The 818,321-nt window shown below is 40.1% G+C and overlaps 2 protein-coding genes, 3 long non-coding RNA genes, 2 other non-coding genes and 1 pseudogene across 12 annotated transcripts; 3 read left to right on the forward strand and 5 right to left on the reverse strand.

Moving 5' to 3' along the window:
* Nucleotides 1-1,143: 1,143 nt before the first annotated feature.
* TRNAY-GUA lies at nt 1,144-1,215 on the reverse strand. The gene has a single exon. It is a non-coding gene; the product is annotated as a tRNA-Tyr (tRNA).
* Nucleotides 1,216-81,091: 79,876 nt separating this feature from the next.
* On the forward strand, nt 81,092-124,094 carry LOC123332847. The gene is made up of 3 exons (XR_006549947.2): nt 81,092-81,280; nt 97,480-97,551; nt 123,836-124,094. It is a non-coding gene; the product is annotated as an uncharacterized LOC123332847 (long non-coding RNA).
* A 99,191-nt stretch (nt 124,095-223,285) lies between these two features.
* Nucleotides 223,286-737,543, forward strand: PCSK5 (proprotein convertase subtilisin/kexin type 5). Of its 6 annotated transcripts, none has more exons than XM_025281617.3 (38): nt 223,762-223,961; nt 268,677-268,781; nt 320,734-320,847; nt 364,211-364,354; nt 369,790-369,866; nt 407,774-407,862; nt 411,552-411,724; nt 443,803-444,015; nt 457,230-457,330; nt 499,073-499,176; nt 522,523-522,640; nt 530,101-530,289; nt 543,183-543,319; nt 555,019-555,162; nt 559,133-559,235; nt 561,003-561,196; nt 574,490-574,574; nt 578,355-578,452; nt 579,474-579,603; nt 580,026-580,141; nt 631,240-631,342; nt 640,650-640,786; nt 648,611-648,817; nt 650,134-650,202; nt 688,578-688,620; nt 692,202-692,338; nt 693,350-693,550; nt 698,527-698,607; nt 701,569-701,652; nt 703,520-703,715; nt 708,622-708,839; nt 710,144-710,380; nt 712,800-713,030; nt 715,346-715,523; nt 717,638-717,855; nt 727,701-727,801; nt 731,384-731,570; nt 736,891-737,543. In XM_025281617.3, exons 1-38 carry the CDS (start codon nt 223,770-223,772, stop codon nt 737,289-737,291), a joined length of 5,655 nt encoding a protein of 1,884 aa, XP_025137402.3. In that variant the 5' UTR covers nt 223,762-223,769; the 3' UTR covers nt 737,292-737,543. The 6 variants fall into 6 exon arrangements, with proteins under 6 accessions (XP_025137409.2, XP_044795893.1, XP_025137402.3 ...); XM_025281618.3 differs by having other exon boundaries at nt 579,507-579,603; XM_025281619.3 differs by lacking the exon at nt 698,527-698,607.
* LOC112584016 lies at nt 403,749-403,878 on the forward strand (annotated as a pseudogene).
* LOC123332848 lies at nt 498,212-499,188 on the reverse strand. Its single transcript, XR_006549948.1, has 2 exons — nt 499,058-499,188; nt 498,212-498,433 (listed from the first exon to the last, which is right to left on the reverse strand). It is a non-coding gene; the product is annotated as an uncharacterized LOC123332848 (long non-coding RNA).
* On the reverse strand, nt 548,002-548,073 carry TRNAS-GGA. The gene has a single exon. It is a non-coding gene; the product is annotated as a tRNA-Ser (tRNA).
* On the reverse strand, nt 557,474-561,066 carry LOC123332849. Its single transcript, XR_006549949.1, has 3 exons — nt 560,951-561,066; nt 559,829-559,910; nt 557,474-557,699 (listed from the first exon to the last, which is right to left on the reverse strand). It is a non-coding gene; the product is annotated as an uncharacterized LOC123332849 (long non-coding RNA).
* Nucleotides 737,544-760,938: 23,395 nt separating the features above from the next.
* Nucleotides 760,939-767,488, reverse strand: RFK (riboflavin kinase). Its single transcript, XM_025281625.3, has 4 exons — nt 767,046-767,488; nt 765,970-766,121; nt 763,796-763,898; nt 760,939-763,037 (listed from the first exon to the last, which is right to left on the reverse strand). The coding sequence occupies exons 1-4, from the start codon at nt 767,125-767,127 to the stop codon at nt 762,907-762,909; spliced, it is 468 nt and encodes a 155-aa protein (XP_025137410.2). The 5' UTR covers nt 767,128-767,488; the 3' UTR covers nt 760,939-762,906.
* Between the last annotated feature and the right edge of the window lie 50,833 nt (nt 767,489-818,321).

The following is an 818,321-nucleotide window of genomic DNA, read 5'->3' on the forward strand; positions in this document are numbered from 1 at the left end:
GCTTATTCTTTGATTCTTCTAGGTCTTTGTTAATTGATTTTTGCATTTACTTCGTTTTGTTTTCAAGATTTTTGATCATCTTTTCTATCATTATTCTGAATTCTTTTACAGGCAGTTTGCCTATTTCCTTTTCATTTATTTGGAGTTCTGTGTTTCTAGTTTGTTCCTTCATTTGTGTAGTATTTCTCTGCCTTTTTATTATTATTATTTTTTACTTATTTTGTTTGAGGCCCACTTTTCCCAGGCTTCAGTGTTGAATTCTTTCTTCCTTTTGATTTCTGCCCTGCTATGGTTTGTCCAGTGGTTTGTGTAAGCTTCATATAGTGTGAGATTTGTGCTGAGTTTTTGTTTGTTTGTTTTTTCTCTGATGGGCAAGGCTGAGTGAGGTGGTAATCCTGTCTGCTGATGATTGGGCTTGTATATTTGTTTTGTTTGTTGTTTAGATGAGGCGTCCTGCACAGGGTGCTACTGGTGGTTGGGTGATGCCGGGTCTTCTATTCTAGTGGTTTCCTTAGTGAGTTCTCACTATCTGATACTCCCTGGGTTAGTTCTCTGGTAGTCTAGGGTCTTGCAGTCAGTGCTCCCACTCCAAAGGCTCAGGGCTTGATCTCTGTTCAGGAATGAAGATTCCACAAATGGTTTGTTATGGCATTAAGTGAGATTAAAACAAATATCCGAAAATGACAAACCGAAGATGAACCCCAGGCAAATGGCCATACAAAATCAGGCAAATAATAATCAAAATAATGGAATATGCATATATACATATACACCCATGAACAAAGTCAAAGCAGTCCAACAAAAATAAATTACAACAGGTTGGCCAGGCTAACAAAGGAAATCAAAAATTATATTTACCTGTTAAGAGCAAAACTAACTAAAGCATAAACTAGAAAACAAAACTAAAGCAAAGTGCCAAGTGGGGAATAAAGCAATGAAAACATAACTAAAAAATATGTTGAGAGGAAAGGAAGGAAAGAAAAAAAAGAAAGAATAGATATGCAGAGTTAGTGAAAGTGAAGTTGCTCAGTTGTGTCCAACTCTTTGAGACCCCACAGACTGTAGCCTACCAGGCTCTGCCGTCCATGGGATTTTCCAGGCAAGAATACTGGAGTGGGCTGCCATTTCCTTCTCCAGCGGACCTTCCCAACCCAGGGATCAAACCTGGGTCTCCTGCATTACAGACAGACGCTTTACCATCTGAGCCACCAGGGAAGCCCATAATAGAGGTAAATGAAGATGATTTATATACATTAAAGATTAACTGCAAGGGCAAAAGAGCACTAAGAAAATAATAAATGTAGAAAAAATATAATAGATTTTAAAATTAAAAGTTAAAATTTTGAAACAAGAAAAAGTAGAAGAAAAAAGGAACAAAAACAAAAACTCCACAGAACTGCAAAAGCCCAACACAGATGCAGAGGTTTATAACAACAATAAAAAGTGTGACTGAATATGCACATATACATATACAACCATAAGCAAAATTAAATCAGTCCAACCAAAGTAAAGTACAATAGATTGACCCAGAGAACACACCAAAAACTATCTACCAGTGAAAACTAACTAAAACACAAACTGGAAAACAAAACTAAAGCAAGGTGCCAATTGGGGAATAAAGCAATTAAAATAAAACTAACAAATATGTTGAGAGGAAAGGAAATAAAGAAAAGAAAGAAAGAATAAATATACAAAGTTAAATAGAGGTAGATAAAGAAGATTTATATATATTAAAGATTAACTGCAAGGGGAAAAGAGTAGGAAAAGCAAGCAAAGGAATAAATGTAGAAAAATAATAATAGGTTTAAAAAATTAAAATTAAAATAAGAGAAAAGGAAAACTCCCCAGATTTGCAAAAGCCCAACACAGAGGCAGGGGTTTATAACAACAAAAAATATGACTGAGAAAAAAAAGAGAAAAAGCTCAAAAGCTTAATTAGATTTCATAGTATAAATAAAATTGACAACTAAAACAGAGGGGAGAGAAAAAGAAAAAAAAATCCAAAAGAATCTACAGAACAAGTCAAAATAAAAGAATAATTGTTTTTCTTGAGTCATTGCTGTCAGAGTCCTTTCCGTTGCTCAGAGTCACGGTTAACCTCACCTCCCTAAGATGCCACATAACACCCTGCTGATCTCTGGACCTGCTGTGGGGGCAGCTCGGATTCTAATCTGGTCCTACTCCTGTGTGTTCTTGCCTCCAATGTCCACAGCTATCACAACTAGTGTGTTTTCTTTTGTGGGAGCTCTCAGTGACCTTTTATATAGTCCATAGGCACAGAGTCTGCCTAGTTGATGATGTGGATTGAATCTGCTGCTTGTACAGCTGGTGGGAAGGTTTTGGGTCTTCTTCCTTAGCCACTCTGCCCCTGGGTTTCAATTGTGGTTTTAGTTCCACCTCTGCATGTGGGTCATCCACTGGGCTTTGCTCCTGAAGCTGCCCTGGAGAACTTGGGTTTGCCCCTGTGAGGGCCAGGTGTGGAGGTGGTGCAGCTGCTTGGGTCACAGGGCCTCTGGCAGCACCAGGTACTCAGGGGAGTTGGAAGCTAGGGCAGCAGGAAATATAGTGCTCTAGAAGGGTATGGCCAGAGAAGGCAATGGCACCCCACTCCAGTACTCTTGCCTGGAAAATCCCATGGACAGAGGAGCCTGGTGGGCTGCTGTCCGTGGGGTCACTAAGAGTTGGATACGATTGAGCGACTTCACTTTCACTTTTCACTTTCATGCATTGGAGAAGGAAATGGCAACCCACTCCAGTGTTCTTGCCTGGAGAATCCCAGGGACGGGGTAGCCTGGTGGGCTGCTGTCCATGGGGTCGCACAGAGTCGGACACGACTGAAGCGACTTAGCAGCAGTAGCAGCAGCAGAAGGGTATGGCAACCAGTATTGGCCAATATGCTCCAGTATTCTTGCCTGGAGAACCCAGCTCCCTGACAGAGAAGCCTGGCAGGCCACAGTCTACAGAGTCAGACGCTACAGAAGAGACCCTGCTCGCACAGGCCTAAGACTTTTTTGCCTGTGGCAGCTCTGCCCCAGTGAGAGTTGAGCATGAAGGTGGCACAGCTGCTTGGCTTGCAGGGACCCTGGTGGCACCAAGTGTGCAGGAACATGGACTGCCTCCACCCCAGGAGTTATTACCCTATCAGAGTCTCTTTTTGAGCCTCTTGTAGCCGGTGATCAGAATGCCTCTTTGGCCAGTCTTTCTCCGTAGCTCCACCCATTCAAACACTTAGAGGGCTCCCTTGCCTTGGATCCTTCTCTGTTGTTTGGCGCCTCAGGCACATAGAGGGGCTGCCCTGACTGGGGTCCTACTCTGCTGTTCAGTGCCTCGGGCGTTTGATGGGCCTATTGTTCCGCCGCCAATGCTGGCATGTGTGTGGAGGGGTGGGGGGCGGGGAGAGGCTATGGTGATGGCTCCACCCCCTACGCATGACTCAGCAGTATCACCTTGCTTCCATGGCTGCTTGGCTTTCCTCCACTGGCATTTCCCACCACAATCTCCTCCCTCACAGCCCCTCAATCCGTCTCTCCGCAGTCAACTGCAGCCCTCGCCAGGGGATTGCTCCACAATCCCTAAACTCCAGCTCCCAGCTGCTGCAGTCTGGGGTATGTATGGCTGCGGCAAGGACGTCTGAATCTCATTCTGTTTAGGCTGCCACAGATTAGCTGTTTCACTTTCATCCTTAAATGTCCTCTGACTCAGACAGTTGCCCCCATGTGGTGATCGGAACGCTGCTTCAGTTCCTCCACCTGCTGAGGGCAGGTCCAGTCGTACTAACAGTCCAGTTTTGCCCCCTAGTTCCTTCCTCCTACAAAGTTTTGCATGGGTCTATGTATTCTTTTCCACTGGTCAGGTACTCCTGTCTGCTCTCAGCTGGTGTTCTGCATGCACTTCTGTGTCTGAAGGTGTGTTCCTGATATATCCACGGAGAGAGATTTACTCCATGTCCACTTACTCTGCCATCTTGTTCTCTCCTCTATTTTCTTTTGCAAAGTTCCTATGCAGGTATTGGCCCATTTTTAAAAATTGGGTTTTTTAATTTTTCTTATTGACTTTTAGAAATTCTTTATAAATTCTAGATCCTGGCTTTTTTCAGGTATGTGTGTTGCAAATATTTTCTCCTAGTCTGTAGCTTGCCTTTTAAATTATTTATTTATCCTACGATTCTGCACTTGGTCAAATTGTCCACTGAATATGAGAGTAAAAATAAAGACTTTTTTTTAGGTATACATGTCCCAGGATCTCCTAATAGCCTTTCTTAGTAAGCTATTTTGGGATATCCTCTGAGAAGACAGGGGTGAAAAATAAAGAGGAATAGATAAGATCCAAGAAACAGTAGATCCAAGAAGAAATGAGAATAAAAGCTATACAATGGGCTTAAGCAGCAATACTCCTGAGTAGAGCAGGAGAATGCAGAGATGAGGGAGTTCTGGGGGAAAAGATGAGCTCCATACACTGAACAGCATGACTGATAGTCTAGATAATCCTGAGGATAAGGTGAAGGTGAATTATTCTTCTATGAATAAGAAAAGAGAAAGCAATTACAAACTTCAGGAAAAATAAAAATCTATGTAGGAAATTCTAGGTCAGATATTATGAAATGAAGTAAAATGTGATCAGATGTGGGATGCTTTAGCATTTAATTGATTTGTCATAAGAGTGGGAAATTTGATTTGAGTTATTAGGATATAAATATTTTCCTTTAAATTTCTCAGGGTTATGTCATTAGACCTTTTAGAAAAAATATATAATTCTAGCTTATTACTTGTCTTTGCAGTCATTCACATGTACATAGTTATGATAATATAAATCTGTTAATAGATTTTTGACTTTTAGAATCAACCTATTTATGTTTGAAAAACAGAATGGAAACATTAAAAATCCTGATAATGTGCAAAATATAAGTTCAGCTATAAAAGAATTGGGTACCATTAGCCTCATGTTAAAAATAAGGAGTTAGTTGAACAATGAAAAGCCTGTGCACTGTACTAGAGAGTAGCCCATGCTAGCCGCAACTAGAGGAAGTCCTCGAGGAGCAATGAAGACTCAGTGCAGCCAAAAATAAATAGATAATAAAATTTTTAAAAAGATAAAGAGTTAGTTGAGACACTAATTAGGTGATGGAGCAGAAGTAGGAGACATAATGCAAGAATGTGAGTTCTTTGTGGACAAAGTTTTTTTTTTTTTTTTTTTTTCAGTAGGAATATCTCTTTACTGTTGTATTTCTGGCACCTAGAACAATGATCAACACATAATTTTCCCTTAACATAAATTTGTTGAGTAAAACGCATATTCAATGTAACAATTAGAAGAACAAAATATAAGCAGCCTGCTACTTGATTTCCACCTCTTAAGTCTTTCCTTAAGAAGGCCAATTTTGTGGTTCCTGATCTTGGCCTCACCCCTGGAAAGAATATTTCACATGTCTCTTAGTTTCTGTCACTGCAGCCCACTGTCCTTTCTATCTTAGGTTCTCGTATACAGCCCAGTTCAATTCAGGGTGGTTGGTAAGCAAAAGCTGGACAGATGTCACTGGCCTACTCCAGTTCTGTTTCCAATGAGTTCAGGGGCAGGATCCAGGGGCTGGAAATGTGCCCAGTGGCCAGCACAGGAGAATAGGGGCCTGCCATGTGTATGCAGGATGGAACATACACTTCTAAGGCACTAATGTTGAAAGGGTTTATATGACTGAATGAAACAAAGAAAACATCAGTTAAACCCATATCTTTGAGGGGTCAAACTATTTGCTGTCTAGAGTTAGGAAATGTATTAAATTGGATTGCCTTCAGGTTAGTTGCTCAGTCGTGTCCGACTTTTTGCGACCCCATGGACTGCAGCATGCCAGGCTTCCCTGTCCATCAACAACTCCCAGAGCTTGCTCAAACTCATGTCCATCAAACTGCTGATGCCATCCAACCATCTTATCTTCTGTTATCCCCTTCTCCTGCCTTCAATCTTTCCCAATATCAGGGTTTTCCTAATGAGTCAGTTCTTCGCATCAGGTGGCCAAAGTTTCAACTTCAGCATCAGACCTTACAATGAATATTCAGAACTGACTTCCTTTAGGATCGACTAGTTTGATCTCCTTACAGTCCAAAGGACTCTCAAGAGTCTTCTCCAACACCACAGTTCAAAAGCATCAATTCTTCAGTGCTCAGCCATCTTTATGGTCCAGCTCTCACATACATACATGACTACTAGAAAAACCATAGCTTTGACTATACAAACCTTTGTTGGCAAGTAATGTCTCTGCTTTTTAATATGCTGTCTAGGTTGGTCATAGCTTTTCTTCCAAGGAGCAAGTGTCTTTTAATTTCATGGCTGCAGTCATCATCTGCAGTGATTTTGGAGCACAAGAAAATAAAGTCTCTCACTGTTTCCATTGTTTCCCCATCTATTTGCCATGAAGTGATGGGAACAGATGCCATGATCTTAGTTTTTTGAATGTTGAGTTTTAGACCAACTTTTTCACTCTCCTCGTTCATTTCATCAAGAGGCTCTTTAGTTCCTCTTTGCTTTCTGCCATAAGAGTGGTTTCATCTGCATGTTTGAGGTTATTGATGTTTCAAAATACAAATTTTTTATTTGTACACATTTTTGATTGCCTTAACAAAATACAATAGACTGAGTAGCTTAAACAGCAGCATTCTCTGTTAAAAGAGAGCTCTTCTTTTAAGGGGTACCTGAACTGAACTGAACTGAATCCCACCTTGGGGGTCCCACACTCATGACCTCATCTAAACCTCCCAAAGGCATCAGCTACAAATACTATCATCTTTGGAGATTAGGACTTAAACACAGGACTTTTTAGAGGGACACAGATATTCAAGCCATAACACCTAGTAAATTCAGTTTGATTTGGTTTTTGGTGCTCTCCATTTTCATTTTAACTTGAGAAAAGGAAGTTTGTTACACTGATCAATTTGGGACTTTAAGGACTAGATACATATGGACAAAACACTGCAAAGTGTCAGATGAGAAATACAGTGTTTTGACAGGAAATCTTTAATTGCGATTTCCCTTCATTTATAGAAGAAAAAAGAAATAGGATTTTTGAGCGGTTTTAAGAGTTGATTGAGATCTGGATGATAATATGGTTAGAGAGAAAAATCAGAATCCACTTAAATCTTAGCCAGTGTCTTCCTACAGTGTAACACTACTTCTCTCATTCTTGCCAGTGTTTGGCCATCTGTGGCCAGCAGTAAGGACTTTGATTTCTGTTGGCTAATTTTAAAAATCATGGCTTTTGCCATCTCTATCTAGAAAACCTTGAAAAATTATTTTTAGGAATAATTTTAAGGAATGGCTGAGATAAATGAGCATCAGTGAGAATGTTTAAAGATCATAATAAACTGGAATAAGAGGGAAACTTCCCTTGATGAAAGACACAATCCCATGAACAGTAAAAGGAACAAGAGAAAGTCTCCCATTGGAATTCATCTGGTGTGAATATTGGATACATACATTGTTTCTTAAATCATTTTTAGTTTGGGGAGTCATTTAATAACATGCTACTACTTTTTAAATGTCTGGTTGAATCTAGTAAAATAACCATTTCATCAAGTTGTGTAAAAATTATTCATGTCGACAAATGCATTATCTTTTTTAAATTTAACCTTTTTGGGTGAACCAAAAAACAGACCATATAAGAAGCAAAATAAAAGGTTTGTATAGGGTATGCTTGTATATGCCTTAGGATTCTGGAAGAGTCTACAAGAAAAAGGTAACAAGAACTGCCTCTAGGAGAGGGAGAAGACTGGAGAGAATGTTGGCGAGATCTACATTTCAGCACAAACTTTTTGCAGCTTTTGAATTTTGTACCATGTGCATAAATTACCATTTAAAAGCTTTAAGCATAAAATTTGCTTTTAAAAAATAAAGGCATTTGAGTTTTTAGAAGTTAAATTTGGAGAACACAAGGAGCTGTCTTGCTGCTGCTTGGAATACAATGTCCTGAAATATCCTGGCTGAATTTCTAGAGTCATTTTGTCTGAGTAGTTCAGAAGGAGGGCCATGGCCTCCATGGCCACTGTACTGTTTTGCTTTGTTGTTTACTGTAGCTGTGACGAGGTGGTGTGCAAAGCCCCAGAAGAGAAGCCTGCACCTTAGTCATTGGCAAAGTGCTGACTTGAGAAGTTTTGTTCTCTGTCATGTTTTTTCAATAAAAACTGGCTGCATGCTCCACTATCTTTTTTTTTTTTGTAAGTCCATACAAATGTCAAAATTGCATTCACATTTCCAGCTATAAAGTTAACATGACCAGCAAAAGGGAAACTGTCCGCTTCCAGGACTTGACTTTACTAGGGATTTTTCAAGCATGAAGTTTTTAATAAGCCCTCTGCATGCAGTATTTCATTTCCTTCAGACGAGACACTACCTCATGGCCTCTATACGGCCTCCCCTTGGCTCCCAGCAGCTGCTCTCTGTGTGTAACCTGCCCAGGGGGCTGTCCAGCCTCCTCCCATGGAACATGGCATGTTTCTAAAGAGATATGGTGGTTAAAATTTTTTTAAAGAGGTTTCTGTAGCTACTTCACTCTAAAATCATGAAGTTGCATGTTTATGCGGTTATGGAGAGTACTAGGGACCTGGGCAAAAGCCTCCAGTGCTCCAGGGACTACAGGTTTTTTGAAGAATGCTGCTGGAGGGTTGTGAAGCTTTGGGACTTGCCACTCCTGGGATATCAAATATTTTCTCTTTCTTGATTTCCTTTTTCTGGACCCCCAGAACGACATTTTTTTTTTTCTTCTTAGAACAAATATGGAATTTGGAGATGAACCTATAACCCTTTGGACATTAGTTTTTTATTAAGTGTTGGGTGGAGTAAGGTCAGCATTTCCAGAGACAACTTGCCAAGAAAGGTGGTAAATCAGCATTTTTACAATCTACCATGAGAGTTGAAAAAGCAAGAACTTAAATGACACTGCTGGGAATTACAGACTCTGCTATAATTGAACACTGGGGCACATGCATATGGGAGGGAAGTTTTTATTTATTCTTCTAGTCATCTTTCCTCTGGTTGGTTGCGCTGGAACTGGGCTGTGTGCTGCCTGTATAACATCCAGGACTGATGCTCTCAAATGTACCATCCATGGAGTGAGGTCAAAGGCTATCATTTATACCCCCACTGGTACTGCTTCTCACTGTTTGTTTGATGGGGAAGTGGAAGATGAGAAGAATTTAGAAGTCATGGAGAGATGGGCTCACTTGGGTGGGAACAATGAAGAAAATGTAGAGATGGTAGACCTAATATGGGTACTTTTACGTGTATTTTTGGCCTTTGCCAAAATATCAGGCTTGGTGTCCACTTGGGTGAGATCTAATTTTGGTTCCTTAAAATAAGCAACAAAATATCAAGTTCAGGACATGGAGAACCTTAACAGAGACCCTGTGACTATCCAGAGTTACCTACTTCTCTTTAATGGTTTATCTCTGCGCTCACAAGATTCTTTGCTTTGGTACTGTTATTTTCCTTTTATTTTTGATTGTCTAAGATGTGGGCCAACAACCTTCTTTAGAGGAAAGAGAGGATTTTTTTTTTTTTTTTTTCAGCAAACTCATGTTTGCTTCAAAGTGAGGGTGAGTAAGAACAGAGGCTTATATGCTTATATTTTATATGCTTATATCTTTCTGGGGTGGGGAATGTGGAAGGCGAAATTGATTGGCAGTGCTGTCCAAAGCATATTGACTCTTTTTAATGTGGCTTCCCTGGGTAACATTAAACAATAACAAAATCTTTATGTGAATAGAAAAACTTCTCTAGGGGAATTTGTAAGCATCATGTGTTCTGTTTATTGCAACAGTGTAAAATTTATCTTTCTGAGAAAGGTACATAGAGATCTCCATGTGCTTTTACTTTAGTAAAAGAGATAACAGTTACAATTTGCTAATCCCATTTGTTTCCCTAAAGAGGGAAAAAAGTCACTAATTTTACAGCAAGTATCCCATATTTCATGGAATATAATGTCACTGACTGCAAGAACCACCGTTATTTTACAGATTGCTGAAGAAAGAAAAAATACTATCAATTAAATTTACATAACATTTTTCTCTCAATTAGAGTTTTTATTTCCTTCTTATTGAATGAGCTGTTTAGGAGTTATTTAGACATAGATTATTATAATATAGAACTCTTAGGCTTTTCTTAAGAAAAACAAGCAAATTAAATTGGTTGAGATATTCCAAAAACTTCTTCACATTTAGATGTTGTCTCTTCTACAAACTTTTTCACTCAAAGCAGTAGATACTGTGATTTTCCACGTACTATTGCTACTGACCCGGGTCTTAGACTCTTTAATCAATAGAAATTGATAAGAGGTCAGATGAGAGATTCAGGCAAGGCTTTATTAGGATTGGGGCTGCAACACGGTGTGAAAACAAATGACAGGTGCCATTGCTCACCCCCTAAGCAGCGGTGAGCTTTTCCTTGAATGGGGTGAGTGTAGGGGTGAGTCTGTAGGTTGGGTGGAGGGGTGGCTCGGGTGGTCTTCCCACCCCCTTGGTGACGCTGCATGCAGGGATCATGTGCAGTACTCTGTTTTGCTCCCAACATATCAGAAGTGGCAGTTAGATTCTTGGTCTTTTTGCATCACATTGTTCATAATTTGCCCTAACTGTGCATGCGTGCATTTGTGTTTAGCCCCTGATATGTGTGTGTGTTAGTCACTCAGTCATGTCTGACTCTTTGTGACCCCATGGACTGTAGCCCTCCAGGCTCCTCTGTCCATGAAACTCTCCAGGCAAGAATACTGGAGTGGGTTGCCATTTCCTTCTCCAGGGGATCTTCCCAACCCAGGGATCAAATCCAGGTCTCCTGCATTGCAGGAAGATACTTTACCATCTGAGCTACAAGGGAAACCCTAGCCCCTGATAGCTTCTTTGTATTCTGTTGCTTGAGGAGATGTTTGTCCAGGTACAAGAACTGCAGCAAAGGGTTCCAGGTCCCAGGTCCCAGCCTGTCTCACTGTTATCTTCCGTGGTGTCAGGAGTGTTGGTGATGTCATATTTCTTTAAAACCATCCTTCGTCTTTTCCATGAACTCCTTCAAAACCACTGATACCCACCTTACTACTTTGATGTATTGTAACAATACATTGTGACAACCATATCCTGACTCTGTCCAAAGGGCTTAGGAGATGCCTCACTGTTGCAGAGAAGTAAAACGTGCAGGAAAAATATCTGTGATGTAGAAGTGACACCTCGCCCTACAAATTGGAGTTTGTTGGAGGTCTTCTGAGGACACATGATACTTTGGGATGGACATGTAATGATCTTTTACATTTATATGTCATGATACCCCAGTCCAGTTGTAGGAGTCATTCATTTATTCAACCATCCACTCATCCATCCATCCATCTATGTACTCAGTCATACAATAAATTTATTGAAGGCCCAGGCATAATGCTTGGTGCTGACAATACAATGATAATTAATATATAGTGTCCTGAACCTTAAGAAACTTACAGAAAAATTCAGAAATAGACTTAAATACAAAGCAATAGAAATACATGGCATCTGGTCCCATCATTCATGGGAAATAGATGGGGAAACAGTGGAAACAGTGTCAGACTTTATTTTGGGGGGGCTCCAAAAATCACTGCAGATGGTGATTGCAGCCATGAAATTAAAAGACGCTTACTCCTTGGAAGGAAAGTTATGACCAACCTAGATAGCATATTGAAAAGCAGAGACATTACTTGCCAACAAAGGTCCGTCTAGTCAAGGCTATGGTTTTTCCAGTAGTCATGTATGGATGACCAGTGCATTTTCTTGGCAAAACTCTATTAGTCTTTGCCCTGCTTCATTTTGTATTCCAAGGCCAAATTTGCCTGTTACTCCAGGTGTTTCTTGACTTCCTACTTTTGCATTCCAGTCCCCTATAATGAAAAGAACATCTTTTTTGGGTGTTAGTTCTAAAAGGTCTTGTAGGTCTTCATAGAACCGTTCAACTTCAGCTTCTTCAGCATTACTGGTTGGGGCATAGACTTGGATTACCGTGATATTGAATGGTTTGCCTTGGAAATGAACAGAGATCATACTGTCATTTGTGAGATTGCATCCAAGTACTGCATTTCGGACTCTTTTGTTGACCATGATGGCTACTCCATTTCTTCTGAGGGATTCCTGCCCGCAGTAGTAGATATAATGGTCATCTGAGTTAAAGTCACCCATTCCAGTCCATTTCAGTTCGCTGATTCCTAGAATGTCAACATTCACTCTTGCCATCTCTTGTTTGACCACTTCCAATTTGCCTTGATTCATGGACCTAACATTCCAGGTTCCTATGCAATATTGCTCTTTACAGCATCGGACCTTGCTTCTATCACCAGTCACATCCACAACTGGGTATTGTTTTTGCTTTGGCTCCATCCCTTCATTCTTTCTGGAGTTATTTGGAAGGAATGATGCTAAAGCTGAAACTCCGGTACTTTGGCCACCTCATGCGAAGAGTTGACTCATTGGAAAAGACTCTGATGCTGGGAGGGATTGGGGGCAAGAAGAGAAGGGGATGACAGAGGATGAGATGGCTGGATGGCATCACTGACTCAATGGACGTGAGTCTGAGTGAACTCCGGGAGTTGATGATGGACAGGGAGGCCTGGCTGCTATGATTCATGGGGTCGTGAAGAGTCGGACATGACTGAGCGACTGATCTGATCTGATCTGATCTGATGTATGGATGAGAGTTGGACGGTGAAGAAAGCTGAGGGCCAAAGAATTGATGCTTTTGAACTGTGGTGTTGGAGAAGACTGTTGATAGTCCCTTGGACAGCAAGAAGATCCAACCAGTCCATCCTAAAGGAAATCAGTCCTGGGTGTTCATTGGAGGGACAGATGTTGAAGCTGAAACTCCAATACTTTGGCCACCTCATGCGAAGAGTGAACTCATTGGAAAAGACCCTGATGGAGGAGAAGGGGCCGACAGAGGATAAGATGGTTGAATGGCATCACTGACTTGATGGACATGGGTTTGGTTAGACTCTGGGAGTTGGTGATGGACAGGGAGTCCTGGCATGCTGCAGTTCATGAGGTTGTAAAGAGTCAGACACGACTGAGCAACTGAACTGACTGCACTGTTACAAAAAAAATAAACAAACAAACTTCTTTTCTAGGGAAGGCTGAACAGACCTAGACCTGCTGTTTAGATGGAGCAGGGATATTTCTGGTCCCCAAAATAGCCTCACACATTTCTTAGCCATACTACACTCAAGCAGAGAGCGTTGTCAAATGAAAAGCACTGCTGTCCACCTCTGACTGCTGTTGGGTTGTTTATGGTGTAAATGCCTATCACTCCATGGGCCTCTGAGGATTGGAGAGCTGTAGTCTTAGACAGGAGGTGTGTAACTTCAGTAGCACACTACTAGAAATTGGAGAGGAGGTTGGAAACATGTGGGCCAGTGCCAACAGGGCTAACCCAGGTGTGCTGCTGGCCCCAGAGAAGCTAACCCATAGTACACATGACACTAAACCAGGACTGTGGTCAGCTTGGGGCTGACACTCAAGAGATGATCCTAACATTTCCTGGCAGGCAACACTGTTATGACTAGCCAGCTGGCAATGTAGTCTTTGCAGTAAGATCCAATCAACTACTGCAGTGGAAAAATAGGTTCTTCTGTTGAGCCAGGGAAGGAGTCACACTGCAGTTATAGAGGTCTCAACCTGGGAAAACTGGAACGTGCTTACGAGATCAGGGTAGAAGCCAGTCTTGGGAAATCACAGGAAGATTTAGAGAGAAATGTTGTTCAATGGGCCTCTGAACTCAATAGCTTACTCCAGGCACACAGACTTTATGCTGTAAGACTTATTCTACACTTTTTTCTTTGCATCCTTCCTCTTCCTTCCAGGAATAAGAGACCTCTAAGAGATTCCTCAACCTACTCAGGATTGGCTCAGAAAATTCCTTGGATAAAACAACAGGGAGAAGGCCTTTATCACAACTAGTGGGGTATGACACCCACATTTTTCAGAGGGAATTGAGATTTCTAGGTGATAAAGAACTGCCAACATTTATCCAGCTAGGGGTTGGTGAAGGTGACAGCTTTTGCCTTGAACACAAGCTTTCTGTTTCCAAAGTCCCTGAGGGGCATGTTGATAACCTAATAGGAACGAAGAGTCCTTCTCCCCTGGGCTTAGCCTCTGCACAAAGGAAAACGATTCTTGCCCATGCATCTTTTCCCCAGTTAGAGGACTCCAGAAGGAAATGTTAGTGGTTGCAACAGGATTTCCTTACCTGAGAGAAGGATATCCTCTTTTTGTCCAAGCCTGACTTTCATTTGGTCACAGTCCACTAACAGGTGGGATCATCACATTGAGAGCAGACAAGCATCTTCTGCTCACAGCGGCAGTTTTCTCAGAGCAGACCCTTAGCTCACACTTCTGCTTCCTGCATTCTTCCCTTGGGCCTTCTGTTCTCACACAGGAGGGCCACTTGGGCAGAACTCTTGACCCACCTTGCAGAGGCAGGCTCTACCTGGACCCTTTCTCCCCAGAAAGGCAAGGCCTCTTTTGTTTGCTCTCTTTCATATCATCTAACAGCTCTCTATCAGTTTGACAGCCCAGATAGTGCCTGGGGAGCCTAGGCAGCTCAACAGTATGCATTGGTGATAACTACATGATTATTTTTAAACTTCTTTCTTGTTTCCTTATTACTGGCACTGGTGAGTGTGTTTTGAATTGACTTTCCAATGTGGTGGAAGTTACTAGGTGTTAAGAGACTGAGACTTACTTAAACCTCTTGGTCTTAGCCATGCTATAGAGCCTTTTCTAGAGGGGTCTTGATTGTTGAGTATTTTCTAAGATATTTGACCTTTCTCACTTCTGTGTTCTGTGTTTAATACTTTTAGCATATAACCTGGAGAATAAAAGAAATGAGAAACAGGATTTGAGCCCTAAAACCCAAATTCCACCTTGAACCCACAACAGCTTTGATCCATGATAAGTGATAGATACCAGTCAGTGATAGGTGCTCAGTAAATGTTTAATTTTATAGAGAAATCAAGTGCCTGTGCATCATTAGTGTGCTTCATCACAGAAAATATTTTCACATTTTCTAATCAATTAGTCCAAGGACCTTTTCTACCTTATCCTAACAACTAAGAGCTGCCATTTAGCATATGCTAAATAAGTTTCCATATGAGGCAGTGACATTTCTAAATGAAGCCATAAACTATTATGAGTTATTTTCATTCACTAGCATCCAAGACAAACAGTGCATCTTATGCCTTTTGACAGCAATTGTTTGTTTGGAAGAATCTTTTCTAGGGTAATGCGGCATGAAAATAAAATTACTACGATCAGAAAGTTTTGCACACTAAAGAGGAGCAGACAATGTAGAATTGAAAGGAGGTAATGAGTCACACTGTAGGTTGGACAACAATTCCTAAAACACTTGTGAAATGCCAGCTAAAGAGACATTCAGCTAAGGGATAACAGTTTCATCTAATCAGAATTTTTGGCATGATATGAAATTATTTTCTATGATTAGTGCTTCCTACATGACAGAAGTATCCTTTATATCCAAAATTATATTAAAAATGATGCAAAGAGTCTACTCATTAGAAAAGGCCCTGATGCTGGGAAAGATTGAAGGCAGGAGGAGAAGGGGATGACAGAGGATGAGATGGTTAGATGGCATCATCGACTCAGTGGACACAGTTTGAGCAAGCTCCTGAAGGACAGGGAAGCCTGGCATGCTCCAGTCCACGGGGTTGCAAAGAGTCAGACACAACCGAGCCACTGAACAACAAATATCAAAAATAAAAGCATTTTAAAAAAGAAACAGAAATATTTCTTTCTGTGGCAGTGTCTTCCGAAGAGTGATAAAATATTTCTTTAATTTAAAATAATACTTTGAGTTAAAGTTTTAGAGCCAGAGAGAAAGATTTCTTCTGGTGATTTGCATTGTCTTCACAATGCAAAGTTGCTTAGCTAAATTTCTGTTTCTTAAGATTTGTGGATAGTTGAAATCTATGAAGAAATCACTTTTGGTTTTTGTCAAGGTGATAATCAGTAACTGATTCAACTCAATTCTTTTGGCCCATTATGTGATGTTGTATAAATCCAAAATTAAGAGAAAAGAGGTCAGGCCTGTGAAATGGCCACTGACTATTTAACTGGTTAATCTCCTTTATGGTTTCGGATAAGTGAATTAAATTTACTGAGCCTTAATTTTCTTATTTGTAGAATTAAGGGAGTAAGTTAGAAGACCCTGTTGGAGGTCTCTCTGTTTTATTTCTCTTTCCTTACCTTTCTTTCACCACTTATTTTACTTGGGAAAAGAAGTCTGTGTTTTATAATACTGCCAACCAGTTACAACTATTTCATTTACTCAGACATTTATTTCCAAACCTCTTATTTTATTGCTTCTATTTGTAGAAACAAAGAGATATAGACAAAATGCTTCACGTGTATGAAATAACTTCAGCTGGAGCCTTACTCATCTCTAACATGCTGTATGACTTTTAACAAGGAATCTGGCTTTAGCATTGTGTACAGGCTTCCCCGGTGGCTCAGTGGTAAAGAACCCGCCTGCCAATGCAGGAAACACAGATTTGATCCCTAGATTGGGAAGATCCCCTCGAGAAGGAAATGACAACACACTCTAATATTCTTGTCTGGAGAATCCCATGGACAGTAAAGCCTTGTGGACTACAGTCCTTAGAGTCTCAAAGACTTTGACATGACTGAAACAACTTAGCACATACAAGGGCTGATAACATGCCATTTGCACTACACCGTGGAGTAGAAAAAAGAAACCATGTATTATGGAAAATCCTGTTAATTTTATCAGACAATGTTGTGCCAACAAGAAAACAATACAAAACTGAGTTCTCAGACTGTTTGGCTGGGTTTGCTTATCTGAATGTATATACTTTGAAATATCATTTCCAGGTTTATAGTTACTGCTGGAAAGCCTTCTAAGCAAGATGTATTTCTAGTTTACACTAGAAATGTAGCCATCCTCTACACGGTCCCCCAGTGATCCTCGCCCACTCTGTTAAATAGGGTTGACCACTTATAACTAATAGGGTATTGTGTAAATGATGGCATGTGACTTCTGAAGGTAGATAATGAAAGACATATGGCTCCCACCTTGTATTCTTTGGAATTATTTTCTTGGAAGGAAGTCAGCCACTGTGTCATGAAAACACTCCAGCAACTTTATATAAAATTACACGTGGTGAGGAATTGCTGCTTCCTGCCAACAGCCAGCTCCAACTTGCCAGTGATTGAATGAGCCATCTTGGAATCAGATCCTCCAATTTCAGTCCATCCTTCATATGATTGCTCTCCCAATCATCATATTTACAGCAGCCATGAGAAACCCTGATCCAGAACCACCCAGGGCCAGCTAAGCCACTCTGGAATTCTTGAACCACAAGAACTATGTTAACTAAATATTTAGAGTTGTTTTAAGCTGCCACTTTTGGGGGCTTCCCTGGTGGCTCAGATGGTAAAGCTGCCTTATGAGGGTCACTTGTTACTCAGCAATAAATAACTAATATACAAATCAAAAGAAAAGTGTAATGGCTTCTTACTCATGTGTAGGAAAGAAAATGTTATTTATTTTCTGTAACTCAATGTAATCTCCATTTTAAACTTCATGATATCTGATTATGGGAAAAATAAACAACCCATTCTGAAGTAATTTAGTAACTTCAGATTTTAACACAGGTAATTCAGGATTTTTCCTCACTCCCCTTCTGGCTAGGAGTAGCACCTATGATCAGTGGAAAATAACTTACCTGGTGTCATAGTATTAGAAGTACGGATGGAGCTCTTATCCTTTGTCTTTGCAAATGTCCTCAGTGCTCTCCATTAGAATATTAATGGCCTAACAGGTGATATATTATAAAAGTGGACTTTTCAGTATTCTTTCTAGGTCAAATGCTTTTCCCTGTTTTATCATCTCTGATATTTCATTACAATCTGTATAAGATTCTGTATAAGATACAGAAAAAAATGATAAAGTCTCACCTTAAAATTCTATGGCTTATTGAGGTAGAAGGCCAATGTTAATTTGAATGTGTGAAAGTGAAAGTCGCTCAGTTGTGTCCAACTCTTTGCAACCCCATGGACTATACAGTCCATGGACTTCTCCAGGCCAGAATACTGGAGTGGGTAGTCTTTCCCTTCTCCAGGAGACCTTCCCAACCCAAGGATCGAACCCAAGTCTCCCACATTGCAAGCAGATTCTTTACCAGCTGAGCCACAAGTGAAGTCCAAGAATAACTGGAGTGGGTAGCCTAGCCTTTCTGCAAGGAATCTTCCTGACCCAGGAATCAAACTGGGGTCTCCTGCATTGCAGGTGGATTCTTTACCAGCTGAGCTACCAGGGAAGTCCTTTGAAAGTCCTTTCCTTTTCTCTGTGTCATGAGTTATCCATGTAGTTTTAATACTTGAAAGCTCTCCTGGAAGGGCAGAAAGTGAAAGAAGCTACTTCGACATTGCTTGATTCTTTAAAGTGAATGATCATTTGGGGAGCTTTATACTGGATGCCTCAAACTGTCTTCAATATTTTAAGATAATTTTTTTTTTACCTGCAACTCTTTGGAATAGCTGTCATGTCTCTCTCCTCCAGTCAGATAGAAGTGAGTGTGTTGAATAAATAACTAATAAAACATGTCAGTGATAGAATGTGGATTATTAGCATTCTGGACTGGAGTTGCCATCTAGTGAATCACATACTTAGGGGCAAGATTCTTTAAAAGAAATTACCTATGACAGTCCATCAGGACAGATACTGCAAGGTGGCATGTCCCGTCACATGGTATGTCTCAGAAATGAACAAAATCGACCCTTATGTTACCTTTCATTTGGTGTTTTTCCCTTTGTTTCTTAGCCTTTGTTTCAGTACTAGAATTTAAATGACTTTCACCATGTTCCGTGTTCAGTGGTATCTCCAGGTTTAGGCTACCTCGTCTAAGTAAAAGCCTAAGACACGTTCCTGCCATACAACTCTCCTTCTATTTTTATCATAGCAAAAGCAATCCTCTTGTTAGCCTCTATAATTCTCATATAAGCTGAAGGATAAAAATAATACATTGGGAGGCCACTAGTAAGAGAAATTCTCTTCTTTTAGGAGATACAATTTCAAGACCCAATGGTTCTTTTGATTTTTCTTGCCATTTCTTAATCCCAGGGTCAGCATTGCTTGTGAAATAACCTGAGTCCTTAGAATATATTACCATGCCATCAGTAGATGTGTATTTATTTTTCTACCTTACATATTTTATTTGTTTTTTGGTTGCTTATCTATTTTGGAGTTGCTTTATCATTTTATAGTATTGATTTTTGATTCATTGCATGTCTTTTGGTATATGAAAGCAAGTCATAAAGGAATATCATAACACAGTACAAAAACTGATAACAGAACAATAATATGGAGTTCTGAAATAATGATTAAATCAAAGAAAGAAGAAGAAAGACTGGTGTGATAGTAAGCACTATAACCAAGGTCTTAAAATGAGATGATTCCTGTTGTAGTCCATGTATAAAATCAGTTTGAGAAGCAAACATAAATTCTGATGTTTGAAGCAAGGTGAAAGGCAAGGTATATGAAGAGGACAGTGAGTGTAATTACTATAGTAACAAGTGACACACTGAATTGTAGGAACAGTCAATTACCTTGTCCCTTTGAATTTCCATTGCAGCATGAGGGACTCTCAGTGAAATGTATTCTTGGAGAGACAGGCTAGTTTATTTAAAGTCAAGAAATTCTACGCTGTGAATAAAAACATCTCATTCCCCAAAATAATTTTCACTTTTATACTTCAGAAGCTTAGAAATATTATCCTGCTTTGAAAATATTTTTATTCTCTCTTGGCCATTTCAGTATTATTTGGAGATCTGTGGACTTGCTGTGTTAGTGTCTATGATGGACTCTGTAATCAGAGACTTTCTTTATCTTCTAAACTATAGTCTTAAATGGACATCTTCCTAACATAGAAATGCACTTTGTTAACTCTCAGACAGGCAGTTTCTTAACATAGAAATGCACTCTGCCAACTCTTGTATGTTCATCATCAATATCAAAAGGATCTGCTAAGTGGCTATTAAGTGTTTGTCATTACCATTGCTGTAGTGAACCAACAATACATTCTAACTGAAAAATACAGCCTGGTACATTGTTGATAACCATATTACTTTTCTGTGTGAACATAGAAATAAAAAGCCTATGCAAAATACTATCAATCCAAAATCAGCAGCATATACAGAAGCAATTGCATCACAGATATAACTAAGTTTATCTCAGGGATGCCAAGAGTGGTTTCACATTGGAAAATTATAAATGTAATTCATTATATTAATGAATTTTTTAAAAGCCATATACCAATTCCATTTAAACAGAAAAATCATTTGATAAAAGACAACACCCATTCAAATTAAAAATAATGTAGTAATCTATGAGTAGAAGAAAATATTTTATCTTGATAAATATTATTTTAAAATATCTAGAGAAAACTTTATTCTTAATGGAAAACCATTGGAAGTATTCTCTTTAATGATAAAATTAAGATAAGGTGCTCACTGTACTGCATACAGTCAACTTTTATTGAAGGCTCTTGTCAATTCCATAAGACACACACACACACACACACACACACACAAACTAAAGGCATGGAGATTAGCAAGGGAGTAATAAAATGGTCATTATTTGAAGATTGCTGATTTATGTTATTTATTAGAATAAATAAGAGAATAAAGCAAATTGAACATAGATTAAATCAATATACCAACATTAATTTCATTTTAAAATACTAGCTAAACTTTGTTATTTTTAAAACTGCATGATATTTAAAATGACAATGAAAATATAAGAGCCTTGGAAGTAAATCTAACAAAAATTGTGCAGAACCTGTTTGGAGATATTATAAAACTTTATGGAGAAACATTAAAGAATACTTATATTGTGAAATTTATCAGGTATACATATAGGAAGATCCAATATCATAAAGATTTTAATTCTTCCCAATATGATCTATAAATGTAATGCATTCCAGTAAAAAAACAAAACAGCCTCGATAGAATTTTTAGAGACATTCGAAAAGTTGCTTCTGAAACATATCAAAGAACAAAATGCTAAGAATAGACAATAGATAGTAGGATATGTCCCACCCACATCAATGTTTATTAAAAAGCTTTACTCACTGTGACAGTGTGGTGTTGGTATGGTCTCTGTTAAAAACAGAAGAGGAAAGTCAATAAAATAGGCACATACATTTATCAATACATGATATATTACAGAGTTACTGTCTTATAATGTTGCTCAGACAATTAGTTATCTATGTGGGAAAAAATTAAATTATGTGCCTACCTCTTGCCATAATCATGGATTAAAGGCTTATATGTGAAAGGCAAAACTTTAGAGCATTTACAAGAAATGACAGAAGAATAACTTTTTGACAGTGAAATAAGGAAAAAATTTCTTCAATCAAGAGGCACTAAATATCAAAGAAAAGATTGATGTTTGCTTATATTAAAATTAAGAACTTCTGTGTTTCATATAGTACAATATAAAAAGTGAAAAAACTAACCACCCCTTCCCAAAAAAAAGGTGAGAAAATATTTGCAATAAATATAACAAGTATATAAGATCCATGTATTAAAAAATAAAGAAAAAGAACTAAATAGATAAAAGGATAAACGGTTTGAATAGGTATTTCCAAGAAGAAACCTGGGGCTTCCCTGGTAGCTCAGCTGGTAAAGAATCCGCTTGCAATATGGAAGACCTGGGTTTGATCCCTGGGTTGGGAAGATTGCCTGGAGGAGGTTGGACAACCCACTCTAGGATTCTTGCCTTGAGAATCCCCATGGACAAAGGAGCCTGGCGGGCTACAGTCCATGGGGTTGCAAAGAGTCGGACATGACTGAGTGACTAAGCACGCACACACACACAGAAGAAACCTGAATGGTCAATAAACATTTGAGAAGGTACCCAGCCTCATTAGCAACCAGGAAAATGTGAGTTGAGACCCCAGTCAAGTATTATTTTCCATCTATTAACTATCAAAAAGAAGTCCGAAATACCACGTGTTGACAAGAATATGGCTAAACAGATACTTTATATACTACTTCTTATGCATGTGTGCTCAGTCGTGTCCAGCTGTTTGCAGCCCCTGGGCTGTAGGCCACCAGGCTCCTCTATACATAGGATTTCCCCAGCAAGAATACTGGAGTGGGTTTCTATTTCCTTCTCCAGAGGATCTTCCCGGCCCAGGAATCCAACCCACTTCTCCTGAGTCTCCTGCATTGCAGGAGGATTCTTTATCACAGAGACATCAGGAAAGCCCCTTATGTATGCTAATAGAATGTAAACAAGCAAAAATTCTTTACAAAACAATGTGTCATTATCTTATAAAATAAATGTTTACAAGACCTGAAATCCAGCAATTCTACTTCTAGTTATATTCTCAGAGAAACTCTTGCATATGTGCACCATAATAGAAATAAAAGTGTGCTCATTGCAGCAGTCTGTAATAGGATAAACTGGAACCATCCCAAGTGCCTGTCTATGGGACAATGGAATTAGGTCATATTCACACAATGAAACGTTATGCAACAAAATGGATGAATCTTAAAAACCCAATAGTAAAAAGACAGGATGTATCTTTATAAACATTGGGGTACAAGTATCTCTCCAAATAGTTTTTGTTCTTTTCAGACATATACCTAGGAGTGGAATTGCTGGATCATATAGCAGTTTATAGGGGCTTCCCTGGTGACTCAGATGGTAAGGAATCTGCCTGAAATGTGGGAGACCCAGGTTCGATCCCAAGGTTGGGAAGATTCCCTGGAGAAATGAATGGCTACCCACTCCAGTATTCTTGCCTGGAGAATTCCATGGACAGAGGATCCTGGCGGGTATAGTCCATGGGGTTGCAAAGAGTTGGACACACTGAGTACTGAACACTTGAACAACACACACACATAGCAATTCTATTTTTAGGTCTTTTGAGAAACTTCCATACTGTTCTCCATTGTGGTTGCACCAATTTACATTCCCACCAACAGTGTACAGAACTTCCCTTTTCTCCATACCCTTTCTCAGACTTGTTATTTGTGTTCATTTTGATGCTAGCCATTCTGGCAGGTATCAGGTAATATCACATTGTTGTTTTTATTTGCATTTCCCTGATGACTAGTGATGTTGAGCACCTTTTCATGTGCCTATTACATCTGTATTTCCTCTTCAGAAAAATATCTGTTCAGATCTTCTGCCCATTTTTTAATCAGGTTTTTGTTGTTGTAATGTTGAGTTGTATGAGCTGTTCTGTATGTTTGATATTAACCCCATATTGGTCACATTATTTGCAAATATTTTCTCCGATTCAGTAGGTTGTTTTTTTATTTTGTCAATCCTTCCTTTTGCTGTGAAAAAGCTTTTAAGTTTAAGTAGGTCCCATTCATTTATTTTTGCTTTTATTTCCTTTATTTTAGGAGATAAATCCAAAAAAATATTGCTATGAGACATTGGTGACCTAAAGGAGCAAGGTATGTGGCTATTTTGGCAGGGATCCTTCTAGACAAAGGTTGATCAAGAACGGGGTACATGGATTGATCATAAGTGTTGGCCTGAGCAACAGAATGAATGGAGGTGACATTTAATAAGATGAAGACAGGTTTGGCCGGATGAGTGGGACAGGAGTCTATGGGAAATTAGCAGTTTGATTTTAGTTGTGTTTAGCTTGAGATGTTCTTTAAGCCTCCAAACTGAAGGGCTGAGTAAACAATTGGGTAGATGAGCCTAGAAGCCAAAGTGCATGTTGAGTTACATGGGACTGCAGGTCAAAGCACATATGCAATTATATTAAAAATAGGTAGCAATACAGGTTAAAATAATACTAAATATTCCTTCCTAACATAGTCCACTGATTTTGAAATGTAAAATAAATCACAAGAATAGTTTTATTCCTGAGCAATTTACTCTTTCAATTTGTGTCCAAGAAGAAAAGCTTCTGATTCAGAGCTGTGGTCTATCATCTTTCTACTGGTCATTTGAAACAGCAAAGCAGGATCTCGTCAATAAGTCTCAACTGAGCAGAGGCGAGGTCCTTTGTCTCACTAGTCTGGTGCTTGCTGGCCTGTTTGTGCGCAGCATCATGCTGCACCCAGCATTTTTCAGGCATGAAGGCCATGCAGGTTGAAGAGCCACAGCACCACTGAAGCCAGTGCTTTGACAAGCAGGTTTGCTCCTTCAGTGGGTTTTCAATGGAGGCAGTATAACAAGGAGGACATTCTACCAATTAGTGAATGACGATGGGCTGCAGGGCAAGCCATGCCAAGACTCAGCAGCAATTGTACCTAGAGACCAGAACATCCCATTTCCTCTTCCCCTTTGCCTCACATTCCTCAGATACCAATGTTTCATGTGGTTATAATTCCCCAGGAGCTCTCCCACAGCCCAGCAAGGCCTTCCTTCTTCCTCCTGTCTCTTGTGTCAACCATAGCTAACACTATGGTTGTGGGAGGGATCCACGGGTTTCAATTAGGCTCAGCATTGTGGTCTCTAGCCCAAATCTGCCCCCAAACAACAGTCAAAACTTGAGATCTTGGGACTCACTTAATTCAGAATATGAGATAGTCTAGTTCTTTGTATCTAGAAAGTGAGCATTATTTCTTCATGCCTCTTAAAGATCCAAAGATATATGTCTCAAATATTTGTAATCACAAGGATGTTTAAATATATGAGATCAATGATAATTATGCATGACTCCTTTGGAATCAGGAAGCTATACAGTCTGTCCAGTGTGCAGAATTTATAAATAAAACTCAGATGTAAACTGAGGTTTCCATGACCCTTGAAGATCGCAGAGTTGACTCAAACTCAAATCCTCCCATTCTATGACCAGTGACAGTCCAAAGTCTTCCTTCATGATTTCAGTTAGTCCTAAAAAATTAAAATGCTTCTTGATCCCCTCTATCCTTTATGGTGTTGTTCAGTCACTAAGTCGTGTCTGACTCTTTGTGACCCCATGGACTGCAGCATGCCATGCTTCCCTGTACTTCAATGTCTCCCAGAGTTTGCTCAAACTCGTGTCCATTGAGGCAATGATGCCATCCAACCATCTTGTTACTCCCTTCTCCTCTTGCCCTCAGTCTTTCCCAACATCAAGTTCTTTTCTAATGAGTCAGCTCGTCACATCAGGTGGCCAAAGTATTGGAGCTTCAGATTCAGCATCAGTCCTTCTGGTGAATACTCAGGGTTGGTTTCCTTTAGGATTGACTGGTTTGATCTCCTTATAGTCCAAGGGCCTCTCAAGAGTCTTCTCCAGCACCACAGTTTGAAAGCATCAATTCTTTCATTCTCTGCCTTCTTTATTGTTCAACTCTCACATCCATACATGACTATTATAACCCTTATATCTGTACCCATCTATGCTGTGTCTCCCTTCTCCCATATCCATCTATGCTCCAAACTAAAACCTTATACTGATTTTCACACACACAAAGACTCACTCCTGCATCTAGTGGGTTTGGTAACTTTCCTAGGAGTTTGAATGGGAACATGGAGGGGGTCCATGGTGCACTGTAGGACTTTGGTCGTCACTACAGCTTTATCCCTCTTCTCTTCTCCTTCTTCACCTCCAAGGTCACAGGCAGTGTTTACTATGTTCATAGCAAATTCTGGTTCTAACAAAAAGTATGGCCTCTCTGGACTCTCAGCACCTCCATTTACACAGTCCTTAATATAAATGCCTACCTTTTACTGACTTTGAGTCTCACTGAACTCATTCATGATAGGTTCCCCAGAATGCTATGTTGATATGTAATCATCAAATACAAACGGAGACCCAAAGAACACAGACACACATGTGTACATATCTCCTCTGCTCACACATGCTCCCTGTTTCATCGGACTTTACTTATAAAGCACAAGTTCAAAGATAACAGGTTATATAAGAATATCAAGATGGCAGCAGCAGTGCATTAAATAAAGTGTGTGAAACCCTTCCGAGCATGGTGCTTGTAAGACTGCACAAACTATATGCCCCCAAAGCAGACCTGAAAGTGGATCTTCCTGTTCAAGTCAAGTCTTCACATTTTTGCAGCCCTGACTGATATCTAATAGAACGTTATGTGATAACAAACCAGAAATGCTCAACTAAGCTTCTCCTGAATATCTGACCTGCAAGAACTGTGAGAGAGAATAAATATTTGTTACACAGGAGCAGATAATGGATATACAAGTCTCCGTAAAATGCATACTCATTGATTCTAATTCAGGGTCAGGTCATAAGCCAGGAATATGTATTTTAATAATAATCCCAACCATCAGGGAAGTGCAAATCAAAACCACAATGAGATACCAATTCACAGCCACTAAGCTGGCTGTATTCAAAAAGATAGATAAAAACAAGTGTTGGCAAGGATGCATAGGAATTAGAATCTTCACACACTGCTGGTGGGATGGAAAATGGTGTAGCCACTTTGGGAACAGTCTGGAAGTTCCTCAAGTGTTGACATAGACTTGCCAGATGAGCCAGCAATTCCATTCCTAGATGTGTACCAAGAGAACTGAAAACACATGTCTATAAAAAATATTGTGCACAAATGTTTATGGCAGCATTATTCATAATAGTTCCAACGTGAAAACAATCCAAATGTCTGTCAACTGATAAATGGATTTTTTTTTTAATGTGAAGCACAGTTCAGTTGTAAAAAGAAATGCAGTGCTGATACATGCTACAATGAGGATAAACCTTGAAAACATCTTGATAAATAAAAGAACTGAGTCACAAAAGGCCACATATTTTATAATACCATTTATATAAAATACACCAAATAAGCAAATCCATAGAGACAAAAGGTAGATTCGTTGTCGCCTAGAGATGAGGAGGCTGGAGGGAAAAGGAGAGTAACTCCTAATGGGTGTATGGTTTGTTCTGGAAATGATGGAAATCTCCACAATTGATTGTGTTGATGGTTGTGTAACTGTGAATATGGTAAGAATCATTGAATTGCACACTTTAAGCACGTGAAAAGTGAATTATTTCTCAATAAAGCTATTATACAAAATAATAATCCCCAGATGATTCTAATGCCAGCAGTCCAATTTTCATACTTTTGAAATGTAAGTCTAGTCTTTTAAAGTTGATATTCATTTAAAATAAAAGCCTAACTATAATAATTCTAATTCTTTTTTGTTGTGTTCACCACTTACACCTTCCTAGAGAGAAAATAGGACACAAGTGTAGAAAAACTGGGAATAAGACAGATCTTTAACTTCAGTCTGAAATTACTTTTAAACTACCTAGCTTTCTTGGCAAAGAACAAAAAGGACGACAGTAGCTGTAAGGATTGAAATGATCTCTTGAGAAGAGAACAAGTGTGTCAGTAAGACAAAAAAACATTAATAGTTTCTCTTTATAGGGTGTAAAGAGGAGCTTTAATTTCTCCACCAAGTGGCTTCTTTGCTTGTTCTCAAGACACTCTGGCTAGGCCTGGCCACCATGAGTGTCATTCATTTGGCTGTTTCTCTGAGGTTAGTTAGGATCTCTTCTCTCAGCTGGGATGAGATGACACGAAACAGGATGAACCTTATAATTTCAGTGGAAGCAGTTTTTAATTCTGATTTGGTGTCTATTGATGCCTAGCATTTTGCCTTTTCTCTATAGAGTTTACAGACACAGTAATTATTTAATTGCTCCAGCTCTATCTGTCATAGGCAGGGTTTGAGCTCTACTGAAGCCAGGGTTGAACTTGCAGAAAGGAAAGGAAGAGGCTCTCTGTGCTCCAGAGCTTCTCTCTGGCAGTGTGCACAGGCCTCTCGTTCTCTTACAAAATGGGAAAGGTCAAAAACTCCCTGATTTCCACCCTCTATTCCTTAACCATAAAATCTGAACTCTTTAAAAAAGTATGATCTTTTAAAAAATTTGGCTTCTATATAATGTATAGAAACACATGATAATAGATAGTAGATAAGTAGATAAATGTCTCATGTAACTCATTAACTGAGAGTCAGTTGTTAGGAATTCTAAATATCCAAGATGACCAATATCATTTGAAAGACTATGAAGTAGAGCAGTAACTAGGGAGAAAAGCTGATTCTCATGATTGTACTAGTTATATCAAAGATCGATTATGGATTTTCTAAGTTTATAATAAATGCTACTGTATTTATGATTGAAATTTCATCTGAGAAGAAAACAAAAAAAACAGAAAAAACCTTTGATTTCAGTCCTGAGCACCTCCCAGGGAGGGACTGTGCATTGTCTGTGTGTGTATGAAAGTCGCTCAGTTGTATCCGACTCTTTGAGACTCCATGGACTATACAGTCCATGGAAGTCTCCAGGCCAGAATACTGGAGTGAGTAGCCTTTCCCCTTTCCCGGGCATCTTCCCAAACCAGGGATCGAACCCTGGTCTCCCACATTGCAGGCAGTTTCTTTACCAGCTGAGCCACCAGGGAATTGTTTATGCTTCCACTAAGCCCAAAGTTCAGCACAATGCCTGGAATATAGCTGGTGCTCAGTAAATGCTGGAGTTTAGATTTACCTTGATAGCTTCCCTACTTCCCTCTGGGCACCTCCCTCTTGCTTCCATCCATCCCAAATCAGGATTCTCCAAGTGTTGCAAGTCTTGCCTTGTGTGGCCTTGTCTCTGCATAACCTCCTCCATGTCAGGATACCTTATAACAAGGCCTCACTGCATTTCATTCAGCACTGTGTGCTATGAATCGTGAGGCAGCAAAATCACTTTTTAGGAATGGCTAGAATTTACCAGTTTTTCAAACTCTCTTGCTGGGAGAGGGGTTATATCCATCCCCAAAGGGTTAAATCAGTTCCATCTAGCTGTAGAGCCATTAATTTGAGGAAAATTGTTCAGTCTTCCTAGTTCTGCTTCAGGAAGCAAACTCTAGAGCTCATGAAATAGTCTAGCGGGTTGAGGAGGGGAGGAATAGTGGGGCTACAGAAAGTAAAGAGCCCCCACAAGCAGCACACAAAACCCTGGAACATATCCTGTTCATTGGTAAGATCTGAGCCAAGAGCAATGCAGAGGACTATGGGATTACATATAGCCCAATATGGTGGACCTCCCAGTCAATCTATTAATTTTAGTTGCCTGCGAGCCTGCAGGATAAATTTTCTTCTTAAAGACCTCTTGTCCCTCACGAGGAGGATTCCACAAGTGGGCTTGTTATAGTTGAAAATTTACAAAGGTAATAGAGAGCGAGTAACAGTTAGAGGCTGAAATAGAATTTGACAGCTGCCACTTTTTCTCTCTGCATCAGTTTATTAATGAGATCCTCATTAGTCCTCATCAAATGGGAGAGACCTGGAGAGTGGCTGATTTTCTGGGATTCTCCTAAGTCTCCAAAATTGGAAAAATAAATCACCACTTCCTTAGTAGGAGAATCAAGTGGACTGATTGGAATGTTTAAAGTCATTTTTTTTTTTCTTTTCAGGAAAACATAGGGCAAATTTGCCACATAGTTCTAGAGATATCCTATTTAAATGAACAGGAAGAAATCAGCAGAGTTTAATAGAAAAAGATCAGCTTTGGTTTTAAAAACTTTTCAAAGAAATAAAAAACCACAACAAAATATGTTTTTAGTACCATTAGTTCCTACAGGTAAAAGATAACCCAGTCTTTGTACATTTGTACGGATTTCCATGTCATGCTTTGTACTGCATGAGGCTGGCTTCAGTGTATTCTTTGTTTATTTTCTCAGAAGCCCTTGTCTCTAGTCTTTTACCTGGAGACTTGAAGAATTTACCTGATGTTGACTGTGGGAGTGATTCTTTATGAAGCAAAACTGGAAATTTTAGACACAAAATGAATCTTGAAGGGCCAAGCTTCCCCTCCCTGAAGCTCGGTCTCCTCATTTATGAGACTGAAGAGCCATGCAGTATTACTAGGTGACCTTTATATTCTAAGCCTAATGATGATGATAGAACTACGCCTATTAGTTTAACTTTCCCAGTTCACCTTTAACTTCCATTTTATTCTTTCATTGGAGTACATTGTAAAGAATGTGGACTTCCAAGTCAGTAAACCAATGTTTAAATCCTCAGTTGGTTCTTTGCTAGCTGTATGACCACTAATGAGTTATATAATCTTTCTGAGATTCAAATTGCCTCTTCTGCAAAATAGCAATACTAATAGGGGGTGATGATTGAACAAAATGAGCTATATATGGTCATCTTATAGCATCCTCAGGGGATTAGTTCCAGACCTGCCTTGGATACCAAATTCCATGATGTTCAAATACCATATTTGTGATTCTGCATCCATGGATTCAACAAACCTCTGCTTGTGTAGTCATGCGGTACTTATTGAAGAATATCTGTGCATAAGTGGACCCGAGAGTTCCAACTCGTGTTTTTAAGAGCCAAGTATACTGTGTTGTGGACTGAATTCAACCTAAAATTCATATGTGAAAGTTCTAACCCCCTGCACCTCAGAATGTAACCATGCTTGGAGATAAAAAGAGGTTAACAAGTTCAAATAGGGGTCTTGTGGTAGGCCCTTAATCCTATATGACTAGTGTCCTTATACGAAGAGGAAGAAACACCAAGGAAAGGGCCATGCAGATACAGCAAGAAAACAGCCATCTGTCAGCCAAGGAGAGAGGCCCCAGAATGAAACAAATCTGTTAACACCTTGATCCTGGACTTCAAGGTCCAGAACTGTGAGGAAATACATTTCTGTAGTCCAAGCCACCCAGTCTGTGCTATTCTGTTATGGCAGCCATAGCAAACTAATACAGCTTTTACAGTAGCTATACCACGGTTCACTTTAAAACAAATAGTAGCAATTATTACTGTTCAACAAACCTCGGTTGAGTGCCTACACTGTGCTGGGCCCCTAAGAGAGGAGAGCTGGAGAAGTAATGGAAAACAAAGGCAGACTCTCAAGAAGCTCATAGTCTACAGAAAGATCATACATTAGCAATTCATACATGATAGTACGATTAATACTATAATGAAAGAATGTCCTTGCTTTCCAATTTTCCTCCTTTACTGTGCAACTTCAATGTCATCCTTAATTTTATTAGAATATCCAGCCAGTCCTAATTACTTTTTTCTCATTTCTTCTTTTGCTATTCAATTCTACATGTGCTTGAAGGGATTTTCTTGTTTTCTACTTGGGACCACCTGAATTCTCTATTCCGTAACTCCATCATTCCAATCCTATATTTGTCATTTTTAGACCCATCACTAACTCATTTACTGGTTTCTGAGAGTTATCTTCTCAGTCAATTCCAGTTGTTCTCAATAGCATCTGTACCTTTCAGTGTGATATAGCTACACAGTGGCTTTCCTGGCTCCTCAATTACATTAGGTTTCCATGACAACCTTAGCTTCCATTGATAGTTTTAACTTCTTTAGCTCTGAATTCCAAGTTGTTCCCTGCCCTGCTTTCCTCATTACTGTACTTGAGCACAATATTTTACTGTGGGTTGTTGTGTAATTCTTTTCTGCATGGTTTTCAGCCAAAGGTGTTTTGAATATGCAGGTGAGGTTCTTTTTAGACACAAAATTAATTTTATCTAGTGTGGATCATTTAGATCCTTGACAACTGTTGACAGATGTGCAGGATGTGCTGACTGAAATTGCCTACTCTTCAGCTTTCGTACCCTCACATGGTCACATTCGCATTCAAAGATAATTGATGGGTGTGTCACAATGTTTATTAAAATTATGACCCATCTTGTCACTTAGAAAGGGCCTGACACATATCTAGGAACAAACCTGTTTTGAGTACTTTATGACTTTTCTATAAGGGAATTATTGTGGATTGAGAAGCCCAGAAGGTCTCTCATCTCAGAAACATTTTTTCCCACTCTCTTTCTAAACTGTAGTATCAATTTTTAATTATTTCTCCTTCTGGGAAGTTGAGAATGATCTTTATTTAATGGTTTATTCAATAAGTCACATATGGATTCTGTAGCATTTTTGCCTCTTTGGAGTTTTCATGTGTACTTTGTAGAATTAGTACCTGAAGATGTGGTGCAAATTGAAAAATCAAAAGAGCAACTGTGTCAGTTTTAAGGATGCGTGGAGGAAAGCAACAACTGAAAAAACAACCAAGGGTCCTGAAGCATGTGCACATTGTCAAGAAATGCAAAAGGCTCAGCTGGATTCCATCCAACAGTCACACAAAAGGTGTGAACTGCTAGAGGGTAGAGGGAGCTGAAGAACTAAATCAAGGTTGACAAGAAAGGGGAATTGTCAGTGGAAAGTTCTCTTACAACTGCTGTTCATCACTTTTCATCTTAATAGAGGAATCATATGCTCTAGCCTTCTGGTGTCAACTACTGTGACCCTTTTCTCTCATTTGTCCTCATTCCAAGTGTCTACCATATTTCTCCATCTCTCTCTGTAGCCACCATGATACTCAGGCTTCTTATCTTCCCGTGACTGCCTTCCTCCCTTTGCCTCTCAGCTTTCCTTGCACTTCCTCTGTAGTATCATTAACTGAGATAATGCTTAGTGCACTTAGAACAGTGCCTGGTACATAGCAAGTGTCATTAAAGTTACTGTTAGTCATCATCTCCAGCCTAACCATCAAAAACATTTCTTCTTTTATATTTTCCACATGATTGTGAATCTCGGGTAGTCCATACTCCAAACCCAAACTCTTGAGCTGAATATCTGAGGCTTACTGTTAATAGGCCTCATTGCACATTTAGAAATGTTTTACACATCTTATAATTGTCACTACACATTTTGTCACAAAAAGTAAGACACGACTGGGTGACTGAACTGAACTGAACACATTTTTAAGGTCATCTTTCAGAGTTGTATCCCTTAACCCCATTAGATTAACATGTGGCTTCTGTTTAGGTCTTAACTACCCCTGCTCTGGTAACATTTATGTTATCCTAGCTTTCATGCATTGGAGAAGGAAATGGCAACCCACTCCAGTGTTCTTGCCTGGAGAATCCCAGGGATGGGGGAGCCTGGCGGGCTGCCGTCTATGGGGTTGCACAGAGTCGGACACGACTGAAGTGACTTAGCAGCGGCTAACATTTATGCATCATCATTTTATTCCTCTATTTTATTGCTCTGTGCACACTATGCAGTAGGTATAATCACCCTAATTTTAAGAAATTTAGCCTTAGAGAAGTTAAGCAATGTATTAAAAATGACATAGCTAAGACATGGTCTAACCAAAACTTGGATGCTGATCTATACAAACTGTTTGAACTTCCCCAGGTTTTCTTGACTAGTCTCAGTCTTCCTCTCTGCTAATCCTCTGAGGCCATAGTCTTATGTTGTCTTTTTTTTTTTTCCATGTTGGATGGTTTGCTATTCTTATAACCTCCTCAATCATGTAGTCCCTTATGTGGTGGAGACTGGTGTATCTTTCTTTTAATTGTCATAGTTGTCTGGATTAGCACTTGGGGTGGAGGGACATGACCCAATGATTAGTATTAGGCTTTCAGCTCTTTTTTTTTCTGAACTCTCAGCAAGAAGACTCCTGCTAAACTCAATGACTAAGTGTGGGGTGAAAATGCTTAAGTGCTGAACCAAATTTTCTGTCTGATGGAAATCACCTGTCATAGCTAAGTATGTTGCATTTTTACATAGCATATAAAAATATGCTATAATTCATCTAGCTTCCCTGAATTATAGAGCAACGTGGGACTGGAGACCCGAAGGAAGGTCTTTATAATGCATTACCTTCCCATGACTGTTACAGGGAACAGTCAACTTCTTTGCAGATCTTGGTGAGAATGCAACTGAGGCTTCAGTACTAACTGGAGACTGTGAATTAAATAGCAGACCACTCAGGCACGGGCTTTGTTTCCTGCCATAAATTGAGCTTCTCTAAAATCTTACTTCTATGTAAATGTCACTAATCTAAGATATGCCAAAAATGTAACCTATAAGATGGATATTCTCTGTAGAGTTTGACTTGCTGTGTTGTCAACACAAGAAAGCAAATGCAAATTTGTGGCGTGAAGGTAATACATGCGAGTGAATGTACTAAAGAGATTTTAGTTTCACACAAGGCTAAAGGGCAAACTTCACCCCTGCCACCTGAGTAAGGATTTCTAGCTTTGTTGATTTTGGTCCCCCCAGTATCCTATAGCAGGTCAGGAAAGACTGGCTGTGAGCTACTGGGAACAAGGCTCATTGCTCTGCTTCCTCCTCAAGGGACAGAAAGAATTCTCACCAGCTTTGCATCTACCAGGTATGTCCTTTAAAAGGAAGAAAGAAGAGGTCAAGAATAAGCATTAAATCATGTTAAAGTCACACCCCGTTCAAAGTGCAGGTTCTGACTTGTGATGATTAACTCCACTAGCGATCAATTTAAATGGACTCAACCAGACAGGAAAAGAGAATTTAGATGGAATCATTTAAACAGTAAAAATTTCAGGAGCTGCCATATGAATTTTAAAGGGAACTTGAATGCTTAATATCCTCAGAGCATTGCTTTGCTTTCTGCTGTTGTTGTCTTGGTCCTTTGGAAGATAAAGTGAATGCTTTGGTCAGGCTGCATGTGTTCTAGTTCCTTAAAAGTTGGGTTTTATCTTTGTATTGAATACTGCTGTGAATGAAAATAAGGAAATCTATCTTGCTTTTGTGACTACAAATCAAGAAAAATGTTGGACTATGCATCTCATCAAGAAATGTATATAATATATATTTATTATGCCAGCTGCTTCTAACCAGCTACCCTGGGTGCTTACCTCACTGTACTCTTATAATGCTTTCTGTTCTCAGCTTTTAATTTTTTCCTTTTGTAGGCTTATGTGGGATCTCTTGTGTTATTGGAATGTTTCTTTTTGTGTTTATTTCTAAAGGATTCATAAGTAGTGTGTGAGGTAAAATCAGAATACTAATGCTACTTATTCTATTTTTACTCACTCATAATTTTCTTCTGGGCTGAGCCTTTGTATTTTGATCAATTTTTGCTTTCAAATTCTCAGCTAAATCTATTCATCTCTTTTGTGCATGAATAGCTCTCTAGTGGGAGATGTAGCTACAATACTTGAGAAGGACGAAAGCTTTTAAACTTTCGGTACTTCATGGTTTCGTGACTACGAGTAGTCCTAGTGGATTTGTCAAATCCTAAGGAACTCTTGTAGGTTGTATATTGCATGTACAGTAGCTCACCACACTCGTCTGTCCATGGAATTCTCCAGGCAAAAATACTGGAGTGAATAGTCATTCCCTTCTCCAGGGAATTGTCCCAACCCAGTGATTAAACCTGGGTCTCCCACATTGCAGGCAGATTCTTCACCATCTCAGCCACCAGAGAAGCCCCATATTGTTTTCAGGACACTGATTTCAAGTGAAGATATACTTGATCATTTTAACTCACTGGCTTCAAACTGCACTATAAAAATTTCATCATGACCCACTTATGTTTGTAAAAGACCGTGACACGCCGCATTTGGGCTCTTAAATTGGCATCCTTGTGGCATTTTATATCATTATTGCCATACTCCTAATTATTCTCCAAAACTAGTTTCTGTCATTATTTGTTCTTTATTAAAGAAATACAGCAGAAAGTGAAGGAATTTTTATCAAACATCCCTCTGTTATTCAGCCAGCTTTTCCAAGGGTCATTTATCCCCCCTGTGCTTTTGGTTGCTCTTCACTTCAACTCTGAACAGTACCAAACTGAAACAAGGTTTTCCAGGCTAAGAACCCATAACTCACAACCAGTTGTACACATCTCCTAGTCAGGAGACAAATCTGTGAGAGATGAATGGTCCAGCAGAAGGACAATTACCATTGAACAAAGGGAAAAGGGAACTAAAGAGTTGCTATTATGGCGGCATTAGATATATTAAATGAAGCGAGCTGTCCTAGAAGCATAGATCTTCCCTGGCATTTCTCTTTGATGATTTATGGTATGGTTACATTGAGTGTCCTTGTGGCCTCATATGCAGCAGACTTGACTTTGATTTTCTTTTTTTTGAGCTTCATTTCATTCCACAGAGCACAATCAAAGAAAGCCAGAGAGGCATCTGTTCAATGCACTGTACTCCATTTAAGCTAGCTCCCTTCCTGTTGACAGAGAAGAGGGAATTAGACTGGCAAATTTTATCTGGTAGAACAATGATAAACAACACTAGACAGTTATTGTCTTTACTGGAATACTCCTTAACTCCCAATATCACATGATACTTTTTCTTTCACATGCTTTTTATCCACACTTACAGAAATCAGACAACTATAATTTTTTTTAATTTCTTTCTGTCTTCAACTGAGCTAGATATTTTCAAATACATCATTCAGTTCAGCTCAGTTCAGTCACTCAGTCGTGTCCGACTCTGCAACCCCATGAATCGCAGCACGCCAGGCCTCCCTGTCCATCACAAACTCCCGGAGTTCACTCAGACTCACATCCATCAAGTCAGTGATCCCATCCAGCCATCTCATCCTCTGTCGTCCCCTTCTCCTCCTGCCCCCAATCCCTCCCAGCATCAGGGTCTTTTCCAATGAGTCAACTCTTCGCATGAGGTGGCCAAAGTATTGGAGTTTCAGCTTCAGCAATCAGTCCTTCCAATGAACACCCAGGACTGATCTCCTTTAGGATGGACTGGTTGGATCTCCTTGCAATCCAAGGGACTCTCAAGAGTCTTCTCCAACACCACAGTTCAAAAGCATCAATTCTTCAGCACTCAGCTTTCTTCATAGTCCAACTCTCACATCCATACGTGACCACTGGAAAAACCATAGCCTTGACTAGATGGACTTTTGTTGGCAAAGTAATGTCTCTGCTTTTGAATATGCTATCTAGGTTGGTCATAACTTTCCTTCCAAGGAGTAAGTGTCTTTTAATTAGGTTATTTAAATTTCAATATTCCTAAGAGATAGATATAATCACTAAATTCACTACAGAAACTTACATATATCATATATGTAGTAAATGGTAAGATTAGAATTCAAGCTAGAGCTGTCAGGAATGAAACTCAAAAGTTATATACTTTCATTGCTGCTGCTAAGTCACTTCAGTCGTATCCGACTCTGTGTGACCCCATAGACAGCAGCCCACCAGGCTCCCCCGTCCCTGGGATTCTCCAGGCAAGAACACTGGAGTGGGTTGCTATTTCCTTCTCCAATGCATGAAAGTGAAAAGTGAAAGTGAAGTTGCTTAGTCGTGTCTGACTCTTAGCAACCCCATGGACTGCAGTCTACTAGGCTCCTCCATCCATTGGATTTTCCAGGCAAGAGTACTGGAGTGGGGTGCCATTGCATGATGCTAAAATCTTGCTGAGTTTTCCTATTTCATATACACCATTAATGAAAAAGAAGATATTTTCTATACCACTAACTCATCCTGGGCACTCTACCTTTAAAGCTCAAATCCAAATTATATTTTTGCATTCTGGTCCTTACACTCATTCTGTTCCCAACTGTAGGATTGTAGTCAAGCACTAGGATAAAGGAGGTCATCTTAGGACAAAAAGAAAAGGACTGTGTTTATTTTAACTGATGTAGAAACATTTCATGTCCAATTATAAGCCACTATTGAAGCCAAAGGGGAAAAATAGTTATTGTTTTGATGGCTTACTGTGACATTATAAAGGAAATCATCAAATCACATGACTCACAAAGAAAATGGCATTCTTTTACCAGATGGACGGTAGCAGCATATAATCAGAATTCTGAAATCAGATTTTTCTCTACTTTGGAATGAAATTATGGGTCTGAGTCACATTTGTTTTTAGTTTCATCTTTCAACTTCAAAGATTCTAGTCAGTGGTTTAACATTTAAAGTTTATGAGTTTCTTTTTCATTGAGTAAAAGAGAACATTTTAATTTGTTTATTGACAGTACTAACCCCTCCAATTAGTGTTGTATTTGATACTTTGGCTGGATTTCCTTGTGTCTTAGACTGGACTCTTCCAGAAGCAGACTGGAGGAAGCATTTGAGTTCAAGTAGTTTATTTGGGAGGTGATCCCAAAACACACCAATGGAGAGGTAGAGAAGTAAGACAGGGAAGGAAATAAAGCCAGTAAAGTGTATGCTTATGAAACCAGTTATTATAGTGAGCAACCTGCAGAACCCTTCATGAACTATTTGTTACCAGTTAACAATGAGATAAATCCAAAAGATATCAAACATTTATATACACTTAAGCAAGTTGACATTGTCATGAAATACACATTGATTTTTTATGATATGTTACAAAAATATTGGTGAGAGACAAAAACTGGTACCTCACAAATCTAAGAGAATTCATTGCCAACAGAACTTCAAGATAAGATGCTAAGAGAATTTCTTTAGTCTGAAGGGCAATGATATAAGAAAATGTGTATCTTTGAGAAGGAGTAAAGAATATCAGAGGGCTTCCCAGGTAGCTCAGTGGTAAAGAATTCACCTCCCAGTACAGGAGATGCAGGATCAATCCCTGAGTCAGGAAAATCTGCTGAAGAAAGAAATGGCAACAGACTCCAGTATTATTGCCTGGGAAATTCCCATAGACAAAGGAGCCTGGCAGGCTATGGCCCACGGGGTCACAAAGAGTCGGACCTGACTTAGGGACTGAACAACAACAATAAAGAAATGGTAAATATCTTGGTAAATGTAAAAGATTGTTTGTATTTAATTTTAAAAAACAAACGGATGATTTAAAACAAAATAGCAGAGCATTATCCTGTAATTTCAAAATGCATTTAATTTTAATATATATATATATCAATTATAGCACCAAGTTTGCCAAAATTGCCTATGTGATTTCAAAGTTTCTATGTATTAAGTAAAGTATTACAATGTTAACTTAATGTAGACTGTGAGAAGTTAAGGATGTATACTATTATTGCTGAAAAGACTACTAAAAAATACAGAGTTGCAACTCGGATAATAAGTACAATTTAAAGGATTTATTAATAATCTCATTTACTAATGTCCCCAAGGTCCATCCATGTTGTCACAAATAGCAGAATTTCCTTCTGTCTCATGGCTGATTTCCTCCTTTTTCATAAACCAGCTGTTGGTTTTAAAAGGAAAATTGGTGTTGAAACTTTCTAAAAATTGAGAGCACTATAGTAAAATGCCTAGAAAACCAGAGAAAAATATTCATTTAGTAATAATTTTGAAAGATTCTTTAATAGCAGGATACATGTAATTCTATTTTGTTTTAGATATTTGTTTTGTTTTAGATATTTAGATATTTGCCCCAGATCTATAAAGTTTATTTATGAAGTCTTGTGAAGTATCCCCCAGAGCAGAATTTTTTAGACATGGGACTAAAAGAATTTCATGTTATCTATACATTTTTAATTTTATTTGAGGAAAATGGAGTTGAATAAATAGCTAATATTTTGAGGTGATAAAGTGGTTTCGAGAGAGTTTTCCTGTCTTTGCATTCTGATTTAAAAGGTTCTAAATATAAATCTTAACAACACTCCTGGACATCAGCATAAGAAAGATAAAGTGAGTGTCTTTATTTAGTAACTGCAGACCCACACTTTGAGTTAGAAAAACATCCTGATATACTGTAATTTATTTTGTGATTTTAAATTTAATGTTAGATGCAAAATTAAAACCACATGTGCATAACATTCTGTTGTTCAGTTGTTCAGTTGTGTCCAACTCTTTGCGACCCCATGGACTGCAGCACACCAGGCTTCCCCATCTTTCACCATCTCCCAGAGCTTGCTCGATCTCGTGTCCATTGAATCAGTGATGCCATCCAACCGTCTCATTCTCTGTTGTCCCCTTCTCCTCCTGCCTTCAATCTTTCCCAACATCAGGGTCTTTTCTAATGAGTCAACTCTTTGCATCAGGTGTCCAAAGTATTGGAGCTTCAGCTTCAACATCAGTCCTTCTGATGAAAATTCAGGGTTGATTTCCTTTAGGGCTGACTAGTTTGATCTCCTCACAGTCCAACGGACTCTCAAGAGTCTTCTCCAACACCACAGTTCAAAAGCATCGATTCTTTAGCGCTCAGCCATCTTTATGGTCCAACTCTCACATCCATATGTGACTACTGGAAAAACCATAGCTTTGACTAGATGGACCTTTGTTGGCAAAATAATGTCTCCGCTTTTTAATATGCTGTCTAGGTTGGTCATAGCTTTTCTTCCAAGGAGCAAGCGTCTTTTAATTTCATGGCTGCAGTGACTCTGGAGCCCAAAAAAATAAAGTCTATCACTGTTTCCATTGTTTTCCCATCTATTTGCCATGAAGTGATGGAACTGGATGCCAGGATCTTTGTTTTTTGAATGTTGAGTTTTAAGCCAGCTTTTTAACCACATGTGCATCATATTATGTATGTTTACACAGTGGAAACATAAGAAAGAACTTTCTTACAATATGAAGTATCCAAATGTGGACATTGTTACGATTTACCAGCTGTTTAAGGGTATGAGAGAAGGTTGTAGGATTTTAGACCTCAGTATTTTGGGGGGCTCACTCAAGTTATAAAATTAAAAAACTAAATGACTGTTAATTCCAAGTTTGCCTGACTCCAACATGGACATTTTCACCATTACACTATGAATGTTTATTTCTCTGCTGCCTTCTATGTCCTCTGCCCCCAACACCTCTGTTGTTCATGTCTGGTTGTCTTTGTCGCTAGGAATATTTGATCATCTGTCCCTTGCTCTCCCTTTCATGTCTAGTGCTTTAAGTCTCCTGCTCAAGCCCCATGATGGACAAACAAATCCAGAAATGACCAGCAGAAGCAGCAGGAAGTAAGGGATGTAGGAGGGGAGCAGTAAATAGAAGTAGCCTCTTTTAACTTCAAAGGGTATTGGATTAATCAAATGAGATTAGACAGGCTCCGGATGGAGCCCCAGGATCTTGTAACTACCTATCAGTAGTTAGTGAAAAGGGAGGAGTCTGTCTCCCGCGTGAAAGTAGTTGACTTCTGCAAGGTTTCTTCTGACCTTCCATTTGCCACCTTTGTACACTGACAGCTCCCGTGCTGCTTCCTGGTTGTCCAGCTTTATTCACTGACAAAGTTTACATATCCTGTGTCCTGTTCCTTTATAATCCTTATGTCACATGTTAGCTATTTTGACAAACTGTCTTAGCAATGCATATGTATAGTTACCGTAGCATCCTTTCTCCGGAAACACGCTGGCCTCCCAGAAACAGGTCTTATTCTCTTCTCTCTGCTCTTTGGGGGTCAGGCCACTGAGGGAGGCATTTGGAAGCCCTCTGAGGAGCCTTGATTGCATTGCGTGGGCAGTTGCTGCTCCTGCCTACTTTTAGATAGCAATTTGAGGAGTGTACACCTTCTCTGCCCACCGCTGCTTCTTTTGAACTGTCCCAAATACCAGTGCTGCCCAGTGGATGGGTGAGGGAAGGATCTGACTTGCCAAGGATGTCCTCTTCTGAGCAGTGTTGACAGTGGGTGTGGTGGCAGAGGGGACCCATGAACCATGTGTGCTTCCTAAGAACTGCAAAACATGGCTCTAACATCAGAGCACAGGCTCTAAAGCTGGTTAAGACAAAGCCTAGATTGCAAACCAGACTTATCCACCTGGAGGTAGCAGCACATCTGGTTGCCCATACTATTGACTTATTTTCTCTATAACATTGGAAAAGCAGTAAGAGAAGGGTAGGAGGAGAGCAAAGGAGAATGAGTCTGGGAAGGGTCTTGGAAAAGCAAGAAAGGATCATAAAAGTAGAAGAGAGAAACTCTTGGATATTCAGATTTTTCAACAGATCAGTAACAAGCATTGTTTTAGACAGCAAATCTTGGCAATTAAATATCCTGCTAGTAAGTAATATTGATTTTCAGCTTTACCAAAGAAACGGCATGCCCTCCAGTCCTCATAGTGGTAAAGCCAGGAGCAGGTGAAGACCTCTGTCATCTTATCTACATGTGTGGGAGGTGGCAAAGCCACCAATGCAGGGCAGCAGTCCCCAGGACTTTGCAAGCATAGCCCCTCTGGTGTAAACAGGTTGGCTGTTTTCCCCTTATGTGCTAAGACAAAAATAAAACTGCCTAACTCCCTCCTAGAGCCCCATGACCAGCTGCCTGCCATTTATTAGTGGGAAAGACTGGGTAAGAAAAATGACTTGGGCTTCCTGTGTTTTGATCAAAATGGCCTGAATTTAGATTTTCAAGTTCAGTACTGTATAGTTACTTCCCTACAGAGAACTCTACTCCAGGCTCACTTCTCCCTCCCCTCCAGTCTGTCTTCTCTGTGTTTCAAATGAGGAGATAACACAGAAGCACAAGGAATGGATTTATGGGGCTGGCTATCACTATGACTTCAAGATGCAATTAATTTCTTGAAGCCCTGTGGTCGCCTGGGAGTGGGAAAGGCTGGTCAGTGCTGAAGAACCATAACAACCTTGTTTCCTTTTTTTTTTTAATGGGACTGATGGAAACCTACTTCCTTAGCTTGGCCGAGGAGAAAGTTGTTAATAACTAGGTTTCCCAATATGGATTCTGTCTGTATCAGGTCAATATTGTCCAAATATTGTTCAGGCCTCCAAACCTACTGACGGCCTTCAGTCTGACGATGAGACTGCTGGCAGAGTCAGCTTGTGACTTTCAACCCGTTCACGAGTTGTGTGGAATCTGATTTCTACCTGTTTTCCTGCCCTCTCTCCTAATCCCATCACCAACCCTCTTCTCCACTAATCTGTTCACCAACCCTTGGACATGTTGGAGGTAGTCCTGGCAGCAAACAGTTGTTCACGACGCCACTGCTATCTAGGCTGCCTTTTTCATTCTCTTCTGTCTGTCTTTCTGCTTCTCTGTCTCTGATGCTGTCTCTCTCCCCCTCCTCCCTTCTCTCTGTGTGTCCTCTGCTTCTTTCTGTTGTATTTACTCTTTAGGTCTTAGCTTGATTCTGTCTTTCCCTGTGAAGCCTTTCTTTCCCTCCCCCGCTTTACCTCTGCTTCCTCAGATGAGGCACACATGCTCATAGCATCACTATGGAAGCTTTGTTAGAAGGGCAGATTCTCTGGCCCCGCTCCAGATCTGCGGAATCATATGCTGCAGTCTGAAAGAACCCCAGGAAATTTGTATGAACATTAATTTTAAGAAACACCTATTGCCTAGTTCCGGTGGCATTTTATCAGCTGTTTCCCCTTCCCCAAATGGATCCCAAGGTCTTGAAGAGATGTGGGTTCTAGCAATTTGTATCTCCAGCCACGCTCACAATGGCTAATGGTTCACTGTCATATAGTCACTCAACAAACATGCAGTGAGGCACTGAGCTCGGCTTCAAGGATATTAATATAATAGGATAACATTCTTTTAAGTTTCCAGGTATATTTGTCCACCCAAGGTAAGTTGCCCTGGGGTCTCTACACCAGTTAAAACAGTCAGCTTTAGTGATATATAAGAAAAGTAGATTCCTCTTTTGCTAGAAAATTAGAATATTTTCTGTGAGCATTGCAAGATGACCAGTTGGATTTTCTAAATTCCTTTATGTTCTCATTAGCACCTGAGGCTGGCTTAATCATGGAGCCCTTTTATAAGCTATGTGCTTAGTCACTCAGTCATATTCGACTCTTTGCGGCCCTATGGACTGTAGCTTGCCAGGCTCCTCTGTCCATGGGGATTCTCCAAGCAAGAATACTGGAGTGGGTCGCCATGCCCTCCTCCAGGGGATCTTCCCAACCCAGGGATCAAACCCAGAAAATTCCAGGTATAAGGTAAGGTGAAAGGACACTTCTAGTTCCTACCAGTCTCAATGAATTATGGGAAGGAAAAATTGGAGGTAGTGAAACAGGTTGTGAGGCATGTTGGCCTCAGTTCTATAGCAGGGAGGTGGTATAGATAAATCCAGGGGAAATCCAAGATCAGAGAGGCTTTTGTTCACTTCTCACTTGTGACCAGGTAAGCAGAAGAAACCACAGTGTCACTTTGCCCTGCAGGATCAGGAACAAAATAGAAATCTTAGCCTTCCTTTAGGGAATCTACCAGTTCAGAGCTAAGGAGGGTTGCACTGAGCAAGTGGACATGAGGTCTAAAGGAAACAGGCCTTGAGGTACATGAGCAGTGGACACAAAGAGGACACCCAAGGCCAGGACTGAGGGATAAAAACCAATGAAAGATTTTAGTAGTCAAGAGTTGGTATATGTCTTAAAGTTAGACTAACTCTTTACCTAAAGTAGGAAGAATCCACAGGAAGTTTATAGGAGGAAACTCCCTGCTTTGTTGGTGGAGATTTTTATTCTGAACTTTGCCATCCTTGAGGAATAGAAACTGGCATTTCCAAATCCCTCCATTCGGGGTCATTGGTTTAGGCACTTGTCAATCATCTGAGGTGTGGGAATGGAAATTCAGTTACTATAATACCTCTCTAAGACCTTCCAGTGAAGAAGGTCTGATCTAGTAAGAACTTAACAAGCATGAAAAATATATTTAGTCATTTAATGAAATATTTTTCTTTGTCCTTTTAAAAGATACAGTTAGTAGACAGTAAGGTTTAACAATTAATATTCTGTTAAATTAAGAATGTCATAAACCAGAATAAATCTTATTTTAAAATGGATTATGGGCATATAGAAAAAAATGAAATGAGTAGGTATGGAATAAGAAAGGATGACATATTTTAAATGCAGCCCAAAATTTTGGTTTGTGGACAATAATTCAGATGTCTGAAATGTTTTATACAAACTTGCTTAGTTCCTAAGAGACACAGAAAATTCAGATAACTCATGTTTAGCTTCTGTAGTGTTTGGGGAGGAACAAAGTCAACAGCAGATGCCTCGATGGTGTGCATGTGATGAAAGCTGAGTTACATTTTCACAAGATGGCAGTCTGTATACCTGAAATTAAACTGCTGAACCACATCAAAGTCAAAAACCAATAATCCTACAAAACTGAAAATAAATTGCTGATCCTTTCTTATTTTCCCCTGAGAGACCCTATAACAAATCATTATTTTTTCCACCCATCTTCCCAATTTTTGCTCCTCTTATTTTCATAAATTAATAGAGGAACATCTCATTGGTGTCTAAACTAATTTGGTTTTGTGGTTGCATAGAAGATTAAATAGTCAACTAACATAAGAGTGATTTGAAGGCCATCCCATCCCCTTTTGTTTTCCTTGGTGAATCATTTGACAAGATGCCACCAAGGCAGCTCAGTTTAAAGAACAATATTAGTGTGGACACAAAACCAAGAAGCCCAGAGACCACTATCAGCCAAAGTGTGTCTACTTTTCAAACAGTGAACACATCCATTTCTAACAGTTCCTAATTGTGTGTGACATGCTGATATGAGATTTATTAATGGAAAAGGTGAATTTGACTGGCCTCGTAATATAATACACATAACCAATTATATAGAAATGTATTCAAACAACACTCCTGTTTTGTTGAGAATAGAAAAGGAAGAATGAAAATAATAACTGGGGGATAAAGTACAGTGGGATAGTGAATAAGACAATGTCCTGAAACTAAAGAAAAGCAAATGCAAATAAAGCAGTGACCGCCCCTCTTCCCCTCTCCTGCACTCCAAGCCATCAAGAAAGAATAGGGAAGATGGATAAGGGCTATTTCCACTCCAAGCCATCAAGAGAGAATAGAGAAGACAGATAAGGGCTATTTCCAATATCAGGATCTACTTGATGATTAAAAAAAAATAACAGCACCCAATAATTATATTAAAAGAAAAGAAAATCACAGAATGACACCAGTTAACAAATTAAAGATCAGTACTCTGACCCACTATCTTATGGGATGTGTTAAATTTCAAAAAAGTACCTGGCAATCTCTGATGTGGGTGGGGAGTGGATCTTCTTGCCAATAGACCTCAAGCATTTCAATGTGATGATTTAAACACCCTCAGTTTTGTTTATTTTATTCAGTTGGAGTATCAGAAACTCCAGCTCATCAATGCTGAAAACACAACTGGATGTAGCGATGCTGAGTCACACAAACTAAACTCACGGAGGCTTTTATAACATGTGCTGTGTTTTAGTCACTCAGTTATGTCACACTCTTTGCAACCCCATGGACTGTAGCCCACTAGGCTCCTCTGTCCATGGGTTTTTCCAGGCAAGAACACTGGAATGGGTTGCCATGCCCTCCTCCAGGGGATCTTCCCAACCCAGGGATCAAACCCAGATCTCCTGCATTGCAGGCAGATTCTTTACCATCTGAGCCACCAGGGAAGTCCTATTTATGACATAATGACAACTTAATATTTTACAAGGAACAACATAACTCGCATGAAGAGTAGATTATTCATCTTAACCTGGAGAGTCTATTTTCTTCCCATAGAAAAGTCATACAAAGAGGCAAATAAAATTCAAAAGGTTGCTTCACAAATATGGAATGAAAAAGTTTAATGTCACTAGAAATTTAGAGCCCAGTACATCTATATTCACAACAGGGATTAACTGCAAAGTGGATCTCTTCTTGCCAAGATGCTGTACTTTTTTAGACATTGCTATTCTGACTTTTTTCTTTTCTGAGTCTCTTTTGTCTCTATATTATTCCTGCTGACTTTCCTCCCTATCCTTCTGATTGATATATTCTTTCTTTAGATATGATAATAACATCAATGAAGGATTATTACTTTTGTTGTCATCATTGTTAGTCTGTTCTTTAGACTATTATTATTTTTTGAAGTATGCTGAAGGAACTCACCACTCAAAGTATGGTTTAGGGACCAGCAGCATGGGTGTCGCCTGGAAGCTTGTTCAGTTCGGTTCAGTTCAGTTCAGTCGCTCAGTCGTGTCTAGCTCTTTGCAACCCCATGGATGGTAGCATGCCAGGCTTCCCTGTCTATCATGAACTCCCTGAGCTTGCTCAAACTCATTTCCATCGAATTGGTGATGCCATCCAACCTTCTCATCCTCTGTCGTCCCCTTCTCCTTCTGCCCTCAATCTTTCCCAGCATCATGGTTTTTTCAAATGAGTTAGCTCTTTGCATCAGGTGGCCAAAGTATTGGAGCTTCAGCTTCAACATCTGTCCTTCCAATGAATATTCAGAACCGATTTCCTTTACACTTGTCTGGTTGGATCTCCTTGCAGTCCAAGGGACTCTCAACAGTCTTCTCCAACACCAATTCTTCAGTTCTCAGCTTTCTTTATGGTCCAACTCTCACATCCATACACAACTACCAGAAAAATCATAGCTTTGACTAGACAGACCTTTGTTGGCAAAGTATTGTCTCTGCTTTTTAATATGCTGTCTAGGTTGGTCATAGCTTTTCTTCCAAGGAACAAACATCTTTTAATTTCATGACTGCATTCATCATCTGCAGTGATTTTGGAGCCCCAGAAAATAAAGTCTGTCACTGTTTCCATTGTTCCCCCTCTATTTGCCATGAAGTGATGGGACTGGATGCCATGATCTTAGTTTTTTGAATGTTCAGTTTTAAGTCAGCTTTTTCACTTTCCTCTTTCATCTTCATCAGGAGGCTTTTTAGTTCCTCTTTGCTTTCTGCCATAAGGGTGGTATCATCTGCATATCTGAGGTTATTGATATTTCTCCCAGAAATCTTGAATCCAGCTTGTGCCTCATTCAGCCCAGGATTTTGTATGAAGTATTCTGCATATGGGAGAAGGCAATGGCAACCCACTCTAGTACTCTTGCCTGGAAAATCCCATGGACGGAGGAGCCTGGTAAGCTGCAGTCCAGGAGATCGCTAGGAGTCAGACATGACTGAGCGACTTCACTTTCACTTTCATGCATTGGAGAAGGAAATGGCAATCCACTCCAATATTCTTGCCTGGAGAATCCCAGGGATGGAGGAGTCTGGTGGACTACCATCTATGGGGTTGCACAGAGTCGGACACGACTGAGGCAACTTAGTAGCAGCAATAGCAGCAGCAAGTCTGCATATAAGTTAAATAAGCTGGGTGATAGTATACAGCCTTGACATACTCCTTTCTCAGTTTGGAACCAGTCTGTTGTTACATGTCCATTTCTAACTGATGCTTCTTGACCTGCATACATATTTCTCAGGAGGCAGGTAAGGTGGTCTGGTATTCCCATCTCTTTAAGAATTTTCCACAGTTTGTTGTGATCCACACAGTCAAAGGCTTTGGTATAGTCAATAAAGCAGAAGTAGATGTTTTTCTGGAACTCTCTTGCTTTTTCTATGATCCACTGGATGTTGGCAATTTGTCTTTTCTAAATCCAGATTGAACATCTGGAAATTTTTGGTTCATGTACTGTTGAAGCCTGGTTTGGAAAATGTTGAGCATTACTTTGCTAGCCTGTGAGATGAGTACAATTGTGTGGTAGTTTGAACATTCTTGGCATTGCCTTTCTTTGGGATTGGAATGAAAACTGACCTTTCCAGTCCTGTGGCTACTGCTGAGTTTCCCAAATTTGCTGGCATATTGAGTGCAGCACTTTCACAGCATCATCTTTTAGGTTTTGAAATAACTCAGCTGGAATTTTATCATCTCCACTAGCTTTGTAGTGATGCTTCCTAAGGCCCACTTGACTTCAGACTCCAGTACGTCTGGCTCTAGGTGAGTGATCACACCATTGTGATTATCCAGGTCATTGGGATCTTTTTTGTATAGTTCTTCTGTGTATTCTTGCTACTTTTTCTTAATATCTTCTGCTTCTGTTAGGTCCATACCATTTCTGTCCTTTGTTAGAAGCTTGTTAGAAATGCAAAATCTTGGGCCCTACCCCATACCCACTGAATCAGATTGGGTATTTTAATAAGATCATCAGGGATTTTGATGCACATCAAATTTAAGAATGCACTTCCCATCCCTACCTCTGCTTCCATCTCTGTCTTTCTGCTTTTGCCTTTACAGTTGGGTTAGCTCCAATTCAATATGGAAAATAATCTCAAATATAAACTCTTTTCTATGCTGGCCCAGTGTGTTTTGAGTTTATATCTTAGTCTCAAGGAATACCTTCATGTCAGATTTTGGGGACTACTTTACTATTGTACCCATAGAAAAAAGCTCTCTGAAAACAGGGCCTGACATTGAACCCAATAGCCTCAATGGTGTCCTTGGAAGAAGCAGGCACACTTGAGACATAGCTCTACCACTGAGTGAATAAGCTAATTTCCAACTAAAATCTCCTTTGAGATAGTCAGGATTCTACCACTTGGAAGTTACAGAAAAGTGACGACAGTGGCTTAGGTCAATAGGAGAATTGTTAGCTCTCAAAACGTCCAGGGTGGGGGTTTGTGTCATCAATGATGCAGGAACCCAGAGCATCATGTTGCCAGGCTCTCACTCCCCACCGCTCATGCCGGTCTTACTCCCTCTGAGGACGGTTGTCAGCACTTAGAGATTCAGCCCCAGGGTAGCTTACAGCCTGATTTGCAGGCTATCACAAGACAATTTCTGTTCCTACTACTTGAAAGGCTAGGGTTCAGATATATTCCTGATCAAAATTAACAAATTCATTTACTGCTAGAGCCAACTATGGAAAGCTGGGGAAGGCAATTATTAAGATGCTTAAGAAGGAGAAAAAGCAGAAGAAAGGTAGGCTCAGTGGGTTTGGGCTCCTTCCTCATCCTGTATTACCTCCAGCAACTGGAGGACCCATCTGGTACTGTCACAAGATTAGTGGCCGCCCAGAGAGACTGTCTCTTTTTCAATTAAGTGTTATCATCTTTACCTACTTCAGTTTATAATCTGTTCATTATTTAGGTTTCTTTTTCCAGTGAGAGTCAAAATGCATATAAGCTAATCTGCACTTCTAAATTGGTTACAGTATATTTACAATTGAAAGCGAAAAGAATTCTTAACTTTATTCTAATCATCACATCATGGAACTTGCTCTATTGATGTTTGTGTGTGATTCCCAAAACATAATTTTTACATCTGTATGAAAACAAGAACAAACCACTTTGGGGGAGAAGCTTGTCAAGTTTAATCTTGTTTCATATTTGGAGTGATGTCTCATTTAGGGACTATGAACTTTATAGTGCTATTTCTCCATTAAAAAAAGCTTCATAAGGAATCATAATAAAAGCCCAAACTTTATGAATAAAATTAAAATCAATCATCCTTGGAAGGAATTACTTGCACTGCTTACTAATACGAGCAAGTACAGAAAATGGATCCCACAGTGGCTAATGTTAATTTTTTTCTTCCTTTTTCTCCCCCTAATCAAATATAGCTTGCTTGTAAAAGTATTTGCCTAAGATTAAGACAGAAGTTTATACTCTGTGGTAGATTAAAAAAAAAACAACAACAACCTTGATTTGGGAAGACTGAACATTCCTTAATTTGCTGAACTGATGCTGTGCTTAGTCATTTTTATGATTGTCTGTCCTACAATAGGATATGAATTCTTTAGGACAGAACTTAGAGACAATACAAGCATCAGCCTTTCATGAAGGACAGCAGTAGTACATCTCAGTTGATCAAGACAGATGCTGGGAAAGGTCATCATTTGAATAGCACTTTTAAAAAATGATAGGAACACTGGGCCATTCATGGGGGCAGACTGTCCCATCAAAATAATACTGAAGATGACTTATTTCCATGGTGTGGGCAGAATGTCATGGAGATGAGAGAAAGCATGGTGCCTTGAAGCTGATGACACTGGAGCACCTTTACTACTGCTAGATATAAAAAGATGGGGCTCTAGAGACAGAGCTAAGTATGGCCAGAGTGAGGGTGGGGCAAGTGAGATGCTTCCCTTCTCTGGCTCTGCCCCTTCGCCCCTGCCATATTCCCACCCCAGTGGGCGAACATTAACCCTGGAGGTTTAATTTCCCTATAATTCTGGTTCTCTTACATCATTGCATATAGCCTTGAGGCAGAAAGTGGGAAGACTAGCAGAGGAAGCTTGTCATTTGTCACAGGATGCCACCACTGTAAGATGAGTCTGTGCCCGCTCACTAAAACAGCTCCTGCAGGTAAAGGTTAGCTGCAAGGACCTGACCCCAGGCCCCAAGGCTACACAGGACAAGTCCTAGGTGGAGGAGCACTGAGACACAGTCCCCAATGTCCTACTCCTTTGCTTTGCTTTTGACTCTCCCACCCCCATCCCATCAAGTCCAGACCTTTATCACCTTGGAGACAGGATTAGACACAATATTATGTCATGCATTTGAATATCTACTTTTCTAGTGGCAAAGATTAAAACCTTTTCTTTTAAGCTAATGTCTCTATCACAATTTATAACCTATATTTTGAAGCTCAAAAGCTGAGCATTGTGTATTTATTTCTCCTTGTATTTCTGCTAAGACAACTCTACCCTGAACTGGGGAATGTGGGGAAAAAAGAATTAGGGTAGCAGAATATGGCAGCAAAAAGTATAGGTTAAAATTTCAAAACATAATCTGCCTGCCACCTCCCCTGACAACCCAGTATTGACTGGTAAAAATTATTCACTTTTGGATATCCCAGTGTTACCACAAGGCATTGCTTACTCAAGAGGATGATGGCTTGACCTTCTCAATCTGTTCACTTGCCCTCCACCTCCTACCCCAGTGAAGGTCCTGATGTGATAAACTGATTCTGAAATTGTCCTAGTTGAGAATCTGGAGAAAGGAGAAAAGAGGAGCATGGAAAGAGGCATAGAAATGGAAGAATAGGAAGGGCTTGGGAGGAATCTCAAGTGAGGAAAGCCACTGTGGCACGTGAAGGCAGTGTTCAGAGCAGGAAAAAAAACATAGGCGATTTAAACAAGTATTACAGGTGTTATATATATGTATCTGTTGGTGTTCAAGAGATACATAATAGACTTGAGTTATTTTTAAATTGCTTCAGATTACAAGGACCATGTTCTTTTAACTGTTGACTTTTCTCTGGGACTGAAGCATGTGACTCACATTAAATATCATTCATATCGTTCCCTGAAAACACGTCCCTGCCGCTCTCTCCTTTCTCCATTCTTGATCCTCCTAACCTCTCCCCTTCTTTCTCTCTCCTTATCAGCTGTATAAAGTGGGTTTATAGATTTATGGGCTATAAGTGCTGAGATATTATCCTACCCACAAGTTTAGACCACCGTGGTGATAAAAAGAAAATCATGATCTCAGATACTTGATCTTCAGTTTTTGGCTTTTGAATAATATTATATGTCATTTATTCTGTGCTGTATGTTACAGTCCTGATGTGCTCAGTTGCTCAGTCATGTCCAAGTCTTTGTGATCTCATGGATTGTATCCTGCCTGGCTTCTCTGTCTATGGAATTTTCCAGGCAAGAATACTGGAGTGGGTTGCCATTTCCCACTCCAGGGGATCTTCCTGACCCAGAGATTGAACCCACATCTCCTGCATCTCCTACATTGGCAGGCGGATTCTTTCTCACTGCACCACCTGGAAATCCCACAGTCCTAATGAGTGTTGCTAAATCTTTCTTGATTCTACCTCATTCTCTCTGTCATGAGCCCATAAGCTCTAAGGGCCTGATTTTGTCCTGAACTTGTCTCCAGCCCAGTGTTGCAACTCTTCTCGTTTAGACTGCAGCCTTCATTTCTATTTGTATTCATTTCCTAGGTTGGCCTTAAAAGTCATTAAAAACTGGGTGATTTCAACAACAGAAACTTTTTCTTCCAAAGTTCTGGAGGCTAGAAATCTAAAATCAAGGTGCTAGCAGGGCTGTGCTCCCTCTGAAGGCTTTGGGGAAGAAACCTTCCTACCTCTTCCCAGCTTCTGGTCGGTGCCCGCAATCCTTGGTGTTCCCTGGCTTGTGGCTGCGTCACTCCATGCCTCCACCTGCACATGGCCTTCTCTCCTCTGTTGTGTCTCCTTTGTATGTCCATGTCTCTCCTGTTATAAGGACACCACTACAGTTGACCCTTGAACAATGTGGGGACTAGGAGCACCGACCTCTGTGCAGGTGAAAATCCACATATAACTTTACAGTCAACCTCTATATCCATGATTCTCCATTGATGTAACCTACAACAGATTGTGTAGTATTGTAGTATGTGTTTAGTGAAAGAAATCCATGTATAAGGGAACTCACAAAGTTCAAACCTGTGTTGTTCATCAACTATCATCGGATTTAGCATCCACCACAATCCAGTATGAGCTTCCCAGGTAGTAGGGTGGTAAAGAATCTGCCTGCCAATGAGGAGATGCAAGAGACTCAGGTTCAATCCCTGGGCTAGGAAGATTCTCAGAGAAGGAAATGGCAACCCACTCCAGTATTTTTGTCTGGAGAATCCCATGGACAGAGGAGCCTGCTGGGCTACAGGCTATAGGGTTGCAAAGAGGAAGACATGACTGAACAACTGAACATGCACAGATGCACACACATAAATCCAGTATGACTTCATTTTAACTTCACTCATCACATCCAGGTTTCCAGATGGATGTGAATTTGGGAGGGCACTATTCAAGCCAGTACACAATTGAATGCGGTGCAACAAGCACGTCCTCTCCACTTCTCCCAAGGCATCACACCAACCCAAGACTGCCCGTCGAGTCTGTGGCCAGGGCTAGACACTGGACTTAGATTTGCATGCCAACCCTGTGGGTTGCAGCTGTGAAAATGAAACCCCGGGCGTTCAGCTTGCTCTGACACTTCAGTTGTCCCTTTTCCAGAAACCAATTCACCCCATAGGCTGTGGGGACATGTTTTGGCATGGGAACAATTTGATTTGGTTGCAATGATGGGGTTTGAAGCTCACTGCGTGTAGTAGCTAGCTATCCAGACAAGGCACATCAATTCGAATGCACAATCCAGTTTATCCTTTCACAAAACACTTCAGAGAACAGGGACAGATTTTTTTTTTTTACAATGTTTAAACATTTCTCTAGTGCCAATAAAGGCAGAGCCTAGTTCTTGAGAGTCCCTTTGACTTATTGGCATCTGTCTGTGTTTATGGGCTGCCTTGTAATGCAGATTTATGGAACTAGAATGAACTCCAAGTCAAAGCCACAAAGAGGAGGCCAGCAAAGGGCACAAGAAATTACCTCTTGCAATATGAACTCCTGAATTGGGACGTGCAAGTAAAACCCAAGTTTTGAAAATTAATTTAAAAATTGAAAAAAATAGAACAATACCCTTCGCATTTATTTATTAATATATATAAAGATTCACATCCTGTATCTATGGACTGTGGTCAGAGAGGCCTTTAGTTGCTGTGAGACTCCTTGACCACTGAATATTATTATGGCCTGGCTTGGGACTTGAATTATTCATACTCTGTGTCTATGGCTGCCTTGCAAAACCGCTGGAAGATTGAGATGCCCAGTATAATCTGTGCTAGGTGATAACTAAAACCAGTCATTAGGAAGTAATTTTATAAAATTTAAGATATATATACACGTACATGCATGCAAAGTTACTTCAATCATGTCTGACTTTTTGTGACCCTATGGGCTGTAGCTCACCAGGTTCCTCTGTCCATGGGATCTCCAGGCAAGAATACTGGAGTGGGTTGGCATTTCTTACTCCAGGGGATCTTCCTCACCCAGGGATCAAACCCACATCTCCTGCATTGGCAAGTGTGTTCTTTACCAGGTGGGCCTACCACTTGGGAAGCCCATATATATAATTTCCTAAAGGCCAAGAAGCTGGGCGAGGGCTGCAACCACTCAAGAGTGAGGCCCCTGCTACTAGAAGAAGCAGATACTTCAGTGACTGTTGCTCCCTTATAAGGTGAATTTCAGTAACAATACATCCAGACATTATACAATTATTTAAGGAAAACAAAACATCCCAACTTTAATGTAAATTCCTACTTTTAAAAAATGTAGATGACTGGTTAAATTGTTTTGAAAACCCAATTCAAGTAAAATCATTGTTATCATCATCATCAACATGGTTAAATAAGCCTGGTTTCTGCAAGTATCCACTGATTTAAAGTTTCCACCACAAGATTAAAGAGGAAATACCTTTTTTTTAAGGGAAAAAGAGATGAGGAAATTTTTGTCCTCAGTCATATTTTTAACAATAGGTCTGCATTTTTACATAAGGAGACTTGGGTTGTATTCACAACTCTGCTACCAGTGAACTCAAAACCCTCCAGTAAGTTATTTTCTGGACATCAGTTTCCTAATGTAAGACCAGATGACTTCTGAGTATTTCTGTTGCTCTCATTTATTCTGTGATTTTTGTGATGAAGCACCTTGAAGGCAAACATTGTATTCGTTTTGTCCAGTGCACAGTGGCTGGCATGTGGTCAGCACTCAGTAAGTATTGTTCAGTGCAGGACTTAATGCACGAGTGAGTGAATCAGTGTTATCCCCATTCTCAAGATGAGTAAACTGAGTCCCAGAGAGGTTAATAAACTGTGGAAAATTCTGAAGGAGATGGGAATACCAGACCACCTGACCTGCCTCTTGAGAAATCTGTATGCAGGTCAGGAAGCAACAGTTAGAACTGGACATGGAACAACAGACAGGTTCCAATTAGGAAAAGGAGTACATCAAGGCTGTATATTGTCATCCTGCTTATTTAACTTATATGCAGAGTACATCATGAGAAACACTGGGCTGGAAGAACCACAAGCTGGAATCAAGATTCCCGGGAGAAATATCAATAACCTCACATATGCAGATGACACCACCCTTTATGGCAGAAAACGAAGAAGAACTAAAGAGCCTCTTGGTGAAAGTGAAAAAGGAGAGTGAAAAAGTTGGCTTAAAACTCAACATTCAGAAAACAAGGATCCTGGCATCTAGTCCCATCACTTCATGGCAAATAGATGGGGAAACAGTGGAAACAGTGGCAGACTTTATTTTTCTGGGCTCCAAAATCACTGCAGATGGTGACTGCAGCCATGAAATTAAAAGACTCTTACTCCTTAGAAGGAAAGTTATGACCAACCTAGATAGCATATTAAAAAGCAAAGACATTACTTTGCCAACCAAGTTCCATCTAGTCAAGGCTATGGTTTTTCCAGTAGTCATGTATGGATGTAAGAGATGGACTGTAAACAAAGCCGAGCACCGAAGAATTGATGCTTTTGAACTGTGGTGTTGGAGAAGACTCTTGAGAGTCCCTTGGACTGCAAGGAGATCCAACCAGTCCATCCTAAAGGAGATCAGTCCAGAGTGTTCCTTGGAAGGACTGATGTTGAAGCTGAAACTCCAATACTTTGGCCACCTAATACAAAGAGCTGACCCGTTTGAAAAGAGCCTGATGCTGGGAAAGATTGAAGGCCAGTTGAGAAGGGGACGACAGAGGATGAGATGGTTGGATTGCATCACTGACTCAATGGATGTGAGTTTGGATAAACTCTGGGAATTGGTGATGGACAGGGAGGCCTGGCGTCCTGCAGTCCATGGGGTCACAAAAAGTCGGACATGAATGAGCAACTCATCTGAACTGAAAGAGGTTAGGTGATGTATCTAAGTTTGTACTGTTAAAACAGGCAGAGCCAGTATAGGGAACTTTGGTCTTTCTGCCCTTGAGGTAGTGAAAGGTAAACTCTGAACACAAATGAGGACATACCAACTGCGAACTGTCCCTAGATTATGTTGCCAGTCCAGCTGGGTCCAGTTTCTTGCTACTGGTCACTTCTCCCTGCCCGTTGTTTTTTAAATTATCATTTACATTTCATAAAATCACCCTAATTTTAGTGTACAGTTGGCAAATTTTGAGAACACATAAAATCATATAACCACAACCAAAATCAAGATATAGAGAAGTTCCATCAAAATTACACATGTATTGGGTATACATAAAGTTGTCCTATGAGTGGTGTTTATTATTTTTCAGACATTTTCTTCTCTGTGTTTCATTTTGGACAGTTTCTATTCCTATATCTTTAAAATCACTGATATTTTCTTCTTCAGTACTTAGTGTATTTTAATTCCATCCTATATATTTTTCATCTCAGACTTCGTGTTGTTCATACCCAGAAGTTCAATCTGGGTCTTTAAAAAATATTTTCCATAACTCTCCTTACTGTGCTTATGTTTTTCTCTGCTGTCTTCAACCTATAAGTAACAGTCATAATAACTATTTTAATATACTTGGTCCTAATTCCATTGTCTTTGTTACTTAGGCGTCATTTTTGATAAGTTGATTTTTCTATTCATTGTGCATCATATTTTCCTGCTTCTTTTATGTCTGATAATTTTTGATTGGATGCCAGATGTCTTGAATTTTTCGTTGTTGGGTGCTGGCTTTTCTTTCAGTGAACTTTGTGCTGGGATCCAGGTAGGTTACTTGGAAATTCTAGGATCCTTTTAAGACCTTCTTTTTACTTTGTAAAGTGGGATTAGAGGGCCTTATTGTAGTGTTAACTTTGCCCCATGATGAAACTAACAGCCTGTTGAGTCCTTGGCCCAGCCCCCATGGGCCACATGTTTGCCTGCTTGTGGGCAGGAATAGGAACTATCCCAGGCCGGTGTGAGCCCTGGTGCTGTCTCCGCCTGCTCCTTTTCTGGTAGTTCACTCCCTGGCCTCGGCTAGTTTCTCCACACGTTTAAGAGGCAGTTAGTGTGCATATCTCTGGAGCTCCTGCTCTGTGTACTTCTCTTCTTTCTGCTGTAGCTGCCTGGGCCTTCAAAAGCTCCCATCTCAGTCTCCCAAACTCAGGGAGACCTGGAGGACTTGCCTGGGTTTCCCTTTCCATGATGAGGCCTGGAGCATTCTGCAAGCAGTAAGTGGGGTGACAGCTGACCTCTTCTTATTGTGTCCCCTCTCTCAAAGGCCATTACCCTGTATTGTTTGTCAACTGCCTGAAAAAAAAATTTTCATCACTTATTTTCTGGTTGCCTATTTCTTTAAGAATGTGTTTTGGGGGAATATAAGTCCAGTTCTCACTGTACCACCTTGGCAGGAAGCAAGCCATTGGTCTCTCTGATTTCCTCTTGTTCAGTCACTCGTGAGGTGGCTCTTTCAATGTCTTCTTCTTTAGTCCCTTAACAATGCCTGATTCAGATTTCCTTCCTTGTCACGTTGTCTCTAGTTTGTAAGTAAATAGGCAATGGGAATAACTTTATTATTTTATTTCTAGTCAATAACCATGGCTAACTCACTTTTTCAATCAATCTCTGTTGCTTACAAATTGCTGCATCAGCCACTGCTTCAGTTTAGTATTGATTCCTGGCACAAACACCCCACTCTTGAGCTGCCGACCTGTCTGAGCTGTGTTTCCAGCATTTGAATTCACTCTAGACACCACTGTTCCATTCACCTCCAAGGTTTTTATGATGCTCATATTCATTCGAAAATTGTTGTGGAGCATCCACTAGTCTAGTCCTGTGTTGGACTGGGAGAGCAGTGGTGAACAGAGAAGCCATGGCTCCAGCCTTGGTGAACTGATCACCTAATGGAGGGAATATATGTCAATCAAATATTCATATTTGTGAGAATACAACTCAGGAGCTATGAAAATGATGGATAAATTTGTTTTTTAGACATTCTTTAGAAAACCATAGCTGAGTAGCAGATATAGAGGGGAAGAAGTGATTGGTTTGATATAAAAATAGTAATTGCTTCAAAATAACCTAAAATGGACATCAAGGTCCATATCCATGGGGTCCTCAAGGCTTGTTTACAACAAGCTACGAGTGAGAGGAAGCAAGCCAGGAGCTACGGAAGAGAGATCAGGTCAGAAACCCTACTGAGGGCACACCCCAGGGAGTAATCATACGGTAGTGAGGCAGCCAAACTCCATCCCACAGATGAGTTCATTTCAGTCTCACCCTCATCTCTGGGTGGAGCAGAATGAAATAAAAGGAAAACAGGCTCCTCTGAGACTCCATTACTATAGCCTTCAATCACCTGATATTGAGGCTTGAATTTAAATGTGAAGACCAAAGAGCTTGAGGCCAAAATTGTAATTTAAGGTGTTTCCAATAGTTCATAGGGAAAATTAATGCAAATGACTATTTAGCATAGAGCAAGATGATAAACTTCAGTCATAATAAAAATACACTGAGATAATACTTTGCAGCCACCAAATTGGTAAAAAATACCAAAGTGTCTTATTTTCTATTGCTGGGAGGTTGCAGAGGAAGACATTTTCATTAACTACTGACGAGTCTTACAAAATGCTCCGACTTCCATGGAGGAGACTAGTAAAATCACATATACATCCACCCTTGTACACATGGGACCTGTTTCTAAGGATCTGTCCCAACTATCTGCCAAAAAAAATCACAAGTTGATATCAGCAAGTGGCTAAAAATTGCAGCTCTATTTGTAACAGCAAAAATCTCGGAATAATGCAAATGCTCATAGAGCAGGAGATGAATAAATTACTATAATAAACTAAGAAGTTGATTATCAATAAAATACTCTGTTGTATACTGTTGGTGAGACATATTTCAGAAATAAAGGAACTTAAAATGATTGAAAGTAAAATGACAGAAAAATATATATAAAGCAAATGTAAACCACAAGAAGTGGAGAGGGGTAAAAAAGTTTATTTTAGACAAAATAGAGTTTGACAAGTTATTATAAGAGAGAAAGAAGATCAAAGCATATTAGTAAGTGGTAATTTCATCAGAAAGATATATTTCTAACTTTGTCTATTCCTGTGCTATAGCTTAGAAATATATAAAGCAAAACTTAACAGAACCCAAGAAGATATTGACAAATCCACTAGCTTAATAGATTTTTAAGATTTGTGATTGCTAGTCAAGGAGAGAAAAATCATAAGGATTATAGCAGAGAGCTGCTGCTGCTGCTAAGTCACTTCAGTCGTGTCCAACTCTGTGCGATCCCATAGACGGCAGCCCACCAGGCTCCCCCGTCCCTGGGATTCTCCAGGCAGGAACACTGGAGTGGGTTGCTATTTCCTTTTCCAATGCATGAAAGTGAAAGTGAAAGTGAAGTCATCTCCAACTCTTCGCAACCCCATGGACTGCAGCCTACCAGGCTCCTCCGTCCTTGGGATTTTCCAGGCAAGAGCTACTTTCCTCCAATATCTGGGATTATTTCCCTTTTTTAAAAAAATGTACTTCACATCCAAAGACTATATTTCCCAACTTCCCTGACACCCAGGTATAGTTCTGTGACCAAGTTCTTGCTAAAGGAAAAAATATGAAAGTGACAAGCACACTGTTTGGATCATGCCTTTTTAAAGAAACTGGCTAGACTGGAAATATGAAGGTAAGAGCTAGAGATGGACCAGGAGATGGAGGTCATGTGTTGAGGAGGAAGAGCAACAGAACAAAAGGAGTGTGGGCCCTGGACACTATAAATGCTTGCATGGCTTATATCCTAACTGCCGTGTAAGAGGGAAGTAGACCCCTCTCTATCTTAAGCACAGTTTTTGTGGATCTTTGATACAATAGCTGCTGCTGCTAAGTCACTTCAGTCGTGTCCGACTCTGTGCGACCCCATAGATGGCAGCCCACCAGGCTCCCCTGTCCCTGGGATTCTCCAGGCAAGAACACTGGGGTGGGTTGCCATTTCCTTCTCCAGCTACATCACAACAAATACAAAGTTAGTCCCTGGAGATAGAGCTACAGGAACAGAATCTGGGTGACATTTGCTTGGAAGACACCCTACAGGCTCCAAGAATGCAGCCAGGGCAAGCTGAAAATCTGGAGGCCTGCACAAATCACGTGGTAAATCTGTCTCCTCTGATGCTTTGGCAGGTCTTTCACATGCTGACACAGCCTTCCTTCTCAACTTCTTTATTTTGAATGACTTCAAGGTAGCTGCCAATAAGTTGAAGCAGAATAGGATTGGCAGAGCATGGAGATCATTAATAAAACTCCAGAAGTGAAAAACTGCTGAGATTAGTGCTTTTCAACCTTGTTCACTCAAGCACTCAAAATATACTTTAATATTTATGTAGACCATAGGGATACATCAGTGAGGCTACTCATAGCTGGTGGTGACCAAGCTGCATGCTCCGGTCATCCCAAGTAGAGCCCAAAAGGAACAATATCCTGGATGTATTTGTGACCTATTTGTGGCTACATAGTATGCCCAGTGCACTGCTTGCAGAGTTCGGTTTTACATACTGTCTTAGGCTATGGCCACTCCAGCGTGGAACCGACCAGAAGCAAGCCTAAGAAGCCTAAGGAAGTTTCAAGTCTAACTTACAAGATCTGTCCTTGTTAACCTCTCAAAGTAGTTCTCAAGCCCCCAAGTCTGGAGAGGCTGGAAATGTCTGTAATATTAATACCATTGCCTGACAAAAGAGGTGCACCTTCTCACAGCCTCTTCAATGTGCCACAGGGCAGGTAAGGGGCAGGAAAACTCCTTCGAATGGCAAATCCAGAGGACAAAGGGATTCCTGCCAGACCTGAAATGACACTGCAACATGGGCTAAGCAAGAATTTGTCCCCACTGTCAGGACAGCAAATCTTCACATGCCAGTAGCATTGAAATTTTCCTGTGAAGGAGTGATTCCTGGGTGTTGCTAAAGTCCCCTTGTCTCAGTGAGGAGTTTTTATTGCCAAAATTCTATTCATACTCCACAACTGTGTAGGAGGCAGACAAGGGCGAGCATATAAACAGCCTACAGTCCTCTGTAGGACCCGACCCAGCTGGGTCAGGTCCTACAGAGGCAGGCCTGATGGACTGACTAGGGCCTCTCCCAGCAATTCTGCACTTCTGCAAGGGATTACAGGGACAGATTGTTATCTAGGGAGGAAAGGTTGCATTATGTGCAGTGAGAAGTATACATTGGCAAGGTGGATAGGCATAATAATTATCATAACAGCCCAGAATTGCTTATGCTCGAACTGCTTTGGGAGAAAAATATACTTCTCCCTCAAGTCACAGACTTGTTGGGCCTGTGCTATTAATATATCTTAACCACTGGCATATAGCTTAACTACTAGAGGGACAGAGTAGATTTGAAAGCACAACCAAAAAAGCCAAAGGAAACATGCATAAGCACAGTCCTAGAAGCTACTTTTAGAATTGTTAAAAAAGAAGAAAAACCGAAACAATTAAAATATCCATCAAGAACAGAAAGGATAAATGTAATTTGCCAGACAGTAGAATATAAAATAGTGGAGGAAAAAAAACAGGAATAAGCATGAGTCAACCATCATAAACATGATGTTTAATGAAAGAAAATCACAGAAAAATGCAGGCAGAATGATTCCATTTATGTAAAGTTTTAAATGATACAAAACTAGAGACTTATTGTTTAGATATACATTCATAGGTGGTATATTCAACTCTTTGCTACCCCATGGACTGTAGCCCTCCAGGCTCCTCCATCTATGGGATTTTCCAGGCAAGAATACTGGAGTGAGTTGCCATTTCTTTCTCCAGTCGATCTTCCCGACCCAGGGAATGAACCTGAGTCTCCCGCATTATAGGCAGACACTTTACGGTCTGAGCCACCAAGGAAGTTCATATTCATTATGGTGGCTAATTTTATATGTCAATATGACTGGCCACAAGATGCCCAGATTTTTGTTCAAATATTATTCTGGGTGTTTCAGTGACGGTGTTCTTGGATGAGATTAAACTTTGAATCAGTAAAGCAGATTTCTCTTCCTAATGTGTTTTCAGTTCAGTTCAGTTCAGTTGCTCAGTCGTGTCCGACTCTTTACGACCCCATGAATCGCAGCATGCCAGGCCTCCCTGTCCATCACCAACTCCCGGAGTTCACTCAGACTCACGTCCATCGAGTCAGTAATGCCATCCAGCTATCTCATCCTCTGCCGTCCCCTTCTCCTCCTGCCCCCAATCCCTCCCAGCATCAGAGTCTTTTCCAATGAGTCAACTCTTTGCATGAGGTGGCCAAAGTACTGGAGTTTCAGCTTCAGCATCATTCCCTCCAAAGAAATCCCAGGGCTGATCTCCTTCAAAATGGACTGGTTGGATCTCCTTGCAGTCCAAGGGACTCTCAAGAGTCTTCTGCAACACCACAGTTCAAAAGCATCAATTCTTCAGCACTCAGCCTTCTTCACAGTCCAACTCTCACATCCATACATGACCACAGGAAAAACCATAGCCTTGACTAGATGGACCTTTGTTGGCAAAGAAATGTCTTTGCTTTTGAATATGCTATCTAGGTTGGTCATAACTTTACTTCCAAGGAGTAAGCGTCTTTTAATTTCATGGCTGCAGTCACCATCTGCAGTGATTTTGGAGCCCAGAAAAATAAAGTCTGACACTGTTTCCCCATCTATTGCCCATGAAGTGATGGGACCAAATGCCATGATCTTCATTTTCTGAATGTTGAGCTTTAAGCCAACTTTTTCACTCTCCACTTTCACTTTCATCAAGAGGCTTTTGAGTTCCTCTTCACTTTCTGCCACAAGGGTGGTGTCATCTGCATATCTGAGGTTATTGATATTTCTCCCGGCAATCTTGATTCCAGCTTGTGTTTCTTCCAGTCCAGCATTTCTCATGATGTACTCTGCATATAAGTTAAATAAACAGGGTGACAATGTACAGCCTTGACGAACTCCTTTTCCTATTTGGAACCAGTCTGTTGTTCCATGTCCAGTTCTAACTGTTGCTTCCTGACCTGCATACAGGTTTCTCAAGAGGCAGATCAGGTGGTCTGGTATTCCCATCTCTTTCAGAATTTTCCACAGTTTATTGTGATCCACACAGTCAAAGGCTTTGGCATAGTCAATAAAGCAGAAATAGATGTTTTTCTGGAACTCTCTTGCTTTTTCCATGATCCATCGGATGTTGGCAATTTGATCTCTGGTTCCTCTGCTTTTTCTAAAACCAGCTTGAACATCAGGAAGTTCACAGTTCACGTATTATGAAGCCTGACCTGGAGAATTTTGAGCATTACTTTACTAGCACATGAGATGAGTGCAATTGTGCGATAGTTTGAGCAGTCTTTGGCATTGCCTTTCTTTGGGATTGGAATGAAAACTGACCTTTTCCAGTCCTGTGGCCACTGCTGAGTTTTCCAAATTTGCTGGCATATTGAGTGCTCTATGAAGACTGACAAGACCTTTTAGAACTAACACCCAAAAAAGATGTCCTTTTCATTATAGGGGACTGGAATGCAAAAGTAGGAAGTCAAGAAACACCTGGAGTAACAGGCAAATTTGGCCTTGGAATATGGAATGAAGCAGGGCAAAGACTAATAGAGTTTTGCCAGGAAAATGCACTGGTCATAGCAAACACCCTTTTCCAACAACACAAGAGAAGACTCTACACATGGACATCACCAGATGGTCAACACCAAAATCAGATTGATTATATTCTTTGCAGCCAAAGATGGAGAAGCTCTATACAGTCAACAAAAACAAGACCAGGAGCTGACTGTGGCTCAGACCATGAACTCTTTATTACCAAATTCAGACTTAAATTGAAGAAAGTAGGGAAAACCACTAGACCATTCAGGTATGACCTAAATCAAATCCCTTATGATTATACAGTGGAAGTGAGAAATAGATTTAAGGGCCTAGATCTGATAGATAGAGTGCCTGATGAACTATGGAATGAGGTTCATGACATTGTACAGGAGACAGGGATCAAGACTATCCCCAAGAAAAAGAAATGTATAAAAGCAAAATGGCTGTCTGGGGAGGCCTTACAAATAGCTGTGAAAAGAAGAGAAGCAAAAAGCAAAGGAGAAAAGGAAAGATATAAGCATTTGAATGCAGAGTTCCAAAGAATAGCAAGAAGAGATAAGAAAGCCTTCCTCAGTGATCAATGCAAAGAAATAGAGGAAGACAACAGAATGGGAAAGACTAGGGATCTCTTCAAGAAAATTAGAGATACCAAGGGGACATTTCATGCAAAGATGGGCTCGATAAAGGACAGAAATGGTATGGACCTAACAGAAGCAGAAGATATTAAGAAGAGATGGCAAGAATACACAGAAGAACTATACAAACAAGATCTTCATGACCCAGATAATCACGATGATGTGATCACTGACCTAGAGCCAGACATCCTGGAATGTGAAGTCAAGTGGGCCTTAGAAAGCATCACTATGAACAAAGCTAGTGGAGGTGATGGAATTCCAGTTGAGCTATTTCAAATTAATGTGTGTGGACCTCATCTAATCAGTTGAAGGCCTGAATAAAACAAAAAAGACTAACTCTCCCTCAGCATGCATGCTAAGTCACTTTAGTTGTGTCCAGCTGTTTGCAACCCTATGAACTGTAGCCTTCCAGGCTTATCTGTCCATGGGATCCTCCAGGCAAGAATACTGGAGTGGGTTGCCTTGCCCTCCTCCAGGGGATCTTCCCAACCCAGGGATTGAACGTGTCTCTCTCTGGTTTAGTGGGTGGGTTCTTTACCACTTGCACCACATAGGAAGCCCCAGCTCTGTCTCTAGTAAGAGGAAATTGTATCTGTGTGATGATGTTTGAACTGGGATATTTGCTTTTTTCCTGTCTTTAGACTCAAACTGGAACATTGGGTCTCAAACCTACTGGCCTTCAGGCAGGAACTACACCACTGGCCTTCAGCCTTGGACTAGAACTCCACCAAGCCTCTCCTGGGGCTTCAGGTCACGACTCAGCCTGTGGATCTTGTGACTTGCCAGTGTCCATAATCCCATGAGCCATTTTGTTATAATAAATAATTTTCCCAGGCTTCCCTGGTGGTTCAGTGGTGAGGAATCTATCTGCCAATGCAGGAGACACAGGTTCCATCCCTGATCTAGAAAGATCCTACATGCTGTGGAGCAACTGAGCCCATGTGCCACAATTATTGAGCCTGTGCTCTAGAGCCCAGGAACTGCAACCACTGAGCCCACGTGTCGCAACTACTGAAGCCTGCTCACCCTACAGCCTGTGCTTTACAAGAGAAGCCACTGAAATGAGAAGCCCACAGACCTCAACTAGAGGTAACCCCTGCTTGCCTCAACTAGAGAAAAGCCTGCACACAACAACAAAGACCCAGCGCAGTCAAAAATAAATAAGAATTTTTTAAATTCTTAAAATTTTAAAAAATTGTTTAAAATTTAAATGGTTTCTTATCCCTATAGAACCTTATACAGCTGTTTGAAAGAGTAAAGCAAGGATGATTAATAACAAATTGAAGGCAGTAGGCACATCTGTCAGGGACAGGGAGGAAAATCCATTCAGAAGGGGACATACAGGAGACTGTAGTGTTCATGACGATGCTCTTTTGCTTCATCCAGAGTGGTGAACTTCATGGATGTTCACCTTATTATTAGCCTTTCAAATGTATTTTAATCGTATATTCTTTTTATATGGCATGTTTCACTGAAAAAAAAATGACAACAAATTGTTTTTTATTAAAAAAAGTTGCAACTTTAAGAGTGCTGAGAAGGATGTGAAAATGTACACGGGTACCTATAGAAGGCTGGTCAGGGGAGGCGTTACTGATTGTTCCTGTCAGGACTTCTGGTCTATAACTAACATTCATTTACCGATCGCATGAAGGACTTCCAAGTAAATACTTCTTTCTCAATATGCAGTTGACAAAGGCAAGAAAAGGTCAGTCGCCTTTTAAAAGTGCCAGAGTCCAGAGCCCCTGGAAGCTCACTGGGACACCACTTTGTGCCCAGGCACACACTGAGATCATGTGACACCCACAAAGAGGCAGGTATTGGAAACACACCCCTCCCCTAATTTGGTTCTATGCTTCATTGGTTAATTCCACTGGGATTATCTCAAAGAAGAAAACTCTTATTCCCTGAAAAACACAAATGGTCAAAAGAAAGCACACAGGAGATCACTGAACTGAGTGTCAAGGGGAGAAAATTCAGTTCACTTGGTTTTGTTTTTTTTGTTGTTGTTGTTGTTGTTTTAAGTATAGTGATGCAAAGAGATCCACCCAGTCCATTCTGAAGGAGATCAGCCCTGGGATTTCTTTGGAAGGAATGATGTTGAAGCTGAAACTCCAGTACTTTGGCCACCTCATGAGAAGAGTTGACTCATTGGAAAAGATTCTGCTGCTGGGAGGGATTGGGGGCAGGAGGAGAAGGGGACGACAGAGGATGAGATGGCTGGATGGCATCACTGACTCGATGGATGTGAGTCTGAGTGAACTCCAGGAGTTGGTGATGGACAGGGAGGCCTGGTGTGCTGTGATTCATGTGGTCGCAAAGAGTCGGACATGACTGAGTGACTGAACTGAACTGAATGACTCATTCGTGGAAAAGTTTAAAATCCCAAAATCATTTGTCATGCCAGTGGGGAATGTGGAGCTGGATGCTCTAGTTTTAGCTGAATGCAAATTTTTCTTATACTTACCTTGGAGTGTGGAAACACCTACCCTTCATAGTGGAAGATGGTAGAAGGTGTATTTAACATGAAGAAATGTATTACGGACCAATCTATTTAAGTGAAAAGCATCTTAGTAAAACAATAAAGAAAACAAGAAAAAGGCAATTGTGCTTTATGTGGCAATTGGAGTGGTTGTGTATATATATGTTCAGGGTTTTGAGAGTTGCTGAGCTAGCAAAATAAGAGTATCTACTGTTTATTAAATGCCTACTGGGCATTTTAGACACAGTGTCTCTTTTTTGTTGAAGTATAGTTGATTTACAATGTTGTGTCAGTTTCTGACTCAGTTATGGCATGCCATAGCGCAGGCGGCTGTGACGGGCGCGCCATAACACAGGCACGCGGCCGAGAGGAGCCACCCCACGTCTGAGGTCAGGAGCAGAAGCCAGGAGGACTCCATGCCTGAAGGGCCGTGGCCAAGAGGAGGTACCCCACGTCCGAGGTCAGGGGCAGCGGCCAGGAGGAGCTACCCCACACCCCTAAGCCTGAGGCCAAGGGTGGCAGTGGGGAGGAGCAACCACATGTCCAAGGAGCTGTGGCTGCGCAGGCGCAGGAGGGCCTAGAGGAGCTATCACACAATGAAGGTCAGAAAGGGTGGCGGTGAGGAGATACCCCGCGTCCAAGGTAAGGAGCAATGGCTGCGCTTTGCTGGAACAGCCATGAAGAGATACCCCACGCCCAAGGTAAGAGAAACCTAAGTAAGACAGTAGCTGTTGCAAGAGGGCATCAGAGGGCAGACACAGTGAAACCATACTCACAGAAAACTAGTCAATCTAATCACACTAGGATCACAGCCTTGTCTAACTCAATGAAACTGAGCCATGCCCATGGGGCAACCCAAGATGGGCGGGTCATGGTGGAGAGATCTGACAGAATGTGGTCCACTGGAGAAGGGAATGGCAAACCACTTCAGTATTCTTGCCTTGAGAACCCCATGAACAGTATGAAAAGGCAAAATGATAGGATACTGAAAGAGAAACTCCCAAGGTCAGTAGGTGCCCTATATGCTACTGGAGATCAGTGGAGAAATAACTCCAGAAAGAATGAAGGGATGGAGCCAAAGCAAAAAGAATACCCAGCTGTGGATGTGACAAGAGTGAATGTCAACGTTCTAGGAATCAGCGAACTGAAATGGACTGGAATGGGTGAATTTAACTCAGATGACCATTATATCTACTACTGCAGGCAGGAATCCCTCAGAAGAAATGGAGTGGCCATCATGGTCAACAAAAGAGACCAAAATGCAGCACTTGGATACAATCTCAAAAATGACAGAATGATCTCTGTTCGTTTCCAAGGCAAACCATTCATATCACAGTAATCCAAGTCTATGCCCCAACCAGTAACGCTGAAGAAGCTGAAGTTGAACGGTTCTATGAAGACCTATAAGACCTTTCAGAACTAACACCCAAAAAAGATGTCCTTTTCATTATAAGGGACTGGAATGCAAAAGTAGGAAGTCAAGAAACACCTGGAGTAACAGGCAAATTTGGCCTTGGAATACAAAATGAAGCAGGGCAACGACTAATAGAGTTTTGCCAAGAAAATGCACTGGTCATAACAAACCCCCTCTTCCAACAACACAAGAGGAGATTCTACACATGGACATCACCAGATGGTCAACACTGAAATCAGGTTGATTATATTCTTTGCAGCCAAAGATGGAGAAGCTCTATACAGTCAGCAAAAACAAGACCAGGAGCTGACTGTGGCTCAGACCATGAACTCCTTATTGCCAAATTCAGACTTAAATTGAAGAAAGTAGGGAAAACCACTAGACCATTCAGGTATGACCTAAATCAAATCCCTTATGATTATACAGTGGAAGTGAGAAATAGATTTGAGGGCCTAGATCTGATAGATAGAGTGCCTGATGAACTACGGAATGAGGTTCGTGACATTGTACAAGAAACAGGGATCAAGACCATTCCCATAGAAAAGAAATGGAAAAAAGCAAAATGGCTGCCTGGGGAAGCCTTAAAAATAGCTGTGAAAAGAAGAGAAGTGAAAAGCAAAGGAGAAAAGGAAAGATATAAGCATCTGAGTTCCAAAGAATAGCAAGAAGAGATAAGAAAGCCTTCTTCAGCAATCAATGCAAAGAAATAGAGGAAAACAACAGAATGGGAAAGACTAGCGATCTCTTCAAGAAAATCAGAGATAGCAAAGGAACATTTCATGCAAAGATGAGCTCAATAAAGGACAGAAATGGTATGGACCTAACAGAAGCAGAAGATATTAAGAAGAGATGGCAAGAATACACAGAAGAACTATACAAACAAGATCTTCATGACCCAGATAATCACAATGGTGTGATCACTGACCTAGAGCCAGGCATCCTGGAATGTGAAGTCAAGTGGGCCTTAGAAAGCATCACTGCAAACAAAGCTAGTGGAGGTGATGGAATTCCAGTTGAGCTATTCCAAATCCTGAAAGATGATGCTGTGAAAGTGCTGCACTCAATATGCAAGCAAATTTGGAAAACTCAGCAGTGGCCACAGGACTGGAAAATGTCAGTTTTCATTCCAATCCCAAAGAAAGGCAATGCCAAAGAATGCTCAAACTACCACACAATTACACTCATCTCACACACTAGTAAAGTAATGCTCAAAATTCTCCAAGTCAGGCTTCAGCAATATGTGAACCGTGAACTTCCTGATGTTCAAGCTGGTTTTAGAAAAGGCAGAGGAACCAGAGATCAAATTGCCAACATCTGCTGGATCATTGAAAAAGCAAGAGAGTTCCAGAAAAACATCTATTTCTGCTTTATTGACTATGCCAAAGCCTTTGACTGTGTGGATCACAATAAACTTGGAAAATTCTGAAAGAGATGGGAATACCAGACCACCTGATCTGCCTCTTGAGAAATCTGTATGCAGGTCAGGAAGCAACAGTTAGAACTGGACATGGAACAACAGACTGGTTCCAAATAGGAAAAGGAGTTCGTCAAGGCTGTATATTGTCACCCTGTTTATTTAACTTATATGCAGAGTACATCATGAGAAACGCTGGATTGGAAGAAACACAAGCTGGAATCAAGATTGCCGGGAGAAATATCAATAACCTCAGATATGCAGATGACACCACCCTTGTGGCAGAAAGTGAAGAGGAACTCAAAAGCCTCTTGATGAAAGTGAAAGTGGAGAGTGAAAAAGTTGGCTTAAAGCTCAACATTCAGAAAACGAAGATCATGGCATCCAGTCCCATCACTTCATGGGAAATAGATGGGGAAACAGTGGAAACAGTGTCAGACTTTATTTTTCTGGGCTCAAAAATCATTGCAGATGGTGACTGCAGCCATGAAATTAAAAGACGCTTACTCCTTGGAAGGAAGGTTATGACCAACCTAGATAGCATGTTCAAAAGCAGAGACATTATTTTGCCAATAAAGGTTCATCTTGTCAAGGCTATTGTTTTTCCTGTGGTCATGTATGGATGTGAGAGTTGGACTGTGAAGAAGGCTGAGCGCCAAAGAATTGATGCTTTTGAACTGTGGTGTTGGAGAAGACTCTTGAGAGTCCCTTGGACTGCAAGGAGATCCAACCAGTCCATTCTGAAGGAGATCAGCCCTGGGATTTCTTTGGAAGGAATAATGCTAAAGCTGAAACTCCAGTACTTTGGCCACCTCATGCGAAGAGCTGACTCATTGGAAAATACTCTGCTTCTGGGAGGGATGGGGGGCAGGAGGAGAAGGGGACGACAGAGGATGAGACGGCTGGATGGCATCGCTGACTCGATGGACTCGATGAGTCTGAGTGAACTCTGGGAGTTGGTGATGGACAGGGAGGCCTGGCGTGCTGCTATTCATGGGGTCGGGAAGAGTCAGACATGACTGAGTGACTGATCTGATCTGATCTTATATATTCTTTTTCATATTCTTTTCCATTATAGTTTATTATAAAACATTGAATGTAGTTCCCTGTGCTCTACAGTAAGACCTTGTTACCTGTTTTATGTATAGCAGTGTGTATATGCTGATCCCAAACTCCTAGTTTATCTCCTGCCCCTTTTCCCCTTTGATAACTGTAAGTTTGTTTTCCATGTTTGCTAGTTGTTTTTGTTTTGTATATAAGTTCATTTGTATCATATTTTAGATTCCACACATAAGTGATGTCATATAGTATTTGTCTTTCTGCCTTTTGTCACTTAGTATGATAATTTCTAGATCCATCCATGTTACTGCAAATGGCATTATTTCATTCTTTTTTGTAACTGAGTAATATTCCATTGTATATATGTACCACATCTTCTTTATCCATTCACCAGTCAGTGGACATTTAGACTGCTTTCATGCCTTATTCCTTATTTTTAATGAATACTCTATGGTGTAAGCTTATTATCCCCACTTGACAAGTTCAGCGTCTCTCCTGGAGCTGAGAAACATCCTTGGATTGAAGCAGAAAGTACAGGAAGAGCTGCCAGCTCTTGCCCACCTTGGGGTGGAGCACTGAAGTGGTGTGATTCTGTCTTTCCTAACCTGGGTTAAAAAGGTAATGCCTGCTTATTCCTAAATAACTTGTCTAGCATCTTCAACAGTTTAAAGGGTGGGAACTCTCCTTGTTCTTCCCTACTCCTTGTCTGCAAGCCCTTTTGTTGCTTTCCCTCATATCCCTTCTTTCTGTGCTCCATCCTCCTCTGTTGGATCCTGTTTCTCCTTTGGGTCCCAATGTAGGTTTCTTGCTCTGGTTTCCATTTGTCATTTCTCTGGACCATCCTTTACCTTCCAAATGGAGTTTTCTGTAAGCCCTTATATATGACCCTGGAAAGGATGGTCTAGGGTCATCCTTTTTGCTCCTTCCTCTCATTTCATTTGACAGTTAACTATTGAGAATAGCCCTAGAGATAAAGTTCAAACTCCTTAACATGGTTTATATAGCACAAAAATTCATTTAGGTATCACTTTATTGTCTTATGTTAAGTCTACTGTAAGAAGCTCAAAGAATGAAAAACTAAACATTCTTTCCACTTGTATCCTGAAAAGACAGCCAAGCCTCTGTCTCCTGGACTCCTTGTCCTGGTATTGAGCCCGTGCTTAGTCTCTCCGTCATATCTGACTCTTTGTGATCCTTTAGACTGTAGACTGCCAGGCTCCTCTGTCCATGAGATTTTTCAGGAAGAATACCGGAATGGGTTGGTAGCCATTTTCCTCCTCCAGGGGATTTTCCTGACCCAGGGATCGAATCTGCATCTCCTGTGTCTTCTGCACTGCAGGTGGATTCTTTACCTGCTGAACCATTGGGTAATAGTGAGGATTAATAATTCCTTTGTTTTTCCATAATATCACTAATGAATGCCTTTGTTTAGAAGGCCTAAAAAGGATAGAAAAAGATACTTTGATAAGGAAAGTCATGTGACCCAGTCCTAGAGGGAGAACCAATTCTTCGTTCCTGTGAAACCAGAAATACAGGTGAGTTGTGGGTTTCATGAGTGGTGGGACCAGGACCCTGCTTATATTTTTGGCCATAGTAGGTAGCAGGACCTCAGATATACATACATTCTGGGATGCTAGGCCCTAAGGCCTACATTTTGGAATCCATGGAAAATGGATTTCTCTGCACTGTTCATCATGGATGGAGTGATGCTGCTGGCTTTCAGATCGGGGGAAACCCCAGCCAGGGTACACTGGAGCAGCAGATGGATAGAGGAAACATTTCTGGTTCTCATCAACTTTTCTGCAATATGAATACTCCATAATTCCCAGAGGAAATGGTCACAAAAAGGTAACTGAGAATAGATATCCCTCAATCCTCAGCAGACGAAGAAGGCAATAGCACCCCCACTCCAGTACTCTTGCCTGGAAAATCCCATGGACGGAGGAGCCTGGTGGGCTACAGTCCATGGGGTCACTAAGAGTCGGACACGACTGAGCGACTTCACTTTTACTTTTCATTTTCATGCATTGGAGAAGGAAATGGCAACCCACTCCAGTGTTTTTGCCTGGAGAATCCCAGGGATGGGGGAACCTGGTGGGCTGCCGTCTATGGGGTCGCACAGAGTCGGACACAACTGAAACGATTTAGCAGCAGCAGCAGCAATCCTCAGCAGAAGTAAATAGCCATTTGCTAAAATTAGAGATACATAACCTCTCCAGAGACTAGCACAAATTTATTTCTCCCAAGCGTTACTTTACCCCTTTAACAAATTGTGTTTCACCTTACTCTAGTTAAAAGTCTTTCAATTTTTAAAATACACCATTAGTTCCTTTGCATCCAAAACTTTGTATTTCTCATTATATCTGCCTGAAATACTTCCATCTCCTGTCTTCCCACCCCAATACATATACACAAGCTTAGGTGAACAGAAATTTGGAATGGGACCATGTGAACCTAGGGTTGATGGTAAGCCTGCCTGTTTTGATTCATTCATGTAGCTGACTGAGGATTTGTACTTGTTTAGTTTGGTCATTGCTAAATACACTACAGAAAATTCACACAGAAAAATGCAGTTTGTGTGTAGTCCTGATTTAGAAAGGAACACAAGTGCTAGCAGAGTTAAAAGAGTCCTGCACAGAAATATGTTTCCAATCATAGCTGAAAAATACGAGGAACCTGAAGACTGTCACTTGCCTTTTATTATAAATCTGATGCACTAGCAAAGGCCTTGAATTGTTGAGATCTGGTTACAAATCCATGAAATAGTCTTCTCTAAGGAGGTATTTACCTTTCTTTACATAACACTCATTATAAATTAATTCTCTCTGACAACTAACTAGGGAAATATTTGAATAGACAAAAATCATACTGTTCTAAGAAGTCACTGAAAGGTCTGTGTTCTGTTACTAAAAACAATTTTATTAAGGTTCAGGAGTGGTTTGCAAACTAATGTTGTTTTGATGTGTCTAATATACAATATAGTTGCTGAGTTTACCTACTGAATTAGTCCCTCTTGGTACACATTACATAGGGAGCAGTCTTGAAGAATGATAGTGAAATTGAACTTAGTTTCATGTTTTGATTGTCTGTATTATTATTACTTCCTCCCTTGAAAGACTTAAAAAAACAAAATTTGGGGGGCGTAGAATGAAAGCAAATATTAGTCTGCTGTGCAGACATACAAGTGTGAAAAGAACACAAATGGTTCAAAGAAACCAAAGACAACTCTGCCCAGGGCGAGGTTTGTCCTCTTGTCAGAAGCCTATAGACTAGGTTTGCTACATTAAAATCAAATAATACAAATTTCAGTCCAGGAGATATTGAAAGTAGAATTATATGTCTCTGTTCCACACATAAAACATCAGCAAATAATTCAGTGGTTGCAGAACAGTTGTTTCTTTGGGTCAGGATTTTGCCAGCATGTTTTGTAGCTTTGCAATTCTCTTGAGCAAAGTGATAAAGGTGATGAATGTCTATTTTGAATTAACTCCCGTTACAGTGAAGTGCCAGTTGATCCAAGGTCTTTCAGTCATGACAATTCAAATGTATCTCATTCTTTTTATAAAAATCTGAGCAATACCTTCTTGAAAAGCAAAAACAGACAAGAAGTACACCTCCCTGGAGATAAAGGATGGATGAGAATCATTGAATGGATTTGTGAAATGTCCCTGTCAGATTGCTCTGGGTGCTCTGCTATTGCTCAATTGCATAGTTGCTCCCCAGCCTTCCTCTGTGTTCTCAACACCGATTCTGTCCAAAGCTGAGTCTTTGGAACTCACCCAAAAAGAAAAGGCATGGCTTTTTATGTCTTCCTAAATCTATTTATGAAATAGCTGTGACCATTCTAAGTAGAATGTGAATATTACACTTTTGTGATAATACACTGAATTGGAAAATGATTCAAATGATGCCTGAAAGATCATCTTTACTGTAAGGAAATTCTGGCCATAGGAGGTGGCATAACCTGCCAGTTAGTCAGTAGAAGACCCTGAATTGCAACTTTGCATAATATATGATATAGAATAGCTACTCAATCAGTTTTAGCTGAATTTAATTGAATTGGAATATACTCTAGCTCATAATGCAACAAAGATGACATCACTTTACAGATGCTGAAGATAGCTCACAGTCGTCTCTGGTTGAGAAGGAGAGCTAACATTTCTTTAATTTATACTATGTGCCAAGCTTTATGCTAAGTGCTTTACATACATATTATTTTTACTGTTCAAACAGGTATATCTTTTGTCCTTTTTGCTTCACACAAAGAAGCCAAGGATCAGGGAGATTAAGTAACCCAGCCAAAATTATCAAGTTACTAAATAAAAGAATAAGAAGTCCAACTTGGGACAATCTAACTCCACACCTTGTTTTTTTTTAAACCATTGTGCTATAACCAAGTATTTTTATTGGCCAAGAAAAAGAATTGAAGTGTCCATGAAAGGGCTCCAAGTGATGCCTGTCATGAAATACAGACTGTTGATACTAAGGGAGTTGAACTGAAAAATGCAGACAATAGTCTAATTTGACTTCTAATTCTGGTAACTTGGCAAACTAAACTATTCAGAAACTCTCATGTAACAACTACTTGGAGAGCTGGATGAATTATTTTCAAAGTTATATCCTTGAGGCACTTAGCAGGAAATCATATATACACATGTATGCTCATGCACACACATATCACACACACATACACACACATAAGAAACATACAGCTACAAGCAAAGATGAAGGATTTGTATTAGGAAAAGGAACCTTGTTGAAATTTAATTCTCATTCAAAATTACAAAACATATTTGAAAAACTCCACTTGTGTCAGTCATCAAGCACAATAAATAGCAGTTTAATGGCTCCCCAAACTTGGGATAATTGAACAATATTTTTTAAACACACACACACACACACACGTTGTTGTTGTTGTTTAGTTGCTGAGTTGTGTCCAACTCTTTGTGATCCCATGGACTGTAGCCTGCCCAGCTCCTCTGTCCATAGGGTTTCCTAGCCAAGAATACTGGAGTAGGTTGCCATTTCCTTCTCCAGGGTATCTTCCCAACTCAGGGATCGAACATGAGTCTCCTGTATTGTCAGGTGGATTCTTTACCACTGAGCCACCTGGGAAGCCCCATATACATACATATATACACATAAATACATACATACATACATATATATATATATACACACACACATATACATACATATGTGTATAAGACACATATCTGAAATAATGTCAGAAATAGAACCCATTGGAAAATAACATGACACTGAAAAAAATAATAGGCAGATGTCAAGAAAAGAAAAATCAAACTTGAATTTATAAAAATTAAAAATATAGCAATTTAAATTAAAACCTCAATCTATAAGCTAATTAGCAGATCAGACCTGGTGGCAGAGAGAACCGGTATGAATAAAGAGAAATCTGAGCAATTTTCCAGACAGTAGCTCAGAGATCTGAAGAAATGAAACAAATAAAAGGAGAGTCTAAGCGCCATTGAGGACATGGTGAGAAGATTAAACATTATCTAATAGGAGTTCAGAAGGAGAGAAAATAAAATGGTTGTTGGCAGTGTTCAATATAATACAGTATTCAATGATCAATGCCATTTGTAGAACAAGCAAAAGACACATCTTTTCAGGTGGGATGCATGCAAGTCTCAGAGAGTTTATTTGGCCAAAGTTTTGACAGACTCTGTCTTCTATGCCAATATTCAAATCAATTGTAGAGTTATCTTTTGTAAGGCAATAAATAAAAAACGCAGAAATCCAAGAAAAAGTCATTAATAAAATGTTTTTTCAACAAGTCCATTTACCTCTACTCAAAATAACTAATCATCAGCTATTATTCTCATTGTTTCTAAATATTACTTCTATAGTTTCATAACCTTCTGTGGTTGACATCTGTATCTTTAAATTGTTTCCTACTTTCACCCATGCAGAACTGCCATCATAGCAGTGACAGATCAAAAGAAGTTTGTCTTCGGTAAAGCTTTGTGGACATAATCCAGCTAGTGCTTTTCCCAGAAAGACCACACATTTCCGAGAAAAACTAACAAAATTCATAAACATGTACAAGCTTTCTAACCCCTCAAGGAGCAGGTATAGATGGAAGGGAGGAAAACTCAAACCAAGAGAAAACAGGTAAAGAAACCTAAGAAAAAACATCATTCAAAGAAAATACAAAGTAATATGGAAGAAATAAATTCAAGTATACCATTAATCACAATAAATGCCAATGGGCTAAACTCACCAATTCAAAGATGGAGTCTCAGCTTGCTTTTTAAACAAGTACTGCTTTATTCTATTTAGAGAAGACTTCTAAAAATGTAAGATGACAAAAAGAAAAAACAAAAGGATGGAAAACATAAACCAGCCAAATACTAAGCAAATGTTATTATAGTGAGTAATGCTTAATCCTTTCAGTTGAACATGGCCTAAGGGCAAAGAGCATGTGGGCAGCAGCTAGCATACACTAAGCATCAGAATTATCACATCAGTTTTTCTGGGATGTGACTATTTCGTAATTCATGTACAATACGAGGAAGAAAAATAACCATTTTATTATTTTTTCAACTTATTTTTGAGTTGGAGCCTTATGTCATTTTTCAGTTTTCAAAATTTCTGTTTTCAAGTATACATATGTATATTATATGCTGTAAATTTCCTACGTATTGCTACATTCCATGAATATTAATATGCAGTGTTTTTATTGTTACTTCTAAAATTTCAAATTTCCATTATGATTTCTTCTTTTGAGAAATGAGAATTTCAATCTCCAAATATGTGAGTGTGGCTTTCTTTTCACTTTAAATCATGTTTTATGTTTAGGTATAAAGAACAGATAATGACAACAGGGAAAAGTCCTTACTTGTGAAAATAATAATTCTTGAGCAAAGTCTATTGGACTAGCTGAATCTTTTCTTAGAGTTACTATATAAATATTTAAAAGGACATGAAAAGATGTGCAGCTAAGCAACCTAGCTGTCATTTTTATATACTTCAAAATGATTTAACCAGATGTCTATTTATAATGTCTCACTAATTGCAGTGACATTATTGATGCCCTGCCCATGTCCCCTCAAAACACAAAAATTCTAGTATGGGCCCATAACTACAAGCAGTTAAGTGCTTTCGCTTGATCCATAGGTGAGAGGAAAGCTGGAAGTGCTAGGGATTTAAAGCCCTTGGGAGCAGCCCTTAATCACTGATGAATGAGAACCATAGTCTTCTTGCTCCCTGGGTGAAATAGCTTCTGAGTGGAAACCATGTTCTCTAGTATCTCTCAGAGTGCCCCAGTGGGACCAAGCTGCAGTAGCCCACCTGCTTTATAACACTTGAATTTCTTGACTTTCAATCTTTTCTTATCTCATTTCCCCACCCCTTGTTGCTGCTGCTGCTGCTGCTGCTGCTGCTAAGTCGCTTCAGTTGTGTCCAACTCTCTGCGACCCCATCGACGGTAGCTCACCAGGCTCCCCCGTCCCTGGGAGTCTCCAGGCAAGAACACTGGAGTGGGTTGCCATTTCCTCCTCCACCCCTACCCCTTACTGGTGCTCCTAAGAAGCCAACCCAAAACACCAATTGACAGCTTTAAAGAATCCAGTGTTTCTGGAAGGAACAGACTTTGAGGATAGAAGCTTTGATGCATTGGGTTACCATCAGTGTCATTATTTGCTTTTATCACAGATTAGAGGAACTTTTGGAGAAGGCAATGGCACCCCACTCCAGTATTCTTGCCTGGAGAATCCAATGGATGGAGGAGTGTGGTGGGCTACAGTCCATGGGGTCGCTAAGAGTCGGACATGACTGAGCAACTTCACTTTCACTTTTCACTTTCATGCATTGGAGAAGGCAATGGCAACCCACTCCAGTGTTCTTGCCTGGAGAATCCCAGGGACGGGGGAGCCTGGTGGACTGGCATCTATGGGGGTCACAGAGACTCAGACACGACTGAAGCGACTTAGCAGCAGCAGCAGCAGCAGAGGAACTTTTTAATATTTATGAAATAAAGAACTATAAGCAAATCAAGAAATGCATTTTATCCCAGCAGAGAGCTTATGATCCCTCATTCTACTTTTGGAAAACTTGAAACTCTTTTTAAAAATATATTTCTATTGTTTATAAGGACCCAGTATAAGGAATTCTGTTAGACAGCCAGGACAGAGTAAGACAAGGACTTTTTATCCTAGAAATCATGGGGGACCAAAGAGTTAGTGGTTAGAATTCAGAGAATTCAACTTGGCCATAGACAGACAGATCTAGATAGACACAGATATAGATCAATATCTAAAGACATATATATATATATATATATATTTTAATTTCAGTAACCTTTAACTGAAATTTAATACATCCTTCAATTGAGAATGTAAGTAACAAACCACACAGTAGAATTGGCAATACCTGTCATTTTATGACCTGTAAAAATTATTTTTTGTGTCACATTATAATAATTGTTGTAGACATCTTGAAATATTTACACTCATCACAACTTCAAAATTATGATAGTTATTACACCACTTAATGGAGAAGGAAATGGCAACCCACTCCAGTATTCTGGCCTGGAGAATCCCATGGACAGAGGAGCCTGGCAGGCTACAGTCTGTGGGGTCACAAGAGTCGGACACGACTGAGTGACTAAGCACAGCACAGCAGATGACACCACCCTTATGGCAGAAAGTGAAGAGGAACTCAAAAGCTTCTTGATGAAAGTGAAAGTGGAGAGTGAAAAAGTTGGCTTAAAGCTCAACATTCAGAAAACGAAGATCATGGCATCCGGTCCCATCACTTCATGGGAAATAGATGGGGAAGCAGTGGAAACAGTGTCAGACTTTATTTTTCTGGGCTCCAAAATCACTACAGATGGTGACTGCAGCCATGAAATTAAAAGACGCTTACTCCTTGGAAGGAAAGTTATGACCAACCTAGATAGCATATTCAAAAGCAGAGACATTACTTTGCCAACAAAGATCCGTCTAGTCAAGGCTATGGTTTTTCCTGTGGTCATGTATGGATGTGAGAGTTGGACTGTGAGGAAGGCCGAGTGCTGAAGAATTGATGCTTTTGAACTGTGGTGTTGGAGAAGACTCTTGAGAGTCCCTTGGACTGCAATGAGATCCAATCAGTCCATTCTGAAGGAGATCAGCGCTGGGATTTCTTTGGAAGGAATGATGCTAAAGCTGAAACTCCAGTACTTTGGCCACCTCATGAGAAGAGTTGACTCATTGGAAAAGACTCTGCTGCTGGGAGGGATTGGGCGCAGGAGGAGAAGGGGACGACAGAGGATGAGATGGCTGGATGGCATCACTGACTCGATGGACGTGAGTCTGAGTGAACTCCGGGAGTTGGTGATGGACAGGGAGGCCTGGCCTGCTGCGATTCATGGGGTCGCAAAGAGTCGGACACGACTGAGCGACTGATGTGATCTGATCTAATATACAAATACATATAACAACTATATCTTTTAAAATATAACTATTGAAAAATATATCACATCTTTTGGAATCCTGTTGTATTTTATTTTATTTTATTTTATTTGAGAAGGGATCCATAGGTTTAATCAGATTGCTAGGGATTCAAGGCATAGATAAGATTAAGAACACCTGATGGGCACTATTGGGCTTTCCAGGTGGTGCTAGTGGTAAAGAATCTGCCTGCCAATGCAGGAGATGCCAGAGAGGTAGGTTCAATCCTTGAGTGGGGAAGATTACGTGGAGGAGGAAATGGCAGACCACTCCAGTGTTCTTGCCTGGAGAATTCCATGGATAGAGGAGCCAGGTAGGCTTCAGCCAATGGGGTCACAAAGAGCTGGACACGACTGAGCACACAGCACACAACAGGCACTATTACCCATTTCATATATTGGGAGACTGAGACAAAGACAGCTAAGCAATTTGCTCAAGATCAGAGTTGATAAGGCACAATTCTAGGATAGGAACCCAGGTGATTTGGCTCCAGAGTTCACGCTTCTAACCAAGTCCCTGTAGCTGCCTCTCTCAGAGCCTATGAGAGCTCCTCCGCTAGACTACAGGCATGCCCCCATCCCCACCACTGTCATCTCAGCCACGCATGCGCGTTTCACCTAGCCTCTGCTGCTGCTTCTGCTGCTGCTAACTCACGTCAGTCGTGTCCGACTCTGTGCGACCCCATAGACGGCAGCCCACCAGGCTCCCCCGTCCCTGGGATTCTCCAGGCAAGAACACTGGAGTGGGTTGCCATTGCCTTCTCCAATGCATGAAAGTGAAAAAATAAGTGAAGTCGCTCAGTCGTGTCCGACTCCCAGCGACCCCATGGACTGCAGCCCACCAGGCCCCTCCGTCCATGGGATTTGCCAGGCAAGAGTACTGAAGTAGGTTGCCATTGCCTTCTCCGACCTAGCCGCTAGGTGCGCTCAATTAAACCCTCAATTGGCTTTTTTTTTCTACAGTCCTGCTGGTTCTAATCTTGGTCTACCTCTTCCAGGCTCTCTCCTGTGTTTTCCAGCCACACTGCTCTTTGAATTCTCTCTTCTTGCTAGAGTGCTTTTCCACCCTTCACTTCTTTTTCATCCTGTGACTTAGGCCTTCGTGTCTCTATCAAAGTAAGTTCTCTTCTTTGTTTACTTTGTATGTTAATCCTTTTTCAGTTCTGGATATTGCAAATATGTTCCCCAATTTGGGACTTATATTTTGGCTTCCTTAATAGAATCATTCAGTGAGGAATGTTCTTAATTTTAATCAGTCAAGTTGCGCAGTCTTTTCCTAGATAGTTTGTGCTTTTTGTTTCTGAAGCAGTCAGATTCTGTACCTCCCAGGTCATTGGGATATACTTTTGTATTTCTTTCTAAAAGCTTTAAAGTTTTGCCATTCATATTTAAGCTTTTGAACATTTACAATTGACTTAGTTGAGTATTTAGTTGTTTTTTTTTTCCATATGGAGCTGAAACAATTTTTTACAATCCTTTTGTTGTAGGATATTTTAATTACAGAATACTGTATTTCCTAATGATAGAATTTGGAGTACTTAACAAAAAGAGAAGATCCTGATGGTCTCTGTTGTAGAAGTTGCTAGGATTTGTGGTGTGAAGGAATGAAGAAAGCATTTTTCTAGTTTATGCAAAGTATTTTCTAAAGAAAATTAAAACTGGCCAATTTTGCTTAAGTATTCAAATTTTAAATTCCTTAAGAAGGAAGAAATGGGATTATAGAATTGTCAGTCATCTCTATGTGTTTCCAATGCTATTTCTTGAGGTAGTCCTACCTAGCACTAGGTCCAGCAACTTGGCCCTTAACATTCAGCAAGTGAAACTTCTAGAAAACATGAGATCAGGGGGAATGCTTATGCATACCTGTATGCATACTTAGGTGTCTTTGTGTGTTTGTGTTGGTATTTGCATGTTTGCATATGTATGAAGTAAGGGGAAAAGCACAGCAGTGGTAGTGTGGCATTTCATCCTGAATAATGTGCCCTCCCCCAAATGCAATGAAAGGTGACAGAGAGAGGAAGAGTCCTGGTAACAACATGGGCTGCAGTTGTTGCTTTTATAAACTCATTAGTTTAGCCAGTCACCTCTCTTACTCTTATCAGGTGTAGGAAAAAGAAGGGAAGCAGGAAGGAAGTGGGAAAATGGCAGAAACTTCTGCGGTGAGATTTGCATATACAGCCTTAAAAATTTGTGAGTAATTCTTGGCACACAGCAAGACATGTCAGGGCCTGGACTGTGGACTTGGAATCCCTAAAGATGAATGAAAGGTCACAGCTGAACATCTGGAAAGATAACTGGTTCCTAAGAGTACATGATTATGACTGTAACTTCCCTACGGAAAGAGCAACAGCTTAAATTTTTTTTTCCCCTTAATTGGGCTTTCATCTGAAGATGGCACAGCAAGACTTTATGTTTCAAAGGAAACACAGAGGGAAAAAAATCCTTTTCCAGACTTTTATAGAAGGACATTATATAAAATGAAACTGGATAATTGCCACTGATTCTCTTACTAGGGCACCCTAAGTACTGTGACTAGGTCTAATTCTCAATATATTTTTAGGACATAGTTAAGAGCTCAGATCCTGGAGCGAAATACCTAATCCTCCAGCCACAATTTATCACTTGTTTTTTCTTAAGTGACTGTATTTTTATGCCTAAATTCCTTTATCTGTACAAACGAGGAGAGAAAGTAAAAAAATAGTATCTGCCTCATGGATTTCTTCTAAGGGTTAAATGAATAAATATGTATTAAATGCTTGGTCAGAGCCTGCTTGATAATATTATAGAATTGATAGACCCCACTATCCCAAATTTCCTGTAGCATCTCTGTGTAACCACAGTGTGCTTGCCAACACAGCAAACTGAGTTAATAAGAAATAAAATGCTCACTGGTTTGATTTTCTCATTGCTACCTTACCTCCAGGGAAGAAACTTGACATTTTGTTTCTCTAAAATGCCCCAGGATCTAGAGTTCGGTAGTTTGTGTTATTGTTCCCAATTCTTCCATGTTTCTCCCTGTGAGTAGTTTACTTCCCTGCCCATCAGCTTGGCCATGTGATGTGTTTTGGATGATATATTTTGAGCAGAGTTGATATATGCCACTCCCAAACAGAAACCTAAGGAGCATTTCATAATATGGTCTTGCTTTCTTCCCATGAGGGCAGTTAAGGGCAGCTCCAACAACCTGAATCCACTAATGAAGAAGTTATGAATTAGAGTCATCTCCAGTTTGCAGCTGACATGAATATGGGCAGAAATAAACCTTTGTGTAAGGTTTAAATAAACCTTTATGAAAGTCTCTTAAGCGTTTATTTCTGCAGTATAACTTACATAAACGGATACAAGGGAGACAGAGAAGTGTTTTAGTTTGGGTAGAAGAGGCAAAAACTGTCAATCTGAGGGAGGGAGAAGTTGTCCAACACCAGAAAAGAGTATGTTTCCGGAGACCCACGCCTACTTTCCCTACCATGCTACTTTTCTGCCTAGAATAGAGGACTAATCTGAGAAAAACAAACAGCTTAATGCATTTAAGTGAGAAGAAATGTTAGTTATATGAGCTTCTAGCCTCCTCAAAAATGCTCTTGAATACACATCTTAAAGGGTTCAACCATGTTGACTTTTCTACATGAGCAATCATAAGGACCAGCATAAATTTAGGGGATTCCCTGGTGACTCAGATGGTAAAGGATCTGCCTCCAATGCAGGAGATCCAGGTTTGATCCCTGGGTTGGGAAGATCCTCTGGAGAAGGGAATGACTACCTACTCCAGTATTCTTGCCTGGATAATTCCATGGACAGAGGAGCCTGGTGGTCCATGGGGCCACAAAAAGTTGGACACTGAGCCACCTGAGAAACCCTCTTTTACTATTAAATAATCCCAAATTCTTTTATTCTGTATAAAGCATTAAACTATTTGCTGTGTAGATAAAGTTATTCCTGGTAAGACAGAATGTTAATAGCAGAGTGCCAATGCAGAATAAGCCCATTGGCAAAAGCCAGTTCCCATCAGCACAGAAACACACTACAATTTTTTCCAGCCTTTACTTCTCTGATCTTATTTTAAACTATGTTTGTGACCTTGTTTTGGCTAAAAGCCATAGTACCATTTCTCTAACTTTCCTTTCATTCAAATCTCCTTTAAAATTTTGTCTATTGTTATTTCCCATTCTTGTTTCTTTCTTAATTCCACTCCCATCTGGCTTTTACCTCTCACCTGACTCCACTCAAACTGTTCTTACCAAAAGTCACTGATGGTCTCCACATCCTTTAATGTCCTAAGGCAGGGGTCCTCAAACTCTGAATCATCCTAAAACCACGACCTCCCTGATTTGTGGGAAAAGTATCTTCTACAAAACCGGTCACTGGTGCCAAAAAGGTTGGGGACTGCTGTCTAAGGGACTCTCAGTCTTCATCTAATTTGATCATTAGATACATTTGGTATCTGATCACTCCTCCTGGAAACTCTGTTACTTGACTCTTTGATAGAACATTTCCTTGGTTTTCTTTGTGTGGGTTCCTCCTCTTCATCTCTTGCTATCGGAATTCTCCAAGCTTTAATCCTTAGATCTCTTCTCTCTCCTTTTGGTGATCTTATCTATAATAATTTCATATAACTTCTTTATGTTGATGTCCAAATATGTATATTCAACCTGGATTCTCCCCTGCCTCTAGACTCATATATTTAGTCACCTTCTGAAAGTGAAAGTTGCTCAGTCGTGTCTGACTCTTTGTGACCCCATGGACTATACAGTCCATGGAATTCTCCAGGCCAGAATACTGGAGTGGGTACCCTTTCCCTTCTCCAGGGGATCTTCCCAACCCAGGGATCGAACCCAGGTCTCCTGCATCGCAGGCAGATTCTTTACCAGATGAGCCACACGGGAAGCCCTCAGGATCTTCAATTAGAAGTCTTATACCATCTCACATTTATCCAAAATCAAAATTGGGGTCCTTATCCTAAAATTGCCCACATCTGTATTCATTCTCATCTCAGAAAATGGAAATGCCCACTTTCCATTCACTCAGACCAAATATCTTAAGGTTACTTCTGACTCCCCTCTATCTCACCCTGTATCCAAATCATCGGAAATTCTGGCGGCTACCTTTAAAATAGATTCAAGAATACAACCACTTTCCATCACCAGGGTGAGCCAGTCTGCTATCATCTTTGGCTTAGTGTGTTATGGTAGCCTAACTTGTCTCCCTGCTTTCACATTTGCTCCTTGCTATGGTTGCTTTCAACAAGACAGCCAGAGTAGTCGTGCTAAACCTGGCACAGATGACTTTGAAATTTCACAGTGGCTCCTTATTTCTTTCAGGATTTAATCCATGGTCCTTACAATGTACAGTAAGTCCCCTTGTACTCTCTCACCTCTCTGACTACATTTCCTTACCTATTTGCTGTTTTTTAAACACATTAGGCACATTCTTGTTCAGGGCCTTTGCACAGACTGTTCCTGATGTTCGGAATGCCTTCCCACCCAATATCTGCCTGGCTTACTCCACATGTACCTCAAGTAATTGCTTAGATGAGTTCTTGCTGATGTCCAATTGTTGTTTAGTCTCTCAGTCATGTCTGATTCTTTGTGATCCGCCAGGCTTCTCTGTCCATGAGATTTCCCAGGCAAGAATACTGGAGTGGGTTGCTGTTTGCTTCTCCAGGGGATCTTCCCAACCCAGGGTTCAAACCCAGGTCTCTTGCATTGGTAGGTGGATTCTGTACCACTGAACCACCTGGGAGGCCCATGTCCACGGATCCTCATAAATATAGAAACCTCCATCTAAAACTGTAGCTCTTTCTGGCACTCCTGGTTTCCCTTATCCTTTCGCTTTTTATTTAGCCAGAGTACTTAGCCGGTTCTGACATACCATTCTTTGTCTTATTTATTATGTTTGTTTTTTGTTGTTTGTGTTCCTTTCTGAGAATGTGAGTGCAGGAAATTTTGTTGATTTTGTTTATCGAACACCAAGAGTAGTACCTGGTACATATCAGATGCTCAATAAATATTTATTGAGTGAATAAATAGATAAAAGAATGAAGTGCAGTACAAAGTGCTAGTGGTCACAGGCCAGAGCGAAAGCTCCATTCCGGTTTCACTGAGCTGTACTGAAGTGAGGTGGGTCCCTGTGGTTGTGTCAAGCATTGCATGATTCTGAAAGGGAGAACCTCCTTAAATTTTGCACCCTACCAACTTCCCTACTCATCTCACATAGCACTGGCCCTGGCCAACCCTGACAACACCTGTTTCTTTTTTTCAATTAATTCATTTATTTTGGCTGCACTGGTTCTTCACTGCTGCATGTGGCCTTTCTGTAGTTGTGGCAAGTGGAGGCTACTCTCTAGCTGCAGTGCTCAGGCTTCTCATTGCAGAGGCTTCTCTTGTTGCGGATCATGGGCTCTGGAGTGCAGGCTCAGTACTCGCTGCTCACAGGCTTAGTTGTTCCACAGCATGTGGAATCTTCCCAGACCAGTGATCAAACCCATGTCCCCTGCATTGGCAGGCAAACTCCCAGCCACTGGACCACCAGGGAAGCCCAACATCTGTCTCCTAACTAAATATTTCTGAATAAAGAAGATGATAAGGCAACAACAAAGTATATCTGAGTGAAATTTTAAATTTTGTCCCCTATAAATCCAGGCACATTTTTTTCCTTTTTTTCATTGAGTGCCTTACTGATCACAACAGAAAAAAGGCGGGGGAGGAACCGTTTTCTTCTCAGGAATGCAGGTATCTTCAGGAAGAGAACTGTGATTACCATATATTTTAAAGGTTATTTGAGTCCACTACAAAAAAAGTTGTGAAATTAATCTTTGAAAAAACATTGTAATATAATCATTTACTGCTACCAGTTAGACTTAATATTTAACTCTAATTCAGTTCAGTTATTAGCATTTTCCTTCTCAAATATGCAAACATGGTTTAGTTATCTGGGACATTCTTCCTAGGCTTTAAGAGTTCATATTCAGAAGACTTGTTGAGAGGCAGGAAGCTGCTGGAATGTCATTCACACATTCAGAAACCCTATGCTCCAGCTCTAACTGGCATCAACTCTTTTGTATTCAGATCATAATATTGCTGTTTGTTTAGATTTTGATATTGAATTCACAAAAAAGCCCCCCAAAAGGATTCATTTTATAACCTAGTATCTCAAATGTATCCAAAATGCTACTCCTTACTTCTTGGTATAAAGATTTCCAAGGAGGAAAGGAACCATCCTAGATTTTTATTCATTCTTTTGCTTGTTTCCTGCTGTAGTAGCAATTGCAGAGATTTAGAACCTCAAAGAGAGGGCTTGCTCCTTAACCAAATTAGAAGTTGTTCTGACTGCTTTAATGTCGGGTTTTATAATTTTGCTTTTCTTTAAGTCACAGACTGAAATTGACATTTAAAGTGCCACAGCATTATAATTAACATTAATTGTAATGGCTATAGCCCAGGAGGCAGGAGGCGGTGTGGGGGGAAGCACAGTGGTCCCTCTTCAGGACACTCTTGTTAAAAGTAACCTGTTATACTCCTTCCTCGGAGAAGGCAATGGCACCCCACTCCAGTACTCTTGCCTGGCAAATCCCATGGACGGAGGAGCCTGGTGGGCTGTAGTCCATAGGGTCGCTAAGAGTTGGACACGACTGAGCGACTTCACTTTTACTTTTCACTTTCACTTTTCACTTTCATGCATTGGAAAAGGCAATGGCAACCCACTCCAGTGTTTTTGCCTGGAGAATCCCAGGGACGGGGGAGCCTGGTGGGCTGCTTGTCTCTGGGGTTGCACAGAGTCGGACACGACTGAAGCGACTTAGCAGCATACTCCTTCCTCCCTTGTGGCTACAGTTCAGTTTAATTCAACACTGAGCAGAAGGGGACACCTCTAATGTGAAAAGCTGTGAGTTCCTTTTTCGAACCGCAGTCCCTCGTTAATATGTAACCTAATCAGCTAAAAAATAAATCTTCCATGCTTTCTCTTGGCACTGCCTTTAACCACGCATGGAATATTTCTGTCCTTTGCAAGTGACACACCAGAGATGCAGGCTCTGAAAAGGACCGTGGGCAGTTGTTTTTGAAGTGTCTTTTTGGAGCAGGCCACAAAGAAAAATCCGGCAGGAGCATATGTTTGTAGATGCTTTTTATATCTCAAATGGAAAAAAAAAAGGACAAAGGCACTGTAGGGATTGCAATTTACATTTGGATTACTTATTTATATGTTAAACACAGACTCCCTGGGAGGTGTGTTGCTTTTAATGCAGGCCAAGATAGCCAACCATAACCTGGTATTCCTTCCTTCTGTGCAGGCTTGGCCACTCATTCAACCAACTATCAAGCAAGGGGTTTGCCTCCTACCTAACTGAGTATTCCCAGGCTCCCCCAGACTTCTTCACTTTCTTGAGTGCTAATCTTATGTATTTTCCTAAGATACAGGGTAAAATTTGCTTGGATATAAATTGCTCTGCCTCTTGCTAACGTCATAACTTCAGACACATAGTGTCATGACTCTAAATCTCAGTTTTGTCATCAGTAAAACAGAGGTAATGATAGCTCTTATCTCATATGGTTTGTCTTGGGACCAAATCTGTGTAAGGCATCTGACTCAGTGCTTGGTATAGAGTACTTGTTACAAATACTACCCATTATTATTATTATTATATTTCTTATTGGCACCATAAAATAGATACCTCTCAGGTAATTTTCATGAAGAAAAATATAAAATTCGAGTACATCCTAAAGACTTCCCGGGTTCTTCCCAGTTTGAGTTCACCTGAAAGTAGACACTGAAGCCAAGATGTAGGTGGTACATGATCATAATGATGATTTTTATTCTTCAGTGTGTTAATGTGGCGTATCACATTGATTTCTTTGTGGATGTTGAACCATTCCTGCGGCACTAGAATAAATTCCACTTGATCACAGTGTATGATCCTTTAAATGTATTGTTGAATTTGATTTGCTAATATTATGTTGAGGATGTTTATGTCTATGTTCATCAGTGAAACTAGACTGTAATATTCTTTTTTAAGGTGTCCTTGTTTGGCTTTGGTATCAGAATGAGCCTGGCCTTGTAGAATGAGCTTGGAAGCATTCCTTCTTTAATTTTTTGAAATAGTTTGAGAAGAATAGGTGATAATTCTTCTATAAAAGTTTGGTAGAATGCACTTGTGAAGCCTTTAGTCTGGAATTTTGTTTATTGAGAGTTTTTTGATGGCTGATTCAATTGATCTGTTCATATTTTCTATTTCTTCCTGATTCAGTCTTGGGAGATTGTATGCGTTTAGAAATTTATGGATTTCTGCTAGGTTGTCCAATTTATTTGTGTTTAATTATTTGTAGTAATCTGTTATGATCCTTTGGTTTTTTTTTTTTTTTTTTTTTTTGTGATGTCAGTTATAACATCTCTTTCATTTTTGGTTTTATTGTTTTAGGCCCTCTCTCTTTTTTTTTTTCTGATGGCCCTAGCAAAAAGTTCATTACTTTCATGTGTCTTTTCAAAGAGCTAGTTCTTAGTTTTATTGATCTTTCATATTGTTTTCTTAGTCTCTGTCCCATTTATTTCTGCTCTGATCTTTGTAATGTCTTTCCTTCTACCAGTCTAGGGTTTTGTGTGCTCTTCTTTCACTAGTTCTGTTAGGTGTCTGTTTGGTTTATTGTTGTTTAGTTGCTAAGTTCTGTCTGACTCTTTTTGCCACCCCATGGACTGCAGCCTGCCAGGCTCTTCTGGGATTTTCCAGGCAAGAATACTGGAGTGGGTTGCCATTTCCTTCTCCAGGGAATCTTCCTGGCCCATGGATCAAACCTGCATCTCCTGCATTAGCAGCCAGATTCTTTACCACTGAGCCACCAAGGAAGTTCTATATTTGGTTATTTATTTGCAGTTTTTCTTATTTCCTGAGGTAGACTTGTACTGCTATAAGATTCCCTCTTATAATAGTGTTTGCTGTGTCCCATAGATTTTTGATTGTTGTGTTTTCAATTGCATTTGTCTTCCAAGTATTCTTTGATTATTTCTTTGCTTACTTCAGTGACTCATTGGTTGTTTAGTAGCATACTGTCTAGACTCCACGTTTGTGTTTTTTTTTTTTTTCAGTTGTTTTTTCTTGTAGTTGATTTGTAGTCTCATAGTATTGTGGTCAGAAAAGATGCTTGACATGATTTTAATTTAAGTTTACCAAGGTTTATTTTGTGATGTCGTATATGATCTCTCCTGGAGAATATTCCATGTGCACTTGAAAAGAAAGTGTATTCTGCTGTTTTAGAGTGGAATATTTTCTCTGTCTCCATCTCCCCTGACTTACAGAAAGAGAGAGAGAGAGAGAGAGAGAGTTCATCTGCTTTAATGAGTCATTTAAGACCAGCATTTTGTTATTGGTTTTCAGTCTGGATGAAGCACTCACTGATGTAAGTGGGATGTTAAAGTCTCCTACTAGTATTGTATTACTGTGAATTTCTCCCTTTATGCTTGTTAATATTTGCTTTATATATTTAGATGCTCCTATGTTGGGTGCATATATTTGTATAATTGTACTTTTTGTTGGATCAATTCTTTCATCATTATATAATGTCCCTTTTTTGTATCTTGTTACAGTTATTGTTTTAGTCTGTTTTGTCTAAGTATTGCTATCACAGATTTCCTTTATTTCCACTTGAATGGAGTACATTTTTCCATTTTTCATTGTCAACTTCTTTAGATGTGAGGTGAATCTCTTGTGGCATCATATATACATTTTTAAATCCATTCAGCCATTCTATGTCTTTTGAGTTGAAGCATTTAGTCCTTTTTCACTTAAAATAATTACTGATGTGTATGTACCTATTTTTCAGTAGTCATGTATGGATGTGTAAGTTGGACTATAAAGAAAGCTGAGCACCAAAGAATTGATGCTTTTGAACTGTGATGTTGGAGAAGACTCTTGAGAGTCCCTTGGACTGCAAGGAGATCCAACAAGTCCATCCTAAAAGAGATCAGTCCTGAGTGTTCATTGGAAGGACTGATGTTGAAGCTGAAACTCCAACACTTTGGCCACCTGATGTGAAGAGCTGACTCATTTGAAAAGACCCTGATGCTGGGAAAGAGTGAAGGTGGGAGGAGAAGGGAATGACAGAGGATGAGATGGTTGGATGGCATCACTGACTCAATGAACATGAGTTTGGGTAAACTCTGGGAGTTGGTGATGGACAGAGAGGCCTGGCGTGCTGCAGTTCATGGGGTTGCAAAGAGTCAGACATGACTGAGCGACTGATCTGAACTGATGTACCTATTGCCATTTTGTTAACTGTTTTCTGGTTGTTTTGTAGTTCTTTTATTTTTTTCTCTTCTCTTGTAATTTGATGATTGTCTTTACTTTTCCTAACATTATACTTAGTCTCAGGAGCCTATTGCACATGTAGGCCTGTTTCATTTTTCAGCTATTAATAACCAATAATGCCATTTCAAACTCCTATGCAGCTCCTTCCCTAGAGACACACCCAGAGTGCCCTGGCAAATGGGACCAGGAGAGATCCAGACAATGTACTCAGGACCAGCTCTTCTTCCATCAGCATGGGCCTTGTGATTAAGTCTAGCTATTCAAATGAAACTTTCCCTTTCTAGATGATGAGTTAAATATGAGAGTGGGATGGCCTGTTTTTAGATGTAAAAACTATGCTGCTACTACAGCATCTTTCATTTGATTTTGCAGTTTTTTAAAAAGATGAAACATCTCTTATTAGTTGCAGCATAGAATTCTGGTGATGCCTCTTAAATGTATGGTCCCAGCTCAGAGACTCAGATATATACATGTATATATATACATATATATATAAAGGTACCTGTTGAATATTCTACTTGGATATAACTTGAGCCCCTCAAAATCACTGTCAACTTCCTAAAATATGCTTTTCTTCTATGTTTCCTACTCAAAAAATAGGAAATGCAATAATCACTTACTCAGTTCCTCAAGTCAGAAACTTTAACATTTTCCTTGGCGCTTCCCTTCCTCTTACTCCTATGTGTAATCACTCACCGAGTCAGGTGTTTCTATTGAATAAACTTACCTCTCTCCATCCCCACTGCTACTGTTCTATTCTAGTCCATATCTCATTTCAACTATGAAAAAAGCTTTCTAATAAAACTCTAGACGTTCCTTCTTTCAATCATTCTTCATGCTATAGCCACTACGATGCATCTCAAACACACAAACCTAATCATATCTCTCTATACTGCTTATAATACTTCCATGTCCAGAATGCTGATGATCTGGCATTGCTTATCTTTTAAGCCTCTTTTCATCCCACTTTCCCCCTGACAACCTGCTGTTTGTACACTAAATTTCTTTCAGTTCCATGAGTGATTCAGGCTCTGTTTCACTTACAGGATGTTGTACAAATATCTCCTCTACCTGGAGCATTCCCCCACCACTCTTCACCTGACCAACTTCTATTCATTTTTGCTTCCCAGTTTAAATGGTAGTTGGAGTCTGGCACTCAGATTTGAGTAATTTCCTTTCCTGTGTACTCATAGCTCTTTTATTTATAGTTATCAGTTTACTCTTCTTCAACTCCCAATAGATTATAAATCCTGGAAGAAAAGATCCTGAGTTTGCATCACCTTGTAAAACTAGCTTCTAGCACAGTACCTACTATGTGATCAGAGTTCAACAAATATTTGTTGAATGAATGAATAAATTAATTGTGGGAAGTCTTTATACACAGTTCATGACTCTCCTACTTCTATCATTATCAAATAAGCATCTAGGCAGTCAACAATAGAATCAAGTCAAGAGGTGCCCAGGATGGAAACTGAGTTTCTAAGTGTAGTTCTAGAAGAATTTACAGTTCTGTAGTTATCTTTTCTTTTTACTTTTTCTCTTTCTTGATGGTATTTAAAGATAACTCTATTTTTAATTATATGCATAATCACTGTACATAAAATATTCATCCATTCACCCAAAATAATACTTGTTTTGTTTCTATACCTATTGAAGTTGTGATCCCACTCTGTTGTTTTTAAAAATATTATTTGTAAACAACATTTTAATGAACCATGAAGTAACTCATATTTTGATTCAGTTGTTAAAATTATCTCTAAGAATATTAAAGAAATTTTAACTGCAATTAATATGAGCTTGAATTTCCAAAGAAAAGTATTTTGCAGTATGTTGCTTTCAGCTGGGATTTTTACCCAATGGCTAGTTTCCCAGATTTTCTGATCAGGAATGCCCTGGCACTTTTTAAGGCATCAGAGTCTCAGATCCCATCTCTGTTGCTGTAGAATCCTCACAGTGAAAGTGAAAGTCATTCAGTCGTGTCTGACTCTGCGACCCTATGGACTGTAGCTCACCAGGCTCCCCTGTTCATGGTATTCTCCAGACAAAAATACTGGAGTGGATTGCCATGCCCTCCTCCAGGGGATCTTCCTGCTCCAGGGATCAAACCTGCATCTCTTATGTCTCTCCTGCTTTGGCAAACAGGTTCTTTACCACTAGCGCCACCTGGGAGCCCATCAAGGGATGTGATATCTGTAGCCTTTGCTTGTGTCATGAGATGCTAGAGCAGTAGAACAAACATCAGGCTAGGAGTAACTGAGACAAGAAGTTTAGTCCTCACTAACTTTTCCCAAACTCTGAGACTGTAAGAAAGCTATTTAATGTCTCCAGACCTCAAGTTTTCTTAACATAATATGCTGATTCTTTTTCCTATGCTATTTACTCCAAAGGAATGTTGACCAAATTCAATGCCAAGATAAATATATATAACTGCTTTGAAATTTACACAGCCCTACACTGACATAGGCTTGATTAGTATCAGAGGAAGGGTGCAAATTTATCATTTCTATGTGTATGGTTTAATCAATAGCATCACACTTTTGCTTCTTTTCCAGTTACAAAGTTAAACCAATTCTAGGTGATTTTGAGTGAAATTTTAAATCAGACAGTGGCAAAGCTTTCTATTTAGATAAAGTCTCAGTTTTCTCTATCTTATGAAAATAACATTTTGGCTAATCACTGGAATCTGCAGGAGGAGCAGCTCATAAAGGCAGTGTTTAGAAGATGGTCAGAGACAGGCTTGCATGCAGTCAGGAAATAGTGTTTTTCACAGCTTTGATGTGGTTCTTTTCCTAACTCTCTCAAACAGCTTTTCCAGTTTTTTGAAAGATTAACCATTTTAACTTTAAGATAGTCTTTTAAAATACCAAAATTATTTAATTATTTGAGTAGTGTTTGCAATTGTTTTCATATTTTTTATTTAATATACCAACACATTGATGAATAGAGCCATTCTTATAGCTCTGTTTTACTCATGATTGTTTCTCAAGTTCTTATGCATGAAAACTTGTTCTGGGATCCTAAAGCTTGACTGACTCAATATCTATTCATGGTATTGAGTAAGTAAAAAAACATTTATCAAATATGTCATGTTGACCAAATATGACATCAAATATGTCATATTATATAACATATAGGTTGGGGCAGGGGAGAGAAAGATTGAGATAAAAATAATACCCTGATTAACTCTTAGTTCTTGTGGCTACAATACATCATAGTAGAAAGAACACAGGATTGAGAGTCAGATAGACAAGGTTTTGAAAGTGGAATCTGCCATTGCTAACTGCATTGATTTCAGGCAAGATGTCACATCTGTAAGTATCAGTATTCTCATCTGTAAAATACGAATAATAGTGCCTTGCTGGTAGAGTTTGGAGAGAGAACATAGAGAAAGTACTGGCGTGAAGCAGGTGTTCACCAGAAAACACCTGCTTTATTTCTCCTGTCACTGGAGCGATAGTTGATGTCTTTCATTTACCCTCCACATTCTTTTCCTGTCATCAAGTGGCAACTTTCATTCAATTTTGCTGATGTGTTGACAAGGTAGATTTTTTTTTTTCCTATTTCACATTTCAAACTTTTGTTTGGTATCCCAGCCCATTGCTCAGCTGTGATTGCATTGCCCTTCAGTTTATAGGAGAAAGGAGTTATAATACAGGTTAAAGAATTTTAAAAATAATAATAAAAGTGTCTGAAGCATGAGCAAGAAGCAAATATCAATTAATACGGCCCAGTAGAAGTGAAAGTGAGGCTGGTGCTGAGAAATAGTCATTACCTCACTTCACAACATCACGTTTGTTGAGGGTCTGTTAGGTGTGTGGTACTGTTGCAACTGTTTTCAATGCTCTATGTCATTTTTAACACTGCCCTCCTTCCATGTTCAGCACAACTGTCCCTTTAATTTTGCTTAGCTTGGTTCTTTCTATCTTCTACTTTCTTTCCTTGGTCTGAACATCCTTCTGTCTCTCCCCTCTTCCTACTCCATCTATTTAAATCCCATTCATCCTCCAAGGCTATGGCTTCACTAACATCCTCAATGAGAACGTTCTGTCTGCTTGAAACCCACCAAGGCATTCCTTCTTCTGCATGCCTCAGTTTCCATATTTGTGAAATGGAGGTATAATAGAACCCATCACATAGAAGTATCATGAAGACTCTACTACACTGTATATAAATTGCTTAGCAGAGTACCTGTCCTTTAAAAATGGAAGTGTTCTGTTATTGATATTTTATCATCACCTGTAGCATCATCATCATAATCATTATTGTTTCTGAGTGCCCATAGTATTTTGCCTATGCTTTATATTTGATGTACGTTTTATTCTGCCTGATACTGGTGGAAGCTCCAGTGTGTTTCCTCCGGAAGAATGTACATTGCTTGCAGAGAGCAAGGCTCTTCCCTAACTGTAACCCCAGAGCCTTGCCCCGTGCCTGGTGAAGAGTGCAAATTTATGCTTCCTGGGGAGAAGTGGACAAATCCCTTGTTTCCAGAAAGAAAAATTTTAAGACATCCTTCTCTGTGGTTTCAGTTTAGCATTTCTCATCATGAAAGCTGTCTCAAACATGCAGTGTGATTAAAAGAGGATTTTCTTTATTAAATGTTTAATGGTAAATTGGCATTTCCTTTTGCAAGGTAGTCCCCTGAAGCCAAGGGTTTAAGGGAAAAAATATGATTATGCAGATTTGGAGTAATGGGGCTCTTATACCCGGGGCCTGAGACTTGGGAGTTGGTAAGGCCCACTGGGAGGCTCAGTCAGGCATTGAGGTCCCTGGAAAGTCATGTAGCTCTGTACTGTCAGACTAGGAGCTTGATGCTGGGCTGAACAGTCTTGGAAAAAAAGGCTTGCCTCACCTCATTTCATTAAAACATCTCAGTCTTTGGAGTTTAAGTTATTTTTTAAAGTGATGGTGTTAGAGTAATATTTCTTACTAGATTGTATTTCTCTGTGCAAGCCTGGTTTACAGGGTTAGCAATTATAGTTTTATTACATTTAGGAGGAAGGGGCTGGATCATTGTATGCTGGCTACTTCTCTTAGGTTTGAAGATTGAAGGTGGCAGAAGAATCCATCTCTAGCTACAGGGATCTTGCTTCTATCGAGGCTACCAGTGGAGGACTCGTTCCCCTAGGGGTTTGCTGTGGAAGTGGAGGCTGATCTGCTGTCTGCGTCTTAGGACTGTGTTCTTACATTTGGGAAGCTTTCTGCTGGTAGAGACTTCTAAAGATAAGGGTTTTTAAAAAAATTGTACTTTTATGAATTGGAGTTTTGAAACCTTAATAGAAAAAAATGTAATCTCAAATTTTCAAGAAGTTGGGGGCTTGGATTTGCTCTTGAGGACAAATAGTTCTTTCTGAAAAGTCTATTTCTATTGACTTTTGGTGGTAAAAAGGAAAGCAAAGAAAAAAGAAAAGAATCAAATCCATTAAAATATCAAATTTATCTTATTTGTGGTAAGTTTGATCTCTAGATAGCACTTCTTTTAGGATTATTTTTTCCAAAATTGTAGATTAAGATTTCACTGCCTCTAAAAAATTGCTTTTAAAAATGTGTGTATGTGTATAATTTTCTCATTCAAGCAGTTATCCACACACAAATAGAATTAGAAACCAGAAAATGATAGGAAGAGTTCTGGGACATGATCTCATCTCATGCTGGTGAAAGATTTGATTACTGACACCCAACAAGAACCACGTCAAGGTTGTTAGTTGCAGCCATGGACTGAATCTCCTAGATATTGATGAAAATACTCTTAGTAGTTATTTGTGACTGACATAAAATCCTGAAGAAGATTGTAGGGCAATGCCAAGAGTAACTACCAAAGATAGCGAATGCTTTTTTTTTCAATGAAAGTATTGAGCATTGCAAAAGCCTATCATCTCAGAAGGTGAGGGATGTGGGATACAAAGTGAAGACTCTGGGAAGCAGACGTGGAGCAGGTGTCTGTGGCCTGTGATGCCACAGGGAGCAGGCATGGAGCTCATGTTCTCTTTTCTCTCTCTCTCTGCACCCTCACCCCTCTGTTCAGGGAGTATGGCAGACTTTCTCCATGTGGAAGCAGGCTCAGAACTAGACTGTGACACATCCAGGGGATCATAAGGTAAGGACTTGGGCCCTTGTGGCTATGAGATCAGTTATATCTAGTATTTGAGCTTGAGCATCTATGAAATGTAATTCCCTCTTGCTACACCCCAGTTTTCAGTAAAGTTCGCTAAAGGTTTTGGCCTGGTTTGGGCAGCATAGTATGGAACTAGCTGTGTCCGTGCTTAGCATGGTGATAAAGACAAAGCGGTTTTCTTACCCTCACTTCCATTTCTTAATTCCATCTTTTCTGAAACCATTATTGTGGCTTCTGTTCAAGGAAAAATTGACATCTTGAAAATTCCTGAGGTGACTGGGAGCAAAATAATTGGTCCAGGGCCAAGGAGTGAACAGTGATATGGAACCAATCATTGCTATGAAAACAACCTGTTTCCTAATCAAATGACAAGAAATCGTTACCAAATGGTTAAGAGAGAGATTTGCTCAGCTCAGTTTAGTCACTGAATTATATTATCTGAGATGTTTTAACTGGCTATCAAAGGACTCTGCCTTAATGCTTTGATTAGCGATTAACCAGACAACAGAGATAATTTCTATCATATGTGTTTTATACTAAAACCACCCTCAATAATTTTGATAGATTTATCACTATGTTTCTAGGAAAATGCTAGGCATTTTGTAAAGTAGGGTGATATGGTAGTAGATGAGAAAGAACATCCCTGTTGTTTTAGAAAATGACTCAGTCCTATAGCTGAAAACAAAGAGGACTGAACGCCTCATGATAATTCGAGATAATTCCTTAAGTTTTGGCAATGAGAGATCATTTCACAAGTTTTAGCAGGAGATGTCATTTCGCCAGAAAGAGCACTCCCACCACAACCACAGCCAACCCAGTCAGTATGCAGAATGGCTGGGGAGGTAAAACAGCTTTGGGAGAAAGTACAGTATCTCCTCTCTTCTTCTTCCCACAAGATGTGCAAGAATTCTCAGCAACCACTGCTCCCCACCCCCACCCCACATACATACACCATCTTGAAGATAAGGAAAAGGACATACAGGATAACTGAGTTTAAAGTTTGATAGTTGCTTCATGGAAGGAGTACATTCTTACTCCATGATGGTGTGACTTCCTTACTAGTAAGACTGGTAACCATTTCCAGAGCAGTGCAAAGACCACTGCGGGGTGTGGAATGGTAGTATGGACAGAAAATGAGGAAGCAATACTACCTGCCATAGTATTCTTGGGCTTCTATAACAAAATGCTGCCGACTGGTGACTTAAGCAACAAAAACATATTTTCTCACATTTCTGGAGTCCGAAAGTCCAAGGTCAGGGTATCAGCAAAGTTGGTTTCTCCTGAGGTCTCTCTCCGTGGCTTACAGAGGACTACCTTCTTTCTGTGTCCTCACGTGGCCTTTCCTCCATGTATGTGCATCCCTGCTGTCTCTTCCTCTTCATAAAGCCCCACTCTCATGACCTCATTTACTTACTTCTGTTTACTGTGCTCTGGAGGTTCTGAGTACCCTGTAGCCTCCAGGCTCATCAGCCCTCTATGGCTCCAATTCTGGAAGGAAAACAGATTTATCTTTTATACTTGTCAAGAACATAATTTTGGGAGGAGTGGTATGAAGGACTCGACTGTGTTCCCCACAACTCATACATTGAATCCTTAACCCTCACTGTAGCTGCATTTGGAGATACGACCTGCCTCAAAATTTTATACTCGTACATTACATTTGGAATTTTAAATATATTTTTCTGCAGTGAATCTTTGGATATCATCAAATGAAAGTGCTGTTCATTTTCATTAAAGAGGATCAAGTAAATGTTTCATTTGGCAAATCTTTAGCTTTCAGTTACAGGTGTCTTCTTGTAAGAGGGGAGGTTCTTGGGCCACCTGAATCTGTCATCTACTAATGATTTCATGACATTCATGCATCTGGGTTATAACTAGGGCTTGACGGAAGAAGAAGGACAGGGAGCAATGAAGTTACCTCACCCAGGTGCCGATATGGAACACTTCTCTGGCTAACATCAAATGGCAGATTATAAAGGGGGGTGCAGAACACTTATTTGGATTTGTCTGACCTCTCATATTCTTAAGAATCATAACCTCTAAGAAAAAAGACATCATAATAACAAAACCATAGTTTAAACAAAGTCATAGTAATAATTAGATTTTCAAGGTCATGCTGCCAGCCAAATGAAGAATTTGAAATGGATTTCAGACATCTGCCCAACTAGACTGATCATAATATCCTTGTTATTTACCTCTGAAAAATGTCCTGCTATGATGAATGAAGAAAGTGATAGAAACATGGGACGAATCATCAGAGGTTAAAAAAAAGGTTGGGGGGGGAACATACAAGATAAAAATCCTTCCAAATGCGACTGTGACAAAAAGACATCTCTGCAAGTCAATCTATAAAGCATCTGTGATAATTCAGAGAAATTATTTAGCACTCAGGAAAACATTACCATGGAATGATGGAGGGGTCTGGCAGGAGAAATTGTCAGAAGATGGGCATCAATCACAGTTAAGTGTGGCGTATCTGCTGATTACGTGTACCCTGCAGTGAGCCTGCCAAAACAGATCTCTGACACGGCGATGACACGCTGATAGGTGCCTGCGAGAGTGATTGATGCGGTGGCCGCTAGCATCTGGGACTAGAAGGAGCGGGTTGCCATCACTGAGTGTTTTGAATGCAGAGTAATGCTTTGTGATCCTGGCGTTACATCCTCAAAGCTCAGTGTACACAATGAGAAAGAAGTGACTCTCTGTGGATTGGCTTTCTATGTGTATGAGCCTATCCTCATTATTTGCTAGAGAAACCAAAGGTTTGAAATGGCCCAAGATTGGTCTGAAGTATCCCAAGAACTTGCAAAGAAACGCCTTTAGAATTTTTATCATCAAAGCTTGTGTTCATTGCATTTTCCTCATACTTTTTAATGAACCCAAGAATAACACCAACAGCAGCTACCACATTTTGAGGGTCATTTACACCCTGTATACTTTATGCATTATTTCAGCTCTAACACTTGCCCTCAGTTCAGTTCAGTTCAGTTGCTCAGTCATGTCCGACTCTTTGTGACCCCATGAATTGCAGCACTCCAGGCCTCCCTGTCCATCACCAATTCCTGGAGTTCACTCAAACCCACGTCCATCGAGTCGGTGATGCCATCCAGCCATCTCATCCTGTCGTCCCCTTCTCCTCCTGCCCCCAATCCCTCCCAGCATCAGACACTTGCCCTACCAGGTGAATATTGCAAAGCCCTCTATATAACTGTGGGACTTGAGGTCCAGAGAAGTTATGTCCTTGGACTGAAGCCACCCAGCCTGTAAGTCACGGACATCCTGCTTGAGTTCAGGAGTGTCGGGCTCCAATGACTATTCTCTGCTCATTCTGTCGTTATCAGTTCAGTTCAGTCGCTCAGTCGTGTCTGACTCTTTGCAACCCCATGGACTGAAGCACGATAGGCCTCCTGTCCATCACCAACTCCCAGAGTTTACTCAAACTCATGTCCACTGAGTTGGTGATGCCATCCAACCATCTCATCCTCTGTCATCCCCTTCTCCTCCCACCTTTAATCTTTCCCATCATCAGGGTCTTTTCAAATGAGTCAGCTTTTCACATCAGGTGGCCAAAGTGTTGGAGTTTCAGCTTCAACATCAGTCCTTCCAATGAACACTCAGGACTGATCTCTTTTAGGATGGATTGGTTGGATCTCCTTGAAGTCCAAGGGACTCTCAAGAGTCTTCTCCAACACCACAGTTCAAAAGCATCAATTCTTTGGCGCTCGAGAAGGCAATGGCACCCCACTCCAGTACTCGTGCCAGGAAAATCCCATGGGCGGAGGAGCCTGGTAGGCTGCAGTCCTTGGGGTCGCTAAGAGTCGGACACGACTGAGTGACTTCACTTTCACGCATTGGAGAAGGAAATGGCAACCCACTCCAGTGTTCTTGCCTGAAGAATCCCAGGGACGGGGGAGCCTGGTGGGCTGCTGTCTGTGGGGTTGCACAGAGTCAGACACAACTGAAGTGACTTAGCAGTAGCAGCTTTCTTTATAGTCCAGCTGTCACATCCATACATGACTACTGGAAAAACCATAGCCTTGACTAGACCTTTGTTGGCATCTGTCATATCACCATCTCCCCAAAAACTGCTTACATGGTATTAGACACTAGGTCTGTTAAGAGATTATATAACCACCAGATGAGCAGTGGTGCCTTAGTTTTGAACTCGTTGTTTAGAACAATTAGGTTTTCCATAGATAAGAAAACTCAGAAATAATAGTTCAATTATAATAGTTCAGTTATAACTTCAGCCCTTACATCATGAGGCCAAACTTAATCAGGCCCAGTCGAAGTCCTACATGTGTAAGAAAAGTAAGTAATTGATAGCTTGCATGCCTAGTAACTGCCTATCAGATTTATCATGATCTAGATCGCTGCTGCTGCTACTGCTGAGTTGCTTCAGTCGTGTCTGACTCTGTGCGATCCCAGAGATGGCAGCCCACCAGGCTCCCCCATCCCTGGGATTCTCCAGGCAAGGACACTAGAGTGGGTTGCCATTTCCTTCTCCAATGCATGAAAGTGAAAAGTGAAAGTGAAACTGCTCAGTTGTGTCCAACTCTTAGTGACCCCATGGACTGCAGCCTACGAGGCACCTCCATCCATGGGATTTTCCAAGCAAGAGTACTGGAGTGGGTTGCCATTGCCTTCTCCAGATCTAGATCACTACTGTCCAATAAAAATAGAATGCAAGTCACAAATGCTAGTCCCATAATATAATTTAAAATTTTCTAGTAGCCACATTTTAAGAAGAAACAGATGAAATTTAATAATAGATTTTATTTAACCCAATAATTCAGAGGTTATCATTTCAAAGTATGATCAATATATTAAGAAATGATATTATTTTTGGTACCATGTCTGAAATATGATATACAGAATGTCTCAGTTTGGACCAGAAATGTTTCAAATGATTGATAGACACATACTGAACAGTGTAGTTTTTGATAGTAAATGACTTGGCTTAACTGACCCAATGCCTTGAATTCAGACCAAATGTCTACTTTAGCTATTGATACATCTCTCTCACCTCTCTATCAACTGATTCATTTATACAATATTCATTTATACGAGAATGTGAGGAAGCTGACATTCCTCTTAATATCATCAACCTCACCTACTGGTCTGTAAGTTCTTATCATCTCAAACTTTGAAACCTTCACTTTGATCTGAAGTTCAGACCCCTTCCTCTTCTGTCTTCTGGAAATTCTGCATGGCCCTGAGAAATTTGTTCACTTGCTTTTCACTGAATTATCCTCTTCTGGTAATGTTCACAAATCATACATAGACAGCCTAATGGATTCTCACTCAGAATTCAGATCAGAAAATCCTGCTAAAATCCCAAAAGCCCTCTTTCACCTTCTTATAGTCATCACCCCCTTCAAGATAACTACTATACTAATTTCTAACACAAAGATTAATTTCACCCATATTTTTAAAAATTTATTTTATTTTTGGCAGCACTGGGTCTGCATTGCTATGTAAAGGCTTTCTCTAGGTGTGAGGAGTAGAGGTTACTCTCTAGTTACAGTGTGTGGGCTTCTCTTTGAGGTGGCTTCTCTTGTTGCAGAGCTTAGACTCGCATGCAGGCTTCAGTAATTGTGCATGGGCTTAATTACCCCCATGGAATCTGGAATCTTCCTGGACCAGGGCTTGAGCCTATGCCGCCTACCTTGGCAGGTAGATTCTTAACCACTGGACCACTAGGAAAGTACAGTCTTGGCATTTTTCGCATTACATAAGTAGACTCTTCTAGGGCTTACTCTTTTCTATCTGCTTTCTTTCAGCCCCGTTATATGTGCACGAGTCATTGTGCTGTTGCGTGTAGTGTATGTGATTTCATTCTCACTGATGTGAAGTATTCCACTGGATGACTGTATCACTGCCTATCCACCCACTCTACCCTTGATAGATATTTGGGTTGTTTTAGTTTCTGACCATTACACATCATGCTACTATGAACTTTTTTTTTTTTTAACATGTCTTCTGGTAGGAAAAAAAATGAGTGTATGTGTATGTAGAATTGCTGAGTCATAGTAGATTGTGCCTGTGTTAAGTAGAATAAAGCACCACCCCCCCTGCCCAAAGATATCAGGTCCTACATCCTGGAACCTCTGAATTTTACCTTATAAGAAAAAGGATCTTTGCTGATATGATTGTTAAGTATCTTGAGATGAGGGGGTGCGGCGGGGGTTATCCTGCAGGTCCTAAATATAATGACATGTTTCCTTACAAGAGGGAGGCAGAAGGAGATGTCACACACACACACAGGAAAAGGAGATGAGAAAACAGAAGCAGAGAACTGGCATGACGCCGCCACAAGGCAAAGAATGGGTTGGACGAGGGAAGGACTGTTCTCTCCCAGAGCCTCCAGAGGGAGCACAACCCTGCCAGCACCTTGCTCCCTGCCCAGTGGTCCTGATTTCAGACAGCTGGCCTTCAGAACTGCGAGAGAATTATTTGTGCTGTTTTAAGTCACCCAGTTTGTGATCATTTATTACAAGACATTAATAGTGCTAATTTGTTTTCCCAATTGACAGCTGTTTAAAAGAAAAATATCTTAGTTCTCAAATCACTAACAATATTAAAATGCAAAGTATAAACTCTAAAGAGCAAGTTTCAAAAAGAAAAGTCTACTCTTGCCATTACCATGTTTAAAAGAAAACATCACCATCCAGAGGGCTCAGAAGAAAAACATACTCTAAAAATAATTTCTGGAAAGACACAGATGAAAATTTTGGTAAATTGTCTAGCATCCTTTGTAAAATATGAATAGATATAAACTCTATTAAAATAAAAATAAACTAAACTAGGTAAAGAGAATCCAAATTGCCGCACGTTAAAGAAAATAGCACAGGGCTATGTGGGAACTCTCTGTACTATCTTCACATTTTTTCTGTAAATATAAAACTGTTCTAAAATAAAACATTTAGTTAAAAAATCAGAAGAATAGTAAACACAGAATTCAAGATCAGGCTAACCTCCACTGAAGCCACTTTGTGGCTTCTCTTTGGCATATTTGAATGACCAGCATCACTACTCTTGCACTTTGGGACTGTTATTAAGTAAAATAAGGGTGACTTGGACACAAGCACTGAGATGCTGAGATGGTTGATCTGATAGCCAAGTCAGCCACTAAGTGACTAACACACCAGATAGGCGGAGCAAAGCAATGATTTCATGTCTTCGGCAGGATGAAGCGGGATGGCATGAGGTTTCATCACGATACTGAAAATGATGCACAAGTTAAAAGTGATGAATTGTGTATATCTGGAATTTTCCATTTAATATTTTCAGGCTGCTCTTGGCCACAGGTAACTGAAACCGCAGAAAGTGAAACTGAGGGGGAAGGAAGGGCTACTGTAGAGAAATGAAGAGCATAGAGCCTGGAATGAAGGTACTAGCAGAAAATACTCTCTTGTATTGAGGGAGCAACTGTATATTGAACAAGCTCACTCTAGGCAAAACTAATTAAGAGACCTACTTCTAGATACAGACAGGAAAAGAGACACAGTATCTTACTGGTACTCAGACCAAATAAAAGAAACCATTTCTAACAAAGAAGCAGTAATCAATTTACCACTGAATTCTTTTCTGTAACATTACATTCCACACAAATCATGGAACAACACTTGGAGTTCTAGGAGAAATACTATGGCCCAATAATTATATAATTTAAAAATGCCATCCTTATACAAAGGTAATAGAAAGACATTCTAAGGTATTAAAAATCCCAGGAAATAGGCTGTCCACATCCCCATCTTGGAAAATATGTGTCTTACTTCAAGGAACTGAGATGAAGCAGTACTAAGTACTCCAGGACTTGGAAAATCATAAAAGGGCTGAGAAATATTCATATTTAAAATATTTCAATAGTATTTTAATGCTGTTTTAAAATGGATTGGGGAAACAGAAGATAATTATGAAAAGATATATAATTATAGAACTAATTTCACAAGTATTATCTAGATCTTAAAACTAACATATATACAAACACATACTTATCAGTGGCTCCTAGGAAGCCTCCCTTCTGCCCGCCTGATACCACCATTGACTAGAACCCTACTTGTCCCTCCCTGCCAGTACAGACAACCTCAGGAACATGACCTGCCTAAGAGACTGTAAGAAATGACCTTATTAAACTCCATTTTTTACCTGAGTCACTTTGAACAGAAGCTCAACACTTGGAGGTCGTCTTTCTTTACCTTGACCCTCATCTCCACCTGCAAATTCCTTGCTCTGATCCAATTTCCTGTTCTCCCCACCTTCACAAAACCTTGCACTGTCTGCCAGTCCCAATATATTCAGCTCTTTTCTGAATGATTCTTTTATCTTTTTAGTCTGAGACCTGATTCTCTCCTCTGCACGTTGTTTCCTCTCATCTGTCCCCAAAGTAACTGTCTTCTCTTCACCACCTGTCAGGGCCACTAGAGTTAGGGCAGATATCCTCATTAGTACTCATTCCTTGAAGATGCTAAAAGCTGGCTCCCTGTCACTTTTTCCAAAATTCAACCTGTCATGATCATTGGTGATATCGATAGCAATATCTGTATAAATCAAGCCAATAGACTGTTCTTCAGTAAATGTTCTATCTCTGCCTTAGCTCATATGGTAACCATGAGATACAAGTGCTATTAAGCATTTGAAGTATGACTAGTGCAACTGAGGAACTGAAGTTTTACATTCATTTAATTTTAATCCATTTAAATAACCACATGTGCTAGTGGCTACCATTGTGGGCAGCACAGACACCAGTGAAAATTTCAGTAGCCAGTACTCTCAGTTTTTCATCCTGTATTCTTCCAATTAGCTTATCCTCACTGCTACATCATATTTTACTAATAAGACAAAATACTGCCCTGATTTTCCACAGTTTATTGTGATCCAACAAGTCCATTCTGAAGGAGATCAGCCCTGGGATTTCTTTGGAAGGACTGATGCTAAAGCTGAAACTCCAGTACTTTGGGCACCTCATGCGAAGAGTTGACTCATTGGAAAACACTCTAATGCTGGGAGGGATTGGGGGCAGGAGGAGAAGGGGACGACAGAGGATGAGATGGCTGGATGGCATCACCGACTCGATGGACGTGAGTCTGAGTGAACTCCAGGAGTTGGTGATGGACAGGGAGGCCTGGCGTGCTGCAATTCATGGGGTCGCAAAGAGTCGGACACGACTGAACGACTGAACTGAACTGAACTGCCCTGATTAAATCAGCACTTAGGTGACTAAATGTAGCTGATGAAAAGCACACAATCATGCCAATCTGTCTCACTTTATATCCACCAGCTTCAAGAGGGCTTTTACCTCTTGCAGTTTTACTACATTTCTCTGGTCCATTCACTCTCACTCTCCTATACAAATGTGCTATGTCCAGTCAGACTCCTCTAACTCTGGACATCTCATCTCACTGTGTCTTCTCTGCCAAAGATTTGGTTCCCATTTCACTAAGAAAATAGAATTAATGAGCACAGAGTTTCTATAGTGCTTCCCCTGATGCATCTCCCAGCCCACCTGCACCTGTCCCCAAATATTCTGCTTCTGTTTGTGTAGAAAGTGCAGTGGGTTCCAGTCCCCTATAGCAATTAGGCCCCATATCTCCTGCATCATCAGTTTCTCCCTCTCTTCTACATATGCTCATCAGTATGCAAACAAGCTACAATACCTCCCCATTAAAAAATAAAAGCTTTCTTTAACTTATTTGACTGATATTCTCCTTTAACTATAATCTCATTTCTCTCTTCTCCCTTACAGCAAGACATGGTGAAAAACTCTCTTCCTCACTTAGCATGATTAATCATCAGTATTAGTATAGTTACGACTCCTTCATGCTGAACTTTTAAAAAAATCCATATTTATTGATGGCTTTCAATGTTAATGGACTGAATGTTCCAGTCAACAGACATAGGGTGGATAACTGGATTTAAAAAAAAAATAAGACACAACTATAGGTTGCTTACCAGAGACTCACTTAAGAGCTAATGACACATAAAGACTGAAAGTTAGGGGATAGAAAAGCTATTTCATGCAAATGGAAATGACAAGAAAGTGGAAGTAATAATACATCAGACAAAATAGTTTAATATTAATACAAAGTCTATTGTTGTTCAGTAGCTAAGTCATATCCAACTCTATGTGACCCCATGGACTGCAGCATGCCAGGCTCCTCTGTCCTCCACTATCTCCCCAAGCTTGCTCAAATTCATTTTCATTGAGTCAGTGATACTGTCTAACCGTCTCATCCTCTGCTATCCCCTATTCTTTTTGCCTTCAATCTTTCCTGGCACCAGAGTCATTTCCAATGAGTTGACTCTTTGCATCAGGTGGCCACAGTATTGGAGCTTCAGCTTCAGCATGAGCCCCTCCAGTGAATATGCAGGGTTGATTTCCTTTAGGATTGACTGGTTTGATCTCCTTGAAGCCCAAGGGACTCTCAAGAGTCTTCTTCAGCACCACAATTCAGTGGCATCAATGTTTTGGCACTCACCCTTCTTTATGGTCCACCTCTCATAGGCGTTCATGACTACTGGAAAAACCATAGTTTTGACTCTATGGCAAAGTGATGTCTCTGCTTTTTAATATGCTATCTAGTTTTGTCATAGTTTTTCTTCCAAGGAGCAAGCATCTTTTCATTTCATGGCTGCAGTCACTAACCAGTGATTTTGGAACCCAAGAAAAGAAAATCTGTCATTGCTTCCACTTTTTCCCCTTCTGTTTGCCATGAAGTGATGGGACTGGATGCATGATCTTCGTTTTTTGAATGTTGAGCTTTAAACTAGCTTTTTCACTCTCCTCTTTCACACTCATCAAGAGGCTCTTTAGTTTCTCTTCACTTTTGACCATTAGAGTGGTATCATCTGTATACCTGTAGATATTTCTCCTGCAATCTTGATTCCAGCTTGTGTTTCATCCAGCTTGGCATTTTGCATGATGTACTCTTATATACATTAAATAAACAAGGTGACAATATATAGCTTTGTTGTACTCCTTTCCCAATTTTGAACCAGTCCATTGTTTCAGGTCCAGTTCACCTGTTGCTTCTTGACCGGAATACAAGTTTCTCAGGAGGCAGGTAAGGTGACCTGGTATTCCCATCTCTTTAAGAATTTTCCACAGTTTGTTGTGATCCACAAAGTCAAAGACTTTAGGGTAGTCAATGAAGCAGAAGTAGAGGCTTTTCTGGAACTCCCTTGCTTTCTCCATGATCCAGTGAATGTTGGCAATTTGATCTCCAGTTCCTCTGCCTCTTCAAAATCCATGCTATTCTCTGGAAATACATCTGGAAGTTCTTGGTTTATGATCTGCTGAAGCCTAGCTTGAAGATTTTGGGCATTACCTTCTAGCATGTGAAATGAGCACAATTGTACAGTAGTTTGAACATTCTTTGGCATTGCTCTTCTTTGGGATTGGAATGATAACTGGCCTCTTTCAGTCCTGTGGCCACTGCTGAGTTTTCCAATTTGCTGACATATCAAGTGCAGCACTTTAACAGCATTATCTTTTAAGATTTGAAATAGCTCAGCTGGAATTCCATCACCTCCACTAACTTTGTTTGTACTAATGCTTCCTAGTTCAGTTCAGTCACTCAGTTGTGTCCGACACAAAGCGACTCCATGAATTGCAGCACACCAGGCCTCCCTGTCCATCACCAACTCCGGGAGTTCACTCAAACTCACGTCCATTGAGTCGGTGATGCCATCCAGCCATCTCACCCTCTGTCATCCCCTTCTCCTCCTGCCCCCAATCCCTCCCAGCATCAGAGTCTCTTCCAATGAGTCAACCCTTCACATGAGGTGGCCAAAGTACTGAAGTTTCAGCTTTAGCATCATTCCTTCTGAAGAACACCCAGGACTGATCTCCTTTAGAATGGACTGGTTGGATCTCCTTGCAGCCCAAGGGACTCTCAAGAGTCTTCTCCAACACCACAGTTCAAAAGCATCAATTCTTTGGTGCTCAGCTTTCTTCACAGTCCAACTCTCAAATCCATACATGACCACTGGAAAAACCATAGCCTTGACTAGACCCATTTAACACGCCAGGATGTCTGGATCTAAATAAGTGATCACACCATTGTGGTTATCTGTGTCGTTAAGACCTTTTTTGTATAGTTGTTCTGTGTTTTCTTGTCACTTCTTAATTTCTTCTGCTTCTGTTGGGTCCTTAGGATTTCTGTCCTTTATCATGCCCATCCTTGCATGAAATGTTCCTTGATATCTCCAGTTTTCTTGAAGAGATCTCTAGCTTTACCTGCTCTATTATTTTCCTCTATTTACTTGCATAGTTTATTTAGTAAGACCTTCTTATTTCTCCTTGCTATTCTCTGAAACCCTGCATTCAGTTGCGTATATCTTTCCCTTTCTCCCTTGCCTTTACTTTTCTTCTTTCCTCAGCTATTTATAAAGCCTTATCAGACAACCACTTTGCCTTCTTGCATTTCTTTTTCTTTGGGATGGTGTGGGTCACTACCTCCTGTATAGTGTTATAAACTTTCATCCATAGTTCTTCAGGCACTCTGTCTACCAGATCTAGTCCCTTGAATCTACTTGTCACCTCCACTGTATACCCATACGGGATTATAACAAAAGAGAGTATTATATAATGATAATGATAAAAGGATCAATATAAGAAGAGGCTGTAGTACCCATTAACATAGATGCACCTAACATAGGCAGACATTAATATACAAAGCAAATATTAACAGACAGGAAGGGAGAAACTGATAATAATAAAATAACAGCAGGGGACTTTAACACTTCACTTATACCAATGGACAGATCATCCAGACAGAAAATCAATAAGGAAACAGTAGTCTTAAATGATATATTAGACCAGTTAGGTTAATACATGTCTATTATATGACTTTGCTTCCAAAAACAGCAGAAAACACATCAAGGGCACATGAAACATTCTCTGGGATAGATCACACACTGGGCTACAGAATAAGTCTCAACAAATCTAAGAGGATAGAAATTATATGAAGCATTTTTTCTGACTACCACAGGATGAAACTAGAAATCAACTACAGGAAGAAAAATGGGGGAAAAAACAAATACATGGAGACTAAACAACATGCTACTAAAGAGCAAATGGGTTGATGAAAAATTAAAGAGGAGATCAAAAAATATGTTGAAACAAATGAAAATAAAAGCACAATTTTCCAAAAACTACGAGGCCTTTAATTAGCATAGAGAATGTAGCCAATATTTGATAATAACTTTAAATGAAGTATAATCTATAAAAAATTAATCATGGTATTGAATACCTGAAACCAATGTAACGTAAATCAACCATACTTCAATTTAAAAATTAAAAAGAAAGTTTATATGTGTTTATATATAGAATATTCAAAGAGAGAGAAGAAGTAGAAATTTTATGGTAAATTTTTTTACAACTAGAACATCTATAAATGAAGACCATGGGCTTTGAAAATTAAAAAAATAAACGAGGGGTTGAACAAAGAAGTCAGAAGAGATAAAGATATGGAAATTACAGAAGAGTATTGAGTAACTAATAACAAGCTTTAACATATATCTGAGTTTCCAAAGAGAAAATAACTGGAGAGGAACTAGTGAAGAGATAATATTATAACTGAAAGAAAGCTAGCTCAAAGAAGAACATAATTTTTAGATGGAAAGCTACAGCAGATCCATAAAGCCAAATCCAAATCATAACAAAAACTATAAAATATAAAAGGGAAGACTCATAATAGCTATCACAAGTAAAAGGCCCATTATCTGAACAAATACAATAATTAGAAGAACAGCAGTCTTTCCATCAGTATAAATAAAAGTCAGAAGTAAAAGACCATCTTCACCAGCAATGCACAGAAGGTTCCAGTTTCTCTATATACTTACCAACACCTATTTTGCTTTTTTATGTTATTAGTATAGCCATTCTAGTGGATGTAAAGTGATATCTCATTGTAGTTTTGATTCACATTTCCCTAATGACATGATGTTGAATACCTTTTTATGTGCTTATTAGGCCATTTTAATATCTTCTTTGGAAAACTATTTATTCAAATTATTGCCCACTTAAAAAAATTTTTTTGGTGTGAACCATTTTCAAATCTTTATTGAATTTGTTACAATATTGCTTCTGTTTTGGCTCTGATGCATGTGGGACCTTAGCTCCCCAACCAGGGATCCAACCCATACTTCCTGCATTGGAAGTCAAAGTCAACCACTGGAAAACCACTGGAAAGCCAGGGAAGTCCCTTTTGCCCACTTTAACTAAATTATTTGTCTGTTTATTATTTACTTCTAAAAGTTACATATACAAGTCTCTCACCAGACACATGGTTTGGTATGTTTGCTCCCATTCTGTGGGCTTTTCTTTTTACTTCTTCCTGATATCATTTGAAGCACAAAGATTTCTAATTATAGCTTTAGTGGATTCCCTAGGATTTTCTAAATGCAGTGGGAAAAAAAAAGTCATGTCACCTACAGATAGAGAGAATTTCATTCCTACCTTTCCAATCTGAAAGTTTTTATTTCTTTTAGTTGCTTAATTGTTCTTATTAGAACTTCTAATACTATACAGTGTCAAATAAAAGTGGTAAGAATGGATGTCCTTGTCTTGTTCTTCATTTTAGAGGGAACGCACTTAGTTTTTCACTATTAATTGTGATATTAGTTGTAATTTTCATATATGATCTTCATGGTATTTATTAGATTAAGGAAGTTCCTTTCTATTCCTAGTTTGTATTTTCTCAAATGCTTTTCTTGCTTCTGTTATTTTTTCCTTTATTCTAATAATATGGTTTATTACATTGATTAATTTTTGTACATTAAGCCAACCTTACATTCCTGGGGTAAAGCTCATCTGATAATGGTGTATGATCCTTTTTATATGTTGCTGGATTCTTACCAAGATTTTGTTGCTTTTGTTGAGTAACTATTTCCTCACTTGTTTTATGTACTAAGACAATTTCCAAGGACTTAAAATTTTTATATATTTAAACTTTCAATAGTTAAATTGTTATTTTGCCAAGGATATGGTCCACCAAACTCCTTATTCTGTCATTGTGAAAGATTTCATTTCATTCTTTCCTATTGTAATATAGTATTACATTGTATAAATGATATACTAAAACATTGTTTTCTACTCTGTATATATTTGGTTTGTTTCCAGTTGTCTTAGTTATTGTAAATTTTCTGTTCATTATCTATTGAAATAAATGTGTAAGAGTTCTTTTTCTTTAATTTATTTTTTTTTTGAAGGATCATTGCTTTACAGAATTTTGCTGTTTTCTGTCAAACCTCAACATGAATCAGCCATAGGTATACATATGTCCCCTCCCATCTCCCTCCGCATCCCAGCTCTCTAGGTTGATACAGAGCCCCTGTTTGAGTTTCCTGAGCCATACAGTAAAGTGAATCCCATTGGCTATCTATTTTACATATGGTAATGTAAGTTTCCATGTTACTCTTTGCATACATCTCACCCTCTCCTCCCCTCTCCCCATGTCCATAACTCTATTCTCTATGTCTGTTTCTCAACTGTTGCCCTATAAGTAAATTCTTCAGTACCATTTTTCTAGATTCCATATATATGTGTTAGAATACGATATTTATCTTTCTCTTTCTGACTCACTTCACTCTGTATAATAGATTCTAGGTTCATCCACCTCATTAGAACTGACTCAAATGTGTTCCTTTTTGTGGCTGAGTAAGATTCCATTGTGTATATGTACCACAGCTTTCTTATCCATTCATCTGCTGATGGACATCTAGGTTGCTTCCATGTCCTGGCTATTATAAACAGTGCTGTGATGAACATTGGGGCACAAGTGTCTCTTTCAATTATGGTTTCCTTGGTGTGTATGCCCAGCAGTGGGATTGCTGAGTCATATGGCGGTTCTATTTCCAGTTTTTTAAGGAATCTCCACACTGTTCTCCATAGTGGCTGTACTAGTTTGCATTCCCACCAACAGTGTAAGAGGGTTCCCTTTTCTCTACACCCTCTCCAGCATTTATCAGCATTTATTGTTTGTAGACTTTTTGATGAGGCCCATTCTGACTGGTGTGAGGTAATATCTCATAGTAGTTTTGATTTGCATTTCTGGCCTGGCGTGCTGTGATTCATGGGGTCACAAAGAGTCGGACACGACTAAGCGACTGAACTGAACTGAATAATGAGTGATGTTGAGCATGTTTTCATGTGTTTGTTGGCCATTTGTATGTCTTCTTTGGAGAAATGTCTGTTTAGGTCTTTTTCGCACTTTTTGATTGGGTTGTTTGTTTTTCTGGTATTGAGTTGTACGAGCTGCTTGTATATTTTGTAAATTAATCCTTTGTCATTTGTCTCATTTGCTATTAATTTCTCCCATTCTAAAGGTTGTCTTTTCACCTTGCTTATAGTTTCCTTTGCTGTGCAAAACTTTTAACTTCAATCAGGTCCCACTTGTTTATTTATGTTTTTATTTCCCTTACTGTAGGAGATGGGTCATAGAGGATCTTGCTTTGATTTAGATCATCGAGTGTTCTGCCTATGTTTTCCTATAAGAGTTTTATAATTTCTGGTCTTACATTTAGGTCTTTAATCCATTTTGAGTTTATCTTTCTGTGTGGTGTTAGGATGTGTTCTAATTTCATTCTTTTACATGTAGCTGTCCAGTTTTCCCAGCACCATTTGTTGAAGAGGCTGTCTTTGCCCCATTGTATATTCTTGCCTCCTTTGTCAAAAATAAGGTACCCATAGGTGCAAGGGTCTATTTCTGGGCTTTCTGTCTTTTTCCATTGGTCTGTATTTCTGTTTTTGTTCCAGTACCATACTGTCTTGATGACTGTAGCTTTGTAGTATAGTCTGAAGTCAGGAAGGTTGATTCCTCCAGCTCCATTCTTTTTTCTCAAGACTTCTTTGGCTATTCGGGGTCTTTTGTGTTTCCATATGAATTGTGAAATATTTTCTTCTAGTTCTGTGGAAAATGTCATTGGTAATTTGATAGGGATCGCATTGAATTTGTAGATTGCATTTGGTAGCATAGTCATTTTCACAATATTGATTCTTCCGACCCAGGAACATGGAATATCTCTCCATCTGTTTATGTGGTCTTTGATTTCTTTCATTAGTGTCCTATAATTTTCTGTGTACAGTTCTTTTGTCTCCTTAGGTAAGTTTATTCCTAGATATTTAATTCTTTTTGTCGCAATGGTGAATGGGATTGATTCCTTAATTTCTCTTTCTGACTTTTCATTTTTAGTATAGAGAAATGCAAGTGATTCCTGTGTATTGATTTTATATCCTGAAACTTCGCTAAATTCACTGATTAGCTCTAGTAATTTTCTTATACTATCTTTAGGGTTTCTATGTACAGTATCATGTCACCTGCAAACAGTGAGAGCTTTACTTCTTCTTTTCTTATCTGGATTCCTTTTATTTCTTTTTCTTCTCTAGCCAGGACTTCCAGAACTATGTTTGAATAGAGGTGAAAGTGGACACCCTTGTCTTGTTCCTGATCTTAGGGGGAATGCTTTCAATTTTTCACCATTGAGAATAATGTTTGCTGTAGGCTTATCATATATGGCCTTTACTATGTTGAGGTTGGTTCCTTCTATGCCTATTTTTGGAAGAGTTTTAATCATAAATGGGTGCCGAATTTTGTCAAAGGCTTTTTCTGCATCTATTTAGATGATCATATGATTTTTATCTTTCAATTTGTTAATATGGTGTATCACATTGATTGATTTGCCTATATTGAAGAATCCTTACATTCCAGGAATAAACCCAACTTGATCATGGTGTATGAACTTTTTGATGTGTTGCTGAATTCTGTTTGCTAACATCTATGTTCATCAGTGATATTGACCTACAGTTTTCTTTTTTAGTGTTGTCTTTGTCTGGTTTTGGTATCAGAGTGATGGTAGCCTCATAGGATGAGTTTGGAACTGTTTCTTCCTGTGCAGTTTTTTTAAAGAGTTTTAGAAACATAGGCATTAGCTCTTCTCTAAATGTTTGATAAAATTCCCCTGTGAAGCCATCTGGTCCTGGGCTTTTGTTTTGGAGGAGATTTTTTATCAAGTTTCAATTTCAGTGCTTGTAATTCAGTGCTTGCGTTGTTCATAATTTCTATTTCTTCCTGGTTCAGTCTTGGAAGATAAGAATCTGTCCATTTCTTCCAGGTTATCCATTTTATTGCCATATAGTTGTTTATAATAGTCTCTTTTTTTAAAATTTTATTTTATTTTAAACTTTACATAACTGTATTAGTTTTGCCAAATATCAAAATGAATCCGCCACAGGTATACATGTGTTTCCCCATCCCGAACCCCCCTCCCTCCTCCCTCCCCATTCCATCCCTCTGGGTTGTCCCAGTGCACCAGCCCCAAGCATCCAGTATTGTGCATTGAACCTGGACTGGCAACTCGTTTCATACATGATATTTTACATGTTTCAATGCCATTCTCCCAAATCTTCCCACCCTCTCCCTCTCTCACAGAGTCCATAAGACTGTTCTATACATCAGTGTCTCTTTTGCTGTCTCGTACACAGGGTTATTGTTACCATCTTTCTAAATTCCATATATATGTGTTAGTATACTGTATTGGTGTTTTTCTTTCTGGCTTACTTCACTCTGTATAATAGGCTCCAGTTTCATCCACCTCATTAGAACTGATTCAAATGTATTCTTTTTAATGGCTGAATAATACTCCATTGTGTATATGTACCACAGCTTTCTTATCCATTCATCTGCTGATGAACATCTAGGTTGCTTCCATGTCCTGGCTATTATAAACAGTGCTGCGATGAACATTGGGGTACACGTGTCTCTTTCCCTTCTGGTTTCCTCAGTGTGTATGCCCAGCAGTGGGATTGCTGGATCATAAGGCAGGTCTATTTCCAGTTTTTTAAGGAATCTCCACACTGTTCTCCATAGTGGCTGTACTAGTTTGCATTCCCACCAACAGTGTAAGAGGGTTCCCTTTTCTCCACACCCTCTCCAGCATTTATTACTTGTAGACTTTTGGATCGCAGCCACTTATAATCCTTTGTATTTCTACGTTGTCTGTTGTAACCTCTCCTTTTTCATTTCTATTTTGTTGATTTGATTATTCTCTCTCTTATTCTTGATGAGTCTGGCTAAAGGTTTGTCAATTTTGTTTATCTTCTCAAAGAAACTGCTTTTAGTTTTATTAGTCTTTACTATTGTTTCTTTCATTTATTTCTGCTTGGATCTGTATGATTTCTTTCCTTCTACTAATTTTGGGGTTCTTTTGTTCTTCTTTTTCCAGTTGTTTTAGGTGTAAAGTTAGGTTGTCTATTCAATGTTTTTCTTGTTTCTTGAGGTAGGATTGTATTGCTATAAACTTCCCTCTTAGGACTGCTTTTGCTGCATCTCACAGGTTTTGAGTTGTGTTTTCATTGTAATTTGTTCCTAGAAATTTTTTTATTTCCCTATTGATTTCTTTAGTAACCTGTTGGTTATTTAGATACCTGTAGTTTAACCTCTATATGTTTGTGTTTCTTACAGTATTTTTCTTGTAATTGATATCTAGTCTGATAACGTTGTGGTTGGAGAAGAAGCTTGATATGATTTCAATTTTTTAAAATTTACTGAGGTTTGATTTGTGACCCAAGATGTGGTCTATCCTGGAGAATGTTCCACATGAACTTAAGAAGGTGTATTCTTCTGCATTTGGATGGAATGTCCTGAAGATATCAATGAGATCCATCTCATCTAATGTATCACTTAAGACTTATGTTTCCTTATTAATTTACTGTTTTGATGGCTTGTCCATTGGTGTGAATGGAGTGTTAAAGTCTCCTATTAGTACTGTGTTACTGTCAATTTCTCCTTTTATGTCTGCTACTGTTTGTCCTATCTATTGAGGTGCCTTTGACTGTGTGGATCACAATAAACTGTGGAAAATTCTGAAAGAGATGGGAATACCAGACCACCTGACCTGCCTCTTGAGAAATATGTATGCAGGTCAGGAAGCAACAGTTAGAACTGGACATGGAACAACAAACTGGTTCCAAATAGGAAAAGGAGTTCGTCAAGGCTGTATATTGTCACCCTGTTTATTTAACTTATATGCAGAGTACATCATGAGAAACGCTGGACTGGAAGAAACACAAGCTGGAATCCAGATTACCAGGAGAAATATCAATAACCTCAGATATGCAGATGACACCACCCTTATGGCAGAAAGTGAAGAGGAACTCAAAAGCCTCTTGATGAAAGTGAAAGTGGAGAGTGAAAAAGTTGGCTTAAAGCTCAACATTCAGAAAACGAAGATCATGGCATCCAGTCCCATCACTTCATGGGAAATAGATGGGGAAACAGTGGAAACAGTGTCAGACTTTATTTTTCTGGGCTCTAAAATCACTGCAGATGGTGACTGCAGCCATGAAATTAAAAGATGCTTACTCCTTGGAAGGAAAGTTATGACCAACCTAGATAGCATATTCAAAAGCAGAGACATTACTTTGCCAACAAAGGTTCATCTCGTCAAGGCTATGGTTTTTCCAGTAGTCATGTATGGATGTGAGAGTTGGACTGTGAAGAAGGCTGAGCACCAAAGAATTGATGCTTTTGAACTGTGGTGTTGGAGAAGACTCTTGAGAGTCCCTTGGACTGCAAGGAGATCCAACCAGTCCATTCTGAAGGAGATCAGCCCTGGGATTTCTTTGGAAGGAATAATGCTAAAGCCAAAACTCCAGTACTTTGGCCACCTCATGTGAAGAGTTGACTCGTTGGAAAAGACTCGGATGCTGGGAGGGATTGGGGGCAAGAGGAGAAGGGGATGACAGAGGATGAGATGGCTGGATGGCATCACTGACTCTATGGACGTGAGTCTGAGTGAAGTCCGGGAGTTGGTGATGGACAGGGAGGCCTGGCGTGCTGCGATTCATGGGGTCGCAAAGAGTCAGACACGACTAAGCGACTGATCTGATCTGATCTGAGGGATAGAGTCTGTCATTATCACTGTGATTTTATAACTGCAGTAACAGAGACAAAGAAACTAAATCATTCAAGAAGAAACAGCTATTAAGTGGTGCCGTTGAGGTTTGGACCCAGGTAGGCTGATTCTGATAACCCTGCTCTCAAGTGCTACTTCACCATGCCCTTGCAAAGCCCTATCTTGCCAGTACTCAGAATTGTTCTCTTCCTTCCCTAAGCTCCCACTGAACCATCTTTGTCCTGTTACCATGGCGTGTAAAGGAGATTGACTTTCTTACATGTTAATTTAGTGTTTATCTCCTCCTCAAGGTTCTGTATTCCCCAGGGTAGAGAATGTTCTTGTTTTTTCCATTCGCAGAACTGACTACCAGGTTGTTCAGAGTAACCATTTAAAAAGTACTTATTGAATAAGGAAGGTCTTTAATCAAGAGACCACTCAGAATGCAGCAGTACAGGAGAAAGGGCAGAGAAACTTTGATCAGGAAAACTGAGTTAAAACTCTGGCTCTGGTGTTTGATGGCTATATGATCTTAGGCAAGTTACTTTGCTTTTTTGCCCTTGATTCTCTTAATAGAAATAGGAATAAAGTCATCTAATTCATATAACTTCAGTGTTTGATACAACATATATTTTACATGAATTATTATATTCTTCATCTCCTATTATTCCCTTTTATTTTTAAACTACAGGTCCACGAGTCTCTCCATCTTTCCCTGTTAATTCTATACAGCTCTGTCCTTTCACTTAGACTCACTTCTTCACCTTTTTCTCTTATAACCTCATTGTATGTATGTGCGTAAGTCCTTAAACTTTTGAGAAGCAGCAACTATTTCTGTATTGCTCATTGTGCTGGACTGTGCTATTGTCGCCTTGGTTAGGTGAGAAGCTAGATCTCTTCTGTCTTGGTAGCTGGTTAGAGTTGGTCAAAGCAGGAACCTGGATGAGATTTGGGCAGCAAATTGAAGCAGCAGTTATTATTCTCAATAAGTTTTTTCACGTCAGACACTGTTTTGGAAGGATGCAGTGAAGCCCAGCAGTCCTAGCCTGTCTCCAGTCTACTTTGTTCCACATGCAGTCATTTCCTGCCCATGCTGGGCAGGCTGCTGGACAGAACGGCCCCAGATGCTCCATACAGAGGTGATGATGCTCCCCTTTCTCAGTGTCTCTTCAGTAACAGCACGTGCTCAACTTCTTGGATTTCCTTGCAAGCTCCAGATTGTTCACACACGCCAATGTCTAGGTGAACTGATTAGTGAGGGACTCAGTGTCTAATATCCCAACTGCCCCTTTCCAGACCTTTGTTTCCCCAGTTCCCCTCACATTTTAACAAAGTCTAGATATACATGCACTATCTCCAGCTTCTCTTATGTGAGAGAGAGAGAGAAAAAAAGACAGAGGGAGAGAAAGACAGACCTGGCATAGAATAGGTACCCAATAAATGCTTGTTAAGTTAATAAATGAATAGAAATATATATACTTATTTAATTCCCCTATAAGATTGTTTGACCCCCTAAGATTGAGGAATAGATAAAAGCTAATGGCTCTTTAAATATCTTTTACAATTCTAAACTAGTATTTGTTAATTTTCGAAATAACTATGGAAGATCAGAAATAATGATGAACCCTGATAAAGAGATAGAAGGGACAGTTTGTAGACTTTTATGCCACATAGTTGAGTTGCAAGGGAATACAGCTAAATACTATAAATTTAAATAAAAGCACAGGGTGACTCAGACCTTAAAAAAATTTAAATAAAAGCACAGGGTGACTCAGACCTTACAAAGCTAATGTGGGATACGATTAAGCAAAACAATAATTATTATGAAAGATTTTCCTTTACATGCTTTTTCCAAATAATCTAGAAATAAACTTTATGTGTGTTTCATATATAGATAGATTTCATGTCTTAAGAGTCAAATCATGTCCCCTTTTTCTTGTATCTTTCTACTTCCAGTGAATAACCAAGAAGAATGAAATCTGTAATAGGAAAACATGGTACATTGATTGAATATTATACATGTTATAAATCTTTTGAAAATTCTACTCTAAGACTTCACTGTAGTCTTTCCTTTCCCTATTTTTTTCTTAACTGTAATCATACCCACCCAAACGTTTGATCCCTGAACAAGTGTGATATGTTCAAGAGGTATACTGTATTAAGTGGGGATTTAACAGGGGCAGTGGTGTGTAATTTTTCTTTTTGAACTACATAGAAAAGAGAAAGCCAAAACCTATGGTAATGTGACATTTAAGTTGCAAATTCAAACTGAAAAAAAAAAAAGAAAGAAATGCAAAAGTTATGGTTGTCATAGCAATTCTAGCTAAACCTCAGTATGCAAGTGTATTTCCTGAAACTCATTTACACTATAGAATCTTTTATGTTATATATTGTAGCATATATTTTAATGGTACATGGTTCACAATTCCTACTAGCATATGCATTTATATGAACACAAAACAAGCTCTTTTTTTGTTTATGTGTTTTGCTATAGTAGTTCACATAGTAAAAGCTGAATCTAAAAACTGTTCCTAAAGTCATTCTAAAATTTTAAATTCTGGGTAGAGGTTGTTTGCTATGTCTTCCTTTCTCATCACCAGAACCTGGTGTTCAGAGTAATGCATTCAACAATATATGAGATGATCTCATTTGGCTTCATCAGTATTCACATCAAAGTCCTCTTGACTTGGAAATGGAGCATTAAAAATTGTACAGAATGCTGGATTCTTTAGTCCCAGTTGACTTCTTCATCATTTCTACGTCCCGCGTTGCACATTGCATGCCAGGTGCCGTAAAGCTCTTTCAGCCTGGAAATCCTGATTTCTCCCAACTTAAAGACTTCTTTCTCAAAAAAAAAAAAAAAAGAAAGAAAGAAAAACACCCCGTCACTTCTCCAACCACTGTTCCACTATGCCCGAATTTGTACTTTTGAAATCTCATTTATTTTTGTAAGACAAGCAAAATTGAAGGATCCCTCAGGCAACGAATAATAGCATGTATATTGTATCTTTTTTTCCCCCACTAAAAGTTGTATTTTACTTAGGGCAAAACTTGATAGAAAAGCCAAGATTTTTATGAATAACTTGAAGGCAAATTATTATAGCTCATACTTTTAGAGCTTCCAACCATCTCATCCAAGAAAGTATATAAATATGCAATTTTGGGTATGTTGTATAAAACAAATCTAAAAAGGAAAGGATTTTTCAATTTCCCTGTTATTTTTAAGCATCATTCCAGTTAAACATTCCCATTTTCTAAAGGAAGACAGCAGGGCTGGGTGCTCTTAGCTTAAACCAAATCCAGCCAGCCTGTGGTTGACCTTGGCATCCTGTTTGTTCATATCACTTTTCTTTGTTACAGCGTTGTTGACTCATCTCTCTCCCAAGTAGAATTCAGGGTCCAGACCTCCTCCTGTTCCTCTGTTTTGCACACCATTACATTCCGCCACTTCCCAAAGTGAAGCACTGTACACAGAACATGCAGATACGTATCTGTGGAATGAGTTAATTAATGATTTATAGCCTACTAAGCCTCCGTCTCACTGCCATGGATGCTATTATTAAATTCAGGGTAGGCACTCAGTAAATTTTTGGTGAAGAAAAGGGGAAGGAAAGAGGGAAAGAACGCCTCTGGTAGAACTCTGAGGCAAGCTGAAAAGTTCTTTGAAGACATTGAGGAGAGGAATATTGCTCCAAAGGAAATCACAGACGTCAGCGACCACCAGCGTGTTTGTTATTTTAAGAATGTAATATATTTGGCATTGGATTCTGAGTCTCTGTTGCCTTATACCAAAATATTCACAGAAACGTCTAAATAAAATGTTTGCCTGTGGAGGGTTTTGCAAATCTCAACCCATATTTGGCTGTCAGAACCCACTCAGATATTGAGAAATGTCGTTCTCTTGCATCCAGGTGCTTGGCTGCGTCAGAGCCATTCTGTTTTCATTTGCCCTGTGTTCTCACCTGGTAACACAGTCCACAGACTGAAAAAAGCACACCAGGTGGAGATCATAACAATTTCCCATTGTTCGAAAGAGCCTTGGGCAAAAAGTCACCATTGTATAAATGCTCTGCAAGCATTTGAAAATCAGGAGATAAGGACATATTAGAAAAACAGTTTCACTTGGTATAGGACAGGGAGTCACGGTAGGACATGGAGATGGGGCGGGGGGGAGGTGAGTTTATTCTTCCTTTCAAAGGCATCCCTGTGTAGTTTTTGCTCCACTCCAAGTCTGTGATTAATACATTGGATACTTCCGATATTCCTCTGTGGTTCTTTGTTCTTTATAAGTATTAACTCATTTGATTCATACAACATTATTACAACTATCCCGTGATACTGTTATTTGCTTAGACAATATCCATTTCCTCCCTTTCTTCCATGTAAATAATACCATAATTTTGTTGGGGGGACAGTGTGGCCAGTTAAATTAGTAAAATCCCCAACCTTCCTTACATGGTAAATATGATGCAGTTCTGCCCAATGAGATAGAATTTTGAAATAGACTAGCATCATCAAATAATAAGATAGAACAAACCAAAACAAGACTCTTGCTTTTTGTCTTTCTGTTTTCCCGTCTTTCACATTCTGCCTAAAACATGAATATCTGTAGGTACGGAAACCATCCTGAGATCTTGAGAATAAAAGTTATGTATTTGTTCCATACATTAAGGATGATGACACAAAGCTAAAGAAAAAAGTTTGATGGCCTCTCGGAGCCATTGTTGCAGCCCTGGACTGCCTACTCCTGACTTTCGTTACCCTAGAAAAATAACTACTATTTGAATAGCCATTGAACTCACCTTTGTTTTGTGCAGCTGAATCCAGTCTCCACTAAGAGAGGTAGGGACTATTTAAATCCCTATGTTTTGTAAAATGTCATGTGTGAAACGAGCTGCCAGTCCAGGTTCGATGCACGATGCTGGATGCTTGGGGCTGGTGCACTGGGACGACCCAGAGGGATGGAATGGGGAGGGAGGAGGGAAGAGGGTTCAGGATGGGGAATGCATGTATACCTGTGGCAGATTCATTTTGATATTTGGCAAAACTAATACAATTATGTAAAGTTTAAAAATAAAATAAAATTTAAAAAAATGAGCAAAAAAAAATAATAAAGTCCTTTGCTGGCTAAAAAAAAATAAAAAAATAAATCTAGGTAAAAAAATAAATAAATAAAAAAATAAACCCCTATGTTTCTAGTGAGGAAACAGGCACAAAGAGATTTAGTACCTTGGCCATGTCTGCCAGGCAGGAAGGGGAGGGACTCAGATAAGTGCCCAAGCCAGTGGCTCCTGGACCTTTGCTTCCAGCATCCTTATCTGAATGTGCACCCTCTTTACCTCCCTCTCTCTCTGTTTGGTTCCTACAGATCCTCAGGACCTTTGTACATTCTTCAAACCCTGGACCAGTTGTCCTACTTCCCTGATTCCAACAAAGAAAAAGACAAAGTCAGTGTCTACGACAGGCTTCCCAGGTTTCAGGCTTAAAATAGAGCTAATATCTTCCAGAAAGAAATTACTCATATTTTTTTCTCTGAGAAACACATGAAAGTTTTAAACACAATCCTAAACGAATAGGCTGCAAATCTGTCTTGCAGTGGGCTCATGAGGAATAAACTGCAAAACTAATGAAAACCTCTTTCATTTCCATGGGTTAAATCACTGTCTATCATTAAGACAGTAGTTCCAAGACGGCGCCTGGAGAGCTATGGCTTAGTCATCAATCTTCAGCCATCATGCTCTCAATCTTTTCTCTCCTAGCAAAGTTTCAGTGGATGTGCATAGGCTTTGCTCTTGATATAAATTGTTTTAATTGCTTATTAAAATTGGAAATGTACAACCATGAGAAGAAAGAATACAAATGTTCTGTTAGGAGCCTCTCTTCTGGGAAATCGCCCAGCAAGTTCGTGCCCATGGAGATCAAACTTTATCGAACAGAACACAGAGGGAGAAATGGACAGTACATCTAAGATCTGGAAATAGGATAAATCCACCCACTGACCTTAAGAAATATTCCAGAGAATGGTCATTTGGCTGTAGGAACGACAGCCTTTACACTGCAAATTACTTTTCTATTCAAATAGAAATTTTCTGAGCACTAGGATTAAATTCTAGATGATTTTGTCAAAAAGACCTTAGAGCAGCATTTCCCGGAGGGTATAATGATCAAATTTAGGAAATACTATGCTTTGTAGACATTTACAATGTATATTAGCATATCAAAGAATTTGAAGGTTTCTGTAATACAGTGACAGGTTGGTTATCATTCAATATACTTAAATACATTTGAGGGAAATATTAACTTATGCAGAAATTCAGAACATCACATCTTTACCTTATCAGGTTAATGCTTACATGGACACTAATAATCCTCTTCCACCACCACCCCCCACCCCAGTCATAAAGCCCTTAGCTATGTGGGAAGTTTGAATTAATTATACATAGTTCTCTTTTTGCAGATCTGTATTCACAAATCTGCCTATTTGCCAAAATTTACTTGTAACTCCCAAATCGATACTCATGGTGCTTTTGTGATCATTTGCAGACATACGCAGAGAGGCAAAAAAATTGTCTGTCATTGCATGTGTTCACAACTGAGGGGAGAAAGGCAAGGCTCTGCCTTTTCGTTTCAGCTCTCATACTCGAAACAAGTGGCTTTTTCACAATACATTTAGTTCCACATTTTTTTTTTTTTTTGCTGAGTTGGCTGATTAAAATAGCCCCATGTGCAGTGCTGAAGTGTGGCCTAGTGTTCCTAAGACCAAGAAGGCTGTGATGTGCCTACAGAGAAAATGTGTGTCAGATACATTCAGACATGAGTTATAGTGCTGATGGCCAATATATAAGCTTGTGTATGTGTGTGTGTGTGTGTGTGTGTGTGTGTGTGTGTATAATATATATAATACAGTGGCAATGGATCAATGCTGCTGCTGCTAAGTCGCTTCAGTTGTGTCCGACTCTGTGCGACCCCATAGATGGCAGCCCACCAGGCTCTCCTGTCCCTGGGATTCTCCAGGCAAGAACACTGGAGTGGGTTGCCATTTCCTTCTCCAATGCATGAAAGTGAAAAGTGAAAGTGAAGTTGCTCAGTCGTGTCCGACTCCTAGAGACCCCATGGACTGCAGCCTACCAGGCTCCTCCGTCCATGGGATTTTCCAGGCAAAAGTACTGGAGTGGGGTGCCATTGCCTTCTCCAAATGGATCAATAATATATCTTAAATATGTGCATGCTAAGTCGCTTCAGTCATGTCCAACTCTTTGTGATTCCATGGACTGTAGCCTGCCAGGCTCTTCTGTCCTTGGGATTCTCCAGGATTGCCATTTCCTACTCTAGGCTATCTTCCCAACCAGGGATTGAACACCCGTCTCTTTTGTCTCCTGCATCAAAAGATGTATTCTTTACCACTAGCACCACCTGGGGAGCACATATCTTAAATAAGGTGTCCTTAAATAGCAACACACATAAAACAAGGCTAAGTGTTGATTGATTGACAAAAATGTGACCAGAGGCTCACACAGATCTAGCGCTGCCTTTCTCCTATGAGCAGTGTTTCGGTTTCTCAGTGTTCAGGACAACTTTATAGAACCTAACTACCACAAACAACAAGAATTGATTGTATTTTGTCAAATGTAATTTAAAAATTTTCTTCAATACATAAGAACAAGTAATTGATAAGGAAACTTTATATATGACGCTTCTCATCCTCAGGACATTTTTATATAAGATGAGCAGGATAGAAACAAAAAAATATAAAACATTTACTGAGTGTTTGCTCTGGTTCTAGGCACTGTTTTAAATCCTTTATATGAATTATTTCAAAAAATCCATAGAACAACCTGTGAAGCAGGAACAATTCCTTGTCCATATAGTACTGAGGAAACAGAGGGAAGCTTAGTGACCTGACCGCAGGCAGGCGGGACTCAGCAGAGTGGGGGACTCAGCAGAGTGGGGATTTAACCCGGGCTGCCTGCTGAGTCAGACTCCTCAACATGTGAACTCGGGCTGTGTGGAGAGGGGAAGGCAGCAAGATGCATTTTGATCCAGAACTCAGATGGAATGCATCCAAAACATTATGTTCAAAATGATACACGCCTGCTTGAGGGTGGTGAATAATACTGGAAATGTGTGAACTGAAGAGATTCCACTGGCAGCCATGGCATCAGATGCTGGAGGATACTCTGGTTAAAGGTGTGCTCGCTATGTTTGGGGCTCTGAAAGTTAAAGTACTTAGATTTGGGGAAGATTTAGATCAAACTAGCTCTGAAGCAATAGCAGGCCCTGTGGATGAAGGGCCACTGGCAAATTCTTCTTAATTGCTGCTACTGCTCTCCCTCAAACACTTGGCTGCAGGGAAGCTTGGTGGGGGACTCGTGGCAATCAGAGTGAGGGCGAGGGGTAAAGAGTTAGGAGCAGAAAGACATGTGCCTTGGAGTTGAGGATTGGGGAGAGGTGGATAAACATGAAGAAAGAAAAAACTTTCTGAAATACTGAAGCTTTTTATAGGTGATTTAGAATCCCTTTCTCTCCCACCCTAGCAACGTCTATCTCTTCTTCAAATTTTAACGAAAACCTTTGTGCGGATTGTCTTCAGGTGTCATCACCCGCCCAGCTCCATGGTTCTCCCTTCTCTGCTGGGCCTCTGCAGGCTGTGTTCACTTCCTGGCTGCTGCAGTTGCCCGTGACTGGGCTCAGTGAGTGCAGAGAGGGTGGGAGGAGAGAGGGCTCAGAGCAGTTCCTCTCTACCCCTAGGGTGACCAAGTCATCCCAATTTGCCTGGAACTTTATGGTTTTAGCAGAGTCCCCCATCCCAGGGAAACCTTCAGTTCCAGGCACACTGGTCCACCCAGCCACCCCACCTACTCCTCTCTGCTGGGGCACCATGTCTCTGAATGCCTGCATCCTTCCATGACCACAGCTTTTGTCAGGGGAACCCGCCTCCATGCTTCCCTGTATCATGTCTCTCTAGGTTCTAGTCATTGCATTTCCTCACCTCACCTTTTTGATCTGCAGCTGGAATCTAGGTGCCACACTCCCCTTTGTTCATTCCCTAAATCCTGCCCACACCCTCACCTTCCTTTCATGAACATTTCTATGTGAACTATCAAGAGTGAATTCTATTTCTGTCATCACAATAAATGAGGCTATTCTCATGACCCTATTCAGAAATCATATCCCATCTCCTTTCCATCCCCTCTCAGAGGCATCTCTCACACTGGATATGCCCCCTACCTTCTGCCTGGACATGGCAACACTTGTTTGCATGTTATCTCTTTGTGGGTAGAGACTGTGCCTGATACTCCTCTGTAGTCCTCCCGGCATTTAGCGCAGAGCTGGACACTATGTGCCCAGTCGCTGGTTGGTGAGTGGGTTTCTGCACTGCTGCTTTGACTCCTGCACCCCTCTTTATTTTGCAGATTTGACTTGGTTGAGATGTTTTCTTCCAAATCCCTAATGTGGCACCAAATAAAGATATGAATTAAATTTTAAAAGGCTCTACTGATTGTAGTGGAAAGAATAATGGTCCTCCAAAAGTGTCACATCCTAATCCCAACCTGTGAAAATGTTGGGCTTTGTGGCAGAGGAAAATTAAGGTTCTTAATTAGGTGACCTTGAGATGGAGAGAGTATTCTGGATAACACAGGTGGGCCTAATGAGATCACATGGTCCTTCACAGTGAAAGAGAAGAGAAGCAGGAGAGGCAGTGTCGGAGGCGGAGTGAGGTTTGAAGATGCCACACTGCTGGCTTTGAAGATGCAGGAAGGGACCATGAGGCAAGAGATGTGGATGGCTTCTGGAAACTGGGAATGCTAAGGAAACAGACTCCTCTCCTCTCGAGCCTCCAGAAAGAAACCTGACTAGCCAACACCTGGACTTCAGCCCACTGAGACCTGTTTCAGACTTCTGACCTCCAGAACTGTAAGGTAATTGGTATTATTTTAAGCCACTAAGTTTATGGTGATTTGTTACAGGATCAGTGGAAAACTAAGTGTCGGGAACCAAAAAGTAATTGTGTTCTTTTAATACAGATATTTGTTTGATTTCATAGCCAATTCTTGTAGAATTAAAAAAAAAAAAACACAAAACTTTGTCAGTCAATTCTTGTATTCAGCTCTACAGTGCGATTTTTAGAAGTATAAATTCATAGTCTTTTTTTTTGGTGGGGAGGGGGGAGTTTAGACACCTCTGATGAATGTCAGTGTTGGGTCATCACCTTCGTAGGAAGTTGTAAACTACCTGCTCCTGGTTTTTTGATCCACAGTGGCCACCTTGGATCTCTCTTGCAAACTTTTCCTCTTTGCCCTCTGTGGTTTGCCCTCCTGTAGCTCAGCCACAGTTAGTCAGTGAATTAATTCATTGGCTTACTCCATAAACCAGAGTTTCCAGACTGCGGGATGAAGTCCTGGTCATACTCAGTAAAGCTTAACAGCACACACGGTCCACTCATACTCACCTCCTCCATCCAAAGAAATTTTATCTTAGGCTTTCTGGCCAAAGATATTGTTAAACATCCTTCAAAAAACATTATCTGCCCAAAATATCAGTGGTACTGAAGTTGAGAAACCCTGGTCTACATGGTTTACTACTTCCTCTGTTACCTACTTCATTCATCATTTTTTAAAAACAAACATTTGCTAAATAGCTACTGCACTCCTAACCCTATACAAGATTTGATTTTAGAGAACTTAGAGCCTTGTTGGTAAGGCATTCACATTAACTATTGTAGTTAAGAGAGATGGTGTAATCACTAAAATATAAGCTCTATGAGGCCAGGGAGCTACTTTTTTTTGACATAGCCCTTGTGAATTATCAACAAATACTTGTTATTTGAATCAGGTACTTAATACGGAGAGAGACGCACAGGAGTCTAGGGAACTCAGAACAGGTTTGGGTTGTCTTGAACTAAGAGGATCAGAATAAGCATCCTGAAGAAGATTGTCCAGACAAAAGAGTGGGATGTGGTGGAGGAGGGGTAGGGATGGTCATGAGGGATAAAGAGAGGTGATTTCAGAGAGATCAGTTTGGGTGTCATGATAAGACAAGATGCAGTCTCATTGTTACTGACCTTTTCACATATGTGTTCATGTCATATCTCCCACTCCTGTTATAAGCACATTGAGAGTTGGGATTGTGTCCAATCCTTTAGCAGAGTATCTCCCTTCTGTTCATCTCCCTGCTAGGGCCAGAGCAATGTCTTTCAAATAGCGAGTGCTTAATAAGTGATTGTTTATTAACCAGTATAATTCACTATAGGAAAAGATAATAGCACCTCTGAATACATTATGGTACATGTATATTTGCATATATACGTGTACCATATAGCTTATTCTATGAAATAGGTGAGTTCTGAAAAAATGTACACTAAATTTTATAAATTCTAAGAAATAGCCTAAAAAGTAAAGAAATCATAATTTATCGGATAATGCACAATATTTTTGTGATGGTGAAATTTTTCCCAATGTCCTGGATCTGTTTTCAGTGTGTAATTTAGCTGTCTCGTGATTCCAGGACTATAAGCTTTAAGATGGAAAAGAAGCATGAGCAAAGCCTCAGTAGGCTGTGGGACAGTGTTCAGCAGCCCAATCCATACCTGTACCTTGAGTTGCAGAAGGAAAAAAGGAGGCAAAGTTGAGGAAATAATGGTTGACAGTTTCCCACATTTGAAGAAAACTAGCCCACCATTCCAAGAATCTCAATGAACCTAAGCAGCATAAGCACACACATACAAAACCTACCTACTATTAAAATCAAATTGTAGAAAGCCAGTAATAAAGAGTCTTGAGTATTCTGCTTTTAGCTGCTGGTCCTCCATTTTCTTTCATTTGTAAAATGGGTATAATATCTGTCTTGACTTTTTTTTTTTTAATAGCAGAGCAGGTGTGTAAAGAAAACAACATGTTTTTAAGACCCCCGTGACACAGTGATTTTTTTTTAAGTATTTATTTATTTATATATTTAACTGTGCCGGATCTTAGTTGTGGCCCACAGAATCTGCCATCGTTGCTGTGGCATCTCTGAGTTGTGGCACATGAACTCTGAGTTGTGGTGTGCAGGATCTAGTTCCCTGACCAGGAATCGAACCTAAGCCCCCTACATTGGGACTGCAGACTCTTAGCCACTGCACCACCTGAGAAGTCTCACCATGGTGATTCTTAACAAAGGCTCAGGAAGAGCCTGTATCTTAAGCTCAGCTTGGCCACTTAGGGAACCTCTAGCAGGTTACTTAAGCTCTTTATACCTTGGTTTTCTCGTTGGTAGGACAGGATTAAAACCGTCCTACCTATAGTGATGGCTCAGAGGGTAAAGCATCTGCCTGCAATGCGGGAGACCTGGGTTCGATCCCTGGGTCGGGAAGATCCCCTGGAGAAGGAAAAGGCAACCCACTCTGGTACTCTTGTCTGGAAAATCCCATGGACGGAGAAGCCTGGTAGGCTACAGTCCATAGGGTCGCAAAGAATCGGACACGATTAAGCGACTTCACTTTCACTTTCACCTATAGTGATATGAGGGCTAAATGAGGTGATGGCTATAAGATATAACAGTGCCTGAAAATGGCTTAGTGTGCTAGCACTAAAATGATGTCCTTATCCCCAAGTTACATTTGTAATTTCTCAACCTGCAAACCCTGTTCCAGGCTCCTTGGGTAGAGAAAGTGCTGTGTAAAGGATAGAATCAAGCATCTACTTGGGGAGGGAAACTGCAAAACCAGGAAGAATCTAGTTTGAGTTAGGATCTCCTAAAAAAAGTATCTATTTCTGCGGAGAAGGCAATGGCACCCCACTCCAGTACTCTTGCCTGGAAAATCCCATGGATGGAGGAACCTGGTAGGCTGCAGTTCATGGGGTCGCAAAGAGTCGGACAGGACTGCGACTTCACTTTCACTTTTCACTTTCATGCATCGGAGAAGGAAATGGCAACCCACTCCAGTGTTCTTGCCTGGAGAATCCCAGGGATGGGGGAGCCTGGTGAGCTGCAGTCTATGGGGTCACACAGAGTCGGACACGACTGATGCGACTTAGCAGCAGCAGCAACCACCATATGTTTAAAAATAGAAGAGCCTTTTAATAAAAAAGACTTCTCTTTTTCCCCTAAAGAGTAGAAAAAGTTTTTTAAACTATAATCGTAATGCCAAAATAAAGAATAAAACACTGTCCCTGGAACTTTTATAATCACTTTTGTCCCTGCCAGCTCTTGTGAGCTTCAGAATTGTAGGTTTGATTTGCGTTCTTAGTCAGTATTCATCCATTAGGGTAAAAAGTCCCACATAAACAAACACAGGGATAAAAGAGAATCAACATCGCTCTTTGCACAAGAAAAAATAATTGACAATTCACTTAAAGGAGATCTGTCCATCATTCTTTAACTAAGATCCGTCTTGCTTTGTTTGATTTGGCATCTTAATAAAGCCGTTTTATCTTTAAAAGACCAGGGTCTAATTCAGTAAGACCTTGGTTAGGGTGTCATTTTGAACTTGTGTCATTTCATATCGTCATGGGGCCAAGAGGTCTAGACCGACATCTTGCCTCCTGCTGATTTTACTTACAACATGGAGAAACTCTTCTTGGAGGAATGAAAGTAAGTGCATTATAGACAACATGTAAATGAGAGAGAATCAGTGCCTTCCCTGGTGAAATACAAATGACTTTACTTTCAAAAATGCCTGTTTGAAACTGACTGCTCATGACTGTATACAATTGACACTTGGAGTTATTCCATCTTCCCCTAAAGTATAGGCAAACTGTCTTAGTCAAGGTTCTTTTGGTTGCAAGTAATTGACAGCAACTGAAATTTACTTGAGGGGGGAAAATGCACTTTTTGGAACGTTCCTAAGTTCCCTTACAGAATTCAGGAGGAACTGGGCTTGCCAAGTACCTGCAGCCAGAACCTGAAAGGGAATAGGGATCCAGCCATCTCTCTCCCAGCTCTTTGTCTCTGCTTCTCTGTGCATCTCTGTTCTTCTCTCTCTACTGAGAAGTTTTGGAGTATTTTTTTATTATACTTAATTTTTTCATTGAACTAGAGTGGATTTATAATGTTGCATTAGTTTCAGGAGTACAGCAAAGTGATTCAACTGTGTGTGTATATATATATATATATATATAATTTTCAGGTTCTTTTCCATTATAGTTTGCTACAAAATATTGAGTATAGTTCTCTGTGCTATACAGTAGGTCCTTGTTGGTTATCTGTTTATTATAGTAGTGTGTATCTGCTAATCCCAAACTCCTAATTTATTCCTCGTTACCTTCTGCTTTGGTAACCATAAGTTTGTTTTCTATATCTGTGAATCTGTTTCTGTTTTTTAAGTAAGTTCATTTGTATCATATTTTAGATTTCACATATAAGTAGTATGATATTGAGGGCAGGAGGAGAAGGGGGCTACAGAGGATGAGATGGTTGGATGGTGTCACTGACTCAATAGACATAGATTTGAGCAAACTCTGGGAGATAGTGACGGGAAAGCCTGGCATGCTGCAGTCCATGGAGATCACAAAGAGTCAAACATGACTGAGTGACTGAACAACAAAAATATGATATTAATTTTTCTCTGACTTAATAATACACTTAGTATGATATTTTCTAAGTCCTTCTATGTTGCTGCAAATGCCATTATTTCATTCCTTTTTAAAGCTGATTAATACTCAATTGTATTTATGTACCACATTTTCTTTATCCATTCATCCATCGATGGACACTTAAGTTGCTTTCATGTCTTGGCTGTTGTAAATAGTGCTACTATGAACATTGAAGTGCATGTATCATTTCTAATTGGTTTTTGTCTTTTCTGGATATATGCCCAGGAATGGGCTTGCTGGATCACATGGTAACTCTGTTTTTAGTTTAATGAGCCTCTATACTGTTATTTACTGTGCAGTTTTTCACCATCTCCTTTCACAGGAGAAGGTGTCCAGCCTACAGCTCCCTCAGTTACATTCATTTAGTCATGTCCACAGGCTGAAATGAATGGGTTATCTGTGACTCCCAACTCTGAGTTCAGTTCAGTCACTCAGTTGTGTCCAACTCTTTGTGACCCCATGGATAGCAGCATGCCAGGCTTCCCTGTCCATCACCAACTCCCAGAGTTTGCTCAAACTCATGCCCATAGAGTCGGTAATGCCATCCAACCATCTCATCCTCTGTCGTCCCCTTCTCCTGCCTTCAGTTTTCCCCAGCATCAGGGTCTTTTCCAATGAATGGGCTCTTTGCATCAGGTGGCTAAAGGATTGGAGCTTCAGCTTCAACATCAGTCCTTCCAGTGAATATTCAGGAGTGATTTCCTTTAGGATGGACTGGTTGGATCTCCCTGTAGTCCAAGGGCCTTTCGAGAGTTACTCTGAGTTACTAGGAGCCAAAGTTTCTCAATGAGCTCAGATGGGATGTCCTCTGGTGGTCTAACAGGCACAGTCAGTGTGGGCACATAGTGTGGTAGATAGGACAACATGTGACACAGACACGGGTATCTGCCTTCCATTTCTGTGAGGAGTTAGGGGCCATTGACTGAAAAAAACAATACACAACCTAAAAGTTGAGAATTGTGTTTTATTTTGTGGACAAAACTGAGGACTTAAACCTCGGGCATGGCCTGTCAGATAACTCTGAGGGACTGCTCCGAAGAGGTAAGGGAGGAGCCAGGATGCACAGGAGGTTTCACCACAAGGACCAGGTAGTTGGAACTTCAAAAGATTACTACTAAAGAAAACCAAACATCTCAAGTTAGTACATTTAGCACTTTTCTGAGTATGGAAGACGCAAGAGTCTGGGCTCATTGAAATCATTCCCTTGGTTAGCACCTTGGCTGCCTGGGGCCCATGTCCTGTTCTCTCCCATCCTGAGTCCCCTCAGGGTGCACCTCTGGGGGCAGCCGCAGTGGCCATGGCGTGAAGGCAGGCAGCCTGTTTGTCTCCATCCTGAGTTCCCTCAGGGCTCACTGGGTTGGCTGCGGTGGCTTGATGGCTGCAACACCCTTTGTTTACTGATAGGGCAGCCAACATTTGTCACTCACAGGCAGTTTTCAGAGAGAAGGGGAATATTTAGCAAATATCTGCACAAACATTAAAAGACTTGCCTTTTTTTTTTAACATAATAATGGCTATAAAAGATAATGCCTACTCAGTGAAGAATTTAACTCTTTTATTCTACCAAAATGTATATAAGCAGATGGTCCCATGGTCAACACTGGTCCAGCCTGAGAGAGGCCTTGGTGTGGAGAAAGGTGACTTAAAAGAGGCCAGACCTACAATCATAAGGAAAACGCAGCTTGCTGTCTCAAGGTCTCCTGACACTCCTCTTCCATGACCTAACAACAGAGTTTTTATAGGATTCTTTCTGCAGTTAGTGGGAATTTGAGTTCAAACTTAAATATTAGCAAAGATAAAATTTTATCTAGAACTTTGCACTGTTTATTTTTTAAACCATTAAAATTTATAGCTGAGTTGAAGTTGGCTTAAAGTATAACAAAACATGGGTTATTCCCTTGAGATAGTACTTTGGAAATATACAAAGCAGTTGCTAAAGCCTGAAGGCATTTTCCATCTTGATGTGCTGACTTGATGATGAATTTAAACCTTCACCACAGTCTTTATCAGAATGTTGTTATATATTTTTTGAAATTATGTATCATCTGCCTCCCTCCGATTTTTATCCTCAACTCATTCAGAATAAACTGCCTTTTCAATTTGTTTGTAACTTCCCAGTTTCCTATGATGGACTCCAGGTCTCACAAAGTAGCTTTTAGAAATCATTTATGTTAAAAAATAATCCATTTGTTTTAGAGACATAGGCTGACTTATATTAGGATAAAATTACATGATATGTGAGATTTGCCTTAAATCCTTCAGTAGAGAATAAGGGTAAGGGTACTAATGAAGATAATGTGATAAGGTCTATGTAATCAGTATATAAAGATGTGCTGTACTGTTTTCTCTGATTTTGTGGATATTTAAAATTCTTAGCAATAGCAGCACATCTTAATAATACAAAACAATATAATCTAGTCCAGCCATTCTTCCGATGTTAGAATTTTCCCTTAATACTCCTGGCCATGTGTTTGTTGTTGCGCTTCTGCTTAAAAATCATAAGATCAGGACAGGGACTTAAGGTCCACAAGACTAGAATAGTTACAATCTGGTTAAGAAAAAGTTTGCAGACCTCCATTCTAAAGGATGCAAGATGACAGTAAGCAGATCTTCTAAGGCAGTCCATTCATCTTGGGAAAATTGTTGACTGTTTCACACTGTATTAACATTTATTTACCTGAATCAACTATTACATCACATTTCTATGACCAACACTGGCAAAAAAAAAAAATTGTCATATCAACATTTTCAGAACTCTAGAAATTAGCCAAAGTATTGTAACAATCCAGGGATAGTTTGAGAGAGACAGCCAAATATCAGTAAAAGCAACAAGCTTTGTGGCATTTTAACTTGCTCTATTCCCATTCACCACTCCATGGTTTCACAGCAGCCTTGAAAACCAGCATGTCCACAATCACATGAAAACCAGCAACTCAGCAGCCTCTGGAAATGACAGAAAGGGGATGAAGATCCTCCAAAGCCCTTCTTCCAGAGAACTGTCATTTGTTCTATCTAGCAGTTCCCTGGAAAACCTCACTTGAATGGCTTGTCTTTATTTCAGAGCTCTACTCAATAGCAGATTTTCCTCCAGTGGTATTTGCAGAAAAAAATGATATGTGTCAATAGTTTAATGATGAAACTGCCTGAGGTAGTGATAACAGTTGGGGCAAATGGTAAGCTGACAAAAATAGTTAAAAGCTGCAGGATGAGATATCTATAAAGAGGTTTTGAGAGCTCCCACATATTCTGGGGAATCTAGAAGACCACACATGTGTAGGGATGTGTGCATGCCCAGAGCTGTGTGTCTACTTAAGGAAAGACCTGAGAAAGCCTTAAGTACACATATATATGGCTGACCGTGAGACCATCTCAGTTATAAGTGAAGGAAAAGGCAGAGTGGCACTCTGAGCCCTGAAGGCACACAACACACACCCAGAACATCTCAGCAATGGCTGGAGACTTACTGGTTGCAGACATTTTAGGAAATCTCTGTCCACACATTAGCTGACCACTGAAGCAACCCAGTAGAGATTTTTGTGGCTGCAAAGGACAATAACTAGTCTAGAAAAGTCACTAAAAAGCAACATCAGCAACAACAATGGTAACAAACTCGGGGGAAGAAGAATTTCCAGAATTGCCACACTATGTTGTTAAAAATATCCATTTTCAACAATAAATTTTTAGACATACAAACTGTCAACTTAAAGGAAAAAAATGCACAATATGAGAGTGGTGGGTTTAACTTTTATTCTGGGGACCTTTCTAAGGACTACACCTTGGAAGACAGCCTTTCAGTAGCTTTGAGGGAACTGCTCCCAGAGTTAGGGGAGAAGGCAGTGTATGTATGATTTTTGGCTAGAGAATCCATGCTGACAAGCAAACATCTTGAATTAAAGATGGCTGCTAGTCACAAAGAATAGTTATCTCAAGTTAACGACTTTAGTTCTTGTGTATGTGTATATGTATGTGCTGCGACTGGACTGGCTTCTTCTAATGGGCCACTGCTACTCTTACTATTCTGCTGTGGTCCAGGAAGTGATTCTCCCTTGTTGTATCTTCTCATATCTAGAGTCATACTCATATAATCATTTAACTCTTATATAGAACAGTATATTTAGAGAATCTTTCAGGTCACTTAATCATCATTTTTTTTTAATCATCATTATTTTTGTTGAATGCTCAGTTACACATTAGGTAATATAAGAAACAACAATCTTGCAAAATAGGCAAAATACAAGTAATAGTTACATTAGTAAGGTCATAAGTAAGAATTTAAGTCAAGAACTTCAGAAACAAACCGTATCCTTAAAGGATCACTAAGGCTAGAAAGATTATCACTTAAGACAGAAACCTGATATTTTTAATGTGGGTCATTAAATGCATTATATTCCTTAGCATGACTTAATCGTTTCCAACATAAGGGGGCCTTTAAATTTAAATAACCTGTATAAATTCATCCCATAACTAAGGGAGAGTCCCTCCTGATAATTGGGAAGTTATGATTTTTGTTTTTACCAAAATTTAGCTTATTGCTCTGAATAAGCTTCAGTAACTTTTAAAGAAAATTTATTTTTATGGCCAGGGTCAGAGAAAATATGACTGGCTGGCCAAATGAGAGAATCTCACCTATTATATCAATAGTAGTTTGAACAGAACTGTAACTCCCCTTTTCTAAAATAAATTTTCTAACAGTCATCTAATCAGAGGTTTGGAGAAGAGAAATCCACCAAGGTAAACCAGAAGTACCGAATGTAGGTAATTGACCACAAACTAACAAATTGAGTTAATTTAAAAAACCTGTATAGGGTCATGCCTATGATAGAAAAATATATGCTTTGTATACAAAGTCCAAGAAATCAAGAAAACATAAATAATCATTCAGGTCAGGTCCAGCATCTTGGGATAGCTATCTATTAATATTTCTGTTGTCATTTTGTTCTGGTGTGAGTGTCGTTGGTCCTCTGAGCATTGTTTTAAAGTAAGTTTGAAGTCCACAATCCTCTCTGTAGATCAGTCAGGTGCAGGGGGCCTTTTAAGTTTGTTGTTCAGTTGCTCAGTCATGTCCAGCTCTTTGTAATCCCATGGACTGCAGCACGCCAGGATTTCCTGTCCTTCACTGTCTCCTGGAGTTTGCTCAAATTCATGTCCATTGAATCAGTGATGCCACCCAACCATCTCATCCTCTGTCATCCTCTTGTCCTCCTGCCTTCAATCTTTCCTGTGTCAGGGTCTTTTCCAATGAGCCAGCTCTTTGCATCAGGTGGCCACAAGTATTGGAGCTTTAGCATCAGGCCTTCCAGTGAATATTCAGTGTTGATTTCCTTTAGAATTGACTGGTTTTATCTCCTTGCTGTCCTAGGGACTCTCAAGAGTCTTCTCCAGCATCACAATTTGAAGGCATTAATTCTTTGGTGCTCAGCCTTCTTTATGATACAACTCTCACATTCGTACATGACTACTGGAAAAACCATAGCTTTGACTATATAGACCTTTGTATGAGCTAGTTAGGAGTACCCAGTAAGGGCCCTTGGGGCTTCACCAATGGCTCAGCAGTAAAGAATCCACCTGCAATACAGGAAACACAGGAGACACAGGTTCAGCCCCAGCATTCTTGCCTGGAGAATCCCTTGAACAGAGGAACCTGATGGGCTACAACCCACAGGATGGAAAATAGTCAGACATGACTGAATTGATGGAGCACACATGTGCAATAAGGGCCCTTCCATCTATGTAGGAGAGAATGCTTTATATGGGTCATTTTCAGCATATATAATCTCCTGGTTGTAGGTCATGGGGCATCTGATCTTCATCCAAAGATAGAATACTGTGATAAGCTTCAGAAACAAGCTTAGAATGTCCTTTTAATAATTTAATTAAACTTTTGCAGTATCAAGGCTATGGTTTTCCTATAGTCATATATGGATGTGAGAGTTGGACTGTGAAGAAGGCTGAGCGCCAAAGAATTGATGCTTTTGAACTGTGGTGCTGGAGAAGACTTTTGAGAGTCCCTTGGACTGCAAGGAGATCCAACCAGTCCATTCTGAAGGAGATCAGCCCTGGGATTTCTTTGGAAGGAATGATGCTGAGGCTGAAACTCCAGTACTTTGGCCACCTCATGCAAAGAGTTGACTCATTGGAAAGGACTCTGATGCTGGGAGGGATTAGGGGCAGGAGGAGAAGGGGATGACAGAGGATGAGATGGCTGGATGGCATCGCTGACTCGATGGACGTGAGTCTCAGTGAACTCTGGGAGTTGGTGATGGACAGGGAGGCCTGGCATGCTGCGATTCATGGGGTTGCAAAGAGTCCAACATGACTGAGCGACTGATCTGATCTGATCTGAACATAGCAAAAAAGAGCTATCTACGAAGTGAGTCTTAGGCAACAACTCAAAGACAATTAACAACACTATAACTTCATATTCACAAAAGTATATTATTCAAAGATAGTTTTTCTCTAAAAATCACTTCATTTTTAACAAAGATAGCCAAATTAAGATATTCTCAAAGCAAGTCCAAATGGTGGCCCATAAAACAAATCTTACTAAATTTTAAAGGATGGATAGCATAAAAAGCTTATTCTCCAATCACAGTAGAATAAAATTAGAAATCAAATAGAAGAATATTTGATATATTCACAAACATATGGACATTAAACAACACACTCCCAATAAGACATCAAAGAAATCACAAGGGGCATTTTGAAATATCTTTAGATGAATTAAACTAAAACTCAACAAAACTTACAGGATACTCTAAAATAGTGTTTAGAGAAAATTTTATACCTATAAACACCTATATATTTTTAAAAGATGTCAATAGCATTCTACCTGAAGAAACAAAGACTATTCTAAACACAAATTAACCAGAAGAAAGGAAATAATAGATTAGACTGGAAATTCATGAAACAGAATAGGAAAACGTTTAGTAGAGAATATTGACAAAGCAAAAATTTGTCTTCAAAAATATAAGCAAAATTAATATACCTTTAGTCTTATCAAGCAAAAAATTACACATTACTAAAACTAGAAGTGGTAGAAGGGACATCCCTATAACTTTACAGAAATAAGAATTATTATAAGGGAATGCTAGTATGTGTGTGTGTGTGTCTCACACAATCAGGCTGACAAGTCCCAAGATCTGTAGTCATAATCTAGAGACCAAGAGATCGAGTGATATAATTCCGGTCCAAGTCTGAAGGCTTAAGAACCAGGAAAAGCAATGGTGTCCAAATCTAGAATGTTCAAGACCCAGAAATAGCTATCGTTTCAGCGTGAGTCCAAAGGCAGGAAAGGATCAAAGCCATCAGGGAGGGTCAACCTTTCTGTTCTATTTTAAATTGGTTGATACTCAAAAAATGTTCTATAACAGCCTACACAATGGGAGAAAATGTTTGCAAATCATAAGAGGTTAATACTCAAAATATATAAGGAGCTCATACAACTGAATAGCAAAAAGACAAACAATCCAAATAAGAAATGGGCAGAAGAACTGAATAGACATTTCCCAAAGAAGACATGCAAATGGCCAACAGGTATTTGCAAAGGTCTTCAACATTACTAATCATCAGGGAACTGCAAATCAAAACCGGTTAGATATCACCTCACACCTGTTGGAATGGCTATCATCAAAAAGATGAATGATAACAAGTGTTGGCAAGGATGTGGAGAAAAGGAGACCCTTGAGCACTGTTGGTGGGAATGTAATTTAATAAAGTCACTATGGAAAACAGTATGGCAGTTCCTCAAAAGCTTAAAATGAAACTACCGTACAGTCAATCAATTCCATTTCTGTTATTTATCTGAAGGAAATGAAAGCACTAAAGTTGGATGCATCTCCATGTTCATTGTGCAATAATATAATAGCCCCAACATGGAAACAATCAAAGAGTCCATGTACACATACACATACACACCAGGGAATTTCACTCAGCTATGGGAAATAAGGGAACCCTGCCATTTGTGACACCATTGGATGGACCTTCAGGGCATTATGCTAAGTGAAATAAACCAAAGACAAATACTACATGTTATCACCTGTATATGAATGCTTAAAAAAAAAAAAGTCAAACTCATCAAAACAGAATAGGAAAGTGGTTGCTTGGGATGGAGGGGTAGGGGGAATAGGGAGAAGTTGATAAAAGAGTAAAAATTTATGAATAAATTCTAAGGATCTAATGTAAAATGTGGCTATTACTGATAACACTGTTACATAATTGTAGCTTGGTAGCAGTAGAATTTAAATGTTCCCATTAAAAAAAAAGTGAGACGATGGGTGTGTTAACCAACTAGATGTTGAGAATCCTTCCCCAGTATGTATCAAATCACCATGTATCAAATCACCACAGTGTACAATTTAAATATCTTATAATTGTATTTGCCATTTACACACCAAAGCTGAAAAAACATCTCTACAAAGAGTTCAGTCCCATATGACTTCACTTGTAAATTTATGTTTGAAAAGAATGAACACTCACTTCCTCAAAAATCTAAACACAGAATTATCATATGACTGAGGTTTTCCCATCCTATGTATATACTCATAGGAATTGAAGGGAAGAGCTCAAACAAATGCTTGTATGCCATTTGTTTATAGTGTTGTTTACAGTGGGCAAAAGGTAGGAATAACCCATGTCTCCATTGACAGATGAATACACAAAATGTGGTGGATGCATCCAAATGAAGCATTATTCAGCCTTTAAAGGAAATCATGTTCTGATACATGCTACAATATAAATGAATTGTGAAGATATTATCTATGTGAAATAAGCCATTCATAGTAATAAAATAATACAAGGAGGAAATATTTCCCAGCTCGTTCTACAAGGTGAGGGTTACCCTGGCACCCAAGCCAAAGAAATCACAAGAAAAGTACAGATCAATATTCCTTGCAAATATAGACATAAATCTCAGAAAAACATGAGCAAACCAAATCCAGCAACACTGAAAAAGAGATAATCATATGGTTTTTATCTTTCAATTTGTTAATGTGGTGTATCACATTGATTGATTTGCAAATATTGAAGAATCCTCGCATCCCTGGGATAAAGCCCACGTGGTCATGATGTATGATCTTTTTAATATGTTGTTGGATTCTGTTTGCTAGAATTTTGTTAAGGATTTTTGCATCTATGTTCATCAGTGTTATTGGCTTGTAATTTTGTGTGTGTGTGTGTGTGGAATCTTTGACCGGTTTTGGTATTAGGGTGATGGTGGCCTCATAGAATGAGTTTGGGTTTACCTTTCTCTGCAGTTTTCTGGAAGAGTTTGAGTAGGATAGGTATTAGCTCTGCTTTAAATTTTTGGTAGAATTCAGCTGTGAAGCCATCTGGTCCTGGGCTTTTGTTTGCTGGAAGATTTCTGATTACAGTTTTGATTTCTGTGCTTGTGATGGGTCTGTTAAGATTTTCTATTTCTTCCTGGTTCAGTTTTGGAAAGTTATACTTTTCTAAGAATTTGTCCATTTCTTCCAAGTTGTCCATTTTATTGGCATATAGTTGCTGATAGTAGTCTCTTAGGATCCTTTGTATTTCTGTGTTGTCTGTGATTTCTCCATTTTCATTTCTTATTTTGTTGATTTGATTCTTCTTTCCCTTTTTCTTGATGAGTCTGGCTAACGGTTTGTCTATTTTATTTATCTTCTCAAAGAACCAGCTTTTAGCTTTGTTGATTTTTGCTATAGTCTCCTTTGTTTTTTTTGCATTTATTTCTGCCCTAATTTTTATGATTTCTTTCCTTCTACTAACCCTAGGGTTCTTAATTTCTTCTTTTTCTAGTTGCTTTAGGTTAGGTTATTTATTTGATTTTTCTCCGTTTCTTGAGGTAAGCTTGTATTGCTCTGAACCTTCCCCTTAGCACTACTTTTACTGAATCCCATAGGTTTTGGGTTGTTGTGTTTTCATTTTAATTCATTTCTATGCATATTTTTATTTCTTTTTTGATTTCTTCTGTGATTTGTTGGTTATTCACAAGAGTGTTGTTTAGCCTCCATATGTTTGTATTTTTAATAGTTTTTTTCCTGTAGTTGACATCTAATCTTACCACACTGTGATCAGAAAAGATGATTGAGATGATTTCAAGTTTTTTGAATTTACCAAGGCTAGATTTATGGCCCAGGATGTGATCTATCCTGGAGAAGGTTCCATGTGCACTTGAGAAAAAGGTGAAATTCATTGTTTTGGGGTGAAATGTCAGAGGAGCCTGGTAGGCTGCAGTCTATGGGGTCGCTAAGAGTCGGACACGACTGAGTGACTTTACTTTCACTTTTCACTTTCATGCATTGGAGAAGGAAATGGCAACCCACTCCAGTGTTCTTGCCTGGAGAATCCCAGGGACGGGGGAGCCTGGTGGGCTGCCGTCTCTGGGGTCGCACAGAGTCAGACACGACTGAAGTGACTTAGCAGCAGCAGCAGTCCTATAGATATCAATTAGGTCTAACTGGTCCATTTTATCATTTAAAGTTTGTGTTTCCTTGCTAATTTTCTGTTTAGTTGATCTATCCATAGGTGTGAGTGGGGTATTACAGTCTCCTACTATTATTGTGTTACTCTTAATTTCCCCTTTCATATGTGTTAGCATTTGCCTTACATATTGCTGTGCTCCTATGTTGGGTGCATATATATTTATAACTGTTATATCTTCTTCTTGGATTGATCCTTTGATCATTATATAGTGTCCTTCTTTGTCTCTTTTCACAGCCTTTATTTCACAGTCTATTTTATCTGATATGAGTGTTGCTACTCCTGCTTTCTTTTGGTCTCCATTTGCGTGAAATATCTTTTTCCAGCCCTTCACTTTCAGTCTGTATGTGTCCCTTGTTTTGAGGTAGGTCTCTTGTGGACAATAATATACAATCTAGGTTTGTCATAGCTTTTCTTTCAATGACCAAGCATCTTTTAACTTCATGACTGCAGTCACTGTCTGCAGTGATTTTGGAGCCCAAGAAAATAAAGTCTGTCACTGTTTCCACTTTTTCCCCTTCTCTTTGCCATGAAATGATGGGATCAGATGCCATGATCTTTGTGTTTTGAATGTTGAGTTTTTAAGCCAACTTTTCCACTCTCCTGTTTCACCCTCATCAAGAGGCTCTTTAGATCTTCTTTGCTTTCTGCCATTAGAGTGGTATTATCTGCGTATCTGAGGCTATAGATATTTCTCTCAGCAATCTTGATCCCAGCTTGTGATTCATCCAGCCTGGCATTTCATATGATATATTCTGCATATAAGTTAAATAAGCAGGATAACAATATACAGACTTGATGTACTCCTTTCCCGATTTGAACCAGTCCTTTATTTCATGTTGGGTTCTGTTGCTTCTTGACCTGCATACAGGTTTCTCAGGAGACAGATACGGTGATCTGGGATTCCCATCTCTTTAAGACTTTTCCACAGTTTGTTCCACACGGTCAAAGGCTTTAGCGTAGTCAATGAAGCAGAAGTAGATGTTTTTCTAGAATTACCTTGCTTTCTCTATGATCCAACTAATGTTGGCAATTTGATCTCTGGTTCCTCTATTTTTTCTAAACCCAGCCTTTACCTCTGGGATTGCCTCACATACTATTGCAGCCGGGCTTGAAGGATTTTGAGCATACCTTGCTAGCATGTGGAATGGGCACAATTGTACAGTAGTTTGAACATTCTTTGGCATTGCTCTTCTTTGGGATTGGAATGAAAATTGACCTTTCCAGTCCTCTGGTCACTGCTGAGTTTTCCAAATTTGCTGACATATTGAGTGCAGTGCTTTAACAGCATCATCTTTTAGGATTTGAAATAACTCTGCTGGTATTCTATCACCTCCACTAACTTTGTTTGTAGTAATGCTTCCTAAGGCCCGCTTGACTTCACACTCCAGGGTATATGACTCTAGCTGAGTGACCACACGATTATGGTTATCTGGGTCATTAAGACCTTTTGGGTATAGTTCTTCTGTATATTCTTTCCACCTCTTCTTAATATCTTCTGCTTCTGTTAGGTCTGTACTTTACATATAAATCAACTTTTAATACCTGATGCTAAGTCAGAAAAGGCAGATGCAAAAGGTCACATATTGTATGACTCCATTTTTATGAAAAGTCCAAAGTAACCACATTCATAGACACAAAAAGTAAGCTAAAGGGTCAGGAGAGAGGAAGTTTGGGGCAAATGAGGAGACCATAAATCATTTTATTTTGGGGGTGATGCAAACATGCTAGAATTAGATGGTGCTAATGATTATACAACTTTCTGAACACACTAGAGACAAATATGCATTATTTACCATTCATTAAATTACAAACCCTGTCTCTCTACTGGGCATATCATTCTTCTCCCAGTAGGCAACTTTGTAGTTTAAGTGGCATATTTCAGTATTGGAAATTTGAGAACTCCTGGTCTGAATATACCCTCCAAGAAAAACACATTCCATAGGAGGTAGGAAAAAAGAATAGCACTCACTTGGAAAGAATATTTATACAAAGACTAAGAAATTTTCCCTTCTTTAAGTCTATGAGAACTATTACGGAACTAATTCTAAAGAGACACGTTAAGGTTCAGGGCACCTATGTACTGAGGCACATAGACATCATTCATAGTACTTGAGAATTCTCATTTCCATATATAGCAAGCCAGGGAAATAAACATAGCTTTGATTGATTTTTCTAGGAAAAGAATGCAATATGGTATAAGCACATTTCTTGTTTTCCTTTTCCTGAAGAGAATGGTTCTGAGAAAACTGCAATAAGTTAGAGAGAATCCTGGGAGCTGCTTTTCAACTTCTCCTATGGGGAGCCCCAGGGCTCATAGGAATGGAGGGATTCCTGCAGCTCCTACCTGTGCTCTTTGAGATATAAGCCATTTCTTTCAGTTTCTCTGGTAATTGCTTTTTCCACTACAAATTTAGCAGATAAGCCTTCTCCAGTGAATTGCCATGTAGCTCACTGAGATAAAAATTAAAAACTTTGGAAGCAGTATTAGATCTTGAATGTAATATACCCCAAACAGAATCATTGATTTCTAACCTTTCCAAACCTGTTCTTCCCCTAGTTCTCTTCATCTCAGTAAATGGCATCACAAACCATCTAATTACTTAAGCTCAAAACCCAGGAGACTTCCTTATTCCTCCCTTCTTTTCACCTTCATCATCCAACCCATTATCAAGTCTTATTGGCTCTGTAACTCCAAAACATTGCTTTAACTCATTTCCTTCTCTCTAAACCCACTGCTACTATCCAAGTCCAGCCATTATTTTCCGTAATGAGGACCACTGCATAGCCTCCTAACTGATCTTTTGTGCTCCACAGTCACCCTACTGCAAGCAACTCTCTCCTGAGCTACTAGATTGGTCTCAGCAGGAAATTCACTCTCCTATACAAACCCATCTCCTGACAAGTATCCCACTGGATGTAAAATAAAATCCAAGCCACTTACAAAGCCCTGTTCTCTCAGACCCCTACCTCCCCTACTGACTGCCTCCTATTCTTGCTTCACTCACTAGACCACAGTCTTCTTTTCCTCTAACAGGCCAAGTTCACCCCCACTTCAGACAGTTGCGTGTCTGAAACATTCTGGTCATTTAGGGACCCAGCTTAAGAATCACTGCTTCAGAGTATCTTGAGCGATGACTAATCTCATATATTTCCCCTTACACCATTGTGTTTTGATCATAGTGCTTTATCTATGATTATCTAATGTGTTCTTTATTTAAAATTTTTGTTCATATTTTTATCATCTCTGAAATATAAGCTCCACACAAGGTATATGCCCAGATGAGATTACTAAGGAGGATATTGAACATTTTGACAGTTTCTTCCGTCACCATGGAGACAGAGACTATTAATGTATTTAAAGCAGATTTGCCACTTAAAAGGTGTTGGGTCGCTAATAATAACATCCTAATATATTATTATAGTTGATATTATGATTAAGGAAATAGACTCAGCACATCCCTAAATTGCTGGCCACATGGTGAGCCTGCTATGACAAGAAAGCAGCTGGTACCTGACAGAAAGCCCCATTCACCTGGTTGGGCCAGTCTGTAGTAGCATTGACCCCAATGCAAAGGCTGAGTCCAGGATGAGCAGCATACTACTGGAGACCAAGCATCTCAAAGTTCTTGCCAGACTGGGCTGTGTCGGGCAAGTGTCTGTACCAGCTTGCAGACCATGGTGTGGAGTCAGAGCAGTTCATGAAGTATTGGCTGAGTACCTAGAGTGCACCAGATACTGTGCTACACATGGAAATACAGACCTAGCTAAGACATAAGGCTGGTGATGCTGAATTATGGTTCATTTATTAAAACCAGTGCTCATCTCATCATTTTTGAAGGTTAATTTCAAAACACTTTAATAATTTTACAAACACTAATTCATTTATTCTGTATGAAATTTCTGTGGTTATTAAATATTATCATCCCCATTTTTTTAAAAATTCAGCAAGTTATGCTACTGAGGGATTAAGTGACTGGACCAAGGGGACATACCTGGGAAGTGGTAAGCCTTGCTCAATACCACCAGCATCTGCAGCTGACTCAATGCCCTGACTCTGACCTGTGGACTCAAATTCTGCACCTCCCCATGGATCTGATCTTACTCCTCTTGAAGTTGATCTCCTTGACTTGATATACATCTAACTTCCTCCTCTGCTTGTTGCTTTTAACATCTCAACCCTCCCTTGATGGGAGTCTGAACCAACTCGTTCTCTGATTTATGAAATATCACCCCACACACACACAACTCCCAAGTCCAAATTGTACAACAGAAGCTACCTGTGGGCTATGAAGACTCTCCAGATGAGTTGGTTGTTTTGCATTTATCAGTTCAACAAAAAACAGGGACACTGTGATTCCCACACAGACATCTTGGGAAATGCATTCATATAGGAAACAAAGCCTCCACAACCACAGACAAGTATCTTGAGTCTCTACAAATAAGCTGCAATATAAATGCAAGACTGTTATATTTTCCAATGACTTAATTTGCCAAAGGGACACGAACAATGAACAACAGAGGCGAGAGCAGCACTGCAAATAGACAACACACTTTAAAATGTGGGCCTCTCGTGGGGAAGTTGTAATTGTCATTTTCAATTTTTTAATGCTCTTCCATCCTATTGCCCTCTAGTCTTTTTAATAAGGCATTTCTGTGTATGCATGGGTATGCATGTGTGTTTTCTTTTTACATCTGAAGGAATTGGCTATGTACAATTGTTTTTATTATAAATAGGAGACTCCATCCACTAGTGATTATGAGCTCCACAATGAGTCATAAATATTAAATTTTGCTTGGAGCTTTTGGCACTCTGCAATGTTGTTTCTCAGACAATGTGCATATAACCTGAGTTCTTACCAGTTTATGAACCAAAGGTTAGGACCACAGTGACAGTTCATCCCTAGGTGCTTCTGGATAATAACCTCTTACTTTCCAAGGGGCAAGCACTCAGAAAACTCCCTTTTCCCTTTATTATGTTTTGCTGAGAGGCCCAAAATAGGGGGGTTGTGGATTCACGTGTCATTTTCCCTGTTGCCTATCCCTCTGCTTTTCTTCATGTTCCAGCCAGACTCTTGCCGTCCCTCTCTTCTGTTTTCTGATCGCTTGACCTCAAGCACATCCTGCATTCTCCTAGGGCTCCGTATGAGGAGTCACTGACCTGACCTTTATTCCTGTGCCCTGGCATCCTGTACTGTCACTGCCACTGCTGCCACCGCCTGGAGCTCTGTAACTGTCTGACCATGAATCTCGATCACCACGTGTCACCTGCCATGATTCTCTCTGCTGCCCAGACTGTCAGACCACTCCTGTAGTGTTCCTGACTTGCTCTTCACCTCTGCACCTCATGTCTCCAGCGGACGGGGGAAACTGCTTGCTGCCTTATGTCTTGCTGTTTGGAAAGTAAGAGAAGGGGGTCTTTCAGTCATGTGAGCATCTGAATGCCAAGTTCTATTTGTGTTATTTTTCATCCTTCTCTTACCCTAAATACTTAGGTATCCCCAAGGTGCCTCGGGGTGGTTCAAATATAGCCTTACTTCATACCTTGAACCAGTGACCTCCTCAACTCACACCATACTGTTAAGTCTGGTGCAGCCTGTAATCTGTGCCACCCAGTCGTCCTCTGCAAGGCATCCAACATACCCGTCTATGTCTGAACTCTAATCCAAGTTTTTTCCTCAGCCCCAAGGAAATGTCACAGCATTTAGCACTGTGTCACTCCCATTGGCCAACTTGTGACTGAGTGAGTTGAAAATGCACAGGGTTAAGAAATGGTTTTGATGGCAGGGACAAGGAAAGCTGGATCTGGAGTGGAGTAGCCAGTGCTGAGAGGCCAGAAAACAAGGCAACTCAGTGCTTACTCCACCAGGCCATGGAGGATATTGGAGAAACAACTAGACTGGGTATCAAACAGAAAACTGAAGGGCCAGACCACAGTAGGCCAAAAGCTTGGAAAGCCAAGAGACTATAATGGCCCAAGTGCAAAGCCAGTTGGAGGTCTGAAGCCAACTCACGTGGTTGCACAGAGGATCTATCAAAAAAAGCAAGAAAATCCACACATGGGACTAGCATCAGGATAAGAACAGCAACAGCAGTATCAAGGCGGGTATCTGGAGACAGAGGCAGTCACCTTCAGACCGAACCATCTCCAGTCCCTTGCTCAGTTGAAAGCTGATTGCAAGTCAGCATGGCCCAAAGACCTGAGGGGAATGGTATCAGAAGATAGCAATGGGCAGGAGAAAGGCAGTCATTTAGTTTCTTTAGAATAACCATGACATCAAGGGGGATAGACAGCTCTGTGTGTGCATGTTACAGAAACTCCACAAGCTCATGAGCAGCTTAGGTTCTGGGAAGATCTTAAACCCCAGGGACTTCCTAAACTGTCCCAAAGTCCACTTGTCTACACATCCAAAGGCACTATGTCCATGGGACCGCTGATACCATCTGCTGGTGGTGAACAGGGTAGATAAAGTTTTTCCCTGGCTTGCCTCCTTAAAATTACAAAGTTGAAAATATCTAAATAGACATGCATCTTTATAACCAAAAGCAGAGAGTAGATGGACAAAAACCTTGCATGGAAAATGAGTAATTTGGGTCTTCTGTTCCTCCTAAAGCCCTCATCTGCCCGGATCACCATCGTTCAGTCCTCTGCATGCTGATTAAATTCAACAAGCATTTACCGAGGGCTCCTAGAGAGCCAGGGACAGTGTTAAGCATCAGGAGAGATAAAGAAGAATGTCAATGCCTACTTTTGAAGAGCTTTTAATTTAGTCAGGGAATCAGTCAACTAATGACAAATAATCATATCTTCCAGGTACCCCAGTAGGATATGAGTCTTGAAGGATGACTTGGTTTGTGAATTTGAGAAAAGGTCTGTCTGAGGAAGCAATTGAAACAATGCGTGAAAAATGCAAGGACAGAGGCTTTGGATAAAGGTGGCTGATTGCATGCATTTCATTTCACTCCCTTCTGAAGCCCTCTAAAATTTCACAGAGATTTTTAAGGCATATACTCACAAGAACAAAATAATATGGGCGAGGAGACAACAGTCACAAAACTTTGGAACCTGGGAAGCAAATAAGGAAAGTAAAGAATGCTAAATCCTAAGCTGGCAATGGGGAAGCCAAAAAGAAAACTGATTTATTCCACAGAATATACCAAAGTCTCCAAGACTAATTACCCCAGGTATCTCCAGCTGCTGCTGCTAAGTCGCTGCAGTCCTGTCCGACTCTGTGCGACCCCATAGATGGCCGCCCACCAGGCTCCTCTGTCCCTTGGATTCTCCAGGCAAGAATACTGGAATGGGTTGCCATTTCCTTCACCAATGAATACATGCATACTAAGTCACTTCTTTTGTGTCCAACTCTGTGCAACCCTATGGACAGCAGTCCACCAGGCTCCTCTGTCCATGGGATTCTCCAGGCAAGAATACTGGAGTGGGTTGCCATTTGCTTCTCCAGTATCTCCAGAAGTAGGCCTTATTGGTGGTGCTTAAAGCTAGAGATAAACCTGGTTAAGAAGGGTGAGGTCCTGACCCCTTTGCCCACTCTGTCCAGTTAAGGACTAACTCTTGCCCACCTTCTTCCTAGTAAACAGAAACCAGAGAATTTTTAACTAGAGGATACTAGAGATAGTCAAGGGTGAAAGTATGATATGTAAACAGGAGGAATGAACGAGTATTATGTTGAAAAATCAAGCCTTCTTCTCTCAGTTAATTTCTAAAACACTCTCAGAGGGAAGGTCACTGCAGGATAGTAGTGAGGCACTGGAGGGCTTTTCTGTGAAATCTTTCCAGTCCAAAGGAAATGAAGAGAGTGATATGGTACCCCTCTAGTCCTGTCCCAATGCAGGGAGAGTCACACTGTACCAACCTCATATCCATGCTCAGAGTCCAGCCAGGTTATAGTGCTTCATTCTGAAAAAATGAGCACTCCAAGGTCTCTGCCCAAAGAAAGAATAACACACGTCCTCACAAATATACTTGTGGGTATTCATAGCAACATTATTTACAGCAAAAGAAAAAGGGAAAACAACACAAATATCCATCAGTGAATGAATGGATAAATAAAATGTGGTATATCCATACAATGGAAGAGTATTCAGCAATAAACAGGAATGACGTACTGATACATGCCAATGTGGATGAACCTTGAAAACATTGTGCAAAGTGAGCGAAGCCAGTCACAGAAGGCCACATAATGTACAATTCCATTTATGTGAAATGTCCTGAATAGATAAATCCATAGGAACAAAGTAGATTAGAAGTTTTTAGGGACTGTAGGGACATGGGAATAAGAAGTGATTGATAATGGGTACAGGGTTTCTTCCTGGGATGATATAAATGTTCTATTATTTGATAGTGATGATGATTGTACAACTCTGTGAATAGACTAAAAACTACTGGATCATACCCTTTATAAGGGTACATTTATAGTACATGAATTATGTCTCCAAAAAAAACTGTTATAATAAACACATCTGCATATCACATACATGCACAAAACCAAAATTCACCAGATATCTGAGGAGGGATGTAACACAGAACTGTCCATTGGAAATATAATGCAGGCTACATATATACTTTTAAATTTTCTAGTAGCCACATTAAAATTAGTAAAAATTTAAAAATTAATTTTCATAATATATTTTATTTACCCCTAATATTATCATTTTAACATGTAACAAATATAAAAATATTAATAATATATATTAAATACATCCTTTCTTTCATTCCAATTTCTCAAAATCCAGAGTGTTTGTTATACTTATAATACATCTTAGTTTAAACTAACCAAATTTCAGTTACCCAATAATCCATATCGAAAATGAATGATCTGGACCAAAATAAACACAAAGGAAAACAAAAACCAATTTTTTTTTTTTTTAGAGAAAACAAACTACAGGGAGAAAAAAAATTTAGAAATAAGCTATCTGAGAATGCCCTGGTCATCCAGAGGTTAGGACTTGATGCTTTCACTGCAAGGGGGCCTGGGTTCAATCCCTGAGGGGGAACTAAGATTCTGCAAGATAATCTCCATGACATAGCCAAAAAAGAGAAAGAAATAAGCTATTATTAATGTGCTCAGGGAATAAGAAAAGATTTGGGCTCATTAACGAGAGCAGAATACTTAAAAGAAAAGAACAGAGGACAAAATAAAGACTATCAGAAATTAAAAGCATGACAACAGAAACTAAAAATTAAATAGAGGTGTTCAAAGATAAAATTAAAGAAATTTCCCTTGGAGTAGAGCGAAAGGACAAAGAACTAGAAAATTAGAAAACTAGTCACAGAGAAAGGAGAAAATAATCAAAGGAATAGTTAAGAAATATTTCCAGAACTAAAGAACTAGCTTCCTTATTGAAAAGATCCAGTGATTACCCAGAACAATAGATGAAAGGAGACTCACAATGAGACACATCAGCTGTGAAATTTTGGAACACTTGAAATTCAAAATGTTAGAGCTCTTTTTCTCTAGTGGCTCAGACAGTAAAGAATCTGCCTGAAATGCAGCAGACCTGGGTTCAATCCCTAGGTCAGAAAGATCCCCTGGCAAAGGGAATGATTATCCACTCCAGTATTCTTGCCTGAGAAATTCCATGGACAGAGGAGTCTGGCTGCTACAGAGTCAGACATGACTGAACAACTAACAACACTTTGAAATGAAAAGGAGATACTACAAGCTATCAAAAAGATAAAATAAAGGTCACAAATAAAAGACCAGGACTTCGGATGGTTTCGGGACTTCTCAACAGCAATGTTGGAAGCTAGAAGACAATGGATTGAGTTCAGTTCAGTCACTCAGTTATGTCCGACTCTTTGTGACCCCATGAACTGCAGCACGCTAGGCTTCCCTGTCCATCACCAAGTCCCAGAGTTTACCCAAACTCATGAGTCTGTGATGCCATCTAACCATATCATCCTCTGTCGTCCCCTTCTCCTCTGGCCTTCAATCTAACCCAACATCAGGGTCTTTTCAAATGAGTCAGCTCTTCACATCAGGTGGCCAAAATATTGGAGTTTCAGCTTCAACATCAGTCCTTCCAATGAACACCCAGGACCAATTTCCTTTAGGATGGACTGGTTGGACTCCTTGCAGTCCAAGGGACTCTCAAGACCTTCTCCAACACCACAGTTCAAAAGCATCAATTCTTCTGCACTCAGCTTTCTTTATAGACCAACTGTCACATCCATACATGACCACTGGAAAAACCATAGCCTTGACTAGACAGACTTTGTTGACAAAGTAATGTCTCTGCTTTTTAATATGCTGTCTAGGTTGGTCATAACTTTCCTTCCAAGGAGTAAGCATTTTTTTAATTTCATGGCTGCAGACACCATCTGCAGTGATTTCAGAGCCCAAAAAAAGATTTGGGGAATGATTTCCACCCCCGAATTCTATATATGTATATTTAATCATTCTATTTATTACTTGTGTGTGTGTTGCACTCGGTTGTGTCCAACTCTTTAAAACCCCATTGACTGTAGCCCACCAGGCTCCTCTGTCCATGGAAATTTCCAGGCAAGAACACTGGAGTGAGTTGCCATTTCCTCCTCCAGGGTATGTTCCTGACCCAAGGATTGAACCCACATCTCTTGAGTTCTTCTTCATTGGCAGGCAGATTCTTTACCACTGTGCCACCTGGAAAGCCATTTATTGGTTGAGATTTAACCCTCAATTTATTAGTTGTCATTTAACCTTTTATTTTTGAGATTGAGGGTTAAATGACATTGCAAGTACACAGTGCCTCAAAAAACTTAACATACCTGCCTCTTTTTCCATCAGGCATCTGAAAGATGAGTGCTATCAAAATTAATTGGAAAATAAAATTTATGCATACTCATATATACATTAAAAATGAAGCCAAAATTCAGAGAGCAAGGTAAGGAGAAGTTTAAGAAAGACCCCAGAATAGCAAATGTATACCAGACAGAGAGAGAAATCTGTCCAGATTAGAGCACGTGAAAAGTTCCCATGAAAGTCATCTTTAACACGAAACTGGTAGAATAAGCAGTATATCTGAATGTCTTGAGAAGGAATTTGAAGTACTAGTAGAGAGTTTGGGATGAATTAATGAAAAACAATAAAAAAATTAACAGAACACAATTACCAGTCCAAAACTTGGCCCCTCACCACCAAAAAAAATATATGAAGTGGAACATAGATAAAATAAGAATGGACATGAGATTGTGATTGTTGTAGTTGGGCACTGGGTGCCTAGAAGTGTATCATTTATGTCTGAGGTTTTTTTGTTTTTAATATTAGAGCAGACAAATTTGGCCTTGGAGTACAAAATGAAGTGGGGAAAAGGCTAACAGAGTTTTGCCAAGAGAACTCACCGGTCATAGCAAACACCCTTTGGCAACAACATAAGAGAAGACTCTACACATGGACATCACCAGATGGTCAATAGTAAAATCAGATTGATTATTCTTTGCTTCTTCTTGCAGAAGCTCTATGCAGTCAGCAAAAACAAGACCAGGAAATGATTGTGACTCAGATCATGAACTCCTTATTGCCAAATTCAGACTTAAATTGAAGAAAGCAGGGAAGCCACTAGACCATCCAGGTACAAGCTAAATCAAATCCCCTATACAGTAGAAGTGACAAATAAATTCAAGGGATTAGATCTGACAGACAGAGTGCCTGAAGAACTATGGATGGAGGTTCTTGACATAGTACAGGAGGCAGTGATCAAGACCATTCCCAAGAAAAAGAAATGCAAAAAGGCAAAATGGTTGACTGAGGAGGCCTTACAAATAGCTGAGAAAAGAAGAGAAGTGAAAGGCAAGGAGAAAAGGAAAGATATACCCATTTGAATGCAGAGTTCCAAAGAATAGCACAGAGAGATAAGAAAGCCTTCCTCAGTGACCAGTGCAAAAAAATAGAGGAAAACAATAGAATGGGAAAGACTAGAGATCTCTTCAAGAAAACTAGAGATATCAAGTTAACATTTCATGCAAAAATGGGCAGAATAAAGGACAGAAATGTCATGGACTTAACCAAACCAGAAGATATTATGAAGAAGTGGCAAGAATACAAAGAACTATAGAAAAAAGGTCTTCATGACCCAGATAACCATGATGTTGTGATCACTCACCTAGAACCAGACATCCTGGAATGGGAAGTCAAGTGGGCCTTAGGAAGCGTCACTATGAACAAAGCTAGTGGAGGTGATGGAATTACAGTTGAGCTATTTTAAATCCTAAAAAATGATGCTGAGAAAGTGCTGCACTCAATATGCCAGCAAATTTGGAAAACTCAGCAGTGGCCACAGGACTGGAAAAGGTCAGTTTTCATCCCAATCCCAAAGAAAGGCAATGCCAAAGAATGCTCAAACTACCACACAATTGCACTCATCTCACACGCTAGCAAAATAATGCTCAAAATTCTTCAAGCCAGGCTTCAATAGTACATGAACCATGAACTTCCAGATGTTTAAGCTGGATTTAGAAAAGGCAGAAGAACCAGAGATCAAATTGCCAACATCTGTTGGATCATCGAAGAACCAAGAAAGTTCCAGAAAAACATCTACTTCTGCTTTATTGACTACACCAAAGCCTTTGACTGTGTGGATCATAACAAATACCAGACCACATTACCCACCTCCTGAGAAATATGTATACAGGTCAAGAAGCAACAGTTAGAACTGGACATGGAACAACAGACTTGTTCCAGATAGGGAAAGGAGTACATCAAGGTTGTATATTGTCACCCTGCTTATTTAACTTATTTGCAGAGAATATCAAGTGAAATGCTGGGCTGGATGAAGCACAAGCTGGAATCAAGATTTCTGGGAGAAATATCAATAACCTCAGATACACAGAAGACACCACCCTTATGGCAGAAGGTGAAGAGGAACTAAAGAGCTTCTCAATGAAAGTGAAAGAGGAGAGTGAAAAAGTTGGCTTAAAACTCAACATTCAGAAAACTAAGATCATGACATCCAGTCCCATTGCTTCATGGCAAATAGATGGGGAAACAATGGAAACAGTGAAAGACTATTTTCTTGGGCTCCAAAATCACTGCAGATGGTAACTGCTGCCATGAGATTAAAAGATGCTTGCTGCTTGGAAGAAAAGCTATGACTAACCAAGACCGAATATTAAAAAGCAGAGACATTACTTTGCCAACAAAAGTCCATAGTCAAAGCTATGGTTTTCCCAATAGTCATGTATGGATGTGAGAGTTGATCTATAAAGAAAGCTGAGTGTCAAAAAAGTGATGCTTTTGAACTGAGGTGTTGGAGAAGACTCTTGAGAGTCCCTTGGACTGCAAGGAGATCCAACCAGTCTATCCTAAAGGAAATCAGTCCTGAATATTCATTTGAAGGACTGATGCTAAAGCAGAAACTCCAATACTTTGGCCACCTGATGTCAAGAACTGACTCATTGGAAAAGACCCTGATGCTGGGAAAGATTGAAGGCAGGAGGAGAAGGGGACAACAGAGAATGAGATAGTTGGATGGCATTACTGACTCTATGGACATGAGTTTGAGCAAGCTCTGGGAGTTGGTTATGGACAGGGATGCCTGGCATGTTGCAGGCCATGGGGTCTCAAAGAGTTGGACACGACTGAGTGACTGAACCGAACTGAACTGAACTAATACTGTGTTCAGTAAACTGCGTGGCTCAGGTGTAAAACATTTATTAAACATAGTAATGTTGGTGTTGACTATTGATAGGATCAAAATTATATAACCTTATTGGGAAGGGAAGAAAATGAAAAGCAGAAAGAGTGACTCATAAAAAGGAGCTAATTCTTAATCTTCACGGTGGGGGTGGGGATAGGGTTCAATCAGTTGTCTTTAAACTTTAACTTGTTTAATGTCATTTGCTTGTTGTTCAGTTGCCCAGTCTCGTCCAACTCTTTGAGAACCCTGTCTCTCACCATCTCCCGTGAGAATTCTATCCCTCACCATCTCCCGAAGTTTGCCCAAGTTTATGTCCATTGCATCAGTGATGTCTTCCAGCCATCTCATCCTTTGACGCCCTCTTCTCCTTCTGCCCTCAGTCTTTCCCAGCATCAGGGATTTTCACAAAGAGACAACTGTTCATATCAGATGACCAAAATCCTGGAGTTTCATCATCAGCATCAGTACTTCTAATGAGTATTCAGGGTTGATTTCCCTTAAGATTGACTGGTTTGATCTCTTTGCTGTCCAAAGGACTTTCAAGAATCTTTTCTAGCACCACAGTTTGGTGCTCCACCTGCTTTACAGTCCAGCTCTCACAACTGTATGTGACCATAACCTTGACTATACAGAACTTTGTTGGCAGAGTAATGTCTCTGCTTTTCAACACGTTGTCTAGGTTTATCATAGCCTTCCAAGAAGGTTCCAAGAAGCAACCATCTTCTGATTTCATGGCTGCAGTCACCATCCTCAGTGATTTTAGAGCCCAAGAAGGGGAAGTCTGACACTACTCCACCTTTTCCCCTCTATTTGCCTTGAAATAATGGGGCCGAATGCCATAATCTTAGGTTTTTTGGTGTTTAGTTTTAAGCTGGTTCTTCACTCTCCTTCACCATCATCAAGAGGCTGTTTAGGTTCCTCTTCATTTTATGCCATTAGAGTGGTATCATCTGCGTGTCTGAGGTTGTTGTTCTCCCTTCTATCCTGATTCCAGCTTGTAACTCATCCAGCCTGGCATTTCTCATGATGTGCTCAGTGTATAGATTAAACAAATAGAGTGACAGCAGACAGCCCTGTCGTACTCCTTTTTCAGTCTTGAACCAATCAGTTGTTCCATACAGGGTTCTGACTGTTGCTTCTTGATCTGCATACATGTTTCTCAGGAGAAAGGTAAGATGCTCTGGTATTCTCATCACTTTAAGAGCTTTCCACAGTTCATTATAATCCACATAGTCAAAGGCTTTGGCACAGTCAGTGAAACAGAGGTATATGTTTTTCTGGAATTCCCTGGCTTTCTCTGTGATCCAGTGAATGTTGGCAATTTGATCTCTGGTTCCTCTTCCTTTTCTAAAACGCAGCTTGGACATCTGGAAGTCCTTGGTTCACATAATGCTGAAAACTAACATGCCAGATTTTGCTTGTTGCTCTTGATCTATTCAGTGCCATTCCTTGCAAACTAAATTTCTCAAACTCCCTTTCCAGTTAGCTCAGGGCTAGACTCAGTCAATGAAAGGCAGCAGGATCAAGAAAGAAGCTAGGGCGTCCCTCCTCCAATTTTCCTGTGCAGCTAGAAAGATCTCTGACAGTGGCTGCCTCTTCTCCATGGTTTCTCTCTCCCAAGCCAGACTAACACCTCTTTCTATGGCCCTAGCTCTAATATTGGGATTCAAAATCAGTAACAAATGATTTTGCCAATCATCCTTTTTAAAAGAATACATGAAAAAGCTTTACTTTACAAACTGAAAAATTTAATCATTGCTTTCTTTTCCCTTTGGGTTTTTCAAATTTTTATTCTACTTCCTTGACATGCTTTCATATAAGTGTAATGTTGAGAGTCCTTTACTAATCATTGTACCAAAAAAATGTAAATCAAAATCTATATACAAAATTTTCAAATTAGTTTAATTTCCTATGACCTTAAGTCTTAATGTGATCAAATTATTTCTGGAGTAAGTTGTCATTGCAATTATTATTGGTAAATATTTGATCTTAACTATTTTATAAAATTTAAAATAAAGTAATTAAAGTAATAATTAAATATATAATAAAGTAATAAGTATGTACTTATTATATTATACTTATATTATAATATATAATAAAGTAATTAAAATACAGGAAGTAGAATTTTAGTGCAAGTGCCTTTCAATGAGATAGTTTTTTTTTTCAATTAGTACCTGCATCTATGGGTGAAAATGGCTTATTGCCAAAATCAAATAAGGGTCATCACTGATTATCCATTAATTCTATAACTGTAAGCCCTGAGAAACCATGTGCACATAGTATGGTATGAATATTATATTTTCTTTTAAAAATAAATGTCACTTGATGTTTTAAAATTCCTTCCTGGTTATAAACTGAAATCCACATAGTGCTCTATCATCTACTTTTTTTTTAAGATAATATATATGATGTATCAGTTGACAACTTAATTGGATTCTTCTTTGATTTTGTGGAATGTGAAGAATTGGAAGACAACTTGAATCACAAAAATTTTTTATGAGTTAGACATTTGAGTCATTAACTTTTTATATTTTAGGAAATATAGAAAGCTTAGAAAGTTGTTATTAATTATACTTGCTACTGTTCAATTTAAAGGCATCATGCTTAGCATAAGAAAAAATTGAGGAAGAGCATAGTATTGTGAACCATAGTATACTTTGCAGTTGTATTATTTTCTGATAAAATACTATTATTTAATCATAATTAAATATACATTCATCAAAACCCTAGATCTACAGATTTTGCTTTTTCAGGTTACCAGAATTCTCTACCATATAACTTAGTTAGGAAAGCTGATTCTTATTTTCTACCCATCAGCCATATAAATCTATTTTCCATCAAAAAAAGTCTGATTCTATTTTTTACTTGAAATAGCATATTATTATATACTTCAGAGAATATTTTTCTAGTACATGTAAAATAATAGACCACATCTTGCAAAATACATTATTAAAAATATTCAGGATTAAATTATTATAAATCTAATATAATTAATACATCTATTCTACAATATGTTTTTAAGATAATAAATCAATACCCTGTTACTCATTTTCTACCTAATGAAAATGTAAAATGTTTCTAAGATTGTGTTTTTATGAAGCAAGAAGTATGATTAAAAAGAAATGAAATTTAGTAAATATATTTTGATGCTTGGCTTTTAGGAGTAATAATTACATTTTAAATATCAGAAATAACTCTACATATTCATGAAACATTATGGTCAAACTTTACTTAGGTACTTAATGAAAAAGCATATTCTGCTAAAAATTGAATAATTGGCTAGCATTTTTTGTTAATCCAAAATGAAAATACTAAATATTTTATAAGACAAAATATTTATTGTTCTTGAAATAATTATTTTGAAACATATTTTTGATAAAATAGTAATTACTTTTAAATGATACATCAAAATTTTAAAGTGATCACACACAAATTTCATCCACGGGTTTTACCCACTGTGTCTGAAACATTCGGATAGTACTGATAAATATCCTAGTTTTATTTATTTATTTATTAAAAATTTTTTTGATCGTACCACATGACATGCAGAATCTTAGTTCCCCAACCAGGGATCCAACCCATGCTCCCTGCATTGGAAACATGAGTCTTAACCACTAGACTGCCAGGCAAGGCCTTATGTTATACTTAAAAGGATCTACCACACCAATCTATACCCAATATGCCAGCAAATTTGAAAACTCAACAGTGACCTCAGGACTGGAAAAGGTCAGTTTTCATTCCAATCCCAAAGAAGGGCAATGCCAAAGAATGTTCAAACTACAGTACAATTGCTCTCATTTCACATGCTAGCAAGGCAATGCTCAAAATCCTTCAATCTAAGCTTCAACAGTAGGTGAACTCAGAAATTCCATATATACAAGTGGGATTTAGAAAAGGCAGAGGAGCCAGAGATGAAGTTGCCACGTCTGCTGGATCATAGAAAAAAGCAAGAGATTTCCAGAAAAACATATACTTCTGATTCATTGATGATGCTAAAACCTTTGTGTGGATCACAATAAGCTGTGGAAAATTCTTAGAGATGGGAATACCAGATCACCTTACCTGCCTCCTGAGAAACCTGTATGCTGGTCAAGAAGCAACAGTTAGTACAGGACATGGAACAACAGACTTGTTCCAAATAGGGAAAGAAGTATATCAAGGCTGTATATTGTCACCTTGCTTATTTAACTCATATGCAGAGTATATCATGTGAAATATCAGGCTGGATGAAGCACAAGCTGCAATCTAGATTGTAGGGAGAAATATCAATAACTTCAGATATGCACATGACATCACCCCTATGGCAGAAAGCAAAGAACTAAAGAGCCTCTTGATGAAAGTGAAAGAGGAGAGTGAAAAAGCTGGCTTAAAACTCAGCATTCAAAAAACTAAGATCATGGCATCTGTCCCATCACTTCATGGCAAATAGATGGTGAAACCATGGAAACAGTGACAGAGTTTAATTTCTTGGGCTCCAAAATCACTGCAGATGGTGACTGCAGCCATGAAATTAAAAGACGCTTGCTCCTTGGAAGAAAAGCTACGACAAACCTAGACAGTGTATTAAAAATATAAAACGCAGAGACATTACTTTGCCAACAAAGATCCATATAGTCAAAACTATGGCTTTTCTAGTAGTTTTGTATGGATATGAGAGTTAGACCATAAAGAAGGCTGAGCGCTAAAGAATTAATGCTTTCTGGACTGTGGTGCTAGAGAAGACTCTTGAAAGTCCCTTGGACTGCAAGGAGATCAAACCAGTCTATCCTAAAGGGAATCAGTCCTGAATACTCATTGGAAAGACTGATGCTGAAGCTGGAGCTCCAATACTTTGGCCACCTGAAGTGAAGAGCGGACTCATTGGAAAAGACCCTGACGCTGGGAAAGATTGAGGGCAGGATGAGAAGGGGACGACAGAACCTGAGATGGTCAAATGGCACCACCAACTCAATGGATGTGAGTTTGAGCAAGCTCCAGGAAATGGTGAAGGACAGGGAAGCTGGTGTGCTGCAGTCCATGGGGTCACAAAGAGAGAGGCACAACTTAGCAACTAAACAACACCACCTCTTTATACTGCTTCAGTTGTTGAAAGATGCTTTTTGTTCTCAGCTAGTTGTAGGTGAGAATAAGTTTGCTGAGTAGCTGAAATGAATTTGCATTTTGATAATTTTTGAAACTGTTTCTGTTTTCAGTATTTTCTACTTTGCTTTGCTCTTGTGGGAACTTCTCTCAGTGTTATGAAGCCTCCATAGTCAGGGACTTAAATAAATCTGTCATTACTGACATACTCTATCACATATCTGAATTCTGAATATGCCAGCAAGAACAAACGTACCCACTTTCCAAGAATAAGCTTCACCCCAAACAGCAGTTCAGTATGTATAAGAAAGGCTGTCCTACCAGGTAATGGGGGCTCGATCCATCATTAACAAGCCTTCTCCTTTAGATGGCACTGTTGAGATTTCTACCTACCAGGAAAGATTTTTCAATGAATGAAAAGAAACACTTTTGTTTTGTCAGCTGAGAGAAAAACTATTGTGACCTTAGACTGAGTTTCAGCTACTAAATTTTCAGGAAGGTGCGTATATGAATGTTGAAAATCTAAAATTGAATATCTAAATCTGTGCCTAAAAAACCCTTGGAAAATCTTTGTTTGGCCCAATTTGAGGAATGCTGCTGTTGCTGCTAAGTCGCTTCAGTCGTGTCTGACTGTGTGCAACCCCATAGATGGCAGCCCACCAGGCTCCTCCATCCCTGGGATTTCCAGGCAAGAATACTGGAGCGGGTTGCCATTTCCTTCTCCAATACATGCATGCTGGCCTAATCCATTTTCTCCTTGCAGTGTTTAGATTCAGCTAATGGTCGTCTGTGTGACTTTTGCGGTTTGTACGGGTATGATATACTTATTAACTTGCCCAAGGATTCCTCTATAAGATCTCTATCCCAGAGGAACCTGAGAAGGTTTGAATCCAGAAATGACAGTGAATAGCTAGGTTTTCAGACTTGATCTAATCTCTCTTCAAAGACCTGCTCCAGTCTCTACAGTGGTACAGGAAAGGGTGGGCCTTTTAAGGTCCTTTGGTCATAGCCACTTCCTGATTAGTGCATGAGCTGAAAAATTGACCATTGTGAAGTGCCAGGATAACACTTCCTGTGTAACACAATTAGCAAACCCTCAGGGGAGATCATTGCAATGTTTTAACCACATCTTATTCACTATTCTGTGGATTTCATTTATATAATCAAAAAACATTATGTTTAACAGTGTTAGTGTAAGTTGTTTCAATTATTTTGTAATCTTGATAATAATTTTCAAACAATCAGAATTTCATTAATGAAATATCCTATATTTTATGTCTTCAATATTAAACAGGAATATTTAACATGTTTCCATTCATTCATTCAGCAAATATCTATTCAAAACTTGTGTGCCAGGCAATTATAGTAGGTGAAGTGGATGCAAAGATGAAAAGACAGGATTGTAAACTATAGAGGTGGAGAATAGATTAGTGGTTGCCAGGGGACACAGACAAGGGCAAGGAGGTGCATGCCACTAAAAAGGGGTAACGCAAGAGAGTTCCTCTGTGGTAATGGAACAGTTCTGAGGCCAAAGGTAGATGAAAAAAAGACATTGACAAATTTTTTCTTAAAGGGCCAGAGAGTCAATATTTTAAGAAGTTATGCTTGGAGAAACAATGAATATTAGCAAGAAAAAGTGTTTGTCTTGTAGATTGTTCACTTTGAAAAACTTGAAGGACTACTTTTACAGCTATGACAGAACCCTCGGATCTGAATCTACTATTTTAGGATGAAACTGGAAGCCCTAGCAACAGAGCAAAGGGATATACAAGTTTATGAGGAATATGGAGGAGAAAGAAAAGAAGGGAGAACAGAAAGAGGGTGATTCCCACATGCTCAGCAGAAGTGGACTCTGAAAAGACTGACACAGTAGGAAAAGCAATGATTTTACATTAGAGTTGGCAAAATATGACTCAGGGGCAAATCTGACCCACTGCTTGCTTTTGTAAGTAAAGTTTTTTTTGAACACAGCCCCATCTGTTCATTTATGTATCATCTATGCCTGTATTAGCACCACCACAGATGAGTTAAGTACAGTTGGCTCTCAGGTATCTTAGGTATCCATAGGTTTGAATCCATATCCTTGGATTCAAAAAACCTTGAATTGAAAGTATCTTTTTTAAAAAATCCAGAAAGCTCTGAGAAGCAAAACTTGAATCTGATGTGTACCAACAACTATGTAGATGCATCGCATCTACATTTATTCAGTTCAGTTCAGTTGCTTGGTCATGTCCAACTTTTTGCAACCCCATGAGCTACAGCATGCCAGGCCTCCCTGTCCAACACCAATTCCCTGAGCCTACCCAAACTCACGTGCATTGAGTTGGTGATGCCATCCAACCATGTCATCCTCTGTCATCCCCTTCTCCTCCTGCCTTCAATCTTTCCCAGCATCAGGGTCTTTTCAAATGAGTCTGTTCTTCACATCAGGTGGCTAAAGTATTAGAGTTTCACCTTCAACATCAGACCTTCCAATGAACACCCAGGACTGATCTCCTTTAGGATGGATTGGTTGGATCTCCTTGCAGTCCAAGGGACTCTCAAGAGTCTTCAACACCACAGTTCAAAAGCATCAATTCTTCGGCACAGCTTTCTTTATAGTCCAACTGTCACATCCATACATGACTACTGGAAAAACTATAGCCTTGACTAGACGGATCTTTGTTGGCAAAGTAATGTCTCTGCTTTTTAATATGTGGTCTAGGTTGGTCACTACTTTCCTTCCAAGGAGTAAGCGTCGTTTAATTTCATGGCTGCAGTCACCATCTGCAGTGATTTTGGAGCCCAAAAAAATAAAGTCAGCCACTGTTTCTACTGTTTCCCCATCTATTTGCCATGAAGTGATGGGACCAGATGCCATGATCTTAGTTTTCTGAATGTTGAGCTTTAAGCCAACTTTTTCACTCTCCTCTTTCACTTTCATCAAGAGGCTCTTTAGTTCTTCTTCACTTTCTGCCATAAGGGTGGTGTCATCTGCATATCTGAGGTTATTGGTATTTCTCCCGGCAATCTTGATTCCAGCCTGTGCTTCATCCAGCCCAGCATTTCTCATAAAGTACTCTGCATATAAGTTAAATAAACAGGGTGACAATATACAGCCTTGATGTACTCCTTTTCCTATTTGGAATAAGTCTGTTGTTCCATGTCCAGTTCTAACTTTTGCTTGCTGACCTGCATACAGGTTTCTCAAGAGGCAGGTCAGGTGGTCTGGTATTCCCATCTCTTTCAGAATTTTCCACAGTTTATTGTGATTCACACAGTCAAAGGCTTTGGCATAGTCAGTAAAGCAGAAATAGATGTTTTTCTGGAACTCTCTTGCTTTTTCCATGATCCAGTGGATGTTGGCAATTTGATCTCTGGTTCCTCTGCCTTTTCTAAAACCAGCTTGAACATCTGGATGTTCACGGTTCATGTATTGCTGAAGCCTGGCTTGGAGAATTTTGAGCATTACTTTACTAGCATGTGAGATGAGTGCAATTGTGTAATCATTTGAGCATTCTTTGGCATTGCCTTTCTTTGGGATTGGAATGAGAAATGACCTTTTCCAGTCCTGTGGCCACTGCTGAGTTTTCCACATTTGCTGACATATTGAGTCATCATCTTTTAGGATTTGAAATAGCTCAACTGGAATTCCATCACCTCCACTAGCTTTGTTCATAGTGATGCTTCCTAAGGCCCACTTGACTTTATGTTCCAGGATGTCTGGCTCTGGGTCATGAAGATCTTTTGTGTACAGTTCTTCTGTATATTCTTGTCACCTCTTCTTAATATCTTCTGCTTCTGTCAGGTCCATACCATTTCTGTTCTTTATTGAGCCCATCTTTGTATGAAATGTTCCCTTGGTATCTCTAATTTTCTTGAAGAGATCTCTAGTCTTTCCAATTCTATTGTTTTATTAGACATTATAAGTAATCCAGAGATGCTAAAGGATATAGAGGATGTGCTTAGATTACATGCAAATACCAAAGTATCTTATATAAGGGACTTGAACATCCAAGAATTTTATTATCTGCACGGTTTCCTGGAACTAATCCACCTAGGATACCAAGGGACCATTAATTGTAACTGAGACAATATGGTCCACAAAGCCTAAAATATTTACTGGGCTTTACAACAGTTTCCTGATCCCTGTTTTACATTGACTTTGGACTCTGTGGCTTTCTTTCTGTCACTGTGTCAATATTCCCTCTCAGGTATCATAAGCATAACTTAGGAGTTATTAATACATTGAGTTCATCATGCAGCAGAGTTCTCTACAGATGTTAACAAAATTTTGTGTAACTTCTATATGAAATAGAGAATGAAAAAATAAATCTATGATTCAATAGAAAAAAAGTAAGTTTTGGAAGAGAAAATGTAGCCTAAAGTCATATAAAATATAAATACACTCACAAAATAAAATACATATTTTTGTATACTTATAGAACAGTGGTTATGATGGTGAGGGTATAGGGCATTATCACTTTCTGATTTTCACATTTCTGTATTTATTTGGATTTTGTGTAAAGGATGTTATTTAGTAATCAGAGGGGAAGAAAAGCTCCTGAGAAAATAAACAAGTAAGAACATAAAATATTGCCAGTCCAGTTAGATTCAAAAAAGAGGAGATTACTTCCAGTTAGTCAGAAGGAAGCAAACACCATAATAAGATAATGTGAAATCCTAGAAGCAGTGTATTGGCAACAAGGCAACTGTGTGTGTTAGAATGGAAGGAGAAGGGTTGAGTGGGCAGAGATTCTATGCTGTCAGGCTAGAGGGGAGGGAATATCACTATAAAGTCACCCAAGGAAAACTAAAGAAAAATAAATTTCAATATATGAGATTTTAAAATATTTTGAAGTATCAGCCAATTGTTATACAATATTGAACATGAGTAAAATTTGATAACTTTATTTAATCATTAATTTCTGAAATAAAGATGGCAGCTTGTTCATTTTAATGAACTGACCTGGCTCCCATGACAATATGTACAACATTTAATGTAAGTGGTGACTTATTATTCTCTTGACTATATTGTCCTCCTCAATACCTCTCTGAGTAGAGTTTCTTACAATGCCCATAACAGATTATGATTAAAGCCAAGAGACTTGTTTCTTAAACCACTATTAATTTTTGTGTATGCTGCATTCACTTTTGTTGCCAATCTTACCAAGCATTTTTTTCTATAAGAAAAACTTGTTCTTCTCTTTTATTAACCTATGAGATTGGCTTTGAGATCAAAATTAGTTACTAAATTACTGTCATAAATCAAAATTTCAGTTAGTTACATTGATTACAATTGTCTTCAATGGGGAACTCTCCAGGTAACAACTGTCAGTCAGTCAGTTCAGTTGCTCAGTCGTGTCCGACTGTTTGTGACCCCATGAATCGCAGCAGGCCAGGCCTCCCTGTCCGTTACCAACTCCCAGAGTTCACTCAACCTCATATCCATCGAGTCAGTGATGCCATCCAGCCATCTCATCCTCTGTCATCCCCTTCTCCTCCTGCCCCTAATCCCTCCCAGTGCCAGGGTCTTTTCCAATGAGTCAACTCTTAGCATGAGGTGGCCAAAGTACTGGAGTTTCAGTTTTAGCATCAGTCCTTCCAATGAACACCCAGGATGGATCTCCTTTAGGATGGACTTGGATCTCCTTGCAGTCCAAGGGACTTTCAAGAGTCTTCTCTAACACCAAAGTTCAAAAGCATCAATTCTTCGGCACTCGGCTTTCTTCACAGTCCAACTCTTACATTCAGACATGACCACTGGAAAAACCATAGCCTTGACTAGATGGACCTTTGTTGGCAAACTAATATCTCTGCTTTTTAATATGCTATCTAGGTTGGTCATAACTTTCCTTCCAAGGAGTAAGCATCTTTTAATTTCATGGCTGCAGTCACCATCTGCAGATTTGGTCATAAAAGGTTGTAACCTTGCACATATTTCCATGGCAATAAATTAACAGACTGAAAGTACCAAACTGATTAATAATGTATGTAGAAAGAGACTATTCTATAAAATAAATAGTTAATCTAGATGAATTTCTTGATTTTAGGTAATAATGATTTTTTTTTTAACCACACTCCAATATAGCTTCAAGACTGGTAAGCTATGAGCTTTGGAAATATATACAAATATATACATGTCAAACAGAATTTCTTAAATTTAAAGCAAGACTGACTAAAATTTAATATTACACTATATATATGAGAAACAGTAGTAGAAGAGAGAGAAAATTAATTGGCCAATAAATCAGAAAATCTCTCCTAGTTACATAATCTTAGGCAAAACACTTAATTTTCTGAACTTAAGTTTCTTACTGGAAAATAACTGAAAGATCGAGTCCTCATGCTTCCTCACATGTGTGAGGGCCAAGACAATAGTATATGTGGAAGTGCTATGCAAATGTCAAACTACTGACGTCACATGTCAAGTTGTTTCTTTCTGTTACATTCACGGTGCTGAGTGATATTCAAAACAACTGTAGCAAAGAAAATTTCATACTGTTTTGTAAAATACAGAAGCATAAAATTTCAGAGCTAGAAACCATCTTTGATATCATAGAGTTTGCTATCTTAACTATTTGAAAATATTCCCCCACTCTTTGCCTCTAAGACACCCTGTCTTGATGTTCTTCCTCCTGTTCTGACCGTTTTTCCTCAGGCTTCATTGCCTGCACATCCTCCAAGTTCAAGCTCTTTAATATTAGAGTTCCTCCAGGCTCATCTCTAGCCCCTCTTTTCTTATGTTATATTCTTTCCCTGAGCCCTCCCACCTACTTCCAGGGTTTCTATCTCCACCAATATGTAACTGTCCTCTAAGATTCTATTTCAAGTCACATCTCTCCCCAGTTCTACCAACTAGCCAGTTGTCTCCTTGACACTTCTGTTGGAGGTTTCAATAAAATCTTTCTAAAACTGACCTCCTATTCTGTATTCTTTCCTGCCCCCCCCAAACTTGGCCCTCTTCCAATGTGCTTACCTCAGCACATTTCATGCCCATGTAACCAGTTCCACAGATGAGAACCTTGGGTATCATTGTTGTCATTTCTCTTTCTGTCACTTCCCATATCCAAGAATGTACTTCAGTCCTATAGATTTTGCCTTTAAAAAATATCTTAGGTCTATCTACATCTCTCCATCTAAATAACTAAATAACTTTGGGAAATACTGAGTTCAACAAAATCTATAGACAAAAATCTCTTACTTGTGAATGCCCCAGAGACTCTATTCAGTTAATATCTATTAAAAATCTCTTCACTTATCTGCTTTCCCCTGTTTTAGAAACTGGCATTTTGGGCCCCAAAGTGAGGGTATTTCCCTGGCATTTCCTTTAACAACTGTATGTAACTTTTAGCCTCTTACTCTGACTATATACATAGATGACTATCTCTGGTCCAGGCCACCAACCACAGGGCCTTGGCTGGGACCCACTCAGTCCACATTGATGAGCCACCATAATTCCAAGTATCAGAGAGAAGGTATGGGAAGGGAGCCTACTATTTGTATCTTCCTCCTCAGAAGAACTTGGAACTTCTCATGTGAATTGGGCCATCTCTTCCTAGGACCAGCTTTGCATCCCAAGGACCAAGAAGAGTGGGAATATTGATCAAGTAAAAACAGTTTTAACACTGTAGTTTGTAAAATTGAGTGGGTACTTTGGTTCTGTTCTGAATAGTGAGGTCTGTCCCTGTGACCTGCTGTTTCCACCCTTCAACACGGGAGAGGCTGGCATTCTGTGTCTTCTTAAATCCTATTTAATCTCTGCTTTAACAGCTGTCTGGTTATTTGCCTCCAGGATTGTGAGGAGCCTTAAGTGAAATAGAGGAGTTTGCATAGTTTGTGAGATGGAATAAGTGCTCCATAAAGAGGGGCTATTATTATGACTGATTATTTTAATCTCCCTAATTACCTTTAAGCACCGTAAGGACAGGGACCAAGTCTTATGTTTCTTTGTATCCTCCTAGCAATTAGCATAGCGTCTGGCTCATAGTTGGCTTAATAAATATTTATTGAAGAAATGAGGTTGCTTACTTCATAGGTTTTTTTTTGCCAATCGATGGCCTTATGTTCCTTGGATCCCATTCAGCTAAAGAAATCATTGTAATATGAAGTAAACATTTGTTATTCTTAATACAAATTCCTCTGAAAAACCACCCTAAAGGATGCAGAAGAAGCAGAGTTTGAAAATTCCTCAAGGTCCATCTAGTCAAGGCTATAGTTTTTCCAGTAGTCATGTATGGATGTTGAGAGTTGGACTGTGAAGAAAGCTGAGCGCCAAAGAATTGATGCTTTTGAACTGTGGTGTTGGAGAAGACTCTTGAGAGTTCCATGGACTGCAAGGAGATCCAACCAGTCCATTCTAAAGGAGATTGGTCCTGGATATTCTTTGGAAGGAATGATGCTAAAGCTGAAACTCCAGTACTTTGGCCACCTAATGCGAAGAGTTGACTCATTGGAAAAGACTCTGATGCTGGGGGGGATTGGGGTCAGGAGGAGAAGGGGACGACAGAGGATGAGATGGCTGGATGGCATCACCAACTCGATGGACGTGAGTTTGAGTGAACTCCGGGAGTTGGTGATGGACAGGGAGGCTTGGCGTTCTGCAATTCATGGGGTCACAAAGAGGCGGACACGACTGAGCGACTGAACTGAACTGATGGCTACTATCTTGGAAAAGCAATTCCAAAACTGAATCAGACAGCTCCTTAGAAAGCAACCTATTTGTCTACATTGTAACATAAACTTGAAGTTAGTGCCTGGATGGAGTTTCAGTGAAACAGTTTCAACTCCAGCATCATCCAAAATGGACTGGTACTTCTCCAGGCTACTTTTCCTCCCTAATGAGTGATGCCTTGACAATAATATGTCATCTGATTGGCATGAAAATCACAGTACAACTGTGGAGCCCAGGGCAAGCCTACTGTCAGCTAGTTCAGTTGTAAAGCTGGGAGTACAGGGACTGGGATGGCACAAGATTTCAGAGTTCAAAGTCTGATCCTTTGAAATAGGTTAGGACTAGGAAACTCTCCTTAACTCTTTAAACCAGCACTATCCAGTAGAATATTTTACAATGATAGAAATGCTGTACATCTATGCTGTATCTACACTATCTACATGTGAGTATTACAACTGAAGAACTGAACTTTTCATTTTATTTCATATTAATTAACTTTATTTATTAAAAAATTTTTTTGAAGTATAGGTGATTTGCGATATTGTGTTGATTTCTTCCATAAAGCAAAATTATTCAGTTATACAGACATTTTTCATATTCTTTTCCATTATGGTTTATCACAGAATATTAAATATAGTTGTCTCTGATTTATCATAGGACCTTGTGGTTTATATATTCTATATGTGATAGTTTGTATCTGCTAATTCCAAACTCCCAGTCCTTCCTTTCTCACTGCCCCCAATGTGGCAACCACAAATCTGTACTCTGTATCTATGAATGTTTCTGTTTTGTAGATGTGTTCATTTGTCTCATATTTTAGATTCTACATATAAGTGATACCATATGGTATTTGATATATGGTATATATGGTATTTGTCTTTCTTTCTCTGGCTTACTTTGCTTAATATAATAATCTCTAGGTCCAACCATGTTGTTACAAATGGCCTTATTTCATTATTTTTTATGGCTGAGTAATATTACACTGGGGAATATTCCATGGGACTTCCCAGGTGGTGCTATTGGTAAAGAACCTGCCTGCCAATGCAGGAGACTTAAGAGACACATGTTTGATCTCTGGGTTTGGAAGGTCCCCTGGAGCAGGGCTTGGCAACCCACTCCAGTATTCTTGCCTGGAGAATTCCACAGATGGAGGAGCCTGGCAGGCTGCAGTCCATTGGGTTGCAAAGAATCGGACACAACTGAAGTGGCATACAAATATTCCATTGTGCATATATACTGCATCTTTAGTCATTCATCTGTTGATGGATATTTAGGTTAGCTCAGTATCCTGGCTTATGTGCAGAGTACATCATGAGAAATGCCAGGCTGGATGAAGCATAAGCTGGAATCAAGATTGCTGGGAGAAATATCAAAAACCTCAGATACGCAGATGACACCACCCTTATGGCAAAAAGTGAAGAGAAACTAAACAGCCTCTTGACGAAGGTGAAAGAGGAGAGTAAGAAAGCTGGCTTAAAGCTCAACATTCAAAAAACTAAGATCATGGCATCCAATCCCATCACTTCATGGCAAATAAATAGGGAAGCAATGGAAACAGTGACAGAATTTACTTTTCTTGGGCTCCAAAGTCACTGCAGATGGTGACTGCAGCCATGAAATTGAAAGACGCTTGCTCCTTGGAAGAAAAGCTATGACAAACCTGACAGCATATTAAAAAGCAGAGACCTCACTTTGCCAACAAGGTCTGTATAGTCAAGGCTATGGTTTTTGCAGTAGTCATGTTTGGATGCAAGAGTTGGACGATAAAGAAGGCTGAGCACCAAAGAATTGACTTTTGAACTGTGGTGTTGGAGAAGACGCTTGAGAGTCTCTCAGACTGCAGAGAGATCAAACCAGTCAATCCTAAAGGAAACCAATCCTGAATATTCATTGGAAGAATGGATGCTGAAGCTAAAGTTGCAATACTTTGGCCACCCGATGCAAAGAGCCAATTCATTAGAAAAGACCCTGATGCTGGGAAAGATTGAAGGCAGGAGGAGAAGGGGACAACAGAGGACAAGATGGTTGTATGGCATCACCAACCAAGTAGACATGAGTTTGAGCAAGCTCTGGGAGATGGTGAAGGACATCTGGGAAGCCTGGCGAGCTGCAGTCCATGGGGTCACAAAGACTGAGACACAACTGAGTGACTGAATAGCAACAAATGTCGTGGCTATTATAAATAGTGCTGCTATGAACATTGGGGTGCATTTTTTTTAACTATAGTTTAGTTCCAGGAGTGGCCTTGCTGGACCATATGGCAACTCTATTTTTAGTATTTTGCAGAACTTCCATGATGTTCTCCATAGTGACTGCACCCATTTACATTCCCACCAACAATGCAAGAGAGTTCCCTTTTCTCTACACTTTCTCCAGTATTTGTTATTTGTAGAGTTTTTAATCATGGCTATTCTGACTAGTAGGCAGAGGTACCTCACTCTAATTTTGATTTTCATTTCTCTAATATTAATTAACTTTAAACAGTCACATGAGGGGTAGTAGCTATCACTTTGGACAGTGCAATCCTGAGCTATGGAAGGCAGTCCTAGAATGGATACTTAAACCAGTGATGTTTCTTTCTCTTATGCAAGGACTTCAGTTTTATAACCTGAAAAATGAAAGAAAACTAATCTGTTAAGTCACAAGATTTTTATGAGGATCAAAAGAGATAAGAAATGTGAAAGTACACAGTGATGATAAAAACAGAATCCTCTACCAATGCAAGACATTCCAATACGGTAAGTACTACATGCTATGATAGATAATAGATAGACAGATAGATAGATAGGCAGACAAGCACATATGTAGGAAGAGAGGGCAAAAGGATGGTTGCCATTTTATAAATTCTGTCTTTCCTACAAGATGACTTTTGCTTCCTGGAATCCTTCTTTTAAACACGGGAAGGGAAGGAATGAGTTCAGATTCTTCTGAACTGGTAAACCTCTCAGCATATTTTGAGAAGGGAGCTGACCCTGCAGCTGGAAATTCTCTAAAATTCTAACAAGAGGTATTCTGTGCCCTATGGTTAGCTATGGGATCTGATTGCCAATTTCTGGGAATAGAGAAGGACCCCTTCAGAAACCTCACAACAGCATTTTACACAAGGAAGGGGAAGAGGAAAAGGAGTGTGGGGTGGAAAGAACCTGGGCTGGGGCTTGTGTGATAGTTACAAGAGGTGGAGCAGCAGTGAAGGAAATTTGGTGGAGCCAAGTGGCAAAACAGAGGCGGAGTGGGTACGTGGAAGGTTAGTGACAATGTTAGAAACCTGGAATACCCAGAAACTAAAGCAGGAGCTCTCACACCTGAAAAAATGTGCTCTTTCATTTCAGTGAGTACTTACTGTGCACTTGAACTGCGTGGATCGATAAAACAAAGATCTGCGTCCTACTCATACCCCAATAATCCAGTAAGGAAAAATCTTACAGCATTTTATCCAGAGAAGTTGCCCAATATGGAAGGGTGGCTGCTGAACTGAAATGTGGCTACCGACCTTCTGAAATGCAGCTAAAGTATAAGACACATACCCAGTTTCAAAGACTTAGTACAAAAGATCATGTAATATACCTCCTTAATATTTTTTAATATTGATTTCATGGTAAAGTAACATTTTCAATATACTGCATTAATTATATTACCAAAATTAATTCCACCTGTTTCTTTTTACCTTTTTAGCCATGTGCTATGGAAAAATTACAATTATATATAATATATATACTATATATATATATATATATAGCTTACATTATATTTCTATTGAGTAGTATTGATTTTGAGTCAACCCAGCTGAAAGTGGTCTAAGGCTCGCCTGAACTCATACTGTGAATATTTGCACATAGCGTTGGGTACCAATATACCTGTGAGAAGGATGAGCCCTGAAAAATGTCTGCAGCAGGAGTTGTCAAGTGGAGACTCTCTGAGAAAGAGATTTAATAAATGCCATCAAAAGACCCACATTTCATGAAGAAGTATATTCTTGCTGCAAAAGAACCCTCTCAGTCAAGTCTTTCCAGCTTGACTGGATTCCCTATAATCTCTGAAATGGACTCTTTCCTAATATCCCTTCCCCTAAGGCTAGACAGTTTCTTTGAGCCATTGAAACATATATATATATACACACACATACATATTATGTTTATACTTGAAATATATGTATTCACACATGCAACTCACACAGATTGCATAGCCTTAATTTATAGACTATTTGGGAAAAAGCAAGCCTTAGGGAATACTTGACACTTCTTTCTTGCTTGCTTGTTCCTGTAAGAATCTACATACAATTTTGTCTTCTCTCAGGAGGTTTCAACTCCAATGAAAGGTCTTGTGACTGGAGATTATTAGATAAAAGAAAGGATCTCTGGGACTCCTGGTTTTTGAAGACAGCTTCATGTGTTACTCTCATTTGACAACATTGTATATTCATATATGTCTATAAACTGACTGGAGATACTACTAACAATGACCACTGTGCAGGAAGCAATGATCCAAGCCTTCTTACCACTTTAATCATGCGCTTATGGGATAGATGATTCTTTTACCAGGAGCTACTAACATAATCTTTTCTTTAACCATGGGATTCTTGAGGTCTAAAGAACTACTTCAGTGACCAAGTTAATCATTTTGGAACATAGCACTCTATGAACATTTTCACATTTATGTGTTATGTCCAAAGAAGAACATATGCATTTACAGAAGGCAGTCACCAAACCAATTTCATTTACAAAGAGAGGTTAAGCATTCACACTCCTAACATGTTGATGTTAAGTGGACAAGGGCTGTGGGTCAAGTAGTGCTGTATCTCTAAATACACTGTCTAAATACAAAGAAATATTTTCCATTTTTCATCTTTGGAGGGAAGACTTCTCAAACTCAGATGCCAGTATAAACTACATAATATTTTCCAGTCCACATTATAAACATTTCCAAAAAGAGAGGATTTTCATAGTTATTACACTTATCTGTTGCTACAGATTGAATTGTGAGCACCTACTCCTAAATTCATATGTTGAAGCCCTAACAGCAATGCAGTGGTATTTGTAGATGGGATCTTTGGAAAGTAATTAGGGTTAGATAACATCATAAGGGTGGGATTCTTCACATGGCATGAGTGTCCATTTAAGAAAAGACCCAGAGAGAGTGTCACTCCCTATATTCATAAAGACCAGGTCATGGAAACATACAGAAAGATGGCAGCCAACTACAAGCCAGGAAGAGTCCTCCCCAGGAATTGAATTGGTCAGACCCCTGATACTGGACTTCCTAGCCTTAAAAACTGGAGAAAAAAAGTTTCTGTTGTTTAAGCCACTCAGCCAATGGAATCTTGTTGGTCTCTCCATCCTCTTCTTCTTGTTTCTATGAGTGGGTAATCGAGAGTTGGACTGTGAAGAAAGCTGAGCGCCAAAGAGTTGATGCTTTTGAACTGTGGTGTTGGAGAAGACTCTTGAGAGTCCCTTGGACTGCAAGGAGATCCAACCAGTCCATTCTGAAGGAGATCAGCACTGGGTGTTCATTGAAAGGATTTATGCTGAAGCTGAAACTCCAATACTTTGGCTACCTCATGCGAAGAGTTGACTCATTGGAAAAGACCCTGATGCTGGGAGGGATTGGGGGCAGGGGGAGAAGGGGACGACAGAGGATGAGATGGCTGGATGGCATCACCAACTCAATGGACATGAGTTTGGGTGAACTCCGGGAGTTGGTGATGGACAGGGAGACCTGGCATGCCGTGATTCATGGGGTCGCAAAGAGTCGGACACAACTGAGCGACTGAAGTGAACTGAACTGAATCATCATCTGTGTTTCCTTCTGCACTGTATCAGAAAGGGATTTCCATGACAAACCTTGCCAACCAAAGGAATTCCGAGAATATTCAGGCAAATAGCTACTTTTGCTCCTAAAGATTCTTGTCACTCTTTCTCCTGAAATCAAACTGTTAAGTAAATAAGAAAGCCTGAAAAAGAATCTATTTGTTGTTTTTTCTGCTGTAACAAACTACCACAAACTAAGTACTTAAAACAACACAAATTTATTCTTACATGTCAGATGTCTAAAATTAGTTTTATAGGATTAAAATCAAGGTGCTGGCACAGTTGGTTCCTTCTGGAGTCTGTTCCTTACCTATGTCAGCTTCTGGAGGTTGCCTGCATTCCTTGGTATTACTTATCTTTCCTGGGCTTGCAGCCACATAACTCTAACCTCTCCCTGCCATCATTACACCTCCTACTTCCTTCTCCTCCGCCCACCTTTTATAAGGACACTTGTGACTACCTGGATCATTCAGGACAATCTCGCCATCACAAGATTAATCACATCTGCAAAATACCATTTGCCATATAAGGTAACATTCACAGATTCTGGGGACTAGGATCTGGATACTCTAGGCTTTCCTGGGGGCTCAGAGGTAAAAGACACACCCTCCAATGCATGAAACACAGGTTCAGTCCCTGGGTCAGGAATATCCCCTGGAGAAGGAAATGGCAACCCACCCTATAATCTTGCCTGGGAAAGCCCGTGGACAGAGGAGCCTGGTGAGCTACAGTCTATGGGGTCACAAAAGAATACGTCAGTCATATGTTAGAAACTAAACAACAACTCTCTGGGAGCCATTTTTCAGCTTGCCACAAATAAATACCACCCCAAAAATGTCACCAATTTAATGGATATTATTACATAGCTTCTAACTTCCCATTTGATGATACAATTGTTGATCCATTTCTCTCTGTGCTATATAGAGAAGGTGGCAATTTGACAGAATTTGAAGCTAGTGGCATGGACAGTTTCCAGAGCAAATGATATTTTTCCCAGGAGTAATCTAATTTTCTCATGTACTGGGGTTTAATTTTTCAACAACCAGGCAAGGTGGCAAAAGCTGTCATTCTTTCTCTTGCAAAATGTAACCAATTTTCCTCATTTGTGGGTGAAATGACTTTTTGTTAGTAAAAAGGTGCAAATTATCTTAATAAATTGGATAATTTTGCAGGTTGAGAAATGTCATGCCATTTGAGATGTTTTAGATATTCATATGAGAATAACATTGACTCAGGCAAACTTTAGCAGATGACTAGGAAAGAAGCCTGAGACTGCCTGAATATAAAGTATACCCATGGCTTTGAACGTAACAGGCAAGCAATAAATATTTGCTTCATATAAAATGGAAGAAGTGTGTGACTCAGAAGTTTTCTAATGAATCTAGTCCTCTCATTTTATAGATGAAAAAAACCAAAATGCAGAAAGTAGTCTAAGATCACAGACCTATAAAGGCCCCTTGGGTATTTTTAAACTTCTGGAAATGTGATATATGGTTAGATGTGCAACTATAGGAATGAGCAGGTTATTTTGCTGTTTGGAGATTTTGCCTGTAACAACCATCCCCCTTAGGTGCCTCCAATGTAAGCTCTCTCACACACTTCCACCATGTTATCACCTGCACTGTCCTCCTTCACGTGTACCCTGACTCCTGCAGAGGACAGGAGGGCAGGCAGCAGACAGACCATGGGGAGTGGAGGGAAGAGCAGCCTGGCCACGGAGAGAGGCAGCCTGGTCAGGTCTGTCACAGGTCCTGGCCAGTACTTTCGATCAAGTGTGAACTTTGCCAATCAGCCACCTCCTTCTAAAAACAAGATCAGAGACATTTCTCTCTGTGATGGGCCCAGGTCTCATTTGCTAGTCTATAGCATCACTAACAAAAGCAGAGCCACAGACTGCTTCCCAAACCAGTGCTTTGCAGAGGCAATCTGCATTTCTTGAAGCTCCTGGTTTACTAATAAATGAAGAGCTCTGAAAGCAGAATCACGAAAATTATAGGATATCCTATAGGCTGACATCAAAGTAATGGCTTAATATTTTTAAAAGGGTTATAATATTCTTATTTTCATGGGATAACTATGGGATATATCTTATCTATACATATGTAATTAAAATACATAAGATATAATTGTAAGATTCTTAACTTCACAAGGTAACTATAGCATATATTATATAGGATATAATATTACATTACATGTAATATAATATAACGTTATAGTGAAATTTTTGTTGACTTCAGGCAGTGTATTCTGGAAGAGAGACATTTATTTTATTTTACTTCATTTTATTGTTGTTCATTCTAATATTATTTTTATTTCTTTTAAAATTTTATTGGAGTATAGTTGATTTATAATGTATTAGCTTCAGGTGTACAACAAAGTGATTCAGTATATTCATTCTTTTCTAGATTCTTTTCTCATATAGGTTATCACAGAATATTGAGTAGAGTTCCCTGTACTGCACAGAGGTCCTTGTTGGTTACCTATCTTATATATAGTAGTGTGTGTGCATTCATACCCAGCTCCTGATTTATCCTACTCTCCCCCCCCATCCCCACCTTCCCCCTTTGGTAACTGTAAGTTTGTTTTTGACATCTGTAAGTGTGTTTCTGTTTTGTAAGTAAATTCATTTGTTTCTTTTCCTTTCCTTTTATTTATTTATTTATTTTTGCTTAGACTCCATATATGAGTGATATCATATGATATTTGTCTTTCTCTGTCTGACTTATGTCACTTGGTGTGATAGTCTCCAGGTCCATCTATGTTGCTGAAAATGGCATTATTTCATTTTTTTTAATGGCTTAGTAATATTGTATATATGTACCACATCTTCTTTATCCATTTCTCTGGTAATGGACATTTCGGTTGCTTCCATGTCTTGGCTATTGTAAATAGTGCCTCAGTGAACATTGGGGTACATGTATCCTTTCTGATTATGGTTTTCTCCAGATATATGCCCATGGGAGTGGGTTTGCGAGATCATATGGTGGTTCTATTTTTAGTTTTTAAGGAACCTCTGTACTGTTCCCCATAGTAGTCATACCAATTTATATTCCCACCAACAGGGAAGAAGGGTTCCTTTTTCTCCACACCCTCTTCAGCATTTATTGTTTGTAGACTTTTTGATAATGGTCATTCTGGCTGGTATGAGGTGATATCTCATTGTAGTTTTGACTTGCATTTCTCTGATAATTAATGATGTTGAGGATCTTTTCATGTGCTTCTTGGCCATCTGTATGTCTTCTCTGAATAAATGTCTATTTATATATTCTGCCCATTAAAATTTTTTTTATTTATTTTTAATTGGAGGATAATTGCTTTACAATATTATGTTAGCTTCTTTCATACATCAACAGGAATCAATCATAGATATACTTCTGTCCCCTCCCTTCTTGAACCTACCTCCAACCTCCTAACCCTTCTGCCCATTTTTTTATTTATTTGTTGTGTTTTTTGTTTTTTTTTTGTTGTTGTTTAACATGGAGCTGCATGAACTGTTTGTATATTTTGGAGATGAATCCCTTGTTAGTCATTTGCAAATATTTCCTCCAATTCTGTGGGTTATCTTTTCATTTGTTTATAGTTTCCTTTGCTGTGCAGAAGCTTTTAAATTTAATAAGGGCCCATTTTTTCAGTTTTGTTTTTATTTTCATTAGGAGGTGGATCAAAAACATATTGCTGTGGTTTATGTCAAAGAGTGTTCTGCCAATGTCTTCCTCTGAAAGTTTTATAGTGTCCAGTCTTACACTTATGTTTTTGATCCATTTTGAGTTAATTTTTGTGTGTGGTGTTAAAGAGTATTCTAATTTCATTCTTTTACATGTTGCTGTTTAGTTTTCCTAGCACCACTTATTGAAGAAACTGTATTTTCCCTGTTGTACATTCTTGCCTCCTTTATTTTAGATTAAGTGACCAGAAGTGCATGAGTTTACTTCTGGGCTTTCTGTCCTGTTCCATTGACCTGTATTTCTATTTTTATGCCAGCTGTTTTGGTACCACACTGACAGAGCATTAAAAAGTAGAGACTTTACTTTGCCAACAAAGGTCTGTATAATTAAATCTATAGTTCTTCCAGTAGTCATGTAGGAGTGTGACAGTTGGACCATAAAGAGGTTGAGTGCAGAAGAACTGATGCTTTTGAGCTGTGGTCTTGGAGAAGACTCTTGAGAGTCCCTTGGACTGCAAAGAGATCAAAGCAGTCAATCCTAAAGGAAATCAGCCCCGAATATTCATTGTAAGGACTGATGCTGAAGCTGAAACTCCAATACTTTGGCACAAAGTATTTGGATGCAAAGAGCTGACTCATTGGAAAAGACCCTGATACTGGGAAAGATCAAAGGTGGAAGGAGAAGGGTATGACAGAAGATGAGATGGTTGAATGGCATTACTGACTCAATGGACATGGGTTTGAGCAAGCTCCAGGAGTTGGTGATGGACAGGGAAGTCTGGTGTGCTGCTGTCCATGAGGTCACAAAGAGTCACGACACAACTGAGTGACCCAACTGAACTGAACTGTTACTGTTTTGATGACTGTAATTTTGTAGTATAGTCTGAAGTCAGGGAACCTGATTACACCAGCTCCAGTGTTCTTTCTCAGGATTTGAGAATCCCATGGACAGAGGAGCCTGGTGGGCTGCAGTTCATGGGGTTGCAAAGAGTTGGACACAACTGAGCGACTTCACTTGGCTATTTGGGATCTTTTTTGTTTCCATGTAAGATCTGGGATTTGTTTTTTTCTAGTTCTGTGAAAAATGCCATTGGTAATTTGAGAGGGATTGCATTGAATCTGTAGATTGCTTTGGGCAGTTTAGTCATTTCAACAATATTGATTCTTCTAATCCAAGAACATGGTATATCCTTCTGTCTATTTATGTCATGAATTTCTTTCATCGGTATCTTATAGTTTTCAGATTAGAGATCCATAGGTAGGTTTTAATGCTCAAAATTCTCCAAGCCAGGCTTCAACAATACATGAACTGTAAACTTCCAGATGTTCAAGCTGGTTTTAGAAAAGGCAGAGGAACCAGAGATCAAATGGCCAACATCCGTTGGATTATTGAAAAAGCAAGAGAGTGCCAGAAAAATATCCATTTCTGCTTTATTGACTATGCCAAAACCTTTCACTGTGTGGATCACAACAAACTGTGGAAAATTCTTAAAGAGAAGGGAATATCAGACCACCTGACCTGCCTCTTGAGAAATCTGTATGCAGGTCAGGAAGCAACAGTTGGAAGTGGACATGGAACAACAGATTGGTTCCAAATAGGAAACAGAGCACATCAAGGCTGTATATTGTCACCCTGATTATTTAACTTATATGCAGAGTACACCATGAGAAACGCTGGGCTGGATGAAGCACAAGCTGGTGTCAACTGCATATCTGAGGTTGTTGATATTACTCTTGGCAGTCTTGATTCCAGCTAGTCAAAGGCTATGGTTTTTGCAGTAGTCTTGTATGGATGTGAGAGTTGGATTGTGAAGAAAGCTGAGCGCTGAAGAATTGATGCTTTTGAACTGTGGTGTTGGAGAAGACTCTTAAGAGTCACTTGGACTGCAAGGAGATCCAATCAGTCCATTCTAAAGGAAATCAGTCCTGAATACTCATTGGAAGGACTGATGTTGAAGCTTAAACTCCAATACTTTGGCCACCTGATGCGAAGAGTTGACTTATTAGAAAAAACTGTGATGTTGGGAAAGATTGAAGGCAGGAGGATAAGGGGACAACAGAGAATGAGATGGTTGGATGGCATCACCGACTCAATAAACATGAATTTGAGTAAACTCCTAGAGTTGGTGATAGACAGGGAGGCCTGTCATGCTGCAGTCCATGGGGTCACAAAGAGTCAGACATGACTGAGCAACTGAACTGAACTGAGGTAGGTTTATTCCATTCAAGAGACTGATATGTTGTGTCCACCAAAAAAGGAAATAAAAGGTCAGCATTGACCCCTACAAAATCAAAAGCAATGCAAGAACTACAACTTACCTTCTAACGTCAATGCCGTCAATTCATGTTGGAATACAGTCAGTTTATAGTCAACTTACAGATCATAATCATTCTAATAAGAAAAGTATGGGGGTGAGGTCAGAAAACCTGGGAGGGATGAGATGGAGGTGGAGTGAGAGATTGCTTAGCTCCACTAAGCTTTGTGAATTTAGACCAAACCGGTCTACCTCTCCTTCTTTCCTTACACATCTGTTAAAGGGAAATGAATAGGATCAAGTTGCTGAGTCATGCTGCACATACTGAAGAATTCTGTAATGTGTTAAAAATGAATGTTAACCTCATTTTCCACTCACTGTAGTTGTAATTGTTTTAAATGTTGTTATTCTCTATGGAACTTTGTAACCTAAGCCTGATATTCATATGATTTTTTTTTGGAATAAGATAAAATAAAGTTTAAAAATGTTTGAAGATATTACTTTTTATCCCGTAAGGTTAAGGGACCGACAATATAGGCCGCTATCCAGTGCAGTAGGAAGAGAGTGCAATTTGGGAGCTGAAAGGCTTTGGATTGCTTGGGGCTGGTGCACTGGGACGACCCAGAGGGATGGAATGGGGAGGGAGGAGGGAGGAGGGTTCAGGATGGGGAACACATGTATACCTGTGCCGGATTCATTTTGATATTTGGCAAAACTAATACAATTATGTAAAGTTTAAAAAATAAAATTAAATTAAAAAAAAAAAAAACAAAAAAACAAATCCTTGTTTTGTCTGGTTAGGTAGCTCTAGACAACTCACCTTGAATCCCAGCACCCATATTAGAGTGGCATTTTAAAGATTCATGAGGCAAGAAAGTATAAAATGCAGTCAGAACCTAGAAAATGTTTCTTTCCTTCCCTGCTTAAGAATTTGATCTCACCCTCAAAAAAGTACAAATGACTTAGGGAGCTTCTTAAAACAATCATAGGAAAACAAACATGTGTTGCAACAGTGGCCTCAGAGCAGCATTCAGTGTGCTGAATGCAAGCTAGAATGATGAAGGACGAGAGAGGTTATGGAGAACAGCATTAACAGCTTTCAAGAAGGCTTTTCCCTTTTGGACAAAGCACTCTATCTCCCTTAGTTTAATTATGTGCAACTGTGACTCTCCTTTAAAATATGCAGTAAACAAATACCGGGTCCATTCTTTTAGAAGAAAAAGCTATACATCTCCAATATGGGGACTAAGAAAGATTTTTAAAGAAGTAGAAATACATTAAAAAAAAAAAAAGGAATTAGGAGCTTTCCCTCTTCCCACACCAAATCATATCAAACAGTATTTGTTAAATGTAGAATGAATGAGCCTAGCAGGCATTGCCAGCTAGTATGTATATTTCTTCTCAGATCTTTCAGATGGTTCAAGGAAACATTGTTGTTATTGTTCAGTCGCTCATTTGTGTCCGATTCTGCCACCTCATGGACTGCAGCATGCCAGGCTTCTCTGTCCTTTACGATCTCCTGGAGCTTGCTGAAACTCATGTCTATTGAGTCGGTGATGCCATCCAACCATCTTGTCCTCTGTTGTCCCCTTCTCCTCCTGCCTTCAATCTTTCCCAACATCAGGGTCTTTTCTAATGAGTCAGCTCTTCGAATTCAGTTCAGTTCAGTTCAGTTCAATCACTCAGTCGTGTCTGACTCTTTGCAACCCCATGGACCACAGCATGACAGGCCTCCCTGTCCATCACCAACTCCTGGAGTTTACTCACTCATGTCCATTGAGTCAGTGATGCCATCCAACCACCTCATCCTCTGTTTTCCCCTTTTCCTCCTACCCTCAGTCTTTCCCAGCATCAGGGTCTTTTCAAATGAATCAGCTCTTCTCATCAGGTGGCCAAAGTATTGGAGTTTCAGCTTCAATACTAGTCCTTCCAATGAACACCCAGGACGTATCTCCTTTAGGGTGGACTGGTTTGATCACCTTGCAGTCCAAGGGACTCTCAAGAGTCTTCTCCAACACCACAGTTCAAAAGCATCAATTCTTCTGCACTCAGCTTGCTTTATAGTCCAACTAACACATCCACACATGACTACTGGAAAAACCATAGCCTTGACTAGACAGACCTTTGTTGGCAAAGTAAAGTCTCTGCTTTTTAATGAGCTGTCTAGGTTAGTCATAGCTTTTTTCCCAAGGAGGAAGCATCTTTTAATTTCATGGCTGCAGTCACCATCTGCAATGATTTTGGAGCCCAAGAAAATAAAGTCTGTCACTGTTTCCATCTTTTCCCCATCTATTTGCCATGAGGTGATGGGACCAGATGCCATGATCTTAGTTTTTTGAATGTTGAGCTTTAAGTCAGCGTTTTCAGTCTCTTCTTTCACCTTCATCAAGAGGCTCTTTAGTTCCTCTTGGCTTTCTGCCATAAGGGTGGTGTCATCTGCATATCTAAGGTTATTGATATTTCTCCCAGCAATCTTTAATTCCAGCTTGTGCTTCATCCAGCCTGGAATTTCACATGATGTACTCTTCATATAAGGTAAATAAGCAGGGTGACAAGATACAGCCTTTTCATACTCCTTTCCCAATTTTGAACCAGTCTGTTGTTCCGTGTCCTGTTATAACAGTTGCTTCTTGACCTGCATACAGGTTTCACAGGAGGCAGGTAAGGTGGTCTAGAATTCCCATCATTTTAAGAATTTTCCACAGTTTGTTGTGATCCACACAGCCAAAGGCTTTAGAGTAGTCAATTAAGGAAATGTGAAACCAGGAAATGGGGTCAGGAGACCCAGGTGGTGGACATTGACATGTTATGTTTCACTGGGCCACAATTTTCTTAACCAGCCATGACAATAAGGACTCTCCAACTTGTAGATTCAAAGATAGGTAGATCCTGTTTTCATCATTCCCTTTAAAAATTCTCTCTTTGGAGGGACCTTCTCATATCTTCCCTTGATTACACCCAAGGAAGTCTTATTCTATGATTTAAACTTTGGCTTGGAAAGGAATTACCATCTGGGAGACCTTGGAAAATTATGTAGTCCTTCTTAGTCTGTTTTATCACCTCTAATACAGCAAGAATAATATCACCTCTAATATAGGATCATAGAGTTCACAGAGGAAGTATAAGGTTTAATAAGTTAGTTAATATAAAGCCCTACCTGTATTGTGCTTAGTCACTTAGTCATGTCTGGTCACTATATGCAACCCCATGGACTGGCCCACCAGGCTCCTCTGTCTATGGGGCTTCTCCAGTCAAGAATACTGGAGTGGGTTGCCATGCTCTCCTCCAGGGGATCTTCCCAACCCATGGATTCAACCCAGGTCTCCCACATTGCAGGCAGATTCTTTACTGTCTGAGCCACCAGGGAAGCCCAAGCCCTACCTGATGCATGGCAAATAGTAAATAAATATTAGCTATTGTTAGTCGGGCACGACTGAGTGACTGATCTGATCTGATCTGATAATTAATATTGAGTTAGTTAAATTTGGCCTTGGAATACGGAATGAAACAGGGAAAAGGCTAATAGAGTTTTGCCAAGAGAATGCACTGGTCATAGCAAATACCCTCTTCCAACAACACAAGAGAAGATTCTACTCATGGACATCACCAGATGGTCAATACCGAAATCAGATTGATTATATTCTTTACAGCCAAAGATGAAGAAGCTCTATACAGTCAGCAAAAACAAGACTGGGAGCTGACTGTGGCTCAGATCATGAACACCTGATTGCCAAATTCAGACTGAAATTGAAGAAAGTAGGGAAAACCACTAGACCATTCAGGTATGACCTAAATCAAATCCCTTATGATTATACAGTGGAAGTGAGAAATAGATTTAAGGGACTAGATCTGATAGATAGAGTGCCTGATGAACTATGGATGGAGGTTCGTGACATTGTACAGGAGACAGGGATCAAGACCATCCCCATGGAAAAGAAATGCAAAAAAGCAAGATGGCTGTCTGGGGAGGCCTTACAAATAGCTGTGAAAAGAAAAAAGTGAAAAGCAAAGGAGAAAAGGAAAGATATAAGCATCTGAATGCAGAGTTCCAAAGAATAGCAAGAAGAGCTAAGAAAGCCTTCCTCAGCAATCAATGCAAAGAAATAGAGGAAAACAACAGAAAGGGAAAGACTAGAGATCTCTTCAAGAAAATTAGAGATACCAAAGGAACATTTCATGCAAAGATGGGCTCGATAAAGGACAGAAATGGTATGGACCTGACAGAAGCAGAAGATATTAAGAAGAGGTGGCAGGAATACACAGAAGAACTGTACAAAAAAGATCTTCACAACCCAGATAATCATGATGGTGTGATCACTGACCTAGAGCCAGACATCCTGGAATGTGAAGTCAAGTGGGCCTTAGAAAGCATCACTACGAACAAAGCTAGTGGAGGTGATGGAATTCCAGTTGAGCTCTTTCAAATCCTGAAAGATGATGCTGTGAAAGTGGTGCACTCAATATGCCAGCAAATTTGGAAAACTCAGCAGTGGCCACAGGACTGGAAAAGGTCAGTTTTCATTCCAATCCCAAAGAAAGGCAATGCCAAAGAATGCTCAAACTATTGCACAATTGCTCATCTCACACGCTAGTAAAGTAATGCTCAAAATTCTCCATGCCAGGCTTCAGCAATATGTGAACCGTGAACTTCCAGATGTTCAAGCTGGTTTTAGAAAAGGCAGAGGAACCAGAGATCAAATTGACAACATCTGCTGGATCATGGAAAAAGCAAGAGAGTTCCAGAAAAACATCTATTTCTGCTTTATTGACTATGCCAAAGCCTTTGACTGTATGGATCACAATAAACTGTGGAAAATTCTTCAAGAGATGGGAATACCAGACCACCTGACCTGCCTCTTGAGAAACCTGTATGCAGGTCAGGAAGCAACAGTTAGAACTGGACATGGAACAACAGACTGGTTCCAAATAGGAAAAGGAGTACGTCAAGGCTGTATATTGTCACCCTGCTTATTTAACTTATATGCAGAGTACATCATGAGAAACGTTGGGCTGGAAGAAGCACAAGCTGGAATCAAGATTGCCAGGAGAAATATCAATAACCTCAGATATGCAGGTGACACCACCCTTATGGCAGAAAGTGAAGAGGAACTAAAAAGCCTCTTGATGAAAGTGAAAGTGGAGAGTGGAAAAGTTGGCTTAAAGCTCAACATTCAGGAAACTAAGATCATGGCATCCGGTCCCATCACTTCATGGGAAATAGATGGGGAAACAGTGGAAACAGTGGCAGACTTTATTTTTCTGGGCTCCAAAATCACTACAGATGGTGACTGCAGCCATGAAATTAAAAGTCGCTTACTCCTTGGAAGGAAAGTTATGACCAACCTAGATAGCATATTCAAAAGCAGAGACATTACTTTGCCAACAAAGGTTCATCTAGTCAAGGCTATAGTTTTTCCAGTGGTCATGTATGGATGTGAGAGTTGGACTGCGAAGAAAGCTGAGCACCGAAGAATTGATGCTTTTGAACTGTGGTGTTGGAGAAGACTCTTGAGAGTCCCTTGGACTGAAAGGAGATCCAACCTGTCCATTCTAAAGGAGATCAGTCCTTTAGAATCAGTCTGGGTGTTCTTTGGAAGGAATGATGCTTAAGCTGAAACTCCAGTACTTTGGCCACTTCATGCGAAGAGTTGACTCATTGGAAAAGACTCTGATGCTGGGAAGGACTGGGGGCAGGAGGAGAAGGGGACGACAGAGGATGAGATGGCTGGATGGTATTACCGACTCAATGAACTCCAGGAGTTGGTGATGGACAGGGAGGTTTGGCATACTGCAATTCATGGGGTTGCAAAGAGTCAGACACAACTGAGTGACTGAACTGAACTGATGATTAATATTATTTTCCAAAGTATTTCTTGTAATTTCTCTTTTTTTATGACTTTATTAATACTCTCACAGCTTGACCAATGTGTTAGGAATATGAGGTAACATTTTTGTTTCTAACTTGAAAATAAAATATTTAAGTGTGTATTTGTTGAGCAAGGTTTCAGGAAATGTGTCTGTTACTTGTTGCATTTGCCACCTTGATAGTTGAATTGGACCACATAAGAATGTATTTTATACTACAGAGCACAGATGGGTGATCAGTTCTTTAGTATGTCAAGGTTCTATTTCTAACCTTAGTTTTTTCAGTGGTATCACAGGCATCTGAAGAAAGGCTATTGTTTCTCCCACAAAGTCAGGTGGCCCAGCACCATCTGTCAATGACTTTAGCTTTCCAGCTATAAGAAATCTGGTTTTACTGTTGCTATAATAGACTTAAGGCAATGTGAAGTTGGCTTTGTCTTGAGTCTCAAAATGGTTCGAATGGATTTTTCTTTTGTCCCCAAAAAATTGCCAAACCAGAAAGTTTTCAACAATTCCCAGATTACTCTTTGTGGGGGCGGCAAGGGAAGGTAGTATTCAGTCTATCTTTCTTTGGGAAAATTGGCAGATCAAAAAGGAGGTACATGGTTTCTCTCTGCTTATTGGCCAAGAACTCTGATACTAGGTGGAATTGGATGTGCTGCATGATCCATTCTGCTTCCAAACTGCCAACCTTCAGAGGAAGGTCAACCTGAGCCTTTCCCAGACCCTCGAAGTTAGTCCCTCCTCCTTGATGAAGCCTCCTCTGTCTCATACTCAGTCTAGTCCTTACTTATTGTCTTTAATATTTGGTCTGCATTGCTTATTAATTCCAACAACTAGTAAGCTGTAGATTGTGGGCTGTGTTGATCACCATGGGTAACACGATCATGTCTCTCCCTATGGTGACCAGCACAGCCCTGAACCTATAGTAAGTGCTCAAGCTGATCTATTCTGACATCTCAGCTTACTGTTCAAAACTGTGCCCTTTCTCAGCCCAACCCACATGTCTCCACCTGTGGAATCTCTGCTATTGTCTAGATGACAAACACTGTGAGGGAGTCAGGAGACACAAGAGACTCGAGTCAAGAAGATCCCCTGGAAGAGGGCATGGCAACTCACTCCAGTATTCAGTTCTTGCCTGGAGAATCCCATGGACAGAGGAGCCTGGAGGGCTACAGTCCCCAGGGTCACAAAGAGTCAGACATGACTGAAGTGATTTAGCACACAAGTGAGGGGGTTAGGGGCAGGCTTATTCAACATTACAATCCCATAGCCCAGGACAGTGGTCGCTACAGCAGACATGCAATAAATAATTGTTAATTTGAATAGAATTCTCACCATTACCTTTACTTAAAGCTTGCCTTTCTCCTTCCAAAACCCCACATTGAAAGGAAGTTTCAATCAAAAGTAAAGGAACTTTACTTTTTCTTTCATTTGTTTCTGGACTTCCAAGTGTGACAGAAATTTATCAGAATGTTAAGACTCAAGCCAACACTCTAGGTGAGGAGTAGGCAGACTATAGTGTCAAATTCCACCTGCCACTTGTCTTTTTAAATAAAGTTTTACAGAAACACAGCCATGCCCATGAGCGTGTACCTATAGCTACTCTTCTCCAGCGACTATGATGCAGTTGCAATCATATGGCCTATAAAGCCAAAAACCTTTCCTATCTGGCAATTCAGAGGAAAAGCTTGCCTTTTCCTTGCTTGCCTTGCTCATTTAAACTACAAAACTATAGTATCTCTTCTTGTGTATTAGTTATGAACAGGAAAAGAAGCCTTGAAAATTCCCCAGTAAAGAAAATAATAATATTTAATGATAGTTTTATGATAATGGCTATACATTACATACCTACATATAAAAAACACATTTATAAATTCTTTTATATATGTAGTCTCATTTGATTCTATTAACATTTAGAAGAGGTAGACAGGGAAATTATATCCTTGTTTTACAAATGAGGAAATAAACTACTTGCTGTGGGGGATAAACTGTTTTTAAAAATTTGATTTCCAGTTGGGTCTTTCCCTAATACCCAGTCGTTAAACAAAAACAAAATAATAATAATTTCACCTTATAACCTTATTCCTCTTTTACCACTAAGCTGGTGCCTGAAAATGTCCAGCGTTGAGCTTTGAAGAATGTTGCTTCATATAACTCCCCATGCTGGAGGCACCATGGTTCTATTGCAGAAATAAGGTTTTACTGCATTTAAATTTTTCTGAGCCCCATAGTCTGAAAGAGCACTGCCTTTGCTGCAGAAAATACTTGTAGCATAAAAACAGGGTTGTGAAGACCTTTGTTTCCCGGAGTAACATCTGCATCTCAATATTCTTCTATAGGGAGAATAAGTAGTGCTGTGTTCTTTCATGTGCTTCTATAAATGCACCCCAATTCAATATTTTGTTACAGAAGGTTTCTGACTTTTGGTCACTTCATAGGTTCCTGAAGGGAATCCAAAAGTCCCCATGCGATCATCCCTGTGGACTGGGGCCAGAGCAAAGTAATGACAAGTTTCATCACAATCTCCTCTTCAGTAAATCCTGAAAGTTTGAATGTTCCCATTTCAGGCACTGTCATTCTGCCTAACTAGTTAATGGCTCCTACTGGTACCTTAACCAGGAAATTAGTTACTTAGCAGCAATTATATAGATCTGCAGGTGTGTGTGTGTGTATGTGTGTGCGTGCATGCATAATTTAAGCCAACAAACAGAAGCTAAGCCATTTATTTGAGTAGGACTGTTATAAAGCACTCAGGCTGAAGGGAGGAAAATGAGAGATGGTATCTGGATAAAAAACAATGTAGACCAAGTCCAACAGTTGTAGTTACAGAGATGGAGGACTTTTGAGGGCAAAGGAGTCAGAAAGTTCAGAGCAGGGCTTCTCAAATTTCATCATGCATCTGAATCACCGGGAGGGCCTGTAATAAACAGATTGCTGGGCTCCGCCCAGTTTTTGATTTAGTTGGTGACGCTGATGCCGCTGGTCCAGTAATCACACTTGAGAACCATGCTCAACTCTGAGCCAGTATTTCTCCAACTTTGATGTGACTGTGAATCTCTTGGGGATCTTGTAAAATACAGATTCTGATTCAGCAATTCTGGAGGAAAGAGGGCTGAAGCCCTGTGTATCCAACAAGCTCCCAGGGCTTGCCAGTTCAGTATATCTGGCCTGTGTACGTTTGATGTTGTACATCAAACATCTAGATGTTGTACATCTAGAACAGGAGACCTGTTTTACAAATGGAAGTAAGCTTCTGAAGTTGCTGTGAAGTTACAGCTTGCTTAAAGACTTTAAGTTTGCATCAAATATTTTTTCCTGAGTCTGATATCTATTTTTCTTGCTTTTCTTCCTCTTTTCTTTCTTTCTACCTTTCCTCTTTCAAACTCAAGTGTACTCTTTCATCTTTACCTGTCAGCTGTGAATGTGTTACAGAGCTAAGGAGAGCTTAGTATAGTGAAGACAGGTCTAAGGTTGGGTAACTTGCATTCTAGTTTGGGGTATGGTTCTGAAAGTTGTGCGGTGTTGAGCAGGTCATAGAATCTTTTTCAGCCTCAGGTTCCTCTACTTCAAAATGATGGGACTGTTCTAGATGATCTTTAAGGTCCTTGATGCTCACAAAGACTTTGCTGTGTTAAATGCAGTCAAAAGCACACCAAAGAGCTACAGTACATGTGCTGCCACCTTTGGGTGGAAAACATAACTTTAACTGGACCAGACAAAACTTTAAAATGAAAGATATTGTACTGAGACTCATGGCCTGCAGCCCCAATACCAATGAATGTTTCTTCCATATGATTGCAATTCATACTGACTTCCTTTTAATATAGAATTTCAGGCACAAACCAATATAAATTTGATTTTGATGTCTTTTGCCTTTTATATATATTGAAACTTCACAGCCTGATCAGTGTTCTGTGAATTTTTTTTCATGTTATGAAATTAACATGGTTATAGAAAGTTTGAATTATGCTGGTTTATAATACATTCTAATTAAAATATTGATTATTAAGTAACTGACAAACCCCAGAAGTGCACAGTAGAGGAACAGAACAAAAATGTTAGCTTTAGAGTACAATTAACCTGGATTTAAGTTTTTGACTATTCTATTCTCTAACTGTGTTTTTTGGCAAGTCATTTAACTTCTCTGTTTGTTGTTGAGCGATTAAAATTTTTACCTTGTAAAGTCTATGGCAAAGTTGCTGACACTTGTGAGTGTTTAGTATACTGGAGACATTAGCAAATGACCGCTGCAAGCTAGCCTGTGACGCTGAAAACCAAATGAGCTTTAAACCAGAACAATGTTTCATTCTTATCTGTTCCACTTACCAGTTTCATGACCTGGCACAATTCACTGAACCTTTTTGAGCCAGTTTCCCCATCTGTATAATGGAAACCAAGACCTTCTGGAACTGATTGAGGATTACATGATATTGCTCTGGACCAAATTTTGTCTGCCTCCACCCACTCCCTACCTCTAGTTCCTGTGTTTAAGCCCTTACCCCTGAGATGACTGTGCTTGGAGGTAGAGTCTTTTTAAAACAATATTTATTTATTCATTTATTTATTTGGCTGCCCTGGGTTTCAGTTGCAGCAGGCAGAATCTTTGATCTTCTTTATGATATGTGGGATCTTTAGTTGTGGGATGTGGAATCTTGTTCCCTGATCGAGGCTGGAACTCAGGCCCCCTGCATTGGGAGCATGCAGTCTGAGGCACTGGACCACCAGGGAACTCCCTGGAGTAAAGTTAAATTTTTAGTAGGTAAAGTTAAGTGAGGTCATAAAGTTGGGGCCCTGACCCAATAGGATTAGTGTCATTATAAGAAAAAATAATAGAAAGCATGTTGTCTCTCTCTTGCTCTCTCTTTCCCTCACTTTCCTCTGTGCATTTGCACCAAGGAAAAACCCCTATGAGCAGACAGGAGGCAGCCATATGCAACCCAAGTGGAAAGCTTTCACCAGACATCAACCCTGCTCATGCATTGATTTTTTTATTTCCAGTCTCCAGAACAATGAGAAAATAAACTTCTGTTGCTTAAGCTAGCCAGTCTTTGGTATTCTGTTATGGTGGCCCAACATATCAGACTAATACAATATCATAATGAAATGTGTGCAAAACCCCACTAGGGCTTTAAAAACATTCTCTTTCTCCTTTACTTTTCTCCCCTACTCAAATAAAGAGAACATTAAAATGATTAGGAATTTAGCTCACTTCTGGACTAGCTTAGAATTAGCCCAAAGTGTTTTCCTCACCACTAGAAACATACTTCTGCTAGCATACTTTCTTCCAAGTGCCACAGTGACATATAACTAGGTCCATTTTTCTGGCTTTCCCATTTGGAGGCAACTGTGAAAGATAACAAGATCTGTGCAAGGCAAATGAAGTTGTACATCTTCACCACTGACACCTGCAGATGGCACCCCGGAAACAGGTGACAGCTAATAACGGGGATCCTGCCACGAGAGCAAGTGTGAGTAATAAACTGTTCTTTGTTCCTCACCCCCAGAGTCTCATGTCTTCTACCGGAATCTATACTAGAACAGGTTAACTTGTTAGCTTGCATGTAGGGAAAATCTCAGACCCTAACAGTTCTTCGTACTTTTTTATCCCTAAGAAACCAAGATCTTGTTTATCTTTAAGTATACTTCAAATATCTCTTCTTCATAAAGATGTCCTGGTTAGTTTTTGCTTGTATCTGTAAAACAGGAATAATAATCATATTTACCTATTTGGTTGTTGTGCAGCTTAAATGAGCTGATGTATATAAGCATAAGTTACTTTCTACTTTGTATGCTTCTAATTTATTTTTGTATATTGTTCCTTCTTTTTACCTGTAGCTTCATTGGAAATAAATACTCTGGTGGGTTAATTTCAATGGTCCTCAAACGCCTAGCACAAAGAAGACATCAACTGCAATTCATTCATTCGTGCAAAAACATATATTGATCACCTGCTTTGATCACCAAGTACTGTTCTATCATGAGTGATATTCCACGGACTGTTGACACTAAATAGGAACAGGGGAAAAATACTAACCTTAAATTTATTTTTTCTCTTTTTAGAGATATAAAAAGCAGGATTTGGGAATTAGAATTTGAGAAAAGCACTTACTTATGGAATTTGAGCCAGAATAGGAAATTGCTCTATCAGATAATGCTCAAGATTATTGCATGTAATGCTTCCTTAAAACAATCTAATTTTCACCATTGTGGAGTATGGGTGGGGAAACAAAGGTGATGTAATTTCAAAGGTTTTTTCCACTGGTACACAATTTGGTTGATTTAGGTGATCCCTGATTTTCTCAATTATTTGAAAATTCTATGTATCTGCAGTTTCCCTTATCCAAGCCTGTCTCCTACATACTGTCTTTAGTTCTTTGCATGTGGAGCATGAAATCAGCTTTCTCCAGAAGACAAGTCTCCCGGTTCAATTTGGTTGGGAGACTCCACCCATTGCCAGCTTTTGGCATCTGACACTGGTAGAAAAGGTCTCAGCATTGTAAGTGTAGGAAGGGTGGGGACATCTCAATGACCTCACTCTTTCATCGAATGAATGGGTTTCTCCCAATAATAACCAGTCTGAAACATGCCAGCTGGAAGGGTAGGGCCAACTTCTAAAAATCAGTAGCCCCACTGCCATCCATTCAATCATGCCCTCAGTCCCCTGAGAAAATCATTTTCCTAAACCATGGCTCAGCTGCTCTAAAACTACGCAAAATACATTGTCATCTCCTTGAGAGATGTCTGAAAAGATAGAAACATGTCATAATTATAATCATATTTGCCACAGTAAAAATAAGCATAGATACATGTCAGAGGAGATAGTTTTTCTTCATCCTTGACATAGCTCTGTATTAAAGAGACAACAGCAGATATTGCCTTTGCATCCTCTTGCTGGGATCCCTTTGCCAAATATAATTTTCTTCCTGTGTTTATTTTTTACTGACTCAAACAGTACAAAACATAAGCAGCAGAAAACTCAACATTTTACAAGTGAAAAGTAGTATAACAGCTACCCAGGGAGCCATGCGCCTTCTCATATCATGTGACCAAAGAAAAGCAAAGATGGCCTGAGTGTCGAGATCCTCATCTATTTTCTCATCCTGAGAATCGTGCTCACAAAAACTTCCAGGATTACGTTTCCAAACAAAGCCAACTTTTCCAACATGCCTGACATGTAGAGATACTATTACCTGAATCAAGCTGAAATGTATTTGTTACATTGGCAGGAAATAGAGTTTATTGGTATTATAGCACATCTGGTTCTGGACTTCAGACAGACTTTGGGGGTCAGAAGGTGTCACCTTTAAACTCAATAACTCTGCTGTCTTGTTAAACCAAAGAAGTACAAGGGGCCAGCAGAGTTCCCGTGTCAGCATTTTCAAGGAGTTGCATTATCTACCTCAGTGAACAGTTGGGCACACACACAAATTAGTCAGTAGCAAGGAGCTTCCCCGCAGTCCCCAAGCTCTATTTGTTTTCCAAAAATAAAGGGGTAACTTTCTGTTAACAAAAAGGATGTGCTCTAGTGAAACACATTTTTATTGACAGAAACCTGACAAATGAGTGCAAAAATAACACAGCATAGGGTTGCATCCTAAAGCAAAATGATTTTTAGGTTATTAAAATCATCCCTTTATTTAGCTGGTTAATGAATATTCATCTACCGATTAACCCTTTCTGAAGGGTAATACAGGCTCTTCCAAATCTAGAAATTTCAGAATCAAACGGGAGCCCTTTTAAGGGGGCTTCCCAAGGTAGGGAAGGAGCTTCCCAAGGTAGGGAAGGAGCTTGGGGATGTAGAGTGAGAAGCCCACCTATGCATCTCTCTGGGCCACCCCACCCCTGAGAATGTACTTGGGAGTGTTCCTCTAGGCTCAGAGGCCAAGTTTGTGGCCACCCTGTCTTTACCTGCTTTTCATTCCTACAGCTCCTTTCATTGTGAGCAAAGTCCTTATCAGTTTGGAAAAAATGCAAATAGTTGTTTGATGGTTGCATGGGTGTTACTTTAAATGCAATCAGTTTGTCAGCCCACAAGTGATCAAGACATCTCCTTGGGTTGTCTTGGGTTAAGATTTTTCTTGGGTTAAGAGTGTTTCTAAAGCCAAGTTCCAGAGTTTAATCACTAGATACCCTGGCCACATGATGTTGCATGCTCTGAACTTCGTTTTCCTTTCTACCAAAACATCTGCCCTCCCTCTAATGTGAAGAATGAAATAACGAGTGAGAGAACACTTTGGGGGCTGTCAAGTGTGCTGCACACACAGGGATGAGGACAACGATAGTGATTACTACTAGCGTGTGGCTCCAGACGCTTTAACCCCTTGGAGCTCGGCACCCTCTTACAAGCTGTGTTTGTTTCCCCAACTCCTCACTCCATCAGAATGTAAGTTCCAGAAAAGCAAGCTCTTTATTTTGCTGTAGTATCACCAGGTACCCAAGGAGTATTTGTTTAATAAACAGAAGAATGAATTAATGGTTCGTGTATGCTGCCAAGTATTTTGTGTGTGTTTGCTTATTATTAGATAACAATAGCATAAAGGAATTTCATTAGCCAAAATCCTAATGAATACAGTTGAAAATTCAGTTGAAAGACCTTGTGTGTGTGTGTGTGTGTGTGCGCGCGTGCATGCTAAGTCACTTCAATCATGTCCAACTCTGCAACCCTATGGATTATAGCCCGCCAGGCTCTTCTGTCCATGGGATTCCCCAGGCAGTGTGTAACTCAATTTCTTTGAGTGCACTTTCCAAAAATTACTGTTTGTCATATTCTGTTTTTATTGGAGTAGAGATATTATGTAATATCTTAGAAACTACATAAAACTAGAAATGGTGAACAAAGACAAATACTGTGTTCCCATCTATGGGGGAGAAGTCAGAGGCAAGAGGTGTGAAGTTTCTTGCTTCTGAGGTGCAATGGCAGCAGCCGTGGGCTGACGACTGTGTGCTTTGCCTCCAGGAAACACTACCTCCCTCTTCTCTCAGCAGACAAGTTGGGTGCTGGGTGTCCCGTGCCATTCTAACTTTTGCTGGATGAGGAGGGCTGTCTCTGTCAAGCTACTCAAGTGGGTGTTGTCACATGACCAAGAATAAAGAGGAAAAGGAAATAAATGGGGGTTGGGGTCATATAGATGGGACATCAGCTAGTGAGAAGAAAGAGATCAAAATGGGAAAAACTTAAGTAACCTAGGAAACTAACAGAGTGGTCATGCATTCATTTAGGATATACTGAGCCCCTACTATCTACATGACTCTGGGGGAGCAAAGGTGATCGCCCAAGTTGATGTTTTGGTGGAGACTTCATGTTGTCAAAGGAACAAACTGAATTGAAAGATAAGAACTTACTTTAGCTTGGTTTTCTCATATCAAACAAAGTTGCAACTCTAACTGGATATGGAAGGTTTAAACTATTATATATATTATATAAAAAACTATTATATAATAAATTACTAATTTTATCACTATAATTAGCCATATGTATGTGTGTATGCTCAGTCCCTCAGTCATGTCTGACTCTTTGCTACCTCATGGACTATAGCCTGCAAGGCTCCTCTGTCCATGGAATTTTTCAGGCAAAAATACTGGAGCAAGTTGCCATTCCCAACAGGGATTGAACCCGTTTATCTTGTGCTTCTTGCATTGACAGGCAGATTCTTTACCACTGAGCCACCTGGGAAGCCCAGCTACATGTATATATATACATTTTTTTGTTGTTCAGTTGCTTAGTTGTGTTCAACTCTTTCCAACCTGATGGACTGCAGCATGCCAAGCTTCCTTGTCCTCTTCGATTTCCCAGAGTTTGATCAAACTAATGTTCCTTGAGTTGATGATGCCATCCAACCATCTCATCCTCTGTTGCCCCCTTCTCTTCCTGCCTTCAATCTTTCCCAACATCAGGGTCTTTTCCAATGAGTTGGCTCTTCATGTCAGGTGGCCAAAGTATTGGAGATTCAGCTTCAGCATCAGTTCTTCCAATGAATATTCAGGGCTGATTTCTTTTAGGATTAACTGGTTTGATCTCCTTGCTGTCATATGTGTGTGTGTGTGTGTATCTTTATATAGTCAACTGGATAATTCCACCTTATTTTAATGTATTTAAGACTAAATTTCCTCCCAGATCTCCACCTCTCATCTCTCGACCTTTGGATCTCTTTCTCACTCCGTCTTCCACAATGCTGTCAGAGCAATCATTCTAAAATGCAGATATTACTACATATTACTTACTTCTCTGCTCAAAGCCCCGAGTGGCTCACCTTGAATTTTAACTTTCAATGGTAGTAGCAAGCAGGACCTTTCATTATATGGCCCCTGACAGCCTGTTGTAACTTTAAAAAAAAAAATTGTGGTTTTTTTTTTAATTATTTTTAATTTAACTGGGGGAAATCAGTATACAATGTGTTGGTTTCTACCATACAACACTGCAAATCAGGCATAATTATATAACCTCCTGCTTGAGCCTGCCTCGCCTTATCTGCTGTCCTTTTTTCCCCTTCCCCTCCTCCTCTTCCCCAAAGCACGCACATGCTCTTTGCTCTTTGATCCTTCCAAACTGATTTAGTTTGGTTCTCTGGAGGAGTCCTGCTATCTTATATTGGTGGGACTGAGCATATGCAGTTCCTGGGCCTGAAATATTCTCTGGTCTTTTTGTGTAACTCAGGTCAACTCAGGCTTGTCTTCAAGGAGTCTGTGTGGTCACAGAGTCTTTGGAGATGTCCTCCAGTTTCTGGTAGAACTGTGTCCTAGAACTTACATGGCACCCTCGTCTGTTTTCCCCACCAGATAATGAATTCCTTGAGGGAATGAACCACGTTTCAGTCAAATTTCAATCACTAAGCCTGGGAAATTAATGCATTTAGAAATGAACAAATGTACCATAAAGAAACTTTTCTCGTTTATAAAGTTACCTATTAAAATCTAAGGAAAACTGGTTTTGACAGTTTTGTATAGTTGTGTACATAATGTAATTGGGGAAGCTGGGTGAAGGGTATTTGGGAATCCTTTGTACTATTTTTGCAGCATCCTGTGAGTCTTAAACTATTTGAAATATAAAGTATTTTTTTAATCTAAGGAAAAGAACACTCCATGTAGCAATTAATTTCCTATAAATTATTCAAAAATCAACATGCTTCTAAAAAATTGAAATCAGTTGTTCTATTTTCTCCTAAAGAAGAATGGATGGAGTCTTCCAAGAATTTCTTAGGAAAACGCAGAAGGCATATTTTGGTTATGTCTCCTTCTCCTCCCCTCCCCACTACCAGTGTTTTGTTCAAAGACAGCCTGTGATACAAAAAGACTTCTCTCCCTTTTCATCTGAGAATAAGAACCAGGTTTAAAAAGTATGTGAACTCTAAACACTGATCATTGCAAAGTGCTGTGCAAACAGTTGACAGCAGCATGAATTCTGATGCTATCTAGAGGAGGGGAGTATTTGCAATTTTTCTTTGTATCACTCGGTGTCTGGCCCAAGCACTGCATCAGGGTCCCTGGCCAGACTTCACTTTGGGTTTGAAAAGGTTTTATTGGGATAACAGAGAAGGCACTCTGACTCTTTTAGGCTGGAAGCAGCAGGTCAGATTATGCTTACGTAGTAATGGGCTGAAGTTCATCGTCATTGTCTTAGCTTGGGCTGCTACAACAAATACCATAGAATGGGTAGTTGAAATCGCAGACATTCCTTTCTCATAGTTCTGGAGGCTGGGAAATCCAAGATAAAGGTGCCTGCAGCTTCAATGTCTTGTAAAGGCCTGCTTCTTAGTTTGCAGATGGCTGCCTTCTTGCTATCAGTCCTGAATATACATTGGAAGGAATGATGCTGAAGCTGAAACTCCAATACTTTGGCCACCTGATGCAAAGAACTGACTCCTTGGAAAAGACTCTGATGCTGGGAAAGATTGAAGGTGGGAGGAGAAGGGCACGACAGAGGATGAGATGGTGGGATGGCATCACCAACTCAATAGAAATGAGTTTGGGTAAGCTCAAGGAGTTGGTGATGGACAGGGAGGCCTGGTGTGCTGCAGTCCCTGGGGTCACAAAGAGTCAGACATGACTGAGCGACTGAACTGAACTGAACTGGCTAAGCACTGGTACTTAGGTTATTAGTATCATCCCAAAGGCTCCTACTGGCCCCCACTCTGCACATAGAGATGGGGTACATGCCTCTCCCACATGCTCCAACAGGACCAGGTACTTTCTCCTCTTATAGGATCTATAGCACATATGAATTGTGGTTACTGGCTTGCCTGTCTGTCTTCACACAGCTGTGATTACATTTCTTGCGAGAAGGGCCTACACACTGTATCACTGATGCTCTCCAATTTGGAAATAAACACCTGTTGAGAAAACAAAATGTTGTGACAACAGGTAGGATTCAAGGGATCAGTCTCTTCTAAACCAATAATTCTGTGATCCTGAAATTTCCTGTTGATTTTATATTTCCCACTGAATTAAAGGAAACTATTTTTGTTGGCAGTATGAAATCCAAAGTATATGTGAAACCAACAGAATGTTTAGCTAAAACAAAATCAAAGCCCAAATCAAAATAACCTCAGAAGACTATGTAAATCTGTATTCTTTCTCAAGAAGTACCCTTTGCTGTTGGCAGTGTACAATGAGTGGTCAACCAGTCTGCTTCCCTGATGGCCTTGGATAATCACTTGTCGTTTCCCCATCTAGGATGATTCCACTCTTCAATATGATGAATAATCTCTGGCACTTTTTGAAAGAGGTAATTTCCCAAGCTGAGTATACCCTGCATTGCTAGTATCTTTCTTTATCTCCCTCTTGAAGACGAAAGCTGCTTATGTGACATGCATCTCTACTGAACAGATGTTCCAGTTGGCTTTACATAAATGAGTCATTCCCCCAAATCAAGACTTGTTCCCACCAGTGCAGTTAATGAATCTACCAGTTAATCAACAAATGTTTATTGAAGAGCAGGCACTGTTCCAAGCACTGAGAATACAGCAGGGAACAACACAGAGAGCCCTGCCTTCAAGGAGCTCACACAGGTCAAGTGTGATTGTAGCGATTGGCGGTAAACATACAAATAAAATTATAATTTATAAAATATATCCGAGGTAATAGCAAAAGGATTTCCTGCCTAAAGGAAATAACAGGGTTTTGCTTTGTTGAGTCACTGGCTCAGGGCCAGAAAAAGCGCTATTTGTAAGGATTATTATTGGAAAGAATTTGTTGTAATTAGGTAAAGCAAGTACTATTAACTCTGAGCTGCAGGGATATGGAAATAGAGAACTTCCTTTGAAATGGCATTGGCAGCTCTGGGATTTTGCCTATGGGCCATGGTGGGATTTCACATAGAACTGTATTATGTGGCACAAAAGGAATTTTCCTCTTTCTCCTGTTTGTCTCCAAGGAACAATATGAGGTATTTAATGTATGTAATAAAGTAAAAACTTGACTAGTTGCAGGAAAATTGGGGCACGTTTGTTTTTCTGTCACTCATTAGTGGTCAATTCCATCATAGAACCAGAGGCACAACATGTGTGAGAATTTATCCCAGAATCAGAAGATAGAACTGGTGTCTATTGTCAAGTCACTCTACTTCCTGCCACCCTCTGCACAGTCTTTGACTTACCTGTGTGCCCCCTGTACCGTTACTTACACACTGCTCTACTTTATGTTGATTCATTCTTTTACTTCAAAAACAAATTTGATGTAATCTGGATAGAAGAACCAGTATAATTGCCGTAAATAGAACACAGCCCTGAAAATCAATACAATAAATCAAGCAATACTATTGTATTAGAGCTAGATAATGCTGTCTGCTAAAGGCTCTGGTTTTTGAGGTCTTCTCTCTTTTTGTTAAAAAGAGAAATTGACAACTGTTAGAGGGGTTTTAGAGACATTCCAGAATGAGAATGAGGCATCTCCTTGAGACTGTGAGGAGGGATGGCCGAGAACTGAAAAGGGAATAATATTTCTCAGTGTGTGATCTAACACTATTATCATGCCCATGCATAAGTGAAAGTCACATACTGTTCTAGGGACGGAAGACTCTCTACACTTTGGGAAACACTGGACTAGATGGCTGATGCTGAATGGCACCACACTCTGAGACACACGCTTGGTCGGGGCATAAGGAGAGATGCCATTTGAAGCCCACCAAGAGTCAGCTAGTGCTTCCCCTTCTCCCAGGCCTAGCCAAAATATCACGTCCCATTTTCTGCCCTCCACCTGTTGGAGGCAAGTCAAATGACTTCAGCCTGGAAATCTCTCTTTAACGACACAGCAAAATAGAGGAAAGAAAAAAAGGTAGATCAGTTACAGAACTTTGAGAAGGCGATGGCACCCCACTCCAGTACTCTTGCCTGGAAAATCCCATGGATGGAGGAGCCTGGTGGGCTGCAGTCCATGGGGTCGCGAATAGTCGGACACGACTGAGCGACTTCACTTTCACTTTTCACTTTCATGCATTGGAGAAGGAAATGGCAACCCACTCCAGTGTTCTTGCCTGGAGAATCCCAGGGACGGGGGAGCCTGGTGGGGTGCCATCTATGGGGTCGCACAGAGTCAGACACAACTGAAGCGACTTAGCAGCAGCAGCAGTTACAGAACTAGGCATCAGGGTGATCCAGGAGGAATGGAGGAAACTCTTAGCTCCTCAACCAAATGTGTACCCACATGTCACCTGCTGTGCTGTGCTAAGTCACTTCAGTCATGTCCCACTCTTTGTGACCCTATGGACCATAGCCCTCCAGGCTCCTCTGTCCATGGGTTTCTCTAGGCAAGAGTAGTGGAGGGGGCTGCTGTGCCCTCCTCCAGGGGATCTTCCCAACCCAGGGATCAAACCCTTGTCTCTTAGGTCTCCTGCACTGGCAGGCAGATTCTTTACAACTAGTGCCATCTGGGAATCCCCAGATCACCTGACATCAGGGTATTTGAAAACATCTCTTAGGGAGACAGTATGTTGAATCTTGATGGAATATGTCTCTTTTCATGCAGATATTTGGAATCCTATAAACAGCTCCTCTTATCACCCTCTGTGCCAGTCTATTCCCTGCCAGAATTATTTGTTGTCATTTACACACCTTGAATCCCGTATTTAATACGCAGACACACAAAATTCTAATATAGGGTCAGGACACTCCCAAGATTTGCTGATTTGTGAAGAAGGAGAAAAGCACTAAATGGGCCTAAAATTCTTAACAAAGCTGAGGAGGAAAGTTAGAACCATTCACCTTCATTAAATTTATAAATTCTCAATCTTTGTTTTTGTTTACTGTCCCCCATCAGTCTAACTAATCTACTTTTCTGCTTTGTTCAAGCAAGGAATTAGTCACAATTTAATCTAAGTTTTAAAATGTTAATGAGCCTTTGAACTTGTTTTAACTATTTACGAAAGACTTTTTAGTTCTGGATGCTCAAATGTTATGGTTTACCCAAGTCTTTTCATTAAGACAATGCACAGAATTTCTATGATTTCAGAAAGAGAACTCCCTCTTGTGGCAAGAGCAGTTTTTGCAGCTAATTCTAGAGAATCTGAGTTCCTGATACTAAAGAGCTGGGTAAGATCTTAGAAATCCCATTGTTTTACAGAGGAGGTAACTGAAACCCAAAGAGGACAAGAAGTAAGTTTTCAGTGTTTATATCTGGTTGGTGACTGAGCCAGATTCAGTACCCAGGTTTGCTGTCTACTAATCAAGTGCTATTTCACTGTATTTCAGAAATCTCACTGATGTGATTTTTGCCCCCAAGGTCCTGCTTTCTGCTGCCACTGAAAGCAGAGCTGATAGAGATGTCCTCACGCTGAATAGGCAATGTTCTTTCCCACATGAAAGCTGATTCTGGGTGAGCTTTCCCTATGACACAATTAACCATTTCTCAACACTGGGCTGTAAGCTACATGCCTTACACCTGAGAGCAGTTTGGCCCAGAAGACAAGGATTCTGTTCATCTCTTTGGGGACAGCTGCCATCTAGCATCACTTAGATGCTGCTTCCTGTCTAATTCTCTTTCATGGGTTTTGGCTTATTGGGGCAATGCTGTGCTGTGCTTGGTCTCTCAGTTGTGTCTGACTCTTTGTGACCCCATGGACAGTAGCCCTCCAGGCTCCTCGGTCCATGGGAATTCTCCAGGCAAGAAAACTGGAGTGGGTTGCCATGCCCTCCTCCAGGGGATCTTCCCAACCGGGGATCAAACCCAAATGGGTAGGGCCACAGTACTGAGATATAGAAGGACACACTGATAACTGGCTTCCTATAAAGAGTAAGAATTTTAAGTACTAGGAATATGATGGAACTCTCTAAAGCCTTGCTCCTCAAAATGTGTTCTGTGATCCAGTAGCAGCAACAATTTCACCTTCCAAAAATACAGAATTGTGTTGTTAAAAAGCATAATCTGATTTAGTAGATCTAGGGGCTGAAATTCTGCATTTCTCACAAGCTTTCAGGTGATGTCAGTACTGCTGGTTCATAAACCACACATTGACAGGCAACGGTAAATTTAAGTTACCAATTTGCACAGTTCTATTTGTTCTGTAACTGTTTATAACTTGAAAGTTACTTATCAAAGTGAAGATAATTACAAGCTCTTAATCTCATAAGCTTGTGAAGGGAGCGACCACTGACACAGCCTAACAAATTGTGCTTCACTCCACATCAAGTTTAATCACCAGAGAGTAGAAAGAAAGACATTCATTCTTGGATTGCCAGAACACTTAGACTGTTCAGGCTTCTTACTTCTAAGTCTATCATAGAACTTCAAATAGAGAGTTTCTGTTTAGAATATCACCCAAGTCCAGCAGATCCACATACTGAGCCTCTGCTATCTGTGAATAACTCAGTGGATTTCTATGAACCAAAAGATCTATTCCTAAAAAACTTTCCCATAGAAGCATACATCTGTCTTTGGCTACTTTGACCGCGAGGCAAGGAAAAGCCAGGAAGTGAGGGCATTTGGAAAAATAACAAAGCAGCATCAGAGAGCCTTAAGGGATGCCTGGTTGGTGGGGCGGAGGGGGAGAGGGGGAGTATTAAAAAACAGAGACGTTATCTTGCCAACAAAGGTCTGTCTAGTCAAAGCTATGGTTTTTCCAGTAGTCGTTTATGGACGTGAAAGTTGGACCATAAAGAAAGCTGACAGCCAAAGAACCGATGCTTGTGAACTGTGGTGTTGGAGAAGACTCTTGAGCATCCCTTGGACTGCAAGGCGATCAAACCAGTCAACCCTAAAAGAAATCAACCTGAATGTTCATTAGAAGGACTGATGCTGAAGCTGAAACTCCAATACTTTGGCCACCTGATGCAAAGAACTGACTCCTTGGAAAAGACCCTGATGCTGGGAAAGATTGAGGGCAGGAGGAGAAGGGCACGACAGAGGATGAGATGGTTGGATGGCATCACTGACTCAATGGACATGAGTTTGGGTAGACTCCAGGAGTTGGTGATGGACCGGGAGGCCTGGCAGCGCTGCAGTCCCTGGGGTCGCAAACAGTCGGACACAACTGAGCAACTGAATCGAACTGAACTGAACTGGGGAACGAAGAAGCTGAACAGTCTAAAAAAATACCCCAATCGCCCAGTGATTCTGGTGACATCTGAGAAAAATAACACTGAGGGTTGTTCATGATTGCTTTGACTGATTTGTAGCATATAGATAAATGTTTCTCATAGTTGTAATATTTTGGGTACATTAATTATGCATCATAGCCTCAAGTTTCTCATCTGTTATGGCTAGTAGAAATGATGAGACTTTTGGAAAAGCAGCTCTGGTCCAGTTTGGAATTGATTTTATAAATAATCACTCTTAGCAAAGCAAATATGAAGATTTCATGTCCCCGCTTGATACAGATAGGTAAGTACTGAGCCCAAGCAGCATTCTAGTGAGCCTCCAATGTTAGTTTGATCAGAAGCCCTGAGAAACAGCCTCTGAATTGGAGATTTCCAGGAAGCTGGTTTACTGGGAAGTATGATGCAGAACCATAGCTGTGAGGAAGCTGGTTTTTCCAGAAAGGATTGGCTAGAGGGAGAATTGATCTACAGTGCTCAGCAGATCCCATGGGGAACTCTGAAGTAAGGACACCATTCAGATAGGCCCCAGGTTGAAGCTGGGGGCCATGCATCTTTACCTGTGCAGTCATTGGATAGGGACAGCTCCTGGGAGGAGTGCAAGCTTGGATGAGGTGCTTCTTTGGGTTGAGGCAAGTCCCAGGCAGGAATCAGGTATGAAGGGCACCTACAGCTGTCAACAGTTTCAGAAAGAACACTCAGGGAATGAGAGCCTTTGTCTCTCCCCTCTTATAGAGGGGAACTATCTGGGTACCAAACCATAGCAGCCACTTCAGTGACCAATTGCACAATTTTCTCTTCTTGCTCCTCTATACCATTGACGTCTTGGGGCTGCTGGCTTTCAGTTTGGGAGTATTTGTCTAACAAAGTAGAATCATCTGGGGCAACTTTTAAAAGTATGAACACCCAATATCTGCTCTCTGATTGAATTGATCTCAGTGTGAAGCCAGGCTTGCTATCTATCTAATAGATCAGATAGTTATTCTTGAATCTGAAAGACGATAGTATCTCTTACCATGTACGTGCAGCATCTCAGGATTCCATTTGGTGGGCATGAGCCAAGGTTCTGAGCTGAGAATTCCAGCAGCCACTGCTCCAAAGGGATTAATTAGAGATGTCAGATGCATTTAGGGGAATGAAACAGCCAACATAAACATATATACCACCACCTCAGTCATGCTGCTGCCTCCCGGGACTTTGCAGATGAGTTTTATTGGCTAGATTTTCAATGTTTAGAGCTTATAGTTTGTTTCTTTTTCTAGCTTGTAGTTTGTTTCTCTTTCTTCTTATTTTTGGTTCAATGTCTGTCTTTGGGTCTTTGTATAAAAGAGACTTTATAGCTCTTACAGTCCCACCAGTTTGGGCTGAGGTACAGTAGTAGTTGCCTTTCAGAGAAGACCAAACTATCCATGAGCCTCGTTCAAATCATGTCCCCTAAAACATAATAGACATGTGATGTAAAATCAGAAGTTCCATCAAAGAGGCCCTTCTCTAAGATGCTGTCATTATAAAGTCACTCTTCTGATGTTGTGCTTTTATATGTTATGTTTTGTGTTTGTGTTGTGTGTATATATACATTTATTTGTATTATGGGAATTTTCAAATAACAATGGAAATTTTCAAATAGAAATGTAGGAAGTATGACATATTTGATTCCTCTTTATTTATTACCTAGCTTCAACAGTTATTAGTATTGTGGCCAATTTTTCCACTAATACCTGTAATTTCTGCCACCCCCTTCTCCACTCCCACTCTAATAAAACCTGATTTGTTTTAGGCAAACCCCAGATATATCATTCCATTCACAGATACTTCAGAAGAGACATACTCTTTAGTCCCTATCAATATTACTAATTTATCAGCACATCTCCCGGTATTGATGTGAGCCATCAGTCTAGATCAAAGATGGAAGACTCCGGAATTATTCATTCAACAGACAGATTAAGCATCCCTATTATATGCTTGTTACTTGGAACAGAAAATAGTACTGGAAACGGTATTTGCCTTCAGGAGTTTTAAGTTCTTTGTGTGTGGTGCATATGTAGAGGAGTGTGTGGGGGGTGCGGGTAGGTAGGTATTTGGAGGGGGAGGCAGGAAAGAAATGCATAAAGTTGGCAACGGTGCAATTTGTGATTGTTGTAGACAGAGAGGCACAAGCTTTGGGAAGTGTTCTTTGCCAATATCTTGAGTGAATTTTTGAACATTCATCACCAAATGATGACATGAAGGTTAAAAGATGTTCTGTGCAGTGGAAAAAACCATCTGAAACTCCCCACCTCTGCTGTCTGTTAAATGCCTATCTGCCCAGCATTGAAATTACTCTGTCCAGTTTTCCCAGAGGAGTCATTTAGCAGCACTTAGACACTTGCTCACGGTCAGATTCTTATTCTAGACAGAACCTCCAAAATGAATCTAGTCACTAAGAGAGAACAGGTCTATTCATCTATGACTGCTTTTACAGCTTTTACCAGCATTTTTGCCTTGGATTTCCTGTTGTTTAGTCGCTAAATCATGTCCTGCTAGGCTACTCTGTCCATGGGATTCTCCAGGCAAGAATACTGTAGTGAGCTGCCATTCCCTTCTCCAGGGGATCTTCCTGACCCAGGTATCAGACCTGCATCTCCTGCATTGGCAGGTGGATTCTTTACCACCGAGTCACCAGGGAAGTCCCTGCATCCCCTGACCCACCTGGAGAAGTTCAGTCCATCATGGAAGGAGATGTATATGGATCTGGGGGAATCAGAAGGCACCATCTACGGAGAGGCACCATCTATGGAGAGTGACTTTGTGCCATCCTTTCTCTGTGCTACCCACAAGGCTGTTGGATTTGAGTGTTTGCAGCATAAAATGAAGAAGTAGATAAATGATATAGCCAGGATGCTAACAAAATCAATGAAATCAACTCTGAAGGTTGAGTTGTTCTTTTCTCACATGTGTGCCATTGAAAAACTGTTAAAATGTTTGCAAGGAGAAATTGAAATACCACTTTAGAGCATTCAGAAGTATTTTGTAATACATAGTTCATAGACTGTTTATAATATTCACTGCCAGTTCTTAGTAAGAAACTACTATGTGAAGTAACATATTAAATCTCTTTTCAGAAATTATTTTATTGAATCTTCACTACAGATTCATGAAATAGGCCCTAGAATTATACCCTTTACAGATAAAGATACACATGCACACACACACCAAAAAAACGGTTTAAGGAACTTTCCTAACATCCTGCTGCTGCTAGGTCGCTTCAGTCGTGTCCGATTCTGTGCGACCCCATAGACGGCAGCCCACCAGGCTTCCTGTGCCTGGGATTCTCCAGGCAAGAACACTGGAGTGGGTTGCCATTTCCTTCTCCAATGCATGGAAGTGAAAAGTGAAAGTGAAGTCGCTCAGTCGTGTCTGACTCTAGCGACCCCATGGACTGCAGCCTACCAGGCTCCTCTGTCCATGGGATTTTCTAGGCAAGAGTACTGGAGTGGGGTGCCATTGCCTTCTCTGTCCTAATATCCTACGAGTGCTAAATCTGGTGTTTAAACCCAGGTCATCTGTAGTATTTACACCATGTAGTACAGCTTCATTTATAGAGTTTTTGATATTTTGTGACTTCTATGTATAGTCAAGCTATATCGTATGTTATTTTGAGACTATGAACCTTGCTTTGTGAAAATCATTGAACCAAGAAAATATGCCTCTATGCAGATGTCAGTACAGTATTATCTATAATCTATAACATACTCCCCCCAAGTCGGAAATTGCTTGTATTGTCCACAGTAGAATAATGGTTATATGTGTATGGGCTTCCCTGGTGGCTCAGATGGTAAAGAATCTGCCTGCAATGCAGGAGACCCTGGTTCAATCCCTGAGTTGGGTAGATCACCCTGGAGAAGGGAATGGCTACCCACTTCAGTTTTCTTGCCTGGAAAATTCCAGGGATAGAGGAGCCTGGTGGGCTACAGTACATGGGATCACAAAGAGTTGGACACAACTGAGCAACTAACACGTCTATACAATGTGTGTGTGTGCAGTATATTCATCTGATACACTCTTTTGCAGCCATGAAAAGATATATTTAAAAAATAAATAGGGAAATGGAGTCTATTTGGAATATATAAATGAAAATGAAACATTAAATTAGGATAAAAAGTATATATGTATATGTACATATATTACTCATATACACGTTTAATTTGCTTGCTGCTAAGTCACTTCAGTCGTGTCCGACTCTGTGTGACCCCATAGACCGCAGCCGACTAGGCTCCCCTATCCCTGGGATTCTCCAGGCAAGAACACTGGAGTGGGTTGCCATTTCCTTCTCCAATGCATGAAAGTGAAAAGTGAAAGTGAAGTCGCTCAAGTCATGTCCAACCCTCAGCGACCCCATGGACTGCAGCCTACCAGGCTCCTCCATCCATGGGATTTTCCAGGCAGGAGTACTGGAGTGGGGTGCCATTGCCTTAATTTGCTTAATGTATAATAAAAGAGAGAGAATAGAGGGGATTAAAAACAAAAGCCCAGATAATGATTAGAGGTTAAAAGTATTAGGGGAAATTATGAAATATTTTTATCTATTTTATTGTTTTCTGCCGTCATTTATACTCATCCAATCAAAAAAGAACTTTTTGTTTGTTTTTAAAGTACAGCTATCTTGAGCTTTGAGGAAATTAAACTTTTAGTTAAAGAATGCATAAGCTAACCATGCAGTTTTACAATTGTACTTGTTTCCAATGCTACTGCTATCCCATTTTATGTTGGGAGAAAGATTCAATGAAAACTATAGTTAAATACTGTGATGAATATTTCTAGTCTTATCTTTGAAAGTGAAAGTGAAAGTCGCTCAGTCATGTCCAACCCTTTGTGACCCCATGGACTATACAGTCCATGGAATTCTCCAGGCCAGAATACTGGAGTGGGTAGCCATTCCCTTCTTCAGGGGATCTTCCCAACCCGGAGATCGAACCCAAGTCTCCCACATTGCAGGCGGATTCTTTACCAGATCTTTATCTCGACCCATTTCTAAATGCTTTTAACAGAAAAGAGGGATATACCTTTACTTATATCACCTTTCTTCAAGCCCCTGAAAATCTTTTTCTTCACTGGTATTTATCTGACACAGTAAGCAAAATGGTCATTTAGTCCACATTTGCAAGAGGATACATTAAGGAAAAAGATACTTAGAGCTTGCAAAATATTCTGCACTAAATAACCTACTGCAGTGTGGTGTTGCATAATTTTCTTCGATTTTACATGGAGTCATACTTCTTTCATGAATACTGCATGCTCAGAGTTGTCTTTTCTTTAAATAATGGAGTAAAGAAATTAAATAATTAAAAATAAGTATTAAAGACTTTAAGCCCAAAAGGGGAGAAGAGTGAAAGGAAAAACATGAACGTTTTTAGAGAAAATACTTGAACTCTTACTATATCTGATATTTAATGAGAAAACACATGATTGAGACCTGGAGGGAGAGGGGAAATGGCCATTCATTCTTTGTTAGAACAGGAAATTGGTGATTTTTGTTGATGGTCTCATTTGAGTAAGGCCTCTGGTGTTATCGATTAGATTGCAGAGTTTCAGGTAAATTTTAAATTACTTTATAGACCCATCAAGCATCCTTCACAATGGTTGAACTTATTGGAAACAAGCCTCTGTGCCCTGGTTACTGGAGAAGTCAAAAGCTGCATTTTGTGGATCATGTTAGCAGACTGACAACCTTTATGGGGAAGGTTAATGATATTCCACTTTCCTGCCCCTGCCTGGTTTTCTCCATATGTTGAAGGCTAGGAGATTATTTTGAATGGATTTTAAATATCTCAGAGAACAGAGCACTTTCCCCTAATCTAATCAAGAGCTCAAATCCTCCTACTTTGCTCAGAAATTGACTTTAAATCTTAAGGGAAAACAGAGAGTCATAAAGATTTTCACTGGTTGAAGAGGAATTCCTTCATATTTTTCATCCTGAAGAGTTAGAGAACTTTGATTAAAAGCATTAAAAAACAAATTCTTAAAATTTTAAGGTCCCTAAGATTTGCACTGAGACGTGTACCAAATATTAAAATCATATGATATTTTCATTCTATTTAAATTCAACCCCTAACTCTTCTTTAAAAATTCATCCCAAGCTCTATTTTCTCCATGAAAATTGTTGCCTAGACCACGTCAGCACATCTTCATCCCCTCACCTTCTTTCTTAGTGTCATCACTTAGCATTACAATTAGACACACTAAATAACAATCTAACAATTCAAGAGTTTCACCAGATGGCTTTTTAGTCATTGATCATGGCCCTTAGTCCAGGGTTAATAAATAATAATTTTAAAGAGCTTGTTGACTATTCAACAATTAATGAATTAGGAAGCATCCAATCTAGCAGATTAAAAGGAGCTTTGAGGAGCTGTACAAAATGAAAGATATTTATAGGCAAAAATGAGCAAGTAAAAGGAAGTTATATTAGACCAAAAAAAAAAAAAAAGCAGATTGATTATTGCAGTTACTTTACAATAGGGAATGGGAGGGGCTTATCAGGTAGATTGCCTAACTGCTGTGATTAGGTGATTCCTGATTGACTGCTTTAAGAGTCCATTTCTGGGAAAGTCAAAACTGTGAAAGTGAAGTTTCAATCTGTTGATGTGGGGCTTGGCATAAGGGACTCCATTTTGGGCCTGTTGTCTTTAATACTGCTTTTGATTGACGGATGGATGGATATAGTAATACTGGTAGTCAGAGAAGTAGATTTGGGGAATGCTATCAGAGTTGAGATAAGAGCTGATTCATTACCATATTTACTGTCCCACTTCTCTTATTTAAATTACACATCCTAATCCCTGTAAAGTCTCTCTAATTCTTGGAGTCTGAGAGATCCAAAAGGATCTAAAGAAAACGCATTAATGCATCTAAGGAAAAAAATCTAAAATACATACAACTTTTATCCATGAAGATATTCTCTGTGGTATTATTTACAATGATGAAAAAATTGGAAACAATTTAAATGTCTTACAGTAGAGCTTAGTAAATTATGATACATCAACCCAATAGAATATGGTCATTAAAATGATAATTACAAAGACCACACAGACATTTTTATAGTATATATTATGTAAAAAATGCAGAATATAAAAGTGTATGTGTGTTGTGTTTATAACTTAATAAATATATAGTTGATTTCATACCAGTACTAGGAGAGAGTACATAAATATGAAAATAGCTATGTTTCAGTAGTGGACATATTATTAGATATTTTCTTTTTTTTTATAAAATGTTCTAAACATATTCTCTTATTTATTATTATTTATGAAGATCAGGGTGATGAAGGACAACATGTGATAAATAGACAAATTGACAGAAAACTTGGAACAAGGAAGAAAATGGGGATATAAGGTAAAGGAGTTAAATTTACTATAAAGGGAAGGAGATTTAGTTAATGCTGCCTCGCTCCTGATAAAGCTTACTGTGACATCTGCTACTTACCTATATACTTTTGTGTGAAACTTTCTGTTGTTCTCCAAGTTCTACTGATAATTATGTGGAGTGTGTGTGTGTGTGTGTGTGTGTGTGTGTTATGGGAGAACACAGTTTTTAAAATGGCTCTATTGAGGTATAATTGATATAAGGAGAAAGTCCAACTTTAGAAATGTACCTGGGCCATCAAGTAAGAACAGCTGTGATAATTGGAACACCTATAAAAGACGCCTGTAACTGAGAACCTTAAAACCATTCTTGATGGAGAGTGTCCATTGTAATGAATTTCAATGAGATTTCACAATCGCTTCTCCTAAAACTAGTGGAGTTTCATCATATGGGCACACTGCAACTAATCACATTTCGAGTTTGCAGGACCTGGAAACTTAGCAAATGAAAAGGAAAGCTCTGAATTCAATCAGAAAGGAGAAAAAGCACTTGAGGCACAATGAATCCCACATCTGCTTTCTTCCTAGAAACTTTTGAAAGGGTGTTGATTTGGATATTCATCTGGGGACAGAGCTGAGAAATGATTGGACTTTGAGGTGAAGAAAGATGAGGGGAGGGGTAGCTGCTACTTGATGACCGACTTGGAAACCCCTGAAGGAAGGCCCTTAGCTGTGAGTGCTCCAGTTTCTCTCCTCAACCAACAACACAAAAACTTTATAGTGAGTGACTTGGTAAATTCACAGGAATAGGATGGAAGTATATATTTTAGGGGGCTTATCTTTGTAGAGACTTTGTTGCAACTCTGGTATGGTGGAATTAGCACAAACACAGAATTCAGAAAACCTGAGTTCCAGGCCAAGTACTCTCACTCACTAGCTGTGTGCAGCTGAAAACATCATTTCAGCACCCTCTTTTCATATCTGTAAAGTAACTCTGATGGTTGTGACAGTGTTAAAGTAATGACGAAGTCTCCACTTATTTGGCATATCACTCCGAGGAGTAAATATAATAACCTAAAATTATGTTGAAAAGTCTAAAGAAATGCTCTCTCAGTGCTCTATCAGAAATAGTCCTCAAGAGCACTTGGGGTCATTATTTATCCAATCAAGGAGGCAGGATTGACTTTCACCTTGGCTATAGAGATTTCAGTTTCCTCTCTTTACTTTGATCCAGATGTTTTCAGGGAATTTTACTTTGAATTTGTAGAATGGAAAAGTCCTGTTCCCACCGAGATTCCATTTGGCAGAGAGTTTATCATTAAACATACAGAAGGCATGACTAACACAGGAGAAATTGCAGCATTCCAGGCCCAATGTAAGTCAAAAGGCTATTGGATAATAGAATATTGATTAGATCATTTGTTTCAGAGTCATTAGTTTCCACACATAAATGAACCACTTCTGGAGCCTCACATCTTTCAAATCGTGAGACTCCATCTGCTCAACCTAGAGCTCACCTCCACACAACACAAATGGGCAGAAAAAGCGTTTTCCAAAATGTCCAGGGTATTAAATGCAAAATCAATTCCACGTGCATCCAGTTCTTTCGTCTAGTCAAAGGTGTGGCCTTGAATATTTTGCTGACCTTTAGGTGATCAGCTTTATAGTTGTTAAGTTTTTCGTCTAACATCTAGCATCCAACTCCTTTGAGCCTAGAAATCTTAACTTCCACCATCCCTTGGGATTTTTTTTCCCCTAATAATGCTTAGCCCAGTTTTATAGAATGTCACTAAGTTTTGCATTGCAGACATTTTCTGCAAAATTCTTTTCATTTTTCATTTCACTGCCAAAATGTCAACATGCAAATATCCTATGAGTTTGCCAACTTGTATCTGTATGGACACACGCAAAAAATGTACAACAAAGACTAGAATAAGAAATGATTAATGATACCAACTATATTGCCTATTCTTTCTGCACAAGATTTAATCTATGTTCACCTCTCATGGCTCACTATGCCACCAGATCTCAAAACAATGCTCTAATTATTTTTTAAATAAATGAACAGCAGTACTAGAGAAGGATGTCCTCCTTATCCATACTCTGATTACAATGCACAGTATTTTCATAAAACTTAGTCTCATCTTCACTCACAGAAGGCAGTGTTTAGCATTTATAAGCCTATTTGTATTATAGCCTTATTTAGCACATCTATGAATCTGGTTCCCCTGTTCATATTTGGAGAAAATTGAAGAGAGAAGCCTTCCTCAGGGTCTCCAGTGGTTTATGGAACTCTCAGTCCTTGATATTCTGGGAGAGCCAACTAAGTCATGGGACTTAAAAGGGTGGCATTGCCAGAGTTCAAATCATAGTCAGTTTTCCTTTTTTCAGTCAGTATCTGGTTTTACGCCATCACAGGAAACCTGTAAATAAAAAGCCAGGGAAATATTATACTTTTTAAAAATTGGAAAGCCCCAAAAAAGCTTCCTGGTGAATTGTATTTTCACTGCCTTTAGACAAAATTTTGTCAATGAATTATTTGTAAGCATGGGATACCTTTTTGAAAACAGAACATTGCTGCCATTCTCTATACAGAACAGTAAAGAATAGTAGCTGCTTATTGTCATGTTTAAACATTTTTTCTTCCAGGCAAACTATTGCAGTGAGGTTCAGCTCTGGAGTACCTTACTGAGAAATACTGTTACCATGTGTTTAAAGTACAACAAAAGATGAACCTTTTTTTCATGCATTCCTAAAATCTGAAGCAGGTTTAGGGAAGGATGGTAGGGAGCAGAAGCTTTACAACTGTTATGTAATAACTACACCCAGAATACACTATCAGAAGAATGAAATGACATCATGCATGTGGGTGCTGAGTGATCTAGAGACACCATTTCTGGAAATGGTGAAATGTAACAAGCATAAAGGATATACTCACACCAGGTATCTGTGAAATAATTTTGTCTGAATTTAACATTTTTTCATTTATTTATTTATTTTTGGCTATGCTGGGTCTTCATTGCTATGTGTGGCCTTTCTCTAGCTGTGGCAAGCAGTGGCTTACTCTCTAGTTACAGTGCTAAGGCTTCTTGTTGCAAGTGGCTTCTTTTGTGGAACACAGGCTCTAGGTTATACGGGCTGGGCTTCAGAAGTTGTGGGGCCTGGGCTCAGTAGCTGTGACCCATGGGCTTGCTTGCCCCACAGCATGTGGATCTTCCCAGACCAGGTATCGAATTGGTGTCCCCTGCAATTGCAAGGTGGATTCTTAACCACTCTACCACCAGGGAAGCCTGTTTTCTCATAATTTATCTTGCTTCAGATAAACAAGTTAGTCTTCACAGATATATTTTGAATTACAATGCATCATTTGCCATTACTGAATCAGATCTACACAGCGTAAACTCAAAAAATATTTTAATTTCAAGTGTCAGTTCAACTTGGTCTTTCCAAGCAAGATTAAGTTGAGTCAGTAGTTATTAAACCCCCGATTCTCTGAGAGGCTTAAGAGTCTTGGAGAAAGGGTGCAGTGGCATTCCAAAATGTCTTGAAGCAAGGGTCCAATGCCATTACAAAAAGAGCAAGACTTGACTCCTGGGGAAGGGCTGCTGCCATTGTCATAGGATTCATTCCTTTTGGTGGGTGAGGCTCCAAGACCCAAGTGTATTGCTTTGATTTCTCCCACTTCTTCTCTACCTGCTTTTCCCTGAATTAGAGTCTAAGCTAGGGAGAGGAGAACATCACATCCATTCACCATATCTATCCTTATGGGTATACTGCTCTGAGATGAGGGATAGAACAGACAGTTGGTGTCACTTCACTTCACGGAAGGAGGTCACCCACAACCTTTGTACTTTGCTTCTGACTGGAAAGCTTTCTGAGAACTAGCCTGTCTGTGTAGGATTTGAATGTCCACCGATGAAGGCCCTATGTCAATCTAAGTCAACTTTAAGCACCTCAAAGAAGGAGCTAAAGCTTCCCGAATCTACAAGATATGTCACCTGTCTGTATCCCACTATTTAAATATTATAACAATAAAAGTAATATCAAGCCTTGAATTAACTTTTTTCCTGGGCTTATATGTGTCAAAGGTCATATTTTTAAATGGTGGTGGTTAAACATCCAAAGAATCTGAAATGTTAACTCAAGTTTCCATTCTTCTGATCGAATTTAACACAAATTTGCAAATTAGATTTGTGTTAATCCTAGGTTCATAGTGCACCTTGTAGCCCTTCCTTTATTTATATTATTTACCTATTTCTTAACTTATTTTTCCATGATAGGATTAATGTCTTCCAAATTAGTTTTTTAAACATGAAAGCCAATGTAATTAAAATTTTTTTTATTTTATATTGGAGTAGAGTTGATTATCCTGGCTTCCCAGGTGGTGGAGTGATAAAGAATCTGCCTGCCAATGCAGGAGACGTGGGTTTGATTCCTAGATCAAGAAGATCCCCTGGAGTAGGAAATGGCAACACACTCCAGTATTCTTGCCTGGAAAATTCCATGAACAGAGCAGCCTGGCAGGCTACAGTCCACGGGACTGCAAAGTATCAGACATGACTGAGCGACTGAGCAACACACAAAGACACAGCTGATTTACAGTGTTGTGTTAGTTCAGGTGTACAGCAGAGTGATTTAGTTACACATATTCATATCATCTATTCTTTTTCAGATTCTTTCCCCACATAGGCTAGAGTATTGGCCTCAGTTTTCTTCTCTATTATATAAAAAAGTTAGAGTCTACAATACCTAAGGTCTCTTTCAGTTTTGATATTCTGTGAATTAGATTAAGGCCTGAAATGTATTTGGCTCAGTGCCTGGCATATAACTAGTTCTTAATAAATGGTAGTAATAACTACCATTTATTATTATTATCATTATGAAATTTGACAAATTTTCACTGCCGATTCTGAATTTGATCGACTAGAAAAGTGATTAGAATCCCCATAAATTTACTGACTCCTCTACTGGACAGTGAAATTTCTAGGAACAGTTTTCCCTCTTGGCAGCTCCAAACTGCCCATTACCAATTTATCATTGATTCACAGAGTCTCAGGTTGGAAGAGATCTTAAAGGTCATTTTCCAACAAAAGAGGTAGCAGAGGAAGAAATGAGATGTCTCAAAAGGCAGACTCCTCTCAGAATAATTCCCATTTGTAGAGTTTTAAGATGAGTCCCATGGAGTACTTTTTCACTTCTCCTTGTGCTAAACTGCCTGGGTTTCTCTTCATCTCATTTCACTGAATTTTTCTGTTAAGAGCTGTGAAGGACCTTGGCAGAGAGGCCAAACACTAGTGGGGCCTCATTATCAAGTAATATGTTGCTAAGTATCAGGCAGAGTAGAACTTAAAACTGCCGGTTTCCTGCCATATGGCATGTTACAGAGGGAGAGAGGAGGGTCAGATCATGAGTGCTACTTTTAGCATACAAAAAGAAAGCATTTGGGGAAGACTTGGATTTCAGCTTTTTTTCCAGTGTTAGTGCTGGTTGTACTCTAACCACTACTATTTCGTTGGTACCTTGTTCTTTTGGCTACTGAGGCATTGAAAATAGGGCTGAGTTGGATAACCAGCAGAGCTGAAGGTCATCAAAGAAGGTGATTTTCTTTTTTTGCTGCAGCTATTGATCCTTATTTGGAAGCTTCATTCTGGCCAACTGGCTCTAATCAAGGAAGTTAATGAGTTCATTAAGGTAGATCCCAAAGCAGGAAGCGGTGTGTGCTTGTGCACCAGTAGGAGAGGGGCTTCTTAGGTATTATTTAGGTTTGAGAATCCTACTCTCTGAGAAAACGCACATAACTGAAGTGGAACATAACCATGAAAGCCATGGACAACAAGATAAATGAATCTACATTCATATGCTTGATTTGACAGATGAATGGGGGCTCCAAGTCTGTATTTTTTAAAAACAGAGCTCGAGTTTTCCCTTCTAAGTATATATGCATACAAATGGAAGAATATACCCTTTGAGTCAGCTAAATGCTGGCCCAGGGATTGGTTTACAAAGCAGAAAAGTGGTTTACCCGTTTCCTACCTGCCTTTCCAATTCTCTCTCATGCTTGGTGCAGTGAATGCTGTATGTGTGTGTGCCAGGCAGGGCACACTCACAGAAGGCAAGGGTGTTAGTGGAAAGAAAAAGAGAAACACAACATGGAGAAAAAAATGTCAATGAGTAATTTGCCCCTCTTAGGAAACACCCTCCAGGCCTCAGGAGACTTGGTGCAGAAGCAGCTCCCCATTATCTTCAGAAGGTGAAGCCCAGAGGCAACACAACTTACAAAGAGCAGCATTTGGAGGCTGCCTTTGCTGTTCTAAACAATAATGGCGCCAGAGTCCCAGAGAAACCTACAGCCCATGCTACAAACTCAAGTCCTGAAGTAGTTTATATTGTCCCCACAGTGGCCATCCTCCTCTGGGTCATCACCAGACAGGCTCTCAGTCCATCCAACAGCAAATGCCTTCCTTTCTGAAAGAAAGAAAGCAAGGCTGACTGGCATATATTGGATTTTGACTGAGGTCTTCCCATCCCATGTGAAACCCATCAGTTTTCTAGAGGAATAATCCAATGTCCTTATGAATAGATACAGGTGGTCTGGGTGGCAAATGGTATGGACCTAACAGAAGCAGAAGATATTAACAAGAGATGGCAAGAATACACAGAAGAACTGTACAAAAAAGATCTTCATGACCCAGATAATCACGATGGTGTGATCACTCACCTAGAGCCAGACATCCTGGAATGTGAAGTCAAGTGGGCCTTAGAAAGCATCACTACGAACAAAGCTAGTGGAGGTGATGGAATTCCAGTTGAGCTATTCCAAATCCTGAAAGATGATGCTGTGAAAGTGCTGCACTCAATATGCAAGCAAATTTGGGAAACTCAGCAGTGGCCACAGGACTGGAAAAGGTCAGTTTTCATTCCAATCCCAAAGAAAGGCAATGCCAAAGAATGCTCAAACTACCGCACAATTGCACTCATCTCACACGCTAGTAAAGTAATGCTCAAAATTCTCCAAGCCAGGCTTCAGCAATATGTGAACCGTGAACTTCCAGATGTTCAAGCTGGTTTTAGAAAAGGCAGAGGAACCAGAGATCAAATTGCCAACATCGGCTGGATCATGGAAAAAGCAAGAGAGTTCCAGAAAAGCATCTATTTCTGTTTTATTGACTATGCCAAAGCCTTTGACTGTGTGGATCACAATAAACTGGAAAATTCTGAAAGAGATGGGAATGCCAGACCACCTGACCTGCCTCTTGAGAAATTTGTATACAGGTCAGGAAGCAACAGTTAGAACTGGACATAGAACAACAGACTGGTTCCAAAAAGGAAAAGGAGTACGTCAAGGCTGTATATTGTCACCCTGCTTATTTAACTTATATGCAGAGTACATCATGAGAAACACTGGACTAGAAGAAGCACAAGCTGGAATCAAGATTGCCAGGAGAAATATCAATAACCTCAGATATGCAGATGACACCACCCTTATGGCAGAAAGTGAAGAGGAACTCAAAAGCCTCTTGATGAAAGTGAAAGTGAAGAGTGGAAAAGTTGGCTTAAAGCTCAACATTCAGAAAACTAAGATCATGGCATCTGGTCCCATCACTTCATGGGAAATAGATGGGGAAACAGTGGAAACAGTGTCAGACTTTATTTTGGGGGGCTCGAAAATCACTGCAGATGGTGACTGCAGCCATGAAATTAAAAGATGCTTACTCCTTGGAAGGAAAGTTATGACCAACCTAGATAGCATATTCAAAAGCAGAGACATTACTTTGCCAACAAAGGTCCATCTAGTCAAGTCTATGGTTTTTCCTGTGGTCATGTATGGATGTGAGAGTTGGACTGTGAAGAAGGCTGAGTGCCAAAGAATTGATGCTTTTGAACTGTGTGTGGTGTTGGAGAAGACTCTTGAGAGTCCCTTGGACTGCAAGGAGATCCAACCAGTCCATTCTGAAGGAGATCAGCCCTGGAATTTCTTTGGAAGGACTGATGCTAAAGCTGAAACTCCAGTACTTTGGCCACCTCATGCGAAGAGTTGACTCATTGGAAAAAACTCTGATGCTGGGAGGGATTGGGGGCAAGAGGAGAAGGGGACGACAGAGGATGAGATGGCTGGATGGCATCACTGACTTGATGGACGTGAGTCTGAGTGAACTCCTGGAGTTGGTGATGGACAGGGAGGCCTGGCGTGCTGCGATTCATGGGGTTGCAAAGAGTCGGACACGACTGAGCGACTGAACTGAACTAACAGTTTGTAAACTTTCTAGGCTCCAGGTTGAAGAGGGAACGTGCAAAGGGGCTAGCCAGTAAGGAGGCTATATCAAAACTCTAAAGCCCAAGCATAGTACTTATGCTTTACCACCTATAAACAACAGCAACAAACCACATTTACTCTAGAGTTAGTCAGAGTCTGAAATGCACTAGTCCTTGTTGCCCCCCCATCTTCCCCTTCCTCCTCTTTCGCAGGTATCCAGCACAATGCCTGGCACATTCTAGGTGTTGAAAAGATATGTGTCTAACCAGTCAAATAAGTAAATAACTAAAATACATGCCTTTCTGCAAATGATTTAGTTCTTCTGATCTTCCACTTCTTCAGTAGAGTGGGAATAAAGTCATTTGGTGGGTTTATTTTCAAGATTAAATATTTAATATGGCATACTTTATACAATATGTAAAATCATAAAATGATGATATTTTTATGATTTTAACTATGAGTTTTATAAAATTTGCATGTTTTGATTCTGCAGCTTTGGTTCCGCTGAGGGGAGGAGGAAGAAAAGTGAAGCCCTAGGCATATAAAAGAATCATTACCCAAGGTGTGATGTGTTAATTACCTTCAAATACAGTTAAGAAAGACAATGGGGGATGGGAAGAGGAGAGAGCAAGGGTGAAGGCGGGGGTGGGGGGGCGGGGAGCGGGTTAGAGGTATAGTGAATACTTTAAAGGTCAGTTGAATTATTTCATAAGGAGTATATTTTCTTTTCACAAGAAATCGTTCTGTGCCAGAAAAGGCGGGGAGGTTCTTCAGCAGAAGCGGGTAAATCGGAGCTTCTTCCTGCCTGCTGCAGTCACAGTGCAAGATACAGTGATGAAGGCGGCGCAGCCACACATTTATTTCATTCGAAATTCCTCTGTGGTCCTGTTTATATCGAACTCAACACTGTTACAGGGTCGTTCTTGGAAAAGTTGCAAAACTTTTCCCTTGGTGGAGAAAAAGAAGTTCTCATCAGACTCAGTGGAACGAATGAATGAAGTTATTCCCTTGGCCCATCCACTTTCATACCAAATAGTCACAGAAACATCTTTCCCCAATTCCGCGACTGAAATTTTACTCTCCCGTGGTGTTGCCTAGTATAGGAAGCACGGATTTCGAAAGTCAGCAGGCAACACACTCGGCTTTGGAATTGCCAGTAATTGGCTTTTGCAAGAGTCGATGCGCCTTACTGTCCTGTGTGGTAGCTTCTCCCGGGAGCAGATTTTGTGAAATAAACAGTTGTTGAAAAGGATGAAGAATTAATGAAGTGAAAATCTCGGGCTATTTGTTCGGCAATTGACACGCAAGTGACCTCCTTAAATACTTACTTGTTTAAGGAGGTTCAGAGCTAGGATGAATGAATCTTGGGGCCGCTTGACCAGAACCAGCTTGTAAATCTCTTTAGTCTTTCGGGAAGTGGCGGTAAATTAATACAAATCCAGAAGGGAGAGGAGAGAAGAGGGTAAAACCCCCACACCGGAGCTCTGCTCTCAGCCCTTTGGAAAGACTCGCTTTTGCGGCTCTGGACCCTATAGGTTACAGCCCGAAGAACCCAGCGGCGCTAGGACCTGGTTGGCGCCTCACCGTGGCCGCTTTCGGGCGGGCGGAGGAGGGAGAGGAGGAGGGAGATGTGGGGAAGGAGGGGTATAGAGGGGGGCGGGGGGAGTCATTTATGCAGAGCAGGCGCTGCTGCCATTGCAACTTACACTCCCAGCGCGCTGCTCAGAGCCGGAGGGAGCGCGGGGAGCGAGCTAGCGAGCGCTCGGAGCCCGGGCCAGCAGAGGGGGCGCCCAGCCGCTGCCTGCACCGCCGCCTCCGCCGCGCTCGGGGGCCCCGGGAGGAGCGAGGGCGAGTCGGAGAGTCCGGGAGCCGAGCCCGGCGAGACCCAACTGCGGGAGGGCGCCCGCCCCACTCAGCCGCCTCCTGCGCCGGAGCCGGGGAGCGCCGGCCGACCGCCCCGCGGGCCGTAGAGCTGGAAGCACAGGTCCCCGGAGCCCCAGGGATGGTCTAGGAGTGGGTGCGAGGCTCGCTGCTCAGCTCCCTGCCGGGGCTCGCCGCCTCCTGTCGATCTCCCAGGGCTGCGAGCCGCGGCGGCCGGGGGCTGCGCGCTCGGGCGGCCCAGGCCGAAGAAGTTAGTTGTGCGCTCAGCTTAGAGAGCGGAGCAAGCGAGCGATCGAAGCAGCAGCCAAGCGCCGGGGCCATGGGCTGGGGGAGCCGCTGCTGCTGCCCGGGACGGCTGGACCTGCTCTGTGTACTGGCGCTGCTCGGGGGTTGCCTGCTCCCCGTGTGCCGGACGCGCGTCTACACCAACCACTGGGCAGTCAAAATCTCCGGCGGCTTCCCGGAGGCCAACCGCATAGCCAGCAAGTACGGATTCATCAACATAGGACAGGTAACCACTAGCTGGCCGGGTTCTCGGCCCTGAAGCTGCGAGGGCGGGGGAATGGGGGGAGTCCCCCACGACCTCGCGCTTGTCCCTTCCTCGCCTGTCCCCTCCCCCTCTTCCAGATGTGTTCTTGCAGCTGTTGCCCTAACTCTTCTGCGATGCTCTCTCTCTCCTCTTTCGCACTCACACACACACACACACACACACACACACACTCGCTCTCCAAAGTTGCTACGATTTGTGTTTTGTTTACTTGTTTCTTGCAAATCAGGAGGGACAGGTAGGGTCTCTGGAAGGATCACGAGGGTACATAAGTAGTTTCAGACCCGACCGGACTTTTGCAGTGGAAAGTCGGGGAGCAGTGGACTCTTTTAGGGGTTAGAGGGTAAGCACGCCCCTGGTGCCGGCTCCCTGTGGTTTCTGAGAGCCGGGATAAGAGGGGAGGCAAAGAAGGGAAAGCCTTTCCTTCTCGGACCTGAATTTAGCCCTGAAAAGAAGTTTCCTCTTTTAGGAGCGAGAGAACCTCTGGTCACTCAGTGAAGGCGCCAGAGGAGTGGAGGGCTGGAGCTAGACTCGAGAAAGGAGAGAGAGGAGGCGGCCGGACCCGGCGTGAGCGAAGACTTGTGGGGAGACCTTCTGGCTTCCCCTCTCAAACTGGATAAGCGTGGGGGCTTCTAGATGGAGAGTCGAAGTGGGAGGTGTCAAACTTCCGAGACCACTGACCTGGTTCTGCTTTGGAAAACAGTGGGTCTTCCCTCTGGGAGTTACGTGCGGGACCCGGAGGCGGCGGTGGCGCGGGTTTTCGTGAGGTGCTTTGGAAGGAGTTGCCCCGCTGGGGACTCGGAATTGAGGGACGTTATGGGAATGATTGGAAGCACTACAGATTTGGAGGTACCTCCGGGCTTGGCTTCCTCGCTCTCTTTCCTGCAAGAAATGGGTGGAAGGGGCAGTGGAAGCAGGTCCCAGAAAGTGCTCCCCCAGCCTTACACCCCTCCCACTCGCTTCCCCTGGCCTGGCCCGAGGAGTGGCGCTGGTCTGACTCTGATGAGACTCTAATGGGGGAGGGAGGCGAGGGTGATAGAGGCGCCCTCACAGCACACGCGCTGCTGGGACTGCTCTGGCTGCACGCGCCCCGCGTGCTCTGCCTGGATGAGGGGAGAGGAAGATGCCGGCTGGGGCCACTGGAGCAGAAGAGCACAGACTGTTGGTTTCTGATGCTATGGAACTCCATGGCCAGGAACATGTCCTCCAGCATGGGTACTCTGGGCTGCCTGGGGGACGCAGCATCCAGAGCAGGCAAAGCTGCTGTTACTGCATCTAGCAGGAGCATTGGGGCTTCGGAGGAGCAGGAGGGGGCCAGGTGGGGGGATCTTGCTGCTGTTTGAGGGGCCAGAGAGTGGACATATTCTGGAGAAACCAGTCTGGTGGAGGGCTGAGACCAAGGCAAGGGGCATGGTCTGTATTTCTCGTCCCCCGGTCTAACACATACCGGAAAGGAAGCCACAGCCAGCCAGATATTTTTTGTCTGAGTGCTTGTCATTTTCAGGAGAGTTTCATCCTAATGGCTTGTTGGGATTCTACCTGCTTCTTCTATCTTCTTCTTATGGAAGAAAACATTAAGTCTATTCAAATCTTTTTTACATGAGCTTGAAGTTGGGGGGTGCTGCATGTAACCTGGGGAATTTAAAAGGAAAAGCTAATAATAAAAGTAGTCATGTTAATTATCTTTCCAGATGCATCTTTCAGGTTCCGCTAACACTGGGCATCTCCCATAAAAAAAAGGCATATTTGGAAGAATAGTTCTTGACCATACACTTACTTCATAATCCACAGAACAACCATTTTTGTTGGATATTACGTCACTTACAGCAACAGGGAAACCAATATTCTGGAGAAGTTACCCACACAGGTCACCTATCTAGACAGTACAAGGGTGTGAATCAGATCTAGGACTGTCTGGTCCAGGCCTACGCTTGCCTGTGAGGATGAAAGGAAGCGGAAGAAAGTAAAATCCCCATTTCCCTGAATTCTGATTTAGTGACCCAGTAGACGGAAAGCAAATGTCCAGGCTTAATACACAGATACTTAATTTCAACCGACCTGGACTTCTTGAACCTAAGCAGCTTCAGGAATTATGAAAGTGGAAAGATCTGTATCAAAATAAACTCATTCAGTAGAACTTACACATTTGGAACCTGGCAGAATGGGGGAGAAGAAATTGTCACAGAACTCATTTTTGAATAACCAAACATTGCAGTATCCTGCAACCTTGCCTGACTTTTTACAAAGGGCTTTATAGTGAAGATCTGTGGATTTTCATTTAAAAGGTAATACTAAGAAAATTTACATTCAAGTAACACCAAATGTGGTTTATTGTGGTTTTTACAATGCCAATGAGGAAATTGAGAGCTTACAGGGGTGACAGAGGACTCCTTGAACTGATGCCCTAACCAGTGTAAAAACAATTCTTACAGTGAAAAGCATTTCCTCTGTAGATCAAAGGTCTAAGTCTTGAAGGTGATAAATTGAGTTCACACAAGCAATATCATTGCACTGTAAGGGCCATCCTTTTGTTGTCCTTTCTTTATATCAGTAAGCCAGCTGTGGTTCAGTTGAGGGCAGTAACTAATCTGCAAATGTCTCTAGAATGTGCCCCTGTTTTTAAGCATTTGGGCTTGGGGTCCCACCTCGTGTCACAGATTGGAACTGAGGCCTTTTATTGTTTCTATAGATATTTAATATCCTGGTAGTATTTTTGAGGTCTTTCTGTGTAATATTTTAGGTGAATAAGGTAGTGACTTTGTACCACAGTAACAATCTGGTTTTGAATATCTGTTCAGTGTCATGTTTTGTGTAGCATCTTAGCATTTAAAAGCCACAAAAAGCCATAGGTAAATTTCTGGCCTGGAGATTTCTACAGAAAACCTGGCCTGTTGTGTTCAAGAAAGATAGTACGTGGAGAGTAACACAGGAGAAGTAAGCAAACAGGCAAAAAGAACACGCTTGACATCCTGGAAGGGAGCAATAATGAAGCTTTTCTTGGCTTTGGTTCTAGAGATAGCAGTTGTTTTGGTAGGTTTTCACATAATGTTTGTATTTTGTGAATGGTTATGTCTCGAAACTCTAAAATGATGCTGTAACTAGTGGTAGTTTTCATGTCATTATATATCATATTTTGCTTGGCATTACCATCAGCTCTAGAAAGTCCTGCATTTCTTCCCCTACAAGACCCAACGCCAAGCAGTCTCAATATTTATCATAATGAGCACTGCTAGGCTGGCTGAGGGTAGGTACATCTGTCTGTTGGCCCACACGGGGGTGGAAAAAAGAGGCCTAGTTTTTAGCTAGCAGTGTAGTGGTGAGAGGATGTAAAAGACATGAAGGAATAAGACCCAACATAATGTTAATTGTGAACCTTTGTTTGGCTGCAGTCTACAAACCTGGAGGAATTAACTTCTGTGTATTCAAACCCAGAGAGAAGGTCCTCTGTAAAGATTGTTTGCTCTGTGCACCAGCTGCATTTATCCTTCTGTGAGGTGCTTTTAATCCTTGATTCCAAACTGAGATTACCAGATTACCACCCCCCTGCCAAAAAAAAAAAAAAAAGTGTGACTTATCTTGAGCAAGATTCCAGAAAGATAAAGCCAGCTGAGAGTAATACTGGGGAGAATGTTTTACCTGGCAGTCCCATTGAGAGCAGAGACTTGGAAACTCTACAGATGCCACTTGCAAGGTCTAGGAAAGCAGGAAAGTCAGTGAACTTAACGGAGCCCCTGTTCCTTCATCTGTAAAAGAATAAATGAGATAATAGAGGGAGTCGGCTCTGTACTGCTCAGCACATAGTTAAGTAGCTTTGGAAGGTTTGTTGAATCCGGATCTGAAGTAAGTGAGATTCAGACTTTATTTAGGTATGATAAAAGGAAGACATTTTTATAATGGAAAATGCAACACACTGAAGATCAGGAAAATATGTTTGATGACTGAGTCAAAAAAGCTAAATCAGAGCTCTATAGACACGGAAATGGGTTTTCCATTTCAACTAACAATTTGAAATAGTTTAAAATAGTTTTCTGCTGGGTTCTAAACAATTCTGGCTGATTTCCCATGGCAGTGCTCCCCTCCCTGGTTGATCTTTGCTATAATCCATTAAATAATATAGGATAAGCTCACTGGACATGGAAAAAAGGGACAAAAAATAATCTGAAGACAGATTATTTTATAAAGCAACTTGCCTTGGTACATTATGAGAGATCATATATGAATTCCTATTTCACTTAATTCTGAATGTGGTTTGCATGAGAAAGGTGACAAGAACCATTTTCCAAATCAGCAGGACAGGATGCTTTAGCAGGAAGAACCTTGTTCAGCAATGTCCTGAAGGTCTCTCACTTTCTTGGTTAGTTTTGACCTGTGAATAATGTGGGATGCTAAACAGTGGAGGGTGAGTGCCCAGTGCTTATGGATGGCATCAGAAATAGGGGACAGGGATAGTCTGGTGGGTTGTATGGGAGTGCACTGTGCTCCCCTAGTTATATCCTTGCTGCTGCTGCTGCTAAGTCGCTTCAGTCGTGTCCAACTCTGTGCGACCCCATTGACGGAAGCCCACCAGGCTCCCCCGTCCCTGGGATTCTCCAGGCAAGAACACTAGAGTGGGTTGCCATTGCCTTCTCCAATGCATGAAATGAAAAGTGAAAGGGAAGTCGCTCAGTCTTGTCCGACTCTTAGCGACCCCATGGACTACAGCCTACCAGGCTCCTCCATCCATGGGATTTTCCAGGCAAGAGTACTGGAGTGGGGTGCCATTGCCGTCTCCGAGTTATATCCTTAGGCCTTTGTAAATGGATGTGGGAGTCCCAGAGTGATCCCTGTGTGATGGATGCATCTGGCTTTGCACCAGGCCAGGACCTCGGCTCTGATTTCCACACCCAAGAACCTTAGCTCTGACCTCTGCTATCCACCCTCACATGCGTCGTTCTCATGAGTGGGAGAACCTTTCAGAAGAAAAAGCAGTTCAGAGCGCTTGGCCTGCTGATGGTGGGTCTGTTGCTTTAACCTCATAGGCTAGGAATGGCTGTATGTGGCCATTGGGATTTTCGGGGTCTATTTGAAATGAAACACTGCATTTTTGTGAGCCCCAAGGCAGTTGAATTTGCCTTATGACTATCTTTAATGAGTTTATATCCAGAGGTCCTAACCTTAAAGGTCAGCCAGAGAAGCAGGGTAGTGCGCTGGGAAAGTGTCCAGCCATGTCTGACTCTTTGGTTAAGGGAGGGAGTCCTGACCCAGAAACATCCCCTGGGCAGGGAGGGGTATTTGTGTTGTCGGTTCAAGTTATGCGAAGCAGTGTCTGGGTTTTCCCCAAGGCTGAAGTATCTGCAGACATCTCTGTGCCTCGGGATTTGATCACTTGGCTAATTCAGGTTGGATTAAATGACAAAGAAGCTGACTTTGACTTCCTGGGTAGTAAAAATGAACACGTATAGATGCTCATGTTATGAATATGCTGTGTATATGAATTTTTATTTTTATCAGGATTAAATTTGCACGTAGTTTAGGGTTGCAAACAGTCAGACATGACTGAGCAACTGAACTGACTAGAGTGTAGTTGCGCGTGCAACATTCTCACTAGTTCAACAGATTACATCTCTCCACCTAAGTGTACCAAGAAGGAACTATCCAGGCCAATAAACTCTTCTATTTGAGTTAACCCTAGGAGGAAAAAGAGACTAGAAAGAAAACTAAACTAAGTCAGAAGGTTTGAGTGAAACTCTAGGGTTTTCCCGTTTATTTATCAACCTGACCCTCAAGTTGGGGACCTGAGCACCTGCCCCATCTACCTCTCAGGATTGCTGTGTTATCGAGTGCCCTAAGAACAAATATGAACATATAAATAAAGACAGACATAGGAAGTATTATATGATCTATAAGGGCTCCAAGGAGATGGAGGCTGCTCCAGAGGAAAAGTAAGAGAATGCAGGAGTTACTAGGAGTTTCTCAAGTGGAGCACTGGTGAATTTCCAGGTTCTCGTAATTGCCCCTGGGGATCTACTGGAAACAGAAATGGGGAGGAGTCAGTGTGGCATCTGACTCTCCCATTGTTGTTCAGTCTCTCAGTCATGTCCAACTCTTTGAGAGTGGACTGCAGCATGCTAAGCTTCCCTGTCCTCCACCATCTCCCGGAACTTGCTCAAACTCATGTCCATTGAGTCAGTGATGCCATCCAACTATCTCATCCTTTGTCATCCCCTTCTCCTCCTGCCCTCAATCTTTCCCAGCATCAGGGTCTTTTCTAATGAGTTGGCTCTTCGCAACAGTTGGCCAAAGTATTGGAGCTTCAGAATCAGTCCTTCCAATGAATATTCAGGATTGATTTCCTTTAGGATTGACTGGTTTGATCTCCTTGCAGTCCAGGGACTCTCAAGAGTCTTCTCTAACACCACAGTTCAAAAGCATCAATTCTTCAGTGCTCAGCCTTCTTTATGGTCCAGTTCTCACATCCACAGATGACTACTGGAAAAACCACAGCTTTGACTAGATGGGGCTTTGTTGGCAGTGTCTCTGCTTTTTAATACGCTGTCTAGGTTTATCATAGCTTTTCTTCCAAGGAACAAGTGTCTTTTAATTTCATGACAGCAGTCACCATCTACAGTGATTTTGGAGCCCAAGAAAATAAAGTCTCTCACTGTTTCAATTGTTTCCCCATCTATTTGCCATGAAGTGATGGGACCATATGCCATGATCTTCATTTTTTGAATGTTGAGTTTTAAGTCACCTTTTTCACTCTCCTCTTTCACCTTCAACAAGAGGCTCCTAATTCTTCTTTGCTTTCTGCCATAACAGTGGTGTTATCTGCATATCTGAGGTTATTGATATTTCTCTCGGCAATCTTGTTTCCAGCTTGTGCTTCATCCAGCCCAGCATTTTGCATGGAAAGTCTCACATTTCCCCTGAGAGCCTTGGAGGGTGGTGTAGGGCTGGGACAGCTGACCAGAGCATCAAGCAGCCAGGGCTCCCCATCTCTTGGTTGAACAGCTTTGGTTTATAAGGCATATGCAATGTGGAGGTTGCATGATATTTTATTTTTATATAGACAATCAAACATAGTCTTTTAAGATTGACTCAAATATGAGTTATGTGTAGGAGAGTAGTGGGAAATAAAACTGAAATACAGAGAGGCCCATAAAGAATACAGATGGGACTCTTTTGAGTACATGTGTGAAAAACCCAACTCATAGTGCTCAAATAAAACCGATAAACAGGCAGATAAGGGAGCAGGGAAATCTGTTGGTTTAAACAGATCCGCATGCCTTTATGTGAAGTTCTAAAGGCAGAAGCTGAAACTTTTTGCAGCCAAGCCTCATCTTATCTGTACTTTCTTCATGGCAAAAACCTACCCTGACCTAAACTGACATCAATTAGGACATTAATGTGTTTGATTGCAGAAATCTATGACTGAGTTTGATTTTGAGGATGTTGTCCTTGATCCACATAGAGTGTATATTACACTCCACTGTACTTTTCTCATCTGAAGAATTATGAATTTCTGAAACACATATAGATTCAAGTTTCAGAAAAGTGATTGTGGGTCTATCCAGCTGAAAAGTCAGAGGCAGTACTAACATTGGATTCTTATCTGTTTCCCTGTATTTGCTTCATTTTCAATTGGGCCCTTTCCATGAGCAGTAGAGCTCTTTTGATTCATAGTACCTCTCTCATGCAGTCTTGAAATTAACCCCTGAAAAAGATTTCAGTTCTTCCCCAATTGGGTCATATCCCTATTTTCAGGCCAGTCACTTTGTTTGTGGGGGTGGTGGTGTTTTGGTGAGTTAGCTTGGGTCACTTGTCCACCCTTGAAGTGAGGGAGATGTTGACATTGGGTGGGCACCCTACCAACTGAGGAAGGACAGTTTCCTAAAAGAAGAGAGGATGCCACCACTAATAAAGGCAAGGACATGTAGGACAAGAAAAATATCCACCACAAATCAGATTATATAAAGCCTTAAATGCCTAGGTTAGGGAGTTTCAACATGATCAAGGAAGATAAAGAATTACATTGAAGATCCCTGAGAAGGAAGCAACACCCTATTGATTCAAAACACATGAGAATCTACCATGTAATCCATACTATACTCTCTGCTGTCAGGGACCTAGGATGTTTTTATCCATAACCACTGCTAAGGAAGGCAAGTACTGATGCAGTCTCAGGCAGTGCAGTATGGTTCAGCCTTGCCTGGTGGGGAATTCGCTGGTAGCTGTGTGCATAATGAACTGGAGGAGGCAGAGAAGGTATTGTGTTGGGCAAAGTTATTGTTATAAACACAGAACTTGGGAAAACTGAAGGAATAGATTTGGAAGCTCTAGTATAGGTGGATTCAATGTGGCTCAGTAATCCAGTGGAAGGGAACGATGAGAAAGAGTGAGAAGATGAAGAGGAAAGAGTTGATAGCTTGGGACCAGGAACATGGGGGTCATCTGTGGCATGAGGACAGCCTGCAGGAGCCTTTCGGGGAACAACATGGGAGGTCCAGCTGTAGTGTTGTCAGTCAGAGAGTCATACAGATGGGAATGTACAGTAGCCAGGAGAGAATTTAGGGCAGGAGAGAGTGAGGACTGCCGCTCAGCCATCTCAGTATAAGTAAAGCTGTGAAAGGATGCAGGATGCTAAGATGTGAGGCAAACAAGATAGGAGGGCTGAGAATACAACCCGAAGGAATGTCTCCATGTAGAGGGCAAGGGATATAGGGAGTAGATGAAGAGGGTGGGGAGGCCCTGAAGACACAGTCATGAAGCCACGGAGGGCTACACTAGAGAGAATCTAGGTGATGAGAATTGAAACATGGTGCCCGTGCTCTTAACACCAGTGCCTGACCGAATAGTGAGGGGACGTTTCACTGCGCATCTGCCCTCCCTCCTACGTCATCTCCCCTCATCTCTTTCTTATCAATGTCCTGGAGTATTTAGGATCATAGGTATAGAACTAAAAGGGTTTGAATCCTAGTACTGCCACTTCCTAGCTGGGGCACCGTAGGCAAGCATCTTAAAGATGCTTAAAGAGGCACCCATCTGTCTTACTTTCTTCATGTGTGAAAAAGATCTAATAGTATTTCCCTCCTAGAATTGCTGTGAGGATTAGTTAAAAGTAGTTAGAATGGTGCCTGGCACATATTACATACCCAGTGAATCTCAATTGTTTTATCTTGTTTTTATAAGCCAAGTTATGCTCAGTTTCTATATACTTACATTATATCGTGAGGCTTTTCCAATGTTACTGAATACTTTTGCACACACTTTAATGGCTGCATAATTGAAGGTACCATACTAAGTTGCAGTTAGTGTGACCATACACCAGTCTGTCCTAAAGGAAATTGGTCCTGAATATTCATTGGAAGGACTGATGCTGAAGCTGAAACTCCAATACTTTGACCACCTGATTCAAAGAACTGACTCATTTGAAAAGACCCTGATGTTGGGAAAGATTGAGGCAGGAGCAGAAGGGGATGACAGAGGATGAGATGGTTGGATTGCATTACCAACTCGAGGGACATGAGTTTGAGTAAGCTCCGGGAGTTGGTGATGGATAGGGAAGCCTGGCGTGCTGCAGTCCATGGGGTCACAAAGAGTTGGATATGACTGAATGACTGGACTGAACTGAACTGATACCACAGTTTGCAAGGGAGAGCACTGGTTTATGCCTGTAGTAAATCAGTTTACCTCCATTCAGTATTTTTTTTTTTTAATATCCCCTTCACTTTCAAACATATCTGAGTTTGGCAGAGAAATGATATGGTCAGCCTGATTGAATGTGTGTGTTTGTGTGTGGGTGTGTAATTACATATCTGTTCTTCCACTAGCTGGGAAAGCTGGGCTGTGCCTCATTCCTATTTGTGTCCCCAGCACCAAGCACAGTGGGTGGCATAGAAGCACAGTGGGCACTTGGGGCAGCAAGCGTAATGGGTATACCTAGAGAGGAATGGATCTGGAAAGCAAGAGGAACATGGGTGCCTTGAGACTAAAGAGGAATGAGGGTGAATGGAAATATAGGGAGTTCATGTTGGGGAGGAAAGGAAGCGAGCGTGTGTGGACAATGGCCTGGATCTCATTATCAGTTCAGAGGTGAAGGCCACCGGCAGAGAGAGGGGGAACTGGGTGAAATTAGTGGCCCAGTGCTTCAGTGTTTGGGAACATTGTTAGGAAATTCTGATAAGAGATAATGACCAATGCCAGTTGCCAAATAGCGATGGCAATAGCTGCTTTTATGTAGTTATTGCTCAGTAAGTAGTGGTTAACAGAAAGGGTGAGAAAATGAACCAGCCTCCATTGTTTTGTGCTTTTGTCACTAATACTCAGGAACCTGAGGTTGCTGCTGCTGCTAAATCACTTCAGTCGTGTCTGACTCTGTGAGACCCCACAGACGGCAGCCCACCAGGCTCCCCTGTCCCTGGGATTCTCCAGGCAAGAACACTGAAGTGGGTTGCCATGTCCTTCTCCAATGCATGAAAGTGAAAAGTGAAAGTGAAGTTGCTCAGTCGTGTTCGACTCTTTGCGACCCCATGGAGTGCAGCCCACCAGACTCCTCCGTCCATGAGATTTTCCAGGCAAGAGTACTAGAGTGGGGTGCCAGTGCCTTCTCCGGAACCCGAGGTTAGTTAAGGACAAAACAGGGAGTTAGAATGTGTTAGGGTGAGAGAGAAAGGAACAAGAGACTGTGGGAAGCTGGGGGTGATGGGGATGAATGGTTCTTGAATGCAAAGGATTCCATCTTTGAAATGATAGACCACAGTGTCCAGGCAGGGCCAAAATAGGACTGGTGAACCAAAGGCATAGGGCAGTTATAAAGGCTGTAGTTCAAAATGAAAATGGAAAGCCAGTTTGGTAAGAGGAATAGAGATGGAAAGATGGAAGTCATCCCAGAGGGTAATTTTGTTTGTATAGACTAGAGCTATTCTGCATAAAGATAAGGTCCAAGGTGGGATGACCAGGTAGAGAACAGGTGAAGGCCAGTGACTTGGATGGAATCAGGAAACTGTGAGACTGATATTAGCAGGGTTATCAGCTTGGTTAAGATAAGGTTTCCAAGTATTTCGTGCTGGTGTACCCACTAGGCAGATAAACATGAAGTCTGCCCCATACTTCAGTTCTCCTTTGGTAAATTTAGGTATTATCTCTACTTTACACATCTGTGCATTACTATTTGCACTGCAGGTCCATGTCAACTTAAGGGATACAGACAGACACATGAGTGATTGCTTTCAACTCTCAAATGAACCTTTCCATATTTGATTTAAAAACTGAAGATTGTGTTGAGCACTGAATATGGAGGGAAGGTTGTAAACAAAGAATGTGAAGCCAGGAATAATATTTAAGGGTGATTTTAAAATGTTTTATACGATGCCACATTTTATGTTTGCCTTTACCTTTTAGTTGTCAGGTACACTACTTTCCATTATAATAAATAATTATACCTATAATTTATTCACATCATGTAGTCTGCCCTTTACATAATTATATAGTATAATGAAACTATGTATCTTTTATGTATTCCTAGTTTAACTTTACTGCCTTATAAGAATATGGATATATTTTGAAATGTGTTTTTAAACTTATTTATAATTTGCTCTCGGTATAATGTATAATATTTTTAGATTGCTCTCTACAATCTTAGATTAATCTTGTTTGCATTTATATGTGAATCAGATTGTCAGGTTAGGGTTAGCATCATACAAGAAGCATGAAGTTTCTAGTTGAATGTTCTGTGCATTATGCGTGCATGCTCAGTTGTGTCCGACTCTGTGACCCAAGGACTGTAGCCCATGAGGCTCCTCTGTCCATGGGATTATCCCAGCAAGAATACCTGAGTGGGTTGCCATTTCCTCCTCCAGGAGATATTCCTAACCCAGGGATTGAACCCATGTCTCCTGTGGCTTTTGCATTGGCAGGTGGATTCTTCACTGCTGAGCCACCTGGGAAGCCCTGTCTGTGCATCATCTAAGGGGTTAATTCTTTCCTGGGCAAATTGCTTTGTGGATACCCTGCCATCATTGAAACTGGTTAAGATTTATTAAAAACAAGTCCTTCCCTGATGCCTTTCCCAGTGTGCATGTATGTGTACACACACACAAATATATATCTCATATATATTTTCCCTGAGTACTTAAAGGCTGATATTTTTGTAATAAGTACTTAAGGCCTGGCATTTTTCTACTCTGAGAAGCTCTTACAGCTGTAAAAATATACCAGTTCTCTCCATATCAATGTTCCCAGGCTTGTACCTTGTTTTCACTAGTTGAAGTTTCTCAACCATAATAAAACTGGGCAGTGCTTACGAGTTTGAATGCAGTGCAGGCGGGGAAGACAGTTTCAGGACCTTTAATCTTGTAAGTGTATATCCATAACTACAAGTTTAGAAGTTTGCCGCTTACTCATCCTGGGCCTATTCTAGGTGCATTTAATGTTTTTTGTTTTTTTTTTTTCCCCTGTATGTGTGTGGAACCCATTCATCAATTTCAGTTTTTCAAGAGAAAACTAAATTGTAGGCCATTTAAGATTTATTATAGCCTAGTTTCCAGCAAAACCTTTTCTCTTTATTTTTTTTAACCTTGGGGTGTCTTTCCACTTGTTTGGTGCTCAGGAGCCAGTTTACTAAATGCTGCATTGTTTGACTCATGATAGGATAATGTCATTGCTTCTGGGCTGGTTGGACAATGCTGAGAATCAGTAAACAAAACTCAGGGATGAAAACAGGTGACTTGAATTCTCCTCTAGGTCCTGCCCTGCCACGAATTTTCCACATACTTATGCACTGGTCACAGGTTGTCGTTGTTTTTTTTTTTCTCCTGTCTTCTGCTGCTAAGTCACTTCAGTCATGTCCGACTCTGTGTGACCCCATAGATGGCAGCCCACCAGGCTCCCCCGTCCCTGGGATTCTCCAGGCAAGAACACTGGAGTGGGTTGCCATTTCCTTCTCCAATGCATGAAAGTGAAAAGTGAAAGTGAAGTCGCTCAGTTGTGTCCGACTCTTAGCGACCGCATGGACTGCAGCCCACCAGGCTTCTCCATCCATGGGATTCTCCAGGCAAGAGTACTAGAGTGGGGTGCCATTGCCTTCTCCTTTCCTGTCTTAAAGGGTTAGTTTTATTCATTGTTTTATTTTAAAAATAGTTATTGAAGGATATCATTAAGAAAATCAAAAGACAACCCACAGAATGGGAGAAAATATTTGCAAATCACATCTGATGAGAGACTTGTATCCAGAATATATAAGGAACACCTACACTCAATACTAAAAGACAAATAACCCAGTTAAAAATGGGCACAAAAGATGTGAATAGACACGTCTCCAATAAGCACATGAGAAGATGCTCAGCATCATTAGTCATTAGGGAAATGCAAATCAAAACCACAATGAGATACTAATTCACATCGTACTCAATTGGACTGCTATAATCAGAAAGACAGATAATCACAAGTGTTGGCAAGGATGTGGAAAAATTGGAATTCTCATATGCTATTGGTAGAAATGCAAAGTGTTGCAACCACTGTGGGAAGACAATCTAGCAGTTCCTTAAAAGGTTAAATGTATTAGTAGACGTACCATATGATCCAACAATTCCACCCCTAAGTATACATTCAGGGGAAATGAAACATTTGTTTACACAAAAACTTATAGACAAAAGTCCATGGCAGCATTATTCACTGGAGCCAGAAAAATGGAAACAACCCAAATGTCTATCAACTGATGAATGGACAAACAAAACATAGTGTTTCCTTACATGGAATATTCTGCAATAAAAATGAATGAAGTACTAATACAGCTTCCCTGTTGGCTCATTGGGTAAAGAATCCATCTGCAATATAGGAGACACAGGAGACGCAGGTTCGATCCCTGGACCTGGAAGATCCCCTGGAGTTGGAAATGGCAACCCACTCCAGTATTCTTGCCTGGGAAACCCCATGGACAGAGAAGCCTGGTGGGCTCCAGTCCATGGATTAGCAAGGAGTCTGATATGACTGGGTGACTAAGAACTAATACAGCTACAACGTGGATGAACCTTGAAAACATTTTCCCTGGCTAAGTGAAAAGAGCCAGTCACAAAAGTCCATGCGTGTAGGATTCTGTTTATACGAAATGTCCAGAGTAGACAAATCTACAGAGAAAGAAAGTAGATTAGTGGTCATCTAGGACTGGAGCAGTGAGGAATTGGTGGTGGTGGGGGGGGGTACTACTAATGGGTTTGGGGTTTCTTTGGGGGTGATGAAAATGTTCTAAAATTGAATGTGGTGATTTTTACACAGCTATGTAACTGTACTAAAAATCATTGAATAGTATACTTTGATGAATGTATGGTATTTGAATTTTATCCCAGTAAAGCTGCTAAAAAATAGTTATTGAGTACCTATTGTTTAACAGCCATTTTAATAGATCCAGTCCTACTATATCTGTCTTTAGTAAGATGTCTGCTCACATGGGAGACGGCAGTGGCACCCCACTCCAGTGCTCTTGCCTGGGAAATCCCATGGACGGAGGAGCCTGGTGGGCTACAGTCCATGGGGTTGCAAAGAGTCGGACACGACTAAGCGACTTCACTTTGACTTTTAACTTTCATGCACTGGAGAAGGAAATGGCAACCCACTCCAGTATTCTTGCCTGGAGAATCCCAGGGATGGGAGCCTGGTGGGCTGCTATCTATGGGGTTGCACAGAGTCGGACACGACTGACATGACTTAGCAGCAGCAGCTGCTCACATGGAGCTTATAGTTAGTGGAAGGAGCCAACCTATAAGGCAGTTATGACGTAAAATAATTTCAAATGATAAGTTGCTGTTGGAAAGCAGAATACATTGGTAGAGTCTCAAGTGCCTGAGGATGGGAGGACTCCTTTAGATAGGCTAGTTAGGGAGCCTCAAGTGCTTGAGGATGGGAGGACTCCTTTAGATAGGCTAGTTAGGGAGCTTCATTAAGTAGGGAGCACTTATGCAGAGATCTGAATAAGAAGCTGGCTACCCGGAGGTCTAGGCTGGGGTGAGGTCCACGCAGAGGCGACAACAATGCAAGGTCCCTAGAGGAACAGAAACCAGCTGGTGCAAATGAAGTCTAGTTACTAAGGATGAAGGGGTTGAGCTTGCGATCGAAGAGGATGGTCTTAAGGCTTAATTTTGATGATGCCATTTACCTGTTCAAAAGTCACCATTAGCCCCCATTTACCTTCTGCATTTAAACAGATTCTTCGTCTGGGCTTTTAAAGGCTGCTATCTACTTTTCTCAAAATACTTTTCCCGTCCCTTTTTTTTCCTTTGCTCTGTCCCTTAACAAAGCCAAACTGGACTTCCCATTATTCCCCAGATCCTATACGCAATCCTTTCCTGTTTCTGTGCCAGTCTTTCCACCTGGAATGTTCACCTGACTCCGTGTTCTTCTGGAAATTCTCTTCTTCAAGGTACATCTCAGATGTCACTTGCACAGTACCTCACTCTGGAAATACAGGTATAGGCATAGTCACTCTGATATTTCAGTTTGTTGACTCCAATTGTATTTTGCCCCACATCCTAAGAGGCTGAGTGTAGTTAAGTTTTTCCGTCTTTTTTCTCCTTGTAAAAGTCTTAATTATTCTGTAGCACATAACATGGTGTTGGCTCTATATAAATAATCATTAAATATTGATCAAATCCTGAAGTATATTATGAGCCAGCAATGTATATAAAATTAAATCTGAACGCTAGAGAAACATGACAAAAAATTCTACTACCCAGTCAAAAGGGAAGGCTAACAGTGCATAGTAAATTCTATAGGGGAATATATAAAGGATATAAAGGAGACATCCAGGATTGATGAGTCATATGTGTGTGTGTATTCTAAAGTCCATGGATTCCTGGGAAATAGCCTAATCCTTATCTTTGGCTATTTCAGATCTTGGCATCGTCAACAGGGTTGTTCTTCCTGGCTTTAACTTCATGAGAATTCTTAGTGGGAGAGTCAGAGTACACAGTGAGACATCTTCCACCCTGAGAGCCAAGTCCCAGATCATCCTAGCGCTGGGATGGCTTTTCCAAGGATCCCAGGGAACCCTGAGGGCTCTACTGTCTGTGCTCATCTCTCTGGGGGTAACAGTGCAAGCTTCGTATCTTTTGGACTGGGAGGAATAATAGCACAGAGGGACCCCCAGTGATGGAATTGGTCAGTAGTAAGAGGAGGTTTCAGATGGCAGGCAAATTTTAGTCTGTGTGGAATCGTGGGAGTAGCAAAAATAAGCATATTTGGTGCACGTGACAGATCTTAAAACTCTGTATAATATAAGTCAGAGAGTCTTGTGATAGTCAGAGGCCCATGGCTGGCCTACCTGGATCAGCCGTGGCAGAGCTTACCTGGATGGGCCATTTTGAAAGGCTGAAGTTCTCAAGTTAAATCTGCATGAGAGGAGGAATTAAGGCTCCAGGACAAACAGACATAAATTAAGCCCTGCAGCCAGTCCTTAAGGAGTAGCTTCAGAAATATCCTTGGAGATAGGAAATAAACTCAGGACAAATAGAGAAACTATCCATTGGGAGTTAGCTCCACTTAATTATGAATGGAATGCTCTCTTAGTTGGGTGACATGGCCAGAAGCCAGTCTCTCAATCAAGATGGGTGTCCCCATCCATCCTTTTCACTTTGATCAGATCTAAGCCTCAAATAACCAGTCCCTTCAGGTTCTGGCAGATAGAGGAAGGTGAGTTACATTTTCTGGGTCAGATGAAAGGGAGATGGGAAAGCTGAGTGTTCTTGTGCTGTATACGGTTCTGGAGCGGAGCTGTTCCTTTCTCTCCATTGCGATGGATCTGCTGTGCATGTGTGCATGTGTGCTAAGTCACTTCAGTCCTGTCTGACTCTTTGTGACCTTTTGGACTGTAGCCTGCCAGGATCCTCTGTCCATGGGATTCTTCAGGCAAGAATACTAGAGTGGGTTCCCATGCCCTCCTCCAGGGGATCTTCCTGACCCAGGGACCAAACCCACGTCTCTTATGTCTCTTGCATTGGGAGGTGGGGTCCTTACCAATAGTGCCACCTGAGAAGCCCCTGCTGTATGTTAGCCCCCTGTTACTTTTTGTGTGGACTGTCATACCAGTCCTGCCCTGTCCCTCTGTCTTCCTATGCAAAACATGTCATGTAAGGCAGTTTAGTTTTTTCAGCAACCACTCTGGTCAAAGAGACTTCCTCTTCCTCCTCTGCTCTTCATCCCTCTTCCCACCTCCACCTCCCCTTACCACTCCCCTGCCCCGCCCCCGCCATCTATTCTAGATATCATTCAGCCTAAACCTTTTGCCATTCTTTGTGCATGTACTGCCATGCCCTGCCTTCCTTCCCCTGATCATGTGGCTCCCACTGCATGGACAGCCTCATGTCCAGTTCTTACTTGTTCAGCAAAGCCCTTCTCAGATGTCATTTCCTCAGATGAGACTGCCTGTGGATAAAACTTTTTTTGTTTAAACTCTTATTGAACTTGTAAGCTTCTTTTTCCTGGCATTTGACGTTTTCAGTTTGTATTCCATTTATTTGTCTATCTTCTCTCCTTTAATAGATATTAATCCCCCTAAAGACAGGATTTTCTGTCTGGTTCATCTTTGTATCACATATGGTACCTAGAAGAGTGTGCTCTGCCATTCAGAGGGCCTCCGAAAAATATTCTGAAATGGAGAAATGGTTGTGAGTAAGTGAAGGTGAAAAGGAAACAGAAACCATAGCATCATTAGTACTGGCCCCTGAATATTTTTGGTTCTCCTCCTCGCCATGTGATAGGATTGTATTTCCCCATTTGGGGTGTGAGTGTGTGCCTCTGACTTCTGTGGGCCAATGAAATGTGAGCAGAAGTGACACATACCCCCTCTTTAATTGTCAGTGCTCTCCATCTGCCCCACTGTGATCTGCAGGCTCCAGATGCTGGGTGCTCCATTGGCCTGGGTCCTTGCGGGCCATGCTGAGCGGCGCTCCCAGCCAACGCACAATGGACATGTAACATGAGCTAGAAACACACTTTTGTTGTTTTCAGTCACTGAGATTCATGGGTTCATTTGTTTCTGCTGGGGAACCTGGCCAGTTCCCACTAATACAAAAGTACAATAGCTTTCGCCTTAGCCTTGCACACAGTATACATGGAGATCTGTTATTGAAGAGGGAGAAAGATTATGTGATATTCTGGATAAGAACCCTGTGACTTAATAGGAAGACCTCAGGGATCTCAGGTATGCATTTTGCTCATTATGCAAGTGATAATTATATGTGTTAAAAAAATCAGAAACCAGATATTAGGTATTTCCCAATGTGTGTATAGGATTCTATTCCTTAGAGATTTGCATTTCTTGAAAGAAACCGTGAAGATCCCAGAGCTTAATTGCACCTCAGTGCTTCTCTCCAGGCTTGCCAGCCGACTGGAGATTTGTTTTGTGAGTTCAGATGTACATTCAAAAAACCAGGGAAAATTGAGGATTATTTCCTTGTCCAAGGGGACAGAAACCATGTATTACAGTTTGTCTTATTTTTTTCCCATCAAATGAAGATAAATGTTAGCTTTATACCTCAATTAATTGTTTAATAGCGAACCTGCTTTCTGCTTGCCAACTGTACTTGTTTGTTTGTGCCTTGGCTAAGGACTGCACCATACTCTCAGATTATAACACCACTGCTACAGAATCCACTTAAATTTGCCGCTGCATTCCATGGGCCATCGTGTCTTCATTGTTAGTGAACTGGCCTCCCAAACATGTGGCTATCCATGTTCTTACTGATTTCTGTGAGGTGGACATAGTGGAGAACATCTGAGATTTAAAATGTTATGACCTGAATTTCCAACTGTTGACATGAATCCAAAGCAGCAGATTTTTCTTCTTTGGCAAGACAGAATTGAAGCAACATGCAGTGATTTGGTTCGCCAATTTGTGAGCTGTTAAAAATCGGAATAACTTAGAATGAGGAGAGTAAGCGCTGCATAATGTGAAAAATATTCTAAAGGTCACATGGCTGTGCAGCCTTAGACAAGTTAAGCACCATGAAACTAGAACTATTTTGAATAAATTTGAAACTGCATGTGAATGAACATGTGGATATTTTTTTCACTGCTAAAATATTGTTACCAAAGAAGTCAAAATCTTATTTAGTTCACCCTAAATCTGAAAATCTGAAGAGACAAAGGTTCTAATGAACCCAAGGAGGCCCTGATTCTGCCTTTTAGTCCTGCAGCAATGGAGCCATTTCTGGACTTTTCTTTTTTTTTTCCCACTGTGGCTTTTTTTTTTTCCTTTGCTATCACTCTGTCCTTCAACATACACTGCAAATATCTTAAAATATTTACCCAATGCTAAGTACACTACTAAACTCTGGAAATGCAGCAGAGCACAAAAATCTCTACCTTCTTTGAACTTACAAGGATTTACAAGCTTGCTTCAAAATAAATCACCCAAAACCCTATAGCTTAACCTGATAGTCGTTAACTACTATGAGGCTGTGAGTCGACTGTTAGATTCTTCAGCCATCTGTTGGGTCAAGTAGGGCTGGTCTGGGATGGCTTCACTCATGTTCCAGTGGTTGGTCCTGGCTGCTGGCTTAGATTATGGGGGTAACTGGCCATGGATCTCTCATCTTCCAGCAAGCTGGTTGGGCTTCTTCCCATAGTGACAAGAAGGTATCTCAGTGGCCAGAGAGAAATCCTCAATGTGCAAGCTGTTCTCAAATTTTTGCTTGTGTCCCATATATGAACCTAGACAGTGTATTAAAAACCAGAGACATTACTTTGCCAATGAAGGATCATCTAGTTAGAGCTGTGGTTTTTTCAGTACTCATGTATGGATATGAGAGTTGGACCATAAAGAAGGCTGAATGCTAAAGAATTGATGCTTTTGAGCTGTGGTGTTGGAGAAGACTTGAGAGTCCCTTGGACTTCAAGGAGATCAAACCAGTAAATCTTAAATTTTAGGAAATCAATCCTGAATATTCATTGGAAGGACTGATGCTGAAGCTCCAATACTTTGGCCACCTGTTGGGAAGAGATGCTGCTGCTTAGTCGCTTCAGTCGTGTCTGACTGTGCGACCCTATAGATGGCAGCCCACCAGGCTCTGGGATTCTCCAGCAAGAATACTGGAGTGGGTTGTCATTTCCTTCTCCAGTGTGTGCATGCATGCTAAGTCACTTCAGTCGTGTCCAGCTCTGTGTGACCCTATGGACAGCAGCCCACCAGGCTCCTCTGACCACAGGATCTCTAGGCAAGAATACTGGAGTGGGTTGCCAGTGGGAAGAGATGACTCATTAGCAAAGACCCTGATACTGGATCTTTGCACTGGTCATAGCAAACACCCACTTCCAACAACACAAGAGAAGACTCTACACAAGGACATCACCAGATGGTCAACACCAAAATATATTCTTTGCATTTATATTCTTTGCAGCCAAAGATTGAGAAGCTCTATACAGTCAGCAAAAACAAGACCGGGACCTGACTATGGCTCAGATCATTAACTCCTTATTGCCAAATTCAAACTGAAATTGAAGAAAGTAGGGAAAACCACTAGACCATTCAGGTATGACCTAAATCAAGTCCCTTACAGTTACACAGTGGAAGAGAGAAATAGATTTAAGGGACTAGATCTGATAGAGAGAGTGCCTGATGAACCATGGACAGAGGTTTGTGACATTGTATAGGAGATAGGAATCAAGACCATCCCCAAGAAAAAGAAATGTAAAAAAGCAAAATGGCTGTCTGAGGAGGCCTTAAAAAAGCTGTGAAAAGAGAAGCGAAAAACAAAGGAGAAAAGGAAAGATACAAGCATCTGAATGCAGAGTTCCAAAGAAAAGCAAGGAGAGATAAGAAATCCTTCCTCAGTGATCAGTGCAAGAAATAGAGGAAAGAATGGGAAAGAATAGAGATCTCTTCAAGAAAATTAGAGATAGCAAGGGAATATTCCATGCAAAGATGGGTTCAATAAAGGACAGAAATGGTATGGACCTAACAGAAGCAGAAGATATTAAGAAGATGTGGCAAGAATACACAGAAGAACTGTACAAAAAAGATCTTCACGACCCAGATAATCACGATGGTGTGATCACTCACCTAGAGCCAGACATCCTGGAATATAAAGTAAAGTGGGCCTTTGGAAGTATCACTACAAACAAAGCTAGTGGAGGTGATGGAATTCCAGTTGAGCTCTTTCAAATCCAGAAAGATGATGCTGTGAAAGTGCTGCACTCAATATGCCAGCAAATTTGGAAAACTCAGCAGTGGCCACAGGACTGGAAAAGGTCAGTTTTCATTCCAATCCCAAAGAAAGGCAATGCCAAAGAATGTTCTACCGTACAATTGCACTCATCTCACACGCTAGTAAAGTAATGCTCAAAATTCTCCAAGCCAGGCTTCAACAATACATGAACGGTGCACTTCCAGATGTTCAAGCTGGTTTTAGAAAAGGCAGAGGAACCAGAGATCGAATTGCCAACATCTGCTGGATCATGGAAAAAGCAAGAGAGTTCCAGAAAAACATCTATTTCTGCTTTATTGACTACGCCGAAGTCTTTGACTGTGTGGATCACAATAAACTGTGGAAAATTCTGAAAGAGATGGGAATACCAGACCACCTGACCTGTCTCTTGAGAAATCTGTATGCAGGTCAGGAAGCAACAGTTAGAAGTGGACATGGAACAACAGACTGGTTCCAAATTGGGAAAGGAGTACATCAAGGCTGTATATTGTCACCCTGCTTCTTTAACTTATATGCAGAGTACATCATGAGAAACACTGGGCTGGATGAAGCACAAGCTGGAAACAAGATTGCCAGGAGAAATATCAATCAGATATGCAGATGACACCACCCTTATGGCAGAAAGCGAAGAAGAACTAAAGAGCCTCTTGATGAAAGTGAAAGTGGAGAGTGAAAAAGTTGTCTTAAAACTCAACGTTCAGAAAACGAAGATCATGGCATCCAGTCCCATCACTTTGTGGCAAATAGATGAGGAAACAGTGGAAACAGTGTCAGACTTTATTTTTTTGCAGTCCAGAATCACTGCAGATGGTGATTGTAGCCATGAAATTAAAAGACACTTACTCCTTGGAAGGAAAGTTATGACCAACCTAGACAGCATATTAAAAAGCAGAGACATTACTTTGCCAGCCAAGATCTGTCTAGTCAAGGCTATGGTTTTTCCTGTGGTCATGTATGGATGTGAGAGTTGGACTATAAAGAAGGCTGAGCATCAAGGAATTGATGCTTTTGAACTGTGGTGTTGGAGAAGACTCTTGAGAGTCCCTTGGACTGCAAGGAGATCCAACCAGTCCATCCTAAAGGAGATCAGTCCTGAGTGTTCATTGTCTTGAGTGTTCATTGGGAGGACTGCTGTTGAAGCTGAAACTCCAATACTTTGGCCACCTGATGTGAAGAACTGACTCATTAGAAAAGACCATGATGCTGGGAAAGATTGAAGGTGGGAGGAGAAGGGCTCGACAGAGGATGAGATGGTTGTATGACATCACCGACTCAATGGACATGAGTTTGGGTGGACTCCAGGAGTTGGTGATGGACAGGGAGGCCTGGCGTGCTGCAGTCCATGGGGTCGCAAAGAGTCAGACACAACTGAGCAACTGAACTGAACTGGTACTGGGGAAGATTGAAAGCAGGACGTGAAGGGGATGAGAGGAGATGGTTGGATAGCATCACTGACTCAATGGACAGGAGTTTGAACAAGCTCTGCTAGATAGTGAAGGACAGGGAAGCCTGGTGTGCTGCAGTTCATGGGGTATCAAAGAGTCAGACAAGACTGAGTGACTGAGCAACAATAAAGTGTATGAACATCTCCTAAGTCAAAGCAAGTCACATGACCAAGCCCAGCTTCAAGAGGCAGTGACATAAACTTCACAGCTCCATAAGAAGAGAGGCAAAGAGTTTGTGGTCTATTTTGCAGTCTATCACAGGGAGACTGTTAATAAATAATTGAATGTTGAACCAAAAGTGTGTCAACTGGTGGTAGATCCAGTGGATAGAAAGCAGGGAAGGGGAAATGCCTGGAACAGTTTTTCAGTTGTAAACAGGACGACTGGAGAAGTTTTCATGGAGGAGGTGACATGGGTAAAGATCTGAAGAAAGTGAGCTAAAGAGATGGACCTTCCAGAAATGTTGAGGAGACACATTCTAGTAGCGGAAGCAGCCAGTGTTGAGGCCCTGAACAGGAGAGAGCTTGATAGAATGGAGCAATGGTAAGATGTTAAGGGAACAAGTCAGGTAACAGAGGGGCTGCAGAGGCAATGGGGATGGGAAAGAGAGGTGAGGGAGATTCTGTAGATCAGTGTTTCTCACATTTAAAAGAATATTTGAAGTAATTTGATTTATGGTGTTTCAGGTGTACATCAAAGTGATTCAGTTATGCATATGTATATTCTTTTTCAGATTCTTTTCACTGTAGGTTTTTACAAGGTATTGAATATACAGTTATCTGTGCTATATAACAGTAGGACCTTGTTGTTTATTTTATGACTTCTCACATTTTAATATGCACAGAGTCACTTGGGGAACTGTGTCAAAATGGAGATTCTGATTAGGTCAATGGGGCCAAAGTTTCTGTGGTTCTAACAAGCTCTCCAGCGACACCACGGCTACTGGTCCTGGGACCACACTTTGGCACAAGCCTTAGGTCTCTGTAGGTCGTGCCCAGTAAGGACTGGACTTGCTCTGAGGGAAGAGGAAGGCCATTTGATAGTTTTGAGCGGAGGTGTGACCTGGTCTCTGTTATGTGCTGAGATATTAATTGTTTAGAATGTTGACATCCACAAAGTACAGGAGGTGGAAACATCGTGCCATCTGATGTGGAGTGGAACTTGGTCTGGATTTAGCCTGCTGAGACTTTAATCATCTGAGTGTCCTTTCCTCTACAGGGCTGTTTTCTTCTTTGTTGGTGAACATGAAAGAGATCTGTCTCTGAACATCCTCTCCCCAACCCCACTTCCATATGGGATTTGCTCTATAGTAAACTGGCTCCATCTCCTTGCAGTCACCCAAGTCTTGGTTAATAGAGCTGGGCTGGACTCAGCCTTTTTCTTTCCCCCAGCTTCAGGGACCCTGACTAAGTGGCTGTCAGTCTCTGGCTCACATTCCAGCCACCTGGGAGCCTTTAACGATACCTTCAGTGCTTCTGATGAGCGGACCTTGAGTGGGGTCTGGGCATCAGTTGTCTTAAATGTGCAGCCAGGGTTGACAGCCACCACTGTGCTCAGTTCTTCCTCAGCACCTGATGGCCTGGCTGTGTCCCCAGCGCTCAGAGCTTCTCTCTCCCCAAGGAGGCCACCTGCTCTCTACTCCGGTCTCAGCCTTCTCTCTTTTCATTACCATCAAAACACAGGAATTATTAGCTTGTTTTCAACTCTGTTGCACTTTGACAATTTCAGCCTCAGTAGTCAAGTTTTGCTAAATTACAACCTGTTTGCTTTTGGAGTGGGGTGGGGGTTGTCTTTGGATAGCTACACGTATATAAATATTTGTTGATGTTGAGGTTCACAGATTTCTGCTTTTTGTGTGCAATTTCTGTTTAAAGGCCCTGGCCACACAATAAATTGTTAAGTGAACTCCAGGATCTTTACCCAGTGGATGGAATACCAGGAGCATGGGCTGAAAATCATTTGGCTCCTGGTTTCATGTTTATGAAATATCGCCCAAGTTGCTTATAGATGTAGTTTCATACCCTGAATACAATGTCTGCTTACTTTCATCTCATGTCTCATTACTACATTTCACTATTTATAATAAGAACACTAGAAATGAATATACATTGTGCATTCTGAAACACTGGTGGACAGCAGATATATTTTTGTATTACACATAAGCACTTAAATAAATATGCTGCTTACTTAAACATTTCTTTATTTTACAATCCACCAGGAAGTGCAAAATATAGAAGGGGCCTGGTGTCTGTCTCAACCTTTGAGAAGTCCTTCTGAAAAAATTCCTTAGGAAAGTGCTTTTATCTTTTTCCTTTTCATCTAGTCTGTAAGTATATAGGTCTTAATTGAAGGTCTTATTCTTTAATGCCTTTTTGTTTTCTAATCAGAGTAGGAAATAAAGAAAAATGAAAGGCCAGTGCAAAATATTATCTGAAACGTGTGTCACAAATTTGCTGTATCATCATGTACCCAAAATGACTTGTCTGTGCGTTATTAACTTGTAACAGATTTACACTAATTATTAACTCGACCAGATGGGTTTACTCAAGTGTTATCATCAAGGGCTTTGTGATGTGAGAGTATGATCAAGTTCCATAACATTTATTGCTTTGAGTTTTGCTGGATCCAGCATTCCATTTAGGCCCCACCTTGTGCATTATCTCATCAGATTTGGCTATTCCTTATTGGAAAGAAAGGGTGTGTGGGGGGGTGTTTTAATTAATGGTAATTTGTGTCGAAAGACAAATGCCACTTTCAACAATCTTTGGCTTTGGGAGATTCCTAATAATGTCTCCTAAAATGTAAATGCCCCATTAGGTAGCGAGACTTAGCGGGTTTCAGAGTTGCTAGCAATTGTGTCACCTAGATCTTCCTTATAAAGATGAAGAAATCTGAGGCCTCAAGAGAAGAGGTATAGTTAGAGCAATGAATGGGCATTTAGCAGACCTGAGTTATAGTATCTTTAAGCTCTGATTTTAAAAGTGTCTGCTGAGACCTGTCTTATTAATAATATAGAGAAGCTTTTCTGGCCATCTTAATCCTTTATAGGAAGGACATATATTTCTTTAATAAGTATTGCTAATAATTTTTGTATTTATCAAGACCTATGCTACTTTAGGAGATCTGTGAGTGGGGAAAATTTATCAAAGACATTTGCATGGATAGGTTTGTAGTGTATGAAAAAGTATCTCTATTTTGGAGGCAATATTCTTTTCCCTATTTCTGTGAAAAATCTCACATTTATACCTTTTGTTGTTAAACTACCTTGAAAAGAAATGTTTGTTTGTTTGTTTGTTTTTCCTGATTTTGGTACATCGAAAGGTCGTTTTTATGGCGGTGGCTGTTTAGTAATGAGGTAAATGATTGATCTAATGGCTGAAGCATGAACACCTTGCTTCATCTCTTGAACCAGAGAGCTGTTTTCTGGGGAAGATCACAAGGCCCATTTTGGGAAAGGAGGGAGTAGTGGTCACTTTTACAAATAGGAATATGACCATGTTGTAATGGGGGTGCTTGTTCCCATGACTATAACCTGAACTCTGTTTTCCTTGGATTTGTTAATCTGTATGATGAGGGGTAAATTGTTGTAGCCATTACATTGAGCGCATACACATTCCCTTTAAGGGTCTATGGAAGTTAGGCAGTAACTAAAATAACAAAATAGAGACATTTCAGCATATCACTGTAAGAATTCAAATTCATATGATACATTTGAGATACAGGAGTAAATGCTTGTGACTGTCCAAACCATTCTCCGCCCTGGATCTTTATCACTTTAGTTTATTGCAGCTTTAAACCTATTTCACAATTTAGCTACAAAATGTTGGCATGTTTGAACCAAGAGGGAGGAAAACTTGTGAAGCCCTGTTTTTCTGCTAAATTGCCTGCCTCTATCTGAGTGATGCAAACATCGCAATCAGGCAATATCCAGTGTTTGGAGTATTAAAATAATTCATTGGTTAATTTTTAGTCTTGTGAACACCTCACAAAATTAATATATATTAAATTCCCTTACTTTTTTTTTTTAATTTATTTATCCAGATATGAGGTATTTGTCCAGGTAAGTCTGTGTCTTCAGTTACTGCAAAAAAACTGTAAACATGGCAATGATTCTTTTGGTAAAACACTGTATTGGGTTTATCTTTTATGTCAACAGTAAGTACTTAGGACTGACAGAAGGGAAATACTTACCTCCCAAGAACATTTTCTTAAACATCACTTTTGACTTTCTATTTTATAGATACAAACATTTACTTGGTAGGCATAATGGTTATTTAAACCCTCATTTTGGGTTTATTTGACATGTATTTAAGATCAAACAAGCTGCTGAGATAAAGGTCAATGGACTTTTTATGTTAAGAAAAAAAAATTAAAACTTCAGCTGGCTCAGGAATTGCTGAGATAAAGATATTAATCCTACAGTTAATCAGGTAGGAGTTGAAGCTTTAAAAATAATTGAAAATAGGGCTCCAAGCACAGATTATGATTTTTTTTTAAAGTCTATTTAGGATTTATATTGAATAGTGAAACTACCCCTGAACTTAGTGTCAGAAAAATCTTGTTTCTGTTACCACTCATAGTATACAGTTGGGTGCATTGCTGGATTTAGCTGGGCTTCAGTTTTATTATTTGGAAAACTGGGGTAATAATCCTTCACTTATTTCACAGTACTCATTCATTTATTCATTTTATAAATGCTTAATGGGCAGCCACTCTATGCCAGGTGCAGCCAGTGGAGCAATATTTAAAAACAGTAAGAAAACAGTTTGATCAGATAGAGAGTAACTGAAGAAGATTAGAGAACACTTTTTCCGAGGAAGTGACATTTGAGTTAAGATGTAAAAGATGAGAAGGAATTAGGCAATGGGAAATTGGAAAAAGGGAATGCTAATTCAAATGGGACCACAAGTGCAAAGGTCCTGAGAAAGGTGGCCAGTGGGGTTGGAGCATAGTGAGGGAAAGGGAAAAGTGTTACAAGATGACGATAGAAAGATACATAGAGCCAGATCTGGTAAGCCAGATCTCCTTGTGGGCCAGATTACTAATTTTTAATTTTATTATAAAAGTAACAGGAAGTAGTTGGCTAGTTTTACAAAGGAGCATGGTATTATCTTAATTACTCATGTAGAACAATGTAAAGATGGAAATTAATATTGCCATTTTCTGGGATAAAACAAGACAAAAACCTGATGAATTATTAATCCTGTTTACAAAAGTGCAGAATTCTTAAATTGGGCAATGGTGCTAAAACATGCAGATCATCCAAAACCCTGGCATTTAAAAAAAATTTATATTGGAATATAGCTGATTAATAATGTTGTGATAGTTTCAGGTGAAGAACGAAGGGATTTAGCCATACATACATGCGTATCCATTCTTCCCCAGACTCCCCTTCCATCCGGGCTACCACATAACATTGACCAGAGTTCCCTGTGGTATACAATAGGTCCTTGTTGGTTATCCAGTTTAAATATAGCAGTGTGTACATATCGATCCCAAACTCCCTAACTATCTCTTTCTCCCGTTCTTCCCTCATGGCAACCATAAGTTTGTTCTCTAAGTCTGTGAACACTGGTATTTCTTGCAAGTATTTTGGGCCAAGTTTATGCATGGATATGAGGGGCAACAGATCTACCTTGTTGGTATTTTGCTTAAACTGATGTTCAGATGTTGTTGCCTCTGAGTATTTATCCACAGGAGCTTCCCTGGTGGCTCAGATAGTAAAGAATCTGCCTGTAATACAGGAGTCCTGGATTTGATCTCTGGGTTGGGAAGATCCCCTGGAGAAGGGAATTTATCCACAGAACTAGGTGTCACCTGGGAACTGGCATTGGATTAAATATGTGCCCCCCATGATTGAAAGAGTAGGTATTCCATTTGTGCTCAATCATGAAGTCCTAGCCCTTGGATATCATAGACTGATAGTGTCAATAAAGCAGGACTCCAGAGGAGATATTGATAATGCAAATAAAGCCTTGTATATCTGATGGTATAATTATGATGATATTTGGGGCAACTTTATACATCTTCTCAGTGCTTGATAAACTCTCAAATGGATGAAAATAACATTTTTCTACTAAGACATCTGTTGAAATATCAAAACAGTTTACTTGAAAAGAAGAAGAAAAACATGTTCTGATCTTTACAGCTTGAGATAGTTATTGAAAATTTAGAAATCATTATTGATCCTCTACACAGAAAGCAGAAACTAAGAAGATATAGTCCACATTAAGTAGAATATGGCAAGACCTAATGGTTATTGTGAGACAACTTTTAATTTTTAATAGTTTCAATTATTAGTACATATATCACTTGTGAAGTTTTAGTTCTGAAACTTTATTCACTTGGTTATGGAATGAACTGATCCATCACAGATAACTATACCTCTCTTAGTACTATGAACATTATTAATGTTTTTAATTATCTCCTAGAATTGAGTTTGCATAAAATTCTACTTGAAATCCAATTTTATTTTAAATATAGATTGGGCTCATAGCATTTTAAAAGGGCAAAGCCTATAATTAAAACCCTAAAACTATATAGATTGTATGGGAATATGGTGGGGGTAGGTTTGTACTTCACCTTGGCTGCACAGGTGAAGATAGCAACATACTCACGTCCTTTTCTGGATGTTTTTTTCATCAGTCATTCATGATGGCCGTGTCCTCACTTCTTGAACTTAGAGTTGGCCAAGAGGGAAATGACTAGATTCTGATTCAGGTTGGGGCTGGGCACGGGAGTGTGCACTTCTGCTAAGCTCCTGGGAGCTGTCAATACTGCTGGTCTGATGCCTCTAATCCTGGGGCCATACTTTGAGAACCACCAATTTATAGATTTTTGCTTATTTTCAAGGCAGTTATGTTAGATGTCGTTAACAACATTTAGGAGACCGAGTCATTTATGCTTTTTCATTTTTGTTTCAAAGTCACCAGCCATATTTTCATAGTTTACAGTAGCTTCATGTGACCTCATTCTTTAGCATAATCAGTTGTATTTTGTTGTGACTCAGGTGGTCGTGTTCGTGGAAAAGAGTCCTTTACTAAGAGATGTTGCAAGACCTCATTCTTTTGATAAAAAGAAAGCTTTACATATTGTGAATGGTTCTCAGGGTTTCTGTTTGTACTGTGTAATTCCAAATGTTGAAGTGGTTGCTATGGCTTTAGGGAAGCTCTTTAATTGAATAAAGCCAATTTGGTAATATATTTTAATCCAAACAACTCCTTAACTTTTTGCTTTTCCATTTACATCACCTTTCCAACTAATTCACTTTTATTCCCGGACCTTTCCCTATACACATTTTTGGGGATCAGGTTTATTTGAGGTATTATTTGCATACATTAAAAATCTCTATATAGTTCTGTAGGTTTTGACAAATGCGTATAGTCATGTGACCACCTTCAAAATAAAGGTACAGAACAATTCTGTCACCTGAAAAGGACTCTCTAGTGCTCCTTTGTAATCAGCCTCTTGCTGCTGCTGTGCTTAGTTGCTCAGTTCTATCAGACTCTTTGCAACCACATGGACTGCAGTCCACCAGGCTCCTCTGTCCATGGGGATTCTCCAGTCAAGAATACTGGAGTGGGTTGCCATGCCCTCCTCCAGGGGATCTTCCCAACCCAGGGATCAAACCCAGGTCTCGTGCATTGCAGGCGGATTCTTTACCATCTGAGCCACCAGGGAAGCCCAAGAATACTGGAGTGGGTATCCTGTCCCTTCTCCAGGGGATCCTCCTCCCAATCCAGGAATCGAACCAAAGTTTCCTGCATTGCAGACAGATTCTTTACCAGCGGAGCTACCAGGGAAGCCAATCAGTCTCTTGCTGCACCCCAATTCTTGGCAACCACTAATGTATTTTCTGGTCGATATTACCTCTTCCACAATGTTGTATTAGTGGAATATGCATTTTTATACAACATTTTGAACCTGGTTTCTTTCCCTTGTTATAATGCATGTGAGATTCATTCCTAATTAATTAATGAGTAAACGCATTCCTTTTAATCATTGAGTGGTATTCCATTGTGGGTATACCAGTTTGTGTATTCATTCACCAGTTGTAGGACAAAGGGTTGTTTCCACTTGTTGGTGATTATGAGTAAAGCTGCTGTAAATACTCATGTACAAGTTTTTGTATGAACGTAAATTCTTATTTTTCTTGGAGAACATATTTAGGAGGGGGATTTTTGGGTCATATCATACATGAATATTTATTTTTATAGGAAACTGCCAAACAATTTTCCAAATATTCCCAACACTGTGTGACCTTCCATTTACCTGCATCCTCACCATCATTTGGTTTTGCTGTTTTTCTTTTATTTAATCCATTCTAATAGGGCTTCCCTTATAGCTCAGTTGGGAAAGAATCTGCCTGCAATGCAGGAGACCCAGGTTTGATTCCTGAGTCAGGAAGATCTCCTGGAGAAGGAAATGGCAACCCACTCCAGTATTCTTGCCTGGAGAATGTTATGGACAGAGAAGCCTGGCGGGCTATAATCCATGGGGTCGCAAGAGTTGGACACGACTTAGCGATTAAACCACCACCACCAATAGGTATGCATCTGTGACATCTTTAATACAAGTGGCCAATAGCTGTATCCAGTGGCAGAGCTTCAGGAGCTATAAAAATGGGACCCAACCTCACATCTGCTTAGATGGAGAACTGAACACCTGACTGGACACCTCTCCCACCTCTCATACACACAGATGCTATTGCTTATCCCCTGCTCTGGGTTCTGTGTTTAAGGTCACTTTCCTGCAAGTGTTAACACGGCCAGTCTCCAGGAAGGACCAAGATAGGGACAAAAGAACAGGGCATCTCTGAACAGCCTTTAGAAAGAGACAGAGCTTCTCCTCCTAAGAAGGTTTTTTAACTGAGGGTGATGAGACCATCATCTGTCTTAAGCACACATTGTTTCTGTCACGTGTTCTTAATGCTCACAGCTTTTCCCTCAGAGTCTTCCCTTTTACGAATAAACTGTGTCATTTAAAATTCTGTAGAGCTCAACATAGCTTCTGTTTACCAGTATGATAAAATATAGGAAATTCTGAATCTGGTTATACTAAATATATTTTTCTAAAAATATTTTTTTTGGGTTTTGAATGGCTTTTGAAGCCATTCAAGATGGCTTTTGAAATAATTAAAAGGATGAATAAAAGAACAAAACATACCAGTTACATTAGTGCTGAAATCAAATTGATTAGATACTTTCTCATTTAAACTTACTTTAATTAATTAGATAGGAATAATTGAACAAAGATGATAGAATTCAGAGTAAATTGTCCTATTTCTGAAGAATTAGATGAATAGATTAGAACAGTGGTTGTTCACCTGTAGAATCATTTAGAATGCTTTTTCAAAGAAAATACTCATGCCCTGGCTTTAACTCATATCCTTACATCAGAATCTCTGGACTGGATGTAAAGGGAAACTAATATTTAGTATTTTTTTTAGCCTCCATATAATTCTAATGTATAGCAAGGGTTGAGAGTCATTGAATATAAAGAGAAAATTTAGTGTTCCTGGTGTAATTCTAGAAATGTGGCCACCTATCAGAATGTGTGTGTTTCCATGTAGTATGTGGAAATGCTTTCAAGTTGCAAAGGTGATCAGTAATGAAAAGAATAATGTAGGCTGTGTGTGCTCTTTCTCTCTCAGCATCTCTTGGACTCTCTACTTTGTGTGTATGTGTGTGTGTTTATTTGTGTGATATGTGTATTACAAACAGGTGGAATAGATTAAATATTAAACAATAATTTCTTGTAGTTTCTCCAGAAATTACTTACATATGGGTTTTTAAAAACTTTTTAAAAGAATAGCTAACTATAAACAGCAGTCATAAATGTTTTTATCTGAGGAATATAGTATGATTCCTCAGTAATAATGTAATATATTACATTAAGGGCATAATTATTCATTTTGGAAAAAAATGGATAGAAGAAAATAAAAGCCTAACACCATTTACAGTTCATTCTTACATAACTGTTACAAACATATTATACATTGAATGTGAAATCCCATTCTTTTGTATAATAGACTAATATAAAAAATTATTTCAGTGCTCTTGGGAGAAATATTCTGATTCAATAGAGAAGATGTAAATTTCAAACTTGCAATTGACACAATGCGGTTGTCTGAGTCAGGTCAGAACGTTACCTGCATCTTAACAGGGTCTTTGTTTTGTTCACTCTATCTTCAGTATCTTTGGATCAGTGCTTGACCTAGAGTGTGCTCTCAGTAAAGAACCAGATGTTTAGGCATGCTGTGAATATATAGAGCAAAATATAGAAAATGACATTCTATATTCAACAGAAATGTAAATTTCTATCATTTACATTTAAGAAGTTAAAATATAGACTGGAGGAGAACCAAATTAAAAAGGGCATCTGAGGATTTTTTAGTTGGCCAAGTGCATTCTGCTAAAAATATTTCAATTCTAAGCTACTCTAGTAGTAGGACATCACCCAGGGAGGTCATAGGATCATGATTCCATTCTGGCTCCACCATACCTAGAGTCGAGATGTGTTATGTTCTGGGCTCCAAGTTTTCTGGGGAAGCATAGCAGATGTTGGCATGTCTAGGGGAAGCAACTTTGCGACGGCTTGTCTCCTGAGGGAAAAAATGGAAAAACTCAGATGTTCAGCCAAGAACAAGGAAGACCCAGTCCGGACGTGTTGGTTGTCTTGCACACACAAGAAGGATGACCCTATGGGTTGCCATCACAAGCTAGAACCAGGAGTGAGGAGTGGATTTAGACTGATTATCTGGAATAACTTTGTAACAAATGTGCTGCCCCAGAAAATGCAGTGCTCTGTGTATAAAGGTTGAAGAATAGATTCCTGTACTCAATGGAGGAAAGGCAGATCAAAATTCTGTGTAAGTCTTTTCCAACTTTGTTACTCTCTGATTTGTTTTGAGGCAGATCTCCTGTCCTGTGTGAATAGTGGGGTAGATTGTAGTTTTCTCACTTGAACCTGGGAAAATCTGGTGCTTACTCTATATTCTCTGTCTTACATTTCCCTGGTGAAATTGTCATACCTGTTTCTTGCTTGCTTGGTATTTGTAGTCAAGACGTTTTTGATCACTCACTTTTATGATGAACTATAGGGACATAGATTCTGCTATGCTGTACTGATCAGATAGCTTTAGAATAAAATAATGAGGCCTCATCTTGGTGAGGGCAAAAGGGTAGGATGAGGAGTGGATATTTGAGTGTGCACATTGAATCCAATGTGGTGATAGAAAAAACCCTTTGAATAAATTTTAAATAAAAATCAAAGTGCTGTGACTAGAAAAAGCTTAGATTTTTTGAGATCAGACTCAGACATTTTCTCACTTGGGCTGTTTTCTTCTCCATAAAATTAGAATAATTCTCCTTCTTTTGCAGGGCTGTTGGAAAGATTGGATATTATGTAGGAAAGCATCAGCAAGTGGTAGCTATTGTTGTTAGTAGTATTAATTACATAATGGCTTTGAACAAACAAGTGACTTACTCCTCTTTTGCTGGGCAAGATGCTTTATCTTACTTTTCAGTTTGCTTTGAAGATTAAGCAAGAGAGTGCTAACAAAGGTGCTGAGCAGAGTACAGGGCTGATACTCATCACTATCTGGCTTCCCTGGTGGCTCAGATGGTAATTAAAGCATCTGCCTGCAATGCAGGAGACCAGCATTCGATCCCTGGGTCGGGAAGATCTCCTCGAGAAGGAAATGGCAACCCACTCCAGTACTCTTCCCTGGAAAATTCCATGGACAGATGAGCCTGGTAGGCTATAGTCCATGGGGTTGCAAAGAGTCGGACATGGCTAAGTGACTTCACTTTCACTTTCACAGCTACATAGAAATTGATAACTGAATACCCAGGGTCCTGAAAATTATGAAAAATAAACAAACTCCAAATACAAATAGTCTAGTTTCATTTTCTTTGCTTCTCATGCATGTCTACTGAGATACTAGTTATATATTGTATTAGTTTCTTATTGCTGCTGTATGTAACAAATGATCACAAACTTAATGGCTTAAAACAACATAAAATTATTACCTTTCAGTTCTTAAGGTCAGAGGTCCTAACCTAAAGTGAGGATGTCATCAGAGTTGTCTTCCTTCTGGAGATTCTAGACAAGATGAGATTCTAGACTCATCTCCTTGCCTTTTGCTTCTAGAAGCCACTTGAATTCCTTGACTCATCTGTCACCCCTTCCTTCATCATCAGAGCCAGCAACATAGCATCTTCAAATCTCTAGGTCTCTCTCTTTGACCTCTTTTTCTTTCTCCCTGTCTCCCCATCTCTGATCTCTGTTTCCATCTCTCTCTCTCTGACCTATGCTTCTGCCATAACTTCTCTCTGATTTTGCCACCTCCTTCTTATAAGAACCCTTGTGATCTCATTGGGCCTACCCAGATAATCCAGGATAATCTCCCCATCTCAAAACTCTTAATCACAGCTGCATTGTCCTTTTTCCCATAGAGGGTGACATAGCCACCGGTTCTGAGGATTAGGATATGAACATTCTTAGGGGACCATAATTGAGCCTGTCACATGTATGCATGTTTTAGAAAGTTTCTCTAAAATCATAGAGGTAATAGATTTTCACTTGAGTATCCTGATTTTTAAAAAATGCTTGTAATGCTTTTGCTCTGATTTCATGTATTCTAATATGGTTGGTTCTCTGAAGATCTGAGTGATTGACTTGAAACTTCAAGTCTAAGTAAGACATTTTTCATATCATTTTGTGGCATTTCATGGCCCAGTGAAATAGCATCCAAGGTGCTTGGTACCAGGTATTATACTAATTTAACTTAGAATGCCCCTTGAACTTCAAGGTGAAGGTGTGCCTTAAAGATACTTTCTCACCTATGTGAAGACACTGTTGTAAGTGTCTTGGGGTCAGTGGTAGAATAGGAAATAGAGACCAGGCTTCCTGTCTGCATAGAGGACAGGGATGGGCTACCATTACTCTCAGGGATGCTTTTCAACACTTTTTTTTCTGTATCTGCTCAAAGTAGACAGAAATGTCCCTAAAAACATCCCCTCTGCATACAACTCTTAGGAGCACCGTCTTATGGGTAATTGTTTTAAATTCACCCTTAGAAACCTTTTATTTTAAACATCTTTTAGAGTAGTTAACATTTGCCGTGGAGTTAGGCTATCTGGAGTCAACCTGAACTCGGCCCTTTCCTAACTGGCTCTAGGCAAGTTCTTAAATTTTGTGAGCTTCTGCTTTTGTGCATATGAAATGGAAACCGTGATACCTACCTCATACTGTTGTGAGGATACAGGGCAGTGATGCTGGGCAGTTCGTTTGTACTTCATAAATATTAGCAGTTCATCAGATTTCTGAAGTTACTTGCCTTCTAATTTAACATTTAATGAATTCAACAGCCTTGTTATACATACCACTTTGGTTCAGTGATTCTAAGAGGTTATTGATTATGATAAAATAAGAGAGGGAAGTATAAAGGCAGGTTTTGGTGATCATGCGGTTGTTCATAATAAATTATTAACTTCTGAACATGTTTGCATATGATAATGTCATTCATTCATTCAACATTTAATAAGAGTAAAGTCTGTGTTATGTTATGTGTTAATGTTATATCACAGAAAGGATTATAAAGAGATTTCCAAGAAGCCTTCCGTAAGGTTTAGAGACATGCTCACTGTTGCTTTGATTACCTCAAGAGCATGGACCATTCATTCATTCAATTATTTATTGGGATACCTGACACTGCTAATAAGAGCTAGGGCTGATCCAGCAGTGAGTAAAACAAAAATTCACATTCTCTGAAGCTAACATTCTGGTAGAGGAAGACCAACAATAAATGAGACAAATACAGAGAATATATAATGTTAAGAGGTGATAAGTGTGACGGGGAAAATTAAATCAGGGAAGGGGCAATGGAGTATGCTGAAGAGGGAGATGGTAATTTCAAGTGGGGTGGTCTTGGAAATCCTCCCTGTGAAGCGGGCATTTTAGCAAACACTTGAAAGAAGAGAAGATGTGAGTCATAGAGATTTCTAGAAGAGCATTTTTTGGCAGAGGAAAAGCAGGTGTAAAGGCTCTAAAGTTGGAGAGTTCTTGGTGACTTTGGAGAAAGCAATCATGGCCACCCTCTCTCTGAGTCTCCTTTGAATGTTACAAAGTCTGGAACACAGAAGGCAAATAATAACAATGGTTTGAATCCTTTCAGGGAAGTACAAAGGAGTCACCACAGTCAACATTTTAATGAAGGGAAATCAGTGTACCCTGGCACTGCTTCTGGAGCTTTCTGTCTGAATGGAATTTAGCAAGCAGGAGTTTCAAACGTTAATTGTGGGTATTAGAAAGATGTTGAGCTGCAAGAAGAATAATCTTACTGACTTGGTTTCTCCCCACCTCACCTGAGAGGATGGGAGAAAATCTGGACTGAAGAGCCCCATGTCACTGGGTTCTCGCATTTCCCAGTCTCTGAATCATTCTACAGATGGGGAGGAGAACCAGAAGTCATTAGAGGAGCTACAACTTTTGAATTCACCATTATTGAGGTATAATTTAAATATTCCCCAAGGCACCCATTTTTAGCTAAGATTAGATGAGCTTTGACAAACATACATACCCTGAGGTGTGCTGATAAACACTAAACAAGTGACTTTCAGAGAAAAAAAGAAACCTTAATTGTAACCTTTACCAATTTTTCCTGATGTGCTAAAAACTTCTGCCATTGTTGATGTCAGGTTATCAATGTGATGTCCCTGAAGAAAGTGTTGGAAAAAGATGCATTTGGATTTTGCAAACCTTCATTGAGCTAGTTCCAGCGTGCAGGAGCACTTATCACTGATGGAATTACTGCCACAGTTGTGATACAGAAATTCCCCAGACTCCGAAGTTTCTCTAGGCTTTCCCCAAGGTTATCACTGATCTGTTTGTTGTCGTGATAGAGTAACTGTCCTAGAATTTCTTATCAGTGGAATCATACAGTATGTGCTCTTGGTGTCAGCATGCTGTTTTGACCTTCATCCATGTTGCCGCATGCATCATCAGAGGTTTGCTCCTTCTTATTGCTGGGCATTCCATTCTATAGATATACCATAGTTTATTTATCCATTCACCTGTTGATGGATATTTGCATTGTTTCCAGTTTGGGGCTGTTATTAAGAAAGCTGCTGTAAACATCTGTGTGTGCTATAAACAACAAAAAAAACCACATTTTTTTTGTCTGAAAATAGGTCTTCATTTCTTTTGCGTAAATACTATAAATGAAATAGCTGGATCAATAGGATGATATATGTTTCCTAAGAAATTACCACATGATTTTCCAAAGATGTTGAACCATTTTCTCCTCTCACTAGCAATGTATAAGAATTCTGATCCTCTGCAATCTCATTAAAAATTGATATTGTCTGCCTTTTAAATTTTAGCCATTTTGGTATGTGTATAGTGCTGCTATTATTTTAATTTTCATTTGAGCATCTTTTCACATGCTTAGTGGTCATTTGTATATCTTTTGTGATATATCTGTTCAAACTTTTGCTCATTAAAAAAAAATCTAGTTGTCGACTGGTGGTGAAAAAAAAAAACTTATCAAAAAAGAGTACAGAATTTGGGGATATATGTAAGTTGGAGAGGATGGGAAGGAAAATAAGGCAGACAAGCAGCCAAGAGCTGCTGGTTCATTGAGGTGCCCGTGATCTCGGCACTTCATAACCAAGGTGACTGACTCTCCCAGTTTGCCGGGGCCTGATCCAATTTAAGCACTGAAGAATCCTGTGTCCCTAGAAACATGTCCGTACTGAGCAAACAGCATGATTGGGCACCCTATAGAACTGTCTAGAAGAAATTTGCAAACTCTATGTGTGTAATGACTATAAGTCATTAGGCTGGTGAGGGTTTTAGCTGCCAGCACAGGTAAGTCTGTTAGTAGTGAATGAATTCTGACCGGCCACAAGCTCCTCATCAGGGGTAAAGCCAGTGCATAATATGGGTCTTCTGGCTTCCAGCTCTCTGCTCAGAAGTTAACAGCTCACCTGTGACAGGAATTTAGGAACACTGGAAAAATTCTCTCCTACTGGCAGAAAAAGAGGGGAAAAAAGCCTCCAATGATTCTTTTTTATCATTTTTTTAATGATAAAAAAGTGATTTTTTTTTAATTGCAAGCACTATGAACTCAGTTATTTGGCTTATGTTTTAATTTTCTGATCAAATGCACTTGTCCATGGAAGAACCAGGACAGTGTCTTACTAGTCATTTACACCTTAGTAAAAAGAATTTATAAAAAGCCTTTCCTAAGAACATAATCTAGTTTGAGTAAAAGTAGTGATAGGAAAATTCTGAGTGCAAGGACGAAGGGCTCCGACTAAGGAAGAAAAAGCACAAATGCTTGACAGAATTGAGAATGAGAGATGAAACTCATCGACTTAGTGTTGTGTATACGAGTTGTGTTGCTAGGCAAGGAAGAGAGTAGCTATATAAAAGAGGAGTTTAAGAAGATCAAATGGGAAGGAATTATTCTCGTTCCTTTATGTGGTGTTAAGGAAAAGTGTGCGCTTTGATCTGCTATTGATCATATACTTCATCTACTCCTTTAGTTCTTGATTTATTTATAAGATGTCCCAGTGTTAGTTATGTATTGTTCCTTGTTTTAGCCCTTGTTGCTATTGCATAACATATAAACACAGTCATGTTTTCTTTTACATTACCCCAGAGGATCTAAATGAAATTCCTCCTTATAGACAATATTACTGCTGTGTTTTCATACACTGTCTTTCTTTTGAATCACTTCCAACATGTTATGACATTTTTCTTCTTAGTGTTTATTAAATGCCCTCCACATGCACAGTGCTGTTGAAAGAATGTAAAAGACACAATTCTTGCCAATAAGAGACATATTACTAGATGAGAGGCATAATGATGCTTTTAGATGTTTTTATATATAGATATTATTTTTATATTTATCTTAAACATATAAGAAAGATATGAAAATATTTAATACAGATTACTTTGTTTGGATGAGGTAGAATAATTGAACTAATGCACACTGTTCCTTAGCTCTTGGCTTGCCAAAAAATGTAGAGATGTCTCACCTACCACCTTCAGAACCATAATCCCAGCAGACTTGGGACTTCAGTTACGGTAGAAATAACCACCCCCCCCTTTTTTTTTCTTTTTTGGGGGCCTTAATTTAATAGCTCTGTGATTCTCATCCTGAAGATTTTGAATCAGATATAGCTCTAACATCTGTAGCTTTAGCAATATAAGTATTCTGATTTTCACATTGTTCATTCAAGAGGCTTTTCCCTCCTGAGAACACACTGTGTGTTGAGCCATGTACCAGGAACTGGGAACAAACAGAGGCACCTCTACCTCGTAGGAACTTACAGGCATGCAGGTGGGGACACAGCTATTCAAAGAATAATTGCACTAATCAGCTATGACTAAAGGTATATAATCTTAGGACTCTGTGAGATGATGTAATAAAGGAAGCTGACCAGGTCTGGGAGCTTGCAGGCTTCCTTCTTGTGGTGAGACCTAAAGGGTAAGGAAGAAAAAGCAAGGTGGGGGCTGCTGGTAGGGAAGGGTGCAACAGGGAGAGGGTGTATATCGGCATCACATGGTCCAGGAACTGAAGGAATTACCTGCAAATGTGACTTGACGTGAGGCAAGAGGGAGGCAGCACCCGATCCCACAGGCCCTGCAGGTCGAAGGTGGATCGTGCTCTTTACTCCATGAGTTTAGGTAAAGCACGTAGACTGCTTCCTGGTACAACACAAATGTTGATATGATATTATTATTATTTACTTTAAAAACTGTATTATTAAATAATATCAAATCTTACTATTTATTTTAAGAGCAAAGGGAAGCCATTCAAGGATTTGGAGCAGGGGTATGACATATGACATCCAAATGTACATTTTATACCTAACTCTGGCCACTGTATAGAAAGACTGGAGAGAGGAGTTTGGTGCAAGCAGCTGTGAGAAGCCTAGAAACCAGTGTAGCTATTTAACAGACAGGATATCAGAGCAGACACTGTGGCTCATCTGTAGCCTGGAGCTTGGTTTTGCCTGTAGCCCATGACTTCAGAGGTACATAACTTGGAGGGTCTCTAAGTCACGTGAGATTGTATACGCGTAAAATTACTTTTTCAGAAGTTGTCGTCTGTCCAATTTGGAATGTTCAGTGGAGCCAACTGCTGAATCCAGTGCTTGGTCTGTTTTGGAAGACATTCACTATTGACTATTAAATAGCTTGGAGAATTCATCAGGAAGGCCAAGTTTCAGAAAAGGGCCCCAAAGCCACTACAGAATGGGCCCCCACCAGAACAGCTGCTTCTGCTTCAGTGAGGCAGCTGAGGAGGGAGGAAGCTACCCTATGATACCCCTGTATTTCTTCTCAAATCTCTTTCCAACTGACTGACAAAACAGAATGTGCAAATCCATGCCCAGAAAGCTAGCAAGCAGGTACTAAGACCTCTACCACCACCATCGTTAAGAAACCTAAATGTCTCCAAGAGCATGCCTCACAATGCCATAGTCTGCCTTTTTTTGGTAGAACCTTAATCACATTCAGAACTCTGGTTGCATAGACTTTAGCTCTGCAGTATAGGAAGACTCACTAGAAGGATGTTGGAATGCTTCTTCTGAACCCATTCATGAGATGCACCATGAAACTTAACTAAATTCACCCCGACGTGAGACAGTCAATAAAGGTATACATTTTATCACCTCACAATACCAGCTGTGTGCCTTTGGACACTACTAGAGCCTCAACAGCCTCCTTTATCAAATTGGAGATAATGATATTTATCTTCAAAAGCTCTTGGGGAGATGAAGTTAAATAACATGACATGACAGGCGTTCAGTAATTGAAGCATCAGCCAATCACTGACCACCATTCTGCAACCTGTAGAGCAGTGGTCCCCAACCTTGATGGCAACAGGGCCTGTTTGGTGGGAAGACAATTTTTCCATGGACTAGGGGGTGGTGATGGTTTCAGAATGATTCAAGAGCATTGTATTTACCCTGCACTTTGTTTCTGTTATTGCATCGGCTCCCCCTCAGATCATCAGGCATTAGATCCCAGAGGTTGGGGACCCCTGCTATGGAGGAAATGGAATCCCTTAAAGATGGATATTAAATAAAGATTACTGCTAAAAAGACTTAATGGCCCCAATAGATGTGGCTCCCTGTATCAGTCCTATGGGATTGGATGAGCATATTTTCCCCTGGAAAAGTAGATAGGATTTGGTTGTGTACTGTTTCAGATATGTGTTTGTGTTAAGTTTAAAAAAATAATGCATCCACATAAATAATGAAAAGAAAATCCTTCTTCTTCAGTTTGTCAAGTTTCCTTCTTGAAATACCCCATGCATATAAACACACATGCCCTCTACATTCTTCCTTTTTCTCCTGAAAAAATTGGGTCATAATATATGCCTCTCTGCACCTATATTTATTTATTTAACCCCCTCCCTTGAAGATCAATCCATTTCAGTTCATGTAGAACCAATCACCCATTGATGGCAGCCAGTTTGGCTTCTTTTGCTTTTACAAAATTTGCTCTGCCAAACACCCATTCTTGTTCATAAGTGACTATTATATCTGTAGAATTAATTTGAAGATGTAGAAAGGCTAAGTCAAAGGTTAAGTACTGTGTATAATTTTACTGATATGACCAAATGACATTCCAAACACTTGTACCAGAGCTTTTCCGATCCTGTAGAAGCTGCATTTGTGCCTACATCTTGTCAACAGTGTATCATCAACCCTTTTGATTTTTGCCAGTGAAATAAGGGAGGTGATACCAGAGTAGATCAAGAGGAATCCTGACCAAGAGACAGAGGTGAGGGATTAATTCGAAGATAAGAGGTGAGAGAAGGTAGGATTTAAATATAAATTTAGAAAGGAAACTCATAACCTTCTGCCACTTACTGTGTGACAGGCAGTGACCTGACAAGGCAATGTACCTGCTGTTACATTCGATCTTTATAGCCATGTGAACTCATAAACACTGTCATCTCCCGTTTCACTCTGATGCCCAATTTCTGTGTACTACACTTCCTGTGTCCTTATTTCACAGTTGAGGAAACTAAGGCCCAAAGAGGTTAAGTGATGTATCCCAGATTTCAGCGAAGTTAAGTCAAGATAAGGGTTCCACTTTCCAGCTCTATGTACACACTGCATTAGGCCAGGATTCTGGCCTGTACCATTGAAGCCGCAAAGGATCTGAATATATTTTCAGGGTGTATTTCATCCATGGTTTAATAGTTGAGTTGAATTCAGTCATTTCCTATAGTAGGAGAAATTCTGTAATAGTTGAGTGGACATGATCTTAAACACACTAATATTTTTCATGTTAGTAATAAATTCTTCCTCAGAGATTCTCTGTTCCTTTTCACAAAAACTACTGTATTTACCCAAGGAGCATTCTTGACAGAAGCTCCATGAGATGAAAGCTCTAAGCTTCTTGGGATTTTAAGATTTTCTGATAAAGGATTAAGCAGCCCCTCCTGAATTCTACCCTTAGTCCTTTGGAATTTTAAAATTGGCCTGTAAATCCTTCTTAAAACACCCTTACAGACTGGGACTGGCAGCTGTGCCCTCTTCCTTATTGTTTTCTATTACTTCAGAGTTCAGGATCACTGAGATTAGAAGTTTTAGCTAGATTTCCTCATTTCCCACTTGTTTGCAGAGTCCAGGATCTCTTCTGTGTATATCTGGGCAGTTTCCACTTGAATCAGAAGTGGGAGACTCCAGACATTCATATTTAATGAAGATAAAAAACATTCAATTAAAGCATGAAGTCTCAGTGAGGAGATGACTCTTAAATGGCACAGAAATTTGGTTAATCATCCGTACTGGAAGGGTGGGACGATGTTTGAGAATGTGATGAAAAGATGGAAATAAAAATAAACCCTTTATCTGAAAAAAGTAAGCTGAGCCAATGACTTCTGTTTTTTTAAATTAAGAAGGCCTAACTTTGGAATTGTCCTAATTGGAAAATATCCTGATCATAGTCATTCTTTTACAGTAGAGCAGTGCTGTTCTAGCAGTGGAGAAATAGACCCTTAATATATTTGCCCAAAAGCAAGGAAATATAAGTGTTAACGAATGGAATCTGAGAGCTGTAGTGATCTTAGACATGAACTAGCCTGAAGTCCAGTTTTATAGACAATGATACTGAGGCATAGTAAGTATATGCAATTTATTCAAGAAGACATTTTTGGTGACTGTAAGCCAAATCTAGAACCAAGCTCTCCTGCATTAGCTCATTGCATGATTTAATGTCCATTATGTGATCCATATTTCATGATCTACTGAAAGAATATGCTTGTTTGGGATTGTGTTTTTTTTAGAATGTACAGGGATTTATTTTTACAGCTATCCTAAACCTAATTGTTTTTAACTAAAGAAAGGGGTACATAAATGAGAAGACTAATCTGTTAAAGAAATGGTTAAGATAAGGGCAATTAAGCTATTTTCACACAGGAAGCTTAGCTGATAAGACATACAATCTTTTGTTTTAGAAATTCTGCTTTTAGTTTTGCAACACATGAATAAAGGCTATGTATTTATACTGTCTACTGAAGTCAGGAAACAAACTAAGTAGTGTTTTCTTTGCAAATGATAAACTGCTTAGGACTTGTTTCAAATTAATGATATAAGTAATCTAACAAGGTCTTTCATTGTACATTTATCAGAGCAAACAAAATGCAATGTGTTTTTATAACCAGATAGCTATTCGATTTTTTTTTTTCTTTCCCACATTTGGATATAGATTGATATAGAATTACTTAAAATGCTGCATATAAATTAAACATTAAAAAGGAGATAGGGAGAGCCTAGGCTGCCCCATTATAATCTTTAGTTCTGCAGTCACTGCGTCAAGGACGCTCATCTCATATCACATGTCTTTCTTTTGAAAAGTGATCACCAAGGTTCAAGTAACATTGAAGCGCGGCCAGCAACTGCATAATTTATGGGTTTTTTGTGTGTTTTTTTTTTTGGTTTAGTGTTCTTATTTTAATGAAAAACCAGGAAAATGAAGATGTTTTAATACATGAACTCTCTTTTGTTCCTTCCCTCCTACCTTTACAGATCGGGGCCCTGAAGGATTACTACCACTTCTATCACAGCAGGACGATTAAAAGGTCAGTTCTCTCAAGCAGAGGAACCCACAGTTTCATTTCAATGGAACCAAAGGTAAGAAGAACCAGCTGGGTGGGGACCAAGAGATAGATCTTCTGCATTTTTCATTGGTAATCTCACACTAGGAGCTGGTAACTAGCACGAAGGCTTAAATTTCAAGAGTGATCATACTATCCAGTATCTTTGTTTCCTTTTCAGACCAAAAATAGGCGATGGTTTGATTTCTTATTGAAGTGCCTGTATCATCCTAGTTGTAGAACAGCCCAGGGCTATCAGAAGTAGGAGTTGTCATAGAGAAATGAAAAGGGTATATATGTGAGGGCAGATAGGGATGTATTCAGAAATAGTGAAGTGTTAAGGAGACCATACCTTCTGCGTATTTGCATACAAATCTGAAGTTCTATCTGAGCTCCATAGAGGGGTCTCTTCCAGAAGCTTCAGGTCACCGTGATCCTTGCAGTTTCAGTTGGCATTAATACAGCCAGTCCATTGGGAGCTCAAAGACCAGACCATGGCCTAGACCATGTCTGAGACAGGAGGAATTCTGAGCACAGAATAGATAGAAGCTGGCTACTTCTCTTGGGGGCTCATCAGAGATCTTTCTTACACGTTCTCTTGACCCCAATCCTTTTGGGCTGTACAGAAAGCATAATCCTGGGAGAAGCTAGGAGGACATCTGTTTCTATGTCTAGATTCACCCAGTCCATGTTGGTGGCAGTTCAGCTTTGAAATGAGAGATAGTAAGTGGTGGGGTTGTATTAGGGACAAACAGGCTCGTTAACTGGCACCTAAAGCTCTGGGGATGAGTTAACTGCCTGTCCTTACTAAGTTGGAGGAAGGGATTGTCTCTGACAGAGAACCACTTGGCCTCCCAGATATGGTAAGTAAGGATGAAGAGAGGACAGGGGTACCAACCTGGTCACCTGTGGGCTCATGTTTGTTGTTTACTTGTTAGGAAGCGTTGCTTTTTCCTCGTTATGATTAGGGTTTACTGTATGAGCTCATTTTCAAATAAATTGGTCAGCAAGTCCCTACCAGTGAGCATAACAATTTCACCTCAAGATTCCTCGAAAATTATATTCCTTATTAAAGCAACAAGGTCCCTATTTGAATTAATATGCAAATCAGGTTTGCAGTTTGGAGTCCTGCCCTCGGTTATGTGCCACAGTTTGCCTTGTTTAATTTTTTTCTGGAATATTATCACACAGTGTTCATGATTGTAAAATTATATCTTGGTGGTTAGAAAAAACGCTTTTGTCATAAGGCCCAATTTTCCATGGGTTAGAGGAACATCCCATGATACTTAATACTCTGGCAGCCTGTGGATTATATAAATATATATATTTCCCCTTCATCTCTATTCAGAATTAAATGTTACTGGAAAAGCAATCTGTTAGGACGTTCTTGAATTAGCAGAGTTTTTGAAGCGGAGTCACGTTTTTCATCTGTTAACTTTTCCAAAGCTTTCTTGAACTTCAGTAATTTAAATGATTTTAATTTCAGACCTCATGTGCATAGCCAATGTGAATTTGAAAATCCGAGTACTAATTGGTTTGGGAGGTTAGAACAGAAGAAAACATAGAGCTGTTTCAATCCTTAATGTTTTCTTGGGGACGCTGTCTCCCCTTCCTATCTCAATGTATCAGATTGCGCGTGCAGGACCCAACCGAGACCTCGGATGCTGGAACACACAGTGCTCGATGTGTTCATCCTTCCCCACCCAGCGCAGAGAAGCAGGGCTGGTTCATGCCAGCCTCAGGGTACACAACTCAGTTCCTCCTCCTCCTCAGCGCAAGGAACAGCCCAGGGTAGGACTGTACCTTCCTCCTCATTCTGACACGCCTGCCCTTCTTTCCCATCCAGCTGTTTATACAAGAGATGCCACAGCTCTACCAACTTTGCAGATGGAGGGCCCCAAATGGGCAATTGCCCACAGTTTTTTTCAGATATTTCTTAAAGTCCGATCATTCCTTCAACTGGTCATTTCTTGAGCCTCTGGGATATGCCAGCCCCTGTGTTAGGCTTTGAGGATTTGTGGGTAGGGTAGTCCTCTTAGCGAGCTTGCGGCAGCCTCCCACAGTAGCTTTCAGATATAGCTTTTTTTAATTACAAGATGTTACAGTGCTTCTCAGTGTTGGGGATGGAGGAGCGAAGGAGATGGGGTCTACTATATTCTTCTTCCTTCTCAGTTTCCTCCTCAAAAAGCTCAGGCCTGCGAGGTTAAGTTTCCTTTTTAATTAAAAAAAAAAAACAAACAAAAAACAACTTTATTACAGAGAAGTTGCAAAAGCATTATGAAGAATTCCTATGTTTGCTTTCCAGATTCCCCAAATGTTAACACTTTTTACATTTTATCATGTTTACTTGATCTTTTTCTCTCTCTCCTCTCTATACACATGCAGTTCCAGGTATGTATATGTTTCTTTTTGAAAATATGGGTGCGAATTGCAGACACAATGCCCCTTTAAATACTTCACTGTGTATTTACTAAAACCATGGACATTTTTGACACATAACCGGATATACATTGGCTCACATTTTGGTAAAATCTGGATATTAACATCGATTCAGTATTACTATCTGATTTACAGATTTTATTCATATCTTGCCAGTTCTCTCTTTTCAGAGCCAGGAGCACATCAGTTGTCATGTTCCCCAAGCCCCCTCGGTATAAACACTGTCACACTTCATCTTCATCTTCTTTTTGTTTTCTTTTTCCTTCCTTTCCCTTCTCTTCCCCTCTCTTTTCTTTCACGATCTAGAACTTTTGCAGAGTACTGACCAATTATTTTGGCGAATCTCTCAAGTTGGGCTTGTCTGATTGTTTGAGATTAGATTCAGGCTTGGTAAGAACCCGATAAGTGCTGTGTTCTTCCCAGAGGTACATGACATTGATGTGTTTCATTTTCCTTGATTTTAACTTCGGTTACTTGATGAAGGTGGTGTCTGCCAGTTTTTTTTTATTTTAAAAATAAAGTTTTCCTCCCACCTAATTAATAACTGTTTTGTGGGGAAAGACTTGGAGACTATGTAAATTTCTATTGGCTGACTTTATATTTTTTCACTCCCAGCAGACCTCATGGGGAGTATAAAGTGTCAGTGTGACTTGCTTTCTAGGCAGATCTCCTTTTCTTTAATCTTGGGTGTGTGTGTGGTGGGTGCTTTGTGTGCCAGAGTTGGAAGCACTTTTATGATTAGGGGATGGACCATGTGAAATGGCTTGGTGGAAAACATTGGTGATGCGTGAAGTTATTTTTGTTCATCATCGTCTCCAGAATAGGAAGACACACATGGGTGAATTGCAAGGAATACATACACTCAACAGATCCTAGCTTTTACTTGCTGGAGTAAATTGCATGGCTCCTTCTTCTCCCTGCTATCGTTTTTACTTAGAGGGTTCTAAAGAAGGATATGCAAAAGTAGCAATGTTGTAAGAATAACCCTCTTGGTGCTAAGAAAATGCTGTGGTCAGTTGGGGCACATGAGTGCAGAGAACAAGAATAGACTGGATTCCCATATGTTAACAGTATGTTATGATTAGCTTTCAAATGACAGGGATCCACAGACTTCTAAGATAGCATCGCTATACAGTAATAACACAGTTCCCCGAAAAGTGTTGGTACAGTGTTACAGCAGTTGGAAGGGTGAGTCTTATAATGTTCTTGACTCACCAACTTTTCTCCAAGAGACCTAGGTTAAATTTGAGAAACTGCAGTCTTGAGTTAAGATTCCCAGAAGCCTCTCATTAATCTGCTTAGAAATCTTTGCCAGCCCTTTGGCATTTTGGTCAAAGAGGGTGTAATCTACAGGAGCTCTTGGGAATAAAAGTTCTTTACAGCTCTTTAGCTGCCCATGCAGATACAGGCGGGGGCAGAGGAGATACTTTTCTTTCATTCTTCTCCTTCCCCAGAACAGAAAGTCAGAATCCTACATTTCCCTTAGAGCAGGCTTTTAAAAACAAAAAATATAAACTGTTACTCAGTGAGCCCCCATGACCTCTCCATGTATATTTAATATGCAAACACAACGACTGCCTTTGCCCATTAGATTTTATCTCGAAGATATTGGCCTTTCAATCTCTTATCTTTTCTGATCCCTTTTCTGTCTTCAGATATAAAGATCAATTTTTATCCAAATATAGGATAGTATTACCTTCTGCTCTGGTCTCAGGGATGAGCAATTTATCCTCTTATTTTTTCCTAAAGTTCATCTTATCAACCCATGGTGTTGTATGGGTGTTGTATAGCTGTGTATCTCAAATACGGAAAAACTATTAACATTGTTTTATTTACTGTGCAGTCATAGACTCCTTGGAGAAGGCAATGGCAGCCCACTCCAGTACTCTTGTCTGGAAAATCCCATGGATGGAGGAGCCTGGTAGGCTGTGTCCATGGGGTCACAAAGAGTCGGACATGACTGAACGACTTCACTTTCACTTTTCACTTTCATGCATTGGAGAAGGAAATGGCAACCCACTCCAGTGTTCTTGCCTGGAGAATCCCAGGGATGGGGCAACCTGGTGGGCTGCCGTCTATGGGGTCGCACAGAGTTGGATACGACTGAAGCGACCTAGCAGCAGCAGCAGCAGCATAGGCTCCTTAGAGTAAGACTTCTCTCTTTCTTATTTAATAGCTGGCATACCCTCCATCATATTCCTGTGAGGATCATTTTCAGATCTGTTAAACATGCCCAATGACAGAAAGCTGAGTAATGGACAAGGCAAACATTTCTAAAATTGAAGAGATTTAACGTGTTGAGCTAAAATCTGCTTGCCTGTAACTTCTACCTGTAGGATCTACTTTTACCTAGATTTATACATAACAGCTCTTTATATAGTTGGAGTGCATCACTTAGTCATACAGAACTGCAATTGGTCCTCTGTCAGTGTGGCCCAGAATTAAGTTCAAAGCTTTAGTTTACAGAGAAATTGCTCATTTGTTATATTTACACATAAGCCATTTCCTCTGAAGGGAATTTTAGAGCAGGGCATTCAAACTTTGTACAATGAGCTAAAGGAGTGTAGGAAAAAGACAAGAAGGGAGAATGAAGTAATTAGAGATAGTTGGCAAGATCAGATGAAATCAAACCTGTGAAGGAAGAAAGGTAAGTTCAAATTCCTTGCTAATCCCGGTTGGCACCTGTTGTATCCAGGATTTGATTTTCAGATGATAGGAATTTTTCTTTTTGCCTCAAGGGTGAAGACCACATGATGTCCCAGTTCATCTCACTGCCCTCTTCCCCTCTTAGTGTCTATATGCTTGTTCTCTGGGTCTGTGTCTCTATTTCTGTTTTGCAGACAAGATCATGTATACCATTTTTCTAGATTCCACATATATGCATTAATATATGATATTTGTTTTGCTCTTTCTGACTTATTTCACTCTGTATGACAGTTTCTAGGTCCATCCACATCTTTGCAAATGATCCAGTTTTATTCCTTCTTATGGCTGAGTAATATTCCATTGTATGTGTGTGTGTGTATACACACTCACTATTGATACCATGTATAAACTAGATAGCTAATGAAAACCTACTGTATAGCTCAGGGGGCTGTACACAGTGCTCTCTGGTGACCTAAATGGGAAGGAAATCCAGAAAAGAGGGGATGTATGTACACATGGCCTTCCCAGGTGGCACTAGAGGTAAAGAACCCATTTGCCAATGCAGGAGACATAAGAGATGCAGGTTTGATCCCTGGATTGGGAAGATCCCCTAGACGAGGGCATGGCAACCCCCTCCAGTATCCTTGCCTGGAGAATCCATGGATAGAGGAGCCTGGTGGTCTACAGTCCATGGGGTTGCAGAGTTGGATGCAGTTGAGCGACTTCGCACTTTTGCACATGTATACATGTAGCTGATGCACTTTGCTGTACAGCAGAAATGAATACAACATTGTAAAGCAATTGTGCATGTGTATGTGCTATATTCCAATAAAAACTAATTTTAAAAAGGCCATGTGATGGAGTAAAGTGAGAGTACAGGAGTACTTTGTTGTACGTAGTGGTCATGTTCCTGAAAAGTTGTATACATCTATTTATCAGGCAAACTCCATTTCCCATGGATTCACTTTATAATTTCAGAATCAGTTTATCTTCACTGTAGATTGATATATCACTGATCTATGGAGACAACCAGTGCATTAGTTTACTCTTTTTCTTAACTCTGAAGCAAACCATTTATAAGTTGTTGGCACACACCTGATCTGCCCAGGGGACCTTTGAAAGTAAAAAAACCTTATTCAGTTAGAAACAGATGCTCAGGAGTGTCTGCGCTCCATCTTGCCCTATTCCCAGGCATGAACCACAGCTTTGCCTCTTCCACATTCCTTCTACCCTGAGTACAAGTGCTTCCTGTTCCGGCTGCTGCCCCACTTCCTCTCACCTCACGTGCCCTCATTGCAATTGGGGCTCCCCTGGACTGCTTTCTCTGGTAGGTTAGTTTTCTGCTCTCTGGTCTGAAATTGATGCTAACTTCATGATTTCACTTTGTTCTGTGAAGTGCAGTTTTATAACAACATTCCTGGGCTTGTGCTCAGTGACTGTGTGGGCAGATTCTGGGTATGTTCATTTGGACGAGAGGGGCTGTCTCCTCTGGGGCAGGAACCTGAGGCTGTGTGTTTTCAGCATGTGTCATAACCCTGATGACTGCACGCTTGCCTCACAGGATCTCACCAGTGAATGAAAGTAGTTACCAGGTATCTTGAGAATGCCTTGTGTTCTTCTGGAAGGAGTGTAGACTTGAGTCTGATGATAAGCAGAGAGGATGTGGATGTAGTGCTCAACAGGCATGATGGGGGGCTCTCTTGTTCTGGATGACCTCCTTTAACCACCTTTCTCCAGTTATGAAATGTGACTGCTATAGCAAAGTCCTGGCTTCAACTTTTGATAGCATTTCTGTGCCTTTGCAAATCCCATTAGACTGTGTAGACTCCTGGGAGAAGCATTTCAGCTGTAAGTTTGCAACCTGTGATGCAGGTATAATGGCAGGATGGCTGGGAGTGTAGCAGAGACAGAGGAGTGTGTGGGTACAGATGCCACTAAGTCCTCCGCCTTCCCTTCTTTTCTGTCTTCTTTTCACATCTCCTAGATGTCAAAATGATCAGAAACCAGAGAGTCAGATTGTACACTGCTAGGTTCTCTGATGGGAAAGTTTGGGTCATGACCCAAATCCCTTATAGACAGGAGTGAATTCAAAAAGTAGTTTTTTAAGCTACTTTGGAAAAGTTGCCAAATCTTTATTAGAGAGCACTTGGCAGCATTTCATTTCCAAAGTTATAAACTCACATGCCCACAGTGGATTGGAGATAAGAAAAAAGTATGATGGGCCAGATGGAAAATCAGTGGGCATAGGACAGAGGGGAGAGCCCCTGCCATGCGTGCGGGAGTAGCCACTGCCCAGCAGCATCGTGTTGGCGAGCTGGCCTGGGTTTGCCACTTCAGAACCGGCAAGTCTGGACTTTCACAGGACCTTTCTCAATTTGAAATGTTGGCCAATGATTTAAAAGTTTAAACATATGCATGGGACCAACAAAAAAGCATCCGAAGGGCACCCCAGGTTGTCATCCCTGAGATGGGCAAGGTGGGAAAGCAGGCACCTTCATAATTTGGCCTCGGTCTTATCCTGACCTGAACGCTGGTTTCATTGTGTCAGTCACACTCCTCTGGGTGGATCAAGCATGATTTTTCTCTATGTCTTAGTCTCCAAACCAAAATATGAAGATTTTTAAGGATAAATAATAAGCTCAGGGCTCTTGAGTTTTGAGGAAGGGGCTGCTGCAGGTGAGGACACAGTGGTGGTGGTGTGGGGAATGTTCATTCCAGCTCTTCTTATGTTTTTGACCAGTTTTCCACTGACAACAGTCTCAACAGGAAATGAAACCTGGAAGAAACAGGATAAGTTGAAGAAAAGAACAAACAACAAATAAAGTAATGACCATGTAAAAAGAGGAAGAGGAATTAGATAGGACAGGCGTAGGGTAGATTATGGAGAAGGCAATGGCACCCCACTCCAGTACTCTTGCCTGGAAAATCCCATGGACAGAGGAGCCTGGTAGGCTGCAGTCCATGGGGTCGCTAAGAGTTGGACACAACTGAGCGACTTCACTTTCCCTTTTCACTTTCATGCATTGGAGAAGGAAATGGCAACCCGCTCCAGTGTTCTTGCCTGGAGAATCCCAGGGACGGGGGAGCCTGGTGGGCTGCCGTCTATGGGGTCACACAGAGTCAGACACAACTGAAGCAACTTAGCAGCAGCAGGGTAGATTATGGATTTTTGCCGCTTCAGTCACTTGAAGGAAATGTCAAATGTAAAATCTTTATTACTTTCTTATTTTATGTAGAATTTCTAAGGTATCAGCTTCTACAACAGGGGGTGATGAAATGAAAATGGAATGAAAACAACATTCTGAATTTCTAGATAGGTCTGTTCTTAGTTCAGGTTGCTTAGGACAAGATATCATAGACAAGGTAGCTTGTAAACAACAGAAGTTTATTTCTTCTTGTCTTAGAGGCTGGGAAGTTCAAGGTGATGAACTTGATCAAGTTCAAGATCAAGGTGCTGGCAGATTTCGTGTCTGGCGAGAGCCCACTTCCTGATTCATAGACAGTCATCCTCTTACTGTAATATCACCTGGCAGAAGAGGCAAGGGAGCACTCTGAGATCTCTTTTATAACAGCACTAATCCCATTTATAGGAGCTCCACCCTCATGACCTAATTACCTTCCAAAGGCCAGACCTCTAGATGGCATCACGTTGAGTATTAGGTTTCAACATATGAATTTTGCAGAAACACAAACATTTGGTCTGTAACATGTCTTAAGAAGGGAACTTTAGAGCCACAGATTCTGTTGAACTCTTGGGCAAGTTAGGATATAATAAGTAAGCAATAAGCGAAAACAGCAAAAAAACAACAAAAGCCAGCAACAACAACAAAGCTCAAAGCTGTTTTATTTGTCTGACTTTGAAGAGAAACGTACTGATTTATGTCTTTATTTTAATGAATGTGAGAGTAAATAAGAGATCCAACTAAAACATCACCATTGAAAAGGCATGATTTGTTAAAAAGCGCTTGTGAATTTTGTTTCTGTGCTCAATTCTACCAAATGTCAATCAATTCTATGACATAAAAAAGAGACAATATGGTACAGCATAAAGAACCTTTGGATCCTTATTCTTGCTCTGATCTCTGGGGAGTGAGCCCTTAGTTTCCTCTGAGCATTGATTCTCCCCTCATTTGAAGACTCATCATTGTTCATGCATGTACTCAGGGAAATATTGATGTATAGTACAGTATAACAATTTGTACATATAAGAAAAGATCAAAAGCATAGGTTAAATTCTTATAATAAAATAGTAAGTTCTCCATTAAAATGGTGTTATAAATCTATACATACTGGTAAGGAAAAATCTTGAAAATAATATGTAAAGTAAAAAAAAAAACAACAACAATGGTATAGAAGGGCCTATCCTGTTTACGTTTTATATTTAAAAACAAACAAATAAAAAGACCTGTGTATATGTGTGTGTAGTTATATGCAGTATAGGTTTGGAAGGAAATACAAACACATAAAAATAACTCTTAATAATTACCTTTCCACACTGTATGACTTTTAAAAAACTGTTTCTGCTGACCCTGTCTTTGTTGATATCAACAATGCTTTGATATTTCATGTCTGGTGAGTTAATTTCTTTTCTCATCTGCCTGTATCTTTCACTTGATATGGGGATTGATCATTTGCTCCTTCTTGAAAAACAACTCTTTCTGGGTGGTTCTCCACCACCTCACCTATAAATTTTAGGGAGCTCAGGGCTCAGCTTTATGCTGGTGTCCTTGCTTCTAATTTACATCTGCTTCTCTCACCTCCCTGACATCTCCAATTAGATATCTAGTAAGCATCAAAACCATTATATGACATATACAATACTTTAAATTTCCATCCATCACCGTGGCACTTTTCCTTTCAAGTAAATGGCACCGTAATTTATCTAGATATCCTAGCCAAAAATAGAGCAATCTATTCTTGATTCTCTCCCTTTTCCTCATTTCCCCTCTTGGAACCAGTAAGAGATCCTGCTGGCTCCACCACTGAAATTTTTCTTGAAGCTGTGAATCTGGGCTCTCCTCTCCTGCACTGCCACCAGCCTGGTTAGCCCACCCTTGTCCTTGACTTGGACCACAGCAATTGCTTCCACTTCCACTCTTGTTCTTCTGCAGTCTTTCTCCACAGAGAGTAAACTTCTTAAACTGTACAGAGATCAAGTCTTGTAAAGACTTTCCATGGACTTTGGAGTAAAATCCTTTTTCTTAATGACCTTTCAGGGCCATCATGATCTGGCCTCTTCCTACCTCCATGAGCTAGGCTTTGAAATGCCTCTTTCTCGTTTATCACTTGCAGTCACATTGACCTCTTTCTATAAACACCAAACTCTTTCCCTTTGGCTGGAACAAATTTCCTTTGGTCTTTGCATAAAGGTTTCTTCTCACCATTCACATATCAAAGCAAATGTCACCTATTTTGAAGGACCTTCAGGAGTCATCCTTGCTAATATACATCCTTAAGCTCATCTGCCCATCTCCTGTCTAGCTTTACATATTAATTTCCTCTTTGATACCTATCTGAATTTGAAACCATATTGTTTCTTTATTTGATTATTGTGGGTGTTCCCTTCCAGGATAAGACTCAGTAAGAGTAGGAGCACCATCTAATTAACTGTAGTATACCCTTGACCTGGAGTCATATCTGGCACATAAGGACCATCAATAGGAGAATAAATGAATGAATAAATGATATTTACAAATTAACTTTTATAGGAAAATAAATGATGGAGGAAATAATAAACATAGGGGCTATAACTGTCTCTCAATTTGCTTAGAAATCATCATTTTATGGTGACATACACAGTACTATCTCATTTTGGGGCAGCCAGTTGGAGAGACTGTTTCATAAAATGAAAGAAGTATTGAATCGAGTTGGGATATTTGGATTCTGGTCTTAGCAATTCTCCTAGCTCAACTTGCTATTAGCAGGTCACTCCTCACTGGGCTTGTTTCATTTGTAAAATCATGGAGCAGGTGATCTATTTTCTGACTTTCATTCTGAGCCATTAATTACCATCTTGAACCAATGTCACTTGTGATTTTGCTGTTGGTCCACTGCTGCTGCTGCTGCTAAGTCGCTTCAGTCATGTCCGACTCTGTGCGACCCCATAGATGGCAGCCCACCAGGCTCCCCCATCCCTGGGATTCTCCAGGCAAGAACACTGGAGTGGGTTGCCATTTCCTTCTCCAATGTTGGTCCACACTGCCCATCAAATGTTCCCTTTTCATATTCCTGTTCTAATGTCTTTCCAAACTTCCTCCTTCTCTTTCTCCCAGTACTTAGAATATTTCTTAGCACATTCAGCTCTCCCCCTGGACCCTGTTCTACCCGAAAGAGTGAATTTTGCAATTAGACTTGAGAATAATCTGGTTAGTCTTGAGACAGATACAGACCTTACCTATTCAGCAATGCGTATGATAAATGAGGAACAGGTAACATTGCTTCTTTGTTTTCACAGTACCTGTCTCTCACTGATACAAAAGTATGATAAAAAGAATGGTAGTTATTATTACTGATGCTCATGAATTCCAAAAGTCAGTTTTGTATAGCAAGACATAGTTAACACAAGTTCTTCTAAGGAATTTAATATTTTATGTGGTTTTTAGAGAAATAATACCTTCTGAACAGACAACAACAAGGGAACAAATTTTTAAAAGCTTGCCTTGGAAATTAGAAATATATTGGGAGGGTAGTGAGAATGGTAGGTAGGAAGTAGAAATAGAAGAGGCCAAAAATAAAATCAGATTGAATAAGGGTGGGCACAATTCATGGAAACTGTTGGTGGGATGTAGATTCTTCTTTAATCTGTTGACAAGGCTAAACAAGTGTTTTCAGGTTTGAGTTTTCAAGCCTAGGCAGTGATGCCACACCCCAGAAATAAAAAGGGCAAAAGGCGAGCAGAGTGAGCAGATGAAGGGCAGGACTGTGTCTTAGTGCAAATTTACTTGGCCCCAGATCAAGCTGTCAGCCTTTGCTCTAGAAAGAATGTTCCAGTAATGTCCCTGAATATATGGACAAGCTTTGCAGACTTACTCTTTGGACCAGCAGGAAGCCCCTTTTCAGATCCATCTATTCACGAGAAAATATAAGAAAGATGGAGACTCCATGGAGACTTGGGGGAAAAAATGGGGCCATTACCCAATACAGGGAAAACTGGATTCTCCCAGAAATGAGATAGCATGCGAGGACTATCTGGAGTTCAGCCCTTCTTTCATTTACTTTCTCCAGGTATAATTTTGAGAGCTTATCTTGTGCAAAATACTGGGCTAGACACCAGAGCTTTTCCCTGTGGGGCTTACCCATGGAGCTTACCACCTAGTAAACCTAAAGTCCAGGCTGGAAGCCAGAAAACCTAGTTCTTAGCATTAGTTCCTATCCTCAAATACAATTCCAACAACACTGGAAAACTGAGACTTTTGAAGCATCAATTAATACTTTTTGGGTTTTGGTTTTGGTTGTTTTGGCCACACTATGTGGCATGTCGGGTCCTAGTTCCATGCGGGACCCTTGTTACCTGACCAGGGTTCACACCTGTGCCCCCCTACATTGGAAGCACAATGCCTTCACCACTGGACCACCAGGGAAGTTCCCCTTAATAAAGTTTTAAAAGCTTTTCACGAACACTTTCAAGTTTTTATTTATATTTAGGCTTCCAAGTAACAGAATATATTCTTAATACCAGCATGTCCCAAATATTGTGTGGGCCATACTTCTATTAAAATAATATGTTTTCACCTGAAATGGAAAGTTAACTGAGCGTTCTCTGTTATTGTTTTGTATGTCTGACAATGCTAATTTATAGGCAAATTGTTTTGAGACTATAGTTATGAAAAAGCATACTGATACTGAGACATTAGTACATGTAACTACCGTAAGGCACAGCTAGGGGTAAAAATGGATCAAAACCACCTTCTACCATGACCACAGTAAATCAGGAGATTTCCCATGTTTCCTATGTCATGAAGTGTTCGTTACCATTATATAAGAACCTGCTTAGAGTAACCATTATTTATTTACCATATATGTATGTTGGGACATTTAGATTGATTCCCTAGCTTATAGTAATGCCATTAAAGTTCCCCTGTCCCCACCCATGATAATTGCTTCTTTGTTGTTTGGTAGAAAATCTCTTTCAGCCCCTAGTAAAACATTTTACAAACTGTTCTTCTTGATTCCAAGAGACAAAGCCAATTTTCTCTGTGGCTGAGCTCTGTATACCTGACTCTGTGTGTGGGGGGGGGGGGGGTCGGGGGGGGGTCACTACAGCTAACCTGAAAGCAGCCACAACAAGGGCATTTGAAATGAAAGCATCTATTTATCAGCCTTCTGATCAGCTGTGCAGATTTGTAGGTATTGTAGATTTTAAAGCAGTGTCATTGTAACGGTGCCCCTTCACAAGAGAAAGTTCCAACTCCTTAGACATGAGTTCTAACCAGTAGTTGTTATTAACTGATAGGAACAGGTTCGGAGAAGGCAGTGGCACCCCACTCCAGTGCTCTTGCCTGGAAAATCCCATGGATGGAGGAGCCTTGTGGGCTGCAGTCCATGGGGTCGCTAAGAGTCGGACACAACTGAGCGACTTCACTTTCACTTTTTACTTTCATGCATTGGAGAAGGAAATGGCAACCCACTCCAGTGTTCTTGCCTGGAGAATCCCAGGGATGGCAGAGCCTGGTGGGCTGCCGTCTATGGGGTCACACAGAGTCGGACACGACTGAAGCGACTTAGCAGCAGCAGCAGCAGTAGCAGCAGGAACAGGTTGGAAGTCCAGCCTGGAACAGAACCTGAGACTGCTAAATTACCCCCTGAGAGGGCAAAGGCTCCCGTGTGGCTCTAAAGGAAGATAACAAGATGAATCATTAGTACAGAGAGCTGGACTTTTCCAATTCCTTGACTCGCCAGCTCCACCTTTGAGGGGCATTGCGATTATCTCACTGGGAATAAAATTTAGAGTGTTTCTCCCTTTTGCATCAGTTCTAGCATCCTGCATATGACTTAATAACAGTGGTAGGGAAATTAGGAAGCCATTCTTTAAGAGTCAGTTTTCTCTTATCAGAAGTGTAAGTAGAGCCCATGTTTAGCCTTATGTGTCTAATTCAAATTTATAGTTGAGCAAACTGTGAAGTGACAAGCACAGCTCTCTGCATTTGTGGCATAATTTACAAGTTTTGAATCTGATATGTTACATGACTAGAAAGAATAGTCATGGGGAAAATGGTACCTAACAGCTTTTTAAGCTTGGATATGTTTTTATTAAATCCTTTAAAATCTTCACTGTGTTATGTATATATTTTAATTCTTTATAGTTGGTTTTCCCCATTTCATTATGATTTTCAGATATACAGCAAAATTAAAGAATTTAAAGTGATCACCATTATACTTGCTGTCTAGAGTCCATCTTTAGCATTTACATGCTTTTTTAATCTCCTATCTATGTACCTATCCATCTTTACTCATCTATTAGTCCATTTAATTTGCATATCTATGCACCTGTCTGTGATCATTTATCCATTTATCCGTCTGGTTTTTGATGTATTTAAAAATAAATTGCAAGCATCAGTCTATTCCCTTTCAAGTACTTCAGCATGCATGCCATTAATATATTTGCTTTCTGGTTGTTTTTTTTTTTTAATGTAAACTTCATATACAGTGAAACTCACAAATGTTAAATGTATAGTCTTGGAGATCTGACAAATGCATACATATGTGCAGCCTAAAACCCTTTCAGGATATAGATTGTTCCCATCACCCCCCAAGCCTCTTCCCCAGTCACTAGTCTCCCTCCCGAAGAAAATCACTGTTTAATTTTTTCCTACTGTAAATTGATTTTTTTAAATTAAGGTCTAATTTACAGAGTAAAATTTGTCCTTTTTAGTGTATAGTTCTGTTAATTTTGATAAATGTAGACAGCTGTGTAACCACCGCCACAATATATAGATCAGTCCCATCACCACTGGAAATTCTTCTGCATCGTTTGTAGTCATCCCCCTTCCTCCACACCCAGCTTCTGGCAACCACTGATCTGTTTTCCATCCCTATAGTTTGTAGCCTTTTGAGTCTGGATTCTTTCACCTAGTATAATGCATTTGAGATTTCATGCACAAGGTTGTATGTGTATCAGTGGTTTGTTCCTTTTTATTGCTGAAAGAAAAGTGTTAGTCACTCAGTCATGTCCAACTCTTTGGGATCCCACGGACTGTAGCCCACCAGGCTCCTCTGTCCATGTAGTTCTCAAAGCAAGAATACCGGAATGTGTTGCCATTTCCTTCCCAAGGGGATATTCGCAATGCTGGGCTCAAACCCAGGTCTCCTACATTGCAAGCAAATTCTTTACCATCTGAGCCACCAGGGAAGCTCTTTTATTGTTGAGTAGTGTTCTGTTGTGTGGCTAGACCACAGTTTATCCATTCACTTGTTGAAGGACATTTGGATCATATCAGATTTTGGCAAATATGTATAAAGCTGCTATACACCAAGTGTAATAGATTTTTAATTCTGCTATGAGGTGGATTTGCCCTACTCAGGTTTTGGTGTTTATTTGTAAATCCCCAGTCCTCTATCAGACATGGGACAAATGCATAGTCAGGAGTTGCTAGAGGTGTGAATTATATGATCTGGAAAAAAAGTGTTTAGTTATTTCACTCATATGAAATTTGCAGCTTGTAAATCCAAGATGTCAGTATGTGTTACATGACATTTTTCATTTTGACTTTGGAAGCCTGAAAAAAATATCATTAACTGTTTGAATTTCATAGTTTGAAGTGTCTGTCTTACGGGTGATTTTTTTCAATTGGATTTGGAGCATTTTTCTCTCCTTGGCAGGACAAATATTTTGATTTTCTAGTCTCATTTCAGAAGCAAGTATGTATAATTCACCCTGATGTACTGAGTACCAAGGGCAAAGATTTGATGGTAAAGGAGCAAGAAAAGTGAGATTGGGAAGAAAGGATATGGGAGAGGGGAGGGCTCCACAGAGCAGTAAGAACCACCAATAAATATTTCACTGGGTTGCTATGTGGCAGCGGTTACACCAGGTCAAGTTGCCTAACAGTAAGTCTGCTTGATGCCGGTTTTTAGTGAGCTGAGCGACTGATGAAGGGATGAATTTCACCAGAAGATTGTGCTTTTGTTTTGGTCAGACATCAGTGCCAAATGTGAGAAGCTGCCAGGTGCCTACTGGGATGAAACCTGCTTGTCTCTTCTTGCTTCTTGCATTTTCTGTGAAAGCAGAAACAATTTGGTCGTTTTACTTACATGCGTGTGTGTGTGCATTCATAATAGAGTTGGAAATAGCAAAACAAAGAGCTTGCTTTGTTCATTTGCTCAATATTCACTAGAAACGTATTAGGCAGCTATCAAATCCCCACACTTTTGAAATTTTAAGTCAGAATAACCAGACCTTAGTAAAAGAAAAAAGATTTCTATGTAGTTTTGTCATTATTGTAAGAATTAAAGCAGAAGTGAAATTAGGCTTATTTGCCTCAGTAAAATCCTGTGGGGATGATAAGCTTCCCTCTTTTCTCTGAGCTAAGAATCAAGAAGGAAACAGTGATACAGAAAACTTTGGACTTAGCATTGCACCAAAAGGTGCTAAACGGATAAACTTCAAATAGGAATAAAAGGACAGGAAGCCATCTGAATTAATAATTAATAAGATTAATAATTGGTAATTGTGTGACTAAACAGTACATGGAAACAGAGAAAACCAAGTGATTTTGAACATACTTGGAATTTTGTTTCTAGAAACAGGCATGTTCACCCCCCCACCACCCTGCCACCTGCCGCCTGTGTAGTTTGTCCATGATTTCTGAGACTGTCATCAGGGAAGCATTTTTTCTTTGTAGGTATATTATCGTTAAGATTAAGTTCATCAGTCATTTTAACACTCAAGGAACATCAATAATCTGTCTTTGTGTCTGTAGACCTGGATGCAGCTTATGAATTTACAAGTGTACAAGTTGGCTAATGATCCTCCCGGGAGGGAGGGGAAGCACATCCTTGTCTAGCTCCCTCTCCTTCTTCTCCTGCTCAAGAAAGCTGATGTCTCACCAGGAAGACTCTGTGGTACTTTATCCTTATTATAATGATAGCTGTGTTACAAAGTTATTGAGTTACAGTGCCATGGCTTCTTTCAAGATCAAATTTATTCATAATTGCAGCTGTTAACAATGGCAATTTGTTACACTTAAAATGCTTGGCTCTCCAAACATCACTATTAAGGCGAGTGAAGAGGGAGTTTGGCTGCCTGGATCAAGTGGATTTAGACCTGAGGAAAACCAAAGGGAAATAAACACATACATATCCCATGGAAGCCTCCAACCACTCAAGTCAGCCGACAGACAGGAGCGTGGCCTGAAAAACTGCCTTACTCTTTCGCTGTAGGGCTTTCTCAACAGGAGACCAAGTCTGTGCAGCGCTTGCCAGCGAGAAAGGAAAATGATAAAAACGCGTGCTAAGACCTTCCTTACTAGTAGTGGCCTACAGGCCTCTGTAACGCTGTCTGTTGACATTCTATCTAAACTATGAAACATCTTTCTTTTCTTGAATACACATCTTTCTCAAAAACGGTTTTGGAAATGTTTTCTGATTGACACTAAATATTGACTGCATCCTAATAAAAACTCCATTTGTGTGGATCACAGTCATTCAAAATAGATACTTTGAAAGAAAAATTAGCATTCATCAAGTCCCTACTATATGCTGAATCCCTGTGCTATGCAATTCATGAATGTTATCATTTAATGTTTTAGACAAACTTTGGAAGAAGGGGCATTTCTTTCCAGGAGAAAGACTCAGAGAGGTTAGGTGGTTTTGTCAAAGCATGGGCTGTTTTCACTCCACCATGCTTACTCCTGCCTTTGACCAAGATAAAAAGCAGGAGGGTAAGAAATAGCAGTTAAGAAAGTTTAACATTACTTAGGCTGAAAAATCAGCTTCCCTTCTCCCAGCTCTTTAAATCCCTTCTCACCAACACTCTAGTCATTTCTAATGATTTAAATAATTTTAAATAGCTTAAAACACTTGAACTTCAGTTTTAAACAGTTAACTTCCAGTTAATCCAGTTACACTTAACTGAAGTCGGGAAACTACTGTTATGTCTAAAAGTAAGAAAAAAAATCATCATCGTAAATCCTGATAGCCTGCTTATTATGTGTCAGGCTCTGTAGTAGTAGTTCTATATTAATATATCCTAACTTGGTGCTTTGCAACTTTTTTTTCTTGTTATTGTCCTCCTCAAGGGTGAAATTCAATTAACCTTATTAATTTGAAGTTGAATTAACTTCAATTTTACTATAATGAGAAACATTAAATAAGTTTTTTTTTAAACATTAAATAAGTAAGGAATAAGTTTTTGTCAGGCAGAATTGAGCTGAAAGCACCACAAACCATTCTAATGTCTAAGATCTTTTCACCCTCCAATGATAGTCCTCTTGGTGAGAATACGTATACTAACTCAAATCATTTGATGCTAACCCTAAGAGTGAGGTCAGCCCTAAGAGTGAGATCCTGTGATTAGTCTACCCACTTTACAGATGAGAAAACAAAGACCTTGAGAGGTTAAGTAAATTGTTTAAGTAGCTAAAGTTTCCAGGCTGTACCATCTTAACCGTTTTGTGCTGCATTGCTTCTGACTCTTTAGTCATTCATACCAGTGGATGCCTTTCTATAAATACATTTTACACTGTCTCAAACAGTAATCTTTGTTAGCAACGTGGTTGAGTCTGTCTGAGTCTGTCCTGTTTGTTACCTCCTAATTAACATACATTTGAGTTCTGGCCTTGGCATACTTTGTAAGTCTCAGCCTGAGCCCTTTACTCTGTCCCCTGTCTCAACACTTTACTATTTTATCAACTTTAATCCTTTAGATAACCTACTACTGAACTCAGCAAGCAATCCATATATTCCAAAGTGCGTGCATGTCCTGAGTCACTTCCCAGATAATCTCCATGGCAGCATAAATTCTGGGTGGGTGTTCAACATCTCATCACACTTTTGAAAATCTATTAATATCATTTAAATGTTTCTTTGAAATAATTCTAGATTCATGGACAAAACAGTGAGTCAGATGTACCACCTTCTGTGAAACCTAAGAGATTAATAGAATGATTTGTATGTAACTTAAGGTGCAAACTAGACAGAAATATTGAAATGATAGCTGGAAGGCACTGCTGCCTGAAGATCAATTAGAGACGAAGATAAAATATTTTGGAACCTGGGCAGGATTATAAAACAGATGCAGTTTTTCCTTGGTGACTTGCCTCTCACTGAAGTCTTCTCTCTCCCCTGTATCTTTACATTTTTTGTTCTCAGCATCCTCAATATTCTCTTCCTCAGCAGTTCTGAGACCGACTCTCAAAGCCTTTAATTCACAACAAGTTATAAAAGACTAATAATTGCTTCAAGTATTATTCCTTCCCAGAGGATTTGCAATTTGGCAGAAATTGAAGCTTAGACGTTAAGGGTGACAATTTCAATTCAGGGTGAGGAAATTCACAGGAGGGCTTTACTGATGCGCTCCTGGAAGCCTCCCCAGATGGCTGTAGACTGCAGACTCACCCATAGGCCTGTTTCTCAGGCTCCAAATTGAGTTGAGTGTTGGTTTCATGCGATTTCCTATGTATCCACCTTTTCCAAGATGTGAACTCCGTGCTAAGTGAAGCCCACCTTCTCCTGGCTATTGTGTCTTGTTATGAAACCATGTCTTGACTCGGTCCTGGGAGAAGGCTATGGGCCCAGTGATGAGTGAGATGGATTCGGCTCTTGGCTCCTCCCGGTGGCCGTGTGGGTGGTCTTGCTTGCCTTAGTTTCTCCATCTGTTTTAGTGGAAAGGATCTTAACATTGTAGGAGATCCCAGAACGGAATGTGCTGTGTAAACACAAGGCAATGTTGTTACAATAAATAGCAAATTAGTGACTCTAGCTTAAATTTCCTACACTTGAGGACTTGTGGGTGGACCAAAGAATCAGAAATTGTGACTAGGAAAAAAAAATTTCCTTCCTCCTATTTTCTGACAAAAACAGAATTTGAGGATTTTGGCTACCATCTGTTGAGAGACTCAATTCTGCCTCTCCCAGTGGAAGGCTGGAAGGGGGGCTGCAGTGGAGTCTGCTGCTGCTAAGTCGCTTCAGTCGTGTCTGACTCTGTGCGACCCCATAGACGGCAGCCCACCAAGGCTCCCCCGTCCCTGGGATTCTCCAGGCAAGAACACTGGAGTGGGTTGCCATTTCCTTCTCCAATGCATGAAAGTTAAAAGTCAAAGTGAAGTCGCTTAGTCGTGTCCAACTCTTTGCAACCCCATGGACTGCAGCCTACCAGGCTCCTCCGTCCATGGGATTTTCCAGGCAAGAGTACTGGAGTGGGTTGCCACTGCCTTCTCCAGCAGTGGAGTCTAGCATTCTCTTAATGAGCTGGCTTGTTGCGATCTGCCTCAAGTGTTCTAACCTGTGTCTCTAGCTTTTCAGTTTTCTAATTTTTACAAATCTCATTTTTTTTTTAATTTAAAATATCCTGTTGAAATATGTTGCTGTATTAAGATTGACATTTCCTGTTAGGCGCAAAGAGATGAGAATGTCTCGGTTGTGATAGTCTAGCTTCCTTATGGAGACAATCAGGCAGGTATAGAAAGTGGTGCTTGCTGGTGGTTGAATGGCATTATTGTTTTAGGTGATTCTGTTCTGAGAGATTCTGTGTCCATTTCACATCCCTCCCCCACCCCTCCAAGGATCCATAAGTGGGCAAACAGATCATCCTTTCTCACCTGAGAGTGATAGTTTAAGAAACAGAGAAAAGGACTGCAGCTTTCTGCCCTGAATCCAGATCTTGAGATTTGTCCCATGCAGTGTGCCTTCATTTACTGGGGGTAATGATATCTGTCTTGTCTATCTAACTAGTCGTCTTTAAGCTCCAATGACATTTGAAGATGCTTTGTAAACTTGAAAAGATCTGTAAAAGTGACACATTAGCCATAGCAAGTGTAAGATTGAAATTGGGGTAAAACTAGCTAACTATTTATGATGCCTGGGTGAGAACGGTCCCTGAGTTTATTGGGCCAAGAATAAACTCAGCCTTTGACCCAGTTCAGGCTCAACCATGGTCAGGACTTGACTTTTTGAGCTCCTGTCCCAGTTGGAATAGAGTGGAGTTCAAAAGTGGAGAATGAAGCAAGTTTATTAGGACATTCTGTGTATTCCACAGTGATTTGTCCAACCTGACTGTAAACAGCAGCTGGAAGACATTCTGCTGAGTCCCCATGTGTATCCATGGATTGTGCAGCTTGGAGTTCAGGGGAAAGGCTTGAACTGTAGAGGCTTAAAAAAAGCCAAAAAACTGTGTGCAGGAACAAGGCCACTACCTTTGCGAGATTCATGAACTTAGAGATTCATGAACTTAAAACACTTTGGGACTCAGTTTATTCTATGTGGCAGGGTTGTTTTAGAGATTAATTGAGATAATGCACATGGAATTTTCTTTCCATGGAAGGCTGGGCCCTTGATTTGAAGTCAGAAAAAACATTTCTGTTTTTATTCTTCATTGACAGTGAATATTTGGGCAAATGATTTTTAGCTCTATGAGCAAAGGTTTCCTTCTCTATGAAATGGAAATTATGATAAGAACTCATGTAAAGGTTACAGAGGTTGATTTATGCAGAAGACATGTTATAAAATTGAACACATTGTATTCATTCGTTTATTCATTCAGTCAACACTACACATCTACTTTGAATTTCTGCCCATAAAGCGTTAGCAATCTAGAGGCAGACAGACGAGAAACTGACAATCACAGCACAATGGAAGTGTGCCCGTGGTGGAAGTGTGCCCCTGACATGGAGGACACATTGAGGAAAAAAGTGTAATCATTTGAGGAATCTGCAATATCTTCCCAGAGGAGTGGTGACCCATAAACCAAACTTTATGGAATAGAAGTTGGACTGCAGGCAAGAAAACTGACATGGGACAAGAGTTTCTAAAGGAGAAGACTGGCGAGGCTTTCTGGTCTGTGACAGGAAATGATGGTACATTCATTTTGGCTGGAGCTTAGGGGTGTATGTGGGCCAGGAGGCAGGTAAGACGGGAGATACAGAGGAAGAGTCTGATAAGGAGGAACCCTAGGAACCGGGTCCTGATGTACTGCCTATGTCGTACCCAAGCATGTAGGCGTCCGCTTGCATATGTTGGAGTGTCATGTCCTACATGTGAGACTACAAAATAGCATGTACTTATTAAAAGAGGATGCTGCCCAGCTACCGTGAGCTGCACATGCAGTCTGATACTCCTCATCACTCCTTCCAAGATGAGAGAAGGATTTTCACTAACACAGTGAGCTTCTTACCTAAGCAGTCCACCACATCCCAGGGTGGCTGGGCTTGGGGCCAACTCTGAGGCTCTGGCAAAAGTAGAGATATTTGCCAGGTTAAGCTTAAGAAACCTTCTGAGGGTCAACTCACATTGGTCTCATCTGCAACAATAAACATTCAAGTTGAAAAAGCATTTACTGGGCACTACCGTGTACACGGCTCAACACTGTGCTAGGTGCAAAGGAGAAATAAAGACAAGTAATGACAGTAGCCGCCTCTCATCAAGGCCTCGGTGTGGCTTTGGCATGGTTGTATGTACTCTACTTGGGTTAACTCCTTTAAACACTCCTCTGAGATGGTGGTGTAATCCCTTTTCCTCATAGCTCAGAATGAGCAGTGTTGCATATACACCTAGTCTGTAGAGGAGCTGGGTTCTCAGACTCAGGTGCTCAGGACCAAGAATCCATGCTCCAGAGCCTGCTTGTGGCATGTGATGGAGACAGATGTATACATGACTAAATGAATGGAAGATGGAGACTTGAGAGTAAAGGAAATTGTAGGAAATAATGTAGACTAGAATTAGGTTCCATTTTCAACTGGGAAATGAAAATAAAATGTTTATTACAGGATACTAAATAAAACATTAAAAAAATCTTTCTTTTGCTTACATTTCTTGAATCATAAGTCAGAAGAATCAATCAGGGCAGATGTCAGATTTTAACAGGCTTATGAATTGAAGGAGAAATGAAAGAATGGGGAGGAATATTAGTTTGAAAGAACCAAAGATAAGGGAAACTCAACAGGCTAGACTTTGGAAGGAGTGAGAAGTCTGAGAAAGCTCTGTGGGCAGCTAATCATTGAAAGGAAGTGGGGGTGGGGGAAGCAAAGCCATAGAGAGAAACTGTCACAGAAAAAACTAATTTGTAATATTCAGGGAAGGCAAGGCATGTGATCATGGGGAAAAAGCATGATTAAGGAGAGAGCAAAAGGATATTTGAAATACTAAAGATGCAAATTCGATCTTGTTGGTCTAAAGTTGAGTTTATTCGTTTTATTTTTCACAAGTTTGCCTTTGTTTATTACTCCCCCAAATCATGTGCATGAAAGAGAGGAAGGACAGTGAGCATCGGGCATCCTCAGGACTCCCGCCATGCTGTTTGCTTATATCTAACAGCTGTTTGCCAAGTGCATACTAGCACCTCAGATCTCTGCAAGGTTCCATGATGAATTCTAATCTTCCAGAATTTTGAGAGTGAAAAGGGGTGCAGATGACACCAGGACAACAGGCTTGAACTGCAGATGTCCTGGTCCAACAGGGACATCTGATCCCTCTGTCCATGATGATTAAGGTGCTCCAGAGGCTTAAGTTATTGACTGCCTTATAGATCAAACTGCAATCTGCATCCAATCACAATGAAAAGTGGAATGGTAGAGTGCTGAAGGGCTGGGTCAGGCAGCAAGTACCAGCAAGGACAGTTTCTTGCTAATCTAAGAGAAGAGCTCTGTCTTAGTCTCTGATTCCACCAGTTACTGTCACCCCAGCTGAACTGAGTCTTATGTAATTGGACTGAGCTTGAAGTTCAGGTTTCTGTTACTATGTAGCCTTATGTCCCTGGCAAGGCACAGATGGTGGGGCTGATGTACAGCTGCAGGGAAATGATTCAGGCTTGCACTGACTTGATACAAAGTGACTTAGCTCCAGAGAACATCCAAGAGATTTAGAGCTTTTTAATCAACTAGTGACATTTTCTTAACAGTTTAATTGAGCAATTGGTTGATATTTTAGAATTCATTCTCTCATTAAATCATTTAAATGAGTCTCCAAAATGGCAGCCACAGGTGGCCATTGTGTACTTGGCGTGTAGCTAGTACAGTGGGGTGTGTGCTCAGTCCTGTCCAGCTCTGCAACTCCATGGACTATAGCCTGCCAGGCTTCTCTGTTCAAGGGATTCTCTAGGCAAGAATACTGGAGTAGGTTGCCAAGCCCCTCTCCAGAAGATCTTCCCAACTCAGGGATCTAACCCACATCTCAAGTCTCTTGCATTTGCAAGCAGCTTCTTTACCACTAGTACCTCTTGGGAAGCCCATAGCTACTATAGCTGTGGATCTCAATTTTTAAATGTACTTAATTAAATTTTAAAACTTATCCTCGATCCAGTTATTGGAAACTGGATTTAGGGATCTTTGATACAATTTGGGTATGTGAATCTACTATTTCTACTGCCAATTTTATGGCATCTAAGTACAGACCAAGTATTACCAATGAAAATTTGATGTCCTAATTGAGATTTGTTGTAAGGGTAAAGTACATACCTGATTTTAGAGACTTAGGACCAGAAAACAGAATGTATCTCATAAATATATTAAAATAGCTTGTTAATAATTTCTTATATGGCTTACATGATGAAATGATAATATTTTGGAGTAGTGTTAAAAATTATTAAAATTCATTTCACCTGTTTATTTTTGCTTTTTAATGGGTGGGGCCTCTAGCAAATTTAAAACGATGCACATGGTTGCTTTCTCCTTTTAATGGGTAGCTCTGATTCAGGTGTTGATTACCTGCAGTGTCTCCAGCTCTGAGCTTACCACAAACAGGCTTGGAAGCAGCGAGGTTCCTGCCCTGGTAGAGCCTAGGGTCCCTGTACGGAGGGTGGAAAATAAACAGATACACACAAATAAGCAGCATGATTCAGATTGTGGTGCTGCAAAGCAGTTATGCAGGATGATGCTGGACTGATTGGTGGAGGGAGGCCACGTTTAGAGAGAGTGGTCGGGGAAAGCCTCCTGGGATAAAGGGATGAATTGGCCTGAGACCTTGGAGGATGAGGAATTGCTGGGGGGATCATAGAAGGTTTCTTGGAAGAGAAGATCTTTGAGCTGAGCCCTGAAGGGTGGGTAAACTGTGCTTCTTTAGTTCATTCAGAAAGACTTCTTGGGCTACTGGGTCAAAAGGAGGATGTAGAGAAAGCGCCTGGCTTGAGACCAGGCTTGGCAACTCGGAAGGCTCAGCTCCAGCTGGGCCAGGGGCCAGGCCATCAGCCAGCACATGAGAGAGTCTGTTGGCAGATTCACCCTCCTGCAGCCAGCGGGATGTTCAAGCTAGGAATGTGACAGGGTGGCCCTTCCATAAGACTCCAGACGCTTTCAGTTTTGACAGCCGCGTATTCACAGCAGAATACGCAGTAGATTTTTAAACTGTGGTTTGTGTCTGGCTCGGTTGTTCTGCCTAACCTTGGAAAGGGGTGGAACGCACTGGGATTGATAGTTATTGTCCTCTGCTCTCTGAAGTCTCAGCAGAGATTGGGAAGTGGACTGAGAACCAGCATTTGTGATGGACACACATCATAGGCCCATCTGTAAAGAGTGGCTCTGTAAGCAGGTGCCGTGGAACTGGTAAGACATCACCCCCAACTGGGTAGATCAGACTGAAATGGAACAAACAAAAATGATGAGAGGTGGCAGAGTCCTTAAGGCCTCTCCAGGGACTCAGCACTGGTCCTGTCTTGCTTCTTAAGAAACGGTGTGTGTAATGATCAATCGCATGGGTTCTTGAGGCAGGTCTTAATCCTGCCTTGCCAGTTCCTAGCTGTGAGAACATGGGCAGAAAGCTAAACCTATCAGAGTCCCAGCTTCCTCTTTGCTGATCACACCCTTTACATAATGCTAACTGACCTCCTAGGACTGTTATGGGGATTAAGCAATAAGATATATACATAGAGTCTTGCTTATAGAAAGTGCTTAATACATTATAGCTATTATTATTATTGGTATCATTTTCATTATTCCCTTTTTCCTTTCTTTTATTCATTTTAAATACCATATAACAGCAGAGTTAAAGGATCAGCTCAGGCCCATGGCTCACTGGTTAGTCTTTTGGGGATACTTTTTCTGATAATCAAGAGATCACTACTAACACTACTCTGAGGGGAAATAACATAGTCTTGGCTCTCATGGGCTGCAGGCTCTGGCAAACCTATGGAAATCACAGCTTTCCTCTGACATTATTCTCACATTTCCAGTTCTCACAATTTACAGTGAAAATCTGAGGGGCTTTTGTGTCTAAAATAAGCAACTTGGAAGTAGAATTACAGGGAGGCATCTTCACCTGAATCATTTTGTTGGCAATGATTGCCCTGCTGCATTCTGACATTTAGTGTTCCCGAGGTTCTCAGCCAATTCAGAGAGTCGTGGACTCCGTGCCAGGCAAGGAAGTGCAGGTAGTATCAGAGTGTTTATTCAAGTTCATTTTAACTTTGGCTAAAGAATAATTGAATGATGGCTTACCATGTAGCGGAAAAGCGTGGACAGAGCAGTGGGTTTGCATCCCAGCTCTGCGTGGTCTCATGGGTAACCTTGAATTTTGCTTAGCTCTTTGAATCTCGGTTTCTTTATCTGGGAAATGGAGAGAACATCCAACCTTTTGTTGAAGGTTAGAGATGGTCTAGGTAGAGTACTCGGAACTGATAGTGTGGTTCTTGGTGAGCGGAGCCGTTGGCGCTGGTGGCTGAATTGTTCTGTCTCAAGAGAGCATGTTTACATGTGGAGGGTTGAGATGGCTCAGGCCAGGATACTGGGAAAATGTAAATTCCACGCTTAGGTAGGTCATATCGTAACAGGGTAAAAGTTCTTTGGCCAGAATACAAACAAGTGAGTGTTCCAAGAGTTTCTTATATCACCATTTTTTCTTTCTTCTTCTTTTTTTAATTTTTACCTCTAGACAGTGAATATTTACATTGCTTGACTAATATGTTTGGAACTTTGAGAGTACTCTCAGAACTCTCTTCCTGACATCTCAATGTACTTGAATACTTTTACACACATCTTGGCTTAGAATCAATGAAACAAAACTTGTGTTTACAACACAGTTGTAAAAAATGCCAACAGAGGGATGAGCTATGGGGTGGTCAGCTCAACCTCACCAGAGAGAGCTGCCTCCACCAAGCAAGGCTTCCTCCATACTGGGGTTGTTTGTCCGTCGTATTTGATGGTTACTAGGTGTGTGTCGTGCGTGTTTTACATATGACTGAGGGAATAAAGTCCACAAATGCCAATGCATGACTAATAACAGCATAATTTCAGTTTGATAAGTGCCATTATTAATTATTCATGGTTCATTTCCAATTCACATATTGACTCCTCCCTTCATATCTGCTCTATATGTTTACAAGGCTATTTCCTTGTAGGCTCACATTTTTTCTTCAAACTTTTGTTTTGTATTGGGTTATAGCTGATTAACAAACAATGTTGATAGTTTCAGGGGAACTGTGAGGGAACTCAGCTGCATACGAACATGTATCCATTCTCAAACTCCCCTCCTATCCAGGCTTAGGCTCACATTTTATTTGTTTTTTTATTTTATTTTATTTTTCCCTAGGCTCATATTTTAAGTCAGTTTATTTTCAAAATTTAGAAAGCCAAGTTTGTTCTAAATTACACCTTTGTCTCTTCCTGCCCATGTAGAGGGGTCATTATCTGTATTGATTCTGTTGCACGTAAAAGCCAAGTATCAAGTACTGGACTGTGTAATGGTGGTCAAAGGGCAGGCCTCAGAGGAGGAAGAAAGACCTTCCTTATCACAAATAAACTCTAACCTCACTTGGATTCAGGTTCCTCATTTGTAAAATGAAAGGTTTGAGCTAGATAATTTCTAAGATCCCTAGCCAAAAGGCAAAGGATCCATGGCCGAACATGAGTCTGCTAACTAATCATGCCGTGGGCCTGGATCCCATGTTCATTGGTGACTTTTTGTGGTAAGGGTGTGTCCCCCTTTCTTAGGTGTATGAAGCAAAGACTAATCGATGCAGAAAGCTAGCTAGTGTTTTGCTTGTTTAGTCACTGATTCCAGAATAGGAAGGGATTCTTGGGGAGAACAACATCCTGCGCTCTGCACCTGCCACCTGAGGACCACAGGTTCCCAGTCGGGAAGGAGACTCCAGCCTGTGAGCTGTGGTGAGCACATTAGCGAAAGGCAGCAGAACGTGGACGACATGCCTGGTACAGTGTGCAGATGCACAAACAAGGAGCCCGTCCCTGCCCACAGGGGGTTTGCCCTGTAATGCCATCTTGACTGCTTTTGCCTCTCAGCCCCTGTATCAGTAAGTGCGTCTAGAAGTTAACTCCAGGGTTAATGCCTCAGATGCATATCAGCTTGTACTGAGGCAGGGCTGGAAGGGGCCCTGGAGGTAGGTCAGAGAAAGGAGAAATCTCTGCAGAAGTCCTGACAAGAGTCAGTTTCAGTGGGCTGTTTATTGGCTAGGAACTGGCCAAAATGCTTCTCAGAGATTGCTTAGACTGGTGATAGGGAAATGAAAACTCTGACAGTTTCATCCTATTCTTGATGTGAGGTAGCTTGAGAGTGAAAAATGACTTCATGCTTGTCACCTGCAGTGCTTCCCTTGCCAATTTTTTTTTAGTAGCCACTTACAAATAGAGTGTTTATTGAATATTCCACCCCAAAAGAGACCAACTTACCACCCCAGCCTGTGGGAATGTGCTCTTGAAAAAAATCTCTCTTCTTGTTATATAGTCCTATGTACTTCAGTTAAATTCAGTAACTCCATGTTTGAACCCCCAGAGTGTCCGGCTAGTATGTCAATAAACATACTTGACAGTTTGGTCTCAAGATGGTGAGGGGATTGGAAAGGTAGAATTTTCTACAAATACATACTGCTATGTGCCTTGGCTCTCTGCAAGCCAAGGTAACCTAAATTAGATAGGTCAGCTCACTTGAGCAAGGATGTATAGGAAGTGTTGCTCTCTAGAATTAAATCTAGAGCCATTTAGTTTTGGAAAACTAGTTCTGCCTCTTCATGGCTTCTGGTTCTCTCCACGCAGGGCACAGCCAGCCTCAGTAAACAGAGCGTCTAGGGGGAAGGAGGTGATCCATTCCTCTGGAGCCTTGCTGCCAATACAATGTGATAGTTTTTAGCCAGGGCCTGGAAGGAGCCATAAAGTGCTTTAGATGTTAAGTTTTCACCACTCCTTTGGGTGAGGGTTCCTATTTTCTTTGTCATTGGTCCACTTCACAAGACCTATAGTGTAGCAGGAAGAGTGTACTGCAGCTTTCTAAAGGTGCCAACATAGAACATTTTAGAACAAGGGACCAAGGAGAATCCTCTTTTGCTAAGACATACATGCCTTGGTGTTGTAATAACTGCACCCCCTGGGCTGTAATCTCCTAGAGGGCAGACCAGCCTAATCCTTAATTGCCAGCAATTAACTAAATTGTCTTGCCTATTCTGGGAAGTCAGAGGCCTGTGGGTGGATTCACTGATGAAACACCAATGCCTGGCCTCTGGTAGGTGCTCAGAAAAGGGGTCTCTAATTGGGTTGATATGACAACTTATTAGCAAGGACCACCTGTGTCAAACAAACATGAGGTCAGTCTCAGGAACTAGGCCAGCTGAGTCAAGGCAAGTCTGTTAAAAGTTCTGTTCTATTCTTTCTGTGTTTACAGGCAAATTGATTCATTTAGCAATCACTTTCGGTAAGTCCTTTGTCAGCCATGTAATCTGCTAAATGCCAAGGACACTAACATGAGAAGTACAGTCTCTTCCTTCTAGGAATGTAAGCTTTCATTGGGAAACCCAGAAAATCAATAGTTCAAAGGTTTGTAATAATGGTTGTAGTAGAGATAAACGTAGGTTTCTCAGAATACACCAGAGGAGGAAAGACACCTTCACCAAGATGTTAGGATAAAAGAATTTATCCACTGGAGTCCTCTGCCAAGAGTTTGGAAGAGGAAAGAAATGAGGACCAAACATTATAGAAATCCAACCAGGAAATTATTAGGGAGCTCAGTGAGAAAGATATGAGAGAATGAGGATCTGAGCTAGGGTGATGGCTGTGGAAATGCTGATAAGTGGTCAGATCTGATCCATCAATGATGAGGAACATTTGATACAGTTTGTGAGATCTTTTTGTGACCTTCTTTATCGTGAGCTTATTTAATCATTTATATTATCTTAGAAGTCATCATATACCTTACTTCTTTTCTAAACTTGGCTTTGGTAAACGCTAAGACATATACGTTCATTAGAATTGTTCCTTGGAAGGTCTGGAAACCCTCTTGAATGGGGAAACATCATGACTGCCCTCAGTGGAATTCTGGCATCAATGTAGCTTTCCTTGGTTCTAGTCTTCAATCCCAGGCTACTGCTGATTAGTCCATAAGGAAAAAACAGTTGGAAAGTTTGTGTGCACGCACAGACAAAAAAAGAATAAAAAATCTTAATTCTCAGAGGTTAATGCAGATTGTCCTCACACTAGACAAAAAGCAGGTCTAAAAATTTTAGAGGTTCAGTGGAATTTTACTCACCAGGTGATATCTCGGAACCAGTGAGGGTCTCTTTTCTGGTGTGAAATAAATACTTTATTCAAGAAACGGCCTACTGGGGAGGGTGGGGAGGAAGGGATATCCATTGGCCCTACCGTTTAACCCCACCTCCTTGGCCTTTGAGGTTACTCTCTGAACCCCTAAGGCCGGCTCACTCTTCTGGCCTAACCCCTTGAGCTTGTAGAGAGAGAAACTGAAACCAAAGAGGTAACAAGGCTGGACTACAGATCTCCTGATTTCCAGTCCAGTGTGCCTGTGTAAAACTTTGGCCTTCAGTGTCGCATTCTGGTCTATGGGGACTGAACTCAAGCTTGCAGCCAGCCTTTGGGCTAATGAGAGCAGTAAACTCCTTGGTGGGCATAGTTGGGCACACCAGCACATTGCCATGGCTGCGTGGTGGGTAGTCTGGTGGCAGGAACTCTGCTAAGTATCTGACATGAATCACTTCCTTTAGTCTTCAGTTTCATTTGTCTGCCCCATTTCACATTCAGAGGTTAAGTAACTTGTCTGAGGTCAGCGTGCTTTGCGGTGGACGGGCAAGCATTCTCAAACACAGGTTGCCTGGACTTCAGAAACCTCACTTTTAATTAGTGACCATCATGTTTTCTTTTGTCTCATCTTTCCATTCAGTGTAGTTCAGAGGAGCTGGGTAACCAAGGATTTGGTTACAGTGAGTTAGTGGGTTTTAATTTTTGTTGTTGTTTTTTAATTTGGGAAATATTTAGACATTGAACTTCATGGACTCTAAGTTACAAGTCAGAAGGTGCCCTTGAGGGGAAAAAGGATTTCTTTCATCACTGCCAGGGCTGTGCTGAGAATTCTTTTCCTGATTGAGATTTCTATTTTTCATTCATCAGACAATTCTCTCCTGCCATTTGCAGACTGAGTGTCTTAACTGTCTTAAAATGCTTCCAGCTGAGTAATGGAGGACCTCTGCAACATTCCTTACATTAATGATAAAAACTCCAGCATTATGCCATTTCCTGTCGTACTTTCTTCTTTCTCTCACCTTTCACCCACTAAAACTTCTAATAAAGTGATCAGATTTGACTAATCTCCAGGCATAGAAATGTTATAATGACACAAAGGGGAAGAAAAAGGTATGTTCCCTCAACCCACTCCATCAGCTGAGAAGAGATTGCAGAAGGGAGCCACCGTGTTCTATAGAAAGAAACTTGGGCATAGATTTACTTGATCAGGATTCTTGTTTCAGGTGCCTTACAATTCTGTGACTTGATCAAGTCACTTAATCTCCTTGTGCCAGGCGTTCCCCACTGGGGAAAGGATGATCATGGGACAGTTTGATGGTGTTAAAGAAACAATAGGTAGATTTGATTTTGCATAAAACATGAAAAAATTCAGTTTTACTTTCAAAAGCAGTAGCCAGTGAGTTCTTTACCCATTGGAAATCCAAGTACTGGAGAAAAACACCACTACTACCACCACCTGTGGGATTTCTTCCTTTGCCCAGCAGCAGTGACCTCATTGGTATATTTTGAGCCTAAATCCAGAGGCTCTGATCTGAAAATGACAGAAGATCATTTCCCCTCCTCTTACCAGAGACTGAGAACTCCTGTCCTATAAGAACTTGCTTTTTGGCTTTCTCTAACACACTGGGGGCTGAAAAGTGACTGACCTACCCTTTATTCCTTTACTGAAAGAGTAATTAAAACAGTCATTCATTCTGTAAATCCTTTCGGGGTGCCTGCTCCAGACAAGGCATGGAATGGCTGCTATGGGGGCTGAGAAAGCCTGAGATGCTGCTTTCGGCCCCAAACCTTCATGAATTCTAGCTATCATCTTTAAGCCTGTTGCTTTGGTTTTCTTCCTCTGCCTTCCCTCCCCTAGATTCTGTGCTACCAAGTGTTATAATGAGCCAAGTCTCTAGGAAGTAGACTCAGCAGGTGCTACAGTTTTGATGGCCCTTTCTCAAGTAGCCAAGACTCAGTGGGAACTATGGTCCAGGCCAGGCTCTCACTCCATTGCTGAGAGCCCGAATGTGCCCGAGTGTGACACGTTGGAGGAGGAGAGTGGGGCATAGAATTGCTGACAGTACTTGGGTGCAATAAGGGCCTCGCAACCCCATGAACACTGACACATCAGACTGGGTAAGCTATCCAAAAGGCACAGCAGGGAAAAAGGAAGCTGGATGGGGGAGAGCTGCGGCTCCTGGGTCTTCCCACTGAACAAGTGTCAGATTTGATGACAGTGATGAGAACGTGCTTTCTCTCTCCTCCCCTGAGCCTCAGCCCCAGGGCTCCCATAATTGACTGTGGTGGGTATGAGTTACGAGTTCAGGGAGAGGGAGGCCCAGTGGAGTGACTTGGCACTCCTCCGTGCTGACACAGAAGCCGCCAGGAAGCTGGGAGCCAGGCGCTGCCTGGCCTTCACGGAGGGCAGGCGGAAGCTCCGTTGGGTGCACTCACTCATCAGGCCCCGCTCCAGACTTTTATGTGCTCTGACCTGCAAGTTTGGTCAAGTACCACCTTGCTGGAAGCCTTGTCAGTGGTTTTTGAGGTGAAAGAACAGCAGTGAAATTGAGAAAACATTTGGTTTGCCTCAGGCAACTGGATTTAGGTGAGAAAATGCCAGTCCCATTCCCGTTGGCCCAGGGATTTTGGACCATATTTTTCCCAGAGGCTGAAAGGCATGCTTTCCCCCCATCCTGACCAGAGTAGCTGTTTGCTGAATATTTCAGAGGGTGATGATGGTGTTTAAGAGCTGCCGCAATTCCAGTGTTTTTGTTGCAAAACATCCCTGCCCTCCCTGCCAAATGTAAGGTTAGAGTTCAGGGAGAGAAAGGGAAACGAGTGGAAACCCAAGTCAGACACTTTCCCCAAAGGCCCACCTTTCTCATTTCTCTCAACCTTTTGGGGACCCAGCAGAGGGGGTCTTCATCCAGACCTCTCCTCATCAGAGATGTCCTACTGCTCGCTGACTTAACCCATTTTGAGCTCATTTTAGCTTTAAAAATGTCAGGTAGCCTCAATAGAGCATAGAACACTTGTGCAGACTTCATGCATTCACTCCTGAAGTTGTACATTTATCTTTTGGTAACAGGAGGAAGAGAAGACACTGATTTTTAGCCCAACCCCATTTGATTCATAGTGCTCAAGCTTACCAACCTAACAAGCAGCAGTTTCTTGATTTCCAGGATTTGAGACCTTGACAATAAAGAGGTTTACAGATGCTGGAAAGATTAAAAACAGAAGCTACCAAAGTATTGAGAAGACCTCAAATTGAAAAAAGAATAAAATGGATGAAATTAAAACTTTGCGTACCCAATTCTGAATTTTTATGTACTCACCCCTCCCCCTCAGGTTTTTCCCACTGTGATCAACTCATAACATTAGGGTCCATGGAAATTAGAAACAAAAGCTATTGCCATTTATATTTAAATAGCTTAGAGAATAAGACAATGTGTGCAGTGGAGCTGAATAGTCACTGGAGAAGTGTTTCTTCTTGTATGACTACAACTTTCACAATCATTGCTCATGAGCTGTGGAATTAAGTGGTACATTATATAAAGAAGTAAGATACTTTTGATATTTAGCATATCACCCCATGTCCTCTGCTTGGAGAAATAATGAGAATGACTGCCCTTTCCTTTGCCAGCCTTTGCCTCTTTTTATATTAATCTCAGCTGAATTGAACAATTTCTCCACTCTGTAAAAAATAATGCTTGTCTTTGTATTCACTTGATATACAACTTGAGGGCATCCAATTTTTGCAAATACAGATCTGGGAATATCTTGAATGATTTATACACAGAGTTGCAGGATTGGTCAAAGAGAATCAGAATCTATTAAGTGATTAACACTTTAAGGTAAAATTGTCATTTTGGTAGTTATCTAAAACTTCAGCTCTATTAAGGGCAGAATGAGGTGTAATTTTAAATGCTCAACGGATTTTATTAATTATCTTGCTTTGGCTTTCCAATTGCTTAGAGGACAATTATTCAAAAGACAAATACATGTAGAATGAAGTCATGCCATGATGTTTTTAATGCTGTGATAATCTTGATCCCAGAGTGAAGCTGGAGGGAATTCTGTGCTGTCCCAATTTAATCCCTGCCTTAAGATTGCATTTAATCAAAAGTGTACATTTAACCCCAGGTGGCATGCAGACAGTAGAATTAGTTTTAGGTACTTTAGAATTCCATTTCCTTTTAATACTTTTAAGCAATCAAAATTGTTTTCGAATTTCCTCTCATTGCTTGCACTACTTGTCCTGAAGTTTAAAATAGAAGAACCTGAAACCCAGCATAAAAAATGTAAGATTCTTTGCCATTTAAGTATCTAATGAATGTATATCACTGGCTTTTCTTTCTGCCACCTCTAGTTCATGTGCTAGGTGCATCTGTGTGTTTGCATACACAAACACACACTTTTCTTCTTCTTCTTCTTTTTTTTAATAAAAATTGAATTCTGTTTTTATGCACTGGAAAGCAATTTGGCATGCCTAGGAATAGGGAGTTATTTTTTTCCCAAGAGGACAAATTACACTGGTCTCAAAAGACAGATATCTTATATTTGAATCAAATATAATGTGTCATGCCCTCAAGGGATTTTAAGAAAGTTTAGGAAGTGACACATCAATGGGAAAAAGAACCTAAAATCTTCTGAGGTTATCTTTCCTGGAAAGGTAAAGCAAAATATATATTGGGTTGGCCAAAAAGTTCATTTGAGTTTTTCCTTAACTTTTTGGCCAACAACAATGTTTTTATTGAACATAGGGGAAAATACTATTGCTTGTGGGTATTATTACTAGTGCCTAGGATGGGCGGTCTTGAGTTTAGAAGATAAGTGTTCCTTAAAGGAGTATGCCCCAGCTTGTTTTTTTCTTATCAGTTTGGCACCTTTTCTCATTTTGCTTTGAGTTGGTTTAAATTATTTTCTTGTTCTTATATTCCCCCTCTGTAACTGCTTTTAAAACCATGCTTCTACTGTGTGCTTTGCTTGTGGACAAGTTGTTGACCATTTGCATATCAGAGATGCTCTTTATTAATCTGGGAGAATGCTTCCTTTAGCATTGTGGGATTCATTGACTTTAACCCTGGGCCCTTGTAATTTATGAAAGACTGCTAGTTTCTGCGATAATATTCCAGGTTCTTGTCCTGTGTCAACCAGTACTTCATTCATGTATGTTTATCTATTTCAATTTAGACACTGTCTTTTGTTCCTTCCAAGAGTTAGATTGGTATTGTGGAAGAAATGGCCCCATCTCAGAAGATAAAAGTCTGTACAGCAATAGATTTCAAGTCGGGGATTAAACCAAGAAGGGTTCCATGATACCTTAAAGTATGTAGAAAGAACCATCCTATTCATTGCTAGTAAAGTAAAAACCCTTGTGCTGTCATCTTCCTTTTGTTGAACTCTGAAATACTGTATTACGTTTGATGGAGTTAAGCATATTCCCTTCTTAGCACTCTCTCCTGTTTAAAATTTCCTGCAATTTTTTTTAATAGCTAGAAGACCTAAGTGAAAGTGAAGTCGCTCAGTCATGTCCGACTCTTAGCGACCCCATGGACTGCAGCCTACCGGGCTCCTCCGTCCATGGGATTTTCCAGGCAAGAGTACTGGAGTGGGTTGCCATTGCCTTTTCCGATGAAACATACCTAATAGAAAATATATTAATTCAATGTAAAAATATTATCTACCCCTCTACACCTATTTATTGAGGGCCTATTGTCAAGCATTGCCCTTGATACTAGGAACACTAAAACTTAGTTTCTTTCTTTCAAGAAAGTGGGGGAAAAAACATGCAATTCAAATTCAAGGTATTAAATCCTGTATGAGCCTGCATGCATTTATATAGCACAATGTATTTGGAGCTTCACAGCAATAATGTTATCTACAGATGAGAATATAGAAAGTTAAGATGTACATGGTTTGCTCAAGGCAGCCAGGCTAGTGATTGGTGACATTCTATCAAGAACTCAGGCAGCATACGTTCCCAGTTCATTATTCTGCACTGCCTGTCTGTGACATAGTCTAGCCTAACTCTTGTCTGTTTGCTTGTATGAAGAATACATGCTAGATACTTTTACATATAGCTCCAGAAATAGCCTCCTTGCTTTTTTAATATAAACTAATTTAATGTGAAATTGTTTTGCAAAATTTGTTCCAATATGCTATCCTTTTTTTCATGGAGTTGCAGAGGTGGTAATTGGTATGTCCTAAGCTGGATTAACTATATCTACTGTTTTCTAATACAGTGTTCCACACCTGCTGTTACACTAAATAGCGTTTTATGCCCTTTGTTGTTGTTCAGTCGCTAAGTTGTATCTGACTCTCTGCAACCCCATGGCTGCAGCATGTCAGACTTCCCTGTCCTTCACTATCTCACAGAGTTTGATCAAACTCATGTCCATTGATTCGGTGATGCCATCCAACCATCTCATTCTCTGTCACCTCTTCTCCTGCCGTCAATCTTTCCCAGCATCAGAGTCTTTTCAATGAGTCAGCTTTGCACATCAGGTGGCCAAAGTATTGGAGTTTCAGCATTGGTCCTTCCAATGAATATTCAGAGTTAATTTCGTTTAGGATTGACTGGTTTGATCTCCTTGCTGTCCAAGGGATTCTCAAGAGTCTTCTTCAGCACCACAGTTTAAAAGCATCAATTCTTCAGTGCTCAGTCTTCTTTGTGGTCCAACACATCTGTACATGACTATGGAAAAACCATAGCTTTGACTCTATGGACCTTTGTTGGCTAAGTGATATCTCTGCTCTTTAATATGCTGTCTAGCTTTGTCATAGCTTTTCTTCCAAGGAGCAAGTGTCTTTTATGTCATTACCCTTGTCTTATGCTTGAATGCTTCATACTTGGTTTCCTTTCTATCCTAGGAGTCATTTTATAATTTCTCCTCTATTTAAATGACATTGAACCTGTGGTTTTTATATCAGTATAGTTGAAAGAACAGAGTCTTCCTCAAAGCTCCTTACTGGACCAGTTTGTAGTGGCTGGAATCACAAGAGCATTGTAAAAATGGTGTTCTGCCCAAGGCCTCATGCTTTAGAGGACCTTACTCCAGTACTCTTGCTTGGAAAATCCCATGGATGGAGGAGCCTGTTAGGCTGCAATCCATGGGGTCGCTAAGAGTTGGACACGACTGAGCGACTTCACTTTCATTTTTCACTTTCATGCATTGGAGAAGGAAATGGCAGCCCACTCCAGTGTTCTTGCCTGGAGAATCCCAGGGACGGGGGAGCCTGGTGGGCTGCCATCTGTGGGGTCGCACAGAGTCGGAAACAGCTGAAGTGACTTAGCATGCTTTAGAGGGCTCGGTGACCATTTTTTTCAGCTGAGTTTTTGTCTCTATCAGCTGAGGAGTTGTTGGGGTCTAGGAAACATACCCACCCTGAACCTGTGTCTTCTTCTAGACCATTTTCCCTGGTAAGCTGGAGCCCAGAGTTAGTTGACCAGATGACTGGGAACCAGTTTGCATGACCTGTGTCAATTTCTTTTCTTATCCATCCACTGGAGGGCGAAATGCACTCCTGGTATACCCACCTCTAGGCCTTGAGGGATTGCCATCGGCATCTGTGGCCCATGGATAAGCCAAAATAGAGACGCATAGTGTTTTAGGACCTTTGCATTAGTTATTCACATCTTCCTTGAGACATTTATATGACTAACTTCTTATTCAGGATTCTGTTAAAATATCACATCTTTCAAAGACCTTTCTTGACTGTCTTACCTAAAATAGCTCCCTCCTCCATAATCACTCTGGACTACCTTATGTTATTTACTTTTTGCACCATTTAACATTATGGAAATCTATTACATAATCTTTTATTTATTTCCATTATTATGGCCTAACTTCCAGTAGAATGGAAAGCACCTGAAGGCAGGAAATTGGCTATTTTGCTCACTGCCATTCTGTAGCATTCAAAACAATGTCTGCCACATAGTAGGTGCTCAATATAATATTTTTGGAGTGAATAGATGAATGAAAGAAAAGGCCTTGAAGGTGGAGAATAAATTTTACTGCTTTAATTGGATGTAACCATTTTCCTTTTCCCCTCTTACATGTCATTTTACCAGGAATGGGGAGGGGAAAAAACAGACAACAGTTTAGGAAATTAAGTGTGCAAATAAGAGTGGAATAATTTGAGGGAATAAATATGACTTTAATTCTCTCAAAGTGAGTGATACAGTTACAAACATAATGCCATGAGTTTTTCACAAAACGAAATAAAGCATGATTAAATTAATGACACATTTAAAAATTTGGGATTCTCTTGGAGAAAGCCAGCTAATTATAGAGTTTTAGGACGGTTGAGGTTTTTTACTGTGGCCTGTGTTGTCTTCTTTTACCCTGTTCTAAACATATGTGCGGAGAAGGCAATGGCACCCCACTCCAGTACTCTTGCCTGGAAAATTCCATGGGCAGAGGAGCCTGGTAGGCTGCAGTCCATGGGGTCGCGAAGTGTCAGACACGACTGAGTGACTTCACTTTCACTTCTCACTTTCATGCATTGAAGAAGGAAATGGCAACTCACTCCAGTTTTCTTGCCTGGAGAATCCTAGGGACGGCGGAGCCTGGTGGGCTGCCGTCTATGGGGTCACACAGAGTCGGAAATGACTGAAGTGACTTAGCAGTAGCAGTAAACATATGTGCAATGTTTATTTCACAACTTTCCTCTCAGTTACCTTTCAAAACTGTATGATTCCTCATAGTCCTGACCTGACGATTCTCTAATATAAGCTTCTGATGCCTACAGTCATTAAATAGGATTCAATGTGCCTATCTCAAAGAAATCAAGTGAAAATTCGCCTGCAGATAAACAGTAATGCTTATTTTGTTACAAATATAGTTCTTTTAAATGGCAGAATTTGATTATGGTTTTTTCAACAAAAAGAGTGACTCACATCAAATAACAGTGTCAGTATTTAGTAACACCTTGATTATTTGTTAGTGACTAGATAGCCCTGGGTGTTCTTTGGAAGGAATGATGCTGAAGCTGAAGCTCCAGTACTTTGGCCACCTCATGCAAAGAGTTGACTCATTGGAAAAGACCCTGATGCTGGGAGGGATTGGGGGCAGGAGGAGAAGGGGACGACAGAGGATGAGATGGCTGGATGGCATCACCAACTCGATGGACGTGAGTTTGAGTGAACTCCGGGAGTTGGTGATGGACAGGGAGACCTGGCGTGCTGAGATTCATGGGGTCGCAAAGAGTCGGACACAACTGAGTGACTGAACTGAACTGAGATAGAGGAAGATTTAAAGACTGGAGCATCCTTACCTGAATGCAGACTTTCACTGAATTCTCTAATTCTTTTCACTAATTAACTCTGATTTCTTAATCAGTATTTGAGAAAACTTTGGGGATATGTTGGCTTCAGATTTTAAGGTTTAGAAGTAGCTTGTCAGTGCTAAATCATCTCCATCAGTCCCTTATGTCCAAAGGAAAAAAGTACATAGCCAATATTCCCTTAAGTAGGACTTTTTGTTTGTTTTCAAAGTCAGAAGAAAACCGAGGAGAGAAATCCCTTTGTGCTCCGTTTCCCTGTTTTGTCAAAGCTAATAAAAATTGTGAAATATGGAAGCACACATATTTATTTCCTGGCATCTGCTTCATCGAGTCATAGAGGTAGTAATATAATTTACTGTATTCCTTTCTAAATATTCATCTTGTATCTGCACAGAATGACTTAAGGTCATCTGTCCACAGGAGCACCTGCCTCACCTCTGTATTGCATTTAACACGAACTTTTTATTTTCAGACAAATCAGAGATAGACCGCATACACAGATAAATATTTCAGAGCCAGAAGAGAGAGAGTGGAGAGAGCATTTAGTCTGTCTTCTATTATTACAGATAAAAGAGGCCCATGAAGATTTTACAAGGTCACACAGGTGGCTGGTGGAGAATCTGAGATTATAAACCAAGTTCCCCAAATTCCAACCCATCTTCTCTTATTTACCCATCTTTCTTAATATTGTCTGTGTTATAACATACATTAAAACCACCTAAGGTACTTTTTATATACTATGTTTATCATTATTGCTTTTGAAATATGTTATAATTTAGGCATTTGTCACATTTGATATTATAGGGTTATATAATAGTAACCAATGGAACATGTTAAAGGAAATTTAAAATCGTTTGTATATATAACATACTTGCATAGGTCAAAAGTAACAAGATATTGAAGGGTCAGCAGTAAAAGGTTTCCCTCCTGTTCCTGGATCTCAACCCAACCACCTAGTTCAACCCCCACCCCCGGCCCCAAACCAGCCAAGAAAGCAGCCAGTGTTATCAGAGTTCTCTGTGTATAGCCATGACCTCAGAGAGGTGCAAAACTTGTATCTTTTTTAGTCTGTGGTACTTTCCTTTTTTTTTCTTTCCATCTTAGGCTACATCATGGAGACTATTCTCTGTCAAGATATAAAGCCCATTTCATAATCTTTTATGGTTGCATTGTACTCCACTATGTTGATGTGTTGTTATTTAGTTAATTAGTCTCTATCAGTATACATTCAGGTTGTTTACTACTTCAGTTATTACTAGAAGTGCTTCAGTAAATAGCCTTGCATTTTGACATGTGTTAATAAAAATGGAGGACAGCAGAAATTAATGTAACATTGTAAATGAATTGTACTTAAATATTTTTTTAAATGTAAGGTAAATTTCTAAAAACTGAATGACATCTTCTTAGGATTTCTGTAGGTCATGTCCGGTTACTTTCCACAGAGTTGGATAGATTTACATTCCCGTCCCATTATGTGAGGATGACTGTTTTACGTTCCTCACTGTCTTACGAAGACACTGTAAAATGTCTTCAGTATTTGGAATGTTTATATACAAAAGGTGAGATGTGAAAAGCTTTACCTTGGTGTGGGTTTGATTTGCTTTTTTGTATTTATATTCATGAGGTTAGGCATGTTTTTATATGTTAAAGAAACTTGATTTATATTTTCAGCTATTATTGTACTATTCTCTTTACCTGTTTTCCTATTGCTTTTTCTCTTACTGAATGTAGGAACTCTTTACATCTAAGGGAAAGAGCATTTTATCTATGGTTGTTGGTGCTGTTGTTCAGTCAGTCAGCTGTGTCTGGCTCTTTGCGACCCCATGGACTACAGTACGTCAGGCTTCCCTGTCCTTTATCATCTCCTGGAGCTTGCTCAAACTCATGTCCATTGAGTCAGTGATGCCATTCAACCATCTCATCCTCTGTCATTCCCTTCTTTTCCTGCCTTCAATCTTTCCCAGCATCAGGATCTTTTCTAAAGAGTCAGCTCTTCCAAACAAGTGGCCAAAGTATTGGAGCTTCAGCTTCAGCATCAGTCTTTCCAATGAATATTCAGAGTTGATTTCCTTTAGGATTGGCTGGTTTGATCTCTTGCAATATCACAAGTCTTCTCTAGCACCACAGTTTAAAGGCATCAATTCTTTGATGATCAGCCTTCTTTATGGTCTAACTCTCACATCCATCCGTGACTACTGAAAAACCATAGCTTTGATTAGATGGACCTTTGTCAGCAAATTAACATCTCTGCTGTTTAGTATGTTGTCTAGGTTTGTCATAGCTTTTCTCCAGGGAGCAAACATCTTTTAATTTCATGGCTGCAGTCACCATCTGCAGTTATTTTGGAGTCCAGGAAAGTAAAGTCTGTCGCTCTTTCCACTGTTTCCCCATCTATTTGCCATGAAGTGATGGGACCAGATGCCATGATCTTCGTTTTTTGAATGTGGAGTTTTTCTGTGTGTGTGTGTGTGTGTGTGTGTGTTTTAATATTTATTTTTGGCTGTGCCGGGTCTCATTGCTCTAGGTGCAGTGAACAGGGCTACTCTCTAGTTGTGATGCATGGGCTTTTACTTGTGGTGGCTTCTGTTGCTGTGGAGCACGGGCTCTAGGGCATGGGGGCTTCGGTAGTTGCAGCACATGGGCTCAGTAGTTGTGGTGATGAGCTTAGTTGCTCTTGGCAATTGGGATCTTCCCGAACAGGAATCAAACCTTCATCTCCTGCATTGGCAGATGCAGTCTTTACCACTGAGCCACCAGGGAAGCCCAAATGTTGAGTTTTAAGTCAGCTTTTCACTCCTCTTTCACCTTCACCAAGAGGCTCTTTAGTTCCTCTTTGCTATATGTTTTTCTAATTTGTCTTTATCTTGTTTATGAAGTAATTTTTGCCATGCCATATTTATGATTTAGTTGAATTTATCAATTTTTCCAAATCACTTTTTTGATTTGTATTATACATAAACATCATTCACTCTTGGGTTATTTCTTAAAATCTCCTAAAAAAATCTGTGTTTCTTATGGTACTTTTATGGGTTTATTTGTTTACTTTTAATATGATTCATTTGGAATTGATCCTAATGATTAAGATGTGGGAATGGTTTAAATCTTATTCTTCCCCCAGTTGTTTGGTGTTTCAACATCATTTATAAAGTACTCTGTTTTTCCCCATTGATTTGTGATAGCAACCTTATGACATAGTCTAGTCTTGCATATTTTCAGTTTGTTGACTTTCCATCCCATTCAATTGATACAGATATTTATGTTGGTATTTATTTCAGTCATTAGCTTTAATATCTAAAGGGAAGATTTTTCCTCACTATGGGATGCATTTTTAAAGTGATACTACATATTTTTTTCAGTTGAGGCATAATTAACTTTTAAAACTATAAAATTGTACATCATTGTGATTTGATATATTTGATCTATTGAAAGGATTTCTCCCTTCTAGTTATTTATAACTAACACATCCATCACTGCCCATATTTATCTTTTTTTGGTGAGAACTTTTAAGTTCTACTCTCTCTTAACAAATTTCTATTGTACAATATAGTGTTATCAGAATGGTCACCATATTATTCCTTAGATCCTCAGACCTTATTCATCTTACAACTGAACGTTTATATCTTTTACCAGCTTGTCCCTATTTCCCCCATTACCCCCAGCCCCTGGCAGCCACTTTTTCTATATTTTTTATGAGTTTGACTTTTTTTTAGATTCCATATGTAAGTAATACATGCCATTTTTGTCTTTCTTGTAATACCACCATCGATTTTCTGTTTCTGTTTTGTGATTAGCTATATAATGGGCTTCCCAGGTGGCACTAGTGGTAAAGAATCCACCTGCCAATGCAGGAGATGCAAGAGACGTGGGTTTGATCCATGGGTCAGGAATATAACCTGGAGTAGGAAATGGTACCCCACTCCAGTATTCTTCCCTGGAAAATTCCATGGACAGAGGAGCCAGGAGGGCTACAGTCCATGGGGTCGCAGAGTCGGACTTGACTGAGCACACACATACTGTCCATACTTAAATAATACAGATTCATAGGATAACATCCTTTTCTCTGATAGGTGACAGATTTCCTTCCTCATGTATATAGTATCAGAAAGTTGGTAAATTCCAAAATCATGAGATATGAGTTCAGCTGAGACTGTGTAGGTAGGCTTCCCATAATCATCCATTAGCGTGCTTCGCTTGACATATCAAACTAACAAAAGCAAACATGTTTCACCAAAGATCCTGGAGTGGCAAACGTCCACTATTCATGTGGACCACGTCAGCAGTAAGCTCTGCATAGAGGGAGGGATGTACCACACATGTGGTGAAATTAATGGAGGCTAGACTGATCAGGACTGAAGTTTGTTTTTTTTTTTTAATTCTGACTTTAATGTAGATTCATAATATATAGGAAATAGAACATTTATAAGTTAAACCAGTGAGGGAAAGCACACTGTTTTCCTTTTCTCCTGGGCTGGCTGTAGTTTTATGAAACTAAATTTCTAAGTGGCTTTTCTTTGCGTTGGGCTTCTTGTCAAGAGGTGAAACCTGTATAACGCATTACATCTGAGTTTCTTTTTTTTTTTTTTAAGGTCTCAAGGACAGACATATGGATAATGGTTTAAAAATATAAATATGGTCTTTCCAGTCATAGAAATCTTCTGCCCCAAGAGGTGCTTTTCCCGCTTTCCCAAAAATGTAGGGCTCAGGACTCATAAAGCACCAAAGCAAAATACATGGTATTTGACACTAAAAAAAAACCCAACTGTGCTTTTCTTGAGTTTTGCAGCCCTGTGATCAGGCAGAGTGACTTATAGTCAAATGTAGATGCCAACTTGCTGTGTTACCTTCTAGCCACTGAATCCTGTAACTAAGCGTTTTTGTTTGGTAAAATTACAGAAGAGACGGTGCTTGGTGAGATATTTTGTTCTATTTTCATACCTATAGTTCATTTAGGAAAATGACTGTCACTTGCTTTTCTCACATACTTATCCTATTTATCCATTTCTTTGTGTGTGTATACATAGGGAGAAATACACACAGTGTCATTGTAGAGACAGCTATTCACCCCTACTCCACTGTAGACTTGTCCTGAGCTTGAGTCATTTCATTATTGGGTCCACACGAGATCTAATGTCTGATTTGTAAATACATAGACATTGGCAGTTCAGAATTTATGGAGGCTCTCTTAGGAAAGACCACCACCAATATAGGGTTAGTTTGAAAACCATTCTGTCCAAATGGATCTTACCAAGTGTTCAAATACGAACTAATTCAATCTTGTTGGGGTAAATCTTATAGACAGGTATAAGAATTTATAACTGTTAAATTAATAAATAATAATTATATTATTATAATACATAATAATAAATGTTATATATTATAAACATTTATAATATTATAATGTCTTTTAGACATTTATAAGAATTATAAATATAATTTGCATAGTCAAAATTTTCATGAATGATCTGTTTAGTATAGTGATAGATCCTGCATCAGATGTCATTTATGAAGATAACATTTTTATGAAGTGAAGAACTGTAGAATACTTGCTAAATATTCTTTGGTAAAATTAAGTCCTTCAGAGGCAAAGATTATTCTTAGTCATCTTTGTATTCCCAGCCCATTGTCTGGTATTGAATAGGCACTTACTGCATATTGAATGAATAAATGAGTGAAAGAAACTCATTTCTTAGATTGTCTGAAATAGATTAAAATGTTTCCTTGAAATAGACAAAATACATGCATGCCCATGCTTGCTGCTCTACTTTAAGAAGGAAGTTGATTTTGTTCTGTGGTTTTGGAAACATGATCACTTTGGAAATTAGTCTCTGTTAAAAAAATTATACACATTTTTAATGACACATTAGTTTCAATGTGATTTCTGAATAGCAGTTTCTTGAAATAAAGCAAAAACAAAATCCCTGTTAGCTTGCCTTGGAACTATTGTTCAATAGTTTAAAGAAATAATTTGTAATACCTTTTATTTGGGCTTCCCTAGTGGCTCAGATTGTAAAGAATCTGTCTGCAATACAGGAGACCTGGGCTCAATCCCTGGGTCAGGAAGATCCCCTGGAGAAGAGAACAGCAATCCACTCCAGTATTCTTGCCTGGAAAACTTCTAGGGACAGAGGAGCCTACGGGGTTACAGCTCAAGGGGTTGCAAAGAATCATACACGACTGAGCAACTAACACAACACATCTTTTTTTATTTAGTGTATACACGTGTGTCTGTGTGTATGTGCATGTGTGTAAGTGATGTAGAACGATTCAGTGCCAGAGAGTCACTTGGTATAGATTAATTAAAACAGTAACAGAAAACTTTCATTTTCCAGAATATTATTTTCATTTATTGACTTTGTACTCATAATTTTGCTTAAATAACCTATCAGAGAAGGTACTTATATGATGTTGAGCTGTTGATCCTACTCATAAATAGATCTTATATTTATTTGCTAGGCTGTGTGATTCTGTTTGCCTTGTTAGTGGTATAACTAAGAATTCACTATTTAAATTCATCTTGCACACCAAATTGTTATTCAGTCACTAAGTCATGTCTGACCCTTTGCAACCCAATGGACTGTAGCCTGCCAGGCTTCTCTGTTCATGGAGTTTTTCAGGCAAGAATAATGGGGTGGGTTACTATTTCCTTCTCCAGGGGATCTTCCCAACCCAGAGATCAAACCCACATCTCCTGCGTCTCCTGCATTAACAGGTGGAGTCTTTACCACTGAGGCACCAGGGAAGCCCTCTGATATTTTGTTGAATAATATTTTCCAATATGAGAATTGTAGAAATTTATTAGTTGGGCTTTTGGCCCTAGTATCCCTGGGTTGGGAAGATCCCCTGGAGGAGGAAATGGCAACCAAATCCAGTGTTCTTGCCTGGAAAATCCCACGGACAGAGGCTGGTGGGCTACAGTCCATGGGGTCACAAAAGAGTCAGACACAACTTAATGACTAAACAACAACAAACCTTGTTTATAGCCATGCATTTTGAGCGTATTCATTTCTCCTTTAATATTTCTTCTCCTCCAGTAATCTTTGAAATAGGAAGGAGAGGTTTTAAAGTCATTATTGAATGGTATGGGTATAAAATCACAGTAGTGGACAATAACATCTCTGTCACTCTGTTTTTAATTCCTTTATGGAGAATACAGATAAATGGTGGAAGGAAGCATTTTAGAATAGTATGACTAAATTAGCTATGGAAAGAAGAAATTAACAAAAGAGAATTTAGGAACAAATTATAGAATGCCACCTGGGCTGATATTGCATTTGAGATGCTCTGTTCAAAATGAAATATGCTTATTTTTATGTTGCCGTAATGATTTCCTGTTTTTAAAAATACCCCCATTCATACCCATATCATTTAGGTTACAAATCTGTATCAAACTCAGAAGTTCCCTTATGTTTAAGCATAAGCTGAGGCTAAATGTTAAGACGTTTCTCAAACGTAGAGGTTTTGAATTTTGGAGCTGGCAGAGAACCTGTGACTCAGGAAATTGAGTGACGATTCCCACTTTATTCCAGAAACAGGCCTAGTAGAGCTTTGCTTTTCTGATTACCCAAATAGTGCTTTTCCCACCACTCTGTTGTGGATAGACATTTTTAAAAAATTTGTGATCCTAGAGCATTTGATCCCTGGATAGTTTGATGTGTAATCCTAGAACACTGAAAATTTTTATACAAAATTTGGCCTATGGGCCAAATCCAGCCTCCCATGTGTTTTTATTCACTGTTTTATTGGAACATCAGTTCAGTCGCTCAGTCGTGTCCAACTCTTTGCGACCCCATGAACCGCAGCATGCGAGGCCTCCCTGTCCACCACCAACTCCCAGAGTCCACCCAAACCCATGTCCATTGAGTCAGTGAGGCCATCAACCATCTCATCCTCTGTCGTCCCCTTCTCCTCCTGCCCTCAATCTTTCCCAGCATCAGGGTCTTTTCAAATGAGTCAGCTCTTCGCATCTGGTGGCCAAAGTATTGGAGTTTCAGCTTCAAAATCAGTCCTACATTCATAGCAATACAGGCACACCTCAAGAAACAAGAAAAAAGTCAAATAAATAACCTAACTCTACACCTAAAGCAACTAGAAAAGGAAGAAATGAAGAACCCCAGGGTTAGTAGAAGGAAAGAAATCTTAAAACTTAGAGCAGAAATAAATGCAAAAGAAACAAAAGAGATCATAGCAAAAATCAACAAAACCAAAAGCTGGTTTTTTGAAAGGATAAATAAAATTGACAAACCATTAGCCAGACTCATCAAGAAACAAAGGGAGAAAAATCAAATCAATAAAATTAGAAATGAAAATGGAGAGATCACAACAGACAACACAGAAATACAAAGGATCATAAGAGAGTACTATCAACAATTATATGCCAATAAAATGGACAACGAGGAAGAAATGGACAAATTCTTAGAAAAGTACAACTTTCCAAAACTCGATCAGGAAGAAATAGAAATTCTTAACAGACCCATCACAAGCACGGAAATTGAAACTGTAATCAAAAATCTTCCAGCAAACAAAAGCCCAGGTCCAGACGGCTTCACAGCTGAATTCTACCAAAAATTTAGAGAAGAGCTAACACCTATCCTGCTCAAACTCTTCCAGAAAATTGCAGAGGAAGGTAAACTTCCAAACTCATTCTTTGAGGCCACCATCACCCTAATATCAAAACCTGACAAAGATGCCACAAAAAAAGAAAACTACAGGCCAATATCACTGATGAACATAGATGCAAAAATCCTTAACAAAATTCTAGCAATCAGAATCCAACAACACATTAAAAAGATCACACACCATGACCAAGTGGGCTTTATCCCAGGGATGCAAGGATTCTTCAATATCCGCAAATCAATCAATGTAATACACCACATTAACAAATTGAAAAATAAAAACCATATGATTATCTCAATAGATGCAGAGAAAGCCTTTGACAAAATTCAACATCCATTTATGATAAAAACTCTCCAGAAAGCAGGAATAGAAGGAACATACCTCAACATAATAAAAGCTATATATGACAAACCCACAGCAAACATTATCCTCAATGGTGAAAAATTGAAAGCATTTCCTCTAAAGTCAGGAACAAGACAAGGGTGTCCACTTTCACCATTACTATTCAACATAGTTTTGGAAGTTTTGGCCACAGCAATCAGAGCAGAAAAAGAAATAAAAGGAATCCAAATTGGAAAAGAAGAAGTAAAGCTCTCACTGTTTGCAGATGACATGATCCTCTACATAGAAAACCCTAAAGACTCCACCAGAAAATTACTAGAACTAATCAATGACTATAGTAAAGTTGTAGGATATAAAATCAACACACAGAAATCCCTTGCATTCCTATACACTAATAATGAGAAAACAGAAAGAGAAATTAAGGAAACAATTCCATTCACCATTGCAACGGAAAGAATAAAATACTTAGGAATATATCTACCTAAAGAAACTAAAGACCTATATATAGAAAACTATAAAACACTGGTGAAAGAAATCAAAGAGGACACTAACAGATGGAGAAATATACCATGTTCATGGATTGGAAGAATCAATGTAGTGAAAATGAGTATACTACCCAAAGCAATCTATAGATTCAATGCAATCCCTATCAAGCTACCAACAGTATTCTTCACAGAACTAGAACAAATAATTTCACAATTTGTATGGAAATACAAAAAACCTCGAATAGCCAAAGCGATCTTGAGAAAGAAGAATGGAACTGGAGGAATCAACCTACCTGACTTCAGGCTCTACTACAAAGCCACAGTTATCAAGACAGTATGGTACTGGCACAAAGACAGAAATATAGATCAATGGAACAAAATAGAAAGCCCAGAGATAAATCCATGCACATATGGACACCTTATCTTTGACAAAGGAGGCAAGAATATACAATGGATTAAAGACAATCTCTTTAACAAGTGGTGCTGGGAAAACTGGCCAACCACTTGTAAAAGAATGAAACTAGAACACTTTCTAACACCATACACAAAAATAAACTCAAATGGATTAAAGATCTAAACGTAAGACCAGAAACTATAAAACTCCTAGAGGAAAACATAGGCAAAACACTCTCCGACATACATCACAGCAGGATCCTCTATTACCCACCTCCCAGAATATTGGAAATAAAAGCAAAAATAAACAAATGGGACCTAATTAACCTTAAAAGCCTCTGCACATCAAAGGAAACTATTAGCAAGGTGAAAAGACAGCCTTCAGAATGGGAGAAAATAATAGCAAATGAAGCAACTGACAAACAACTAATCTCGAGAATATACAAGCAACTCCTACAGCTCAACTCCAGAAAAATAAATGACCCAATCAAAAAATGGGCCAAAGAACTAAATAGACATTTCTCCAAAGAAGACATACAGATGGCTAACAAACACATGAAAAGATGCTCAACATCACTCATTATCAGAGAAATGCAAATCAAAACCACTATGAGGTACCATTTCACACCAGTCAGAATGGCTGCGATCCAAAAGTCTACAAGTAATAAATGCTGGAGAGGGTGTGGAGAAAAGGGAACCCTCTTACACTGTTGGTGGGAATGCAGACTAGTACAGCCACTATGGAGAACAGTGTGGAGATTCCTTAAAAAACTGGAAATAGAACTGCCTTATGATCCAGCAATCCCACTGCTGGGCATACACACTGAGGAAACCAGAAGGGAAAGAGACACGTGTACCCCAATGTTCATCACAGCACTGTTTATAATAGCCAGGACATGGAAGCAACCTAGATGTCCATCAGCTGAAGAATGGATAAGAAAGCAGTGATACATATACACAATGGAGTATTACTCAGCCATTAAAAAGAATACATTTGAATCAGTTCTAATGAGGTGGATGAAACTGGAGCCTATTATACAGAGTGAAGTAAGCCAGAAAGAAAAACACCAATACAGTATATTAACGCATATATATGGAATTTAGAAAGATGGTAACAATAACCCTGTGTACGAGACAGCAAAAGAGACACTGATGTATAGAACAGTCTTATGGACTCTGTGAGAGAGGGAGAGGGTGGGAAGATTTGGGAGAATGGCATTGAAACATGTAAAATATCATGTATGAAACGAGTTGCCAGTCCAGGTTCGATGCAGGATACTGGATGCTTGGGGCTGGTGCACTGGGACGACCCAGAGGGATGGAATGGGGAGGGAGGAGGGAGGAGGGTTCAGGATGGGGAACACATGTATACCTGTGGCGGATTCATTTTGATATTTGGCAAAACTAATACAATTATGTAAAGTTTAAAAATAAAATAAAATTAAAAAAAAAATCAGTCCTGCCAATAAACACCCAGGACTGATCTCCTTTAGGATGGGCTGGTTGGATCTCCTTGCAGTCCAAAAGACTCTCAAGAGTCTTCTCCAACACCACAGTTCAAAAGCATCAATTCTTCAGTGCTCAGCTTTCTTTATAGTCCAACTCTCATATCCATACATGACCACTGGAAAAACCATAGCCTTGACTAGACAGACCTTTGTTGACAGAGTAATGTCTCTACTTTTTAATATGCTGTCTAGGTTGGTCATAACTTTCCTTCCAAGGAGTAAGCATCTTTTAACATAGTTACACCCATTTATTTATTTACTGTCTATGGTGCTACAATGGCAGAATGAGTAGTTATAGCAGAGATTGTATGATCTGCAGAGCTGAAGATATTTATTATCTGGACCTTCAGAGAAGAAGTTTGCCAGCCCTTAGGATGAATAAATCAGTTTTTAAAACTAACACTATCGATTTAAAATAAATTGGGAGTTAAATGTGCTTTCTGAAAAAGCTTTAAGGGGTTGGCACATTGTTGAGAAATATGAATGATCTTTCATAAAAGAATGCAAAACCTACCTACCTTAAAAAATAGAACCAGGGTTTCTAGGGACTCTTGAAGCTCCTGGACTTAGGATTCTAGTCTCCAGAATGAAACCTGTGACTGACACAGGATGGGAACTGTCTCAGACTGTCATTGGATAGAACTTGAACACTCACCAAATGTCCTTCTTGGCAGGTGGAGTGGATCCAACAGCAAGTGGTAAAAAAACGGACCAAGAGGGATTATGACTTCAGCCGCGCCCAGTCCACTTACTTCAATGATCCCAAGTGGCCAAGCATGTGGTATATGGTGAGTTCGACTGGCCAGGGCCTGTGGCATCCTGTTGTGTGTTGTTCAGCAATGTTGGGATGAGGAAGACAGAGAAACAGTGAGCAAGGACTTTTTCCTGTTTCAGGACCCGCCACTGGTGGGTTAATGGCCCGTGCTATTTTCTGGATCTTTTTTGAAGTTAACTCTCTGGTTCTAAGGAGAAAGAGAGAAATTCTGATCCTGAAGGTGTTTCTACTTGAGATCTTACTCTGTGTAGTAGCTTTGTAAGTTTGGGTCAGAAGATGGGAAAATAATATAAAGGGCAGACACCCTGAGACTTAGCAATAGTTGTGTTCACCTCTGGTACACATCAACTCTACTCTGAAACTAGTCTGGTTAATGAATACTGGCTCTTGAAATCATTGAAATGACTGCTGGTAGGTAACAGATTCCTAACTTGAGTTATCTAAATGTACCTTCTCACTTTGGGTAACAATTTTTTAAAAACTAGACTAGGAAAAAAATAGTTGAAAAGTGTTTGACTTGTAGCTAGTTCAGTGGTTCAAGCCCACTGCAGTATTCTTGCCTGAAAAATCCCATGGACAGAGGAACTTACCTGGTGGACTATAGTCCAAAGTATCGCAAAGAATCGTATGTGACTGAGCACGCACACAGTGGTTCAAGCAAAAACTTTCAGCAAGGGAAACTTAATGTGTTGGGAAGAATGATCTAGAAATTCACTTGATGTTGCCGCCTTTGAAAATTTACTTCTCTAACCTTAGAGTTTTATGTTTGTGATCCCTGAAAAATTGACTAGAATATGATACTTTATCATGAAATATATATGTTATCAATTTGCTCTATAATCTGCAAAAAGACCTTAACTTTTTTTAAATTTTTTTTGAAAATCTTTATTGTAAATTATTGCCAGAATTATTTCCCCCAGTCTACCTTGTATTTTTGCAGTCCCTGACCCTGCTTCTCTATACATCCATTGCATTCCAAATACGTGTCTCATGCTTTTCTGCCTCCTTGCATTTCATTCCTTCTTCCCAGAGTGGCCTTCTGTCCTGTCCCGCCTCCTCAGGTCAGAATTCTCCATTGCTCAGAGCCCACACCTGAGGCTGACTATTTCATGTCTCCCATGTCCTCATCTGTCACTGTCCTTCCTCTGCTCTCCTGGGCCTGCTGTCTCTGCCATTCATGACATCCTCCCCTTGGTGCTTTGTTTTATAGTTTTTATTGTAGTTTTAAATCTCCTCTGTTACTTTGTGTGTGGGGGTCACTTACATCCTCCCATCTGAGAATGTAGCCTAGCACCTAGCAACACTAGGAATCTGTGTTCATTTGGAGATGGGTGAATGTGGCTGGCATTTCTCCCAGTTTCCCTCTTCTTAGTCTTACCCAGAAGTGGAAGGTTGTGGAAAGATTCTGGACCCCAACCAGAGTTTTACACAGAAAACTCTTTCATGCATCAGGGGAAATAAAGGAGCCATGAAGCTAAGTTCAAAGGGAGATGAGACTCAAAGCATCATTTGAGTAGAAATCACCTGAGGGGACCCTGATGCTGGGAAAGATTGAAGGCAAAAAGAGAAGGGGGCGGCAGAAGATGAGATGGTTGGATAGCATTACTGACTTAATAGACGAGTTTGAGCAAACTCGGGGAGATAGTGGAGGACAGGGGAGCCTGGCATGCTACAATCCGCGGGGTCACAAATAGTCAGACATGACTTAGTGACTAAACAACAACAATGAGGGGACATTGCCAGCTTATTAGCTCCAAGACCAAGAAAGAATGAACCACAAGGGAAGGCATTAGAGGGAGTGTTAGCAGGAGCTCAGGAGCATTTGTCTATGCTGACAAGATGATAATGATGTAATAGCATTAAGAAGTAGAATGGAAGCAACATGCCCGTAACACCTCTCTTCTTAAGGCCCAGGGGCAGTGAGACCCTCTTTGACTTGCATTTCTTTTTTGCAAGAAAGAAACACATTGCTATCTGCTCATGTCCCACTCAACAGTGCAGGTGGACAGTAGCTCTCCCTGACCCTCTCATCACTCCAGCAGGGCAGGTTGGGCTGTTGCAGGAGCCATGGTCAAGGTGACTCCAAAGATTTCAGTGTGTATAGGGGAAGATCTTACACCTGAGAACCTCTGCCATTTCTTCGGAAATTCTCTTTTTGATGTAAGGAAAGGTTAAGAGGGAAGAGCTTTTGTTTGGCTCTTTAAAATACTGGATGTTTTTCAACACATACTTGATGCTAATAATTCAAATAGATCACGTTCATTGAGCACTTAGCACGTGCTAAAGTATAAGGTGCTTATACTTTATTCTAATATTTTTCTAATGTAGTTTAAATAGAGATGTGTGTTTAATATTGGCCCTGTGTTATAAGAGTTAGGAATCCAAGGCTTATAAAATTTACATCATTTGCCTAAGATCACCCAACCTGAAAGTGATGAAACAGAGATGCCAAGCCAGGCAGGTTGACGGGAGTCCACAGGATGAACATGGCATCATATCCCCACCCTTCTACTATTCACAACAACTGTAAGCGAGACACTACAGCCCTCCAGAAACTTCTAATCTGTCCATGGAGAAATGACTGAAGTTCAAGGAAGAATCATGGGTGCCATGTAGGATGAGCAAAGTGTCTTGGGAGCAGCCAAAGCACTTCAAAGCTTCCTATTAAAGGCATACTTTTTCGTTAATGAAAGCAATGGGAAATTGGTTACATACCTATGTTTATGTCAATAGTAGTGACAGAATTGGAGTCAGAACTTCAAGTCTGCAAACATGGATTCAGTTCCCCATTACTTCGCTTATATGGCCATGATTGAATCACTTAAACTCTTGTCAACTAGAAAATAAGAGTCAGATCAGATCAGTCGCTCAGTCGTGTCCGACTCTGCGACCCCATGAATCACAGCACGCCAGGCCTCCCTGTCCATCACCAACTCCCGGAGTTCACAGACTCATGTCCATCGAGTCAGTTATGCCATCCAGCCATCTCATCCTCTGTCTTCCCCTTCTTCTCTTGCCCCCAATCCCTCCCAGCATTAGAGTCTTTTCCAATGACTCAACTCTTCTCATGAGGTGGCCAAAGTACTGGAGTTTCAGCTTTAGCATCATTCCTTCCAAGGAAATCCCAGGGCTGATCTGCTTCAGAATGGACTGGTTGGATCTCCTTGCAGTCCAAGGGACTCTCAAGAGTCTTCTCCAACACCACAGTTCAAAAGCATCAATTCTTTGGCGCTCAGCCTTTTCCACAGTCCAACTCTCGCATCCATACATGACCACTGGAAAAACCATAGCCTTGACTAGACGAACCTTTGTTGGCAAAGTAATGTCTCTGCTTTTGAATATGCTATCTAGGTTGGTCATAACTTTCCTTCCAAGGAGTAAGCGTCTTTTAATTTCATGGCTGCAGTCACCATCTGCAGTGATTTTGGAGCCCAGAAAAATAAAGTCTGACACTGTTTCCACTGTTTCCCCATCTGTTTCCCATGAAGTGATGGGACCGGATGCCATGATCTTCATTTTCTGAATGTTGAGCTTAAAAGCCCACTTTTTCACTCTCCACTTTCACTTTCATCAAGAGGCTTTTTAGTTCCTCTTCACTTTCTGCCATAAGGGTGGTGTCATCTGCATATCTGAGGTTATTGATATTTTTCCCGGCAATCTTGATTCCAGCTTGTGTTTCTTCCAGTCCAGCGTTTCTCAAGATGTACTCTGCATTTAAGTTAAATAAACAGGGTGACAATATACAGCCTTGACATACTCCTTTTCCTATTTGGAACCAGTCTGTTGTTCCATGTCCAGTTCTAACTGTTGCTTCCTGACCTGCATACAAATTCCTCAAGAGGCAGAAAATAAGAGTACCTACCTCTTAAGTTGAGTTAGTGACTGCTGTGTAACAAATCACAGAACTTAGTTTTTAAGACAGAGATCTCCTGAGTTCCATGGGTCAGGCATGCAGAGAGGGCCCAGTGCTAATGACTTCTCTGTTCAATGATGTCTGGGGCTTCAGCTGGAAGACTCAGAATTGTGACTGGAGTTGGAGGATCCACTGACGAGGTCACATGGCTGGTTCTTCTCCACCTGGGCCTCACTAGAGGGCTGCTTGAGTGGCCCCTTGACATGGCTCTGTCCTCACCCAGGGCAAATGATTTAAGAGATTGTGTTAGAGGTGGTGATGTCTTTTTATGATCTAATCTCAGAAGTTACTTCTGTAATTTTCTGTTGACCACATGTTGAACTCTAATTAGTGTATGAGGGAACTACATAAGGGTGTGTGTACTAGGAAGCGAGAATGGTTAAGAAGCTGGTTACCATAATTAAATGAAATACTACATGGGAAAGCTTTAGCACAGTGCCTGGCAGTAGAAGACTCTTTAAAGTAAATTATAATTGTTCTTCTTTTGAATTACAATACATGCTATCTTCCTTTTATCTGTTTTCATTGCTACAGTTGAAGAAGGGTATGATCGTATGTGCAGTGGACATCCTTCAGAGGGCTCAGTGACATGTCATTGACACTGTTGAGACACAGTGCTGATTTCCTCCTTCCTTTTTCTGAGCCCTGGGCCCTGCTGCAGTGTTTTTTGAGGGTTACTTGGCGAACCTCCATAGGGTCCTGCCTTCAGCTCGTTAGCCTAGGCCTGATCCTGTCAGTCTATATTTATCACAGGAGAACAGAGATTAAAGAATGGCATGAAGTGTGCCTGAGTGTCTCTTTTAATTAATTTAAAAGCTTTACCCCTGTCGCTCCTCCCCTTGGAAACTGGTATGTGAAACCATTATGTCCAGCCTTGAGGCCTGGGCAGTATATTCAAGGAAAGGTGCATTTACAAGAGTTTGTTATGGAGACAATGGCTGGCTAATTACTTCTCTGACCTGGAAGGCTGTGCTCGGGCTTCCAGGAGCTTTCAGGGTCCAGTCCTAGAAACAGAACTGGCTTCTCATTGTATTGACAGACTCCAGCATCTCCTCTTTGTGAGCATGGTAGCAAGTCCTGAGGATTTAGGAAAACATGATCTGTACTTCCTTCGAAGATCAGTAAGGCAGAAGAGGAATATGTAAGTGCCAATGAGTTTGCTGAACCAATAGTTCTGCCCTGAAAGTGTCTCTGGGATCATGTGCATACACCCAGCTCCATGGGCTTTGGGTTCTAATTTTTGCTTATAGATTTGCTTCTTCTGTTAAAATGTCCAGAGTAGTAATGGATGCCCAAGCTTGGGTCCCCCTATAAGAGATTTTTATTTTTGGTATAGAGGAGGGCTCAGGCAGCAAGATTTCATAAGAATCCCCTAGTAAGTCTAATAGGCAGCCAGGAATCCTGAGTTATTTATTCACTGCCCACATCTGGGATAAATGCTCAATGAATGCTAATGAAATAAATAGACGAGTAAACTGGATATCAGTGAGCATCTTCATAGTTGAGAAAATAATTGGCTGTGTCAAACATTTTGCCAAACTTTCATGTGTATTATATTATTGCCAGTATTCCAGTGAGTTGGGACCTATTATTGTCTTCATTTTAGGGCTTCCCAGGTGGCGCAAGAGGTGGAGAACCTGCCTGCCAGTGCAGGTAATGCAAGAGATGTGGGTTTGATCCCTGGGTTGGGAAGATCCCCTGGAGGAGGGCATGAAAACCTACTCCAATATTCTTGGCTGGAGAATCCCATGGACAGAGGAGCCTGGCGGGCTACAGTCCACAGGGTTGCATAGAGTCAGACATAACTGAAGTGAGTTAGCACACACACATGCATTGTCCTCATTTTACACTGAAGAAATTACAGAAGAGACAAGTAACTTGTCCAGAGTCGCACTGTTTACCAGTGGGCAGATCCTGTTATTCGAACCCAATCACTCTGACTCCAGAGGCTAGACTTCCAACTGTTGTGTCACTGGACTTCATATGAATGGCATCACAAATCACCTGGAAGGATTACTGCCCACCTCTCTCATGCCCCCCAGTGGAAATTTGGGAATTTGCATTTCTGACAAGCTAGTGCAGGTGATGGAATTTTAGTTGAGCTATAAAGCAGAGACATTATGTTGTCAACAAAGGTCTGTCTAGTCAAGGCTATGGTTTTTCCAGTAGTCATGCATGGATGTGAGAGTTGGACTATAAAGAAAGCTGAGCGCCAAAAAATTGATGCTTTTGGACTGTGGTGTTGGGGAAGACTCTTGAGAATCCCTTGGACTGCAAGAAGATCCAACCAGTACATCCTAAAGGAAATCAGTCCTGGGTGTTCATTGGAAGGACTGATGTTAAAGCTGAAAGTCCAATACTTTGGCTACCTGATGCGAAGAGCTGACTCATTTGAAAAGACCCTGATGCTGGGAAAGATTGAGGGCAGGAGGAGAAAGGGACAACAGAGTACAAGATGGTTGGATGGCATTAGCGACTCAATGGTCATGGGTTTGAGTAGACTCCGGCAGTTGGTGATGGATAAGGAGGCCTGATGTGCTGCGGTCATGGGGTCGCAAAGAGTTGGACACGACTGAGCAACTGAACTGAACTGAAATCCTAAAAGATGATGCTGTGAAAGGGCTGCACTCAATATGCCAGTAAATCTGGAAAACTCATCAGTGGCCACAGGACTGGAAAAGGTCAGTTTTCATTCCACTCCTAAAGAAAGGCAATGCCAAGGAATGTTTAAACTACCGCACAATTGTACTCATCTCACACACTAGCAAAGTAACACTCAAAACTCTCCAAGCCAGACTTCAACAGTACATGAACTGTGAACTTCCAGATGTTCAAGCTGGATTTAGAAAAGCCAGAGGAACCAGAGATCAAATTGCCAACATCTGCTGGATCATAGAAAAAGCAAGAGAGTTCCAGAAAAACATCGAACTCTGCTTTATTGACTATGCCAAAGCCTTTGACTGTGTGGATCACAATAAACTGTGGAAAATTCTGAAAGAGATGGGAAAGCAGACCACCTTACCTGCCTCCTGAGAAATCTGTATGCAGGTCAAGAAGCAACAGTTAGAACTGGACATGGAACAACAGACTTGTTCCAAATCGGGAAAGGAGTACATCAAGGCTGTATATTGTCACCCTGTTTATTTAACTTATATGCAGAGTACATCATGAGAAACGCCGGGCTGGAGGAAGCACAAGCTGGAATTAAGACTGCTGGGAGAAATATCAATAACCTCAGATGTGCAGATGACACCACCCTTATGACAGAAAGCAAAGAAGAACTAAAGAGCCTCTTGATGAAAGTGAAAGAAAGTGAAAAAGTTGGCTTAAAACTCAACATCCAGAAAACTAAGATCATGACATCCAGTCCCATCGCTTTATGGCAAATAGATGGGGAAACAGTGGAAACAATGAGAGACTGTTTTCTTGGGCTCCAAAATCACTGCAGATGGTGACTACAGTCATGAAATTAAAAGATGCTTGCTCCTTGAAAGAAATGCTATGACCAATCTAGACAGCATATTCAAAAGCAGAGACATTACTTTACCAACAAAGGTCTGTCTACTCAAAGCTATGGTTTTTCCAGTAGTCATGTATGGATGTGAGAGTTGGACTATAAAGAAAGCTGAGTGCCAAAGAATTGATGCTTTTGAACTGTGGTGTTGGAGAAGACTCTTGAGAGTCTTTTGGACTGCAAGGAGATCCAACCAGTCCATCCTAAAGGAAATCAGCCCTGAATGTTTATTGGAAGGACTGATGCTGAAGCTGAAACTCTAATACTTTGGCCACCTGATGTGAAGAACTGACTCATTAGAAAGGACCCTGATGCTGGGAAAGATTGAAGGCAGGAAGAGAAGGGGGCAATAGAGTACAAGATGGTTGGATGGCTTTACTAACTCAATGGACACGAGTGTGAGTAGGCTTCAGAAGTTGGTGATGGACAGGGAAGCCTGGCGTGCTGCAGTCCATGGGGTCGCAAAGAGTTGGACACGGCTGAGCGACTGAACTGAACAAGTTCCCAATTGATGCTGATTTTATTTGACTCTCAGGACCACTTAGAGATCTCCTTGCTCTAACATATTTTCACCACAGGGTTTATATGAACACAGCTGGCCTCCACCCCCCCATTATCAGTTGGAGGAAGAAGAGCTTTCAAAAAACTTAGAGACACTTTAAAGTGCCCTTGGTCAATTTAGCTTGTTTCTCTTGATCTTATACATTTTTCTTACTGACAAAATTTTCTATCTGGGAAACCGGACAGCTTTAATATAAAAAGATATTTTCACTTTACTGGCACTGATTGAGAAGTGCTCTTGCCTAAAACAGTCTTTCAAGATGTTCCACAGACAAAGGATATCTGATGGGAAAGATTGTGAAAATCTGACCAAGTCTTCATGAACTTGGTGTAATAGAAATGTTTTTAACATACAAAGCGGGTATAATGGGCCATTTTGATCCCCTGAAGAAAATTCACTTTGGTTCTAGAAAGAGCATGGCTACGTAAGATGCCCCTTCAAGGATCTGAGAATGCCAATTGAGCAAATTCAGGGAGTTAAATATTTTTTGTTACAAAATATTTAAGACATACAGAAATTTGAAAGAGAACCATAAATGCCTGTCCACCCACCCCCAATCTAAAGAATAGAATGTTATCTATACAGTTGAAGTCCCTTGTGAGCCATGTCTTTATAGCATCTGTTGATCCCTTACACAGTTATGGCAGATGCTGCATTTGAAATACAGGAGGAGATGGGAATTCTCCTTTGTTGGCAGGATGGTTCTCTTTATGGGAGAGATTATTCAATTTATAATAGATTTTATATTTTCTGAAATCATCCTAGAGCATTTCTACATGAAATTTGTACTCAGGCTATTGACAACGAGTCCCAAGAAGGCAACTTGGAAGTGAAACTTGGAGGAAGCTATAAGTTTAGCCAAATAGCTCTTTTATTCCTTTAGTCATGTAAATATTTTATTTCCTTAGAAACATGTTATAGCATTGTACAGTATTTCTTGTCTAACTGTTAAGAACTAATACTGATTTTGAAGAAGCCCATAGTGAAGTATTAAAAAAAAATTTTTTTTTCCTGCCTTATAGAAGGCAAGCTCAATTCCAAAAGGAAAAGTAAAGAAGGCCCTGTGAAATCTTGCTATTTGACTCTCAGACTGGAGTAGTTGAGTATGACTGGCATCCTTAACACATAATTTTTTGTGATGAATATTGGGTGGCCTACTTAATATGCATTTTTAAAGCCAGGATTTAACAAATGGGCTTACTTTTTGATGCACTACCTCAAATTTCTTGAAAACTCTCTGGGTGGTTTTTTTTTTTTTTTTAAGGGAAAAAAATCATATTTGTCGATCAGCAGAGTGAAAATTAACTGAGTTCGGCTCTGCGTGTGAGGCATATCTGCCAGAAACTATGAACTAGCTAGGATAGTAATTGTGAAAAATGATTGTAAGCCACATGGTTCATTCTCAGCCAACTGGATGGTATTCAGTTCTCCAAGAGTGTGAGGCATTGCTGTTTCTGTGGTTGGCACACATTTTCCTAATGACTTATACTGTCATTTGACTCTAATAAAATCTGGTGGGGTTTGTGGCATTATTGTCCTGGCAGCTTGGAGATCATCCTTTTATGGCACCCCATTTAGCTGTTTTAATTGAAAATGCAACATGGTGTAAATCTGCAGCCATGTGGCCCGTCTTGACGCAAGCAGGAGGCCTTCTGAGAAAGGACGGACTCCAGCCAGGCAGCAAATGATTTCCTGGTAAGAACTACTGGGGGTTGAGATGTGGTTTTGGTGCACGGATGTTTTGCTTCAGACTAACTCTGTGTCCTGTGGAAAGGTATTTTAGCTCTCTCACCCTTAGCTCATCTGAACAAATGAGGAATCTAGACTAGATGCTTTCTTGAGGTCATTCCTGCTTGAACCTCCTCTAGGTCCACATGGCAAGTTGAACTAGAGATGGAATCTTAGGGAGACATATACCACCACATCTTGATTTCCAGCTCAGACCTACCCTGTTCCTGACTGCTGTATCCCATGCTTTTGTTTCATTACTGCTTCAATCTCAGTGTGTCCCCGTGTTGGGGTCCCTGAGACCACCCCCAGATTAGATGATTCACTGGGAGGAGTCACATAATTCAGCAAAGAGTCATACAGCTATGATTTATTTCAGTGAAAGGATATAATGTGAAATCAGCAAAATTAAAAGCCACATGGGGCAAAGTCCAGGGGAAACCAGGCTGAAGCTTCCAAGAGACTTCTCTCAGTGGAGTAACAGGGAAAGCACTTAACTCCTCCAGCATGAATTGTGCTGTGTGTGACATGTTGGCTGCCAGGGAGCTCGTGAGGAACTTGGTGCTCAGGGTTTTTACTGGGAGTTGGTCGTGTCCGTACCCAGGGCCTTCTATGTACCCAAATTCCATTCTCTCGGAGGCATTCAGCACAACCATATTGTTTGTGTAACCAGCTTAGACACAGTGAGACAGCTTTATGAAGGAATGGTGAAAACTCTCCCCAAACCCAAATTCCCAGATGCCCGCCAAGAGTATTTGGGCAGCCAAACACATGAATGGCTGAGTTGGAATTATGCTCCTCCTTTATTAGAACTTGTGTTCACTGAATGAATAAATTAACCCCAAATAAAAATGCTCATAAGTGATAACTCCAAGAAAAAGCAAACTTGAATCCTAAGTGTAAGTCCATATTTGTTTTACAGCCTGAAAAATCCCTTCATGAAGGATAATGAAATGACATGAAGTCATCATTATTATCGTGAATTAATTAGCAAGATCCAGTTAGAGTTCTGCTATTGGTACCCTCAATGGACTACCCTCAACTGACTAGACAAACTGACCATGAGATGGTTGTGGTGGAAGTCAGTATATTAGAGGTATTAGTGTTAGTCACTCAATCCTGTCTGACTCTTTGTGACCCCATGGACTGTAGCCCACTAGGCTCCTTTGTCCATGGAATTCCCCAGGCAAGAATTCTAGAGTGGGTAGCCATTCCCTTCTCCAGGGGATCTTCCCTATCCAGGGATCAAATCTGGGTCTCCTGCGTTGCAGGAAGAGTCTTTACTATCTGAGTCACCAGGAAATACATTAGAGGTATTAAGTTAACCTGTAATTAACTAGTCAAAGTACTTTTAGAAGAGGCTAGTAAAAAATCACTTCGGATAATATTCATTCTTGCCTGGGACAAATTATTACAACCTTTATTAATTTCCTTGAGCAAAATATAACTTATTCCACACTGGTGGTTCATCTTCTCAGCTTTACTTAAAAGAGTAAAAGTATGTCCATAGTCTGGTCCTTTGGCCCTGACTCTAATATGATGAAGGTCTGTTAACAGAAACAGAGTTGTTTTTATCAAGATTTTAGTAAGATTTTTCTTTAATTAGTAACTCATTTTCTGTTGGAGAGCTGATAGAATTGACCCTTGAGCTCACTTAATCTGTCCTTGTCTTCTTAACATGTTGATTCAAGTTCCTTTATCAAAGTTTCTCTGAATTCCTCATTTCTTATTTACTTCTCACCCTGTATTGGGATTAGTTCTAGTGATCAAGACACATTCTTTGGCTTATTTTTTATACATTTCTCTGCCAATAAGTAGGGTTCTCTTAGTAAGTACTTCATAAATATTTATAGATATAAAATGAGGAGAGAGTTGGTCATTTAGACATCTTCATTTTCCAGATTCACAGAACTGAGCTGGCTCTTCCTGAAAGATGATGGTGCATATTCAAATATCCTGTGTTGAGAATTCAAATTCTAAAGTTGTCTGAGACAGCGACAGCTGGAATGCTGTTTTTTCCTTAATTTTGGTTGGCAGTGAGTTGACTGGGAAATTAATGGAGTAAAAGAAATAATTCCTAGCAATCCAATGATGAGAAGAATAAGAAAGGAGAATACATCTAATTCGTCTGGGAAGGAGAAAGAAATAGTCATCTTTTATTGAATGCACTTTGGTGTGTTTTTTCCCCCAGTTTCTCAAATGTAAAAAAAATTCCTTTGTAGACTATCTCAGCCTTGGGTATGGGATTGTAGGCCAGTGATAGATAATCTGGTATGCAAATTGCGTGGGCACCAAGAACTGCACCATACCAGATGAGGTAAAATTATACTGAGGCAAGTAGGATAAAACTTTAAGTTCGAGAAACAGGATTTGATTACTTAATTGAGTAGGTCAGAATCAGATTGGGTTCACAATGCAAGAATGCTATTCTTGGTGGTAGACAATGTGGACAAAGTACAAAATGCATTCACTGATTATTCTTTCCTTGATTAAAAGGAGAAGAACCTGATAAGAAACCTAATTTCTTCCCTTACGTTAAGAAAAAAAAAATAAAAAACTATTCCATTTGGATGATAGCTATTCAGATATTTAGTACAACATTTATGGAATAATCTCAAAGACTGCTTGGAAGAAATGTAGCTTTGGAGGGCTTTCTTTTCTTTTCTTTTCTTGGGCTTTCTTTTCTCTCTCAATTTTCTGGTGAGGTGAATTTTGTCTCTTGTAAAAGCCTCCCAGGATAGACGTTCTGATCCAGACATACCAAATTAACATGTCTGAAGCAAAGAAAAGAAAATTATGCCCAGGTAACAAGACTGTGTTCTCCTAATGATCTCTTTGCACGGTTTCCTGAAGATTAGTTAAATTAGTGTCTTAAAACTTGATGTCTGGGTTTGTTACCTAGTGATAGAGAAACCATCCTTATGTTTTAGTGAACTCAAATGCAGCAGTAGTAGGTTAAACATAGCAGGTATACGTATTTTTTAAAATCATTCCTATTCTGCTAAAATGTTTTATTTGACCATCCTCATTTTGCTTTCATGCCTGCTCTGTAGCCCAGACCCTTCTGCTTCACATCCATGAACTATACGGAAGCACCTAGAAACAGTGCTGTGTATGTTTCTGCAATTAGCACCTTGAATCAGGTGGTCTTTAAGAAAAAGAAATTAAAAAAAAAAAAAGAAAAGGAAACCCCCTCTCTTGTAGACCACCAGATTGGGATGGGCCTAAATAATAACTTCATTCAAGCCCTCAGCTTGTACTCAGCCCCCACCTTGTGTATTTTCAGTTACCAGAAAAATACGCTACTTGGGCAGCCCTTTCTTTCCATAATGAACAGTTCAGTTGAAAAACACCTCCTTGCAGTTTATCAGAAACGTGGGTCCTTGTCACTCCACACACACCCGATGGTTTACATTCCAGATTGAGGGTTACATCTGATCTTACTTTCACCAGCTCTCACTACAGATACTCAGTTCAGTCCAGTCACTCAGTCGTGTCCAACTCTTTGTGACCCCATGAATCGCAGCACGCCAGGCCTCCCTGGCCATCACCAACTCCCAGAGTTCACTCAGACTCAAGTCCACCGAGTCAGTGATGCCATCCAGCCATCTCATCCTCTGTCATCCCCTTCTCCTCCTACCCCCAATCCCTCCCAGCATCAGAGTCTTTTCCAATGAGTCAACTCTTCTCATGAGGTGGCCAAAGTACTGGAGTTTCAGCTTCAGCATCGTTCCCTCCAAAGAAATCCCCCTTGCAGCCCAAGGGACTCTCAAGAGTCTTCTCCAACACCACAGTTCAAAAGCATCAAATTCTTCGGCGCTCAGCCTTCTTCATAGGCCAACTCTCACATCTATACATGACTACTGGAAAAACCATAGTCTTGACTAGACGGACCTTTGTTGGCAAAGTAATGTCTCTGCTTTTGAATGTGCTATCTAGTTTGGTCATAACTACAGATATTACAGAAACTTTTTGAAATTTTGAAACAAAGTAGAGATAAAATAGAATGAACACTCCTTTCCTGTTACCAACTTCAAATAGTTACCAACTCAAGGCCAGTATTCATTCATTTATTGCCCCCCCCCACTCTGATTATCTCAAGGCAAATCACACATTTTATTTCATTTCAGCCTTGAGTATTATAGTATTGGGTTGGTAAAAAAAATTTGTTTTGGTTTTTCCATAACATATTACAGAAAAACCTGAATGAACATTCTAGTCAACCCAATATGTAGCTCTGTAATGAAAAAAATTAACAATAAAACCATAATATAATTATCACATATAAAAACAAGTAATGATATCTTCTTTATATTATAGAATATCCAGTATATTTTCAAATTTTCCCTATTGGCTCATAATCTTTTCTTTGTAATTTGAGTCAAGATCCAAATAAGTCTCATATGTTGATTGGTTGTATACCTCTTCAATCTCTTTTATCCTATAGATCTTTATTTTTTCCTTTGAAAATGTTCAGTTTAAGAATCTGGGTTATTTAGAGCTTCATGTGGTCTAGATTTTACTAACTGCATTCTAGTTCCAATATCATCAATAAATTAGTAGGTAGTAAAAACTAGAGGCATGATCAGATTCAAGTTCAATTTTCATTTTGCTAAGTGTGTGACCACTTACTATCTAGTCGTTATGTGTATGCAGATATGTTGTATCAGGAGGTACAACAAATCTGCTTGTTACTCTGTGATGTTACAAAGGATCTACCATTGTGTGAAAGTGAAAATTGCTCAGTCATGTCCAACTCTTTGCGATCCCATGGACTGTACAGTCTATGGAATTCTCTAGGCCAGAATACTGCAGTGGGTAGCTTTTCCCTCCTCCAAGGGATCTTCCCAACCCAGGTCTCCCATATTGCAGGCAGATTCTTCACCAGCTGAGCCACAAGGGAAGCCCAAGGGATAGGGTAGCCTATCCCTTCTCCAGTGGATCCCGACCCAGGAATCATACCAGGGTATCCTGCGTTGCAGGCAGATTCTTTACCAACTGAGCTATGAGGGAAGCCCAAACTGGAGTGGGTTGCCATGCCCTTCTCCAGGGAATCTTTCCAATCCAGGAATTGAACCTAGGTCCCCTGCATTGCAGGCGGATTGTTTACCATCTGAGCCATGAGGAAAGCCCAAGAATACTGGAGTGGGTAGTCTATCTCTTTCCCAGGAGATCTTCCCAACCCAGGAATCGAACCAGGGTCTCCTGCGTTGCAGGCGGATTCTTTACCAGATGAACTACAAGGAAGCCCACCATTCTATAGATCCTTTAATTATTCGTTGGGATTTGCAAAGTAGTAATCTTCTCTATCTGTGATTTCTTCTTCACTTACTGGCAGAAATACTTGAAGAAACTTTGCTGTACATTACCTGGTACAGTGAGGTACAGTCCTTGCAGGAACAGTGTTTACTAGGGGTTACTTCTCTAGCATTCACTGAATGCTACCAATGAGTTTTTTTTCCACTTGCTTCATTACAAGTTCATGGATTTAAATATATTTGATATATTTTATTTCATTGAAATTATAAATCTTATTCTTAAATTGACCCATCTTTGGTCAGTGAGAAATCATTCAATTTATCTCATAAGTCTTTTGATATGACTTCAGCATTCTATTTTTCTGGCTTGACAAGCTATTCCATACTCTTGTCTATTTTCTGTTCCAGATATGGAATCAACCATTTCCCCAAAGACCCCCTAGTTCCCTTTTTTTAAAATTGATATTGAAAGACTACTATATGAATGCTGAGACTCTCATTACTATTGGGTTATTCTTTAGGCCTTTTTATTGAACAGAGTTGGAAACATGCATTTTACATATAAAATGCACAATGAATTTATATAGATATTTCCAGTTTAGAATAAATTCAGCAGAGTTATTTACCTTCATCAGTCTTATATCTGTAACTTTTTCCATGCTGAAAATCGCAGTAATGCCAACAGAATTCCTCCTTGGTTTTATCTCCCACTATATGCAACAGTAGCTTGGATTAACAGTACCTCAGATTAACAGATTAACCAGGACTATGGTCAATGAAAACTACACACATGTCACATGATCAGATTACTTGTTTGAAATTGCTTTGAAATGTTTCTCTTTCTATGAAAAGTTTAAGTGACTCTTATGGTGATCCAGAATCTTCTCAAGGTTAACCATCCTCAGTTCCTTAAAAATTAAATCCTTATATTACATGTTATGTGGTTTCAAGTCTATTCTACCATCATAGTTGCTGTTTTATCAGCATGTTTTAGTTTATTTCACATTCTGTGCTGTTGATGACAGATAAAAGACATTACAGAGATAAGCAGTCTTCTGGCTTGTGTAGGAAGACATAGATGCAGAGGAGCCAAATCATCTGTGCTAGCAACCTGGAAATTCATATTCTGTTTTGGAGGGATGACATTAATGCTACTAGGTCTGTGCACAATAGCATATGATCATTTCTCCTACTGTGCCAGTTTAGAAAAGAATGTGTTAAACTTGCCATTCTTTATTGATAAAAAAGATGAGATAAAACAGGACTAGAAACATTTCTAATTGTGAAAGTTTGTCCAAGAAAATGAAAGATTAAAGACATCTGTAATGATCAAACTGGATGCACTCTGGACACGTAAAAGAAATGTGCAGTGAGCAAATCATTTAAACTAGTTGTACACACTAATGAACATTGAATTAGTTCTATCCTCCTAGGACTTAAGAACTAGGAGTTACCACAGACTGCTCAATAAAAGCATTAATTCAACATGTAACAGGAGGGAAAATGTCAGAAAGCAACAGGGAATGTAATTCCCACAGAAAAAAAAGTAAATTGGTAATGATTTTATTTATTCAGCAACATGTATTGAGCTCCTCCTACGTATCAGGCATAATTCAAACTGCTGGAGATACAAATATAAAAAGATTGTGTCATAGGCAAGCTAGGAAATAGCTAGCTTTCTGTAATATCTAACAGTGTATTTAAGAATTTTGATGTTGAGTTATAATCTTTGGTTTGAGTACCTGGACCTCAAATTCCTAACATGGAAATTGAAGTGATATTGAAATTAAATGGTGAGACATGACAGGATTTCTTGGCAGGCAAATGAATGATTTCCACAGTTATTACAAAAATTATTTCCCATGGAACATTACTTCTAAGGATTGTTCATAGGCATCTCCAAAGTCAAGTGATTTGGGACATGCTGATATGAACAGAATTTAAAAAGTTTTTTTTTTTTTAATTGCTGGACTTTTCAGAGCCTTTATTATCTTTGTGAATTGATAGGGGGGCTATAAATGGAAACTCATAGTTGATCTATTTGTCCAAGAGAATACGTCTTTAAGTGAAATATTGTTTCAATTGACATTGAGTTGTAAGTGATCAGAAAATTCAGTCCAAAGTGGAAGAAGGAAAAGTAAACAGTGGGCAAATGGAGGGAATTTATTGGCTCATGTGACTCCAGATGGGCATGCCAGACTTGATCCAGGAGGTACAGCAGGTCTCCACGCACCCAATTCTTTCCACCACTCAGGGTAGCTCTGATCTCTCCAAATAGTGGTTTCATTCTCAAACAAGCTTTCCATTCATGGTTGCAAGATAACAGCTGGTAGTAATTTCTAGTTGAAATCTAATGGGTTAAAAAAAAATAGCCTTTCCTTTAGTATGCTGAGAAAAATCCTTGGGAGACTATACCTTTTCCATCTCTGCTCTCTTCCTTCCCTAGTCTATTCTTGTTTTCTGAACACTGAACCTCATCTGCATGTCGAATACCTTTGGAATGAAGTGATTTCTAGGAAGAGTGCGTACTAAGAGGTAGCTGGAATCCATAGAACAGCATGAGGCTTGGGAATGGAGGTCACCCCACCCCAACAGAAATCCAGGGGTATGGCTGAGGATTTGTCACGCAGGTTCCTTGTCAGAGTGAATGAAGACAGCTGTTGAGAAGCCCTCACCAGATAGCCTGAAGAAGAGGTAGTTGGCTCACCGCCTCAACAAGGGCAACGTGCAATGTCCAAGACCAGGGTAGTGGGTGGTCTGTAGACACTGGCTTGGCTTCCACTTGGCTCCTAGTGTGACTAGATGGCAACTGCCTCTTGCTGGATCCTCTTGAAGTCTGTCATTATGGCATGAGCTCTGTGCTGTATGCCCTTGGGAAACTAACATTTTGATTTTTTTTTTAATTGTGCCAGAAATTTTTTCACCCCCAGTGTTTTGTTTTGATAAATTTGAAATCTATAGACACATGGAAAGAATAGTAGGAACACATACATTCCGTTCACCTGGATTTAACCAAAATTAATATTTTGCCTCTTTGCACACACACAGTTTACCCCCTGAATATTGAAAGAAAATCACAGACACTGTAAAAATACACCTCTAAATATTGCAGGATGCCTCTCCTAAGAATGGTATTTTTCTGTACAACCAAAATACCATTCATACTTCTAAGAAAGTTAACAATGGTCTTATCCAATTTACTGTCCATATTCAAACTTCCCCAGTGGTCACAAAAATATTTATAATAGATTTGTGTCTTTTGATTCAGAACCTAGAATCCTACATTGACATTTGTTCAATCTTTTTATCTCCTTTAATTTAGAAGAGTCTCCCTACTGGGTGGTGGGGTGGTGGGTGGGGGTAGAGTTGTGAGGAGTGGTTTTCCATGTTGATGATTTTGATGAGTCCAGGCTGGTAGTTTGTAAAATAACTCACTCTTTTGGTTTGTTTGATGGTTTTTCAGGACTTTAGAGGGATTAAACATTTCTGGTGCAAGAACTACCCAGATGAGATTATACATTTTCAGTGATTCATATTAAGAGGTAGATTGTTAGAAGTCTCATTTTTAGTGCTGTTAATTTTTTTTCCTTGGTTGGTTGAGGTATCTACTAGATTTCTCCATTGTAAAGGAGAAATAATTAACTTTCTAATTAATAAGAAATTTGGGATGTAATAGTTTGAGTCTTGTGAATTATCTTGTTTCCTGTCAACTCTCCCCCAAGGTTTTGGCATCTATTGATGATGCTTACCTAAATTAATCATTAGATTAGTGATTACAAGATGATGATTGTCTAATTCTGCAATCCCTTCTTCACTCCTCTTAATCTTTTAATACCATTTTGAGCTCATGAATTCTTCTAAAATGTTATGATTCATTACTGACATTATTTGTTTTTTGATTCTTTCATTGCCCCAAGTTTGGTGAGTGAGCAACCTTTCACATTGCCCCTGAGTCCTTTTGAGAAGACCGCAATCACTTTTTTAGTCCTTAGGGCCTCCTCCTCAATGGCACAACAAAGTGTTCACCTTGTATTTTCTCTACCTCAGACCTATAAATAATCAATTTCTCCAAGTAGATGGTTTCTTTTATTGAGGAGTGATACTTAAAAGTCAGGATTCTGGTAGCAAGGGCATCCTTGGTTGTAGGTGCTATTTCAGTGGACAGTGATGAGGGTTGTATATCTATTAGTGTTACTTCCAATTCTAATCCCATAATATGCTGCTGTTCTTGAGTCGCTAAGTTATGTCTCTTTGCAACCCCATGGACTGCAGCCTGCCAGGCTTCCCTATCCTTCACCATCTCCTGGAGTTTGCTCAGATGCATGTCCATTGACTCGGTGATGGTATCTAACCATCTCATCTCCTGCCACCCTCTTCTCCTTTGGCCTTCCATCTTTCCCAGCATCAGGGCCTTTTCCAGTAAGTTGGCTCTTTGCACCAAGTGGCCAAAGTATCAGAGCTTCAGCTTCAATATTAGTCCTTCCAATGAATATTTAGGACTGATTTCCTTTAGGGTTGACTAGTTTAAGCTCCTTGCAGTCCAAGGGAATATCAACACTGTACTCCAGCACCACAATTTGAAGACATCAATTTTTTGGCACTCAACCTTCTTTATGGTCCAACTCTCACATCCACACATGACTACTGGAAAAACTGTAGCTTTGATTATATGGACCTTGGTCGGCAAAGTGATGTCTCTGCTTTTTAATAAACTGTCTAAGGTTTGTCATAGCTTTCCTTCCAAGGAGCAAGCATCTTTTAATTTGATGGCTGCAGTCACCATCCACATTGATTTTGGAGCCCAAGAAAATAAAATCAGTCACTGTTTCTACTTTTTCACCATCCATTTGCCATGAAGTGATGGGACCAGATGCCATGATCTTAGTTTTTTGAATGTTGAGTTATAAGTCAGCTTTTTCACTCTCTTCTTTCACCCTCATCAAAAGGCTGTTTAGTTCTCTCTTTGCTTACTGCCATTAGAGTAGTATCATCTGTTTATCTGAAGTTGTTGCTATTTCTGTGGACCATCTTGATTCCAGGTTGTGAGTCTTCCAGCCTGATATTTCACATGATGTATTCTGCTGGAATTTTTCAGTTCATGTACTGCTGAAGCCTAGCTTGAAGGATTTTGAGCATAACCTTACTAGCATGTGAAATGAGTGCAATTGTATGGTAGTTTGTACCTTCTTTGGCACTGCCCTTCTTTAGGATTTGAATGAAAACTGTCCTTTTCCAGTCCTGTGGCCACTGCTGAGTTTTCCAGATTTGCTGAACATACTGAGTGCAACACTTTAACAGCATCATCTTTTAGAATTTGAAATAGCTCAGCTGGAATTGCATCATCTCCACTAGCCTTGTTTATAGTAATTCTTCCTAAGATTCACTTGACTTCACACTCCAGGATGTCAGGCTTTAGGAGAGTGACCACATTATCATGATTATCTAGGTCATTAAGATCTTTTTTGTACAGTTCTGTGTATTCTTGTCATCTCTTTTTAATCTCTTCTGCTTCTAAGGACCTAAGGAATGTTAGGTCCTTACCATTTCTGTCCTATATCATGCCCATCCTTTCATGAAATGTTCCTTTGTTATCTCTAATTTTCTTGAAGAGATCTCTAATCTTTCCCATTCTATTGTTTTCCTCTACTTCTTTGCACTGTTCACTTAAGAAGGCTTTCTTATCTCTTCTTGCTAGTCTCTGAAACTCTGCATTCATTTGGGTATATTTTTCCCTTTCTCCCTTGCCTTTTGCTTCTCTTCTTTCCTCAGCTCTTTGTAAAGCTACCTCAGACAACCACTTTGCCCTCTTGCCTTTCCTTTGCTTTAGGATGGTTTTGGTCATTGCCTCATGTACAATGTTATGCACCTCCATCCATAGTTCTTCAGACACTGTCTACCAGAGCTCATTCCTTGAATCTATTCATCGCCTCCACTGTATAATCATAAGAGAATTTACTTAGGGCATACCTGAATGGCCTAGTGGTTTTCCCTGCTTTCTTCAATTTAAGCCTGAAATTTTGCAATAAGGAGTTCATGATCTGAGCCACAGTCAGCTCCTGGTCTTGTTTTTGCTAACTGTATAGAGCTTCTCCATCTTTGGCTGCAAACAATATAATCAGTCTGATTTTGTTATTGACCATCTGGTGATGTCCATGTGTAGAGTTATCTTTTGTGTTACTGAAAGAGGTGTTTGCTATGACTAGAATGTTCTCTTGGCAAAACTCTGTTAGCCTTTGTCCTGCTTCATTTTGTATACCAAGACCAAACTTATCTGTTACTCCAGATATTGCTTGACTGCCTACTTTTGCATTTCAATCTCCTATGATGAAAAGTGCATTTTTTTTTTTTTTTTGGTGTTAGTTCTAAAAGATCTTGTAGGTCTTCATAGAACTGTTTAACTTTAGTTTCTTCGGCATCAATAGTTGAGGCATAGACTGGATTATTGTGATGTTGAATGGTTTGCCTTGGAAATGAACCGAGATCATTGTGTCATTTTTGAGATTGCTCCCAAGTACTGCATTTCGGATTCTTTTGTTGGCTATGAGGGCTACTCTATTTCTTCTAAGGGATTCTTGTCCACAGTAGTAGATATAATAGTCATCTGAATTAAATTTGCCCATTCCCATCCATGTTAGTTCACTGATTCCTCCTCTTAGCCCATTTCATATTTCTCTACCCTCTCCCCCCACCACCAGTGAGAACCATACTTCTCATCAATATCACTAATGTAGTACTGCACTTACAAAAATGTATTGGAATTACAATACCAATACCACCACCATCCACAAACATACTCTGGTGAAATTCAATATTTCTTTTTATTTTTAAAATGTATCCCTCTGAGGCAATACAGTCAGACTACTTGAATCGAAAGTTGCTTTAATAAATGCATTTTTCTTCTATGATTATGTCATTATCAAGACACAAATTAGTTTGTTTCTGTCCTGTTCAGTTTTAGAGCTCCCTCTCCCATCATTATATATTTAACTCTGTTATTTAATTTTATTTTGGAATATGTAAAACATATATATCTAAGTGAGATACATAAAATACTATAAATGCATTTTTTCTTTTTTGCCTTTATCACTTAATATACCCTGGAAATTACTCCTTGTTAGTTCATAGAGATCCTTATTCTTTGTTTACAGCTGTGTTCTGGTAGACTTACCATAATTTATTTGATTAGACATCAGTGAATGTACAGTTAGCTTGTTTTCAATATTTTGTTTTTACAAATAACTTCTCATTGAATAACCTTGTGCTATGATTTTATGTTGTTGGAGGTGTATTTTTAGAGTGAATTCCTATGTGTGGGATTGCTCAGTCACAAGGTAGATGCATATATATTTTTAATGTTAGACCCCCCTCTGTAGGGGCTAGGCCAGATATATTCCCATCAGCCACGCTCAAGAGGACCTGCCCCCTTCACCTTGCTTGTTGTCAGTCGCTTCATTTTTGGCTAGTTTGATATGTGAGAAATTATATTTCTATGTGTTTTAGCTGATGTCAGAATCACAATGCCTGCTTTTGTATTATTGGCATTCAAATAACCCTTTATTCCTGGGCATTTGAATTACTGTATTTTAGGAGTTAGATTCTGTCTTGTGAGCCAGTTTTAATGCATTTTTTGGAGAGACTTAAGATCATTTACATTTATAGATATAATGAAAAAGTCTCAATTTTGTCATGTTATTGTCACATTATACTACATATGATTTGTATTGTGTTACATTTACTGTGTTTCATTATGTGGTTGTTTTGGCTCTATTAAAATAATTTCTTCTGGCTTTTGGGAGGATTTATATCATTATTTGAGTGACCATTAAAAATAACTTAAATCCTCCCAGTTTCTGTTTTCTCACTTAGGCTTCTATATTTGATATATCAACTTTAAAACATATCCTTTAACTCTTACCTCACTGACTATTCATTAACTTATTTGGTTTTATAATTTCTATTTCTTTTCCCCTTCCATTTTATGTTCATTTTTTTTACTTTGTCAGAACACATACCTTATACTTACTCTTCTTCCATCCTTGTTCCCACCTTTGCTTTTATTCTTAAACTTACAATTAAATATATATTTCATGTGCGCACTCAGTTATTTTGCAGGTCATATCTTGATTGGATAGGCTTCCCTGGTGGCTAAGTCAGTAAAGAATCTACCTGCAGTTCAGGAGAGCTGGGTTCAATCTCTGGGTCAGAAAGATCCCCTGGAGAAGGAAATGGCAACTCACTCCAGTATTCTTGTCAGGGAAATCCCGTAGACAGAAGAGCCTGGAGGGCTACAGCTTATGGGGCCACAAGAGTCAGAGACGACCTAGTGACTAAGCCACATCTTCATTGAATAAAGCACATTCTCTACCAGACTACCTAGGAGGGGCTTGCAATAGTGGTTTTCCCTGAGATCTTCTGATGTGAAGAGCTGACTCATTTGAAAAGACCCTGATGCTGAGAATGATTGAAGGCAGGAGGAGAAGGGGACGACAGAGTATAAGATGGTTGGATGGCATCACTGACTCAATGGACATGAGTAAGCTCCAGGAGTTGGTGATGGACAGGGAAGCCTGGAGTGCTGCAGTCCATGAGGTCACAAAGAGTCAGACACAACTGAGCAACTGAACTGAACTGAGATCTTAATTGTATTAATGTAATTGTAAAGCCTTGATACTTGAAGAATATCTTGGTTGATTTTTCTTTCCTTGAAAGTGACTCTTCTTTTTTTTCAATCAATTTTCTTTAAAGAGTATTGTTAAAAATTAGATCTTTATGCCATTTTCTTTATTAGTTACTTGCTCTTGGGTCATTTTGACTTCTCCTTTTTTTTGTCCTTTTCATGTATTTATGCCTTTTCTCAGTGTTCTTGATTATACTTTCAGTTGAATCAACTCTCTCAATTTTTAATTTCTACTTTATTTGCAAGATTAGTCAACTCTAGTTTCACATCTATGTTTTCTGTCCATGTATATTTTTAAATGTTTTATATGAGCTATAGTTTCATATCTACAGATTTTTATTTTAGTGTATTTCACTTCGCTTCAGGTGTTACGTTGCAGTTTTTTTCCTCTTGCATTTTTCAGCAGAATTTCTACAAACTGGAGTACTTAGATTCACTGTATATCATATTCTTGTAGAAATAGTGAATGAATATTTTTATACTGGTTTCCATTCACTTTGAAATGTTTTATTTTCTTAGCCCATTTGTAGCAGTTGTATATAGAAAGCTGTGGGAATTTGGATGACTTGATAATAAGTTCCAGAGTTCAGTAGTGCTAGTATTTTGGTAAAGTTTATTTGTTTTGATCAATGTTTTTGGAGGGAGTTGAAGGAAGATAGTTTGTCTTGATTTTGTGATTTTCTTTTTATTTTGTTTCTTTACTTCTACTGTTCTTCTCTTTCTTATATCCTTCTCTATCACCTCTTCAAGGAGTGTTCCTTTCAAGTTGCCCCCTCTCCCCAGAATCTCTGCTCCTTTGCACTACATGATTATTTTATCTGTTCTATCATCACTGGGATTCTGCTCTCTTTATCTCTGCTCAGTCTTCACCTGACTTTTTTTTGCCCCATGTCATCTCCAGAGCTGCTTCTGTAGGATTTGTGTGTTTTTCTCCTGCTAATGTGTAACTTGAGGTTTGTTATATTTTTTTTCTCCCAGCTAATCTGATCTGCCTCTTGAGAAATTTGTATGCAGGTCAGGAAGCAAGTTAGAACTGGACATGGAACAATAGACTGGTTCCAAATAGGAAAAGGAGTTCGTCAAGGCTGTATATTGTCACCCTGTTTATTTAACCTATATGCAGAGTACATCATGAGAAACGCTGGACTGGAAGAAACACAAACTGGAATCAAGATTGCCGGGAGAAATATCAATAACCTCAGATATGCAGATGACACCACCCTTATGGCAGAAAGTGAAGAGGAACTCAAAGGCCTCTTGATAAAAGTGAAAGTGGAGAGTGAAAAAGTTGGCTTAAAGCTCAACATTCAGAAAACGAAGATCATGGCATCCGGTCCCATCACTTCATGGGAAATAGATGTGGAAACAGTGGAAACAGTGTCAGACTTTATTTTTCTGGGCTCCAAAATCACTGCAGATGGTGACTGCAGCCATGAAATTAAAAGACGCTTACTCCTTGGAAGGAAAGTTATGACCAACCTAGATAGCATATTCAAAAGCAAAGACATTACTTTGCCAACAAAGGTCCGTCTAGTCAAGGCTATGGTTTTTCCAGTGGTCATGTATGGATGTGAGAGTTGGACTGTGAAGAAGGCTGAGCGCCGAAGAATTGATGCTTTTGAACTGTGGTGTTGGAGAAGACTCTTGAGAGTCCCTTGGACTGCAAGGAGATCCAACCAGTCCATTTTGAAAGAGATCAGCCCTGGGATTTCTTTGGAAGGAATGATGCTAAAGCTGAAACTCCAGTACTTTGGCCACCTCATGCGAAGAGTTGACTCATTGGAAAAGACTCTGATGCTGGGAGGGATTGGGGGCGGGAGGAGAAGGGGACGACAGAGGGTGAGATGGCTGGATGGCATCACTTACTCGATGGACGTGAGTCTGAGTGAACTCTGGGAGTTGGTGTTGGACAGGGAGGCATAGCGTGCTGCGATTCATGGGGTTGCAAAGAGTCGGACACGACTGAGCGACTGATCTGATCTGACCTGATGATGTAGATATATTATCAGTATTTTAATATTTTTTCCTATTTGATCTATATTTGTGTATGTGTATTTTTTTTTTTTTTTTTTTGCAGAAATTGAGATTTAGGTGGTTTTCATTATCCTACTGGAGCCAGGATTAGATTCTTCAGAGTCTATGCTGGATATGAAGAACAGTGAACACTGCATATTTCCTTCTCTTTAAATCTCTACTATAGCAATCTTAATTCTTCCTTGAGAAACATAGATGCAGTTGGCTAAACTACAAGACAAATTATTATCATTTTATAAAGAAGTTGTTGTTCTGTTGCCCAGTTGTGTCCAGCTCTTTGCAACACCGTGGACTGCAGCATGCCAGGCCTCCCTGTCCCTCACCATCCCCTGGAGTTTGCCCAAGTTCATGTTCATTGCATCGGTGATGCCATCCAGCCATCTCATCCTCTGATGCCCTTTTCTCCTTCTGCCTTCAGTCTTTCCTAGCATGAGGGATTTTTCCAGTGAGTCATCTGTTCACATCAGATGACCAAAATACTGTAACTTACGCTTCAGCATGAATCCTTCCAGTGAATATTCAGGGTTGATCTCCCTTAAGATTAACTGGCTTGATCTCCTTGCTGTCCAAGGGACTTTCAGGAGTCTTCTCCCACACCACAGTTTGAAGGTATCAATTCTTTGGCGTTCTGCCTTCTTTACAGTCCACCTCTGAGTGACCACTGGGAAGAACCATAGCCTTGACTACACGAACCTTTGTTGGCAGAGTAATGTCTCTGCTTTTCAACACACTGTGTAGGTTTGTCATTGCTTTCCTCCCAAGAAACAATAGTCTTCTGACTTCATGGCTGCAGTCATTGTCCGCAGTGATTTTAGGGGCCAAGAAGAGGAAATCTGTCACTACTTCTACTTTTCCCCCTTCTATTTGCCATGCAGTAATGGGGCCGGATGCCATGATCTTAGATTTTTTAATATTTAGTCTTAAGCTGGCTCTTGCACTCTCCTCCTTCACCTTCATCAAGAAGCTCTTTAGTTCCTCTTCACTTGATAAAATTACCTTTTGTTAGATTAGTGGTCCTAAGGATTGCCAGAGTTAGTAAATAAAAATACAAAGTGTCCAGTTAAATTTGAATTTCAGATAAACAATAAATAACTTTTTACTGTTTGTCAAGTAAACATCTACTAATATCGAGAGGCTTCTTCCTCTGTGAGGAAAAGCCTTTTTGTGACTTCTTCCTTCCTTCCTTCGTTCCCAGTTGGGATACTGGTGAGGAATATACAGGCAGTGGTGGCAATTATCTTGCAACCAAGAGGCACTTTCAGAGGACAGAGGTCAGCTAAGCATGGTGGCTGAGCAAATACAAAGAATCTGGTTCCTTGATGTCATTAAGCTACTGCACCAAACTGGAAATCCCTGCTTGCTGATTTCTTAAGTGATAATTAGCTTTGTGACTGTGGTTCACTGGGCTTTCTTTTCTGTAGCTAAAAACATCCCAGACTAACACAGACCCTTTCTCACTGAAAAGTACCTTTAGGATTTATAGATTAACCCCATCTTTTTAAAGGCAGTTTGTTTTTTGCCTGTTTGCTCTCGTTAGTCTTTTGGATACAGTGATCTGTCACTTTGTAGTTCATCGTGTGCTTTCTTCCCTTTTCCTGAAAGTAAGGTGCTGCTGAACAAATGGAAAGTGCGTAGGTGTTCCTGCCATGGTGGATGAGCAGCTCTTTGGATCTGTCCAACATGAATTCTCCATCTTTCAACATCTCTCTCTATTTTTTTCTCTACTTTTTCCACTTTGGAAATTCCTATCCAAAGGTGTAAACATACCACTGTCAGATGTGGGAATGTTTTGGGCCATGGTTGTCTGTGAAGTATTTATATTAGTTACTCGTAAAGAGCTTGCTAATTAGATAGGAAGGACTACAGATGCTTGGAAAACTACGTTCTAAAATATGTATGTAGTCCTGTGAATGTGTCTGTGGAATGCTGAAACATTAGTGTTGGATTTAATTGTGTTAACATTAGTGCTTTCATTAGTGAATGGAAAACGATGTGACTTGTGTTACAAGAGTCCTATTCCAGTTTACCCTGAATATGCCATTATAAGAGCTACTATAAAGTTCAGCTGTGTTTGTATAGCTACTTTTCTGAAATTGTTGTTTTTCTTTCACAGAAGGAATTCTGTAGGATACACTTAAAGCTAGTTGCTTGGTTAAATTCTTTAAAGGAGTCAACATTTTTTATTAATAAGGAAACGTTAGCAATTACGCTTACTAGTGTAGGATACAAATGACTTCAAATGACTTGGTTTTCTTACTCATTATACTTTAGGCTCTGGAGAGTCTCACCAGTCAAAGAGGCAATCTTCTCTGTAGGTTTCTTTATTGAGTAGCTAATCAAATGCATTATGGAATCCTTAATCTTTTCTGAAGTATCTATACTTGTCACAGGAGAAGAAGCACTAGACATATTGGTCTGTCCAAGCAAAATGTTTCATTGTCCTTTCAAGCCACTTTGTAGATTTTATACTTGTTTACGTCTTCAAGTGGACAATGAAAGCAAAGATGTCAGGGAGATTCCAATGATGATTTTTACTTAGTCTAGAAGGACCAATATTAAAGCAGGCTTTTTAGTAGCAATCTGAATTGATTTGGCTGATTGTCAGAGGTGAGATTTTTTTTTGCTTTGCCGCATAGATGTATTTTTCTGTAGATGCCTCACAGTAGCAGCATGTGTCACACTCTTTATTGTTGTAGGTTTGTCTTAGAAAATGTTTTGATTTTACTTTGTTTTTGAAATGTGATAATATTTTTTGTTTTACTTTTTAAACTTTAAATGATAATAGGCCTGAAATTTCAATTTTGCTCTAACTTGCTTTTCTAAGGCCAGGGTTTATTGTCTGATACCTATTAACTGTAAAATTGTAAAGAACTTAAGGTATAAATTGAATAACACATTTCACTTGTTGCTATCCAAGTGCTCTTTTTTATTTTCTTTATGTTGTTCGGTTGCTCTGTTGTGTCCAGCTCTTTGTAACCCCATGGACTGCAGAACACCAGACTTCCCTAATCCTTCATCATCTCCCAGAGCTTGCTCAAACTCGTGTCTACTGAGTTAGTGATGCCATCCAACCATCGCATCCTCTGTCATCCCCTTCTCCTCCCACCTTCAATCTTTCCCAACATCAGGGTCTTTTCTAATGAGTCGACTCCTTTCATCTATTACCATAATCTCTAATTATATTGTTTATCTCATTTGTCTATTATCTGTCTACTCTAACTTGAATGTAGACTTTTTGAAGGCCACACCATGTGTTTTCTCATTCCCTGATGTAAGCTTAGCATCCAGAAATCATTTAATTAGCATTGGAAAATTAAAAACAAACTAATAAAGCATAAGTGAATGAATGAAATGTTTTGACAGTTAACCAATTTAGAGAAATGTTAATGGATCTGCCATTCATCTAGCTATTATGGGACAAAATCATTATATAATAGATAATATGTCCTTCAGAAGGACTTGCAGATAACTCAACTGGGACAAGTTTGAATTAATTACTGAATCTTACACAGAAGGTTGAAAATTCTCCAGCTGTTCATGTGAATGAATGAGCCATCTTAAACTTCCATGTCAGTCAAGCCTTCAGATGCATGTAGCCTCAGTGAACTTCTGACTGCAGCAACATGGAGACCCCAAGGGAGAGCCACCCAGCTGAACCCTGCCAACCCATTGAACTATGTGCCATAATAATTTTTTCAGACATTCAATTTTGGGATTGTTGGTTTGTACTATACAGGAAAAAGAAAAAGTTAACAGTATAAACCACATTTGTGAATACTAAGGAATTTCTCTCCAAGCAGTACAATTATTTTTTGATTCATTATAAATATCAGATCTCTTCTTTGATTCTATAAAAACATAAAGACTAGATTATATCTGAAGAATTAATGTCATCAGGAAAAAGGAAAGATTCATGGGTGCCCAAGTGGGCTATTGTATTGACAGGAAAGCAAAAGTGAACTCAAATTTTGTCTGCAACTAATCATGATCATGTGAGCTTTGACCACCCTGCCTCTCGTGACATAATCACTTAATCACTTAATTTTAAGAATAAGAATTTTGACACACTGATAATATTACTCCCTCTTCTCAGTGTTTCTATACCACAATTATTATAGATTCCTTATAGAACTAATATATTTGAGATAATGACGTGTTAAACAGCATAGTGAAAATTCTTCCAAACCTTCAGGAAGTTGAGTCAGTAATCTCATATATCCAGAGAGAAGCAAACCTAAAATCTTAAAAGACTTTGAAATTCCATATCCATTAATTTATATATATAAGTCCAACAGACTGTCACACCTTTTTTGTCCTTTTCAAGTATCTACTTGATACTGTCTTGAGGTGAAAATTAAGGAAACCACTATTTAAGACCAGATTTATGCTGCTCTCTATGTTAACTTTAAATACATAGAGAAACTGAAGTTTATGTTCTATTAGGAAAGTTCCGGTGGTTCTTCTGGAAAGAAGCTGTCTAACAGCTCTGGACATCACTTGACTGTGTGTAGCTTCAGTGTCATGCAGATTTGACCTTCTCTTCCTCGTCTATCCTTCTGTGTCCTCTCCCTTATACATATGTTTCATTTTTTGACTTGGTCTTGATTGAAAATATCCTTTCGAAGAATCGACTTCGGGGCGTGGAAGTGTTCATAAGCTCTGCAGGATCCTGGAAAGGTACACCTCCTTCAGTAGAAATTTGGAAAAAAAGAACATTAAAATATAATAAGCCTTGGAAGGTAAACCTGCATGTGTTGTCTGTTTCCTTCACTGTCTATCCACTCTTGTCCCTCTGTTTGTCCATTCATCTGTCCATCCACCATCTAAGAGAAAATGATTATGTGGCCAAAACCTAATGGCAGAATGCTTGAAGGTTGGGAAGGTCTTGAATAGGTTTATAGTAGTTCTTCATTATTTTTCTAACTGTAAAATGGATTTTTTTCCTTGCCTGAAAAATAGCTGCCTCTACTATTATGTTTCAGAAGAATACTGCCATTTATGAAACAATATAAATGAAGAAATATGACATATTAGGGTATTTGAAGATATCCCATATCTTCAAATGATATTCAGATTTTTCCTCCTTGACCTTAAAGGTCTCTAATATTATTTTTTTTAATGTTATCTATCATTTCTTTTCGGAACTTCTGTGAAAACTTCTATTGAAAAATAGAAGTAGTGGAGCAACTGAATTCTAAAGTCAGTTGCTAACCAACTATCCGAAGTATGCTGCATCCTACTCATTGTAAAGAAAAGGCAAAGTCCTCCAATCTATTGGCTTTTCTTCCTGAGATCTTGAAAAAAGAAGAGACAAGAGTTTCTGAGTAAGATTTCTACATAAAGGTGACAAGAGAGTAAAAGAGTTCTATGCAAGCAAAATTTTGTAAACTATGTAAACAAAGAAGTTACATTTTAGAAATTAATGAGGTTTGTTATTTGCTAATGTTTGCATAATTATTAAATAATGCTGAGTTGCTTCTCAAATTCATATTCTTGAACTCCAGTGTAGGAATTATTTCTTGGCTTTATAAACTCTTGAGGAAAACATTTCAATTGATAATATCCCTAAGCAAAGACAACTTACTAATTTACTAATTGCACAGTTTAGACAAAGAATAGTGTATTATGAATATTTGGTGCTTGATTCATAATCAGGAAAAGTCATTTGGTAACACCAAATGTCTCCTCAACTCATGGAAGAATTTATTGCATGATGTAGAAGAAAAATAGTATTAAAATTAAGCCATAGACCGGATACCAGAGAAGGGTCAAGAAGTGTTTACTTTGAAGCATCATACCCTGTACTGTTCCAGAGGAAACAGACTTGCATCCCCAAATTCCTCTCTGGCCAGGAGAATCTTCCAAACAGCCTGTAAGGGGATAATGGCTCATGTGTCACAGTGTTGCATCTCTTCTGACATCTGCCAAGAGTGTTGAACATCATTAGCAGGGCATTAGTATACTCAGTACCCCCAAATGAATGTCCTTTTTTATTGGAATGTAGTTGTTAGTTTCTGCTGTACAACAGTGTGAATCAGTCATATGTATACATATGTCCCCTCCCTCTTAAATCTCCCTCCCCCCACCCCTATCCCACCCCTCTAGGTTGTCATAAAGCACTGAGCTGAGCTCCTATGCTATACTGCAGCTTCCCACTAGCTAGCTATTTTATACATGGTAGTGTACATATGTCAATGCTACTATCTCAGTTCGTCCCACTCCCTCCTTTCCCCCATCCCTGAGTCCATAAATCTCTTCTCTCCATCTACATCTCTATCCCTGCTCTGCAAATAGGTTCATCAGTACCATTTTTCTAGATTTCATATATATGTGTTAATATATATTAATTTATCCCAAGGGCTTCCCTGGTGGCTCAGATGGTAAAGAATCCACCTGCAATGCAGGAGACCTGGGTTCGATCCCTGGGTTGGGAAGATCCCCTGGAGAAGGGATTCCAGCATTCTGTCCTGGAGAATTCCATGGACTGTATAGTCCATGGGGTCACAAAGAGTCGGACATGACTGAGCGACTTTCAGTTCCATGTACAATATTTGTTTTTCTCTTTCTGACTTATTTCACTCTGTATGACAGGTTCTAGGTTCAGCCACATTATGGGTGACTCAATTTTGTTGCTTTTTATGAATGAGGAAATATTTCATTGATTGGCCTTTTTTCTTGTATAATTCCTGGTGAAGGCTTTAGTCCTTGCACATTTCCTATTATTTCTTGAATCTTTTGGAATTTTTTAAATCTTTTGTTGGTAAAGTTGAATAACTAGATGCCCTATTATGAGCCATGAGCAAAAGAAAAGATTTCTAGATCTTATTTGAACCTTTTCTATTACCTCCATTTACATCTTACCTATGTAAATTTTCTTCTGCATTTTAGCTCAGAATTTACTTCTGCCTTCTCCATTGAATATCAATTTATAAATTGTTGAGCATTTTTACTAGGAACTCCAGAGGTTATTAAAATTTGTAATAACGACTTCATTACTACAAGAAGCTTGAAATTTCATTGAGAAGATAAAACCTATATAAAATTAGAAATTGCTGATATGAGGCCTGCGTGGGATGAACAGGAAAATACTGAGCTTCCCGTGAAGGGAATTAATCCCAGGGAACTTGGAATTTGCTTTCAAATTGTATATTTGATACATTAAGTGTTCTTACTGTGCTTCCTCCTCAACTACAAAACCAATTCTTTTTCCCTTCTAGATAAGCTATCAATAGTTCACCTTGATTTGCTGATTTCTCCCACTTTCTTTCTGGCTTTGCTTAGTTTCCTCAGACTTATAACTTTATGTGTTAGTTAGTTTTTGCTCTATAAAGACCACTCTCAAAATTTTGTAGTTTAAGTCAACAGCTTTTTGTTGGATTTATAATCTGCATGTCTGAAATTGGGGCTGAATTTGATTCACGGATGCATCTGTGAGCCATTCTAGGTCAGCTGGGGGCTAACTCGTTTGGTGTGAGTTTAGCTGGGATAGTTTTATCTGTTCCATATAGTCTCCCAGCTTCTAGCAGGCTACCTTGGCTTGTACACATGGCAACCAGGAAGAATTACAAGTGAAAGGGTGTAGGAAGTATGCAAATGGAGCGCTGTTACTTCTGCTACACTCTTTTGGTCAAAACAAGTCACCAGGCCCACCCAGAATCAAAAGGTGAAGAAAAACCCTCTTGCTTCATGAGGAGTTCATGTGCTATAGGCACAGGGAGTGGTGGAAATTGGGTCCATGTTTGCTGTCAGCCACAGGTGGTGATGACCTTGAATTTGCTGCTGCTGCTGCTAAGTCGCTTCAGTCGTGTCCAACTCTGTGCAACCCCATAGACAGCAGCCCACCAGGCTCTGCCATCCCTGGGATTCTCCAGGCAAGAACACTGGAGTGGGTTGCCATTTCCTTCTCCAATGCATGAAAGTGAAAAGTGAAAGTGAAGTCGCGGCCGACTCGTAGCCACCCCATGGACTGCAGCCCACCAGGCTCCTCCATCCATGGGATTTTCTAGGCAAGAGTACTGGAGTGGCTTGCCATTGCCTTCTCCGTTGAATTTGCTAAGACTGTCAAATTTATACACTATATATATATATGGCCCTTAGGGAATTTGCACTTTGAGGCAACAAATGGCACTAGACAGTGTGTGTTCATTGCCAGCTTGTGAAGCAGCTCAGAGGCCAAGATGTTAGTGCTTTATGTATGTGAAATAGATTTGAGGTGGGAAATGACAGCACGGTACCAATATTTTAGGAAGAATTCACTTGTGGATCTGGGCAGAAAGAAACTTTAGATCCACATATCCAATCACTATAGTCTACTCCTGTTGGATGTTATTTAAATTTCCATGTCAGGGTTGGAGAGGGAGAGGACAGTGTGGTGGAATGGAGTGAATGGGAATGAGAGGGATGGGCCAGAAGGTTGGGGGGACAGCTCCAGATCAGGTCACGAGCACTTTATAGGCTGTAGAATAGACAGGGAGTATATTGGAAGTGTGAGGTAAAGTCACTGGGAATTATTGGAATATTTATTGAGAATAACTCTGACACAGTTTATAAAGATCACTATTACTACTGTATGCAAAATAGACCTTAGAGGAATAAGAGATGATAGTAGCTAAAGTTGGTTTGTAGCTGTGAAAATGGTGGGAAGAGGTCAGGTTCTGTAGCTGTTGGGAAGGATTTGCTGATGGGTGTTTATAGAGGAGAGCCGCTGTAGATGCCATGCAGTGTTGTAGGGGAGACGAGAAGCCTGGGCCTGAGCAGCTTTGGAGAGGTCCGAGAGGGTGGAAAGTGAGTGTTTTTCTTGAGAATTAAGTTTGAGATGCACTTTAGGCATCCAACCCATGTCAGTCCCTATCTTACAACTCTTGAATGGTCTTTTCATCAAATTATGATAAAGCTCAAAAATTAGGGGGGGGGAGGGGAACATGGCTTGTAGGAACGTTTACAGTCTGGCCTCTCCAGTTTCATCTCTTTCCATTTTTCTCATCTTTCCCCCACCGCTCACATCTGTATCCTTCAGCGGTCCTGATTTTTTTCCCATTTTTTGAGCATTCCAGTCTCTCTTTGATTATTCTATACCCTCATAAAAAATAAACACATCCACTTTTTAAAAATTTATTTTTAATTGGAGGATAATTGCTTTACAAAGTTGTGCTGGTTTCTGCCATACAATGTGAAGTAGCCATAAGTATATACATGTTCCCTCCCTCTTGAACCTCCCACCCTTCCTACCCCTCTAGATTGTCAGAGAGCATTGGGTTGAGCTCTGTGAACACATTCTCCTTGTCCCTTGCTTGCCCTCTGGCTAGTCAACTCATATTTGGGGGCTTAAATGTCATTTTCTCTCAGAAGTGGTCTCAGCCTTCCCACACATTCCCCTGACTGGGTTCCATGTTCCCACAATACCCTGAGAACTCCTGTTACAATACTTGTGTTGTTTTGGGGAAAAAAGAAAGAAAGAAAAGTAAGCTCCTTGTTTGTCATACAAACTTGACTTCAAGGACTTGAGTGTAATAACATTGCTTTGACCATATAGTGGCCAGAATGTAGTAGGGGATTGATAAAATTGTTTTAATGCCAGGAGGATAGATTGAAAATCTAAACTGAGTTAAAGATTAAAAGTAGTGGATCAGAACCAATGACCTGAACTGCAAGGTGCTGTGAAAATCAAAGGAAACAGGAGAGAAGGAGGTGTGGTTTAAGATCCAGATTTCCAGATCTGAAATCTGGATCTGGTTTTTTAATCTGAGCTATTTGAGAATAGTGAGAACCATAGCACATGCAGAGGACCATATATGTAAAGGTAAGCTTGGTCTTAGTGTTGCAAAAATATCCAGTAAGTTTCGGAGACTGGTTACCCTTTATCATCATGGTCAGGTAATGTAGCTGAAACCAGTTCTCCAAACACTAAGACAAGACATGTTGAAATTCCTTAAAGAAAACAAGATTTGTTATTGTTGTTGGCTTATTGTTTTTGCTTTCTTAAATGTTTTTAGTACTGAAAGTTTCTAATTCAAGATGTATCAGGCTTGGAAAGATTCAAAGAGGATCACAAAATTTACAAATGAGAGAAAGCTTGTCCACTAAACTAAATTCATAGATCATCCAGTTACCCTTTGGCTGCTCTGTGAAATTCATCTTCTTTTCTTCTATAAGACTAATTTTTAAAGAGAAGTTTTAACTTCACAACAAATGGAGAGGAAGGTACAGAGATTTCCCATATGCCGCCTACCCTGACACATACACAGCCTCCCTCAATATCAACATCTCTCTCTAGAGCGATACATTTGTTACAGTTGATGAACCTGCATTGACACATCTTATACCCTAGACCTGTAGTTTACATTAAGATTCACTCTTCGTGGTGTTCATTTTGTGGGTTTAGACAAATGTACAGTGACGTGTATTCATCATTATAGTTTCATACAGAGCACTTCCACTGCCCTAAAAATCCTTTGTGCTCTCCTGTTTGTCCGCTGATCCTCAGTCCCTATCAACCACTGTTCTTTTTACTTCCTCCATAGTTTTGCCTTTTCCAGAATGCCATATAGTTGGAAACATACATTTTTTAGCCTTTTCAGATTGACTTCTTTTACTCAGTCATATGCATTTAAGTTTCCTCCCAGTCTTTTCATGGCTTGCTAGCTCATCTCTTTTTAAGCACCAAATAATATTTCATTTTCCATGGCACCACAGTTTATCTATCTATTCATCCTCAAACATCTTGGTTGCTGCCAAGTTTGGGCAATTATGAATAAAGCTGCTGTAGTATCCCTTTGCAGGTTTTTATGTGGAACTAAATTTTCGGCTACTTTAGGTAAATGCCCAGGAACACAGTTGCTGGATCCATATAGTTAAGAGTATATTTAGTTTTCTAAGAAACTTCCAAGCAATCTTCTGAAGTGACTATATGGTTTTAATTTCTACCAGCAATGAATGAGAGAGTTCCTGTTGCTCTACATCTTCACCAACATTTGGTGGTGTCAGTGTTCTGGATTTTAGCCATTCTAATAGGTGTTTTAATCTGCATTTCTCTGGTGACATATGATTTGGAACATCTTTTCATATATGCTTATTTACTTTATGTGTATCATCTTTTTCAGTGAGGTGTCTATAAAGGTCCCTGGCTCATTTTTTAATTGACTTTTTTTTTCTTCCCGTTGAGTTTGAGAGTACTTTGTACATTTTGAACAACAGTCCTTTTGCAACTATTTTTTCCTGTCCTATGGCTTGTCCTCTCCTTCTCTTGACATTGTCTTTCATGGAGCAGAAGTTTCCATCTCTTCAGTAATTTCTTTCATGCATTATGTCCTTAGTGTTGTATCTAAAAAGTCATCAACATACACAAGATCATCTAGATTTTTCTCCTATGTTATCTTCTAGGATTTCGTTTTAGTTTTGCATTTCATATTAAAGTCTATGAGCTATTTTGAGTTAATTGTCACAAAAGATGTGATTCTTTCTTTTTTTTAATTTTATTTATTCATTTATTTGGATGTGGTGGGTCTTCATTACTGCTCACAGGCTTTCTGTGTCTTCTGCAACAGTGGGCTACTCATCGTGGTGCCTTCTCTTGGAGAAGGCAATGGCAAACCACTCCAGTATTCTTGCCTGGAAAATCCCATGGATGGAGGAGCCTGGTAGGCTACAGTCCATGGGGTCGCAAAGAGTTGGACACGACTGAAGTGACTTCACTCTCACTTTCTCTTGTTGCAGATCACCGCCTTATAGGGTGTCCAGGCTTCAGTAATGACACATGGAATCTAGAACACAGGCTCAGTAGCAGTTGGCGTGTGGGCTTAGTTGCTTCGTGGCATGTGGGATCTTCCCAGACCAGAGCTTGAACCCATGTCCCCTGCATTGGCAAGTGGATTCTTAACCCGTGGACTGCCAGGGAAGTCCCCCCACTTTTGTTTTTTTGCATGTGGACGTCTAGTTGTTCCATCACCATTTGTTGAAGGGACTATCTTAGGTCCATTATATTGCCTTCACTCCTTTGTCAAAGATCCACTGACTATGCTGCCTCAGTTTTTTGATTCTCATTTATGAGTGGAATTTTAGGAGCTAGGTTTATTTTCATTATCCTCTATTTGGCATTTTTATACAACATTTCTTCTAATTTTTTTTATTAAAAAAATATTTTTTGGTATTAAGTGGGACACTCTTAAAATTTTGTGAGTGAGATATAATTTTCCACCAGTTAAATTGTGTTGGCCAAAAAGTTCATTTGGTCAACTCATATTATGTGTGCTTAGTCACTAAGTCATGTCCAACTCTTTGCAACCCCATGGACTGTAGCCTGCCAGGCTCCTGTGTCCTTGGAATTCTCTAGGTCAGAATACTGGAGTGGGTAGCTGTTCTCTTCTCCAGGGGATCTTCCCAACCCAGGGATTGAATCCAGGTCTCCCACATTGCAGGCAGATTCTTGACTGTCTGAGACACCAGGGAAGCCCCATATGATGGTAGATGTAATTCATGGTTCCAGCAGAGTTGGCATACTAGTATAAATATGTGAAGTAAAACATGATGATTCATAGGGGGTCATTTGACCAATGTACTAGAAAATAGTTGGACACCATTCTCTCTTCCTACACCCCATTTGTAATCTCCAACCACCAGCTGAGGCCCCAGCCACAAATAAAAACTATTCAGATCATCTTAGCTATCCTTACAAAGATCAATTGCCCTTTCAAGTTTGCCTAACCTAAATCTCAAAATAATGAAAAGAATCATCATTTCATAGTAATCTATTTCTCCTTAGACCATAGGACTGCTTGGTTTTGAATCCTAATTCTGCTATTGACCAGCTGTTTGACCTCTAGAAGGTTAAAGGCTGATTAAGTCCTGTGTTCTTTAGCTGTTAAAAGGAGATAATAAAAGTACCTCCCTCCAGCTGTTCTGAGTCTTACATAAAGCTAGTTCATATAAAGGGATTAGTACAATGCTTGGCTATGGTAAGAATCTAGATGTCAGTTCTGTGTCCACTTAAGGGAGTAACGATTCTATTTTTTTCCATTTCTTAGAACCTTAGACTCCAGATTTTACAAAGAATTCCAGGCATATTTACACCTTAATAAGTTAACTAGATATGTTTCTGAGTTTGTCTATAAAATAGATTTTTACATTTTATTTTAATTATTTTTATTGAAGTATAGTTGATTTATAATGTTGTGTTAGTTTCTGGTATTCAGAATATATATTTTCTTTTTTTCAGATTATTTTCCATTATAGATTATTATAAGACATTGAACATTGTGTCCTATGCTATCCAGTAGGACTTTGTTGTTTATCGATTTTATATAATTAGTGTGTATCTATTAATCCCAAGATCCTAATTTATCCCTCCCTCGCTTCCCCCATTTGGTAACCATAAATTTATTTCCTGGGTCTTTGAGTCTGTTTCTTAAAGCAGATATTTATATTTAACTCTACTCTTTTATTATCATTGTATAGTCAGAGATGCAGTCTTATGAACCACTGTATCAATGACAATGAACAACAGATGTTTTCAATGTTAACAGGCTATTGGCAGCATATAAATTGGCAGTTCATTAGAGACCTTAAGAACCTGGAAAAGTGTAAAAACAATGACACTGAGGGTTCCTCCCCACCCCCCAGTCTGAAGAAAATGATGGTGAGAGCATAACAAAGGTGTTTATTTTGGGTACAAACTGTTCTTTCATTGAGCAAGCACTGTGATATGTTTATAAAGACACAAGAGAAGTGGACACACCCAGAGTGGTTTATAAGCAAAATAGCTCATAGCCCTGGTATGGAAGAGGCTGTTTCTAGAACTCACAGAACAATCTCCCTAAAATTTCATTCCTGAAAAGAATAAAAGGTTTTATGGATAAGAACACTGAGAGACCTAGATAGTAACCATTGTTTCTGCAGATATTTGCTGCTTTGTGTCCTTTCTAAATAGTTTGTCATCTATGTGTAGACCATCATTGAAACACAAGACATTTTTCAAAGCTGAAGGTACATAAATTTACTGTGAATATTTATCGTACCTATACAGCGCAAATACGTGTTTTTCATCCGCTTCAAATAAGCTGGAAGTTTCTGACCCATCCCTTTTGTGAATACCAGTCTGGGGACTGCGTATGTGGTAACAGAATTCCAGAAACTAGTTTTATTAGTTCCTCCAGTTCTCAACATGGCAGACTGAGTATGAGGAAGTCATAGTTAATATGTGCTCCTTTGGCCTTTGGGTGATGCTCTAACATAGATTGCTGTCAAATAAATAGAGTCCAATTTAAAGACCATTTTGATCAGGCGGTTAAGGAAATGATTAATTCCTTTTCACTTGGGCCATGTTGACTGACATCAATATTCTCTTCAGTCTTTGCTCTTTGGGTATCTTGGGCATATGAAACAACATTAGAAACATGTTCGGAAGCCTGGACCACTTGAAATAGGTATTAAAAATCTAAAGGTCACATTCAGGTTAAAGGGTCCTGATTTAAGGGTCCACTAATCTTATGACTAGCATAAACACCCCTGGCTCTCATTATCTTTTTTTCTTTGACATTTCAGCCACCTGCAATAGTAAATTATCCATATGAAAGTATCAAGTGGATATTTCCCCTCCTTCCTCTTTCTCCTGTATCATGTTGGCAGATGAAAAGAAAAAGTGGTACAAAAATGTTTAATGGTGAAGTCAGATTCAACAGAAGCAGAGGTGGAAGAAAGAAACCTAATTGCTCCACTTTGAACACACATGTTTTCCATACACGGCTGGTTTTCTTCAATTTTCATAATTGCAATTTCAGGCAGCATCCTTCCACTCCAGGACGGTCATCCCATGTGTGGGTGACCCATTTCCTGTACACTTCCTTCCTCCGGCCCACTTCTTGGCTACATTGACATTACTTCATGTCACAAATGATACCACAGGTGGCCAGAACAGGTTTTGAAAAAGGAAAAAATGAAATAGAAACCTGTCAGAGTTGCTTTCTGTTAAATTAAAATATTTGATGAGGTGCGGCCCAAACTGTTGGCCAGAATGAGACTTCCGAAAAACATTGGCATTTTGGAAACCCGCACTATTTCTTTTGTGATCTATTAACCAAGCATTAGCTGGCTGGGCTATCTCTGACGAGGTAAGAGGAGCAAGCATTTGGCAGTTGTGATATAAAGTGAGAATATGCCCTCACTTTTGGGGTGTAACTGATCAGCTAATATTGACTGAAATCCTAGATTAGAATTGGTTTAATGCATAGTCTTCTAGGGGCTTACAGTCAAAGGAGACAAAATTTACATATAAGTTTCAACAGTCAACCATAGTGCAGCAGAATTCAGTGTGTAGGGGTTAGATTGTGTAGAACAAAATATATGTATGTGTCTGTCTGTCTCCATTCCGAAGAGAAGAGATAGCCAACTAGGCTGAAGAATGAGGGAAAGCTTTTTGGGAAGAAGTTGTCCCCAAGCTGTACTCCAAAAACTGGGGAGCAGGGGGAGAATGGAATTTGGGTCAGTGTGTGCAGGGCCTCAAGTGCCAGAAGGAATCAAGAAAGTAACAGAAAGTTGCAAATGTTCATAAAATATATAAGCCTCTATTTTCAACAAAATTGATATTATCTGTGTTGAAAGATGGGTATACCATTTGTTAGAATGAATCCATAAAACTACTCAAGTGTGCTTATAATGTTCAACAAAAGGCAATCTCCTTTGGAGAATAAATTAACAAATTTGTGTCAGGAGATACTAGAGGTGTCTGCCACTTGTTACCATGTGACATTGAGGGATGAAATTTGGAAAGAGGCGAGCTTCCATTTTGTTGCTGTTCAGTCGCTGAGTCATGTCCGCTGTTTGTCACCCCATGGACTCTAGTACACCAGGCTTCCCTGTCCTTCACTGTCTCCCAGAGTTTGCTCAAACTCATGTCCATTGAGTTGATGATGCCATTTCATCCTCTGTCGCCCCCTTCTCCTCCTGCCTTCAGTCTTTACCAGCATCAGAGTCTTTTCCAATGAGTTGGCTCTTCGCCTCAGGTGGCCAAAGTATTGGAGCTTCAGCGTTGGTCCTTCCAGTGAATATTCAGGGTTGATTTCCTTTAGGATTGACTGGTTTGATCTCCTTGCTGTCTAAGGGACTCTCAAGGACTTTCATTTAGGTTGTATTTAAAATAGAAGTCAAGTCATGGCTACAAAGCTCAGGATGACCTGACTTCTGTTATCCCTTCTAACCTGCTACCTTCTGTGCCATTTCCCCTCACATCCACTAATCTTGCCTGGAAAATCCCATGGATGGAGGAGCTTGGCAAGCTGCATTCTGTGGGGTTGCAAAGAGTTGGACACGACTGAGCTACTAAGCACAAGCAGTACCAAGACGAGCTCTGAGCTCTTGGGCAAGCCAGCTCTTTCTCTTCAGACATAACTTACATTTCACTTTCTCAAAAGCTGGGGTCTTTTTTCGACCATCCTTCCGAGAGAGGTGTGTACTCAGTCCCCTCAGTATTGACTGCCATATTACCCTCTTTAATTCCTTTACAACATAAGGAGTGCTACAAATGGTCTTTGTTTTCTTTAGCATCTGGGTTTCCCGTTTAGAGAGGTCACGAGGACAGGGGACCTCATTGTCCTTGTTCACTGCTATTCCCCTGCGTGCAATAAGCGCTCAGTAAAGTATGTGTTAGATGAATCCGTGTCAGTGGGGTCGTCATTATTCCTCGAGCCTACAGAGCACGCGTTCTCCTCCCCTCCTGAAGTGCTGAACGGTTACAAAGCCGGAGGAAGATAGTGAATGGTGTGGACCTGGGGTGGCTTGCGTTGCCATGGCAGTAGGCTAGAGTGGCACATCCCTTTCCTTTTGTTCCTCTAACTGAGCCTTAAGAACCTGGAAAACAATACCACTCAGAGGGATATTTCACAGAGATGGACTTTGAAGGAATAATTGTGTGGGTTGGATGAATGCTAGTCAATTATATTGGGAAGAACTGCTGGTTTAATTCATCTCTTGATGTGTTTGTATGTTGTAGCCATTGTGGAATGAAATCACTATGCATAATGAGCTAAGGTTCACTGGCTCTCCAGCCTGCCCTTCAAAGCCCTCACACACATTTTCCTGGGTCTGTCCCCCGTCTGGACTATGCACTCTTCTTCCCTCCCTTCTCAAAGTAGTGCTGAATGACTCTGTTCACCCCCTGCAAATTACGGTGCAATGCTCATTGTTAATTTACTGAAAGAAGTTTGAGGAGATTGTTATTTTTTTCTTTTTTATGGGTTTCTCACAGCAGTGGCACACCTCTGGCTGACACTGTACAGAAGCTGCTGAGGTTTTTCTCATTTGCAGCCAGGCTTTACTAGGTGCCTGGTTAAGAAATTATAATGTTATTCTGTTATCTAGTTTGGGTTTATAAATGAAATGCTACAAGGCCTTTGTTATGTGTCATTAATAAATGCTAATAATAAAATGGTGCACTCATTGCTCTGCTGTTGAAATACTTTATCACGTTTTTCCAAAGGATCTATGGTATTAGAGCAGGGCAGAACTGGCAGAAGAGATTTCTGTTTCACTTGCCTTATTCACCTCTCTCCTTCCCCCCTTCCCCTGTTGTCATGGTGGAGATCTGTGCTTCTACTTGAACAGGCAATCCACCAAATTAATGTATTGTCTTAAGTAGGTAATTCTCCCATCTCCTCTCCGTTTTTGTAATCTGCAATGTCCAATTCTCCCTCTTCCTCCTTTAGCACTGCAGTGACAACACACATCCCTGCCAGTCAGACATGAACATCGAAGGAGCCTGGAAGAGAGGCTACACGGGAAAGAACATCGTGGTCACTATCCTGGACGACGGCATTGAGAGGACCCATCCAGATCTGATGCAAAACTATGTGAGTGTTTACTGTGGCCACAGTGCCTTCCCTCCCGGGAAACAGTGGAACTCATGTGAGGATGATCAAAATGGGGGAAAGCATGGAGCGTTCCCAGGTGGCTCGGGGTAAATATTCCACCTGCCAATGCAGGAGATGCAGGTGCCATCCCTGGGTTAGGAAGATCCCCTAGAGAAGGAAATGGTAACCAACTCCAGTATTCTTGCCTGGGAAGTCCCATGGACAGAGGAGCCTGACAGTCCACAGTCCATCTACAGTCCACGGGGTCACAAAAGAGTCAGACACAACTTAGTGACTAAACAACAACAGAATGAGGAAAGTCACTGAAAAATAGCTGTTATGTATTGCTCCCATCTTACAGAAGATTCACTCTCAGAGGACAGGAATCAGGAGATAATGCTATCCACTTTCCTGTGCCTTTGATATTGTGATGACAAAAAGCAGGTGATAAGGTAGCAGAAACCCCAGCTGCTGCTGCCAACAGCTGCTCCTCCCGCAGTTCATCCATGCAGCCAGATAACACGCCCGCCTTCCCCTATGGAGAAAGCGTACTTATAACTCTTCTCAAGTTGTTCTGTGAGTCTCTCCTCTGCCTCTACCCCTATTAAAGGACAATAATGAATATTCTCCCCATAGTCCTCAGGAATCAGTCAATTCCCTTGTTTAAGAAAGAACCATGATTCCAGGACTCAGAACATACGGTAAGCCTGAGATCACAGAGCAAGTGAAAGGGCTGAGACTCAGTACTTTCACTGAAAACCACAGTCCTGATGCCCAGTGCTCAGTGGACACAGGTTGGTTTCTGTCCCTGGGGCCTCTCGGTCCCTTTACCACTGTGATATTTCCTGCCTGGAAATAGGTCAGTGACCCCTCTGTTCCCTACTCTCCAAACATATCCCTTCCACCAGCTTCTCCTCCCTAAGTTTGGTTCAGTTTGGTTCAGTTCAGTTCAGTCGCTCAGTCGTGTCCGACTCTTTGCGACCCCATGAATCGCAGCAAGCCAGGCCTCCCTGTCCATCACCACTCCCGGAGTTCACTCAAACTCACGTCCATCGAGTCAGTGATGCCATCCAGCCATCTCATCCTCTGTCGTCCCCTTTTCCTCCTGCCCCAAATCCCTCCCAGCATCAAAGTCTTTTCCAATGAGTCAACTCTTCGCATGAGGTGGCCAAAGTACTGGAGTTTCAGCTTTAGCATCATTTCTTCCAAAGAACACCCAGCGCTGATTTCCTTCAGAATGGACTGGTTGGATCTCCTTGCAGTCCAAGGGACTCTCAAGAGTCTTCTCCAGCACCACAGTTCAAAAGCATCAATTCTTCGGTGCTCAGCTTTCTTCACAGTCCAACTCTCACATCTGTACATGACCAATGGAAAAACCATAGCCTTGACTAGACGGACCTTTGTTGGCAAAGTAATGTCTCTGCTTTTGAATATGCTGTCTAGGTTGGTCATAACTTTCCTTCCAAGGAGTGTCTTTTAATTTCATGGCTGTGGTCACCATCTGCAGTGATTTTGGAGCCCCCCAAAATAAAGTCTGACACTATTTCCACTGTTTCCCCATCTATTTCCCATGAAGTGATGGGACCGGATGCCATGATATTCGTTTTCTGAATGTTGAGCTTTAAGCCAACTTTTTCCCTCTCCTCTTTCACTTTCATCAAGAGGCTTTTTAGTTCCTCTTCACTTTCTGCCATAAGGGTGGTGTCATCTGCATATCTGAGGTTATTGATATCTCTCCCGGCAATCTTGATTCCAGCTTGTGTTTCTTCCAGCCCAGCGTTTCTCATGATGTACTCCGCATAGAAGTTAAATAAGCAGAAGTTAAATACTGTATAACAGTATACAGCCTTGATGTACTCCTTTTCCTTTTTGGAACCAGTCTGTTGTTCCATGTCCAGTTCTAACTGTTGCCTCTTGACCTGCATATAGGTTTCTCAAGAGGCAGGTCAGGTGGTCTGGAAGTTTGGTTAGAAGTCCGTAAGTATCTCCCAATATGCCATTCTCTGCTCCAAATGTGTGTTTCCTGATACCTCAATGTTCTCCTTAAAATATTCATTTTGTTGCTGAAGAGCCTCCAGTGACTCCCTAGTATCTGCAAATGTAACTCTCCGATTGCTGTCAGGACCCTGCAGAAACTCCTGGTGGAGCCCACTCATACCAGTGCCTTCCACATTGCCTTCTGATCTATTTCCTGTTGACGACTGTTTCCACTAGAACACTGGTATTGCTGCAAACCCATCAAGACTTCAGTCACTTTTACCCATGTCCCTCTCTATACTTCATGACTTCTTTCAATTCCAAAACTTTGGTTGTGTGAGTTTCCCTATATTGTTTTCATGTTGTTATTGGAAAAAAAAAAATTGAAGTTGGTGATTTTCTATCAGCTTATGAATTTCCTTTCACAGCCTTGAAAAGACAAGCAGCTCTAAATCATGATGAAATCAGGACTCATATTGACCCTTAAGGAGGAAATTCAGGGGCCAGGGTTTGCCCTGTGTTTACAGAAGAGCCCCACAGAAAATTCTAAGCTATAACTCAGAGGACTACACCTCCAGATTTTTTTCTTCTCTCCTATTGGGTTGGCCAAAAGTTTCCTCAAGTTTTCATGTAATATTGTATTGAAAAACCTGGATGAACTTTTGGGTCAACCCAATATATCCAACCAGTCCATTCTGAAGTAGATCAGCCCTGGGATTTCTTTGGAAGGAATGATGCTAAAGCTGAAACTCCAGTACTTTGGCCACCTCATGCGAAGAGTTGACTCATTGGAAAAGACTCTGATGCTGGGAGGGATTGGGGGCAGGAGGAGAAGGGGACGACAGAGGATGAGATGGCTGGATGGCATCACTGACTCGATGGACGTGAGTCTGAGTGAACTCCGGGAGTGGAGATGGACAGGGAGGCCTGGCGTGCTGTGATTCATGGGGTCGCAAAGAGTCGGACACGACTGAGCAACTGAACTGAACTGAACTGAATATATTCATGGTCGTTAAAGGAGCAACGTCAGCAAGGCCAGCCTATCTCACTGTGCCCTGAGCTGGTGGGAGTCCTGAGAGAGGCTTGGCCCATAGGTTCCCTAAACACATCAGTACAGAGGATTTGCCATTCTCACAGGCCTGCTGCTTTCTCTCCTCATTGCTCCTCAGTAACTGGTGGACACAGCAGCGGCCCTGAGGAGCCTTGTAGTGGATGCACTCAGAATGGACGTGGCCTTTTCTTTAAGGCTGAGATTCCAAGAAAAGAACATAATGTCCTCTTGAAATCTGCTATTTCTCTCTCTCTCTCTCTCACCGTTTATCTTCAGCCTGGGAAGGCTTGGTTTCTCCTCACAGTGGAATCAGTTTGTCTCTGTTGCCATCTCTCCTCTGCCCTCTCTCTCAAATACCGCTTCAGCTTCACATGAAACCATTTAGGTAGAAATGTCCATATATTTTCTCCAGTGTTTCTTTCTCATTTGCTTAATATCACTTATTACATGACCCTTAATCTCAGATTAGTTTTCCTTTTGTCAGACAAACCTGAAAAGATTCTTTTTATCTTTGCAGATAAGACACTTCCGAGTCACTTCCTAGACACATCAGAAGCTACCGCTGGCTCACACAGCCACCCCAATTCCTAACCTATGAAGACCTTCCTTCCCTCAGGGTCACCCAATATCACCTGATACTTTATCAACTTTAGCTTTTCGTCTCAGTATTCAATCCTGTTGCCCTTTTCATTTCAAAAATTCAGCCAAGAAACTTCACAAGTCAATTTTCTACAATGAAATATTGAAATAGTTTCCCCTAAATTAGATGATTTTCCCTAAGGTTGAAAGAGAGAGAGAGGAGGAACTGCAAATTCATTTAGTTCTCATTTGAACCAAACATTTGAGTGGCTGCCCTCACCTTGCCTCCAAACACACACAAGTAAACGTATGTGTCTTCACAGAATAGACTTTAGAACTTACAAAGGAACTTCAGTTCAGACTCCTCATTTACAGGGTAGACACTGAGGAACACTAAAATGAGTTAGCCCAGGTCTTCTAAAGAACAGAACTATGGTTGTCCATGATAAGCAAGACTTCTCACCATATGCAGTGCAGTTTTTATAGAGCATTCCTATTCTCCACTGCATTGAAATGCATCTGATTAAATACAAAGAGCCTTAACCTAAATGTGATTGCATTCTTTACCTTTTTTCATTTTTTTTCCTCCCTTGAAAGAAAATTCTCTAGAATTTACCTGTGTAGTTAGCAGTATGGGTGCCCTTTTGGTTCTCCTAAAGTTAGAGCTGGTGAAAGTAGAGAAGAGCACAATGGATTGGATGGGATGCCTGGGTTCCAGTCTTCATTCCATAGGCAATTCGTTTCACGCCTTTGGCCAAGTTACATAACCTGTCTCAGGCCTCTGTTTTCTTATGAGTAAAATTAGATGATATCACCCTTCATGCTTGAATGAACACTAAGCTGGGCTGCTTTGTATGTTTCTCTGTATGGGAAGCAGGACTTACTATCTTTATATGTCATGTGTATTTTACTTACTTCCCCCAAACATTTCAAACTCCCTGTACCTATAAGTTATTTTCAGAAACAAGAGTCTTTGATAAGAAAGCAGAAAGCAAAGAGCATTTACTTTTACTAAAACTGATAACAGAAATCGTAAAGCATAAAAAAATTCAAAACATCTTAAATTAGTTCTGTCTACCATGATATAAATTTGAATGATGGAATAATCCACTATTTTTTTTTCTTAGAAATTTGAATATTTTTCAAAATTATTTGAAAAAGCAAATAAATGCAGCTTTGGTTTCAGAGAAACTTCTGTTTCATTTGAAACCTTGACATAAAGTAAAACTATTATTTTAGTTGTGGCAAAAGCCCATTGGGTATAAATAAGAAGTCTTGAATTGTAGACCCTTTCATAGTAGATAAAACATTTGAAACCAGACAAATATTCCCTCATAGAGGTCGCAAGATAACCTGATACAGTAGATTTCTAATACTCATCTTTAATTGACTTGCCAGTTATTTGTGAATGATCTTTGTCTCCAGAAATCTCTGAATTGTGATAACGTATTTGCACACTCAAGAAATGAAGTAAGCAATAGAGAGAGAGTCTATGAAGAATAAATCACTTTGCTTCTAGGTGGTCTAGCAGTACTTTGCAGAGTAGGTGGTTATTGGGGTGAAGGGTCAATGCGAGGTATGGGGGAACAGTGCTGGCAAGGATGGACTGAGCACATCTTTGGTCTGTAGAGAGTATTTCTTCACCTTTATGGGACAAAATATGACACTGATTGTTATCGAACAAGGCATTCTGACACCACTGGACCATGAGTGTTTTATTTAATCTAATTACTCTCTTGCAGAAATGTGTTTAAGGAGTCATGAGCCTTCAGGTCCATGGCTAATTAATGAACACCTGTATCCTTTCTCTCTCTCCTCTGTGACCCAGGATGCTCTGGCAAGCTGTGACGTGAATGGGAATGACCTAGACCCTATGCCCCGTTACGACGCAAGCAATGAGAACAAGTAAGACGCCGGTGGGGTGGCTAGTGTGTGGCCCGTACAGAGCTTTGTTTTCTGCTCTTGCCAAAGGAAATCTTTCCTTGGAAATCTTTGGTAACAAATGATCCCTACTTTGCTGTAAGATAAACAAGTGTCTTTCTGCTAAAGCTTCTGGATATAAAACCGGGTGGTCCCCATGGTAAGAATGGTTGCAGAAAGAATCCGGGGGAATAACTTGAGGATGTGCCTGGGGAATATTGCTCCTCATGTGGTCACTGGCCTGTGACCCACTTGTTTAAGAATAGGGATGCTCAAGGGAGAGGCAAAACAAAGTGTCCCCTGGCCTTTACTCTGTCCAGTTCAACATATTGAATTGAATGTTGTACCTGAGGTCTCTGCCAGGGCTTTCCGGTTTGCTTCTTTTTTCTGTCTTCTACTGTGCAGTAATTATATTCTTTACTAACATGCCTGCAATACCTATATGGTTTTTCATGTATGGAATTATATTATATTCTTTTACTAACATGCCTGCAATACCTATATGGTTTTTCATGTATGGAACACATTATCACTCTTATTCTCCAAGTCAAGAGCCCATGTTGCCACATTTACACTTTCCAGTTAGTACAGCAGTTTTTGGAAAGTAAATGAAATGCACAATCATTTCTTGCTTATGATGACCCAGGTATTTTTCAAAGATTAGTAGACTGTTTCTACTCTCTAGATCACATTAAAATTGGGGCTTTTACTTCAAAGTTTTTTCAGGATAATATTGTGATTTAGATACTATCATCTGAATTTTTACTTACCTATTTTTGTTTGGGATCACAAAAGTTATAAAGAGAGGTATTTTGTTCATTTATTATGTACAGTTTCTACCCTGCATTTTTCCTAAGGGAAAATTTTCTCACCTGGTATTATTTGATTAAGTCGATAAATTTAGATAAATTCATGCAGCCTGGATAATTGTGACTATGCATGGGGTGTTCCCTTCCCCCTTCTTAACCATTTACAAAGAAGCCTTGAAAAAGTTACCATGAAAAATATGCTATTTGATAATATTAGCAATTGAATCAATGTTATAAATCAGATTCAGTGGTGAAAGCATTAATATACAAATTGATGTAGATAGAATTTTCCAGAACTTTTGAAACAAAAGAAAGGGCCCTGAAGTAAACCGGATAGTTTTCCATCAAGCCTGGTCATTACTGTCTAGATTACACTGTTTAAAGTTATAATCAATAATTTGAGACAACGTGAGCTAATTTACTTAACCTAATTAGCAAACTAACATGAAACACTGAAAAAGAAATTTGAAGCTTCCATATTTAAAAGTCACCTGTGATAAATTTCACTCTCTAGTGCAGTCTACTCTAGTGCAGCATGCTGCTTCTGCTGTTGCTGCCAAGTCGCGTCAGTCATGTCCGACTCTGTGCGACCCCATAGACGGCAGCCCACCAGGCTCCCCTGTCCCTGGGATTCTCCAGGCAAGAACACTGGAGTGGGTTGACATTTCCTTCTCCAATGCAGGAAAGTGAAAAGTGAAAGTGAAGTTTCTCAGTCGTGTCCGACTCTGAGTGACCCCATGGACTGCAGCCTACCAGGCTCCTCCGTCCATAGGATTTTCCAGGCAAGAGTACTGGAGTGGGGTGCCATTGCCTTCTCCCCTAGTGCAACATATATGCTCCTAAAAATACTTGCACTCTGCAAAGTCTAAAACCACAGAGTAATAGGAAAATGTAGTTGGAGCTCACACTCAGAAACTTCATCAATGACATGCACAGAAAAATGGTAGGCATCTATTAAAAATAATAGCCCAGTTTTATTCATTTTAAGTGATTAAGAAATATATAAAACTAATCAATGTGGTGCTTTATCTTATATAAAAATTCTCCCAGCAGTCCTTAGATGTGAAGCAAAAAGAAAAAGGCTCAGATAGGTCAAGTGGACAAGGATTAAACAGGTAGTAAGAGATGGAGATGTTAGGAAGCAAAAACTCCAACTCAAGTGGTTTGTTTATAAGCTCTTGCTCTGTATATTATACACAAGGCTAAGTTCTTAAGGTAATGAAAAGGAAAATGATCCAAGTACCTTTCATTTCAATGAATTGTGACTAGAGATAATTGGTTTCAATAACAGTAAGTTTGAGAGAATGAAAGATTGAATTATTGACCAAAATAGTTTGATAATACAGAGTGCTGAGCTGACCTTTGACATCTTGTTGTAAAGAAGGCTAAAAAAAAAGTATGTGCCAGTCTGGTACTTCAAAATAGAAAGAATATAATTCAGAGAGCTAGATTGGGTTCAGAGTCCCTTTCCATCAGTTTTATACTTAATCTGTGGTCTTATCATTATGAAATTAAATTCTAACTAGTTTGTTTATAATTCTGTTATGACACTGACTTCTTAAGCTGTCCTGTTTTATTTTTATACAATTTATAGAAGTTATACTCCATTTACAGTTATTACAAAATATTTATTATGAAGTATTTCCTGTGTTATATAAAACATCTTTGTAGCTTATTTTACAACCAGTAGTTTGAACCTCCCACTCCCCCACCCCTATTCTGCCCCTCCTGTCACTTTATCTTGATTAAGACCTGAAGTTGGCTTATAGAAGTGTGTGCCCATTGCATCTGCTTCTACTCACATGCTTGCCACTCTGTGTGCAAGAGAAAAAGAGGAAGAAAAAATGAGATCAAGATGAAAAATTTGAAGAACAGAAAATAGGAAAATAATGAAATAAGCTGGGAGGAAGGAGTACAATTCAGTAGAGTGGAGGATACCCTCCAGGATGGTCTTTGGAAGCGTGGAAGCTTGCAAGTTATTATGAAGTGGAAGGAGGGTTATCCAAGGTCAGAGGGGAAACAACAGCATCAGATGTAGACACACTGTGTTCCTGAGGTGTGTAGTTCTGTGTGTTTCGTGTATTCCTACGGTGCTCATTGCAACTTGTTATGTTCTCTACATTCACCTAGAGTTTCTGATACAAAACTGTTCATAAACAAATGCAAATTTCACATTATATTCAGATCATTCTGTAATATGTCAATGTTATTGAAAATTTTTGTTTTGTTTTCAAGGCAAGCATTATAGTAGAACTGATTATACCATATCCATTGGCTAAAGTTATCTCATCAACATTTGTGTGTTTAGAGAAAAGAGAAACAGGAAAGCTCGAGGAAAGTCAAGATGAAGTTTACACCCAAAGTATCCTTGTACAGAGTGTGAAGGGACAGGGGTGCTGTAGGTGGGAACTGCAAGTGTGTAGTGCCCTGTAGCCAGTTTTGTCTCAATCTAGATGTGGTGAGTTTTGTATCAAAACTATTCTCCTAAGGTGTATCAGTCCTGTGACTAACAGTGCTGACCACAAAGTGTGTATGTGAAGACAATTCTTTGAGTGTTGGCTTTGATGGCTTTTTTACTGGCTGTCTTTTAAAAATTGTATCCTTTGTGAGGACACCTTTCAAACTTGGTTGCTTGCCAAGACCTTTGCTCAAGAAGAGTAGCTATCTTCCTGGTCACACTGGTATATCCTAGTGTGTGCTGTTTTGACCCGTTCTAAGTAGTGCTCTTTAGTATAATGTGGGTGTGAGTGTTAGAGGACACAGGCATGTTCTGGATGTGTGCTTAGGTTTGTAGCCTTGACAGTGAAATATGACATTTTCCAGAGTGCAGCACCAGCACTCCTGCCTCTGTTTTACGAAAATCATCAGTCACCTGGGGCATCAGATGGCCCTATCAATCCATGCACATCCAGGACACATGTGTGCATGCTTGGTCGTGTCTGACTCTTTTGCAACCCCATGGACTGTAGCCTGTGAGGCTCCTTTGCCCATGGAATTTTCTAGGCAACAGTGCTGGAATGGGTTGTCATTTCTTATTCCAGGGGATCTTCCTGATCCAGGGATCGAACCAACGTCTCTTGTGTCTCCTACATTGGCAGGCATATTCTCTATCACTGCCCACTCAGGAAGCTCGCTGCTGCTGCTGCTGTTAAGTCGCTTTAGTCGTGTCCGACTCTGTGCAACCCCATAGACAGCAGCCCACCAGGCTCCCCCATCCCTGGGATTCTCCAGGCAAGAACACTGGAGTGGGTTGCCATTGCCTTCTCCAGGGAGGCTCACTAGTGCTGCCCAATTTTTCTTGGCTAACCACAAGCATGTATTGGGTTGGCTAAACCCAAATAAACTTTTTGGCCAAATTTAGGCATTTAGGGTTAAAATATCATCTCTGTTCATTAGACCATAATTATAAATATAATTGATGGATCTGTCTTCTAAGAATGGGTCCTTAGATAGATAATTCTGTATTAGTAGAATTCACTTGACATCAGAAAATAAAGAGTGGTTTGTAGTTTGATACTTGACTTTTAGCTTTGGTTCACCCTAATACCTTTATGGTCTTTCAGTTCAGTCGCTCAGTTGTGTCCAACTCTTTGCAACCCCATGAACTGCAGGACGCCAGGCCTCCCTGTCCATCACCAACTCCAAGAGTCCACCCAAACCCATGTCCATCAAGTCAGTAATGCCATCCAACCATCTCATTCTCTGTCGTCCCCTTCTCCTCCTGCCCTCAATCTTTCCCAGCATCAGGGTCATTTCAAATGAGTCAGCTCTTTGCATCAGATGGCCAAAGTATTGGAGTTTCAGCTTCAACATCAGTCCTTCCAATGAACACCCAGGACTGATTTCCTTTAGGATGGACTGGTTGGATCTCCTTGCAGTCCAAGGGACTCTCAAGAGTCTTCTCTAACACTTTAGGCTTAACTATTCTGAGCTTTAGTATTTTTAGAAATCTCTGAAATGGGCATAATAATACTTCCAAAGATTAGCAAGAAAATATGTAAAACAGCAGGCATAGTGCTGACTGTATAATAGGTACTAGATAATTATAACTTATTATAATTATTCAGTTCCTACATCCAGTTCTCAATAAATAATCATTTAAAATTATAATTGTCTCAAAATACATGTGCATATGAACATTACAAATTTCAATTAAGACTTGGAAGCCTTTGTTTATTTCCATGGTTAGAGGTTTAGATGTGCTTTATGCTTCTATCGGGGCTGGGAACCAACTCATTTGGTAGACAGTAAATCTGTTTTTTTGAAAAAATAGTATTTATTTGTTTGGCTGTGTCGAGTCTTTTCTTCATTGCATCATGCGGAATCTTTAGTTGAGGCATGTGGGATCTAGTGCTCTGACCAGTGAATGAACCTGGGCTCCCTATATTGGGAGCACAGAATCTTAGCCACTTGACCACCAGTTAGGAGGAATGTTAATCTAGGGAAGTGCTGCTCAGTGTGGTCTGTCGATGGGTGCAGGACCATGAACTATTTAATGATGTTGAGCATTACGGTAGAGAGTTTGTGCATGCATGCTCAGTCACTAAGTCATGTGTGACTCCTTTATGACCCCATGGATTGTAACCAGCCAGGCTCCCCTGTCCATGGAATTTCCCAGGCAAGAATACTGGAGTGGGTTGCCATTTCCTTTCCAGGGGATCATCCCAACCCAGGGTTTGAACCCACATCTCCTGCATCTCCTGTGTTGACAAGCAGTTCTTTACCACTGAGCCATCTGGGACCACGGAAGTCGCCAAATCTGCTTCTATTTAATTCCATTCAATATTCCATCTCCCTTTACTTGATCATGGTGCCTTAAATTTAAAGTGAAGCTATGGTTTTTCCAGTAGTTATGTATGGATGTGAAAGTTGGACTATAACGAAAGCTGAGCGCTGAAGAATTGATGCTTTTGAACTGTGGTGTTGGAGACGACTCTTGAGAGTCCCTTGGACTGCAAGGAGATCCAACCAGTCCATCCTAAAGGAAATCAGTTCTGAATATTCATTGGAAGGACTGATGCTGAAGCTGAAACTCCAATACTTTGGCCACCTGATGCAAAGAACTGACTCATTTAAAAAGACCCTGATTCTGGAAAAGATTGAAGGTGGGAGAAGGGGACGACAGAGGATGAGATGATTGGATGGCATCACTGACTCAATAGACATGAGTTTGAATAAACTGTGGGAGTTGGTGATGGACAGGGAGGCCTGGTGTGCTGCAGTCCATGGGAGTCGCAAAGAATCTGACACAACTGAGCAACTGAATTGAACTGAGTGAGGGGGAGGAATTTCTAAACATCACCTGAATGCAGTTGAAGCATATGTTGTGCAAGTACCTTCTCATTTTACAATCTGGTAGGCTTCAGAGAATATTTGGAATTATTTGACACCTAGCTGTGTGTGTTCATTCATTCAGTGGATAATCATTGAAACACTACCTGTTGAGTGGCTCTGTTACATGCTTAGGGGATACAATGAGGCAGTAATCTTAGCTACTAACTAATTAGGAAATGACTTAGAATGTGTAACCTGAAGGGTTTTAGTCCTGTCATTGGCTCTTCCTAACTGTGCTGTGGAGCCTGAGGGTGTGGGGGACTGACTGTACTGTGTCATTTTATGTAAAGGACTTGAGCATCCTCGGAGTTTGGTATCTGCAGGGAGTCCCTGAAACCAATGTCCAGAGGATACCAAGGGATGACTGTACTGACAATGTACCCTCAAAACTATATGCAAATCATTTCTCTCAGATTTACCTGATTACATTTCTAGCACTGAAGCTTTGGGGTAAAGCAAATCACCTCTGAAACGAGTTGCCAGTCCAGGTTCGATGCACGATACTGGATGCTTGGGGCTGGTGCACTGGGACGACCCAGAGGGATGGAATGGGGAGGGAGGAGGGAGGAGGGTTCAGGATGGGGAACACATGTAAACCTGTGGCGGATTCATTTTGATATTTGGCAAATCTAATACAGTTATGTAAAGTTTAAAAATAAAATAAAATTAAAAAAAAAAAAAAAAGAAATGTTTTAAATAAGTAAAAAAAAATAAAAATAAAAAAAAAAAAAATAAAAAAAAAAAAAAAAAAAAGTTATCAAAGTCCTTTTCTTATCACTTTTTTCAAGTCCCCATACAGTGGTGTGTTAAAGCTAAATAACAGATACTAAAGAAATAGCATGGTTGAGAGAGACCATAAAACCTGTTCTCCCATTTCACTTTCCCTCCATTCATATTAACTTGCAGAATAAAGCTGACTGTATTGTTCTAGGCTTAAAATAGAAAATGCCTCCCTATAAATGAAACAGTCTCCTGGCATTTCATACCACTACTCCCATTTCTGATAAATGAATTATGGATGTCTGAGTTAGATTTTTCCTTCCCTAGGTTGCTTCTTTTTAAATGTTCCCTCTGCTGAAGAGTCATAGCAACATATTTAGTGGGAGATGAGACCACACGTTGAATCTTGAATATGTGCTTTGTGAGCCCAGAATCTAATTTCCTTTCAAAACAAACCAACGCATAGGTTAAAGACTCATTTTCCAAAAGGAATGGAGTTTTCATCTTTGTCCCTTATCTTTATTCCCAGAAAGGTTTAGCCAGGGTGGATGGAAGTACATTTCTTTTGGTTCTCTAGTGTCCTTTTCACACATCATTTCTGGTTTTAAGAATGTCACTGTGTTGTGTGGCCTTTGCTTTCTCATCCCTGCAGATGAGGTCTGTTGTCAGGAGATGGTATTCAAAAGCAGACCTGGTGGATGTAGGCCGTGCTGTCTACCGTTACAGCAAGTATTTTATCTCAGCACTGGAGAGAAGATCACATTTGAAATCTACAATCTTAGCCTGTAGGAGCCTCGTTTCTTGATACCCAGGATTTAGCCACACATGTTCAGATAAAATTATCCTGTAGTTAAGTAGGTCAGACAAAAGCCCACCCAAGAGAAGTGGGGCCATTAACAGAGGCTGATTGGTTTTTTCCAAATATTTTTGAAAAATTTCCTCTCATCCTTTCACAGAACAACACTGTGATATACTCCTATGTGGGATTCCTCAGCTGGTAAAGAATCTGCCTGCAATGCAGGAGGCCCCAGTTCGATTCCTGGATCAGGATGATCCGTTGGAGAGGGGATAGGCTACCCATTCAGTATTCTTGGGCTTCCCTGGTGGCTCAGCTGGTAAAGAATCTGCCTGCAATGCAGGAGACCTGGGTTCCATCTCTGGGCTGGGAAGATCCCTAGAGAAGGGAACAGCTACCCACTCCAGCATTCTGACCTGGAGAATTCCATGGACTGTACAGTCCATGGGGTTGCAAAGAGTCAGACACGACTAAGAAACTTTCACTTTCATACTTCTATATGGAGAAGGAAATGGCAACCCGTTCCAATATTCTTGCCTAGGAAAGCCCATGGACAGAGGAGACTGGTAGGCTACAGTCCATGGGGTCACAAAAGAGTCAGACATGACTTAGAAACTAAACAACAAAAATCACAACAATCCTACTGTATACTTGATCAATGATTAGCACATGAATTTAAGTAAGTGAAGTCGCTCAGTTGTGTCCGACTGTTTGCAACCCCATGGACTATAGCCTACCAGGCTCCTCCATCCATAGGATTTTCCAAGCAAGAATACTGAAGTGGGTTGCCATTTCCTTCTCCAGGAATTTATGTAAAGTTGACTACAAATGTACTTACCAGAGTCCAAATGTGTTCAAAAGAGATGGTTGTGAAAAATAACCTTGATACTTTCCGTATACATCTATAGATTTTTTGTCCATGAGAGAACCTACAACAAACATTGTATAAAATTTGTTTCTATCACATAGGTTCATGATGCAGTATGTTGAAATAAGTAACATTTGGGACCTAGATTCTGGGAAGTGGTCCATGTCTGGGGCCTCACAGAAAACTGATTAACAGTAGGAAAAGTCTGCTCTCAGACCAGAAGCCAGCCTTCCCGTCCCTTCCCTCACCAGCCATTAGTCACAAGTCCTGACCATCCTCACCATTTAAGTCCCCCTCTTTATAGCTCTCCAAAGACCGATGCTCGTCTCCCCTGTCCATCATCCACACTAGCCTTCTGTTAGTCTAATCCCTTCTTCTCACCTGCATCCTTGGAAAATCTCCTAGATGGTCTCCCTGTCTCCAGTCTCACCTCATCCTACTGCCCAAGTAGTATTTTAGAACCAAAATAAGAATACTAAAAAATCTTTTAGATACTCAATCAAAGATAGTATTAGTCACTCAGTCACGTCCGACTCTTTGCGACCCCATGGACTGTGGCCCACCAGGTTCCTCTGTCCGTGGAATTCTCCAAGCAAGAATACTGGAGTGGTTAGCCGTTCCCTTCTGCAGGGGATCTTCTTGACTCAGGGATCTAACCAGGTGTCCTACTTTGCAGGCAGGTTCTTTACCATCTGAGCCGCCAGGGAGATTTAATACCTTGAAATTTTATTGAAATGCAAGATCCTTCCTGACCCGCCTCTTCTCTCATTATTAAGTCTGTTCTGCTTTGTGTGCCCACCCCTCCCCCCGCTTTATCAACCCTGCAGGACTTGCACAATTCCCTGAAGCGCCACACTCTTTCAGCCTTCCACCATCTGCATCCGTGTAATTCCTCCATTCCCTTCCATTCGCATCACTTCTGGGAAGCCTTCTCTCACCTCCTGTATCCGAGTTGGATGCCCTCCAGTGAGTTTTCACAGCATCTGTGAACTTACTTCTTTTAGTGAATAAAACCTTTGCTATTGTAAATGGGGTCACACATACCAAGATAGGGAATAGAGAGGCAAAAACAGATTCTGAGATGAGTTCCAATTTAGTTTGGGATATGAAATGTCTGTTTGGTCATACAAAAGTTGCAAAGGTATCAACCTTGACTGGCTCATCTAGATGAATTAGCAAAGTGTATCCCAAAGTAGTAACTATTAAAGGGTGTTATATATAATGACCTTGAGTTGGATAGCTTTTACCTTCCACCCAGAAAGCTGACCTCTGAGGACTGCATTAAGGGACTCCCTGGCCCTCTGGCTTTCCACTGGGTTTGTCCAGTGGAACATTCAAGCAAGACATCAGTGGGATGCAGAAGAGTAAAGAAAGGGTATTTACTTTCTGCTCTCTCCTTGCCGAGCCCTTGGGGGTTAGCTGTGTCCCAGATGATCATATTTCCCTTTAGGTGGCCCTAAGGCTGACTTCCTAAGAACTGCCTTTTGTGGGTTCAGTGACCACTTCCCAAAACTTCTTAGATCCAGGGATTTCCCAGTGTTGCTAGTCTAGAATGTTGTATTCTTCCTCACTGATTTTCCCCAATCCTGTCTGCTTCTCTATATAAGTCCCTTGAATATACTTTTTAACAATAAGATATAAGTCCCTGGAATAAATTTTTATACCCAATATTAAAGAGCTCAGATACCTCTAAGAAAATAACTACGCCCGTAAGAGTTGTCTTGGTGGCTGTTTATTTATTCTTTAATGAGAGCTGAGTAAATACAGAAAGTGGTTGTCTAACCTCAAATTCCTGTAAGCCTAACACCTGAAGTGTATTTCTTTTATAAACTACAGTATGAATGATTCCAGGGCTCATGCTGCTGCTGCTGCTAAGTCGCTTCAGTCGTGTCTGACTCTGTGCGACCCCATAGACGGCAGCCCACCAGGCTCCCCCATCCCTGGGATTCTCCAGGCAAGAACACTGGAGTGGGTTGCCATTTCCTTCTCCAATGCATGAAAGTGAAAAGTGAAAGTGAAGTCACTCAGTCGTGTCCGACTCTTAGCGACCCCATGGACTGCAGCCCACCAGGCTCCTCTGTCCATGGGATTTTGCAGGCAAGAGTACTGGAGTGGGGTGCCATTGCCTTCTCCAGGGTTCATAAGCATGATTAAACAGCACAGTTTTCAGGCCCTTTGTTCCCTCTGTCAGTTTCAGTGTGTTCTCTTCAAGGACTTGGGGACATAGTTTCTTGGGGCTCACAGTACCAGTTCCGATAAAGGGTCTGATTGATGCTATAGGTTACAATGAAGTTTGGGTTTAATTTATGCTTAACAGGGCACTATTGACATGAATAATTGATAGTGGCTTCCATTTAAATTTCTTATTTAAAAAACAAACTCACAAATTCCTAAAGCCTCTAAAGCAGATGGAAATTGCAGTAAGAGAAAGAGATAAGTATACTTTTTAAATAATGGATTAAGCATTTGAGCAGGGTTTCCAGACAAGTATATTTATTTATCCTTCTCTTTTCATCTTCTCCTCTAACCTCCACCTTGGATCCTTCTATTTTTCTTGTTTCCTTATATCCAGAAATATGTACAGTTGAGAGCACAGTTATTTGTATTATTGTTACACAGAGGTGGAGAAGGCGTCCAGCACCATTCATGTGTGATCAGCCAGTGTCCACAGGCTGAGCAGGAAACAAACTGAAGAGAAAAGCACTGTTGTTTTGTTTATTTCACTCCGATATAGATCCCTGAAGAAGAATATGCTGAAAATATAATCAAACTGCAAACCAAGGGCTTATTTTAATATTAAGATATTATTAATATTTAGATATTGGTTGCTTTCTTATTCAAATAAAATGCCCTCTAAGATAAGGGACTGAAGTCAGAATTTTGTTTCTACAAGCTAAAGGAAATGTTGTGATGTTTTTGTTTTAGCAATTCAGTTAATTACAGTAGAAGCCTATTGTTCCAGTGTACTGAAGATAAATAAATGTGTGTGTGTAATATCCATGTAGCTGTCCTTTTCAATTATAATCCTTAACAAAAGGTAGAGAGGTAGAAAATATGTCTTAGATCAGGACATACATGCTGATTTCTCGTCTCATAAAATAGGTCACCAAAGAAGGCAAGGTGATAGAAAGAAAATGATCCTGATTTTTTTGGGGTGAGACCTGGTTAACAGTCTCCACCTTGCTGTTCATTTTGTGACTTTGGGGAGAAACGTTCTTGGCAAAGCCTCCCCCTGCCACATCAATATCTCTGTGACCCTGTTTGACTTAAACAAAAACAAATAATCTGTATGTCTGTGGGGTTGCTACTCAGCTGCATTTGAATGCAGTGTAAACAGCTGCTAATACAGTGAGCACGTCAGTGGGTCCTCTCATCTACTGCTCACAACAACCCACTGTCGGAGACAGAGACTGGAGAGGTGAATTAAAGTGGCTATTGTCACCATGTGGCAGAATCGCAATTTGAGCTCATTTGTTCCCATGCCATCTATTCACCTGCATAGTTAATTAACCTGTGGTCAAGTAGATGAGAAATTAATTCCTATGCTGATCACATGCTTCAGTAAGTTTACTACCTTGAAAGAACTGCAATTACCAGAATGCCTTACTGCTGTATTCAGTAAAGAACCAAGAGCCTGGCTTTACCAAATGCTGGTGCTTAGAGCCTTGCTTCTCCAGAGAGAGGAGGTTGGTCCACAAAGATTGCCAGCACCTTACGTACCCATGACTTTGACCAAAGAACAAAAAATCCTTTATTACAGAGAATGACTGTACAGGTCTGACTTCACAGTGGCATTTATTCTGTGGAAATCAATGAAGGCCACCCAAATGATACTCCGAAAAGCTTTATAGATTTTGGTTTTTCTTTTTAAAGGATGGCTTCAGCTATGGTCTGATCAGAGGGTGCCATGTGGAAGTTAGAGCTTGGGTCTCTGGTCTTAAATAATTCTACTAGTATATATTAATAGCTTTTAAAATTTTTGAATGATTATCAGGTTGGTCATATTGTTAATGTAAATAAATGTTTTGGTAAACTATATAAAATTGCCACAGATATGGATTCTGTTAATATTATTAAGGGTGATAAAAGAGTAATAAGATAAAGTTTTAGTCTGATTCTCAGGTGGCAGGTAGTTAAATTTTCTCTGTATGGATATAGGGACTGTTTGAAGTTGGAATCACAAAACCTAAGAGACACTTTCCCAATGTTTTTACACGTAATTGACAGCCCTTGAGAGTGCTCTGGAAACGTGGGTTGTGAAAGAATCTCTTTAGGAGGAAGAAACTGAGACCAATAAGAGCCAGTGGGAATCAGAAACCTTCTCTTGCGTGGAGAAGGTTTAGAGTACAGAAGGTATAGAGTCTTAAAGATGTGTCCTGCTTTGGAAAATTGTGAATTATCTTGCCTATAGAACACCTAAAATAACTTAAAGAAATTGAGAAAAACAGTTGACTACTCGTGATTTTCCAGCAGATTTCCCTGAATTCCCACTTTCTCTGCCTCATGTTCTCATCACAAGCTGCCATCTCATGAATTTCAGAAAAGACTGACCTTTGCCAGAAGAGTTTACCTCTTCCATTTTTAGATATCCTTACACCATCTGCATATCATATACATATGCTAGTAAATGCATTTAAATTTGCATGAATTGCAGATAAAGTACCTGTGGCTAGATCCTGGGCTGAGAGTAGCTGACTACTAAAGATTTTGTATGACCTTTATGCTCTTAGTTACTTTTCCCTCTTTCTGAGGTTGATTCTCACTCAATTACCTTCCTCTCACACCTGTCCTAATTACCAAATATAGACTTTTATTTTCTCCCCAACCCTCTAGCATCTCCCCTCCTCATATCACAGATCTCTCTCTTCCCCCAACCCCCACCCCCCGCCACCCCCTGCCCCATAGGCTTGCTCTGGCATTATATTGCCATTATGCAGAAGAATGCATTTGTCACTCACAATCTCCTGGTCTTGGCACCAGTTTATATAGTTTGTACTGGGTGAATCTGGCTAGAACTTGAGTGATTCAAGCAGTTTTAACTGTGACTTGTGTTGTTAATTTCATTGGCTGAAATTCACAATTTTCATACAATTGATACAATTTACATTCATACAACATTCATACAATTCATACAATTTAATTCCTTCCTAAAGGAAGGACAGATCCCCTTCATGCTTCTCAAAGGAAAAAGGAATATTTGAAACAAAAACCCTTGATTATTTTTTTCTTTCTCTTATCCACCCATCTCACACATCACCTAAGTAGTGTTGTGGGAGACTGGGTAATGGAGCATCTGAGAAAGAACTGGAATTTGAATGGAAAAGAATTAGAGGTCTTGATTTGATTGAAATTTAATTCAAAGGGAGCAAAAGGAGTCCCTAAGTGAAGGACAGTCTCAGAAGTAGCTCCATGAACAACCATGCATTTGCCTCATCTCATCTGCACTTTGAAGCATTACCATTGATGGGACAATAGAGGCCCCAGTATTGATGCTTTTGAACTGTGGTGTTGGAGAAGACTCTTGAGAGTCCCTTGGACTGCAAGGAGATCCAACCAGTCCATTCTGAAGGAGATGAGCCCTGGGATTTCTTTGGAAGGAATGATGCTAAAGCTGAAATTCCAGTACTTTGGCCACCTCATGCGAAGAGTTGACTCATTGGAAAAGACTCTGATGCTGGGAGGGATTGGGGGCAGGAGGAGAAGGGGACAACAGAGGATGAGATGGCTGGATGGTATCACTGACTCAATGGACGTGAGTCTGGGTGAACTCCGGGAGTTGGTGATGGACAGGGAGGCCTGGCGTGCTGCGATTCATGGGGTCGCAAAGAGTCGGACACGACTGAGCATCTGATCTGATCTGAGAGGCCCCAGTTATTGTGGCAGTAGTTGTCCCTGATACAGAGGTGCCATAGCAACTGTGGCTTAATTTTTCAGTGTGCTGAATTTGTATCAAATTGCTCTACAGAGAGTAATGCTGGTGGCATTATAATGGTAGAACCACATTCTACAACATGGAAGTATGGGGGCGAGACCCGTTTTGCTGGTGTTCATTCATGTTTAGGAGTGTTTATTCATATTTGTTGAAATGTTTGTAACTCAAATGCAAATCTGAGCAGTTATTCAGGTATGGCATTACAAGTTATATAGATATTCTTTCTTTCAGATTTTATGATCGTATGTACTGTTTTTATATCAGTTGATGCCATTTATTATCATCCAATTTTCTAATAATGTTTCGATGAGCTTCTGTTAGAATCTCCATTGTAAAACTTATTTCAACTGGAAGGTCTACTAATCCTTGTTTAATTCATCTTGGTTGAAACAAAATACCCACAGCAACTTCATATCTGTTAATGTTTTCCCCTTGTTTCTTATTAGGGAAATGTTTTTTCTGATGCTCAGAAAATAGACTTTGTTAGAACAATGGTACTCATCTTAAATTCACATGTTTTTAAATGCAGAAGCTTCTGAAATCTTTATGAATATAATACACATAGATTCCCCACACATGTATTTGTAGTAAGCCAGGACAATGTGAATGGAGGAGGGAGGCCCAAGTAACTGTTAGATAAGTTGCTAAATAAAATTGAATGATCCTTTTATACACTGAGAGGATGTTTTGAGCCATACCCTCCAAAAGCTGTGCTGATACATGGACAAACACTACATGTTGTTCATACTTGAAAATTCACAGCTATGTAATTATAATTTTTGAAGCCCAGTATATACAACCTGCTTATTTGGTTTTCCTGTGAACAGTTCTATAGCTTTGATGAGCTTGGTACATGATTTAGGTGGGGGAGCGGGGAACAACTTTGTCCTGTAAAGAAACCTTGGCTGTTTTTCCCTTGGGCTATAAACTCAGCAAAGTCTAAATAGAGTTCATCAGGGTCAGTATATGTTTTCCAAGAGAGATAAGAAAAAAGAACAGACTTTCTGATTCCCTCACCTGGCATTAGTCCTTCCAAGACATTTCAGATTTCATCTTCTCAAAAACAGAGGCACCATCTACCAAGGATAATAATTTATTTAGAACTTTACAGTTCACAAAGCATTTTTACATATATTCTCACTTGACTTGTAAAAATTCATATCAGATAGGTAGTAGGTAGTGTTTTGGGCCCCCAGTGTCTGCGTTGTTTTTTATGTGTAAGGAATGTTCTGTCTTTTGAATCTTGATGGAGAGCCGAGACTGCTCTCCAGTATAGTGGCTAGAATGCCAGATTCAATAGTGACTTGCTCATCCTCCCCTGCTCTAGTCTTAGTCAGGGGCCATGTAGTCTAGATGCTAAAGATCAGTAGCACATGTGCAAAAGAAAGAAAGAAAAGAAAGAAAAGGCCTGGCGAAAGAAAAGGCCAAGTAAGCTCTCCCTCATTTGCTTGTGTTCTTTCTGCACAGACCCTCTTTCTCCCAGCAGGTCCTTCCTCATAGAACAGCCAGATGTTTTTCTTGATCCTTCGCCTCCATCTTGTTAATTCTGTGCTCCCAACCATTCTGATTCTCAGCTTCACAGTGGCTTTTGAACAAACTGCATTTCTGCTCAACTCGGTTGCAGCAAAGAAACTGAAATGAAGTAACACTGGTGTCCCTGTTTTTCCAGGGGAGGAAAATAAAATTCAAGGCAGGTTCACATAGCTTATGAAAGTGAATCTTCCAAATTTGTGCTCTTTGTATCACTTCATGCACTTTAATTTGGAACATAATACTAGGTGCTATTTTTGAATACAGTGTTGATAAATAATGAACACTTTTAGTTCATGTCAGTAATTATAGTTATTTTTGAGAATCTAGTGCTTATATTATGACATATAGTTTCATTCAGAAAAGACTTTCTGGATACTTACTAGGAGAATAGCACTTAAAAATCAAACTAGTGATATACTTAGAGTATGTAGAAATTTAAGATTTAATCCACCATTTAACTAATACAGTGATCGGTTACTAAACTGATACAGTAAAAACAAGCCATTAGGCAAGATGCAATTTGGAGACATTTTGTTTTTTGTGTTTGATGGGAGCCTGGAGTCTTGATCAATCAATCTTAATAGGCTCTCTGTCAGTCAGTAGGCTGTGTGGAATGGGTGTAGTTCCTTCTTCCTCAACTAAACCACTCTCCTTTTTAAAAACCTCATTAAAATCTATTTTACTGGTAGTTTTACTCCTAAAGGACTTGCCTGGTGGCTCAGTGGTAAAGAATCCACCTGCCAGTGTAGGAGACACAGGTTTGATCTCCCCTGGAGAAGGAAATGGCAAGCCACTCCAGTATTCTTGCCTGGGAAATCCCGTGGACAGAGGAACCTGATGAGCTGCAGTCCATGGAGTGGCAAAAGAGTGGGAACAACAACATTCCTCTTAAAATCAGATTTGAAATAAAGAGTTCTGTTTATACAGAGCCAAATAAACCTTTGTAAACCAGTGCTACAGACCAGAGGAATAAGGTTTAGAAGAGCTGCCACTGGAGGTAGGTAACATTATAGTGAAGTCTTCTGGAGCTGTGGCATTTGACCTGAGTCTTGAAAAATGACTGATGAGAGGGAATAATCATTACAAAGAGAATGTGTGGTGGCTGGACGTGCCTTGGTATTAGTGAGCTCCTTGCAAGCTTTGAAATAAAAAGCATCTTCCTGTTTACCCATTTTGTTTTTTTCTTTTTTGTTAAGAGAAGTCATAAATTTCTTATTTTTCCTAGAGCCTCTTATCTAAATTACAAATCTGAACATGTTTTTACTCTTTCTTCAAGCCCTTTGTGACCAAGTCCAAACTCTTTAGATATATGCAAAGAATTCATAATGTGTCCTCTATTTTTAACTTATATTGCATTATACTCTAGTTTTAACTAAATTTTTTTTACAGCTCTCTGAAAACAGCATGCTTCATTTGGGTTGGACACTGGTGAATAATAGACATGCAATAAGTGATTATCATTCTGCCATGCTTTGTAGTTGTTAACTATAAGATGTAATCTTGATATGCATTATAATTATTACTAATTTAACACAATTGAAAGCTGAGTTTCCTTATATCTCTGCTCTGTGGCAAGATCATTGCCCTTTTTTTCCCTTGAGAAAACCAGAGGAGGAAAAAAGACCATGAAATGTGGTGAAGAATTTAAAACCAGTGTCAGAAATAAAATATTTAAATTTATTTTAATTTGTCCTTATTCTAATATTCTAAGTTATTGAGTAAATTGCCCTAACAGCCATTTTTGTTTCTATTTGTCTTTATTGTTCAGTTGCTAAGTCCTGTCCTACTCTTTGTGACCCCATTGACCCCAAGCATGCCAGGTTTCCCTGTCTTTCACTATCTCCTGGAGTTTGCTCGGACTCATGTCCATTGAGTCAGTGATGCCATCCAGCCATCTCGTCCTATGTCATCCCCTTCTCCTCCTGCCCTCAATCTTCTCCTGCCTTAAGTGACTATAAATAACTAACAGTTTCAGTAACAGGAGGAAATCTTCCCTTTATATGCGTACTTGTTAGTATTTTCCTTAGATAAAATTAAGGAGCTTCATTTCAACTCTGAATAGCAGAGTAAAATTTACATGGAAAGAAAATATTGCAAGTTATGTGGAACCATGTTCATTAATATCACTTGAACGTTAATTCTTAGCCATCAGAAAAATTATAAATTAATTAAACTTTTATTTAAGTTTTTTTTTTTTTTCTTTCAGATATTATGTCCTGGCTTTTCTTTAAACAGGGAGTTAAATCAAGTACTATAAGCCTAAAAAATTGTTTTCACAGAGTAATTTTAGTATGAAATGGTAAAAATAGACCATGCACATTTATTACTGATTAATGGAACTTTTGAGATAATTCCTTTAGAGATTTGAAATCTAGTGAAAATCTATCTTTCCATCTCATTACACTTAAATATCTTTCTTTTTATTGTGTTCTTATATATTAACTACAATGTTGATATTAAAAATTAAGGTCAAACTGCTTAAATATTTAGCATTGGAAATATTTAGCATCTTTCCAAGGTAAGAAGCAAATCAGAAATAATTGGACCAACTTAAGGAACAGCTTCAGATTTAGAATTTAGCTGAAAAATTAAAAATAATAATCGTACATGAGTTCTTCATACTCAAAAAATAATAATGATTGAGGTCAGACATTTCCAATTATGTTTATCTTTTACTGATATGAGGAGATTAGAATTAACCTAGAGATTAGGAATTAAGACATGGTGATGTTTTTGAACTAGGAATACAAGCTGGAATTAGGGAATGGTGTCTGAGCAGCGTGACTATGATGGTAAAAGTTGACCTGGGGAGACACACTAGATGGTTGTAGGAATAACTTGGGACAAATCTTTTTGCCACTGGGGGACTTAATTGTCTCATATATAAAATGGAGACAAAAATAGCTCCTTGAAGTTTGCTGTGAGAATTACAGATAATGCATTCTTAATGTTCAGGATACTATAGGCCCTACTAGCCCATGTGATAATGCAGGGTATTTAGCGCTGCTTTAGAGGTTTTATCATCAGGAACACTTAGCAATGTAGCTGTGAATGAAATGAATCATTGACACACTTTTCCTCCTATTTCTCCAGGGGAAATCACTTCTACCCAGTTTGGAATGTTTATATTCTAAAAGTGGAAACAGTGGGAGTGGTAAATGGATTTTAGTGGGACCGGGGGAGGGTGCAAGTCAAATTCTCTTGGAAAAACTAAATGGATCCCAGAGCTTAAGGAGTTCATCTACACTCTGTAACAATTGGTTGTTTTAAGAGTCTTTTCAAAGTCAGATTTTCATAGTCGAGTGTCAATAAAATATTGAATATCACTTCTGAATCTGTTCAAGAAAACTGATCAGAGTCAAGCCATTCTATGGAAATTACCACATTTCTTGCCTCATGCATTTGCTCAGAGGACATGGAAGAAGAGGAACATGATCATAAATTTTGAAAGGCATTCTTGAAAGTGAAAGTGAAATGTGAAAGTGAAGTCGCTCAGTCGTGTCCGACTCTTTGCGACCCCATAGACTGTAGCCTACCAGGCTCCTCTGTCCATAGGATTTTCCAGGCAATAGTATTGGAGTGGGTTGCCTTAGGTTTACTTAATTGCTATAAGTTTATTTTGATTTTTTAAAAAGCCCTTAAAAGATCATTTAATTTTGCATTTTATTAAATGATTTATTTATTGGATTTACAGCAATCTTTCCTTCAAAGAATGACCCAAAAAACTCCTATGGATACAATCATTACTGTGATTATGAAAAGAATTATGACAAAACAGTGGTGAACACACATCTCGGTATGTTCCTGAGATTACAGTATGCTCTCCATCCCAAGGCAAGAGAAAAGTTTTAAAACAGTGATTATTTCAACATTCTTGTTCAAAAATTTGATCTACCTTGTTTTCACCAGTTGGTGACTGGTTTCCATGGAAATGGAAATGGAATAAGCATTCCTCGTTTTAGATTCTCAGCTGCCCCATGCCAACTGAGAGCTGTAAATGCCATTTGGTTAACAGCAAGGATCCAGAATTCTTCCATTTTAAAGTGGCAGAGAGAGAGGAATAGAAAATGTTTGCCAAGTCATTTTGCTTTTCTCCCTTTGAAAAGGACGCAGTTTTATGATTGTCTGAGCTATTGACTGATGGTTATCAAACACATACTACGCCCAAGAGTGCCTCTTCTGACTAATCTGTTTAAATCTCTTTTCCACCCTTCACAAAGTTTCTTACCTCATTGAGATTTAACTGGCCTGTGATTGCCTTCCTGGTTGTCCACCTGCTGTCCCAGTGATGGTCACTGAACAGAAAAATGTTGTCAGAAATGTTGGAAAGAGACAGTTTAGTGATTTCAATGACCTGAGTCTTGAAGGGGAAAAAAAATCTGTTGAAGAAGGGAGTACATGGGGGCAAGTTAGAAAATGATCACTCTTGAGAGAATGTTTGTTAATTTTGCCACAAAGATTTCCTATTTCTAAGATTGTCACCTCCAGTTACTACATTTTCTAGAACTATTATGTAGGGAAGATAATGAAGAATACTATAAATAAATGCTTTAACCCCGAATATCTTTCTCAATATAGTTGTTTTCTTTTATCTTGGGTTTTTTTTTTTTTTTTTTTTTTTTTTGAGTCTAAAGAGTGGAATAGATCTGAATGCTGGAAAAGAACCTAGTAGTAGCATTAACACATGCTGTTTTCTTTTATATTCTAAGATGTTTAGATACTAGACCAAGAAGTTCTTAAATATCACCCAGTGGAGTTCTATGAACTCACTTCTTGTGGGACATAAAGAGTGTCACAGTGTCTAATTCTAATAAGGAAAACCAGACATAATAACATCCAGCCACAGACCCTCCCTGTGTCTGTCAGTGTGGTCTCACACCTAAGCCAAAGCAAGTAATGTGTGAACTGAGGAAATAAGAACCTCACCCCAAACTTAAGAAACTGCATGACTGCTTCAAGGGAAATCTTACTGTTGTTGATCATGCGATTTAGGGCCTGACATTTTCTATTATCACATTGTATTCATGGGGGAGTAGCCTTCTCAGATTGTTTGGTGTAAACAGCTTGTGTATTCCAGTGACAAGAAAAAAGCACTTAGGCTATGGAAAGGGACTTGCATAGAATATAGAGTGAAGGTCAAGATAACAAGCCAATCTGGCATGACAGTGACTCAAACTCTGTGACTGCTTCTGCACTCTCAAGAGAGGAGATCAAGTTCCTTACTCTCTTACTTAATCAAGAGCCTTCCTGGTTTAGAGAAGCTGTGCATGAGGGACTCATTACTGAAATAAATGGGTGTTGGGAGGAGAAAACATTAAAAATGAATCCCCTTAAATTGGGGCCAGAGTCTTGTAATGAACGATACAAATGGTGTTTTATTTTAAACAATAAAACTAAAATGATGAAAATACATGTAGTTTATTATCTAACAGAACAGGCAGCTATAGCCATTCTTACATCAAACAAAAATGAATCATGTTTAAAGTTGTAGTTTTTATGTAATATTATGAAATTTGAATTTTAGTAGAGTAATAAACAGACTCAGTTTATAAAAATCTTTATCGGTTTTTCCAAGGGCCATTTGGAATCATTTTATTGACAAATCATTCTCATTTAAAGCCACTGTCACGTCGCCAGCCTTGTTCCAGTTTCACTAAATCTCGCTCTTCTGGATCCTCTTTCAACAAAAGCTTTCAGAGTGATTAAAGCTATTCTCGAATATTATTTTCATTGATTGTATGAAATCCTGTGTCTTTTGCAAGTTCATTAGGCAGTTGTTTGCTTGATTTGCCTTGTATTGTTTGCCTTTTTTATTTACGCAGAGATAAAAAGTTTCTAGCACTGAAAAAGGAGGGGCTGCTTGAGTCCGCAGTGATTTTGTTAGAGGTAGGATCATTCGTGAATATCATTTTTACTTGCTTAGTTAGGAATCCTAATCATTATGATACCCAATTTAAAAAGAACCTGTGGGCAGTGATCCAAATAGCTTCAAAGGTGTACTTGTAAGCATTCCTCTCAGAAAAAGTCTCAAGTCATCATGACTTTATTGGCTCTGCTGAGTGTGTGTGCGCCTGAAGATAGATACATGTTTTTTCATAAATTGATTATGCATTTGCTGTTGTGGAAACACTAGGACTTGATGTCAGGAGATCTGGGTTCAAGTTCTTTTGCAGTAAACTGGCTGGATTACCTTGGTGAAGTCACTTAGCCCATAGCAATCTCCATTTCCTTCGCTATAAGAGGGATAAAAGTACATGCAGTGCAAGATTATCGGAGAGATCAAATTAAATTAAATTTATGAGCATTTAGGTGAGATTATCTAATAATAAATAAATGAACCTTACCGTTTGTTGATTTGATGTCTAAACTGCAAATTACATTAAGCATTCTTTCAAATGGAAATTAACCATTGGATATGCATGATACATAATAGCTATTGAGTTGATGAATTTACATTTAAAAATATTCAGTATTAGTATCAAATCATAGGAAGGGGAGATAGAAAACATAGAAGCATGTGTTTTTGGTTACCAAAAAGACATAAATGGCTATGGCTGTATTTACCCTGCATACCTAGAAACCAGAAATTTATCAAACTGTACAATGCAGGTAAATCTGTTAATTTTAGAAATTAAGAATATTTTTTACATTTTCTAAGGGATAAAAAAAAAAAAAGGATATGTGACAGAGACTGTATGTGGCCCTATAAAGCCTGAGATATTTACTATTTGGCCCTTTACAGAAAATGTTTGCCAACCCCTGCTCATAAACTCATGCAAATACCATCATAATAGAGACCCATTTCTTATGTTGTTTCTAAATGAAGTATTACTTCTGGGCTAAAATGCTGAACTGATAATTAGGAATTATGATAAATTATATGTTTTGGAGGGAGGCCTTCCTTAATTGTTGGTTTCATACCTCCATAATGTTGAGAACCTTCCAATATGTAAGGAAATGATTCTGATGGACTCTACAGAGAGAACCAAGAATAGCTGTCAATAAACAGAAGGGCTGGCAGGTGCTTGGCGGAGCTGAGCTGAAGTGAGGATCACCCAGTGAATAGAGGTGTTTGAGTTACTCATCTATACTTTAGGACCTCTTTCTCGAGTTCAGAGGGACCCTGGGATTAAGTGCCACCCAGCTCCTTAGACCTCGGGGCCATGGTTTACCTACTGTATTGCAAACAAATGGGATTCTGTAATAGTCACCTGTTTTAGATGATTATTCCCTGAAAAGTACAACTCACATCTTTAAAAGTGTTTTGACAGTTCATTCATGATATTGAAGCAGTTTCAAGCAAATTGAAGTCAAGTATTTATAAGATCACATTTCACCATCAGTCAATCGTTAACAGATTTTGAGCAAAACAAATATTTTTAGCCTATTTCACAATGTATGTATCACTGAATGTACCACTGAAAGGTATCTTTACCTGAATATTTTAGCAAAAGCAAATAGAAGCAGAATGTTAAATAGTTTACTGCTAAATGAACAGAGACTTGTGAATTATTACCTATTATTTAGGATTTCTAAGCCAACAGAATTCATTGAAAATACATTACATCATGGCTACTTTTCCCACTATTTGAATCCTTAGTGACTAATACATCCCTTAGGATGTATTAAGTACTCAATAAATATTTGCTGAATGAATGACACAGAAAAGTTAATTAATTATGAACCAGGACATGGGAGTTGTCTCATTACACACACTTAACTAGGTCATTATAATATTTATAAAATGAGAATTTACCTATATACAGGACCATGGGTAAAATTGAAATATTCTCTGTGTAAGGTACATTCTAGCATCCTGGTCTCTTATTTTTGCTACTTTAGAAATATTTATATGAAGTGGTTTTCAGTATACATTTGTAGAAGAGAAGTATGTATGGAAAGAAATAGACCAGAAAAATCAAAATTATAATTTGATACAGGTCATTATTTCTTTCATTATCTTTATAGATCTTTTTCCAGTCTCCTGGTATACATACTCAGTATATCCTTCATATTTCATGCTTTCATGAGTTCTAATTATGAAATTTTCTTATAATTATGAGGATGCAGAATTACAGGAAAAATCAGTTCAGGTGTAAGGAAGAGTTGTTTAGGCTGCATACCAAGCATTTTCATAAACACCAACCTGAAGTCAGAACTCTTGGAGCCAAAATTTCTGTAACACCTTATACATAAACCTTGATTAGTGTGTACCTCAATAATTGGTAATTATTTGCATACATCTCACAACACCCCTGTCAGTGATCGTAGTTCATTGGTTAGTTGAAATCACAGGACTCTTTAGGCCACAAGTGGTAATTAGATGGATAGAAATATGTTTTAGTAAGACAGTATCGGCTATATTTCTTCAGGAGGAGTGCTCACCAGCTCCAGGACTATTTTTTACTCTTCCCCTGTCCCCCCACCATGACCCAAGTGACACCCAAATGACACTGCTGGTGTGCTAGAAAGAAAAGTGTGAGAGTCCCTTTGCCCCAGAAGCCTCATGCTCTTAGGAACAGTATTTCTTGCAGTCACCTATGAACAGAGCTTCCGGGGCCACACAGGGAATGTCACACTCAGTTTCCAGTGTCCTCGCTCAGAAGCCCAAAGCCACGACTCCTCACCATGTGTTTATTGCTCTGGCCACAGACCTCCCAGTTCATGGTCACTCACTAATTAAAGTTCAGTGTTTTGTTTTGTTTTGTTTTGTTTTAACCATAAATGGTGTTGTTTGGTAGCTGACATTCCACCTTTTTCAGATACCAAGGGAAATAGAGCTAGAATCTTAAAGTGATTTTTCCATAGATAAAGAGAAAATCTTTTGTTAATCCTTTACTCAGACTTTTCCCCACCAAGACTGTGAGTGCCATAGCTTTGGATACTTCAACTCTATATGCCCCTTGTTAAGAAGATGTCTGGAACACGGGATGTAGATTATCTGGACTTGAGCAAGGGAGAAGGGACAAATGGAAGGAAGGAGGAAGGAAGAGCTGGGAGGGAGTAATATTGTTAACTAAAAGAATTCTTGGTAAGTACTTTAATAATTTTCAAAAAAATAAAAATAAAATAGCATTCCTGACAGAGTTCATTGCTTACCTAAAAAGAAACTTTACATTTCTCTGTGCTGGAACTGTAGGTAGTAATTATCCTAGTAAAGCAGACAGATGTCCAGTAGAAAAGATGGGCATCATGTTGTTCCTCCAGCTCCAGGGACGAGTTGGAGCCTCCAGATCCACATTTATGAACTTTCAAGAGAAGACACTTGACTCTCAGCTCACTAAAAACACATCTAAAAAGAATCAACATGAATGACTAATTTCTGAATATTTGTAGTCAAGGGGTAAGGGAGATAATGTCTCAGGCCCCCATTTGTGGTGAAAAATATCAGAGTGTTCCCAAAGCTTTGACTACATGGAGTAAAAACTAGTTTGTGTAATTTTCGGAGACCGAACAGAACCCTCTGATAAGAGCTTAAGGAGCTGGAAAAGCAGGGTGATGGGCTCTTAATAGATCCAGTGGCGAAGGAATAGCATCACAGAATTACTAGGGGATATAGACAGGCATCGGAGAAGGCAATGGCACCCCACTCCAGTACCCTTGCCTGGAAAATCCCAGGGATGGGGGATCCTGGTGGGCTGCCATCTATCGGGTCACACAGAGTCGGACACGACTGAAGCGGCTTAGCAGCAGCATAGACAGGCATGGCAATGTGAATTCATAGAAATAAGCTCAAGTAACATGTGGAAATCAGTAAATCAAAATAGTAATCAGTAAAGCAAAAAAGAGTTGAAAAGCATGGTTGGGTAAATTTAGAATATCAACCAGGGAGCCAAGTAAAAGGGCCTAATTTAATCATCATGATTAATGAGTTTCATCAAAGGGATCTCACGTACCCAGTGCTTTGACATTGTCGTTGATGTATAAGATAAGGGTAGGAAGAGAGGGAGGCTGATGAAAAGCCTACCTCTTGGTCAGCCACTATATACAAAAACATGTATAAAAATGCCTACTGTAGGCTTTTTCTAAAAATTGAAGTATTGTTGTTTTTGGACTTCCCAGGTGGCTCAGTGGTAAAGATTCTGCCTGCCAAGTGGGAGATGTAGGTTTGATCCCTGGGCTGGGAAGATTCCCTAGAGAAGGAAATGGCAACCCACTCCAATATTCTTGCATGGGAAATCCCATGGATCGGGAGCCTGGCGGGCTACAGTCCGTGGGATCACAAAAAAGCCAGACATGGCTTACTAACTAAACCACAAACAAACAGTGGTTGATTTACCATGTTATGTTAGTTTCAGATATACAGCAAAGTGACTCATACACATACACACACACACATACATACATACATATGTAGTGTTGGTCCCTGAATCGTATCCAACTCTTTGTAACCCCATGGACTGTAGCCCACTGGGCTCTTCTGTCATGAAATTCTCCAGGCAAGAATGCTGGAGCAGCCATCCTCTTCTCAAGGAGATCCTCCTGACCCAGGGATCAAACCTGTATCTCCTGCATTGCAAGCAGATTCTTTACAGTCTGAGCCACCAGAAAAGCCCACATATATATACACAAACAAGTTTTTACTCCATGCAGTGTGTCTGTGTTGCAAATTCTTTCCCCTTATAGATGATTACAAAATACTGAATATAGTTCCCTTTGCTATACAATAGGGTTATCTGTTATATATATAGAAGTGTGTGTGAGTTAAGCTGCTGTGGATTTTATTGTACTTCATCATTCCATACAACATTATAGTTGGGAAAGCAACAGAAGTGAGGTAAAGAACTAGGTTTTCTAATAAACCAAGCTATTTACTCTTTCCTTTACATGTGAGCTAGTATGTTTAACAGTTAATTTATTTAACAATGAATAAGTAATTTTCCTAGGCTGGGGAAGTTAAGGAGGAAGGAAAATGGCAGAGGTGAGAAAAAAATTCTAAAACAGTTTGACCACTTGAGATGTATTTATTTTCAGTATTTTAGGTTCTGACTGAAATCTTCTTGGATTGCAATCAATATTATAAATAACTGTACAAATTCTTCAAACCTACAATGATATTTAAACTTTAAAGTAATTATAAACTCACAGCGAGTTTAAAAAATAGTAGAGGTCCCCCATATCCTTCACCTAAATTCCCCCAGTGGTAGCAACATGTGTAATTATAGCAAAATATCAAAGCCAGGAAAATTACATTAATGCAATTTACACACGTTATTCATATTTTTCAAGTTTTTAGGTGTATTCGTGTGTGTGTGTGTGAGAGATTGACAAAATTTTAACCATCCAAGAGAAATATTCTGTACCTTTTAAAAAATACTTATTAGTTATTTGCATATTATATTTCTGATGCTAATTTTTAGTAGTATTCTGTTACTACGTAATGCTCTAATACTGTATTTTTTCATTTTCTTTCCTTGCCTGCAATGTATCTGTTAGGCTTTGGAGCAATTGATGAATGCTTTTATTAATCTCTTCAAATATTGTATATATTACTCCTGAGAGCCAAAAGGAGGATTCATAATGTGTGTTGCTAGGTATAAAAACTGTCATAATTTAAGTTCATGTTTAAATTTCTTTGAATATTAGGCTATCAAAAGGCCTGTGAATATGATCATATCTTATGTGCCCTTCACTGTCTTAATTCAGGCTACTCTAACAGAGTAGGCTGTGTGGCTTAGACAACAAACATTTATTTTTCACAGTTCTAGAGGCTGGGAATTCTGATATTAAGGTGTGAGCAGATTTGGCTTTTGCCTTGTAGATGGCTGCCTTCTTCCATGGCAGAGGGAGAGAAGTCAGCTGTCTTGTGTCTTTTCCTATACAGGCACTGTTTCCATCGTGAGACTACCATTCATCACCTAGTCATCTCCACAAGGCCTCAGCTCCAAATATCATCCCACTGGGATTAGGGTTTCCATATGTGGCTTGGGATAGGATGGACAGAAACATTCAATCCATAGCAGTTATTGTGAATGAATTTTCTTGAATTTCTTCCTAGTATATTAAAAAAATTTAGTATTATGGAAGCCCCAGCGACTATGTTTAACTGTCATCATATCAGAAACTATTCTCTTAATATTCTCACAAAAATGAATCATCAGAAAGTTGACTGTATGGTTTTTTTCCTCCCTAAAAATTTTCATTTACCCTTCCACCCCTGCCCCCCACCTCCCTGCTGCCAATATGTTCCTTAAGCTTTTCGCTGGAGATAGAGTGAAAATCTATTTTCAGCTATTTCCCATTCTTCTGAAGTTTTCATTTTTAAGATTCTCAGCATTTGCTCCTTATAACTCAAGTTGAATAATTTAGTTTGGAGATTCTATAAAATATATTGTCAAATATGTTGTCATCAATACTAATGAGGAAGTAGTTGCCTCTACCTCACAGAATAAGTAGGGTAGTGGCAAGGAAGTCAAGAAATCTTGGCCATCATTCAAATACTTGGAAATATGGGCCCCTGTGAGTCTTGCTGCAAGAGTAAAAAGCATTAATTTATCTATGCCCAGGAGACCCAGATCTAGTCATTGCCCCATCACAGTTTATAGCTACTAATCACTATATGACTGACTACATTTATTGCAATAAGAGTAGTAGTGTCTGTTTTGCTTACTTTGCAGAGTTGAAGTGAGAACCAGATGAGGTTAAAGTACTTTGAGAAGTGGAGAGGGTGATATAAACAAAGTGGTAATATTATCAAGAGCTACAAAATCAATCAGAAAGAAAGGCTCTGCATGATATATTGGAGAATACCTCAAACATATCATTATTCTTGCTCTCCTGTCCCTTTCTAAGGGGGCTTTTGAAGTAAGCTCAGATGGAAGGTTTTCACTCAGATTTAAACAAAATCAAAACATGCCAAGGAGAATGGACACATCAGATGTCAAAGGGACTAGAAACAGTGGGGGCGGGAGCCTGGAGACAGAATCCATGAACAGCTGAAGATGTTTGTCCTAAGAAAGAAAAGACATAGAAAGCAGTCTTTCTCCAACTTGCCATTGCTTGATTCCATACAAGTATAATTTCAAGCAATGTAGTGATCACTAACTGGAGACCTCTTGCGTGTGTCCTGATGTTTCTGATTCATTGCTGAGCTTGTTCATGTCTTACCTTCAGATTCATGGTAAATCTCAAGTGAGTTAATATTTCCATCCCTACTACCTCATATGAAATTAAAAAAAGCTTATAAAGCAGTGTGACTAGAGTAGGAGAAAGCAAACAAAGGAGTGAAGGCAGTACTTTACTATGTAGCAAGATGTAATGGACCCAAAAATTTATATTCTACCCTCACTTCACTTGTATGAGTTCACAATATTATAGAAATGAGTTAACAGGCACTCTCTGATCTGATTTTCCATCTTTTCAATCAGATATCCAAGGTAAAACTTCTTGAGACCTGTAATTACAGTGGTTTCTTGTTGGGGAATAGGTAATGTAGCAGATGAGAAAATTTATATTTCTGAGTAATAAAAAGGGAAAGGACAAAGACAGATGTGATTTTTAAATCAAGATGCTCCTTAAGAGCCAAAATCGTTTATTCAAGTAAAAAATGCATAATACATAATGTTACATAACACAACATTTTTTTTCTTTTTTTTAATATAAATTTATTTCTTTTAATTGGAGGCTACTTACTTTACAGTATTGTATTGGTTTTGCCATACATCAACATGAATCCATTGTATACACGTGTTCCCCATCCTGAACCCCCCTCTCTCCTCCCTCCCCATACCATCCCTCTGGGTCGTCCCAGTGCACCAGCCCCAAGCAACCAGTATCATGCATCGAACTTGGACTGGCGATTCGTTTCATATATGATATTATACATGTTTCAATGCCATTCTCCCAAATCATCCCACCCTCTCCTTCCCCCACAGAGTCCAAAAGACTGTTCTATACATCTGTGTTTCTTTTGCTGTCTCCCATACAGGGTTATAGTTACTATCTTTCTAAATTCTATATATATGTGTTAGTATACTGTATTGGTGTTTTTCTTTCTGGCTTACTTCACTCTGTATAATCGGCTCCAGTTTCATCCACCTCATTAGAACTGATTCAAATGTATTCTTTTTAATGGCTGAGTAATACTCCATTATTTGTATGTACCACAGCTTTCTTATCCATTCATCTGCTGATGGACATCTAGGTTGCTTCCATGTCCTGGCTATTATAAACAGTGCTGCGATGAACATTGGGGCACACGTGTCTCTTTCCCTTCTGGTTTCCTCAGTGTGTATGCCCAGCAGTGGGATTGCTGGGTCATCAAGCAGTTCTGTTTCCAGTTTTTTAAGGAATCTCCACACTGTTCTCCATAGTGGCTGTACTAGTTTGCATTCCCACCAACAGTGTAAAAGGGTTTCCTTTTCTCCACACCCTCTCCAGCATTTATTGCTTGTAGACTTTTGGATCGCAGCCATTCTGACTGGCGTGAAATGGTACCTCATTGTGGTTTTGATTTGCATTTCTCTGATAATGAGCGATGTTGAGCATCTTTTCATGTGTTTGTTAGCCATCCGTATGTCTTCTTTGGAGAAATGTCTATTTAGTTCTTTGGCCCATTTTTTGATTGGGTCGTTTATTTTTCTGGAATTGAGTGGCAGGAATTGCTTGTGTATTTTTGAGATTAGTTGTTTGTCACTTGCTTCATTTGCTATTATTTTCTCCCATTCTGAAGGCTGTCTTTTCACCTTGCTAATAGTTTCCTTTGTTGTGCAGAAGATTTTAAGTTTAATTAGGTCCCATTTGTTTATTTTTGCTTTTATTTCCAATATTCTGGGAGGTGGGTAATAGAGGATCCTGCTGTGATGTATGTCGGAGAGTGTTTTGCCTATGTTTTCCTCTAGGAGTTTTATAGTTTCTGGTCTTACATTTAGATCTTTAATCCATTTTGAGTTTATTTTTGTGTATGGTGTTAAAAAGTGTTCTAGTTTCATTCTTTTACAAGTGGTTGACCAGTTTTCCCAGCACCACTTGTTAAAGAGATTGTCTTTAATCCATTGTATATTCTTGCCTCCTTTGCATATATCTACCTAAAGAAACTAAAGACCTATATATAGAAAACTATAAAACACTGGTGAAAGAAATCAAAGAGGACACTAATAGATGGAGAAATATACCATGTTCATGGATCGGAAGAATCAATATAGTGAAAATGAGTATAATACCCAAAGCAATCTATAGATTCAGTGTAATCCCTATCAAGCTACCAATGGTATTTTTCACAGAGCTAGAACAAATAATTTCACAAATTGTATGGAAGTACAAAAAACCTCGAATAGCCAAAGCAATCTTGAGAAAGAAGAATGGAACTGGAGGAATCAACCTGCCTGACTTTAGGCTCTACTACAAAGCCACAGTCATCAAGACAGTATGGTACTGGCACAAAGACAGAAATATAGATCAATGGAGCAAAATAGAAAGCCCAGAGATAAATCCACACACCTATGGATACCTTATAACACAACATTTTACACTTACAATGGCAATCCACTCCAGTACTCTTGCCTGGAAAATCCCATGGACAGAGGAGCCTGGTAGGCTGCAGTCCATGGGTCGCAAAGAGTCGGACACAACTGAGCGACTTCACTTTCACTTTTCATTTTCATGCACTGGAGAAGGAAATGTCAACCCACTCCAGTGTTCTTGCCTGGAGAATCCCAGGGACGGGGGAGCCTGGTGGGCTGCCCTCTATCGGGTTGCACAGAGTCAGACACGACTGAAGTGACTTAGCAGCAGCAGCAGCAGGGCAGACATAACCATATCCTTAAGGGATTCAGAGAACTGATGCATTTTTAATTCCTAGTTTCTCTGGATGTACTTTATTTTAGATGCTATTCAATTTAAGTCCTTGAAATTTACATAATTGGGTTATCTTTTAAAGGTCTCAGAAAATATGTTTCTTAGTAATATTGTGAACATATGTAAGAAAGTTAAACAGGTGACTCATTTTCTTTCCAAAGACCATTGTATGGGACTTGGATATTAAAATTTTTATTTAGGTACCATGTTTGTCCGAGCTTAATCTAATAAGTATATTGTTTTCTAGACTAAAATCTACTAAATCTTTCTTCTTATGCTAAAAATACTTTAAATGCTAACACTCAATCATCTCTGAAGAAAACTACATCTGAAAAGCAGTTTTGTTTGTTTTGTGACTTTCATATTTACTGACATCATGAATATACTTTTTGTTGACCACCCTTTGTTTTTTGGGAGAAGGAAGAAATTGAGTCATGATCACATACTTGAATAGGTCATGATGATATATCCATTGTTCTATGATCTATTTAAAATCCATGTCAAAACACAGTCTAACTAAGATATAAAAATAAAAAAGATGACTAGTACTTTACTTGGAATAATGATCATTGTCATCTGAAGAGTGGGCTGTTTAAATGTAGTTGAGCTGCAATTTGGACCCTCAATTACAGTATGCTGAAATACATGATTTAACTGATATTTAAAATATATGTGTCAGCAGTAGAGTATAACTTGCCTGTCTCCTCAAAATAGTCCACATATCATGATGTAGAGCCCTGTACAGAAGAAATGTTTTTATAAGGAGAATATTCACTGTGTTCTTCACTTACAAACATTCACTGTACATGAATGATGCACATGATATGTACAGGGCTTTTAGAAATACAGAACCAAGTCACTTCTATTTTTTTAGTAATATGGTAGAACAGATATTCAATTAAATCTTTCCTCCCACAGTGTATCTAAAAATCATGGGAAAATATTAAAGAACTTCTTAGTGCATGGTTGAGCTTATGGGGTGCTAGGGTATTTCTCTGAGAAACCTCAAATCTATAAACTAGGTGGGCAACACCAGGCATTTCCCAGGGTGACTAACCAATCCCAACCAGCCTGGAACTGAATTTTAAAAGTCCAGAGATAGCAGGAGACAAGGCTTTGGTCCAAAGGGCTGAGACTTGCATAAAATGGAACCCCTGAGGTACTGTCTTCAGTGCAATAAACACAGAAAAAGAAATCCTACATGGGAAGTGAAAGGATGTATTTGACTTTCTCTCCCTGGTTAATAGATGGGACAAAGGGATAAACAAATAACTACTTTTGAGAATAACTCACAGATCTTATTGAGTTTTCCATACCATCCTCAAAGAATTCACAAAGATAAAAGCCTAAACAGCACAATCTTCTAAATGGACAGTTCACCAACTACATGGAGTAAACATTGCCATAAAGACAAGCCAGTAAAAAACACAAATAGTAGAAATAGATTCACCTACTTAGAATTATTATTTATAAATAATTTATTTGTATCAATAAATAAATATTGAAAAGCATTTTTAAGAAAAATTGACTATCCAAATTAACCAAATTTGAAAAAAAAACTTCAAAAATAAAGTGTATAGTACCTGAAAAGAATAATTCAGTGAATGGATTAAATATCAGGTTAGTCATGGCTAAAGACAGGATAAGTGAAATATAGAACTTAGCAAGTTACAGAGAACACAGCCAAGAGAGCAATGTATGTGGGAAGCCTGAAGATGAGATAAAGATTTAAAAAGTGTGAAAAGGTCTAATGTATGCTTAATTGGGATTCTGATAAGAAGAACCATAGAGTGATATAAAGGAATACATCAAGGTACTAGCTTACAAAGGTACTAGCTGAGACTTCTGAAAATTTAAATGTTAAACTACAGGTTTAGGAATTCCAAGAAAGAGGTTTTTAAAATCCACACATACAATATCTTAATGAACCTGCAGAATAGAAAAGGCAAAGATCTGAAAAGCGTCCAGAGAATTAGATTGCCAGATGGCTGACTTCTCACCAGAAAGAAGGGAAGCTAAAAAATGGTGGAATGGCATCTTTGAAGTGCTATTAGTCTAGAATTCTATACCCATTGAAAAAAATGTTTCTCTACCTTTTGGCTAAGATCGAGTATAGTATCCGTTCTTACTATTTTAACTATATCCATTGAAATTAGTATTTAAGAAGAGCAGTAAAATAAAGTCATTTTCTGAGACTATCAAAAGCCTCTCTGATGGGTACATTTATAGAATGTTCTTCAGAAAGAAATCAGTGATCCCAGAAGGAAATAAGTGCTACAAAAATAAACAAAGCAAGAAATGTAAATCTAAACAAACATTGATTGTTCAAAGTAGAACAGTAATGGGTGATTTCTAGTGTTAAAAAAAATATCCAGTGTGTAACTATAATTATGGGAGGATCATGTCAAGAGCTGGATAATCAGACTTAAAACATTCTGACATCTGTACTGTTTGGGAAAAGTTGAAAAAAATATCAGTAACTTTGTGATCTTAGGTACCCATGATCAAATATCTAGGATAAGCACTAAATAATAGAATGTATAACATCCAGACTAGTACAGGGGAAAAATACAGAAATGATTATGTGTTTATGAATACTTAGATAATATAAATGGACTAACTCTTGAGTCAAAAATAAAGATTTCCAGGGTTTAAAAAAATTATATTCTATTTATGAGGTATAAATAATATAAACAGAATATTTGAAAGTTAAAGGATCAAGTGGTTTATAATTTAAATACTAACAAGATATCTTTAATTTTATTTAAGAAACAGAAAGTGTTATTACATATTCATAAACAATTTGTTTCACTAGGAAGATTTGATAGTTCCATTCTAAAGGCAATAAAAATGAATAGAACCACAAAGAATATTAACAAATCCACAAAATAATGAACAAGCTTGACATGATGGACTTATCTAGAATAATTGGAAAATATACATCTTTTCAACCACATAGAACATTTATAAAAGTTGATCACATACTTCACCATTTTGTGCGCTCACAAAATTCAAATGATTGCTTCATAAAAATTATTTTATCATAAGTTAATGAAGTTATTGACTATAAAAAATATAACAGCTGCAAACATTCAAAAAATTTAAATCCTACTTCTTAATAACCCATGGGCCTAAGAATAAACCAGGGCAGAATTAAAAACAGATGTCCTTATGCTCCTGTAGAACTTGCATTAATTAATAATAGATGCAATGTAGTATAAAAACAGTAAACCCATAAAGGGAATTTGACATTTGAAGAAAAATAACCTACACCAGGAAGTAATATGCAACAAGAGGCTAATAAAAAATCATAGTAAATAATTGCTATGCTCAGGGGAAAATTAGTTTAGCTTGGGGCTTCCAGAAGTATTTTTTGAAAAAGAGATCATTTTTTGTAATGATTAAAGTGGTATAACCCAGTATCAGGGGGCAAGATAATTATGAGTATATCAAGATTAAATATTGTGTGTGACAACCTAAAAATTCCATAAACAAGATTTTCATGTTCCAAATAAAACATTTGGAAACATATTTATAACAGATATGATGGAAAGGCAATGAGTGATTTGGGCAAAAAGCATGAAGAGGTTATTCACAAGGCAAGACATAGAAATAGCTAATAAATATTTGAAAAGATGCATAGCAACAAATGTAATCATAAGGGATAAAGAGGGAAATGACGATGAGATAATATTTTTCAACTCAGTTTGGCAAGGATGAAAAAGTTTGAAAAACTCATATATAGGGCTTTATCTACACAGAGGTTTGTCTAGATATTTTCTCCATTCTTCCTATTATCATCCAACTTGGCTTATGGCCTATCTTTTCTTTTTGTCATGCATAACAATTTGGTATTTTGTAGTAATATTTATCAGTCTTGCCATTTTTATGAGGTTCGATTATACTACTTTCATCTTTTGTTGACATTATGACAGTATATTCTGTACTCTTTGATCCAGTAATTCCACTTCTAGAAATTTATCCCAAGATATTTAAAATGTATATACAAGCTATTATTTTTATATTTCATTAATACTAGCAAAAAATAGGTAAATTTCTAGGAATAAAATTATGATGCATGTGTGTGTATATGTATACACACATATATATAGGTATATGTATATAGGTTTATGCCATTTTATATAAATTTAAAAGATTGTAAAGAATAATTGTAACCATTTAAATGATATATAGATTAATATTTATGTAGGAAGAGATAGATGACATTCAGTTCAGTTCAGTTGCTCAGTCGTGTCCAACTCTTTGCGACCCCATGGACTGCAACACACCAGGCCTCCCTGAGTTCACTCAACTCATCACCAACTCCCAGAGTTCACTCAAACTCATGTGCATCTAGTTGGTGATGCCATGCAGCCATCTCATCCTCTGTCGTCCCCTTCTCCTCCTGCCCCCAATCCCTCCCAGCATCAGAGTCTTTTCCAATGAGTCAACTCTTCGCATGACGTGGCCAAAGTATTGGAGTTTCAGCCTCAGCATCAGTCCTTCCAATGAACACCCAGGACTAGTCTCCTTTAGGATGGACTGGTTGGATCTCCTTACAGTCCAAGGGACTCTCAAGAGTCTTCTCCAACACCACAGTTCAAAAGCATCAATTCTTCGGTGCTCAGCTTTCTTCACAGTCCAACTCTCACATCCATACATGACCACTGGAAAAACCATAGCCTTGACTAGATGGACTTTTGTTGGCAAAGTAATATGTCTGCTTTTTAATAGGCTATCTAGGTTGGTCATAACTTTCCTTCCAAGGAGTAAGCATCTTTTAATTTCATGGCTGCAATCACCATCTGCAGTGATTTTGGATCCCCCAAAAATAAAGTCTGACACTGTTTCCACTGTTTCCCCATCTATTTACTAAGTGGTAAAAGCAGTATATCTCCTGTATAAACTGATGTGTACCTATCAGTTGTAAGCAGCAACTTGTTTATAGTTGCACAGACAGTAGTTATATCCCATGATGACAGTGTAGAATATACTGTAAAACAAATAGTACTAAAACAGAATTTGGGGTCCTGAGTTTTAGTCACTGTTGAGCTATTTTTGACAGATCTCTTTATATCTCAGGGCCTCCTTAACTCATTTCTCAAAATGTAGGAAAGAAGGTGAGCTTTGGATTTCATCATCTTAGAACTACACCACATGTAGTTGGTTGTCACCCCCTTCCTGCACCCAGGGCAGGCATTAGTCATCAGTCTTCACCTTCTTTCTCTAGGCTCAACCATGCCTTAGAATTATTCTCAGCACACACTGTATTAGGCCACCATTTTTAAAGAGCGTGTCCTTTGCACTTGACACTTCTTTGCAATCTTTGTATAAGATCTTAGAAGTCCTTTCAGCTAAATTATTTTCTGATCAAAGAACTGTTATCGTGGTAAGAAAGAACAGAATATCTTTCAGAAAAATTTTGTGCTTTACTGTCAGTCACATCTTGTAAAACCAGGAAAAAGGTGAAAACAAACAGGTGAAATAGGTTTTGTTAACATATTGTATTGAGTATGATATTTTGACATGTAATTGATATGAAATAAGTGCTAATGCATTATTTTATGGTGTCTTTTCACTCAAGGTCTTTGAAATTCTGTGTGTATTTACAGAAGTCCCATTTTAGATGATAAATTTTCATTGAAGATCCTTGATGTGTATCTAAATTTCCAGTCTACAAAGTACTTCTTATATTCACATTCTTGAGGTTTCTAATAATTGAGTACTAGTTTTTAAATTTAACTAAAATTAATATGCAGTCACATTCGCCATATTTCAGGTATCCATTAGCCTATGCGGCTAGTGGTTACCATGTTGGATGTTGAAAGTTCAGAAAATACAAAGAAACATACAATTTGATTTTAGCCTTCAAGGAGATTTTCTAGTTGAGAAAGCAAGACATCAAAAAATAAGCATATAAAAATATAACCCAAAATAGAATATAATTAAGTGCTAAAATTTGCTATGGACAGACTAAGTGCTACATGGGTAGGAAGTTCCAGAAGTACCCACAGCTTGCTACATTCTTCACCGCTTTGAGGTCTGAGTGGTGGCAAGGACTTGCTGAGGTTGGGAGAATGAGGTGTGTGTGTGTTCTCCCTACAGGCACGGGACCCGCTGTGCTGGAGAAGTGGCCGCCGCAGCAAACAACTCTCACTGTACAGTCGGCATTGCTTTCAACGCCAAGATCGGAGGTATGCGACCCAGACTCCTGTGGATGTAGAAATGAGCCAAGAGTTCTGCTAACTCGTTTTCAGAACCCTTTTTGAACTAAAGACAAGCATATGTTTGCATAACAGTGTTCAACTACTGCCAACAGCAAAATGACTGTGTTAACCTGTGTTATTAAAACAAAGACTTTGAAGCAGCCCCCTGAAGTGTTGCAAACACAGAAATCTTTCTTTAGATAAAAATGAAAGAAGCTTGTCCAATAGCAAAAATGGGGTCATTAGCATCTATATGGAACTGTAAAATTGATACCTAGGTCAGAAAGAACTAAAAAGATAAACACCAGGCCAGAATATCTCTACAGAAAAAAGCATTTTGAAATTCTGTCAAACAGAAAATATTTTTTTTTCTTTCCCTTAGGCTTTACAAAAAGCTTCTTTTCATTTCAGTTTAAATAGTAGGATCTCCTTTTGAAAGAGTATAGTAATACTATTACCATTAGTAATTGCAGATTACAGATAGTATATATACACACACAAATTCAAATATACCTATACTTACCACAGGGACCTAACCCAAGCAGTATACATTCAGATATTAATAGAAGCAAGCTCTCAGTTCCCATGTACAATCATCTTTGTTAGTATAGCCTGGTGCCACAGCCACACACAAATGGGAGGAAAACATGGTAAGAGATGTGTAGATCCTGTTGGCTTTGGAAGTGTTCCCCTGGGTATCACCTGAAGAGTTTCTTAAGATGAAGTTCCTGGAATTAGGCTGACATCCTCATTTCCAACATAATATTTGTCTCCACTGGTGAACATGAAAGTGTTAGTTGCTCAGTCATGTCCAACCCTATGGACTGTAGCCCACCAGGCTTCTCTGTTCATGGAATTCTCGAGGCAAATATACCAGAGTTGGTTGCTGTTCCCTTCTTCAGGGGATCTTCCCAACCCAGGGATCTAACCTGCACTACAGGCAGATTCTTTACCACTTGAGCCACCAGATCTAAAAAATAAAAATGATAGACCTTTCTAAAGTAAATGTAGACATCTTATAACATGGAATAATTGAGGTATATGATAATGATGCTAAGAAAAGGTTTTCTGAGACTGTCTTGTATGTCAGTTGTCAGTAAATCCAACCTCTTTCTTCTCTTTATTTCACCTGGGTTTCTTAGAGTATGGCAGCTTATTAACCAGTAATTAGCTGTACTCTGAGAGCATCTGCTGTGTGTCAAGTGAAACGTTCCTAGAGGAGTTATGGAAAGGAGACAGACGTCCTCTGAAGAATCGTGAGGGTGCTAGAGGCCCCTGCTCTCTCTTCAAGATAATCAGATAACTACAATGGCTGTCCAGTCAACCCTCCTTGCAGTCCAGCACACACGCACTCATACATGCAGAAACATTCTCAGTATTAGTTAGTCGCTCAGTCGTGTCCAAGTTTTTGCAACCCCATGGACCGTAGCCTGCCTGGCTCCTCTGTCCATGGGATTCTCTTGGCAAAAATACTGGAGTGGGTTGCCATTTCCTCCTCCAGGGAGATACTCTCAGGTCCCTGTCATTACTCTTCAGAGCTAACCCAGCACTTCTGACCTTGAGGGAATGAAGGCATGAACTTCTGAACCTCACAGATAAGCTGCTCACCTAGCTGATAAGACCTCTAAAAAAATGAATGTATTGCAATGCCTGACAAATGTTCAGTCATCCTGAAAACAAGAAGCTTCTAAATTATAAATGTAACTCCTCCAGATCCAAGGCATGAAGTCTCGCACTTAAATGAAAAATAAGTAACCATTCATCTTTAAATTTGCAAAAATAAAATTCTTATCAATTTCTGGTCAGAAAATAAATATTACCCTGTAGATACAATTTTATCAAGCATGTTTTCATGGACTTCACATGAATTTCATGATGTAGAAACCAAATTCAGATGTGTAGACACTCCCATGTTTAGACATACTGGTTAGATTATTTCAGACCTCCCTGTAGTGGTGAAATAGTTCAGTTTTATGCTTTTAAATAGAAAGTAAGAATATGAAGTAGTTCATCTTACTTGGTGAAAGCCATGCAGATGAGTTTTGAATATTCATGTCAAATCAAAACAAACTGATAGTTGCTGAGGACCCAGTATGTGCAGAGCATCCTGCTGGGTAATTTTCTCCCACAGAATAAACTGCTGAAGAGTTTTCAAAGTATCTTTTCCATTCTGGTAATTTTTAAAGGGGTATGTTCAAAACCGTTTTTCACATCACCTATTTTTCATGCACATGTGCTCAGTTGGGTCCAACTCTTTGTGATTAGATGGTCTGTGGCCCACCAGACTCCTCTGTCCATGGGATTTTCCAGGCAACAATACTGGAATGGGTTGCCATTTCCTCTCCCAAGGGATCTTCCTGACCCAGGGATCGAACCCCTGTCTCCTGTATCTCCTGTATTGGCAGGTGAATTCGTTACCACAGAGCCCCTGGGAAACCCACCTGTTTATATATAATACCTCTCCTTTAAAAATATGCAAGTCTAGAGGAAAAGATAGTCATGAGATATAGTAGCCAAAATCTTTAGGGATGCTTTGGAGAGATTTAAGGTTGAGCGGATGTTTATTTCTTCCCTTTTTTGGAAACAATATTAAAAGATAGTGTCATGTCTGTCATGTAATTTTAAATGGTTTAGCTTAATATTTATATTTTTAGATGAAGAAAATGTGGCAAAATGTTAACAGTTGTTGAGCCCTGGTTATATCTGGGTTCATTGTCATTCTTTGTGTTTTTCTATGTTTGTAATTTTAAGTTAAACATTTTTAAAAGCACAAAAAATATATATGTCCTTCAAGAATATTTTTTATATTCTACCAGAGTTCCTCAAGCCACATTGCCTCTAAAGCTGCCTGATTTAGAGTTTTATTATTTAATCCTCATTTATTGGTAACCAATAAAACTTGAAATCCTACTAGATAACAACATTTTCCTAAGGAGTAAATTTGGGCTATAAAGATACAATTTTAAAATACTATGATGTCTCAGTGATGGTATATAGCTTCAGCTGAAGGAAAGATATGTTTACTTAACAATTAGATGTTTCATTGCTATTGTGAGTCTATAAAAGTAAAAGAAGAAAGAAAGCTTTGACATAAAATTTATGTTTAAGATTTTAGTCTATTTTAGCAAATTAAGGTTAATAATAAATTCCTATCTGTCTGGTGGGAATACTTACATGAAGATTAATGACTAAACATTGCCAAAACCCTTTGAGAATTATTTGATGTGTTACATGCACAGAGGGCATTCTCATTTATTATTTTACTTAATAAATAACTTGGCAAAGAAGTAATATATTAAGTTCACATCAGTATTTCAGATTAGGAGATAATATTAAATATGGAGGAAATTGGAGCACTCTTAAGTTGGCAGCTCTCCAAATTTTCGAAGACTGCTTAGGTTAGAATGTTTTATACCAATTATGAGTACTAGGAACCTAATGAAGAAAAGTTTAGGGAAGATGGATTGCTTGAGGCTCTCTTTGTCAAGTACTCATTTAAGACAGGGATAAAGAGAAGGGAGAGAATATGGAAACCTAGAAAAAGAGAACAATTGGTAAAGAAGTTTTGATCTTTTACATACAATATAGTTTCCATTTTAAAATGCTGCAATTGAAATATATCTTGGTCTGTTTGGATAAAGCTTCTGATAGAGTTGCTTCTCCTTTCTGTCTTGAAGGAGTTCGAATGCTGGATGGAGATGTCACAGATATGGTTGAAGCAAAATCCGTTAGCTTCAATCCCCAGCATGTGCACATTTATAGTGCAAGCTGGGGTCCAGATGATGATGGCAAGACTGTGGATGGACCAGCGCCACTCACCCGGCAAGCCTTCGAGAATGGTGTTAGAATGGTAGGTTTTTTTGATTTTAATTTTATTGGAGTATTGTTTATTTACAATGCTATGTTAGTTCCAGGTGTACAGCAAAGTGATTCAGTTACACATGTACATGTATTCATTCCTTTTTAGATTCTTTTCTCATGTAAGTTATCCCAGAATACTGAGTAGAGTTCCCTGGTAACCATAGGTTGTTTTCAGTATCTATAAGTCTGTTTCTGTTTTGTCAATAAGCTCATTTGTTTCATTTTTTAAAAAATTAGATTCCACATATGAGTGAGATTATATGATATTTGTCTTTCTCTGACTTGTTTCATTTAGTATGATAATCTCCAGGTCTATCCCTGTTGTTGCAAATGGCATTATTTCATTTTTTCTGATGGTTCAGTAATATTCTATTACATATATATGCCACATTTTCTTTATCCTTTCCTTTCTTGGTGGACATTTAACTTGTTTCTGTGTCTTGGCTCTAGTAAACAGTTCTGCAATGAATACTGGGATGCACATATCCTTTCAGATTATATTTTTCCTCCAGATAGATTTTCCCAGGAGTGAGATTGCTGGATCATATGATAGTTCAGTATTTAGTTGTTTTGGGAACCTCCATGATCTTATCCACAGTGGTTGTGTCAATTTATATTCCCACCCACAGTGTGGGGGGTTCTCTCTTTTCCACACCCTCTCCATAATTTATTGTTTGTAGACTTTTTAAAAAATTAATTTATTTTTATTGAAGGATAATTGCTTCACAGAATTTTTTTGTTTTCTCTCAAACCTCAACATGAATCAGCCACAGGTATACATATATCCCCTCCCTTTTGAAACTCCCTCCCATCTCCCTCCCCATCCCACCCCTCTAGGTTGATACAGAGCCCCTATTTGGTTTCCTGGGCCATACAGCAAATTCCCGTTGGCTATCTATTTTACATATGGTAATGTAAGTTTCCACTCTTGCCATACATCTCACCCTCTCCTCCCCTCTCCCGATGTCCATAAGTCTATTCTCTATGTCTGTTTCTCCATTGCTGCCCTGGAAATAAATTCTTCAGTACCATTTTTCTAGATTTTATGATATTTATCTTTCTCTTTCTGACTTCACTCTGTGTAATAGGTCCTAGGTTCATCCACCTCATTAGAACTGACTCAAAGGCATTCCTTTTTATGGCTGAGAAATATCCCATTGTGTGTATATACCACAACTTCTTTATCCATTTATCTGTCAGTGGACATCTAGGTTGCTTCCATGTTCTAGCTATTGTAAATAGTCCTGCAATGAACAATGGGATGCATGTATCTTTTTCAATTTTGGTTTCCTCAGGGTATATGCCTAGGAGTGGGATTGCTGGGTCATATGGTGGTTTTATTCCTAGTTTTATTCATATGGTGAATTTCATATGGTCATATGGTGGTTTTATTCCTAGAAAAGGAAAGAAAATAGATATGCAAAGTTAAATAGAGATAGATAAAGAAGATTTATATACTTAAAGATTAACTGCAAGGAGAAAAGAACAGTAGGAAAGGCAAACAAGGAATAAATGTAGAAAAAATATAACAGGGTTAAAAAAGTTAAAAGTTAAAATTATAAAGAAGAGAAAAGAAAAAAAGGAAAAAGAAAAGAAAAAAAAAAAGGGAAAACTCCATAGAACTGCAAAAGCCCAACATAGAGGCAGAGGTTTATCACAAAAATAAAAAGTGTGACTGAATATACACATATACATATACACCCATAACCAAATCAAAACAGTCCAACAAAAATAAAGTACAATAGATTGACCCAGTGAAAAAAGGGAACCAAAAATTATATCTACCAGTTAAGAACAAAACTAAAAAAGCACAAAAGCACAAACTGAAAAATGCAACTAAAGCAAGGTGCCAATTGGGGAATAAAGCAATGAAAATAAAACTTACAAATATGTTCAGAGGAAAGAAAGGAAGAATAGATATGCAAAGTTAAATAGAGGTAGATAAAGAATATTTATATACATTAAAGATTAGCTGCAAGAGGAAAAGAACAGTAGGAAAAACAAATGAAGGAATAAGTGTAGGAAAAATAATAGATTTAAAAATATTAAAATTAAAAAAAGAGTAAAGAAAAAAAAAAGGGAAAACTCCACAGAACTTCAAAAGCCCAATGTAGAGGCAGAGGTTTATGACAATAATTAAAAATGTGACTGATAAAAAAAAAAGCTCAAAAGCTTAATTCGATTTTATAATGCCATTAAAATTGACAACTACAACACAGGGGGAAAAGAAAAGGAAAGAAAAAAAAAAATATCCAAAAGAATCTACAGAACAAGTGAAGACATAGGAATAATACATGTTTTTCTTGAGTCACTGCTGTCAGAGTCCTTTCCCTCGCTGGGAGTCACAGTCCATCTCACCTCCCTAGGATGCCCTCCAACACTGTGCTGATCTCTGGACCTGCTGTGGGGGCAGCTCAGACTCTAATCTGATCCTACTCCTGTGTGTTCTTGCCTCCAAATGTCTACAGCTGTCAGAACTAGGGTGTTTTCTTTTGTGGGAGCTCTCAATGTCCTTTTATATATTCCATAGACACAGAGCCTGCCCAGTTGATCATATGGATTTAATCTGCAGCTTGTATAGCTGGTGGGAAGGTTAGGGGTCTTCTTCCTTAGCCACACTGCCCCTAGATTTCAGTTGTGGTTTTATTTCTCCCTTTGCATGTGGGTTGTCCACTGGAGTTTGCTCCTGAGGCTGCCTTGGAGGACTTGGGTTTGCCCCTATGAAGGCCAGGTGTGGAGGTGGTGCAGCTGCTTGGGTCGCAGGGCTTCTGGCAGCACCAGGTACTCAGGGAAATTGGCGGCTAGGGAAGCAGGAAATACAGTACTCTAGAAGGGTATGCATATTAAAAAGCAGAGACATTACTTTGCCGACAAAGGTCTGTCTAGTCAAGGGTATGGTTTTTCCAGTGGTCATGTATGGATGTGAGAGTTGGACTGTGAAGAAAGCTGAGTGCCGAAGAATTGATGCTTTTGAACTGTGGTGTTGAAGACTCTTGAGAGTCCCTTGGACTGAAAAGAGATCCAACCAGTCCATCCTAAAGGAAATCAATCCTGGGTATTCATTGGAAGGACTGATGTTGAAGTTGAAACTCCCAATACTTTGGCCATCTGATGCGAAGAACTGACTCATTTGAAAAGACCCTGATGCTGGGAGGGATTGGGGGCAGGAGGAGAAAGGGACGACAGAGGATGAGATGGTTGGATGGCATCACCGACTCGATGGACATGGGTTTGGGTGGACTCTGGGAATTGGTGATGGACAGGGAGGCCTGGCGTGCTGTGGTTCATGGGGTTGCAAAGAGTTGGACATGACTGAGCGACTGAACTGAGAGGGGTATGGCAACCAGAATTGGCCAATACGCTCCAGTATTCTTGCCTGGAAACCCCCCTGACAGAGAAGACTGGCAGACCACAGTCTATGGGGATGCAAAATGTTGGACACAACTGAAGCTACCCTGCACGTATAGATGCAAGATTTTTTTGCCTGTGGCAGCTCTGCCCCAGTGAGAGTTGTGCATGAAGGTGGCGCAGCTGCTTGGCTTGCAGGAACCCTGGCAATGCAAAGTGTGCAGGGACACCGACTGCCTCCATCCCAGGAATTATGGCCCTATCTGAGTCTTTTTTCGAGCCTCTTGTAGCAGGGGATCAGAAGGCCTCTTTGTCCAGTCTTCTCCATAGCTCTGCCCTTTCAGGCACTTAGAGCTCTCCCTTTCCTGGGCTCTCTGTTGTTCAGAGCCTCAGGCACAGAGGGGCTCCCGTGGCTGGGGTCCTACTCTGTAGATCGGTGCATCAGGCATTTGAAGGTGTACCCTGGGTGAGGTCCTACTCTAGTTCAGTGCATCATGCATTTGATGGGCCAGCCTCTCAATTGTTCAGCTGGGGATGCTGGTGAGTCAGGAGAGAGGCTATGGTGATGGCTCCACCCCCTATATGTGACTCAGCAGTATCGCCTTGCTTCCATGGCTGCCTGGCTTTCCTCCACAGGCATTTTGCACCACAGTCTCCTCCCTCACATCTCCTCAATCTGTCTCTCCACAGTTAACAGCGGTCCTTGCCCTGGGATTGCACCACAATCCCTAAATTCCAGCTCCTAGCCGCTGTGCCTTCCAGAGGACCCACATCCCTGTCCAGGATATGTATGGCTGCGGCAACGCCTGTCTGATTCTCATTCCATTTAGGCTGCCACAGATCAGCTGTTTCACTCTCAGCCTTAAATGTTTCTCCTCTGACTCAGACTGCGGCCCCAGTGTAGGGATCAGACCCCTGCTTCAGTTCCCCCACCCGCCAAGGGCAGGTCCAGTCCTACTAACACTCCTGTTTTTTCCCCTAGTTCCTTTGTCCTACTGAGTTTTGCATGGGTCTATATATTCTTTTCCACTGGTCAAGTACTCCTGTCTGTTCTTAACTGGTGTTCTGCATGCACTTCTGTGTCTGAAAGCATATTCCTGATGTATCTGTGGAGAGAGATGTGCTCTGCGTCCACCTACTCCTCTGCCATCTTGTTTTCCTGTTTGTAGACTTTTTAATGATGGCATTGTGACTGGTATGAGGTGATACCTCGTTCTCTGACAGTTAGTGATGTTGAGCATCTTTTGGTATGCTTTTTGGCCATCTGTATGTCTTCTTTGGAGAAGTGTCTTTTTTAGATCTTCTGCTCATTTTTTGATTGGGTTGTTTGGTGTTTTTTGTTTGTTTGTTTTTACATAGAGCTTCATGAGCTCTTTGTGTATTTTAAAAGACCTCAGTTCAAACTGTGTTGCTTGGTGATCATGAAGCCACCTCTGAAATGGGTTTCCAGTTCTCCCAACTAGAGGAATGGATGGAGTTCTACGCTGAGTCAGTAGACAGGACTGTGTGTCATATCTGTCCTGCAAATAAGCTAAGGGTTAAAGAGTTGCCTCTGATAAGAACAGAGGTATATTTGGATGCTTAGATTTGTTCAAGGGAAATATTTATTAATATGAATATTAGCATCATCATTGTTGTTATTCAGTTGCTTAAGTTGTGTGCAACTCGGTGACCCTATGGATTGCAGCACACCAGGCTCCCTTGTCCTTCTTTATCTCCTGCAATTTGCTTGGGTTAATGTCCATTGAATCAGTGATGCCATCCAACTATCTCATCCTCTGTTGCCCCCTTCTACTTTTCCCCTCGATCTTTCCCAGCATCAGAGACTTGAGTCAGCTCTTCATATCAGGTGGCCAAAGTATTGGAGCTTCGGCTTCAGGATCAGTCCTTCCAATGAATATTCAGGGTTGATTTCCTTTAGGATTGACTGGTTTGATCTCTTTGCTGTCCAAGAGACTCTCAAGAGTCTTCTCCAGCACCGCAGTTCAAAAGCCTCAGTCTTCAGCACTCAGCCGCCTTTATGGTCCAGCCCTCCTATCCGTACATGATACTGCATACACCATAGTTTTGACTATACAGACCGTTGTTGGTAAAATGATGTTTCTGCTCTTTCATACACTGTCTAGATTTGTCATAGCTTTTCTTTCAAGGAGCAAGGGTCTTGTAATACTGTGGCTGCAGTCACCATATGCAGTGATTCTGGAGCCCAAGAAAATAAAATCTGTCAGTGTTTCCACTGTTGCCCCATCTGTTTGCAATGAAGTGATGGGTCAAGATGCTATAATCTTCATTTTTGAATGTTGAATTTTAAGGCAGTTTTTTGACTCTCCACTTTGACTTTCATCAAGAGACTCTAATTTCTCTTCACTTTCTGCCATTAGAGTGGCATCATCTGAATATTTGAGGTTGACGATATTTCTCCTGGCAATCTTGATTCCAGCTTGTGAGTCATCCAGCTTGGCATTCTGCATGGTGTACTCTGCATAAAAGTTAAATAAACACTGTGACAATATACAGTCTTGATGTACTCCTTTGCCAATTTTGAAACAGTCCATTGTTCCATGTATGGTTCTAACGTGTTGATTTTTGATCTGCATACACGTTTCTCAGGAGGCAGGTAATTTGGTTGGTATTCCCATTTCTATAAGAATTTTTCACAGATTATTGAGATCCACACAGTCAAAGGCTTTAGCGTAGTCAATGAAGCAGAAGTAGATGTGTTTTTGGAATTCTCTTTCTCTATGATCCAGTAGATGTCAGCATCTTGATCTCTGGTTCCTCTGCCTTTTCTAAATCCATCTTGTACATCTGGTAGTTCTTGGTTCACATACTGCTGAAGCCTAGCTTGAAGGATTTTTAGCATAATATTGCTAGCATGTGAAATGAGTGCAATTGTGTGGTAGTTTGAACATTCTTTGGCATTGCCTTCCTTTGGGATTAGAATGAAAACTTTTTTCCAGTCCTGTGGCCACTGCTGAGTTTTCCATATTTGTTGGCATATTGAGTACAGCACTTTCAAAGCATCATCTTTTAGGATTTGAAATAGCTCAGCTGGAATTCCGTCACCTCTGCTAGCCTTGTTAGTAGCAATGCTTCCTACGGCCCAGTTGACTTCACACTCCAGGATGACTGGCTCTAGGTGAGTGACCACACCATTGTGGTTATCTGGATCATTTTTTGTATAGTTCTTCTGTGTATTCTTGCCATCTCTTCTTAATATCTTCTACTTCTGTTAGGTCCTTGCCATTTCTCTTCTTTATTGTACCCACCTTAGTCTTAAATGTTCCCTGGTATCTCCAATTTTCTTGAAGAGATCTTTAGTCTTTCCCATTCTATTGTTTTCCTCTCTTTGTTTACATTGTTCACTTAGAGAGCTTTTCTATCTCATCTACTATTCTTTGGAACGCTGCATTCAGTTGGGTATATCTTTCCCTGTCTCTTTTGCCTTTCGTTTCTCTTCTTTTCTCAGCTATTTGTAAAGCCTCCTCAGACAACCACTTTGCCTCTTGCATTTCTTTTTTCTTGGGAATGATTTTGGTCACCACCTCCTGTACAATGTTATGAACCTCTGTCCATAGTTCTTCAGGCACTCTGTCTATCAGATCTAATCACTTGGAATCAATTCATCACCTCCATGGTATAATCATATTGGATTTGACTTAGGTCGTACCTGAATGGCCTAGTTGTTTTCCCTACTTTCTTCAATTTAAGCCTGAATTTTGCACTAAGGAGCTCATCATTTGAGCCACAATCAGCATCAGGTCTTGTTTTTGCTGACTGTGTAGTAGTACTCAACAATATGTTAATTTTTAATTTGGATATATTCTTGAAACCATGAGATTGAGAATTAGAGATGTTGAAACCCTCCAGGTGGTGTTGATGGATTGTCCCACAACACCCTTCTGTGCATTTCCTTTGTGTAGTCCTCTCCCTCTATCCCTGGACAGAGCTTTACCTCTTTCCTCAGTTCAGTTCAGTTACTCAGTCGTGTCCGACTCTTTGCGACCCCATGAATTGAAGCACGCCAGGCCTCCCTGTCCATCACCAACTCCCGGAGTTCACTAAGACTCATGTCCATCGAGTCAGTTATGCCATCCAACCATCTCATCCTCTGTCGTGCCCTTCTCCTCCTGCCCCCAATCCCTCCCAGCATCAGAGTCTTTTCCAATGAGTCAGCTCTTCGTATGAGGTGGCCAAAGTACTGGAGTTTCAGCTTTAGCGTCATTTCTTCCAAAGAAATCCCAGGGCTGATCTCCTTCAGAATGGACTGGTTGGATCTCTTTGCAGTCCAAGGGACTCTCAAGAGTCTTCTCCAACACCACAGTTCAAAAGCATCAATTCCTCGGCGCTCAGCCTTCTTCACAGTCCAACTCTCACATCCATACGTGACCACAGGAAAAACCATAGCCTTGACTAGACGGACCTTTGTTGGCAAAGTAATGTCTCTGCTTTTGAAGACAATGCTATCTAGGTTGGTCATAACTTTCCTTCCAAGGAGTAAGCGTCTTCCCACATTCCCTAACTGGGCAGCTTAACTCATCATCATTTTCTTGATTTCACTAAAGAATTCACTGACCACACCTCCCCTAATTCTAATGTAACTAGAACCATAAAATTTAATACAATATCTGTTTCAAATTATAGATCTTAAGAAATACTGTCTTATTTAAATTAAATAAAGATTAAGGGCTAGATACTTGTAATATTCCATTAAAAGCGACTCCTTTCTCTTTCTCACTTGTGAATGGACCATTGGGTAACTTAAAGCATACATTTTTTTTACTTTCTTTTTTAAAAAATTATTGAACTATAGTTGATAAATAATATTATGTAAGTTGCAAGTATATAGTATAGTGATTCACAGTTTTTAAAGACTATACTCATTAATGGCTATTGCAAAACATTGGCTATCTTCCCCATGTTATGCAATATATCCTTGTAGCTTATTTTATACTTAATAGTTTGTACCTCTTAATTCCTTTCCCCTATATTGCCCCTCTCCTCTTCCCTCTCCTGACTGGTAACCACTAGTTCTCTATATGTGTGAGTTTAAAGCACACATTTTAATCATATTCATGTTAGGCCATTGTTGACCTGGCCCTGACCTCTTTTTGCCTCCTCATCTCTGTTTACTTTTTTTGGAATTTCATCATTCACCACTCTTTTATTACTATTATTGAAATATATTTGATTTACTATATTGTGTTATTCAGGTGTACACCAAACTGATTCAATGACAAATATATTTTTTAGTTTAATCTTCTATTATAGATTATTACAAGATATTGAACAGAGTTTCCCATCAGTTCAGTTCAGTCGCTCAGTCGTGTCCAACTTTTTGTGAATCCATGAATCACAGCACTCCAGGCCTCCCTGTCCATCACCAACTCCCGGAGTTCACTCAAACTCATGTCCATTGAGTCGGTGATGCCATCCGGCCTGGTGATATTATTCTAAAGCTCTGGACTGCACATTATTATTCTCTGTGTGTATCATTAATGGAATGGTTATTCAAGTTAAATAAGTCGTGTTTAGTTCATATTTCATTTTCAACTGTTTGTATCTAAATAAAGAACAATCTGAAATATCTCATTAAAATGGATCTACTTATGTCAGTAATGCACAAAGCCTCATGAATATGTCCATATATGGAGAGAATGTCCTGTATTCATTAGCTATCACTGAATCACATGGTGTGGACCCATAGTTTTCAATTTTATTTTTGCTAGTGAATCTTTCATTCATTGAAAGTCTTAACTGGAAGTCTAATATAAAAAACAAACACAAATGTGGTATGTTGATTGAAGAAGAAAAGAGCTAAGATTATAAACAAGATGATCTGAGAAAACTAGCAAACATATAGGAAGATTATATTCAGATTTGAAAAAAATATTCTGTACTCATTACTTATAAAAGTAACCCATGCCTGTTACAATAATCATTACTGTAACAATCAAATTAAAATAGATTTCCTATCCAACTAGAACACTATTGCTAAGAGTATGGTCTGTAGCTTTCTATACTCTATCCACATTCATGTGCCAAATGGGGGTCATATGTCTGTACATGTTGCTGTTTTCCCCTGACAGTGCAGCATGGGTATCCATCTGGGGCATTCCATAGGGTAGGACTCATTTATTTTCATTTTTTAAAATTTTTGGAGTATGGAAATCCCATAGTTTATTATACTTTCCATAGAGGATCTTTCAAGGTTTTAATCTGGAAAAACAATGAGTTTAATTTTAAAACAAACCATTTATTATACTTTTAGAGTTAAGATAGAAACAAAAGAAATAATTCTTATAAGAAAAAATTATTCTAACTCTCAGCATTGCATACCTAATTATGGAAAGGCAGTGGTGACTCATTTAAATGTGATAAGATCATTTTTGGATCGCAGCCATTCTGACTGGCGTGAAATGGTACCTCATTGTGGTTTTGATTTGCATTTCTCTGATAATGAGTGATGTTGAGCATCTTTTCATGTGTTTGTTAGCCATCTGTATGTCTTCTTTGGAGAAATGTCTATTTAGTTCTTTGGCCCATTTTTTGATGCTGGAAAGGGTGTGGAGAAAAGGGAACCCTCTTACACTGTTGGTGGGAATGCAAACTAGTACAGCCACTATGGAGAACAGTGTGGAGATTCCTTAAAAAACTGGAAATAGAACTGCCTTATGATCCAGCAATCCCACTGCTGGGCATACACACTGAGGAAACCAGAACTGAAAGAGACACGTGTACCCCAATGTTCATCGCAGCACTGTTTATAATAGCCAGGACATGGAAGCAACCTAGATGTCCATCAGCAGAAGAATGGATAAGAAAGCTGGGGTACATATACACAGTGGAGTATTACTCAGCCATTAAAAAGAAAACATTTGAATCAGTTCTAATGAGGTGGATGAAACTGGAGCCGATTATACAGAGTGAAGTAAGCCAGAAAGAAAAACACCAATACAGTATACTAACGCATATATATGGAATTTAGAAAGATGGTAACAACAACCCTGTATGCGAGATGGCAAAAGAGACACAGATGTATTGATCAGCCTTTTGGACTCTGCAGTGGAGGGGGAGGGTGCTGATTTGGGAGAATGACATTAAAACATGTATAATATCATATAAGAAATGAATCGCCAGTCCAGGTTCGATGCAGGATACAGGAAGCTTGGGGCTGGTGCACTGGGATGACCCAGAGGGATGGTATGGGGAGGGAGGAGAGAGGGGGGTTCAGGATGGGGAACACGTGTACACCCGTGGCAGATGCATGTTGATGTATGGCAAAACCAATACAATATTGTAAAGTAAAAATAAATAATAATAAATAAATAAAAATAGTAAGCCATAGAATCAGGTTTTCAAATATGTAGTGACATTGAAAATGCTTTTGATGTATTAAATTAAAAAACATAATCTAAAGCTGTAAAATAAATAAATAAATAAATAAAAATTTAAAAAAGAGAAAAAAAAAAGAAAAACACCAATACAGTATACTAACACATATATATGGAATTTAGAAAGATGGTAACGAAAACCCTATATATGAGACAGCAAAAAAGACACAGATGTATAGAACAGTCTTTTGGACTCTGTGGGAGAGGGAAAGGGTGGGATGATTTGGGAGAATGGCATTGAAACAAGTATAATATCATATAAGAAATGAATCTCCAGTCCAGGTTCAATGCAGGATACAGGATGCTTGGGGCTGATGCACTGGGATGACCCAGAGGGATGGTATTGGGAGGGTGGTGGGAGGGGGGTTCAGGATTGGGAACACGCATACATCTGTGGTGGATCCATGTTGATGTATGGCAAAACCAGCACAATATTGTAAAGTAATTAGCCTCCAATTAAAATAAATAAAGTTTTTAAAAAATTAAAAAATGTGATAAGATCAGCATGAAAGGGTTTTCATGTGTTTAATACACATGGGGCTTGGGACTTAGGCTAGAGTTGAGTTCAGGATTTGTCATTTACTGCTCTCTGACCTTATTTACATCAAATTACCTCTCTGCTTCCATTTCCTCATCTACAGTAAGGCAATAATGGCATTTACTTACAAAGATGTTATGAATACTAAGTGAGATGATAATGCATATAGAGCAATTGACACAATGCCTGGAACATAACAGGTGCTCAAGAAATACCATATATATGTTTTTCTTTTTTTTTTTTTTCAGGAAGGAGATCTTGTCCTTCCATAAAACTTTGTATATATTCTCAATCCCTCCTTCTTCTCTCCCATACCATTTCCACACTGTGGAGTTCTAGATGATTCTGTTTAGTTACTTATAGTGGTAGATTAAAATAATATGACAAAAGTCAGTATAGACTTTTTGAGATCTGTAATGTCATTTATTTTGTTCTTCCTGTGTCTATACTCATCTTAAATTTTACTTGTCTTATAATAGCTCATCTTTAATTTCATTAAGATAGCCTATCAGTATACAGATTCATTTCAGTTATCTATGATTGTGGCTTGAATTATTTCCCAAGGGCTGTTTCTCTAAATATCTGTGACTATATAATTATTACTTTGAAAGTCGTATATTAGACAGTCTTTTCCAAGTAAAAGAACTCATTCTTTCTTCCATTATCAGGCATCAAATGAAATAGTAAAATTTATATTCTTTGAGATTATTTTAATTTGTGCTCTTTATATAATATTGTCAAATATATGGAAAATAATTGGATAATTAGTTTATGTAAAATTAGAGAGCACAATAACAAAAGAAATAAGTGATATATTGGCTGAGTGATTTAAGGAATGAGGGAATAAATGAGTAATAAAATAATTCCTTCAAGGAACCAGTTGAAAGCCCATGTGGCAATTTAAAGTCACTGTAACTTATTACAGTTTTACCTACATCATCTACAAAGTACAGAAATTGGAATTTCTTCTTTTTATTTAGCTTAGTGAACTTCCACACTGTGGATAAAAGAGAGAAGATGACATCTAAGTTTTTTATGTAATGCCTAAAAGTTTCCCCACACTATCAAGACTGTTGAGCTAAGGTTAGAGTTATGAATGAAGTTAAACTGATGACTAGGGGTGGGGGGCTGGGGAAGAATTTTAGTTAGGGAGGACAGTAAGTCATCTTTGAGGAGGAGGCAATATATGAATGGAGACCTACATGATAAGAAGCCAGTCAGATCGATAGATGTAAAAGGAATGTTCTCTGCAGAAGGGACAGCAAAAGCAAAAAAAGCACCCCGAGTGGAGAATGATTAGGGTGTATTTCCGTAACAGAATGTTTATTTGGGTGGTGGGAGCAACAGGAACAGATAGCACGCAGTAGGAGGCGGCCACAGATGTAGCAGGAGGCAGCTCAGCAGGCCCTCCTAAACCATGGAGGGCATTTGCCTTTTAAACCCATAGAGAAAGCCACTGGAGGTTTTCAGCAGAGTAGCAGCCTGGTGGAATACACAATTTGAAAACATCACTGCTGTGTAGAGAATGGACTGCAGGTGGGGTAAGGGATGGGAAGGCAAGAGAGGAAGGTTGAAATGGTCCAAGAAGGAGTTGTTAATGAGGTGGACTAGAATGACAGCATTACCAAGACATCTGGAGAGCCTGGTGGCAAGAGAGAGAAGACTAAGGATCAAGAAAGATTTTTCACAAAGGAAATCAATTTTGCTCAGGGAGTCCCGGTATTGATTGCATTCTTTACTTCTGCTTGCTAATCAAAAAATATAGCAAATATTGAATTTCAAAGTGCTCTCTGTTTGTTTACTCTAAGTATTTGACCTGGTAAAATGGAACACTGTTTTCAAAGACTTTAACAAAATCAGAATTGATTCAATTTACTGCCCCTTTAGAATTAATGTGCCAGAATTGCTTAAGAGAAACCATGTCACAGGTGACAACTTACTCTTTCTCTTAAAGATGTTAATAGCACTTTATTTGATGCTAAGGGGCCATAAAATTAAATGTAAGAATTAGAGTTATATAATTTGGGCTGCATGAAAATAATAATAATAGTAATATATTTAACATTTGCCAGTCTATTATACTTTACACACTCTCCTAAGCCCTAAAATAGATAGCTTTTAATCTTCACAATAATCTCATAAGATATATATTCTTCTCAATTTTGTAGAACATAGATAACATAGCTAAAGAAGTCAGAATGCAGGCTTCGATGAACTAATAATTCTGCTGTTAAAGTGCTGCATTCAGTATGTCAGCAAATTTGGAAAACTCAGCAATGGCCACAGGACAAAGGTCAGTTCTCATACCAATCCCAAAGAGGGGCAAGCGCCAAAGAATGTACAAACTACCATACGGTTGCACTCATTTCACATGGTAGCAAAGTTATTCTCAAAATCCATCAAGATAGGCTTCAGCAGTATGTGAACTGAGAACTTCCAGATAAACAAGCTGGGTTTAGAAAAGACAGAGGAACCAGAGATGGAATTACCAACTGTCTTTGGATCATAGAGAAAGCCAGGGAATTCCAGAAAACATCTACTGCTCTTTCATTGACTGCACTAAAGCCTTTGACTCTGTGGATCACAACAAACTGTGGAAAATTCTTAAAGAGATGGGAATACCAGACCACCTTACCTGTCTCCTGAGGCACTTGTATGCAGGTCAAGAAGCAACAGTTAGAACTGAACATGCAACAGTGGACTGGTTCAAGAATGAAAAAGGAGAATGTCAAGGCTATGTATTGTCACCCTGCTTTTTAACTTATATGCAGAGTATATCATGCAAAATACCAGGCTGGATATATAGTCACAAGCTGGACCCAAGATTGCTGAGAGAAATATCAACAACCTCAGATATGCAGATGATATCACTGTAATGGCAGAAAGCTAAGAGGAGTTAAAGAGCCTCTTGCTGGGGGTGAAAGAGGAGAGTGAAAAAGCTGGCTTGAAACTGAACGTTCAAAAAACTAAGATCATGGCATCCAGTCCTAACAGTTCATGGCAAACAGAAGGGGGAAATTGGAAACAATGACACATTTTATTTTCTTGGGCTCCAAAATCACTGTGGATGGTGACTGCAGCCATGAAATTAAAAGACACTTGTTCCTTGGAAAGAAAGCTATGACAAACCTAGACAAAGTATTAAAAAGCAGAGACATGGCTTTGTTCCATGGACTCCAAGGAGATTAAACCAGTCAATCCTAAAGGAAATCAACCCTTAATATTCACTGGAAGGACAGATGCTAAAGCTCCAATACTTTTGGCCACCTGATGCAAAGAGCTGAATCATTGGAAAAGACCCCAATGCTGGGAAAGATTGAAGGCAAAAGGAGAAGGGAGCGGCAGAGGATGAGATGGTTAGATAACATCGCTGACACAGACATGAATTTGAGCCAATTCTGGGAGATAGTAAAGGACAAGGAAGCCTGGCATGCTGCAGTTCTTGGGGTCACAAAGAGTCAGATGCAACTTAGTGACTGAACAACAATAAAGAAGTTAGAATGTGGGCCTCAACAAACTAATATTTTTTTGTGTCATTTTTATACTGTTTGGTGCATCTAACCTTCTCCCTTCACCTGTGACCACATATTCAAGCTTTTCTCCTGTTACCATGGCAAATTAACTGCTCTTCTACCTTAGTCTGCTTCCTCTATTTCTTCACTAAACCCCATTCCTTCTCACCTTATCAGTGACATGGCTCAATTATTTTTTATTTCATCTTCAGAACTTCTCTCTCAACTTTATTATTGCCATCCACATTCATTCATACTGCTAAAAGGAAAGAGGAAAAGCCATCTCTGGTCTCCTTGTGCACACGTGCGTGTTCAGTCACTCAGTTGTGTCCAACTCTGTGACTCATGTACTGTAGCCCATCAGGCTCCTCTGTCCATGGAATTCTACAGACAATAATACAGGAGTGGGTAGCAATTCCTTTCTTCAGGGGATCTTCCCATCCCAGAGATCAAACCCATGTCTCCTGTACTGCAGGTGGATTCTTTACCGTCTAAGCCACCAGGGAAGCCCTTCCAATTACTCCCTTTTTTTTTTTCACTTTAAAACAAAATTCCTTGAACCTGTAGTCCATACTTGCCCTCTACCACCTCATTTTCCCTGTTATCTGGGAAGCCATGGCATCTGGACTCTGCCCCATCCTTCCACTAAAGCTGTTCTTGTCAAGTCAGTTCAGTCACTCAGTTGAGTCTGACTCTTTGCGACCCCATGGACCGCAGCATGCCAGGCTTCCCTGTTCATCACCAACTCCTGGAGTTTGCTCAAACTCATGTCCATCGAGTCGGTGATGCCATCCAACCATCTTATCCTCTGTCATCCCCTTCTCCACTTGCCTCCAATTTTACCCAGGATCAGGGTCTTTTTAAATGAGTTAGTTCTTCACATCAGGTGGCCAAAGTATTGGAGTTTCAGCTTCAACATCAGTCCTTCCAATGAATATTCAGGACGGGTTTCCTTTAGGATGGACTGGGTTTGATCTCCAGGGACTCTCAAGAATCTTATCCAGTGCCACAGTTCAAAAGCATCAATTCTTTGGCGCTCAACTTTCTTTATGGTCCAACTGTCACATCCATACATGACTAGTGGAAAAACCATAGCTTTGACTAGATGGACCTTTGTCGACAAAGTAATATGTCGACAAAGTAATGTCTCTGCTTTTTAATATGCTCTCTAGGTTTGTTATAGCTTTCCTTCCAAGGAGCAAGCGTCTTTTAATTTCATGGCTGCGGTCACCATCTGCAGTGATTTTGGAGCCCAAGAAATTAAAGTCTGTCACTGTTTCCATTGTTTCTCTATCTATTTGCCATGGAGTGATGGGACAATATGGCATGATCTTTGTTATTTTAATGTTGAGGCAACTTTTTCACTGTCCTCGTCAAGGTCACAGTTAAATCCAGTACTCTTCCCTGAGTTCTTATCTAATGTCCTGACAAGGAGGCCTGCCAGGTTCTTTCCATTCACAGTATAACACACATGCACTCCAACCCATCAGAACCCCTTCTTGGCAATTTTTATTCTTCTTCTGTGTAATAGATTTACTTACTGTGTTGATTGTCTCTTCCATAAAGATCCAGAGTTTGACTGTTTTGTTCTGTGGTATATCTCAAGTGCCCAAAACAGTGTCTTGCACTCAGTAGGTGTTTAGTGAATGAATGTATGAATGACTTCCATGCCCACTTGCTGCATATATTGAGTTAATTTGCTTAAGGATAACACTTGCATTGTTTTTGGTTAATATATTGGAAGTGAGTTATTATGCATGCTATAGTCTAGTGATTACTGGACCCAGACTCTGCTTTCAGACTCTCTAGTGAGTTCTGATACCTTGCCCTTTTCAAGTCAATTAGCCACTCTGAGTATCAGTTTGTTCCTCTATACAATGGAGCTAAATGCTAGTAATTACGTTGTAGAACTATTATGAGGATTATAGGATTAATGCCTGTAAACTACTCAGCAGAGTTCTGGAACATAAGAGTCTCTAAATTATGTTATGAATCTTAATCGTTATCATTAGTAAAATGGCAAGAGTAATAAAAGTAAAATACCAATTAATCATGTGAAATATTATAAAAAGTTTTTATTGTTCCAAATTTCTGGGTTTAATCAGTTTCATATTGCTGAATGATCCTTAGGGAAGGTAAATATATAATCCTGAGATTGTTATTAGGAAATGACCAAAATAAATGGAAGAAAATGGGAGGATATTTTCTAAAGCTTTTCCAAAAAACACTAATAAAATGCTAAAAAGGGGGACCAATAGAGGGATTTTGCTATTAAATACACTGAAGAAATACCACTTACTATATGCTTCCTTTATAAATTTAAAAGCATATTAAAAGCTTTGAGAAGTCTTCCAATAGAAAGGTATGTTTGTTTATTTAATCAGCGTTCTAAACTCTAACCACAAGGAAGCTTTTCTTTTCATGACCTCTTTTGACTTGCTATTAAATTTCATTTTAAATTCTTTAGAACTGCTTTGTGAAAATTCAACTAATCTTATTAGATATTTAGAGTCAGAATGTTAGAATGGAAATAATTTTAGTGATTGAGTTGCTTTTACCAACATTTATGTATGTGTTTACTTTATGTTACTTCCATTCACCCAGTCTCCCTTCCTGAAACTTGTCATTTCCTCTTTCTTTCATTCTAATCATGTAATAAGTCTTTCTTTCCTGTCCTACTTCTGAAAAGTCCATGGAATCAGGCCTCTTGTCCTTAGAACCAACATTTCTCCTACAGGCTTTGGCAATAGCATGATTTTAAAACTTCCATCCTCCCAGCTTGAGCGTCAACTTTCAATTCAGCATGAACACCGAAGCTGAAGTACTTTTACATGTACATCTTTACATTTGTCCTTTGTTTATAAAACTCATCACTTCTCCCTGTGACCAACAAGGAACATTCTCAGCTTCTTGCTGCTGCTGCTGCTAAGTCGCTTCAGTCGTGTCCAACTCTGTGCGACCCCACGGACCGCAGCCCACCAGGCTCCCCCGTCGCTGGGATTCTCCAGGCAAGAACACTGGAGTGGGTTGCCATTTCCTTCTCCAATGCATGAAAGTGGAAAGTGAAAGGGAAGTCGCTCAGTTGTGTCTGACTCTTAGCGACCCCATGGACTGCAGCCTACCAGGCTCCTCCATCCATGGGATTTTCTGGGCAAGAGTACTAGAGTGGGGTGCCATTGCCTTCTCCCTCTAAGCTTCTTAGGAGGGCACATAGGGTCTCTTTCAATTTTTGCAGGAGTCCCAGAATCAAAATCTTGAGAAAGGATAGTTTTTAAAAAATTTGCTCTCATTCAAATGGATACTATTTCACTTACCATGGGATCCTTTGATTTGGCTCCTTGGTATGACTGGCAAAGACTTCTCTCAGGGAAAACTCTTGGCTTCATCTGCCCAGACAGTTCTAAATAAGAAATGATTTTATAAAATGAGTGAGTTGATTGACAGTGTTTCAGGGATAGGTGACCCAAGATTTGTGTCAAAATAAGGAGCTAATTGCCTAAAGTTGTCTTCAATTGACTATTCATTTATTTCTTACTGTATTCAGGAAACACTCATTGGTGCTTTGGCTCCAAGCACTTTGCTAGGTGCTAGTGAAAGGTGAATAACAGTCAGGACTTGTCTTTGGGGAGCTCAGCATATAATGATGAATAAAAGTTCTAAATTGTGTGCCGACAGACTCCCAGATCTATTAAACAATAAGGACAGGATAAAAACACCTAATAAAACTTACTGCCTTGCAGTCATCTTTTTTGCTTTATTTGGGTTATTAAACTATAACAATACATTTGATATTCATCAGCAGGCATCTAATGCATTGACAGTTTTGCAATTTCCTGACAAATGTTTATAATAATATCCTCTAGAAAACAAGCAAGAAAGCCTAGAATTAAATCTTTTTCTTTTCCCATAATCAGAAAACCCTATATTGGGGTTACCAATACTTCCCTGATTATTTTACTGAAGAACTGTTTCTTCATTGTTCACTATATATCAAGCACTGATTTGATATTTAGCTTAATCTTTCATCTGGAGAAACCATGTACTTCACTGTAGATATTGTAGAAGTATGACTTACAGTGTTTGCTTTGCCATTTTATCTATACAAGTATACTTTCAATACCAGGTTCTTTTTATTTGAGCTTTTTAGGCTTTGGGATTATCAGTTAAAACATTGTAATGATTTCATACAGAACCAGTGTCAAGGATGAGGAACACAGGTAGGTGAAATCAGCATCAGTGGTCTCTAGTCTCCCTGTTGGACCAGTGGCCTTCATCCCATCCTCACTCTACTCTCAGGAGTCCAGAGGGAAACCAGGACATTTGATGAACATCTATTGGCATAGGTCAGGTTGTTGAGTCTCTTGTGACGTCTCTGATTAGTATATCTCCTTTCTATCATCAGTTTTGTTTTCAATTCACCAGATTTTACAACTGATTGAATATTTGGAATACTTGCTGAAAGCACAAGCTTGCTTTATTATCACACATTGTCTCATTTACGCACGTGTGCACACACACACATTTCTTCACCCTTAAAGGAATATGTTCACCAGAACAGGAGAGAAGAGATATAATGAGCTTATACAATAAAGCAGTAATAATCGCTCAGTTGTGTCTGACTCTTTGTGACCCCATGGAGTATACAGTCCATGGAATTCTCCAGGCCAGAATACTGGAGAGGGTAGCCGTTCCCTTCTACAGGGGATCTTCCAAACGCAGGGATTGGACCCAGGTCTCCTGCATTGCAAGTGGATTCTTTAGCAGCTGAGCCACCAGGGAAGCCCAATAATCATGATAAAATTAATCAATTCCTCTTGGAAAGGATATGTTTTTATCCAATACACACCCAGCTATAGCAAACTTGGTACCAGTTTGCATTTTAATAAATGACAGATTGCTGTGAAATTAGTTGGCAAATGATGAAAAACTTTGAAATAAAATATGGGTAGGCAAAGATAGACAGGGGAGCTTTTTTTATATCAGTTCCACTTCAGGAAAATTGACTTTAACTGGAGTTTGTTTTAAAAATCCTCCCCTAGAACTGAACTATGTCCGATGGAATTCTGTGTTTTTAGAACATTAACAGAGCTAAGAAGTTACTTGCCAAATGGACACAGAAGATCATTATCCATTTTAGAAACAAAGAAATATGTTTTCATAAATACATAGGTGGTTTCACATTCTGTAATTGAAAATTATCTGGTATCTGAGTATCAGATTTGGATTGCTATATCATTGTGAATTGTGCTGGATTTATATTGAAAGGAGCATATGTTTATCCTGCCTTGTATAATGCACATGTCAAGAATCTTTTGTCACCTTGTTTTTAGTTTAGAGATTTGTTATTAACACTGTGAGTAGTTTTTATTAACTTTTGCAAATTCCATTCTAATTCCCTTCATTCTTCTCGTGGATTAACCAGATATCAAGAACAGTCCTCTTTTCTTTTAGTTTGTTTTGTTCTATTTTTAGTGACTACTGGGCCGCCTGGGGAATAAATGAAGTCCTTATCACAGAAGTCATTCTAGTATAGTCTGGATGTCTGTGTTATAGGGAAGATACAACATCATACAAGGATTAGATTGGGTCAAGGGCAGGTTCATACCAATTCTGAGCTTCTGTGATTCTAAACATAGATTTTAGAAAGCTGATGGGGAGGACAGATACATCCGTTTCCTTCAACAAAACATGTCAGCAATCAGAAAAGACAGGCCACCATGTAACAAACAAGGATAAATTGAACTGAGTTGATAATATCAAATGATTTCAAAGTATATATGACTTCCACTGAAGACTTTTTTCCACTTTCCCTGAGCCTATGTTCCTCATCTTTAAGATGAAAACAACCAAATTTAATATTCAGGATTGTAAACATTATTATGATTATTACCTCTGATGGCCTCTTGAGTTAGGAATAGAGATAATCCTCATGGAACATCCCCCAGTTTATAGATTTGGAAACTAAGTCTTGGCAAAGTAGGTAACCTGGCCATTAAGAAGCATGACTATGAGTCAGACTCAAGCCACAAATCCGGTTCTCTTGGTCCCCACGCTCTGTGTGATGTCTGCTTTTATGAAACGCGTCTCCTGGGCCTGTCTCTGCATACCCAGCTCTCAGTGAACAGTAGCTTTAATTCTGGGTGTGAAAATGAACACTGCAACAGGGATCTCTCTCTTCTCTGAACTCCTGGCGAATTTATCATTTAGGCAACTGATTTGCCATATCCTTCACTTCAGTATATTGTCTCTTCCCTTCATCCCTGGATGCAGCCCATGATGATGTAGAAAGTATAGTCTTTAAAGTCATGAAGACCAGAGTTGAAACCTCAGTTTGGTTTCTCTCCAGAGTTTTGAAAAGTTACTAAGTTATCAGAGTTTACATTTCTCTGAGGCAAAGCTATGATGACTCTCATTTTATGGTGCCATCATGAAAACTGACTGAGGTCCCACATACACACCTGTCAGACCAATTGCTGGTCTTCTCCTAAGAGGAAGGCCAACATTTGGTGCATCTTTAAGGACCCTAGAGTATCTTTCACAATCTTGTGAATAATATAGGTGCAATATCAGTTGTAATTTTTTTCAGAAGTATGACTTGCTTTCATTTGAATCAGTACTATTATGGGAAAAAAATGTAAAGGACCAATTTACACCCTTTCAGAAATGTTATGAGCTACCCCACAGAAGGCAAAGTCATTGCTTCATGGAGTACAGGCCTGTGACATCAAGCTCATGGTGGGCTTCAGAGAAGGGCAGCTCTGCTCACCCCTTCAAAGCTGAACTGGGAGTTGGAACTAGCCGGCAGGAGATATTCACTTCTCCAGAGCTATCTGAGAGAAGGCAATCAGTTTTTCATTATTACCGGATCATCCTCTATCCTTCTTTCCAAATGCCTTTTCAAACATTTACAATAAATTCCTTTCATTGTTGTTGCTGAGTCGCGAAGTCATGTCCAAATCTTGGCAACTCCATGGACTGCAGCACGCCAGGCTCCCTCGTCTTCCACTATCTCCTGAAGTTTGCTCAAACTTGAGTTCATTGAGTCAGTGATGCCATCCAATCATCTTATCCTCTCCTCTGTCGCCCCCTTCTCCTCCTGCCCTCCATCTTCCCCAGCATCAGGGTCTTTACCAATGAGTCTGCTCTTCACATCAGGTGGCCTAAGTATTAGAGCTTCAGCTTCAGCATCAGTCCTTCCAATGAATATTCAACGTTAATTTCCTTTTAAGATTGACTGGTTTGATCTTGTATTCCAAGGGATTCTTAAGAGGCTTTTCCAGCACCACAATTCCTGTTGATAATAAATGTTCTCCTTCTCTGTGAAAGGAAGTTTTCAAGTTCTACTCCTTCAGTATAATTGAAAGGTGATGGTATCTTTCTGGGCAGTTTCAAAATAGAGAATTAAGGTTAATATTGAAAATATCCTTCTCTATTTCATAAGTCTGGCTCTCCACAAAGTCTGAGCATGACACTGCATTTGCTTTGTGATGACCCAGGATGGAGAAACCTTTGGGATGTGTGTCTCTTTTTCCCTCAAAAGGGGAGTGCTGGGATGGTGAATGTAATCATTCTTGTGATTATTTCTGAGGGCAGAGATTCACATGTACTTTTTCAGTTGCTTGGAATGAGAAACTGACAAACCCAAATTGTCTGCTCCTCCTCTACGACCAGTGTTAGCCTTCCCCAGGCCCTGAGAGGACCACTGGAACAGGGCTTAGAGCTTGCAGGATTGTGGAAGTGACCAGAAGTTGATATTGGTAATAAACCTGAGTATTACTTAGGCTTCCGTGAGTCAAATGAGGAAGACAGGAGCTGAGAAAAAAAAAAAAATGGGGCATTGATCAGTCTGAATTGACCATAGTTAAAACATGAAAGGCAGACAATTACTTGGAGATTATTGACTTGGTAAATGAGATGAGGAAGGAAAAGAAGGATTTGGGGGTTTGTTTCTGTTTTTTTTTCCTCTCCTCGAATGCACCATTGCTAAACAGTATTTCTCTAAACCTTGTTGTTAAGCATTTTTAGCTATACCTAGTGTCAGTAAGTGGAGAAGGCAATGGCACCCCACTCCAGTACTCTTGCCTGGAAAATCCCATGGATGGAGGAGCCTGGTAGGCTGCAGTCCATGGGGTCACTAAGAGTCGGGCACAACTGAGAGACTTCACTTTCACTTTTCACTTTCATGCATTGGAGAAGGAAATGGCAACCCACTCCAGTGTTCTTGCCTGGAGAATCCCAGGGACGGGGGAGCCTGGTGGGCTTCCGTTACGGGGTCGCACAGAGTCAGACACGACTGAAGCGACTTAGCAGCAGCAGCAGCAGCAGTGTCAGTAAGAGTCAGTGCAGGACAGCATTGGTTGAGGTGGGACTGGATTACCTGGTCCTCGCCCTGCCACTGATTGGCTCTGCTCACTTTATTCCCTTAATTTCCTTATGTAGAAATGTAAAAATTTGCTGTATGAACCTTACGTGTCCAGTTTTAAATAATATTCATAGCACGTTCTTGGCTCCACGTTTTAATTAAGTAGAGTTTTTAAATGTACAGAAAACCCACAGGTTAACAGGAATAGAATTCCTTGCTTGAAAGCATACTTATTTCCATTAGTAAACACACCTGGTTTTTATTTACTCCTAGATCTTCTACTATCCTTTCTCCCTGAAAGACTGATTTTCTTCTTCCAGTTAAAAATAAAGAAGGGTAAATAAATCTACCCTGATGTCATACTATTCTCGGGACCCAAGGGTCGCACCATTGTGCACTTGGTGATAAAGTGCGGAAGCTGTATTATGTGTCCAAGTCCTCGGTCAGCCCTTCGAAGAAAGGGCAGCTCTGATGACAGGATTGATTCTACATGTCTTCAGAGAGCTGATGCTTTACTGAATTTATGTTCTGGCAGATACGGTGAATAAGCAATTCAGTTTGTTTTGTTTTTGTTTTATTTTTCTTTTATATGCACTTGGTAAATATAATAGTAGCTTTTTATCAGGAACCTGAGACTGGAAGAATTCTGTATTTGCAGCATTGATTGATTGTTCTTTATGCTAGTCTTTGACTATATAACTGTAAGTGTCCTTTTAGAAAACTGAGCTAAAGTCCCTTTGAGGTTCCCTGAACTCAATGCATCATGCTGCTCCTTCATGTACTCAAACACAAAGAATATGGTGGAAAGACCCTAAATGTAGATACTTAAGTAGAATTTAAAATGGTGCCATTTTACCGGAAATGCTTGCAGTTCTCGTCACCAGCGTCTGATTCTACAGTCATCATCATCAGGCTTTCTGTTTCTTTGAAAGGAAGGTCAGCTGCGTGTGGTATGCTGAGGAATCATATAAAATGGATTTTCTTTTGTGCATGGTAAAATGTATATGATCGCTAATAACTACATCTATTGTTTAGTCGCTAAGTCATGCTGACTCTTTTGAGACCACTGGGCTGTCCATGGGATTTTCCAGGCAAGAATACTGGAGTGGGTTGCCGTTTCCTTCCCTAGAGGATCTTCCCCACCCAGGAATTGAACCTATGGTTCCTGCTTGGTCTCCTGCACTGCAGGTGGGTTCTTTACCACTGAGCTCAGGTTCAATTCCTGGGTGGGAAAGATCCCCTGAAATAGGAAATGGCAACCCACTCCAGTATTCTTGCCTGGAAAATCCCATGAACAGCCCAAGGGTCACAAAAGAGTCGGGCATGACTTAGCGACTAAGTGACTAAATAACAGCAACAATAACTGTATCTGATATTTTCAGTGTGTTATTAAAGAGCCAATAGGACATTTAAAAATGCTTAATATATATGGCTTAGTGACCTGTTAAGTATACAGCAAATCAGAATATGGAAAACTGATGTGAGGCAGAAAAGATGGGTGAGGTTGAGATGGAGAGGAAGAGAAGACAATGAAGTACTATCGATTGAGAAAAGGGAGAAAAGACAGAATTGCAGAGAAATAGGTTATCATTCACAAAAGCCTTATTTAACTGCATTTGTATTTTCAGACTTTTTCTCTCATCAACCATTCTTTGATAGGCTAAGTAGCATAAAATGAGATTGGTAAAGACACTCCCACAGAGTGTTTTTTGTAAGTCAGTCTGTGAATATTTAGATGGTCCTTCCACCAAATCCAATTTCCTGCTACAGGAGCTGTTCTGAAAGTGGACACATGAAAGCGGGGATGGAAAGATTGAGAACAGCAGCAGGAGCAGGCTCTGGAGCCCCGGAGGGCTGAACCCCACAGGTGCTGGTAGAGAACACTCTGTTGTTTGTTGGCTGCCTGGTGAAATTGTCTTTGAGAAGCTGTTGCTGTCCATTTTTAAGCTTTTTTAATCCTAGAGTTTTTGCTTGGAAACCAGTGGGTAACAGCCCGAGTCTTGCTGAGATAAACCACAATTAATGACAGTGTTATTTTGTTTTTTTGTCTGCAACTCACGGCATGTGGGATTTTAGTTCCTTGACCAGGGATCGAACCTGCACCCCTGGAGTGGAACAATACTGTCTTAGTCACTGGATCGCCAGGGAAGTCTGACAGTTTTGTTTTAAAATGCTTAGAATCATTCCTCTGTTTGCCTTAATAATCCTGAGAACACGATAACTAAACATTCTGAACACAGAGCAGAATCAAGAGAAACCTGTATACTTTGTACATCGGGCACTGCACCGTTATGAAGTAGATCATAAAATCAGTCCGGTGTGCTTATTTCCCAGGGGAGGATGCTGTGCCTGGCACAGGAAGCACCTCAGCATAGGATTGTTCCCAACAAAAGCAGCACTTAATCCCTAGATGCCTCACTGTCAGAGGCCGCATCTCCTCCTTTTACTCATTTAAAAACATCTCATATAATATATATCTGCCTCATTTAATTCCCTTGGGCATTTGTGGGGCTTGACCCACCTTATTCCCTGGGTCTTATTCCATCTCATTTCCCCATCCTCACCTTGCCCAGATTCACTGATTGAAGAAACAAGTCTTGGGCTTTAGTCTTTCCCAAAGACATCTACTCACGCATCTGTCCCATGACTACGTTCTCTTGGTGTCTTCCCAGAGAAGGCTTCCTCCCACCAAGTTACATCAATGTAGTCTCCAAGGCACCAGAAGCTGTGTTCTCCTGATTTGTTTTGAATTGTGGGTTAGATTTCTTTTCAGGTAACATTTAAGAAAACTTCATTTTCATGTGACTCATCTGTCCTAGTGATGATCGTGACTCAAAGATTTATTAAGTATGACTTTAAAATGCAACATGTATATATTTTAAATTCTGAAACAAGCATCTTCTTTGTTGCTGCTACTGTGTTGCCTTTACATCATGATTCTAAACCAAAACTAATTTTTCGGTGAACCTAGCTCTGTTAAGGAACAGGATTTATTTTGGAAATGTTTGTCAGAATACTTTTGAGCTTTCAAAAAGAGGAAGTTCTCTCTTCATATCTTAAGTACTCAATAGTCATAGGTGTCCTTGTCTTTCTCCAGCCTCTTCCAACCTGAAACCCCTTCCTGGTGAATCATGGATGGAAGAGCTTCCGTAAAGGGAAGTCTTCTGCAGTCTTCTCTCACTGATGTACAAAGATCAGAAAAGGGCAGGCAGCAGAGCACTGAGGGGCTTTGGTAAAATTGGGTATCAGGCTGTACTTGAAAGACATGGCCCTTCAATGCGAGTTCCTCCTCCTCCAGTTGTTTTATTGTGTCTATGTCTCTTCTTGTCAACACATACAGATATGGAGGTTCTGATCAGACTTGTTAGTCTCCCTTTCCTGTCTCCATTCCACTCCCCTTACATTATAGTGTGCCCGTTACTTAACGTTACTCACGTTTTTATCTGTAAAAATGCATATCTAATTGGCTTGAAATTAACTGATAGATGTGAAAGCATCCAGCACAGCATCCTGGCACGTCTTTGGTATTGCCGGAAGCCTCTGGTCATTTAGTCATGCTCCTGAAGAATGCAGCTGACCCTTGAACAACACAGGTCCACTCTGACATGGATGTTTTTTCAATAGTAAATACTATAGTATTTACTAATGTAAGTACTATATGGTAAAGAGACCCAGATTTGATCCAGAAACACATACACAATTAGATACACAATGAAAGAGAATATTTAGCATTTGGTCAAATGGGTCCTGCATGGATTTCACAGTATATTTTACTGTAAATTTACTATCTTTTGACTTGGCACTCATATTGGAGGACTTTTCTTTTTTTCTCTCTCATTCAGAGTTACCAGTTGTAATCATAATACTTTACCACAGTATAAAATAATGTTATTACCTATACTTTGGGAAAATATGTCTCAATATTTTTTTCTCTTTAAAATCTTCTGCCCACCTTCCTTTCTCCTTACATCCACATTAAGATTTAATTCTTAAATTACTCTGAATTTCGGAGAAATGTCCAGATTTCTTTTTACCCCATATGTTTTGGTTTTCCAACTATTGCACACTAATGAAAATTCTCTGTGCATCTGTAGTAAATAAACCTTTGAATTACTAATTGTTTCAGATTAGCCCCCTAGATCTTTAGCAGCTGTCTTTATGGCATTTTCAGCCCACAAATTCAGTCTGTTTATTTCTGGGACTTTAATCATCAGCCATACACACAGGCAGAGAGGTCTGGTTGCCTTGTAGACAAAGTGGGGGCAGCATCTGAACGTGCTGTAGCCTGGGGGCGGGGAGGGGGGTCTACGCATCCTTTATCTCCTCCTCTCACCTTGTGTCATTCACTGCCAGACTGCCAGCAGAGAATGCCACAGCCTGGGGGCCTGAAATAGCACAAATGGATGTTCTCACAGTCTGGAGGCTAGAAATCTGGAAGTCCATGATCAGGGTGCTGGCAGAGTTCGGTTCTGGGAATGCCTCTCTCCTCAGCTTGCAAACAGCTGCCTTCTTGCTGTGTTGTTAGGAGGTCTTTCCTCTGTTCACACACTTTGGTTGTCTCATCTTCTTAAAAGGACACCATCCTGTCTGATTGTGGCCGACTCTTCTGACCTCATTTAACTTTAATTACCTCTTTAAAGGCTCTTGTTTCAAATACAGTCTCCTCAGGGGTTAGAAAATCAACATATGAATTTGAGAGGACACAGTCCAGACCCTAGCACGGCTTAAAGAGGAAGCCACGTCTTCCAATAGACCTTCCAGCTCTCCTCTCCCCTTCTTTCCACAAGCTTCCTACTCTGGGATACTGATCTCTATGGGCTCCAGGTCCTCTGGCTTCTGGGGGCGTCCAGCCAATGGGTACATTAGTGGAAAATGGGGGAGAGAGAGGAAGAGACGGGGTCTTGCTCAGTGCATAGTCCCCTGGGCTCCTTCCCTGCAGGACCAACATGGGCTGGCACATCCCCTGACCAGTTTTCAGCTCCGTTTAACCCCACAGTCTCCAGTTTTTGTGACTCCCTCTCTCTCACTCCCTTCAGTGCCAGGGATGTGTAGTGAGGTGACTACAGACTCCATACCCTCCTCCTCCGGAGTTTGCCTTTACTATGCTCAGTTGCATTTAAGCTTTGGGTCTGGCATTAGTGAGCATTTCTGAGTCCCAATTTGCTCATCTGTTAAGAAAAATTGATACAGACTTACATTGTGCAGAATTATTGTGTACAATAATAATAAAAAGCAGAGACATTACTCTGTCAACAAAGGTCTGTCTAGTCAAAGCGATGGTTTTTCCGGTAGTCATGTATGGGTGTGAGAGTTGGACTATAAAGAAAGCTGAGGGTCAAAGAATTGATGCTTTTGAACTGTGGTGTTGGAGAAGACTCTTGAGATTCCCCTGGACAGCAAAGAGATCCAACTAGTCCATCCTAAAGGAGATCAGTCCTGGGTGTTCATTGGAAGGACTGATGCTGAAGCTGAAACTCCAATACTTTGGCCACCTGATGCGAAGAACTGATCATTTGAAAAGACTCTGATGCTGGGAAAGATTGAAGGCAGGAGGAGAAGGGGACAACAGAGAATGAGATGGTTGGATGGCATCACCAACTCGATGGACATGAGTTTGAGTAAACTCTGGGAGTTGGTGATGAACAGGGAGCCCTGGAGTGCTGCAGTCCATGGAGTCGCAAAGTGTCGAATACGACTGAGCGACTGAACGGAACTGATTGTGTACAAACAGAAAAATGTTTACAGTGCTTGATGTATAGAAAGCCTCTGTAAATGTTAGCCTCTGTGGTTTTTAGGGCACAATGAACCTTCTATGTGTAAAATTCCTGTTGATCATAAAACAGAAATTATCTCTTAAGAATTAGCCCTGGATTTTCAGTCTTAATGGAGAAATAAATGTGTTTATTTCTGTTTAAAAAAATCCTACATGGTCACAGTGGGATGGTATTAATAAAATAAAATTCCTTTCCAATCTTATTGAGCAGGAGAAATTCTATTACATTGTCACCTGATGGTAGCTTTAAGCATATCACTGTATTGCACATTAACTTCATGGCATACACAAGCACGTACACTTCTAAACTGAGATTGTACAAAATCATTTTGTATCCTACATTTGTAATGATATTACAACACAAAAGCATCTTCCAAATATTGTCTTACAAAATAGTTTTTTTTAATTTTTTGAGTCACATAATAACAATGCTTTTTATTTTATTAGTTCTTTTAAATTGGAGTAAATCGAATATGTTTTTCAAGATGTTTTCGTTGACGTTTATACATAAGCACGCAGTCAAAATTTTATATAGATATATAAATGTGATTGTGCCATATGTGCTTTTCCATCATTTTGTGGGTTTTAAGCCATCATCTGTTATGGGGCTCTTTAAACCAGGTAAGTTTTGGCATCATCTCAAGCATTCTGTTGACTGGTCAGGTAAAGCTCCCACGTGACCATGCTTTTTCCTGATGACAGAGCTCCTCAGTGTGTAGATGGAAAGGACAGATGTTGGTGATGAAATGGGACTTTCTTCTTCTCTGGCTGCAATGTAATGTATCTGAGATACAGATACGGGTCAGTCACCAGAGTTTCTTAATATTGCCGTCCATATCACAGTGAGGAGTAATTCCCTCTAGAGAATTAGAAGCATTGAACAAAATCCTTCATTTATGATATCTGGGTGGTTTTTTCATCTTTCTCTATGTTTCATAAATATTTTGATGGGAAATTGAAGGATGGTTAACCGGGCCCAGCTGTCTAGTGGCAGTAACATCCAGAAGTCTCTCCCCCCTCTCTTCATGAATTTTTCCCATTCCTCTGTAGTCATATTGCATTTTTCCACATTGAAGGACAGAAAGAAATCTATGCTCAGGTCAAGTCAAATCCTGTCATAAATATTCTATTCCTTGAAAATTGAAGGTCAGGGAGAGTTTATCAGAGATACTCCAGATTCTTTGTTGTCTCTCTTTCTTTGGCTCTTTTTCTAGAAATTCCAGGACAACACACTAAATACTCTGAGACCAGAAGACTTGGGGCCTGGAAAGAAATTTAACCATCACTAGCTTTGTGACTTTGGTTCTCACTTCCTAATTACAGACTAGCTTCCCACGTGGCGCTAGTGGTAAAGAATCTGCCTGCCAGTGCAGGAAACGGAAGAGATACAGGTTTGATCCTTGGCTTGGGAAGATCCCCTGGAGGAGGAAATGGCCACCCACTCCAATATTCTTGCCTAGGAAACCCCATGGACAGAGGAAGCAGGCAGGCTACAGTCCATGGAGTCACAAAGAGTCAGGCACAACTTAGAACACACTGTTGTATTCCTAACTACAAAATGATAGATTTGGCCTAGGTTCCTCCAGCATGCCTTGTAGATTTGATATGGTAAAATTTCTGAAGGATTCAGCTATAACTGTTCTGAGAGATCTTCAATTTGGCTTATTTATCTCTTTTCTCTGGAAGATCTCATCTTATATAGAAAAATAATCAATACATCTACGTTCTTTGCTTGTTCTCCTTGCTTATGTTATGACCCTAGGAAAGTCTTTGAGTTTATGCCAAGTTTTGTAAGAAAAACCAAAAACTTCTTGGATCTGGTTGAAGAAGATATCCACAAGCAAATATGTTTGGAAATTACAAGTCATGCCACCCTTTTAGGGCTTTGCAATGAATGGTCACTCACCTAATGACTCTTTGAAGTTCTGCAAAAAGGAAACCTGTTTAATTTGCTTAATTCAGTTTCCCAAAGATATTTGATCTTGAAATTCTTATATTTCTGGTAGCATCTATTAGCATCCTTCATAATTAATGTCCCTGCCATACATAGAGGAGACACAGCTCTAGAATGAAAGATATTGTCCCAAATTCTGCCCTTTATTGAAAGTGTGATCTCAGAGTAAATACATTACATTACTTCTGTACACCTCGCATTGCTCATATATCAAATGAGGGTACATAATAGCACCCACTTCATGTGGATGTAGATTTATAGGAATATCATATGACTATAAAATGTGACTAATAATATGCCACCTCTGAGGTCTGGCTGTCTGGGTTCAAATTCTGTCCTACCATTTACTGGCTTGTGACCTAATATGATTTCTGTATCTCAGTTCTTTATCTCGATGAGGGAACTTTGTACCATTCTCACAGTCACTGGAGGAATTCAGTCCAATTCATGTGAAATATTTAGAATGGTGCTTGGCCCACGGTAGATATCTAGCAAATGTTAGCCCTTATCATTGTCATTGTTGGTGCTCTTGTTACTTCTAGGACTGTATCAGGTAAAGGGGATTATTTTTGTTTCTTTTTGTTTAGTTGGGATATAGTTGACATTAGTTTCAAGGATTCAACATTATTGATTCAATATTTGCATACAGTTGTGAAGTGATCAGCACAGTGAGTCTGGTTGATATCCATCACCATACATAGTTGCAGTATTTTTCTTTCTGATAAGAAATTTTAAGATATACTTTCTTAGCAACTTTCAAATGTACAATATAATAGTATTAACTATAGTCATCAGGCTGTACATTGCATTTGGATTATTTTCATTAAAAGCAACCCCTCTAACCTCAGAGAGCAGCTCAGATCCAGCATATTATTAATAGAGCATCATGTGCTGTGCTCAGTCATTTCAGTCATGTCCAACAGTTTGCGGCCTATGGACTATAGCCAGCCAGGCTCTTCTGTCCATGGGATTCTCCAGGAAAAAATACTGGAGTGCCCACCCAGGTGATCTTCCCGACCCAGGAATTGAACCCATATCTCTGGCGTCGCCTGTATTGCAGGCAGGTTCTTTATCCACTGAGCCACCTGGGAAGAATCATACCCCTCCTGCAAATGCTTGATTCTGCTGTGTTGATATTGATCTTGTCTTCATGCGGGATCTGTGACCTATTTCTGTTTGTGCGCAGGGGCGGAGAGGCCTCGGCTCAGTTTTTGTCTGGGCGTCAGGAAATGGTGGGAGGAGCAAAGACCACTGCTCCTGTGACGGCTACACCAACAGCATCTATACTATCTCCATCAGCAGCACAGCTGAAAGTGGAAAGAAGCCTTGGTACCTGGAAGAGTGTTCATCTACACTGGCCACAACCTACAGCAGTGGAGAGTCCTATGATAAGAAAATAGTATGTACCATTTGCTTCTCTGGCATGATTGGTTTATTTATCTTGAAACACAAAGGGAGAATGCATACATTTATATGCACAAGTAATATATGGAAATAGAATGTTAAATTAGCTAATTACTTCCCTGGTGGCTCAGACGGTAAAGAGTCTGCGTGAAATGCAGGAGACCCAGGTTCAATCCCTGGGTAAGGAAGACCCCCTGGAGAAGGAAATGGCAACCCACTCCAGTATTCTTGCCTACAAAATCCCATGGATGGAGGAGCCTGGCGGGCTATAGTGCATGGGGTCTCAAAGAATCAGATTTGACTGAGCGACTTCACTTTCACTTTCTTTCAACACAAGTATTTGTAAATGTAACCATTCTGTTACCAAGTCATTGAAAAGGCTTTCTGGGTCATTTACATTCCAGCATTGAATGTGGCCTTAGACAGGATTAAGCCTCAGTTTTCTCAAAGACAAATGAGTGGACCACATTCACCCTGTGAGTTAGTGGTAGAGAAGCGACTGGGTGGAATTCTCAGCCCAGTTCCCTATTACGGTGTCCCCATACTGTCTTTGAATTTCAGTTTCAGATCTTTGGTTTCAAAGTAGATACAACGAATTCAGTGTGACCTAAACCTATATCAAAAGTGTTTCTCTAACACCAGCACAAAGTTTGCCTGAACAAAAAGCACAGTAATCTTGTGTGATCTGCTTACCAAGATGCCCTCCTTATTATGCAGATGGTAAAATAGTTAAGAGTTCATGTTTGCAGAACCAGCCTGCTTAGGTTTCATTGACTGTTGAACCGTTTGCTAGCTGGTACCTTTGGACAAATTACTTAATTTTTCTGTCTCAACATCCTTAACTGTCAAATGGGGACATTTAATAATATGTAGTTCACAAGATTTATTTCAGTGATTATGAGGAAGTAGATAAAAAGTGCTTTGTACACTGATCCATTGGTGCTCAAGAAAGATCTGACTTTGGGGATGCCCCCACTCAGTATAGCCGACTCTGAATTTCAGACACCTTTGCACTTTCTTCTTTTCCCGATCATGATTTTGCAAAATGTCTTCAGGATTTGTCTTTTAAAGTGAAGCTGAGCTGCTATATCTGAATCTTTTTAGCATTTAGCCAACACCTTGCTTTTAGATCCCAGGATTCATATAGGTTTGAGTCACTCTGTGATGCTCCCTCTGGCTGCTAGAAATAGAGGTGATAGGCTACTATGTCCACATGTAATTCTTCATCCATATCCATTTGGTTCGTCTTGATTCCTGATTATTATAGGCTTCATATTTGATTTCTCAGCTACTTTCACCTATCCTCTTATTTTATTTGTTTGGTTGAGTTGGGTCTTATTTGTGGCATGAAGGGTCTTCATTGCATCATACAGGATCTTTCCTTGTGGCACATGGACTCTTTAGTTGTGGCACACGGGCTCACCAGTTGTGGCACACAGGCTTAGTTTCCCTGTGGCATATGGGATCTCAGTTCCCCAATCAGGGATCAAGCCCACGTCCCCTACATTGCAAGGTGGGTTCTTAACCATGGGACAACCAGGGAGTCCCCTTTTACTATCTGCTTTAGTTACATTTTCAGATTGATTTAAATAAAAGCTGCCTACCAATATGGATATAATACATTCTTTCTCTAATACCTTCATAACAACTGGATTAAACATATTCATATAAATTCCGCTGAAAGTACTTCCATCATTCATCAATAAACATATTCCACAATACAAAGTAAACTATGAAAGGAGAAAATACAGAGATGACAAGTTTTGAAATATCATGGCTTTTTTCATGGGAAATGATGCTCTATGATATTTTACCTTCATAATGGAAATGCTTTCATCTAGGAATATTTCTTTGGCTTCCAAATTTGCTTATCTTTCAGAACTCGTTGGAGAAGGCAATGACACCCCACTCCAGTACTCTTGCCTGGAAAATCCCATGGATGGAGGAGCCTGGTAGGCTGCAGTCCATGGGGTCGCTAAGAGTCGGACATGACTGAGCAACTTCCCTTTCACTTTTCACTTTCATGCACTGGAGAAGGAAATGGCAACCCACTCCAGTGTTCTTGCCTGGAGAATCCCAGGGACGGCAGAGCCTGGTGGGCTTCCGTCTATGAGGTCGCACAGAGTCGGACACGATTGAAGCGACTTAGCAGCAGCAGCAGCAGCAGCAGAACTCGTGGTCAAGGCCCACTAATACTGAGCGGCATCTATCGGTTCTGCATCATGGAAATCCTGATGAAACTCTCTGGAATAAGAATTTTCTTCTCAAACTTCCAGAATCTGAATGCATCTTAAGGTGTCTCACCATTGCCTCAAAGTAAACATGCCTGTCTAGTGCTATTATTTCCTGTGGGATGGTTGTGAGAAAGGTGTTTTTAAGTTCCATAAATACCTTCCTTTAGAGAAGCTTATAGTCCAGTGGGCAATATCCAGGAAGAAGGAAGGGTTGCCTGGGTCCAGGTGGAAGAGCGCAGTGCAGATAGAGGGACCTCGGAATCACTGCCCAGAGATTTACTGCTTACACTTGACCTCCTAGGGCCTTTCATCCGTGTCTCCTGTGATTGCTTGGCAGCTGCTATGTCCCCGATTGACTGGGTGGTCATTTAGGATTCTCCCACGGATGGACAAATCAATCATTCTGTGATGAAAAATAGGGCTTGAGAGAAAAAACGGACACCATGAAATAATGTCAATATCCTTGACTTGGTCATATTTCACTTTTCCCTAGTTGCTGCTACTGATATGAAGACCTTTACTGAGTCACTCAATGTATAAAGTTATCTGTGTAACTTTTACTTGGCTCTACCTTCTGTTTAACTTCTCCCATTCTCATGGCAGCCATTTGTTAGTAATTCTTCTGTAGCCAGTTCTCAGAATCTCTTATTTTGTCTGAATCTCCAAATTACCCTTCATTGGACAGGAGTGCTGTAGCTGTTTCAAATTATAATCTCTAGCTGCAGACAGACCACTCAGTGGCTAAGTAACTTTCCCGGAATCTTGGTTTCCTCATCTGTAAAATGGAGGTAAAGCCAGTACCAACCTCATGGATTTTCATGAAGATAACAAGATACTGAGCATAAGATATTTGCACAGCTCCTATGGCAGTGAGCCACCTACTAAGTGGCTGGTATCCTTGTTCCCTAAGTCAGGGTAGCTTTCTGCATCATGGGAGCTTAGGCCGGTCATTTTTCCAGATGTTGTTAATGGAGGTGCTTCATTTTTCCAATCTGTAGAACCATGATCTGCTCCATCCACCCCATAAAGAAAGGCGCTTTGAAGGTGAACGTGTTGACTAACAGTTTGAACATGAGTTGGCGGCAGCATCAGCCTTTGGGGGTCCAGCTGCCCCTTCCCTTCTAGATGTCAGAATGACAGATAATCCAGCTCTGCACTTGGGGCCTGTTCTCCACCGGGCTTTGAACAAGCTGCCTCTGGTCCCTCAGAGATGCCCGCATCCTGTGAGTGGCGTCTGTGATTGAGTGTTACAGGAACAGTGTCTCCCTTTGTTCTGGGGCTCCCGTCCCCAGGCCATCCATTTCCTTTTGTAATTTGTACCTTCTCGAGAAGAGCACAGTTGTCATTCTTCATTCATAGAGCACCTTTGTGAGTTGAACTGAGGCAGACGCTGAGGATCCAGGAGAGAGGAAAGGTCTCACTGCTTCTGGGAAAGCACTTTTGTTAAATAAATTTTACTTGTCTTTTTAATGGTGTTCAAGCAGGAGAACCTTGCCCTGAGTTTCAGAATGTAGCCCAGTCTCCATCCCTCGTTTTCCTGCCATCACAATCGATACAGTTGTGGACCTTAGTATTCCACTCATGCTTTAATAGATTGAGATCAGTGTTGGCCTTGAACCTTATTACAGCAAGGGAAGCATCCAGAGTGTCAAGATTACTATGATAAGAGGCTCCCCTATAAACTAAATAGAAATCAGTGAAAATGACTGGCTATTATGAAATAATGTTTTTCTTAATAACACCATATCCATTTTATTCCATGCTGGGCATGTAGTACTTTTATAATTATATTGACATGTTGTAAATGTAACATTTTGCCCTTCTAATGTATACCCTTCTAATGTACCATCTCTTTGTATCCTCAAAACCCTATGCAGGAAATCAGGTATTGTACCCATTTTACTGATGAGGAAAGTAAAGATTAAAAGAAACACAGCTAGTAAGTAGTAGAGTCTGAATTCCAACCAAATTTGGGTTGAACCCCCAGCCCACCTTGTGACCAATGGGCTGTCATGTCCAGTCCAAGGACGTCCAGCATGGGGCTGTATGAAGGAATGGCATTTTTCTTGCCTGTTTGAGGTTCATTCACAGTGATCAAAAAAATGAAAAAGTTTGTGGAATACATAGGCATCCATTGTTTTTTACTACTTGGCTCACTTTTTTTTCATATGGAAGGTAATCTTAATTTTTAAATTTAGTACATTTACTTTCATTTATATTCTTGGCAACAGTATATTCAACTTTTATACACTGTGAATACAATGAACAGTTTGTTTCTTTGTCCTTTATATCAGCGCTGTCCAGTAGAACTTTCTGCTATAATGGAAAGGTTCTCCATTTGTGCTGTCAAACTGGTAGTCACTAGACATATGTAGTTATTGTGAAATGTGGCCAGTCCAATGGAGGAACTTTAATTTTAATTTGTTACGTTTTAACTGACTTAAAATTAAATATCCACATGGGACTAGTGATAATTACATCAAGCAGCATATTTTTATTTTTATGGCTCACTAATTTTGAATTTCATGCCTTTGACCTCTTCTTAATTGCCTCAGACAATCAGTCCTCTTGCAAAATACCTAAGCCCTTTGCCAGTCTGAGTTGCTAATTCCTATGGTCTGGCGTTGAGCTCCCCAAAGTTACCATGCCTTTTGTGTGATTTCAAACCAGGACCCTTTCATGTGAGACATGACATCTGGCGGGAATACTGTTTCCCCAGAAACCACTTTTTTTATGCCTCTTCTCAAAGTTTTCTTCAGGAGGACTGTTCCTCCTCACCATCCCTTGAAAGAATGGTGTGACCCTCCCCTACACTCTCCTCTTTTATCCTGTTCAATTTTCTTTCTAGTGTCCTTAGAGCTACTTAATGTGATGTTACACATTTGCTTATTGACTATCCATTTTCCATACTAGACTGGAAACCACTTGAGGTTGAAAACTTTATTTTGTACCTTCCCAGAACCTGAGCTCCATAAATGTTGAGGCATAACTGACTCTCAGACATAGGAAAAGGTAGAAGCATCGCAGGGAGTTCATATTGTGACAGGAGACAGGTGGGTATTCTCTCTCTTTCAGAGAATCTCCTTCTACTGGTAGAAAGGTTGGTGAAAGGCAAAGGGTATTTGACAATATATTTCACATAGGAAATTGCCTGCAGGAATCCTGCTACATAAAACTGTGCATCCAATCGTTCTTAGTGTCAAGGAGCGTTAAAGGTCCTGTCTTTATATAACCCTTCACTACCTCCTGAATTTCTCCCAAGTTCTGTGTTAGAGATAAAGCTTTCCTCTTCCCCCAGTCATTCCATCATTAAATTATCTGCTTCTTTTGGAACTAGTTCACCCTTTTACCTTTTTTTTTTTTTTCTCTAGTAATTTATCTCAGTGTTTGGAATATGGAGGCCATTGTATTCCTCCTCAGAGGGGTTTTGTGAGCCAAGGTTTAGAGAATGTATGCTCTGCTCAGCCCTCTTCTGATGTCATTTTATTCATTTGTGTTCATGTCAAACTTGCTGCCTGGGGTATCTCAGGGTTGGCCTGAAAGACCAATTCCACGTGGAGGAATTATCTTATTGCTTTTAATATTCCTAAGCAGCTACACATTTCCTTTTTGCAGAAAGTACCCTCTCTCACTACCCAATTCATTATTCAGAAGCAGTCATGACTATCATCTTTCTGTTTCTCCTTTTGATTTGGGAAATGTCATGATTTTTCATGAGTCAAAGCTAGCAAATCCAGATGTGTTTAGTTTGTATGGACATTTAATCCATATTCTCTCAAGAATGTTAAATAGAAGGAGGGGAAAATTTATTCCTGAAAAGTTCTAATTTTGATTATGGTCTGAGGGAGAATGGAGATACCCACCTGCTGACAGGGAAGGAGCCCAAGGGTGGTTCCCCTGAGATTGCCGGTGATAGTCTGAAACTGCCGCCTTTGCTCAGATTGGTCACTACACTCCATAGCTCAACTTTTTATTTTGCTGCCATTTCAGAATTTAATACTTCACCCCTTACTAGCTCTTTAGTGACTGCATGTCCTTGGGCTCATGAGTCTTTCTGAGCCTCCATTTCCTTAGTTAATAAATAGTATATCTCCCTTGTAGAGTTCTTGAAGGAATCAAAGGTAATTTTATATACACCGATGTGTGCATACACTACACACCTGTTGTTCGTTGCCCTCACTCTCTGCACTTGCTGTGTGAGTCATTTTCAAAGCAGTGGATCTAATGTTAACAGTGCATCTAGTAAGAGGAAGGGTCTGCTTTAGCCCCGGAACTGTATATATACACATACACACATAATTTTTGTAGGCTGCTTATAAGTTTATATGAGTCTTATTTAGAAATCGATAAAAAAAATAACCTTGAAGTCTTTCCTAACAAGTGGGAGAGTTTAAAATATAGAACAAAATGAGTGTAAAGTAGCTTGACACTAGTAATTCAACGTAGCCAATACTGCACCTTTGCTCTGTACTCAGCACTGAACTGAACATTATAGAGATGCAAAAAAAAAAAAAAGGATATAAGATGGCATCCTTCTTTAGTGATAGCAATCTCACATATATAAGCAAAACCTTACATTTGCACTCTACCGTTACAGATTCTCATTGCAGCATGGGAGTAGAATTTTGTGTGGCCTTGTCAGTCATGAATGAATTCTACACCAGTCTTTGTGACTTCAGTGAACACAGAAAGCTTTTAGTTGGTCTTCAGTTCCTTTTTATTTTGCTGGCTTAATAAATCAGCATCTCCTATTTTATTCATTAGCACATTTAAGATTTTGTTTCTGTCCTTGGAGCACATTTCTAATCTAAATCCAAATCGACACCAGAAATAAATTCAACCTAACAGACAGAATCATTTCATGTTTTAAAAATATCTCTTCAGCTGTTCTTTTAACAGATATGAGACAATATGGCACCTTCAAAATAAAACAGATCACAGGGTCTCAGGGAGATAGAAACTCTTAACTGTAGGGTTGCTATAAAGACTTGTCATTTATAGCCAGACTCAATCTGAACTGAGATTCCCTGGAGAATTACATCAACAGGCTAGAATAAAAGATCCAATCAGCCCAAGTAATGAAATGTGAAATATTAGGAAATAAGAGCTTAGGATGAGAAAAAGGGATGGTTCTTCTCAGAAGGAGCCTGACTCAACCTGAACAATACCCACCCCTTCTCACCAGATCAGGACAACATCCCTAACTGCAGACTCCAAAAGCCATCTGCTACCCATCCTGGGACAGGCTGAAAATCTAATTTGCTGATCAAGACAGCTTTGATCTGGCATGGGGCCTGGTGTCATCTCCTGTTTCCTTCACTCTGATGGACAGAAATGATATTTTCTTGAGCAATATGAGAAGTTCTGTGGAGAAAAATTCTGTTTCTGATTTGGGTAGTGAATTTAGGGAATTTGGAGCATGCAAGATGCGCCAGCGGGACCAAAACCAAATTCTGAGACACTCTCTGAAATGGAATCGAAACTTAAAGTGCTTTGTTGTTCCGCTTTCACATATCAAATCTCTGAACTCCCAGCCCCATGATGTGGGCTGACCTTCGAATGCAGCTTCTCCTTTAAATTACACTGTCAGAACTTGTATGTTGCATTGTGATTAATGGGGTTACCCCATGTGGTTCCAGTTTGGGCAACATCGTTTTTCTTCAAGATTGCTTCTTGGTGGTCTTTGCCTTTTCCTTCTAAAGATGGACATAAAAATATTCTGATACTGTGGCTTCTCTTAATGATGAAAACCCTGCCTTAGATCTTTCTGGTAATTTACACCTAAATATCTCCACCACTGACAGTAACTTCCTCTTGAAATGACCCAGCTGGAATGTTCACTTAAAGCAAGATGAGAAGGGAGTGAGGATGTTTTTGTTTCTTTTTTCTTCATTCCTTTTAACCTCCTTTCTTTCCATCACCTTCCTGTTCTAATCCCTTAACACCGCTACTCACTGCTCAAGTTTCATTTAGTGAAATTGATTGGGAGAAAAATACAAAAGTACAACAATGATGTTGTCGAATTCTACAAACCGATATTAATAGCATTTAACAGTAAATTGCTGTTTATATACAAAGGTACTGAGTAGCTTTTTATTTACGTACATATCATGCGTGTCTATGCCTGCTGACTCTATTTGGATCGGGTATTTGGCAAATCCAACATTATAAAACTTTTATTGTTCACGTTTGAGATTGGCTGGAGGTGGTTATTTATTAGATTCAAAAACACTACATACACACACTTGGAGTGTTTATTCTGGATTCATTTCTGTGCATTGAAAGTGGTGCATTCTGGTGCAGCTGAAGAATAAACAAAGTGAGCCAAGTGGGAACACATCATGAAAAATCTTGAATTCAGGCACAAGTCATTGAAAAAAAATAGAACTTGGCAAAGGAATGTGGCCATGAGGGTGAGGTAAAATGAGAAGAATGCAGGCAAGGCCATCTCTCAACAGCAGTATATCTGGAGACCTGGAAAAAGGCTGTGTCTGTGGTGTTTATGCACTGACTTAGGGACCAGGCCTTTGGGAAATAAGGCTGCAGATTCACCCATATATTCGAATGAGATAGAAATCACTTTTTGATAGTCCATCCGTCCCACTTCTGGGTATATATCCAAAAGAATTGAAAACAGGATCTGGAAGAGACATTTACACACCCATATTTATTGCAGCATTATTCACAATAAGCAAGAGGTGGAAGCAACACATCCATTCATCTGTCATTTGCCCATTGACAGATAACTCAATAAAGAAAATATACTATATAACACAATGGAGTAATACAGTGGAATATTATGCAGCCTAAAAAGAAGGAAATCCTGCCATAGTCTACAACATGGATGAGCCTTGAGGACATTATTCTAAGTGAAATAAGCTAGTCACACACACACTCACACAAAAAATGCTGGGTAATTCCACTGACATGAGGTACCTAGAGCAGTGACAGGCATAGAAGCAGACAGCAGAATGGTGGTTGCCAGGGAAAGGGGGTGGGGAGTTGATTAATGGGTAGAAGTTCAGTCCTGCAAGATGAAAATATCACAGGGCTCTAGAATTGCACAACACTGTGCATGTAATTAGCAATACTGTAGTATATGTTGTTAAAAATTATTAAAACGGTAAATCTGTGGGTTTTTTTTACCCACACCCCCCACAAAAAGAAATACCTTTTTAAAGTCAACAATTGAATATCTCAGAAGTTTCTTTTTTAATTTTTAAACATTTTATTATTGGCGTATCATAGCTTTAAGGGCTTCCCAGGTGGTTCAGTGGTAAAGAATCCTCCTGACAATGCAGGAGACACGGGTTCGATCCCTGGGTTAGTAAGATCCCCTGGAAAAGAAAATGGCAACCCACTCTAGTACTCTTTCCTGGAAAATCTCATATACAGAGGAGCCTGAAGGGCAGTCCATGGGGTCTCAAATAAATCAGATGTAACTTGGAACTAAACAAATAACAACACAGTTGCTTTATAATGTTGTGTTGGTTTTTGCTGTACAGCAAAGTGAATCAGCTGTAAGTTACATATAACCCCTCCCTCTTCAGCCTCCCTCCCACCCTACACTCAAACCAGCCTCCTAGGTCATCACAGCACTGGACTGAGCTTCCTGTGCTATGCAGCAGCTTTCCACTAGCTATCTACTTTACACGTTAGTGTATATATTTTAATGCTTCTCTCCCAATTCATCCCACCCTCCTTTCCCCACATCATGTCCCCATATCCCTTCTCTATATCACATCTCTTTTCTTGCCCTGCAAACAGGTTCATCTGTACCGTGCTGCTAGATTTCATGTCTATACTTTCAGTTCAGTCACTCAGTTGTGTCTGACTCTGTGACCCCATGGACTGCAGCACACCAGGCTTCCCTGTCCATCACCAACTCCTGGAGCTTGCTCAAACTCATGTCCATCGAGTCGGTGATGCCATCCAACCATCTCATCCTCTGTCGTCCCCTTCTCCTCCTGCCTTCAATCTTTCCCAGCATCAGGGTCTTTTTAAATAAGTCAGTTCTTTGCATCAGGTGGCCAAAGTATTGGAGCTTCAGCTTCAGCATCTGTCCTTCCAATGAATATTCAGGATTGATTTCCTTTAAGACTGACTGGTTTGATCTCCTTGTAGTCCAAGGGACTCTCAAGAGTCTTCTCCAACATCATAGTTCAAAAGCATCAATTCTTTGGCACTCAGCTTTCTTTATAGTCCAACTCTCACATCCATATATTATGCATTATGCATAATGTATACAGTATTTTTAATGTGTATGCATTAGTGTATAGTATTTTTTTCTCTTTTTGACTTACTTCACTGTGTATGACAGACTTTATTAGGTCCATCCACATCACTACAAATGACCCAATTTCATTCATTTTTGTGACTAAGTAATATTCTATTGCATACATATACCACATCTTCTTTACCCATTCACCTATCGATGAACATTGAGGTTCTTCTGTGTCCTGGCTATTGTAAATAGCTCTGCAGTGAACATTGGTGTACATGTGTCTCTTTGAATTGTGACTTTCTCAGAGTATATGCCAAGTAGTGGGATTGCTGACTCATATGGTAGTTCTAGTTTTAGATTTTTAAGGAACCTTCATACTGTTCTCATAGTAGCAGCATCAGTTTACCTTCCCACCAACAGTGCAAGAGGGTTTCTTAATGGAGAAACAGGTAGGGCTCTCTTTACCCAGATATCTCTTGAACATCCACAATGTGGAGACTCCATGGATGGCCGGCTAGTCAAATCTGTGAATCTAGAAACAACTCTCCCTGCTTGCCAAACACACTGTCGGGCTCTTGCCCAGCAATCAGTTAGTCCAGAGAAGAGTACAAGACTCTTCTCTTCTCTACTGCCACCATATCTATGTGGTTATCTATATTTTTGTTCTTTCTCCTACTTCTTTTGTATCAGCACCTCTCTAGGATGGCTAAGCTGGTAACATTGTGTGTGTGCGTGCAAACTCACTTCAGTCGTGTCCAACTCTGTGCAAATCTATGGACTGTAGCCCACCAGACTTCTCTGTCCATGGAATTCTCCAGGCAAGGATACTGGAGTGGGTTGCCATTTCCTCCTCCAGAGTATCTTCCCGACTCAGGGATTGAAGCTGTGTCTCTTAAGTCTCCTGCATTGGCAGGCGGGTTCTTTACCACTATCGCCACCTTGGAAGCCCAAGCTGGTAATATTAGAGGTGTCAAAAGGCATTAGGAACAGACAGTGAGCGCTGATGGTGTCGTGTGAAATGAAATCACCAAGATGTCCATCTCGTTTTATAACTGATAATTAGAGAGTCCCTTCAGACATCCTCACACGACACCAAGGAAACTTTTAGGGGAGGATTCATTTCTAAGGAGTTACGCATTAGTTTCTTTTGGTGATGATCAAATTTCTTTCCAAATCAGCTTGTCTGCATACTTCTCTTGAAGGATGCACCTTAGAAAAGCAGGGCTTTGTTTTTGCCGCCTCTGTCTCCCTGCATCTTTCTGCTGATCTTTCACCTGTTTTCCTTTCTTCTTAATTTTTCTTATAATTTTATTTGTTTATTTATGGCTGTGCTGGGTCTTCATTCTGCGTGGGCTTTTCTCTAGTTGCAGCGAGCAGGGCTATCTCTAGTTTCAGTGCCCAGGCTTCTCATTATGGTGGCTTCTCTTGTTGGGGAGCACAGGCTCTAAGGTGCATGGGCTTCAGTAGTTGTGACAGAAGGACTCAGTAGTTGCAGCTCCTGGGCTCTAGAGCACAGGCTTAGTTGCTCTGCAGCATGTGGAATCTTCCCAGATCAGGGATGGAACCCATGTCTCCTGCATTGGCAGGCACATTGTTTACCACTGAGCCACCAGATATGTCCTCACTTCAGTTTTCTTATCTGCAAAATATGGGCGATGTACTTATCTTGATGCCTGAGAAAGCTTTACCAGTGTCTTTCAATAGCTGCGATGTGAGTCCTAGTAAGTTCATCTCATAAGTCTTATACCTTCCCAACAGGAGGGCTGTTAGTCCCAAGGAGGGAGCACAAAAATGGATTCTTATCAGGGAGGAAGGATTTTTAAATCTTAGCTGTTATAATGGTTTGCAAAATCTTTTACCCTGATGCTTCCTTTTGCTGGTTATGAAGAATCTGCCTGTTATTTTTCTTCCTTCAGGAAATGATCATGAAACACAGGTTGAGAAATCCTGCCCTTGCTGATGGGCATGTTATTCAACCACAGCTAAAGTGAACTGGCTTCAAACCAAGAGGAGACAATGATTGATTCTTACATTTTGGTTTTCAAAAAAATGGAAAATGGCTAATCTCCTATAGTGTTCAAGCATGTACTTAGGGCTGTTAATTTCACATCAATTATACTGGCTTCAACCTTGTTTTCAGTGTTTGTGTTAAATGTGTCAGGATTTAAATCTTGGTTCATCCAAGTCACATTTCTGTATATCCTAAAAATCAGTCTGTAAGCAAATGTTCCTTCTAAAACAGAACAAATCTTTTGCTTGCACCTGCAGCTTTTCCAAGGTGATAGTTCTAGGAGGGCAGGAACAAGACCCTGTACTTTTATTCCTTACGCTGATCATGCTTAACTCAGTGTCTGGTGATTGGCTCAACATGTTTGATTATTTAAAATGTTGGAGTAATAAAAGTACATTGATGTTAGCTAAAGTGGGGACCAGAGTGAGGCAAGTGAGGTGGCTAGGTGGAGATTTTAAGGATAAACTTGCACAACCTGAGTGTTTCTGGCCAAAGGCTCACCTTAGTCTTGACCCCGGTTGTAACACAAGTGGAATCCAATTTCCAGACCCTTCCCTTTGCAAAGTTGATTTACACAGGCAGTTCTCTGGAAGTGATACGGTCACAGGAGCACAGGAACCAGGAATTTAAAACAACTATTTTAACACCCCTCCATTCCAGTTTTATGAGTACATTTCTTTCTACTTGCATGTGACTCACATTGACTCCAGAGCCCTAAATTTTCCACTTTTGTCTTCTAGATCACTACGGATCTGAGGCAGCGTTGCACGGACAACCACACAGGGACATCAGCCTCAGCCCCCATGGCTGCAGGCATCATCGCACTGGCCCTGGAAGCCAAGTAAGCCTTTACCTCCATTTGTCTCCACTGGTGACAGCCCCTCAGCTCAAGGACACTTTATCCCTTCGTTAGTAGATAATCCCTAGCACAAGCCAGGATATAATCTTCACAATTCCACGTTTAAAACTTCAAAGAATAGGGCTTAACAAACGGTTCCCCTATATTAAGGGAAAAGGCAACTTTTGGGGTTATCTTCTTAAAAAATCAAACAGTGTCATTACTTTATTGTGGAGTCATAGTGTAAGCTTGCCAGTTGGCTGCAACACTCTTCTTGCCTTGTTGAGGTTTTTATTCTAGTCTGGGAATGTTCTGTGAGTCTCAGAACACTTAGGTCTGCCTACTTCTGGGCCCTTTCCCTGCAGGTCAGCAATGCAGCTCAGATTGCATGACAATAGAATCATCACAGCCTCACTCTGGAGAATAACGTATGTCAAGGGTCATATGATGGGAGCCCAGGAAGAAAGGCAACCCACTTACCATAAAGCCCTGTTTAATGTAGTCAAATCTGGTGTTTCAAAGACCCCTTTGAAAGGCCCCTCCTCAGGTTATTTTAGGTTCTTGGATTAGATTTGTATGGTGGTAGTTTTCGTCTCTTCTTTCTCTAAGCACCAATAGTTTAGTTTGTCTTAACTCTTTGAAAACCCAGTAGAGATCGACACTTTCTTATCCTCCATTTCAAAAGCCAAAATGCCCCCCAAACTGACAGTTGTTTTTGCAGATCTGACACCAAAACTCATTTGATGGCAAAGCTTGCCCTAAACTAATCTGAGGCTATTTACAGTTTTTCTTTATTGTGAAAATTCATACATTTCCCTGCAGAAACGTTAATGTATTTGATTACGAGGTGCTGGCTTGGACCTCACTGAAAGTTTTGTGTACTACATGCTAAGGACACCGTACCTGAAAAAATCTTGAATTCCAAACACCTCTGGTCCAAGAATTTTGTAGAAGGGATTGTGAACCTGCACACTGAGGCCATCGTACAAGAGGGTCATGACAAAAGAACTGAAGTAATGACGTTAAGTGTTTTTCCAAAAATAGCTTTGCACCAGTGCCGTAGGGAGGACTGGAAAGATTCTTTCATCTAAATCTGATGTAGAACAATAGCAGGTGACAGGAAAAGAATATAAGAATCATGACGAGACTTGGGCATTAATAAGAACAGTACAGTTTCATTCTCAGTATGCAGATGACTTCCCAACATTTACAGCTGATTCTTTGTAAGGCAAACAGCCTCTGTAAGGCAGCGGGGCCTCAATGTAATGTGGATTCAGTCAATTGCTAAGTCATGTGTAATTCCTTGGACTGAGACAGGCAGAAGAACACAGACTCGGGGGATGGTGCTCTATTCGCACATTTGAGCTGCTGTGACAAAAGACCAGAAGCTGAGTAGCTTATGAACAACACTTATTTCTCACAGCTCGAGAAGCTGGAACAGCTAAGCTCAAGGTGCCCGCAGAGGCAGTGTCTGGCATGGACCCACTTCCTATTTGGCCTTACGTGGTAGAAGGAGAGGGCAAGGGAGATCTCTGACATCTCTTATAAGAGCACTGGTCCCATTCAAGAGGGCTCCAACCTTGTCACCTGATCCCCTCCCAAAGGCCCCACCTCCTAATCCTATCACATTAGGTGTTAGGTGTCAACATATGGCTTTTGAGGGGACACAGATATTCAGACCACAGCAGGTACCATATCTTTAGGTGGCCTCCTGCCCCTTAGCATTGACATTGAATGTTTGGGTTTTTTGGACAGTGTTAGCTAAGTGTTAAATCATCTCAACGTATTATATCTTTTAAAGTGTTTAAAGTTTAGCAAGGAACTGGCACTTATCCTGTTCTCACTTTGTAACCTTTCTCTGGACTGTTGTGAAAGTACATTAAGTGTATGTGTTTCTCATTTGGTGACTAAATTGGCTTTTGAAGAATATATCATCTTCATTCTGAAATCTGGGTTCTTTCTCTGGAATATTTTTCTGTCCACAAAATACTGAAAGAAAATCAGGAATTCTTCCTGCATCTCCCTGTTCCCCCTGTACCCCCACCAAAAAGAGATAAATAATCTCAAACGTGGCAACCAAGTACTATAACTATGGCTATACAACCACATGCTACTTAGTTACTTAAAATATTACTATAACATGAATATTTTCAGCAATAATTCCTTTAACCGCTATTCAAGCTCAAATGAAAAATCCTTAATTTTATGCCTCAAAACAACACACTCAGTTGGATAAAGTTGCTTTGGGTCCAGGGAACACACTGGAAAGCTGCCTGTTTTCTTTTCCCTTGCATTTTGAGCAAATTTTGAGTATTTTTTTAAGATTGATGTTTGCCAAAACTGTGATGGGTGGAAGGAAGTTCGTAAAATACAGCTTAGGTAGAAAATCCACTATATTTTAAGGTTTTTAATGGTTTAGTCCAATGATTTGGCCACAATATATAGTAAACAACCTGATCATATGAGAATGAATAAATCTTTCCATACATCTCCATCAGTTTGTTCTACAGGCCAATCTCTGTTTTTAAGTGAAGCTGAACATTAGGGAAAAGAGGTCTGAGTACCTAAACAGTGGGTCAAACATGAATAAACTAGCTTCAGTAAGCAATAGGCCTCCCACAGGAGAAAAAGGATCTGAAGCTAAGAAATTGTAGTGAGGAACTCAGGTAACAGTGTACCATGGTCGCAGTTGTTCTAAAGCTAAGTTTAACCCTGGCAAGTGTACGTCACCCAATCACTCAGCCTCTACCACTAGTACTTCTTAGCAACACTTCAACATTGGTAATATTTTGAGATTCAGCCTTTACTATCACATGTTGAAGAGCCTGATAGTAGTTCCCCCTTATCCATATTCCAAGACCCACAGTAGATGCCTTTAACTACAGATAGTACCAAATCCTATAGTACTATGTTTTTCCCATAAGTACATACCTGTAACAAAGTTTAATTTATAAATTAGGCACAGAAAGAAGTGAACAACAATAAGTGAAAATAGAACAATTATAATAAAACACTGTACTAACAGTTATATGAGTGTGGTCTCTTTCAAAGTATCTTTTAGAACCGTAGAACTGTACTTACTTTTCTTGTGATGCTGTGAGATGATGAAATGCCTCCATGATGAGAGGAAGTGAAGTGAATGGCATAGACATTGTGATGTAGTGTTAGGTTACTGTTGCCCTTCTGATGGTGCATAAGAAGGAGGGTCATCCTTGAGTGATCTGAATCATCATGCCATGGTTGGGGATCCCAGGAGAGACGGAGCTGGACTGCATGAAATTTCATCACACTACTCAGAATGGTGTGCAGTTTAAACTTATGAATTGTTTCTGAAATTTTCCACTTAATATTTTTGGACCAGGCTTGATGGGTAATTGAAACCACAGAAAGAGAAAACAATGATTGGGGTGGGGAGGTGGACCACTATACTCCCTTATAAAAGGAGGGAAGAAAGAGACCCAGAGCTGGGCAGAATTCTGGCCCAGAACTCTGGCCAACACTTTGGATACACACCCCCTGCTCAGGTCTGATGAGTCCCTGAATGAGGCTGAGTGTTCTGGTGATAAACTGCAGGCATAGACTGCCAGTCCCCATTCAGCTGCATGTCTTAGCTCTTCCTGTCTGACGAGAAATGCGTCATCTCTCACAGTGCCACTAGTTTCCAGTAGTATTCACTTGGGGAAAACTCTCACCTCCCAGCTTCCCTACAGCCTGCTTCCTTTACATCCGCAAGTGCTTGCCTGCATCAGCAGATTTGCCTAGATCAGTAGGATTATGGCTCTTACTCTGGATGCTACTCCAACCATTGACCCCTTTGCCTTCTGAGTCTTCTTGTTGCCCTAAGGTTGGAGCTTTTCTGAAAAATATTCTTGGGAAACTAAGGGAAGAGAAAATAAATATAAGCCATAGAGACAAATAAGTTAAAAGTGTTCTGATCTCTTATCTGAATGCAAAAAAAAAGTTTGATCATTAACTCTGCTGTAATAGGACTTGTAGGCCATCCTTATCCTATAGGGTTTGTAAGAACATGTGTTGCAACAGTCTCCACTGTAACACACTGCTGGACACTGTGGTAAAAGTGCACCATTCCCCAGACTGGAAGGATTCTCAGTTCCTCCAAAAAGCTGCCTCCCTTCCTTTTTTGCCCTGAGTCTGATCCTCTTTAAGCTCTACAGCCACCTCCGACAGTCTGATCATAACTTTACCTCTCTAATTACTAGGCAACTTCCCCCTGTTCCCAAGGATGCTCCCTGGGTGAAAGAAGCTCTAAATATTTTCCCTTCTAAAAATTATGAGCAATTTCAGAATAAGAGAAATCACTGGTATCTTAAAGGAGAGAAAACTGTTTCTGTGTTGGGGTACCCTCATCACATATGTATTGATTCAGAGACTTACAGTATTTCTCTAATTTGGATTTTGTGGATTTGGGAGTAGTTTTCTGGGTGGTTTTTTGGTTTTTTTTTTTTTTTTCCGAGTGAATAGGGAATATGTAATCAGTGACTACAAGTAAACTAATTATCATTTGGGTCATCGCCACTTAAAACGATGTCTTTTTAAATAGTGTAACTGAAAACATTTAAATAAAATGTGTCCTGGAAGCAGGTTTCTTTATTTTTTATTGAAGTGTAGTTGATTTACAATTTTCTGTTAATTGCTGCTGTACAACAAAGTGGCTCAGTTTTATATATATATATATGCACATATGTATATACACACACATTATTTTTGAAATATTATTTTCCATTATGGTTAATCATAGGATGCTGAACATAGTTGTTCTCTGTGCTGTACAGTAGGACCTTGTTTATCCATTCCATGTACAATGATTTAGGTTTGCTAACCCCAGCCTTCCACTCATGCCTCCCCCAAACTCCTCCACCTTGGTGACGACTAGTCTTTTCTCTGACTGTTGAGTCTGTCTCTGTTTCATAGATAAGTTCATTTGTGCCATATTTTAGATTCCAGGTGTAAGTGATATCATATGGTACTTGTCTTTCTCTTTCTGACTTACTTCACTTAAGAATAATAATCTAGTTGTATCAATGTCGCTGCAAATGACTTTCTTTCATGCTTCTTTATGGCTGAGTAGTATTTCATTGTATATGTATATATACCACCTCTTCCTGATCCACTCATCTGTTGATGAATATTTAAGTTGTTTACATGTCTTAACTGTTGTGCATAGTGCTGCTCTGAACATAAAGGTACGTGTGTCTTTTTGGTTTAGAGTTTTGTTCAGATATATGCTCAGGACTGAGATTGCTGGATCATATGGGCATTCTGTTTTTAGTTTTCTGAGGAACCTGGGAGCAGGTTTCTTAAATGAAGAAAGTAGTGAAACATGACTAATGGTTTCGAGTGAACAACCTAGAAAAACATCAAGTCACATTTGTAAGGTGCTTTGTATCTCAGTGCTAGTATATATTACCAGTATTCCAGACAAGTAGAAAGAAAAACTATGTTGCTAGCAAATGATGTTTTATATATAATGGTTTATAAAATAGAGTTGAAATAACTGACATTCATAAAAACATAGTGTTCACAATCATAAACTCTGTTTTACTGAAAGTTTTCCTGCCTTGAGTCTGCAACTATTAGCAGAGGAAAGCCATTTTCGTAGAATGTTTTATATGTTAAATTATCAGCATTAGCTCAAGAAATTCAAAATATAAGTTCACCAAAGAAACCTTTTTGCCTTGAATTGCAAGTGGTCTCTCATTGGAAATTTGAATAATATGAACTTGGCAAACTAGAAATGTTGCACAGTGAATGGTAAATAAAAGGGACTGAGTTGGGTAGAAACATCTGAAATTATTTAGGACTGATACAAGGAATCTGCCATGAATTCTTGTTTTAAGTGACCTAAAGCCTTTTCCTCAAATTTCATATCTCAGGGACCAGAGGGAGAGTGCCCTTTGAGAACATATAATATATCTAGATCTAAATAAATAAATTGGGGTGGTACCTGCTATTCTGTTCTACTCTGTATTCTATAATATGTTTTCCATTCTATACATATATCCAATATCTGCATGTATGTATTCTGTGTATACTAAAAATAGACCCGGTACATTGAATGTTAGCTCTCCTTGGTATCTACTAATTCACTTCTTTCCTGTCTGACTCTCTGCGACCCTATGGATCATAGCTCGCCAGGCTCCTCTATCCATGGGATTCTCCAGGCAAGAATACTGGAGTGGGTTGCTATGCCTTCCTCCAGAGGATCTTCGCAATCCAGGGTCTCTTATGTCTCCTGCATTGGCAGGCGGGTTCTTCACTACTAGAACCGCCTGGGAAGCTTGCTGCCCTTGGTATGCCACATATATGCATGCATACATACACACACATTCCTAGGTAGGCTCAGCTACTTTCTTTTTATTATCTGTCTGTTCTCTCTTATTTCAATTGTCCTATGACCATTGGTTTACAGAATATACCATATAGATATATCTAGAACAAGATTGTAGAATGTATATAGGAAGAATATAGTTCTCGATAACTTAGACAATTTCTATTCTTGTACAGAAGATGTTTTTGTATATATTAGCTTCGAAACAAGGCTTAAATTCTTTGAGAGTAAAGATTGTGCCTTACAGTCTTTATTAATATATATGTAATCAATATCTATTGTATACTAAAAATAATTTTTAAAGCATCATGATAGGAGCTAAGTGAATTAGGCAGGGCATAATATAAATATTTGTAAAATATGTCATTTGTTCTCAGAGGATCTTTTAATCTCATTAGGGATGCAAATGGACACTAACATTCATGTCCAAACAGTTTAAGAAAGTCATTGAAGTAGTTTTGGTGGAAAGGTGGTGGAGGGTGCAGGATTTGGATGAAAATCTATACCAGACTTGATCCAAATTGGAACCTTTGTGTCGTGACACCTTAAGTACAATGTTTTAAACAAGGTCAATTCTAAATAAACATTAAATATCCATGTATTTCAACCTTCTTGTTTTTTGTACAAAGGAAATGAAGTTAATGGAATTGCTCAATTTCATATATTTTTACTTTTCAGTTTCTCTCCTTGATACTGCCTAGCAACTTCTCCCATGCACTGCTCCAGTTCATCCTACCCAGTTTACTTATGATTCCTTAGAATTGGGCTTACTCTGGGTAAAATAAAGACATGATGTTATGCCCTCTTTTAGCTTCTAAAAGAAGTTCCTTTACCTTAGATCTTCGGTGAAAGGGATAATGTGAGACATAGAAAGATCTACATGCAAAGAATTAAAGACGTGTTGGGCCACAGGATGATTCACACCATATGCTGTTGGTTTCAAAATACTATCCCCAACATTCTTTTCTTAGGTAATTAAACCTACCATCTGCATGTCTTATGAGCCCCAAATGTCTATCTGTATAAATTGTATGCAGTTCCCATTCATCAGCCACTTCGTGTCTGTTTTACCTTTCACTGTAATCTCTCCCTTATTCATGTATACTTCCAATGCAGGAAAAATATGGGCCACTGCCAAAAAAATTTGAAATGCAATTATTTTGAGAAGTTAATACATAAGACAATTGAAAGGGAGTACAAGTTAAAGTAACTCATTGAGGGGTTCAAAGTTCTCAAACCAACCGTCTTGAAGGGAGACCACATAGGAAGTATATGATGGGCATAAACATTTCTAAATATTGGAGTGAGCATCTTAGGCCTGATACCTTGTAAACTGTTCTTATCTTCTTTGTTTTGTTTTAATTAGAACCACATTTCAGGATAAAATGTTCCATTAACAACTCTCCCAAGGGCCACATTCAGCTATATGAAATGCTGCAGTGGGTGGAGAGCATGAATGCATTTGGTTATTGAGGTAAAATAACAGTGGATATACCAGTTCTTTCCTTTTAGGAGGGTTTTATTTATTTCAACGAGAACTTAGCACATGCACAGATAGTGAGTATACAGGCCTGTATGCCCAGGATCTGTATAATTACAGGGTAAAGAAGGAGGTATTACACATGCCCTTCCTTTCACATACTCTTAATGTTTCTCATGTAGTGTTGTAGTTCTGGCGTAGAACTGAGCTGAGATTTCTGGCATGAATGGCTGGGCTATATTCTGCAACAAGGGGACAGAAAATTAAAATGTAGTCAAGGAGGAGGGCTGAAAAAAGGGGTTTGTGAGGTAAAAACAGCACATATTTCCATATGAGGCTGAGCAGACAGAAAAGGGATGTACTGCCCTGGGTTGTTCCCTATAGTGAAATAATTGTAACCAGACCCACAGAGCAGTTACCACGGGCCTTCTGCCAGGACTGTGCTTGAAAATAGCTTTGTTATGTCTACACACACACAGACAATACACTGTCCTCTAGCACTTTTCAAGTTCAAATATTGTAGAGCCAATTTTCATTGAACTCAACTTTGTAGCTTAACTGATGGTCAGTGGTTTAAAACAATGGACCTTTCAAAGTTATCCTTTACTGCTAGAAAGGTCCTGGTCATTAGGCTTAGTCACCTTGTATTCTCTTGAGATTTAGCCAGTGTTTTCCATCTCCTTCCTTATCGGAAACTAAAAAACTTGATGGATGATTGAGTTGCTCAGAGACTCAACTGAGAACAGAGAAGCTCTCAGGTTATTATTCACTGAAAGTATGTTGCTCTTAATACTGTAATAATAAAGATTATTTCTTATAATAAAGGTTATTTCTTAATAATAGTTCTCAGTCTTGTTGCAATCCCCAGAGTTTTTCACATATAGCTGATCAAATGTCATTTTCAAGTGTCATATATAGAAATGTCTCATGTTCTAAATATTCAAATTCTGATTTAACATAAGCAGTAATGCTGAAAGATCGGGGGTGGGAAAGGTCTTTACAGTGTCCTCTGGGATTTGACTGATTTGATAGCACTGATACCATTATCTGTGATATGCGATCCTCTCCACCACCTTGACAGAAATCTGTCTGAAAGGACACTATATCTGAGAATTCTATAAGTAATGACACCACTCTGAAAAAATACATGTTAGGAAGTTTCTCCCAGTGTAAGTCCACACAAAAAAGAGGAGGTATAGAAGAAAGGAGTTCGGAAGGAAATTTCTCATTTTTCTTATCTCTGAAAGTTGTATAAAGAGACGATGGGTATTGGTAACTCTACACAAGGACATCACCAGATGGCTAACACCAAAAGCAGATTGATTATATTCTTTGCAGCCAAAGATGGAGAAGCTCTATACAGTCAGCAAAAACAAGACCAGGAGCTGACTGTGGCTCAGACCATGAACTCCTTATTGCCAAATTCAGACTTAAATTGAAGAAAGTAGGGAAAACCACTAGACCATTCAGGTATGACCTAAATCAAATCCCTTATGATTATACAGTGGAAATGAGAAATAGATATAAGGGACTAGATCTGATAGAGTGCCTAATGAACTGTGGATGGAGGTTCATGACAGTGTACGGGAGACAGGGATCAAGACCATCCCAAAGAAAAAGAAATGCATAAAAGCAAAATGGCTGTCTGGGAAGGCTTTACAAATAGCTGTGAAAAGAAGAGAAGTGAACAGTAAAGGAGAAAGGAAATATATACCATTTGAATGCAGAGTTCCAAAGAATAGCAAGGAGAGATGAGAAAGCCTTCCTCAGCGATCAATGCAAAGAAATAGAGGAAAACAATAGAATGGGAAAGACTAGAGAGCTCTTCAAGAAAATTAGACATACCAAAGAACTTTTCATGCAAAAATGGGCACAAAAAAGGATAGAAATTATATGGACCTAAGAGAAGCAGAAGATATTAAGAAGAGGTGGAAAGAATACACAGAAGAACTGTACAAAAATGATCTTCATGATCCAGATAATCACGATGGTGTGATCACTCACCTAGAGCCAGACATCCTGGAATGTGAAGTCACGTGGGCCTTAGGAAGCATCACTATGAACAAAGCTAGTGGAGGTGATGGAATTCCAGTTGAGCTATTCCAAATCCTAAAAGATGATGCTGTGAAAATGCTGCAGTCCATATGCCAGCAAATTTGGAAAACTCAGCAGTGGCCACAGGACTGGAAAAGGTCAGTTTTCATTCTAATCCCAAAGAAAGGCAATGCCAAAGAATGCTCAAACTACCGCACAATTGCACTCATCTCACACGCTAGTAAAGTAATGCTCAAAATTCTCCAAGCCAGGCTTCAGCAATACGTGAACCGTGAACTTGCAGATGTTCAAGCTGGTTTTAGAAAAGGCAGAGGAATCAGAGATCAAGTTGCCAACATCTGCTGGATCATTGAAAAAGCAAGAGAGTTCCAGAAAAACATCTATTTCTGCTTTATTGACTATGCCAAAGCCTTTGACTGTGTGGATCACAATCAACTGTGGAAAATTCTGAAAGAGATGGGAACGCCAGACCACCTGACCTGCCTCCTGAGATATCTGTATGCAGGTCAGGAAGCAACAGTTAGAACTGGACATGGAAAAACAGACTGTTTCCAAATTGGGAAAGGAGTACATCAAGGCTGTATATTATCACCCTGCTTATTTAACTTATATGCAGACTACATCATGAGAAACACTGGGCTGGATGAAGCACAAGCTTCAAGATTGCCAGGAGAAATATCAATAACCTCAGATATGCAGATGATACCACTCTTATGGCAGAAAGTAAAGAACTAAAAAGCCTCTTGATGAGAGTGAAAGAGGAGAGTGAAAAGTTTGCTTAAAGCTCAACATTCAGAAAACTAAGAACATGTCATCCAGTCCAAACACTTCGTGGGAAATAGATGGGGAAACAGTGGAAACAGTGTCAGACTTTATTTTGTGGGGCTCCAAAATCACTGCAGATGGTGACTGCAGCCATGAAATGAAAAGACGCTTACTCCTTGGAAGGAAAGTTATGACCAACCAAGACAGCATATTAAAAAGCAGAGACATTACTTTGTCAACAAAGGTCCATCTAGTCAAGGCTATGGTTTTTCCAGTAGTCATGTATGGATGTGAGAGTAGGACTATAAAGAAAGCTGAGCGCTGAAGAATTAATGCTTTTGAACTGTGGTGTTGGAGACTCTAGAGAGTCCCTTGGACTGCAAGGAGATCAGTCCTGGGTGTTCATTGGAAGGACTGATGTTCAAGCTGAAACTCCAACACTTTGGCCACCTGATTCGAAGAGCTGACTCATTTGAAAAGACCTTGATACTGGGAAAGATTGAAGGCAGGAGGAGATGGGGATGACAGAGGATGAGATGGTTGGATGGCATCACTGACTTAATGGACATGAGTCTGAGTAAACTCCGGGAGTTGGTGCTGGATAACTCCTGGCATGCTGCTGTCCATGGGGTTGCAAAGAGTTGGACATGACTGAGTGACTGAACTGAACTGAACATAGATCTTAGATGGAATCATTCATTCATTCATTCATTCAGCAAATATGTATTAATGGTCTGCTGGTTATCCGTTCCTAAGCTAGGTGTTGTGAATTGATTTGTAGATTGACAGAGGTGGAGCTTTCATCCTATTTGGTGAGGCAGTCTATTAAAAAAAAAAAAGGCAAATCATAAGCACTAAGGAAAACAGAGTAGGATAACAGAGAGTAGCAGGTATTTTTGCATACAGTGATTAAAGACAGATCTCTGGGAGGAAGCAACATTGCAGCTGATTCCTGAAACAGGAGAAGAAGCCTGTCTTGTAAAGAACTGGCCCGTGCATTTCAGGAAGAGGGAGGAGCCAGCTGGGAAGACCATGTGTTTAGAACAAGGTTTCTAGTTTTGAGTAGTAAGATCTATATGGCTAGTTTGAGGACATGGTTGCAAAAGTCCAGTTTACATATGGCATCATAGTAGGTAACCATGATAGAGATCTATGGAGTCTTCTAAGGAGGCAGACTTACTTTGATTAAATTTTTTAAAGATCATTCCAGATTCTCCTCAGAGAAGTCCTAGTGTGGGAACAAGACAGATAAACCATTTTGGAAGTTAGAGCCATAGTTCAGGAGAGGTTAGGATAGCCTGGTCTAGGTGATGGTAACGCAGAGAGAGAAGTGGATAAATCTGCTGTTCATTTTGCAGGCACAGCAAACAGAGAGGGAATTAGATCATGTGTTTGGGGAAGGGAAAAACTCAAGTCTGAGTTCTAGTTTCTCAACTGAGCTCTTGGGTGGATAACATACCATTTATTGAAATCAGATCAGATCAGATCAGATCAGTCGCTCAGTCGTGTGCGACTCTTTGCGACCCCATGAATAGCAGCACGCCAGGCCTCCCTGTCCATCACCAACTCCCAGAGTTCACTCAGACTCACGTCCACTGAGTCAGTGATGCCATCCAACCATCTCATCCTCTGTCGTCCCCTTCTCCTCCTACCCCTAATCCCTCCTAGCATCAGAATCTTTTCCAATGAGTCAACTCTTCGCATGAGGTGGCCAAAGTACTGGAGTTTCAGCTTCAACATCAGTCCTTCCAAAGAAATCCCAGGGCTGATCTCCTTCAGAATGGACTGGTTGGATCTCCTTGCAGTCCAAGGGACCCTCAAGAGTCTTCTCCAACACCACAGTTCAAAAGCATCAATTCTTCAGCGCTCAGCCTTCTTCACAGTCCAACTCTCAGATCCATACATGACCACAGGAAAAACCATAGCCTTGACTAGACGAAACTTTGTTGGCAAAGTAATGTCTCATAAATACCCTTTATTCTTCATATAAGATCCTGAGAATTAGAAGAAGCAGAAATGCCCAGTGGAATAAGATCCCTAGGTTTACAGGTCTTGTGACAAGACCTGTAGCAAATTTCTCCTGCAATTTCTGACTGTGCTTTGGTGTATCAGCTCCCTCAAAGTTTATTAATTAATCCTCAGGAAATACTTCACTGAGACCATGATGGCTATAAATGTCTAAGAAAATTTACATTTTAAAAAAGAGAAAGAAAATAGAATAGATTTATTTACATTATAAATTGTTCATCTGCTGCCATATTCTTTAATATAAGTAGAGTCTTAATAACAAATTAATTTTTATGCATTTACACCATAAAATTGCTTAGCAAATCTACTGATGTATTATTGGGTTTATAAGAAGTATGTAAAATTCAGTATTTATATTTAGTCTCATGAGGGTTTGTGGATTATATTCATTGCCAGGAAATTTTTGTTCTTGATAGTGTCTATGGTAACACTCCAAATACTAGCAAATATAATTTAACTTGCTAGGAATAAAAGAAGCTGACTTTTTTCCAGGGTTCATTATAGTTTCACATCATAATCTGGTACTTAATCACTTTAATCACAGCATATTTCAGTACATTCTGCAAAATGACTTATTGTCATTATGGCTTCCTCAAATACCACTATCTTTGTATTTGAAGTTTCTTAGCTCTATATTGAAACCCTTAAAATTCAAATCTATTTTTATACCAAGTGTTCTTGGGCTGCATTTTGAATCAGTCTTGCCTATGCCCACATTGTCTTGACCTACAGTTTTTTACTTCTCAGACATTTTGTGTCTTTTTTTTCAGAAGAGCATACTTGTTCCTAGTGACACTAGCATCTAGTTTTCGTATTTAAGTGATCACTGCAGATGGTGATGCAGCCATGAAATTAAAAGACGCTGACTCCTTGGAAGGAAAGTTATGACCAACGTAGACAGCATATTAAAAAGTAGAGACATTACTTTGTCAACAAAGGTCCGTCTAGTCAAGGCTATGGTTTTTCCAGTAGTCAGGTATGGATATGAGAGTTGGACTATAAAGAAACCTGAGTGCAGAAGAATTGATGCTTTTGAACTGTGGTGTTGGAGAAGACTCTTGAGAATCCCTTGGACTGCAAGGAGATCCAACCAGTCCATCCTAAAGGAGATCAGCCCTGGGTGTTCACTGGAAGGACTGATGTTGAAGCTGAAACTCCAACACTTTGGCCACCTGATGTGGAGAACTGACTCATTTGAAAAGACTCTGATGCTGGGAAAGATTGAGAGCAGGAGGAGAATGGGACGACAGACGATGAGATGGTTGGATGGCATCACCGACTCGATGGACATGGGTTTGGGTGGACTCCGGGAGTTGGTGATGGACAGGGAGGCCTGGCGTGCTGCAGTCCATGGGGTCGCAAAGAGTCAGACACAGTTGAGTGACTGAACTGAACTGGTTTCAGCAGACTTTCTCTCTTTGTAAAGAATTTTAGTTTTAATACATTTTGCCATCGTCAATATGAGAGACAAATAAATAAGAGAAATACACATGACTGATTAAAAGGCATGTCATTTCACTAACATATAAGATTTATTCATCCTGACATCAACAAGTCATTTGTGGCATTTGATATGTCAAAAGTTCAAAGCAACAAGTTTGTAGTGAAATAAACTATGATACCTGAAATAAAGCATGCAAGAAAACAGAAAGACATTTTGTTTTTGGAAGATTAGTTCCTTATCATCTTGGATTAAATTTTCATTTCTCTCTTCATTCTGATTCTGAATCTTATTGAGTAACCATATATGTGAGATGAAGTAAAGTTTTATGTTCTTTGCATATTATAGGGAAAAACCCCAGTATGCCTGCAAAAGTTGGTACTGCCATCCTAACCAGTCAAGGTCATAGCACATCTGCCTGTAACATGCTGTGTATAGGCAAAAGATTCTTCTTGCCACTGGCCCCAACTGAGTGTGAAAGTAGTGCATACAAATACAAGAAAGTAAAATAAAAATAGCTGTCCGCTTTTATTGAATTCTTACTCTGTGCCAAACATTGTGCTCAGTATTGTCATTGGTCATCCCACTTAATCCTCAAAGCAGTGCTTATAAAGTAGACAATTCACAGTATTTCAGATGTGGAAACTGAGGCCTAGAAACTTGCACAGGTAGGAAGTTGAACTCAAAGTAGTGTGACACCAGAGGCCACCATTACATTACATCATCTATCTATTTTAAGAGCCATAATAAGACATGATTTATAAATGGCTGCTTTGGAGTATAAGGGCTGAGAGTATGGAGAACGGTGATGAAATTTTGAACACAGGTGATTTAGGAAGACTTTATAAAAGAAGAGGGACTTGATCTATACTTTGAAAAAAAAATTTTTTGTAGTGGATTCACAGTGTTGTGTTAATTTCTGCTATACAGCTGAGTAATTAAGTTATACGTATATATGCATTTTTCATATTCTTTTCTATTATGGTTTGTCACAGGATATTAAGTATAGTTCCCAGTGCTATACAGTAGGAACCTGTTTATCTGAAGAAAGCTTTCTCAGCTTTAATGTGCATGTGAGTCATATGGAATCTTGTTTAAAAATGCAGATTTCGAAGTCCTCAAAATACTTTGGGTGATTCAATTGCAGGTGACCCATGGATCATAAGAACAGCCCCACATGACTGTAAGCTCTCTTGAAACCAGGTATTCTGCTGTAGACCCAGCAAGAAAATCAGTGTCTGACACATGGTAGGCAATCAAATACTTGTATAATAAAGAAATGAAGGAAGGGAATGAAGGAAGCAGGCTAGGAGGAACCTCTCCCTTTGGTTTTTCAAAAGGATAGAAAGATATCTATTCAAGTAGCTGGAGTCAGTGGGGTGTAATGACAACAAGTTTAGCCTTAACTCTCTTTTTGTTTAGTCATGTCCAACTCTTTCTGACCCCATGGAGTATAGCCCACTGAGTTTCTCTGTCCATGGGATTTCCCAGGCAAGAATACTGGAGTGGGTTGCCATTTCCTTCTCCAAGGGATCTTCTTGACCCAAGGATGGAACCCACATGTCCTGCATTGGCAGGTGGATTCTTTATCACTGAGCTACCTTGGAAGCCCCATTCTTAACTCTAAGTATTGATTAATTCATTTAAGAAAATTATTGTTGTTCAGTCCCTCAGTCATGTCTAATTCTGCAACCCTATGCAGTGCAACACACCAGGCTTTCCTGTCCTTCATTGTCTCCCAGAGTTTGCTCAGACTCGTGTCCATTGAGTCAATGATGCCATCCAACCATCTCATCCTCTGTCTCCCCCTTCTCAATCTTTCCCAGTATTAGGGTCTTTTCCAGTGAGTCAGCTCTTTGCATCAGGTGGAAAAGTATTGGAGCTTTAGCTTCAGCGTCAATCCTTCCAATGAAAATTCTGGATTGATTTCCTTTAGGATTGACTAGTTTGATCTCCTTGCTGTCCAAGGGACTCTCAAGAGTCTTCTCCAGTACCACAGTTTGAAAGCATCAGTTCTTTGGTGCTCAGCTTTCTTTACAGTCCAACTCTCACATACATACATGACTACTGAAAAAACCATAGCTTGGACTATACATACCTTTGTCATTAAAGTAATGTCTCTGCTTTTCAATATCTAGGTTTGTCATAGCTTTTCTTCCGAAGAGCAAGTGTCTTTTAATTTCATGGCTGCAGTCACCATCTGCAGTGATTGTGGACCCCAAGAAAATAAAATCTGTTACTGTTTCCATTTTTTACCCATCTATTGGCCATGAAGTAATGGGACTGGATGCCATGGTGATAGTTTTTTGAATGTTGAGTTTTAAGCCAGCTTTTTCACTCTTCTTTTACACTCATCAAGAGACTCTTTAGTTCCTCTTCACTTTCTGCCATAATGGTGGTGTCATCTGCATATCTGAGGTTATTGATATTTCTCCCAGCAATCTTGATTCCAACTTTATCCAGCCCGGCAGTTCACATTGATGTACTCTGCATATAAGTTAAATAAGCAGGGCAACAATATACAGCTTTGATATACTCCTTTCCCAATTTTGAACCAGTTCATGATTCCATGATTGGTTCTAACTGTTGCTTCTCAGGAGGCAGGTAAGGTGCTTTGGTATTCCCATCTCTTTAAGAATTTTCCACAGTTTGTTCTGATCCACACAGTCAAAGGCTTTAGTGTAGTCCATGAAGCAGAAGTAGATGTTTTTGTGGAATTCCCTTGCTTTTTCTATGACCCAATGGATGTTGCAATTTGATCTCTGGTTCTTCTGCCTTTTCTAAATCCAGCTTGAACATCTTGAAGTTCTCGGTTCATGTACTGTTGAAGTCTAGCCTGAAGGATTTTGAGCATTACCTTGCTAGCATGGGAAATACTACAGTTGTGCAGTAGTATGAACATTATTTGGCTTTGCCGTTCTTTGGGATTGGAATGAAAACTGATCTTTTCCTGTCCTGTGGCCACTGCTGAGTTTTCCAAACTTGTTGGCATATTGAGTGGAACATGTTAACAGCATCATCTCTTAGGATTTGAAATAGCTCACCTGGAATTCTATCACTTCCACTAGCTTTGTTCATGGTAATGCTTCCTAAGGTCCACTTGACTTCACACTCCAGGATGTCTGGCTCTAAGTGAATGATTACACCATCGTGGTTACCTGGTCATTAAGCACTTTTTTGTATAGTTCTTCTGTGTATTCTTGCCACCTCTTTTTAATATCTTCTGCTTCTCTAAGATCCATACCATTTCTGTCCTTTATTCTGCCCATCTTTGCATGAAATGTTCACTGGTATCTCTAAATTTCTTGAAGAAATCTCTAGTCCTTCCCATTCTATTATTTTCCTCTATTTCTTTGCATTGTTCATTTAAGAAGGCTTTCTTATCTCTCCTTGCTATTCTTTGGAACTCTGCATTGAATTGGGTATATCTCTCCTTTTCTCCTTTGCCTTTAGCTTCTCTTCATTTCTCAGCTATTTGTAAGGCCTCCTCAGACAACCATTTTGCGTTTTTGCATTTCTTTTTCTTGGGGATGGTCTTGATCACCACCTCCTGTACAATGTCACAAACCTCTGTCCATAGTTCTTCAGGCACTCTATCAGATCTAATCCCTTGAATCTATTTGTCACTTCCACTGTATAATCGTAAGGGATTTGATTTAGGTCAAACCTGATTAGCCTAGTGGTTTTCTTACTTTCTTCAGTTTAAGTCTGAATTTGGCAATAAAGAGTTCATGATCTGAGCCACAGTCAGCTCCTGATGTTGTTTTTGCTGACTGTATAGAGCTTCCCCATCTTTGGCTGCAAAGAATATAATCAATCTGATTTGGTATTGACCATCTGGTGAGGTCCATGTATAGAGTCATCTCTTGTGTTGTTGGAAGAGGGTGCATTCTCTTGGCAAAATTCTGTTAGCCTTTCCCTGCTTCATTTTGTACTCCAAGGCCAAATTTCCCTGTTACTCCAGGTATCTCTTGACTTCCTACTATTAGATTCCACTTCCCTATGATGAAAAGGACATCTTTTTTTGGTGTTAATTCTGGAAGGTCTTTTAGGTTGTCATAGATCCATTTATTGACAAATTCCTTAGCTTCTTATCTTGCTCCCAACTCCTCCCTGCTCTCAGGAATTTTGTTCTATTGTTGATCTCATCTCTGTATTTCAAGTCCCTGTCTCTATCCTGAGTTTTTTCATCAGTGTTTTAAATGTGTCCAAGCCTCTTCCATTGTTAAGGTCTTTCTCAATCTCTACCTTTCCCCTAGTTATTACCTTGTTTTTCCTCACTTTGACAGCAAAAAAAAAAGAAGAAATGTTTATTGAGTCATACTTGTTACCATCATTTCTTTATTTTGGAATAGGCATTTTTTTCACATTCTGAAATTGTATTGCATCTTACAGTCATTGTTATAATCTTTAGCACCATAGTCATAATATATGCCTGGTAATATGCTTGGAACTAGAAGATACCTATATGCAAAACATGTATGTTCCATGCCAGAGATACCAGGCATGGGGGACCAGATTGAGTACAAGTGTATGGGATCCTTTGGACCTGGCTCCAGTAAAGCACACATTCCATAGATTAAAGACAATTACACTAACATTAAGTGCTATGAAAGAAAAAATAAAACATAATACTGTGACAGAAAATAGACTAAGAGTAGAAAAAGATCAATAATAGCAAATAAAGATAAGGCAAGGCCATCAATGACAAGGGTCCTTAAAGTGATTCAACTTATACCTGGGTTTTGTGAGTTTTAATGAGTTACTGTTTAATTGCAAAATTAACCAGGTTTCACCTTGTTTCATGCAATGGTACTGCAGTCATGACCAAGAAGGCAACAGAAGGCCAAGTAAAAGGGAGAAAAGCCTGTATGATCTATACCTTTTTAAAATTCCTACAACCAAACTTAAAAACATGCCTGTATATGAAACTGGTGAGTATCACTTCAAAGATTACAATTGTTTATCCAGTCAAAAAGAATACAGCAAAAACCTTAATATTTGTATTTGATGTGTACCATCAGTACATCTGAAAAACTTGGTCCACAATTGAGGAATTTGGGGAAGAGAAAGGAGAATTTGAGTGAAATTTAAGATAGGCTTTCAGAAGAGGCTGCTTGTTATTTAGCTGTTGGAAACCTTTATAGCTGACTTGAAAGAATGTTGTAGAGAGCTTCCTGGAGAGAGCATGTTATGGAAGTGATCATATTAGTCACGCTGAATTTTTATTCATTGCTCTGAATTTTGGTGCCATTGGAGTTGACATCTCATAGCCTCGTTTTCCATAACAGATGTATTCAATTTTATAATTTTCATTGTGCTAAAACTCTCAATTACATGTGATACCATACCTGGAACATAAAATAATTGTTATCAGTTTGTGTGAGACATCATAACATTGGAAGGTTGCCCAGAGACCATCTGGTCTGTAGAGATGCTATTTAGTGAGAGTATTTGAAGATCACTAGGCAAAGGAGAAGACTAATAATGTAAGGTAGCTTATTTTAAAAATAAAGTTGTGGTTTTTTTTATTTAAAAAGTGTTTAAGTGATTTATTAGGAAATTATATACTACTTTTATATAAAATTTTCTTAATTATGTGAAATAAGGCTATCTCTATTTGGCAAAATTAGAAGTTACCAATCATCCACTGATTCCTCTGCCACCAACTTCTTTGAAGCAAATAAATATTTAATATTGAAAGATCCTAGGAAGAGCAACACCATAGCCACTAGGACCATTTTTATAACTAGATTATCACTAAAATAATATATACTCTTCATTAAAAAAAGAATATAAATCTGCATGTTGCTTTCTTTTCAGATTTTGTTGTGTATTTTGTCATCTCTTCGTTAGCTTTTTTACCATACTTTTTAACCAAATAATGCTTTCTCTATTGTGCAATCAAGGAAGATTAAAGAAGATTTCAAGTTTTTGTGGGTTATGTCTTCTCCTGTTGGAAACTGGGTATTAGAAATTCCTAAATTGTAAGAATTAATATTCAAATTGAATTTCAGAAATGTTTTTCATTATCACTCAGATGGGTAAGAATGCTGTGAATTCTCTATATATCACCTAATCTTTCATGTTATTAATACTTTTCTTACAGTTATCTACTCAATATATTACCCCCTGAGCATAGTTATTACAAATATTTTATTGATTTGTCATTTGCTTTCGAGGTTTCTTCATACTGTTTTGATGTAGAGAGTTTATATCTTTATTTTTTAGCTATTATTTAGTCAAATATTTGTGTTCTCTACAAGTTCTTCAGCTCATCACGCCTCATCTTTTGGTACCTCCTGGAGAATTTTCTGTATGCTGATGAAAGCTGTGTATGCTTTTCCCCTAGAATAAGCCCAAACGTACATAGCAGGGGATTTGCTGTCACACAAGTTCATCATGTACCCCAGGTTAATGACTCTTAGGTTAGTCCTTTCCCACCTCAAAATCTATTAATTACCAATTTCCATTTGCATCTAGTGTTTTCTTGATGCAATTCAATGTTAAAATCTAATCAATTTTTTCATTTTTCAGTGTTAGTATCTAATCAACTAGAGCTTATCTTGCTGTTCAGTGTGAGCACCTAGATTGAATTTTTATAGAGTTCTCCATTGGCCCAATGTCATTTGTTAAGTAATCTACCTCCTCCCAAAACAATTTGTTTTCCATTCAAATTGCTGCATTTATGAAGGCCTGTTTTAGAGTTTCCTGTTCTATTATTCTGACACTTTTTTGACATTATAGTATCACCTTACATATTTTTAAGTTTCACAAGTTCATAGATGAATTGCCTCAACCTACAAAAATTTTCCAATAACCTTTTATTTTTACCCTATTTTTAAAAATTATTTATTTTTAATTAGAGGATGATATCTCTATAATATTGTGTTGGTTTCTGCCATATATCAACATGAATCAGCTATAGGTATACACAGGTACCCTCCCTCTTGAACCTCCCTCCCACCTCCCACGCCATCCCTCCAGCCCTCTGGGTTCACAGAGCGTCAGATTTCAGCTCCGTGCGTCATGCAGCAAATTCCAACCAGCTGTCTAATTTTACACATGAGAATGCACATGTTTCAGTGCTACTCTCACAATTCTTCCCACCCTCTCCTTCCTTTCCTGTGTCCATCAGTCCATTCTCTATATCTACATCTCCATCACTGCCTTGCAGACAGTTCATCAGTACCATCTTTCTAGATTCCATATATATGTATTAAGACAGACAATATCTGTCTTTCTCTTTAGGACTTATTTCACTCTGTATAATAGGTTCTAGGTTCATCCACCGCATTAGAACTGACTCAAATGTGTTCCTTCTTGTGGTTGAGTAACATTCCATTGTGTATATATACCACAACTCTTTTATCTATTCATCTGTCAGTAAACATCTAGGTTGATTCCACGTCCTCAGCTCAGTTCAGTTGCTCAGTTGTGTCCGACTCTTTGTGACCCCATGAACCACAGCACGCCAGGCCTTCCTGTCCATCACCAACTCCCGGAGTCCACCCAAACCCATGTCCATTGAGTGGCTGATGCCATCCAACCATCTTATCCCCTGTCGTCCCCTTCTCCTCCTGCCCTCAATCTTTCCTGGCATCAGGGTCTTTTCAAATGAGTCAGCTCTTCGCATGAGGTGGCAAAAGTATTGGAGTTTCAGCTTCAACATCAGTCCTACCAATGAACACCCAGGACTGATCTCCTTTAGGATGGACTGTTTGGATATCCTTGGAGTCCAACGGACTCTCAAAGAGTCTTCTCCAACACCACAGTTCAAAAGCATCAATTCTTTGGCTCTCAGCTTTCTTTATACTCCGACTCTCACATCCATACATGACCACTGGAAAAAACATAGCCTTGACTAGATGGACCTTTGTTGGCAAAGTAATGTCTCTGCTTTTGAATATGCTATCTAGGTTGGTCATAATTTTCCTTCCAAGGAGTAAGTGTCTTTTAATTTCATGGCTGCAGTCACCATCTGCAGTGATTTTGGAGCCCCCAAAAATAAAGTCTGACACTGTTTCCACTGTTTCCCCATCTATTAGCCATGAAGCAATGGGACCAGATGCCATGATCTTAGTTTTCTGAATGTTGAGCTTTAAGCCAACTTTTTCACTCTCCTCTTTCACTTTCATCAAGAGGCTCTTTAGTTCTTCTTTACTTTCTGCCATAAGAGTGGTGTCATCTGCATATCTGAGGTTATTGATATTTATCCTGGCAGCCTTATTTCCAGCTTGTGCTTCATCCAGCCCAGTGTTTCTCATGATGTAGTCTGCTGCTGCTGCTGCTAAGTCGCTTCAGTCGTGTCCGACTCTGTGCGACCCAGTAGACGGAAGCCCACCAGGCTCCCCCATGCCTGGGATTCTCCAGGCAAGAACACTGGAGTGGGTTGCCATTTCGTTCTCCAATGCGTGAAAGTGAAAGGGAAGTCACTCAGTCGTATCAGACTCTTAGCGACCCCATGGACTATAGCCTACCAGGCTCCTCCATCCATGGGATTTTCCAGGCAAGAGTACTGGAGTGGGGTGCCATTGCCTTCTCTGGATGTACTCTGCATATAAGTTAAATAAGTAGGATGACAATATACAGCCTTGATGTACTCCTTTTCCTACTTGGAACCCATCTGTTGTTCCATGTCCAGTTCTAACTGTTGCTTCCTGACCTGCATACAGGTTCCTCAAGAGGCAGGTCAGGCAGTCTGGTATTCCCATCTCTTTCAGAATTTTCCACAGTTGATTGTGATCCACACAGTCAAAGGCTTTGGCATAGTCAATAAAGCAGAAATAGATGCTTTTCTGGAACTCTCTTGCTTTTTCGATGATCCAGTGGATGTTGGCAACTTGATCTCTGGTTCCTCTGCCTTTTCTAAAACCAGCTTGAACATCTGCAAGTTCATGGTTCATGTATTGCTGAAGCCTGGCTTGGAGAATTTTGAACATTACTTTACTAGCGTGTGAGATGAGTGCAATTGTGTGATAGTTTGAGCATTCTTTTGCATTGCCTTTCTTTGGGATTGGAATGAAAACACCTTTTCCAGTCCTGTGGCCACTGCTGAGTTTTCCAAATCTTCTGGCATAGTGAGTGCAGCACTTTCACAGCATCATCTTCCAGGATTTGAAATAGCTCAACTGGAATTCCATCACCTCCACTAGCTTTATTCATATTGATGCTTCCTAAGGCCCACTTGACTTCACATTCCCGGATGTCTGGCTCTAGGTCAGTGATCACACCATCGTGATGATCTTGGTGGTGAAGATCATTTTTGTACAGTTCTTCTGTGTATTCTTGCCACCTCTTCTTAATATCTTCTGCTTCTCTTAGGTCCATACCATTTCTGTCCTTTTTTGAGCCCATCTTTGCATGAAATGTTCCCTTGGTATGTCTAATTTTCTTGAAGAGATCTCTAGTCTTTCCCATTCTGTTGTTTTCCTCTATTTCTTTGCATTGATCACTGAGGAAGGCTTTCTTATCTCTCCTTGCTATTCTTTGGAACTCTGCATTCAAATGGGTACATCTTTCCTTTTCCATGTCCTAACTATTGTAGATAGTGCTGTAATGAACATTGTGGTCCATGTGTCTTTTTCAATTATGGTTTCCTTAGGGTATATGCCCAGTAGTGGAATCGTTAGGCCATATGGTAGTTTTCTTCCTCATTTTTTAAGGAATCTCCATACTGGTCTCCATAGTGTCTTGTTTGTCACCCTACTTTATGACCACTCTTACTCTGTTCATCTTTCCAGATAAAATTTAGCATCATTTTGCTATGTTCCAAAAACAATACCAGTGATAATTTATGAAAGTTATATGAAGCCTGATCTCTTTATAGAAATTGATTTTCCAAAGTTTTAGACTTGTCTTTAGTTCCATACTTTGAGAATTAGATATTTTTGAAATAGTAAGTATTTGTTTTTGCTATTACCATAGGCTAGAGAAGGAAATGACAACCCACTCCATTATTCTTGCCTGGAAAATCGCATGGATGGAGGAGCCTGGTAGGCTACAATCCATGGCGTCACAAAGAGTTGGACAGGACTGAACGACTTCACTCTCACTCTCGTTATGCCTTTAATTGATTGTTGCTTACAGAGCTATTATTTTTCTATGTTGCTTATCTCTTGCCTCTCTAATTACGTTACACTGTAGCTGAATACCTTGAGGGTTTTTTTTTTTTTTCTCAATACATAGCATCTGATAGTAATACTTAGCTCTGTTCTTTTAAGTATTTTTAATGTTTGTTCTTATTGTATAAATTGGTCGCTGTAAGTTCAGTTCTTGGAGTCAGGTTGATTTCAATTCCAAACCAGTCTCTACGTCAGTTTTACCTGTGTAGCCTTGAACGAGTGAAAACTAAGTTTCTTAATCTGAAGTTTTAGTTTTAGTTTCTTCATCTGAAACTTGAGTTAATAACCTAGAATCACCAGATTGTGACTGCTTCTGCTGCTAAGTCGCTTCAGTCGTGTCCGACTCTGTGCGACCCCATAGGCGGCAGCCCACCAGGCCCCCCGTCCCTGGGATTCTCCAGGCAAGAACACTGGAGTGGGTTGCCATTTCCTTCTCCAATGCATGAAAGTGAAAAGTGAAAGTGAAATCGTGTTTGACTTTTAGGGACCCCATGGATTGCAGCCCACCAGGCTCCTCCGTCCATGGGATTTTCCAGGCAAGAGTCCTGGAGTGGGGTGCCATTGCCTTCTCCGAGATTGTGACTAGAATTAAATAAATTTAGGTATATGGAAGCTGATACCATGACAATATTTTTATTAACTAACCATATAAAATGTTAAATATCAAGAATGACAGTAGGCTTTCATCTCTTAGTCCTGATTTTTACTAGATTTTGGGGGGTAATTTTACTTACCTTTTTTTTCACTTTTTATTGATGTTTGTTTGTGATAAGTCAGAAAAAGAAAGCAAATTGTATAGCAGCACAATGTTATAAAGATTTTGTTAAGAATAGAATTTGGATTTTTTTCTCAGTATCTGTTGAGATTAATATATAGTGTCTCATCTAGAATTGTTCATGTGACTTACTAGGATAATAGATTTCTTAATATATTTTATTCTTATATTCATGAATTAAATTTAGTTCCTTAATATGCTCTTGGTTTGGCTTTACAATATTTTATGCTTTTGTGTGTATTTTTCTTTGTAGAAATTTATAATTTTCTTTTAATGAATAATGTGTGTGTGTTCTTGTTAGCAGCTTGGTAATAATAATTGTGTACTTGTGGCAGATAAACAGAATCTTTTAAAGTATTCTTTATTTTTTTTTTCATTCCTGTTGTTAAAGGTAACACAGGTAATAAATGAAGAGCCAGGCTTCCTAACCCAGATTTATTTGACCTTGAAGCTGGCCTCTGTCTCTGCAAGTTTTTGATACCAAGCAATGTAAAATTCACAAGATAAATTGTGAAATTTTGCCATTTATTTTTTCCTCTGGAGACACGTAGGATTGCTGTCCTTATAAGTTTAAAGGAAATCATCTGGCTCTAAAGCCTCTTTGAAAGGCATGTCTCTGGTAAATTTTCTCAATTTTAATTTCTTCATTTATATTCTCCAGAGTGAGGTCCATTTTATATGAGTTTTTAAAAATTTTAGCCAATGATATATATATAGATAGAGAATTATGTATATTGAGACAATCCCCTGGAACAGGTCATGACAACCCACTCTGCCATTCTTGCCTGGAGAATCCTATAAATGGAGGAGCCTGGTGGGCTACACTACAAAGGACTGCGAAGAGTTGGACACAACTGAAGGGACTGAGTGTGCATGCACACATGCTGCTGCTGCTGCTAAGTCGCTTCAGTCGTGTCCAACTCTGTGTGACCCCATAGACGGCAGCCCACCAGGCTCCCCCGGCCCTGGGATTCTCCAGGCAAGAACACTGGAGTGGGTTGCCATTTCCTTCTCCAATGCATGAAAGTGAAAAGTGAAAGTGAAGTCGCTCAGTCCTGTCCGACTCTTAGCGACCCCATGGACTGTAGCCTACCAGGCTCCTCCATCCATGGGATTTTCCAGGCAAGAGTACTGGAGTGGGGTGCCATTGCCTTCTCCGATGCACACATGCACACACACACGCATATATATATATATGCGTGTGTGTGTGTGTATATATACAGTTTTATATATATATAAAACTGTAATTCAATTGTATGTGATACCATTATGTGTATGTATATATCTAGATCAGAGAAGGCAATGGCACCCCACTCCAGGACTCTTGCTTGGAAAATCCCATGGATGGAGGAGCCTGTTACGCTGCAATCCATGGGGTCGCTGAGAGTGGGACACGACTGAGCGACTTCACTTTCACTTTTCACTTTCATGCATTGGAGAAGGAAATGGCAACCCACTCCAGTGTTCTTGCCTGGAGAATCCCAGGGCCGGGGGAGCCTGGTGGGCTGCCGTCTATGGGGTCACACAGAGTTGGACACGACTGAAGCGACTTAGCATAGTATAGCATAGCATATATATATAGATAGATAGATAGACAGACAGATTGTATATTGTCGACTGAAAAAGCACAGGCTAAAAGTTGAGAGTTAGTGTTTTATTCAGTGGACAAAACTGAGGACATAAGCGCAGGACATAGCATCTCAGATAGCTCTAAAAGACTGCTCCAAAGAGGCAAGGTGGGGAGCCAGGATATAGGAGTTTTTGCAACAAAGACCAAGTAGTTGTAACATCAAACAATTATGACTAATTAAAGAAAATCAGATATTTCAAGTTAAGGAATTTAGTGCTTTTCTATATATGAGAAGATGCAAGAGTCTGGGCTCACTGAAATCATTCCTTTGATATTCCTTTGAAATCGTTCCTTAGCTACCTGGGGGCAGAAAGGGGAGGGGATCGGCTGCAGTGTCTTTTGATGATAGACTTTATGTTTCTGTCCTGAACTCCCTCAGGGCTCACCATGGGGGTGGCAGTAATGCGATGGCTGCAATATCCTTTGATTACTGATTTGTTGTTGTTGTTTAGTCATTAAGTCCTGTATGACTCTTTTGCTGCAGTATGGACCGTAGCCTCCCAGGCTCCTCTGTCCATGGATTTCCCAGGCAAGAATACTAGAGGGGATTGCCATTTCCTTCTCCAGGGAATCTTCCCAACCCAGGGATTGAACCTGCATCTCCTGCATTGACAAGTGGATTCTTTACCACTGAGCCACAAGAGAAGCCTGTGATTACTAACTGATATGGCAGGCAATATTTTTTGTTCACAACATTATTATATTTGTTGTTCAGTCATAAGTCATGTTTGACTCTTTGTGACCACATCAACTACAGCATTCCAGGCTTCCCTGTCTTTCACTATTTCCCAAAGTTTGCTCAAACTCATGTCAATTAAGTCAGTGATGCCATCCAACCATCTCATCCTCTGTTGCCCTCTTCTCTTGCTCTCAGTCTTTCCCAGCATCAGGGTTTTTCCCACTGAGTTGCTCTTTACATCAGGTGGCCAAAGTATTGGAGTTTCAGCTTCAGTCCTTCCAATGAATATTCAGTACTGATTTCCTTTAGGATTGACTCTTTTGATATTTTTGCTGTCCAATGTCTTCTCTAGCACCACAATGCAAAAGCATCAATACTTCAGTGCTCAGCTTTCTTTATAGTCCAACTCTCACATCTGTGCATGACTACTGGAAAAACCATAACTTTGACTATTTGGACCTTTGTCATCAAAATGATGTCTCTGCTTTTTAATACACTGTCTAGGTTTGTCATAGCTTTTCTTCCAAGGAGCAAGTGTCTTTTAATTTCATGGCTGCAGTTACTGTCCAAAGTGATTTTGGAGCCCAAGAAAATAAAGTCTGTTACTGTTTTCCACTTTTTCCCCATTTATTTGCCATGAACTGATGGGACTGGATGCCATGATCTTAGTTTTTTGAATGTTGCATTTCAAGCCAGCTTTTTAACTCTTCTTTCACCCTCACCAAGAGACTCTTTAGTTCCTCGTCACTTTCTGCCATTAGAGTGGTATCATCTGCATATCTGAAGTTGTTGATATTTCTTCTGGCAATCTTGAGTCCAGCTTGTGAGCCATCAAACTCAGCATTTCGCATGATGTACTCTTCATATTATGTTATACTTATGTATATGCTATAGTTAAAAGTTATGACCAACCTAGACAGCATATTAAAAAGTAGAGACATTACTTTGCCAACAGAGGTCTGTCTAGTCAAAGCTATGGTTTTTCCAGTAGTCATGTATGGATATGAGAGTTGGACTATAAAGAAACCTGAGTGCCGAAGAATTGATGCTTTTGAACTGTTGTGTTGGAGAAGACTCTTGAGAGTCCCTTAGGCTGCAAGAAGATCCAACCAGCCCATCCTAAAGGAAATCAGTCCTGAATCTTCATTGGAAGGACTGATGCTGAAGCTCAAACTTCAATACTTTTGCCACCTGATGCGAAGAACGGACTCATTTGAAAAGACCCTAATGCTGGGAAAGTTTGAAGGCGAGAGGAGGAGGGGACGCCAGAGGATGAGATGGTTGGATGGCATCACTGACTTGATGTTTGAGTAAACTCTGGGACATGAGTTTGAGTAAACTCTGCGAGTTGGTGATGGACAGGGAGGCCTGTCATGCTGTAGTCCATAGGATCTCAAAGAGTCAGACATGACCGAGCGACTGAACTGAACTCTGCATAGAATTTAAATAAGCAGAGTGACAATATACAGCCTTGAGGTACTTACTCCCTTTCCAATTTTGAACCAGTCCATTGTTCCATGTCGAATTTGAACCGTTGCTTCTTGTCCTGCATACAGAAAGCCATCTCCTTGCATCTTCCCCTTTGTCGTTGCATGTGGGTTATCTTTTTTGTTGTTTTCCAACATCCTCCTGTCAATGGTGTTCAACAGCTAGTTGTGATTTTGGTGTTCTCACAATAGAAGATATTTATTATATAGTATCATTATATTAATATGCATATATATATTATTTTCTTTATTAGATGTTTGTGTTCTTGTTTTTTAAAAGGTCAGTTCTTAGATTTAATTTTCAGTAATGCTGTTTTTCCTTTGTTCCATTTTTATTTTGTTGTTGTTTCTTGTTTTCCTTAAGATCACTCTTTGTTATTTTATGAATCTTACTGGTTGAATCATGGTTCATTTATTTTTCCTTTTACATTAATACAATTTTTAGAAATGGACATTTACCTCTGATCATACTTTTGGCTGCATGTCATTATTTTCTAAGAATGTCTTCCTGTTTGATAGAATGACAGTTGAGAATAGTAGTGTTAATCATTTAACAAACTGTTTCTGTTGAGATTTACTATTGACTGTTTTTTTTTTTCAGTGCTTTGTGGTCAGATAATAAAGTCAGATAAGCAATGGCAGTGTTTTAAGAAGTATTGCTTTTTCAGCAGGGCAGTTGTTGAGATGGCCTAGTGTATCTTCAGTTTTTCTTCCAAAACTCCTTAGGTGATCTATGAATTCTGACGTGTGTTGATATAAAATAGTAGTCACAACCTAGAAGTTGAGAGTTACATTTTATTTGGTGGGAGTCTCAGAGATACAGCTCTTAACATTTCCTGAAACATATTGTGTCCTTTCGGCTTCTCTTGGGCATCTTTAATCAAGTGTGATTTTGATTCCTGGTAGGGTCTGCCATAGGCCTTCAAAGATTGCAGTCTAAGAGACCTGGCTTCAAAGTCCCATTCTGGTTGTCACTGTTACAATTTTGAGAAAGATATTCAACTATTTGAAACCTCAATTCCTATAGGTTAGCCGCAACATTTGGGTTTTTCAGTACCATCTGTAAAAATGGAGAAATGATACTGTCTACCTCGTGGAGTTGTTATGTATGCATTAAGTGAAGTAATGTATACAAAATACACAATAGAATATCCGATGAATAAATAGTAAAGACTAGTAGATGTCAGTCCTCAGAGGAAGACAAAGCTAGTATACTAATGTAGGTTTCTATCTTTTGAATCTATCATTTTTTTCTTTCCTTGTCATCTCTTCACTATTTTCCTTAAAAAAAAAAAAAAAGAATTATGGAAAATTCTTACATTTGTATACCACATCATTATTTCAGTTCTCCACATCAGCTCCCCAATATCCATACCTGTATCAAGTTGTTCCCTCCAATGCAAACTCTGCTTTTGCTAATACCACTTTATACTCTTGTAATCTTTCTCTCAGCTTCTGTTTTGACATCTCAGCTTGCTTACTTGACTGATTCCTTTTTTCTGCACTATCTTTTCCGTGGGCTCCATATTATTGTTTTTCTTCTACTACTTTCTTCTCTCTCTTCCTTTTCTTTCCTGTCCTTTGCAGTTTCCTCTTATGTTTCTTTTACCTTTAAATTTTTTCCTTCCTTACTTTCTTTGTTTCCATTCTTTGCTTAAATTTTTTTTTTCTAAAAAAGAAACTCTGGCTTCAAAAAGGGTATTATGCTGAACTGCTCTGGCTAGCATCCAGGCATGGATCTAATCCAATCTGCCATTAAATTGTGGGATGAGGGACAAAATCCTCAGTCAGCTCTGAGATGCTGGCAGAGATCCATCCAAAGTAAGGATGCTGACTGAGCACAGGATCATTTCCTACCCCTACTATCAAACTGAGGCTTGCTAGCCAGTCTCTACAAGCATTGTTACGCTGACTCTACCCTTTGTGGCCCCTCATCCAGTACAAGACATGGAATAGGTCAGATCTAGAGCTCTGGAGTTAGACTGCCTGTAGCCAATTTCAGCTCTTGCTAACCATGTGACCCTGAACAGCACTTGTAAAACTTTTTCTATTTGGATGCCTTTATTTCTGTAATAAAAATAGTACCTGTGAGAAAGAAATGAATAATAAATATTGAGTACTTTTCACAATGTTCCTGGTGCATAGTGAGTACTCAATAAATGCTGTCTAATATTCCATAGTTTTGGAGATACATATTTTAGGAATTTTATTTAGTAGCTAAGTGTGGCTAGTACAACAGGATATCCTCAAGCCAAGATGTTGGTTCAGAAGCTCAAGGCTACCAAGGCCAAATCTGGGTTATCTCTTGACCTTCCCTTAATGACTGCTGCAGGGCCAGCCACCACATCTGCATTCAGGTAAAAAGAGGAAGGAAAGAAAGGAGGAGGATCAGGCATTGCCTGCAGCAGGAAAGCAGAGACTATCTCAGAAATGCTCAGTTGACTCCCACTTATGTTTTATTAGTCAGAGCTCTGTCTTTCCTCACTGGAAAGATTTTGGCATCCCACCATATAGAATAGAGGAAGCAATAAAAAAGAAAGTTGAAATTTATCCTTTATTTTCTGTCATAGTTTCTGGGAATTTGAAACACTGATAATAAAGACAGGAGAGATATCAGAGTACATGGACTGCCTTAAAATTTAAAAAGGAGTACTTGTATAGTAGGGAATTACCTACCTAATTTTTCAGTCCATTAATATCTTGGTTCTTTAATTTGGGAGACAGATAGGAAGACAGGGCTGAGGTTTGGGGAATTTGTTACTTTTTGTTCATCTACTTTGCTTTAGGTGACAAGTCAGCTTTGTTTTCTTAATGTGAAATATGGGAAAGTTAAAACATTATTTTTTTCAATCCAATCGCGTCTGCCATAGTGTTATTTGAAATACCTCAAAATTATTTTAATAGATTTCTGTTCACCTTAGTTGATTTTTTCCTTGGTGTGTATGTTAGCATGAAATTTTTGAAAAATGTTTTCTGTTCCTATTGAAGTCTAATAATTAGAAAAATTATTAGGAGTTGACATAATAAACCAAGAGTGTCTAAAATAGAATAACATTTACTTAAAATTCTAGAATCCAAAATGCTTAGTAATTTTAAGTTTAAAATTAAAGCTGAATGTTGAAAGCCTCCATTTAAAAACATACCTTGTCAAAAAGCATATAAAAAATGATCATTTTAATTTTGTGTTTAACAGGAAAAAATAATGAGAGAAAAATTCTATAATTTAAAATAATAGTAATAACAGAGATGCAGTAAATATTTTTGCTGCCTGTCCATGGGTTCACCTGCTGGCTTTTGAGGTGAGAACTCTGCAAATCCTTAAACTGCATAGAAAAGTTTCAGTTAAGCGAATAAGTATGTTCAGTCTTCATTCTAACATCGGTACTTAAAAAGCACTAGGATATCAAATCAAAGAACATTTTTAACATTTTCTACAATGTCACATCAGTGTCCAGCCATCAAAAGAGATCTTCCACAAATAGGATTCATTACAATCACAAGGGGTACAAGCAGTTCTTTCCCAACCAGTCAGCTTGCTGCCTCCAACATCATTTTTTAAAACCAGAACTTTTGTCACATCTTAGCATTATTATTCAGAGAAGACAATGGCAACCCACTCCAGTACTCTTGCCTGGAAAATCCCATGGATGGAGGAGCCTGGAAGGGTGCAGTCCATGGGATCGCTAAGAGTCGGACACGACTGAGTGACTTCACTTTCACTTTTCACTTTCATGCATTGGAGAAGGAAGTGGCAATCCACTCCAGTGTTCTTGCCTGGAGAATCCCAGGGACGGGGGAGCCTGGTGGGCTGCCGTCTATGGGGTCTCATTGAGCCGGACACGACTGAAGTGACTTAGCAGCAGCAGCATCATTATTTTGCTAAAAAGAAATATGTCAAGGTGTTGGAAATGGTATTTTGCTCAACTATTATAGCAACTAAAAACATAATATTAAAATTTAGGAGCATAGAGGAAAGTGTTAGTTGCTCAGTCATGTCCAACTCTTTGCAACCCCATGGATAGAGGAAAACAGCTTAATTGAATAGAAGTTCATCAAATGTTAGTATAAATTCAAAAAGTGGTCCTTCTAAATTTTTCTCTAACATAATACGTTGTTCCTCTTATGATTATTAAATATGATTATTTAATCATAATGACTACAGTTTTTGAGAGCCCGTTATATGCCAGGCTCTTCATATTCATTACTTCAAATTCTTGCAACCAAGAATTGAGGTGGTGAATTTGTTTCTGCATTTCAGGTGGGAAACTGAGTCCAGAAGGTTTTAGTAAATGATCTAGGGTGACAGACCTATTAAGCAGTAGGTCATCATTAACTACAAGTCTTTCTGACTCCAAAACACATGTGTCAACATTGAGATTGGTATAAATCTCATGTGGTTGGTATAAACATACCAATATTGAGATTGGTATAAATCTCATGTGATTGAAAGCTATGTTCATATTATTTTGAGAACAAATTTAAATGAGAAATACATAATGGGAGTCATAGTGTCTTCCAGTGGGACAGGATCAATTAGCTTAGAATTAATGTATTTATTTATGCCCAGCGCTAGATAGCCTACAAAATTAGCAGATAGGTAAGAGTGAGCTGTGTCCTCCAGCTTCTGTCCCAGATTAGAGTTTCTCCTAGCTTGACCAGGATAAACTTAGGAAGGAAGCTTTCATACCAATATATTCTGTCCACTTCAACCAATTTCAAAGTTTGGTGACAAAAATGAGAGTCATATTTAGATTCCCGATTGTGGTTGCATAGAGAGGACTCCCCCCCCTTTTTTTTAATTGAAGCATAGTTGATTAACAATGTTGTATTAGTTTCAGATGTACAGCAAAGTGATTCGGTTATAATAGTGTGTGTATGTTAATCCCAAACTCCTAATTTATGCCCCCCTCCCCATCCACGCCTTTGCCCCTTGGTAACTATAAGTTTGTTTTCTATGTCTGTGGGTCTTTTTCTGTTTTGCAAGTTCATTTGCATCATTTTTTTTTAGATTCTTGTATATAAGTGATATATGATATTTGTCTTTCTCTGTCTGACTTCACTTAGTATGATAATCTCTAGGTTCATCAGTATCACTGCAAAATGGCATTATTTATTTCATTTCTTTTTTATGGACATGTAATATTTCATTGTGTGTGTGTGTGTGTACACATATATACCTTGCCGGCGTCCAGCCCCGGTGGATCCAGGGAATTCGAAGCGGGGACGGCGTTAGCGAGGATCAGGAAACAATTGCTTAATTAAACGTTAATTAAGGATATAAAGAGTGGTTAAATAAGGATAGCTCAGGGAGGAAATTCAGTGGAGAAAAGAGGCTGAAATAAGGATAGCTCAGTGAGGAAATTTAGTGGAGAAAAGAGGCTGAATAATTCAGCCAAAAGGTGAGAGAAAGAATAACAAGGGGAGACCAAGTTTTGGTGAACAAGGCCCACACTTTATTTTCCAAAGTAGTTTTTATACCTTAAGTTATGCATAGAGGATAATGGGGGAAGGGGTAGAGTCATGCAGTAAGCCAGGCTTTCTTCTTGCAAACTTATCATATGTAAAAGTTTAGGTGATTTGCATCATCTTCTGGCCCGGAGGCCTGTTAACATTTTAAGACCCTTTCTTCAGAAAACTTATTTTTTTCTAAAGGTGATTCACCCTCTAAAAGCATTAGATAAAGTTGCATTCCTACAGGGCAAAGGTGTGGTGGGCTATAACAAGAAAAAGAATTAACTCAAGGGTCCAGGGTTACAAACATTAAAGCTACTACTTATACCAATTATATTAATCAATACACTGCCAGGGACACAGCAGGTAAGGGATATGGAGACTTAGCAGCAAACACTGGCCCAACAAGTGAAAAACCCTTCACCCATACAATTTCTAATCAATCTTTTAACTGCTCAAAGGAATCTGTATTTAGACAGTTTAGAACATCTCATGCCTCTCACAGTTGGGAGGCTCTGAGCAATCACATGTGGCCCAAAAAAACCTATTCAGGCAGGCTAGAGGACTTCCAAAGGAGTTTGTAGGTTGAAACACTATCAGACCCAGAAACTTTATTAACTGGAGCTGTAAGTTAACTCTTTTTTTCAGAGAGAGGTAGTGGGGGACAGCCCCCCCTAAAGTCAGAGGTGTAGGTGAGAGCACAAAGCAGAAAGTAGGCAGACTCTGGTTTTGGGGATAGATGCTCGAGAATTTCCAGGGGAACTCCTGAGGCTCGATCCCACCTTTGCGTATGCCAAGCCTCCTTCCTCATGACCTTTGCCATGGGTGGAGCTCCTCACGCCGGCTCCCGACATACCTTTTCTTTGGTCAGTGGACACTTAGGTTGCTTCCATGTTTTGGCTATTGTGACTAGTGCTGCTATGTACGCAGGGGTACATGTAGCTTTTTGAATTTGAGTTTTCTCCAGCTATATGTCCATGAGTGCACTTACTAGATCATATGGGAACTCTATTTTTAGTTTTTTAAGGAGTTTCCTTATTATTTTCCATAGTGGCTGTACCAATTTACATTCCCACCAACAGGGTAAGATGGTTCCTTTTAGGAGAGAGGCCTTTAGAATGGCCAGAATTTGTAATCTCAGGGTAATATTTTCGGAGAAAATTGAGGGTACCACAGAGAAGGTGGGAAAGAAAGTTCCATGACTATAAATTGATTTTGGTGCATGTGATCTCAGCTTAGAGTACCTGTGCCTGACCTCTCATCAGATTTTATTCCATAAGCATTTACATAGCAAAGCACTTCAAGGAAATGATTATTGAGCTTACAAACAAAACATCATTTGTAAGGCTACAGGGAACTTAATCAATGTCTTTAAGGTGTAACAACAAATCCTACAGATAAGCCAGGATTTAAAATGGAAAGAAAGCACTTCAGTTTAAATGACAGAATTTTTCTTTGTAAATTAGGGGCTGTCTTAAATATGTTTAGACACCAAGTTTCCATACCTTTGGTTTAGACTAAATTCAGGGAATCAGTGAGTAGTTTCACAAACGAGTAAAATAAAAATTTTACTTAGTTGATCTCACACGAGTTTTTTTTCTTTTATCTTTTCTGCTTTGGTTCAGGTGTGGATGGATCTGAAGCAGGGGTCCAAGTGATACCAATACAAGTCATATTTCTAAATCTGGAGGTATTATTAACTGTGTTTTCTTTTACTACAACCCAACATTAGGCCTAGAACTTTTGAATAAATTTAGAACACAAAACAAATACATGCCCTTTAGTGATATACTCCTGCTCACAGTGGGACTCACCACCTGTTGATCCCCTTGGAGTCTTCATTACCTGACAAAAGAAGATTGGTGCCCTTTGTTGAAAGTTCTGTTGAATCGTTGTTGGCACACATAAGCTGCAGTCAGAGTAATGTTTTTCCCAATCTCTGCATGCTTTAAACACTTCTGCCACATCTTAGTTATTCCAACTCACAATAAATCCTTTTGCATAATTGCTGGCTTATTTAGCATCTGTACAATGACATCTTTGGCTACTTATTCCCATTTTTATTTTACACACTCTTAGGAAACATAAAAAGAGACTGCTTTGGTCTCAGATTTTGGGTTGACTATTTAGTAAGTCGGATAATTGATGATGGTGATTGCTCATGCTGTTTCCCTATGGGTCTGGTCCTCGTGATCTCTCATCACTGCATTAGATGGACTCACTCTTGTGTTTAAAAAAGATTGTCCTGTTTAGGGGCTTCCCAGGTGGTGCTAGTAGTAAAGAACCTGCATGCTAATGCAGGAGACATAAGAGATGCGGGTTCGATCCCTGCATTGGAAAGATCTCCTGGAAGAGGGCATGGCAACCCATGCCAGCATTCTTTCCTGGAGAATCCCATGGTCCATGGGGTCGCAAAGAGTCAGATATGACTGAAGCAACTTAGCACACACATGCACGTGCTGTTTAGGAAACGGTTTTCATTATTTGCATTTGCTGTTGTTCCTCTTGTTGATCTAGTCTCTTTCTATAATAAGATGTGCATTTGTTGTTCCTTTTATCAGTTGTCCTTAAACTGCCTCTGATGTTCCTTTTATTGGTTGTGCTTAAACTGCCTCTACAAATGATAGATCCATCTGGGGGTTTGAGGGAAAGGTGAGTTATTTTTTCTTTTTAATAAATGCAGGTGAATCAGTCATTCGGGATTTAAAATTAGTTCTTATTTTTAAGGACCACCAAGTACAGATTTATTCACATGTTTGCAGAATTATCTGGGAAAACTCTTGGGGAGAGTTTTTTTTTTTTTTTTTAATTTAAATGCTAGCAGTTGCACTTAGACCCACTCCAGTGTTCTTACCTGGAGAATCCCACGGACGGGGGAGCCTGGTGGGCTGCCGTCTATGGGATCGCACAGAGTGGGACACGACTGAAGCGACTTAGCCACAGCAACACTTGCACTTAGACGTCCAATGAGAAGCACTAGACAGAATGTCTCTCCCGGGATTTGTCCTACTTCTTCTAAACCTGTTGTTGGGCGCACGAAATGCTTTGAACAGCTCAGAACAAAAATGTGGCACAAGCACAAGGTAGTGATAGTGTTGTTCCCGATCCTGTTTTTGCAGCTGGCCACTGGAAGTGTTTGGGACGAGGTTCAGCCGAGGCTCCCTAATTGGGGAGGCGTTACCTAATCAGGCTTTAAACCACATCAAAGTGTGAGTGTGTCAGGCAAGGCAACCAGTTCATAACAAATGCTGAGGAATGATAGGATGTTATGACATCTAGGATAAACTATTATTTTAGAAAAGGAATATGGCTTTTCCTAGCTCAGTATCTTTCTGTTTACCTTTGATAGAGTGTGCCAAAGTTCGGCCTTTGGAACCTGAAAACTCAATGAAGGCTCAAGAATCTCCTGAATTCTGTGGCAAATAAAACCTAGCCAACTGGGTTGAGATTGACAGAGTGGGCACAAAATTGTGTGGCCATGAGGACAGGGTGTGCCATCTTTGGCTTCCTTACCCAGCTGTTAGAGAACCACCTGACAAACCACTGTGTGCACTTTGGTTTCAGCTTCACGGATCTATCTGTAGATGGTGTTAAATAGCAATTGACTGCACACTCTGCAGCCGAGTGCGGCTGGTTGGAATTGTAGCTCTACCACAACCTACCTGTATGTATGTCCTTGAGTTACTATGTGGAACTCAGTCTCACTTTTGTCATCTGTGAAATGGGAATCAAAACTTAACCTCTATCATATGCTTTTTTAAGATTACACAGTACACGTACACATACAGCATTCAGTACCTGCCCCTGGCCAAGTGTTCAGTAAATGTTGGTTACTATTTTGAAGTCATCAAATGATGCAAAATCCCTTACGGGGAAAGATGACACGTACAGGACTCCTCAGAAAATCATGTGGTCTTGAAAGATCATCACTAGTTAGCCACATTTTGCAGACATTTATGCATGTGACCTTTATGTGTGTATTGTTGGCCAAGGGTAATTGTTAATGATTCTGAGAAGAAACCCAAGGGGTATGTGGTGTAACTTCTGGTGGTGTTTCTTTTTTTTTTTTTTTAATCCTGGTGGCTTACTATGAGATTGGTGGTCACTGGGCTCAGAGTTGAGAGGTACCACTCTTTTTCTCCAGGTTGGTTAGACTTTGGGCTTTTTTGATTGTTATTTGCCCTAAAGCTTTTGAGGCTTTGGCTGTGAGAGGCATGCTGGTTGTCAGAGAGAGGCCAGTGGAGTGTGAGTCCAGGGTAATTGGCAGAATAGGGTAAGTTTCAGGGGGTCCTCTGTTACTGTCAGGTACTGTGGGTTCACGGTACAGGGCAGCCTGCTTTCACTCTGTATGTGGCTTATTCCAGTTTGATGACTTCTTCACTCCTACATCATCCCTGTGAGCATGAAACAAGTAGGTCATAAACTGTGACTCAGACTTTCTCATAAATAAGAGTTCTCTCAGGATACTAGTCACTTAACCTATGCCTATTTCCCAAGCTGATCAATTATCCTCGCAGGTAGGAACACCACTGCTTCAAAAACACATTGGTTTCCCATATTATCTTTCTCACTTCATTTTGGTGAAATTCAGGAAATTTTGAAATTAAATCATTTCTGAAGTTGTGCATTATCAAATGTCACAGTAAAATTATATGAATGCCTCCTTATTTCCACGTGCAGTTTCAATTTCCTGAAGCTAATTTCTCCCTTCTAATTATGAGCACTCCAAGAAGAATTAGTTTTTGCAACTCAGCATGAGAGCAAGTAACTCGTATTTCTTCAGGCTGAGTTGAATGCAGGAGACTTCCTGAATGTGCCTGAATACAAGTGCCTAAGGTACAAGATAAGTGTTTCCTGTTCTGTTATTATTATTCTATTTTTAATGCTAAGGGTCAGTGGGGAAATGATTTCCCAATGGTCAGAACTGTGTGTTTGGTATTTCTAAAGGAATTTTACCCTGGTGATAGGTATCAAGAAAACTTGCGTGATTTCTTTTTTTTTTCTCGGAAGGGTAACATTTACGTGAAAGTTTCAACTGTGTGTTAAATGTTATTTTAAAATTACAAGGTTGATTTAGACATATTTATCAAATCCAAGTGTACTTCTAGGTATCTGTTTGCTCATGAAAAAAATAAAAGCATACATGTTCACTTAAGTGGATTTTGCTTTCCCATAAATAAGTGACTAGAATGTCTTTCCACACTGAACTTTTTGTTGTTCTTTTCGCCCCTCATCCAAGTAACTGGACTGGAAAAGGGAAAGGAGAGTAACATTGCATTTCAGGCAGAACTAAAACATCTTGAGAGTAGTGTTCAGAATTATCCATGGACTCATTCTTCTAATTTTCCTGACTGTAACGCATTGAATCTACCAAGGGTTTTTGTTGTTGTTGTTGTTGTTGTTGTGGATTCAGTATTAGTTAGCTAAGAACCAAATATGCTAATTGTTTTAGAACCAGAACTCTTCTGCTTCCTGGGATCCGTCACACAACCTCCCTCCCTTTCTTGAGAGTTGTTGAACCTTGTCTGGTTCTAAAGTTGGTTCCTAACAAATATTGTATCAAAACAAAGCAAAAATAAGTCTGCTTTCATTGTTCTCATATCTTTAAAACTCATATGCCTGGGTGTTAATTCCTTAGTGTACATTCTTTTGTTAATGCAGTCTTAGAAAATAGTCAGGATCCTATCTTGTTCCCTGTGGAAACCTTGGAAATGACAGTAATCTCTCTCTCTCATTTTTCATCTAAGAACATAACAAAAAGGTATAAGAATTCTGTAGTACTTTTCTATCCCCATCTCCTTCATTTGCAGATCATTAAATAGGAACTATGGCTATTAATTTTAGCAAAATGATGTACTGTCTACCACTTCTAATGCCTTATTATTCATCAGGAACTAGGTTAAATACTTGGCATGACAGCTGACTCTCGAACAACATAGATTTGAACTGCACAGTTCCATTTATATGCAGATTTTTTTTCACTAATTGTGTACCACACAGCCTGCTGTTGGTTGGATATATGGATGCAGAACCCTGGGTATGGAAACCCAGCTATAAGTTATATTCAGACTTTTGACTGTTCAGGGACTGGTACCCCTAACCTCCACATTGTTCAAAGGGCAACCATACTTTGATTCAGTTGGTACAACAAAGTAAAGTAGATATTAGCATCCACATTCTAAGTGGGGAAACTGACTCTTTGAAAAGTCAATTTCACATAGATAGAAAATGAAGGAGCCAGAAAATGGTCGCTGGGCCCCCTCTCATTAGGAGGCCACCCTCAAAAACATGGATGTGGTGAGTATGATAAGAAAATGTAGTATCAAGGGAAGCAGTGTGCAGTTTCATCACTGAAAGTTAGCTATAAAGATAGCAGGATCTCTGTCTGCATGGAGACACACCAGAGTACATACGTGCCCATATGAGGGGGTGCAGAGATTACCACCTGCCCCTGTCATACCTCAAGGGAGGTAGCAAGTCATTCTCTCTCCTCCCCCAAATGTTCTGACCCATCCTTTGCAAATATCCTTCTAAAATGAAAGTGGTAGACGAGAAGCAAAGAAAATAACCACACAAGCTTCATGATAAGTTGCCATATTTCCAGGTTAAGTATAAGAAAAAAGTCATAGCTCACATTCAAGATTGAATTGAATAAGTATCCTGGTTAGAATTTCTTGCAGGCACTGAGTCAAATGCTGTCTAGAAAATAACATGTTCTTTGAAAGAGAATGAAAGACTGTGAATTTATATTCGGATTTGTTTTCTGTGTGTTTATTAGTTTTGCAGCTCTCTGATGAAAGTATCTTCCATTCAGTAGTGTCTGTGATCTTCAGTGCCAGCAGCTGTTAGAAATAGATATTCAATAATTTAATAACTGTTTATTGCAAATTAAGATCACTCCCATAGGTGTCTGTGCCTTGGTGGCCAGTGTTGGACTCTGTACCACATCCTCTTGCCTTCAGAACACTGAAAATGGAGACTCAGTTTCAGCTTAGACTGTTTTCCTATCCCACACATCCATCCAGAATGGTTAACATTGCTAAGTTCTTTGTTAAATTACAAGTCTACTGCCTGGCTAAACAAGTGAACAAGCAATGTTCAAGAGCCCTTCGGTTTTGACTTGAGCTTGTTGTAATTTTCTAATGATGATGCAGGATTCTACACACAGGATGACAGGGCCAGAATCGGGAGCCTTTTTGAGGAAACTGAAAATCCTCACCCTTTTAAAACCTTACATCCACTAGTATCACATTATTTCTCAAATTAAAGGTTACATTTTCTGCCTCCCTAAGACTAACGTCACCTCTCCAAGTGGAAAACAAGAGCGGCATTTGGCATTTGTTTATCCCAAACCCAAATCGCTGACCCTTTGTTTTTAGTACTTTGCCCTTTTGCTTTTGCTTTTTTAATTTGCTTGTGACTCTCTGCTTCCCCCATCTTTTTTTTTTTGGTACAATGATTCTTACCTTGTCTTTCCCCAGTCCGTTTCTGACCTGGAGAGACGTGCAGCATGTTATTGTCAGGACTTCCCGTGCAGGACATTTGAACGCTAATGACTGGAAAACCAATGCTGCTGGTTTTAAGGGTGAGAACTTCTTTCATCTTCTGTCACAGGCAAAATATTTTTATTTTCCCCCATTTTAAATGGAGAGCAGGAAACAGAACCCCTCCACAGAAACTTTAAATTTTGTACTGACACAGGAAGAGGTTGATCTCTTAGTAAAAAAATTAAAAAATTTAAAAGGCAGATTCCTCTTTTAAAAAAATTAAAACAACATATTTATGGCAGATTTCCTTGGCTTCCCATATCATAGGTCAGATTTTTTAAAGGTAACCATCGCCCAGGTATCGTCGACCTATGAGGCTCCTTGTTAGCTTACTATTTGCTGTCCTTGATTATCTGAGTGATATTTGTAACAATGAATTTAAAAATTCCTTACCTTCTGGAGTGATTACTTCCGATTAATAACACCTGGTATCTTTTGTTCCTTTGAGGGTAGCACTGTTAGTTGGTAGGCTATGCTTTCTATATATTTTGTTTTTGTTTTCCCCAAACTTCCACAAATAGGAAAACAGGCCTAATTCTATGACATTACTTTACGTAAACTAATAATTCTTATGAAGCTTCATAATGCAGTCTTATGCAAGTGTACACAGGCTATAATAAGTGCTAACTATTTTTCCCGTGGCTGATAAGGTTTATAGTTTCCTCAAACTATCTTCCTCAAACTATCTTACTTATTTTGTTTGTTGCCATACATAACATATGCTATAATCAAAAGAAAATAATTAAATAAAGTGGATGTCCTACAGTTTAGTGTCTTTACTCAGGTTTCAGATAACCTAAATCTTAAACCATTAATTTAAGTTATAACAAAGATTACTTTTTGTCATATCTGCAGACTTACATTTATTCCCAAATAATATTTGTATCATTATATATCCCTATAGATGAAAAACAGTATTCCATAACAGAAGGAATAACTACTTACAAATTGCAGTTCTGGTCCTCAGATCATTGGTAATAAGCTGAATAATCCTGGGCAAGTCATTTAATTTTTCCAGGCCCTAACTCCCCCAACTTAGTTTAGAAGCTGAATAATATTAACTATATAGAATATCTCATGTATGATTTCCATATATCCATAGTGTATTATACTCAATGTATATGAATATTCATGCTGAAAATGTAATGTGTAATTTTAAAAATTATTTGCAAGTAGCTTACTAGAGTCTCATGCTTTGCCAAAACCTGTCAATATGCCAGTTAAGCAGTGCCATATAAAAGAGTTCTTTGACTAACATCTTCACTGAAGACTTCACTTTTAGAAAAGATAAAGACTAGCCCTCTTCTTTTAAGTATTATCAAACACCTTTCCATGCTTGTAAACTATATAATGCAGCAGTGTTCAATGAGCTTTTAATCGAAAGCATTGTAAATACCAGTTGAGATCATATTTTCTGAAGCCCAAATCAAGACACAGTCCCAAAATAGTAAATGCTATGTGCAGCATAAAAAACATTTGAAAGTTCAGTTGTTCGAGAAAATCCAGGATGTAATTTGCCATATGTATGTTTCCTTTTGATTAGCTTCCACATGCTTCCAACCCCTACTATAAATTCAGGCAGTCAAGGGGTTGAGTTTGGGGAGCAAGATGGGGTGGGGGAAGGGATGAAAACATAACCTTGGTTGGTTCAACACTGCGATGAACTTCTTAGTAGAAGGTTCATACACTAAGTACATTGACCTCCATGAAGTTGAGGAATCAACTTTAACCCAAATAAAAGTCTTAGTTTTACTTATTCCTTTCTGGCAACTTAAAAAGAGCAAATGGTTCTAATAAAAAACGCAACTCTTTTGAAAACCTCTGTTGGTTTTGGAGAGGGGGAAGCAGAGGCTTTAGACTGAATCTCACCAGATCCAAACCTGAGTCTGAAGGGGGCTATCCACTGCTTCTGGCAGGGGGCAAAGAGTGTTTTACTATTGCACGTGGCAATATTTAGTATAATATTTCACTCTTCTCCTAGATTACTGCCAAGAGTAACAATTAAAGTTCGCTTTTTCATAGATGAATTACCCTGAATGGTCTGGACTCCCAGCGGAATTGTTTTGTAATTTTGTTGATGGCAAGCCCCATATTTCATCTAAACATGATCATAATAAGAAGAATTTTTGACGTTTTCTTCCCTTCTCTAAGCATTCCCATCCCCTCCCTAGCATCCCGCAAATAAAAGCAGTGAAGGCAGAGGCTAGCAGGAGAGGAGTCGTGCTCTGGCAGGCAGGGGTTGGGGAATGCAGGTCACTAGGACTGGAGAAAGATGGGCTGACTTTATGGAATAAGAACTGAATGAACAAAAAATAGGGAAGGCTTGGAAAATGTTCATGCAATGAGAGCTCATATTTTAAATTAGGTCAGCCAGCTTTTGCAGGCCTTACTTAGTGGGAACACATGGCCAAGTGTTTCTCCTTAGGCAACAGAAGTTGCCTGCAAACAGAAGCCTGCAACCCTGGGTGCGCGCCCTTACCACTGGGCTTGGTCCTAATGCTGAGTGAGATGTAGGTACGAAATAAATCTGAAAACACCTGTGCTTCCCTGGGCTTGCTCCTACAGCCTCATGTTGAGTGATTTAACTTGTATGAAGAGTGGGGTGTTGGGGTTTGTTTTTTTTTTTCAAATCACTAGAATTTCATAAACTGGTTGGCAGGTACTCTTCTGCAATGGGGCTGGCAGTATTAATGTCCAGATTTCCTCTTTCTCACCTGGTAAAGCAGACAGCTCAGTGTAACAACCAGTTAGGTTTGGGGGTCTCTCTATCAATAGTCTTGATAGTCTTAGTTCTCACTGATAACTTGGGAGAAGCCAGCACCCTACAGATCAGTCTTTCCCCAAACCCTGCCAAGTGCCTTTCATACAGCATCCTTACATATCTTTGAACCTACCCACGTGTAGTCCATCTAAGTTAGAGAACAGACCCAGATGCTATCAGATCTAGACTGATGTGGGTCTCCGTTCGAGGCAGACTTAATCCACTCTTACCTACATGTGTTATGGGCCTGGATTCCTGGCCCTTGGAAGGACATTCCTTCCAGAAGCAACTGCTGGCTTCCGTTAACTGGCACGGACAGATTGCATTCAGGCAAGGAAGTTGCCTAGGGAGGACTGACTCCTCTGTGCGTTTCTCTGAGAGCAGAGTTACAGATGAGCTGGATGCAGAGAACTTTCTTCCCCTTTCTCTGCACTCTCCTTACAGTGAGATCAATTTCTAAACAGTCCTGTCATGAGATTCGTTCACAGTAAAGGCAGCCCCAAACCTGGAAGCCACTCATCAACATTTTTATGTTATGGTAGCTTAACTTTTAACAATGTTAACTGAACTAAAATGATTCTATCTTGCTGCTTCTTTATAATAATAATAATAATCTAACATAGATAAAATACCTTTTGTAGAAAATGTTTTTTAAAATAAACATAATTCAATGAATACATACCTATGAAAACTAACTGGATGTTATTTTGATATGTTTATCCTGTGAATAATCCTAGCTAAGTTTCAGACAATACCTTTTGATTTTAAACCTCTTCTAAGATAGAATCTGAGATTATGCATGAAAATAGGAAAATATTTGCATGCAACCACATCAACAGATGTGTTATCTGCCACTAGAGAACTAAAATCCAAATTCCAGTATTTTTGCTACTGACCAACATTTGCAATGCCTGGAGACAACTTTGGCATTCAGTTGTTTGTTTGGGAGTTTCTTTAGTATTTCTTTCTCCTTTTTTCCCTTTGCTCTTATGAAATGTCTTTTCTATTTTTTTCCTTTCTGTTCTTTTTAATAACCCCCTCGTGCTCCTTAAAATGTGTAAATCAACCACAGAAGTGAGGGTTTTGCCATCTGGGTGACTTTCTTCAAGGAATTTAATTTACGTAGTCTCCTGATTTACTTATTCACAAATATTTCCTGCACACTGTCAGCAGGCCAGCCCAACACATGATGAAGCACACCCAAAGAGCAGAAGCAGAAGGAAATGTCCAGGTCCTATGACTTTGCCTCCTGTGATCTGGCTGCACTGTGATTTACCTACAGAAACAGAAGTTTACGCTGTACTTTTTTCTCCCTCCAGTCAAATCCAATCAGTCTTTCAGGTTCATGTTTATAAAAGTGTCAGTGACCCTTCTCTCACTATCTAAAATGCAGCCCAGCCTGAGCAGCAGAAGGCAGCTAATGAAAGAATCTCTCCTGTGGCATGCCACATACATTTTCACGAGCTCTGTTTTTGCATAGAAGGTGTATGGATCCTAGGGCCCTAGAGAGGGCTTGCTTGAATTCTACATTCTTCTAGAATCCATGGCTCAGAGCCTTTCAGGAAGAACCCCTCCCTCTTTCTGCTTTAATTTGAGGACCCTACCTATTTCCTACCCATCTCTTCCCCCAGTCTCCTGGGCTGTGCTCACTGAATCTTTCCCCCACATCCATAGCCCTGGTTTGCTGATGCAACTATGAGAAGTCTAATTGAATGCATGCAACATCAATGCTATAGTTTTTTTTTCAAAGTGTCTGTATTTGGATATGATAACTTGATATTATACAGTTAAACTCTCTTAAATCTAGGAACAGGAATAGACGTCAGATAATAAATTAGGAACTTCTGTCATCTTTACTAGGCGAAAGAAAGAAAAAAATGTCATTGAAAATCAAAATGACAACTAAGTGAGCGAGGTTACCACGCCTTCCATTTCACTGCCCTCCCAGACTATGTAAGTCTCTTTTTTTCTACCAGCATGTTGCTGAAACCTCCCCATCCCCCATTGACTCTTTCTTTGACCACAACTAAACTACTAGATTTTTAAATTTTTATTTCTAACTGATTTCCCACTGTGGGGAAAACAATTGACAGTCTAACATGACTTCTTAGCCTCAGAGGCCCTTAACTTTTAATAACCTTTATTACTTTTAATTGCCATCATTTTATTTCCACTGGTAGGGCTGGTAATTTTAAGATGTTCCAATATATTTTTAATACCTACTTGTCTTGCTTCCAGTTTGTAACGCTTATTTAAAAAGAATTTAGAAGTGCTGAAACCATTAAGCATGCCATGTGTTGAATTGAAACTAAAGGTTTTGAAATGTGTGCGGCTATTTTTGCATATATAAAGTGATATCTGATGTGTTACCATTTGAAAGAGTAAAGCTATATTGTTATCATATTATTTCACTGTACAAATAATATTTTATCTTTGCCACCTAGCATGCTGATGTGATGTTGGTAGCTATGATTAAAGTCCATAATGTACCGTAATTGGAAATGTGCACATCAAGTTTTCAAAAAAAGGTCAAAGTGAAATGTTATTCATCTGGTCAGTGTTGGAGGGGATATTCAAATCAGATGCTTGACTTTGGTCCCAATCCTGTTTTCAGAAATAAAGCATTTAGTTCTTTTAAAATGCAGAGAGGTATATAAATACATTTGATCCTACCTAATAAAATTTGCTCCCTAGAAATGCTACCTGAGTTTCTTTCAAGATTCTGAGTTTTATTCCATTGTACTCTATGAACTCTATTTATTTATTAATTTAAAACCTTTCATTTTGCATTTATTGATCATTGAATATATGAGCTTACCTTCTTGCTCATTTATTAAAAAAAAAGATATGAATCACACATAATTTAGGGATTTTACTTTTATTCTTTTGTCTCTCGGATGATATACCTAAATATCTACCTGGAAACAGCAATATAGGACCCCTGACAGCCATCTGCCTGGTTACTGCTCAATCTGGAGTCTTGCATTCACAGTGCTCACTTGCCCCATCAGAGTGTTCTATTCATACATACTACATATGTGAGATTTAAAAATATTTTCTGCTAATGAAAATGCAAACAAAATGTTGTTTTCTCATTGCTGGTCTTTGAATGGTAGCGTTAGGTTTGTTAGACTTTGGGGATAATTTTGTTTTATACCCCTGCACACAGAAGTTTTAAATGTATGTGGTTTCACACTTAAAATCCATCTTCAAAATAGAATTAAAATGATGGTTGTACTACATGACTGTTACCTCTTTACCAGATATAATTAGTTAATGAAGGGAATTATGTTTAGAGTAGTTTTGTGGTTTTGCCACAGTCTTAACCTTCTTCTAGTAGAGAGCCTGTTATTGATATTTTCTTTGGCCTTTGAAGAAACCAATTAAAGTTTTTGTACCTTGGGTTTTTAGAATGTGCGTAACAAAATACCAAACATAATGAGAAAGCTGAGTTGAATGAAAAGTGCTTTGAAATTGGAAAATATCAAACATAAAAAGAGTCTTGACAAAGATAAGACTCTTAAAGTGTGTTTTCATATGTCACAGCTTTCTACTGCAAAATGAGGATAAAGATACAGAACTACGTTGTGAATTAGAATACTGTTTTGGGGGTGAAGTTAATTAAATTATCTGAGTGAGCAAGACAAAATGCATTAAGGCTTTTGTAATGAAATTAGCACAATAGGTCTTCCTTTTATTCCATAATTGCATATCAATGACTATATTATAATCATATATGAACACAGTTCTACTGTTTTGCAAATTAATTTTAATGTTTAAATATCACCTTGACTTCAACCTACTAAATCTTGAAAATTTGTTTTGGCATAGGAACTAATGACAGAAATTTGAACTAATTGTAGTTATAAATGTCCTGACAACTCTTTAGCCATTAATGTACAGTATAAAAGCTACGAGCATAAAATTTGATTTTTTAACAATGTGCAAAATTTGTACCTAAGAGAGAGTTGATGTCTGTTTTTGTGTTATCACCTGATGAAACTCAATTTTGCTAATTCTAATGAGGCTGGACTTCCTTAGGTATTTTTAAAACTCTTCTTTCAGCAAATGAGTTTGGCTATCCTTCATGTTAACAAAGCTTAATATTTTGTGGTTACAACTGATATTTTAGACAAAGATAAAAATCATCAAGCTGTAAACTTGGTAATTACAGGGAGTGATCAACCAGGGCCAGTACTATTTCAGACCAAAAGTGTGTTGTTAACCATGTAGTAAGGAAATGAATTCATGTGAATCACTAATAATTGGATTCTGAATCCAGTTCTAAAATAAGATGCCTGAAAGACTTAAGCCAAGGCTGTCTTATTGGAAAACACTTACCTACACATACATGCACATTCTCTTATAGAGATTTTTAAAATTCTCTTACAGAGAATCTCTTACAGAGATTTTTAAAACAGTGATTTTCTTATGTTAATTTAAAACAAACAAACAAAAAATCTCACTTAGCATAGTAGTTTGGAGCATGGGCTCCAAAGTCAAATAACCTGGGATTGAATCCCAGCTTTATAAACAAATAAACAGTACATCTGGAAATCTGCATACATTCTTAACTTTATTGGAGTGAGTTTACATATTATAAGAAGTACTATTTTAAATGTACAGATGTATACATCTATATAACCATCACCACAGCCAAGGTGTAAAACATTCCCATCACCCCAAAAAGTTCTTCTGCATTCTTTCTTATCCCCCGCCACCCCCTTAATCCTGCCCTGTGCAACCAGATATGTTTGCTATTACTATAGATTAGATTGTCTTTTGTAGATTTTCATACAGATAGGATTATTTGAAACTGGCTTCTTTCTCTCTATATATTTTTTGAGGTTCATCCATATCATTAAGTATATGAGGGGTTTATTCTATTTATTACTGACCTGTATTCTATTGTTATCATTCACTATTTTATAGATGATTTTAATTTTTATTTTTTATTGAGGTATATTTGATCTATAATATTATGCAAATACCAGGTATATGACACAACTTTTAAAAGCTGTACTCCATTTATAGTTATAAAATATTGGCTATATTCCCTGTGTTGTACAATATAGCTTTTTTATTTTGTATATAGTATCTTACCTCTTCCTGTTTCCCTCTCCCCACTGATAGCTGTGAGTTTGTTCTCTGTATCTGTGAATCTGTTTCTTTTTTGTTATATCCACTAGTTTGTTTTAGTTTTTAAGTTCTACATATATGTGGTATCATACCGTATTTGTCTTTCTCTCTAACTTATTTTACTTGCATAATACCCTCCTGGTCCATCCATGTTGTTACAAATGCAAACTTTTATACTTTTTTATGGCTGAGTAGTGTTCTGTTGTGTATATATACCATGTCTACTTAATCTATTCATCTGTTGATAAACCCTTAGGTTACTTCCATATCTTACCAATTATAAATAATGTCACTATGAACATTGGGGTCCATGTACCTTTCCAAATTAGTGCTTTGGTTTCTTTGGATATGTACTCAAGGGTGGAATTACTGGATCATATGGTTCTAGTTTCAGTTTTTTTGAGAAACCTCCATAATCTACTCTATAGTGGCTACGCCAATTTACATTTCCACTAACAGTGCACGAAGAGTCCCCTTTCCATGGATAATTTTACTGTTTCTAATTTGGGGGTGTTGTGAGTAAAGCTGGTATGAATATTCATGGACAAACCTCTGTGTGGACAAATTACAACTTTTTAAACTTTACACACTAGGCAAAAGACCTAATTTAAGGAGAGACTTTGAGGAGTAAGGGGATGGTCCAAAAGACTAACCAGATGTAAAGAACATTTCAGGCCAGGTATATAGCACATACTAAGACTCAATCAAGGAAAAGCTGGAAGACCATTCATCCTAGCTGCAGTGTGTAGCAAAGGGAAGAAGAAGGAAAACAGTATCATATACAGAGTTGAGCACAGCTCTTCCTTCTTGGTAGACACTCAGGGAACTTGATCATCTACATGTTATGCATCTTTCTCATATGGCATTTAATATTGCATTAATAAACGGTTAATATTGTTAGAATTTTGTATGATAAAAATGGAGCACGCATTTTATATATATATATGTATATATATGCATACACACACACACACAGAATGTAGCTTAGGAATGAAACCAGCTCCACTCTCCCTTGCAAATATGCCTTTCACTACTATATTCATATATTTCTTGTAATTCTGTCCCCCTCTCTGTAGTCTATTTTATCTGATTTGGGTTCTTGTTTCCATTTGCCAAGATTTTAGTTGATGGTTCTGGATGAAGGATTAATTTCCTTATTTGTGTTCTCTGCTTTTCTGGAAGACTACTTGGATTTCAAGAAACAATAGGTAGACTCAGACGTTTTGAAGAAAAGCATAATCTGCTGATCATGAGTGATTTGAGTTAATGGTATGTATATAACCTAGATGAGAGGCATAGATGAGTATAAAGAGACTGTTGAACTCTCAGTCTGAGAGCTACTCCTGGGAACCAAAACGTGTATGAAATAGTTTATAAAGCAGTTAGTTTAAATAGATGCATTATTTTTTCTTTGTATCTCTTGGAGGATTTGGGGATTAAAACTGGAGGAAACAGCTGTGCTAAAAGCATTGGTCAGGATAAGGGAGGAGAAAGAGAGCCCAGTATGCAAAAAGGGTAGGTGTCATGTGATGAAAGAAGTAATTTAAAAGAAACTGAGAACAAAGCTACCTGAATCTTAGAGTAAAAAGTTCTTATTTGATTTGAAAAACATTTTGGAGCCACTGCAGTGATTTGAGAAAGTGAGCTGGATAACAGTAATGACTTTCAAGAAAGTCAATTCCAGTTGCTTTGATGTCAAAGTTTTCTTTTTTAAGCTGATTGTGTAAATCCATGGGTCCTATGATATGTGCTACAAAATGACACAGATAGAAGAAATTGACTTGCTAAAACGGGTGAAAATGCTCTTGCAATGATGTTTTCTCTCGTCTTAGCATGCAATTGTATATTCCTCACCTCAAAGGTTGTGACATTCAGTGGAATTTTTTATCATCTCTTGGTCTCCTTCTAAGAGGAGAGTTATAGAGGTGGTATATATAATCATCTTTGCTAAATTCTTTTTTTTTTTTAAGTGAAGACAAAGAAATGCTTTTGGAAATGACTCTTTAATAAACCCAGGGCAAAGGGTGTGAAGAGATTGTTTCTTGAAAAGTGTCAGGCCAGAACCTGTACTTTAAGAAGACTTCACAAATTTCCTTCAAACCAGTCTTTTTGTTGCTTATTATTGTTCACCATGAACTTCAGAAAGCCACTTAACTTCCAATATTTGAATTATTTTCACATACAGCTGTGGTCTTTGAATTTGCCATGTCAGTTTGCAGACATTTAAAGAAAGCGAGTGACACAATTCTGGTTAGTTTCTGGAGTCACTGTGAGTCTCTTGCAGGTAGAGTGACAGATTCATTTACAGTTTATAAGTAACTTTTTCCCTTTCTTAAGTTTTACATCAGTATTCTTTTTCTTAGCTATGAAGCAAGCTTAGAATCATCTGTAGTCCTAGGAAGCTGCATAAATTTTTTGAACCTGCCAGAGGCTACAGCATCTATGCTTTCTTAATATACTGTATGGGATGGTTTTGTCTGGAAATCCTTTGCTTTTCTTTATATGTTTTGCCCTCAGAATTGTCTTTAGAACCAAAGTAAAAGATATGTGTCCAGCTTTGTTCCAGAGTTCAATATTGTGCATCTTACAAGTCTAAAATTTGCACTAAATTCCAGCTATATATGATTAAACAATCAGAGGATATACCTAAAAATGCACGAAATGTCTATGATTACATGTTAGGGTGTACCATAGGTTTTTGCACAGATTATTTAACTAAACTAGGGAATCAAATAAGGAAATTGAGTGGAGACAAATCTAGCCTATGATTGTCTCAACAAGTCATGTGCCCCAGAGTGGGATGTTGTTGTTTAGTTGCTAAGGTGTGTCTGACTCTTTTGTGATCCCAGGAGTTGTATCCCACCAGGCTCCTCTCTCCATGGGATTCTCCAGGCAAGAATACTGGAGTGGGTTTTCACTTCCTTCTCCAGGGGACCTTTCTGACCCAGGGATCAAACCTGTATCAACAGGTGGATCCTTTACCACTGAGCCAACAGGAAAACCCCCAGAGTGGAATGACGTTCCCCTAAAGCAAGAGACATCTAATTCACATGGATCCCATGTAGGCAACCATGTTGCATAGAATTTGGCTGTAATTTCTCCCACAGTTGTCAAAAAGGCATGGGTATATTTTAAAAGGTATCTCTCCAGAGATGGTTTTGATCATTTTAACCTTCATCTATTGCTTCAAGCTTGACATTCACAGGACTTTCATTTGCAAAGTTATTGCAGTCAGAGTTTTCCAATATCTTTTTCATCATCCCCAGCTTCTAGACATAGTTTGAAGTAAAATCTTAGAATTTTGAGTGAATGAGTTTAAGCACAAATCTAGTTTTCTCTTCTTATTCTTTCTCTATTCTGCCTGATTTTTTGACCAAAAATGATTGAAGCTTCATGCATTCAAATGTATGCTTATTTCACGTGGAGTCAGTAGGAGATTCTTATGTAGGGTGATTAAAAATTGACATATGCAGGATACATGAGCACAGGCATAAGGCAGTGGTGAAAAAGCTATATGAGATGCTTTCATGATTATCAACAAGCTGTCTTGTGAAGGTACTCCCAACAGACCTTCTTTTCTACAAAGGAATAGAGCTTTAAATGTGAGAGAGAGAGAGATGTGATTGAGGTGCCCTGGAGGAACTCTGTCATTGAAATGAGTCTTTGCCTATCAGTTTTGGATCTGGCATCAGCTTTCCCAGAACAGACTACGGCACCAATTCCCTGTCCCCCGGGAGGGACAGGAGGCTCTAACTTGCTGTGACCACACTGAGACCATGCCAAATGGGCAGTGCTCCAGCTGTGAAAATCGGTTCAAGATCAATGTACATGCTGTGCCATGCTAAGTTGCTTCAGTTGTGTCTGACTCTGTGAGACGCTGTGGACTTCCCCCCAGACTCTGTCCGTGGGATTCTCCAGGCAAGAATACTGGAGTGGATTGCCATGCCCTCCTCCAGAGGATCTTCCTGACCCAAGGATTGAACCCATATCTCTTAAGTCTCCTGCATTGGCAGGCGGGTTCTTTACCACTTGCGCTACATAGGAAGCCCTCAAGATCAATAAGATAAGACAAATGAACAAGAAGAAACATTGTTTCTCTCTTTTTAAACTTTAGTAAAGATGGTTTTGCCTATCCTTTTTCTCTACCCATGGAGATCTTTATATTCATGCTAGTGTCTACAATATAAGCCAGACCCATGGATTCAAAAAGAAATCCTGAAAATTAATCCCTCCCTAGTTTTATGCATAACTTCCTAGGGCCACTGCATCTAGGAAGGTACAGTTACACACACCAGGCGATCACTTTGTGGAATCCATCTGAATACATCTTCTGTGACATAAATAGATCCAGACTTTTTTTTGTCTTAGAATCTCAATTCAACTCTTTACACATGTTCACATCTTGCTAGCCTTAGGCATTTCAAAGCAATTAAACTTCCATCACACATCCCAGTAATAGTTTCAACAGGCTTCATTTTATGATGTTCTACCAGAAGCCATGGTACACCCTGAAGTTTCCAGAGTCATCTTTGAAAGAGCCAAAAAAAGAGGGTATTGTGATCACTGCTGGATGTTAACAAATGGGAAGCTGCTCTTTGCCACCCAGTGCCATCCGTCCATCTGTGCGTGCCTAGTTAGCTGTAATAAAAAAAAATGGCCTCAGCATGAATATAAAATAAAGTAACTTTGCCATATTAATAATATTTTCTCAGTCAGGGAAACCTCCTGATAGAAATGACTGAAGAAGGTCATTTCTCAGCAAGAATAAGGGCTCTGGGCCAGTTAACTTTTCTTCCAAACTTCACATATATCTTTTTCTGCACATACTATTTTAATGAGTTTTGAAGAAGAGAGCAGTTTTTAATGTGGTTGATTTGCAGAAAGCAGAGAGGATAAAATGTTCCAGTGTTCATTTGTGATGCATAGATAAATCCCAAAATGTCCCCCCCACCTTTGCTGTCTTATTCTGAGAATTTATGATTGATTTGAGTACTTTCGTTGAAAGAAATACTATGTGTCTTTTGTATAGTGGTGATCACTGAGTATGTATATAATAGATGAAGATTTTGAATACTTGGGATCAAGTCCCAGTGAGTTTAAGAGAGTTTTTTTTTTTATTTTTTTAAATACTAAGTTCATGAGACTTAGTATTTTCAACTGTAAATTGTGAATAATACAATCTGGCTAATAAGATTATTTTAAAGATTTCATTAGCTAATGTATTAAAAAGGTGCATGTGTGAGATATGTTTACCACCCATACGAAACTTCTGGACCTCTTCTTTTGGGAAGCATACTTGAAACATGCTTGATAAGTGCACTTCAGTTATAGAGGCAGTAGGGTTAAGAGATAGCTACTCACTGCATTTACTATTTTCAACATTGTGATTGACCATGATTTTGTATCTCAATCAAACAGTGATTCTATCCTAACAATGCAGAGAACTTAACTCTTCAAGTGATGTGCATTCAAAGAAGAAAATACCTACACAAACCTGTGCTTGAACAACGAGGGATCTGCATCTATAGATTAATTAGGAGAACTTTATCATCTAAAAGTAGTTTTGTAAGAGAAGCAAAAACGTTTCTGGTAGGTAGCCCACATGAAAAGATATTGACATGGTCTTCTGTGTAAGCAGCTTACTTCTGGCGTGAGGGCAGGATATTTGTAAACCATGCCTGCAGAGACTCAAGCCCTATGCTGGAGATATTAGCCTAATTAACCAGGCTTTATCACTGGTAAACTAGGTTTCTAGGAAAAATACTAATTGTAGTAGCTTCAAGAAGTGGCTCTGAAAGTGGGGTCCCTGAACCAACAATATCAGCATCACCCAGGAACTTGGTAGAAATGCAAATCTGAGCCTTGTCTTGAAACTACTAATCGGTGAGGTTGCACAATGAGTGCTCTAACAAGTCCTCTGGGTGACGCACATGTAGGTTTTGGAAACACTGACCCAAGTTATCCACTGTATGTAATGAATTAATTTCTCTCCTAGTCAAATTTGAGTGTTGCTAATTGAAATAATATCCTCAGAAGAAATGAAAAAAATTTCTCTCCGATAATTTTTTTCTGTAGCCTGGATAAAGACTCCCATGTATAAAAGATGCTCTATAAAAAATCTCATCTCTTGTCAGTCTCTTACTGCATGCATGTACTCCCAGCTGCACGCATTCTCCTTTTGGTCAATTGGATGATCACATTCTCTTTTCAAACTTTGTATCTCCCATTTCAGGGGGGAGGGGGAGCTTTTACATTATCCTCCTGTGTTAGTTCTGTGCTTCCTTACACAATTAAAAATTCCCAACAAGTAGTCTGATTTAGGGGCTTCAGATAGTCAGGCTCAGATAGTCAGGAGTCCACCTGCCATGCAGCAGACCAGGATTCAATGTCTGTGTTGGGAAGATCCCTTAGAGAAGGGTCTGGCAACCCACTCCAGTACTCTTGCCTGGAGAATCCCATGGACACACAGTCCATGGGATCGCAAAGATCGGACACAACTGAGTGACTAACACATCAGTCTGATTTAGCTGCTTCCGTTTCCTTACTCTGCAGTCTTTTAATTCTCCTGCAGTCTCGTTTCCACTTCCGCCTTTGAAGTGTAGTTACTCTTTAAGATATTCAACCATTTTGTGCTTGACAGATCAGAAGGATCCTTGTTTTTCTCCAGGGTTTCATACTTTTGATCTACACAGTCCAAAACTACTTTTCCTTACCTTTTGTGCTGCAGAGATACAGCCCCATTCTTCTTTGATACTCTCCTGAGTCCTTTCTCTCCCTTTCCCTGGGCCATTCCCTAAGGACTGTTGCTTTGAGAGCTCTAGGGGGAGAACACCTTGGCTCTCTTTCCTTCTCCACTCCTCTCTGCCTTCTTCCTTTCCTCCCTTTCACATTCTCTTAATTCCACATTCACATCCCTGCCTTCCATTCAATGACAAGGATCACCTCCTGACTAATGATTCCCAGTTCTACCATCTTCCACATTGACTTAATCCATTACCAACCTAGAATCTCTGCACAAGGCTCTCCTGTGTCATTTAAAACTCAGAACTTCCAAAATAGAACTATCAGTCATCTTTTATGAAGCAATTTCTCCCCCAAGGTTACCGCTATCCTCAGGGAATATCTTTCTCTAGATCACCCCATTCACTCTGATCCTGTTCACTCTGACTGAGCATCCTACAGTGTGAGATGTGAAATTTCTTTGCCCCTTTCTTATGTGATTTCTTATTTCATTCACCTCTTCCATAACCCTCTTTATGGTCTCCCATGCCTGCACCATTGAAATAACTAGTTCCCTGCCTCAGTCCTTCTGCTATTTCATATCCCACATATCAATGCCAGATCAGTCTTTCTAAAATATTAATTAAATAAATGATGTCATTTTTTGATTGCTGGCTACTTCATTACCTGCAGATTAAATCCATTCATGGGATTCTAGGCCCACATAGCTTTCTTGAGGAAGGCACCATTCCAAATATCCCTGTCTCATAATTTACTCCATGAATTATACCTCTATGAATCCAGATCTTCAGGACATAAGAACCATCTCAAGTATTATTTCTTTTAAGAGAATATGCAGTCTTCTATAATGGCCTATTTTTCTGAGTTTTACAGAAATTTCCTTATTATTGTTCCTTATTTGAGTTTTATCTAAATGAAAAGGAATTTTCACGAGAAGCCTTACATAGCACTTGAAACTTAAAAAGCTAAGTGTTGGCTTTCTTCCCAATCAGAAGGTGGCATTCCTAGCTGCAAGGAATAAGCTCTTCTGTGTATCACTCTTTGTGGTTTGCCACCCATCATATCAACAGTAGGTGATGGCATCATATCAGGTGAGCCATGGATGTTTGGTGTAGTTGGATAAAATAATCATATCTTTGCAACCTCTGTTAACTACTGAGTATGAAAATATACTCATGGGGCCTTGGAGGTCATGGCTCTCCCACACGAAAATATAAACATCAGTCAGATTTTCTATTCCTTTATGCAAATTTAAGGAAAAGGCAAATATAAAGGAAAGTTAAATGAAGCGTTATCTATAAATAATATGTGAATAATTCAAAAATAAGAATTTTTGACTGCTGGCTCATTAAGATCCCAGTCTGGTAATTGTTTGTCCAGGTTATATGCCAAGAAGATCTAGGCTGGGGAGCTGACATATGGTCAATCTAATCTTCAATTAGCTTTCACCCCAAAGCCCTTGTGGAACATTTTTTATTTTGTTCTCATCTCTGTCTCAGCAATCATAGTTTCCTAAAAACAAGCCCAGTTGTGATCTATGTATGCCTAGGAATACATGGCTAAGTTTCCCCAAGGTAGTAAAATAGTTTTTCTACCTCCAGTCAAGAAATACTAGTCAAGCACCTTAAACAAATTACTTTCCTATTATAGTCACTTTGGAAGCAAACAAAGGAAGAATGGCCAGAGAAGAAGAGAAAATAATTTGACATGTTTATCTTTTCTTAAATCCCCTTAAGAGAAGGCAGGCATATCTTCTTAACTCTGTAAATTTTAAAAGATAACAGTAAATATGTATCTTCAGTTCAGTTCAGTCGCTCAATCATGTCTGACTCTTTGCAACCCCATAAATCGCAGCACGCCAGGCCCCCCGTCCATCACCTAAAACTCCCGGAGTTCACTCAAATGCACGTCCATCGAGTCGGTGATGCCATCCAGCCATCTCATCCTCTGTCGTCCCCTTCTCCTCCTGCCCCCAGTCCCTCCCAGCATTAGAGTCTTTTCCAATGACTCAACTCTTCTCATGAGGTGGCCAAAGTACTGGAGTTTCAGCTTTAGCATCATTCCTTCCAAAGAAAATCCAGGGCTGATCTCCTTTAGAATGGACTGGTTGGATCTCCTTGCAGTCCAAGGGACTCTCAAGAGTCTTCTCCAACATCACAGTTCAAAAGCATCAGTTCTTCGGTGCTCAGCCTTCTTCACAGTCCAACTCTCTCATCCATACATGACCACTGGAAAAACCATAGCCTTGACTAGATGGACCTTTGTTGGCAAAGTAATGTCTCTGCTTTTGAATATGCTATCTAAATTGGTCATAACTTTTCTTTCATGGAGTAAGTGTCTTTTAATTTCATGGCTGCAGTTACCATCTGCAGTGATTTTGGAGCCCCCCAAAATAAAGTCTGACACTGTTTCCACTGTTTCCCCATCTATTTGCCATGAAGTGATGGGACCAGATGCCATGATCTTCGTTTTCTGAATGTTGAGCCTTAAGCCAACTTTTTCACTCTCCTCTTTCACTTTCATCAAGAGGCTTTTTAGTTCCTCTTCACTTTCTACCATAAGGGTGGTGTCATCTGCATATCTGAGGTTACTGATATTTCTCCCGACAATCTTGATTCCAGCTTGTGCTGCTTCCATTCTGGTGTTTCTCATGATGTACTCTGCATATAAGTTAAATAAGCAGGGTAACAGTATACAGCCTTGACGTACTCCTTTTCCTATTTGGAACCAGTCTGTTGTTCCATGTCCAGTTCTGACTGTTGCTTCCTGACCTGCATATAGGTTTCTCAAGAGGCAGGTCAGGTGGTCTGGTATTCCCATTTCTTTCAGAATTTTCCACAGTTTATTGTGATCCACACAGTCAAAGGCTTTGGCATAGTCAATAAAGCAGAAATAGATGTTTTTCTGGAACTCTCTTGCTTTTTCGATGATCCAGCGGATGTTGGCAATTTGATCTCTGGTTCCTCTGCCTTTTCTAAAACCAGCTTGAACATCTGGAAGTTCACGGTTCACGTATTGCTGAAGCCTGGCTTGGAGAATTTTGAGCATTACTTTACTAGCGTATGCATATATAATAAATTGTGTGCATATGCACCAAGTATAATGAAGTACATTGTACATGGAGGAGAAAAACTCAGCACTGGTTTCCTAAACTCTTTTTACTTCATCTCTGTAATGATGAGCCTGCCTGACTACCTACAGCTGCTGACCAAACATATCCCGAGGGGCGCTTTGAAGTGCAGACCCCGCAGACAGCCAAGTATCAGTGTCTGGAAACCTTCCACATGCAATTCCTTGATAGTGCTGGTGATGGCTGGCATCTTTGGATCTGGCTGCAGTTGTTAGTAGAGCCTACAATTTTAGGAAAAGCAAAGGAAAACTAAAAACAAACCATGCAAAGTAAGGCAATAAGGCAGGTGCTGGCTGTGGGGTTTTTCCTGCCCCCGGGGAGTCTGCATTTTGCAGGAGGAGGCAGAAGAAAGCACTGCAGCTCGAGTTCTGATTTCTCTAAGAAGCTTATGTGCTTTTCATGCTGAAATTTAAAGGATACATAATAAAGAGATAGATATCTGAGAAAGGGAGTAAGAAAAGGGAAGAAAAGGCTAATTCTGCAAGCATCCTGTTTTCATTTGTCAAGATGTTTGGGTGTAGAAATGCTGACATAAACGGAAGAGTATTACTTCTGCTTCTTCATGCTTATGAATCTTACATTTTATGTCTTCCTATTTAGCTGTTTACTTCTACTTTAAAAGAAGCAGTACTTAAGCATTTACATTATTCATGTGCAATGGGGTGTGTTTCATGCCTTCTGCCTCGTTTGATTAGTAGGTGCAGGAGGTGCAGAGTCCCTGGTGGGAACAGTTATTTCAGAACAGGTGGTTCAGCACATTGAGGATCAAAGAACCCAAAGGTGCGAGGACTCCAGCAGCCGCAGGAGCTCTTTGATCTCAGTGGAAGTTTCAACCCCACCCTGCAGATCGGCAGCCCCCCTCAAGCCAGTAATTTGCATTTGCCTAACTATCTCTCAGTCTGGTGGTTTCCCCTTAGGTAGAAGAACAGCAGCCTGACTGATGGCAGAAGACACCCCACAGTCATGGTTGGCATCCAGTTCCCCCACAGTTCTCTCTCCCCCTTACTTCCGGCCATTGTAATGCCCATCCCCTGCCGACCACTCTCCCCATACGCTAGGGCTGCCATTTTACTCACTGCGCCAAAGAACGGTACACAGACCTGATGATTCTTTAATCAGGAGGCTCCATTCTGGCCCCAGCTTCTGTCTCCACCTCGCTGAATCCGACGAGAGCTCCAAAGCCCAGTCCAGATATCACCTTCCCCTCTATGTCATCTTCCCAACTCCAAATTTCAGCTAACATTCATTGAGTACTTTCTATAGAGCAGGCTCTATTGGAAGCTTTTTATCCATTATCTTTTTTTTTTACTTTTGAAGTCTTTTGTACACACTTACAGTGATTACACAGTGACCACTTTTGTTTCTTAGTGAAATCATAGAGCTATTCTTATCTCATCCCCTGGCAGTCTGAGAACTCATAGCATTTTCTGTTTCTTTCAGAGCCTCATTGTGTTGACGATAGTAGGTGCTCCAAACTGCACAAGTGATATCAGAATTAATGGGATAAATTCTTAGCTTATATCAGTGAAGGGTATTGAAACTGTCCCTTTCTAACAATTGAGTAATCTAACCTAATTTATCAACCACACTATATTTTGATGATTGAATACATCTCAACAAATACAAAGTTCAGAATTCCTGTACAGCTGCCTCCCAGTTACTAGGCTACTGATAGTAAAAGATGTGAAAGCTCAGCGCCACTCCATACTCCCTCAGTTCCACGTGCGGTGGCCACTCCCCTGGTTTGCCCATGAGTAAGGAGTTTCTCCATGACATCGGAATTCTGTGCTCAAACCAGGACAACGTTGGGTAACCTAGACATTTAGTCAAACTAGTCGTAAGAAATGATTTCCCCAATGGAAGAAATTGACTGTACTTTTATACTCAATGCTCAGGAATGGATAGCTGTCACTTAGTTGTATTTTTTGCAGTCACAGGCAAAATTTTAAATCTCTCATAGCCATTTTTGTTGCTGTTTGCCCTTCTGGTTGCTACATAGCATTGTCTGTATATCTGACAGCTGGTAGCAAAAAGCCTTATGACTTCAGGGAGCTCAAAAAAGTTAAAAAACAAACAAACTTGTTCCAATCAATTCCTTTACTATATTAGGGCTTTACTAATAGCCATTTAGAGTTATCATGAAATAGCCAATCAGTGTGGTATTTCTTTTTAAAGGGTTTAAAATAGCTGGCATCAGTAAGAATATATCAAATTCCCTGGTTATAACTTCCTGTGCCACAAAATTCCAATTTTTCTTTTCCTACTAAGTTTTCTAACTTTTCTTTAGAATTGACTTTTTTAGGTCTCATAGCTAGTACTGCTGTCTAAATCAACTGTATCTGCTTTTGAACTATGCAATTATTTACTTGTGTATTTAATGACTAGCTCCTCTTGGCACTTCTAGTCTCATCAGAAAATGAAAAGATACCTCCCAGGAACATCATCTATCTTCCTCTCTTTGCTTGTCCACCTAACTGTCCAAGCAGGGAAGCCTTTGGATTACTTGGAATAAAAACTGGTTATACTTCTGGCTCGAGGCAGCCCCACTTTTGGGAACTTCTCTGCATAAACAGTCATGCCACCTAATGGAACAAATATACTACTAAGCAAGTTTTTCAGATTCCTTTTATTAAGTTTGTTCAACCACATTCTTCAAAGAGTTAGATTTAGTTTCTGAAATACGTATCATAGCTATGCTTCAAGATATTTAGTCTGTATACATGCTTTATTCCCTCAATGTCTTTCTAAATGCTGAATCCATCGAATTTTGCATTTGGCACAGTGCCTGCATGGAGAGATTCCACTTGATCATCATAAAATTATTTTCAGGCTCAGGTCATGGCATGAGAAATGTGCATAGATAAAACTATTTTCGTTATGGAATGGTCATATCACAACCAGTTGTTTTCATGGCATATTATACACAGGTAATTGTAAAATTTTTGAAAGTGGGAATATTGGCTCTACACTAGGATACATTTTTAGTTATTAATGATGAGTTTATAGGAGTCTGTAACAAAAAGAACAGGCCTCCTAATTCCCTCTTACAATTCTCCTGTAAACATTTTATGCCACTTGGTGAATTAAATACAGTTTCTCAGATCAGTTACATTCATTTACTTCACAAATATATTTGGAACCTCTTCTCTGAGCCAGACGCTCTGCAGTCACAGAAGAGAAATCATACCCCGTATGGCATGGTAACAATGGTAACAGTGTGATGAGCGAGATGTGACTCAAATGGTCACCAAAACAGAAACAAGCAAACAAAATAAAACACATGTTCTGAATTTATGTTAATTTTAGAGTGTGAAACTTCATGTCATATAAAAAAATTATTACATGTCACTTATATCTCATAAAACTACTAGAGCTTTCAAACCATTTAATGGCTGTTTTCCCTGTTAACACCATGTTTTGAAGGAGTTTATCTGCCCAACACATTTATTGTATAATTATTTTCTCTTTAGTATTTACCAAAAACCAAACAAATAACTGCCATTCAGAAGAGAGTTGATACATTGCTGGCACTGCCCCCCTCCTCCCAAAAAAAGAAAAAATAAATTTATTTCATTTTTTTTCCTTCAGCTGTGTATCATGATTGTAGACAGATTCTCAATTTCAGTATATTAAAATATTTTAAAATGCTGCAAGTCTCCATTAGTGATTTGGTGGCCTTCACTGATCTAGTCTAATTTCCTTGTTTATTAATATTCTAGTAATAAAAATTTTTTTTTCTGTTGACTCGTCATTCTGTAGTTTAACTGGAGCTACTCAGCCTTTGTTCTGAACACCTCCTTTGAGTATTACATGAACAGACCTTGTCTCTGGAGGGTAGGAATTGAGTCGGAAAAGGAAACAATTTACAGCCTTCATAAAGACTCAAGGTGCTTTTCTACTTAACTCAAGTGGTTGTTTAACAGCCATGAAGTGTTTGTTGTATTTGACAGCTCTGCGTGTTAATTTATTCTAAAGGTTGTTAAGTTGACAATTATTGGGGGTGGGGAGGTGGGGAAGGGCAATGTGCAAAGCTGAGCTGGGGCCGAGACACCCATTTTGCAGACTATTCAAAATCCTTACCCTCCCCAAACCCACCCCCTCACCCTCTTCCCCGCCCCCTTCATATCAATCAAATCTCTCATCTTATTTCCCTGAACTGAGATTAAATTATAAATTATATTGGTTTAAAATCACTTGACACTGGCTTGGAGATATTTGGGTACCATGAAGAGTTAGAGAGCCTCACAGTGCGTCTTTGTCAATAATTTCAATTCCTCCAGGGCAAGAAAATACCTTTGAATATCCATGGTGAAATGATATAGACTGTGGTTAAGTGATAAGTGACAACATAGGATTTCAATGAACTTTAAGAAAAGAGCTCCACAGTTTGGTTTCCTTAATCCCAAATTTGACATTTCTCCTCTATTATATGTGTGCTACTCTGTATCTTTTCAAATTAAGGAGGCAAACTTGCCCCATGTAATATTATGTAACTAAATCTAAATAGACTTTTTAATAACAGTTACCAATTTGTGATGAGGTTATTGATGAGTTTTATTTATTCTTTTCTGGATGTATTTACAAGTTTTTACAATGAACATACATTATTTTTTAATTAAGAAAAATATCATTTATATAATAAAAGTTGCAAAAGTACCTGTATAAAAATTCTACATATATCTTTGCCATAGTAGAGTAAAGTAGGACTTTGTGTTTAAAGATATAAAAGAGTTTAATGCAAGGTGGAGATTTTATGTATTCAACTGGGATTTTAAAGTATTTTTAGAAAGAGTTGCAAATGTAGATATCACTGTATCATCATTAAATTTTCCTATATATAAGTAAAGTTTCTGAGAAAGTTAGGTCAAACTTAGCTTTAGATCAATAGATATTCTCATTGAGAACTAAAAGTTGACAACATCCAAGGATAAGAAGGTGTCATGAAAGTTTAGAAGCCTCCAAATATTTCATGCATAAACTTTAATAAATTTTTCATATGCTAGAGGGAAGGTAATGATTTATGTCTTCTAGGATTTTCAACCAAAAAACTAGATATGTCAGAAAATTGGTATTTCTTGCATGTTAGTTCTGACTGCACTAAGAGAAGTTGTGTACACTTCTCTTTAAACTTACTAATTATTTTATCTTACAAATGGGATGGTGTTATCCCTTGAATACAAGTGGTTAACAGTGGAGCCTGGTAGTAAATCTTTGTGGGTTAGAATTTGGCTCAACCACTGAACTGCTAGTCAGTCTCAGCCAAATTTCTTTCTCCTCATCCATGAGTGATAATAGTAATAGCACTAACATCTTAAGATTGTTAGGAGGATTAAATGTAAAAATATGGACTAATACTTGCCATGTAATAACAATTCATAAATGGTAGTTCTGTTACTAGTTATAATACGTATTCAGTGAACAATATGCACTCATCTTATTTTCTTCTTTTGATTATTTACTTGTTTTATTTGTTTTTTAATTGTTGCTAGAAGGAAAGCTTGGCTCCCATTGGGTTGTGTCTGGCTTTTCTACAGAGTGAAAGTATAAGTCAACATATATAGCATAGGTTGCTACCAAGCATGGTAAAGCTGACCAACTTCTTGCCTTCTGTAGTGAGCCATCTCTATGGATTTGGACTGATGGATGCAGAAGCCATGGTGATGGAGGCGGAGAAGTGGACCACTGTTCCCCAGCAGCACGTGTGTGTGGAGAGCACAGACCGACAAATCAAGTAATGTTTGCTGCAAGCAGATAGCATGACCATTCCCTAAAAGAGAGCTGGCCCATGCAGATGTCTCGAGACAGCCCTGTGTTGCACATGAAAACTAGTAGTCTGTGTAGTTTTTTTCTAACGTAATTATAAAATCTTAATAGAATGTCTAAGACCCTCAACTGTTAAATCCGTCCTAGTATAACCTGCCATGCCCTACTCCAGAGGATCTTTTCAACCTAAGGATAGAACCCAGGTCTCCCACATTGCAGGTAGATTTTTCACCATCTGAGCCACCAGGAAAGCCCGCTAGTATAAGCCAAGGATCCTTAAAAGAAAAGCATATTTTATAAGGGGATGGGAGAACCCTTACAGGTGGATATTCTTCAAGTTTCTACTCTGTAAGTATTTCTGTCTGATGGTAGAAGTATTTCCCATAAGTTGGTATACCCCCAAAACTCAACCTTATGTTCTGGAAACTTAGTTGCTTACCATGTAGTTCTCTGAGAGTGATACAGGATGCACAGTAAATGAGATTGCACTTTACTCAGATTCCAGGGCCCAGTGACCTGTTTCAGTCACACAAACCTGGAGGCTGTGCAACAGGATTTACCAAGTGATAGTGAAGTCTCTCCTGGGCACTGAATTTGAAGAATTAGGATTTATTATAGTGATTTTATTAGTATTTTGCTTTTGGCTTTCTTTTTATACAGAGTTAGCTCAGAAAAATACTTATGAACTTTGGTTTGTAATAACACAGCCATTATAATTCTTGAGGAAATTGTTAGGAAGCAGAAACAAATGGACTAAATTTTTTCTCATTCTACCCATTTGTGGCAAAGAATATGAAAAAAAATAAATAAAGGAGTAAAAAGTTAACTAGTATTTATTGAGTTCTTACTATAGGTCAAGCCCTAGCAACTTAAAGTGTGTTTTCTTCTTAAAACTTGATAACAACATGGGTTTTATTCCCTTTTGACAAATGAAGAAATGAGATCAAATGGAATAATTGTTTATTTCTACACAAATTTCATTTACCAATTCAGCATCTATTTTTCTTTCATTTATTGGATAGCAAGAATGGGACTGGTGGCACATGCAGCTGGGAGGAGTCCAGATCTCCTCCTGCGTGTGCTGCATCTCTGCGCCCTTTCTGCCAGATGCCCGGGATCCTCAGAGCCCAGTGAAGTGGCTCAGACCCAGCTGACCAGAGGCACCCAGAGCCATGTCAGAACTTTGAGCAAGACCTGGTGACAGTGATCAGCTGTCACCCACCAGTCTTCCCAGCCCAACTTCAAGATGCTAAGCCTGAAGCTTCTGAGGCTGTTCAGCATGGAACATATGCCCCAGAGATCAAGCCCTGAGCTTTTGGAATAGGAGCACTGACTCTAAGACTAGGGAGTATCAAATAGTGAGAACTCATACAAAGGAAACCACTTGAATACAAGACCCTGCATCACCCAACCACCAGTAGCACCCTGTGCAGGATGCCTCATCTAAACAACAAACAAAACAAAAATACAAACCCAATCACCAGCAGACAGGATTACCACCTCACTCAGCCTTGCCCATCAGAGGAAAAACAAACGAAAAAACAAAAACTCTGTACAAATCTTACCCTATACAAAGCTCACACAAACCACTGGACCAATTTTAGGAGGACAGAAACAAAAAGAAAGAATTCAACCGTCATCAAGGAAAGAATTCAAATTTCCTTGAAGCCTGGGAAAGGAAACCTCAAACACAATAACTTAAAAAAAAAAAAAAAATGGAAAGGCAGAGAAATACTGCACAAATGAAGGAACAAACTAGAAACACAGAAGTCTAAATAAATGAAGAGGAAATAGGGAAACTACCTGAAGAAGAATTCAGAATAATGATAGTAAAGATGATCAAAAACCTTGAAAACAAAATGGAGAAAATGCAAGAATATAGACACAAACAACACAATTACTGAAATTAAAAATACTCTAGAAGGAATCAATAGCAGAATATCTGAATCAGAAGAACAAATCAGTGAACTGGAAGATAAATTGGTGGAAATAACTTCTGAAGAACAGAATAAAGTAAAAAGAATGAAAAGATCTGAGAACAGTCTCAGAGACCTCTGGGACCATATCAAACACACCAACATTCGAATTATAGGGGTCCCAGAAGAAGAAGATAAAAAGAAAGGGTATGAGAAAATTTTAGAAGTGATTATAGTTGAAAATTTCCCCAACATGGAAAAGGAAATAGTCAATCAAGTCCAAGAGGCACAAAGAGTCCCATACAGATAAATCCAAGGAGAAACACGCCAAGACACATAAAATCAAACTGACAAAGACTAAACACAAAGAAAGATTATTAAAAGCAGCAAGGAAGAAGCAACAAGTAACATACAAGGGAAACTGCATATGCTTAACAGCTGATCTTTCAGCAAAAACTCTGCAGGCCAGAAGGGAATGGTAGGATATATTTAAAGTACTGAAAGGGGAAAATCTACAACCAAGATTACTGGACCTGGCAAGGATCTCATTCAAAAGTGATGGAGAAATAAAAAGCTTTTCAGACAAACAAAAGTTAAGAGAATTCAGTACCACCAAACCAGCTTTACAACAAATGTTAAATGAACTTATATGGTCAAGAAATACAACAGAAAAAAAGATCTACAAAATCCCCAAACAACTAAGAAAATGGCAATAGGAACATATATATCAATAATTACTTTAAATATAAATGGATTAAATGCTCCAACCAAAAGATACAGACTAGCTGAATGGATACAAAAATAAGACCCATATATATGCTGTCTAAAAGAAAGCCACTTCAGACCTCAAGACACATATAGACGGAAAGTGAGAGGATGGAAAAATATATTCCATGCAAATGGGAAGCAAAAGAAAGCTGGAGTAGCAATCCTCATATCAGACCAAATAGACCTTAAAATAAAGAAGATTACAAGAGATAAGAAAGGATACTACATAATGATCAAGGGATCAATCTAAGAGGAAGACATAACAATTGTAAATATCTGTGCACCCAACATAGGAGCACCTCAATACATAAGAGAAACACTAACAGACATAAAGAGAGAAATTGACAGTAACACAATAGTAGTAGGAGACTTTAACACCCCACTCACACCAATGGACAGATCATCAAAACAGGAAATTAATAAGGAAACACAAGTCTTAAATGATATATCAGATGAGATGGATATCATTGATATCTTCAGGACATTCCATCCAAATGCAGAAGAATACACCTTCTTCTCAAGTGCACATGGAACATTCTCTAGGATAGACCATATCTTGGGTCACAAATCAAACCTCAGTAAATTTAAGAAAACTGAAATTGTACCAACCATCTTCTCTGACCACAATACTATAAGACTAGATATCAATTACAAGAATAAAAGTGTATGAAACAGAAACACATGGAGATTAAACAACACGTTTCTAAATAACCAACAGGTTACTGAAGAAATCAAAAGAAATCAAAACATTTCTAGAAACAAATGACAATGAAAAGACAACAACTCAAAACCTATGGGGTGCAGCAAAAGCAGTTCTAAGAGGGAAGTTTATAGCAATACAGTTCTACCTCAAGAAACAAAAAAAACATCAAGTAGACAACCTAACTTTACAACTAAAACAACTGGAAAAAGAAGAACTAAAAAAAAAAAAAAAAAAAAATTAGTAGAAGGAAAGAAATCATAAAGATCCAAGCAGAAATAAATGAAAAAGAAATAATAGTAAAGATTAATAAAACTAAAAGCTGGTTCTTTGAGAAAATAAACAAAATTGACAAACCTTTAGCCAGACTCATCAAGAAAAAGAGAGAAGAATTAAATCCACAAAATTAGAAATGAAAAAGGAGAGGTTACAACAGACAGTGCAAAAATACAAAGGATTATAAGAGACTATTATGGACAACTATATGGCAATAAAACAGATAACCTGGAAGAAATGGACAGATTCTTAGAAAAGTTCAGTCTTCCAAGGCTGAACCAGGAAGAAATAGAAATTATGAACAACCCAATTACAAGCACTTAAATTGAAGCTGTGATTGAAAAAACTCCCAAAAAACAAAAGCCCAGGACCAGATGGCTTCACAGGAGAATGCTATCAAACATTTAGAGAAGAGATAATGCCTATCCTTCTAAAACTCTTTCAAAAATTGCAGAGGAAGGAACACTTCCAAACTCATTCTGTGAAGCCACCATCACCCTGATACCAAAACCAGACAAAGGCAACACAACAAAAGAAAACTGCAGGCCAATATCACAGTATATTGGCCTGTAGCATATTGTATCTGATGAGCATAGATACAAAAATCCTCAACAAAATTTTAGCAAACAGAATTCAGCAACATATCAAAAAGCTCATACACCATGATCAAGTTGGGTTTATTTCCAGGATGCAAGGATTCTTCAGTATATGCAAATCATTCAATGTGATACCCCATATTAACAAATTGAAAGATAAAAACCATATGATCATCTCAATAGATGCCGAAAAAGCCTTTGACAAAATTCAGCACCCATTTAGGATGAAAACTCTTCAAAAAATGGGCATAGAAGGAACCTACCTCAACATAGTAAAGGTCATATATGATAAGCCTACAGCAAACATTATTCTCAATGGTGAAAAACTGAAAGCATCACCCCTAAGATCAGGAACAAGACAAAGATGTCCACTTTCACCACTATTATTCAACATAGTTCTGGAAGAATACTTGATGACCTAAATCAAAGCAAGATCCTCTATGACCCACCTCCTGCTGCTGCTGCTGCTAAGTCGCTTCAGTCGTGTCCAACTCTGTGAGACCCCAATGACGGCAGCCCACCAGGCTCCCCCATCCCTGGGATTCTCCAGGCAAGAACACTGGAGTGGGTTGCCATTTCCTTCTCCAATGCATGAAAGTGAAAAGTGAAAGTGAAGTTGCTCAGTCATGTCCGACTCTTAGGGACCCTATGGACTGCAGCCTACCAGGCTCCTCCATCCATGGGATTTTCCAGGCAAGAATAGAGTAATGGAAATAAAAACAAAAGTAAACAAGTGGGACCTGATTAAACTTAAAAGCTTTTGCACAGCAAAGGAAACTATAAGCAAGGTAAAAAGACAATCCTCAGAAAGGGAGGAAATAATAGCAAATGAAACAACTGACAAAGGATTAGTTTCCAAAATATACAAGCAGCTCATACAACTCAATACTAGAAAAACAAACAACCCCCAATCAAAAAGTGGAAAAAAGACCTAACAGACATTTCTCCAAAGAAGATATACAGATGGCTAACAAACACATGAAAAGATGCTCAACATCGCTCATTATTAGAGAAAAGCAAATCAAAACTACAATGAGATATCACTTCATACCAGTCAGAATGGCCATCATCAAAAAGGCTACAAACAATAAATCCTGGAGAGGGTGTGGAGAAAATGGAACTCTCTTGCACTGTTGGTGGGAATGTAAATTGATACAGCCACTATGGAAGACAGTATGGAGATTCCTTAAAAAACTAGGCATAAAACCACCATATGACCCAGAAATCCCACTCCTAGGCATATACCCTGGGGAAACCAAAATTGAAAGAGACACATGTATCCCATTGTTCATTGCAGCACTATTTACAATAGCTAGAACATGGAAGCAACCTAGATGTCCATTGACAGATGAATGGATAAAGAAGTTCTGGTACATATACATGATGGAATATTACTCAGCCATAAAAAGGAATGCATTTGAGTCAGTTCTAATGAAGTGGATGAACCTAGAACCTATTATACAGAGTGAAGTGAGTCAGAAAGAGAAAGATAGATACTGTATTCTAATGCATATATACAGAATCTAGAAAAATGGTACTGAAGAATTTATTTACAGGGAAACATTGGAGAAACAGACATAGAGAATAGTCATATGGACATGGGGAGAGGGGAGGAGAGGGTGAGATGTACGGAAAGAGTAACATGGAAACTTATATTACCATGTGTAAAATATATAGCCAATGGGAATTTGCTGTATGGCTCAGGAAATCAAACACGGACTCCATATCAACCTAGAGGGGTGGGATGGTGAGGGAGATGGAAGGGAGTTTCAAAAGGGAGGTGTCATGTATGGATGTGAGAGTTGGACTGTGAAGAAGGCTGAGCGCTGAAGAATTGATGCTTTTGAACTGTGGTGTTGGAGAAGACTCTTGAGAGTCCCTTGGACTGCAAGGAGATCCAACCAGTCCATTCTGAAGGAGATCAGCCCTGGGATTTCTTTGGAAGGAATGATGCTGAAGCTGAAACTCCAGTACTTGGCCACCTCATGCGAAGAGTTGACTCATTGGAAAAGACTCTGATGCTGGGAGGGATTGGGGGCAAGAGGAGAAGGGGATGGCAGAGGATGAGATGGCTGGATGGCATCACTGACTCAATGGACGTGAGTCTCAGTGAACTCTGGGAGTTGGTGTTGGACAGGGAGGCCTGGCATGCTGTGATTCATGGGGTCGCAAAGAGTCGAACACGACTGAGCGACTGATCTGATCTGATGGTTGATTCATGTTGAGGTTTGACAGAAAACAGCAAAATTCTTTAAAGCAATTATCCTTCAATACAATATAAATTAAAAAAAAGAATGGGGCTAGATATTAGGGATAGAAATAGGAATAAGAAATTCTTCCACATTTATGGAGCTTACAGTCTATTGGGGAAGTCAAACCAAAACAATACAATAAATAGATAATTACAAGTTATAATAAGTGAAATGAAAAGGGTAGAAAATGAGAGGTAGGGAACATGATTTTCCTATGGTTCAATGATGTGCTTAGAGAGTAAAATTTAAGCTTTGATCATGACAGAAGAAGCGTCAGCCATAGGAACAGTAATAAAAAGGCACTAGAGGCAGAGTAGCATATGCAATGTCCCTGAGCTGGGAAACTTGAATTATCCCAGAACTCAAACCAGTGCTGGTGTGGCTGGAACCCAGTCTTCAGAGGGCAGAGAGGTACAGGAGGAAGTTTGGGAAGAATACAGGACCTTGTAGGCAAGAAGAAGAGTGGGCTCTTCTTAGTTTATAGAGCAAGAAAATGGTAGACCAGTGATTTGAACCAAGGTCATAGTAGTCCCCAAGTCCCCTCTACTGGTGGTACACAAAGTGGATTCCATAGATCAGCAACATCACTGTCACTGGAGAACTTGCTGGAAATGCTCATTCGTGACCCACCCCAGGAACTCCAGTTCCAGAGCATAGTAATCTGTTTTAACAAGATCGGTATCCACTACCTTCATGAAGATCAGAGACACCTTAAATTCCCCATTCCTCTCATTTAACATCTTTCTCACAGTCCAAGCAGGACTACTCCTTTAAGCAACCTAATCATTTGCGTGAGGGATTGGTCCTTTAGTAAGCAGCACCCACTGCTTATCTTACATCACGTAGTCCTGCCAGGCCTGCAGGTTCACTCAGTTGAGCTCTGCTGTGCACTTTGCTCAAACTTCTTCTCTCTGTTGCAGGACGATTCGCCCCAACAGTGCAGTGCGCTCCATCTACAAAGCTTCGGGCTGCTCCGACAACCCCAACCATCACGTCAACTACCTGGAGCATGTAGTCGTGCGCATCACCATCACCCACCCCAGGAGGGGAGACCTGGCCATCTACCTGACCTCGCCCTCAGGAACCAGGTCCCAGCTTTTGGCCAACAGGTACGGTCATGGCCCCTGACCATCGGTGTGCACTCAGCTACTCATTAAGCTGGAAAAAGAATGAAGAATAAGCAGTTCTTTTTTTTTCACTTTTTACAAAGTTGAAGATTGTGCATGTACAAATATTATAAAATCATGATTTTTTATACAATTTTTAAATATTACTTTCCATTAACAATTTTTACAAAATATGGACTCTATTCCCTGTGTGGTACAATACATCCAGGAGCCTGTCTTATACCCAATAATTTGTACCTCCCACTCCCCCACCTATATATTACCACTCCCAACCCCATCCACTAATTTTTTCTCTATATCTGTCTGCTACTTTTTTGTTATATTCACTAGTTTATTGTAGTTTTAAATTCCACATGTAAGATATACAGTGTTTGTCTTTCTCTGACTTATTTCGCTTAGTATAATGCTCTCCAAGTTCATCCATGTTGCTGCAAATGACAAAAATTGTTTTTATGCCTGAGTAGTATTACATGTATATATGTATGTATGTGTGTATCTATATAGAGATGTATGTATATATACACATATGTGCTCAATCGTAGCTTACTCTTTGCAACCCCATGGACTGTAGCCCACCAGACTCCTCTGTCCATGGAATTTTCCAGGCAAGAATATTGGAGGGGGTTGCCATTTCCTTCTCCAAGATATACATATATACACACATACACACACACACACACACGCACACTTATACCACAGCTTCTTTATTCATTCATCTTTCGACAGACATTTAGGTTGCTTCCATATCTCAGCTATTGTAAATAATCTGCTATGAACATTGAGGTCTACTTATCTTCTTGAAAAACATGATTAAAAAATAGGCAGAAGAACTGAACATTTTTCCAAAGAGGAAATGTAGATGGCCAACAGATACATGAAAAGATGCTCAACATCACTAATCATCAGGAGAAATGCAAATCAAAACCACAATGAGTTATCACCTCACACCTGTCAGAATTGCTGTCATCAAAAAGAATACAAATAACGAATGTTGGCAAGGATGTGGGGTAAAAGAAATTCCTGTACAATGTTGGTGGGAATCTCAACTGGTGCAGCAACTGGAAAACAATAGGGAAGGTCTTCAAAAAACTAAAAATAGAACTACCATATGACCTAGCAATTCCACTCCTGGGTGTAGATTTTTTTTTAAAGAAAATTAATTAAAAATATACAGCTGTTCTTTAATTTCTTACTACCCTAAGAACTTCAGTGAGGGGTGCCACTTAGATGTCATGATGAGATGGTCATAGCTCTCACTGCCCACACATAAACAGAGTAATGAGCTGCCTAGAATCTATTGGCATGAAACAGTATAACACTTAATATTTGTGTCCTATTAAAAGGATGCCACAGAAAAGTTAAAGGCCACCTGTTGTTCTTTATCCTATAAAAGAAATGCAGAACACTGATTCTTTAGGCCTCTGAGATGGCCTTCCTGGCCCCTAAATGTCTTCTGGCATTTGTTGCAGATTAACTGAATGCTCTTGCCTGAGCACTTTCCAAAGTTAAAGGAAATTCTATTTGTTTTAAAAAAGATTTTGGCGTATTTTTTTCTACAAAGATTCAGTTAGTAAATGTTTCAAGCTTTGCAGGTCATGTGTCTGTTACCAGTCCTCAACTCTGCCATTAGAGTACAAAAGTCATTGTAAACAATATAAATGAATGTGCATGGCTGTGTTCCAATAAAACTTTATTTATACAAACAGGCCAAGGGCCAGATTTAGTTTGAGGGCTGGCAATAGTTTCCCAACCACTATTTAAAGGTTGGCTCTTTAGTCTTTATTGGCCAAGGGAACACTCACTTTCTCTTTGTAGCCTCTTCCATTCCCTCTACTCCCTTCAAACATTTCCAGGATCCTGCTGAAAGGCCAGAATGTTCTAGCACAGGTCTTCTTTTTCTCCATTGGCTTTTTGAGTGGTTGGGATCATGGGTGGGGGGATACTTGTCAGCAAGTGGGACCAGATGGGGAAGGCCAGGTTTTCTTATACACCCCATTCCCATTATGGTTCCAAACTCCAAGCCACAGTGAGAAGCCTAAAAGTTTCTTTAATTTGATGTTTTTCTCCAAGAGGAATATTTAATAGGAGCAAAAACCTTACTGTCAAAGGCCTATACCATCCAAATGAAAGTCAAACTTTTATGTCGACAGGGCCACCTGTCCACATGCCAGGTGTCCGCGGCCGTGGTGATCTCTGGTAGGACACTGACAACAGCCCAGACGAGCTGAGGGGCCAAGTCCAATGCAGGCCTGCAGGGCCGAAAATGAGACTGAGGAACTCTCAGTGGCTTTTCAAAATCTCCAAATTCATCTGTTGTAGGACAGTAAGAAAAAGAGAAAGCAAGAGCATTTCTAGAGTCTCTCATTGCATTTTATTTCTGTTCTTGGAAGTCGTCTTGTGTTCGTCCCTAAAACCTAACATCTTTCATTAGAGCATGAGGTAACCTGGGCTTCATATTCTATGAAGTGAAACTTTGCCAGGATCAGTATATGCAGCTGTGAGAAACTGAAGGATGCTTTGGCATCCAGTCGCTGGACACGCCCTCCTCCCTGTGCAGTCAGGGATCTCAGCTGCTGCCAGGTCTTGCTACTACCTGCCTGAGGCTTCTCTTCAGCAAGCAAGGCCTTCAGATGCACAATTCTATGATTAAGGGAGATCATGCCAGCTGTTGTTACCGAAGCCAGGGAAGACCTTGTTCTTGATTTCTTTTTTCTTTTCTTGACTGCTGTTCATGTGCATTGAATCTGGAGTATCCAGGTGACCCCAGTGAAATACAAAGGTTGGCTTCACACATGTGTAACTCTTCTCCCTGGAGCCCCCTCCATTGTAGAAAAACGGTCCACCCACAGTTGTTTGCTTGGAAAACTCAGTCCCTTCAGCTTTTCTGGGATCTTCTGCGTATTTCAATATTTCTTGTTGGCTTCCCTGGAAATGACTTCAGTGAGGAAACTTGTGAGCAGAGGAGCAAAAGATTCCAAGACAGGCATTTGGTGAATTACAGTGTCACTGGCTCCAATTCCTCGTGAATTCTTCAACAGCAGGCATCCGCTTTGCTCTTTGCAAAGTGCTGAACCCCAAAGTGCTGCCTGACTTGTGTCAAATAAAAGTAACAGGCATTTCCGATGCTCGGTGACCCATCTTATGGTTCACTTTAGTCTGTCCCATAGGGACCCACTGGGAATAAGGTCTGCAAGCAGAGTACATCCTCTTGGTCCGGAGCATTTCTTAAAGTGCTGCTCTTTTGTCTATCTTCCATCTCAGCGCTGAAAATAAGTAGCCACCCCCCAAAAAATGGCAGACAAAATGGAGTGGAGGGAGGGGACTGGAGATAAGGGATGTAAAAGGATGTTATGAATTCATTTACCCACAGTTCCCCAAAACACTGCTATGAACATCTGACCTTTTAAATGTAAAACAGCTGCACTTGGTCCCCAAACCAGTCTGGCCACCTTCCAGGGCCTGGCTCCCCCATCCTTGTTGTACCTGACACTAGTAGAATCCCTCCTACTGAGGTAGCTAAGGCAAGATGGTTTCTTTAGGTATTTTTTCCTTCCAGCATATTCCAAAACTTTAATAAGAGGAAATCTCTCTTCAGAACTTCCCAGTCTCTGACCTCCTGGCAAAGAGGCCTCTGTGTCCTCTCTCCTTGGCCCTGTTTCAAAGCACACTCCCAGAATTGGGATCTGAGGGCAAGAAGCATCAACATGGGATGGGAAGGTGGTGAGGGGAAGGTCTGCTTTGCTCCTGGTGGCCTTCAAGTTGGCCTGCTGGCCTGGGCACTATACCTGTCCTCAAGGAAAAGGTGACCAGGTCAGGGTTTAGAAGGAATTTGTATGTCAGATATTTTTTTAATTTTTGTAAATTGAAGTATAGTAGATTCACAATGTTGTGTTAATTTCTGCTGTACAGAACAGTGATTCGGTTATATATACACACACACACATATGTACACATTCTTTTTTATATTCTTTCCCATTATGTTTTATCATAGGATATTGCATATAGTTCCTTATGCTATACAGTAGGACTTTGTTGTTTATCCATTCCATATGTAATAGTTGGCATCTGCTAATCCCAAATCCCCAGTCCATCTGTCCCCCACCCCCCTTTCCACTGGGCAGTCTATTTCTGTTTCTGTTTCATAGATAGGTTCATTTATGTCATATTTTAGACTCCACATATAAGTGATATCATACGGTATTTGCCTTTCTCTTTGTGACTTAACTTCACTTAGTATGATAATCTCTAGGTCCATCCATGTTGTTGCAAATGACATTATTTTGTTCTGGAGTGGATTGCCATTTCCTTCTCCAGGGGATCTTCCCAACCCAGGGATTGATCCCGGGTCTGCTGCATTGTAGACAGATGCTTTACCATCTGAGCCACCAGGGAAGTCATCTTTGTGACTTAACTTCACTTAGTATGATAATCTCTAGGTCCATCCATGTTGCTGCAAATGACATCATTTTCTTCTTCATGGCTGACTAGGGTTCCACTGTATATATGTACCACATCTTCTTGATTCATTCATCTGTCAATGGACATATAGGTTTTTTCCATGACTTGGCAACTGTGGATAGTGGTGCTACAAACTTAGGGATGTGCATGATCTTTCTGAATTATAGTTTTTTTCTGGATATAATTATAGTTTTTTCCAGGCATGGGATTGCTAGATCATATGGTAATTGTATTTTTAGTTTCAGGAACCTCCATACTGTTTTCCACAGTGGCTGCACCAACTTGCATTCCCAGCAATAATGTAGAAGGGTTCCCTTTTCTCCACACACTCTGTAGCATTTGTTATTTTATTTTATTTTTTTTTCAGTTAATTAATTAAATTTTTATTGAGGCACAATTGACATAATATTACATGTTTCAGGTGTACAACATAGTGATTTATAATTTTTAAAGGTTATAGTCTACTTATACTTATTATAAAATATTAAAATCATGCTAATGCTTATCACCTTCAATGGACACTCTTGATATACCAGCCCAGGAATGAACCTTTAATGATGGCCATTCTGAGTGATGTGAGGTGATACCTCATTGTTGTTTTGCTTTGCATCTCTCTATTAGTGATGTTAAGCATCTTTTCATCTGCCTATTGGCTGTCTGTATGCCTTCTCTGGAGAAATGTCTATTTAGGTCTTCTACCCATTTTTTAGTTGGGTTGTTTTTGTTGTTGTTGTTGAATTTATGAGCTTTAACATATTTTGGAAATTAAGCCCTTTGGTCACATCATTCGCAAATATTTTCTCCCATTCTGTAGGTTGTCTTTTCATTTTGTTTATGGTTTCCTTTGCTGTGCAAAAGCTTGTAAATTTGATTAGGTCCCATTTGTTTATTTTTATTTCTACTGCCATGGGAGACTGATCTAAGAAAAGATTGGTATGGTTTATGTCAGAGAATGTTTTACCTATGTTCTCTTCTAGGAATTTTATGATGTCACATCTTATGTTTAAGTCTTTAGGCCATTTTGAGTTTATTTTTGTGTATGATGAGAGGGTGTGTTATAACTTCATTGATTTTTACATGCAGTTGTCCAGCTTTCCCAACCCCACTTGCTGAAGAGATTTTTTCCATTGTATATTTTTGCCTCTTTTGTCAAAGATTAATTGACTGTAGATGTGTGGGTTTATTTTTGGGCCCTATTCTATTCTAATCTGTTGATACATATGTCTGTTTTTGTGCCCATACTACACTGTTTTGATTACTGTAGCTTTGTAGTATTGTCTGAATTCTGGAAGGGTTATGCCTTCTGCCTTGTTCTTTTTCCTTAGGACTGCTTTGGCATTTCAGGGCCTTTTATGGTTCCATATAAATTTTAGGATTATTTGTTCTGGTTCTGTGAAAAAAATGTCATGGGTAATTTGATAGAAAGTGTTAGTCATTCAGTTGTGTCTGAGTCTTTGCAGACCCATGGACTGTAGCCCGCCAGGCTCCTCTGTCCATGTAATTCTCCAGGCAAAAATACTGGAGTGGGTAGCCATTCCATTCTCCAGGGGAATCTTCCCAACTCAGGGTTCAAACCCAGGTCTCCTGCATTGCAGGCAGATTCTTTACTGTCTGAGCCACCATTTGATTGGGACCATATAAAACTTGTAGATTGCTTTGGAGAATATGGTCATTTTAAAAATATTGATTCTTCTAATCCAAAAGGTGGGATATCTTTCTATTTCTTTGACTCATCTTCAATTTCCTTTATTAATGTTTTATAATTTTCAGTATTTAAGTCTTTTACCTCCTTGGTCAAGTTTATTCCTAGTATTTTATTAGTGTGTCAGAGATTATTATTGAGGACAATAAATAGTTCCCCTATTAGACACTCATCTTTCTTTCAGAAAAGTCAGTATTTCTGAGGAGGACCATGTAAAACAAAGAACACTATGCAGTTAAAAGACAGGAATTCTGCAAGGCTTAAAACACAAAGTTTTCCTCGTGGGGTCATCTGAGATGAAGAGTTAGAGCTCTGGTGGCAGAGTCATCCCTATTTGACCTCTCCTGTTTCTCCATGAGGCACGACTCTTGACAGTGGACTGGGCATTGGCCTCTGTGAGAAGGAAGGATACTGAGGTGCAGCTCAGACTCAGAATCCAAGGCTCACTCCGTGTCATCTCCCCTTAATGATGACACGCATCTCCCCTTAACTAGACATGCAGAACAGGAGAATAAGCTAGGAAGGAAGCTGAGGGGACAGCAACCCTCCCCCCATATTACCTTCATTTTGGTATTGACAAAACCTGTGTTCTAGTCTTAGGACCAGAAAATGCTATCCTTAATGGTAAATTCCAAAAACAAAGGGGCCACAGTTAGCATTCCAAAAGTCCTTATTTTCCTCGACATTTCAGGAAGGAGTGTCTTCAGTGTTGCTCAGCCCTTCACCATGGGAATTCCTCAGGAACCGATTTTTTTGCAGTCGCTGAACATGTTGCCCATGTGGGCCGTCTGGAGCCCCTCAGTGCCTCCCCACGCTGGCTGCTGGGCACTTGCTAGAGCTCCTGTGGAGAACAGCTGTTCCAGGAAGCAGGGTTTACCCGAGCATCTGCAGGTGCTGAGCCCTGGAAGGCACTCGGCAGCCTTCACAGCTAGTCCAACTCGAGCTGCGTGCCCCATCAGCCCAGCAGGCAAGCCCCGGCAGCACCCTTAGCAGGTCAGGTGGAGGATTTCATGGGTAAACAGCCATCCTTGAGTGGACAGTTAGTGCCTTCTCTCCCCTTTGTTTTCTCCTGCCCTCCCACCCTTCCACTCCTCCTCCTGGCCTGTCCACCCAGCCTAACAAAGAATCGAACCAAATAATCAGCACAAATGCTTTACTTCTGGGGAGATCGTTGGGATCTGGCATAGGTAGGGGACCTAGGTGGGCTTAGATCCCTTTATGATAGATACAAGAGCAACTATATTTCATCATTGTTGCAGTGAGCTTTTTATTTTTTAAATTTATTTTTAATTGGAGGATAATTGCTTTACAATGTTGTGTTGATCTCTGCCGTACAACAGTGTGAGTCAGCCATGTGCATACATATATGCCCTCCTTCCTGAGCCTCCTTCCCACCACCCCCATCCCACCACTCTAGGGCATCACAGAGCACTGAGCTGGGCTCCCTGTGCTGCACAGCTGCTTCCTTCCCACTAGCCATCTCTTTCACACATGGTAGCGTATGTATGTCAGTGCCCCTCTCTCAATTCATCCCACTTCCCACCCTCCCCTTTGCCCGCTGTGTCCACAGTCCATTCCTAAAGCAACTTTAGATGTTACCCCTTATATGACCACATGTTCAACTTCTGCCTACAAATTTTCCAACAGAAAGCCTGTCCCATCGCATTCTTCCTTCAACTGCATTTGTCAGAATTATAAAAACCTTGCTTTTTTTCTTCCCTAAATACCCGCATACTTTATTCAACTCATTGAGTTTTAGACTTAGTTTAGCTATATTGGCTCTCTGTTCTAGATTTTGGCCTCTGACTGAAAGCTGAAACTTTGCCTCTCTTTCTAAATTTGACTACAGATGTGTATCTCTGGTTCTAATTATGGTCTTAAGTGGAAAGAAGGTATACTTTCTCATCTGTACAACCTGTAGTTTCTGTAATTAACTGTGTTTAACTGTCGTGTTTCTACCTGAATATTTTTGTCACTGCCCAAATGTTCAATGACAGACTACTGACATTTTGCAAAGTCATGCTATATAAATGCAGGTATGACTGGCCAAAATTACACTTTTGCTGTGGAAGGTTCACGTTATGCAAGGCCTCACCATGAGAAAAAGCTTCTTTCTTTATTCAAAAGACAGTATAGCCTTTGGAGTTATAGCTGGGGTGGTCTTGATGTCACCCGTTTTTATGTTCAACTTTGGAAAAGTGATTTTTTTCATCTAGAAAACAGACGTAGTTGTATCTGCCTCACAAGTCTGTTAAAAGTAGTAAATAAGGTAATACAGTAAGCTCCTAGTATAGTAAGCACTTGGAAGTGCTAACCCTTACTCACAGTGCTTTTCAAAACACCTTGCAAATGACTATCACACAGAGAAGACTGGCTCCTTCTCCCACAGAGGCTGATTCGAAAGGTCTGGGAGAGGCCCATGGATCTGCATTTCTCAAAAGCTCACAGGTGACGCTGAAGCTTCCTGGCCTGTCCGCAGAGCACATTTTTAAATAGCACCAATTTAAAAGATCACCCAACTTTTTCAAACACATTCTTCTTATTTTCATGTCACCAAATGACTTGTGAGCCATATGCTGCTGGGTGCTGTGAAAGTCACTTACAAAGGCATTTATAATGTAAACCAGATATTTAGATAAAGCCTACTATTAAAGAATAAATCTTCAAGACGATTAAGTGAGTACTTATTTACAGGTACTTATCATGTACCCACAAGGATGAATGCCTTTGGTGGTTGGTAAGTTAGTAATAGTGTACATGTTGAAAGTTTATTTTGAAACTCGTGTTTTCAGGTATTCCAAACTTCTAGAACCAGTACCTTTCTCTCAACATTTCTTAAAGAAATGATTTAGGAGACAGCAAAAACCTTTATGGTGTGTTTTAAATACCCTATTTCATAAGCAAATTATTTAAAACTTACAAAAGACAAACATCTAAAGAAAATCAAAAGTTCAGTTTCAACTGAGCCAAATGAGTGCTTTACACAGTCTATCAGCTTTATGTTAAATTGTGATGAAGCACTAAATAAAGAAAACAAAAAGAAAAAGGAGAACTTCCCAAAATATTTGATTAATGTCTAATTCTGTAGTGAACACAAATACCATCTAGGAAGTCGTGGATAATTCTGAAATTAATATCCATTTACATTTGGGAAATAATAATATGATAACACATAGCTGTCAATAGCTATAAAATGTCTTATTATTTAGTTGCCATAACATCATAGAAGCACGTGGTAGCCCTGACACCTTGACTGACTCTTTAAGTGAAAGGGGAGGAAAAAAGCTTACAGTAATTATATGAGTTATTTCCTGAGTTAAGTAACCCTCAAAAGGATGTACTACATTTAATGGCAGTCCTTTCTACCAGGTTTCATCCAAGCAATTTATCTGAAAATCGCTCACAGGGATAGGGCTGTGGGGCACCCTTTTAATAACTGGCTACATAATTTGTGCCACCGCATGCATATATCATTTCAGTGAGCACACGATTATGAAGTCAATTGACAGAACAAGGTTTCACTGCAATAGGAGATATGGACACGGGCATGGAGTTAATCTACTCCAGCTTTCAGCACACTGGCCTTGCTTTATTAACATCTGATCCACACTAATAATGCTGACATGTGTCTGTTTTCTTCACTGTTGGCAGAGCACAGACATTCAGACAGAGCACTGGACCTCTTAGCTGATAAACAACCGCACAATTAGAATCTCTATAGTGGTGTCCAATGGTTTGACACTTGGTTTGAGCAAGTATATTCTTTGCAACACGAATCTCATCTGCTACCTATGTTACCTTTTGTTATATGCAGACAACACAAGGTTTTTAAACAGTACAGTACTAAAGAGGGAATAGATTAAGTATTGAATTGGAATAAAAATAAAAGGGTGGGATTAGAAAAGTCAGTGCCCAGCTAGTTGAAACAACAACAATCAGTGTCTATTTCTCTCCTCATCAACTCTTTTAGCAAAATGCAGTGATCGTGTTTGGCTGCATTTTAATTCCTCTCCTCAACTTGTATGTCCACATGAAATTAATGAGCATTCCAGCCCTGCATAAAATGAAGAGACCAGGGTGGGAACCATTTAGCCAGAGAGACAAAGCCCGTTTATATTTGGGCTTTAAGACACTTTTGTGAGTAGTGAATTATGGATAGTTCTTCTGGGTACTAGTTTACATTTAATTTTCATTCCAAATGTGATTTTAAAATGATTGATCACAGTGGAATGATTTTCAAAGTTGGAGAGGAAAGGGTGTAAGGGAAAAAACATAGGGTCTGCTAATCCAGCAGTCAAATAACTGACCCGTGAGTAATTAAGAGTTGGCTGAGGTTGTGGAAACAAGGCTGCCCCTCATCTGATGGCAGCCTCAAGTCTCCTTTGTGGTTTCTGGACCTGAGGCAGTGAGCCAAGTGTTCTGTCTAAACTGTTTGGGAATTGCTTTTAAGTTCAGCACTCTTGGAAAGGTATTCCGTGACAAGTTGTTGTTTCAGTGCCCTCAAATGGCACAACAGCCTCAATGAACTGGAACCTAAATTAGAACTAAGAAGGGCTGAGAAGTGGTTCTAGACCAATTTTCTGCCTCCATTTCTGTGTCAACATGGTTGCTTCAGTAATGTCTCTCTGGCAGGAAGGGTTATTTGAAAACATTCCTTCTTCTCTACCTCTGTGTCTCCATTGCAGCCAACACACACTTTCTGGGTTTTGCATGAAGGACTCAATATGTAAGTCAGTTGTTTAATGGCCCAGCAATTTCTTCCTGGCCAAGTCCAGTTTCGAGCGTTAACTTGTGAAACAAGCCCTACGGTGATAGTGCATGCATTGTAGGATCTCCTGGATGTATGTACCACCCATGATCTATTGAAGATCATTTACAATGGAAAGACACTCATGTAAGGAGCCACCATTTCCATCTCGGTTAGCACGAGGGAAAGCTGCCCGATCCAACATGGTCCTCATTGAAATGCCACACCCCTCTGTTCAGAAGTAGCCTTTTACAGATAGTGTACAGATATTCTACAAAAAAAAAAAAAAAAAAGAAAGAAAAGGCCTCCTTCATTATGAATGAAGGCAGTGATTTTCAAAACTTATATGAAAAAGTCACAAAACATATATGAATATTCCAAAGATCTGTAATGTTCTCTAGTAAAGAGATCTGTTCAACTTTAACTCAGCCTTCTCAATTTTCTGGACATGAGACACTGAGAATGCTGCTAAAATACTTTTTTCTTCTTTCAAGAGCTCAGGAACATGTAACAGGTGATTTTCCTGTTTATTGTTCTTCTCCAAGTGTCAGCCGCTTACCTTACACAGTCCCTATTTACACCATCCAACCCTTGTGTTTGAGAAGCCCGCTGATATTTTAGAGGGAGCCTCAAACACATTTATATAACACACACACACACACAAAATCAGAGTTGTTATGTATTAGTTACAATGAGATTAAACCGGTTTTGTTTTTAGAACGGCATATTTTTCCCCCAATGGGAAGAACCACACAGAAGTTCAAATTAGAGCTACCGGTTTCCTTGCTGAACATGAAATTAAAGCAAGGAGAGTTGACTGTATGTCATAAATAGCTATCAACATCCAGTTGTCATGACCTTTGTATTTATCTGCTCTGAAGGATAGATAATATCCTAGTAACTGGATATGGTTCAAGCAGAAAAAGATTTCATACAGGGAATTAGGAACTTAGAAAATTTTTGGACAGACTGGAAGGACAGAATCTAGGCTGCAGTTCCAGGCATGACTTCCTGAACTGGATAATATTAATGGGCATGGTCTTTTCATTTAGGGGTAATTTCCATATAATTCACTTTCAATGTAAATAATTGAGTAAGTTTTGATAAATATATACTTGTATAACTATACATTAGTTTCAAGATATAAAACTGTTCTTCCACTCCCAAAACTTCCATCATGCCCCTGCCTCCTCCCTCCTGGCCTGTGGCAACCACTGATCTGTTTCTGTTTAAGTAGTGTTTTCTATAATGTCATATGAAATTGAATCAGATAGTACATAATCTTTTGTGTCTGACTTTTTCCACTTAGCTTATTGCCTTTGAAATTCATTCATGTTGTTGCAGTTATTAATCGTTCAAATTTGTATTACTAGGTAGTGTTTCCTTGTATGAATATAGCATAATTTATTTATCCATTCACCAGATGATGGACATCTGAGTTGCTGATAGTTTTTGACAATTATGAATAATGCTGCTGTGAACATTCATGTGGAGTTCTTTATGTGGACACATGTCTTTACTCCTCTTGGGTAAATAAATATCTGGTGGTGGGGGGATAGCTTAGTCATATGGTAAGAACTGTCTAACTGTTGTTCAGAGCAGCTGCACCATTTTACATATCTATCAGCAGTGTAAGCAAGCTTCAGTTGCTCCACATCTCCAACTCTTGGTACTACCAGGCTTGTGGGTAGAGTTTTAGCCTTGGTTCCCTGATACCCACGTCATTATCCCTCCCAGATTTGTTACTGCATGGCAAGTCCCATGCCTGTTTCCCAATAATTATGTGTGTGTATGTATTTGTGTGTGTGTATTTGGATCTACTAATCGGTGATGCCTAGGATGAAGACAATCTCCAGTGCTGAACTGAACATGTGATGGATACAGAGAGGTCATTGATCATGGTCTTGACTGGATCCTCGCTAGATTTTAAACAACACACAAAAGCAATGTTTTATGGCTCTCTCTCAGGCTTTTCGATCATTCCATGGAAGGATTTAAAAATTGGGAATTCATGACCATTCATTGCTGGGGAGAACGAGCTGCTGGTGACTGGATCCTGGAAGTTTATGACACTCCCTCTCAGCTGAGGAACTTCAAGACTCCAGGTAAGAACTCTCTTTCTATAATTTGATTTATTGTACAGACAAACGGTGTATATTTTGGCCAATAAATGTGTTTCCCATTCATATATCAATCTTATCCTTTATCATGTAATTCTGTGCCTCGAGTTGTCCTCCTGTACTCCAATTCTTGAGATTACCATTAGAAAAGTAATAATTTAGGATAAGAATTCAAGAAAAGACCTTTAAATATAAAAAAAAGATAAAAAATGACAGCTATTGATTGATATTTCAGAATTATGATCCATGTCTCTAACCACCTTCCATTACTTTATCAGAAAACAAGCCAGCCTTGTCCACGTGCAATGGGTTAAATCACATAGTTGTAAGAGCGGACAGGTTTCGATATCTTTTTTCTGAGTTTGCTTTAAATTTAATTTTCAGTGCAGACAAGACCTTGAGCTTGGCCTATGCCAGCTAAACTGGTTGCCACTAAAGAAAATGAGTGATAGCATTCTGCCCTGCATGAGACCAAGAGCTAAGTAAAGAGAAAACTTTACTGATATGTGAAACATGGTAATGATGTCAACAGAATTCTTTTCAGGTCATCTCAGGCTGTGTTGCCACACATGGCCTGTTTCCCTCTTCCTGCTAATGTATGAACCTTATTTGTAACATAAAATAAGGAAAAGTACAAATGCAGCGTGAGATGGGAAACTGAACAGTTTTTTGCAGTACCCTGTGTTCAGTATCAGTAATCCAAGTCTATGCCCCAACCAATAATGCTGAAGAAGCTGAAGTTGAATATTTCTATGAAGATCTACAATACCTTCTAGAACTAACACCCAAAAAAGGTGTCCTTTTCATTACAGGGACTGGAATGCAAAAGTAGGAAGTCAAGAGATACCTGGAGTAACAGGCAAATTTGGCCTTGCAGTACAAAACGAAGCAGGGCGAAGGCTAACAGAGTTGTGCTAAGAGAACATACTGGTCATAGCAAACACCCTTTTCCAACAACATAAGAGAAGACTCTACACATAGACCTCACCAGATGGTCAATACCAAATCAGATTGATTATATTCTTTGCAGCCAAAGATGGAGAAGCTCTATACAGTCAGCAAAAACACCACCAGGAGCTGACTGTGGCTCAGACCAGGAACTCCTTATTGCAAAATTCAAACTTAAATTGAAGAAAGTAGGGAAAACCACTAGGCCATTCAGGTATGACCTAAATCAAATCCCTTATGATTATACGATGGAAGTGACAAATAGATTCAAGGGATTAGATCTGATAGACAGAATGCCTGAAGAACTATGGATTGAGGTTCGTGACATTGCACAGGAGGCAGTGTTCAAGACCATCCCCAAGAAAAAGAAATGCAAAAAGTCAAAATGGTTGTCTGAAGAGGCCTTACAAATAGCTGAGAAAAGAAAAGAAGCAAAAGGCAAAGAAGAAAAGGAAAGATATACCCATTTGAATGCAGAGTTCCAAAGAATAGCAAGGAGAGATAAGAAAGCCTTCCTCAGCGATCAACACAAAGAAACAGAGGAAAACAATAGACTGGAAAAGACTAGAGATCTCTTCAAGAAAATTAGAGATACCAAGGGAACATTTCATGCAAAGATGGGCTCAATAAACAACAGAAATGGTATGGACCTAACAGAAGCAGAAGATATTAAGAGGTGGTAAGAATACACAGAAGAACTATACAAAAAAGATCTTCATGACCCAGATAATCACAATAGTGTGATCACTCACCTTAAGCCAGACATCCTGGAATGCGAAGTCAAGTAGGCCTTAGGAAGCATCACTACAAACAAAGCTAGTGGAGGTGATGGAATCCCAGTTGAGCTATTTCAAATCCTAAAAGATGATGCTATGAAAGTGCTGCACTCCATATGCCAGCAAATTTGGAAAACTCAGCAGTGGCCACAGGACTGGAAAAGGTCAGTTTTCATTCCAATCCCAAAGAAAGGCAATGCCAAAGAATGCTCACACTACCACACAATTGCACTCATCTCACATGCTAGCAAAGTAATTCTCCCAGCCAGGCTTCAACAGTGCGTGAACTTCCAGATGCTCAAGCTGGTTTTATAAAAGGCAGAGGAACCAGAGCTCAAATTGCCAACATCCGCTGGATCATCAAAAAAGCAAGCAAGTTCCAGAAAAACATCAAATTCTGTTTTATTGACTGCACCAAAGCCTTTGACTGTGTGGACACAACAAACTGTGGAAAATTCTTAAAGAGATGGGAATACTAGCCCACCTGACCTGCCTCCTGCAAAACCTGTAAGCAGGTCAGGAGGCAACAGTTAGAACTGGACATGGAACAACAGACTGATTCCAAATCAGGAAGGAGTACATCAAGGTTGTATATTGTCACCCTACTTATTTAACTTATATGCAGAGTACATCATGAGAAATGCCTGGCTGGATGAAGCACAAACTGGACTCAAGATTGCTGAAAGAAATATCAATAACCTCAGATATGCAGATGACACCACCCTTATGGCAGAAAGCAAAGAACTAAAGAGCTTCTTGATAAAAGTGAAAGAAGAGAGTGAAAAGCTGGCTTAAAAGTCAACATTCAGAAAGCTAAGATCATGGCATCTTGCCCCATCACTTCATGGCAAATAGATGGGAAACAATAGAAACAGTGAGAGACTTTATTTTCCTGGGCTCCAAAATCACTGCAGATGATGACTGCAGCCATGAAATTAAAAGACGCTTCTTGCTCCTTGGAAGAAAAGCTATGACCAACCAAGACAATATACTAAAAAGCAGAGACATTACTTTACCAACAAAGGTCCGTGTAGTCAAAGCTATGGTTTTTCCAGTAGTCATGTGTGGATGTGAGAGTTAGACTATAAAGAAAGCTGAACACCAAAGAATTGATGCTTTTGAATTGTGGTATTGGAGAAGACTCTAGAGAGTCCCCTGGACTGCAAAGAGATCCAACCAGTCCATCCTAAAGGAAATCAGTCCTGAGTATTCATTGGAAGGACTGATGCTGAAGCTGAAACTCTAATACTTTGGCCACCTGATACTAAGAACTGACTTATTTGAAAAGACCCTGATGCTGGGGAAGATTGAAGGCGGAAGGAGAAGAGGACGACAGAGGATGAGATGGTTGGATGGCATCACCAACTCAATGGACATGAGTTTGAGTAACCTCTGGGAATTGGTGATAGACAGGGAAGCCTGGCGTGTGCAGTTCATGGGATCATAGAGTCAGACATGACTGAGTGACTGAACTTTGTTGCTTGTGGTGGAGCCCTGAGTAGTACTTGCCTAGTAACAAATGCTCTCTCTGTTTGATAACTCCCCCAGTTCCCACCCTGCTGTGGCCACATCTTCCATCATCTAATAAGTTGTTGCTTCTTAATCCTTTGTCTAGTCCATCTGCAGAAGAACAAGGCTTGAGGGCTGTTATAGGACTGGTGTACAATTCTAAGTCCTCTTTTGATCGGAATAGATTAACCCAAACATTCTGTAGTTAACTGTAATGGTATGTATCATTTGGACACTGTGGGTTGTACTGGGCAAAAGAAGCAAACAGTAAAGTGAAGAGTGAAGCATACATTTTTTTTAAAAATTGTTTTTAATTTCTTATTTATTTTACTGTGTTGGATCCTAGTGGAGTATGCAGGATCTTTAGTTGCAGCACGTGGAATCAAATCCAGGCCCCCTGCATTGAGAGCACAGAGTCAGCCACTGGACCACCAAGGAAGTCCCCCTGCTGCATACATTTGCCACACTCTTGCCCACCAGTCAGGGGAAGTCACTCATTCTGAGAGATCCATTTTTAGGGCACACAGTGTAGCCATCTCTTTCCCTTTATTCCATGATGTGGCTCATCTGTGTTGTCACAGTGGTCCCAGACAGGGGAATCAAAACCATCATGGTAGCAAGGTCACAATGAATCAGGGTAGAAGTTTTGTGAAAGCATATCAGCCCAGCACACCTCCAGCAGCCACCATATATGGAATAATTGCCAAGGTCTTACTCAGAAATCAGATTCTTGTCAACAAGGCAGGGTTGACAGAAAACATCTGAATAAACTAGATCCTAGTTACTGGAAAGCTTTCACTTGTTCCTAATCTCAGTTTCCAGGACCTTCCCCTCTCCTTCCCTCTTCTCTTCAAACCATGCTTCTTGCTCATGCCATGGAGATGCACTGTGTCAAGGCACTCAGGGGCAATAGCAGGCATGGTAGCTGGACTGGGCTGCCCTGACCAAAGGGCAGCTCCCACGCGATCCATCAGCATGTGTCACTCTTACGTCTCAGGAGATCTAAGCGAAATAAACACTGTCTAGATGTGGCAGTTGTGTGCCAAGAAAGGTGCAGCCTACAGACATAAGGGGTGCACTATCTACTGAGAATTTAAGACAGTTATGTATAAAAGTAACTCTTTAATATCACCATTCTAATGCATCTCAGTGATAAAACGCTCCTCCCCACAAGCAGACTGCCCCTAGGGGCACACTGATGACAGACCTGGGGTTTGCATTCATGGGTGTGAGGCTATTAATCTCTCTCTCTGCCCTCACAGAGTTCAGAGTCTATCCAGAGCTTATTGTGATTGTCATGTCGTGTTGTGAAGTCGCTCAGTCATGTCCGACTCTTTGCGACCTCAGGGACTGTAGCCTACCAGTCTCCTCCCTCCATGGGATTCTCCAGGCAAGAGTACTGGAGTGGGTTGCCATTTCCTTCTCCAGGGAATCTTCCCAACCCAGGGATTGAACCCAGGTCTCCTGCATTCCAGGCAGACGCTTTAACCTCTGAGCCACCAGGGAAGCCCCTTATTGTGATTATCTGTGTTAAAAGGTCTCTGCAGTAGCTCTGATCATCTGGAGTTGTCTATTTCGTATCATTGACTTCTCCTTATACTGTTTAAATGTTTAACCGCAGTCACCTCCAGTCATCTTAAGAGATGTTCCTTTGTGCCAGAAGAGATACCCTAATGCTATATAACCTGGGGTCAGAAAGCTTTAATAGAAACACATGGTCTTCAGGTATCCTTTCTTCAACTAACCTTTCAGGTCAGGATTAGACACAATTTTGAAAAGGGAGTTTCACTTTTTTTCTGTTTCTGTCAGTAGACACAATTTTGAAAAGGGACTTTCACTTTTTTCTGTTTCTGTCATTGTTACTATGGCATACAGTCCTCCAATTAATGTGGGATTTCTTTAGTAATTCAATTGCAGATGTAGAATCTTCTAGCCCAATTAAATAGTTGAATCATTTCCAAATATATGTACATGGCTCCAAACTTGAGTTTATATTTATTTATTATTTCTTCCCACTTGTTAATTATTAAAACATAATAAGGTTTTTGGAGGATTTTTTTCTTATTCTTGTTCCATTGCATATTAAATCTATCTTTGATTTTTACCTTGGGCAGATTGCATTTGAGTGTTAGCAAACAGAATGGATTTTCTCTTATTCTGCATGTAGACTGCTATTTCTTCACAAGATATTGCCATTTCCACTGCAAAACCTCTAGAGATTTACCATCATTGCTTTTTCTTTAATAAAGTTGGGAAGGCAAAAAAAAAAAAAAAAAAAGAAAAGAAATTAGCAAATGGAAAAAGTAGTAGGGGAGGAAAAAATTGACAGCCCAAATATGGCAGCATTTGATGTGAATTGTGGCAGAGATCCTAAGGAAATAAAATTACATAATAAGTGAAAAATAAAAAGATAAATTGCCTGGCAAGGGTGTCCCCAAAGGGCTTATGATGTACTTCAGAAATGGCACCAAGGGAAATAATCAGTTATGAGTCAGCACTCTCTAAACACTTACAAGGGTAAATTTTTAGATCCAAGATGATCTTAAGTTAAATGGACCAGGTTTTAGAGTGACTGATGGATTGGGTTTCCCATACTGTCTTTGTATCATGTGCTCCAATTATGCACTTGAGAGATGCCATAAGGAAAAGCGGTTCTCTTTTTGCATTGCCACCTAAAGGCAGTCAGATAGGTCATTAATTTCAGGTAGTCATTCATTTCTTGACAGCACTTAATGTCTACGACTTGAAATCCTGAGACTGAATAACACGCTAATTATGATTAGCATAGTTATTAACAAGTGAGTCCAAAGAAAAGCTGGCAGAGGGCAAACCAAATATAAACCAGCCTGCTGGCCCAGTGCAAATGTCAGAAAACAATGAATGTGGCCCAGAATACATTTATTTTTAAACTTCATATTCTTATACTCCTAGAAACGACCAGGAAGACAGAATTATATAACAGTTTAAGAATGTAAGATTTGGATACAGAATTTTTTTTAATTGAGGGGTAATTGACATATTAGTTTTAGTTGTACAATTGTACAATTTTATATTTGTATATATTACAAAACAATAACCACAATAAGTCTAGTGAACATCCATCACCTCACATAATTTTTTCCTGTGATGAGACCTTTTAAGATACACTGTTTAACGACTTTGTTGTATACAATACACTATTATTAAATATACTCACCAATCTGTACATTATATCCCCAGGACTTAATAATTTTTTACTGGAAGTTTGTACCATTTGATCCCCTTCATCTATTACATCCACTCCTATACACCTCCTGCCTCTAGCAACCACCAATCTGTTCTGTGTATCTATGTGTTCAATCTTCTACATTTAAAAATTTTTTAAGACTCCACATTAAAAAAAAAAAAAAGACTCCACATATAAGAGATCATATAGTATCTGTCATTTTCTATCTGACTTCACTTAGCAAGGTCCATCCATGTTTTCCCAAGTGGAAAGATTCCCTTTTATGGCCAAATATTATCTGTATACATTTATATGTGTATGTGTCTATATGTGTGCATGTGTATCCATTCATCCATCATTGGACATGTGGGCTGCCTTCTTTTTTAGGCTATCTAAATAATGCTGCAGTGAACATGTGGGTACATATAACTTTTAAGAGTGTTTTTTTTTTCCCAGAAGTGGAATTTCTGGACCACATGGTAGATCTATTTTTAATTTTTTGAGGAAATCCCATAATTTTTCCAGAATGGCTGAAAATTCACATTCCCACCAACAGTGGATAAAGATTCCCTTTTTTCCACTTCCTCACCAATATTTGCTATTTCTTGTCTTTTTGATAATAGCCATTCTAACAGGTGTAAAATAATAGCTCATTGTGGTTTTAATTTGCATTTCTTGGATGATTAGTGATGTTGAGCACCTCTTCATGCTGGCCATCTGTATGTACTCTTTTGAAAAATGTTTATTTAGATCCTCTTCCCATGTTTTAATCAGATTGCTTTTCTGCTGTTGAGTTGTATGAGATCTTTATATGTTTTGGATATTTGCCCCTTATCAGATATATGATTTGCAAATATTTTCCATAAGTTACATTTTCATTTAATTGATGATTTCCTTTGCTGTGCAGAAGCTCTATAGTTTGATATAGTCCCATGTGTTTATTTTTGCATTTGTTCCTTTGCTTTTGTTGTCAAATACAAAAAATCATTCCCAAAATCAGTGTCAAGGAGTGTGCCACTGGTTTTCTTCTAGAAGTGTTATGGTTTCAGGTCTTACATTCAGATCTTTAAGCCATTACAAGTTAGTTTTTGTGCATGGTGTTAGTTAGCGGTCCAGTTTTTCTAACACTGTTTGTTGAAGACTGCCTTTTCTCTATTGCATCAATATATTCTTGGCTCCTTTGTCATAAATTGACTATATACATGTGCATCTCTGTTTCATTCATTTATCTGTTTTTATGTCAATACCATTACTATTTGATTATTATACCTTTGTAATATAGTTTGAAATCAGAGAGCATGATAACTCTAGCTTTGTTCTTTCTCAAGATTGCTTTGGCTATTTTGGGTCTTTGGGTTCCATAAAAATTTTAGGATTCTTTGTTCTATTTCTGTGAAAAATGCCTTTGGAATTTTCCTAAGGATTACATTGAATCTGTAGATTGCTTTAGGTAGTAGGGACATTTTTATAATATTCCTATAATTCATGAACATGGAATATCTTTCCATTTATTCATGTCAATTTATTTCATCAATTTCTTACAGTTTCCAATGTACAGATATCTCACCTTCTTGGTTATATTTATTCCGAGGTATTGTGTTCTTTTGATGCAACTGTAAATAGGATTGCTTTCTCTGATAGTCTATCATTTGTGTAAAGAAATGCAACAGATTTTTGTACATTAATTTTGTATCTTGAAACTTCTTTGACTTTGTTGCTTAGTTTTAAGTTTTTTGGTAGAGTCTTTAGGGGCTTCTATATGTAATATGTCATCTACAAACATTTTTCTTCTTCCTTTATAACTTATGTGCCTTTTCTTTCTTTTTCTTGCCTACATCCTTGTTCCTGATCTTTACTATGTTGACAAATGTTCCCTCTATAACCGCTTTGTTGAAAGTCTTTTTCATAAATAGATGTTGAATTCTGTCAATGCTTTTTTGCGTCTATTGAGCTAATTACGAGTCTTAAGCCTTCATTTTGTTACTGTGGAAAATGAGAGTGATTGATTCTCAGATGTTGAAACAAGCTTTCATCCCTGAAATACCATTTGATTATGATGTATTATCCTTCTAATGTATTGATGTATTCAGTTTGCTAATATTTTGTTAAGGATTTTTGCATCTATGTTTACATCTGGTTTTGATATCAGAGTAACATGTATGCTCAATTCAGTCACATCCTATTCTTTGTGACCACATGGACTATAGCCCTTCAGGCTCCTCTGGCCATAGAATTTTTCAGGCAAGAATATTGGAGTGGATTGCCATTTTCTACTCCAGGGAATCTTCCCAACCCAATGATCAAACCCTTGGCAGGCAGATTCTTTACCACTGTGCCCCCTGGAAACCCATCAGAGTAATAATACTGACTTCATAAAATGAGTTTTGAAGTATTCCTTCCTCTCCTATTTTTTGGAAGAATTTGAGAAGGATCGGGCTTCCCAGGTGGTGCTAGTGGTAAGAACTTGCCTGCCAATGCAGGAGACCTAAGACACACAGGTTTGATCCCTGAGTTGGGAAGATCCATGGGAGGAGAGCATGGCAACCCACAACAGTATTCTTGCCTGGTGAATCCCATGGATGGAGGAGATTGGCAGGCTACAGTCCATAGCGTCACACAGAGTTAGACATGATTAAAGCAACTTTGCATGCACGCACAAGAAGGATTGGTATTAATTTTTATTTAACTGTTTGGTAGAATCCACTAGTGAAGGTGTCTCATCCTGGACATGCCTTTGTTATGAAGTTCTTGATTACTGATTCAATCTCTTTACAATAATTGGTCTGTTCAGATTTCAATTTCTTCATGATTCAGTCTTTGTAGAATATATATTTCTAGGAATTCATTTCTTGTAGGTCTTCCAGTTTGTTAGTATATAATTGCTGATATAGTCTTATGAGCCTTCTTAATTTTGTATTAAGATGTCTCCTTTTTAATTTCTGGTTTGAGGCTTTCTCTCTTCTTCTTTGTGAATCTGCCAATTGATAAATTGGTTTATCAATTTTATTCATAGTCTTAGGGAAAGTGTGAACCTAAGCCCCACTAACCAGCAGAGCCAGCAACCTAGAGGTGTCCCCTGGGTGCTAGCTGAGGGTACAACCCCTTTCTTTTTGGTACCAACAAGATGGAGAGGCCGAGGGAGAACACACAGATGGCTCCCATGAGCCTCCATTTTTGGAGAGTATTCAGTAGGTCCTTATCTGTATATTAAATTACATGTCTGCCCCTCAGCCAGTGCTTTAAGATAAGCAAATAAGCCTATTTCACAGAAAGTCTGGGTGCTTTGCAGTCAACTGCCTCTGTACAATACCCAAAGGTGAGAACCCATGCTGGTGAACTCTTTAGTGGACCCAAGCCCCACTGGCTTTCAGAGCTACATGGTTTGGGGGCTCGAGTGCAGGTCTTAAAAGTTGTGATACCCAATGTGGGGGTCAAATTTTTCACTCCTTGGGGGAGAAGCCAGGGGGTACTGTGTCCCGTCCTGATTGTTGGTTGCAGCACGGAAGGTGGAGTTTACGGTGAGATGTATCTAAGCCTCTCCTACCCATTTTGACATGCGGTTTCCTCATTTTCCTGATGAGTAGGAGGAGCCACTCCCAGGTGATGCAGTGGGAAAGAATCTGCCTGCAATGCAGGAGACCTGGGTTCAATCCCTGAGTCAGGAAGAACCCCTGGAGGAGGAAATGGCAACCCACTCCAGTATTCTGGCCTGGAGGATCCCATGGACAGAGGAGCCTGGCAGGCTACAGTCCATGGTGTTGCAGAGTCAGACACAACTGAGCATGCACACACAGGAGCCACTCGGCTGCTTTGGTGTTTTTTTTGTTTGTTTGTTTTTTTCTGGAGAAACTGTCCCACGTGTGGCTGTAGATTCACTGAGTGTATGAGAAACAGTGAGTTCAGGACCTTCTTATATTACTCTTAAATTGGAACCCCCCAAATGGGTTTTAATCTCAGTCTGTCCTCGTACTGCTTTGGGGAACTTTATCAGCCTCTGTGCCTCTGTCTTCTCATCTACATAGTGAAAATATCTATTTCCCACTTGTGACCACTGAATAGAATAAAATGTACTTAGCATATAGTAAGCACTTATAAATAATAAGCATCAATTTGATGGGGATAATAGATGCTAACAGATAAATTATCAGACATCTGAAGTTCATCACTCTCTGGACTGTGACAGAGCCCAACCCCAACCTTACCTAGATTCTCTGTATTATGCCAAGGTAAGGAGGAGATCTAAGGTGTGTGGGGGTTGGGGGGAAGTATCCTCCCTTCCTGCCAGCATATTTCCATGTTTTTAATGATTCTGTCTTGATCACTTTTACTTAAGATTCATATTAAAAAGCACTATATTAAGTCAGGGAAACATGTTTTCTGTTTACTTTTTGCATTAAAGATTTTAGTTTTATAAAGCTGAGAAATGCATGACTAAATAAGGATTAAGCAAATGTTCCTTGAGAGCCTGCCATCCAAAGGAAGTAAAGCGCTTCCCTCGTGCCCCGAGATGCCCTTGGCAGGGAAATGCTCCAACAGTACCACCCAGTAGAACATGCTGCCAGCTGTGGAAATGTTTCCTATAGCTGTGCCGTCCACCGTAGCGCCACTAGTCATATATGGTTACTGAGCACTTGAAATGTGGTCTGACTGAAGAACTGAGGTTTTAAATTTTAGTTACACAGAAACAGCCAAATGGGTCAAGTGGGTGTCATTGGACAGCACAGGTCTATCAGTTAATATAGTGATGTATTCTTAAGACTGACTGATCACTTGAATCGGGTGAAACAAAGTAGTTGTTATAATCTTTTGATTTTTGATAAACAAGTCAGAGAATGTCGATCCTGCTTTTAAATGTAAATAAGACCTGTATACCTAGAAAAAGAAAGCCTTCTGTAAGATTCTAGGATTCTCTTAAACACTCATAATTTGAAATTCAGCCCTTGATCCAGCAATCTGAGATGGTTGTTTCTCACCAAAAGAAAAAAAAAAAAAAAGCTGATTAAATTAGGATGTATCCTGCAATTGTTACTCAGGAAATACATGGTATGTGAATTATTAAATAGTTAATTCTGCAAGCAGTGGAAAATGCGTTTCTAGCCCTGTATGTGATGCAATGATTCATATGAATCTGTTTCCCGCAGTTCTATTCTTGTACCGCTTTTTCTTCAGTTAGAAGGAATGAAAGAAATTGTAAAGCTCAAGAGAGAATGTTTGCTCATGACATACTTTTATTATTGTTTCCCAAGGTAAATTGAAAGAATGGTCTCTGGTCCTCTATGGCACCTCTGTGCAGCCATACTCACCCACCAATGAGTTCCCTAAAGTGGAACGCGTCCGGTATAGCCGAGTCGAAGACCCGACCGACGACTACGGGACGGAGGATTATGCAGGTGAGCTGGCTTCCAGGGAGAAGGCAGGCTGAGGAAAGAACTCATGCGTCATTCCCCCAAGGAGACACACTTCTACTAGTACTGTGATCTATTTTAATCCATCTTCCTTTCTATCCCTTAAACATATTGCATGTGTACATTCATATATTCAAATATCAATGTTTTTTTCTTCAAAACTAAAATCACACTGTATATAGAATATTCATATCCTTTTTTCCCATTAAAGGTATTATTAAGAGCATATTTCCCTGTTGTCAAATATCCTTAGAACACATATTTAAAAGACAGCATAATCATCCATCCTGTGATTGTATTATATTTAATCCATAATCTGAGATATGTAGTTTGCTTTACATTTTACATTATTTTAAATAAGAGCTCAATGAATATCATTATCAGTTTTTTACTATATCATCTTTGACTGTTTCTTTAGAAGAGTTCTAAGAATTACTGCCTCAAAGGGAATCGTCAGTTTTAGGGCTTGGATATGTTGCTTTCCAGACAACATGTACCGTCTACACCATGACCAGTGCACGAATGTTACTGCCCTCATTCCTGCCAGCCTTGAGTGGAAAGAAAAAAGCAAAAGAACAGATTTAAATTTTTATAGCTCTGACTCCTAGTAAATCTAAACATTTAGTAAAGCTAACCATTTTTTTCCTTTGTAGTTCTCTGAATTGTGTCTTTTACTCACTTTTCAATTCAAAGTGGCAGCATTTTTCTTATTTATAAAAACCCTTTGTATGCTATCGACTCTCACATTGTCTCACATTTGCTGAAAACCATTTCTCTGTTATCACCTGCTTCCAAAATGCAGTTTTTGTTTGGAGGGCAGAGATTATAGTTTCATATAACATTTATAATTTTTTATACAGAATGTTTATTCTTTAAAAATAAATATCCATATGCATATTTTTGTAATCTGATTTTACATTTGGCCATTAACTCATCTACAACTTACTTTGATTTATAATATACAGTGTAAAGTGAAGTTCTGTCTTTATCCTCCAGAGTAATGACTGAGTTGCCATCCCTACTTTTACTGTTTCCTTTATAACAGCACAGTAATTTCTTATACCAGGGTCTCTTCTGGTACCACTTTTTCTGATTTATCAATCTAATAATACTTAATCCAGTAGCACCCACACTATATTTTAATATGCTGAATATCTACTTATTCTCATAGCAATTCTTAAGTCCCTCTTTAAAAATCTCATTGAAATTTAGTTTGAATTTACATGCAATCTCATGGGAAGAATTCTTTTTACAGTTTACAGTCTTTCCATCCAAAACAGACTTTTTTACTGAAATCCTTTAATTTTATGAAGTGTTTTTCTTGGTAGTGTTATTTCTACATATTTTGGGTCTAGTTACTACTGTAATGGAAAATATTCCATATTTTCTAACTACTGTATTCTGGTATCAGAGATATCTATTGGCTAGTGTATGTTTATCTTACATCTGACCATTTCACTTACCTTTATTAATTTGTGTATTTTAGAGTTGATTTTCTGGAGCAGTTAGGTACTGTAGCCGTATCCTCTGCAAATTGTCTTGTCTCTTTCCCAGTGCATTTCTGAGTCCTGTCTTATTGTATTGTTTACCACTCCCAGCAGCATGCAGTTCTGGGATGTAACACTTAATGAAAAAGGCTTTCCCTAATGAAGAACTGTTTTTAAATAGCAGTTGATTGTACCTTTAGACTGGAACCATCTTGTCTTCCTGCAGCTAAGCTCTCTGAGATTCTTTTTCATTAATCACTTTAACAGAGTATTTGAAATATGCATTTGGTTCCTTTTATTCTGAACAGGTAGTATCCCAGTGTCAACAGAGAATTCAGACCAATTGAACTAACCAGAGCTAGATTGTGTTCAACTTTTGCTTTGCGTTTATAATATTACTGTTCATGTTACAACCAGCAAACCATTTATTTTGTCTTCTCTGATAGGAGAAAGTATATTTAAAAACATAAATGGAGCATAATAATAATATATTACTATGTGTCTTATGGTATGTTTCCCATTCAATTTTTGGTAATCTTAAAATTCTAAACAGTTATATACATTTTGTGGGTTTTCTCACTGCATCTCCAAAATGTCCACATTGGCACTTGTGAGAAAACAAAGACAATTATTTCATTATTACCCAGCAACCTAAAATGCTAAACTGCATCTGGGATAGTTTAGGATTATGAAAGAAACAGCACAGCATGTGACCCTGCCATACAGAGTCCTTTGGCACATATCAAGAATAAATGGTTTGGGTTTTTTTTTAATTGTAGAAATCATCTGGTGAAAATTTAGGGCCACCCAATAACTCCTTTTCTTTGGAGCTGTCATTTTCACTTTCATTAAGAAGTCAGACTTTGAGAGGGTCAGATGGCATTCTCATAACCAGGTCCCTGTACTGTTTCATCGAATTCCAGGCACTGTGGGACCCACAGCTGGCTGAACTTCAACTCTTAGGCAGCAGAAGCACTCTCTCCTCATGGACTGCAGTAGTCAGCTAAAATGTTGCAAGTTGCAATAGCTGTGGAACTTAATTTCAAGATCAATTTTAAGGCTTTTGGGAAAATAGAGATAAACAGTGTCAAATGACTCTTATGATTAAGCAGAAATATACATCAAGTCTGTAGCATTTTAAAATAACTCATTTCTATTCAGAGCCAAAGGTTATGACTTACCCCTAAGTAGGAGACCTGAACTAAGAAGCAGGACCTCTGTTGACCCCCAACTCTCCTAGGGAGATCAACTAGACAAGCCACTATAACTCTTGGAAAATCATTTTTATCTGTAAAATGAGGGTGTATGGCTACTAGATTTTTCTCCAGGTCATTCCTCCCCTACTTCTACCATTTTATGTTTCAATTTAGTAACTGTAGAACATAGTCCTACAGTGACTAAAGGAAAACAAATTTCAACAAAAGTAAGACCTTTTGATTAAAATAAGTGTGGCTCAAGACAATTCTGGTACCCTTGACTGACTTTTTGTGCATATCATGCATCATGTAAATCGCTAGTTAAAATCATATGAGTTTTCATTGGGAAATAGCTTGAAGATTATGAGACCAAATGTCTCAAACTACGGAAAACAAAAAAAGGGAGTCAAAGAAGTAAGTTATCTATAACTAGCCCATGTCATTAGAAAATCTCTTTTCATCAATCACAAAATAGCTCTTTTTAGCATTTTTTTTTCCTGCCTGTGCATTCTTTCTAGTTCTTCACCAAAGAATATACAGCAAGAGAGATGAGGAACCTTCATCCTTGGTCTGGAATTCTTCAAGCTTGCTTGCATCTTTTAAAACTTATGTGTAGTTTTCTTTTGTTGAGTTGCCCATTGGCCTATGGGTAGGATGCAATTTTAAATCTATTATCTGTGCCTGAAGTACCTGCTTTGTAATCCAAGATGAGATGCTGATAAAATTGTGCCAGATGCCCTAATGATGTTTCTTTCTGGCTCCAGAATCTCAGAGGTACTCAGTGGCTTTAATGACCTTGGATGAGAGAGGCAGTCTGGTCAGGACATTGAATAACAGCCCTCTTTTCTTTTCTGCCAACAGCGTAAAAATTCTCATTTTTCTATAAATCCAACATTTTTATTATTATGCATATTTAATTGCAATCAGTTTTTTTTGTTTTGTTTTTAGTTTCTGCAGTGGTTTTGTTCTTTGAATTCTGGATTATTTGTCATTTCCCACAAAGCAACTATACATGTACTTTGAAGACAAGGTCCCGACTAGGAGTTACATGCTTGATACTTATGTAATTGAGGTTCCCCCCCAGAAAAGCAAGAATTCATCTCTGGGCTTATAGCCACATTAAACATTATTCCATCTCACTGCATTAGAAGCTCTTAAGGAAAACTCTCACTGCGTAAGGGGGAGAAAAAGCCTATTTTTATCCCAAATTCGAGTTAACACTTACTTGCTTAAAATCCCTTTTTCCAAGTGTTATTCTGATTTCTTTTGGAGGCCCCTGTGACCCTGAGTGCAGTGAGGTGGGCTGTGATGGGCCAGGACCCGACCACTGCAATGACTGTTTGCACTACTACTACAAGCTGAAAAATAACACCAGGTAAGAGAGATGCCCCAGCAGGATACCTGAGGCGCGCTCCCTGGTGCCAGTTCCTGGGAGCTCCCACAGTTCCCCAGGGGCAGGGTGTTCCATGGTCTCCCACCAGATGCTGCTGCACAGGCCCCTACACCTCGCTGCATCATTTGAATAGTGAAACTGACACTGAATTACAAAACACCCGATTTGGATCTGTAGGCTAGGCAACTGCAGAGGTCTTTTCTCACATTTCAAAGGATGATGGGGAGGGACTAGTTACGCACATGCCTTCTAGATCTTCCCTTCTAGACCTTTCCATCCCACTGATGCCCCACAGCTGCACTTTCCCCCCAGGAAATGGATGCCTTTCTGAATTCCTCAAAGTGTAAGCTTTCCATGTAGCAAAGCTACTGGTCCCTGTGCATTCTCACTACTCTGCTCTGGACAGTAAGGTGGGCCTGCTTGAACCCATGCTTCTGAGCCCCTGGCTTCTGCCTCGAGCGGATATGTATCCACAGGGAAGGCTGTGGAACACACTGCTCATCAGAAGCCATGTTCTTCCAGGCTGTTTCCCACATCCCTAACACCTCTCCCTCCTGTTTCAGAAGGAAACTCACTCTAGGAAGCCAACCTGGTATCCACACTCCAGTCACCCAGGAGGGTCCCATTCCTGTCACATCCATGCTGGAATTTCAGTTCCTTAAAGGGAATATAAAGCAAAAATTAAATTTAAAAAGAATTTTTAATTAAAAATAAATTTTTTAAAAGGAAAAGTCCTTGGCTACCCCAGCCCCTCTCATTATCTCCTAGACTGGCAAATGCCTGACATTTAATTAGTACTCAGTAAATACTTGTTGGAGAAGGCAATGGCACCCCACTCCAGTACTCTTGCCTGGAAAATCCCATGGACGGAGGAGCCTGGTAGGCTGCAGTCCATGGGGTCGCTAACAGTTGGACACGACTGAGCGACTTCACTTTCACTTTTCACTTGCATGCATTGGAAGAGGAAATGGCAACCCACTCCAGTGTTCTTGTCTAGAGAATCCCAGGGACAGCGGGGCCTGATGGGCTGCCGTCTATGGGGTCGCACAGAGTCGGACACGACTGAAGCAACTTAGCAGCAGCAGCAAGTACTTGTTAAATGAATAAATAAAGCCCAGATCTTCAGTTATGGGCAAACAAAGAAGTTATTTTTTTTTTATCATAAACAGCATTAAATTTTCAAATACATTTTTTTTTTCTTGGCTATGCCACACAGCTTGCAGGATCTCAGTACCCCAACCAGGGACTGAACCCAAGCCACATAAGTGAAAGCCCAGAATCCTAACCACTAAGCCAGTAGGGAACTCCCTAAATATATGAATTTAGACAATAGCATACATACCCCAGAATTCATATAACAATACACAACAATAGAAGTTAATCCTTTATATAGGGATTTTTGCATAAAATCTTGGTTCACATGTCTTCCCTTCAACCCAACAGACAACCTTCCTGTTGAGACTCAGTTTCTAACCATCATCCCCTTTAAAGAGCTAGACCCAAACTGGAAGACGGTTTGGACCAAGACATTCCTTGCTTGGTGGACTTGGTATTATGTAACTGCAGTGCTATGTCAGCACCCTACATATGAGAAGGCTTTAACCAACAGAATTTGGCCCTTTGGATGTGGTATTACCATCACGGTTTAAAAAGGATTTTGAGAATGAGGACAGCTGTGTGCTCAGCACCTCACTCACTCAGGACTGAATCTCTGGTGACACTCCTCTTCTTTATCATCCCACAACGCAGAATCTGTGTCTCCAGCTGCCCTCCTGGCCACTACCACGCTGATAAGAAGCGATGCAGAAAGTGTGCCCCCAACTGCGAGTCCTGCTTTGGAAGCCATGGGGACCAGTGCCTGTCCTGTAAATATGGATACTTCCTGAATGAAGAAACCAACAGCTGTGTCACTCACTGCCCTGATGGATCATATCAGGACACCAGTGAGTTGATTCCCAAATTTGGTTTTTAGAGAGGAAATATAAGGTTTTCACTTGAACGACCTTGGGAGGGATAGTCCTCATGAAATCTAGGCCTTTCTTAATATCAAAAAAGAGCTAGTCAGTTCTTAGGAGAACACTAGAATATTTTGTAAAAATTAATTTTAGAAAGTCTTGCAAAAAATATTTTCTGTAAAAATGCCTGTAACTAACTCCTTCAAGGGGTGCTCTGCCTCACCCTCAGGTTCACTGACTTGCTAGGAGGACCCACAAGACTCAGTATATAATTGTACTCAAGAACTCATGGTTATAACTTACTATAGTAAAGAGATACAGAGTAGAATCAGCAAAGGGGAAAGGCATACAGGACAGTCTGGAGGAAACTAGGTGCAAGCTTCCAAGAGTTTTCTTCCAATGGAGTGACACAGGATACATCCCATCCCCCATCAAAAATCTGTGATTATGTGTGAATGTCAGCTACCAGGGAACCTCCCTAGAGTTTCAGCACCCAGAGTTGTAACTGGGATCTGGTCATGAAAGCTCCTCTGATGGCTCAGTGGTAAAGAATCCACTTGCCAATACAGGAGACGTGGGTTCGATACCTGGGTTGTGAAGATCCCCTGGAGAAGGAAATGGCAATCCACTCCAGTATTCTTACCTGGGAAATCCCATAGACGGAGGAGCCTGGCAGGCTACAGTCCATGGGGTCTCAAAAGAGCCAGACCTGACTTAGTGACTGAACAAAAACATGAAGGCACCCTGTGCCTGTACCATACCAAAATTCCAGACTCTGCAAAGGAAAGCAGGTATTCAATACAAACCATGTTGTTTCTACAGTTTAGGCACCATGAGCCACTCTAGTCAGGGTAGTGGGAAACTTCATGAAATCCAACTTTCCAGATGTCAGCCATGGGCCAACCTTACAAGGATAGCAGCCAGGCCTGTTTTTTTTCTGCACACTAAGCAAAGGAAACAGACTTTTATGATATCAGTAAGGTGTAAATAGACACTGGAAATTTATCAGAGAGTTATTTAACCCATCAATAGAGGAATCTAAAGGTGATAAATGGGTTCAAAGATTATCAGGTATCACAGTCCACCAGGAAAGGCAAATGAACTCCATTTGCTGAGGTAGAGAAAAAACTGAATAAATTTCATACATAGGAATACAATTAGAATTTTGGAAGGTTATTTTTTCAAATGGGCATAACTCACTTGTAACTTTTATCAAACAAAAATTTATAAATTAACATGTAACTTCACAGAATGTGGGCTCTAATCAAATGTCATTAGTGAACAGACAAGGCACACTCCCTAGAGAATCCAGTAATCTTCAGGCACACCTCTTTTTAGAGAGTGCTCTATTATAGCTCTGGTAAGGACTGTAGGAATTTTTTGCTTTATTTCTGAGCCCTGGATAATTTATCTGAATGAGAGTGTCACACCACAGTATGACAGTGAAATTTCTTGTTTCTACCCAACCTAAGAAAAAAGAAAACCCAACTTTAAAGGAACAAGAGTTGTTTTTTTTTTTCCCAAAAGCAGCAAGAATTTTCAAGTGGATACCTTTGCTCCTTAAGCAGTTTTTTGATTCAAACACAGGCAGCACTTCTCTATGAGGGAGATGGGGCTTTTGACTTACTTTAGAGCGATGGGGAGGGGTTCCAGCTGTAGTTTTTATTTTCCCTCAAGTTTGGAACATGATCTGCAACCTGATGGAAAAAGGAGAAAAAGAATGTGGAGCAGACCTAAGGGCTCAGAAGTAAGTAGTATTCCTTGAAGAAAAAATTCAACCTTCTGTCAAGAAGGCTAAACCTTGGAAAAGACGCCCAGCCCCCAGGAATGGTTGTGAGCCAGCTCTTCTCCCATCGTGTGCCCTGGGGGCACGTCTGAGCCACCGCCACTGGCAAGAACCCCAGGACCGGGCACACCCTGTATCAAGAGGATGACGACCAGCACACACTGAGGAAAGAGGCAACGGGCACCAGTACTAAAGCAGCCCCTGCACCAAATACGTTAAACCCACACAAGCTACACATGAACTCCCCCACACAGCCCTCCAAGACCACATAGGTCATTCTTTCTCCTAAACTCACAAGGTAAGAGAAGTAAAATGAAGACGAGAGGAACTACTCTCAGTTAAAAGACCAAGAGAATTCCCCTGAAAGAACAATGAAACAGACCTTTTCAGCCTAATAGACACCAGTTTTTGAAAGGAGATAATGAAAATACTGAAGGAACTAAGAAAGGCTGTTGATAGAAATGCAGAATGCTGTAAAAAGGAACTAGAAACTATAAAGAAAAATTACAAAAATTCATTTACAGAGATGAAAGCTGAGCTAATGGCAATGAACAGCAGAATGAACATTACAGAAGAATGAATAAGTGATCTGGAAGACTGAATTATTTCCATTATCCTATCAGGACAGCAGACAAAGCCAAATGGGAAAAAAAAAAAAAAAAAAAAAAAAACTAGAAACAATATAAGAGATATATGGGATAGTATAAAACATGCCAATGTACACATGATAGGGATTCCAGAAGGGGAAGAAAAAGAAAAGGGGATAGAAAATGTATTTTAAGAAATAATGGCAGAAAACTTCCCAAACCTAAAGGAAACAGGTTATCAAGGTACAGGAAGCACAGAGAGTTCGAAATATGATAAACCCAAACGGATCCACACCAAGACATATTATAATAAAAATGGCAAAATTTAGAGAGAGGATTCTAAAAGCAACAAGAAAAAATCAGAGTTAATGACAAGAAAACCCCCATAAGGCTATCAGCTCATTTCTCTACAGAAATGTTGCAGGCTGGAGGGAGTGGCAAGATATAGTCAAAGTCCTGAAAGGGAAAAAAAACCCTGCAACCTAGGATACTCTACCCAGCAAGATTACCATTTAGAATAGAGAGATAAAGAATTTCTCAGATAAAAATCAAAAGAATACAACAATACTAAACCTATCCTAGGACTTCTCTGGTGGCTCAGACAGTAAAGTGTCTGCCTACAATGCGGGAGACCCAGTTTCAATCCCTGGGTAGGGAAGATCCTCTGGAGAAGGAAATGGCAACCCACTCCAGTATCCTTGCCTGGAAAATCCCATGGACGGAGGAGCCTGGTAGGCTACAGTCCATGGGGTTGCAAAGAGTCGGACACGACTGAGCGACTTCACTTTCACTTTCAAACCTATCCTAAAGGAAATATTAAGGTCTTATCCAAATAGAAAAGAAATAATCTATAGGTAAGAGAAAATCACAGTTGGAAAGTACAGTGATAGTTCCTCAGTCGTGTCTGACTCTGTGATCCCATAGACTATACAGTCTATGGAATTCTCTAGGCCAGAATACTGGAGTGGGTAGCCTTTCCCTTCTCCAGGAGACCAGGAACCCAGGTCTCCTGCATTGCAGGTGGATTCTTGAGCAGCTGAGCCACCAGGGAAGCCCAAGAATATTGGAGTGGGTAGCCTATCCCATCTCCAGCAGATCTTTCCAACCCAGGAATCAAACCGGGGTCTCCTGCATTGCAGGTGGATTCTTTATCAACTGAGCTATCAGGAAAAAACCAGGGCTGCCATTTTGCACACAAACTGATACGCCAGTACATAGATTTAAAATTAAATCAAAAAATTTCTATGAAAGTAACGACAATTACAATGAATAGCAAAAGGATGAACATGAACATTTTGCTGAAAGTTTTACCTCATTTTCAGTTCGAAGGATTAGTTAACAAAAGCAACCACTCATTGCACACACAATGAACAATTTTAATATTTTAACAGAGGATTATTTGACTTAGTTTCAATTATATAGTCATTAAAAGAAAAGAAATAGAATCAATAGAGAAGTAACAACGTACATTATCACCAAATTGGGCCAACAACCTACATCTAGACTTGAATAGTGCTTTAAAGTCCTAAATGACAGCAATCTCGAGTCCCAGTTGGAAAACGGTCCCAGGAAGTGTACACTCCACAGGTTAAGACTTGAAATTGCAGTTTTGAGAGCTCCTGCTTATAATCCCAGGCCAAAAACGGATACATTCATCACTTTGTATGCAAAACAGCAGCCTGCTTTTTTTCCTTTAACTTTTACAATGCTATTTGTTTCTCCTTGTGAGTCATAAGATTTCTTAGGCCCTGGAGAGGGGAGGGGGCTGGCCAGGCCCTCAAGGGCTTAAGAAAATTTCAAGACACACTAAACTTTCTTATGTAAAGTGCCCCTTAACTTTCCAGCAACAAGTGGTGTACTTATAGGCAGGCACATAGTCCTGGCAGGGTCAGAAGTCAGAGGCCTGCTGTCCTGCTTCTGAAGCCTGAACAAGACTACCTCTATTTTAATTTCCCTAACAATGAAGATATAAAAGAGGACATCAAAGTTATAAAATGTGGAGAAGAGTAAGAACGTGTAGATTTTTTACTTCTCCTAGGATGTGTTTGAGCTTATATGACTACCAGTCTAAGGTAAGTAGATATACGAAGGGGTTAACATAACTGAAAAACAGGATAACCACAAATCAAAAACATACAATAGATTCACAGAAACCAAAGAAAAGAGAACATTAAGTATAATACAAAAGAAAATCAAACGACAACAACAACAAAAAAAGATAAAGTGACAAAGAAGAAATTTAAAATCAATGAGAAAGCAAGGTTTAAAATGGCAATAAATACATATCTATCAATAATTACCTTAAATGTCAATGGTCTAAATGCTATAATCAAAATACACAGAGTGGCAACTTGATTAAAAAAATACAAGAGCCTACAATATGCTGCTTATAAAAGATCCATTTTTAGGGCAAAGGACACACAAAGATTCAAAGTGAGAGGATGGAAAAAGATATTTCATGCAGATGCAAATGAAAAGAAAGCAGGGGTCATAATACTCTCATCAGATGAAATAAACTTTAAAACAAAGGCCACAAAGAAAAATAAGGATACTGTATACACCACATCAACAAATTAAAGAATAAAAACCATATGATCATCTCAATAGATGCGGAAACAGCTTCTGACAAAATTCAACATCCATTTATGATAAAAATTCTCCAGAAAGTAAGCATTGAGAGAATATACGTCAACATAATAAAGGCCATATGTGACAGACCTACAGCTAACATCATACTCAACAGTGAAAAGCTGAAAGCATTTTCCCTTAGATCAGGAACAAGACAAGTAGGTCCACTTTTATTCAACATAGTTTTGGAAGTCCTAGCCATGGCAATCAGAAAAGAAAAGGAAGTAAAAGAAGTGGAAAAGAAATAAAACTGTCACTGTTTGCAAATGACATGATACTACACATAGAAAATCCTAAAGATGCTACCAGAAAACCACTGGAACTCATCAGTAAATTCAGGGAGTTGCAGGATACAGAATTAGTACACAGAGATTTGTTGCATTTCTATACATTAACAACAAAAATCAGAAAGTAAAATTAAGAAAACAATTCTATTTACCATCGTATCAAAAACAGTAAAATACCTAGGAGTTCTTGGACTGCAAGGAGATCCAACCAGTCCATTCTGAAGGAGATCAGCCCTGGGATTTCTTTGGAGGGAATGATGCTGAAGCTGAAACTCCAGTACTTTGGCCACCTCATGCGAAGAGTTGACTCATTGGAAAAGACTCTGATGCTCTGAGGGAGGAGGAGAAGGGGATGACAGAGGATGAGATGGATGGATGGCATCACTGACTTGATGGACATGAGTCTGAGTGAACTCTGGGAGTTGGTGATGGACAGGGAGGCCTGGCGTGCTGCAATTCGTGGGGTCACAAAGAGTCTGACACGACTGAGCGACTGAACTGAACTGAAACCTAAGGAAAGTACACTATAAACTATAAGACACTGATGAAAGAAATCAAAGATGACAAACAGATTGAAATATATCATGTTCTTGGGTTGGAAGAATCAATATTGTCAAAATGACTGTACTACCCAAGGCAAGCTACAGATTCAATCAAATTACCAATGGCATTTTGCCCAGAACTAGAACAAAAAAAATCGTAAGATTTGTTTAGAGATACAGAAGACCCTGAATAGCCAAAGCAATCTTGAGAAAGGAAAATGGAGCTGGAGGAATCAGGCTTATTGACTTAAGACTATATAACAAATCTATAGTCATCAAAACAGTGTAATACTGACACAAAAACAGAAATATAGATCAATGGAAGAGGATAAAAAGCCCAGAAATAAACCCACATACCTATGGCCAATTAATCTACAACAAAGGAGGCAAGACTATACAATGGACAAAAGACTTTTCAATAAATGGTGCTGGGAATACTGGACAGCTATATGTAAAAAATAAAAACAAACCAAAAAAATGAAATCAGAACATTCTTTAACACGATACACAAAAATAAACTCAAAATGGATTAAAGACCTAAATGTAAGACTGAGTACTATTAATATAAAACTCTTAGAGGAAAACATAGGCAGAACATTCTTGAGACATAAATCACAGCAATATCTTTTCTGATCCATCTCCCAGATGGAAGTAAAAACCAACAAATGTTACCTAATTAAACTCAAAAGCGCTTGCACAGTGAAGGAAACCTAAGCAAAACGAAAAGACAGCTCACAGAATGGTAAAAAAAAAAAAAAAAAATGCAACCAGAAAGGGATTAGTCTCCAAAATTTACAAATGGGCAGGAGACCTAAATAGACACTTCTCCAAAGAAGATATACAGATGGCCAAGGAGCACATAAAAAGATGTTTAACATCATTATTAGAGAAATACAAATCAAGACTACAAGACATATCACCTCACACCAGTCAAAATGGCCATGATCAAAAAATCTATAGACAATAAATGCTGGAGAGGGTGTGGAGAAAAGGGACCTCTCCTACATTGTTGGTAGGAATGTAAATTGGTAGAGCCTCTATGGAAAACAGAATGGCAGTTCCTTAAAAAACTAAAAATACAGCTACCATATGATCCAGCAATCCTACTCTTGTGCATATATTCATAGAAAAACATGGTTTGAGAGAGTACATGCCACCCCAATGTTCACTGTAATACTGTTTACAATAACCAAGATATGGAAGAAACCTAAATGTCAATCAAAAGATGAATGGATAAAGAAGATGTGCTACATATAAACAATGGAATATCCCTCAGTCATTTAAAGGAATGAAATAATACGATTTGCACCAACATGGATAGACCTGGGGAATATCATACTAAGTGAAGCAAGACAAAGACAAATATCATATGATATCATTTATATGCAGAATCTAGAAGAAATGATACAAATGAACTTATTTACACAACATAAACAGACTCACAGACTTAGAGAATGAATGTATGGTTACCAGAGGGAAGGGTGAAGGGCAGAGATAGATTGGGAGTTTGGGATTGACATGTATATACTACCATATTTAAAATAGATAACCAACAAGCACAGGGAATTCTGCTCAATATTCTGTAATAACCTAAGTGGGAAAAGAACTTGAAAAAGAATAGATACATGTATATATATAACTGAATCACTTTGTTGTATACCTGAAACTAACACATTATGAACCAACTTCAATATTGTGTTCCAATATAAGATAATTTTTTTAAAAAGCTTCCTTACTGTTTTAAAAAAAAAATCTCAAATAAACACTTTTATCTACCACTTAATAAAATTAGAAAAAGAAGAATAGGGACTTCCCTGGTGGCACTGTGGATGGGAGTCCCACTACCAATGCAGAGGACACAGGTTCGATTCCTGGGCCGGATGGATTCCACAGGCCGTGGAGCAACTAGGCCCATACACCACAACTCCTGAGCCTGTGTGCTGCAGCTACTGCTGAATCCCATGTGCCTAAGTCTGTGTTCTGCAACAAAAGAAGCTCCACAATGAGAAACCTGCGCACCACACTAAAGAGTAGCATCCACTTACTGCAACTAGAGAAAGCCCACACAAAGCAACAAAGACCCAGCACAGCCAAAAATAATATTTAAAAAGAAAAAGAACAAACAAAATCTAAAGTCAGTAAAGGAAGGAATAAAGATCAGAGAAGAAATAAAACAGAGATTTTAAAAAAAAAATAGAAAAAAGTCAATAAAACCAAGAGCTAGTTATTTGAAAGTATAAACAGGATTGACAAACCTCAGACCAGGCTCATCAAAAAGAAAAGAGAGACAATCCAAATAAAATAAATGAAAAAGGAAACATAACAACTGATACAGAAATTCAAAAAACCATAAGGGAATGCTATAAACACTTATATGCCAACAAATTTGACAATCCAGAAGTGGACAAATTTCTGGAAACAAACATCCTACTAAAATTGAATAAAAAAGAAAGATAATTCGAAAAGACCAATCACTAGAACTGAAATAGAATCTAATTTAAAAACTCTCAACAATGTATGGCTACCAATGGAAGGATGAGGGGAGTGGGATGAATTAGGAGATTGGGATTAACATATATATGCTGCTATGTATAAAATAGGTAACTAATGAGTACTTACTGCATACCACGGGGAACTCTACTCAGTGCTCTGTGGTGACCTAAATGGGAAGGAAATTCAAAAAGAGGGGATATATGCATACATATAGCTGATCCACTTTGCTGTATAGCAGAAACTAACACTACATTGTAAAGCAAATATACTCTAATAAAAACTAATTTTAAAAAATTGAGTAACCACTGGAGTAAAAAAAAAATACCTCTCTACAAACAAAAGTCTAGGACCAGATGACTTTACAGGTGAATTTACCAAACATACAAAGAGGAACTTATACTGATCCTTCTCAAGCTCTTGCAGAAAACTGAAGAGGAGGGAACACTCTCAAAGCCATTCTTTGAAGCTATCACCTTGATACCAAAACCAGACAAAAATACCACCAGAAAAGAAATTTACAAACCAGTATCTTTGATGAATATAGATGCAAAAATTCTCAACAAAATATTAGCAGCTGAATCTAACAACACATCAAAAAGATCATACACCACAACCAGTGGGATTCTTCTGAAGTTCACAAGGATGGTTCCACATATGCAAATCAATCAGTGTGATACACCAAATAAACCAAAGACAAAAAACACATGATCATCTGAATAGATGCAGAAAAAGCATCTCACAAAATTCAACATCCATTCATGATAAAAACCCTTACCAAAGTAAGTACAGAGAGAATATATCTCAACATAATAAAAGCTACTTAATGACAAATCCACAGCCAATATAATACTCGATGGTAAAAAGCTGAAAGCCTTCCTGCTAAATTCAGGAACAAGACAAGGATACCTACTCTTACCTTTTCTAGTCAACATACTAGGAAGTCCTAGTCACACCAATCACACAAGAAATAAAAGGCATTCAAGTTGGAAAGGAAGAGGTAAAATTGTCCTTATATGCAGATGATGATAACCCTGAAGACTTCACACAAAAACTACTAGAACTGATGAATGAAGTCAGCAAGGTAGCAGGATATAAGATTAACATACAGAAATCAGTTCCACTTCTTTATACCAACAATGAAATAAGAAAGGGAATGTAAAAAAAAGAACTTTTTAAAATTGCGCCCCCAAAATTAAAGACTTAGGATTAAACCTGACCAAGGAGGTGAAAGACTCATTTGCTGAGAACTATAAAACATTAATAAAGGAAATCAAAGAAGATTCAAAGAAATGAAAGATATCTCATGCTCTTGGGTTGGAATAATTAATATTGTTAAAATGGCCATACTTACCAAAGCAATCTATAGGTTTAATGTGATCCCTAAATTACCAAAGGTCCAATACTTTGACCACCTGATGTGAACAGCTGACTCATTGGAAAAGACCCTGATGCTGGGAAAGATTGAGGGCAAAAGGAGAAGGGGGCGACAAAGGATGAGATGGTTGGATGGCATCATTGACTCAATGGACATGAGTTTGAGTAAACTCTGGGAGATAGTGAAGAACAGGAAAGCCTTGTGTGCTGCAGTCCATGGGGTCACACAGAGTCACACATGACTGAGCTACTGAACAACAAATCAAGTTACCCATAACATTAGGTCTCCTGCATTGCAGACAGATTCTTTACCAACTGAGCTACCAGGGAAGCCCAGAACTAGAACAGATAATCCTAAAATTCATATGGAACCATAAAAGACCCAGAATTGCCAAAACAATCCTGAAGAAAAAGAACAAATCAAGAGGTATAACCCTCCAGACTTCAGACAATACTACAAAGCTACACTAATCAAAACATTATGATATTGCCATCAAAACAGACATATGGATCAACAGAACAGAATAGAAATCCCAGAAATAAACCCACACACCTATCATCAATTAATCTTCAGAGGAGACACATATATTCAGTGGAATGAAACAATCTCTTCAGCAAGTGGTGTTGGGAAAGTTGGACAGTCGCATGTAAACCAATGAAATTAGAATACTCCATTACATCATACACAAAAATAAACTCAAAACGGCTTGAAGACTCAAACATAAGCTGTAATACCATAAAGCTCCTAGAAGAGAGCCCAGGCAAAACATTCTCTGACATAAATCATACCACTGTTTCTTTAGGCTCCCAAGACAATAGAAATAAAAACAAAAACAAACAAGACCTAATCAAATTTACAAGCTTTTGCACAGCAAAGGAAACCATAAACAAAATGAAAAAACAACCTACAGAATGGGAGAAAATACCTACAAATGATCTGACCAACAAGGATTAATTTCCAAAATATACAAACAGTTTGTACAATTCAACAACAACAACAAAAAATCCAACTGAAAAATAGGCAAAAGACCTAAATACACATTTCTCCAAAGAAGAAATACAGATAGCCAATAGGCATATGAAAAGATGCTCAACATGGCTAGTTATTAGAGAAATGCAAGTCAAAACTACAGTGAGGTACACCTCACAATGGTCAGAATAACCATCATGAAAAACTTTGCAAAAGCAATGCTGGAGAGGATGTGGAGAAAAGAGAACCCTCCTACACTGTTGGTAGGAATGTAAGTTGATGAGCCACTGTGGAAAACATTATAGAGGTTCCTTATAAAACTAAAAATACAACTATCATATGATCCAGCAATCCCACTCCTGGGCATATATCCGGACAAAAGTGTAATTCAAAAAGATACATATACCCCTATGTTAATAGCACTATTCACAACAGCAAAGACATGGAAACAACCTAAATGTCCATTGACAGATGAATGGATAAAGAAGATATGGTGTGTATACACACACGCACACACATGCATGCACACACACACACAATGGAACAGTTCTCAGCCATAGAAACAAATGAAATAATGCCATTTGTAGCAACATGAATGCAACTAAAGATTATCATACTAAGTGAAGTAAGTCAGAAAGAGAAAGATAAATACCATATTATAACACATGTGGAGTCTAAAATAAGACACAAATGAACTTATTTATGAAACAAACAGAATCATGGACAAAGAGAACAGACTGGTGGTTGCCAAGGAGGAAGGGGCTGGAGAAGAGATAGACTGAGAGTTTGAGGTTAGCAGATGTAAGCTTTTATGCACAGAATGGATAAACAACAAGGTCGTACTGAATAGCACACAGAACTATATGGAATATCTTATGAAAAACCACAGTGGAAAAAGAAACTTTAAAAAGAATGTGTATAAAATGTATAATTGAATCACTATGTGTGCGGCAGTAATAAACACTGTAAATCAACTATACTTTAAAAAAGTTTTAAAGTAATATTCCTTGAGGAAAAAAATCAAAATTCTATCAAGAAGACTGAGCCTTGGAAAAGAAATCTAGTTGGTACCGGACAGGAAAATGATAATTGAGACAATCAGTTCTTTTGCCAGAGCCTGGAAGGTTGATAATTAAAGAAGGCTATTTAAACAATTACTTCACTGATTCACCTGAAGAAGGGAAAGGCTACCCATTCCAGTATCTGGCCTAGAGAATTCCATGGACTGCATAGTCCATGGGGTTGCAGACAGTCACAGATGATTGAGCAATTTTCAGTTCACTCACTGATACAAGTGGTCTGTGCATCTCTCCCCTTCTAGGCAATTGCCTTTTGTTTTAATTTCCTCCTTTAGTAAGTCCATTTACATATAGCATAGTGATATGTATGTGACTAGCAATAATTACTGCCAACATATCTACAGTTCCCTTGAATAAGGTCATTAACTCCTCAAGGGCAGCTCAGCGGTAGTCATCATTGTAATATTTAGTTAACAAATGAACAGAGATTGTGAACTTGCCCACTAGCAATGCTAAGAGCAGAATGCCATGCTAGGTCCTCTGGCTTCAGGTCCTATGTCATGTCCAGCATTCTCGATGACCCTAAGATGGGGAGCTCATAGATGGTGAAGAACTTAGTATTTCATGCCGAGGAGCTCAGAATTCTGAAAGGAGCTAGACCTCTTCCTAGAGGTCCTTAGAGGGATCCGGTGAAGCAGTGCTTCTCTGGATCCCTGAAGAACACCAACGTTTAAAGAGCAGACAGAGAAGCCTATGGACAAAGCCTCATTCAGTTCTATATATACCTGAAATTAGGATCCACCGGCATCTCAGAGAAGAGATCAAAGTCTCCAGGAAAATGTCACCTGAGGTAAAAGGCCTTACTTAATATAACATCACCATTTTCCACTACAGGACAGTAACGTACTTGCCATCCCCCCTCAAGCCTCCCCAAGTCCCAGTGTTTGGTATTAAACAAGAAAGCCAGTATTCACAGTGTATTTGTTCATTCAAATGTTTCTGTTCTCCAGAAATGTAAGTGTTGTCTGAAATATAGTAACATTTATATTGATTCCACAGCTTCTATAAACTTTAAGACAATAAAACAATGCAAGAAATAATCAACCCTTACCTTGCAATCTTAAAAGCAGGTTCCCCTTTTCAGTGTAGTTCATCGGAGTAGTCATTAAAGCTGTGAGCATGAGGTCTACCATTCCGTTCTTCCGCTGCTAGTGTTGCCTCTCTGTACTTACTAGTGATGTGCCCCAGCTTTATAAGTGAGATTTGCACAATTGGAAGTTAGGAAACTCTGCTTGGGAAAGAGAATAGGAAAAAGAAAAAACCAATAAACTATTTAAGAATTAAGTGGGCTGTAGCTTTCTTGTCTACAAACTGGTAGATATTACTAAGGTATTTCCCAATGCTATATATTCCTACCTGTATTTGATTTGATGAGAAGTGATAGCAAATGTTGAGTCTGGGGCTTTTCCTACAATTTCCTACTCAAGGCCATGTATACTATAGCATACATTAGCAAACATTAGAGCATATGCTTTTATGAAATCCAGCTGACCAACTGATTTATAACCTTGTTCCTTTTTTTTTTTTTTTAACAGAGAAAAATCTTTGCCGGAAGTGCGATGAAAACTGCAAGACATGTACTGAATCTGACAACTGTACAGAATGCAGGGAGGGGTTAAGGTAAGAGAATGAAAGATTTCACCAAGTAACGTAGCCCAAGGACTTCTCAATAAATTTGAAAAAAATTAAATAGGTAGCTCTCTTATAAGTCACCCTTGGTTTGACTCCCATTCAGACACTTGATTGCTATTTGCATTATCTCTATCATTTTATGTGAAAAATTGGATGCTACCTTGGCTTCAGAAGGTTTATAAGCCAAATAAAATTCTCTTTAGAAAAGATGGCTCAACTACAAGTAAATAAATGGCCATTTGAGAGGCTTTCTTTGGGCTTTTTGACCGACCATGTATCAGTCAAGGATTACTGCGTAGGTAACATCAATGAATTATATTTAATCCCCCTGATTCATTCCTTTGATGGTTGAAACTATTCCCTTATCTTTATTATTTCTCTCCATATAGCCAATCATTGTCTTATCTTAAGCACCTCAGGCTGGTTCCATTATGCTGTGGTATGCACATAGATTTAATACCAGGGGATGTCATCCTTGAATGGATGAGACTTGCTCATTGCTAAAGCCAGACAGTTGATAGATTCTTGGAGAGAATCAAAGTGAAGTAGATATTCTTGATATCCTTAGAGAAGGTCAGATCATCCCATGCTGAGTGAGGGGCTGGACTCTGGCTATTACATAAAGCTAGAATTCTGCTCCATTCCATCCCTTTTAAGAGTTCCCTGATGGCTCAGAGGGTAAAGCATCTGTCTGCAATGCAGGAGATCTGGGTTCGATCCCTGGTCTGGGAAGATCCCCTGGAGAAGAAAATGGCAACCCACTCCAGTATTCTTGCTTGAGAACCCCATGGATGGAGAAGCCTGGTAGGCTACAGTCCACCGGGTCGCAAAGAGTCAGACACAACTGAGCGACTTCACTTAGTACCTCTATTTCCACTTTTGATCAAAGGCACAATAATCAGGGTTCAGGCAGTCTAGGCAGGCAATCCTTTACATTAATTAATAGGGGAACATCATTTTTATTTTGATTAATTATTTGTGGCTTTCTTTCTTGCCCCATAAATGCATTCAGTGTCCATTTGTTTTGTACCTTTCATCTGAAGACTTCAGTTTTGATAAATATCAGTCCAGTCAGCATCCTAGTACTTTTTGGAGAAGGAGCAGACTGTTATAATTTTTTAAAAAGGAAGATAAATGTGGGCTTAAATCTTTCTCTGCCATTTATCAGCTGTGTGATCTTGGTCAAGTCTGTTCACTCCTCTGAGCTTCAGTTTTCTCATCTATAAAAGGGTGATACTAACCTCAAAATTGGTGGATTATGATAAGGATTAATTGTGATAACATCTATAAAGCACTTATTCCAATATCTGACACTGAATTGGCCCATGAAAAATAAAAGATCAAGATTATTTTCTATATTTCTTAGGAAACATTTTATAGAGTAAAAAATGTTCTCTAATAGGAATAAGAGCCATATATATTAATTTTAAATACCTGAGTAGCCACATTAAAAGGAGTAAAAATATACAGGTGAAATTTATTTTAATGAAATCTTTAACCAAATATATCCAAAATATTATTTCAACATGTAATCAATATAAGACAATATGAAAGATAATCAGTGAGATATACTATATTTTGTTTGTAGTGCCCAGTCTTCGAAATCTGGTGTGTATTTCACCCTTAAAGCATATCTCAATTAAGACAGTAATATTTGGGGAAATACTTGATCTGTATATAGGTTTTATAAAAATTTAGTTGAAGTAGATTTTATTTTTATTTTTTTAATATTTTTTTTAATTTAATTTTATTTTTAAACCTGAAACACTGTATTAGTTTTGCCAAACATCGTTTTGAAGTAGATTTTAGATAGCCAAGTTGTTCCGCACTTATTTAAAAGTTTTCTGATAACTGAATCAAGTACCAATTTGTAAGATTGAGAGTGAAATGAACGAAAATAAAATGTTGAATTCTGTGCCTTGGCCACGCTAGCCACATTTCAAGTGCTCTCGAGCCCACAGGTGCTAGAGCATATGGGACGGCACACATCTAACTCAGCTGGCCCACCCCAGCATGAAGCCAGGACCGGGTCCGCTTACCGCGCCACCCCTGGAGTTTGGACGTGGCAGAGCGCATCAGGGTTCCCAGCGGTGCTCTGCTGCACGTCCCACTTAGCGCGTTCCCTCCTCACACACTGCACCCTCTGTCTCCAGCTGAGCAAGTGCCAGCCTCAGAAGCAATTTCTTTGTTAGAAAAACAAGGCAGCTTTAAAAAAAACAACAACTTTGATAAGTTTATCAGAGGTCCCATTTCCTCCCACAAACATTCATTTGATGCACTGTCCCTTTTTCCAGCTCTACCAAAAGGAAAGGGATTTTCTTTTATTGGCTTTTTAAATGACACCTCTCTGGCCAGAAGAGAAGATCTATGAATGAAATACACTTTCTGTCTTCTTGAGGCTCCCTGTGTTTTTCTTAGGGGCTTCTAGGGTTGACCATTTTGCCTCAAAAGACCTGTAAATTTTTAAATAGTGGCTAAGCAAACAGAAAAATATCTATGCATAAAATACTAGAAGGATATGAATTAAAATGTGAACAGGACTGTTTGGGATTCTTTTTCATCTACTTTGGTTTTGTTCTTTTCAAATTACTTTAAAGAGAAAAATAAATGTATAAAAATACTTACATACATATATTATAAAAAATAAAGGGAAAACTAAATGTTAGTTTTTAATAGTATGATCCATATACAAAGCACAGTCAAGTAACATGTGAATTGCAGCAATGTAGAGAAATGTATTTTCTATAAGAACACAGAAAGCATTTGACCCTGTTGCTTAGACACCCATTTTCTAGAACTGTCTACTGGGTGACATGGGATTATGGTAACAGTCTCACTACTGAGTTATTCCATGAGTAATGTTTGTATATTAAATGCTGTAAATTTTAGACATTTGTTTTTAAGCATCAATCTGTAGGCTATGAAAAACCTTACAGGTGTTAAAAAAATTAGAAGAAAAAAAATACACATTCCTCATTCGACATTCTAGCAACATATTAGCTAATGCCTAAGACTGCTATTTAGAGAAAACATAGCACAGATAACACCTAAAAATATTAAATGATAATGTAACTAAGAAAAGTTGAGATGTTTGGTGAAGCAGCAATATAAGTAAATAATTTTGCCAAATATTTCATTAGAGTTTAAAATTAACAAATAAAGCAATAGAAGCAAATGTATGTTAGGATTCTCTTGCTTTGGTCCAAGAGAAGAACTAAAATCAGAAACACTTAAAATTTTAAAAAGGCTATTCCTGGGATTTTGAGCTGAAGGTTGGGCAGGATAGTTGTACCCTTCTATTCAGGTGTAATTCATTTTACCACGTATTCCTACAACATATACAGTTACAGAACAACATTTAACATTTACAGTAACAACAGTTAGTCCACAACATTTATTGTGGAGTAGGTCTAGGAGATCTGGGATTGGTAGGCATATTGTTAGGGAAGGTGATTGTTTTGGTCCATAAAATACTTTTGAAAACCTCCAGGTTGTAAAATGTTGAGTAAAGAAAAAATGTGTCAGCCAGCCTAATAATTTAAGAGGAATGTCATCCAAACTTGTAGCACATGTATAGGCTACAGACTTATTACAGGCACAGAGAAGCAGTCTAGGCATCGGGAGGAGAAAAAGAGAGGGTACAGGGGCTATTTCTCCTGCTTTGAAGTTCTCCCAAATCCACTGACCTCTGGGGGAAACTGCATGTGTTGCATACGGCCTTGGGGAGTCATGACCTCTTTGCCTGACCACAGCCGTCTGTGTTTCCAGCCTGCAGGGGTCCCGGTGTGCCATCACCTGTGAGGACGGCTGGTACTTCAACGGCCAAGACTGCCAGCCCTGCCACCGCTCCTGTGCCGCCTGTGCTGGTACCTCCTCCCCCACCCTCTTGTTTCTTCCTCTGGCTCTGGTCTGGCTTTCATTTGTCTTTATCCATCAGTCATGCACACCCTCTTGGTAATTTTTTTAATTAGACTTACTTTTCTAGCTTTACTGAGGCATAACTGACAAAAATTATATACTTTAAGATGTACGTGTGATGTTTTGATATATATCATACAAGGTAATTAACATATTCATCACCTCACATAGTTTGTGTGTGATGAGAACACTTAAGATCAACTCTCTTAGTTGAGTTTTGAGTATACAGTACAGTATAGTATTGTATAGTACTGTACAATAGTATATAGTATATACTATTATAATATACTGTATACAATACTATATACTATACAATACTATTGTATAGTGTTGTATAGTTATCATGGCGTACGTTAGATTTCCAGAACTTATTCATCCTGCATAACTGAAACTGCACCCACGGATCCAGGTCTCATTTCCCCACCCCAGGTCCTTGACAGCCCCTCTTCTACTTCTGCTTTCATAAGTTTGACTTCTTTTTTAGATTCCACATTTATGTGAGATCATGAGGTATTTGTCTTTTCTTATCTGGGTTCGATTTTAAATGTAACAGTAGTACTCAAACTTCTGTGTTGAAGATACGTTCCAAGGAGGCCAAGGGTAGATGCAAGATGTGTGCAGGCAACCTCTTGATAATTTTAGTGTAAATGTTGGAGAAGCATGGAGCTTTTCTGATAATCATCATGCAGTCTCAAAAGTCAGTAATCAGCAGCCTAACCTCACTGAAAATTTAAAACGTCCCAGTGATACCTCCTTTGCTTTCAAAAGAGGTTTGATGTTTTTTGGCAAATGGGTTCAATCTAAAACTGAAGCCTTTTCCCCCAGAGAACATAAGGAAAAGTACAAATGTTACAGTTCTCAAAATTGCAATCTATTAATGCCATTTTCACCAATTATGCAAAAAGCAGCCCGCTGTGCAACCTTTTCTGAGGCTTTGTTTCTGTGTCCTGCATTTGTCTTGCTTTTAAGGAGCGGGCGCTGATGGGTGTATTAACTGCACAGGGGGCTACTTCATGGAGGAGCGGAGATGCGTGCAGAGCTGTAGTATCAGCTACTACTTTGACCACTCTTCAGAAAATGGATACAAATCCTGCAAAAAGTAAGTGGATTCCCCTCCCCCCATTTAAGCTCCAGTGTTTGGCAACTGGGTTCCTTATTTGACTGCCTTCATTAACAATATGAAACCTACAATTATTAATGAAAAATAAGGTGCAAACATTTACCTATGGACACCAACACTCTGCAGCTTTAAACCCAACTGATTTTTGTGTGTGTGCCTCAGGAGCACTTTAAAACCTCTAAAGTTGTATTTCTGTTTCAAGTGCATGCTGTCTCTTTAAAATCGGTCTACCTGCTAGGTTTTCTTTAATGTTGTCAATTAAAGCAGTTCATTTAAGAAAATATTTTTGTGGCATCTTCAAAGGGAGAATTAAATTTAAGATGTTAAGAGATTGACAGTAAACACATCTTTTCCTTCGCCTGATGTGTGAAAGGATGATACATTGTACATTCTCCCCATAGATGTGACGCCAGCTGTTTGACATGCAATGGTCCAGGGATCAAGAACTGTACGAGCTGTCCCAGTGGGTATCTCTTAGACTTAGGAATGTGTCAGATGGGGGCCATCTGCAAGGACGGTGAGTACAACTACTTATTTTGATCTTCTGAGAACCACGTGATCCTTCCATGTTAAGGTCTAATATATATTTCCACTTGAAAATATTGACTATCAAGCATGTCTCAGATAGGACATGCTGATGTCTTGTTGGTGTTCCTTGAACTTATACCCTCAGTGGGTTTAGTTTTCTGGTTGTTTTAACTGCAAAAAGAACTAAAGCATCCATTTACGAAGATGGCACTAGTTAATTTTTCTTAATTAGTAGACCTTGTTCTTGAAAACTTCTTAGAGCTTGGGGCTCAGAGCAAAATTCAGCAGAAAGTAAAGAGAATTCCCATATATCCTCTGACCACACTGACCATTCATACACACACACACACACACACACATACTCACCATCAGTATCCCTCACCAGAGTGATATGTTTGTTACAGTTGATGAGCCAACACTGACAGATCATTGTCACCAAAATCTACAGTTTACATTAGAGTCCACTTTTGGTGTTCTATGAGTTTGGACAAATGTATAAAGACAAGTATCCACCACTGTAATATCATTCAGATCACCCTTCACTACCCTGAAAATCCTCTGTGCTCTGCCTATCCCTTCCTTCTTCCCTCCCTCTGGAAACCACTCATTTTTTTTTCACTGTCATCACAGATTTGATTTTTCCAGAGTGACATATAGTTGGAATTATACAAACACTAACTAGAAAAGGCTACATATTGTATTGTTTTCCAGTCTTGCCTCATAAGTACTTTTTGCTAGATTTTTAAAATACCACATAGAGTTTTGTACCTTGCTTTCTGCTCTAAGCAATAGATAAATGCTACTCTATGTTTTTACAAAATCTTCAGAAACTTCACTTTTAATAACAGCTTAACAGTCTATCTTGTGGATATGCCACAGTCTACTGCCACTCTCCTCTCATTTGGATTGTTTGCAATGGGATATGTAAATAACAATCAAATGGCATCTGAATCGTTTATTAAGCCATGATAGATAGGCATCTATCTAATGATAAAACAATTACAGATTGGTTCTAATGCTAATATTGGTCCATTTTTCTTTTCACTGCACCAGTAGTTCTCAACCAAAAGGCCAGGACCGCACACCTTCCCCCAATATTCATTTAAATTGCTCTTGGGGTAAAGCACTGATAGCTTTAGAAGCTTCTGAAGTGTTTTTAATGTGCAGCCATTCCTTCTGATAATTTGGCAAATGCCAAGTTCTCTCATTTTCTAGCTTCTGCCATTTCCCTATCCATAAAATGAATGAATTTAAATTATTCCAACCCCAGTCTCTTGTGAGCTTTGACTCTAGATATAATTCGTGCAGAGAGGACTCTTAAATTTGTGCCTAGACTTTATGCACATGTGCATCTCAACAAAGTAGAAATAAAATGTTTGAACCATCATTGTTCTAAACATCTTGGACTGTTAGGGAAATAGGAAAATAAAAAATGATGCATTTGGAACAGTTTTCCCTGATAAAAATCATTTCCCTGGGTTTAGTCTTTGTGTTCCTTTGAATGGTTCTTCTTCTGGAAATTTCACAAGAGGCAGAAGAGTGCTATGGCTGGGAGAATGTAGATGCATCATTCTTATCTAGACTCCAGACCTTGGACAGGTTATGAGATTTTTTGGGCCTCACTGCCCTCATCTATGAAAATAGAAAGGATAATGCTGTTGCCGTCATATGGTTATCTGATAACTTTCCATTAGGAATCTCAAACAACAAAGATATCTGAGCATGTGATGGCACCAGTAGGGAAATCATTTATGCTCTCATATCCACAGAGCATCTAAGTGACTTTGCATCTTCATAGCTCTTCTAATGTATGATTGACCTGACAGGGACAGGCAGACCTGCTCAGGCTCTGCATTCAGACTTTTCATGGCCAGGGCTAATTCTCACCACACAACACTCAGGTAAGAAGACTGGGAGTGATAGCACCCCAGATACCATGTAAGTATTACTTTCTAGTTATCAGCCAGTGATCCTTACCCTCACGTTAAAAGCTGATCCCCCTCTATCTGAATATGATCAGAATTTTTGTAAGTTAGTAACTGAAAAACCAAGGAAGATTTTTAAGCCATTGACCCAAAAGATGCACTATGACTTGAGAGGTTCACCCATAGTACTTGGTAACAGGCAAAGGTTTATGATCTTTAACTGCTTTCCCTAAACCATGGTAAGCACGGAATCATTTATGCCAGTGGCACTTTGGTAAAAGTGGAGTGTCAGGATTGTGGGCAAAAGTGGAAAATGAAGACTCATGACTTGTGATGAGTCTATTTTCAGGTAGGTTAAAGAATGAGATCATTGACGGCTCACTAGGCTTTTCAAATCACATGGCAATCACCATGTGCTGTTAGGGATGTGTTATTATTTTCTTTCAACTGTCATATTTCAGTGATTCTAAGACATACTTTTTTAGTATATTTTAATAGCTCTGGAATCAGATGCAACTTATAATTCGTGGCAGCTTACAACTGCTTTGATCCACAGGTTGATGTCATGTAGCTGTCATCGCCTGTGACTTAGTCACAGATATATCTAGTCAACTGAGGCACATGATCACTCCTACTTATGTGGCATTTAATTGCACTTCCTAATAGCTTCAAAAAGTTAAACTATGTCTCAATATTCAAAGGAAGAGTTATTACATAAGCCCAGAAACAAAACAGCATGTTATGCAAATATTTTAATAAGCATAAAACTAATATGCTAATTGACAAAAGGTTACTGTGTCACCATTTATTAAGAATTTTTCTTGGCAGTACTTAGAAAAGTGGTGTATCTGAAATCCAGTGTCTTAGACTCAATGAAATATAGTGTAAATGACTGTGTATGCTCTGCTGTAGGTAATTCCAGAAAGAAAAATCCTTGCTTGTATTATTATTGATTTCTAATTTATTCTTTTTCTAATCTTTTTTCCTTTTCATAAATGGATACCAATCACATTTACCGCTGGACTGCAAAACAATGCTTCTTGAAAAACAATGCTGTTGACTGAAATCACTTTGGGTGGACCAAATTTTCCTCCTGTTGACTGCTCCCGAATGATCTCTTCCAATCCCCCCAATCTGCCTCTCTGGCCAATCACAACCTTCTTCCATGTGTGTCCATCATGCTGCTCTCGTCCTCAACTTCCCCTGTCTCTTGCTGAATTCCTGGAAAAGCAACGGAAGAGTCCTGGGCGGAAGGAGGCTTCTGTATGCTAGTGAAAAAGAACAATCTGTGCCAACGGAAGGTTCTTCAACAACTGTGCTGCAAAACATGTACATTCCAAGGCTGAGCTGCCATCCTAGATTTCTTTGTTCCTGTAGACTTATAGATTACTCCATATTATTATTAAAAAGAAAAAAACAAGCAAAAAAAAAAAAAAAAAAGCAAGCCACCTCTCTCTTTCTTGCTCTCTTTTTCTCTCTCGCTCCAATTTGTGCAGGGAGATGGTGAACTGTTTTGTCAGAACTTAAATGGAAAAAGAAATAAACCTACAACAAGCCTACCTTTTATAACTGGGTGTTTAGTGCTAAACAGCCAGAACCACAGAGACAGTATTGTATGACCAAAGCATCTGATGCCAAAATTTGACGTTAAAGTAATGATTTGATTTCCTGCCCTGTTTTTGAAGGTCCATTTTGTTTTTTGTTTTTTTTTTTTTTCCTTTTGCATTTACTTGCTTGCTTCCCTCTTTGAGATGCCTAAAAATCCCTTTCAAAAACATCACAAGAGCAGACATAGATCAAAATGAAACAGAAAGCTCTTGCATCCATCATTTTTCATGCTTGAGTCCACTGTTGGCAGAAATGGCAGAAAACTGGACCTAAGGGCATTAAGAACATCCCACAGAGTTGTGTTCAGTGTCATTTGTCTTGGTTTTTCACAGCTGGCCATTGATACTTTCCACACATAATTTACTTCATGCATTATGTGCTGGTTTTGGCATTATGCCCACTTGATAAGTCTGCTCCACTGGTTTCATCAGATAGACTTGCTGCTACTGGCTTTTCCATGGTAGATTCGGTTATTTTACATACAGCTGGTCAAATGGGATTGCTCTGCATAGTCAAATTGGTGATGGACAGAATGCAAAGATTCACAGAATAGCTGAGACTGATCCAGCTCCCCCCCAATCCAGAGTGTTCACTCGTAAACCCTGCACATGCTCTTGGTGCTATTCAGCCATTACCCCATAGCATTTTTTTAAGGCCATCAGAAATTCCATGTGTTGTAGTGGAAAGTGTTTTCAATATGATGAAGGACTTCTTCCTAAAGTCAAAAGTTTCTAAAAGGTCCTGTATTTTTTAAGAAATGGAATTTATTTAAATAATATTTAAGCCTGTGCCCAAGTTGGCGGGTAACATTTTTCAATGGTGCTTATTAGAAGTGTTTTTCATCTTATCATTTTAAGAAAATAAAACTGGAAATGGAATATGGGCAGCATGATTGTACCCTCCTGGTTCTGTTCTTTCCCCACTCCTCTGTCTCTCTATAACCATGCTGATACACCTGTCCACTGAATGTCAATGAGACCATCTGTTTTCCTGGAAATATATTCACTGGTTTCCTATGAGTCCCCAAACACATCCTGGAATCTAGCAGACTGACTTATGTGAATACTCTTTGGATCAGTGGTCAGAAATGAGGAAGCTTGATAGATCTTATTATAACTCTTGAGTTTCTCTATTTAGGAGAGCAGAGACTAATATCAAGTTTCTTCATGTTTCATATCAAAGCTCCATTGGTGACCTCATTTGCTTTCAGAGTGACCGGCCATCTTACAGGCTTTAGGCTTCGGACAGCCTCACTTCCAAGATAAGAGGAGGAATGATATAGGTTATCCTGGGAAATGGATGCTAACTAAGGTCCCCGTCCAAGAAGCAAGCTAGTAAAAAGGCCTAACTTGAAATTTTGTATTCCAAGACATCAAAGTTAATGTTTAACCCAAGGTAAATAATGAGTACAAAGTCTAATGACCCTTTTAATAGCACTGCAGTGATACTAAGTCATATAATGATTCATATATAACTAGGGGATCAACTGATTTTGTTGAGTAATTTTTCCTCTTCGTAACACTGCAGGCCCTTCTGACCTGAAGAAAGCAAGTTAGTCCTGGGTCTGGCATGTAGAGTCTTAACATTTAAAGTCACACTCTTAAGTGGACAAAAGTGAGAGCCTAAAGCAAGGTCAAGTAGATGGTGAAACCAGATCTGCCTGCAGAAGAATCCATTTAACTGAACCTGCCCATAGTATTTGAGGCACAAAGTTGCTATGAAGGGAAAAATAAAAATGATGTCTGTGTTCTTAGACAAATAACCATCAATCTGACAGTCAAAACCATTGGGGTGCACCAACATGTGTTCCATTTCTCACTGACCATGCAGGCACACATTGTGGAAATACTGGTTTAACTACTAGTGGTTACTGCCTCGTTTATCTACAGAATATTATTAACTAGAACATAATGCTTTCAAAGTTTAAGTTAATGTTATATATTATGTATAAATATATATATTCATAATGAGATATATGTAATGGATAGTACAAAGTTTGGAGACTTAACAAATACTCTAACCTAGAGCCAGAAGTCCTATTTTCTGTTTTCTTTTGTCTTTTCATTAGTGATCCATTGTTAAATCCAAATTCACTTTTACTGAAAAATACTGTACATGTGTAAAATGTTCAGTTGTTTTTTTGTAAAATATAGTAGAATGGTTGTAATTGATACTGGCCAAAATCAATGTTATTCCATATTTTATTTTTTCTATTAAATTAACCTAAGTTCCTGTTTATTTGATCTGTTCATAACCATGTGCAAACATCTCTGAAAGGGTGAGGTCATGAGAAACTTGTGTTTCCATACAGAAGCTGACTATGGAAGAAAGGGGGGAGGTGGATGGAGCATATACATAAGATTGGGAAGAAAGGGTGAACAGAGGTGGGAACTGAAAAAAGGAGACTGTAACAGCACTAGAAGAAAGGAACAGTTTAGGTTTGGTCATGAATGACTGTTGAATCCCATTTTTAGTAAGCAGCTTGTGAAAAAATCTCCAGAAGCTTGGTGCAGTTGCTACTGCATTGTACAGACGCAATGTCCAGTGAAAGCCATCTGGACCTGCTCTTGCCCTGGCTTCCCCAGGGCATGGATACTGCACACCTGTCTGTGGGCGTATGAAAGGGTGGGGACCATGGTGCTGGGCACAAAGAGGTGGGGAGTGTGAAAGACGTTATAGAAGATGGCCTTATTCAGTTGGCTGATATCCTGTGCATCGTTGTCCCTGGCTGTATCACGTCCCTGGGGTTGTATCCCTGGATGCCTAGAAGATGACTCTAAAACTAGTCTGTAGTACATGCTACAGGGTAGAACTGTATAGTTAGCAAATAAACAACCATGGATCATAGACCTTTGAGAACCCTGCTTGTGATGGTCACTAGCCCTGAAGGTTCAATGCCCTGCCTTTTGCAAAAAAAGAAATGAGAAATCAACAGAAGTGACACACATATTGAGCTCTGATTAGGTTTAAAGATTTGGGGATACAAAAAGGTATAAGAGCTTCTGTTGCCATGAAGTCCCATTACGGAGATGGGGAGAAACTAAGTTTATTGACCATTTACTATGTGCTGTACAATATGGGAATACAGTGTATGTGTGTGTGTGTAGATATATTGGGTCGGTCAAAAAGTTCATTCAAGTTTCCCCTAAGATGGTACAGAAAAACCTGAAAGAGCTTTTTGGCCAACCCAATAAATATACTCTTTTTAAGTCTCACAAAAATTCTAGAACAGAAGTACATGTAGTATCCTCTGTTTATAAATGAGAAAGCTGAGGCATATGGACTTGAAATAAATTGACTGGGATTGCAAAACCAGACTCAGAATAATAAACATAAAATTCAACAGTAAGACCATTAATCCTAAGGAGTGACTTCTAAGTCTCAGATGAGTAAGTTAAGTTCAGACAGGTAGAAATCCCTTTGAATTGGATTAGTCAGGTGTTTTTTAGAGCAGTTTAGACTTGTATTGGATCTTGGAGGATGGCTGAGGCTTAACTAAGCAGATGGAACTAAAGCAGGAGGAGCATCACCAGCAAATCTGCTGCCGAAGAGTTGTTCAGGGAAGCAAGTCAATTGTTCTAATGGTTTTAACTAATTACCCCATTGCTACAAAGAACAGTTATTCAAGATGTGATAGATCAGTCAAGAAGAATCAACATTTTTACATTTTCCATAAGATGGATAGTGTGCCCATTCTTTTCAATTTCCATACTCATGGAAGACCTTGCTATTCATTAATATCCATCCCTGGACTGATCAGCACTCTCTCACCTTTCAGCCAGTATTAGACCTCCATCATCATGCTACTCATCTCTTCTATCAGACTCCTCATTTTCACACAGCAATCTACTCTTCATTTTGAGGAATTTGCAAAATGAGTGCTTCACAGAGAAGGGAAAGTAACTGTTGTAGTAACTGCTAAGTTAAAATTTCTCCATCAAGTGATCAACACTATAGGCACATCTGAGTATGTAAGTATTTAATATCCCCCTCATGTAGAAAAAATATCATGCAGCTAAAATGTAAGTGGTCATGCATTCTTAACTGCTTTCATATGATCATTCAGCTTCACACAAGGGGCAGTGACAGACAGCAATTTGACAATTAGAGAAAACTGGAGGAATTTTCTAATACAAAATTGGAGGGGAACACAAAGGCTAGCTGAAGTTCGACCTCACCTGTCCCAAGCTGGGCCTGGGCTCCAAACTCAGTATGTGTCAATGACAAAGTATAAACCATTTCTCTTCCCTGGTTGATGTCCATTTCCAAAGTTATTTTTGATAAAATCTGAAATTCTTGGCAGAATATTTTGGAGCCACTGACAAATTTAGCAAGGCATAGCCAAGATGGACTTAATTTCACTATGGCTTATTGGAGCAATTTGGCAATAGCATTGGGGCTATAAACCATAAAATCATGTCTCCTCTTCATCATGAGAGGAAAAGATCTGGCCCGAAGTCAATTCTTGGGCAAGAAGGATACAGCTGTACAGCATCACTGAGTCTCCTATGGCAAGTTTGGGACCTGGGAACTCCAGCTATTCCTTCCTACCTTCTTCCTATAAGAGACTTAAAAAGATGTTTAACTGTCTTATTGCTGAAGGATTTTCTTGCAAGATTTCTTCTCTAAAGGGCCATTGTTGAGTCCCTCACCACAATAATTGTTGCAATTCTTGGCTTTTTCCAGGTCAGATGTCAGGCAACAAAAGATATTTTGCATCTCCACTTCTAGAAATTTACAGAAACATTCCCTGAGGTCTGAATTGTAAGACACTTTTTAGAAAAGAATATACTACAAGAACACAGTGTTTTTAAGCCAGCAGAGTTTTACTACAATGGCTTTATTTAATTTTGCCCCCACAAAAATCAGAGCAACCTACAGAAACTAACTTTCTGTTGCAAGATTCACAACTATCAAGGGTATGGATTAAAATCAAGCCCAGAACATCAACTTTCTATACAACACTGCCTCCCTTTTATGAGTGCCAAGGAGAAAACAAGTCCATATTACATACATTGCAAGACAGGGGTAAGAGCCTTTTCCCAAGTGTGGATAGAAAGCATACTATATCCCTGGACTTGGTTTTTTCTCTTTATTAATCCAAGTGAGTTGCTTCCGTAAACAATCTTTGAGTTTCTGTCTATATACCAAGCACTGAGGTCCTTCGTGCCCTCTTCAAGCTTATGGTCTAGTGGTAAACAAACCAAAATACATGGTTATAATATGAAGCTACTGAAAAGCCTTTTAAAAAACATCACAATATTGCTGGGAGTCGAAAAGAGCAAGCACACTCACTCTACTAATTAAGGGTTAAATGTACCATGGCTCACATGATAAGCTTTCCAAGGGCATCCAAAAATAACATGAAACATTCAAAACAGATTTGCCTTTAAAATGTGCAAAATCAAATGATATTTTAATTAAATATCTACAAAATGCAACATATCAAACTAGTCAACTGCAGCTCAACACTTAAGGAATCACATAATTAATGTGGGATAAAGGTGAATTTTAATGTTTGATATGATGTGGTACTCGCAGAGACAGGAGAACCTAGGATCTGTTGGGTTTCTAATTTAACCCTGCAGAGGAGGGACAAATTCACTCCTCATGTAGGGGGAGGATATATTTATACATAATTCTGATGTCTTCCCTCAAGATTCCCACCTGTAGATCCAAATAGCTACCTGCCATTTCCCTTCAGATGGCTAACAGGCATCTCAAAATTAACATGTCCAAAATAGACTTTAGACTTGCTAATCCCCTAAACATTATCATAGATTGTCTCCCATCTCAGCATATGGTATTAAAACACATCTAAAAATCTATCCATCCACCAGTTGCTCAAACCTAAACCCTAAGATTTCTCTTTTTGCTACCCTCAAACCCAATCCATTGGCAAGATCCCACTGACCTCCATGACATATCTCTAAGTGACTTCTCCCCACTCCGTAGCTGTAATTCTGTATCAAAACACCATCCTCTCTACCCTAAACTACTGCAGAGCCTCCTAATTAGGCTCTCTGCTTCTCCCCCCATCCATGCTCCACGCAGATGGCAGAGTGCTGTTATAAACACAAAATCTGATTTCGCCTCTCTATTCACTCAGAATAAAATCTGAACTCCTTACCCGAGACCTTTCTGATATCTTCTCATGCTCCCTTGTTCATATTCTAATCATACCAACCTTCTTTTTGTTCTCCAAACAAAACTAGCGTATTTGTGCATCCAGAACCCTGCTCTTCATATGGCTGATATCTTCTTATCCTACAGATCTTAGTTCAAAAACAGCTTTCTCAGAAGCAGCTCCTTCATTCACCCCACACCTGCCCACCTTTTTGGTCTAGCACCACAAACATGACATTCTACAGTTCATTGGCTTGTTTATTGGAGGAGCTGAGAAGCACAGGAGCTGAGGTTTTTCCATCTTGTCCACAGTGGACAAGATGTCTAACACAGTGCCTTGGACAGTGTCTAACACAGTGTCTTGCTTAGTAAATATTTGTGGAATGAATGAATAAGAAGACTTCCATGAGAAGTTACATTAGATAGGAGTCTTGAAAGATAAGCAGAAATTTGTAAGTCAAAGAAGGTGAGGATGTCAGAGAAGGATTCTTGAGAGAGAGAACTGGTACAAAGGGACAAAACCATCAAAGGGCTTGTGGACTGAGAGGCAGAGAGTGGGCAAGGTGAGCAAGTAAAGGAAGGGAATGGGAAGACCCCAGAGTTCAACTCACAAAGGGCCTAGGATGGGCTACTGCCCTCTTCAACCTCTTTATTTTTTGAATCATCAGCCTTTCTTTTCAGAGAGGCTAACTGACTTACTTAAGGACCCCATGAAGTCAACTTGTGGCCTCCTGCCAACAAATGCAGGAAGCATTCATTCAGGCAGAATGCTGAGAAGGCTGTATTTGCTTCAGTACCCAAGGGATTGATAGCTGCATTGAGCCAACTAAATCAAAGGACAAGGTACTAAGCAGAGCTCAACTATCAGATTAGCTCACATGAGAGGAGGCAGCCCATAGCTTCTCTTCACTGGGATGTCCATGACTAGAGCAAGAAATCTGGCAAAGCCTGTTTGCAAGACTAGGGGACAAGGACTGGCTCAGAATCCTCTTTTCCTTCTAAAAGAAAACCCTTTGTCCTCTAAACTGTCATTACCAGAGAAGACTAAAAGGAAAGAATTAATAACATGTGAGGAACTACCCTTCATAACAACAGAAAGAGTAACTCCCATATATGGAATGCTTCCTATGTACTAAGCACTGTGCTCAATTCTTCATATGAGCTATCTCATTCAATATTGCCAATAGCCTGATTTTATTCTCTCTACAAATGAGAATGCAGATGAGGTAAATGCTTTAAGTACCCCAGTGGTTAAATAGAAGATCTGGGATTAATTTAAATCCAGACGATCTGATATCAAAGTCTCCAAGAAAAATACAAGAGCCAAGGAAGTTGTCTGTTGAAACAAGCTTCAGGCTGTGATCATGAAGCTTACATCAGGATTATATAGGTCACCTGACAATGTCTGGTCCAAGGTCCATGCTGTCTCTTGTGACTAGAGCAATCTCTACCCAGGACTACTGAGCACGGCCACATAGTGTTTTGTGGGATAAAGCTAGGAGTGTATTTCAATATCACTATGAGAATTAGTAGTGACCAATGGGCCATGTGGGCAAAGGAAATCAGATAGGACCTAAAGGAAAGGAGGCAGTGACTAATAAGAAATGAGCACATGATGTCACTTTCATGCTAATTTCTCCTTGTCTTGGAAGTCATCATTTGCATTCTCTAGCCTCAATGACAGAGAAGGCAATGGCACCCCACTCCAGTACTCTTGCCTGGAAAATCCCATGGATGGAGGAGCCTGGTAGGCTGCAGTCCATGGAGTCGCTAAGAGCCGGACACGACTGAGCGACTTCACTTTCACTTTTCACTTTCATGCATTGGAGAAGGAAATGGCAACCCACTCCAGTGTTCTTGCCTGGAGAATCCCAGGGACGGGGGAGCCTGGTGAAATGCCGTCTATGGGGTCGCACAGAGTCAGACACGACTGAAGCGACTTAGCAGCAGCAGCAGCCTCAATGAAATGAAGAAGAAACAGAACAGAGATACAGGGAACACAGAAACATTGCAGTGCTGAAAACCATCACAAAATACAAATTCCATGAGCTCCTTTGACAAATCCATTTAAAAAAACTCTTTCCAGGTGAGATTCAACAGGATTTTCTTGACACAAATCCATAACTATTGCAACATAATAAAATCTAAACTATCAAGAAAATGTAAGTTTTATTATGTGCAGAATTGTAATCTTTAACTGACTTGTATCATTAGAAACAAGGAGAGATAAGAAAGCCTTCCTCAGTGATCAATGCAAAGAAATAGTGAAAACAATAGAATGGGAAAGACTAGCAATCTCTTCAAGAAAATTAGAGATCCAAAGGGAACTTTTCATGCAAAGATGGGCAGAGTAAAGGACAGAAATGGTATGGACCTAACAGAAGCAGAAGATATTAAGAAGAGGTGGAAAGAATACACAGAAGAACTACACAAAAAAGATCTTCACAACCCAGATAATCATGATGGTGTGATCACTCACCTAGAGCCTGACATCCTGGAATGTGAAGTCAAGTGGGCCTTAGGAAGCATCACTAAGAACAAAGCTAGTGGAGGTGATGGAATCCCAGCTGAGCTATTTCAAATCCTAAAAGATGATGCTGTGAAAGTGCTGCACTCCATATGCCAGCAAATTTGGAAAATTCAGCAGTGGCCACAGGACTGGAAAAGGTCAGTTTTCATTGCAATCCCAAAGAAAGGCAATGCCAAAGAATGTTCAAACTACTGCACAATTGCACTCATCTCACATGCTAGCAAAGTAATGCTCAAAATTCTCCAAGCCAGGCTTCAACAGTACGTGAACCATGAAATTCCAGATGTTCAAGTTGGATTTAGAAAAGGCAGAGGAACCAGAGACCAAATTGCCAACATCCGGTGGATCATCGAAAAAGCAAGAGAGTTCAAGAAAAACATCTTCTGCTTTACTGACTATGCCAAAGCCTTTGACTGTGTGGATCACAACAAACTGCGGAAAATTCTTCAAGAGATGGGAATACCAGACCACCTGACCTGCCTCCTGAGAAATCTATATGCAGGTCAGGAAGCAACAGTTAGAACCAGACATGGAAAAACAGACTTGTTCCAAATTGGAAAATGAGTACATCAAGGCTGTATAGCCACCCTGCTTATTTAACTTAGATGCAGAGTACACCATGAGAAACGCTGGACTGGATGAAGCACTAACTGGAATCAAGACTGCCAGGAGAAATATCAATAACCTCAGATATGCAGATGACACCACACTTATGACAGAAGTTGAAGAACTAAAGAGCCTCTTGATGAAAGTGAAAGAGGAGAGTGAAAATGTTGGCTTAAAACTCAACATTCAGAAAACGAAGATCATGGCATCTGGTCCCATCACTTCATGGCAAATAGATGCGGAAAATGGTGGAAACAGTGACGGACTTTATTTTTGGGGGCTCCAAAATCACTGCAGATGGTGATTGCAGCCACGAAATTAAAAGACACTTGCTCCTTGGAAGAAAAGTTATGACCAACCTAGATAGCACATTAAATAGCCGAAACATTACTTTGCCAACATAGCTCCGTCTAGTCAAAGCTATGGTTTTTCCAGTAGTTGTGTATGGACGTGAGAGTTGGACTATAAAGAAAGCTGAGCACTGAAGAATTGATGTTTTTGAACTGTAGTGTTGGAGAAGACTCTTGACAGTCTCTTGGACTGCAAGGAGATCCAGCTAGTCCATCCTAAAGGAAATTAGTCCTGAATATTCATTGGAAGGACTGATGCTGAAGCTGAAACTCCAATACTTTGGCCACCTGATGCGAGGAACTGACTCACTGGAAAAGACCCTGATGCTGGGAAAGATTGAAAGTGGGAGAAGGGGACAGTAGAGGATAAGATGGTTGGATGGCATCACTGACTCAATGGACATGAGTTTGAGTAAACTCCAGGAGCTGGTGATGGACAGGGAGGCCTGGCATGCTGCAGTCCGTGGGGTCGCAAAGTGTCAGACATGACTGAGTGACTGAACAGAACTGAAATGAACTGAATCATCTTGATCATCTTCCCTTGAGCAGTCCCATATCTGATCCGTCAGCAAGTCAAGACAGTTCTACCTCCAAAACATATCTTGGATCCATTTTCTGTCCTTCACCTGCCACCATCCTTGTCAACATAACCTTGGGTCATGCTGCTTCCCATCTCCCTACTGAACGCACCCCTTATGTCCACATTCCAATGTCTTCATCTTCTTCCCCTAATCTCTACACAGAGTAGATTAGGCCAGATGCTATTTCTCTAAATTCAAAGCTCACATGAGATTCAACTGTTTAAACCCCTCTGTGGCTTCCCATTTCACCTAAGATAAAGCTGAAATTCCTTTCCATGGTAATCAGGCTACGGTCAATCCGACCACTCCATGTCTCTAACCTCATCTCATGCCATTCTCTCCCTCCCTTCATATTTTGCAGCAACATTAACTTTCCCTGACTCCTCTACTCTGCCTTGACCCTATAACTTTCCCACATGACATTCCCCCTACTCTAATACTATTCCATCCCTAATTATCTACACCCAGCTAAATCTTATCTGGATCTCAGTTTAAATGACATTTCATTTCCTGATCCTTACAGACAAGATTAGATCTCTTTACTATAAGGTTTCATGGAAGCCTCTACTTTCATATCAATTATACTATTAATATATATTTAGTTGTAGGAATATTTGATGTATGTATTCTCAGTACAAAGTCTGTTCCATGGGGACAAAGTCTGTAAATGTCTTACATCTCATGTGTTAGTCCTAGTTGCTCAGTCATGTCCAACTCTTTGTGACTCCATGGACTGTAGCCTGCCAGGCTTCTCTGTCCATGGAATTCTCCAGGCAAGAATATTGGCGTGAGGTGCCATTTCCTTCTCCAGAGGATATTTCCTACCAAGGGATCGAACCTGGGTGTCCCACACTGTAGGCAGATTCTTTACCACCTGAGCCATGAGGGAAGCTTACATCTCACGACTCTAGCAAAATGTGTTTCATAGACACTTGATAACTCTTTGATCAGTAGATAAGTTAATAAATGAATAATTAAGTAAATAACTGAATAAATGACAGGGAAGAAATAGCCCTGGCCCAGACATCAGTACAACTAAATTCTAATCTTGATTCCATATAATTTGAGTGTAGCCCTTTATGCATCCACCCCAGTTTCCACTAAGATGTGTCCACCCATCTACAGCATCATACCTATGAACCTTTTAAGCCCATGTATTCAATGTAAGGGAAAATCCCCATGATAGAGATTCTATCACTAGCCCTAAAACACCACACACAAAACCTTTATCCAAACTCACTAAAGCTAATGTTTTAGGATCTTTTCACTAAAAGTGTACAGCTGGTAGGTAGTGTGGTGGCAGAGTTATAAAGTGTCCCCCCAAAATTACCATCCATTCATTGCTGTGAAGAGATTTTACAGATGGAATACTATCAACTGACTTTAAAATATGGAGATGATTCCTGGATTATCCATATGGGCCCAAGGTATACATCAGAGGGATGCAGTAGAAGGAGGCAGAGAAGGCATGAGGCAGAAGAGGGGATCACAGAGAGAGATTCAAGACAAGAGAAGGATTTGTCCCACAGTAACTGGCTTTGAAGAAGCAGGAAGGGGGCCATGAGCCAAGAAATGCATGCAGTCTCTAGAAACTGAGAACTATCCCCAACTTCCAGGTTGTTAAGTAAATGGAGACCTCAGTTCTGAACTTCTGTCATCAACCTGAATAAACTTGAAGCAGATTCATTCCCAAAGCCACCAGAAAGAATGTAGCCTATGACACATTAATTCCAACCTTGTAAAACTAGGAGCAGAGAAGCAGCTGAGCCACACTGAAACCAGACTAACCTACAGAATGGTGAGAAGATAAATGTTTTGTGGAGCCACAAAGGTAATGGTTACTTGTTACAGCAGCAATGGAAACTAATGCATATTAGCTTATTTTCATAACTGTGACCTGAAAAGCAGGCTTCTAATTAAATACACATGTAAGATCAGATCAGTTGCTCAGTCGTGTCCAACTCTTTGCGACCCCATGAATTGCAGCACGCCAGGCCTCCCTGTCCATCACCAACTCCCAAAGTTCACTCAGACTCACGTCAATTGAATCAGTGATGCCATCCAGCCATCTCATCCTCTGTCGTCCCCTTCTCCTCCTGCCCCCAATCCCTCCCAGCATCAGAGTCTTTTCCAATGAGTCTACTCTTCGCATGAGGTGGCCAAAGTACTGGAGTTTCAGCTTCAGCATCATTCCTTCCAAAGAAATCCCAGGGCTGATCTCCTTCACAATGGACTGGTTGGATCTCCTTGCAGTCCAAGGGACTGTCAAGAGTCTTCTCCAACACCACAGTTCAAAAGCATCAATTGTTTGGCACTCAGCCTTCTTCACAGTCCAACTCTCACATCCATACATGACCACAGGGAAAACCATAGCCTTGACTAGACGAACCTTTGTTGGCAAAGTAATGTCTCTGCTTTTGAATATGCTATCTAGGTTGGTCATATGTAAGGGCCTACTCTAATCTTCTGAAGAGATGAAAAGTGGGTGCTATCTTTTCACTTTCCCTCTTCGTGCTACAAAGCACCAGTATCTCCCCAAGGGGAGCTTTTATGTCTGGTTCCCCAGTTTTTATGGCTGCAACCCAAGGAATACTTCTTGATTACCTAGCTCTGGTGGCCAGCAAAGCCTGCATTCCTGGGTTCTATGGAATTGTAACCAACAGTTTGTGGCTGACCAACATCTCAAGGGAACCTGTGCAGAGAGAAGACTGAAATGTACCCCCAGTCTCTTTGTGAAAGAAGCACTCCTGGGACAGAAGCCAGTGGATGACATGTTGTATTCCCCTTCCATCTCACTTCAGGTGGCTGGTATCTCCCAGAAAGGATCTTGTACACTTGTCTAGCACCCTGATTTTTGTGACTACCTTGCAGGGGACACTTCTAGATCACCTGGCTCTGGCAGCCAGCAGGATTTATACTTGTGATCTCACAGAACTCTATGTGTTTGTATACCTTAAAAGCTGCTGCTTGCGGATCCAGCTTCCAGTCAACCTGAATCTAGGTGCTGACTGAGATCTTCCCCTTTGGGACATTGAAAGTTTTTAGCACAGTTCAACTACTGACCCACTAAAATAAAATCATGAAGATTTGAGAAACAACCAAGATCTAAGACAGGGTTGAATGACAAGGTTCATCCCCTACACAAAGTTACTCCTTCAAAACTGAGAAAAGTGGCTGTTTAATCTTATGCATAGAAACTAACACAAAGAGTCAAGGAAAATGAAAAAACAGAGGAAAATGTTCCAAATGAAAGAACAAGGAATAAACCTCAGAAAAAGTCCTTAATGAGACGAAGGTAAATGATTGACCTGATAAAGAGTTCAAAATAATGGTCATAAATATGCTCACTAAACTTGGAGGAGAATGGATGCACACAGTGAGAACTTCAACAAAGAAAGAAAGCATAAGACTACCAAACACAAGTCATGGAGCTGAAGAATACAACTTAACTGAAAAATACAAAAGAGGGGGTACAACAGCAGACAAGACAGAGCAGGAGAAAAGGCCAGTGAGCTCAAAGACAGGGCAGTGGGATTCATCCAAACAAAGAATCAAAAAAAGAAAGAGTGCAAAAAAAAGTGAAGATAGCTTAAAAGACCCATGAGACACCATCAAGCTGATAGCTATTCACATTATAGGGGCCCCAGAAGGAGAAGAGAAAGAGAAAAAACAGCAGAAGATGTATTTGCAGAAATAATGACTGAAAACTCCTGTAACCTTGGGAAAGAGACATTCAGATCCAGGAAGTCCAGAGAGTTCCAATCCAGATGAATCCAAAAAGACACCTACACCAAGATACATGAAAAATAAAGTATCAAAAATTAAAGACAAGGAGATAAAAGCAGCAAGAGAAAAACAGCTTGTTATATAAAGGAATCCCTATAAGATCATCATCAGCTTCTTAGCAGAAACTTTGTGGACTAGAAGGGACTGGCATGTACTAACCAAAGTCCTGAAAGGAAAAAACTTCCAATCAAAATTACTCTATCCAGAAAAGCTGTCATTCAGAATTGAAGGAGAGTTTTCCAGACAACATAAAGAAGTTGATCACCTCTAAACTGGCCTTATAAGAAGTGTTAAAAAGACTTCTTTAGGCTGAAAAGAAAGTGTACTAGTTAGTAACAGGAAAACCTAACCTCACTGGTAAAGATAAATATACAGTAATATTTAGAATAATCAACTGTTGTAAAGATGGTGAATTAATCACTTATAAAGTTAGTAAGAAAGCTAAAAGACAAAAGTAAAAAAAAAACTATAACTAAAATAGTAAAGGGATACATAGGATAAAAAGATGTAAATTGTGACATCAAAACAAATCGTTGGAAGGGAGTAAAAATATAAAACTTTAGAATACATTAAAATGTAAGTTATTATCAATTTAAAATAGACAGTTATAAGTATAACTTCAGGCTTCCCTGGTGGCTCAGTTGGTAAAGAATCTGCCTGCAATGCAGGAGACCCGGGTTGGATCCCAGGGTCAGGAAGATCCCCTGGAAAAGGAATGGCAACCCACTCCAGTACTCCCTTGCCTGGAGAATTCCATAAACAGAGGAGCTAGGCAGGTTATAGTCCATGGGATTGCAAAGAATCGGACATGACTGCATGACTTTCACTTTTTCACTTTCATAAGTATAACTTATTATAGGTAAGTTTCATGGAAGCCATCATGAAAGCAAAAATCTATAGCAGGACACAAAAGATTTAAAATATAAAAAAAGGAAGGCAACCATACCACTATTGAAAATCATCAAATTACAAAGAGAGCAAAAGAAGAAACAGAGAAACTACAAAAGAGCCAAAAAGCAACTAACAGAATTGCAAAAGTACATACCTATCAATAATTACTTTAAATGTATGTGGACTAAATTCTATCAAAAGACAGAATGACTGAATGGATTTAAAAACTGAGACCCATCTATACGCTGCCTATATGAGACTCCCCTCAGTTGTAAAAGTGCACAAAGACTGAAAGTGAAGGAATTGAAAAAGATATTCTATGCAAATGGAAAGCAAAGAAAGCCAGGGTAGCTATACTTGAGAATAAACAGACTTTTTTTTTTTTTTGGCCATGCAACATGGTATTCAGGATCTTAGTTCCCTGACCAGAATTGAACCTAGGTCCAGTAATGAAACCCAAGCCCTCACCACTGGACTATGAGGGAATTCACAAGATTAAATAGACTGTAAAACAGAATATAATAAGAGACAAAGATGAGCATTGCATAATAATAAAGGGATTAATCCAACAAGAGGATATATCATTTTAAATATTTATGCACCCAACACAGGAACACCTAAATATACAGAGCAAATATTAAAGATCTAAAGACAGAAAATAGACAGTAACACAATAATAGTATGGGACTTTAATACCTCACTTATATCAATGTATAGGTCATCAAGACAGGAAAACAATAAGGAAACACTGGTATTAAACACCACATTAGGCCAGATGGACTTAACGGATACACAGAACATTTCATCAAAAACAAAACAAAACCCAGAATACACATTCTTCTCAAGCATACATGGAACATTCCCCAGGACAAATCATGTGGTAGGCCACAAAATTAGTCTTAAATAGTTAAGACTGAAATCATATCAAGTATCATTTTCAATCATAATGGTATAAAACTAGAAACCAATTATAAGAAGAAAACTGGAAAATTTACAAATATATAGAGATTGAACAACATGCTGCTGATAATCAATGGGTCAAAAAAGAAAGCAAGAGAGAAAATTTTAAACATACCTTGAGACAAATGAAAATGGAAACACAACATACCAAACTTATGGGATGCCATAAAAGCAGTTCTTGGAAAGTTGTTCATAATGATAAATGCCTTCATCAAGAAACAGAAAAATCTCAGACGACCTAACTTTACACCTCAAAGCACTAAGAAGAACAAACAAAGCCCAAAGTTAATAGAAGAAAGACAACAAAGATCCAAGCAGAAATAAATGAAATAGAAATTAAAAGTACAGTGAAAAGGATCAATAAGAGCTTTTTTTTAAAGAAAAAATTGACTTTTAGACTCACCAAGGAAAAGGGAGGACTCAACATCAGAAATTAAAGGTCTTACAACTGATATCACAGACATACAGAGAACAATAAGAGACAATTGTAAACAATTACATGCCAACAAGTTGGACAACCTAGAAGAAATGGATAAGTTTCTGGAAACACACAACCTAGCATTACCAAATCATGAAGAAACAGAAAATATGAGATCAATTACTATTTAAGAGATTGAGTCAGTAATCAAAAACCTTCCTACAAAGAAAACTCCAGGCCCATATGACTTCACTGGTGAATTCTAACAAACATTAAAAGAAAAATTAATACAATACTTCTCAAACACTTCCAAAAAAATAGAAAAAGAGGGAACACTTCCAAATTAATTTTATGAGACCAGCATCACCCTGATACCAAAACCAGACAAGGATATCACAAGAAAAGAAAATTATAGGCTAATATTCCTAATAAAATAAATGCAAAGGTCCTCAATAAAATATTAGCAAACTGAATTCAATAATACATTGAAAGCATAATGCACCATGATCAAGAAAGATTTATTCCAGGAATGCAAAGATGTGTCAACATCCACAAAGCTATCAATTTAAGTCACTACATCAACAAAGTGAAAGTTGCTCAGTCGTGTCCAACTCTTTGTGACCCCATGGACTATACAGTCCAAGGAATACTCTAGGCCAGAATATTGGAGTGGGTAGCCTTTAATATCATACACAATGATGAAAGCTGAAAGAATTTCCTCTAAGATTGGGATGCCCACTCTTGCCACATAGCACTGGAAATTCTAGCCAGAGAATCAGGCAAGAAAAAGGAGTAAAAGCATTCAAATTGGAAAGGAAGAAGTAAAACTGTCACTATTTGCAGATGGTGTATACAGAAAACTCTACAGACTCTATCAAAAAATTAACAAGCAAATTTAGTAAAGTTACAAGATACAAAATCAATATACAAAAATTTGTTCCATCTCTCTAATAAGGAACAATCAGAAAGAAAAACTGAGAAAATAATCCCGTTTACAACTGCATCAAAAAGAATAAAATACTTAGTAATAAATTTAACCAAGGATATGGGAGACCTGTACACTGAAAACTCATGGAAAAGAAATTGAAGAAGACTAGTAAATGGAAAGATATTCAGTATCATGAAAAAACTAATTATTTTTTAAATGTCCATACTAACCAAAGCAATCTACAAATTCAATGCAATCCCCAAAGTTACAATAGCAATTTTCACAGAAACAGAACAAACAATCCTAAAATTTGTAGGAGCCATGAAAGACCCCAACTAGTCAAAGGAATCTTGAGAAATAGCAACAAAGCTAGATGCATATCATTCTCTCATTTCAAATTATATCACAAAACTATAATAATCAAAACATTATGGTGGTATCGGCATAAAATCAGACACACAGATCAGGGAACAGAACAGAGAGCTTAGAACTACACCCATTCATATATGGTCAACTATAACAAAGAAGCCAAGGATATACGACAGTCTTTTCAAGTGATGGTTTGGGTAAACTGGGCTGCACAAAAGAATGAAACTGGACCACTATCTAATACCATACACAAACCTCACTTAAAATGTATAGAAGATTTGAACATAAGATATGAAACCATAAAACTACCAGAAGAGAGCATAGGTGGTAAGCTCCTTGTCATGTCTTGGTGATAATTTTTTAGTCAGGTAGCAAAAACAAGCAGAATTACATCAAACTAAATAGATCTGTATGGCTAAGAAAACCATCAACAAAATTAAAAAGGAACCTTCTGCAAAATCATATATCTGATAAGTTAATGTCCAAAATATATAAAGAACTCACACAACTGTACAGCAAAAAAAAAAAAAAAACACAATCTGATTAAAAATGAGCAGAAGATCTGAAAAAACATTTTCCCAAAGAAGACATACAGACAGTCAACAAGCACATCAAAAGGTGCTCAACATCACTAACTATCAGGGATATGAAAGTCAAAACCACAATGAGATATCACCTCACCCCTGTTAGAATGGCAATTTTTATCAAAAAGACAAGAAATTATGAATGTTGGTGAGAATACAGACAATGGGGAACCCTAGTACACTGTTGGAGACAATGTAAATGAATGCAGCCGTTATGAATAACAGTATCAGATCAGATCAGATCAGTTGCTCAGTCATGTCCGACTCTTTGTGACCCCATGAATCGCAGCACGCCAGGCCTCCCTGTCCATCACCAACTCCCGGAGTTCACTCAGACTCATGTCCATTGAGTCAGTGATGCCATCCAGCCATCTCATCCTCTGGCGTCCCCTTCTCCTCCTGCCCCCAATCCCTCCCAGCATCAGAGTCTTTTCCAATGAGTCAACTCTTTGCATGAGGTGGCCAAAATACTGGAGTTTCAGCTTTAGCATCATTCCTTCCAAAGAAATCCCAGGGCTGATCTCCTTCAGAATGGACCGGTTGGATCTCCTTGCAGTCCAAGGCACTCTCAAGAGTCTTCTGCAACACCACAGTTCAAAAGCATCAATTCTTCGGTGCTCAGCCTTCTTCACAGTCCAACTCTCACACCCATACATGACCACAGGAAAAACCATAGCCTTGACTAGACGAACCTTTGTTGGCAAAGTAATGTCTCTGCTTTTGAATATGCTATCTAGGTTGGTCATAACTTTCCTTCCAAGGAGTAAGCGTCTTTTAATTTCATGGCTGCAGTCACCATCTGCAGTGATTTTGGAGCCCAGAAAAATAAAGTCTGACACTGAATAACAGTATAGAGCTGTCTTAAGAAATTAAAAATAGAATTATCATAGGATCCTGTCCATGGGGTCACAGAGTCAGACACAACTCAATGACTAACAGTTTCACTTTCCATCATATGATCCAGCAATTCCACTTCTGGGCATATAATTGAAGGAAATGAAATCACTACCTCAAAGACATATGTGGAGCCCCGTGTTAATTGCAGCATTATTTACAGTAGTCAACATATGGAAACAACTTAAGTACCCACTGAGGGATGAAAGGATAAAAACTATGAGGTATTATTCACCCATAAAAAAGAAGAAAATCTTGCCATTTGCCAATAACATGAATGGACCTTGAGGGCACTAAGTGAAATAAGTCAGACAAAGGAAGACAAAACTGTATGATCTCATTTATATGTAGAATCTTTATATATATATATAATATATATGTGTGTGTGTGTGTATATATACACACAGATTATATACAGAGAACAGATCAGTGATTGCCAGAAGTTGGCCAGGGATGGGGGTTGGGGGCGGAGTTGTGAAACAGGTTAACAGGGTCAAAAGGTACAAATTTTCAGTTATAAGATATATGTTATGGCAATGTCATGTACAGTGTGGTGACTATAGTTAATAATACTGTATTGCATATTTGAAAGTTGCTAAGAAAACAGATCTTAGATTACTTTTCAGTATATAGAAATATGAAATCATTATGTCATATACTTGAAACTAATGTTCAATGTCAATTATACCTCAAAAATAGAATACTTTTCATTAAAAAAAAAGAAAAACTAATACAATTAGAATAAAACCATGCAACAAGAATATATATTTTTGCAAAATCCTCAGATAATCTATAAACACAAAGCTTAAAATGCACTGCCACAGATGGACACTTCTTTCCAGAGTGTGAGAAGTGTGCCCTTGATTTATTGAGAGTCACTTCTACAAACTTCATAGTGTTAAAGGATGCACACCGAGGAATTAGGCAGCTGGTCCTTGACTCACCATTAATCATCAGAAATGAGGCAAGTTAACAGCAGTTTAGGTTAAACAGACAACTAGATGGCAGCTAGAGGGTTCTGATCCCCAGTCTGATCAGGGAGCCTGAAAGACTCAGCTATTTAAGCTGTGAATTGGAAATTTGTTTACAGGCTCCCAACACTGGGTCTCAGCAGTTGATGCAGCAACAAAGTCTGTCCATAGCTACTTTAGCAATCCAGTCAGTTCACCAGTAAGCTCTGCCTTGATAGCATTTGTACTCACGGAGATAAAGGACTCTGTCCTTGTGACCATTTTCCACATCTGTCCTCTTAAATGAGTTCCATGATCAGTTACATTTTTGGCAAACAGGCAAGTGAAAGACTTATCCTTCTCTAATTCCCTTACTACAGGTTCAAAATTATCACCGGCTTACTGATAACCTACTTTAGGTCAGGCACAGAAATAGGGCCTTCTGTCAGGCACAGCACTAGGGCCTTCTGTGTTCATTACTTGGCAACTCAGTGCAGTTGTCCCCATTTCAAGGTGAGGAATCAGAAGATTCGAGTGGCTGATTGCTCTCTCAAAGACATGTAATTAGCCAGGTCTTCTGTTCCTAGTCCAGTGCTCTTTCTCCAACAGCTACCCCTATCTGTTCCTCTTCTTTCCACATCCCAGCCTTCCAAAGTCCTCCTATTCAGATGGCATATCTTCTACCACCTCCACCCACTTATGCATATTTGAGTAGTTACTAGGTTGAACCTTATATATGATACTATTAAATCCCCAAGCATCGCTAAGCTATGAGCCATGCCATACAAGGGCACCCAAGACAGATGGGTCATAGTGAAGAGTTCTGACACAACATGGTCCATTGGAGGAGGAAAATGCCAACTCACTCCAATAGTCTTGTCTGGAGAGCCCCATGAACAATATGAAAAGGCAAAAAGATATGACATTGGAAGATGAGCCCTCACAGGTCAGAAGGTGTCCAATATGCTACTGGGGAAGAGCAGAGGGCAATAACTAATAACTCCAGAAAGAATGAAGTGGCTGGGCCAAAGTAGAAACAATGCTCAGTTGTGGCTGCATCTGGTGGTGAAAGTAAAGTCTGATGCTATAAAGAACAATATTACATAGGAATCTGGAATGTTAGGTCCATGAATCAGGGTAAATTGGATGTGGTCAAGCAGGAGATGGCAAGACTGAACACTGACATCTTAGGAATAAGTGAATGAAAATGGACAGGAATGGGCAAATTTAATTCAGATGACCATTATGTCTACTACTGTGGGCAAGAATCCCTTAGAAGACATGGAGTAGCCCTCATAGTCAACAAAAGACTCCAAAGTGCAGTACTTGGGGTACAATCTCAAATATGACAGAATGATCTCAGCTCGTTTCCAAGGCAAATCATTCAACATCACAATAATCCAAGTTTATACCCCAACCACTGATGCTGAAGAAGCTGAAATTGACCTACAACACCTTCTAGAACTAACACCAAAAAAAAAAGTCCTTTTCATCATAGGGGATTGGGATACAAAAGTAGGAGTCAAGAGATACCCTGAGTAACAGGCAAGTTTGGCCTTGGAGTACAAATGAAGCAGAGCAAAGACTAACAGAGTTTTGTCCAGAGAACACACTAACCAAGGCAAACACCCTTTTACAACAACACAAGAGATGACTCTACATGTGGACATCACCAGATGCTCAATACCAGAATCAGACTGGTTATGTTTTTTGCAGACAAAGATGGAGAAGCTCTACACAGTCAGCAAAAACAGGACCTGGAGCTGACTGTGGCTCAGATCATCAGCTCCTTACTGCAAAATTCAGGCTTAAATTGAAGAAAGGAAGGGAAACCACTAGGCCTTTTGGGTATGATATAAATCAAATCTCTTATGATTAAACAGTGGAGGTGATGAATAGATTCAAGGGATTAAATTGGGAAGACAGAGTGCTTGAAGAATTAGGACAGAGGTTCAGATCATTGTACAGGAGGCAGTGACCAAAACCATCCCAAAGCAGAAGAAATGCAAGAAGGCAAAGTGGTTGTCTGAGGAGGCTTTACAAACAGCTGAGAAAAGAGAAGTGAAAGGCAAGGGACAAAGGAAAAGATATACCTAAGTGAATGCAGAGCTCCAGAGAACAGCAAGGAGAGATAAGAAGGCCTTCCTCAATGAACACTGCAAAGAAATAGAGGAAAACAAAAGAATGGAAAAGACTAGAGATCTCTTCAAGAAAATTAGAGAGATGAAGGCAACATTTCATACAAGGATGGGCACAATAAAGGACAAACAGTAAGGGCCTAATAGAAGCAGAAGAGACTAAGAAGAGATGGCAAGAATACACAGAAGAACTATATGAAAAAGATCTTAATGACTCGGATACATGATGTGGTCACTCACCTATAGCCAGACATCCTAGACTGTGAAGTCAAGTGGGCCATAGGAAGCATCACTACAAACAAAGCTAGTGGAGGTGATGGAATTCCAGCTGAACTATTTCAAATCCTAAAGATGATGCTGTTAACATCCTGCACTCAATATGCCAGCAAATATGGAGAACTCAGCAATGGCCATGGAACTGGAAAAGGTCAGTTTTCATTCCAATCCCAAGGAAGGGAAATGCCAAAGAATGTTCAAACTACCATACAATTGTGCTCATTTCACATGCTAGCAAGGTAATGCTCAAAATCTTTCAAGCTAGACTTTAGCAGTACAGAAACAGAGAACTTCCAGATTTGCAAGCTGGGTTCCGAAGAGGCAGAAGAACCAGACATCAAGTTGCCAACATCTGTGGGATCACAGAAAAAGAAAAGGAATTCCAGAAAAACATCTACTTCTGCTTCATTGACTACGCTAAAGCCTTTGACTGTGTGGATCACAACAAGCTGTGGAAAATTCTTAAAGAGATGGTAATACCAGACCACCTTACCTGTCTTCTGAGAAACCTGTATGCAGGTCAAGAGGCAACAGTTAGAACTGGACATGGAACAATGGACTGGTTCAAAATTGGGAAAGGAGTGTATCAAGGCTGCATATTGTCACCCTGCTTATTTAACTTACATGCAGAGTACATCATGAGAAATGCCAAGCTGGATGAATCGCAAGCTGGAATCAAGACTGCCAGAAGAAATATCAACAACTTCATATATGCAGATGATACCACGCTAATGGCAGAAAGTGAAAAGGAACCAAAGAGCCTCTTGATAAGGGTGAAAGAAGAGAGTGAAAAATCTTGAAACTCAACATTAAAAAAATAAGATCATGGCATCAGGTCCCATCACTTCATGGCAAATAGAAGGGGAAAAAGTGGAAGCAATGACAGACTTTATTTTCTTGGGCACCAAAAATATCACAGTGACGGCAGCCATGAAATTAAAAAGACACTTGCTCCTTGGAAGGAAAACTATGTCAAACCTAGACAGCATATTAAAAAGCAGAGACATCACTTTGCTGACAAATGTTCATAAGTCAAAGCTATGGTTTTTCCAGTAGTCATGTACAGATGTGAGAGTCAGACCATAAAGCAGACTGAGTGCCGAAGAATTGATGCCTTTGAACTGTGGTGCCAGAGAAGACTCTTGAGAGTCCCTTGGACTGCCAAGAGGTCAAACCACTCAATCCTAAAGGAAATAAACCTTGAATAGTCACTGGAAGAACTGATGCTGAAGCTCCAATAATTTGGCCACCTGATGTGAAGACTTGACTCACTGGAAAAGACCCTGATGCTGGGAAAGACTGAGACCAGGAGAAGGAGGCAACAGAGGATGAGATGGTTAGACAGCATCACCAACTCTATGGCATGAATCTGAGCAAACTCCGGGAGACAGTGGAGGATAGAGAAGCCTGGTGTGCTGCAGTCCATGAGGTCACAAAGAATCAGACATGACTAAGCAACTGAACAACAATCCATCTCTAAATAAGTTCCAATACATCCTTTTCAGGATACAGATAGTTTAATATCATAATTACAATCACAGAATATGAAGGAAAGATGCCTGGATTCACACCTTGGCTCTGTTACTTACTACGTATGAGATCTTAGCAAAAACCCACTTAATCTCTTGTGTCTCTGTCTCCCCATTTATAAAAAGAGGACAATCATCATCTCTCTCCCCCTAGAGATGTTATTAGTTATTGTGAGGATTGAAACACTTAAAATGGTTAAAGCACTTGTGCTTATATATATTAGACACAATATGTGTTGGTTGTTATTTTTGCCTGAGTCAGAAACTTTGGATACATCCTTGATACCTCTTGCCTACATCTGACCCATCTCTAAAGCTAGTTAACTTACCTCCTGACTACCTCCTGAGTCTGTCCTCTTCCCTCCATTTCTACCACTACCACATGAGGTTAGCTACCAAGATCATTTGCCAAAAGCAATCTGCCAACTATCCTCCCACATCCTCTCCAGTTGTTGCTTTATAAAGAAACCTCAGTGACATTTAAAATATTCAAATCTTGCTGAAACTTTCTGATTTTTAGGTATATTAGGGGTCTTTCAAGATCCCGAAAGTTCTGCCCCCCACCCCAATTTCTTCTCTCTCTCTCTCCCTGTCTCAATGTCTCCCTGTCTCCCCACCTTTCACTCTGGCCTCCTTTCAGCTCCTCATGCTGGCCAATCTTCCCCTGATGTGGAATCTTTCCAGATGTGTCTCCCACTCCCCTCCTCCATGTCCAATTACCTCCTCCCTCAGCACGGCTGCAGTCACAATTTCACACTTGCCTTTGTGATTATTTGACTGACAGCTGTCTACCATTCCAGAACCCAGTTGCTCTCTGAAAGCAGGAAGTGCATTTATCTTTCCTCACCATTGCATCTCTGTACTTAGCACTGTTACTGGCATATAATATTTTGCTCAATAAACTTTGTTTTAATTAATGAACGAAAACACTGGCACAACTGTACAGGCAGGACCAGTAAGGGCTGATGTGTCTCATGGATTCACTCCTGCTTGGAGGGAAGGAGGGTGAGGATTAAATGTTGTTAGCTTCAAAACTTCAAGTCGGAGAAGGAAATGGCAATCCACTCCAGTTGTCTTGCCTGGGAAATCCCATGGACAGAGGAGCCTCCTGGGCTCCAGTCCATGGGGTCTCAAAGAGTCAGACAAAACTGAGGAAGTAGCAGGCGCTCGCGAGGCCCCAGAGCTTTTGATGGAGCCAGAACTGTGGTTGAGAACTCCTAGCTCCCAGGCATCTTGATCCTCACTTCTCTCACCAGATATGAGTATGGGAAACTAGAATCTAAAATATGCCTGAGGCCTTTCCTAGTGGCTCAGTGGTAAAGAATCCCCACCTGCCAATGCAGGGGATGCGACTTCCATCCATGGTCTGGGAAGATCCCACATGGCACAGAGCAGCTAAGCCTGCTCATCACAACCACTGAGCCCGTGCTCTAGAGCCTGGGAGCTGCAACTACTGAAGTCCATGGGCACTAGAGTCCACGCTCTGGAACAAGAGAAATGACCACAGTGAGAAGACTACACACAAGTGGAGAGTAGTCCCTGCTTGCCACAACTAGAGAAAAGCCCACACAGCAAGGAAGGGCCTGCACAGCCATAAGTAAATAAAATCATCAAACAAACAAACAAACTTCAAGTCATTGGCTGGATAACTCGAGTAGATGCAACCTTTGCCTGCATGTCACACACTATGTTTGAAGCAGCTGAGCCAGCACAAGACATGCCACCAGAAGTTGGTTTAGCAAAGGTATCATCTCAAAATATGCTGCGCTTAGTCACTCAGTCGTGTCCGACTCTCTGTGACCTCATGGACTAGGGCCCGCCAGGCTCCTCTGTCCGTGGGAATTCTCCAGGCAAGAATACTGCAGTGGGTTGCCATGCCCTCCTCCAGGGGACCTTCCTGACCCAGAAATCAAACTGGAGTTTCCTGCATTGCAGGCAGATTCTTTACCAGCTGAGCTACCAGGGAATCCCATCATCTCAAGATACACAGGTCTTAAGGGTTACATAAAAAACAGAAGCTGAAAAATAGACTTTCCACATTCTCACTGCTTGAAACCTATTATTTCTTTAGGGATGACTCTCTAGAAAGATCTTAACCCCACCAAAAAAAAAAAAAAATACATGTTAGTTTGCTACTATCTCACTACTATGTTGGGCCTTATTTCCTTCCCAGCTCTGAGGGAGTAAAACGCCATGATCCAGACCTGTAAAGTAAAGACCCACCCATGCTGTTCCCACAGAATACAGTGTGAGGAAGTGGCCAGACATTTCAGACCACAGAGGACTTCTTAGGGTCGGCAATTTTCCATTTGATATCTATGTCAGAAAGGAAGACGACTAATAGATATATCATTTGGGAAAGTTCAAGCTCACTAAACTCCTTTCCTTTTTCTTGCAAACATCATTTTACCTTCTTTTTATTTTTTTAAATTATGAAGTATGATAACACATTTACAGGAGACTTCACAAATACAGAACAAAATTACATATAGTCTTACTATACATTGCAATTATTTTTAAGTAGGTAAATTAAGATTTTTAGTTGGAGTTTTAATATCAAACTCTCAAAAAATAATAGAATAGATAGAAAAGTAGGATACAGTAGACCTGAAAAGCACTATGTACCAATTCAACATAATTAAGACTTATACAATTTTTACACAATATCAGGGTACAAATTCTATTCAACTTCCCATAGAATATAAACCAGGAGACACTGGAACATATCCAGAAACATAAAACAAGAGGCAAAAATTTCGCGGTCTAAAGGTATTTAAAATACAGAGCCTGTTGTCTTACTGTGGGATTATGTTAGACGTCAATATCAAAAGATATCTGAAAATAACCTACATATTTTCAAGTGCAATGTGACATTTACCAAGTGAGAACTTCAACTTAGCCATTGAAAGCCTCAATAAAGTTAAAAGACTGAAAAAGACAGAGTGTGATTGAAGAGAAGCATTTCAAAATGAGAAATTAATATCAAAATGAGAGATTAATATCAAAGACACTTTAAAAACATCAGGTATTTGGAAATTAAATGTCTACTTTTAAATGATAGGTGTATCTAAGAAGCCATAACAAGAAAAATTAGAAAACATTGGCAACAGAGTAAAATGAAGAGAATTTATCAGAATTTGTTGCATGCAGCTGAAGCTGCTAGATGCAATTAAATGCAATGCCGAATCTTGAATAAGGTATGAAAACAAATAATGGACACCAGCATAAGATTTTGTAAAATTTGAAAAAAATCTGTACTTTAGTTAATAATACTGTATCACATCTTCAATTCCTGTTTTTTTTTTTTTAAACACATGGTATTTCTTTATATTCTCAGAATTGGATTACAAGTTTCAGACCTCATTCAAAAAAAATTTTTTTTAATCACTAAGCTAATAAGCTTTCTAGACTTTTAGCAGTAATACTAGATGCCAGAATAAATAGAACTATATCAAAGTTTTGAGTGAATATAAATTAGAATTCTAGCATTCTATTCATACTCAGACAAACAAGTGGAACCAAAATGTCAAAATTTTTAGCTAGGCAAAAATTCATAAGTTTGTAAAATATGTATTACATTATACACATGTATTACATTATACATATACATATACATATACCATTCACATATGGTGCTCAGTTATAGCCAACTCTTTGCAACCCTTTGTACTGTAGTTTGCCAGGCTCCTCTGTCCATGGGATTTTTCAGGCAAGAATACTGAAGTGGGTTGCCATTTCCTCCTCTAGGGGATCTTCCCAACCCAGGGATCAAACCTATGTCTCCTGCATGACAGGCCGATTCTTTACTGCTGAGCCATTGGGGAAGCCCCCAATTTATATATATATACAAAAACTTTTCTACTACACTTGATAAAGGCCTGAGAAAGAATAAAGAGAGAGAGAGAAATTGGAAACATAAACTAAACGAAATAGGCAAGCTCACTAAATTCTTCATGAAACTGGGAGAATATGAAGGTCAGGCTTCCTCCAGAATCTAATTCAGGCCCTGCCCCATTCTGTGACATGTGTTCTCTGGGCTTCTGATCATTATAGTTTGGACTTTCGGTTTCATAAGCTCTAAGAACACAGGGGTCACATCTAGTGCTGAGAATTCCGGATGCAAGTAGGTGCTTTAAAAATGCTGATAATGATGTCAACAGAAGCAACATCACTCTCTTGGTGTTGTCTTAGGGTAATTATACAGATATTTATCTGTATCTAAAGGTTACAGAGGGCTTCCCCAGTGGCTCAGATGGTAAAGAATCTGCCTGCAAAGTGGGAGACTGGGGTTCGATCCCTGGGTCAGGATAATCCCCTGGAGAAAGGAATGTCAACCGACTCCAGTATTCTTGCCTGGAGAATCCCATGGACAGAGGAGGCTGGTGGGCTATAGTCCATGCGGTCACAGAGAATTGGACATGACTGAGCAACTACATTTTCACTTTCACAACGGTTACAAATAGCAAATACTCTCCAGGCAGTAAACAGAATTTCTGACTCTGTGCTGGATCCCCCCTCTTCTCTCTTATATCCACTACTGAAAGACTTTACATCAATCTCTACAACAGTCTGGAATATCCTTGTACTGTGCACACTGGCCACTTTCTTGCGCTTGTGCTAAATACTAACTCAGAGTAGCAAGCAAGATGGTGATTGTCCTTCCAAAAGACTCGAAGAAGAATAGCAGGGAGCTCCTGTTCTCAAACTTGAACAGATATCAGAATCACCTGAAGAGCTTGTTCAAACACAGATTACTGCTGCCCCACCCCAGGGTCTCTGATTCAGTAGCTTTAAGGTGGAAGCTGAGAATTAACATCTCTAATAATGTAATAATTATGTTTCTAATAATGTAATAACCAGATGATGCTGATGCTGCTAGTGCCACCCTGAGAACCACTGGCACTGATGATAGTCACAGACCCAGTCATTAGACCAGAGAGATCTGGAGTCAAGTCCCAGCTTGACCATTTATCGTGTAACCATGGATGCATTACTGAATCCCTCTAATCCTCATTTTCTTCATCTATTAAAAAAAAAAAAAAGGAATAATAGCACCAGATAATAATAACACAAGATAATGCATGGTGATAGACAAGGGTGCATACAAACCACCCCCTTCCTCTACAGAGAAGGAACCCCTTTCCCTATGCCATGCTCTGCCCTCCCTCAAGGATACAGGATGCTCTCTGTGACTGTCCCTGGCAGGGCTGCTGTGGGACATTTGGGTGGTGGGCAGGGCACAGTGAATTCAGCCTCCGCCTGCCTCTGTCCAGAAGCATCCTGTCTACAAGGAGGGAGAACCAGGCAACTGTCTTGATACTTCTGCAAGATCAGTATCCCACATGGCTTGCTTCCCTGAGACTGACAGGTTATTAACTCATCCCCAACCACACAGCACTAATGGGGAACTCCAGAGTTTGGACAACACATCATCAGACTCTTCTACCACCGACGTGCCCTTGGAATTTCGGTTTATCCCTTTCCTATGGCTGCTATAACAAATGACCACAACTTGGTAGCTTAAAACATACACATTCATTCTTATTAGCATTTATCTAACATTAATTAATTAAACTATTCATTTGCTCACCTTTTCATTAAATATTAATACTATGTGCCAAGTACTGTCTAGACACAGGGAATATAATGAATGAGGAACCCTGCCTTTACAGCTTTTACACTGCAATGGTAGCTCAGTCAGTAAAGAATCTGCCTGCAGTACTGGAGACCAGGGTTCAATCCTGGAGTCAGGAAGATCCCCTTGGAGAAGGAAATGGCAACCCACTCCAGTATTCTTGCCTGCAAAATCCCATGGACAGAGGAGCCTGGTGGGCTACAGTCCATGGGTCGCAACAGTCAGACATGATTTAGTGACTAAACCACCACCAGAAACAGATAAATGCTAGAGAGAAAGTAACCTAACCTAGCAACATAGACTATGAAGAAAAAAAAAATAATAATAATAACAGAGATGAAATACTATCCATGCATATAGTAGAGTGAGTTGTCAGTACTCTGGGCAGGAGGTTAGGAGTGGAAGGACAGAGTTGGAGAAAGGGGCTCGGAAGTGCCAGGAGTTTCTCTGGCCTAGAGTCTTGGGTTCAGTAAGCTGGGGAGCAGATAGAGAGACGAGCTAACGGTGCACACCAGGGCCCAGCTGTGAATGGCCCCAAGTGCCCTGTAAAGGATCTAGACAGCATCATGTGCTCTGGAGAGCCACTGAAAAGTTTAAGCAGCCCTTCCTCAATATCCCATCCCCCAACAGCAACCAGGGCTCCAAGCAGGAAATCGTGGATGCTTTGGCCGCCTTTTCCACATCTAAGCAGCAAACTTGGCAGACTTCGCTGTGAAGTGGTACTGGTTTCTTTAAGCACCTCCTGCCTGTTCTTCTTCACTGAGACCCTTTGTGATTTACACTTTAAGAATTTTACTTTTAGAGCCTCCTCATATAGTGAGCCATCATCTCCCTTAGACTCCCTGTCAATTTCATTTTTAAAGTACTTTCTCTTAAAAATACTGTTAAACCCCCTGGATCACATTTAACCCCCTACTCTTTATGGTTCTTTTTATGAGGTTGTCCAAAAGATAGATCTACTATATTAACTATTAGTGCCTTAGGTAGCTCACAGTAATTCTGGATGCTCAAGCAGTTATTCTTTTTTCCAGCCCGGGTGGTTTCTCTGAAAAGTGGGTTGATGAAAACTGTGATGTGAATTTAGTTGGGAATACCTGATTGCCTGGATGTGGGGTCCCTGTCTGCTTCATCCCTCCACTTTACCTCCTGAAACATAACACTCCTACTTAGCATGCTTTTGTCAACCAGTATCATTCTCTCTGTGAACTTCAATAAATTGGCAGTACATTTCTGTGCTGGAAAGACATTTTGCGTTAAAAATTGGACTCACAGTGGGCAATCTGCCTGGGGACCACATGTCTAGGAGAGCAGTCATTTTTAACTGCGGATATTACAAGTCTAGATAGAATAGGGCTAGTGTATTCTGAAGTGCAACTGTCTAGCCTACTGGAAGCAAAATTACTGTACTGCATGTTGGTAATTAACCTTTTCAACTAACTTTCGGAACAATTCCAGCTTAATGCCTACACTCACATCTTGGGTTTTATAGCTGTTGTTTCTGGATCTCATTATATTCCATTTGCAACCTGCATCCCTTGCCAGCACTCCCCAATTTGCTTGCCCTATTTGCCTTGTTTTCCCTGTAGCATTGATTAGCTTCTAATTAGACAAAGTTTACTAGCTCATTGTACTTGTGGTTTACTCTCTACCTCCTGTGTTTGAACTAGGGAAGAGACTTGTGTCTAGCCCACCACTGTGTCCCAAATCCCTGGAAGCGTGCCTGACATGCAGTAGGTGATCAAAAATTATGTTAAATGAATGAATGCATACATTTCCAAGGACCTATCTACTACCAGGTGACTTTTGAGCATTCCTGACTCCAAATAGATTATTTACCAAAATGTTTTGACAACTTTCATTGTTTAGTCACTGAGTCGTGTTCGACTCTTTGTGACCCCATGGAGCTCTAGAATTTTAATATGTGAGCTAAGTTGAATGTCACTATCAACAGCCTTCTGGTATCAAGTCCTTTGCCAACCAAGAAAAAGCACGGCTTCTATCATCTCTGGGTATTGTTTTGCCTTTATTTCTCTCTACAGTTTTCCCAAATGATTATTTCTTTTCCCCTCAGCAGAGCTGAATATGGACACGCGACAGGCAAATTGAGTGATTTGGGGCAAACGGTGTAAGCTCTCATTTTCAGCTTTTTCACCTGTAAAAACGGGATCTCCTAGATGAATATCAGCTTGCCTGATAGTTAACTGATGAAACTTTCTTGAGAGAGATAGAGTTTTCAAAGTGCTAGCTCTCCTGAACACAAATAATATCAAACTCATGCTCTCACCTTACCAGGCACTTAGCCAGATTGATTAGCATTGATTATAAGGACACTGCTCACTGCACCTTCCACAAGCATAGCCTCTGCCAGTGTGATGCGCCTTTAACCTACTAATGCTAGTTCACTTACCTGAGACTCGTCACTGATTGAAAAGCATGTTATAGGATGGGCACGAAACACAAGGGAGCATCTGAAATCACTATGGTAAGAGCCCTTTGTAACAGCTGACCTTCCTTCCACATGGGTTTTATATTTGAATGTCTACAGATGTTTGACTTTTCTGCCAAACAGCCATCCCGGCCAAGCACAGGATGGCCCCTGCACCGGAATGTAGGTGATGACATTTCTTTCATGTCTTGGCATCTAAACATGACACTCTATCTGGTAATAACGCACTGAGCTCCTGATTGCTTATGGCATGGCTCTTGGCAGAATGGGCTGTGAACGCCTGCACTATATTTTACTCCATCAACTCTTGTTATACGTGCGTCGGATAGGGAACACAGCTGCTCAATGTTGAGCAGACCCAGAAAACAACCACTGTCAAAATCCTGCCTGGGGCATCTGTATAAACACAGAGCACCATCCCGGGAGTTGTGCATTTTCAAAACATTTGCCAGTTCATCCCAGCCAGCTTCCCTCACATTCTCAGGCCCTATCAATGCTACCACCACTTCTTTAATCCTGAAAGTTCAAGCCCATGGATTTGATTTCTTGTTCTCAGCTCATCTCCTGTGTGCTGGAGCCATCATTTGCCAATAATCAGTAATTGTATTTACTCAATGCTTATTATATGTCAGGCAGACTCCATGCTGAGTGCTTTTGAGTCCTTTATCAAATAGTTGTCACAACAACTCTATACAGTAGGGCTATTTGTATTCCATTTTGCAGCTATGGAAATGAAGTTAGAAGTAGAGCCCCAGATCACACACAGAAAGCGGTAAAGTCAGAATATGGATCCAACTTTGTCCGTCACTAAACTGTACTGTATTCCCTCCTGTGGAGCATTAATCATCATATCTTCCCCTTCCTTATAAGGCATTTTGAAGTTTCCAAAACACTGTCACAAAGCATAGCACTTGATCCTCCAAATAAACTAGAGAACCAGGCAGGATATGTTTTATCCCCACTGTCACAGAAGTAACTAAAGCTCAGCAATTACCTATTTACTCAAAGCCACATGTGCCTGAGTCTTGGACTCAAATCTGATTCTTTTCACTATTCTCATAAATATGTTTTTTCTTTTCATAGTAGTTATTTCTTCTTTGGAAATGACCGATATGTGAAATTTACTCAGAAGCCATTTTGGCCTACTAACTACAAAGACATTTCTGACAGGATTTTCCAAAAAATGGAGGAGAACGAGTTCTCCCTTTTCGTTTTCATTCAAACACTGGGCAGTCACTGGACTGGAAACCACTGAGACGATTAAGCCTGATCCCTAAGGGAGGGGGAGTAGTGAGAGTAGATAAGCTCCAAAATCCCCCTCTCCCTGAGAGCCTGTGACTCTGTTTCCTCAAACCACCTTATCGTCATGATTTGGGTTGTAACAGCTCCAGCTCCCTCATTCCAGGATTTCTGAGGCAACTTCAGAGCTGACTTTTCAGACTGTGCCCCCCAGTTCAGTCAGTCTCCCCTGAACAGGGTGATCATCCACCAAAGTTATTCTCATCAGTGACACTATGCCTAGATCTCCCACAGCTCACTTTGGCCAACCCCACGCATTTGATAAACCTCTGTCTGATGTTCCATGATCTGTATCCTCTCTCCAAACTCAGTTTTTGCTTCAGTCCATCCAAACATTTTCCTGAGTCACAGAGACATCATGCCTCATCCAGTCTCCCAATCCTTTGCTTTCTAAGTGTTCCCCTCCCGAAATATGCTCCATTTCCCCTATATTTTTCAGACCCAAGTCACTGATTTCAGTACAACAAACAAATATTTATTGAATTTCTCCCCCCAAAACACAAAACACGTCTAGGAACTATCTTCTACTGATGCGGTAAAGCCACGAGGACCCAAAACTAAACAAGAAATGGCCCTGTCTTCAGGGAGGGGTACATGAGAACCAGATGCCCTGGGCAACCATGAAGTTTTGAACACTTGATTCTACACAACTTAGCAACTAAACAGCAGCAGCAGCATAGCTCATTCATGCTGCTGTACAGCAGAAACAAGCACAATATTGAAAAGCTATTATACTCCAATTTAAAAATAAATTAAAAAAAAAAAAAGAATAGTGCAGGTTGCACAACTGAGGTGCCTAGGATTGCAGAACTTATCCCCATACACACACACACAAACACCCCACCAGTTATTCGAATTTCCGGTATTGTGGAAGAGGCACATGAGAAGTGAGCAGGGCCTGGGATAAATACCATCTCCACTGTCTTCTGGGGAAAGGAGTGCTGCAAAACCAGGATTAAAGAAGCAGAGTTTGAAATCTAACCTCTTAGGTTTAAGTCCCAGCTCTGCCACCAGCTGGGTGACTGTAATAGGTCACTTCATATCTCATTGACTCAACTTTCTCAACAGAAAAATGAGGATCATTTTTAAACAACAAAATACCAGCTGTACACAGAGTCGTCCTTTCCCCCATGAGATTATTATAAGGACTGATTTAATACATGCCAAGTGCTCAGGACAATTCCAAGCATTCGGCCATTAGTGAGTAAGTGTGAGCTATTTGGATTATCACTAATTCAGTGATCTTTGACAGATTAAATTTCCTGAGCCTCAGTTTCCTCATCTTCAAAATGAGAGCAGTGCTTACATCTACAAGTTGGCTCTGAGAATTAAATGTGGAACCATCGAGAAAGCACCCAGCAGCTATCCCAGAAAAGGTCCCCTTATACCTGATCCATGACCTGGACTTCTAATCCCCAAAACACACATGTCATCCTTCTCCTGTCTCTGTTCCTCTTAGCAGTTCTGCCTGCCCGTCATTCATGCTACCGTAGTAAGCACTTGTATTTATCCCATAGAAAATGCTGGCCTCTTACAAATTCATATTTAGGAAATTACAACCTAAATTACACTCGATGATTGCATAACCAAAAGACCGATCAAGTTCCCGAGCCCACGGGCAGCTCTTCCACAGCCCATCCCTGCCCATTTTGGTGAACAGTGAGTGGCAGAGAGAGGAGCCGGCCCTCTCCTGCTCTGGGAGGACTAAGGGCCTCAGGCACATTGCACCGTGTAAAATCTGGTTAAGATGAATATCAAGAGCAGCCTTGAAAGGAAAAAGGAGTCAAAGCAGGTCAGACAGCCGCCAGAGGGAGTTTGAAAAGGGGAGGAGAGCCTGACTCATCAGCTCTGCCTGTGGGGATCTCAGGGAATTTATAGGGAGCGCCAGGCTTCTGGAGTCCTGGATGGCGAGCCCCACCTCTCCGCCTGCTGGCTGCAGACCTGGAGCCAGGGGCTGGTCCCAGAGGGCCCAGGACCCCCTACCATGGGGTCTGTTCCCCCACAGTGATGATGAAGAGCCCCTCCCCTAGCTGGGACAGTGATGTAAGTAAAGCAGGAAGATGCAGTGGCCCCTGGGGAGACGCTAAGGGTCTGCTTTAAGGTGGGCTTGGCTGTGAAGAATGGCGGTCAGACCCAGGGGAGAAGTTCCAGCACGTGTGCAAGTTTACACAGGAGAGAGCCCTGGGATTCACAGCTAGGACAGCTGGTTCCAACACATACAAGCACTTCACCTGTTCCGGCCTCTCTCCTCTCTCAGTGAGGAAAGGCCAGTGCACGGTCATCCAGGGGCTCAATGGGAAAGAGAGGAATCATGATGAGTGGAGAGGGAGGCTAGGGCATTCTATGGTGGTGCCAAGTGAGCTCCTAGTCCTGGATCCCATGCTCTGGGCAGAGCCTAAAGCTCTAATCAGATACAAGCCATGCAGAAGGAGGCTGGTGGGCAGGGACGCACCTGAGACTCTTCCCTCTGACACCCAGGGAGTCTGAGGCCCTTTGCCTCACAACACGAACTCCCCCACCCATCCCCCTGGCCACACACGGAGCACACAACACTCACAACCTACAACACCGCCCCCACTTCCACTGTCGTCTGCTTATGTGTGCCAGCATCACTGAGACAGAGAGGGAACACTGTAATCTGTCCCAGTGACAGCCAAGGAAAGAAGCTAGGGCCTGTCCTGGGCCTCTCACCCAAAGGAGAAGCGAGCTGTCCAAGAGCAGTGCCCACCCCAGCATGCGGCGCAGAATCCCACGCTCTGTGCCTGACTCAGTGAGACTCCGCTTGGAAAAAGCCTCATGTGCCTTCCCAAACTTCTACCTCAGCAGGCTGAGAAGGGCATAGTCACGGCCTCAGAAGTTTCCACAGCTAAATGCAGGGAAAGCTGCCTGCTCTGATAGGGGGAGGCTGGCTCCAAGGGGCTGCTAATTACGTATGAAGATGACCTTTGCTGCATGAGGTACGTGAGGTGTGCAAGTTGCATCTTGCAGCTGAATTGCTTTGAGAAGGGAATGTTCTAGATATACAGGTTGCTAATTTCAGTTGCCTCATTGCCATGGGCCTATGCAGGCAATACGTTCAAGCCCCCTCAAGGGTAGTGAAGAAGGCACAATTTGGGATCTAGTGAGACCAGGATATATGAGTGATGGTCAGAGAGTTAACATTTTGATGCTTAAATTCCCAATTAAGTTGATAGCTCCTGCCCTGGCTCACACGGTAAAGAATGTGCCTGCAATGCAGACTCGAGTTCAATCTCTGGGTCAAGAAGATCCCCTGGAGAAAAGAGTGGCTACCTACTCCAGTATTCTTCCCTGGAGAAGGCCATGGACAGAGGAGCCAGGCAGGCTACAGTCCATGGGGTCGCAAAGAGTCGGACACAACTGATCAAGTAACACTTTCACTTCATCCTACCTTATTAATTTGAGGTTTAATGAGATAACACACCAAAGTACCTGATAACTGCAGCTACCATTCTTTTATCCACTATGCAAGGCACTTTCAGGTCTGTTTTCTCATTTGATCCCCACCACATTCTGTGAGAAAGAAAATATTATCCACAATACACAGTACACAGAAGAAGAATGTCAGGGAAATATGTGACTTGATTAATGTCAGGCAGCTGGAGAAGGAAGCCAAAATCAAACCCAGGTGGTGGGGATAACTCTGAAATTTGTGCATTTACCCAAGACAATTATTCCTCCTAGGCTGGCACTCCACTGTAGGCACAATGCAGACTTTGGTTCCCTGTCTTATTTCCATACTTGAGTCTTTTCAAAAGCACAATCTGGTTACTCTCAACAAAACATATGGCAGCCTGACTCATCAAATGCTTCCCCGATCACTAAGGGACTGCGATGTGCTGGGTGCCATGCTCCACTCAGACCTGTCACTAGGCAAACCAAACCATCTCTTAGAAGGCAGCATCCCCTGCCTGAGGATGGGGAGAGTTAATGATGACCCAATGAAAGACTAAGTTGTCAATTACCAGCTCAGGTGCAGATGGAGCCCTAGGCCTTGGAAGGCAACTTCCTTCTCTTTCCAGGAGCTTCTCTTTCTCTTAATTAGCAATTAGTCTGCAACTTAGCGTTAGCAGGCAGGGCTTGCAGAAAGACGAAGGAAGGGAGAGGAAATATTAAGGAAGGAAAAGGAAAGATTAAGGAAGGGAGAGGAAAGATTAAGAGAGGAAGAGGAAAGACAAAGACAGTACGTTGGATGTGTTACTGCAGAGCAAGATTAGAAGGATAATTTGAGGATGTTCCTCCCCAGGGGCACTGGCGTTGGGGAAGGGACAGTAGTGTTGCCTTGATGGGCTTAAGAGCATGGGTTTGGGCTTTTATATTCATCTTATTTTTTAATTTTTAAAAAATTTTTATGTAATTTTTAAAGGTGACTTTGCATTTACAGCTATTACAAAATACTGGCTAGAGTCCCCATGTTGTAAAATACATCCTTGAGCCTATCTTGCATCCAGTACTTTGTAACACCCACTCTCCCACCACTGTACTGCCCCTCCCACTTCCACTGGTAACCACTAGTCTGCTCTCTGTATCCATGAGTCTGTTTCTTTTTTGTTATAGTCACTAGTTTAGATTCCACATACAAGAGATATCATACAGTACTTGTCTTTCTGTCTGACTTATTTCACTTAGTATAATAACATCCTGGTCCATCCATGTTGTTGAAAATGGTAAAATTTTATTCTTTTTTATGGAATAGTAGTAGTGTTTTATATATACACACACATATATATCCCATGTATCCAATCATCTGTTGATGGACACTTAGGTTACTTCCATATCTTGCAATTGTAAACAATGCTGCTATGAACACTGGGCTGCATTATCTATTCACAGTGGCATTTGGGGTTTTTCTTGGGTAGGTACTCGGGAGTGAAATTGCAGGATCATATGGTAGTCCTATTTTTCAGTTTTTTGAGAAGCCTCCATACTGTTTTCCACAATGGCTGTACCAACTTACATTTAATTAAAAAAAAAAAAAAAGAGCAAGTTTTTTAACCAATAAAATAACCAACAACCAATAAAAGCAGTTATTTAGGGAGGCTCTCTGGGTCACTGTAGCAAAGAAAGTGGATGATAACAAGTCTCATCTTGTGCTCATCACAGAAAACATTTAGATTGTATTAGATCCTTGGGAAAGACTTTAGGTTCAACCAATTCATGGGCTAGGACCTTTGTTTAGTTCAAAAGTGTCAGGAAGGCTCTGTGGGCCACAGCCCTGATAGTTTCACCTGCCATCTTCATCAGGTCTGAAGTGCAGGGAAATTAGACACAGTCCTCAAGGCCTCATAGTGCCCATGATCACTCACGGGCTTGTAGGAAGCTCTAGTCAACAACCTCTCCTCTCAGGTCACTCGTTGTCTCAACAAGTGTCACCCAAGCGTGACCTGCCTCAGGAAATCAGCCATGTTTTCCAAAAGGTAAACAAGTCATTCTCCCAAATTATGATCACTTACTTCCAGCACTGGGTATTAAACCTCACATAACCCCTTACCATGAACATATCAGAATCTGTACAGTTTCTCCCATGAGTGGTCTCTCTGGTACAAACGATGGGAACACTGAACACTGGGGGATAAAACCTTACCTCCAAGGAAGAGAGGGATGGAGTGCCCAGAAGAACCTGTAGTGAGCCTATGTTCGCTTACAGGGAGAGCAGAGAGCATTATAGCAGTTTGTACCCCTCCAATGGGCAATAAAATGGCTCCTACCCACTGAACCCTGCTTGTGGGAAAGTGCTCACAGTTTCCCTCATCCACAGATTTAACAACAGGCTCTGTACATTTATTTTGTTTAATTACAGATAATAATCATACTCATGCCTCTTGTGTTCTCTTGTGCCTGATTCTAGAATCAACTGTTCAGTGTCTTTTTAATTTCAGCTTCCCTAAATAAGACTTAAGAGTGATTTTTCACTAACATAAAGGCTATGCAAAATTCTCTTAATTGAGAAAAAGATATACAGGAACCAGTCCATCTATACTAAATTTTCATATAAATTGAGGGACCAGAGAGAGGTTACTATAATTCTGATTGTAAGCTATTTCTTAGGAGGTAGTTTATTTTGGTTTTGGACAGCAGTTAAGTATAGAAAAATCCCTTTGCAGAGCTCCAATCAATTATTTTATTCATTAAAAAAAAGTGGGGGTTTCCCTTAAAAGCTTCTATCCTAGTGGACAGAATAAGCTGTCTGTAAGATCTCTAGTCAATAAACAGAATTGTCTTTTAATAAATGGTGGCTATTGTATCAGAGAAAATAAATGTGGAGGGTATATTCAGTCACTGAGTAAATCTGCTTAGTGCACCATGCCTGCTCAAAGTTCATTTGTTTACACAGTGAATTCCTTTTTGATACCCTTACCTCATCAAGTGGTTTAGAGCAGGCATGTGCTCCGTTCTTTCTCTTCATAAATAGCAAAGCTACTTGGAACTCCAAAAGTGGAAATGAATTTGTACCAGGGAAATCTTGCAGAAAGAGCATGGGCCCAGACACATCTGACTCACAACCCAACACTGTGACTGACCTAGTTGAATGAATTTATGCAAATTTTCCAACTCTCTGAGCCTCAGTTTCTCATTTATAAAACAGACTGTTGTTTGGCTTAAACATTATTGGCTTAGAACACTATTTCTAACATGGTAGGTGTCAGTGAATGGGAGTTTGTGTGATTGCTACATCACCACTCTATTCAGGTATGTTGGCCAAGACTTCACACTGGATACATTTTTTTTTAGGTTCTCACTAGTTATCTATTTTATATAATACAAAGCAGTGTATATATGCCATCCCAATTTCCCAATTCATCCCATCCATCCCCTTCCCCTCTTGGTATCTGGATATTTGTTCTCTACATCTGTGTCTCTATTTCTGCTTTGCAAACAAGTTCATCTGTATCATTTTTCTAGATTCTACACATAAGTGATATTATATGATACTTTTTTTTCCTTTCTGATTTCACTCTGTATGACAGTCTTGAGGTCTATTCATGTCTGTGCAAATGGAACAATTGTCATTCCTTTTCATGGCTGAGTAATAGTCCATTGTATATATGTACCTCATTTTCTTTATCCATTCCTCTGTTGATGGACATTTAGGTTGCTTCCATAACCTGGAAGCAACCTAAATGTCCTGGACTATTTACCTATTGTAAATAGTGCTGCAATGAACACTGGGTTGCACACACTGGATACATTTTTTTTTTAAGAAGCCTGCGGTCAGGGTCCAAACAACAACAGCAGAAAAACTCAAAGGATCAACTCTCGATTCCTTACTCTTCATTCAGCATGCAGGTTGAGGGAAACTAAACATTTGCAATGTGTTGGATCCACATTTTATGATCTATCCTTTTTGCAGGAGTGCCAGGATATGTGGGGGGTGGGTGCCAGACTAGCCTTTCAGAGCCTCTGGACAAACCACACAGAAGAACACTAGTGCCTGAGAATGAAAATGCAATAAGATCAGCAAAGATAAGTTTCATCAATTAGAAAAACCTGTCAGGGAGTAAAAGGGGGAATCATTGGCAGGACAGGAGAGAGCAGCAGTAGCCCCAGACACCTCCAGGCTGTGGAAACACCTCTCCTTTGAGTTGGTTGATGTTCACTCTATCTTTGTAAATCCTAATGGAAAGGAAACAGTGCCAGCTGCCAGCTTTCTCCACTGCCACAAGCTTTATCCACTTCCTCACTTATCTCCATGAGTATAAGGGGTCTCCCAAGACTCAGTGGAACAAACTAGCTCTCCAAGATGGCTGGTGCTTTTCAAATGCATCTCCACAGGCTGATAATCCTGAGATTTTGGTTAAAATTAAGTATTGCCCTGCTAAGAAATAAACTCATTGTGTAGACTTCGTGTGTGTGGCAAAATGTACATAATATAAAACTTACCATTTTAATAACCAACAAAGACCTACTGTATAGCTCAGGGAACTCTGCTCAAGGTTATGTGGCAGGCTGGACAGGGGGGCAAGTTTCAGGGAGAATGGATACATGTATCTGTATGGCTGAGTCCCTTCACTGTTCACCTGAAACTATCACAACATTGTTAATTGGCTATGCCCCAATACAAAATAAGTTTAAAAATAAAATTTACGTTTTTAACCATTATTAATTTCTGAAGGTCAGCCCTGGGATTTCCTTGGAAGGAATGATGCTAAAGCTGAAACTCCAGTACTTTGGCCACCTCATGAGAAGAGTTGACTCATTGGAAAAGACTCTGATGCTGGGAGGGATTGGGGGCAGGAGGAGAAGGGGACGACAGAGGATGAGATGGCTGGATGGCATCAGACTCGATGGACGTGAGTCTGAGTGAACTTCGGGAGTTGGTGATGGACAGGGAGGCCTGGCGTGCTGCAATTCATGGGGTCACAAAGAGTCAGACACAACTTAGCGACTGAACTGAACTGAATGTACAGACCTACAGCATTACCACCAAGGATACATCACAAGAACTTTTTCATATTCCCCAGCTGAAATTCTGTGCCCTTTAGGGAGTTAACTCCCCCGTTCTATTTCCCCAGCTCCTGGCAACTTCCCTTTTACTTTCTGTTCCTCTGAAGTTGATGACTCTAGGTACCTCATATAAATGGAATCGTGATATTTGTCCTTTTGTGACTGATTTATTTCACTTAGCATATGTCTTCAAGGTTCATCCATGTTGTAGCATGTATAAGAAATGTCCTTCCTTTTTAAGGATGAATAATTGTGTAAACTTTTAAGTGAAGATATTACAGTCTCAGTTGATGGCCTCATATTTTGAGTCTTGCTATAAAACTCCACACTTAACGAGGCCTTAAAACCTGAACTATTTCATTAGTACATAACTTACAACTAGTTGAAAGTATTACTGAGCATATTTATTTAAGCTGGTGAAACACAATAAATATATAGATTTTTTTCATGAAAACTATCTTCACACAGTGGTATCTTAAGTTGGAAACTAGTTATTGACATCCCTGCAGAGAAATAGTATTATTTGATTAGCACTTCTGGTTGTAGAGACACTCAGGAAGGTCACATACTATGGTTTCTGGTATCTGAGTGCTAAGGCACTTAAACAGAGGTCTACAGATAATTCAGGTACCCCAAGAAAGAAACCTGAGATTGCAGAAGAATTGATGCTTTTGAACTGTGGTGTTGGAGAAGACTCTTGAGAGTCCCTTGGACTGCAAGGAGATCCGACCAGTCCATCCTAAAGGAGATCAGTCTTGGGTGTTCATTGGAGGGACTGATGTTGAAGCTGAAACTCCAATACTTTGGCCACCTGATGCAGAGAGCTGACTCATTGGAAAACACCCTGATGCTGGGAAAGGTTGAGGGCAGGAGAAGAAGGGGATGACAGAGGATGAGATGGTTGGATGGCATCACCAACACAATGGACATGGGTTTGGGTGGACTCCGGGAATTGGTGATGGACAGGGTGGCCTGGCGTACTGTGGTTCACAGGGTCGCAAAGAGTCAGATACGACTGAGTGACTGAACTGAACAGAAGTTTGCTCACTGAAATAACTGGATCAAAAACCAAATGACTGATTTCTTATCCAATGTCCCTTCTGATTTTCTCTAATTAATCACCCTTGATAAAAAGTTGTTTTAAACTCACATTATAATCTACTTATATGTTTATTAACTTACTGAATTTATATATTTGCTTAAATATTATAATAAATTTGGCTCTAATCATTAAAGAAATATTACAAGGTACAAAAGAAAGCATAGCATTTCCATGGGAGACATGAAGCTCTTCTGGCCCATGTAAGCCTAAAAAATATTGTCATGTGAGTCTCGACCAAATTTAGTATCTGTGGAGGATGTAATCAATGTTCACCTATTCTGGATGATTTCATAAAGTTTATTTATAACTTAGACTTGTTGAAACAAACACATTCCGCAATGTCATCAAGAGGTAGAACGGGCAGACTAAGCCTCTTTTACAAGTATTAATTTTTAAGCTGTGTCTGCAGAGACATCATTCCCAACCAGAAGACCCTACTGTTTCAGTGTCCTTTGAATTATTAGAAGATGAAAAAGAAACTAAAAGGAGAGTGAAAATTTTTTTGATGACAGAAGAAAGATAATTTGGACATGATAATAAAGAATGAAGACATTATAATAATGAATGAAGACACCAGAAGGAAGAGCCTGTAGGATGAGGTGGAGAACAAAAATACTGACCCCTGAAGTCTGTGCTAAAAGTGATTTTTCCTAAGAATTTTGTATATCACGCCTGTCATAAACATTCAGCTTCATTGTACAATGAAGACAGATGACAAGAATTTATTGTTCCAACAATCAAAAAAAAAAAAAAAAAAAGTACGTTGTTGGAATCTGGGTTTTTTTTTTTTTTTTTTTTTTTTTTTTTTTGGTTTCAAATGTGCAGTGGAACTTTTGTGCCTCCAAGGGCTTGGGGCAGTAGTTTATGTAACTAATCGGACATCTACATAAATATGAAAAATGGGGCAGGTTCCTCTCTTCTCATCTGTTCCAAAGCCAGAACTTGCTCTCAAGTTAAGAGGCGTGCAGACAGGAGAGAGATGAACAGTTTAGCTGTCCTATGCTGACTCTCTTACATAATATGAGGTTTTCTCCATTTAGTTTCCAAATGGTAGGAGGGAAAAGGCTTAAAGAGTCACTTATTAGGGAAGAAAAATGCTTGGGAAGGTTTTAGGTTGGGGAGAACTTTTACAGATCAGAGGATGAAGACGTGAAGAAAACACTAAAGAAAGACTGGTGGGGAAATACCCTGAGGAAAGACTAAGAGCATTAGATGGAGAGTTGATAATGGCCAGGAAAAAAAAAAAATTAACTTCCTCAAAGACAGGGGACAAGTGAACAGTCAATAACAGGAATTTTGACATTGAAAAAGAAAAAAAAAAAAAGATGCCGGGGATACTCAGTATCTTAACAGCAAATTAGGTAGTGACATCACATTCTGAGAAACAGTGGGGATAAAATGGGTGGGGCTTGGGTCTTGGAAAGGTTGGCCTAGTCCAAATAAGGAATGCAAGAGGGAACTAGACAGATGAATGAAAAAGATGACCAAGCAGCCTAGGGCTCCACCTAGGGTAAGCTAGATTCATAGTGGGGCATAAGAAAGTTGTGTTTGGAGTGTGTACTTGAAATCTCACTCGAGATGGGGCAATTCCAAGTGATGATTATATCTAAGTTGGCATTCTGTGAACACCAACAGAGGCCATAATAGGTGAGCAGATCAAGAAGTAGAAGTCCAAGCTGTCAGTGCCACCTACTGGCTTACGGAAGCCAAAGAGGAGGCAAATCAGATATAGAGTAGAATTTAAAATTTTCCCAGTAATAACTGGATAACCCTTGCTTGACCTAGCCATGCATCACCCATAATTACAAAGGAGATTCTGGGTATAGATACGGGATAACTCTCAGAACCAGCTAAGTAGCATTTGATTTAGCAGAGCAAGGTGTACTTAGTTTAAAATCCTACCCTAGCACTGCCTCTGATATATCATGGAGGTTAAGGCAGATGGATACTAGCAGCTGGGAGACCCACATCACTGTGTCAGTTCCTACAGGCATGGGTGCCAAGGCAAAGGGATGGTCTTTGCCTCTAGGTCTAGCAGAGTCTAGCATACACCTTTGCTTTTTTGTTTAAGACTTTAACCTAGACTGTCCAAAAAGTCAAAGGCATGTGGCCAGCATTTGTATTATAACTATTTCTTTACAAATCATTCTACCCCAAAATCTTTGCAAACCCAAGAAAAGGGCCTTTTAAAATTTGCGTATCTAAATCTCACCAAGTACCTGGCACACAGGAGTTCAAAAAATATCCATGGAATGAATGAATGAGTGAGCTGTGTTCTCCATGATCCTACATTTCTCTAGAATACACTTTCTTTGGGTTTAGGAGTCTCTGTGACTGTCTCCCACTCCTGTTGCCCTCAGTACACATCTTTTGAAAGACACATAGCTGTCATCTAACTCTAAACACAGATCATTTTCATTGGCCGTGTAGGCATGATCTGCTTCTTCCCACCTGGTCTGCCCTGGGTCCTCCTCTGCTCTTTATCCTGCTGGTGTCTGGGCTGAAAATCACACTGCTCAACTGACTGTGCCTCCCTCAGCAAAAAATGGAAGAGATTTCAGCAAGGGCAATAACAAAGAGGTGAAATGGGGGAGTCTGAGTAAATAAAAAGAAGCCTGCAGAAATACAATGCCTGTATTGTAATTGAGTAAGACAGCCCCATCTTGAAACCACCACTCCTACTAGACAGAAATCCCAGCCTTTTCTGCCTCAGGATGCTGATTACCAAAAGTACAACTAGTCCATTCTAACACTTTTGCGTGAATTAGTAAAGGGTGCTGCTCCCTACAGAGGCAGAGGCTGCCCACACCAGAGTGCCTGGCTTGATGGGATAAACCTGGGGGGAGCGATGGTTTTCCGCCTCAACTAGATTTGGGCTTTTAGCGCAGTGAACAACCTCTGCATTCTTTGCCCCCTCTGGTTCCTCACTCTTTAGGGGCTAGGACTTCTGGGAGTCACTCCTGGGCTAAGAACCACAGTCCCATTCTAAAAATTACACTTTTCTGGTCCACATTGCATCCTGGCAATGAAGAAAAGAATCCAAGATATGCAGGGTGGACCACTGTTAGATTCTTGCTCTGCTCTGAGTATATATTCTTCCCCATTAATTAACAAAACCAATAGACTTAGTCTCTGTGAAAGGCTTTTTCTGCTATGTAAAGGCAAATTCTAGTTGCCTCTTCATTTTCACTTCTGTGCTTTAGTGCTAGCAAGTGGAAGATTTATGTAGGTAAGGTCTGCCTTACCCAATTCTGCTAGTTCAGTAAAGCTATGGGGAAAGGCAAAGGGGTGGACTTCACTCTACTCCTCATCAGTAAAGTTCAAGTTTCCAGGGCTTTTTGCAAGGCAACTGCAATAAATCAGGTTGTGAATCTTGGAGTTTGAGTTAGACCATTTGACTTAACCAGGGGCAAGTCTTGCCCCATCCCTCTTCTGGCTGGCTGGATCTCAAACCGACAACGCAACAGGCTTACAGGGCTGTGAAAGTTGGAAGTGAGGTAGAGGGGCAAGAGAAGGTTGTGACTCGACTGAAATCTGAAACTATATTTCCTGGGTGTAATCAGTTTCCACATCATACAAAGTGGGTCTTCGGATCTGATTGAGATATTTTTCCACTTTTTTTTTTTTTTTCTTTTTAAGACAATGACAATGTAGTATGGAGAAAGGGTTGAATTCAATGAATGGAGACCCATTATTGGATTATCACCAGCAATAAAGCTGGCTTCTCTCCCCTGCCTTTGCCATGTGAAAAAAATTTTAAATGTCCCCAAGTTTGTTAAACTTTTATGAAATGTTCATGTGGGAAGGCCTCATGCGGGTTTTTCCTTGGAAAAGATGAACTTCTCTGGCTATCTCCTTATTGTTACTCTCTCAGGGTGAGATGCAGCTCACATCTGTCCAATGTCAGCTAAGATACAATTGTCATTTCTGACTAGTAATCACAGTCAACCCCTCACCCTGGAGCAGTGGGACAAGATCTGAGCAGGTCATGCCTGTGGCTTGACCTCAACCAGGATTATACCTGGGATCTCTGTGGGCCAGGAGCCCTCAGGTTTTAACAGGAAAGTTAGTAGGAACTCAGTAAGGGGGTCCTGTGGGACATCCCACCCCAGCCTCCTTCTACTTATATAACACATAGAACACTTATATAACACATCTATAACACATGTTGACTAGATTCAGAATTATGTCACTGCCTCGTAACTTTCTGACATTCTAACTTCTGGGACCTGTGGGAACGTAATAGTTGTAACTATAAAGGAAATCAACTCTGAATATTCATTGGAAGTACTGGTGCTGAAGTTGAAGCTCCAATACTTTGGCCACCTGATGCGAAGAGCTGACTCATTGGGAAAGACTCTGATACTGGGAAAGATAGAAGGCAGGAGGAGAAGGGGACAACAGAGGAAGAGATGGTTGGATGGCATCACTGACTCAGTGGACATGAGTTTGAGCAAACTCAGGGAGATAGTGAAGGACAGGGAAGCCTGGCATGCTGCAGTTCACAGCGTTGCAGAGCCGGACGTGACTTAGCAACTGAACAACAGTAACATAAGGTCAGGATTTAGGACTGGTTGCTGAGCCATTCAAGGTCTCTTCTCTCTGAATTGTCTCCACTGTTTTTTCATAGCCACAGAGGGATCTGGCTGCTCTCATGTAGAAACAAGATAAACAACTAGATTTTGTTCCCTAGGAGAATACATCGATGAGCATGGCCACTGCCAGATCTGTGAAGCCTCGTGTGCCCAGTGCCGAGGACCAACCCAGGAAGACTGCACAGGCTGCCCTGTCACAAGGTGAGTGACCTTTCTCAGTAGCTCCTGGGGTTGCAAGCTCATGAGAGGCAGGATGGAGAGAAGAGATACTTACCACCTGGAGGCACCCCTTGAGCATACAAAAAAAAAAGAATCAGATTCCTTCCCCTGACATAGAAAACCACCATGGTCTGGCCACAGCTCACTTCTGTTGCATCCTCTTGCCATGGTACCCCATAACCACCATAAAAATAGGTTCCCTGGACACTAGATAAGCCTTCTCATCAATGAAGGTGGTGATAGCTTTGATGTCTAGAATCTCATCCCTTTCTGCACACCCATCCTTTAACCATCATCTCCATCTGCTGATAAAATATCTACTCACATTTCTAGGTCAATTCAAGGGTGAACTGTTCTATGAAAGCATTTGTTACCTCTTTCCAATAGAATTAAACCTCACCTTTATGTCCCCTATACTCTGTACAAACTTCCATAATTGCACTTGTGACATTTTAAGACACTGATTCACAAATCTATTTGTTAGACTGTAAGCCCCTTAAAATACTCATCTTTGTACCTCCATTATCTGTCACAGTGCTAAGAAAATAGTAGGCACTCAGTCAATGTTTGGTACCTGAACGAATGAGGAAATAGCAAATCTCTGAATGGGACAAGCATCTTTGCTAATCACTGAGAATCTCTAGTGAAGAGAGTTGGGAGCACACTGTATTTTTTAATCAATATTCCTCTATTAATAAATTCTAGTATGTAATATTTGTTGGTCTCATCACTGCTCTGATAAATGCAAAGGAAGCAGGGTCTCTCCCAAGATCAATATAATGAGGCTGCTCCAGTGGCAAGTAAATCTCTAGCATGGACATCCCCTCTGCCATGCACAAGAATTATTTTTTCTTCTTTTCCAATTTGGATTCCTTTTATTTCTTTTTCTGCTCTGATTGCTGTGGCCAAAACTTCCAAAACTATGTTGAATAGTAATGGTGAAAGTGGGCACCCTTGTCTTGTTCCTGACTTCAGAGGAAATGCTTTCAATTTTTCACCATTGAGGATAATGTTTGCTGTGGGTTTGTCATATATAGCTTTTATTATGTTGAGGTATGTTCCTTCTATTCCTGCTTTCTGGAGAGTTTTGATCATAAATGGATGTTGAATTTTGACAAAGGCTTTCTCTGCATCTATTGAGATAATCATGACTTTTATTTTTCAATTTGTTAATGTGCATTACATTGATTGATTTGTGGATATTGAAGAATCCTTGCATCCCTGGGATAAAGCCCACTTGGTCATGGTGTATGATCTTTTTAATGTGTTGTTGGATTCTGATTGCTAGAATTTTGTTAAGGATTTTTGCATCTATGTTCATCAGTGATATTGGCCTGTAGTTTTCTTTTTTTGTGGCATCTTTGTCAGGTTTTGGTATTAGGGTGATGGTGGCCTCATAGAATGAGTTTGGAAGTTTACATGATCCTCTACATACAAAACCCTAAAGACTCCACCAGAAAATTACTAGAACTAATCAATGAATATAGTAAAGTTGCAGGATATAAAATCAACACACAGAAATCCCTTGCATTCCTATACACTAATAATGAGAAAATAGAGAAATTAAGGAAACAATTCCATTCACCATTGCAACGAAAAGAATAAAATACTTAGGAATATATCTACCTAAAGAAACTAAAGACCTATATATAGAAAACTATAAAACACTGGTCAAAGAAATCAAAGAGGACACTAATAACAGATGGAGAAATATACCATGTTCATGGATTGGAAGAATCAATATAGTGAAAATGAGTATACAACCCAAAGCAATCTATAGATTCAATGCAATCCCTATCAAGCTACCAACAGTATTCTTCACAGAGCTAGAACAAATAATTTCACAATTTGTATGGAAATACAAAAAGCCTCAAATAGCCAAAGCAATCTTGAGAAAGAAGACTGGAACTGGAGGAATCAACCTGCCTGACTTCAGGCTCTACTACAAAGCCACAGTTATCAAGACAGTATGGTACTGGCACAAAGACAGAAATATAGATGAATGGAACAAAATAGAAAGCCCAGAGATAAATCCACGCACATATGGACACCTTATCTTTGACAAAGGAGGCAAGAATATACAATGGATTAAAGACAGTCTCTTCAACAAGTGGTGCTGGGAACTCTGGTCAACCACTTGTAAAAGAATGAAACTAGAACACTTTCTAACACCATGCACAAAAATAAACTCAAAATGGATTAAAGATCTAAACGTAAGACCAGAAACTATAAAACTCCTAGAGGAGAACATAGGCAAAACACTCTCTGACATATATCACAGCAGGATCCTCTATGACCCACCTCCCAGAATATTGGAAATAAAAGCAAAAATAAACAAATGGGACCTAATTAACCTTAAAAGCTTCTGCACAACAAAGGAAACTATAAGCAAGGTGAAACGACAGCCTTCAGAATGGGAGAAAAAAATAGCAAATGAAGCAACTGACAAACAACTAATCTCGAGAATATACAAGCAACTCCTACAGCTCAACTCCAGAAAAATAAATGACCCAATCAAAAAATGGGCCAAAGAACTAAATAGACATTTCTCCAAAGAAGACATACAGATGACTAACAAACACATGAAAAGATGCTCAATATCACTCATTATCAGAGAAATGCAAATCAAAACCACTATGAGGTACCATTTCACACCAGTCAGAATGGCTGGGATCCAAAAGTCTACAAGCAATAAATGCTGGAGAGGGTGTGGAGAAAAGAGAACCCTCTTACACTGTTGGTGGGAATGCAAACTAGTACAGCCACTATGGAGAACAGTGTGGAGATTCCTTAAAAAACTGGAAATAGAACTGCCTTATGATCCAGCAATCCCACTGCTGGGCATACACACTGAGGAAACCAGAAGGGAAAGAGACACGTGTACCCCAATGTTCATCGCAGCACTGTTTATAATAGCCAGGACATGGAAGCAACCTAGATGTCCATCAGCAGACGAATGGATAAGAAAGCAGTGGTACATATACACAATGGAGTATTACTCAGCCATTAAAAAGAATACATTTGAATCAGTTCTAATGAGGTGGATGAAACTGGAGCCTATTATACAGAGTGAAGTAAGCCAGAAAGAAAAACACCAATCCAGTATACTAACGCATATATATGGAATTTAGAAAGATGGTAACAATAACCCTGTGTACGAGACAGCAAAAGAGACACTGATGTATAGAACAGTCTTATGGACTCTGTGGGAGAGGGAGAGGGTGGGAAGATTTGGGAGAATGGCATTGAAACATGTAAAATATCATGTATGAAACGAGTTGCCAGTCCAGGTTTGATGCACGATACTGGATGCTTGGGGCCAGTGCACTGGGACAACCCAGAGGGATGATATGGGGAGGGAGGAGGGAAGAGGGTTCAGGATGGGGAACACATGTATACCTGTGGAGGATTCATTTTGATATTTGGCAAAACTAATACAATTTTGTAAAGTTTAAAAATAAAATAAAATTTTAAAAAAAAAGAAGAAGAAGAACTGCCTTATGATCCAGCAATCCCACTGCTGGGCATACATACTGAGGAAACCAGAATTGAAAGAGACACGTGTACCCCAATCTTCATCGCAGCACTGTTTATAATAGCCAGGACATGGAAGCAACCTAGATGTCCATCAGCAGACGAATGGATAAGAAAGCTGTGGTACATATACACAATGGAGTATTACTCAGCCATTAAAAAGAATATATTTGAATCAGTTCTAATGAGGTGGATGAAACTATTATACAGAGTGGAGCCTATTATACAGAGTGAAGTAAGCCAGAAAGAAAAACACCAATACAGTATACTAACGCATATATATGGAATTTAGAAAGATGGTAACAATAACCCTATATATGAGACAGCAAAAGAGACACTGATGTATAGAACAGTCTTTTGGACTCTGTGGGAGAGGGAGAGAGTGGGATGATTTGGGAGAATGGCATTCAAACATGTGTAATATCATATATGAAACGAGTTGCCAGTCCAGGTTCGATGCACGATACTGGATGCTTGGGGCTGGTGCACTGGGATGACCCAGAGGGATGGTATGGGGAGGGAGGAGGGAGGAGGGTTCAGAATGGGGAACACATGTATACCTGTGGCGGATTCATTTTGATATATGGCAAAACCAATACAATATTGTAAAGTTAAAAAATAAAATTAAATTAAAATTAAAAAAAGAGTTATTTCATCTAATTCTTTATCTGGACTCTAATACCCTGAGCATGAACTGTTGTGTATTTGTCTCTTTATTCTCTAGTGATCAGCACACAGTAATAAATCAATAAATATATGTTTTACCAAACCTGATAAAGTATATAACTAACATCATGAGCTTGGCTCTCCAAATAACTCCCTCAGAAAGAAGAAAAGAAAGAGGGAGGGAGGGAGGAAGGGAAAGAAAGAGAGAGGGAGGGAGGAAAAGAAAGAAAAGAGGGAAAAAGAAAGAAAGAAAGACAAGAGGGAAGGAGGAAAAGAAGGAAACAAAAGAAGTGTCTTACTAGGAATTCTTAATGCTGTGATAACATTTTCTAAGTGTCTCTTTAAGATACCTATGCCTCTTGAATTTGTGTTAAGTCAGCTTTGAGGCATATTATTAGACACAGACACCATTTTGAAAATACATTGTTTCTCCTGTTTCTCCTTTAAGTCCTCACCTTATCAACAATCAAACCCTACACCATGTTTGAACATCTTTGAACCAAGGGAACTTGTTAGTATTTGTTTAATAAGGCAGCTACCATCATCCAGTGTACACTGCAGAAGTCATGACTGTCCCAGGCTCACCAGAAGTGAGAAAAAGTTCAACTACCATCAATGGCCATTCTTAAAAATCTAAGCTCATTGGTACAAGAAGATCAGAGGTCTCCTGCCATGTGGATAGTCTGGCTTCAGCAGCCCATGGTTTAGCTTTTGAAGATAGAAAAGCAAGTGTGTAGATCTCAGAAACTATTTTGAAAAATATAGTCATTGACTTGTTTGTTCTCAAAAGGGCAGCAAGGTATTTTCTTTAGGTGTTCTCCAAAGTATTTCCTTGACTGGAATCAGGTCTATTCAAGGCAATCTTCAGCACCTGCTTTATGTCCAGTTTTGAGTTAGGTGCAAACTCTATGAATTTTTTTTTTAATAGGTGACTTGGGGGTGGTGGGTCAAAGTCAAGGGCTGATGCACTCAGGGACCAGAACACTGGGACAGCTTTTACACCCTAGGCCTGAACAAAACCTGTAGCCTTAGAAGAAAAGAGGCTTGATAGAAACTGGAGCTGGAGGGGACATAACCACTCCAGAAACATGCAAGGAGGAACCTGAGCTGTGGCTCCAGAAGGAATAATTACCACAACCTCTCTCCTCCCATCCTCAGATCTCCTGCTGGCGTTTCCTTTCTTTGTCTGAAACATCTGAATCCCAAAGGGAAACACCACTTACAAGTGAGGAAAGTGAGCTTAGGAATGCAGTCTCGAGTGGGCACTAGTAGGCACAGCAGGTCAGAGACTGGCAGAAAATGGGCATGGGGTATCAGTAAGGTGGGGCAAACGGGACCAAAGGGCCCTCTGAGTTTCTTTCTAATCTTACGCTTCTGGAGGATCTCTAGTACTGACAGAATAAAGGTCATCCCTAAAGGAGTTTTTATCTGGGAAAGAAATGTTAACTTAGAGGTTTTCCTAATATGAGAGAGAAGTAAATCAGTGGGAATGTAGGTGAAATAAGATTGCGCATGTGCTGAAAACTGGTGAAGCTGAAAGATGAGTACCTGAGTGGTGGTCGGGGCGGTGGTTTCTGTTATGTATTGTTTATTTTACATGTTTAAGTTTTTCCATAATAAAAATTTTAAAAATAATTCAGCTCTGAAGTTGTTTTACAGGAAATCAAAAAGCCCTTTCTTTATCTTCTAGTTTTCCCTTTGGTGGTGGTGGCGGTGTAGTCACTTGTTGAGTCTGACTTTTGTGACCCCATGGACCATATACAGCCCACCAGGATCCTCTGTCCATGGGATTTCCCAGGCAAGAATACTGGACTGGGTTGCCATTACATTTTCTACAAACCTTTGGGTTTATTTTGCTCCTTTGAGATGATTTAAAACTTGGGGTACAGTCTTTGTCACGGCTATATAACATGTATCAAGTTGGCCAAAATGTTTGTTTGGGTTTTTCCATAACATCGTATGGAAAAATCCGAATGAACTTTCTAGCCAATTCAATCGCTCTATAATGTCATGGTCCTTACTGCCCAAGATAATTTCCCAACCCAGTCCTGAAGGAATTGCAGAGCCCATGAACTAATTAAAAACATGTAAAAGTTTTCTGACCCACCCTCAAATGTTTTATTTGATCTGTTTCAAGAACTCAGGGGGAGAAAAACCTTTTGTCAGATTTAATTCTGTTACAACATTACCAAGAAATTACAGTAAATACTCTTGGGATGGTTTTAGTTAGGCAAACCAACAGTCAACAGGGAGGTCCAGCTAACCCTAACTTGCATCTTTTCTGTTTCAGTTCACTTCTCTCTCTCTCTCTCTCTCTCTCCACACATACACACACACACACACACACACACTGGGGTCTCTGGAAAATTCAGTGCCAATGTTGAGAACTTCACCTCTGGCAGCTCTTCAAGCATTTGGTTTTACACCTTCTTCCTTTCCATGAGGCCTGTGGGACTCAGAATGGTTCACTGCTAATGAAAGGGCCAAGAGCATACGCGACCTGGGGAACAGCAGGACTTCCCCAGTACAGATGAGCTTGCTCTGGTATCTCAGAAATCCACAAACTGGATGACTGGTGTCCCAGAGATGGCTGGAGTTGGCTTTAAAGAAAATTTTCATCAGCCCCATGACGCCCAGACTAAGATAATCTCTTTTCCTCCACTAGGGGAGATCTGTTGGTATCTGCGGGAATCTGTGTCACTTGAGATGGGACTTTTCTTCAAGTTCCTTAACAATTTTTCTTAAGGAAGTTGGGGTGGGGGAGTTTGCAGGAGATGATGTAATTCCGTCCTTCACTCAAGCACAACTAGTTTCCTTATCATTCAATCTTTATAAAGAATTATGTTCTTACAAAAACTGCGTATGTCACTTGTGCTTTCTTCAAGGTAGGGATAGAGGGAGGTGGCTTAAAGCACAATTATTTGCTTAGGACTGTCTTAAACTCAGGCTCTCAAGTAAATACAGACAGCCCTTCCCCTACGCGAACACGGCAGCACTACACCCTTTGCTTCACTGCCACACCCACTCAAGTTTCTGAATGGTTTTCAAAGGCTCTAACCATTGCAGTATTAGATCACTCTTTCAAGAGAAATAATTGCCCCCAAAACCAATCTGTCATCTCTTCCCACCAAGAATAAAATGATGATGTACTTTCCATCTTTTTCTCAATTTAGCAAGAAAATGAACCTTCACAAATAAACATGCCCCATTCTCCTTCTTAGTGAAGAACAGAGTAGTTCACTTGTTTAAAAACCTCAGAAAGCTCTTACATAGCTTTTTCATAAAGGGAGGTTTTTTTTCATGTTTCTTTCTTCTTTTTTTTAACTAGCCGCATCCAAATTATTCCTTGACAAATCCTCTAGCTCAGAGACCACAGCCAGGGTGGGGTCAGGATTTCCCAGCTAGCGTTAGTGCCATCAGCTGAACGTCTGGCGTAAGAGCACGGTCTTCCCATTCCAGGTTGTGGTGCAGGAGATCTGTTCTGACGTGGACAGCCAGATGTGTGTGCGTGTCTTTTTTAGGGCTGGGACTCCACACTGCAGTGGCCAAAAGTATTATTCACGCCATTGTGCTGGGTAGGGTGACCAGAACCTGAGGGGCTGAGGATCCAAGAACAAGGCGACCTTCTTGTGTGGTTGGCCTGAATTCCATTCTGTTTCCAAGCAGATGCAAATGACACAGACTTTCAGGGATGAGGTGGAAGATTGCAAGCAACACATACTCAGGATGCCTTGTCCCCACCCCAGTTTCCTCCAAACCCAGGATTGAAATGCCAGCCCTCCATGTAGGGCTGATTCCAGCTATGGAAACAGAAGAAGTTGGACAAACCAATGCCACCCCAGGAATGAGCTGTGACATCATTCTGGGTGTAGAGAGGAAGAACCCCTAGCAGTGTTTGCAGGCCTTCAGCTCTCCCAGACGTGGATACCAGCATCACGCCCCCCCGGGGAGCACGTGTGTGCTACTACTCGGTCACCCTCAGGACTGACACAGTAACCACTGCTCTAAGGAAGATCTCTGAGACACTGGTTTGCACCACCTGTATGACTTAGGTAGGAGTCATTTAGCAAGTTCCACAGTAACCTAGACCACCACTGAGAAGTTTTCAAAGTAAATTCCCTAGACCAGCACCATGAATACAATCCAAGAACTTGTCAAAAATCCAGATTCTTGGCTCTCTCCCCCAAGGCACGAATGAATCTGAAACTCTGGGGTTGGAGCTCCCCAGCTCACTTCATCCATTCACATTACTCATCTGACTTGCACTTAGACATTGTGTATTTTTTTCTGAGCAAAATCTTAGACACTGTGTATTTTTTTTTCTGAGCAAAATTCTTGGATACAATTGACTTCATCACATGGGATTACTTTGCAAGGGAAAGAAGAAAGAAAACTTTGAAAATATTAACCATGACATTATGATATATATATACTGCATTGTATAAAACCAAAGGTTTTAGAAACCCACATACTAACTTATCTTGTAGGTGATGGCAAACATGGTCAGAAAATAGAGACTGTGGTACCCTATACACCAGGAAACACTTGCAAAAATGACACCCAAAATCAGAGTTCATTGATTACTCACCATATGTGTAGGTCAAATTTATAAGTAGCACCTAAACTATAGGATGGTGCTTCTTCAAGAGCCCTTGGACTTAACATTTCCTTGCAAAGTGTGGGCACACTGATAACTAAAGAAAGATACTTTCTCCAAAGCCTCTGGATTCAAAGACCACTGAAGTACCTTGAAAGTTCAAAGACCCCCATCTCAGTGTTGACTGGGTTTGGCTGGAGCCTACCATGCGGGTTTAATCCCCAGGGCACTGGTTAATTTGTTTGAAACAAGAATCAAGATTACATCCACAGCCGGTTCCTGGCATGCCTGCTGTTAGGTCCAAATCTTTGGCCAAGGATGGGTACGTGACTAATGCTCCCCATGTTCTAAGATGATCAGTCCCAGGCATCACCCTTGTTTCTGGAACAATGAAACCAAGTCTGTGCAGAAAAACACAAACACCACATGTTCTAATACTTAATGCCATCCCACAAAGCCACCCTTACAAACTAAACGTCTGCTTGCCTCTAGGGTTTTTGATGATGGCCGCTGCATTTTGAACTGTTCCTTGGGCAAATTTGAATTCAGGAACCAATGTCATCCATGTCACTTCACCTGCCAAGAATGCCAAGGAGATGAGCCTTCCAACTGTACCTCCTGTGGAGTAGGTAAGGGAGTCTGGTTGCTCATTTCTTCCCCTTTCTTCAACTTGCTATCCCACTGGACATTACTTTGTTTGACTCAGAAGCCTCATCTCTGGGGAAGAGCCAGGTGAGATTAGACAGCTGTTCATTAAAGAATATGTACAACCTTGAAGTGTCTGCATATTGTCAGAACATAAGTTCACAATGCTAGAGACACAGACCTGCTTCCCCTGAGGAGGTGATAGGGAAGCTAAGAGATGTTTTTCCAGAGAAGGAGAAAGTAAGGGCATGCAAACATGATGACAGGCACGAGCTAGACAGCAAAGCTAAGCTTCACTGAAGTGAAAGTGAAAAGCTAGAAAATTAAGACAGACACATTCAGTCTTCAGGAGAAACAGCCTAAGAGAGGCTATGTCAGGGTCCCCACAGCCCTGAGTGACGCCATTTAGAAGCTGTCAGAGCCCTGTGGGATGGCAGGGTAATCTTTTCCACACACAAATATGACCTTTACTGTCCCAGACCTTCACAATTCTAAAGTTTCTGCTGTCAATAAATTATATTCTGTGATCACTCTGGTCCTCTGCAGTTTGACCCTTGACTGCTCTCTAGCCTCCCTACCTACTCTGTCCCCAAATTTGACTTCATGAGGGACTGATTTCTATTTTATATAATTAAATTTACTTATCTTTAATTGAAGGATAATTGCTTTACAATATTGTGTTGGTTTCTGCCAAACATCAATATAAATCAGCCATAGGTATATCTATGTCCCCTCCCTCCTTGAACCTCCCTCCCAACTTCTTCCCCACCCTAGGTTGTTATAGAGCTCTGGTTCAGGTTCCCCGAGTCATACAACAAATTCCCACTGGCTATCTATTTTACATATGGTAATGAATATGTTTCCATGTTACTCTCTCCATACATTCCACTCTCTCCTTCCTCCCACTCCCCATATCCATAAGTCTGTTCTCTATGTCTGTGTCTCCTCCGCTGTCCTTCAAATAGGTTCAGGGACTGATTTATATTTTATTTGCCCTACACTTTAAAAATTCAAATGAAATTGGGAAATTAAAAAAATTTTTTCTCTTGAAAACCTGGAAGATTTGGCAACACTGTGGCTTCTGGTCCTCAAATGATTGACTAGAGTTGACTAGAGACCTCCAGGCTGCTCTCCATTTGCCATAGTCCCCACCCCTCCCAGCTGTCTCACTGATCCTGAGGCTGTCAGTTACCATCATCACGACATTTACATGGTTTTACTGGTGGGAAAGAATTATTTAGCTTTATTCTTGCTTGTCATAAAACAAAGAAAAATGAAGAATAAATCAATAGTATCATGCATTTGCAGAAAAATGAGGGAAAGCACATATCTTTGTGCAAATTAAAATGATTTCTTTGTGTTTGTAAACCAAGTATATCTGTCCAATTTTACCTCTACCCTGCTTATTCTGTTTCCTTCCTCACCTATAAGATGGTGATCATGGCTGCCTCCTTTAGGATTATTATGAAAATGAAATGAGATAAAATAATAAAGCACTTAGAACAAGGTGAACTGCACAGGAAGCACACAAAAAATATTAATAATGATTATTATTACTACTACTATTACTACTGTTATTGTTTGTACCCACTTACTTCTACGGACATTTCAGTCTCTAGCCGAGTTAGTTTTTTGTACAGCAGAAATTAAATTTTTTTTTTTTAACATTTGTTAATATCACCACTGATCTCATCAGAAAAGTTTTTGAGGACTGAAGAACTGTCAGGCTCAAAAGTGCATACAATAAACCCAACATTTAAATCAACTAGACTTCAATAAAAATTTTTAAATGTATTGTGCCACTCCTGTGTATAAGTTACTCTACATAGGTGCCATGGAAGATACAGTAAATGATAGCATGATACTCACATTCAAGTTAACAATCTAACAAACAGGTTTGTCCTCGTGTATTATAAAATGAGAAGATATTAGATAAAGACTGAATGAATGGCAGTAACCCTACCACATGTCACTAATTTCAGCTGTAGTGAGCAAAAGAGGCTTCCTGAAGAGGGGATGATTGGGCAGATTCTGATTAGCAGGGTTTTCTGCCTGTTAAGAGGGCTATATCCCAAGTCCATGTATTAGGGCAGCTAATCCATGATGCAGTGCTACAGAAGATAGATGATGGAATGGATGCAGTTCTGTATCAAGAGGCTTTATTCAAAGGCTGAAATTCCTCTGGCTAGGAAGCCCCATCCACACACATAAGCCTCTCCCAACTCTTTGTAGAAACTTCACCTCTTGCTGAATTGTAACTTTGTTAAAGTTAGGTCTGAATCCTTTTGGAAAGGCAGAAGGCTAGTTCTATTGGTGAAAATTCACTCTAGACTCTCACCCCAGTTTATCCTCTACTAAACTGAACCCTAAGCTAAATTCTACCAATTATACAGTAGCTGCAGTAAGCAAAATGTTGAAGTAAACTTTATAAAGTTTATTTTCAGAGTCCTCAGCCTTTCCTTCTTCCTTCCCAGCAATTCTGTTCCCATCCTGCCTGCAACCTTCAACCTTCTTTACCTCTGGCAAACATCCAATGACTTCACGTTGGTCCACCCTCCCTTCTAACAGAATCAGCTGCCAAGAAATACTCTGAAAACAATTAATTACTCTTCAGTATAAATGAAAGCCAACCTGAATCTCTCTGGGAGTTCTTTGCTTTTTAACTTTTGTCTCACATTGCCACATGAAAGGATTTGGCACCTAACAAAAATATCAGCCCTTTTACTATCAGAACCAACTTCTCCTACATATCATTACAGGAACTTAAATTCTGAGATTCTGGGCAAGTAGCCAAAATTTTATGTATGATATGCAAATCACTGAGGTATCCAAATTATCACCCAAGGCTAAGTGAGCTGCCATGCTGTCAAACCATTAGAAATATGATCAAATCTTGGCATAATCCTGACCCAAGCAGGTGGGGAAAGCCTGCCATTTTGAAGGTGCCTAAGTGACTTCCTTTTGCACAGTCCATGTATTTTAAACAAGACCCTTTAAATCTCTGTCCTTTGAGCCCAAAGTATAATACCCAAAGGGGTTCAAATAACAAAGCCATATCTGAACAACCAAAATGGAATTGAATAACATTTCTTCTAATATCTGAAATCATCATCATTCATTTTTAAGATTGTTGATCCAGTTGGATATGTTTGAAAAACAGGAATGTTGATAAATATGAATTCAATCACTCATTCATTCAATCATTCAATAAATATATATTTAAAACTCATAACCATATGCCAAGCTGTTCCCAAGCCTCTGGATCCTGAGTTGACATCAAGGGAAGGTTGTAGGGGGTGGACAGGAGGGTGGAGGATAGGGTGGGCTTGTCACTGCTAGCCTTCACATCTTACTACCTATGTGTGGGAAGGCTGGCACTCTGTAAAGCAGGATCTTTTCTCAATGAGTCATGGTGGACTGAAAAGAACACAGCTTGGAAAGTTGACATTTGTGTGGTCTCTTGAGATTCCAGATCCCACCAGATTAGGATTCTGTGCTCCAAACCTTGATCTGTAGCTGTAGAATCACCAAATGCATGCTGCATCCTCCCAAACACTCCCTTCCTTTAGAGGATAATGTTCTTCCAGGTCTAACTTGGAAACTGCAAACACTTTTCTTTTTTAACTACCTCTTTGGAGGCTCTCTTTATATTCCTTGACCTATAAGGACCAGCAGACTTCTGGCATGAAACTGCCATCAGAAAAAAAGGGCGCTTCAGAGTTCATAATTCAAGGGTGTGGTTTTTAAATTGTATTTCAAATAGGACTTTAATTAAATAAGAAAATTACGTTAAATCTTTTTAAAGTGTCTAGTTTACAGGTTAAAGAAACAGCTGATTGTTGGCAAATTTATGTGGTTCAATTTAATATTATTCTGACTTTTGGATTTTGCACTTGTAACATGAGGTCAGCACTATCTTTAGAAATCTGGCAGCCTTGCTTCTCGAAGGTCAATGGTTCAGGATCTTCATGTGGTAGATCACATGATGAGCAAGCCCTAGACCCAGTTGTTTTAGGGAACACAGATATTTCAAAACTAGAAGCAAAATGGGAGACCTGATTCACAGAAGACAGATGCCCTGGGCACATGCAGCACAAGTGAAAACTCCAGGGGCCAGGGGGTGGGAGATAGAGGATTTCAGGTGCATCTACATTAATCTTGTGCATTTAAGTGTGTGATTAGAACTGATTAGAATCCTTTTGCATTGATTATGATAGTTTGCATCCATTTCTCCAGTGGCAACATTGGATTGGCAACAGTATGAAAAGGCAAAATGATAGGATACTGAAAGAGGAACTCCCCAGGCCAGTAGATGCCTAATATGCTACTGGAGATCAGTGGAGAAATAACTCCAGAAAGAATGAAGGGATGGAGCCAAAGCAAAAACAATACCCAGCTGTGGATGTGACTGGTGATAGAAGCAAGGTCCGATGCTGTAAAGAGCAATATTGCATAGGAACCTGGAATGTCAGGTCCATGAATCAAGGCAAATTGGAAGTGGTCAAACAGGAGATGGCAAGAGTGAACGTTGACATTCTAGGAATCAGCAAACTAAAATGGACTGGAATGGGTGAATTTAACTCAGATGACCATTATATCTACTACTGTGAGCAGGAATCCCTTAGAAGAAATGGAGTAGCCATTATGGTCAACAAAAGAGTCTGAAATGCAGTACCTGGATGCAGCTCAAAAATGACAGAATGATCTCTGTTTGTTTCCAAGGCAAACCATTCAATATCACAGTAATCCAAGTCTATGCCCCAACCAGTAACGCTGAAGAAGCTGAAGTTGAACAGTTCTATGAAGACCTACAAGATCTTTTAGAACTAACACCCAAAAAAGATGTCCTTTTCATTATAGGGGACTGGAATACAAAACTAGGAAGTCAAGAAACACCTGGAGTAACAGGCAAATTTGGCCTTGGAATACAGAATGAAGCAGGGCAAAGGCTAATAGAGTTCCACCAAGAGAACACACTGGTCATAGCAAACACCCTTTTCCAACAACACAAGAGAAGACTTTACACATGGACATCATCAGATGGTCAACAACGAAATCAGATTGATTATATTCTTTGCAGCCAAAGATGGAAAAGCTCCATACAGTCAACAAAAACAAGACTGGGAGCTGACTGTGGCTCAGATCATGAACTCCTTATTGCCAAATTCAGACTGAAATTGAAGAAAGTAGGGAAAACCACTAGACCATTCAGGTATGACCTAAATCAAATCCCTTATGATTATACAGTGGAAGTGATAAATAGATTTAAGGGACTAGATCTGATAGATAGAGTGCCTGATGAACTATGGACAGAGGTTTGTGACATTGTACAGGTGACAAGTATCAAGACCATCCCCAAGAAAAAGAAATGCAAAAAAGCAAAATGGCTGTCTAGGGAGGCCTTACAAATAGCTGTGAAAAGAAGAGAAATGAAAAGCAAAGGAGAAAAGGAAAGATATAAGCATCTGAATGCAGAGTTCCAAAGAATAGCAAGAAGAGATAAGAAAGCCTTCCTCAGCTATCAATGCAAAGAAATAGAGGAAAACAATAGAATGGGAAAGACTAGAGATCTCTTCAAGAAAATTAGAGATACCAAGGCAACATTTCATGCAAAGATGGGCTCGATAAAGGACAGAAATGGTATGGACCCAACAGAAGCAGAAGATATTAGGAAGAGGTGGCAAGAATACACCAAAGAACTGTACAAAAAAGAGCTTCACGACCCAGATAATCATGATGGTGTGATCACTCACCTAGAGCCAGACATCCTGGAATGTGAAGTCAAGTGGGCCTTAGAAAGCATCACTAGGAACAAAGCTAGTGGAGGTGATGGAACTCCAGTTGAGCTATTTCAAATCCTGAAAGATGATGCTGTGAAAGTGCTGCACTCCATATGCCAGCAAATTTGGAAAACTCAGCAGTGGCCACAGGACTGGAAAAGGTCAGTTTTCATTCCAATCCCAAAGAAAGGTAATACCAAAGAATGTTCAAACTACCGCACAATTGTACTCATCTCACATGCTAGTAAAGTAATGCTCAAAATTCTCCAAGCCAGGCTGCAGCAATATGTGAACCGTGAACTTCCAGATGTTCTAGCTGGTTTTAGAAAAGGCAGAGGAACCAGAGATCAAATTGCCAACATCTGCTGGATCATCAAAAAGCAAGAGAGTTCCAGAAAAACATCTATTTCTGCTTTATTGACTATGCCAAAGCCTTTGACTGTGTGGATCACAATCAACTGTGGAAAATTCTGAAAGAGATGGGAATACCAGACCACCTGACCTGCCTCTTGAGAAATTTGTATGCAGGTCAGGAAGCAACAGTTAGAACTGGACATGGAACAACAGACTGGTTCCAAATAGGGAAAGGAGTATGTCAAGGCTGTATATTGTCACCCTGCTTATTTAACTTATATGCAGAGTACATCATGAGAAGTGCTGGGCTGGAAGAAGCACAAGCTGGAATCAAGATTGCCAGGAGAAATATCAATAACCTCAGATACGCAGATGACACCACCCTTATGCCAGAAAATGAAGAGGAACTAAAAAGCCTCTTGATGAAAGTGAAAGAGTGAAAAAGTTGGCTTAAAGCTCAACATTCAGAAAACGAAGATCATGGCATCTGATCCCATCACTTCATGGGAAATCGATGGGGAAACAGTGGAAACAGTGTCAGACTTTAGTTTTTGGGGCTCCAAAAACACTGCAGATGGTGATTGCAGCCATGAAATTAAAAGACGCTTACTCCTTGGAAGGAAAGTTATGACCAAACTAGACAGCATATTCAAAAGCAGAGACATTACTTTGCCAACAAAGGTCCGTCTAGTCAAGGCTATGGTTTTTCCAGTAATCATGGATGGATGTGAGAGTGGGACTGTGAAGAAAGCTGAGCACAGAAGAATTGATGCTTTTGAACTGTGGTGTTGGAGAAGACTCTTGAGAGTCCCTTGGACTGCAAGGAGATCCAACCAGTCCGTTCTAAAGGAGATCAGCCCTGGGTGTTCTTTGGAAGGAATGGTGCTAAAGCTGAAACTCCATTACTTTGGCCTCATGCAAAGAGTTGACTCATTGGAAAAGACCCTGATGCTGGGAGGGATTGGGGGCAGGAGGAGAAGGGGACGACAGAGGATGAGATGGCTGGATGGCATCACCAACTCAATGAGCATGAGTTTGAGTGAACCCCAGGAGTTGGTGATGGACAGGGAGGCCTGGCGTGCTGCAATTCATGGGGTCGCAAAGAGTCAGACACAACTGAGCGACTGAACTGAACTGAAGTGAACTGAACATTGGATTCTCCACAGGAGCAAATTCCCAGTCTCATACTGGGGGTACTATTGATTCTTTCCTTGTAGAGTCCAATGTTGACAGGCCTTTCAGAAATTCATGCAAAGGAGTCAAAGAGGGGTGTTTGAGAGCTTCAATAGGCTGTCAATACAGGAGTTGGTAGTTGTGCAAAAATTCAGTCCTTAGACAATTAAGACAAGCATATGATTTTGATAACAGAATTCAAAATCATTCTAAAAGATTGCACTATCATAGAAATGCATCAAGCACTTGTTTATTCTCATGGGATCTTTATAGTCACCAACTCTGAGAGCTTCCACTGATACCAAAAGGAGTTCAAGGAAATCTTTTCAACTAAAAGTTCAAAGATACTGCATTTTTCATTCAATCCATTCTTATCTCCTTGATCTGCTGGGAGTAAAAGCACTTGGTCACATCATTTAAACAAAATGTCTTCAGCTATTGTTATCTTCATAGCTAATTTTGTACATTTTCCCTCTTTTCATTTTGCTCCTTTCTCTTTAGATAAGCATGGCCAAGAGCGGTTCCTGTACTGGGGGGAGTGTCGAGAGAGCTGCCCCCCAGGCTACTACCCTGAGGAGGGCCACACCTGCCAGCCCTGCCCAGACAACTGTGAGCTCTGTCACAGCACACACGTCTGCACACGATGTGTGCGCGGCTACTTCATGGTGCCCTCCAATCACACCTGCCAGAAGTTAGAATGTGGACAAGGTAAAGCTGCCTTGGAGCCAATGCAGACAAAAGGGGCTGTACCCTGGATGCCCCAGAGACTTGAATATCTACCTGGTGCAATGGTCGCACCTGGATGATTTCTCACGACTCTACACCACAAGTGGGGACAGTGATACCTACCCTGCTCTCTTTCCCCAAGCATTTGCTTAGACACAATCCAAGGACTAAGGAATGCAGCTAATCACATACATAGAAGGTGAACTCCAGTGGAGGGTATATGGGAAAGGTATAATGGAGAGAAAATCAGATTAGAACCATCAACAATTTTCTCCTTCCCAATCACTAGTTATGAGACCCCAGGCAAAATCAATCTAATTTCTCCATGCCTTGGTTTCTTCATTTGTGACAGGGAGAGCATAGCATGCTCTGTGCTTGCTTGCTGGCAGGAGCCAGTGAGAGTCAGCCTACTTAAAATGACCTGGAAATATGAAAATGTTCTGGGGATATATGTGTTACTGTTATTGTTCAATTCCTACTTACACTGCAAGAAGGGAATCAAAAAACAGCACATATAGATTTTGCTCTTGTTCATGTAAAATGCTGCAGACCTTCTCTGCTGTATAAGAATTATGCCTGGTCTGGTGCTGAAGGAGCTTTAGCACATTTCTAGAATAATGAAGACCTCTTTCTTTTTTCTTCTTAATGCTTACTAAGGTTGTGTGTGTGTGCTAAGTCACTTCAGTCATGTCCAACTCTTTGCAGCCCTATAGACTGTACCACACTAGGCTCCTCTGTTCATGGATTTTCCAAGCAAGAATACTGGAGTGGGCTCCCATGGTCTCCTCCAGAGGATCTTCCCAACCCAGGGATGAAAGCTGCATCTTTTAAGTCTACTGCATTGCAAGGCGGGTTCTTTACCACTAGTGCCACCTGGGAAGTCCTACTAAGGTAGTATAGAATTTAAAACTTTTTAAAAAGTATTTACGACAACAGACATAAGGAGACAGAGCTTCATCATTTTATATACCCAACCACATTTTCAAAACAGAACTTACTTCTTTAATAGATACAGCACACCAACTTGACTTCAAAACTAGTTGCATGGCATACAGTCTCATTCTGTTCTACTTATACCCGATCAAGCTAATCCAATCTACTAAATATTAAATTAATAGGAGATAAAAAATGTGGGTGACATACTTATCTCCAAAGCATGGTTTGGGGTTTCGTAACTGCTCTACAATTTGCTTGAAAATAAGCTACACACCAACATATTTTTATAGCAATTATTTGTGTTTCCACTCAGTGAAAGTGAAGTGAAATTGTGCTTTTTTATTTCTCTTTATACTGTGTAGGTGAAATCCAAGACCCAGACTATGAAGAATGTGTGTCTTGTGAAGAAGGGTGTCTGGGATGCAGCCTAGGTATGTCATCTTCTCTTCTGCTTAGAGTTGAAACAACTGTGTCCTTCACACATGCTCTCCTGTCACTCCTTCAACAGGGCCTCTTGTCATTGTCATCATCATCAATATCCATTATGTAGGTTAACTCTGACACAAACGTGGTTACCGGGAGGGATACTCCCTTTTGAGGCAATGGATAGGTCCCTTGTCTTCATGAAACTCAACTTTAGGAAAGGACAATCACGCAAGAAGGAAGTAGCAGTTAGAGTCAAGAGATTTAAAGACAAAATACTAATTTTTTAGAAAGCAAAAACAGATCTAAACTAAGTAATGAAAGTATTAAAATCTAAAAGATGAGCAATTCCCAGTGTTTCTTATGAAGAGACAAGAGGTGGTCTTTCTTGCAGGGAGCAAGGATAAATGTTTTGACAATCTTGATTTCACTTTTTTGCCCATTTCAGACCATATTTGCCCATTCCCAGCTCATTTGCTCATTTTCCCAGCTAAATTTTGTGGTCTCTTTTTACACCTTTGCTATCATGTATTGCGTGTCCATGCTGACATCTTTATGCATCATGGGCAGAGGGGTGTGTGCCTGTGTGTGTGCATATGTTTGTGTGTGTGTGTACATGCATGTGCATGTGAGTAAAATCTCAAACCTATGATTTTGACTCAAAGTTTAAAGGGATGGATGAATGCGTGTGGACTTATTTAGGATCAGTGAGAATCTTGGCATGGGAGTGGAAACAGTGACAACCATGCATTGTACCCACCCCTCCCCTAGTTGATTCAGTTAAAGATGAAACAGCCATCTTCCCTGGGAAACAAATTCCATAGAAGACCCCAGCCATCTAGAGACTCAAAATCCAAAAGAATCAATCTGAAAAAAAAAAGAGATACCTTAGATAGTTTGATTCACTTTCCAAAGTGCTGTTAAAAGACTACATTCACCCCTTTAAGAAACTTTAATTGTCTACTGTGTGCAGAGTGTTGGCCACGGCAGAGGGAATTCAAAGGCAACATGACTGAGATTCTGCTGTAAGGACCCCTCTGGCTGCTGTAAGTGACACACCTGGAACCATGTCTTTTCCAAGTCAACCTGCCAGAGTAGAGAGAGCTACACAGTGCAGTAGGATTACAGGACAGGGAGGCATAGAGTGACGCAGAACAATCTGCTAATTTCTAATTTGAAAATTTCTCTTAATTTACAAAATCTCTAAATGTTGGACCTTGTTTATTTTTGGACTGCCTGAGCTGAAATCAATCATCTTATTTCTGAAGCTTTCATTAATCTTTCCAATTGAATTCTTTTTTCTTGTCTCTCCTTGTTTGCAGGCCAATGATCATACCTTTTACTGATGATTTGTGTAATATTTGGTGTGTACATATCTTTCTGCTCAGAGAGTAAACTATCAGTACTTGCAAACAAACTCTGTGACTTATATACTCTGCTCCCACTAGAACCAGCAGCTTGTCTAAGGTATAATAAAAGCACAATAAATGTGCAAACCCTTGAGAGTTTCCCAAATTCAAAACAGAGATGCATGGCTCAGAACACAAAGGGATTTAGATATATTTTCTCTAGTCAAATCGTGTTCATGGGCCTTTCTTCAGGCTAAAAACAGCATTTTACATAATACCATTCTATTCTAAGAGGATTTAATGCCAAATTCTTTGTTTTTCTAACCAATACCTTAAATGGAAATTTTAAATAAGATAAATCTACATAAGTGTCCTACATTATATCTCTTCATTAATTGAGAGGATGAGCAAATAGAATCATTTTTACACTTGACACTTAACTATAACCTAAGATTTGGGGCCCAAACCCACATTACCATTGACATAATGATTGATTTTAATCAAATTGTATAAGATCTCTTTACTTCGTTATCTTATGAGTAAAATAGAGGTTAATGTGCCTTTATCTTGGCTCAGAAATGGATGATGAAAACTGATTAATATCTGCTTACTAAAATAGTGGTAGTTCATACTCTTGGGGGGAAATATACATGAATTTGAAAATTTTTAAGTAACTGCAAAAAGAAAAAAAAAAGACTATTTAAACTAAGTGCCAATTAAGGGGATAAATATATGTACCAAGTGAACTTAGCAAAGCAGGAAACCCCCAGGCACCCAAGTGATTAAGGAAGGCTTCCAAGAAAATGGGACTTGACATAAGTCTTAAGAGTTTCCATGGAATTAAGACAGATAAAAGAACAGGGTTGCACCATGGAGGGGCTTTAGAACTAGACAATTGCAAGAAAAAAGGTTTGGAGGGAAGAATTTCTGCCATGGATTAGACACTGAGTGTACTAATTTTGCAAAAGGAACACAAGACTATAAATATAAGGGAATAAGCAAAGAGAAGTTTAAAGAAGTGGATGAAAACCATAACTTGAATTCTGGACTCATAGGTTTAAAAGTATTCTGTGGCTAAAAGGGAATAATTGAAGGTTCTTACAGGGGAAAAAATGCTTTTTAAATAGGAGTTTTAAGAAGATTAATTTTGTAACTACGATAATTATTAATATGTTCAGGGTAGCTGACAGGGAGTGAGGCTGTAGGCAGAGAAACCAGCTAGATGACTATTTCAGAATTCTGGGTACAAAGTAACAGGAACCAGAAAATTATGAAGAGAGAGACAGGTTTTAAAAATCACATGAAACAAATGGCCCTTAAGCATAAGAAAAGATGCTTCGGTCATTATGTGGGAAATGCAAATTAAAACTACTGTAACATACTATTTCTCACCTATCAGATTGGCAAGATTTCAAAAGCTTATAACACTGTACATGCAAGGCTATAAGAAAGCAGTCTTACTTGTGACTGATGGTACAACTACTGCTGAAGAACAGCTGGCAGTACACAACACAATCACATATGAATTTATCCCTTGACCCCACAACACTGCTTCTAGGAATCTGTCCTGAGGATATGCATCCACAAACTCAAAACAGTATATTCGCAATGTTATTCACTGTGGTATTATTTGTGGTATAGTGTTAGTCACTCAGTAGTACCTGACTCTGAGACTCCATGAATTGTAGCCCACCAAGCTCCTCTGTTGGTAGAATTCTCCAGGCAAGAATAACAGAGTGGGTTGCCATTCCTTTCTCCAGGGGATCTTCCTGACCCAAGGATCAAACCTGAGTCTCCTGCACTGCAGGCAAATTCTTTACCATTTGAGCCACCGAGGAAGCCTATCTTTGTGGTATAAACATTTTATAAACTATTTTAAATGGCATAAATTCCTTTTTGTGGAAGAAATTCATTGAATCAACTAAAGGATACATACTAATGGAAACTGAATGAACTAATGGACACTGAATCAACTAAATGACATATACTCTTTTATGCACCCATAAAAGAGCAAACATCTATATGAACTGATAGTGATTTTATGATATACTGTTAAGTGGAAGGCAAAGTACAAAAGAACGTACATACCATGCCATCTTTTTGGTAAGAAAAGACGGTTAAATAAGATATTTGTGTATATATATATACATTTTTTTGGAGAAGGAAATGGAAACCCACTCCAGTGTTCTTGCCTGGAGAATCCCATGGATGGAGAAGCCTGGTGGGCTGCAGTCCATGGGCTCGCACAGAGTCGGACATGACTGAAGCGACTTAGTAGTAGTAGTATACATTTTTTACTTAGTTTAAAATAAGAAACACAGAAAAGATAAATCAGAAACCAGTGAAAATACTTGTGTGTGTGTATGCTCAGTCATGTCCAATCTTTGTGATCCCATGATGGTAGCCCCCCAGGCTCCTCTGTCCATGGAATTTTCCAGGCAAGAATACTGGATTGGGTTGCCATTTCCCACACCAGGGGATCTTCCTGGCCCAGGGATCCAACCATGTCTCTTGCACCTCCTGCATTAGCAGGCAGATTCTTTACTATTCCATCACCTGAGAAACCATGAAAATGCTTACCCATAGAGAAAAGGGTAAAGGGAATGGGAGTGAGACTTCTCTAAGTATACCTTTTTACATGCTCTTGATTTGAACCGTGTTACATATTCATACAAATGACATAGTAATTAGTGTGAATGGGTTCCCACTGGCCAATTTGGGACAATTTGAACATAAATAAAAAATAAAGAATTACAATTCACTTAGTAAAAATCCAGGGGCTTCCCTGGTGGCTCAGTGGTAAAGAATCTGCCTGCCAATGCAGGAGACACGGGGTTCAATCCCCGGTCCAGGAAGATCCCACGTGCTGTAGAGCAACTAAGCCTGTACACCACGACTACTGAGCCTGCGCTGATGTCCACATGCCCTAGAGCCGGTGCTCCACAACCAGAGAAGCCACTGCAATAAGAAGCCCGCGCACACAACTAGAGAAAAGCGCACGCAGCAACGAAGACCCAGTGCAGCCAAAAATAAATAAATAAAAATCCATCCATCAAGAATGGTATTTTAAAAACAGCAACGAAGAGAAGGGAGGACAAAAATTGAATAAAGCAGAAAGCTCTTCTTTACAGTAAATTTTTACCTTTACAGTAAATTTTTACCTAGTATATATGCGAGAAAGTAATTAGAAAATTACCATTTTACACCCCCTACTGTACAGACTCAAGGGAGAACCATCAGCGGATGCTAAAGTTATTAGGTGGAAAATTGTTCTGGAACAGAATAATCACACAGATTCAAAGTACTTCCATAACTACTAGTTAATCACAATAGAGGGATTTGCTGGTTACCAACTTAACCAAGCTATTGCACTAAACATCACCATTGTTGGTTCCATATAACCTAATACCATGTGTCTCCTGATATGATACATTAATAAGTACACAATATCACCTAGTAGACCCGATAAAAGTGTCTGGACCGACAATTCTCAGCTAGAGGTGACTGTCACCCCAGGGGACATTCGTTAATGTTTTGAAACACTTTAGATTTTTATGACTAAGGAGCTAGGAATGAAATGTCATCATGTTTACAACTTATTTTCAAATGGTTCAGGCGGAAAAAAGGATCAAGGTGAAGCATACAAAATTGTTTTTTGTTACTATTTCAGGCTTTCTGCAGATGTGAAAAAATATTTTAAAGTTGGGGCGGGGGGAGCACTTCATGCTCTGTCAGCCTAGAAGCAACATCTCAGTAGCAACAAGCACACCTAGTGCCCAGATCTTGATTCCTAACACCGTTCTTCAGTAAAAGTTACCAGGGCTCCTTGGAGAATTGGTTGATTCTAGGACTGGGAGAGGAAATACACAAGATGAGGGGCAGCCTCTTGTAGTGACAGAAGGTAAGAACGCACTCAGAGAAAAACCCCACCATGATGGGGTGGGATGAGGAGACACCTGAAAGAGCTCCCAGTAGCTGAAGCAGGGACAATTTGAGCAGGAACATAAATAAAGTCATATTAACTTATAGCCTAAAGCATAAAGTAAGAATCCAAGGGACTTCCCTGGCGGTCCAGTGGTTAAGACACTGCGCTTCCAATGTAGGGTGTGTGGGTTTGATTCCTGGGCGGGGAACTGAGAGCCCACATGCCTCGAGGCATCAGATCAGATCAGATCAGTCGCTCATTCGTGTCCGACTCTTTGTGACCCCATGAATCACAGCACACCAGGCCTCCCTGTCCATCACCAACTCCCGGAGTTCACTGAGACTCACGTCCATCGAGTCAGTGATGCCATCCAGCCATCTCTGTCGTCCCCTTCTCCTCCTGCCCCCAATCCCTCCCAGCATCAGAGTCTTTTCCAATGAGTCAACTCTTCGCATGAGGTGGCCACAGTACTGGAGTTTCAGCTTTAGCATCATTCCTTCCAAAGAAATCCCAGGGCTGATCTCCTTCAGAATGGACTGGTTGGATCTCCTTGCAGTCCAAGGGACTCTCAAGAGTCTTCTCCAACACCACAGTTCAAAAGCATCGATTCTTCAGCGCTCAGCCTTCTTCACAGTCCAACTCTCACATCCATACATGACCACAGGAAAAACCATAGCCTTGACTAGACGAACCTTTGTTGGCAAAGTAATGTCTCTGCTTTTGAATATGCTATCTAGGTTGGTCATAACTTTCCTTCCAAGGAGTAAGGATCTTTTAATTTCATGGCTGCAGTCACCATCTGCAGTGATTTTGGAGCCCAGAAAAATAAAGTCTGACACTGTTTCCACTGTTTCCCCATCTATTTCCCATGAAGTGCTGGGACCGGATGCCATGATCTTCGTTTTCTGAATGTTGAGCTTTAAGCCAACTTTTTCACTCTCCACTTTCACTTTCATCAAGAGGATTTTTAGTTCCTCTTCACTTTCTGCCATAAGGGTGGTGTCATCTGCATATCTGAGGTAATTGATATTTCTCCCAGCAATCTTGATTCCAGCTTGTGTTTCTTCCAGCCCAGTGTTTCTCATGATGTACTCTGCATATAAGTTAAATAAGCAGGGTGACAATATACAGCCTTGACGAACTCCTTTTCCTATTTGGAACCAGTCTGTTGTTCCATGTCCAGTTCTAACTGTTGCTTCCTGATCTGCATACAAATTTCTCAAGAGGCAGATCAGGTGGTCTGGTATTCCCATCTCTTTCAGAATTTTCCACAGTTGATTGTGATCCACACAGTCAAAGGCTTTGGCATAGTCAATAAAGTAGAAATAGATGTTTTTCTGGAACTCTCTTGCTTTTTCCATGATCCAGGGGATGTTGGCAATTTGATCTCTGGTTCCTCTGCCTTTTCTAAAACCAGCTTGAACATCAGGAAGTTCACGGTTCACATATTGCTGAAGCCTGGCTTGGAGAATTTTGAGCATTACTTTACTAGCGTGTGAGAAGCCAAAAAAATTAAATTAAAGAAATAGGAATCCTTGAGATCATAAGATACAAATAAATAAATGGTAGAATAAATAAGTAAATGAAAGAAAGGAGACACACCTTCAGTGGAAAAGAATTCCAAATAACTACCTGGGACTCCTCCCTCTAACCCTAACCCTAACCCTAACCCTAACTCCCTACTCCTAAAGTGTAGGTCACATGTAGTGATTTCTCTCTAGGAGGGAAGCATGAAAGGGAGGAAGAGAGAAGAGCCTCACACAGTGCAGGAAACTGACAAGTTCTACCTTACCCACATGATCAAGGTCAACATCAGCAGTGGCATATCAGATTAATAGGCAGGTACCCTTGATGTAATAAGATCAGAATGGCACTTTGCCTCTGCAGTTTTCCATGCGAAAACCCTTGTGTGTGTATGTGCTTAGTCACTCAGTCATGTCCAACTCTTTGTGACCCCATGGACTGTAGCCCACCAGGCTCCTCTGTCCATGGGGATTCTCCAGGCAAGAATACTGGAGTGGGTTGCCATGCCCTCCTCCAGGGTCCCAACCCAAGGATCAAACCCAGGTCTCCCGCATTGTAGGCAGATTCTTTACCATCTGAGCCACGAGGGAAACCCATGTGTACTGGAGTGAGTAGCCTATCCCTTCTCCAGAGGATCTTCCTGACCCAGGAATTGAACCAGGGTCTCCTGCATTGCAGGAGATTCTTCACCAGCTGAGTCACCAGGGACGCCCCCTCAAAACTCATAAGGGCAGTCTAATCATGAGGAAAACATCAAACAAATCTCAATAATGGGATATTTCATGAAATACCTGATTAGTATTCCTCAACACTGTTAAAGTGGTAAAACAAAGTCTGGGAAACTGTCATAGTCAAGGGGAGCCTAAGGAAACATGAGAGCTAAATATAATATAGTATCCTAGATGGGATCCTGGGACAGAAAAAGACAATAGGTAAAAACTAGGGAAATATGAGTCTATTATGGATTTCAGTTAATAATCTCATCGTCTTCATCATAAAGGACATAAGGTACTATCCAGGGTGTTGGAAATATTCTCTGTCTTGACTGTCAGGGGTGATTACATGACTGTATGTTTGTCAAAATTCATAGAACTGCACACTTGAAAGGGGCAAATGTTACACAATAAAAATTGTATTTCAGTACATGCAACTTAGAAAGAAAAGGATAACATTACGATGGGCCTACCAAGGCCCCTCTTTCCCATTTCCACATAGTAAAACCATGACAGTCAACTAATTACTAGCATTTATTGAACACTTACTTGTATTCTAAGAAGCAAGTGTAATTATCATTCTCACTTTTCAGATGAGGAGATTAAGCTCAGAACAGTTAAGCAACTTATGCAAGGTAACAGGGCTGGTAACCATAGGACCAGGACTTGATTCTGGATAGCTCAAGATCAAAAGCCATGTGCTTTACAACCGCTCTCTCCGTACCATCTAACGTGCTTTCCTTCTGATTCTATAGCAAAGAGTCTTACGCTTTATGGAATTATAAAAAGATTTTTTAAAAATCCTTATATCTGCCCCTTTCCTCAGTTCTACACACAGTAGTGATTCTTTGTTTGGCTACAACTTTATGCAGATGCCATAACCAAATTTACCGAATCAGGAAACTATTCATAACAGTCATGTAGATTAATCTGGGATCCCAGTTCACCTAAGGCTGTCAGCCTTCAGGACCTGCATCTGGAATGTTCTGAGGTGGGGTAGAGAAGACAGTGCAATCCTTTAGAGTAAGTGGCACATTTTTGTTTAGCCCTGGATTCCTCTCTGTGACTTGACATCCCTTCAGTTCATTCAGTTTCACGGTAATTCTCTTGCTTTCTGGAAAGTAGGCCCATCACAAGAGACAACCCTCTCTTCTCCACATGAAGATGAGATGTGCTCTCTCCCCCAACCCATGTTTAATTCAAGCTTCAGATCTAGGAATTACGAGAACCAACCTCACTTCCTTCTGCTACTCTATTTTCTATGAAGGAGTGAGACCTTGTTCATAGAGGAAATAATATCAAAACATTTGAGACATGATGCTCACATTTTAGTTTCCCAATGGAGCAGACATACAGGGTTTTTCAAATTAAACATCATGGTCACAGATCACTCTTTGAATTTTATCCAGATCTCCCTTTGGACCTTTCCCACAAAGTCTGAGGGGAACAAGAACAGTGTCAGTTTTGGTGCCTTTCAAAGAAAAGGCTTTGCAGAATAAAATGTATACTAGGCTGGTGTCTCCTTTAAATTGGAAAGAAGTTGCTGACGGTAAAAGCGAAACAAAGGGCCTTCTAGTGACCTACTGCATTACTCTCTGTCTGACCAGCCTTAGTGCGTGACCCGGGTGGTTTGCTACTATCATTGTCCATGGATATGTGGGGAAGGGCAGTTCAAAACGCCTCTTTTCTTTAAAAGGCCAACACAAGCCATCTTCAGAGAAAGGACTGGAATCTAAAGGCCCTGTCATCAGTTCGCTGAAGAAAAGAGAAACGAGCAAGCTCCATTAGACAGTGCAGACAGTACTGCCTTCAAGTGTGTGTGTGTATATATTTACCATTTATTAGAGCCTCCTTCTCCCCTCATTTTCTAAGTGCTACCTTATTTCAAAGGCGGTGGGTTAGAGGGAAAGAAACCTTAAGAAAAGAGAACCCATTGTTGAAAGAATTTGCATAAGTTTTGCCGTTTCATGGTTCCTTATTCATCTTAGCTTTCTTGATGAATTCACTTAGCAAATATTTATTGCATACTTTTGTGCTTTCCCATTATTTATTCCACAAATAATTGGACTGTTTAACCTAATATTTATCTAGCGTCATCATTCATTCACCAGGCCCTCCTCTGAACACTTAATGTAGATGATGTGTTTTCACATCTATAATCCAGTGGTTTTTACAGATAGAGAAACTGAGGATTAAAGAATAGCCAAAACTTGATCGATTTTATGCATATGGGAAGTGAAAGAGGAGTTAAGCTGTCAGTTTCAAGCAATCTTGTGCATAACTTTGCTTACTCTTTTCCACAGAGGAAGCAGTGGGCTTTGAAGCTGTTTGTCCTAAGTATACACTATGATAGGCAAGGTTGTGCTGTGATAACAGATGATCCCCAAATCTCAAGGACTTAAGTTAATAAACAACGAAAGTTTATGCCTCACTCATGCAACATCTCCATCATGGGTCAGCTGAGAACTCTGCTCTTCATGGTCCTCAGTCCAGGCCCCAGGATGATGGAGCACTCATTAATTACCTTGTTGTGGCAGAAGCAACGTATTGGGTTGGCCAAAAAGTTTTAAGATAATATGGAAAAGCCTGAATGAACTTTGTGGCCAACCCGATACAATGGCTCTTAAAGGTTTCCCCAGGATTAACACTTGTAACTCCTGCTCACATATTTTTTGGTCAAAGCAAGTCATATGGTTCTGCCTGAGCCTGCAGACTGGGGGAGTTGCAATCTTGCCAGGTGCCCACGAAAGAGAAACTAATACTGTGAATACCCTAAGGACATTCTCACAAGATAATGACTAAGACTGTTACTGTATATGCTGAGATCTCACCTCATATATTTGTGCATGAAACAGCCCCAAACCTGCACCCCATCTGTGTCACTGATTTCTCTCTTCTGCAGCTCTGAATCTTACCCAAGATAACTGCCCACTATCTACCTTGGCAGTGTCTGACTTTTTCCTTCTTTCAAGGAAAAAACTCTTCTGAAAAAGGTGCTATTTTTTTTTTAACTGACGGAGTTTTCCAAAGTATTCTACTATCTCACTTCTCTCTGATCCCTTGGCAACAGAAGAGTCAAAAAGAGGACCCATGATAAATGACATGATAGGTAAACTGTCTGCTGAAAGGACCTTGATCTTTCTCTACCTTGCACTTTTAAATCCCTGTTATGAAAATAATAAGATGCTGGTATCTCTTGCCTTCATCTGCTGCCCAAGAAATGTGCCGTATGAGACCAGTCTTGGAAATCTAGACAACTTCTCTCCATTTGTTGGAATTTAGTTCAAGAAACATTTACTGAGCACCTATATTTGGCTAAGCTTGGGGATATAGTGTTACTGTTAGTCACTCAGTCGTGTCCAACTCTTTGTGACCCCATGGACTGCAGCCCACCATGCATAAGTGAAAAATATGCTCTCTGCTCTCAAAGGGCTCATGTGGAAACGGAAGGCTTGGTGATTCTCAGGCCTGGGTGCTTCTGAGAATTGCCCAGGGTGGTGGGGGGAGGTGGTGGGAATGGAAAAATGTGGTGCTGAGACCCATTTCCAAGGTCTCTGATTTCATTGGTCTCGAGTGAGGCTCAGACACCCATATTTTTTTAAAAGTCTTGGACTGATTCTAATGTGAAATCAGAATTAATTTAAGATTAGAATATAAAAAGATAACTTCACTATCATATTTAAAACACTTTGTTGAGGACAGAAGCTAAAGCAGAGTCAGATACATTCTATCAACTACAACTTATAGTCCATTCCATATGGGGTGCTCAGCTAGGTAGGCACTTTACAAACATGATCTCTACTCCCCAATACAATCCTCTCTGTTCGAAATCCTTATCCCCACTTTACAGATGAGAAAACCAAGGCCCAGAGAGTATGCAACTTGCCCAAAATCACATAAGTAGCAAGTTTCAGAACCAAATTTAAACTTAGGACTCTCTGGCTCCAAACCAACAGAATATTCAAATATATGCTCTTTTTCCAGAGCAGATTGCACTCATACATCATTCTCCTAGAGAATGTAAATGAAGGTTGTTAAGTCAATCTGCCATATTTGTTTCTCTCTGGGCTATATCCTCATGCTAAATTAGTTGTGTTTCCTGAAGTTTCCCCCTTCCCCTCCTACACTCATGTTCACATTCTTATGGCAATGAGGGAGAAGAAAATAGTGGGAAGGTATCCTAAGTTCAATGCTAGAGCAACTAGCTCATCACTGGCTCTTTACACTATTTTCCCCCAGAGCCGGGTATAATCAAAGATCCTCCTACTTGTTGTGTAAGTGACCTGTGAAGTCAAGCTGCAAGCCAAGGCTGTCTGAATCACGTATGCTTGCAGAGAAGAGCTGAGCCAATTACTTCCAAAACAAACCTAGTTAAACAAAAGCATAGAGTGTGGCTGAGCACAACACACAGGCTGGAGGGGTTCAGAAGGCTGGCTGCCATTTCTGAAAGCACCATGGTGTATCTGCAACATTAAACTGCCAGGAGTTAGGGGCAAAGAACACTTGGGCTGGATGGGGATGGATTTCACTTTAACAGAGCTCTCTAGAAACCAATGAGAGTACCTCTTCTGTGTTGGAAACACAAACTGGAAAAATGTTGCCACATTACTTTTTGTAGTGGAAGGTATTTCTGACTATTGATACTCAGAAATCCCTCAGTAACCAAGAGTTCAGCTTACGTCTATCTGCTAATTTTAAAACAAAAGTAAAAGTGAGACCACCAGTAGTGACTGGAATCTTGGATGGTTAGATCTTACTCGATTTTGTGGGATTGTGGAAAATGGAGTCTATAATCATAGCATCTGTCTCCATCCTTCCCCTACCACAAATGAAAATCTTTGTGGTACACTTTTCATTTCCTAACTCCATCCTGTTTTGTAAAGGAAAACATACATAAGTTGCCTTCCTTCTACCTTTTAATACAGCCCTAGAGATTATAATGAAAACTAGAAAAATGATCATATCTTGGACTCCCTAAGGGAGTGAAACCAAGAGGCTCCATTATTAACACCAAAATAAAATGCAATTTGCTTTCTCTCCATTTCCATACTTTTTCTTTCCTATCATCTCTGCTATCATCAAGAGGTCTGTTGCTATACCTGAGGCCGTATGTCTAACTTGCGTGGCATCATGTCATAAGCACTTAGCATAGTGTTTGTCACCAGGTAGGTACTCAGTAAATACCTGTGATTTTTGTGCCTACCAGGAGCTGTCCTCTTCTGACCCCCAGGGCTTCATCTCCCAGGACCACTGCTACAGTGCCATTTCACAGTCCTTTGCCAGATGGTAAGAAGAGCTTTAAGCTCCACTGGCAGGGGAGGAAAAAAATTAATTGAAGTCACAGAGCAGACACCAGAATTGAGAGAAGTTGAATGTGGGTGAGGCAGGAGCATCTGCATGTTGATACCCAGCTGCTCCTCAGGCAGATCTCCAGCTAAGACTCAGGCCAACAATGAGTGTCAGTAAATTGCCTCTGCACCTCCTGGGTCTGAAATTCCAGCCTTCCAACAGTCAACAGGAGGGTAATTTGGTAGGAGTCCAGATTCATCCTTTCCATGAAGTCTCCCTGCAACTCCCACCAGAGGAACCTTGGCTGCAGCCTGACACGCAGCCTCAGCTCAGCGTCCAGCATAGTGGGCCAGCCCAGGGCACAAGAAGCAGAATGGGGACAAAATGGCCAAGCAAGACGGAGACAGCCGAGGGCGCAGGGACAGGGCCCAGGCAGCACAGATCCTCATTTCCCACCCCTTGGCCAAGTACCCAGAGTTGAAGTACTAGAAGGCAGGGGATAACCATGCCAACATCTCCAAACATTAGTCCTGTCCTCACTGGTGATGTTACCAGGTCAATCAAACCTTTTTTCCTCCCACCGGTGCCTATAGCCATCTGTAGCTGCCAACTTGTTTTTCAAATATTTTCCATTAAGACAGTGTGTTTTGTCTATAAACTATCTACCCCTAGGTGAGACAACTAGATAATGTTTTGTTATGAACTAAGCAAGCAACCCAGGGATATTTCCCTCCCAGCCCCTTCCTTGTTCCATGTCCACCTGGAACTGGGAGGCCCATGAGAGCACTGGGAGAGGAGCATTTCTGCCTGAGAAGTCCCCATCCAATCAGGTCATCGGGATCAGAGCAAATCCTAGGATACACATGGCGTTACCTCCAGACTAATGGCAAAACATGTAAACTGATCTGGAGATGCAAAAGGTGGAATATTCGACCGGAAAAGTTTCTCAATCTCTCCAACCTCTAATTTGGACCAGAAAGAACTGACAGCTTGATTTATCATCATGATGGAACTTAATGCCCTAAAATAATTGCTATAAACCTGGATGCTCCACTAGAAAAATAAATCAACCTAAAAATGTAGTCTCCGTATGTAGTCCCCAACATTTCAGGATGACATCGAGCCATTGGGTGAGGTCTGGAGGTGAGTGTAAAAAGAGAAAAGAGGTCGTTCAGAAGGTGTGTTTATTGGAAAGCCTAGTACAAGCATGCTAGCTGCCCACACCAATTGTAAAAGTGCAGATTTATTATGTTTAGCAGAAATGCAGTCTGTACATCTGAAATATTATCCAAATGACCTGGCTTCAACTTAAAAATCTTCTATGAATTGAAACAAGTGAATTAGGGAGGCTATTGCCTTTAGCACTGAAGGGTCTGTGGGAGGTGAGTCAGGAACCATTTATAGTAGTGATAAAATACTATATTTAAGGCTATAAAAATTTGGCATACAAGGTCTCAGTTCAGAAGTAAAATTGTTTTATGTGTTCAGCAAAAGAGCAACTGAAAAGTTTTACAAATGGGAAGTTTGACCTACTGAGATTTCAAAACATAAAATCTGTCAATTATTTCTGGGGACTGGGTATCATAATTACCCCCTCCCCTTGAATGTTAAAATGGAAATCAGAACCATGAAATCAGTAACTGCTTACCCTGACCATGGCACACATGGCTAACGACAATTACCCAGAGCCATTGTCTGACTGGCACATTATGTGCCAGTGTGCATTACTGGGATGGGCCACCTGGGAACTTAGCAAGAAATCAAGAAAAAGCACTGGAACCCTGCCCAGTGAACAGAAACCTCATCTGATAGGGCGTAACACTTCTGCTCAGCCAAGAAGCCAGGGATCCTGTACTGGGGATTCTAAGCCTGATTCAAGTTAGAATTAGTAGAAAACACTGGGCAACTGACAGATGTGTTTTTAAATCCAAAGAGCCTTACTAATTTTAGCCTCCTCCAGGACTCTGACCTCAACACTACCTCGCTCCCCTCATCCTCACTCTCCAGCTACACTGGGGGCTCCTGCTCATGATTGTTTCTGGCCCATTCTTATCCCAGGCCGTGCCCGAGCTGTGGTTTCCTCCACTGGAATACTTTAGATATTAACCTGGCTGGCTCCTTCCTGTCATCACATCTCTGTTTAAACATCACCTCTAAGAGGCTTCCCTTCAGCACCCAACCTAAAGCCAGCCTTTCTTTCTGTCTCTCTCTCGCTCTCTTTCTCCTCCCTGCCCCCACTCCTCACCTCCATTCTCATCCTCAACAAATACACATACGCACATCAATTACCTTTTTTCAATGCTGGCAGATCACATGCAATGATCTATTATTTCAATTTTGTATGTAGTTTTAAAACTTGTTTGCTGTATTTCTTCATTAACACGTAACTGCCAGTCAGGCAGGCAGGGATGTTATTTTCTTTGCTGTCCTTTCATCAGTTTCTGAATCCTGCCCACCCCGAGTAGATGCTCAATCCACGGTTTTAGAACAAACAGACAAGCAGATTCCTAACAAGCAAACCTATGGTACAGGTTTGAAAGGGCCCTTTTGGGGAGTGGAAGAGCCGAACTCCAGCCCCAGAGCACACCATGCCGGCCAAGTTACTACACACTTGTCTATGGGCCTCACGTGCTTGTGTGGAAGCAGAGACTGGACTGTGAGTGGTCAGCCTCCTATTCTGTGAAGCCTTTCTCTCCCCCACTGTCCACTTCTCCCAATTTAGCCAGAGCAGCTTTGCTTTCCTCTTTTTTTATGGATTTGGTTTTTCATAAGTTCCCATTTGATGAAGGATTCTGCTGCTAAAATAAAAATGTTAATCCTCCAGATTAGATAAACCCTTCGGCTTGAAATTAATCCAGGCTCAGCCTCTTTAGCAGTTGTCTGATTCTGGGAAAAGCATTTAACTTCTCTAAACTTCAGTATCATTGTACATACTGGGGGCAATTTCAGTACCTGCCTGGCGGCATTGCTGGGAGTCAATCCCTCTTTCGGCGAGTAACAGCTCCCCGAAAGATATCCACACCCTAATCCCTGAATCCCACGAATATGTTGCCTTCTGCAGCAAAAGGGACTTTGAAGATGTGATTAATGTTGAAGATTTTAAGATGGGGATATTATCCCAGATTATCCATATGGGCAAAACCTAAGCACATGAGTCCTTAAAAGTGGAGAACCTTTCTATCTACAGTCGGAGAGAAATGAGAGCGAAGGGGAGAGCCGTCACTGCTGGCTCTGAAGCTAGTTGAAGCCCCCCACCCCCGCTCAAGCCGAGGGATGTAGCTGGTCTCTCAAAGCTGGATACAACCCTCAAAGATAGCCAGTAAGGAGATGGATCTCAGTCCTACAACTGTGAAGAACTGAATTCTGCCAACGACCCAGATGAGTAAGGAATTGGATTCTCTATTTAGAGCCCCCAGAGAAGGAGCCAGCCCTGCCACAGCTCTGATTTTAGCCGAGACCCGTATCAGCTTTTAACCCACAGAGCAGTAAAATAATCAGTCTGCAATGTTTTCAGCTGGCTACGGTAATGTGTTACAACAGCAATAGAAACCTAATACACCATTTAAAATACATAACTAAGTACTTCGCATATGGTAAGGGCTCAATAAATGCTGGCATTTCTTATAGATATTATTAATGGCATAATTACTAATATTGTTTTATTATCTCTTCCTGCCTGGATGTTGAGCTCTGAATTCTGAAATCCCTTGTCCTGCCTCTCTTTGGAACATCATCTCTGTAGCTGTTTTAGAGGAACTGTTTACCAGTTTCAGGGGCTGAGTGGTGTGCTGGATTGCAGCTCAAGGAAATTTCTTGAGATGCAAAAAAACAACAGTGCAAATTAACATCACCAAAGAGGGGCAGACAGATGGATGGATGCTGTATATTTCTGGATAGGATGGCTTGAGAGGGACACCACATGACTTATGCAACAGTTTGGCTGAGAACGTTTAACCTGAGTCTAACCAATAAGAAATATTAGGCAAAAGCAAAATGAGAAACATGCTATTAAAAAGGAACTGCTGCCTTTCAAAAATGTGTCACAAAGGACAAAGAAGACCAAGGAGTTGCTCCAGATTATAAAAGAGACAAGATAACTAAATGCAATATGTAATTCCAGAACAGATCCCCATTGGACATGACAGAGTCAACTGAAAAAAAATTGGAATATAGAGGGTAGATCAGTGTATTTATCACTGATAAATTTCTTGAAGTTAATGACTATACTGTGGTTATATAAAATAATGTATTTATTCTTAAAGAAATATACACTGAAATATTTAGAGATAAGGGCCACAATGTATGCATTTTATTTTCAGTAGTTCAGGGGAAAATATATGTAACCATTCCCTTCTCCAGGGGATCTTCCCAACCCAGGGACTGAACTTGGGTCTCTCACATTGCGCACAGATTCGTAACTGTCTGAGCCACCAAGGAAACCCGTGTATACGTACATGTAAACACACACATATGTTTCTAATGTATATGTATATTAGTAAGGTATATATGTGTGTATATATATGTATATATATACATATACATAAAACCAAGTGAGTAAATTATACAGCAATCAGAGTGTAAACAACAGATAAATCTGAGTAAAGGATAATTGGTTTTAGTCTTGCAACTTTTTTGTAAGTTTGAAATTACAGGCATATCCTGGAAATGTTGTGGGTTTAGTTCTAGATCACCACAGTAAAGCACATAGCACAAAAAAGCAACTCAACAAAATTTGTTTCTCCTCACCCAGTACAAATGCTATGTTTATACTATACTGTAGTCTATTAAGTGTACAATGGTATATCTAAAAAAAACAATATAAGTACCTTAATTTCAAAACACATTATAACTACAAAATGCTAACCTTCATCTGAGCTTTCAGCAAGTCATAATCTTTTGCTGGTAGAGGGTCTTATTTCAATGTTAATGGAGGCTGACTGATCAGGGTGGTGATTGCTAAAGGTTGGGATGGCTTTGGCAGTTTCTTAAAATTAGACAACAGTAAAGTCAGCCACATCGAATGACTCTTCCTTTCACAAATGATTTCTCTGAAGCAGGCAATGCCATCAATGTGTTGATGGCATTTTAACACAGTAACACTTTTTGCAAAATTGGAGTCAATCCTCTAAAACCCTGCCACTGCTTTATCAACTAAGTTTATGTAATATTCTAAATCTTTTGCTGTCATTTCAACAGTCTTCACAGCATCTCTATCAGGAGTAGATTGCATTTCAAGAAACTGCTTTCTTTGCTCATCCATAAAAAGCAACTCTTCATGTGTTCAAACTTCATCATGAGATTGCAGCAAATCAGCCACATCTTCAGGCTCTACCTTGAGTTCTAGTTCTCTTGCTATTTATACCAAGTCGCTTTGGTCATGTCTGACTCTTTGCAACCCTATGGACTGTAGCCCATCAGGCCCCTCTGTCCACAGGAGTCTCCAGGCAAGAATACTGGAGTGGGTTACCACGCCCTCCCCCAGGCTATCTTCCTGACCCAGGGATCAAACCCACGTCTCCTGCATTGCAGGAAGACTCTTAACCACTGAGCCACCTGGGAAGCCCTATCCTCCACTGAAGTCTTGAACCCCTCAAAGTCATTCATAAAGGTTGAAATCAATTTCTTCCAAACTCCTTTAAGTGCTGATATTTTGACATCTTCCCATGAATCACAAGTGTTCTTAATGGCATCTAAAATGGTGAATCCTGTACAGAAAGTTTTCTTTGTGTGTGTGTGTGTGTGTGTGTGTGTGTAATAAAGTTTTATTAAAGTATAAAGGAGATAGAGAAAGCTTCTGACATAGACATCAGAAGGGGGCAGAAAGTTTTCAGTTGACATTTCCAATTGACTTTACCCTGATCCTCAGAGGAATCACTATCTAATGCAGCAATAGCCTTATGAGATTTCTTAAATAATAAGACTTGAAAGTCAAAATGACTCCCTGATCAATGGGGTGCAGTAAGGATGTTGTGTTATCAAGCAAGAAAACAACATTAATCTTATGAACATCTCCATCAGAGCTCTTTAGTGACGAGATACATTGTCTGTGAATACTAATACTCTTTTTTGTGATCAGATTTCAATAGTGGCCTTAAGATACTCAGACAGTAAAGAATTCGCCTGCATTGCTGGAGACTGGGGTTGAATTTCTGGGTTAGGAAGACCCCCTGGAGGAGGACATGGCAACCTACTCCAGTATTCTTGCCTGGAGAATCCCCATGGAAAGAGGAGCTTGGTGGGTTACGGTCCATAGAGTCACAAAGAGTCGGCCACGACTGAGCAACTAAGCACAGCAAGCCATGTTGTAAATACATGTGCTGCCATCCAGGCTTTGTTGTTCCATTTTATAGAGAACAAGCAGAATAGAGTTAGCATAATTCTTAAGGCCCCTAAAATTCTCAAAATGGTAAATAAGTATTGGCTTCAACTTTGAATCACCAATTATATTAGCCCGTAACAAGAGAGTCAGCCTGTCCTTGACACTCTGAAGCCAGGCAGTGACATCTCTTCTAGCTATGAAAGTCCTAAATGGCACCATCTAACAGAAGTCTGGTTTGTCTACATTGAAAATCTGTTGTTTAATGAAGCCACCTTCATAAACAGTCTTAATTAAACCTGGATAACTTGCTGCCGCTTCTGTGTCAACACTTGCTGTTTCACTCTGCACTTTTATGTTATAAAGATGGCTTCTGAAACTTCATGAATCAACCTATGCTAGTTTCCACCTTTTCTCTCTGTAGCTTCCTCACCTCTCTCAGCCTTTGTAGAACTGAAGAGACTTAGGGCCTTGTTCTGGATTAGGCTTTGGCTTAAGGGAAGTTTTTGACTGGTTTTCTCTCCTATCCAGGCCACTCAACCTTTCTCCACATTAGCAAGGCTGTTTCACTTTATCACTTGTGTGCTCACTGGCGTAGCACTCTTAATTTCCTGCAAGGACTTTTCCTTTGCATTCACATCTTGGCTGACTAGGTGGCACAAGCCTAGCTTTCAGCCTACCTCAGCTTTTGACCTGCATTCTTCACCAAGCATAATCACTTCTAACTTCTGATTTAAAGTGAAAGGCGTGCGACTCTTGCTTTCACTTGAACACTTAGAGGCCACCGTAGGATTATTTGTTGTGTTGTTGTTCAGTTGCTCAGTCATGTCTGACTCTTTGCAACCCCAATTGGCCTAATTTCAATACTGTGTCTCAGGAAACAGGGAGAAACATACAATAATAAAGAAAAAGCTGGAAATAGTGTGAGAATTACCAAAATATGACACAGAGACATGAAGTGAGCAAATGCTGTTGGGACAATGATGCCAAAGTCTTGCTCAATACAGGGTGGCCACAACCTTCAATTTGTAAAATACGCAGTATCTGTGAAGTGCAATGAAATGAGGTAAGCCTGTAAAATGTTAAAAGAAAAGCAATCCCAGTTTGCAAAACTGTAAAGGGAAGGAATGGGTAGCTCTTGGTGTCCATTAAAGGCAAACCACATGTTTTCTACTGATTTGTCATTCCATCAGATACCCTATCTCATCATGCCTGTCCATGTTCCAGGCATTTAGAATGTACAGCTTCCCAAACCAGCATCGAGACAGAAAATTTTCTCAAACTTTCCATTATATGTATTAAACATAAGTCTTAGTCAGAGAAAACACAGTTTTCAAATAATCCACTCGTTTTAGACACAATAGTTCTTAGACCCTGAAGTGCTTGCCGCCTGCTTAGAAATATCCATACAGAAGACTAAATGCACTGCCTCAAAGGTGGCACGGCTGTCAGCCAAAATGTTAGATGAATGAAATAATCAGTTCATCATAAAAAATAATTACATGTATTTACTGCACATGACAGAATTATTGAGAATAATGCACATACAGGAGGTTTCATGGTGGATTGGGTAAATCACAGGTGCCTCCAAATAATTCTAAATGTTTGCCCATTTAATTCTCATTGCACTATAAGCCCTTTCATCTTTGACAGTGTTGGTAAAGAATGTCGGTGTTTGGGGTGGTGTGCTATGGAGACTGAATCCTCTTCCCTTCTATTCATACACCAAAATATATGAGGTTTTGAGCCTTCTGCAGTCAAGCCAGCCCCATTTCCCTCAGTGCCAAGTTTCTTTAGAAAACACTGGAGATTCCTAAAATGTATCAAAGCTTTGGAAAATTGCTCTCATAACCGACAAGAAACGCGAATGCGCTCAGGCACCCACGTGTGCATCCATCATTTGACAACATCTTATTCAAAACTGTCTCAAGACCCAGGAATGAAAATAGCAATGTCTCTCCTACCAGGTCGGTGGCTTCTCTCAAAGTGAAGAAAGAAACGCTGAGTATCTCATCCATGTCATTTGTGACCGTTAGAAAGACTGAAGGATGCTCTTCCATTTAATCCCTTTGGACTAACAACACAGCCCATCTGGAGCATAAAAACTCCAAGCCTAGAGAAAAGAGACAGCACAGATGAGCAGTTTCCACACACTTTCTCCATTCAGAGGTGCTAATAAGGAAAAATGCTGAATTACTATGATTGCCCGTGACTTGAAAATAGCTTATCACCTGCCAATATGAATGAAGGCCCCTGGAGGGCTGAGGAACGGCAGAAAGAAGAATGGCCTTAGAGACAGAATCTTAATGGTTCCTGAGAGAGGAATCTCAGCTGACTGCAAAGGGGCCTGCCTTATAAAACAGAGCTCTTTTTCTAAGTGAACCCTGAAACTTGTCCTGGGGTGTTCCCATGCCATGGAGAAAGAAAATAGAAGAGCATTCACAGAATAATCAGGCCCATAAAATACGAAATGAAGGGAAGATACCGCCAGCAATTACCTCAAAGAATCCTACAAGATAGACAGCCAATCAAAGATATTTCATGGTGGGGCCAAGCTCTCCACAAATTCGACAGACAATTGTTAGCCTGCTCTCTATTTCATGCGTTATTGTGTAGAATTAATGACACAGTGAAATCCCTCTTGTTTTCAGACCTAAGCGCCACCGGAATTCTGTTAGAGCGGTCACATGAGATTCATTAAGAAGAGTTTGGCTTTGTAGAGATTGGGGATCCGGCTATTTCACAGACTGTTTTCTGTCATCAGGCCCCTGTGTTAGGGCCACTGTGGCTCCGCAGTCCCGCATCTCCATCCCTGTGAGGCCCGCAAGCCGTCACATCTCAGGGGGCTTGCCTCATTAGTAGCTGCTATGTTTTTATTTTTATTATGATAATGGATTCATTTCCCCATGGACTGTTTGGACTAAGTATAGCCATAGCCTGAGTTCTCTTGTATGGTCAACTTTTCATTTGATTTACTGCAGCACCAAAACAACAAGGATTTGTTTATTAATCTTTGTTCTCTTTGGGAATGCCTACAAGGAGAAAGGCTCTCAAAAACCTGAAGAGTATTACCTTTTCATTCAGTAGTTCATTGCCCACCCTCACAAAACCTATATACATGCTGTGGGTACATTCATATGCACACCATAGACACATCAGTGTTCTAACATGTGACTGGGGGGTGGACAGACTAACTCTGTGCTGGAAACAGGACATGTGCCCTTCACGAACAGGTGGGGAAGCAAATACATAAAAATGTTTCTGCTCTTTCACTACCTTCTCTAGATAAATCCGTGCTGTGCTCATAGTGCTGCTTCTAACTTTCTTTCCACTTTTTTCTAATCCTAGTCCTCACCTCAATCCAGTACACTTAAGAAACCCTGAAAAACTACCACTTTTGGAGAATGTGCTCAGAGGGTCTCTCCCTTCTCACCCCACCCATCCCATACATATACACATGCACACGCTCAGCTCCAGTACTTTGTTCCTCTACAACTGCAAACAAATGCCCTTCTTACTCTAAATAACATGCAGAGTGTTATTCAAAAAGCTCACACTGACAAGATTTGTTACAGCATCGCCAGTTGCAGTTGATCATGTGTGTGGATGTGTGTAGTTCTTAAAGAGCCATAGTTTCAAGTGTGTATCTCCTGTGAACTCCGTTCTACCCGAGAAACACTATAAAATGTAGTTTTGATCAAAGAACTTTAAGCCCTGGGCTAGTGGTCAGTAAATCTACACTGAAAGCTCAAACTGACACTAATTAGCTTCTTGCTTAGGTCAAGTCCTGAAAAGTGTAGGTTTCAGTTTTTTTAATCTGTACAAATGGGGGAGGGGTGGAAACCGAACAAGATCAAGGGCCCAACTTCAAATCCCTGCAGGTGCCAGGCAGGAACCACAGTTGGGTTGGCCAGCTGGGGAGCTCAGGCCTAGGGCCAGGGGTCCAACAATTCAGATGAGTCATTTGCTGCTTAGCTATCTGTTGTTGCAGGTAGAACTTGAGTGTAATCCAGACTGTCATGAGAAATCTTTTGATTTCTTTAGACATAGTAGAGGTCAACCCTGTGCTGGTCCACCAAACATTTCTGCAAACCAGACTCCAGTTAAGCAGCTTCTGAACTACCTGACCTCCAAGGTCCTCTGGCCCTATTTTGTATCATGTTTAGAGTCATCCAGGAACTGGCATGCAAACCGAGTATTCAGAAGAATGTATGGACACTGGGGAACCCAGTCACTGAATCCCTCAGATCACTGAACAATGATGAGCTATGGTCATCACTCACTCAACACTGTTTCAGCAGGTCCAAGTGTTTGTGATGAAAATCAATATGGGATTGATGACTTTTGACAAGGAGGAGGGGCTTAAAAGGAACATTAAAGGAAACAAAACTCCACTTTTAACTGTACATGTACTTGTGGCTGATAGTCTACACAATGAAGAGGAAGTAGGTCTCTATATAATCTACCACACAACTCTAGAGACTCAGCAAAACCTCCCAGGGCTGTAAGAAATCAAAGCACAGAAGTACAGAAAAAAGGAGCAATCGAACCATACCCAGTACTCCACAGAAGCCATCAAATAACACGAGAGAGAAAATGTGTAGTGACGAAGAAGACATTGAACACAGGAAAACTCGCAGATCAAGGGAAACATTTTTGAAGAAAACTATTTCCAAATTCTGTGAAGTTTTCAAAAGGTAAAGTAAGAAGCAAAGGCTCCAAACCTAGGGGGAAGGATAGATTCTCTGGCTGGTGCCACCTGATTAACGAGCAGAAAGGGATCCAGTTGCTATAGCGACTTGAAGATACACAAAAGAAAACATCACTTCTTTAAAATATTCCTGATGATGAATAGGCAGAGTCTTTCAAAATATCTTCTTAGAAACGAAAGAGGCTCCTTTTTGTCTTTTTTCTTTAAGAGCCTATCACAGAGGATGGTGCTTAGATTTTTTTTTTTCCTCTAGATAACAGAACTTGTTTACACAAGCTCTAGTTTGCTTACACAAACGAGCAATTTGGGCAAAAAGTAATGACCAGAAAATATGTCTGTTGGAGAGTAAATTTTGTTTTTCAGCAGTTTTGTTTCTGTTTAGGCAGCAAGGGAGAACAACGTATGTTGTCTTGTTTTTTCTTTTTTTCTAACGATATATTTAGCTGGAGAATTTCCGTGGATGCTGAGGTTGTGAAGTGCACCTAAACAGAGTCAGGAAATGAAAGGTTATGCTTTCTGTAACCTTTTCTTGCCTGAATAGAGAGGTAATAAAACATATGATTTAGGGGGGACTGCACACCCAGTCCCTCTGCCTTCTCCAGCTTGGCTCCCGCAGCCCTGGACACTTATTTCAGGATCCAAAGGATTGTTCTGTTTTGCTCCAGGCAGTTTAACTTTGGCAGAGTATCCTGAATAGATTGGAGATTCCAAGCAAAGTCTGGACATGAAAACTGCAATGATGAAATATCCTGGGGACCCCTTCTGTAGAGGGAGGAAGGCTCTTAGTTACACGATGCGGGTAGACTTAGTGCAAAGTCCAGCTGAAGTGTCCCAAGGCTGTGCCTGGACATTCATTAGCTGACAATGTGATATGGGCTTTTAATAATGGATAGACGAATCAGCAGTCTTGAATAGCACAGTAAGCCTGCATGTTAAGATCTTTTAGAGTGAGTGTGGGAATATTTTTAAACAAGGATATGTAATCTTAAATAGAGGCATTATGGAAGAGATGGAAAAGTCACTTGGAATTCATAGGAACAGAAGTTTCCAAATCTTCATTTGTTCTGTATGATCTTGAACAAGTGGCTGAGATTCCTTGGGGCTCAGTTTACTCATCCTTAAAATGAAGGGCTTGATATGTATAACTATGGCTGATTCATGTTGATGTTTGATAGAAAACAACAAAATTCTGTAAAGCAATTATCCTTCAATTAAAAAAAAATTTCTAAAAAATAAAAAAATTGGAAAAAAAATTAGGGGCTTGGACCACCTTCAATTTAGCCAATATATCAAGCACCTTCTACATGTCATCAGCTCCCACCTGTGTCAATGACCCCTACTCCTGAGTATATGGTTCCAAATAGAGTACTACTCAGCTGCTCAAGCCCAAATTCCCAGAAACTATTATTTCTCCTCCTCTTTCTGGGCTTTATTACAAATACCTCTCCCCACAATTCAGAACCAGGTGAGCATTAAGATTTGGTGGGGGGTGGAATACAGAAACAGATCAAAGTGGAGAATACGTGTTAGATCCACAAAAAGTGAGCCTCCTAACACTCCGCCACCCCCATTAAACTTCCCATCTCAAGCATGCTGAGTCCCTTCTCCCAAACTCCTCAATCACGTAAGACAGAGCATTCCTCTTCCTTTTATAAAGAAATAGGTTAATTACCAAGAAGAACTAGTAGCAATCTTTCCAATATTTTAAAGAAGGCAGAAACACAGAGAAAAAATGACGGCCACTAAACACTATTATCACTGCATTCGTTTCCAAGGGCTGCTATAACGAAGAATTACAAATTGAACTGGCTTAAAACAACAGAAATCTATGTTTCTCACAGTTCTGGAAGCTGGAAATCCAAAATCATGGAGTCAGCACAAGTGACTCCTTTTGGAGGCTCCAAGGGAGGGTCTTTCCTCACCTCTTCCTGGCTTCTGGTGGTTTCTAGTCATCCTCGCCTTCCTTGGCTTACAACTACATTACTCTAATCTCTTCATTCGTGATCTCATTAACATCTTCCTTCTGAAACTGTATGTCTGTCTTCACATGCCTTGTTATATAAATATAAATCACTGGATTTAGGGGCTACTCTAATCTAGTGTGTGACCCCTAAGTCCAATGACTGGGGCCACCCTAATCTACTGTGAGGCTTCCTTGGTGGCTCAGATGGTAAAGAACCTGCCTACAAAGCAGGAGACTCAGGTTCGATCCCTGGGTTGGGAAGATCCCCCAGAGAAGGGAATGGCAACCCACTCCAGTATTCTTGCCTGGAGAAATGCATGGACAGAGGAGGCTGGTGGGCTACATTCCATGGGGTTGCAAAGAGTCAGATAGGGTTGAGCGACCTACAAGTAGAACCTCATCTTGATTTTGTTATATCTGCAAAGAATTTATTTCCAAGTAAGGTCACATTCACAGGCACCAGGGGTTAGCATGTGAACACATTGTTTGGGGGACATAATTCAACCCAAACAGTCACCAAGTCATTTCTACTTTCTAAATATTGTTCACTCTGTCCACATCAACCCACATCCAGTACTATAGTTCAGGTCATAAACATAGTTCATCTGGATACTGCAATAGTCCCTTTAACTGGTCTCCCTAATTCTAATCTTTTTCTATTCTTTCACTTCTGAATTTCATGCTGTATCCTGAAAATGGTGTGCTTTCTAAAACTTAAACCTTTTGTGACAACTGCCTAAAAATCTAAGATGATTTCCTACAGCTCTGTGTAAAACCTGTATTCCTGAGCATGACATAAAAACTTCGTAATTTAACCACTGGTTTCTTCCATCTTCTCTCTCCTATCTCTTCATGCTTACTTGAGTCCTAACATCTACTCTACAGGAGCTACCTCAAGTTCTTTGGAAACCACTTTTGTACTTTTCCCATTCTTTAATTTAAAAACCTGTATGTTTTTAAGGTGAGGGCATCTATGCTGTATTCTAACAAGGTTTTTGCCACTCTCTCTATGGTTTCTTCAAGGAGAATCCCATGAACCCATTTACTAAAGGAATTATCTCCATAAATTCAGCTCTTATCTACCTCCAGGCTTTTCCACATTAAAAAGTTTCCACCCTCTCTCCCCCTCAAACTCACTTTTCAGATCTCATCTAAGCTTTCACTTCCTCAAGGAACCCCCCACCACACACACACACACAAAAACACACACTCTTTTTTCTTCATAAATTGTTCACAATTCTGTTAGTAACACTGATCACATAGCATTCTACAATATCTTTTTACTTGCTGCATTGATCCATAGACCATAAGCTCCATATTGTATCAGGAATTAGTCATTATTGTAGCCACAGCATATAGTAGAATCCAAAATATACTTGCAAAAGGGATAAATTAATGCTGGGCATAACACTAGGGACTAGGGTTGCAGAGATGAGTAAGATATATTCCCTGAATATGGCAGATCATTAATAATTCACAACACCCCCACTGGATAAGAGTGACAGCATAAACACAAAATTCACTGGAAACTCAGAAAAAGACTCATTCTTTTGGAAGAAGCAGAGTATTCAAAAGAAACAAACAAAAATCCCTCATATTCTTCTAACATTTAAGCTGGGCTTTGAGCCTAAGTTCTCTTCTGGCTCTTATATTTTATTATTCCAAGTCTTTCATCACAATTTCAGAGAACTTCCTGCAACTCTTTTAGTGTCTTTCTGAAATGACTGATATTCTTTTATACACCAAAATTTCACATCTGCTTCTCAAGGTATTTTCCTTCTCTTTATTAAGTTTCTTGATTCTTCTCCACAGTCTTAAGAGCTGTTCATTTTCTTGGTTATTCTATTTTAGTATAATAGGTCTTCTTTCAGATCAAAGATATAATTATATGTTTATGCTGTTTCTTGGGACTAATGCCTAGTTCAGTTCAGTTGCTCAGTCGTGTCCGATTCTTTGCGACCAAATGAATTGCAGCACGCCAGGCCTCCCTGTCCATCACCTACTCCTGGAGTTCACTCAGACTCACGTCCATCAAGTCGGTGATGCTGTCCAGCCATCTCATCCTCTATCGTCCCCTTCTCCTCCTGCCCCGAATCCCTCCCAGCATCAGAGTATTTTCCAATGAGTCAGCTCTTCGCATCAGGTGGCCAAAGTACTGGAGTTTCAGCTTTAGCATCAGTCCTTCCAAAGAACACCGAGGACTGATCTCCTTTAGAATGGAGTGGTTGGATCTCCTTGCAGTCCAAGGGACTCTCAAGAGTCTTCTCCAACACCACAGTTCAAAAGCATCAATTCTTCAGCACTCAGCTTCCAACTCTCACATCCACACATGACTACTGGAAAAACCATAGCTTTGACTAGACGGACCTTTGTGGGCAAAGTAATATCTCTGCTTTTTAATATGCTGTTCTAGGTTGGTCATAACTTTCCTTCCAAGGAGTAAGTGTCTTTTAATTTCATGGCTGTAATCACCATCAGTGATTTTGGAGTCCCCAAAAAATAAAGTCTGACACTGTTTCCACTGTTTCCCCATCTATTTCCCATGAAGTGATGGGACCGGATGCCATGATCTTCATTTTCTGAATGTTGAGCTTTAAGCCAACTTTTCACTCTCCTCTTTCACTTTCATCAAGAGGCTTTTGAGTTCCTCTTCACTTCCTGCCATAAAGGTGGTGTCATCTGCATATCTGAGGTTATTGATATTTCTCCTGGCAATCTTGATTCCAGCTTGTGTTTCTTCCAGCCCAGCCTAGTTATCTTTTAACAACTCTGGAAAATTCTTAGGTATTCTGTTCTCTTTGAACATTGCCTCTTTCACATTCTATCATCTCTTTTTGGAACTTTAACATATATTAGACCTTCTCATTTTAACCTCCACTATCTCTCATTGCTCTTTCCTGTTTGCTTTTTTGTCTATCTGGACTGAATTTTCTTTCGTTGTATTTGTATTTGAGTTTACTAATTTTCTTCCTCTTGTGCCTAATCTACTTAATCTATCCATTGAGTTTTAAATTTGAATTTTTATGTCTTTCACTTGCAGAGTTTACATATGGTTATTTTCAACTGTTTGATTACTTTTCTACTCTCAAGATGCTCTTTCATTTCTCTGAAATATTAAATTTTTATTTTTATGTCAGATAATTTCAAGATCTGTAGTCTCTGTGGGTCTGATTCTGCTGTCTATTATTTCTGCTGACTTTCATTCAGAGCACCTGATTTCCTATGGCTTATGTTTTTAAACTGTGACCACTCTCCTTTAATGTCAGAATATTTCTATTTTTTTTTAAACCAATTCAACATAATTGAGATTTATACCATTTTCACACAACAGTAGAGTACAAATTCTATTCAAGTTCCCATACACTATAAACCAGGAGACACTAGAACATATTCAGGGACACAAAACAAAGTGCAAAAATGTCATGGTCCAAAGGTACTGAAATCATACAGAGTCTATTCTCTTACCACTATGGAATTATATTAGAAATCAATGTCAAAAGATGTTTGAGCTATACCCGAATACAAAATGTTTTTGACATTAAAAAATTAAAATTAAAAAAGAAAACATACTACAGGTGCTGGTGGTAATAAAAATGTTATACTAAAATGTAAAGAAAAAAAAAGGTATCTTGAAAACAACCCAGATATTTTCAAGTGCAATGGGACATTTACCAAGAGAGATCTTTGATTTAGCACTAAAAGCCTCAATAAAGTTAAAAAACTGAAAAAACACAAAGGGTAATTGCAGAAAAGAAAGAATTTAAATGAGAAGTTAATATCAAAATGAGAGATTAACATCAAGGACGAATGTGAGAATACTTTGAGATCTGGGTTAAGATTACATTTCTCTAGAGAAGATTCGCATTTGCCTCTACCAATTGCTTTGGGATACTACCTACCTGGGTCTAGTTTAAGTTTTCCTTATGAGATACTTTAGAACACACAGATAACATGAATTCTGATTAAAAACCTACGTAAGAGCCGATGTAAGATGCAACATAATTAAAAACCTACATAAGATCAAATTCCCAGAGGAGGTTTGTTGTCGTCGTTGTTTTAATCCACCCAATGCCAAACGCAGGACCAGGATGGTTTGGTTGTTGTTCTGTGGTTGTTGCCCTCTTCTCCAGGCAACTTTACTTTTTAATTCAGCCTTACACTGAAACTGTAGTCCTTAGGTTCTCATTTTAGTCTTATATTTTATCTCACAACCCTAACAATAATAAGAATACTCTGAATTTTTCCATTCAAAAAGAGAGAGAAAAGCCTATTTAAAGGAGAAGAGAGGAGAATCACAACTTAGTTTCTTTCAGGCCCTAAACAAATATTTCTGTGGTGCTCTAGATTAAAGGTTTTTACATCTGTTTTACATTTTACTACATCATGATGTCTTCTCTAGCCAGCTTTGTTACTTGCTGTCCTCTCACCAGATTGCAAGCTCCCTGAGAGCACGGGTTGCCTTTCTTATCTGCATATACTCTGTACAACATGAAAAGCAGTGCATGGGTTGCTTTCAGTTAAGTGTTCATTGCTCCTAAGTTATTTCATTGCTGAATTCTCCTCCTTTTCCATCCATGCAGGTGCTCCAGCAAGAGTCAGGGAGTCATCTGACTTCCTTATCTCTCACATCTTACATCTATTCTCCTCAATTTTATCTTCTCAGTTTCTCTTAAATCTGACTTTTCTTCATGACTACACCTATTCAGTTCAGTTTAGTTCAGTCGCTCAGTTGTGTTCGACTCTTTTTGACCCCACGAATTGCAGCACGCCAGGCCTCCCTGTCCATCACCAACTCCCAGAGTTCACTCAGACTCACGTCCATCGAGTCAGTGATGCCATCCAGCCATCTCATCCTCTGTCGTCCCCTTCTCCTCTTGCCCCCAATCCCTCCCAGCATCAGAGTCTTTTCCAATGAGTCAACTCTTCGCATGAGGTGGCCAAAGTACTGGAGTTTTAGTGTATTCCTAATCATTTTTCCTCTACTATATTCCTTAAAAGGGTGTTTCTCAATGTGTTTCATGCAACAGTAGTTTTGCTGTCTATAATTTAATAAAGGTAATCATATCTATAGTAAAATAAGTTATTTTTTAATACAGCACCTCATGTCTTCCCATGACTCTTAGATTAGAATGCAAACCTGCTACCTTGGTCTATAAGACTATATTTTATCTGGTCCTGCCCTGGACCCTGGCCTCATATCCTGACTCTCTCCCTTTCTCTTTATTCTCTTCAGCCCCACTGGCCTTCCTGACATTCCATAAACAGATCACACTTTCTTGATCTCTGTCTAGAACATTCTACCCTCAGAACTACACAGGGCTAACTCTGTGTTATCATTCTGATCTCTATTCAAATGTCAGTTCTTGAAAGGCTCTTTCCCAACTAGCCTAAGTTAAAGCCTCCCTTCTCCATTATAGTCTCATTCCTTCTAAACCTTTATCTAAATGTATTATTTCTGTTTTTCTTCTTCATTCAATGCCTATTTCTGGAGTATCTGCTATGTGCCAGGCAATGCTGTCGGTATTAAGGTACAGAAAAATAAAAACCAAACAAAACAAGCTGTCTTCATGGAGCCTGAATTTTAGTGGCTACTTAATACATTTATTAAAAAATATTTTTTTATTTAGATTCTAAAAATTTTCTAATTTTTCTTTTATCATCTGTCTTCCGCCTAAAATGTAAGTCCTAGAATGAATGAATAAGTCAAAGAACCTACAGCTGTAGAGAGCAACCCTCACATGAACTCAGCTGTGTATATGCAGCCATCACTTTTACCTGCTAGTTGGTTTAGAGAAGGATGAAAATCCATAAACAGCTCGACTATTATGCGATTCCATTGTTGGAATCAGGAGACCTGGTCAAGACTAAAATCCAACATAGAACAGAGCCCTCTTTAGCCAACATTTGTAGACAATGATTTAGATTATTTATTCACGTCTCTTCTACTACTGTGTCCCTCCAGGGGGTTGTGCCCCACCGTCAGCTGCACTACTCGCACTGCTGCCAATTCAAATATTTATTCATTGTCCTTGGACACCATTGAGGACAAAACGATTGAAAATCATCAACAGGCCCCCTAACCAAATACTTTGTATCCCAGCACCACTGAGCCTTCCAGAAAAATCTTCTGCTTTGACAAAGCTGTCAGAGGGTCCATTTCATATTTGAGTGTTCACTATTTGAAGCAATTATAAGTGCAAAGCATATTTGAATTATGTGCTTTCTAGTGCTCTTTGGGGCTTATAATTAGTTGCACTCTTTTGGCATATAAATCTCTTAGCCCAGTTTATTTTCCTGGGGTGGGGTGAGGAACGTCACCGACTTGCCTACAGATTTGTACAGCACTGTGCAGTAACGAAGTACATATTTACTCTCAGAGAATATGCATTATTGACAATGTGCTTAATTATTTCCCTAAGCAATTTAAGTGCTGGCTGCTTATAATGCTATCTGTTTCCTCAAAGGAAGCAGAGTGCACCTCAGTAGGAGGTGACATCCTACTGATGCTCTGAGAAGGCTGCAGCTGCTCATAAAGGGGTGGTTTTAAAATGGCTGGCCCAAGGGACAGCCCTAGTCCACTCAGGGAGTCTGAGACAGAGCCAAGAACAACCCCATTTCCTAGTCAACTACCTTCTTTACAGAGTCCTATCAGAAAAATAATTCATATTTTATAAGGGAGTTTGTACAAACATCTGCCACTGTTTTAACTGCACCCCATGGAAGAACGTCAGTCCTGTCCCAGTGATGTAGAATTAGAGAATGCTGAGAAGCAAAATGGAAAGATGAAAGAACAGAAGTGGGCAGGAAAGGGACAAAAAATGAAGAGCAGAACCAAAGGGCCAGCTTCCTCAGGGGAGATCTGTGGGCAGAGAGTGTTTCCAGACACATGGCCCAAAGGGCGCCAGAGACTCATAACCTAAGCACGTTCTTTCTTCCCTTAATAGCATTTCTGATTCTAACAAATTCCATGACACACACTTATTAGGAAAATAGAAACATACACAAACACACAAATGAAATCACAGATGACTACTATTAACATTTTAGCTTTTTCTTCTGATTTTTTATAAAGTTGTATCTATACATACATATAGATGGATAGATTATACATGTACCTAGATATGGATTCTCATCCTATTTCACCTAGCCCATCATCATATTGTTTTCATATCTCTAAACACTCATGAAAAACAAAATTTGAATGGTTTTGTACTAGCCCATCTTATACAAATGTGCCATATTTTTTTAACTTGTTCCCAACAGATGAACTTTTAGGCTGTCTTTTGCAGGGACATGAGAACTGGTTATTTTCATCTAGAGAAATAAATTTGTGTACTAAATCTATAGAGGGTGGTGGAAAGGTAGAGAAAGTGGCACCCAGCCCCATCATGAAAGCATGTTCATTCATATCTGTATTTTCAACTTTTCTTTCAACCCAAAAGTGCTAGATGAACAAGTTGATTAGAATTATATAGTCTGTCTATAAATAGGGGCTGGAAGTCAAGAGTAGACAGTCCTTAGACACATGCATATGAGTGAACCCATCGGAAAGCCATTCCTTTCAATTATAAGTTTAAGGAACCAAACATAAGACACATCTTGGGGAGTTTAATATATGAATTCATTAGCTCAGATATGGCTTTTGGTTAGGTGTGGCCTGAGTGAGCGGTCTCTAAAGTATGCAAGACAATCCATTAGGGCTATAGAAAAATACAGAATTTGTATTCAAAATTATGTTATCCTCTTAAATCTTCTACTTTGGCATGCCTTTCTGACATATGTAAAATATTCATGCACCAGTACATATAAATAATTTAGACAGACATATATGCATTGCAGGCACATGCTAATTTTTTTAAACATTTCAAAAAATATGGAGATTACTGCTTTTGATTTGTGTTGTTATGGAGCTTCGGAAAGTTATTGGGACTAGAAACCTATAAAATATGGGAGTAGCATCAGTTTGGTCTAATACTTTGCCTGAATGTAGGAGGCACTGGGAAGGCAGGTAAAGCCCCAGATTTTCTCAAGCCTAGGATATAGGTGACTGGACCCAAGAAGGTGACTGAGTCCAAAAGTTGGAACCATCTGAAAGAAAGCAAGCATCCAGGGTATGCTGAATTACAATGAGGTGGGCACTGTTTTATGGCACCTTTACGGACGTGGTCTGAGGCCACAGTAGAAGGACTCTAATGAATCTAGGACACCGGAGAAGAGACTGAGGTTTAGGAGCCTCCCAAGACTGCAAGTTTATCAGGCCCATTAGTCTAGAATCCTAGGCAGTAAACTAGTAGGCCTTTGCGGTGATGGGACAGGGGTCAGATAGGTTTTAACAGCCAGTAGAAGATAGAGGCCTGGCTAGCATAGGGTGTGGATAAAAGTCCTAGGAGCCTAAAAATGAATTTTGAGAAAAACAACAATAACTAAGTTGGGAGCACCTTGACATTAACTTATCCCTACAGTTCTGCAGAGAGTCAATTCTGCCTAAACAATCTCTCTAACTCCTGGCTAATTCTGGCATATCTAGATATTACATGATATTAATAAAAGGCTATTCTTAGGATACCAAGTTTCCTCTGCCTCCCTCAGATGAAAAATAAACACACAATAAGAAACAAGTTTAGAAAAAGCAAACTAGAATCATTTTAACTTGTATGTATTTTTAATTATGTGGCTCAAAGTTTATGTAAACCATAAAAATAAATTATTTTTCTCTGGACATTTTTAAATGTTCAGCTCCATCTCAAGTTTAAAATACCCCTTTTCCAATATAGTTGGTAATTAAGAACTACTAACTCCTGATGTGGCCTGACCCACCCAACTCAATGGTAAAGGCTATAGTATTACTGAGAATATAATAAAATGGCAGAGAATGTAAGCTGACCACTGAAGGTGGCGCTGACAGCAGGAGTCAATGTCTCCACAAGGACAGTGCACTCATGCTGGGCTCCAGCCCTGCTGGTCTCCAAGGAAACTATGGAAAAGGGATGCAGAGAATCACGAAGCTCTCTCCAGACAGAGTGGACACTGTAGTCCTACCCATCCCAGCCCATCCTGTAAAAACGAGACAATAAAACAAATTTTTGCAAGAAGGGATGTCTTGACAAGGCATCTGCTCACACATTCTCCTTAGCTGGGATGTAAGCAGCTGAAAGTCAGTGGCTGTTTCTGAAGATTTTTTTCCAAAAGTAGAAGGCTCTCACTGTGAATTCTGTCTGAACTTGCCCCATCCCTTCTCAAAATATGCTCTCTCAGCTCAAGTTTGACGAGATCAAATAACCAGATCTATTTAAATACCCTACTCTGGACAACACCTTCCAAGACAGTTAACAATTCTAGCTTGTGTAGACTCTTCAACCACCACCCCAACACACATACACACACACACAGACACACACACACACACACACACACACACACACACACACACACACACAAAGTCAGGAAAATGTATCTTTCTTCCTTAAGCCCTCCTTACCATCCAAATGCCAACTTGATTTAGAGTCAACTTCCAGGTTTGGGATTGTTACCTTACCTTAATCCCATAGCAGCTGCCTCCCAGTGGTCAAGCTAAATCCATTTAGGTTATGTCTGACTTGTGAATCTTCTGGGGTAGAAAATTTTTTCTCAACAATTCTTATGCTTTAGAACTGGTAATAATGAGCAAGACTAATGGGCATTCATAAGCTGTTATAAGACAGAATTCTTGTTCTATGCATTATTCATTTATGCAAACTGTTGTAAAGGTACCAAATTCACTGTGCAACTGGGCTGGAAAAGTCCCTAGACTGGAGATTACATTGGTATGCACATTTCTGAGGCTTGATTCTGTTTCACATTTTCAACAGTGACCTGCTTAAGGGAGCAGAGAGCAAACTCATTAAGTTCCTAGATGGGAGGGATGGCCAGAACATTAGAGAACAGGATTAGAATTTCCTCAGCCCTTGCCAAATTAGCAAAACTGTCAGAGTCAAATATGTTCATTGAGGACAGGCAGGGAAGAGGAAAGCTGCCCAAATGCAAGCCGAGTAGTAGCAATTTCTTTAGGAGCAGGACTAAAAAGAATGCAGATGCAAACACAGACTCATAGCGGGAAATAAACTTACCCAATATAACCATTAGTGCTCACTGGGACCTTTGCACACTCTTAAAATGGACTCAGATCCCCAGTCAATGGATTGTAGAAGCATAAAGCCCACTCCTGAGAATTCCACAAATTCCAGTGAGCTTTTCCTTTCCATGATGACACAGTTCGCCTGGTTTATGGTTCACTTTACTGTCCTGCTCTGGTCACCCTACAGCAAACCATGCTGACCCAGACACAAAAACTATTTCCCTCCCATGAGCAAACCATGGCCTCCTGCAGAAGGGCCTGGCTATCTCCTTGATTGTCTTGGCTCTTGTTTAATCATTCTGATTAAACTTGTATCCCAAGTGGCTTAACAAGATATTTTCCTAAATATAGACAGATCTTTAGAGGAACTCTGGGACAAGCTGTTAAGATAATCATGTTTACATCCATGTTATCTAACAGAGGTGAGCACGACCAAGTCATGAGCCAACAGCGCTACAGCCAAGGGCCAGCACATGTAAAGTGACAGACAGCAAATACTTTCTAACTCTGTTTCAACCACTCTGAGGCTGTGGCATGGAAGAAGTCACACACAATATGCAAACAAAAGGGGCCCCCCGAGTAGGCCATAGATTGCCTACTCCTGCTAGACTTAGCTTCAGAATATTTGACTTTGGGGGAGGCTTAGCAACAGTCTTATCCAACAGAATCATTTTATACCTACAGAAATCAGCACCCAGAAAGTAGAGTGATACTTACGCAAGTTCATAAAACAGTTGAGCCAGGGTGAAAACTTCAAATTAAACACAGGTAGCCCAGTTCCTAGGCCAGTGCCCTCTCCATGGTATCATCACTATACTGTTTCCACAAGGTTCTAGGGATCCCTGCTTCCATGGTAGAACCTCTTCTAGAAATTTTTCCACTAATTTTCGGCACATGTATTAGTCACAGTATGCGTGATACACAGCAGTGTTTAGGAGGAGCCAAGATGAAAGTCTGACTCAGATGAAGTTGACTCTGCCATTAAGGAGCAGACTTCTCAAAAACCAGAATAAAGCCTAAATTAGATTAGAAAGGAAAACCAAGCACAAAGTTCAAAGGACATAATTTTATTGGGTTGGCCCAAAAGTTTGTTTGGGTTTTTCTATAACATCTCAAATGAACTTTTGGGCCAATCCAGTATTTAGTTTAAATAGTTAGTTCAGTTCAGTTCAGTTGCTCAGTCGTGTCCAACTCTTCGTGACCCCATAAATCGCAGCACGCCAGGCCTCCCTGTCCATCACCAATTCCTGGAGTTTACTCAAACTCATGTCCACCGAGTTGGTGATACCATCCAGCCATCTCATCCTCTGTCGTCCCCTTCTCCTCCTGCCCCCAATCCCTCCCAACATCAGTCTTTTCCAATGAGTCAACTCTTCGCATGAGGTGGCCAAAGTATTGGAGTTTCAGCTTCAGCATCATTCCTTCCAATGAACACCCAGGACTGATCTCCTTTAGGATGGACTGGTTGGATCTCCTTGCAGTCCAAGGAGTCTTCTCCAACACCACAGTTCAAAAGCATCAATTCTTCGGCGCTCAGCTTTCTTCACAGTCCAACTCTCACATCCATACATGACTACTGGAAAAGCCATAGCCTTGACTAGACGGACATAAATCCTCATATACCAAGATGCACATTTCAAAAAGGAGCAACTGTTTTCTATCTCCTTTTAGAATGAAAAGAGCAAACTTAGAGTATAAGTTAGATCACAGAAAGAACTTACTGGAAGTAACTCTGTCACTCACAAGAACTTCAGGCCAGAGGAAGTCACCAAATTGTCTTAATAACGACCTTGGAGTTGGGATCTTTCAGGGAGGGACAGGTGAGAGAAACAGTCTAAGTCAGTGATTCGCAAAGTCCTTTCTTTCTCATTAAGTCGCCTGAAAGTTGTAGGAAAGAGTCCTCTCAGCCAACAGGGACACAATGAATCACTGTACTTAATGCGAAGAGGACAGTTTCTTTAAGAGGGCAATAAAGAGCAGAACAAAAGGATATACTGTATTAGAAAAATAAATAAATACTTATCCAGATTTCAAAGAAGCCTCCCAGATGAGATTCCCTCACATTGCCATTAATGGGTAACTCAATTAAAATCCACCATTCAGGTCGGAAGCTTGCAGTCCCTTCCAAATGTGTGTGTGGACACAGCGGAAGCCTTTACCTAGGTTGTGGTCAGGAGCTTCTTTATGTAGATCATTCATGAGCAACAATTTGAAGACCCAGTAGCTTGGACCTATTCCTCCTTGAAAGTCAGGGCCAAGTTTTTATGAGAACTCTTATTTTACTAGCTTTAATAAAGATAAATCATAGTGTACATCTTGTTACTAATTTAAAAATGGTGCAATCTACTGAAACATCATTTCTAGACAGTACATTTTGTGAAACCATCCCATAAGCATGTGTTTCAAGCCACAACTTTTCTAAAACTCAGTTTTTCAAATAATGAACTCGATGATTATTATTATTATAATTTTTTTCCAGATGATCCAGGAACATGCACATCATGCGCTACAGGGTACTACATGTAAGTCTGGTTTTTTTTTTTTTTTTTTTTTTTCCATGGCACTAACTTTTTCTACAGTTTAAGCATTACTGACTTAATCTTAAATCCAGTGATTAAAGCAAAGAGGCCCTGTAGCCTGAAGCAACTCTCTCTTGTCAGGCTATTAATGAACAATTCTTGGATTTAGCAGTAAGAGCCCAGCTGTTTTCTTGCCTTGAAAGGAGGTCCTCTCTCTCTTGGTCCTGGAAGTCACCCAGCGTGACACTGGTGTCTAGGAATCTTGCCATGGGTTACCAAGATTCAGACCTTGCTGCTTATGGACAGACTTTAATAATACACTCGACCCCAAGCAAGTTGTTTCCAAATGTCTGCATGGAGACCTCGTTCTAAAGGGCAGACAGTCCAGGATGAAGCCAGGTGTTTGTTAAGCTCTTAATCCCCCTACAGGCAATGAGAGATGAAGACCACTAGGTTAAATGAAATGCAGATAACCATCACCCACAAAGTTCTCTGATACAAATCTACAAATCAAGGATGTTATGTCTCAGTATCACCTCCCCCTCCTATTCTTGTCTCCCTTCCAGGATACATTGGTGCCTATCTTGGAAGAAAAACTAAGAAAAGAAGGGAGACAAGGCTCTTCGGGGCGGTCTATGTTTGGGTCGCCTCTACTTTGGTGGGCTGACTCCTTCTGTCACCACCTGGCCTTTCTCCTCCATCAGATTCCAAGAACTCAAAATGTGGTGGCGGGTAGAAAGAGGTTAAAAGGGGTGAGGACAATGGGAGAGAAGGGAAACCCAACAAGCTGAGACATACTAAAAATAATCTATTAACCTCAGCATTACTTAAACTTATGGTTTTAATTCAACTTTTCCAGAATTGCCTAATATTCTCTACATTGACTATGTCTCTACATCCTCCTGATTGAATGATTTAAATTACTGTCCCATTTAAATAGGAGTCTAGACTTGATTATTGTAAGGTAGACCAGATGACACTCAATGAGCAGCCAGTTCTTTGTTAGCACATTCATAGCTGGCATGTGGTCTACCACACGAACCCGCAGCAGACATGAGAGCAGAAATGCAGGCATTTCTTGGCAAGGTCACATGGTTGAAGGTACAAAATGTTCTTCTAGGAGCCAAGAAAGGAGAACTCAGACTCAAATAAAAAAAATAGCAACCATGCAGAAGCAGGTGGGTAATTCTCTTTGCCCCTATTACAGCTCTGCATCCCTCCACCTTGGGTCTTGCCTGGTGGCTCAGATGGTAAAGATTCCACCTGCGAAGCAGGAGACACAGGTTCGACCCCTGGGTAGGGAAGATCCCCTGAAGCAAATAGCAACCCATTCCAGTATTCTTGCCTGGGAAGAATTTCATGGACAGAGGAGTCTAGAGGGCTTCAGTCCATGGCATCACAAAACAGTTGGACACAACTTAGTGACCAAACAACAACCAACACCCCTCCAGCCTAGCTCTACCCTGCTGCCTTCTTCACTTCGATACCAGAACACACCCCTTCATCTGCACCTACATCCTCTGTCACCTGAGAGCCGTTTCCTCTGTTGGACTTTGGAGCCCACCTCTCCACTTCGGCATTGCGCACTAATGAACACATTTCATAAAACCTCCTGAGAAACAAATACACTGAAAGAACATGGCCAGCATCACTAAGCATAAAACATCAGACGTTTGTTTCCAGAAATACATATTATAGCCCTTTATGATATGCAGTCATACAGCTAATTAAACATTGCACAATAGATGTTGTTAAGGAAGAAATACAAAGCTTCCCTGTGATATCTTTTTGACAGTGTGAGGGCAAAGGTCAACTTCATTCCACTCCCCCTTCAAATGAACCTCAATGGAGTCTGAATTACAATGTTTTACCGTAGAACAAGAATAAGAAATGATCTATATAAAACAATAAACACAGAAAAGCTTGGGTAATACCAATAATCTGGTAATAGACATCATGGACTCATGAGACTACTTGAACTCAACACTGACCTGTTTCAGACCTGGCGAGTGCCAGGTGGCAAAAGCACACAAGTTGTCTGTTCAAACAGACCTAGGGTAGAATCCCAGTCCCCCCTCTTACCTATGTGATTTACCTATGTAATTTTAAGGGAATTACAGTTCCCTTATCTGGAAATTAAAGATAGGTAACAGCTACCATATGGGGATTGTGCAGAGGTTTAAGTGAGCTAATACCTGACACATAATCAGCACTCCATGAATAAATGTACCCTTCTCCTTCTTCCTAGGCCCCTCCCTGCTGTCCCAATAAAGGGCACTTGAAGTTTTGAGGGAGGTGATTAATGACACACACAAATACACCAGACCAAGTTTTCTCCCTTGAACCCAAATGTGGACACCTGTTAAAAACAATGTGTAATACAGATGGAGAGATAAATTAGGAGTTTGGCATTAACATACACAAATTACTGTATATAGGGGCTTCCCAGGTGGTGCTAGTGGTAAAGAATCTGCCTGCCAATGCAGGAGATGCAAGAGACACAGTTCTGATCCCTGGGTCGGAAGATCTCCTATTGAAGGAAGTGGCAACCCACTCCACTATTCTTGCCTGGAGAACCCATGGACAGAGGAGCCTGGCGGGCTACAGTCCTGTGGGGCTGCAAAGAGTCAGACATGACTGAGGGACTGGACACACACACACTACTATATATAAAATAGAAAACAAGGACCTACTCTATAGCAAAGGGAACTCTACTCAACATCTTGTAATAACCTATAATGAAAAGGAATCTTAAAAAGAATATAAATATAAAACTGAATCTAAAGGAGAAGATACACGTGTGTGTGTGTATATATATATGTATATTATGTATATATATGTGTGTGTATATATGTATGTGTACATTCAATATATATGTACACATATGTGTACATATGTATGTACATGTATATATGTGTATACATGTATATGTATATTCGGTATATGTGTGTGTGCACATATGTATATGTGTGTACATATATGTACATATATGTGTATATGTATATTCAGTATATATATATGTATCACTTTGCTGTATACTTGAAACACAATATAGTAAATTAATAGACCTCAACTTAAAAATGTTGTGTAATATATGTAGAAAATAAATAATTTACAAGAATGCATTGTACACATGGGAAATATAGCTAATATTTTATAACTATAAATGTAATATAATCTTTAAAAATTATGAATCACTACATGGTACACTTGAAATATATAATATTGTACAACTATTTCTCAATAAAAAATGTAATGATGCACAATATTTGAAAATTGCTAACAAAATAGATCCTGAAAGTTCCTATCACAAGAAAAAAAATTCTGTACCTATGATAACCGATGTTAACTAGACTTACTGTGGTGGTCCTTTTGCAATATATACAAATACTGAATTATTATGTTGTACACCTGGAATTAATGTAATGTGTATGTCACTTATATTTTAAGTTATTAAGGAAGAAAAGATTACAACTTCAAAAGAAATGATGTGTAGACACATAAGGAGATTAAATTATGGCAATAAAGAGAAATATTAATATGTTAACATAGCTCACAGAAGAAACTGCATCTTATCTCCCCAGGTTCAAAGACCACTGTTATACAACCTGTCCTGAGAAGACCTACAGGGAAGAATTTGAATGCAAAGCGTGTGATACCAACTGTGGCAACTGTGACCAGAATGAGTGTTACTGGTGTGAAGAGGGCTTCTTCCTCTTGGGTAAGCCTGAAAATAGTTGCTCGGTCGCGTCCAACTCTTTGCGACTGTATGGATGGTAGCCTGCCATGCTCCTATGTCCACGGAATTCTCCAGGCAATAATACTGGAGTGGGTTGCCATTCCCTTCTCCAGGGGATCTTCCCAACCCAGGAATCAAACCCCAGTCTCCTGCATTGCAGGCAGATTCTTTACCCTCTGAGCCACCAGGAAAGCCCCAAGCTTGAAAACAGGCATGGTACAAAGTGCGAACAAGGCTCCAGAACTCTATTCAGAAACAAGAGAGCTCGTCAGATAGGTTTTAGAGTCTTCCTATGCCTCTTGTCCAAGGAGGAATTTTACTTTGGTTTGAAAATAATCGTTAGTCAGGACTGCTTCCTTCTGCTTTTATTACTGAAGCATATTTCCTACTTCACTAATTACTCTCAAGCATCTCCAAGCTGACAGAAAGCAGAGTGAGTGGAGGGGAGGGACAGACACTGAAGCGAAATAAATGCTTTGGAACTGAAGTCACCTGGAACATTCAGAACATGACTCTTTCCTTGAGACTTTATTCATGTTCTATATTCCCTGCACTGTAAAAGTTAAATAAGATCTTTTAGTCTTAGATTTAAGTCAATGCATTGACTTTGATGGAAATGAATGGTTGGGAAGGAAACATACTGTGAGTCTTCCATTGGGAGAGACAGTGGGGCAGACACAGTGACCTTCAGGGGTTCTGTATGTGTGGAGATCATTTTATCTACAATTTTTCAAGGTCTTGAGAACATAAAAGTTTTTATGCTCCCAACCCTTGATAGCCAACTTAAATTTTCAGTTGAAAGAGGACTTAAAGTGTTGGATTTATTAAGACACGATTCTTGGGTTGGAATATGCGAATGTCATCACGGTTTCTTTAAAGATTAAAAAATGTTCCTCAGCCTCCTTTGGCCTGTTTAGAACTTGGCCCTGCTCAGAGCACCCGGCTCAGCCAGCCAGGCTTCCACTTCAGGCTTCCTGTCTTATTCTCACGTAGGGGGCAGCTGTGTGAGGACCTGTGGCCCTGGCTTCTACGGTGACCCAGAGATGGGAGACTGCGAGCCCTGCCACCAAGCCTGCGAAACCTGCACCGGCCTTGGCCACAATCAGTGCAGCAGCTGCCGAGAAGGCCTGCAGCTGCTGCGGGGGACATGTGTGCGTCACGACCAGACCCAGGAGGAAGGCAGCTTCCGGAATGGTATGTGCCCCCCAAGAGGGATCGCAGGTGTCCAGCTGTCTCCTCCCCCTCCCCTCACTCCAAACCCTTGCTTTCAGGATACCCAAGAGATGCAGGCTAGGCAGTGAAACAAAAGTGTGGTATCGGAGCCTCTGTGATACTCACCACAGGAAAGGGCAGGAGGGTGTGGCTGGCATTTGGTCAGGAGCTGCTGCTGTTTAGTTGCTCAGTCGTGTCTGACTCTTTGTGGCCCCAAGGATTGTAGCCCCAGGCAAGAATACTGGAGTGGGTTGCCGTTTCTTCCCCCAGGGGATCTTCCCCACCCAGGGATCAAACCCACTCCTGAATTGCAGGCGGATTCTTTACCACTGAGTCACCTGGGAAGCCCTTGGTCAGAAGGGAAACACCAAAGGGCAACTGACAACTGATCTGGCCACTTGTGTTTCTAGCTGGGTGGAGTGGGTTGCGGAGCACACAAACAGAGAAAGAGAAATGACTACCATTTTCTCAAAGATTTCAGAATAGCTTCGATGACATTCATATACCTCTTTATAAAAAAGAGAAAAGAAAATCACTAGTGGGACAGCCTGTCTGGTTAGACAAGGCAGTGCTTAGTCAGTAAGTCGTGTTTGACTCTTTGAGACTCCATGGGCTGTATCCCACCAGGCTCCTTTGTCCATGGAATTTTCCAGGCAAGAATACTGGAGTGGGTTGCTATTTCCTACTTCAGGGAATTTTCCTGACCCAGGGGTCAAACCCAGGTCTCTTGTATCTACTGCACTGCCAGGTGGATTCTTTATCACTGTGCCACCTGAGAAGCCTCTAGACAAAAAAGAATCACTGTAAAGCATTGGAACTTCAGCTAAAATGGCTTGTCTTTCTGGCTGGATTATTAGAACTTGCCATCATTCAAGTTTACCTTTTAAAATTTACCCACTCTAGTTGCAGATGTGGGAAGCAGGTGGGCTTGAAAGGGGGCAGGAGGGAGAAAAAGTGTGGGAGCTTGGAGTCTAACTGTAAAGACCTACATGTATTCATTCCCACCTGAGTCTTCAGAAGTGGCCGCCAGACCCTGAAGCCTTGGTCACCGGCTTCCTGGTAAGGTAATTACAACCTTGCAGTGGCCTCTCCATGTCTGAGGTGGTTAAAAAACAAAATCCTCCTCCTGCTGGAAAAATCTGACTCACATTCCGATGAAAACAAGAGATGCTCTCTGTCTTGATTTCAAGGCAAGGATTTGTTTAAAAAGGTCATTTCAGTGCAGAAGCAGCAGCAGCTGAAAGCAGGTCTGCTTGGGATGAGTCTTGTAAGAGCTGGAGGGAGGGATGATCTGGGGCAGGAGAAAAGCCTCTTGCTAAGTCTCAGAGGAAGGATGTCCACAGCTGCTGTCTACAATGACAGTGTCGCCTACGTGACTTAACGCAAGAAGCAGCTCAGACACCATCACAAACCCAGCGGCCAAAGGCCACCAAGAATGCGGGCTGATTTCAGAGACAGAGCTGGAAAGAAAATCATTCATTCCAGATTGGGATATCTTCCGTGAATTATAGCTGAACCAAAATGCTGAAAACGAGTTTGTCTGGCATGCAGGCATTTAAGAGGCGGTGCAAGCCAAGAGGAAAATAGTCTGTGCTGTGTTTCTAGCTCAGAACATCTGTATTTTATCTGGCGTCCAGATGATGAAAAGGTTCAGGGAGCCAAGAGCCAGAGCAGACTCGATTCCCCAAATGATTACACATCCCTTTCAACTGGACTACGCACTCTGCAAGCAGAAGTCAAGGCTTCACTGCTCCCCACTTTGCAAGGCACCACATCTACCCCTCTGCCTTTTCTACTACCAAAATGCAATATCTGTGAAGAGAGAAAGGAATTAGTCCATTTGGGGAGATAGCTTTAATGAGGGATTCACAAAAGCAGATGAGACTGTTTCTCATGGCCAGACAAGAGCAATGAAGTCAATGACATAGCAGAACTTTTCCACACCTACAATCCAGGGAATAATACATGCATGCAGACTATGAACAATGAGAAAAAAACTGTGTCTTCACTGAGCAAGGTGAGGCCACAGCTCAGCTTCCCCAGCATGGTTTAGGCACCACTGAAATGGACGGTAAATGTCAACGTACTCCACAAGGCCCTGAGTGTATTTAAACCAATGCCTACATTTTTCCTCCTGATTTTTTTTCCTTAAGAAACAAGGCTGAGGTTGTAATAGGAGAGTAGAGGATTCCCGAGAACAACCACTATTAGCTGCACCTTTAAGATGATAGAAAGAAGACTGTAGTCATCCTTGGTCAACTCAGAGGGAGCCCAGACAAACCAGAGTGCTCATGAGAGAATGGAGCCATCCAGCTGGTACCAGCGAGGTGTTGTGTTGTTTTTGTTGTTTCAAACACAGACTCAGATACACGTAGGACAGAGCAGATGGAACAAACTCAATCCCATTTCTTCACCCACACTACTGCCAGTGGAAACAATAAGATCATACTTATATCCAAAAGCTAAAACCACCCCATTGTCTATGTCAGCATGTGTTGGAGAAACAACACCTTGAGATAAAAATCCAACTAGAGTCCACTGGACTTCTCTTTTAATAAGGTGGCTCCTCATAATGAGTGCTGATGACGACAGGTCATCACCCTTTGTCAAAGCCCTTTGAGGGCTTCCCTGGTGGTCCAGTGCTTAAGAATGCACCTTGCAAAGCAAGGGATACCTGTTCGATCGCTGGTCCAGGAAGATCCCACAATCCCACATGCTGCAAGCAACTAAACGCTGTGAGCCACATGCTGTGACTACTGAAGCCCATGTGCCTAGAGCCCATGCTTGACACGAGAGAAGCCACCTCAATGAGAAGTCTGGTCACCACAACGAAGAGTAGCCCCCTGCTCAGCCCAACTAGAGAATGCCCATGTGCAGCAACGAAGACCCATCACAGTCCCCCACCCCCAAAAAAAGTTAAATAAATAAGTCTTTAAAAAAAATTACCAACTGAGCAGGAATGCCTCCTACCCTGGTCCAAGATGGGAGATTTACCTACACATCAGACCACAGCTGGAAAATCCTAAGCCAAGACTAAGTCATCTCCAAAGCTTCTTCCTACCACCAAAAAGTCCCTGCACAAAAGCACAGATCATCCCCAGATTGCCTGTCTCAGTCACTAATATATTTGTGAGGACTGTTTAGTCCAATGTCCCTGTGTGGCAATGACCGATGTCAAATAGACTGCTGCCAATGGCATCAGCAGGGCCTCAGGCATCACGCAGACCCACTGTTAGTGGAAATGCTCAGGTGTGGCAGGCCATGGGCTTTGAAAGAAAACGATAGCTTCAGCTGGTTTCCTAAAACCATTGTCGGGAGTGGAAACAGTTTATTACTGTTAAATCATTTGGATTTTCTTAAATGGTTTCCCCCCTGGTGGTGCTGGAAAGTCCTCAGAATAATTCCTGCACATTTCCCCTACCCACCTATTTCCATCATTGATTAAAACCATGTTTGTAGCAGGTTCCAATTACGTATTCTGATGGTAGCCTAATCTACAAAGCGCAGACATGGTAAATTAAATTTTTATCTTTGACCACATCCTAACAATTTATCACTGGTCTGTCTTTTGATTTTAATTCCTATGCTCTGAGAAAGACTGAAATCCCAGAGTCAATTACAAACCCTGGAAGCCACACATGTGTGAAAAAAAAAATTCTCAACAGTGGGGAGATATGTTACTTCATAGTAAGAACGTCAGACAATTTAAAAAAAAAAAACATAAAAATCTGATTTTTTTTTTTTAGAAGAACTTTGTGTATAGTTGCCTCACTTACAACTGAGGACACAGTATTTACTTAACTAATCAATCATAATTCAGAGTGCAGAAAATCATGGCTGGGCAGCCAAGTGAACTTCTGGCCTAGTGATATGAAGGAGCCATGTGTATCGGCTTACACTGATTATTAAACATCCAGGAATTTTATGAGTGGATTATTAAACAATTGGCAGCTTGAAATCAGCTATGGCGGGAATATTTACACCACTGAAATCGGTAAACATGACAAATCAAGTCTTTGTTGCTGTTCTGTTTTCCAAAGAACCATTTTACCAGGACATCACTGCTTTGACCTCTACCAAACTATTTTGAAACTAAATGAATTACTAAAACATCTAAGGAAGATAGAGTTTAGAATTAAGCACACCCGAATTCAATTCCCAGCTCTATTCTTTACCAGCTCTGTGACCTTGAGCAAGATATTCTTCCTCTCCGAGCCTCAGTTTGCTCACCGATAAAATGAGAACATGAAATGTCTCATACAAGGTCATTTTGAGAATTACACGGAAGAATACATATGAAACCCCCAGCACATCGTATGGTGCAAAAAACGTCAATCTATTCTCTAACCCTTTAACCTAAATCCAGTTTCAACCCACGAAACCCTAGTTTACTTTCAAAACTGCCTTCTTGAGCTTATGAAATAAAGCAATTTGGAGGCCTAAGGAGTAATACATGTCTGTTTAAAAAAAAAGAGAGAGTCCCAGAAAGAAGGGCAAATGATAGTCAGCTGGGATGCCTAACAGCCAAGTTGAGTCCTGACTTAAACAAGAATGTGTACAAAGATGTTGACAGTTTTATTTATAATCTAAAAAAAGAAGAGAGCAATCTAAAAATGTAATGAAGAAAAACATTAAGTGAATTAAGATTCATGCAAAAACACCAATCAAAAAAATATTTTTACAAAGAATTTTCATGGCAAAAGAAAATTCCTATAAGATTCATTACACTAATGAAAAATTTAAGATCAGTACTATATATGCAAAAGATGTCAATGATTACATATATATACACATATGTAATTATACTCATGCATTCAATACAAAGATGGGAAATCTAAATGCCAAAGTATACACAGCAGACATTTCTGAGTGGTAAGATTAAGGGGCAAACTTTATCTTCTTCATCCTTTTTGCATTAAAAAAATAAAACATTTCTTTTTTTTTTTTAATAAAAAAAGTACCTGTGTCCACTGCAAGCCCATCTTTGGTGAAGAGCCTGCTGCAGGAGCGACGAAGGTGGAAGTTTCAAATCAAAAGAGGTAACAGGGAAATAGGGAGGAGAAGATGATCAAGCATACCAGGAGAGTCTCTGTGATGTAAAAACCAACCCAAGAAATCAGGCAGTGAGGAACAAGCAGGGATGCAGAAGTCGTGAGAAAAATGGAGAGAGGATGGGACATCCGATTAAAACATAAGTGGGTATCCAAAGGGAAAGACTGGCAGGAATTTCAGCAGTGGAGACTTCAAGAACATATAAGGACATTCCTAAGGCACAAAGTGGTCATTCTTGAGAAAAGTTATCAAGAAAAGCCTCTGTCCTTGCAGGTCTTTAAGAAAAGCAACTTTTGCCTTCCTAGTCACTGCAGCCTTGTTTCAAATAACAAAGGTTGGAAAAAACTAAACAGCTACCAACAAGAGTATAAAAATGAAACATGACACAGCCACACAGTGGGATACTATGGAGCCATCAAAAAGAATGAGAGTCTTTATATACTGATAAACAATGGTCTCCAAAATACAGAACTACAAAAAAAAAAAAAAAAAGGCAACATGATAAATGCTGAGAATAGTCTGTATAAAAAGGGTGGAGGGGGTGGTAAGAGAGACTTCACAGTATATACCTTGTCTACATTGTGAACATGTGAGTATTGCTTATTTAACCTAAAACATTTAAGAAGAACCCATACTTTATTAGTCATATTTGAAGGATATACATTATATTTTCTTGGTCAAGGTGACTTTTTTGTTTTTGCAGGGGAGGGGGTGAGGTCCTGTTCAGTCTAAAATTTCTGGAGTAGAAAAAAGAGAAACTGATCAAAGTCAAAAATTTTACTTGTTGAGATCTAATCTTTTCTGATAAAAGAGCTCTCGCTGGGGATGTTTATCCATTGCCCAAGCCTGACAGCTAATGGTGTGTGCAGAGCACCCTCTAGTTGAGATGTGAGGACATTACAGAATTTTATACCAAGTGTACTGGAGTGATATATCGAGCTACCAGAACGTGAGATATGTATGTGTAATTATAAATATATGTATACTATGTGTAAATATTTACATTATATTTTTTAAATGTGAGAAAATTAATTAAAATGGCTAGCTTTTAAAATATAACATTTTAGCACAAAAATGATAAAATCAAAACAAAATCAACCCATGGCCTGGATGTATAAAGATCTTCAAGGTGCTCAATATCAAATGAATATTTAGTTATTATTCCTTGAATAACTGCTCTCATCAAGTAAGCATCTTTTTCTCCCAGCTTAATTGAGATGTAACTGACATGCAACATTATATAGGTTTATCATGTATAAAATGACGACTTGACACATGTGTATACTGCAAAAAGATTACAATAAGGTTAGTTAACACACCCATCATCATCACTTTTGTGAAAATCCAGGGACTAGCATTGCTCTGCACTGGCTAGCTGAACTCTTAACAGAACTCCCCAGCAGAGTACATTTTAATCAGTCTACTAGAAAACCAGTACAAAATTTTCTTTCACAGTTGGAAAGAAATTGCCACTCAGCATGGCAGCATGGACAATCATTTATGTCCACAGACCTCTGTCTCTGGCTATCTATTGCCTACTTACCTATCAAGCTTTCTCTGCAGCAAGGCTCAGCAGTGTATTGACTGGGAGTGCTATCAGAGGAATCAAGTCCTGGCTCCTGGTGCCACTCCAAGTATGGAACAGAGGAAAGCGAACGGGAAATAAAACAGAAGCCTGAGAAATGGGGTGGAATGATAACAAACAAAGAAATGAAGCAGAAGGAACCACCATTTACTGAGCCACTGTGTGCACACTTTACACGTTATCTTACTCAGGTTTCACAAGAGTCCTGTAAAGAATCACTTGCTCTCATTTTAGAGATGTGGAAAGTATTGTAAGACTGGAAGAGTTTAATTACTGTATCCATGGTTACCCTACCCAGAAAAAGCACACCTGGGATCTGAAGGCAGGTGTGACTAGACTCTGCCAGACTCTCAGGAAGAGAAGGAAGGAAGAGACAGGCGAGAGAGGAAGGAAGGGAGAAAGGAAGACAGGGAGGAAAGAAGGAAAAACGGGGAGGAAGGAAGGGAGGGGAATGGTAAGATGCCAACAATAATCACTGACTGAACTTCAGGGCCATTTGTGTGACATATTCTGAGCTAGAACTTCTTTTTCTAAATTTCCCCTGTATGAGTCATGCTAATTCCTGAGCAATTACTGGAATTTAGTCAAGATCTCTGTGTGTACTGAGTGAGTGACGTCACTGAGGCTGTTTTCTTTGTTACACAACTATCCCATTGAGTTGCTGCTGCCTTCCTGACAAAACCTGCCCAGCGAATGGTTGTGGGGGAAGAAAGGAGAAGCAGCTCGCATGTTTCTCAGATTAATGGCTTATTAACCTGGGATGACCTTCCTGTCACTGACCAGCCAGCAAGCTCTCCGATGGCTACTGATGTTTAATGATGATTTTGGACAAATTTAAAAGTTCAATTTAGGCTGCATCCCACAGTGGCTACTATGAAGAACAGAGAGACCCAAACACTGACCAATTTATGAAATCTGGTCCTAAAGAACAAAAAAAAAAGAGGGGGCACAATGAATTCTCAGTTATCATCCTGGAGTAAAGAAAAGTGATCATCAAAGTATCTTGGAGAAATAAGTGATTACCTTTGACACAAAAACTCCAGCACACATACACACAACCACACGTTTACAAAATATAAAATAAGTAACATCTGTTAGTTCAAATATCCCCCTATATTTAAGGCTATCCTGTCACTGGAAATTTGCAAAGAAAGTCTTGACATCAATTGTCAATGAAGGAGTAAGGAAAATAAAATAAATGAAGTCCACTTGGTAGGCAATGGGTGGTGCCAACATTTAACTACTATCAAATTGAAGGGTCTATTTAGGGTGAAAAGGGAAATGAGATTACTCATGAGATTTTCCCAACAATGCTATGCACCTGTTCAAAAGAGGCAGACTTCTTGTTTCTCTCCTTATACAGACCTTTTGAGAAGACACCAGTCATGCCATTCTTCTTGTAAAACCTGCCATGGATCAGCAACCCTGTGCACTTCATGTCCAAAAGGTCAGTGTGGCATGTTACAGGAGGAAGCAGTGGCCAAGCCAATTCAGTTATTTGTCAGCATCTCGTGATATAGTCCCATCACATGTTGCTGTCACAGTAGGAACTCTGGAGAAACACAGGGACCCAAACACTGCCCTATAATAAAAACTAGTTTTCAAGGGACCAGAACAAAAAAGAAAAGAAATGGTTCTTATCCAAAGTACAATTAAGTTAGTGATTAATTTGGCCACAGAGTTTGCTAGGGTCTCTGGCTGCCCGACATTTCTAGAGGTTCCATTGTTCTTTTAAAGTGCATTAGCTGAAAGAAAAGAACTAAGGTAGAGAATCTACAAGGGGATGAAGTGTCTACCTGGTATTTTTCTTCATTTTTGGTACTGAATTTAGGGGAGGGGAAAAAGCACAATAGCAGCTCAACAAATTAACGGCTTCATCATCTATAAAATCAAGTCAGAAATAACTCCCCTGAATTAACGTGACAGTTTATCAATATGGCACATTAGAAACTAAGAATATTATGCTCCCATTAAAGTGATCATTATGTTAGAATGTACAATCTGCCACAATTCTACTTCTACAATATATAAAAGTCAACAACAACAAAAAAAAACTGACAATTTTCTTGGAATTTTGGAGTTCAGGGTAATTTCTGGGTTGTTTTAATGATGACACATCTGATTTTTTTTCAATTAAAACTAAATAGATGGACTGTCCATTAAAGGTGGAGTTGGGTGGAAGGGTTGCTACTGCATCAGTCTCCCAACAGATATGCTTTGAGATGGAGAGCAGACTCCATTGAACTGGGTATACATAATTGCCTCACACAAGGAAGACAAAGGTCTTAATAGACAGATCACCTGGGCAAAGGGAAGCCCCATGGTAACCCGCAGCAATATCAATAGGAAAGTCAAAGAAACAAGCCAAAAGTCTTCTGTTGTCAATTTCCTTTCTAGAGTTTTAACTCATCTTGGAAGACTTCAGTTCAGTTCAGTCGCTCAGTCGTGTCCGACTCTTTGCGACCCCATGAATCACAGCACATCAGGTCTCCCTGTCCATCACCAACTCCCAGAGTTCACTCAAACTCATGTCCACCGAGTTGGTGATGCCATCCAGCCATCTCCTCCTCTGTCGCCCCCTTCTCCTCCTGCCCCCAATCCCTCCCAGCATCAGGGTCTTTTCCAATGAGTCAACTCTTCACATGAGGTGGCCAAAGTATTGCAGTTTCAGCTTCAGCATCAGTCCTTCCAATGAACACCCAGGACTGATCTTCTTTAGAATGGACTGGTTGGATCTCCTCGCAGTCCAAGGGACTCTCAAGAGTCTTCTCCAACACCACAGTTCAAAAGCATCAATTCTTCGGCGCTCAGCTTTCTTCACAGTCCAACTCTCACATCCATACACAACCACTGGAAAAACCATAGCCTCGACTAGACGGACCTTTGTTGGCAAAGTAATATCTCTGCTTTTCAATATATTATCTAGGTTGGTCATAACTTTCCTTCCAAGGAGTAAGCGTCTTTTAATTTCATGGCTGCAATCACGATCTGCATCACTAAAAGATGTTTTGGTAATCCTGAAATAAGTGTTCCGGATACTTGGGTCTTTGTTGTTGCTGTTTAGTTGCTAAATTGTATCTGACCCCATGGACTATAGCCCGCCAGGTTCATCTGTTCATGAGATTTTCCAGGCAAGATACTGGAGTGGGTTGTCATTTCCTTCTGTAGGGGAGCTTCCCAACCCAGGGATCAAACCTGCATCTCCTGAGCAGTTCAAAAAGCTGTTGGGAGTGTCAATTCTCTGCTTGGGTGCGTGTACTGTTAGAGGAGACACCTGACGATCATCTGACCTGTCTTCTTCCCTGGGACTCCAGGCACCTATCTGCTGGCTCAGACCTGCGTTCCATCCTGTCCCCAAGGCACGTGGCCCTCGGTGAGGAGCGGCAGCTGCGAGAATTGCACAGAGGACTGTGCTTCTTGCTCCGAAGTCAATCTTTGCCAAAAGTGCCAAACGCGGCCAGACCGCCCCCTCTTCCTCCACCAAGGCAGGTGCTCCACCAGGTGCCCTGAGTAAGTTTTCCTCTTCCTTTCACTTGCTACTCTGTGTTCCTTCTCCTGCAACACTGGGGGCAATTCCTCCCTATTCACCAAAGACCTCTTCTCTTCCCTAGTTAGAGCACCTATGTCCTCCTCCTTGCCTAACTGGCTGACATCACTCTCAGCCACAGCAGCCAAAGCTTACTTAAGGCCAGATGCATGCTTCTCCCTTCTGACCACAAGATGTATATATATTTACTCTTATGAAAATATGTTCTTTATTTTACCTTGTATTTATGATCAAATAGTTGTCAGGGTTTTTTTTTTCCCATGACAAACGTGAGGTTGTGATAAGCTGTGGAATGCACGAACCTCTTCTACATGTTGAAAGAGAGGTATGAATCACAGATAATAAATAGAGAGCAATGCCTGCTTAGTTATTTATTGATTCCTCATGGCTTCCTCAGTCCCCTGGTTTACAATTCCTTTACTCTTCCTATCAATGGTCCTGGCTCCAAGATTTACCTAAAGGGGAAGTGGGAATAGCAAGTGGAAAAGTTCATCAGGAAAATTTCAGTAACAAGAAACAAAGATGTCAAAGGGCCTGGCACAAAATATGGTGTTTATTTATGCATATGATACAAAGGTTGGAAGTGTAGCATTTATTATTTTGGTGGCCAATGCTTCATTAGAAACCCACAATCTTTTCATTGTGCTCTCGTATCTTCCATAGCTTGTCCTCCCCAGAGTTCATGTTGCCTGCCCATCCCCAACATCATCATCCCACGCTGCAACAACCAGAGACAGAAAAGGGTGCCTTTCTTCTTGTTTATCTCTTTTTAAGAGGAAACAAAACTTCCTCAGACTTCCCTTCACATCTCATCAGCCAGAATGCATCACTAACACCTTCCTAAACTGATCTCTGGCAAGGAGAATGGAAATATAAGGACTGACGTAGGCTGAACGAGATTCGCCCCTGAAAACCCACAAAAATCACAACACTAACAGCCAGGAAGAGTGGAGAGAGGGAGGCAAGAAATGGGTTTGAGGAAGCAGCCAACATCTAAAGGAACTAGAAATTTTATTTGCCTGCTGCAAATAAAAACAACTCCTATTTTCTAATGACCTGTTTATATCCATTACTGAGACTGATCCTATAGCATACAAATATAAGTCAAGGAACTGACCCTCAAGAAGCATCCAATCTACCATAGAAGCCAAACATATACAATTCAATTCTACAGATACCTATTGGGTGTTAAGAATTGATACTAGAAGCTAAGATAAACTCAAGTGAAGGGAGTCTGAGTTCACAACAGGCTTATAATCCAGTAGGGAAGGTTTACATCAATCAATGTCATACTTCTCAGGTCCTTAATACACAAAGAGCTAAGAAATTCCAAGGGAAAAGAAACCATTTAAAAACAGATACTTACTGAGATCTTGCAATATCTAGGCACTGTGCTAAGAGTTTCAAATGCACCATCCCCTTTATTTTTTTTTTCAATAAATACAGTACTACACAATCCACAGTTGGCCAAACCCACACATGCAGAACCACAGATATAAAGGGCTAACTATGGGACTTGAGCACCCATGGATTTTGGCACTCACGTCAGGTCCTAGACCAATCTCCTACAGATATGGAGGGACACTATACCATTATCTCCCTCACTTCACAGATGAAAAAAAGGGTGGCATGCCCTAAGTCACACTGCTAATACATGGCACGGTCAGGATTTCAAACCAAATCTCTCTAGCACTGAAATCCATGTGCTTAACCACTACACAATGTCACCTTCTCATTCAACCAGGGTTTCTTTTTTCTTTATAACAGCTTTGTTGAGATATAACTTACATGCCACACATTTACCCACATAAAGTATACAATTCAATGATTTTTAGTATAGTGAGAGACTTGTGCAACTATCACAATTGATTTTAAAATCTTTCCGTCACCCCCAAAAGAAAACTCTGTACCCTTTCAGCAGTTATTCCTAATTTCCCACAGCCCTAAGCAACCACTAATTTACCTTGTCTCTAGAGATTTGCCTATTGAACATTTTATATAAATAATACAGATTGTGACTTTTTGTAACTGACTTATTTTATTCAGCATAATATTTTCAAGTTGCCTCCCCAGTTGGGTATTTTAAAAGAGGCTTAATAGTGAAAGGGTCAGGGTAAGAAAACCCAGCAGGGAGAAGAGATTTTTATCCTCCAAATGCACACACATGGATACATGGCAGCCTTTTTCCTTTTTTTGAGTAACAGGGAAGCTATTAAACTGACCTGAATATCCTGCAGACTATGAAATCACAAGTATATGTTTTCCTGTCTTGAGTAGGGTGGTCTGATTACCATGGGATTCCCCCATTTTTATGTTTATCAAAAAAACAGGGAGATAAAGTCTGAGGGACATATAATACTCAGCTTGGCTTGGCAGCTTTGTTTCTCTTTGTGAAAAATTGCCTGTTTGGATGTAATCCATGGCCACACCATGAAAAGATTGCTGTACTAAAGCACGGTTCTTTTTAATAGAAGCAATTAGGCCCTTCCAACACTGAAGTTTCTCTCCTTTTATCAGTTGAGGGTCAGAAGAAGTAGGAGTCAAGTACAATGGGCATCCTATGACTATCTCAAGTGGTGAGAGTTTATGAATTTCAAAAGGGGTGGATATGAGATTCAGAAGTACCAATGGCAATGCTTTTGACCTAGGTATTTGGAAAGTGTCAGTTGCTCAGTCACGTCTAACTCTTTAAAACCCCACAGACTGTAGCCCGCCAGTCTCCTCCGTCAGTGGGATTTTCCAGGCAAGAACACTGAAGTAGGTAGCCATTCCCTTCTCCATGGAATCCTCCTGGCTCAGGGGTCAAATCTGGGTCTCCCGCATTGCAAGCAGATTCTTTACCATCTGAGCCACCAGGGAAGCCCTAAGGTATTGGGAGGGCCTCTACAAATTTTGTGAACTGAGTCTTAAAAATGTCATTAGTGCATTAGATTAAACCAGAGGATTGAGGGTAGTTAAGCAAGTGAAAAGTTGTAAAACTGGCCATACAGTGCAGACCTAAGTACATGGCCAATAAAATAGATTCCTCAATCACAATAAGTTCCAGGTAAAGATGATCTTTTCTAAAGGGATTTATTTTAGTCACAGAAAAGGCAGTAGCCTGCCTGCAAGGGAAGGCTTCAATTCAGTGTGAAAACATACAGACCATGGCTAAAGCTTATTTACATCCATTAGACAGAGGAAGTTCTATGTAATCCATTTGCCAGACCTCAAGTGGTCTGGGCAGTTTAAAATGTCGGGGAACAGTAGGAAGAGGCTTCCCTGGGTTGTAGTTTGGATAAGCAGGACAAGTAAGGTAAATATTTTTTGTGGCCTTGTTAATGTTTCTCCATTAATACTGATTCATGAAGTCTATCATTTTGTCACAGACTGAAGGTTTAATGCATGTAACCAGCGGTGGGGAGTGGGAGTTTCAGAATCTTCAGTAGGACTGGCTTGTTATACAGTCCAAACGAGAGTTTTCTCTTTTTATCCAACTAACAACTGTTGCATTTCCAAACTTGTTTTTCTTTTTCTGAGGCCAGCTGTTGTACCTTTCTAGCCAGTTTTTCTAAATCATTTGAAAAAAGATATTATAAAATATCATTTGGCTGCAACTGGTCCCTTTAAGAGCAGGATTCCTTGCAGAAATATCAACAAGATAGTTTCCCTTAGCTTCCAGAGAGTCAAGTGAGAAGCCCCAAAACCATAATAGCTAAAGTGATGGGCAAAAAGTATATTCACTAATTCTTACACATAAGGGGCATTTTAAGTTTTATTTCCATTGCTTCCACATTTCAAAACCATGAGTTACTCTAAAAGCAATTTAAATAGTGGCAGTTTTGTCCTTGGCTAAAGTACAAACCTGTAAAAGAGCATATGACTCAGCCTGTTCAGTTAAAGTAGCCATAGCTAAAGATGCTGTCTCAACAATATCAAAAGGAGTGGTACTAACATACCCAGTACACTATTTACTATTGTCACCTTGTTAAATGAGACCATCAGTAAACCATGAGAAGTCAGTGTTGCCCAGTGGAGTCTCCGGAAGATCAGTACGAGGAATCAGAAGGTGGTCATCAGCGCTAAGCAGAGGTGAGCTACCTCATCGGCAACAGAAGGGAGAAGAGTAGTCGGGTTACGGTTATTCTAACATAAAGGAATTAGGTGAGGAGCAGTTAACAAAAAGACTTCATAGGAACTGTCTGGCTGAGAAATGTTGAATGTGATGAGAATTCAGGAGAATCTCTATTACACGAGGAACAAAAATGGCTAAAGGGGATTCCACAGCAATTTTCTCAGTGGCCTCAACTGAAAGGGTAGTGGCTATAATGACTCTAAGGCAAGAGGGGTTATCCCCATTCCACAGGGTCCAGTTGCTGGCTACAAGTACCCTACGGGGTCAGAGGCGGTCCCGTGTTCTAGGTGTTAACTCCAAGGGCATTCCCCACCTTTTCATATGCAAAAACTGTATATGTCATTAAACCTTTAGAGCCTTTTAAAAATATTTTAACTGTTACATTTTAAACTGTTTTTAAATTAAAACCATATTAAATGGGATAAAAAGCATTTTCTACTCTAACGAAAAAAAGAGAACAAAAATTAGGAGATAAAATAGAAAATCAGAAGATGACTAAACTATATACAAATTAAAAAGTTGTTTTCAAACACCCTAAATTCACAAGGATAATACCTACCTCTTTCATTTAATTTTTTTAAACCTGATTTTTTTTTTTTTTTTTTTTTTAGCGCCTTCCCCAGGAAATCTGATGAATTCATTTTAGTTGACAACAGCCATAGTCCTTCCATTTTCAGCCCTAATTCTTGACTGCCCGGTGTGAATCAACTCCCTAGTTGGAAAGCTTCTCTAGTGGCTCCCTCTTCTCCCCACAGGGGCTTCTACGCAGATGACGATACCTGTAAGCACTGCAGCTCTTCCTGCAGAACTTGTGAAGGAAATGCCACCAACTGTCAGTCCTGCGAAAGAGGCCTTGTCCTAGACCAGGGGGTGTGCCGGAAAACCTGCCCCGAGAGGCATGTGGCCATGGAAGGGGTGTGCAAGCGCTGCCCAGAGATGTGTCAGGACTGCATCCATGAGAAAACATGCAAAGGTACCTGGGAGCCTCACAGGGGAGAGGGTGGGGGCCCACTACCTGAGAGTGGGATGTCCAACAAGATCTGGGGAAACCATCTCCACGCCTTTACTGAAACTGACCTCTATGGGGGTCACCAAGAAAACTGAGGGTGACATAAAGCCTTTCCATGATGGATTCTGCAAATTAAGACAGACAAGAGCTCATTTTTTATAAGATTTCTCCCACACACATGTCCTGGGCAGTTAGGGTGTGACAAGCACTGTCCCAAGTGCTAGAGATACAGATAAGAACCCAAAGTTTCTGCTGTTCTGATCACAAAATTTCATAGGCGAGACTAATAGTAACAAAACACAGAGGTGGCTGGAGAATTTCAACTGTTATAAAAGATACAAAAGTAAGGATCAGGCAACTGTAAGACTCGGAGAGTAGCCCTCTGGCTAGGAACTTTCCGTGAGATTATCTCCTGAGAAAGGCTGTCTAATTTCCTCTGCAGAATAAGACAGATTCATTTAAATGTTCCATCTGTCCAACCCAAAGGATTTGGTGTTACCTAAGTACTTTCTGGAATTCCCCCACGAATAAGAGAATAGGCACAAATAAACTAACAATGCATTCTTCATACGGATTAACCATGTATATTTCCTTAGTTTACCCTATCAGTGAATGGAAAATTAACTATTCCACTAATTCTGAAACTGCTTTCTGTATTAAATAGAACCAGAAGTGTCCAATAGAAGTTTAAAAATCTGTTAATGCTTTCTGGGCTTTCAGAACAATACATCCAGCATCTCAGCCCTGACTCAACTTCCCTGTGTTTTTTTGCAATCCAAGTGGCAGATCACTGCAGGATTTGAACCCAGGACCATCTAACTGGGCCACCATAAGTGGTCTCCTTTCCCAAGGCAGGGCTTGTGAGACAAGAATGATATGCCCTGGGAGAGGGTGTGTGTGTGTGTGTGTGTGTGTGTGTGTGTGTGTGTTCATGAGTGTATGTGTTCAGCCATATCTGATTTTTGAAACCCCATGGACCGTAGCCCACCAGGCTCCTCTGTCCATGGGATTCTCCAGGCAAAGATACTGGAGCAGTTTACCATTTCCTTCTCCAGGAAATCTTTCCGACCCAGATATTGAACCCATGTATCTCCCGTGTCTCCTGCCTTGGCAGGCAAATTCTTTGCCACTTGCATCACCTGGGAAGCCCCTGGGAGGATGGGGGTGAGGCAAATGTACCCTGGAGTCAAATGGGTCAAAGTGGTAGGGGATGGGCTAGCCCTCTGCAGAACAAATAAATTCCTTTCTGCTGCTTCCCCCTCCCCCAGAGTGCATGCCTGAGTTCTTCCTGCACAAGGATGAATGCCACCAGTCCTGTCCCAGCCACTTCTATGCAGACAGGCGCCACTGTGTCCCCTGCCATGAAGACTGTCTGGAGTGCAGTGGTCCCTGGGCGGATGACTGTGACCTCTGTGCCGAGGCATCCTTGGTTCTCTACGATGGGCAGTGTTTAGATGAGTGTCCAGAAGGAACTTACTTGGAAAAAGAGACTAAGGTCTGCAAAGGTAAAGATTTCGGGGTGTGTGGCCAAGCACCACATCCCAGGGAACCCATGAGGATGATGGGCTTCTACTGAGAGAAAGCAGGTCTGAGGTTTGTACAGTTCCAGCCCCAGAGCTGCAATCTCAACACTATACCTGCTCTAGTTTATTATTTATTTTTAAATGAATCATTCCTTAGCTTCATGATGTAACTTATTAGCACTGAATAATGTTGACCTGATCAAAAGAGATTCTCGGGTGAAGATTTACAACAGAGATGCTGAGCCTTTGAAAGTCATCCAAATTATAGAAGATTTTTCTTAAAAGGTTAATTCATTAGAGGATCATAGCAGTGTAAGGAAAGCTGTGCCACAGAGGGTTTTCTCCATGCTTTTTGTCTCCCTAAAGCTCCCTCCCCCTCATCATCACCTGCAGGCAGCCTCTACTGCCTGGGGTCCTCTATTCCACCTCCCATTTGGCATTTCAACCCCTGTAGATTCAAGAAATGATCTGTTATTAATTATGCCTCCTTATATTTTACCTAGGCATGAATTCTTTGCTTCCTATTAGTTGTCAGGAAATAGAAAAATTAATTAAATATACTGTCCACCACTAGAGTAATTCTAAAGCAAGTAAGAGAAGCATTCTGATTGAAAGGACTTTCCTTTTCCCCCCAGTTTTATTATTGAGATATAATTAACATATATATCCTTGTATAAGTTTAAGGTGTATGATGTGATGATTTGATATATGTACATATTGATAAATGGTGACCACAATAAGGTCGACCAGCTAATACAGCCATAGTTATGTTTTTTTGTTTGTTTGTTTGTTTCCGGTAAGAACACTTAAGCTCTACTCTTAGCATCTTTCAAGTATACAGTATACTATTGTTAACTACAATCACAGGATTCACTGCAATGAGGCAGTTAGTGGTAATTTAGTTCCTTGAAAGAAGTGAAAGTGTTAGTTGCTCAGCCCAGTCCAACTCTTTGTGACCCCATTGACCCCAGCACGCTCCTCTGTCCATGGAATTCTTCAGGCAAGAATACTGGAGTGAGTTGCTATTTCCTTCTCCAGGAGAGCTTCTCAACCCAAGGATCAAATCCGGGTCCTCTGCATTGCAGGCAGATTCTCTACCATCTGAGCCACCAGGGAATCAGCTTAGCTCCTTATGTTGCCACGAAGCAAACATGAGTTAGTCATCCAGATGCAGGCCCCCTAACCACAGTGAGAGCTAGAGGATGAACTCACGTGGCAGGAGAACCTCGTGGCCACCCACATCCTAGAACGTATTCAGGAAATGTGTCTGGTCAAACGTGAAGATATAGTACGTTCCTACAGTCTTTCTGATCTAACCTTACGATCTGGATATACCTTTCTGTGTGTTTTACGTAAAGCCCTATTTAGTGACAATGTTCCCCCTGTTTGGGAAAGCACATGAAGATGAGCGGCTGTACCTGTGTAGCTAACCTTATCGTGGTCACTACTTTGCAATATATGCATATATCAAATCATCACATTGTACACCTTAAACGTACACAATGCTGTATGTCATTTTTATCTCTATAAACCTGACAGAAAGGGGCTGGGAGTGAGCACATGAGGAGGCTGCAAACCTATGGGTCAGTTTCCACAAGAAGGTTAAAGACTCGGCCAGAGGCCACCTGCCTGCAGGCCATCCTGCCTGCACTAGGGTAGGAACTGAGGATCGACTGGGCCTTTCCCTGGTGTTCAATAATAAAAGTAATCTGCCATATAGATAACTTTACAAGTTTTGAGTACAAGTTCTTAATCTTCCTGATTTAATTTTCTTATTGAAAAAGCCCTCTGGTTCTCATCCCTGGTTGCCCATTAGAACCACCAGAGGAGCTTTAAAAAATACAGATGGCTGAACTCAGGCCAGCTCAGCTATTGGGAATTAACCTGTGATATTCCAGGCCCTCTAATGGGCACTCTGCTTTTCAAAATGACTATAAAAGAGGTTTATGTCTTTTTTTAATCAAGAGGTATTTACAATACACATTGGCAATTTTTATGTTAGTAATAAGCTCAAACTACTGGGAGGTCAGCAGAGGACCACAGAGGAGGAGTTACAGTGGTGAGAAGCCCACATACTAGCGTGTGACTTCGCTGGCACAGAACTGCTGGTTATTACCATGCTGCAGCTTGTGTAATTATGGTAGCTCTTACTAACACCTCTGAGGTGGCTGCTGCAAGAAGGGACTGCCTGGGGATTGCAGAGAAAGTGAACCAGACATTTTTTTTCTCATCTTGCAACCAGAAAGCTCCACCCTAGAGAGCCCAACTCCTGACCCCACACCCTTGACACAGGGCCCTAGAAATCTCTGAGCAAGGACGGCAAGCACACTTTTCAAGGAACTGATTCCCTCGAGGGGTGACCTGACTCTCTCTCTCGTGTCTGTCCCCATCCCACCTGCAGACTGTCACAAGTCCTGCCGCACCTGCTCGTCCTCGGGGGCCTGCACGACGTGCCAGGAAGGCCTGAGGGTGAACAACCACGGGGGCTGTGTACCTCACGCTGAATGCGCCGCCGAGGAGTACTGGGACAAGGAGGCACAGGCATGCGAGGCCTGTCATGCCAAGTGCCTCCACTGCACGGGGCCCTCAGAGTTCCAGTGTCAGACCTGCCTGCGCGACAGCCTCCTGCTCAGTGAGTAACTTCTCCTCTGAGGAGAGCTTGTCTTCCCCTCCATCTGGGCGACTACCTTGTACAATGCCTGGTGCCCTGCAGGAATTGGTGTCTTTTTTTTTTTTTTTTTTAATTTTTCACACTGTATTTGGAAATTTTGAAGCCTACAGAAAAGATGCAAGAGGGAGAATAGTACAAAGAGCTCTGCACACGTGCCCTGTACCAACTGACCCCCGCTGGCCTTACATATGCTTCCTCTCACTCACTCACCTCCCTATAGAAAACATTTGAGGACTTCAGTCTTCCTATCCATCTGTCTTAGCTCCTCTTTCATATATCTCAGTAAACCTTCTTCCCAGCAGTTGCTGCTTTTTGAGACCATTCCAGATCTCCTGTCTCATCCCAATGCCCAAAACTTCTTTTCTAATTATCCCCAATCTAGAGTGTTACCAGAGACCACCTCAGGTGCCTTCAAACAGACAGAAGATATCTTATCATTGTATCTCTAACTAGAGACATACATTAGACTAGTACCGAGATTTCAGTACTTGTGGTCCCCGCGAAAGCTGGATGCAGGATATCAAAGACCTGGTCTTCTCATATTCTCCCACCCTGCCCCTTACCACCACCCCATCAGGGTCAGGCTACTTATAAACTAGATAACTCCTCTGGAAGCTGTGGTAGTCTGAATAAGGCTCTCCCTAAAAATGTACACGACCTAATCCTCAGACCCCGTGAATATGTTACTTTACATGGCAAAAAATATTTGCAGATGTGATTTATTAATTTAATAGGACTATTCTGTATTATCACAAGGGTCCTTATAAGAGGGAGGCAGGACAAAACAGAGTCAGTAGTTGAAGTCTATGTGACGTCAGACCATTGGAATATTGAGAAGAAACTGGAGGAGAAGGCTACAAGCCAAGGCATGCAGATGACTTTTAGAAGCTAGAAAAAGCAAAGAAACAGATCTTCCCTCAGAGTCCCTAAAAGGAACAAAATCCTCTAGACCCACGTTAGAGGTCTATTATTATTCTGACTTCCAGAATAATAAATTTGCACTATTCTAACCCTACACATTTGTGGTAAGAGGAACCTAATACACAGGTGCTTCAACTTAGGGGGATTCAGGCCTCCCCCCTAGTTCACTAGATAACATTAGCTAGACAATAAACCACTGTCAACATCCATCTTTAACAGAATAGCCACTGAACCAAAACTGGCATTGTGCTGGGTGCTGGAAAAGCAGAGATGAACGACATGACCACTGTCTCTAAGCAGCTCAGAGTCTCCCAGGACTGAGTTTGGGTAGATCGACAGCACTAACAGCAACTCTAATATCATTTAGGGGTTTTTTGTTGTTGTTCCCACCAGTGCCTGTGCAAATGCTGCTTGAAGTTACAGAGACAAACCAGCTTCTGGTCTAGAGGTTTGTGACCAGTGGCTCATATTAATAAGGCAGGAGAGCCTGGCTTCTGTTCTATGAGGTTAAGCACAAGCCAGGGAAGAAGGTGCCTCTAAGACTCCATGTTAAACTGTGAAGCCAGAAAATCTCATGTTTTAACTTTATTAGGAATCCACCCTTGCCTTCCACCCACTAAATATTGTCAAGGAAGGTGAAAAGGCAAGAATCAAGACTCCACCAGGATGGGTGGAGGAAGGACTGGGGTTATGTGGGGCTGAACAACAAACCTCCAACTCATCTTGCTGAGCAGAGGATTCATGGTTAGAACCTAATATTTTAGATACATGGGCAAAAAGAGAGTCTCACTCTCCAGAGAACTTTGTGTCTTAATGGTAATGTTGTATGTCTGTCCTCCTACCACTGAGGAAACAAAGTTTAAATTTTCATTTTAATTCACTTTCAAGAGTCACACTGTCTGGACAGCACAGCAAAGCTGAGGGTAAAATCTCATAGTTTAGGCCAGAAATAGTTGAAATTGTAAGAACCTGTCATCGCACTGGCCCTGCACTTTGTTTTCTTCAATGGAGCCCTGATTCCTGCCATCCCAGCGCCCCTGCCCCAAACGTTCTCCCCATCCTGGGAGACCCTTAACTTCCTCCTGCACACTCTGACAGACAGTGGTTTCTGTCCTGCCCACCACAGTCCATCCACTCTGACCTCTGTTTTTCCTCAACTCCTAATGACCTTATGCTTGATTCTTGGACATTCATCTTAGCTTCTTGGATATCCATCAGCCCACAGGGTCACTGTCTCATTCCTCCTGCATCCCCTCTCATCACCCCCAACCCCGGTAAACAGTGGGGAGCATATAGGGCTTTGGAAGACCCATGTCATACTTGACATCAAGTCAGACTCTTTCCTCCCTTGGCAGACACAACCTGCGTGCAGGACTGCCCCGAAGGCTACTACGCTGATGAGGACAGCCACCGGTGTGGCCCCTGCCACAGCTCTTGTAGGACATGTGAAGGACAACACAGCATGCAATGCCTCTCCTGCCAGCCAGGCTGGTTCCAGCTGGGACAGGAGTGCCTGACCCAGTGCAGAGAAGGGTAAGATGCTCAACACACTAGCCCATAATCACTCCAGATTTCACTGTTAGCAAACCCATTCTGCGTATGAGGAAGCTAACTCTTGGAACACTTAAATAGCCAGACTGAAGTCTTACTGCCAGTAAGAAACAAAGGTGAGAGTCCAACCCAAATGTAATTGCTCTCTAGAGGATTTCAGCCAGTTCACAGTGATGGAAGAGTAAACAGGAAAGGCAGAGGGACCCAATGAGATAACACAGAGTCAGACTGTCAAGTCAGACCCACGTGCCAAACATCACCAATGGGAAGGACACAATAATTACAAGGCAGAGGTGATTCTTCTCTTAGAGAAGTCCATGACCATGAAGGTAGGTTCTTTCTCTTCTGGATCTGTTCTGATCATATTTAATACACAAGGTCTAAGCAATGGACGTGGAGCATTGATTTTTATAAAGGGCACAATTTCCATTAAATATCTCCACTTTTACCCCACTAATTCTCCAACCTGCCATGCCCCCATTAATCCACAAATTGCAGGTTTAGCTACCATAAGCAACCTAGATACACAGACGTGTCCTTTTAAAAGCATCTCACAGATAAGAGCTCTCCATCCTATACTTATTCTGCTAGGAAACACTGAGTGTGTTTATCAGAAGGTCTGGTTACCAGCACATTTGGAAGAGGATTTGACTGGGTCATCTCTTCTGCCACCAGGCATCCCCAGAAAAGATTAAGACTGATTACAGGTCTATTGTTAACTCTTCCTTCCCAGTCAATAACTTAAAGCATTGAGAGTTTCCAGACCCAAATTGCAGGGCTATAATCTTGGACTTTCCCCAAATGCTCTTGATCAAATGTGCACATCTCTTATCTTCAGTTCTGCAGCAATTACTGCTTGTATCATTGTCTTGTGTTTTGATTCACCTCATTCATTCAACACATGCTTAATAAAGAGTTAAGGTGAGTAATACAAAGACTTTGTAAGAGCCTATTCTTCTTATATATCTCTTTCCCAGAAAATTATAAGCTCTTGGAAGAAAAACACATCTTATTTTTCACACAAGTTTCTACAACACTCAGCACAGAGCCACACACATTAGCAGCTCTCAAAAAACACCAGTCACATAAATCAATAAAGAATGGTTCCTGCCAGACTAGAGAGGGAATGGGGTGGCCTGGCTCAGCCCTTCACCTTTATTTTAGTAAATGCTTGAAAAATCTGTATCCCATATAAAGAATCTCCATCTTCCTCAAATCAAGTCATTAGATACTCTTATGCAGATACACACACACACAAAAAAAATAATCTAAAAAGATTGCAGAACATGCAATTAAGAAAACAATTACTCCATAGTAAGTGAAGTTCCCTTTTGGAAGTGAGGCACAGGTTGCCATAAATCCCTTAAATGGGGAATAAATAGGGTAGTAATTAGATATAAGTGGCTATTTTATTGAAATAGTTCCTTTCGTAAAATCACTGATCCACATGCATAAACTTTGTATGTTAAATCCCCTTGGGAAGGCAGGTGTATACTCTTCTGTACCCTGACCCCATGCACATCATTATTTTGGTATTTAACCTCAGAACATTTTTAAGGCCCAGTTACTGTTTGTACTTATGCATGAGATCCTCTTCCAGGCCATGAGGTTCAAGTGATTTCATAGCCACCTCATGCAAAAAAAAAAAGGGCATCCCTGATAACTCAGACAGTAAAGAATCTGCCTGCAATGCAAGAGATCCAGGTTCAATCCCTGGATTAGGAAGATTCCCTGGAGAAGGGAATGGCAATCCACTCCAGTATTCTTGCCTGGAGAATTCCATGGATAGCGGTGATTACAGTCCATGAAGTCTCAGAGAGTCAGACTTGACTGAGCAACTGAATGACAACTTGGTGTGATCTGTGCTGGGTCCTTCCAAGTGTGTCATCTAATGTAATCCCCACAAATAGCAGGGAGGGATTGTAATGTCCAATTTATGGAAAAGAAACTGAGACTCAATAGATGTATTAGTATAATTGGTAATGAATCTAATAAGTAGATTCTAAAAGCACTCAGTTTGTAACCATGATTTTTCCCACCACACCCAACCTCTGAGCAAGCTTAGTACTGATGCTTTGCTTCTCTCCTTGGTTCAGATATTATGAAGAAAGCTCCACAGGACAGTGCAAGAGGTGCCACAGGAGCTGCAAGGCCTGCCAGGGCCCGCAGCCCACAGACTGCCTGTCCTGCGATCCATTCTTCTTTCTGCTCCGCTCCAAAGGACAGTGCCATCGCACCTGTCCAGAGCATCACTACGTGGAGCAAAGCACCCAGACCTGTGAGAGATGCCACCCGACCTGTGATAAATGCAAAGGTGAAGGCCCATCTAATCATTCTGCACATGTGAATGGAAAAATGCAAAGTTTTTCTTTCTGCTTTTTCCTTCTCTCCTTTCATCACCTTTGGAGGTTCCTCTTGCTTGCCAACCTCATAGCCGATCCTCTCTAAGATCAGCACCCAGTGCTCTCTTTCAGCATCTGCGCATTAGCCCTCTACCCCTAACTGCTCCTGCACCACACCGCTGCCTCATCAGATCCTCCCATCCTTCAAGGCCCAGATACAGACATCATCCGCTACAGCAAGTGTTTTCCACCTACTGCCTTCCTTCTCTGCCTGACTAACTTGGAATCTGCCAGGCAGAATTAATTTCATTATTTCAACAATTATGTTGGCCTAAAATTGTTCCAAGCTCCATCTTATTCTCCAGAGACCTACTTGTCTGTCTCAGAGATTCTTAAAATCAACATGTCCCAGAGTAAATACAATCTGGGTTTCCTCTGATATTCACTCCTTCTGTTAATGGATCCACTGTCCAACCAATTGCCCAGGTCTGATATCTTGAAGTTATCTTGAAGTTATCCTGTATACTCACATACCCTCCAACAATGGTAAACTTCAAGGCCTATTTATTCTCCCCACTAAACATTTCTCTGCTCAGATTTCTTTCTCAATTCCTACTATCCTGATTCTTTATTCTTAGCATCTTAGATAATTTTCTGAAATAGTCAGCACCCACCCCAACTCTGGTCTTGCTACTCCATACCCAGGTCATCCTGCACAATAAGTAATATCTGAGCAATCTTTCTAAAATTCAACTTTGCTCATTTTCTCCATAGTCTGATACAGAATGTTATGGTGAATTCCTCTCAACATTTAGGAAAGAAATACCTCCTATGATGTTTTTATTCTTAAAATATATTAGATTAATATTGATAGCTGGTAGGATACATTCCAATTGTCTTGGCTATAACTTGCTCTTTTTCTATATAAATTTTATAATCAGTCACATATCATTTAAAGAATCCCTTGGATATTAATGCATTGAACTGAAATCCATCTTTACAATCTGGAGTCATCATGTTTATGAACATGGTATAGCAACCAATCCATTCTGAAGGAGATCAACCCTGGGATTTCTTTGGAAGGAATGATGTTAAAGCTGAAACTCCAGTACTTTGGCCACCTCATGTGAAGACTTGACTCATTGAAGAAGACTCTGATGCTGGGAGGGATTGGGGGCAGGAGGAGAAAGGGAAGACAGAGGATGAGATGGCTGGATGGCATCACTGACTCGATGGACGTGAGTCTGAGTGAACTCCGGGAGTTGGTGATGGACAGGGAGGCCTGGCGTGCTTCGATTCATGGGGTCGCAAAGAGTCGGACACAACTGAGTGACTGAACTGACTGACTGATAGCTATCTCTCCAATCTATGCACTCACTCTTTCCTGATACTTTAAATAAATGTTTTCTATCTTTAAAAAGTAACTGAATTCTTTCCTCAGTCAGTCCTCTTAGTTTATGGTCTCAACTCTCCTTCCATATACCTTGAACCTGGAACCACCCAGAACCACTCAGCAGCCACCAAATAGATCATCACTTTCATGCCTCCATGACTTTTATCTGTGCATTTCTTCCTCCTGGAGAACAACACTATTAACTCTCAAGTTAAAGACCCAGGTTGAATGTCATCTTCTCTGTGAAGCTTTACTTAGTCTTCCCAGAAATCTTTCTTCTTCCTAATTTTACAGTCACAGCTGTTTTTACATTACATTTCAATTAAACATGTCCATCTCTCTTACTAATTGTAAGACCCTCAAAGCAAGGACTGGAGAAGCGCCCCACTCCAGTAATTTTGCCTGGAAAATCCCATAAACGGAGGAGCCTGATAGGCTGCAGTCCATGGGGTCGCACAGAGTCGGACACGACTGAGCGACTTCACTTTCACTTTTCACTTTCATTCATTGGAGAAGGAAATGGCAACCCACTCCAGTGTTCTTGCCTGGAGAATCCCAGGGACGGGGAAGCCTGGTGGGCTGCCGTCTATGGGGTCGCACAGAGTCAGACACAATTGAAGCAACTTAGCAGCAGCAGCAGCAGCAAAGCAAGGACTGGACCACATTCATTTTGTAGCCCCTATTTCTAGTCTAGAGTATCATACATAGTAAGTTTTCATTAAGTGTTTTCCAAATGGATGAATGAATAGAAAACAAATAAATTCTAATGTCTTTTTGCAAATCAAAAAATATCAGGCACTCAGTAACCAACCAGTTCTCTGTTAAGCTCTCAGACTGATCTTTCTACCTGACTAATACTGTAAGGACGTCTCTCTGCTTATAAGACTCTCCATTGATTTCAGGGTAGAATCTTAGTAGCTTTGCATAGGAAGTTCTTCATAATGAGACTCTGCTCATAGTCACCTTTTTCCCCCTCCTCCTCCTCCACCATCCTCTTATCCAAGCACAATTATTTACTGCAAACCTGAGCCAATCATGCTGCTTCTCCTTCTGGAGTACTTCTGTGGCCTGTTTTGTCTGGCTACCTCTTTTCCACCCGTTAGAGTCAGCATTGTCTCTAGAAAGCCTCCTGTAACCCGTCTCCACTTATCTGTGTTTGATAAGTACTCTACAATCATTCACCTTTTTATTTATGCAACACTTATCAAGCACTATGACCCAGATAATGCCAATACAACTGTGGACAGGAAAAACAGGTTCCCTGCGGCTGAAAGGGCATATTTTATAATCGCTTGCTTTTTTGTCTCTCTTCCTCTAGACTGAGATCCTCAAAGGCACACAGTAATGTGTCTTGCTTACCTTGGCTTCTCTAGCACTTGGCACAGTCACGGGAACGGGTGGCAGCAGCAGTGGGTTACTTCAAGGGCTCCTGCAGGCGATGGTGGGGACCTCAAGCCAGGGCAGCAGAGGTCTGGTTCGCAGGCAGAGCCCTGCACCTGCCCAAGGCCCAGGTTATGGTAGCAGCTACAAATGTCCGTTTAGTCAAGGCTATGGTTTTTCCAGTGGTCATGTATGGATGTGAAAGCTGGACTGTGAAGAAAGCTGAGCACCAAAGAATTGATGCTTTTGAACTGTGGTGTTGGAGAAGACTCTTGAGAGTCCCTTGGACTGCAAGGAGATCCAACCAGTCCTTTCTGAAGGAGATCAGCCCTGGGATTTCTTTGGAAGGAATGATGCTACAGCTGAAACTCCAGTACTTTGGCCACCTCATGCAAAGAGTTGACTCATTGGAAAAGTCTCTGATGCTGGGAGGGATTGGGGGCAGGAGGAGAAGGGGACGACAGAGGATGAGATGGCTGGATGGCATCACTGACTCGATGGACGTGAGTCTCAGTGAACTCCGGGAGTTGGTGATGGACAGGGAGGCCTGGCGTGCTACGATTCATGGGGTCGCAAAGAGTCAGACACGACTGAGCGACTGAACTGAACTGACCACGGTCCTCAACACACCTAAGGCAGTGGAGCTCTGCGCTCTGTACAATCTCTACCTCAATCCATCATGACCATCAGTGTGCCCGCACCCCGCAGCTGAGGCAGGCAAGAAGTCCATCTCCAGTGGGGAAGTGATGGAAAAGCTGGAGGGCATGGCACACGCACCTGCTTTCCAAGAACACCACATGCCTCCTCCATTTCAAGGGTGAGGTGGAGACAAGAATAGTCAGTTCTTTCCTGGCCTGCCTCCAGGGCAAGACCATTCAGCTCAGCAGCTTCCCCGACGTCCTCAAGGTGAGCACTGCCGAGTTCAAAATGGATTTCACCACCCGACACGACTGGGACTCCTTCACCTGTGATGTAAGGAGTGAACGAAACGCTGCCGCGAAAGGCTGAACACGATTCACGTGGCAGCGGGGGCAGCCCAGAAAACGGCTCCTCCTGAAGGAGTACGGCTCGGAGAAGCTGGGCGAGGAGGTTCTGCTCGAGGAGTCTAAGTCTGAGGAAACACAGCAGGTGACCCCGGCTAGGAGGAGATGACCGACCCGAACTTCCACACATTCAGTCTGGGGGACACTGGACCTTTGAGGTCCAGCACGACAGATCTTCTTCCAAGCTGCGGGCGCCTTGCGCGGGGTGACGCTCAGGTACACAGGCGAGGCTTACAAAGCCATGGTTTGCGGCCTCCAGGTTTCTTTTGATTAGACCAAACACCTGAGTGATGCCTCAATTAAGAACTGGTTCCTCAAGCAGCAGAAGTTTCTGCAGCTGAAACAGCAGACAGCAGAAGAGCACCAGAGAGGCAGAGGCACAGGAGGAGCAGAGCAAAGGAAAACAGAAAAAACTAGAGAACTAGAGGAAATGGAGAGAAAGCAGAGAAGATTCCGCATGAGGGAACTAAAGCAGAAGGGCTGGGAATTCCATCAGAATCTTTCTAGAAGCTGCAAGTAAAGGAGCAAAATGCTGCGAGGAAAAAAACAAAAACACACACACAGAGAAAGGAAACTACAGCAGGTCAGGAGGAATCTGCAGCCCACAATGCTAATTGCGGGGCAGCTGAGCCAGGCCAAGGTACTGCCCCGCGTGGCGCCCACGGTCTCCATCTCCAGCGTGGGACCGCCTCTTCCAGCTAAGATGTAACCTGTGGGTTTTTTTTGAAACTCCCAGCCACGACCTCCCTCCTCCTTCGCTGGTTGCCAACGTAACACCCCACCCCCCACCCCTCAATTGTCTTAACACGAAGTGGGGGAAAACTTGGTGAGAGGGCTCAATACAGTTTTTGTATTGTTTTAAAGTAACTCTAAGTAACATAAACATTACATTACTCATAGCTGCTGCTGCTAAGTCGCTTCAGTCCTGTCCGACTCTGTGCGACCCCATAGACGGAAGCCCACCAGCCTCCCCTGTCCCTAGGATTCTCCAGGCAAGAACACTGGAGTGGGTTGCCATTTCCTTCTCCAGTGCTTGAAAGTGAAAAGTGAAAGGGAAGTCGCTCAGTCGTGTCGGACTCTGTGCGACCCCATGGACTGCAGCCTACCAGGCTCCGCCGTCCATGGGATTTTCCAGGCAAGAGAACTGGAGTGGGGTGCCATCGCCTTCTCCATTATTCATAGCTAGAAAGTGCTTATAGGCTAGTGGACAACCTCAACTATCCTAGGAGTGGTCATGTGCTTTTCATAGTAGTCCTACAATTTCTTTTATATATCTCACAGCATGGTGTGTCACCTCTGATCAATAGAAAGATAATCTAAGGCAGATATATCTTAGTTTTTTTCATAGTCACATTCTTAAAAATGAACAAATAAAATTAATAATATATTAACCAACATATAAAAATATTTAACATATTGTTAATATGAAAATTATTTAGATTATACTTTCTTTTTTTTGTACTGAGTCTCAAAATCTGATGTTTATTTTACATTTATGCACAATTCAAATTGGAGTAGCTACAAGTGTTCAGTAGTCACTGTATGACTGCTGCTGCTGCTAAGTCACTTCACTTGTGTCCGACTCTGTGAGACCCCATGGACGGCAGCCCACCAGGCTCCTCTGTCCCTGGGAATCTCCAGGCAAGAATACTGGAGTGGGTTGTCATTTCCTTCTCCAACTGTATGGCTAGGAGCTACCATATTGGACAGCTCATTTCTAATTTAGAACAGCGGTTTCAGATTGTATTTTAGCAGTAGGCCATCTCTTCAGATGAAACCTTTGGCTGAATCCTATTATGTAAATAATCAGGGCTGCTGCTGCTGCTCAGATTGAAGCAGAACAGGATATCAGAGCCCCATCTGATGCCCCCATTTGTCCCCTCCCAAGCACTTCCAGGCAGTTCTTGAGGCAGCTCCATAAATCCATAGCATACAGTGGTACCCATTCTTCACTCATCTACAATTGATTTTAATCTTTCAAAGAATTACCTTCCAAACAAACTGCATTTAAATAATCATTAATTTGTGTTCTTTTTTTTTTTTTTCCCATTTCAGAGGCATGTATAATTGCCGCTCAGAACTTTTAATCAGGATCAGAGAACAAACAAGAGATTACAGTGAATTAGGGGTGAAGTGGGAGAGGAGTGGAAACTTTGCATTGTCATTGGCCCTGTGATGGTAAATATTGACCTTCTATGAGGTTTTTTTGAAAGTTGAAGGTAGTACCTCTGATGCCACTGTTACTAGATACAAGGGGCTTTCATTCCATCTAGGATTGCCAGATAAAATACTGTATTTTAATTTCCTACATATAAAAACACAAGTCCCAACTCCCTAGTTCAGTGCAGTGCTACTTGGGGGAGGAGAAACATTTGTTAATAGTTTCTAATCAGGATCAGGCAACCATCATAAGATAAGTTAATGTCTCTTAACATCAGTCAATCAAAACAGGGCAGCACCAGCTTTTTAAGAATTTTGTAGGGATTGGAAAAATTTTTAGTGATGTCAGCACAGTTTGAAAAAACTATAAATTTTTTTACTTGGATTTGGGATTTCCTGAGTGAATTAATGATGATGGTTTGGAGCATTCCCAGGCTCAAAAATTCACCAATACCTTCAGATAATGGAATACTAGTCAGTATTAAAGAGAGATGAGCTATCAAGCCATAAAAAGATACAGAGGAAACTTAAATACCTATTAGTGAAAGAGGCAGCTCTGAAAAGGCTTCATACTGTATGACTTCAACTATGTGACATTGTGGAAATGGTGTGGTTCCGGGGGGGGTGGGGAGCAGGGGGTGTGGAATAGGGAGAGATGAATAGGCAGAGCACAGAGGATTTTTCAGTTCAGTTTAGTCAAAGCTCAGCCATGTCCAACTCTTGGCGACCCCATGAATCGCAGCACACCAGGCCTCCCTGTCCATCACCAACTCCTGGAGTTCACTCAGACTCACGTCCATCGAGTCGGTGATGCCATCCAGCCATCTCATCCTCTGTCGTCCCCTTCTCCTCCTGCCCCCAATCCCTCCCAGCATCAGAGTCTTTTCCAATGAGTCAACTCTTCACATGAGGTGGCCACAGTACTGGAGTTTCAGCTTTAGCATCATTCCTTCCAAAGAACACCCAGGGCTGATCTCCTTTAGAATGGACTGGTTGGATCTCCTCGCGAGGATTTTTAGGGTAGTGAAAATATTCTGTATGATACTAAAATGATGGATACATGTAATTATACCCTTGTTCAAACCCATAGATATTCAACACAAAGAGGGAACCCCAACATGAACTACAGACTTAGGGTGATTATAATATGTCAAAGAAGGTTTATCTTTGTTTAAAAAAAAAATTCAATTCTGGTGAGTCATGTTAATGGGGAAGGCTATGCATGTGTGAAGGCAGGAGGTATACAGGAAATCCTTGTACCTCTCTGTCAAAGATTTTGTTGTAAACCTAAAACTGCTCTAAATGAATAATAATAGGAAAGCCTTAAAGATAAAGTTCATCAACACAACCTCCCCAAGATTGTATTCCAGGGATGACAGGGCATAGCTGGGTGAATCTTAAAGCCACCCTGAGTGTTTGTGCCTCCCCTCCTGTATTTGACATGAACCCCGAGTATTCCTGGTCAGTGCCTTCTATCTTTGATGTTCATTTCTTCTGCCATCCTTTCTTCACCTACACACACATCCTTTGCTGGTTAATGAATCTTTGTGCTGCCTTCTGATTTTGCATTATAGAGATTACAACATTCGGGGACAAGTTTTCTCCTGGGTTGTAAACTGGGTGAAAAAAAAAAAAAAAGGATGAATTCTTTCCTTCTTAAAGTATTAGCTGTCATACTAAGAAATGAGGGTGAATAAAGGGTCCAGGGAAAATTTCCCACCCTAAATAAGTAACACCAAGTAGATTGTGTTTCATTCACATTTGACTGCCCAATAATATTAGGCTGTTACAAAATACTTAAAAGAACTAAAGGCGTTGGGGAAGGACAACCTACTAAGGACCAGTATGTATCTTTTATGCACCAGGTTTCTTTATAATTGGCTCTTTCCTTGCCTTCATGCATTTCACTTTGTATTTATCCTCCACACAAAATTGTTTTAAATAAAAATCCAGTCTGGTTAACCAAAGCTTCCTAACTCTCTCAAGCTGCCTCTCTCTTCCAGTGTGGAATGACACCACAGACAGACCCTGGGGTGGCTCTGCATGGGGGTCAGTCCAAGGGAGAGCAGATGGTGAGCTGTTCTGAATTTTAGGGAAATACCAAAGCTGTCTTTATAGGTCCCAAGTTTCCTACAGATCCTTCAAAGCAATGATAAATGAAAGGTGTTAAACTTGAAAAAAAAAAAAAAAAGAAAACATTCTGGAAATTAACAAACTACCTTTTGCAAAAGACACAGAGTACCCTAAGTATGCAGATTTTGTAACAAATCAGTGTAGGCGATGTAAATGGAGTCCTGGCTTGTCACCCAGAAGTGACAGGTAGTACCTTTGGGAATTTCCCAGAAGCCAAGCCAAATTTCTCCTGGCCTCCTGGGTAAATGTAAGCAAACTTACAACCCAAATTTTGTAATCTAACCTTTTACACCCTTTTCCCCCCTCTGTTAATTTCTCCTACCTTTAATTTTTCTTCATAAAGGAAAAAAACCCAGTTTTGTATTTTAAAATTGGAGTAAAACACTGAAGATGTATTTTAGAAAACTGGCGAGGGGGAAGGAAAGAGGTAGGAGAAGTTTGATTCTTTCATCCGAGACCACAGTTGTGTTTGGAATATGTAGGAAATTCTGTGTGAAGCTGGAGGGAATATAGAAATAGAATGGCTTTGAATTTATATCATTATAGGCAGCCCCCAATCTAAGAAGTTTGGTAATAAAGATTTATTATCTGAGCTGTTGTTCAGAAGTCAGAATTCATTTTTTCACAGAAACATTATAAATGATAGTTCATAGATCAGATATGAAAAGTAGATTGAAATCCATAGTGAATTTAAGATGAGGACTCAAGGTTCTACTTCAAGTTCAACTAACCACCCTTTACAATATTTTTCTAATGGAAAGATCTATAGATCACGTTCCAGCTCATGGTATCAGGCACATTCCATGCCTCATCTATCTCCCTGCTCCTGCTTCTCTTTCTAACACAGTGAACTAAAGCTCAGCTCTCCTGTTCCCAAACTCTCTCCAGAAGTTATCCCTTGCTAATTACATAGAAAGAAATGCTTGGGTTAGTCATTCTTTCAGTCTCTGAATTAGGAGAGAAGTGTATTACCTCCACAGGCAGCAGACTTCCTCTACGTGTGAAGGCAAGTAGTGTGATCAAAGAGCACGGCACTGGCCGTCAACAAACCTGTTCTCACTCTTGGCTCAACCATTCTCCATGTAACCTTGAGTGATGAATTCACGTGTCTGGGCATTAGTTTACATTTATTTAAAAATTAAATAAATAGGATGTCAAATTTATGAGAAGAGAGTTGACTGCTTTCTAGAGAATTTCAAAGGAACCTATCATGACAATGTTCAAAATTAAGAACTACTGGACAAAATGATCTGCTAAATTCTTTTAGCCCTAGCATTTTAAATTGCAAGTCTGGTGTTGTATCTTAATTAGGAACTGCCCATTCATGATTTACTCATAAAGTTTTGGAGCCCTCCAAATCATTCTCATCCTCTCTACTAGTTAAACAATAAGCAGAATGATAAAAACTATTACAAACTTTCTACATGATTTGTCATTCTCTGAAAATCTTTCCTTTTGCTGTAATAAAATATCTGTCATCTCCTAACCCATAATTTTCCAAACTGAGAGTTTATGTTGATTAGACTAACTGGATGATTTTTAGGTCTTTACTTGGTATCTCATAGAATTTGTTTTTCCATATCCTCAATCAATTCACCTTTCTACTTCAAGTTATTTGACATGTTCCTTGCTCCTGTTTCAGATCCAAGACAGAGGGTGAAATCTAAGGTCAGTCTCATAACTTGGAATCTTTTTTTTTTTTTTTCAGGAAAAGGAGCATTGAACTGCTTATCCTGTGTGTGGAGTTACCACCTGGTGGGAGGACTCTGTACCTCGGACTGTCTTGTGGGGGAGTACAGAGTGGGAGAGGTACAGAGCTGGGTGTGGTGTGCCTTCAACCATTGCTGCAGAGGGACGTGAGCTAGTTTCTGCTTGTCATTTTGGGCAAAGTCCAAAAAAATCATAAAATTGCTACACACACTATAGCTCAGGTTTAATATTTGTAAATCTTCTACCACTGCATTGTGGAATAATGGTACTACCCATCTGTAGCCTTAATTCCAATCAAAGGAGCTGAAAAGACCTGAAAGAAATAATGGGAAGTTATTTAATGAGGACAACAATATATTGCTCACAACCCTAGAAGTTTCAGGTCTACATAGGAATATTATGCCAGAAATAAGAATTGTCTTCTCTTTTCCCCCTCTGCTGACTAACCTGAAACATCTGAAGAATGTTAGAACTACACAATCCATGTTAGTCCTTCACCTCCTCCCTTCACAGACTATCAAGAGAGAGATGTTTCATTTGCTAGCCTAGGAACCATGGATTCTGAGTCCACTTTTTTTTTTTTACTGAAGAATAATTGCTTTACAGAATTTTGCTGTTTTCTGTCAACCTCAACATGAATCAGCCATAGGTATACCTGAGTCCACTAACTTCATGATTGTGTTTCCAAACTTTAGAAATTAAGTAAAGGGTAAAACTCACATGACCCAGCATATTCACACATGCCACTCTCTTTAAATTCGGATAAGAGCCCTGACTACACTTTGGAGAAACTGAGAATCTCAGAGGTTAAATACAGTACACTGATAAAGATTATACAACTAGTAAAAAACAAAGTTGGGATTAAACCCAGGGGTTCTGACTCCTAATCCAGGATTTGATGAAATCTCAGCTGAGAAAACATCTTATCAACACCTGGAACTTGCCAAACAGTGGCAATTTCCATTCCTTCTTTTTCTGCCTTCCAAAGTGCAGAAGTGAAATAAGAAGTTATGTTCCCTCGTCCACATTTTCAGCACCAGTGAAACGAAGCAGCCTATTGGGAGGGAAATCACTTTATCTAATCTCTCAAGAATCTTTCCACTGATATTTCACTGTGTTAGCTAAACAGTCACAATTTATATTATCCTAGGGTAGAGGCTGTGAAAAAAAGGGAAGCGAAAAGCAAAGGAGAAAGGAAAGATATACCCATTTGAATGCAGAGTTCCAAAGAATAGCAAGGAGAGATAAGCCTTCCTCAGCAATCAATGCAAAGAAAACTATAGAATGGGAAAGACTAGAGATCTCTTCAAGAAAATTAGAGATACCAAGGGAACACTTTATGTAAAGATGGGCTCAATAAAGGACAGAAATGGTAGGGACCTAACAGAAGCAGAAGATATTAAGAAGAGGTGGCAAGAATACACAGAAGAACTGTACAAAAAAGATCTTCACGATCCAGATAATCACGATGGTGTGATCACTCACCTAGAGCCTGACATCCTGAAGTGTGAAGTCAAGTGGGCCTTAGGAAACATCACTACAAACAAAGCTAGTGGAGGTGATGGAATTCCAGTTGAGCTATTTCAAATCCTGAAAGATGATGCTGCACTCAATATGCCAGCAAATTTGGAAAACTCAGCAGTGGCCACAGGACTGGAAAAGGTCAGTTTTCATTCCAATCCCAAAGAAAGGCAATGCCAAAGAATGTTCAAACTACCACACAATTGCACTCATCTCACACAGTAGCTGAGTAATGCTCAAAATTCTCCAAGCCAGGCTTCAGCAATACATGAACCGTGAACTTCCAGATGTTCTAGCTGGTTTTAGAAAAGGCAGAGGAACCAGAGATCAAATTGCCAACATCCGCTGGATCATCAAAAAAGCAAGAGAGTTCCAGAAAAACATCTATTTCTGCTTTATTGACTATGCCAAAGCCTTTGACTGTCTGGATCACAATAAACTGTGGAAAATTCTGAAAGAGATGGAAATACCAGACCACCTGACCTGTCTCTTGAGAAACCTATATGCAGATCAGGAAGCAACAGTTAGAACTGGACATGGAACAACAGACTGGTTCCAAATAAGAAAAGGAGTACATCAAGGCTGTATATTGTCACCCTGCTTATTTAACTTATATGCAGAGTACATCATGAGAAACGCTGGGCTGGATCAAGCAGAAGCTGGAATCAAGATTGCCAGGAGAAATATCAATAACCTCAGATATGCAGATGACACCACCCTTATGACAGAAAGTGAAGAAGAACTAAAGAGTCTCTTGATGAAAGTGAAAGAGGGGAGTGAAAAAGTTGGCTTAAAGCTCAACATTCAGAAAATGAAGATTATGGCATCTGGCCCCCTTACTTCATGGGAAATAGATGGGGAAACAGATGGGGAAACAGTGGAAACAGTGTCAGACTTTATTTTTCTGGGCTCCAAAATCACTGCAGATGGTGATTGCAGTCATGAAATGAAAAGACGCTTACTCCTTGGAAGGAAAGTTATGACCAGCCTAGACAGCATATTCAAAAGCAGAGACATTATTTTGCCAACAAAGGTCTGTCTAGTCAAGGCTATGGTTTTTCCAGTGGTCATGTATGGATGTGAGAGTTGGACTATAAAGAAAGCTGACCACCAAAGAATTGATGCTTTTGAACTGTGTTGTTGGAGAAGACTCTTGCAAGTCCCTTGGACTGCAAGAAGATCCAACCAGTCCACCCTAAAGGAGATCAGTCCTGGGTGTTCATTGGAAGGACTGATGTTGAAGCTGAAACTCCCATACTTTGGCCACCAGATGCAACTCATTGGAAAAGACCCTGATGCTGGGAAAGATTGAAAGCAGGAGGAGAAGGGGACGACAGAGGATGAGATGGTTGGATGGCATCACCGACTCAATGGACATGGGTTTGGGTGGACTCCAGGAGTTGGTGATGGACGGGGAGGCCTGGCGTGCTGCGGTTCACGGGGTCACAAAGAGTCGGACACGACTGAGTGGCTGAACTGAACTGAGGGCAGAGGCACACAAGAATCTTAATAGCCACAGAGGCAGAGCAGATCATGTAAATGAGTGAAGAGTGCTGGGTCAAAAAAAAAAAAAAAACCCTGCAAACTTGACCATAGGCAGAATATGACATTTCATCTATGTGTTGGTAACATCAGAGCACATTGTGAGGATTGTATCCAATAGGAGAGCATAAAAGGGGCCACTGCCACTCAACTCCATCTGTGATATGGGAGTGATGAATCCAGTGTTGATAAGTCTGATAGTTTTGAAAGAGAAACTCAGAACTGACTTATGTGTGAAATATCCCAATTTTGAAATGTAGGCAATGAGTTCAAATTTTTTTAAACCATGAAATCCAATTGAGTATGGACCAAACAAAACTTGTCCTTGACCAGGTACAGCACATGGCGGTCAGGGACCTGAGCTATTCTAGAAGTTTGTTCTCTCACTATTATTACCAGCAGATCTCAGAGGAGAAGCTCAACAATGGCTCCATCAAGTGCAGACAGCTGGTTCTGTTTTCACCCAGAGGAGTTAAAATGGTCCCAGAACAAATCACCTTTCTGCTATCCCCAACCTGCCTCCTTCCTTTATCCAGAGAAGAGGGAACCCCCATCTGGGAACTCTCCGTGCCTTGTTAATTTCTCCACACTTAAAATGAATCTGATTGTTCTTAACAGGGGGAGAAATTTAACTGTGAAAAGTGCCACGAGAGCTGCATAGAATGCAAGGGACCTGGCACCAGGAACTGTACCGTGTGTCCTGCCAACCTGGTGCTGCACATGGATGACAGCCGCTGCCTGCGTTGCTGCAATGCCTCCGATCCCACCGATGCCCAGGAGTGCTGTGACTGCCAGGACACCGAAGGTGAGGGGAGGGGAAGAGAGTTTTGCAGAACCAGAGGAAGGACATGTCCTCAGGATGCTCACAGGAGCATGAGGGAGAGAGGGATGGGACGTTTCAGAGGATCAATAGAGCTACCTTTTTTCCTAATGACTTTTTAAGTATATTTTTAAATTGAAGTATAGTTGATTTATAATGTTAGTTTCTGGTGTAAAGCAAAGTGATTCAGTTATATATATGCGTGTCTGCATGCTCAGTTGCTTCAGTCGTGTCCAACTCTTTGCGTGGACTGTAGCCCACTAGACTCCTCTGTCCATGGGATTTTCCAGGCAAGAATACTAGAACAGGTTACCATGCCCTCCTCCAGGAGATCATTCTGACCCAGGGATTGAACCTATGTCTTCTGCATTGCAGGCAGATTCTTTACCACTGATCCATGGGGGAAGATATATATGTTTTATATATATAAAACATATATATATATAAACATATATATATATTTATATATAATATATAGTCTTTCATATTTTTCTAGTATGGTTTATTATAAGATAAAGATACCTTTTTATTGAGTGCTCACTATATGTCTAGTATATTTGGAACTTTCTGTCCACTATTTAAGTAGATATTATCAATCCCATTTTACTGATGAGAAGACTTGGGTTCAAAGGGTTTGATTAGTGTGCCCAAGTGTTTCCCTGGTGGCTCTGACAGTAAAGAATATGTCTGCAATGAAGGAGATCTCGGTTTGATCCCTGGGTTGAGAAGATCCCCCTGAAGGAGGGAATGGCAACCCACTCCAGTATTCTTGCCTGGAGAATTCCGTGCGCAGAGGAGTCCATACCAATGATAAGAGGCTCATGTGAAATTAGAATATGGATCATTTGGACTCAAAGCCAGCATTCTCTCCACTCCTGTGCTGCCTCCCAGATTCAAACTCAAGCAGGTCTAAAGTTTCATCTTTATAAATTTATAAACTTTATTCCTTTTTTTTTTTTTTTTGGTTTTTCCTTTCTTAGGAAAAAAGGAAAAGAATCATCTATCACAGAAACTTATGCCAATATTATCTTGATTCTGTTGAAAAATCATTCTGTGGAAGTCAGTTCAAATCCAGGGCTCCCATTAGAGACTTAAGACATTTTATAAATGAGTTTTTATTGAAGGCTTTCTTACAAAACCCAATTTACCAATTCCAACCCCCTAACTGTCTCCCCACCCCAACCCCACTTGTATAGATACTTGGTTATCATTGGCTACAAGCTTAGAAAGGCCCCAAATGGAGTCATATCATCTAAAAAGAAAAATATAAATTCTTATTTATTTATTTTAATTGGAGGCTAATTACTTTACAATATTGCAGTGGTTTTTGCCATACATTGACATGAATCAGCCATGGGTTTACATGTGTTCCCCATCCTGAACCACCCCCCAACCTCCCTCCCCATCTCATCCCTCTGGGTCATCCCAGTGTACCAACCCTGAGCACCCTGTCTCATGCATCGAACCTGGACTGGCGATCTGTTTCACATATGATAATATACATGTTGCAATGCTATTCTCTCAGATCATCCCACCCTCGCCTTCTCCCACAGAGTCCAAAAGACTGTTCTATACATCTGTGTCTCTTTTGCTGTCTCACATATAGGGTTATCATTACCATCTTTCTAAATTCCATATATATGCGTTAGTGTACTCTATTGGTGTTTTTCTTCCTGGATTACTTCACTTTGTATAATAGGCTCCAGTTTCATCCACCTCATTAGAACTGATTCAAAGGTATTCTTTTTAATGGCTGAGTAATATTCCATTGTGTATATGTACCACAGCTTTCTTATCCATTTGTCTGCCGATGGATATCTAGGTTGCTTCCATGTCCTGGCTATTATAAACAGTGCTGCAATGAACATTGGGGTGCACATATCTCTTTCCCTTCTGGTTTCCTCAGTGTGTATGCCCAGCAGTGGGATTGCTGGGTCATATGGCAGTTCTATTTCCAGTTTTTTAAGGAATCTCCACACTGTTCTCCATAGTGGCTGTACTAGTTTGCATTCCCAACAACAGTGTAAGACGGTTCCCTTTTCTCCACACCCTCTCCAGCATTTATTGTTTGTAGACTTTTGGATCACAGCCATTCTGACCGACGTGAGATGGTACCTCATTGTGGTTTTGATTTGCATTCTCTGATAATGAGTGATGTTGAGCATCTTTTCATGTGTTTGTTATCCATCTGTATGTCTTCTTTGGCAAAATGTCTGTTTAGTTCTTTGGCCCGTTGTTTGATTGGGTCATTTATTTTTCTGGAATTAAGCTGCAGGAGTTGCTTGTATATTTTTGAGATTAATTCTTTATCAGTTACTTCGTTTGCTATTTTTTTCTCCCATTCTGAAAGCTGTCTTTTCACTTTGCTTATACTTTCCTTCGTTGTGCAAAAGCTTTTAAGTTTAATTAAGTCCCATTTGTTTATTTTTGCTTTTATTTCCATTACTCTGGGAGGTGGGTCATAGAGGATGTATGTCGGAGAGTGTTTTGCCTATGTTTTCCTCTAGGAGTTTTATAATTTCTGGTGTTACGTTTAGATCTTTAACCCATTTTGAGTTTATTTTTGTGTATAGTGTTAGAAAGTGTTCTAGTTTCATTCTTTTACAAGTGGTTGACCAGTTTTCCCAGTACCACTTGTTAAAGAGATTGCCTTTTCTCCATTGTATATTCTTGCCTCCTTTGTCAAAGATAAGGTGTCCATAGGTGCATGGATTTATCTCTGGGCTTTCTATTTTGTTCCATTGATCTATACTTCTGTCTTTGTGCCAGTACCATACTGTCTTGATGACTGTAGCTTTACAGTATAGCCTGAAGTCAGGCAGGTTGATTCCTCCAGTTCCATTCTTCTAAAAAGAAAAATATAAATTCTAAAAACATTCTATAGTGCAAAAGCATATCATTTCTTTGGGGTTCAGCTACATCATGGCTTGACCAAAAAAAAGAGACATCATATTTATGGGAGCCTGTCCATTTATTTAAAAAGTAAATCCCAGACCCCAAACCACTACTAGCCTTTTCTGTTTTATTTTTTATCAACCTTTTCACTTACTTCTAAATATCCTCTTTCCAAAAACTAATTATTTCCTCCTTTCAGCAATCCTGCCTCCCTGAGCAGCTGGTTTCCCCAGCTATTCACACGCATCCACCTTCAGGGTCTGATTGCCTAATATTCATGCTGTGTCAGCTAAGAATAATAACCCTCATTACATTGATGGCTTTAAATGAAACCAGAATTGTGTGCATGTTGGATGTAGAGTTTCAGCAAGCCTTTTACAACTAAGAACTACTTATTCCGCTTTCCTGGGCTTTCTGTAGCTCTTGAAGATTAAATACTCAAAAGACTAAATACTCTTAATTACCTGCTCATTCTTTACTGAGACACTCTGCTCCTTCAAAGAAGAACCCATATCACAGAGGCTGACCCTAACTCTCCAGACCTAAGACTGGAGGATAGTAAGACAGGATTGCATATGATGCCCTATTAATTGAAAGAACCTCACAAGGTCTTTTATTGAGCCTCCTGTCTCAGACAGCATTTATCACAAAGTACCACATACAGAGGGCTTCCCAGGTGGCTCCAGTGGTAAAGAATCTGCTTGTCAATGCAGGAGACACAAGAGACATGGGCTCAATCCCTAGGTCAGGAAGATCCCTGGAAGAGGGCATGGTAACCCACTCTAGGATTCTTGCCTGGAGAATGCCATGGACACAGAAGCCTGGCAGGCTATGATCCATAAGGTCACAAAGCCAAACATGACTTAGCATGCACACACCACACACAGATTGCAGTCCTTATTGCTTATCCTTCCTCTAGTGCTTTACTATTTCCTCCAGGGGAAAAATTCTGTTCTAGTATATTAATGACAAAAGTGGTCATGATAGTATCATTACTTTAGGAGATGAAATTCTGTTTGATGGGCAAAATCCCACAAGGATGAAAGTTAGGATAAAATAAAATTTAAAAGCTTGTTTATCACTAACAAAAAGAGAAGGAAAGAAACACATAGTGGTGATGTCACACCTAATTGGCTAATATATATTAAGCAAAAGTAATTAACCCTAAAATAACTGCCACAGTATTATATTCATTAAGCTAGTGTACATAATGTACCTAGAATCTCATAAAACATCCTGAGGGCAGAACTAGTTGGTTCAAAAAATATTTATGGAAAATGTACTGTTGTATTTCAACTTGTACATCCAGTAAAGCCTGCTAGTTTTTCTCTCTAGTTCTTTCATACTCTCATACTCCCATTTGGTGGGTTAAAGAATAGAAAAAAATATTAGGTAAATCATACCACCTGAATAAAGGAGTGAAAATGAGTTCATCACTGAGTTATGAAACTGTTTTGGTTGCTCCATGTTCTCAATTAAGTCATCAAAACCAAAGATGATGAATGAGAGAGAGGCAGAGCTCTCAGCTTCGGAAATCTTGGTTATGATAGAAGAAACCTATCTCTCAATTTGGCAGTCAGAATTTAAAGATGAGGGAAAAAAAGAATTTAAAGATGGTAGTTTTCTTCCTGCCAGATAAGGTCCACAGGATGTCAGAAAGTAAAACAACAACAACAACAACAACAAAAAACCACATTGCTGGTGTTTTGCCCTACTGTCTCCAGACAGTAGCCTGAAGTAAGGATTCCTGGGTTTGAATTCTGATCACTCCACAAACAACTTCTAACCTCTGATGATGTGATAATTCACTTTCTCTCTGTGGGTCTGTTTCCTCAACTATCAAGCAACAGAATGACCTGTGATTTCTATGGCCCCACACAGCAGAGTCAATGGTTTTATAAATTATCTGTTCCTGTCTTTGAATGATGGGACAATCCTGTTGAATCAGGTTTAAATGTAAACCTGATTTAAAGCTGGGGGAAAGACTCAGTCTTAGAAAGAGCTAAAGTTGAAACAGAAATAGAGCATTTAACAATAACTGAAACCTGGTCCAAAATGGAATATTTCTCTCAAGAAGGAAACAGAAGAATCGATTTGGTAACGTTGGACACTTGATGACTGACCCATGAGGTAAGGGTATGACGGAGGACTCCCTTTGGTCCTCAGACTGACTTTCACCCTAGAAGAGTTTGTTGGTATCATCTGGGATAGGCTGAAACTCTCCTGGAGTACACACAGCAATTCTGTAGAGGGATATGCTCTCTAAGGAAATCAAAGACAGTGGTTCTACTATTTTAGATTCAAAAGATAAAGGTGAAACCCTTTACTTCAGAAACTAATTTTCTCCATTCCATTTCTTCTCTTCCACCCTTCCCCTCTGTCCTCTTCCTTTGGGATCATCTTCCAACAGATGAGTGTATCCTTCGAGCAAGTGAGGTGGAGCCTACAGGTGTGCGTTCCAAGACAGCCCTGTTGATCACTTCCTCCATTATGCTGGTGCTTCTGCTCGGAGCAGCTGTGATTGTCTGGAGGAAATCTCGGAGCAGAGCCAAGTCAACAGAAAAAGGTGGCTATGCAAAGCTGGCTGAACCTAGCGTGTCCTACTCCTCCTATAAGAGCAGCCATCGTGAGAGCTTTGAAGAGGATCAAGTGATTGAGTACAGAGACCGGGACTATGATGAGGATGATGATGATGACATTGTCTACATGGGCCAAGATGGCACTGTCTACCGGAAATTTAAATATGGGCTGTTGGATGATGACAATGAAGATGACCTGGAATATGATGATGAGAGCTACTCCTACCAGTAAACAGAGGCCATGCCCACCCCACCACATTGCACTCATGGGCATGCATGTGAGCATTACAAAGTTGGATTTTATCCCAACATACCAGGATGACGTGAGGGTGCTTGTCTTCTTAACCAAGAGTCCAACTAGAGTATATGAGGATGCTGAAATATTTTGTTCTTCTTTTGGATAGTTCAACTCAATTAACCATAATTATTCAACCATGACTGAGGGACAAGGATAAAATTCAGAGTAATTGTTCTCAAAACAATATCTCAAGACACAAAACATAGGAAGTTTAAAAAAAAAAAGTGAAATTTTTGTGCAAACTGTTTCATGTGATTAAAAAAAAAGAAATAGACCTATAGAAATTCTGTTTCCCAGCTGCATTGTAGAGATATTTGCTACCTTTTCGATTTCTGATATTTCTGTAATTGATTTGGGGGGATGAGGAGACAAAAGAACTGTTTGTCTTAGAGGATTTTCCTCCCCTTTTAGTTCTCTTGGGCAGAGATTTGTTCCTTAGGGGACCACTAAAGAAAGTTCTCCTCCTCATGCCATTTATACCAATTACTCCAGCTCACCCCTGAGTAATAGAGACCACCTCTGCTGAGGCTGATCAGGATCTATTTATAGACAGGAGGAAAGACATGAGAGGTTGCTTCATAGCCAAGAAGCATGTGTCCTCCATGCCCTGGTTCCTCTGCAGTAGTCCATAGTCATGATGATTCTAGAGCAAGCTCAGGCAGGAGATTGGTGGCAGCAAGCCTAAGAGGAAAGACATCACTGTTTCTGAGAATGTCAGTCTTACACTCTCATGATTTTTCTAAGGGTGTTTCTGGTTAGAAACATCAGCTAAAACATCAAGTAATGAAAGAAAATTGGTAATGTTAACCTAACATAAAATGGGATAAAATGACAAAAACTTCAGATACTCTTTTAAAAAAAAGGTTTTAGTTACTAAATTAAAGGGCTTTTATGAACTGCCCATCACAGAACTGTGGGCTCTTCACAGAAAAAGTTAGGATGGAGTCTAACATGGAAATTCCCAACATCCTGCTCACCAGCTTAATCCAGCTGTTGATCAGCCTTCCAACACTCTTCATCTCTATGATTTCTGTTTCTAGACATCCTAGGCATCCCTTTTTCCATCCTCCTGTCCAGTACACTCTTGGATTTGTGCACACAGGACAGTTTTTCTGCAGGCAATACAGGGAAGAGCTCCTACTAAGTGAAATTAAGTAAGCAGGGTTTTATGGATTTCCTTGTCAAAACAGAAGTGATAGGCAGTCTTGGGAGTGAACCACCAGAAAGAGATATTTTCAGATAATGAGGACAATCACACACACACACACAAATGTATTTCACACTATGCACTAGGTACTGAGCTAGATAATTCCTTTTAAAAACTCACCCCATTTAATATCACTGTAACTTCTTGAGGTTGGTACCATTATTACTCTTTTTCAAATAGGAAAGCCAAAGCTTATGAAAAGTTAAATAGCCCAAGGTCACAGAAAGCTTATCAAGATTTAAGAAAAAAAGGATGACTCTAAAGTGTGTGTTCCTAAAAACCATGCTACACTGACACGAAGTAGAAAAAGAAGCATCCTAAATCTAATAAAGGCCTATCTCACTTTATGATATGGCAAAGCTATTATCTTTGCTGAATGTGTACTTTTTTTCTTTTAAAGAACATATCACTGACACAGGAAATCTTTGTAAAGAAGTCTTCGGTTTACTGAAGGCCTCTGTGTTTCTTTAAGGGAAAGCTCTTAAAACAAAGATTGGCAAACTTTCTCCAAAAAGAGCCAGATCCCAAATACCCTAGGCTTTGCACAACTATCAGCTCTGCCATTGTGGCATGCGTGTAGCCAGCCCACGACAAATGGGTGGGCTGTGCGCCAAGAAAACTGTATTTATGGGCACTGAAATTTGGATTTAAGATAATTTTCACATATCATAAAATAGTATTCTTCTTTTGATTTTTTTCCTCAATCACTTAAAAATGTGAAAAACCATTCTTGCCTCAAGGCAGTACAGAAACAGGTAATGGGCCAGATTTGGTCAAGAGACTGTAATTTGCTGACAGAAATTCCTAAGAGACCATGTATATCACAGACACATACGATATGCTCCAAAAACTTTTGATCATTTAAAATCACCCCCTGAAAACCTATCTGAACCCTTTATAGATCCTTTTCCAAATCTTAGAAACAAATAGAAATACATATAAGATAGCCATCTCATCATGGAGAATGAAATGTCAATCCCACTCCAGTATTCTTGCCCAGGAAATCTCATGGACAGAGGAACCTGGTGGACTACAGTCAGTGGGGTTGCAAAGAGTCAGACACGACTGAGTGACTGAGCATGCACGCACCAGCCATTTTATCAATGGAAGAATTCTGCATCTCTTGTTATGTAATTGGAGTGTAGCCTATGGAAATAAGTGATTTTGTTTATACTGTGTTGTGCGTCTTCCCTGATAATTCAAAACTCTGATAAACTGAGTCTGACATTTCTTTGTATAGCCTGGAAATCGTTTCCCAAGAAAATTCTGTCTTTAGGATACACAATTAAGCATTAAATGAAGTCAAGATGACCTTGAAAACTAAGAAAAATTGTGTCATTACTCCATGTGATCCCAAAAAGAAGGCTCAAACTGTATATGGGTACTTTGACATCTTTCCTTCTTTGTTCACAGTTAGGCCATATTATTCTCAGACTTCTTCTGAATATTCCACTAACAACTATCTAAAGACATAAATATGTGGTTGTAAAACAAAGTCACCTTTTGGTTTTCTGTTTGCTAATAACTTGGAAATACTGAGAATCCTCATAGACTGGAAATACACCAAGAAACTGGGCAAGAGCTTGGAAAGTTCTAGTTCATAGAATGTAATTTTAAAATTTAAAATGAAATCAAAACCAGATAATGCTATAGCAGCTAGCTGATTAATGAATTACCTCTGAGGAGATCAGTCCTGGATGTTCATTGGAAGGACTGATGTTGAAGCTGAAACTCCAATACTTTTGCCACCTGATGCGAAGAGCTGACTCATTTGAAAAGACCCTGATGCTGGGAAAGATTGAGGGCAGGAGGAGAAGGGGACGACAGAGGATGAGATGGTTGGATGGCATCACTGACTCAATGGACATGGGTTTGGGTGGACTCCGGGAGTTGGTGATGGACAGGGAGGCCTGGCGTGCTGCGGTTCATGGGGTCACAAAGAGTCAGACACGACTAAGCGGCTGAACTGAACTGACTTTTTATGTGATTAGTATTATGCTTTACCAAGTAAGAGTACAAAGCAATGAAAGTGCTTCTTTCCCCTCCCTTTTATCTGTCTACTTCCATTGACTGAGTTAGTCATATCAATGATAAACCTTCTTAAAAATCAAATCCAATCTGTCAGTCCCATCATCACTGGCTCAATTAGGTTCTTAGTCTCTCTCATCTGGACCTTTACTATAAAACTTCTCCTGACTTATTACTGAACTTCAGTCTCTTTCACCCAATTTATCTACCCTGCTCTCAGTGATCATTTCTAAGTTCTATCAGATCATCGCATTCAGGGCTCACCATCACCTACCTTGATTATAACATTCAAAATTTTGCAAGATGTGACGACTGCCTCTATCTCAAATCTTAACATCCAGCAGTTCTTGGCCCCTCCTCATTTCCTAGCTTCTCTGCTGCTAAGTCACTTCAGTCGTGTCTGACTCTGTGCAACCCCATAGATGGCAGCCCACCAGGCTCCCCCGTCCCTGGGATTCTCCAGGCAAGAATACTGGAGTGGGTTGCCATTTCCTTCTCCAATGCATGAAAGTGAAAAGTGAAAGGGAAGTCGCTCAGTCGTGTTCGACTCTTAGCGACCCCATGGACTGCAGCCTACCAGGCTCCTCCATCCATGGGATTTTCCAGGCAAGAGTACTGGAGTGAGGTGCCATTGCCTTCTCCTCCTAGCTTCTCTACTTACACTCAATAGTACTGAATTGCTTCTAAGGTCTGTAGGGTATATCTTGTTATCTCATGTCCTTGGGCATACATTGTTCACTCTCCTTGGAATATCCTACCCCCACCCCTACTTTGACCTGGGAAATTTCTAACCATTCTTTAAAAATCATATTCCCTTATAACCTCTCTTGGGAGCCCTTCCCTGACCTTCTTGAAGAAGGTTAATCAGTTTATCACTTCTCTGCTACCTAGATCGGAGAAGGCAATAGCACCCCACTCCAGTACTCTTGCCAGGAAAATCCCATGGATGGAGGAGCCTGGTGGGCTACAGTCCATGGGGTTGCTAAGAATCGGACACATCTGAGCAACTTCACTTTGACTTTTCACGTTCATGCATTGGAGAAGGAAATGGCAACCCACTCCAGTGTTCTTGCCTTGAGAATCCCAGGGACGGGGAGCCTGGTGGGCTGCCATCTATGGGGTTGCACAGAGTCAGACACGACTGAAGCGACTTAGCAGCAGCAGCACCAGCTATGTGCAAACAGTAGTGTGCTTTCATATCATACTCTGTTATAACTGTTTCATCTTAGTAGATATAGATATGTTACATCTATATCTACTAAGAGGCTGGGTACATCTATCTACTAAGAGACTGGGTACTTCTTGAGGCAACTACTATTTCCTTTCCAGAACCTAGCACAGGGTCCAGCATTTGATAAACAACCAAGAAATATTGATGGAATTGAATGTTAAGAAGACAGGACTCATAAATATGAAGTAATCAGGCAATGATATAGACATATATTATGCAGTCCATTCCTAGTCTTGAGTGTAAATGATAAGGCAGGTGGTGCAGGTGCTTCTGTCAGTTAAATACAAGAAGTATGAGATAAACACAAATTAGACCTTGTTAGGGATGGCTTCATGGGAAAAGGACTCATGCTTGGATTGGATTTGAAAAAGAAAAGAGGATGCAGAGTGTATTCCTCAAGGAAGGCAGTGGAGTTAAAAAGTTGTTGACCTGGCTTTTACAATAATTATAATGTTTATTCACTAAGTGTGTATTAAGAATTTACCACATTCTAGGCACTGTTTTGGAAATAACAGTGAGTGAAATCAATCAAATCTTGGGCTTTAGGAATTCTCAGTCTAGTGGGAGAGAAATAAATAATAACTACCATTTTTGATGCCTTCTATGTGCCAGCCACAGTCTTGGGCCCTTTTCTCATATAACCTCCTTGAATCCTTACAGCACAAATGCTGTAGAGTAGGAATGTGCTTCCTCTTTACAGATGAGTGCCATCAGACAGGGTGTGAGTGGTCCAACTGGGATGTGAACCTAGAACTTTAGTCCATCTTCCTTCTGCTGTACTACCCTACTTCTAAGGGAAGAAAGAATATGGCCTTTGTCAGTAATCCCTGGATTTCATTTGGGGATTTTTTTTTTTTTTTAGCTATATGGAATTTGAATTATCAGAAAGTGATGCCAGGGAAGCACCCATGGGATCCTGCAGTTCAGGTGCCTAATTTCACCTAGAGGCATAGTGTTGAGGGGTAATGAGGAAAGAATTTTAGGTAATTGTGCACATTAACTGTATATGAGTCAAATTATTAAAAAGTATTCATGATAAAATACAATTTTAAAAGATAAAAGGTATTCATGAGAGATTCTACCATATAAAAGAAAAAAAAAATTCAAACATTAAGAATTTCCAAACATGGAAATCAGAAGGGCATCAAGTGGGGAGAGAAGACTGCTATTTAGAGAAACTGGAGATAAAGATTTTAGGTGCTGAACACAAACACTTGACATTGGAGTAGACCTTTTAAGATCTGTTCAGAGTTAAGGAGGTCTACTTCAGAGCTCATGAAAAACAAGCTGCTTAGGGTACTACCCAGTTGAAGACTGAAGTTCAGATGCCATCAACTGAAATAAAGAGTAGCCTGCAATTTACACTAAAATGTAAGAACTGTAAATAGATTGCGTTTCCAAAGGAAATATATGAATTTTATCAGTGAATGCTTGGCATAGACTCTGGGTCTAATTAATCACCACACAGAAACAACATCTGATACTGAAGAAGTGAGATAAAAATTTGAGGCTGTATTTGGAATTTCACTTTTAAAGCCTCCTATGTCTACCTTGGGAGAGTGAAAAGGCTGGCTTAAATCTCAACATTCAGAAAACTAAGATCATGGCACTTGGTCCCATCACTTCATGGCAAATAGATAGGGAAACAACAGAAACAGTGAGAGACTTTATTTTTGGGGGCTCCAAAATCACTGCAGATGGTGACTGCAGCCATGAAATTATAAGACATTCCTTGGAAGAAAAGCTATGACAAACCTAGACAACGTATTAAAAACCAGAGACATTACTTTGCCAACAAAGGTCCATCTAGTCAAAGCTATGGTTTTTCCAGTAGTCATGAATGGATGTGAGATAAAGAAAGCTGAGTGCCAAAGAATTGATGCTTTTGAACTGTGGTGTTGGAGAAGACTCTCAAGAGTCCCTTGGACATCAAGATCAAACCAGTCAATCCTAAAGGAAATAAACCTGAATATTCATTGGAAGGACTGATGCTGAAGCTGAAGCTCCAATATTTTGGCCACCTGATGTGAAGAACTGACTGATTGGAAAAGACCCTGATGCTGGGAAAGACTAAGGGCAGGAGGAGAAGGGGACAAAGGATGAGATGATTGGATGGCATCACTGACTCGATGGACATGAGTTTGAGTGAGCTGCGGGAGTTGGTGATGGACAAGGAAGCCTGTTTTAAAAAGTCATAAGGTGAAGAAAGAGTTGAGGAATGAAGTCTGTTTTACTCACTTATGCAGTCTTAGTTACCAACACTAGGTAGAAAGGCCATTCATCTATTTATAGGAATGAAAATCATTGCATATGAGTGCCTTTGGAGCTAAGGGTAGAAGCTAGAACAAGGTCTGCAGCCATGCTTAACTGTAAAGAAGGCTTGAAAACAAGTTTTTGGTATAAGGATATAAGATTACCATGACGAGTTTAGTACAATCATGACTAATCTTCTAGGGCTTTGCCACCAGAATGAAAGCTTTCCATCATCCAGAAAGAGGAGGGTAGGACAGAGTAGCTATTGGGTAGCCTGATAAGAAGGCCTCTCTAACAAAAGCGTTCATTGATAAGAACTGATCCCAGCCAGCAAAGGAAATGATATAAGCCTTGCTAAAATATTAAGTGAAAAAGAAATATGTTTGTACAACAGAGAATTATAACTAATACTGGAGCAGAACCAGATTGAAGTCAGGAACATTATCATCCCTCTGACTAAGTTATTGTTATCCAGGAAGGCTCTTTGTTGTCAAGGAGTGTGATTCTGGACCTGATAAGCTGATCCTTGAACAATCTGGGTTGGAATTGCCTGGGCTCACTTACAAGCAGATATTTTTCAACAGTAAATACTATAGTACTGCTGTGTTTGGTTGAATCCTCAGATGCGGAGGAACCACAGACCTGGAGGACCAACTATAAATTATACCCAGATTAAACCCTAATGTTGTTTAAGGGTCAACTATCAATTCTGCCGTATCCTTTAGGCTTTTAGTTTTACATGATACAAAAGTCAACCCAAACTGGCCTAAAAAGGAATTTATCAGCTCATTTAATCAAAAAGGTCTAGGGCTAAGGGTGAAATCAGGTACTGCTGGAAATGGGGCTCGGACAATGGCATCAGGTACAGGTTTCTCTCCGTCTCTTGCCTGTCTTTTGCTATATTGGCTCCTCCTTGGAAGTCTCCCTCACATTGACAGGATGAGGGCCTGCAATATCAGACTTGGTCCACTTCCAGGAGGAAAAAGGCCCTACCTCTGATCACATCTCAGGAAAACTTCTGTGCTATCTCATTGGCTCGGAAAAGGCATTTGCTAGTTTCCAGGTATAAATACTCCACCTGTGGCCAATTTCAAGCTTCAAATGTGATGTCAATTAATGTGCATTCGGAAGAAACGCTTAAAGTTCAACATTCAGAAAACTAAGATCATGGCATCCGGTCCCATCACTTCATGGCAAATAGATGGGGAAACAGTGGAAACAGTGGCTGACTTTATTTTTCTGGGCTCCAAAATCACTGCAGATGGTGATTGCAGCCATGAAATTAAAAGACGCTTACTCCTTGGAAGGAAAGTTATGACCAACCTAGATAGCATATTCAAAAGCAGAGACATTATTTTGCCAACAAAGGTCCGTCTAGTCAAGGCTATGGTTTTTTCAGTGGTTATGTATGGATGTGAGAGTTGGACTGTAAAAAAAGCTGAGCACCGAAGAATTGATGCTTTTGAACTGTGGTGTTGGAGAAGACTCTTGGGAGTCCCTTGGACTGCAGGGAGATGCAACCAGTCCTTCCTAAAGGAAATCAGTCCTGGGTGTTCATTGGAAAGACTGATGCTGAAGCTGAAACTCCAATATTTTGGCCACCTGATGTGAAGGGCTGACTCATTGGAAAAGACCCTGATGCTGGGAAAGATTGAGGGCAGGAGGAGAAGGGGACGACAGAGGATGAGATGGTTAGATGGCATCATCGACTCAATGGACATGGGTTAGGGTGGACTCTGGGAGTTGGTGATGGACAGGGAGGCCTGGCGTGCTGCGGTTCAGGGGGTTGCAAAGAATCGGACACAACTGAGCAACTGAACTGAACTGAACTGGAAGAAGTGTAAAGAGGGGAAGCATTATACAGCATTTCTATTGCACAGATGCATCAGATTCAATAACCTCAAGCACACAGCTAATAGTAGAATGAAAAATAATTAGGAAATTATCAGGTTTGCTTATTTGTTACCTGAGTTTTCAATACAGCTTTAGTAGAAAGACTTATGACTTAATTTTTTTAGTAATAGCTGTGTCTGAGTGTCTACCAACTGATTCACAAGATTCCTGACAAATTAACAACTGGGTTTCTAATCTGGGACAAGACAGCTTCAGCATTTCACTCTTCTGCTCTTTTTTAGGTAGAATCTTTTCTATGATTTTTTTTTCTTTCTCTCAATAATAAATATCGCATCAAGAATTTTCTTTTTTTCCCAAAGTTCCCCCACTCTAATACTCTCAGAAGACAAAAAAATAGTAATAATAGTGATAGTATAACTGCTATTATTATGCTCATTTCCACCAGCAATCAAAGAAGAGCAAATTTAATAATGTCACAGCAAAAACTGTTTAATTATAGCATATAATTCTGAAGTTCTGTCCACTGCCAGCGATAGTGACATGGACAATTTCATGTATTACTTGGTATAGGGTATGCCAATATATCACTTTTTTATTCCTGCATCACAAACTGCCACAAATTTAGCATCTTAAGATAACATTCAGGACTTCCCTGGTGGTCCAGTGATTAAGAATCCACTTGCAGTGATTAAAAGTGCAGGGGACATGGGTTCAATTCCCGGTCCGGGAGGATCCCATCTGCTATGGAGCAACTAAGCCCACTCACCCTAGAGCCTGTGCTCTGTAACAAGAGAAGCCTTTACAATGAGAAGCCCATGCACTGCAACTAGAGAATAGCCCCCACTGGCTGCAGCTGGAAAAAAAAACAAACAAACCTGTGTGCAGCAGTGAAGACCCAGCACAACCAAAAATAAATAAATAATTTTTTAAATTAGCATCCATTTATTATCTCATAATGTTATAAGTCAGAAGTCCAGGGCTTGACTGGGTTCTCTGCCTGAGTCTAACAAGGTCAAAACCAAGGTGTCAGCCAGGCTGGCTCTAACCTGGAGGCTCTGGAAAAAAACTGTTTTCCCAGGTATTCAGATTGCTGACAGAATCCATTTTCTTGTGGCTGTAGAATTGAGGTTCCTGCTTTCTTTTCTGGCTGTCGGCCAGAAGTCACTCGGCTCCCAGAGGTAACTCTCCGGGCTCATGCATGCCCTCACGGTTGGCCCCCTTCAAAGCCAACATCCATGCATTGAATCTTTCTCATGCTCTGAATCTGATGATCCCTCTCATTACCAGCTGGAGAAAACTTTGCATTTAAAAGGCTTCTGTGATTCCTCAATTGGGCCCACCTGGAGAACCTCCCTTTGGCTTTAGTGTAACATAATCACAGGCATGATAGCTCATTGTATTCACTGGGGATTAGAGCCAGAAATCTTGAGGCCTTGAGGTGTTATTTTAGGATTCCTCTTACTATAACAAATAAAATTCTTTTACAAATCAATCTAACAAAATGTTAGTCATTTCGATGTGTGTTCTATTTGAATTCACCAATTCCCTGCTAGGAAATATTATAAACAGAACCAAAGCATTAAAAAATCATCATTGTTTATAATTTAAAACTACAGAATTGCCAACATTCGCTGGATCATCAAAAAAGCAAGAGAATTCCAGAAAAACATCTATTTCTGTTTTATTGACTATGCCAAAGCCTTTGACTGTCTGGATCACAATAAACTGTGGAAAATTCTGAAAGAGATGGAAATACCAGACCACCTGACCTGCCTGTTGAGAAATCTGTATGCAGGTCAGGAAGCAACAGTTAGAACTGGACATGGAACAACAGACTGGTTCCAAATAGGGAAAGGAAAGGAGTACGTCAAGGCTGTATATTGTCACCCTGCTTATTTAACTTTTATGCAGAGTACATCATGGGAAACAGTGGGCTGGATGAAGCACAAGCTGGAATCAAGAGTGCTGGGAGAAATATCAATAACCTCAGATATGCAGATGACACCACCCTTATGGCAGAAAGTGAAGAAAAACTAAAAAGCCTCTTGATGAAAGTGAAAGAGGAGAGTGTAAAAGTTGGCTTAAAGCTCAACATTCAGAAAATGAAGATCATTGCATCTGGTCCCATCATTTCATGGGAAATAGATGGGGAAACAGTGGAAACAGTGGCTGACTTTATTTTTCTGGGCTCCAAAATCACTGCAGATGGTGACTGCAGCCATGAAATTAAAAGACGCTTACTCCTTGGAAGGAAAGCTATGACCAACCTAGATAGCATATTCAAAAGCAGAGACATTACTTTGCCAACAAAAGTCTGTCTAGTCAAGGCTATGGTTTTTCCAGTGGTCATGTATGGATGTGAGAGTTGGACTGTGAAGAAAGCTGAGCACTGAAAAATTGATGCTTTTGAACTGTGGTGTTGGAGAAGACTCTTGCGAGTCCCTTGGACTGCAAAGAGATCCAACCAATCCATCCTAAAGGAGATCAGTCCTGTGTGTTCATTGGAAGGACTGATGTTGAAACTGAAACTCCAATATTTTGGCCACCTGATGCAAAGAGCTGACTCATTTGAAAAGACCCAGCTGCTGGGAAAGATTGAAGGCGGGAGGAGAAGGGGACAACAGAGGATGAGATGGTTAGATGGCATCACTGACTCAATGGACATGAGTTTGAGTAAACTCCAGGAGTTGGTGATGGACAGGGAGGCCTGGCGTGCTGCAGTTCACGGGGTTGCAAAGAGTCAGACATGAACTGAAGTTTACAAAGACTATACAAAATACCCTGTAATAGTTACATATAATAAGGAAGGTATAAAAATTCATGTATGCTGCCATTTCATGTGTATTTCTGAAATTAAAAATCTATGTTGATTATGCAAGCTGAACTGTAAAAAGCAAAGATAAACAACATTATCTGTCCCCAAAGAGCTTAATACTGGGGTGCAAAAACAAATACATGTACAAATAACCACAAAATGAGGGAGAATGAAAGCAATACAATAATTCCAGGGGGGGAAAAGCCACAACAAAACCATTGGAACACAGAGACTTTTAGATAAAGCAAATCGATGCACCTAAAACCTTTCTGAGGAGAAATACTGAGGAAACACTCATTCTTCACTAAAGTAATACGTTCTGGTTAAAGGGCCATATACATATTCCATAACCGGCCAAATGCTTGACCTTAATGAAACCTGTTTCTCCTCACACAACTTATCATTCTCTACAAAGCAACTAGCAGAAGAGTTTCTTAATAGAAATCCTATTTATACCATGACTGTCCAAGAGAAGCCATGTTTCTATAATAAAACCCTCCTTTCTCCCCAAGTCTTAAAAACCTGAAATGTTAAGGTTTTAGCTACAAAGCCACAGGTGATCTTAGCCATGTGCTGAGAACATTGGAAAAGGAAAGACAACAGGAATTTAGACCCTCTCTAGGTCACTTTCACTTTGAATCAGACAACTTGGTGGAAGTAGAACTCTTGTCTGGGTGCTGCAAGATTGTCAAAAGGTGGTGGTTGGCCTGGGTTCCAGAGTCCCCCGTCTCAGGCCGGCAGCCTTATAAAGGTGGCTTCGGAAGTATTTTCAGTATCGATCTGTTCCTGAAACAAAAGAACACAGAAACTTAATCAAATTGCAAATCAAGAAGTGACTGGGCAAGGATAGAATTGACAAAGGCCAGACTTTGTGATACTTATCACTAGGCTGTAAGGGATCAGAAGGGATCTTTGTGACGGATGCTCCAGGATTATCTAAGAACAATGTCTCTCTCTCCCCCTCCCTCTCTTATGGCCTGGGATTGAAATTTTTATTCCCCGTGATCCCATTGGCCAAACTCCATGAGTCCTTTACTGCCTTTGCAACATGCTTTGCAGCACAGCTGTATAACATGTGGATAATTTCTCTGTCCTGTTTTTCTGTTGATTTTCAGTTTTAAACAGCTGTTTGCTGTTTCCCAATTTCATCCATTGTAGGTGGATTTCTGTTGGCCTTAAATAGACCTGCCTGCTAACACTTGCACATGAGCATTAAAGGAGATAAGACTTGTGAATATCTATGGTAAACCCTACGGTGCTATATCAATGTTATTTCCCCTATTCACCTGTAGTCCATCCTAGGCAGGCATGCCACTTACACTGTGGAAACTGAGAGAAATCAAACAATATTCTTGGGGAATTCCCTGGTGGTCCAGTGGTTAGGATCGCTATTTCCATTTCAGGGTGCCATGGGTTAGATCCCTGATTGGGGAACTAAGATCCCACAAGTGCACTTGAAAGAAAGAAACCCAAAAAACAAAACAGAAAAACAAGTTTCTCAGGCCAACCATTTGGGTGTGGTTCCTCAGAAAAACTAACTGGGTCAGTCAGAGGCAGCTACGTAAGTCATGGGACCCAGAATAAAAATTGAGAATTTCAAGATGGTGGCCACAGAGCATTGAAACTAAGCCTGGGCCCTTGTAAGCATCAGGCCCTGTTCATCTTCTCAGGTAGCACAGCCATGAAGCTAAACATGACTTCAGTATAGCCAAAGCAATGTGAGGTTTGCAAAATGCATCCACTAATGCAAATGAGTCCAAGTATTTAGACACCAAAGGTGGTGACTTTGGGGAAAGGGGATGAGAAGGTCGTTAAGATCTACAAAACATGTAGCTGTAAAGACAACATGAAGGAAGAGTTCAAGATATTGGAAGAGGAAGGATTTCTTTTCAGGATGAAAAGCTAAATCGAAAGACAACTGATCTTCCAGTCAGGATAACTTCATTTCCACCGTAGCTCTATGAGATTCTGAGTGAGTCTTTGGAGATGATGTCACAGGCTGTGCTTTGTATATTGTAAGCTTGTAAACTGCGAAACAAAGTGTAAACTTTTACCATTGCCATTTTTAAGGGTAGTTCTTGGTCCTTTTAGAAAAGACAGACACACATTCTGAGTTGGTTGCCACCTAGATGCAGCGGTATACTCCTTCCAAGGCAACAGATAGAGAGGATTTTGCGTGTGTGCTAAGTCGCTTCAGTCGTGTCTGACTCTTTGCGACCCCATGAACTAGCCCTCCAGGCTCCTCTGTCCATGGGGATTCTTCAGGCAAGAATATTGGAGTGGGTTGCCATGCCCTCCTCCAGGGCATCTTCCCAACCCAGGGATTGAACCTGTGTCTCTAATGTCTCTTGCATTGACAGGTGGGTTCTTTACCACTAGCGTCACCTAGGAAGCCCCAGGAAGGACTTTATAGTCTCCCAAATCAGCCTCTCCCTCTGTCTCTCTCCCTCTTTTTTTCTAGTTTCCACTGCCTCTGAGCTAAAAAGAAAAGCAAACCACCCTATCAGTTTGTTGATTTTATGTGTAACCTGCGTGGACGTCTTTGCCCTGCTCAAAGGGCAGCCAGCGGGAAGAAGGGCTGGACATAGTTACCCAGCCTGACCTTCCTTGGGTTGTGACATTAGAGCTCTGTTTACCTAGTTGAAGGGCTGGGAATGTTGGAATGGAGGGAGGGGACTGCATGGATGATTCAGGAGGCTACAGCAGCTCTTCTTTCCTGCTGACTTGTCAGCTGTTTTGAACGGCAGAGAGAGATGAAATTTGTAAACTTCTTCTCTGTCATCTAGCTTCAATCTGTTCCCTCTCTCATTTCTTTTCTGAAAACCTTTTCCAATAAACACAGTGAAATAGACAACAGAGGATGTCTAGGAGAGCAAACTCATGTTTCCTCAAGGGTAGATTTTTGGCATCCACAGAAAAGTCTCCGGTGCTGCTGTTCTTTGCTCCACATCTTGAAGATACTGGAAAAAATAAAGGGACGCGATGCTCCCTTATTTACTGCATCTGGGTGAGGTAGAAAGTTCGTGATTCCTGTCACAGAATGCGCTCAACATACGGGCTTCACAGGAGTCACTAGTGGTAAAGAACCCACCTGCCAACACAGGAACGTAAAAGACACAGGTTCAATCCCTGGGTGGGGAAGATCCTCTGGAGGAGGGCATGGCAACCCACTCCAGTATTCTTGTCTGGAGAATCCCGTGGACAGAGGAGCCTGGTGGGGCTGCGGTCCATAGGGTGACAAATAGTCGGACATGACTGAGGCAGCTTAGTGCACACACACACATATATCTACTGTGGACCAAAAATATACCAGGCACCACATGGGGCTGATGGAGATCAAGTCAAATAACGTGCAATTTCTTTGGGAAACTGTATGTTCCTCAAAAACTGTCTTATTCCACTTTGTATCCTTAATGCACAACAGAGTTCTAAAACGCAGTAATTGCTCTATAAATATTTGTGGAGGTCCTCTGTGCTCACAGAAGTTGTTGTCTTTAGCTGAACAATACTAGACACTCTGCATATAATCTATAAAAGAGTTTTCAGTGTCCTTAAAGTTACAATGTTATCTTTGGCCAGAGGAGAAAATAACCACTTTACAACAATAATTAGCATTTATCAAGTAAATACTTTTTCAGGTACTGTGGGAACCACTACTCAGGGATCAACTTGTTTAATCCTTTTGTCATAATAACCCGATGAGGTAAGCGCTTTTGTTATCCTTGTTTTACGGGTAAGACTCTAAACCAAAAAAAAGGTAAAATAACTTGCCCAAGTTTGAATAGAAACTGGCTCCACAGGCCTTGTTTCTAATCTCCAAAACTACAGCTGCCTAATCCTTCCAGAACCAAGCACAAGAAGAGCAAATTAAAACAGGGGCTTTGGAATGTCTTTTGACTATGATCCACAATTTAAAAAAAAATTTTTTTATACCAATACCTGTATAAAACTGAAGCAAAAGTTTCAAGAAAAGATACTTACACAAATTACATTTTTTCCATCATATTCTAATTTTTTTTTGAAGCTTACTACCATCAATTAATTTGATTTCACAATGCATAGCTTTAAAAACCCTGGGTGAGGGAAAAGAATTCAAGATTACCTGGCTGACTGAGCTTGCTGTACTTAAAATGGATTCTCTGAAATTTCTCTATTGGGCCAAATATACTGCAATGTTTGTCAAGCCCTTTTTAGGCCCCTCGGAGCCTGAGCCTGAGGAAGGAAGGAAGGAAATCCTTCCTCTGCTCATCTTCTGTGTTACATCACTGCTCCAGGCTGCCATCTTGGGTAGAGTCTCATTTAGATTTGGTTCCAGCCGACAAAGGTCCATATAGTCAGAGCTATGGTTTTTCCAGTAGTCGTGGACAGATGTGAGAGCTGGACCATAAAGAAGGCTGAGTTATGAAGAACCGAAGCTTTTGAATTGTGGTGCTGGAGGAGATTCTTGAGAGTCTGTTGGACAGCAAGGAGGTCAAACCAGTCAATCCTAAAGGGAATCAACCCTAAATATTCACTGGAAGGACTAATGCTGAAGCAGAAGCTCCAATACTTTGGCTGCCTGAGGTCAAGAGCCAACTCATTGGAAAAGAGTTGGCTGGGAAAGACTGAGGGCAGGAGGAGAAAAGGGCAACAGAGGATGAGATGGTTGGATGGCACCACTGACTCAATGGATATGAGCTTGAGTAAGCTCCGGGAGATAGTGAAGGACAGGGAAGCCTGGCGTGCTGCAGTCCATGGGATCGCAGAGTCGGACATGACTGAGCAACTGAATACAACAACCAGCCATATCTGCAGTTCTGGTCCATGGGAAGCAGGCACCTTTGCCCCTTACCCTCTCCCCTCCATTGAGGAAGAAAGTGCCCCCTTCTCTCTGCCCTGTTGGCTAAGGCCAATCCAGCTACAGCTTCTCATACATACAATTTTTATGTCCCACTTCCTAACTGAGGGCCCAGAGGCTCTCCATTGGATACACTTGAAGGGGCTACAGAGTACACTGCTATTTATCTCCAAAGGAACGTTCCCTCTTCCCCTCTTCAACTCCACTCCCCCATAAGTAGAAGACGGCTGGTGGGCAGAACAGTTTCACATTCTTTTAGCATGGCCTAGATTTCCTAGGATTTAGTATTGAAATATGGGAGATTTAGCATCATCTATTACAGAGATTTTCTCCTTGGCAAGCTCTTCTAAAAGCAGGATGAAAAGAAAGGCTTCATATTCACATCATTTTACAGATGGATGGGCTATGGGTAAGTGGAGGGAAAGGAAGATAATTATCAGAGGCTTGGTGTCTGGGATAAGCAGAGTCTGGGGAGTACTAGGGAACATGAGCTTGCCATGGAGGGTCCATATGTGATGGAATGAAGACTTATGTGTTTGTGAACTTTCTGCCTTTTTACTACCTCAACTAAAAGGTTGATCTCAGCATTGTTAGTTCTATCCTGTGTCTAAAACACTCCAGCTAGTAGAGGAAAGAGACAAGCAAAGACTAAGCTGCCATTTCGTGCAAAAACTGCAAACTCACAGGGAGCTCAGCTCAGTGCTCTGTGACAACTTACAGGAGTGGGATGGGAGTGGAGGTGGGAGGGAGGCTCAAGAGGGAGGGGATAGATATATACATATAGCTGATTCAGGGGCTTCCCTGATAGCTCAGCAGTAAAGAATCTGCCGGCAATGCAGTAGACCCAGGAGATGCAGGTTGGATGCCTGGGTTGGGAAGACACCATGGAGGAGGAAATGGCAACCCACTCTAGGATTATTGCCTGAAAAACCCCATGGACAAAGGAGCCTGGTGGGCTCCAAACAGTCACAAAGAGTCAGATAGAACTGAATGACTAAGTATGAGCATGATAGCTGATTCATGATGTCGTACTGCAGAAACTGACATAACATTGTAAGGCAATTGTACTCCAATTTAAAAAATAACTTTTTAAAAATAAAGCTGCTAACGGATGGGCCTGAGGATTGTGCTCACCTACCACTCCACCATCCATCGCTCCCAGACTCCCATATACTCAACTCCTCCAGGACTGGGAGGCTAAGCCTGAGTCTACTAAGACTTATTCCCACCTGTAATGGGTGAAGACCTGGGTTCCACACTCAGCTCTGAAATCTTCTGCCAACGCAGTTCAAGTGGGTGTGAGTTTACTTTTGACTTCCAATTTCTTCATCTGAAGTGTAGTTAGAATAACACCTAGCTTGTGAGGAACAATGAAGTGATGTGAGTTAAGATACATCGAAGCTCCTGGGGGTACAGTCACTGCAGTTTACCACGGGGCAATAGATGAGATGGAGAGAACGTAACCACTCCCATCTGAATCTCTATAGAGGAACATGCGGACCTTACTCTTCTTCTGAATGTTCAGTGTGTGCTTAGTTATCTATGCTTGACTTTTAAACGTATATTCTTACAAAGAACATGATCTCCTTTGGGTAGTTAAATTGTTGCAGTGATATTTCACATTAGCCATACCTTTGCAAGACTGTTTCAAAAGAAATGAAGAAAGTAAACTTTCAAAAGGAGCAGAGAATCCAAGATAACACTTCCTTCTATCTTCTAAAACTTCACAGAAGTATTCAAACCAAAGCAATAGGAAACAACAGAGAATAGGCCTAGCTGGTTAGACGAAGAGCTAGGTGGAAATCCTGTTTTTGGAATATGGTGGAAATCTCAGAATATTAGTATTACATTTTGTCAGATTCAGGAGATAGATGTGGGAAAAACAAAAAAACACTTCATTTGACAGAAATACTGTCATGGATGGGAAGCCTTTAATTCATTTGAAATATAAGCAAATCTGTAAGCAAAACAACTCCCTGAACAACGGTAGAAAATATTTTGAAGCTCAGAGAGGCCCAAAAGAGACCTGAGATTAACCTGGAATTCCCATGTGTGACTCCTAGTTAGAAGCAGGTATTTTGTTTACATGGAGCCAAGGCAGAACCTACACCAGGGAATCCTCTCGAAGCCCCAGAAGGAGCGACTCGTCTAGGATTTATATCCATCTGCTTCCAGAAAAGTGCCTGCAGTGCTGTCTTTTACACAAATGAAATTGTTGACATGGAAATCAAGGACATGAACCCTGAGGGAGGAGGGTGTGAGTAGGTTAATCCATCCAAGCAGAAGTTAAATATTTCCTAGCAACGGAGGCCTTTAATCAACCATAGTTTCCACCAGACAGTTGAGAGTGCTGCCTTAAAATAAGGAGAGCGGAAAGGGGCAGAGGTCCCCTGGCTTGCCCATTGCCCAGGGCACTTCCACTAAGCTCTGCAGCTCTTTGGAGAACATTTTGAAAATTAGGGTTCTAGACAATTATAGGTACTGTGATTGAACACTAGCCCTGGGCTAGCAGCCTGCAAATCAAGATAAAAAGGGAGATACTGTGGATCACTTTTTCTTCTTTCAATAAAACAAAAGTTTTCATCAGTCTCTCTGAAACATTCTAATTTAATATAAAGAATGCTGTTCAGAGTGGCTGAAGGAGAGGATGGATGGCATATACTAAGATCATTTCCTTCAGAATTAGATAACAGTAGTGGATATTTGTCTTTTTTTTTTTTTTTTTATGCCCAGTATCAGAAGCTTCCCAGGTGGTGCTGCTGGTAAAGAACCTACCTGCCAAAGCAGGAGATGCAGGTTCAATCCTGGGTTGGGAAGATTCCTGGAGAAGGGCAAGGCAACCCACTCCAGTATTCTTGCCTGGAGAATTCCATGGACAGAGGAACCTGACAAGCTACAGTCCATGGGGTTGCAAAGAGTTGGACATGACTGAGCACACACATGCACAGCATCGGAACCCCTTCTGAAAAAAAAAAATATATATATGGGATAAATATATTAGGGAATTTATTTCCCACTGTGTGAGCCTTGCTAGCAAAGTTCCTCTCAAAGAAGCTGAAATAGCCAGTACTGTTTTCCAGCCCGTTTTGCAGCTAACACATGGGCACATGGCTGAAGCTTGGCCTATCTGATCCTAATCATATAAACATTGGTTTCTAGGGCAACAGAGCCAGGTAGCAGTGTGGAGGGCATGGGTCTGCTGGCATTTGATGGGAAGTTGTGACCTCCCTACTCAGCAGCAGTGGCACTGCCCTCAGTGAACGAGCTCTTTGTGGTCATTCTGGCCCTGCTTTGAGGTTCCCTTTGCTCAGAGGTCCCCTTTTCCCACCCAGTTTCCAGCTTTCCCATCTGTTCCCTGAGCTCCCCATCATCCTTCCAGTAAATTCCTTTCTAGACTAAATCAGCCAGAATCCATTTGCTACTTACAAACAGATTCCCAGCTGAGATGGTAACTATGAGGCTGTCTGCTATGGGAAATATAAAAGATGGAACAGTGCTATGCTTATTTGCTCACTTGTCCAACTCTTTGTGACCCCATGGACTGTGGCCTGCCAGGCTCCTCTGTCCTTGGGGATTCTCCAGGCAAAAATGCTGGAGTATTCTTGCCTGCAGGGTATTGCCATGCAAGGGATCTTCCCAACCCAGGTCTTTAGCAATACAGGAGGATTCTTTACCCTCTAAGCCACCAGGGCCTGTTCAAACTCAACCTCTGCTATCCCAGAGTTGAGAGTCTGTAGCCAAAATGCAGAGAGACACAAAAGAATTAAATTAGGTTTGCATTACCAAACAACCTAGGTTTTAGAAATTTAAAGGTAAGTTAAGTTTTCTGGGACTTCCCTGATGGTCCAGTGGTTAAGATCCCACACTTCCACTGCAAGTTCCGCTGGTCGAGGAACCAAGATCCTGCAAGCCATGTGGCCAAAAAATTTTTGGGGTCCTTTTGACCTCTGTATCTGCCTTTTGGCCATGCTTGCTGACTTTACAACCTAACCTCTTCCTAAGATGAGGCTCCACTCTGCCCAGCAATGGTAAGCACACAAGACTCTTAAATGTACAGGGACTAGCAACAACCCCTTTCCTGCACACCCCTCGGCAGCTATGCCCTCCCCATTGTCCTGAGTAACTAGTACTGGTTTGGAGCATTAACCTTAATAACTTCTATTAAGACTAATACCCTAGGGGTCATTTCATGTGTGTGTGTGTGCTTGCTTAGTCGCTCAGTCATCTCTGACTCCTTGCAACCCCATAGACTGTAGCCCACCAGGTTCCTCTGTCCCTGCGATTCTCCAGGCATCAATACTGGAGAGGGTAGCCATTCCCTTCTCCAGGGGATCTTCCTGACCCTGGGATTGAACACTGGCCTCCTGCATTGCAGGTGGATTCTTTACAGTCTGAGCCACCAGGGAAGCCCTGGGGCATTTCTATCTAGTTCCAAAGAGAAATGTTACAAACAGATGATGCCTTTGTATCTTCTTTGCTCTCAATTCAACTGGTCACACCTGTTTCCATTAGAGATAGAGAAAAGAGAAGAGAAGGGGGAAGACAGAGGTGGGAGAGGAGGAGAGCCTGAACAAGAGGTAAAGGAAGAAGGGGAGAGGGGAGGGAAGAGGTCATCTACTTTGTTTCACATCAGGGTTTCTGGCTTAGTTTGTTCAGGCTACTCTGCAAAATATCACAGACTGGAGGACTCAGGGACAACAGAAATTTATTCCTCACAGTTCTTAAGTCTGGAAGTCTGAGATCATAGAGCCAGTATGGTCCAGTCCTCCTGTGAGACCCTCTTCCAGTTTGCAGACTGTCCACTTCTCATTATATCCTCACATAGTGGAAAGACAGTGAGAGCGCTCACTGAGGTCTTTTTTCCTTCTTTTTTGGGGGGGGGGGGGTGGGGCTGCAATGGGTCTTCCTTATTGCATGTGGGCTCTCGAGTTGTGACGAAGAGGGGCTACTCTGCAGTTGCAGTGTGCAGGCTTCTCTTTGCAGTGCCTTCTCTTGTTGCAGAGCATGGATCAGCTCAAGAGCACGAGCGCAATAGCTGTGGGTGCATGCATGGGCTTAGTTGCCCTGAGGCAATGTGAAATCTTCCCAGACCAGGGATTTACGTTAATCTGTGTTCTTATTTGCCAGTATAATTTAACTACAGTGATATGCAACATTTTTGATCTAAAAAAATAACATTTGGTATCACAATCCATCATACACACACACATATATAATATATATACATATATAAAAGTGAAACAAAAGTTTTGCCAAAAACATCTACCCTGCATATTAATTTTTTGAGGCCCCTCCCTGTTTTTTAAGCAGTTTTAGGTTTACAAAATTGACAGGAAGGAACAGAAATTCCTCATATACTCCCTCCCCTCACATGCATAGCCATTATCAACAGAGTGGTACTCTTTTTTTTAAACCGAGGATGAACTGCATTAACACATCAAAGCTTAGGTCATTGATCTTTCTTTTCTTTGTATTTAAAGCTGTAATATTTTGATAGCATTAGTTACAACCTATAAACTTTTGCACGTTGCATACCATCATTCAACATAGCTCTCCATTGTGTTATTTTTTAAATACTGATTTTTCTCCATTATGTTGTGATGTGTTCATTCACCAATCCTTAGAAATGTTGAGATGTTTTATATATCTTGTACAACAGCTGCAGCTGAGGTCATCACCTGACAATTTTGATAATACAGTCATTTCCCGAGACCCATCAAGTTTCTGCACAGCCTGAACAGATATGAACCTCTCGCCTGCGCTGGGTTTTTCACTGCAGCATGCAGGCTTCTCCAGCTGCAGTATGCACACCCAGTAGTTGTGGACCTTGGGCTTAGTTGCAGTACGTGGGATCTTGGTTCACTGACCAAGGATCGAACCTGGGCCCCCTGCATTGGGATCACAGGTCTTATTCACTGGACCACCAAGGAAGTCCTCAGAAGATAGGAGACTTTACCTTAAATCTTTCTGTATTTTTAATGATGGCACTTGGCAATTTCCCAAGATATAGCAGATGTGGTTTACTATTCCAACTTCTACTTGGCCCTTGTTATGGTCAGGGAATCAAAATGGGGATTCTTTCAGTTGTCAGGTATGTATGTCTATCCCAAATACATACTCAGGAACAGGGGAGGTAAGCAGACTGTAGGTCCAAGGGCTGAGTTACTTGTGACGCAAGCTTGGGCTCAACCTCCATGTATGACTTGACCCAAAAGGAAGCCAACTTCAAAGAAATGTTAAGTCCCAGCCACATCACAAAGAGCGTGAGAGGTGAATTTGGAGTGTACATACAATATATGAGAGCAGTCAGACTCAGATCTCATAGCTCAGTGTCTATGCTGTACTTAAGCTGTCTGCTGAGCTTTAAATTTCAATTATTTTTTCATCAAAATAAATTCTGACAATTCTTAAATCTGCCTGGTTTTTATAGAACTTTGTTATTTCCCCATTTTTGACACTCTTCTTTAACAATGATTTCAAGTTCAGTGTCTGATAATCCCTATATCCATCATCTTTGTAGAGCTTATCTTGTAACTTTGTTTTTGCAAACTCTTACTTATGATGGCATCTCTTTATACAAGGTAGATTTATTTCCTAGTTCAGTCCCTGAAGGTCAGATGGGTTCTCCTCTATCAGCCCCTGTCCGTTTTCCAAGGAAGAGAACAGGAAAAGGCTAGCACTTTCACCAGGGAAAGCGGAGCTGTCCTCATAAATTCCAAGTAGACTACCGCTTACGTCTCCCTGATCAGAACCATGTTAACAGCCCTAACTGCAAGCCTTTAAGCCTCCATAACTGACAGCACTGGTGATGAAGTGTTGAAAGAGCATCTGTGAATTTCTGCATATAGTAGAGATAGGCAAGAGTCCCAACTCACTGCTGTGGGGTTGGTGGCAAGTCATGAGGGTTACAGAACTGTTTTGAAGCAGAAGATATGGAAAGATACTCAGACCTACTTGAGTGCGTGTGTGTTCAGTCATGTCAGACTTTCCAACCCCACAGACTGTAGCCCACCAGGCTCCTCTGTCCATGGGATTTTCTAGGCAAGAATACTGGAGTGGGTTGCCATTTCCTCTTCCAGGGGATTTCTCCAACCCAGGATTAAACTCATGTCTCCTGCACTGCAGGTAGATTCTTTACCGCTGAGCCATCAGGGAAGCATCCAGACCTACTTACAGGGCCCCTTAAAGGCAAGGCCTCTGGTTGTAGAACCGCTGCTGCTCGCCAGGTTCTCCCTGTAACTGTTGCCTGTAACTCACTATTCAGGGCCTCTAACAACCTTACGGTAACCAATAACCATCAACCAACAAATCAGGAATTCACACAGACAAACCAAGACTGACACAGAGAAAAAGAAGAAACATCACTTGGTCAAGATTTATTTCAAGGCCTGAAAACATTGACTAATTGAAAAAGGCCCTACTGCAATTTCTTATAATGTATAAATACTTAATATAAAACTTAAAAAAAATGTAGACACTATTAACTAACTTCAAAACCACACACTATATGATTTTCAAAAGCTAGTTATTTAACAAGACGTAAGGTGACAATATCAAACAATTTTCACACTTAATGAAGACATAACCAGCAGCAAGCTATTCAAACACAAATGTTTTTACACTTTCCATGTTGTTTTTAACTGTGTTTCAAAGAGCCACTGATAATCGAGGCTTCTTTCAAGTATAGGATTTCTAACATTAAATTACATCTCCTAAGTATTTCTATAAAGAAATGAAAAAGACACAGACTACATTGTTTGCCTTAAATTCATACAGCAAAATGAAAAACAACCCAATTGCTTTTACTCATGCTTCCCCCTTCTCCAACATTAGCTTTAGATGTTTCTCTAAATATTATATAAACAGCTTTGTTCCAATCAGTTCTCTCATTTATGCACATTAGGAGAAAATGATTTTATGAATTTTTAAAATTACCATTTAGATACTCTGCCCCCAATCCCCTCCCCAAATCTGGTGTTAAAGTGGACAATATTACAATGTGCTACAAAATCCAAAACAATCTGTAGTCTCAATTTCCTAAATATCCCAAATATCTGTTTTTGTTCTGCCGATATAAACAGAAGTTTGAGTGGCTAAGAATCATTTCCTAGTAGTCAGCAAGAGGAAGAAATGCATAGCATGAACATTATTTAACTGAAACTTTATTATTTATGCCTTCCCCCCAACCACAAGCACTCTTTAGCCTTAAATTACATTGTGTGCACACAACTACAACAGTTTGTATTTGCTCAGGAACATATAATCACATTAAAAATAAGTAAATTTCTACTTCACAGTTCAGTTGGCTCTTTAATAAGTTTTTTTCTCTGGCGGGGGGGAAATAAGTATCTTACATTGGGAAACTGGTATATATAAATGAACAGCTGTGTGTTCATTTAAACTTTGAGAAAACCTAAAGATGAAGTTTTGGGGTGTTTTTTCTTAAATACAAGAGATATGCAACTTCACCACTGTTCATATACTGAAGGGGTGGAATGGCAGATACAGATGCAGATGAAACTCTACATTTTGTAAATGGAAAAACTGATGTTGACCATTGTTTACAGGAAACAAAGGTTAAAGAAAAATGTTGAAGAATATCTACTCCTAAAAAGAGAGAAGTGCTATACAACACAAAAATGAGACCTAGAGATATGAAAAAGACTCATTTTACTGTTTTAAAAGAAAAACAAACAAATAAGAGGCAGGGAGTCTAGACCAATTAGAACTGAGGCAGCTGCAACGAAAAATGGAACACAGTACAATGATTTGAGGCCTTAAAGGAAATGACTAATTAAAATGAAATTTCACCAGTCTTCATGTCTTTAATAATACATAAATGCCCAAAATATAAAAAATATGAAGTCTGGATTTTCCCCTTAGGTTTATAATAAACTGTCAAACCTCTGCTTAATACAGTTACTTTTATAAGCTTTCTGATCAGCAGAGCATGCTATACAAGTACACGCATGCTAGAATTTTACCATGAGAATTATTGTTCTCATCTCAAAATGACCTGCCTGTTAACCATATTTATACATATTTCATTTCCATTATAAGATACTTAAGACCTTTCTAGTGGTATATTTTAATCAACATATTACATAAAAATCTTGATTTTTTTAAAATAAACTTTTTTAGTACTGTGACATGATGGGTTTAATTGAACAGTTGGAACATAATATGGTAACTACATTGCACTATTTAAATTAAATCACAGCTGTAGGAAAATGTTTTTTTAAAATATAACCAAGATGAGACTGCAGAGTTATGAGCAGTAAAATATTAGACAACAGTGAATGAATAAATAAGATGATTTTTCCATCAGTGGCCATTCATTATCTTGCTTTTAGGAACCTGGAAGAATTTGTCTTCTTTGAGTTTCAAATGTTCTGGTAAATCTAGTCGTTTCTTAGCTTCTTCGATATCACCCTGAATTGCTGAAATAAGTGCCTCTGCGGAGAGAATATACCAGGTAAAGATAATGAAAAACTGCTGCTGTGCTTTTTACTACTACTTTGTTCAGCTTCTCCTTAAATCTCAGAAGCTGGCAGTGTCCCTGGCACAGGGTAGGTGCCCAGTAATGTTTGTTTCATCCTTTCTTCTAGACTTAAGTAAAAGTCAATGGTACATAAAGGATGTCCCTAATTGTCTTGCAATTACTTAGAGAAAGGCATTAGCAAAAAGGTACAAGTCACATACTAAATGAAACAAACACTCTCAGTTCTCTTCAATATTTACACTTGTAAAAGAAACTCTACATTAGAATTAAAACTATCACACTACAATAAGATACTCAGCACCAATTAGTTTAAATGTTCTGATTTACTGTTTCTTACATTTCAAGTACTGCTAAGCACCCATTATTCACAATATTAATTCTTACTTGTTCTTAAAATACAAAAGGAAATATATTTCACTAACTTCATACTGTTGGAGAGAGAGAGTCAGTTTGAATCTAGGCTGCATCACTTACTATGTTACCCCAGGCAAACTACTTAACCTTTCTAACAATTTCCTCACCTGCAAAATAGACTAAATAATACTTCATGTGGTTGTTGTGGGGATTAAGTGAGTTGATTCATGTAAGGCTCTTAAAACAAGGCCTGGCATATTACATGCTCAAATACAATCTGTCCTGCCGTGATTATTATTAGGAGAAGCAGTAAAAGGGGCTGCAGCAATATCTAAGAAGATCTAAAAAAGAACTTACCTAAAGAATCAAAGTTCTTTTCTGGTCTGAGGTAGCCAACGATGGCCACTTTGAGGATTTCCCCATAGAAGTCCTCTTTGAAAGTATGCATGATATGAGTTTCCTACAGTTAAAAAATGTTAAAATTGAATGTATCTTTATTTTTATGGTGGGGTCACTGAAATGAAACAATCAACCTTCCTTAAATTTTTAAAGACAGGTTAAAATATACATGCAGTTTTTTCTAAACTCTTCCATTGCTCCTGTTCTTGACCCTGACCTTACAGGTAAACATTGTAACTGAGTAAGGTAGATGCTATCCCACAAATCTGGTGTGATTTGCTGTTTTTAGAAAAAGTTAACACGCAACAAAATAAGACTCTTATTAAGGCAAAAAAACTGAGCAAATACACCAAAGAGGTAATGAGCAAAGAAACTCTTTCTCAAAAGACACCATTCCATTAATCAAATTAAAAAAAAAAAAGCAACACAGTAGACATTTGTCATACGTAGTTCCAACCAAAGAACTGGATCCAGAATATATTAAGAACTTCTTTCAGTCAGTAAGACAGACAATCCCATTTTTTAAAAAAGGAGTAAAGACTTCAACAGGTACATCATGTACATCTGTTATCAGCAAAGAAAAGGAAAAGAAAAACTCTAAAATGAACCTCCTACCAATGGAAAACTAAGTTTCTCCTAACTACAGAAAGCACTCCTTAACTGGCTCTGTAATAACAGTTCTGTTATCTGAGTAGCTAAATAAGAAAAAATTAGTCATGGGATAGCCTCCCCTCCCTTTCATTTCCTCCCTCACTCCACAGAAAAATATTTTGTGTTCTTTCATCAATTCTTTTATCTACGCCAACACACCCTTAATCCTGAAAAATAAGAGGACCATTGAGCATAACATTAAGTAGTCCTGGACCACTTCTACTGCTTACGCCAGTACTTTTTCAGCTAGCTTTCCAACTGTGACAGATTTCTATAAACCCTTCAAAGAGAAATTTAGATGACCAAAAGATTCAGCCATATCTAGAAGATTATGCACTAAAGCTGTGTAAATTTGATGATAAGAACAGAATATGTATAACCTCAAAGGGGGCTGGAAGATGAGAAAAAGCATCATTCTGCAATTTTATCAGAAAGCACCATTCATAGAGTGAGTAGTTCTACCTTAACAGGGTGTGTGCGTGCTCAGTCGCTGAAGTCATGTCCGACTCTTTGAGACCCCATGGACTGTAGCTTGCCATTCTCCTCTGTCCAAGGGATTATCCAGGCAAGAATACTGGAGTGGGTTGCCATTTCCTTCTCCAGGGAATTTTCCCAGCTCAGGGATTGAACCTGGGTCTCCTGCATTGCAGGCAGATTCTTTACCACTGTGCCTTCTGGGAAGCCCTAACAGAGTGAGCAATAGTTAAAGGGCAAATGACCTACATTAACTGCAGCAAACTCAACTTTATTTCACTTTTATTTCTAATAAAGGTAAATACACAGGCAGTTATAAAATTTAAGTATTGTAGTTTGGTTTGTGATTCCACTTTCTATTTTCTCTAATTTATAAAATTTATTAATCTATGTTATTGGGTACACAATGACATAATCTGTGAGTTTTGGTATACTACCAATTTGGTATAAATTCAAAATGGATTTTTATAACTTTAGGATGTTAAATGCAGTCCCCATGGTATACACAAAGAAAATATCTATAGAAAATACACAGAAGGAAATGAGAAGGGATCAACACGTGTTACTACAAAAAAAAAAAAAAAATCAGCTAAAACAAGGCAGTAATCGAAGAACCAATGGACAAAAAAGCTGGAAGGCGTATTAAAAAAAACCAGTAAAATAGCAGACATCCCTCCTTACTAGTAATTACTCGAAATGTAAATGGATTAAACTCTCCAACCAAAAGTCAGAGATTAGCAGCCTAGTTAAAAAATACAAAATCCAACTATACCCTCTTTATAAGAGACTCACTTTAGATCCAAAGACACAAACAGCTTGAAAGTGAAAGGATGGAAAAGTTATTCCATTCAAATAGTAACTAAACACTTCACTTTTAAACCCTTCAGATACACTGCCAAAATTCTAGAATCTGGATTATTGTTGTGATCACCGCTGATGAGTTCTACCTGTGTATTACTCCAAATCATCATCTCATCCTCATTTATGGAGTGAAATACAATTCTTACCATGGATTTTTTAGTATTCTTGTAGTATGGGTTCCATCCTATGCTCACCACCATCTTATGGACATCTCCATTTCCAACACTGGCCCAACCATAATAAATGCCAGTAGATATATCAGCTGGAAGATTATCTACTACTTGTTCAGGAAAGTTAGCTAAATAGAAGAAAATATGCTGTTTAGAGTTTCATATTCAATATTTATAAAAGTCACATGCAAGCCTAGTCTAAATCATCAAACAAGATTCCTAGGACTCTAAGACTATTAATACCATCATTTCATACTCTGGCTAGGATTTCTTTCTCTTCTTCATACCAACTGGTTAGGAAAAAAGTACCAGATTATAAGTGTGTAAGGTACCAGGTTAGTTATATAAGTGTATCAAAAAATGTAAAGTCTCACAGTAGGAGAAGAAAACAAATACATGAACAGCTGGATTTTTAGCCCTGGTCTTTCTTAAAGAGGCTCAGAATCTCTTGAGAAGATTCTTATTATTTGAAATACACATGCCTAGGCCCCAAGCTCAAAGTCTACTTTAACAGGCCTAAAGGCAGCCCGGGAATGTACTTTTAAGGATGAGTAAGCATACCTTCAAGTCCTAACTACGAAAACTAAGGTAGAAAGATCAAAATGATACCTGGTTCTCATTCAAGTGCCTGCGTCGTCATTTGGACACAATTTACTAACGTATTTAAAGGAAGAAAACCATATTGCTGGCTTAAGAATTTAGCCTATCTGGCCCACATTACATTTTCTAAAAGGGAAAACAGGCGCCACGCCTGGCGGCTTGATCACAGCTAGACTGGGAGGCGGGAAAGGGGGATCCTGAAACTCAGGTTCAGCTTTCTGAGGTCACCACCCCACAAGCCGGGTGAGCTCTGATCCACGAGTAAGGACGCGCTCCATCAGCCCGACCAAAGGTCTTCTGCCTCAACAAAGGGGGACCTGGGTGGAGGAAAGTGTCATCCCTGCCCGTAGTCCTACGACCCAGCTTGGAGCTCCCCCGGCTGACGTCCCAGCTCCGCTCCCAGGTGACCCAGCCAAGTGCGGGTCGGGGACTCCGCGCTCTTCTGCGCTCACCTGTAGGGATGCCCAGCTGCTTGGAGCCGCGGCCGAAGCCCCGCACCACTTGGCCGCGGCAGAAGTATGGCAGCTGCCTCATGACGCCGTCCGCTTCAGGTTCGGGCTGCGGCCCCGACCGCGAGTCCGGCGGGGCCGCCGTGGAGGCGGTGCCCTGACCCCCCGGACCAGCCGGGAGACACGTGAGGGAGCTCGGCCGGCCCGCCGGGCGGGCGAGCGGAAGGGTGCCCAACGGCAGAGCGGTGCGGTCTACACGCCGCCGCGAGAGCCTCACGCCTGCTGACCCAACAGAAGGTACCGGACGACTCAGAGGCTGCGTCTGGGCTCCGGGAAGCCGGCGACTGCGGAAGTAAGTACGGGTGTGGGCGGGGAGCGCGGCGGGGGCGGGCCGGCGCCGGAGGCACCCCAGCCCACCGAGTGCCCCGGGCCTGCGCACACTGTTCCGGCGGAGCGCCCCTGCGCCCGTTCGGCTTCCGTAGCCCCGCCCCCAGACGTAGCTGGGGAGTCGCTGCTTTGCCCTTCCTCAGGTGTATCCCTGGCGTTGGGATCTGAGGCAGAGACGCGTTTTTTTCAGCCTGAGGGCTGTGAAAAGCACTATTCTAGGACACTCCTAAGTGTTTCTTCCCCCCTTTTCCTTTTCATTATGATTTGACGCCAAAGAGAAACTTTCTTTAGCTCCTTGACAAATGCTAGATTGCTCTTCATTCATCAATCAGTCGCTCTTTAAACACTTTATAAACCTCAAAGATTTCAACTCGGAAATCACCTCTTCATTGGGATTTTCACGACTACCTACCGGAAGTGATCCTCTTCTCTAGACCACTTGTCCACGATCTGAAGTTACCTGGTGGCTCAGACGGTAAAGCGTCTCTACAATGCGTGAGACCTGGGTTCCATCCCTGGGTCGGGAAGATCAGCTCGAGAAGGAAATGGCAATCCACTTCAGTACTATTGCCTGGAAAATCCCATGGACAGAGGAGCCTGGTAGGCTACAGTCCATGGGGTCGCAAAGAGTCGGACACGACTGAGCGACTTCACTTCACTTCACTTCTTCAAGCTCCAGGGAGCGTGCCCTGATCTGTAAACCTGCAATCCCAGAGACTAGCGGAAGGTTACAGCAATGCAATTTTTTTGATAAGGACAGGGCTGTCTACCCACTCTCCCTCTTGATCTCCTGGTCTCTCTGAGGAACTTTAAAAGCTTGATAAAGACTTGATCTCTACCGAACTGCAATTTTCTGGGCCTTCAGACTCTTGGAACTGTAAACTTTACCTCTGGAAATCGTTTCTGGGTTGCTCACAAGACACATCCTCTTGTTCTTGAGATAGAAGTTTTAATTGTTCTCTTACTTTTCTCTACAAACGTGAGTGAAATTCTGTCCAAACTTTATATAGTCATCATTTTACCTTCAGTTCAGTTCAGTCGCTCAGTCGTGTCCGACTCTTTGCGACCCCATGAATCGCAGCACTCCAGGCTTCCCTGTGCATCACCAACTCCCAGAGTTCACCCAGACTCACGTCCATCGAGTCAGTGATGCCATCCAGCCATCTCATCCTCTGTCGTCCCCTTTTCCTCCTGCCCCCAATCCCTCCCAGCATCAGAGTCTTTTCCAATGGGTCAACTCTTCGCATGAGGTGGCCAAAGTACTGGAGTTTCAGCTTCAGCATCAGTCCTTCCAAAGAAATTCCAGGGCTGATCTCCTTCAGAATGGACTGGTTGGATCTCCTTGCAGTCCAAGGGACTCTCAAGAGTCTTCTCCAACACCACAGTTCAAACGCATCAATTGTTCGGCGCTCAGCCTTCTTCACAGTCCAACTCTCACATCCATACATGAACACAGGAAAAACCACAGCCTTGACTAGACAAACCTTTGTTGGCAAAGTAATGTCTCCACTTTTTAATATGCTATCTAGGTTGGTCATAACTTTCCTTCCAAGGAGTAAGGGTCTTTTAATTTCATGGCTGCAGTCACCATCTGCAGTGGTTTTGGAGCCCAGAAAAATAAAGTCTGACACTGTTTCCCCTGTTTCCCCATCTATTTCCCATGAAGTGATGGGACTGGATGCCATGATCTTCATTTTCTGAATGTTGAGCTTTAAGCCAACTTTTTCACTCTCCACTTTCACTTTCATCAAGAGGCTTTTTAGTTCCTCTTCACTTTCTGGCATAAGGGTGGTGTCATCTGCATATCTGAGGTTATTGATATTTCTCCTGGTAATCTTGATTCCAGCTTGTGCTTCTTTCAGTCCAGTGTTTCTCATGATGTACTCTGCATATAAGTTAAATAAGCAGGGTGACAATATGCTTACCCTGTGTTCCAATTATCTTCTCCCTATATTGGTACTGAGAAATGGGCTATTGCCCGCCAAATCAGTAAACAAAGAATGTCACATCATTAGAGATTATAGCCCTCCAAAGTGAGCTGGTGAGCCCTGAGGGAACTCTGGAAGGAAAGAATGCCTGCCATCTAGTAACCATCAGACTGTAGCCACTACCTACTGGTGAGTGCTGACCGAATGCAGGATGTGAAACTGTAGGATATTGGCCCCAGATAGCTGAGGTGCTTATCAAAGGAATGATTTCAGTGAGCCCAGACTCTTGCATAGTCTCATACATAGAAAAGCACTGAATTTATGAACTTGGGATACCTAGTTTTCCTTAATTAACAATAATCTTTTGACCTTTGGAGTAACTGCCCTTTGTTGCAAAACTTCTGTATAACCTTGACTCCCCCACCCCTCATTTCTACAGAGCAGTTCTCTCAGGGTTACTTGAGATGCTGCCTTTGGGGCTTGAAGTCCTAAAAACTCCCACCAAACATAACATAACTCAAGTTTTAGGTTGAATATTTTTTAAGTTGACAGTACCAAAGGGGGCTTTGTTGGTATCACTGTTTTATTTACCTAACACTAGCATAGCACCTGTGTTGTTGTTCAGTCACTCAGTTGTGTCTGACTCTTTGTGACTCTGTGGACTGCAGCATGCTAGGCTTCCCTGTCCTTCACCATCTCCCGGAGTTTGCTTAAACTCATGTCCATTGAGTCAACAATGCCATTCAAACATCTCGTCCTCTGTTGTCCCTTTCTCCTCTTCCTGCATAGCACCTGGTTTATAGCAAACATTTTGTAAGTATCTGCAGAAGGAATGAATTAATGAGCCCAGTGTTCACCAAGCACAATACAGGGTGCTTGGGGAACAAAAGTGTCTGAGACAAAGACTTGGCCCTCAGAAGACTCAGTTTAGTGGGGGAGACCTATTGGGAAGCCTGATAACATAGCATTCTATGCTGTAAATAGGCCAATGAAGTCCTGATAAAGTGCTTGGAAAGTTGCCAGTGGGAGAAGCCTGCACATAAAAGGCATTTTGTGTAGTTAATGGTGAAGTGCGTAGGAGCTAGAGCTAGATAAGCCAGGGTTTGAATGCAGGCTCTGCCTCATTAATTGCTGGGTGACTTTAGGCAAAATACTCTGTCTGAGTCTCAGTGTTCTTATCAACTAAATGGGAATATTAATAATTTTGTGGGTTTTAAGTGAGATAATGTGTGCACTGCACTTAACAAATTGCCTGGCCTAACAGCAACAATGGCAGGAGCATCTTTATCAGTGATACACTAAATAAGAAAAGCCTAGATATACAGCAGCTTGTGCAACTCAATACCAGAAAAACAAACAACCCAATCAAAAAGTGGGCAGAAGACCTAAGCAGACATTTCTCCAAAGAAGACATACAAATGGCTAATAAACACATGAAAAGATACTCAACACCGCTCATTATCAGAGAAATGCAAGTAAAAGCTACAATGAAATATCACCTCATGTCGGCCAAAATGGCCATCACCAAAACACCTGCAAACAATAAATGCAGGAGAGGGTGTGGAGAAAAGGGACTCCTCCTGCACTGTTGGTGGCAATGTTAATTGATATAGCCACTATGGAAGACCGTGTGGAGATTCCTTTAAAAACTAGAAATAAAACTACCATATGCCCCAACAATTCCACTACTGGGCATGCAACCTGAGAAAACCATAATTGAAAAAGACACATGTAGCCCAATGTTCATTGCAGCACTAGTTACAATAGCTAGGACCTGGAGGCAACCTAGATGTCCATCAACAGATGAATGGATAAATATGAATGGTACATATATACAATGGAATATTCAGTTCAGTTCTATCGCTCAGTCGTGTCTGACTCTTTGTGACCCCATGAACCGCAGCACGCCAGGCCTCCCTGTCCATCGCCAATTCATGGAGTTTACCCAAACCCATGTCCATTGAGTTGGTGATGCCATCCAACCATCTCATTCTCTGTCGTCCCCTTCTCCTGCCCTCAATCTTTCCCAGCATCAGGGTCTTTTCTATTGAGTCAGCTCTTCGCATCAGGTGGCCAAAGTATTGGAGTTTCAGCTTCAGCATCAGTCCTTCCAATGAACACACAGGACTGATTTCCTTTAGGATGGACAGGTTGGATCTCCTTGCAGTCCAAGGGACTCTCAAGAGTCTTCTCCAACACCACAGTTCAAAAGCATCAATTCTTTTGCACTCAGCTTTATTTATAGTCCAGCTCTCACATCCATACATGACCACTGGAAAAACCATAGCCTTGACTAGATGGACCTTTGTTGGCAAAGTAATGTCTCTGCTTTTGAATATGCTGTCTAGGTTGGTCATAGCTTTCCTTTCAAGGAGTAAGTGTCTTTTAATTTCCTGGCTGCAATCACCATCTGCAGTGATTTTGGAGCCCAGAAAAATAAAATAAGCCACTGTTTCCCCATCTATTTGCCATGAAGTGATGGGACCAGATGCCATGATCTTAGTTTTCTGAATGTTGAGCTTTAAGTCATCTTTTTCACTTTCCTCTTTCACCTTCATCAAGAGGCTCTTTAGTTCTTCTTCACTTTCTGCCATAAGGGTGGTGTCATCTGCATATCTAAGGTTATTGATATTTTTCCTCAACCATAAAAGAATGCATTTGAGTCAGTTCTAATAAGGTAGATTAACCTAGAGCCTAGTATACAGAATACAGTAAGTCAGAAAGAGGAAAACAAATATGGTATATTAGCACATATATATGGAATCTAGAAAGATGGTATTGATGAACAAATCTGCAGGGCAGCAATGGAGATACAGACATAGAGAACAGATTTGTGGACACAGTCAGAGAAGGACAGGGTGGGACAAATGGAGAGAGTAGTATGGAAACAGATACATTCAGTTCAGTTCAGTTGCTCAGTTGTGTCTGACTCTTTGTGACCCCATGAATCACAGCACACCAGGCCTCGCTGTCCATCACCAACTCCCGGAGTTCACTCAAGCTCACATCCATTGAGTCGGTGATGCCATCCAGCCATCTCATCCTCTGTCGTCCCCTTTTCCTCCTGCCCCCAATCCCTCCCAGCATCAGAGTCTTTTCCAATGAGATACATTACCATATGTAAAATAGATAGCCAGTGGGAATTTGCTGTATGACTCCGAAAACTCAAACTGGGGCTCTGTGACTACTAGAGTGATAGGATGAGATGGAACGTGGGCGAGAAGTTCAGAAGGGAGGGGACATATGTATGCCTATGGCTGGTTCATGTTGATGCATGGTAGAAACCAGCACAATGTATTAAGGCAATTATCCTTCAGTTAAAAATAAATTAATTTAAAAAAAAAGAAAAGCCTAGAGATCAGAGCCTGGGAAAGGATATATGATGGGTCCTACTCCTTCAACATTACAAGAAGTGTGACAATTAAATGAAGTAAAATAATTAAATGAGTCCGGATAAATGAGGAGGAGTGGTCTTAATGAAATGGGTAATAAGTACTTCTGACAGTATTTCACATAACCCTCATATCAGCTTTGGAGTAAAGCATTAACCCCAATTTAAAAAGAGGGAAAGGGAGATTTGGAGAATTTCTAAGATGAGGCATTTGGGCTCCAATTTTTTAAACTGTGTGTTGACATGTCAATTACTATGCCTAAATACTGTGTTATCAGCACAGGATATGAAAAGCAAAAGCCTAACTCTTTTCTACTGCTACTCAATAGCCCTCAATGGCTCCCTGGTACAACAGAATAAAATAGCCTTTCAAGGGTCCCCTTCAATTTACCATCTGGGTTTTATCTCTAAGGACTCCCCTCAAGTACTTTATAGACTAGTCTAGTCAGAGACACCCCCCCACACACACACCCCACTTCAGTGGCCAAAGAATATGCTTGAAACAATTCTGGTGATTATTCTGTAGCCTAAAGCAGTGATCCCCAACCTTTTTGGCACCAAGGACTGGTTTTGTGGAAGAAACGTTTTCCACAGACCAGGGATGGGGGATGGTTTCAGGATGATTCAAGCACATAACACTTACTGTGCACTTTATTTCCATTATCATTACATAAGCTCCACCTCAGATCATCAGGCAATAGATCACGGAGGCTGGGGACCCCTGACCTAATGGATTTATTGCTTTTCCCACTCCTTTGACTATAAAAATATGCTACAGCATTTTCAGATGTAAATCTAGAGTGTGTATGTCTGTGTGTCTTTATGAAGCTCCGAACTTTTAACCAAAGAAATATTAGAAATATGCTTTTAGATTTGCCCTATGAGCTGCACTGGCAGCATCATTTCCTCTGCAGTAGGCAAAGAGCATACTTCTCTGCTGTTGAGTTTACTTTCAACAGGAAGAGAGAGCACAGTGGGGAATCAAGCAGGAGCAGAACTAGAGAGACTTGTGAAGTAAAAAGAGAGGGCCCACCATAATTAAACAATGAACAATTAAAAAAGTGAATTTAAAGAACTCTTAAAACTCAACAATAAGAAAACAATCCAGTTTTTAAAAATGGACAAATAGTCTGGACAGAACCTCACCAAAGAATCTATAAAGATGTCAAGTACATATTTGAAGACATGCAACATCATATGTCATTAATGAATTACAAATTAAAACAACAATGAGATACCACTACCTATTAGAATGGCTAAAACCCCAAACACAGACAATACTAAATGCTAACAAGGTTGTGGAACTTCAGGAACTTTCATTCATTGCTGCTAGGAATGCAAAATGGTACAGCCAGTTTGGAAGACAGTTTGGCAGTTTCCTACAAAGGTGAACATAATCTTCCTGTATGATCCAACAGTTTTGGTATTTATCCAATGAGTTAAAAACGTATATCCTCACAAACCCTGCACATTTATGTTTATATGTTTATAGTAGCTTCATTCAGAATTGCAAAACTTAGAGTATAAAAAATTAAACAAAAACCTCAAATAGAGTTGGAAGACCATAAGGGGGAACTCTCTATCTCTGGGCAGATAGCAGAGCTCAACTGGAAGAAGACTCCTTCCCTGGCAAGAACTCAGCCAAAAAAAAAGCCATAGACTCTTTATTTGCTATATAAGCTTCCTTGGTGGCTTGCACAGTAAAGAATCTGTCTGCAGGTGCAGGAGACCCAGCTGGATCCCTGAGTAGGGAAGATCCCCTGGAGAAGGGAATGGCAACCCACTCCAGTATTCTTGCCTGGAGAATTTCATGGACAGAGGAGTCTGGTGAGCTACAGTCCATGTGGTTGCAAAGAGTTGGACATGACTGAGTGACTAACACTTTCATTTTTCCAAAATTCCTTTTCCTCTCTATAAAAGCATTCTCCTTCCCTTTCTATGTAGGGGACTTGTACATGATTTACAATGGTTGCTAACCCCAAATACAATTCTCTGCTAATCCCAAATAGACCCATCTTTGCTGGAGAAATATCTAGTAGTCTATTCATTTCAAGTCAACATTTTTGTGACTAGTAGGAGACCACAAAAGACTTTTGATGGGGTCTTCTCTGGTCATCCAGTGGTTAAGAGTCTGCCTGCCAAATGCAGGGGACACAGGTTCAATCCCTGGTCTGGGAAGATGCCACAGGGCAACTAACCCCAGGCATCACAACTCCTGAGTCGGTACTATAGAGCCCTTGAACTCAGCTACTGAGCTTGTGTGCAGCAGAGCTGAAGCCTGTGTGTCCTAGAGCCTGTGCTGTGCAAAAAGAGACACCTTCACACCAAAACGAAGAGTAGCCCAGGCCACAACTACAGAAAGCCTGCGCACAGCAAGGAAGACCCAGTGCAGCCAAAAAAAAAGCCTCCTGATAGCTCTGGGGCTGGTGAGCACGCAGTTCTGATGACCACAGTTGAGCCACTGCCACTCACTGCTTTCTCACAGGCCCTAGAGTTCCTGGATCTGAGTTTGCGCCCTCTTTGCTTTACTCAGGTTTTATCTCTCCAGGTTTTACCCAGGATATATGCAAAGGTTTCTCTGTTCTGGTTAAGGCCTTGTTCTATATTAAAGTATTCATTTGGCACTTTGCTCTGATTTTGCGATCAGAATGATTCACTGAAACTGGCTAGTCCTGGCCATTCATAGAAATCAGGGGTTGTTTCTCTGAAACTGTTTCTGAAGAATGGCCAGGATTTTTCAGATTTGACCTATTCCTTTGGAATGGCTGTCTTTTGGAGATGGCTGAAAAAAAGTCTCTGGCCTGGCTCCCACCAAACCAACCTGTCTTCTTAAAACTGGCTGGGGTTAGCTTGCAAGCTGTTTAAATTGAGCCATTTATGCTTTAAGTTGCTTAAGCCATTTGAGAATTGTCCTTTGTTCTAAAGGAAAAATCTCTAGGATGGGGGTTTCCAGTTATGTAAGTATTTTGAGGGAAGCCACACATAGGGACTCAGGCCAATTTTATGTTTAAAATCCATGGCCCTTCTTCATGCATATTTCTAACTAAATGGACCAATATGACCAAAGGCAATTTAGAGTAACAGTGACCACTATAGGGAATTTTTGAAATCTCCAAACTTAATTTTCTTAAAATTGAACTGGAATACAATAACTCAAAAATCTCCAGAGTTCAGTGGAACATTTATTTCAAATATCCCAACATTATCAGTAAACTAAAATTACTCTCTGCAAAATAAAATTTTAAGATTAACTGAGGCAAGGTGTTGGTACAGTGGTTAGGACCACTTCTGCCTTCACTTCTATGCCAACTACCTCTCCACTTTACCCTAAAATCCCCTATACTGATTCTCTTGTCAAATTTCTCCTTTTCTCTGAAACTCTCCTACCCCTTTACCCCCAGAACTCCCATGTATACAGGAGTTATCCATGTTAGTAAACTTCTGTTTGTTTTTCTCATTTTAATCTGCCTTTTATTACAAAGGGGTCTCTGCCAAGAACCTGAATGTAAACAGAAAATTATTGTTTCTCCTCTATACCTGTTGATGTGCTATAGTGAATTTATTATAATCAGGTGTTGGGCTGCCTCCAACAGGCCTGCAAGTCCTGTATTTGCCCAGCTTCAAAACCAAAGAAAGAGCCTGAAATCAACCTCAGAGACTCAATGGTTTAATGGATGGAGAAAACTTGCATGACTGAAGCAAGGTCCTGGAGCGGCCAGCACCCCAGCCTTCACTCCTTCTGGGGAGAGGGAGGTTACCAGTTATAGGGGGAATTGATAACAGTTGGCTCATTGTTTACCAGGGAAACCAGCGGTGGGCACACCCCTCACCGCCCCTCACCACCCCTTTGATCTCCTAGTGGAGATATTCTAACCTAAAGCTATTAATAAAACAATCACTGGCCGGAGCCAGGATGTAAAAAGGCCCGTCACATGAGTAGGGTATATGTGAAGCAGGCACTGGTTGAGCAGGAAATGTACAGAGACCAAGAGAACGGCCATCTTGAGTGCCCTGATCATACATAAAGGGGCTGGCTGAGGTGTAAATGTCTTCAGAATGCCATTCTTGAAAACAGACATGTAAGATCTCACATGAAACCCCAATATAAAAGAGAAATGAAGCAAAAAAAAAGTATCACCCCAGTGTATTTTGTAGTTTAAATGTAGAAAATTCACTTTCTATAGTATCAGTTCAGTTCAGTTGCTCAGGCCTATCCGACTCTGTGACCCCATGGACTGCAGCATGCCAGGCTTCTCTGTCTATCACTAACTCCTGGAGTTTACTCAAACTCATGTCCATTGAGTCAATGATGCCATCCAACCATCTCATCCTCTGTCATCCCCTTCTCCCCCCGCCCTCAGTCTTTCCCAGCAGCTGGGTCTTTTCAAATGAGTCAGCTCTTTGCATCAGGTGGCTAAGTATTAGAGTTTCAGCTTCAACATCAGTCCTTCCAATGAATATTCAGGACTGATTTCCTTTAGGATGGACTGGTTGGATCTCCTTGCAGTCCAAGGGACTCTCAAGAGTCTTCTCCAACACCACAGTTCAAAAGCATCAATTCTTCAGCACTCAGCTTTCTTTATAGTCCAGCTCTCACATCCATACATGACTACTGGAAAAACCATAGCCTTGACTAGACGGACCTTTGTTGGCAAAGTAATGTCTCTGCTTTTTAATATGCTATCTAGGTTGGTCATAACTTTCCTTCCAAGGAGTAAGCATCTTTTAATTTCATGGCTGCAGTCACCATCTGCAGTGATTTTGGAGCCCAAAAAAATAAAGTCTGACACTGTTTCCCCATCTATTTCCCATGAAGTGCTGGGACCAGATGCCATGATCTTCATTTTCTGAATGTTGAGCTTTAAGCCAGCTTTTGCCAGCTGGAAATCTTGATTCCAGCTTGTGTTTCTTCCAGTCCAGCGTTTCTCATGATGTACTCTGCATATAAGTTAAATAAGCAGGGTGACAATATACAGCCTTGATGTACTCCTTTTCCTATTTGGAACCTGCCTGTTGTTCCATGTCCAGTTCTAACTATTGCTTCCTGACCTGCACAGAGATTTCTCAAGAGGCAAGTCAGGTGGTCTAGTATTCCCATCTCTTTCAGAATTTTCCACAGTTTGTTGTGATCCACACAGTCAAAGGCTTTGGCATAGTCAATAAAGCAGAAATAGATGTTTTTTCTGGAACTCTCTTGCTTTTTAATGATGCAGTGGATGTTGACAATTTGATCTCTGGTTCCTCTGCCTTTTATAAAACCAGCTTGAACATCTGGAAGTTCACGGTTCTCGTATTGTTAAAGCCCGGCTTGGAGAATTTTGAAGATTACTTTGCTAGTGTGTAAGGCAAAGGCACCCCACTCCAGTACTCTTATCTGGAAAATCCCATGGATGGAGGAGCCTGGTAGGCTGCAGTCCATGGGGTCGCTACAAGTTGGATGTGACTGAGTGACTTCACTTTGACTTTTCACTTTCACGCATTGGAGGAGGAAATGGCAACCCAATCCAGTGTTCTTGCCTGGAGAATCCCATGGACAGAGGAGCCTGGTGGGCTGCTGTCTATGGGGTCGCACAGAGTCAGACACGACTGAAGCGACTTAGCAGCAGTAGCAGCAGAAGCAAAATGAGTACAATTGTGTGGTAGTTTGAGCATTCTTTGGCATTGTCTTTCTTTGGGGTTGGAACGAAAACTGACTTTTTTCCAGTCCTGTGGCCACTGCTGACTTTTCCAAATTTGCTGGCTTATGGAGTGCAGCACTTTCACAGCATCATCTTTTAAGGTTTGAAATAGCTTAACTGGAATTCCATCACCTCCTCTAGCTTTGTTTGTAGCGATGCTTCCTAAGGCCCACTTGACTTCACATTCCAGGATGTCTGGCTCTAGGTCAGTGATCACACCATCGTGATTATTTGGGACGTGAAGATCTATTTTGTACAGTTTTTCTGTGTATTCTTGCCACCTCTTCTTAATATCTTCTGCTTCTGTTAAGCCCATACCATTTCTGTCCTTTATTGAGCCCATCTTTGTATGAAATGTTCCCTTGGTAGCTCTAAGACTTTTTTGAAGAGATCTCTGGTCTTTCCCATTCTATTGTTTTCCTCTATTTCTTTGCATTGAACGCTGAGGAAGGCTTTCTTCTCTCTCCTTGCTATTCTTTGGAACTCTGCATTCAGTGGGTATATCTTTCCTTTTCTCCTTTGCTTTTTGCTTCTCTATTTTTCATAGCTATTTGTAAGGCCTCCTCAGACAGCCATTTTGCTTCTTTGCATTTCTTTTTCTTGGGGATGTTCTTAATCCCTGTCTCCTGTAAAATGTCACAAACCTCTGTCCATAGTTCATCAGGCACTCTATCTATCAGATCTAGTCCCTTAAATCTATTTCTCACTTCCACTGTATAATTGTAAGGGATTTGATTTAGGTCATACCTGAATGGTCTAGTGTTTTTCCCTACTTTCTTCAATTTAAGTCTGAATTTGGCAATAAAGAGTTTATGATCTCTGCCACAGTCAGCTCCCAGTCTTGTTTTTGCTGACTGTATAGAGCTTCTCCATCTTTGGCTGCAAAGAATATAATAAATCTGATTTTGGTGTTGACAATCTGGTGATGTTCATGTGTAGAGTCTTCTCTTGTGTTGTTGGAAGAGGGTGTTTGCTATGTCCAGTGAGTCCTCTTGACAAAACTCTATTAGCCTTTTCCCTGCTTCTTTCTATACTCCAAGGCCAAATTTGCCTGTTACTCCAGGTATCTCTTGACTTCCTACTTTTGCATTCCAGTCCCCTATAATGAAAAGGACATCTTTTTGGGGTGTTAGTTCTAAAAGGTCTTGTAGGTCTTCATAGAACCATTCAACTTCAGCTTCTTCAGTGTTACTGGTTGGGGCATAGACTTGGATTGCCGTGATATTGAATGGTTTGCCTTGGAAACGAACAGAGATCATTCTGTCATTTTTGAGATTGCATCCAAGTACTGCATTTCACACTCTTTTGTTGACTGTGATGGCTACTTTATTTCTTCTAAGGGATTCTTGCCCGCAGTAGTAGATATAATGGTCATCTGAGTTAAGTTCACCCTTTCCAGTCCATTTTAGTTCACTGATTCCTAAAATATCAACGTTCACTCTTGCCACCTCCTGTTTGACCACTTTTATATTTTAAGTTTTTTCAATGAGGAAACATTAATGCATTGACAATCTCTAATATCTCCAAATTTGGTTCATATTACTGTATACATTTTTATAACATGCTACATCCAGAAAGTATCGATATATTATAAGAAAAATATTGTGAACTAAGTTCATAAAATATATATTTATAATAAAACTAAAACACACAGCTTGACATTTACTAATCTTGTCTAACAGTATTATTTTGCAGAAAAGAACACAGACCTAGAGCCTGAAACTTGCTAAATCCAGAAGAACATGAAGAATCTCTAGAATTCTGGGGAGCCATCCACCTCTGATGGCTATGGACCTAAGATCACCCTTTCTGAGGGAGTCTACTGTGTCCAGGTCTTCTATATTCAATCATCCCATAGTAACCCATGGTGAAACACATGTTGTGGTTGATGGTGATGCACCTCACACATGGAGACAGAGAGTTGTCAATAGTACTAACAGATAATTTTTATTACCTTCAGCATGTAATGGCTTCTCTGGTAGCTCAGATAGTAAAGAATCTGCCTGCAATGCAAAAGACCAGGGTTCGATCCCTGGGTTGGGAAGATCCCCTGGAGAAGGGAATGGCCACCCACTCCAGTATTCTTGCCTGGAGAATTCCATGCACAGACCATGGAGTCACAAAGAATTGGACACAACTGAGCAACAACACTTCCACTTTCATACAGAATGTAAAGAATATTTTCTTTCATACAGAATGTAAAGAAAACTTTCTGCCCTAATGGAACAATAATAATATTTCTGGAAGATAAGATCCTAACATCAGGCTGGGCAGCAGCTGACCTTAAAAATCAGATTTAAAAAAATTCATTCATTCATTCACTCGTTCATTGTGCTGCTTCAGTAGAGCATCTTTCGAGTCAAGATTAGGATAATTACTAATTTTTTTTCATATATTTGAAAAAATATACTCACTAGGGAAAGATTGAGGGCAGGAGGAGAATGGGATAACAAAGGATGAAATGGTTGACCAGCATCACTGATTCAATGGACATGAGTTTGGGTAAACTCTGGGAGTTGGTGAGGGACAAAGATGCCTGGCATGCTGCGGTTCATGGGGTCGCGAGTAGGACACGACTGAGCAACTAAACGGAATAGTCAAGTATCCACTTTCTTTATGCTTTTCTGAGTTTTCGAACTGAACAATTATTGCTTATATAATTGGAAAAAGCATAAAAATACAATGTTAAATTCTCATCATGGGGAAAAAAAAAAAATCCTACAATCGTTCCATTCCATGTGCATCCACAAGGTGGCACATTACCACTTTGTTTTTTATTATTTCTCTGATACTTGCAATTAGAAATGCCAGCAGAAAATCAAAAGTGAAGTAATCGTGTTCATTTCAGACACTACTAGTCACAGGAGAATTCTACCCTCAGCAGAAGAGTTTGACTTACTCACTGTCCCCTGCACTTGGATTTGGTTCTTTGTTAAGGAAGGACCTTTGAACTTTCCTCAATCATGAGAGTATTTGAGAATCAATTGTTCTAATTTGAAAAGTTTATAAGTTTTGAAGCTCCATTTGAATTCATTTAAGAAGAATAACAGGAAGAGAAGCCATAATTATTCAATGGAAGAGTACAGACTTCTTTCCCATAAAAAAAAAATGTTTTAAATTATATATTTGGTGTGACTACGATATAGGAGAAAATGCAATTGTTAGTTGCTCAATCATGTCCGAGTCTTTGCAACCCATGGACTGTAGCTCACCAGGCTCTCAGTCCATGGAATTCTTCAGGCAAGAATACTGGAGTGGGTTGCCAAGCCTTCCTCCAGAGGATCTTCCGGACCCAGGGATCAAACCCATGTCTCCTGCAATGCAGGCAGATTCTTTACCGTCTGAGCCATCAGAGAAGCCGTGGGGTAAAAGAGATGCTAAAATTTCTGAGAAGAAAGGTAAGAAAAAATTTCCGGGAGGCTGGAATATTTTCAGAATAATTAGTAAATACTTCTCAGATTGTGTAGATACATTTTCACTTCTTTTCAGAAAACTTCCTTTTTTTTTTTTTCTGCAGCATAGATTATGGGATCTTAGTTCCCCATAGCCCTGGCAGTGGAAGCATGGAATCCTAATTCACTGGACCCCCAGGGAATTCCTAGAAAACTTCCTTTTTTAAGGCAGGATTTACTCATCATAAAAATGGCCATTCTATCTTCAATGAGAGTCCCCTATCTTGATTTCTCTCAACTTCATGATAGCTTCACCATGTGACAATCAAGTTAAAAATATCAGTGTTATGAAACCTAATTACATATTTAATTATTTCAGTTTGTCTCTAAAATTACTGGTGTTTCCTTTTTCACAATTAAGATATGAAATTCCTAAATCTGCCTATGAAATTTCTAAATCTGCCATTTTTTTTCTTCCCAGTATGAAACATCTCTACATAGAAAATTTCTCTAATTCACCGTGTTGTTTTCATTATGGATTATGGCTATACTTTGAAGACAAAAAAAGTATACCTACGCAGAGTGATTCAGATTGAAAAGTGGTCACAAGTTGAATAAAAGATAGCGTGGTAGTTTTTAAATGTTCACAAATTCTTTGCCGCTCCTTCGATGGAGAGGCAGAACCCATTTCCCCTCCCTTTTAAACTGGCCTGAATCTGTAATTTTGACAAGTAGAATTAGGCAGAAGTGATGCTCTGTAACTTCACAGAATAGATCCAAAGAGATCTACAGCATTCACTTCACATGCTTTGAATGTTCTCTTAGAAGCTAGCCATATCAAGAGTACAGCCACCTTGCCAGTGAGAGAGCTGTATGAAGAGAGACCTTAATACGTCATGGACATTTCAGCCGCAGCTGAGATCCCAGAAGAAGAAATATCCAGTTGAGCCCCAGTCAACCCAAAGAATCATGAAAAGTAAAAAAATTGGGACTTGTTGATGGTTAGTGGTTGACTCTGCGCTTCCAATGCAGGCGGTGTAGACTTGATTCTGGTCAGGGACCTAAGATCCCATATGTGTTGGTGTGGCCATAAACAAATAATTTTTTTTAAAGTGTTTTGTCATTAAGTTTTGGGTAATTTGTTCTGCAGGAATAGATATCCTAGCCAGCTAGTGAACTCTGTTTTGCCAGCACTGTTTTTTTGTTTTTGTTTTTTTTCTTTTAGTTAGACTTTAATTTGAAGACGTTTTCTGTTTTTTGGTTTTAGGTTCATAGCAAATCTGAGCAGTTTTCATATATCCCTGATTCCCTGTGTGCACAGCTTCCCCCCAATCAACATCCGTCACCAGAGCGGTCCAGTTCTTAAAATGGATGAACGTGCACTGACATCATTTTCACACAAAGTTCGTGTTGCTTTCAGGTTCACTCTTGGTATTTTCCATTCTGTGCTTTTCCACAAATGTGTAATGATGTATTATCTGCCATTTTACTGTCATACAGAATAGTTTCACTGCCCAAAATCACCTGTGCTCCATCTATTCATTCCTCCCTATATTGTGCTTCCTAGCAACTGATCTTTTTAAACAACATTTTTTTAAATTTATTTATTTTTGGCTGTGCTGGGTTTTTGTTTCTGTGCGCAGGCTTTCTCTAGCTGCAGCAAGCAGCGGGGTGCTCTCTAGTTCCTGTGCACCGGCTTCTCACTGTGGTGGCTTCTCTTGTCACAGAGCAAAGGGGCTCTAGAGTATGGGCTCAGTAGTTGGGGCACACAGGCTTAGTGGCCCCGTGGTATGTGGCATCTTCCCAGAACAGGAATTGAATCCAAGTCCCCTGCATTGGCAGATGGATTCTTAACCAATGGACCACCAGGGAAGTCTGCAATTGATTTTTTTTTTTATAATCTCCATGGCTTGCCTTTTCCAGATGTCATATAGTTGAAATTATATAGTATGCAGTCTCTTTGCTGCTGCTGCTGCTGCTAAGTCGCCTCAATCGTGTCTGACTCTGTGCGGCCCCAGAGACGGCAGCCCACCAGGCTCCCCCGTCCCTGGGATTCTCCAGGCAAGAACACCGGAGTGGGTTGCCATTTGCTTCTCCAATGCGTGAAAGTGAAGTTGCTCAGTCGTGTCTGACTCTTAGCGACCCCATGGACTGCGGCCCACCTGGCTCCTCCACCCATGGGATTTTTCAGGCAACAGTACTGGAGTGGGCTGCCATTGCCTTCTCCGATGCAGTCTCTTTAGATTACTGTAAACTCTTTCCTCATCTGTCACTCTGCCTCTCATTGAATGCTTTCTGTGTCAAGACAGAAGAACCCATGCTCTACTGAGTCCTGAGATGTGTTCTGTGGTTCCAAAATCACATTTTCCTTTTGTTTATAGGAATACTGGATCATGAAAGGGAATTTAGGTTCTGGTCTGGCATGCAAATAGATTAGAAGTCACCACTCCATTTGACCAACAAGTAAAAACGTGAACAAACTGAAAAATAAACAAGTCTTCTTAGATCTGTCAGAAAACTGAGTTCACAGGACAAATGACTGCTCCCCAAAATGGAAAGAGGAATTAGGGAGATACAACTCAGTGGAGCAGAAACCTCCATGGAATTATTTCCAGGGTAGGAAAATCTGAGCTGTAATTGGTGAATTGCTGGATGTTCAATGCTTAAAGGACTTCCCTGGTGGCTCGGATGGTAAAGCGTCTGTCTACAATGTGGGAGACCCGGGTTCGATCCCTGGGTTGGGAAGATCCCCTGTAGAAGGAAATGGCAATCTGCTCCAGTACTCTTGCCTGGAAAATCCCATGGACAGAGGAGCTTGGTAGGCTACACTCCGTGGGGTCGCAAAGAATCAGACACGACTGAGCAACTTCACTTCTTCTTCACTTCAATGTTTACCAGTCTGTCTGGAGCTCTACCAGGAAGGTGCTCACAGTAAATATCAGAGGAAAATATCCTTGGGCTTTCAGCAGGGTAAGGGGAAAGTAACCATTTCAAATACAACATAGCATTTCATTCTTCTGAAGAAAGTCTGCCCTTCAGAGAAACTATTTTATCAAAAGCCTAACTTACTGAGTTTTATCAGAGTCTAACTGACCTGAGTGAAAGAAAATACTCAGCTCCATCCCCCTCCAGACATCCTGTCCCACCTAAGGTTGGGGAAAAACTAAGAGGCACCTGTGAAGGTCACATGCCATTGGTACTGGCTCATCAAAAGACCAGAGACCTAAGCATAGGACTTCCCCTTCCCCTCAGTTTGCCATCACATCACTAAAGGCTCATTTAAGTTGCTGTTTAGTCACTAAATCATGTCTGACTCTTTTGCAACCCCATGGACTATAGCTGCCAGGCTCCTCTGACCATGGTGTTTCCCAGGCAAGAAGACTGGAGTGGGTTGCCATTTACTTCTCCAGGGATTCTGTCTGACCCAGGGATCGGACCCACATCTCCTGCATTGGCAGGTGGGTTCTTTACCACTGAGCTACCTGGGAAGACCAAAGGCTCATTTATAGCAGTTTTTAAAATACAGTGTACCAAACTTAACTTTCAACAAAAAACTTGCAAGGTATACTAAAAGGCAAAAAACACAGTTTGAAGAACTAGACCAAGCATCAGAACCGGACCCACATAAAGCAGAGATGTTAGAATTATCTCACTGTGAATCTATCAATAAAACAACTACCATTCATACGCTAGGGGCTCTAATATAAAAAGTAGACAGCATGCAAGAATAGGCAGGCAATGTAAGCAGACAGATGGAAATTCTGAAAATAAAAAGAAATGCTAGAGCTCAAAAAAAAAACAAAAAAACTGTAACAGAAATAAAGAATGCCTTTGATGGGCTGAGGAAAGAATCTCTGTGCTTGAAGATATGTGGAAGCTTCAAAAACTGAGAAGTAAAGAGAAAAAAGCCTGAAAAAATTGGAACAGAACATCCAAGACAAGTGAGACAACTAAAAAGGTGTAATATGTGCCTAATGAGGCTAACAGGAGGAGATGAAAGAAAGGAACAGAAGAATATATGAAGCAATCATGATTGAGAATTTCCCCCCATTAATGTTAGACACCAAACCACAGACCCAGGAAGCTGAGACCATCAGGCAAAGTAAACGTCAGAAAAACTAGGTCATGTTCAAGTTGCAGAAAATCAAAGACAAAGAAGAAATTTCAAAGAAACCAGAGGGAAAAACATCTTACCCATAGAGGAGAAAAAATAAAAATTACATCCCACTTCTCAGAGGCATACAACCTGAAAGGGAGTGAAATGAAATATTTAAAGTGCTGAGAGAAAAAAGTCCACTAATCAATTAACTGAGTGATTAAACTGAGGTTGCAGGATACATGGCACATATACAAAAACAAAGTAGAATTTGAAACAAAAAACACATTACCCTTTATATTAGCATCACCAAAAATAAAAGACTTAGATATAGATCCAACAAAATATGTTAACTCAAAATGAGCTATAGACCTAAATGTAAGAAAGCAAAACTATAAAATTCGTATAAGATGACAGAGGAGAAAATCTAAATGACCTTGTATATGGTGATGACTTTAACACAGCACCACAGATGTGATTCATAAAACATACAATTGATAAGCTGCTGCTGCTACTGCTGCTAAGTCACTTCAGTCATGTCCGACTCTGTGCAGCCCCATAGACGGCAGCCCACCAGGCTCCCCCGTCCCTGGGATTCTCACTGGAGTGGGTTGCCATTTCCTCCTCCAATGCATGAAAGTGAGAAGTGAAAGTGAAGTTGCTCAGTCGTGTCTGACTCTTAGCAACCCCATGGACTGCAGTCTATTAGGCTCCTCTGTCCATGAGATTTTCCAGGCAAGAGTACTGGAGTGGGTTGCCATTGCCTTCTCCAATTGATAAGCTAGACCATTAAAATTAAAAACTTCTGTTCTTTGAAAGACATTGTCAAGAGAATAAGAAGGCAAGCCACAGACTAGGAGAAAATATTTGCTAAAGATGTAACTGATAGAGGACTATTATCTAAAACAGAGTTCAAAGTCAACAATAAGAAAATTAACAGTGTCTTTAAAAATGGGCCAAAGAACAAAATGGATACATCATCAAAGATATATACAGGTGGCAAAGAAGCACATAAAAAGATGCTCACGTCGTATGTCATCAGGGAAATGCAGATTAAGGTGAATAGTGAGATACTATCACACAACGGTTAGTATGGCCAAACTCCAAAACACTGATAACATCAAATGCTGCTGGGGATGGGGAACAATAGGACTTTCTTTTTCATCGCTTGTGGGAATGAAAATGGTACAGCCACTTTGAAAGACAGTTTGTCAGTTTCTTACAAAACTAAATATACTTCTACCATGTGATTCAGCAGTCACACTCCTTGGTATTTACTCCAAAGGAGTTCAAAATTTGTTTCCACACAGAAAACAGCACATGGATTTTATAGCATCTTTATTCATAATAGCCAAAATTTGGAAGTAACCAAGGTGTCCTTCAGTAGGAAAATGGATAAATTAACTATGGTACATCCAGATAATGGAATACGGTACAGCATTAAAAAAAAAAAAAAAGCTATCAAGTCATAAGAATACATGGAGGAAACTTAAATGCATATTACTAAATGAAAAAAACTGTATTAGTTTTGGATAGTTGTGAGAGATACAAGCAAGAGGGTAAGGGAATGCTGCACTGAGAGCTTAGTGGGCTACATTTTTGTAATCAAAGGAAGAGTGGGGAGGGAAGAAAGCCACCTTCTTCCTCTCTCTTGAGTAGACGCTAAGCTTCTGTCATCAGTTCTTCCTCCATGTTGGGCAGGGGAGTTTTTGACCCTATGTGGCCCAACCAGAACTGTCATGATGTTACGGAAATAAGCAAAAAGGCAATTCAGTTCAGTTCAGTCGCTCAGTCGTGTCCGACTCTTTGAGACCCCATGAATCACAGCACACCAGGCCTCCCTGTCCATCACCAACTCCCGGAGTTCACCCAGACTCACGTCCATCGAGTCAGTGATGCCATCCAGCCATCTCATCCTCTGTCGTCCCCTTCTCCTCCTGCCCCCAATCCCTCCCAGCATCAGAGTCTTTTTCAAAGAGTCAACTCTTTGCATGAGGTGGCCAAAGTACTGGAGTTTCAGCTTTAGCATCATTCCTTCCAAAGAACACCCAGGACTGATCTCCTTTAGAATGGACTGGTTGGATCTCCTTGCAGTCCAAGGGATTCTCAAGAGTCTTCTCCAACACTATAGTTCAAAAGCATCAATTCTTTGGCGCTCAGCCTTCTTCACAGTCCAACTCTCACATCCATACCTGACCACAGGAAAAACCATAGCCTTGACTAGACGGACCTTTGTTGGCAAAGTAATGTCTCTGCTTTTGAATATGCTATCTAGGTTGGTCATAACTTTCCTTCCAAGGAGTAAGCGTCTTTTAATTTCATGACTGCAGTCACCATCTGCAGTGATTTTGGAGTCCCAAAATGAAGTCTGACACTGTTTCCACTGTTTTCCCATCAATTTGCCATGAAGTGATGGGACCAGGTGCCATGATCTTCGTTTTTTGAATGTTGAGCTTTAAGCCAAATTTTTAACTCTCCTCTTTCACTTTCATCAAGAGGCTTTTGAGTTCCTCTTCACTTTCTGCCATAAGGGTGGTGTCATCTGCATATGTGAGGTTACTGATATTTCTCCCAGCAATCTTGATTCCAGCTTGTGTTTCTTCCAGTCCAGCGTTTCTCATGATGTACTCTGCATATAAGTTAAATAAGCAGGGTGACAATACATAGCCTTGATGTACTCCTTTCCCTATCTGGAACCAGTCTGTTGTTCCATGTCCAGTTCTAACTGTTGCTTCCTGACCTGCATACAGGTTTCTCAAGAGGCAGGTCAGGTGGTCTGGTATTCCCATCTCTTTCAGAATTTTCCACAGTTTATTGTGATCCACATAGTCAAAAGCTTTGGCATAGTCAATAAAGCAGAAATAGATGTTTTTCTGGAACTCTCTTGCTTTTTTGATGAGGCAGTAACATACACTAAAATGTAGTAAGTCATGTCAGGTTTCAGTGTGTCACCTTTTCCCTATATTTCTGTTTCATACATGTGGAAAAAGCTGCTAAAGAATCACCTGATGTGAAGAACTGACTCATTGGAAAACCCTGATGCTGTGAAAGATTGAAGGCAGGAGGAGAATGGAGCAACAGAGGATGAGATGGTTGGATGGCATCACCAACTCAAAGGACATGAATCTGAGCAATCTCCAGGAGTTGGTGAAGAACAGGGAAGCCTGGCGTGACGCAGTCCATGGGGTCGCAAAGAGTCAAATACGACTGAGTGACTGAACTGAACCGAACCGAAAGGATCACTAACTTGCTGACTCCAATGGGCAGGATATAGGTATGTATCGTTTCACCACTGTTCTATGGTTTGGGGCATGTCTCATGCTACCGTTGCATGGTTTTGTTATTAAGCAAATCTGCTTGGTTTTGTTGCTAGGCAAGCCTGTTTGGTTTTGTTGTTAAGTAAGGGTAATTTCTTGGGTGATCATTAACATACTAGGGCTCCCATATTTTTTCTCTCTGATCCCCTAGGGGGATTAACTGTTTAATCACCTACTTCCTCCCTTTCCTCTGTTCTCATCAGTTGGTGGCTAAAGTAGTGTTAATCAGATAATAAGACTGTGTTGAATACTAACATCACTGTGCAAGGCAGTGCAGGAAAGAGAGTACTAAATATACATTATAGAAAGTATCTCTTAAAGATTTCATCATCTACTTTTCCTCCACCTCTAGCCAGTGTAATTGTGATGCTGATGTGAAAAAAGTTTTATCAAAGCCTTGTCTAGTTCTTCTTGCCCCATCTTTCATTCCAAAACACAGAGTAATCTGTTGTAGTAGATGGGACCAAAGATGATCAGGTAAGAAAAATTCTATGTGTGTCTGGGAATGACAACACATGTGTTTAAAATAATGGTTTAAAAATAGAGTATAGGGAGGAGGGAGGATTTATGAATAGGTTTATTTGAAGATGGCTATTGCAGTCCTCTTGGAAGCCACCACTTTCAAAGAGAAGCAATACACTACTGATATTATGTAAATAGATGACTGATGGGAGCATACTGCACATTGCAGGAAACTCTACTTAATGCACTGTGGTGCCCTAAATGGAAGAAAACAAAAGGAAGGGGATATATTTACATGTACAGCTGATTCATTTTCCTATGCAGTAGACACTAACACAAGAGTGTAAAGCAACTATACCACAGTAGAAATTAATTTATAATAATAAAAATACCAAAGGGAATGGGGTAGTGGCAGTAAGAAGCCTTAAGTTAGTTTTGGAGTTTGTTAATGCATGACTGAACAAATCACTGAACTAAGAATGTGTCCTGTGTTAGCTGCACCCGGGCTGAGTGTTCATCCAGGACAGGAAAATAAAGCCTGTTGAATTAATGTCAAATGGACAAGAGGAAGAAAATATAAAATTTAATCACACCCCTGTGTAACCAAGGTGTCACATACATATATAATGCTTAGGTATGTATAGAATTCCTTACTCAAGAAGCTGATTTCCTGAGAACCTGAGGTGGGGGTGGGGAGGAGTTAATAGAGGTGGGAAAGAGAATGTTCACTCAACATGTGTTTCTTATCAAAGCTAATTTTAAAAACTACTTTAAAAATTTTATCATTAAAAATAAGCTATGTTAAGAATGTATTTAAATATATAATACATAAAAGTAAACATTGTGTAATATAAAATTTTGCCCACCGTTACAGAGTTTTGTGTGAGTTCCTCAAACTGTTTGCTCTTTATGTTAAGCTAATATCACAGGGTAGGTTGTTATCAGGTAAACAATGAAGTGATAGCTAATTCTTTTAGTTTCTACTTTGCAGTCAATAAAAAATTTACTTGTTTTAAAAAATATCAATGCTGCATTGCCCAGAAAAAAATGTAACAGGTTTATTTATAATTGTTATAAAGTTGAACTGCTAAAACTTATTCACTGAAACATTTTTAAAAGTTTTTCATTTGTTTTTTTAATTAATTTTTATTGGATAGTTGTTCCTAATGTTGTGTTAGTTTCGGCTGTACAGCAAAGTAAACCAGCTGTGTGTATATATATATATATATACATATATTCCCTTATTTTTGGATTTCCTTCCCATTTAGGTTACTACAGAGCACTGAGTAGAGTTGCCTGACCTATACAGGAACTTCTCATTAGTTATCTATTTAAAAATTCCATGGACTGTATAGTCCATGAGGTCACAAAGAGTTGGACATGGCTGAGCGACTTTTACTTCTTCTTCTTCTTCTATCAATAGTGTATATATATATGTCAATCCCAATCTCCCAATTCACCCCAATCCCCCATATATGGATCAGGACCCACAAAATGCAGGCCACCCCAGTGGCCTGGCCCATGTTACAGATCAAAACCTAAGTCAGTCTGCACTTTATGGGAAACTCCAATCAAGGAGATCTAACATCCCCCAATCACAATCGTCCAGCTCAGCTTATCCTAGAAAATAAGACCTGCCAGCCTTGTAAGGAAATCGCAGATCTCCTAGCCACTCATGTCCACTTCTGCATTGTCTCTATGAACGTTCTATAAAATTTGCTCTGGTTCAAAATCCGTCCAGAAGCATTCCACTGTTTATGAGGCGCTGTATTCCCCACAATCCAAGGATTATTTTCCCTTGAATAAAATCATCAACCTCATTACTAAATTGTGCTGTTTTTGTCACTTGACAGAAGTGAGCTAAGCTTTTTGAATGAAATTGGAATAGTGCTATATTTAGCAAAACAATATTGCACAGATCAGTGCACCAATTCCAATGTTTTTCTACTTTATAGTTAGGAAAGCTCTGATTTGAAAATACTCATTATATTATTACTGGATGTTTAGTTGAGAATTTGATCCTTCTTATCTCATTTGGTTCCATCAAGCTGTTCTCATTCCTCTCTAGGCATATAATGTGACTCACTGGTTCCAAAATAAAAACTCTAATCCATAGGAAAATTGCATTAGCTTCCCTGTGTTACTGGAATGAATAAGAACTCCCTATTAAATCTGATATCTTAAAAAACATGTTAAATAATTATATCAAAAGGTCATTTTGATGTAAAATTTATTTATATTATAAAAAGTTTACTTCTCTGAATTTATGAAGTTTACTACAAACATGAGAAGAATGTGGTTAAATTTCTCTTATAGCCTTTGGGCTTTTCTTAGAAGGTCAGGCATTTTTAATGAAATGGAAATATTGGTTTTGAAAAGAAATAGTAGAAGGTAACTCTAACAGTATTTGAGTGGGGAAAATAGATATGAAAGATAATTTAATAGTTGTGCTTTAGAAAAGTATTTCTCTTCATCCTCAAGACAAAGGACAAACAGAAAAAAACTTAAAAGATTTTGCATTTATCTTTTTATGTGATTTCCTATGTTCTGCCCTCAAATCAAGTTTATTCAGCGTTTTGAACTCTGTTGCCAAGCTTACCCTTTGCATCTTGGTAATTAATAGTAAGATCTGGAGCAAAAGCCACGCCCTCGCATTTAAGCCCTTGCAGGGCTTGTTTTCTGTTCGTTTGCACTCAAAGGTAGAACTTTTTTTTTAAGTGTTGAAGACAATGAGAATGCTTTTTTTTATGATACTTAGCAGTTTAGAAGCTATGAACCACGTTTGGTCATAAATTTGTCTTTTATCTGCTTTATATCTAAACAATGATACAAGAAACAATTTTCTTTGGAATCAATTATAAAGTTATTTAGAAGTTCCTCAAATTATTTGCCTCGATAAGTACTGGTAAAATACAAGGAATCCTCCCTTGACTCCCCCTCTTCAGACTCTAAGACAAGGATCGTAATTTAGGAAGACAGCACAAGAAGCATACGGATGAAAAATGTCACCTCGGCAGCAGAGAAAGAAGCGTGACAGATATTTGACAAAATGTGTCATCATTTTTTTTACCCATTTCAGTGTTTATCAGAGTGTACTTTTCTGGCAACTAATTGAATCTCAGCAAGATTATAGCAAATCTCACTCACTCTTCACCTGTATGATGGCTTTATTAGTTGGTGTGCAGACGGTATAATCTCAGTAATCCCCCCGTCTCCATTCTCTGTGCAGAATCCCTTAGGGCCCCACCACGATCTTCATCAGCTTATTTACATGATTATTGGCAGAGTTGTTATCTACATATTTGTTGAATGAATGAAAGAAAAAAGAAATTGTTTAAAATGTAAATCAATTTTTTCTATCTGGAGCAGTGGTACATCCTATTGTTACACTCTGGCTTGCATTTATTCCAAATGTAATTGGGCCCTAACATAAAAATTACTGTTTAAAAATAACTTCAAAGAGAACTCATTTAAATATATTATACACGCACAAGGTATAGAATTGAAAAGGTACAAATATATGATATAGAATGAGAAGTAAGTTCCCGCTACTGCCACCTCTCCCCGTCTTGCCTCTAGCCACAAAGTTTTCCTCTTTCCAGGTCAACACAGTAACCCATTTCAAAAACCCTTATGAATAAAAGAATGGCTAGATTTGTTCCCCAAAATGACATGTCCCTTGCAGTTCTGCAACAAGAAAGAAATGGAGAATATCACAGATGCTTTTCATGCCTCCATGGGTGAGAATTCTACAACTCTTCTAAGAATAACATACACTATAACACAGTTGAGTGAAATCCATAGAAGTGAGTCAATGTGATGCTATTGTTAAACTTTCCAGTGTGGAATGGGCAAGGAGTTTATTGAGACAGAATACTGTTTTGATTTCTGAAATAATTCAAACGTTGGCTTTTGCTCAAATGGGACAGAATCGGTTCATAGTTAAATTTACCTTGTTAGAACTATGTTTTGACATTTTTCTATCTACCTTGCATTCACTACTGCGTGGTAGAGATTTCAAAGAGTGGTTTACCTTTGAATAAAAGGTGATAGCGTTGACTGTTTAAACATTTTCTGAACTATGATACTTTCTAAGGAGCCACCAAGGCTGGGGGAAGAATTGAAGAGTGTGTTTTCCCCTAGTGAAATGAATATTCATCCTCATTGATAGAAAAAAAAAAAAATCAGTCTTTATTCTCTTGTTGACTGTTATGAGAAATCTTCAGTAATTCAATACTTAGAGTTCCTTCTTTTTTTCGAAAGCTAAACCGAACCTATAAATAGAAGCATTTCTACACTGATCTCAGTAACATAGAACTAGATGAACAGTAGCTAATCTCTTTGTGTACCCTGTTCAAAATGAAAAGGAAAGAAGTTATATATTGACATCAGGGCAAACATGATTCCTTTACTCCACCTCAGGCAACAGTAAAAATGAAATCAGTCAACCTACAACTAAAATCAACAGACAGATACACTTTTCCAGAACTTCCACTGGAAAAAGTATATTGAACCACATAAGTTTATATGTAAAGCATGACCAAAAGGCTAAGAAGAGACAGTTAAGTTCACCTCAGTTCAGTCGCTTGGTCGTGTCCAACTCTTTGCGACCCCATGAATCACAGCACGCCAGGCCTCCCTGTCCATCACCAACTCCTGGAGTTCACTCAGACTCACATCCATCGAGTCAGTGATGCCATCCAACCATCTCATCCTCTGTCATCCCCTTCTCCTCCTGCCCCCAGTCCCTCCCAGCATCAGAGTCTTTTCCAATGAGTCAACTCTTCGCATGAGGCGGCCAAAGTACTGGAGTTTCAGCTTTAGCATCAGTCCTTCCAAAGAAATCCCAGGGCTAATCTCCTTCAGAATGGACTGGTTGGATCTCCTTGCAGTCCAAGGGACTCTCAAGAGTCTTCTCCAACACCACAGTTCAAACGCATCAATTCTTTGGAGCTCAGCTTTCTTCACAGTCCAACTCTCACATCCATACATGACCACTGGAAAAACCATAGCCTTGACTAGACGGACCTTTGTTGGCAAAGTAATGTCTCTGCTTTTTAATATGCTATCTAGGTTGGTCATAACTTTTCTTCCAAGGAGTAAGAGTCTTTTAATTTCATGGCTGCAGTCACCATCTGCAGTGATCTTGGAGCCCAAAAAAATAAAGTCTGACACTGTTTCCACTGTTTCCCCATCTATTACCCATGAAGTGATGGGACCAGATGCCATGATCTTTGTTTTCTGAATGTTGAGTTTTAAGCCAACTTTTTCACTCTCCTCTTTCACCTGCATCAAGAGGCTTTTTAGTTCCTCTTCACTTTCTGCCATAAGGGTGGTGTCATCTGCATATCTGAGGTGATTGATATTTCTCCCGGCAATCTTGATTCCAGCTCATGCTTCTTCCAGCCTAGCATTTCTCATGATGTACTCTGCATATAAGTTAAATAAGCAGAGTGACAATATACAGCCTTGACGTACTCCTTTTCCTATTTGGAACCAGTCTGTTGTTTCATGTCCAGTTCTAACTGTTGCTTCCTGACCTGCATACAGATTTCTCAAGAGGCAAGTCAGGTGGTCTGGTATTCCCATCTCTTTCAGAATTTTCCACAAATTCCACAAAATTCCACACAATTCCACAAAAAAAAATAGTTTGTTGTGATCCACACAGTCAAAGCCTTTGGCATAGTCAATAAAGCAGAAATAGATGTTTTTCTGGAACTCTCTTGCTTTTTCCATGATCCAGCGGATGTTGGCAATTTGATCTCTGGTTCCTCTGCCTTTTCTAAAACCAGCTTGAACATCTGGAAGTTCACGGTTCACATATTGCTGAAGCCTGGCTTGGAGAATTTTGAGCATTACTTTACTAGCGTGTGGGATGAGTGCACTTGTACGGTAGTTTGAGCAGTCTTTGGCATTGCCTTTCTTTGGGATTGGAATAAAAGCTGCCTTTTCCAGTCCTGTGGCCACTGCTGAGTTTTCCAAATTGCTGGCATATTGAGTGCAGCACTTTCACAGCATCATCTTTTAGGATTTGAAATAGCTCAACTGGAATTCCATCATCTCCACTAGCTTTGTTCGTAGTGATGCTTTCTAAGGCCCACTTGACTTCACATTTCAGGATGTCTGGCTCTAGGTCAGTGATCACACCATCCTGATTATCTGGGTCGTGAAGATCTTTTTTGTACAGTTCTTCTGTGTATTCTTGCCACCTCTTCTTAATATCTTCTGCTTCTGTTAGGTCCCTACCATTTCTGTCCTTTATCGAGCCCATCTTTGCATGAAATGTTGCCTTGGTATCTCTAATTTTCTTGAAGAGATCTCTAGTCTTTCCCATTCTGTTGTTTTCCTCTATTTCTTTGCATTGATCGCTGAGGAAGGCTTTCTTAACTCTTCTTGCTATTCTTTGGAACTCTGCATTCAGATGCTTGTATCTTTCCTTTTCTACTTTGCTTTTTGCTTCTCTTCTTTTCACAGCTATCTCTTATGATTATACAGTGGGAGTGAGAAATAGATTTAAGGGACTAGATCTGATAGATAGAGTGCCTGATGAATTATGGACTGAGGTTCGTGACATTGTACAAGAGACAGGGATCAAGACCATCCCCATGGAAAAGAAATGCAAAAAAGCAAAATGGCTGTCTGGGGAGGCCTTACAAATAGCTGTGAAAAGAAGAGAAGCGAAAAGAAGAGACAGTAGTTTTATTTTTATTTTGCTTTTAAAATACTTAATATTTACCAAAAATAAAGACTACCAAGTTTAGGCAAATGGCTATTCTAGGAAAAATTTTAATTCTACATTTCATAATGCACCCTAAATGAATTGCATCTGGATTAAATACTTACATGTAAAAAATGCTTAAGTGTTTATATGTAAAAAACAAACCATAAAAGTAAAGTAAATTATAGGTAAAATTTATCTATGAATTACAAGTAAAAGTTTTTTAATGTGTGTGGAATATATAGTCATCTCTCCATAGCTGCAGTTTCTGTATCCATGGAGTTAACTGCAGATTGAAAATATTCAGAAAAAAAAAATCTGAAAATTTCTGAAAAGCAAAACTTGAACTTGCCCTTTGCTAGCAACTGTATGCTATGCATTTACATTATATTTACAACTATTTACATGTAATTTGGGCTTCCCAGGTGGTACTAGTGGTAAAGAACCCAGCTGCCAATGCGATACATAAGACATTCAGGTTCTATCCCTAAGTTGGGAAGATTCCCTAGAGGAGGGCACAGCAGCCCACTTCAGTATTCTTGCCTGGAGAATCCTATGGACAGCAGAGGATGGTGGGCTAAGGTCCACTGGGTCACAAAGAGTAGGACATGACTAAAGTGACTTAGCACTCATGCATATGTAATTTACATTTTGTTAGTTATTATAGGTAATTTAGAGATGATTTTAAAGATATGGGAGGATGTGCAAAGGTTATATGCAAATATTATAATATTTTACATAAAAAAGGTGAACTTCCTTAGATTTTGAGATTCCCACCACCACCACCACCATTCTTGAGAAATGGTATTCTAAGTGAATGCCAAGGAAAAACTGTATAAAGATGAAGCTTTTGGTACTCTTAATGCAGAAAACTATAAAAGAAAAGACTTTCATTTGACTACATAAAACTTCTGAATGGGAACAAAATTCTTCTACTTGGAAACAAAATCCTGTCAAATAACCGATGAAAAACTGGGAAAAAATATAGTTGAAAAAACTTTCTAGGCATGAGGTACCATGTCTGCAAGCTGAAACTTAAATAATTTTTCTGTCCTTGTAAATGTTCTGCCTGAAATGACTAGTCAACCACTTTGGTTGTTATTTATTTAGTTCATTATTCCTTCTCAGTCCAAACAAGATTGACTGTGTGACTCCTGCCAATCAGTTATTTTCCATTTTTCCTCTTTCTTCTTAATTCTTTATGCTAAAAAGGCTCCTGTCTTCTGCACCGTCTTGCAGTTTTTTAAATGGAGACCATACACTTCAGGAAATATTAAATAAAGTTTGTTTGTATCACCTAAATTGTCTTCTCTAATCATTTTTTTAAACAACATGCAACTTTTGTGACAAGTAGTTTAGTATATAATAAATTCTTATAAATCAATAAGCAAAAGTTCCTGTTCAGTTCAGTTCAGTCGCTCAGTCATGTCCGACTCTTTGCGACCCTATGAATCCCAGCACACCAGGCCTCCTTGTCCATCACCAACTCCTGGAGTTCACTCAGACTCACGTCCATCAAGTCGGTGATGCCATCCAGCCATCTCATCCTCTGTTGTCCCCTTTTCCTCCTGCCCCCAATCCCTCCCAGCATCAGAGACTTTTCCAGTGAGTCAACTCTTTGCATGAGGTGGCCAAAGTACTGGAGTTTCAGCTTTAGCATCATCCTTCCAAAGAACACCCAGGACTGATCTCCTTTAGAACGGACTGGTTGGATCTCCTTGCAGTCCAAGGGACTCTCAAGAGTCTTCTCCAACACCACAGTTCAAAAGCATCAATTCTTCGGCACTCAGCTTTCTTCACAGTCCAACTCTCACATCCATACATGACCACTGGAAAAACCATAGCCTTGACTAGACGGACCTTTGTTGGCAAAGTAATGTCTCTGCTTTTCAATATGCTATCTAGGTTGGTCATAACTTTTCTTCCAAGGAGTAAGCATCTTTTAATTTCATGGCTGCAGTCACCATCTGCAGTGATTTTGGAGCCCAAAAAGATAAAGTCTGACACTGTTTCCACTGTTTCCCCATCTATTTGCCATGAAGTGATGGGACCAGATGCCATGATCTTGTTTTCTGAATGTTGAGCTTTAAGCCAACTTTTTCACTCTCCTCTTTCACTTTCATCAAGAGGCTTTTGAGTTCCTCTTCACTTTCTGCTATAAGGGTGGTGTTCCTGTAAGAGGATGTGATAAAAGGACAAAGGACACAAATATAAAAATTTTCAATAGAACAATTCAGTTGGTTACTGAATCTATGAAAAAACATTCACTATCTGTTATGGACTGAATTGTGTTATCCCCAAATTCATGTATGGATGACCTAAGCCTCAATATCCCAGAATATGACTATTTGGAGAAAAAGTCTTTAGAAAGATAATTACGTTAAAATGATGTTGTCAGGTACTTCTCTGCTGGCCCAGCAGTTAAGAATCCACTTTGCAATGCAGGGGACATGGGTTTGATCCCTGGTTGGGGAACTTAGATCCCACATGCCGTGGAGCAACTTAGCCCACGCACCACAGCTACTGAGCTTGTGTACCCCAACTCAATACAGCCAAACAAAAAAACATTTTTTAAATGATGTTGTTAGAGTAAGCCCTCATCCAATGAGACTGATATCCTTATATGACAAAATTTGAACACAGACACACATGTAAGGAAGACCACATGAAGACACAGGGAGAAGACAGCCATCTATAAGAGGAGGGAGGCCTCAGAAGAAACCAACCACGCTAACACTTCTATCTCAGACTTCCAGCCTCCAGAATTGTGAGAAAATACATTTCTGTTGTATAAACCACCTAGTCTGTGGTACTTTGTTGTGGCAGCCTTATTATATTTTTTTTAATTGGAATATAATTGCATTACACAGTTGTGTTAGTTTCTGCTACACAACATGGTGAATCAGTCACATATATACATACACCGCCCCCTCTTGAGCCCTCCCCCCACGCGTCTAGGTCATGACGGAGCGCCAAGCTGAGCTCCCTGTGCTGCGCAGCGGCTTCCGCTAGCTGTCCATACGCATGATAGACTGTGTATGCCGATGCTGCTCTGTCACTTCGTCCTACCTCTCCTTCCCCTGTTGCATTCACTAGTCCATGCTCTGTCTGCATCTCTATTCCTGCCCTGCAAATAGTTTTGTCTGAACCATTTTTCTAGAGACCAGAGGGTGTGGAGAAAAGGGAATCTCTTTACATTGCTGGTGGGAATGTAAATTGGTATAGCCACTGTGGAGAACATAATGGAGATTCCTTAAAAAACTAAACATTGAACTACCATATGACCCAGCAATCCCACTATTGGGTATATACTCTAAGAAAACCATAACTCAAAAAGACACATGTAACCCAAATTTCATTGCAATGCTATTTCCAATAGCCAGGACATGGAAGCCACCTAGACGTCCATTGACAGATGAATGGATAAAGATGTGGCACATACATACAATGGAATATTACCCAGCCACAAAGAGGAATGAAATTGAGTCCGTTTTAGTGATATGGATGAACCTAGAGCCTTTCATACAGAGTGAAGTAAGTCAGAAGGAGGGAAATAACTTCTCATTTAAAATATTTTGGTAAAATCCCAAACAGAACTAACACCAACTGGGTGTACGACAATTTAGTTCTGACACTAACCACACAGAGTAACATCAGACTCCACAAATTAAAGACTTTGTGGTTCACAAGACAGCCATCATTTCAGATGCCAGCTCTAAGTAAGGTCCCTAAGCCACCTATACTCCTGATCTATTGTCTGTAGACTTAGGAGTTCCCATGACTCACTTAGGTTCAATAATTCACTAGATTGACTCATAAAACTCAGGAAAGTGCTATACTTATTTTTATAGTTTTATTATAAAGGGTACACACAGAGTGAGGTCTGGGAGGGAACACAAAGATCCTTGCCCTCTTCTTGGAGAAACAGGCATGTCACCCTCTCTGCACATCAATATGCATCTATTCACCAAATACGAAGCTCCAATCACCTTCCATGTCTAGAATTTTTATTCGGATTTCAATACGGAGGCATGACTGGTTTAGTCATTGCCTACATAAGTGAACTCAATCTGCAGCCATCTATAAGCTTCGGGAGGTTGGGCCAGTATCAATACAAATCATCTCTTTAGCATAACAAAGATACCTTTTCCCTGAGAAAATTCCAAGGCTTTTAGAAGCTCTGTGCCAGAAACCTGAGATGAAGACCCAATAAATTCTTTATTATGAAACATAAAATATAGTACATCAGTCCAAAAAATATGTGGGCAATGACAATTAAAATGGTCTATTGAAAACAATGGGCTCCCCAACTGGCACAATGGTGAAGAATCCACCTGCCAATGCAGGTGATGCACGAGACTTGGGTTCAATCCCTGGGTTGGGAAAATCCCCTGGAGAAGAAAATGGCAACCCACTCCAATATTCTTGCCTGGGAAATCCCATGGACAGAGGAGCCTGGTGAGCTACACTCCATGGGATCATGAACAGCTGGACACAAATGAGTGACTACACACACACACACACACACACACACACATTGAAAACACCAGCAATTGAATTTAGAAATGTTTACTATCTAGTTAGTTTAATATAATCAGACAGGATGATTTGAGATAAATTTGGAACAACACAGGGTACTGGCCCTTCTATATTCTAGTGGCTGTGACTATTAAGTAAGTCTTCAGTTTCCAGGCTTTCAGTAAAATTCCTTTCATCTGGAACTTCTCTGGTGGTTCAGTGGTTAAGAATCTACCTTGTAATGTAGGGGATGTGGGGAACTAAGATTCTACATGCCACAGGGCAACTAAGCCTGCGTACCACAACAAAATATCCAGCATGCCAGGACTAAGACCTGATAAAGTCAAATAAATAAATATATTTTTAAAAAAACTCCTTACATCTCTCAATTGTTGTGAAGGGCCTCTGAGCTCATGTCTCTGAAAGAATCTGTAGAGTAACATCAAAACAATGATTATAATCGTGTGATTCAGAGGTTAAGACTCTACTCTTCCAATGTAAGGGACATGGGTTCAATCCATGATTGAGGAAGTTCCATATGCCAGAAATAAATTAACAAATAAAACAGCTATAATGTCAGGGGATAAGCTGGGCAAGGAGTTTTCTGAGCCATAGGTCAGGGTCATGGTCATGACGCATTGGTTTAGAGTTCAGCCTTAAGAAAAGTATATTAGCCAGCTTGGGATGCCATGGCAAGATACTACTGACTAGGTGACTTAACAGAAATGTATATCCTCACAGTTCTGGAGGCTAGGAGTCCAAGATCAAGGTCGTGGCAGGGTTGGTTTCTGGTGAGATCTCTTTTTCTGGATTGTAGACAGCTATTTTCTTACTGTGTTCTCACATGATCTTTCCTCTGTGTATATACTTTCCTGGGAAAGCATATTTACTTTATGAACATAAACTGAGTAGTCTAGAGTTCCAATTAATGGATTTTCAGGAAGTTCTTAGAACAAATAATCATCTTTTTTTGCGTTTCATCTTTCTAAGAGTTTCCTGGAATAAGAATGTCAAATAAAGTTGTGTATGTGTAGACAGGAAGTTATTTCAGTGTCTCAAAAGAAACCTCTTTTAACATCTTTTAAAACGATACTGATGAATCTATTTGTAGGGCAGGAATAGAGACACAGACGTGGAGAACGGACTTGTGGACTCAGAGCGGGAAGGAGAGGGTGAGATGAACTGGGAGAGGAGCACTGACATGCATACATTACCATGCGTGAAATAACTAGCTAGTGGGAAGCTGCCGTATAGCACAGGGAAATCAACTTGGTGCTCTGTGATGACCTAGAGGGGCGGGATTGTGGGGTGGGAGGAAGGCTCAGGAGGGAGGGGATGTATGTATACTTTTAGCTGATTCGTGTTGTTGTGCATCAGAAATGAACACAACATTGTAAAGCAATTATACTCCAAATAAAAAATAATTTAAAAAACTTCCTTCAATCCAGTGTTTCTCCAACTCAACTTTGTCACTCTCCTCTCATAAAACCCGTTAAAATGTCAAGAAACAGATCATAATAAACACTTCACTAGGAAATAAATTTCTATGAGAGCATGAGGAACCAGAGGTTCTCAAAGGGTGGTCCCCAGACCAGCAATGTCAGCATCACCTGAGAACTGGTTAGAAATGTCCTTATCTACTAAATCAGAAACTCTGGGGGTGGAGTCAGCAATCTGTGTTTTAATCCACCCTCCTTGGGACTCTGATGCATTGCTAGGGTTTGAAAACCACTGCTGTAAGCCTCCCTATAACCCTTCTTTTTATTTTTCTGCCCAGTGCAGAACGGAGGCAGGTGGGTGCCTTAGCAGACGAATACCTTTGAGTCCTTCCAGGAGACAGGCTTTAAATATTTGCCTGCGTGTTCTTAGTAGAGATGGGAGCAAGCCACTTTTTTGTAAAAGGTGACAGCCTGTTTCTTTATACCGTGACTCATACTCTGATCTTCTCTTGTCTTTTCTGAGATCTTTGAAAACAGATTCTCTCTGCACTAGGACTAGCGCATTAGTGAGGAAAATAAAACATACTCAAGATGTTAGAGGAGAGCCCCAGGAGAGGGGCTGAGTAGCGTGGTCTCAGGGTTTTGCTTTTGAAAAAATTAATTCTGGGGACTTCCCTGGTGGTCCAGTGGTTAACAATCCACCTTGCAGTGCTGGGGACCTGGGTTTGATCCCTGAGCGGGGAGCAAAGATCCCACATGCTACAAGGCAACTAAGCCCGTGCACCACAACTAAGACCCGACACAGCCAAATAAATAAAAAACATTTTTCAAAAGCTAATTCTGCCCACGTTCCCCAACCCACCTCCATCTCCTCCCATCCCCTACTTGAGATAGCTCTTCTCCCATACCTCTCTTCTTGGCTTGGCAGCTTTTGGGCAGTCTTTCTCTTCCAGTTCCTGGCCCCATGCATTCTCTTTGACATTTTCTTCTAAATTCAGTTCAATGCCCATAAAAGTTTCAAAAGTCTTTATCCCACACCCACCTGCAAGCTAATACTATCTTCAAGGAAACTGGAGGAACTATATTAAGACCAAAAGCTTTGTTTGCCTTGTGAACAAAGAGCTCCCTCAGCTCCCAGGCTTCACCAAAGCTGTCCTGAGCAAGGGTGACATCACTCGATGTTTCCCTACATTGGCAGAGAAAACCTGAATTAAAACCATATCATGTTTCCATGATATGGTTTGGTCCAGTCAGACTCCAGAGTCTCCTTTTATATGGCTGTTCCAACTTGGGTGAGGCCCCCTTAGTGTGGGTCGGGTCCTGCCCCCACTGTTCGGCCTCCCTCCTGGTTACAGGGAGCCAAGCCCAGCGGGCAGAATGAAGGTTGTATCCACAGGGTGTAACTGAGGGACTCTGTCTAACAAGTGCACATCTGAACGAGGTCAGTTTATAGCTTCTGGGGTGCAGTGTTATCTGCTTTCAGACTTAATTGCACATTAGAATCACCTGGGGAGCATTGTTGCTATTGACACCCTGGCCATACTCTACATCAGTTAAATCCGAATCTTTGGTACAGACCTAGGCACCAGAAAACTCCCTGAGTAATTCCAAAATGCAGCCAGTTTGAGAGCCACTGGACCAGACTGTGTACACAATCATATACTACACTAAGACATCATAACCATTTTGTTCAAAGCACTTCACATAGCTAAATTAGTTATACTGTCGTCACTTGCTGTTTCACAGATGGGAAATTTGATACATAAAGGGAAAATGTGACTCATAAGGAAGGCCACAAATGAACTGTTACGGGGGTTATGGAAGTGTCACTGCGTTCATCAAGGACTGAGACTTGGTAAATGCTGTGTTAGTCTTTGAGGTTTCCAGAGACCAAAAAGAGTTTGGAGAATCTATCAATAAATGAAGGAGGCAGGCAATTTGAATGGAATCATCATGCATTAATTTCTGAATTAAGCTTTTCTGTGTGAGAAACCAGAACCCTGAAGAAGTAAAGTGATCATGAATTTTTAAAATTAACAGTATGGTTTTGGTTTTAATATTAAATATGACTAACAACTGTGGGAAATGCTCACATGTGGTCAGAATCAACATCAAAATACTTTAACTGTGTTCCATAGCAATTCACACCATGTGTTTCTGGAGATACTTCTGTTCATCAGCTCTGGCTCAAAACAAATGTCAAAAATATCAGACCAAAGGACTTGTCAGGCCACGGAATCCATGTCCTGGATGGTTACAGAATATTTAAATTACAGTGGGGGAAAAAATGAGAGGAAAGGAGTTGATAGGGACAGAGCTTTTATTCTGAAAATTAGAGTTTTAAATTTCATTTCTTTTTTTTTTTTTGTCCTCAGCAGGCAGATCTTAATTCCTCAACCAGGAATTGAACCCATGCCCCGCTGCAGTGGAAATGTGGAGTCTTAACTAGTGGACTGTCAGGGGAAGTCCCTAGTTTTATATTTTTAATAATCCTTTTCTCTGATTGAGTGTTGGTTATAAATTACTAATCTCATCATTAGCGTCTAGTGTGAAAGTCGTTCAGTCTGTGTCTGACTCTCTGCAACCTCATGGACTGTGGCCTGTCAGGCTCCTCTATCCATGGGATTCTCCAGGCAAGAATACTGCAGTGGGTAGCCATTCCCTTCTCCAGGGGATCCTCCCAGCTCGACCTCATCATAACCAGTAGCTGAATCAGTCAAAAGAAGGGCCAGGATTACTTTCAGTAGAACTGCGTTTCGGCTGCTTCTGTCACTTTTCTATTTTGCTTTCCAGAAATGAACGATTTCTGCACTGGGATGAGCAGAGCAGAAAACATCACTGGAAAGGAGAAGCCCTTTGATTTTGGATTATCAGAGTGGAAAACTCCATCAACCTCCCTGAAGATTTGTCTCACCTGGAGATTATATAGAATATCCTGCAACTATGAATATGTGAATGGAAGGTCAACATTCTCCTAGAGGACTTGTTACAGAAGAGTTCCCCCACCAGCCTGCGGATGAGATCTGAAATTCTTCTACCATAAATTCAAACTTTAGAATGAAATGCAATCCCTCTCATGGAAGATCTTGAGAGTTCCACAGTGACCATTATCTTCCCCTTTTTCTTGACAGATAAAGCAGAGGATGCCCAGTTAAATCTGAATTTCAAATAAATAATGAATAATGTTTGGTATAAATATGTCCCCAATATTATATCCCTATGCTAAAAAAAAAAAAAAAAACCCACATTTTTTTCACAGAAAATAAAATTTAACAAGGCATCCTGTATATTTATTTATTAAACCTGGAACCCTTCTGCTAACCAAATGGAAATTCTCTTTCTGGCAGCAGTATGCCCATCAGCAGACATTAGGTCATGATTGGTCTAAAGTAATCATTTCCTCATTTTCCCAGACTTTCTTGTAGCTGGGGGTATAGTGCCCTGGTCATTGAGACATTAAGGGAAGTCTGTACATATGTGCAGGATATGGTTTGAAAGGACTTTTTTTTTTTTTTTCAAAAGTGACTAGTGGTTCCATCTTTGCTCTGTTTCTCCTTCTTGACTTAAATGTGGATATGGTACTGAGAAGGGTTTCCCCAGTAGCTCAGTGGTAAAGAATCCACCTGCCAATGCAGGAGATGTGGGTTCAGTCCCTGGGTTGGGAAGATCCCCTGGAGAAGGAAATGGTGACCCACTTCAGTATTCTTGCCTGGGAAATTCTATGGACAGAGGAGCCTGGCGGGCTATACAGCCCATGGGGTCGTAAAAGAGCCAGACATGACTTAGCGACCAAACAACAATTCCTTTCATCTTCCCTTGCTTGGAACAGTAATGCAACTAATTGAGACATTATGCTATTGACTTGTGAAATTATCGTAATTTCCACATTGGACCTGTGTTAAATAAAATATTAAGAAAGACAATCTCATATAACCTGCTGCTTCTCCCCGCCTGCACCCCCTCCCCCAAACAAGACAGTGAGGTCATAATAAAGGAGTGTAGGGACAAAAGAGAAGAGATCTGAAGCCTGTCTTGAGGCTTCGCAGTGTTAAAAGGCCTGGAAGATGAAGGGAGATGAAAAAGAACCAGCAGGCTTAGAAGGAGTGACAGGAGGAAAACAGAGAGCATTCAGTGCCCAGCTGAAGAAAGCTTTTCAAGGACAAAGTGATGATTTGTCTGAAATGCTGCCAAGATGACAAATAAGATGAGTTCAGATAAATGCCTGCTGGATAACGTGGAGTTGAATTTGACAAGAGTGATGTCCCTGGGGGCACAGGAGGAAACCCTGGATTAGAGAGGATTTAACAGACACGAACAATCAGGTTCTTCCAGAAACTCCCTTTGCCATGCTCAAAGGGAGGTTTATGTCCCCAGCCCCTCTGTTCTGTTCTAGAACTCCTATCTAGAATCCTGCACAGGGGAAGGTATAGAATAATGACAGCTTCCTGACTGGTCACTGTAAGGATGAGATGATGGTCCGCTTTCTGTAAGGCAGGGTGGGTAAACTAATGCAAAGGGTGCCACACCCAATCATTTATGTGTTGTCTTGGGTAGAGACAAGAGAGCCCATGGTGCTTTAAATATTTACTAGCTCTCTGTCCTTTTCCAGAAAAGTTTGCCATGCTTTGTTGGAAATAGGGAGAGAGAGAGAATGAATTAAGGCAGTGAGTAAACGATGAAAGGGTTTAAGAAAAGGTTTTTGTTTTGTTTTGCTTTAAAAAAGAATGAAATAGGACTTCCCTCATGGTCTCAATTCAGTTGCTCAGTCATGTCTGACTCTTTGCAAACCCATGGACTGCAGAACTCCAACTTTACTGTCCACCACCAACTCCCAGAACTTGCTTAAAATCATGTCCATTGAGTCAGTGATGCTATCCAATCATCTCATCCTCTGTTGTCCTGTTCTCCTCCCGCCTTCAATCTTTCCCAGCAGCAGGGTCTTTTCCATGCAGTCAGCTCTTCTCATCAGGTGGCCAAAGGATTGGAATTTCAGCTTCAGCATCAGTCCTTCCAATGAATATTTAGGGCTGATTTGCTTTAGGACTGGCTGGTTTGATCTCCTTGCAGTCCAAGGGACTCTCAAGAGTCTTCTCCAACACCACAGTTCAAAAGCATCAATTCTTCAGCGCTCAGCTTTCTTTATAGTCCAACTCTCATATCCATACATAACTACTAGAAAAACCATAACTTTGAATAGATGGACCTTTGTCTGCAAAGTAATGTCTCTGCTTTTTTTTTTGTCTCTGCTTTTTAATATGCAATCTAGGTTGGTCATAGCTTTCCTTTCAAGTAGCAAAGCATCTTAATTTTATGGCTACAGTCACCAGCTGCAGTCATTTTTGGAGCACAGAAAAATAAAGTCTGTCACTGCTTCCATTTGCCATGAAGTGATGGGACCAGATGCCATGATATTAGTGTTCTGAATGCTGAGCTTTAAGCCAGCTTTTTTACTCTCCTCTTTTACTTTCATCAAGAGTGCTCTTTAGTTCCTTTTCACTTTCTGCCATAAGGGTGGTATCATCTGCGTATCTGAGGTTATTGATATTTTCCCCAGCAATCTTGATTCCAGCTTGTGCTTCATCCAGCCTGGCATTTCACATGATGTACTCAGCATATAAGTTAAATAATCAGGGTGACAATATGCATCCTTGATGTACTCCTTTCCTGATTTGGAACCAGTCTGTTATTCCATGTCCTGTTCTAATTGTTGCTTCTTGACCTGCATACAGATTTCTCAGGAGGCAGGTAAGGTGGTCTGGTATTCCCAGCTCTTGAAGAATTTTCCACAGTTTGTTGTGATTCACACTGTCAAAGGCTTTAGGATAGTAAGTAAAGCAGAAGTAGATGTTTTTCTGGAATTCTCTTGCTTTTTCTATGATCCAACAGATGTTGACAATTTGATCTCTGGTTCCTCTGCCTTTTCTAAAACCAGCTTGAACATCTGGCAGTTTATGGTTCACGTACTGCTGAAGCCTGGCTTGGAGGATTTTGAGCATTACTTTGCTAGCATGTGACATGAGTGCAATTGTGTGTTAGTTTGAACATTCTTTGGCATTGCCTTTCTTTGGGATTGGAATAAAAACTGACCTTTTCCAGTCCTGTGGCCACTGCTGAGTTTTCCAAATTTGCTGGCATAAGTGCAGCACTTTCATAGCGTCATCTTTTAGGATTTGAAATAGCTCAACTGGAATTCCATCACCTCCACTAGCTTTGTTCATAGTGATGCTTCCTAAGGACCACTTGACTTCCCTGGTGGTCTAATGGTTAAGAATCTGCCTGCCAACTCAGGGGACACGGGTTCAGTCCCTGGTTCGGGAAGATCCCACATGCCAAGGGGCAACTAGGCCCAAGAACTACAACTACTTTGTCTGCAAGCCCTAGAGCCCAAACTCTGCAACAAGAGAAGCCCCTGCATTGAGAAGCCTGAACACCGCAACCCAAGAGTAGCCCCCACTGGCCACAACTAGAGATAGCCCAAGTGCAGCAACGAAGACCCAGCAGAGCCAAAATAAATAAATAAAAGTTCAGTTCAGTTCAGTTCAGTTGCTCAGTCGTGTCCGACTCTTTGCGACCCCATGAATCGCAGCACACCAGGCCTCCCTGTCCATCACCAACTCCCAGAGTTCACCCAGACTCACGTCCATCGAGTCAGTGATGCCATCCAGCCATCTCATCCTCTGTCGTCCCCTTCTCCTCCTGCCCCCAATCCCTCCCAGCATCAGAGTCTTTTCCAATGAGTCTACTCTTCGCATGAGGTGGCCAAAGTACTGGAGTTTCAGCTTTAGCATCAGTCCTTCCAAAGAAATTCCAGGGCTGATCTCCTTCAGAATGGACTGGTTGGATCTCCTTGCAGTCCAAGGGACTCTCAAGAGTCTTCTCCAACACCACAGTTCAAAAGCATCAATTCTTCGGCGCTCAGCCTTCTTCACAGTCCAACTCTCACATCCATACATGACCACTGGAAAAACCATAGCCTTGACTAGACAGACCTTTGTTGGCAAAGTAATGTCTCTGCTTTTGAATATGCTATCTAGGTTGGTCATAACTTTCCTTCCAAGGAGTAAGCGTCTTTTAATTTCATGGCTACAGAATAAATAAAAGAAGAATGAAATAACATTTGTGTATGCTGAAAAGATTCAGGAGAAAGAATAAAAATTGATGTTGCAGAAAAAAAAATTGCTGGTTGGTGTTCTCAAGTATCACGGAAGGATAGGGATCAGGTGCTCAAGCAGAAGAGTTGGCCTTGGTAGCACTAGAGACTTATATGTCTTTCATTGTTATTCTATGAAAAGATGTGCAGTCTCACACACGTGAGGAAGCATTCTCCAGGGCAATCACATGGCTCACCTGATTTGTTTCCTGTTCTGAAGGAATCACTGTCCTGTGCTGCCCAATGCCCAATTTCTTAAAATCATTATTTCAAAAATAATTTTGATATATTTTGTACGATTTCTTATTTGCTTCAGATGGGAAGTGTTAGAACACAAAACCCAACTGAGTAAGTTTTAAAACTTTTGTTGGCTTTATTCAATATTCTAGAAATAGGATTCCAATCTAGCAGATAAGAAAGGAGCTCCAAGGAGCTGTACAAAATGAGAGACTTTCATAGGAGACAGGAACAAGGGAGTTATACTAGGCAAAAAAAAATTCAAATTGGTTATTGCAATGTTACTTTCCCTATAGGGGATGGCAGAGACCAATGAGGCAGATTGGCTAACTAACACTGAACAGGTGATTCCTGTTTGACTAGTTGAAATTTCTGTTTCTGGGAGAGCAAAAATTATAGTTAAGCCTTGGTTTGGTGACATGGAGCTTAATATAAGTGATTCCATTTTGAGCCTATTGTCTTGTTTTTAACAGCATGTAAATCAGCTCCCTCCTTCCATTTCTAGTTGAATTCTATCAAGCCCTTTATTTTAGATAAAATTAGCTAGCTGTAGTGAATTTTCCAAGTTTATTATATTCAATACACATAAAAACTGGAGTTGCTTTTCCTCATATTTCTCAACTATTTTATGTTTACACATCTGGCTTTGCATACTACCAGCAGAGGGCACTTTAGTCATATTTCAACCACTTACAAGTCAGAATTAAATTTATCTTTGGGATGTTCCCGCTAATATAGAAAGAGAACTCTAGTCCTCAGCTTAAAATACTCTGTGAGCCCACCTGGCTCTTCTGTTTCCCTTAGCATGTCAGCCCACTCTTCCTGGTGTCCAGGCTGTGCTTAGTCGCTCAGTTGTGTCGGACTCTTCGCGAACTCATGGACTATACAGTCCATGGAATTCTCCAGGCCACAATACTGGAGTGGGTAGCCTTTTCCTTCTCCAGGGGAGCTTCCCAACCCAGAGACAGAACCCAGTTTTCCCGCATTGCAGGTGGATTTGGATTCCTTACCAACTGAGCCACCAGGGAAACCCGAGCCACCAGGGAAGCACAATGTTAATTTGTTTTTCCTCCACTGCCTCCAACCCTTCCCCTTCCTTTGCTATACTGCTGCTGCTGCTGCTGCTGCTAAGTCACTTCAGTCGTGGTCGACTCCGTGCGACCCCACAGACGGCAGCCCACCAGGCTCCCCCGTCCCTGGGATTCTCCAGGCAAGAACACTAGAGTGGGTTGCCATTTCCTTCTCCAAAGCATGAAAGGAAAAGTGAAAGTGAAGTCGCTGTGGTATCTGACTCTTAGCGACCCCATGGACTGCAGCCTACCAGGCTCCTCCGTCCAAGGGAGTTTCCAGGCAAGAGTACTGGAGTGGGTTGCCATTGCCTTCTCTGTTTGCTGTACTAACGCTTCCTAAATGTGAAACTTCCTCAAAGCTTTTCTTAAGTACTCTCGTCCCTTCCTAGGTGACTTCTAAATGGGAAACAGATGAAGTCCAGGTATATTTCTAGGAGCCTAGAAAGCCTCTGTTCTTTGAGATCCATCATCATTGCAAACGCAGTGTGTCCAGATCCTGCTCAACAAATCTCTCTCTTTTCTCCTTATACCTTCTAGTTTTCTTAAACAGATTTAAAAAAAAAATCAGTATTATTGAAGTATAGTTAATATATGAAGAGGAGCTTTCAATTTTCACTCTCATGCATTGGAGAAGGAAATAGCAACCCACTCCAGTGTTCTTGCCTGGAGAATCCCAGGGACAGAGGAGCCTGGTAGGCTGCCGTCTCTGGGATCGCACAGAGTTGGACAGGACTGAAGTGACTTAGCAGCGGCAGCAGCAGCAGCAGCAGAATATGCCACCCCTAGATATACCTCTCTGGCATAAGGATTATCTTGGGTTGGTTATTTTTAAGAAACAAGAGACACAGGTGAAGTTCTGAGAACAGAGTAGAAGCCACCCTATTGTATGGGATATTTACAAGGGGAATCTCCATTTGAAAGGGTGTCTTCCTCACCATACCAGGAATAAGAGGATGACTAAAGCTCTAGAAATTCTAGAAACTACTGTTCTTTAAAAATAACCAGTTTACAATAATCAATATGCATAATTTGGGGGCAGTATATTTTGTTTCTCATCAGTACTACTTTCAAAACTTTAAAGAAGTTTCACAATTCAAAAGCTAAATTAATAGATTGCTCCACGTCTTATTGAACCAGTCTGTCTTGATAGTAAGTCCACTCAGTTAAAGAGTTGTGTCTCATTTCAGGAGGTGAATGATGCTCCTTTCAGGTCTGTATTACATGAATCAGGGTTTAATAAGAAGCATTTCTATGGAAGGCTTCCCTGGTGGCTCAGCAGTAAAAGAATCCTCATGCCAAAGTAGGAGATGTAGGTTCGATCCCTGGGTCAGGAAGAAGCCCTGGAGAAGGACATGGAACCCACTCCAGTATTCTTGTCTGGGAAATCCCATGAACAGAGGAGCGTAGCAGGCTATAGTTTGTGGGGTCACCAAGAGTCAGACCATGACTGAGCAACTAAGCACGCACGAATCCACAAACATGTGCTACTGAAACATAATTTTTCCCTCTAAAATCACCTAAGTTGGGCTTCTCTGCTGGCTCAGTAGCAAAGAATCTGCCTGCCAATGAAGGAGATGTGAGTTCAATCCCTGGGTTGGAAAGATCTCTGGGAGAAGGAAATGGCAACCCACTCCAGTATTCTTACCATACTAAAACCTGAAGTTCTAAAAATGTAGAGATCTTTTGGTTTCCATCTTAGTTGGAAATGCACTAATCTTTCAATTCCTCTCTAAATTTAATAGGATCTTCTGAAGGTGGAGATAAAAGGGCTTCATAAATCAGAAGATCTGCTGCTGGTCAGGAGATGTGAATGCATTGCCATGGAGGTCCAGGATACATCAGCAAAGGACATTTCATAGGAAGGTCTGAAGTTGGCAGAGCCTCATAGAGCCCTGCAGAGTAGGGGGAATTTGAAGAGACAGCAAGGGAGCCCTCCTGCCTGTACCAGGTGCTTCTGCTAAATTCAGTTCCTAACTTTTGGCATTTTTATGAGTAACCTGTATACTCTGGGCCTAGAGATTGCCTGCCGTGCTTTCCATAAATCTTATAGGGAAGAAGAAGCTAAAGCAGGTAGATGGGTCTGGATTTTTAGAAGGGGAATTTACATTGGATGTAGACATTAATTCTGTCCTTTCTTCTTGTTAAGGGACATAATTTCTGTCCCTTCTTCTTAAGGGAGTCCTTGTGGCTAGCATTATATTTCCCTGTCTTCTTTCCAATTTGATATTTCCATAGGTATCCACTTTTCTCTGTTGTGTACTAAGTCGCTTCCATGGTGTCTGACTCTTTGCAAGCCTAGCCCGGACCATAGACTGCCAGGCTGCTCTGCCCGTGGGAGTCTCCAGGCAAGAATACTGGAACGGGCTGCTGTGCCCGCTACCATTTTCTCTCTTAAACATAGCCAATTCAAGGGATCCATCACGTAGCCACTGACAAGTTGCATCTAATATTAGCCTCAATAGCAACTCAAACAAATGATCCTTTTTATGGTTTAACCAAGGCTGCAAGAGGTAGTCCATAAGAAAGTACAAAAAATGCAGAAGATCCACTCCCTAAGAAAGATCTAGCTGCAGATGGGGTGTGATCCATATTTCTGTCCAGTTAAATCAGTAAAAACAGTGTTTCATGGCATGCTGAGAATTCTCACCCTCTGCATACTTGTCTCAGAGGTCCTGGGATCCCTCAGTTGCAGCAACCCTGCAGTGGGCAGAGTCCCAACTGCATTGCCACCTGTAGAGGTAGAAAAGTTGTTCCTTCCTCCCCTCTAGGTTCTTTGGCTGGTCTAACAATTAAATTAATACAAGACAGGTTAATAGAAAATCAAGCAAAAGTTTAATAACGTGTATACTGACTGAGTGACTGAGCACATACCTCCTTATATACAATGCCAGAAACCCAGGAAAACTGAGTAACTCTCTGAAATGGCTAAAGCTGCCATCTGAAATACCATAGGCAGCTAAGACAAAAGATGATAGTGGTGAGGAGTCAGTCATGGGAGGTTACCAGGAAAAGCGCAGAAAACAAGTATAAGATTGTTATGTAGATTTAAGTCCTCATCTTCTCATTGACAAGAGTTTTCTAGAAATTTGGATATCCTTCTCTTCCTGGTACAGAGAGGAAGACACCCTTTACAAATGAAGATTTCCCTTATAAATGTAAATATTTCTTACAGAAGGGCAACTGCCACTCAGTTTTCAGAGCTTCACCTGTGTCTGCTTTTATAGAAAAAATAACCAGATTAAAAATAACCAGATTAAAATAATTAAATTAATCAATAATTAAAATAATCAATTAAAATAAACAAGGCATACCTTGGGGTGGTATATTTTGTATCCCTTCAGATTTAAGAAGAGTGAATATTAACCATGGCTGAGCAACCCAGAGCCAATCATGAACCTCTTCAGCAAGGCAAGACAGGGACTAAGAAATAATTTCTTGAGGTCTCTTATTGGTTTTGTTCCTGCCAAATCAATTGAACCATGTGTAGAGAGATAGTAGCATAAGTCAGGCTCTAAAAAGAGATATATTTACAATGAAAAAAAGACATGTTAACGGTCTAAGAGATCTTTAGATTATGGAAGAACTGGTCATTGTTTCTGAAAACAAAAATGTCTGCCCTTAGTAGTGTTATCTATGATCTTGATTGCCTCTCACAGAAGGGCATGTATGATGTGAGCATCATTTTGTCGGACTTCTGGTGGCCCAACCAGGGGCTTGTGTGGGAAGACTCCAGCGAGTGTATGCATGGTCTGTGGTGATGACGAGTCTTTCAGGGATGTATTAAGTTATTGGGTTTCAGTTCAGTTCAGTTCAGTTCAATCCCTCAGTCGTGTCCGACTCTTTGCGACCCCATGAATTGCAGCACGCCAGGCCCCCCTGTCCATCACCAACTCCCGGAATTCACTCAAACTTACATCCATCTAGTCCGTGATGCCATCCAACCATCTCATCCTCCATTGTCCCCTTTTCCTCCTGCCCCCAATCCCTCCCAGCATCAGAGTCTTTTCCAATGAGTCAACTCTTCGCATGAGGTGGCCAAGGTACTGGAGTTTCAGCTTCAGCATCAGTCCTTCCAAAGAACACCCAGGGCTGATCTTTAGAGTGGACTGGTTGGATCTCCTTGCAGTCCAAGGGACTCTCAAGAGTCTTCTCCAACACCACAGTTCAAAAGCATCAATTCTTTGGTGCTCAGCTTTCTTCACAGTCCAACTCTCACATCCATACATGACCACTGGAAAAACCATAACCTTGGCTAGACGGACCTTTGTTGGCAAAGTAATGTCTCTGCTTTTGAATATGCTATCTAGGTTGGTCGTAACTTTCCTTCCAAGGAGTAAGTGTCTTTTAATTTCATGGCTTCAATCACCATCAGCAGTGATTTTGGAGCCCCAAAAAATAAAGTCTGACACTGTTTCCACTGTTTCCCCATCTATTTCCTATGAAGGGATGGGACCAGATGCCATGATCTTCGTTTTCTGAATGTTGAGCTTTAAGCCAACTTTTTCACTCTCCTCTTTCACTTTCATCAAGAGCCTCTTTAGTTCTTCTTCACTTTCTGCCATAAGGGTGGTATTATCTGCATATCTGAGGTTATTGATATTTCTCCAGGCAATCTTGATTCTAGCTTGTGCTTCTTCCAGTCCAGCGTTTCTCATGATGTACTCTGCATATAAGTTAAATAAGCAGGGTGACAGTATACAGCCTTGATGTACTACTTTTACTGTTTGGAACCAGTCTGTTGTTTCATGTCCAGTTCTAACTGTTGCTTCCTGACCTGCATACAGATTTCTCAAGAGGCAGGTCAGGTGGTCTGGTATTCCCATCTCTTTCAGAATTTTCCACAGTTTATTGTGATCCACACAGTCAAAGGCTTTGGCATAGTCATTAAGCAGAAATAGATGTTTCTCTGGAACTCTCTTGCTTTTTCCATGATCCAGCAGATGATGGCAATTTGAACTCTGGTTACTCTGCCTTTTCTAAATCCAGCTTAAACATCTGGAAGTTCATGGTTCACATATTGCTGAAGCCTGGCTTGGAGAATTTTAAGCATTACTTTACTAGCGTGTGAGATGACTGCAATTGTGCGGTAGTTTGAGCATTCTTTGGCATTGCCTTTCTTTGGGACTGGAATGAAAACTGACCTTTTCCAGTCCTGTGGCTACTGCTGAGTTTTCCAGATTTGCTGGCATATTGAGTGCAGCACTTTCACAGCATCATCTTTCAGGATTTGAAATAGCTCAACTGGAATTCCATCACCTCCACTAGCTTTGTTTGTAGTGATGGTTTCTAAGGCCCACTTGACTTCACATTCCAGGGTGTCTGGTTCTAGGTGAGTGATCATACCATTGTGATTATCTTGGTCGTGAAGATCTTTTTTGTACAGTTCTTCTGTGTATTCTTGCCATCTCTTCTTAATATCTTCTGCTTCTGTTAGGTCCATACCATTTCTGTCCTTTATTGAGCCCATCTTTGCATGAAATTTTCCCTTGGTATCTCTGATTTTCTTGAAGAGATCTCTAGTCTTTCCCATTCTGTTGTTTTCCTCTCTTTCTTTGCATTGATCACTGAGGAAGGCTTTCTTATCTTCAGTTCCCACATTTCCTCAGATCCTGGAGAAAAAGTCCAGCTATGAGGCAACCCTTAGACAACCCAAAAGGTTGTTATGCAGATTTAAGTCCCCATGCTGTTAAAGTGCTGCACTCAATATGCCAGCAAATTTGGAAAACTCAGCAGTGGTCACAGGACTGGAAAATGTCAGTTTTCATTCCGTTCCAAAGAAGGGCAATGCTGAAGAAAGTTCAAACTAATGCACAATTGCACTCATCTCACATGCTAGCAAAGTAATGCTCAAAATTCTCCAAGCCAGGCTTCAACAGTATGTAAACCAAGAACTTCCAGATGTTCAAGCTGGATTTAGAAAAGGCAGATGAACCAGAGATCAAATTGCCAACATCTGTTGGATCATAGAAAAAGCAAGAGAATTCCAGAAAAACATCTACTTCTGCTTCATTGACTAGGCTAAAGCCTTTGATTGTGTGGATCACAACAAACTGGAAAATTCTTCAAGAGCTGGGAATACCAGACCACCTTACCTGCCTCCTGCAAAACCTGTATGCAGGTCAAAAGGCAACAGTTAGAACCAGATATGGAACAATAGACTGGTTCAAAACTAGGAAAGGAGTACAGCAAGGTTGTATATTGTCATCACTCTGCTTATTTAACTTACATGCTGAGTACATCATGCAAAATGCTGAGCTGGATGAAGCACAACCTGGAATCAAGATTGCCGGGAGAAATATCAATAACCTCAGATATGCAGATGACACCACTCTCATGGCAGAAAGCAACAAGGAACTAGTCTCTTGATGTTGATGAAGGTGAAAGAGGAGAGCAAAGATCAACATTCAGAAATCTGAGATCATGGCCTGCAGTCCCATCACTTCATGGCAAATAGATGGGGAAACAATGGAAACAGTGACAGACTATTTTCTTGGGCGCCAAAATCACTGCAGATGGTGACTGCAGCCATGAAATTAAAAGACGCTTGCTCCTTGGAAGAAAAGTTATGGCAAATCTAAAAAGCAGAGATACTATTTTGCCTACAAAGGTCTGTTTAGTCAAAGCTATGGTTTTTCCAGTAGTCATGTATGGATGTAAGAGTTGGACTATAAAGAAAGCTGAGCACCAAAGAATTGATGCTTTTGAACTGTGGTGTTGGAGAAGACTCTTGAGAGTCCCTTGGACTGCAAGGAGATCAAACCAGTCAATCCTAAAGGAAATCAGCCCTGAATATTCATCGGAAGGACTGATGGTGAAGCTGAAACTCCAATACTTTGGCCACCTGATGTGAAGAGCCGACTCATTAGAAAAGACCCTGCTGCTGGGAAAGATTGAAGGCAGGAGGAGAAGGGGACAACAAACGATGAGATGGTTGGATGGCATCAGCAACTCAATGGACATGAGTTTGAGCAAGCTCTAGGAGATGGTGAAGGACAGGAAAGCCTGCCATGCTGCAGTCGATGGCTTTGCAAAGAGTTGCACATGACTGAGTGACTGAAAAACAACAAGGCAGAGTCCTGATAACAGTCTGGGCAGTCAGATTTTAGTTCTTGGTCAAGAGGGAGGGAAAAAAAAAGGAAACATTAGTCTGGAAGTTGTAACCAGATGTTGCATGAAACTGGAAGAATTGAAAACTTGCAAGGGCTGACAATTTTTACTAGGTGACAGGAACTAGTCCAAGTCACAGGTAAGGAATGTAATTGGCTTTTCCATAGCAATAAAGAAACAAATGAAATTCCTACCTGACAAATGAGTTTGCACATCCATCAGTGACCTGCAATTTACAAAGACATGCAAAATAGCTCAAAAGCAATGAATAGAACCAGAATTTGATCACTCCAGAGGGTGTGATTTTATTTTCTATGAAACATGAAATTTCTATGTTCATTCCTCTTTTGATGAAAAATAGCCTTAAAGAAAGATTATTCTTTATCACA

Source organism: Bubalus bubalis, chromosome 3 (assembly GCF_019923935.1).
Source record: "Bubalus bubalis isolate 160015118507 breed Murrah chromosome 3, NDDB_SH_1, whole genome shotgun sequence".
In the NCBI taxonomy this organism is placed as follows: Eukaryota; Metazoa; Chordata; class Mammalia; order Artiodactyla; family Bovidae; genus Bubalus; species Bubalus bubalis.

What these genes read in the sequence shown, in the direction of transcription:
- PCSK5 (XM_025281617.3), top strand. Translation starts at nt 223,770, where the DNA reads ATGGGCTGGGGGAGCCGCTGCTGCTGCCCGGGACGGCTGGACCTGCTC. An exon ending in GGGGGCCATCTGCAAGGACG is followed by an intron (nt 580,142 to 631,239) that starts GTGAGTACAACT and finishes TTTGTTCCCTAG; the next exon opens with GAGAATACATCGATGAGCAT. An exon ending in CTGTACCTCCTGTGGAGTAG is followed by an intron (nt 640,787 to 648,610) that starts GTAAGGGAGTCT and finishes CTTTCTCTTTAG; the next exon opens with ATAAGCATGGCCAAGAGCGG.
- RFK (XM_025281625.3), bottom strand. Translation starts at nt 767,127, where the DNA reads ATGAGGCAGCTGCCATACTTCTGCCGCGGCCAAGTGGTGCGGGGCTTC. An exon ending in AGAATACTAAAAAATCCATG is followed by an intron (nt 763,899 to 765,969) that starts GTAAGAATTGTA and finishes TTTTAACTGTAG; the next exon opens with GAAACTCATATCATGCATAC. An exon ending in AAAGAACTTTGATTCTTTAG is followed by an intron (nt 763,038 to 763,795) that starts GTAAGTTCTTTT and finishes TTCTCTCCGCAG; the next exon opens with AGGCACTTATTTCAGCAATT.